This window comes from Simochromis diagramma, unplaced genomic scaffold (assembly GCF_900408965.1).
Source record: "Simochromis diagramma unplaced genomic scaffold, fSimDia1.1 OVJJ01000317.1, whole genome shotgun sequence".
Lineage (NCBI taxonomy): Eukaryota > Metazoa > Chordata > Actinopteri > Cichliformes > Cichlidae > Simochromis > Simochromis diagramma.
Window position 1 is genome coordinate 508,412 of NW_024386994.1, and position 1,150,168 is coordinate 1,658,579.

General features: G+C 40.0%; 13 protein-coding genes and 5 long non-coding RNA genes across 42 annotated transcripts; 8 read left to right on the top strand and 10 right to left on the bottom strand.

The window, feature by feature from the left end:
- Positions 1-1,304: 1,304 nt before the first annotated feature.
- Positions 1,305-43,228, bottom strand: tbc1d14 (TBC1 domain family, member 14). 4 transcript variants are annotated; one of them, XM_040040823.1, is made up of 14 exons: positions 43,120-43,228; positions 37,501-38,263; positions 26,754-26,877; positions 16,185-16,309; positions 14,396-14,478; positions 14,110-14,227; positions 12,976-13,082; positions 11,433-11,513; positions 11,251-11,339; positions 10,943-11,014; positions 7,747-7,875; positions 7,166-7,275; positions 5,303-5,561; positions 1,305-5,200 (listed from the first exon to the last, which is right to left on the bottom strand). In XM_040040823.1, the coding sequence occupies exons 2-14, from the start codon at positions 38,259-38,261 to the stop codon at positions 5,132-5,134; spliced, it is 2,127 nt and encodes a 708-aa protein (XP_039896757.1). In that variant the 5' UTR covers positions 38,262-38,263; positions 43,120-43,228; the 3' UTR covers positions 1,305-5,131. The 4 variants fall into 4 exon arrangements, with proteins under 4 accessions (XP_039896757.1, XP_039896756.1, XP_039896758.1 ...); XM_040040822.1 differs by having other exon boundaries at positions 42,640-43,215; XM_040040824.1 differs by lacking the exons at positions 37,501-38,263; positions 43,120-43,228 and adding an exon at positions 33,105-35,640.
- Positions 43,229-45,509: 2,281 nt separating this feature from the next.
- On the bottom strand, positions 45,510-59,579 carry kiaa0232 (KIAA0232 ortholog). Of its 3 annotated transcripts, XR_005697129.1 has the most exons (9): positions 59,230-59,579; positions 56,872-57,435; positions 56,486-56,626; positions 53,035-53,104; positions 52,853-52,937; positions 49,373-52,724; positions 49,130-49,219; positions 47,005-48,700; positions 45,510-45,932 (listed from the first exon to the last, which is right to left on the bottom strand). XR_005697129.1 is itself a non-coding variant. In XM_040040820.1 (8 exons), exons 2-8 carry the CDS (start codon positions 57,106-57,108, stop codon positions 48,635-48,637), a joined length of 4,041 nt encoding a protein of 1,346 aa, XP_039896754.1. In that variant the 5' UTR covers positions 57,109-57,435; positions 59,230-59,579; the 3' UTR covers positions 45,510-48,634. The 3 variants fall into 3 exon arrangements, 2 of the variants coding, with proteins under 2 accessions (XP_039896754.1, XP_039896755.1); XM_040040820.1 differs by having other exon boundaries at positions 45,510-48,700; XM_040040821.1 differs by having other exon boundaries at positions 45,510-48,700; positions 49,130-49,238; positions 59,230-59,578.
- Positions 59,580-75,716: 16,137 nt separating this feature from the next.
- On the bottom strand, positions 75,717-76,545 carry LOC120739142 (protein S100-P-like). Its single transcript, XM_040040831.1, has 2 exons — positions 76,317-76,545; positions 75,717-75,966 (listed from the first exon to the last, which is right to left on the bottom strand). The coding sequence occupies exons 1-2, from the start codon at positions 76,452-76,454 to the stop codon at positions 75,820-75,822; spliced, it is 285 nt and encodes a 94-aa protein (XP_039896765.1). The 5' UTR covers positions 76,455-76,545; the 3' UTR covers positions 75,717-75,819.
- Positions 76,546-76,966: 421 nt separating this feature from the next.
- LOC120739143 (protein S100-P-like) lies at positions 76,967-77,946 on the bottom strand. The gene is made up of 2 exons (XM_040040832.1): positions 77,686-77,946; positions 76,967-77,208 (listed from the first exon to the last, which is right to left on the bottom strand). Exons 1-2 carry the CDS (start codon positions 77,821-77,823, stop codon positions 77,068-77,070), a joined length of 279 nt encoding a protein of 92 aa, XP_039896766.1. The 5' UTR covers positions 77,824-77,946; the 3' UTR covers positions 76,967-77,067.
- A 9,673-nt stretch (positions 77,947-87,619) lies between these two features.
- Positions 87,620-93,163, bottom strand: LOC120739140. Of its 2 annotated transcripts, none has more exons than XM_040040829.1 (5): positions 92,945-93,163; positions 91,743-92,090; positions 91,361-91,468; positions 88,262-88,362; positions 87,620-87,930 (listed from the first exon to the last, which is right to left on the bottom strand). In XM_040040829.1, the coding sequence occupies exons 1-5, from the start codon at positions 93,000-93,002 to the stop codon at positions 87,868-87,870; spliced, it is 678 nt and encodes a 225-aa protein (XP_039896763.1). In that variant the 5' UTR covers positions 93,003-93,163; the 3' UTR covers positions 87,620-87,867. The 2 variants fall into 2 exon arrangements, with proteins under 2 accessions (XP_039896763.1, XP_039896761.1); XM_040040827.1 differs by having other exon boundaries at positions 91,734-92,090; positions 92,945-93,155.
- Positions 93,164-94,495: 1,332 nt separating this feature from the next.
- Positions 94,496-103,211, bottom strand: LOC120739139. The gene is made up of 4 exons (XM_040040826.1): positions 103,115-103,211; positions 101,169-101,618; positions 97,940-98,056; positions 94,496-97,863 (listed from the first exon to the last, which is right to left on the bottom strand). Exons 1-4 carry the CDS (start codon positions 103,170-103,172, stop codon positions 97,763-97,765), a joined length of 726 nt encoding a protein of 241 aa, XP_039896760.1. The 5' UTR covers positions 103,173-103,211; the 3' UTR covers positions 94,496-97,762.
- A 16,464-nt stretch (positions 103,212-119,675) lies between these two features.
- LOC120739077 (equilibrative nucleoside transporter 2) lies at positions 119,676-131,887 on the top strand. Its single transcript, XM_040040744.1, has 13 exons — positions 119,676-119,864; positions 125,072-125,128; positions 125,279-125,360; positions 125,503-125,648; positions 126,173-126,312; positions 126,409-126,543; positions 126,764-126,861; positions 127,207-127,276; positions 127,728-127,915; positions 128,025-128,130; positions 128,266-128,351; positions 128,959-129,158; positions 129,939-131,887. Exons 2-13 carry the CDS (start codon positions 125,097-125,099, stop codon positions 130,048-130,050), a joined length of 1,395 nt encoding a protein of 464 aa, XP_039896678.1. The 5' UTR covers positions 119,676-119,864; positions 125,072-125,096; the 3' UTR covers positions 130,051-131,887.
- A 1,925-nt stretch (positions 131,888-133,812) lies between these two features.
- Positions 133,813-165,358, bottom strand: LOC120739078 (serine/threonine-protein phosphatase PP1-beta catalytic subunit). Of its 2 annotated transcripts, XM_040040746.1 has the most exons (9): positions 165,353-165,358; positions 157,507-157,575; positions 140,304-140,435; positions 139,944-140,174; positions 138,779-138,883; positions 137,811-137,882; positions 135,800-135,951; positions 135,437-135,571; positions 133,813-134,368 (listed from the first exon to the last, which is right to left on the bottom strand). In XM_040040746.1, the coding sequence occupies exons 2-9, from the start codon at positions 157,556-157,558 to the stop codon at positions 134,264-134,266; spliced, it is 984 nt and encodes a 327-aa protein (XP_039896680.1). In that variant the 5' UTR covers positions 157,559-157,575; positions 165,353-165,358; the 3' UTR covers positions 133,813-134,263. The 2 variants fall into 2 exon arrangements, with proteins under 2 accessions (XP_039896680.1, XP_039896679.1); XM_040040745.1 differs by lacking the exon at positions 165,353-165,358 and having other exon boundaries at positions 157,507-157,633.
- Positions 134,308-135,557, top strand: LOC120739082. The gene is made up of 2 exons (XR_005697118.1): positions 134,308-134,417; positions 134,582-135,557. It is a non-coding gene; the product is annotated as an uncharacterized LOC120739082 (long non-coding RNA).
- On the top strand, positions 159,831-170,518 carry rela (v-rel avian reticuloendotheliosis viral oncogene homolog A). 2 transcript variants are annotated; one of them, XM_040040742.1, is made up of 11 exons: positions 159,831-159,999; positions 161,777-161,812; positions 161,986-162,119; positions 162,922-163,067; positions 164,083-164,174; positions 164,528-164,662; positions 165,225-165,329; positions 168,227-168,442; positions 168,527-168,607; positions 168,714-168,797; positions 169,123-170,518. In XM_040040742.1, exons 1-11 carry the CDS (start codon positions 159,993-159,995, stop codon positions 169,911-169,913), a joined length of 1,827 nt encoding a protein of 608 aa, XP_039896676.1. In that variant the 5' UTR covers positions 159,831-159,992; the 3' UTR covers positions 169,914-170,518. The 2 variants fall into 2 exon arrangements, with proteins under 2 accessions (XP_039896676.1, XP_039896677.1); XM_040040743.1 differs by having other exon boundaries at positions 169,126-170,518.
- A 254-nt stretch (positions 170,519-170,772) lies between these two features.
- Positions 170,773-172,971, bottom strand: cunh11orf68 (chromosome unknown C11orf68 homolog). 3 transcript variants are annotated; one of them, XM_040040747.1, is made up of 3 exons: positions 172,757-172,971; positions 172,614-172,683; positions 170,773-172,150 (listed from the first exon to the last, which is right to left on the bottom strand). In XM_040040747.1, exon 3 carries the CDS (start codon positions 172,105-172,107, stop codon positions 171,364-171,366), a length of 744 nt encoding a protein of 247 aa, XP_039896681.1. In that variant the 5' UTR covers positions 172,108-172,150; positions 172,614-172,683; positions 172,757-172,971; the 3' UTR covers positions 170,773-171,363. The 3 variants fall into 3 exon arrangements, with proteins under 3 accessions (XP_039896681.1, XP_039896683.1, XP_039896682.1); XM_040040749.1 differs by lacking the exon at positions 172,614-172,683; XM_040040748.1 differs by lacking the exon at positions 172,757-172,971 and having other exon boundaries at positions 172,614-172,741.
- A 66-nt stretch (positions 172,972-173,037) lies between these two features.
- Positions 173,038-180,796, top strand: drap1 (DR1-associated protein 1 (negative cofactor 2 alpha)). 2 transcript variants are annotated; one of them, XM_040040751.1, is made up of 7 exons: positions 173,038-173,151; positions 173,869-173,941; positions 174,149-174,242; positions 175,395-175,520; positions 176,412-176,502; positions 176,601-176,689; positions 179,290-180,796. In XM_040040751.1, the coding sequence occupies exons 2-7, from the start codon at positions 173,887-173,889 to the stop codon at positions 179,477-179,479; spliced, it is 645 nt and encodes a 214-aa protein (XP_039896685.1). In that variant the 5' UTR covers positions 173,038-173,151; positions 173,869-173,886; the 3' UTR covers positions 179,480-180,796. The 2 variants fall into 2 exon arrangements, with proteins under 2 accessions (XP_039896685.1, XP_039896684.1); XM_040040750.1 differs by having other exon boundaries at positions 173,108-173,273.
- Positions 180,797-183,484: 2,688 nt separating this feature from the next.
- LOC120739075 (mitogen-activated protein kinase kinase kinase 11) lies at positions 183,485-232,422 on the top strand. The gene is made up of 10 exons (XM_040040740.1): positions 183,485-185,477; positions 209,126-209,306; positions 212,741-212,889; positions 213,877-214,052; positions 215,291-215,537; positions 218,449-218,565; positions 221,581-221,752; positions 221,843-221,955; positions 222,139-222,753; positions 227,622-232,422. Exons 1-10 carry the CDS (start codon positions 184,721-184,723, stop codon positions 228,206-228,208), a joined length of 3,114 nt encoding a protein of 1,037 aa, XP_039896674.1. The 5' UTR covers positions 183,485-184,720; the 3' UTR covers positions 228,209-232,422.
- Positions 232,423-253,734: 21,312 nt separating this feature from the next.
- On the bottom strand, positions 253,735-258,480 carry LOC120739054. The gene is made up of 4 exons (XR_005697104.1): positions 258,308-258,480; positions 255,080-255,148; positions 254,694-254,979; positions 253,735-254,591 (listed from the first exon to the last, which is right to left on the bottom strand). It is a non-coding gene; the product is annotated as an uncharacterized LOC120739054 (long non-coding RNA).
- A 26,670-nt stretch (positions 258,481-285,150) lies between these two features.
- On the bottom strand, positions 285,151-967,313 carry nrxn2b (neurexin 2b). Of its 14 annotated transcripts, none has more exons than XM_040040726.1 (23): positions 967,008-967,310; positions 893,539-894,933; positions 841,075-841,095; positions 786,959-786,988; positions 743,097-743,114; positions 668,771-669,072; positions 652,462-652,485; positions 644,770-644,931; positions 633,151-633,589; positions 631,829-632,212; positions 629,536-629,739; positions 626,539-626,565; positions 603,766-603,885; positions 602,349-602,730; positions 601,199-601,389; positions 583,398-583,571; positions 578,642-578,761; positions 400,369-400,550; positions 329,031-329,202; positions 314,097-314,186; positions 302,374-302,696; positions 296,833-296,911; positions 285,151-288,534 (listed from the first exon to the last, which is right to left on the bottom strand). In XM_040040726.1, exons 2-23 carry the CDS (start codon positions 894,248-894,250, stop codon positions 287,645-287,647), a joined length of 5,046 nt encoding a protein of 1,681 aa, XP_039896660.1. In that variant the 5' UTR covers positions 894,251-894,933; positions 967,008-967,310; the 3' UTR covers positions 285,151-287,644. The 14 variants fall into 14 exon arrangements, with proteins under 14 accessions (XP_039896660.1, XP_039896671.1, XP_039896667.1 ...); XM_040040737.1 differs by having other exon boundaries at positions 285,151-287,943; positions 967,008-967,305; XM_040040733.1 differs by lacking the exon at positions 314,097-314,186 and having other exon boundaries at positions 967,008-967,312.
- Positions 330,680-334,732, top strand: LOC120739074. The gene is made up of 3 exons (XR_005697117.1): positions 330,680-330,693; positions 332,981-332,982; positions 334,621-334,732. It is a non-coding gene; the product is annotated as an uncharacterized LOC120739074 (long non-coding RNA).
- Positions 722,908-734,228, top strand: LOC120739073. Its single transcript, XR_005697116.1, has 3 exons — positions 722,908-723,505; positions 732,807-732,813; positions 734,217-734,228. It is a non-coding gene; the product is annotated as an uncharacterized LOC120739073 (long non-coding RNA).
- LOC120739072 lies at positions 816,301-833,922 on the top strand. The gene is made up of 3 exons (XR_005697115.1): positions 816,301-816,311; positions 827,117-827,123; positions 833,649-833,922. It is a non-coding gene; the product is annotated as an uncharacterized LOC120739072 (long non-coding RNA).
- Positions 967,314-1,150,168: the final 182,855 nt, after the last annotated feature.

Sequence of the window (1,150,168 nt, forward strand, 5' to 3'; positions counted from 1 at the left end):
GTTGGCTATTTCTAATGTAATGAGACTGTGCTGGCCAGAGTAACATTTCAAAATCAACAAATCTATTTGAACAATGTGTGTTATCATTTTTTTCTGCTACATATACTCATGTGCTGTACCACAACAATCCTTGCGATTGCCATGGTTGCGGGTTGCTGCAGTCATCTGTTGTTTTCATGAAAGACACAACTTAACCAACTTAACTGTTAAACTAACTTAACTGTCTTAATAACTGAGCACTATTAAAACTTGAAAGTGTGACACAAACCAGAATGTTAACATTCACACTATATGTTGTGCTTCAGCAATGCAGCAAATTGCATTTTTTACTTTGCAAAGCGATCGAGGATTTTGCTAACCAGTTGGGAAATACACATTTATTCCTGAGTATTCTCCGGCTTTAACAAGCACTTAAACAGTGATTGGCATTAGCCTCCACTAACCACCAGCCAACTGGTTGGGAAATATTCTTTTTTTTTTTTTTTTTGTGTTGCCAAAAGGTGATCAATCTCTAGACCTGTTCACACGGTTTGTCAAATCATTTAAACGTCAGATGGTCAGCGTGTGGTCATATGACCCTATCATGGTCATAGTGTTTATAGGAAAATGGCCGCAGATCTGATCTTAACAAGAACCTTTTTGATTCATGCATTTTTGTTTTTGTTTTGGTTGTTGTTTTGTTTTTGTTTTATATATCAGCTGTAAAACAAATCAGTGATTGTTTGTAGCAGCTGCACATGTTACTTAGAAATAGTCATGAAATATTCACATAGAAACAAAGATAGCTAACAAAACAATGCCATGGGGTTTAAATTATATACTTATGTTGGAGAATTAAGCTGAATAAGTAGATACAGATTTTAGATGAAGACAAAACTTCACTCTCTGCTCATATGAGGATCAGATCTGTGATTAAAGGCTTTTGTGGACTCCAGGAGATTTTTACATTTAAAACTGGGCCACTGTTGTCTGACGTAGGTCTGCTTCAGAGAACCACATTTGATATTTATGTAATATGTTCACTAATCAGTGGTTTATCACCACTCATCGAGAATCAAAGCAAAAGTGCGGATCACTCAATACTAACATATAGATTTTATCTCAGGTAAAAGTGTGGCAACCTTTTCACAAGAAAGTGTAAATACACCACAACGCATTGCTGCAGCAATGACTGTTGCACTAACCACATAAGCCATCGGGTTCTCACTCCGGTTAGGCTCAAAGGCACTCTGGGAAATTCACTTCCACCTGTTGATCTATACAAGGCAGGAGGAGAGTTGTAATCCAGTAAGAAACAAACTAGCTCCTGGTTGAATATGTACATCTTTTTATTATAATAAAACCATCATTTATATACATTTCAAGTGAGAAACAGTTGCGCGGTGACCTTCTGCTGTCTCCATGTATATCTATCAGTCCTCTACAGTACACAGGTCTCTTGGAAAAAAAGGAATACAAGTCAGACAATGCAAAACAACTGAGAACACCCAGCAAATCAACATGATTATCAAGCAATGGTACATCATCTAAAATATCTTTCAACCCAAATTAGTTTGAATGTTCTTTTTGACCACAAAGGATCAAAAGGTAGTGTTGACAGGTAGAGCTGATACCCAGGCCAGCTTTAAATGTAACAATTAACTGGTAACTAACAGGTCTAATTGTGAAGATACCACTTAACCACACAAACAAGACATACACATACAGACACACACTACAGTTTGCAAACAGCTACCTAAAAAAGGTGGAGAAATAACACGAAAATCAACAACCCGTTTTTAACCACGAGACTATCAGAGGCACAACTCAAAGGCTTGCACGTATGGCTTGCAAAAAGCTTTAACTGCAGTCCTGCAGTGTTTCACCACAGTGGGGGAGGGGGTGCATTTAGAAGAATGATCAGACATAGTATTGCACGGTGCTGAGTCAAAAACACAGCAGGCGCCCTTTCCGCGGCCATGTGGCTGAGACGATGATGAATTACAAAACGAAAGGAGTCTTCCTGTTTTTAAAGCCCAGACTGAACGTTCTACTTCAGCTAATGTCCAGGGATTTAAGAAAGCACAGCCTCAGCTGAGGGTTAAGAGATTGAGTTCACTAATATTACAGGAAAGACGGACTGGAACTCCATCACACACTAATTCAGCAGCACAACACAGCACGTGAAGCAGTTTCACAAGGAACGACGAGACATTTCCTCATACATCGGCCTTTCATTCCTCTGATGACGCTTGTGCACAATGGGCTTGTAAAGTCATAACTGTCACAAAACAAAGATCAGATCAGGAAATGCAGTGTGTTGACTTTGCACAGTGTATCCAATCAACGTAGCATTGGCTCCGCCCACTACTGGTGAGGATGGAGTGACACAATAACCACAGTGTGAATGCAGTGTCAAGGCCTCAACTTAGTGACAACCTCAACTTTAAGCAGCCACAATACCCTGACACACGCAGCAGTTAGAAGATATAGGCCAGATCTCTCTCCACTATGCCACTGTGACACAAAAGACAACACAATCTGTGTCATCTCATGATGAAAAACTAAAAGTAGAGATTTGCAGGCTGTGTGACGCTCAATATCCAACAATCCGCTTCCTTCTTCCAACTTTGTGTAGGGCTCTAACTGAATATTGCTTCTATTATCAAATAATCAGATCTGCTACCCTAATAAAAACTCTATAAAACAACCAATTTAAAGCCCCCACAAAACAAAAAAGCAGCAAATCTTTAAACCAAAGTAAGAAATCTCTGTTATACTGCACTTTGCTCCAGAGTGGAGGATTTAAAACTGTGAGGGGCACCACAACATGACGGGTAAGATGGTTACAGTGATGCTGCAGGCTAGTAATCTGACCAACAGTCAATTACTACAGCTGCAACAGTGACGTTTACACACAGCTAATGCAAGTAATTAAAGGCCGTCTATGCAGGATTTTAAACTTGGAAGTAATCTCTCTGATCAACCACTTACGACCCACCGTATGTTGCGGTGTAGCTATTTAAACTTTATGCCCAAACCATTCATCCTTAATTTGTCACATAAATTACCTGGAACCAAACCTGGGTTGTCCCGCTCTTTCACGAAAAGCCAAATTTGTACCTCGAGATGGTGCAGCGAGTCCACCAGGCACGTCACTAAGAATGTACAACGACAGCCGGGGGGAAAAGCCCAGCCACTTGATTAAAAAAAAAAGTGAAGGTTTTGGTTAAATTTCACAGATGGCAATTGAAAAAAATACTTTTAAGCCAAGGACGACAGACCCACGATGCAAACAGCAACAACAAAACTCCTGCATAGCGAGCCTTGAAAGTAAAAACCATCAACAGCTGACTGCACACTCCTCAGAGTCTCCACATCTTAATGCTTCAAAGTTAATTTCATTGGCCAGTGTGGTTAGTACTTTTAGATTGCTCCCTGGAAATCCTGCTTTGACCACACGCGCTGTGCACAGACCTCAAACCTGTGCATAGAGCAAAGATTAATTCAGCTTCAAACTGACCCAAATTTCTGTGGTTTGGATGGTTGGCGACGCATGAGACTGTCAAAATGGAAGTTGTACTATATTCTGCTCTGATCTTGTACCGCTCAGAGCACACTGAATACACAGGTGTCTTCCGCCAAAACAAACACAATCATCAGTTATTTCGCTTCAAAGAGATCCTATCACAGATGTTTGTGGACACGTAGAAACAGCCTTCTAGCTCTACAGTTTTTTTTAAATAAACTGGACTAGTACCTCACTAAGCCTGAGAACTCAGGGTCAAGACTCTGAAGCGCTCTGCTGCCAGGAATGACTAAAAAACATGCAATCAGGGCAACTGCCGGTGGGGACAGTGTACCAGGATGGATGCAAAGTCAAATAACTACAGTGGAAAGTTCTGAACCGTTCAGAGTATTTGAACTTTGTCGTTATCAGTGAAGTGATCGCTATTGTCCAAAAAGATGGTTTTTCATCTTTCATATTCACGCAAATTATGCAGCCAAATGCGTGCAATGCCCCTCAAGTTACAGCCTGCAATCTAGAATGTGTTTAAAAAGAGATTAAAAGTGCTCCAAATGTGCAGACAGAAGCTCAACGACAACCCTTCATTTGTCTGGACCAAATCCATCCTTTTCTTAAATATACTAAATAAATGAACAAAAGACTTCACACTCACACCAAGACATCTGAAATCATAACAAAAGCTAATTAATTAATGCAAATTAATGTACCACAAATATATTAAATACAGGGGAAATCCACATCTAACACTTTACCTCATTTATTCCAGTCTCGCTGACACAGGCAGCTTCTGACCTCTTCTAATGAACTAAAACTGTAACGCGGTGCTCTCAAACACACGTTTTCTTATGTGCATTTGTGTCATACCTTCATGGATTATAACCTACAAAACTCCCCCTGTTCAGAAGAGTTGTCTTCATGGAACAGCTAAGGTGACAATTTGGCCCTGATTACAAGCCAATGAAAAGCAAACTCAGATCAAAAGGAAATAAAAACATGGAGGACACAAAGGAATGTAAGAAAAATTAAAGTGAGTGGAAAAAAGGTGCCGCTACGCAGAAGGAGACACACAGAGACAGCTAGGAACCCCCTCACATATTTATGTCGTTTACAGATTTGACTACAGAGATGAACATTGCTGTAGACACATTTAAGCTTCATTTGCCGAATCAAACAGAAAGGATCTGAGAGCTGGCAGCAGTGAAGGAGTTGATGTAGTATCTGGTATCTCTGTGGTTTCCTTCAGTCTCTGGGGAACTGAGTCAGTCGGGTAGGTTCATACATGTGGGAGTGTGTGTTACATTCTTCAGCCTTTCCCAGCTACAAGTTTCCAGTTTGCTGCTGGGCCTCTGAGCAGAGGAGGGGTGCTGGAAGTTAAATAAGGCCTCATATTCCTTTTTCACACCCCTGCTCAGTCACTGAGACCCCCTCCAGTGTTCTGGTTCCAGTCGGAGGAGTGGCATGGCTCTGGAGAAGAGCTTTATCACTGCAGCCTCAACTGGACGTGTCCCCAACCTGACAGAAGATCTCTCTCAGGTCCATCAGCTTGGGCAAGAGTGTAGGCTTTTCCAAAGGCTGGAGGGGGTCTGATTGAGTACTTTAGCTTGAGCTGGTTATGTTCTGATCTCAGCTCAACGCTTCAGCACCGGGCAACCTCGCTCCCGATCTCTTCTGCTCCGTCAGCGCCTGCAAGACCTGAGGGGAGGAAGCAGGAGTGAAAAAAAGGTTTTCAAAACAAAGATGCAGTGATGGGGGTAAACAATGTTTTCAGACACAGTATCTAGAAAAAAATCCCACCTGTGCCCACTTCCTGTTGCGGCTGGTCATGTGAATAGCAGCAATGTGCTGGAAGAGCTGGTCGGCAGGGATGAGGTCAGGCAGGCGGGTGAGGAACTGAGCCATGTGGATGAAGTCCATGCTGGTCAGGACATCCTGGTAGAGGCGAAGCAATCCCAGAGCCGTGCGGAACAGGAACTCTTCACCATCTCTGCAGAACACATCCCATACTCGACACGCCAGGTCCAACGGCAGCGACTTGCTATACAGAGTGAAGATCCTGAAGGGACAAACAGATGGGAAGGAAAAGTTATTATCAGCTAGCACTACATAAAACAAAGTCACTAATAGCAACAGAAATTTGAAATGACCTTTGTAACTCTCAGTACATGTGTTTCTTTAATATGTTAACACAGTTTCTTTGCTGAAATTTGACTTCATGTACCAACTTCTAAGATCTACCCTCACGTCCTGATAGATAAACAAAGGAAAGATACAGTATATAGTAAAAACTCATCCGTCTTCCTTCAAACGCATATGAACTTCTTAAGTGACATCCCATTTTTATTCCATAAGGTTTAATTTGATGTCTAAACCTTAGCAGCTTTAACAGATTCAACTCTTCTTTTACATAAAGTTTAGGAAAGCATTTATTTTTGTCCATTCTTCCAGAGGTGCACTGGGACATCCCCAAACTGTTCCCACAAAGTTGGGAGCATGAAATTATCCAAAATGTCTTGGTATCCTGAAACATTAAGAGTTCCTTTCACTGGAACAAAGGGGGCAGGCCCAACTTCTGTAAAACAACCCCACACCAAACTTTACACTTGACATATAGTGCAGTAACACAAGTACCGTTCTCCTGGGAACCACCAAACCCAGACTCATCGTTTGGATTGCCAGACAGAACATGATTGGTCACTCCAGAGAACACACTGCTCCAGTGGCAGTGTGCTTTACACCACTGCATCCCACGCTTTGCACTGTGCCTGGTGATGTAAGGATTCAGCTGCTGAGCCATGGAAACCCAGTCCATGAAGCTGAAGTTGTTCACGTTTGCACCTCAGCATCCACTGTGATTTTACAAGGCCTACCACTTCTGTCAGTTCCCAGTTGCTTTGTTATAATTCCACTAACAGCTGACTGGAATATGTAGTAGTGAGGAAATGTCTGGACTGGTAGCACAGGTGCATCCTAGCTTGAATTCACTGAGCTCCTGAGAGCGACCCATCCTTTCACAAATATTTGCAGAATTACTCCGCATGCAAATAAAATGCAAATAAAAAAAAACAAATAAAAAAAACAAACAAAACACTTTTTAAAAGAAAAAAGGCTCCTTTCTACGTTGTTACAAGCTTCAAGAGATTTAGAAGCGAGCTGACTACCACCTGCTCTTAATAAAACTAAAAGGCTGTTTTAGGTGTAATTACAAACAAACAAAAAACAACACAATAATTCACAATATTAAAGTCAGAAGTCTGTGAATAAAAATAAATGATTGATATTATTGCCCTAGTTATGTGGCATATATGTGGTTAAAGTGAAGATACAAACACAAATTTCTACCTCAAATGGGCAGTGACCACTCATACAGCCCCTTTCCTGTTTTCTCAGAAACACACCTGACACTGAAAGTATGACAAACTGAATGTGAGGCAAGTGTCATGTTTCGAGATGAAGACATGTAGCGTGTTTTCAGCAAGACGGGGTACAAAGTGCACTGTGCGTGTGGGTGGAGGACGAATCGGTAGAGCTTTGCTGCATCAGTGAAATGACACACTGCCAAGTAATTCATGTTCATCAATAGATGCAAGTTCACTGTTAAAACAAAACAGCAGATATAAAATAAAATGAGGCAATAGCACAATACAGAGAAGCACTCACCAGTCAATTAAATAAATATCAGGTGTCAAGTTGTTTTTCTTGAAATGTGCAAATAGCTTTGGTAGATTTTCTTCAAAGAACACTTCAAATGCTGCAAAGTACGTCAACATCTGCGGAGAGGAGAGGAGGTGGTCTTAGAGAGAAGTAAACCCAAACCACACTTACAGTTTGCTCAGTGTGTCAGACACAAATGACAGACACTTTGGTTTGAATGGAGACAAGTGTGTAAACACAGTAGAGATGATGATGGGACAGTAACATTACCAAGTTTATAAATGTGGTTAGAAATAACAGCACTAGCACTGCTATATTCAGTAAAACAGGTAATGGAATTTACTGACGTATTAGGTATAACTGATAAATGTTTTAAATCAAACAGATTTTTTTTTTTTTTTTTAAACCGTTAAGTTCTCAACTTTACAGCTGAACAAAGAGCTTGGCGGAAAAAGGTGATTTGCAGTCAACACACATGTATACATATATGTTTATTTAAAAAAAAGCTCACAGTCATGTGTATTTATAGGTACTGCGTGTGAAATAAGTGGGCGCGCACGTGTTTGCCATGCTCTTTGTTTACTTACAAGGCTGTGGTCAACCCTGAAAAAGGCCATCTGACAGGGCTTGTTGAGCAGGTTGGCAAAAGCTATGAAGGCATCGGCTGTGTCCAGGTTCAGGATGAGCACAGCAGCGATGAAGGACATTCCCTGCACCTTAAGAACACACAAACACAGAGTCAGTACAAGCGAATACTTACAGCAACCCTAAAACCGGTGACGGTGCGAGCTTGTACGTGTCAAATGTTGTAATATTTAGACAGAAACACTGGCAGGAAGTCATTAACAGGTAACCTTGCATTTGAATCAGACACTATTAATCGGTGCAGGCGCTTTGACAGTGATGTGCAAGTATTACAAGTAGTATGGACAATAAATCTGGGGAGAGAGATGATAATGCTGATGGAGAAATGGAAAGAAATAAACCTGCGTACAGCTTACACAGACTGAGAGTGTGTGTATGTGTAGCTGCTCATGGGTTGGGGTCAAATGCAGGAAGTCACAGTCATTTCTACCTGTCTATAGACAAAAGCATGGGGCTGCGGGTAGGAGCAGCAAGGCAAACCACAGCAGCACTGCTCATTAGTGCAAATGCAGCAATTTTGCTGTAAGAGCACACAGTGATGATACTGACAGAAACAATAAAACAGAGAGCACAGTTGGTCAGGTCCATTACAACTGACAACATAAACAAAATGTAGCGGGTGACTTTTTAAAAATACTGCTTTGCTACCAGCGATCGTTGCTTCTTTATCCCAAATAGTCACTGGGTTCACACTTTGTAAATGTGCAGATTGTTTGCTAATGCTCCTGCACACGTCTTGTAAATTCAATGTTTGGAGGTTTGGATGATTTAATGAATAAAGTAATCAATCTGAATACATCCCCCTATGGGTTTTTGGTTTGTTTGTTTGATATTTTAACAGGCCAACACTGTGAATGAACAAAAACATACATTTTATTAATAATAGTTTAAAATATAAATAAAACTTTAGCCAAAAAATTCATTTTGATTTCTAGGAATCAAGTAAACCATGAAAGTATCACAAGGGAGGATCAGGGCATCGTGAGAAACTAGAGTCGGAAATCCAGGGCGTCACTGAGGCTCTATACAAAGTCTCCTTGAAAGGAAGAAAAGAGCGAATGGAAGGAAAATATTTGAGGTCTTCTAACTTTAAAATGGAACCTACATGCTGCAGAAACCCCCTGACCAATCTCCTGGGCACGGTATTTTAGGGTTAGTGAACGTCACACAGAACTGATCTTTTGACTGGTTGCTGGTGATGAGGCACAAAAAATCCCCCCAAAAAAACAAAAGACAAAACACCGCAAACAAATGTGAATCTGTTGCTTAGAGAATTCTAGAAATTACTCTGAGCACATCACCTGTTAAACACACTAATGCCAATCATAAATGTAATCTTTAATACTATCAGAAATGAAAAATGATTTGCTTTTAATATTAATGCTCAGTCCTGAGGGTCCTTCTAAATTTCCAAGTAATTTTTGCTTGCTTAGAAAATTCTGTAAATTTTCACGTGTGCTCTTGTTCATAAGTAATTCAGCAGAGGTTAATCACAGGCTCCCTTTTCTACAGTTGGCTAGCCCCACATTCTGTAAATAGCATCCTACATTTTACTCATCATAGTTTGCAAAAAGGAACATAAGTGAGTCAAGCAGAAATAGGAAACGTAAAAAGAAATACATACATATGGATGTATCCCAACTCAAACCCAAAAAAGATCGCAAACAGAAAACCAGATCAAATGAGACTTAACTACATTTGTCCTTCGTATGATTGATACCAAACACACAGAGTTATCCTTTTAGATCAGCTCTCAGCATCAGTAACAAATGTATCTACTGGAAATCTGAAGCACCTTTATTTACACTAAAAACAAACCTATGGCATAATGTAATAAATCTGAAAATGCATCATTTTCCTCATACAGAGCTTTAGTTGGGTGGAAACGCTCACACAGATTGCCAACAGGACCATCCTCTATATGAATCTGATGATTTCATTAAAATAAAAGCCTGTGTATGTTAATACGTGTCATGTTTTATAATGTTAGACCACATCTATTAATACATTCCATTGAGGGGAGTGACTATTCATGTGGTACTACTACCACACCAAAGCTTATATAACTGTAATTCATGTGCAATATATTCCTTACTTACAATCAATTAGCAGCTTTTGGGAGGTTTTTGAGAAAAAATACTGGAGAATATGATGGAGCTAAAGAAGGTTGTGCACAACTGTTTTATAATTGATATGAAAAAGACAAAATGCATGAAATCAAGCCAATGAGTATGAAGTGCTTTAATATCAGGACACCTAGTGAAATATCAGTGCTTGAAAGAAATACTTAGTGCCAAGAGTAAGAAGATAAAGATGGCACAGCAGGTAAAGCATTTATTTACTTAATGAGAAGGAATCGGGCCTAAATATTCTATTATTTCTGGCAGGATTTTGTTTTTCAGACTGATGAAATATTTGAGAACCGTACTCACAGACAGTCATACCATCTGTCTGTCTTCTTATTCATTTGGTGACTTTGAGGTAAATTACCGTGCTTTCCCCTTTTTGCTGCACTTACATTGAGCCCAGGTATCGAACTGTATCACACACCGGCATAGAAAATGTTGCCGACTTCATATTCAGTACCCACTCAGCTCCTCGCGTGTGGCAGCAACCTCCCACTTGCTGCAAATTGAATCGTCTTATTTTAAGCTAATATTAGGCTACTGTAGGTGTTGTGTGGGAGATCAAAGTCTGTTTAACCTTCATAATACACAATGAGCTGCAAGGTGCAATATCTCAAAGTTCACTTAAAATTTCCAAGAACAGTCACTTTAGTTTCAAGAAGACAAAGTCGTGGAGCGACTCCAAGGGAACAAGACTTATATTTGTGGTGTAAAAATGACCCGTTTTATCTACTACCTGAACAAATGTATTAAACAGAAATTGTTTTATTTGTTCGTTTGTTAAATAAGAGCATATAGATGAATAAACTCTTTATGGTCTTTAATCTAAAAATCAATCTAAATTTCAGCGCCAGTAGATGTAAGAATCTCATGACTAAACAATATTTTCTATACTTGAGATATTCGTGTGGCACTTTGTGTTTTTGTCCTAAACATGAAGCTGTAACATGCCCCAGTCACAGGTGTGAGTATCACAACATGATGTAATATTGGTTAAGCATGTGTGACTTACATAGCCAACATCAGGCCTGTAACAAGTGTATGCTCCCAGAATGCTGTGCAGCACGTCGTGATAGGGCCCACCCTGATGACGTACAAAGAAAAACAAAACAATGGAACAATGAGTCCAAAAACGCACAATGTACACACACCTTTTTACATTTACAAGCTTTCAAAACCTGTTTCAATCATACAAATATTTTTTTACAAAAATAAGCAAGACGTTCCTTTCATGTCTTGCTCAGTTTAGTCACGTTTTGCTTCGGTGCATCCTATTACCCACATCGTGCTGAAACTTTATTCTAATTCTCTCTCACTGACCTTCTGGAAGATGCACAGTTGTGGGAAAGTTCTTGAGATGTCCAGCTTGATGAGCTCGAGACTTGACTCTCTGTCTGAGGAACCAACATCTGCAAGACATTTCAGCACATTAAAAAAAAAAAAACAACTGGAAAAATATGAGTATTATTATAAAATTAAAGCAGTTTCTTTAGAAACTCCACCTTCACTTTCAGTCTCGGTGAAGAGTGTCGCTGTGCTCTTCCACTTCTCCTTGGCCCGGGACAGACAGATGTTATACAACTCTGCACAGACACACAAACAGCAGCACAGTGAAGTTAATGTGAGAGATTGGAGGGACGCACAAGTTTGAAGACTGAAATGTGAACGTGATAAATGGACAGAAAGCACTCAGCTTTATGGTGCTCTGCATCAGCAAACAGTGAAGGTGACTGAAGAAAACATGTCCCCCAATTACAGAAGACTGCACTGCTGTGCAGCCTTTCCTTTGAACTGCTGCTGCCCTCTGGTGCTCAGATGCTGGATTTAATATTGAGCGTTCAGAGAGGAGACGTGGAGATTTACACTGGTGCTCGAGTCAAATCTGAACTACAACAAGCTGCTTGTAGGATGAAGAGGTTAAGCTGATGATCAGTTAGCCTGTGGTATGCAGCTTGTTAAAGACAGATTGAAGCATTAATTGATGCTAGGACTTTAAGCAGGCTGTCGGGTGATTGGTCTAATAGAGACGTTGATGGTTTGGAGGAACCGATTAGTGAAGTTAACTCGGAGTTTTAAAACAGCTGATATTTATTTAAAGCTGCTGTAAATAATTGCACGTTATGACAAGTGAACAATTTCTCTAATCATTAAAGACAGATTATTGCTTTGCTATATTACTCATCTGCAAGCCAGTCAAAGACATATTAGTAGTAGCATTAGCATCAATAATAAAAATGCTTCTGTGAAAGTGAGGGAGTGCTGTCACTGAGCTGCCCATGAAATGATGCACTACTTTAAAGGGACTGAAAACTCCACGAGTGTGTGTGTGTGACTGCAGTGTGTGTTTTGGTGTGTAGGATAGTGTAGCTCCAGTTAAAACGATGAATAGCACAAAGTGGAGCAGACCAGCTCAGCAGTCAGAGAGTGCTTATCTGCAAGCAGCCTTGAGGGTGCTGAGGAGCACACACACACACACACATTTGAGCATGCATGCACACAAACACACAGTCTAAGGAATGCCAATTTCAGTTTGTACTCCATTCTCAAGAGGAAGATGAGGGTAGTGTGTGTGTGTGTGTGTGTGTGTGTGTGTGTGTGTGTGTGTGTGTGTGTGTGTGTGTGTGTGTGTGTGTGACGTCTGTGCAGGATGAGCGAAGTCATTGAAATGCTGCACATTCTCTCGTGTACTGGGAGAATTATTGGACCGTGCTCCTTAATGGACACGCTCTTCCTTCCTCTTCTATCCATCTCACTGCCACACATTCAACTACAAACACTGAGACAAATTGGTGCACCCATCTGCGTGTGTGTGTGTGCTTTTATTACTTATTTTGTGGGGATGTGTGTTTTTGCAATCACCCAATGAGAAGAACACCAACTTTTGAGCATCAAAACGCTCGCATTAAAGAAACTGTTACATTTTAAGTTGCAGACATAATTCAGGGCTAGGTTAAGTTAACCCAGCTGGCAGTTTTTAGGTTAAGGTTTGGCCTGCTAACAGATCTTTTAACTTGAGAAAACACACACACACTCATTCCCACGTACCGTGTGTTATGTTGAGATCATTGCCCACAGCCAGGCTCCACACTTTCCCTCTGACACTGGGGGGGATGCCCTGCCACCAGAGGTCCCTCACTCGTCGAGATGTACACCTGTAGCAGTGGGGGATTAGAGGGGAAAAATGTTAAGCACATCAGAGTCTATGATAAAAATGTTTTATAGAGTGGGCTGTAGGTTAACAATAACCTAATTGGAAAACCACTGATTCGAAAGCAAGAAAAACACTTTCCTTCAGTCTAACACCATCTATACTGTCTTATGTTTGTATTGTTGTAGTAATAAAGGTACAATAGACTAAAGGAACGCTCTGGCAGCAGTACTGTAGCGATGTTTGGTAGTGTGAAGTGAATTAGTCACATATTAATCCAAGGAGTACACCTGCAGCAGGAGCCTGGTACTTTTATGAAGATTACCTGAGATGACCACACTGGTTTGAACGCGTTTTGCCAGCTTAACCACCAGAACAAGTTATGTCTTGTTATATTCTTATGTCTGCATACTGCATTTCCGCCCTGCAGTGCTGGCCAACAGCAGCAGTGTACTAAATGCTCCCAAGAAGGATCAAATATTGAAGATTCAGTAAACTTTTAAGCAGGCAGAGAAGTAAAACTGTCTATGTGGTAATAAAGGAATAGCGAGTTGAATTTGTTGGTCATTATTTTCTCTGACTTGTACTTCTTTGTATTTCATTAAAAATTCAAGTCCAAAGTCAACAACACTATTGCGTGTTCTTCCTATAGTTCGGCTTTTTTCAGGGTCAAATTCAAGCATTTTCAAGCACCTGTACAAACCCTGAATACTGTACATGTTGACCAAGGAATACTGCACATTGAGCATGTTGCACATTTTGCAAGTTCTGCATTAAACTGAGAATAAAACTGCAGTAAAGCTCCATGTAATCCCGCAGTGCAGTGTAACATGCAGCGAGGACCAACATCAGGCTTAACCTTCGTAGCCACCTAAACACAAATGCTAAACACTGATACGGCATTTTTGTTGTTGTGACTCTAGCTGTTGGGATGGAAGCTAACTGCACAACTGAATATACCGAAGCAAAGCAATGAGCTTTGTTATTGTTAAATATGTTATAATTCAAACCAGAGTCTTTTTTGTACTCACACTGTACTCCAATTAGGCAGGATGTCTTGGTTCCAGGTCTGAGCTGCTGTGCCAATGCTCTCTTCAAGCTTGCATCGATCCTCCAGCTGCTTCTTCCTCCTCTGAGCTTCTTTTAACTCTGCAGAAGTCATTAAACATAAAATTACACGGGAAAGAGAGGAGCGGACAACAGACTGGACAGAAATAGAGTCTGAACTATTGTGTAGTGTGCCAGGCTGGAGGAAAAAAAAAAAGAAAGCAACATTGATGCTGAAGCTGCAGCCTCAGTTCACTCCACTGAACTCACCCCTCTTCTTAACCTGGGCCACCATCTCTTCATACTGCTGCCTGTGTTTCTGTGCCTCCTCAGCTGGCTTGGCAGGCAGGTTACTGCACATGCAAACACACACACACACACACACACACACACGGTTAGCAACTATGTGCTCTTGCATTACTCATGCTGAGCAATCTTGGAGTGTATAAAAAGAACATCAGGACAGGAAGCTGCATGTGTTTATGGAGTGAACACAGCTGCTTATATTCCAGTAAATTCAACTTACTGCCTCTTTAACATGCTACAAACATTAGATGACCCTTTTTTCTTTTTTTCCCCCATCTTTTCCAGTCTTCCTAAATCACTTGGCTGATGTCGTGCTAGTTGCTGGTTAAAATCAATAAGCACTTAAATTTTCTCAACACCTTTGACTTTATATATCAGCCCCTGGCAACAAAGTTTATTCTTGGAATAAGGACTCGGAATAGGCTCAGGGAAAGAACATAAAGGAGGAACATAAACATCTATATTCCAAGACAACAGTCAAACTGATAAAGAAAACACTCCACAGCACGTACTACAACGGACCTTGAGAAAAGAAAAGAAAACACAATGAACTAAAAGAACATTTACAATCATTACAGTGCAGATTGTTTTCCTTTCCACTATCTTGCTTTGAGTCTTCTGCATGGCAAAAAAAAAAAAACGTATCAAAACTGTGTATATGGTTAACAATGTGTAACACAACTTTCATTATTTGGACGGCTTTCATGAAGTTCAAGCAGATCAATTCACTGTTACTCATATAACACGAAATCACAACAACAGTCGCGTCAACGTGCTCTATAATGTATGATAGAGGATACAATCATACAGAAAAGCCCCCAACTTGGCGATAGTGGGGAAGAAAAACTCCCTTTTAACAGGAAGAAACCTCCAGCAGAACCAGGCTCAGGGAGAGCCGACCAGCACAGCTGAAACTGATTAAGCAGCTCTGCTACTTAAGTGACATGATCCTATACTCTGATTAAAAAGTGTTCCTTTAATTTTTTTTTTCAACAGTGTATAAAATGCTATATACATATGTGCCAAAGTCACCAGACTATATTTGTTATACTCTTATCAACTGTGACAATAAATATAAATACAAACAAATTTAAACGTATTCAATTATTAAATTGCAATGTGAAAAACAACATTAGTAACAATGCTAAAATAAATCATCTTTGTTAATAGCAAAATAAATGTTAAAATATATACGCTATGGTTAGTCACATTTGTTATAAAAACACATCATGTGCACTTTTCTTGCAGATTCAGAGCTTGTGTACAGACACATGAGAGGCTACATGCCACAAAGGGAGCAGCAGCTGAATGCAGTTCTGCCATTCATGGTGTCAAAATAAACTTCCTGGTGTTCACAGAGGAAATGTGTCTGAATACGTTTTCATACACTTAGCTCATGGCTAAGCAGCAGTACTCAAAGATGTTGCCCGGCATGTCTGTCTGCCTGAATGCAAAAACATTACAACATGCTTAAAAAAAAAAAAAAAAAAATTACAAAAGGGAGGGTAATGAAACCAAGCTCAGCGAGGGCCATTAAACTTTCAGCAGCACGTCTCTTTTACCATCTGCGATACAAGCGGGGAAACAGTGAGAGCTGAAACAATGCAGAACAGAGCCTAACGACCTGGCAGGGGAAGGAGAACTGATAAGAAATGAGAGGAAGAAGGAGATTGGCTTTTATGTCTGATAAGCAAACTCAGCTGACAGTGAGAGGGAAAGAAAAAATGTGACTGCGCCGTTTGTGTTTACATACGCAGGTCTGTCTTCTAGTATCAGCGCAGTGGTGGAGAGAGGCTCAAAATCCAGGTTTTTCCTCACACTCTGCCTCGGAGATGTTGGGTTGCCAGATCCAGCTCTGCCACTCTTTGTTTCATATTCCTGACATCAACAAAAAAAATAGAAAATTTAGACATAGAAACATGAAAGTAACAGTGTAACTGTGTCACAGGGAAACCAACTTGCTTTTGAGGTCAGTTTCATTTGGTCTATATTTAGTTTCACACATTAAGATCTGCAGCATCTAAACTGAAGTGCAGAACAGAACAAGGTAGAGCACTAACAAAGGTCACAGGAGGCCTCAGTTCATGCTGTAGCTTGATGCAGACCGATTAATAATGGAGGGAAAAAAGTTGATAAAAGAAGAGATGACTTCTATTCTGTATTTGTATGACGTTAACTTGACATGGCCTCTGAACATTTGCCAGCTGCTGTTTAACGAGTCTGTTGCTTCTGCTTCACTACTGGGAATGTGATACAGGACTTTTAGGAAGAGAGCACCATGTGACAGGCAGTCATTACAGCTAAGACCACACTACACACAAGACCAACCGTCAGCTGACTCACAGGGTGTGTGTGTGTGTGGCATTCAGAGAAGGCCTGTCATAGATCTTATGGTGTGCTGCTAATCAATTAGGAAGCTATAAATGGGGTGAGTGCAATATGAGTGCAGAAACACCCCAAGTGTGACCAAAATGGCCTCCAGTGTGTAGTGTTGGTTAATAATGCAGGCTGAGATCTGCAAGCAATCAACAACACTATACCACCAATGGGACACACACACACACACACACACACACACACACACTCGGAAAATCTATTCCCTCAACAGGACTGTGTGTGCACAAGTGCATTCATGACTTTTGTAATGCAGCCAGTGTCATTAATTTCTTTGTGTTTGTGTCTGTTGCACCTGCTCTCAATTGGTGTTGGGGGTGGGGTGAGTAAATAAAGGTAATTGGACCTAATTTTTCCTTGAGGTGGGGGGTGGGGCACCAATATGCTTGTCATACTCTGCACCACACGCCTAAAATGTCACATCCCCTGATGCAAGCGGGCTTTGGTGTCGGGCAGTCTCACACCTTTCTGTTTTTTGGGAGGTGTCCGCCCCTCCCCTCACACAGGTGATGCAGCAGCCAGCGCCATCACAGCCAGGTGGAAGACATGCCATGTAGGATCACGCCAATTTTTAGCTACAATTTTAATGATATGGGAGATGCTGCAACAGACTGTAAAGCTAAGACTTTCTACTACTACTACTACTACTACTACTCCTACTCCTACACCATCATTGAGTCAGTCACTTTGTGTGAATGGTGACACCTGTTGTTTAGTGTTTAGGGGGATAATGCAGCAGCATTACAAAAGCAGTGTACAAAAAAAATTCACTATGTAATACTAAATGTGATGTTCACCTAATATTTACAAAAACCTTTAAGAACAAAGGGTGAAAATAGTGTGCACTTCCTGTGTTAAATGTTTCTCAGTTTTGAGGCACATGATTGAAGTAACTACCTGTGAAGTGTAGGGTACCTAAATGGACTAAATGGTAAATGGCCTGTATTTGTATAGCGCTTTACTAAGGACCCCAAAATGCTTTACACTACATTCAGTCATCCACCCATTCACACAGTCACACACTGGTGATGGCAGGCTACATTGTAGCCACAGCTGCCCTGGGGCGCACTGACAGAGGTGAGGCTGCCGGACACTGGCGCCACAGGGCCCTCTGACCACCACCAGTAGGCAATGGGTGAAGTGTCTTGCCCAAGGACACAACGACCAAGACTGTCCGAGCCGGGGCTTGAACCAGCAACCTTCTGATTACAAGACGAACACCCAACTCTTGAGCCACAATTGCCCTAACATGAATTTAAAAATAAATAAATAAATAAAAACACTGCAAGACTGTTTAAATCCTCCAATATACTATATCTAGAAAAAAGCTAGCTTAACATAAAGGTCAAGTGTAAACTAGTAAGTTATCAAGTGGAATAAAGCTGAAATAGATCAGATATGCTTGTCTTTTAAGATTCAGGTGAGTGAATGACCTGATATTGGATCAGGAGCCAGTGCTGGATGGAGTGCAGACGAAAGTAGTAAAGTACACAACAAAGCAGTCACAGAAATTGTGTTTTTCCCCAGTCACAAAGAAAGAAGTACTGTTAAGGGGGGGGAAAAGTGGTAACAAACACATGAGGAAACATACTTATGTGAAAATAAATGGAAGAGAGTTTTAGGTATCATGTGACGGTGACTGAAACAGAAACAGAAACATGCACATGGAGGAAGATAAGAAGATGAGCTAAGCTTGTAGTGTGGAAGAAGAAAATTCTGCTACTGTAAGTGACTGAGGAAAGTTAGAGAGGAGAGTACTACACAGAAGGTTATCTAGCAGTGCCATTTGTGTGTACTTCTGTCTGCTTTGCCTGTAGTTGCTGTCCATATCCTCTTTCATCTGCCTGTCTTTCACTTACTCTGTGCTTGACTGTTCTTTAACTGCACCATACTGAAGATCACTGATCTCCCGAACTGGCTAATTTAGCTTCAATCTTCTGGTTCATTGTTTTGGTTTCTTGACTCACAGATTTATATTCAGTCATATTAATCCACCCACCTTTGATTCCAGCAGCTATTTAAAGTATTTAGCTGTCAGTCAGATATTTCTCCTAGGAGTCTTCCCAAACATGCTTCCAATGAAATCCTGAGGTTGTTCACTGAACTTAGAATAGTAAAGTCTCTGTTAACCAGGTTTTTCTGGTCAACCATAGTGGTTTAATTGCTTAATAAAGAAATAACAGTCATGTGCTGCTGCATGGCTTATTAAACATGATGTGTACTCAAGCAGCTGCAGGTCAAAGAAAAAGGTTAGAGATGTGCTGCCTGAAAATCAATGGATACTGCAGAGAGGGGGAGGAAGAGCAGATTTTGAAGAGGAGTAGGCATCTGTTCAACCTGGCATCTGTTCAGCAGCAGGGCAGGTACACGCACCAACATGAAACTAAAGAAGAAAGGATGTGTGAGTGGCAGTGCTGGGGTGCTGATGAGAAGGTGTAATAGTTGGTGCAGTATTAAAGTGCCCGAGGTAGAAAAATATGTAAAGTTAATGAGGTTATTTAAAAAAAGAAAGAAAAAAAAAATAAAAAAATAAAAAATGATGAGACATGGCTCCAATCCTGGATTCTCTTCATGGCTCCCTGTTAAATCCAAGGGAGTTTTTATATCCTGTTGTCACCATGCGCTTTCTCAAAGGAAATGATGTGAATGTTGGGATTTTCTCCCTATTATTGTAAACTTACTGCGAAATTATTCTTTACCTTACAATAAAAAGTACCTTGGGGTGAATGTTGTGTGTTGGCACTATATAAATAAAATTTATTTGAACTTAAAGCTGAAGTGAATTGAAGTGATCATCTGGGAGGTGAGGCCAAAGAGCTATTGTGCCATTGTGACAATGAAACAAAATCCAGTAAAACGGTAACCCAACTATTCCAAGTCTCGATGCATCCTCAACCATCCAGATAAGGAAATCCTAGAAAGTTTATTCTGTTCATCTGGGAGAAATATTTCACTCATCCAAGCGATGTTCAGATAATTACAATCAACCTTTTGTGGCACACTACTCCACATAACTGTTACCTCACAGGTAGTGCTACAAGTTAATCAACACTTAAGCTGACGAAGCATGAGCAGAAAGGATGAAACATTACTTTACCAACTCTTCCTCCTGTGGTTCTGTCACTATTATAAATGCAACACATTTGTTTTCTTGTTTTGCAACACAAAAAGCTTCTGCTTTACAAAAACAAAAAAACTACACCCTGATGTTTATTGCCCTTGTTTTGGATACTGAAAGCTTGATGCATACAGCTTGATTTCAAACTGCTCATATGCAAAGATGATCAAAGATCTCTTGCCCAGTTTCCCTCTGCTTACCACTGATCAAATAACAGAGCTTTATCGGACTGTGCCACGCCTCCTGATGTTTCATACTGTTTCATGTGGAAAGATATAGTAAAATCCAATTCATTTGTCATGCTGGTACAGGAACAAAGCTGTAAATAACACTTGTAAAACGTGCTATATTTCTTAGAGACTCAGCACTGGGAATAAAGGCAATCTGTCATCTGTTATACCCGTTAGCTGCAATAGCAATTGGATCCCATGATAACCTACAGCCAAGGCAACCTGCTTTGTCACTATGGCTTTCAGTAAAGTTCTCCAATTTCCTGGTAGTGACGTAAGAGCTCTCTGGGTGCCTGGCTGGCACAGTCTTTCCGATTTAAAGCTATAGACGTGAGGAAGCTGCTCTGTGATGATGACCTCAGGATATTTTCTTTAATGATTCGCATTTGGTCAGTCAGTAATAGGTGTTCAAAGTCAAATGAAATTCTGCTTGAGAAGAGGTTAATTTCACTCCTGGTTGTAAAACCGTCCTCCTACAGTGCCAAAGAGCATAGCCTCTGCATCAAATCCTCAGAAAAACACCACAGGGCTTTCTAATAATGCAAGCTGGGAGCTGAGAGGCGACAGCAGTCTGCTTATCCTTATCGCCAAACTCAGCTTTTCACCAAATGCTGCTTAAGGCATCAACAAGCATACAACAGAGTAAAATACTAATAGATTCTCTATCATTTGTTATGTAGGAAGGTAGGGGTGTGTGTCAATTTACAGGTTATCTAATCAGAAACGTAGTAAATTCTGCTGAAGGTCTCTTCCTGGTAAAATTCTTTCCCAATGTTGCCTTTTCACAGAGGATTTAACAGCTATTGGGGTTGTCTCTCCAATAGTGTATGTCTGAAGGTTCTCACTCATCCAGGTCATCATAATCTAAGGAGGTTGGAAATAAAGGAGTCTGGACTTCTGCAAGTTTCCTGGAAGACGTTTCACCCCTCATCTGAGAAGCTTTTTCAGTTCTAAGAGCAACCGTGGGGCTACCGTGGTTCAGGGGGTTGCCGGTTCGATCCCCAGCTCTTTGTCCTGGTCGTTGTTTCCTTGGGCAAGACACTTTAACCTACCACCTACTGGTGTTGGCCAGAGGGGCTGATGGCGCGATATGGCAGCCTCGCTTCTGTCAGTCTGCCCCAGGGCAGCTGTGGCTACAACCGTAGCTTGCCTCCACCAGTGTGTGAATGCGAGAGTGAATGAATAGTAGAATTGTAAAGTGCTTTGGGTGCCTAGAAAAGCGCTATATAAATGCAATCCATTATTATTATTATTATTATTATTATTATTATTATTATTATTATTATTAACTGGCGGAGAGTCCCAGATTTTAAGCCCTATGGGAGTGCCCCCCTAGAGTGTCATGTGAAAAATGGTGTAGGTCACAATCCACTAATGTTTCATGTGAACTCATTGTGAAACCTAGCCCAACCTTATGTGATTTCAAATGGTCACATAGCCCAAAATCTGAGTGAGTGTTAAGGCCTCTGGGAAGGGATCTCAAAACTGGATTATAGATGGCAGACAGTTGGTGTCGTAAGCCCCCACCCTCTGTTCAAAGATGGTTGTTCACAGTGGACATAGATGGCTTCTTTCACTCCATTTTAAACCATCTGTCTTCTGTGTCAAAAATGTGAACATTGGTATCCTCAAAACAGTGAATGTCCTTTAGATGCAGATGGACAGCCGAGTCTTGTCCCGTGGAGGTGGCTCTTCTATGTTGTGCCATGCACTTATGAAGTGGCTGTTTGGTCTTGGGGACACCCCCATAGGGCTTAAAATCTGGGACTCTCCACCAATTACTCTTAGAACTGATGAAGTTTCTCAGATGATAGGTGAACGTCTTCAAGGAAACTTAAAGTCCAGATGCTTTTCTTTCCAAGCTCCTTAGACTGTACGTTCTGTACTTAACACTTAAAAAGGTACTTTTTGACAATGTTTGCTATGGACTCCTATTATGTTGTGACCAACGTCTGGTATATGAGAACACCATAATGTAAATAGTAGACACACAAGCAACATGAAATTCTGCCTGTTACGTTTGGTTGCGTAACAAAAACAAACTTGACCTAACAAAAAAAAAAAACAAAAACAAACATTTTACTCCTTTTTCTTAATCCTTTTTCATCTTCTGGCAGTAGAAGTTTGTCAATAGGATGATTCTGTGCGAGTACCAGATTGAGTTTAATTAACCAACAGATTAAAAGGTTTGTGGTGGTGAAAAAAAAAAAAAATCAAGGTTAAATCAGGAACAATCAAGAACCACAATGTCACTTTGTTTTTAATGCCAACCATCATGTCATTATCCCATTTGCTTATTTATATCATCTATGACACGTGACCTTACTCATGTTGGAGTAATTAAATGTTTCTGAATTGCTTTCAAACAAGGATTCCAACTGCATGTAGTGTCTTTGGCACAGGACAGCTGACACATTAATAACAGTTCTCACAGGGGAGCTGAGGAGGAGTCTGTAATGATCTGGCAGAAAGTGAACAATATCTAGACAAAAACATAGAACTGAATACTGGCATCAAACACTGCAATGAGACGTCTTAGATGAGCTGTTTCTTTTTAACTGCATCAGTGGTGACAGCAGGAGGAAATCCCTTGGATGTCCCTACAATTAAAAAACACAATGCTACTTCCACACTGCTACACATACTTTGGTAATACTTGGTAAAGGGCTACAGGTCAGGTTCCATGCAGTGGAGATGCTCTGTCCCCTAGCTGGCCAACCAACCATCAACACATCTAAAAACCAGACATTATCTTTTTAGAGACATTCCAGCAATCATCACCCTGCTCCCCAACACAAAGCACAAAGCTACGGCTATTATGGAATAGCCTGAAAGAGGCTATTACGGGATACCCGAGACGTCCTTTTCCTGTGCTGCTTCTCTTTCAACCTCTGACTACCAGTGTCCTCTGATTCTGCCAGACAAGGCGAGAGACAGTGGGTCATCACGCTCACAGTGCAACTGCTCACTCACCATGAACGCTGCGGTTCTGTACAGACAGCCAGTCCTCCGGTGGGGGTTCGTCTTGAAAACCCTAGCCTAGCATCATTGCTGCTCCACAGGGCTCACTCCTGGCAACAGGAAACCCAGGAGGTGAAAAAGAAGGGCTGCTGACAGAGCAACACACCCCGCATTACAAGATGATGCAGCACCATGATACCCCGTTTCCTCCCCCCACTCTCTCAGTGTCCCTCACTTGGAGCGGTGACGCTACACTGATCCACTCTAGTCTGTCAGTGCCGCTGCTGCGTGTGTGTCAGCAAATCAGCACCACCGTGTCGCTGTGCTCGAAGGAGCTCTGCACTCTGCTGTGCTCTGGCAGGCGCTCTAATCAAACCCCGAGTAATAGATTAGTTCACAGCCACTCTGGCCTCCACTCTCTTAATCCAGTCAGGACAGAATGAGCAGCTGCGACTTAAGAACTGATAGATCTTTTAAAGGCAGCATAACAACACATGAAGAGGTCTAAAATTGAATGAAAGCTGTGATTCCATTTTTAAACATTCAGTTGCCTTTCAAAGACGCAAGTATCCAGAAAGCTTTTGTTACTAAGACTGAAACACAAAGTTCAACTAATGAAGGCTTCAGGTGCTGTGGCAACATTGTATCTGTACTCTGGACAGATGGAGGGATGGAAAACTTGCCGGGGGGGGGGGGGTTCTGAAAATGTTATTCTATTCATTTCTATGTTGACACTGGTTAGATCCATTAGCAGCATCTAACCAGTTGTTAGAGGAAGCTAACATATCAGAGGAAACCAAAGGCTAGGCAGTTAAGAGGATTTTAGGCTGATACGACCAATTCTTTTTTTTTTTTTTTTTTTTTTTTTAATATAAATAAAGTCAAATTATTGCAACCATGCTACTAAGTTTAGACAACATATGTTTGGCTATCAGCTTCTATGTGAACATTTGTTGAGAATCTTTTATTTTTTTATGGTGACAAGAGGTAACTTGATTCCAATTATTATATTGTTCCCACACGTGAGCGAGGTGCTGGACACACGCGGGGGACTGGCTATAAATAACTGCATTATACAGTAAAAACAAATCACATTGAGACTAGATTAAATAAATAAGTGAGTAATCTAATCTTCTTTCCTTCATTGAATTTATCTTTGTCTCTTTTTATGCATTATTAATGTGAAATCAGACTCGAAGTCACAACAAGGCCTTTAAACACAGTGGAGCACAGTGATGTTTTACTCTCAGCAATGCAGAATTGGTGTACATGACGGAATAATGATTCACAGCTTTGGGAAAAACTGTTAGTGGAAACAGCACAGTGAGTCTCATAATAGCTCAACAATAACAGAGTCAAATAGGAGTCCACACAGAGTCCAGTAACCTCTCCTTGAAACAGCAGCAGCACTGGCTTAACAAAGCCTTGAAATGCGAGCCTTGTTAACTGATTCCTCAGGTCCAATATTGAGTTACAGCCACAGACAGACTTGTGTGTGTACATGAGCACTTGTATATCAACATGCAATTTAAAACCATTACAAATACACAGTCAACAGTGCATTTACGATTTAAAGCCAACTTGTTAAAAGGTTACACATTAACAGAACCTTTAACTGGGCTTCCCATGCACAAAGATCACTGTAAGAGTGCTTTTTCCTTTGTATCAGAAACGGGGCAAATGGAAACACAATAACAGGTTTCTGATGGCTCTAATTACATCTTAGCATCTGGTTCTTTAGTTTATTTTATCAGCACAGAGCGACCCTCTGCTTTTATTGAGCCTTGGGCACTTTTCTGTGGAAGTGGGAAAAAAATAATAAGTATTCAGGCACCAGCTGGCTATCTGGCAGTGTTGTCAAAGACCTTGACATTTTGAATACTGCATAACAAACACGTTATGCTTGCTCTCCACTAAACCCAGTCACATAGAGAGAAACAGAAAAATAAGTATATATAATATTTTAGCAGGTTCTACTTATATACATGCAACTGTTTCTTCTATTTTGGCCATTTTACATCAAAAGACAAAAAATATTTTAGGCAGCCATAAAAAGAATTGATGATTCATTATAACCGAAAAGCTGGAGCTCAAAGCAAATGGGTGTCCATAAAGGAAGCAACTACCAGCAGCCACAGAAAGTCAATGAGATCGAGCAACTTCAAGAAAAAATGGAAAAAATAACCACTGACCATATGAAGTTAAAATATACAGATCGTTTCCATCTTTGAGGTGAGCAACTGCAGCTAGGAATGTCTGATGGCAACCAAACATCGTTGTCTGTCAGGGATAATACGTGTAGCATACTTACATCCCCAAAGGAGTATATTATCAACTACTTGAGCTGTCTTCCTGAAGTCCACTGTATTGTAATAACATGCTCCTGCTATAGTGACCATGCAAATAAAATTCTCCTTGTCATGTAAAACCCAAACCATGACCGTGCATGCTCCCTGCTTTGAATAAACGAATAAATAGCTCAAGTCAAACATTTGCTGGGCCATCTACTATACTTCTAAGAGCTGCTGAAGCCAAACAGAGGGGCCACTTCAATTTCTGCAAGTGGTATTTTTAAATATAGCAGCTGAACCTGCATGTCATTTTTCAGCTCAGTACTCCTATTGTTCGAGAATACAGCAGATTGTATGCATGATCTGAGTATTTTGAACTTGCTTATGATGAGAGCCATTATGAACCAACTACTGACGAAGGCTTCTTTATCAGTCTTAAGTAGTTATGATGTTACTGTACTTTACCTCATGGTACAACATTAAGGCTCTGCTTAAAACTGAATCCAAGCTATCTTCAAGGTTCAAGGTTCTTTATTTGTCACATGCATAGTTATACAAGTATAACACACAGTGAAATGTAGCCTGACACGCTCCTCGACATGTGGAAAAATTGGGGGGGGGGGGGGGGGTGTAGAGGAAGAACATATACATACATATATATATACACACACACACATATATACACACACACACATATATACACACACACACACATATATATATATATACACACACACACACACACACATATACACACATATATACACACACACACACACACACACACACACACATATATATACACACACACATATATATATATACATATATATATATATATATACATACATACATACGTGTGTGTGTGTGTGGTGTTTGTGTGTGTGTGTGTGTGTGTGTGTGTGGTGTGTGTGTGTGTGTGTGTGTGTGTGTATACACACACACACACACATATATATATATAGACCGGCATCAAAATTGATGCGCAACACTACATCATGCCACATGAGATTAAGCCTAGCTAGTACATTGAAAGAAGCCTGGTTCAGGAATCTTTTCTAGAATGTCGTCAGGATGCCTCCTTGTTTTGGAGTTTTAGGCATGTCCTACCAGGGAGGTGAAGAAATGAATTGGAGAATGGAAAGTATGGTGGGGAAATAGAGATCTGCACATCACTGCTTGGACTGCTGTTCGTCTGACGCAGACGCAACTACTGCCCACGTCTCCATCCTTTCTGGTAATTCAATAGGTATGCTCGTGCCACAAGCCACACACAAAATAAAGCCCCTTAAGTTCTGTTGAACCCCTGGTCTGATTACAGATTCTACCTTTTGTATTTTCTTAGGGTCTTTGAGGGGACTTTCCCGAAGTGGGACTTTCCCAAACAGCTTCCACCCAGGATCCTTCTGCTCCACAGGCTGATTTTCCTTCACTCTCCTGGCAAACAGGCTCCTGAGAGAGGAGAATGACACAGAATTAGAATGGACGATAATTAGCTCATTATAACAGCAACAAAAAGGAAGGCGTTAACAACCTGCCTCCTGACTAAAGCAATCAGTGAGGTGAAACACTGTAGTGTGTGTGTCTCTACTACTGGAGGGGACAGCTGATGTAAAGCCACATATTGTATATTTGACTTAAAGAACAAGGGGTTATAGGTCGCAAGCCATTTAACCTCCTACCTTATATGAGCGATATTCAATTAAAATTTAAGGTCTAGTTAGAGAAAATTTCCTCAAACCAAGGTCCAAAATATCAAAGTTCCAAATGCATTATAATTTAATGCAATATATAATAAAGTAGCCCAATTTTTGAATCAGTAGTAGTTTGAAGTTGTATAAGAACATTAAATCTACATTTATGGTAATTTCATTTTAATGGAGAAAGACAGAATTCAACCAAAAATCCAGAAAGAAAATATTACATGAAAGTAATAAATAACAAATAGATTTGCATGTCTCTGAGTAAAATAAAAATTTGATTCCCCCACAGATTGGCTATGTCCCATGGGATTATAGCCAATCAATTACAGATACTACTGATCTTAACTAGTTGTGTATAAAGTACACCTTTTCACAGAATCAATTTGCTTTTATTCCAACCTATCCACAACCACAGGTAAGACCAAAGATCGATCAAAGAACTTGACAAGACTGCAGATCTGCACAACGCTGGGCTACACATGGATGAGTTACAAGAACATCAGCAAGAAGCTTGGTGAGAATATGACAACTGTCCGTGCAATTATTCAGAAGAAACTGTCACCCTTGAAGGAGTTCTTCCCTCACAGGGTGAGGATGATCACAAAAAAAAAAAAAAAAAAAAAAAAAAAAAAAAAAAAAAGTGGATCAGCCTAGAGCTACACTTGTTAATGACGTAAAGGCAAATAGGACCACAGTCACCAAGAACACCACTTTTAACACACTACACATTGAGACCTCGCAGCGTTCCAAGTTCCCCCCTTGGTTATGCGGCCGATCTTACAAACTCAGAAGGAGAACATTTCCCCCACTGTACATCGACTATTGTAGACAAAGGAAAAGGCTGACCATACTAAAATAACAATAAGATAAATGTGAGAAATGTGGCACTAACGTAAAATAGAAATGGTGCATCATAGGTCTGGGTTCAGATCCAGATTGTAGTCTGCCTATTCACGACTTAGGCACAATATGGAAGAAAGCATTGGGAAATGGTTGAATTTGGGTGTTTTTTGTCCCACTGCCACAGGTGTATAAAACTCAAGCACTTGTAAAAGAATGGGTCATCTAAAGAGCTTACTGAATTTGAGTATGGTAGTAAAATAGATGCCACTGTTGCAACAAGTCAGATTGTGAAATTTCGTAGCGGCAAGTGGTATTATTGCGAAACTAAAGTGTTTAAAAACCACATCAACATCATGTAAAGTTACAGAGCAGGCTTGCCATGTGCTGAGACACACAGTGCCTAACTGCAGAGTTCCAAATTTCCCCTCATTATTGCCGCTTTGACTGAAGAATACTACCTTCATCCAATGAATTTTGTGAATTCCCATTTGAAATGAATTGTATCCAGTCTCCTCTGCACTGCATTGAAAGTGCAGTGGTTTCAGCCCACCTGGGGTTTAAATACTACCTGCTAAACCGTTGAAAAGCTTTCCTTTGTTCCACAACATTCACTAAGCCATTTAGCCAGCTATTCGGTTTTATTTTTTTATTCATTTATCACTGCGTTGATGTCACTGAGCTGTTAGAGGTGGCTTTAATTAAAAGCCCGAATAGAGGCAAGCTGTGAAAAGACACATTTAAATTGGTCAAATAAAAAGCTTCTTCTAACCAAGCAGGGCAAGAACAGGCACAATAGAAGGCTGTAACATCAAAGAGCCCACACACTGCTGTTTGTTTAAGGCTGAATTTCATCAAGGGGTCTTCTATAATGATTTTCACACGTCAGCTAAATATTACATTTTCAAGCTTTGGCTCTCAGCAAGTTGTACAGACATGTGGAAAGAGCCGGGAAGGGTCAAATAGGTCTAAATGCACAAGTTGTCTCAGTTGAATCAGTGATCCCTGACCTCTTAAGTGCTGCACAGCTTGACCTGTGCCCCGTGGGTTGGTCTCGAGAGTAGTGATGACAGGAAACATGCTGCCAAACACAGGACAGACTCATTCAATGACTGTCACCACATGTGCTACAGGCTTCTGTTTTTGCTTTGGAAATTGCTTCATTCAAGATGTTCTATGCTCAGTAAAACCTTACAGTTCCTGTCGTCTGGACAACAAAATGACATTGGCTCTTATCTTGCTTAATAACAGTAGTTATAAAGTTATTATAAAGTGCAATTAATACTAATCAAGAAGAAGCTGCATCATATCAAAAACAAGCAATGCTTTGCTACTAGTAATCACTTATGTTCAATTACTAAACAAATCTTGCAGCTGCTCTAAAATTAGTTTGTAATTTTCCTTTTTTATGATTTGGTAATATTTCAGTTTTCTAGTTACAGTAAAACAGCCCAAGTTGCAAATATGACCTATATTCCACAAGAAAAAAAACTAACATGCACAGAGACCAAACTACTATAATAAAGCTCACCACCTCTGAGCAGCTAACTCAGCTGAACTTCCCTTGTTCTATGCAAGTCGGATCTCTTCAGGAGCTTTTAATTATCTTAAGAAGCCAATTAAAAAGCTCTATTTTAAATTCAGAAAAGAAATCCATGAGCTATGAGCCCTAAAATGCTGAGGCCTGAACAACTTATTCAGCAATATTAGCTGAGAATTAATAGGGAAGAAGTATTATTTATGTATAACCTGCAGGTTTTCCAATATTCAGAAAGCAATGTGTTTTATGAGTTACAGAGCAGTCTGAGGAGCAAATATCAGGGGGGAAAAAAAAAAAAAACATTATTTCTTGTAGACCATTAATACTGTTAGGAATCAGAAGGTGACGCAAGACAGAAAGATGACAATACCATCACACTGCAACTCTGGACAACATTTCAAACAGCCAAGCTTTACAGCCAACCAGCTGTATGTGTGTACTTATGAAACATAACAAAGATATTAACAACAATTTTGCTAATGATTTACCATGGTGACATTTCAGTTTCCAGTGACAACCTGAAAACAAAATAACTTGATCTTAACAAGTAAATCCATGTATGTTCACAGTCAGGCTGAAGCTGGGCGAGTCGCCATTCTATTTACCCTCTAATGCCAACACCTCATTCCTGCCTTGTTGTAGCTGCACGTTTCACATCAACCCTGCATATTTTCCGCTCTGCTTGCTGATAACTACAGTACACAAAGATAAAAGTAATGGAATGTTACTCCCAAGGTGAAAAAAAGAAAGCCGTTAAAAGCCAACACTTTTAATATTTTACAAACTGTAAATGCACATTGACATTTAAGCTGAACTTCTATTTTCACAACTGCACAGACAAACCAGTGAACAAAAAAAAAAAAAAAAAAACCCAACAACCAACATTTTCCATACTATCGCTATTTTCTTACAATTTTGACAAAGTAGTGCTTGAACGCATAAGACATCGGTAAATTGTACAGCACCATTTCACACTCAAATATAGAGGAAATGGTCAATTTAAGGTTGTAATATCTACTGACATCAAAGCCATCTAACTCCACCCACAGCAAACAGAGGAAGGAAACGTTAGCCTTCAGATTACAAAGAAACAAAAGATGGAGAGGATAACTGAGGAACGCATGGGGTGACGGAGGAAAGAGTCATTTAACCACAAAGACCAGGGGAACGACAAGGACTATTTAACAGATTTCTTTTGAAGCTTGGAAAACTCAAAACAATTCAAGGAAAACTGCTTCACAGACTTTGCACAGGCTGTACTGAATGCTACAGTTAAGAATCCCATTATTATCATTGCTCACTCCCTGTCATAGATTTACTTTTAGAAAGACGAGTACTGGCAAACATGGCAAAGTTTCATATATTGAATCCAGCTTTACTACTTTTTTCTACTTTTGGTTCTGAATGATGTTAATCTGAACATGTCGTTAGAATCTGATCTCTCTGGTTATGAGAACCTACCTCCTGTTTAATTCTTCTGGCTTAAAATGAATAAGGATTATTTATAAGTGTTAATCATACAAAACTACTAAAAGTTCTAGAATTTAACACTTCTCTTTGGTGAGGAGGACAGACGAGCTGACCCATGCAACAGGGCTCTCCAACACCATTATAGGCAATCCATCCCTCCATCGCAATTCCAAAGACTTAGAGAAGTAATACCAAGAAGCAGGGTGTGGAACAATATCTTAAAACACTGCACAGCCGTGAAAAACACAAATTCACAGCTTAAAAAACCCAATTACACCCTTATGGCTTCCAAAGAAATTAACAACAATAACAATCTTGGCAAAATTGGACATTCTAGCAAATTCACCACAAAAATGAGAATGCTTAGAGAACCTGCTAAATGCAACAAACCCCAAGAACTGCATCTCAGACTCAACATTTAACATGCTGACATTTGTAAACGTTCATGAGAGCACATTCAGAAAAAGACTTTTAAAGTATGGCTTGTTTGGAAGGGTTGTCAGCAGGAAGCCTATTCTCTGTAGAAAGAAAATGGCTGCATGACACAGGTTTTTAAAGTTGCATCTGAATAAAAAAAAAAAAAAAAAAAAAAAAAAAAAAAAAAAAAAAAAAAAAAAAAAAACAACACACAACAACTTTGGAACGATGTCCTTTGGAAATAAAGACAAATCCAAAGTAGAGATGTTTTACCATAATGCAGGGTTGTAGTTGAAAAACAAACAAACAAACAACATGAGCACAAGCAGTGGTTTTGTAACAATTTATTCTAGTTAGATGTGAGGCCATCAGTGGATGAGCCCTGCGAAAGCTGATGAAGACCCGGAGGGAACATCACGAGTGTAGATCGAGTGTAGATTAGATGATTCACGAAAACACGGCTAAACTCAAACTTCTCAAACCACAATGTTACAGTGACTTGTTTTTCAAGCAAATAAAGATGACAAGTGTAAAAAAGTAGAGGAATTTCATCGTTTGTGAAAGTTATTGAACTGATTCCTGGTCCACGGTTATCAGTTTGGTAATGTGGATAGCAAACTGATAGCTTGCTATCCATACTAGCTTTGGCTGGCCTAAAATCAAAATGAAAGCATCTCTTGACCCTTTGCAATTTACTTGAATACCAAATCTGAGTGTGGATGATGCAATCATGCCGCAGAGACCATATTCCCATTTTAACAGTAACAGCTGCACATTAAAGAACCTTTAAGAAATCTTGGTAAACATGCCCACCATCACAGGGATTACTAGAATATATTATCTCAACCTAAAAAATAAACCCACTAATAAATCTTAAAATGTGGTTCAAAGCTTGGGAAAACATTATTTGGTCAATAATCAACTTTTGGGCTCAACCAACTAATTATTTAAACAAGAATCTGTACATCTGTAACACAAAAGCAATACTGAAAATATGTGATATGCCAGAAAAAGTAAACTGTCAGCAGGGAGTAGTGAACACGAGTAACCCCAGAAAGCCTCTATAAAAGAACGCAACACAGATCAAAGTGCAGAGGCCAACACGGTGCCACCTTTAAGAAGCAAACTTTGACTTCAACTCCTGGATTACTCAACACCTCGTGTGGATGCCATGTGTTTTGTTTTTGCTTGTTTTTGGCTTTCGTGTCCGCAGGAACATGATTTGCATTCAGTCAGGGCCAAAGTTGCTTCAACGTGACATCTGAATTGGTGCAGCTATGGTCGAGTACTCAAACGGAACAGCTAGGAAGAACCAAAGAACTGACTGTCAGAAATGCTTATTTATATATGGTCAGTGTGAGCTAAGACATAGCACTAGATTATTTTTTCCCCAAAGGATTTTAAGATTTTTAGCATTTCACAAATCTGGTTTTCAGCCTTGATGTCTGCAAATAAGGTGATAAAGCATGGTTTATCAGCATGGTTACAGGCCTGAATTTACAATAAAGAGACATGACTCAAAAAAATTAACACAAGCCATCTCAAGTAGAAAAGCAGACTCAAGTCATAGAAAACATAAAATAACCAGGACAAAGACCTGCTCAAAGCTGCCAAGCAGGAAAAAAAAAAAAAAAATCCAACAGGAAACAGTAGCCATGACATGTCAATCAAGACAAACGTATGCCACCAAATACTGTTCATTGTCCTACCTGTCAGTGTACAGCATGAGCGATGGAGTTGCCATCCTGCTCTGTTTATGCAATTACACAACAGAGAAACAAGAGCCTGGAGTCTAAGCTTCAAAAGACGATAAGAGGAACAGAAAAATAGCAAAAACCCTGTGGTTAAACTCATAGATCAGCAAGTCCCACTGCATTTACGGCTTTTACTACAGAGTGTAAAAAAAGCCCTACACAGCCACTTTGTTCAGGCAGAGTGGAAAGGAGGGAGCTGCTCTCTCCTCTGTGTCCCCACCTCCTCAGTCACAAGGCTGACTTCTAAACAAATGGGATGTAAGGAACAGGAGGAATGAGTGTGAGAAGCAGGAATCTGAAGGGCAATCAGTAAATGAGTAACTTTTACTTGTGACGAATGAATAAAAACAGGGATGACGAGTTGAGTTTGAGGGAGTGCCAATTTAACACTTGATGTTACCTCATTAACTGACTAATTCAATCAGTAAACATTCTGAGTGTGTTTGGAACTTGGATTCAATTTGAGGAAAACCAGAGCAGGCAGTGGATCATTTCATTCCCGTCATCCTACCCATCTAATAACTACAACCAAAACAAAATGTAAACTCGTGGTTTTGACTCAAATGCATCTTTCCTGAAATGTATATCAGGAAAGATGCATTCAGCAGAGAGGAATAGTACATTTCTTGCAAGTCAAACAGAATACGGAAATTCCAGGTTTGGCTTCAGTTCCTAAAAGAAATAAAGCGTCTGAAAATTAAAATAGAGTCTCTGCTCCACTGATCAGAGAATCTCTTCTTACATTTAAGTAAAACCTCCAGGCACCGATGACAAGAGGATTTAAACCAGGGTCATCTCAAATCATCACATTTTTGGCAGCTTTCATTTGCCAAGTGAACTCCTACACAAATACAGAAACAAGAAAAGGGCTACTTTCAGCTGCTCTATTACAACAGCGGGCAGTTCCACATGTTTGATTTGGCAGAGTCTTGCACCAGATGCCAAATATGAAATGATTCACACACTAAATCAATGAAATGTTACATTTCGGTAGCAGAGTAGATCTGGGTTAGAGGAAGAAAGAATGAGACCATGCGATCTGACACACGTGGCAATGGCACCAGCAGCCTCAAGCTGAAAGCGGTCTCAGTTGAGATTACACTTTTTCAAAACTCAATGCACACAACAATCTCTGCAGCATCTGTAGTGCTAAATGCAAAGCTATCCATGACAACACACTTGATCTGAAATAAGAGCCTGGTCAAATACAAAAAGAAATCTTGGTAGACTAAAAGTGTTCCTCAGAACGTGTGCAAAAACCTGAAAGTCAAATGAAAGTAACTTTAGCATGTCTGTTGCCAGCTTATAAGAAGTTGAACCCGAGTATGATGATGAAACTTGTAGTGAGACATCAAAAACCTCATTAGCATTTTCTTCAGGCAATTAAGTAGTTGGATATGTTCTTGTTGGCTGGCGTTTTTTTAACTTCGTTACTTACTACGAGGACTACGGTCACCATCCTGCTGCCTTTTCTGTGCACTTAACCCTCTAACTTCATCTTAAATAGTCTTAGTAAACTGCTGTTCCCCTAAGGTGCTCTATCTGTAACATGCACGAGGAGGAGGAAGAGGAAGGAACACCACACCTTTAGCTGCACACATTCAGAAATGGGAAGTAGCCCATTAGATGCAATGTCATGACAGTATCGTCTTCACAAACAGAGAAGCAGTGCACACTCTCTCAGGACATGTTATGCTGTTAAGGACTTTCCCTGCCAGAAAACAGAAAATTCCTCAGGATCTGAGATACTGGGTAGGGATGCACATATCTGATAGTCGTATATAAGGGGACAGAGTGCTTTGAATCAGCACAAATATGCTCCGCTGCAGGCCTCTAAAAATTCCAACTGCACATTTGGGTCACGCTGTGCATTTGTTGAATATTGAAGCAAACGGCCCCCTCACCCCCCTAAAGAAAGAAAAAAAGAAAACCCCAAAGATCCAAAAACACAGTATGAAGAGTACAAACAGGAGTCGCTAACATTAGCACAAACAACAGTGGTCAACAGACCAGTTGTATGTAACACATCTTTTTGACACTGGCCCCATCTGAAAGCAGCAACGTGCAACCACCACTGAAACTTCATAACTTCTACATGAAACAGCACAGAGGAAGCTGACGGCAAAGGGTCAGTCGTTTGAAGGCATTTCACAGTCTCTTTGCAGTAATTCATGTAATTAATAGCAAACTATAGTCAAGTGAGTTAACATGAGCCAGAAGCTCCAAAAACAGCACTTTCCTTGTTGGCTGCTCTCGCCCCTTTTCTCTTTATGTTCGTTTTAGCACTTGTGAAGCTTTTACTGCACCTACAGTAGAATATGGAGTTTCTTGTTAGACATACTCTGCACATGTGGCTCTAAGAGCAATGCTTAGTGCTGAGAAACTACTGTGAACATAAATTAGAGCAGCAAATTCTCACTGAGCTTAAATTAAATCGGTTTTGTTCACCATGGTTTTGTTATTGTTTTACCAACAAATACAACTTCAGCACATACATGAATGAACTTTAGATTTATGTTATAAGGATGGGATCAGTAATAATTGGTCTAACTGGTCCATTTGTACTATTGAAACACGATGTGCTGGGAGCTGGTGTCAAAAGGTGTGAATAACAAGCAAACCAGGCTTTACCAGGGGTGTTCATATACTAGTTAAACACAAGAGACAACATGCAAGTGGTAGCTAGGTCGCTGCTGTGCTTTAAAGCTGCTATCCGACTCATGCTTGGCCATGATTTGGATAAGCAGAGGTCAGGGTCATGACCTTTTATGTTCTGGGTGAGCTGCAATTTCCAAGAGTGGTGGAATGGGTCAGAGGGATATTTTGCTTAATGCACGTTTGTGAAGCAATCTTAAGCATACAAATTCTGCAAGTCAAAGAGGAAGTTGACAGTCTAGTATTATCTCACTGAGGCTGGCTACAATGCTGCTTTTTGTTTTTCTTCTTCTATTTCTGCCCTATTATGGCCTCATAACATTTGTGATAGATCAATATTTCTGCCCACATATTTCATTATACTCCAGCATGGTGCAAAGATCTTGAAGAAAGTTTACAGCCCTTAATTTGTAGTTTACATCCAAAGAGACAGGCTCTTTAGATTTTTTTTTTTTTTTTTTTTTTTTTTAAGTGTTCTTGGACATCAGGCTGTCTGGAGGTCTTTTAAAGTTTTTCCTTTGGACAACTGCTGCTTTTTCATAAAACAAAAGGCAGCCAATATCCAAAGAAAAGCTCTACAAATGTCCCTCCTAAATCCTGCAACTACTCTAAAAGATTCTAAATTACAAGTAGTGGTGTGTGGATCACACCATATATCGATCGTGGCTCAAGAGTTGGCAGTTCGTCTTGTAACCAGAAGGTTGCCGGTTCGAGCCCGGCTCGGACAGTCTCGTTTGTTGTGTCCTTGGGCAAGACACTTCACCTACTGCCTACTGATGATGGCCAGAGGGGCCGATGGCACGATATGGCAGCCTGTGGCTACAGCTGTAGCTGCCTCCACCAGTGTGTGAATGTGAGAGTGAATGAATAGTGGAATAGTGGAGGATTGCAAGCGGAGTCATGTACCCGCTAAGATGAGGTTTGTGGCACATGTGGCAAGACCACAAACAAAAATAAATCATAGCACAGAATATGATGACTTGATGATGAGGATGAGAGGGACAGGTGATGCTAGGGCGAGACAGAGTCCTTTGGTGCTACAGGCACCATCTTGGTACAGAGACAGAAAATGTGGGGATGTGTACCACTGCTGCCGATTTTTGAAAAGTGACTTATGTCTTGGCTTAGTTTTTGTTTTGATGTTTAAACAAGTTGAATTCCCCGCACCCTTAAAACTATGGAATCACATTTGTTCTTGTTTGTTGTTAATTTACATTAATAAATATGGTAATGAAATAAATACATGCCTGAATGAGTAATTAACTTTGGATGTTTACCCTGAGATTACCTCACATGAATTCAATTGACCTAGATTTGGTCAAGGTTGTAGAGTACATCGTTGAAAGTGGATTATACAGGTTAGGTATCATCAAAATATATTATCTATATGCAAAAAACAGCTATTGTAGGCTTTGAAAAAAATTAAAACGCATCCAATAAAAACACAGCTCAAAAATATTTCTTATATAAGACAAATAGATAATAACGTGAGTCTAAAAATTTTCTCAGTTGTATTATTATTTTAAATCATTTGTTTCAAATGATTGTTAATTGAATATTCCAAAATGTAGGTACTGACTTTACAGGGTTTTTTATTTCTTATATGATAATTGTTCATAATTAAACAACAAGAACAGATAGTCTGTGGGGGTGTGGTGGGGGGTTACAAATACAGAGTACAGAACCATGGACTCACCTTGCAAATAAACTTGCTAGTGGTCCCAATTTTCTCTGCCTCCCATCCTCTTCTTTCTGCATGACTTCTGCCGCCCATAAGTCTCTGGAGGTTCCCGCTGAAGACGACAACACCACTTCTGAAAAGTGGTTAGTGCTGCTGTCGGCTGTCTCCAAAGTGACAATCGCACTGGAGTCAGATGTAACTGTGAAATCCAGGATGTCTTCGTTGGAGACCGACAGTTCTGTGCTCATGCTTGACACGCTGCACACAGAGATGTCATCACTACGGTTTAATGCTCCGCCCCCAACACCAGCTCCCATGGTGGAGGATAATCTGAGGGTGGGGCTAAAGAGGCGGATGTTGTCATAGCCACTGCGGGGAAAGGTGGAGGATTTTCGTACAGTGGTGCCATCAGAGGGATCATTGTCCAGAGGTAATGTGGCGGGGGTGTCGTGACTTGATTCCAGCATAAGGCCTCCGTCGCTTTGCCTTTGGTGACTGTGAAGGAAGGGCTCCGGAGGATTGATCTCCAGAGTGGGGATACCAGAGTCCTGGGAAGTCAGGCTGTGGTTGTCTGGCTCCAGGTCTGGGTAACTTTTCTGTGGGCTGCTATAACAGACAGTAGTGGGCGAGCAGGATGGCTTGTAGATGGGCAGGACGGCGTTGCTGTGTGTGGCCGCTCTGGCCTCATGGCAGTGATTGCTGATGTGATCATTTAGGTGAGAGGCCGTCGGGTCTTTGACCACAGAGCCATTCTCCACTATGGTTCCTCCAGGCATAACTGTAAGAAACAGAAATTTCAGTTTAACAACATAAATATATTTATTCACCTCCTGATAACTAGTTTGAGCCAATTTGCTGTAGTCTTTCATAAAAAGTTCGTTAAAAAAAAAAAAAAGTGACAATTCCATTGTTACATTGTTGAAACAAAGAAGCACAGAGAGTGCAAACTTCTGGCAAGGCAGCTCATTCTCTGGTCTCTTTCTTTGTTTTTTAATACACTAAGGTTAAAAATAATTAGTTCTGTTAAAATTAAAGCGTTAACGCAAAGTAATCCGCCATCACGGTCAACACGATTAAAATTTTTAACGCTATTAATGCATCTGGAGTGCAGAATGATTCAAAATTTCCGAAATGTTTCTGTCAATGCATTTTGGGCAGTTTGTCCAAGTAGAGTTACCTTCACACATGTGCAAATGTGCAGTTGATCTGGTAGTGACGGGCAGCTGAACCAAACAACTCAATATAGAAGATGATAAACACACGTTTGAGTATGTTTGAATATTTAAAAAATAATAATAAGACAGAACAGTCAACCGACATAGTATTATGCACATTGTGCAAGAATGAATTCTCTTTTGACCGAAGCACTTCCATCTTAAAATATCACATCGACGTGAAGCATACATTAGTCGTGGATGCTGCTAGGACTAACGCGTCACCAAGCTTGCAACAAACCACTCACAGAGCATTGGCAGATTGCAACAAACTGCAGACCTATTAATATCTTTGGGAACATGCGCTTTACATAGCTTTGGTTCCTCGTTTCAAGGACTTGAAGCCTCCCCAAAAGTGACAGAGAGAGAGCGGATAAATGTTTACAGAGTTTTTTGTTAACATGAATGTTCAAGGTCTTGATGCATTCTCAATCATCCAGGAAAATAAATCTCCAAATTCTGTTCATCCAGATTCTGTTCATCTGGACGTAGCGTTTTGTGGGAGAAAACGCTACGTCCAGATGAACAGAATCAACTTTTGGAGATGAACGTTCAAGATAAATAAACATGTTAAGTACGCATATTTTCCCTTTTTTCTTGAATCTGTTTCCTCGTGCAAAATTAAATGTGATTAATATAGAATAAAAATAAATGGTATTTAATTGTGATTAATCAAAATTAATCCAGAGTAACCCTGTGATGAATCTGATTAAACATTACCTATTAATTTTCAATTCAATTCAATTTTATTTATATAGCACCAAATAACCTCTAGGTACTTGCACAGTAGATCGTACAATAACAAATACAGAAAAAAACAAAACAAACAATCATATGACCCCCTATGAGCAAGTACTTTGGCGACAGTAGGAAGGAAAAACTCCCTTTTAACAGGAAGAAACTTCCAGCAGAACCAGGCTCAAGGGGTGAGAGAAGGAAAACAGGATAAAGACATGCCTATTAGTATGTAGGCTTTTTTAAAAAGTTGTATTTCACTGGTGAGAACCAGTTTAAGCATACACTCTTTGTGTTTACTCTCCATTTACTTCATTATATTGCATAAATGTCAGTTACAAGCTTAAATATAAAGTTGAAAAAAATGTAATTGCAACCAGGCTGTTGATCAAGTAATTGCAATTAATCGCGAACAATTACAGAAAATTGTGCAATTAATTAGTTATTTTTTTACTCTATTGACAGCACTAAAAATAATGTAATATGGAGTCAAATTGATAGAAAAGCAGTGCATTATAAAAGTGAGATCAGAGGTGAAATGTGACATGGCATTTGGATGCAAACTATAATGTGACATTTAGTATCCCCATATACCAGTTTCAAATGTTGCCAATATGAACAGAAGGCAGTAAAATTTTAAACAGTTAAAGATAAGACAGTTTATGAAAGTCTGACCTTATTTGACCTTGAAGAGGTCAGAGATCCAAATGTGATTGCAAAGGTGGGAAGCGGCCTTTCTCCAAACAGCTTGTGTGGAACATGGCTTTAACTTTCTGCAGTGAAATCACCGTCCTGCAGCATCTACATACCTATTTGTGGAGGAATTTCTTAATTTCTCTTTCAGCTTGTTGAGGTTCTGGTTGCGCTCTGAATACAAGTTCATGCACATTTTTCCTTAATGTGAATTTCTCTATATGCAGACACCAACAGATTTTTGGTTTCCAAAGATTTGTCACAGCTAATCACCATCTTATCAAACGCATTGCACACAAATACCAATTTAACCCCATTCAATGGCAAACTGATAGGAAACTCATCGCTCATCATCATATTTTCATTTTATTGGTGCCTTGATGCAATAAAATCCATTTAATAACAGCAACTGACTGCGCTGTCTTCAAAGCAACTAGGAAAATAAATCTCAAGTTCACTGCACACAGTTGGAATACCTTTGGTTATGTCGTGGTCCCACACCAAAGTTTTCCCTAGTATGACTGCACCATAACTGAAATGTTTTAATTTGCATTTTGTTTAAAGAGGCTATATAGGGGTCATTTGACAGCTCAGTGTTGTTATTCGTGGGCTTTAGTCAAAAAGATCCCACTTCTCTCCTTCACAAACAGAAAGTTTGAACAGTATGTGAGTGAAGCTTCTGTGCTTACAGAACCTTCAGCTCAAATAACCACATCTATGATATCTCCTCTCAATGACATCAAGGCCCAAGAGTAAGAAGAAAAAGAACAACCTAGAAGTGTCTAGATCAGTCTGAGCTTTTGGCCCACAGGACTTACTTGTACACGCGTATACTTGCACTTTGTCTACGTTTAATACGGGCATCCAACCTTTCAATAAACACCTGCTCAATCAAATAACCACAGCTTTATTAGAATTAATGGGCTAGGCAGAAAAACTGCAGAAAAGTTATTTTTGACTGTACATCCCATTGATATTGGTAGCTTTAATACAATAGGATTAAAGGTTTCCTCTAATTGACATTGGATACACGAGCATGTGAGCCTAACTAGGTGAAAACTAATCCTAAAGTAACCCGACTGTAACTGGAGTCTGCAGTGTAATGTGAACATGTTTTCTGCTGGGCTCCATCATGCTCCAACCCCAGCTTAGAAGCTAGTGTGTCTAAGCTGTAAGCTGCATTAGCAGTGACAGGAGAGAATTTCAGGAATCCTTTCATTAAACCAATTCTGATGGGGGGGGGGTTATCTCCTGCACTCTGGCAACAAGGGAAACTCTCATAAACTTCAGGGCACACATGGTGGGTTTAGTGTTCCTACTACATAACTCAAATTTAATCACACAGAAATAAACGACAGGCATGTTAAGACAGTAAACAGGTTACGATTAAACCAACTACGCCCTAATCAGTAAAAATAAATACCCTTTCAAAGTCAAAACCCTAAAAGAGTTGAGTGCTCTCCAACGCACTGACACACGAAGCCAGATTTTTACCCAAGCTCTAAACCCTGACCTGCAGGTCGTCATGTGAGCCAGGCAGACTTTGTCCCAAAACACAGCAACAGGTTGTGCCACTGTGGAAATCAAAATACAAGTAGAGGAGAGGTCACCAACAAATGTCAAAATTAATGATGATGACTTTACGGTCATTATTATTAATACTGCTATGTATTCTGAAAATATTAAAAGGTCTTAACAGCTAAGCACTGAAATGTAAAAGCTGTGAAGCATGCGGCCGCACCAGAGTTTTTTTTGTTCTTTTAAAAGTAATGAAACAGAAACAACAAGACTGCCTTCATTGTCTGCCCAACTTATCGCCTATTTGAATACACACACAGACAAATCTGGTTCTTCAAGTCATGATATGATGACTCTATGGACACCATAAGGAAATGCAATATTACGCCACTATATCCCTGACTAACAGCAGAAATTGTGAAAAGTGGGCCAACACTTTCACAAGCAATGGAGCCAGTTTTCAGTTTACCTGTATTTGTTTAAAAGCACATCACGTGTTATGGCATAACCCAATTCCAAATATCTGTGTCAGGTATATGGAGGATTCCAGTTTTCGGGAGTGGTTACAAATATTTATTCCATGCTAATATCACTTCCTACAAAATTGAATGAAAGTTCAAGTTTTATTTATTCTGAAATGATGTGCAGAACTGAAGACTAGCCATAGCAATTTGCAAACTCACTCAGTGACGCTTGATATTTGAGATATGTGACGAAATAAAAAGTGCAAGTGCTGTTTAATGTGTAATTAATCTATGCCGAATTCATGCCCGTATCTACAAAACACGAATTATTCAACTGGTCATAGTTAAACATCTGTGTAAATTCGCGATATTACATAGTTTTGATTTTTAAAAGTTTTTCTAATGTAGTTTGGTGTGACATACGTCACCAGGGAGGGCAGCACACTCAGTGTCAGGGTCACGGTGAACATGTCATGTTGTCTAACCGCGATAAATACACAGAACTGAGACCGTGCTCGACAGTAACGTACCACAGTGGTTCTCTCTCCGGTCCTGTGTGTCGTGGGCCGTGTTGGCCATGCTGCCGGTTAAAGCTACAGGTGGGTGACAGGTAGGCGCTGGCCGGAGTGGTCCATGATGATGCTGTGACTAGTGCTGCACCACCATCAACTCCCAGCCTCCTCAGCGGAGCTTCGCCCAAACGAACAGCACTGAAGTCAGCTCATTTGTTGTCGAATAAATTCCCCGGAATTCAGTCGGAATGCGGCCAGTGAACACACAAACGCCGTGTTGAACCGCACTTGCTCGCCAAGTGCACTTGCCGCTGACGCCAACTCACTAATTTCACGAGCGCTTCCTCAAATGGAACCAACACTTTTTAAAATGAGAGAGACATGTTGGTTTAGCCTTCCCGGCATCACAGCAGGACAGGAAGTGCTTCTCCGCTCTTTTGTGAATCATAGAAGCAAGCGCATTTCTCAAGTTTCTCCGGAATCGTTAAGATTTCATACCTGTGTCGATGCTTCTGCCGCCATTTTAAAACAAACTTGTACGGAGAGTGCGGTCTAATCGAGTAAAGAGTGCTCCCTGTCGATGGTTCACCTGTCTGGACCTGAAGGCATTATTAATCGACTTCGCAACCTGCGGGCTTATTATTTATATCACTGACCGTATGTTCCTTCTACAATATAGACGGTTGTATGACGTAAAAGAGTAGTCCTCCCAAAATAAACAATTACATAACATTTTTAAAGTCGGGTTAATGTTACAAACACGTTTTATTAAATGTATGTTCATATTAAAATCATATTGAGCCAATATCAACAGAAGTATATTCAATTGCATCGTAAACTGAAATTTCACAAATTGCTATATTAACTGAGCACCTGCTTATCAAATTGTGAAAACTGTCATTAGAAGTGCTATAGGCCTGAAACTTTTAAGAAGATATACTCTGTATAAATAAAGTGGAATTCTACAGAAGCAGCTCCGGGAAAATGTATAATTGTTATGACACAAAATAATGTACAGAGTTATCTCCTATATGTCTAACCATTTTGGGTGGCATTCCTTTACAGGCCATATAAATAAAAAGTTGATGGTAGTATTTTTAATTGTACTAATCCTGTAGTGACAACAAACCTCTGTTTTAAATAAATATTTTAGTAGCAAAATAATATTTTCTTAATAAAATATTTTTTCTGCTGATAGAAAACCCAGCTTTTGGTTACACCATGACATTTTCATATCCCAACTCTTCTGTAGCATCCGCACAACTTGACAAAAGACCTGTAAAACATGGTTGTGAATTCTGGATTGTATTGTAACATATCATCAACTACTTAAGTGTATATTTTTTATTAATTCTCAAGCTATTCCCAATTCCCGTTACATATTTATAGGTCTAAATAAGGGATAGCTAGAATTAATATGAAGTAATATGACACTGTTGAATATCTGGAAGTCCTACTTGTCTTTTTGTTTTATAAGTTTACAACAGATTTTCTAATTACTAATAAAAGTTTTGTGCAAAGCAGCAATTATTCATCCAAAATAAAAAAATATCAAGGTTAAATATTAAGTGTGTCCATACTTTTGGATTGCAGTTTTATTAAGTGCAATTTCTAAAATTAATCTAAAGTGTTAGGTGGCTGGCCTTTCACTTAGAGATAAGGTGAGTTCAGCCACCCGGGAGGAGCTACTCATCCGCCACATGAAGTGGTTCGGGCATCTAATATGCCCTGGTGTTGCCTTGGTGTTCCCACAGACAAGCTGGAGGAGGTGGCCGAGAGAGGGAGGTCTGGGCTTATCTGGTTAGGCTGCTGCCCCCCGTGAACCGTCCCTGGATGTGCGGAAGAAGATGGATGGATGGATGAAGTGTGCATTATATCAACTTAAAATAAATGAAATAAATACATACTTTTTACTATGTACAGCATGTTTTCTGTACATAGTAAATTGATAGCAAATGCATAATCATAATAAAGTAATATAGTGAACTTTAATTATTACTGCTACTATTATTAATGAAAGCTTTTATTTTGATTGTAGACATCAATATTATAAAAAGCCACACTTAAATGCTATGCTCAGGAATATCAACCTGTTTTCTGCATTGTTGTGGTGTAACCCCTCCCACCATGTCGCTAGCCTCCACCATTTTAACGAGAAGGCACAGATCAAGTCTGACAGAAGCAACAATCACACATGGGATAATCATTTATCTCGTTTGGTCATCTTATTAACACACATTGGGTTTGTTTGACAACCACAAACATCACATTCATTTTATTCTGTTACATTAGAAATATAAAAACTAAATGTGTATGTGTGGATAATCTCATAACATAATGTTAAATATTTAGTCACAATTCAGTGCAATGGATAAATTATTTAAGGCTGTTGCTGTTATATTAGCCTTTCAAAAACCAGCTAATAATGTGTTGGAAAACCACCTTTGGTACACAAAAGTATACAGGATCTTTAAAACATTGTCCGCAAGAATAAAAGCTGCAGTCTGACATGTGCTATAAATACTTAAGCAGCTGGCAGTGCCTCACCTGCTCTCTAGTGTCACCGTGAGGCTGACGAGCTAAAATGTAACGCTGCTCCTATTTCCTTTCAACACTCTAGATCAGGGGTGGGCAACTCCAGGCCTCGAGGACCGGTGTCCCTGCCGGTTTTAGATGTGTCCTTGATCCAACACAGCTGATTTAAATGGCTAAATTAGCTCCTCAACATTTCCTGAAGTTCTCCAGAGGCCTGGTAACGAACGAATCGTTTAATTCAGGTGTGTTGACCCAAGGTGAGATTCAAAACCTGCAGGACACCGGCCCTCGAGGCCTGGAATTGCCCACACCTGCTCTAGATAATGCAAAGACACAGGAACCTACAGACTGCATTTTGGTTTAATCCTTTATTATGTGTTAAGAAAATCCACAATGAAACAAAAATAATTTACTCAGGGTGAACATGAAATAAGAACACAGCTACGCAGGATACATAGGGTTCAGGAACATAGAGAAGAGGGAGGGCGAAGGAGCATCATCTACTTGGGAATGAACAGACGAGGAAAACTTGGGTTTTCTGTGCTGGATATGCTGTTCAGAACACAGCGCAGTTGAAAGTTTGCTTGTAAGAAGTCTCTCCGAACACATAAACCCTCTCTGAATGCGTTTACTCGTCACGTTTTGTTTCAAACACAGCCTATCAAAATGGAAGAGTTAAATACAGAACTCCCAAGTAAGTGTTTTTTGTGATTTCTTGCACACATTCACTGACAGTTTCACACACACAGTCATAGCATTCTTTCAATCACTTTAACCTCACTCGTAAGTTTATTTTTTTTACCCATAATAATCCAACTAAAAAAGATGGAGTGTGATGTTTGCATGCTGTATTTTTAGAGACATTCCATAAGTTTGTTTTTTCTGTCTCATGTGTTCCTCACTCAAAAGCGATCCACATGCAAAAGTAACTAAAGGACATTTCTCCATATTCTCTTCAATGTTTCCATGCGCCAAGGTATTGCATAGGACTTGGGGCTCGTGGGACTCCCTTCCACATTGCTTATGCAATTTACAATGGCTTAGTTCTTTTTTCCCCCTTCCTAAAACTACAGCTCTAAATTAATGACAGTCACCTCTGCTGTTTGGAAAGAACTCCTGTCAATAATTTGTTCAACATTTGAAGAAAATGTTTTACATTGATGCATCAATGCACTGCCACAGGTCTGAGTGTAGACTATGCAGTATGCTTATATTAAAAAATTCCTGAGTGTCTCAAAGAAAGGTGACAAGACCCTGAAGTTAAGTACCTTCCATTCAGCTACTTGGGGGGCCCTTTTTTAAAATCAAGCGGCATTGGACTAAAACTTTGGACCTTCAAATCTTAATTTTCTACAGAGCCATGTCAAAGCCATGCCCAAAATAAAAACACCTTTACCTGCGACAGTGCATTACTGTGTACACTGCTGACATGTACCCATGACAGAGGGATGATTTTGGTAATCTGTGCTTCAGTTTGGGGTATGGTATGACAAAAAAAAAAAAAAAAAAAAAAAAAAAAAAAATTAAATATGAAAATAAAAAGAATATATACACACACTGCTACTATCCTCAAATGAGAAGACAATAAAAGATCAGACAGAAAAACACCTTTTAGGAAACATGCTTATCTGCAAATATTTTGGGGTTTCAAAAGCAAAGGTCACACAGGGAGGCACATGTGCCACGACAAATTGGTAGCCAATTGGATCAGGGTTTTAGTTCAAGCTAGGCCAAATTAATGAAGGTGAAGCTCACCATACACATATTTAAAACAAAAACAAAAAAAACAAAAAAACAACCACTCATTCTGAACCAGTAGTTTCACAAGTTCTATACCAACACACACACACACACACACACACACACAGTGACATTACTTAATATTTCATTTCAACATGATATAGTGAACACCAAAAGATAAAAATAAAATAAAAACCAAAACCCATATGGAGAACAAAAAGCATTTGTACCTTAGTGTAGTTACGCCTTTTTTTAGATTGAACATTTGCCCCACCACTTACACTGCTATCAATCTGTTTAGCTGCAGCAGGGAGAACCAGTTTTGGCCTTTCCGAGGATGGATAGAAAATGAAGACATGCTACCTGCAAGTATTTCTCCTTCTGCTGTTACAGGAGAGTAAGACAACAGATAGGTTTCATTAAAATAAAAATCCAGCCAAATTAACCAGGAAGGGCAAGTTTTCTATTAATTTTCTTATAGGTTATCTGAGGGACAACAAATAAAATTTTTGTCATCTTTAAATCAAGAGTCATATAATAAAACTGCAACTTCAAAATATTTTGAACGTATTTATAGCACCAATAGTCTGTACCATTAAAATTACAAAAGAAACAGAGAGACCCCCCCCCCCCCCAAAAAAAAAAAAAAAAAAAACCCACACACACTCTCTCACACAACCTCCCACCCCAAATAACCAAATAAACAAACAAACAAAAAAAAAACAACAACATATCTCATTCAATTGCAATGCAGGTCTCTGGAGAGAAAAACAAAACATTAAAAGAAAACAAAGACTGTAGTCATGTCTTATCATGATGGGTTATTACCCCAAATCAAACGTTGCCCCCCAGTGTCTTTTACAGCATTGCATTTTCAAGTAGATTATTAGTATTTTTTGCCAAACAAAAAACTCATTTGATTTCCTTATTTTTATTCATTTGTTTAATATTTTTGCGACTCACAAACCACACTATATCTACTGCTGGATTCTAAAAGGACTATCACCGTTCCCAAAAAAAAACCAAAAAACAAAAAAATCTCTCACATGGGGAACAGAGATTCAGAATGAAGCCGCACACATTCTCTACTTCACATTCAGAAAGTCATCCAAACAAACTAAAATTCTAAACTGAACTCTTAAAAGTCTTATGGTGTCATTCAAAGAAAGAAAAAAAAAAATGTTGTATCGTCTTTCTGAACACAATCTTGTAAGTAGAGGATGCGATAGCAGTCGTTTTCACACAACTACAAAGGAGGAGTGAGGCTGGACAAACATACCGAACAACCATTCAAAGACCACCAACTATCAGAGACCTAATTCAAAAAGCAAAAATGGTGGTAACAAAATGGACAACAATAGAACAAAAGATTGTCCCTCCTGATAACTGTGAGACTTGAAAAGGGACCAGTGTACAAAAGAATCAACCCAAACAAATTCAAAAAAAAAAAAAAAAAAAAAAAAAAAAAAAAGCCTAAATGCTTAAAAATGCACATCCGCACATGGCATCACTCAAACACAGAACATATTTTTTTAATTTTGCTATTTTTGTTGATCCGATTGTTGATTACACAAGGTTTTTTTTTTCCTTTTTTTTTTTTCCTTTTTTAAAGTTAGAAAATGAAAACCAACAGGGTTTATGCATTGTGGGATTTGGAGGGGCGTCTCAGAAAAAAATGAGCCTAAATTAGGTTTTCCAGCTCTGAGATGACCCTGAATCATTGCTGGTAGAGGTCCAGTCACAAGAGGAGAGGAAGAAAGGTTTCCTCTCTGCAACAGGTAGAATATTCAAATGTTGCTGCTCCCTGGAGAAGGACAGAAAGAAAAATGGTCAGATTCTTAACTAGAACTAGACTAGACTAATGCTACAAGCAGAATGTCTCTAGATACCAGAGTAGCAAAATTGTAAAAGAAACAACTACAGTTTCAGTAAAGCAGACAATTATATGCTGAGAGAAAAACTTAATTCCAATAATCTCCCAAAAATAAAATCCCCTTTACAAGATCTTCAAAAAAAACTTGTCTCGAAGTCAAGTTCACTGAGATTCAAACTTGTCCACGTGGCCTCATTCTCAATTATACACAAACTTAGCAGCCCACGCCACCCACCCAACCAACGGGGTGATGACTATACCCCATCAGACTTTTACAGCTGAGAGGTAAAAAGTTGTTTCATGTGTTCTATACAATAATGGCATGAATAAGATAAGGATCTAATGTTTTCCAAGTTTTACCTGTGCACTGTGATCCAGGGAAGAGGGGGGAACAAGTTGTGTTCTGCCACCAGCACTCATCTTGCTGGTTCCCAGTTCCTTCCTGTTCACCTGTATTTAACAGAGAGAACTAAATAAAACAAATGCACAGTTAGTTGTTTGTTTTTTTTTAAATCCATATTCATCCAACAGATTGATTTCACAGCAAATGACAAAACACCGTGTAGAAATTGACAATCAGAAATCATTTGAATAAAGACTTACCTCTGACACATCTCCAATAAAGTCGTAAGCAATCCCATACTTGGGAATGTGACCAGTTGGTGAACACGAGCAGAACCGCTTTTCTCCTGAAGATTCGTCTTTTTGAATCTTGGTGACTGAAGTGTCCGTCTGTCCACCTGCACTGGTAACAGCTGCTGCTGTTTTGCAGTCTAAGCAAATCTCTTGCTCAGCGATTGGCAGGAGGGTACTGGAGCCCTCCTGTGAATCCAGAGAGGTCTGAGCACTCTTCTCCATGCCAGACTTCTTTAATCTGGGTAAGAATTTACCAGATTCCAGTTCTGACTTCCCATAATAAGGGCCCTCGCACTCTGCGTCCTCCTCCAAAGGTTTCAGGTCTGCCTGAGGATCATCGAAGACGTCAACTGGTGCTAGGATGGGAAAACTCGTCTCCTCTTTGTCAGACTCAGCCTCAGAATCACTCGCTCCACCAGGGGACAACTCAGAGGCAGATATTGGTCGGAAATGGGTCCTGGGGGAAATACGAATGGCCCTGTACTGTGTCCGATTGATGCCATATATTCGAGGGTGAAAAGCTTCATTCTCAGAGTCTGAGCAAAGAATAGATTTTGGCTTGAACCCTGGACTGAATGACGCCATATCCTCAGGCTCAAAGGAACACTCAACATGAAGGACTTGAGAGAAGGGACTGTTCAGGTTGAAGGATGCAAATGGGTATTCTAAACCTTGATCCTCACTATGCAGGCCTCCATAAGATCCAAGCAAATCTTCATGGAAGATGAAAGAAAATCCCTTATTCAATCCATCGCCACCTCCTCTAATGGCCTGGTCACTCTGCCCAAAGGACACCAGTGGCCTCCACAGGGGCCTGTGCCCAGGTGCAAAGCAGCTGCTTGTGTTCATGAACACATCAGTGCCAGTGATGGTGAGCATATCTGAGCCTGAAGCAGATGCAGCTACAGCAGCGCACTGCAGCAAGTTATCTTGGGCATTACTTGGTGGCACAACAGCCCAATTCTTATCACCGCTTAGTGTCTTCAACTCTCCATATACCCCTCCTAGGATGAACGACGTGCTTTCCTTGTCAGAGTTCAAGTCCCAGGGCTTGGACGGAGTCATGTAATCCCCAGCACCATCTAACTTGGAGAGTTTGTTTTTGGCCAAGTCCTGCTCTTCTTTCTTGCCTTCCCACAGGTGGTATTCTGACCGCTGCACTGCTTTTTTCTGAGGTCCCTGAATTGGAGCTCCTTTCGCATGCACCTCCAGACAGCTGCAGCAGTAACCACCTGACTCCTCTGAGAAGAGGCCCTCACTGGATTTTTCTGCTCTTTGACGTGACGTTACAGATTTGCCGTTTCCAATTGCAGTCCAAATGTCTTTTATTATCCCTGAGGTGTAGTTGTCACTCTGTTGGTTTGTGTTGTCTGAAAACATGCCAGTGCTATACTGTTTACTCTCGTCCTCTTCCAAAGCTATACCACAAATGGACTCCAATTTAGATTTTTTGGTGAAGGTCTGATTGGATGCTGTGCTAACACTGACCTCCTCACACTTACGGCCAGAGTCTTCTTGCAAAAAATCCAAGATTTCATCCTCGAGATATGTACTAGTCAGAGGAGGTATTATACAGTTAATCTCTTCACTGCCAATTTGAGCAACATCTTCTGCTGGAACGTTTCCTTGCTCATTATCAGAACGAGTCTCCTCCGAATGAGACCACGGACTGCACGTTCGCGTTGATAGGTTGGAACAGTGTTCAGTTTCGTCAAAGGCACTATTTTTGGTCCATATTAGCAAACGAGACTGTTTATTTGAATGTAGGTCGAGACAGCTACTAGAATCGGTGTTGTTTTCATGACCAACGGTGAGTGAGTCGCATGGAAAAGGAAAAGTAGGACTGTCGTACTGCAGCTCGAAAAGAGAGAAGCAGGATTGTTCACTGGTGGCTTCAGGAACGGGGCACTCCTCCAGATGTCCTGACAGTTTACTCAGTGTGAATGAAACACTATCGAGGAGAGGAGAGAGACGGATGGGAGAGTCTCCTATGAAGCTTTCTCCATCTATATCCTCTGAAGTAGATGGTGAATAACATCCCCAAACTTGCGCCATGTTTTCAAGATCCTCCATTAAATATCCAACAGATCCTGAAGCTTCCTGCATTGCACTTTTCCCTTGCTGCTCAAGGCCATCTAACACTAAACAACATTCTGCCTCAACGTCTCTTTGCTCTTTGCTTTTCTGTCGAATCATGCTTAAGATCCGACTCTCTTGTATTGAATCTGAGGCACTAGTATCCAATATGGATTGATAAACATCTACTTCATAGAAGTGAGTGAATTCAGACAGATGCTTGTCATCTAAATCTCTACTATCCTCTGGCTGAGGGCAGCTTGAGGTCCCAGTGAGTTCAGCAGCTTCATCGTCTGCTTCGCCAGGCCCTTCTACAAAGTGCCCATCCACAAATGAGCCTGCTGCTAGGTATGCTCTCTGGTACTCATTGGCGATGTAGATTCCCTGGATTCTCTCCGGCAGCCTCTCCATGTTGGTTGACAAGGAAAAGCCACCGGGAGAATCTACCTTGCTTCGATATTTTGTTTCCAGCTTGCTTTCTCTGCTGCTGAAAGGTATGAAATACTCTGTTATGGGCTCAGTGTACCAAAGTGGCTCCTCCATGTATTCTTTTCTGTTCCTGGCCTCAATTCCGGACTCTTTTGCTTCCACCCAGCCTGGATCTTTACGAATCTCTTTCAGCGGTCTCTTCCCCTTTTTGTAAGGCTGTGGTTGCTTGGCAGTGCCACCGGTGGTGCCACTACTGCTCCCTCCAGTGTTTCTTCGCTCTTCTTTATCAAGAACCTTCACCTGCAGCTTCACTTGCCCACTGTTGCGTGTTCTCCTGTTCTTTGCAGCCTCCCTGGACTTGTGCCTTATTCTAACTGCCTTGCTTCTTGATGACTTTGAGTCACCCTGGTTCCCACTTGAGCTCGAGCCTGCCTCACTAGAGCCAGAAGACCAAGATCTTGGTCGGTATTTGCCCTCAGATCTGTGTCTCATCTGTCTCTTAGAGTGGACAGTAGGTTTCTCCTCTGCTGTTGCACCACTGTGATATCTGTTTTCTTTCTCCTTCTTGCCTCGTCGTTGCTGGCCTCTCTCGCTGGTTACAGTAGTGATGGTACCACACGCCTCTAGGTTTCGCTCCTTTGCAGCCTCGCCTTCACTGTTGCAATCTTTGGGGGAAGAGGTGTCTGTGCTAGTTTGTGGGGCTGCAGAGGATGAGGAGCTTGAATACGTACAGGCCTTAGCCTTGTTCCACACTGTCATAATCTCCTGGAGACAAACAGATTTCTCTGACAAAGGAGGAAAGGCTTCATAATACCTGCAGATATAAGAGATGAGGAAATGGGAGTTACATGCAATTTAATTCAAATACAACTGCAAAAGGTCACCTTTATTTTTTAGTAAAACACACACTTTGGATGAAAACGCCCACATTATATAGCTTACATTTCCACCTGGTCCTTTGAAGAGGGGGACTCAACACGTTCTGGAGACTGAGAGCCATCAGATTTCCTTCTAATCTGTTTTTCCTCTGCACAAAACATTAAACACCAAAACATCACATTAGAACAATCACTTAATGTTTTTAAATGAAATTATTATAGATTTGATAACACAGGATATCAAACCTTTCTGTTTGTTTTGGATCTCCTTCAGTTTAGAGCAAAGCTCTTCAACAAGGCTTTCAATTCCGGAGTTCTGCACAGATGAAAAAGACAAAAAGATCAGAGATGTATATTTTATGCTGTACTTAATAATTCCCACAACGACCTAATTTTGGACAGCAAATCTCAATGAAATTTATCAAGATATTGCCGTTTTCTTGCTTGTTTAGTAACAATATAAACAGTTTTATAAAAAAAAAAAAAAAATTTGTCATACATGGTTCAAAACAAGCAAATTTTAATATTAAATAAAGTAACCAGAATTAATGCAAAAATTATTGCTTTTTAATTATTTCATTCAGATGGAAGAAAAATGCCATCCAACCCTGCCGGTCCTTCTTTTGAAATAGTAATTGCTCCCGTTTGTTAAACTATGAATCAACTGTGATTAACCACAATATTTTAGAAAGCCAAGTTCCGTAGTCAAATGAATCCTAATTAGTGCCGTTCCTGTTAAATTGAGAAATCACTTAAATAGAACCCATCTGACAAGGCAAAGTAGACCAAAACATCTCAACACACTCTACATCATGTCACAAGGCTTTGGGACTCCAGCAAACCACGGTGAGAGACATTATCCACAAACAGAGAAAACACAGCTGTCTGGATGCATGCTGTCCGGGATACTACAGCTATGAATGAATGAATTATTATTTTATTTTTTTTATATATATATATATATATATATATATATATATATATATATATATATATATATATATAAAAATTGCTCCTGCTGAAGACTGAAGATGGAAACAAACTCATTTCACTGCGTGATCTAAAAACATGTTGTACAACCAGGCTACGAAAGAGGATGCTAGCAGCTGGAAATGCATGACCCAAATATAAACAAATGATTTGACCAAGTGTGGTTGAAGCACCCGCTAGTTCAAATTTGTAGGACAGGAAGAGCAAATGCTGAATGGAAATTACTAATGCAGCTACATGGTAGCAACATAGGGGTGGTTGAAACGTCTGACAAGGTTGATTTCCTTTAGTTATTGCTAAACAAAAATGTTAAGCAGTTATTTTAATACTTCTACTTAAAACTTACAGAAAAAAAATAAAAAAAAAATACTGGTAACTGCCAGTGCTACCCCTCAGCCTGCTAGCACCCACATCTAGGTTTGTTGTTATTGAGTTCACAAGATTTTCAGAAAACATGACCTCGACCTCAAAGTCAGAGGTCACTGAGATTCAAAATCCCAGATTTTTAGTAGATTGAAAATCCAACATCCCCAACATTCTCAAGTTATCGCATTCACAAAGTTTTTAGAAAACTTGACTTATTATCTTAACCTTGAGGTCAATGTCACTGGGATTTGAATTGATCCTAAAAAAAAAAAAAAATTGACACCTACGGTATCAATTTCAAAATCCTATGCGTCTCATTCAAGTTATCACATTCATTTGGTTTTCAGAAAACTTGACCGAGGTTGAGGTCACTGAAAATCTCAGATTTTTTGGGTGTCCACACCAATCTCCCATCTACCCACCAGGTTGGGTGACAAGGATATCCCATTAGCCTTTTAAGGCCAAGAGGTAAAAATGAGAAAATGATAAAAAGTTACTAGAAAAAAAAAGGATGGGAAATGCTCTTCATTTACTTATAAATCCTGCTGCCTGCAAGCATCAATAAAATGTTGATCAGTAATTTTTTCCACGCATTTCAAAATATTCTTGGAATATTTGACACATTTTCTTGGAATATTATGATGTAATTTTGAGGCTCTAGAGTCCTCTCTTACATGGAACAGGGCATAACCTTCCCAAAAGTGGCTAGCCTAGAAAAATTACACTAAGACCCACTTGCAGGCCTTACTTGCCTGAGTCAAGGTCGGCATTCACGACAATAAAAAATACACAGTGGGAAATAAAATGGCACCCATTGGAAAGTTCCTTGGTGAAAACCATTGCCATCTAATTTGCCTGAATTAAAGCAAAGAGTGGGCCAAAAGCTGTCCACAGCAATGACTGCAGTTCTTGCTGTCAAGGGTACCAGAGGCAACATTTTTAATGCAACATGCAAGTGTGACAAAAAATGGAGAAAACAAACAAACAAAAAAAGCACAATCCTGCCTTAGATAAGACTGCAGTGTTCCTAACACTACTACTCTTACCCAAATGAAAGAATGAAAAACACAAGATGGACATAACTTGAGCCAACTGAAATACAAAAGTTCAGGCATGCTAAGAAACGATTGTTCTATATTTAGCTTTGGTACAGAAATGCTTTCAAAATGATAGAAATAAAAAAAAAAAAAACTCCACTAACGATAAATAATTGACTTACGCGTTTTTAACAATGTGCAGTTGCTACATATACTGTTACAATACACTGCTTCCTTCAACAGAATGTGAAAAACAGTAACTGTAACAAACACAGCTTGTTTAAAATGCCAGCTTAAACCAAGGAGTCAGAGCAATGAGCGTGAAACAAATAAAAACAACCATTTCTCAACAGTTTATCACATATCTGTTGTTCATTCTCCCAGACAACAAAATTTCTTCCCATACCACTTCATTAAAATGAAACCAAAGTTTTCTCCTCCCTGTGTTTCCTCTTGCATCATTGTGCTAATGCTGGTCAGCTGACAACCCACAGACTCTGCTGCAATTCCGTGCACTGTGTACTAGTTAAAAAATAGAGTGCAGAGTCCAGTCCCCAGGGAGGAGCTCCACACTCCTCCCTCTTGCCTTGCAGATCCTTCCCCCTTTCTCCTTCCAGCTATTTACACTGTGTCATTCTCAGCTGAAGCACACACCCCTTACTACAGCTGACCATACATGAAAATGCCAGCAATTTTTTTTCTGCTGTTTTTCCCCTTCATAAAAATAGAAATGCAATCTAATTTATACTTGTGTAATACCTTAACCCCTTACACAAATTATGTTGATTTTGAAGGTCATTTAGAAGTCAGAATAGCACTATTTTATGTTCAATAAAAACTTAACTCCTGAAGTAATGTACCCCTTTCTAGTGCAGACTAATAGAAGGTGTGACCATCCAGCAAAAAAGGTGACTATGCATTTTCAATACAGATCTCCATTTTACACTGCTTTGGCTTCACATACTGACATAGCTTTATTCACAGTCTATCCACTGCGATTCAATCAATCAGGAGCTGCATGACTACACCTTAACAAATGACAAGAATACTACAGTAACAGATTCCTTACATAATTAGCACCACCATGTCTCTTGCATTCAGACTGCTTTTCATTCACAAGTTTCCCAAAAAAATGGAGTCAGTGACAGTCACCGACAGGTTTATCAGGTTCCAAAGCAAAGGTGATTTGAGTTCATCACTTTAAACCACAGAAAATAAAATCATTAAAAATAAAACCTAAGTTGTGTCATAATGAACAGCTGAACAACCGCAGAATTACAAGAGCCAAGTAGAAGAAAGCTTACTTCATCAGATGCAGAGCGGAGACATTGCACAGCGGCTTGCTTCTTCATTTCCTCAAGACTCAGATCGGTCCCTCCCTTCTTCTTGCTCTTGCCCCATTTCTTCCCCGTTCCCTTCTCCCATCCCAAGAAGATGTCATTTTCCTTTCGCACACAAACCAAGAAAAATCAATCACAAAGCATTTTAAAATGTAAAGGCAAAGAGCAAAACTCAAAAGATTCCTCTTTTGAATCAGTGGTACAATTGCCAGTTGAAAGAAAATCCACACTGTGAACCTCTCCTGGTAAACTGACTTATTCCCCTGATGAGACATTTTTATTCCTACACCAGCAATGAAAATAATTGCTTTAGGGTAAAAGAAAATTTATTTAGATTTCTGAATTCTCACCTGGTCTTGTAGGTCATAATCATAACTGTCATGCAGGAGAAGACTGAGAACATAGCGGGTGTAAATCATGGCATCAATCCCGCACTTCTCAAGCTCCTGGCCTAGCCAGCTTTGCACTGGACCCAGCGAATGAAGCAGCGACATCTTTGAGGCAGGCAGGGGGCCCACAAGAGGGTAGGGGCAAGAGAGGTTCTCAGGAGGAGCAGGACCGTCTGAATCGGTGCTCACTGGACGCATGGGACCTCAGGTATTGGCCATTCTTGGGTAGAGCAACATTATGACAGGTATTTATTGTTGGGTGGTTGGTGGAGAAAGGTGCAGAGGCGATTAACCTATCTGAAAGAGGAGGCTGTCACTCCAGCAGTACAAACTACATGGGGAGACATGTAGAATGTTTTTTTTTTTTGTTTTTTTTATTGCTTTGAGCAAAAAGGGGGGATGTTACTCATCAGGCATGGCTTAATGCTGCTGATAGATTTCAGCTTCTGAGCAAAACACAAGACGTGTTTGCATTTTAGTCAGAGGGGTCCATTTTGTGGCTACGTCTTACTTCACCGGCACAACCTGAAACAGAGTAAACAAGTTTCTCACATATATTTTCAATGTAGAATGCAAGAGAGCATAGCAAAGCAGCGTGAATCAGGACCTTTTTTAAAAAAAAAAAAAATACATGAAGACACAAGTTTGCTCCTTTCAGCTGAATATAAGATGCATTTTATGGAGGAAACAAAGGAGCATTTAATGTTATAATAGGTTCAATTGTAGCATGTGTGTCAGATAATCAAATCTTTAATTTTTTTGTTTTTGTTTCTATAAAATCTTAACAAGTATGCCCAATCTCTTTCAGCAGAATAAAAAGGTTTGTTTTAAGCAATGCTGCATTTCCTCAAAATATAGCCGACTGTGACCCTTCACATAATTCTCAAATGCTCATGCTATTCAGGTCTGCATGCCATTTAAGTGACAGACAAAGTGAAACATGTTTGTAGTGCAGGGCATGAAGAAATCCTTCCTGTTTGACTACTTTTGTGTATCACGATCACAAAACATCCGCATTGTTTCATGACTAATATCGCCAATAAGTTCTGTATTAGCGACAAATCCAACAGCTGAGTGTAACTGCGGGCAGTGAGCAGGGGAAGGCTCGTATAGCAGCGGTGGATTAGGACACCGACGTGAAGAGCAAATGGAGGCTGCGGCGATTTGATTGGCTCCAGTGCTCGTCATTCAGCGGTGGTATATTATAAGTTACGACATAAAAAGGTCGAGATATGAAGCCTTAGAGCTTGTCATCACGTGATTCCAGCGGCCGACACCTTTATGTATAAGAATGTTTATAGAAGTGCAGATGGACAGCAGCTGAAAGGTTAGCTAGCTCGAAAACTACTAAATATGGCTGACCAGTATCTCCAACCCAGCTGTTTCTTATATGCACACCATCTCCGGCCGGCAGTTAGCTTTTCACTGCACGACACCACACCAACAGACCAACTTTATCCAGCAGTACTCAAATTATCCCACATGAGAAACAAATGCGTGCCGCTTTAGCGGGTTTACTGTGACTTAGCGCAAATATTAACTGACTTAACGTCACGCCGTTGAGCTACCGAGTGCGACAAAGCAACTACAGGGAAATCTAGAAGAATATTTAGTATTAGTCAGAAATGTCATCACCATGCCAATATACCATTTAGTCTGGCATTAGCCAACAGCTGTGGCGTCAGCTAACGTTGCGCAGACTTATGCTATAAGAGTCATTTTGCAGTCAAACAGCAAGGTTAGCTTGACCACCGACCTTTAGCTAATAAGCCGTTAGCCAAGTTAGCTGCCGACAGCTTCTCATTTTTGGTCATAAGACGGACTTTAATATTAATACAACTACTACCTAGCATACATAATTATAACGAAGTGTTTGATTTGGTTCGTTTCTTCTTTTTTTAATCTGAAGACTAACGCTACTGAAGTGGTGAGCAGGTAAACGGAGCTTGTTTCTATACGGTGACAGAGACCTGACAGTTCTCTATGAAATATATCAACACGCTAACATTTGAGCAACTTTCTGTAACACGGCACATGAAAATAGCAAGCACGGAGTCAAAACAAAACGGAGATGCGTTTTTATTAAAACCGAAACAACCATTACATAAGGTTAGCTACGCTTGTTGTTGTGACCGAGGGGGAGGAGGAGCGCCTGCCCGGTAGCCTACAGAGGACTTTCAGACGTTTCCCTTCAAAATTGTGCGTCATATCGTCGTATATAGGCAAAGCAGTAAGCTGCTTAAGCATGAAACACCGAGTAGGAACTAGGATATTTCAATGCGAAAAGAAAACTTCCATGTGAGTCGCTGGTTTACGTACCTGCCGTTGGCTGAAGTTAAGAGAAGCAGCGAGAGGGGAGCGGCTATTTCTCTCCCGCTGCTGTTCCGAGCTCGAGCTCTGGAATCTGTTCCAGTCGCATAGCTATCATGGACGCCGACAGAAATGGCGCTGTTTTCACGTCTGGTGCGCCTTCAACAGCGTCAAGGAAACTGGCGTCATTCGGGCTCAAACATCAGAGAAGGTCATACTGTGTCGAGACAGAATGCGCAGAGCCAAAATGTCCGCTGAGTAATGGCAGTTTCATTTAGAAACGGACCCCAAATGCACCGCCCTTTGCGTTCGTATCCAAGCAACAACGCAAACCGCTGCTGATCCTGCTCGTATGGGTTGATCCCTCCGCTGGGGTATTGCATCAGAAGGCCATCTAGTACTGTCAAAGGCGGGTCTGACGGGGTGTCCCCCACGCCCCCTGAAGGGTAGTTTCAGTTCCGGCGTCCCCCCACTAAAAGTTGCTGTTTTAACAAAGGAAACGCCAACATTCACTGTGTGGGAATACAAACTTGAGTTGAAACAAGAAGAGAGAAAATCACTGTGTCCTATAGTAAAACGGATGATACAAGTTAAATGCAAATTTCATTCAATAATGACGCCTTCTTGTCTGAGTTCTAAGAAATTGTAGATATTATTCAACAAATTTCATGTACACATTTTGGTACAATTAAATAACATTGTTCACTGTGACATGCTGTCTCGTTGTCATTTGAATGCCAATAATGAAATAGTGTCCTCTTAATTTGACACTTTTTCATAATATATTTTTAATAAAGCAGGTTAAGTCTAAACTGATGCAGGTGATGACCACGCTCAGCATATTTATCTGTATGATTCACAAAAACAAGTACATATGTCAGACAGTTTTGACTTTTTGCTCTTATCAATATGAGACAGCTGGAGCTTTATCTCATACTGTCTACCATCACTGGTTTGAGTGCAGCTTTTGAGTGTCACTTTTACCACTATTACTATTTATAGCTCTGCCATTCAACAAGAAAAAGATTTAATATTTAGGATTTTGTAACAAGAGCAACCAGCATCTCCAGATTACTGCAAATAGGGAAATTATGGTTCAGTGGCAGTAGTGTGTGTCCACTGGCAGTTATGGATCGCCCATCTACGTGCAGAGAGCATTTGTTGAGAAATGGCGGCGGTGTCAAAAATATGTGATGCAGCCAGTCCCACATATTTTTCTATGTGCTGTTATTAATCCATCAGCCAACTGTGGAGAAATTATAACATATGAAGTAATAAAGTAAAACTGAGTGTTAAAAACAGCTACTGTCTGTAGTTTTCATGCTGTATTTTTTTCATCTTTGATGGGTTTTTTGTGCTTTTCTCTTCTACTGTATGTGTCAATCAAGTATTCAACCAATGCGCAGTGTTGTCCACATTAAGCAATACAGTTGAGAGCATGCTCATGTTTGTACAAATCCCCTCTCTGTAGGCAAATACAATCACATAATCATAAGACTGTGTGTTTTGAGAGGGGGTTGATGGTGCTTGTTCTATGGACTGCCTTCTAATAAGGATCTATAGTGTGGCACTCTTTATCTGACCCCAGGGGTTATGACCTTTGTGCTGAGACGAGCCAAAGCCTATTGACCAGCTGTTTCTACCACCATGTGTGCAGATACACACACACACAGACACAGCACAGTCTGCTTCAATCAGGTTAGCACTAATGGTGAGGGAGCACCCAAACTGCTAACTGTGAATACATCGTAATAATCACCACCACAATATTCCAAAATTAGCACAATTCAACATCAGACTGTGAACTTGGCAGCTGGCAAGTTAATGTCCCATTTGAACGTTTTGGAGAACTGTGTTGTAATACATAACTTTACCAGGGAAGTCCTGTAAAAATTCAGGTATGCAAAGCTATGCACAACAGCCACATATGAATTTCTGTTTTGTCTGCAAGAGCACTGGGGCTAAAAAGTCAAATTCATATTGACTTTTTGTAACCTGGAGACTAAAGCCATGAGGAAGTATTATAAGTTTTCAGCATCAACATTTTGTGCACACTGCAAATTCAAGATGTTTTTTTTTTTTCATTGTTTACTTTGTTCACTTTTTTTTTGCCTTTCCTGTTACATGATAACATCTCATGAAAGCCTCAGCCATGAGCACGGCAGCAGTTTAGCTCAAGGCTGTTTGACATCTTCACACGTATCTCATCACCAAATTTGCTCAGCAGCAACTATACACTGCCCAAACAATTTGTGAGGATTAAAATACACAACGTTGGGCTCTGTGGAAAGTACGGTTTTGTAATACCACAAGTTTCCCAATACTCATCAAAAGCACAGAGTCAGGTTAAAAAAAAATCTAGCAGATCCTGATAGCCTAATCAATACAATCACTCAGGCAGTCTAAATTAGATGTATCAGTGTGCAAATTGAAATCAAATGTAATCTACAGAAACAAGAATCAAATGTAATAAAATATATATATATCAATTTTGGCCTAATTTTTGTCTTATTGCAAGTTGGTTTCTTTAGTAAATTTAGTAAATCGTCCACTCTTCTCTCACCCCAAATGGTTGCGGCAGATGCCCGCCCCTCCCTGAGCCTGCTTCTTCCTGTTAAACAGGAGTTTTCTTCTTCCCACTGTCGCGAAAGTGCTTGCTCATGATTGTTGGGCTTTTCTCTGTATGTATTATTGAAGGGTCTAATTTACAATATAAAGCGCCTTGAGGCGACTGATGTTGTGATTTCACGTTGTATAAATAAAATTGAATTGAATTGAATATGAACTGGATGTGGTACAGGATCCTCCATTCACAGAGCAACAGCTCAATCTGCTCTGCTCTTTGCTCTGACAGCTTTCTCATTTGCCAGTGTTAATTGAAAGTCAATTTGGAACAGATGGCAGAGTTAAAAGATGCCCCATAATCCTCTCAGCAAAAGGCGTTAGGGAAGTGGGGGTAGGGAAGTACGCCTCTGGGTGATAGCACTACAATGTTATGACAGTAAAATGTTTCTCATAATGCTATAGCTTTGCTTTTCAACAGAGCACACAGTAGCATTTCAAAGTGAAATTGGTTCTCATTCACATGGTGGGTCAAACCTTTTATTTGTCACAAGCATGAGAGCAACCAAAGCTGATACTGATTTGAGTTTTAAAATATAATCTCATTACTTGAAGTTTCCTGCAAATTTCTCTATTTTCATGCTGTAAAAAAATATAAACAAACTCACAACTGAAAACTTCAATGAACATTCAAAGAAACTATATACAATGGGATACATACATTTCACTTTCTTAGAAACAACTAGCTCCCTTCGGTGAAGTGATTTACTACACCTGACTGCCTCATTAAAGGTCAATACTCGCTGTGTATTTTCAATTTAATTTAGCTATATAGTGACAAATCACAATAACAGTTAGGGGCGCTTTATATTGTAAGGTAAAGACCCTATAATAATAAAGAGAAAACAGAGAAAACCACAAAAATCAGATGGGCCCCTTATAAGCAACCACTTTGGCTACAGTGGGAAGAAAAAAATTCTTTTGAACAGGAAGAAACCTCTGGCAGAGCCAGGGTCTTGGAGACCCATCTGCCATGACCGTCTGGGGCTGATGAGAGAGAGACAGGGCAAAGACTAGTCCCCATTATTATTGCTGTCACCTGTAGTAACCTTCGCACCTACAGCATAAAGTGGCAAGTATTTTAAGGAGAATATTCTAGAAGATTGACATATGTCATTGTGGTATTTTTCAGGGCCCAACATTTTATTAATTGTGCAAAACCTAGATATTCAAATAAAATAGTGTAGAGAGTATAGCAGTCTTTATAAAGACTTTTGTGGGTTTTCAAGAAATTACAGCTTTTCTGAGGTTCTGTTTACGCTTTTTAAAGATAAGTCAGTTGACCATCTTTCAGATAAAGTATATAGAATAATTGAAAAATTTGTGCTTACCTCGCGAACCTGCTAACAATGCTAATATTGAGTCATAATATTTTGTAATTTGAGGTAAGCTATGTTGTTAAATTGTATAAGAAAAGGTCCCCCGTTTATGTCATTATTAGGTAGCACTTTATCAGTTGTACAGTAAACCACTCTATACATTTTATAGTACCTAATGCTATTCAAAATAGCTCATATTAATAAGCTAAAGTAAGTTTTGTTGCTAGCAACACTAACAACACAACAGTAGTAGTAGTTTTCCTTTGTAAATAAATACTAGTAACAGTTAATCCTCAAGTAACAACTAGTTTGGGTTGTGCAGCCCTTTTAGTTTAATGATTTATACTTAATGTCTTAATTTAACTGTGTGATTTAGCCACTTAGCTATTGCTGCTGAGAGTAGCATGTGAAAAAATAAACAAAATTAATTTCAGTCAAATCTGTAAACACAATGAGCATAGGGACTTGACTTCATTAGGTTTGAGAAATTCACACCATGTTCTGAAAAAATGAATGCTGAAACTAAACTAAAATATATTATTAAAAAACACCAGGAGATGCCGGACTAGAGCAGCGCAGATACTGAAGGACCCGTCCCATCCTGGCAACAAACTGTTCCAACTTCTGCAATCTGGTAGAAGGTTCCGCATCTTCCGGGCAAGGACAGAGAGACTCAAGAGGAGCTTCTATCCCCAAGCCATCCAGGCCCTAAACACACACACCCGCCCTCTCACATCATCTATAATTGACTGAGACAGGACTCTTCCAGACACTAAACCCAGGCACAATGTACATTTCAATTCCTTTAATTTTAAATATGTTTATATTGTCTATCCTGTAAAATAGTCAGATGTCTATTCATATTAATGTACAGAATTCACCTGCTTGCTGCTACTACTGCACATTCACCCAATGTATATACTATATATATATATAATGTTCTTCCTCTACACCCCCCCCCCCCCCCCCCCCCCCCCAATTTTTTTGCACATGTCGAGGAGCGTGTCAGGCTACATTTCACTGTGTGTTATACTTGTATAACTATGCATGTGACAAATAAAGAACCTTGAACCTTGAACCTTGAACATGGAAAATACAAAACTAATAGTTTAATGATCATATTCCATATACTGTAAACAACAATAAGCAAAGAATATCAGAAAGAATTTTAACTAGCTCAGTCAGCTCAGCATCAAATGCATCTGGTAGTTAGTGAAAACTAATTTTTATATAAAAACTAGTTCCTGTGCTGCAACCAGATTATCTGTGCTTTATGAGCACTTGTATAACACACATGGTAAGAGATGGTATAACTGGGTCAAGTAAGAATTAGCTTGGTTACAAATAGCTAGTTCTACTAGCTCCTGATCCACCAGTACAACTACAAACAGTAATGGAAAATGAAGAAAAAAGAAACACCAGTCATTATATTTTATTACCAGTATGCATTTATGTAGAGTAAAATACTTTCTATTTTTATTTTGAGTACTAATGTCACTAATAACTGTATTATTAAAGGACTGTTATCAATTGCACAATGCAGTTAGTCAGTTATTGTTCAGTAAGTATCAGTAAGAGCATATTGATACTGTCTGTATCAAGTGTATTTTTCTTTTATAGGGCTTATTTCAGACAGAGAATTTATTTATGTGTTATCCATATAATCGGATTGAATTTATGAAACATATTCCTCATTATTATAAAAATCTAATCACATGTTAGGATTCAGTGCTGACTGTAGAAACTATAGCTCACATGTGCCACAAACGGCAAGTTAATTCTCACCTCCTGTGAGGGTGACACACTTCTTACAACGCTAATCTATTTACAGAATGTAAATGCTCATGGAGAGACCAATCACAGCTTGATGCATTATTCAAAGAGACCAATCAGCATAATTAGAAGACCAATGTGACTTAAATTCTTTTTTCTCATCTCCAGACATGTTTACCACTGTCTGTGCTCTTTCTGACCACTAATTGCATAAATGCATTTGTCTGTGCTTTGACAACAACTCCTCTAACTGTGACTAGTGTGGTTGAGTGATGTTTTGTTTCCTGTGCTCAAACTTGCACAATGCTCCTGCTAGCACTCAGCCCGCACACTGTATCTCTCCTCAGGCCATTCACAGAGATATTAATAAAAACAAATTCATCATCTTCTCTCGATTTGTCATTGTTTTACCTGCAGTGCTGACTGCAGTCTTTTCAGCTTTCCTATTCTGGTCTGTATTGCATCCTACTGTAATCATGCCTCAGCTTGCAAATATGTATCAACAGCTCTAGCATTAAAATGCTGATTTTAAATTCATGTAAAATAGATGGGCTTTGTTTTGCCAAATATATGTTGCCATGGGGACCTTTGTTGCATATGTCTTGTTTGATAAAGAGCTGTGAGATTGAAAAGAAAATGTGATGATACTGATGCAGATGAAACTCCTGTAGTTCACCTAAACTAGCTGAGTGGAGGCTTAACAACTTTCCTGACTGGTGCAATGCATTAATCCTTATATGTCTACTTATCTCACAAATACCCTTGCAGCTCCCTCACTTAAACCACACAGAGTATTTTCAGCAGTGAGAATGCTTTTGATGCAGACTTCCTCTATTTGGTGGTACATGTGAGACAGGGCAACTGTAGACCACGTCATAACTTTACTCTCCAAATATCATCGTGGGTTAATTTGTAAATATGGATTTCTGTCAGTGAGCCAAGCAGCAGCAGCAAATAGCACTTCAGTAGGTCTCTGACTGTTTGCTGTCTGAGGATACTTTTGTAATGACGACATTCATGTTAAAGGTCAGCCTGGTTTCTGCTGTAGGAAAACTCATCAGTACATAATCTAAAGAGCTGTTTGCAATATTGACAGTTATGACTTGACCAGAGAGCTCACTCAGTGAGTCATTCAATGCAGATCAATGTGTCTGACAGCTCTGGGCCTCTTCCTGTGATCACATGGAGCCCCTTAACTTAAGGTGCTTAAAACAGTGGTGAAATGTAATTGATTATTACATTTTGATCATCAACAGTAGACTAGTTTGTGTTGTAAAACAGCACAATTTGGCACACAAGCAAATGCTAATTGATAAGCTGATGATTGAATGGTTTCACTCTTGATTGTGGACTTTGTAGATAATGATCTTCGATGATATCTAGGAATTTAAGCTGCAGATGTTAAACACAGCACATGTTTTGCAGGGAGAGTAACTGTGAAAGCAAAGGCACAATTAAAGGCTTTTATGTGTGCTAATGGTTTTGGATGCTTTGAGATATGTGCTGGCTGAGAGTGATGTGACGCTAAGATAACAGTGTGTAAATGTGTCTTGTGCTGAAGGGTTTTTCTTGGGCCGCTGATGATAAAGGCGAACAAAGTCTTCCTGTCATATGGTTGGCTGCATGTCAGTGAATGAACGAGTAAGACAGAATGGCCCTGTTCACGTAAGGAAAGCACACATACATTGCTGGTTTTAATTACGTCAGAGGCAAATGGGTGTGAAAGCAATGAAAATGTGGATTACAGCACGGGGTCACAGTCTTTCCACAGAGGGCCTGTTATCAGCACAGCACAGGCATGAATGTGCTCTCAATGCAAATGCCCTGGCCTCACAGTCCTCAGTCAACCTGTCTGCTGTTTGCAAGTGATGAAACTGATAGTCAGTTCAACAGGTTTACAGTTTCTTTTTCATACTCTGTTTGATCAGATCGAGTTTAACAACAAATTATTGAAAATGCAGATTTACAGTAAATTTACCCATAATTTCATACAAAGTAAAAGATTTGGTACAAACCATGTTGTATTTAGATTATTTTATGTTATTATTGTGTTACTGTACTAACTTTCGCAATTGTGCAACAGTTACTAACAAAACAATTATTGTGTGTTTTTTTTGTTACTCATGCTACGAAAGTTCTTTGGTTATCAGAAAGATGACAAGATGTGCCTTTTCCTGCAAACTCACACTACAGTTACCTAACTCTAGTTCATGTGAAGGAAGGAGGTAAATAATAGAACTCTACAACTTTTACTATGAGAGGCTCTTTAATGTTTATTGCATGAAAAAACAAGAACGTGATAGACAGGCCCAGGTCACAAATAATTACCCACTGGTGCTAACACTTAGCACCTGCATGATAGCATGCAGCATGTTAACACAAAGCTAGTAGCAAAGAACACTCCATGCAGACACCAACCAAGCCAAGCTTAATGAGGAATGATGAGCACTCATTAACAACTTTCATGTCAGCTTTGTGATAATACTTCAAAGGTGAAGGTAGGACAAATAACCTAGCATGTCTTTGGTAAAACAGAAGCACCCAGGAGAAACCCATGTGGGCACAGGGAGAACATACATCGCCATACAGAAAAGCCCCAGCTGACTTGAGCATTCAAGCCCAGAACCTTCATGCTGTTTGCATTTTTGCAATACGTCATAATGTTTAACCATTTTATACTTAAGGTCCCTGAAGTATTTACAGCACATATTTGTAGCACGGTGACTCAGTCAGACAGTCATAGCTTTCAATCTCTTCTCTTCAGGACTGAGTCTACTTTGCTCCCAAAATGGTTTATGTGGTTAATGACTTTGTGGTATCTTTTCATGGTTATTTATGTGGGTCTCTCACGAACACGATGGAGTAGCCAAAAAGTCAACAAACTGTGGAAGGTTTAGTCCTGAAATAAATCTGAAACCCAAGCTGTAAGTCACAGTAGCTATGTTTACAGTAATGTTTCCTAACCACTTAGTTTTTAGTGTGCCTCCTTAACATACCTGTAGTACAGATGCAAATATGGCATCTGTATGTTAAATGTGGGCCAAAAGCTTGTTGAATCACATCCAACCTGCTAAAGTTCACTGGTTAACAGGTAAAAAATAAATTGCCATGGGTCTGAACACATGGGCACATTTAAGCAGCTTACTTGGCCAAATAAAAGACAGAGAGGCAGCACAATATCTGACAGAATTACATCAGCGTTTTATACTCTGACCCTCAGGCCTTGAGTCAGGGAGACACAAAAGAGAACACAAGAGTAAGTCAGCTCTGCCACTGTGTTGCTGTGTTGATTCATCAGACATAGTACTAAAAATATAATTCAAATAGCAATGGAATTTCTGACTAGTGTCTGATTTTGGAATTTTCCTTCATGACCGTAAACATATTTTTAACATAAACTGATGCAGGAACGGTCCTCTTTGAGTGCTTCACTTGATGTTTAAGCAAAACCTACTGCCATTTACAGTCAGAAGTAACCATTTACTTTTTGTTTCCTCTAAATCAAACTGCTGTTAAAAATAGCCCTGACCAGTTGCAGTTTTTCCTCCTGTTGAAATTATATTTCCTGAAAACAGCAGTGCTCAGGTGTTTCATGATGTCATGGATCTCTGAGCCATTGTTAAAAATCAAAGCGTATGACACCTGTAAAAATCAAAGGACAAAAAACAGATCAAATAAAGGCTTCCTGCATGTCAGTAAATATCCTCACATTCGTTTATTGAACTCACTGTTTGACATTTCAAGAAAACAAAGAATGCAGTCAGGGCTTGGGACATTATTTAGTTTATTATTTAGTTTAGTTCTTAAAAGAGAGTGATGAGAATATGATGCAGTTCAACTGAATTTAATTCACTGTAAGTGCTCCAGATCATAAACCTGCTTGTTGTGAGAGAGTGAAAAGTCATGGTACTGATGCTGACTTTTGGTCTGACTGGACTTCTCTGTCTCTCAGTCTTCATAACTCAGCATCCAACAGGAAAAGCAAGAATTCAAAACAAAGACACTAAGTTCAAAGGAATGTGTGGCACAGGAGGAATTTAGTGATATGTTATATAAGTAGAACAAACTGGTTCTGCAAGAGGGGTTTGAAGGCAAAGAGCATCAACATGCCTATTTACATAGCCATTGTTTGACATGTGATCCTGTCCTGCTTTGCAATGCAAAAGGGTCATAAGTACCCTCCCATGTATAACTATAGAGGCTCTCTCAGCAGCCATTTCCAGTATAAAGAAACGTCCCATGTTTTTCACGGCTCTGGTTTAAAAGCCCACTTCACACATCTCTCTGCATTCTATGCACTCCTTTCAGACTATTCATTTCATTTTCGGTCACTACAATTCGTATGAGTGAGGTGTGAGGGTAGGGTTGGAGGGTTGGAGGTGATGGGACAGGCGGGACGAGACTTCTGTTGATCTTATTAAAGTGAGATTGGCTTTTCTGGATAATTATTATGTCATAATATTTTGGCTATAATATACAATATCAGAATCATGGGGATTTATCATTGGAAGAAGGCTGAGAGAAGACTACTCTCCAACTTCACAAGCTCTTGCTGTGGGGTTAAATATTGTGGAAACCCGACGAATTTCTACAACTGCAAAGTCAAAGAGGTTACGGAGTTGACGAAAAGACACAAAATTATAATATTAGAGTTATACTGAGTGTATAAAGCAAAGTCAGTCAGTTTGCAGTGGTTAGAAATCAAAAGTCCTCGCAGCTGTGCGCACGTTGAAATACAAAACAGATTTCAACCCTTAAAATGCAAATAATTTATCCATATACCCCAGCTGGTAAAAGGTTGAATTTAGTAAAATGGTTAATAGGAACTGTGTACATTTACCCCTGGAGGGCCATTAATGCAGCCCTGCGACAGACTGGCGACCTGTCCAGGGTGTACCCTGCCTCTTGCCCTATGACAGCTGGGATAGGCTCCAGCGCCCCCCGCGACCCTGAAAAGGAGAAGCGGAAGCGAATGGATGGATGGATGGGGTCATTAATGCATGCTGTTGTTTATTAGCCCAATTTTTGCTGATTCCTGGAGCACACTGACATTGGAGCAGCAGAAACAGAAACAGAAATGACCTAACAGATCACATCTAAGTAAAGTTGGTTAACTTTGTGTTAACACAGGTCTGGCACAGAGGACTCTAGCAGTTCAACAGTTCTGGGTCTAATTAGTCGTACATGCCCTAAATGTTTCAGCTGGTGAAAAGTCTGCACTGAAGGCCAGTTCAGCACCCAAAATTGTCTACAATGGAGCTATACTGTTGTAGTAGCTGTAGTATGTAGATAACACTGTGTTGCTGAAATGTGGCCTTCCCAGAAAAATGCACATTCAGGATGGGAGCACATGTTACTCCAATACTTGTATACGCCTTTCAGCACTGATGGTACATTTTCAGATGTACACGCTTCTGGTTCCTTGGCGCAAGGTTTTGAGCTGAGCAGTGACAGCAAGCCAGATGGTCCTTCTGGTCTCCTCTGGAGGTTGTAGCATCCATGTTTTTAAAAAAGACATTTCAATTTGTCTGACCACAGGACAGTTTTACATTTCACCTCAGTCCATTTTAAAGGAGCTTTGGTCCAAATTTCAACAACAGAATCATGTTTGTTTTTTAGTACTGCATGAGAGGCCCAACGATCGCCCTTCATCCCAGAGATTTTTCCAGATTCTTGGAATCTTCTAATAATGTTATGTATTGTAGATGATGACATAATGAAATCTTTACAATTTTATGATGAGGAATGTTATTCTGAAACTTTCCACAGTTTGCAGATGCACTTTTTTGTATTTCAGTGAAGCACCGCCAATCTTTACTTTTGAAAAACGCTGGTTCTCTAAGATGGTCTTTTTATATTTGTAGTACCATTTAATTTTACAGCATTTACAGCCTAGTTTCAGTATAGTATCACTTTAGTTAACAACCAGACTCTGCACTCACAGTCGATTAATACGTGTGTGTGTTGAGTTCATTAGACCGCTTGTGTCTCTTTGGCTTTATACATCATGCTATCTTATACAGTTATTGTTTGCACATTGGTAATTGTGGTTACATTCCTTTATCAGTGCATTAAATACGTGGTTTTAACACTGCATATCAATGCATATCAGATGCTTTAAGCCACATCATGATAAAGCATCTTAAACGTTCAATTTGTTGTGCAGGTGGCCCAATGTGTAGGTTTATTAGTTATATAGAATTAATGGCCTCTTGCAGTATTTTTTTTTTCAAAGTAAACAGATTTTCTGCTGTCCTTCTAACTTTGTAACCTCTGTTTTGTGGACACAGTGTGCATTTCTTTTCCCTATCACAGCTGTCTAGTCCTTGAGCTCTGGCAAAAGCTATAAACAGTTAGCTCCATAAATATGTATAATCTTGGTTCTGTACATTAGCACAATATGTATTATAAATGAAACAACTCAAATGCAGTTGAAGTGCAGACTTTTGGCTTTAATTCAGTGGGTTTGAACAAACACATGAAAATGTGATGAATGCTAATGCTTTTTTAACCCAATCACTTCATTTCAGATGTAACTGGACAAATAAGTAACTAAAAATAAAATGTTCATTTCTAATACTTTGCTGGAAATCTGATGTCTTGAACTCATGGACATCACCAGCATCACCATTGTGAAAGGGTTTCTCTTTACCATGGAAATGATTCTGCGATCATCCACCACTGTTGTCGTCCATGTAAGTCCAGGTCATTTTGTGTTGCTGAGTACAACAATGCACTTTCTTTCTTTCTTTCTTTCTTTCTTTCTTTCTTTCTTTCTTTCTTTCTTTCTCAGGATGTACCAAACTGGAGATTTTGCCACTCCTAATATTGTAGCAGTTTCTCAGATGTTTTTTTTCTTCTGTTTTCGCAGCTTAAGAATGGCTCACCTGGATGAAGAGCTCCTTTGACCGTATGTTGTCTGTTCAAAGCAAAACCTCCCAAATGAAAGCACCACACATCAAATCAACTCCATTTCTTTTATCTGCTTAATTAATAATGACATAATGAAGGAATTGCCCACACCTGTCCATTGAATAGCCTTTTAGTTCCTTTAAAAAAAACAGTGGCCCCTGTTACAGAGCTGAAAGGCCTAAACGCTTCATCCAGTTTGAATGTGGATACCCTCAAATGAAAGCTTAGAGTCTACACATTATGTCGGTGGAATACATGTATGTGTCGGTAAACAGGTTAAAAAAAAAAGCTTGTGTCAGTGTCTAAATATATATGGAGATGCAGTGTTCAGATTAACAATTCACTTGCCTTAAGGTGACTGTTGTTGTGATCTAGTGGTTTATAAATAAAAATGAATTGAATAAATATCATGTGTCTGTGTTTGATTATTATTAATGCAGTAAAAGTATATGATTAGACAAATGCAAATCAAAACATAATATGATTTGTTTTTTCAAAAGAAGGCAAGAACCTCAGCAAACACAGTAAACTCCCCCATAATACACTTTCCCTCTCCTCCTATATGTCCTAAATCCAGAGCCACATCCTCCTCCACTCTGGACATCTAATCCCCATAAGCCTGCATAATGCCCTGGCCAGGGTGAGCGAGTAGAGGAAGTGAAGAAAGGCAAGTTCAAGTTTAATGACCTTGCAAGTGGATTACAGGTCGGCTAGGGTTCAAAAACGGCTCTGCGCAGCCTTGAGCGCAGCCTGAGGACCAAAATCAGCTGACACAGAAAAGACAGGTTCACAAATCAGGACATATGTAAGTCAGGTTAAGGGCAGGAACATGTATGACCTCTGTACTGTGTACGTGAAGTTGCAGAGTGTTCCTCTGCCACTAGAGGGAAGCAGAGCCTTTCATTTTCTTCAGTCGTAGCTGAAGAAAGTGTGTTACTTGGCCTATGCTTCCTGGTGGGCTGATACAGCAATGACCTGACCTAAAGTATCACAGAGGTGGATTAAGATGCCTCTGGTCAGAGGATTAACTAAAAGCTGGTCTGAAGCGTTTCCATGCAGCATCTTTGCAGCTCCATGTCCTTCTGTTATTGTTGCAGCAATTGTTGTTGTGATGTCTGAGTGACTGGGTGTAAACACAATGCAGGTCAGCGATAGTGAGGAGTGTAACTGCTTCACAACCTTTTCAGCATTTGTGTAGATCGTGATTTGCTTTTTGCATTGTTTTAAACTCCCACTCAGGTTCAAAACAGGCCCACTCTGAAACCACTCACATGTTTGAAAATGTGTTTGTGAGCAGACAACAAGCTTGCCTACTTGTAAGTCTGTTGCACAAGAACCAAAACCACAACTCTGACCACTCGCTTGCGATTTTGAACGTGTCCTCTTCCCCTGCTTGTGCCTGGCTGAGGGACTTTTTCCGAGCATCGGTGATACTCTAATAAAGCTACACTCAGCAACGTGATTGAAAGCCTTATACATGGAAAATGTCACCGATTGGTTCTGAGCTTCAGATGATTTTATCACATCAAAGCACTTCAAGCTCATAGACTTGCTGTCTAATGACATCAGGTGACACAGGAGAATCTTACATAATCACAATAGCACAAACCCACTCTAACATCTTAAGCCCAAACCTCAAGTGAGCAGCTGAAATTCAGAGAAGAGCTCTTGAACATCCTGCAAGAAGACTGAAAAACTATTTCTGTTTAAAGAAACTGTAACCTTTCCTAGGACAGCTTAGGCTGTGACTATTTTTTTTGTTTGTTTATTGTGATTTACGTTTCTGTTTCCTTTTTCCCATTTTCCTAGCATCATATACAGAAATGAGGGATTGCCCAAAACGTGTGCACAGTACTGTAGTTAGACAAGGAGTCTGGCTGACAACAGTAAAGGCTTTCCCTCATACAGGCCTGCACACTCTTCATTTTCCCAGCATACAAATACATGAAATGACTTTGTTTCACATGTGCATTTCCTATTGCTTTAAACATCTTCTATTTTACACTAAATATTTTTCCATGTTTCTAAACTCACGGGCATTTCATGAAATAAATATAGTGTAAAATCAGGTATGCATAAAAAGAATGGGTATGGTTTTGCAGAGGCATGGTAAATGGATTGATTCTTATATGGTGCTTTTCTACTCCCCCGGAGTACTCAAAGCACTGTATACAACATGCCTCATTCACCTATTCACACCCACTCATACAAGCACTTCCTTCTATACTTAAGTGCAATCTAAACATTCACACACATTCACACTCCGATGGACGGATTGAAAAGCAACTTGGGGTTAGTATCTTGCCCAAGGGTACTTGGCACGCAGACTGGGAAAGCCAAGGATCGAACCACCAACCTTCCAGTCAGTAGCTGATCTGCTCTACCACCTGAGGCACAGCCACCCCAATAACCCCATCTGCCCTAATACAGATGCCATCATGTAAGAAGCGATCCTATACAAATGTCTGTGTGGAAAGTATGTTACGACTTGCTAAATTAAGTCGTAACAAGCACCTCTGTCTTAACTCTGTCATTTCCTGTCCCTTCCAACAACTCTCCATCCACTGCAGATATATTTCTAAAGGTCATGTTTCTCTGCACACATACGGAAATGTGAATCTGCCGTTGCCGTTCTTGTTTTTGGTTTTGATTTTTCTTACCCTTTGTAAGAGCCTTAAGAAAATGCCCCAAGGTTTTCAGGAAATGCATTTCGGGAACTGAAATGTGCTTCAGTTAAAGCTCGATGATTATGTTATACTTGGCTGTACTTGCACAATTCATTTTGAGAATGTTTGGTAATCCCTAAATGTTTAGAATTCATGCAAAGAATGCATATAAAGCCGAAACTGCACTGCAATTACATTATGTTGTTTCCAATATTTGGGATTGTTAAACTGTTTCGTGACTTTTTGTTTGCTGTACAGACTCAGTTTTACAGTATAATGCTGTAAAATTTATAAAATGTTACTGCTACCACTCTTGCATCCGATTTGGGGGGGTTTACACCAGCATTGTAAGCTGTTATTGTCCATTTTTGTCCTTTGTAACTCAAATTCAGCACAACATATTTGTATTTATGTGCTCTACAAGTTATGTTGAGACTGTGTTAAGCTTTACTGCTAAAAAACATTTTAATAAAACATTTTGAAAAGCATGTACCTGGATTTAATCACACATCTTCTTTATCCATAATTCATGGTTTCTGTTGCTCTGACAATGCCACTGCATGATAGGCTAATCAAGCAAATAGTAAACATGGGAAGTGGACATAGCTGTGGTTAGAGTGAAGCACAGCTATGTCCCTTTTGTTTTCTTACTTTTGTAAAATTGGGCCCCAACAATAAGACAAGTTTCCACAGGTAAGGTAGGGCTCACAGAAGTATTTCACACAGCTGGTGTTTCAGACTGTGCCAACCTACAATTCCTACATGCACATTCCCTGTAAGGTCATATACTGCATTTGTGTGCATTTATTGGAGATATTTTCTGTAATTTGTTTAATTCTGTATGAAGTTATTATTATTATTATTATTATTATTATTATTATTATTATAGTTATTAAATTATTACATGTGGTAATAATTGTGCCAGCTGAGACATAAACCTTGCTGTGCCATCATTTTGGTTTAACTTCACTGTCAATCCATTTTCACTGGTTAATGTTTGTTGCCACAAGATAATCCTGAATGATGTTTTAACCTTCTGTCATTGCATTTACTCTGGTTTGCAGCTGTCTGTGCTTCTGTGTGGCTGGACCTGAGTTATTATTATTACTACAGCTAATGTTTACTACTTCTGTTACACCATGTATTAGGTGTAAAAATCTTCTAAATGTATGCAATTCCATATAAACAACGCTTTACAACCATGTTCAGGAAGATAAACAAATTTATTCATCTGTTACAAAACAAGTGGAATTTCAGCAGTGTTATGCAGCTGTTGGTGCTTTTGTCTCCACCCCAGGGTGTGGTCTCTACTTCTTGCCCTTGGTTGGCTTGCCACGGAAGCAGCAGGTCAGAGCAGCTACCACCGCCATAAACTCCTCAAAGTCCACCACGCCATCTCCATCAAAATCAAGAGCTTTGACCAGGTCATCCACTGCTTTTTTGTCCTTTGCTCCCTGTGAAGACCAACAGAACACCAGTGCTGTAAGCTACAGTCTGCAAGCTGCCAAATAGGGCCTCACTTTTTAGTCGAATAAAAACAGTTAAAACTAAACAAAATGTTGTTGTTCAAGTTAAACAATCAGTCTGCAAATACCATTAGGCTGACACCTTTTGTTAAATTTTAAACATCACAACTTGTGGGAAACACTTTTAAAAACAACTAGAAGCATGCAGCTGCAGGATGATATGTCCTTACTGCTTTCATTTTGCAAGTTAACCACCAAAACCAATCACCAACACATGAATTTGTATATTTTGCAGCATATAGTAAAAACACAGGTATGCCCTCTGGGGTGTACATTACCGAGATCATTTCAGGCATTTCCTTTTCCAGCAACGTCTTGACTTCAGATTTGGACAGACTGTTTGGGTCGCCATCAGTTTTTGCATACTTTTCAAAGGTGTCGAGCATCTTACACATGGACATCTGTAGCTGAGTCATGGTTCCTGGCTGATGGGTAGTTATTAAACAGGTAGAGAAAAAGAAATGGAAGGTCGACAGAGCAATACCTGTGCAGGCAGTGACGGAAAAGAGGAGATACGGTTCTTTTTATACCTTTAAAAATGGGCTTGGCCACATTGGGAAGACAAAACCTCTAAAGGTGTGGCAGTGTTTGCTGCACATATCAGGTTAAATACTCTGACAACACAACCTCATTCTCCCAACGCCCAGTATGCACATACTGAAAGGCCATATGCAGCTTTAGTCATTTGCTAGTGGACTTTGGTGAAAATTAAATGAATATTTAATTGTTGATAAACATTGTGCTTTGGATATGAGTTTAACTTTTCTACCACTGCATTTCCTGTGTTTGGCATTTGTCTGTGCTTCTGCATGGGGCTGGACTTAAGCCGCTAAAACCCATACCATTTTTAACCCTGTGTTTTAAAAAAAAAGTACACTGTGTAAATATCATTCTAGGTTACGCATTTTTATATTAAATCACAACTATGTGCAGGTAGATAAATCCCTTTATTCAGCTGTTACATAACAAGAGGCAATGCAGAGATAATAGGCAGTTGCTGCTGTTGTTCCCAGGGTGTGGTCACTACGCTCACTTCTTGCAAGGGCGGCCGTGGCAGACGCAGGTGATAGAAGCTACCAGCACCACGAACTCGTTGAAGTCGACCTCACCGTCTCCATTGAAGTCCAGCTCTTTGAACAACTTGTCCAGGTCTTCTTGATTCTGTGCTCCCTGTATAAATCAAAAGATTGTGTCACTAGTGCTACATTTTCTAAACTGCCAAAAGTGTTGTTGTCAGTATCATTTTTATTCAAATTGAGCCTTTTTCAAGATCACGTTGTTCCAGTTCGATGACAAACAACCCTGAGATGTATTTGATTGTCTTTACTTTTCAAAAAGATTGAAACACCGTATGAAAACATCAAAAAGCAAACAGCTGACTGTTTTACCAACCAAAACCGAGCATGCAAATTTTTTGTAATCATTCAGTGTCTTTATTGTACTTGAACTCCTACCATGAGTCAGGATGTTTTCTAACTTCATGATAAACTCTTGCATACAATATATTTAGTTGATAAATATACTTAAATACATAATGTTATGTAAATTTAAGCCTATGTGCCTGATCCTCGCTGAGCAGATATCAGCACTGTACCCAGCGGTGACATGTACATGGCCCAGCACATGCGTGCAAGGAATGAACAGTACCTTGAGCAGTCCAGGCAGCTCGCTTTCCAGCAGAGCCTTGACCTCGGCTTTTGTTAGGCTGTCCGGCTTTCCATCCTTTCCTGCATATGTATCAAAGACCTTCATCATGCAAGCCACGGACGTCTCCAGCTGTGTCATGATTGCTGTCTGACAGGTGGTTATTCAGGTAGAGAGGAAAAATTGGAGGTGGACAGAGCAGTAGCTGTACAGGGAATGAAGGATTAGAGAGGGGATTCTTTTTATACCTTTAAAAAAATAGGTTTGGCACCACTGATAAGACTAGCTTCTATTGCTGAGGTAGTGCTTCCTCAAATGTTTGACTCCAACTTAGTAAACACAACCTTGGACCTGCATCGCCCAATATTCGCATCACCTGAAAGGCCATATGCAGCTTTGGTCATTTACTTGTTGACTTAAGGCGAGGCCTATCTATTAACAGAACAACAAAGGTAATAAATTCTATGATTTAAAGCAGTAACTAAGCGATTGATTTATTATACAAGCTGAGCTGCAAAGTCTGTTGTCGTTATCATCCAAAGACGATAATGAAACAAGTTTAAACCTGCTGTCAGTGCAGCATTTACTGTGGTTGGTGGCTGTCTGCGTGTCTATGTAGGGTCGGATTTAAACCACAATAGGAAAGTTACGAAAACTGAGTACACGCGGGCGGTGATCTGTTCTCTCTCATAAATGATGTTGTGGAAATTGTGCTCTCTTACAATATATATATATATATATATATATATATATGCATGAAACATCAAAAGCATTTTTGTGGTCAGATAATATGTCACAACATGCCTCTTGCTTCATTATGTCAAACACAATGAGAAATAAAGTTCCTCATGCAGATTGGATGGCAAAGGAGGAATCAAAGATGAAGGCGTTCAGTGGACCGAGTACCCGAGTCATACTTTCGAATTTCACTTTTTATTTTAAAAAAAAAGCATGTGGATGTGGTGAAAGTGCAAGGGTGCAAGCTTGCAAGTAGAAGAAAGCTTCTGAGACTGTAAAAACCTGGCCATTCAGTAGCGGTTAACACGTTTTGGAGGGTACATCATGGCAAGCAGGCCAGGTCTAGTATCACACTGTAAGTTTGGTTTGTCCCTCTGTCAGTCTGAACCTGGCTGACTCAACAGGTCAAATATTTGCATTACTTTCGTCCGTCTAGTACATATTAATCACCGCTTTCTGATATTATCACAAACCCAAATGTGTTAATGCAAAGTAATGTGACACTAAAACTGATCTGTCTTGTAGCTGTTGGTATCACTTTCCGAGGCAGAGTTGTTTTAAGGGTGTAAAAAAACACTGCAATTTTAATTTTACCTGAAAATTAAACCATTTTCTAAATATTTTCCAGTACGGCACATTTTGCAGCTTTGCCAAATGGTGTAGACTTTTCATATCACAGATTGTATATTGTCAGTACTCAGTGCTTCATGGTGAAAACTAAGCTTGGTCTCATGGCTTCTGTTTCTATTGTGTCACTGTTTTTTTCACTGTGGTGAAAGGTGATAAAACATCTTTACGTGGCTCTCCATTTATAGGTTCTTTCCTCTTGCTCTTTTCTCCTTTTATATGCGTCTGCCATCTAAAGCAGCCAAATCCCTCAGCTTTAACGTGATGATTAAATTATTTGTGCGCAGCTGTTTAAATTTGCACCCTGAAAATGCTTTTTATTGTCCACCATGCGTAACTCTGTGTGTGAAACAAAAACTTGACAAATATTTTAGGTATTAAACAACAAATCCTGCAAATACATTTGAGTATACTGTATGTATTTCACTATGACACGAAAGAGATGCTAAGAGATAATATCTTTCCTTTGCACAGCAGTTAGTTTTCCATGTATGGTAACCAAACTGATTTTGACTGTAAGCTGTAAAGCTCTGCTCTATTCATATGTGTTGTTGACAGGCAGTTTGACCTGGAGACATGCTAAACAATGCCAACTCTACAAACATGAAAGTGATTCTTGGAAATTCACCGTCAGGGGTTCCTATGAAAGGCGGTGCCTTGACTTTTGCTGTTTAAAAAGAAATTAGAGCGCCTTCCCTGGTTATTGTAAAATCATATATGATATTATAACATTGTCATTATTTTTATAGAAGCTGAAGATGAGCACAATATCTTGAAATAGGAGTAAAAACGAACAGTGGTATATACAATATATAACATAAAATATGTTCAATGTGTGATGTACATTGGCATTATGCCAAAGTCAACAGTGTGCGTATACACACACGATGCGGTGTATTGGGTGGAGTACTGGATAAACAGGTGCAGAGAACTAAAGTCTTAAGGCTGCAAACCCAATGCATCAACACTTTATACAACTTATTGTGATACACACAAAAAGATAAAAAGATAAAAATGATCTCACCTTAGATAAAAGCCTCAGTTTGAAGAAAGACCGCTGTACAACTGAGCTAATTGGTTTTTCAAAGGTGAAATTGCTGTCAAATATAACCCCCAAATTTTTGGCATGTGATTTGACAAAAGGCTCAAGACTGTGCAGGTTAAAATTAGAAGTGTTGGGATTGCCGCTTGGTCCAAAAATTATCACTTCGGTTTTGTTCTCATTGAAGTTAAGGAAATTAGAGGCCATCCAGGATTTAACTTCACCGAGACACTGAAGTAAGGGTTCTAGTGAGGCAGGACTGTTTCCCTTCAATTGAAGATAGATCTGAGTATCATCGGCATATGAATGAAAACAAATGTTGTATTTTCTAAAAATTAGACCTAAAGGCAGCATATAAATGGAGAACAATATTGGCCCCAGTATAGATCCCTGGGAAACACCACAAGTAAGGGGAGCTGAGGAAGAGATAAAATCGCCAAAGCTCACAGAGAAGGTCCTGTCAGACAGGTATGATCTGAACCACTCTAATGGGGTGCCCTTTACGCCACAATGCTCCAACCGTGAGATTAAAATGCTGTGGTCAACAGTATCGAAGGCAGCGGTCAGATCTAAAAGCAGAGCACAGCTGAGTCACCTGAGTCAGTGGCTAATAAAAGATCATTAAGAACTTTTAAAAGTGCAGTTTCTGTGCTATGAAGAGTTTTAAAACCAGACTGAAACCTCTCAAGAACATTGTGTCCATTTAGAAAAGATTGCAGCTGAACAAACACAATCTTTTCCAAAATTTTCGACAGGAAGGGGAGCTTTGAAATAGGCCTGAAGTTAGTGAGGACGGAGGAGTCAAGATTAGGTTTTTTAAGTACAGGCTGTACAACAGCACGTTTAAAACAGGCTGGCACAACACCTGAGCTAAGGCTGCTATTAAAAATAGCTAATAGTTAATGAGGCGCAGGTGTTGATCATCTCCCAGGTATGTAGGCCAAAGGCAGGAGCCCACAATGAACTCCACCCAGGCGACAGAGGGGGAGAGGGAGAAAGAGGGAGAGAGAGAACAAAGCAGAACTTCTCAGGCAGATCTGTCGGACCGTGACAGAAGTAAGTTAGTAAAAATCATAGAATTAAGTGCTTGGGGGAATCTGGCATGTTGTATTAAGTGCTTTGCGTACTCAAAAAGCGCTATTTAAGAATCAGTCCATTTACAATGCATTGCTTCTGTTTATAGCACATGGAGCTGTGTATTGTATTTATCTTATCATGTACAGTCATATGACTCAGACAAGATTATTGCCTGAGTCATATGAACAAAAGACGGTTCTGGAATGCAGCACTCCCTAAAACAGGGAATGGTAACTGGAATATATCAACTACTGACACATTAGTGGGGGACCACCATTATAAACCAAATATTTACTTCTAATATAATTACAGTTGTGTTCATAATCACTCATTGTGGACATAACTGCCATCGTTTCAGTTTTAATTATTGCTTTGAACTGTTCTTTTTCAAGTTTTCATAAGTTTGAATTTATTTTGGATTTCTTTAAGTCACACGGGGTCAAAAGTATAGAAACACAAGGGGAGCTGAAAGTTCTACAGTGTGTTTTAACTTGATAAGACCAAGGCGTATTAACCTCTTGTCACTAAACATGATTGAGTACGACTGGTAGTTTGTCATGCCAGCATTTTTTGATAGCTCTTATCGGTTTGACCAATACTCAGAACAATAGGAAAGTCCAGGGAACTCAGTGAAGATCTAGGAAGGAATTGTGGATTTATGTAAATTGGGAATTGGGAATATCATCAGTTTAAGGAGCTGAAACACTTCTTTGCACACTTTGCACGCTTTGAGGTGAAGGGACCAGAGCCAGCAGCAGCAAAAACATCAGACAGCAGCAGCAATATGAGGAATAAGAGGTGAGGCGCACACTGAGGGCAGAGCACCCCATGAAGGCCGCCGGTCCAGATGGTGTGACGGGAAGGGTTCTAAAAGAATGCGCAGACCAGCTGGCTGGGGTCTTCACTAAGATCTTCAACACTTCACTGTCCCAGTCCTGCATCCCGCCGTGCCTAAAGTCGGCCACAATTGTCCCACTGCCAAAACGTACCGACTTTAGCAGCCTCAACGACTACCGGCCAGTTGCTCTAACACCTGTTATAATGAAGTGCTTTGAGAAACGGGTCCGACGTCACATCATGTCCCACCTGCCACCCACACTCGACCCACTCCAGTTCGCATACAGAGCTAACAGATCAACTGCCTTCTCTCACCTGGAACAACAGGGGCGTTACGCCGGTGTAAGGCACTTCAGAGGGTCATCAATACGCCCAAAAAAATCACTGGACATCCTCTTCCCTCCTTGAAGGACCTGTACAGCACTCTCTCAAGAGGGCAGGCAGCATCCTACGGGACTGTACATACCCAGGTGCTTAAGCTACTGCTCTCTGGCAGGAGGTTCAGGCTGCTGAGGTCCTGGACAAATAAACTAAAGGACAGCTTTTACAACAGGGCAATAGCCCTAATCAATGCAAACAGCTGACCTGATTGGTTACCTCCCTGGACTTTTTTTTTTTTGGGGGGGGGGGGGGGGGGGTAACAACAATAACAATAATACTATTTATATTTATAACAAGGTGCAATAATAATTAATGTGCAATACACATACACTTATTGTTCATTTTATTACTAAGTGAAGTTACTGTGTTGTGATGTGTCGTGTTGTGTTGTACGTAGTGCCGACGTGGGACAGTTTTCCAATTTCATTGTACTATTGTACTATGTGTGACTGTGCAATGACAATAAAGAGTTACCCTAAATGATTATATGGATGGGACAGTTTAGACCTGCGGTTGCACCAATTCCTTTTTAATTTCATTCAGGCCTTTCTAACCAATTTTAAAATGTTTTCGCCTTTCTTGTTTTTCTTTAATTGCTGGAATTTATAACAGAGTATGTTTTGAAAGATGACCAAGTAGCAAACCTCCAGATTAAGAAGGTAGATCACACTATAAGATACTGGAGGTGTGAAATTGTAAAGGGTGAGATTGGGCCTGTGGCTCTCTAACCTGACACATCTGAAGCTACAGCCACAGGAAATAACACTTGTTTCACTGTGAATAAAGCTTTTTTTTTCTTTTTGAAAACTTTTTCAGAGAACTTATTACAACTTATATATTTATAGCAGTGTTGTAGCACAATCTCACATACAGAGCTCTCATGGAAAGTGGCGCGTGTGTTTGAAGTATGGGCAGTATGTGCTGCCCATACTTCAAACATAGGCTAGTTCGTTATCACACCTACGATGGGCTACTTTTGCCTTTGTAAACTATAAAAACTGTTAAGAGAGTGTCAAGGTTCAAAGAAACTGGAAATGAATTAACGACTGCACCATAGGTGATACTTCTCTGGGTGCACATCTACAGTAGGACGAGGTTGATTATAAGGTGCCGGTAAATCAGAATACAACGGCTAGTTTGTTAAATTGTAACAGTAAATGGATTTCTATTTTATAGCACTAGTGACACACCACTAACCCTGAGAGCAAGTAGTGCTGACCAGTGTTGGTCAAGTTACTTGAAAAAAGTAATCAGTAACTAATTACTGAGTACTTCCCCCCAAAAGTAATCCTGTCACTTTACTGATTACTTATTTTCAAAAGTAATTAATTACTTAGTTACTTAGTTACTTTTTAAAAACACGATTTACAACCTGAATAGGTAATAAAGCGATAGATCTTTCAGCCCAATTCTACTTTTTCTGCATAATCCATCATACAAAATGTAATCAAATGGAAAAGTCTCTTTTTAAAACTTTAAACTTTAAATCTTTTAACTTTATGCATCAAGCAAAAACTTATTATTTATATATTATACTTATATTATACTTATTATATGCAACATTCTCTGACTGGAAGAAACTTGTTTAACATTTCAACCTATTTTCTGCATATTCCAGCACATAAAATAAAATAGTTTTTTGTGTTTACAGTCACTCTTTCAAATAGATGCAAGTAAAACACAGCAGAAAATAAATAAAGTCAAAGACTCAGCGGTCCTGTTGCTCTATTTTCACCTGTAAAGCAGGAGTGGGGTAGGCGGAGGTGTGCTCTGGTGCAGGTGTGCCGCTGCGGTCAGTGGAAGAATCCGCGAGTTTCTCTGTGAGTTTCCCATTACGTCGTAGCGCACTCGGTGCTTGCTTGGAAGTTTAGGGGTTTTTTGCTGTAAAAAGAAGTTTTCTTCTCATGCACAACGGACACTAATGTTTTTGTCACTTTTTATGGACTCAAACTCAAAATAAGGTCAGTACTTCCACGCTTTAAACGCTGCACGCTCACACTCTCTCCCGCACTCGATATATTATCCACTGTTGATCTGCACACAGCTGTTGTCACGAACGTCGCACTCGCTTACGTCACTGTCATGAGACATTCGCGCAAAAAATCACGGTTTTAGTAACACAGTGCTTACATGAAAGTAACGGTAACCTAATTACCATTTTTGCAATAGTAATCCCTTACATTACTCGATACTTGAAAAAAGTTACAAGTTACAAGTAACAAGTAATGTGTTGCTGCCCATCTCTGGTGCTGACACATATTTGTTTTTATTTTATGAGGCAAAAAGGTTTACAGACAAAACATTTGAAGGGACTTGACACAAAAAGTCTGGTCTCCTACCACTTAATGTATGTGTTTAAACTTTTAAAACTATTGATATTAGTGTTTGGTTTCACAGGCAGAGTTAACAGCCTGGAGCAAGGTGCATCTGTTACTCATTATACTAAGGACTGAGGAAACACCCTTTTATCATCGGCAGCGTCGTCGATTGGTGTAGTTTTGTGTTTCTTCTAACTAATCACATGAGAAAACATTTACTCAAAGTAGTAACAAAGTTACCAGTAAATGTTGTACAGCAGAAAAGTAATGCTCTTGGTGTGTACAGTATTTGTGCAGACATCTGCACAAACCATTTATTCTTGTTTTATTATAGACGGACTTTAAAAAGGGGGTTAATCCAATGCTAGCTTGCTTTTTTATTGTAACTATCCATAAAACATTTTATTCTGTTATCTCATACAGCTCAATTATACTGACAGGCCCTGTAGATCATTTGGTTAAATGCACCATTTGTGTGTTATGAGCCACCTGTGTGGGCTAATCCAATCGGAACAGTCCATGGGGGGTTATGTATTGGTATCGGACGGTATAAAGTATAAAGTTTACAGGGGAATAATATCCGCAGTGGTCATTGACTCATACCAACTCATGAGACAGCTACAGGCCCTATTCAGTTACTGGCTGTAACTGGCTGCTGGGTTTCCTGACAGGAAGAAAGCAGACAGCAAAGGTCTGCAGTAACACTTCTAGCACAATAACAAGTAACATTGTACAATAACAAGTACAGGGGCTCTCGAAGGATGTGGGTTGGGGCCCCTCCTCTTCACTCTGCTGACCCACGACTGCACACCATCACTCAACTTCAACCTTTTCATCAAGTTTGCAGATGATGCAACTGTGGTAGGTCACATCAGCCACAACGATAAAACCTACTACAGGAGAGAGGTTAACCCTCTGGCAGAGTAGTGCAGTGACAACAACCTGTCCCTGAATGTGGAGAAAACTAAGGAGATCATCATAGACTTCAGGGGAATTCACAACCTGCACACCCCACTAACCATCAGTGGTGCTGCTGTGGAGAGCGTAAGCAGTGCCAAGTTCCGGGGTGTGCACATCTCAGAAGATCTCTCCTGATCAAAAAACACAGCATCACTGGTCAGTAAAGCCCAACAGCGACTCTGCAAACTGAGGAGAGCAAGAGCCTCAACCCCCAGCTGCATCACTGTGTGGTATGGCTCCTGCACTGGGTCCTTCCGGAAAAGTTACAACGGCTAGTGAGAGCAGCAGAGAGGATTGTGGGTACCTCTCTTCCCTCTCTCCAGGACAGCTACTGCATCTGCCTAATCTGGAAAGCCCTCTGTATTACAGGTGACTGCACTCATCCGTCCAACAGCATCTTCAGTTTGCTGCCATCATGAAGGAAACTGAAGAGCCTCCGGGCTAGAACCAGCAGATATAGAGACAGCTCCGTCCGTCAGGCTGTCAGGATGCTGAATTCACTCCCTGCTGTCACACACATGAACCCCAGACCTGCATTCACCTCGTTCCTCTGAAACCCCCAACCCCCAAACATATAAAACTCTGAACCACCACCATTGCCCTTTCACTGACTGCCCCACCCCCACTTGCACACCCACGCGAACTTGCCCACAATCACTATGATTGTGTTGGACACTGCTGTTTATATAAGATAGTATTGTATTGTATGGTGTTTTACATAAGATTCCTATTTTATTTTTCATCTTTTAATCTTTATATTGTTTGAGTCTACACTTAGGACCATGCGAGCAAATTCTTGTGTATGACTGTACATATGGTCTTTGACAATAGCTGACTTTGACTTCAGTTGTTAGAACATTTAGCAAATAAGCAGACATTTAGCCCAATGGCTAAAGACTTTGGGCAGACATTGGCTGTTCGTTCATCCAAGGATTAAAGCATAGGTGTAATTCTTAAATAGTTTGAATTAAACCTTGAAAGTCTGCACTTCAATTACACATCAAATGCTTCTGTGACAATCGTCATGCCGTCGTTGTCCCAAAGACGGAGCACTGCATGTAAGCATCTCGTGTTTTCTGCAATAGTATATGTTGCAGTTTGAGGTCTGTCAGTCTTTGCTCACCACCAAATGTTACTAGGACATTTGGCTCAGATGCTTAGGTAGGTCATCTAAAAACAGGAAACCCGCTGGTTTGATTTCCTTGGGCAAATTTAAATTGTTGTCAAATTGTTCTGAATGCTTGAATAAATGTGTGACTGTAGCTTGTACTGTGGGAGCACTGAGCCAGCAAGAACCAGGATGAGAAAAATGTTTATAGTTATAAACATCACGTATGTAAATGGGTTGCTAAGTCAACTTGGAGGTCAGTGTTCAGAGAAAAGGTATTTTAGGAGCTCATCGCTAACTGGTCTGATTCTGCCTTCAATCATGGTGAAAACACTGAAACGTTGACCTTATAAAATGAATACAGAGAAGATGTACTGAATGATGAGGACACATTTATAATATCAGAGACATGCATTTAATGTCTCAGATTTATTTGAGATGTACAAGTTTTGTGTGGTTGATACGACAAACACACACATAGCAAGCCTTCGCCCGTCACAGGCGTACTTTCCACTTCCTGTCACTGACCTACTATACAGTCACCCCTGAACACCACACTTTCCATTCAGCATCCTAATCGTAAGCTGTAATCATTATGAAACCTGCGTGTTCAGTGTCGCATTTTTAACTCTCACTCTTGCTGATCGTGTTTTAGCCCGATCAAATTCTGCCTGGTACCATTATCAGTGTTTAACCCTGTGATGTTGGGTGTATCCTATGTGATGTCTGCATGATCAGAGTGATTTTCCCCCTGAAATACTGAAATAAATTGCACAAAACATTTTTAAGCAAGAAATTGCACAAAAATCCTGAATGTGAAAGATGCCACAAATTAAAACACTGTGCAAATTCATCATTTATTTTACTTTTTTATTTGTCAGAAGGTTAAATAAACACATAAAAATATTATTTTGTGATCTTGGCTTTATGGGACTAACACCCCATCACTGAAATTAATTTTAATCAAGATGTAGTTTATAGAAAAATACATACATATTTACAACCATATATGGGGTTTTTTGCAATCATGCAAAAATGTAAGAAAAATATGCTATATACAGGACAGAAAGTACACAAGAAAACTCTGGAGCCGACACTCATTTACTTTCTTTGGGATCCACATGCTCAAAGTAGAAGGATTCATACAGAGGCACTTGCCGCTGAAAGAGAAGGACATAAAGAAGAAGCTCATCAGTCAGACATCACAGACCGAGGCGCTCCACAGGTCAGTGTTTCCTAAAATGCACAACCTAAAACTCAACAGGCAATCTGAGTTTAACACATAGTTAGGTAGAAACATTATGTCAGTTATATTTTTAAGATGTCTCAATGTTGAAGTCACCGTTAATAACTCAGTGAAAATGGATCAACATGTATTGAGTTTGCCTATTGAGTTTTAGGCTGGACTGTTTAAAAATGATTTTCAGTACTGTTTCCTATTGTCCCCCCAAACTAACTAAAACATCACCCTGAAATGAACCCCGTTCTCACCCACTGAGACGAGCCTCTGGAGGAGCTTGTGCTGTCTTTGTCTGCATCTGCCATCTCGGAGTCTACGTGGGGAACCTCGTAGATTACTCGGGCTGCTAGTGCTGAAAACACACACGTCCACATAGAAATGATTACAAGGATTTAAATTGCATTTTCTTTTTAAAATAATGACCTAATTGGGAGCCGCATTTAATCCTTTCGGTCTCTGTTACTGTTACTGTAATGTTACAAACATGTTACAATACTTCATCCCTCCTTATATTTTCATTTTATTTTAACAAACTTATCTCTGTCAGTGTTTAAACTGTGGCATCCTGTTATTATGGGATGAAATGGACTTTACAATAATTCACACTTTATCTACTTCACTTCTGCACCTGTGGAGACTCAAACCAAGAACCTTCCTGCTGTGAGGAGACGGCACCAACCACAGTGTTTTGTTTTTCCATATCTGCATCAATTACTCACCTCCAGCAGTATATGAACCAGCTGTTTCAGCTATCGTCGTGTGTCAGTCTCAGCTCATTGACCATCTGCTCTTCAGTGACTGGCTTCCTCTTTTTAATTAAATCAGACTTTAGATTTTCCCATATCTACATGTGCTTCTTCTTTAATCTGATGCCAGCAGTCAGTTTAAAAACTAAACCATTTTGAACTATTGCATTCTTTATTTGATAACACAATTTTGCAGCCTTTTTCACAACCCTAGTGTATTAAAACATTATCCTTGGCACACAACGCTATTCAATTTCAGCCCCAAATATTTCTAATTGAAACACTATTATGTTGTTGTTGTTTTTCAATGTAGACTTGTTTCATGAGTAGATCATCTATCAAGAGGAAATTTGCTCTTTTGAGGTTGAACTCCAAATTGTTCTTAGTGAATCAAGTATTAATGAATGTATGAATGCAGCTTGTAGTGTAGAACGACTTTGAGTTTTCAGTGTTATAAATATAATAAAATATGTAAATACGCATATTATTATAAAGTTGTAGGGTCTTTACTTACAAAAAGAAAAAAAAGTGATGTGATCCAAAAACCCAAAGTTTTCTGCTTGTTATCACAACCAGGCCTCCTGTTAGCAGCTCTTTTATCTTTCAGTAGAAAGCTGCTATCAGGTGTACAGATTGTTCAAAATTACAGATTACTCCTACCCAATCCAATTTCATTACAGTGGGTTGTACAGAGTATTATAGTTTAACATTGTGCTGCACAATGTGTTAATGTTTCCTGTAAGAGCGCCACATGAGTTGTGATGTGTTTAGAATTGTTTGCTGCAAACAATCGTTTGCTGTTTGGTATTTAAAGAGAGTCTATGGGAACTTCACCGTTGTGGTACATACTTTAAATATAAGGTTACAAGAACTGACAATTCAATTTGAACTGATAGTGTCAAAATATTTTTCTAAAATATAAAAAAAAGTAGATGTTTACTTTCTTCATATTGACTGTTTAAGGTGATGAGATGAAGCTAGCACCTGGATAAATCTCATTGTGTTCCAACTGGTTTCTTACAACTACATTCAAATATACTTCACATTTGTTTTCCGCCACTAACATATATGATAGACTTTGGTGCTCTGTAAGACAGTCTATGTTGTTGTTTATACAGAGGATCCTGTAGGAGAACTTTCTGAAAATCGCCATTTTCATTTTGAACTACCTCCAAGCTCTTTGATTGTGTGCTTTTCTATTACATATTCATCTACACTGTTTATATCATTCTGTTTGCTATTTATTGCTGTCTTCTACACTCCTGCACAGTTGGCGTGGAACGCCCATAATTTCGTTGTACATGGACAATGACATTAAAGTGCTATTCTATTCGGTTCTATTCTATTTTCCAGGTATCAAGATATTTCTTCTAATGAAACCCTTGAAAAACTTATCACTCAGGAGCATTAAAATCCATTACATTTGTTATTTAGTATACTAGTTGACTTGATACCAAATAAATAAATAAAAGGCATTTTTCTACTCTTTCTGATCCCTCACTAACTGAATCTAAGAATCTACTCTTAATGTAAAAGTTCTTTTTCTTTCTTTTAGTTAGTTTATTTGAAAATATTTTGATGTTCTCATGTCAGGGTCAGCTTTGTTGTATTTAATATAATGAGTAGGATGTGTGTCAGGAGTGACAGATATTACAAAACAAGCAGCACTTTTTGCAGGTCTTTGAGTCACAGCCATGAAGATGCCAACAGGTAAATGGACTGTTTCTTATGCAGCGCTTTTCTACTCTATCTGAGAACTCAAAGCGCTTTATCTTAAACAAGTCCCAGTAAACACAGGTGGTCGAAGAGTCGAGCTAAAAACATTTCATATATATTTTTTATTTAATTTATTTTTTACTTACTAGTTTGTGAGTGTACACTATAGTTTCAGTTAGTCTAGTTTTATTTTGTTTCAGTTAACAGATGTGTTTGTTCACACCTGGTTTTAGTTTAATCCAAGTACAAAAACCTTGTGGCTCAGTTACTATTTTTCTTTCATCGGTTTTACCACAACACTTAAACTTTGCTGCCATGCAAACTGACAGTTGTGCGAATGTATTAGTGAGGAAAGTGTCAGCCTCCACATTACGAGTCCTAATTTCAAGGCTTTTGATGCAGGTTGTTTGGAACTTTTCTTTTTCAGGAATAGTTTTGTGTGATGAAAAATGCGGACTGCAGAAGGTACTAAATTAATGCTGTTCATACAGCATGTACAGAAACTCACACAGGTTTTTTTAAAATCCTCGTGCATTTCCTGCTCCAACTTTTTGTTACGTATATGGAAATATTAGCTCCTAACTTGTTTGAATTGGCTCCAATATAGTCCAGTAATAATGTCAAGGTACAGTGGTTGAGGTATATCACAGAGAACTATCTCATCATAAAGCAACTGCACATTTATAGTCAAGTGATTATTTTGTTTATTGTTTAAAATGAACCTGTGTTCCTGTGTGTGATACCTGTGTCATGTTCTTTGGTTAAAAGAGTTAAATACAACGTGTCTTTTTGGATAGACAAAAACACAAGTAACAAAGAAATATTTTTGTTCAGTCCACCACTCATAACTGAGTCTCTGATGCTTTAGTATTAATTTAAAGTTGGTACCTTGTTTTCTTCGCAGAGTGCAGTAACAGATGAGTGTGACGAGCAGCAAAGGAACCACTACAGCCAGGGAAATGATCACGTTGGTTGGATTCCCAGGAACTAAAGAATCTGTAATAATATTATAATAATAATTACATCCATCTAGCTCATGTAACAATGCAATGCCTTCTGGTACTATCATGGTAAAATGTTGTGTAATATATATATATTTTTTTTTTAAAAAGAGGGATAAAAACTGTATTAATTGTCTATTAAGACTACCAAGCCACCTAAAATGACAGTGACAGTACAGTTGATTTCAGTCTACAGTTGATATTGATTAAATATCAACTACACTCGTAAAAAGGGATTTGAACATGTCACCATACTGAACCTTGTGCACTTTGCCAGTTGTTCCCAGTATCGTTGCCTGTCTTGACTGTGATAACTGTCCCATTTCCTTTAGCTTCAGTTAAAGATGGTATCTCCACAGTCACCTTGCAGATGTACGTCCCTGAATCCTCTGGTCTAACATTTGAGATATTCAAAAAAGAACATTTCTTCTCTTCCTTTTTCAGAGACGCATTAGGCTGATTAAAGTAGTCTCTCCTAATTTCTGTTTGATTTTTAAGCCAGTTCACTCTCAATCTTTCAAACTTCCCTGTCCAGCAGCAGGTGATGTTTACTGTCTCTCCTTCCCTGACAAAAACATGATCGCTCTGTGTCACAACAAATGTGCCTGATGAAACACCTGTAAGACACAAAGTGGAACATAAGTCATTACAAGGCCACACATAATGCATGATTTCTAAAGCTAAAAGCATCAAGGTTTGGTACAAATACAGTATGCAGATATGTTTTCAAGTAGCATGAAAAGAAAAGCAACTGAACTTTTTTAGATTTTCTAAAGATGTTTCAGCTCACATCAGAGAAGCTTCTGATGTCTTCAAGAAACTTTAAGTAGTTCAGTCACTTTTCCTTCAACATCCTTAGATTACCACACATGTGTCAAACTCCAGGCCTTGAGGGCCGGTGTCCTGCAGGTTTTAGACGTGTCCTTGATCCAACACAGCTGATTTAAATGGCTAAATGACCTCCTCAACATGTCTTGTTCTGCAGAGGCCTGGTAATGAACTAATCATTTTATTCAGGTGTGTTGACCCAGGGTGAGATCTAAAACCTGCAGGACACCAGCCCTCGAGGCCTGGAGTCCGACACCCCTGGTTATGATGACCTGGATGGCTGAGAGCCTACACAGACATAGACATGCTTCTAAAAACATCATAGTGATTTTTATAGAAAACAAATAACAATATTAGGTAGTAAATGCACATCAGGAATAAAGATGTCATGACAATAATTTTGTTGTCTTTTACATCTGTTATTTAAAAAGCCTTGTATCTTTATAAATCATTCTAGATCTAAGTTAGTCTCACTTCTTAGAACTAAGAACTTTAAACACTGACATATTGAGAAGAAATAATATCAGACATTCATTTATCGCTTGAATATTTATCACAAACAAATTTAGGAAAACTTAACTTTTCCATTTAGAGAGGAATGGTATAAAAACTAAATAATTTGTTAAGTTGTGTTTCTACTTACTCCAGGATGAGAGGGTACAGAGAGAGGCAAAAAGCAGGCTACTTAGCAAGATCTTCATCTTGCCACACTGATTCACTACTGAACAGTTACAATCGCTTCATCTGTCACAGCTTCTCTTAGTCCCACCCACCACACACACACACACACACACACATATACACACACACACACACTGTGCACCATGTTTTCTTCAAAGATCTTCTGTTTTCTAGAGAAGTGTGAAAACCCACAGATGCTGCTGCTTCCTCCTTCAGACAGACGACAGCTACAGACAAACTATAGAAGCTGTGACTAAGACTCAGACCTTTCTCTTCCGACTGAAAAGGACACTTTTTTTATCCTCATGCAGAGATGCTGAAATGGGGTCACAATAAAATACATATTAAGGACAGATAATGTAATAAACTGTATTTTTGTTCAAGAATTGTCATTTAAATAGTTTGAAAGTCAATCGTTGTAAGTTTACACACATGCATACATACAAAGTTTACATGTTAACATTAATTTATTTTAATATTTTACTTATTCTTTTAACTGCACTGTTTTGGGGGTTTTACGTTGCCAGATTATTGTAGTGGTATAGCTTTTGTTCTATTATTATTATTATTTTGTTGAAAACATCCGGGAGGAAGTTGATGTAGGTCACCTGATAACGTGAAATGAGAGTTCATAAATGACGTGAATTGTCATTCTGTGGAGTCCTCAGAGTCTGAAGCTACTTTTTGCTGCTACTATGTTTCCCAAGGGGTTGAAGCAGTCGACACATCCACATGTTTTGATTTTACACCTGATGCTCTCCCTGACACAACCATTCTTTTTATCCAGGCTTGGGACTTGCACTAGCATGTGACCCGTCAAGGTTGGTTTTATACCTGCTCTCAGATTCAAACCAGGATCCTTTCATGTGTAAAGCGAATATGTTAAACACTGCTGTGTGTTAGCCACTAGAAGTCCCCAGAGTTTAAAATGTCAGATGCGACACTGAGACACAGAACGAGAACAGGATGAAATGTCAGCACTGCTGCAGGCACACACATCAGAAGTGTTGGTCACTATTGTAACCCATGGTTACTGAAAGAAGTTTAAGATAACCAAGAGTCGTAAAATATAAATACTAGAGATTTCTATTACCCCATCACAGTCTCATTCTGAGGGTGTCACATATTTTCAAACAGTGCGGCTTACATAAGCACAAGGTGTCTTTTAGCATCTATGCTTAAACCTAACTGTGATAGTGGTTTGTTGTTTTGCCTGCAGGAGGAAAGGTGGAGCAGTTTGTGGTGCTGGGTGGAGCTGATTGGCACAGTTGCTGCATACGTGCCATTGCATGTTGGGAGCTGAGCCAGACCGCAAAGCAGCCAGTCACACTAGCTCTCACAGCCTGGGTCAGTCCAAGCAGAGAAAAACCTGAGTTGTTATTTAGAGTGTGCTGGGAATTCCCCTGATTGGCTCCGTGACAACACACTACATGCTTTACATGCTGAGTAGTTTTCAGTGCCAAAACCTCATCAGTGAGCAACAGGATAGGCATGAATAAGAAAGTGAAAAACATAATAGTCACAAAAGACTTTATTGTAACACTGCAGTGACAACATAAAACAATGTAAATACATGTATTTTACTAAAGTTATAATGCTATTTAAAGTGTTATCAATTGTATCAGTTTTAGAACGTACAGTAACAATTGAAACGTTATTTTGTAACAGTGTAACAACCAGCTCATCTGTGACTTGTCAGTCACAAGTCAGTTATCACTAGGGAATAGTAAATGGACTGATTCTTATATAGCGCTTTTCTACTGTTCTGGAGCCCTCAAAGCGCTAGTGAGTCAGTAATATTTTGAGGTTATTATGATTCAAATGAATATTGCACTGATAAATATACATGGTCTACTGTGGAGTAACATTTTCCAAGAATTTGATGCATTCTCATAGACTTATAAGAAAACAGAACTCACTTCACTTCAATATGCAATCTACTGACACCTAGTGGTGAGATTTTACACACTGTACCTTTAAGCTGGGTACCAAGAAAACACTAGTTCCCTATCACCTATAGTTTCAACTTATCTAATGAAAACCCACTTAAAATTATCAGAATATAAATCCATCTTATATACAGTCTGTGTTTTGTAGGATATGCTGTTAAGAGCTACTAGCATAGCTGTACTCTGTGTGAATATGAAAGTTAGTACAGCACTGAATTGAGCTAAATGCTGTCATGCTGGCATTTAGTAGATAGAGTTCATCTGATCACCTTAAATTACAGGGTTACCATGCTAACAATCCAACTTCCTGGAAACTTAGTAGCAGTCATCACCGCTGTTCCCTCTCCCAGTAATGGAACAAAAGCTGAGCAACTTAAAGCTATAACATTTCAATTGATAGCCTTTAGCATTTAGATTTATTGTTTGGTGGATCAGTAGTTCTCAACCTGTGTGCCATGAGGTAAGCAAGACATTTGAACAGCCAGTGTGTTTCAGGCTGATGAAACTGCATTTGAAATACGACAGTACTCCCATGACCTGGATGACTGAAAAGCTGCACAAACAACGACACAGAAAACAAAGAACAAAAACCAAACAACATTGTACAGTACTGTGCAAAACACTCGAGCCATGCCTCAGTCTTAGCAACAGTTCAAAGTTTTTCTTCTTTCCTTTTAAGTTCATTTAATTTTTTTCAGTCCAGTCCTCATATCTGGCCATTTTCAGGTGAATGTTGTTTGTTTTTTTATTTGTTTTGTTTAGCTTTTATTTTGTTGAGCCACTTAATACTGACCTTTGAATCCCTTGAACACCGCACACAAACATGACACAAGTGTTATGTCTAACCATAACAGACAACTTTGCAAAGGACAAATCATTACGATATATAATCATTCTAAATGTAGCAAAGTACCAACAATTATGTAGTACCATCTGAAATGTGTCTGACTGACAACAGTTTCATTTTTCAGCATTACAATGATTCCAAACACACTGCAAACACAGTAAAATAGTACCTGGATAGAAAAACATATACTGGAGGTCACAGATCACACTGGACATACAGACGTAAAATTGTTCAATATTTTACAAAGAAATACAGAAAAATAAGTTGTAAAATTGAGCCTTAACACTACTACAGCTAAATAGTACCTGACCGAACTACCAGTCGTTATAAATGATTTATAAAATTCTGAAACAAGCAGAGAAAAGAAAATGCACGAGGGTTTTTTTTTACTTACCCCAAGAGAGGATGCATATACAGGAAAACAGCAGGCCAGTTAATAAAAGCTTCATTCCTTCACACTGAACCAACAATAACAACTGACACCTACATCTGTGGTCAAATTATTCACATCAAACATTGGCATCCAAAGCTCAGATTAGTCTCGTCTTTCTCAGTTTTTGCAGAGTTCAAAGCCACAGCTTATCTTCCTTCGCTTCGCTGAATTCTTCATAACAGCAAAATCATACTGTTTTGAGCAAATAGTTAAAGGACAGACATTTAGTGCTACAGATGGAAGGCTAAAGAAAGTAAATAAATAAATTTTCCATTTACACTTTGATATTGAAAACTAGCTTCTTTTCAGCCCTATGTGGCTTTTTGTTCCTTACATAGGTGGAGGAAAGCTGTGCTGAGGGTAAGGATAGGTAGAGTCTAAGGACTGAAATGAACATGTCTACCTGGGAAATTCATCTGATGAGGTAAACACAAGTTATTCACTACCAGGTAGCAAGAACTGCTTCTTGTTAGATGAAAACACGATTGAAAGGCACTGCTACATTGTAACAACTGCTAGCCCCAGTGCTCCAATCGGCTGGACCTTACAGCTTACACCTTACAGACTCTAGCCATCAGCTCTCATACTTACTGGTGAAGCAAGTCTGTGGTTCAGTTTTTAGCAGACTTAGCTAATGTGATCTGCAAAGTAAAACATAAAAGTGGCAACAAGCATGGATGACACTGATATAGCTGCACAGGCTGTAGCAGCTCTTAAATACTGTATTTTCTTCAGTTGCTAAAGAAGACTTCTTTGAGATCAGGTCTATAACTTTGTACAGATACAATAATCCTAAAACTGTAAACAGGATCAGGTGCTCAACCTAGATTTTTATGGGTTTTTGCTCATTTGAAGTGGAGCTTTTCGGACTTTTACTACTAGCAAGATAATATCATACAGTCCATAACGGGACGGTATCAACATGAAGTATGGCAGGACATTTTGTTACCTACTCCCAGCAACAAGCTTATCTGTATTACCATCTTTATAATTCTGATGTCTACCATTTCCTTTGTCTTATTTAGCTAGTTCACACTCACTCTGTCAGACTTCTCTCCAGTAGAACAGACATATTTGGAGTATGGGTCACAACAAATGTGCCGTTAAAACATGTGCAAGAAAACACAGAAACGTTTTATTCCAATTTTTTTTAGTAGCTTAATGGCAGAATTACCTGAAGTTTAACTGAACATGAAAACAAAGAATAGGAACAAATCTGAAAGCAAAGAGGTTTTTTTTTTTTTACTTACTTCAAGATGTGAGGGCACAGGATAAACCTTTCACACTGAATCAAAAGTCAACTGACAAGTGTCACATACCACTACTCGGACACAATACTTCCACACAGACACCATCTACCCACTCTACTTCTCATGCGTTGTGGTATTATTCACTTTTCAATCTATTTACATGTGCAGTCACTTTTTGTTGTGCCAACATTTGTTGTTTTGAATGAATGAAGAATAAAACTATACATACTCTTAACTGATCAGTAACAAAAGAATACAGTTTTTCTATTTGTAATCAGATTTCATTATCAGACACTTTAATCTAACATTCATTTGCTGCTTCTACTGCTCTTCCATCTCTTTCTTCTTCTTCCTCGTCTTGCTCTTGTTTTGGACTTGAAGTTGGTTTATTTCCAGAAGAAGCTGAAATATGACAATCAACCGGTCATTATGCAGCGTAACCAACTGGCTGTCACTGGAGCTTTGTGTTGTATTGTACCTTTTGAGTTCTGCTGAGCTTTGCTCCCTACATAGTAGAGCCAGAAGAAGGCTGTGATCAAGGCGAGGACGGGCAGAGTCCTCATGAGATAAGTGAATACTTCTTCCTTTGGGGCTTCTGAAATTCATCGACAGAAGCATCTGATCAGGTGCACACAGGTTATACACAGTCCACAGGCTGGAGTGATAACTCCATGCCAGTGTTTTGAGTTTTGTGGATTTATGACTTGTTGTAGGTTTTCCACACACTTTTGAGTTTGTTTGTTGTTTTGTTCCTTGGTTGTGTCCACATGTCTGTTTGGTTTGTCTGTGTTCTGCCTCCCTAGCTGTCTGCTGTCTGTGTTATTTCCTGTTTTATGTTGGTAGTCACTTGTCTTGTTTGCATCGTGTTCTGTTTCACTTCCCCTTGAATCATTTAGTGTGTTCAGTTCAGTTGTGTTCCCATATGTCCACTTCCCCTCATCATCATATGTATTGTCTCCCTTTATCCCTCAGACCGTTAGTCACCCTGATGTCCCCAATTCCTAATGTTCTAGTATAGTCTCCCAGTATAGGTTTCAGTTAAAGCAGGAGCATCAAATGCATTTTTACGCTGCGGGCCATATGGTGCCCACTTAAGTGGGCCCGACTAGTGAAACTCTCCTTCCTGTCAGTGTAAAGAAGTTACATATTTAACAGTTTTTCTACATACTGAAGAAAATGCTGCTGTTGAAAAGGAAGAAAACAGTCAGCATGAGACTTAAAAACGTCTTTGCCCAGACTGTTGTTGTTGTTTTGTTTTTTGAAAACAAAAAAAAACAACAGAAATGTCTATAGTAGAAAGTGAAAAAGAGAAACAATCAATCACTTTGAGCGGAAGCACGAGCTCCAGCAGCTCTACGCTGAGGAAAAAAGATACATTTGCTTATTTTGTGCAGAATAACTTCACGTTATATTGATCAGCAGCTGCCCATATTAAGCTGTGATCGTCACCAGGTAACGTGGGCGTGTTTCCTATATCAGCAGGTTTTAAACAGCTGACAGGTGAACAGGATGTATGCAGGTAAACCCGACGGTCAGTCGAGCTCATCGGTTGTGTTGTGAGGAAAATCTCGGCTTGTTATTTATGTTAAAAGAAAGACACGGGCAGGACGACAGGTGGAAGACTTTCTGATTTAATTTTTTTTAACATAATTTCATTGTTGTCTGAGGATAATATTGATACGTGTCTATATTTGCATGAGCTGGAGATGGAGACCTTTCTTGGTCAACGTCGTTAATCTTGTCAAACTCCACGAGACGCTGACAGACAGAGAAGACTATTCAGTAAAAAATCCAACATCTGCTGCACGGAGAATGGACTGCGCAAACAGATCTAACCAGCTAGGATTAAAAACCACTTAACCTGGAACACTGGCTCACGTCTCTTTGTGTCTTAGGAATGTCTGCTGCCCTTCCTTCTTTTACATAATGGTGTGATCTCTGCCTTCGCATGTGATTGGCCGCATGGTGTGCCCATTAAAATAAAGTCCTACCCTCCCATGCACGGTTTCTCAGCAAGGCTGAAGATTCGGCTCCCACATAACGACGGATCTTTAATAACAGATATATGAAATTATCTCCTAGGCCGGATGTGGCCCGCAGGCCGTACATTTGACACCCCTTTTATATATTTTTTTATATTTTTTTATTTACTTGTTGGCCAAATAAAGGGCTTGTCCTTTGTTCACTATATCCACTCCTGTGCATTTTAGGTCCATACCACTCATCTCTTCACAGTGTTGGGAAGGTTACTTTTAAAATGTATTCCACTACAGATTACAGAATACATGCCCTAAAATGTATTCTGTAACGTATTCCGTTACGTTACTCAATGAGAGTAACGTATTCTGAATACTTTGGATTACTTAATATATTATCATGCTTTTTACAACTACGTGAATGTACTATTGTTGTGTGATTTATTACTATTACTGAAGGTTATTCACCATACCAATACCAACTAGATTTTCAAATATCAATAAGAAATGCGCAACAGTAGGTTGACATTAGGTAAGGCTGCACTTTTTGCACGAATAGAAAACTATTCCGCGCTTATATAAAATGGATCCGCTGCTCTGAACCGTAAAGACATAAAACCGTAAAGGGACCCCTGGCTAATATGTCGGGTTCGTAGCCGAAAACTAGCTTTACTTTGTTGCCTGGGTCAACTTTGCTAGTGAGAGACAGAGAGAGGCGTTGAAAGACTGCTCCAACGGAACTTATTTTTTCAGAGGAAAACACGAACACAGTGTACAGTCGAGTTTTAATAGCTTACTTACAACTGGGCTTGTCAGGCACTCTTTTTGGCTGCAGTGGTTATTATTATATTTACATGCTTCCAGCTCCCGTTTCTGCTCGATGACTGCTCTTACTTTTCCACTCCCCCTTTCTCCCTCCTCGCGCTCACAGACACATCACAGGTATGGCAGTCCATTCTCGCTGCAGCACAGACTACACTACCCATGAGGCTACATTCTTTAGGGCCATGCCTGTAACACTGCCTATTGCCTTCATATTAAATCATTTTTTGAAAAATAATTTTAAAAAATATTTCTTCACGTCAAGCGATGTGACATCACGGCAAGTAGAGGTGACATGGGCAGTGAGATTGAGACACAGGCATTTGAGCCTCTTTAATGCATGTTTTGTTTGGGTTTCCAAAAATAGAGAGGGCATAGCCTAACATATGAAAAAGGAAAAGACCGCGCGTAATCCATTTAGTTCAACAGAGTAGCTGTATTCTGACTACCACCTTTTAAAACGGTAACTGTAACGGGATACAGTTACCCATATTCTGTATTTTAAATATGTAACGGCGCTACATGTATCCTGTTACTCCCCAACACTGCCTCTGCACAACTTGACAAAATATGAACTTAATTTTTGCTATCCTGGTTCCACAGCGGTTTTGTGCCATTTTAAAAATCTACACAATCAGACATTTGCATATGGGATTATGAACCACCATCGTCTTAGTGCACGGTTTGCTAACCATGTGAGAGCAGATGTATAACACCGCTGTTGATTTGTGAGTGTACATTCATATGTTTTTAGTGAAACATTACTAATAACGTTCGAGACACAATCAATATTTTTTTTTTAAATGATGTTTGCTCATAAGACCTGATCATGTCTCGGTAAACCTATATTAGACAACCCAGTGGCTTACATAAACATGTATGTCAGCATTCTGGTGATTTGTCACCTACCTCGAGCAATATGCTGATCTGTGTTGTCATCTTTCTTCACTTTGGGCATAATTGTGAAAATTTCCTTTATCTTTCCTTTATCTTTCTTTTTTTTGGCTTTAACCGTGACGAATGTCCCACTTCTTCCCATCTTCTTGACTGTGATAACTGTCCCATTTCCTTTAGCCTCAGTTAAAGATGGTATCTCCACAGTCACCTTGCAGATGTACGTCCCTGAATCCTCTGGTCTAACATTTGAGATATTCAAAGATGAACATTTCTTCTCTTCCTTTTTCAGAGACGCATTAGGCTGATTAAAGTAGTCACTCCTAATTTCTGTTTGATTTTTAAGCCAGTTCACTCTCAATCTTTCAAACTTCCCTGTCCAGCAGCAGGTGATGTTTACTGTCTCGCCCTCCATGACAGAAACATGAGGACTCTGTGTCACAACAAATGTGCCTGATGAAACACCTGTAACAGACAAAGTGGAACATATTATTGTAAGTTATTAAAAAAGAATATACAGTAGTGATTGCACATTGGAAATAAAGATGACATGACAATAATTTTTGTCAAGGGCAGCGGATGAAGACTGTGTGGAGTTGAGAACAGAAGACCTAAATCCAGACAAAACAAATCATGGAAACAAACTTAATATTAACTGAAAGCGAGCCGTTTATTATGGCTGATGGAGAAACACAAAGCAATGCATAAGGTGAACCAAGCTGAGAATAAACAATAACCTAAACTGGGAAAACTAAAAATAAACATGAAAAACCCTAAATGTGAAACTGGATACATGGACTCCAGGAACATGGTGCAAAAGACACCAGACGACTTGACAATGAACAAAAGGAAGACAGAACACTTAAATACACAGAAGAGTACTGAGAGAAGTGGAAACACCTGGCAAACACAGCTGACACAAATGAGCATGATCCCACAGGGGAAGCAAAACTGAACACACTGAACATGGAACACCAGACTGTCAAAATAACATAGGAAACATCGTGAGACGTAGACATGACAACACGAGCTTGACGATATGACATGGAAAACGCAGACATGAAACACATAACAGACTGGGGAGACCGAATGATACACAAGGAGAGGAACACGGAAAGAGATAAGGGGAACGAGGCACAGGCATAACTAAAAATCATGCATAGAGGACAAGAGACAGAAAACGACACATAAACAAGGGAGCATGGATGAAACTTTAACTAAACAAAACCTAACTAAGACATACTTATAGTAACACTAGAACTTAGCATTACGGTAATACGGTAAGAAACATACAAAATAAACTCAAATAAACTTCCTGACAACTTTTAGGTTGTCTTTTACATCTATCGTTTCAAAAACCTTGAATAAATATAACTTCTTCATTCGAAGTCTAAGTCAGAAATCTATTCGCTCTCCTTTTAACTGTTGTTTGATGTCCATAAGTTGTTTAATGTGGTTCACTATATGTTCAGTCACTTAACACTTCCTTCATGTGAATTCAGCTAAACTTCACTCAGTTTCCTGCTCAGAACTAGCCATGCACTGTAAATTTGTCATGAAAATGAAAGTGATGGGCTTAAAAATGCATAAAAGCACTTACATTCAACTATGTCTATATTTCGCTATTTTCATTAAGCTTTATGTTTAAGCAGGTCCCCCTTTTTTTTTTTATCTCGTCCAGTTCCTGTGCTTTATAAGTAGGATGATTAAAGTCAACAATAATTTGAATGCTAAAAATTAATTCTGTATAATCTGAGTACTTTTAGAAACTTTAGTTTTCAAGTTATGTGAGAATTCCATGAAAGCTTAGTACCCATTACATTTTGATTATGCCCAGAAATCTAGCTTTGGTTTATTTTTTTATTTATTTTCTCAAGTTAATTTAAAAATGTTAAAGTTTTTAAAGTTTGCATCTTTAGAAGCACACATAATCCTACATTAATATTGAAGTTTTTACTCACACCAAGATGAGTGGGCATGGAGGAACAAAAGTAGCAGACGGCCCAGCAGAAGACTCATCCTCGTACAATTCACCGTTGAATACTGATACTTGTGACAACTTCCCTTGAGAGTCACAGATATCACCTTTGTTCCCCACCCCCACTACCCCAAGATGTAATTTAGGTTTTTATACAGCAGTTATGTCATTTCCTTTACTCAATCAAATTAATATTTTGTTATGCAAAATTCAGTACATAAGAAAATATTGTCAGTGTTGTCAAAACTCAAACACATGAAAAGAAAAGATTCCCCGGAGCATTAGATTAAAAGTCACAGGCTAGAAAATGTAACACAAAAGACAACACTATTAAAACTGTTCTTTAATTAGTATTAGTTAAAAAATGAGACAGCTATATGGCGCTGTATTTAGCGCTTAGGTAAGATCGTGTTCTTTAACATATTTAAAGTGTTCGTTCACAATTGCACATCAACACATGTTGAAAACACTTTGCACCGAAATAACTACCAGACTGTTTCTGTTTTACCCTGCGCAGTTTATCTCATATTTACGGTAAGTGGTAAGTTTATTTAAACTGTATAATGTTTCCATTAGTCTTTACGGTCGTTAAATGTAGGTAGTACACAGGAAACATATAGAACACAATGAATAACTGGGTACATTGTCCCATGATGTCACACATCAGGTATTCAGAGTGTGTGGGAAAATAAAACTCTACATGGAGACCTGATGGTGAAGAAAGTGTCACAATTATTTGGTACAAGAAGTCTTTGTGCAGAGAAGTGCAAATTTAAAACATAAAAAGAGCTTTTCATACTTTTCATACATTTTTATGTTAAATTTGTGTCTTTCCTATAGAGGCTGTGGTCATAGGACAAAGCTAGCTGTCCTGTGGCTACATCGCTCAGCTGGTTCACGATCAATACAGAAGGTAAACTGAAACTTCCAGACTTGTTCCCATTGTATGTTACTTGTCTTTAATAAAATATTAAGGCACTATGTAGCATACTTGTGAATTTAATTAAATATATCCCTGTTATGCCATTTTCTCGTCCATTTATTACCTAGAAAAAAGAAAGAAAAGCCCAACCCTGTCCCTCAGAATCTCAAAAATGAGCAACAAAGAATTTTTTTAGCTGCAGTCATGGACATTACTTCTATTTTGTGAGAACGGACAAGAGAGGGATGGTAAAATGAAAACTGCATCCAAGACAGAAACAACACAACGTCAGACATGCTAACAGGAAGCTACAGAAGAACCCAGAGTGATGTTGAAACTCAGCGTATGGTGAGCTGAGTCTTGCTTACAGAGCCTCATCTTCAGCACTTAACAGAAGTACTGATGAGTTAGGAGTCCAGTAGCCTTGTAGCCTTCAGTCCTACTCTTACATATAAATAAAGTAGAATCACTATGGTAATTGCTTTGAAGTCTCTTTGGGCAGGTTTTCTGCAACTGCTTTGTGTTGTCGGTTTGTGTTTATGTTCATTGGGATTGAGATTTCCATCAATATGTGTAGCCCCAGGTTTTACTATTAACTGGTAATTATGTGACAATGCATTTCAGGTCATGTTATGGAGTAACGTGAAAGTAATGGATCGAGAAGTAACAAATTACTTTCTCTGGCGATTAGTTAAGTAACGTACTGTGATATCTTTAAGAAAAGTAACAAGTGGTGTGTAATGCATTCCCTTAAAGTATTTGAAAGTAGAAAGGGAGGCAGAGCCTTCAGCTTGCAAGCCCTCTTCTGTGAATCAGCTTCCACTTTGGATTCAGGGAGACAGACACCCTCTCTATCAAGGCCAAGTGGCCAGCGTGCAAAGGCATTGCCCAAAAGCAGACTCAAAACACTGCTTTTTATTTTTAGACAAAACTTTAATTAACACAAGGACCACTAAGGTCAAGGAGTGGCAGAGAGAGAACGTCACAGGAGCGGGACCCACTGCAATAGCGGGAGAAGATGAGTTACTTCCAGAGCTCAGGTTGAAGATAAGTATGATTGCAAAAGGAGTGAAAGAAGGTTTGCTTATTTTTAGCAGTGCGATGCAAGGCCATAGGGGTGGTTTCCCTAGTGAGTGGCTAAGAGATGGAACTTGTAGAACGAGATGTTTGACCTTTCCTTTCCATTTCCAGACCTAAGGTATGTTGCAGCAACCAGAAGGGCAGACGGAGATTTCAGACTTATTCCACGTATTCCACGAAGACCTGAGGTAAGAGGAACAGTAGTTGGCAGGTAAGTTTCTGACAGGCAGTGAGACGGGAAGGAGGATCAGCATCAGAGGAAATCTGGTTCTTAACAGAGGCGAGTTAATGTTGATCCAAAGGTGCAAAAGCTGGAAACACAGAGAGTGCAGTGTTACTGGCCCTACTTCTGCTGGAGGTTTCTTCCTGTTTAAAAGAGTTTTTCCTTCCCACTGTCGCCAAAGCGCTTGCTCATAGGGGCTTACGTGATTGTTGGGGTATGAATTGAATTGAAAATCCAGTGAGTTTACTGTAATACTGATTTGCTTTTTTCAAAACATCATACCAGACTAGGTAGTTTTAGGGTAACGTGTTCTTACTAACATGTTTCTGATCCATTTGAACAAACAGTGTCGTACAACAGAAGGTGAAGAGTAAATTCCATAGCATACAATCATAGTGCAGCAAAGTTCAAGATAGTCTGTAAATGAGTCCCCTTGAAACTGTAGCGCTATTGGGGAACTTTCATGAACGTTAAACAACAATACACACTTTCTACTGTTAAGTGATAACAAATGGAAGTTGTTTCTTTTCGTATTCATAAAGACTCTTATTTAGAGTCTTTATGTATGTAGTGTGTAGTTTAAAGTCTACCAAACGGAAGTGGCCTAGTGCTCTCCTCTGGCCTGTCAGTGTGATGACAAACAGGAAGACCTTTAGCCACAAACCACTAAGTCACTAAGTCACCACGAACATTACACACACCATGCAACATGCATGTTATACCTATATATCCTTAATTCTTCCATCTTTGTACATAGTATATAGTAATTCTGTATTTTGTCTTGTAGTTTGTCCTCCAGCTCGCACTGGAACAGTTCGCAGCCAAGTGTGAAGCGGTGGGAATGAGAATCAGCACCTCCACATCTGAGGTCATGAGCCTCAGAGGGAAAAGTGTGGAGTGCCCACTCTGGGTCAGGGACAAGTTCCTGCCCCAAGTGGAGGAGTTTAAGTACCTCGGGGTCTTGTTCATTAGTGAGGTGATATGAGGTGCTCCGGGCACATCATACCGCACTGCTAAGTACACTGCTAAGGAGTATCCTATTACACATTAATACTCAAATATACTCACATATACATACGCAGAGTATACTTTCATTCAATTCAATTCAATTCAATTTTATTTATATAGCACCAAATCACAACAACGGTCACCTCAAGGTGCTTTACATTGTACAGTAGATCATACATGCCATCCATGCCCTCTATATATGTACAGTATATATATATATATATTTATATAAAGTATAAATTATAATTATTATTATTATTATATTCTGTATACAGAATCTGCAGAGGAGCCGTCTGTCCCACTGTGTTAATGTGGATGCCCTGTGTACATTACAAACCCCTCTCAGAATACTTAGTGGGACTCTGAACAACTACAAATATTCTCCTTTTGATTACATTACAATAGGAATGAACAGGTTATAGTACAAAAAAATTGCATTTGAAAAAATTGTAAAAGCAGGGTGTTTTTTGCTGTTAGACCATCCATTATGGCATCATCCTTTTCTGAAGGCAGTGAGACTTTTAGCTTTTCAGGAAGATCCCCCTCACCTCTACCCCCACCCTCGCAGTGGGGTCTAGACTCTTGCCCCATAGACATTGCAACATTGCTTTTAATGAGAAGTGGAAATGAATGTGGTGAATGGGAGGTGCAACAGTGGGATTTTGAAATGGTAGACATCCATGACATCACCGCAGGAAGGAAAAGGTTCAAATAACAGAAATAATGTTTGCCTTAAAGTCTTTTTTTATTTTTTTATTTAGCTAATTCTGATTGGTTTCACAGAGGAAGGACTGCTTTCAGTCAGCTGATATAAAGAGTTAAAACAAGAGTATTAATAGTCAGTACTCTTCCTGTTTGGATCTTTGCTAAGGTCCTTTTTAGAAGGTAACACCGCCCCAGTTTTAATTAGAATTGAGTACCTAACTACACTATACTACACTATAGTGTAGCGGGCGATCGTGGTTCAAGAGTTGGGAGTTCGCCTTGTAATCGGAAGGCGGTTCGAGCCCCGGCTTGGACAGTCTCGGTCGTTGTGTCCTTGGGCAAGACACTTCACCCGTTGCCTACTGGTGGTGGTCAGAGGGCCCGGTGGCGCCAGTGTCTGACAGCCTTGCCTCTGTCAGTGCGCCCCAGGGTTGCTGTGGCTACAATGTAGCTTGCCATCACCTGTGTGTGTGAATGGGTGGATGACTGGATATGTAAAGCGCTTTGGGGTCCTTAGGGACTAGTAAAGCGCTGTATAAATACCATTTACCATATAATCAATGAAGGCACAGAGAGTCTCATGATGTGAATAACTCAACTCACATGAATCTGTTAAGAATTTAAATTTGTCCGTGTTACATAACACATATATGGTTGTATTCAACCTGCTTTCTCTAACTCCTTTCAACTTTGACTTCAATTGTGACGAGCTGCATAGTAGAAAAATAGAAACACTGAAGAAAAATTGTTTCTCTTTGTGAATCTGTTATCTTGACATGCGTCTTCCCCTCTGACTATTTTACCCTACTTGTCGCACTAATGTAATGTTTGAGTGTGCTGTGCTGAATGTAGTCCTGAGTGTAATTGTGCACACAGCAAACAGAACAGCGCTGTCAAGTGACAACAGGCACACAGAAGCGCGGAGCCGAAAGACACATTGAGACTAACTGAAGCTCATAGTAAATGGTGTAAACATAATTTTGGCCTGAATAGACCTCCACAGACCGACATCTAGCAGAACGCAACAGCCAAATCAGATGAAGAGCATCAACACCACAGAACTAAAGCCGTGCTGACACTCAAGCAGCTCTTTTTCAAGTTAACTTTGTCCCAGCTGAAGTGCAGTTCACAGTTCAAAAGGTGCATCACATTCTGTCATGTGCTCAGTTTACACAGAGAGTGGGCTTACGAATATAATTTTGTCACAAATATAGTTCTCATAGCTGCAGCAAGAGACTGTCATGACATTTACACCTTCTTTTCCCCTCTGGAAATATTTATTATGCCTAACATAAGCTATTGGAGATGATTGTGTCTCTTTTAATATTTTTTTGTGAATGAGTCACAGCAGTGGGTAAATGTGAACACTTTCCACCTACCAGCTGCCCTTTCAACAGCAGTTTACAGCTGTTTTCAAATGGTCCTTTTATGGTAAGAAAAAGTATTCAGCAGAGTGCTTTATACATTTCATTGTGCTTAATTCATTGAAATCAGGTAATTCTCATTTTCAGTGATTTGTAGCCTCCTTCTTTGGATTGTGTTTAGCATAGATACTGTGACGAGAATTTACACTCTTCAGTTTTTGTTTTTAAATGTGGGTATTGGCTGTTTAACCACAGGATGTTTCAAAACTGCCAAGGGCTAAAGTTGTTGCAACAAGGAAGAGAGTGTTCTGCTTGTCAGCTTAAAAGTGAAACAGTTTTGAGACATTAACTTTCAGTATACACAAGATAGTTCCACAAGCATGGGTTTATATTTTATACGGGTTTCAAATTCAAATCAAATTCAAATCAAATTCAAATCAAATTCAAATCAAATTCAAATTCAAATTTTATTTGTCACACACACGCAACCATACACAGTATGACATGGGGGTGAAATGCTTGTAGCTGTACAATGCCCGACCATTAAATGACAGAAGAAAAGTTTTACAATATTTACAATTTACAGTTTACTACAAAATTTACAAATTAACTTAGGAATTTACAGTAAAGAATGTGCAAATAGCAGAAGAGATTATAAAGATTATAAAGATTATAAATTATAGGAATTATAGGATTATAGGAAATGTGTGGTGGTGCGTGTGGTGACGTGTGGGATAGTCCAGTCCTACACCTGGTTCAGGGCCCGAATAGCCTGGGGGAAGAAGCTCCTCCTCATTCTCTCTGTTTTGGCCTTAAGGGAGCGGAAGCGCTTCCCAGACCTCAACAGTGAGAAGAGTCCATTGTTGGGATGGGAGAGGTCCATCATAATCTTCCTAGCTTTGGTCTTGCACCGCTTGGTGTAGATGGACAGCAGGTCAGGGAGCTCTGATTGAATGATGCGTTCGGCTGAGCGCACCACTCTTTGCAGATCTCGTCTGTCCTGCTTGGTGCTGTTCCCAAACCAAGTGCAGATGTTTGCCGTCAGGACGCTCTCGATGGTGCAGGAGTAAAAGTTCTTGAGCACCTTCAGTGGCAGATGGAAGTCTCTAAGTCTTCTGAGGAAGAAGAGACGCTGACGGGCTTTCTTAACCAGGGAGTTGATGTAGCAGGACCATGACAGGTCCTGAGTGATGTGGACACCCAGGTATCGGAAACTGTCCACTCTCTCCCCTGGCGTGCCACTGATGATGAGGGGTTTTATAACTATTATATGAAGGTATTTTCTTTTCTAGTGTATCTACATCATATATTTTATTGCAATCAAGTACAAGTATTTCGGCAGACCTATTTTCAATATTTTGCAATTGTTGTCACTCTTGATTCTTTGCACAATGCATAAATATCTTCCTTTAGAACATGAGCAGATTTTGCGGTGGGGTCAAGTTTTTCTGGAGTTTAAACATCCTCTAATAGTAATAATAATGGATTGGATTTATATAGCGCTTTTCAAGGCACCCAAAGCGCTTTACAATGCCACTATTCATTCACTCTCGCATTCACACACTGGTGGAGGCAAGCTACGGTTGTAGCCACAGCTGCCCTGGGGCAGACTGACAGAAGCATGGCTGCCATATCGCACCATCGGCCCCTCTGGCCAACACCAGTAGACGGTAGGGTAAAGTGTCTTGCCCAAGGACACAACGACCAGGACAGAGAGCCCGGGGATCGAACCGGCGACCTTCCGGTTACAGATACGCATCCCAACCCCCTGAGCCACGGTCGCCCCATAGTAAGAATTCCTGCAGTTTTTACTGCCATCTAGAGTAGCATGCCTTCACCTTCACTGCCGTACAGCAAATTATTACAATAGCCAGAGTGTTAAGGTACTGCTGTGGCGTACTCAAGTTGCATTAATTGGATAGTGCAGTGGTATCATTACTGTCTTCGGAACAATAGGCCAGGCTTAACAAATTCTGTGTCAGGTGTTTTGGTTGGGTCGACTACTGGAACAAGGCGTATATTTACAAGGACTGATAATGTGAAGTTGGTTAAATGCTACTATGCCAGCCAACCCAATAAGAGAGGTTATATATGTGAGAACTATAGATGAGTAGAAACCAAACATCCAAAATGGCCAAGAAGCATCCTTTTAGCTCAGCAACATCAGCTGAAACTACTATCTAAGCTAGAGATCCCGAGGCTACAGCACAGTGGGAACAACAGTGACCATTATAAATATCATGAGCCAACCTGGCCAACCATCCCAACTACCAGTATCACTGAAACCAATGAGCTCTTACAGGCCACTGCCACAGTAATCCCAGAAGCAATTACATATAAGATCAAAGATGCATATAGACGAAGCCCCTGTGGAGAAGGCTGGAAGCCACAATCAGGGAAATCCTGAAGGATGTTCGTCGGTTTACTGAAGTGCCGAAGGGTTTGCAAATTTATCTGTTTTGATTTAGCCTCAGAACGTCAATATACAATAATCAAGTAGACCCAAAGATCCGTTGCATCAGTGGCCATGCACTCAGCACGGCCTTGTAAGCCATGTCCTGTGGATGCCAGTTTATGGTCTACAGAGACCTCTTGTGGACATTCTGAAATATTGCTTGTGATGAATGAGCTACCCCAGCAGAAGGTGATGCTATTGTTATTTATGTAGTTATTCACAACTTTGCTAGTTTACTACACACACACAGGTGTTCTGTCCATAGTATGCACGTGATGTCAGACCTTCTGGGACACGCCCACGTGTCGGTCAAAAACAGTAGTGAGGTCTACCCTCAAACCATCCTCTGAATCTCTTTGGGATTAACTTAGTCGAAATGTCACATAGTTGCTCTGCTATCAGATTCACTCATCAATGTTTATTTGCAGCTACCAGAAGGACCCAGAGTACAGAGTACCTCCCTTACAGGTCAAATTGCGCAATAACCCCTTCTGTCAGTGGCAGCTTCTTTAAACTGTAGGAATTATTTGCAGTGTAAAAATACTCAACTCTCATGGCATGACATTAAAGTAATAAATTAATACTACTGGAACTTTTCTGGTCAAAGTCCAAGTCAACAAAAGATAAGATTTGTGTGTGGTAGTTGGTTTAAGCTAGATATGTAGCCCTTAACTTTGCTTTAATGATAAGCAATTTCTTGTTCTTCACCTCCCACACAGCGCCATTATTTTACCCATCCAGACTGAAAATACATCTAGCTGTCTGTACTTTGAAAGCTTTCATCCTGGCAGCAGTGTTAGGTGATGGATTCTCTACAAGTTACATGTAGAGGTCACCGAAGTGGAGCTCTGGGAGAGACGTTGCTATTTTCAGGGATTTAAATAAAGCTGCTGGGGCAGAATATGGATCACAAGTCTACAAAATTCATAGTTTCTCTTCATTTCTCCATTTTTTTCTCCATGGATAGCTGGAGAAACAAAAACAAAAACAACCTTTTGTCCTGGAGTAGATCTGACTGTCCACTGATTGGTTGTCAGAATGGAGTAATGTTTTACCTGCCAGGTAAAACTATAGATTAATGAGAGTTAACCAAACTTCTTTACTGCTGCAGTTTTCTGAAAAAAGACTAAGGCCACACTTGTATACCCCCACATTTCAGCTGGTGGACCTAAGAGAAGACCACAGCAACCGCCCAGAGGAAGAAACACCTAAGATCACAAAGGCAGACATTCAACAATTAGTGTCCTGAATTAAGAACCAGGACCTGATGATCCATACCTATTGGCTGGGTCTGAAGGGCTGAAGGGCTGAACAAGCTAATGGTACACCATGTTTGCCTAGAGACACAAAGAGGGCTGCCAACAACAGACTAGCTAACACAGGGCAGAACAATCATAATCATGGTGGATCCCCACAAAAGTACAGCATTATCAAACTCCCAGCAGATTGCCTGCCTCACCACAACATGGAAGCTCATCTCATCGCATTGTAGCAATCAAGATGAACATGATCACATCTCCGAAAGGCACTGAAAATAACAGCAAAGGGTCAAAACAGCGGCTCCTGGTGGATAGAGCTCTAAGGCCAGGCAGACCAACCTGAGCATTACCGTCAACTACAAGAACTCAATACCCTACAAATGGTTACTGGGGTGCTTTGCCTTGTATAAGGCTAATAGTGTGCCAATAACATTGATCAGGAACTCAGTGGGACTGTGGAATACAACACTGGAGGCCAACTCGAAGGCAGTGACACAAGTCACCATCAAGTGTGGAATATACCAAGATGATGCACTGACCCTGTGGCTGTTCTGTAAGGACTCAACCTCCTAAAACCTTCTCAACACTAAGAGTGAATACAGATATAGATTCAGCAGTGATTTAGGAGTGGAGTGACATCAGCCACCTCCTGTAAATAGATGACATCAAGCTCTATGCCAAAATTGAGTGAGACATCAACCGCAACCTCGAGCAAACCACTAGTCTAAGAGCATGGTACTCTAATTGGGTACGATGTGCTATGAGGTTTTAAAGATAATATAGGAGCTGATTATTTGAGACCTTGTATGTGATGGTATTTTAAATTCTGGACTTCAAAGGGTGTCAAAGAAGAGTAGTCAATTTGGGAGAAATGTGCTCTTTTGTTTCTAGTCCCTGTCAGTACTCTTGCTGCAGCATTTTTGATGAACTGAAAGCTTTTTAATGATTTTTGGACATCCTGATAATAATGAATTAGTCCAACATACAAGTAATACATTTATGAAGTAATTTTCAGCATCTCTCTGAGACAGGATGTTTCTCATTTTAGAGATATTATACAAATGGAAGAAAGAAGTCCTATGTATTTGTTTAATATGCGCACTGAAGGACATATCTGGTCAAAGACGACTACAAGATTCCTCACAGTATTACTGGAGGCCAAGCAGGGGAGATTTGAGGTTCAAACTTTTAGTGGGGCCCAGCCAAAACAATGACAGAAAAGCCTAGCTGCAACTTTATTTAGATAAAGTCATTCACAATGAATCCTTCAGTAATTTTTGTTTTAAACAAACAACTTTCATTTTAAACAACTATTTGTAACTTTTGTCACTAGACTGCTTCATTAGTCTGCACCACTTCTTCAAAAAAGCAACAAGTTAAACAGAATGTGAACATTTCCAAACATGGAAAATAAAGTTCAGTCTTAATCTTATTAAAAAAAAAAAAAAAGAAATCCAGAAACTTGTGAACAGAGATTAAAAATATATAATTTAGTGACAGTACTATTCACTCTTTGTGGCTACAGTGAGCCTGTTTTTCACTGCAGAGCTGTAGCCGGGTGTGGTCTGCGGCGCAGTTGCGGAGGGGATGGATGCACCTGAACACCATCCCCAATCACGCCTCGTCGGCTTAAAACAGAATGAACTGGATTCTGTTGTTCTTGATGTGTGTGGCTGTAGCCGAAAAGCTGCAGTGTGTAAGTTGGCAGCCGCAATAAAGTGTGAACATGTGGTCGGGTCGAAACTTCGGTTGGGCCGAAACCAGTGGCCCAATCCTGGGTTTTGGCACCACTGCAAATGATGCCCGACAGATTTGACCACATGTTCGCACTTTTCAGTACACTTCTTTATTGCGGCTGTTGCGTTACACACTGGGCTGCACCTTTTCAGTGGATGCACATATTATTCACATAACTGCCATGAATTTCTTAGTTCTGCCAAAAAAGTGATTCCAATGCTAAACATTCGTTCTGCATGACCTTTCTGCCAGCTAACTTGCGCCCCACCTGTCAGAATTCTGAGCCCCACTAGTGGGGCGTGTCACAAACTTTGAGAACCACTGACATAGAGGCAGTTCACCAAATCATCAAGCACTTAAAGAAGCATTTAAGTGCTACCACTGCATGCCAAATATCCTTGGGCAAGATACTTAGAAACACCTTAGAAAAAAGTGCTTGTGGGAATGGGTGAATGTACAAGTTATGTGAAGCGCTTTGAGTGCTCAGATTGAGTAGAAAAGCACTATATAAGAACCAGTCCTTGTGGAACTCCATAATTAACCTTGTGAAGAGTCAGATTTTATTCAAATTTTTTGAAAAAATTTTCAAGGAAATACGTCACTTTTTCTTGTTAAGATTTAAGATTGGATGGGCCCCATGTGATTTTCTGTTTTTTAAGTGGGCCACAGTACTCTTGACTTTGGGAGTGGCTGGTGTACAGGAACATCTGTGCTAAATATCGACTAGAAGTCCCCAAAGCTCCAATGGGAGACAGCACCAAAGGGGGTTCAGAAAACCAGGGCTAAGGTCATTTGGGCATGCAGCTGCTGGCCAACCAACCAAACATAATGGTGGTTGACAAGATGTGCCAATGCCAGTGGACAGCAACAGGAAGAAGGAGCATGGGACAATAGAGAATTATCAGGAACTAAAGTAACAACTGGAGCAGACGTGGCCCAAAGTGGTCCCAGTGGTTATAGAAGCATTATGAGCTGTAATTTCCAAAGTGGAAGAGGGGCTCAAGCGGATTCCAGGTACTGGACAGAGACATCCTGAACAGTCTTGTCCTGTATACAGCTAAGATACTGCACAAGACTTTCAAACTCCTCTGGTAGAGGACCTGAGCTTGAGGGACTTGCTATACCTTCAGCTACAGCAACTAGGTTAACCAAAGGAAATCAACTGAAGTAACTCAGTTTCCTGGGCATGTCCTTCCTTTTTTCATAGAAGTAGAAAACTGTATCTTCTACGAATTGAGTGTTGTACAACCACAATATATTTTGATATGATAAAACATATATATCAATGTTTTGATAGTTTATTGTTTTTGAGAGCTAAAGTGTGACTGAATAAAAGTCTGTTATTTTGCCCTGTTTGCCTTTTGGATGGGACATGGTCCCTGGGCACATGCCCAGTATCTTCTTTTGATAGCTCATTGGCCCTTAAGAGATGATTTCCCTTGAAGCCTTTTAGGTGTAATCTTGTTCTTTCTTTATCTGAGGATGAATCAGGTGGTTCTTGTACTCTGTCATCGTACATGCTGTTTATTTGTACTGACATAGTAGTTTTAGGTAGGCTTCGCCAAAGTGAGTGATGTGTGGTTAGAAACTCAGGCAGTAAAATAAAACAAAATGATTCTGTTCATTTAGAGTCTGTATTTTCATCACTCATGACAAAAATTAGTTCAGGCCATGGATCTGGTCTACTAGCACAAACAGAGCAACATAAAATGTTTGTGGTTAAGTGTCAAGAGGATTCTTGCGACGTATACATCGGGGAAACCAAACAATCTCTGGCTAAGCAAATCACAGGCCACAACTCTTTCATCTATTTACACCTACAGTCTAAAGCCACTTCTTCAATGATGATGATGTACACATGGACCGGGAGCTCCCTGGACTGGGAGGTAAGTTCCTTTTTTGATCCCAGAAGGGAAAAAATAAAAACAGTACAGTAGCCTAAAATAAATGAACTAAAAGAAAAAGGGTCACAGGCACTTAATACTATGAGAGACTGCAAAAATATATATGCACAACAAGAGAGAACTGTGAATTTCATTGATAACTAATATGTACACCATAAATTTAAGAAAAACAGCTGCATGAAAGTATAATGGAAATATATGTGGATTCAAACCCCATGTCAGCAGACACAGAATACACAACCACTGGATCACTAAGAGTAAAGTGAATAATGACTGCACCTCCAAGAGCTGTTAAACTCCTTAAGTTTGCAGATGACACCACCATCATTGGACTCATCAAGGATGGTGATGAGTCTGCATACCAGCAGGAAGTTGAGCGGCTGGTACTCTGGTGCAGTCAGCAGAACCTGGAGCTGAACACGCTTGAGACTGTAGAGATGACAGTGGACTTCAGGAGACATCCCTCAACACTTCTCCCCCTCACCAGATCAGACAGCCCGGTGTCGACTGTAGAGATCTTCAAGTTCCTGGGTACCACCATCTCCCAGGACCTGAAGTGGGAGACCAACATCAACTCCATCCTCAAAAAGACCCAGCAGAGGATGTACTTTTATCCCCATTGATGTGCATTGAGTTTTTCCTTTTCAGTCACCTTTCTCACTCACTATGTGTTAATAGACCTCTCTGCATTGAATCGTACTTGTTATTAATCTCTGTCTCTCTTCCACAGCATGTCTTCTATCCTGTCTAACTTCTCTCACCCCAACCAGTCGCAGCAGATGGCCCTGCCCCTCCCTGAGCCTGTTTCTGCCAGAGGTTTCTTCCTGTTAAAAGGGAGTTTTTCCTTCCCACTGTCGCCAAAGTGCTTGCTCATAAGGGTTCATTTGATTGTTGGGTTTTTCTCTGTGTGTATTATTGTATACAATATAAAGTGCCTTGAGGTGACTATTGTTGTGATTTGGCGCTATATAAATAAAATTGAATTGAATTGAATCTAAACATACTAGCCAGCAGATCTACTGATGATGCTGCCCATGTGCAACACAATAAACCTGCTTTGGTGATTACACCACTATAATAAGATTTATAACTGATGCAAGACAACCTGCAGAGGAAGAGACCCAATATCTGGTCAAGTTTGTAGAAAACACACAAAACAGGTCATGGACTGAGACCTAATCAGTGAGAGGCTGGTTTACTAACAAGAGTCTTTTTTAGAAGGACTTTGTGTGGACTTCAAGAACTTTCTTTGTCAGGCTTGTCCCGGTCCATACTGGCAAACATGATCTACGAGCTTTAACATTATTTTTGAAAGTTTTAATCATTTGTCAAAGTACTATAGAGGGATGCTTATCATTTCAGATAATGTTCTTGTAAAGTTAGAAGTTAAACCAAGACGTGATGCTTTGAGGGTAGTATTTTGAGGATGTTTCGAGAATGCTGATAATGTGCACTTTATAACATGCTCTGTGGTGTTAAATCTAACATTTTTATTTTCAAACTGGCAGACATCTGGGGACTTTCTGTGTAGTCTTTGCATGTTCTGCCTGTGCCTATGTGGGTTCTCCCTTGGTCCTCCACAGTCCGGAGACAAACATTGACTGATGCAAAAAATGCCATAAGTCTAGGTCCAGAAGCTGGACACCTGCTGCCTGCCACGTCGTTGCCACACGCCACTCAGTGGCCAGATGCCAGATGGCTGATGCATGTCACCTGCCACACTGCTGCCCATCACACTGTAGCTTTATGCCGGACAGCGGAACCTGCCGCCTGTTACGCTGTCGCTGAATGCCAGGCACCTGCCGCTGGACACCTACCGCCTGCCACGCCATCGTGGGACTTCAGACAGCAGACGCTGGACACCTATTTTTCCCCAGAGACTTTCAATTATCACCAGTGTGGGACCACCTAAATTCCTTTGGTTCTGTCAACACAGTCCTCCTGCTGGCGAGCTTTTAATGCACATCAGGGTAATCAGGATTATGTGTGCTCACTCCTCTGCACTCCTTTGCTCTGTTCATGGGGCATCCACGTACTGAGCTGCACAAGCTCCCCACTGGCAATGCCCAGTTTGTCAGTAGCTCAGACACCTGCTGCCTGGCACATAGGACGCTAGACACCTGCTGGACGCCAAATCTTAGAAGCCAGACTCCTGCGACTTGCCACACCATTGCCAGACACCTGCAGGTTGCCAAGCCATCACCAGATGCCAGACGCCAGATGCCAGGCGCCATACGCCAGACGCCATACGCCAGATGCCAGATGCCAGACGCCAGATGCCAGGCGCCATACGCCAGATGCCAGACGCCAGATGTCAGATGCCGGGCACCTGCTGCCTGCCACGCCGATGCCAGACGCAGGACAAAAGCCGCTTGACACCTGCTGCCTACCACAATGTCGTCTGATGCCAGATGTTGGACTGCTACTGCCTGCCACGCGTTGCCGCTGGATGATGCATGCTGATGGCTGCCACATGCTGATGGATGCCGGGCAGCAGACACCTGTCGTCTGCCACGCCATTGCTGGATGCCAGACGGCCAGACACTTACTCCGGACACCAGATGCTTGACACGGAGACCTTCCATTGTCACCAACGTGGGACCATCTAAGTTCTTTGCTTCTGTCAGCTCCAGCCTCCTGCCTTACCACCTGAAAGGGTTCATCTCCATTGCCGGCCACCTCCACCCGCCTGGGTCAACATTGCAGACATAGAGCACAGTTACAAGTACCTGAGGATCCCACAGGCAAATGGGAACCATGAAGAGGTCGCTCAAAAACCACCAAGTACCTGCAGAGGGCCAGGCAAGTCCTGAGAAGTCAGCTGAACAGTAAGAACAAGATTTCACCCCAAGTCCAGCACCCTGAGGTTGTATGCTAAGGGGAAGGAAGGAGGCCGGGGACTGATGAGTGTGAGCACTACGGTTCAGGATGAGACAACAAGCATTCACAAAGTAAGATGGCCCCAACCGACCGCGTGCTCAGTGAATATCTCAGGCAAACCCGAGGAAGAGGAGGCACCATCATGGAAGGACAGGGAATTATTTTTTTTTAGAGGCTGGTGAAACTGTTGGGGATTCAAAATTTTAAAATTAAAGGCACACTGAACCAGCATGGCTATCACAGCATCTTGAAGTGACATGCCATCCCATCCAGTTTGCATTTAGTTGGACCATCATTTACTTTTCAACAGGACAATGACCCCAAAAGCTCATCTAGAGAATGCCAAGAGTGTGCAAAGCAAAGGGTGGCTATTTTGGAAAATCTAAAACATGTTTTGAGTTATTTCACACTTTTTTGTTTGTTACATAATTAGGTGTTCATTCATAGATTTCATGCCTTTACTGAGAATCTACAATGTAAATAAAGAAAATAAATTAAATGAGAAGGTGTCCAAACGTTTGACTGATAGTATATATATATGTGTATAAAACATGCCTCTTCAGCTATAGCATGTAAGTTAACCAGAGGAAATAAACTAAAATAATACTTTACCCGGACATGTCGTTCCTCTTTTCATAGAAGAAAAAAAGATCAGCTAAGAGCTGGGTGTTACCATCGCAGTTGTGTTTGTCATTTTTTCTGTACATTTATTCATATAAACGTGAAATAGATATTACGGTCTCAAAAAATTGCAAAGCTCTCATCCACCCTAAACTGAGCTTTGATTTAAAGTTGTGTGGACTGCTTTAGCCCCCCCCCCCCCAACTCCCCAACAAACCCTGTAATAATATAAGTCAGTTGTAAATTGAAAAATCAGAGTAGCACTAATAATTGAGCCTCTTTGTTTAATTAATTTTATTAAAACAGCACTATTAATTCAGCGTGTCAAACGAGATGTGCTGAAACAGTAGAGCTGAAATGCAGTAGGGCACACCGGAAGTGCTTTTTGCCTCTTTTTTTAAGGAGGCGGGTTGTGCCGGTTATTGTGCTATAAAATGCATAGTGGCACGATTTCTACATTTCCCGCCATGTGAATGGACAACAAACATATATGTTTGGACCCTCTGGCTCACTGAACCTTTCCGCGAACAGCAGGCACACTATGTTAACAGCGTGACGGCAGCATCGGTTTTTCGGTGAGTGTTTCACGCTTGTAGGTCACGTTAGCTGGCACTGTGTTAGCTTACTGCTGTTTTGTGATGAGAGCTTCCCTCTTGTCTCTTGTAACGTGCGTCTACCGAGTACAAACTGATGCATCACTATCGAGACTAACCGCAGTGTTCAACATAATATCTTTACTTAAGCTTAAAATTATTATTCGTTTGGTGTGTCTGGTAAACCGAGCAGGTGTATTTTCATATCTGTTGGATTAAAAGCGGAGTCCCTCGTCCAGTAAAGATCATATTTGACGGGAGTTTACCTCTTTGAATAATGTAGTTACTACAGCGTAGTAAGTAACTACTGACCCAGATAATGAAGAAAAATGTGTTTTACAGTCTGGAGTGAAATGAACTCGGGCTGAATGTCTTTGAGTAAAAGTGGTTGAATCTGCGTTATCGCGTGATAACCGAATTTAACCAGGTAGTACTTAGTTGAGGGTGACAAGGGCACATACGTTTGGTTTTCTGGTGTGAATGGCTGCTGCCATGTGCGCACATGGTCAGATTACAGTAAGAATGCCCCTGTGACTCAATACGGAAGCCATGCAGGTGTTACACCTTATAGTACTGTGCGATAGTAGAGCGTGTCCGCGTATTGACCGTCGGGCTTTGTGTTTCAGCCCATTGGGTTGAAAATAAAATAAAATAATGGGTACATAAAAAGTTAGCTTATGTCAGCACTTAATAAACTGAAATTTTCAGTTCAGTTTTTTATAATTGAATATTTTCTGTTTGTTTTTCTGTTTGATTATTAGTAAGTTTGTGTTATCATCTTTGTGGGATTCTTTAGTACTCTTAGTTGCAGTTACTGTTAGTATGAGAGTATTAGTTTGATTAGGTTTTCCCTTTTTGTCTTTGTTGTTTCCTTATATTAAGTTTAAACAGATTTTTTTAGATACCCTGAAAGACCACAATTGGTCACCTTGCAGGAATCTAGTGTCTGAGCTTCTGATGGTGAGACGGTCGAATATCTTCATCCGTCTGAGGAATCTGCTCTTAGTCCAAATGATTTACATTCCCCTGTGAGTCAACACGAAGAGGTCCAGGAAAGAAGAGAAGTATGCGCCTATTTGATAGACACATACTTCAGTTCAATAGACAGACACATCAGTCCTTTCCTTTCCATAGTTATGCTTCTAATTGCTTTTAAACGCTTACATTTTGAGAGCTGTGTGTCAGAAGGGATACAGTTCCCTCAGGGTTTGTTGTACGTTGATTACACTTAAATACAAGACGAGACTTGACAGATGAATGTTATCCTGTGTGAGGTTTAAGGGCCAGATTGTCTAGACTTAGGATTTGTTATTACAGACAACAGAAGCAGCTCGTGACAAATAAAACTGACTCTGTAGTTCCCAAATGTCTTGACCTAATTTGGCCCGATTGGTTTGGTTTCGTTTATTTGATGTATTTTCACTGAGCGTAACCATTTATAAGGAAGAGCTGCGTTTTTTGGGGTTTTTTTTCTATTCTTGACTTTAAAAAAAAGATTCATGCTTGCACCATTTCACCTACAGAGCTTAGTTGTACCTGACCTCAGCTGTTGCTTATAAGTAGCTCCTTGTGCTGTGTAACTCTGGAGGTGTTTGTGAAGGAGCAGGACAGAATACCATTACGGCTTTTTTTCATGGCTTCTCCTGTGCCCCAGCATCTCGACATAGCTGGCCCGAAGGTGTCTTTAAGATGTTTATTGATGTCTGACAGTGAAAGAAATAAAGCGCGTGTGAATGCATTACTTAAGTAAATTACGTATATTGGAAAGCCTTCGTTGCAGTGTTTTGAGTAACTTGGATATCTGGAGACAGATTAGGTTTTGTCCCAAAATGAAAAGGACACAAATATTGCTTTGGCGTTGCTAGGAGCAGAATAAATGCTTGTCAGCCAACATCAGCTGTTATCTTCAACACTCATATCCTGTTTAAATGCCTCCAAGCTCTCAAGCTAAACACTCAGAGTCTGGTACCAACTTCTGACTAATACTCAAATTATAGCTTCACCCCAGGGAGTGACTGCCTCATTGTAGCTGCTGGATTTGAAGCCTAGCTGTGTGTGAGCTGTGTTGGGCAGTTATTTACTTAAAGTTCACAGACCTGGGAGTGTCTGCGACTTGAGCAAAATGCCCCTCTTATCCTGCTTGTCCTACTTGTTTTTGAAGGTGAAAGAGGGCCGGGCACACCTGAATATTAAATGAGTCGTCAGCTCTTATATGTAAACCTGCCAAAACATTTCTTTAGGTTGTTTTTGGGCTTTATAAATTATTTTACTAGTTGACGTCCAGCTTTTATTTATGTTTGCTGTTTTTAAGTGTTTCTGTCCTTTCGTCGCCCTACACATGTAATTTCTTTCTTAGTCTTACAAGTTTAGGCGCTGACAGTATCGTGTTTGTGAGCGATCTGCAGTCTCTTCATTGATCGGGTCCTGTGACCGGAGCGTTTGATAACCACCTAGTGTTTTTGTTTCCTGCTCATTGTGGAGATTGATTATTTCATCGAAAGAAACGAGTAACATCAGCACAGACTAAATACACTTCCTGTGTTTCGCAACAGTGGGCATACACGTGATTTCAGCAGCTGAGAAGTAGCTTATCAATGAAACCAGCTGAGCTGCTGATGAGACATGTAGACCTAGAAAAGGTCGTGTGACCCTATTGCTGTATGTCTGCTTCAAGCCTCGACTTTAAATGACCCCTGGACGTGTTTGTATCACTGTGCCCTTGATGGGACACGTGGCACACCCAACACAGTGTACAGAGAACAGTGTGTACTTGTAAATTGTACCTCTAGATGTTTTTAATTAACTTTGAAGGTGCCGCCAGGTAGTCATTGTCGAACCGCAGCATGGTGATCATCTGAGGCATTTTTACCTGCATGTCTTTCGCAATATGTTTGAAAATATGAAGCTGGCAGCTTTTTATGGCCCCATGACTTTAGCCTTGTTCATGATTTACCAGTTCAGTTTAATTAGTTCTGCTCCGCTGCTTAAAAAGTCCTGTTTGGTTGGACTGTAACGACTCTGACCAGGCTGATTTAGTGAATGATGGCTTTTGAAAGCTCTGTCACTGAGGGAAGAGGGCAGAGGGTGTTCAACCAACTGTCTCACCAGGGAGGAAGCACACATGGATTTTTTTATCTTATCTAACAAAGCGAGGAGTAGACTGGCTTTTAACCCAGCCATTTATAGACGATCAAGGACACTCATAATAGTGAGGACCTATAACTCAACTGTAACAGTGGTTTGTTGGTCTGTCACACCTGCCTTTGTTGGAAGGAGGTGTCAAAAACAAGTTTTACAGATGAAAACCAAACCATGACAAAGAAGTGTAAATGAAACTCGGCGGGGGGGGAAAAAGAATAGACCATACTACATCCTCCTTCACAGCTGCATAACAAACAGCCTGGTCCTCCAGGAAATCAACGCAAGCTGCTTCTGAATCTGTCTCTTGCCTTATTAGAAAGAAATACGACTGTGCTGTAAAACTAAGAATTATAGCTGTATGAATAAGAATTAGACATCCTGTCATAAGGATCGCCAAAGTCACCCTGATCCTTGATACAACACAGTATTAGTCAAGACTGGATTAGGGGAACATTACGAGTATTTATGGCAGTGAGAGAGAAATTAAACATGCCAGTGTCAGATTTTAGGGCCACTGAAACACAGTCTGTCCAAACGGCAACAACAGGCATTTAATTAGGCACAGGGTGTTAGACTGACTTCCCTAAGGGGCCCAACAGGAACTGAGAATCAGGTCGGAGGTCACACATGTAGTTTATTGTCCTGCCTTCATGTGAAATGTGTGACCCATATTGCTTTTGTCATGTACTCTGTGGTCTGGGTAAAGCATTCAGCCAGTCATCCAGAAGCAGAATAGCCATTATCAGTGTTTTTAGTTAAGCAACATTATTGCATTCTGATTACACTCATAAAAAAGTCTCATGCAGCCAGTTTTAAAGCCTGAATATGATGGCATCTGCAGTATGTGGCCTTTTAATAAAACCAAATATATCCTGATGTAAACGAGGTATCCTTTTTTGGTTCTTTGAACATCACAACCCAGTAACCTCTCAGCCGTAAATGGCTGCTGTTGTCACACTGCCAGGTGGGCAGGTGGTGCGGAAAGAGTAAATGAAGAGCAAATCCCAGCAGGTTTATAGTCTTTAGTGCTGTTTCTGTTATTATCCTCCCATGATGAATGATACTGTATCTAAAAGATAAAGTATCGTCTTTGTTGCTTTATCGTTTGGATATGCCCGTCCAATATTTACAGCTCTGCTTTTAATTTAGTAGCGGCATGAGTGATGTGGTAATGATTATGTCAGCCAGTGAAGTACATTTTCATTACCATTACAGAAAAGAGATGAATATTGTGTTTAATTTTTTTGTGTTTATTGAATTTAAAAAAGTGAGTTTAGAAAACAAACAGTGGAGCAGCCTTACATGTCCTCCTGTGAGTGAGTGGAAATGGCTTTTTCCAGTGAGAACTCAATACCTGCCAGTCCTCCCCGAGGCTGTACTGCAGTCATTTGTGTGTACACAAGGTGTGAAGTCAAATTCATGACTAACAGTGGACACATTGGAGAGAGGCTGAACTTGTTCCAGCTGCTGCTGCTGTTTCCATCGCCTCTATTGAAAATCGTTGAAATTGCACTTAGTCGTGTTGTTTAATTAGATGTATGCACTCCTGTCATTCATGGCTGCTTACACCACATGCTGCTAGGTTCATTCTTATGTCACATGACGTGGTTAAGTCAAAGTAACTTTAACCCAGAAAGTAACGAGGAATGTCAAAGTCATTTTACATGCTGCAGCCCACTTCGATCTCAAGCGGGAGTGAAACTCTGCTTTATGTCACAAACAGAAGTTTACCTACATATTTAACCCCTGACACAGATGGAGAGAAGTGTGTCAACCGAATGTTGCTGTAGTAAATGAAGAAAAAAAAAATCTGTCAGTAAGGCTTAAATTATAAGATGTAAATGTGTGACATGTATGTACTATACAGCGTCTCGAGAGCCGGTTGTATTTGGCCAGCCCCTCACAGCCTCTCGCCAGTATTTAAACACATTCCTGCATTACTTATGAGTGAAACCTTGGCAGAAGAGTGTCGAGCACACAAACAGCATTTTTTCCTGACTTTGGAAACGTGGCTGACCCTTTTTTTTTTTCTCTCCCACTGCCCGTAGAGTCTAAACAAACTCCGACACCAGGATGAAACGACGAACAGACGCCCCTCAGGACCGGTGAGTTACACAAACAGCAGCAGCTTTCACTTCCCATTCGTTTTGCTCTCAGCCACAGTTTCTGTGCATGACATCTAAACATGTTTTGTTGCATAAGGGGACACAAGATTTCACCAATATTCATGCACCATCCATTTTCCCCATCTACAGATACTACACGGTGGGAGTCATGTTCTTCATCCTCGGCCTGGGAACGCTGCTGCCATGGAATTTCTTCATGACAGCTTCACTGGTAAAAACAAGACCTCACAAAATCTGACACAATATGAAGCATATGCTGGGTTTTCAGTGATAATATATTTTGTATTTTATACGTCAGATGTAGCTTTGTTGTCGTATTTTTGAATGAAAAGCCCTGCGTTTGTGGTGTGTAGTACTTCCAACGTCGACTGGAGACAAATGAATCGAGCAACGGGACCAAGGTCGTCCGCAAAGAGTACTACTTCAACAACTGGATGACTCTGCTGTCTCAGCTGCCTCTGCTGCTATTTACCCTGCTCAACTCCTTCCTCTACCCGAGGTCAGTGACTGTGTTAAAGCGCTTTCAAACATGCAGATCATCCTTTCTGATGATCTGGCTGCACTTGAACATGTCACCTTTATGTCTGAATCAGCAGCTTAGTTATTTGTCTTTAAGTAATGGCAGTAGGAATCTGATTATACCTAATAACACGTTTCTCTCTTTTAACATAACACAAGTCTGAAGGTCATGCAGTCACATTAATGAACACATCTTTAGCCCAAAAAACAGATAACAGAAAGCCTTGTTGCCATGGTGTCGTGAGAAATCTCTGATCCTATACTATATTATTTGTCACATGAACTTTTCGTGAATGTCTGCCGCTCTAACAGACGGATGTTTATTGCCTATTAGAGGACGACGATGTGTTGAAGTTGATTTGCTTCGACACATCGTCGTCCTTACAGGATGTCTGTTTCCCGATGGTGCTCTGTAAAAGTATACTCAGACTGTTGCTCTGTGGTATATTTTATGCTCTGTTAGATCCTTCATGGTTAACTGTGTTGTAACTGTGTGTGTTTCAGGATATCGGAGGCGATACGTATCGCAGGTAGCCTTGTTTTCATCCTGCTGCTCTTCATCCTCACAGCAGTTTTGGTCAAAGTGCCCATGGAGGAAGACTGCTTCTTCTCGGTCACCATGGCTACTATCTGGTTCATCAACTGTAAGTCAGTGTGCTTCTATGTATATGTGGGAGACAGATGTGTTTGAGTGATAAGATGCTACAATAAAAGCCCCCTTTTTTTTCTTCCCTCGTCAGCGTTTGGTGCCGTGCTGCAGGGCAGTCTGTTCGGTCTTGTGGGGATGCTGCCTCAGAAGTACAGCAGCATCTTCATGAGTGGCCAGGGCCTCGCTGGGACATTCGCTGCCATCGCCATGCTAATAGCCATAGGAAGTGAGTCACTTACAAGCCACACAAGTGGGCTCCTAATCCTCAGTTGCTTGGTAACCAAGGGCATTGAAAATCAACGGGAGCAATCAGCATGACACCGCACAGCACACTGCTTTCAAAGAAACCTGAGCACACTTGGTTTTGTTGAATGTTTTTTTTTTTCTCTTTTATTTCTGTCCCAGAATGCTTCAGTAACTCTGCTTTGTGTGCGTTTGTCACTCAGGTAAAACGGACCACGAAACGGCAGCTTTGGGTTACTTCATCACGCCGTGTGTGGGGACGTTGCTCACACTCTTCAGCTACTTGATGCTGCCACGCCTGGTCAGTCAGCTGTCCTCTCAGCATAACTGCATTACCCACAATCTATCTGACCTCACCTATACAAACTCTCCACACATAAGTTTGTATGCAGATGAACCTGGATGTGGGCATTTGTAGCATTTTTCGACTGCAAGTGTCAAACTGTCACGTCTGAGTAAACAGAATATATAAAGTATATAAAGATGGATGTTGAACACACAGTGGTTTTGGACTTTGTATCACAAGTGCTCACTGGCATCCTAAGTGAATCCATTATAGTATAAACTTGATTGCAAAACCTAATGTTTATTATATTTTGATACTTCAGCTGCTTGACTTTTGTGTTGTGTTTTTGTTTTCATGCAGGGGTTTGCTCAGTATTATTTGAAAAAAAGCAGCACGTACGAGGCAGACACCACAGACGAGCTGCTGAAAGGTAAGCTTTGGCTACACAAACAACTCTTCACCATCGCTGAATTAATGCCATTCCTTTCCAAGCTGCGCCACACGCTGAACACCAGAAGCCTTAAAATCTGTCAGACGTTACTGTGACAGTGAGCGAACGTTTGTTTGCTTTTCGACTCAGTTCACAATTCTGTCCCTCGCAGTCTGGTTGAATCAAATCAATTCAGTGGAACATTATCTCATTAAGTCAGTTTACCCTCTGTTTATCCAATTAGACGGTGCCTAACAAAGATGGGTTTGTGAGGCTCACACAGCCTCCTGCTTTTTATGAATGCTAAAAAGCCCATAGAGGTCCAATTAGTCATAATTCACTCAACCAGATCCCACATTTGAAACATTACCTTTGAGCAGATATTGAATAATAATGTTTTTGTGTGAAAGTGAAACAGCGGAAGTGAGGCTTTATATACATTCAATTGCAGAAAGCAGCATGGTGGAAAATGGCAAGCTGGCCGAGCACGTTAACGGATCAGCAATCGGCAACTCGGCCAAAGGTAGCAGCGTCGCCGAGGCCGAGCCGAGGTCTGATGGAACCAAGCAGGCCTTCCTGCCCCTGGAGCAGGTTGAGAGGGGGAAAGCCAAGGCCTCGGTTATAGAGGTCTTTAAAAAGGTACCCTCGTGTTAGTCGTCGGTTTGATTTAAGTTGAAACAATTTAGATCAGTTCATTGTCTGCAAATATTAAAATACTAAATAAATAAATCCATGTCCTCGTTTTCAGATCTGGGTGATGGCGCTCTGCGTCACCTTCGTTTTCACAGTCACTCTGTCTGTGTTCCCTGCCATCACCGTAGATGTGAAAACTACATCCGAAGGAGAAAACTGGGGTAAGACCGAACACTTCGCTTCAGTACAGCTGCGCTCAACATCCATTTAGCGGATGGCAACAGATACAGTGCATCTCTTTTGTAGCCTTCCTATCGTGATATACAAATGTATCTTTGTACTCATTCTTTCTTCAGAGAGCTATTTTATTTCGGTGTGCTGCTTCCTCATTTTCAATATTAACGACTGGCTCGGCCGGACCATCACCACAAAGATACGCTGGGTAGGTTTCCATATGTCATTTATGTTTCTGTCTGATGCCAGACTGGACTTATTATATATTTCATCAGCAAAAAACTGAGCTGTTCTCTTTCATTCATTCATTGTTTGCTTTTTTTTAATATGACAAACATGTATGTATATATAGCAAATATGAAACAAACAAGGAGGAAAATCTTTTACTGTGTATTGATGCACAAAATTGTGCTTAAATGTAGATTTTAGCACGTTATATAAAAGCTTTTAGCACAAACGCCCAGAGCGCACTCACCACAAGGCTTGTCATTCTGAGGCGACTCCTGAATCCAGCTGAATCCAGATGAATGTGTTATCCTGAGCTGGAGGTTTCTTCCTGTTAAAAGGGGCGTTTTTCCTTCCCACTGTCACCAAATGCTTGCTAAAAGGAGGTCGTTTGATTGTTAGGGTTTTTGGTCACTGGTGCTAAATGACATAGCCACATATTTGCTCCAGTAAGCTTCAGACAGCAGTAGGTGCACTGCATCTTCTTTTAGTGATATTTTGGATTTCCTGAATGAGCGTAAATCAGAATACTAGCACGCTTTTAACCAGTTTCACGTCTTCATGTATTCTCCTACATGTCTCCTCTGCAGCCCTCTAAAGAGTCCCGTCTCTTCCCGGTGCTGGTGATCTCCAGAGTCGTGTTCATCCCTCTGCTGATGTTCTGTAATGTCCAGAGCCGCAACTACCTTCCTGTTTTATTTGAACACGACGCAGCATTTTCTGTCATCATGGTTTTCTTCTCTCTGTCCAGCGGCTACTTCGTCTGCCTGTCCATGTCCTACGCGCCACAGTGAGTACAGCGTCGACACATTCAGAGGTTACACGATCACTCCGCAGACAGCTGCAGGACTGTGTTCTGATTCTTGTCATGTGGACATGTTTTGGTTGTTTATTATTGGAATTTGGGACCAAAAGATTTACAGTTTATTAAACAGTGTTGTGTTTTTGTGTTGTTTTGGAGCTCATGCTGTGTTTACGGAGTCTGTAACAGCTTAGTGTAATCGCCTTTTACAGCTTCTGAAATTCATCTGCATAACTGTGGTGTAGTCTTTCAAATCTGTATGCCTGTTTTGGACACAACTTTGTATGTGGAAGCATATGGAAATGTTCACACATGCAAAATTACCCCTGAGTTATGAAACATGCTGTTATGTTAGTGAGTCATTCTAAATCCATGGGTTTGTGCTTTGTGTCTGCAATCAGCATACTGCCACGCCTCATGTACCCATGCAGGGGTTTCATTTAAGGTGAAGTGGAGAAACTGGCGAGGATGCTGTAAGGAAGACATGAAGACTTATTTGTGTACCAGGAGCAAAAACTGTAACAAATAACAAGGAAAAAATGAGATAAGAGTACAGATTTTAAGGTGAAATCACAGAAATATGATTGCACCTTGTTATGCACACTTGAATTGGTAAGCGTTCTTGAGCTGTACCTGGATCACATGACCAAAGGGCACAGCAAGCTGAATGTCCACTAATGAATGTAGTGAAAGAGACCTGAAGCCACTGTGTGCTTTTTCAATGTTGTTGTGGTTCCTGAGGATTAAATACGTGATGTCTGCCTTCAGGTTGGTGGAGCCTAAAGACGCAGAGACTGCAGGAGCCCTCATGACCTTCTTCTTGGCTCTGGGTCTGTCCATAGGAGCTGCCCTGTCCTTCCCCCTGCGGAAGTTGATCTAGTTAAACACACACGAAGAGGAAAACGAATGCCCCCGTCTGGCCAACCTTTCTGTTTTGTTTTGTTTTTTTTCTTCCTGTTTCCTGCTTGCCTGGAAATGTGCCCCACAGTGAGACTGGAACAATCATGGCTGAAGAACTGCTACTGTTGGGAATTGTTAGCTTCACTTCGAAAAGAGAAAGGGAAATGCTTCATGTTACTGAAAAGAACTGCTGCTCATGTTACCTGCTGCTAATCTGAGAAACAGGTTGGAAACATTTCCTCCGTGGGAAGTCTTTTTTTTTTTTTTTTTTTTTTTTTCCTGATCACTGTTGTGCTTTTCTACATTTTGAGGTTTATTTATGTTTGAAAGAAAACAAAAACAAAAAAAGTTATTGGCACACATTACCCTGTGCCAATAACTTGTAGATAAAGGGAGACAGACTAATTTTTACGGCGGTCAGAAAGACTCTTGTATGATATACTGTAGGTCTTTTTTTCCACAGCTGAGACTGTGATATTTTCCTTTGTATTGAGGACTTGGCTGATGAGTTGTTTTTGTTTCCTTCCATTATTTCTGTAGTTTCTCTTCTTCAGGCCAGCAACTCCATAGTTTGAGCTGATGCTGCCCTCTGCTGGTCAAAAGTTTGAACTGACTTTTTTTTTCCTGCTTACAAACCTGAAAAGTTCTAAACATAGGAAATACTTATCTGTATTGCAATCAGGATGTAAAATGCTACTGAATGGCAGGGAGGTGGTTTATTTATTTGTTTGTTTTTTCAGGTAAATGAATTTTCTGTAGCTGTAACATAGGAATCAGATGTGATTGTTAGGGAAATGACGAGAAACTTACTCTTAATGCTGATTCGTCATTTTATTTGTTACTTTTTACCAATTTGAACTGTCAGATATTGGCCTTTGTAGACTGTGCCATGCTCCGCTTCCACACTGATTTTATAGTACTGCTCTTTGCTCAAATGTATCGAAGTGAACTGTTTAAAAAAAAAAAAAAAAAAAATTTAACATTAATGTTACACTTGGGTTACGTGCACTGAAGTGCTCGACAAGTCTCTGTTTTTGTTATCTTTCTGTAATTGAAGACTATAGAACGATGATGTGTTGAAATGTGTGTCGTTTCAAAGTGAGCGAAGGGCCGAGAGCTCAAGCTGGGAGAAATATTCACGTTTTGTTTTTTGTTTTTTTTATGCTGGATTTACATCCGACGGAAAATGAACCAACACAGGCCGTGTCGTCATCTTTAAATAGGAACCTAAAATAAGGAAACGTTGTGTCAATGCCACTTCAGCAGGTGTGCGTTGTGTTGCAGTGGAAAGCAAAGAGTGGCAATCAAGAACAAGAATGTCTTTACTGTTTTCTATAAACAATCTAAAGTGACTTGAAGTGAAGGCGTGCGTATTTCTCAGGCAGTGTGTAGCTCCACGTGACGGGCCTTAATACTACAACCCAATTTAAAATATTCATGTCTGCTCTGCAATACATTTAGTTTTGTGTTCTACATCCTTCTCTCTGACACACTGGTACATGATGTGCTCAACAGGAACAGATTTTTACTGAATTACTTGAGGGAAGGGACTTCATGCCTGTGTGTGTGTGTGTGTGTATGCGTGTGCGAATAAACTTATTTGACAGGTTGTGTGTTTGGTGTAGATTGTTCATTTGTATGTACAGTTACAGTCAGCAGGATCTTTTTCTACATCCAAAATAACAGGTAAGGGATTTGCTACAGTGTACATGTAAATGTAGTAAAAAAAAAAAAAAAAAAAAAGTAAGTCTACCACACAAGGTCCCTATTTGTCTGTTGTAACAATGCTTCGTGGTAATAAATCTTGATAAATCTTACACTTTTAAAGTCTATTCATTTCCCCTTGAAGTCTGAAAGAAGACACATTAGCTATTTAACCATTTATACATGTAAGAAACATGGACCTCAGTAGTGTGACCGTGAAGGCAACTTTGAGCAACTGAATCAAAAGTAGCCAATTTTTTTAACTGAAAAATAAACATTACAGCAGAAGAGCTTTAAAAAGGAAGAAGCAGGGGAAATAAAGGTTGTCTAAACAATAACATCCAGCTTATTCAGGAAGTCTTTCCATATTAGTTACATGTGCCATGAAAGCACATCTGTCTGTGCTCTGTTAAACCCTCTCTGACTCTTTATTTGGATTTGGAGTCTACTGGGGGAGGACTCAAGACCAGTCCTCTGGTTAAACATCACACATGGCAGAAAAAGGAGGAACGTTTTGTAGTAAATGATAAAAATTAACCCAAGTGAGGCATGAAGTTTACAATCCGAACAAAAGGAGGAACATCGTGGAAAAATAAATACAAACAAGGCATCCATCTGTAAAGTTTGAACCCATATTTTATTTACAACAATGTGGAAAATATTTAATGTTTAAACTGAGAAAAATTTCCCATTTTAAGCGAAATATAAGCTCACTTTGAGTTTGAGGTATTAGTACTTCAAAACAAATGAATTTGGAGACAGTGGCAACAAAAGGCTGGTAAGTGTTTTGTCTGTTCAAAAATTTCTTTGGGAACAGGTAAGTAACATGATTGGACTTTTTTTTTTTTTTACCGTTTAAGAGAAGCAAAGTTTCTCAGAAGTAAAGATGGCAGGGACGTTCACCAATCTACAAAAGAATGTGTACAAATTGTGGAATAATTTTAGAATAAAACTCCTCAGTCTAAAATTTTAAAGACTGAATATCGTCTACAGAACATAATATCAAAAGGAACAAGGTCAAAAACCAATATTGGATGTCTGTGATCTTCTGGCCCACAGACAACAATTCATTAAAAACAGGCCTGACTCCATCAGGGAAATCTCTGCGTGGGCTCAGGGCTTCAGTGTTCAGTGATTCCACCCACAAATGCAGGTTAAGGCTCTGTCATGCAAAGAAGTGTGTTAAAAATGATCCAGAAACACCATCTTCTCTCACCGAGGCAAAAAGCCCAACAGCTGGTCTTCAACATGTTTCCAGACATGCAGAATAAAGAAGGGATGCTACACAGCGGTAAGCTAACCAAACGTTTGAGATAATGTTGCTGCCATCAAACTCAAAAGGAGCCATTCTTCTTCTTCTTCTTAAAATGCTTCATTTTCTCAGATCACAATGCTAACATGTCCGATGCTGTTTCTGTTATAATAATAAAATAAGGGTTTGTGAGATTTGGAAAAAAAAAGTCATCTTTTTATTTACATTTTAGCATCTCAAGTCTTTCAGACTGAGGATTAAAGTAGAGCAGGTCAGATTATATCTGTGGGCCTCAGTGGTATAGTTTAACATGTGGCTTTAAAAGAATGCCTAACTCAGCTGAAATGGTTGAAACAAACAAACCAGTTCTTTGTTTCATGAATAACGTTCAGATTGAGCTGACTTTACAGAAATATAAATATGCCTTTATTTTACTTCAGCCGTTAAAGGTTTTATAGTCCAGGACGAGCAACAATACAACTTTCAGATAAAGAAGTGGCATACCAGACAAACTTGGGTTCCTCATACTTGAGAGAAGCCTTTACTTGCAGAAAAAGGAGCTCATTGTTCTTTAAAAATAAACGTAATCTGTGTTAGAAGAACCAGTTTAGCAGGAGACATTATCAGCCAGGCTAAGGCTAACTTTTAAACTGATCTAAGCCAACGAGATAGACGATCGCTGTAACTTTGAATTCACCGATATATTAAATTTGAGGATCTCTCCCTTGTTGTGGTGTTTGTGTCCCTTTGAGCTGGTTAGACTTCAAGAACCACACAGAGCCTGCACACATTTCTTCCCTGTATTATTTATTGAAAACCCAGCAGTTGCCATTAATACCTGTTGTGTCTGTACAGGCAGGGGGGGTAAGGAGATGTGGTAAACTAAATTAGCAGTCATTCTGTTCTCAAAAAAAGGAGAAGAAAAACGACACAGACAAAACAAAAACAAAAAAAGCACTCCGATATGCTGCAGAATGACCCCTTGTATTGTTTTCTCATTTCTCTTAACACTTTGTTTTAAAAATGTTACACAGATGCAGGGGGGCTGGGGGGGTGCACGGAGGAAGAAGGGTGACAGCAGTTCAGGGGATGAAAAATAAGGATGCAAATGAAAGTCTGATTTGGGTGTGTCTTTTAAAAGAGTTGCACTGATCCGCTCCTCTTCTGCCAAGTGTTGCCTTTACTTATTCTGTGTGGTGAAACACGAAACGGTGGTTGACGTCTCCGTGCCTCTGCTTCATCGTTTCTTTGGAGGTTGGGCTGTGCGGGGAGGAGTGACGGGTCGACCGGAGTTCATCCCTCCATACTGGTACTTGGCCTTCTTCTCAGACGGCTTCAGGATCTACAACACGCAAACAGAGCAGCGTTAGCTTCAACTTTCCTGCAGTGAGGTGATGGCGCTAACCACGACACTATAGGATTTTTAGATCGTCCCAGATGAACGATGATCAACGTGAAAAACTATTTTTTCAAGATGAAAAACATGAAAAAGTCAACATTTGTATGAACATCTTTATCGTTCAACACAGCCTAAAGCTTCTTGTAATTTCTTTAGTTTTCAGGAAAACTTCTCCAGGCTCCTTTAAGGACATCCTGCCACGTGTTTTGTCCGATTTCCTCAGTTTTAAGGACATTAAACAACACACTACATCAAGATATCCAGGTTTTTGGGCAGGAGGCCTCTAGGAATCAGCTTTGTGCAAAAATAATATTTTACGACTGTCAAATATTTTTCATAGATTCAACTAAAATAAATAGGAGCAAATTTTGTGTTTTTGGCCGTTAGTGACAACGTGCCTACAAATGAAAGCTGGCTGTTTGAATGATTCAAAGGTTAGTGTTGAAACGGCTCAACAGACAAACCTTCCTCTGAAGATGGTCAGATATAAGAACTGGACTAAAAATCAGAACAAAAGAACTAAATTTTAAACAAGTAAACTGGATAACTATCGCTCATGAACACTTAAAAACTAACAAGAAAGCCTGACTTCTTGGAAACAAAATATACAGAAATGAGTTTTGACTCCACACTTTTGCACAGCTATGTATATTGCAATTATATTCCAGTTAGCTCCTCGGTAGGTTGCTGGAGTTTGGGGGATTCTGTGGATGTGTTTAATTCTGCAGATAATGTCATTTATTCAGTCAAACGGTGCAAAGCAGGAAACATCAATAAAATTGCTTTGAATCATTTAGCACCATAGTGTGATCTCAACTTTTGCCTCTGCTCACTGGCTGTGTTTAACCATCACTTCTAATATAATTATTGATTACTCATTAAACAGGGATGAAAAGCACAGGATGGATGGATGAGAAGACATTCTGATTTTTACTGTGCTTCCTAACGGGGCTTCTCAGATGTAACCACAGATTATATCCATGTTTGGCTTTCAGTATTATGTCATCATACCTGAAAGGAGCACATCAGGGTTTCATCCACGCTCATCATGCCACCAGCGTTGTCGAACTCTCCACAGTAGTTGGGAGCTGAGAAGAGCGTCACAAGCTGCCGCTTGGCAAAGAACTCATAACCATCTTCTACCACCTGGGGGTGCCAGACACACAGATACCTGAAGGTGAACAACTGGCACTGCCCTCATACAAACACTCATCATAATCATGATCAGATTTAAAGTACTGTAGTACTTTATGCAGATATTGAAAGCTGAGGCACATGTTGCTAATGGATATGCATTTCCAAAAGTTTTCTGGATAGAGCGTTTGTTTTCTGTGCGGTTTAATGATTTTTATACCAAGTCGATGTGCATGTTACCTGGTGGGCTCTACAGATGAGATCCAGATCATGGCGATTGAGGAACTTGCTGACCACATCAGCTCCAAAGGTAAAGGAGACGCCGCGGTCGTTCTCTCCCCAGCCCTGGACGTCCTTGTCCGGGTCAGACCAGAGCAAGTCGCACAGCAGGCCTGGAGAGGATAATTCACAATGTGAAACATCTCAGCTGCCACACATTCATCTTCATTCTGAATCCAGCCCCTCTTAGACCACAGAAGATCAACTTTGTGTGTCTGGATGAGACATTCAGACTATAAATGTGACAGAGTCACCCTGAAAGACCATAAGAGGATCTGAGAGACAGCCGCTGCCAGGGTCTGAACACTGGTTGCCTTAAAAGGACAAGAGGCAGCAGCTTTAATGAGGAGGGGGGCAAAGGCACAAAAAGAAGCTTCGCTTGCCTTGGCTCACCACCACCGAGACTCAGTGTGTGTTCTGAAAAACTCTGAACCCAAGTCTAGCTAAAGAGTTACTGAAACGAGAGCTGCAGCACAAAGAGCATGAGGTGATGATGATAGATGAATGCCAGCAGATCTGATCAGACCTGACATTAAGACCAGAGCATATTCAGACATTAACTGGATTACAGGGACCTTAATCAGTGCTGTGTTTATCAGCAGTGGCAGAATCTCTACTGAGAATTAAAGCAACAGAAAAGTGAGGGCTAAGAGCAAGCAGTCATATCCTGAGGGTTATTTATGAAGCTTGATGAAGGTCTGACCTTTAGGAAGACTGCTACTTCAACAGGCTGTCACTGCACTTTGTGCAGAAATAAATCAATAAATAGTGTCCAGTGTAGGTGTTGGCGATTTCCTGCATTTAGCTGCATTTTTATGGAACAGTTGATACTTTTCTCTATTAATAGAGTGGAAATCCTTTTATTTAAGTGAATGAAAACAAAAACCCAAACAAGGCCAGAGCTGACATCTCAGTGTTTACTGGAAAACACTACCAAGTCTAAACATTTCCCTCATTCATTTTTCCTCCTGAAGCAACAGCTTTTTGTATTAATGGCTCCAAACATCCAGTGAGTCTGACATCAGCCTGCTTTCGTGTAAAAGTAGAATGGGAGGCAGCCTTCAGTTTTCAGGCCCCTCGTCTATGGAACCAGTTTGGATTTGGGAGACAGACACTATCTCTACTTTTAAGATTAGGCTTAAAACTTACATTTTTGCTAAAGCATATAGTTAGGGCTGGATCAGGTGACCCTGAATCCTCCCTTAGTTATGCTGCAATAGGTGTAGACTGCTGGGGGATTCCTATGATGCATTGAGTTTTTCCTTTTCAGTCACCTTTCTCACTCACTATGTGTTAATAGACCTCTCTGCATTGAATCATATCTGTCATTAACCTCTGTCTCTCGTCCACAGCATGTCTTTATCCTGTCTTCCTTCTCTCACCCCAAGCGGTCGCAGCAGATGGCCCCACCCCTCCCTGAGCCTGGTTCTGCTGAAGGTTTCTTCCTGTTAAAGGGGAGTTTTTCCTTGCTCATAGGGGGGGGGGGTCACATGATTGTTGGGTTTTTCTCTGCATGTATTATTGTAGGGTCTACCTTACAATATAAAGCGCCTTGAGGTGACTGTTTTTGTGATTTGGCGCTATATAAATAAAACCGAATTGAATCCTTGTTATTTTAAGTTACCTGTTTAAATGTGTGTGTCATACATCAGTTCAAATGTATCAATCCCTGTAGCTGATGTGCATATAGACACACATGTTACTGAAACTCTTCTGCTCATGTTTAAATGTGTGATTTAAGTGATCATGTGCTTATGTAAATCCCAGATATACTTGTACCTTTAGACTGTTTAGTGGGGGAGAAACAACAGTAAAAAGGCTCACATGCGGGTCAGTTTATGTTGTGTATCGACTGCATGTACACCTGTCCATTTCACACTGGGTAAAAGTAATCATCAGAGGGTTATTAGTTCCTCTGACAAAAGAGAGAAGAAGAGAAAATGGCCTGCTGTGTGTGAGTGTGCTGACCTACCTGTATCTGGCACGTCTGTGGGTCTCATGATGCGCCTGATCTGCTCCATAGACTGCAGGTCAGGAGAGAGGCCTGTGGGCGACACAAACACCCTTGGGTAAATCTCTTCAATCTCTACTCCTGCGAGGATGGAGGTATTAACTCATATCAGCGCAGCCAAAACTTGTTTTGAACCATTTACTTCACATCCGATTAGTAAACCAGAAATACCAGAAGCTCACGAGAGCCGTGGACTTTATCTTTCATTTTTGGTAAGTGATGTGAGAAGAGCTCAGTGCTCAGTGTTGACCCACAGTCTTCACAAAGCCCCAAGGACCAAATAAGAGTGTCACACTAAAGAGTTGTTACAATGATAAAACATGACAAAACATTATACAGAAGCCCGTCTATAAGGGCAGGCTTGTAAATGCCAAATGGGGAACAGATTGTGATGATCTAAATGTAAGAGGAAGTTTGTCCCCGCTGCATCATTTTGCCATGCATACAATGACCTACAAAAATAAGCTGTTCACAACTAGTCGTCTGACTGTTGGAGTATTTCTAATTGTACCAAGCAAGACTGGATTTTAGTTTTGTCTTATTTCAGTTGAAGGCATTTAAAGCCACCAGCTCTTAAAGCCAATGATGCAGGAATGCAGGGAATCTAGTTATCTGTGTTTCCTTTGACTGAACAGAGCATAAACAAGCAATCAGCATAAGCCTTGTTCTGGCTTACCTGACCGAGTGGCAAAAGATAAAACAAAATACAGCAAGTCCAAGTACTCAGCCCTGTGGGACCCTGCATGTAGGATTGTCCACAGTGACACTGATGCAAAGACTGAATATTTGAGGGTCTTTCCACATCTATATGCTCAACCTTCCACTACCCCCAAAAGCTGCCTGGCTCCTAACGGGGCTTTCTAAAGTATTTTTCAAAGTAGCAATAATCTGGAGACTAAACAGTAGTTACATTGTTTCAATATGAATACCTCCGTGACAGCAGAAGATCTTCTCATCCACGATGGCGGCGATGGGCAGGCAGTTGAAGCAGTCGGTGAAAGTTTTCCACAGTTTGATGTTAAATCTGCGTTTACCTGCAACATCAACACGACAGTGTCAGCACGACCATATAAGGCTGTTTCAAAGGTTTTCCAGCTCCGCCTCCAGTTTAATAGATTTAAGACAGTCCTCTTTACACTGGAAGACACAGACGATTTTTGATTTTTATTGGTTTACAAGTGCCCGTCAACCAAGAGCAGTGCTTGCAAGCCAGCAGATCTGCTTGCAGCAACAACATTTTTCCATCTCAATGCTGAAAATCTTTCACAGACAAGTAGTCCCTTCTTTCCTTCATTTGGGTAAAAGGACTACTGTGTTTAAGAAAATCTGAGATTTGAATGTACACTTTACACAAAATTTGTAACAAAAAACTACCTTTGTGACTACTCATCAGGTGCTGCTGTTGGAATGAAAACACTGGCTATCGGAGGCTAATATGGAGGCAGCTTACTGACTTACTTAAAGAAATGATGACAATTGAATGCCATTTTTTTAAACCTCCTTAAATCCTGCTGCTCTCTCCATCAAACTGACTGAACTGGTTCGTCTGCCACTGTGCAGCATAACAAGTACTACCATCTCTAGCTGCCTTCCAACACTGTGACCAAGGGACTCCATCCGTGGGATGAGCGACTCACTGGAGAGACATCTGACTCTATTAAAACTGTCATCTGTCACAAAATACTCTGTTATTGTGGCATTTGCATGGAAACACTTTCCTTCATGAAAGCCTGCAAGACCAGTTCAAGTGGCAGGAAGTGGCCTCAGGACCCCTTTAAAGAATAAATAAATAAAAATAAAATAAAATGCAGTTAATAGGGGAATTAGTAGGAGCTCTATTTATGAGTTACTTTCACTCATTTAATTTTACATTTCTATTTTATAGTGAAACAATTCAAATATCTAGAAAAAAAGGGGGGGATAGGATTGGGAACAAGAACCATCAAATTACCATTTTTGCCTGCCTGCTTCCTGATCACCACTTTTGTTTCACTCAAAAGTGTTTGTGTGTTAAATCACGCACAATGGAACGGCAGCCACCACAAAGAACTTAAGAGGAAATAAAAAGTGTAACTATGAGAGCAGGATGCTCACACTCGTCATAGAAGCCGTAGATACGGTTGATGGAGGCACACTCGTGGTTGCCCCTGAGCAGGAAGAAGTTCTCGGGGTATTTGATCTTGTATGCCAGCAGCAGGCAGATAGTCTCCAGAGACTGCTTCCCTCTGTCCACGTAGTCTCCTAGAAACAGGTAGTTAGCCTCTGGAGGAAAGCCGCCATACTCGAAAAGCCTCAGCAGGTCTGTGTACTGTCCGTGGATGTCACCTGGGGTTGGGAGCAGAGGGGAACACTTTGATCCAGAAGGCAAAGAGGAACGTTCTCCAGTAATACTAAGCATTGTTATATCTGTTTGTTTATTTGCAATAGGCATCACACTTGATAGATAGTACTGACCACAGATTTTGAGAGGAGCCTCCAGCTCCAGAAGAATTGGCTGACTGAGGAAGATCTCCCGGGACTTGATGCAGAGGCCGCGGACCTCCGCCTCCGTCATCTGGACAATCTTCCCTGGACGACATCCTCGCACTGGGGACGGGAGAGCAAAAGCTGAGTGAGCTTAAACTAAACTTCGACACCAAGCTTTCTGATGATGTGAAAGTCAGTTTTAAGGAGTCAGCTTTCCCAAGGAGACTGGACTCCCCTGATTTTTTCCTCAGGGTTATGATTGTCAAATAACTTTTTGAATTAACTTCAAACTAAATATGGGAGGACCGTGTTTAGTCAACAGGAGGACGACAGAAATAGCCTGTGTGGATATTGTTGATGTCAGTGTTTGTGGATACACTTCCTGTTGCGTAACAGAAAAGAGAAGGAAGGAGAAGGGGGAAGGGGGGCAGTCACAGTGGTCAAGTGACAAGAAGCCCTGAAAGTTCGTGAAATCGGCAGATGTACACATAACTATTATGAAAGCCAGCAGGTCAATATTACATACAGATGAAGTGAGGATGACTTGTTAACCGTAGCTTGCCTCCACCAGTGTGTGAATGTGAGAGTGAATGAATAGTGGCATTGTAAAGCGCTTTGGGTGCCTTGAAAAGCGCTATATAAATCCAATCCATTATTATTATTAATTAAATCAAATACAAATACATCATTTTTGAAAAAGCATTATTTTGGAACAATACACTGTTACACAATGATACACTTACTCTTACTATACCGTCTTCAGATTACAGGAATTAATGTACACACACGTAGATAAATTAAAGAGTAGAAATGCATAGAAAATGCATTTCCACATTTTGCTGCCATCCTACATTCTCCTACAAAAAGATCAACAGCTACTACATAGACAAATTTATTCTTCTTGCTTAGCAACAATAAGGACCAGAGCTGAGCAAGACTGCTGCTGTCAGGTGACACCACAGCAACATGAAGGAAATCCAAGCCGGTGTAAAACACTAGTCCATGAGTGGATCCCAAGAATGTGGTCAGAAGGATGCAGCAATAACACAGCCAGAAAGGCTTGTTTTTCTAAGGAGGAAGTGGCTTGAAAGGGCTGAGTATCAAAGGTGTCGTGTGCGTGTCCTGCAGGTGAATCCCTGTGATCCTGAAGGAGAAGCAGCAGAAGCAGCAGCAGCAGCAGCATGTGTGCACATGTGCTGCATGACCCTGCCATTTCTGCCTGGAGATCTTAGGCGTGGACTATAAACACTCTTGCACTGCAGCCAAATACATCCTGTGATCACACACGCCCCACTTGAAGGGCTATTTTTATGACTGCCCAAAAGGTGAACGTTTTTCTAGTAAACAAGCAAAAAGAAAAGCAATACCATGCAAAGACTGTACGTGGTTTAAATACTAAACACATTCTCTGCCACTGATCCTTCCATAAGCACACACACAAGCAAGATGTGTTTGTGTGTCTGGTGTTGAGTGATTTCACACCTCTGCCTTCCAGCTCGGTCAGGGAGGCCCGATATAGGATGGAGACACAAACACGAAACCAGAAGCACCTGCCCGAGAGGATAACCCTTCATCATAGGGTTAAGCTGAGGCGGAGAAGGAAACACACACGCACACACACGCTCGCACAGAAAGAGAGTGCGATCCAGTGACCTTGACTTCAGATTGTACCGTTATAAGCTTGTGGGGAGGTATCCCAGCATCCTTTGGTCCATCACTTGTGCACTGCAGCTTCACCAGTCAAGAGAAGGAAAGAGCAGGATGTGGCACCCACATCTGATTACCGTGGCAACCCAGAAAGACCGATTTCCAGCGGGAGAGGTGTTGGCGAATGGAGCAGCAGCTGCATCTCACAGGGAAAAGGAGGCGATTCGCAGATTAAGTGTCACCTCCACCAGCCCACGCCCTGCATACTAACACTGCTGCATCCGACAGCCGTGACGGAGACCCAACAATGGGCCTGCCTGTATCCGCATAGTTTGTGATTCCAGTCAATTACTCAGCTCAAAATAATTTACTCATGAGGTTTACACACACACACACACACGAAAATATGTTAAAAGTCAGAATGTATCCTAAATGTTCAGCTCACACTCAGGCTCTAAAGTGAGTTACCGAGTACCAGTGATGCATGCAGATGTAATTTATTGCACGAAACACTCTGTCCAACCTATTGCTTAACACGTGTAACAGCCGTGGCAGCCACAGATAGTGATGTGCGCCGTTCTTTTGCGTGAATATTCATGGCGAATATAAAGAGCAAACCACGTGAGAACATGACAGCTGACACATTGTGGAGATTCTTTAAAATCCGCACAGTTTGTAACTCAGTATCAAAGTTTGCCTTCTAAATGTCTTCTCCATAACCACCACACATTTCACTTGATTCTTCCCTCCATGATTAACTTACACATCATTAGGGGCTTTGCATTTTTGTAGAAAAACCGTCAGATGTCAGTTATGTGTTTGCTGACATCACATGGTATGATGGGAAGCACAGGTAGTGTTTTGCAGCGTTTGTTTTACCCATGCAAAGCATTTCAGCCTTTCACCAAATTCTACACTTACAGTGAAGAGAAATAGGTAAAGAGCAGAGAGAAGATCTATGCCATAACAAAAGTAACCCAGTGAATGATCCCCCCCCCCCTCTGGCAAGAAGACAAATAAGAAAATTTATAGTTAAAAGCTAAACCTATAACATTAAACTTGGGTGAACTCGGGGCATACAGAAAGAGGTGCTCAAATACATCAGTTAATCTTGAGTTTAGGCTTAAATTTTAGCTTTTTTTAAAAAAAAATCTGCCTGAGCAAAATGCTACTTTACTACTCCTCATCTTTTCCCCTGAAAATTCAGTTGTTGTCAACCTGCTGGACACGGTCCTTCACAATGACATTAGAGCCAAATGAATACACAGTGTTAAGGAGTAGTGACATGGTCTCAAACTGCTGTTTGGTTTCACTCACACCACAGCCCATCCATACACTGGCTTTTCAACATGTTTGTGCTCAGAGATGGTAAATGTCATGTTCAAGAAACCTCTAGTACATTTTCCTAATTTGGTCAGCTCAGGTCCATGTGCCTGAGCCACCACAGTGGGGTTTGGTCACACCCTCTTAAAACTGTATGCCAGAGGAATTCATGCAATCAAGTGCCTGCTGTCAAAATCTATTCACCAATTTGCCTCTTCCTTCCCCTTCCTCCTTTTATCTTCATCTTTATTTTTCAAGTTGCATTCCTGGCTGTGGCTGACTCTCTGGGTCACCCTCCTCCACCTCAGCAGTGAACTGTGCTGACGTCAGAGGACAGCTCTGCCTCATACCCCTCCCTGAGTGCATACCAGACAGCTCACAGGCCTTTTTAAACCTTAACATCTCAGCCTACTGCAGCATGAGAAACATGCAGCCAGGGAATCTACACGTACCACCAAAACCCAAAGAACCTTTCTAGTACCAAGTGTGGGGAACCAGTTTTGGATGAAAAAGCGTCTGTGAAACTAAATGCATCAACACAGCTCACTAGAAAAGTTCAGTTCAGTTCATTTTTATTTCAAACATATACATTCACCAACATTTCATAAAAATCTTTCCATGCAGTTGTAAAAGTAAATCATGATACACTAAGCTAAAAGGAAAAAAATTAAAGTTTAGCTAATGTGACCTTCTGGACTTAAGGCTTGTTGTCAATAGTTAAGTTTTTAAAAATACAGAAGCAAAAATTGTCTGCGAGATGTCTCTGAATTTATCCAGAGTCCTGTATTGAGGTCTTGTTTTGTCCAACCAGCAGCAGTCCAAACCTGTTTGGCTCTCAGGACTATTATTCGAAAGCTACTCTGGATCACTGTACTTAAAACTGCAATATGGCATTGGATATGGGACAGGGCACTCCCCCAGTGTCCCTTCCACAGAGTGGCCTAACATGCCTGAAATATACATTTACTAATTAAAAAAACCAGACAGGTTGCACTCCGAGCCATACTTCAACTCCAGTGGTTATACTAGAGACATTATTAGGATTGTGTTTATGCAAGCAGCAGAGCACAGACCCACAGTTAAACTTGTTAACACTGTGCAATGGTTTACCCAACCCGCAGTGAACATAACTGGAGACCAGTCACCTGAAACAGTATTGACATTTTCTTGTTTTTACCGTTTTAAATATATTATCATTTTGATTTCTTCTAACTAGTAGAACCTTTGGCTTAAAAAAGTAATTAGTCTGAATGGTAGACATTTAAATGTTACTTATAAACTATAAAGTTGTAATTCTCAGCAACATGGCAACAAGAGACCATAAAAAATATTTTAATGACTATAAATGAGTGAGTCTAAGAAAGTTTTGTTAACTTGAAGGCGAACGACTGAATTGACTACCAGCGAGAGGTGAGGATGCTGGCGATTCACATATTGACAGAGTAGTAAATAGAGGACAGGGTTACCCAGGCAACCAGACCCTGGATGGACCACTTCAGCTTTAAAGAGATGTGTGATGAGCACATCACTCATTGTGTGGACATAACATTAGAAACAACCTAACGTTCTTTGGTCGTCATATTTCTAGGTACAAACTGGGAGGGTTTTTTTTTTTGTTAAATAAAAACTCTTCCTGCCCAGCATTTTGTGACAGTGATTCATTAAATATTTGGGAGGATCTTAAGAAACCCAGCCATCTATTGAGCTGCGTAATAAACCACACCAGAGAGGTGTTGCCACATAAAGCAACAACGTGACAGGGTGTGTGAGTACACAGTCAAACTATGATAGAGTGAAATGAGAAAACACCTTACATAGTAAGGCCAGGCTTGCCCGATCAGTTTTGCAAACATATCAAGGCCAGAGCTATCTGCAGAGTCAACAACTGTAATCTTTGTGGACTGAGTTGCCCAAAATTGATGGTAGTCTAATATTAACCACTGACAAAAGTGAACATCTTCATATCTGAGAAAAAAAAGAAAAAAAGAAAAAAAAAAAGAAATAGAAAAGCACTGTTTTTGAATCTATAAAGGAAAACGTGGTCGTTCTCTAAAGGAAGGGGTTTGGTTGAGAGTGATTTCCTCTGCTTCGCTGGTTGTAAATGACTTGCCAAGCGTCAAAGAGGTCAACTATTTTTCCATTCATTTAAGAGAGGGCTTACTTGAACAAAGAGCCAAAGAGAGCAAGTGAAAGATAAGTTAGTTACAGACAGATTCTCCTTCTGGAAGGCATTGCCATATATGGCCGCTGCTGTATGAAGGAAGTAGTCAGTCAGGACAGAGAGGGAGTGCTTGAAGGCTCTGCTGCATGTGATGGGAATAGAAACAGGCTAATGAAGCGCAGGCCAGAGCTCGCACTCAGGGCCACAACAATATAATGGCTGTCAGCTGCACTGGAAAAGCGCTGCGTAGGATACATCAGCGAGAAACACGCGCAGATGTCAGCGCAAACCATAAGCGTGACTACTCCAAGTCAGCAAATTCTACTTATTTTTCCATGAGATCTACATTTGTAATCCTTAATGCAGGTTCAGTATAGGTCTATATATAGCCCAGTGTTATTATACGTGCTACTTGATTATTTTGTTTTTCAAGGTTTCAGTGCTTTTTCCTGGGTCTGAAAGGATTGTTTGGAGTGGTCATGTTGTTTCACTGAATCAATGTTTTTGAATCAGTGCTGAGTCACCGATTAGCTGACCAATGAATTTGTTTTAATTTTATTTTTTTTAAGTAACTTGTTCAATACTCCCTGTCAACTGAAACTGTTCCAAGTTCATCACAGCAGAGTTTCCCGAGAACAATCTGGCACAGGCATCAGTGAACTTGGCCTCAGTTTACCCGACGTTGCACTGAGCGTACCAGTTGTGACAATCTCGACTCAAACAGTATCTTACAAATGGTGCACTTTGTAGTGAAATGCAAATATACTCAGTTATATAAATGTCTGTGAAAAAAATGTCATCACATCATTGCTCCAGCAATGCCACATGTTTACGTTTCCTAGTACGTGCAACAATAGATAAGCCCAAGCATATCTGACGACAAAGAGCCCTGTCTCGGCTTCCGGTGATGATGTAGTAGTGACAAAGGTAGCTATTTAAACAACCTCCAACAAAGCACATAACTTTGCAAAATATGCAAGACAATTGTTCCAGGTAAATGTGGAAACAATACACTTGTTTCACTACTTGAGACAAACACATGCTGTCAAATGCAGCCTGGCTATAAAGGAAAGATACCAGCAGCTGGAGATGTGTGACGCAAATGTAAACAACTGACTCTACACAGGATTGCTGGAGCACTTTCATTCCATAAGACAGCAGGAGCAAACAGTAGATGAACATCACTGATGTGGTTGCATGGTGGAAAATAGAGCCGTTTAGTTATTTTACTTTTAAACTAAAACGTTAAGCAGTTATTTTATACTTCCAAGGGTAGGCCACCTGAGTTCTTACGCTTGACTAGCTGTGTTACCACTGTAATGCTACTGCTGCTGGCACCTGGTTTTCACACTTCAAATTAGGAAACATGTCATGATGGTATGGGTTTTTTTGTTTTAAATCACATTGTTTGTAAACATATCATCATAAAATATAAAGTCCATATTGCCCACAGCTACACGGCACTAAGGAACTTAACAGCACATTTGCAGTACTTGGACCTAGCATATTAGTCACAGCACATGCCACTAGTATTGCTGCTCTAATAAGACTCTGATGTCTTATTAGACATTTTCACACAACTCAACACAGGGAGCTCTTTTGAAGTTGCTCAAGTTTCTCTCTGAATGGTGTCTGGTTTCTAAGGGACTCTTAAGATTGCAGTGTTAGCGTGAGCCAATTTTTCCCGATAGATCATGGACATGGGCCGAGGGGGTGAGCCGACAAAGCCAGCAGAAGCTATAAGACAGGTAGGCTTCACGATAGTAGTAAAACATTTTTTCCCCTCATATGTTTAGGTTCTGGGTCTTCTACACTGGTTAGTTTAATTATTATCTATATAATTATCATTATTAATATTATCATTATACCTATTGTTGCTGGTGTTTTTGGTTTTGTTAAGTCTGCAAAGGCAAAGAATGTCTGACTTTGTTGAACTTGCATTGTAGTAAGACCACTCAAAACATTGGATGGCCCTTTTGGAAGGTTTCTGTGCTGGAGCTGGCACATGACCATTTCAAATTCAATAGGTAGCATGCTGCAAGTACGCATCTCAATATCAACTTGAAAAACATAAACAAGCTTTTCAACTCAATGGTCTAACACCACAGTCCCACATTTAATTTCACCACCCTAGCTCTCTTGCAAGGTATCACCTGTCAAATAAAGGCACTAAAAAATTACCCATGACACATCAGCATTATGGCTTAGAAAGGTAGTGCAAAGCTAAAACTGAAGGTGACTGCAAAGTCTGTGTTTTGTAAGTATGCCCACATGTCACAATTCACACTGTCAGTTCATTAGTGCCACTTTCTGGCAACTTCAACTTTAACAGAATATCTCTCCTTTTCAAGAAAAGGATTCAAAAGTTCTACTGGGTAGACTCATGAATTTAAAGCAAGTATGACTGTGCATGTTTTTAGTCACTGCAGCACCAAAAAAGATGCCGTGTCAGACCTTTTTTAGCCTTCCTCTTCCATTCAGTCCAACTGGGCACAAGGCCAGCAGCTCTCAACTGCTCCTCCATCCCACTCTCTCCCACACGGGAGAGATGGAAAACAGTGACCCCTTAGTGAACGAGAAACACAAAGTAACTCTGGCAAGAGGAGCGGGAGCCACTCTTAACTCAGAAATCCAACTGCGATGGCATTTCTGGGCAAGCTTTAGATTTTCAGAGGACGTTTTGTTCGTCTCTAAGTGCCACAGTGAATGGCAGTCTTTGTGGGGCGAAAGAAAGGACGAAATTGAGAGGAGAGACTGGGGGAGATATAAAAGGAGACACAGCTATAGACAGAGAGAGTGGGAGAGATGGAGAGGAGTAGAGAAACGGGAGAAAAATGTAGGCTGACACTGAAGCTTGAGACCCTGCAAACGAGGGACTGAATAGAAGGGAGGGTTTATAGCTAGGCAGCTGAAAAGCCTGGGTGAGCTCTCTGTGCCATGTTTGGTGCCAGGGGGTGAACGCTCCCCGCCACACAGGCTCCACCATTGTTGTTTCCATAACAGAGTGCCACGCCAGCACCCTGAACACCACGCAACACAGCAGCAGTCGACTACATCTGACACAAACAAGCAGGGTGACAGCGAGGAAACAAATATGCATTATGAATAGCTGTAAAATAAAAATTGAATCCAGGAAAATAAAAATAAAAAAGTTACTTTAAATGGCTGTCAAAGTGCTTCAATTTCAGTTCAGACGGCGATGAACTTTCCTCACACACCCAGATGCTAATTAAAATGATAAAACCTCCGAACTGGTCAAGCCTATAGAAATTTTGAAAATAGGAACACAAGCAACTCCTTGTAAAAACAATTAAGATACAAATAAATTCACGCTGACTGAAAAACAAAAGCTAAAGCTAAATACAGCAAAACACATGAGTCAGGATTTACACTGGCTCGAAAAATCCTAATGCCCAAGTTTGAGATAACAGGTCTCACGACGGTGGCTATCTGTTTTCGCTTCCTGATTCAGGCTCTTTCACACGTCATGACTCTTTTCAACATAAAAAGATCCCTATGAGTTTCGTCTACTCCAATCAGAGATGTTATCAGAATGGCCAGAAGATGTAAAAATCTATAAAGAATACTTAAAAAAATAACAGTAAAATGCAACATTGTTGCAAATAAGAAAAGAGATCAATACCACTGAAACTTGTTATTTTTGGGATTTAGTTCACAGAGGAGTAACATAGAAGTACTCAACAGCCATGTGACATTTTGCATATAGTACAGGTATTTGCACAACAGTAAAGTATTTGTGCAAGGGGTAACATAATTGCGCGAGCATGCCTGTCTTCATTACTCACTGCGTTTATCAGACACATCTTTACCCAAGTGGAAAGCAATAGTTAAGTTGCTGCTGGCATTTCCAGTATGTCTTTCAGAAGATGTCTGAGTTAATGTTGAATGACTCACATTAGCAACCACTGCGTTGCTTTGCTTGGCCATTGTTATGCTGCGATTCGTCACGTGTTTTCTGGAACTTGAATAAGTTATATATTGCTTTGTGGCAACTTTACAGCACTCGCTGAATTTGTTCTTCATCACTACTTGCTCTAAATCCAAAGCATTTTCAAATAGCAGATGATGATCCACTTCCAGGATGACTGCATTTGTTCTTTACAGTGCCAGACATTTGATTTTTGTATGGCTAGTCGGTTATCTATAGCATATTGCTGACGCTGGGTCTATCCAGGAAACTTCACATTGCTCAGTGCAGGGAATAGGTGTGACTGGCATATGCAAGCATCTCAGACAATAATTTATTGAGTGTAATTGCAGAATAGCCATTTATCGGTTAATTCCAGTAGTCAGTGACTACTATGACTTATATCCAAAAAGTCTTCTTTAATATGACTTCTAAAGCTTTTTCTTTAAAAAAAAAAAAAAAAGAAAAAAAAAAAAGAAAATAGCTTCAAGCTTCATACGATAGCCTTCATAAAGGCTATCGTATACTCATATTAAATGTCTAGAAAGTATATGGTATGTGGTATCATCACCACAGTAAAATATCTTACAGTTAGAGGCCATCTAAACAATATGCAATTAAAGATACACTACACTCTTTTCACTGCGCATTTTACCCCCTTGGCTTATTTGTCATTGTGCTGTTGTCATCTTTGAAAACTGTAAGGACTAAATGATGGCTCCCTGGTAAAGGAGTGACTCAAATTCAGGAAACATGGACATCTAAACACAAACACCTTTTAGGAGATTTTATGTTCCCAAATTGACAACAACTTGGCTGCTGTTTTTGCCCATAAACCAAGATGACCAAAAAGAAGAAGAAAAAAAATAAATAAAAAAAAATTCCATCCTACCTCCCCTCTCCCTTACTGGCTGATCCACGGGGCTGTGGCGTTGATTGTGCCACATAAAGCCTACGGGCCACCTGTGCTGGCAGCCCAGACAGAGGGCTTGTTGTCACTAAAGGCCAGCCAGTGTGGGCTTAACATGTGTATGCTGGAAAAGCTGGGGCCTGTAATCGCTGCTTTACTCGATTGCAGCACAGAGACACAGTACAGCAATGGTTATAAACTAATGAGGAGGAGAAAGAGGAGGAGGGGCAGGTGCAGAGAACTCAACAAACAAACAAGAAAACACAAGGCTTGGCCAGTAAACTGTGCACAGGAATGTAGGGAAGGAATACCGCAGCTTATATGAAGCATACTAGAGCAGGGCGATATGACCAAAAATATTTATCACGATAAACTTTTGAAAATTTGCAATAACGATATAATTGACACTAGACAAAATACTTTACAACTCCACAACTTTATTAGCGCAAAATACAAAACATCAATGTAGTTTCACTTAAACAAGCAGCTGTTTTTTATGTGCATTAAAGTTATATAAAAATTTAACAGTGCAAAGGCAAATTCCTTGCTGACAGTTTAACCAAAAGGCATTTCCAGTGGAAATTGGCCGACAGATCCTCAGCATAACCGTGTATAATATCCACAAAACTTAAAAAGGATGAGTATGAAAACAAATGCACCACGCATGCGCGTTTTATCTATATTCTATCGCGATATTTCATTTTCTTATCGTTGCCCAACATTATACCGGTATTACCGTGAACTGTATGATATGGCCCAGCCCTAAAGCATACTACTGCTTGCTACTGTGTTAATGCAAATGTAAGATTTCTATAAACTCTAAACAATTCCGGGTCAATTCAGATGTGATCTAACTAACCACAGTGAGTTGCTGCGAAATCTGACACGAGCTGCTGTGGATCATACAAAAACAGTAGACGGCTGATTGATTTCAAACAGACCATGGTGTCATGCAATCCTGTGTAATGTGGCTGCATTGCTATTGATCTTTTCACCTCACAATAATACCACATTACCACCCTTTGATTAGACACATAACTGTTTAAACCGTACTTCTTTTGTTTTTGTTTTTATTTTTATAACCAGGAACACAATACATTAGGCAGCTGTGGGTAACTTTGCAGTGTTAGTAATCAGCAGTGCTTTAAAAAAAATAAAATATGCATGCAGGCTCTGATGCAACACAACAAGCTTGATCCTGCATGACCACACTGGTGTGGCTTAATACAAACATTCAAACTGGGATACCACCGTTCTTACATGCAAAACAATGACAGACAGGACTCTCGCGTCCTCAGGGAGGAGTGCAAAATATGACTGCATAACATTACCACTGTCAGACACACAGACCTCCAAATGGCATTTTAATACAGACAAATAGCTTTAGTAAGTAAGCTACACACCATTGTGCTGCTTACCTTTCTACTCTGACTCAGAAGACTGGTCACAGGTCAGTAAATCACAAGTCATTGTTGTACACAGTGACAAATGAAACCTGAGAGGCTTGAAACCTGCATGCTTTGCCTGCTATGCCACTGAGGAGGCTTCAGTGATGTAAGTCATGCTGTCAGTCGATCAGGTTTAGCCTGTCAGCTAGAAACTCCTGTCAACCCCTCCACCAAACCACTCTTGAAGCACAGCTTTAGTGTGTGTCTGTCTTTAGACACACCAACACATTTGCAGATAAATTTGTGCATACCGAAAACCAACTAAAACTAAATAAATGACGAGCCTGAACACAGAACATAGGAGATAGAGACTCCTAGTTCAGAGTTTTCTTCTTCCTTTTTTTTTTTTTTTTTCTCTTCAAGCTGATCGATGAGTTTGAGGACAACTATGCAGTTTGGGTTAAAACTTGACAAACTGGGAGTGATGCTGGTCTTAACTTTGTCACAAAACATGCATCATAGGTCCAACCCTAACAGACATGTTATAGGACTCTCTAAGAAAACAATGACTGAGTAAGAGGCAGCAGGGGAAACCCCGTTTATGGCGAGGAGCTGACTGATCAGTACTGAACGATTGACTAACACCTGATTGATAATATGACAATGTAATGCTGCATTTTACAGTAAAGCAGGCCTACCGATCACAACTGGATATCTAACTGCAGCACCGAACGTTAGGTAGACATAATAAATGGTTGTTCAGTCACGTGTGCGTTAATTCAAGTGGCACGCTGCAGTAATTTGATTTACAGCAGTCAGGATTTGATACTCAACAACATTTTGTGTTCCTCTACACATCCAGCAGGTCAGCTCTTAGAGGTTTAACTGCTGTATGGACGCCCCTCAAGTCCCCACCCAGTCTCTAACAGTGACCAAACATTTCGGCCTTGCGTGCGGGCATAGAAATCCTCCTGCCCCGGCTTAGACTTGCCATGTCATTTCCTGAGAAAAACATACTTGAAACACACCCTTAGAACGGATTAGGCAGACATGTATAGATTTTCCTGGTCTTCCTAACCGCTCAAATGTGCTTATCACCCATCATTTCCCTCAGATTACTACTATCAAGCTGAAAATGTGTTGCTGATTACTTGCAAGGTTATTGGGTCTGCTTGTTTTTCAAAATGAACTGCCTGTGAAAGTGAATGGCACAGCTTAGGGGGACGTCCTTCCACAATAACTGGCACACTTTGACATTTTAACAGCTGGCTGTGGAAAGGAACCCATCTATGACTGTAGTTTTAAGGGATTATGGCACAGAAAGTAAATATCTTTGATATCCTAAATTAGGGCTGTTCGATATAACGATATATATATATGGACGACGATATAAAAACATTTATCGTTTCATTTTACGCTATCGTTTGTTTCGTGGTGTCCCAAAATAAACTGTTTACGGCAATATTTTTTCATCGTTTTGATGGTCACTGTAGTGGCTATATTAATTTCTTAAAGTTCTCTCTTTCTCTTATATTTAATATAACAACACTACGGATGGGCAAGCGACTGTTTTTATGCATTGTGGTTAGCAACAACCACGGTAACACCATCGCGTGTCCGCTTGTTTATGTACCACATAAACCTTTCACAATAAAGCTCAAGATCCTGTTGAGACTTTTCAAAATAAACTGAATCACGTGAAAGAGCAGATTATTTATGGATGAGAAGTAAAAAAAGGTGCTAAAAAATAAACCTTAGACTCAAATGTTAGAACAGGCTTTTCCCCGCAGCACGCCGTGTAATAAATACTCACAAAGAAAACGGCGGCCGTTACAACTTATGTTTAAAAATGTATCGTTTCATGCATCGGTTAAAACACTCGACTCCAGCTACATGACGCACAGCTGGAAACGCTTCCCGCAAGTCGAGCTGCCCGAGATTCACATAATTTACAGAAAATGTTACATTTTTGTGATTTATATCGTTATCGGACGATAGAATTCTTATATCGGGATATGAGATTTTGGTCATATCACACAGCCCTATCCTAAATACATGAAAAGGGAAAACAAATACAGGGTACTGAGATATTTGTATAAAAAAAATACAAGCATTTTATTGCCACTGCATGTGGAAAAATAATATAACATCTCTCTTGAATGAAAGAAAGTTGGATTCCACACATGTCCAAGAAATGAAAAAGCAATATGTAATATTATGAAAAGGAAAATTAGAAGATTTTTCAAGAGTTAGAACAGCAACAAATTCCACCTTATTGCCATTTTCCCCTCTCCCCTGTATGTTTGTGTCACCCAGAGGGTAGGTTAATTTCTACCAGGGACAGCTGTGGCTGTTGACATTTAATAGGAGATCAGCGAACTCTCCATATGTGCGTCTGTGTGCATGAGTATGTGGCTCTCTGCCTGCCACCAGCCCTCACAGAAAAAGTGAACCATCACACTTTTAAAGTGCTTAAGGAAATCCCTTCCTATACTGAGAAAAAGATCTAATTTTATTCACACAGGAAAGAAAAAGAAGAAACGGCTCCCTGGCGTGGAGGTGATTCTAAGCTTCTTCGTGCGAATATCGGGAGGAAACAAAACAAAAAAAAAGACCCACAGACGGGTAACTTGCTAAATTTTGAAAGGAAAGCGGCCTGTAGATATAACCTGGGTAAGTAAACTAAAGATGATGATTATCAAGGGTTGTGTGAGTTTGTGCTTTTGAAAGGTCACTTTTTAAAATAAAATGTGACCCTTTGAAGACAAACTGATCCATAAGGGACATTCTGAGTGCTCAGGCTTGTATTTCTGCCCAGTCTAGGCCTAAATCTGTCTTAGTGTTTGAATCAAACTATTGTGTTTTTTGGGACATTTTTTTTCCTAAATGGAAAATACTAGCTGGTGAGAACTTTCCACACTAAAAACAAATTCTAAATACCACACTTGTTTTTGGAAGAAACAGATTTTAAAGTCCCACTTTAACATTAGCATAAATGATATTTTTATACTTGCCACTGTGCTATAATTACGTGTGGCCTGTTAACAAACACTTGAACATTTACTTGTAGTAAAGCACAAAATATGATTGATACCAAGGACAGAAAAGTGAATGCTCGCATGAATCTGAATACACATTTCCTTCTTCTTTGATGGTGCTTAACCATTACTTAACCAAGTGTTTGGTCATTTTTATGAAAGCCAATTACGTAAAATTCACTTGATGTGTAAAGGTTTTCTTTACAATCCATAACAGAAAATCCAATACCTTTTACAGTTTTTCCCCACACAACTAAACTGGATTTACAGTGAGAGCAGGTTGATGCATATGATTATGTCTACATATCTAAATAATAGGAATACACAATGTTTGTGACCATTATTCATATTCAGCTGTCTACCCAGTTAGGACATCATACAGCAGACAATTCGACTATCCAGATCAACAGAAAGCGACAGTATTCCTTGTCCTGCTCTGCAGTGTTCTCCACCTGCCACAGATTCTAGAGAAGCTCACAGAGGACTTCCAGAACAGACGTAGGCTACTGTTGCTAGATGCAGTCCACAGTGGTGGTGTTGAGTCTGTCCAATCGCAGGACGAAAGACTCTCTGGGGAAGCAGCTCAGTGACATTGAGGGTTGCTGCAAAGATCACATCTGCCTGCTGGTGCAGAAACTGCTTAGCAGCAACTGCAGTCTCAGAATTATAGCAACTGGATTGGCCATGAATAAGAAAATAAACACTGGCTTTGAAATTTGAAAAAAAAAAAAAAAAAAAAAAAGGCTAAAAGGAGTCCCAAATTATTCTTGGACAAAAGTAACCTACAGAAGTAAAGTCATTTCTGGGAAACACCATTTTGGAGTAAACAAGTAATTTAAATGCAGGAACATTGGATTTATATGCAGCCCTGTTTTAATAAGATTCAAAACCTTTTGTTTGGAAAGAAAAAAAAAGCCCACAGAAACAATGTCGGATAATCTCATTACAAAAACATTATCACACCATCCAAACTGAAATAAGTATGCTCAACAAAATCTGGACATTGCAGCGATACTAGGAGACATTTCAAATGTACCCAGTCCATCTATTACTAATCACCGAGTATTTGTGACCCATCACCCGAAAACTGTTTTTGTATACATCCAGTTTTGGTTATGAGTCAGAACGAAAAGCCTTCAGTTATGATGCCCCTCTGATACTATGGTCATCCCAACAAAAAGGCCAGACATTTTCAAATGGTTGTTGATGAAAAGTGAATGAAAGGAGATTGATAGTTGGATACATTGAGGGCTCACATCTGGAAGCTTTTAGGACCAGATCCCTCCAAATTCCTGCAATGAGGTTAACTGCTAAACACGAAGCGAGTATACTATAGTCAGTTCTTGTAGGCACAGTACTGTGTTACTCTACATATCACGCACAAAGAGAAAAGCACCATTATGTCACTGCTCCCGTCAGTCCAGATGATTAAGTTATACTGACATGCACTGTACATCTACACTGGGTTCAATCATTAGCAGAAGTTGCTGTGCATGAGATGATCTGGCATGAATGCTTGTTCACCACTGACTCAGAGAGATATAATCTCCCTGTTTATAATCTATTTTCAAGAAATTCTCATCGACATCAACTCGTCTGTCTGTCAGAATCCCTCGTTTAACACTACTAAGAAATCATCCCCTGCTGCTAGCCAACACATAACAATGGAGTAGAGGCAAAAACACTTTTACACAACAGCTCAGCAGAAAAGTCCACATGCATATGAGCTACGACAGAATACAGAATTAACAAGTGTCTCTCTGGATAAAGTTGAGCCACAGCTAGTATTGAAAAGATTCCTATTCAATGTAGTACTGTTGACAAAATGTGTGTTCTTTATGATCAAAAGGCCAGCTGAACAAACTATATGCACCGGTTCATGGAATATGAAAACACACGGAGTAGTAGAGCTAAAAGTTTGGTTTAGGTTTTGAACTCCTACAAGTATGTTTTAATGGGAATACTACTGAAGCCTGTGGCTTGTGTAAACATCGCCACTTAGCAATATGCGCCAGAAAACAACAGAGCTGCAGTCTTCAGCTCAGAAACCCTTAAGCCAAATCCCATTTAAAAAATTTAGAATTTTTCTTAGAATTAAAGACAAACCCAATTTTTTAGAAATCAGAAGCAAGATTTTACTTCCTCGTGGATCGGGTAACTGTTGGGACACTTTCGGCTACACTCAATCATCAATCTAAACTTTATTTTTAAGGAAATGTCAACTTTTGCTGAGCATTTGCCCCTGAAGCTATCGCCCTCCACCGTGTATTTTGAACAGAGCTTTTGTAAAGGAGCAGAGACTATAATAGGTTCAAAGACAGTAGAAGCAACTTGTCAAGTATTTCATTTGGTGCATTCCAAAGTGATAACACAAATGCTGTGACGTGAGTAAGACAGCACTTAATTACTATACTATTAGCTAGTTAGTCTAAGATGGATAGTAAGATAGGTCTGACATTATCTTCCATCGAAGCACAAACAGCCCACTAGCAAGAACTTTCTTACCACTTAATCACCAAAACCCTCAAAATGCAGTTTACAAAAAAGCTCGAACATAGTTGCATCCAAATGAATTACAAATTAATCTAAAAAGATCCGTGAAAGAAAGACTGTTGCTGACTAAAAAGGTGTGCCTGTTGTTAACGACAGTGAGGACCAGTCCTGCTCACTCCAGAACCGGGCAACGCTAACACGTAAAAGCGGGCCTTTATTGTCAAAAATAAAACCTAAATAAGTATTAGGGGCTAACACGGGGCAAAACAAGAATACACAAATAAAACTTGGTTGTGAACTCACCCTCTAAAAGCCTGGAAATCAGCGAGTCGACGTCCAACTCCCCCTCCGCCATTTCTGTAACGAACAGCTCTGCCCGCCGCAGTCTGAAGCAGGCAGGGCAGACACCGCCTCACCGCACAGAAACCGCCTCCCTTTCGCGGCCTCCCATTTAGGGCCATTACGCCTCATTCAACTACACCTCGGATATTTTAGTTTCTAGAACAGAAAGGAGAACAGTGGACATTTTTTTAAAAACATAGCAATCCTGTTCATAAGTTTCACATACTTTTTTTCCTCCTCATTTTCTAATTCAATCCTCATATTCAGCCATTGCTATATAAAGCCTGGCTCAACCATAAAGATCACGATATGAGGGTACAAAAATGTATTTGTATTAGAAAATAAGGGTAGCCAAAAAAAAGATGGTCAATAGCATATTCACTCTTGCTTTTTACCTGCGATTTTCGATTGCGTTGAATGCATCAGCTAATCCAGTGCTTCTTACAGCAATAATCATAATAATAACGATGCAAAGATTACCATTAGATATACTCTATTTATAATGAAACATCGTTTACACTAAGAAAATAAGTTTTCGTTTTCACCATATTCTATCAAAGGACAGGTGTCTTAAAGGCCCTGATTTATTCACCTCCAGCGCCCCCTTCTGGCCAGGATATGTCTCTTAGAGCAAAATCAGTCCTTTATTCACGTTACTTTGTCTTCAACTGGACTAAAACAACATGGTGAAATAATCGTTGTTTAAAAAAAAGGCGTTTGAAGCCCTGTCACTATTATCACACTGTATTAAGTAGGTACTGATTTCTAGTGCAACCAGCAGACCAGAAACGTGTAAAGTAAGACCGTGTGTGAAGGACTGGCCTGAAAAACACTGAAACTGGTAAATTTAAGATCTGTATGTTGTGTCTGTTTACAGAGAGAAGAGCCGACAGACAGGAAAAAAGTGAGTTGGATCTTAATCTTAAGACTCTTCCAGGTTATGACTAAAGCCAAGAGTTATGTTATTGCCTCTCCCACTCACTTATTTTTCAGTTTCTTTCAAGTGCGTCACTGGGTATTTCCGCACTGTTTTGAGTGGGTGGAGGCAAGTTGCACTGCAGAGAGAAGGCAGAGGTCTGCAACTAGATCAAGCTAGCCACAGCGCCGGACACGACGCAATTTTCCCTTTTCAAAATAAAAGTATGCAGTATTTTATGAGCAATTGCTTGTCCCTTGCAACTAGACGAAAGTCTTAAAATAAGTAACGCACAATTGGTATACACTACTCCTATTACACCACAGTTCTGCTATACTAATGTGAAAAAGCGTGAAAACCATGAAAATAAACTATCGTTAATTTTGGAGACTTGGTAAAGGTAGTGGCTGGCTTTAAAAAATAAAAAATAAACCAAGTTATTGTTCTGTTCACACCTATTTCCGTTATCTTGAAAATTACCCAAAAAAATCTGCCATGTTTTGATTTTTTTTAGTTCACTATAAATTCGATTAATTAATTTAACATTTGGGGGTAAAGCTAGTAGCTGCCTAAGTAGTCAATAAAAGGCGTTATCAGCGAAAGGTTATCCAATTTCAGATTCTGCATTTGTAATAAACGTGGCACAAAAACAATGCCTACTGTGTGAGAAAAAGACATCACAATGACTTAAGGGGAACAGATTTCTTTAAAAGAAAAAAACAAGATGAGGACAAAAATAAAGCAGAGATGTGTTTCTGTTAGAGGAGTTAACCTGTGGAATAGTTATGACAGTGATTTAAAAAGGTGTAGTTCATTTTCCTTGTTTAAAAATATGTTTAAAAATAGAGTATTAGAAAAATATATAAATCAAGAATGAAAAGAGCAAAAAAACCAAAAAAAACCCTCTTGATTCTTTTGCTTTGATGTAGTTACTTATCTCAGGTGGAAAGTTTTTTTTTCTTGTTTGTTTGTTTGTTTTGTTTTTGCTTTGTTTTATTATTTGCTTCGAGCCCTGTGTACAGGAGCTGCATGCAAAAAGATCTTTTGGGGTTGGCGTAATAAGCAAATGCTTCAGCCAATACCTTTTGATTAGCCTTGTCTCATGCTTTCTTGCTTTGTGGTAGATCTTTGTTCTGTTTTTCACTGAGATATTTGAATGCTAATCAATAAAAATCAAATCAAATAAAAAAAAAAATCAAACAATGAAGAGAATAAAGCACGTACTGTGCAGTTGCTGCAACTTGGCGAGAGGCGTGTTGCACAACAAAGTTGCAGCACATCGCTTCCCAAATAGATGTTCCTTACCGGAAAACCCGTGAGCATGAACGTAACTATGTCTGCGGCTTTACTAACTGTACACTCTCGTACACAGACGTAGGTGGAGCGAAGGAGGCGACAGAGCGGCTCTGTCAAGAACTTCGTGGAGTCTGTAGTGCCGTGTTTCCTGCTCTTTTTTGGCTTAAAATAAGATACAAATTATTGAGAAACAGCGGGGGATATCGAGGAGCGTGAGCTGGACTTGGACACAGCCATGGACCGTAAGTGGAGCTGCTTTTATTTACTCATCTCAGACACGGGAGGCGAAACTGTACAGGGAGTTGTTTTGCGCACAAGGGAAAGCCCCGCTATCATTGGGTTTTGCGCCAACAGGAGGAGTCTGTTCCCGGATAGTAAGCTAACGTACAGACAGAAGTTTGACTTAACTTTGGTTTATCGCATACATGTGAAATAGCCGAGAGAAACTTGATGTTTAACTGAATGAATTTCTCAGCTTGTGGACAACTCAACTGGCACGAGCGGAGCGAACCAAACAAGTCTCGCGCTGCCAAGAGGCCTGTGGGGTTTGTCCACTTGAGAGATTTCCTTCTAGCCACTGAAACTTCGTTCAGAACTCTCGCCATTTAATGTTTTTCTGTTTGTAAGTGGAAATATTCTTTGTGAATCACGCTCTCAAAAGCTTGTCAGTAACAGTGAATAGTGTATTTTAAATTCGGCCTGGTTAAAAACACCGTATAACATTCTTTTCAATAAAAAAAAAAGTCGTATTTAATTGGTCGACGCGTTTAGCAACCGCCCACTCCGGCTTTAATTGACAAAAACGGTTCCGATAGGAAATTGTGGTAATAAGCTCTGTGTTCAGGAGAACACATGTATGCAGATACTGTGAAGATTTCACAGCCGCCCCCGTTTCTATTTTATTCCATATATACCTTTGCCTTTAGGCTAAACCATAAACAAACGAGATTTTATAATGGAGTTCTGTTGACTTCCTATGTTTAGAGTGCAGCCACACTTTATGCAAATGTTATAAACCTTAAAATAGATTATGTTTGTTGATAAGTGTCACTTATCTCTGTCTTGGTTGTCGATATTGGCACGACAAACAGCCAACATCTGACTGAGCATCATAAAAGTATGTCCCTTTGTTCGGTCAGTAAAAATGAAAGTGATTCTAGCAACAGTATCGAAGGCCTCAGCTGTGATGCTCTTAATTCAGTCATTAATGATCTTTCGGTCATTGTGGGTATGTGCTTTCACTTTCACATCATCCAGACTCAGTAAGTAGAAAAGACTGTCTTTCACATAAGTGGTCAAAATGCAATCATTACAGACTCATGTCATCCTTTTATTTTAACAAACAACAACTTTTGTTTGTTTGTTTGTTTGTTTGTTATTTTTAGTCTTCACTTTGGGGCTTTGCACAGCCTCTTCATTCAGTATTATTCTGGCATTTTAGGTATGATCAGAAAAAGCAAGAATAATGTCTTTGAGCTAAGGCTAGAAAGCGAACATGTTACAGCATGGAAAGGACTCTACTCAAGCTTTTGAACTGAACCTTTCCTGCCTGCTGATGGGTGGAGCTTTGATCGACTCACCCAGTGTTACACCTTACTTACTGCCTGAAACTGGAGTGCACCCTGCACTAAAGGCTTCCAGCAACAAAGCTGGTAACCTGACACCAATATTAAAAGCCCTGCCTGTCATTGTTTGCTTTTTTCTGCACTTCGTCTCCTTCTCGGTAGCTTTGCAGGCAAGTGGTTTATGACAACCAGAGATTATATTTAGCTGGGAGGCCCTTGTATCTCGGCATCCTTCGACCCCGTTGGACGCTGCACTCTCCTGTAGAATTCCACCCTGACCTCACCACAAATGACAAACTCTGACTAAACCTCAAATATGCAACAAATCTGTTTTCTGTTATTTTTGTCATCTCCACCACCACTGCGTGCTTCCTCGTGGAAGTCGTAGATGGAAAACCTGCAGTTTTTCCTCAATAAGTTGGTTAAATTCCTTTCTTGTTTCTGTTCACCACAGCTGGATATGGATGGAGCCTTACCCCGCTCAACCAGGGTAAGCACACTTTCCTTTTTAAAAAGAATTACTGATGTTCTCTGCAGTGATTTCATGAGTAAACATTTCTACCCTCGGGTGTAGTGACGATCGATGAGGCTGTCTGTGTTGACACACTGACACAAGTAAAGCAGTATTTCACAATGACACAATGCCTTTGCTTTCCTCAACAGCTCCCTACATAGAGATTATCGAGCAGCCAAAGCAAAGGGGGATGAGATTTAGGTACAAGTGTGAGGGACGGTCTGCTGGCAGCATTCCCGGAGAAAAAAGCAATGACACCACTAAGACGCACCCAGCAATCAAGGTGAGTTGGCACAACTTACTGATGCGTTTTAGCGACGATTCATTAAATATCATTTACATTACAGATAATATACACATTGGTGAAGATTTAGGTAAAACGGGTGCATGCAACCATAGCAACTGTTTCCACAGTGACTCATGTGCGTTAACTGTACATTTATGGTGGAGAAGGTCAGTGCTGAAAAAATGCTTTCTGCAGCTGAAACATCTGTTTTTCCTGTTGAATGTTAGGAACACAGACTGTGTATGCATGATGGATGATGCAAGAAAGAAATCCAATATTATATTATATATTATATAATATCATATATATATTTGTGTTGATCATTTCAATTGAAAACGTAATTTCCAGAAGAAAACATTTTCCCTACAATATCGGCAAAATTAATTCTGGACTATGAAAGAATGGAGTGATGTTATCAGCTAACGCTAACAAGCTTGGTTTGCAAGGTACATCTGTTAGTACAAAGTCATAAACCCAAACTGAAGAATGGACCTGTCTGACAGGCAGTTAGTGCAGATAACTTATATTAAAAATGTCCTAGAAGGCATCAGTACTATAAACATAGTTGAGATGTCCAGTTCGTTAACTTGAATTAAAGGGGTGAAGCATTGCAAACAACTTAGTCATAGACCCTAAAGTGAACAGCACCACCAGTAAGTCATCAGACGAACGTTTGTGTATCAGAACCTGTAATTCTTCTCTGCAAGTTGCATGCAGTGAGTTTGTTTTAGCTGCAGACAATGCAAGTGCCCTTATGGCTGAACCTTCTATCAGTAAAACTCTGTTTTTTTATGGACAGGTGCACAACTACAGCGGCCCCCTGCGTGTTCGCATCTCATTGGTGACAAAGAACTCACCCTACAAGCCTCATCCTCATGAGCTGGTTGGAAAAGACTGCAAACACGGCTACTATGAGGCTGACCTGCAGGAGAGACGGATACACAGGTAGGACTAGTTTGTATGTAAAGATAAAATTAGACACTTCAGAGAAACCTAAAGGAAAAAAAGCAATACAGAGCGCTACGGTGTCTCAAGGAAAACTACAGTTTCAGGCTAATGCAAAGTGGAGTTTTGCAGTGACTGACCTAGATTAGCCCTTGATCGGTTCTGGAAAATGACGTGTGTACTGTCACCTTGCTTGGTGTCTATATGAGCAAAAATTTAACAGAATACTTTTTTTTTAGCACAAGAGAGTTAACATTTCCTCTGTATTACAACCAGAACAAAATTTCCACAAGTTGGAAAAAAACCCCAAATCATTCCCAATTTGGTTCTGAAGTGGAAATACTGACTGATAAGATATGTTGAAACCTACTGAACCCATATACCTGGCAAGACATGACAGTTTTTTTCTGTCTTCATTGAAACAGTGACAAAAGTCAAACAAATCAGCTTGTACTGCAGACAGATGTGTGCACTGTGATTCAACATGAGCAATTGCACGTGCTTATGTTAGGCAATTGTTTTTCACACTGAACAGTTTATATCCTGATCATTGCTCTAGATCACCACACGAGTTATAAAAGGGAAACCGTTACACTGTTATTTCTAATTATAGTCTCCCTGGAGTCTAAATTAATAAAACATCATGTTAAATAACCCAGAAAAGTACATAAAAAAATCTGTATGCTAGGAACAACTTTTTTTAATTGTTAAACTATATTTGACTGTGACTAACAACAACAATAATAATAATAAAAAAAGAAATAATAATAATTAGGTTAGGTTATAATGCAGGTATAATGCAGGTACTGGACACAAGCAGTTCAAACACAGTCATTATAGTGCAGCCAGAATAAGGGTAGATATGGGGTAGAAGTCAAGAACAGCAAATACTTCAGGAAGTAGCAGTGCAATGCCTACTAGTTCGTTAACCGAAAAAGTAAACTGGGTCAAAAGATGATTGCATGAACTGTGTTGCTAGATGTCTAAAAAGTTGTTTTGTTTTTTGTCCTTTCAGTTTTCAGAACCTGGGTATACAATGTGTGAAGAAGAAGGATGTAAATGAGGCCATCACTTGTAGACTGCAGACAAACAATAACCCCTTTAACAGTAAGTGGCCATAGTTAGAGATGAGTCTCCACCACAGATTTTAGTAATTGCCATAAGTTTATGTTAACTACCTTTGTCCTTAAAGGATATGATAACATCATTTTGGAGGATAATTGTAATCATGTGCTTAATTTGGATTACTGACTTCTTCTCATGCAACAGCTATGCGTTAACTTCTGTATGGTCAACTCTTATCAACAACACTAAGCAAATTCTACTTCATGTTTGTTACTGAGACGATAGCGGGTGGTGGCTGTGTGCTGAAAAGTAGTACGACAGGATGCAGTGGTTTGCTTGAGTGTTTTATTGTGTGTTGCGTACCACGCCCTTTTCCTTCTCTTTCTTGGATGCAGTTCCTGAGGCTAAGGTGTGGGAGGAAGAGTTTGACCTAAATTCAGTCCGGCTTTGCTTCCAGGCCTCCATCACTCTCTCTACAGGGGAGCTCTATCCTCTGGAGCCTGTGGTATCACAGCCCATCTATGACAACAGTGAGTTGAACACAGCACACGTGAACAGAAATGCATATGCACCAAATCAGCTGATATACATATTTCTTATATGTTAATATAAGGTAAGAGGTGCTTATAGTAAGTACTGTACCATTGTAGAGAGACGAGTACTCTCTGTACCAGCACGTTCACACATATAATCACGACTATAAAACTTCCAAATGTCCTGCAGCCTTCCATGCCCTCAGTGATTCTCTGTTCCTCTTTGCAAATTAATGTTTCCTCTCAGTTTGAAGGTATTTACAAGAAATAGACATCACCACATACTCACTTGTGGATCAAACACATACATCTGTGTTTCTCCAAACAGCTGAAAAAGTTTAATTTCACTTTCGAAAAATGTCAATTGTCTGTGTTTCAAAAAACAAACAAACAAAAAAAGTAGACAAAGTAAGCCAAATAAAACGGAGACGTTAGCCACCCAAGTATCGAAGTGCCAGCCAGAGCGGGCCTCACTGTGCGTTTAGCATTTGTGTGATATTTAAGTGTTGCACTACTATCGTGTTCATGGGCACATAAAGGCTTTTGTTCTGTCTTGCAGGGGCTCCAAACACAGCAGAGCTAAAGATCTGCAGAGTCAACCGCAACTCTGGAAGCTGCAAAGGAGGGGATGAAATCTTTCTGCTGTGTGACAAAGTGCAAAAAGGTACAGTGATACAGTACAGATACCGAAAGAGCACAGCGGCACACAGCACAACTAAACCTACACTTTCAGACTGAATAATCCATAAATAGAACTCAGGACTGAGTAAGCAGATGTAAAACTTGCAATACACGTAGAGCGGAAACGGTGTAAGTCCTTTACACCCACAGAAGATTGTGTGAGAAGAGAAGAAGTTAGAAGCAAGTGGTCTCAAAATAGAAGAGTGACTCACTTAATAAAATATACTATATGAGGTGACTGGGTTTCCATTTTTTACAGCAGCTGTCATGGCTTAGTTTCCTTCTTCAAAACAGCAGATGTGCTAATTATGCATGTAATGGATATATTAAAAAAGTTAAAAAGAAAATGCAGACTACCTGGCATTACACACTAAACTGACCCGTCCTATATCATAATGCAACTTACAAACACGTGTTAGAGAGACATACTGAGGCTTTCAGTGCTCATTTCCCCTTTAAGTTACAGCAAGTCCACTTTTTTACTGGACATACATGGTTAGCCAACCTTAAGTAGAGCAAGACTGTGTCTTCTTAGAGTCAACCTCAGGATCTGTTATTCAAATAAAATGTTCTGTATTTCTTAACAAAACTTCTCGACTGGTCACACTGAAAAAATCTGTTCTTTCCAGATTAACTAAATCAGCTTTACTCTCATTCCCCTAAAATGGTTTTTAAAAAGGCTTTTTTTATCTGGAAGTTTTACTTCTACCACTGCCTTTCCTGTTGCCAAATTATCTGACAGATTCCACTTCAGAGAAACAACTAAAGAATAACACGATTGTGTTTGTCCAGAGCAGTGAGTTTACACAGTGATATCATTTTTGTTGTTGTTCAGATACAGAATAGGCTGCTAGCTGATGCCAGAGCCAACAAAGCTGCCACTTAATGAACATACGTAGGTCAAATATGCCAATACTGATATGTCTATACTCGAAGCCTCAAGCAATAAACACAGAAATTGTTTGAACATTATAATACAGGTCACCTGTAATAAAAAGATTTACTAGTCTCTTTGACCATGTGTTTTACTCCTACGTCTTCTTTGGCATGCTGTGACTTAGATATTCTAAGTAAACATGTAGTGAACATTAAGCTTATAGATGTTAGACAGCGCAGTCAACAACACTGCCCATTGTACAGTCAATGAGAATATTCTTGAATGACTGCACACTGACTGCTAATTAATGTTGGCTAATGTCAGACAGATATGGAAAACTGAAATTTGTCTGGGCCAACTGTAGACAAGGAAAGATAAATAACGGCTCGGTCTTGAAAGTCAATTGATGAAGCACTTTTCTCATAATGAAAGTAACACCAGCAACTCTACCAGCTGTTGTTATGTTATTTATTTATTGATTTAATATTGTAATATAGCATGCAGTGCTATATCCCAGATCATTCTATTTGCTAGTCACTGCTTCCCATTAATAGACTTTAAAGCCACATTAATCATGATATTGCACTATAATACACTACAGTTACACTTTAATAATTCATCAAACGACTGTCTTAAATGGGAAAGGTGTAACTTGCTAATTCAGTAAAAGGACTAGATGTTGTAGTCCCCGATAATGCATTGCGTTAAATGGCGAGAATCTTGAGGGATGGCTGTTATGAGGAAAGGCAGCCCAGAAACTTTCGGTCTTTTACCCAAGCTAATCTGACATTTTTGGGGGGATTAGAGATCTGATCTAAATGATCATATTAAGATTTGGGACACATTATCAGTAGTGGACCTTGGATTCTTCTTCAAAGGGATTGAAAAGGTGATAGAGAGAAGTAAGACAAAAGAGACAAGATAGGAGAGAGCAGAGAGGAGAGCCGGAAGGGGGCGCTCGATCTGGCTTCCCACACCGCCCCGCCGGATCGGGCTGTATGCTCTACCTCCCCACTAGAATACAGTCTCCAAAAATGATCAGAGGAATTATTTTATTGTGTGTTGGTTTTTCCTGTCTGCAAACTTTGAACTCACTGAGGTTGTTTTCAGCCGCAACAGGCAGCAGGTCTCAGCAGCAATGAGAGAAAAGTAGTGACAAGGACTTGATTTAGGTGGACACAAAGATGACTCCAAGGGAGTGCTAATGTTAGCTGCTAGGAAACTGCTGTAGGTGATGATGGAAATTTAAAAAAAAAAGTTGACTGAAGCATCACGTATGCACTTCAGAAACCTCTGGGTTCAGACTGTGCCTTTGTTCCACGTGTGGGATTTCATTGCATCTCATGGAAGCTGCTGTGTGTAACACAATGCAAAGCAGTCACCTAATCTGTTTTTGTGCTGAGTTAAAGCTTTCTTCTTCTTCTCATTCTTTTCCAGTTCTTTTAATTTCTGTACAACAGTTTCTTTTAAAGTGATCACTTTATGCTCATTATAAAAGCCTTTTTTTTCTTCCCTCACTTATCTGCTGCTGTTTGATCATGGCACACATATATGCTTTGTAATTTGGATGTGGGTGCTCCCCTGAGCATCATTTGATACATCTTAAACTGGATACAAATTGCATCATTGCGAAAAAAGATTGTGAGAAGGCTGAATTTTGTACTAGCTCATCTCTTGGTCCTGCTGTCTCTGGGAGCCTGTCACACAGCTACTTTCACAACGAGCGGCGCTGTCACATATCTGCTTTGAACATTAAACCCTTTTGGTTGAAGTTTAACAACTGAAGCTGGCTGCGAGCCTTCTAAGTTGTTGTTAGACTTGAGTGTTGCGTAGCAGCAAATGTGATGTAACACCCCCGGGGTCTTTTCTCTGTTAATCAAAAACATCAGAGCTGCTTTTGCACCGAAGCCGGCGAGTTAGTGCCCGATTATCTGATTATTCTTTTTGAGTTCTTCACCAGCTGCAGTATGTTGTTACATTTGACATTTTCTGTTTCCCTGCAGAGGACATCGAGGTGCGTTTCTTCCAAGACTCTTGGGAGGGGAAGGGCACTTTCTCCCAAGCTGATGTCCACAGGCAGGTGGCCATTGTGTTTCGCACTCCGCCCTACCGTGACACTAACCTCACTGAGCCAGTGAGAGTCAAGATGCAGCTCCGGCGGCCCTCTGACCGAGAAGTCAGTGAGCCAATGGACTTCCAGTACCTGCCATCAGATCCAGGTAAAATATATTATATGCAGAAAATGTGCTGAATATGTGCAACTTTTCTCAAATTTAACTTCCTTATCATTTCCACCCTGGCAGATGAATACAGGCTGAGTGAGAAGAGAAAGCGGACAGGAGATATGTTCCAGAACCTGAAGCTAGGGCCTTTGCTATCTAGTGGTAGGTTCATAAGATTTTTTTTTCTGTCAGCTGAGCATAGTATAATTGGATAATGGTTACACTGTTGTTAAGCACGGTATTATAAAGACGTCTTCTGACATTTCAGTGACCACTCCACAAGATAGACAGCACCTAAACCCATCAAGGAGAAAGCTGACAGCCAAGCCTCAATTACTGAACCCACAAGCTGGTGAGTCTGTTGCAGATGTTCCTTCCTTATTTGAACTCATTTGAAGACATTTTACTTTACTTCCTGATATCTTTTACACCAACTAACAAATGGATTCATTCAAAAATTGTCATTTCTGGCAAATGTAATTTGATGATAGTTAATGTCCGCTTATAATAAGTAATACTCTAAATAATAAAACAGTAATTTAGATTGGTGTTAGTTTCAATCTCCTCGTCTTCCTGTCTTAAAGCAGTTGAGTCATTAGCGGTGAACTTTGTGTATGTGAAATATGTGATAAGGATTTTCTGCAGTGAGTTCTCAAATCACTTGCTTGTGTTTGCAGCAGCTGTGGTGCCCACTGGGGCAAAATCACATCCCCAATACCCCTTCCAACCAGGCCAGCTATTTTCTGAGCAGACAAAGGTAGAAGCCTCCAACATGTCAGCAACTCCTACCAACCAGTGGAAGATGACAGCCCTGGGCTCCCAACCAAAAGCAAACCCAGTGTCTAGCTTTTCAATGAACCCATCACCGGCCACCTCTACCATCACTTCCACTTCCAATCAGGACTACTCAACGGTCAACCTGTCAGATCTTCATGAATTCTTCCCCAACATTTCCTCGACTATCACCCAGCAGGAGCCCTCAGCTTCTCAAGTAAACTTGGCCTCTTCACAGACAAGCAACTCCTTCGCCCTCCAGAGCACTCAGTTCCGGGGAGAGCCACCACTTGTTGATGACGATATCCCAGATTTCCCTAGCTTCACTGAAGGCCAGGTCCCAGTCAACCTGGACAGCCTCAACATGGATGACTTGGAGGATCTTCTGAACCCCCAAATCGTAAATCATCCTTCATGTCAGCCGACTGGCCCTTCGGGCTCTTCTACTGCTGCCCAGACTAGTGCAGCATCTCAGAACACTTCTGACCCTGCCAGCAACCCAGGAAGCACTTGGATGAATTACCCCAACAGCATTGTGCATCTGCTCCAGAACGAAATCATGACAGACAGCAGACCCAATAACAACCAAATGCTCGAAGACTTCGATGAGTTGATGTCTGCTGATGAGGACCGTCTTATTTCCATTTTTAACAGTGGAAGCCAAGCTGGGTTTGTGTCAGGACACCCGACTTAAAGTTTCTTTCATTTTTCCAAAGACCAATTGTATCTTCCCCTGTGGCCATCAGGACTAAAACTTCTTTATTATTGTAAGGCAAAAAAGGAAGTAGGCAGAGGAGACCGAATGTAGCAGCACTGCTCACTGTGGACACACTTCTTAAAATACCAGCAATGACTTTATGGTATTCAGTCTGACGCCTTGCCCAGTCATATAGTTTGTCTGATAAATTACAAAACCCATAATGTAGGTGATCAGATTTCATGCCCTGTGAAACCCATGTCCAGCATCTGTGACTAAACGTTTAGGTCACTGTCAACATATTGATGGTGGAGACAGATTCTCCAGCGAATGTTTTACGAAGACAGACAGCATGGGTACTTTGATAAAGGTATCCGGTGTGGTGATTATTTTTGGAACATGTTAAGCATGTTTTTGTACTGTCATTTGAACAATTTTGGTAGCTGTGGCCACAAAAATGTGCAGCTTTTGTCTCTTTTTTTGTCTTTATACAAAAGGGTTCATATATATGCAATCAGATCTAGAGGTAAGTCTACACAGATTATGTCCGTTTTAAAAAAAAAAAAAATCTCTTTGGATTGCACCATTGTTTTCTGAAGGTTAACACAAACTATCTGAATGTCTTGGAAACAAAATGAAGGTGTACATTTATCAAACAAGCAACATTACTATATATATATATATATGTGCTTATACTAGAGATTGTGCTTTTTGTGGTAAAAGTTTCCACTGCTCTGTAATCAGTTTTTCTACACTTATTTTATCAGTAATGGTTGCATTTTAACTCAGCTGTTTCAGACTTGCTATACTCTGCAGTAAGGTGCTTTACTGAAATGTAATTATGTTTTTACGTGTATTATGAAAGTGGATCGTAGTATAATTGTGCTTTTTTTTTTTGGAATGAGACTTTGTCAACATACAAAACACTGTTTTGGCAATAAATACCACAACATATAAAGACGATTTTCAAAAGAGTATTTTACTGTGCAACTCTGTAACTGTTATACAGTACAAAGGGGGGAAAAAAAGCCGAACGCAAGAGACAAATGTAAAATGGCAACAAGGAGTACTTCAGTGGATCTTCTGAAAATGTGCATACAAATCAAGGATGTTAGTCTTCTTCCCGGCACTCGAGCCTGTTAGAATCTTGTTAGTACTACTATTCTTGTATACAATATTTTCAATACAAAATAAAAAAATCTGAAAGTGTTTCAGGTCATTCAGAAAATTTTACAACACAAAAAGAAGAGACAAATTTAGTGTTTTGGATTGTTTTTTCAAAAAAAAAAAGAAAAAAAAAAAAAGGATGAACTTGTGATCGGAGTTCAACCAATGATGTTCTAAATAGTTGCAGTCAGAGGACTGTACTGTCCAACCCATCTCCTGGGATCATCACGCACCTCTTCACATACTGTTACAGCAAAACTCCTCTCTTGGTCTGAGTGGCTTATGTTACCTCAAGATTGGTAACTTTGTTGATGATGTGGGAACGCCTGGGCACACACTCCAGGTCGAACTTGCTCTCGTATATGGTGGGGCAAACATTCCAGCGGTTGTTCCGATAGATTCCCAGGTATGTATACACATCTGGCTTGTACGAGAGAGGGCATTTGACCCCTGTGGCACGAATGACCGAATCCAGCCTCATTACCTCATTCTCATCAGTGAAGTTCTGGTTATAGGCACAAATGACCTGCTTGCCCTCTGCCTTGCGGTCAAATGGGCTGACTTTAACGAGTGAGATCTTGCCATCTAGGGCTGCTCTTGCCACACATTCCCAAGCGTGGTCCAACTTGAAACCAGTGTCCAAGTGCATAAGCCACTTGCCTGAGAGTACTCTATGGTTCAGGGCAAGCTCCCTCACTGTCTGGAAGGTGACGGGCCGGGAACTCGCCAAAAGTTTCTCCCAACTCTCCTGGAGTCCTGTGACATCCGCACCACTGGGGCAGTGGTTTGGGCCCACCACAGCAATCCACCCCACAGGGCTGACGCCACCCTCCTCGTCTCCAAATCTGGACACTTGGGAGGGCCTGTTACTCTCCAACCAGCCATCAAACTCGGATCTGGGAGTTCTTCTAGAGTCAAAAACAATCCAGGGGTCCATGTCTGCAGCCATGGCTTCAGCAGCATAGGTCTCTGCAGCAAAGGGGGTCCTCATCTCGCCATCAACAGGGCTCTCTTCTTCCTCCATAATGGTATAGCAGTTACACGAGTAAACAAGTTCTGAAGCCTGCCTGTTGAGTTGAAGAATGCAGTTATTATTTGTATAAAAAACCAGTGGTTTAGCCTCTGTGTTAGCTTACAACCCTTTTGCTGTTATTTATTAGCTTACAACCCTGCCAAACTTCGACAGAAGTGGACAACTGAATTGCTTATGAATGCTACTAGCTAGCCTGCTACAACAGCGAAAGTTAGCGTATCTCTACCACTGATTCAGTTTCACACGAAAGTTGCTATCGACCCCAGTGTACCGCCTACAGCTGACATGTCAAAGAACACGCAGAACAGCTTTCTGACTGCTTTAGCATTGTTGTAGCTAGCCGACAAGCTAGTCGTCTTTATAAATGTACACACTCGTCCTGGCTAGCCATTTCTAGCCAGCTGTTGAATACAACTGACGCTTTAACATTCACAGTTTTCCCATTCAAAACGTAAATAATCGCACGCCGATGTTAAACTTTGAACATAAAGGCTTACTCTAGCCGTAGATGTCGAAGTTTGTTGTTCAGTGTTGATCTTCCGCATAAGCGCAGCAGCTCCTCTGTATCTAAGAGCCAAAACCCATTCAGGTGGCTGGCAGTTTAATTAATAATTATTTATACATCAATTAAATTACGTACCTCGTCCACAAATTCGACCGTATGTAACAATATAAATATATGATATAAATATATATTTTTTACGTTTTGCTATAACATAATTTTAAACATAAGTTATGCTGTACTAGATTCAGCGACTTTTAAAAAACTTGCATGTTCCTCGGTATGTGTACAAGTCAAATATGTAAGTTTCCCACATTTGTATTTTGTTAAGCTTTAAAAATAAACATGTTCCATTACTATGGTTAAATAAAAGGTATTTCTTTTCTTTGCATTTGCGGAACGACAAGCGCTCCAACCTGACGGCACGGAGACCCTGCGGAAACAAACTGACCGCACCGAGGAACGAGTGACGAAGACGATGTGCTAACTAGTTAGCCGGATAGCCACCACTATCTGGTGTGCGCGCGGTGGAGGTGAATTTCTGTATGAAATAGAATACGAATATAGCATATATTGTATTTTATTTTAGTTTAGCCACCCAGGTAATTTAATTATGCCCAGCAAAAAGAAGAAATACAACGCCAGATTTCCTCCGGTAAGTTTAAACTGTGCTGAGCCGGTGTCAAAGCAAGCTAACGTTAGCAAAGTGTAACATGGAAAGCTAAGTTCTGTAACTAGCTTAAGTGGAATTCGGCCTCTTTTGTTGCTTAGAGAGCATACAAGCCATCTAACACCCCCAAACCATTTAGTATACAAAGCACGTGCCTTAGTGAAAAGTAGTTGATGTCATGAAATTAGTGACCAAACATCCCCTGTATGTCATTAGTTGGTGGTGTACACACATAGCAGGCGTGCTATTTAAGTTGGTCTACTAATTGACGTTGTTTTTAGCATCTCAAGCTAGGCTAAACGGCACGTAAATAAATGTGACTAAATCCATTCTTTATTGTAATAAGCTGGATACTGTATCTACAATCCTCACACTACGTGAGTAGTGTAATAGTAATGATTGCAGTTACTTTGTGGGGACCTCACGTTATTCGATGTGCTGCACTGCAAACTCTTTACTAGGTTGTCCCCGAATTTCAGCGCGTTTTCACTGAAAATGTTTGTTGTTGTTTTTTAAGAAAATGAAAATTTGAAGCGTTGCTGTAGACACATGCATAAAAATCGACCTTTTCTCATTTCAGGCAAGGATTAAGAAGATTATGCAGACAGATGAAGAAATAGGCAAAGTGGCTGCAGCAGTGCCTGTTATTATATGTATCCTTCCTGCCTGCAGTCGTCACTGTGCAAGTTCTGTCTTGAATTATAAATTGTAAAAGACTGTTTAATAATTAGAGAAAAATGCTTCCTCAGTCTGTTGTGTTGTTGTGTCAAGTTGTCTATTATTGCATGTTTGATAGTTTGATGATTTTAAAGTACAAACACACCACTGCTTCACTGTACTTCCCTTATCCAAGATATCAGCAAGAGCACTGGAGCTTTTTTTGGAGTCCTTGCTTACAAAGGCTTGTCAAGTCACCCAATCTAGGAATGCAAAGACAATGACAACGGCACATCTGTAAGTTCTGTGTTTGTCTTCATTCAGAGCCCTGTCTGTGTTGCACTGTGTTGGAGATGAACGTCTTAGGAAGGCAAAGCCATCTGCTGTTCAGATCACTGGTATATTATATAGAATTGTATTTGTTTTTAATGAGTGTAGCTGAAATGCCGTCAGGCCTTTATTTTGTTTATTTTTAAAGTGGACTCATGATGAACTTCCAGCTCGATAATTTCATTCTTGGACTTTACTAAAGTAGCTTTGCTTGATTCACATTTAAAAATAACGACTATTCGTAATATACACAACATACTTCTTTTAAGTCAGTTTTCTTCTGATTGGTTTTAACGGTACATTTAACAGTTCTTTCATCTCATTTAATCACATTTCACAAAATGGGAATTGTGCAAAATTTCAGGACTTCAGTCATTAGTTTACTCAAAAAATAATCCTCAGTGAAATGTTGAAAATAGGAGTGTTTTTGAATAATTCCCTAGCATAATTTTGTTTTTACATGACAACATGTACCAAATCCAAATTGACTTTTTAAGTAATGATTGTGATGGTTTTCTTTCTCATCTTCCTAAGAAAAATTTGCCTAAAACACTTTAAAGTAGATAATGTCATTTTAAAGTAGCCCCTCAAAAATGATGTTGGAAAATGTCTAAAAACCAGCCCTGCCGTCATCCTTTGAAATATTTTTGAGAAAGCTAATGACAGCCGGAACCTGAAATTTTCCACGATTCCTATTTAGGATGTGTATCCTCCACCTGGAATGTTTTTTTCAGGTAAGATGGTGAGGTGGGAAAGCATTTGATGAACTGACAAGGACTAACCCTACACATTGCAAAAAGATAAATAAATAAGGAAAATCATTATGAGCCGTCTTTACAAAAAAAATGGCATCCTGTTACACAGCATGATTTACTGTGTGGTGGGAGCCTGATAGTTCTGTGGAGCACATTTGCAGTACATTGCTGAATCCCTTGTATCTGAAAGTATTTCTGGCCTGAGTAAGACAGCCCGCCAAAACAATTTTTTCCCTGTGACTCAGACTGTATGTGTTGCTAAAATGAGTATGTACTACCATTAAGCTTGCTGTCTTTTTGATACGAGCTTATATTTCACTTGGCAAGTAAGGCTGAGGAGAAAACTGTTCATATTTATTCACAGAAAGCAGTGCATTGAGCTGGAGCAGCAGTTTGATTTTTTAAAAGACCTGGTTGCGGCGGTGCCAGACATGCAGGGAGAGGGGGAAGAGAACCACACCGAGGGGGGAGGAGAGAAAGTCCCACGGAGGTAACATTCGCTCACACAGACACCCAAACACGTAGAGAAAGAGTCATGATGCTTTGAAATGGAAAGAGTATTTCACATACACGATGAAAACACTCCAGGGTGATATGAGGCAGCCAATCCAGCTGCAGATAATTTGGACTTATTTCATTAAGCAGTTTGTAATTCAGTCAGCTCTGATAAGTGCACACACGCACATCGGTTTAAACTAAAAAGGATTCGCTCCACGAACAGACAGAATCTGTGTACGTTATCTTTTCTTCTTCTGGAAATGAGCGCTGCTGTAAATTGGTCTTTAATCCTTGCAGTGTTACCGTACTCCCGTGTTCCTTTAGTTTTGTGATTCTAGATTATCAGAAGAAAATGAAAGAACTGGCCAGAGCGAAAATTAATTATTGAGGAATTGTAGACAAGAAAATGCAGTATTGACTGTCAGATCAGACGCCGGCACCGCAGCTAATTTGTAGCAGAGAGCTTGGCGGGGAATTAGACGTTTCTTTTCTCTGCAGACTTCTTTTCTCTGCAGACTGCGGCTGATTGGATTCATATTCAATTCAAAGTGGTCGTAAAACTTGTAATGTTTAGACATTTGGTGTCAGCAAGTGCCTCAGAGTAATTTCCACCAGCAGTATGCGTCACACTGTTCTACTCTGGAGTTATCTTAAAGTTGCAAGGAGAGAATTTCTGCTTTTAAAAAAGCCACATTAGCTACTATGTTTTTCATTTAAAACATTTTTGTGCACTAAGTTAAACAATTGATTTCTGGTTCCCTCGTCCACAGTAGCCCAAGTGTACGTTCTGTTTCATGTGTTGTCTCGTAAACATTCTTTTGAAACTTTAAAGTAGGACCTGTTATCACATTTCCTTACACGTTTTTTTTTTTTTCTTCCTCAGAGGTCGAAAACCAGGGTCTGGTCGCAAAAACGGAGGTGCTGGCGCCAAAGGCAAGGACAAGAAGTTATCTGGAACAGAGTCGGAGCAGGAGGTGTGAGATGATTTGCATGTAGAGGCCTGAACCTGTCTACTGTGTTTGTCTGTATGAGGGGAGACGACTCACTGTTGTCTTCCTTGTGATGGAAACAGGACGACAGTGAAGACAGCGAGACAGACGGGGACGACGAGGACGGCTCTCAGTCTAGCACACATCTGCAGGCTCCATCCAGGTTCCACAGGTTTGTGTCCAGATCCACATGAGACGGTGTGTCTGGAAATATCCTCCCAGACTGCAGACTGCAAAACAGACTCTCTGATACCAAGATGTAAAGTGATTTACAGCATATGACAAAGGAGATAGACGCCTAGAAAATGGCATAGAATTCATGAGAACTGCTGAATCATTATAAACAACCCACACACATTTGAGCCATTCAAACACTACATGATGCCCACAAGAGGGCAAACCAATACAGCAAAAGATGCAAGTAGTTACTTAGGCACATTTAGTCCAACATAAACATGTTTACATACCTACACATTACAGAATAAACTAAACAAGTTGGGTCTGGCACCCTGAGTGAGCTCTGCTTTGGAACAACATGGAGTGGTGTGGACTGGCATTTATACACTACATCTCTAGTTTTCAGTATTCTGAGTATTCAAACCTCTTCACACTACTGTCCCCATTTATTCTGTACTAGCACACTTTCAGCAATTTATCTACACACATGCTGTGAGACATCACAGCTGGCAGAATTAGCACTTTAACTTGATTCTTATATCAACTGATAAAAACAGAAGACTCGTCTAAACATGGAACAACAATTCAAAAATTCCATCGATATGAATTTGGGAAATGATTAGCAGGGACCTGACATGTATGAGGCTTTTCCCACTAGCCAAATCACGAGACTTGTGCTTCAACTATTCACTCGGTGCAGTTAGGGTTACACTGTTCTGCAGTCTGCTGATTACAGAGCTTGAAGAGCAAATCGCTCTTTGTGATGCTGAGTTTACTTGAGAACTGAGATTATGATATTGAAAATGGTAATAAAAACAGTAAATAACCATATAGCATACTTGAAAAAGTAACCAAGAATGTAGGAAATGTGTTTTATTTCAGTCTTTATTAATTTGGTCAAATTTGCCAGCACAGAATAAAATTAAGAGGCTTGTGGAGTCTGAGATGTCTGCAGTACTGTTCAAAGTGTTTTCTATTGCTGTATTCCATTATTGCACTGTTACAAGCAGATATAATAATATTCGAAACCCAATGTGACCTCCCCTCATATACAACTCTACACTCACATGCCAGTTTGTTAGGTATAAATGACTGGGTTGGGCCCACGTTTTTCCTTCAGATCAGTCTAAATGCTTTGTGGCATAGATTCATCAAAATGCTGGAAGCATTCTTAAGATTTTAGTCCAAACTGACATCAAAGAATGATACCGACTTTGCAGATTTGGCTCTATATCTGTGATCTTCCATTCCCCCACATCCACTGGCGGTGACTGTAGAGGCCATTTGAGTACACTGGACTCATTGTCATGTTCAAGAATCCAGTTTGAGATGATTTGAGCTTTGTGACATGCTGCGTTGTTCTGCTGGAAGCAGCCATCAGAAATGGGTACGCTGTGACCATAAAGGGATGGACATGCTTAGTGACAATACTCTAGTAATGACGCTCAGTTGGTACTAAGGAGCATAAAGTGTACCAATATAATACCCATACACCCAGACAACAATGGCACCAGAACGAACTTCTGATCCAAGGCAGGATGCTTTCATGTTTACACCAAATTCTGACTCTGCCATCCAAATATCACAGCAGAAATCAAGACTGATCAGACTGGGCAACGTTTTTCCATTTGTATTGTACAATTTTGTTGAGGCTGTGTGAAGTGTAGCCTCAGTTTCCTCTTTCTAGCTGACAGCACCTGGTGTGGTCTTCTGCTGGAGCCCATCTGCTTCAAGGTTCGATGTGTTGTGCATTCAGAGATGTCCGCTCAAATAACGAGTGGTTATTTGAGCTCTTGTTGCTTCTTATCAGCTCAAAGCAGTCTGCCCATTATCCTCTGGACAAGACATTTTCGTCCAGTGAACTGCCTGCAAACTGGACAGCTTCTAATTTTGGACTGTTCTCTGTAAACTCGGAGAGAATTGTGCAGGAAAAGCCCAGTAGATCAGCAGCTTCTCAAAATACTCAGAGAGCTCCTTCTGGCACCAGGCTAGGTTCTTCACTTGACTGGGATGGCATTTTAAGACTTGTCTGAAGAAGCACTAATTGGTCAGTAATTACATCAGCGGCAAATCGAGTTCAAAGCTGTCTGATCTCTTAAGAAATAAACACTCAATTTACTTTGCATAATCTTTCAGCTGCTGCTCTCTGTTTTCGTTGTGCCTCCCATGAAGGTGCTGCCATTTTTACTTTTTATTTGTAAGAAAATCTCCAGACAAGCAAAGTTTTTTTTTCTCTCAAAAAGTTATATTGCCTCACATTAAGAGCACATAAAGGCATATTTATATATGACTATTACTGTAGCCTGTTAAGAGAGAGAAATCTGGTGGCTGAAATTATGCCAAAAACAGGAAGAGGGCGCTGTTTTCCTACTAGAATCGATAGACAAACCTTTGCTGGCCCCAAGTTGAATAAGTTGTACCTGAAGGTCCCTGTAAATATCAAGATTCATTTTGGATACTTAACTCTAAAATAGTCCATTATTTTTTTTTAGTGCACAGTTAATTTGACTAATAATGTTTAAATTTAAAAGGTAGTTTGTGCATAAAATGCACACGACTCCTCAGAGGTTAACACCTGTTCCTGTGCCCCCACAGCTCCAACACCCCCCCTCAGTATATGCACATGGCCAACATGGTCCCAATGGGCAACATGGCTCCGACGCAACCTCCGGGCACCGTGGCCTTCGCCCCACACGCCTCCATGATGAGCATGGCACCACCTCCCACAGTCCCTGCACCGCACAAGAACGGGGACGACGACGACGACGAAGACTATGACTCTTAGCTCGTTCTCAGCACTCCGCTCACACACTCTCTCATTCTCTTCTAACACACACAGACACACACACACACACACACAGTCAATGTTATTTTTCAAATTCTTAAGTTGTTTTTCTGGCAGCTGCTGTAAGCAGAGGAGAGAGTGACTCTTCATTGCAGCCTGCTGACCAAAACGCCCTTGGCGGCCAGCTATAAGAGCCACCACCACCGCGAGAGACACAAAGCCTGTACATTATGTGTTTTAATTTTCTTTTTCTTCTTCTTCTTTTTTTTTATAAAGAAACTTTTATTTTATTGTAGAGAAGAATCCAACGAGGATCTTTTTTAACAAGTCAGTCGCTCGATTTTTGACTAGGAAAAATGGTGGTCGTCACCGTTTTTACAGGCACAACAAGCTTGGGCCTCGCAGCTTTTTCTTTTCTTTCTCTTTTCTTTTGGGAACTTTTTTTTCCCTCAGTTTCCTGTTGTAGACCTGAACATATCAGTCGTCGTCACTCAGATCCTCAGGTTGGCTGAAAGAATCCGTACATAGTAGTTGTTGAAGCTTTCTTTCAAGGCAACAGCACGGTATTTGGAAGATGATCATCGGGAAGGTTGGTGTCTCGCTGCTGAAGTGTTATGACTATGTTATAGATTGGCTGTGATATACAGCTTTTAAGCTCTGAGCTCTACTTCCCGGCTTTGTCACAACTCGCAGCCCAATTGTCCGGCTGTAACATAAATAAGGAAGCAGGTGTATTTTTTACTATACATTAGCTAGCTACACCTCTTTTTTTTTTTTTTTTTCTCCCCCCCCCCCCTTCAATGAGTTTCTATTTTTAAGTCACGTTTTTATCAAGAGAACTGTAAACCTTCACAGCTCTGAAGTCAATCATATCAGCAGGTTAATGAGTTAATTATTTGTTGTTCATGACCCTGGCAGAGGTCTGTTACTTTGGCAATTGGATCTTGTTGTTATTATTATTATTATTATTATTACTTTACTCGACCATTTAATACCCTTAAATTGCCCATCTGAAGTATACTGTGACTCTTGGACCATATGTTTGTTTTTAAAAACTTTTTCCCCCCCTTCTATTGTCCTCTCTCATTTCTGTTCTGGCCTCTCCTCCAATTTTGAGTAACTTGCTCCTTTATCCTGACTGTTTTCCTCCCCTTTTTAGATTCTTTTAAATGTGTTGATTGGAAGCAGAGTTGGGGCGCCCGTTTATGTGTCAGTCTCCGTATGAAATGGTTGCAAACAGACAGTTGGCACTGTATTGTAAACTTTTAACATTCTTTTTATTTTGTATGTAAAATAAAGTTCATATTTCAATTAAAATGGTCCTTGTATTGGTTTGATTTCTGCATTGGAATTGAGAGCTTGAAGGTACCTTCCATATTCAATATCGGCTTAAAGGCAAAACCAAAGTACACTTACTAATATTTCAAAAGCCCTCCACTGAAATTTTTTTTACCTTCGTGGGCGTGGAGTACATCCTTTGTAGTTCCAACTCCTTGCACTTTGGAATTCTCTGCATTTTCTATTGTGCAGTTTACCTTGGATGCTGTGCATCTGCCAACCGGTGGCTCAAGCAGCCTGAAAGACGCAGCTTTGCAGTCTCCTTCTGGTATTTAATCAGATAAAAGTGCAAGACAGTACAGGTTTGTGGAAAAGTGAGAGATGTGATTGTTATCATGGGCTTGCGTTGTGTTCAGAGTAGCTGGCACACTTGGCCCTGACTGTTCATCCAGCCCCCTTTCCTCTTCCTCCTGCCTGTATTTTTTTTTTTTTTTTTTTTCTTTAAACAGTCCCCTTTGTCGTGTAAATGCAGCCGCCTCTCTTACCCCCACCTCCAAACACAGCCGACCAAGCAGTGCAGAGCCGGGACCACGAAAACAACTGCATCCTTCCTGCACAAGCGTTGACTCAGCGCACTGTGAGGAGGGAGGGGTTTTGCTCAGTGTGTGTGTATGTGGGGTAAAGAGGGAGGAAGGTGGGATGGGGTGTCGGTAGTTGACTTTAGGAGGTTGGTGTTCAAACAAACGGCAGCCGTGGTGCAGGGAAGGAGGGAGGGGAGGGGAGCCATCAAAGGGCTAACAGAAGGAAGCGTGCTGTTTCCACACAGGAGCCGGCAGGGACAGAGGTGACCCTCTGATTCCCGTCACCTCCCGAGAAGCCACTGACTTACAAACATGGGAAAATATGACCAAGAGGAATTCCCTGACCTTTTCCAAGATAAAGTCTTTTTGTTTGTATGGATAGAATGCACCTTCATCAGTGGGAACACCAGCAGTCAATTACTAAAATATGCTCCAGTCTTTACTGAAGGCTATTTTTAAATAACTCTTAAACATTAGATGACTACACCACCATGGTGGGCACCCTGTGTGGGTGTTTTCGTCATGTTAAAAAACACGGTTGGGTACGTAGATGGACCAGTCAATCATGAGCTTCATAACTTTATTCTTTTCACCACAACAGATGGATGGTTGTGGATGCCGCCCTCCCACCCTGCTTACTGATACTTAAAATTCCTCTACTTGGGGCAGTAACAAGTCCTCGACCCAGAGTGACTGAAAGCCTTGACCCAAGACTCAGGGGTGCTAATTCTTATTCACGTGCTGCTGTAAACTGTCCAGCGCAAACTGGAGTTCATGGTTTGATGAAGCCAAGAGATCCACATCAGCAGCAGCAGAAACAAGATCCTGAGACCACTGAACCTGACACCTTCTTCCCCTTCTGCCGTTTCTCATGAACACTAGAAATTTTGTCCATAGAAATTATGAACACAATCGGTGACAAAGGACAGCCTGGGAAAGTCCGACACCCAAGAATGGTCTGACTTATTTTCAGCAATGCAAAAAAACCTTTCACTGTAGCTGTATACCACCCATAGGACACTTTGAGGAATGAAAGTTTTTTCCTCCAAATCCACAAAACACATGCTGACTGCAGACTGCCACACACATCCTTGAAAAAATATCTGGTACAGTGTTCAGTGACCTAGTACTACACTAGATAATGTTCCATGTAATATTGAATTAAATTATAAAATGTATTTTAAAAAATAAAAATCCAAAATGTTATGTTAAAAAAGCCAAATTATGAAATGCTATATTAAAGTAGTTCTCACAATTTTAACTTTTCACTGCATAAATTATAATCTTTATTTGGCACTAATGGACTTCCATTGGGTTCATCGCCAGGATTACCAAAATTTCTACCATACTTATAACTATACTGCAGCATTTACGAGTTTATTTTTCCCCAGGTTGTTTCAAAATAAAAATCAGATTAAACTGTCCCGTAAGATCAAGACAACATGTGCGGTTAAAAGATGTGTCTCTTCTACCAAGTATCTCAGAATCACATCATTAAATTACTATTATTGTCATTTCGTCAAACCTCATTTTAATGGGACTAGATTAAAGAAAATGTATGCGAAGGCAAAAACTTCCTCTTTGTTGTTGTTTTGTAAGTAGCTGCTTAATTTGGTGAAGTTAGCTAACAAGAAGTTAGCTAACTTCGAAACACCGGAAGTCTTTTAAAATAAAAGTATCAGAACTACAAACCATATGTTTTTAAAGGAGGCCACAAACCACTTTAACTTTATTCTTTTACCTTTACTCACATGTCATAATAACCATTTCTTACCTCAGGTTACTGCTGCAAAATAGTATCCCGTTCAGACATGGGTATGTTTATTAGGTATATAATATAGACTGACTTGATTGGGGTGATACTTGAAATTACATTACACAGGGCTTTGTACAGGGTTTTCATTGCACTGGAAAGCAAGATTATTAACAACAACAATAATAATAGTAGTAGTAGTAGTGGTAGTTCTAGTAACAGTAAATGTAGATATAAGTTAGTATTATAGCGTATTGTGCTGCATAGCTGGGCAGCTAAACACTTCCAACTTCTAAGTAACTAAGTTATAAAGCAACCACGTAAAGGCGCCCACAAGTTTTATTCTGAAAGTTTCAAGAGAACGCGTTACGCCGCTTCCCGTAACTTGACGACGCTCTGTCATCTGACTCTTTTCCTGTTGGGAGAGAAAAAAAGTTTTGAAACCCCACCCTCTCCACTGACCGTAAGCGCAGACGTAGAAGTGGTTCGACAACCTGGCGAGTGAACTCTGCGTGAGGAAGACAAGTGTGATATGAAGTTATGATGGAGTTGTTCCGCTCTTTGGATACCGACTGTAAGAACGGGGGACTCGAGCCGGACCAGGCCACGCGCTGAACTCCCACTAGGAACTAACGGGATTTGTTTTTACTGCGTTTCTCTGAGGAAAGTAGAGCCGAGCAGGTTTGGAGAGCTCTTCCTGTTACAAAGTCGGCGGTCCCCAAGTTTGCTTTATGTTATGGTAAAGGCTGGCTATTCGTGTGCTTCCCATAAGACCGTGAGCATGGATAGTTTGGCGCAATGGGATGCGGGATTTCCTGCGGAAGTGCCGCAAAGTTGCGGTGAGACGCCGTTATTGGAGTTTTGGGCTTAATGCGAACTGGACAGCGCTGAAACTTGTCGTAAAACACTGGTTGGCTGGACTGAATGCTCCTTTCCTGCTATTCTTCTCCGCTTTTCAGCGCTTCCTGCTTGTGGTGGCCACTGCACTTAATGGCTAAAAATACATAAAAACTCAAAATGGACAGTTAAGTGTGGTGGGAACCTTTATTACCAGTTGCAATAGCAGTACCTGGGAGTGTTTCGCAGTAAGCGGAGTAGTTTTCATTCGTCTTCTTACACTTTCCCTCTCTAAAAAAAACAAAACAAAGTCAGGACTCAACAGGTGGCAGTTTTGAATGAGGGGGAAGAAGAGCTAAATTAGCCATAATGAGGTGATTCGAGAGGCCCTTAAATACAGGCCGGTGAAATGATATTGTGCTTAAACCATGTGTTGGGAAACCACACACCACATCACTTGAACAGAGAGAATTTCAGTGGAAGCAGTGCTGTCTTTCTGAGCTTTGAAACACTTAGCCTTAATCAAACAAAAGCAATCTCTAGTGAATCATCCGATGGAGAGACGAGTTTAATGCGACGATGAATAAAAGACACTTGCGCTTCTGTTGTCTTTGACTGCTCTCCTCTAGCCCACTTGTTGGTCCAACTTTTGAACACATTTCATTAGTCCCTGATGAGCCAACAAGAAAGACAGGAAAGGGAGCGAGGCGCAATAAAGTACTCCTTTGTACTTTATTTTCAAACCCTTGGGGTGCTAAATCAGATCCAGTCAAAACATCTGCTTGAGGCTCCATGGAGCCACTGAAGAATATATTCAGCCGTGGCCCGCTGTCCAACTGGAAAAATTTGGAACAATCGCAAAAAGGGAACTTCACCAACCCTGTGTGGACAGCCTTATTTGACTATGAGGCATCCTGTAAAGATGAGCTCACCTTACGTAAAGGCGATCTGGTGGAAGTCCTCTCTCTGGACTCGGAGATATCAGGGGATGAGGGCTGGTGGGCGGGAAAGGTCAACAACAAGGTGGGTATCTTCCCATCCAACTACGGCTCCTTCAAGCCGAGTGGATATGGAAAACTTCCGGGCAGTGCCGTGGTGGATGAGCTCGCTCCGGCTGTGGTGGGTGAGTTTGAACCTGAAGAGGTAGATTTCCGGGAGTTGAGCCTGGAGGAGGTCATCGGGGTCGGGGGATTTGGAAAAGTGTATCGTGGTACATGGAGAGGAGAGCTGGTGGCGGTGAAGGCCGCCCGCCAAGACCCGGACGAGGACATCAGTGTGACAGCGCAGAACGTGAGGCAGGAGGCCCGTCTGTTCTCCATGCTCACCCACCCCAACATCATCGCCCTGCAGGGCGTGTGCCTGCAGGAGCCCAACCTGTGCCTCATCATGGAGTACGCCTCAGGTGGGCCGCTGAGCCGTGCTCTGGCAGGCCGTCGAATACCGCCGCACGTCCTGGTCAACTGGGCTGTGCAGATAGCCAGAGGGATGTTGTATCTGCACAGTGAAGCCATCGTCCCTGTCATCCACCGGGATCTCAAGTCCAACAACAGTAAGTCCTTCAAGCCCGCAGCGCAGATCAGCATAGCTTCAGTCTGTCTGTTGGGGTTAGTTCAACGAAATCAAAGGTTTGGATATAATTACAGGGCTTTCTACTTAGGAAAGCCTCATGGCTCTAATGAACATGGCTGTACTGTAAAGCTCCTAAAGGAATCTCTCAGTGTTTACAAAGCCTTTCTAGAACAAAGAGGGCCCTTTAAGCTATCATTCACATTGCCAGATTAGTCCATCTCTCATTCTGATTCTGTATCATTATTGATAAGAAGATCAGATTTATCTAGGCTTCATGTGACTCCTGGGCTATATAAGGTAGGCCAGACCTATAGGCGGCTGATGCATACCAGGAAAAACGAACATAAAGTGTCTTAGGGTAATGCAGGGCCAGTGTGTGCCAAACCAGTCTGCAGCGCTCCACTGAATGGATTGAACACACCACTCTTCCAAAACATTCTCCTATATTTAGTTTGGTGGGGCGCTCTCATTACATCTTTGTATTGATTTGTGGGGGATGTGCACCCGAACCTTGCCAGCAAAATTCCCTCACAGGATAACTCCTGGTCCCTTCACTGCATGGGTCAATTTACTTTTGTTTGTCATCTTTGTGTGCCTGCTTGTGTGTGTTTGCATACTGCTCATAGGACAAGAATACCAAGTTTTTCCAGTGAAAGAATGCAGTGGACGAGTTTTACTTCTCGGCACCGTTATATTTCACACTTTGGACTTTAATGCTGTCCTCTTCTTGCATCAAAGGTCTTGCGTCAGTGTTTTCGGGGCCTCGTGGCAGACACGTAGGCGTTGGACATTGTAATTAAAGCAACAATGCAGGGAGATGTATCACTGATAAATCTTTCTGTCTCACCCCCTTTTTTTCTGTAGAATAAGAAGCTCTTTTCTCAGCATCTAACGGCAGCTTTAACCCAAACAGAGAGCCAGCTGAATTTGTGCAGCGGCTTGCTCTCTGTTATTATCATTCCTGTGACGCAGCATATAATCCCCATCAACTCTGCTGTGGCCTAAAAAAAAAAAAACCCTTCCTCTGCTCATCCTTTGTGTTGTTAGAGATCCCGGTCACCAAACTACGCCGAGAGAAAAAGATCACCTAGCAACACTTTTTTTTTAGGGTGTGGCCTTGGATGGGAGCATCCAAAGGGCAATATTCTTGATTCAAGGTTTGCTGATAGCAGTGGATTCAGCACATCCTAAGATATCAATATTTCCATCGTGCCTTTTGTTTCTGTCGGTATCATCAGTGCTCCACAGAATGGCCTCACCCTCACCTATTGCGTATCATCTGCCTTGTCAGGTTATTTCCCAGCTGGAAGTGCATCTGCTGTAACACACACACACAAAAAATCCAGAGGAGTTATTTTAATGTAGTGTTTGTGTAGGAGACAGGCCAGAGCGAACACAATCCCTCTCTGTGTGCCCGAGAGATCCTATCTCTCCTGCCTCTTGTTTTTTAATTCTTCACTGAATCTTTGTCTGTGGCCTGCCTCTACATGTCTCCGTACGACCTTATTCCTGTCGTGCCGCTGAGCAATATCCTGTTGTGGGGAGAGAGAGGGAGGTGGGGTCATTCGAAAAAGACATTCTTTCAGTTCGACAGTAATGTGCCCGGCTGGAAGCGCCACTCTGACAGGTTTAACGGACAGGTGCAAAAACACCCCGAGATAAGAGCACCGGTTAAATAAACCAAAAATCTTAATGGGGCGGTTACTTTGAAGGTACAGCATGTACTAAATCATCCACAGTTGCCCTCAGATTGTAGTGTCAGTTCCTCAGAATAGTGGTGCAAGTTCTTCTTTCTATAGCTGCCATTTTGCGCCAGCGCTCTGCAGTCAAACAGGGAGGAATCTGTCAGCGAGGAGGCAAAAAGCCTGCTTCCAAATGTCGCTGTAAGTGACCGAACGCAGGAAAGAACTGAGGCTGAGGTGGGCTGAGGAAAGGATAACTCATTGTACGATGATGTCATGGTAAAGGGGGGGGAAAAGGTTTAATATTGTTAATTGTTAACATTTGTTACAGTGATGGATTATTAATGCGAATAGTCGTTTTCTCTGCAGGGCTTCTAAACAGCAGCTGTATCGCTGTTGTGAACTGTAGGGTGGAAGGTGCTGATTTAACAGAAGCATCAGAGTTCATGGTGGGGCACTTGGCTCAGAGCCAGAGGCCATAACTGGAATTCCACTGAATGCAAGTGGGGACCGGAGAGTGGAGCAGCATCTCCTGTCTCTCACTCTGGCGTCTGCACGTCCGAAGAGTTTTCACACCTTCTGCACTTTGGTGTGTTAGCGTCTTGTGGTTAGGTTTAAGGGCTTTGTATACAAGTCTTTATGAAAAAACCGACATCTTTAGCAATCACTGGCTAATAACCAGCACAGTGGTTCAAAGCCGCAGACACTGCTCTATAGCTAATCCATGCTGCTTATCTACAAACAAGCACCTGTCTCTGTCTCACACCTTCATTGTCTGCTTAAGCTACCAAAAACATCGGCTTGCGGCTTGGATCGGTCACTTAGTCGCACATTAAGCAGCTTAATAACTTAGTTAATGCCAGGATTTGTCGTTTTAGCTGCTAAATGGTGGGTTCCTTATTCCGCATTTCCACTGCTAACATGATCTCTAATTAGAACCATAAGTTTATGTTTGTGTTTGTTGTTCCCCGGCTGCCAGCCTGTACATGTGAACACAGAATAGGAGAAATTTAAGACCTCTATTCATTCTTCTAAGCTTTGTCTTGAAAAACGCCTGCCTATTTAGCCACCAACAACTCAATTAATGATACATTACCGCAACCTGCCCCGTTATAAAACCACTGGTAAGAAAACAGTCAGAGGTGTAACTTTTGTCAACAACTTTTTTTTTTTTCCAGAGGATAACAGGGTGATGACTAAATAAAATTCATGCATTTGCCCCTGGGAAGCAGTAGTACTTTCTTATTTTTACCGTTTACCTTTGGCAAACAGTACAGTTAGCTCTCCTGCTCCCTGTTTCTCTTGAAAAAAGGAAGAAAAAACCCTGTAAAAATATGATAATTCTTGAGTGTGTCAGGGTTTCGTAATTTTTGCAATTCTCGGTACAGCGGATGACACTTTTGTCCCATTCAGGTCTCAGTTTATCAGATTATCCGTTTGGATAAGGTTTACTTCAGGGTTTATTTCCCTGTTCGCAATGCCTCTCATATCACTGCAGCTTTTATTGCATTTTTTCTGTTTTACTAGACTGTTGAGTTAGAGCCCCATCGAGTTATTGGCAGGTTGATATTATGGGATAATATTGGCTATTTCTTGATTTATCAGTATTTATAATAACCAAATCAAGAAGAGACAGCAGACGGACCTTAACCATGTTATGAGTGTTAACATGGCACCGCACGACTACACCCTTGTGGAACAGAGTGGATGATGGCTAACCGAAAATGTGTGGGTGTGGGCTCATCATTACGAGTGACATCCTTTACGCTGCACATAGAACCTTTTTTTTCCAATTCTATGAAAAATATTGATTCGTTTCAACATTTCTGTGATTAAAATATCAAAGCAGCAACATATTTTCTTCATCTACAGTAAAACTCAATCTGTTGGCTTTCAAGAAGCTCATTCAAAGTGTCACCCGTGGACTGATATACCAAAGAGTCACCACGCACCATCAAACTGCAGAGGCTTTAGCTGAGTCGGTGAGGAAAGTGTCAAGCTAATCATTTGCTGTGCTAGAACTCACAGTTCCCGTTTTCAGGAAGAAGCCACAGTTGGATCTTTGATCAACATGTTTTTTTTTTTCCACAAGTGGACAAACATCTGATACATGTCCTCTACCAGCATGTTTTTCATTCAGGGCCCCCGGTGCCCACACTGCAGCACACTCAAAACATCCTCTGTGTGTGTGCGCGTGGGTGGGTAGCTGGGTGGCTGGGTGTATCGCGTTTACATGCATGTAGTGAAATGCACTCCTGTTAGCACTGCATTTACACATCACCGTTCCTCTTTGTGGCTGCAGGGCATATGAGGGCCATTTAGACTTTTTAGTCTGCTTTCCTGATGGTGCAGATAATTTTTAGAGGGAATGAGAGCACGCGATAAAGTCCAAACATGTACCTGTGTTTTTGTTTTGTTTTGTTTTTTTTAAAAAAAAGAAAAGAAAAAAGCTTGCCGGTCAAATATTTTGTTAGCTAAATGCATGCTCGTCACTTCACTATTGGGAATGTGGGAAGAATTTATACTAATTTTGTGGAGCTATTTAATTTCTTGTTGACTTCAGCTCATGAGACTATAGTCACAGATGCCTTCTTGGCTGTAGCGAGTGCCAGACTATCCTAATTTGTGTCAAGGACAGCAGCAGAATGGAGCAGTAGGTGGAAGAAGCAAGCTACTTCCAGCAAACCTGTCAGTCAGAGCAAACAGAGCTTGAAACCTATCCCTTGATAAAGCATAATAGCCTCCTAATGGAGCAATTTTAGGACTCGCTGCCAAGGCAAGCTGTAGAAGGGAAAATGTGGTCTTGAGAAAAAAGTAACATCTTGCCATGTGACACTTTAATACATCAGGGCTTTTGCTTATCAAATTAAATTAATGTTAGAGGCAAAGACAGGAACGTGCCTGCACACATTCAGTGCAATCTGTGTGCAAGGCTTCAGTAACATTGTTTATGACTCAAGAAACTGAGACAGCTCACGTATGCACATTTCTCACTGTCCAATAACAAACCTGAGGCAGAGGAAACTGTTAATCAGTGTTATATTTCTACGGACTAATTTCAATGGGGAAATCCCTTCTTGACGTCTGTCTGAACAACTTTTGCAGCGTAATGTAAAAATGTTAAATGCATTTTTCAGAATCTAGTTTTGACAGACTATAAGCGGCCTCTTAGCAAGTGGATCTTCAGATAATTATGCTTAAATGTGATTGACATCTTCTGACTACAAATCCACCATATGACACATTAGTAATGCAAAGTTTTATTTAATGTTATTTAACAGCGATGTAAAAGCAAAAGAGATGCAGGAGTGCATATACACACCCAGCTCCACAAAGCAAGGCCCTGCCCTGGTTTAAGTGCGAACCCCTGTACTACAGATAAGTGAATACTTTTGAATCTTCGACTCTTGGTGAAACCACAGAGGAATCTGAGGTGCAGTGGTTTGCACTGTCACTTTGCAGCCTCTCTGTGTGACACTGGCATGTCCTTGCTGCGCCTCGGTGGGTTTCCTGTGGGTGCAAAAACATTTATGTTGTCTTCTGTTGAAATCAGTAATTAGTAGCAGCTTGACTTGATGTTGATCTGTCATAAATGTTACTTAAATTGTTGCACAAATTCCCTTTGCATCTCACACTCTACATCACTGCTCGACTACACACAGCTGAGCTGAGCCACACATGGTGTAGGGCATGTGTGAACAGAGACGTGCTTCCACAGGCTACATGTTCAATGGGGAAAAAACGGCAGGACAGTTTCACACAGTTTTAATTTAGGCTGATAATCCCATTGAGCACCTACCTGCTCACCTTGTCTTGCTGCCTTTAGCTGCTCAGTTCCCTGTTTGAAATGCAGAGCAATCTCACTATAATTTCACTGCCAAGCGAGCCTAAATTTTGTGCTTTTTCCAGGTGATTCCTGCTGCTTTCATGTTTGGCAATCCTCTCAGAAAGATGCTGGAGCTCCTAAGAGCCTGTTTCTGAGCTGTTGCCCGTTTCACTAAAGCACTTGATGCACGCTACTTGCATGCAGATCACAAGTGGTACCAGCATCCTGTTTTCCAAAAATACTTTGTCACTCGCAAAATTGCAGATACATTTACATGTTTTACAGTCTTACAGTCTTCCTCATGTTCAAATATTACCACATCTTAAAATTACACGCAGAGAAGACCAAATATATCTTCTTTGTTACATCATACATTTTTTTTTAATTAAATTAGATTACATTTAGATTAAATTTCACACAAAGCTGTGTCATACCGAATCATGCAGCACTTGCACATGCCTGTATCTAACCCATGCCCTAGTTTACTGACACAGCACGCTCTCTCATTAAAAAAGAAGCATTTATGTCGAACACAATCAGGACTCGTTTGAAGTTTCACTTTCACTTCTAGGTACCTTAAATACCTGTAACGTACGTCGTACGGGTTTTACATTACTTGCTAGCTACTCATTAGTGCTTTTTAGTGTTCAGTCTTCCTTAGTATTTAAAACGAAATCAAATGTTCAGTGGCCAACATGATGGCACCAAGCCTCTACAATTTTTTTTTTTTTTCAACCGTTGGTGGTGACCTGTCACTAGATTTAACTTTAACCTGCAGTTCAATAAAATCAATAATTGATTAAATTCCAAATCTCCACCATGTATTGCTAACGTTGCACAAACTAGTTACTCAGTGATGTTAATAGCATGCTATAATTTGATGCTTCCCTCGGTACACTCCGGTGTGGCAGTAGTTTGACTTTAGATTTTCTGATTGGTCGGTCAGGGAAGCGAACTGGCTTCTTTTGGATGTGTGAGAGTGCAGTAAGTGTTTACCACATATTTTCTGCATGTTATTTACAGAGGTGTTGTTTGTGTTTTACGGTCTAGGGAGAAAGAGATGATGGAGAAAGCTAGGAAAAATTTCTGACACTATCAGATGAATGGACTTTGTCACAGCAAAAGACTTGGAGACATTTATCTGATTTTGTCGAGATTTCTCACTTTAAAGTCTTAAAGTTGAAGTATGTAAAGTCTCACTGCTAGACGTCAGGGTTTTAAAAAACAAAAATACCTTCAGATCCAGGAGTGGAGCCTGCGGCTTAATTTGACTCAACACGGGAAACCTCACCCGGCCCGGACACGGAAAGGATTGACAGATTGATAGGATGGCCATTGTAGGACAAGCAACTCTGGCCACCAATCATCTGTAGCAAGCGTTGGCTGTCAGTCTGCTGTCTCAGCTGTGCCAGGTATCCAGGCCTAATGAATCATTGAAACGCACTTCTGTTTGATGACAATGATACTGAGGTGAGTTGTTGAGGATATTTCTGCTGTTTTTGTCATTGCAGACACAACAGGTAGATGCCTGTGAATTCTCTTCTCCTCTGCTTTGGGCATACTACTTATGTGTTTGGTCTTTAGCTACACACGTGAAATGCGATTAGGTAGAATGGTGATGTCCATCTTGGCCACTGTATTCAAGATGGCGTTGAAACAGGTTAGCTTTGGAAAAGCAGCACCCGCTACTATTCTCAGTTTAGAAAAATGCATCAATTTGTTGGAAGACATTCCAACAAACTCAAAAATGGCTGACTGTACCTTTTGATGTTTGTCCTTTGGTTGGTACCATGTTGGTTTTTTGGAGCCAGAAACGACCGTATTTACATACGTGACTGGGGCACCAAGTATTATAAAATGATGTGTACAACCTGCATCCAAAAACTTGATTCTTCATGTCCAGATTATCCACCTGCCGATACGCACTAATTCACAGACTAATAAAATACTGGAACTTCTCTCAGCAGTACTGAAGCACAAACATCATGGACAGGTACACTTCTTAGGAAGGCCTAGCCCAGGGGTGGGCAGTTCCAGGCCTCGAGGGCCGGTGTCCTGCAGGTTTTAGATCTCACCTTGGGTCAACACACCTGAATCAAATGATTCGTTTGTTACCAGGCCTCTGGAGAACTTCAGGACATGTTGAGGAGCTAATTTAGCCATTTAAATCAGCTGTGTTGGATCAAGGACACATCTAAAACCTGCAGGGACACCGGCCCTCAAGGCCTGGAGTTGCCCACCCCTGGCCTAGCCAAACGCTACCTACATACCCAGAATGCCCTGTGTCAGTACAAGTGTCAGTCAAAAAGGTCACACAGTTACCTTTAATACTATGACAAGTAACGATACCAGTAACCACAGCCAAATATTTTGGACTTAAGCAGCTGATTATTATTTGACCCTCATTGGCCACATCTGTTTTTCCTAGTTGTTTTTTCCTGGCTCTGCACGGTGAGTAGAAAGACAATTGAAACGGGATCCGTTGTGAATTTGCAAGTCTGATCCATGTATGAGCCCACTGCACACTTTATTGAAGCAGTATGACACTTCTTGTGCTTTCTTTCTTTGTTTCCTCCCTTGGAGCGTAAGTGGAGCACATTTCAGTGAATACTTCAGTTTTGTTTGTGTTCTTCTTTGTTTACATTTGAAGGTTTATTGAATTTGTACTGAGGATATGTACAGAATGTGTTTATAGCCTGTTTATCTCAGGTATAAAAAAGAACCCTAAAGCTTGACAGAAATAGTGATTTGATTTATAGTGTTTTATGTATATGTATAAAAACACAGGGGAAAAGAATAAATCTCATTTCTCATAGTCTCTGGGAAAGACATAGAAATGGCAATGAACCTTAATCATCTAAAAGTAAAAATGAGAAATGTGTGTGTTATCTGTGATGGTTAGCAAAGCTGTCACATCAGCTTAGTTTCAGTATATTTCAGTATTAAAATACATAGTGTGAAGTAAGTTGCACAGTGTCTGTTTTTAAACTTTTTTAAACTTTACTTAATTACTTGCAGAGTCTAGCACTCAACCCTCTTAACTGCCTTACCGAGAAGAGAAAATTTAGCACATGCTAACTGTTTTTATTCAGCAGACAGAGTAACCTCAGAAGTGAGCAGAAAGTGCCTCGTTTTGAAGGATCCATTAACATGGCTGCCTCTTCAGTGCCAATTGCTGACTGGCATATCCGAGGGACGCCTGGGGCGTCCTGAGTGGGAACGGCGCGGGGGTCACCAGGGGTAGAGCTCAGCTGTGTTGCTGCTGGCTCAGAGTGTGTGTCAGTGGGCGATAAGGCAGAGGGTAGTTTGCTAGGCTAACTGATGTGCAGTTTAGGCAGCTACCTGACTGCTTTGTTTTCCTGTGCTGTTGTTGGAAATAACAGCCTTGCTCAATCCAGTGAGGCTTATAATGAAGAGCAGATTGGATCTGGAGACTCATACATGTGAGGACAGACTTGAGCTGAATTTTTTTTCCAAGCTAGAGCAAATACGAATATTTTTTTAGATCAAAGCTTCCAGAAACTGATCATTTCCAGGTTGCATTTTGACCATTTTCTTGTCCTCCGGATGAGATTCAAAATAAATTCATGCCATGTTGGGGCACGGTGTTTCCCAGACTCAGACTTTACTTGGGCAGGGCGCCCAGGTATATTAACGGACTCCTAAATATATCTGACGACCAGGCCACTGTTTACCATATGTGGGCCGCAACATAAAAACAACACACTGCCACTTATACATTTTCTATTTTCTTTACTGTTTAAAACAACCACTTGTCTGCTCTTTCTTTCATTTCCCCCCGACACACACCAGAGAGACTATATGAGAATGTGACATGGCACTCTGTAGAAATCTGTAGACTGCAGTTGCGTGCTAGAAATTGTCAAATTTTTGAATGGAGTCAATTGTGAGTTCACAGATGGTTAGCGCTGACAGCTAATGAAACTGTACCAAAAGTGATGCAGTCACATTATCTTAGATGTCTCAGTTCTTAACACTGTGCTGTCAGTCTCTGATACATATCTGGTCACATAACCTCACAAAGCCCTTGTTAGGTTGACAGGGTTTGAACAATTAGTTACTGCTAGTTTCCTGTAAAAGTAGATAACAGTAACTTTTATTCCTTAACTTTGATGGTACATCCAAATAAATATTGAAAAATATTTTGAAAGACTTAAGGCGCTATTCTGTTCTGATGACGGGCAAAAAGAGGGTCACGAAGATCTGCAGCTCAAAATGACCACCACAAGTAGGCTCTTTTCATTTGGGGAGTATTGAGCCTTTTATGTAACAACGGAAGATTCTTATCAATGTCCATTCTATCCATTAACTTCAATTTAAATTTATTTCAATGTATTTATTTATACAACACCAAATCACAACCACAGTTGCCTCAAGGCACTTTATATTGTAAGGTAGACCCTACAATAATACATACAGAGAAAAACCCAACAATCATATGACCCCCTTTGAACAAGATTTTTGGCAACAGTGGGAAGGAAAAACGCCCTTTAACAGGACCTTTAACCTCCGGCAGAACCAGGCTCAGTGAGGGGCGGCCATCTGCTGCGACCGGTTGGGGAGAGAGAAGGAAGACATGATAAAAGACATGCTGTGGAAGAGAGCCAGAGATTAATAACAGTATGATTCAGTGCAGAGAGGTCTGTTTACACATGGTGAGTGAGAAAGGCCTCAGGTCAGGAGCTGATTAGACTAGCTTAGCATACACACTGGAAATTGATTAAAACAGCTAGCCTTGTTCTGACAAAAGCAAAGTACTAGCACTGCTGACTTCCACTAATATCTTATTGTTACTTTGACGGATGTAGAATTGTGCTAAGCTAGGATAACCACATCCTGAGTTCAATTACCTCTTAAAATTAAGTGTTCTGTGTGAGTTATTAGTTATTAAGTATGTTTTCTTTTTGTTCTTCTTAGCCCTTCAGTTTTAACTGCCATTAAAACCTTTTTACTAACTATTTTGACTCCTAGTTCAATCTCCTTTTAGTATTTTATGTATAAATTTTGTGCACTTAAATAGCTGCAGTCAGAATATTCAGGTTATGATTTGTATGGTGTGGTGGTCTGAATGGTAGCATATGAAATTAGTATGCAGATAGTTTTAGGTGTCTCAATTAAAATGCTGCTCGGTGCATTGTTTCGGCATTTCGTATTTAGTTGTTACTGTATATATCTGCACCATATAACCTCTGTATTCACATGCATTATGCACTACGTACTGTAGGTGCAAAGCGAGACAGACCCACACAATGACTGCACGCCCACGCTTAGTCATGAAGGCTGCAGAGTTATGTCTCTGTGTGTGTAGTCCGAGCAGGATGAGTGACGGGGGCCAAACAACAGAACTGCAGGGGAGGAAGAGGAAAAAACAGAAAGAAAATAAAAGCAGATACTGGAAGGTCAGAACACACAGGAAGTAGAGATGTTTCCAGCACTCAGCCAGACTGAAATCTGTTGTTGTTTTTTCCCCTTCTCCAGTCTGAAATATAGTTTCAGCTTGTCCTCTTTCTCACCTCACAGATCATAAGATATGTTTGTGGAAGAGAAGCCAAATGCATGGGTTAAAACGTGTTTATATGATAAAAGAAATTAAGGAATTGAAACATTAAATTTATAATAATACATAAATGTTGTTTGCTTTTTTTAATCTAGGCTTGCAGTTCTAAACAATTCTTATTAGTTGCAGGGTTTCCACTTAAAATATCGTTACCTGTGTTGTCTTTGACCAGCATGATGGAATTCAACATTGCACTCAATTAGTATAGCAGTATCAGTCTGCTATAGTGCTGTTGTGAGGCACTATACAGAGCACTCCCTGTTCCTGTGATCAGAAGGCCTGTTTAGTACCATTTTTACAAGATATAAAATATCATCCCTTTTAATGTGTGCAAAAACAAGTCAAGCCCAGGAATGTCTGAGAGCCCTGTGTTAACATCCGATGCGCTCTTACAAGGTCTCTTCAGATATTGGTAAGTGCGAAACAGTTACTTAATATTTCCAGGAATAAACTGCCTAGACTACTTTGTGCTTACCATTGACTTATACTGTGATGCTTGATATACTACTATGCTCTACAATGTTGAGTCATGCTTCAGATTATTATATCATGAGAAATATTGTTGCAAATTCATATCATCATATAATTTTGAGGCTATGTAACCTTTTCCTAATGGTGAGTGACTAAGGCACTGAAGAATTTGTTGCCAGTATTGTAATACACCAGGTCACTGGACTCGGCAGGAACACTGGGTTAACTTCTGAAAACATTTGAGCCTTCAACACTTCAGCCCAACAGTCTCAGTCATCTGACCGCCAATCTTTGCAAAAGCTCTAAAATGACCTAGCTTGCTTTAATTTTGGAGTTTTTAGCTGCACAATACTATCTCTATCTGCAAAACAGGAAGATGGGATGAACAACACTATGCCATAGCTTTTATTGTCGCAGTGTCAACTCTGCTGGTGTCATTTTATATAGCTCATTGTCTCATAGTAATTTTTTTTAAACTACTTTTAGTTCCCTTAAACAACTATGTTTCAACAGTTTATACTTAAAATATTAAAAGGAGATTAAACTAGCCATCAAAATAGTTGGTAGGAAAAAAGTTCAACAACTAAACAACTAAAATAACTTTTAGTTCCCTTAAACAACTTTTAGTTCCCTTAAACAAAATCTTTACATTTGGGTTTTGAATTCAGTTTAAATGTGGTTCTTTAATGGCAGTTTGTGGCTTGGAAAATACTTTGGCAATGGACGTGTTTACTGTCTCCGATTGGTCGTGTGCTGTAAATGATAACAAAAAGTCCTTAAATTATTAAATATTTTCAAAAAGGGGCTCTATAGATATGCATATCTATACTGTAGAATCCACATAATATATATATTTTTTAGCTGGCTCTGGTTCATTAATCAAATTTACCACCAGCATAATTCCTTTCCCCCACCACCACCTACATTGACCCGAAAACCTCTGGGGTCAACCTCGTAACAACCCCTTATTTAAGCTTCTGAGGAAATGGCTGTAATGTAGGTTAAATTTCAACACCATGGACCTCTGGATACTTGTTAATAAGTCACTGCTTTCAGGCACTCACAGGCGGTTACCTGGCACAGGGAATCATTTATAAACCCCCCTCATCAGCGTTAATGTGGATGCCCAGAAACAGAATACTCCCTTGTATGTTTTGGAGGGTGTGTTTCATACTGAAACTCTCATGATGATTAGCTTCTAGCTTATGTGCTTAAGAAGCCAGGCAAGATTTTGTTCTTTGCGTTCTTCTTCTTTACCCCCCAGAAAAGAGTGTGTGTGTGTGTGTGTGTGTGTGTGTGTGTGTGTGTGTGTGTGTGTGTTTTCTGTACCCAAGTCAATTTAATAATTAATAGCAGTTTGTCTCAGAAGTTATTTTAGAGTTATTTTTTTGCATAGATGCATTTTGGTGCCTCCCAGACAGGTCTAGCCAGAGCCAGTGGATGATTACCAGCATTTGTCAGAAAAACATAAAGCAGACTTGTTAATGGGGGTTTCATTTACTCAAGCATAACACTGTTTTGTTGATCGGTTTTGTTTTCAGCACATCAGCTCTACTCTGTTGGGCTAAGTATATTAACAGCTTCCTGACTATATCTGTTTACTTATTTTAGCAATTTCTTTATTTTTCTGAGAGACTGGCACCATTCGCAGTCAATTTAGTAGGATTTATTTGCCCTTATTTAGAAAGTTCAGTTGCCGCTAACTAGCTAGCCCCAGACCTTTTGCAACTTTTATTTTTTCTACTGACTGGCCTCCTGCCATTTTTTTTGCTGTCACAGCCAACCACAGTTTAATTTAGCTGTTTTCCCAAAGAGGATCTCCTCCTGCTGTTGGGTGTACTCACACTTCACCATTTTGGGCTTGAGCTGCTGACAGTACTCCATCTTTGAATGCTTTAGGTCCACTTCCAGAAGCTACAGCAAGCAGAGCTACACCAGGTTCATAGGCTGGACTGCAGAACAGAAACTGCAGTCCAATATGGTGTAATGGGTATAATAATAATTGTATATTGCTCAGTTATTTGTCACAAAATACTTGGAACATAAAGTAGCGGCAGATAGATTTCTGGTAGCGCTACTGCTTCTACGGTGCATTGATAGATACCTAGTCTTCCCCCTTAATAGCCCATTGTGAGCCAGAAAAAACCCAACTTCTAAGTTATTTAGGCTTAGTGAATTTAAAATTTAATCTCTCAAAGATATGTTTTTACCCAGTTTTCATGAATGCAAGTTATATTTATTTAAAGATTTTAGCTAGCAGTGATATTTTTGTTCTGACAATTTATTTCTGTAATTTCAATGAATAGAAACGTTAAAAGGTTTTTAAATTCAGATGTAAAACAAGGATAAGTTTCAGTTTAGATATGAAACTACAAATTAAGCTAGCTAACTGGCTGAATCCTTCTCATGGCCTGTAGTAAAAACAGAAACATGCTAAAGGGGACGTGGCTGCCTCCCTCTGAGAAGTTACATCACCCCTGCTCTCAGGGTTTGCATCTATCTATTAAGACTCTCCCTATAAAACAAGTCTAACAGGGCAAACATCGCAAGCCAACAGGTTCACCAACATTATCTTCCAACTTACTTGGATGAGTTCGCGAGGGTTGATTTTCCCCAAACTGCTGCAAACATCATCCTCCCCACCAAGGCTCTGACAGCAGTTAGGCTGTCAAACTAATCATGACTATATATAATATTTCTCTGCAGCTGAGCGTGATTTGCGTCTTACAGGAAATGAGTGATGTTTTAAGGTGCCATGCAGAGTGATAGTATGAGTGCATTCTGATCAGGGAATTCAGGTTTTACTAATGACAGCCCTGTGGTGCAGTGTGTGAACCAAAAGTGCACATCAATCACAACTTTATCTTTACGCATATCAAATAAGGAAGATGTGCCGCCTCAGACGGACAGCACACATTGGTTAGTTGTGGCCTAGTGTTTAAACTGCTGACGTTGCTTAACTCTCGCGCTCAGCGAGCAACTTTGAATGCACCCCTGAGCTAAGGCGAAACTCCAGTGGCATGAGCGCCAGTTTCGTCGTGAGTTGACATCTGCACTATGATTGTACCCGATCTCTCTCCCTCTCTCTCTCTCTCTCCTTTGCTCGCTGCCTGGTCAGAGCTTGCCAAACTGTCTGTCAGGCTATGGCTTCGTCCCTCAGGGGACAAAGCTCCCGTTCTTCCTGGGGAAAGCCCCCACCCTGCCGGAATTCTCCCCTCGCCTACGGGTTGCAGGGCAGGGAGGAGGGAGAGGGAGGAAGGTAGAGAGAGCACAGAGGTCGACCCGATGTCGGCATTTAAAGACCAGCACAGATAATTTTGGCCATGGAGCGATACTATGCACTCTTTCATTTGACCTTTTTGTTGAAAAGAATTAGTTTTTTTGTGTTTTGTCCAGATTATTATTCCTTTTAAAAAATGCACACCAAGTATGGCGCGAGTTTTCAGTCAATGCCGGCTTAGTATCCTCGGGTAATTATCAGTCCAACCCTAGCAGAAACTAACAGGGGTGAGGAATCATACCATACATAGGAACAAGTGGTGAGAGATGGAGATGTAGCTGCAGTTTGGAATTATAGGGAAGAAGATAATTAAGTGAGGTGCAGAGTGAAGAGGCAGACTTTTGGATGTGAAAGTTTATAGCCTTTGTCGCTGCATGCACTGTATGTTCAGTGTCCTTGACGAGGGCGTGAGCCCAAGCCAGACATTGCTTTTTGTATGTCAGTACCTGCCAGTGACTGTTTAAGTCCGCTTTAGCGAATTTTTCTATGCCTGCTAAACTTCCTTTTTTTTTTTTTTTTTTCCAAACGTCGCATAATACAGTTTACATTAACAGCTGTGGTGGATCTAATGTGCTCCGTTCATAGTAGTTTTTGAAACACTTGATCCATAAAGGATAACTAATAATATCCTGTTTTGTCAAAGGCAGAGTGTAAAAATAAAAATTAAAAAACGAACTAAATGAAACAATACTGTCAATGAAAAACAAAGTAAATTTCATAACACATTCTGCTTCATATAGCTATGGTAGACAAGTTTATTTAGCCAACCACAAACCGCAGCCTCGGTATGAGCAAGGGATCAAAACAGGGAGGAGGAAAATTATGGAGATGAGTGAAAACAAGAAAAAAGAGAAAAGGCTTGGTGGCCTTTTTTTCCAGTGAAGTTATAAATGCCCATCAAAATGATATAAATTGACCAACATTTCTTGTGTTATATAAATTTGTTGCACCTGCTTTTGTTCTATAAGGTAAAATATACCTAAAAGTTGGTGCAAGCAGGCTTTGCACCAACTTTGTAATAAAGTAATAGAGTCCAGTAGCACTCTATTTCCAGTCCTAGACACTATAACTTGCTGCAGTTTGGGTAAAATTATCAAGTTTAATACCTTTTTAAAAAAAAAAAAAAACATTCTGAAATAATATTGCTGCATTGAATAAAAATAGATGTTTGTTTGTATACTCTGTCAATTTACTGGCCAAGAAAACTGCAACTGGTGCATCTCTACTGAAAACTGGACTACAACAAAAAGTCAAAGCATGTTTTTTGATAGGCTTGATGGTTAATCTGTGACAGCATATTAAGAGACCCTTTCCCATTAGTATTTGCCAGTAAATCTGGGGTAATGTCAGTAAATGTGAGCAGAACAAGAAGCCTTGCTTCTTAAATGCCATGTGAAGAATGTGGGGAATGTATAATAGCCCATATTTGTCCATGAGGCACCGCTGCCTTTATCAGTCAGGTAAGCACATGTTTAATCAGTGCTGGAAAGACCCCTGAAAAAAAGCCATGACTCTGGGATTCTGTTGCAGAGTTGACTCACTCCCACAGCCGCTATCATATCTAGGCCACCGCTGGTAGGAGTCATGTCTGCAACTGACACACTCTTGTTTCTGAACAACAAACAATGCTAAACAGAGTGCCGTTGCCATGGAGAACAGTCATGGTGTTTTTGTGGTGACATTGTTGGTTTCGTGCCTCTCAATCAGGAAGACACTCTGACTGGGCAAGACCGATCTAGTCGTGATATTTGCCGTTATCCTTTGAAGGAGAGCTGGATTTCCTGCTCTTTTTACCTCTTTGGTTCACACACCTCCTTAAAATGTGATTAATATGGGAGACAACAGGCGAGGTAGATAAAAGCACTCCCGTATCCCTCCATGTTATGATTTTAGTTCAGTACAATTTATTTGTAGACTTTCTTTCTTAATGAATTTATTGCTTCACATAGTTTTGAAGATATCAGCAGCACAATTATTATTATGTGGGTCAGTGGCTGATTTGGACACGGAGTTTAGCCACACGGTGTCCAGTAAGCAGCTGACTAGCACGCCATTTGCCGTCAGTGTGACGGTGGTGGTCAGAGGAGGATGGCCGAACAGGAGCTAAACTGTGAATGCACTCTGCCTCAGATCAGGAAGTGGAAGAAGAATGTCATGTGTACATGTGCTGAGACTTTGTTTCGTGTGTTTGTTTCTCTGTGTGGTTGCATGTGTGCACGCATGAGTTTGAGTATAGCTGTAAGTGCAAGCACATTTATGTGCATAAGTTTTGTTTTTTTATTGTGTGTGTTATGAAACAGTCTATCACCTCTGCTCTGGTGTGTGTGTTTATTTACTTATTTATTTGTTTATTTATGTATTTTTTTTTATTTATGGCCCTGTTGGCTTTTGCAGTAAATCTCTGCCGAATTGTGATGGATTCATGCCTACTTGCCCCCCCCCTACAGAATGCCTCTGTGCTCAGACCTATTAAGATCACATAATCGATGGAATGTTTGCTAAATAACAGTCTAGAAGTTTCTACATATCGTCCATGCAGCTGCAACGTACATGCAGACTTTGGAAATGACTACTTCTTTGGCCTTCTTCTCTCCCTACTGCACAATATATAATAAATGGTGACACTGCTACTGGGAATCTAGAATGAAATGTATAGTTTATACTTTTATTTGTGTAAAGTAAAAGTCGTAACATTACTGCTAACCTGCTCCTACGTGATTTCAAGTGAATGTGACACAGAGTGAGACATCAAATTCATAAACTGTGGACGCATGAATAATCTTAAAAATTTCTTTACTTGTCATCAAAAGTTATTAATAAATGATCTGTTGCATAGATCTCGTTTCCCCTTCATTTCCATTGGATAAATGACTTCATTCCTGTGACCGCCAACTCTGAGGACTGGTGTCGTGTCAAGGGCTGATGATTGGTCCACCTGTCGTGGCGCACCCGTGGGATTTACTCTGCACCTCTGTTTGTTTGTGTGAACTAGTTCAGTGGTGTGTTTTCATGCCTTCCTTTTAATTTGTGTGTGTGTGTGTGTGTGTGCGTACATTTTTCTCATACTTGAATGCTTGTGTGCATCTGGGAATATTGCTAAAAATCAAATGTGGCAAATGTGTGTTAAGTGCCTGTGTGTGCATCGTTTTGCAAATGATGTGTGTGTGTGTGTGTGTACACAGTTATCTATAGCTCTGCTTTCTAGCCCAGCCACTTACAGCTGTGCCCCATGTTCCTCTATCATATGATAACAATCAACAGTCAGCTACTCTCTCTCTCTGTGACACCTCTGCTCGCTCCCTCACAGCACCAACACTTCCCACTGCTCTGTCTCACTCTGTGTCTGCAGCCATGTGACCCCTCTTAACCTCTGTTTACTAAAATAGCAATAAGCAGCAGTCGGTGGGAACTTTATTTTCCCCCCTTCAAAAAAAGCCAGATCCTTGTTAGAGCAGGCTAATAGACAGATATCAACGTCACTGCCCGGAAGTAGGGTCATGGCACAGAGATCGAGCATCCTGGTGGAAATGGGGGTGACTGACCAGGGCTTGTTTTCACTAGACGCTGACCAGCAGTAGGACAAAAGAAGTAGAGCAAGGGATCAGGGCCTGTTGCAGTAAATACCCCCACCCCTCCCTGTGGCCTGTGGAATTGACAGAAACAGTGACTCAGGCAAAGAATGGACAGAAATTGATTTTCTGCAGAAAGGTTAAATGTGCAGCAGTAGAGGCTTTTTTTTTTTTTGTTTTGGCTGTTGGCTTCTTTTGCTACTTCATTGTTTGGGTCTTCGTTGTGAGGCAGGAGTCCATAATTAAGCAAAAAAGTTGGTGGTCGACAAGCTTTTAAAGCCCCCCCCCCCCATTTAAAAAGCTTTCGGTCTATAAGAATATAAGGTAAAAGCCTCAACTTATCGTCTTGCTTTGCACCTACCATCATCTTACAGACAGACTGGACAAAATAATATGCACGGCTGTGGATGGTGTCTCTATGACCAGGGAGCACAATTTGTCATGCAAGTACATTATGAAAGAACCGTGTCTCCTATTCCCTCCAATGTTCTCACACACAGAGCAGACAACACAACCTCTTGTGATGCATTCCTTTGTGACGTCAAACTTGCTGCCTCTGGGCTACGAGGCACAGCACAGGATGTCTGAACAAAAGAGACGGAGAGAGGGAGGGCGAGAGTCGGTTTTATATCTGGAAAATGATAAAAATTCATATATTTGTGGATAAAGAAAACAGAGAGAGGAGAAAATAGATTTTTCAGTGAAGTCGAGGGGGGGGGAAAAGGGAAAGAGAGCTGAGCCTAGAGAGTCGGAAAGTGACTGCAAATAGTTGGAGTCTTACTTCCCTATAATAAGTGAAATTCTTTGCTGCTTCTCCTCCCTGAGTTTGACAGCCAGCCTTGCCCTAAGCGATGCCCACTCTGCCAGCAAAGGGGAAGAGAGGCACGGCTGCCGATCTCACTGAGACATGTGATACAGAGTCACACTGCAGCGACAGAAATCCTCAGCTTTATATTCTGCTTTCATAGAAACCTGCCTGGCGAGGCTTTCGGTGCTGCAAGATTTCCTGACACTGACTGGTTAACAAAATATAGAACTTATTGCATTTTATACTTTGACTTTGCTTAGAGTTTCACACAATCCCAGTATGCAGAGTTCTGGTAATGTGTAGGTCAAAAGCTGTGCGTTACTGAGTGTTTTACATGTTATTTTAGTTGTACTCCATGCAATTATAAGAACCTGCCACACATTTTCTTTCTTATGATTGAGCACCTTCTTCCCTGCCTGAAGCGTAAATATACCTCAGATTCATGCATGTAGAAAATATAATATCCTCATACTGACAATACTGAAGATATATGCTAGGGCTGGGCTACACGGTAATACCGGTGTAATGTTGGGCAACGATAGGAAAATGAAATATCGCGATAGAATATGGGTGAAACGCGCAGAATGAGAAGAGCGAAAGTGGATCGTTGAATGAAACAGATGAACCAGAATTGGTTTGTAAAAATGCTGCAACTTCAGTGGTGTGGAACTGGTTTGGCTTTCATCTGTCAGATACACAACAAAGCACTATTTTTGGTAGCGCATGCTAGCGGGCCGTCGTTATTACCGTGTTTTTTGGAAAATATGGCACACTTAAAATCAATCCTTTGATTTTTCTGAAAATCGACAGCGCCCCTTATAATCCCGTGTGCCTTATGTATGAATTCTGGTTGTGTTTACTGACCTCGAAACGATTTTATGTGGTACACGACGCTTGAAAATCTGTCAAATGTTTTAGTACGACTTTGCTAAGCTACGAAGCCGCACGCTTGATGGATTGTCGGAGCATTATGGCTACCGTAGGCAGGCGCCTCGCGGAGTGATACGTACTGTGCTTCAACATAATATTACCGTGTTGTGTGTGCATAACCCCTTTTTAGGTTTTGTGGATATTATACATGGTTATGCTGAGGATATGTCGGCCAATTTCCACTGGAAATGCCTTTTGGTTAAACTGTCAGCAAGGAATTTGCATTTGCACTGTTAATTTTTTATATAACTTTAATGCACATAAAAAAACAGCTGCTCGTTTAAGTGAAAATACATTTATGTTTGTTTTGGTGTTTTTTGCACTAATAAAGTTGAGGAGTTGTAAAGTATTTTGTCTAGTGTCAATTATATCCTCAGTTATATCGTTATCGCAAATTTTCAAATGTATATCGTGATAAATATTTTTGGTCATATCGCCCTGCTCTAATATATGCACACATACACTAGTCATTATAAGCACACAGGCATTAACAATAAGGACAGTTTTTTACCAACATTGTCAGGTGTGCATAAATCTAAAGTAAAAAAAGGAACTTATGTGAAACAGAGAACTAAAAGACCTTTAGACCATTACATTATGTTCATATTAAAGAAAGCCAAAGTTTCAGATAATTTAGCAAACAAAGTGTCATTGAAGCAATTCACTGGACATTTTAGGCTTTAAAAATTAGAGCCCAGTGAAATGGGTGTTTTTAAGTTCTGTACAAATACCGATTGTAACAAAGTGGCCTTTTGTGGCTGGAGATGAAGGCTGAGGCAGAGTACTTTGGAAACAAGAGGTGTTTATTTGTCCATATATAATATAACTCCGTGGATAATGAATGCCAGGTCAAGCCTTCAAGCAGCAGCACAAATCGGTGTCTAATGACAAATGGCAGCCTTAAATACTCTCAGCTATTATAGGACTAAACCATTATTTACTCACAGGTGAGTTTACCTGTTTACCTCAATTCCACCATCTATATACAACACACATACTTTAATAAATAAGCATATACATTTTACCATTTTCTAATAATAATTAAGTATTTTATATTTTAACCTTACACCTTAGCATCATTATGAAAACACCTAAAACCCATGTACAGAAATTCCCCACATCGCCCAGAACCTTTAACACCAATGCTCCGATATTTTGATATGTCAGTCGATATGTATGTAGACGCAATATAAACAGGCTATATGAACAGAACTATGATAAATGCAATAAGGAACAGTAGTGCCGCCTTATATTAAATAAATCAATGTTGGATTGACAGGAAAGTGTATTACCTTATTTACTTGAGAGGACAAAAACAGGAACCCACTGGAAGCTTCCTCTGTTGTATCAAATTACAACTGACCAAATCAAAGATAAGATATTTTTTAATAGAGCCGAGAAATTTATCAGCGCGCCGACATTACTGACAGTCTGATATTATCGGCTGCTATTAGCTTTTTCTGGACTATCAGTATCAGCATTTGCAACAGTTGAAAAGCAAAAATTAAAAAAGTAAACCGCTTAAATTATGAGCATTAATGTTGCTTAGTTTTCCTAACAGAGGGCACGTTGCCACTTCCCTGTTGGTTGCACTCATGTTTGGAAACACAGCAATCATCTGACCAGAGTTGGGCACAGCATAAATGAGTAAATAAATAACTACACACGATAAATGTCAGGGAAATCTGTTTATTTTTTGTGTCTGAAATGGGGGAAAAAAGATCATATTTTTAAAGCACGAAATATCGGAACAGGTCCTACATCTGAGTATTATTTAAATTCTAAAACGTTTAATAATCTACTTTGGCTCTCTTTAATATGAACACTGTAATGCTATATGTAGCCAGTAAGGAAAAACACAAGATTACATCTTTTAAAGAGCTGTTTAGACTTATAGCTGTGGGTTCTGCTTGCTTTGAACATACTTGTAGCTCAGCAGTCAGATGGCGGTCTGCAGGTTCCAGATAAGATGCTGGAAAAATGAGTGTCACTAATGAAAATAGAATACAGGAATAAGCTTTACTTGCAATATTGCAGTAATATTTTTTTGTTTGTGCAGTTGAGATGGGTGCACACTGTGAGCTCTTGTAATGCTCTTCTGTGTGTAAGGGCAGCAAGATGAAAGATGTTTCTTTTTTTGAGTTTGAGTTGTTGAGTTTGTGCAAATATCTTGCGATGGCATTTTTAAATGCCGCGCTTCATCTAATAGGCTGAAGGAGATATTTTTTATCATTTCTTTCTGCACCTTTTAAAACTGCACCAGCATAAAAGAAATGGGTGTTTGAATTGAATTGAAAATACATTTTACTACAACTATTAAGGCCTTGCTCATTTATAAATTATTATTTTCAGAAGTCTCTGTGGGATAAGTGATTCTAACAGGGTATCGCAATATTAACCATGCATCCAGGCCCTCTATACAGTAAGTAGTGAGTGATTTCAGAAAATGTAAGTCATTCTGAATTTGGCAATAAAAAGCTGCATAAAATGCAGTAAATATAAAATAAGCCAATAATTATTTCTATAGGTAACATTTTTATTAGTTAAGTATCAAAGTGAAGTGGCTGTAGCTAACGTTAGCTGGTTATACAGAACAATTTTGTATTTTTAATGTATTTGGCTGTGTGATAACCCATTTAGTAGTTGCCCGAGGTTTAACAGTTAAAGAGGTTTGATATTGTTTAAAGTGTATATCATTAACTGTTATTAAAACAGTCTATATAGTATATAATTGCTGCTCCTTTAGCTAACAGGAGCTAGCTGGCTAAATTTGAGAATAGTTATTGAGCTAGCTTAAGAAATGCGGTGGTGATTTTGCTAACAGGCTAGTTTGAGGATAAAAAATTTAATGGGGGGGATGATTAAAAACAGAAAGGCTGGAAGACTTTTAATTTGGGTATCATAATAGCTCCTAAAAGAAATACTTATTTATTGGAGTCACCGAACACATTTGTTTTAGAAATGGTGCTTCCTCTATATATTTCCTCATGTGGCCAACATGTCGAGCCAGTTCACTGACAGCACAGCTCAGTTCAGCTGAGGGTGGAGACAGAGTCTGGCCCAGCTCCCAATCGTGCACAAGTCAGCTTGACGTGCTAACGTATTATATAGCGTATCGTATACGCTGCCAATCACCTACCACTGCCAGTCTAACTAGGCAGAGGTTTATGTAGTTCCATCGATTGGTCAAATTGAAGCAAATTATGTTTGTCGACTTGAATTTTAGAGACCTAAAATATGAGGAAGAGGAAGTGAAAAAGAAACTGACAATGTGTGAATGTGTGTATTGAAGACATTGCTCAGTTTAGTGTGACGTTTATTTTTTTCCCCTGCTACTAGCAAGACAAGTGCATCTCTGCAGCGATGCATTTCAATGACTTTTAACCAAAACACATTTCTCGACTTGCATAGTAAACATTTTTATTAATTTGTCTCCCCCCCCACCGTTTCCTTTCTACCTACCATCTACATCGTCTTCCTGAAGTTCTTCTGGCTGAGCCCATAGAAAATGAATGTATGGAGGGGTTGACGTTGAAGATTACAGACTTTGGCCTGGCAAGAGAATGGCACAAGACCACAAAGATGAGCACCGCTGGCACCTATGCCTGGATGGCCCCGGAAGTCATCAAGTCCTCCACGTTCTCCAAAGGCAGTGATGTCTGGAGGTAAGTCTGTGAATGTGTGTCCTTATAAACGGTTTGTTATTAAAAGACTGTTGTGGCCTGGGAAAAGAGATGATGTAATTCTCAACACCTTACAAGAATAGTTTTACATTTGAGCAAATATGATTCTTTCCTTTCCTGCAGACATTAAATTAACAAAAGATTGTCTGTCGCCATTGCCTTCGCCATCCAGCCTACTCACACAAAACAAAAAATGAAAAAGTGATTTATTTACTACAAAAAGTTCACCTTTTTCATACAGTGTCACAGTCTCTTCTGCATTTTGCAATCAGTCATTGTCAGGCTTGTTTCTCTAGTTTCCCTGCGCGAAACAGTGAGAGGGCAGGGAGGAGCACATCAGGGAAGGGAGTAGCTGAGGAGAGGATGGTGTTACTGGAGTTGATGACTCCCACAACTTGTTGGCCAACTTAAAGTGCAAGAAAAGCTTCTTGACAAGTGTTGTTTTGTCTAAAACTAAAGGTGAAGAGTAACACCCATCCTCCCAAAGCACCCAGTCTAGGGGGAACCACTCTCACTCATATATATGTATATATAAAGGAAGGCCTGAAGGCTATTAGCTTACCTTAGCAATAAAGGAGAACAGGATAGGGAAGCGCCCAGCCTTGCTTTGTGGAAAGTTTATAACATCCACCCACCACCATGGCTAAAGCTTATTGTTAATTAATTGGCATTGTTCCAGGCTAGCAGTTTCCGCTTTTACAGCCTTCATGCCAAGCTTAGCTAATGAATCTTCAAGCAAGCTTCAGCAAGAAATTTACTGGTAAAAGGAAAGGGAGGTATCAGGAGACTTGAGATATCTCAAAATCCTTAAAATTGTTAGCAGTTTAATCATCGGCAAGGTGACTTTACTGAAGGAGCTCATATATGTCCGTGTTTTCTGTTGGTATTGTTGAAGAATTTGAAATTGGTCTTTTGAAGCTTTGTGTGTATGTAGACTTGTCGTCCAAAGGACAAAGTGATGGGTTAGAATTAGAGGGTGAAAGAACAGAAGTGATAGTGGGAGACTCTGTGATGAAGAGATGGAGGGACAGAGTGATGGATTGCAGCAAGGCTGCCACGACCATGTGATGGCGTCTCTTCAAAAAGCTGCTCTGTGCTTTGTTGTGGGACATGTGTGCTGCACACTGTCCCATTGTCTCCAGTATAGACGGAGAAGGAGGCCACACACCCGACCTAACCGCAGCCCTTTATCTGGGAATAGCTTTGTGTGTGTGAGTGAGTGTGTGTGTGTGTGTGTCTGGCCACATCTACACAGAGTCCCTTGATTATGGCTTGTGGTTTTATAATAATGCCTTAAACAACTGTGTGATTTGTTGAGAGGGGATTTGTGATTGAAGTGCACAGTACATGAATTTGCATTTGGAATAAGGCAGCAGGGATGTTTTCACTGAGCAACAGATAAAACTATAAAGGAAAAAGCATGATAACTCTAATGTGCTGTGGTTTAATTGTAATCCTATAGATGTGAACTTCTACATACAGATCCTATATGAAACCAGCTCAGCAGGCAGGCAGTTTCCATAGCCTTTGTCCATCAACTGCAAACCCACACAAAGTGAAATTTCACTGCAGAATCTGGAAACCGGTGAAATGAGCAAACAGGCAGCCCGACAGGCAGCCCCGCTCTGAAGAAATGAAGGCTAATCTTTGTTTTTGTATTCTTTCTCATCTGTCCACGGCCGCTCGTCTCCAAAGCCACCATGCGCAGACGACGACCGCTTTGGGGCGAGCCGGCGAGCGGCGTTTCTGCATAGTCACAGTGTGTGGAAGTTGTAATTAAAGAACTAAATAAAAAAAGGCTGCGGCCTGCGCTCTCCACTTAGTGAGCCTCCAGTGTGTGTTCAGTCAGGTCCGGGCGAGGGCTAATTGACAGTGTGGGAGATCCAAGTCCTACGCCACACTTCATCTTCTTAGGACACAGGGCTGATCCCATTGTGTGGGCTCAAAAGTCCTGTGTGTGTGTGTGTGTGTGTGTCTTTGTGTACTTGTGTTTGCGCAAGTTTTGCATGCATGAGTTCACAGTGCTATGTAAGCACGTGTTTCATCAAGCAGAAATATTCCACTGCACAAAGACCTCTTGGTTCTCTGTCACCGCTGTCATAGAGAAGGTATAAAAGATCATCTTTGCTGTACAAAGCATGAATTGGAATGAAAGATGACCCGGATTTAAAAGTTATCATCTTACCTTCTTCTTACCTTCTTTCCTGAGACGTGAATTAAAACCGAATGCACTGATTTGCAAGTCATTGTATACTGAATTGGTATTGAATTCTTGAAACTGAAACATATTTTAATCAATTATTCTTTAAATAATTTTGTTTTCTCAGAAGGTGTGTTGATTTTATCCACCGCTGGTCGAAATAGCTCAATTATACCACTTTATCCACAACACCGTTTACATGCTTCTCCTTCACTTCTCTTCCTGTCTACTCCAGGCTGCAGCAGGGAGTAGCTTGTCTGGGTACACGAGATTAAAATGTCTTTAATGCTGAATGTTCATATCCCACTTTGTGTAAGTCTAGCTCAACTTGTAGAACAGCTCATTTACTCATCGGAAGAGCAGTGAAAAGTTCCCGCCTGCTGTGTGGGTTCTCTGGTTATCTCTGCTTGCTCCTTTCTGAAGTCCATAGATGCATGTTTGATAAACTGCTGGTTCTAAATTGGCCGTAGACAGGAATGTGTTACCCCTGAACAGGTTGTCAGTCTGCCTTTTACCTCATGAATAGACTCCAAACTCACAGTGACATTAGTTGTTTGGTCTCCTCATGTCATCACTGCGAGTAAGATTACAACATTCCTCTCCCAAAAGTCCAGCAGCTGGTTTCGTCAGTTCCCAGGCATTTACAGACTGTTGTTAAAAGAAGAGGATATGTGGCACAGTGGGAAACATGGCTCTGTCCCAACTTAAATTCAAAATAAAATCCTAAAAACTGTTTTTTTTCCTTAAATTAGTGTATTTTCTCTTTTCTGGGTTTATGAGATTTGCAAATCACTCCATTCTGTATTATATTTATATTTTACACACCATGTCAACTGTTTTGAAGTTGGGGTTGCACATAAATACCACTCCATTTACACCCTAGCTGTGAGTTTTTTAATCTTCTTCTTCTTGTTTTGATCGTTGTTCGCTATCACTGTTAAATAAATGAAATGTAGTTTGCACTAACAGCTTCCAGATAGAAAAACATCCTCACATGGCAGCTTGGGGGCAAAAAAATAATTTTCTTTCTAACACACAAGCCTAGAGGTTTTGTTTGCTGTTTAAATGCGACGGTAATTTGGTTGATATCACATAGAAATGTAAATATAAGTGGTATATGCAGCGTAAACATAATGAAGTGTTCCAACATCCTGTGTCTAATTTTGGCTCGAGCTCACTGTGTCATGCCTCGTTGTCTGGCTTGTTTCCCCTCCAGCTATGGTGTTCTGCTGTGGGAGCTGCTAACAGGAGAGGCACCCTACAGAGGGATCGATGGACTCGCTGTCGCCTATGGAGTCGCCGTCAACAAGCTCACCCTGCCCATCCCTTCCACGTGCCCCGAACCTTTTGCGCAGCTCATGTCAGGTGGTACACTCCTGCAGAAATGTTACGAAATTTTGGCGTTCGATTCAGTGGTGTGACAGGACTTTAGCGTGACATCAGGTTGCTGTCCCGAGCACGCGTTCTTTTCCATTTCCCCAAATCCCTGCATGTTGTCAGTAACGTGGCCATTGAGAGGAAGCGTTTTATGCAGAAGCCATCTTATGCAATACATTTGTGCCCATTTATCTTCTGTTTTTTAGTTTTAAAGTAAGAAGAAATGCCACCTGGGTGCTTGCTGTCAAGCTACCAGCTGGTCCAGAAAAGTAGACACTTGGATTCCCTTTCCCTTGATGTCATTTTGTCGTTTTTTTGTTTTTTCCTAAGTCAGGATCAGTGCACAAAACAACCAGTAGCCACCTCAGAGGATTAATTAATTATCGGATTGGTTTTTGATCTTCTTGTAATGCCTAAAGTTTAGAAGCAAATTATGCAAAACTCCCCACAGCAAGTTAATTAAGCATGACACTTTGAATAAGTGATCAGCTTGACTCTAAATTGTGCTCACACAAAGTGCCTGAAACATGTGTAAATAAAAGTTAGAGGCTTCGCAGGTTACTTGTTCAATATTACATGTAATAAGTGCAAAGACATACGCCTCATGTAGTTATCTGACCTAATTTTAAGTCTTTAAATCTCAGGTGACGGCATTCAGTTGGATGATGAAATTCTCCTTCTTTTTTTCTTTTTTTTTCATTTTGTCTGAGGATTAAAATTAATGAATGAGGGACTTTCAGGTCCCTTGATTTTAAGAAAATGCTCAAAAGACGTGAAGCTGTCCTAGAAATGAGTAAATTTGTCGTCTTATTGTCAGTTAAAGTAACCTCTGATCTTTTCCCCCAACTGTAACGTTTCTAATCGCTCTGTATTTCTGATTGGTCCATTACTTCTGGACAGCTACATATGCACGTCACTTTGGTGTAGCACCAACTGCATCCCTGTGACTCACTGTATCCCCTGTATGTGTGACAGAGTGCTGGGACCAGGACCCCCATCGCAGACCCAATTTCAGTTCCATCCTGGCCCAGCTGATGGCCTTGGAGCAGCAGGTGAAGGAAGAGATGCCGCAGGATTCGTTCCACTCCTTGCAGGAGGACTGGAAACTGGAGATCCAGGACATGTTTGATGAACTCCGGGCTAAAGAGAAGGTAAGAGGTCCTCAACTCTGAAGCACTAAGCCATGCCCTTGCCAAGGCTATCTTCTGATTTAGAAAATGTCATTTTAAATAATAACAACTTGATGGTACTGATATTAAAATGAAGTCATCCACAAAGCCCACTCCTGACATTTAACTGAACATGTTTCATTAACCACATGATCCGGGTTAATGTTCATGTTGACATTTCTGTGCAGTTTTTTCTTTTAATGTGTTTCGTTGATTTATTATGGTTCAACACACCATCACCTGGAGATTTATTCTGGCTCCGAATTGGTCTTTTGGGGGCAGTAAGTTTGTTACTTCACTCAGTGAGTTGAAATACTTGGAGTCAACCAGCCAAAGGAATGGACACTGCAAAAGTGGGATGAAAAAGAGAGAGCAGGCAGGGTGGAGTGGGTGGAGACGAGTGTCAGCAGTGATTTGTGACAAAGGGATGGCAGCAAGAGTGAAAAAGAAGGTTTACAACGTGGTAGTGAGACCCGCTGTGGCATGTGGTTCGGGGACAGTGGCACTGACAAAACGACAGGAGCGAGAGCTGGAGGTGGCTGGTTGAAGATGTTGACGATCAAGATGTTGATGACCAGAAGGGACAAGATTAGAAAGAAGTACATCAGACGGACAGCTCACGTTGAGATGGTTTGGAAATGTGCAGTTTTGATGGTACTGAGATAGTGGATGTACTCCACAATGAATGTTGAAGGGTGGAGCTGTCAGGCCTACAGTTGTTTATGACAACAGGATTATAGTGGGATTTTTGGTTTTTAAGCACAGCCTCATCATAGGTGGGCTTTTCATCCCCTCTGCTTGAGCAGATCCCACAGCTCAGGACAACCAAAGTCCTCAACAATATTGTATGTTTCAGGGGTTTCTGGAAAAGTACCCTAACTCTAAGAGCCACAGCAGCTGAGGTGTCTTGCCAGTCTTTGTTATTCTCCCATATTTCTGTGGCCTGGGGGTCACCGAGCCCCTCTAGCCGTGTTATTAGCAGCACAGTATTTAACAGAGTATTTAGTGTAGTATCCCTGGAGGAGAAACCCATCAAATAAAATGTCAAAGAGCAGCTGTGAGTCATCATGCATAATAATAGCTTTCACTGCTACCAATTTTCTCAGAATTTTGTTTCATTAAACTGTAAATTTGCATAACCTCAGTCACACACACGAGACCTGCTGATATTAATTCACTTCTAAATACTTTCTTTCACTTGCCTTTTCGCCCTCCATCAGGAGCTGCGATGCCGTGAAGAGGAGCTAAAGCGAGCAGCTCTGGAGCAGAAATCTCACGAAGAGTTCCTGCGGCAGCGTGAGCAACAGCTGGCCCAGTGGGAGCAGGATGTGTTCGAGCGTGAGCTCAGCCTCCTCATCCTCCACTTGAACCAGAACCAGGAGAAACCTAATGTCAAGAAGAGGAAGGGCACCTTCAAAAAGCACAAACTCAAGTCCAAGAACGGCGAGAAGATCAGCATGCCCCAAGGTGCGTCGGCTTATATCCGTCTATCCATCTTATCTGCCTTTGATTTGTTCTGTCAGAGATCAGACTCGATTTCTTGGTCAGTCTCAACAAGCAAAAAATAACAACAGTCCAAAAAAACACATGCAAGAGAGCAGTGAGAAGGAAGTGAGGGAGAGTTTTTGTGGCATGACTGGTATTTTTGTAGCACGGCTCCTTGGAAAATTGCTATCAGGGCTGAACTCATGTAAAGATTGACATTTTGAAAGAGAGGTTGCAGACAGGTGCAGTTTTGCGCTATTATAAAAAACGTTGTCATTTTTAAATCTTTTTTTCAGCAGCTCCCCTCCCCATCTAAAAATAAATAAATAAATAAATCATTTAAAGGTGGATCACAGGTCTGACTTGCTGATATCTACTCTGACCAGGATTCACTTTGCCCTCCTCTTTATCTTCTCTTACTCACCTGACTGCCGTTTCTTGTCCTGAGCTATCACAAAGTCACACAGTCTGCAGCAGTTCACATCAAGTGTTTCAAAGCATGTATTTTGGGCTGAGCAAGCATGCATAAATGCGCGCTGTGTATGTGTGTGTTGTGGTTAGGCCTTTCCCAGCAGCAGCAGGGCGGTGATGTGGTGGTAGTGGTGGGGGGTTGATGAGAGGGGAGAGTGAGCCAACCACGCCTCGACACTTCCTGTCCATGGACAGACTGCTGGCTGGCCTCTCTCACTTTCTTGCTCTCACTCTGTGCCTCTCTCTCCCTCTTTCTTTTTAAGCATACCTTCCTCACCCATTTTGTCTTGTTCCTTTTCCTCTTTAGCTCCCTGGCCACTGGTTTTATTTTCCTTCTTGCAGTATGTGCCTGAATCCCTTTCTCTTTTTTTCCCCTTTTCCCACCAATATTATTATTGTCTTTTTCTCCATCCTATATTAAACTTGCACTTTATACCCTGCAGTAACATATATATTGTGGGTTTTTTGGAGGGGGTTCAGTAGCTGGAACATACTTATGTGTCCTTTTTGGGATATTTTTTTCCCCACATACACACATATTCAAAAATATCTGAGAAAGTAAAGCATGGGATACTTTGTAACTGTGTTAAAACACAAAAGTAAGACATCTAAATCATAACATTTCAGAAATATAAAATCTTAACATAAAATCTTCACTAAGGAAGACTCGTTAAGCTTTGCATATATGGCCTTTTAACAGATAGGCTGCCTTAGCAAGTTGAGCACTAGCAAGGTTGGTGACTGATTTGCAATAATTTAGATGAATGTGAAATTTTTGGGATAGTAACAGTGTAAATAATTTGTCCTGCTTTTAACATATACACCTATCTTCCATGTCTATCGACTGCATAACAGTTACTCTGCATAAAATCACTACTTTTGCTAACTAGCTAAAGCTAGCTGCCTCATGTGCTAAATTAGCTAGCTAGTTTAACCTCTATTAGCATAGCAACATGCACTAGCAAACTTTAGCAAACAGTAGCAGTTCCTTTCTGACACCACATGTAGGTCTTTCATTAATTTTACAGTTTATCTGTAGAATAGAATAGTGTTAATTGGCCTGCAGGCCTTTCTGAGTAATATCAGTCTTGTAGTTAAACACAGACTTTAATTAGCACTTTTTAAATCTAGATAATTTGAGAACATATTTAGCAATTTGAGTGCACAGTCCAGAAATGAAAGGGACTGAATTAAGAAACTCAAGGATAAAAATAAGTACTGAAAATAGGAAATGGATGTTTTCAGTGTTTAATTAATCAGAACACAACATGGGTTGTGTAGTTCAGTATTAGCAGTGTTGGTGTTTATCTGCCATTATCAGCCATTGCCACTAGTAGCTTCCTTAATGCTTGATACATGGAAAGAGTAAGGTCTTTCGTGAGTCCTCCAATTATGTATCTGCCTATATCAAAGCTCATCAGTGAGATTTTAAAAATAAAAATCCTGTTTGTTCTGCAGAGAGATTTTGATTATGATCCATAATGTTGTAAGCACCCAAAGTAGACTTGATGTGAGCTGCGAGATTGTGATACCATATATGCCCCTGTAAAAACCACAGGTCTCTACGATATCAACCTTGTTTTTTTTTTCTCTCGAAAAAACTACTCTACCCACAATCCTAAATCAAAAAAGCAATGTCCCTGATTGGCGGAGGCGTAACCATGGAAACGTTTAAACCGCAAATATTAGGTTGCTTAGTGAGCGGGAAAAATTCAGAAAGTGTGAGAACAGTGACTGCAGTCTCAAACAAAGCACTGTACCATATCAGTAACAAAGCTTTACACACACCACAAACTGCAAAGTGTATTAAAAGCTGTTATACAAAACTAATGAAAAGGACTCAGTTCAAGAGGGTTGGAAGTTATTTGCTGTGGAATTTGGGATTTGCTGTGGGTTGCAGTGGGATGAATAGTTCCTTCACTTTAAAAACTATTTCAACAGTCTTGTGCCTTTGCCATTTTTGACCTTTTCTTTTTTATTTATTTTTTATCTAGATCAAATGTTTTTATGGTCACGAGTCCTTTCATTGCTGGTTGGCTTGGTTCAACGCTGAAAACTTCAATTTGATGTGTTATCACTTGGAATTATTATGACAGTGTAATAACTGCAAAGAACACATGAGGAGTACTAGGATAAATACAATTGCATTTGAAAGAACGTGGGGGAAATGCCATGTTGGGGCTCATATTAGTGCACAAATCAGCTGTGGAAGGTGTGACAGCTAAAGTCTGCTTCAGTTCCTGCGTTTTATAGATATGTAATGAAATACTGCTATCACAATTTGTGTAACACTCGATTTCTACAAAAGCAAACTCTTGGCTTCTTTAGAGAAATAAGGAAGCTAAAAAAATGTTGCAACCTCAAAAACAGCTGACATTTCTTGACTTTATGAATGTCTTACATCCTGTTGTGTGTCTTTCAGATTTCATACATAAAATTACGGTGCAGGCATCCCCAGGCCTGGAGAAAAGGCGGAACTCTCCCGATTTGGGTTCGGGCTCCTCACCTTCCTTTGGACCGCGGTTCCGCGCTATCCAGTGTGAGTGCAGTCGTTTTTACGTACATATATATCGAGTGTATGTGGAGGTGTTTCTCAACGTGCTGAGAAAAGCAAAAGAATAACGTCTCTCACCATCTTGCATGCACACACAGACTCTGTTGCGACATTACTCGTCTCCATTTCCAAATTTACTCCTTTTATGTGCTCTCAACCACCCACTCATCTTTTTGTCTTCCCATTTCCCTGTGGGCCCCAGCTCCCTTTCTCTCTCTCCCCCTCACTGCTCTGTCTCTCTCACACACACCCTTTTCCCTTTTCAATAGTGTGTTCCAGTCCAAATATTATCTGACTTCCTTTCAGCAGCTCAGCACTTCTCAGCAGCTTTTTTTTTTTTCCGCCGCTGCCCTGCTCTGCTCCCCTGCTGATTGCAGTTACATCAGTGCTGCAGTGGGGGGAGCTATTCAGCTATGTTTTCCAGGCACTTAAGCGTCTACAGTTTTTATATGCATGTAGTGGCTACAGTGCGGTTTACTGAATTAAAAATAAGCAGGGAGGAATTCACTGCTCCAGGAGAAAAGGGTTGAGAAGGGTTGCAGCAGCGGCAGAGATCTACATTGCTCGCCTGCTTGTCGGCTTCTTAGACAAACGCCCGAGATTTTTCCCTTCGGAGGGAAATTGTAGCCAGCAGGTCACGGGGCGTTTTAATACAACCCAAAAGGAAATTTTGTGGTGTAGCAACAGGCAATAAAAGAGACTTCACAAAACAATTACCACCGCGGGTTAACATAAAAGCACAAATTGCAGTGAAACATTTATCTATAAAGTGGTTAGTCAATCTAAAACATCTGCCAGCTTCATTTATTCATTAAGTAGCGGGCTGGTTTTCTTTACTTCCTAATGACTCTGCTTAATGGCAGTCACTAAGCCATGAGTGTGCCTGTCATTAAAATGTGTTTAGTGGATATTTATGCTTGCCCTCTCGGTAGCAAGCAGTGATTTATTGCAAGGGCCTCCCGTACTGATTTGTCTAGAGAACTGCCAAATTGATTTGCATTAGTCCACAGAGCTAGATTCCACTGTGCCATGTTTTTACTGAATAGATATGTAGAAAATTAAACTGCCTCTTATTTTTAGAGAGTTTTTGAACTCTGAGATTGTAATAGTTTGTGTTTTTAGCATCTCAGTAGGTTGGCTGTGTCATGTGTGTTGGCAGCTTATGGATACTGCTGTCATCATTTATTTATTTATTTTTTCTATCTGCGGGGGCAGGATTAGATTTGGTTCTATTAGTCCTTTTCCTTCTTCCAGTTCCAGTACCTGAGGTACAGCAGGCTAAATTTGGTCTTTTAATTGATGATCTAAATGCTACAGAGCGTGGGAATCGCCGCCACGCTGTCGTTTGCGCAAAATCAAAACATTGATAGAAGTCAGGTTAATAAGGAAAAAGCATAAAGATGATTGTGCTGGCTGTGTTGCAGCAGCCCTGTAGCCTGTAACCAGCTAACGTTTGTTGTTACAATAGCATCCAGTCAGGATCACACTGACACCTTTCAGAAGCTTCTTAAAATCCCAAAGCATTTAAAATGTGCAACGTAGCAAAGGTTAAATATACTGTAACAATAAAACATTTTCATCTTCCAACATCTACCCGAGGCAGACGTCGTTGCCTCTGCGATCGCCATTCCCTGTGTTTTCCTCCCAAGCTGGAAAAAGGCAAAGAGCCTTTTCGGTCATATGTAGAGATGTGTCCTTTTAAAAGGCAGCAGCTCACTATTCTGATGAGTTCCTGATGTCCACAATTTTACTTTCACACCTAAAACCACCTCTATTTCTGAATATTCCGTTATCAACTCGGTGTCACAATGTCACCAACTTGTGTTGAAAGAAATGTATCATTTACTTTTACATCTAGGCTCCGTAGACCTTTGGAAGCACTGCAACTTACCATAAAAGGCTTACCTTTTTGACCTTTTTGTTTGTTAAATAAAAATATATCAGTGTGGAGGAGTGTGTGGATTTTTTTAATACGTTAACAAAATATATTTCCTGTCCGAACAACAGTAGAAGCATTTCTCTTAATTTTTTTCACTGTTAATAGAAAGATTTGATCAGCGTGGGGCAGAGGAGAAAACCTGTGAGCTTTACAAAATGATGAGAAAATATATTCTATGAAAGCATGTTGATATTAATAGAGGCACACTGAAAAAGGAAAAGAGTTCAGAGAGGAAAAGGCTGGGAATGGGGAGCCACAGTGTGATCTTTATAAAATCGTAACGCCAGCACTATCATCTGCCTCCTGTGCTTGCTTTGAAAACATAGTGCTGGAGAGTGACGGGCGGTAAAGTGCATCAGCCAGGCCTCTGCCGCAGTACAGGCCAAAGGACATAATACAGCATGTCCAATCAGAGAGCATATTTACTTTTCCCATTTCTGAAGCTGAAATGAAATGGCAGATGAAAACACTGGGGATAAAAACAGAACCACAACTCAATGGAATAAACTGACAGCTTCAAAGTTTTCACCTTGACATGTGCAGTATGTAACTGTGGTGCCCATTCCACTTATAGCTCTTCTGGCTTGTTGGGTGTTGACATGCTGAGAAGGATCCTCGAGGCCTTAGGAAGGGTGTGATGGAGTCCATATGTTGCGAGGTGTTGTGACAGTAGAGCCCAGGCTGGCTGAAAGTTCACGCGCTGTTCACACACTTTGTGTTAGCAGCACGAGCCCGCTGGTGTGCCGCCAGTGTCTGGCAGGTGCAGTGCCAGCTTTAATCAGAAGTTTGCATTGGAGCTCACCCCCCAGATAACTTTGGCACCTTTTTTCACACTTTCTGCCCTGTGACTGTTCGGCTGTTATTGTGGTATAGGCTGTGGTCACATGATCTGTTTTAAAGTCCGCTGGAGCTTAAACTTTCATTCAAATTCAAGTTTCATGAATTGTAGCTCTAAAGTCAACTGTGTTAGAGATGATCGTACTCACCCGATTAGAACGCAACTAAGCTGATGATTCTCATTGAGCTCATACTGATTGTGTTCTCTCCCCTCTTCTCTGCAGTACCCAGTGACAACAGCAGGACTTTCGGTCTCAGCCCAGTCCGGCCCTCCCTGGATACCTCTTCTCATAAACAAGTCAACGGAGACCTCAGGTTGAGCCCTCATTGGAGGCCACAGAGCCCCAAAAGTCCCAAAAGTCCTAAAGTCCTGCGCCTTAGTCCCCAGGAAAGCAGGTACGACAGAATTGCTTATTCCTTCTGTGTGTATGGATTTGATATGCTTAACCATCACCATGCTTAAGTTGAAATCTTTCCTGTTTTCAGCTTGTCGATGAGAGCTAAGCTCCTGAAGGCAGACAGCAATGAGAATGGAGACTCCAAGGATGACTTTGAGGAGTACCGACCCGTCACGCCAACCCCTACGCCTGCTCAGAATGGTATCCACTGCCCTTCACCACCAGCTTTACCACCTTATCTTCCACTTAGCCTCCTTTCTAATTCTCTCTGCCATGACTGTGAATTATGAATCGAAGCTAAATGAATTATAAATACATTGAGTATTCCTCTTCTTCTATTTTGGGCTCTCCTTGTGTCTTTTTAAAACCTTTCTTTTTCCGCAGGCTCATCGGTGAAGGATAGCCCGTGGCTTCCTCTGTCTCAAGGAGACTCGGGCAGTGAGGAAGGGAGTTCTTCCCCAGCTAGCTCTCCAAGGCCTGAGAGGGGGCCTCTCGGTGGCCTGATTAACAGCACCCACCGAGCCCTGCTGGGCAGCGGCTCCCTGCTTGCCTCCATAGGACTTGGTCGCTGCCTGGATATTCCCCCAAGAGTGCCACCTCGAACTCACCCACCTTGCTTAGAGGGCCGCAGCCTCTCTGAACTTGAGATTTCTCATCCTAGGCCCCTCATTTCAGACCCTCCAGTAGTGGACGATCTCATCACCTTCTCCACCTCAGAGCCGCTCCCCAGACCCCTGTTGGATTTAGCGCTGCAATACCAAGAACTAAAGCCTTTACCCCTGACACCGCCTCCACCAAACCCCCGCGAGAGGAGCAGCCACCGGACGCCACACAGTCCGCAGAGTCCCAGCAGTGCCTCCATGCAGCACGACAGGACCAGCCCAGGGGAGTGGACCCCCACTTACAGTTCCAGTAACGGGGAGCTGAGCAGTGACTCCTGGGAACACAGAGCTGACAGGAGGAGGAGGTCCAGCCAAGGCCTGCACGCTTCTCAGCTAGGTTGGTCCGAGTTTGTTTTACACAGGCAACCACCAGAAAATAAAGTTTAAAAAAAAAAAAAGATTTTTTTATTACTGTGAGACAGAAAGTACAGAATGAACAAAACTGGATTAAAGGAGACCTGCTATGTGCATTCTTGATTTGACTAGAGCTGTATGATTCACAGATCAAAACAGTCCTTATGACACTTCATATATAATTATATTTATCAAAGTTATTTATATTTATCTTGTTTCGTATGCCGTCTTTTAGCTCCTCTCCCTTTAAGCCCCCCTTGCTTTTATCTGTTTTCTTCTGATTGGCTTGCCTTCAAAACAAAAGGCTTGAGTAGCCGGTGGGAAAGGGACCACTTGTCTAATATTGCATTAGTCCCCTTTTGCTTCAAAAATTGGCAAAGAACTGCGATGCTCTGTGTATTCTGACACCTTTCTATCTACAATGAACTTTTTCTGAAATCTGAGCTACAGTAGCTCATCTGTTGCATTGGACCACATCTGTGTCAGTGAGCCTTGGCTGCTTGTAACCAAGTCTCTGGTTCACCGCTGTTCCTTCCTTGGACCACTTTTCATAGACACTGACCACCGCAGATTGAGAACAGCCCACAAGAGCTGCAGTTTTGGAAGATGCTCTGACTCAGTCGTCTATCCATTACAGTTTGGCGCTTGTCAGACTCGCTCAAATCCTTACTCTTGCATACTTTTCTGTCTCTGACACATTAACTTTGAAATCAGAATGTTCACTTGCTCTCTAACATATCCAACCCACTAACAGCTGCCATGAAGAAGAGATAATCCATGTTATTCACTTCACCTGTCACTGGTCATAATTACGGATGGGTATCGTTTAGGTTTTATCCGATATCTGTGCCAAACCGGTACTTTTGAAACGGTGCCGGTGCTTAAAGAATGGACAACACAAACTTTGTCCAAAAACCTCTCATGTTTTTATTTTTAGCAGTCTCTTTTTTCCTGCAAAATGATAACCAAGTTAGCCTTTTCTGTTGATACAAGATACCTCCTTTGGTTGGAACCGGTGCTTAAACAATGGAAAACACAAACTTTGTCCAAAAACCTCTCATGTTTAGCTGTTTTGTTTTCTTTTTTTGTAAAAAGATAACAATGTTAGCCTTTTCTGCAGCTATGGGGCACATATGGTATCACTGTTGGCTGGAAGCAGTGCTTAAACAATGGAAAAAACACAAACTTTGTCCAAAAACCTCTCATGTTTAGCTGTTTTCCACTTTTTCTTTGGTCATTTTAGCCTTTTTTGCCAGGGTGAAGGGAGTATCTGCCATCAAACAAGAAGACAGCCGCATGTAACTACGACGGTGTTTGCTAGTTCACCTTACATGCATTAATTTAATAATGTGGTTAGCCTACTCAACATAAATTACACAGGAACAACATTAAGCTACTCACCCAGAGAAGAACGGCTGCTGCTGCCATCATCATCCGTCATCATTTCTGCTACACTGGCAGGGCTAGGGGCCAGGACTCTCCTCTTCGGGTTTTTGGGGGATGTTGCTAACTCCGGGTCCGATAACAGGCAGCACACCCGCAGTAGATGTGCTCGGTGTGAGGTCTTGCAGCAAGCTATCAAATGCGGTGCATTTCTCGGCTTTTAAAGAAACGCTATGCGTCGCCAGGTGTTTCATCAGATTCGAGGAGTTACCTCCTTTGCACAGTATCACCTTAAAGCACTTGTTGCAGGCTGCTGAGTTTGCATCTTTTGCTGTGAAGTACAGCCAGACATTGATCGCTTCGCCTTGGGCATTTTTAATCTGTAGCTCTGTTCTAAAAGAACGTACGTACCTTGGCCCGCCTACTATCCTCGGAAAGGTAAAATGATTGGCTAGAATCCAAAGTGTATGACATCTCAGGGAAAAAAAAAAAGCACAGAAATAAAGCATAAATAAAGCTTTTCGGTCTGATTACTACCGTGAAATCGGTACCCATCCCTAGTCATAATGTTATACATATTCAGAAAATACAGAAAAGCATAATTGGTCTTCTTTAAGTTGCTTTTCAATAAGAAGAGATAACTTGGAAGAACTGAACGTAATTTATTGGGAGAGAGAAATTAATTATTTGGCAATTAGACTCCGATGACCCATCATGGCAGAATAGAATCCCAGGAGTGATAGGATTTAGGACAGGACCCCCCGGAGTCTAGACACTGATGGTGGTGAAGATGAAGACTGAGGCTTAAGCAGAGCTTTGGCCGAGGTTTCTGAGGTGGAGATGGGGAGGAGACAGTCTGAAAGGGAGGATGACCAAGAGCACAGATTTAAACCAGGCTGATTGGTTCCAAGAAGGCAGGCGAGAAGATGATCGGACTCGAGTAATGATGTCAGTAATCAGATGGACAGTGTGGGAAAGTGTTAGACATGTAAACAGAAAAGTAGCCGAACACATTATGTGATTACTCCCATATTGACCTTACGTTAAAGCTTCATTATGGGTCATGTAGGAAGCAAATTGCATCTTGTACATATTTTTGCTTGATAAAAGTGCAGTTTTTAAAGCAGTGTTTTCTCCAGATAGGTAAAATAATTTGTTTGTTGTTTTAATTTAGCTGTATAATTCATCTGCATTCCTCAGAGTGTGTCTACAGATCCTGCAATTCTGATCCAGCCTTTGCCTTGAATAATGTACCGCCTCAGCATTACAATGTTCCCTCACAGTTCCTTAGAATTATTGTGCCTTTTTATTTTTTCTTTAGCAAGATCTTTCTGGCACAACAGAGGCTTCAGTGCTGTATGAGCTTTTTCATTTACATCAAAGCTTTTTCTTCTGCCTATTTGCATATCTCAGGTAACAGCTGGCCCTTCATCCTTCACTGCTAATACTTGTGAAGCAAAGCTACCGTCCAGTCCTCTCTTGTTGCCCAAGACAGACAGTTTTCTTTAGATGAATGGGAAACATGAGGCATCACAGCTGAGGTCGCAGCACATTCAAAATTCCCACTAATCTATTCTTGACCTCACTGGCTCGGGTAGATTGGGAATTTGGCTGAAGTTCAGCATCGCTTCTCAGGCTTGGCCAGTAGTGCCGGTAGTTAGCATTAGTATCCTTCATTATGAAACGTGTCGTGGTTTGTGTTTAAATGAATTCTTTGTGTTTAATCAGCATTTTAATTTTACAGTATAGCCACGTTTTGTTTTATCCCTCCGAAGGCTAATATGCATTAGAAACACATTGACACACTTCAGATCTGTAATGACGGAGGCATGAGCATTGGTTGTTCTGTGAGCGAGTGGGCTTCAGGAAGGCTTTAAGAGTGCCCCTGGGTAACATTTCACACTCTATATATGGTCCGATTGAGTCACAAAGCCTTGGATTCTCCACAGAGAGGTTTTTTTTCCCCAGCTCTACCCGCAGGTACTGAGCAGACGAGCCTCGCCTGTTCCGTTGCTAACAGCCATGATCTCCCAAAACATGTGCGCCCGTTATATCCAGCTAAAAAGCCACACATAATTAAACAGCGAGTGTTTTAGCTAAACATCTTATTATGTTTATTGGCTGTAATGACTCAGGCTCAGATGCATAGACACACTGCCACAAGGTTATTGGCGGAGAATGTGCATGTGAAAGAGACAAATTCAGAGGATTCCTTCCTCTGCTTTTTTCTTTACTTTTGTTCCTGCTCTCATGTGACTCTTGATTGCTCTTTTCTTGTCAGCTGAATAGCTTAGCAGCCTTGGAGAGTTGCTGTTGATGTAAATAATGCCATTTGGCAGACACATCACATTTGGAACTAGCAAATGTTCATTCAGACTGATTTATACTGAGTTTAATGTTCCTGTCGGTACTAATTTACACTCTCTGCTTGCCATTGTTGCTGCTTTGTCAAAGAGCTACATTGTACTATGTTATACTTAATTTAAACTAATTGCATCAGCATTCTGTGCTGGTAATTGTTCCATTTCTTCTTGGAACAGTAATGTACCGATTTCATATTACTGTTTGGATCACTTTCATCACACACTGTTTGGCAGAGTTTGGTTGGAGAGGAGTGTTTGAGAGCGCACTGGGGCAGTTCTGCAGTACTCTCAGAGTCATTTGCAGATTAACAATTAAACTTTTCTACCAAGACAGTTGAAGACAAAATGATGAAGATGTTTAATATGTTGAATATGAAGCCTTTTTCTCATATTGTGTATTTGTGAAAAGGTTAAGCCATTAAGGAGAGTACAGCTCCGCATGAGGAAATGGCAACTTCCTCAATTCACTAACGCTCATGATGTCAGCAGGGTCATCTTAAGTTAGGGCCTGTGTCCAACGGGGTCCAAAAGGTTTTTTGTTTTGCCATCTCTTCTGAAAAATCAGAGCTTTCAGAGAGATTTGCAACATTATTTTTTCAGTTGGGACACTGGTTGCTACGATACTGAGTATCCACAGAGGTAATGTCAAAATCCTTCTTGAAGTGGGTCTTGCTACTGATTGTTTTTTAACTGGTAGACCTACAGTGAACAAAATGTTCCTCCAAGCATTAACTTCTGCTCACTTGTTGTTCAGCACTTGTACAAACAGTGAAGGAAGTGTGTTGTTGGATGGGGTCCACTGGGACAGTAATGAGCACAGTGTTGTACTGACTGCTTATGAACTCTGAATGACTTGAAAAAGTGTCAGGCGCTCAGCGACGAATCGTCGCCCAGCAGCTTGCTGTGCACTTGGAATTTTTAGCACCTTGTCAAAATGTTGTACTCCAGTTGCAAACAGTTGAAATTGCACACCCCACCACATTATATTCACCTTACATATACTTGACAAAAAAACAGTGTTTTAAAATGTTTCCAGTGTTTTTCGGACAGATACTGTCTTTCAGTGCCTCGTTAATGTTTTTCTTTCCTTTTATGTGCTTTTCAGTTTTAGACCTGCCTTTGTGCCAAGACACACAGGACTTTGATGACAAGGCTCTCCACCCCAACCCTGCGCTCTGGAGCCCCAAAACACGCCGCCTGGAGGTCAGCGTCATTCCTCGGCCCCGCCCATCTCCCATCCGCCCCCGCATCGACCCTTGGAGCTTTATCTCAGCAGGTGGTGGAAACTCAGGTGGTGGGCGCAGCCCACACCGCTCAGAAAGCAACTTACTGAGCTATCAGCCGTCACCCACCAACCCCTTCACCAACTGTGACCCTTTCCCCTCTCCTGACTGCGACCCCTTTGCCCTCAAGGCTGATCCGTCAAGTGGTTCGGATGGTGCCTCACCCTTTGACCCCTTCTCAGCTCCCTTTCCCACATCGCGTTCTGCCCCATGTTCTGCCAACGGCTCTCCCACGCTGCCCTCCTTCCGTATAGCACCCATTAACTCAGCTGACTCGGCCCTTATTGACTTTGGCTGCGGGGCCTGCAACAAGCCTCTGGATGGCACCAAAGAGAGGGCTCACCCCCGCAGGATACTGGGGCTCAAGCCATTCAAGTCCCCGACGCAACTCAAAGACGACAGGTTCTGAATCCAGCCTTGCCCCGACAAGGAGTTTATTCTCAATGATATGAGCCTGGATTTGATTGCAGGAGCACAGTCCAGGACCGTTTCCACTACTATGTCCTACTTCGGAACAAGGATTCGGATGTTATATAAAAAAAAAAAAAAACATGCACACTCATGACTCAACCTACCAAGGGAAGTTTTCCCCTTTGGGAGCACCAATCATCACAGGTCTTATTTATACACCAGCCTGCTGCTTTGGAAACCAGAAAGCCAGTGAAAGGTGGTACAATGAATTGTGGGATAGCTGCCTGTGAACCAATAGCTGGTGCCCATTTCATTCTCTCTCTTTTTTCCTCTGTCTCTCTATCCCTTTGAAGGAGCAGGATACAGATCACTAGCCCCATCTTCAGATTCTATCAGACTGCTCATATCAACTGCTTTCATCTCCCCTTACCTTTGAAGCATTGTGACAATGCAGAGGTGGATAAGGCGACTTGCACAGCTTCATCTGCCTCTACCTCTCTGCAGACTGAACGCCTTCAGGACAATGGAAAATTGGAGTGCCTTATTTCGTGAAGTGTTTTTAATATATATCTTTTCAAGGCTCTTTGAATGGTTAATCTGGTGCGTAGGGAAGATGCTACGAATCTGGCTTAAATTTGCAAATCAGCTTAGCATTGCAGTGTAAGAAAAATATCGTCTGCATGTATGTCTAGACTCATTGTTCAAGGAAAGCTTACTGGTTGTTTTTTTTTTTAAACTGCGTCTGCGTGTTGCATTATGGGAGAAAGCACTCTGAGTGGATACTAGGTCGCTCAAGAAATCAGAGATGAAACCGTGACCCAGGCATTCCACTTGGAAGCAGATAACATTCCAGTCACATTCTGTGGGAAATGCCAGGAATTGGCAGATTCATTCAGGCTGGCAGGCGACACAGCACAGGAAACAAGACAGGGGTGCCCTCCGCATTCCCGTCATATGCCAAAGAATGCCGCTGTGACTGTGTAAGTCCTGGGACGAAGGCTGTTTGCAAATGCATTGTTTTTACCTCCTCAAAGTGCCAGAACAGAACAACACAGAGCAAACTGACACAATCACACAGAGTATTTGAAAATATGGTTCTCAGATTTTGTTAGAAATACTTTTAAAGTACTTTAAAAGTATTTTAAAGTACTTTACAAAAAAAACTCTGCTTAATTTGTAGGTGTTATCAGTCTCACAACCCATGATTCTGAGTTTCTTCATGTACCAAATTTTAATGTCTGAGTAAATATGAGCCAGATGCTTCATTTTTTCCCCTCCCTAGAGAGTTACATGTGAAGATTGAAACCATTCTTATTATCATTCATTCGCAAAGCAGATTGCTTAACATGGAACAATATGGAAAAGTTAGTCCAAGGAAAACATTCCAGAGATCTGTGAAGGCCACACAAAAAGCATTTTCTGTTTTATCCCTCTGCAGTGACGTCTGGTCACTCAGTGGTTGCTAATCTACCAGCTGATGACTTAAGAAGTCAGTGCTCATAACCAAGAAAATGTTACCCACAAAAGCACCTATAAAAATCACAACTTGGTGCTTTTCCAGTCGAATTTAATGCTGATTGACACTTAAAGTTCTAGATGGACTTGTTACCTTTGACAGGAGCAATTTTGTTTTTGCTTAGTTTACCTGGCTTCATGGATTCCACACTGAAATGAAAGTGCTACTGATGTTCTCATCTAACTCTCCAGAATGTCTGCTAAAGTTTCTTGATCGGCAATGTCCAATATTCCCTGGCTCAGCAGATGTTTTTAGCGTTGTGAGAACAGCAGCGTCCCTCCAATTTAATGGTTTTTGTTTTGGTAAAAAAAAAAAAAAAATAACAGGAATACAGGGAGAACCTCACTGTACAGATGTGGCAACATCATGTTTTTAGCCTCAGCACACCAGAATGCACTACAGCAATAACTTTCTCATGGTTCATTATCATTACTGATCATTCTACACCTATCAGCCACAACATTAAAGCCTCAGAGGGGGAAAGTGAATAAGACTGACAATATTTTTAAATTGCTATTTTCTGCTGTGAAATGTGTGGATTTTTTTGACACGTATCACCTGCCTTAGCATTGTTTCAGACCAAGAACCCTCTTCTCAAAAATCTAAGGCTCTGATTTGGACTCGGATCAAAACCCGCATTAGCAAGAAGGGCCGCAACAATCCTGAACAACCCACCAGCCCCAAACGATCCACTGCTAACTTTAATGCAAACGTGCATGTTTCTGCATGCACTCTTGAAAGCAATCGGAAGCACTACCCAGTATTAGGTGGTTTTAATGTTGTGGTATATAAGTGTACATGCTAAATGTAACATGTTCACACTTTCTCAGGGATTAGTTTATTTTCTAAAATCATCCTGAGGAATGTAGTGGAGTGAGACAGGTTGTGGGAAAATTGCAGCAACAAAATAGCTCCAGACTACCAATGCACAACAGCTTTTGAGGGTGTGTTTTTTTTTTTTTTTTTTTAATTGACAGCCAGCTCAAGCACTGGTTCAACATAACTAAACCAGTGCAGGTGAAGCACCTGAGAGACCCACCTACCTAGCACAAACTCTGAGCCTGTTAACGATGGCTTTACTCTAACATTTCAAGTACAAATGCTGATTCGCTCCATCGCTGTCACCGTGTCATTGGAGGACAATAACAGCTTTGTTCTGTCGAAGAGTGAAAACCTTGTCTCCAAAGGGAAAAGCTTTGTGATTAGCCTAATAATCCCACTGACGTACAGAGGAAGCTGATAGTGATAATTAGCCTCTCGATAAGAGCAGGGAGCATAACAAAGCGCTGAGATATTTGGTTAATTAATTTGCCCCGACATTAGAAAAATGCCCCGCATATCGAGTTGCGCCCCGCTCCGGCTTATGTGTAGATTTAAGCTGCACACTATCACATGCATAAAGTTTCAAAGACCGGTTGAGCCGCCTTTTCTGTCTTCCATTTCTTTGTCTCTCTGTTGCCACTGGCTACAGCTCCTGACCGGACTTCATCTTCGCTGTCAAAGCTCAATTTTTTATTTTTTATTTTTTGCATCTTAACCCCTGAGGTGATTTGGGAGATAGTTCTGCTCCTTTCATTTTGTTCTGCCTTCACTGCTTTCGTATCTGGAAAGTTTTTCTTGCGGGCAGTTTTGTCCTGACAGCAGAGCGTTCAGTTCAGTCACAGCCAGGTTTCTATGCAGCTAGAAGAGATGGCATTTGTTCTAGGACAGAGTCCATTTGCAGGAGAGTGCTCATTTTACCAAGGCATTATGGTTTGAAATTGAAAGGTGTATTGTCTTCTTCTTTGGCCCAATAACGTGTACGTGTGTCCTCTACTGTGTATACCAGCTATAGCCAGCTTGTAAAGATCTCATTTTTAATTCTTTGAATGAGCTAGCTGCTAACGTGTGGGTGTCTTCTATACTATATTTGATTGCAGATTTTTTAGATTGAGTAAACAGCCTCCTGTCACAGAGATGTGGCAAAATGCACAAGTGCACATTTTAACTGTTCTGCGATTTGAAATTAGATGGAGGTAGTCATATCAGGAATTTTAAAAAAGGGAAATAAGACCTAGTTCAGAACGCTGCCTACTGTCACGCCTCCGCACATCTGGCAACTGCTGCGGAAAGTGGGCGTAAATGTCAAATTGTCTGATTAGGAAATAAAAAGAAAATAGTCGTACCAACCCCTTGGATTATGAATCAGTTAAGAAGGATACGAGTGCTGTTAGACAAGGTGACAAAGGCTTCTTTTAAATCCTTGAGCCTGATTTTAACGAGGCTGCAGTTTGTCATGTAGATGACTGTGTAGTTGGTATGTACCTGGAGGGTTACAAAGTTCCACTGCAGTGAACACTCGAGTAAAAGCGATTACATACAGACCGCCACCATTCCAAATCTGACATGTTTACCCAAGCAGTGTTTGACAGCGTGCTTGTCGTGATGTCAACCTGTTCTCCAATTGAACAACTCACCTGCCACCACCTGGACGTGGACATGAGTATAGAAAATAGTTTATCCTTCGGCAGCGTTCTCCACCTTTCTCCGCTCTCTTGTCCTCCCCACCGACATTTTAAAGACATGACAAGTGACGAGTTATTGCCTTGTCTGTTCACGTCGACACGCAAAGTCACGACAGCTATCTTCTGATAGTCATTACACTTGGGTAGCTGTTATTGTCAACAGATGCTCTGCGAGCCCCCACAGTATAAAAAAAAAAAAGAAAAACATGAAGGAAATCGAGATGATTGAAACGTCTGGCAGGTTATTTCTGTCATAAATTGTCCGTGTGTGAAGTATCCACTTCAACCTGCCAGTCACGTCATGTCTGCACGTTCTCTTGGAGCCAGACTTTAATTTTCTCTCAGCCCCGATGATGACAAGAACAATTTGGCCTTCTCCATCAAGTTTGTGTGTGTACAGTGACATAAAATATTATTTTCAATAACTGCAGTGCTTTACACAAATGATTACATTATTACCTGGGACACAATGTTTTTACTCCTGCTCGTAATTTCTCGAGGTGGTTAGAAGCCTTTCTGGTAATGAATTATTTAGGCTGCAATTGGATAGTTATTCATAGAAAAAATACTCCTACTTCAGTTCGTAATGTTCTAATCTGAAAGATGTACAGTCAGCTCGCTGAGGGGATAAAAGGGACACATTTTAGGAAGCCTTTTGTGGACAAAGACATCCGATTCTCAGTTTTGGCTGTCAGATTTAGAAACCAGAGCTGCCATTTATCTGCAGGAGCTGACAACCAGCACTCCAATACTAAAGTCTTGATGAGTTGATTGTGATGCTCTGCGCTTTCAGGCATCGCCCCATCCGTCATTGCAAATCACTGCCCCGAGTACAAACTGACAGGGAGAAAGGAACTGAAATCTCTAAAGGCGAGCCCTATTTCTGGCCACCAGTGAGCTGCTTTGAGCCGCTCGGTGGCAGCGAGCAGACGAGAGTCTATGATCTTCATTCAGAGTTCAAGCTCAGACCATTACCCCTAATCATTGAATGGCAACTGGCTATTACATGAATGAAATCTAATGAGATGGCACCGTGGAGAACCCCTAAGGCCCTGACCCTCATCAAGCCAAGAGGCCACCTGTGAGTGGTGGTGTTGTTTTAAAATTTTAAAGGTGAAAAATCAGAGCCATTAACCAGATTAAAAAAAGAAAACAAAACCCTTTGTGAAAGAGGAACAGTAGAATGTGCTGTTTTTGTGTTTGTTCAGGTTACACTTGCACTCACAGGTTTAATTTGGCTGCTTTGTGAGCAGCAGATGTGTTTACATGCATACTTATTATCTGATTTACCTTGATTAAACCATTGATTCAGCTGTAGCAGTAATCATGCAAAGACTTCCATGGGACTAATGCTATTCAGGGAGACCGAGACACCTGTAATAGCTTTATAAATAATAGTGCCAGGTGCTTATGAACCTAATATATTTGTCATCTTTAAGGCAAAATTAGGAAACCAGAAAATCCCTAAATTAGTTATAGTCAAATATATTGTGCAAGAGGTTATAAAGTAAAAAAGTAAAGCCACTAAAAAGCACTTGATAAAATGATCTGGCAAACCTTAACATATTGCAGAAATGACAGAAGTGATTAAACTAGAGTTTGAAAAGAAATAAAAGTGCTTTTTTGTGTTTGTTGCTCCTGCTCAGCTCGGAAAAAAACAAAAAGCTGCTGAAATGATTAATTTTTGAATGTAGGTTATTTTACTTTTTAATTTTCAATAGTTTTATCTGTTCAGTCTTCATTTTGATAAGACTGAGCCCAGCTAGGTGGAGCCTGATAACACAGATGGTTAAACAAACTAAATAGCAGCCTATTTAGCCATCAGTAGCTAATAGCTAACGCTAACCTTTGGCATGAAGCAAATCACCCAAGCAGTCTGCAGAATAAACTCTCTTTTTTGGTCACTCTTTAGGACATATTAACTGATATTGTCTTTACTTGTGTTCCTTCTTTTTGTCTTTTTATGACTAGTGTGTGACAGTGAGGGAAATGCTGAGTGTTATTAATGCACTTTGTTCTAGTTAAAGTAAGAAAGCTAAATGGAGAATATGGGAGCTTTGTTTTGTTTTCTGGCATGAAAAAGAAACTCATTTAACAGTCTGAAGGCTTGAATTGAAATGATTACGTACAGTGGCAGGGAACACTGTTCGACTTGAAGAAAGTCAGGAAGTCCAGTGAAGAATTGCTGCAGCTGCGGTTAAAGTATGTTTTCTCTCCTTCATGGTTACCAGGCAAATTGGAGAATGGTTCAATAAGGCCGGATGGAAAAAAACTAAGGCTGAACGTGTGTTGTATTTGCTTTATTGATGAAATTTTACCTTGGCAGGTCAGTAGAGCACATTCTGAAACAACAAAATAGATGGCCTGCCATTTCAGCGGCTTTCACTCCATTTACCTTTGCTGCTTTTGCTTGTTTGTGTTCAATTAAGTGGATGTTACAAATATGCCTGGTTTTCACCCTTGTTTAGTTGTCCCCCAGCTAGCTGTCAGTGACAGACACGCATTATTGCTCGATCTGGCTCGTATTAAATCGAAACACCTGCCCGGGCCTTTGTTTGGCCTTAATAGGCCGAGACAGAATGATCAAATATGACCTTTCATCGACTGTACTGGTGTGGCACATCCCAATAGGGACGGGAACAAAAGCTGTGTCTGTGACAGGCGCCGCCAGGTGTGTAAGCTAACGCTCAGGCTCTGAAACTGTGAATATTATTCCTAATTCTTTTTAGCCTGTGCATCCAAGGTCACCATCTGCTGTCCCTTTTTCAGTAACAACAAAAAGCCAGTGAATAGGAGAAATGAAAGAAAGACCAGTTCACGTTCAAGGCCTCAGTGATGGCTCCTGGAGAAAGCTGCCGCTCAGTGCAGAAAGTAAACACAGACTTTATCTATGAGGTTATAAAGTCCAAGGCCCACATACTCATGCCTCCCCTCTACTCAACAGCAAACAACAGCCCTGCGGTTGTGATTATTGTTCCGTCTTGCTATTGACACACAATTACCTCGTGATCTTCCTCAGACAGGAGCCGCACAACCTGTAAATTATGCTTCTGTGCTGCTTGTGAGTTGGTTAAGTAAACAGCCCCTCTTAAATATAGAAAGTGTGAATTGATTTATGGCCTTCTCTGTAACATTTGCTGATATTTTTGGGATCTTTCTTAGTCATGTGATCTCTTACTGTATATCTGGATTCATGGGGTAGTCCTACAGGCAAAGCCCCTTAAATGTCACCTTTTCCCCATCATGCATTCATTAAGGACAGCTAAGCATAAATCATTTTAAGATGCGCAGTAGCGTGAATGTTAAAGTTGAGCACTAGCTAGAGGTGATATCAACTGATGGGTCGAGTCGGTTCCAGTGAACTGATGTTTGCTCACGGATCTTTGCAGGTTTAGCAGAGCACTGACACGTTTAGTGACAAAGACGTCTTCATTTTTAAAAAATCAATATTAACGGATATATAGGTGACTAAACTGGCGAGGCTTAACCTGATTAACGTCTCCTTAGACAGATATAAGACGGTAAAGTCTTTTACTAAGGCTCGAGGGTATTTAACAGTAGGTGGTCTCTTTCAGGTGCTCATGGTTGGGCTTAAATGGCTGAACTCTAAACGATCCAGAGAGGCAATTTGAAACGGTTTGGATGGTACAAATCCCCATGACTCAGTGGTCAAATCTCTCCCACTCACAGCTTCACAGTACTGTGAAAAAGACTTTGCATTCTGACAGTTTCCTGCCAGCCAGCTGAGGACATTGACAAAATTTATATATATATATATATATATATATATATATATATATATATATAGGGGTTAATGTGGATATTTATAAATGGCCATCTTTTTACACACTGGATTAAAACTATTTCATTCTCAAGATGGTCAGGGACACAGTCCACGTTAGGATGATGGATTGATTGCTTCATATGAACAAAGCATTTTCTAGGTTTTCACTGGAGTATTTAAGATGTATGGGTGCTTCACATGAGACAGATCAATGTTACGTTCCCGTTCACCAAGTTGGCCAAATCTGCACAAAACTGATTTTTCTGCAAGCCCTAGTACTTTGTCTGTGTTACTGAAAAGCCTTGAGAAATGTGCCTGTTAGAGCTCGATTTCCTTTTCCTTATGTACATTGCAGCAAAATCTTACACTTAAATTGCAGCCGAATGTCCCCTTGGGGCACCCATACTGAATTTTTATGTGCATAAAACTGCTAGATGGAGAGGAAATGTTTGTAAGTACCTTAAGGTAGCAGACAAGCTCAACCACCTCTCTGCCTTTGTATCTATTTGCTATTTTTGTAATTAGATTCATTTCCATGTCTATTGTGTGTTTTATTACAACCTAGGCGATGTGATAACACAACTGTTGCATTGCCCTGGCAGTCATTTTTACATCTCTCTCAAAACTCTCTGCTCCTGCGAGTTAGAGGTTTTGCAGTCCTTGGGCTTTGAAAATTCATTCTTGTTGCATTTTTGTGAAATCTCGCACTGGGCTGGGCCTAATCAACTGTTTTTATTGTGCACAAGAGGATTATTTCTGTATACAGTTATGTGAAAATGTTTTTATTTCTCTTGACTATTAAAATGGGTTTTAACCTGTGGAGAAAAACAAAGGAAAAAAAAGCTCAAAAAGACATAAGACCAAATAAAATGTAACACTCGTGATGTGTTTGTGGTGTTTTTCATGTCAAAGGACAGACAAAGAGAACTTGATGAGAGAAAAACATGATTGTTGTTCAGACATCCAGGTGAAATCGTGGACGATGTTTGAACTTGAGTGATTTTTCTTGTGCAATTATATTTGGTGTTCTTTCTCTTCACTGCCTGGATGCCATTTAGGAGTGTTTGAACCTTTCTTTCCTCTAGCTCTTTGTGAACAAAGAAGAGTAGTAAAAAACCTGGTGACAGGCGCGCACACTTATAATCTTAAATGATCAGTAATGGTGTGTGATGGCAACCAGATCTGTAGTGTCACATTTAAATCGCGTGGTTAGCCAGAAGGACGAGGTTCAAGGCAGAAACAGAAAATACCAAAATAATTTTCTAGTGAATCTTTTCTTCTTTGCGCCACCTTTCATTGCTATACTTTACTTCCAATGAGTTTTCAGTTTTTAACAGTAGCTCTCCTGGCTTTCTGGAGATCTTTCTTAAATAAATTAATTTTATATTTAGGCTTTAAAAAAAGATTTACTAGTAACCTGTCACCAAAACACAGAATTTGTTACCATTTTTGTTGACTCTAAAAACAAATGCTACAAAGGAAACAGTCTGACAGGCATAAAACTGTATTTTTGTGCGGACAAGTTGACTTCGAAAGATTTGAGGCAAAAACGTTGAGGAAACCCAACTTTTTTGGGGGCCAAAAAAGAAGTTAAAGGCTTAAAACCTCCAGCAGATGATTGCTATCGGAAAGCCAAGTCTTTAAGAAAGAAAATCTAGAAAAGATGTGACACAGGACCTCAGACACGGATCCGTTTATCCAGCCACTGTTTGCCAAAACTTCATTAGAAATGGTCTTGGCAGAAAGGCGACTGTCAAAAAGCTATTCTTGAGGAATGGCTAAGGTATCCCAAATGACTTAGCAACTGCACTGAAAATCACTGGCAACAGATATTATGGAGTGATTAATTGTCAATATGGACAAAGGAAGTACAACAGCAAGTGTATGCAGCCATCTGTAAAACGCTGGAGGCTCTGCTATGGTTTGGGGGTTGCATTTTTCAGCCATGGTGTTGGTGATCTCGCAGAAAATTCTGGAATTATGAATGCAGGAAAGTGCAGGAAGATTTCGATCCGTGATGCAGACCATATGGAAAGCATCTAATCATCAGCAGCTTCATATTTCAGCATGGCAATAATCTCAAATACACAGTCAATTCAGTAAAAACACGCCTGGATCAGGAAACAAACATCCAAATACACACATTGACCTCATTAGAACTGTACTGTACTGTTTTTGCCATATACACTGTATTTCTTTTACACATTCCAGTAAATCACTGCACCTATTTCCTATTTTCCTGGCAACAAGACTTTTGGACAGCGGCCATCAGGAGCTGGCACAGTGTGGTCATAATAAGACAGACATGGTCAGGAACAATACTCAGGTAGGCTGTATTTAAATAATCCTCACTTGGAAAATAACCCCCATGTCATTACACAACCACCACCAGCCTGAACTGTTGATAGAAAGCACGACCTTATCATCCAGATCAGATATCGAGACTCTTCAGACCAAGAAATGTTTTTCCAGTCTTCTAATGTTCGATTTTTGGTAACCCCGTGGAAATTTATAGTTTCGGTAACCTGTACAATTTGAAAGGAATGGCACCTGTTGTGGTCTCTCTGGTACTATAGTCAATCTAGTTCAAGGTTCAACATGTTGTGCATTCTGGGATGTTCTTCTACATACTTTGGTTGAAACAGGTGTGTATTTGATTTAATGTTCCTTAGCCATGTGCTTGAAGCAGTAGTACACTGCTGTAATGTCCAGCATCACCAGCATATTTTCACCCAGAGGACTGCTGCTCACTGGATATGTTTGAGTTTTTGGAAATTCTCTGTAAATCCCAGAGTTGGCAGTGCAAGAAAACCTGGCACTAGCAACCATGCTCTGTTTGAATTATAACCTACAAACCTTATCACATCAAGTTATGGCCATGTGATTGGCTGATTAGATACTAGTATTAATAAGCATTTGAACAGGTGTACGTAACAAATTAGCCACTGAGTTAATACCCACTCATTAGTGTTATGTAATCTAATAAAATATTACTATTTCAACCACGAACACTGAAAAACACTTCTTGGATACAGTGAACCACACAGCAAGTACGACTATTTGTAAGGCACTTTAGTAAAAATACACCAAAAGGCACCAACAGCACAAACGTGAAGGAGAGGTCAAATTCCACGCTGTCAATTAGCAGAGTTGACGCTACAGCTGTCCGTGTTAGGATACCAAGGATGCCAGTCAAAGCAGACGTGACCCCATACTTTATCCAGGTATCCAGGCTGTAAATGTGCTTTTTAATGCTGTAAAGTTGGGTGCTTTAACGTGGAAGACTGCCATGGACAGCTGTACGGACAACACGGACAGCTGAAGACTCAACTCTGCTACCAGACAGCGTGGAATTTAAACTCTCCATTGTGTTTTTGTTGTCGGTGCCCTTTGGTGTCATAGCATTCATTGTTGAGGTTCAATACCACCTATGCTCTGACTGTCACCTAGATAGTTACTAAGTCACATGAAGTTAAGTTGCTTTACATTTCAAAATATTACTGTCAGAGCATCACTAAAGTCAAACAGGTTCATCCCCTGTGGACAATGAATCTCTGCATGAACTTTGGTTCCACATAGTTGCAGATATATTTCACTGAGGAATAAAGTTGTGGACAAACCTGGTAAAATATTTCAGGTTAGAAAATGTCCATTCTTGGGCAAAATAATGCCAATCCTGGCCCAGAAACAGAAGGAAATATTCTGGTTTTACAAAGTCACAATAGGGTGAGGACAGCACAGGTTAGTGTGTGTATATGTTTTCCTAAACAACACAAATTTAGGGCTAATCATGCACTTTTTTCTGCCTTTTATAGCATGTGATATGCCATGTGATATGCCATGTGACATAAAGACAAAATGGATATGCATAATGAGAGTGTTTCTGATGTTTTTGACCTCAAGTAAAACTATTTTTAGAACTCTATGGCCTCTAATCTAATCTTTTTTTATTGGTTATGATGGTGAAGGTCAAGCCTAATACGGGCCTAGCGAAGCTATTCATCATTTTGTCAGGGGATGTTCATGGACTCAGGGACTCTTAATAGTATTTGCAAAGCTGCAGGTGTGTTTATGTGCACAGACTGCAGCAAGTCTTTGTCAGATATACGTCCTTGTTTGTGTTAAAATGTCAGGAATTGAAAAGGGCTGTGAGGAGATTATAACCAATTCAACATAGCAGCAAGTGTACACTGCCAACTTCAAATATCAGATGTCTCCTGAGAGAGGTCATCATCTCCAATATGAATCTGTTTGAAGAGAGCGGGAGGAGCGGCATTGGGTGGTTGACAGGTTGGGTGGATGGACATGGTGAGATGGGCCGCCCTTTATGACGACTCTCTCACTTCTCATCAAGACTGTCAGTCAACTGAAAAACAGAGAGAATGTAGAATCAGCATCAGCGAGGACATGACAGAGAAACTCTGCAATGGCTGACCCTCCTCTATCCTGGCGCAAGTCTCCAAGGCTCTTGTTGCCATGGACACTGTGAGTGAGAGTTTGTAAAGTGCATTGGTGTGGCTCTGCTATCCCTTTCCACTTCTTTATACACACACGCACGCACACACACACACACACACACACACACGTATATGTATACACAAATAAAACATAATGGAACATTTAATAACAAAAACATGCAGTAATGTATTCTGTATTTTTTCCGGCCTCTTTGCAAAGCAGAGCTGTGCTTCCAAACAATTTCATATTTACAGCAGACACTGAGCAGCATAATCATCAAGACTTAATTCATTTATTTATTGCTTAATATGTCCAATATTGATTTGCCTCTTAACCCCAGTCAGGTTTCTGCTCTCCATCATCTCTCAAGGGAAACATCGACTTTTTCATCAGCTAAATAATATCTAAAAATATTGGCTGACAGACGGGCGGATGACAGATGCACTTTCAATTTCAATTCAATTCAATTTTATTTATATAGCGCCAAATCACAACAAAAGTCGCCTCAAGGCGCTTCATAGATACAGAGAAAAACCCAACAATCATATGACCCCCTATGAGCAAGCACTTTGGCAACAGTGGGAAGGAAAAACTCCCTTTTAACAGGAAGAAACCTCCGGCAGAACCAGGCTCAGGGAGGGGCGGGGCCATCTGCTGCGACAGGTTGGGGTGAGAGAAGGAAGACAGGATAAAGACATGCTGTGGAAGAGAGACAGAGGTTAATAACAGATATGATTCAATGCAGAGAGGTCTATTAATACATAGTGAGTGAGAAAGGTGACTGGAAAGGAAAAACTCAATGCATCATGGGAATCCCCCGGCAGCCTACATCTATTGCAGCATAACTAAGGGAGGATTCAGGGTCACCTGGTCCAGCCCTAACTATATGCTTTAGCAAAAAGGAAAGTTTTAAGCCTAATCTTAAAAGTAGAGATAGTGTCTGTCTCCCGAATCCAAACTGGAAGCTGGTTCCACAGAAGAGGGGCCTGAAAACTGAAGGCTCTCCCTCCCATTCTACTTTTAAATACTCTAGGAACAACAAGTAGGCCTGCAGAGCGAGAGCGAAGCGCTCTAATAGGGTGATATGGTACTACAAGGTCATTAAGATCAGATGGGGCCTGATTATTTAAGACCTTGTATGTGAGGAGCAGGATTTTGAATTCAATTCTGGATTTAACAGGAAGCCAATGAAGGGAAGCCAAAACAGGAGAAATTTGCTCTCTCTTTCTAGTCCCTGTCAGGACTCTTGCTGCAGCATTTTGGATTAGTTGAAGGCTTTTCAGCGAGTTTTTTGGACATCCTGATAATAATGAATTACAGTAGTCCAGCCTGGAAGTAATAAATGCATGAACTAGTTTTTCAGCGTCACTCTGAGACAGGATATTTCTAATTTTAGAGATGTTGCGCAAATGGAAGAAAGCAGTCTTACATATTTGTTTAATATGTGAGTTGAAGGACATGTCCTGGTCAAAAATGACTCCAAGGTTCCTCACAGCGTTACTGGAGGCCAAGGTAATGCCATCCAGAGTAAGAATCTGGTTAGATACCATATTTCTAAGATTTTCAGGGCCGAGTACAATAACCTCAGTTTTATCTGAATTAAGAAGCAGAAAGTTAGCGGCCATCCAGGTCTTTATGTCTTTAAGACATTCCTGCAGTTTAACTAATTGGTGTGTGTCATCTGGCTTCATGGACAGATAGAGCTGGGTGTCATCAGCATAGCAGTGAAAATGTATGCTATGTCTTCTAATGATGCTGCCTAGGGGAAGCATGTATAATGTAAACAGAATTGGTCCCAGCACTGAACCCTGTGGAACTCCATAATTAACCTCAGTGTGTGAAGAGGACTCTCCATTTACATGTACAAACTGGAGTCTATTAGATAGATATGATACAAACCACTGCAGCGCAGTACCTGTAATACCTACAGCATGTTCTAATCGCTCTAATAGGATATTATGGTCGACAGTATCGAATGCTGCACTAAGGTCTAGCAGGACAAGCACAGAGATGAGTCCACTGTCAGAGGCCATAAGAAGATCATTTGTAACCTTCACTAAAGCTGTTTCTGTGCTGTGCTGAGCTCTGAAACCTGACTGAAACTCTTCAAATAAACCATTCCTCTGCAGATGATCTGTTAGCTGTTTGACAACTACTCTTACGATAGGATAAAATAATAAATGTTGTTTATGCATTAACCATCATTAACCCTAATTCTAACCCATGTTTTGTGAGTCACATGCCACAGGTTGCTGACCTCTGACCTTACCTATGCATGTAAGCCAACTGATCTGAATCCAGGACCTTCTTGCTATGAGGTGCCAGTGGTAACCACTGCATCATTCTAATTATCATAGTCTAAAATTTCAAATACAATTTATTCTTCAATTCAGTTCAGGTCAGTTCAGTTTAATTTTATTTATATGACAGAAACCACAACAGCAGTTGTTTCAAAGCACTTTATATTGTAAGATCGAGAGCCTAATAGGAGAATTGTACAGAGAAAACAGAGAAACCTCCAATAATCAGATGACCCCCCATGATCAAGCACTTTGGTGACTGTGGGAAGAAAAAACTCCCTCTTAACAGGAAGAAATCTCCAGCAGAACCAAGCTCAGGGAGGCACAGTCATCTGCTGCGACTGTTTGGATGTGAGGGGAGAAAAACAATACAAAGACAAGCTGTGGAAGTGAGCCAGAGATGAATAATAGCCAAATTAAAAGCAGAGTGGTGTATCAACACATAGTGAGCGAAAAAAGGTGCGTGAAATAGAGCGTCCAACAGCCTAGACTTATTGGAGCATAATTAAGGGAGGTTTCAAGGTCACACACAACGGTTATATAGAAAGTTGCATCTGAGCAAACAACAAAGACTTTTGGAACAATATTCAGCACCACGTTTGGTGAAACCCAAACACAGCATCCGCGCAAACATCTCATACCAGCTGTCTAGCACGGTCGTGGACCGATGATGTCTTGGACTTATTTTGGAGCCACAGGACCCGAACACATCACAGTCAGGCATGAAGTCCTCTGTCCAAAGTATTCTAGAGTCAAGTGTGAGTCCATCTAAGCAGGACTGAATAGAGTCCTAAAGAAACTTTCTTTTTCATATCACTTCTTGTTTTGTTGCCCCCGTGTGGTCAAAAATGTAATAATGCAGCTCTATTTTTTCTGCCTCCTATTAACCATTCAAACTCTTCATAAAAAAGAAATAAACAAAATATTCTAATATGAATTATAGACGAAACAGTCACATGCCTGTGTCAGCTCCTCTGTATGTTCAGTATAAAACTGTTAACTTTCTGTTTTTCTCTTTAGAGCTCCAAGCATCCCTTTCAGCATCATCCAGATGCCAGCCCCAGCTGGGTGTCAGATGTTGTAATTTTTCAATTCTGTAATCAAATCAGTCTCCCACTATTCAGGGTCTCCTATTTCCCCAAAAGAAAATGTCTTATCAGCGTTAATGAACAGTGGGAATGAACTTCTCTCTGTCTCTCTCTGCTCAGCTGTCTTTGAAGTGAAACTATTCGGTCTGGCAGTGAAGCAAAATAAAATAAAAAGAAACAAACCCTGATGTTTCCACAAGAGCCGATTGAACGTGATTCTGCTGCTTGAAGGAGTGAAGATGAGTGTTTCAGATGTTCATTACTCCATGAAGCTGGAGAGATGATAATTATTTTGTGCACTTTTATCTCTCTCCATCAGAGCACTGTCAGCTCGATAACTATTCATTATCTGTCGCAAATCGATTAGACACGAGGCAAACAAAAGAGGAATGGTTACATTTAGCCCGGGGTTGTGCTAAATCATTCCACCCATAGCAAATGAAGAAAACTTTTATTAATATCAGTACATTTATGCAGCTATAAAAATGTTGATGATACATTGAATGCTCGTATCTCTGAATTAATATCTTCTGACCTTCATCTTCACCAAGATGTATAAAGAACAGATGGACGGTTGTAGCTATGGCAATAGGACATTTTTTAAATGAAAGCAGCTACTTGATGTCAAGTAAATCCAGTCATTACGTAGTAATACTATTTAGAAATGAGCTGAAGGCCATCTTGTCTATTAAATGTACCGAGAGAGTAAACGTGCTCTCAACAGAAAGGAGATTTCTGAGATTTCTGCACAGACTTCAATGAAGTCACACGAACAAACAGGAAATTCAGCAGCATGTCGTTCGCAATTGCAGTCTCGCAATATTCTGCACGTACAAACATCTGCTGTCACAGAGTCCACAGAGAGACAGCCATTGAACAAAAGTGCTCCTGGATTTATCCCAGCGAACACTGCCATGAGCCAAAGCTGAACATTTGGCAAAGAAAAATGACGTTGTTATCAGAGTAAGAAGAAACTATGGATTTCTGTCCAAACTCATTCAGGCAGAGAAGTGTGAGGCGGGGGGAGAATGAAGGTTTGGAGCTGTTTTGAAACTGAGCAACCAATGACCAAAATAAAGCGGTAAATCCTGAAGGAACATCGGAAGATAAGAAAAATAAAGCAAGTTGTGAGGAGGGACGTGTCATGGCCTCTGCCCTAGGACCCCAAAATCCACTCATTCAATTGAAGAACAATTTTATTTATATAGCGCCAAATCCCAACAACAGTTGCCTTAAGTCCCTTTATATTGTAAGGTAATGACCCCACAATAATAAAGAGAAAGCCCCATAAATCAGATGACCCTCTTTGAGCGAGCACTTGGCAAAAGTAGGAAGGAAAAACTCCCTTCAAGCAAGAAGAAATCTCAAGCAGCACCAGGCTCTCATCCAGTGACCTGTCCTGCATTTATGTGCCTCTTGGACGGGTCTATTTCCTGAGGCTTGAAGTTGTTCCTCTGACTGTGTCTTGTTTGTGTGCTTTTAATATAAAAACAGCATGGATGTGACTAAGATGATGTATTTTATTTTATCGCTCACTGTTTTTGCAATATTTGACTTCATATTACTTCCTCTGACCTGTTATAAGGATTACAGGTGACACAGAAAGTACCAAAAACTGTAGTTCCTCTTGCAGCCACTGGAGGCTGGCTCCAGAAGTTAGTCAATCCCTATAAGATGTCTATCTTTACAGAAATGAAACTCGTGTTTTACAACCTATCTGTGGATATTTTCTCACTCCAAAACAACATTAGAGGGCTGATTTCAAAATAAATATTATTCATCCATCTGGATATAGCTCTGCAAAAAAAGTGTCCCAGTAGAGTAGAAGAGGGCTGTATAAGAAGCACTCCATTTACTGTTCGGCATGTTTTAAATTGAATTTTGTCCCCAAACAACATGGATTCATGGCACATAAAAGTCTCTCTGTGTTACCAACAATAAATGAAATTTGTGTTTAAGTTTTGTTCCCTATTATTTTTATTACTCGGTTAATCAGCACCTGTATAGCAAGTAGGTGCATCTGATATTCCTGTGTTGCTGCTGTTCCTGCACCATCTTAATGATAATAACATCGCAACTGACCAGTCTTTGTTTATGTAAAAATGTCTTCTGGAACATATGGTAAGGATGTGTTTTTGTCATTAATTTATTATTAATTTACACAGGTTTTACACAAGATTTGCTGTTAACCAAATTTAGGTGACTCTTGTATTTTTATATTATTGTAGGATCTTTACCTCATAATGTAAAGTGCCTTTAGGTGGCTGTTGTTGTGTTGCGATTTGGGGATATATAAATAAAACTGTAGTAATAGTTTTTAATAGCATTAGCTAAATTAGCTAAATTCTTGCCTAATGCTAGTTGAATGCTCAGATGCTTTGATCGGGCAGTTGTTATGTTGATCCTGGACCAGCAGTGGTTTGACATTGTTAGGAACAACACCTACACCAGCTGACATCAGTTCTGCTGGACCCAGGCCCTGGGACTAATAGAACAAGAGCTTCATCTGGTTTCGCTTCACAGCTTTCCAGCCTACCAGCCATTGGAGGTCCTGCTGCCTGGTGTTCCAGCAACCTCCATACCTGGTCCAGCCTCACCACTGGTAGAGCTGTGGACTGAAGATGAGGAGTCAGGCACTTCAGGAACCCCTACACCCTCTTCGAAGAGGGCAGATTTTCTCTTCATAGAAAATCCTCCAGTGAATCCTTGTCAATACCGTCATTGTTATGTGACATTAGTGTAACAGTATATAAAAGTCATAAGAACAATAGGTCTACTTTAAACACAAAGTAAAGAGGCAGCACGGCAGCAAAGGACTATTTGTTTAAAGTAAACTTTAGATGTAGACATGAAAGTTGGTGCAAAGAATCAGGGGACTGTCCGCAGCCAGTGTGCCAAATTTCACAACATTTTACTATCTGGTCCTAGGGGCTGCAGTAAGCCCAAACAGCAGAAGGAGGAGGAAGAAGATGAATAAAGATGATAAAGGGTAAGAAGCTCTCTGGGTACCGACTCAACTACGCTGCTTGGCCTCCAATTCCCACAGCCCCTGCTGCTGTGTCATGACCTAAAATGAGCCCTGAATGCAAAACGTCCCTGAAGTGTCAGTGAACAGAAAACTGTCCTTTCATGCTTGGACCTGATATTTAAAGCTTCACCTTTTATTTTTCAAGCTAAGGCTCTCTGTGCTCATACAGTTTCCTCAGTAAAGTGTTTCCAGCAGGAATGCAGGTAATTTTCATAAGGTCACAAACTCACAAATGTAGGCGGTGTTAATCCAATCAGCCATCGTGTTAAATACAAAAACATTTGAAAAGGTTCTAATCAGGTTCACAAATGTTTTTTTATGGCTGCTGAGGCTGAGCTGCTTTTTCCTGAATTGAAAATGGCAAAATTAACATTTGCGTCATCATTTTGGATCCAACTGAGGAGTTTCCTTGGGTAAGAAAACTGATGATGACGGTGATGGTGCTGAATGAGCCATTTGAGCATTAAGAGTGATGCTTTCCCGTATCCTAGGGCTAAGCAGTCAGCTAGCCAAAGTGTGTGCATGTGTATTTTTGAACTGTCAGCATTATCTTATGTGCTATTACCTTTTTATCTCTGATGTGTATCTCATAAAATCTGTAGGATCGACACATAATCCCCAGTGAAATTTGAAAACTAAAACCACTGGCTCTGTGTGTGAGCGTTATTTTGAAAAAGAACAACCCCTAAGCAATGTGTAGGAGAGCTATACCTAAAAACATAGTGTCCATTGTTTCTCCAGCCTGTGCGCTCCAGCAGCCAAATCATGCAAAGTTCTACTGAGGGTAGTGGGTAAGCCAGAAGAGTGGAAAAACAGTAGCAAAATAAGATTGGCTTAGAGCAAATTCATGCTGGAACAATGCTGCAATAATGGAAAACCGAGACATATCAAGATGAGGATAACACAGACCAAATTTAGCCCCTATTAGCTAATAGATTAATGTGGCTGTCTATTATGCTGTATAGATCTCTGCTAATGCTAATACAAATGTCATATCTCTTAAACCAAACAGACTGAGCTGAGCCCTGAATGTAAAAAGATAAATCCCCTCCCTAATGCATTTACCAGGCCAAGGATCCACTCAGTCATGTTTGTGCTGATCTGGCCACCAGAGGGCAATGTGTAAGTGCAGCTACTCCAGCACATGATTGCATGAGACTTCTAATCTATTCTGTGTTCTCACAGTCTGCCATTTTGCCACCGTGGTTTCCCCATCTTAACACTGCCGGGAATTTTATATCAACAGTGCATCAGGTCAGAGGCTGAGCATGTGTTTCCCTTTTTCCTCTCTCATCAGGAGCCCTTTTGACGAGCTACTTTCAGAAATAACTCTCCACAGTTGGGGCTGACTAATGATGTTTATAGGGAGAGAGGGCCCTCCCACTGCACAGAACTGCACATGTAACTGAAGAGAGCTGATTGACAGATTGAGATCATGGAAATTACAGACAAAAGGTATTTATGGAAATGTATTCAGAGTTCAAATATCACTCAGTCTTGAGTCCATGAGTTATTATCAAAGACAGAAAAACGTCAGTGTGAAAAAAAGTCATCATATTTGCACGAGCACTGTGAAAGCAAACACATATTAGAATATGAGGATCACTTCAGACATCCTTGAGGTGACGATGTTTGCTGCAGTGGCTTCTTTCCGATCACTAATTCATTTTGCAATTCGTCTCAACATGCCGCACCTGTCTCTGTGCCAAATTGGCCGCTGTTCTTGGTTGTTTTTGACAGGCCTACATTGTTACATTGAAAAAAAAAAGAAGCAGCAAATCAACCGTCCTCTCACTTGATTTCACAACTAACCCGCTTGAACAGGAGCATGTCCGAGATAGGTCTGTGAAGTGCACGCCAGCAGTGCGCAAACAATTACACAGAACAACGGTGGCACAAAACCTGCCTGTTTTGTGGCACCCGATAAGAGAGCCCTGAATAAATGTGCCTGCATGCATGAAAGACTTGTGAGGGAGAGGTGTTTGCAGGATAAATATTGCGGTTGGCCTTCGTGCATGTGTACAGAACAATTACATGCTTCATTGTTGTGACAAAAATGGGCCGAAACAGTTGCTATTTGCTACTAATTTAGCTTGAGAAGTCCCCAACAGCGGGGGGCAGAAATCTCATTGGATACTGTATGCCAGCAAGTACGCTTTTCCTGGAGGCTGCTGGCTTTTAGTTGCATAGTAACGCTATAGGATGACACATCAAAATGCCCAGACACACTGGAAACTGGCTTTGGTCTAATTGCTGCACTTTTGGGTGATTTACTTGCCTTCAGCCCCTTCAGAAACTACAGCAGAACAATTAGAAAGACAAGGAACTGTGATGACTCATAAGTTATCTCTGCTGTAGCTGATGATGAAAATGTTGGCTGTCTATAAATCAAACGGTCATTTAATCGCTCCTAACTTTTTGTTTTTCTAAGAAATGAATCTTCATACTTTTATTTTTATTAGAAATAATAACAGAGTCATTAGGGCAGGGACACAATTAAACAGGCTTTTCCTAATCATGGACGTGAGCCCAGAGCAATCAGCAGGTGCACTCAGAGAAAACACAATATTCACACTCGATGTTAATCAGGTGGGTCAATCATCAGCCCGACTCCAGTGTAAAATCAGCAGATGAACTGTGATCAAGTGTGAAATATGAGTAAGAGCATGACAAATACTGGATTTTTGAGGGTGATACCAACATTGATTTTTTTTCAACAGTAAAAAACACCCATAACATTGAATGGAAAAAATATTTTAACTTTATGTTGTTTCACTCTCTTGTTGTTGTTGTTGCACTCTGAGAGAGCAAAGCTCTGCCAAAGAGGCTCACGCTCCGGATAGTGTTTCCTTTTAAGGGAATAGTATTTTGTATATACTGATTTTGTTCTCTTTATTTGCAGTGTAGTAAAAATAGCACATTTTGACAGATTAAAATGGGATATTTATAATCCACAGTTTTAATGATAAAAGGGAGTTTATGAAAATTCAACCTTATTTGACCCTGAAAAGAAAAGTTGTGAGGTGTGCTATTCAAAATATCTGTATATGGAATGCTTAACCTCTCCCATTGAATTTTAGCACAGTAAAGACACAGCGTAAGATTTAGACCAGCACATTTCCAAGTTAGATAATTTTATTGGAAACTGTAACAAACAAACAAATAAAATCGACATAATGATCAACAAGAAAACTTCACAAACTAGAAAAAACACACAAATTCAGATTAAGGTAAAAACTGTAGATTGCTTTCACTATACAATGCTTAAATATTCACAAATGTGAATGTACTGCATGGTAGTACAGTTAATTTACATCTGCCAGCTGTGCTGTTGGCCAGAAGGGTCCAGGTAGAAACTGTGCTACTGCTGAGTGATGGATATAATGAAGCAAAACATGCAGGAGGTTAGTGCCACAGGAGAGGATGCAAATGATCCACTGTGAAGAAGAATGCCCAGGGAAAATAATAAAAAGCTACAGTATTTACTTATATAAATATACTCTATGGAAGTTATGGATAAAAGGGGAAAATCTACACAATTTTTAAAGCTTCAATCAACGACTTCATACATACTTCATGAAAATGAATTTAAAATAGATCACATATTGTGTCATTGTTTATTATTGTCCCTATCATTTATTTTAGTTATTTAGGAACTGGGAACTGTTTCTAAACAGCTTTAGATGGCTTTTAAAAATTGGGACAGCTGATCATTAATTACTTAACTGGTTAATTAATTACATTAATTATTACATCTTACTTCTTTTCTCATGCAAGATCTTGATCGGCCGCCTGTCCCAGAGCCTGGTTTTGCCAGAGGTTTCTTCCTGTTAAAGGTTTTCCCTTCTCACTGTCGCCAAAGTGCTTGTTCATAGGGGGTCATATGATTGTTTGGTTTTTCTCTGTATGTATGATTGTAGGTTCTACCTTACAATATACTGTTGTTATAATTTGGTGCTGTATAAATAAAATTGAATTGACTTGAAGTAGAATTTTCTGGTATCTCTCCTTTACTTTTAGTAGTTTTTTAATGAAAACTTTTTTCCTTTTACTCCCTGCATTTTTAAAACAAATATCTGTACTTTCCACTTTCTACATTTCCAAACCAGCCTTTGGTTTAACATTTGAGGGGAGTTATTATTTCATGTCACTGCGAGCCTAGAGGAGCGACCATAAAGAGAGTGACTTTTTTAAAGTGGTAGGTAATTTCAAATGCATCATTTCTATCAGCTCAACAAACATCAGCAAACACACAAACTATGTGTGTGCAGTCACACAAACACAGTGCTAGCTAAAGGTCCAGCTGCTGTATTTCGCAGGGAGAGAAAAGAAAGTGAGCTAACTTCACTCAGAGATGGAGAAAGATAAGAAAGACAGGAGAGGAGAGGAAGAAGAAAGGTTAGATTTAAAGGTAAGTGGGATTTCATAACCTGGAAATTTAAAGCTCACATGTAGGTCCTCATGTTTTTAAATGTGTCCAACTGTATAGGGTATAATATAAAGACAGCATAAACATTATACTGTCGGTGTAGAAGATGGAAATCAGCCAGGATAACTCATGAAACATCTTGTTGAATTCACTTGATTAAATCCACAAAGAGCAGTGAACCTCAGAGGAGCAGCATCAGCCGATCAGCTGATCACTGCCTGTGCATTAAGAAAATCCACTTTTCATTTGCTGATTAAATGGCAAAGTCACCATTTACAATGTGATCAACAGAGAATAGAGATATTTTGTTTTCGTTCTTTTTCATTGCTCATGTCCTACTTAACTGACTCAGACTGAGTACATTTATTAGAATTAATATTTACACTTAAACAAAGTTTGTATTCCTATCCACTAATATAATTTATTATTGCACTAATATAGCACCAGGTTCAATTAGTTTAACATAAAAATACGTGGTAGAACTGTTCTTCTAGCAGTTACTTTATTACTGTAAGTACATTACAGAGCCTGTACTTTTTTACATTTACTTGACTAAAGAAGTTGAATCAGTACTTTAACTTTTACTGGAGTATTTTTAACAGTTTTATCTGTACTTCTACTTAAGTACAGACATGCTGTACTTTGACCAACTCTACCTCTGTCTCTATATTTGATCATTAATCTGCAGAGGAACTAGATTTTTTGTACAATGATAAATTTACACCTGTACTCTGCAAACTGCAACAGAGCACATATCTTTTATGCCACTTTAGATCTGCTGTGTTTAGAGTGCAACATATGATTTTCTATTCATATTATGTTCCATACTTGATGTTTTTGGAGACTTGTTGTTAGGCAGGATAATGGCATCACATTGAAATTTAGGTGTTAAAAATACACAGTGATTGATATTCATGTAAAAGAAAAAGAAAAACATTTTAATGAGAGGCCACTAAATAAAGTTTTTTTAGTAACTCTCAGCAGTTCATTGGACATGAAATAGTTGGTAGACATGTTATTATTAAGTTTATGAGAAAACCTTTTGAGAAACTTCACGGTTAAGGCTAAAGGAACTACTTTTATTCAAATACAATTTCTTGTCATAATGGCTGCAAAAATAAATTAATAAGATCTATTTATGGTTTATTGTTTGAAGCCGGGCATCTACTAAGCCATGCCGACACCGGCCACCACCCAACCCACCTGAGGCTTTCCACCTCAGTCGGCTCCCTCTTCTGTGTCCTGAAGGTTCCCACCTTCTCCGCCGTCGTCAGTCTCTGGAACTGAAGCCTCATGAACTGATTTGTTTCAGCTGATGGCCACGTGGTCGGCCTCCTGAACTGTTTTTTTGGACTGTTTTTTTCTTTTCTTCTGAGTTCTCCTTCCTGGAGCTCCAGCACCCACGCACCCAGGTTGGGTGGAAATGTTCCCATTTTAAGAGCTTGATTGTGAAAGATTAAACTGCTGATGTCCACAGAGGTTTAAAGATAAGCTATAAATAAATAATAATTATGCATACTTTATTGAATTCCTCTCTGCACTTAACGCATTCACTCAGTGAAGCAGTCTACCTATCTAATCTAGCACTCAGGGAGCAGTGTGCAGGGACGGTACCTTTCTCAGGGATATCTCATCTGTTCAGTGGATTTGAACCCCTGACCTTCAAATCATGGGGCCACCACTCTACCTACTGAGCTATCCCTGCCCAAACTTCAAACTTACATACATTTTTAAAAATCTAAAAAGCCATTTTTGTCATATATTCTTTTATGAGTTTTTTTTTTCTTTTTTAAATGTTCAATCAGTATAGCTCTACTCCTAAATTCCTAAATGGACCTTTGAGGATTTGAGCATTTGGCAAAAATAAGAGTTCCTCTTAATTGTAAAACACAAATCTGAGGATGTTGGAAGACATTTGAGGTTCTGATCAGCTTTGTGGCGTGTAGATGGTCCTTTTATTAAAGTCCTGAAGAATACTCATAAACACTGAGGTCCTGCTATGTGCCAACATGTATCTGGACCCTTACAAAACAAAGATGTGAAGCAATGTTAATATTTATTGGGATTTTTTTTTAATTTCCAGGTTTCAGTTACTGTTGTTGATATGTTAAGAGTAAGAATAAGTTCAGATTCTCTTAAAAATAATAACACTAATATGTTAACAATTGTTGGACTTGTGGAGGTATTTTGAGAACCCTAAGAGACTCTTAGAAACATCTGAAGGAAAAATATTCTTTAATCATCGATGCAGACTAATCAGAAATGTTGATTAGTGATTTTATTGTATTTTGGAGAGTTAGAACAAACAGGTGGGATTCTCAAAGTCAGTCAGTTTCTTGGGTTCTGAAGCAACAACAGCACAGAGCTCTGAATTTTTGTAAGAAGCCGTTTCTTTTCTTCTTTTTCTCCTTTATTTGAATGTTGTCAGACTTCTCTGAATTATTAGTAATAGAGACAACTGGCTCAGACATGGATAGACTTACAGAAGGGAGTTCCTCACTAGGAAGATCATCAGACTTTGCCAGAATTTTGGAAGCAGGTTCTTCAGTAAGAAGAACATCAGCCATTTGTGAACTTTCAAACGGAGGTTCTTTAGTAGGAAGAACATGTGACTTCGGCAGACCTTCAGAATGAGGTTCTTTAGTTGGAAGAACATCAGGCACTACTGGACTTTCACAAGTGGGCTGGAAGATCTGGCATATGATGTTCAGCAGTTGTTCTGAGCAGCTCTGGTGCAAAGTTTGGAATTTGGTTCAGCAGAATCTTTTCTGGATATTTCTCTCTGACTTCAGACAGGATACTGTGCACCATGCCATCTCTGATGGACCTTGAGAAGATGTCCTGGTTTTCCATTGTTGGGAGAGATTTGGACACTCGATCCAAAGTGACCTTTGTCACACTGGTGGAGAGGATGCTCAATCTCTGGGAAGCCATGTTCAGTAGGGAGTGAGGAGGAAGCTCCCAGAAGCCATGCAGGACACGGGGAACCACCTCTATCACCACATCTGGAGCAGTGAGCAGTTTGGAGGTTTGTGCGTCCTGCTGCCTCTCTTTAAGGAGTTCAATGTACTTCCTGACATTGCTGAGGAGCTTAGGTGTTCTGCAGAATAAAGTTATAAGAATGATCTTTTACACCTATTTAAAGAATCACAGAAATATTGAAACACTGTAGCTGGACTGTTAATTCAGGAGGTATGGCCTCTGGAAATCCCAGCAGCATCCAGGCTTGAAACTTGATGTCCCTCATTTTATGTATTATGTTCACTGCCCACACCTGAAACAGAAAGCACGTTTACATTGCAGTTTTGTTGAAAGGTTATGTGATCATCATGGAAAAAAAAAGATCTCCAAGTGACTAAAAGTTTTCTAGTCTTACCAGTTTCAGAAGAGGTTTGGCTTCTGTTTCTTCCAAACCCTCCAATTCAAACTCCCAAAGTGTTCAAAAGAAAACAAAAGAGAAGTTTTCTCTCAGCATTTACAGCACAAACAGTTTCAGGTGTGAGGTGGATGGTCTGTAGGTCTGTAGGTGTCACAGTAACTCACTGCACTCTGACTGTCTCTTTGCTCCTCTCCACCAAAAGATCTCCCATATCTTCTGCAGTGAGGCTCGATGGTATTTGGTTTTCCTTCTGAAGTCTGAGGAACTCCATCATCATTGAAATCTAAAAATAAAAGGAGACATTTAATCAGCACCACTCTCAAGTCCTCAGAAATCACCTGATATTTTCTCTCAGTTTTGGTTTGGATGGATCTGGGTCTTACCTGAGCCCTGTAACCTGGAGGATACTAGCAGATCTCCACAGTATTATATATGGGTATGTTGAACAACACCTGTCAAAAAAAAAAGAGATTACTCATTGTTACTTAAATTGATTCTCAGGTTGTCACCTTCTAAAACGGCATCAAATTCTTCAAACTGTTGAAATGCAGTAAAAACAAAGTGTCACATATGCTGATGGGTTTGTAGTAGTGCTGTCAGTGTTAATCTCGTTAAAATGACGTTAATGCCATAACCACATTAACGCGCCAAATCTCCGTCAGCAAGTTAACGTGCGTGGGCTGCACGTTGTTAATGCATTAATAAGCCAACCACGTTAATATGGTATCTAACCAACCTGGTTAGATACCATATTTTCTAAGATTTTCAGGGCCGAGTACAATAACCTCAGATTTATCTGAATTTAGAAGCAGAAAATCAGAGGCCATCCAGTTCTTTATGTCTTTAAGACATTCCTGCAGTTTAACTGATTGGTGTGTGTTATCTGTGAATTGACTGCAATCTAATGACATCTAATGGTAAGATTTTATACACCGTAACTTTAATGATACTTGAAAATAGGCTTCAGCCTCAGCCTGTTCAGTCAGCACACAGTCTGTGTAATATGTCTATAAAAACGAATATAAGTTTTCCTCCCTTTTCCAATCAGAACTTCCAAATAGAGTTTTTGACGTTTGGCACCACTAAGCTGTGGGATGTTTTTTTTTTCTTCTTCTACAATATATATCTTACACACTGTACTACACTGTACACTGTAATTACTGCATTTCTATAAAAATACTCTAAACCTTCTTCAAAAACTTTAAAGTCTATTTGGGCAATTTGAACACGAAAACCATTAAGTGAGGTATAAAAGTATAGATCCAATGTTCACATCAGGGCCCATGGGGTCAGGAGTAAATTAGACTTAGTCACTGTCTGTGGCAAAAAAAATCAATATACCACCATAACTAACAAATATTTCCATAATTAAAACACCTCCTGTTGTGTGAAGACTGCTGTAAGACATCTGTAGGCATGTTTGATGTACTCACTGCAGCTGTTACTAGAAATAGTCGGACAGAAATGGCAGTAAGACATTTTAAAAGGGCCTAATGACTAAAATACACGCACTGGCCACTGTATTAGGCACACTTGCTCAACTGCTCATTAACACAAATATCTATCAGCCACTTACATGGCTGGAGAAGAGCATGTAGGCATGCAGACATGGTCATGATGACCCATCAAAGTTCAAACTGAGCATCAGAATGGTGGGAAGAAAAGATGATTTAAGGGACTTTGAACATGGCGTGGTAGCAGGTGCGAAATGGGCTGATCTGAGTATTTCAGAAAATGCTGATCTACAGGGATTTTCCCACACAACCATCGCTGGAGGTGAAGGAAAATAGAAGAAGTAGCAAGACTATTCCAAACACTCTGTTCTAAGTATAGTCTTTACCGGACTGAGTGCAATATAAGAAAATACAGATTTTCAGCCTGGTTACCTCACTTACCTTTTCACGTTTTACCTTTTTATGCCTTAACCTGCATAATTTGTGTCTACTACATTAATGTATTTGTGACTTAAATGTTCAGTTTCTTCCTTTCTGTACCGACCTCTTGTGGTAAGATGTAATCATGTCACCACTGTGCTGTCTTACTTGTCGGTTACTGCCTTTATGTGGCACTGGATGTCTATAAGACAGCAACAGTCAGGTATTTTTTAAATTTTTCAGTGCCCTCTCTCTAGAGGTGAGAAGTAACCAAGTACAAATACTTTGTTATTGTATTTAAGTAAAAATTTTCAGGTGTCTGTAATTTACTTGAGTAGGTTTTTTTTGTTTTTTTAAATGAAAACTTCTTCCTTTTACAACCTACATTTTTAAAACAACTATCGGTACTTTCTACATTTTCAAACCAGGCTCGTTACTTTTGATTTAACATTTGAGGGGAGTTATTATTTCAAGTCACTGCGAGCCTAGAGGAGCCTAACCTCTATCAGCTCAACAAACATCAGCAAACACACAAACTGTTTGTGTTCAGTCAGAAAAACACAGTGTGTCGCTAAGTAAAGGTCCAGCTGCTGTATTTCACAGAGAGAGAAAAGAAAGTGAGCTAACTTCACTCAGAGATGGAGAAAGATAAGAAGGACAGGAGAGGAGAGGAAGAAGAAAGGTTAGATTTAAAGGTAAGTGGGATTTCATAACCTGGAAATTTAAAGCTCACATGTAGGTCCTCATGTTTTTAAATGTGACATCATTATTTTGCATTATTATGCTTAGATTCATTCATTGAATTCCACCTTCATACCAACTGTATAGGGCAGTGGTTCTCAGACTTTTCACAATGAGTACCACCTCATAGAATATATGGCTCTTGAAGTACCTTATGACCAACATTAAAGTACAGTAGTATAGGCCTATTTAACACCACATACAGTTTACACGAGACAATTTTATTTCTTATGTGAATGTTATTTATATTAACTCTCATAAACAGGATGTTACAAGTGATAATAATAACAACAACTGTATTGCATTAAAACATTCACAGCAGGTGGGATATCCAATCTTTAAGTGACCTGATGAAACCTGCTTCCGGGTCCAGGCTACTCTGCATTTATTAAGGCTGTTGTGTTTTTAACATGTTTTAATGCTTTGTATCTTTTATGTAATCTTGTTCAGATTACATAGAAAAAGATCGGTTTTTATCATCACTGTTCATTTTAAAGCTCATTTTTTAAATTTTTATGATGTAACTGCAGCCCAGCACATGCAGCAGTATATTAATGACTAACCTTATATTGCAGTTAATCTCCTGACTGAAGTTTGGTCCGCTAACAACATCCTACCATACGGTTTCATTTGTCCATAACCTTCGGGAACCCTCACATTAACTTTTATCAAGTGGAAAAAAGTTAGCGTTCATCCTCCAGTTTCACATTTTATATTATGCTAACCATAGCTGTATAGCTAGCCACAACGCAGCACATCGTTATATACCAGCTAGCCCAACTTCAGCAACCCTGCAAACGCCACTGCTGTTTAGTTTTCTGTCTTCATTTATGTCTGAAGTGATAGCAGGGCTGTGTGTTTTAATTTTTGCTGTGGCGGTTAAGCTGTCGGATTTTTGGCTTCACGACCCTCCTTCCTGGTTTGTGCACGTGGAAGCTCAGTTTGCTCTTTGTGGCGTTTCAGCCGACGACAGGAAATAGCTGCGGCGCTACTCACTCTGACGCAGAGCGGGCCGAGAAACTCCTCTCTCTCTCGGGCCTGGGTGATGGTAAAGATCTCATGGAGAGCACGCTATCCTTGCTAGGAACGAACGACAGCGGATTTCTCTTCACTCACGTCTTCCTCCGGCAGGTGCCGGTGCGAACTGGACGCGAAGGATTACCGCTCACTCGCAGAAGAAGCGGATCGCATTCTCCTGGCTACCAGAAGCTTCGGCATCCAGGCAATAGTTTCTCAGCCGGAAAAGGGTGGAGTGCCCACTCCGGGTCGGGGATGAGTTCCTGCCCCAAGTGGAGGAGTTCAAGTATCTCGGGGTCTTGTTCGCGAGTGATGGGAGAAGGGAGCCGGAGATCGACAGACGGATTGGGGCTGCGGCTGCAGTAATGCGGACGCTGCACCGGTCAGTCGTGGTGAAGAGGGAGCTGAGTGTAAAAGCGAAGCTCTCAATTTACCGGTCGATCTACGTCCCTACCCTCACCTATGGCCACGAGCTGTGGGTAGTGACCGAAAGAACGAGATCGCGGATACAAGCGGCGGAAATGAGCTTCCTCCGAAGGGTGGCTGGCCTCTCCCTTAGAGATAGGGTGAGAAGTTCGGCCATCCGGGAGGGGCTCAGAGTAGAGCAGCTGCTGCTCCACATCGAAAGGAGCCAGCTGAGGTGGTTCGGGCATCTGGCAAGGATGCCCCCTGGGCGCCTCCTGGGCGAGGTGTTCCAGGCATGTCCCACCGGGAGGACGATTACCGACGGCATCTCCCGCAACCCCACCGATTATTCCAGGGGCCTCCGACTCATCGATGGTGGCAGGGATCGTGGCACGGCGGAAAAGGGCTGTGTTTTTACCAATTGGTATTGGTTTTTACTATCAGCGTGACAGCGGTGTACCGCCTTTGCAGTGTTAAAGACCAGGGAACCGAGCCCGCCAGCGCTCTGCAGTGGCCGCGACCGTTGGCGATGAGGACTCAGGCTCGGGGAGACATTTTCTGGGTGACTCCTGCTCCCAGAAGAGCCCCGGGAACTCTCGTGTCGTCTTTGTATACCTCCACAATGGTATATTATTTAATCTTTAAAAAAAAAAGGAGATTTCCCGCGTACCACCAGAGAGAGCCAAAGTACCGCCAGTGGTACGCACCACAGTTTTTATTTATTATTTATCTATTTTTTAACACTGAGGTCCTGCTATGTGCCAACGTGTATCTGGACCCTTAAAAACAAAGATGTAAAGCAATGTTAATAATTGTTGGGAACTTTTTTTATTTTCCAGGTTTCAGTTACTGTTGGTTGATATGTTAAGAGTAAGAATAAGTTCAGATTCTCTTAAAAATAATAACACTAATATGTTAATAATTGTTGGACTTGTGGAGGTATTTTGAGAACCCTAAGAGACTCTTAGAAACATCTGAAGGGAAAATATTCTTTAATCATAGATGCAGACTAATCAGAAATGTTGATTAGTGATTTTATTGTATTTTGGAGAGTTAGAACAAACAGGTGGGATTCTCAAAGTCAGTCAGTTTCTTGGGTTCTGAAGCAACAACAGCACAGAGCTCTGAATTTTTGTAAGAAGCCGTTTCTTTTCTTCTTTTTCTCCTTTATTTGAATGTTGTCAGACTTCTCTGAATTATTAGTAATAGAGACAACTGGCTCAGACATGGATAGACTTACAGAAGGGAGTTCCTCACTAGGAAGATCATCAGACTTTGCCAGAATTTTGGAAGCAGGTTCTTCAGTAAGAAGAACATCAGCCATTTGTGAACTTTCACACGGAGGTTCTTTAGTAGGAAGAACATGTGACTTCAGCAGACCTTCAGAATGAGGTTCTTTAGTTGGAAGAACACCAGGCACTACTGGACTTTCACAAGGTGGCTGGAAGATCTGGCATATGATGTTCAGCAATTGTTCTGAGCAGCTCTGGTGTAAAGTTTGCAATTTTGTTCAGCAGAATCTTTTCTGGATATTTCTCTCTGACTTCAGACAGGATACTGTGCACCATGCCATCTCTGATGGACCTTGAGATGTCGTCCTGGTTTTCCATTGTTGGGAGAGATTTGGACACTCGATCCAAAGTGACCTTTGTCACACTGGTGGAGAGGATGTTCAATCTCTGGGAAGCCATGTTCAGTAGGGAGTGAGGAGGAAGCTCCCAGAAGCCATGCAGGACACGGGGAACCACCTCTATCACCACATCTGGAGCAGTGAGCAGTTTGGAGGTTTGTGCGTCCTGCTGCCTCTCTTTAAGGAGTTCAATGTACTGCCTGACATTGCTGAGGAGCTTAGGTGTTCTGCAGAATAAAGTTATAAGAATGATCTTTTACACCTATTTAAAGAATCACAGAAATATTGAAACACTGTAGCTGGACTGTTAATGATTGTACGGCAGATGTGATCACTGAAATTTAGGAGGTATGGCCTCTGGAAATCCCAGCAGCATCCGGGCTTGAAACTTGATGTCCCTGGCTTGGTTTTCCTTCTGAAGTTTGAGGAACTCCATCATCATTGAAATCTAAAAATAAAAGGCGGTATATTTAATCAGCACCACTCTCAGGTCCTCAGAAATCACCTGATATTTTCTCTCAGTTTTGGTTTGGATGGATCTGGGTCTTACCTGAGCCCTGTAACCTGGTAGATACCAACAGATCTCCACAGCCGTGTTATATATGGGTGTGTTGATTTTTTAAAGTGGCAGGTAATTTCAAATGCATCATTTTTAGGAGCTTAACAAACATCAGCAAATACACAAACAGTTTGTGTGCAGTTTGTCTCACAGTTGCTAGCTAAAGGTCCAGCTGCTGTATTTCACAGGGAGAGAAAAGGAAGTGAGCTAACTTCACTCAGAGATGGAGAAAGATAAGACAGGACAGGAGAGAAGAGAGGTTAGATTTAACAGTAAGGACTGCTCAGTGGGATTTCATAAACTGGAAATTTAAAGCTCGCATGCAAGTCCTCATGTTTTTAAATGTGACATCATTATTTTGCATATCATACAAAACAAACTAACTGTGTTATTTGAAGGTTGCATAAACTGGTTAATTTGCTGTACTGTGATGATATTGTATGGTTATACTGTCAGTGTAGAGGATGGAAATCAGCCAGGATAATTCATGAAACATCTGCTTACATCTTGTAGAATTCATTTGTGTAAATCTAGAGCAGCAGGTCAGCTGATCACAGCCTATACATTATCTACTGGAGCTCTCAATAGCAATTATTGTGAGTTATGTTTCTTTTGCCCACACTGAGTTTTCTGCTGAATCTCACTTTAACCCCTGACCGTTCTAATTTTATTGCTAAGAAGCAAAGTCACCCTCTACATGTAGGCAACAGAAACTTTAAAAAAACCTTCTTTTTGTTCAGATTCAAGGTAACCTAACTTTTTTTTTTACAATTATACTCAGCTTGAATCTGAACAAAAAGAAGGAAAATTACCAACTTTTTCTTCTTTTTGTTCAGATTCAAGCTGAGGACAATTGTCGAAAAGGTTAGGAATGCAAACTTTAGTGTATCTACCCATATAATTTTATCATTATGTTAATATAGCACAAGGTTCAGTTAGCTTTGAAGAAAATTTTAAACATCCTCCTTGGAGTTTTTTACTTTCGTACTTTAAGAACTTTTCAGAGCCTGTACTTTTTTACTTTTACTTGAGTAAAGAAGAAGGCCAACCTCAATTGTTTGTGCCTGGGTGTGGTCCTCTTTGAGCGGGCAAAGAGACATGGCAGCCATTTTTAACTTGAACCTTGAACTGCTCATTAAATTTAAGAAAATTCACTTTGAGCATATTTGTCTTCTCTCTCAAAAATGAACCCAACACTCCCTCCCCTCAACCCTTAACCGGTCACTGCAGATGATTCTCCCTGAGCCTGGTTCTAGCAGATGTTTCTTCCTGTTGAAGGGGAGTTTGTCCTTCCAGATGTTGCCAAGTGTTTGCTCATATGCGTCCTCTGACTGTTGGGATTTTCTCTGTATTATTGTAGAGTCTTTATCTTACAGTATTCAACAACTCAGTGTGACTGTTGTAATTTGGTACTGTATAAATAAAACTGTATTCAGTCTAACTGAATCAACAGGTGGAGATTTCTCCAAATATTTGAAAATGTTATGTATCTTGAATAATATATTTTCATCTTTATTTGTGCTAAAAGTATTTTACAATTAAAAAGCAACCAGATTTTTTTTCTTTTGCGGTGCAATATTGTTTCTATATCCATTTGATTTTATTCAAAAGTGCCACAATGGCAACTAATCTTTAAATTAGCCGATGCTAATGTTAATTTGAAACAGTTTAATTGTGAATATACAGAATAAGTTCAATAAAAATGTTTATGATGAATTTGCAGAGCAGAAATGACAGATAGCACTACAAGAAAGTGAGGAAAGGTGGGGAAAAAAGTCAAAATTCCTGCATACACAAACGTGAATGAGACGAAAGCTAAGAAATTAGAATATGATGATATAATCAGCAGCCATGCTGCAGCAGAAAGCTGGTGGTGCAGTTAATTTTTCTCCCAGAGAGTTTGTCCCAGGGGATTTGAGAGTCCATATCTTGATTCATCACCGGCAGCGGTGCAGTTGAATGTTTTAAGAGGAACCAAGGGTATACAGTCGAGCACAAGGCTTAATAAATAGTGTTCTTAAGAGCCATTCGTAGCTACAGCATACAAAAATGATGATGGATGGGTTTTCTTTGCTGTGCCTCATTCCTTATCCAAATGAAATCCGGGAAGTCCATTCATACCCCTTAAGAGATAATAAATGGAGGAGTTGGCTTGTATAGACCTCATGAGTTGACCTACCTCTTTGCTTACTGTGCTGACATCCATTACTTTCTTCCCCACTGCCTCCTCCTCCGCTCTATGAACCCACTTTTCAGACTCATCTATTTCCAGGTATCACATTAAAGCTATTCGGTTGAACATCTGTGATAAATCTTTATCACTTACTGAAATCAATGCATGTGTGCAAATAAAATCAACAACCTAAAGCAGTTATTGCCTAATAAATGCTGCCTAATAAAAGTGCTAAAATTCCTTACCCTGCTTACTGTTTGAGGGAACTGGATACTGTCCCAGCTTGCACTTGGCAAGCTGGCTGATCTCAGTGCAGAGATGGTGAGGTTGTATTTAAACACAGCACCTAGATCAGTATTCCTGTTTAAAAATGATTTAAAAACCTGTATGAGGAGTTACAAAGAGGCACAGCTGACCTCAAATAATGATTTGCAACATTACCCTTCATGGACAACTCCAACTAGAAATGTTGCAGGAGAAAAGCTGCTAAAAGTCTTGTGGTTAATATATCTGAAGAATCTGTACTGCACTGTAGTTGATCAAACTATTATTACTTCTGCTACACCCGCTAATAAACAGTCTTATGCACCTCGTCCTCAGAGCTTTTGGAGTGATGAGAAAATGAGCAAATCTTTTAGCTAATGGAATGTAGCAGAGCTTATAGTGTAAGCTATGACAGCTAAGTACAATTTAAGACTGCTCAGTTATGACTAATCATAGTCACAGTTACTCTGCTTGCAGCTGAGATCATAGTTATTTAATCTAAATACTTAAAGCTCTTTCACTTTTTCATCTTAAAAAAGATTCTCACATTTTCTAAAAGCAATTTTTCTTTGAAGGTTGTGTTAGGAAGAACACCGTGCTCTATCCTCCTGAAGCTGAGAGGTTATTTTGTTGGAATCATACCTTGAAACATTAAACACTCTAGATCCTCAGCTGAACTGAATGCTTGTAATGCAGATGCAGATCCCAGTGCCTCACTGTGTGCTGCCACTGGTGACTGAGAGTCTGTACTGTATGTAACGTCTTCTGTTTTGGATCCTGCTGATTTTAGTCTTTTTCTGTCCTTGGCATTGATGTTTAACGCTCTCTTTACAATATAAGGACAATATCTTTCCCATGAGAAAAGTACCTTTTTGGCCAGACTATTCTTTCAACCTGTCACCTTTACAAATTGTTATTCAGATAAATTCTAGTACAAGTTTTAGTTGTAGAAGAAAAACACCTCTGGCTTTTTTAGTTGGATGATATACCTCTGACTACACCAACATCTCAGCTGAATTGGTCTGTTCTAACTGTGAATAAAAGCAGCAGTGAAGAATTATGAGCACTGTGTTTTATTTCACAAACTTAAAGAAAGAAAGAATGAAACACTAAATATCACGCTTAAAAGCTGCACAGGTTCTTGCCTACGGGTATGGGTTTTGAGAAAAAAACAACAACAAAAAACCACAAAAATAGTATGAAGAAACTGAAATATCCTGAGAAAAAAATACATATAAAAATATCAAATCAGTGAAAGAAAAAGGGATGGTATGTCCAAAATGTCACTGAACAGATTCAAAATGTTGGGAAACAAAATTGTCAGATCTGCGAGAGCAATAAGAAAACTGTGATATGCCTCAATGACTACACAAGACAAGAATTATTGCTACATTTTCATCATGTGCTACATCATGCTCCTCTCTGAGATCGCTACTGATGACAGCCGACTGCTCTCATTAAACAATCAGGTCTGTGGTACATATGTCACCGTGGCAAATATATTACGAGCACCCAAAAAGTCATTTTATTTCCAGTGACTTTAATTATCTTTCTGCTGTTAATACCTCTCACAACTGTACATCCATCATGTCGGTGATTACTTTGCAGAAGGTGGAGGAGTCTGACAAATATTCGTTCTGCGGTAACTCACAATTAAAGTGAGACTGATGAAATCCTGGCACAGTGGATTTTTAATGAAGCAGCTTTCACTCTTGTTTTGTAGCATGTGAATCTTGCATGTTAACATCAGGAGTTGATGATCAATGTTCGAGCAAATGAGATCCCAGGAGGCTCCTACGTGACGTTATCTTCACGCTTATTTCCATACATAACAGACAGGTACAAAATTAAAAGACAGGGTGGGGGAGATAAAAGGAGGGTTTACCAGACACTGCAGAGTAAAAAACAAATCTACACATGTTATTAGCAAGCATCTGAAACCAATATACCTAAAGGGGGTGGCTGTAGCTCAGGCGGTAGAGCAGGTCATCTACTGATCGGAAGATTGGTGGTTCGATTCCTGGCTTCCACTAGTCTGCATGCCAAATATCCTTGGGCAAGATATTAACCCCAAATTGCTCTCCGATTCATTCCGAGTATGAATGTGTGTACTTAGAGCAATGTGCTTGTGTGAGTGGGTGAATGCACAAGTTGTGTAAAGTGCTTTGAGTGCTCAGAAGAGTAGAAAAGCGCTATATAAGAACCAGTCCATTTACCATTAAAGTTTAAAAACCAAATCCTTTTTTGGACAAGGCTCTGAACTTGTTTATAGCTATAAAATTGCATATTAAGATATGGTTTCTAAGGGCACTGACTCATTGTTTTAACCATTCAGGAAATGGTTAAAACAATGTGTTATTTTCTGTTGCCCAGAACTTGCTGTCTGATTCGTATAAATTGATTTGTACAGGCATCTTCGGAAGAAGAAAAGTGGGTTATGAGAATTCTGGTTCCCACACTGAGATGGTTGATGATTCAGTCCATTGTTTGATGGATTCCTTCATCAATTTGCCCGATTTTGTGAGTGTATTTTGCTAATTGGGTGCACACACATACTACATATTACCATTATATATCATTGTATTATACTATTATCCAAACAGTGCAGTATTTGCAAATAATACTGATAATAGCTGTTGAAATTTTGTATAAACAATAAATTATTAGGATGTTTTTAGTGGGGTGTCTATGAATAATACTAAAATAATCATAATCTCTGGGTTTTCATCAGACTGAAAAAATATTTTTAAATTTTAATGATTTTCCATTATTGTCACAGTTATTTGGAGAGCAATCAGAAAAATAATGACTAGTTCCATCCTGATCTTTATATTCCTCTTTATTTAAAAATATTACGATTAGAGCTGGACTCTAAAGCTAAATATTGTTTGATGCAAAAAGCAAACAAAGCATAAAAATGTCATGTTTTCCATGTTTGTAACCCTCTACACATGCAAACTATAAATACACGAATTTGCAGTCACATCAAAAATAGTTCCTATATATAGTTTTGTTGAAATGATCATTTTGATATCGTTAAGTAACTGACGTTTAATTCCATAATTGCCACATCATGACTGTAAGTGCTGAAAATTCAGTGAAATTGTAGCATTAATCGGGATGGTACGTCTCAGTTATTGCATTTGTAAAGGAGCTCATGTTTGGCTGTTAACAGGAACAGGAAAAGGAACAAAAACTAACAGACTATTTATTTATTATTTTTTAGAGATGGAGCACGGACTGATAAAGGTTTTAGTGTTTGTACCGTCACCAATGTAGTGCCGCTAAGAGATGAAGTTGTGTGTTTCTGGAGTGTATGCCAGATTTTCCCAAACGATGCACCATCCTTGGATCAAGCCAGATTAAGAGCATCAATTTTCCTAATTCTGGATTTTATGAATTGGGAACTCCAGTTTGAGAAAGCACAATCCCTCTTCTAACTTTTGTTTTCTATGGGGTACTAAACTATGCAAAAAATGCATATTCTTCTAGAAATGGGAGGGGTGGGGTCAGGTCACTGTGCAGCATAGACGGGTATAGGTGCCATGTCATGCTGCCTGTAGTGACAAAGATACTAACAAAAGCAAAAGTAGAGTCAGGATAAGGAAAGAGCAATGGTGTTTGGCCCCCACCTGAAAAATTATTCCTATTTTGGGAGCACAAAATAGGGTGATATTGTTGTCACCAGTTTCTTTTGCACCAAAGCAGGTGAAAACGATAAACAGTTTATGTTTCCAAACTGGGTAGATTGATATCCTTGAAGTTTGTCTGACGTTGTGTTATTACACTGTGATGATTGAATGTTCCCTAATGTTGTTCTGCAGTGTATACCCTGATATTTATGTTGGTTTCAATGGCATTTGCATTCACTTTCATATCACAGAAAGAGAAATTGACTATTTGCACTGGTGGAGAGTTACCCTCTCTGTCTGGAGTAGTTTTCAATTATATTGCTTTCCAACCACTGATAAACCTTTTATTTTTCTTATTCAAAGGACAAAGTCACCGAGGCCTCACAAAATGCGACAACTCTAGGATTTCTGTCTTAATTACAAGAATTTTGCGCATATATCAGATTGGATGAAATGTTTGGCTGATCACTGAAGGGCAGATCATTGTGAGTCTGGTGTTATTTTTCAGCAGCGACTACACGGTGACTTGGGGATTGTGTTTATTTCCATCCTTACATCTGGAGCCTGTCACAGCCTGTTGCATGGCTAATGCTGAGAGACAGACAATTACTTGCACTCACATTTACACAGTTAACCTAACCACACTAAATGCATGTCTTTGGACTGTGGGAGGAAGCTGCAGTACCGGGAGAGAACCCATGCAGACATGGAGAGAACATACAAACTTCACTAGCCAGGTGTTGGACCATCAGGATCTTCTTGCTGTGGGACACCAGCGCTAAGCACCATGTCACCATGATGCTCAAATCCAGTGATCCATCGGCTAAATCAACTGCACTTTGAAATTTGGTAACCATGTCACGACGAGTGAGAAGAGCCGTGTGGAAGAAATGAAGGAGGATCCAAGCGCAGGCAGTCGTGAAGGTGGTTTATTGAATAAATGGCAAACGAAGACAAACTAAACTATACTGGAAAACAACTGAACTACAGCGCAGAAACCAGAACACGAACATGAAGGAGGGTGAGCAGAGGCAGATGATGGTAGACAGCAGGGAAACACACAGCTGAAGCAGGGTAGAATACACAGACGGACCAGCAACTACAAAGACAGAAGACGCGACTTAAATGCACACAGAGAAACACAGGGCGATTACACACAGGTGGGGGACACAGCTGGGAGTAATCAACGAGACGAGACAAGAGGTAAAACTGAAAACACTCACATGAGACGCAGACCTTCACAATAAAACAGGGACAAGAAACCATCACACAAAGACGCAGACTCGACACTGAGAGACAGACAGACAGAAAATGACACATGGAACTTGAACTAAACCTGCAAAAACATGACAACTCAAAATACTGGGTCAAACTGACCCAGAACCGTGACAAACCATTATCTTCGTAATACCTGGCAGGTCAAAGAACTACCGTAGTAAGACACTGGGTCTAAATTAACTTTGTATTTTAAGCATACCCAGTTTCAGAATCTCGAAGCCACACAAACACCCACCCAGGACAAACAATCATTCACGCTCACACTCATGCCTACAGCCAATGTAGAATTTAACCTAATATGCATGGCTTTGAAGTGTGACAGGAAACAGCTGGACAGAACTCATACATGAAGACCTGGACCAACATTATTATGATGATGTAGGAACAGCACCAACACGGGGATATAAGATCACACAAGGAAGAAAGCAAAAACTCAACTGTGGAGCCACACCATCATGACACCCAACTAGAGGATGTTTTCTTTCAAATCAAGTCTCCTACATGCTTTCTGACTTTACATTTATTGCCTTTCTGCAAGATTTCCCTTTGGGCACTCCAAATAGGTTAAAAAACAAAACAAAACATTCAATGACACTTTAAGCCGAATGATGAACCGACAAAGGAAAGCTGTTAGTCTGCAAACTAAACGCTAACAGAGAAGTGAGCTCTGCAAAATGCTGTAATAAACAATCCCATTCTGAGCAACACAGGAGTGAGATTTCTCATTTTTAAGGTGTAATTCAATATGGCACGCCAGAATTATCCCTATCCAATCCCATTCAGCCTGTAAATTACATCATTCCCTTCTGCTTGTGTTGTGGATACATTTTCATCTTATTCTTTGTGTTGTTTATTGAGAACAGCTTAAAGATTATTGAAATGTTAGCTGAAGCAGTTACGTCTTTTTCTGAACAGTTTGATACATTCACGCACATACATCGACTGTGACAGGTGACAGGTGCAAGCATGCACTGTGGCCTTCACGACTGATATGTGCATATAAACGTGTGTTTAGATGTTTATATGTGTATAAACACACATACTCTTATGCACAACACTTGGAAATACATAACACTGATATACTGAAAAAGTCTCATTGCTGTTCTTCTTTTAAAAAAATTATGCTCACCTTGTCACACTCAACAAAGTAGGATATTCAGAGGAGGCTATCTCTGCTAAATACACCACCTTTAAATGCAAAATTGCTGATGGAGATACAGAAAAACACAAGATGTTTAGAATCTGGCGGTAGTGGAAGTATGGTTTTGATTTGATACAGCTGCAGCGTGACACTGAGGTTCACATGAAAGTCTATTAACTTATTAATGAAAGCATAACACTTGCTCTTGCTCTTATCAAATGGCAAAAGACAGCTGTAAATGAGAAATTCTACCTTATGAATTAATTCATGAAATGAGTGACTCTAGGCATCAAAATATTAATAAATTTTGCTGTTTGCTCATAGTCACTTTGAAGGCTTGGCGTAGTCTTTTTCATTTATCTGACAGAATGTGTTGTGGCCACCTTCTTGTTCAGAGATGCTCACCATGCCTGTACTGGTCCAGTCATGTCCTTTTTCTCCTAGGGGTGGGTTGATATGATGCCCGACTGAGTCCTGTAGTCTGTTTATAGCCGACTGTGTCAGTGGTGCTGTTGTAATTGATGATTAGGTTCATTTGAAACTTTAATGAATTAGAAAGAGCTTAATTTAAAAAAAAAAAATTAAATGAAAATTCTGCAAGCATGAGCAAATCATCGCCAACAACAAACAAGGCAAACTAGCTGAAACAAGTAAATTGCAAAGGGATGATAGATGACAGCTATTTAATAGTGCGTGATGCTGAGAATAAGATTTAGATTAGGTCTTGGCAACACAGACTAAAAATCATGTCCATATATATTTTTAGGGTGTGCATGTTTAAGCGGTGCCGCAGACAGTAGTCAGGTAAATAAATGCTTATTTTGTCATTTAAATAAGTGATTGCATGTCAATTGTGACTAAACCTATGAATGATCCCATGTTCAAAGTGAAACCACATTCTGCACAGGCATGCAGAAGATAGCATGTAAAAACGAGCCAGCTAATAACTAACTAATCCGACATCATGCACATGCAAAGCAAAGTGCAACACATGTCACTCATACATATACATGTATGATGTTTAACCTCGCCCGTTAGATTGTGCAGTTTTGAAAGCTCTCTGCTTTTTAGACAAGTTTAACAGCAAGGAAGTGACATCTTTACAATGACAAAACAGAGGAGAGTCATTCATCTGCTGTCGCCCCGATTGGTAAGTTGGTCTTACTGTGTGACTTCAGTGTTGTAATGGGTTGCGTCAGAATCACAACACAAATACTACACAAAAGAGACCAGCAACTTATTACCTGTGAGACAGAACAATTTCTTTTCTAATGTGGCTCCTTTTTCCTCCCACAAATCAACAAACTTTGTCAACTGTTGCCACACAAGCAGCTGTAGCACTACTTCAACGCATGGCTCAAAAGTTGGAGATATTATTAATAGCTGGACCCAAGCTGTGTTTTCCTCCAGTGCTGCACAAGAACTGTGAAGTGTAGAGAAAAAGTCGGGGCTGGCACAGCTTTATTTCTCTGCTATGCAACATCAAGTTATATCAATACAAACAATGTTATCCAAGTCTGTATATCTTTAGGAAAATATATTGGTATACATTAAAAACTCTATATATTCTACAGCCCTTTGTCAACCTTGTATGTGTCAATTAAAAAACAAACACAAAAAGGAATAAATATTTATGTCTTTGTAGCGAACACTGTTGGGAGAAGCCTTAGAGACAACAAAGTGTCTCATTTTTACTCTCAGGCGATGCAGAGCCTCGGTCTGGGTAACAAACCACACCAACAACAGAGCGTATCTGCTGCTCATTCCTCTCTGCTCTCACTGAACATAGATGCCTGCGGCGGGAGAGCAAGACATTGCCCTGATAGGTCAGTACCGGTGACCCAGAGGTTATGTCCATCTTTTGTATACAGTCCATGGGGAAAAAGCCACCCATCACCCAGCAGTAATTTATGGCCACAAAACACTTCATGACCTGGAAGCTGTTAGAAAAAAAAACAGCATTTAGTTCTAATTTTGCTCAGTACTCATAAATACCAATTACTGGAGCTTACAAATGGAGAAGCTGATGTCATAGTGTGCATAAACATCTCTTTCTTAGCCAAACAGGTCGGCAGTACAAAGCTGAACCATTTTCCTAAAAGCTCTTCACTCGTTACGCACACGCACACACTCATTAGCCGTGATAGAGTGCCATGTAGTAATGAGTGGCTCCTGGTTGCGTGATAGAGCTCAAGTGTCTTCAGAGGCAGTGAGGTCAGCCGACTGCCGCTTCGATGCCACAGCAGTTTAATTAGAGCATTCTATAATGGAGCCCTATCTGGAAAAGGCCTTAATGAGCACCTAGTCTTTCTATGTGTCCTTAATTTGTTCCACATAACTGAGGCCATGAATAATCTCAAACTGTGAACGATTATCTAAGGCCAGTGGGGGTTGGGTGAGGAGGTGAGGAGGGGATTATGGGTGAAATGTGTTTTTGGGAGTGCTTTTAGCTTTGCTCAGCCACCATAGAGCTGAGAGCTGGGCGGTGGGGTGCAGCTTCGAGGTGTGGACAATGCAGTTTCTGCCAGCCATGGCATGGACTTTACATTCCCCAAACACACGCACACAAGCTTAAGGATGGTGGTTGCCATGGCAACTGGGCAAAAATAGTAGAAGAGGGACGACTCGGGGCACACATGCTCATCAACACGCAAACCCTCTCAGAAGCCGAGTGATTTTTGCAATCTTTCAACACGTTTGTCTCCTCCCTTCCTGACATGCTTCCATCCCTCCCTCGAGCTCTCTTTCTTCCCCTTCCGCTTGCTCTGCTCTCGTTTTTTCCCCCCACACCTTGTCTTAGTGAATACTGTATGTGTGTCAGACAGTGTAATCCACTGACAGCCAGATTGATAGCTAAGTGTGGTGTGTTTGTATGGCTTCATTCCAGCAGCAGAGGTTTGGATGCAGCTACCTGTGTTCATCCATCATCCTCCTCTCTGCCCCGCAGACTGGATTTTTCTCTGCTGTGCTTCTCTGCTCATACACACACACACACACACACACACACACGCACTAAAGCTTTTGTCCCTATGTATTGCACACATACTGTTCAGTGTATAAAAACTCACTCTTGTGGATGCACACACTTACTTTCACATACATGCATCAGCAGCCATGTGCTCTCGCTGACACAAGCACACTCACATTCATTCATACATACAAGACAAACTTCACAAACACACACACACACACACACACACACACACACACACACACACACACACACACACACACACACACACACACACACACACACTTTTGTTAGGCTTTCCTTTTCCAAGCTCTCTTATGCTCTGTTTTCACACATTGTATCCACTTTTTATTCCAACTCCACCAGCCCTCTTCATTCCTCAGCACCCTTCACCCTCTTTACCCCCTTCCTGCTGCATTCGCAGCTCTGCCTGGCTCCCTTCCATTCACGCACCACTCCTTATACATATTTGACTTGTAAATTGAAGCTCTATTTGTGTCATGCCCAAGAGGTGCTGTCAATTAGTCTAAACACCGTGACGCTTCTCGTGAGGAGAGAGTGAGCGAAAAGAGAGAGAGAGAGAGAGCGATGAAGGCAGGGAGAGAGCGACAGTATGAGGAGGACCAGAGAAAAGGAAAAGAGACGGTGATAGGAAGTGAAGTAAATTCGGGAGGAAAAGAAGGTGGCAAGTAGGAGGTTTGTACTTGGTGATCCAAACACAGAGGGTCCCCACGGTGTTAGAGCAGATCCCAGATCAGTGCGAATGTCATCAGACAAAAGTCCCACTCCGACCTGCTGAACATCTTGACGATAAGCGCTGATAAGACGATCACCCACAGAGAGCTGTTGAATGCTGGGAGTGTTGGGACTCATGCTGGAGGATCTGCATGTGCTGACAGTCTAGCACAGGGGTGGGCAACTCCAGGCCTCGAGGGCCGGTGTCCCTGCAGGTTTTAGATGTGTCCTTGAACCAACACAGCTGATTTAAATGGCTAAATTAGCTCCTCACCATGTCCTGAAGTTGTCCAGAGGCCTGGTAACGAACTAATCATGTGATTCAGGTTTGCTGACCCAAGGTGAGATCTAAAAGCTGCAGGGCCCTCGGGGCCTGGAATTGCCCACCCCTGGTCTAGCATGTGTTAGACAGCCCTGCTTGGCATAATGTACACTGACACAAAGATGTAAACAATTACTCACAGCACAGAACACACACACACGTAATTTGAATGAATTTAATTGGCATTTTTGCAAACAAAACCTCTGTGTTAAAAGTAGTCAGTGCTATTCTATTATTTTATAGAACTACATAGATCTATGGGAAAGGCTACGGTGTAGCTATATACCCTAATGCTGTATCCTGCGCCTGGTGTGCGCACCTTCACAGAAATGTAACTACGTCTTGCAGTGATACAGAGCTCAGCTGTGATAGGTTTTTCTCATTTCCATATCCCTCACAATATGAGCATAGACAGAGCTGGTTCTGAAATCTTTTTTCCTCTCTGTATTACCATAAAAGTAACTGTTGTGAGCTTCAAGTCCAACAAATAACAGCTTAATTTCACCTGTGATGACAGAACAATCCAGAAACAGCAGCAGGGATTCAGTGCAGTATGCTTTCTGCCTCTGCAGTGGTTACACTGATGGCCAGATATGGCCACAGTAAGTTTTTGGCTTGTACACTTAGGTCCATAACTTAAGGTCCTGGGTTTGATTCCACCAGCTGGCTGGGGCCTTTCTATGTGGAGGTTGCATCTTCCCCCTGTACTCTGGTTTCTGCAAGACATGCAGTTAGTGGGGCTAGGTTAGTTGGTGATTCAAAATTGGCCTTAGATGTGAATGTGACTGTCTGTCTGTCTGAAAATAGATGGATGGAAGGATATCATTTTTATAATTTTAATTCATACCCCACCACAGGTAACCGGACAATTCTAATGTAGACTTTTATGTTTACTTCAAGGTGTTTAACAAAAAAGGATAAACTATTAAGGAGTTGTAGCCAGTTTCATAGATCAAACAGTTTCAAAGGTACTGACACAATTGACTGATGGGGAGGTTTGCAGGCAGCCAAAGCTAATTCTGTTTATTTCTTGACAAGTCAGGCTGATAAAAGTTGTGAGCTGAGTCCAAGTGTTGAACTCGCATTTGGTGCCTGGTGACCAGAACATGGGGTCCACAGGGATATTAATGCACTTGCTTAAAAATCAAAATAAACTGTTTAGTGAGTCAGGAAAAACTTTAAGAGTGTCCAAATCAACAATCTGGTTCATTATTTAAAATAAGGAATGGACTGGCCAGCTCAGCAGGACCAAATGACCTGAAAAACCACAGAAGACAATCAAACTGGATGATTGCAATTTTTTTTCATTGCTAAGAAAATCACTGCACAACATCTAAACATGCCCAGAACCATCTTGATGAGGTAGGCATACTAGTGTCAAAGTCTACAATGAAAAAAAAAGCCTTCATGAATGGAAAATCAGAGGATTTACAACAAGGTGCAAACCACTCAAGAACAGGAAGAGCACATTAGATTTTGCCAGAAGACATTCAAAAGGCTCTGTGCAGTTCTGAAAAAAGATATTCTTATACCACAACGTTATGCATGGGCATGTATGGCTGCCAACATAATTAAATCCTAATGTTTATTGATGATGTGACAGCTGATAGAAGTAGCAGGATGAATTCTGAGTGATGCCGGGCTGCACTTTGTGCTCAGATTCAGGCAAAATGCTGAAAAACTGATTGCACAGATAAATAATTACCCATGCCATACTGTGGAAGTAACACAAGAGCTTCTCAAAGATACTGGATATTCTTCAATGGCTAACTCAGTCAATTGATTACTAGAGTCTTCAGTCAGTCACTGACTGCAAAGGACTTCCATTCAAGTTTAAAAAGCAAAGCTGTAATTCCTGAACAGCTAATGTGACGGAGTTTTCTTTAAACCCCTTGAATTAAGTCTAAAAACATATCTGCACTTTAAACACATCTTGTTTAATTTAAAATATTGTCACAAAGAATGAGTCATGTTCATCACGTGTGGCTGCTCTGCTCCGTGTCTGCCTTTTTCTCCTTGATACAGAGGATGGGGAGCAGAGGACACGCACGCACGCACGCACGCACGCACACACGCACGCACGCACGCACACACACACACACACACACACACACACACACACACACACACACACACACACAGTGAAACATAGAGTCAAAAAACAGCAGAAGACACGTCTCATTGAGCTTAAATGAAACAAGTACACATAGCAAACTAAACTGAAGCTAATAAATGGCACTAATGTCAGATAAACCTGATTAACAGCTCAGACATTGTTGATCAGTCACCTTCATGTTTTGTGCCAGTTATCCAACCATAAGATATCTGGTTGACTCAGCAGTATGTACCATAAATACTTAATCGCAAGGTGTTGGAGGTTGCTGTCAAGGGTACAAGTGTCCTGAAAAGACTTTTTTCATGGCAGCAGTCTTAACCTTAAAAATAGATAGTTCACAGGAAAGAACTAACAGAAAATGTATTAAGAGCCGCAGGGCGTCTGGAAAAGCACAGGTCTAAGTAACAGCATTAGTGATGGCTCTGTTCCAATCACATATCCCAGTAAGCCCTGAAAAAGAGCAAGCGTGCACAGTGCCAAGGCCAGAACACTCACACACCTTGTAACGACGCTAATTGTAAGTATGAACTGTACAACTTTACCTGCTGTGACATTTCAGATTGTCTGCTGTGGAAGGTGTCTGTGGCAACTACCAATCTTTACAGTAATAGTCCAGTGAAAGATACTTCCTTTTGCTTTCACCCTGTGATTAGTGCTGGAGTTGTAGATACTTTAAATGATTGTTTCCCCGCATAGGCTAGTTTGCAAATGTCCATATTCTGTATTTAAGCATTTAGAACCAGCTTTCCATCCAATAGTAACAGAAACATAACTAGTTTGCTGAAGTACTGGAGGTAAGCCGGGCTGGAGGTAATACTACAAGGTTATTGCTCGATAGGTTTTTGTTTATTTATTAATTAATGCATTTGTATGTATGGGGGTTAGGGATAGTAGTAGGATAGATGGGATTGTGTCCGTATTGAAGACATTTAATGTTGCTTCTTTTTTTATTGTTTGGGGACAAATGTGTTATTTTGTTGTGTTAAGTGAGAATAAACCTTTAGTGGAGGCAGTGAGCACTTTTCAAAAATTCTGCACCTGTGTTTTCACTGAGTTGTTGATGATTAAACCTTTTCTGGGCTTTGCTTTTAAAAAAAAAATCGTGTTTTTCATGGGTATACCTACTAATATTTTTAATTTAAACAAAAAACAACACACAGTAAGCTTTATTTCTGAGTATGTGTTGCTACAAAATACAGCAAAAGAACCAGACGGATTTACTTTTAGCCTTCACGTGTAGCTTAGCTTAGACTGCATGAAAGAACAAAGGTGGTTATAACAAATACGGACTATATAACACATATTTCCCCGATATGCTAGATTTCACGTCATGTTTGTACATTTAAATAAACTGCTAATAAAAATATATAGAGACAAAGGATGCCTCAAGACAACAGTCAGATGAATATCTTTTCTTGGTTTTAATAGCAGCTGAAACTTGTGAGGCTTGCACGTGGTCAGATGCCTTTATTAGAGGTTCATTTCTGTTGATGATTGATTTGTTATGTATAATCAGTGAATTACTTGTTTACTCTCTGGCAACTGTGCTTGGCTCGGTGTTGTGTTTGTTGCATTTCAAATCACTAAATGTTATAACACAGTTAAAGAGGGATTCTGTTTCGTTGTCATTTCACATGCTGTTGCATATTGACACGGGACCGAGTGGTCTGTACTGAAACTGGACAGGCGCAGAAACCCAGACAGAGACAGCAGGTGGTTTAACAATATTTTATTGGTTAGGCTTAAACTTTGGTAACGTGTCGAGGAGAAAAGCAAATAAAACGTAGAGCTTGACGTGGCGTGGCCTGGGTAATGAGGCTAAGGAGTATGCAGGACTAGAGAGAGGGAATGGGGCCTGAGATGCAGACTGGAGCTGGGCAGGAAACAGTCACACTGAAGAGAGAAGACAACAGAGTTAGGGAGTTAGTGGAGGTAGCCCTTAAATGGAAAGTAATTTTGTATAGCAATTCTTATTTGCAGGAGGAGGAACAGAGTGTTAAGAGGGGGGAGACGAGAATCCGGGCGAGCTGAGTGGTGTGGAAAGGCTGACCTGAGGTCCGGAGGTTTCAGATGGAGGTTGATGGCAGGAGGGCAGGCAGGTGAGGCACAAAGTGATTTCTACAATGACTGCTTGGTATCCTTAGTCCGTGTGTAAAGCGTGAGCCAAAGGTTTGAGCCAAGGTGAATCCAGAAACTGCAGCACAAGAAAGTTTCGTTAACAAGGTAAATCACATAGAGAACTTGAAACATGCCGGTTACCAACATAGGTTGATGATGAACTGGCGGTGAATGAACGTCAGCGTGAGGCTTAAATCACTCTGCCATGATTACTTGCAATTGGATCCAGGTGTGCAGGAGCTGGAGGAGGTGGCCCTGCCCAGGGACGTGTCCCAGGTAGGTTCAGGAGCCTTGTGGAAATTCCAGCCATCCACCGCGGACCATGAGACATAGATCAGCAAACAGGAAGCATCTGCTGATAATACTACCCTGCCGATTGGGCTCTAGTAATAATGAATGAACTGTGATATCCAAAACAGAAATTTCCTACTGTCTATTGTTACGAAATCAGTTTCACCCCGGTTCTTTTTATTCCTCGGGCATCCAGAGACGGCACCGGACTCAGCAGTCATTTTCACAAAAACCTTTATTCATCTTCAGTTGGTGTGGGTGCGTCGTAACAGTCAAAGCACTGTGTGTGTGTGTCTCTGTGTATGTGACTTCCTGCCGGTCATAAAAGTAATCTCCTCACTCAATCTACACCAAATTCCTTTAGACAACATACAAAACACAGTTAACATGTTACAAACACTGAGACCCCCACTCTGCATCCACTGGGCCATTGGCCTCTTGTTGTCTTACATTTACAGATAAGGTGAAGAGTCTCCTACTTCTAAGTTATAACAATTGTGACCGTTTATTAGATTCAGGTTAAAGCATCAGCCTCAGCAACCCCCAACTGTAGCTTCCTGTCTCGTTTTATGACAGCAGACCCCCAGTGTCATTAAATTTCTTTCCCTCTAAACAGTCACACACACTCTCAGGCTACAGCTAAGCCAAACTGAAACACAGACAAATCCTTCCTTATTTCTCTGATCTAAACAAATTTAACACATCATATTATAATAATTATTGTCTTGTACTCACACTATCAATAACTACTAACAATGCTGATTCATAATAAATATCAATTATTATTATTTTTATTATTATTAAATCTCACAGTACTTCCAGTACTGATTTTTTTCTTTAGTGGATGTCAAATAAACAAATATTTGTCTTGGTTGAAACTCCGAAGCCCCCAAAACATCATAATTCCCAGAAAAGAAACAGCTTGTTTGGCAAATCTGTGTTCCCCTTAGCTCAGCTGACACCCCCACAAACACATATGGTAGGGCAATCGCAGCTGATGTTACCTTTGCTCAAAGACAGACTTTTCTTTTTGAACAAACTGTTATGCTGAGGTCCAGAAACAAGCACACAAGAGGAAAAATACAAAAGGCACAGTGAGGCTCCCTGATGCCACTGGCAGCTGAAACACTACAGCATGCCTTTTATGTTTATTTCCCAAGTAAAGCCACCTCTGCATCAGTATTTTAGGGTTGTAGTCTTTGAACCAAAGCTCAGCATTCAGGCCGCAGGTGTCCGTGGACTTGCCTGTCAAGTGTCTGCGTCCTAAACCAAGGACAGAACAGGAGGATTACCTCACCTGTACGCTTGTCTTTGGGGACTTCAGACAACGTCTGTTCCTGCAGGAGCCCCTCCTCTGTCATAAATACCGCCTCGGGGTGCATGATCACACACCCGATTAAACACACAAACAAACACACAGGCATCTCACAGCTCATTTAAACTTTTACTTTAGAGAGTGGCAAATAAACAAATTGAATCTGAGGCTGCACCGCACCCATGTGTGCGACCGGCGAGACAGACTCAAGTGCAACGCTGTAAACCTGCTTGGCAGTGAGGGTGGCTGCCGAGACGGCGTTGTTGTTGATTGTCAAGCCACCCAGTGATGTCATATTTCTTGTGAAAGCTGCTCTAGTGTATTTACAGCTGAGCTATCTGCCTGTGGGGAAATGATGCTGCTGCTTTGTTTTGGCTTTTTGCTGCTTTTTTGTGTGTTTTGGATTGGGTGAATGTGGAGCAGAGCTCTCCCTGTAGGAGGAGCAAGAAAGCTGTCAGATTTAGCAGGGGAATATTTGAGATGTCTTATCGTTGTGTGATCCCTGCATGTGTGCACATCATATTTTATAGATTGGTGAGTAAACGGGAAAAGCGGCCAAAAAAGGCACAACTCACAGTTGGATTGAAGATTGGATGATGACATCGGGAGGAAACACCACACAAAATGGAGCAGAGACGTCTTGTTCTTCTTTCCTTCCTTACCTTTACTAACCTCTGCTCCAGATTTACAAACAGAGCCTTTGATTTGATACCGCGTCTCTCTGCACGAGCTGATTCAATCCCTGCAGAGGCAGTGGCGCATAGACTCTTGACTCACTGTTTTTAACTTGATTATTGTGAAAGCTTTTTTCGTGCTCGGAGGATGGGGGAAGAATAAAACACATACAAAACCAGCACAGTACTCACATTTTGTCACAGCAAGATCTCATAGAGCTAACCGGTTTTAGAGAGTGTCTGTCATGTTCAATAATTGGCTATGGTGACATTTTGACTAGAAGGGAACTTTTGACTTTTAATTCCAAGAAAATTTCCACCCTGAAGTTGAAATTAGCAGCTGTGGAAGCCAGTCTGTGGTCATATGCATTTACATTCACATGCATACTTGAGCCTCATTTATAAATAATAGCACTAGCATGGTTTCTGCATTAATCCTCATTCAACTTTAAGCTAAGATTTATCTTGGACCTGAAGAGTCCTTTTCTCTGTGCCAGCACAGCACAAAATCGCTCTTACTAACTTGATCGTGAAATATTAATGCTGTGTGTGTATCTTGATTAAGGGGGAGTGCAGATTTTCTCCTGCAGAGGGTGAATGATGGACAGTTTTGGATTAGTGCCACTTTTGGCTGTTAAATGCAGACTGTATATAAAAGTTAGAGACAGCCACTGTGACACCCGTGGGATTCCACTGATGTAGAAGTCCTGAGTTTGCCGTTTTAGTATTTCTGAAACCAGACACAATGAATGAAGGGCGGATTTAACAAAGCGCCCTAATTGCAGCAAGGTGGTTAGCACTGTTGCCGCACAGTAAGAAGGTCCTGAGTTCAATTCCAGGCCGGGGTCTTTCTGTGTGGAGTTTGCATGTTGTTTGCGTGGGTCCTCCACAGGTAGTCTGGCTTCCTCTCACAGTCCAAAGACATGCAGTTAGTGGGGATAGCTTAATTGATCAAATTGCCCATAGGTGTGAATGGGTGTCTTTGTCTATGTGTTAGCCCTGCGACAGACTGGCGACCTGTCCAGGGTGTACCCTGCCTTTCACCTTATGACAGCTGGGACAGGCTCCAGTGCGCCCCGCCACCCTGACAAGGATAAGCGGAAGCGAATGGTTGGGTGGTTTTGGCCTAATTACACTATGCACACCAATACAGGAGAGACCTGCCGATCACAAAGTAGCCATCATATAAGCCGCTCAGAATAATTAAAGGAACACTTTAACCAGAGTATAGCATCAATATAATTAAACTTCTGGGATATTAATCTGCTCCGATCAATTTCAGGTTGGTTGGTGTTAATGAAATTAAGAATAGCTGCGCTAGAGCAGGATGGTTTTTTCTAGTTTTGCATTTGATCAGGGTCACTGTCTCTAATGGTAGCATGGTAGTCCAACTCCTCCAGGATGTGTTTATTAATGGTCAGAAATAGTTAACACAGATTCATTGTTCTAAATAAAATATATGACTACAAAGTAGTCCCGTGTACAGACTCAAAAGCTTTGTGTCTGACAAGCAGCATCATAGCCATATGAAGCCTGCTCCCTTCTTATTGCATGACAAATCAAGAAGATCTGGAGCGGAGTCCAAGGTTGACTTTGTATCTGGTAGCAACTTACTCTCAATATGAGGCCCAACGAGATTTTTGATGCAAGTGAAGGACATTAAAGTGAAGAGAATTAAATGTAAAATTATGCTTATTCAAATATTCTCCTTGTATAAACAAGCTTCTCTCAAGGTCTCATAGTGAAAATGTTTTCTGCAAGCAGAAGAGGGAATCCCAGTGTTTCACTGGTAAATCAATACAAGGAAGGAAGGATGGAAGGATTCGTGAATGCAAAGAGGGCGGTGTTTTAGTCAGACATAGCTTTATAAATAACAGAGCAATAATCAGCATCTTCTGTTGTAAGGTCTTCAATAGGTGGACTCCTCCTCCTCCTGGAGAGGAGAGATATTTATGGGCTGGTCTCATGTGGTAACACTGTTGATGTCAGGGACAGCATAAAAAGAAAAATACAGAGAAGAACAATGGCAGAGCTTAATTACTGTGTGGTTTAACAGTTTTTCTAAAATATGACAAAATTACAGGATTTCTTTTTACTAGACAAATCGAATTGCTCTATTTAAAAAGAATAATTATAGCTTTTTTAATAGTTGAGTGCACCTGAACAGAAAATAAAAATATTTTCAAAACTCAAAACTGACTTTTTTACTAAACCCCAGACCATCCTCTGTTTATCTTTAAAGCCGTATAAAGGCTTTTAATGCACAAAATGCTGGAGACGAGCCCCTCTGTGCCTCCTGCGGAAGAGCCATCATTACTGCTCCGTTCCTCAGGAGAAAAACTCTCTGTGGCGTTGGTATGGATGCTGAAAGGTGGAGGCACAGGGAGCGCCTCAGTGCCCTATATAACCAAAGAGGCAGCGGCCTGTAGAGAACCCAGCTTAGCATCCTGTCTGTACTCGAGCACTGAGCCCCTCAAACAACATCCCAGTCTAGTGGAAGCCTCGTATAGATGAATATATGAATCCACCTTTTGTGTTTCTTCTTGGACCAAATATTTTTGTGTCTTCTCGTATTATTGTGAAACTAAAGAGTTAACTTGTAACGTTATCCCTTTAATGTGGAGATTAGACAAACACCCTGCAGAGAGCTCGCCTCCTTGTTAAGAGGTCAACTAAGACATATGCTCCTATTAATTCACATGTTACAATCAGGGCATCTTATTACCGACCAGGTAATTTCATTGGATGAATTTGTGGCATTTATTTTTTCGAATCAAGCTCATGTTTTGGATCCAAATAAACAGCTCTGCCCTATCGGACCACTGCACTGGGCAACGAGTACTCTTGTAGATCACATTGTGTATTCAGTACTGGTAGGGCACCGGTACTGAATACACAATGATGTGGAAATGGTAAAATAAAACTATTTTACCTCTGACACACAGCTAGACACGGCTCTGGGTCAGTGTCTAGGTCTCTGAAATGATCTGTCTCCTCACATGTGGTCCCAACTGCCCCACTGGCATCCTGACATACTACCAATTCCTTTATCAAACAATGAACTGCTCTCTACTCTTGAGAATTAGAATAGCGAATGAACCCACAGTCTCCATTTCTTCCTTTTCTTGTGTAGAAACAGGATGAGCTCATCATGGCTTGATGTGGACTTCATTGTTTTCACAGTGAGGATGAATTTTCCAAAAAAACCCACATTTGTCACGTGGGTGTGGTATATGTATGTTGCGCGTACATCGTGTTGCATTTTTGAAGTGTGCTCAGCGTGTAAAGATCTTTTGACATGACAATAGCTGGCTAAACAACTCATCTTTCTCTGTGATACAGCGCCCTGGACCATGCGATGACACTATGCTGTTGCTCCCAAAAATGTAGCTTGGGTTGGAAGTAAGGCACTGCTTCTTTTATTATGTTGCTGTTGTTTTTCCTCATTTTTTTTAGAAGGTAAAATTAGCCGGTGCAGCTCACCAATCAGCTCACCCTGTCTGTGTCTTGTTTTTCATTCATCCTAATGCTCCAGTGGACTATTAGTATGATGTGTCTTATCAAATATGTATGCGAATCTCAAATTCTGATCTCAACAGCGCAGAGATCCAGAGTAAAGTGCATCTGACCTCTCAGGGGTACCGCAGTTTCTGACTGTCTGAAAATGATGACATTTCCATTTAGTTTGAGTTATTATGTGTAACAACTGAGAACTGATTGTCCAATATAGAAAACCATCGTAGTTGATGAACGTATCAGTTGTGAAGGTTTACCGCCTCCATCTTTTTTAAACTGAAGTAAAGCCCGATATCTTCATGCTGGATTTAAGAGCTAAAGATTGTGCTCGAGTCTGATGATTGCTCTCAAAGATTACGACGTTAGCATACTTCTCTACTTGTGATGACTGACTTGTGATGATTTTTTTTATCACTTTGTGGGAAGGATTTTTTTTTAGAGGAGCGAAGACGACTCATGATGAAGACTCATTAAGAGAGGTCTCACAGAATAATAATCAATAACTGACCTGAAAGTAATTTCAGCGGGACACGTGTGAGTTTAAACAGCTTAAAGAGCTGCACAAGAAATGTATCACAGATGGCTGAAATTTGTTCAGGCAGTAGAATAAAAAAAGATGTTTTTTTATATTTTCCTGCAGGATCACAGCAAACAATACTACAGAGGTATGATCATCTTGGCAGGCCACAAAATTAATGTATATATTTAAAAAAAATGCTCTGCCATTGAACGACCGTTAAAGCTTAGTGAATAAACAAAAGACTGCAGGATGTTTTCCTTTGTTTCATAATGACAGCAGCGCCTCATTGCTGCTAAAGCGATTTTTCAGCAGAACAATGAACCCCTACTGTACCAGCTCCAGAGGTGCTGGGCTGCAGCTCATCCAGGCCTGTTGGGGTTAGTAATACAGGAAGTAAAATGTTAGCAGGGACACTGTGAGTTGAGCTTTGTATATTTGAGCTTATTTGTATTTACACTTGGAAAATGGGCACCAATAAAAGCAAATACCATTCCCTATATGGATGTAATGGATGTCATTATGGATGAATTTGAACATATTTGACTGTGTTTTCTTTCTATTGTCCTTTGGAAGTGGCACCGAATACCTAAAAATACACGTGTCGGGAGAGTGTTTGGGAGAGTTTGAGAGAGAGTGCTGTTTCTGACAGAAATTTCTGGTCTAAACTTTCCCGACTGTTTCAGACCACCTGCATACGCACCCGTCTCTTTGATCTCAGGCAGTGTCTCTGCTTCGCGTCTCTCCCCTTGTGCCCTCCTGGGGTGCCGAGGCTCATATTTTGAAAACCTCAGCTCTACAATGAAAACGTAACTGACATAAAACAAACGCGGTCTCGACGTACTTGAATCAAGTCTGACAATTGTGGAAAGGAGAAAAAATACATCCAAAGAGACATCCAAATAGACTCAAAATCAGAAAAGTGCGCTCACATCAACGTGAAGATAAGGAGCTGAAGTTTTCCTCTGAAATGAAAACAGCATTGGGTGAGTAATTGCTCCCTGTGTTTCTATCGATTTCTGACAATATTAAGATACATTTAAACTAAGTGTGAAATCGTCTTACTTTCTTAATTTGGAAAATGTATTAACACATTAATGCTTTTAGGGCCACTGTGCTGTTATGAAATATGTCAGCATTTAAAGCCGTGATGTGGAGAATTTTATGTGATTATAGCATCTTTCAAATTATTTGATGTCATAACTTTTCTTTATACTGAGAAATGAGACTATCCCTTTAAAACGGGTCCAGCTACAGACTTATTTTGCAGAGCATTTATCTTAATCGGGGTCTCAGAGCCAGAAATGGTCCGGTTCTAATTAGACCTGCTTTCACCAGCAACTTGGTCCATCGGATGTCGTAATATCGAACTGTTTCAAAGCAATTTGCAGTCCTCTGGGTACCTCCTGGGGATTGAATCAAATTTGAAAATAAGGAGACAATGAACAGACCACACAACGCAGTAAGTAAGAAGTATATAACCAAGTGTATTCCCTCTGTTAATGTACACATATTTAGAGTCATCTCACTGGAACACTTTACAATAACATTTAGAAAGAACAGGAAGATACTGGGAGAGTATGCTCAGAATGGAGAAAGAGAGAAACCAGACAAACGTGGCAGAAGAGAGTAACGACGGAGCCCGTCAAGTGAAATGACTACCGTCTTGTCTCTCGCCATATAGACAGAAATAGATATAAAACAAATTAAAGTAAATAAAAATCAGAGGATGGATAAAACCTGCTTTCCTCACAGGATACGGGGACATACGATCTCTACAGAGAAAAAGGAATGCATGAAGAACAAAGAAAGAGGCTAAGGATGACAGATGGAGGATAAAAGAGGACATTTTCTCCTCTGGAAAAGGAGAATGCATGGTTTCATGTTCATAACCCAAATCATATTTGCTCAGGTACCAAAAGAAAATACATAGAAATTTCAGTTTCCCAGAATCATAGTTATTTTTTTTCTCCAAACAGGAATGATAATAGGGAAAACACATTTCTCTTAGTAATGGGATGAAAGTCAAATATTTAGACATTTCACAAACTTTTTTCAGAATTTTTCTTTTCATGGTACAGTTTTCTTTTCTTAATAGACTTGAGAAAATTGGAATACTAGAGTTCTGTTGTACATCTTTCAGGGAACTGCTGTTCTCCTTTTATTTGTGTGCTCTTCCCATTAAGTTCGCTTTGCCCGCGGGCTGCCGTCAGTCCAGTCAGGCTAGAGAGGGGCGAACGACACAGTTGCTCTTTTTCAGCTGCTGCAAGGTATCTCTCTCCACAGTGGAACTCCAACACGAATGAATTCAGAATCTCCCTAAAATGTCTCTCATTCCTCCAGAAATGAAAAGAAATTTAAAAAAAGAAAAGAAAAGAGCAAACCAAAGTGACTGAGTCTTGCAGCAAGGCATTCCATCAGCCGCACTGTTCATGAAGTGGGGGGGCAGGGGTCTGAGGAACGGGGGGTTGGACGGTGAAGCTGTTCAAGAATCCCATCTTTTGCTGTGCACGTCTCAGCAAACGCACTTTTTGATTCGTTCACATAGGTCCATATGTTTCTGCAACGTCTATACATATATTTATAATTATATAGAACAGAGTTCATCTTGTTTGCTGGAGGTTTTTTCTGTTTTTCGGTGATTAGTAACTTGTAAGGACGTGACAGTTTCTCTGCTGGCCCACTAGGGGGCACCTCAGAGCCCCAGATACACATGACACAGATCTGCTGGAACAAAGGACGACCAAAGGGGTGTTTTTTTGGCCTCGATGAGTTTTTGGCGGCTAAACGTACAATTTAGCATCCGTTAGGTTGGAGCGGTGGCATCTCACGTAGTTGCTACTTTTAATGTTGTTACGATCATCAGTCATCGGCGTCATATTTTTTTGTTTTTTTAAACTCCACAGAAAGGAAAAACAGTTTATCTCTTTTTCGTAAATGAATACTACATGCTTGAAACACGGCAGAGTTTACATCGCATCGGCTGCTGGGCACCGTAGACAAGGAGAGAAACAGAGTTCGTGGGTGAACGAGAAGGAGAGAGAGAGATCCGATGAGAGGCGAGAGATCGGAGGTGTCGAACACTTACAGAGGTGGAGGAGCTGGATTTGACACAGTGTTTCTCTAAGCTGGCAGTATATTGATCTGCTAATTCGAGCCCGGTTGGAAAAAAAATCTGTTTGATACTGTCTAAGGTGACGCAGGTTCTCCTCAGAATCAAGTACAGGCCTTGACACAAATACTGATGGCGATGCTTTCCTACAGTACTCAGGCTAACCCATGAATCACTGCTTTATCAGCATTTGCTACGTGGTTGTTGGCACGGTATGTGTAGAGATGTAATAGCCTTTCCTTAAATCCACACTGTGGTTAGCATTGAATGCAACTGAAGTTTAGTCTAATCAATCAAAGCAATGTGGAAATGTGTGAGGAGAGCTGTGATGTCACTGTGCCATCTCATTTCGCTGCCTCCCTCTGATTCGAGATGAACTGGTAACACATATGAGCACCTGACAATACTTGAAGTTTGAAATGAATTAGCCACTGTGATGTGTTTGCAGTTTTCCCACATACTGCCTTCTCTCCCTCCTTCTCCCCGCCGTCTCTTTCCTTTTCTAAGTGCTCTGCTGTCTGCCCCTGTGTGTCACGGCGGCACTCCCTCAGACGTAGTACTCTTTGTCTTTGTTCTTCTTGTTCTTGGTGACCGTCTTGGCAGTGCTGGGCTGTTTCTCCTTCACCAGGGCCCCATTGCTCTGTGTGGCTGAGTTGCTAATGTAGTTACGGCTCTGGTCCACCTGATAGGAGCCCTCATCGCGGTTGCGGTACTTGTACATGGCGTACAGCAAGATGAGGATGCAGAGGGCAGCGGCTGCCACGATGCCCACCACCATCCCGGTGGTGCTGCTCGACTGCTGCACTTCTACGGCACCCGGGAGCCCTCTCTCTGGAGACGTGGGGTCTGGAGTGGGAACATGAGGGAAATTTGGGGGATAGGTTATACCTGGGACTCTACGGTGGCCTGGATCCAAAGAGGGCTGGGCCGGCGGCAGCAGCACTTGGTCCCGGGTGTTCATTTTCCCGGCAGGGATGTTGTTGCTACTACTGCTGCTGCCGCCGCCGGCTGACTTGATGCGCGGGTTCAGCTGATCGGGGTTGGCTGTGGGGGTGGAGGAGAGAGGGGGGCGGGAGTTGGGGAAGCGGGAGAAATGGCGGTCTCGGGGGTTTTGGACGCCACCCTCGACGGCCGGGGGAGGGGGGAGGACAGTCCTGTCGGTGACCAGGGCGGAATTTTTGTAATAGTCCTCGTCATCTGACTCGGTCATCTCCCCCGAGCCGTACGCCGACACCTCGATGGTCTCCTCGCAGTCCTCCTGGTCCAAGGGGCAAGGGGGCCGGCCGTTGGGCAAGGGGAGGGATTCTTTGGTGGTTTCAAGCAGGGTGAGGAAAGGGCGGTAAGTGGTGGGGGGCGGGGGTATTACTGGGTAGTGGGTGGCGATAGATGGGGGGTCTAGGGAGTCCACTGTAATAATGGGCAACACTAATTCACCTCCTAGGACAAGAAAGAGACAACGAAGGAAAAGAGTGTTAGAGACCACCTGAGGGAGAGACGACTTCCAGATCAACAGAAGAAAGACAGTTCAAATGTTACAGAAACACCAGTATTAGAACAGCACTACAGCTTAACATGAGGTTAGTTCTACAAGTTTAGTCTGTTCTATTTAAAAAGTTAATATGCTGACTAACTTTGAGCTGCATTATAAAACAAGATGTAAGAATATACTCTAGCCTGCACCTGCTCCTGACTGTTCTGACCTATTTCGCTGTGCTGCATATTCCTACATGTCATATCACTAACACAAGGTAAAAGCAGACTACAAATTACACTGAACAACGTAACATCTATTGTACTACACAGCCTATCCTTCACTGCTAACCTTTCTAGTCCTACCTACGCTGACTACGCTAGCGCTCAGATGTTTCTGCTGTGATTGGTTAAATAAGATAGCAAACCACGAGGTTCAGGTCACTTACATCAACAAATTGGCCGCATGATTTTTGCATGAAAAAAAAAATTACAAAAAGAAAGCTGTGTAAGATTGTTCTCGGATAGTGATAAACAACTCCCCTCCCCACCCCCACCATTGTTTACCTCCTCTCCTCTTTTGTCTCTTTATTGGGTGAAAAATAATCAGAATGTAACAAAAAAAAAAAAGAATAATAATGTATTGTTGCATTATTCACTTGTTCTCCCCCCCCCCCCAAATTCACATGAAGAATTGTCTCAATCCCATTTTCCCCTTTTGGGCATGGTGGCTTCTATGGCTCATTTCTAATTAGCTTAATCTGTATGCAAACCCTCAGGAGCGGCTGCAGAAAACTGATGCCTCTAATTCTTAACCCAAACTCTCAGTGCACTACACTACAGCGCACTGAGTAGCAGAGTATTAAATAATACTGCTCAGTTTTTTATCATGACTCCCTCATGCCCACTTCCCTCCCAAACACCACACGTTAAACATGGGGGAATGATGTTCTTTTCAAACAGCCATCAACACAAATAACATTAAAAAAAAGTCTTAATGAGCCAGAATTTCAGTTCAAGCCTCAGTTATGCAATTTTAGCCCAGTGTGAAATAAGCTTCGACTTTGCTTCAGTTCAGATTATTGGGGAAAAAAGGTGCATTTAAGAGGAATCCTTGTATCATAGACTGAAATGGTTAGACATATCAGGAGTGTGTCAACAGGAAATAGAATATTAATAGCAGTAAATTTACACACTCAATTTTCTGTCCAGTGTTGCAAAAGGGTCAGTAAAGGAAACAGTTGAGAAGTATTGCAGAGTGAATTAGATTACAACACATCTTGGAGGGGGACAAAAGGGAAGGTAACAGCAAAACATAAGCAAAGAAATGCCAACATCACCAGCATAAAATCATGACTCTGGCTCTGTGTTCGATTGATGAGGTAAACCAGGGAGACTCAGTGGGAGAGAGTGGCTGGATAAGGCGTTTCAGGAATGAATGGGAAGGGAGGGGATGGTTAATAGGAGGTTCTGGGATTGTAAGAATTCCTCTGTGGCCTTTATTCAGCTCAGCAGCACTCAAACACCCCCAAACCCATTGGTCAGTTACAAAACCCCCACATTTTCACTTAAAGAATGGCAAAGGCTTTGTTAAAAAAAAAAGGTAATGCATTGGGTTAACAAAGCCACTGCGACATATCAGCATATAACAACACACGTGAGAGAAACGCCTTGAAATAAAGCAAAATGTCAGAGCTGTAAAGGAGAAAGAAACTTAGTAATTCTTCAACCGTTCTAAGTTATTATTTCACCACCACTACTGGAAAGGCTAGTTTCCATGGCAATGCTCAAGTTATTTCTCTCCCATACATTTTCTGTCTGCGTTTGAGGGATGAGTTTCACCTTGAAGGCGAGAGGACAGCAGAGTGCGGCGGCACATTTGAGGAACAAAGCAGATTCACTTCGAGTAGGATTTCCCCCAGTGCGTTCAAAAGAAAGAAAGAAAATCTTTGGGTTTCGTAAGATAACTCGTCAAAGTCGCTCCAGCGAGGGGGGTGGGGCCAACGATTTGGGAACGCAGAGAAGATCGTTTCCTAGAGATACAGGACGCATGTGCGAGTGAGGGTGATGACGAGACGTTAGCGCTGCTATCTTTACTCTGCCGTCTGTCTGCGTGGCGCAGATGCTGCGAGTGCAATTTCAAGCTTCATACCTGCTGCTCGGTGTGCAGCCTGCCCATTACTGAGAAGCTACCTCTGCTCACAGTGCGTCCTACTTACTGTACGTGCGGCTGACACGGCAAATAGATGCCCCTGTTACAATAAACATTTAATGTAATCCTCAGGAATCAGGACCACTGTGCTTCCCTGCTTAAAGTCTGCTTATAGGAGCCCCTCGGAGTGACGCTTACAATGGTTATTAAATATTTATGGGAGGCTCAGAGTCATCATGCACAAGTGTACATAGAAAGGATTGTTCAAGCAAGTGACCCACATCGCTCTACTGTCCTCTTAGTTTTTTAAGGAGCCAAAGCCTGAAGGCCTCATGGCATTATCCCATATGACTGGCAGGCAGCAGCTCCTAGCAGAATAATGAACCTCAGCCCTCATACACAGAGTGAGCCACATGTCAGACCTCCAGGCAGTTATCAAGTGAAACATCTTTTCATTTCCTGTTGTGCGACCTAAGCCTACTGCACCAATATTTAAAACCAATCAGCAACTTCAATTGGCTTTCCGGCACTGCACTGTGTGGTCCCTGTATGCAGCTCTGGTGCTGTTAACAGCCAGGTTGGAAGGTGGGGTGGGTGGGGGATACATGTCACAAATCTCCCTGCATGTGTTCTCCTGCTGAAAGCTGCCAAGAACCACAGACTGATGTAAACCAGAGGAAACCCAGGAAAGTGAGCATAAAATATTTAGGTGAATGCGTATTATTTTACATCAAAGCCATCAGACCCAAACTGGGATTTACTGAGACCAGTTCTGATGCCAAAAAAAAAAAAAAAAAAAAATTAGGCATGATTCCCACGTGTGGGGGTCTGTTTCTTTAACATTCCCACTCTGTCATTTCAGCGTTAAAGCGGGAGAGACTCAGATATTCAGCCTGATTGATTGAGTTTGACTCTTTTGATTTGAACAGCTGAGGCAGACGTTTAGTCCACAATGATGAAATTTCTTTATCTTTACCCACATGCCTCTCCACTGCGTTGCCAGTATGAGTCACCCCCACCCCTCCTATTTACTCAAAATAAGCACAGGGCAGATGGATACTGATGCATCCACGTCGGTCTCCTGACAAATATCGTTATTCTGCTGATCACATCACCCCGCTCACATCTATTTGAAATATTTAGAGCAAAAAGGTTGTTTGGAGTTTCAGCATTCTGTAATTCAGCTTCGATTAGGCTGCAGATGGAAAATCTAACTGCGTCCGAGCATAATATATTATCCCTTTCTTGCTTCTGAATCCTGCTACAATAGGTGGCCCTATAATCGGTGCAGGGAACAAACCTGCTTCTTTATATGCGGGGCTCTGTAAACTGCTGCTGCTGTTCTCAGGTGAACTGACTTGTTTTGACAAAAAAAGATATGATGCCCTGCTCATATTGTATCTCACTCAGAGTCACATATTGTGCAGCAATAAAGTCTCCAGTCTCCAATCTCCATGAAGACATTACCATGTCAGAGGTTCAGACAATCTGCAAACCATCATGTTTCTCCATGGTGCTCCGGGGCATTTGTTTACAATCTGAAGCTAAAGCGGCCAGATTTCCTACTCAGAATGCAACACAAGGAAAAAGGCCATCCTCCCTAAAACATTTGGTTCTAATTAGAATTTCAAAAACCACTTTTGTGTAGTTTGCAGAATATGTATAATTTTTTTTGTAAATGACAAAAATGCACCATTGACCAGTAATGAAATAAAATGGTTACAGGCATGTGAATAATGTTGAGTAATGCATTCTTCGCTTGTGTGATTAGGCTGACTGAGCACCTCTGCAGTGACTGGGTATCCCGACTAAGACTGTGATCCATATTTTTGGTACTGTAAAATAACTCTGCTAATTAAAGACAATCACCTAAAGCCCTGCAACAGACTGGCAACATGTCCAGGCTGTACCCCCCGTCTCGCCCTATGGTAGCTGGGAGACGTTTCATTATAACTCATGCAAACTCAAGCATTCATCATGGAGCTGATGCGACCTTTACTCAATTGCATTATTTTTTTCCACAGAAAACGATCAAATCAGAAGGCTCGTTCCAAATCTGACCAATCAGACACAGTAGGGGTAGAGGCTTGGACAGTAACACTTGCCTGAAACCTGAAAGGATGATGTACCGCTTAGAAAGCATCCTGTCATGCAGGTTCAAGCATCCATACTGCTCAGGATCCAACCCGTGGAACCTATATTGATAAACTTGGGCCTGTTACTAGCTAAGAGCGATCAATAAAGCATCACCCTGACAAATAACTAACACCCAAACCCATCGACTTGGCTCTGAGTCACATTGAATGCGGAGGGGGGCCGAGAGGCTCCAGGTCATCCTTCATCTATCACCCAATCTCTTATTTTCACTCCTCGGCCTAAGAAGAGCAATTCGTAGGTTTTCTCTATAGCATGCTGTCTGATGAATTATTGAGGAGCTCCTCAAAGCTCTGATCTTGTCAGAGTAAAACCGATATAGAGCCTACAACATCCTGGGACTGATAAGTAGCTTGGAGAAAAGCAAAGTGAGGTCATGTCGGGGTAGAGAACAGACAGAACATGATATATGGAGACAAAAAGACACAGCTTTAATGTTGGACGGATAGAATCTCAATATGTTTGTTAGTGTGAAATATAGTTATTATATGTGTAGCAAATGAGTGTCCATATGCATCTTTGGAGACTCTTTCCTGTCTGTTCATTTTCTGCTCGGTATATTGAGCTTTGTAATCGAGGTCCACATATCCTAGCGCTTGTCACCCTTCTGACAGAGACTCATTACAAACACTGAAGTATCAAAACCATAGCTCTAATTGGGTGATGTAATTAAGGCTCTCTAACAGTCAAAGTTTAATTAGCCTGGTGGGAACGCCAGGAATCGTTCATGGGAATTTCACTCTCTCCTTCACTTCCTCTTCCTTCTCTCTCGCAGGCTCCCTCTGTACCTCCGCTTCTCTCCTCTCCCCATTCCTCTGTTCTGCTTTGAGCGCAAAGGAACGTGATGCACATCTCAATGAAAGCCAGTCCTTCCCGCTCGTCTCCTCCTCAGGTCTTCTTCTCTGCACCCTGTGCTTTTGTCTATTTTGCATCCACTCTGAACTTGTCAGCAAATGTGCAACAGCAGCTACCCCTCAATCACTGTCTGAGCGTTTCACGTTGAGGACTCTCATTTAGCGTGACACAGCCAAAACACTCCTCCACCAAATGCAGCTTTGGAAAAAAGGGAAAAAGAAAAAACAAGCTGCATCTCTTGAATTGTGTGCTGTGGTGTTACCAGCTGCAGGTAAGCAGATGGAGCTCAGCTGGTTGTATATATGAAGGAGTTGTATCGATCCTCATCAATTCATAACCACTGCATCTAGCTTTGCTTAACAGAAAATCCACAGCTGCCTTTAAAATGTTTCTCTCCTTCTTTCCTGAAGGCAGTTCAATAACAGCGAGCCGAACACTCACATGTAATTGAAAACACTGGGAATTGGTCCTATCACACAATGACTAAAGGCCTGTGTTTGTGCAGCAGTGATGGAGGGGGAACATGCTTTGGAGACAATGTTGATTCTGCTCTCCTCGTCCACAGTTTTCACAGAGGCTTATCCGACCCCGCCGGCTCGCTTCGCTGGAACTCTCGTGGCATCTGGAAGGTGTGATACAGAGCACGCGCGCGCGTGTGTACGCACAAGCGCGTTCATTGTTGCTCGGGAGAGTCGGAGGCAGAGAGAAAACTTTACACCCACAGAGTGAGAGAGACAAGTGCCTGTGTGGAAAGGTGAGCATGTCAGACACCGTATGTGTGTTTGTGGGGGCGTGTGAGAGAAAGGGAGAGATAGTGAGTTGCATTTCCTCATGGGAGATTAAGCCTGGACATAGCATCCAACCAAAAAAAACTCTCATTTCTTCTTTTGATAAGAGGGGGATCGAGTCTCTATTTCAGTCCCAACCACCTACAGAGAAAACTGCAGGAAAATGCTGCACTCAAGTTTCTCAGCACTGGTTCAGATCAGGTTCTCCTAACACAAACATACTGATAAATGTTGTAATCTGCTGCCATTTACAGTCCACCAGTCAAACCACTAATCCACAATCCTACAACAAACTTTTACACAGTTATTCAAGGTAACTCAAGTGCTTTTCGGGGAGCACATACACTGCTTAACAAATTTATTAGACCACCAGTCAGTACCAGGTTTATGCTACAGCTGTCCTAACAGTACTGGTAATTACCAAAACCATTTCTTATGTGTCTGTAATGACACAAGATCTATTAGTATAACAAGAAAATAATAATTTTCTTAAAGACCTAGTATCACCCCAGCCTGGTTCTGCTGGAGGTTTCGTCCTGTTAAAAAGGTGTTTTTCCTTCCCACTATCACCAAAGCACTTGATCATAGGGGGATTGTCTGTTGGGGTTTTCTTTGTATTATTGTAGGGTCTTTACCTTAAAAAAGTTGTTGTGATTTGGAACTGTATAAATAAAATTAAAGTTATCCAGCAGTATGCACAAGTCTCTTTAATCAAAATGATATTTTAATACTAAAATATAATTATTATATTTTAACATTTGAACAAACGAAAAAGGACATCTTTGTTTTTCTTGAACAGTTTTAGTGGTTGAATATTGTCCTTGATTCATTTCTGGGAAAGCCCAGTGTGCCGGCTCAAATTCAGACATAAAAACATGAATATAGTTTGTTATTTGACTAACAAATAACAAAGTAATTTTTAAGTTTTAAACTTTTTTTTTGACAGATTTCTAAAATATTTGTTTTTTCTCATTTTTATGACGGGTCATCAGATACATTATTAAGCAATGTACACTATGGCGTTTCTCTTCATTTTTTCCCTTTTCCCATCATATAAAGCAGCGGTCCCCAACCCCCGGGCCTCGGACCGGTACCGGTCTGTGAGTCGTTTGGTACCGGGCCGCGAGAGTTGAGGCTCGGGTGTGAAATGTATGGTTTTCGGGGTTTTTATCGGTTTCCAGCGTTATTTTGTTATTGTTTTTATCGTTTACTCGGTTTTCCTGGGTCTTTTCACGTGTGATATGAATAAATCTTCTTTTTTTCCGTACCGGTACTAGTTTTATTTTGTTGTATTTATCCACGACACCTTGTAGGCCGGTCCGTGAAAATATTGTCGGGCATAAACCGGTCTGTGGCGCAACAAAGGTTGGGGACCGCTGATATAAAGCATGTTCTGCTGAAGCTACACAATGGTTTGCCCTATCTCAGAACATTAAGGCAGGTTTGATTCCACGGTGATGCATTAAACTCATCCTTCACATAAAACCACACTTAGCTTATAGCTAGTAGTCGCTAGCAAGTCTTGTTTTATGCTCCAGGAATTTAATGTTTTCTATTATTTGACAGTGGCATCATAGTGGCTCTGCTTTGATTAAAGGTTTCACCCACACCAGAGTCAAATCTGTGAACCCATTAAACACACAACTCTTGTCACTCAAGATCTTTAAGGATGAAATACTGCATAATTTAATGTGGACATGCATATCTTCTGACTCTTGGAGTTTTAGAAGCCTTGACTTGTAGCTGCACGAGTAATTTGAATCTCACTTTTTCACTGAACAGGCATGGTTCTTGGCAGTTTTTAAATATGGCCAGCTTATTAGTGCTAGAAACCACAGCGGCAAGGAGTAAAACACATGGCCTTTAACTTCCACCTCCTGACATGGTGTCAGAACATTGCTTGACCCTCTGTTCACACTAACAGTGCCTCAGCCACCAGGTCTGCCAAGCTACAGCTGTGCGCCATGCAGAACAAGCTGTGTTTCCACGTTGGAACTGTCCTGCCTTGTTAAAATCGGGGCAGGGGATTGGTGCAACAGCTGGGAAAATGCCAGGTATTACCACATGGCTGAGCAATTGACAGACCACAATGCTGCTGACTGCCTGCTGCTTTAAAAAGCAACAAGAAAAAAAACTCGGAGAGTACACATCTGGCCAATCAGAGCTGCATACAGGGGGGCTGCGCAGTCACAAGGTATCATTTAGAAGAGGAGAAAGGGACATTGAGGTAGTCTAGGTAACTCTGCTTTTGTGTTTTAGGCTGACTTTGTTTCCAGATAAAATACAACAAAGGCAGAACTCCCTGAGCTGACTCACCATTTCCAGGCTCGCACTCCTCCAAATCTTCGTCATCGCTAGGACATTCAGCCGATGCTACCAGGAGGTCGTCTGAATTCTGGAAGAACAGAGAGGGAGGAGATACAGTCAGGACAAATTTTATTTGTGTAGAGGATACACCGAATATCTAAGCGGATTAAGAGTCTCTGGAAGTCACAGTGAAGGTCTTCGGCTCCACCGATGCCTAGTCTCACAGAAGCGTGTGCAGCTGCAGTACGAGAAGCAAACTTCCGGGGAAAACTCTTATCTGTAACTCAGTTACAACATGAAGATTTATTGTTGAGCAGTTGTGGCACAAGAGCTGAAAATATGGAGGTGGCAGTGCTTTATGAGCAGCACCCGTGTGTACTTATGTAACAAAAGATGAGGAGCTCGAGGGAAACCAAAGTGAAACAATCTCTTTCTGACCCAACGCCGCCGATCAAAGAGGTGCAGCTTGTCGAAACAGCGCGTCAGCTCCACTGAGTGGGCAAAAGTGTCAGACATTGAAGGCTCTATTGCACAATTGTTTTTACTTTTCAGCACATGCAGTAGATTATCTCCATTATGGTCTCCAGTATTATTTTTGACCTTGAGCTTGTAGACATTTGAAGTAGGCGATAAAGAAAGCAGTAGACATGGAGCCTGTTGTGCCGGGTTTACAAGTACAGCGGGTACAACAGCGGGGGTCTTGAAATGAAAGCAGATTAAATCTGACAAGGTGGTTCCAATTTAGTAGCCCAGGTTTGTCCTCACTGCTGCATGACTCACACAGCTGCGTGTCTAGACACCCAAACATCCTGTCCTCGCCTCCTCTCAGCCTCTGGTTGTTATTCAAGATGGGGTCATCTGATAGAAAATGGAGGGCTTTTATCAGCATAACTGATTCACTGCCTCGCAGAGTTTTCGCTCTGTTATTAATCCATGGCACGGGCATAATCATTTATTAATTACACTGTGTCCGTTTGAGTGTGTGTTCACATCACCTAGCTCTGTCAAATGGTCCTAATGATCCCGTTTCAGTTTCCCAGCAACATCTCCATCACGCATGCACTTACATTCGTATTCCATCCATGCAGCTGCTTCGATATAAACAGCGCATAATGAATCCTTTAAAATGTGCACTCCTTTAAATTAAACAACCAGGACATCAATAAATGCACACGTCGGGCTGTGTTTGTGGCCATAAAAGCTAAAAGAAAAGAAAAAAGGAGTTTTTATAACACAATGTCTTACTGATTGAATTTCAAAAGATTTTTTTTAAGCCTCCTGGAGTTATGATGGCTGTAATTTCGTGCAACATCTGTGACACACTTTTAAACCCCAATTTACCTGACCCCCCTGGAACATCCAAAACAGCCCCGCTGACTATCTCCAAGCAGCATCCACAAGGACTTTGAACCATCTTCTATCCATCCAGACAAATCAGAGAGAGATGGCAAACACCTGGGATGCTCTCATCTTAAGACAGCAGCAAGGGCGAGGCTTGTGATCTTAGTTTTATAACATCCTGACACCAAATTTGGGTCAGAACGAGACAAGTGATGACTTCCAACTGTTTCGTGGAAACCCACAGTATCAAGGGGTAAAAAAGCAGAATAAATCAGACCCCCGCATGCACATCAAAAGGTAGATCTTTTATTCTAAGCATCAAAGCACATTATTCCACTATGATCAAAGCTACAGCGCGGCGGGTAGCTCAGAGCTTTTGGAGAAATTGAAATTTAAGTTTCTGCTCATATATAGTTAGATTCTGCCACTCCTGCATTAATACACCATTGCCATGTTTGTTTTTTTTATTCATCTGAAGAACAGGAAAAACAACGAGGCAACAATTCCTAATCTGACCACATGACTGTGACGGATCTAGAGCAAGGATGTTAAAGTCTTTTGACATCATGAGCCACATACAGCTCACTTCGATCTTAAGCGGCTGGACTGGCGAAACTTCCATTTATGCTGACGTACAGAAGTTTAAGTGCACATTTATTCACTGAGATATTTCAATATAAGAAAAAGAAATGCAATGGAAGAAATCTATCAGCACAACTCTTTGGGCTTGAATTATGAAAAAATAAATGTGTAAAGTTACAGAAAGTTCTGCGAACTCTGACTGTACTGTAAGTATAAAAATGAAAGCTTTTGTTAACTGACAGAAAATGTTTACTGTAGATACAAACATTTGGGGTTTAAAGGATGAGGCACAGTCCATAAAACTGTTGTATACTTACACTTCTTCTGTTTCAAATAGGGTGAACCAGACATGGCCACTGAACAGGCAGGGAGTATCTGGAATCATGTAGTTCCATGAGGACCTTCTCTTTTTGCATTCTTTTCTTTTTAGGTGGAAAAAAGTTTTTATTTTGACAAAAACAAGCAAATCGCTAAAGTAAACCAAGCTACCATCACCTCCTGGATGATCTACAGCACCACATAATTCAAAATGATTAGTCAATAAAACCCAGAAACAAAAACCTAAAGATTTGTGAATTCATCTAAACTTCTTCCAGAAAAGTTGGTTTTCTTAATTATCTGATTTTTAGTTTTCAACTGCTATTAATGCTGCACATAACAGACTCTTAAGTGGCATTATTCAATGTTTCCTGCTGTATGGACCTTGTCATTTACTTTCTGTTTCACCAAAGAACCAGCTACTTTTCTAATACAGCTGTCTATGCTTTGGACTGAAGGTTTAACTGGCTGCAAAATAAGTCTCGAGTTTATGATCTAAAGTGTCGAGTCTTATCGAACACAATGTGATGTTTATTTTGTAAATTATTTTCTGAATCAGTGTCAGGAAGGATGGTAAAGCAGGGTTGGGTGGGCGTACATTGGGACTGACAAGTTGGTACCATAAAAGCACATGGGCTCTAAGTCAGATCCTCCCCCTTCAAATTAGACCTTCAAAAATAGAGCTTCACAAACCAATGGATAATGTCACATTGGCTACGCCTGTCTTCATATACCCTGTAAGATTGTGACTCACGTATCCCAAATTTTCGCCAGGCACAGTGATAGTCTGTGATTCTGATTGAGTTTGAGTCGTGTATGGGTTTTTGCTCCGTCTTGTCTGTTCAGCTTCGATACACACCGCTGCTCGCACTAAATACACTGTTTTCTTCCATTTCCCCCCCAACTGCTGTTCCTGCCACAAATATGAAAACAAACAACACTTCCAGTTCACCACAGGCACGTTCCCAGGACAGAGCCTGGTGTTTAAAAGAGCAAATATAAATGATTTCATACAGTCTGGTGCCTCTCAGCTGTTGTAAAAATCAATGTAATCCTCCACCCTTCGAGAGGTTTTGCCTAATTTTGCTAGACTACAGCTGTGTTCACAGTTATTCTTTTGTTGCTTTATTCTGTCTTTCCTTTGGGTTGGGGGACAGAGGAGGTACCACACCTGGGACCACCTGTATGATCAGCGCTAATGTTTTTAGGCTTTTCTACACACAGAAAAATGCCTGTTTGATCATTAAAGTACATGCATAGTGACTCATAGGTAATATCTTTTGATTCGCCAGCATATATCCTTAATGCTATTTTTGTCTATTGTGGCAATACACTTGGTTGAGCTAGGTGCATAATAATCATAAAGATGGAGCCATTAAAATGTGTGTACACTATCTAAAAAATAGAGTCTTAGCAATAAAAAGCACTCTAAAGGTGGAACCGTGCTTTTTTATGACCCAACATAAACATAAGTCAGCAAATGGAATACACATTAAGGCTTGTAACAACCAAAAGGCAGACAACACTCAAGAGTCCTCTGCTATCCTAAAATGCTTCTGGATAATTTATCAAGCGGGGCAGTCTGGGGCTGCCAATTTCACATCACAGACAGATGCTTTTAAAGCTCGCTATACGCTCAACGTGGAGAGCAGGTTTCGCCAAGAAGTCTGGAGGCCAGAGACACTGAACCGAGTGCATCGTACATGCGGCATCTTAAATCCATGTTCCACTGATCTCATGTTTAAAGAGAAGAGAGAGAAACACTAAATCACAGACCAGCTGATTGTGCCAACTGGGCACAATCAAGATGCTGTTGACTGCGAAGGAGCTCTGACAGGTTTTAGGTCCAAAACTTTTTGTTTGTACTTCCGTGGCGCCGATAACCATGACTGAGACAAGCGCACCTTCATATTTTGTCAACTGCCATCAAAGTATTAGTTTGATGAGCCTGTGGAGGCCTCATTAAGGCTGACTTTTATCAATGTACAAGAAAGAAAGAAAAACAGTTGCTGCAAAACTAAAAGTTTTCTTTAATCTGGGTGCTCGCAGTATAACTTTGCATCTATTGTGCAGCGGTGTCAACAGCTTCACCTTATCTTTAGTCTAATTGGAACTGCCACATTTACCCAAAATGAGGCACAATAGGAAGGTTTGAGACGATGATAAAAGGACAAAGACGAAGATCTAAACACATTCTGGATCTGCTGATCATGGTTTTCAGGGAAGAGTGTGAGTGGCTCGCTGACTGATCTCAGATATGCCTCTGTGGACATGAAGAGTGCTAATGAACACAACTGAATAAGAGGAAAGCACTAGTAATTGGCACCGCGCTTTTGTGTTTTCCGCGACACCATAAAAGTATGCCATAGAGCTGAAATTGAAAGTATGGAATTGACAGGTTTTAAAGCTTTCAACTAATTAAGGTACAAAATCTTTACAGCGCCAAATATAGCTGACGTACAGTACATCCACGAGCATGGGCGACAAGCTTTCAGCGCTTCCTCTCATGGCCTGGATCACACTTTTTTTTGCACAGCACACAGTTTATAGCTAATGATGCTGGATGTGAGCTGGAGCGTATTCCCCTCCTGGATCTTGTTATTAGGTCTTTTTATGATGGCCCGCCTCTTCCATCTTCTTGCATGTGGGCAAGGAAAAGGTCCCCTACCGTTTGCTAATTGTTGCTTTCCGTGCTGGTAATATGTGCCTTTAGCCCATGTGGATAATCATCAGAGCATAAATCACAGCCTCTCACATGCGCACGATGTAGACTCGTAAATGGAAGTTTATTGTTGTGCTCTTTGTGTAGCAAGATTTCCTTCTCGAGATGGTCCTGCCTTCGACCAGCCTCTGGATGAGCAGTGATTTCTAGGATCCCGGTCAGCCACATCTTCTTAAAGAAAATCAAAACCGCAGTGTTGATTGGTCTAATGGATGGATCAAACAGCTGAGGGCTGTTTGACCATCTGAATACAGCTGATGGCTAACAAGGGGAAACTCGCACACAGCACAGAGCTGAGAATGTGACTGTTTGACCTTGTAGCTGACATCTGATTTCTTTTGAAATCTCTTCATGTAAGAAGAACCATCTGGTTACTTGGCCATGCTGTTTAATCTTTCAAATATTGTTTTCAGCAGTTTGAGGATTTTGGGGAAACTTTAAAAAGCCAATTAAAACTAACTGGCAATGGGCCATCACAATGCACAGCACCAGAGCATCTTCTTGCCTCGGTGACTCAAACAGCAGCCTTTTGATTTTTCTCTATGAATCATATAAACAAGCTGGCATCACTAGCTCACTTTGCTCACCTGTGTCACACTGTCCCTCATGGTTGGCGAGCGCTGTTTGCGGGTGGTGGTTGTGGCCATGGTGGTGGTTGTCTCCATGATTGTGGTGGACATATCAGCCAGCGGGGTGGTGGAGGTGGTGTCGGTAGTCAGCACCGAGGGCACGTCACCCACCAGCCTCAGGTTGCCCTGGGTCTGGACGTTGGGGTCGCCCTCGGCTGCTAGTTTGAGGACCTGCAGGCCGTTGTAGTACAGGCCTGAGATCTGGCCCTGGAAGTGGCGCCCTTTCTCTCCACCACCGATTTTGATGAACGCTTGGCTGTTGAAGATGGTCAGCTGGCGACCTAATATGCGACAGATGACAAGACGGAGGGATGAAGGAGGAGAGAGAAGCGGAAAGAAGAGAGGTCATGAAAGAGGGGAAGGAAAGAAAGGGGCAAAGAATACAAATCAGGTCATGATCTTCAGGTGAGCTTCAACATGAAACACAGTGAATCGGAGGAGATAGGGGGAGTGTTTCAATCACAAGGGATTTCCTGGGTAACACTTTAGGGAGATTGGACCCTGGCTTGCTGCAGTTGCAGTCATTATGGAGCTAGTCACGTGGCACATTCCCAGAAAAGCACCCTGAATCTGGCAGTCAAATAGATTGCAGGAGCAGTCGCGGATTGACCCTGAGACTGAAGGTTCACAGCAAAATGCATCTCATTTGCCCTGAGATGGAATATATTAGAACAATGCTGGGTCTATGTCATTGACCTCCAATGCACATGAGCTGCACAATGATAAAGTATCTCTGCCAGAGGAAAAACCATCACCCTGCTTTGCCATCTAAAGGAGGAAAATGAGATTCTCATTGGAAGAAAATGTTTAATTCAGCAGGGGCTGTTCCTCTCTGTGGTCATTACCATTCATCTGGATGGATAGATGGATGAAGAGAGGACAAAGTCAACCGTTTAACCAGGGTCCAATACTAATGTGTCACCAGGTCTTGTGGTGTAGGGGCAGAGTGGGGGCAGTCTGAAAGGTATAATTTTTCTCCCTGTATTTTCTCCAACTGACATCCATTTAGATTTTATTTTATTCATCTCCTCCCCTCCGACAGGCATGCATCCCTACTGTGCCTGCTTATCCCCAACACTCAGACTGACGCAATCTTTGACCCCTAGTGAGACTCACATGGACATCGGGGAATATTCAGGTTAGAGGAAAACTGTTGGAAGGATGTGGGTTAAAAACAGTCCTTATGAGGTAATTACTCAGAGGAGAAGGATGGGAGAAGCTAAAGAGGTTTTTTATGGATTAATCAATCCCTGCAAGGAAAGAGAGAGTGTGTTTGTTCGTGAAAGGGATACTGCGCTAATGTGTGCATTTGGGAGTGAAATATTGACTCAGTAGACATGGTGGGCTACGAATCTTGGGCCTGAAGGGAGTGTGTTTATGAATGTGGTTGCGTGTGTGCATGTACGCACATTTATTACGTCTTGTGCAGGTATGGGAGATTACTCCTCAGCGCTTCTGCTGGCACTCCTGCTCAAGTAATCTGCTCACAGTGACTTCGCTGCATGTGATTCAATTAAATAACAAATGCTCTGAATAACTTTCTGAATGCTTGTTTCATGGTTTCAATCTGACTGTAAGCTGGTGACAACTTTCTTCTCATCAGACGCTGGGGACAGGTCCAGGTCCCATTTGCTTTCAATTAGGAGAGCTGAGAGGGTTCTTCATCACTATAATTATAATTTACTCTTCATCTATATGGGTGTGTTGACCTGTTTATAAGATTCAGGTGTGCGGGAATATCAGAGGAATTATGTCAATGAATGCTTGCGTTGGTACGTAAATGTAAAACTGCATGTTTAATCTACGTGTGTACGTAGACTCTACAGAAGTGCTGAAGACATAAATCTGTTTCCTCGATGAGGGCCATTACACATGTCAGCCTATTATCAGATCATTAGACCCACCAAGGTCCCACAAGGGACTAGGCTCCTGTCCCCTAACTCTATAATAATGAGACTTAATGTCTGGCATATGCGCTGTTGACATAATATCTGACTCTTATTCTATTATATCATTACTTAGCATGTTTAGTGTGGGAGTGATGCTGCAATAAATAGAACAGGAAAGGATGAACAGACTGTTAAACTACGAACATCAGCCGGGAAAATACAGGAGAAAATACATGCACGTGTATACATAAAGATTCACTTTAAACACACACACACACACACACACACACACACACACACACACACACACACACACACGCTTGCACTAAAATTTTAGCCCCCTTAATTAACCCCACCCCGCACACGTTCACAAATCAGCCCAGAAGGTCTCCATTGTAAACATCTTCACTTGGACTGAAAGGGTCATAGAGTGTGGACAAGTTGAAGACATGGTGTTTTTCTATTGTGTGTGGTGTGAAACTCCAAGTCACAAGATGGTCTGTTCAGATAGGACAATTTACTCCGCAGGAGTTAAGTGTAATGGTGGCAGAGTTACACTCTGAGCCAGTGACACAGTCATAAGTAAGCTATATTGACAAGCAGCTTATGATTATGATGTAGAGTAAGGAGGATTAGTAATACCTCCTAGAGTCACTGCACATGCATTCATGTATCATACATATTTCTTAAAATGTCCAAGCATCCGTTGGGTGACCTATTTAATGCCTCTCTTTGTAAAAGAAAAAAAAAGCCTCGAGCACATGAGAGTACTGTGGCCATTTATGTGCTCATCCCATATGAGACAAAGAAAGCCAAGAAGAAAGGTGCCCTCTAGACTAGATGAAGGGAAATCAGTGTTTGTTTTCGTAGCTGTCTGCTCAGGATGAGACTCTAACAAGGCCTGATGAAGTTATTGTTTCAGGGTCTGCCGGGTCAAATCAAAAGTGACATGTGGTTTTAGAACCAATTTTGGCGGCAGGCGTAAGTGGGGCGGGGTGGAGGCGAGGAAAGATAGAAAGAGAAGCCTCTGCAATGACATGCAATCACGGTGCTTAATATGACAGAGCTGGCTGTGGCGCTGCTGCAGAGAAGAGGGTGTGTGTGCATGTATATAATAACTTATGAAATGTGTCAGTGAAATGACCTTTATGTGTGTGATAGTTGGCCTTTTCAAGTAGTGTCTATTTCCTCAACATTAATTTACATACACCTCTCCCTCTGTGTGTGCGCTTGTGTGTATTAGGCAGCAGCACAGCACACATGGGTTACACATTGATGAGGCTCTGTTTCGCCAATTTCAATGTGTATGGATGTGTTTTGCCTCTCTCCACAGGAATTTTAAGGTGATGGGCATTTAATGGGCAGAGGCTTGACGATGGAAGCAGCTGGATAGGGGTGGCTGTAGGGTGGGGTGGTGGCGTTAGAGGGGCTAAATGGATTGGGGTGTGTATGTGCGTGTTTGTGTGTTGGGACGAGGGGCTGACAGCCAGCCTTTCATTATAATGGGCATCCGCAGCCATACACAAAGCCTTAATTAACTGCAATGCAGAGACCAGAATGGTCAGACTTCTGTAATCAGCTACTGCAGAGACTGAGCGGAGTTCATACATCTATCCCTCTATCTGTTTATATACCCATATGTCTGAAAATAATTAAAGATTTTAAAGTGTGAGAATTACGAGCAAAAATAATAAACGGCTATGCATATTCAAACATGAGTGCACTGTATATACATTTAGCGACAAAGATGTCTCTAAATGTAATGGATGCTAATGGACGCTAACATGTTGATGTTAAGTAGGAAAAATGCTTTGCCTGACAGACACGTCCCAATATATTCCCATTCTAAAATGCTAAACTTCACAGCATTAAAAAGCTACAGCCTAACAGGTGTAGGCTATTTAACTGTACCTCTCAACAATGTTTGTAGTGTTGGTGCTTTTTAAAGCATTTTTATTGAAATTAAAGTCCAACAGGTTTGTCCTTCAGTTTTGTTAGTGAATCGCTAGTATTAACATGTTAGCTAACACTAATAAACTACATGTGCCATTTCAGTTCTCCAAAATCTGAATGTTAAAATCCAGTCCAAATTGGATGTACAGTCTCTGGTTTGCTAGCATGCTAGCTATTGGTAGATAACAGGAAACAAGGTATAGCTGAAGGTGAAAGACTGTCTCAAACCATTATGTATTATTTCATGCCCGATTATACTGCTAAACTTCACAGCCTGGAATAAGGATTAAAATTTCTTAGAATTCTTAGAATTTCAAAGGAACACATCTAAGGCAACAGGGTATTCATCTGATAATTGTGATCTCAGGCAAAAATGATGGACCAACAAACACTGTCTAATGAGCCACCCTACCAGGATGGCTAAAAGCACACATTACTATTAAAGCTACAGTCGTTCAGTACCAATTGAACATGGAAATTGATTTTAATGATCAGTTTTCGCACCACCAGAGCAGAAAAATCTGCACAACCATCCATCTTCTTTAGCTATGTTCAACCTGATATCTACAAATAGCTGCCAAGGTAGTCTCAGCTACGTAGCTTTATGTGCAGCTAAAAAAAGAAGAAGCTTTATTTCTTGTAAATACAGATGGTGCCTTATTAAGAAATGCAAACTGAGAGAGCAGACCAGTTTGGGCCTGTTTTTAGCGTATTCTCTCAGTGTCACTCTGAGAGACAAAACAACATCATTTTATGTAACGATGAGATGTAATTCTTTCCTTCACTACATACCTATATTTAGCGTAAATAATGGCCCTTAGATTTAAATCCATAGGCTATGTATTTAATGAACAAATAGGGGAATACAGACTACAGACATGTTGCATACCAACAAAAAAGCTGTTGGTGATGAAATGATATGGATAGAAATATGCTGGAAAGCAACATGATCTAGGAGCCTTATGATAGCAGTTACATACATACAATATATATATCGTATACCATATAGGTATATCGTGATTACATGCGAATCCCAAGGCAGTTAGCCATTGAGATTGTTGAGATGTGTATATCTTTTTTCCCCATTTCTAAGGATACTGTAACTAGAAATGATGCATCTTGGAAAACCTCTTCCAGTTCTTCAGCATCATAAGCATCCTGGCAGCAGCTCTCTAAACAGGTGATCGGGGTAAGAAAAGGTGGGAACAACTCTTTCTAAAGGTATTATAAGCAACAATCACAACCCCCTTCATCCTGTCTTAGCTGATAGGTAATCAATATGACAGGAGATGTGGACTCCCTGCTATAGTACACTTTACCCCGGCCTGCAATATTATCACAGGGCTTTTCCTCAGCAGTGTCTTCAAACAAAGCATATATATTTTAATAAAACAAAAAAAATGCTTGAAGTAAATTAGCATTATAAAAATCCATACATGTATAATTGACTTTCTTTTAATGCTGGCCACAGTGAAACTCCTGAGTAATCTACCCAAGCCTGGAGAAAAAGAGATGATAAAGACAGGTTGGACAGAGTCTTGGAGAATAGGGACATAAGAGATGACAGAAGCGAGGGAGGATGACAGACGAGGAGGACAGAGAAAGAGCAAGTGTGCATGAGGACCGAATGTCAAAGAGACAGAGCGAGGGCATGAAGGGTGGGGATAGAGAGAGTGCATGACAGGCTCGATAAAAAGAACAAGAGGAATGATGCAGTTAAAGAGTGGCTGCAGAGACAGACATACAGTAACACACAAGAGTAAGACGGTAAGAAGCAAGCAGAAGGGCGAGTAAGTCATGTAGTGAGATGAAAGGCAAAAGGAAAGGGGAAAAAAAGAAGAAGAAGAAAGTGCAGTGAAGTGCTTACTATGGATATTAAATGATCACGGGAAGCACTAGTGAGTCACCTCCAGCTTTGCACCCTGATTTTCAAGTATAGCCACTTAATCACATGGTTAACTTAGTTATAACAGGGTTTTATATCTACCTTCCTTGACTAATGCCAAAGCTTCCTGCTGTGTGTATCCCCACAAACCTGCTGTTTGACCACAGAAGGTGCTCATAAAGAGGACGTAGGGATACATTAACACAGAGGTGGTGAGAATACTAAAATAAAATACCCAGCTGTCAAAAACAACATTGTAAAAACTGACCTAAAAATTGTAAAATTTTGTGATTAGTGATAGATGGTGTTAAATTTGTCTTTCATTAGTTATAATATGGTAAAAGTGATTGAACTGACACTTTTATATTCCTAATACATGGCTAAATACAAAGTCGGTGGTGAAAAGAAATTCCCAGAAAAAAAGCCAACTGGTCCGAAAACAGTCCATTTCACACAGCGATTCTATGTGCACACTGACTCTAAGACTGGGTGCAGTGGACCTCAGCGTCTTTACTTCAGTAAGAACTAAAAATAACACACTGAAATGATAACCAAACATCTATTCAAGAAGATTTTTGCAATAGCTACAAACACCGTTAATATCTTGCATGAAAAGTATAAATGTATCCTCTTTGTGTGCCTGAAGATATAATGCAGCACCTGATTGCACATTTTAAATCTTTTATCTGGGCACTAGTTTCACCGCAGTCTGAGTTCTCTTTGATAAAGATTACCTCTTTGACCAAAAGTAAAATGCTCTGAAGCTGTAAAAGCACATTTCTACCTTCAGTCTTCCTCAACTAGAGAGAAATGGCTTGTCACAGACGAGCTGTGGTCAGTAATTACTATCTATGTTGAGCCAAACTGGGGAGTGGGCTGGTTTTAGGCCACGCTTGGATTGCTATTGCACAGATTGCTTGTCGGAGGCAGAAAAATAATGGTTGCATGTCTGTTGCAACCCTCAAAATGTATGTGGAGAGGAGGGGAGGGGACGGCGGCCTGGCGCTGTGTTCTAGCCAGGTTTAGCCCTTCCTCTGCCTGTGGACCTGAAGCGGGAGGGAGGCACCCGGAGAGTGAAAGGAGTGGATGGTGGTAAAGGATGATCTAAGTGTATATGAGGGGATATGAAAAGCACTGCAGCTGGAGAGAGCAGTATCTCTCTCCCACCACCGTCATCATTACGCCTCTCTCATCCTCCTTCTACTCCTGTTATCTCACAGAGAGGAGGCATGCCATATGGTTGCAAGAAGCTTCTATTCCGAATGTTTTCTCTTGCAGGGTGGGAGGGATGGCCCAGAATTCACCTCTGTCAATGCGCTCCTTTTTGACGTGCAGGGTGCAAACTTGGACCATTAGCGTGCAGAGTCTGTATTTGTTTCTGCGCACAAATCCTTCATGCGCCTGCAGAATTTAGAGTATCCGTATCAACAAACATGAACTCCCCCATTTTCATTTTCTTCTGCAAAGAAAAAAGGATAGGAAAGGATAAAGTCGAAGAAGGCAGGAGCACAATGGGGGCGGGGTGGGATGCTGACAAAGTCGATTATGAAGCGTTCCCAAGTTATCTCCTTGGTGCACAGCTCTCCTTGGTAATTAAGAACGTTTTGCTTTTTTACTCCCCAGAAGTTGGGTTGGTTCGGGTAGAACACTATGAATTAATTGTGTTTGACAATGGCGATGAGGGGCCAAATGCAGCATGAAGATAGACAGAAAGTCTTGGGAGGCAGAGTGAAGCCCTGAGGTCCTTGAAGGAAGCTCTGGGCAGTGAGACTGTGACGGTGCAGTGAAGTACTCTGGAGACAGTAGATTGGATGTAATCAGATGTGGCTCTATATCTGATCCTACATCTGTATGTGGATCTTAAACAAGTGATACTGTCGAGGGAGAGACAAAGAGAGATAGCACAGTGGTTAGCTGGGTACAATTTTCTTTCTTCCTGTTCTCTCCAGCTGTGACTGTGCTGCTTTTAGGCCATTTCATGGTAGGGGACCATGAAATAACAGTAAAGAGTCCCTTATTTCAGACTAAAGAGACGTGTTCTCGCTGCCACTTCTCTTCTCATGAGCAAGCACGTTAAAATTCATTCCGTCTCCCCCTACTTCTCTCAGATATGGCTGTAATAGTGCAGCGAGATCAAATGAGAAAACAAGATAGTAACTCTGCGGGATGCAAAGCTTATGATGGAGTTACTGAAAGACAGCCTCATATGGATTTACTCTCAATTGACTGCTGCCAGATGTGAGAAAATCTCTGAAATGAAGCTGGGATCATGAATAGCAGCCCTGGACCAATGCCTGGCCTGGAGATTTGATTTGGGCTTTGGCACCACACCAAGCGGAGGGCACTTGATTGCTTTCACTTTGGGAATTGGGGCGCTCACACCAAACCATTAAACACTGAACGTTAAACCTAGTTCTAGCGTTTTAGCCTGCAGAGACCTGGTATCCTAGTATTCCTCCCTTCTTCTACTCCCTGCACTTGTGTAGCTCAACTCCAGGCTTGATTGTCAGGCTGCCGGGGAGCTCTAGAGGGATAGAGTTGTTGCCAGAAGAAGATGTTCCAATTCCTCTGGGAGCTTTTTTCGCTTCGTTTCCTTCCTTTTCGCATCTGTTAAAGTGAACACCTACGGGAAATTGATTCTTGCCGGTTATTTGTACTGTTTATTTTCTAGTGGAGCTCCCTGATGAGATGTGGAAGCCGCGACACATATTTATTGTTTCTAGCAAAAAAAAACCCCCAAAAAACGGAGAATGCTTGCCAAGTATTTTTCTTTTTTTGGGTAAGGTTGGCATTGGTGGTCAGAGGAAAAAGGAGGAGGATAAGAAGGGAGAGTGAGGGTTAGGAAAGGCAGACAGAGAGGAGAAAACCTGGGATGACAGACCCATCACAAGAAGAAGAATAAGGGGACACATGTGAGGAAGTTTTGTCCCGGCTAGAGCTGTTGCAAACTTTTGGGACTTGGGATTTTTCCCCTCCACTGGGTCTCTGTAATGGCTGCCGTTTTGGATTTAGTCAGCAGGCACCGAGTTGGCCAGAGATGCTAACTCTGATCTGCCTCACACACAGTTGGGGAGATGGGATAAAGGCTTCAGAATGAGATGTAGTGAGACAGTGCAGCGCTACAGCCCAGCTCTCCTTTAGGACACTTCTGGCTCCAGTGACTTCCATTATATCCCGGTGTGACTAAAATACTGATTTGTGATAGCGAATGCGGGCGATTAGCTCTCTTATTTTTACTTCTGTCCACATATTAAGGTAATAACGCGTTGAGATTTGTACTTATAAGATCTGAAAGATTTTCCATGCTTGGTGAGTTTTACAGAATTGATGAAACACTAAAGGCACTTGAAGAGGAGACCCACGGGGCTGATTGTTTTCCTCACTCTGGTCAAGAACCCTGAAACATGTAAAGACCCTCTGAGGCGCTGATGTAAGAAAAATCACTGGACACCAGAGACCATAAACCCCATATTGGCAACACAGCCTGGACCATTACAGGCCATCCATTTCAGAATGAATGATCCCGGCTGTTTGCCACACACACGCACACACACACACACACGAACCAGTGTGTAAGTCTGTTCAAGTATACCACTCACCCTGCATAGCAAATACACACAGAAGGATACATTAAAATACATCAATCTCTTTAGGAGTGAAAACAATAAATGTTAAAGGGACCTTCATTTATTTTTGCTTAGACACATTTTGTTGAAATGACCCAGAGCAGCTGTGTCACTGCTGAATTTGGCCTTCAGTCATTTGCTGTGTTTTAACCCTCTGAGTTTTGCTTTACATCAAGATGGGGACAACGGGAAGATGTTGCCACTTGGAGATTTGTGTCTTTTAGCAGGAGTTAGAACATTGTTAGCTTCGTATTTAGTTCTTGTCCCGAACGACTGCCGTAACCTGTCCAAGTTCTTCCAGATACCAGCATCCAGGGCAAATTATGTTCAAAGATTAAGCATCGTTTATAACACGGTTATAACTGAGGGCTCTCTGAATTTTGTCACCAGCGGGGCAAAGCTGGGAAATCAGTCAGATCGTTTCAATTTAAGAACGCGGACGACGTAGCAGCGAGAGAAGCCCCCAGCGGTTAGTGTGGGTGGAGTTTGATTTGCTGTTAGGTGGTTAGATTCTGCTTAGAGGTTTCTTAGCTTAAATCTCTCTCCATGTCCTTATCAAAGCAACAAACAGCTTTAACCCTTTGAGCTTAGCAATGTCCTCTAATCCCCATTCATTACCTAATCTAGTTACAAACAGCATCTTCCAGAGCCACTTTTCCTCTTCAGTCCGTGACGTGTGTAAGACGTTCCTCTAATGAATCCCATAATATTAACAAATAAAAGACCTTGCAGATTTTTACCCCCCAAAATGCACCCAAAAATGATCAAAGCCTGCACTTGAGATTTAATGGGTGTTTATTTGTTTATTTCTCCTGCCTACTTTCTGCAAAAGCTCTCATCAAAATGATTGGATACAGGCTCATATCAAACTATAGAAGAAAGAGAATAATAGATTCAGTTTAATGCTCAGTCTCTTTAGAGTTTCATAGCATGCACAAATCATTTCATAAGTGGGTAAGTCATTTTTTATTGATCCACTTTTTCATTCAACTTTCATCTCCCAAGCCTTTTTAATTCTGATTTGTGTCCTAACTAACCTCAGCAAAAGTGCATTCCCCGGCATGTCAGAGGAGAGCACAGAAGTCAGTTTTCCTCGAACTAGAAATGAATGCAAGGATTGTTTTGTTTCCATGAAATAAATATGCAAGCACTTCATTTATCTTGTTTGTCTGTCACATGAATACTTCATTTAGCTCTCGCAGACAAATTTCATCTTCTGAATTCATGCGTGCATGTTTTATCGTTCACAATTCCATTTCAGGAACCCCCCTAAAGGTATCTGGCCTCAAAAGCTTAATTCATGATAATTGCAATACATCTCTTATGCAAATAGTGAAGCTATTGCAGATGTTACTGTAAAGTCTTAGATTCTTATCCTTGTACTGGTTTTTTTAATAGTTTGCTAGAGTTCTGTGTGCGCTAGTTACCAATAAAAAATTTGTCTTTGAAGTAGAAACTCGACTTCTTCTTCTTTCTTTCTTTTTAAAAAAAATAAGAATCAACCACCTTCAGCAGCACAAACACGCGGCACAAGACAGAGAGGTTGGGACATTCAGCACTCAAAGGGTTAAAGAATTGTCACTTTCATGGCATCACATTACAAACTTGTGGCTCAAGTTCTGTGTAACGTTGGGCGAGAAATGGAGCCCACACGCTGAACAAACACAACAGTCCCTTTAACTTTTAGTGACTTTCATGGGGATTCTTTTCCTTGAGGATCCACTGATAGTCATTCTTTTCTTTTTGCTCTGTTTTCATGAGTGATTAGTCAGTACAAGTTCACATTCAGCCAACAAAAGACACATGAAAGAAGCAAACGGATTCACTAGGTTGTTTACATGTGGTCAGGTTATTACGGGGTTATGTTGGGTTATTCGGGAGTTATTTCTCTGAAGAGATGCAGCCCCAGTTTAAGGTGCTTTGGATAAGGTCCTTTTGATATCTCCAAATCAATACTTCAGAGGAACGAAAACTTATAGAAGGTAATTGTTTTTTGGAATGACAATTTTTTGTCACAGTGAACAGCTTTAACTGACAACTAGATATAAAACTGAGAGGAAAAGAAAATATCTTCTGACAATACCTCATTTGCAGCGTGGCTTCCCATCACTGGAGATAAAGAAAAACTTCAAAAGAATTAGCTAATTATATATCAGTCAGTCATTTGCAGGCTTTTAAAGTCTGCACTGGGTTATAATGGACCCACAGTCGTGTGAAAAAGCCAGATCGTATTCACCCTTGATGCTTGGCACTGCACCTCTTCCAGAGTGGTGGTTAACGGTAGGTTAGGCAGTTAGATCATTAGTGGAGTTAAAGGGATTTTATTACCTTTGTCGAGTAGCCACTCGTCAACTACCCGACCAAGTCGGTATGGGATTCTTTGTCTAGCAATAGCCAGGCGCTCATTATCAAAGTTCCCTTTAAGAAATTTGGAGAAGACAAATTAAGAAAAGGTTACACAAATCTGGAAGTTGAAAGGTTAGAGGTTAGAAGGGCAACATGGCAAATGTTTAGCAAGTTATGTACTTTAAATCAGCTTTAGTTAGGACAGGAAGAACTTGTGGATGTGTTTTCGGGCTGGTTTGTTTGGTTAGACAAGTTAACAGCATTCTAGTTACCTTGAATTTTAAATGATTTTTTTAAATGCACTAACAAGTTAAACAGATTTATGAATTATTTAGATATAGTATGATTACATTTGTGGAAGTGCTAAATTATAATAGCTGTCACAGAGTCACAGAATCAGCAGTCAGTAAACAACACAGTTATTACAGTATGAAATAATAAAGCAGAAAAAAAGATTTCCCATTGTTATTTCACATGAGCATGACATAATCACAGAGAATTAAAACACATTTCATGGTTGTTCCAAGGAAGACACATTTAAGTTCCTGCCGCACACAAAGCATTGCTGATGAGCAAACCTCCACCTGCCGGCCCAACAGGATGGCATTCTGCCTGTGGAGCATCACTTCACTTTACATCCAGTTACTCCACTCCGGCTAAAGAGAAAAAAGATTTAGTGAAACTGTCAGCACTGAGTTTTTCTCAGGTTTTTTTCTTCCTTCTTATGCATTAATGGAGCACTTCTCAGTGGCACTTGGCAATTAGCATCACTTCATCAACGTGTCAAAGAAGTTTCATTGCTGCTGTGCAAACTTATTATCCCTCACTTCACTTCAATCAACCTCGGGGTCATACGCTGTACCTCTTATAGCACTGTCAACAGAGACAGAGCTGGAATTAGGGAAGACGAGGGCTGATGTGACCAGACTTGGGGTTTTAATAAAGTCTAATGCGGTGGTAAAGTCAGAGGATTAATTAGGAGTTTTATGTACGTCAAACAGCAGCCTTTGCCAAAAACCTGAGAGAGCTAGCTAAAAAGCTCGGGAATGAGGTCCAGCGAGGGAAAGTCCTCCTGTGTACCACAAAATGAGAAGCACGAGGGATAAAGTTATCTGGCTAAAGATATATATAAGTAGAATATATAATACCAAAAAATGATAGATATCACTATAGTATCTAATACTATATATCTATCGATCTTATATATATCTATTATATATATATATATATATATATATCTATTATATATCTAATATATATGAATAATATTATATATACTCTATAACATATAAATATATATATATTATATATTTGATGTGTAGTATATACCCAACATAAAATAATGACATGTAGGAATGTGTCCAAAATGCATTACTTGCTACAGTCTGAGGGAGAAAAAAAAAAAAGAGTGGACATAGATTGAATTGGAGTTCATAGCAGGATACTGACAGGAGATGCTGATGGAAATTATCTGCAGAGAGATGAGTCAGGGATTCAGGGAAGGTTTGGGAACAGTGTCTAAACGGTAAACACTCTAAGCTTAGAGTGCTACATCCTGCATCCTCACAAGTATACGCTGATTTTGCCCCAACTCCCGCCTCTTAGCACACCTCTGTGTGCCTCCCCACCCACCACAGTGATCTAAAATAGACCACCTCTCAGTTCTGCAGTACCTACATCTACTCCCCAGGGGTCTCTCTACCCACACCTGCCTCTGTAGAAATGGCTCACATAAGCAAGAGGAGATGCGTTTCCACGTGTGCATACTGTATATGAAGGGAAACAGTTGTTTGTGTGTGGGGCAGAGGGCTGAAAGATAATGAAATCTGAACAGAGAAAACGCACGGAGAAGGAAGAAGCCTGGGATAAATGATAGCTGGCACACTGATGACGAAAATAGGAATTTTGTCTGGAATTTTGATCTTTTTAGTGACTTGAGACCCTCAAGTCATGAACCTGATCTATTTAAGCAGGTTAACATTTGGACCATCTGTGTTTTCTTTCTGAAACTGAAATTAGTCTAAATTGAAAGGAAACGCTCACGCAGCAATTACACGCATGTGTTCACATTGCACTTAAGATTATCCAGGCACAGCTCTGACTTCTGGAAAACCAGTACGGCAATTAGAGTGCACATACAACCCTGGTTTTAGAAATGACACGGCCACTCTGTTGCAATCACCGAATTAGAGAAGGAGAGACAGATGCCGCTGGCAGCAGGCAGGGACGAGGGGAAGATGGGACAAATGAGAGGGGTGTGGTGGTGATGGTGGGGGTTGCAGAAAAACGGCAAAATCAAAATAATAACAGAGCGAAAGGAAAATTGTGGGAGGCAGAAGTCCTTAGTGAGATGAATCAATTGTGTGCATGCGTGTTCTCCTCCTACTGCCACATCTGCCATCTCATCCACAAACCCTGACTAAATCTCCTCCCTCCTCTAACTTTCACTTCTGAATCAGCCACTTCCAGCAACACAATCCAATACAAGATCCCTTTTACCAGCCAAATAATTTGTGGATAATGATCATCCACCGGTACTTCTCCCTCTAGTGGCAGGCTTCTTCAAAAATGGGTTCACCCTCCTCATCTTCTGTGTCCTCTCCATGAAAATGTTCCTTTCCTTTCTTGTTTCCATCATTCTTTCTCTAATCCCTTTCCTTTGTCTTACTCACTTATCCATTTCCTCGTGCTTGCTTCTTTCCATCTAACTGCTCTTCTTCTCTGCTTGTCCTTCCCTTATTCTCAAACAATCCTTCAGCCACACTTGGCGCTGTCCTTTTTCTCACCTCCCCTTGCCAAAACTAATTTTGATGTCTTTGTTTGCTAATAACTTCTATGCCCTATTCTTCCCTTGCACGTATATCCCTTCTTTTCATCTCCCGTTTCCCTCGTTCTTTATAAATTCTTCCTCAGCTATTTTTCTGTTCTTTCTCCTGCTATTCGCTATGCACTGCTGTCATTTCTTGTCCATCCAAGCTCACCGTTACTTCTCCCCTTTCCTCACATATCTCTCACTTGCCCCGTTAATCCCCCTGCCTTTGTTTTGTTTTATTTACCTTCACTCAATTTTACCTCTGTATTCTTCATCTCCCCACGACGCAGCAAGTTTATTACTAGGATATTAGATGTAGTACACAGGCACTTCCACACAGTCTAAGTGTGTGGCAGGCAAAGTAATAAATGCTCAGAGTGTAGAGTGTGTACTGTATGTAAATGTGTGTATCCTTCCCTGGTGATCAGGAGTGAGTGACAACATCCTCATCAACAACCAAAGACAGCAGAGAAATCAACAAGGAGGCTTCTTACCTAACCACTTGAAACAAAAAAAAGAGGGACAAGAGGAAGAAAACAGAATCTGATGGAAACCACAACAAAGAAAATTTGACTATAAATTTAATTTTAGCAAAACATATGTGCAGTGGCAAGGGAAAAAGTGGCACAACGTCCTGTTGGACAGGTTTTTTTTTTATGTCCTCTACACTGCAATTTCTAAAACCCAAATTCCTCTGTGTCCTGCTTGTGTGTTTGCATCTGTTTGTATTCGGATCCTTAGAGAAATAAGTCATTCTGTGTGAAACAGTGACGCTTCTCCCTTCTCGCTCCTCTCTCCTACCAGCTGAAGCCTGCTCTGCATAAGAATGGGGAGGGGGGGATAGAGTAAACAGCTGGGCCCTTCTCCTCTCCTTCTCCACTATTATCGCGCTCACTCCATTCCCAGGACTATTCTCTTCGCTTGATATGAAAGATGGAGGAACAATGCTCTCGTACCTGGTGCTCAAGTAAAATCTGATATACAAGAGAGGGAGAGAGTGATAAACTAGTAAATCAATCAGTGGTTCTATTACTTTGAGGGATGTATTTTTTTTCCTTTTATAGCCAATGTTCACCAATGGAAAGCAGTGTATCAGATATAAGGAAATATTCCCTTAAAGGGTCCACACACTTATGCAAGGAATACAGTTTAACAATATAATAGCCCTGATGCATCATGAAAGTCTTTGATGCACTCAAAGACTTTCATGATGCATCATGATCTTTGTTCATACTAGGACCAGAAGTGAGGCTCTATGAATGGATTTGTTATTGTTGACTTCTATGTTAAATAATAATGTTTAGCAGACACAGCTCTGCGCTTTATGTCAAATATGAGCCTAAGCCTATACTTCATGCTTCTTCATGTCCCTGAAACACCGCTGCTGAGGACAGACACGTGTCTGTCCTCAGCCACCTGGAGCATTGGCGGGATTAAAAGCTATGATCAGACTGGTTTTGGGTAGGTATCACAGCTGTGTTGCTAGGGGCAAGGCAAGGGCACGCTGATTAACTGGCACCCTGGGGAGACACAAAGCAAGGTAGGGGAGGCAGGGGACCTGCACAGCATGCCAGGAGTGCAGAGTGTGTCTGAGAGTGCCGGAGATTTGGATGTTTTGATAATCCAGCATATGAATCACACACTGTGTCTTTGCGTATCAGTACAAACGTCCATGTCTGTGTGATTACATGCGATTGTGTTTGTAGCAACTCTCCAAGGAGCCAACTGCATATCATGTAGCTCTGCAGGCAGCCAGATGCCCTTGTACAGGACACCCACATTGGAAATCCATCCATAAGAATGGAGATTACATTGGAGACGATTGGCCAGCAGCCATCCCGCTCTTCCTCCTCTCACAGAAACCTCTCTCCATCAAGCTAGCCTCATTCTGCTTTTCATTTGGTAACTTTAGATGGATTGCTCTCTTATCCACTGGGTGTTTTCGAGAGCAGATTGGCATAAGAAACCACAGCCTTATGTACTGTAACCTCATGCTACTAGATGCATCTCGTGTTGTTCTTAAATGCTTGCTCCTGTTTTTTTTTTCTTTTGTTCGGTTCTTTTATTAACAAATGTGATCAAATTGTGATTTTATAGCAATTCCAACAGGTGTTTGGGAAAGATGGCAAGTGATGCCAGTGCAGAGTCAAATTTCAGTCTATTTTTCTGGGAGATGATGTTAAAGAGTCAAAAATTGACAAAATTGACACGATAAGATGGCAGTTTTGGATCTGTTTTTTTTCTCCTCCATCTTTTTTTTTTTTAAACCAGAGACTGCAGACGAGTTTTGTCTCTTCATGTGAAACGCGAGGGAAAAGAAAGCGATTTACCTACCCACCATGCTCTTTTGTTCAATGTAAATACATCAGCCACCATTCACGTCTGCGTGCATCTCAAACAGACAGCTCGCTGTTTTAACAGCGAGCTCATCTGTCTTTCATCTTTGCAGCAGTTATCAATGCAGCAGCTCGTTTTCATTTCTTCCCCTCTTTCGTCTTGCTTCGACAGGATCCTTACCACCTTTCATCTCGGCCACGGTGGATTTGTGCGAGGGTGGCTGCCAAAGTGAGCCAAAGAAAGCCTCCCTCCCCCCACCTTCCCAACCCCAACTCGTGTGGAAATCAAAGTTGTCACTTCTCTAATTACCCAAAGCAATCTTTTCCCTCTCCTGATCTGCACTACTTAGCTGTGTCTCTCCTCTTTCCCTTTCTCTACTCATCATTATTCCTTGACTGTTTTAGTGTTCTCGCTCTCTCCATCATCACATAGCCACAGGCCAATAATTGGAAATACCTTCCAACGGTGCAAGATCCAATCACAAGAAGTCACAGAGCACCAGAGGCCCAATAAGAACCAGCAGAATGAGGGAGGGAACTATCATTAGAGACAAGTGACTAAGCTGGCTGACTTCAATTAACTATTACTGGCTTTTCTGCTGTACCTGTACCTTGAATGTAATAATGTAAGAGCCCAAAATATGACAAATGTTTGTCACGCATCGAATCCCAGTAAAGCTTTAAGAATACTTTTTTTGAAAAATTATTATTATAAAGAGCTGCTTTCAGGGTAAAGTGAACTTAAAAACTCCACCTGCTTATAGTAATAACATAAAAAACACGAATGAACAACAGAAATTTGTGTTAGCGACTGCAGATTACAGAAACACAGAGCTTCTGTGGTGCAACTCTATAAACTAGTCCTAACCAAGGACTAGTTTATAGAGTTTCTGTGAGAAAAGCATATTTTAAGAATTTTGAGAAAATGGAAACATTTTGTGCTCAATTCCAGGAGCTCTGTACTGTGTTGGCGTTAATGCTGAATAAGTTACATTTATACCTTAATGTCATGTAGGGGCTGTTACGACAGTGCAGACTAATTAGGGCTGGGTGAGGTGACCCTGGATCTTCCTTTAGTTACGCTGCAAATGCCATAGGTTTTGCATTCTTTGTGTGTTTATACACCCCTCTGCATTTAATCATTAGTTATTATTCATTCCTGTCTCTCTTCTACAGTCTGTCTTTTTGGAGGTCGACTGACTGATTTTCTATCTTTTTCTCAAGGTAGTTTATATTGTATTACCTTACAATATAAACTACCTTGAGGTGACCGTTATTGTGATTCAGCACTGTATAAATGGAACTGAATTATTAACGTTATGGAAAATGAATGAATGAGCCTAGTTTCCAGTATATAAAGCTGCTGGTGCCATACCATATGACAGTTGAAATGGTTTCCTGCCAATCCCACCATGTGGTTCACTCCACACCGTCATCTGTCATCTAGTGCTTGGAGGAACATTAAAGCGATGCAGGTCTACTTCAGTACTGTTTGTTTAGAGGCCAAAGCTGCTGAAGTAAAATCTAGTCCATGTTCAACTGAAGTCTCTATGCCTACAGCCATTTGTCTCACTCTGTATAAAGTGCACCCTTCTTTCCTAATCAAGTTGCTCACCCCTATTTTTAGAGTGCTCTCATATAGGTTTTGCTAAAGGGAAAAGGGAAGCAGATTTTCTGGGCTGCCACAGTCCCCCCCCCCCCCCTCCTCACATTGACAATTTTTCTTCAAGTTGTTTTTTTGTCTCCCTGACTGCAGAGGTAGCAGAGACAAAGATGGTTACCGACGCACCGTGGCAACATGAAGGTAAAGATAAAAAGGGGAAGTAGGAAGGAGAGAGCATAGCCAAGAGCTTTGTTGACCCCTTTACTCAGACCATTTATCTGAGTAGTAAGAACATCTTAACAACTCAGTCGGAAGAGCTGAAGCTGACCTTGCTGGTACAAAGAGTCTCTCTTCTTCTGTGAATCCATGTCTTTCCTCTTTACTTTCCCCCCCTCCCCAACTATAAATGCCAGCCTTCACGCTGCACAGATCCTCTAAGTGCCTTACAGAGTGAAAACAGGCAATAACAACAGCCCTGTCTTTGTACTTTGTCTTTCCTCTTTTCTTTTCTGCCCTTGTCTTATGATCTGTATTAAGACCTGGGCTGGACTCCTCAAAGTCAACATTATCTGGAGCAGCAAGTAATTTATGTTTTACAAACTTATTCTAAGTTCATGCACGACTCTACATTGCACGTGAATGGTGTGTTTATGCTCTATCACATTGGACAGGCTATATGTAAAGAATTTCCCAAATCTGGGACAAATTAAGTTTATCTTAGTTTATCTTATCTTAATCTTGCCCGCTGTGTTGCAATCCAATTTGTGAAGCTCTTATTAGTCAGTAACATTCTTTATCCATCAGTAAGAAGCCTTATCCATCTCAGCAGTAACAGCAGCTTGCTTCCAGCATGCATACTGGATTTCGCCTCCCCCCATCAAACCACTCCTTCTCTTTCTTCCTCTCTCTTCCTTCTTCTCCATTAGACATTTTCAGCAATGCATCCCCTTTGCTACACTTTGCTGCACTTCCTCTTTTCTACCCCCCCTGCCGTCAGACCCTCCATCCATGCATCCATTGCCATCCCCTAACCGCCACTTCTTCTTTCCAGTTCTACTCAACTGCAGTCAGAAACTAAAGCGAAGTGACAGCTCCATAGTAAATCTGCTGCTTGTAAATACAGCTCTCAATGACTAGGAAACAGTAGGATTGCACACTGTGAGCTCTCATTGGTCATAATGACACAGTTATGAGGCAGCAAAATATGGTAATCGCAGCCAATATGCTGTGATGGTGTTGATATAACTGTGGTTGTAAAATGCAGAATGATTATTCAAAGCTCAGGGGACACCTTAGTGAATCCCAAATGCCAAGTGTGGTATAAACCCACATAAAATGAATGGATTCTTCCTGAAGCTGAATTCTTACTGTAATGTCACAACTCACTGTGTCCTGTGACTATAGCCACCATCCATTCATCCATCCATTTTCCTCTGTCTATCTAATCCAATGGGGCTCAGCCCAGCTGTCACTGGGCAGACAGACACCTAGATTCACAGAAAGAGTTAATGTGATGGAGTAGTATGACACAAATCAGACAGATTCACGTATTACAATCTACTACAAAAACTATACTATATCTCTATATAAACAACAACACGTCTCCCTTCACAGCTTAGAAACAGCTAAGATGGAAAATTTGTTTCAGTGGTTGAAAGGGCAACTGGCTCCTTGTAAGAGAGGGATTACTGCTATAGCGGCCTCCACTCACTAAATCTGACCTCTCCTCGGGGTGTTTCAGCAGCTTGATTGGCAAGAAAGTAAAGAACAGGAAGAGAATAACTCAAAAAAAGAGTGAAAAAAAAGACATTTGTGGAATTTGATCTATGAGCAGGATTTTAAAATCTAAACTACAATTTAGAATTAAATCTGCTTTTTGATGAAAATGATATACACCCATGATGCATTCAAAATGTTGGACTGTCCCTGCTGCCTGTAGTCCTGTTCTGTGTTTCTAGAGCTGTGCCCATAACCAGGTTCCTTATGAAAACTACTGCCTGCCTTTGCGCAAATGAGAACTCATCATTTGCAAGACAGAGGAACTTGGGTGAGGTCTTACGTGGGGATAATATTGTGAACACCTTTTACAGTGTGGAAATCAAATGTGACAAGGAATGTGAGCTGGTGTGCGACAAGAGAAGGCTCAGCAGAGAAGAGTGTAAGGCAGGAGGGCCAGTACATCCTCCTTACTCCAGTGAAGCAAAGAAAATATTTAATCTCCTGCTGAACTTGTGATTTTGCTCAATTACAAAGAAATGAAGACTCTCTAATGAGAGTTTCATTTTACTGGAGACTATCAACCAGAAGTAAATGATATATAAAAACTTATATAAAAATGATTTGAATTTCATTGAAAGAAATAAGCACTTGATCCTCTACAACCCAGGAGAATCAATCAATCCATTACAGATACTCCTGTGTATAAAGCACACCTGTTCACAAAATGAGTTTCTTCCATTCCAACCTCTCCACCATCAGGCTGCCACGGGCAAGACCAAAAGAGCGCTCAAAAGATGCTAGGGACATAACTGTAGACTTGCACAAGGTTAAAAGACCATCAGTAAGGAGCTCATGCAATTTTCTTCCAATTCCAATTATTTCCAATTATTTGAAAATAGATGAAATCTAAAATGATCATTATCACCCTCCATTTGCAAGATCTTGCCTCATGAATTGAGGATGATCATGAAAAAAGTGTTGAATCAGCCCAAAACTACATGGAAGGAGCTTGTTAAAGATCTGAAGGTCAGAAGAGGTTCCAGATGAAAATAACCTCTAATTCTTACTGCACATTCTGCTCGACTGCTACTATCCCAAAGAGAATGCATTAAGGTTTAATGCATTCTCTTAATGCATGACTGTCCTGATGTGTTCTTCTTCTGGGGCAAGGTAATAAAGTTATTGACATCACTGACAAATATCAGTCTTCCTGTTGACCCACTGCTACATCTTCTGCTTGATGACTCTAGGCTTCCAATGACAATGAAAGCATGCAAATTGTGGCTGGCAGGCATAACTGCGGCCAAAAAACTAGTGGTTCAGAGGTGGCTACCACCACACGATCTCTCGGTGAAACACTGGTTACATGCCTTCTTAGATATCTTGTACTTAGAACTATCCTCAGCTAGGGCCAACCATGCAAACCCCTCAAAAGTCCAAAACTGGCTAAAGGGAATTAGAGAGACCAAAAGGTTGCTCAGAAATATACAATAGGGAGTTAATGCATGTTATTCTCTTTTTGTTTTAAATCACTGATCTATTGTACCTTTCTCCTTGTTCATTATGTTAACCTTAGTGTCATTGGAATGTCATGGTTATGCTGCAAATGTGATATGTGTTGGTAGGGAGGATGGGGGTGGAGAGGGGGAGAATGTTCTCGGGAAACCCAATATATTGTATGTTTGTGGTGTGCTGTATAAGACAGTTTCCCTTTGTTCTAAAAGCAAATAAATATTGCATTATAAAAGATCTGAAGGCAGTTGGGACCACAGTCACCAAGAAGACCGCTTGTACCACACTACACGACAATGCACTGAAACGTTGCACTGCCTGCAAGGTCCTCCTGCTTAGGAAGGTACACATACAGCCCCATCTCAAGTTTGCTAGAGAACATCTAAATAATTCAAAGAAGGCTTGGGATGAAGTGTTGTGGTCAAATGAAGCCAAAATAAAGCTAGTTGGCATTAACCTGATCTACCCAAAGAACACCATCCCCACAGTCAAACAGGCCACAGTTATGAATGACTGTCTAGCTCTCTGTGCTAGCCCAACAGTGGATTGGCAGCCTGTCTGGGACCTACTTGTGTTTGAGGGGCCAAAGGGCCAATATTGCATAAAATCTTGGATGAGAAGATGAGAGATGGGTCGTGGATGGGTCTTCCAGCATGACAATGACCCTAAATATATCGACAAGGCAACAGAGTGGCTAAAAAAAGGGGTTTTTTTAGCCACCAAGTCAGTTTTTTTCTAGGGCTTTGGTTGATATTTGGTCTCTCACTATAAAATTAAACTACCACAAAAACTGAAGACTTCTGAATCACCAATGAGCAAAAGTACATATTCTCTTGACATTCTAAATAGGCTGTAGTTATAAATGGCTGCCTGTGTCTCTGTGCTAGCCCTACAGTGGATTGGTGAGCTGTTTGTGGTGTACCTCCAGGCAGAACTACAAGCCTGAATTGGATATACAGGAGAAAATTAATGGATAGATGGATGATATACACTGTGCAAGACTCCAGAGACACGAGCTTTAACAGAAAATCAATGGTAAAAAGTGTGGCAGTCCTGTCCCCACTGCATAATTAACAAGTTCATTCTGAAATAAAATCACCGCAGCCATAAAAACTAACAACAGCAAATGACAAAAAAAGTTTCAATTACCATTTTGTGCCATCATTATACACCATAAATTGCCTTCAGATCACTTCAGTAAGACAACTTTCTGTAACTTCAGAGAAAAACATTGTATGTCTCATTCATTCTCTCAGAAAAAAGATAAAAGCACCATTGTTCACTTCAGAAAACTCTGCTCTATGGACATAATGGACATTACTCAGTTCCTAGACCAAGGAAGTTTCAGCATTTAACAAAGTTACATATACTTAAGGAATATGGCATGCCAGTACAAAAATAAAGAAAAGCTATGAAGAAGTGAGCAAACATGACTCTTTATCATTAGTCATGCTGTAATTTATAAGTCTGCTAGCATCTGCATGCCTAATTATCAGACCATGTAAGCCCATATATAAATGTAACTTTGCACTGGCCAGAGAAACAATGTGTTTCTTCTTTTAAAAGCTGCAGTTTAGCTTTAATTAATGTTCAGTGAAGCTCTGTAAAAACACTGTATGATACATAAGCTAACAAACACTGACGCAGAGCAACAGTCATTCTTAAGTCTTTATTTTTCTGTATTGCCTCAAACCAGAAAATAATACTTTGGTCACTCAGAAATGAATATTCCTAAAGGGCAATGCCATAAAATCACAAACAAACCTTTTAAGATAAAAAATAATTAACCACATGAGACCACTTCCTTTCTCACAGCAGATGACCAGTAAATAAAGGGACTAGAGTGTGAAATGGTACAATTACAGCCCGTATGGCACCGGTGCTAACATCTGCCTGTTTTTCTGAGGCAAGGTTGAGGTGCTCAGTGTGACACGGGGAGGTTTTTATTGAGCCACTATGCCATTTTGGGAAAATGGGAGGTGGGGCGGGCCAATAACTGTTGCTGCAGGAGCCACCGGGGACACCTGACATGCTGGATTAGTTGGCCGAGCGTTCCTCTGACACTTTTTGTCTGCTCTCTGTCCATCAAATACAATGTGCACATGCACACAGACACACGCAAACATGCTGTACTATGTGATGCACCCAGACAGATGCATGCACTGTCACACGTAGAATCAGACATGGACCACAACACCCACAGACACACAGACTCCCCGAGGACTACTAACATCACTTCGTGGGACGTCAGGAGACGTGTTGCTTAGCCGCTGAATGTGCCTGACCCGTGACGACCACATTCGCTGTCAACATCTTGTCTCTCCAAATCATCACCTCGAAATGGCCTTCTGTTTAAAAGCTTGCTGCTGGCCAGCCCGGGTTTTAATAAAGGCTTTGTGAGTAAAGCGATGTAAAATCTTCAGTAATCTCCAGATATTTTGGGCTGAGGCCACTTATAGTGCACACAAACGTGTTTTTTGTCAGAATAAGATACAGAGAGAAAATCTGCCACCTTTTTCACGAGGAATGACGGCTCTACATTCTCTGTTTTACTTCCACCTTCCTTGTGGCCTCATCCTCTGGGAGCTTTTACCAGAGACCCCAGGCATCCCACATGTAACTCTCAATATGCACAGAATGTCAGACACGGTTCAGAACTGCAAAAGTATACCAAGGAGACTGCTTGATGTGGGTCACAACAGTCCCTCTGGGGAAGGGGATTTCACAGGAAAGTGCACTTCCTTGTTTTGTTAGAGGGACCAGACAAATATGGTACCTGTATCATCCAACAGACGCACCATTGCAGGCATTTTTCATGACAACTTGTTCTATTTTTCTTGAAATCTGGTTTACAACGACAGCATAAGATGACATAAGTTTTCTGCTGGGACAACATAGCAATGACACTGCATAATGTAAGCATCAAGAAAATGAAGTAGGTTTGAATACAGTCCCAAACCGTGAGCGCAAACTATTTTGTCCTATTTAGAGAATCAGAAGATGTCTAAATCTCCAATCTGGGTCATGGGAACTTGTTTCAACAAGGGACCTCCTTTTTCTTTCTCTACAAAAATATAACATCACTTTCTCTCTCCCTTTATGCACCTCATGTGTCAGTTAGGAAGTTGCAATCCCAACACATCCTTCACTCAGTGTCTCTCTCTCTCTCTACATACTCCTCCACCCATCTGCACCTAAGCCTCATCCTAAGTTTTGCTTTCCTAATGTGTAACATGTCTATGTCCCTAAGACAAGCCCCACCCACTCCCCAAGCAATATGATGATGAGCACAACCTTCAAAGTGGGTATGGGAGCAATCAGAGCTGGCACCCAAAAAAAGTTAAGAGTGTAATCAGCTCACATAAATGAAACAAACCTATTCTACAGCCATTTAGCCCCCCTGCTACCACCCACACGACCCCACTCATCTTCGTGACCTCCTAAAAGTTCCAGCCCGAGCACAAAACTCATCAAATAAACTAACAAACAAAAACAAAATCACACTCTTCAATTGTTGATAAGCACAGGAAAAGGAAAGAAGTGTTTGATGAGGACAACAACCGCGGCGAGGAGGGCGGAAGGGAAGAGGAATAAAAAGAATACGATATGGGATGTGCATTAATGTTTCTTGATGAAACGAAACATAGATTCGGATGATGACACTCACTTGCCAATGTTAACAGGCTGCTCAGCTGTTATTTTCCGAGCGGTTTGCGCTATTGTTAGATGAAGGCTCCTTTTTGGAGTGTGCGCTGTTGTGAAAAGGGCTGCATTTCCATCATAATAACAACTGAAAAGAGTGAACTGTCACACGGCACTTCCTTTTCTGGCTGTGATGCATTCCCCTCAGTCTGGCCTTGCTGTGTTGATGGATGAGCGAGAGAATATGCTTCTCTCAATGCCAAAACAAAGCTTCGAAATATGGGATCACTGCTGTGACAGAGAATGTCACAGTCCCACTGCTCTATATGTCAACAAGAGTAAATATCATGACCACATTAGCGGCGCTCTCCCTGCAGTTTGAAACAATGATGATACATAGACAGTGCTTTTAGACAACGGGAAGAGAATGCATCGACTTCGGGTGGAGGTTTGCACATTGGACAGCATCGGTGCGGAATAAAAACACTGCTTATTCGTTTGTAACATGAGACAGTCCTGCGTGGTGTTGCGTAGTCGTTGTGGGAACACAAAATGTCTTCCTTTGAACAACCATGAACAAAAGGGAAACACAGTGGAGAGAGAAATTACGGGGGAGCTTCAGCAGAACCAAAAATAACTTCATATTTCAGACTGAAATAGAATACTATGATTATGGTTAAACAAAGAGTGGGGGAATTAACACACTCCCAGCCGTGACTCATCGGGAGTTTGCCCTCGTTTAAACGATGTTGCACCCGTGTTTATCTTGAAGCGAAGGCTTGAGTTAAAAACACCTCCACGCTTTCCCAGCTTGAGGTTTCCTCCCTGTTTATCCTGCCTAAAAACCTTGCTCACCAACCATACGTGGCTGGCATACTCACGTTCGGCTGGCCTCCATTCAGTGCTGGCTTCACAGTGCCAGGAGCTATAATGGCAGACTAACCACAGAGAGCCGGTTGCACTTAGATGAGGACGGCTTGCCTCGGGAAGGCTACTTTGCTCTTCCTGCCTTTTAGACCAGAACTGGACTTAATCACCAGGAATAATGCAAGCAGCCTCTAAATATGAATGTTGTGATAAATAAAACAGAATGTGTGTCTTTAAGAGAGAAAAAGATCACTTTTAGTTGCACATAGGTTGGGGGGGCTAAAATAATGAATATTTAATTTGCAAAGCTCCTTCTTTCTCTCTCCACTTTGTTGCCCGGCTTATCGGAAAATTCAGACCTGTGAAGGATCTAATCCAATACTGCCTCCCTCCCTCAGTCCCTAGATCAAGCCCACTGTTCCTACCTGAGGGGAAACGTTCAATGACGGGCTGGTTGTCCACCTGTAGCGTGGCGTTTCCACCACTGCGTGTGAATCGCACCACGTGGTATTTGCCGTCGCTCACCATCACCGCGCTCTCCTCGATGGTTATATCGTCTGTTCCCACGTTGAAGATCACGCCGACCTTTCCCCGTTCCTGTAAACAGAGGTTGATGCAATACACGGTCAACAAAAATGCACCAGCATTCACTAATACGTTAAGTTCAAACATGTACCCATAAAATATAACATGAAGGGTTAGGGTTAGTGGAAAAGCTTGACCGCGGTCTCTTCTAAGATTAAGCCCTCATTGTCCACTGCCCCATCCCAACACCTGGTTTCAAACAGAATCTGGTACAATTCATGTATTCATGGATATGGTGAATTGAGAGCCACGATTAAAGGATCTAAATGTTTTAAATATTCAGCTTTAGATAGGGTAGCTGTGGCTCAGGAAGTAGAGCAGGCCATCTCCTAATCATAAGGTTGATGGTTCAATCCTGCCTGTTCCAGTCTGTATGCCAAAGCATCCTTGGGCAAGATACTAAACACTAAGTTGCTCCCGATGTGTGGATGTTAAATAGAAAGGACTTAGACCGGGGTGTCCAACTCCAGGCCTCGAAGGCCGGTGTCCTGCAGGTTTTAGATGTGTCCTTGGTCCAACACAGCTCATTTAAATGGCTAAATGACCTCCTCAACATGTCTTGAAGTCCTCCAGAGGCCTGGTAATGAACTAATCATGTGATTCAGGTGTATTGACCCAGGGTGATATCTGAAACCTGTAGGACGCCGGCCCTTGAGGCCTGGAGTTGGACACCCCTGACTTAGACAAAGAGAAGTGCTTTATCAAAATGACTGAAAAAAACACAGTTTATAAAGTGCTTTGAGCACTCAGGTAGAGTACTGTATTTTTTGGACTATAAGGCGCATTTAAAACCCTTAAATTTTCTCAAAAATTTACAGTGTACTTTATAATCCGGTGTGCTTTATGTATTAATTCTGGTTGTGCTTACTGACCTCGAACCGATTTTATGTGGTACACGGCCGTCAAAAATCAGTCAAAATGTTTTAGTATGACTTTGGTAAGCTACAAAGCTGGATTGTCGGAGCGTTACGGCTACCGTAGTCTGGAGCCTCGCGGAGAAATACGTACTGTGTGTACAGGGACCCCAAAATGGCACCTGTTAAGAGACATGCTTACGAAGTGGATTTCAAACTTTAAGCTATCAGTCATGCAGTTGAACATACGAATAAAGCAGCTGTGAGATAATTCAACATCACAATTTGATGGATTTGTGGAAGAGGAATGAACTGAAAAAGTGAGTGTACTGTTCTGTATTTTATGTGTTAAAACTTAACAATGTTGAGAGTTATTGTGATAGAGTTGAATAAAGTTTCACTTTATTTTGTTTCGCTTAATGTGCCTTATAGTCCGAAAAATACGGTAAAAATATCTCAACAGCTACTCGGCTCGCTGCAAAAACATCAGTGTTCCCAATAGTATCAACTGTTTATCCACCATCATGAACCAACAACTAATATTGTAATTTGACCAGTGCTTTCCGTCGTTTTATTCTTTCTGGTGTTCAAGATAATTGTTATTTACAACACTGTTGTCTTTGTTACTTATGTTACCCAAAGATACCCCGTTGAGCGTAGCTAGATTCCAACTGGCAATGCATAATGAGAAAAATAAAATCATGTCTTTTGTGTTTGAGAATGAATTACACTGACTGAAGCAATTGAGTTGTCAAATAAGCAGCAGTTACCCTGCACAGTTAAACTGCAGTCATCCAGCCGTGTAACAATCCATGCTAATAGGCTAATACTGTTGTTCCTTTGTTGTCCTTTGGCAAAAATCAAAAGATATTTTTCTTCAGTCAACACAAAAAGCCCCGACTGCCTGTAGTCTGATGACACTCAGAGCGTCAGATCCCACACATACAAGCCTGGTAAGGGAACAGAGTACTTGCTGAGGACTCAGGCACCTTTAGTATTCATCAACCGGGTGATCCCCCCTCCCCTCTCCCATCTATTAGTGTTGACAGCCGCCCACTGCTTCGAGTTTATTACAGTCAGCCGCCTACTCCACTCTCTTCTCCCGCCATCTCTCTCCTCTCCCTCTGTGGTTCCTGTCCTCAGTCCCAGGAAAGGTCAAAGTCATTTACAGAGTTACAGTCTGCCAGAGAGCCATAGAACAAGGGTGAGAGAGAGAAAGGGAGAAACAGAGGACATATCAGACAGCACCACTGCATACAAGTTGTCTGTCTGACTGCAAAACCTCTGTTGCACTTTTGCCCAGCTGTAAGACCCTGCTCTGGTAGCTGTTGCCCAACCTACAGACAGCAACACTTCCTGACTGTCACAGCAGGTCAAGCTCATTTGCCGGTGGGGTCACATTTGCACACTGCTATCTCCTCACTGCAGCTACAACTTCATTGATTCCGTTACCTCATTAGGTATGTGCATTTATTTTGCCACTTTCCATATGCCAAGATATTCAGGGGTGAACCTGTGGCTTTTGCTTGCAGCAGTTTTCCATTATTCATGGCTGATTAAGTATTTTAAAAAAGAAAATAAGACACCCCTAATGTTAACAGATCTCAAAATAGCCAGTTAATTGAGTAAATAAGTGCAAAGGTTGTACAGTAAGTTAATGATCAGTATAATCAGCCACATTTATGTGCATCTTAACTGCTCTTTTGCTGCTGTGTAAAGTTGTTATAGTTTTTAGCCAAGGCCACGTTACGGCCATGCACCGATGTCAGCCGTGATTAGGGTATTAATTGAGCATGCTCAAATGGTGGCGCAACATGTTGGTTGTGATTAATGCTTCGCGGGGATCAGCAGAACATAAGACACAGTTGAACAGCCAGAATAAGCAAAAGGAATCAGTGTGGAACACAACAGGAAGCAGAGCTCAGCTGTCCTACGTGATGCTCCTAATGAAGCTAGATCTGTATGAAATTGATGGACTACTCTGTAGATGGACTCATTCTGCAAGGAGGCTCGTTGGATGTCTCGAATGGCAAAGTGCTTCCAGCTTCTCAGCCACTTAATCAGCGGCTTCATGTTATAGACTGACCCTCACAGTCTTTCTGCCTGCTATCGTTGTGAATGCCAAAATCCACTATGCTGCAGATTTGACGACACCAACATGAATACTGTCTTAGAGTAATTATGAGGTGCACAAGAATAACGATTTAATCAAAGCTTTCAGTACTGATACCCTTTAGATATTGCAACGGGGAAAAACAAAATGGAGAGGGTGAGTGAAATGCTTTTGGATCGAGCGGAAATGCCAGGATCATCTCCATTACAGCCCACGCACTAGGAAGCTTAGAATAATCATAACACCTTGCTTGGAGAATTAATTCAATTTGCCAGGGTGAAGCAGAATGAATCCATGCTATTACAACTGAAAAGCAGAAGGGAGTGAATTTGAGTGATATTTACAGAGAGATTAGCATTTGTGTTCCGCAACATTAGAGTTCTTCCCGGTGCTGAGGGAATGTATCGAGCCCATTACGGTGGGAAGCCGCTGGGAACCAGTGCTTTTTTAAAAATGATTTTAGTGTAGCAGTAATGACATTTTAATGGCCGTTTCCCTTAAGCGAACATATCTCTGGAAACAGAAGGAAAAGAAAAACTCTTTGAATGACTGGGAGCAGTCAAGCCTGCAACATTGAAATGAAGGGACTAGTAGGTAACTTACAATAAACCCTGGCTGCTCTTTAAACACCACAGCTTCTCAACGACTGCTTAGCAGCCCTTAATCTGCTGTAGCTGTCAGCTAATGTCAGGAGCAAGAATGTTACGTTTTCCACTTTTATCTAGAGGGTAGCTCATCTTACTTTTCTTTCTACGGGTAAATCGGTAGCAAAGGGAGCAGGTCCGCGGTAGACTGGGGGGCAGGAGCTCTACTTTATGATCAGATGTATTTTCAATTACATCTGATCTGCCTGAAGAAGCCAGGATCTGAGTTACTGAGATTCAATTAAATATTCAAAGATCTACAATAGTGGAGGGGGTTGGACGAAATACCTACAGACAGAATTAAGTTTCAACTTTAACCAAAATCGGTTTTGGTTCTGCGGCTCTGAGTTTTACAGAGAAAGGTTTCATCTGGGGACAAGAGAAAAATCAAAGATTTCCTCTTGAATATTATATTACTTTAAGTACAAAGTTGCTGTTCTTGCCAAATATCTGATTTGTTTACCACTGCACAAACTGCTCATCAGTTTCCCACACAGTAAATCGAGTTTAGCTACCAAAAAAAAAACTCGAGAAAAAAGAAAGTTTCTGTAATCTTCTCATTAGAGTCTCTCCTTCCTTGTTCTCAAAGACAAAAGAAAATTGACTTTGGAATTCTGCACGGCAGCCAGAGAAAGAGCAGTACGGAGTGCATTTCCGTCTGAAATATTTCAACATGACCTTGCGGCGTGCGAGAGCGCGTCGAGGTAAACGCTGCTGTCGGGAGTGGAATGAGAATGAGGCAGAGGCTGCAGTCGGCGTGTATGTGTGTATCAGGGTTATCGGGCTGCCTCAGCGAGCTCTCGCTGATCACGCCAAGCAGAAAAGGAAGAGCGAGAGGAGGAGGAGGAGAAGCAAGGGGCAGAGAGAAACACTGTGCGATAAAAGGACAGTGGGAACCTTGATGATCCTCTGGGGCCTCAAGGTGCTTTGAGATCAAAGCTCCTTTTGAAGGTGTCAAAATCTGGTTCTTTCTTTTGCTCACATGCTGGTAGTCAATTAAGAAAAGGAAAAATAGACAAAGGGGGAATGAGAAAGCATTTTTGAAGGATTTGGTTTGTTGTTTCATTTCCTCCTCGCCTGCTCAATCTTCTCCCTTTCTAACACACCCTACAGCTTCATCTTTACACACATCTGCTACTTGACGTATTTGCATTTCCTCAAAGTCTTTCTGAATCTCCCCCTTAGATCTGATACATAAATGCTAAACAGGCAAGTTAGAAAGAGGAAACAACAGAGACGCAACTGCTGGAAAGTAGATTCAGCAAGACTAGGGCAGAGACAGTTGCAGTTGTTTAAATCACTCAAGGTATTTTGCATTTTGCTGTATCAACTTGCCTGGAGAAATTGTTTCTGAAACACGGCTGACCAGTTCAGGGATTTGCTGGTTTGATAGATTTCATATTAATACTCCTCTGGCTGTTGGAAATGCAAACGATTCATCAGCTTCTCTCTCATTTGGATCTATCATAGGCTGTATCTGCTTGAGACTAACTTGACATGCCACTAAAAGTGTGCAGAACTGCAGTATTTATTAGCTTATGAATCAGCCAGCAGAGCAGCATGGATAAAAAAAAAGAATGATAAATTGATTTTTACTGGGCGCCCACAGAAAAAGCAATCAATTCTTATATATGTATGTACACAAATATTTGACACATCCATGCGGTGTAGGAAAGCCTAATATTTCATACAGCTTGAGCTAAGCATTTTAATGTATTTGCAGATTCTGTGCATTAATGTAAAATTCCATATGCTGTTTACAGTTACCGACTCATACTGGTGATTTTTTTCCCTAAAATATCCCACAGACTTCTGCAAGCTGATACCCCATCACTTGGTATCGCTGCATCTTCCTCATGAGTTTAATTCCTGGCTAATCAGCTTGTCAACATGTATGCATAATGCCTGCGAGTGCAGATCCGCTGTGGCATCTGCTACAAGGAGAACAGTATAGTGGGGCTAAGCTTCCACTTAGAAACTGCAGCGTTACGTAAGGAGAAATACGTGGTTGCATAACATGTAGACTTCTTGCCGGCTAAATCATCCACTGTCCGTTCACTGAACGTCTTCAGAGTATCTGCGACAGAAAGAGGGAATTGTTGAGGGCCAGCAGCCATTTTGAATCAGTAAACTGCTCTGTAGCAAGCAGATTTCACGTCTTCCCTTCTTATCAGTCACCTCAAATGACATAGTGCTGTTCCAGACGGAGCTGCATGTGTCATTTTGATTTGGTTTATTTAGGAAAAAGAGGGCTGTGGCAAAACAGTCGCTTTTGCACAGAAGACATGGTTTCCGTTGCCACACCTTCTCTCGGTTTCTGCTCAGCTAACATCTGTATGTGCTTGCCGTGGTCTCTTGCAGTCACCTTGAGCACCTCATCTTAAAGGCACTTCATATCCTCTTCGATCTCTTTTCTTTGCCTAGTTATTTCCAGCAGTGGTCATGGCTATGAGAGCACATTTGCACTGCAAATGATGAGTGGCCACTCTAACAGTGAATCAGATCTCATTGAAAAATCAATGACTTAGACAGATGTGATGTGAGTGCATGTATATATATATACATATATGTGTGTGTGTGTGTGTGTGTGTGTGTGTGTGTGTGTGTGTGTGTGTGTGAGTGAGAGAGAGAGAGAGAGAGAGAGAGTATACACTGATGTGTCTGAATCTCTTGTCAGAGCATGACTCACACTGGGCTTGCCTATTTGTCCCCAAGTACACACACACACACACATACCAGCATTGAGCCAAAAGACTACAGAGGGAAGAAACAGTGAACATACTAAGAAGGAGAGAAAAAACACAAATCAACCAAAATACTGTCCACTATAACCCTGATTGTTGCCACTCTCAGCAAAACCAACGCTGACTCGCATATAGTAAGTACTGATATGACTGCTCATGTACCGTACCACTGAGACTGTTGATGGATGGCATCCTTCAGCACAATAGAATAGAATAGAATAATCCTTTAATTGTCCCACAAGGGGAAATTTGGTTGTAACAGCAGCCAAAAAGACAAATATACAAACAAACAGTACACAGGACACAGAACAGAAACATACACAATTTTTCTTACATATTTACATTAAGGACAATGGTTACTATAAACAGAGAGTACTGTACAGTTATTAAATTAAATAAAAACAATTACAGGTAAGAGGCAAACCAGGTTGTAGCGCGAATTGGTTAATTAACTAACTTATTGCAGTTACAGCATTGATGTAAACCTCTATGTTTGTTGGGAGCAGTTCAGATTGTACAGTCTGACAGCTGCAGGGAGGAAGGACCTGCGGAAACGCTCCTTCATGCATCTAGGATGCAGCAGTCTGTCACTGAAGGAGTGCTGCAGTTCAGCAACATTTACATGCATGGGGTGGGAGACTCGGTCCATCAGAGATGTTATTTTGGCCAGAGTCCTTCTGTCTCCCACCACCTGTACTGGGTCCAGGGTGCATCCCAGAACAGAGCTGGCCTTCCTGATGAGTTTATCCAACCGCTTCCTCTCAGCTGCCAATAAACTGCCGATAAAAATAACTATAATACTTGGAGGTCTGACTAGGGATGGGTACCGGTATCCGGTGTCATTATGGCACCGGTTCTGACATAAACGGTAGTAACCAGACCGAAAAGCAGCGCACATTTCGGTGCTTTATTTCGGTGCTTTTTTTCCCCTGAGATGTCATACACTTTGGATTCTAGCCAATCATTTTACCTTTGCAAGGATAGTAGGCGGGCCCAGGTACGTACGCTCTTTTAGAACAGAGCTGCAGATTAAAAATGCCCAAGGCGGAGCGGTCAAAAGTCTGGCTGTACGTTACAGCAAAAGATGCAAACTCAGCAGCCTGCAACAAGTGCTTTAAGGTGATACTGTCAAAGGAGGTAACTCCTCGAATCTGATGAAACACCTGGCGACGCATAGCGTTTTTTTAAAAGCCGAGAAATGCACCGTATTTGATAGCTTGCTGCAAGACCTCACACCAAGCACATCTACTGTGGGTGTGGTGCCTGTTATCGGACCCGGAGTTAGCAACATCCCCCAAAAACCCGAAGAGGAGAGTCCTGGCCCCTAGCCCTGCCAGTGTAGCAGAAATGATGACGGATGATGATGGCAGCAGCAGCCATTCTTCTCTGCGTGAGTAGCTTAATGTTGTTTGTGTGTAATTTACGTTGAGTAGGCTAACCACATTATCACATTAATGCATGTAAGGTGAACATGAACATGCGGCTGTCTTCTTGTTTGATGGCAGATGCTCCCTTCACCCTGGCCAAAAAGGCTAAAATGACCAAAGAAAAAGTGGAAAACAGTTAAACATGAGAGGTTTTTGGACAAAGTTTGTGTTTTTTCCATCGTTTAAGCACTGCTTCCAGCCAAGAGTGATACCATATATGCCCTAGAGCTGCAGAAAAGGCTAACATTGTTATCTTTTTACAAAAAAACAGCTAAACACGAGAGGTTTTTGGACAAAGTTTGTGTTCTCCAGTCTTTAAGCACCGGTTCGAGCACCGTTTAAGCACCGGTACTGTTTCAAAAGTACCGGTTTGGTACTGGTATCGGATAAAACCTAAACGATACCCATCCCTAGGTCTGACAGCTGATCTGCCTTAAAAAAAAACCCTCAAACCACACACACACACTTGTATGCAAACGTGGGAATGTCCTTGAGTGAGATTGCTTGGTACCTCTACACACTGCGGCCTTGTTTACAGAGCTGCCAAGAGCTCATGGATACACGTGCACACTGTCATGAGGACTTTTTTTGCATTATCCTTGTGATCGGGATGTGAATGACGATACAAAGCATCTGAAAAGTAACTGTACCCATGCTCTGTTACAACTGGCATCTGTGTTTTTACTTTTCCTACTAATATCTATTTTTTTTGAAAACCAAAAAATCCCACCATGTCAATCAGGTGAGTCCATATTACTGATATTACTGTAAATAGGATCTGTAATCAAGAGTTTCTGAGTACTGCCCCATAAAAACCACGATGCCGACCTGGTGTAAATTTGGGATTCAAGGTTGTTTTCTCAATATTTTCAGATCACTTCAGTGGGAGTTTAATTCCATTCCCTTGCACCTGTGCCTCTGTGATTCAGGCTGGAATTACCTTCCAAACCATGACCCTTAAACCTGAATTTCATTTTGGGGAAGAGGAAGGACTCACAGGGAGGCAAATCTGGCGAATGGGGCAGGTGGGAATCTGAAATGTGTGACGAAAAAACTCATGTATTTCAAAGCTGTCCAGAATTGCATGAGAGAGTGATTGCAAAGGGGAACATGACCAAATTTAAACCAGCTTTTCACATTTTTTAAAATTTTATTGCATTTTCAGATGTGTTTCTAAAGTTAAGGGTGGGCGACAAGTTAAAACAAACACCTTAACCACTGACCCCCAGAGAAGGGGAGGCTCTGTTTTGTTGTGAGGGACAGATTCAGGGGTGATTGTAGTTCAGAAGCACTTTATCTACTAATCAAAGGTTGGTGGTTGGGTTCTGCATATGCATGTCATCATTTGGTAAGATACTGAACCCTGATGTTAGATATAAAGCGCTTAGACAATGAAAATGTTTTGTGTGAATGAAACCTGTGTATCCAAGGGCTCTTGGTTTGTGCGGATAGGTTAACTGATTAATCCAAATTGCCCATAGGTGTGAATGCACGAGTGAATGTGAGCGCGAATGGTTGTCTGTCTCTGCGTGTTAGCCCAGCGACAGACTGGCGACCTGTCCAGGGTGTACCCCGCCTCTCGCCCTATGACAGCTGGGATAGGCTCCAGCACCCCCCCGCGACCCTGAAAAGGATAAGCGGAAGCGAATGGATGGATGGATGGATGGATGGAAACCTGTTTTATAAAGTGCTTTGAATGCTCAAGCACCACTATAGAAGAACCAGCCTATGTATCTGATTGGGTAAGACTAATTTATTTACAACCAGGTCAACAATATATCTGAGCTCATCTCAATGATGAAAAAATTAATTACAGAAACAATCCGCTCCACATTGCTAGCAGTTTTGTTTGCTTGTAATCCTGCTGCCTCTGCTTGCCACATCACGTTTTGAGGCAGCTTAAAGTAAGCACATCTAAACCGTAGTCCAACAGGCTACTGAGGCACTCAACGAAGAAAAGTCCAAAACTGGGTTTCTCACTATAACTGAGTCCTTTCAGCTTAGATCTAATTGGCATCTAAATATCGATTCCGGCAGCTTCAGCAAGTCAGATGCAATTTGTAATTTTCAGACTGCACCAGGATCAGCCTCCTCCACGAGTACACTTGCCTAAGGGCATCAAACTCATCTGAACTTTTTGTTATACTAAAGCATTGCCCTTTTTTGGGTTTTTGCAGGTCCGATCACCACATGTAAATAAAATGATCGTCTTAAACAATCCATTACGAGTGACCGTTCTGTCTTTCACGACTTAATCAAATAAAAAATGAATAAATCAAAGAGACGGTGCAGAGGTAATATGCCACCTTAGTGCTAAAATAGAGTCATCATTTACCACTCAGTCTCTCTAGCTGCCAAGAGATGTGTAAAGGTAGATTCAATTTATCAAGACGCCAAAGTGAAACCGGAACACCTGAAACAGCAATGTCAAGGGCCTTTTCCAGTCACTAACCAGAGATGGATGGAGGATGGAGAAGATAAAGCAGACAGAGGAAGAAGGTATAGGAAGACAAAGAACATCATTGTAACAAAAAGACAATGAAAAGAAATGGAAGTGGAATCTGGAGAAAAGGAGAGAATGAAGCGTTTGGAGTGACAGCAGTGAAGCTAGGGTGATGATGTTGTGGTGGGGATCCCCCCGAGGCAAAGCCAGAAAAGAATCTCTGTTACTCTGACAGTAGAAATCAATGTCCATACACCCATGATTCATCACTGTTACCACAAGCACTGCTAGGCCCCGACACAGATATGTTTCAGTTTAGACGACTTAATTTGGAACCAGGAAGCGGGGGTCTTTCAAGACCAATAAAGTTTCCTATCCACACTGATTGCTCCATTCTTGTCTCTTTTTTGTATTCAATTTGCTTTCACAAGCTCCCTACAGTCCTTCATCAGTTCATTTAACTCTAAGATACGGCAGTAATCCCTGCCACAAAACCTCATTATACTGAACACCTTTCATGGGAAAAACCAAAGCAATAAGTGATGGCTGAAATGACTTCTTTTTTTGGCTTTGTAAAGATATTAGAAACTTGACAAACTAAAGAAGCAGGTGTTTCTGAATTCTATATTCAATTCTATATTAAATCATGATAAAATTTCTATTGATTGTATCTTTGTAATCCCAGCTCCAAAGCTTGCAATACAGATGTGAAATAGTGGCAATTCAGCCATTAGAACAATAAAACCTTATTTTCTATATATAACTTTCTACAAGAACCAATGACTGTTGCCTCACCTTACGGTATCGCCAATTATCATTTCTCTCGCTTTAGCTTTTAACCTTCCTTTTTCTTTTTTTCCTCAATTTTCTAATCTGTCTGCCCTCATCAAAAGCTCTTTTACTCCTCAGAGGCTCATTACTGAGTTGACTGGAGTTACTAACGTGGGTCTGGTAGAATCCAATTGATCCATGCGCTCTCATGAATGATCTTAGAGAAAGAACTGACACTGAGAGTACTTTGCGTCTGACAGAGAAAGGTGCATCAACTCCAAATAAAATGGGTTTGGAGCTCATTCCTGTCTGGGAGCCTAAACCTAGTCAGCAAACTGTGAAATGAGATAGCTGAGTCCTTGAATAGTGTGCATAATCTGTCTTTTGTTTAGTAGCTTTGTACTATAATAATCCTTTCTGACATTGTATGGGTACATTTTGTGGGACTGTATTAATTATCTCTCTTACTTGATGCTCTGACGAGGTCAAAAATGTACAAAGATATGAAATAATGATTAGAATTGTGCTGTTAATTTAAAAAAAATGTATAAATCTTAAACTTATTCCATCAAATATTTATGAAAGTACTATTTTCAAAATCCTTAAATGCTGACAAGCAGTCAACCTCGAAATAAGTTAAACATTATAGACCAAAAATAAATCAAGAAAATGCATTTGCACTTTAAAACCTGCCTGAAATCAATGTGAGTAAATCAATTATCAAACAGCAAAAGTGGCTGATCTCAAAGCTGGTGACATAATTAGGTGAACACACTGCAAGTACAATAAAGATGCTGTAAGCTGAGACCTAAGAAGCTACCCTTGCTCCTGGTTCATATTTCAAGCCTTCATAGAATGTAAATGGGTGAGCTGAAAATGAGATCAAAAGAGTAAAAAGTCACAAGACAGTGTGGGACAAGGTCTGATAGTGATATCGTGGCTGATAGTGACCCACACTCGTTTTCGCACCTTGGCTCATGTGATTAGGCAGATGATCAATAGTGGGTCTGGGACTCTCCACCAATTGCTCTTAGAACCGAAGAAGCTTCTGAGATGAAAGGTGTTCAAGAAGTCCAGTCCATTTTCCTTCCAAGCTCACTGGACAACCATGACCTGGATGACTGAGAACCTTCCCAGTCATATTATTTTTTGTTCACTTGTTCTAAAGAGAATAATTTCAATTTTAAATTGCCTCTGTCAGTGCGCCCCAGGGCAGCTGTGGCTACAATGTAGCTTGCCATCACCAGTGTGTGAATGTGTGTGTGAATGGGTGGATGACTGGATGTGTAAAGCACTTTGGGGTCCTTAGGGACTAGTAAAGCGCTGTACAAATTTACCAAGACCATTTACCATTTAAAGTTAAGTACTCTAACATTGAGACTGACTAACTTTTGGAGCCAGTCGGTGCACATAAGAGGAACTGTGTTCTTTGACAGTCTTGCAGTGGCTCCATTTTTCTGCTCTTGAGTTTAGACCTAAAACCTCTGGTCCAAACACAGGGAAAACCTATATATAGGATGTTGTGTTTGAAAAGAATACATGTCCTAAAGGTTTCTACAAAAAGAACAAACTATTTGAGGAGTGCAAGATATCACCTAATCAGCTCCAGGTGGAATATTAATTACATATTACATTAAATTTTAGACTCCATTGCGTCCCACTCTGAGTTTACTACAAGATACCCAGTGGACCTGGTGAGACTCCATCCTCAGCATGCATGCATTTGATGAGTGATGTGACTGTATGCTACATTACATTCATAAATTGTAGCACTAAAATGTTTGTGACTGTGCAACTACGTAAAAACCTGCAGGGAGCGAAAACATTTGAGCAAATATCTGGAGTTTTGAATGAAACAACAGAGCTGAGACACTGAGACAGCAGAGGAGACAACATCTCTACTGCTGTCTCCTTTCATCTACAGTTTGCACATACAATTTGTCATGCCTGAGTATACACTGCAAGAAAAAGCTGAAATGGGAGATTACTTCTTTTTGTCTCTCTCTTTTTGATGTTTTCACACTTTGACTGTGTGAGCTGTGGATCGCTATGGGCGAGACGTGTATTAATGTTCATTTTGAGGGTTTTTTTTGTTTTTGTGTGTGTGTGTGTTCCTATCTGTTGAGGAAAAGCGAGGCAGGCAGCTGGCCGAAATTGAAGGGAATGACTGTGACCTTCGGACAAAATCAAGAGCAAAGTGTTTTCTGCCTTCATTGTTTTCACTTTTCTCTACTTTCTGTCCTAGCAAGCCTCATTTTCCCTTCCTCACTCCATCACTTTCTTTCCTTTGCACTGCACAACAAAGCTGCGAGAAAGAAAAAAAAAATAGAGCATCAGCCCATTTTCTTTCACCTGCTTTCCCTCTCTTGTGGTTCCAAACTTCCTTCAATTGAAAACAGCAGTGGTGCATATTGTGCAGCTTGTGGTTTGAATAGACTTAAACAGGGCACTTTTCCTGGTGTGATAAAGAAAAGCAGACAGTATAGGAGCTGAAATATAAGTGCCAAGCTGTGCTTTCACTGAAAGACCTGCAGCAGTTTAAAAAACTATATAATCTATCCTGACTTAAACCTTTTGGTGCGGGCCACAGACGGCTGGATGCTCAGCTGTCCTCTTTTTAGCTTCTTCTCATTACTCTCCGCCATCATTAGCTCTCTATTTAATTTCTCTTACTTGTCTTACGCTTCTCTCTGTTACCAGGATAACTCCCCAACTGTTCCTTTATCATTCGCCCTCTACCTGTTCTCCCCTTGCCGGTAATTCTTTATAATAATTACACAGTGTTAAAAATTAGTAAGGTATTAGTTCATACTTAATTCATAGGGCATATAATTCTATAATCTTGCTTAATAAGCTCACATGTAACATGTTTAATGACAGAATTTTCATACTTTATATGTGATTTTTTTTGACAATTTCCCCAAAAAATATTAGATATCACATCACCCTAATATTACATCATTTAACACTGTTAATGGTTCACGGTGTTATTTAGAGTTAAATGGGGTATTTTAACTTAAATATATTGAAGCTGAATAATAAAACATGAATACGGTTATCACAAAACAGTAGTGAATATTTCACAGAGCATTACAAATAATTGTGTTCATCACCAAAGTAACCTGTGGCTCCAGCTGCTCAGCGTCTCTCTTTCTCTCTTAAACCCTCTTACAAACTCAGACTCTGGTCCTGCTTACATTTCAGTATTCTGCAAATGTTAAGTGAGTTATGTTCATCATGCAATAAATATCTGCATGTTCTCTGTCACTTTGTGACTGTTTCTTTTTCCCGTTGTGAAGATAGCTGAGACATATTTGAGTCTCGAGGTCCTGCTGACCTTTCAGTTTGGGATCCGCTGTGCTCACACAAAATATTGAACTGACAACAAGTAACTGCCCGAATTAATCTTAAAATGTAACAAAAATAAGCATTTAAAAGACTTCTAGTAACACCCGAACAAACAACTTACTCGTTTCCTAATCAGCATATGTATAAATGTGCAACTCCATATTGTTAATAATTAGACTTTCTGAATAGTAGCACTAAATAACTTGTTTGTACTCGGTCTAATAATAGTTTCTCCTTCATTTAAAAATATAGAAATGCTTTCATTAAACATGTTATACATGTTAAGCAAGACTAAACCATTTCTATTCATGTTTATGAGTGCCGTGCTAAAGAGGAGTGATGCTTTATAAATGAAGTATTAACTAAGACCTTGCTAATGCTTAATAGTGTGTAGTTATAATGAAGAGTTAATGCTTTTGCCTTTTAGCCTCTGTGGGGAGAGTGTGAGCTTGAAGCCCAGTAGAGAAGAATGGCTGCTGAGTACACGGGCTAATATTTGCCCTGTGCTAAACTGAGCAAACATGGATAAAGTGAACACAATCGCCTTCTCTGTCCCTGGCTGTCTGCCTTGTTGTCCTTTCATTCCCTTCCTGTCTTTGCACTGCCGCTGTAGAGCCGACTGCTGATTAATCATTGCACACACTGCGCACATGTTGTTTTCAAGCAAATCACTGGGTGAGGGGATAAATCTGATAATCCCTTTCTGGTGTGTGTCTTTCTACATCAGTGTGTGCTTATTAGGTACACCTGTGCAATCCAAACCAACAGGCCTGCAGCAAAACCCGACATCCACGAAGCTCACAATGTTCCCTTCTGGGTGACGAAAGTTTGTAAATGTTCACGATTAAAGCTCTGTCACACTGAGACTGAACACTATTATTAACATTCTGTGACAGTATAGGAAGTACAACATCTGTAGCCTGACCTGTAGCCCACATTAGGGGTTATGCTGTATGGATGAAACTATTAGCAACTGGTGGCATTATTGCAAACTGGAAGACCTTAGGACCCACAACTTTAGACTGTGGACATGTTCAATAAAAATGGACATTTTGCAGGTCATATTATTCTTCTTCTGTGCAAAAAGGATTCCTATGAGTGCTTCCTATTCCAAACAAAATGTAGTAAAAAAGTATTCTAATTTAATGTAATTATTTTTATTTATTTCTACGGTGGCAGTTGCAGTATAGGACTTTTGAAACTTTAAACGAAAGCTATTTAAACATGGAGACGTGGACATTGGTGTAGTTTCTTAGAGAATAAATGTGAAATTAATTTTATTGATTGAACAGGTATTCTTAGTATGTGTTCTGTGTTACAGCAGGTGTAGTTCCAGCAGCATAAAAGAGACAGTGCAGATTACGACCAGGGATAACAACGTTTGTTCTTTTTCTGCATCACTAAATTAATACATGCAAATTCCTGTGACAATGAAATCTGCATTTTGTTTTTCATTTGTTTTCTCATTCACTTGTACATATAAATATGTGCAATAGAGAAAGTATAATGCTGTAAATAAAAGAATCAATAAAAACGTGGTGCTTCCAGAAACCACTTATTTACATTGGTATAATTGTAACTATTTAAAAAAAAAAATCAACCATAACAAAAACAAAAACCATTCCAGTAACATTTAAGATTTTTTTTTAATAATCTGAGCTAAACAAAAAATGTGTCTGTGCCATCATGTTGTACATAATGGTTATAAATGCAACATGTATGATGCATATATAAAGGCTGCATGGCACTGGATCACCTGATAATTCAAAGTTAACAGAAATTTCCACGAGTGACTTTCTTGTGACATGCATGTTTGTAAAATATCAAAAACATGCCAAGTCATGCTTTCAATCATTGTCTAATGTAACGCCTATAATTATAAAGCATTATAGAGATGTGACTAACTGCTGTGTTAGTCAGTTAAATTTAAGGTCAAATGTTAATTAAATATGACACAAATCTATATCAGCATGAAATCCCATAAAGTACTGTTGTAATATATTCAGTTACTTTATTACAAGTACCTCATCACTTCCTGTTAAATATGCCATATTCATATAATGGAGAGATCCAGATGTTATTTTGCCACTGAGCAGTAAACATCTAAAGATATTTTAGTTGCTTTCCGCATTAACAGCTAAAAATCGCTTTTTTCACGAGTCGAGCTGGGTTTCTTAGGAACATATAAAAAGCTAAACAATGATATCAAAACACAACATTCTGATGCATTTCACTGTGTTCAGGTGATCTGAGGAGAACGTTTTGTCCTTACTAGTCCATCAGCACATTACAGGTGCAGGGCTGTCTGCCAAGGTAATTTATGCTACTGCCTGTCAATCAGTTATTTAGGCACTCTTTCACACACGGAGCCAGTTACTGCTCTACAGTATGAGTACAGCATAAAAATGCTATACTACGCTTCTCTATTCCTTTTGTTGTGAAAAACAAACAAACAAACAAACAAAAAAAAAAACCAGAAAGAAAATCAGTCATGCAACTGCAATGTTTCCGTCTCGGTCCGGTGCCTTGGCACACAGCTGCGGTCTAGTGGACTGTTTCCAATTCTATAGTTGTGTCTTGCATGATGATAGAGTGAGTGGCCTTTAAATTTTCCGATTATTTTGTGCCAGGGTAAAGGATAAGTGTTTGTCAGTTGCTCCTTCATGTTTTGAAGTAGCACCTGCAAGCTAAGTAAAGACGACTGATGAAGAGGAGAAAGATGCTACAGCTCTGAAACCAATGGCTGGCCTCTAGCATGGTTTAAGCTGTTGTGAGGATAATTAACAAGCTTTATTCCTGGTTATGCGATGGAGACGCTCTCTGTATCTCCCTGTTATACAGTGAGGCAGAGCTGGCACACTCAGAGGTAACTTTACACTGGGCTGCACACCCTCTGGATTTATAACCAACTTTCACAAGCTAAATTTAAAGCGGAGTTTATTTCCATTAATGCCAAATACTCACCTTTTTCACTAGATACTGCTGCAGTGTAACGGATTAATTTTCATTTTATTTTTTACACATTTATAAAAGCCTATAACATGGAAAGAAAATACCATAAATTTAAGGTTTTGAGTGTCCACACATGCTGGAATTTATGAAAGTTTCCTCACTTAGGCAAAACATGAATGATTTATAATTAACAATGCAACAACGCAGCGTTACCCATGATTAGTGAATGGATTTATGACTCTATAATGTTTGCGGTAATTGTGTTTGTGTGCATTTCCCAGTGGATCTTAAACAGTATACTCTGCTGCACAGATCAATAAAGCCACGGGGTTAAACCGAGCACTGTAAAAACAAGCAGAATGAGCAGACAAAGTGTAAAGAACAGAGAAAACCTTATTAGCGCGCCGTATTTCTTATCTGATAAGGAATATTAGGTTTGCAAATAGAGGTGGAAATAAACTATGCAACAACTCAGCTGCTTTATAAAGTCATTTAATTCTTAAAATGCTGCTCAGAGGGAAAAGGTAATTTGACAACGGCATTAAAGAGATACCGTTTTACTGAACATTACTTCATGCAAACTGAAATGATGATTATTAATCGCTGCTGCAGCATGCTATGACACCATTTATATTCTAGCTTCTAGATCAAAATAAATTGCTTGTTAAAATCTACAGAGGCATATGATAAATGTAATGAGCCATTCGAATAGCGAGATAGAGTTGGCGAGTGCTACAGTCCATTATCTATCCAAGTAACAAGATAAACCGCAAATTAGGACAGTTTAAAGTTACCTCAGCGATGGCGGTGGTGTAATTACGGCTTTTGGTGAGATTTTGCCATAGAAAAAACAAAAGCAAAGTTAACTGACCGTGCACACTTCATTAATTCCCTATAAATGCCTGGAGAGAAACATTAGTGGTTAGCTGCAGGTTTGCTGTGAACAAAGAGTGCATTGTATATTAAACAGCTGCTAATGATCTCTTAAAGGTTCCGAGCTGAGAAGTGCACACTTTAAAAATGAAACAACTGACATATTATCATGCAGCAAATTGCAACGGATAATGAATAATTAAATGTATAAATTGCTTTCTTCTAACCTTTAGCCCGCGTCTCATTGGGGTGAATACTGTCACAATCATACGTAATGTGGCTGAAAAATGAACACCAGATTGATCCAACTCCACTGACAAGTGCGTGCGTGCTGTGGATTAATATAACGGGCACTCTAGATGGCGCATGACACGTAATTAGCACACAGATGTGGAGCATAGACGCTTTTCAAATCATTAATGCAATATTTGCAATTCTTGTTTTGTTTTTTAAAGGCAGCGCTACGCACGGCGGAACAAAGTTGTTTGTGACTGGATGCAAGGGTTTGAAAAAAAAAACCTGTTTCTTTACAAGCGTCTGTTACAAAGGCGCTCATAAAGCACGAGGCTGTCTCCAGCAGTGACGGCAGCGTGCGATTTTTGTTTACAAGGTGGCACCGCAGTCTTCAAAGACCTCAGTTTGAACTAAATGAAAAGAAAAGAGGGAAAGAAAAAAAAAGTTTCGTGCTCTGTCTCATCCTGAGAATTATAACGGGGCGCGTCAGGTTGTACGTCTTCTAACCGAAACGACACAGGACACAAAGTGACAGCGTGAGAGGGCGAGACAGCACACCCACACACAGACCTGCTGTCACCTTTCAGTTCATTAAGCACTTCTGTCTGATATTTAGAGGTCTGACAATATTCTGTGTTTCTGGTTGTCTTTGGAGTTGTGACTTTCAACCCCATGCCCACTGTTTCCTATTAAAGCAAAGCAAATTAATAGTCTTTTTTCTCGGAAAAACACCACTCAGACATGTCGAAAAAGCTCTTAAGATATTTCACTCTTTCTTTAAATTTCGTTCATGATTTCATAAAAAAAAAAAGCTTCTCAGCTAAAATGGGAACTTTGGTGTTAAATGTTTAAAATCTGTTTCGATAAGGTTACTGATCCCATGCACGAGGTGGTGCAGTGACTTCCTGAAACTTTGACTTGGACTGATTTTGTAAGATATTTCCGTCTGAATAAATGCATATTAGTACACGTGTGGGTGGTCAGCTTGCCAGGTGCGACCCTGCTTCCCCAGCAGGTGATAAACGCTGCTGTCTTGCCAACTGCAGGTGCTCTTCCCCCTCTTGCTGTGTCGCCATAGCAACCCTTGCCGTGCCAGTTCAGAGTGCTGCCAGCAGTGGTCGTCAACCGTGATGAATCACGAGCGAGAAAATGATAGGACAGTGATATTGAACACTTACAGTTTGGCATTTGTTTCCCTCTTTCTTTTAAAGCCCACCAACTACACGTGTTCTGTATGTGGTCAGAAGTTTAAAACACTCACTGTGGGCATGAATGTCATGGCAATTTTGGTAGTTTTATTAATATCTATGATTATACAGCATATATCTTTAAAGATGTTAGAAAACAAGAATTTGATGCTCAAGTTTAAATTCATTTTGAATTTTCTCTAATCATACAAGCCAAGTTTCTAATAACTTCTTGTTAGTGCCAGCATAAAAAGTATTTGTTTAACAGCACAAAAATACTCAGAAGTGAGAAAATCCAAGTAACTCGGTGAAGATCTATGAAGGAGAACAAAGAGGAACAACCTAAGATTCACCAGGGCTCAAGCCTGGCATGAACTGGAATCTGCTGGAACACAGTGAAGTGACGTTTACATTGACCGAAGAGGATGCTAAAACTCCGGCTCCACCATAGACTCGTTCAAGCTCGACTGAAATTTGCAGCTCCATCCCAGGAAACCAACCAATGTAATTGAACTATACCAATTCCTGCAAAAAGAGTGGTCAGATTTCCAGGCAGAATTGTGTCAGAAGCTTGTTGATGGCTACCAAAAGCATCTGGTCGATGTGCAAGGGACATTTAATCAAACATCAGTGAAGGTGTATGTATATATTTGAACCTGTATAGCATTTCATAAAAATAATTAAAAGCAAAATTACCACAACATTCATGGCTATTCTGAGTGTATGTAAAACTTCTGACCACAACATAATTTCTGGAGACAAATTATCACTCAAAGTAAGAATGAAGGCTCTTTACTTTATAATATAAAGCACCTTAAAGACCGATTAGCTGCTCAAATGTTCGCATTAATCTGTGGTGAGCAGATTTTTTTCAACTGAAAGAATCACTTCATAACTCAAAATGTCTTGGGCCTAACAGTGTCTTTGTCTCATCTAATTTTTGAATACCTAAATCAACACCTCTTGCCTGCAGCCTGCACCCACTCTCCCTCTGCATCTCCAAGCCCCACCCATCCACAAGTTCTCTTACTACATAGAGGAAGACAAAGTGCCAATCCTTATCTTTCCAAAGTGCAAAACATCCAGGGTTTATTTTGTACAGTAAGAGAGTGCTAGCTGTTTAAACAAACTAAGTTTTTAGAAGGAGGAACACTTGCTGGGAAGCTTTACAGTAATGCAATGTTACAGTAATGAGTTACAGAGATGAGTTACTGCTACCTGTCTCTCCTTCATCCTGTGTGCTCGTCGCTTTCCGACAGATGCAGAGAGCAGCTGGTAGCAGCACAGCAGCAGAGATTCATACTAAACTGGAATCTCTTTCCAAAGAGAGCACAAGGATTCAGCTTCATTATCAAAGAACTTAGCTGCTGACATCATATAAACCTTTTCCCCGATCACCAGCTCTGACGAATTAGCCCGTACTTAATGATTTTGTTTTTTAAGACTATACATTGCTTTAATTTTAATGTTGATCATGAAAGACATCAGCTGCTTCTCTGTGAATTGTTTTATTTATTGAAAGAGGTCACTGTTTTTTTGCAAGTGCAGCAGCGTCACCCTTTGATGACGTGGTGAGCTGTAAACGCTCCTTAGCTTTTTTAGCCCAAACACAGGAAATTTGTGTCATTTTCTCCATGTGAGACACCCTCAGCAGCCAACATCCTGTGTCAATGGGAAACATTATCGCAGGCCTGTGCGCCCTGCTTGTGGCCAGCTTCAGATTTCTGTGTCAGTGGGCAAGCCCACCTTGAACAGGTTACTGGGAAGGATGCCAGCATTAACTGTGCCGCACATATGCCCAGCTGACCTGTGGTGGCACGGAGCGGTGTAGATGACTGGATGACCAGGAGGTGAAAGCATAAAGGTCAGAGTGAGGTCACATCCCTCTGGTAACTATGCAGGCCTGTGCTCATGTGTGTCCACACAAAATTAACACCAAAGTGGGCACACTTTAATACACACACACACTGCTGCCTTTGTGGACATATGGATTGTGTTTACTTGTGTGAGTATGAGAAAGACACACACACACACACACACACACACACACACACACACGGAGGATTTATGAGGCAGTATTGTTGGTTATTTACAGGTACTGCTCTGCTCTATTTACTGTCCATAACTGCGGACTGTTGGCCTTGTTTAGCACTGCTGGGGCAGAACCACTTACTGTATTGTCAAAATCTGTGTGTGTATGTGTGTGCGTGTTTGTGTGTGCATGCATGCATTGCACCAACCCCGCCTCCAGCAACAAAACCCACCTCCCTATAAATCCAGGATGATTTAACACGAGCCCTTATTTACTCTCACTCCTTGTGCGTGTCGCCAGCTTCACCACGGATCTCTGGGGCATAAAATATAAACACCGTGCCAGTCTGCTAGCTAGAGGTCTGAAAAAAAAAAAAGAATGAAAGCAGAAATCACCAAATATCAATCGCAGGGCACCCCAATGGCTTCCACTTCTCTCATTATCACTCTAAGGAGTGTGGGAGTGCACAGATGAGCCTCCTGACTTGATAGTAGACAGTTTCCACTCTCTTATCCTCGCAGCCCTCTTCCTCTCAAAAAACTGCTAACCAGACATCTTATCATCCAATCAAGCAGACAAACCTTACCTACACTCCACACCTCATCACCCCACCGAAAATAAAATTCTTCAGCAGCAGCGTCAGAAGCATGACAGACGTGTGGAAAGGAAGAACGGAAAGTGGTTGAAGTGAGGGATCGTAAAACGAGCAATTCAGCAAAGGAAGGAAAGCAAGGAGCAGAGCTATATTCTGGGAGATTATTTCTTAAAATTTACTTCAGTCCACTAACAATAAAGATGAGAAATACTTAATTTTCTCCAAGCCTTCATGTGCTAGAAATGTCCTACACAAAATGAAGGACACTTTAAAGTAATTGAAGCACAGCAGTGTTTTGATCTCGAATGCAACACAAAGCTCAAATGCTTGAAGGTTAACATAGCTGCCTGTAACTCTTAGTTTCACAATGATACCAAAATGGCACTTTTGTCTAACAGATTTTCATTTTCCAACAATAAGCATTTTGTTTTTTACTAAATATACAAAATTCAAACTCCACAGCATAACAGAAGCATGCTGAATAAACAGGGATGAGAGGTCAATGTTACTGACAGGCAGGGATTCTACAGTTGTGAGGAGGGGCTTCATAGGGATCAGTTCTTCAGAAGAAAGCAGTTGTAATGTGCTGCACGAGACATGGGATTTTAGTTAGTAAGAAGTAGTAAATTACTGCAGAAATTCAGGTTGACGATTGTTCGCAAGACTTAAAAGGCATCACAGAAAACTCGCTCCGACTTTTTGGAATTCACATCAAATTTGAATATCTGGCAGTTAAAAAACTTCTAATCTGGTATGATGTCGTCTTCTAGAGTAGTGCCCGGAGATAGGTTGCATCTTCAACTTTTGAGTTGCTATTTTTTTAAGTAAAGTCATTTTGTTCAAGCTCTACCACGCACTACATTCCATTCACATCCATTTCGTTTAATGATGATTTATTTATTTTATTTATTTTATTTAGCACAGTGCATGTTAATGAACATAAATGTAAAAAAAAATTACATGAATGTAAACATACCAGATTATAGCCAAGGGCTAATTTCCATCTGTTGTCCTTAAGCATAAAAATAGACATAATAATTCATAAAAATTCATCATTCATTCATAATAAAAACTCCATCACCAAACTTACACATACACACCATGATAGATATCACAAATCAAATTTATCAAAAATAAGCAGAAACCACTTGGGAAAAGCAAAACTACTCATTCTTATTTAATTTATGCTTGTTTTCCTCGCTGAAATCCACTGCAACCCAGTTCTAGTTTATTAGCTAATGTTGCTCACAGGGGATCAAAACACAGCAAGAATATATATATATATATATATATATATATATATGTGTGTGTGTGTGTGTGTGTGTGTATATGAAATCAGAGAATCAAAAGTTGTGTTTCGGTTTAAAAATCAAAAGTCAAACACGATTACAATGTTTTCACTTTTCCTGAATATAACTGAATCATCTATTTCATGCAGGAATAGTGCAGAAGCACTTTCCCAGTATATGTTCTGTGCATAAAGGCTGCATAATACTGAAAGATAAACAGAAAAAAAACTGTCTCCGCTTCATCCCTGGCTCTGTTTTTCGTTGACATTGTGCAATATATGTGATGATCCACGCGGAGGATTTGTATGACACTGCAACTTCACAAAATCACACGCATAAACACAGCTGTGATGACAGTGCATAGCCGATTGTGTGCTAATGCGGGCTGTGCATTTCCACAGCGTGGAAAGCCAAACATGAAAACATGACCGCTGTGTGTCAAGCTCAGGCTCTGAGCTCAGACACTGTGCATGCTCTCTGCTGACATCCACAAGTAATTCAATTAGATATCCATGAATACCTAATTTTTGAAAATATAGCAGCTTCTATTATAGATGAGAAATACAAACGCTGTGCTCAGGCAGTAATGTGGCGGCATCTTGCTAGTAGTGGTAGTAGGTAAAAAAAATTACAGGAGGATATGCACACTGAAATGAGATCAATGTCAGCTGTAAAGCATCACTGTACTGTGCTGAGCTTCTATGACAAGTGACAGGATTTAAAAAGAAGAGCAAAAGGTTTTAAAATAATAGCAAAAACTATAACAGCTACAGTTATTCCCAGGGAACAATCTCTAAACTGCTGAACCATACGAGAAGCGAAGAAAGGCAAAGCCTGAGGTTATATTTCATCATTTGGAAGAACATTTTGCACACAGCTCACGGGCTTGGAAAAAATCAGGATGTAAACAAGAAGATACAATCATGAATTCTCTGCTTTAATTTGACTTATCTTGGGACAGCTGGGGCTCTTTGGTCAGCTCATGTCACTGAAACATGCCCCCCTGGACAGCTACGTAACTGCAGCATATACCTGACTATACATGTGTGTGTCTCTGTATGAGTGTGTGCTACACAGCAAAAAAGAAAGAAAAAAAAGCAGGAATAGACTTGAGCAGACAACTCTGCCAGCACGCATCATCGCCTATCTCACATGCAGACCTCACAACACCTCGACTTCCACTCTGGTCTTGCACATCTGACATCTGCCCCCCCAACACACCAGCCACCCGTGACACACACCACCTGCTACCTGCTCACACTCACACACTGATGGATAGGGACAGGGAGACACACACGCCTACAAACAAACGGACCGTTTTGTCGGGCGTGTGAGGGCCTTCTGCCGAAAAAACCCCCCAAAACACCAACTGAGCCAAAGCTGCGTAGAAACTCGCAAGAAAAATCACGTTAGCTGTTAGCTTTGTAAGGTGAAACTTTAGACCCAGTAGCTAAATGTTTACTGCAATTATGAGCTCTGTGACACTGAAAGGGTCTCAAGTTAATCACTTCTGGAGTATGAGAAGTGGTTTCTCTCTCAGTTACTGTAAAGAAATAAATGAAGCTGCACAGCACAGAAATTTGTAACTAATTATTAATAAAAGAATATTTCTATTTATAAAACACACAAATTCAAAGGTATGAGTACAATAACACAATTATCACTCTTAAATACAATACGGTAAATAATAGTTGGAAAAAAGAAGATATAACTGAGATCTCTCTGCAGAACTGACATTTAAAAATGCCATTATTTTCATATATTTATGTCTTTCTATACTGTGAGCAGACTTAGCTTTATTAAAGAGCATAATGATAAATTTTGCATGCTGCCCCACTTCCCATCAGTCTACATATTCAGGAGAAGGTGAAGAGAAAGACTTCATGGATGAGTGGAAACAAGGGCTTCTTTGAAAGTTTGGGGTGATAAACAGAGCCAAACGCATGCAAAAAGAAGAAGAAGCCAGCGAGCGTAATGCTATGACTGGACCGCGCTCCCTCTCAAGCAGCAACAGAACAATAAACTTTTCCTCAGCTAGTTAATTGTGAAAGCATTGGACCCTGCGTCTCTCTCTCATTAATCCATTTCTTAATTACAGAGCAGAAGTAAAATGCAGAACCGCTTCTGCCCGGAATTCTCCTAATGAGCCTCCTCCCTTTCTTTCGCCTGCTTCCCGTCTTCTCGCTTCTCTCCCCTGTCTCTGTTTCTCACTGCACCTGTGCGTGTTTCATGCGAGCGCCAAACAAATTCCAGGCACACTGAAATGCTAATTGCGTGTATTTTTATCCGATTGGTTGGTGAATAAACACACTCATTTTATTTCATCTCTATAAAGAAAGATCTGGGGGGCGATTTGGCCATGTTTCATTTTGACTCAAGGCCAAATTAGAGTCACACCTTACTGTTAGTGATTGCATATATGACCTTTCTCTGGGCTCTGTTTGATACCCATTGCACACACGTGTCCGTGCATATGTCTCTATCAGTGAGTTTATATGTCAATCCAGGTTTCTCTTTTTTGTCTCAAAGTTCTCCGTTTTTTTCTCCATGTTCATTTTCATAATTGCTGAATCAGAATTTGCATGAATACTATGCAGCCGGTAGTTCTTTGTTTGTATCATACTCTTTCCTCTTCCATTTATCTTTCTTCACAGGGTCTCCATCAGCCACCTCCTTTGCCTTTCTTTGTCTCTCTGCAATGTAAATATTAAATAATAACTCAAGCGCTGCTCGTTTGGGTTTAAAAATAGCTTTCCTGGACAGAAAATGTTCTTTCTTGTGTTAGAAAAATGCTAATTTACCTGCCATAAGTGCATTTGAGTTAGACTTTTTAGTCTTTTCAGCATGTCTGGCTTTTGTTTGGCATCAACAGACTGAACAGACGTTCTTTCCTGTGATTATAGATTTGCTGCGTCAATATGCATCATACAATTCATTTGGTCTAATGAACACACACCTCAATTGATGATGATGAGTGTGTATGTGAGTGTGTAAGCCCGTGTGTTCCCTGATCATTGAGATTATACATAATGGAGATTGATTACTGCGGCGCTGATCAAGGCAGCTGATCTGATGCGTTAGTGTGAGCCTGTCAAGGCGTGGTTGAAAACGCTTTATTGAGAGTTGTTTACATGTCAGAGGCTTGCGACTCTCGGCTCAGCGTACATGTTTAATAGCGGGCTGTTCTGCCCCGTTTGGTAAGTCACTGACTTTCAGAAAAGTAGCAGGCAGGGGGGAAAAGTCCCAGATTGTCACTTTTGCCTCGAATCTGTCTAAACAGGAAATGAAGCGAGCGGTGATTGCAAATAACGCAGACAACATCATGTGGTCATCAGGATGACAGGAGGAGTAACGAGACTCGGGACCACAACAGGGGAAGGCCAATGCACATTGACAGACACACAAGTCTTGTTTCCATGACTACAGAGGACTTTTCATTGACTTTCTTTCATTTCCAGGGACTGATAAAATTAACAGGGCTTACATTAAGTCTTAAGCATCCACCCTAATAGTTACACCATTTGCACCATCCAGATATAAGCCTTCATCTATGCCCCAGTGTACCTCTTAGCCTAGTCTGGAGTAGCGATAAAGTCCAAGTCTTAGACTTTTCAATGAGGAACACTTGAACAGCACGGCTTGTAACACTGGAGGCAAATGCTGACCTTACAATGAGCATGGTTTTAGACGGCTTAGAGTTATTAGAAAAAGAATAAAGCTGCTGGAGGAAATTGAGAGGTTAAAAGCAGGTGAATCACATTGGTGTATTATGACATCTTCGGGGGAAGACACCTGCAGGTTTAATGGATTTTTATCAGAGAAATATCTTTGGTTCCGCTGCTCTGCAGGTCTTTTAATTTTCCCATCATTTTCTGAGCGAAGGCCGCTTGAGTCAGAGCGATGATTTATTTATTTTGGCTTGTCGATTGTTTCTTCTTGTTTGTTATCAAGTCAAACTGTGTGATCTTGTACCAACTATACGGCTCTAATATATTCTTGTTGCAATGAAAAGTCCTTTTCGATTCCTCTGATTCTCCATAGTTGCTGCTATTCAAAAACAACAAAAAAAAAAGCATGATTAAGAATGTATCCTGGCCAATGTTCCCTCTAATTTTTCATGTGTCTGAGCAAACACAGAAACTCCCTGAGCGGTCCCTTGGACCTCTGTGAGCAACATTAGACGTGTGCACTGTGGTCACGCCAGCATCGAATCCATCCAAGTTACATGGTTTATTAAAATAATCAAATTACAGCATCATAACTTTTTTTTATAAAGCTCTGACTTGTATTATGAGTCTGTGGTCTGGGAGAGAGTCCTGTAACTCTCTGTCTGCAAAATACAGTAAATAATGACCAGTGTTGGTCAATTAATTATATAGTTACTTCTTCAAAAAAGTAACAGAGTTTTGCAAACAACAAAGTTTTTTGCAGCTGTTTACCTAAAAACGCAGCCAAGGCGTTTTTTTAAAATAAACATTTCAAACTATTTACAGAACAATCAGCTGTTCTGCATCAAATCTGATGCCACACAAATTATTTGTGCCACTCCAAAAATAATTTCTGTCCACTATGAGATAAAGGAGAACAACAGCCTGATACCTGCCTGACAACAGGAGATGTATCACTGCTGTAACACCTGTAACATTCAGCAGTCGCCTCATTGTTCTGGCACACACAACAAAACTACTGACTGCACTACACACTAACTACACAAGACAACTCGCTAATTTTAGACTCCAAACACGCTAAACGTAGCAAATCTCTCACATCTCAAAACACCGGCTTCACTCCTAAAACTTCCCCCCTTCCTAAACAACTAAATGCCATGTTGCCATATCATTTTTTGATTGGTCGACATGGTACATTTTTCCACCAATAGGAAATTTAAAAATTAAAATTTAAAACCTGGAATAAAGTCTACACTTTTTTCCGTCTGTCCTGCTCACATCTCCAATGATTGTACACGTTGTCATCAACATGGCTTCAGCTACGCTGCTTTGCTAGCCATAACACCGGTGCCGGCACGTAAGGACGCTGTCATAGCCTGTCAACGACGTTGATTAGCTGCGTATATACGAATGTGGATCGAATCATTGGCTGGAGCAGGCAGTCACCGGTCACTTACTGACTCACACTGCAAAACAGAATGAATTGTTAACGTGTTTATTTTCATTTCAATTCAGGTTAGATTTTTTCTTTTTTTTGTGTGCGCAAAGCAGATTTTCTGTGTGCAGAGACCAGCAGTGCGCCCGCACGCAGCTTAGAGGGAACATTGATCCTGGCAACACACATTGTTAGGCAACAGCCACAATTGGGACGTTCAGATTCAGAACAATGTAGCAAGAACAAACTGCTAAGAAAGGTTGACTCTAACCTCGGTGGTAACTATTAATCTAACCTTGTAACACTTACTCACCTGTAAATGCTTTGTATTATGACATGTCCTCATAATATGCCCTGACACACACACACACACACACACACACACACACACACACACACACACACAGATATAGCATTTTCCAGGTGCTGACAAACACAAGATAAAAACTCCCATTTCCAGATAACCCAGATGTCTCAGATCTGGCACCATACAGTAAGTGTTATGACAGAGTCTGCATGAGTGTGTGTATGTGTGTGCGCGTGTGAGCTCCTTTGTTCGTGTCAGAGATAACGTCAAACACAGAGACGACACAACATCAGAGGCTTGTGTGTATGTACATGCATCAGTGTATCAGTGCATCCGTGAGTTTGTGTGTGTGTGTTTACTGTACATGCTGTGATGTGTGCATATGCTTCTCCGTGTGAGTGTGTCGCATTAAAGGCCTTCTCCCCTTATCTCTCTATGAGGATTAGAGTGCATAAGCTAAGCCTGAGGGCTCCGATTCCTCATATCAAACGCTATCAACAACCGCTGGACGTCAGCACTGAGCTCTCTATTAAAGAGCCTCTCATATCCAACAGACAGCCATCTAGCCAAGGTAATGGGACATAGATAGCTCAGTGATAAAATGGGATTATACAGCCCCCCTTGAGAAAAAGTGGGGAAAAACAAATATTGCTCATATGTAGTTTGTGATAATTTCTAATTTCGACTAGCAACATCTGGTTGTAATGCAATACAGTGGATGGATTTAGGCCACTGGTCACAGCTGGTGAAAAAATGGAACCGGTCACAAGATAATAGGTGTTAAACAGCAGCACTGCATACGTTGTGGGCTGGTTAGATGCTTAGCCTGCAATGATGGCTGAAATGTGGTTTGCAGAAATACAATACATCGTATGACAAAGGCTGTAAAAGATGAGACTATACAGTCTAGTGCAGTCTTCTCTGTAGAGCACCTATGTGAGCTCTGGTCCCAGTTCAACTATGGTCTGTCTGCATAAAGCAATAACATACTACTGAGTTGTTATTCAGAGACAGAGAGAAGCTAGAGGGATGAAATGACTTGTATTCAGAAGAGGCTAAGTTGTGATCCCTATCACCTCCCGCTGGGACCAAAGTGATCTTGACATGACTGTGATGCAGAGGGTTCCTCCTTAACGTAATACTGCCTTCCAGCCAGACCCAGAGCATTTAGTGCTCAAGGCAGAGACGCTGATTTAGGTTCAGATAGCCTTTTGTCACCGCGCACACCTCCAGTCTGCCCCTTTACTGACCAGTCGCGCGTCAAAACACACAGTAATGCCCTGCATTGACAAAGTGAGCCAAAAAAGGGAATAGAAAATGAGGGAAAGAAGGAAGTGAGCTTTCACCACTGGATTTAAATCCCCAGGGGTAAAAGATGTTTTGTAAAGCTGCCTTGGCCGTAAGCGGAGACTGACAAAATAGATAAACCCACTCCTGTCTGGGGTGCAATCCTGCCCAGTGAATATTTTAGCATAGCTGTAAAATGTTGGCTAGCTTCTTTTGATGTTCTCTTTTTGGAATCTTTTCATAGGACGAGCACAATACTCAGAGTGAATGATGCATTTGGTGCCACTCTTAAAGCCAAAAGACACAAAAAAGAAAATTAAAATACAGAGTAAGTAAATTAAAACACTGAACCTGGTTTACTGGAGCAAAAACAACAGTCGGTGGATTATTTTTGAAATAAAATTTCATTCGGTAAATCTGGATGCTGTTTACACGTGCTCTAAACCGTGCACTCTATGGTCCATTCACAGCATTACCCAATAAGGTTTCAATGTGAATATTATAGAGTTATATTTCAGCAGAGAAATGTTTAACTAAAATAAAACAAAGGGACAATGCATCCTGCCTGGAAATATAAAAGGATGCCTTTGATGCCACTCTTCCTGCACAGATATTTCAGCTTAGCCTGAGTGGCCATTAATGCGGAGCTGAATGTGTTTTTCTGTCTGTATTATGATTCTCTTGGGAAGTGCAGGTCCGGTGATAAATGAACGGCCGCCTGGGAAATATTCGAGCTGATGGGAGCCATTTTGGCTCCAATTGTTCTCAATAAAAGGCAGGTCAACGTGGCTCCCCTCCCTCTTGTCGCACCCCACATGTCTCGTTAAAAAGGCCTCGGTGAATGGTGCAGGGGAACATCATTAGCTCAGAGATGAAAGAGAGGCCATAGTGCCCTGAGAGGAATGCAATGATGTGCCACTTAGAATGATGCTCATAGGAAATAAAAGACACTAGATGTATTTTTAGTGACAGTCCTGTGTTCGCTATGTGCACGTGTGACTTAACAACTGATATGTTTGAGGAAGATTTTGCCAAGAGTCATTGTTTTTTGTCTTGTCAGTGTTCCGAGCAAGTTCCCCATTTGCTCCAGGAGTCTATATGGTGATCAGAAGCGCACAAACACTCCGGTACACTGTGCATCGCAATTCAGCCCGTTGAAGTCTTTGTTTATGAGCCTCAACGCAGCCGAGATTCTTTCCATCACCTACGTGTCAGCAGTGGTGAATTGTTTTTCCTCCACAGCTCCTCTCTATCTGCTGTGGCTGGAGATTGGAGTCCTGACCCAACGTCTTGAGACCAGGCTCTATCTCATGCTGGCATCTGACAGCCAATAATGAAAGCATTTGAGGTCTTCATCTGAGACCTCTTCATCTGAGACCTCTTTTCCCTTCCTCTCCTGAGCCTTGTTTTTTTTCCCCCTTTCAGTTTCATCTACGTCCATTTGGCTCACTGTAGCCCAACATCCTGTGTCTGTCTATCAGTCTCACAGACTCTTAACTGCATCCTTGGCAATGGACTGGTCTATCTTGCTTAAGTGTTGGCTATCAAAAAGACTGCTGCTGTGTGGTAGAGAAGTGATGTACTGTGGTATCAGTGCCAGAGCTTTCTCTGCTCTACAGTATAAACTCTTTGAGGTCCCAAAAAAAAATAGACAAATACAAATAATGTGATATACTAATATATTTTCAATATGCATTTTTGTTTGATTGTGTGCAGTTGACAAATGAGAAGAGACGTTTAAGGATTAAGGATGGTAGGTAGGTTGCCGGCACCGTGATGGTTTAATGAGAGCTTGGAATGATAAGCTGTATCCATAAACTGTTCAACTGCATCAGAGACATGCACCTGCTGAGCAGTGCTGAGTAACAGACTATAAAAGCATTTCACCCACCAAAACTGAAGCACAAGCTTCTTAGACTGGATATATACCGAGCGACACAGCAAGTCATACTATTTGTGATGAAATGACATGAAAAGGCACCACCAACACACACATAGTGAGGAGGTTCAGTTCAGTGACCTAAACGAAGGGGAGACCGAGCAGGCAGTGAACAGCTCCCCTTCTACACGTCAGTCAAAGCCCTTAACTTGAAGTTCTATCAGTATCCAAAGAGATCAATCAATCAATCTTTATTTATAAAGCACTTTTCATACAGAAAAAAATGTAGCACAAAGTGCTTTACATAGTTAAAAGCAGCCCACCCCACCCTCCAACGCACTCCCCACACTCTCAATACACATATATCCCCCACCCCCACCCACACACACATACACACACGCGCACACTTAAAGAGTAAAAATTGGGCTGGGCTCGCATGAGCCAAGTGAGGAAACATTAAAACAGAGAGCCGTCTGCACCGGGAGCCGGTCACAGACCGCAGCCTCCGGGCTGGGCACACAGCAGGAGGGAGGCCAAGGAGCCCCCCAACCAGGCTGAGAGGACCCCAGAGACCCAGCAGCCACGGTCAATAACAGCCCCGGTGCAGAGAGCGCCCTCCGAGGAAACACTGGAGATATGGGTAAAATGATAAAATAAATAAGAACAGGATACAATATAAATATAAATATAAATAGAGTAAGAAGATTAAAAAATGAATAAGAATAAAATCAATAAATATTAGGTAAATCCTAAATTAATAATAGAATAACAGGATAGAATAAATAAGCATAAAAAATAAATAAACGCTAAGTAAAAGCTAAATTAAAAAGGTGGGTCTTGAGCCTGTTCTTAAAAACATGCACGGTCTCTGCGGCCCTGAGCTCCTCCGGCAGGCTGTTCCACAGACGAGGACCGTACCACTGAAACGCTGCCTCTCCGTGAGTATGTGTCCTGACTTTAGGGACAATCAAAAGGCCAGTACCAGAGGACCTCAGGGTCCGCGAGGGTTCGTATGGTAAAAGCAGATCTGAGAGATAAGAAGGCCCAAGACCATTAAGACATTTAAAAACCAATAAAAGAACTTTAAAATCGATCCTGAAACACACGGGGAGCCAGTGCAGCGATTCTAAAACCGGTGTAATGTGGGCCCGCCCTCTGGTCTTCGTCAGCACACGAGCTGCCGAGTTTTGCAAAAGTTGTAAAGTTGAAATATTCTTCTTAGGAAGACCAGAGAGCAGGGCATTACAGTAATCAATGCGACTGGTAATAAAAGCATGCATCAGCATCTCTGTGTTGGCCCGAGAGAGAATAGGGCGGACTCTGGCTATATTTTTTAGATGATAAAATCCAATTTTGGTTACATGTTTAACATGTGGGATAAAACCAAGCTCAGAGTCAAAAATAACACCCAGGTTTTTCACTTGTAGCGAAGGACATAGTGAAAATGCCTCTAATTTAGACAAGAGTTTCTCTCTCTGAGCCTCGGGACCGACGATTAAAACTTCAGTCTTGTCCTGGTTAAGCTGTAAAAAGTTTTCTGCCATCCAAGATCTTATATCCAAAATACAGTTAAAAAGGGCATCCATTGGTCTGGTGTCATCAGGAGACACGGAGATGTACAGCTGCGTGTCATCAGCGTAACTGTGGAAGTTCACTCCATGCCTCCTGATGACACTGCCGAGAGGGAGCATATACAAATTAAAAAGTACAGGGCCTAGAACCGACCCTTGAGGCACACCACATGTCATTTTATGGATCTTAGAGGAGCATGTATCCATACTCACCATAAAAGATCTGTCAGAGAGATAGGAAGTGAACCAGTTGTGTACAGCACCAGAGAGGCCCACCATGTGTTTTAGTCTGTTTAAAAGAATAGCGTGGTCTACTGTATCAAAGGCTGCGCTTAGATCCAGTAGCACCAGGACTGAGAGCTTTTGGGCGTCCCAGTTACATCTAAGATCATTTAAAACCTTTAGGAGAGCAGTCTCTGTGCTGTGGTTCACCCTAAATCCAGACTGGAATATCTCCAGGATCTGTCTATCATTGAGAAAATCAGTAATCTGAGTAAAAACAAGTTTTTCTAAGACTTTACTTAAAAATGGTAAGTTGGATACAGGTCTGTAGTTATTAAAATCATTACAATCCAAATTGCTCTTCTTCAGAAGGGGCCTCACCACCGCCGTTTTAAAGGCAGCAGGGAAGACACCCAACTGAAGAGAGCAATTCATCATGTATAAAAGCTCAGCCTCAAAAAATCCATAAAGTGTTTTAAAGAGTGAAGAAGGAATTGGATCTAAAAGACATGTGGTGGGTCTCACTGTGGAGAAAACCTTCTGAAAATTCTCAGCATTAACCAGGACAAAGCTGTCCAGTGTCTCCTCAGGTACAATCGAGCCCTCAGATGTGTTTACAATCATATCGCGATTAGATAAAATATCAGATCTGATGGCGCTGATCTTTCCCCTGAAGTGGTCTGCAAACTGCTCACAGAGCGAGTCTGTGGGGGTTCTTTTGGAGCTTTTAAAATCAGGGTTAAATAAATGATCTATGGTGGAAAAGAGGACCTTGGGATTATTTTTGTTATTACTGATTATTTTGGCGAAGTATGAATTTCTTGACTTCCTTAGAGATGAGATATAAAAATATACTGACCTTGCAGTTTTTTTTAATGGAGAAAGTAACTTGAGTGATCAACATAGTTGTTGCTACCAGGTTGTAAATGGGCTTTTCATGTTGTAAAGCTGCTCTGTGGAGATTCCTGGAGTGGCCAGCTGAGGCTGTTCCAGGAACTTCTTCTGCGTTGACCTAATCTTTCAGCTAGTTGTAAAGTAACAGAGCTAATAAAATCTATATGCAGAAGCTGCATGGTTTGAGAATCAATCTTTCTCTAAGTATATATATCTGCCTTTTTCATCCAGCATGCTGGTGGGTTTATCTGATTGTGCTCTGCTGCCTCTCCCCAGAAACCTGCAGTTAATATATAACACATTGCAGAGAATAATCCCTGCAGTGCCTATATTGTAGTCTAATCATACTGAAGGAGACAGGATAGAACTGGCAAAAGACAGATCACCTGGCAAGCTGAATCCCATTTGGTCTCTATTATAAATGCTCCACCTGTCGTCACTACAAAGAGCTTCCATTTATGTCAAGAATAAGAGCCGCTTGGTCACTCTGGACATCATTTCAGTCATCAAAACATACAAATGTATCTTTAAGTGCATGAAATTTGACCAGTTTTGAGCTATCTTGTGGTGTTAAAAGCCAAATGACTGATTAACTTAAGCTCTAATTGGGGAGTTGATGCATTTATTTATTTAAAGGCTTTATTCGGTTGTCATCTCTGATTGGACAATTAAAGCATTAAGTCTATTTTTTGCAGAACAGACTGCTTTCTTCTGTAATTGCTAGGATGCTTGTGAATCGCCAGATATGATTGGAAAAGCCTAAACTGCAGAAACTGGCAACTTTCCTTTTCATTTTTACAAAGTTAGTGACTAACCGGTGAACTGTGGAGCATTTAAAGAGACAGATTTTTTTTCCAGGTGATATTACAACCAATCAAGTGTCCATATGGGAATTTAAAACTAGCTACTGCTTAGATACTGTAAAAAAAAAAAGGTAATCTATAAAGAAATCTGCACTCAGATGCTTTCAGGTTGACCCCGTGCTGACGCCCTGCTAATGGGACATTTAAATAAGGTCTTTCTAAATGTTTTGCAGTCAGGCTCTGGTCTTGCCGCCATGTTCCCATGGCTACATTTCAGAACACCTCTGTGGCAGCTTTAGTCCCAAATGTGGCGAGCTCTCATGTTTTTCTTATGTAATGAGCTCCCTCCCAACACCACCACAGCTGAAATGCAATTATCATTTGGCTGACACCAAAATGCGTTTTCTCGCCTGTGGCCTCTCACGATGCTATTTAGAATTTCTCAACTTTAGGCAAGCAAGGAGAAGAAAAAAAAAGGCCATCTTTCTTTCTCTCCTGCCGTCCTACTTTTTGAGGGTGAGCCGGAAAGGAAGAGAGGAAGAGCTATACGAGAAAGGAGGAGGTTAGAGAGGAAGAGGAGAAGGAGAGAAAAGGAGGGAGAGGGATGACAGAAAAAGAGAAGTGAGGGAGAGTTTCTGGGAGGATGTGATAATGAGGACGGTTAATTCAGTAACAGGGAGTGAGAGGGAGAGATTAGCCCGCTAGCAGGGCGATGCAGTCCACAGATTTTCTGCTCTGTATGGCTGTCAGTGAGGGCTGAGGGGCTGGGACGGGCCACCGAGCCGAGAAGAAAGGAGCGACAGTTTTTAATTAAGGCTGTGTTTGGGTAAATATGCATTTCCAGGTCAACTTATACTCAACTGGAATCAGGCTCAGAGAATTAACGGTGGAGAGAAAACTGGACGGAGGAGGAGAAGGAGAAGAAAGGAACTGATATCCTTTAAAACATCTATTTGTACATATAAACATGTGATCTTCCTAAACCTTGTACTTATTCTGTGTGCTTTCAAATATATCTGGAAGACACTGCCATTCTACACATTTGATTACCTCTATTTGTCTTCAAAGCTAAGCTAAATGCTAAACCAAAGACTGCTTTTTTTTTTACTTGTCTTTAACCACAAAGCCCTTCGTTTTTCTTTTTCATGTCATCTGGCAACAGTGTGGGAAAGTTTGCCAGAGGAACCTAAACAGCCGTGCAAGCTGTCAAAGTGAAAATGAAATAGAAAGTGGCACAACTGGTCGCGGATGGCCTTTTGGCAGTCTGATATTGGACATAATGCAGGACTGACTGGATAGTTAATTAACTGAGGAGGTGCCACACTGAGCACCGGTGTCTATCAGTGCTCACTGTATAAGCCACCGCTGGGGCTTTTAAACACTAAACCTTGTGACCTTCACCGGTGTCGGAGGGCAAAATTCTGCGTTTCACATATTCCTTTACATCCTCCACTTCATCCCTTTATCTCCGGCTCATTCCCCCTTCGCTCGTGTCTACTTATTGTCCCAGGCCTGTGCCTAAATGCAGCTCTTTCATCTTTGTTTTTATCTGTCAGATCAGTGAGGCGCTAGTCCCACTCCACACAACTCCTCAAAATATAAAGTTAGAAAGTCTCCCAAATCCGGGCAGATCAATGGATAAGGGTTGGCAGGCCTAGCTAATGGAATGCAGCTTGTGCCCTAGATTAGGATGTTTTCTTTCTTGCTTCGCTGTCCTCAAACCACCATGATGCCATAAAAAAATGTTGGTTGGTGGTGTAGTGGGAGAGGGAGCGTCAGACCGCAGGCTGGTTGCTTGCTCAGACAGACAGGCAGATGGACAGACTAACAAGCAGAGAGAGGGATTTCAAACAGTTTTACTGCACATTGTAGCATCAGTGATATTAGTAATAACTGGTCTCTGAAAGCACAGTTTCACAATCACGTCTATTAAAAAAGTAGAAATCCCAAAGTAGATACACCTCATTAAAAACAGACAGTGTTATTCATTACTGAATTCTTTGCTTGATGCACTAAAAAAGACAACAAAAATATAATTAGATCTCTTTTGGGCTCTGCTGACTGCTTATTGTTCAAACGGGTTTTCTGCAAGGCAACAGTTTAGAAAGATTATCTCAACTGTATCTTGAGGTCAGATCAGTAAAAATCTCCACTTGCACCACCAATCGGAAAAGCAGACAAAATTACACTAATAAGACCCGAGCTGCTCAGCAGTAATCTGGAAGTAGTGTGGTGGTCAGCTGTAGCAATGACTGCGTGTTTGTGTGTGAATGCACAGCAGAGAGCTGCTAAAAAGAACAAAAAGCTTGGCTGACTTTCCCTGCATATGAAACAATAACAAATGAGTGTTCAGCCAAATCTACAGAGAGACAGACGGACGCGTAATTGTCTGTAAAAAAAAATAAAAAAAAAAATAAATGAATGAACAAGACAGCCCATAGGTGGCTTCTGTTTTCAGAGCAGTAATGGGACAAAAAGGTGAGGTGAGAGTTACCAAAGCCAGAGGAGAGAAGTGAGGATCCTGATGATGTAAAGGTCTGCCGCTGAGCCCACACAGGAAGAGAGCTCGGCAACTGAAACTCCAGTGGGCTTTTTTCTGATTACATTCTTTTGCTAAATGGGATTAGTGAATAGGTTAGACAGTTGGAGGCACTCAGCCACTAAAGAGCCAGTAGAAGAAATAGAAAATGTACATAAAAGATGGATATCTGTCCTCAACTCCATCTCGTTCACTTTATCTCACCGCTAATAACATTTTCAGGGCCTTGCTCCAACAATGAATGTACTATCTCATCGACTGCAGAGTGGCTCTGAAGCTGTTATTTGCATGTGTTTGTGGGACTGGGGTCTCTCAGCGTTCAAAGGGCTTCTCCGAGCTCATTGCTCTTATGACAAACTAATGCAGAATCCTTCAGAGACAGACCTGGAGTCTCCTGAGAAGTTTTGCAAAGCTAATAGCTCTTTCTCTTAAAGCAACTTCCTGAACTTTTTCCAGCTAAAGAGTCAGGGAATGACAGAGCAAAAACTGAACTGTCCTCTGAGTGACTCTGAAGCTTTGCTGTATTAATTAAAGTTAAATTAAATGCTGGAAATCAGAAAAAGAACTGCACGGACTAATGCCTCAGTGAGCAACACAGATGGGAGAAAAGAGGCAGTTTCATTGTTTTATATTCAGTATTTAAGCAGCGATTGGTACAATATCCAGTATTACACCGACTCACTAAATAGTTGAGCTTTGTCATTATGGTATACAGGGAGCTAAGGTTCTAACAGTTTTGGCATAGATTACTGCAAAAACCACCTAAACTTCTAAGTTAAAGGTGGCCATGCTGCTAAGGAGCTAATGCACTCACTGGAAAGTGCCCTCCATGTTATTTTTCTGGGAAATCAATCAATGACAAGAAATTCTAGCGCACTCTTCAGAGATTCTAACAATTTCAATTTCAATTTCTAACTTATCAAAGGGTCTAACGGGCTATGTGGTTGGACTGAAAGGCCTCACACTTCATCATTAATTATGATGACTTTAAAAAAAACCTCAACAACCTACAAGGATACCGACTCTCAAGAAGAAAAGGGGGACAAACTAGGGACAAAACTGTGTGTGAAGCACATTCTCACCAAGGTGCAAAGCCACTTGAGATTTTGATTATTGCTCCAATCAAGTAAACTGCTCTTCACTGAAGAAGCTCGCATTGTTCGACATGACAGCAGAGAGCAGAGAGAAGCACGGGGAATGTAGAATAAAAATTATTTAAAGACGATGACAATGAATGGCAACAATAGACTCCTGGAAAGAATGCTGAGAGAATTTAAAACCCAGCGGCAGAGAAACACACTGTAGGCAAACAGACACACTGAGAGGCAGGTTAAGATGGTTCTTAATATAATGTTGACTATAGCTGATATTTTAGCTCGTATCAGGGAATATATTGCTTGTATTACCACCCTGCCTTAAGGGTTCTGTTTTTTTCTGTCCATTAAAGGAAATAGTATCTTGATACTGTTAACACACAAATATCAGCGACCAATTCCAAAACATACTGGAACAAAGGAACATAAAGATACTTTAAGTCAGTGATTGTTTTAACTTTGCAGCTTCCATCAGTCAGCCTGCTGTGATTCAAATGAAATCCTGTGAGAGCAGCGACCGTAAAAAGCTAACCAATATGTTCAAATCAATATTTTGAAATCCCAGTAATGTCATTTCCAACACTGTTATGAATTGTGAATGAATTATGCAATGAAATTGGCAAAGTACAGCTGCTGTGTTCAGGCGATATGATATAAGCTCGGCTCACGATGTTGGAATTAGTCAGCACAGCTGTCACCACTGGCTGGTGAAAATGAAACCATTATTCACAGGCGTGCGGTGCACATGGGAAAGAGAAATGGCGAACAAGATGGGAGTAGACAGAATTTATGGAAAGTGTACTTTTGACACTGATACGCTAACTGATGACTTGTTTGGTCAAGCCTCTAAAGTTTGACCCAAGTCGAAATTACAAATTTAAAACCACGGTTAGTGAAAGGAAAAGTCCTTGATTTGGATCAACATTGGTGGAATGAGTCATTTTTTTTTTTACAATGAAAACATTGTTTAGATAATTCAGACACATTTAGGTCTTTCGCACTGATTACAGAAAGTATAGTGGGTTAATGTGATGGGAAAAATGAAACATGAGTCACAGCAGCACATGAGGAGATGAGTCTTATGTATTCAGCTCTCTATGCACAGAAGACGCTGCAGCATGCAAACAGCATGCAAAGTGGTAAAGAAAGGAATCTGCTAATCAAGTCACCCAAAGTGCAACCCGTTTGTTTGATGTCGTCAAACAAACACACCAGTCCAACAAACAAATTTAGTGAAGGGAGATGTGGCTCACTTAGGTAATGAAGACAGTAATTTACTGGATCAAAGACATACAATGTAAAGCTTGGTTTCATTTTGGTTTATATTTCGACTAAATCTCTGCTTTTTATTTAGCCAGTACATCTGTTTTATTTCTTTAGACCATTTGTTATGTTCTGATCTTCAGCACAGATTTGCCTTGGATATTAATAACAGAAAGCAGTTTGTGCAGTGTGGGGAAAAAACAACTAATGAGGTTATTAAAAGCACAGGAGAGAACATCCGTTTATTACACTTTAAAATAAATCCATCATAAAAGATAACTGTGTTTGACGTGTACCCCATTTACAATTTCTAATAGCTCTTTGAAACTCAAACAATGTAACGTGTCATTCAGCCATTTAAGGAAATAAGGTGCTTAAACAAGCTATTCTGGGATATGAGTTACTGTTAAACAATCGAACTTGTTATTTAACTCTTATGTAATGTTTTGACCTGGCTGAGGGATTTTATCACCTTCATCCAGAATCTTCTTCGGATCTGGATGCCGTGATCGTCGTCAAAACATGCGTTGTGCCTTGTTTGATAAGCGATTCAGAGCAAGCAGGGCAGAGAAGAGCTCCCCTCGCTCCTCATATTCAATGAGTGCAATGGTCAGCACTGTAAGCAAATATCAGCACACTGACACAGCAGAATCCTAAACGACTTCATTTACATTTCAGGCATTTAGCTAAAGCTCTCATCCAGACTGGCTTCCACTCGCTGGCTGCAGAAACTTGTACCTGTTATGGCTCAGCTAAAAGCGCCTTCTGCCTGCTCTGATTAAGACTGAATGTAGCAGAAGGAATCTTAAATAAAGAGGATGCGTGTTTTGATTAATTATAGTAGATTTAGACTGTTTTTGCGACTGCATTACCTCCCAGGTGGTAATGCAGTAAAAATAGAGGAGTCTTCTGCTCATCGTGCCGTTCGAGTGTTTTCTATTTGAAAAACGAAAGTCTGAAGCACAAGAAATGATGTAAGAATTCTTTCAGGAGATAAATCTTTGATTTAAAAAAGAAAGAAAATGATTTTCTCGTCATGTTGTTTTGGAGCTGGAATTGACAGGCTTGGCTTTAGGGCCATGGACGGTCAATATTTTGAGTTCTATTCCAAGCAGAGGTTGCTATAATCATTTCATAGTTATCTTCCCTGACCAGAAATCCAAGTAATATTTACTTCCAGATGGGGAAGAACTGAAATATTCACTTAGTGGGGGCTCATTTGTTTTCCGAGTGAATCTAAATGGCATTGATATACATTATGATAATCGCCCGCCGGGCACCATTTACATTTAAGCTCCGAGTTGGAAAGGTTACCGATTCACAACTGAATGAATTGTCATAGCTCCACCTCTCCTTAATTCCCTCCTGACCTCCCATCTCTGATTCATCTCAATCTAAAACTATCAATCAAAGTAATTAAAAAGACATCACTGAAATGCCAATGTGCTGTAATAAAGCTTATTAATGAGGCCCACGTTTCATACAGGAGCTGTCAGGCCAGATGTTTGCTGGGGAGGGAGCAGGAGATGAGCATTTAAAAGAACTGTGATCACTAATTGAAAGGTCCTGGAGGCTTTTTGTTTTTTCATGGGCTTTTTTGTGTGGCGCTAACTTAAATTGAGGAAAATGATAGTGAAGAAATGCGTTCGCTCTTGATTATTGTCGTCTCATTGGCTGATTTATAGGATTTAAAGCAAAGCAATATAGAAATGAACCGACTGAGACATTCAGTTGGTGAAAGAAGCACAAGTGTGGAGGTCGTCCGATGTCTGCAACATAAATTCAAGGAATTTTTCTTGGGCTCGGCATGCACAGCGGCACCCCTCTGATCGGAATGTCCCTCAGAAGCAGGGTGGGCCTCGGTGATGAGACAAGCAAAATGTCACTCTGACATACTCAATCTGATCCAAATATTCGAGTCTCCCATAGGGAAGATGGAGAGAACAGTCTGCTGAAATAGAAGAAAATAGAGGTAACGAGAGAGAGGAAGACAGAGGGTGGGGGAACTGAGAAAAAAAACATGATCAAGAACAAAGTGCCCAGGGCAGGAGTAGGACATTAAAAACTAAATCACTCATATGTCTTTGGATACAGAGACAGAGTGACAGGCACTCAGGTCACCTGACCTGCCTTAGTCATCACATAAATTAGACCAGTCGGGAGACAGAACTGTGATCTCGCGGCTCATCGTGAAAATGCAGCCAGCATGGACAGGTGATAACAATGACAAAGCAAAAACCCGATCATCAGTCACACTAACACTTTGCTTTCAGGCAAACAGACCATACATTAGTAGCGAAAACACTAAAATGTGAAGAAAACAAAGCAGAAGTTCCCATTTTTACTTCCTTAAAAATGCCTTGAATCCTGTGATTTAAATGCTGTGCTAGTCTCACGCAGCGCACTTTGCTTTATCCTGGTGAATTTTAGCTTTGCATAAAAGTGAAATCATTTCCAGTTTTCATTTTTTGGTCCAAGGAGAACCAGACAGAATAGCCCCAGGCCTACTGAGCTATTTTGCTCTACATGGTTTGCCAAGACGATTCTGAAGTGGTTGAGTCTGCAGTCATGAGTGATTGCCTTAAGGCGTCGTCAACAAGCAGGGCATAAAAACACAAAATGCTCTTTCCATCGCTATTCGTCAAACTCACTTTCTTAATGAATCACCTAATGTGACCATTACTGTAGCCTCGATCTTCAAAATACATCTAAACCCTAAACCTCCCACTAACCGATGAGGAATACCGTGGTGTGCAAACAGTTCTTGCTCATTAAAAAAAAAAAGGAATGGTAAAACAAAAGTTGCCAAAGTTACTCATTCTACCCACACATAATGAAAGTAACGCAGTGAGTCAGTCGTCTGTGTGCTTATTCTGTGTAATATGATCCAAAATGGAGACTTTTAGAAGCTGCTAGAACATTTGTGGGAAAGATTTATTTTTACATACTAGTGTTGTCTAAAGATACATGATCATATTATACACTGCTCGCCAAAAATAGTTGACTTGCAACTGCAGCAACAGAGGTAAAGGTAAGACAAACATTCAGTATTAAAAACGTGTCCCAGTTTATGTTGATTACTTATAAACCATCAGTGAATCTGAATCTTAGGATAAACGAACGACTTCAGATTGCAGATATGCTATAAATGTAGATTTCTGTCCCAACTACAAACAAGACCTGTTCAAAAGGGGATATATAGGGATATATAGTGATATAGGGAACAAAAAAGGGGAATGACAGTGCTCTAAAAACGATGCAGCTTTTCATCATGACTATAGCTAGCGGGGACTTTCAGCATCACTGCTGAAGTCAGATCATATGAGGATCTGAAGGGACGAACCAGTGCAGTTACTATGGATAAAAAATTCTCACATTTTTATACAAATAATATCTGCTGTAAGCTACAATGGCATCTACACATGAAAAAACAAATATCTGTGTGTGACTGATGATTTTTATTGTAGATTTTGGCTACATAAAAACTACCAAATGAGCTCTTGTTGAACTGAAACCGATCTGTTGTATCCCAAATTACAAAATCTATCTCAACTTAGCACAAAGAGTGAGGAAATTAATGTCTGGACAATTATGTCTTTGTTGTCAAAATACGATTTAGACTAGGCCATGTAACCCTCCAGAACAATGTCTAAAACAGAAAAAGATACAAGATACAAACGCTAAGAGAGCCAGCATGCAGCTAGCATGTACTTTCTAGCTAGGTGGGATGTGTGTTTTTTTTTCTTTCTCTGCTGAAAGAGAACAAACAGCTCAGAGCTAAAAAAACAAAACAAAAAAAACTGTAAATAAAATAAATAAATCCAGGGCCATGAAATTTGAAATTGTGACTTCTCTGTCTAAACTGGTTCACTTTAATCTGTGCAAACTGAACTTTTTTGCTAGCTCCCATGAAGTGTAAGATTGCACAAGACACACTTGTACACGCACACCTGCTGCACACACAACAAGGTTTTGCAACCCCAATTACCGGACTGGTAAATATAACCATCCCACAGCCTGTGCTGAATAGGCTGGAGCCAGATGCTTCCATTTTGGCTCGAAGTAAGGACAGGACAAAAGGATGGCAGACGGTGCCAAGCAGCATGATGAGAAAATAAGAGCCAGAAAGGGGGAGAGGGGGTGGGGTGGAGTATGTGGGATGGGAGCGGGAGTCCATGTTGAAACAGTTGAGCAGATGATGCAGCCTCGGTGACAGACCACACAATCACTACAATGGACTTGACGGATTTAGAGCACACAGATAAAGGTTGGGTGACAGTGGAGTAGCACAGGACGGAGCTGACTAGAATATAATAGAAGTTGCCTGGCTAGGTTAAAAATACATTTACAATAAAACGCATAATGTCATATTATGCAGAGAGACGTCATTTTGTATCAGAGAAAGTATTTATGCAATATGTTACTTATAAGCTTGGACTTTTGTGTTTTTCCACATTCATCTTGTGTGTGTGCGAGAGAGGCCAGTGCTTCAGGGCTCTGTCATTGGGCCTTAGCTCTGGCACACATGCAAACAGATCCAACCGTATGCACTAGAGGTCTTTGAAGTATGGATTTTTTCTCTTTATTACCAACACTTAAAATATAGATAAATTCATCTACGGCACCTTGAGGTGACTGCCGTTGTGAATTGGAAATAGATAAATAAGACTGAGTTGAACTGAAATGAAATCACTAAGCATGAGTGAAAGCCAAAACCATAAAAAGGCAAATTATATCCACTGGTAGACTTAGACTGTAAAGCTGCCATTTCCAGTGTACTGCACTAGAAGGGTATCCTCACAAGGTTTGTTTAAAAAAAAAAAAAGCATAGATTGTAGATTTGAACAGATAGTACAGTACATCAGACAATGATTGCTTAATCCATAAAGTGAACATTTGGGAAAGTCACTGTGATATCTATAACCAGCATTTCCAGGCAGGCCGGCAGCGAGCTCTGCCCTGTAAGCGTTCTTGGAAGTAACGCAGGCCTGTCGGCCGTCTTAAGCATTCAGGTCGCTTCTAGTCAAGATTTAATCCAAACACCCATCCTTCCTTATTCCTTTACATGGACATGTCACACGCAAACAGAACCCGATAGGGCTGCACATGCATACACATCTGAGGATGAGCACGCACATGCTCAAGGCGCGCTCCTCCCGACAGCTCCTATTAAAGTGTGTGCTATATCTGAGATGGCAGCGGTGAAGTCACAGCCCAGGGCTCATTTATTTAAGAGGGAGAATAATGAATTCTTTGTGGCATCTCATCTTCCCATCACTATTAATCTGGCTTTCTGCAGGTATAGGCACAGGGATCCATACTACTTGGGTCTCTAAACTGGTTCCCTTACACAGCCAGGGTCCCACAACAGATTTGGAGCCTCTCACCCTGAGGAGTGTAATTGTGCATGGGTTTTACATTCACTCCAAAGCTCCCCAAGCTGTTAAAAATGTCACACATGTTGTTTGTGACACACTGTCTCAGCAGAGCACACAGCTATGTATTTTTTTAAAATACACAGCAGTCCTTCATCACTACTCCAATTTCACTTTTGCTTGAATCCTATTTGTACCGCATGCAATGAGTGAACCTGCAGCTTACTCTCATGCTGGAATTGTTGATAGACCCTTTTACCCCATGCGCAACACACACACATACACACCAACACACTCACACAGTAAACCAATTTGTGGCACAGGCAGACGAAGTCATTTACCCTCTATTGAAAGTGGCTAAAAAGAAAGGCAGGGATTAACCGCAGGCCAATTACAGAGTTGGCTAAACCCTGTCTAACTGGAACAAATACATGGCAAGGCTGAGGCTTTCTGAACATGAATTAAGTTGACTATCTTCAGGGGAACTTGAATGAGAAAAGAAGGAAAAAAAGATGGGATAAAGAGTAAATGAGGAGGCTGTTCTGGAGAAAGTAATGAGGGATAGTAGGAGGTCCGAGATGGGGGGCACAAAGACACGTTTTTAAACTGGTTGAAGTCCAAATAAAAATAAAGGTTTTTATTTGTTTTCATGCACTATGCAAATATTGTATATCTGTATATTGTGTGTATATTTTTGTGTTGCTGGTACTTTGACCAGCATGCATGGTGCTGTCTCTCTTCTTCATAGTGAGAAACCTTCTTTGCACAGATCCAATAATATAACATTTTAAACTGTATTTGCATGCAACAAAAATGCCACCGATTCATCTTTGAATCTTTGCTGTCACACTGTAGTCTACCACACAGCTGACATTAAAGCCATGACATTTTACCAACTGTTCCTATCGCTTTGTTTTTATCATGTCAGGTGAACATACAATAAGCTGGTGAATTGAGCAGACCAATAAAGATCAACTAGTGACAAGACAAAGGCCAGACCTCAGTTGTGTGACAGAAAACACACTGGTGAATCCAATTTTGGCCTTTTACTGGATTTATTGGATATGTACAGTGAATACTGACAGGAAAGCAGAAGGAGAAAGAGAGAGAGGAGGCCATACGCCATCCCGTATGGCGCTCTCAGCCATAGTAAAATCCATTTGTTATCTGGGTTGTACCAGCATTGTCTATGATCATCTGTATATCATAAGTGTAGTACAAACAACTTTATGAGCGTGTGCAACATTGTAATTAGAAGGATAAAGAGTTTAATAGTATTAACTTACAAGCAACTACTGCACATTGTTGCACACAATAAAAATACTCATTTCACTTTGAACATTGTCGGAGATCTTCAAAAAAATAATTATATGCATTTACTGTGTAACTGGTGTGGTGGTTGTATCCAGCTGCTAACAAAACTGCTGCCTTTTCTTAGCTTGTAAACTGCAGTTTGTTTACATTCTCAGTCTCTGTGGCAGAGAGCTAGAGATGCAATAACACTATTACATTTTGTATGAAATGGAAAGTATGAGTATTTGCACTATTTTATTAAATAGAAACATCAGGCAGACTAATGAGCTGGCTAACACAGTGTACTAACATACTGTGCTGGTTAAACCCAGATGGGAAAACTAAGACCCTTGAAGTAATGCAGGAGATGGAACAGACTAAAAGTGATAGGAGAGAAAAACATTTGGAGCCTAAAAGAAAGCGACTAAAATGCGGCAAGACATTGTGTTGGTGTAAGTAACTCCAGGCAGATTGTATCCATCTTGACTTTGATAAGGAGCGAATTGTTACATGACACCCTGACCTCAGCTGACACGCACCCATGTGGAGTGACACCAACAGGGTAAGAAAGACTGAGGATGAGGCCATGCTGGAGGACCCTCTGGGTCAGAATGTGTTACACAGCAGAGTGACATAAAGGTCAACGACAATCACTTGACAGGAAATGCTTATATGGGCTGCGCGGGGCTTCTGTCTGTCTCTGTATGTCTATAACGTGCACCATATTTCACCGCTCAGACACTGTTCAAATCAAGCCCCATTCAAACACAGGTAACATCTCCGCTTTGACAGTCTGGCCGAGTCATAGTGGAAAGCTGCAGGATGGAAAGCTGGAGAGAAATAGATAAAACAAAGAATCCATATGGATGGTTCTCTTTGTACACATGTTGAATCACATAAGTTAGAAGGTGCCAAATTCTCACTGGAGAATACATCCAGGAGCTGCTGCTTTATCAGATGCTGCTGAATACAGCCATGGTGACATTACACGATTCCCATCACTTTCAAAGTCTACTCTCTTGACATTTCTCTTCCTCTCATTTTGCTGAAAAATGGCTGCTGGGAAAAAATGTCCGAGTCCAAAGACAAAGTGATTGCCAGTGATTATGGAACCCATGCTGATGTACCAAAAAGCTCTTACATGACAGCTAACAGCACCAAAGCAACATAGTATGCATGCTTTCAGACACATGCAGTAAGATTAAAGTTTAATTAAAGCTCGTTTTAACTTTTTGGATCGGGGAATTGGTGCTTTCTCCCCTTTACTACCCAACAGCTAGTGGAAAATGAGTGCTGCATCTCTAAGAAAGTGAAAAGATTGACCTATGCCCTTAAATCCGGGTAGAATGGAAACGGCTGTAACATTTCTTGTTTAAAGTATATGGAAATGTATCTTGAGGATACCATAATGAAGTATTTTGACTGAGCAGCTGGTGCTGTTTAAGGAAGTGTTAGCAGAGCACAGTTGATCTTAAAACGGGAAAAGGTCCTTCAACCTTCACTATACCTCACAGTTCAACTCTCCTGACATTTTTATTTTTCCATGCATTTATCCATCCATTATCTTCTGCTGATCCATGTCAGGGTCATAGGGGGCTGAGGCCTATCCCAGCTGTCATAGGGCGAGAGGCGGGGTACGTCCTGGACAGGTCGCCAGTCTATCACTTGACTAACACACGGACAACCGCTCGCGTTTACACCTATGGGCAGTTTAGAATCATCAGTTAACCTAACCCCACTATTTGCATGTCTTTAGACTGCGGGAGGAAGCCAGAGCACTGGGAAAGAACCCACGCAAGCACAGAGAGAACATGCAAACTCCACACAGAAAGGCTCAGAGTCCAGCTCAACACTTTCTTAACTGCTGTGCCACTGTGCTGCAGGGCTTCAAACCCACAGTCTTTGTAATACTTTTGCACAGAATTAAAGCAAAAAGAAGGAAAACAAGGAGAAGGCCAAACAGCCAACTAGATGTATAGATAAATATGCAAAAAGCACAGTCACAGGTGCTCTTGCTTTCTGTCTTACTCACTGATGAGTTTTAAGCATGAGTGCACTGCCTGAGTGGGGTGACAGTATCTGTGTGACCACACCCTCCCCTCCGTGCCTGCCATGATATGCCGCCTTGGATAACTGGCAGATTAGGACGACCTTAACTCTCTTTAGCTCTCCAGACAGACATTAGAATTTCTAATATGGCTCCAGACCGAGCAGGGGATCTCATTTTATAAATGCTCAACTAAATGATCCACTACCCGTCATGGCTATGGCTCCATCTTTACCATTTCTTTTTCATTTTCATCATTCTAGGGGATAATTAAGAGTCTGGGGCTTGGCAGGCCTTGGTGGTGGAAGGGTGAGTAGGTGTCGGGGTGTTCTCCTCCTCTCAGTTTCACAAGCAGCCCTTTTAATCGCCATTCAGGCCAAGACTGTGTCCTTTCCTGTCACGTCTTTGAGATGCTGTATACGTCTTCTATATTGTAAAATTCTCCCTTGTAGATGGAAGAAGGATATCAAACACCGAGTTGGGCATCGTGCCAATATCTGATCGGACATTTAGAACAAATGATCAGCCGCAACAGTAAAGCAATTTAATAATGTAGAGCCTGACTTTGCTTTGCTGTTGCTCTAGGTCAGTTTCTTTGTTTTATAGCACTGACTCACTCACTAGTGGGTGTTTTGAATTCAAAAAATCCCCTTTTGCTCTTTGGCAAAAAAACATTTAAAGCTTCATTCATAAAATTCATTTAGTGAACTGAAGGTTTTCGATGTAATTCTAAAGCTGAATCTGTTCATCAAATATTAATAACTGAGGCAAATTTGTGTCCTGAATACTGGCGCAAGCACCTGTAACCTCTTTGATGACTGAGTGAAGACACTATTGTTTTTATTTTGTTAGTCATTAACAAAGCCTACAAGAGTTTGCGTATTTCTCCCAGTTCGTTTGGGCCTTTGGAAACTAATTAGAATGTAGGTTAATCTTTAAAGTACTGACTGTCTGATAATCACTCAAATGTCTGCTTACAGTTATTTAGCCTTTGATTATGTTTTCCTGTGATCTGATGCTTTTAAGTCACATGTTACCTCAACACATTATTATTCAAACTCTTTGTTTAGTGAACAATAGAGGAAGGTTGAAAGAACTATACATTTTCACTTATTTTATTTAGTTTTTTTTAACTAAGCTGACACCCTTCATCATTTACTTTACAGCAGAATATCTCTCTACAGGAATGGATACAGCTAACTGCCATACTATTCATTTAAAACAAGACACAGGGCGGCAATCTTAGTCAACCCCTGTCTCATACTGTATCTGCTCTCAGTGTTACAGGACCTTCCAGATTTACACATTAAACCCTGGTCGTGCTGCTCCAGCTGTCTGGTTGACTCTCCCAATCATCAGGCCAGATGTGCAACTAATTGTCATGGCAAGCATAGCATCTCAACATCCCGCTGTGACAGCCTCCAGCATGGAGAGATTTATGAAGCGCGGGTCTTGTGTGCATGTTTGTGTGCGTACCTGATGTTTTGTATGTGAAAACTTTCCTTCCTGCTTCTCTTCTAAACCTTCCAACCCCTGGGATGCCTCTGTCAACAGTGATCTAAGTCTAGCATGTGGCAATGTTAGCATTGAGCTGTTTCCATTTTAGATGGGTGTGTGGGAGGCCTGATGGTATTGAGGTTTTAGCAGATCCATAAAAGTAAGAGTGTAGCTAGATACCTCACGTACAGCTGCAAACCTGGCAGGGGGGCAGCAGAGCAAAGACATGCCACCGATGGCCACCTGACCCAGAAAAGGCTCACTGATCGTGGAGTTTTAGATTGGTTGGGGGGGGTTGTCTCAGAAGTGATCTTGGGTGTTTTCCTTTATTTTGTGTTGCTGCCATCACATTCAGTGCTTGATGGTTCTGGTGGAATCAATGTGTGTGTCTGATGGGAGAGAGAGACAGAGCCTGGATGGGCAGGAAGTGGCTGTTGTTTACACTAATGAGAATACATCTGCTGCTTTTGGAAACAGATCACTGTTGATTAGCTAGCCAACTGTGTTTGATCAAGTAGATGCAAAGAAAGGCATTATGGATGCCCAATACATCTGCCTTATGACTGCCACTGTAAACAGCTTTTGGACTCTGCTGTAAGCGACTGCTGTTAATCCATCAGGGAAATGGTCTCCCCGGCCTTGACTATTGGCTTTTTCTAATTATTGAGACTGCCAGCTTTGATAACTGTGCCCTATTTGTCAGGTATGTATGGATTGCCCCCCTGTTGACTGAGCAAAGATTGCATGGCTGTGTAAACCAGTAAGCAGGTGGAAGTAAGCAACACGGGGAAAATGCTTCATTTGTCAACACAGATGACTGTGGTCTGCCTCTGCGTCCATTTATCATGCACCAGCAGCAGTAATATGGCTCATTCAGATCCAGTTTACTTTATTTAAAATGTTAAACCCTATGCAAGACCCAGAGATGAATTAACAGTAGCAGGCTATGCAGGTTGACATCCAACCTGGTCACTATAGAAAGGGCTTAGGCTGTGCAAAGTGGCAGGGAGAAGCCAATTTTCATCTGTGTATTAATCAAACAGGCATGTGGCTTCAGCTAATTGCTCTGGGAAGACGTCCAACTAGGAAGCTTCTTTTTTTCCCCTCAAGTTGGCCCACAGATAAACAGCTTGACAGCAACTGCCCCAGTCTTAGCTGAACGGGAAGGATCCATGTAAACAAGAGGCACTGGATAACAGTCACATTTTGTTCACTTTTTGTCATGTAATCAACTTTTTGCAGAGTTCCAATGAGCCTAGGCCAACCCAGAGACTTTTCCTTAACTTTATAGACGTCAGACTATGTCAGATTCACTGCTGGTGTGTACACACTTGTTCATCTGCCCCTAAACGACTTCCCTGATAGCCTATGGTGAAATAAAAAAAGCAAATAATGTACAACATTGTGTACTAGCATCATTATAGTCACACTTGTGACTTTTCCTTCCCTCGCTTGCGCCGACTCTTTCTCAGCCTTTTCCTCTATCAGCCTCAGATATAAGGGTACTTATTCAGCATATCATTCTAAAACCTGGCTTGGTGTAAGTACAAGCACTGAGTCAGCAATGAGGGAGTGGAGGAGAAAAAAAAAAGATATAATAAAAGAATTAAGTGGCTAAGCTAGAAATTCAGGGAACAAATATGAATAACCTCAACCCCATGACTGCAGCATTCAATTCTGTTTGCTGAATGAAAGTTTTAACAGGAAGATGCACACAAATTGATTAATGTCTGTGTTTGGAGACTTCAGGCTTGGCTGATGAAATATAAGCTCATGGTTTACTTGCAGGAGATTACTTTTGCTGTTCTGCTTTGTCTTTGCTTATTTCCAGTGAAAGCAGCTTTAAATTGATCCTCATCAGTTTCTACACGAAGGACAGAAAAATGCAAAAATGACACATCGGGGCGTTGTGTTGATTCGGTGAGTGAAGCCTGCTAATTCTTTTATCTGATTGACTGAAATGCAAACGGACGAGGAGAAGAAATGACGATACCCCAAATTCCCAACAGCGGCAGACGATAAATGAATGATGAGCTTCCGTCACCTTCTAAACTGTGCCACAACAATATGATGGCACCAATCCTTCAATCACTTAATAGTGGGTTCCTCCCTGGTGGCTCTACTTCCCATGAATATAAAGAAGGAACATGTGAGCACGGTAAGAATAAAAGAGCCTAAGAATTGTCTTGATTCTTGACATCTGTGAATATTCACAGTCTGGCACAGTTTTTTGTTTTGTTTTGTTTGCGAGTGTGTGTGTGTGTGTGTGTTTTCTTCACTTCTCATAAATGTGTCACAAAAGAAACGATCTCCCCCGTCTTCAGGTCTCGATTCACACAGCTCTCGTGAATGTGAGCTTAAGGAAACAAAAGCCTTTCGCTGGTTTATTTGTCGAAGCCCTTTGTAGCTGACCCCCTCCCATGAGGGAGATTGAAAGGCAGCTCAAATAAAGTAAGAGTGAGAGTTACGATTTTTTTCAGCAATGCTAATCTTCCAGTTCTGATCAAATTCAGAGCTAATTTCCACACAAAAGATATATACTACATGAATGGAATGGATTAAACAACTGCAGTGCTTGTGCTTTGTTGTTTAGATTTTAAAAGCCAGACTATCATTATGTACTCATGAAGCATCTCTTATATCTGCAGCTCAAAACACACTACAGGTTCTCATTTCCTTCTACTTTCCCCTCTCTTTGTGTCCACATCTGTCTCCACCTTGATCACTGCCTTCTGTTGAAATCCGACCAAAAACAGCCTTTACAGCAGCTTTACCAAAGCGATACAGCAGCTGCCCCGACTGAATCCTATTTGCACCTTATCGGCCAGCGTATGAAAGATTCAGAGGTGAACAACCATAGGATGGTTTCAGGTCTGCACAGCCTTCGGGGGAACCATCATTCTTCAGTTATCCGACAACAGGATTTCATCGTTTGAAGAAAGAGAAAAGAAGCAGGGACAGTGGAGCTCTCTCGCTGTGCAGCGAAGCTAAGACTTCACTCACCCATATCACTGAGGATGGATTACTGGTGAGTTACTCCTCGACCCATATAGAGGAGAAATTGAAAGGTGAGAAGAGTGTGATGGGCTAAATGTAAAGAACAGGACATTGTCATCTTTTCCCTTCAGGGGATTACATCATGTCAACTACAAAGCAATCGTGAAAAAAATCCGATGTGGGAAGTGTGACCTGAGAACGGGGGATGAGGAAACAAACATACAGGTTAACCAAACTCCCGAATACGAAACAGAACAGACAGAAACAGTAAAATGACAACGTTTGACTAACTGCTATCTGTTTTAAATATCCCTCGTAGATTAAGGTTCATGTTATTAGTTCAACTTTGAGGTTTAATCACTGTTTAACTGCTCAGTGTACGAGCAGTAAAATATTATGAGATGGCTAGTCTCATCTCAATAGATAGAAATGATGGCTCAACCATAACAATATTGCCTAGATTCTAATAAAATAAGATATACTTTATTTATTCCAGATAAATTATAATGATTATATATTTCTGAAGTGAAACATTATACAAGATTCTGCAGCGCCCCGTTTAATCTCTCTCTATCCATTTCATATCTTCTCTTTAATCATCCCTTGTCAGGCGACAAAAATGAATTGGCAGCAGACCAAGTGCTCAGTTAACAGTGCATGTAGTAGCATTTGTTAGATATGTACTTTAAGAGCCGTGATGTAAAGGTGCAGCAAATTCAGTAAACTGGAGAAACCACATCATGTTCCAGGCCCAAACAAGGGTCTCATTTTCTTCCCCGGAGGGATGCTGGGTGGACTGTAACTCACTGCAGAACACTGACTGTGGGATTTATTAAGAACTCTTTTACTCCTCAAATGAAATTACAGTTTTAAAAATGTGTTCTTATCTTTTTAAGAGCCTCACTCTCACTTTTGACCAAATTTATGCTGACGGCTCTACACATTCATTCTTAATAGGCGTTCATTTTTGGAACAACAAAATCCCTGAATAATGAAGTGTTTTCTTCTAGTCTGTCAACAGCAGACCAGGAAAAGTTAAGAGTGGCGACTGAGTAAAAGATGCATTCATCATGTCTGCCTTGAGTACATCACCAAGGGCTTGGAAACAGACATTTGAACTCTGCACGGATGAGCAGATGCAAACATCTTTTTTGACTCTGGGCCTCTGAGATATTCTCTGGTAGTACATCTTTCTCACTCTGCCACTCTGCCCTCGTTGCCCCCCCTCCCGCCCCTTAAGTCCATTTCTACCTATCGTGCTCTCTCCCCATTGCTTTCAGTTTCTCCTTTGTGCTCTACTTTGTTCATGGTAGAAACATCCTCCCCAAGGTGGTCAGCAAATGCACTGAGATAAATGTGAGAAAAGATTCAGTAACAGTGTTTGGGCCTTAAGCTGACCAACATTTTAAGATGGGGATGGAAAGAGTTCAAAGCAGACTGTTGAAGTCAACACTGTAAAGTCAGTTTATGCTCATTCTCCTCACAGCAAAAAATACTCACAATTTTTGGCCAATGAGACATGGATAATGTGAAAGTGGGTCAAGAGTAATGTAGGATGCTCGTTTGGTGGTCGGTTAAGATATTAAAAGGGGAGTGTGGAATGATAGCAGTCTTACAATCAATAGAAGATGTAAAGTTTACTAAAACAGTACAGAAAGTCAATAGACAAACTTTCCCTGAAAAGGCAAGGATAAATTAGAGATATACTGATGAATTAAAGAGAGAAGAATAGGTAGGGGTTACCCAAAGGACAAAAAGCATCAGATCAACCAGCTTTCAGTAATACTCTCTAAACAATTATAGTAGAACTAGATACTGAGGGAAGGTGCTAATTATAAAATACTGAGAGTTTCGATACAAACAACGGAAGAAAGTGTTGTTGGTTTAAAGATATCACATCCACACTCCAACTAATTCATCTGTCAGCATTATGAGTTAATCATAGAAGTGAAAAGTTTTAATGAGACTATTCAGAATAGTAAAGACACCTGTGCGTTCAAACAGAAAATGAGTGTATTAGTCACAGAGAATTATTAATAGCTGCCACGGCAACAGCAGCTACGGTAGGTGTAGATAAATCAGAATACAAACAGAAGTATGTCTTTTTGTTATGAAAAACCTCACCCTGTATTATGCTGGATGAATTCAGAGTTGTTTTAAATAGAACAGACTGTCCTGTCTGGCCCATTGGTTATTGCAGTGAGTAAGGGGAGGCCTGGCTAAAGTGCATTCGGAGAGAGTGGAGTGCTGGATGTGCAGTGTTGACATTTGGAGAGGACTTCACAGTGGTCCTTGGGGCGCCACACTAAAGACAAAGTAGATCAGATAAATGTACTCTTTTCCCTTCTCCATCTTTGTGCATGCTCTTACTTTTCTCTCTGCCCTCCCCTCCACTTTCCTTCTTTCTCCTCATCCCATGGTGCTACTCTGTCTTTGTTTTGCAAAGTTCTGGTACAGTGTAGCTCAGCTCTATATAAGAGTTTTTACTCAGGTTTCAGTCTGATTCCTGTAGTTGTGTTGTAAAACATCACATTTCAGGCTTATTGAGTTAAATTCTAATCTCCAAGATTAAAGACCCACACGTCAGACATTAAATCTTAAATAAAATAACACGAGGAATAGAGACAAGAGTAGCGGCGCAATGCATCACAATGGCGATAACTCAATTTGGGCAGGAAAATTACAAAAGTAAATCATATACATCATATTGGATTGAACATGGGCATTTATCATGCTGTGCAATTATACAGTACTCATCTGGACTAAAATGATCATCTCATTGTGTATACCCTACAAGTATGCAGAAAGAGAGAGATAAAGTGGAGTGAGAGAGAGCAGGTAAGTGGAAGTTGGCAGACAGACAAGACAGAATAGAAAGAATTTAGTTTTGCCTTCCCAGGTGATCATTAAAGATCGGACTAACCGCACACAGAGGCCTGCTCTTGGACCCTAATAGCTTATTGATTGGAAAAAACACCCTCTACTACTTTGATCTCACAGGATACATAGCTAGTGTGAGCTACAGGTACAGTGACCTACAGGCAGCTGAAATTGAAGGCACCTTGTTAACACAATATGTTTAAATAGCCTTAAAAGATTAACTATGGAGTATTTTAGGTGATACAGACAAAGAAAATGAAAATTAACCAGTCACATAGGGCCAATGCATACTTCCTCTTAGTGACTTTCAATTTGTAAATGTACAAATGAGTGACGGCCGATAAAATCTACCGGTTTTGTGCAACCAGTAACTTCTAATCAAGCTAATCGTGACTGATGCAGACAATCCTGGGTGCCTTCAATCCCACGCTTCTGTTGACACATCAAAGTGGCTTTTAACAAGACACTAAACTCTAAAATGCCTCCAATTTGTAAGTCACTTTAGAGGAAAGCATCTGCCAATTTACTCGGTTGTAATACATTGCTCTCTTTTTGTGGCCTCACTTAGGCTAAAGTGGCGATGTTTCACTTGTTTCATTTTCATTTGGAAGAAACTTCAACATTTAACAGCAGATGCTGAAACAATGTAAATTCTAATACAGCAGGAGCTCCTCTCTGCGTGAGTTCATCATCACATTATAACTGTAATCAGACATTGAAATGTTTCAGTCTTAGTGGGGCTTTCTCACACTGTTGATGCAGATGTTAATTCTTTCAGCTGTCTTTTACATGTTACTAATTCTCAAAAACTCTTTTTGTATCAAACCCAATTAAATCTTAAACACACGATTATGCCAACAGAGTTCCTGGTGTTTCCAGGAGTACAAAAGTGGTTACATCCTTCAGCTTTTAGGTACTTTTGCTGTACAGCCTGCTCCCAGTTTGGGTTCAGGACACATATACCCTCTCTACTTATAAAATTCGGTTTTAAACTTTATTTTTAAATAAAAGTTACAGTTAGGGATAGATCTGGTGACCCTGAATCATATCTTAATTGTGCTGCTATAGGCTCCTGAGGACCTACAAATTCTCTTCTCTTTCACTAATCACATGTTTATATGCCACATTAACTTTTGTAGTTAACCTTTTGTCGTCTTTCTTGTTAAAGGTCTCTATATGCTCCTCTTTTGTGTAATGTCTTTTCCCTCACTCCCAACTGCCTACAGCTGACGCCTGGTTCTGGTTAGGGGTGTTTTCCTTTTGAAAGGGGGTTCTTCTTCCCCACACTTGCCAAGTGGTTGCTCATAGAGGACTGTCTGATTGAATTTAAATTACACTTACATCTGACAATTCAGAGCACATTTGAAAATCAAGACAAGCAACCAAGCAAAAGTGTTGCTTTGAAGTATGGAAAACTGTGCTCCTAATCAGGCCTCTTTGGCAGTGAATAAAGCCACATTTCCTGCCCTCTACCTGCATTACCAGCAAAATGCATGGATTTCAGTTATAAATGTTTAGACTTCAAAGGATTCTTTCGATTCGAGGGATGAACGTGGGCTTTTTAGGAAGGTACTAATCCACTTACCTATTTAAGGCTAGTCACGCATTACGGAATCTCTTAGGTAGAATCTGCAGATGACCCCCCCACCCCTCCGCGAGCTCATGCCATGCTTCTTCTCCAATTGCAAGGACAATCAATTAGTGATGCGAAAGGAAGGATTAATCGATATGCTGTCAGGCTCCTGCCGGCTGAGGAGAGAGACCCTGCCAAACCCACCAGGGCCCGATCTCATTACTGATGGCGGCCCACGCGCCCCTTTGCGAGGCAGCTGCATTCATCAAAGCAATGCCTCCCTTTCTTCCTCAACCGTTCTCCACGCTTCGTCCCTCCGTCCCTCCCTGCATGTTTGGCTTTTTTCCCCCCTGACAAGATGAAGGAGAGTAGGTTGCAGAAATGACACCCATTTAAGAAAGGAAAGATGTGGGAGGGGTGGGAGTTATAAATAAGGAAATTACAAAAGAACCACTGTGTTGAGCTGCCCCCGTAAATTGCAGCTGTGCATGTATTAAACTGTGTACTAGCACTAATCATACTAGTAAGTGAACGTAAAGGTGTCCTTGCAAAAGTCTGTGTAAAACCTGCTGGAACCTGAGAGCAGTGAGCAAATCTGTGAGCTACTGACAGCTAGTTAGGGAAAAAAAAAAGGCATACTGTGTGTGTGGCTATGTGTGTGCATTCACATCCTTGTGTGTATTACTGGGGGCGGGGAGTAGTGGATAAAAGCCTGTGCCTCTCCCTGACAGTTTTATCCGCATCACCATCTGCCTTTATCTGACGCCAGCATCTCTCATCTCCCCATTGCACTCTGAAAGCTCTCCATCCACCCCGTTCTCCTCACCACTCATCTTATCCCAGGCTGCTGTCAGATCACGTTTTTCAACCTATAATTAAACAGTTGCTGGCTTAAACTCTTGACAGATAACCTGTGCCCATCAAAATGAAAGTGAAAAAAGTCCTGCTGGTGGTATTTCCTAAATTTCTCTTTTTTGCCAGAAGTGAGAGGAAGAAAAAGAGATCATGGGGAAGCTAATAAAGTCAGATGCCGCACTTCACATTTTGACCATGGGGATGCTTGCCTGCAGAAGCATGAACACTGGGGTGTGCCATCGTGCTCCATTCCTTCCTCATCAGCATTTGTCACATGCTGGGAGAGGCGTAAGGGTGGGGTCAAGAGGAGAAAATATAGCCACGTCCCTTTTGCTTTCTCCCCTCATTCCTCCCTCTCTGCTCCTGCTCAAAGTAGACAGTTGTGATGAAGGATGGCTCCCTAACAGGTAATCAGAGACAGGCCTTATTTAATGTTCTGAGCCGGCACTGGACAGCAGTGATGGAGGTAGTCGGAGAGGCCCACTGTGCGGTGTGCACTGGCCCATAACTGCAGATGAGACACTTCCCACAGAGCAGTTACAGCAACAACTTGCCAGCTGTAAATGTAATGACAGCGGTGTGAGAACAGCAATAAATACAAACAGACAACTCTAAAAAATAAAAAAAAGACTGTGCAAGTCCTAGTTTGAAAGGTGCACCTAAACTCCCACAACTTTACTCCGCCATCTGTCAGGCCATTTAGAAAGTTTATGAGTAGCTCGTGAAAAGAACAGCTCTGATATTTGCTCCTTTCTGCATTAATGACTCATCCCTCTGTGCATAACAAATAACCCCCAATTTGCTGCTCTGTTTTTTGTGCCTTTATTGCTTTGAGTAAAAACATAAAAGACTTCACAAGTCTTAAGCAAGGACTATTACTTCTGAACGTGCATACTAATTCCTTTTACTTTCTGATGAGTCACAAAGCTGAAGATAGTTAAAGTTTTGTGCTCCCTCTACACAAGCTGTTTCCACCATATTACAACCTGCAAAGCAAAACGCACAGCGTCTTAATCTTGCTTTACCCCTTTTGAGTGTGTGTGTAGGTATGTGTGTGTTTACAGAGATTGCCCGGTGTGCTATCACCTGAGCCAGGTAGCAGGGACAGTGGAGCATGAAGCTAGGAAACGGAAAGACAGACTCAGCTAGCTAAAGAGAAAAGCAATACCTCTCACCCACTTTTCAGAGTTCCAGTGTTTGTCTAGAGAAAAAAGTGGACAACCTCAGATTGAAACTATCAAATCAGAACAAAACAATGGAATGTTTTGCTTTTGTTTGCGCTGAGATATGACACACACCGGCATGCAACTGCAGCTTTCACACTCTGGTAAGTCTGGCAAAGTTAAGACAGGAGGGGTGTGTATCCTTGCAGCAGTCAAACTGACTGCTGTGCTGACTGAAAAACTGTATCACCGGCTTGAAAATCTGCTCTGGAAGTATTTACATTTTATTATAGCTGCTAAAATGCAAACCACTGGGAGATATTTTTCAGCTTCACTAAACCTGCCCTGCAAAATAAAGGAAATTCAGTGTAATTAACCTAAAAAAGCAATTTTAGACGATTACCAGCACATGACCATTTGGATATATATCCAGTGATGGACATGCTATGCTTATTTCGAACTGTTGATTGTCTAAAAAGTCTCAAAAAGAAGGCTTTTATAAACCTGTTTTTATGACTGGTTTTCCAAGGTCTAGCAAGGACATCTACCTTTTCCAGCAGCTGCAGATGGGAGATTTGGCTATCAGCACACTTCTATATCTGTCAGCACCCTTCATTCCCCAAATCTAACACCCCAGGCCCTGATGGTGAAAATGTCATAAAGATTGGTAAAAATGATGTCCTGCGCTCTTAAATGACTATTTTTTACTTCTGTAGCGCTGACATCCTGTGAAAGAACAGCTCTGATGGAGACATTGTGTGTCTCCATGGTAAATCGAAAAATCCTCACCTAACAGAATTTTTCGATAGAAAAAAGTGAAGTGAAACTCAAGACATGAAACTTGTGTCTGTTCTCCTTTATTTCATGTTTTAGGTAATGAAACCAAGTGAGATTTTTGATATTTTGAAAAGTCAAACGCCCCTTTTTCCTGTTTGGTCTATTTTGCTTCAAAAACTGAATCCACCTTAGCAGATATAAAACATTTTCATTGGCTTCAGTGTGGGGAATTTCTTCACCTCTTTGTTCAATACTCTAAATATAAGGCTCACGTACTAATTTCAGCTTGGGGAACTTTCTAAGGTGTCATTACCTCACCGAAGCTATTTGGACACCAATGATGGTGTTTAAAGGTGGCGCTGTCACTTGGTGTTCGCTCGCTCTGTGGTAGAGTATCACTTCCTGTTCCTGCTCAAACACAGTGGTGTTTCTGAGTAGCTTATCTGCTTAGCAATTTAATTAAAATCTTTTAAATACATTCTTTTTTCATAGTATAATCTTCACGTGCTTCCTCCGAAGCACACTTTCTGTGTACTCACTACCTAATTTATAGCCAAAGTATTCACTCACTCTCTCTGTACTGTTTCGCTAGCTTAGCTTAGCTCTTAGCCGACTCGTTAGCACCATGGTTACTTCACCTGTCCCTCCTGCACTTTCTTGCTCATTGTGTCAGATGTTTAGTTACTCCTGACCTCCTTTAGCAGTAATGATATCTGTAACAAATGTAGCACATTTTCAGCTCTGGAGGCCAGGATTACTGAATTGGAGACTCGGCTTCGCACCCTTCATTCACCTGTAGCAAGCCAGGCCCCTGTAGCTGGTGCAGCCAAAGATAGCGTAGGCCCCGCTAGCTGTTCCCCGGCAGACCCCAAGCAGCTGGGGAAAGAGGGTGGCTGGGTGACGGTGAGGAGGAAGCATAGTCCTAAACAGAAGCCCCAGGTACACCACCAACCCGTTCATGTGTCTAACCGTTTTTCCCCACTCGGCAACACACCCGCTGGGGGTCAAACTCTGGTAATTGGTGATTCTGTTCTCAGACATGTGAAGCTAGAGACACCGGCAACCATAGTCAATTGTCTTCCAGGGGCCAGAGCAGGCGACATTGAAGGAGATTTTAAACTGCTGGCTAAGGGTAAACGTAAATTCAGTAAAATCATAATTCACGTCGGCAGTAATGACACCCCGGTTACGCCAATCCGAGGTCACTAAAATCAATATTGAATCGGTGTGCAACTTTGCCAAAACAATGTCGGATTCTGTAGTTTTCTCTGGTCCCCTCCCCAATCAGACCAGGAGTGACATGTTTAGCCACATGTTCTCCTTAAATTGCTGGCTGTCTGAGTGGTGTCCCAGAAACGATGTGGGCTTCATAGATAACTGGCAAACCTTCTGGAGGAAACCTGGTCTTGTTAGGAGAGACAGCATCCATCCGACTTTGGATGGAGCAGCTCTCATTTCTAGAAATATGGACAAATTTATTAAACCCCCCAAAATATGACTATCCAGAGTTGGGACCAGGAAGCAGAGTTGCAGTCTTACACGCCTCTCTGCAGCTTCTCTCCTCCTGCTACCCCCCAAAAAACCCATCTCCATAGAGACTGTGTCAGCTTCCAAAAAGACAAAAAACAAACTAAAAACCAGCAACAAACAACTTAAACATAAACAATTACAAAGAAAGAACAATACAGTATCCACATCTGAACCAAAGAGTAAAACTGTGAAATGTGGATTATTAAATATTAGGTCTCTCTCCTCCAAGTCTCTGTTAGTACATGACTTAATAATTGATCAACAAATCGATTTACTCTGCCTTACAGAAACCTGGTTGCAGCAGGATGATTATGTTAGCTTAAATGAATCAACACCCCCGAGTCATTCTAACTACCAGAAATCTCGAAGCACAGGCCGAGGGGGCGGTGTGGCAGCAATTTTTCACACCAGCCTATTAATTAATGAAAGACCAAGACAGACTTTTAATTCATTTGAAAGCCTGATGCTTAACATTGTCCACCCCAGCTGTGAAACTCAGAAACCAGTCTTACTTGTTATCATCTATCGTCCACCTGGGCCTTACAAAGAGTTTCTGTCTGATTTCTCAGACTTTATATCTAATTTAGTTCTCAGCTCAGATAAAATAATTATTGTGGGTGATTTAAACATCCATGTAGATGCTAAAAATGACAGCCTCAACATGGCATTTAATCTGTTATTAGACTCAATTGGCTTCTCTCAAAATGTAAAAGAACCCGCCCACCACTTTAATCACACTCTAGATCTTGTTTTAACATATGGCATAGAAACTGAACATTTAACGGTGTTTCCTGAAAACCCTCTCCTGTCTGATCATTTCCTGATAACATTTACATTTACAATAATTGATTACACAGCGGTGGAGAGTAGACTTTATCACAGTAGATGTCTTTCTGAAAGCACTGTAACTAAGTTTAAGAATATAATCCACCCACTGTTATCATCTTCAATGCCCTGTACCAACATAGAGCAGAGCAGCTACCTGAACGCTACCCCAACAGAGGTCGATTATCTTGTTAATAATTTCACCTCCTCACTACGTACGACTCTGGATACTGTAGCTCCTGTGAAAACTAAGGTCTCTAATCAGAAGTACCTGACTCTGTGGTATAATTCTCAAACACGTACCCTAAAGCAGATGACTCGTAAGCTGGAGAGGAAATGGCGTGTCACAAATTTAGAGGATCATCATTTAGCCTGGAGAAATAGTTTGCTGCTTTATAAGAAAGCCCTCCGCAAAGTCAGAACATGTTACTATTCGTCACTGATTGAAGAAAATAAGAACAATCCCAGGTTTCTCTTCAGCACTGTAGCCAGGCTGACAAAAAGTCAGAGCTCTATTGAGCCAACAATCCCTTTAACGTTAAGTAGTAATGACTTCATGAACTTCTTCACAAATAAAATTTTTATCATTAGAGAAAAAATTACCCATAATCATCCCACAGATGTAATATTATTTACAGCTACTCTTAGTACCATTGATGTTAAGTTAGACTCTTTTTCTCCAATTGATCTTTCTGAGTTAACTTCAATAATTACTTCCTCCAAGCCATCAACGTGTCTTTTAGACCCCATTCCTACAAAACTGCTCAAAGAAGTCCTGCCATTAATTAATTCTTCGATCTTAAATATGATCAACCTATCTCTAATGATCGGCTATGTACCACAGGCCTTCAAGCTGGCTGTAGTTAAACCTTTACTCAAAAAGCCATCTCTAGACCCAGCAGTCTTAGCTAATTATAGGCCAATCTCCAACCTTCCTTTCATATCAAAAATCCTTGAAAGAGTAGTTGTCAAACAGCTAACTGGTCATCTGCAGAGGAATGGGTTATTTGAAGAGTTTCAGTCAGGTTTCAGAGCTCAGCACAGCACAGAAACAGCTTTAGTGAAGGTTACAAATGATCTTCTTATGGCCTCTGACAGTGGACTCATCTCTGTGCTTGTCCTGCTAGACCTCAGTGCAGCGTTCGATACTGTCGACCCTAATATCCTATTAGAGCGATTAGAACATGCTGTAGGTATTACAGGTACTGCGCTGCAGTTGTTTGTATCATATCTATCTAATAGACTCCAATTTGTACATGTAAATGGAGAGTCCTCTTCACACACTGAGGTTAATTATGGAGTTCCACAGGGTTCAGTGCTGGGACCAATTCTGTTTACATTATACATGCTTCCCTTAGGCAGCATCATTAGAAGACATAGCATAAATTTTCACTGCTATGCAGATGACACCCAGCTCTATCTATCTATGAAGCCAGGTAACACACACCAATTAGTTAAACTGCAGGAATGTCTTAAAGACATAAAGACCTGGATGGCTGCTAACTTTCTGCTTCTTAATTCAGATAAAACTGAGGTTATTGTACTCGGCCCTGAAAATCTTAGAAATATGGTATCTAACCAGATTCTTACTCTGGGTGGCATTACCTTGGCCTCCAGTAACACTGTGAGGAACCTTGGAGTCATTTTTGACCAGGACATGTCCTTCAACGCACATATTAAACAAATATGTAAGACTGCTTTCTTCCATTTGCGCAACATCTCTAAAGTTAGAAATATCCTGTCTCAGAGTGACGCTGAAAAACTAGTTCATGCATTTATTACTTACAGGCTAGACTACTGTAATTCATTATTATCAGGATGTCCAAAAAACTCACTGAAAAGCCTTCAGCTAATCCAAAATGCTGCAGCAAGAGTCCTGACAGGGACTAGAAAGAGAGAGCATATTTCTCCTGTTTTGGCTTCCCTTCATTGGCTTCCTGTTAAATCCAGAATTGAATTCAAAATTCTGCTCCTCACATACAAGGTCTTAAATAATCAGGCCCCATCTTATCTTAATGACCTTGTAGTACCATATCACCCTATTAGAGCACTTCGCTCTCGCACTGCAGGCCTACTTGTTGTTCCTAGAGTATTTAAAAGTAGAATGGGAGGAAGAGCCTTCAGTTTTCAGGCCCCTCTTCTGTGGAACCAGCTTCCAGTTTGGATTCGGGAGACAGACACTATCTCTACTTTCAAGATTAGGCTTAAAACTTTCCTTTTTGCCAAAGCATATAGTTAGGGCTGGACCAGGTGACCCTGAATCCTCCTTTAGTTATGCTGCAACAGACGTAGGCTGCCGGGGATTGAGTTTTTCCTTTCCAGTCACCTTTCTCACTCACTATGTGTTAATAGACCTCTCTGCCACTATCGCCAAAATGCTTGCTCATAGGGGGTCATATGATTGTTGGGTTTTTCTCGGTATCTATGAAGCGCCTTGAGGCGACTTTTGTTGTGATTTGGCGCTATATAAATAAAATTGAATTGAATTGAATTAAAGAGCTCCATCTACTAAGGAGTCAAAGAAATAGACCAGGACTCACTGGTGGAACTACAATATGTATGTAACTCATAAGAAGAGTGACCAAATGTGCAGATGGTACTTGGATGGACTGTGACGGACACACTATTGGTCAATTTAAAAGAAATCAAAGAAATCAGTCAGATCTGTCACATTTCATCCGTGTTTCCTGTACTACTGTTTTATGTCTGTATTGGCCTCACACAGTGTTGCACCACCATGTCTAATGTGTAAAAAAGACAATATTGGCTAAAGGTGGTACAGGTAACATTAGTAACAATAATGGGGCGGTTTGCACCATAAGAGTAGCCGTTGCTCAGGAGGTAGACCAGGTCATCGACTACGTGGAAACTTGGTGATTCGAAATTTAACTGGCTCCAGTGTGCATGGGAGGGCTGTCTGTTTTTCTGTGTTAGCACTACAACAGGTGTACCCTGCCTCTCCCTCTATGACAGCTGGGTTAGGCTTCACCCTGACCCCCCCAAAGCCAAAACTGCATAAGCGGAAGAAATTGGATTTCCAATAACACCCACTTGGTTGGTTTCAGTCGTTTTCCATTACAATTGAGTGCCACCTAATGTACTTGTGGCCGTTATATCAATGTGGCCACAGTCCCTTCGTCCTGTGACATCATGAACACTACAACAACGAAGGACGTCAGGACAATTGTATACCTGCTGCTCGGTGTTTCTTTTTATCAGACAGGTTTCAAAAATGGTGGCTTTGATTTCTGTGAAGGAGACTCTCTCATGACTCATTAGGGGGTACCACTGAGTAGCCAATCGTTGGATGCATTCTCGACCCAAGTAAGTAGTGAAAAAAGTACCTGGTACCAGGTACTACCACCTAATGAAAAACCCTAAAAAGTGAGCCAAGCTGACTCGAGTATGTACTAGTGGAAAAGGGCTGATAGTAATAATAATTTAATGACATAGTCATTGGGAACTAATTTCCTGCCTTTAACTTATCATGAGTACAATTGCCTAAATATATTTATGTAACAGGCTATTCCTTTTACACTGCTGTTTCTATCCTTTTACTTATGTAAAGCCTCTTAAATGCTTCTTTACCACCAGATAGCATACATCAGCTATTTGACAGTTTTCCATTTTAAACTGGCTTTATCAGAAAGGCCCTTTGAGAATGCTGTGCCTTCTCTCCTTGGGTCATCTGATGACCCTTTGAGAAAGGTCCATATGCTAAACAAGACCTTAAAGTATAACTGAAAGTTTCCAAAATAGCAAAGTAAGTAGACTTTGTTGTATTAAAAGTCAACCAAGGCTCTCAAAAGCATTTTGTTTGGAATTAAAAGAAGACAAACAACAACAAACAGGCAAGATGTGTAACTTTCCACATACAGCACTGTGACATATCATGCCAGAGCGTTCTCACTCCCGAGGCGTAACATGTCGACGTTTTGTCACGTCCCGCGGCGTTCCTGAGGAACGCGAAAGGAGACCTTCGGCGTTCTTATGGTACGCGGCGGGTTATGGCTGGAATCCAGTGCAATGACGCTCCCGCGGTAGTAGACGTTCCAGCCCTGTATTCCAGCCCTAAACCTAACCTTATCCCTAGCCCTGACCATAACCTTATTCCTGACCTTAACCAGGACTTTAATGATGTTAAATAGCTGTTTGTAAGCGATTTGAAGAAAAAGAGCGAACATGTGTAGGTTCAGTCCAGACGGTTCTCATATTTCCTCTTTTTCCGAGGTCGTCATTTAGGAACGTGGTGGGTAGCCGAAAACGTAATATGGTGACGATTTGTCACCTAGCGTAAAATGTTACGCTTTGGGAGTGAGAACGGGTTGATCATGCCCACAGCAGTGATTGCGTATCACTAGAGCTGTTGCTGATACAGCTGTCACATGCATCTGAGCACAGTGAGTGAAAGGCGACTGGAATTACTTCATATTCTTGAGAATGTTTCACCACTCATCCAAGAGGCTTAATTAGTTTTACTGACTCTTGGGGGGGTTATGTGGTATTTAACTTCTCCGGGCGATTAAACAGAGAGGAACTCCTCACCAGTCAGTAGAACTGATGAAGCCTGATAGATGAACAGCACATTTTCTCCAAGACTACAAAGCAAATTTAGATTCAGATTGTTTTTTCTTTTGTTTACTACTACTTAATATTCTCTGACCTAGGCGATAGCGAATCTTTATAGACATATGAGCAATACTGCACTGCAACAGCAATAAACCCAGTCATGTTTGGCATGCTCAGCAGTGATTCACTCCTATGGCATTTTCCAGGTAATCTATTTCAAAGCTTTTTCATCTAGAACTTTCAAAATGTCAGCTAGAAAGTTTTCTGCACTTTCAGACACACCTACAGTAAATAATTAGGGAGGTGCAAGACACAAGGTCTTTTGAGGATATGGCATGTCCTTTTTAAAACAACTGTGGTCAGCACAATTCAACTTAAGCAACTTATCCCACACCCTCAACTTTACATCTCCTACCCTGAGGCTTGACGACAGTGAGTCAGAAAGATACAGTGAGTGATGTCCTGCCCTCTGTCACATAAATGGACAGAAATGGACGAAAGCAGTGGCATGAAAGAGAAGGTGGCTTGGTAAGAGAGGCAAGGTATATAAAGAGACGGGTGGTCTGTGCAAGATAAGGAATAATGCTCTATCACATTCTGACACCGCTGTCAGTAGTTCTAGTTACAGCAGCAGTCAGATTTGTGTCATATCCTCTAAGGACAGGAAATGGTTGAGATTGCATTCTGTGAAAACAGCCATTAACAATAAAAATAATAAATACTTTTATGAGTAATGGTGGGTTTAAGTTCTCATAATTCAGAAATTTAGAACATGTTAAAAACCCAACAGGACTGTGCACACCAGTTTTTAAATATGTCAGACCCTTCAAAATCCCACCAGAGGCTAGGGAACAAGTCACCCTGGAGTGAAAAGTGAAGAGCTGTGTTTTTTGAACCAAACGCTGAAGCTAACAAATAAGGCCCCAGGTATTAGACCTCAAGGCCACTATCGCTGTTTGACGTGACACTATTTTGTAGTTTGACTAGGACCAGGAAGCCCCCACATCAGGTGGGGATGATATGGGGCCATGGCTCACAGGTTCTCTGGTCTAATTTACCTGTACTTCTCCCCTCAAAGAGAGACAAGCATAATTAACAGGACCAAAACACCCACCGTGGGCTGAGCAGAGTCATTTATGGGAGTGACTCGGGAGGAACGGCAGCAAATGAAATGTAATTGCAATGGGAGCAGAGGAGCCGGGCTGGTGTGTCGGAGGCACTGATGTGTGTGTGAGAGGGAGAGAAAGAGAAAATGAACGGGCCAGACATGAGGGAATGAGGGAGTAAATGAAAGACTCAGAAGTTAGATAGAGAATATGCACTTGAGAGAAGAGCAAGCAAAAGAATGACTGATGAGGGATCGTGGTGGATGGGCTGAGATAAAAAAGTGGGAAGCTATTCCTTTAGGTTAGGTTAGAGCAAAAAAAAAAAATGTACCATGGTTCACCTGATGTTTGACAGAAAGGCAAAGTCAAATTAAAGGATCAGTTCAACAAAATTACAAACTCTAGATGTTCACAGCCATACAGATAGTTTCATTTCCCCAGGTGCTGAGTTACGTTCGGAGATTTATTGCAATACCCAATAAAATGGAGGTGACGGCAAATGGAATTTTGTTGCAGTGCTCACCTCTTTGGAAATTTAATTTAAAAATTCCACAGCAATGTCTCATCACAGAGTCCTCTTACACAAATAATCCAGGGACCACGTTTTCCAAAGGACTTTTTCTTTCTGTATAAAGTGCTTCCACAGAAAAAAAGACTCTGTAGTCTATGAAATATGTAGTCTGTGGAATATGCTAAGGAAAAGTGTTCCTGGAAAGGGATGTTGTGAAATTCTAAGTGCTGCAAGCACCACAAGAAAGCTGTAGACTATGAATATGTTTGCAAAAAGAAGGGCAGGCGTGTGGTGTATTTAGAATGGCAAAACACTCCAGAAGTAAAAGAGCAAATGTTTGTGTGTTTGTTGTTTTGAATAGAGCCAGATATTGACTCTTGTTATTATACGGTCTTCTAATGATATTATTATCGGAGATGCGCGACTATATCCAAGCAGCCCTCTGTTAAAAAGCTTTTATTAAAAGCAGCAGAAGCTTTGCTGGTGATGTTGTAACCGGCCCTTCAAATGTCGGCGCGGCAGCAGTTAAACTCTGCCACATCCCCACTTCAACCTGAGCATTATTTGCTGGGTACACTGCATTTATGACTGTAATCTTTCATCATTACAGTCATTATCTTTATTTATCACTGATTTTAAGAGCATTTAAATTGGCCCGGACTTACTTAGTTCATCCACTAGCTTTGCCCCCCTACTTTTTCAACTACCCCTCTCTTTCTCTTTTCCAGCTGTCCCTCCCTCAGTCACTTTCAGTTTACGGAGCACTGGATGAGAACTGACCCGGGGTCAACTATGTTCCTGTCGCTTCCAGGCACAACAAATTGGGGTCACTGGGATGTTGGCATGGTTTGATCACACACACACACACACACACACACACACATGCACGCAGATGGTTGAGCGTAGATAACAGTGATAGCGTATTTTAAGTAAGTGTGAAGAAACTGTAGGATACTGCAAGATCACCATTACAGGTACCATAAAACACTTGAGCTGTGAACCTAACTACACACAGCTTTTAAGTGCATGACTTCAGCAACATGATGAGTGGACCAGGGTTATCAGGTGTGGTCCTGCTTGGTAATTAACGGAAAGTCCACCATCAAATTGACTATGAGCGTTGAATGTAATGTTGGGCAGACGAAGCACAGGGGTCAATGAGACAATTAGAGCCTGTGTAAAAGCATTTTTTAAATGCCCGCTGTCCCTTAATTGCCATTTCAAGTTATCTTTAGAGGTGGGTTTAAATGACCTTTAAGACTAACATATGAAAGCAATAAAGGCAGAAATGAGGGTAATAACTAGTTTGACAGTAGATAAAAAGAAATGTTAGTTCACAGTCATTTTCCTGATTCTACACACATTAATTTCTTGCACTGACCCTTGCAAGTACTACAAAGCAGTAATCTAAATGGCATTTTAAAGGGAATTCTGCAACAACTGGAGAAGTTCTGTCCAGTTTTCCAGTTTTGTGAGCAAAAGTTTAACCTTAAATGATTATTCTCCTCTAGTGCTCTAGGAACTGACTTGGGAATCTGCTTTCCCCTGAACCCTACTTCTCTGCCATTTCACCTTCCCTGCCCAGGTACTTCTTAATCCATTTTATTGTGGACTTTCTCCTCTGATTCAACTGGCTGACAGTTCCTTCACTGTATTTTCCAATTCCCCTAACAATTTCATCCCCCATCAAATACCCCAGTACAGTATCTTACTATGTGCAGCTCCAGGTAATCTCCCAGTCCCCTGGCACTCTCCACCCTGACCAGAACAGCCTCCTTCAGCTGTGTGCTGAAGCCCACTGCCAGCCGGTCTGCCCGTGTGCTCGGCCGGTCATTGGGTGGCCAGGTATATGTGATGAGGGCTCCGCCTCGCCCGAAGATGTATGTTGTCCCAGCTGCAAAACACAGGGAGGAAAAGGGAATTACGGCTTAGTTCTTCAACATCTGGATAAGAAAGAAGTCAGCATGTTAAGTGAACTCTGAAACACAAACAGAATATATTCCACTGTGTAAAACTGGGGGAAAAAAAGAAAAAGAAGACAGACTCTATGGACAACAAAATTATGTTTTTTTCCCTGTTATTTGTTATTATATGGTGCAATAACATTTCAGCTAGCGTTATTGCTTTCTTATGGGTTGCATATTCTTTTATTGATTTCTGCAAGTTTAAATTGAATAGCGTTTCAGCAGAAAGTCAGTAGTTAGAGGAAGTCTGCATCAGAGAGAAAGCACTATGTCTGGTTAAAAACATGCAACTAAAACATGTTACTGGTAGCGTACATCTTGGTCACAAAGTCATATCTAGCGTGAGCCCTGGTATGTGCAGGATGTCACTCGCCTTTGAAATGGTAATTCGGCGGGCTTCATTTGCAGTCAGTTGCCCGCAGTTGCGTTGGATTCAAACTAGGGCGAACTGACAAACTTTGGGCTCGCTATGCTGTCAGTATAACTACCATCTCTCAAAATTTAACAAAAGAAATTCTCCCTGTCAAAATAACTTTGCCTTAACAGTACTTTAAGCTCCAGCCTTAAAAAAGTACCCGCCCCATACATGGAGCGATTTCATGTTTGAACTGTAACAGAGTGGTTAGGACTTGGCTTGGCTCCAGTAAGCCTGGTGGTAAATGAGAAATGACGGGCGTTGGCTGTGATTAGCATAGAGTAATGAACCCACAGTGAACTGCTCTTAACCCTGTGGGCTGTCTGTCCTCCCAGGATCATAAATATACATACACACAGGCGCTCTGTCTACATACTAATGCATGCATATTTTGCTATATGAAGCACATAGTTGTATCAAGAAGATTACGCAAGTAAACAAGTGATTAATACACATAATTAAGCGCTAACCATCCCAATGACACCTCACAAATCAATGGAATTGCTATGATTTTGATAATAACATGACTATAGAGTCACGCATGGTCACAGAAGTGCATGGCAATGGGTTTCATCTCCACGGATGCATCAATATACATAAACGACTTTCTTGGTGTGGTCAGGTCAAAGATGGCAGAAAGCAGACGCTATAGTGACAGCATGTCTTACGCAAGGAAGAACACTATTCAAGTATGCACACGTGCAGGCTTCCTTAATGGACACGCACGCTCACACGCACACTCACTCGTCTACCTGACACTTTCATTATCTAACAATCTGCTGGTAGCCGTTTGAAATCGGCTGACACACACAACTCTCCTCCCGATCTCTCGCTTCCTCTCTCCCTTTCTGGCTCTCATCACCCCTCCTTCCCTCCATCCTTCCCGGCAGAGCTAAGCCCTCCGCTCAGCTCTTGTTGTTTTCTCGAGGCTGTATTATTTTAGCGCTGACTAATTATCGCAGCATGGCAAGGAGGGCTATAAAGAAGCTTTGTGCCGGAGGAGGAGGAGGAAAAAAAAGAGGTTGAAGAAAGACAGGGTATGGAGGCAAGGAACTCAGAAGATGGGTAAAGTGCAAATTGTGGATGGTGAAGAGAAGAAGTTGACACTTTCGTTTTTATTTCTTTCCTGTGTTTATTTGTGCAGCAGCATAGTTTCTCAGAAACTGGGCAAGAGGCAACTGTGGAGGAAGAGGAGAAAAGATTTCTAAAATGGCCGACAAGCAGAGAGGGAGGGGAGCCATGTTGTGATAGATGAGACTGAAGCCGTGTGAGGAAAAGGAGAAAATGGTTTCTGGTAGTGGAAGTTGTTGTACATTAACGTAGGCGATTGCACTTATGGGCGAGAAAGGGTTCATCACCCGTCACTAATTTTGCATGTCACATTGAATTTTCTAGTCTGACAGATTACTGCTCAGCCTGTGCAAACATATGTGAGCCTACACAACACCGTCTGCCAAAAGTCTGGGACGCTGTGGAAAATGTAATCAGTTGAACCGTACAGATACAAAATAATTAGGTGCTAAAAACAAGAGTTATTGTTCTTTTGAAAGATACATTATTCATTTAGAATATAATCAAAGCAAAATGAAAATGACTGAAAATTTGGGATGGGAGAAGAAAATCTTAAAAAGTTGTGCTTAAAAAAGCAAAGTAAGTAAAATAACTGGCAATAAACAGAATACAAGATAATTGAGTTTTTCAAAGAGGTTCACCACTCTGTCAAATCACCTTCAACTAAGCATCAACTACACAATAACATTAAATATTATGAGGACTAAGAGAAAGCGCTGTATGTGAGGAACACAGCTGAAACTGAGACTTAATGGCTGTGATCTTTAATCCTCCAGATGATATAAGCTTGAAGTTAGTGTGTAAAATGTTTTCCGTGAGATATCAGTCAGAGTTCTGTTTTTATACCCCTCCCAGTTCAAGCACACAATGCTATCTATGGTAGCTGCTGTAGGACAAACATGTTTTCATCAGCCATCTAAAACATTACAACGTGTGTCCGGCCAGAGTGTTTCTGCTACTGTTTGGACCAGATCCTCCTCAGAGTTTTTCCCTATCCGTGGAAAGCCGTCAGTGCACTCTTTACCTCAGCTGTCAGTGTCGGGGCCTACATCGCTTTACTCTGGAAGACGTTGTAAAACTTTGTGAAAGGAGTTTGTGAGTCAGAGTAGCTCATCTCTGACTGATGAGATGAGTTGTTGAGGATATCCTGAACCTTGGTAACACCGCTGTTTTTGCTGCTGTTAGCGAAAATGTCCTTGAGCGGATGAAACTTTTTTGGACTCTGACACAAAACTGAAAATGTGAGAACGTAATCAAATTTTTCATCAGTGGGGAAGTGTTAGGCCACTCAAGCCCAAAATTAGCTGGCAGAATGTTATAACCAGCTGTTACCAGCCCTTCTCATGTATCCAGAGACGGGAGGGTCACATGTCTAACCTGCTGACAATAAGGAATTGTGACAATATAGGGAATACATTAGCATGCTTACTCATGTTTCTGTGTGTTATAGCCCTGACTTCTATGAGGGGCCGTACAAGCCAAGATTCATTCTTTCACTCTCACATAGTTTTATTTTAATTTCTATATTTAGATATTTTTATTCTCATGTTTTAGACTGCCCCACTCCAGTCGAACTCCGTGTAGCTACTTGGCTCGTTGAAGCTACCCGGGTGTTAGCTGGTCTAAAAAGTTCCCTCATCTCACTGCTGTGGGTAACACTGGGTGCAGTTGAGCCCGCCCCATCTCGATCAAGTGACGAGGACAACGATGTGACCGTTTCAGGAGATGATAAAATATTTCTTAACACCCCGACAGCTTGCTGAAGAACTCAAGTTTCTTCTCCCCCCTCCATGCTGTCAGACACTTGAAAGTGACCCGCGCGTGCTTCTCAGCAAATCACAGCGGTACAGACACCCAGCCTTCCGTTTCCACTATACTCTTTCATTCACATACATTATTCTCATACATTATTCTCTTGCATACATGCATTCTCTTCTTACATACATATATTATTTGTGAGATTAAATGCATATTGAATGCATGTACAGGGCTCTAGACTAACTTTTTGCCATGGGCGTACCGGTACGCCTAACTTTAAAAAGTTAGGCGTACTGGCACAAAAGTTAGGCGCACAAAAGTTTTATAATAATTTATATAATATGTGTTTTTCTGGATACACTGTGCTTTTTCAGCATTCAAAGATTGATGACACCGTGTCAGAGCACTGGCTATGAATTTCAGAAGGATCAGGCCTTAACTTAACAGAAAAGTTAGCAATAGTTCTTTTCCTATTACAGCTACATCCACTTCTGTCATGCCTAGGCTGCTCACTAGGCCCGGGTATCATCACTGATTTCTATAATCCATTCGATTCCGGTTTTCAAAGTCCCGATTCGATTCAACTTAGCCTCAGACAGTCAGAAATATTATAACTCTGATCATTTATCAGTACTGACTTCATCAGAATTGTGAACATCACAGCAGATGCCTTTGTGTGAAAGTAACTGAGAATAAAACACAGAAAAACATGAAGGAGATTTTCCTGGTCTGGCTTTTTATAGCAGATAACCTTAAAAATATTCTACAATGTTCTGCATATAAAGTTTAAATTTCTTCAGTATTGAACAACAGAAAAAAAATAGGCTTTCTTGTCCGAGGTCATTTAAGTGAAAAAAGAAAAGAAAAAGAAAAAGACAGCAGCCACAGCGCTGTAAACAACGGTAGACTGGTGGGTAATAAGCGAATGAATAATACAGAAAACAGAGATTGGGAAACTGTTCTTGAAGTACAGAGAGAGATAGAGAGAGAGCTAGCTGTGCACGAAGTGTGATTTTAATAGTCGTGGAAGCAAAACAGCAAAAGTCCATGACGACATTGATCAAATGTGAAGCGCAGTTTGCTGCTTCTTTTGCTGCTGGCTCGGTGAATTTTGGTTGGAGAGACAAAACCTGCAGCTCAGAATCAGCGCAAAAAGACGTAATCACAGCGCGGACCGCATGCATCAGAATCGCTAAGCTCCGACAGCGTGTCTGTCTACGGGCTGTCGGGTGAGAAAGCCGAGAAAGACAAAGTTGATTCTGATGCGTCGGGTCTGTGTTTACGTCTTTGTGTGGAATGCGTGTACCTGCTCTCATTTGCTGTTTGGTTGTTGTTGAAATGGTTTTGTGAGCTTTAATCTGAGAATCTGGTGTTTCTGGCAAAACACAGTTATATTTAAAAGTCGATTCAGGATTTAATGAATTGATATCGCTTTATTCAAGCTACTCACCTCCCACTTCCACCTGCACTTTCAACTGGACCATGGCCAATCAGAGAGGTCCTGCCCCTTACTATCTCTGATTGGTTTAGTCCACGATAGGGGCATAATGTGTGTCTGTTGTTCACCACAGGGAAGGTTGCAGATTTTTTTTTTTTTTCTACCCGAACAGTTGGTCGCACAGGTGCAAATATTATTTTTTTAGTCGCACCACTGAAAAATTTGGTCGCACTCTAGAGCCCTGATGTAAATGAGAGCAAAATGTAGGAATGCATAAATGAAAATGCATGTATGTTAGAGTGAAAATTTGTAAATATGTACATTAAAATACATGTATAAGAGAGCACAATATTGCAATGTGTGTGTTAAATATGTGTAAACATGAGAATAAAAATATCTAAATATAAAAATTAAAATAAAACTATGTGAGAGTGAAAGTGTATGTGTGTGAAAGAAGAATGTATGTGTGTGAGAGTGAAAGAATGAATTTTGGCTTGAACGGCCCCTCGTAGACTTCAGTTCAGGAGATGAGGCTTGAGGTGACGAGAAAGAAAATTTCCTTCACATTTGTGTTTCTTTACTCGTTCTCCAATGATGTTTATTAGTTGAGTCTGAAGCAAACCCACTCCTATATATTTTTAATTGGATAAATTATAGGTTAATAGGATAATGCATTAATTTGTTAAATAAGCTAAAAAAAAACAAAACACTACTGACTGCATCTTTATAAAACAGATTTGATTTTATACTGGAAACCACTCCATAAGCTCAGTTCAATGTTGCAAATGAAAAAGCTGTGATACAGGTGTGCCTTACACAGTGAAAAAAATATAATTTAAAATCAAATCAAATAACAAAACAAACAAACATAATCCTGAGACACCACTGCTTTCTGTGGAGCCAGGCTCATTTAAGATACGGCCTTGAAGTCTGACAAGCTAGTATTTTTAATTTTTCTGGAAATCTTGGATGCAAAACCCTTAGGTCTAAAACAGAGGGGGGAACTGGCACATAGTTAAAAACAAAAAACAAAACTAGCTCCTCTGATGGTATATAAAGTATTAAAGTTTGTATAATTGTTGAACAGTTTTGTTAGATCCTGGAGCAACAAAAGCTTCCATTCAGACACTTTTTCATATAACAAAAGGCTGTCACAAGAGTAGCAGTGACCAACAGCAGTTAACAGTAGCAAGTGTCTTAATTTCCTTAGAAAGTATGTTAAAGACTGAAATTTTATTACATTTTATTTTGGCTGAAGATGGACCACAGAAATTAGCAGGGTCTCTGAGAAGCCATGAATAATGGGACAATAATTAAAGATGAATAAAAATAAAGTATATGAAAAAAGCTATTTTCTTTCTAGGCACTGGACCTAGATTGTTAATGTGCTTTATTATGAAGTAGTAGGAACAGTACATCTAAAGTACAACAAAAGAGCTGCATTCTACAGCCCCAATTCAAAGACATTTGGAAATTGTGCTAAATATAAATAAAAAAAGGAATGATTTGCTAATCTGTGAAGCATACCTTTAGCAAAAGTCCATTAATGTCTGGGAACTGAGGAGATCAGTTCTGTTGAATAGGAACGCTACCCTATTCATGTTTCATGGAGGATTTTCGCTGTACCTCAGTCCTGGGCTGTCTTTGTCGTGTTTTTTATATCATGATGGGCCAGATGGTTTCAAATGGTGAAAGGTTCAGCACCTGAACCCTTCTACTATGATGTGGATGGGAGCGTATGTTGCTCTAAAATCTGCATGTACCTTTCAGCACTGATGGTGCCTTTCCAGGTGTTCGAGCTGCCAATTCCAGTGGCACTGATGCACTCCTTATATGTCAAGGATTTAATGCATAAGCACAATAGTAGCTTTAATCTGTGTTTATGGATGGTATGGTGAACTGTGACAGAATGATTTCAGGAAGTGAACCTGAGGGCCTGAAGATCACGGGCATCCAATATTGATTTTCAGCCTTGTCCTTTGTGCACAGATTTCAGCAGATTCTGAACATCTTTCAATGATGTAATGTGCTGTGGATGATGATATATCTGCACACGATGAGCTTTCACAATTTTATGTTGAGGAACATTATTCTGAAAATTTGCCCATCTTTACTTCTGACTCTGCTTTTCAGAGATGCTCTTTTTATACCCAGACCAATACCCAATTACTGACCTGCTGCCAAATATGTTCCCAGTTTAAATACATGATATGTTTTCGATATTCTATTGTGAATAAAATAAAGATTTATGAGATCCGAAAGTCACCATCCTCTGTTTTTTGACATTTTACACACTCTATGTTTTTTTTGGAATTGTGGTTATTAAAGGAAGTATCTGAGCCTTCAAGGAATATTTAATTTGCCGCCCTTTAACAGGAAACAAGGTACTTTGTCTATGTAATTTTGCAGTAAGACAATACTGTTTCTTTATTGATGTCACTCAGACAACATGATTAAGCATCAAGCAGTCAGAAGCAAGGAAGGGATGGCGCAGATGTGGAAAAAAATAAAGGCAAAAGGCCCCTAAAATGTAGGGAATTAAATGTATATATAATTGTATGGTTGGTGTATTCTTAGCTTTAGGGTGCAAAAACAGCCAAATTCGTAACTTGTCAGAACTTAAATAGCAAACAGGGCATTGAATCAAATTTTCAACCTGAATCACGCCTAACATCTCATTTAGCTTGCATCGTGAATTAGACTTGGAGCCGGTATCATCGCTGCATATCTTGTGTATTCACTCACAGTGAAGTAATTCTCATCAGTTAACACCCCTCTCATGCATAGCATCTATCATATGCTTTGTCTTCCCAAGAGAGCTCCTGCTATTCCTGACTGAAATTCCTGACCTCACTGTCACACTTGTCACGTCTTTATTATCGACACATTTACTTTATTAGCATATCACGAACAGAAGCCACAAAGTGCTAAATCTCAGCAAGAGAATGAAATAAATACATAAAAATAAAACTTCTCTGCCCAAGTCATACTGGGAAATATTTTCCATGTCTTTCTTGTTCCTAAATCCATCTAATGAGCTGGTGTTGACTTTGGCTGCTTTGATTTGTCCAGCTGAAAGTGGCCACCTGCTGCTTTGTGCACTTGTATACATGGATGCATGTGTTTGTGTGTACGTGCACCTTTCTCCCCTCTAAATGAGGAGACAAAGGAGGTGCAGAGTCTCTAATGAGTAGTCTGACAGGGCGCATCTATGTGTCACTGTTTCTTCTAGCAAACACCTGCTGCTCTGGAAGAGGTAAAATCCACTGAATACTGCAGTGCAACACACACTCAGCTGAAGGGAGAAAAAAAGTGAGCGGAAAGGTGTTTATCAATTATAAAAGCAGTCTAGAGGGGGGACATTCTTCCCTGCTAGTCTTCCACAAAACAAAACAAGAAAAGGGAACATCTCTACACGTTAAGATTCACCACCAACAGAGGATCTTTGTCACACATGCATAAAAAGGAAAACAATAGATTCGCTGATTGGAACTTCTCCAGTGTGCATGACCGCATCACACTTTTCATTAGGAATTCATCTAAAGTTTGCAGAAACAGCCAGTAGTGATGTGTGAAATGTAATGCAGCAGTGAAGAATCGAAACTTTCTAGCTAATGTGAACATAAAAAAGAATCCCTAATATGGCACTTTAATTAGAAGCTATATGCAAGAGTGTCTTTAAAGTGTGTTTAAGTGTGTTATCATCCTCTCTTAGAAGCAAAGACAGAAACAGAATGACGCTGCAGCATTTCAAGGCATCTTAAAAAAAATTGTTTTTGGTGTTTAAGTGTGTGACTCGTATTTCCTTGTGAAATATCCTATATTGTTGTTTGGACTGGCATTGCAACACACTCCAAATAATATTTATGTCCAAAATGTTATCTTTAAGTTTTTTGATTACATGTAAATTTTCTATGTAACTGCATCAAACATATTTTCTTTCCTGGTAAATTATTTAAACACAAAAAACCCTTTGATTTTATGTATTTCAGGTGTGTTTTACTCAAACTCATTTCTTTGTATTTATGAGGGCAAAAAAACCTTTGCATGTACTTATATGTGAAAATGTGTCTGTAGCGTATAAGGCAGCAGAAGAATCCAGGCTCATGCATCTACGAGGTTTCTCCAAAACATCCTATCGAGAACTGTATTAGCTCAAAGGTTGTCAGCAAACAAAAGCCTGGCTGGATATGGATTCCTTTGACCTTTACTTCACTATGATCTAGTCTGGTAATCCTCTCAAATGCCCCTCCTTTGCCACACACCCAAACATCGAAAAAGAAGGCTAAATATTTATTACTTTTGTCTAATTAGCTCTGGTGCCATCGATCTGGCCGATCAATCCTACCTGTGGCTCTTCCAGCGGAGAATAAATCAAACCATCACAGGATACCCATTGATTATTATTTCCATTCACGTGGACTGCTCAGTAATTCAGTTTAAAGAATGAGTCACTCCCAAAAAGAAAAAAATACAATTTCCCTTTGTCCATGCATCCAGTAGAAAAATAATCAGAAATGATTCAAAGCTGTAATGAAAAACCTATTGATTTAGATTTTTTTCCGTCCCCTCTCCTTTTCCTTACTTTTCTTTTTGAAACTGAAGCGAGGGGAGAGTGTATTTAGGATTGAGTTTATCATCCCGGATGCTTTCTTTCTCTCTCTCTCTCTCTCTGCGAGGAGGAATTGATTTGGAGTAGTGGATTTTATACCATTGCCATCTAACATAGGGATAAACGGGTCATACTGGAAAAAGCAGACAGCCTGTGGTCAATGCTGCCATGTCCTGTGCCAGGTGCAAAGCCTCATGGGAGCAGACAGCGTGAAAATAGTAAGATAAACCGGTGATAAAATGAAAAATCCACAGGGATAAAAGGACTGCTGGTGGTGGTGAAGTCACTTCTTGAGAGGCAAAAAGCATGGAGATACACCAATGCTGCATGCATTTATACTCAGTCCTTATTTTAACATCCCAGACAGCCTCTCAAACAGTAACTTTATAACAGAGTTGCTTCCGCCAACCTTCATACATTATTGCATCAGTACAGACTGATTCTTTGAAGCAGTTAAGGAGAGAGACGGCGCTATTGATTCCTTTTAAAGGAAGAGACTGAAACCTTTGCTTCAATTTTTTTTTTTTAGACACAACATATATTTCTGAGACACTTACAAAGAGATTTGTAGACTGGGAGAGAGAAGCGGGCTGAGATGAGCTATTCTGCAAAAGTTTTCAGACAGCTGTTGATCTTTGAAGTTGCAGTTGCACTCACACACACACACACACCAACAAGAACTTGACAAAGAGCACAGACTTTGCTGACATTTTAGGATCTTTCCATCTCTTTAACTCACTTGTGCAGGCACACACATCAATATCCTTAGCTGCAAACACTCCTCTTTTGTAATCTTAGAGTCTTGTCTACATTGGCCTAATGGCTATTTCTTTATGACAGTATAAAGCATCCTAAATATTGTCCACTTCTAGAATGGAAATGGGAAATCACTTCCCCTGATCCAGTTGGAAAATATTTATCTTCCTCCTGTTACATGAGTTAGGTAAGATGATACTTGTTCATAACAGTCCAAAAATTTCCAAAAGTTCAGCATCAGGTCAATAATGAAGGCTGTTGTTTTAAATATAGAGATTTATGAAATTCTGCCTGTAAAAAATTACCAAAAAACACAAATACTATTTAGACTATGCTGTTCTTGTGTTACCAAAGAATCTGCTGTGAAAATAGTGAGCTTTCTGCTGCCTCTAATCCTGTTAAAAAACTAGGAAAATTACTCTGTGTCCATGCAGACTTGGTACTATTTTCTCCCTGAATTTTGAACCTTAATTTGACACCTTAAGATAATTAAAACTGTCATCAGTCTGTATTCAGTTTCCTTTGCAACTGGGCCTGGAGAATTCTGAGTTACTAGCTTTTGGTACTGGGCTAAACTTAACGATCAGACATTTAGAATCATCTCTAAAAGGCTGAAGATTTTTCCCAGCTGATGGTGTCTGTAATTAAGACCTAATTGGTATTCCAGATGTATAAAAAACAAATTCAAAGCTAGAAGCCAAAAGGAAGCTTCTACTAATCCAGACTCACCAGCAGGCGTCACTACAGCAGCCACAAGAACATCACTGCCTGTCATTCTACCAGTGTAGCTGAATACCAAATACTGCTGGGGGCTTCCCACGAAACACTAAGTGGTTTTTTTTCACTCACTATGTGTTTATACACCACTTTGCATTTAATCATTAGTTATTAATAATTTCTGGCTGTCTTCCACAGTGTGTTTTTGTCCTGTCTTTCTCCCCACACCTCCAACCAGTCACAGCAGAGTTTTGCCTTCCTACTGTTGCCAAATGCTTGCTCATAGAGGGTTGTCTGATTGTTGAGTTTTCTCTGTATTATTGAAGGGTCTTTACCATGCAATTCAAGTAAACTTGACATGGCCTATTGTTGCGATTTGGCGCTATATATATAAAAAAGGGAATTGAACTGAATTAATGTCATTGCTTTGACATAAATCATGGGTTTATCATCGAGGAGAAGTGGTTCATGCTCTGTGTGGGAGCTTTGTGTTTGATATTTGTTTCTATTTGTTTTCACTCTCTGGTTAGCTTGCTTTTACTCACTGGTTAGGTTTAAGCAACAAACAAAATATTCACATGCTAAAAGCTGGAAGTGATTTCACTTCCAGCTTTTAGCATGTGAACATTTTTTTCGTAAAAACAAACACAGTGCATGATGGTACTGATGCCACATTTTGTTTGACAAAATTGTGCTTTGGGAACGAGAACAGTCTCACCTTCCCAGATTGAGTGCAGCTAATTATATTCTTTGGAATTCATGATTAAACTCGAAGCACCACAATGGCACACTGAACACGAGTAACTAAAGTGGAGGGTGAGAGTTTGACCCCTCTGTTATTGATGTTCCATTATTTAATAAACTTCTGCTCCAAAAACTCAACCGCATATTTTGTCCTTTCAGCTCTCTGCAAGAAATGCAGAGATCTGAAAGGCATCGGGCATGTATGTGCCCAATGCCCGTTCTATTTTTCAGCTCTGTCCAGACTTAATGTCAGGGTGTGAACTTGTGGATGGGTGCCTTTTTCCGCAATGATAGTCATGCCAGGGGAATAACAGTGTTGCCCTGTCTTTCTAAATTATAGGCTACTGACAAAATGGAACTAATTTCAGTCTCAGATTGTTACCTGCTTCAAAGTACTTTGGAAAAATCACCATTTTTTCTGTCTAGCTTAAAGATCAAAGCGTAGGGAGCAGATAATTGAAAATGAGCAGTTTCTGTGTTTCGCGTCACTTAGTTTGCTTATAAATGATTAAAATCACAAAAGTACAAATGCCATGGACATTGGAGTAGTTTCTTTAAATTACGATTTCAATTGTGAGCTATGCCAAATATTTTATATCTCGATGAATCATCCCACAAACTATTCAGAAATCTCTTCTGTCATCTTGAGATTTCTGCTGATTACTCCCCTCCCTGATTCTGCCAGCAGGGACCTGATACGCCGCTGTAGCTTTTTACAATTCGGGAGGATTCAGATGTTTCTCCTATTATGCTTTTGACACCAATGGCGTGCTGGCAAAGTTTGTTTGAAACAATTCAAAATGCTTGTTACGTCTCTAGAGGAGATGCTACTATCAGAGAGCAATTTTTGTACAAACATCACTCCACGGCTGCTAAGACACCCTCCCCTGTGTTTTTCCCGAATATCTTTAAATGAAGGGCTCCAGTGGGAGAAGTATGAAAGGCTGTGTATATGTGTGTGTGTGCCGTTTAACTCTGATAAGAACTGAGTAGTCTTTAGAAAGGTTGCAAGACAGGACAGTCCATCTACCCTGAATATGTGCCATCTAGAAAGCTTATTGATCATCCTAAAATATCCTCCTCTGTCTGATAACTTGCTCAATAGTCTGGTGAGGCTCAGACAGTGATGGACCAATAGAGCTGCTAAAACAGACAGCAACACTTTTTATTTTTTATCAAGCGCACTTATAGTTTGTAAATAATTTTCACATAACCGCGGATATCTCTAAAAATTTATAGCTTAGAGGGTTTATTCTCCAACACAACTGAAGACTTGTGAAGAGGATTTATAGTAATAATGGACATCATCACCAAGATGTCTGCTGTATTTTCCAGTTGAAAATTTGAAGCAAATCACGGGTTACATGGGTACATTTTGCTCGTGACAAGACCACTGAGGCATTAGTGTAAATTGCTATGCTATTATGTAAGTCAGGCGTTTGAATCAATGTGGCTAAGAAGATGTGCAGAGGAGAAAAGTGAGGACATCCAAAAGACAGAATTCCTGTTGTTTTTGACCTGAGCATGTCTAAATAGCAATGTTGAAATACTTAAACATGCAAATGCTTTAGTCTTGTTTCTGGCACTCACTTGAAAACAGGCTTAAAACATTGCATTGCACATGAAATGTGTCAGAGCATCTGAAGGAAAGTTCTAGAGGCTTTTAAATAAACACACATGTTCTGCAGTTAAACAGAACTTTAATCAGACTTTTTATTTAGAAGGATTACCGGAAAGGTGTTAATCATAAACTGACTGCACACACCAGACCAACTGGATAAAGAAGTCCATTTGTATATAATTTAATCTGGTTGGTTGTTTTGTGTTCACTGTGTTTTTACTGTTTGCATGCTATCATGTCTCTCCCAAGCTGCATGCTGACACACCCAGCCTCAGAAAGTCTATGTGCTTGAACTTGTGTGAGGATGTGCAGGAGCACAGAGCTGTTTTTTTTCACATTAACATTCTCATAATGATCATGCTGATCAAACTCCAGCAGCAGACAGAAATGTTTGAATATTTAAGCACCAGGTTCTGGCCTGGGACTCGGTTGTTTCATTATTCACCGTGTTTAGCGCTGAATGCGTCAGCAGAATGACCCCACCCACAACCCACCGCCGCCACCAAATACTAGTACTGCAAAAATATGGTGAAAACAGCTGAAAAATCAAAGTAGCAAGATTTTGGCTGGTATCTACGCTGAAATATAACAGTTAACAGAAGGTGGAAAAAGGGAGAAAAAAAAGAGATAAAGCCATGATAGCGCTTGGTGAAAATGATGAGTGAAACAGAATCTAACAGGAAGCTCTGAAGAGATAGAGATATTCTGCACTGTTGAACACTGACATGTGCTGCTTGAAAAAACATAACAGACCTGGATAGAATGATCTTTATTTCCCATACAGAATCGTTAAGCATTGATGTTCTGAAAAGGTCATACTGTTTTTATTTATTTTGCTGCTAGGTATAAAGGTGGGAATAAAGGTGTGCACTTGTGTGCGTATTTATTTATTCATGTGTATTTATTTGCATGTGTGTGTGGGCGTGTGTCAAGGGGGGTACAAATGTGCAAGCAAGTGTGTGCACTTCTTGATAATGTTTAATAGCCACGGGCCTAATTAGTGTTAACATCATCCTAATTACACTGGAGTGGCCTTCACAGTACATAAACAAACACAGGCTGAAGCTGGTGTAGCCACCCTGTCCCTGAAGTGGTGACCTTATGAAAAAAATGGCTCAAATTGTAAAATTACACAAGTGGAAAAGTTTTTGCATGAACCGTGCTCACAGGGCATAGAAGTTGAGAAATGACGTGGATACAAAAGTCGTGTTTTTCACAGAAACTTGTCAGATAACAGATGCTAATAGGAAATTATTAACATGAGCAAACTAACCATTTCCCTTTCTGGCTAATTATTCTGCAGAATTGAACAGATACGTTAATAAGATGTCAGAAAACAGAGACATGAAATAGTGAAATACAAAAATCAGTATTTTGTTTTTACCAAAAAGCGACCTGAAATTTTTGGTTTACAACAACCACTTCATTCCACGGCACAACAACCAATTTAATGGAAAATCTGCAGAAAAAAACACTATTAAACTAGTGCAGAATCCCTACTCTGCTACTGGTGACCACTGGGTAAAATTAGCCTCCACTGACTTCACCTCTCCAGCTTGTTACATGGACATAATGGCCTCTCAGAAATACCACTTATCAGAATCAGAGTGAGAATGTCAGCACCTTGCACAATCAGTTTGGCCAAGCCAACATCATCCTCCACTTTAGCAGCTTACAGCCCAACATGAAATGGACCCTGCAGAACACTTGACCAAAGGTGGGAGCAAAATTCCAAATGGTTCTTTAATGAAATGAGCTGAGAGCATTTCAGGGTTTGGATAACTTGTTATTGTGGCACTAGAAGTGGAAGAGTGTTTGAAATATGTACATCTAATAGGATAATGACCTTCATCTTGGAGAAGTAGATGCTGGAAAGTGGAGGACAGGATGGAGAGAGTGATTGAAAGCAACGAAAAGAGGCTGAGAAAGTGCAGAAGATGAAAAGGGAACAATGGGAAGCTTCTTCCTATTGCGAAAGCACAGATCCACTCTGTTTTATTCCCCAAGACTGTATTCCTCGGGCTCCAGGGTATCCCACATCAAAGGAGGAGGCGGATGAAGAGAGGAGATGAAAGAAAAAAAACACAGTCTGCTCGATGTGTGAGGTGCATGCATTAGATACTGCATGTATGTGTGTGAAACTGTGGGCGCATGTGATGAGCTGGAACAGGTCAGTCCACACAGGACTTTGGGATCATATGAAGCTTTGAGTCTTGTTGACACGTGAAAGCTGCCTGGGTGGGATTCAATGTTGCATGTCCATTTCCCAAACAGAATGGCCATTATCTAGTCAGAAAACTATCGTGAGCTTACATCCATACAGATTAGCCCCAGAAGGGAAAACTGAACAAACGTGAGCATGCACCTTTAAAGACCGAAGGTGGTCTAACTCCCCTCTGATCTCACAAGGCTCATGAGACTGCTACATACTGCTTGGGTGGTTATTGAAGAGCCAAAAGCTAAATGCAAGGGATTGGTTATCCCCCACAGATGTGACTGTGAAAAAAAAAGAGAAAAAAATCCTCATGCCAGTTCTCTGAGGAGGGTAGCTACTGAAATGTCACTGGATCCTCTGCGTTCTGATGCCGAGTGGCTGGATGAAGCAAAGACAGTTGATTGTATTCTTTTCATCTCTCCCTCGCTTCTCAGGCCCGGGGGGACTCTTGGACATGGGGCCGGCTGTCTGAGTGCGCCTGTCGTGTATTTCACATGCGACGATGGGGTAGGGTGGGGACTGAAAAGATGGATAAGCAGGACAAGGAATGGGAGATACTAAATGAATGACTGCTTAATGCTGAGAGTCCTTCAATGGAAAAAAAACAAAAAACAGACCGAGCCAGACTAATAAGGTGATGAGACAAAAATAAACAGAGGAGGGGAAGAGCAACAGCAAACCAGATTTGCTGCACCGTGTCCGGAACCACAACATTTAGCCAGAGGTTCCTTTCTAACTCCTCGCTCCCTTTCTCACCTTCTCATTCGCTTTATTCATTTTTAACCCTCCCTTTGTCCACCGTGCCTGTTTTTCTTTTGCAGATTGGCAGTCAGACATAGCAGGCTCTGCCTCTTACATAACAATCCATTTGTTGGCTGGTATTGAGAGACTGCTTAGCAGCCGTTGTGCAAACAGCAAATAAGGCCCTGAATGAGGGGGGGGAATTAGAATTCGCAGACACTGATGTGCACAAACAAACACAGACTGTAACAAGACGGTGAACAAAACTGGGGTTACTCGTAGAGGACTCGCGCTCATCTTTGTGTGTGTCATGTTGGCTGAGGAGCCAGCTGGAAAATCTGTTGCGTTTAATAATGATCTGCTTAAGTCACTGACATTTAATCCTGTGTGGTTTTATCTGTGTTGTTTATGGACACAAAAAAATGTTGTTGCAAATAGGAGCCGTGTCTTTCTTTTCAAAAATGGGAATTTACACATAAAACTAGACTGATTAACACCGGACATGCCTTCACATTGTGTATGTTCAGTACGCAAGGCAAAAGTAAACAGAGTTTTCCTGCCTTTAATTATACTTTTTTTTATGTTGCTAGAATAATAATATTAAAAAAGACAGGACATTATCCCAGTTTACCCAAACAACCTTGATTTGATAAAGGAAAGAAAATCTGCAAAAGGAAATAAAACAAACAAGGTTTTATCAGGCAGAAAGGGTCATCAATCATTTTCGCAGCACTCATATAAGGCAGTCCAGAAGGGACTTAAAATGACTACTGCCTGTTGGGAGCAAAAAGGCGGATAATGCAACAGGCTTTCCCTTTTCTTTTGACAGTAAAATTTCCCTTTACTGTGATCACAATCATTCAATAAGCTTTACCTTAACAACAATCATTGCCCAAACATATGTAAGGGGATTTTTTCTGCTCAAACCCAGCATAACCATTGACGTGACAGTAACGTTTCATTTGCAAACGTCCAGCTCTACTTAAGATAACAGCAAAAATTAAGTGGCACAAACCAAACAAAGTGAGCCAACAAAAAGCCTCTTTGTGTGCAACACTGTTTTTATGTGACAGATTTTTTTATAGTCGTCGCTCATTGCTTTAGCTGAATTACACAAATTCATCCATCCATCTCCGCTTATCATTATCAGGCTCCAGGGGGACTGGAGCCTATCGCTGCTACCATAGGGTGAGTGGCAGGGTACGCCTTGGACAAGTCGCAAGTCTTTTTCAGGGCCAACACAGAGAGACAGACAACCATTCACACACAAATTCCCAATTTAGAATCTCCAGTTATCTTTGGACTGTGGGAAGAAGCTGGAGTACCCGGAGAGAACCCATGCAAACACAGGGGAGAACACGCAGATGCCACACTGAAAGGCCCTGGCCAGATTCATCTACATACAAATGTGTCTATACGGTTCACTCTCCCCGATTTTGTTGACTTTTCCTGATACGCTCAGGGCAGTCTAACCTTCAAACTGCATCGTTCACATGCAGCTCCCTCTGCATGAAGCCAGTAGGGCTGCTTGAACCTAAATAGTGCCGATGTACACAAAGACACCGCATTTTCATGAGAGGATAGAAAATGTTTGGGTGGGGTTGGGGACGCCGACACAAGTGCTTAGCTCCAGGCTATTCTGGAGTGCGTTAGGGCACTGGTGACGCGGGCTGGGACTGTTACAAAGCCATTTAAATGTCTTAAATGTCACAATGGTGTAATTCTGTAAAAGAGGAAATATTTATTTATTTTTCCCCCCTGCTGAAAAAGACCAAACGCTACTTCTCTGGCGCAAAGACATTTGTTCTCATTGCGTGCTCATTCAAGTGCCTTGAAGTAACAAAGGAGTGTTCCTGCTCTCTCTCTAAGTGAAGGGAGACAGGTTATAGAAGTGAATTGCAACCAAGATGGCTGAAAGGAATGCTCGAAGGCAAATAAAGCACACATCTCATTTCATCTTGTCTTATTAACAAGTGCAAGCAGATAACAGCACAGCTGCCCCTAAACGCTAACTGAAATGTGATTTGATTAAACGAGGCAGCCGTTCCAGTGTCCACACACTCCAGTGGCATCTCCGCCACCACAATAACTCCAGCAACTCAAACAACCCAAACTCATTTCCCGAGTTCATATTTAGTGTGTACACTGTGGCTAATGAGGAAAATTAGACAAATAACGACTGCAGTTCACTCTGGATTTGAGTCAACACATCAGCCAGTCTGGAGGGGCCTCGCAGTGGCAAGGAAATATATTGTTTCAGCCAGGTCTCGCTCGTAAACAAACAGCAAACATTTTCTCTGTAATTAGCAGAGCTTTCCTGCTAAAGCATGGACAAGATCGGGTGATTACAGTGATCACAACAACCTTCCTGAGCCCTCAAGATGCATGCGGGTAAACTTCTGCATCCTGCTGTCTTTTGATAGGTTTTCTGTGGTGATGTGACAAGCTTTGACTGTATTACCACAAATGCAACACCCCAAAATACATGACAACCACTTGTCTAGCTAAATGGATGTGTAAAAAGACGAATCTACAGCTTTGCTGTAAATTAGTGCTAATTATACTATAATTATCCTCCTCATAGGACAGTTTAAAAAAAACCTAAAGTGAGGTTAAGGTTGTGCACAGAAAACTCCTGTAGTACTTTCTCTGCTCTCACTCTCAGTGAACAGATTAAAAGAGTTTTTACAGATGCGCTCACTTCTTGTACAACAGTCTGAGAATACAGAGATGGACATCATCATCTCTTCCCTCCCTTGAAATCCTGCCAAGGTTCAGTGGATGCAGCTAACTGGCACCCCGCTAGCTTTCATACCATGAAAGTGCAGAGTTTATACAAGATTTGACGTAACACAAAATAACCGGGACGCTTGTAAGTCACAAATTGTGTCCTGCTTTTACAAAACTCTGACAGTGTATTACTGCTAAAATGTACAGGAAAATCTGAGTACACAAGCAGGCAGTGTAATTCTGTTTTAATTTGTTTTTAGCTAAAGCCCGAGAAGAAGGAGGATGGTTAACCTGATCATAATAACACAAGCGTTGACTGCCCAATGTGATAGAATAATTACACTCCCTCTCCCTCCAACTATGGAATCCTTCAGAAAAATGAAGCCACGATAGCTGAACCAAAACAAAAGCACTGATGATAGCTTGTTAGTATGTTTAGTAACAGGTAACAGAAATGGTGCAAAAGAAATGAATCCCATTGTCAGAAGACACAGAGAGGGCGAAGACAGAGCACGACACAAATCCAAAGTAACGAGAGTGAACCCCTCGAACCCTGAGCCAACTTTAAACATGCTCCAGATAAAGGTCTTTTATTAAGTAGACACTGCAGCATAAAAGCCCATAAACGCAATTACTGCTCCTTTTATTTTAAAGATAGATTCATCATGAGTATGGATGATAGCGACCTCACGATATTTTTCAGAGCTGCTCTTTGCTCCAGGGATTCATTCTCCCACGTTCTACTTTAAAACGTTCTAAAGGTGTTGTATTGATTATAAGTCAGAGGGTATATTTGTCCATGTTTTCCTTCTTTCAAAAACTCTCATTCGATTACTGCGCTAGACAAAGAAACAGAAAAAAATCCAACTGGATTCACAGTTCTATATATAAACACAGCCCCATAGCATTGCACTCCCACCTCCTTGTTTCACGATCACAATATGTAGTCACTGTGGCAGTCCTGGCCAGGTCCGCTTCAAACATGCTGGAGACCATCTGATCCAAACAAATTTATTTTGGTTTCACTGACCTAAAGGTTCTGCTGCCAAACTTCTATTCATCGTCTGTGGCAATGTTAAATCTCGCTGCTTCATGATATTAGACTTAACTGGAAATTATCAGTAGAACTCCTTTATTTCCATCAAGGATATGCTCTGAGGTCTAGCATTTTCACTCTGAACTTATACAACACGAATTTCATTCTTTACTCTAAATTACAAAATCAGTAAGAAATGTGGAAACATGTAGCTTCCAATGCTTGATGCTAAAATGTGCCTGCTTTGGTCGCCAGTGAGTTATATGTATTGTTAAGACCACTCTTTTAAAATTGAGTCCATCATATGCGTATGGTCTAGATGACCCTACAGTAGAGGTAAAATAAGAGCACAGACTCTCACTCAAGCCATTGAGCATACAATAAAGCTGGTGTCAGCCATGACACGGGGATGTACTGTGGGTGCAGATGGAGCAATAAGATGACATTTTGCTCTCCATTTCCTCTCACAGCTGTTGCTAGCAGCAGGAAAAAGCAGAAAGAGGGGATAGAGGTTGACATTGTTAGAGCAAAAGATGGTAAAAAACAGTGTGAAAAGGAAGCAGAGAATTACTTCTATCTCCTGACCTTCAACTGCTGCTTCTGTCCTTGCTGGCTGTCTCTTTCCTCACCTCCCTCAATCTCTGGCCTCATTTTTCTCTCGACCTCTCTGCAGAAGTCGACACAGATCACACACTGCCAGTAGGCTCATCTGGCAGGTACGAATGTGGAAAAGGCCTTGCTGTTTCTAATGAGACACCCTCTGTGAGAGTTTTAAAAATCCACTCTGTCGTTTGCCTCCAACAACACTAGCACACAGTGGTGGATGGCAAAAGGTTAGAGAGTAAAAAGGGGAAGGATGGGATGTGAGGGGGGAATTAGGAGGAAGGGACAGAAGAGATGAAGCATGAAAAAGAGAAGCAGGACAGAGGGAGAGGCAAAGCAGCAGAGGGGAACAAGACCTCTTATAACCTCAGCCAAGTCAAGGCAAGTCCAGCTTTTTATTCTGACCGGGGAAGGTTGACTGATTGCAGCATCTGTGTGAAATAGTCTGAAATACTAAGCTTACACATGGACAATAAGAGCATACAATGCAGTCCTCAGGCACGTAATCTAGAGCCAAATTGGAGTTCTCTCTTGTGTTAAAGATCTGAGGCTACACACTGGCTCAGAGTGGGTTCACAAGTACATGAAATAACTTGAGGGCAAGACCTAATTGCGCTTGAAATATTGATCAATGAAATCTTAAAACTAATCCTCCAACAGGGAGACAGTGAAGAGATGCCATTACTGTGGGCATCTGTGATTTTCTCTGTTCAGGTCTGAAAAGTTCCTGCAATCGAGAGGATGACTATTGAGATTACAGATTTCTTTTTCCCTTTATGATTAAAAGTGTAGCAATACGGCTATACTAACATCCATCTGAACGAGCTATTCTCTGGTAAAATGTCCTAATGTCCTTTCACGGCAGATGGCTGACCGTCCCGGAGCCTGGTTCTGCCGGAGGTTTCTTCCTCTTAAAGGGGAGTTTTTCTTACCACTGTGCCCAATTGCTTGCACAGGTTCTCTGATTTTGGGGGTTTTCTCTTGTCCATGTAAGCACCTTGAGGCAACTCTTGTTGTGATTCGTCGCTTAACGAATAAAACTGAACTGAAAATTTTATTTTTAAAGGATTCCAGTTGCTGCCAGTTTTTCCTCACTATAAGTAATCTATCACAATTAAAAATCTACTTTTATCCAAGCTTTCAAAACAACAAAAATAAAGCTTAAAGATGAAGACTAGTTTACATTTACATGTACATAATGGTGCAAAAAAATAAAACTTGCTTATTACCGGAATTCATGTGATTACAAGAAAAAAAAGGTTTAATTATATGATACACATGATAATACACAAATGTGAGTAGGAGTTATTGAATGGGATGGCTTTTGTGAATTGCTCATGCAAGCGGAAATGAAACAAAGAAGCTGTGGTCTAGAGAGAAATTGAGGGAAACAGATTCAACATTAATGAGAGAAATGAAGGAGGCGTAATCAGGAGAGCTGAGGGTTGCGTTTATAGTCGTCACTCTCACAGCTTTACTGCAAACCACTTCTTCCACGTCCATTACAAGATGTCGTCTTAATTAAATGGTTGACTCTGATATGAACTCTTTGAATTTACAGTCTATGAGCGACCGCTGGGGAGGCGGACTACAACAACAACAACAACAAATTGGAGACTCACCTGCTGGTGTTCCACCAGGATGACGCAGCACTGGCATGAGACATCAATGGAGCAACGCTAACTGCACACCACTGCCAGGCTGCCCATACTTCTCACCAGACTAGTTCTCAGGAATCTTGCCAGAGGCTTGCAAGACGGTAATAGTGCAGCATACTGTGTTTGCTGGCTTCCAATTAGTTACATACGGCATATCAACTCAAATTCGTTCAAATTTCATTTTTCAAAACACTGGTTGCCATGCCTCTCACTGAAACCCCCTCCCACTTCTTCCTCGAGGAGCTGTGGACAACTGCTGGGCTGCACAGTGAGATCACCGAGTAAACTGGTGTAGTGGCTGTCAGACAAATCGAGTGACTGAAAGCATCCTTTATTTGCTTTGCACAGATTTATGGCTCAGCTCCAAAAAGTTACTCTCTCTTGATTAACCATGCCAGCCTTTAGTCATCCCTTTAACACTTGACCTAAAGGCAAATAATAAAGCTAACCGCTCTACAGATTTAAGCACTTTTGCACAAAGCAACCAGACCCACTGGAAGCTTCGTCTTCAGGCAAAACTGAAGAAGAACCATTCATGACAGTTCAGTAGACTAAAGGGAAAATGGTCGTATTAGATGTCACGGTCACTGATACTGCAGTTTCTTGCAACATATCCTTCTAATTAAAACTGCGGATGTGAGCTGACATGTTTCAACATTAACATTAGCTCATCGTTAATGTGAGCCTCATGTGTAGAAATGCGAGATTAAACTGGGGAATCAGGAGTCGCAGCATTGGGAAGGAGCGATTTACAGTGGCCCGCAGTTTTGCAGTGACCTACTTTTGATTTGGCAGGGAGAGTGAGAGAGTGAGCGATCTTAAATAAATGCATCACAGCTCACACTTCCATTTCCATACGGTTTGTAGCAACAGCCAGAAGACTTTCTGCTGCTGACAAGACTCCTGTCATGTATCGTTCCGTAGGTGGGAAAAAACGGTGAGATGGAAAGCTAATTTGATCAGAGTGGGTTGAAAGCCAAAATAGAACTCCTAAAAATATCAAATGGTTGAAAAAGATTCATCATTAGACTGTTGAGGCTTTTTCACTGCTAGTAAAAAATGGCCCATAGCCTTCAAAACATTCATCCGAGTCGTGATTTTGCCCATGCAATACAACAACTGCATCTTTTTGCATCAACATTTAAACATGATAATTTGACTATTATTAACAACATTAAAGTGAATACAGTAACAAGAAAAAGCCTGTATATCTGCAATAAAAAAGTAATAATATCTCCAGCTTAATGCATGATATTTGATCACTTTTTTTGCCTAATAACTAGTTTCACATGCTCTCACTTGCAGTAGGTGGAACGAGGCTGGTAAGACTCACTCAGGTTAATGGAGGCACGGCCTCTGCTAAGTAAGCCTGTTGTGGGGACTTGTAAATTAATTAGAGTAATTTAATTAGATGAGCTACTTCACAATGCTCCAAAGCGCTACCTGATAACCGCAGTTACGAGTAATTCTGGTTGAAAATGTAAGCGAAAAGCGAAAACGAGTTCTTTTTTAATCATTCACTCGGTGACTGACACACGAGGAGAAATCAAGACAGAGGAGTGGGCCGCTTCCTGCTTGGCGACAAACAGGAAAGAAATCAGAGAGTGACATGCACAATGGGATGGTGACAGAATGAGCGACTGTTAATGACAGAGCAGAAAATCACAAATGCCCAAACGGAGTGAGCCAGAAGTTTTAATTTGCAAGCATTGTATGTTTGACACAAATAACCGTTACAAATTTTACATACAAAGTTTATTTCTAAGGACACGTATGGCTAAAAAGTAATTCCTCCTCCTTTTCCTCTCCTCCATCTCGCTCTTTGCCTCTTTAAGACCGCCTAATTCTCCACGGCCATCCACACTACTCGGCTCTGCACTAATCAACCACCGCCCATTAAAATCCACTCTTTTGCCAGTGAAGGCACACTGGTGACAGGAGGGGAGAAGGAGTGACGGAAATTGGCCTTAATAACAAGCACACAACATTTACTGCGAGAGAGAAAGGGAGAAGACAAAAAGAGAAAAGGGTGGAAGAAGAATGAAAGCGGGGACAACCCTGCGCTGATGAGCACACAAAACATACCACTGACCTTTTCAAAATGGGGATGTTTTTGCCAGTGAGAAAATGGAGGATGACGCAATAAGGCTTCTAATCTAGACCAAAATTTGTGTGCAAGCCGTCATCAAAAGTCCCAATGCTCAGTTTCTGAGGACAAAGTGACTAATGTCTGAATTAATATCATTAAGGCCAAAGTAATAAGTCATGTCACACTAATGTAGGTTACTAAACTGTCACCTTAGGGGGGGGACTTTGGTACTGGAGAGCCACAACGTGCCAATTGATAGTTTTAGTAATGGAATCACTGAAAAACAAACAACCTAAGAATGGAACTAAACAAACGAAGACTAAATAAACCCCGAAAAGATAAAAATAGATGCATGACTGGTGAATCTCTCCAAGTCCCTAATTGCCAATAAGACATTCAGGATGACATCAAAATCTATTATCTTTATATTCTGCACTCTAAGACGTGCATTATTTTATTCTTTCTAAAACAATGCATACACACTCTCACTGAGAGAACAGTGCAGTGACAGTGGCAGCCATTTTGTGCCTGTGTTTTCCCCCTAAGCCTAAGTGCTGAGAGAATAAGGAGAGAGTTGGGATGGGAGCCAGGACAGCATTTTGGCAGGAGTAGATGTACAGGCCAATGCATGACAAATGAGAGTGTCATGCATACTGTTGAGCCCGGGCAGAGACCTGCCCAGCTCATCCGTTTGGTGAACACGGCACAAGTCAATTTAACTACAAAGACCCCCCCACACCTACACTGCTGCATCGTTCTCCCTCCTCCTGCATCTGGGAAAAGGAACAGGGACCTCTCTTGGTTTGATTTCAAGGAAGGGAGAGGCTTAGTGAATGAGTGGGGTGACAGGGAAATATGCGAGGAAGGAAGGAAGAAGGAAGCGAGAGGCTGTCAAGCATCCTGACAGAGAAGGAGAGCGATGGGCAGCAGAGACACATAAACAGACTGTGAATCAGGAAGTGACATGCACGAGGAGATGGTGATAACTGAGAGAGAATTAATGGCAGCAAAAACTGGGATAGATTCAGCACGGGGTAGAGAGGGAAAAAAATGCAGGGAAAGTTTCAGTTTCTAAGCTTCAACCACTTTTTGGGGCATTATCGTGACTTTGCATTTTGGAGATGCTCCTCGATAGGCACCACAACTCCATTAGAACACATACAATATGCACACACAGTAGAGCCCTTGTTCTTCCTGCGACAATAAATCATCTCCTTCTGATTGTTTTATGCTCAACGAAGCAGTGGCTTTGACGACAGTTCATTTCATGCCAATTGTTCACTGCCCCCCCCCACAACCCGCCAGTCAGCCCCCTCATTCTCTTTTCATTTGACAAAGACAGACTCCTGCATGCATCTGATTAAAAAGCTTGCTCTGACAAGAGGCAAGCTGTTGGCTGCTATGTGAGGAAATCAATGGTACCCAAGGGGTCTCTATATTTTTTTAAGGGGGTGTTCAATTTTTAATCTGGCAAAACATCTTGTGCATATAGACGTGAGTGGCATCTGTTGGAGGTGCAGATGCTACTCTTTTCACTTGAAATGCCACAGATGCTGAACCTAAAGCCATGTTGTCTAGAATGAAGACAAAGCCACTTCTTAAAAATGGAAGTCACTGTGTGTCGAACATACGGTTCTTCTTTACAACTACTATCACTCAGAATATGCAAACACTCAACATCCGAAAAGCAACACATATGCTCAGAGCTAACAAGGAAAAGCTAAACATTATACGCATTATAAGGTGCACGTTTCTCCAGTGCTTTTAAACCACAGGTGTCAGCTTTGGTTGTTTGTCAGTTCTCCTATATGTTTACATGAGTTCTCCCTTGTCTTGGTCTCACCAGGCTGCAAACAGCATGTAAAACAGCAGATGCCCATGTACCTGTGATGGGAGTGGGTTCTAATTCTTCTCTACAGGCACTGAACAGACAAAATATTCTATAATTTTAGCAAATTCTGGCTCTACAAGCAGTTTGAGGCAGAGCAACGTCTCTTTGACAGGTTCAACTGACTTAAGAGATACTGAAATAGCTACTGTTGTTTAATCTTCTAACAGATCATTTGTCTGGCTAATGCAACAGACCCACCTATGTTTCTCCACAATCAACAGGATCTTCACCATTAACTTCACCAATGTACTTTAAAAGTATATTTAAATATATTTACATATTCATATTTTATATTTGTTGCAAACAGACTGCTGTTAGCTTCTGTAAGCTGCTGTTAGCTTCTGTAAGCTGCTGTTAGCTTCTGTAAGCTGCTGTTAGCTGGCATGAAACTATCTGAAATGGATATAAGTTTGTTATACTCTGACACTTGGTGAAAAAAACTCTCATACGACGTGAAAATGTAACTGTTTACCAGAGAGAAAGTGTGATTTTAGGACACTCAAGCCCAACTAGCTGGCATATGCTAGCTTTTAACCAGCTACTGTTATTATTTAGCTAGCTCATCAGATTAATCAAGATTTGATTAAGAGGCCAGTGATGGTTCGCATCTCTTTCCTTCGCATTTTTCCTTCTTTGATGAAGGGGAGCCCACTGTTAGATGATAAAATACAGATATGACAGATATGATCTTAAGTCAGAAGGTACAGAAATTTAGGTGTCCCTCTATGACTCGCAAATGGCTGCAATTTCCTTTCTCTGCCGCCTTTGCCATATTACTCTGTTGCTGTACCTGTTCTGTTCATGTCTCTATATTCTTGTGCCCGTTTTTGACTTTTGGGGATCAGCTTTAACAAACTGCCTTTTCTTTCTTGCCTTTTTGAAGGGAATCCATTGGCCTCTACACTCTCCCCTTTTCCACAATCTGTGTTTTAACAGTTTCAAAATCCTCCAACTACCATGAAAGCTTGAAAATAAAAGGTTTAGATTAAGATTTGGATAATGGGTTTTGTTAATGGTTGAAAAGACCTATAAAGACATCTGTGTCTGATGGGATGTTCCTGCACTTTGCCCCACAAATTTGTCTGAATCAAATTTCCCTTTTTGCAGGGGTGTCATCAGTGCATTCAGTTACTGTAGACCAAGATGATTGTGATTTGAAGAAACACTACTCCCTATATTTTCATATATCTATCTTTTAGCGCACAAAAACAACAAGCACATTTTCTGCTACTTCAAAAATATTCTTTAACTGTATCTACAATGGTTTGCCAATGACCAGGGCCACATAGAGCTATGATTGGAAAGGGAATGAGAAATATAAGAGAATAAAAATGTGATGAAAACATTTTCTTTTTGCATACTTATCATGGACTCTGAAAACAGTTTGTTTTTACCTAGCAAAAAATAGACACAAATCATCAATTTAAGACAGTTTGGGTGCAGGGGTGGCAGTAACAAAGGTCAAGATCCGTATGCATCAGAGGCTTATGGACAGTGCTGATGGTTCATATTTGGGGCTACATTAAAATTTAAAAGGTGCATTGGGCAGGCTGCTTAAAAACAGCCTGAACTTGAATAATAAAGTGAGTTACATTATTAAAGAAGCAGAACTGCAATGCTTTTATACTTTAAAGTACACCAATGGGACAAAAGAAGCAAAAGATCTAATGGTGTGTCTTTGGATAGAGGACTCATTTAGTGCTGTTTCTCCATTTTTTTTTCTTTTTATTAATCCCTTATTGGCATGAAGAATTTTTTCTGAATTTTAGTGGGTAATTAAAGGAAAGCCGTGGTGTCTCAAGAGGGGTAATTTAAGTTGATAGGATGACTTATTTGTACTTTAAAAACTGTCTTGTGCAACTTTTCTCCTTTTTCGTGTTCTCCTTTGAATTTTATGTGTCTTTCTCTTTCATTTATCCCCTTTTTGAGATTTTACGCCCATGAAACCCAATTACCTTTCTGCTATGTCGTCTTGCCAATCAGTTCTCTCATCTAATCTTTGCTAATGTAGGTCATTGTCATTGGCGGAGGAGGCTCGACTGTGTCAGACAGCACAACAAAGTCCTAATGATGCACCGCCAAATTAAATACCTGTAATTGTACAGATGGGATGTTTAATGTAGCATTGCCACAAGACACATCAAACTAAAGACATTTGTTAACAGCCATCAGTCCTATTTTTTGTAGTATTTAATAGTTAGCTTGTAAGAAATACAGAGGAATATTCAAAGAAAGATTATGGAACTGTTTTGGTCTATAAGGTGTCAGAACTAACAACATTGATAAAGGAAATAATCAGACTGCACAAGACATCTGATATGAACCTCCTCACCTTCCCCGTCAGATACTAACAATATTTTGGTCGGAGGAGGGCATAATTCACTGGTGTCACACCAAAGTCCTAAAAGAAAGAGCAAAGTATTGAGGGCCACCCACAGGCAGGCATCATCCGAAACCATCCTATCTAATTAATCAAAGGTTCAAGGATCTGGACCACCCTTAAGGTGAGTTAATTAAAACCACTTTTTTCCGCAGGCTGTCTTAAGTCTTTACCTCTGGATAAAAAAATCAAAAACGTCTCCCCTCGCCTCTGGCCCTTTAGAGGCATAAAGTGAAAAAGCCAACTGTTAATTTAGAGCTATTCAGGGTAAGCGGATTGCACAGGGTGAGGCTTGAGGCTTAGTGCAGATTGCAGGGCAGTGTGTTTAATGCAAGAGAGATAGCAGGGTCATTTAAAGCATCACTGAAACCACCGGCTCCACTCCCTGCAGCACCAAACCTCTGTTCGCACATTGTTAACTCATCTGCTCTCTGCGACTCCCTGTACTTCCTCCTGCCTCTTTGCTCTTTTCTGCATTCATTTTACTTCCTTTAGTCATACAAGTAACATTTTTCCGTCCTAATTTATATTCAAATGTACTGGAAAGAAAACAAAAAGTCTCAAAGAAGTTAACTCAAATGGAACTCAAACTTTGTTGAACTGAAAAAGAAGAAAATTCTCCAAACTAAAATGTAAGAAACTCTGTATAAGTCTACAGGCCGGAATAATCGGAGCTAACAGGGTTAAAGAACATGTCCTGGGCCGTCTCGAAGGTTGCTTGCTTTACAGGGAAACAATGTGCTGAAGATGAAGGGAAAACAGTAAGTTGCTGTCATTCTTAAGTATTTACTTTGCAAGACTTTTTCAATGCTGAACAAAGTAAGTATTTGCCTGAAGGTTCCTTCTGACTGTCAGTCATACTGCCAAATCCAATCTGGCAGAGGATCAAAACAAAGCACTTGGATTTCACTGTCACCTACAATGTCTGTAATAGGCTATGCATGGTTAATCATTAAAGAGCCGATATTCTGAATGGAGCCGTTTCCAGTGACAGATATCTTCATAAGGCAACAACGAAGCACTACTAATGACGGATGGCTTTGTCTGGGAGAATAAATCTTCACAGCTCATTTTGCCGAATTTGAGAAAAAGCTGGTTTTCAGATATGCTCAAGGTGAATGTAATATAACAGATACTGCAGCATAATTAAACCATGACTGAAACTTTATGGGGAAAGCTGTGTTATTGGTTTTTAAAGGCACGAATACTTTTGCTACTGAATCGTGCTATGTTAGTGCTTTTTAAACTTTTTTTTCAAAACTCTATGAAAAAATATTTACCTCCTCCCTGATTTCTTGTCTTCTTGCATATTTATGACACGTATGCATTTATTAAGGGCAAACCCATAATGAAACCTTTCTATTTCACTTTAAGACTCTTGTTATTTCAAAAAATATAGAATATGAAAGTCATATGACTACACGCTTCCTGATGTGGCATCAGTACTTATTCAGAAGATGCTTTTTCCTGAATAATGACAAAATCTTCCCTGATGGCATTCAACAGTTTATATTGAGATGTCTCTCAAGGAAAAAGGAGGCTTTTTTTTTTTAACCAGGGCATGCTGTTTGATAAATGTTGGTCATCTTACAAAACAAGAAAACAAACATAACTCAGCCATAACCGAACTGCTGAAAGTGTGCTAGCTTCAATCATGCACATCTTCAGCTTTGTTGAATGGGGCTTGTTTGACGCTGACTCGAGCAATTCTATCTGTCACTCACACATGTACCATTATCTGGAAAGAGCAGCAGTGCAACACCTTGGACTAAACACAGCATGGTTGGTGGTTTTAAGAGACAAAATAACATAATAACATTTTTTCTCTTTATACTGTTATGATGGCTCCGCTCTTTCCTTTCTCCTGGCACTGGTGAGAGCCTCCTGGCTAAATGCAGAAGAGTAATCATAACTGCATGCCTTGATTGCGCTCTCGCAGTCGATGCTGAAAGAAGCATATCTGTATGGATTTATATGGATTCTCTTTTTGTTCAAGTATCTCTACACTTAGAAAATAAATGTTTCATCTTACCACTTCTCCTTGAAAAATCTTTTCTTTTTTCTACGTTGCAGATGTCTTCTTTTGGCAAAGTACCACAGCTCTTGTTACCCGTCTTTCTCAGCTCTAATAATATGTCACCATATGATGTGTCTGGTTTCATGTATTTCACGTTTTTAAGATTTTTTTTTTTTTTTTATCCACAGTTTGTAAATTGATTTAAGATAGCTTCATATTTACCACCTGGTAAATCACTGACACTGCATAATAAGTCATAAACGCTTAAGAAATTTGATATCACACTTCATATTTATCCTGAATAAAACAAATTAACAGTCTGAATTATTAGTATTGGAGTAAAGCTTTTAGGAAAAGAAAGAAATTGTCAGTTCTTAGAAATAAGACTGTTGTGAATTCCATGCTTCAGAAATTTAAAGGACAATTTGGGCTTACAAAAAAAAAGGTTTAGGTGCTTATGTACAGATGTGTCTTTCTGATTACTTATACAAACCTTACTCCTAATTTTCTTGCAGTGAAGTGTGTGTGTGTGTGTGTGTGTGTGTAACCCACACTCACTGCTCACATTGTTGTCACCAATGAGCTAGGAGGGCCTTCTCAAGAAAGTATGCAAATGATTCAAATTACAGAGTGCGCTCCATCTGACCTCATGAATTTAAACAGGCTCATGTATTCCAAATACAGCTGTTTGACAACATCAGATGAGAAAATTAAATTGAAACACATGAGCTCATGTGAGGCAATGCATACGCACCATCTCGCTCTCTCTTCCTGCCTTATAAGGTGATCTTAATAACAGCGCACGACAAGCCCGGCGTTCTATATTGAGCAGCCACAAGTAATGTAAAAAAAAAAAAAAAAGACAGATATGATGGTTTTCATTATTACATAAAGGACAAAAGGAGATGGAGAGTGAAAAAGCATAATGAAAAGACAGAAGGGTGGAATGAAGCCAAAACAGCATAGACGCAATTTACCTTTGTGCTGGTGAGGGGGGGGATGTAGGGTGGCAGCAAAATGCACATGGAAATGTCGGGAGAACACAAGGGTAGGACAAAATGAAGTTAGTGAGGAGGAAAGTGTCATGTGCCACCTCTGATGCAGTCTGCTGTGGGTGCTAATGAGCACCCCAATGATACTTTGTTAAAAGGAACCAGCACTGAGAGAGAAAAGTGAAAGTACACGCCGCATTTGCTCCATCTGGTTTGATATAAATTAGCCCATCAACAGCACTGAGATGGTGGTGTAAGCTGCCCTCATTTGCACATATAGTAAGTAATTTACCTCTAAAAAAAAAGATGACAGTTTCCCCCCTTTTATAATCACCATATGTATAAATATTTCAGTGTCCTCTGACTGCTAAAATAGAGAAACGTGTAGAAAGCGACTCGGCGTTAGACGGAACTAGGATCCACTGCAATCTGATGCCTTTTAAAATTTAATGATAAATTCAAAGCCGCGAGAGAACTCCCTTAAAAAAAAATCTTACAGTAAAGGCTTCCCCCATTTGAGCTAAATATGTAATTAAAAGCATGCAGCAGACTGTGCCTAAATCAGTGCCAGAGTTTTTATGGGAGAAACTGGCCAGGAAGGCAGTTAGAATAATTCTTTTTTTAAATGATAGATTTATTTGACCAACACTTTTCACACAGGTGCACGGATATAATGTGCACGCCCTTTTCTCATTGAGAAGGGGAGGAATTCTATTAAAAGTCATCAGGCAGTGGCAATGCCTCACTACTGAAGAATCCTTATAGCCTATTCGGCTTTTATTCTTCACCTGCCACCTTAGCTTGGCATCTCACAGACCCAGCTCTTTCTAGCACAGAAAATGAACTGAATAACTCAATTTGGCATTTTAGTGTTCAAAGAGGGATTCTGTCACTTACCTATTTGGTTGTTTTCAAGGCATCGGTGGGAGGAGGAGAGCATAAAGAGAGGGAGAGAGAAGGAGAAGGAGAAAGAGAGGAGCTGGTTAGTTCAAATGCACCTCAACGCGATTGTACATTAATCATGCGCTGATAAATTCATCACTCATTTATCATACTTAGCCACGGCTTTTCTATAGAGGATGTAATAAATGCCGTCCTTTAGACAAAGTCATTCATCCAGGACAAAAGAGAAATCCAAGGCAAAGATCAAGAGCAGGAAGTAGAATCCAGATTCACAAGACGTAATGTGAAAATTCGCACATCCTAAAAATTAAAAATTGGACTAAAACTCGGGACATGGAACATATTTACCATGTTCTCATGGCATACGGCCCCTGTGCATATATTTGATACCCAGCGTCTGCCCTATTTTGGCAATGGTGAAACAATGCAAGTATAAGCAGGGCACAGTCATATTTCTTTTAGCGTTTCTCCACATTTCAGATTGGATCGAAACATACAGTCAGCATGTGGTGATGCATAAACATTACCTCACGCTTTCCGGGTGCAATCACAGTGAATGTGAGATGCAGTGTCTTTCAACGTAAAGTTACAAGTGAGGTACGACTCTGTCCCAGTTTTTGTGCAAACATACATAAAACCTTGAATTCTGAAGTGAGACATTCCTTTATTTAGAAGAAGGCAAAAAGAAAAGAAAAAGGGAAAAAGAACTAGGAGTGTTTGGAAACAACAGCAAGGCCTGCTATAAATACTGCCATCTGGAAGGAGAAGAATATGCAAGTGCCTATTGAGCTACATAACAAAAGGCTAGTCTGCAAGACCGTTAAAAGGCATTTTGATTCTGCTGAAGTCGTGTTTTTTTTCCATCTCTTCGCTTTTCCCTATCTAGGTCACCAAGGAAGATACTGAAAGGAAGGCAGGAGAGAAAAAGATAGAAAAAGGCTAGGAAGTGGTGGTGTGGACAGTGTGTGTGTGTCTTTGTTCTCGAGGCTGTTGAACGCTTCTCATTTTCTCACTGATTGGTTGAAACGGTACGCAGATGGAGCAAGGTAATGGGGGGAGAAGAGAGGGGCAGTTCTCCAAGAGAAAATTTGGCAGCCAGTGGAAGTTATACTTCATTGTTTATTAGCAGCTATCTTAAAAATTTCCATATCAAACACAACGAGCAAAAAATGCTTTGTTGAGCGTTTTGGCCTCCTTTCAAGGGAGAGGACAGCCTTGTTGGGGGTGTTGACAAAGCTGGGGAAGCTGGGTGGTTGCGGTTCGGTGTTGACACATTTGTGTGTGTTTGTAAAAAGAAGCGAGGCGAGCGAACTGAGAGTTCGGGGAGGTCGAGAGTGTGGGGTGGGAAGACAGGAGGGGTAGGGACGAGCCATGTTGAGGGACGGAGAGAATGCCAGCTTTCAAACACGTCTTCTGTCACAGACAGCGTGGAGGGGAAAACTATTCCATGTTGGACCCCCTTAATTAAAAACACCATCGCACATGCAATCATGCAAAAAACACACATTCGCACGCGACACCTGCTTTCCTTCCTCCGCCTGCATTAATAGAATCAAGTCTGCGTGCTATCAGATACCTGCTATTTTCTCCTGCTAAATCCAATTTGCTGATATTTCCAGAATGCCTCTCTCTCTCTGGTCCATCCTTCTTATCAGATTGCAAACAAACTGTCTGGCTGTGTGCGCCCTGCTTAGTAACATACTGGTATGAAGCTGGGACAGTGGGAGAGGGAGGTAAAATCAAGGGAGGAAGGGATGGAGTGTATCCTTCAGGATGCAAAGGCAGCAGATAAGTGTTTGCTGCTGTGGTGACACGCTATTAATACATACTCAATGTTAAGGAGGAGAGAAGCAGGGAATAGAAGTGGTGGTCGGATTTACCAGTAAACAGGCAAAAGAGAGAGCCTGGTATCAGATAGATAACAATAATAATAATAAGCTATCTAAATTATAATATCATCTGAATTCTGCTGCACATACCAGCAAAAAGGCATTATAGATTATAATATCACACGTGCCTTTTCCTCCCAACTTCTCCGTGCTAACTTATAATCCTGCTGAGATAATACAACTCTATGTCAGGAGAGGCCTCTGTGGCCTGCTAGCACCCACAGGCTTCAGAATCATAGTGAAACCCCAACAAACAAAATGGCACCAGTGGGGCACAGCCTTTTCCATCTGTGTCATGCCAGGAGGGAACATGAGACCATAAGGGATGCTGAGATTGCTGCAGAGCCCCCGACCATTACTGGCATTTTAGATAGAAGGCAACAGGAGGAGATGGGTGGAGTGAAGTCCAAAAGCGCTGTTAGCATGCAAATCAGAATGCTGTTTAGTGTTCACAGTGAAATTCATGCTAAGTGTTGCCCCTGCTGTGTTGGCAACTGATTTTGCTTGTTCATTTAAAAAATAATAAATAGATTTTCTGAAGCAAATAGAGAAAAACTGTCATTTATACAACACATTTCCCCCCAAAGTAAGTCTAAAAACATTTGTAAATGACTAATTTGCTTTACCAAATATGTTTCAAAGGACAGGTAATTGCATAAATTACATTCACTGGTGTCCTATTTTATAATCCAGTGAGTGTGGGAACCTGTCGGTGTAGCGCGCTGGAGATGCAGAGGCATGCTGCTCTGCTCTGGGAAACATTTTTTAATGTAGTCTCCACTCCAAATGTGCAAGTAGAATGACTCTAAGCTATTATATGTGGTAAAACATCGTGATGGTATCAACCCCGCCAGCAATTTCTAATATTGTCTATTATTGTCATTTTGGTGACAGAGGAGCCGCAGCAGGGTCAGTGAAACCGGCCGCCGGTCTACACAGCTTTAACTACTTTTGCTATGACCTACTAGAGCAGGGCTAGTTTTATGGGTGCTAAGTTGTTGTGGGAAAAGCCTGCATATTACACAATCGACTATGAGGAAAACTGCTACCCCAGGACCACGCATATTATATGCCTTTCTTGTGGGTCAGCAATAGTGCAGGTGTGCACTTGGTTGGCACAAGAGGCCAATAAAAGCTTGATGACATCTGCTACATTGTGTGCACGAGAACGTGTATGGGTGTGCAGAATCAAAGCCCTGTAGACGGTATTTATAGTATAAAAACATGATTCCTAATCAGCAGCCTAGTTGCTACCATTACTTTGAGATGGTATCCAAAAATATGTAATCTGTGCAAACACAGTGTCTATAGTCGGTTTACACCTGCAGTGTGCCAGCCGAGGTCACCAGCACCTCCCCAGATCACTGGTGCCTTGCTAATGATGAGGAAATTGCCCAGCAGCTGTCTGTCGCCCCCTGACATTAACTTCTTAGTCTGCCATGCAGTTCACATGTGACATTTGGCGTGTGTTTCCATGAATATCCACATTCGACAGCAGCCATTACCAACCCCCCCGCATCAGTGCCTTCCTTTAACATCTTTATTTTCACCCACTCCTCCAACCCCACCTCCCAGCGAACACTTCCACGTTAAATGTCAGCAGAAGCCTTCAGGGAGGTAATGGTGTTTTCATGCCAGAGACAGAATAACTGTATACCCATTACAGTACAGCAGTAAAATGGTGCAACCTCCTCCCACCGGGCTTTTGAAAATGCAATTAAATGCTGGGATGATAATAACAAACATAGAGGTAATCAGGTATCATCGCTAAGCTTTGCACGGTGATAGCTTTTGGGGTGGATCAGCCTGTAGTGAGTGTTTGAATATGCATCAGGACCTTTGCAAGCTGCCAGTTCACTGGAGTATAAACGAGATAGAAAATGTGGGGAAAGTGTCTTTACCTCTGCATTGTGCAGTAGTTACAAGATACAGGTGTGGCATTTCTTTGTCCTGGAATACATTTTGCCTCTCTTCTCCAATGTGTGCCCACAAAGTAAATACACAAACAAAATGAATGAAATAGTAATGTGTCTGACCTTCCTCAAAGAGATTATACTAAAATAAATCCACATACTTTGCTTATACATGCACAGGCGAGCAAAGGGACAGAGAGAAGGTCTCAGGAAGTGTGTCTGTGTATATATGAGGATGACAGCTTGAGTAATGCAGTGAGTGTGTGTGTGTCTGTTCTGTAAGTCACTGAATTATTTACAATCTCAAACCCCTGACACTGCCTCCACTGTACTTATTACATTTTTAGAAAGCATCAAGCAAACAATCCTATTCTCTGGCCTCTTTTTGTTTTTATAGTTTCTGCCTGCATTTCCTGTTTCCTTCTCTCTGAGAAATGGTTCTCTCATTTTCTCACGAGTGTATAAGGCGTATTGAATAGATAATAATGTCTTTTCCAAGACATGCCATGTCAGTCGAGTGGTTTTATTGCAAGTGATCACAAACAGCCATATAAAGAGAACTGCATATCCCATATGCATCCAAGTGCATTCTCTTCTTATAATCAGATCTCTTGATGCTTATAGCACTAATCCAAAATACATGACAAAGAACAGCAAATGCTGGTTGCAAACTTCCTTTGTGAGGACATGAAATCCATTAAGATAATATACAACCTATTGTTAACATAAATGGGCACTGGTATAGCCTGACCTGTTGAACAGGTGACCCATTTGCCACAAGGCGATTGCAGAGGCCCGGTTCAAATCTGGCCCAGGCCCATTTGCTAGCCCCCCTTGACCAGGTCTCTCTTTCCCAGCTTTCCTGTCTCAATAAAGACTAAAAAGCTCCACCAGAAAAATATGTGTCGCTTCATTATGACATTAAGAGACTTACAATATCTTTTTTAGAATCATATTAAAAACAGCGATGTGAAGTGATTGACTGAGCCAATACAGGAATACAAAAATATGATTCAGTCATTTCGTCAATGCAGTAGCCTTCAATTATTTCAAAGTAGGCCTAGTTTTATTGATTTATTCTGTGAATGCAGAACCATGATTGACTGTCATAATAGCAATTTTCATTTATTCATAAAGATATACACAGCTCATTGATTCACTGCTCATTGCCTGAAGCCTCTTTTCTTCTCCTATTCCACAGTTCTGCTTTGATTCACTGTGTGTCAAAATGTGTGATCAGGAGGACTTAATATGAAAAACCACTGGTAGAATGTAACTAGGTAATATTCACTCAGTACTAGACGTACAAAAATATTAAGAATGTATTTAAATATCTGTTACTTTGTTGCTACTTTTTTATTGTGATTTATTTTAAACCATATTTACTCATTATTTTACTATGTACAATATGTATGTAAAATATATATTAAATAAAAAAGAATGACATAAGATTAGAGATGAAACTACCCAGGACCATATAGGGTAAATAAGCTCCAGCAGTAATTGGATCATCAATAATTATGATCTAATAACACAGATGCTTCTGGCCTGGGCCATTTGGATGATAAAGCCCTGATGCTAGCACATCTATACCTTTACTAAAGAACAATTTGAATGCCAGATTTTGAAGGAATAAGTCAGAAAACGTGATCCTGATGATATTGGGTTCTCTGCACACAGCTGGAGTGTGTGATAACAACATGTGGATGTTACTGATTTGCTTAATTATCTTTTATCTTTGTATAACTCTCAATCCACAAAGAAATGCATTAAAACATTTTTTTTTATCTCCTTTTCCACAAGTTCTGGAGACAAACTATGAAACTGTGATTAAGATGTCAAAGTGAAGACAGTAGACCGCTGGCTCTCAGCTGGTTATAACTCTGCTCTGCCCGCTACTGATCTCACCTGTTGACTATGCTGTCCAACACACAACTGTCCTGTCACATTGAATATACTTTTTTGTTGTTTTTTTTAGATTCCATGTTGTGAACCATGTAACTCTTTATGAACTCCTGATGCGTCAGGATATCACAAATGTCTAATATCATTCAAAGTTGGGTAAATTCTTAAAGATAACAGCAAACCATTAATCTTAACGCACATATTGCGCACATCAGGTAACCTGACAACGTGTGTAGCTTTCTCTAGTAAGGCAAATTTACATTGTTTAACAGAACAGCTGGTATTGTTAGATGTGTGGTAACTTTGAAAGCAAACACGAGACCAGCCTGTTTAAGGTGTAAACTGTAATTTAATGTATATGATAATCAATGTTCTCACAGTAGAGCCATAGAGAGCCTTTACCTAAAATGTCCCCACAATGGAGGTTACAAGCTAGTTTTGCTACTGCTATGATGGTTTATCTTCTTATCTTCCCACCCTCCCCTCAGTATCACAGTTGGCAAAAGGCAGAAACCTGGGATTGAGAGGAGGGGGGAGTGAGGGTGCAGTACAAAATGAGGGATGGAAAAGCAAAGGGCGACCGAGAGAGTCTCCGTGTTTCTCTTCCAGGCCTTTGATGTCCTGAGAGACTGAAGAGAGGGGAATAGATGAGTGGATGGAAAGGAGGAGAAGGACGGTGCTGTGGGGTAGGTGTGTGTCAAGGAGTTGAGGTGGTTTCATTTCTTGCCAGCGTGGCGTTTCTCTCCCAGCAAATTGGCTCCAGCGATTAAAAGTCAGTGAGGTGAGTGAAAGGAAAAAGGAAGCTGAGGAGCATGCGAGATTGGGTGGGAGATTTCCCAGCACTCCTTTCACTCTTCCTCTCTCTTTTTTTCCTTTTTGGTTTATTTCACCTTCCTAAGCATTTTCCCCCCCAAATATAACACCACATCAACATTATAACCTCTTCACCATTAGATTAAAAATAGCAGATCCTTCCCAATCAACTTTTGTTCACACATTTAAAACTAAACCTGCATTTAACAGCATCAGACAAAGATGTGCTGTTAGATCAAAATCAGCCTATGTGATGACAACAGTCACAAGATGGCTCACATTTACATGAACACAAGGCTTTGCATATACACCCAGACATTCTTGTTTGACTATATAATATCTGTAATCACTTTTTGACCAGTGAAAACCAAAGTAATGTGGGATGTCACATTGCTGCAGTTCAGATCTTTTCTTTACGAAGCACGATTTAAGAATAGCTGAAGGACTATAATCTTAATTTTAGCATAAGTCTTTATATAAAAGTGGTGACCTTTTACAAAGCCCTCACAATCTTCTGCTCATTAATCTTGAAATGTCAAATGAAGCAAACTTAAAGAAAATTACTGTGATTGGTTCATGTAATAAAAGTGATGAAACTATTCGCACTTCTAAAATGAAAAGACAGGAAAATGTAATTAAATAGGACTGAATTACCTTGCTTTAGAAGAAGGCTAGAAAATGTAGAAAATGTTAACAACTGAGGTTTCATATTTCCCCTTGTCTAAAAGCAACGGTGAGATTATTCTGGTGGCTAATCAGCTACTGTAGCAGCAGTCCCAGGAGTGAAGGAGAGAGCCGTGGTTTCAGCACCATGGACAGCTCTGCTGGGCTGTTGCTGCTGTTGTTTGTTCACACTCACTACGCCAAGCACAGGTCTGAACATGGATGAACACCACCACAGAGGATTCTGTTTCTGCACAGCAGCCTGGTGCAGAGAGATCCCCAGCATGAAAGCTGTGTGGTGTTGTAGTATGCAGGAGACCCAGGGACAGATAACATGGCTTTTCCATTAGATGAAGTAGTGAAGTGCCAAATGTAAAAACCAAATGCACATATCGCCATCTATCTGGAGAAAAACACTGCACAAAATTATAGTAACCTATATAATACCCTAAATATAAAACAACAGTGATAGTTGACCAAATGTTAGACAATGACTACATGTAATATTGTAAAAACTCTGTAAAAATCTCCACATGACCAAGCCCCACATCACATATTTGACATGCTGGCAATAAGAGAGTTTGGTCATCATTCATTGACTTAAAACACATAAGACGCCTAACGTTAGCAACTTCAGCCATCAAGACTGCTCTCCTTGAGGGTTGTTGTAACATGTTCATTGACATGAATGGCAAAAGAGGAAGTTGTATGAGGCTGAGTCAGGCACCAACCTCATGGACTTGAAAAAAAGCGGATATTGGAGAATCAGGGTTTGACTGCGAACCTGAACTGATAAAAAGAAAAAGACAAAGTGCCAAAAAGTGCAATTCTTTCATTGGCCACTTAAAACTGGTCAGTCAATTCCTGTGTTAAAAAGCCATCTTGCTAATTTCCCTCTTAATACAGAGATGGCAGTCTGCTAGGTGTTACCTGAACTAGTTCTAATCGCTGAGCTAGTTCTCAAAAATGTTTGCAGTGTTTTTTCCTTTTATAATATGGTCTGTTGAAATGTACAGCCTGTCCAATGCATTTGCACTCCAGGTTAAATTCTAATAGCATGCTAATTAGCACGGGAATCAAGTATAGTTATCAGTGAGCTTGCATGTTTATAGTTTGTAGATGCAACTTGCTAAACAAGCCTGATAACAAAGACTGATGGCATTAAGTCATAATTTAGCACTTTGGACTGTAGCCCAAATATGTCACTTTGACTGAGCGCATCAGTCTTTACTGTAGGTTTAAATGCAACATTATATGTTGATATATCATTATGCACGTTAGGGGCTGCTGTTCTTAAGCGCCCTAATTGATGGTTAAACTGTGTGTTTTGGCCTCGTTTTTTGTTGTCTCCAGACCCCATATTTCCACCAGCTTTTTCCTTTTCTTGCTTCGTTGGTGTGTGTGTGTGTGAGTCTCTTCTTCAGCCCATCTGTTTGTAACTGTGCACGTCTGTCTGCCTTACACCAGACTAAACACACACAGACACACAGACACAGACACACACACACGCACACGCACACATACATTCTGCTTTTCATTAAATATACCAGTGACAGGATATGACAAGCTCTCCCAGCTTTTTAATTTAGCGCTGGTGTCCGCCCACCTCCTCAGAGAGCTGGTCTAAAACCTGTCACTGCCAAAAGTTGAGGGATGACAAGGTAATTAATAGTTTCACTACAATGCAGCCAACTCTTTTAGGAGCTGGACAGACAGGATGAGCAGAAAAACAAGGAAGCATGTGGAGAGAGGAGAGATTAGGAGGCAGGGATGAGCAAAAAATATTGACAGACAGAGCAGGAAGATGAACAGAAATAGTCTGGTAAACCAGACGGCCCCTCTTGACACTAATCACATGATGTAGAGGATGCAGATATAAATGTATCAATGCAAAAACAAACAAGCACAAATCAGATTCAAGTTTCATTGTTTCTCAGAGCTCTAAGCAGATCTGTCGGCCAGGACTCTGCGGCTGAAAGGCTGCCAAAAGATGAAAAATAGCTCTGGACATTTTATGAAGCCATTAATCAGCAGGGCAAGCACCCTCACAAATATTTAGGATCTCTAATTCAGACAGAGTTTGCCACTGTGTTTCATCCATCTCATGATGAAGCATCCTCCAGTGACGTATAGAGGTTATATATGCATATTCTTCAGGGTGGAGAGATCAGTGGCACTCGAGCTGTCTTCAAGGTCTTTGATAGACTGTTGATGCTGCTCATAAAGCCGGTTTGCAACTAAAAGTAATTCAGCATGGAAAGACCAGTGGAATTTGATGGTCAGGTAGCCAACAATGAGGGAGCTAAAAAGTTATGGGAAGCAAAGTAATTCAATTTAGGAAGCAAAAAAAAAAAAAAAAAAAGGAAATCACAAAGTTCTTCTCAAGAGATTTCAAAGCTCTCACATGATATAACAGCTTTTAATTTGGTTTCAAAGTTTCACATTATAGTGTTCAGAAACCTGAGACCGGAACATGTTACAGTACTATTACTGCAGTCTCCAGAAACAACTGCTGACATTCTCCTCTTACAACCAGAGATGGGCAATAACGCGTTACTTGTAATCTGATTACTTTTTCAGGTAACGAGTAAAGTAAGGGATTACTATTGCAAAAACGGTAATTAGATTACCGTTACTTTCCCGTAGGAACGCTGCGTTACTGTGTTACTAAAACCGTGATTTTTTTGTGAGAATGTCTCGTGACAGTGACATAAGCGAGTGCGACGTCCGTGACAACAGCTGTGTGCAGATCAACAGTGGATCATATATCAGTGCAGGAGAGAGTGTGAGCGTGCAGCGTTTAAAGCGTGGAAGTACTGACCTTACTTTAAGTTTGATTCCATAAAAAGTGACAAAAACATTAGTGTCCGTTGTGCGTGGGAAGAAGACTTCTTTTTACAGCGAAAAAAACCCCTAAACTTCCAAGCTAGCACCGAGTGCGCAACGAGGTAATGGGAAACTCACAGAGAAACTCGCGGATTCTTCAACTGACCGCAGCACACCTGCACCAGAGTAAACCTCCGCCTACGCCACTCCTGCTTTATAGGTGGAAAGTAGAGCAACAGGACTGCTAGTCTTTGACTTTATTTATTTTCTGCTGTGTTTTACTTGCATCTATTTGAAAGAGTGAGTGTAAACACAAAAACCTATTTTATGTTATGTGCTGGAATGTGCAGAAAATCGGTTTAAATGTTAAACAAGTTTCTTCCAGTCAGAGAATGTTGCATATAATTAAATTTTTGCTTGATGCATAAAGTTAAAAGGTTAAAACGAATAAAACAAGTTTTAAAAAGAGACTTTTCCATTTGATTACATTCTGTATGATGGATTATGTAGAAAAAGTAGAATTGGGCTGAAAGATCTATCGCTTTATTACCTATTCAGGTTGTAAATCGTGTTTTTAAAAAGTAACTAAGTATCTAAGTAATTAATTACTTTTGAAAATAAGTAATCAGTAAAGTAATGGGATTACTTTTTTGGGGAAGTAATCGGTAATTAGTTACTGATTACTTTTTTCAAGTAACTTGACCAACACTGCTTACAACACACTGCCAAACCCTGATTTGATTCCTTCCGAGTTCAAAAAAGATGAGAAATGTTGGGAACATCTTGCTCTGAGTGGATTCACTGTCACCATCTTCTCTCTCTCTCTTTTTTTTTTTTACTTTATCCAGTTAAAGGAAATTGGATAATATTCTACATCAAAGTTTCCCTGGTGATGAATGCTGAGGCAAAATTTACAGTGAGTAAATTAGACCACCTAGATGATTAATAAATTAGTGAAAGAAATGATCTTGCTTTACCAGGAGCAATTGGAGAGAAAAGTGGTAGTGGGTGGGGGTCATGTGATTACAAATTCAAATAGATGTAAGGACTTCCATTACACTGACAACTCTCCGCTTTGACAGCCTATGAGGGCTGTAAACACACATCCACGTGTACATCTCCTCTCCGAATGTCACAACATCATTATCATGCAGTATTGATCCCAGCGAGAGTGATCCATTTGAATTCCAATCAGGATGAATGTGACAGTTCCTTGGCTGCAGCACCGCCGCTGTTTTGGTCTTGGCAGTAAACACAGCATTGTTAGTCTTTTCACGACCACAGATGGCCACAAGATGCTGGAAACTCCCTCTAAAACATCCACCGATTAGTACCTGGGCTCTGTGTGTGTCGTCACACTGTGCTATTCACCCCCAGGTACAAATATGTGTTTTCACTTAAATAGATTAATTCAGCTTAATCATTTTTTAATCCTGAATGATATATAGGGTTGTGAACGTGTTTTTCCTCCTCTCCTGATTTCTTCTATATTTGCATCGAATATGATTACATGACTCAAGTAAATACGAAATGCAGCTTTTAAATGATGATTTTATTTATTAAGGGAAAAAGCTATTCAAATCTGGCCCTATGTGAAAAAAGTAACTGGCATTGAGTTTTTCACATCACCTTCCCGTTTTTCACAGACTTGTTTTAAATTCAGTCACGCTGGAGACTTTTCAAGGGTGAATCTACTGTTTAAAGTCATGCTAAAGAATTTCAGTAGGATTTAAGTATATTAAATGAAATCATCACTTAAAAAACTGCATTTACTACTTACTCGGGTCATCTTTTTTCTAATATTAAAATATGCAAATATACAAAAAAATCGATAGATTATTGGCTCTTTCTAGTATCCCAACAGCATCTACACAAAAGCATCTGAGGAAGAGTCTGAGGACAACGCAGGCAAAGACCTAATCATTTTCAATTAAACATGGAGGAGTGGAAGCAATGTCAGTATTTTTATAGGTATGTGTATGGCGTTGGAGATGCCTGTGATCACATGGTCATATTTATAGAGCTTCTTCTAACACTGCTAAAAGAACTAGCAGCTCTACGTGCACTGAGCATGAGCTTACTTGTTCTCAGTTTCTTTTCTCCCTCTGATCTTAATGCCAGTGCAGATAATACGAGCTAATCTTATCTCTTCTCTCAATCACTATGATCTCGTCTATTCAGTGTCATTAGCCTGGCAGACGCCCATGTTTCCTACAATCACTTTTACTATTTCAATTTTCTTTTTCCTCCCCCACTCCCTCGCTCTGATTCTGAGCAGTGCATTAGCATCGACAATGCCACTCAAGAGTTCAAGTGCTCTCTCCATTTCTCACTCTTCGCCTCTCCCTCCATCTCTGCTGTCTCCTTCAATTGTCCGCCACCTTCCTATTGGTGGCCAATCATGTGACTGATGAGAGAAAACTACTGTACAGAAATCAAATCACATAGCAGCGTGCACGGAAATGCACAATGTGGTTAGCCTCTTTGCCTTTGCGTATTGCTGCTTCATCCACATTGTTATTATGTTAAAGGTGTGGACAACATAAAATGATAAGTACTGCAATTACACGGCAATTTAACACTCATCCAGGGCTTTGGCTCTACCCAGAAATCAAACATGTGATACATAGGATTACCTGATTTTTCCTCCCTCCTTTCTCTTTTCTGCTGTAATGGAAAAGAATCATGGAAGCTCTGTGGTTCTGCAAGATTGTTTATTTTAATGAACCGCGCTGTCAGGGGGAATAGGAGGAATACTTTTGGCTGGGTACTAAAGCTAAACTTGTGCATTGTTGGTGACATATTGTATTTGGGTAGCAATGATAAGCTGCTAATGAAAAACGTTGGTGAGTAATGTCGGCCATATTAAAAATCAAACAACTGCGGCAGCCTGCAGTGAGGCTAACCCGTAAAAAAAAAAAAAAAAGTACGGTTAGCTGCATCTGCTTTGCATCAAAGGCCGAAGCGCGGAGATTCTCATTACAGCTCCTCTTCCGTTTCATCACTTTCATCCCAAGGCCATCCACCTCCCAAACACAGATAACAGAAACACCCCAAATATCTCTCTTTAAAGGAACTACTTAAAAATATGCAGTCAAAGAGAGAGGGACTGTGAAGAGTGTGAAGATCCTCTCAAATAATTAAGAAGTGGGGCATGCATTGCAGATAATGAGTTTCTAGCATCACTGACTACACAGTATTCCCCTGTCTTATCACCTGCTGCTGTCAGTCACTAATGAAGTTGCCATTTCCAATTACTGCTCCCTATTAGGAATCATTATTAGGCCTGGGCTGTTATTGTGGCTGCATTTGAGGCTGGAGATGGAGAGCACATGCACTCAGTGCAGAAGTCAAATCACAGCCTTACTGAAGGGTGATGAACATATTGTGGAGGTTTTGATGTCTTGAAACAAACTTGAGTTCTTCTCTAGAATACATCAGCATCATATTACCCATAAATACTGTACGCTTGTGTGGTTTGATGATTACGTTTGCTGTGACTATCTAGTCAGAGGGGAGGTATTAAACTTAGATGATATAGCTTATTTTCCTTTCAAATTAGAAGCGCAACACTGAAGTAGCGGAGCTCACCCTAACTCAGTTCAGTGCACCCAGATATTCTGCTGCTACAAAGCAGCTGTAGCTAAAGTAAGAACACTTTAGACAGATTGTGCAGTGGAACTGACAGTTTGCTGATTTTACAGACCTCTATACTTGTGCTAATGGTAAACCTTCAATCGGCCACATTTTTTCTTCAGCTGTTTACCACTGTATTTCAATTGTCATTGCAGTCAGAGTGGCAAAGAAACAAGTGCTGTTGATCCTAGACACTTTTGTCACTCTACTGACTAATTAGCTTCGGTGTAATGGTATATTTACTTACTTTTACTGTAGTTAAAACGCAGTATGGCAGACAAATGGTGTAATTCAAGAAACCTAATCCTCATGTTAAGGTATGAAGAATGGTTTATCTTTCTCATTTTTCAGTATGCACAAGACCCACATCGTAACACAGACATGAGTTTCTCACTGTCAGAATTCAATGATAAAACAGAAGTTTAGAGTTATTATATATAAGGAGCTCAATTTTTTCTCTTACAAAAACGTCTCACTGACTAGCTCTTACAATATCTTCAATCCTTCACTTCATACTGTGTGTGTGGATCTATAATTTGGTGTATGAATTAGTCAAACCTACATGTTTCAGTTCATCAAGAAAATATTAGGACAACATAGCAAGATTAAATACAAAAATGTAGTTTTAAATGACGATTCTCTCTTTAAGGGAAAAATCCTACTCATATCTACCCTATCCAAAAAAAGTAATTGCTCACCCAAATCATGAATTTACTATGATTAACCACAATTTTTGGAAAGCTGAGTTTAATTTCGCAAGCCTTTCCCAGGCTAGATTACTGCCAGACCTGTTGAATCAAGGAATTACTTAAATAGACTCTGTCTGACAAAATAAGAAACAAAGTCATTGACATTTATCAGTCTGGGAAGGGTTACAAATCCATTTCTACGGCTTTGGGACATCAGTGAACCAAAATGAAATCCATTATCCATTAAAAGAGAGAGCCTGGAACAGTGGTGAACCTTCCAGGAGTAGCCTGCCTACCAACATGACTCTAAGGGCACGTTTGACAACTAATCAGACCACAAAAAAATCCAAAACATCATTTAAGAACTGCAGTAGTCAGTTAAGCTCAGTGTTCATGATTCCACAATAGGAAAGTGACTGGCATCCATGAGAGAGATCCAAGAAGAGAAACACTGCTGACCAAAAATAAAACACAGGCCCGTCTCACATTTACCAAAACATCATGAGTCTTTTGGGAAAATATTCTGTGGACTGATGAGAAAAAAAAGTTGAACTTGAACTAAAGTTTAACAGCAAAAACTAACAGCAATTCACACCATCACACCCCCAGTAGAACAAGTGGTGTTATGATGGAAACACTAAGAGAGGGCAGAACTCCTCCACAGCAATGTAGAGTTCTTGCATTTTGTATTTTCTTAAGCTTATGCTTGTCTAATATTAGATAAACTATTCTAATATTAGATATTAGATATTTACCCAAGAACACCGAAAGCTAAGCTGGACAAAGAGTTGCCTTCAAGAAACAGAGAAAGAAACACACATCCTCATCTGTCACTTCAGAGGACTTTTATTGCTTTGTGTCAGCGGGCCTTAGTAAGAGAGCAACACATTGTGTTTTTGCGTATGCATTTCCTACAAGGTGAATGTGTGCTAGAATGTGTGTACGTGGGTATTTGCGCTGAGTTTCTGACACGCCTGATCACTACTGTCTGCAATCAGTAGTCTGTCTGCTTTAATGCAGCACCTTATCAATCTCAATGCACAGGACTTGCCTCTCTACTCTCACACTCAGCAGTTACAGATAAAGCATGGCGGCTGGCAGGACAGAGGCAGAAGCTACACCCAAAAAACTTCATCTCAAAGACAATTCAGTTATTATAGGCTGGAAAACTAAATGTATATACACTATCAGCTTTTATTGTGATGTGTGTGTGTTGTGGGGATAACCTTGGATAATAATTCTTGCACATACAGCAGTCCAATATATATTTAATGGGTACTTTTCTGACAAAAAAAACTTCAGGACTTTTAATATCCAATGAATTTCAGGCTCATTTCTTGCAGTAAAACTTCCTCCAGCACACTGTGAGTTGCATTTCTGCAGTGCTAAAGCTCATGGAAGATTAAGCAAATTAGCCCCTTTTGTACTGGTTATTCAGTTCTGATTATAGTCAGCGAGCAAAAACAGAGAACAAATTGTTTGTGGTTACAGGTTTTTTAAAATGCCTGTAGTATAACAATTCTAGAGCAATCAGTAATGTTCAGTGCTGCAAGCCCCAAACTGAAGTTACTAAGAGTGCAAAATATAATTTAACTTAATAGAAAACAGCAAAGTGCTGCGTGCTGGCTACTGTAACCATTTGCAACATGTTACTCATCTACTAGGCAGAGAGGAAGACTGCGTGCACCTTGCTTACATACTTTTAAAGGCCAAATTAAAACAAGAAACAATATTATCTCATGCTTTAGTGCGTTTTGTGAGTCTGCAGGGGTCCATTGTCCATTGTGCAAATATACACATAGACAAGCTGTAGTGGGGATGAGTAATTCAAATTATGCATTCTATCACAAAAGTACGCAAATGTCCTGCAGTGAATTAGTAAAACAAAGTAAAGCTCTTGCGAAACAAAGACCCCACCAGCAATAAATCATTGTAATGTTAGTATTTTCTAGCACCAAATAAAGGGTAGCCTAGAGTCGCAGCTGTGTGGTCATTAAACTTCAACTGGAGCCGGACGCTCACTGAGTAGCTAATCCAATGTGGCGGCAGCATTAACTGGAAAGAACTTCATGTTACTGATAATGTAATTAGCTGCAGTTCTAAGTGAGTCAAACCCTAATTACATGCAAAAACCTGCAAAATGTAAAAAACTGGCACTGGTGTAAATTTGGACTGAAACAGATCCAGCCCGAAGATTAGCAGACATTCAAAACTTTAACCATGTCAATGTGCAGGTGTCTAAAATCTGTGTTCTTTTATTTCATGTGACCCTGGAGAACATGTTACCATGCCTGAAAAGCAGAAAGAGAAACTGAAAGAGAAAACTAGAAACTGCAAAGAGAAGATCCTTGGACAATTCAGACTACGGCTTTCAGACCTTGAGTCTCTCTTTCAGCTACATACAAGCTCTTCTGCTATTGTCACATTTTACCATAAAAGAATTCAAAATTAACCACGGGAAAGCAGAACACGGTGGAAGAGCTGGAAGGTGGTGGGTCAGTGCAGTACTCTCCAAGGGTTTACACTGGCCCTTTGTTTAAAAGACAAAGGGGTGATGGAGTGAGAGATGAGGCACGAACAAGGCTGTTTGACTGTAGTGATGCATGAGTGGCTATTTCTGCTTTCAGTGCCCCCACCTCCCCTGAAGGACATGGTAGAGGAGATGAAGTGGGCAGAGCGCTTAAGGAAACCAAAGGAGGTAGGCTGCAGACTGGAGAGTGGGATCACGAAAGGAAAAAGTACACTGCATTTTTGCAGATCTTATTTAATACAAAAAGATACAGTAGAACGAATTGTTACATTTAAATTCAATGTCTTTTTTATTCTTCATTTTGATATATATATTTGCTTCATCAAAAACATTTGTTGTTCAACCACTTCAGATGCTTTGCCGACTACCAGCCTCTTATCGTAAAGTGAATAACGGCTGCCTTCTCCAAGAAACAGAGGTGTAAGTACTGAAGCGTTGTCAGGGTGCCACAAAACCACTTTAAGTGGAGACTGGAGTGGATGTTGAGCATACAAAGGAACACATCGTTTACAATAACAAAAAAACTTACTGTTAATTTAGTGGTAATCAGACACACAGGCTACATGTTATTGCACCCAAAACAAATTCCTTTTGCAGTGGATTGAATGAAGAGTTTTTGAGATGGACAAAGAGCAGACACTGCCATAAGGAGAGTCCTAATTTATTAGTGATCTAAGGATAGAGGAACTGCTGATGGCCTAATCAGACCTACAACTGATTTCTGCTATGTCAGTTCTGGGCACAATAACTAATTGTGTAAAATGTTGCACGCTAAATATTTAAACTCAAAAGACAAGCCTAGCCTAAAGGACTGAAAAAGAAGAAGAAGCCAAAGAAATATAATGAAAGAGCAATGATTTGTGCTTTTCCTATCTTACTTGCCTTTGATAGTACTCTACTGTACACTACAAGCCAAAAAAGCCAAAAAAAAGAGGCCTGAGTCAGTGAAAGACAGTCGATGTCACCAAGGACAACTGCTTTGCTAATTTCACCAAGGGGCTGAGCCCATCTGCCGTGTACCTACACTGTGGACAACAACAGGATGACCTCAGCCAAATTACCGAGTGCTCTCTTCTCCGTCTCCACTTCCATTTAACGCACTGACAGACACGGAAGTCTTTGCCTTGGGGAACCACAATGTCCTTATGAGCAGAGGACAGAAGGTCTTTAAAGGGAAATAAAAATGACAAAAAGGCAAGTATCTTCTTTTTTATTACCAGACATGCCACAAATCTATTAATATACAACCTCACATTTGATCAGGATTCGCTGCATTTTAGGGGTTTCTAGGGCAATGAAAAACACACATTTAGACACTGACAAACTGCTACTGGATACACTCTTTCACCTTTTCCTTTTACCTTGTTTTCCAATGTCTGGATGTCAATAGAACCTACGCATGCAGCTGTGGCTACACTGCATCATTTGTCTCTACAGCAATCCAATAATCATTTACAGCCGTGATGGCATCAGTCAGGGGAAGCTAATAACCCAGTCAATACTGGTGATGACAGTGGACAGCTGTGGTGGCCAGAAAATCAGTGCTAGCCAAGTGTTTTGATTGGTGTCTAGTGAGAAAAATAGGAGCTGCATAATGAACAGTTCACTAAACACAGGTGGAGTTAGTGGAGAAAGATGTGGAACTGGCTGGATGAGGTTTTGCTTTATTGTAGCTTCCTTTGCAAGTTTCCCTTCTAAGTAGGTCAAAGGCTGCGCCCATAAATTATATTTCTGGGTTAGAATACAAAGCACATCCTGCACAATCGCATAGAGTTCAGCCATAAACACACACATACATCAATACCAGACGGGCCTGTTGGTAGGCTCATTTTTCTAATAAGGAAGACACCTGTGGACAGAATTTGTTTTACTGCCAAATCCTGAGATAAACATGGTGGCTGAATCTGCAGGTGTGAGAAACTAAATCCTAACTTGAACTCCGTTTTATCAAAATAAAAAAAGATAAATGAATTAATATTAAAAAAAAGTACCTGTTTAACTGTGTGGCTCCAGTAGCACCAACAGCAAAGCTTAGCTTAATCCAAATTAATCCAAACATTAAAAGATCATCTGTCTACACAGTAATTTGCAAGACCAGGAAATATACTGAAGACAACTGAAGACTTTTTACACAGCTTCCGCTGCGATGCGAGTCCTTATTAACTCTTTTACTGTGTTATTTCATTAAATAGAATGGATGCGATCTGTACTGTGGTTATAACTCGTCTGCAAAAGTAAAACTGATGTTATAGCAAGCCATAGTAGAAATGTGTGGGCCTGTTCTATGCGCTACAGAGAGCGAAAAACTGAGCACACTACGTGGTGGGTGGATGCAGTCGTCCACGTCTGACTGTGCGAGTGTTTGTGTACTTGTGTTTCTTCAGCATAACAGGCACAGCGGTCGAGCCCAAGGGAAAGTGAAAAGCCTGCCTCTTTGGTTTGCAATACAAAGGTTGCACTGTGCAGTATGTCATGCTGGTTATTGACTTTAATGGTAAATCCAGACACCACACATCTCTATATCAGCCCTCAGTGAACATCGACCACCATGTCACCTACGTACTGCTACTTAAAAGTGCTGCTGATATTGTCTCTATACCAGGACTGATTTGGCTTTAAATAATAAGCAGACATTATAGACAAAGCCTCCCGTGGTAGCCATCCCCCGCAGAGGTTACAGAGAACTTTGCCTTTATTTCTAATCTCCAGGTAGTGCTTTTATAAAGCTCTGTGCGAAATATCCTTTTCATGCTATTTTTCCCCATCACCTCCTACACCCCAAGAGCTGTTCTTGGATCGTTTATGTTTTGGCTTTGTCTCCCCTTTGAGCAATCAGCCTTACGACACCGGCTAACATGCGTTACTGCCTGGTAACCACACTCGAAGCTCCATCTAGGCGACCTCATGAATTATTTTAATGCCATAAGTTTAAGCTTTGTGTTTGCTAGGCTGGGCTAATGAAAGAAACATAAATCCCCAGTGGGAGCTCAAACTGAATGAATGTGCAATGGCGAGTGCATTAGCTACAGCTTTGTTTGCCACCTTAAAGCGTAAAATAATCACGTTTAGAAGAAAAGCAGCTCTGCAGGTCTCTACCCAAGGGGAAGAGAGAGGTCACTCGTGAATAATTCACCAGGCAGCGTCAGAGTTGAGTCAGTGGCAGTAGTTGAAGGGAGACTTTGGCCAGAACCGTGTTGCAATTGGCTAAAAAATTGAAGGCTTCAATCAGGAGCTGACACACTCGTGGGTCAGGCCCATGCAAAAAACAAGGAAAAAGAAGACGCATAGTAAATAAAAGTAGCTGCCAGATGAAAGTGAGAGAACAGCAAAAATGGAGACACAAGAGGTGAGATATGGAAGTAGAACATGGGGGCAGGAGGTGAGGACAGTGAGGGAGGTGACTGGACTCTCAACAGCTCAGCTCAACAATGCGCTTTTATGCGCCTTCGAACTCTGTGGCCAGGCGCCCACTAGATTTTATGTACACACTTATACACAGCTGAGAGCTACCGGTTTTACAGTTTCCCCCATTTGTAAATCAATTTCATTTTTTGTATGCTGGAACATTCCTGGTTTATGGGAGCTATGGAGGTAAAGTACGGCTTAAGGGAAGAGTCCCTCTCTTTCCTCTTTCTTACAAGGGCCCAGATTTCCTTCAGGTCTAAAGTGGAAGTCTCGCTTGCTTTTGATTTAGAAATTCTGTTATGAAAATGTATTCACTTCCAGTCAGTGTTAAGCCAACACTTGTTCTTACCTTTGGCAAACATTTCAGTGTGCTGTTTTTTGTCTACAGTATAGACTACACCTGTGTAATAATGTATGGAGGAGCTCAAATACCGCTGCTTTTCTGCTTCTGTGTCTCGTGGCACTCCAAAGCTAAGTTACATTTGCTATGCATTTCCTTCCGCCTCCTGAATTTCAGTGCTTGCCTATTGATCGTGGTGCTATTCTCGGCTTCCCCTCAGTAGCCTCACTCTGTGATTGCTAGACCTGACGTGATTGGTGTCACCAGTGGGTAACAGACGTGCAAGTTCATAAGCAGAAACTGAATGCGGAAAGAGCTGTGAGTGAAACAGAAATATGAGAATCCAGGTGACAGCTAACCCTTCTAATTTAACTAAGTAAGAAAGGAGAACAAATATGTAGATAAACTGGGAAAATACAGGTGTGCTGAAGACACTGCAAGAGTTGTATACATTGCCGTGCATTGCACCAATCCATGAACTGAAAAGCATCAACTATTACTATGAAATGTGTGCAATTTGCTATTAAAGCGTTATCAACGACTAGTGCAGAGGAGATATTCTGTGGAAAATGGTGAAGCGGCTAAAATAACAGCTTAAATTCATCTCTGGCTGGGAGCTATTCCATCACCCATCGTGTCAGGCGAACTTCAACGGCATTTTTACTTTTTGTACAAATGTGGATAAAGTGACAGTGCAAAAAAAATGGCTTATGTGCCCAATTACCTTCATTGACAGGCAATTTTGCCTGTAGCTGGCAGCTATTAGCAAGTCATCACCTTCTGTTGGCAAGGCTGCTTCCAAATACCCCCCCCCCCCCCCCTGCAGAGACAGAGTAAGTGCAGTGACCTCCAGTACACTCAATTATGGAACCATAATCCAGGATGGTGGGAAGCCCTGACTAACTCCTAACTGGTGGTCTTTTTATGTATGAGGCTAGCTTAAAGACGGGAGTGAATGCACTGTGGGGAAATCAAGGCCTCTCCGCAGGCCTGTCACTCAACCAGAATTGCTTAAGACTGAATTAATTTCCATCTTCAAACAAATTGGGTCATTGCACTGCATTTGTTCCTTGCTCATCTTCATACTCATAGTCATGATGAGCTGCTATAAATATCCCTGAATTATTGTGTCTAATTGTAAATATAGCTCCTGAAAGAGAGGTAAAACAAGTAAAAGGAACTATTTCTGTACCAGAATCAGATGAAAGCTGAATTTCTCAAGCATCTGTTGCTTCATAGTGAAGTATCCTTTACATTGCATCAAGGGATAAACTTTGATCTAGTTGGCAGTCTGTGCTACAGAGACAGCAGTCGTATTCTCAGTGAGGTCTGATGGATGAAACATTAGATTGAAACATTGGATTTTCAAAAATACTGTTGAAACACTGCTGGGCCTCCTTGCCAGCTGTGATGGACATCACATATCTTGTCTAGCATTGCCGAATCGGTTACTGGTGCAAATGTAATGGCTAGCTGCCAACAAATCTGCCAATAAATCTGCCCTTTACATTTGTTTCCTGCTATACCAGTTAGTAGAGTGTTGAAGAATTACTGCTGCATGCAGGGTGGACCCTACCCCAGCTGCCAAAGGGTGAGAGGCAGGGAACACCAGGTCAGGTCGCTGGCCTGTCGCAGGGATAAAGGGTCATTTATGGTCCCTGCTGTGTATACATTTCTGTTTGAGAAATATACTATCACTATCACATTCAGACCTACGGCCAATTAAGAATGACACATTAACCTGACCCCCATGCATATCTGTGGATATCACTGTGCTGCCCTGCTGCAGACATCCTTTTGGTAAAATTAGCTATTAATCAGTTTGACTTGAAATAACGTGCACACATCAATCATCATGACACAACTTAGCAGCACAGGTAACACCCATTTAAATCCAATCTCACATACGATCATGTAGAATAAAGGTTGGAATAGGCAGTCGCATACTTGAGGTTCTCGATGACTGCTTACAGATGAATCTTGCGGAGTCGCCAATCAAGGCTTTCAATCAGTGAGCAAATGATAAACAAAGACAAAGAGGAGAAATCTTTGAAGGCTGGCATTAGAGTGCAAGAGACTGACAGACTATCAACACTGTAATCCACCAGGGAGCTGCTCTAATACACCTAAACGCCCAACTAATGGAAGCCGTCCGACAAGCGAAGCAGGCTTGATTCGCGTATCAAGAAAGGGCGACAGGGTGAATGTCAACAAAATGTCAGCTTCAATCAAATGTGAATGACAGCCTTCGGTCTTTCACTGACAGCGTATTCGCAATAACCCGGCAAACACGCTCACTGCCAGCCTGAGAATAGATGTATCCATTTGCTACAGGTTTTTATTGTGTTTTACTCTTATCCTGCACTTTGCTACAGGGCAACTCTACTGCAGACACTGAATAATCTGTGAAGTGGCACTTGGCAGTCTGTAACCAACTAGCTACTTGACAGCAGCCACTTAAAGCTACACTATGACTGCAAACAGCAGTTCTTAAAGGGGAAAAACACAGCTAAACAAAACCATCGTGTTTACATTGCGTGAAATCATCCCATCATGCTTTGAACATGAAACAAACAAACAGACATCCATCATGTAAAGTGTTACATCAGACTAATGCTTTCAGTGAAGGTGCCATTAATGATGCATCCGCAATAAAAATAGATACAGTCTACAGTTTCCATGTTTAATATTAATGCAATTATTATGTTTAGAATTTATCTTCTTTTCGCAACTCTTATCTCCCTCACCCAATTCCTTTCGAAGTGACACACATGGACTAAATTATCGTGCCATTATTAATTCCACTGAGAAGATTCTATTAGTTGCATGCAGTAGTGGGAACAGCTTGTTTATCAAACACCATGCTGAGCTTCAATTAGTCTAAGCAGTCCAGCCTACCAACAGATATACACCGCATTAAGCCACAGGGGTGAGTCCTCACCATTTTTCCAAGTGTGATAGATCTGGGTAAAGCTTAGAATTACAAAGGCCATAAAGGAGCTCATTTTGTAGTGAGAGTGGGGGAATTAAGCTGGTAATACAGCAGGAAAAGGAGAACATTGAACCTTTCTGTCAGTGTCTCTTTCCGCGATCATATTCAGGAGAAAAAGCAAACTGGGCCAGTGTGAAGGAAATGTCAAGGGATAAAAAGGCTAAGAGGTAGCAGATCCCCAACTCTCACTTTTCAACAGCGCTAAGAGAGACACACACAGACACCTACACACTTCCAACACATGCACTCCATTGCTGTCTAAGCAATCCCTGCCTTGAAATTTTAAATTTATACTTTCTGACCTCAAGTAATTGCAACGTAGTTCATGGGAATCAGTGAACTAGAGAAAAGTGTGAATGCTTCAACACTGAGATTGTCCAGAAAAAGTGATAACAACGCATATCATGTATCTTAATCCACCTGACTTTGGCTTTGTTAGTGTGCTTTTGCAGAACACACTGCCTAGTTTTGATGCATGCCTGTAACTGTGGGTGGTTGTAGCTCAGGAGGTAAAGCAGGTCAACTGCTGATCGGCGGGTTGATGGTTAAATCCCTGGCTCCCCCAGTTTGCATGACAAATATCCTTGGGCAAGATACTAACCCCAAATGAATGTGTTTGAATGATAGTTAGAAAGCACTCACCGTATAGATAATAGCGCTTTGAGTATTCCAGGAGAGTAGAAAAGTACTATATAAGAAACAGTCGATTTACCATCTATATATTTTTTAATTTCTGTTGAATTACATTTACATGTGTGTGACTTTATCCGACTAAGGATAGATGCGTATTTCCACTATTTAATTCATAAAGACACCTTCATACTCGCAAAAGGAAGATGGAAGGAAAAAGTATGTAATTTACTCCAAGCCAACAGGGAAGTTGGAAATAGTGAAGGCTGGAGTGTAGCATAATTGCCAACACTAAACTGAGGGCAAATAATATCCTCAAAATGAAACAGATTCCCAAAAGGGTGTAGTACCTGAAGCGGCAGGTCTTAGCATCAGTCGTGATAAATCATTCTTTTCTGTATCCTTCTATAGCAGTGGCACAAACCTCTGACTGCACCTCTCCCCAGATTAAACAGACGCCAATGTGTAGGAGGCGCAGGTTTGCCACTAGCATATAGATGGCACTTTAAATTAAATTAGCTGCACTGAGGGCCAATAAAAGTGTCCAATCCATTGGATTTATTACATTCGTGTAATGATGTTGCATGCATAAACTTTAAAAGATGTTTTTGTTTGCTTCTTTAAATGGCGACAGACAGTAAATATAGAAGCATCAGGCAGGGGGCGATAAGATGGAACTGTCAGTTCCAGGTTATTTAAAAATGGTGTTATTTTTAGGTTTGATTTTATAGATAAAAGAGTACTTATTCATGAAGTCTTATACTTTGCGTCAAATGCGGTGCGCTAAGGTTAAACTGTGATCTGAGATCAAGTTTGGGGCTTCTTTTTCTGCATCAAAAAGCAGCAACGCAGATGTTTGAGTCACGATGGGGACGACAAGACAGGCAGCATGAGAGAAGTAGAAGCCAGAAGAACGGGGAAGTCAGGTGAAAGCGATTGCTAACTGCTGGCAGGGGATCATGCCAGCCTTCTGCTTGGTACATCAGAATGTGACCTTTACCTTGCCACTCATCTCTATTAAGTTTATCTCCTGTCTGATCTCCAATCACTAAAACCAAACTCTCACAAATATGATTTTTGTTTTGATAATTTTCAGATTTCTCTGCTCCTTTTTTGTCCTCTTCATTAATGTTCTCCAATGATCTACATGTTAGTGGCCGGACCAGGATAGATAAATGTATAAATAGTCAAGTGTTACTTGCTGTTTTTCTACAAAGCAACTGTTCTCTACGGAGTTTTGAAATGTAAAGCTTTCATACTGCTCACGCCTGATGTAGCGGACTTCAGAATGTCAGAAATGCACACACTAGTCCGATTGCGGCTTGAACACAACCCTTCTAACAACATTGTGGTCACTACCAATCCCCTCTCTGCCACTTCAGCCCTCTTCTCCCCGAGTGCCCTTCAGTTCCCCGCAGGGACAATCATTACTGCAGCGATGCCCCTCACCACTTTTTATCAAAATGAAAATGTACAAACTGCTGATTGCAGAGGCCATTGGGAAAATCAATTCTCATTTCGATGGGAAACATTTGTCTTTGCGCTCTGGCGGTCCGCAAAGGTTTGACAGCAAAGTTTAGCGTTAAAGGGTAAGTGTGCGAACAAGGGGTGAGAGCTGGTGGAATGTGGAAGAGACACATACAGTGAAAGAGGGGTGCAGCTTGGGGCGGGACTCTACTGTACGTGGGTGCATTTGCAAAATGGCTGCCTTTGAAGTGAGGCAGGAATGGGGAAGGTGAGGAAAAAAATCGAAAGTCCCCTACTCTTCTTATCAATTACGTGAGGACCACAAGGGCCTAAAACCCTCAGGCAAAGCAGTGGACTGGAAGAAACATTCAAAGGCAGAGTGGCTGCGTGAGTATATTAGCAGAAGATTCATTGGAGCAAATAGTTTCTTAGTTTCCCTGACATTTAATGTCGGCATTCACACTTCATAGAAAGGCCAAAACAAATATCCACTTAGGCAATATGACCTGGTAGGTAACAGAAACACTGCTTATCACAGTGCATATATTTAATTCTGAACACATTTCCTCCTGTTTGAGCACTGTGTGCCTGTACTTCATATTCATATATTTATAGTGTATACATTTTTTGCATGCTGTCTAACTATAGACATGTTTTAAAGCTATTTATCGAACGTCTTCAGCAAGACACTACTTAACAGCTAAAACTGCTTGTTAAATTTTAAGTTCAAGTAGAGGTTCTGTTCAAAAACAGTATACTTAAATTTGAATTGATCAACAGCCCTGTTAACCACAGGGACACTTAATTTGACTGGCTCATCGTGACAAAACACCTTCTGGGGATTCTTTTTCTATTTTTTTTTTTTTTTGACAAGAGGAATAACCAGGTTTTATCCTGAGGTTTGAAACCATCGGAGCACTGGTGGGAGAGACAGAAAAGAAGACCTATCAGAGGAGAAGGACAAAAAGAAATGACAGCTATATTGGTGCCAAATGCAGCGAGAGCAAAGTTGGATCTTTTTCTCTGCTTTTGTGTTTCAGGTTTACTTTTTCCCCTCAATTTAACTGTTGGTGTCTGGAGCATAACAGAAAAATATTTGACAACAAAAAACCGCTGATCTGAGATGAACCTGTGCTGGCTGGATCCTGGCAGGAGCCCCGGAACATATTTAAAATTGGACCTGGGCGAGAACAAATGTACAAAAAAAAAACCACGCAAGAATATGTTTTCCAAAAAGGAATTTGTCACCAAGAAATAACTTCCTTAGATGCTGCTGCTAATGTGAATTACGGCAAATGAAGGATAAAACCCTGGCACGGAGGAAATATTTGCCTTTCCAAATGTTCTAGGCCCCTTTAATGCAAAGCTCAAAGGGCGAATCCATTTCACACACATAACTACATTCTCCATTTTCCTCTGCTGCCTTTATCAAAACACATAACACCTCTGCCTGGTTAAAAGGGCCATTTTTAACAACCATTATCTAGCAGCACCACAGCAAGTACTGGTAGGCTGGGGAATAGGGCTAATGCTATTATACCTCCTACAGATCAAAACTGCCAATAAATTCTAATTTGCATCAAAGGTTCCAATGCAGAACACTGTGTCAGTGTACTTGTATATATTTGTGCCTCTGGCTTTAAAATAAACAGTAGAAAATTTAGGTGGTATACAAGGCCAAAAAAACCCATTTATATACCAGTTTTCTAAATTAATAGCACCTTTAACTTTAGCCGACATTTATTACTATGCCTGGGTGAGTGCATGCATCTGGAAATGCGCGGGGATGAGAACAACAGAGACTAAATTGGCTGCATCCGCTTAGAGTAATAACTTACGTGTGGGAGATGAGGTTCTGCATGGAGGGTTCCAACCTGACTATATCACAAACAAATGAACAGTAATATCATGGGAATACTCCATTATAATGTATGCTATTAGTCTACCGTGCATTCTGGCAAATCCAATATTCAAGTAATTCAGCCTGTATGTGACTAGCTGCTCCATCTTGGAAATGAGTGAGTAGAGTCTTACTGTGAAAGCTGTTCTTTTGCTCTGCATAATGCAAAACTCTGGCTTATGTTAAATAGGTGATGAAAAAAGGCATTTCCTTCCTTTAATGTATGTTAGTAGAGGACTTAACTGTAGTGTCCTCTTGTGCTTCTTCTTGGTAACGTTTTATGACAGCTGCCATTTAAATCTCCCTCCAACATTGCCACAATGGGACCTTCTGCAGAAGAAAGGTTCCAGTGACATAATTCAATTTAAATTTGCATTTAATCTCATTTAGATGATAAAATCTTTATTTAAAAGAGCACTGAAACATTTACAAGGACCCAGTCAGACAAAAACAAAAATGCAATAACAAAGAAATCAATGCAATTATTAATTATTATTTAAAACAAAACAAACAAAAAACAGATAATAAAGCTTTTCAAGGCAGTTTGAAGTTCACCCCACTGAAGTGGTGCACAGTGTGCTGATAATAGTTCTCCCAGGGTAAGTGCGTACATTGGGGATATTCAAGGTTAAGTCTTAGCTGGATCCTGTTCTGTAGCTGATTTAACTGAGAGAAGAGACGTGGCATACAGGGTTTAACTGCCGGAGTGCGGCTGGAGCAGCATGACAATCTTCACTGTCAAGGACGTTGAGGTTAACTGCGCAACGGCTTTACAACTGGAAGGAAAAAAATATCTGTTAATTTTTATGCCAGAAGCCTAGCCTGGTTTTTAATTTTTGAGGCAGATGTTGAATAGGAAATGAAATGAATGATATGCAGTTTACATTACTGATGGCCCTGGAATAAATATGTGTATAAACACACACTTTCCCAAACAGAATCACAAGCTAAAACCAGATCAATGGTGATTACTTATACGGTTATAATGAGTGATCCCAGCTGGGCTGCTGGTTGGTAGACTTTGTAAAGCAAATGTATATACCATCTGGTGTTATGAAATGATTTTGCAAGTCCATATTTTACTAGAATTAGTTAAAAAAACATTTTGCTTATGGGATATGTCCCAGCACTAACGTGGTTCCTCAGTACTTCAAGTCCTTTTCACTGCTGCTCACTTGATCTGTCGGTGTTGGCACGTTTTCTTTGGTGCAAATATTTCACTTGCAGAAGTAGCAAAACAGTTTGTTTTTCTTTTCCAGATTAGTCTTGGAGTTATAAGTAGACTGATTTTACTAATGCGGTTTTATAAAAGTCTAATTTTTTCTCCATTTGTGACCTTTTCAGCATTCTCAGAGTCTAAATTTTAATCTCCTTTTTAGCCAATGGGAGGAAAAAGAAAAACAGCCATTAGAGAGACGGGTAAAAGAAGATGGAACTGTAAACAAGCTGCTGGAGAAGAAACTGAATGAGCCGAGAGCCTGGAGAGACATGGTGTTTCATTGCTCTGTGGACAGGAGCTCAGCCAGTCAAGTTGCCTGCAAATTATGATCTAACCTCTACCCCGACTGTGCACGTACGCTTGCGTACAATATGTGTGGGCAACACCATGAAGCCAAGATCAGGCATCGGAATGCAGTGAATGTTCCTTCTCCGTGTGTAACCTAGAGACACGGTGTGCGGTGCATCAGCGTTCGAAATGTGAAACTGCCAAACCTGACAGTGAATGCGGCTGCAACTCAAATGAAGTGAAAGATATATTTAGCCTGAAGTAGATACTACATATGCAGATATATACACTGTAAGAAAAAGTATAAAATATACATATATAGACTGTGATTTTACATTTCAAATGTAAATTAATGTAAAATCACTGTAATGTAATAAAACATAATTTCCTTGTTTTTTAAATGTATCTGTCTGTACATGTGCATATTTAGATTGTTAAAAAACATTCACAAATCTATCATGATTGCACAAATATTTGTCCGTTATGTGAAGCATTGAACTGTTAAATTCAAATGTAATGCTATGGAGAAATATATAACATGATTCCTATAAACTCTGTTTACATCAAATATTTATTACTATTATTGCTATTTAGGGCGATCGTGGCTCAAGAGTTGGCAGTTCGTCTTGTAATCAGAAGGTTGCCGGTTCGAGCCCCAGCTCGGACACTCTCAGTCGTTGTGTCCTTGGTCAAGACACTTCACCTACTGGTGATGGCCAGAGGGGCCGATGGTGCAATATGGCAGCCTCGCCTCTGTCAGTCTGTCCCAGGGCATGCAATCCATTATTATTTAAACCAACTGTTAACTGTATATTTCTGTACATTTAAGTATTATTATTCATATTGCTGCATTCATTGACCTTGTTTATAGGTAATTTCATTGTTTAGTCACGTTAAATTGTTCCTAATTTAATGTTTAAAAGCACTTGAAAAAGGCAAAATCCCATGTAAAATTAGGGCAACAAACTGTATTGTCATTACTGAAAATAACTGTATTTTTCATGGGAAAGTTATTTTCTGGTATTTCATGGTATTATTTTGGCGCCCCAGCTGCCAGAATATTACTGTTTTTCTAGGATTTTTTTTAAACAGTGTACAGAACGTGCTCAAAATGCTTTAACCTACTACTATATACATAATCAGTGAGAGCAGCATTAACATTTACTTTTGTTCAGAAACTACGATGCTCCTCCAGTGTCAGACACACAGTGTAATCACTCGCAACTGCTGGGGAGAGTGGGTGTTAGGAAAAAAAAAATCCTAAAGTTAAGATACGAATCATTTTATATATGTTTCCATAGCATTACATTTGAATTTAACAGTTCAATCTTTCAAATAACGGACAAATATTTGTGAAATTATGATGCATTTGTGAATGTATTTTAACAATCTAAATATGCATATGTACAGACAAATACATTTAAAAAACAAGATGATTTTACGTTAATTTACATTTGAAATGTAAAATCAGTCTATATATGTGAATTTAATGATATTCTAGAAGAACAGTACAAAACTGTAAAACTTTTATATTACAATTTTTTTTTTACAGTGTAGTATTCTTTTCAGCCAATATTTAGTTAACAAAGCATAACAGCCCCTGCTGGTGAATTCCCAAGGCAACTTACCACAACTCTGCTCCTCTTTCTCAAATGCAACTTTACTACATTTTCAACTTTTTTTCCTCCTAACTGTTCAACACCTATGACCAGTGCAGCGCTCGATAGCAACCGAAAGAGCCTCCAGCGAAAGACATTCGACTTTTTGGCTATTTCGTGAGAACAAAGACTTCCATCACATTTTTTACTGGTGGTAGCAGCAGAAGCGTCCATCAGCAATACAACAAAGTCTCCCAGACGGTCAGAAATAAGCTAAACTAACAAGAAGGTCTTCATTGAGTTTTAACACAATGTTTTTCCATAAAAAATTATAGCTAATCAAAACGATGGAAGCTTCAATCCCAATCTCATGCTTTGAGAAGTAACCAATCCTGTTTCAGAACACAGAATAATACAATGTCCATGCATATTCCCATATCAACTTTTAACGTGAGTACATGCAATGTACCGTATGATTCCTGTCAAGCAGAGATGCCTCTTGAAAGACAATCTCGCCCAACACAGGCATGCAACATCCACTCATCCCTTCTCAAACCCTCAAACTTCCCCCGAGCTATAATAGGCTTGCTTTTGTAGAAAAGACATCTGTGTCAGGCACTAATTGGACACATGAAAAGGACTCGTGGTGCCCTTGCACCACCCCATCAGTTTCCGTGATAGCACCTGCTGTGGCTGTCTCTGAGTGATTCCACGCTCACACAGGTATGTTGTTATGCGTGTGTGTGTAGATCAGCCCATTCCCCATTAGGATTTTTCATACTTCTGCTCTTTTCACTGACCTTCATTTTAATCAAGCACTATCAGTGTGGAGTTTGGTAAAAGCACACCCAGAGTAGGAAGGAATGGGAGAGAATGGAGAGGATGGGTAAGGAATACAGAGAAGGGGATAAGTGTGCATTGGTAAAGCAACAGGGGTAAAGATAGTTCATCACCTTTCCTAACCCTGGATTAATAGAAAAGATGGGGACTGGGTGGGGGTGCGACATGCTAATGAGCTGCAGAGATAATTATCCATTTATATGTTGATGTGTTTATTTATTAATCTGTTTGCCTTCTTGTTTGTTTATTTCATTTTTGAGGGAATTTAAATTGAGAGCTCACGCAGAGATTAGGCTCCAATAGGTGTGATTGATAATTTAAATGTTTTCCAAACGGGAGAGTTCCTTTAAAATAAGCTTGCATACATTATTTTAGTAATTTACAAACAGAGAAAGAGCTGGAGAGTACATTTCCATAAGCAGCTGCTAAATTATGCCCAAAGCAAAATCCACTAATGCTGTTGCTATGTGGGCTTTAGACTCTTAATAAATTGGAGTCAAACCATCCGTATATGTCCCCGTATATAAAAAAAAAAAGACTGATAATATCGTGCATGACAGCAACGTTACACATATCATACCAAACTTGACTAAAGTTAAATAAGACAAGAAAGCAACTACAATGCATATTTTGTCAACGTCCACATATAATCCAGAGTTTTTCAGAGCCTTGAAAAATTCCCCCCTTGCGTATATAACCATACAGATACCCAGCTGACTCCTTCATACAGGCTGTCAAAAGTAATCAGACTGGAAGCATCTGTTGGACTCTTTGTCCCATCTACACTAAACCAAACTGTGCCAAACTCTCTTCAACGCTTCGACTATTACGTTTCTTTTCCCCCTCATCATCTCCAGCCTTAGCAAGTGTCTCCCAACATGACTGAACAGACAGACCGTGCAGCCGGAAAACAAGCAGCCATTTGGAAGCAGGAGGAGAGTGGAGATGACACAGTAGCAAGAGGGGAATGAGCTAGCATCAATTTCAGCTGAGTTAAGCCAATGTATGGATGAATGGAAAATAGCACACAGGGGGTTTTAAGAACCCAGCAAAATGCAGATATAGATGGATAATAATGACCTGAACACACTGTGCTCTACTGTGGAGTCCAACTTTTCTCTGGCCACCCTATTGTGATTCATTTGTTATCCAGTCATATTTTGCAATCTTTAAGCACAACTAAAACTGCAGCAAATCCAACTGCAATCTAAAACAAAAACTGGAACATTAAAAAAGCTCCTCACTTTCCATTTGTGCTGGAATTACTTAAAAATCTCTCCCCTTAATTTCGGTTCCACTTGGGAATCTCAGACAGGTACATCTGGTATGAACTGGGATGAAAAGGACACAGAGGCCGGTTTTTCTGGCTGCAATGAACACTGGTATGGATTTGAATTCAAGACATAATGTGCTGGTAAGATGCACATGAAGCATACACAGATAAAAATCATTATTTGTAACATTCTCAAGAGGATTTTTGTAGCTCATCCTAAATTACACTGTGATTATGCATATTGACAAACAATTTGAGCATGGAATAAAAAAATAACATTTATGTTAAGTTGAAAAAATAAAACAGCGATCAGATAAGGGTGATCGGGCTGCAAAAACAAAGACGAGTTTCTCAGTGGTGCATTAGATTCTTGTCACAATTAATTTGGATCAAGTCTAGAAAGCCTGAACTTGATACACAGGCAATCCTCGTGCTAAGGGCTGGAACAGCAGGCGTAGGAGGGGCTGCTACCCAACCGGGAGATGGTAGCATCAGTACATGTAAGGCAGGGAAAGACCCCGCCCTGTGGCCTGGGCCTGACTACACCTGACTACAGTCAACAAAAGAAGTGAGGAGATGAGACTGTGGCAAAGCAGTAAACTGGAATATATGTCCTCAGATTTCTATGCTCTCACTTCAAAAAAGTGAAAGATGTGCTATGCTAACAGTAAACTTTGTTTAGGTTTGATGCATGGAGTACAATGGAAACTTATCCTGATCACATCTCCTGCTACTGAATGAGCTTTTGCTGCTGTGGCTCCAAAATTTGACAACGCATGTTAGGCAGGCTTCTTTAATACACTTTTTTTGTACCTTAATACTGTTAACTTCTACAGCTCTTATTTGTGCCTTTATCTTTGTCTTTTATGTTTGTTTGCTTGGGTTTTTTTTTGTCTAGCAATATTTTTATGTGCTTCATAAATAAAGTGCTATGTTATTGTATTAAACATACAAAGCATAAAAGCCGTAGCCAAAGTACAGACTTCTGAAACGTAACCAAAGATCTTAGCACATACTTTTGAACAATGCGCTCAGTAAAAGATAAATATCCTTGGCAATGATTTCCTCTTTTTTTGTGACAGTGTGATGCGGGAATTCTGCTGTATTTATGCCAGACTCCAAATAAACACTAGGAATTAGTACATGCAGCTGCTATTATGACCAAATACAAGAAAGCGTGTGTGGTTGAATTTATATTAATAAGGACCTCTCAGCCTTTTGAAATGAATTCCCAACTCCCAAACCGTGTAATAGAGTGAAGCACAGCCTGGCAGGCTTTACTGGAGAGAAAACATCTCTATTTATATCATCAGCCCTGTGGCCTAAATATTTAGTGAAGAGCCTGCTTCAAAGAAGGACCTCAGAAGTGACGCCCAGCCCAAGGCTAAAGTACGTACAATTTGTTAAATATGATATTTTAAAAAAACCTGTCAGGTCACACAGTGGGGTCATCAGGTAGGTTCTAGTAAATTATTCTTCTAATTCTGGTTATTCCACCAAAAAAAATACATAGGAAATAAAATAATGACACCCCTATAATGTTATTTTATGCCGATTAGAAGTGTATTCATTAGAATTGGTGATGGTAAAAATAAAGGTGTTTGTAGTGAGGAAAGAGGATGAGGAATGACGATTTGGCAGTTATTAATTCCTATTTGCTTGCAGCTGATTTTATGCAAGCTCTGTAACTGATGTTTCTAGTTCTCTCGTCACTTGTGGTCTTTACCCCAACTGCCCTTGACTCTCTTTGCACTTGAGTGTGCTACAATAAAACCCACAGAAATGGATTTTGTCTTTATGGAAAAGAAGCCTGCACACTTCTGCTCTTTGTCCTTTGTACAGCTGCTTTCAAATTGAATTTAGTCGTGAAAGAGGGTCATCCACTCCAACATCCATATTAAAAAGCAAAGATTCTGCACAGAGAAAATCCATTCATTGGTGTCAAAAGATTTCACCATCAAGAAAAAGGTCTGAGGAGTAAATGCTGTGATGCAACTTTGGTACTTTCCCAATTACCGAACTGTGAACATCTTTGACGCCCACAGCCTGGAAAAGCCTGAGCACATATGCCATCTACGCTACAATCATGCTGCATTCACAGTCATTTTGCCTTGACAAAATGTAATAGCTCATCTGGTATTCATGTTTTATTCCCGCTTTTCTCAGACATACCTCCAGATTGCCACAATGACCCTTTATTATTTTTCTATTTTCCCACTGAATCTATGGTGATACTTCAACTTCATTCTTTTCTTGCATAATGACCTGCTCGCTCTCGCCCCTGCTCTATTCCTCTCCCCCACTTATCTACCTCCCCCTCTTGCTTGCTTCTCTCCTGCACCCTGATACGCTCATACATATACATGTCATCTTCCCCACAGAGGGGCGCGTGCGTTAAGCACAGCTTGGAAATTAATGAGCAATGTGGCGGTCCCAAGAACACAACAACGCTACTACCCCGTTGGCTGAGGGAGTAGGGAAGCTTAAAAGTGATGTAAATATTAGATGGAAACGGATGTTTGTGTGAGTGTACATATACTTTAGCTAGATATATATTAAAGCAAGTTCTAAAATAACACAACCGCAATTTCAAAAACGTGAAATGTAAATTTCTCATAACGAAGGATATATAGAAATCAAAGCACAGAAGATCTCATTCTATAACCCCGATCAAGACTGGATCCCTAACATTTCACATTTGTAACAGCAGTTGTGTAAATATAATGTGCTGTACAATAATTATTTTTATTTTTCAACCACTTCAACACTATATAGTGCAGAAGTGGTTGAAAAATAAATCCAGATGACTGGCCATAGGGTTAAAATATGGCGTTGGGTACCGCATAACTTTGCGTGCACATGGGAAAGACTACCGTAGGTGGATATCCTAAATAAATTAGCCAAAAATAAGGAAAAAAAATTCTCTGAGCATGTGCAAGAATCAAAGAATACTGTACAAAGCAAAACAGATGTGTTACTTAAAAATAATCGAGGCAAGAGAAAAGATTTTTGCAAAAACTGAGTTCATAGTGTTAACATATTTCCAAGATGACAGGAAATCTGCTAATGAACGACTGAGACTCTAGCAACAGAATGATACCCACTATCCCATATTATGTAAAAGCTGTACTGAAAGGAGCAAAAACATGTAAAGTCTTAATTTTCTCTTACAACCAAGCATTGCCTGCCTTGCATGTCCTGACAGAACATCACTGCAATATATTATATATCAAGTAAAGACACATTACTTATTGTTAAACTTTGCTCTCTGAATCAAACTGATCTTGAGGTTGAACTCATGAATGATGGCCATGTAACTGAAAGGAAAGTCCATGAATGAAACTCTTACTTTTCCCCGACAGCTCTATTAATCCAAAATCTCTTTATTGAGCCTTTATGGAGGCCACGGTTCTTTCATTTTAACATTATATATATTAGACCAAAGACGACTCCCTCTCCATTGACTTCTTTCCACACCCTCCCTTTCTTAAATTCCCTTGCCTGTGTCTTTCTCATAGATGCTACATTCAGTTATTAACTTTATCGTGTTTTCAACCTCTATATCAACCTTCTGTCTCCCTCACTTTCTTCCAGCATTTTTTCCCCATTTTTTTTCTTTCACCAGACTCCGTATCTTTAAAGGAAGCATCAGAACCAACACATTAAGATAAATGAGCCAAAAATGCAAAAAGATAGAAAGGATAAAACTAAAAAAAAAAACATGCATGCATGCACACACACCCCAACACACACACAAAGAGTTAACTTCCACTCTGAACTACCAGCAATCCAACAAATGTATCTGTGTGTGACACAGAGATAACACAAACCCAGACAGCTCTGTTCTGCACCCGCAGGCTGCCTACCGCTCCCCCCCCCCCCCAAGTCATAATTGCTGGTATTAAATCATACAAACTGCCACTTTAATCCATTAGATGCACTTAGACAAAGATGCACCCATGAAAACATCCTTGTATTTTAGAGTCATACAAAACATAAAATAACATTTTGGAAATCAAATGTCAAGAGAGTAATTGTCAGCTATCGAGGGCGTAAATAGAAACCCTTCTCGCTCGTGGTCATTATTGAGAGTTACTATTGCCACAACAATACTGTCAAAAAATGACAGTGAGATTATTGAGTCTACTGAAGAAGACGTTGTGGTCATTTAGCCTGCCAAAACATGAACATAACCATTAAGTGCTGTGTGGTTTTTGCTCAAATATGAGTGGCTGAAAGTGTTTTTTGCATGTATTGCATGTACTTACTTACAAAGCTGTTAAACTCTCATATACACAAGCACACAACAAGTGCACACACAAGCATGCTTTATCCATTATGAAAGCAAATGTAGAATACTATATTATTAATTACACTCAAGAGGCAACGGCTGTCTGACTTAGAAATCACCTTGCCTTTGAAAGCCACGTACATTACTTTTATACACAAATAAAAGCAAACTTCTTAGAGACACGCACACTTCCACCTCACACACATCTGACAGGTCTCATGCTGTGAACGTCAGCATTTTGTCAGAGGGAGATCCTCTTCCTAGTGCTAAGAGGATTGGCTGGCTAAAGACCAGTGACTTTGAAGGCTGCAAACACCCTGATGAGGACTTTAGGAAGAAAGAGAGGGTGAAGTCAGTGGAGCTGGAAAGCTGAGAGAGAACCTGAACTGGGGTTAATAATCGTGCTATAGTATAAAGGCTACTATCCAGCACAGTGACAGAACAGCTTGCTAGTATGCTGAGTGAAACTTTATCTGTAGGCAACGCATTTGCCTTCATCCATTCAGAGAGGAAGGTTATCTTTCTTTTGTGCAGCGTACTCTCACTGTGTTCATCTTTTAAGACTTCATAATGGCTGCAGAGGGACTTTGGACTTTTTGTCTGTCTTTTGACAATAAAAGAATAATCAAGGGAAGTGATTCGCATTAAGTTCTGATACCATTTCCGCAGGTAGTATAATTTTCTAGTGAATACCACCATTAGCATAGGGATGGTACTCTATACTTAAAGACAACAGATAATAACTTTCAAAATGGCATTTCCTGCAAGACATCTTCCTTTGTGGCTTGTTCGCATGTGGAATTCAAAAGGAAGAAAGTGGGTAAAAGCTCTGAAAAATAAAGCAGACATGGGAGCTGTGCAGTGTCTAGAACTAGAAAGATTCAATGAGCTGTTCCCAGGTATCACTGTGAAACTCAGCATGTTAATCAGTGTGCTGCCCAGCTGCCACGACGAAACTTTTTGTGTGCCTGTTTGCATAATGATATGTTAAATGTGGGTGTTTGCCTGTTACCTTGTACCTAACATGCCTCCCCGCCTGTGCAGGTTGTGCTCTTTGTGACAGTGAACTGCTACCAATTCTCTCATCAGTGGTGGTCCAACACACCCCATGTGTTCCTACAGATGAGTGCTTAGTGCAGCTAAGCATCACACGCATAAGGAGATCCAGATCTGTACAGATTTTGAACCATCCCTTTGTGCTTTCTAAATTAGTTTCATTAGACTGATGTGGCACCAAGACACACCTTACACAAAGATCAACAGTTTATGCCACTTGTGAGCACTTGATGATAGGCCCTTTTTCATTGCAAAACTAAAATGTAGTTTTAGTTTTGAAGTTTCATCACACAGCTCTCCTTAACTGTCTTTTTTAAGGCAAACACAGTTTTCACTGATTCCACACATCATTCACAAGGCCCGCCACATGAACCGTGAAATAACTGCCAAGAAATTATTATTTTTTTTTAACTCTTGTGTTTATTGAAGCTAATGACATTTTTAAAAAGAAATTAAGCATCAGTTTCCATATATGCATCTCTTTTGCAATTTTACTGCTCGCAGCTTGTTTTTATTAAACAAAAGTACAACAAATGTACGGAGGTTTGGGTTATTATAATGATGTAGAGGTTTCAAAAACTCATGTATCAAGTTAAAAAGGTGTCATATTGTGCAACACTGAAACTAGCTAACATTTGTGGAAGATTTTAAGAAGTAGCACTATAGGCCTATAAAAAGAACGAATATGATATAGAGCAGAGAAGAAATATCTACAAATAAAACAGCTGATTTTACTACAACCCCAAGGCCCATTTCTGTCCTAATCCATCCAAGTATGTAAGCCACATATCCATTTTTTAAATTCTCCACAGATAAGATACCAGCATCCTTGTACAATGCATTACGCCCAGATGTCTCTCTGCAGAACAGCATTAGGCATCTAATGTAGCTTTCTGCACCACAGCTCTGTGTTTTCCCCATTTCCCCATCAACCTTCCTGTTCCATATGGTTATATCCATCAAGTACCTAGCCATCGATCAGCCTTGGCGTTACTTTCTTCTCTGTCTGCTTCCTAGGTTGAGCTCATAAAACATCCGAGACATTATTGTGCATTAGACAATAAAGATGTGCTGGAGGGAAAACCCATTAGCTTCTATAGAGAGAGGTGGCATGAATAGAAATGTCTAAGGTCTTGACTGAGATGATCCATCTTGCTCTCTTGGGTCGACGTGCAACAGCTTTTGTGCTGTTAAACCAGAGTCAACTTTCTGAGGGCGCGGGTGGATTAGCATGTGTATCTCAGATAATGTCTTTATATGCATGACTCTCATTAATATGACATGGAGGGAAGCAGTTAGGAGTATTTTTCTCTAATCTGTTTATTCTACAGTGAAGCACTCTGCTGTTGAAATGCTGGCCACTAATGACTGGATTGCCATATCATGTAATATTTATATCAATGTTCCTACAGTGGAGAATACTCCTTCATTTTGCCGGCCATCATTGCACATTTTTTTGCTTTTCAGCCTAGAATCAATGCCCTAACCCTGTCCTTAAACACAACCTTTTAACTTTTCAGCTGCTGTTTAAAAATGTAAGTGACACATGAAAAAGTTACAATGCACTACATTTGAAATGTAGCATGCCATTTATATGCAGTCCTTGATTTCCTATTGTCATCCTTCTGTATAGCTTCCTCCAATAAGAGGATCAGGACATAAATTATAAATAACCTCCTTCTACTACTGCAGGGATTTATTATATCCCAATCTAAGAATAACACTGATTACATTTTTGGGGGACTTTGCTTTAAGTTTGTAATTTAATTCCACTTTTTATGGGGTCCTAAAATAAAATATGAGCAAAAATGATTCAAAAGAGAAATATATCATAATGTATATTATGCTGTTAATAGAAAAAAAAAGAAAAAAAAGTGTGGTTACAAATGTTAAAGACCATGCATATTGTTGGCTGGAATTAAGCATATTAAGCCTCTGGGAAGCTAGAAGCAGAGCTGCAGACCTTTACCACTGTTAAACATTTATTTATGCAGGACAGTCAACTGAGCATGCATGCTCTTTTACAGCTACACTCTGACATTCATACAGTTCTACTGGGAGCTGCCCAGAAAGATTAGAGACCGCTAATGCTGGTCAGAGCACTGGCACGCTGCAACAGTTGGTTATATTCCTTGGCTGCCTCTCTCTTGAGATAACATTGGTATTCTTCCTTCTCTGCCACAACCAAGCGTCTGTGGCCTCGAGGTTACTCAGAGTGTAAACTTATTTCTACTGTCAACTCTTATTCATCCAGCTGGTTATTTTCTCCGTCTTTGTCACAGCTGCCAGATTTGCCTCTGTTTGCCTCACATAATTCTCCTCTCTTGCACTGTTTTTCATTTCAGCACTCAGACTAATGTATGCTCTTCTGTGAAATAAGGCATGATCTCAAGGGAAGGGTCCCCAGGCAAAAGGGCAACACACTCCATTTCTGTCTTCCTCATATATTTTTAATGGGGATGTAGTTTATTTATATGGCCACATGAAGAGAGAGACTTGAAGAGTAGTTTCTGTTATTCTACATTTGTGATGTGTATGTGAAAACAGTGCAACGGGCCCCATCGAATAGAATGAATGACTGGGCATGCAGTTTATTATTATTTTATTTAGATAAATATATTTAAAAAGTTTGATTCAAAGATAAGATAAAAGATACAACTTTTTCAAAGTTACATTTTATATTCAGTTGAAATTGATTTTAAAAGAAAACTGTAAGAACACAATAAGTGCTTTGAAAAACATGAACCTTATCAATTGTGACAGTAAAAGTCCCATTTAAAGTGACGTGTGAGGCAGTAACTGCAATGTGCTGATTTTATTTGGAGACCTTTGCTACATTATGTGTCCCTGTTTCTCCATCTCTTTTCTTTTATCATCAGTGATAAAGAGAAAAAGTCATAAAAATACCCATAAAAAATGTCTAAACTACACATAACCATACTGTAAATTAATTGCACGTGTTATTGTCTGAAAAAGCTCTTCAGCACTAGTGAAATCTCAACTTCTTAACTATATAAGTAAGTGCGGAGCAGTTATTATATATCAAATATGAACTTTATATAACTTTGCTCACTGGCACATCTTATAGCCTTAAAATATTTTTTTTTTTTCTGAAACATCAGAAATACTTCTAAGACAAATGAACAGCATGTTGTCTCAGGGTTGATCACGATAGTTTTTCAGTTCTTTAGACGCCTACCAAGCACCGTGTTGACTTCACAGTTGAAAAGCTTTCCTGCCATAAGGCACCACTTCAAAGTAGCTTTCATTCCTCTGATCACAGCATACCGAGTTCGAATTCCCTTTCATGCTGTGTCCCAAACTTTGACCTTTTTGTCCACCATTCCATCTGATGTGTCCTTTCCCTTCACATCCTCATCTGTTTCATCAGTTTCAGTGGTCACCGTGCCTGATATAATCTCTAAAGTACTTTTCTGGGGTATTTTGGCACAAAATATAGAGTATACATGTTTCTGGTGCTCCTTCTGAGCCATATTGCTAATATTTAGTGGAATTTACAAGTTAAGTAAATAGTAAACTGCAACAAACCTAGTCAAGTCTTAATATACTGTTCATGTGAGCAGGCAAACTGCTAGTTTACTCTGTCACACTAAGATGTTTCAGATCATCAATCACATTTTAATATTAGAAAAAAAAGAACCTGAGCGAATACAAAATGTAGCTTTAAAACTATGATTTAATTTTCTAAAGGAAAAGAAACTTATGCAAAACTAATTGCCTCTTAAAAAATAATAACTGGTTGTGCCATCCTTTTTAACACAAGGTCAGGTAGGTTTGGGTAGCTTAATAAATGAAATCACAGTTTCAAACCTGCATTATGTATTTCCTCAGATTATCTTTCTTTAATATTAGAATTAGTTTGGTGTTCTGAAATATGAAAAATTGGCAATAAGTAAATCAGGAAGCGGGCAAAAAGATTTTTATAGCACACTATGAGCTACTGCCAATGCATGCAATATCAAGTCCCTCATACATCTTTCTGTGTATGTTGAAATCAGCAGTAGATGTTGGCTCTATCCATGATTCATACAGTGTCTTTTTTTTTTTTTAAATACATTGCATCTACTCAATCGTATATGCCTTTATTGGACACCCCTTTGGTCACAGTGACAGTGTTTTCCAGTGTTGGACCAACTGTCACTTGTCACATGTTAAATCCACTGAAGTGGGAACATTGTTCTGTGTTTGCATTACTGCCATAACAGCTATGTGTTATTGTGTGTTTGAACCCAGGTGCGTCAGAGCAGGTGTGCATCTGCTGTGCGCGCACTGTTTCCTAACAAGGACAGACACGGATGCATAATTCTGTTGCTGTGCTATGAACGTTTGTGCATTTACAAGGCTTACGTACAAGCATCCAGGCTCAGTGACTGTATAATTCAGACTGCAGGATACCTGAGGGTAGCGCCTTCTCTTCTTGCTTGGTTACTCACCAGAAAAGAAACGGAAATACACCCCCGATCCAGCATCAGCAAGGAAACAAATTGAGCTAAAAGGTCAATCACCCTCCCACTCCCCACCAACTTTAATTAACAAATCGGTTGAAAATGCCAGAGAACCAGAGGCTATGAAAATATCGTACCGTAAAGTTGCTTCTACCTTGCTATTCAGTGCTAATTGGGCACCACTTAATAGACCAGTGAAAGGATGTTAATCATTAGCTAATATACCATGGCTTTGTTCTTGTTGGAATGCCTCTTATGCCCTGTTGCTGTTAAGAGGCTGTTCATGTGACTGAAATCAGCTGTGGTATGCAGCGTGACCCTGACTATTACTGAAATAAACTGTCAAGTCAGACTAATTAATTGAACAAGTGAAGTCAAAATGGAAAGGTTTTGGGTGGGGTTTCAGATACTGCATGGAAAGCTACTACAAGTACTTTGCTTCCATGCTTGCTTTGGAGGAGAAAAAACAAACAAACCCAATAAGCACTGCGCCTGCCAAAAGTGCAATATCAGAGTTATCTGAAACATAGCCATTAGTGGAATTCAGTCCTGCTGCTCAAGTTATCCCCTTTGGTCCCTTCTGAATGCAGTTGTTGTTGTTCTAACCCACCATTTATCAATCCCTCTGTCAACCTGAATCTCAATTAATAGCAGAAGAAGCGGAATCACACGTATTTGCTTGGAGCCTTATAACAAATCCACCAAATCTGTCTGGGGTGGACTAAAGGAGATGAGAGGCAGAGGGAAAAACAAGTGCTGGAATTGCATTAGCTGTAATGAGGAGACCAGAAAATAGAGATGAAGCTTCTTTGTTGCAGTGGGACACAGAAAGAAACAGAAAGAGGAAGGATAAATGGATAGCATGGAAAAAGATGGCAGCAAAAAGGAAACTAGAAGGATAATGAAAAATGAGAGAGTAAAACGGATGGTGAGGAGCAGAGGCTACAGAGAGAGGGCATCAGGGCCATGTGGCATGAAGCAGTGCAGGAAAGATGGTAGAGCCAAGGAATAAAAAATGAAGGAGTAGAAGGGGGGGGGAAGCAGATGTCTGATTCACTGACTCATCCTTCTGCCCTAGCAATGAGCCGCACAAAACCAGCAAGACAGAGTAGAATGATGGAAAACAGAAACTAATGGGTAGAAATAGGTACAATGGTGGGAAAAGGTTTTTTTTTTGTCATATTTAACTCACGTATTTTAGATCATCAAATCAATTTTAATATATTTTAATAAAATGATGCTGTCATTTATTGAGGGGGAAAAACATCCAAACCTACCAGCCACTGTGTAAAAAAAAAAAGTAATTGTTAAGTCACATTTAACCACATTTTTCAGATCGCTGAGTTCTAAAGAAACCGAAAAGAAACAAAGTCACTGACGTCTGTCAATCTGGAAAGGGTTTCAGAGCCATGTCTAAAGATTCAGGGCTCCAGCAAACCAAGTTTAAAGGAGAGAAGTTGGAACAGTGGTCAACCTTCCCTCACATTTGCTCAAAAATATCTTGATGATCCCAAAGATGTTTGTTAAAACATCCTGTGGAATGACAAGACAAAAGCAGAACTTTTTGGAAGGCCTGGATCCTGTTACACCTCGCTTAAAACTACAGTTACCCGAGCATTATACATCACACCACGAGCCAAACATGGTGGTGGTAGTGTGATGGCCTGGGGCTGCTTTGATGCTTTTAGCACCTGGACGACTTGATGTAATTGACAGAACCATGAATTGTGCTCTCTACCAGAAAATCCTGAAAGTGGAAGCCCGGCCATAAGTTCATGCCCTGCAGTTCAAGTGCACTTAAGTTATGCAGCAGGATAATGATCGGAAACACAGCAGCAAAGCCACTTCTGAACAGACATCCAAATGAGATGTTTTGGCATGGCCTAAAACAGGCCATCAAGCTCAAAAGACCTCTAGAGTGGCTGAATTAAAACAATTCTGCAAAGTAGTGTGGACCAAATCATGTGGAATAACTGCAATTTGAAATAAAAAGAAAAACAAAATGTCATTCAATTAGTGAATATGTGCAGCTCATCATACAGTCAGATCCCAGCAATAGGAATGGACATTGTGAGTTGTAGGGGGTCGCTATTGGAATGGCTTGTGTGTGCTTCTATTAACAGAAAATAGAAGCACGGCTGCTTCCACTGCTGTGTAAATACACAAACAACTGTTTTTCATTGTCACATGAAAGAAACCAGATTAGCTGAAAGTAATAAATTAAGAATTCTAAGTTACAAACATATTATTTGCTTACTTCATTTAAAAGTGTCATCTAAAGTAATACAATCTTGTCACTTCTAAACTAGCCTGCATTGGCTTTTTTTCTCATCAGCATGCCTCCACAGATATGGCCCACTCTGCTCCACCAAGGGGACTGCCCCGGGGGAGCCAATTAAGAGTGTCCGCTGTGCTGGTGACAACTGCTTCAGCCTCAGCCCTGAAAGCCTCCCAGCTCCACATCACTGATGGGGAAATACTGCAGAATGACCTGGGAGGGGCGGAGATTTAACAGAGAGTCAGAAGGGGGAAAAAGATCAATGAAGACAGCGGCGAACCTAAAAGCATCAAGACATCATTCGAGAGGAACTGTTGTTGGGAAGTCGAGAACGGCGTGACACCTGGAGTTTTAGAGATTTAAATAAAGATGGTTACATAAAACTTGATTGATCTAATGACTGGCTGGATATCTTATCAATCATAAATGAATATACTAATGTTATACTGATTATTCTTCTGATTAACCAACTAATGGACTTTTTGAAAAATTTAGTCTATGAGAAAGGTTGGTTTGATGAAAGGATATCTTTTATGAATTTTCAGCAATGTGGCACAAAATTACTTTTAGCACTGACAGTTTTTGCCTGATGGAGCTGTAAAATTTAGAGGTCATTCCAAGCCATCAAGCTTTTTCCTCTAAACAACAAATCCTCTTATCACTACATCACTTATTTTATCACTCTAAACAAATATTTTGCTATTTTTCACTTTTACAGCGGACAACTTCTTGTCAAAAACAGGAAGAAGTCACTGAGGTGAAGAAAGTTAAAGTAACAACTGATTTGATGTACGTTAAACAGAGTTACTGAAAATGGCTAAGGATTTAATTGGGGCCTCTGAGATAATGCTTATGATGCAGATCACCAGCAGGGGTGGTGGTGTGTTGTGTTGAGGATGCAGTTCAAGCAAATTAATTAAATCCCTGACCTCTCTTTTTCAGGTGTTTGCCTTAAACAACCTTGGAGCTTTTCAAAGGGAGATACTGTATCTTACACTGGGTAAAAGCACTCTGCAAGTTTCCGTAGGTGGGATATTTGGTTATTTGTATGGATTATTTGCTTAAGGAGTGTGACTTAAGAGGTTGAATCCAAAAGTGTTAGTCCACCCCTCAAACCCACAAAGTATTTGGCTGTTTTCTGGAAATCTGGCAGCCATGTCCAGCTTAGGTAACACTGGCTTCAGATCTAGTCACAACGGAAGTCACCCGTGGGCTTGTGTCATGTCACAGGAACAGTCTGCCATGCCAGCACACCTCCGCTAGATATAAAGCTGGAATCTCACCAACCATGTCTCGATGCAGTGCAATGTTTGGGACATTGCCATGCATCCCAACCCACTGTGTTTGGATTTAGTGTAAATGAGTGTTAAAGAGACAAAAGAATATTGTTAGAATATTGTTCTCAGAGATTCTTCTTGCTGAATGACCATCAGCTATTCTTGAAAGAAATAATAAAAGAGAAAAGACCTGTCTGACATCAAGCTGTCAACACAATATAGGGTATAGGCACATCATGGGTTTCAGTAATGCTGCCATGTCCAACAGTGCATGAGCAGAATCGAAAAGTAGAGCTGAGTTACAGATCATTGGAGTTTTATCTAATAGTGTCTTGGTCTTGGGATAAAAGAAACATTGTAATTCGCTTGTAGAATAATCCCTTGTCTTACTGCTTCTTTAGAATATAAGACGTCCTTGAGTCCCAAGTAAATATCAGGAAAAGATTATCAGTTATCTCTTGCTACACCTGTAACAAAGTACCTGCTCATTTCAAGCGTGCAGGGCTTAATTCACAATCAAACAGCAATGAGAGGCAAATGCAAGGACAAGATATTCTTCTGCCAATCAACTCCCAGCTTCAACTGTTTGTTTAGAGTCAAAGTCACCTTTCCAGATGCTCGAATGCCAGCTCCTCTGTTATGTCTCACCTCCCCCACCCTTAAAACACACACGCTGCCTCCACACATGCAAAGACGTGTATGATACAACGCACACAATCATTTCAGTATGAGGAACCTTCTGTCACTTTCCACTCATCACTCCTAGTAAAGCACTAGCACATACATACTCATACATCTTGCTTCGTACCATTGTTAGGAGTTGGATACAAGGTCAATGATAAACACAAAGCCAGCTTAGGACAGCCCCACCACCAATTGTACACACCCACAACCTGTGTCACCTCGTCTGTCTTGTGCCACATCTGCTTAGTTCTGAGAGTACTTTGTGTCAAATCTAACACTGACTGACATTAGACAGAAACCATGTTGTGCAGCTTTGTATTACAGCTTGGGTGTGTGAAGAGAGAACAGGGCTCACTTCCTCGATATACTGGCCACAGAAAGCTTTCAATAGAGCTCAGGGAAACGACACCACAAACACAGTGTATTATGGGATCGTTGTTCATTTAAGCCAAATTTGATAATGGAAAATATAGTGAAAGAGGCTGCTTTTGTGTTCTTGAAAATTAAACTGTGGCCATTAGAAACTCATCAAAATGGTTGGCTGCCATGTGGTAAAATGACACTGTACTGTACATATGATCGAAATAAGATTTCAGAAGCAACAAAGGATCATTTGGGTAGCAGTTGGAAGGAGGAAAAACATCAACTTACACAATATTTTAGAAAATATGTTTGTTTTATCGGCACTGATATAGTGGTAAGTTATAAATATACTACATGTAACTGTTATAATTTATGTAAGGTTATGCTAGAATCAAAGAAAGTCTTCATGCTTTTGTATTTTACAAAGTTTCTCAAATTTGAGAATGTGTACTGGATACCATCACTACACATCAGACACGCAGAACTCACTGTGGCTTCTCTGACTGGTATCTGTGGAGAGGAGAGAGACTACAGGTCTGCACCTGCTGCAGCTCTAAAACGCAGAGCACTTAAATGAAATATCGGCCCATAATAAATGAAATAAAACTACTTTAGGTGTGAATGACTTTTATTTTTAAGATTCACAATGCCGTTGAGTGCAGCTATAGGATAGAAGAAGTATTTCTTTGCTATTAGATGAAATATAAAATGCCAAGTAAAACTTTGTTTTTTAAGTCCATATGCAGTAGTAGTGCAGTGTTTTTAAACTTTAATGCATTTTCCTCCTTATTCCTCTTGTGACATCTATGTTTTGGTTTTGCTTGAACAACATGGTGACCAGACTGAGTGAAGGATGTTTAAAGGTGGAGTCCAAAATTATTTTAGGTTATTTAACTGTATTTGTAATATACATATATTGTCAAACTTAGAATTAAAACATTAAAAAATATACAGGAGCAGCCACTGGTTTGTGGAAGCTGGTATATTGCTCTGCCATCTTGAATACGATGGCCAAAATTACTATTCTGCCTGAGCGTGTTTTATGCATGTAGCATTATAGATAGAGGGCCTTAAAAATTCATTTTAATTTCAAGATCACAAATGCCTCTTTTTAGCTTATTATAATCATATTACATTTGTACATGTATTTGTACATCTCTCTCATCTTCCTCTTCATGCTTCCTCCTCATTTTCACTCAAAGGTCCTAAAAATCACACTTTTCCGTTGATAAACAGGGTGATTATATTCTCACATTGTATGGCAGTTTATTTGCAAAGTATTTAAGTCTAACAATGTTAGAGCCGCTTCAAAGAAAGTTAACTCCTGCTAACGGCTGCTGACAGCAGAAAAAACAGCAACGCTTACCATCAGAAAGGTTCAGGATATTCTCAACAGCTCACCTCAGTATTGGTGTCATCAGACATATGTAAGCTTTACTGATACATTGACTCTTATCAGACTCCTTTCAAAAAATTTTACAGCATCCTCCAGAGTAAATAAACATGGAAACATATTAATAGCTGAGCTAAACAGCAGCCTGACTGAGATAGAGACAAATGGGGGCCACAGTTTAGGATTATGCACTTGATTTGGGCGGTGGTTAAGGTAAAAGAAACAAAACAAACAAAAAACAAAAAGCCAGTGTGTGCTTGGGCTGTGCCTTACTTAGTAATCAACCATGTGAGTGGGTGGTCATGCAAAGTGTCTCATTCATGTGGAAAATCTTTGCCTGATAATCAAATATACTGACATGGCACTAAAACACTTTTTGTATCATATACAGACATTTGAGGCTATTTTGACAGATATTGCTCATAGCCTCAGAGTTTACTTTGGTGTCTGCTTGGTTCCACGTACCAAACTATTGACTATGGATTAATGTGACATTACTGGTAACAGACTAAATTTTGCCGTTAAACTCACCGGACAAAGTCACATATAAGTTATTCAGACTATGGCTGCTGGCTTTTCGCATATTTCTCATAAAACCTGGACCTGCCATAAAGATTCTCCACAGAGATACCATTTTCCAGTGGAAAGCTTGGGCTGTTTGTGTGTGAAATCACAGAACCTTCTGGCACAAGTTCAGGTAACCAGTGAGCAAGGACTGCAGCTGACATCCTGAGGGTCCTGGATACTCTGCTCCCCCTCTGAGCATGTCAACAGTCTGATTAATACATGTGGCAGATCAGAGAGAGAATGTATAAAGGGATGCGAATCTTTGCACTACCTCCTTCTGTGCTGAATGCCCACATACCAGACATTAATCACGAAGGAAAAGAATTGTTTTCTCTCCACAGCACAGCACAAAAATAAAACTTCATCTGCGTCTAGGGCGAAAGGAGGGGTAATGTTGCGTGACATTCTCTTCATATCATGGAGCTAGAGGTCACCTCCCGGCACTGAGAGAAAAGAGAAAGGGAGAAAAAACCCAGAGCTCTCCATCTCTCACCTGCTCGCCCACTGTGCATGCATTCATCAATTCTCTCTCTGCTCCCGTCCTTCCATCTATCTGGCCTTGTGTGATACACACACAGCAACAGTGTACCCATAACACATACTGCTGTCTTTGTTATCTGTTCAAACGGACTCCAATGCCGATATGGACTGTCCAACAACATCCTCCACGACAGGGGTGGGTTTTCCAAAGGGGGCCACATGAAAAATCTAGACTTAGGAGGAAGGCCCCAACAGCTTGGGGCCTAAACTGGGATTAATTCTGCTCAGTATTAATTTTTATCTCTTTATAAACTGCTACTGGCAAGACTAGATGTAGATTAGGTAATAAAATTGTGAAATAGGCAGTCTGTGAATCTGTGCCCTGATGTACTTATATATTTTAGTTACAAGTCAAAAATATGATTAATTTTTAGCAATGACTTACACAACACCTCCTGGTATATAATATAATTCAAACATACTAATTTCACTGTAGTCACTTTGTCTTGTTTCTGCTTCAAAAATGTATCAGATTTGCACAGCCAACGGTAGTAACACCTACTAGTTTGTACCATTTCAAACCAAGCCTTTCCGAGCATGAACTTACCTATGTGAATAAATCACTCCCCCCCTCGTAGTCCTTTTTATTGCTGCCGGCTTCTCTGTAATCTTAAACTCTTCCCTTAACCCATATACAAAGATGAGAAACTGGGCTGTGTCGCTGAGGTCACAGCTCTCCTCCAGAGCCAAGGATAGAAAGAAAAAAATGCTGGTTTTAAAGCTGAAACTCCTGCAATATCCTAGTTCTATCTTGTAATGTTTTGCCCAGAGCAGGGCTTCCTTCTTCTGGGCATATTAGCATCCACCAAACATTCTTTAATAAACTCCCCATCATGTCATTTTTGTGATAGCTAGCCTTGACAACTACATTCCTGGATATGCAAAGCTTGGTGAAAAATCTCTTGTTGGTTATGCAGCTTTTCTAGCAAAAGTTCAAATGTCTTTTCTCACTGTAAATCAGTCAAGTTTTTTGCATTTCTCTCTGTGTTTAGTCTTTTAATTATGATTCAAACTGTAATCCTTAAACCCAACAATCAGTTCTCCATAAACTTAGCCCACGGCTTTACTTCATACATGCTTTGAATTTCTTGTTAAAAACTCTACATTCTGCATCAAGCTTTCTTTTTTTAAATGTGAGTTAGTTAACTTAGACTAACTTATATAAATTTAACTGTGGCTCTCAAAATAAAGCAACAAAAATCTCAAAAAACAGTAAACCTTTCTCTATTAGGGCGTTTGTTCACGGCTGAAATGGGACAAACTGCATATGCTTGAATCCTAATTTCCCATTGACCTCTCATGGCTGGATATGCAGAACAAATAAGGGTGATTGTACAATGCCTAAGTCTGCTTCATGACTTTTATAAAGAAGCAAATGTGAGTCATAAAGCACCCTGAATATGCAAATAGCCACCATGCCTTGCTGCTGGTGTAAATGCTATGGAGTTTCAACAGCGCAGAACAAATGTTCTGCAAGTAAAAATGACACTATGTGGTAATATATTTGCTGAAGGACTAATGTGACAAGGACCTTATTAAAAAGGTACAATTAATAGATATTGTGTTTAACATTTCAACGGAAAATCGGTGCCATTAAAATCCATTCCCAAAATTATTTGTGCGGGTGGACTCGATTTATGAACCAGCCTTTTGGTGTGTGTGTGTATGTGTGTTGGAACAACACTTACATTTATGCCAACAGTTACATTTACGCAAATGCAATGAGTCATAATGGAGTGACAGGATACAATACATTTACAGTCTCTACATCATAACTTGTGAATCATCTGCATACTTTGAGCCTGTCTGACTCACTGACATCACTGAATAAAAATAGTGATGATTTCCCACCTCTGTCTGTAAAAGGATTGGAATTATCTCCAAAGAATAATGTGTTGCCAAAAAGGAAAGGCTACAAAGGGAGATAAATTGAAGTTTTAGTAAGTATAAAAGCAAGAACAAAAAGTTGCAAACATTCCTATTGATGATATAACTATAGTGCATCCATTATCTACCACTTAAAGGCTTCTGCCAGAATCCAGCATCAATCTTGTTTATTACTGTTCAATAGCACTGACCTTTTGATGACCAAAGTACGGCTTATGTACAAAAGCTTCTACCTGTGAGTGAATTGCAATCAATACCGGGGCAGCATTATGTTTCTATGCACTGTATGAAAAATCAGAGAGCAAGTCCAGACAGGGAAACGGAGACTATGAAAGCAGGGAGGAACCTGACAAAGCAGGACAAATGACTGACAGGAAGACTTGACAGGGGTAACTCTCAACTGGGGGATCCAATTCAACTCAAGTGTAATGCAGGTACCACCTGCGCATAAAGCAGATGCCAATCATTGACAAACAGACTGTTTATCTAGCTCTCAATAATGGAAACAAGGTAACAAGATTGAAATAAAAAAAGTACAAAAGCAGCACTCAGTCACTGGCTGCTGAGCAAGGAATGTTTAAAATACAGACAGACACAGACACCGAGACAAGTGGGCAGGGGAAGGTCAAGCACATTCATCTGCATCTGAGAAATGGTGTACAGGTGGAACCCGGTTGTTTGGCAGTGCCACGGTGTAGTCCCTCTAATTCCTCAAATGCCAAATGACTTTGCCGCTCGCCCGAATCTGTCGCGATGTAATTTGTCTTCGACATCACGGCAACGTGTTTGTTTTGGTAACTATAAATCAAGCAGTCCTGTAATCTGATCATTACAAGACCCATCAGGACTAAAAATACAAACCAGCCATGCCTCTAACACTACAACAGTACTTTGCCTCCGTAGGATTTTGTTTCATGGTGACAGTTAGTTGAAATCTAAACCGCTTTGTGGGTAAACCTAGCCCTCTATGAAAGCTGAAAAGGGCAGGAGAGCATGTGCACTGGACAGCCATTATCCCAAAAGATGAATATGCAGATAGCGCTGCACTAACCGAGGAGAGTTCCAAGGTTTCAGGACAAGAGATACACGAGTTTAATTGAAAACATTTCAAGGAGCCCAAATTACTTTGGAGAGGCAAATTAAGAGTGAATTCTCAGTATTTAGGAGAAGTCCTCGATGCCAGTTTCAATTTATTTGGCTAAGGGGCCATTTAGTCCTCCAGCATAAACAAATAAGCAGATGAAATGTCATGTTTCTCCCTGCTAAATTTTTCACAGAGACAGTCTACCCATGTGTAGAGTTTAAAATTGGAGATTGTGCGGAAACAATCCATTTTTAAATTCCCTGCCAGACTGAGCCTCTTAGCCCACCCACATTCCCTGCCATTGGCGGTCAATAATCTGCCCAATGAGGAAACATTAGCTGTCATGTGAAAGACGAAGAGGAGGAGGTGGATAGGGTGAAGCTTGTAGAGGATGGGCGACTGAGTGATTTGCCTTACATACAGGCCATGAGATAAGCCTCTTGGTTTCCCCCTTGGCAGATAAAGGCCCCCACATTACAGTTATCACCGCAGACAGATTATAGACTCTACTCTCTCTGTAAGTACAGGATGACGGTGAATAGGCCTTCACTGTGCCACTACCATTATGAATGTTCCACTTGCACTGTTCTCCACTGCAATCAATCAAGTTTACAGCCAATTCGAGTTATTGCTTTCACTTGAATCTCTCTGAGTATTGACCTGGACTTTTCCTTCATCCCACGAGAGAACAAGCACTCACCTAATCTGCACATCATACAATCAGATGAATGGGAATGTACCATATGCTACAATATGTGATCTTCTTTGTTGTTCTGATTATGTTAAGTCAACCCCACGTTGGAAAGGATGAAACAAACACACAAACCAATTGCAGACTATTTGCCAAATGGACAAATAGTTGATAGTCTCGTAGTTCTAGTCGCGTTCAGTAGCGTGGTCAGAGATCACAGGGACACGTATCAATCCACATTTCACATATGTCAAAGTGGACTGAAAAGGTTTAAGACTCTGTTGCCCAGAAGCTGAGTTTGGCTTTGGTTAGCCCCAAATGGGATAGTCACCTGGGCTCACTTCTGAATAACCTATTTCCACACTGAAATGACTGATGAGGTGGGATAACGTAGCAGCAGCACAGAGTAGAGAGTGGAGCAGAGTGCAATGTATCAGGGGTTCGCCTATCGCTGGTTCTGCTCCAGGAGCGTCTTGGTTCATCTCTACAGCTCCCCAAAGACCCTGGGGAGGAGATTTAAGTGTGTCAAGGCTCTGTGTGCAAGGAGATGAGTTAGGGTTTCAAACACACAGTACCAAGACTCTAGCTCTGTCTGTAGTTCTCTCTCCTTCCCTTTCCAACCTGCATTTGCCTTCCCTGCTGTGCAAGCTCTCCTTCTTTTCCATACTCTATTAATCTCCACTCTTCACCATTCTTTCTCATTTCCACCAGATACCTCATCTTCCCCTCCCTCCTTCTCCGATATGGATGCTCCATGCAGGGATGACTTGTGGGCACATTAGAGGTAGTGGCAGGGGAGGATGATGGTGACTGATGTTACGTCTGTCAGTCATCACAGCCCTGACACAGATATGTCAGGTGGAGATACTGAGATCTTTGAAGTTCACTTGAACTCTGCAAAGTTACTTTCTGCAGGCAGAACATGTGTGGGTGTGCGCATGTGTGTACATGTGGATGTTTGCGATACAGGGTATGCACACACGCAGTAGGAGGTTTCTTTTTGACAAACATCTTTAGTCAATCTTTATTTTCACATCCTGACATATTACTGCAGTCATGATACATGCTTCCGCTTAAGCATCACATCACATTTTGCCAAACCTCTTTAACAACGCAATTGAGTTTACAAAATGCATAAATGATTAAATGGAGACTCAAAAACATGTGTGATCCTGAAGGACTGCATGAAAAAAAGTGAACTGGTAGAAAATAAATGTAGCCAGTACATCATCCAGTCCCATGGGTTATGTCGTCAGATAATAAGATGGAAAAAATGAGAGCTGACAACAAAAGCCTCCTTTTTGACAACCTGCTTGCTGTGAGTGCTCTCAGTCAAGGAAGCTGCATTTAAATATTTGAAGGCAACATAACAATAAAAAGCTTTTTTAAATATGATAAAAGCCAAGCAGCAGACCCACAGAGAAAAGCTAGCTCTATAGATAAATGTTAAATGACCCATACAGTGTTCTCTGCGTGGGAAGAAATGAGACAATGAGCCACATTCATATAGCTGCAAAGCTCATGAAAGTATCTTCATCTGTCTCCTAGAGTTTGGTCGGGTTAGGCAGAGAAGCAGAGGTGAGGGTTTTCCAAAGTGTCTTTCATGCATAATATAAGCCCCTTTTGTTTATTAATGCCCAGCACTCCCACTAGAGACTGAAATACGTGGCGTGGACCCCACGTTGTCTGCTTTAATATTTGAAAGATAAATAATTAAAGTGGGCTGACATCAGTGCACCCTCTGCAAGTCTGGTTTCCTTGTCTTTGCTGTCTATAAAGCTAAGGCGTTGCCCCTGCCCATGACACACTCCCACTGATGCATCTGTAGTGCTTTCATAAGTAAATCTATTACACACATTAAAGTAACCTTTTAACCCCCCGCCCCATAAATGACTGCTACTCTTGATTTGTTTGTTTTTTTTTACAAGAAAGAGACTTATTTTTTCCATGTTTGGGTGGGCATATGGTTGTGGTAGAAAGCCAGTCAATGTACCTCGATAGAAAACTAATAGAAAATCTAGGCAGTATCACGTTTCCCAGTTAAACAGGAGTATAATTAGGGTGTTTGTTTCATTGAAGGGAAACTTTTAAATTTCTTTATATGATATGTTAAAAAGGTATTTTGAAAAATAGCTGAAGTAGCAGATGTATCAATACAGTAGACTAGTTGACTTTCCTTCAAGTGTAAAATGTCATGTTTCCTGTTTAAATTTTTATTTGAACACTAATTACATAATTTTATTCAGGTTTAACAAAAGTCAAATTCTACCTAAAAATGTGTCACAGCTGTCATGCAAAGGCAGTTAAGTCTTGTTGAATGTCTGCTCTCACAAGGTCTGACTAATTACCTATCAGTGCTCATTAGGATCTTACATTTATATAACGGGGTGTGCCACTCTGGCATCTATAGCTAAAACGATAGGGTAACAAAATTCCACAAGACATAGCTGAGCATGAAAAAATAACTTCAGATACCCCTGAAAAGACAGCAAAAGATACACTTTTAGACATCGGCCAGCACATAGTTTTATACAAAAATGGAAGCCCAAACTGAAAAAAGCACTTCCCTGTATGACACTACATGTAAAAAAAAAAGTTAAAAGCACATTATCTCAAAGTATGGCTGAAGATACAGTGAAAATATTGAGGGGAACAGTTAAATTAACCAAAGCAATGGTGGGCTCAACAGTGAGAAACTTGATTGTTGATTACATGCTTGCTGGATTTTTGGAAATTTTTTGGAAAGGTGTAGTCTGGCGCTTTTATGTGTTTCCTTTCAGCGTAGCTCAGGTGTTAAAAAAGGTGGGGGGCTGGGTGTGTGAAGGACAGAAAATGCCAAACCAGCTAGCTTATCTTAACTGGCCAGAACACCTGAGGCGTTCTTTCTGTTCCTCATCACGATGCGCATGTCCGTGCATGTGGTTGTGTGCCTTGGACTTCTTGTGGAGGCAGAATCATGAATACTAATAGTGTTCTCTGAAAGAGAAGGGCTGTGACTTGACTCTCAAAGGAGTGCACTCAAATGAGTTCACAGATACACACACACACATTGCAACTGACCTCCCCCTGCAGCCCAGAGATAAAGTGGTGATTATCAAACATAGCAGCCTGTCATTAGCACAGTAACCAGTGATATAGGCCATTGGTGAAAGACAAGGACAGGGCTCGAGTCAAGAGGGCCACACACTGGGTGGTTCTCAGCAAGGATGGTGATTGGGCCTTTGGAATCAGAGGGCCAGTGAACCTGCTTGTCCAGGATAGGACAGATGAAGGGGTGTATGCAGCAGCTGACCTCATCGGTATGCATGTATGGTCAAGGCAAACAAATCTTAGCACACAGAGGACTACAAAGAGTGAGTGTTCTTTTGGGGAAAGTGGACCGCGTCGTGCAGAAATTATAGCTCTAAAAGAAGAGAAGGCACCAAGGGAAACAGAGTTGTGAAATCTTGCCGGATGATAAGTCTAACAGATAACGGTAATGTAGAATTATGATCTAGTGACTGGACAGAAAGAGACAAATATATTTAAAATTTAAAAAATGATGAAAACCAAGACTGACACTAGAATTCTAATGGTTATGATATATTATACTAATTAAAAAAGTAAAGCTATGATAAATATAGTAATTAAATTTATATAAGCAGGTCATAATGTGTGACTCTTTAATACATCAATTACTTCAAGGGCATTATATGTGTGTGTGACTGGTTGTATGAGTATTAGAGAAGAAAAGCACTACATCAGTAGCAGTCGATTTACCGTTCTCGAAGTTTTTGTCCTTCTTCCTGATGTGGTTGTCCCTATCACAGCTTCCGTTTCTGCTCTTTGTCAACCACCACTATGTCTGGTTGGTTGGCCAGAACCTGCATGTCTGTCTGGAACTTGAAGTCCCACAGGACCTCAACTACCTTTGGTGGTGTCTCCCATGGAGACTTCTAGTCCATATGCTCACAGCTATACACAACCCCAACCACTTGGTTGTGTCTGTCTTCTGGAGAAATTCAGGATTCTTCATGTTTCCTCCTTAACTGTGGCTCTAACAGAACTCTGTGCATTGTTTTTAGTTTTGTTGTCAGTAGCATCTACCTCCTCCTGTGGCTGGCTTATTATTCCAGCTGGGTATCTGATGACCAACAGAGCGTATGCATTGATGCCTTGGATCATACTCCTACCATTCAGCTGGTTTCTCAGCACCTGTCTTACCTTCTGGAGGTATTTAGCTGCAGCTGATCTTTGTGTATCTTTATGCCATAATCAAAGCTGCCCTGGAGAAAACAATGTGTTTTCTTTTGCTGGAGAGGTTGCATGTTTAACCATAAAAGAAAATAAGTCTGTGACATATGCTTCTCACAATACACACACACACACACACACACACACACACACACACACACACACACACACACACACACACTATAACCACAGGCGAGGTTGAAAGGCCCAGGTGATGTGGAGCAGTTGTAATTATGGTCCTGTCTAAACTACAAATTATAAGATGGCTTGGGGTGATTGAGGTTAAGTTTTCATTTCCTGCCTACATTCCATTTATGTTCCTACAAATACACCTGAGGTTGAGTCTGACCTCATTTCCAAGATGACCGTTATGAAGTGCAGGTAAAGAAATAAATGATCCTGATCATTACTGAAATTTAGCCAGAATTTAGAGAGATTCTATAGTATTTATATAAACTTGTGAGAGCACATGCAAGTGCACATATTAGTGTACATAAGCACTAATGAAAATAATATTCAAGTTCCATCTTTCTCCACACACTGTTGACAGATGTGAATTTGAAGGACTGAGCCTTGTCAAGGCTATTTCTTTTTAAAATTTCACCACAGATTTTCAGCTGGATTGAGATCCACCAATGCATTTACTATTGAGGTAAAAACTGATGTCTCCTGTCCTTTCCCTTGCATGCAACCCTATCCCATAAGTGACTGGGGAGATTTGCTGGTTTTCTTTAGCAAATTCCAATGAAAGATTCCAAAATGCTTCATTGAAATGCTAGCAGACCAAAGTTAAAGCATAATCTCCTTAGCCAGTGCACATCTGTGATTCATGATATTCATCAATGGCTGCTCCTCTTTAGCTCACTTTAACTTTGAGTTCTCCTGTTAAGGTGCTGGTTTCTTTTGGGTTTTCTGTATGTAAATCCCTGTTCTTATAGCTTTGTGTCACAAACACTGCCTCTCGCTCTACCCATTAGTTTTTCTATTAGACTGGTGCATGACTGCAGATGCGGCACCAGGAATGCAGGAATGATTGTGACCTATGGTCACAAGCTCCGAGTAGTGACCGAAAGACCAATTATGTAAAGAAAAACAAAAAAACAAAAACAGAAATGAGCTTTAGCCAAAGGATGTCTGAGATCTAATTTAGACACAGCTTGGCCATTTGGGAGGACCTCAAAGTAACCCACTAATCCACTACATCAAAAGGTTCAGGTTGTTTTGACTGCTTAGGAGGTCCAGATCCAGAACATGCTGGACACACTGCATCTCTTGGCTGGCTTGGGAAGGCCTAAGTGTCCCCCCTGAATAGCTGAAGCAGGAAGTGCCAGGAAAAAGGGAGGTTTGGGTTTGTTTACTTAAACTGCTTCCCCGATTACCCAGAAATGGTTGGATGGGTTCTATCGTTTTGTTTGTACTTGCTCCATATTTTGAAAAATTCTGACTGGGAGTAGCCAACATCTTTTGCCACCCTCCTATTGTATTTTTTATTTAGGAACTGGATGGTCCTTTCCAGTATGTCAACTGGTTGACAACTTGTTGAAGCCACGCTTTCTTTCAATCAGCCTGTTTCAAAAGCTTCAGTTCAGCAGACTATTTTACATTTTTTTTTGTTAGTGCAGGTATTTGTTTTCACAAAGTGATTACATAATATTTTTAAGCAAAACGGACTGATTTTATTTATATCATATGATGGCTTTGACCTGTGGTCCTCTCCTCTTTAGATACGTTTCTACATTTTATTTTAGATTTGTCTAGTCACAGGACATTTTTTCCCTTTGCATCAGTTCTTCCTAAATAAGCTGAATCCCAGAAAAGGTGGTGACTTCTGGAATCTGTTTATTTGTCTTGTCCTTTTTGAGGGTGGCATTTTAACTTGCATTTCTGAATACATCAATGAAGTGTTTTCACTTCCACATCATAATGTAGTTTATATTTTTAAAGCAGTGCCACGTGATATTTTTGAATAATTTCATATTCAGATGTCTGCTCACTTCTGTTCTAAACTGTATTTCTTAAACAAAATGAGCATTTATTATTTTCTCCTTTGCCTTTGTAGTATTGGCAATGAAAAATGGGCTTTATTTGAATAGTAAATTAAATATAATTTGTAAGTCATTTTGACACATCCCCAGTTTTTCAAAAACAGGGTAACACGTATACAACCAGCACACTTCTGGAGACACTCAGTGAATAGATTCCACTGATCTACACAGAAGTCGTATGTCTTGGAGGCTCCCCAAACACATCAAAGACAGAAATGGGCTTTTTAATCCCCTGAGTCCTATGCACCGAAGTGTTCAGGCGTGGACTACCCTGCATGGTAAACATTTTCTTTGTCACCAATCCAAAGTCATACAAAGTGTGCATAAGGGGGTGACTGCCGGCAAGCACAGGTGAGAGCCGGTAGACGTGACAACAAAACCATGGTCATGCCACTGGTGCACATCAATGATGATCACACATGTAAATAGGCTCTGGGCAAGCCTTATTGGCTTTTATTTGCAATGACACAGGATGTCAATACCTCAGTGCAATCACTCCCTAATTCTAGTCCTAGCGTATTCACACTTGTCGTTAAAAAGTATTGTAAATGAAACATATTAATTCAGCCTCATATAGTTTTTGTACTTATAAATCATAATTTCCCCTATCTAATTCAGATACTGAGTAAACAATGTATATGTGTAGGGGTCACTTAACAGGCATATAGGCCAGCAGAGCCTTTCAACCTGTGCCCTTTACCTAGTCTAGTCTGGGGTTAAAGGCAGCTGATTTGGTTGTGGTCAGCAGAAAATCAGAATATAAAAGCTTCTCAGTACATAGAAGCAAAAAGCAAAGTAAAAGCTTCTGCATCAAACACAGTGAACCATCTATCATCAGCAAATGACATAGTGCCCCAAATCATCACAGACCACAGCAATTTCACAACTGAACTTTAAACACTCTACTTTTCTGCTAGACTCCAAGACGCTGATTTCCAAATGAAATATCAAATTGACTTTCACCCGATAAAGAGAATTTTGGACCAGTCCTTTTTTCTTTCTTTCTGGCTCAGGTAATATGTTTGATACTTTCTCTGGTTTAGAAGACTGATGATCAGTGATCATCATCTGGACAACAGTCAAGAGTCAAGTCAGCAGCCAAGACTGAGAGGCACAGAGTATTTACACAGTTTGAACATTAATTTACTCAAAGAAAAATGAAATTTTCAAATAATTTCAGATGCCAGAATTCTGATTTTGATAAACTGTAGTCCATAATCATCAAAATTGAAATGAAAAAAGGCTTTTAAATGTTAAAATTTTACTAAATGTTAAGGTTTACATTTTTAAATGTAATTATGAAAAAAATATTATAAATAATAATAAGAATTATTATATATATATATATATATATAATATTTCAAAAAAATGACATTAACAAATTGCCATATATGGTATTGCAAGATACATGTAGTGTAAGACTGGTGTTCTGTAGCATTATAATGACAAAGCAGGAAGAGAACATCAGATAGTGCTTGAGCCTTGAGTCTCATGGACCTGATATGCTAAAACCCAGAGCTCGGCACAGGGCCACACTGACAGTGTAATGAATTGTAGGTGCCTACTTTCCTACTAGATGGAAGTAGCTTGGCAGTTGTTTGGCATACACCATTCCAGGGAGATAGAAAGCTCCTGCAGAGTTTTGGTGCCAACTTAAGATCTGATCGAGATGATGTTAGTGAACGAATACATGAGTGACGGGAAAGGGTCCGCTGCAGCGTTGCGACAATGACATCCAGTTGAGAAACTGCCTACTGAAAGTGCTCTGAAGCAAGTGGGCTCTTATCACTGAGTGGGGTATTAGCTCTAGTAATAAGCTGTGGCACTTAGTTGACAATATGTGGAGAGCTGGCATTTCAGACAAGGACTTGATATGCCAGGCTCCAATGGAAGTATTTATAATGGCGACTGTATTTGACTCCCCACACGAAAGGAGTGTTCTAATGTGTGTGCTGTCTTGTAGTGGATAATGAAAATGCTGAAAGTGCGATACTAAAAACAACACAAACCAAATGAGAAGCAGCAGTGTTTGCTGTGTAGGCGTGCATTAGTAACTGCTACAGCATACTGCTAGGGAGAAAAAAGAACAACAAATACAACCAACCAGTGAACCAAATAATGTCCCCATCTTGCTTTAGCAGCTATTCCGCTCAATGTGTACTTTTTTCCCCCTTTTTTTAAAATAAAATACATCACAGTAAAACTTCCAGCACACGAGAACAAACACACAAGACCAATAGACCTATAAAGTGTGAGTTGAGCTCCCAGCCTGAGCTCTAAGTTTGCTATGGAAATGTAGTCTTTCCTTTTCACAGGGCGAACAGACCATATCTCTGGCAGACCAATATTCTTTGACAGCCATAAATCCACAGAAAGAGAGCCAGAGAACATTTTTATGTTAATTATGTCAATTTAAATAGCTTAGCAACTGAAGTTTTTAAAGGGGCAATCCAATTATCTAAGCTAGAAGGAAGAGAAGGCAGGAAAATGAAGAAAAGACACCAGCTGAAACTGTCACTTTAGAAGAAAAACTGCCTGTTACTCAGTAGTCAAAAAAATGGGGATGCATTGGGATGAAACACTATATTTTAGCAACGTCACTGAGGGAAAAATGATTCAGGTTCTTCTTCAAATACTCCATGTAATATGACACCAATTACATCACAATAAAACTGAATATAAATCCAAAGCATCAATAACCTAAATCTTAATTGTATTTAAACCCAAACAAAAACCACCTAAACTTTATCAATATTTGCCTCTCTTCTTTTTATTGAGTAGAACATGTCTAAAAGTCAGCCAATACTTAAAATTCAAGTCAAGTCAGTGCACTTAATGGGAAATCTTATTTGTCGTTTGATCGCCCTGTGCTTTAATTCGGTTTGCAGCTATACTGAGAAAGCGAGAAGGGCAGTAATTAGTAAGAGAAACTGGTTTACAGAAAGATCCAGGGTTGTTGGGAGAACCAACTAGAAGAAAATTGAAAGACACGAGTGTGAACACGGTGAGGAATCAATAAACACTATTAGTATCTCTTTTCAAAGTAATGTATGTACAGCGCTTTGAAAAACAACAAGGAAAATATATTCAAGGAAAAGAAGAGAAGTAACATTGCAGTGGAAAAGGCTGTGGCTGACAAACATCAAAGGAATCATCAGTGTGAAACTCTGTCTTGTCCCTGACAGCTTAGGCTAAGAACACCACGGCAACTGATGCACCATAGAGCACTGAGCCAAAGACATATACTGTGGAAAGTAGGACAAAATAAGGAGTGCTCAAGCAATTATCAGTGGATTTTCTCAAGTACACAATGTACCATGACAATCGGCATACGGAACTTAGCATTTCCACAACCACTTAAGGCCACTCTCCTTTAGTGGCTGCCATCACATGTCAACATTTACACTACAGGTTGTGATTAGATAAATTGGCCACAGTTCAATAAATCAGCAGACCCAAGATGGGTGCTGGATTTGAAAGACAAGTAGCAGAATACAGTTGGCTGGGGATGTGCTGAAAAAACAAAAAACAAATCCAGCATGAAAAAGCTTCTAGACATTTTATCCACCAACTCAGGGACATGAATTCACCCACTGGCCTATGGGGAGCTGAAGCAATGAGACTGGAAGCCCAGGCTTGGTTCCACTCATCTTTCCTCAGATGACAGGAATCAATGGAGGGATAAACCAATACCCTGTGCGGGTTTGTTTTCTCAGCTTGGAACTCATTACAAGCGTAATTCAACCTCTTGAAGAAAAATTCCTTAAGGTATAAAAATGCACTTTTTGGGATGGCTCAGGAAAATCACTGGTTAACATTTGACTGATAGTTTTTAGAAGTGTTGAGAGGGCAGTAATTAGTAACAGAAAGAGAATGATCTTACCATGGCCCCCACGTGTAAGAAAGGGCATCCGGTTGATGGCAATGGGCACAGTGCCATGCTTGTTGTGGAAGTGGTGGACATGGTGGGTGGTACTGAGGGAAGAAGAGACTCGTGCGGCCACGGCTGGGCACGGGAAAACTAGCAGTGCCAGAGAGAGCACCAGCCTAAACAGGAATGCTGGACTAGCCCACACCACAGGTGATGCCGCACTTGGCCTGGATACCATTAGTAACCCTCCATCCACCTCCACTTCCACCTCCTGTTCCATAGGGGTGGGGCCTGAAAGGATTGTAAGGCCCCTCCCCCTCATACGACACACACAGGAAGTGAACATCTTAAATGAATCCTGGGCCCATGATCCCCAGCCTTCCAGCCCGGGGAGGAAAGGAAAATTCAGAATAAAAATATAAGCCAAAAAAAAAAAAAAAGATCCCGGTTTGAAAATCCCAAAAACAATTGGAATTAAAAACAGAAAAAAAAGACAAAATCCTTCCTGAAATGAAAGAACCCCAAGAATTCTCCAACAGTCTAGTGCTGATATCCAAATGCGTCTGACTTGATCCTTGAGAACCACAACAACTCCGACTCCTCTCCCAAAACACTTAAACCTTTTGATAATAAACTTAACCTATTTTGTTTAAAGAACAACCTAAATCCATTAACCAAAGCTTAGCAGCACTGATTTAGTGAACAAAAGACTCCATTTTAGCTCCTTGAAAAATGTCTTGTGTACAGCTCTTTGAGTTAATTGTTTGATAGGGTTTCCTTTGCCTTGGGGAGAGCTTCAGAGGGCTTCTCCACCCATAATCCAAGCCTGCATCACAAAGAAAAAGACTCATTCCATCCCATCTGAGCTTTTAGGAACCAACATAGAAGACCAGAAGAGCAGGAGAATGAAAAAAAGATACATAGAAGTAAAATCAGAGTGCAAACTGGAGAGGCAAAAAATAAGAGCAGAGACAAGGGTGCTGCGATGAAGGAGCAGCCAAATCCTGTTTTGGGGCTTCGAATCCCTGAAAGAGCTCTGAATCCTTTCAGTCTGCAGCTGAAATCAGAAAAACAAGGGATGAATAAAGAGAATAAATGACTGGATAGTAAAAAAAATTTAAAAAAGGGATGTCGACAAGAGGGCAAAACGATTGGCTATTTCCAAGTGCGACGTTGCTGAATTTCTCTCCTTTTTTCTGACAAACAAATCAATATGGGTCATGGAATGCAGAGCAGGACCAAGAAAGACACCTTAACAGGATTAAACCACAACCAAAGCATCAGAGAGGTTGATGTTCAGTTCAACATAACATGCTCCTAATCCTTGGACTTGTGACCACGCTCCGTCCTACTTCTGACTGCTCTTCAACCTTGGAGGATAAAATTCCGTTTCTCTGCCCCTTTAAACAGTGCTCTCCAGGGTGGGAAGCAGATTAGAAGCAGCCACTGGTCCTCTCAATAGAGCTCCGACACAAGGTGCAGCAGCTGGCTTGCTGAGAGAGTCTGGTGATGATGCTGCCGCTACTGCCTCTGCTGTGAAATTCATGCTAATTGAATCAGAAGCTGCAGCAACGAGCGCATCCTTCCTGCCCGCACAGTTCTCCCGTCTCTTTTTCCTCCTATCGAGTCAGCCAATCCCCCCCCCCCCCAGCGGCACGCGCGCACAGCTCCGTGCTGGGCAGGGCAAAAATCAAGAGTCAGGGGCAGAAATAATGCTGGAAGGGAGGGAAAGGTGGACACACTCGAATCCTTTGAACGCACAGACGGTGACTATGATACATAGAGCGGAGCAGACACAGTGAGAGAGTGTTTGTGCGTCTGGTTGAAGCAGAGAGAGAGAGAGAGAGATGGAGAGAGAGAGAGGCAGTGGGAGGGGAATGACTGGAGAGAATTGAAGGAGGAGAGCACGCACGCAGGAAGGATGGGAGGCACGCATGGATGTTGTTTGCACACACATACAGGCGCCGGTGACTTTTAAAGCAATGCCAGCAAGCACATCGGCTGAAGTATGCATGGCCAGAACAAGGTATATAAATCCACAAGTGACAATAAAGACTGATACAACTTCATACACGCAGATAAACCTCTCTGAAATCAACGTTCCTTTTATAACAGCACCTCAGTTTATCCCTCTGCACATTACTTTTCATTTCTGCACACCATGTACTCATTTTCAGCTATTCATGTCAAAATGAGGGCAGGGTATGTACTGTGGAAGGGGGGAGAGTGACAGGTGGGGATGTTAAGACAACATGACAGTAAGTGAAGTGGGTGGAACAAAAGGACTCAATATAATGAGGATGAAAAAGATGGGAGCAGGGTACAAAGAAATGTTTACTGCAAGAGGAGAGGCAGTATGAATAAAACAGGGATAGAGGGATACAGCAAGAAGAGAGAAATTTCAGGAGATTGTGTATCAGATAAATCATGGCCAATAGAGAGTGCAGTTAGGACATGAGCTCAGTGCGAGAGACAAGAGGCAAAATAATAGCCAAGATGGGGAAAAGGCAGCGCAGGTCTTTTGCAGTGATGAAGAGAACTAATTTTCTCCCTCCTTCCCTCTCTCACTCCCACACACAGCTACACACACACACATATGCACACGCACACACCGCTGCCAGGTGGGATCATCCCGGGGGACATGTGAGATGCTGTGCTTGCTGCTGTTAGCGTGAGGGAGATGTGACACCCAGGGTGACCGAGGAACATGTCCTGATCTTGCAGAAAGAATGAACTGCTGAACTCAGAGGAAGAAACCACACTCTGCTCAAACTCATGAACTTCTTCACCAACTTTCGATTTCCCTCTTTTTTTCAGGAGGACGGGTGCTTAGCCAGACTCTCTCTGCACCCAGAGGGTGACAAAACAGGACTCCGTGTTACACTGATATAGCACTGATAGCTGTTACACAACTACTATACTGCACAAAATCTGGCTTAAAATACTGCAGAGTTTCCTGAGAAACTTTCTGTAGTGGGACAAAAATAAGCTAAAATTATACCTCATAAACTTCCCTCACCATAAACATGAAGGAAGACACTGAGTGAAAAGCTTTTTGGCCAGACAAGTTAATGGTTGTCTGAACAAAACCATAAAGTGAAGGTTGTCTCTTTGAAATGTCACACATGTATTAAATAATGAAGCTGGTGGCCTTCAGCTTCATTATTTAATAAATGGCCCTACTTTATTCGGCCTGTTCAGCTAAAGTGAATGCAGGTATGCTGCTTATTCTGCTACTGTCTCGACATCCAGCCTATTAAACGTCAATGTGCTTAACCACATAGCTTCAGTATCTACCATCATTATCTCACTAAACAACTGAACAATGCTGACATAACCTGGCAGGTTATTTGATTTTATTGTTTACCAATATTATCTTGATCATATGAAGCCAAATCAACATTTTGTACCTCCAAGTGTCAAAGAACACAAATAATACAGTAATGTCACTACTTTTTATTCCTGTTATTGAGAGAATACACAAACTGGCTCCTACTAAGTTGTGGACCAGTCTCAGTGTCCATTGTCCACGTGTTGGAAACGCTTTCTAGATGCGAAGAAGTATTTGAATGTTTTACCTTTGTTGGTGAAAAAGACGAGGACAACAAGAGAGTAAAATGCAACACTACCGCTGGATGATTAGTGCCTTTACGCTACAAAGAACATACGAAAAAGCGTCTGCAAGCTAAGCACAGAAGCTCTACAACACTGATTGGGAGACTGATACATCCAAAGGTTAATGCACAATTAGCTACATCCTTTCTGGAAAGAAAATGAATGGCAAGTAAACTGACTCTGATAAATCACATCTGGCAGTATGAAATGCTGTCAAGTAAAGGCTCAGTGACATCAGAGTAAAAATAGCAACCTCTATCCAACCAAGAAAAAGAAAAATCCACTATTGTTTTGTTTTGTGACCAACTGCAAGTAGCTGCAGTGACCAGCTGACTGCCCAGAGGTAAACCACACCCTCAAACTCTAAGCAATCAGTTTTGATCGCAAGGTGACTGCATAGGTCGCCTGTTGGGAGGCAATCTTTCTCCAAACAATCACGGTCCAATTCAGACTGACTGCAATCACCATGAGACAGATTGGTGAAGGTTTGCAAATAACTGTGAACAAATCAGACAGAGTGTCAACACACTGCAATCGATTTGATTGATTGACATCAAATAGGCCATTCATGCTTGAAAACTCTCCAATACAGCTGAATTAAAACAATTCTGCAAGGAAAAGTGGGGCAAGACTAATTGCCAGTTATCGCAAAGGCTTGATTGTAATTCTTGGTGCCAAGCATGGAACAAACAGTTATTGAGTTTAGGAGGTAATTACTTTTTCACATAGGGTCAACTAGGTTTAAATAGCTTTTTGGAGTCTTTTATTTTGTAATACAACAAATTCATTTAAAAGTAATGTAGAAAACTGCCACAAACTCACTTCATTTATATGACATCAGCTTTGCTCTAAAATAGTCAGTGCACCGAATAGTAAACATAAATGAGCAAATATATAACAGTTAAGCTTGTTACACCATATGAAACACTTTAGCTAATCTCTTTCCTGCTGCACACCTGGAACTTTCCATGCAAGGCCACATGGAACAACACAGGTAAAAGCAGACAAACAAGTTGTTTTTGTGCAATTTCCCTCCCTTTTTTTTGCTGTCTTTAAGGGTACTGCAAGTCAAACAAATGCATGTCTTGAAAGTATAAAAATTAATTTTAAGTTGTGGCTATAAAATCATCCACAACAACGAAAGAAAGTGGCAATGCTTAGAGCAGTCAAAAAACAGAGGGAAAATGTGAAAAAGTCAATAAGAAGCACAAATTAAACAGGAAATGTATGTCTATAATATACCAATTTGACAATTACCACTTCTACGTGAACCTTGTTTAAAAGCAAATTCAAAGGTATGGAGGAAGTGTTGTGGTTTATTACGAGACTGTCACTGAAACTATAGATGTTTCCTTCAGAGGACGGCGTGTGGACTGGGAACTCATTATGATGAAAAACACAGAGGACTGCCAACACCTGCTGCTGCACTCCCCTCCGGCACAGAAAAAACCCCAACAAAAGAACAAGGAATACAGAACACAAAAATACACACAGGTGAACAATCACTCCAGACACACATGCATGCATACTAATTGTGTTACACACACACACACAGTCATCATGTCAGTGATACTATTATGCACAGACACTCCTACAATCCCAGTGGCTAAAATATGTGTGCTTAAGATGCTGTACATGAAACAACACACTCTAAAAGTGAGGTCACAGGAGGAAGTGGGCTTAGTTTGCAGACAGATATGGGATCAAAGCCTCTATGCTACAGTCAAGTCCTGAGGAAACATTCTTGCCATTATGCACCTAATTAATTAGACCTCAAACACCGCTTGATGTTAAGAAGCTAATATGACACAAGTACAAAGTGAAAGGGGATTTCCTTTTTTTAAGAAAACACATTCATAGTGATTATGTATGTGTACACTGTTAATGCATAGATAGATGAAACGGATGTAAGCAGCAATGACACCCAAAGAGGAAGTAGACAGAAAGGCTTGCATTTTTCCATTAGGTGACGTCAGGAAAGTAGGACAAGTTGAATCTCTTTGTTGGAGCGAGGGGGAAGGGGGGGGGGGACACAAAAAGCAAGTCATCAATTTTTAACTCCAGTCTCCTGTTTGTGCTATTCAGTAGCTTTCTCCCATACTGAGGCCCCGTGTTAGCCGCTTATGTAAGTGCACTGCTGGGAAACTTCCTCCAGACTGAGCCACAATGTTGGCCGCTTATGTAAGTGCACTGCTGGATGCAGCAAACTGGGAAATAAATATATCTCACTGGGCTCCAACTGGGCACACTTAAAAAGCAGTTAGTTATTAGTGCTTCGACCTGTAAGCTATCATGTTCCAAATTACCTTTGTGAAAACACTGGCTAATCAATTTGTACTTGGGTAACTTTAAGCATACTCTCAAACAGTTCAAATGGATATCACATGATTTCCGCATATAGTGACACGACTCCTTTCACTATTTAGCAGTTTGCTTGTGATGGCTTTCCAGTGTAACATATTTGTGTATTTTCTAATCTGCTGCCACTATTACTAGTACAACATTGTTTTGTGCTCCAAAAAACCCACACAACCATTACAAAAATGATGAATGTGAGCTAGTTTCCAGTTTCAAAAAGATTTTTAGATACAACGCTGGTATCAAGCCACTTTTGCCTTTGACAGAAAAATAGCTGCAAGGTTTCTCGTCAGTAAAATGTAACATTTTCACAATCAAACCCTGATAATTGCGATTTGTTATTTCATGTGTTATGCTCTCCAGAGCACTATCCAGATGAACCATTCTGCTTTCGTATTTAGTTGTCCTCTCAGAAAGATGCCGGAGATCCTCAAAGCACGCTGTTAACCAGGTACTGTTATCTGAACAACACACATGTAGGGAAAAAAGGTTCTTTGATATGTAACTCACTATTTATTTATTCATTTATTTGAGAATCTTTGTACTTGTCTTGGTGTTTTGGCTTATAAACAATATCTTGAGGCTGGTAGGCACTAAAGCATTATTTTAATTATTTATTTATTTTTAAAAGATGCCATTTTAAGAAGACATTTTTCTATTTATTTGTGAAAATACAAGTTATTAGGATTGTATAACTGTATTAGGTATTGCACAGGTGAAACACAAAAGAGTCGTGATTTGATTTTCACGTGTCTAGTTGTTTGCGCTTTGGTCAGAGTGTAGGGAAACCATGCTGTGCCTTTAAAGCCAGAAATAATTAGAAACACAACACATTTTAAATAGTAGAATACTAATAGACAACGCAATCACTACTACTACTACACCACAGCTTTTTCCTGCTCCCAGCAGTGTCACTTGACCCAAACGACCCATCAGCCCTAACGGTTTATAACGCAGTCACAGAACTGTAGCATTTAGGGCCGGAAAAGACAGTAACATGGGCCAGCAGCCAATTTGTGGCTGGTAATGTGATTCATACTGTTTATTTACTTACTTTAATATGCTGCTCTCAGGGAGGTTTTGTAATTAAAATCTATTGGTTTCCCACCAACCCAGCATCAATTATCCTGTCGGTAATCAGATGCATACATTTACCCAACAATGCCTTCAAAGTAAGCCACAAAAAATGAGTGTAATGGAGAATGAGAGGAAAATATTAAGTCATCTGTACAGCTGATGGATACATTAGAGCACAGAGTTATGAGCAAAGGAATTCACTAATAGCATTGTGGCTTCAATAGCTTTGAAAACTAAGAATATCTACTTAAACGCTGCTTTGTGGTGTAAAATATCAAGGTAACAGGAACTGAAAAGGATAATAACACACAGGGTTAAACCACTGACATCAATTCAAAAACGGTAAAGAGAAGGGTTATATAAAACGAATCAATCAGGTTGAAAGACACAGGAGGGGAAAAAAAGCAGGAATTGTTTGGTAATTAGAGGGTAGATATTAAAGAAAAAAAGTGTGGTGGGAGAACGAGAAGCTACAGTTAGAGAGAAGAGAGGAAAGATAACTAACCAAGAGGGGTGTCTCCTGTTTCGCTTGGATGGAGGAGCAGGTTGCACACATCTTAATCATGTGAAATGATATATCCTCAAGAGGAGTCATAGGGAGACAGCAAGGAGATGAGGATAAAATATAAATCACTCGCTCACCCCGCCCCTCTTCCTTTCCGCTGCGTTGTAAAGAAACCTTTTTTTCAAAGATTTCATTAATGATCATACGCTGAATGACATTGTCTGCCAATCTTATGTTAGCTCTCACTGTCCTTGTTAATTGGATGTTTGGTAATTACAAACTGGGATGTTGAATATTTAATAGTGCAGGTATGGCTTGGCCCTCAGGGGGCTGTAACACTGTCTCATCCGCTGAATCAGCTTTATTTCCACCCACAGTCAAAATCATTCACTCTGGTGACAACACGGGGACAGATGAGGCTTGATTCACCCTGTGGTAAGACGATGGTGGATGCTGCAAACAAACTCTTTCTTTAATTTTTAAACAGGTAATCATGCACAGATCTCTACACAGCCATCAACAGAAGGTTATGGCACCGCTTATCTGTTTATTCTCCTTTTTTATTAGCATTTCATTTCTTCTGTTTACTTCATTTGTAATCATAAATTGGACATTTGTGTATTGTGAAGTAGTGTCCACATAATGTTAGAATATAACGTTAGAGGTTTACAGGCTCTACATTTTATTTTGGTATTGCTCGTGTTGCTCATGTTTTGATGTCAGACAAGCAAATATGATTACATTTCCTTTTTAATCCAGATCAGAACTTTACATCCACTCATCATGGGCATTAATGTCATGGGTAGTGACTTAAAAAAAACAAGAACTGGCCACATAAGTTTGAATTTATTTTGGATAAATAACTTCAAACTTGTGCACCCACTTTGGAAGTCGGACCTTCTGATCACAACTGTACATCAAAGTCGCATGTATCCTGTGTGATACTGTTAAAATCTTGTTGGCTTATAATATAAAATAACATAAAATAAAAGTTACAGAGTTAAGTACCCTCACGCTGATACTTGGTAACTTGACTACATTTCTGTTCGGCAATAAACTAAATGACGTTCTCTTTCTCCACCTCGACTGCACCGTCAGAGAAATGCAGACTAAGAATATTGCTGGTAGCCTGGCAAGCCTTTTCCATCTCTTCTCACCTCTACATATCGTCTCTCCACTGCTTTCTTCTTCTCCCTCCAGTCATCCATCCATCCCTGCCGCCTAACACTGTGTGTTGAGTCAGCTGTCACTGTCTGTCCCTCCAGCTGTGGACCCAGCTGTCTCGGCCAGATGGGCTCATCTCCATCTCATCCTCCCTCATCCATGATGTCTATGAGGAGCCTCCTAACCTCAAGCTATGGACAACTGGGCCTGGAGTGTATTAGACCCACTGAGCCAAAACTATATGAAAAAAGAGGCTTCTAGTGCATTCTAGCAGACAACCAAGGTGTTAGTGTGACTCAGTCGTTGTGACAAAGCTCCAGGATGCAATAGCTCTTTATTATTATTATCACAAGCAGCATAACAATCATTTTTTTTAGCGATTACTCTTTGCCTTGTAAGAACTTCAGTGGGTGATTTACAGGTTTTTAGGGGACCTAAAAAGGATGCTTTTCTGCATGCCATTGTAAAGGTAATAATCAGAGTACATGCTGAAAGATTGGTGGGGAGGGAGAGTGCCTAGTAAAGCTATTTCAGAATAATACTGGCTTGCAGTAATCTCTTGCACACAGGGAGAAATTTTGACAAGGATTTAAGGATTTTAAATACAATTTCTATACGCAATGAAGGGCCAACAATAGCACTGGAGGAAGAGGGAAACTGAGCACGGTGCAATAGGAAAAGTCAGGAGAGGATAGAGGAGAAAGGGACTGTGAATGAGAAAAAGAAAGATCTTACTGGGGAGCCAGATTGCAGAGCTCTAGGGTAGGAGACACCCCAGTGTTTAAAATGCCTGCTGAATCACATCTAATTTATCTAAAGCCTACATGAAGAGGAAAAGCAGTTAAAGTGAGCCTGCGCACGAGAAACAGGGGGGGCAAAAAAAGAGCTCAACAGAGAGACAGACAGGGTGTACTATACAGCAACTTATTTAAGACATAAGCCGTTCTTTATGCTCTGTTAGTGTCTAAGTTCGATAAATGGAAGTGCCTATCGATTTAAACTCGAGATAGTGAGCGCAGAGTCCTTGGTGTTATCACTAAGATTAACACAGAACAACAATGAGAAATCTGCAGGGAACAGATTGGGGAGAATTCCCCTGGTCTCATCCTGCGCATAAGAGATACACGGCTCTGGCAGCAATTTCAACCACTGCTGATAGGAGCCTACATAGTTTGCACCACACCAATTGATGCTGATGCACAAATATAATAAGAAAAGCCACCAGCATTGTGCGTTGTATTTACTAAACACTACCAGAGGCGCACACATGGGCTCAGGTTTCCACACATAAGTGGAAGTGAGCTTGACAATATTTTCGATGAGGATTTGCTAAGCTAAGAGTAACACCGTGAACAACCAGTGACTGCAGTAAAGGTCTCAAAGTTTCGGTTTCTCAAAGAAAGCAGGCTTGCGTTTAATACTGCAACCTGATTTGAAATCTAACTAAACTCACAAAAGTAAAGTTAAACGTAACAGTGCATTGACGGGTCGTAAACAACACCAACATGTATATCACCACAGGAACCATGTATACATAAATGATAAAAGGTTGCTGTATGTGGAAAAAAAATCTACAAAAACATGTATTTTTATAATTAATTGCAGTACAAGACTAGTAAGGATACAGATAACAGAAAGACCTGCTGTAACACATATTACACAACTTACATTCAGCTGCGTGGTTATCTGCACTACCTTTTGATGTATCATCTAAATTGCTTTGATTAAATGTTCTGGAGTTATCCACATAGGCTAAGACCAACCAGTATGAGAAAGACTCAGCATTACTTAATTAAAAATTCTGCACCAAGACATGATCTCAGTCTGAGGTCCTAATACGTGTTAACTCACCTGGGATAAGTCCTTTTATGCTTCAATCCTTCATTAACATACGCTGTGAAAAATGTGATATAATGTTACACTGTCACAACAGTTTCTGGTGAGTTAAGGTTTTTGAAATGTCTCTGTACTGTCCTGTAGTCTGTACTTGCTTGTTGGAGCTCATCCATCTATTTGGTGGGGCCTGGTGGAGCTATTGGGCAAAGGCAGACGTGCCTTCTGTTTGGCAACGTTTGGATTTGCCTGTACAAAAGCCCTCAAGGACAGTCTTGGTCCTGATATTAATGCAGAGACAGTGTGTTCTTATGTGGAGGGCTGATGTGGGAGTGGGAACATGAAACTATGTGTAACTTTACAGCCTCACCATACTTGCTCTTTGTGCCTGCCTCTCCTCTTTAATAAGTTTTTTTTTTTTTAACTAAATGTTTGAAGAGTCTCCTGAACAAATCTTTCTATATGGGCCACATTGAATCATTTACATAAGAATGAAAGTTGTTTATGCCAAACAGTAAATACATTCAGCTGGTGAAACAGGGCCAGTCCGTCTCAATCTTGTATTGATATTTAGACTTGTGATTTAAGGCCTCTCCTCGAATACCAGCTCCCATCTAAGTTCTTTTTTTCACTCAGGTCTTTATCATTTTCTCTCTCCAGGAGGTCGTTTATAATCAGTCATAATCCCGCTTCAGATATTTGCTCCTTCTTGTGTCAATCCTTATCTGATGGAGAAACACTTGAAATAAACACTTTCCACTGATTTTGCCTCGGTGAAAAATGTTTCTTCCCAGTCCCAGGCCTCTCTGTGTGCAGTTTCACTTTTTACTGTGAAGGAACATAGAAAAAACCCAAAAAAAACCAAGCAGAAAATATCCTTTTTAGGGCATGTCTTGTGTGAATTTTGCATAGGTTGAGACAGATTGTGAATGTGAGTGTGTGTGTATTGTGTAGTGAGTGCAGCCAAAGTGCAGAGCCTTTGCTGCTGTATAGCTGACTGGAATCAGGATTTCAGAGTTAATGGACAGGGTGACGGCTGCCTCCTCGATGTGTCAGCCTTCGTTACACGCTCTGCACACAGAAGCCACCGCTGCTGCTGTCCGCAACACAGCAACCCAATACACATTTAAAAAGCAATATAGAAAAGGAAAACCGTTTGTTTAGCAGAGTCTTGGGTTTAAATATTCGGAAGAATTGTATCTGATGAGTCTGACTCCCTGTTTCCTCTTTCTTTATTCTCAATTAATAAAACAAGTACATGTCACACGTTAAGTTTTTAATTTTAAAAAGTCAGCCTGTACCCCCTGTGTGAGATTAAACCGATTCATGATTTGTGTTTGTGTGTGTGCACGTCTCAAAGTTTTATTTATTGCACAGTTACGATCATACCAAGTTGTTTTATTTTCAGGGTCCAGTTGTTTAAATTGTGTTCTTGCCATTTATTTTATAAGAGGGTTGGTGGCTTATTGATCATCTCTGTGCTTGCACATCTTGTGCTGGAATTCACAAGATTGGTGAATACTGGTTGTATTGATTGCTGGGTTGGCTGTGGCTCAGGAGGCAGAGCAGGTCATGTACTAATTGAAAGGTTAGTGTTTCGATGCCCAGCTTCTCCAGTCTGCATGCTATAGTATCCTTGGGCAAATACCGAACCCAAAATTGTTCCCAATGTGTTCATCAGATTCTGGAAATTAGATAGAAAGCACTTAGAAAAAAGTGACATGACATTATAAAAGCACTATAGAATAACGAGTGTTTTTACTATTAATTTGAGAATGTATAATTGTTTTAAAGTAACTGAATGACTGCAGAATAGTAGGAAGCTAAAAGGATCAGGCACTGCATGACGTTTTTACAATAACTCCACAGTGTGACAGAGAGAGCAAACGAGAGAGAGTAGGAAAGAAGAGGAAAAATACGGACACTTTCAGAGAGGGATCCAGGAATGTCCTTGATGTTTCCGCACCTCTCTGCCTCTCATCATTCCATTCTCCCTTGTTATCTACCTCATTGACAACAACTTCAGCTCAAAAGAGGAAATTAACCACCAAAGTGCAGCCCTCCTGCCGTGGCTACACGAGGACTCATTAGGGATGAAGCTAAAAGAGACAAGTTTCAGAACTTATCTGCAGAGATGCAAAAGTGCCGCGTTGAAAAGCGAACAGGTCGAGGTTATCAATAGGCGGTTTTAAATGAGAAAATTACTTCTCATCATTGCACTGACTGTTACTGCTGTTCAGAATTCTATAAAGTGCTGACCTGTACATTTTACTAGCCAAATAATGGCTGATTATTTCAATTAGGAAAGAGTTAACTACTTAGCACACTGAAGCAAAATAAGACATTAAGATATCAGTGTAATTAACTGCTGAATTAATTCCGTTAAATATATTTTTCAAGTTAGGCTTACATGTTTCTCCTCTCTCATCTTCATGCATAGATATGAGCACAAACAAAGAGGCAGGAGGTGACACTGCCAACATAATAATTAGTCACAAAGCCATTGGCTGTTTCTCTCACAGACTTAATGACCTACAGTGGCGGTGCGGCTGGTTATTAAATGAAGTCATTTCAAGTCACCATGAAGAAAGACAGCAAGAGTAAGGGAAAAGAAATGTATCTAAGAAAACTAGAAAACACAGCAAAGCCATGCGGCTGCCTAACAGTCTCTAAGTCATGATGGTGAATACAATGCAAACAGTTATACGGGTGAAATGTTTACCTTTACTTAAGATACAGATACAACTGACCACTGCCTAAACTGTCGTAAAAGTCAAAGGAAAGGATACAGGATGCATCGACACATCAGTTATTCAGCATTTACAACAAAATGTCAAGCTGAAAACTTACGAAACACTTGCTCTTATAGTGATTTGTGATCGATTGTGACTAAATGTTAACACCATGGTGTTTCCTGATTTTGTGACAGAGTACTTTTATTTTATTGGGGAAGCATCATTAACCACTAAAAGAAATAAATGTGAGAGGGAAAAGAAACAGAACGTCTTGTCAAGCACTTCAGTGGCAAATGGAGCAAGTTGACATTTAGTCTGCTGGGTTGGAGTATCATGTGGAGGGAAATTACATGGTAGGAGCCGTCCAAGAAAAGGATCAGTCACTGAAAAATCACAGCGGAGAGCATTAGACATGTCCACACATCTCGAGCCAGCTACTAAAAACAAACATATTATCCACAACTTGGGGGATGTTTCCAATATTCAGTGTATTGATAGCTATCGAAAGTCAGTCACTGAAAGCCAACTCGTGTTCTGGCCACAGGTTCATGTTGAAGGCTTTTTCTTTTGCACATATTATGGTCCGATTGCACGGGAGAGTTACTGTACTTTACCAAAAAAAATATAAAGTGTTCTTATCAGTGGTATTCTCTGACAGCTGTGCCCTCTACTATTACAATAATGCCTGCCACAGTTCAGAGTGTTGAAGCTGTTTACTTGGCCTTTCGATCTCAATCTCTATCTGTGAGATGCTCTGGGAGAAGAGGGCTAATGCACGATGCCCTGAGCTTGAAAATTATTCAATTCCTTTATTTGATGTTGGATTATGATGCAAATTAATACTTACATTGTGTCTATTTCACATTTTAATACCTACTACTAACCTACTATTACATTTTCATAAATGTACTATAGCAGTGAGTTGTTTTAAGGGTAAAAGGTCATGTATGTAGACATGAATAAGTCTACTTTGACATTAACCGATACTGACAAATAGGCTCTTATGTTAAATTAAGAATGTACAGCTATTTGGTGAGATTGGTCCAATGTTTGATAGTCCTATGAAAAAGTATTTGTAAAGAGTTTCACAGAGTACTGAGGTGAAAACCACACAAAACACAAAGGCTCAATGCCAAAAAGCATCCTTTCTGTGGAATGATGAGGAAAAAGCTGAACACCTGCCATAAAACGAATACAACATTTTATAAAAAGCACATCACACCAGCAGTCAAACATGGTGGTGGTACTGTGACAGTCTAGGGTTGTTTTTCTGCTTCACGACCTGGACAGCTGGCTGTAATGATGGGACTATGAAGTGTGTTCTCTAGCAGAAAGTACTGAAGGCAAATGTCCAGCCATCAGTTTATGCTTAAGTGTACTTGGTTTATGAGTGGCCTAATCAAGGCATAGACCTAAATCTCGTTGAGATGCGTTGGCACGAAAGCCCTCCAAGGTGGGTGAATTAAAACAATTCTGCTAAGACGAGTGGGCCAAATTTCCTCCACAGTGATGGGAAAGACTTATTGCCAGTGATCGCAAACACTTGATTGCAGTCCTTGCTGCCAAGGGAACCACAGTCAGTCATTAACTTTAGGAGGCAATTACTTCTTCACATAGGTCCAGGTAGGTTTAGATAGCTTTTTCCCCCTTTATAAATGAAATCATAATTTAAAACCTGCAGATAACTCAAGTTATCTTTGTCTAATATTACAATTTTAAACATGTAAGTTTGACAAATATGCAAGAAAATAAGAAATCATAAAGCTGGCTAATACTTTTTCACAGCACTGTGAACCTATATGCTCTGGCTAAGTGACATGGACATGTTTGTTGTAGATATAGGGTTGTCTAAGGGGCTTTTTGGAAAGAAAAGCGTCTGGACTTCTTTGAGTTGCTTGAAGACGTTTCACCTCTCATCCGAGAAGCTTCTTCAGTTCTCTGAAAAAGCTTCTCAGATGAGAGGTGGTTTAAAACACTGAATCCAATGAACATAATAATTAAGATATAAAGATACAAAAACAACATCAGCATAATTCTAAGGAAAGTTCTTTGAATACACTGGAAATATGCCACCTCAATCTATCTCATATCACATGCTATTTATATGATGCAGCATTACATATTGATGTCTGCACAGGCCAAGTAAACACATCGCATGAATGCACTCAATAATTCAGACTGAAAGAGGGCTGTGAGAGCACCTTCCAGGTGCAATCCATTTCTGAAGACTCTGTTAAACATTCAGACTTGCTTTGATATTTTAGTTGTTTTTCTGATGATTTCTATTGTGATTTCCCTGAAACCTCTGCTGAACAGCTATGAAGTACAAATGAGCTCCTTACCACTTACCACCATATGGATTTGGTAACAGACAAAACTGATCCAAACAACTGGATAAACAAAGACAGTTAATTTTGCAAATAATTCTACAATACAAAAGATTATAGGGTTAAAAAATTAAAAACAGCATTGCATCACTTGTTGCTCCTAAATTCTGATTTATTCAGAGGCCAGTTCTTCCTGTGCTACTAACATCAGGCATAAACTATGAGTCGCAGAATTCACTGATATATTCGTTACACCAAATATATCTGAGCTACACATTTTTACAAATTAAAACACACACACATTACCACAAAAATGATGAATCATTGCTGATATGTGTTGTTCATTCTTTTTCTTCTTTCTGTTTAGCCGGAACATTTTCACTTATGTAAGCACTTGGTAGTGTGGGCATTACCCTCAGTTATTACTGATAATGTCCCGTGCATGATAAATCTGATGTAGATTCACTTGGCTCACTAACATGGATACTTTTTCAGTTATTTAATGCACATGTCAGCAAAGCTGAGAGGATATAAATGTGTGCATCCACACAAGAAGGACGGTTGGCTTTCAGTCTTCTTTCCACCATCAGGCTCTATAGCTGGCAGTCATAATGCCCTGCTGCTTATCAAATGCCAAGATGACAGATTTAATTAAAGACCCCTACACTTTTTATTCAGCTCGGCTCCATGTCTGGTCCCACTTACACACTGCAGGGGTTTACAGGAATCACTCTGTGACAGGGTCTGATAAAGTCATTAGGCTTCCACGCTAATAATAGAAAATAGGCAGGGAAGTCCTTTTGTTGGCCAAGAGATAGGCACCGCTGCAAGCATGTAACAGAGGAGGATGAATGCTTATGAAAATGAGAAAGGAACATGTAATGGAGGATTGCTAATCTAGGATGATTGGAAGAGCAGAGGGAACGGTAATATAAAAAAAAGCACATAGGATTAATGGCACACAAAAACGACCGAGTTGAAATTCAATCAGGGGCAGAAATGGATCTGTGCCTCAGTGGGGCTAGTTTGCGAGCGAGCATCAACTGTAGGTTACATAAACGAATCAGTGAATGCAATATTTAGAATCTAGACCGGGCTACGGCAGCCTCTTTGAGCCCTGCACTTTTTTTAATGGCTGCCGTAGCCCAAACACAGTCGGTCTTTTAAACTAAAAAGTGGGGCTGACGTGATCAAATCCGGTCAGGGCTCACGGTGCTACAACCTTTCTGCTTCGGTGGACAGGGGGATGCAGAATTTCAAATAACTTTGTTGAAATCATGTTCAGAGTTTGTCTGTGACAGAGCGCTTTGGTGCATGCATGGATGCAACAGTGTGCAGGAAAATCTCAACACATACACACTTTTTTCCCCCCTGTCTCCCTCGCCCAGATTCATTCCTTGTTCTTTGGTTCCCTCATCACTTTATTTTCACTCCCTTGGCCATGATTATAGTGAGCACATTTAAATAATTCAATTTGTAATGCCCAGCTACATAATCATATCCTTCCTTTTTTGCCTACTTTTCCGACTGATGTTTTAATTCCCCGTGGGCAAATTTTTTCCCTTTGTCTCTTTCTTTTAGAAAGACTGTTTTAAAAATCCAGATACTTTGACTTGAAGGAAGTTATTCTTTAGGCACTCTCCTCACTTATATTAGTCGATGCTAACTTAATACTAGCCACTCCTCCCCTATTTCTACCGTGAAGGGCTATCAATTACCTAAACCCACTTGCCACTACTGTCAGTTAAGTGGCCAATCAATGTCATACTAGACCTCACACTGTGATTTATGCTGAATTGCATTTTGCTCCCAAAGAAACCATCAGTCTCTGGGCTTTGTTATGGTTAGTCTAGTTAGTCCATGTCTTGTAGATCACATTGCCTTGGTCTCTAGTGGTGCATAAACTATGCAGCAGATATCCCAGTATTGTATTGATTTTAAATAGCAATGAACTCTATGTAATGTAATTAAATGATTAAATGTAATCCAGAATACATGATCGTCCTTGTTATTTCCACATAACTCTGTGTAGAAGCAAAGAAACCAGCAAATAGAAAAATGTACGGTGTATGATCCAAGATATAAACCTGGTTAACAAACATTTAACTCAGGTAGGCCGGGTGATTTCTTAGTTTTTTATGGGAAGAAAGCCAAATGACTCTAAGCTCCCAAAGAGGGCCCAAACTGTGTTTCCTGGTTCAAAAAATTTGGTTCACTCCATCACCTCCTAATCTGGACTGTGTAGCTTTTTTAAAATATGATGACTATTTCTAGGTGTGCTATATATCTCTGTGACAGCAGCGGCAGCAGCAGCAGCATCTCACACAACGGCAGTATTTCACGCACTGGGATGAGAATGACAGACACGCACACACACAGTAGAATAACAAAAAATGCTGAACTAATGAAGGCTTTGAGAGAAAGTCAGATAGAGCTTACCAAGTTTCCAATTAAAGTTGAAACATCAAAAAATGTTCAAATGTATTTCCAAGAAGGAAGAGTCAGCAGCTGTCTGCAGATAGGAATGCTTGCCCGTGTATTATGCACAGATCTCATTAGCATGCAAAGCAAACAATTCTGTTTTTGTTTTCTCTTTTTTTTAAACATGGAAAAGCTCTCTTAACCTAGTGCAAGGACGCCAGGTGCCAAGTCAAAGCAACGGTGATGTACTACTTGAGCATTTCTCATGCCCGTGGTGAGGGCGTTTAGAGTCATTGTAGCCTCACAGGACCATCACTCTGAAGAAAATGGAGACCATAAGCTATCTTGTATGGCATTTATTTCTCCCTCTAGGATTTAGGCTTTCATATCACATTACGCTTCCATTATATGTGGTCTCCATAGATTGTGGACTCAAAAGCAGTGATAGGATAAGGGAGGACAGCAAAGTGCATGTGAGTAAACAGAGACACGGAGAGGCAAGCAGAGAGGGGAAATATGGCAGTCAGATTGTACTCCTGCACCCTGCTATTGTGTTGGCACAACATCAACAGCCTGAAGACCAATTAGCGATAAGTAGTGGGCAGGTGGAAGCCTATCAGTCAGAAATCTTGCACGTTCAAATTCATCCTTCCTACCCTTCCCACTTTTATCTTTTTCTCCCGACATTCTTCCTCGTCCTTTTTCCCAACAACCGCCCACTCCTTAGCACGACTCTTGGAGGGCTTGGCCCCTCCACAGGGGCCTGCTAAAGCCAGATGGCATTCACAGTTGTGTCAGTGTCTGTGTTTGTATGTTAGCGTGTGTTTGCTCCTTCCCAGACAACCAGCCACCGGCCCACCATAGCTGCGGGGCTTCGCTTCAGCTATTGGCACAGATTAAGACATGTTGGGATGTGCCAGGCATTTCATGCATACACTCATCCTCACACACACACACTACTCTAAGTATACATTGTATTTATATAAAGCAGAACCACATGCTGAAATTCTTGTCCAATCTGCTATCTGGCCTTCAGAAAAAAGGGTAATCTGTAAATGCCTATCACTGACAAAAACATGCTTCAGCGGTCATTCACTAATGTTCCCCTAAGTGCCCTTCATGATTGGACTGCTCTCCGATATAATCTGTGATTTTATAATATAAAGGCCTTTCCATTACTTCATGACTTTGTGGCACCCTGCAGCAAAAGCCAGCCATTGCATTTTCCATTCATTAGGCCTATAAAAGGCTCATTTTAATTTTGTTTAATTTGATTTTAGTATCAGGTCCTATAATCTGGAAATGACCTGAGGCCCGAGCAGTTATCTGTGTTGAATACATGATCAAGAAGAGTGAATATAATGTAGCTCTGCCTTTTACTTATTCGGCTGTAGTGAAGACTGACTAGCCTTCATGCTTCACAGATAAGGCCGTTTAAAAAGTACATCCATGCATCTGTGGGTGCTCAGAATTTGTCACCCACCGTAGCCATTATCCTAACTAAAGGGACATGGACGTTTATCTTGATTAGATGGACAGAGACTGGGCCACCGGCCAGATGGTCAGCTAAAACTACATCAGCAACTCAACACATTAGCCTGCGCTGCTTCATTGCTCAGGATAACTATTTCACTAGATAATAGCTTTCAGATTTCAATCTCACACTGCATGCGTCACCAGAGAATGCTGACTTAGTACACAGTGACGTTTTATATAGGATTCAAATTCTGCTTTGGATCGATAATCACAATAACAAGAAAATAAAAATTAAATCCTGCAAGGGAAATTTACTGAAGTAGACAAATTATACACGAAAAGCACATGCATACTTAGATCAAAGTGCTGAGGAACCAGAGAGGATGATGTCACACACGTGTGGTAGATTCAGGAAAACTGAAACCTTCCTTGATATACAGTGTGGGCATAGTGCCCTGGCTACTAGTTCAGTGTGACTGTAATGTGACCCGGCTGGCATCATTTGTTTTCAATAAAAGCACCAAGCCATCCACCTCTCTCCCTGATTGCTCACCCTCTTTCAAGCCTAGAGAAAAGAAAAGTATTTGAAACATCCTTTCTTCCCTCCACTGTGTAACAGTGTCCATGCTGGTTCACTAGCGACCTTTGTTCTTTAGCGCTGGCTCTGTGACCATTTGCGCAACTCCCCCATCAGTCTAAAGATGAGCTCCCTCTTCATTATTTGAAGGCTTCTGTGCACTCCATCTTGTTTTACAGGAAATGGGCATCACCATAGTACGACGCTATTCTGAATTTTCCAGCCCATTTCCTCACCGTGCTCCTCTCATCCCTCAGTGCGTAGAGACGATATTTCCTCCACCCTTCATTCTCCATGTGATATATCACAGCAGGTAATCCACTATATGAAGATTTGTTGGGGGAGGCGTACAAACGGAATCTTTTACATCCAAATACAGACTGCATGCAAAAAAAGAGCAAAAATAAGCAAACGAAGCAGAGGAGCAGGATAGGGAGAGGGATGAGGTGAATTCTTCATAAGGCTCTGATAACGTGATTTGCATCATTTTATTAGCAGTCTAAAACAGTTTGTCCTCATTGTTTTGTTGTCTCGACTAGCCCTTCATTTCTTTAATTTTCCATCTCAAAATGCGCTTCGCTGAGAGAGGCAGTCATTGCATCACACTAATATCTGTGGGCGACCGTGGCTCAGGGGGTTGGGAAGCTCTCTGTCCTGGTTGTTGTGTCCTTGGGCAAGACACTTTACCTACCGCCTACTGGTGTTGGCCAGAGGGGCTGATGGCGCGATATGGCAGCCTCGCTTCTGTCAGTCTGCCCCAGGGCAGCTGTGGCTACAACTGTAGCTTTCCTCCACCAGTGTGTGAATGTGAGAGTGAATGAATAGTGGCATTGTAAAGCGCTTTGGGTGCCTTGAAAAGCGCTATATAAATGCAATCCATTATTATTAATAACCAGTCATTTTAGGTCAGCCAGCCACATTTCAATTGGTAAACGTGTAGTATTTATCAAAGATATCAATCAGGGCATGTGTATTCTCATAATCACATTATCAATCAAACTGAGCTCGGCAGTGGACAACCATTACTCAAGGGATGATAGGACTTACTGAAGCATGTGATATGCCCACCAAGCCCCTTAATGCATAAATAAGGTAAGCCTTCCTCAAAGAAAATCACATACTGTACATAACAGAGGTGTGGACTCGAGTCACATGACTTGGACTCAAGTCAGACTCGAGTCATTAATTTTATGACTTTAGACTTAACTTGAAAAAATGTTCTAAGACTGTGACTTGACTTGGACTTTTACACCAGTGACCTGGGGCTTGAATTGGACTTGAACCGGTTTACTTGAAAAGACTTGATATTTCACCCCATCTCTAAAATTTAACACACATATTATATAGAAAATGTGCACCATTAATTCAATTCATTCATTCATTTATTCCAACCACACTCCGTACGTATGTGTGCATGAGCTGTAGCACAGCCAATCAAATTAACCAGATTTTTTTTAAGAAGAAAAAAAAACGTTCAAAAATGCTGCAAGGAGTTATTTTTTTCAGGTACATAAACTATGAAATAGTCAACAAAAAAACGAAATGCAATATGCAAAACATGCAAGCAGAGAATCACAGACAGAGATGGAACAACTTCCAACTTTGTCCGACAGTTGAAGTTGCATAAAGAACGGTAGGTTCTCTTTTGCTATGATGAGATAGCTGACTTCATCTAACTAGCAAATGTTGTCCAGGCTACGTTGATGATACTGTTTGGTTTTAATGTGTATAGTTTTTTTGTCATGCTATTTTAAAGCCGGTCCTACAAGCGCATCCAAGAATAACATGCAGCTTATCTCAGAATTGTCGGTGAAAATTATTCTTGGAGCTAAGTTTAATTGAGCTGCATTTTATAGAGGTGCAATTTCACAATTTGTGTATATTTTCTAAGTTCACTATTTCGTCATGTGTTGAGAAAAACAGATTTAAAAATCACATGGTCTAATATTTACATTTACATATAACTGCAACTTTTTTTTTGTTGTTTTTGTTTTTTAAAGACTCGAAAGGACTTGAAATCCAAAGTTTCAGACTTGTGACTTTACTGGGACTTTTACACCAGTGACTTGAGACTTGACTCTGACTTGCCTGACATTACTTGAGACTTGACTTGTGACTTGAGGATAAAGACTTGAGACTTACTTGAGACTTGCAAAACAATGACTTGGTCCCACCTCTGGTACATAATCACACATCGTAGACTAAAATAGGAGAGATAAGATGTGAGGAACAAGTGTCAACAATTCTCAACAGCAAACCTTTGCTCTTTATGATTAAGTCAAATGAATTGACTTTAAATCTTGTCTGCAATAATCTTATGACATTTAGTTGACCTAAAATAAAATAATTAAAATGCCTAAATTATGAATAAAACTTAAAGTCAAAACATTAGTATTAAAAGTAAGTCAAAACTGGCACTCAAAATTAACACTGATACACACTGACATATCTGTGGTTGGCCGTCTGAACTTACAAATCAGTTCAGACGGTGTGACAGAGTGCAGAAATGTTCAAACAATCTTTGTTTTCAAAATCATAATCACCTAAAACAGCCTTTTGATTGAAAACTGAGACAAGCAGAGAGATCAAGATGTGTGATGGACCAAAATATTACCAGTTTTTACCTTTTTATGTGCCTGTCATGTCTAGCAATTTGAACAGATCTTGTCAAACTCATGAGGATTTTAATGCCGCTTATTAGCTAAAAAAAATGATTCCAGAAAGCCAAAAGAAACAAACAGTGAGCCAGGGAATGCAAAGCAGAGAACAGTGGAAACACTGTGCAGGGAAACAGGTAGCATCTGCAGACAACACAACAAAGAGAAGACAAAAACACAAGGCAATGAGGGAAGTGGAATCTGGTAAGTAACACAGCTGAAGACGATATCATGAGATAGGAGGGAAATAAATTCAAGTAAAGACACAAAAAACAAGAGTTACAAAAGTAAAACAGGAAGGAACACAAAGCTGAGCAGGGAAACAAGATTAACTTGACAAAACTAAACAGAGGAAAAAGAAAGAAGGAACACAAAGAGGTGTTAACTAAAACTAAGGGACTGGAACTGAAACTATGGATAACAAATCCATAAAGAACCTATACTAAGCAGAAGTTACCAAAACTATCTTATTTAATTTTACGCATAAGTAAAAACTTGGGGACAAAAAATTCTCCACAACAGAGACCTGCTAACAAGGAACATGTGTGCTTTATTCTTCATTACCTCCAACAAGGAGATATTTTTGGAAGCGTTTGCATGACATTCTGTCTGTTATCACCAGTGTTGGTCAAGTTACTTGAAAAAAGTAATCAGTAACTAATTACTGATTACTTCCCCAAAAAAGTAATCCCGTTACTTTACTGATTACTTATTTTCAAAAGTAATTAATTACTTAGTTACTTAGTTACTTTTTAAAAACACGATTTACAATCTGAAGAGGTGATAAAGCCCAATTCTACTTTTTCTGCATAATCCATCATACAAAATGTAATCAAATGGAAAAGTCTCTTTTTTTTTAACTTGTTTTATCAGTTTTAATCTTTTAACTTTATGCATCAAGCAAAAATTTAATTATATGCAACATTCTCTGACTTGAATAAATTAGTTTAACATTTAAAGCTATTTTCTGCACATTCCAGCACATAAAATAAAATATTTTTTGTGTTTACACTCACTCTTTCAAATAGATGCAAGTAAAACACAGCAGAAAATAAATAAAGTCAAAGACTCAGCGGTCCTGTTGCTCTATTTTCACCTGTAAAGCAGGACTGCGGTAGGCGGAGGTTTACCCTGGTGCAGGTGTGCCGCGGTCAGTTGAAGAATCCGCGACTTTCTCTGTGAGTTTCCCATTAAGTCGTTGTGCACTCGGTGCTTGCTCAGAAGTTTAGGGGTTTTTTTCGCTGTAAAAAGAAGTTTTCTTCCCACGTACAACGGACGCTAATGTTTTTGTCACTTTTTATGGAATCAAACTCAAAGTAAGGTCAGTACTTCCACGCTTTAAACGCTGCACGCTCATACTCTCTCCCACAATCGATATGTGATCCATTGTTGATCTGCACACAGCTGTTGTCACTAACGGCGCACTCACTTACGTCACTGTCGTGAGACATTCTCGCAAAAAATCACGGTTTTAGTAACGCAGTAACGCAGCGTTCCTACGGGAAAGTAACGGTAATCTAATTACCGTTTTTGCAATAGTAATCCCTTACTTTACTCATTACTTGAAAAAAGTAATCAGATTACAAGTTACTGCCCATCTCTGGTTATCACGATAGCTCAAAACTTACTTAATGATTAATGATCTACTTAATGATTTAGGGCCATGGCGGATGTTTGTTTGAACACATTTATGATGTTGTAAAAATATAAACATGTTCACAAGTCCCACCTTCACCTATAAGTTTCAATTTCATGCTGGCTTGAATATACAGTCACACAAGGTTAAGCTTGAGTGAAAAGAGAAAAGGTGTGGTTCTGTGCGCATGACAGCTGAAACCAGTGACACTCTGTCTTCCACTTACTCTGTCCTTCTCTTCTCCATCTGCTGCCTCACTGGCAGAAGAACACCTTTCCTGTCATGCTCATAAATTACCCCCGTGTTTGGGAGATTACAATATTACAGAATATAGTTAAGCATAAGTGAAATTGTGAAATGCTGTTGTTGAGTTTTCATGCACCAAAACCTGTCAAATCAATATGCATACAGTAGTTAAACTGTGACACAATGACTGAAGAGGCAGTTATTCTTGAAGCTCGATCAAATCAATACCTCTTAATTATTTACTGACCCACTTCCATTACTGTCCCCAATCATGATTGTATGTCTTTATATGCATAAGCACTCTATGCATTCATAACATTTATTCATGTCTTATAAGCATCTCTGCGTGTGAATGCAGCAGGATAAAGTGTGCAAAAGCGCATAAAAAGGCATGGTTGTCTGTGAATCTGCTTTGAATAATACTGACAGACACTGAGGCCCCATCACACACTGCATTGTTTCCTAGTCAAGTCAGATATACTGTGTACCCCACAACATTTCTTTTCATGGTATTCATCATATCAGTACAGGGCTTACAGATCACTTGGGGCTGAATAGAGATGATATCTATTGTATTTATTCATGAAATTACTGTCTAGATACTGGACTCAACAAAGTGAGAGCAAAGACTGAATGTTAATGAGAGGCAAGCAAGTGTATGAAGATACTATTGGTGCATTCACAGTGTGAACCCCAAAGCCGTGGGGAGACTGTGTGTCATGGATGTCATATCTTACATTTGATAAAAAACGTATATTGTAAAGAACAACGCACAATTACAGTCTGTAGCAACTATGTCAATACACAAGAACTCTTAGATAAAGTTAATGGGGTATTTCACGTAAGAGACCAAATGTAAAAAAGTTTTGAACGGACCTGTGGAAGGTCACATTTTCTAACAACCTACAACCCTTTGCACTACCCCCATTAATACATGGCGCAGCTTGGGTATCTCGAAAGGTTGCTGATGTCACAGGGCACCAGAAAAACCAATAACAAGATGAAAGCTAGTAATTCACTTCCTGGTTTTTGACTGAACAAGGCATCTGTGCTGACCCTATATTGGAGAATTGCCCAGAATGTAATTAAGGACACAAATGTCCTTCAGGAAAGTACTCCTTGATTTCTCCATTACCGGAAAAATCTTTTAATTTCCTATCGAGCCTGGGTCAGAAGTTATCTAAAGCATACTGGGAGACTGATTAAACGTTGCTAGCAAGAAGTAATCACTTTGTTTTTACTTTGCCCCTGTCTGCCTGTCAGGCCTCTTTAGCGGTGTTCACTAGGTGTGGCATGCACCAGCAGGAGTTTTTGACGACATGGGGCTGATTCATGGTGATAAGCGAGGAAAACGTAAAAAGGGAGAGAGACAGTTTTCTCTGTCACTTTGCCTTTTGGGCTTCATATTTCACCACATCCCGGTGTACCAAGAACCAAGAACGCCCCATCCCCCCTGCTCCTTCGTCCACTCATTACACCTTTAATCACATCTAGCTCCCACTTTGTCTCCCATCACCCTCCAACCTTTTCCTTGGCCAGCTCCATTGACAGCGACGGCTTTAAATTTGCCCAATTGTTATTGCTGTAAATTAGACTGGTGAGTTGAAAAGGCAGGCTAGGCTGGATTTTTGATGGCAGCAATGATCTAAATGGGTCTGCACCCTTGAATTGGCATTTTGGTTTAGGAGAGGGGATGTCAGTCACATAAAAAGTTGAGCACTGCACTTCAAACAAGTATAGACTAAGAAAAATCAAAGAATGTTTTCAATTTGTTGAAAATATCATCCATCATTTGTCTCTACCTGCTCTGTTAAGCCATTGACTCGACCCCTTTGACCTCTGGAAATCACATTTTTGCTTTGCTCTATCACATTTAAAGAAAGAATTCTGCCAGTGCTACCTCTCAGCCTCCTAATCGATGCAGCTATCCTATAAATTGAAATGACCTCCTTCTTAAATTATTCCATCACAAGATTTTCAGAAAACTTGATCTCTGACCTTCAGATCAAGATTACTGAGATTCAACTTCAGAATCAGAATCCAACTACTTTATTAATCCCTAGGGAAATTACTTGTTCAAGAGTTTTAGTAGAGGCATTTATAGCATCAATTTAAAAATAACACGTTGCCTTTTTCTTGAGTTATCGATGTTCACAAAGTCGGCGGTCCTGTCTGCCTGCCCGGCAGGGTGATGACGATCCCCCAGCTGCCTTTCATGGCTGAGGGGTATCTTATTGTCTCAATGCTTCTGTTTATTCAGTTGGTGCTGTTTTTGTTTTGCTTTTTGTTTTAAACTCCAGCAACTTTATATTAGATTCAAAGCTACAGCAGAGAGCTACACACTTGTTACAAGTCAGCCTCCCTTCTCTGTTGCATTTGCCACCCCTGTGTGTCTGGGTCATTCTGTGAAAAGACTCGGTAAAATTGGTTGCAAGTAAAAGACAGTAGGTAGTAATAACCAGCCACAGCACTCAGCCACAACAATCCAGCAAATGCTAAGGCAGGAAGAAGGTTGAGGGCAGATCTCACCACAGCTGCCCATGTCTCTCAGCTGAGTCACAATAACACACATTCAGCATCACCTAGGCACACGAGTATGCCCAACTCTGCAGAACCCCCAAACGACACACACTCACACACACACACACACACAGGCAGGTGCACACTGTGCCTTTTTCTTTCTCACTATCTCTGAGGAACTGAAACCTGCAGCAATCATCACTGACCCCTCTGCAATCAAGAGGTTCTTTCTTGCCCCTCTCTGTCTTTGAACATAAAGCCAAGGATTTGTGGACACAGAGAAAGAGAGAGAGTAAGAGAGATGTTTCTTATTACAAACAGGCATCTTACAATATAACCTGGACATGGTTCCATCAAGGAAAATCCTGGCAATATATAAAAGAAGTTGTCTCAAAACTGTGATGTCTCCAAACATTAGCCAAAGTCATGTTGCCACATATAGATATTGCAGGTAAAACAAGGAAAGACATGCTTTTCACCCATGTGTCATTTAATGGAAATATTCCTGCTTATACTGATGGGTGGCGTAGAATTTCTTGCTTTTTCTTGGCAAGAAAACACAAAATGATCAAAAAGCCAAACTTCACAATCTTAGCTGAACTCCAAAAGGGTTGACAGCCGCCACAGTATTTCCCAAGAGTGGAGGTGTGCCGGAAAAAAGAAAAAAGGGGAAAAAAGTAGCTCAGATGCCATTTTAATCCAAACATATACGAGTGCATGGGTGTTCGAAAGCCAAACTATGCACCAGAGTTTTTGTCACACTGTCAACATCCAAATAACTGAAGCCTAAAAAATAAAATATTAAGTATAAACTGGAAATGGATGTATCCACAAGCACAGCATCAAAGGGCTTTTTTACAACATGTGTGACAAGGAAGCAGTGAAACAAGAATTCTAAAAGATATATATAGAAAGAAAGGAGAGAGCTAAAGCGATGGCTTTGGAGTGAGGAGGCAGATGTACAAAGGCAGAGGAAGGAGTAGGAAAGAAAATGCTAAATTGAGGGGAAAAAAACATGATTCAATAGTGACTATCAAAATGCATCACCTGCATTTCCATCCGATTCCCTCCTCATGACAAATGAATCTGTGTGTGAGAGAGAGGAATGGAGGATGGATTGAAAGAGAACACACATGGCCAACCAAGAAATGCACTCGGATAGCATGAGAGCAACTGAGTGTTCTTGACATCGAACCATGGAGCCTAACCATGAAATCACTATGACTGCAGCAAACAGCCCTGATGAAGAAGATCAAGGTGTGCAGCAAGTCTGTATATGAGGTTCAACTGATACATGGGTCTAATGCTAAAGTCACCATGTTGATGTGTCACGGTACTGCGTCTGTGACCCAGTGCTTTTGTGTTTTAGTTGTATTCTTTGATTAGTATAACTCATGGGTGTTGTTTCTGCTTGCGTTATATTTTTAGTCCTGGATCTTGGTTTCTGTTATTTTGCCTTCTTGTGTTCCTTGTCTTGTCACGCTTGTCTGAGACGCTGGTCTCAGTGTCAAGTCTGCGTCTCTATGTGTGTTATACTTCCTGTTTTACTTTGATAATCTGTGTCCTTTGTCAGTGTATTCTGATTTGCTTCCTTTGTCTCATTAGGTCTGATTTGTCCCAGCTGTTACCACCTGTTCCCCATCTATTTAAGTCCTGTGTCTGTCTCTGTCAGTTTTGTGTTGTACCCTCACTATGCTGTGGTTTCTCCCTTTGTATTCCTGAGGAAATTCTAGTTCACAGACCTGGTTTGGTTCCCAGCTCATGTTTCTTAGTTTATAGTGTCCAGTTTAGTTTCTAGTTTTAATGTTCGAGATTTTGGATTTGTTTTTTATGAAGTTTATTTCTTGTGGAGAATCTTCCCAGCAATAAAGCTGCTGCTTTATGTTTCATTCTGTGTCCGTGAGTCCTGCAGTTGGGTTCTACATCCTGCCTGCCACACAGCAAAACATGACAGAATGTTCATGCGTCTGTCTTCTCTTATCCACATGCAACTGTTGTTTGGCAACACATGGGCTCAAAGTGCTCAAAATTGTCAAATTTGCTCTTTGTTAGCTTGCTGCCATTGATTGCCCAGCTTTTGATGAAAGTGCTGCATAAAGGCAGTTCATTTAACAACGGTTTTGGAAAAGGTATGAATAAAATCTGACAATCCGAATTCCAATAGAAATTCATTTTGGTTATGCATTTGTGCAGATTTCTTAACCAGTGCTTACCTTTTCTAATTCTATTTGGTTGAAAGAGCAACTGCAAATTTCTTTCTTTGGACTACCTGCATACTTGCACATCCAGGAGTTGCCAAGCAACATTTTTCCTATACTCACACATATATTGAACAGACACCCCTGCTATATTTCAAAACCCATGCTATGCGACGAGGGTGAATCAAAACAATAACACAGCCGGCCAAAGAGCCAAACAATGAGCTGAAACTCAAGATTAAGCTCTAAAGAGTGGAGAGGGAGCTGCAGATGAGTGATAATTTACTGCAGATTCATCCGGAAGACTCATATTTCGGTTTGGGATTTGATTCATATTATATAATGAAACTATCAATTATAGTTACTTTACAGTTAAATGGATAATAAGCTGAAAATCATGACAAGGAAAACAATTTTTGCAGCAAATTAGATAAAGACTTCTCAGTTAATTTTTCCAAACTATCCCCCCCAAAAATGAGTTCTTTCAATTAGTGTAACACTGAGACAATAAAGCAAAAACTGTATGAAAACAGACTGACTTCCTCTTTGACATCATGACCTAACCAGCATCTGAAGCCGCAGCATATAAGAAACAAATGAAACAGAAATGGAGCATTAACAAGCTTAATGCATTTAAATGACATTATAGGCCTATTTAAAACAAAGAGCCTAGCTAATGGAAGGTTTTATGAATCTTTTAGTGTCTAATGTCTTTATTCACATTGTCCCTGCTAAAAAGCACAGTGCATGCATTTAAAAGCTTCAAGATAAATATTTGCAGAATTTCACATCCAACTTCTGCATTAGCTATATTATAGAAAGTGAATGACAGCAACACGAATGTAGGAACAATATCAGAATGCAAAACAATCCACCTCGTGACAGGAAATGCAGCTCTATAATGTCAGAAGCAATTGACATCCGTCAAAGTGATGTGACGGAACACAAAGGTTACGTCTGACACGTTCGCATCGCCTCCTCGCATCTCTTCCTGCGGCTGCTGAAAGCAAGGAGGTGAAGCGAACGAGAGGGCACGTGATAGCTATGTTGTATTCTCATGTCTTTTTGCACGGTATCTCTCTCTTAAAGCTGTCATTTTGCTCTCCTTCACATCTCTATTTCATCACTGCCAGGCCTTTTTACCTTTTCCAGTCTCTACTACATTTGCTTCCTCTTGTTCAGCCTTTATCTCCTTCCTCTTTGTACCATCACTTCTGCCTCCCCTCTCGTTTGCTCTCAGTCTGTCCTGACATTTCTTTTTTTCTAAGCAGAGGTCTGAGGCCAGCTGTTCCTGTCTTATTTGAGCCGTTTCAAGTGCTCTCACAACAACAAGGAGAGATAGTGATGGTCTTGGCAGAGTTTGTGAACACTAACAGCTGAAGGATGCGGATCACACAGCAGTGGGTGAGGATATGTTGGAGGCTAAGATTATATCACCAGTAAAAAATAAAAAAATTAAAAATTTAAAAAAAGTTGCAATACAAACAAATATTCCTTTAACAAAAGGGTTTATTTTGCTGAAATAGATAAATAGATACATGTGTATATATTTTGCTTACATTGCTCAACCACCAAAACAACTCTGGCTCAGAGAGTATATATAGTAAAACCATAACAAGTCTTCTTTAAGCACTCATAAGAGTAAATTCAGACAGTAAGGCATTTTTTATGATTTTGTATTAAAATGCATGAAATGATAGTTGTTAGCTGGTGTCTTGCTGTAGATCAGTCTCAAAGGCTCTCCACTCAGAGGAAAGTGTAGCGAAATCAAAACTAAGCCAGGAAAACCTGCGTTTTCTGCCTCAAGTCATTTCACCTTAAACAGATAAGAGATCCAAAAACATTGACTCCCTGCACACAAGGCCATCCTGCCGCAAGAAGTGCAAGGTAAGTATTTCCTTGCCCTCCCCCCAAAATTAATTTCCTCCCTTTTAATTTCTCAACCTTGTCTGCCTGTATACACACCCACTTGCTCAAAGGGGTGTAGGTCCCAGTAGTGAAGGGGGGAAATAGCTCACTGCTAACACACTTATTGTTCACTTTCATTATTCATGGAGGCTAATGGAGGTTTGGATAGCAACCACCAGCAGACACACTCAGGAAAAAAGGGGCTGAGAGCAGGACGAGTGTTTTGTCTCACCTCTGTTTTGTCAATTGCCCTCTTTCTCTCCCTCTCTGTTCTCCCTTTCCTCCGTCTCTATTGCTGACGCGGGGCTTTAACTAGGTTTCAATGAATAAGAGCTCTCAGGCTGCTGTGTGAGTAATGGGACACTGAGAGTGTCTGGAATAAATAAAGGGGGCGACCGGAACAGCCCTTCCTGCCCCAGCTCATCCTGCTCCACCCTCACGTGTTGCAAAGCGATTAAAACACTTCCCAAATCCTGAGACTTCCTGGTAAATAGAATATTTTTTTAGCCCCTGGTGCAATCTCAGTTTTACAAGATCTACACACGTTTACTACCCGCAAAGCTTAAACATTTATTTTGTATTCATATGCAAGTCCCTTGATCTGAACTTGATCCCCGTGGCCACTTTGTTCCCCGGATACTCTGAAACAAGGGCTGACTGCTTTTATCCATTACGTACATCAGGTAGGAGAAAGAAAATCTGACTAAGCAGATACTTTCACTGCATGAATTATTCAGGGCTGAGGAGAATGCTCTGATTCACAGTCATAATGGGAGGTCCTGAAAAGGCGTGCCGTCTCGCACCCCCTCATATATATTTTATGCTTTGGCAGAAAGTCTGTCATGCAAGAAGCAGAAAGGCTAGCCACTGTGGAAAACCTGCAGGAATGGGAAACAACTAGTTTTAGGTATGGGCAGAGATGTCCTCTTGCCTTGCTTGAAAAGTAAAGCTACTGTTGATCATTGCCAGCCAGCCGGCGCACTTTGATAAATGTCAGTGCGTTCACTGCAAAGCATAAAATAAAAACCACACGAGATCCCGTATGTGCTGTAATAGTATCACACGGAAACCCAAGACTGAAGGGTGTGTGACTTTTTTTTTTTCTATCTGCTCTCATTAGATGATACATGTCACCGGTTCCTAGATGTGCTGGCTGAAAAAAGGAGCAATAGTGATTTTTTTCTCTTCCATTAGGGCAGAAATAGGCAGCCTCTCAGAGGCTTCTGAAGATGTAGCTGTGCACCATCATTTCAGCTTCCAACTTGCCATTATTGTTGGCAGAATGATACATCACACCACAGTGTCTTTGGATACCTCCTTCTCTTTTCTACCCACACACCGATACCCTTGTTTTGCAACCTATTAAACTGGCCCTGTTAGTGTTTTCTCTCTTCTCTTTTATTGTGACCAAAGAGAGGAAAGTCTGATGAGGACAATCCAACTCTGAGAGGTGTTGTCTTGTCTAACAGCCCTTTCTCCAGTGTAGTGCTGCTTGCTGACTCTCTGGCTGAGATAATTGCTGTCTAGATTCATCCAACTCAGCAGATCACTCCAAGTCATAATGAGGAAAAGGCTGTGCGCTCGTGCACACGTGTGTCTGTGTCAGGTAAGTATAATGGCTTCACGAGACGCATATACACAGAGATATGAACCATAGCACAAAGCAACAAAGCTAATCAAAAAGATCTGTGAGGACCCAAATGATGCTGACGAAGCACAAAGGCAAAATTATACAGTCTACTGTTATTGAACATTATTACGAGATTATCACGGGATAGTTAGCTCAGGGCGTTTTGGCTGATCAGGCAGATTCCAGCTGAGGTGAAGGGTTCAAGGGTACTGATTACACAAGTGAAATAATTAGTTCAGCAATAGTACAATACAATAATTAAGAAACGATAAGAGGACAGACAGAAAAAATAGCTTTAACAAATTGTCTATCCTAACATAAACACTATGTTCCTGTAAAATGAAACAATAGTTACAACAATAAGGACTAAGTTTATCTATATCCTGTTATCCAGGCATCTCATCGTTTCCTTTCTTTACTTTTCCATGTGATGTCTCTTATGCACACTCCTCGCTGCTACTTCCAGTGTATCAATTAGTCCAAAGTTTTGTATGGGCTTGGCTAATGGGAGTGTGATTAATGGTGAGGGCTCAGCACAGAGCCATTAGCATCCTGACTCCCTCAGGAAAAAGTTGAGGGATAGAAAGAGGTAAGGAACGGGAAGTAGATAGGCAGACAGAGGGAGGTTTAGGGCACGAGGCCAAAGAAGAGAGAGAGACAGCAGGGCGGCGTGCTTACACTGTTTCTGTAAAGAATCCATCACCATTGCTTAATCTATCACGTATCAAATTATCTCTATGGGCAAAAACTGCAGATGGAGTCTTCTGGCCCTGCAAAACATACCGACTGACTTGCCAATGAAGTTCACTTCCATGTTAGGATTCAGATTATTTTGGAGCATTTTTAAATGAAAGCACCATTAAAAATTGATACTGTTTAGTAAGACAGTGTTTTCAAACTGCACAGAGGACACTACCAAATTTATCAAAATAACATCTGCAGTACTCAGAGGTAAGCAACACTTTAGAAAACTGTGAATCAGTCACAGTTAAAGAACTTCTGTACGATTCTCACGGTCTGCTACAGATTCATGCTGATGGCTTTCTCTCGGCCTAGCAAATGTCTCTCTAGCATCTGCAGATGACCTCACGACACAAAGTTGTGGCTCAGCTTTTGTTCGTTTTACACTGTGTTTTTATCACATCCCTCACTGATAGGAACAGAAAAGTCCATCTCTCTAAACTGGGCACACTGAGCCAAACTGCTCTGCAATAATAGAATTCATACACGGGCTATAAAAGGAATTAACACCATCACGAACCTACAAGACAGTGACTAAGACACAAACACCTACTATTAAAAACAGCTTAGGAGGCAGATTGGAGTAAAGCAGATATATACATACAAGCAATTTGAGAGCAAGGGACTGTAAGACAACTCATTGAATCTTGAATGTTTTAGATTATAACCCAGAACTTTTCCTTAAATGAACGTTTAGTGATGACATAATGTCCAAACCTACAGAGACCCTAACTTAAAGCTTGCAGTCTACACTTGTAAAATGATAATGATGTCTGCTGGCATTACGCTCTCAAAAGACACACCTTAGCAGGCCTACATAGAGATGTGGGGGTGTTATGGGTAGCACCCATAGGTCACATTCTTCATATAATTTGCTAGACTGATGTTATGGTTAGAAAATGCTGGACTAATGATAGACAACAGTGACTGGAGAAGAAGCAGCCCCCCCCCCCAAAAAAAAGTTCTAGTTCTCGTTGCTTCTAATCTAACGCAATCACTGTTCAGTGAAATGGTAGCTGTGGCAGTGATTGCAGTGTCATTCTCCATCAGCAGCGAGAGCACTGGCATTGATTAAGGGGCCTCTACAGCGTACGCTTATATTATATTACCCATGCACGCATAGGGTATGAAAAGCCAAGCCTATCCCTGTCGTGTGTTGTACAGAGCAAGGGCAGATCGAGGCGTGCTTCAGAACACAAGTGGGTGTCAGTCAGCTTCATGAAACCAGGATAAATGCACTGTCCTCCTCCTTGTTTCCCTGCAATACTTTTTTTCCCTATTCAGTTTCTGCTCTGTGTTTGTTTTTGTCATAATTTATTCTTTGGAGCAGATTAAGTTGCACCTGTGAAATTGTCTTGACAGCCACGCACCAGAGAGTGAGACAAGCAAGAGCATGTGGATGATGGAAGGATATTATGAGCCAAGAAGAGTCTGGGAATTCAAAGGGAAAGATAAAAAAAAGTAAATAAAATGAAATAAAGTAACGTAAAAAGGAATGTTAAATGACATATAATACAACCCTATAACAGCTGTTGTGGCTGCATTTTTATCTCAGGAACAAGCCGGCTAGTATAATGGCATTCACATCGAGAGAGCACTGCAGGAAGTAAAATGAATGTGAGCTGTGGGTGAGAACAATCCATCAATTTATTTTGTTCATTTGCATAACAGATCTGATTTCATATGTCTGTAAATCACCAAAACAAAAGAGGGCCAGTCCTTATGATGCCAAGCGACAAACTGGAACAAGAAAAAGAGCGGCTGCAAATTATTTAGATCAAACAAAACGGGTGCAGTGAAACAACAGAAGCCGGTGGAGACGGGGGAATATGGGGAGCGTGTCGATCCAAAACATGTTCTTCACTTAGACTCAAACGGTAGGGGAAAAAAAAACGTTTTGCAAATAAAAATGCAATATGTTCAAACTTTGTTGGCCTATTATTTAAATTAAGTTAAAACGAGATGTATACACCCAGAAATTGAAAAACAGTCTTCAGGTTATTTGTTTGGATGCCTTGTTTGTGATGGAAATTGCAAATGCTAATAGGACAGAAATGAACTACACCCAGTGTACATCCACAAAACAGTACCGCACTGAGATAATTAGTGAAGTAAGCAAACATGTCATCATAATGCCTCCTAACTTTTCTCCATCAAAAAGCGCAGCTGAGACAAGGAAACAGACTGTGGTCTAATCAGGGTTTTTGCCCTGATGAAGTGTGCTTCTTAGAAGTGACAGCTCTGAATGCCTCTCTCACTAAATTTTCCCAATTTGCAGCTGAAGACTCGCTACAGGTCCATCTTTTCCTCTTATTGCCATTTCTTGTCATGAATTTAAGAGCTAGAAGATTTATATCTGCATGTTGCGTGGATGCACTGTTGGTTAGAATTCATCATTCCCCGAAAACGTCTGCACTAAACTGATTACTATTTGACAACATGAACCACTGTTGAAAACTTGCAATCCACTGAAAAAGAACTAGAGATGACAATGCATCCATGCTCTGCTAAGTGTATTAAATATATCTGGTAAGTGATTGAGCGTTCTATTGTGTTGCAGACATCTTCTGTTTCTTTGGAACCATCACAGGCCCTGCTGGTTACCAAAGAACAAACACAGAGACCCACACAGAGATAATGTTTTTAGTCATTTGGAGCAATCAGTTGAGTGAAATAGGTTTCAGTAGGGTTTTGATTGCACCAACTAACTCAACAGGTCTGTGATTTACCTATCTGAACAGCGAGCCAGAAGAAAGCATTTAGAATAAATAGCCTAAAAATGGTTAAGGGGGCATTATCAATTCTTCAGCCAAAATACTTTGTTGGATGTTTTATTGCTGTATAAACTGAGTGCATTATATTGATCAACACTTTCTCTGTTCATCACTATTTATTGTCCGCTTCTGAGAGTCAGGGGAAGAAAAAAATCAACCTACAGGCTTAAAGCAAGTAGTATGAAAAGCTATTAGTGTGGAGGTGGAACACAGAATGTGCTTAGTTTGGAGTAAAGACAATGCTTAATTTGGTTGGCAGCTGTTGAAAATAAGGGATCTCTTTCTTTCTTTTTCCTAGCGTCTTCCCAGCACGGGGTCTGCTGCGTGGCTTTGTCTTCCCCATTTGGGTGTCCTCTGGGGCGAGATCCATTGTGCACATGTCTTCGGTGATTGCGTCCATCTGCCGCTTCTTTGGTTTTCCTCGCTGGTCGACGGCCTCCAGGGTGGAGTCGAAGGGCTGTTCTTGACACCGAATTCTCCATCAACCAGAGCATATAGGTTGGTCTCCATCAACCTGAGCATATAGGTTGATGGTGGCTTTCCTGTCTTTTGACTTGTTTTTTGTGTTCCTGTCAATTCTGGAAAGTCCATTTCTGGAGTTAAGTCTATAAAAGTAAGCATGAAAGCCCTCGGTGGCAACTAATTAACTACCTAACTGTCTAGTTTTTAAATGTTTAGGGTATGACTGATTTAGGAACAAGCTGCTAGACTTTACAATAAAGAGCTGTCTTTTTCCATTTTGTACTTCATAGGTATTGCCTTCCCATTAAGCGACAGCCCAAATCAGAAATGAATGCCTTACACCTTATTTGTGGTGTACGTCAAGTGTTGTTTAGCAACCAGAATTAACTCTAACAAGGAGCACTCTGAGAGCACAAACCTCCGCTGAGCCAGCTCACTCTTTAGGCAGGGTTTACTTTTAAGGGAAGACTTTTGTATTTTGTATATAACTTTATATGTATTTGTATTTGTTTTCTTTAGTAAAAAAAAAATCTCTTTCAGGAGCATTGTACATGTATTCAAGTTGTTATGTATTTATAAGCTGTTACTGTAATGTAAAGTAAGTCAAACTGTTGCCAGTACAAACAATGTCTGTGAAGGTTCTCAGTCATCCAGGTCATTGTAGTCAAAGGAGCTTGCAAAGAAAAGTGTCTGGACTTCTTTAAGTTGCTTGAAGACGTTTCACCTCTCATCCGAGAAGCTTAAGGCGTTAAGGCGTCTGGGGAGGGAACTCAAAACTGGATTATAGATGGCAGACAGTTGGTGTCGTAAACCACCGCCTCTGTTCAAAGATGATCGCTCACGGTGGACGTAAATGGCTTCTTTCACTCCTCCTTCTTTCACTCCTGGGCCATCTGACCTATTCGCATGATAAGGTGGGGCCAGGTTTCACAATGAGCTCACCCGAAACCCTGGCTGATTGGGACCCACATCCAGTTTCACACGTTGGCTCAGGCGATTAGAGGATCATCAGGGGGTCCTTTTGTCCCTCTGTGGGGGGATACTCCCACTAGGTTTATATCTGGGACTCTCCACCATTTGACCTTAGAACTGAAGAAGCTTCTCGGATGAGAGGTGAAACGTCTTCAAGCAACTTAAAGAAGTCCAGACGCTTTTCTTTGCATGCTCCTTTGACCAGTACAAACAATGGCAGTAGAATCTCAGAGTTTTAAAGATTATTAACCTTATTTTATCTTGAAGAAGAGGTCAGAGGTCCAAAGTAAGTGATGCTTAAAATCCCCATACCTATACATCATTCTCTACTGTATATGCCTTTATGTTGTCAGTACAAGCAGTGAGAGTAATAAACATGGTTTGAAATAGCTGCATATAGGATTATTATCACTTTAAGCTTCAGATCAATCACATGACCTTGAAGGAGAGGTCAGAGGTCAAATTTGGCATGATATTTTAAATCCTTAAATCTTTTGAAGCACATTTAGAATCTCAATAAATCATTATGCTGACCTTGAAGACCTTGTGGGTGTAAGGCAAATTTTAATTGATTGTGAACATGATCCTACTCTACACCCCAAGTTTTAACAGAATTCATTCTATCTTGTTTACTGACGGATTGACACACACGAAGCAAATAAAAATATAACTCCTTGCCGAAAGTAACCCAAAAAAATCTTCAAATCCCTAAAATATTATTAATTCTGTAGGTCGGTCCTTCTTATGGGGTTGTTTTTATGTTATATTAAGTCCATTACTGCTCAAATAACATGGAAACACAACCAATGAAAAAAAAAAATGTTAAAAAGGTGAAAATAATGAATGCAATTTTAAAATTTAGAAATTATTTATCTACAATTCTTAGAGTCCTGTATTTATGATATACATTGATACAAATCTATATTCCTATAAGGAGAGTTACGAATTTACAGTCATTCATTCTTTAAGCTTTGACTGTTTTATTTAAGCCGATACACAAAAGACTAGTCTGTACAGTAAATATGCCCATCTTTCAGGACCTTTGCAAGCAAGGCATGGGCATGAATGGAGTTTGGTTTAAGTCATAGTACAGTAAGTGTGAATATTTGTGAGAGCATACTGACAGTTTCGAAAGAAAAAGGTTCTAAAAAAAAATCCATGACATATTAATGTGTCACATTTTGGCCCCAAAGACCACACAGATAATATTTTTTTCCCATAGAACTGCTGCATCCAACCATTTCAGAAAGAGGTCTGTGAGGCACAACTTATTCAGTAGACAACACAGCTACTGATTCAGACCTGAATGAGATTCACTGACACTCCCAGTGATCAGTTTAAGTTTAAATGCAGTTGAACTCTCAGCACAGTTACTGTCCTGAACATTTATGAAAGCAGAGATTGTCAGGCCATCTGGATTTCAGTGGAGCAGAATAGTTGGAAAACAGCTGGAGAGTGTTAACTTTCTGGCCCTGTAGTTAAAAATGCCATGATAGCAATATTTTTGTTCTTGTTCTCTTGTGTGACAACAGGAACAGAAAATATACACAGAGAACAGATTAACAGTGAATTTGGCTGTATTATTAAAATGTTGTGCAAGTGAGAATAGATGGTAGAAGAGAAGCAAACAGATGAAAACATGTAGTAAAGTGACATGAACACAGTAACACACACCCAATACTTCTCTGTTGTTATTAACAGACCCTCAAAGGTTATTCCTTTGGTTTCTGATGTAAATACAAATATACAAATAAAGCTAACAATTATGTTAGCCATGCAAGAAACAACAGGATTTTCTAGTCCCAAAGAAAGATTATCTGGGTTTTCTATCGTTCAGGTGACATGAAAACCTGGAAGTTTTAGTTTGGCTATTTGTAGGTTACATTTACAGTATTTTCATGGTTTTACTTGCTCTCACATTATTATCACAAAGTCTGATAATAATAGTAGTTTTACTGGGGAGAACACAGGGTTGGTGTGCAACTTTTAGCACACATTTATATACCAAAGCCACACAAAGAAACAAACTGGTTGTGCATTGTGCACAACAAAAATACGGTTTTCTTACTGTTAGTGATAACTGATGCTTGTAAAGGATTTCTGATGTTTAAGGCTCAGACTTTCTATTGAAAACTTTTCAAAAATATGACAACACTATGAAAGGACATTTTCATGATATGGGGCCTTTAATAACATCAGTAATAAAGGTTGAGGTTTAAGAAGAGAGGTTTAAAAACCTGTATTTATTTTGCTGTTTTGATGAGTTTGGTGATATGTCCAGATTTGGTGATATGCCCACGTGAGTTTTCAAATTGAAAGCGTTCAACTGGCCAATATACAGACTGTGCAACTAAATGAACCATAATCCTTCTGTAGAAATTATCCAGACAAAAAATAAACATGTCAGAGGAAACACGGACACTGACAGTACTACGTATAACTGCAATTCTTCAATTAATCAATTCAGTTAAACTAACACATATGTATAACATTATTTATATCTATATATGACTCTGTGAGTAACATCAAAGGAAGAATCTGCATAGCCAAAATGCTAGTATTAGTAGATTTAGTATTTTACTTTAATGTTGATTGTCAAAAGTCATGGTACTTTTGTGGTGATGTTAACCATAGCAGCCTGTATAATGACAATGAGTCCACATAATGGCTTTACAATTATCTCCCAGGTTTACAGGTTGCTGAAGAGAGAAAGGAACCATTAAAGGTAATCACATTCAACGGTTGGTTAGCCAGGGGAAGAGGCTAGCGTCAAACAACTTCATTATTTAGTTGGTGATGATAAGAGATGGGGGGGGGGGGGCAAAAAGGGCTCAGTAGTGCTAGAGAGATATGATGGGATGGACAGAGTAACGACATGGAATCAGAATACTGAGTTTATACCACTACATGATTGGGGGAGGTCATTATGATTCGGTTGCAAACTTAAGTAAGACAAACAACATATTAACTTGAACACTATACCCATGACTCAGTAACACACCACACTGGGGCAGATGTACAGCTATAACGCCACCTCTCTTATTACAAGAAGTTGGTGGCTCCAGTAGACCAAAGCAGCCCTGTTACTGTCAGTCTAGCCAACGGGTGTCAAACTCCACTCCATGAGGGCCGGTGTCCTGAACTGTTTACATGTGTCCCTGCCACAACACACCTGAATAAAATTAGCTGGTCATTAGCAACACTCTATAGGATTGACTGCATGCTGAGGTGGCAGTTCAGCCATTTGATTCATGTTACAGCAGCTCATGAGTGAATGAACATGGTGCAATAAAAGTACCTTTTTCCAAACACTGTCATTTACCTAAATTTACTTGAGTAGAGTTACGTTGTTGCCACCTTAGCATGTAGTCAAGTTCTATAGAATGTTGCTAATGACCTACTAATTTTATTCAGGTGTGTTGTGGCAGGGACACATGTAAACATTTCAGGACACCCGCCCCCAAGGACTGGAGTTTGACACCCCTGGTCTAGCCTAAAAATAGCTACAAGGTGTGACAACTCAGTTGTGACCTGACAGAGATGTATTCCCCAGCTCTGAACTATTTTAACAAAAGTAAGACCCGAGCAGAGACACAATCTCTCAGTGATAAAATGTGTTCCAGCATAAAGAGGAAGTGCTGAAAATGAGAGGAGATAAAGAAACACGGCAGAAGATAAGACTGTGGTTTACACTCATCACTCGAAGGTGATGAGTGTAAACCACTGAACCAGGTAAAAAGCTATGGCTGAAATAAATAAATAAAACATTTCACCAATGCCTTTCTGGCACAGGAGACTCAGCAGCCTCTTCTAGGCTTGCATCCAAGATTCATGGTATTGAGGTGCTGTCTGGAAAAAATGGTAGACTCTGCTAGTTTGAGTCCACAGGGAGGTAGTATGTACAGTTTCAATTCCCTTTATCCCCTGACTGCCACATAGAACTTATATCACAAGTGTCCTTGTTAACTTGAGACGAGTCTCTCAAGGGGAAACTCTCAGACTGACGGAGAGGGATTTAAGATGGCTTAGATCTCAATAACCATACTGGAATTTATCCTCACTTTTTCTCCACGACCAAGTCTTCACTGGGCGTCATAGAGGCCAATGACTGCTATTTAGTCTACTCTCAGATATTAAGTAGCAGCAAGGCATCAACAGAGTGAACAGTTTTTCAGACACTACTCCTGCATTTTGGCGCAGTTTTTCTTAAATAATAATACGGTGTAACATTATTAGATTAGTCCCAAGCTCACAGTGTGAAAACTATGGTTTTACTGTGCTTGACTGGCCACACAACTCCAACTCCTGCCCCAAACCCCTTAGAGATTCTTTGGGACATTGTCAAGAGGAAAATAAGAAACGCTCAAGCCACAAATAAAGATGAGACGAGATGAATCTCGCTATTAAAGTAACCTGGGCTACAGTAACAACTCAGCAGCAACCCTTTATAGATATTCAAAAAATGGGATGGGGTTGAGAGTAAGAGGTGGAGTCCAACTGATCTCACATATTAACTTCTGCCAGTAAGGCAGCTTGCATAAAAAGAGGGTGAAGAGCTCTGGCGTTTAGGGTCCCATTTGTAGAGGCTCTGATCTGGGCTTTTACTCCAGCCAGCTCAGCCTAAGTGAAAGGGACAATCATGGAGCTTTGGATCTCCACTGCTACTCAGACCCTCTGTGTAATTCATTGTCTGCTCAGGGAAATCAAACCAGACCGAGGCATGTTGTTGACCAGAGCCAGTCTAATGACAGAAAAGGAAGAAAAAATCTTTTAGATGAGTGATGAAGTCATTAAATGAAGCCGTGAGAAAGGAGATTGAGGTGGGCCCCGGTGAGTGTAGCACAGGCCTTGTAATTTGTATACATGCATATCAGTGACAAAGGAACAAGGTTCAGGTTGAAACCCTTAAGTCTGTTCCACTGAAGGCTGTGGAAAGATAAATGGAAATCCCAGGCAAAGCTTTAGCATGGCTACCTGAAAGTAGAGTAAGCAAAAGTTAATAACTGTAAATACTGGAAGATATTTTTTCAAGATAAAGCAGGGTAGAGGGAGCAAAGAGGAGCTTTTCTCTTGTAACACAACATAAAAAACTGTCACTTCTGACAAGCTGAAATACTGTCACTGAAATGGTATCACATCATTATCACAAATGAAAGAAAATTATCAAAATATCAGGAGTAATCTTCAGCATGACAAAAGAAATGCTTTTATTATCTCGGGATACAACAGTGATGCTGCACATGTAATGAAACTTGTGGATGCCTGTCGCCGAGGAAATTATGAAAATTATTTTTATCACTGACATAAAACTGAAGGTTACCTTACAGACGGTGACTTAAGTTCTCTGTCTGATTTTACAGGGCTTTTAAAAGAGGTAGCTGACCATTCATAAATTTGACCTCACCACTTACATTTTAGAATGCTGCGATTCTTTCACAGTCCAAAAGAAACAGCTTCAGCTCAGCGATGGAGGGCATAATCAGAAAAGCAAAGAGGACTCTCACAGAGGAAGAAGTAGAAGGCAAAATTGGTTTAACTGGGCTGACGCTGCAGTCTTCCATATTGCTCCCCTCCTTGCCCCCATTCCTGAGCTCATTCACTACGTCATTTGGTGCTATAGGTGAAGCAGTTTTCAAAGTTTTACATGTGGTTGACGATCATGCTCAGATGTGTTTATTGACACTACTGCAGAATACCTATCACTCTTGTAGACCTGTCTTCACACTCCAAACTTTTCACGCTCCAACAACTAAAGAAGCCATTATGGTCGCTATCTTTACACCACGTTTGTGTGTCAAAAGATGTCTATTCGCAAGCACCAGCAATACTAGAAAAGAGCGCACCATGAGAAGGGCATATTTACTGTGCAATAAGATGCCAAGTATGATGATTAACAATTAGAATGTGGAAAATTGAAGGAAGTTGTTTTATAGCTTGACTTCAGCTCATGGGTCTGACAGATTTCAGTTTTTAAGATCCCATGACTAGTGTATCCACCCTTAGCAGGGCTGAAGCGGCAAATATGGAAATGCATTGGAATGAGTAGAGAAATATTCACGCGCTCAATATCCATTTGTCCGAATAGCCCTGGAGAACTGAAAAAGTGCTTACCTTTAAATAAGCTGAAAGAACTCAAGTAACTCTGACAGGCAATTTACTGATCATAATAATGCAAGTGTGAGACATGACACTGTAACTGCAATAGCTGTGTGACGTCTCAAACTGACAGCTCTATTTATAACCCAAGTTCGGAGGACGACTCTTTTCTGAGCAGTGTTCTGTTACTTTGAGAGCACAAAAATGTCAATAAGAAGGGTTTGGATGGTGAAAGCTATCGATCCCGAGCAGAGGAGAGGAAACGAGAGAAAGACACAGAAACAAAGACAGAAGGAAAGACACAGACATAAAATATGGTAGAAACAAGAGAAAAAATAAGGTGGCAGCAATTAACCTTTAATTCAGAGATCACTTTGATTTATGTTTATTTCATTGTCAATTGGAAATAGCACAATAATCTATAAGCTGCTAATGATAATCAGTCTAGATTAGATATGGTGATTTGACTGTCCTCACCACAGTTTGAATTGGACAACGCCAATAACACCAGGCTGCATGCATACATTGCTCCAAAAGCAGGCTGGTCCTCATGACTCCTTTGGTTGCCAGCAGATTGCTGCTGTCAGCTGTAGTTTGTGCAGAAGACTTGTCCACAAAGGCCCACCAACTACTCGCTAAGCATATTATTAAAATGTAAAGAGCGGCACACAAACTGGAAACTGAGACTGGTCACCTTCAAAAAAAGGTGCCCTCCCACACCCCCGGTTTGTGTTGCACTTTTTCAAGCTCTGCAACCATTTGCTGGTTAGTTAGCAAGTGTTTGTAGACAAGCTCGAGTGTTTGATGTAAGCTACAGGGCAACAACTTCCTCTCAACCAAAGCAATCACAGGACATTTTTTTGGTGGAACACCCTCTTTGCACCTGATTTCACACAGCGAAAGGAACCTCCACCGAACACTTGTAAAGGGATACACATCTTTCCCTAATGACCAGTGTATCACTGACTGGTCTCTATGCCTGACTGACTGAACATCATTACTGTACATACAAAGAAGTCAGTTACAGTTTTAAATTTCAACAACCACTCAAACTCTCTGCGGTCCCAATCCTTAACCAGGCAGACACCAGAAAAATTCAAGAGTAACAAAACTGATGTCTGTTCTCTGCAAAAAAAATTGGTAAAACTACCTTTAATCAGAATAATAATTCATAGTAGTTAGGGTAAGAAAGTGTGCACTCTACAACTAAGCCAGTAATAGCACCTGATACTTTTAAACTTTAGTTTGTGGGCTACTGGAGAGATCCTCAACACAACTTAACTTACGTTCTTAAAGTGTTGTACTTATTCACAGCTCATGCAAAAGTAACCATACAATTGAAATAACAAATCAGCTTATTAGAGATCAAGGACTGGTAAAAGGTGCATTAGTCCACAGCAGATGGCACTGTGATTGGCCACTAATGTCCTAATGTCAGGTAAAGAAATCTGCACATGTTTCAAAGAACTAACTACTACAAGTCAGACTAGCCCCTCCCTGCACCCTCCGTTGCATCATTAGTAAGGATAATGTTTGGTGACTGTTGAACTAAAATGAAACTGAAGTCAACCTTCGATTATGAGAATAAAACTATTGTTTTGTGTAATTACCCATCCTCTAATTCTTTAACTGACCCTGTAACTTAAGTAGGTGACCCACTGTGTGCATTTGCAGCTGAGTAAAACAAATAAAGGCATAAACAGCTTGGAGTTAAACTCTGACCCCTTTTTGAACCACCACTCCTCAAAATTTAAGCCAGAAAGAAGAACAGTCTTATGTATAAACTTTTGTAGCAGGAACAAAAAAAATCATTTACACAATCCTCCCACATACGTTCACATTTTCTTTTTTTGCTAGCAGTTTGGTGAGTTCATCTCGTGCATCATAGCAACTTATTTCTTATCATCTTCGTTTAACAGAGTATCAAATAGAAAGTCTTTCACGACACTGTGACTGAGTCAAGAAAAGCGATATTTGTCATGTTGCAACAACACAGAGGCGATGATGTGGAGCGAGAAATGACTCTCCATTTGAAAAATGCTGCACTGAAAGTTTCTGTAGGATGTTGGCAATATGTGAGACCAAAAGCTGTGACCAGCAGAGCAGAAATATGCCACTTTTTGCCCCATGAATAATTCCCATTACATAGACAGTAATCAAACAAACGAATCTGCATCCACAAATTGTTGCGGTTACACTGTAGAAAACATAGCAGACACACACATGCCCATCTAATTGGAAATTCCAAAATGTGTTATCTTGGAAGCTGTTCTGGTTTCCATGACAGGTTGAGTGTCCCCAGTGGTGTACCTGAGAATGACACTGAGACTGATTTTGCATTTACCTGCTTTTCCTGTGTAATTTTCACTACAATGGAGCCCTTCATGTAAAAAAACAAAAGACATTTTCAGAAAGGCACCTGCAGGCTGATCTACGAAGAAGAAAAACATTCTGCTCCTCCAAAGACTAGAAACTCCTTTTTTTTAACCACTCCATATGAAACTACTAACCAGATCAAGATATTCACAGAGCAAAGCCAACAGTGTTATTGTGTTGCACAGGAAAATGTGTAAAACAAAACAAAACACTTTGCCCCTGCTGCTAGAGGCTGTTTATAAGAGGTTTTTGAGCTTTTCTCTACTGTGCCATTGTGTTGCTGATTACCCTAAAGGCATGACAATGCTACCTCGCCTGTCTGCATCCATCATTGTTTTGATGTGCAACTGTTATTCTTTCAGTTGAATAACTACTGTAGCACAGTCATTACAATGTCTGCACCTAACTTCAAGACACTGAAATGAAATGCCTCCTGGCATACATTTTTGACCAGGGAATACCACAGCCCTGACATACAACACCAATGCATACGCACACAAACATAGAGGCACACAAAAATGAGCACTGAGATCACAGCACAGCCCAAGGCAGACTGAACCTCATGAATACCTCTGACTTGCTGAGGTAGGTTAACCTTAGAGATCCTCTGCAGTTATTCGGCCTCTTGTGGCTGTTGTGCAGCAGGATGCTTATAAAAAAGGGCTGTAGCAGATCAACAACACAGCCAGCTGAAACGAAGACCAGGGCAGATAAAACCGCTTTATACTGTTTTGCGGTCAGTTAATTACTGCATGAAGCAAAATCTAAACTAGGTCAGACAAGTGTGGCTTGGCTGGTGTCTGCGGAGCTTTCTGATGTCTCAAAAGACGATGAAAAAGCAAAAGAAAAAGTAGTCTCCTGTCACGAGGATGAAGTAAATTTATTGTTTTGTATGGCTGAGTAAGTTCAAAATCCATAACTCCTACTGAAAAGTTTGAAAAACAAAGGAGACAACGCAAAGTGTCACATGTTTGTGTCTAAATCTGCGAGTTTGTTTCAGATAAACTGCACATCTAGCTAGTTGCTTTGGGCCTCCGTCACGGTTTATGCTTTAGAGATACAATATTCAGTCAGGTACTTTATCTGTCTGCAGTGCAAAGGAAGTCCAAATGGGTTTGACCTATAAACGGACATGATGCAACTATTCTCATTTTTCACCATAGTGCAGGCACGTTTCCCTGTTGTGTTAAAGTGCTTTTCACTGGTTGATTTTTTAGAATATAATCCTACTTTCTGTCAACTTTCTGCCATCTTGTCTCTGCTATGCTGAGCTGCATGCATTCATCCTGGGCTCCTACTCCTTTTGAAGCAGGAGCCTTTCATTTCAAAGCTTTTGCAAAGCAATGTTTTAGAAGCGTGCTGATCATTTTTAAAATGTCCTTGAAAACACGTATGCTTAATAATCAGTTTATCCAGCTATCTGATATGAAAATCTATCAGGAGATTGAGATAAGCAATAGTTATAGCAACACATAGCCGAGCTTCCTTTGCACCTCCCCCATGGTCCTCCTCCTCCACCCACTAATGCTGACAAATGGACAGAGTGTGCCAGTAGTGGACAAGAGAGATGCTGAGACACCAGCTAGTCATCCATCTGCTCTATTCCCTCGCGACTGTCTTCACTGTGGCAGAGGTCACATACTCGCTGGCTCAACTGTTACTACAAAACACACACTTTTCCTGCCGCATACACACTTCTTTCAGTAGCTGCCTCTTCTCATGCTCTCCACTCCCTCCCACCCCCAGCTTCCTCATCCTTCATTTTTTTTTTCCTGAGATGTTTTCACAAACAATTCTCCTGCTGCCTGAATTATGCAATGCTGCCATTCATCCACCTCACATCTTCTTCCAAATATCATCTAAACTTTTGTCTTTTTTGAACCCAACAAAAGCTCTTAGCTTTAGAACCAAACACAGCACCAGGGACAGCTCCTCCCGACACGTTTCAGCTTCACTACTAAAGGTAGGTTCAGCATGTCTCAGTTACTCACTTTCAAGGGGAGGGAAAAGAAAAAAAACAAAACAGGAACATCTTTCTCAAGGAATTCAGGTTATTTATAACAGCAGGTGTGTAATATGATAAATGTATTTAAAAATGTTTTTCTATCTGTGAAAACACACAACAAGTTACTTGTTTTCTGTAGTCTAAGTGAAGTTCTTTTAACCACATTTGCTAAATTAAGGTTCAAATAATATAATTTACAGCTGCAACATGGAATTCATAGTATTGTAGAGGTGGTTAGCATTAGAGAGAAAAGAAACATTATCTCATCATTATCTGCCAGTTTGAGGTGGAAGTTTCAACCTGCAGACAAGTTAAGAGACAGTAAATTAATCTAATGATAACAATTTTATCCATAAGGATGTCTATTTTTTTCTGTTTTTTCTGTATATCATTTGTTTACATCAACATGCAGCAAGGTGAAGACGACATTTTTTTCTTCTCATATTTATGGTCGTATATCTTTCTGCTGTCTATAATGACTTACATGCAGACTTTTAAATGCAAAGTGTGTGCCTTATCATTCTTTTGGCAAACTGTTATGCCACTGCTTTTAATATCATTACACACTGTTTAATGTAAGTCTCTTGCACTTAAAGCCCCAATCAAATCATCAACCCATCCATTCGTTTCCACTTATCCAGGGCCGAGAAGCACAGATCTCTCACTCCTCGGCCACCTCCTCTTGCCTTTCTGGGGAATTACCAAGGCGTTCCCAAGCCAGCTGAGAGCTATAATCGCTTCAGCGTGTCCTGGGTCTGCGTCAGGGCCTCCACCCGGTGGGACATGCCCAGAACACCACACGCAGAAGATGCCCAGGAGGCATCTTAGTCAGATCCCCAAACCACCTCAACTGGCTCCTTTCAATGTGGAGCAGTAGCAACTCTACTCTGAGCCCCTCCCAGCTGGCTGAACTCCTCATGCGATCTCCAAGGGAGAGGCCAGCCGCTCATTTCCACTGGCTTTGCAGACCAAGCTAAACGTAGCAGCAGGCCAGATACCCCATACTCCTGAAACACCTCCCACAGGACACCTTGAGGGGCATGGTCAAATGCCTTCTCCAAAAAAAAAAAAAAAAATGAAATGAATACGAACATTCTGGTCAGTGGAGGAATGACAGCTAAAACATGTTATGCTATTTTCACCAATTCTAAGGTGCAGGTCTCCATAACATGACAGAAATGCTAGCTAATATGTGGGAGATGACAAATTCAGATTCAATTCATCCAACTCCATGTCTGCCTAAATATATATATAGTCTAAAATGAGGCACTTATATGATGGGATGAAGTTAAGCTGTATATAAGATACATAATTTCCACCAACTTATTTTTAGTTTTCTCCTGATCCCACCAAACTCTCTCTCGCTTGCCCCTCTCTCTATAACCCTCACTCGCTCTCTCTCTCTGACAAAGAGACCAAACTCAGTGAGCCAGCTGCTCTTGAGTGACAGAATAATCAGTGATTAAACACTTCAGAGATGGCACTCACTAGAGAGTAGATCACAAAGAATACTACACACAAGATTGATGTGTGAGTTACAAACTGTGCATGTGTGTGTGTGTGTGTTAGCATCAGCCAGCACAAACACCCACATCTCCTCCACAAGCACATTTCACATTGAAATGAAAGCATTTCAGCGATTTTCAAGAGTGCACCCAAGGTCTACTGGGGCAACTCCAATTCATTCCTGTTTCATTATCACCTCTTCTGTGACAAGATGATACCAAATTAAGAGGTGTTAAGCCTTTCCACAATTAATGTTTACACAGACAAATATGAAGACACTGTCACTGTTGTTTTTAAAATGAGTATGACCCTCACAGCAACATGGAGCTGCACTTAACCTTGTTTACTGCTTTATCGTGGTGACTTTTTACACTTAATGGATCGTGAGTCCATAGTACACAGAATCGGTTAAGCCTGAGCCCAAACCTTTGCCCAAGAAATGACAACCTTGACTTTGAGGGCCCCAAAATAAACAACTTTACTTTCATATTTCATCTTCAGCTGCTCTGCTTATGCGGTGAGTGGGATTTATTAGTATTCTGCGTGAGAGGGAAAAAATCTGGAAAGCTTGGATGAGTGGAGAATGCAAAATGGCTTCCTCTAACTATTATTCCCCCTCTTTCTCTCCCAGCCATCACATACACACTAGTAGTGGACCTCTTGTTTACTCTCAGACAAGCTAATTGACATGCAATCAGTAGCTTACCCTGGTCTCCAACACGTATTCCCTCCCAACAACAACTAAAAAAAAAAGCTGTGGAAAGGACCACCTTCAAGTACCAAAACACAGAATCTGAGTCATCAGCCTGCATCACATGGCACGCTCCTATCAATTAGGGAAGTTGTTTTCCATGTCCAAGGGCAAGGGTAGGAATCATATGGGAAGCTTAAAACACAGAGGGAGCATGTTTTGAGTGTAAAGACTCACTGCTTGCCAGCTTGTCTCCATCACTAAGGCTAGGACATATTCAGCAGGGATCTTTGCTACCCTTGAGAGCTGGTGTGTTGTTTTTTTACAACTGGTAAACAAGTTTTGCACATCTTGCAGCTGCGGGAATCAAAGATGCTAATAAAACACTAGGGCTGGGATTATAGGGAGCTACCGAATAACTTTTAATAACACAAATACAGGGAACATAAAGGTATCATCTTCAGATGAAATCAAAAGCACAGTGTATTTAATATTTTAACCTAAACAGCAAAACTGTAATGGATAAACAGGGCAATATAAAACTATTATTAAATATTACTATTTATTAAACAGGGCTAAATTTGATTTTAAGCCTACCTTTATCACAATACACAATACAGACATCTTTGGTCCATAACATTTAGCATAGAGCTTCCTGCACCTCACATCCTGAAGTACTCAGAAAGATACATCAAGAACATTCTAGCAAAAAGCTGCAAGTTCCTAAAACACTTGCATTCATCTGCTTACATAACTCTCTCATGCAAATTCTGTGCAGCACCAACTGTTTGTTGACGTGACATCAAAAAAAGTCTCTGTTTAATTGTCATCTGTCAAAATCAAGCAGCTATCATCAAAGCACAAAGACTAGCAAGAAGACTTCAACAAAGTCTTTTCACTGGTCTTCAGCTACGAAATGCAAACATATGGCTCTACACTGCAGTAGTGAAAATAGACTGCAATTGTAGCAAGAGAGATAAATTATAAGAGAGACTTGCCAGCAGAAGAACAATGGATGGGAAGAAGAGCGGCTGGGAATGACAGCAAAATGCCTTATAGGTTTTTCTGTGAGTGAGTGTGATGAGAAATGTGAATAATCTCCTTGTGAGATCTCCTTAGGTGATATATCTGTGAACCTGAGGTTTGGACTACAATCAAACCAAAGACCATCCATCCATCCATTTTCTTCCGCTTATTAAATTCAGGGGGCTGGAGCTTATCCCAGCTGCCATAGGGTGAGAGGTAAATCCTAGACAGTTTGCCAGTTTCGCAGGGCCGAAACCGAGAGACAGACAACCAGTCACATTCACACCTATGGTCAATTTAGAATCATCAGTTAACCTAACTGCAAGAACTGAATGGGAGAAAGCTGGAGTGCCCAGAGAGAACATGCACACTCCGAAACAGGACTGCCCCAGATGGTGGATTCAAACCCAGCAGCTTCTTGCTGTGAGCCAACAGCGATAACCACTGTGCTGCCCTCAAAACTAAATTTTCAAGGGTTAGATTTAGATGGTTCTATTAGCACCGGATGTATTAAGATGATAATGTTTTCATAAGTGTATTAAACAGCTGTAACTGTGAATCGCTGTGTTTCATTATTAAAACAAACACTTTCACACTGACATAAGGAGCAAATCCTCTTGCAGTCCCCTCTGAGTTGTGCCACAATGATTAAAGACAGGGTTTTTTTTATTTTCACATTAAAGCGAGGCCAAACACTTTACTGTAGATGTTTTAATTTGTTCACGACTTTCCCTAAAGAGGTCAGCTGGCTTAAGCAGAGGAAACTTGTGACTCCTGAGATACGCTCTAAATGACAGCAGGAATCAAAGCCAATTCAAGTGAGACAATCAATAACACAACTGAGAACTGATTGTTGTCACGCAGGCTCTCAATATGCACAGTGTTTTTCACCGCAGGCCAATACTCTCTGTGTTAGTCATTTACTGAAAATGTCACAAATAAAATTAGGACATTGACCAAACTGACACATCCTGACAGTGTTAGAATTCCACTCTGGCAACCTAAGCTCTAATTTAAAAAACGAAAACCTGGCCATACACACTTACACCTCCATCTCATCTGTTACCCATCACCAGGACACATACTGAACAACTGATAGATAAGTGAGGAAGGATTAGGCTGATCATTGAGATTAACATTCCCTGCTTGTGTGGTTGCTGCTGCTGGTTGTGGGAGTGATGGGAATCTTGGTTGGCGGGCTTGTTAGGGGACAGGAAGGAGCTCTGAGTAATGTTCCAGGACACTGCTTACACAAAGCCTGACATGTGGAGACGGGGAACATTACTTTCCCTCCTTGGGATTCCTTACACGGGAACTGAATGCAGTTCACTTAAACTCCTGTTGTCCATACAGATGGTTATTGCTTTTCTAAACACAATGCTCTGCGGTATTAAAGACAGAACTTAATCTTTGAGGTAAATGAGCAATGCTACATTTGTTTTCTCACCAGGATACATCCTTTATAAATAGTCCCTTTTTGGGCAAAGGGAGACAGTATTGTTAAATGTTCCTGTATGTAAGTGTACTTTTATAAAATGATGGAGCACAGAAATTTCTTAGTAATTTGCAACCAAAGGTATCTAACTCTCTCAGGGCATTCATTTGTCCCTCATTCTCTGTGTATATTGTAACTCACTTCAATTAAATGGAATATGAATGCTGGTGCTTTCCCTTTGTAAACACTGCCTTATCATCCTACTCTGCTGAAGCCTGCCTCTTGTTTATCTCCTGTGCTGGTAATGGGACAGAGTAATTTCTCATTTGTAACAATATCAAAAAGCAATTACAAGCCTGTGACTAAAAGCCACTGAACAATGTCCACCATCAATCATGGAAGTTAAAAAAAAAGCCAGAGCGTGTAGAGACATTTCAACCCGCTCATTTCCCCTGCCTTGCTCTGGTATTTCTGTTCAGATGAACTTGGCCCCAGCTTTATGCTGTTTTGGTTGCCACCGTGAAAGGGCAAAAACCTGCTGCTGATTCCAGGCTAATTATTAATCTTATTTACGAAGTTAAAATGTCACTATCTCGAAAATCTTGTTTCTATTGGACATAAGAAATACATTCTGGAAGCTCTGTCACTGTGTGACAAAGTCACAGCTAGTATTACTCTAATTTTATTCCACAGTTTCTAATAATGATCTAAATGAAGACATCATAAAGTAACATGCTGATATAAATATCAGCAAATAACATTTCAGATTGTAATAAGGCAACAGGAGATCAATTAGACAACTACACCTTCTGCAGATTACTCAAAAGATAAGATATATAATGGATCATATGCACTTTAATGCTGAGGAGTTTTACTCACAGTTTAGATTTTACATATTCCAAGCATCCTTACTTTAAATAAACTTTGAAATAAAAACATACTACAAGAAAGGACATAGTTTCAACATATATTTCAGCAATATTTGATTGGCACAAAGTCGTTTTTTAATATATGACCGGAAATACTACATGGGATATTTGACAAAAGACTGAGGAACAGTCTAACTAAGAGTTGATTCCTGTTCTTAGTCTGGCTGTGAATGTTTTGAGATCTGGGTTGGGGCTAGTGTAACCCACTCTTTTTATTGGATCCCCCTGGGCTTAAAAAGGCAACTCAGAGCTGGCTCAAAAAACTAGTAAATTCCCATAGAGTCCCATGATAACTTCAGTTAATAGCGTTGCACAAAAACATTTTTAGCTTCTGTAGCTGAATTCCCCCTGCATAACAACTCTGTGTTGATTTTCTTTCTTTTTTAAGCAACTTAAACTTAAAATGAGTGGTCAGGTCCCATTGATTGAAGTGTGCTAACACTGGCAGCTGTAGGTGTTTGGAAGGCCAGCTGAACCGAGGCTCATGTGACCCCAGGATGTCTTCCCTCTCCCTGATTTGATTATGTGGGCTGAGGGTGTTTTTAGTAGGAGTTAGCTTCAACCTCTTCGCTGTGTCTGTGGTAGTTGGCGTCTTTTAGATCTTTATTGAGGTACAACAAATGTAAAATCATGCATAACCAATCAGGCATAACAGTTGACCACCTGCCTAATGTTGTGTTGGTCCCCCTTTTGCTGCCAAAACAGCCCTGCCCCATCAAGGAATGGACTCCACCAGATCCCCCAAGGTGTGCTTTTGTATCTGGCACCAAGATTTTAGTAACAGTCTCTTTAAGTTTTGGAAGTTGTAAGGTAGGGCTCCATGGATCAGACTTGTTTGTCTTTTATATCGCACTGATGCTTGATTGGATTGGGATCTGGAGTTTTGAACCCAAGTCAACACCTCAAAGCATGAGAGACCACTTCAGACTGGGAACACCCAACAAGAGCTGCAGCTTTCGACTTGCTTTGACTTTGTAGCCATCATAATTTAACCCTCGCTAAACTCCTTAGTTTTCCTGCTTCAACTTTGAGGACAAAATGTTTATTCGATGTTCACTAACGTGGGCCATGAGAAAGAGATAAGCAGTGTTAATCACTTCATCCATCAGAGGTCATAATGTGACACCTCAGAAACCTGTCCTCCTGTTTTAGTGACTAAAATGTTAATATTCTATTACATGGCATCTGTGTTTGAGCAGTGCATGAATGCAGCTCCCAAATGTGGAATCCAGAAAATAATTCATAGGTTATAAGGCTCTATTGATCCTTTATACAGTCTACAGTTTATTATTGTATTTCATAGGTTTTTCCTTGTATGTTTGTGATATATAAAGCATTTTCCTATCATGCCATTATGACTGTTTTGTATGTGTTTTAATTATATGTGAAAATCAAATGAAGAAGTTTCTGCTAAATTCATTGCCTACTTAGATCTAATCTTTTTTAATGTACAGTTATGTTCAGGCATGGAATTCAGATACAGCAGTGAACACTAACTTTAAAGGAGCAACTGGTTCTTAAAGATGTCTCAGTGGAGGTAGTAGAGGGCTGGATATACAGCATTGCTGGGGGATCCTTTTCAATTTGCATTTTTTTCACCCTCTTGCAGATCAAATAAATCACACTTACACTGAGACATCAGAACATTAAATTAATCTTGATGTCAGAGATTGACTGCTACCACCTCAGGCAAGTTTTGACACCTGCTGAATAGGGTAGCTCACATTTACCTTGTAGACATAAACTCCTTGTCTGTAAAGAAAACATTCACACACTAAGAGCTGCATTGTAAAGGTTGGTTCCCGCAGCAGGGTTCATTTTGAAAATGCAGGACTTTGACTTTGAAGCTGTGTTGACCGACGGGCATCCTCGATCGATCATCAAGGTATTATATCGTAAAGAGAGCACCCAGTGTCTCTCCATCCATCTGCCATGTCTGTCATTGACATTTTCTCTGCCCAGGGCATTTATTGACAGCCTGTTTCCTTTTTACCCATCACCTCTCTTCCACACACATCATGTATGTGTGTATACTGTATGTGGACTGGGTAATCAAAAACAGTGGAAGGTGTCCACAGAGCTTAAGTAAATGTATTCTTCTGTGTTGGTGTGTGTTTGTGTTGAGGGAAACACACTTTTGTTTCCCTTTCTAAAATTTCAAACAGGTATACTACCCAATAAGGAAGAATATGAAACCATAGGAGGGTGATCAAAGACAAAGAGGAGGTGGGGCTGTTTGGGATTAACCTTGGAGAGCTGAGCATTAGTGTGAACAGGCCAGGTGTGTGGCCAGAGCTTTACACAATTAGTGCCGGTCAAAAGGTGACAGCACTGAACACGAGGACACGGAGCAGCCTGCAGGAAGGTCAGGGTTACCCACACGACGATACGATCGGTTTTACCTCATACGTGCACATGTAGCTCAGCAGACAGGGCTTCTGTATTTGGTGCTAAGAAACTCTTCATGCAATATACGGTCTGATGACTATTTGATGAGATTTGATGCCGGTGTATTGTGAGATTTATCGGAACTGGCAAGGGCACCCATGCATTTTAATGTCCTGTCTCTTTCCCGCTACTTTGCGGTTGTGTTTCTCTCTCACTGCTGTCTTCCTTACCCCCCCCCCCCCCCCTCTCTGGCTTAGTTTTTCCATTTCTCTATTGAACAAGCAAAGACAGAAGGATTATGCTGATAAATTCAACAAAGGCAAGCTGAAGGACTGAGTCAGAGGACACAGCAGTGAATGAGTGTCCAAGTGTGTTTGACAGAGTGTTTGTATGAGACAGTCAGCAAACAGCTGTCTACACATGCATATCTAAGCGGGTGTTCATCCATTTGAACAATTTTGTCCTGAGAAATACTTGACGTTATCACCCTACATAATCTACAAGTAGAGTGAGATTAAGATGAGAGACTTTAATAAATACCTGCAGCCTCACATGGCATGTGGGGGGGGGGTAACAGAAGATGTGCACAGCAAATGTACGGATGTGGCACAGTAACAATACTTTATTAATACGTATATGGGTGAAAAGTGCATGGTAGATCCCATATCTTTTTCTATCTACAGCAAGCTGTACTCTATAAATCTCAGTTGTGTTAAGTGGACAGTTTGTAATAATGCAGGTCTCTTCTGGATGAATCCCACGGTCCTCCTGAGCTCAGATTTATTCAAAGATCACACACATTTATCCACAAACTGTCCTTAATAATTCCTAAAGGAAAGGTTCACCCTTACAGCCTTATATCACAAACATATTGATTCTCCTTCAGCTGCCTCCCATTGATCTGAGCATCGATGGTGTTTCCAGAAAGAAACACATGCATAAAACCTGTTAATTTCCACTGCAGATTCAGATTGCTGACCATTCATGAAATGAACTGGATGTGTCTTTGTATGTATTTTTTTTTATACAAATGCAACCTCAAGCTAATTTGCCCCACTTAGTAAAATCTGGCCCTTAAGAGCTTATGTAAACATCTCAGCTAGAATCTAAAGTTATTGGTAGGCACTTGCAGAATGAGCCCCTTTTGTTTTTTGGTTTAAAAAAATTATAATTTTCTCTCTGCCTTATTCTAACTCTCTCAGCATTTCTATTTTCTTTGTTCTCTATCCAGCATGGCAAACCTAAAGACATGCATGGATGTTAGTGCTGAAGGTCTAAGGGTCAGTAAACACACATCAAACACACCGAGAGGGAACGAGCAACCAAATTGACTCAGCTGAACAGGAGGCCCCAGACTCCCTCTCACTCTCCCTGTCTCTACTTCCACTTTCCCTCTGAGGAGAACACACAGTTATTTTAGTCCACCTCCACAGTCTGTGATGCCAAAAATGGAAGCGACAGAAAAATAAAGGGAGAGCATGCCAACGTTTTTCACACTAACCAGAAAGTGCAAATTAAATGTCTGTGGTCATGTGCATGTGGGGCTTCTGTGTCTTCAAAATTAGAGTCTGCCATATAGATGTAGACTGAATGTGTGTGTGCAGGTTTATGTATCCTGAGAATCTTGTGTGGCAGCATGTCAATACCAGCATTTGCATTTAGTGTGGATTAACACATAGACATGTGTGACTTTATGCGCCTGCACGTTTCCATTACAATATAAGAGACAAGTGTGTGCTAAACGAGAAGTGGCTTCCATTTGTGGAAGCTCATTATCAATGCCCCTTGCCCTTGCTATCTCTCACTCTGGCCTAGGGACAGCTGGGCTCCCCGGACATTCCTCCACAATCCTATCTCAGGATCTGGGCAATCAATATGCACTGGCTACTTTTTTAATTATGCAATTCATCCTCTCCACATGCTGTCTACATCCCAATTTCCTTCCCTGGATCATCATCGCTCTCTATTCCTGCAGCAATTTTCTCTGTTTCTTCAATCTCTGTGCTTTTAAATAATTATCCCCACAGTGACTAAACGCACAAAAAGAAGGTAGAAAGAAGGTAGTGCACATACAAACACACACATATTCCTGCTGTCTCATTTAGGCCTATTATTAATAATTTCCTACCTGTTTGCTTGGCATCCTGCTGATACCTAATTGCTGGTAGGGCTGATTGTCATGAACAAAGACGGGCTACAAACATCCACCATGACAAAAGGAACAGAAGAAAAATGTACTAAAAAAAAGTTGGTAACCACCAAAACTAACTGATTTTCCTGTGGGAGGAACTGCAGGTGTCAGAGGGATAGTGGGAAGGTGAAAAGGTGAACTTCATTAAGTGTAACTCTGAAAATCTCAAGAGGAGGAGTCCTGTCCTGATTAATGAGTAGGGGGAAAATCAATTACCTTTATTATAAAGAAAGCACACAACAAACAAATAACGTTAATGGTCAACGGCATTTGCTCTTTTTTGCTAACATCTTACCTATTTGTAGGAACTACTTTCTCAAAATTTCATTTGGGAACATTTTATTTCTTCTTAGATATCTAATTAAAGCAATTGCTATATCTCTGTACTCCTTGGGGAACAATTTTTTAATTAAAAAAACAGTCATTGGGTGTGATAAATGTGAAATAAGAAATAAGAACATTAGGTCAAGAGAGAAACCCCGTAAGCCAGAATTTTTGGAGTTAATTCAATCAAATCTAAAAAAGAAACCAGAGTTTACTGTTCCATTCTCCCTGGACCAGATAGTACAAGCTAAATATCTGAATGTCTTTGAATTAAACATAGTACAAACATAGTAATTAAATCAATTAAATGTTTAACCTGACAAGCTGTCACATTGCATTTTACTTCCTGAGAAGAACGCCAGGAGGTCATCACTCTTCACAAAGAAACAAAGACAATGGCAGATAACTTGGTACGTCCTCTAAAGAACTTCTGTTTTTGGTAGCATTTGTTTGAATGTCATTCTTCTTTAAGCACAATAGCTCAAAATAACCTGAGTCAATTTTGATCAAACTTTGTAGAGGTGTACATGTTAACAATCCATTTAAATTTGCCTCACGTCAAAGCAGGACTTATTGGTCCAAAATTGACCATCACCCTATTAACTTCAAGTAGAATTATTAGTGTGTATGTGTGTGTGTGTGTGTGTGTGTGTGTGTGTGTGTGTGTGTGTGTGTGTGTGGTGTGTATTGTCAATATATAGAAAGAACCATAAAAAGATTTCAAATATCATCCCACATTTGACCTCTGACCTCTCCTAATAGATTGGTCTCAAGGTTAAATGATAATATTGCTATATAGAGCTGTCTTACTGCCACTTTGTGTATTGACAGCATATAGCCAAAGATATATGGGGATTCTGAATATGGCATTACTTTGCACCTCCGACCTCTTCTTCAAGGTCAAACTTTCAAAAATAAAATGTCTTTTATCATACCTTTAAAGATAAAATTCTACTGCCTTTGTTTGTATGGCAACATTTAGGAAGCAATAGAGGTATGTGGGAATGCTAAATATCACTTTATTGCAGTGTGCATCCGAATATTATGACACATTTGACCTCTGACTTCACTTTTAGATTTCACAGTTGCTTTGCTTTCAAGCTGATCCCAATATGCTTAAAGAGACTGAGCTGCCTAGTTAGTAAGAAACATATGTTTGTATAATATTATACAATAAGCTCAAGTTAATCATGTCCAGTTATTTATCAGTCAATGCTATTATCTATTACCTACTCCTACATCTTTATATACAAAATACAAAACTACTTCCTTTAAAAGGAAATGGTGTCAAGTGCGTGAGCTGCCAAGGTGGAGGTTTGCGCTCTCGGAGTGTTTCTTGTTTTATACGTGTGTTCTACACTGCAGGTCTTAAGTGCTATATAATTTTTTCTTTTTATTTTGCTGGGAAAATGGGAAATAGGTGCACAGCCTTAAATTTCTTGTGCTAGCATTGTTGTAATTTCTTTAAGTAGTCTTCAGGAGTAGTTCTCCAGGCATCTTGAAGGACATTCAAAGCTTTTCTTTCACACCTTGGCTCAGGTGATTAGAGGATCATCAGGGGGTCCTTTTGTCCCTCTTTGGGGGGGACACCCCCACTGGGTTTAAATCTGGGACTCTCTGCCATTTGACCTTAGAACTGAAGAAGCTTCTCAGATGAGAGGTGAAACGTCTTCAAGCAACTTAAAGAAGTCCAGACAAAGCGTCTGGACTTCTTTAAGTTCCTTTGACTACGATGACCTGGATGACTGAGAACCTTCACAGACATACTTTTCTTTGAATGTTGCCTGCCTTTTGTTCCATTCTCTGTCAATATGATACCATCCTGTTGCAATAAGTTTGTGGTCCAGGCTCTAAGAGGTCAATTGATGTAGTCCATAGTGTGTTTTGTTATCCAGGTATGCCTTTACTTCATTAGAAATGCGTTTGGCATCATTGTGATGCCAAACAATGATGCTGCTGCCAATCAGATGCATCAAGTTTGACAGGTTCTCCTAAACCACTGACAGAAATGCAGCCATGAGCCATGACAGAAGTTCCTGTGTGTTTTAACAGATGGCTGCAAACACTTGCTGTTGTACCTCTCTTCTGACCAAAGGGTAAAACTAGTTTTCACTGATATTTAACTATGTTTTTTAGATTTAGCTAAATATATGGAATTGGGGTTCCCAAGTATAACAACTGATATGAAAACAGTAGATAATTTATTTTACAAGAGCTCAGCTGAATACTGAGGTCCCCTCCCCTTAGTTCTTTCTTCCTTGTTCTATCTGAAACTCTTTGTGGCGCACGCACACACACACACACACACACACACGCACACACACACACACGTACGTTACTTTATGCATGAAACTAAGGTAAAGACAGGGTTCAAAGCCTGAGTGATTTCTGGGAGCAGAGGATACTGGCTGCATCTTAAACTAAAATCACCTGATCTCTTTTCTTATCTTTTCCCACACCGTCTTTTAACTTACCCTAGTGTGCGCGCACACACACACACACACACACACATATATATACACACGCACACACATACAATCTCATCAAGAGTAACCAATCAAAAGATGCACAAACTTTTAAAGACCCTCTTTCTTGCCTCTGTGTCCCTCTTAGCCATTGTTCCCTGGAGGACACCCTAGCTCTACTTTTTCCTCTTTTCATCCAGACAACAGGGCAGGGCAATGTGCTCTCCAGAGGCCTGTGCTGCAGTGCGCTGTTAAATTAGAAAGACTTGTGAGTGAAGTTCGGTATGGCTGGAGCTGTTATGGTACGAATGTGGGGACATAACCGAGGAAATGATGTAGGATTGGAAGGTGGAGATGAAAAGGAAGGAACATGGGAAAGAAAGAAAGAATGAATAAAAAACTGTGAGACGGAAGGAGAGCAGGCTGAAATGCAATGGCCCAGGTTCCAGTTCGACCCAATGCTCTCGCCTTTCTTCTCCACTCTCCACTATCTAATGAAGTCAAAAAGCCCAAAAGATATATTTAAAAAGAAAAAGAGAGGATTTAAGGAAGAGTAGAGGAAGGGAAGCTGATAGAAAGGGGGGAGTGTAGGAAGAAAGTGTTAAAAGCTGGAAATGAGTCATAGCAGTGGAGGAAAGGAAGAGGAGAGGCCACAGGAGAGACGACAAGAAGGAAGGAGTGAGAATCTAAAAAAGTAAGGAGTAAAGATAAAAAATTAGGTACAGAGAAATGAAAGATGGGAAAGGGGAGCAGAGGGGATGAATCAGAAAAAGGTTGCTGAAGGTTTAAAAGCCCCGCTTGTTATCTAACACCAATCTGAATGTGTGTGTGTGTGTGTGTGTGTGTGTGTGTGTGTGTGTGTGTGTGTGTGTGTGTGTGTGTGTGTGTGTGTGTGTGTGTGTGTGTTTGAGAGTTCTGCTGGTTTGTGCTCCTTTCTCCTGCTCCACTGCTGGTTCATTCTCTAGAGACTGCAGGAAGCGAGGAAGCAATCTCCTCCTCCTACAGTATAGATCTCATCTACCCCTCACTTTTTCATCATTGCTTCCCGATTTGTCTCCAGTCTACCTGCTCACTTCCACTGATGTGATCTGATAAAAAAAAAGAAAAGTCCTCATATTGTTTCAAAAACATTAAGTAATATATACTGTTCTGTTTTGTTTTTTTTATTAAATTAATATATTGTTTTGTTAAATTTTTTAAACAATGATTTTATTATTCATAGCATGACTTTTTCAATGTTATATGTGCTAATTATTTAGTACTGCAGGTTCTGCTGCTACACATGAATTCTTTACCATTCATTTATTTTTTACATTTTTAGCTGGTATTGTGTTTTTTAGATAAAAAAAAGGGACACATAGCTGCTGCAAATTACATGAAGTCACAGTACCTTGCTGTTATGCTGCTTCAAATGGCAGCCGTTCGCCAAGTCGTCACATTTCATTGCCTTTGAATATCTGATGTGGGGGGAAGGGAGACAGTGGCTGCGTGCCTTTATAATGGAAAAACTATAGCTCCATGAGAACAGCACAAATTTGGAGTTTGCATCACACCTAAGAAAATGATGGAATTTATAAAGAGGGTCTTCAGTTTAACACAAAAACAGTATGTGAAACCTTACTTAATATTTTTTTCTTTTTAACTAGAAAAAGTCTAAAATCATTTGATTGTTTATTCAATAAACTCAATGAGGATATCTCAAGATATTTTGAGTGGCTGTGGCTCAAGGAGGTCGAGCAGGTCATCTACTAATTGGAAGGTTGGTGGTTTGATCCCTTGTTGCTCCAGTCTGCATGCCAAAGTATACTGGATGATTTACCGAATGCCAAGTTGGTCCTGATGTGTTCATCGGAGTGTAAATCTTAGATGGAAAACACTTAGATGCAGAAAAGAAGTGCTGGTCTGAATGAGATATATTGTTTAAGTTTTGTGTGTGCGTGTATAAATATAGCAGTCAGTATATGTGACATCTTGATGCATATGTCCACCAATAATAAAGGTGTAGTAAAGAAATCGGCAACTGACTACTTCACTTTGCGTCTCACATTTGCGTAAAAAGTGTTTACGTTCAGCTTCACGAGCATTTACAGGTTAGATTCGGAAAATGTCCATAAACTGCAGGGAACTGATATGGAATCTTTAACTTTTGGCAGCAGAGACGTCTGGCACCTCACCCCACCCAGACTGTCAGCCTCGGGGAGACTTTCACATGAAAATGAAAATGCTGTGAGCTATAACAAAGGCAAAGAAGGAAAGAATGGAATTACAACTGCTCCAAACAATAAAAACTCCATTTTAGGATATCCTCTGGCGTAAACGGATGTAACTTTGTATTTGCTTCTACTTCCTTATTGACTTACTTTAATTTTTTATTGTTTCAACTGCTTTCATTTCTATGCTTTACGGACCTTGAAAATGCAGTTTGTGTCTGGCTTTACTTGACCATGAATAGAAGTATCAGCAGTGGCAGGAAGTTTCTCTGCCATCTGATTTGATAGGTCGCTTGTAACTTACTAGCAAATTAAATGACCCTGTCTACCATCTTTGCCTTCATACCTTTTCTATATACCTTTTAACCAAAATAAAAAATAAAATAAAATAGGTGCCACATGTAGTTACCAACCACTGCCCAATGACTTGTCTCTCTGTGCTCACTGCTTTATTGCTGTGATGAATTACTGCTACATGGGAGGAGTGTGGCAGGAGAGGGAGCGACAGAGAGCATCATATTTAAACAGTGGAAATAAGGTCTGGTGGAAAGGTTTGGTTCCAGTGATGCAAAATGTTTCAGTGTTTTCAAGAAAGATGGAAAATGCATTTAAGGAACTGAAGTACACACAAAAAAAAATCAAAATAAAGTAGCAGCATTCATTTCCTTGCTCCGTTACTAAGATATACCTGTTCACACCTCTAATTATTACAATTCACCCCAGAAGCTAAAGGCCAGATGCATAAAATATGAATGTGTAAATCCATGACTTAAGCTATAAAGATATATTTATCCCTAAAGGCAGAAATCTGCATATGCTATATTTCTGACAGATTTATAAAGCCAACGCTTCTCTTTCCAATCATGAAACTAAGCACAAGCCCACGAATATCCACATATATCTTAATATTTAAAGACATGTGAAGACTTAAACACGGTTTATTCACATACATAGAATAGCAGCTGAGATAAATATTATTAAACTATGAAAACTGAAATGAAATATGACAAATGAAATGTGTTTGATTTTGTGATCTCAGTTCTGGAAACATAAGTAGAAGAAAAAATGTATGGGAAGCCATTAATTTGTGAGTTCAAAGTATAAACAAACAGAACAAACAGAATCCAAATAAGAGGCAAAAGGTCCACACAAAGAAAGCACACCGGTAGTCATGGGTCAGACATTTAGAGCACATAATTACAAAAAGTGAAACTTGTGCAGATGAAAAACAGCAAGAGATGCAATCTACACACGTCTCTTCTGCGTCATACGAGACCTGACTATCTCCTGAAAAACTGTGTAGGCTTTGTCTGAATTATTTATGTGCTCGACACACTTAATAAATGACAGCTTATATGCTGGAAAAGGAGCACATGTGGTTTCCTTGCCTTCACATTTTTATCCACTCAGCTCGCTGCAGCAGCATTTCATGAACGACCACTTTTGATTGGATTACTGCAGGTTCTATCCAGAGGACACTCAAGCTTCTGTTGTTGAGACACTACATCGTGTGATTCATAAATGAAAATAAAACATAAAAAAATTTTTTTGTTTTTTTAAAACACATATAGCGCCATATTTATTTACAAGACCTGTTGATTGATTTGAATGTGGGATGTATTTCTTAGTGCTTTTGAATCTTGTGCAGTTTTCCTACAATGTAAACATTCACGTCAACAACAAAAAACAATGAAGGTGATTCATAGAAACTATTTATGACTTTATTATAAAATTTGCAACACTAAAGTTGTATGAAGAGCTGAAAAGCAGAGCTTTTACTTTGGCGTGCTCATGTGAATTATGCTCAGAGTTCACTAGTGGGGCGATTTTCTTACCATTTCCACTACCATTCGTACAGTCTACACCTTCCCATGTCCTCTAAGGTGTGGTCTTGTATGTTGGCAGTGTTTACAGTGGACCACACTTTTACTAAGAGCTAACCACATCAGCCAAGATGTATTTAAGTGCTCCGTGTATACAGTGGCAAGAACACGGGACATTACAAGTTTGTCTGAGTCAAGCCTTCTGAACAGCACTGTCATGTCTCATTATGCTCTTATCCTTAAAATCATACATTGTCTCTTAATTGATGGGAAGGGTTGAGGTGAGGTATAGCTGGCCAGGATAGCAGCTGGAAAGGAGGGGTCAGGGTTTTTCTGGAATCATGATATATGAGGAGCTGGGGCTGTGCTGTGAGCTGAAAACAGCTTCAATATTTTATCACTGCAGCTAGGCCCAGCATCAAAAGTAAGGATTTTTCCTCCCTCTTTCAGTCCTTGACAGCCACAAATGCCACCAATGATGAGTGTGGGTGGAGAATGAGCTACTGAAACTATATACAGACACAGTTTTCTTTCTCTCTCTGTTTTTCTTTTCCTCTTTTACCTTTATGCCAATTTCTTGAATTCACTACTATGTTGAAAAAAAAAATCTATATAGCCAAAATAATAAATTCTCTCTTTCTCTCATGTCTGCATTTCTTTCTAGGCTAAGTCAAACTGAATCTAATCTGCAAACAGCATTGGAATTTTTAACTGGTTCCCAATCTGTATCCAATCCCAATCCCTGTTTCTCCACTTCAGTTTTTACCCTTCTTTTTTTTCTCCATGTTCTATATTCACATTTTGACAATGAAATCATTATGTGTGTGTTGGGCTTCAGTTAAAGTCCTGTACCGGATGGTTACTTGCCTCTACCTTAGATGACTGCATCCGTGTTTCATTGTGTATTTATTGTGGAATTGATTAGCACTACACCGGCTGTCGATGAAAAGCCCTTAACACTCGGAGAGCCGATAAATTCGGGAACTCGCAGAGAAAAACAACTTCTCATTTTCTCACATGAAAGCGGAGTACGTTTTCCTGCTATTTTCCAATTAGAGGGAACAGTTTATAGTTGACGAATTTCAAAGCAGATTAACTTCACAGATAATCTGATTGACGGAAAATGAATTTGGAGTTCTTTTTTGTTGCTGTTTTCATTCTTAGGAAGCAACATCTGTATTACTACTAATTATATCATTGCCAATAATCACTATAAATAGAGTTCATTCATCTGTTATTATGGATTCCACTGAATCATGAAGCACTTCAGTACCGAGGGGCACAATGTGAATCACGAGATAAGACAAACACATTGTTTCTGCATATGTATGAAGCCGGCTGAGCCATCTACATTTCCAGTATGCAAGTGCGTGTATGCAAGCAAGGGGCTCCAGGCTTTATAGACTATTCATAAGGGAGCGAGAGGCAGAGCACAAGAACCTTACTCAGCCTTGTTTGACTTAAAAGGTTTCATGTGACCCTTTGGCCTTTTCCCAAGCAACACATTCTAGTGCTGCTGATGGCAGCTGGCTGTGCACATCTGGGATGAAGCAACGTGAACCTTGCTATGTGAAAAATTCTCTGCTTTACAATAAGCACCCACCCCCCTTCTTTGTCAGCTTCTTTTTTCCCTTCTGCCAGCTGCTTGGTATAAAATAATTGATTAAAAATAAAACCAAGCGGGGCTGATCAGAGCTTTTGTGTTTCTGTGGATATATGCTCAAGATCTGAAGTAATTCAGCTGCAAGATCAGAAGGAGAACAGGGAGTTGAGATATATGCGAGACGTGCGGGGAGAAGGGGAGACAGAAAAGGGAGAACGAGAGAAAAGAGACTATTGATCAGGTAAAGCTGTGCTGGCTTGTCGATAGAGGCCTCTCTCCAGGGAGTGGAATGACACAAAATAGGGAGGCAATATTTATTAGGCTGTGTGTCCCTGACTACGTGTGTGCGCGCCCAAAGGGAGGGTGTGGGAGTGAGCATGCGTAGACATTTGCACAATGGGGAATGTCACACTGATGGGTTTTTAGATCGAAGCAGTCTTAATGCCTGCATGCAGACAACTCATGCATGCTCCATCTGTGGCAAGTTGTGAAGATAGGCCAATTTAGTAGTCTGTAAGCCTTCTATTGGAAAGTCAAGCTCACATTAAAACAGAAAATCATTGAAGGAAAGCAGAATTGCATCTCTTATAGGGTAATACTTTATGATTTTCCACAAAGACTTCACAGAAAAATAAAACTTTTATTCTGCCAAGGAAACTGCAAAGAGGTTTGGAAAGGACGACCCTTATTTCCCAATGATGCGATACAGAAGACAGGATGCATTCCTCGGTCTAATTTAAACACCCAGATGCTATTTAATGTCTATTTTCCTAAGATTTTAATATACAAGTTTTGTTCCATTAAAACACCAGAGAGCCTGATAATCCAAGGTTAATAATTCAGGTCAACCTAGCAGCTTAGGTCCTTAATTAATGAACAGTGATTTGCACAAAAACACACTAAGCTGATTACACTTTGAATAACATTATAGCATTTATATCATTGCCAGATGAGGGGAAAAAAGAGAAAAGAAAAGCTGAAATACAAAGATATGTTAAGGTGGGAGGAAAATAAAGCCAGAGCCATTGGCAGAGTCTGTAGAGGTGACAACAGGAATTAGGACAGCTAAATTTAACTGTAGGGGACCATGGTGGTGGTGGTGTGTGTGTGGGGTGACTGTTGGGTTTGCTGGGGGTGAGACAGACAGAAATTATTCCGACTCCTCACTTGTCTTTCTCAGCAACTCGCTTACATTTAAACAGCCTTAGGGTTAATCTCAGAACTGAGTAGCGATCTGCAAAGCGGTTCTTTCTAAAAGGTCCTGCTTCACAAGTTGTTTTACTGGTCTGTAGACCTGTATAAAGTACACTTTCTTTCTTCACTTGAAACAGGTCATTAAAAAGATTTGTTCAAAAGACACTTTCACCAAATCACTGACCAGAGCTTCAATTACGCAGTTCCACTCACTGACCCGCAACACGGCTGGGAGTTGCATATTCCTCATCATCCCCGGTTTCTGGAAATGTAAGCATTGTGATCTTAACAGACATGCCAAATTTATTTTATGATTCAGCAGTCACTGGAGACAAACTCTTACTTTCTCATTTTTGAGCTGCAGTTTGTTTTTTACCTTGCTTGGCTTGTGTGAGGTATTTACAATCACTCATTCCCTGTATGGTATGTGAGGAAGTCCATTCGTCTTTGTGAAGGATTTTGGGAGCTGGCCCATCGCCTGGGAAGTTCTAAAAATTTGGGTCAGGTTTGAAAAGATCAGGTGGAGCCTTTTGTATTAGCATGATCTGAATGTCTTTAACTTTTGCCACTACAAAAGCCTTTAAGGATTATCTGTCTGCTCACTGATCACACAGATGTTCGCTCATCTGTCTCAGTCCACAGAAAATTTAAACCAGGATCATTATAGCTGCTCTGACACATGCTCATCTCTTTTCTCCTAAATATTAGTTATTTACATAATAAATATAGTTATAATTGATACTTTTTACCTCCTCTTCTATGGTTAAGTATGCTCTAGGGATAAATTGTTTCACTCATATCATAGCATCACAGCAACTGCACCGGCATGTCGATCCACACGTCTTCTAAAGACCAGTAAAACAACTTTTGGCTAAAGGTGTGTGTCTTTAGGTTTATGTGGCTTTATTTGCAGCTACATTAGGAATTATGTCATTGATTAGCCCACTATGTTAAAGCACGTAGATCACAGAAAAGAATGGCCTCTGTACTAGAGATGGACCGATCCGATATTACGTATCGGTATCGGTCCGATACTGACCTAAATTACTGGATCTGATATCGGAGAGAAATAAAAAATGTAAATATCAAATATCAAAAATGCACCTCACAAAACTTGCGACATAGCATAACTCGGCTCATAAATGTAGCACGTCGGAGCATTATGCTCACATGATAGAGTGGCTGTGGCGTGTCTGGTTGAGCATTTGGAGCCTCACTACTTACACCATTTCATCTCAGAGAAAGTTATCCCAGAGAGAAGTAAAGCAAGTGTGTAAGTTCATCTCTGAATGTTTGTAAAGCATTCCAGCGTTAAGCTTAACAACCGATATATGGAGCGAGTGCCTCTTCTCTCTCCCTCCCTCTCCTGCTGCTACTTCAATCAATGATCAGCTGATCGGCTTTTCTGTCGCGAGTCCGTCTCCCTTGTTTACCGCCCACTTCTCGCCAGAAAGAGGAAACCAGCGGCTGAACAACAGCAGCACGTTTAACCTTGATAATCTGTTGTTAGAATTTATTTAATATTACTTTCTACACCAGGATCTTTTTCTACGCAGCTGACGGCTGGTAACTGTGCAGGGACGGATCTAGCAAAGTTTAGCCAGGGGGGCCGATAGGGCATGAACAGGGAAAAGGGGGCTCAAAGACATACTTTTCTTTCTTATTCTCATTTAAAATGTCTAGCTTTTAATAAATAATTATCTGAATCTTACACTCAAAGTTTTATTCTGATGTAAAATGTATAAAAGTCCATTACTGTATATAGTAACTGTTAAGTCTAATATACCCTAGTAAGCTAGTACTTTTTCCTTTGGGAAGATACCATCTGTGCAGTCTGCAATTCTGTTGAAGAAAGATGTTGAATCTATTTAATTATTCTTGAAAAATAATTGATTTCTGTGCATTTTTTTTTTTTTTGCTGGGAGTTTGCAACCCTATTAGTTAGGTTGCTTACTCTTTAAAATACCAGAATAGGGAGGATGGAGAAGGTTAAGTTTATTAGATTGATCAGTATTGCTGAACTATGAAATATTTTGGGTGCAGTGTATTTTTTGCATACAGGTATAACAGAATAGCTTTAGTGTTTTGTTTTGTTTTTAAATTTGAGTTTGAACTTATACAAAATGCAGCAAGATATAAAAAAAAAAACAGTTTTATTGATTAAAAAACACACTATATCGGATTCATATCGGTATCGGCCGATATCCAAATTTATGATATCGGTATCGGACATAAAAAAGTGGTATTGTGCCATCTCTACTCTGTACATTTAGTGCATCTCTGCAAGCGAATTTCTTAGCACACGGGCAAGCAGGGCAATTTCAACAAGAGGCCTGAAAGTTTCCATTACTTGCTAATCTGTTTTTACGTGCAACTTATATCTTGTCATATGAACTAGTTGAACTGCCAGATGGTGAAAACATTTTGTTTAGGAAAGAAAAAGTGGAATAAATATTTAAGACGGCATGTAGGTGCAAGGAAAAAGTAAGCTTTATAATCGTGATGAATGACATGTAATAATATTCCATATATTAAAATTCCATAATATGTTTATACCTCAGAAACACTCGACTATATCTTGATCTCCAATTTGCCAGAGTTTGAAAATACTTTGTTCTATTCCTGAGTGAAGGGAATGAATTAGGAATGACAAAGCACTATACAAATTGACAAGCACGATGCAAATACATTATTCAAGAGTACTGCTGCTGTAAGCACATTTTCGACTTTTTGGAAAAGTAGAGGCATAAATTAGTTTTCAGGTCTTGTTTGTTTAGCCAGTGCTCACCAAGGCTCCTGGTTGTGTGCATGTGCGTTTCTGTGGTGGGAGTGTAGTCTTAATGTTGATATAGCATTTTGTTTCACTGTCATTATTCTGCCCATTTCCCTCCCACCTTTGCTTTTAAAAGCTCTTACAGTAGAAATGTTTTGTCAGGCCTGCCTGTGGTCCCTCCGATACATGCCAGCTGACTGGGCAGCCTGAGCTACTCTATTTACAAAGAACAGACTTGTCATGAATAATACACGAAGTGCCAAGCACAGGGAGACAAGAGAGCGGAGAAGAGGTTCTGGCTTACTTTTTAGCCGGTAAAGCAAAAAAAAAAGAAGACAGAACCTTTTGAAATCATAAGACAAATACTTTTCTAGTCAGAGAGAGAATGCAAAGCTGGATGTTCAGCCAAAAGATGATTTATGGAGATGGGTCAAATCCTCCAGCAGCATCAAAAATGGGAATAAAACTCTTCTTGATTCTCTTAGAAGTGCCGCTAACAGATTTGCTGAAATGCATGCATTATCAACTGTACAGCGATATACTTTCAACTTGGGTTAGAATGGCTGCATTCAGAGAGGAGCGGCCTGTCATCATTGGGGGTTATTAATGGGGTTTCTGCCTTGCTCAAGGACACCTGTCTACTTTGTTATATTCATATGCCTGGCTTCAATCAATCCCTGGCCCTGCTCTGCTTGATTTGTGTGTCAAGAAACGCAAAAGATAAAGACGATAAAAAATTCTGGTGAACAGAAAAATCATCATAATAAAAATAAACCAACAACTGTGGAATGGGGTGTAGTAAGCATATACAATGACACAAGTGTGAAGAAATGTGTGTTATTAGCAGACTAGTAACACTAATTAGATGTGACTATACCTTAAGTACATGCATTAGAAATGTACACAATAAATCCCTGAAGCAGGAAATACAACTTTACATTGAATCATAATTATCTAAAGATAAATAGAGTCAAGGGGTTTAATTAATGCATTAATCAGTTTGGTATGATGATGATGATGATGATGATGGGGCTCTGCTTGGACACAAATGCTTTACTGAGCTGGATTTGCTAAAAAAGCAACAGATAAAATCAGAAAAAATAAGCTATTAACAGTGCCTTACAAAGTCAGCATCAATGCCTGCTAAGTACTGAACATGAAATATAGAACTGAAATTTAAAAATACAAACTTTGTCTTGTGTCAGATTGTTAGGGGACTTCGTTTAGAAGGATAAGAGCAGGCTGACTTGATTATACATTCCAACTGTGAAAGTCAAACTTTCCCTCGACAGCTAAGGAAAGGGAGGCTTTGAAACCAGTGCCATCTCTCTCTCCCTCTCTGCAGGCGTCCCCGTCTACATCTTCGTATGCTCTCTGTCTTTTGCTTGCTCTCATCTGTACTTGGCCCATCCCCACGTTACCCATCAGAGTACAGAAATCAAAGATGCCGAAAAGAAACATGTATGATAATGTGGAGAGACTCAACACAGCACATCTCAATATAGTACCGACATAAAACACACAGAGGGACATAGAAGCACATACACCACACTGAGTCGAACACTTTGAGTCGGGGAAATCAGGCGTACATATACTGGAGATTTGAAAAATTAGTTTGTGAATGAAGTAATAAATTAAGCTGAAATACTTTAGAATTTTTATGTTTGCACAGAATAGCAATGAAATGACATAAAATTACACCGTGGGGTTAATAATATGGTTCCAAAGGCTGTAAAGCTGTACAGTGTGCATCAAAGTACAGGTTTCTTTGTTCTGTTTTTTCTGAAATAGAAGGGCAGTGAGGGATATTCCTGATTTATCATCCTCCGTGGCCACTATCATTTATCAGCTCACTGGGCAACAGATTAAGGGCCGGTTTTAAAATGGCTACTGGGCTGTGTTGCTCGAGCAATTCTATTACTGGTGTTTTGAAATAGAGGAGAAGATGTGAGTACAAAACATATAAACCAGTGTTCAGGTAGGAGTGAGTTTATGCTACAATGACTTTCCTGATTTCTTTGAATATATGTAAGAGCATGTTCACTCAATATGTACACGTCTTGCAGGTTAAACCTCTTGTACTGAGAAAGCACAGGAATAAACCTACTTAGACATATCTTATGTTCTTGAGAGCTCATTATTGTTAACAAGACAGTTACCGGAACAATACGGCCTATTTCCACTAATTCAGTTGTGATACATTTGACAGTAGGTAGACATTTACATACAGTTCATGAACAGCACACTTGATTGTGTACATGCCCTGAATACATCAGAATATGAAACTAAATGTGATTCTTGTGCTTTTTGTAATTTTCTGTGATTATTCCAGTCAACCTGACACAAAACTGCTAAACAAATACCAGAATTCGTGGCACATGTTTCTCTTGCTCCTTTATTGCAATTACGCATGCACTAGATGTCTCATTTCCCTTTTTTTCACCGAGGAGGGAACAATGTCTGAGGAGTTAAATCTTGGCTTCAAATGAAGCGCATGTTTTGAAAACCCAGTTTAAGCCTCTTGCTAACACATAATCAATTGTTATTTCTGGAGAGTGTGCAAATAAAGGATTCTTGTTCAAGGACACCAAAAGAGTTCAAAGACACGCTCTGTCTAATGATTCTTCCAGCAAGAAGCTCAACCTGCGTTACTTTTTTCTAAAACCGATTTTACTTCTGTTAATTTTGCAGACAAAAGAAGTAAAACTCAAGGTTGAGCAAATTCACTTTTAATTAATTACAATAATCTTTATCTCTAAAAATGTATGGGGACAATACAAATTCTGAATGGTTTATGGTAGGATGGCCTCCACGTATATATCCCATAAACTTTGTTCATATTTTACCCTGAATGAAGTCGTCAGGGTTGAATAGACTTGAAAGACCACAATTACTCTAACATCCTAGTATTAATGTTTAACTTTCTCATGCTTTAAAAGCTTAATCCCCGTTACCAGCAACATGGGATTTTCCCCAGCCTACGGGGAGCACCAGTGGAAAAAGAGTGTAATTGGGGTTGTACGGGGTATAAAGGGCAAGGAGCTAGAGAAGTGGAGGAAAGGGACAGGAGAAAGGAGACGAAGGACAAGGTGAAGGGGAGACTGTCAGCTCAACTTATCGACAGCTCAACCCCCACTGGGATAAATACAAGAAAGGTGTGCGTTTGTATGCATGCGTGTGCATCCGTGTGTGTGTACACGTCAGTCCTGATGATCTGCTATGTCAGCTTGAGTAAAGGTCTCCCTCTGTGCGGATGCCCTCAGGAAACACTGACATTCTCCGCAGAGTTTCTTATGTGTTTTCATGTGTGTGAGTGTGCAGAAAGTGAGAAACCGCCTAGCATCGCAGCATTTCCTCCGACGAAATCCAATATGTTGCCAGTGTTGTCCAATATTTCAAGTATTTTGGATGCAGAGCCACTCCTAAAGCACTGGCTATTATTTCAGGTAGTCAGCACTACCGATGACTGATGAAAATTGGGCATCTATTCGTCCTGAAGCTGTCATTCATGCCAGGGAAGACGATATCTTCTTCCAGAGATGAGCTTCTTCTGCATGGCCAAAGGTTTGCAGTGCAAACATTCATTTCCTTAATTTACAGAAAGGCAGAAACACATTCTATGCTCCAGAAACTGATCATTTACACTTCTTGAAATGTTTGAATGTGTTTGAAAATCATAAACTGAAACCGAAGCTGAGAACAATGAATGGCACATAAAGAAATAAAGATCTTTTGACAGATTAACATATCCATCCTATCTGACAATGAGTCAAAACATGTCAGAATACAGTAGAAAGGGGATTCAATAAGTGACATGGCATAAAGATCTTTAGCAGCTGCCTGTGACTGGCACCTGTGTAATTCTAACAACTGCGATAGCGTTCACGAACACATCACAAGAGAATTTCTCCAAGTTAAGTTTACTTCAGTTTGATTGGAAGGACGTGTACTGTATCTGTACCACTGAGTTCAATCAGGTTCAGTATATTGGCACTTGGCCGCTACTAAAAAAGTGTGAACAAAGGAAGTAACAGATATTAAGTCTGGCCTACCTGCCAAAGCTGCCAGGCTCACAGACAGACAGACACTCTGGGGAAAAGAGATGAGGAACAGAATGTTTGCTGAAACTTGAAGTTAATGATCTTAGCAGAAAGGGTTTAGAAAATCTACAATAGTTTTCTAAAACTGTGCTCACAGCTAAACAGATGAATTAAATGAGAACTACTGCCATTGTAATATTTAATATCTACCTCCACAGCGAGCTACACGCTTTGTCATGTATTGCACGTGTGCAGAGTTCTTAAAACATTTACACACTCGTTGAAATGTTGAATTAACATAGTGCAAGTATTCCACTCACTACCTAAGTCTTATGCACCACAGGCCACATAATGTGGGCATCAACCCTCAACCAATCCCCTTCAAGCTCTTGAAATAGTGACTTCTAAAGTCCAATGGGCTTAGCACTGCCCTCTTTTGCAGAAGCCAAAACAGCATTTGCATGCCCAAACACTATTTCATTACTCACTCACACTCTATTTTCCACTGCTTTCTATCCATACTTTCATTTCTCTGCCCATACTTTCACCCCCCGTGTCTGCAAATGGGAAGATAGCTGCAGCCTCCCTGGTCTCTCTCCATCTAGTTTTTAAAGCAGCCCACTACTGAAAAGTGGAGAGGGAGCTTGTTGTGGGTCTCTGTGTGTGTATTTATGGGCACGAAAGAGAAAAAAAGTAAAGTAATTATTCAGGATTCACACTGTGTTTCTGGCTTAATGAGGTGGCGGTTAATCACGAGGTCCAAACAGCGGCACTTTGGGACCGGCTGGCCAACAGTGCAGAGAGAAGATGGTAGTCACAGAAAGGGGTTGGAGGAATGAATACCAAATCCAAGCATTAAATGATAATGCAATGCTACAGAGAATATAACAAAAAAAAAAAGTGAGACCCAGTCACACGTGAAAGGCAGTTGGCTTTTATGTCTTTCTTTTGGATGTCTTCTTGGATCCGTGGTTGGATCAGGAGGTTTGTGGGAGACTTTTTTTCCCCTCTATTTTGCCGGTCTGCTTACTCATTCCTCCTGAGCTTGGACTGAGTTAGCTGGTGATGAGAATGTGAGAGGGCTAAAGCCTCCCCTTAAGTCTGTCCTGATCCATGCTGCGTTGAGGACACGCTGTCCATGCTGAAGGTAGTGTGACCTTCATCACAACAAGTGGCATGACAATCGATGTTAAGCCTAAACCAAGTGCATTACACATAGTGAGGCAGGATTCTGTCTTGCTCCGGAGACCAGCAGCCATCATTGGGGGTTTTTTTATTTCGTTTTTTTAAAGCTTTTTGTTTTTGCTGTTGGTTTGCCTTTCGACTGAAGTACCAAGCAAACGATCACCTGTAGAGTTGGTGGAGCGGAGGAGAGCGAATGCATTTCAGTGATCGGCTTTCATTAAAGTTCGGTAAAGAGAGACGACAAGAGGAACTTGCCGTGACCAGTGCTTGTTTAAACCTATCAAGCTCATCAAACATTAACAGTAGGCTAGCTGAAGCAAGAAACACAACACTTAGCGAGCTGCATTTGGTCCCTTTAGAATTCTTGAAGTCAACTTATTTGCTTACTCATATGGTGATATAAGTAAGAGCCTCGAGAAAATTTAAAAAATGCATGCTGAAAACCAGATAGTGTTCACATATCGGTGCAAAGAAATGTAACAATGATTACAGAACTTGGAATAAATAACTGTTTGTTAGAAATTACATGCAAACATGTATTTTACAAATTATAAAGAAGCAACGCAACAAAAAAATAAAAGACAAATTGTGTGCAGAGTTCACAAAGACTCTAGATAGAAAGTCCAATTTCAGTGGCAATCTTTTGTACCACAAAAGCATTCTGATGAGGTCGTTTTTCATGCTGCGTGTGGGAATGTTAATGGAGAAAATAAATCGAGATGAGATATAGGGAGAGGAGGCAGATTGAAACCAGCAGCAATGCAAACACACTGGCACTCTGTGCTCGATTAGTATGCCTGACAGCACTATGGACTCGCAGCTGGATTCGTTGTACACATGCAAGTTTTGTGCTAATGCCCAACCAGTGCATATAGCCACACAAAGAACTGCACAAACAGAGCATCTCCTCCCTGGCTCTTCCTCTCCATCCCTCTCCGTCTCGTTTTCTCTCCGTTGTTCTCTCACTCACATAAACAGAAAAATGAAAGAGCAAGAGAGAAACAAAGTCCTCGTTCCACACGCTCTTACACAGCATCTCTGTCTGAGTTGGTTCCAGATGAATAAGGCAGAATACCAAGTGGCCCACTTATACGCTATGCAGAGACAAATAGACCAGTCAATCACTGCAGGCTGCAGCGGAATAACAAATGCTCTCTGGTATGTGTATGTGCGTGTATGTGTGTGTGAAAGAAGGGGTATGAGCTTTTTTATTATTTGCTGCTCTACAAATGCATCTGCGTGCACAAACATAGTGTTACAGTGCTGGAAACAACCTGCAGTTCTAGATGAATGTGATGTGTTTTTGAGCATTACAGCAGACCCAGTCTGTTTCTACTGTTAATGAGAACAGGAGAAAAAAAAGAGCGACGTAGGAAAAAAGAGATACAAAACACTGTTGGAGCGCCTGTGTCTCAGAGGTACTTCCAAAGTAAAGCCTGTTGAGAAATGCCAAGCACCAATTTCATTTGTACCTCATCATTCCCTTCAGCCATATTTCATTTATTAACACCCCCCCCCCAACTGTTTTCCTAAAGTGCAGTGCTGTAGGCCTGCCAGACTAAATTGACCACTGAAGGTCACTGAAGAAGCAAAAACAATACTATTCAGCAGAATGAGAGCTGCTCTATAAATATTAAATGTTTCAATCACTTCAGATATCTGCTCAGAAGGACTGCATCACACAAACTAGAAAAAAAAATGTATCCGGCATGACTGAGTGACAGACCATCCCCTTACCTCGGATGGTGTGGGGATGGTGAGGTGGGGGTAGCAGGAAACACTGTTAACACGGGCTACATTGACCATATCCAATATCAACTTTCTGTCACAGGGAAATTAAATGTCTACAGCGTCACATTTCTTTTCTATAACATCAGTATCAGTGTCAGCTGCTAAGTCTAAATGAAATCGCTTCAGTGCCACTTACGGAAACAACTTCAGCAAGCAGGCAATTGTACTAAACCATCCATCTATTTTCTTCCTCTTATCCAATCAAGAGACATAAGAGGGGGGTGGAGCCAGCTGTCATAGGGCAAGAAGACAGACATAGACAACCACTCACCCTTAGGGCTAATTTTGAATGACCAATTATGCAGAACTCACATGCATGTCTTCAACCTGTGGGAGGAAGCCAATGTACCCAGAGAGAACCCCCTCAGACACAGGGAGAACATGCCAACTTCACCCTGCCCTAAATTGCTAGTGGAAACGCTCAAAACAAATAAAGAGACATCTTGCAGATAGCATGACACCAAAACTCCACGAGTTCCAAAATTCTCACATTCAGATGGGAAAGTAAAGTATTAAAAGTATTCAATAAATACACATTTTTTTTGAAAAACAATAATTTAATTAAACATGAAAGGAAAAAAAACCAATACATTTAACTTTAAATGTTTTTTTCTCTGTGTTTTCGCTTCCTCGCATCCCAGGTAGTGGATATGATTGGCTGACGCCCAACAGGTAATAATATCCAATAGAGACAAATAGCCTCACTTTATCTGGTACGACACATACGCTGTTATGGAATCGCTTCTATCTGTATGTAATATCTTCTCCAGTGAACTGTGAATCTGCATTCATAAATAATAACTGCAGTGTCAATAATTCTGATAACCTTTCCACCTAGAGTGAAACAAACGACTCTGGGACTGGACTGCGGAAATGACTCGAGCTTTTTCCACTGAAAAATATTCACCACATGAAACACGTCTCTTACTGTGTTCTTGTGCGACTGAATTAAGCTGTAGGTGTGGGACTGTGCGTGTTTGCACCACTCTGTTTTATGTGTTTGTGTAGAGGAGTGTAGTGTACATGCAGAGAGTGATTAATCACCCAAAGACCCTCTAAGCTTTGTCTACTATGGCCACCAAGAAAGCTCTTTTACAAACAACAGCGCAAGAATGATTACTGAAATAATTATGCATTATTTTATTCCCCACAGAGAATGAAAAGCAGTGGCAATCACATATCTTTTTTATTAAGTCTGTTTGTGTGGCCAGTAACACCGAAGTGTGATTGTGCGTGCGCTATATCTCTCCTTCCTACTGCGAGATAAAGAGGGGTCTTTGTCATTTATTTTTGCTCACCATATTTCTTCTTTTGATCACATGCATTTAAACTTTTTCTGTCAGAGTTAGGCGACACAAACACTTGTTTATCCCAGATTTATTGTGATTGTGCAAAAAGACAAACAAGCAGGATCTATATAGGTTTTGTTGCACAACCCATAACCCTATTGGTAAGAGTCTGCAACTGCAAGTCGTCTGCATCCAAGGTAAACATGTTGAAATATCTCGGGATCTGGAGCACCCATTTCATTGCTACCCAGTATCATATTTCCTACCTTGGTTTTTCACAGCAATCTGAAGAAAAAGAAAAATCCTTGAAGTTCGTCGCGTTTGAAATTTTCCTTACATAGTGATAAGATTCAAGAAGTATGAAGAGAAGAATGTTAAGATCAGAAGCCAAGAAGCCAAAAGCTCAAGTTAGTGTGAGCTCTCAAAGTCAGGAGATGAAATTTGATTTTCATAGTTTCAAGCAGACGGTAATGACAGCAGAAGGTCAGGTCAAAAGATGCGGCGCTGTTGTCGGGGGAGAAAGGACAGGCTACAACATAAACAAGCTACAGCAATGCATGCAAACCTGGAAGAGGCTGACATACTGCTGTGTTAGACATTTGGAATAATGTGTCAGTCGACATCAGCTTAGTTGATGATTATTGTGCTGATTATTCCAGACTGTTTAACAGTTCTTCAATGTATCATCTTACAAGAAAAAAATACTGATAGGGCCTTAATGTTTTTCAGTTTAATTTTAATTAGCTATGCTGATATGTGAAAACTAGCCCATTGTTGTGTCACCAACAAATTTGTGATGCCAACAGTTTTTTTTAAGCTGTTATGAATGAATATTATGAATCTTACACTAGTATGTCAGCCCCTCACTGAAAACGCATCATATCATTTGCAGCAAGTTGTGAGAGAACTTTAACCAGCAGCCAACAGATCTGTAAAATTGCACTTTTATAAACAAAAAAAGATGAAAGGCCCATGTCAGTGTTTACAGTCTTACATGTCTGAGATTTTCACAGCTTGATTTAAAGCTGAATCCTTAATAAGACTTTTCTGCACTGCAGACTCAAACTTGTTCTACATAGATGCTTCGTTTTTTTCTCTGCAGTTACACAATAGATTTGATCGGGCTGCTGGTGAAGTCCTGTCCTCCATTCTATACATTCTCACAAAACAGACACATCTTCCAGATTCTTCTACAGAGCACATGTTGGTATACTCACTGGTTCCTTATATTTCTACCTGTCATGTTCGAAAGCAGCACAGTAAAGCTGCTAACGCGCCCCACAGGCAACAACTCGAGCACAAGAATAAGCCTCCTTTTCCCTTTTCTATCATTTGCTCTCCCCTCCCAAGCAGCGAAGGATCTCTGCTTATCTCGGCATAGCTGTCATGCCGACAAAACAGTTATCACCTTCTCCTCCTTGCTTGAGAGTTCCAGGAACCAAAAGAACACCTTGCTAATCAGCTCCTTACTATCATGCCCGGTCATATTCTGTATAGCTAACCCAGCAGCCAATATAACGAGGGAAAAAGCACACAACAAAAATGAAGTCTTTCTCAAATAAAACATGGATTGGTTTAACAAAAGAAAAAAAATCAGCAAAGAAGCTGAGGCTGGTACTTCTTAACCCACCACTTCATGAGCAAACAAAGACTTGTGCAAACAAGTCTATTAGCCTGTCACCCTACTTGTGCCCTTGCTTACATCAAGCCTGTGAAGAGTGCTGGATGCTAATTGTACATACGCTCCAAGTTACCAAGCAGCACACTGCTACAGACAGGATTCTTAAACAATGCAATATATATATATATTTTTTAAAAAAGGTATAAAATTAGCTTCATAACTCAGCTTTAACAGTTAACAACATAATGCATATTTCTACACTAAATCCAGAACAATGAAAAATCAAACCTCACAGTCAGGTTTCTTATAGCTTATAATAAAACCTTCCCCATCAGACATCTGGATATTTATGAAGTCATTTCCACACTTCAGTGAAGCTAGTTCACACTTAATTATAGGGTGCACAGCTACTTCACCCTCAGTGAATGCCTTAGCCACAACCAGATTATAATATTACAAATGTACGAGAGGAAAAAAGAATGAAAAGCGTTGACCTAAAAACCACATAAGTGACTAACCTGTGTCTCGCTGTTCTCTACCTTTTTTCTTTCACTCCCCAGCTTCCAGCCACCCAGCAGGGGGCTATGTGGCAGGTACATGGGACTTAGATCACTGTTTCTCCTCACAGCATGTGTTAGCACTCATGGTAAATTTTATGGTGAAGTTAGAGTTGTACAGGATTTTACTCTGAATAACAAGACAGTACCATCACCATCTGAAGAGTAATGAATGAGTCCAATCTGTGTGGCCCTACTGAAGTGTGATAATGACTTTACCTTGTTAAACAATGTTTATGCAAGCTGTAGAGCTTGTTAACATTTGACTGTTCACAATTAAAATATCCTAACATTAGCTAATAATTATAATTATCCAATTAAAGTCATTATTATTAGCTAATGTTTAGATATTTTAATTGTTAGCAGTCAAATGTTAACAAGCTCTGCAGCTAATTTACAAAAACATTTTTTAGTTCCAAAATGAGACACCGGATCTGTGAGGATGTGTTCATGTATGTAGAAATGCAGCACAAGAACATCCATCTACTAAATGACAGCTTGAAGATTCATGCAAAAAATTAAATTATCAATTGGAGAATGCTCACCAATCACTTTATTAATACAATACAGATCTCTTTCATTGACACTCTGAAAGCAGACTTACAACGTTGCCTGTGGAGCTTTAACTTTAAACCACTAAACAACAGCTAACCACCACTGAATATGTTTCCACCGCCTGACTCACTGCACTCACACACCTTCTAACCATTTTTAAACAATTAAAACAAAAACTTTGACTTACGGTCGTTGCAAAATGAGCCTCCATAGGACGTCATGCTGCAATCGCAGGTGAAGCCCTCCCATTGCTGGAGACACACCCCCTGATGGTAGCAGGACTCCTCCGTACAGGTGGTACTGGGTCCTGAAGACAAAACCAAAACATACGCCATCACATTTTTTGTTCAATCTCATTCAAAATTAAATATTTCTAAGACCAAAAGGCAAACGATCATGCACTCTGGGTAATGAGAGCAAAGGACAAATTCTAAAGCTCCATTTAGCAATTCGTGACTTTTCCACTGTGGATTACACACACTATTGACCCAACAGTGCACTGTCACATCAGCTGGCAAGATTCACCAACTGTTTTGCCTTTGCTGACTGACTGAAATGGAAGAAGACACGACTTTCCAAGAAAACTAGATTTTGACTACTTGTGCTCAAAATAAAGATGGTAATGGTAAAATAATAATGCTAGAAGGCAAAAGAAAATAACAATGAACTACTGTTATAAGATTAGGATACAGATCACATGTTAGGAAAACAATGGTTCTAAAAATAAATGTGTGTGGTGGCTGTTGTGTTGGTGGGGTTTCTCATTAAAATCTCAATTAAACACAGACATTTTTAAAGAACCATGGTTCAGTGCCAGACTAATTTGTTTCCACAAAGATAAACAGACATCTCACTGTGCCATTTACAAGTGGTCCAATTAAGACACCCCCACCCACGTGCTCCAAACTTATAAAAATGAAATGTTTTATTTTGTGTTGTTTATATGCCAGTTTGCATTTAATCATTAGTTTTTAATAATCCCGGGCTCTCCTCCACAGCATGTCTTTCTCCCCTCACCAACCAATCACAGCAGATGGCTGCCCCTCCCTAAACCTGGTTCTTCCTGGGGCCCGTTCTTCGTACCTAGTCTAAGTAAGTTAGCTGGATTAGATTGTTGACGATTTCGCGTGATCTTGGATCGTTCGGTTCCCCGAAGCTCATCCGGGACTTGCTGCCATAGCAACAGAGCCGTAAGCGTAAACCTGCTCGGGAGCAGGTTTACTTTATGTAAACAGGATTAGATCGCGGCCACGCAGGTATGTCCGCTTCATCTATACGAAAGCAACAGCGATATTCCACCACTGTTTCACCATAAATAAATATTATCAATGTAACTAAAGATAATGCAGCACTTGATCCTGTTATTGATGTCACACAGATACATACAGGTCATCTCCTAAAAAAGGGAAATGTACTATTAACATTCTATTACATGTATGTGATTATTACGGATGTAATTCATATTTCAGAGCAGTAATTGCAAATTACTTCGTGTAATCAAGATGGGAGACCACGGCTATAAAAGGGAAGGTGGATTTGGGAAGTCTGTCGCAGTCATATCCTGTCCGTTTACGCGAGCAGCCCATTGCGGAAGGTGCAAGATTGATAAGGAGAGTCCTCAGAATCCAGCGTATATTGCGGGACAGACAGGATCCTTTAGCTCAGCGCGACAGTGTGCTAATTGAGAGATATCGATATTCCCGTGAGGGTATTATTCACTTAACCAACTTGTTGGCGAGGGGGTGCAGGACCACCACCTGTCTTTTTTTGCTCTGCCCTTTTCTTGGTTGCTGTTATGAACAAACAAACAGATTATTTCAGGGTCTCTTTCCAAGAGACGAAAAGCAATATAAGTGATAAATATTACCATTCTGTAGGATATTCTTATATTTCACTTTTACTTGTTCCCATGTTCTAGTGGGTCCTGTTGTGGCTCTAATGTGAAAGGGGATATAATATAACATAATATAATATAATGTAATATAATATTGGATAATATAGTGTAATATAATAAATTTACCCTACCGCCTACTGGTGTTGGCCAGAGGGGCCGATGGCGTGATATGGCAGCCTGGCTTCTGTCAGTCTGCCCCAGGGCAGCTGTGGCTACAACCGTAGCTGCCTCCACCAGTGTGTGAATGTGAGAGTGACTGAATAGTGGCATTGTAAAGCGCTTTGGGTGCCTTGAAAAGCGCTATATCAATCCACTCCATTATTATTGTTATTATTAAATTACTTACGAGTTTAATTTGTCAGCAACTTTCTGCCAGCCCTCTCTCCTTGCTTTTGCAGCCTTTGCAGTGTTCCCTTGCGTTCTGATTAAACTCTGAAACTCCTGCAATCCCTCACTCAAGAGTTCTTGCTCTGCTGCCGAAAAATACCGAGCGCGCTCCTTCGACATTTTCGCCGACCAATCAGAGGGTTGCCGATCAATGTTTCTACTATCGATGCGTAGCCCCTTTTACGACACCCAGTGATCTCACATTACTTCATCCAGCTGTACTGATCGTCAACAGCAGGTGTGTTCGGGGAACCGGATTAGCGAGCTCAGAGTTAGCGCGATGGTTTGGTCTTGGATGTGTCATTTGATCTTGGATGTAGTAAGCGACGTACGAAGAACGGGCCCCTGGTTTCCTCCTATCAAAGGGGAGTTTTTCCTTCCCACTGTCGCTAAGTGCTTGCTCATAGGAGGTCATCTGATTGGGTGTTTTTCTCTGTATTATTGTAAGATCTTCACCTTAAATATAAAGTCCCATATATGACTCAAAGTCAATTAAATTGAATTGTTTTAAATTGTCCACTTTCTGTGTTAACTATGTCCTTATTTACTGATTAAAACTGTGTTCCCTTAAGGAGCTAATAGGATATACTGTCATAAGCAAAAGCCATTAAATTATTTGTTTATTCTTCCTTTATATTACTCACGTTATCTTTGCATTTCTTCTTGAGAACTCATGAGAACTTGCTATTAGGTGCCTTAAACGTGTTGGAGCCTAAAACTCTCATCTGTTATGTTTGCTCCAAATGTTCAAGAAAAGGTAAAAAGCAACTGAGCACATATCTCCATTACCTTGCTGTTGACAACCGGGTGCTCGATTAGCAGCTTGGTTACAACTTGAACATCTGCCTACGTACTAATAGTGTGCTTAATTGAGTTTCTTAAGCAAATATTTCACCAATCCTTGCAAAAATTACTATGTAGCTTACATGCTTTTTTAAAATTATTTACTTATTTATTTTGCATGATTAGAAAATGTAAATTGAAAGCATTTTGTATTTATCTTGGACATAGACTGCCCATTTTTTGCTTATTTCTCCTGTCTTGAGCTACAATGAATAAGCAACAGTGCTTTTGTACCTTGACTTCAGTCTCCTTCACTTCCTCCCCTCATCTTGTTTTTTGTTGTTGTGATCCGCTGAGTCAGTATGCAGTTACAAGAGAAAGCTCAATGTTCTAGCCTTTGTCTGGCCTTATCTCTGGAGAGACTAGACCAGCAGCCACCTCTGACCACTCTGTATCCCCAGTCCACAAGCTAACAATGACCTAAGAACCAGGTTGGTGCGGACCCTGGCAGTGATCCACATCCAGGAAAATAATACATCTAAAAAAGTCACCTTCAGTGGTCTTGCTTTTTCTTTTGAAACCCAGCATTTTAAAGATCGAACCTACCAACAGATCAATCATGTAAACAGCGCTTCTTCTCTGGTATATGGTTCGGGGAAAATATTCTGAAAGTGATTATAGTTAAATTAGATAACCAGTCAGAATAGTTTTTGATCTATTCCTGCAATATCAACAAGGGAAAACATGGTTTTGCAACAGCCCCAGGACTAGATATACTAATATTTGTCAAAAGAGTCCACCGTTCCAAAACTGGTCAATTACTACTGCTCAAATCCCTGGCACATCAAATCATTAACTAATATTAGCATCCATTTCTGGTGCCTGCGGGATTCAATATGATAGCTTAATGCAGTTTTAAACTCTGTTTGGAGCGAAGTAATTGTGGTGTATAACTGTAGGCAGGTAATAAGGCTGGCTGGGAGAAGTAGCAGCGTTAGGGAGCAAGGGGGGGAGAAAAAGCTGGATCACTACTGCATCTAGTCGGCCAATGCGGTCCTCAGGGAAATCAAGTCTGTGCTCTCCAACGTTCTGTATGCCATTGAGACGTGGTGGAGGGGAGTTAAGGGTGGGGTGTGTGAAAGGGGAAATGCTATAGCCAAAATCTACTGTTATACTCAGGATTAACTACCCCACACCATAGCCATGCAGCCTGAGACATGGTGGCCAGCCCCGCGCAGCAGCGGTAAAAACATGACAAATGCAAGATTGATGAAGCAAAAGCCAGCAAGGGTGGAGCACTGCTGAGATTTGCCACACTGACAATAACATTAGAGGGGAGAGGTGCTTCCCTCATGCAGGTTTTATAGTGCAATAGAGAGGATATACAGAGGACAGACTGTAAAGACTGTCCCGAGCTCAGAGAATTGGGCGTGGCCATTGGCGATATTAGGGAATAAAGTATATGGAAAATGGACTCGGTTACTATACTTCAGTGTCTTAAATGGTCGCTTAGCTAAAGAAGCAGGCTTATGTTAGAGCAGGTCACAATGAAACTTTAAGAAGGTAGAGTTACTATTAGAAATAAGATTTTTACTCATGTCCCAAAACAACAAACTCAACTTCCGAATCGTTTCCTCATAATTGCAGTCAATATGTAAAGTGAGAAACTGTTGAACAGCTGGCATTCACTGAATGAAATGACTCTTATTAATATCAAGACAAGTGTATTCTACACTAGATGGTAATCATTGCCATTTGATTTCCCCCTAGTGACTCACAGGTAAGATAATGATTTAATGATTGATTGAGTGATTTCTTATCTTTAAACAGTTTAATTGCATATTAAGCTCAGTATATGACAGCAGCTGCTTCTACTTACCATCGCAGCCTCGTTCCACCTGGCCCACCCTGTGGAGGGCATCTGCGATCAGGTCAGGGAGTCTCCCATTCAGGTCCACAGAGGCCAGACAGCCCTGGTACCCGTCCCGAGATGCAATCAGTTTGGGCAGATTGCTGTACATGCTCTTTGTCACGCCACCGATGTACAGCTCCCCTGCAAAACACACCCATAATAAGACCAATGAGAAATAGCCAATGGTCAACATTAGTAGAAATCCTTTAAATTTACTGGTTCATTTTAGTTAAAAACAAAAAAACTACATTTTGATTTCTAACAGCAACCGGTGTCAATAGAAGGCTTTTATACAACACGGTTGCAGTATAAAAATAGGCTGCCAAATATTTCAATGGTCTAGAAATAGAGCGAAGATGGAAATACATACCAAATAATTACATCCATATTTGGAGTATCACTCAGTGACTGTAATCAACTCAGAAATGGATGCATAGCAATATCTGCGTGTATGTGTGCCGGTATAAAATGTCAGATACTCTAATATAGTTTTTGAATAAAAAGCACAGTTATGGAAAAGAACTTGAACATCATGTTAGCATAATAACAACACCAAGTACTGTGACAGCGGCTGCTGGTAAAATGAGCAAATCATTAAGCCATCTGTAGGTACATGGGGTTCCATATGAATGCCACACTATGCTTGTGCACTTTGAAGATTTGTACCATCAATGTTGGGAGGTTTTTTCTCCTGAGAGACACTCTGACAAAAGGCTTGTCACTGAGGCGGCAAGAACATATCTGAAGAACATGTTCGATTCAAAGAAACAGCTTAGAGTTGACATGTGTAAACTGTACAGTAGCAAGCCACAAGGATTGGCAATGTCATGTGAAACCTGACAGACGTATTCCACCAACATGTCCGTGTACTGCACTCTCATGGAGTGAAAGATAAACATATAAAGCTCTTTAAGCAGACAGAATTTGCGAATCCTAAGCAAAATGATAAAGCTACAAATGAAGGTCTCTTTATATTACTACATAAAAGGAAATAACCATCACTTTTTCTTTCTTCCAATTATTTTCCCTCTCTCTTTTTCTATTTCAGCTCTCTGTTCTGGAAAGTTTTGCAGAAAATGCCAAGCGAAATTATGATAAACACAAAAAGGCCTTTGATGTAAATGCATATGAATAAACACGGTTTGAAATGCTTCAGGCTTTTCATATCATCAAAACTCCTACTTTACGCTTTATCTTTAAGAAGGCATAAAACGAGCATCCGGCAAAACCTTTCACACAGGGGCAAGATCCTGCTACAAAGATAAGGCCATCTGAAAACCTTCCTACTTGGACAAACTAAAATAATTATTTTTTCACAGCTGAAAACCAGAACTTTCAACTGAGAAGCAATGAGCCACAAGGTCAATTATATGTGGACTTTGTGTAATGGAATGAGTCAATGATGTTTGCCAAGTCGTGTCTAGAATTAATGAGTACTTGACACTTCATATTTTCCAGCCAGGGCTCCCGGGCATTATAATCAATACAAGGAACGCATTAGCTGTCCAACTGAATGATGTCCTGAAATCATGGCTGTAAGAACCATTTAGCAAATATGAAATTATCAGTATGGTATTAATCTCAAAAGAGCAAACAACGCATTTCCGCAGAAGTCAACAGCATGTTAGAGATTGTACTAACCAACTGCATAACCAGAGCAGACGAGACAGGAGGGAGGGCTGTGCCAGATGTACTGTAAAAATTAGTCATGCAAGTTTTGTTTTCTTTCAGTGGAGTAAAGAGTACAGCTGAAGAATAAGTATGCAGCGCAGATGCACACGCCCACTCAGCGAACTGGGGTCTCGCTGTGCTCCGATTGGAGTTGAATATCTTTTCATTTGAATTACAGATTTCTTTGGCTAAAGTTTTGCCTCCCTGTTCATCTGGGCCATGGACGTTTTATTCCACAGCAAATATTAAAGCTCATCTACCTTCATTTTTTTTGGTTTTCTGTTTCTTTCATCTAACATTGTTTTACTGTGACGGTTCCTGACATCTGAAGAGATCACCTACTTACATCACAACTGTCTTATCTATTAATTTTCTGTTTATACAGTAGAATGCTTCAATTTCGCGCAGTTATAATGAGCACAATTTTACCATTTTTACATTTGACAGATGCTCCTAATTTAGGCTCATTTGTTTTCACACTTATTTGAAAAATAACTTTTAAAACATAAGACATAAGTAAGGCGCCGACTTTACTTTCAATCACATCTATAATTTGCTGTGAGCTGTGATTTAGCACACAGTGCTACTGATAGTCAGGTTCAGAGCTTAGCAAAACTCTGTTTAGTTATTATTAATCTCTGGCTCTCTTCCAGACGGAGTCTTTTTTCGTGTCTGCCCAAACCGGTCGTGGCAGATGGCTGCTGCTTCCTGAGCCTGGTTCTGCCGGAGGTTCCTTCCTATTAAAAGGGAGTTTTTATGTTCCAAGTTCTTGCTCACAGGGGGTGATCTGATTTTTGGGGTTTTCTCCCTATTACCATGGGGTTTTTACCTCACAATATAAAGTGCCTTAAGGCAACTGTTGTGATTTGGCGCTACACAAATAAAACTGAATTGAATTGGATAAAATGATTTCTCAAGACATGATGTCTATCATGTTGTGACTACCTACTTTAATATTTGAATATGACGAGCGCGGTGTTGTTACAGTTTTAGGACTGTTTAAGAACAAAAGTTTAGAACGATGAGTAACCATTTTCCTCCCAGCCAGAGACTGTGTCGTGGTCTGGGCTCTGCTGTCCCAGCAGTAATGCATGGCTGTTCTGCTGAAGAGCTCAAAGACATCCACAAGACGGGACCAATTACAGCCTCCCAGACTTCACCGGAGAACACCACCTCCACATCTCTACGGTTACCATAATGACCTCTCAGGGGCTGATGGGAGGAATTGGGATGCTTGGATACAGAGCTCTAGAGAGCGTCTGACAGCACCATGTGCAAGAGCACACTGCATAACGTTTACACTAGACAAAAAAGATTTCAAAGGGTTTTAAAGTAAAATGTAGATCTCTGTAATAATGGTTTCATTTCTCTTTCATGGTGTGAAACCTCATATAAAAGACTTTGTGGGACTTGGATGGATCACTTTGGGAACAATGGAAGGTCTTCAACACTTGACCCTTTTTTGATAACTCTCAATTTTATATTCTTAGAAGTGCAATGTTGAAATCTATTATTATTTAGCCCATATTGGAATACCATCAATTTACTGTAAGCCTGCAAAGTAGCAGAAGATTTGTAAATAAAGAAAAATCTTAATTATGTAAAATATTTCAGCAACATTTCCATTGCAGGATTCACATTTAAGCAAATATTTGCCACTGGCCATATTACCTCCTTTACTTGCTCAAAGGGTTGGATTTTCTTGAGCTGTATTGATTCCAGTAAAGCACAAGCAAGCTCAAAGAGTACTCAAAGATTTGCTTAGCTGTTATAAATATGGCTGTGCTGAAAGTTTCAGGCAGAAAATCGTATAACAGCACAGTGACAGGGGGAAACGTGGCATCAGATCTAAGTGAAACTGTCAGAAGTTAAATTGTTTTTCTAAGAAAAACCGGGGCTTTCTCGGCTTCAAATCTGAAGGTTAGCAAGAAGGCTGACAAAGAGGGTAGTACATGACATTGAAAAATGCTTTGCATAAATTGAGAAGTTGGATCCGAAGCAATATCACCCAGGCAAGAAGAGAAATGGAAAACAATTTCATCACAGACACAGAATTTCCTTAACTTCTCTCTGTTGTCATTTTGTGGTGCACAAAATGACACTAAGCAACACAGTGGGTTCCCTTCTCATTTAAATATTCCGAATGATTGACGATAAGATTCTAATTGAAAGCGAGAGTCTGGTTTAAATATCACAATAAATATCACAACAATCCTCTTATCACCGGGGTAGCAATAATTTTGTCCAAGCAATTTTAGATCTCCCAGAATAAGAAAGTATTCAGCTCACAGCTCGTTTTATTGTATGACAGACCAGCAGCATGCAGGCACGCAAGACAAAGGAGCTTTTTGTTTCCAACTTTTTTTGGAAGAATTTTGTTTCAGTGAGATGTATGAGTCCGGACAGTTTCGGCTGTGTCTGTGTATATCCACTGTGTACTTTGGTCTGAAAAATGGCCAAAGTTTGCAGGATAAAAAAAAAATGTTTGAAAGACATAGCCGCATTTAGTGCTTTGTCTGCAAGTCCCAAAGCTCCAATTTGATCCCTTTTATTATTTTATACTTATCTGCACGCCACAAAGCTCTTGCAAAGATACATACATATGCATAGAATAGTTGTTTAAGATTTTAATTCATTTTCTGAAAAAAATGTTGTTTAAATCCAATAACAATGTTAAGCTGTTCATTTTATGCGGTCAGTATGGCTCGTCAGCTCAAGACAGGAACTGTATCTCATCCCTGCCTGTAATTGGCTCCCAAGTGCAGTGATGGTATTGCAGTCTTTGCCCATAACTTGCAAAACATATTTTTTGTGTGTGTGTGTCTGTATATAATATAAAGTCTGATAATGACAACAGGCAACGAATGCACAATGCCCGATCCGGTCTCTAAACAACACTCTGGCTCCTTCTTGCTGATTCCCTGCTGTACACAAAGCTGACCATTAACTTTCATTGAATGCTCACGAATTTCTCAAGTCTTCACTCTGGCTGTTGCTTCTTTTTGCTTCAATATTATGCTGGCTACAAGTTGCTAAGATTAAATAATCACTGAAGAGAAACACATGCAAAAACATGCATTTATACAGAGTGTTAGCAATGGCAGAGCACGTTACTGCAGAGGTTTGATGAGGGAGGGGATTGCACTCCAGGCTTGGCTGGGACAATGGCATCCAGCAGGAAGATGCAGGGAATCTGTGATTGCTAATTACAGACGCTCAAAAAATCTGTAAGGATGCCTCAACAAGATGACTGGTGTAGAGAATAAATGTTGACGCAGCTTGTGCGTTAATTGCTGATGCTAAATTATAAGACGTATAATTATGTTGTATGTTATGTCTCTGTTTTGGATGTGTGCTTTTGAGATGTTTTGAATACTGCCTGAGGGGGTAAAAAAAAAAGAAAAGATTCAAGGCAAGTAAAGCTGTAATTATATGATACAATTGTGACAGCAGGTGCATTCTTGCTCTTGCTCTTGCTAAATGTTACAGCAGCAACAGGTGGAATTCATTTTAAAAACTAATCCCCGTCTAAAAAAAGGACCACAGACAGAGTCAACTGAAAAGACCAGTAAGGTGAAATGCAGTTTAATAATATTTAGCTAAAATCACCAGCAAAGCAATGATGAATATTCACGTTGAATTTTTGATCCTTGATAGGAACTACTTTAAACCACAGCCACGTTAGTGATACTTTTTGCATAATTAAATGAGTCATTACATTTCTTTGACTGCAGGTAATACGAGCAACAGAACTCAAGAAGGGGAAGAAATGTTCTTGATTAGCAATTCGCTCATTATTGTTTGTTAATCTACATCAACAAAAACAAAGTGTGACTGAATTAAATACTCTAATAAGAGAGACGGCTTCTGCAAATACCAAAAACGTAGTAATTGTGCTAAACATTTCAGGTCTGTTTCACAGTAGATTAGCTGTGACATCAACAAAACAGCAACATAAAATATCACAGAGCCTTATGAGTCAACTAGAGAAGAAAACTGAAATGTTCTTTTATAGGTGACAAGAGGCGTTGTGTGTCCCATGACCAAACCTTTCAGTTGATATTAGCACCATAGTGAATGGGATTACAGTACGTAAGGTAATGTAATGTGTTTGTTCATCAAGAATAGCATTTCTTGTGGTGTTAACATCCATAAGGTCTGTGCTGCGCTGGAACTGGTGCGCTCTCTTTTAATAAAGCCCTCGATACACTATAATCATTTATGGCATAGCCTGTGGTATTAAAATTATACAAGCTATAACCAACCCATAATTTCCCCACTGGCTGTATATCTAGATTAGAAAAAGAGAAGAAAACAATGGCAAACTCATTATTTCTACAACAAAAAGGGAAATAACACACGTAACCGCAACTTTACATTGACGCAAACTCACTCTGTTGTCACGCGAGTCCTTGAAGGGGCTTGAGCAGAATTTGTGCCCGTGCTTGCCTGTGACACTTTCTGAAAGATTGTATAGTGACACAGACAGGCATTATTACACACTTTCATGCTTCCATTCTCTCTCTATGAAATGTCACTCCATATTCAATGTCCTTTCGCTTTGCCTTGGCTCGATTGCGCTTCAGCTTTTTCGACTTTGCTCGGTCACCCTTCTTCACTCTCCATTTTGCCCGTATTTGTCTTCATTTCTCTGCCCTCTTATTTCCCATCCTCACTGTTATACACTCACAATATTCTTGCCTTGTCTGTCTTTATCTCCTTTTTACAATCCCTGTCTCTTTGCTTTACTTAGTTCCAGCTGATATGCGGTGCAAATGCCAGCACAGGTCAGTTGTTTTTACTGGTTATGCGAGTGTCTGGTTTTCATTACATCAATCAAAACTAGCAAAAGCTGAGCACGGACAGCATGCACTTTTGAACTGATGATGTCTTTTAGGTAAGACTTTTGGTTTTGCCCATAAATGAGTGCCTGATCAATTTCTGGTTAATATAGCACAGATGTTACAAACACAGAAGGGTTTGAGATACCTGCGAATCAGACAGTTTGCTCATATCTTTCCCAGTAGCTGCTCCCACAGTGTCCTAGCAGCTTACTTTTGATGAAACAAGTCTGCAATATCACATCAATCTTTCTCTGCTGAACAGAGTTCACACATTTTAAACATGTATAATTCTGTGTTAACAAGATCAATAGGACCAAAGGTTGGCTTCTCTATCACAATTCTTTCTTTTCTGTTATTTTCCATTGTCCAGATATATCTCTATTTACATAAACTGTGATCCACATTATACAGCTTATGTAAAATGAAAATTGAGTGACTTTTATTCAAATTTTTTTTGCTTCTTTTATTTCCTCTGACTTCAAAAAAGGTATCAATCACAGCCAAAGGGATTTTTTTGTTTTGTTTTTGTAAGCAAGACTCAGTTGTCATGCAATGTGTGGATGAAGGAGAATTAAATAAAACATGGAACAGTGCAATGACGTGCAAGATGCATGAAAGAAAAAACACTGAGGTTTCCCGAGAACCAGTAAGAAGTCGCTGAACTGTTAAAAGATCTGGGCGAGCACGAATAAATTTGCTTTGATAAAGGCTTGTTAAGAACAGAGAGAAACGTTTAGCTTGGAAACTGATACACATAGCACTGCAAATAGTTTCAATTACTGATAAATGGCATCATATGGTCCAGAAAGGTGGAGCTGGGGTTGGCTGGTAATGCTACATTAGCACCAGGGAAGTTGCTCTTTTCATAGGGATGTTAATGCTTCATGATGGCAGTTACAATACGTGGAATGTGTTTTTGATAATCTGCTGATTAATTGTAACAAATCATCAAAATCCAGAGTGTTATACAGGACCAGTATGTCATTAATGACACCCTGCAGAATGATATGTAAGCAGAATCTATACAGCTGTATACAAAAAAGGGTGAGACTCAAATAATATCTAACTTGATCACAAGTCACTTTTTGATGTGACAAACAAAACGGCACCCTGCAAAATAAATTTAACAATTTTGTGTTCTTTAAAGAAATATAATTTTACACTTGTATTCATATCCTGGCTGTAATATAATTGTTAATTAATAAAGACATTCTTAATCATCGTGAAAAAATACAAACGTAACTGAACAAAAATGTCAAACATGGCATAACAGCGGCACATTCTGTAGTCTTTCAGCCTCTCTTCCCCAGTATTTCTGACATGATGGAGAAGGGGTCCTGTTAGTTTGGAAAACAACACATGCACCCTTGACAATTTTGCATTCATAAGGGGCATTATTACTAGCCAGACACCTGCAGGTGAGTATCACCCAGCCAATGAGGCTCTAGGGAGTTATGACGATTTGGAACAAAAGCAGTTCCATTATCTGCTAACTAACCAACACTGAGTGTGGTTGAATTAGAGACCTTTTTTGTTGGTCTAAATTGAAAATCGTGTGGAAGGACAATTTAAAAGGTTCTATAACTGAAACAGTAGGAAATTAAGTCCAGTTATAATCTTTCTGGTGTTAGATAAATAAATTATTTTCCTACAGTTCTTGCATAACTGTCACCCATTACCTTTCCCCGCATTAACTGAACTTTCTGCTTTCTGCACTAATTGCTTACTTACTTTTTGAAATGGCTCTCTTTACTGTGTCTCCTCTCCCATCAGTCCTTCAACATTTCACCTGGGAGTTATGGAAAACAAGATTTCTTTTCACTGGCTCATCTGCCAGGAGAGATGTTATAAATACATCAGTGGAAAAACAAAGTGCCATCTCCTTTCTGCCCTTCTACTTGAATGGATAAGAATTCAAGTGTTTTTCTTGATGAGCTCAATTAAATGTGCTTTTCAAAGCCGATTAACTATCGTGAAACTGTTTCTTTAATATACATTGCATTTTTTGCATTTGTCTGCATAAAGGTTGTAAGACAGAACAGAATAAAAAGCCTAGAAAAGAGCATTAGGGTGCAGAAACAGACACACTCTCAGAAGAAATGCTCACTTTATCTCAGCTCCACCTTCAGTGAGGAAGCCAGCTTTTGAGAGAGAAGCCAGAAATGGAGAGAGAAGAAGGTGGGGTGGAAGAAAAAAAATGGCCAAAGCTCAGAGTAATGCCACAGTAAATTGTACTGGAAGACAGGTCAGAGCAAGAAAAAAAGTTAAAACACACTGCTCTATTGCAGCACTCATGCTCCCTAGGCCGTCATTTACTGAGAGAGCCCTGACACTGAGCGGAAAATAGAGGGGGTAGAGAAGGACATGGGAGGGAAATGAATCAAAAGAAAACAAAAGGAGTCTGGATGAGAAGTGAGACTTTACAGGAGTATGCGAAGAACCTGTATAGAGGATACTGGGTTCGCATGGCATCTGATGTCTCAGCACCTTGTAAAAAATAACTTTTCTTTATTGGATGATGGGCATAAGCTAAAAACTGTAATTACAATCAGTGCTTATATCCGTTTTGGAACTATGGCTGAGATCATGGTGATTCATCACCGACTGATTAAACTGTAGTTAAAACTATTCTAGGTGTTGATTGTAAACGTTAATGAGGAAGATAAGGACAGTGATCTCAGCATCATCAATTAAGCTGCTGCTGATGTAGATTGTGACAAATAAACGGTGCGATGCCTCTGAAATCATCCCGCCCAGATTGCCAACACTGTCCTCACCTTCCTAAAGCTTCGCAGGAATATGCGCCGTTCAACCGGGTGAAGAAACAGCTCGAGACAGTTATACTGTTTGATTTCAGGTGCTAATCTGGTTTTGTAGCATATGATTTGTTCGTTATTATTATGCAAATGCTTCCAAGCGCTGCTTTGGCAGATCTTCATTACACTGCCTTCTCCCTCTCTGTCGTTCATGTTCCTACGCCAGGTGCAAAGTGAAGCAGTGTTAAAGAGGAAATTGAATACAGCGCACGTTCTGTAATTCATCTGGTACACAGGTATTTCTCACGTTTCTCTTCCAAAGTAAATCAGATTCTAGAGAAAAATCAGACATCCACACCAAGTTCACTGTTTATGCTCAGAACAGTTACAGTTAAAATTCCCAAAGGGCCACTGGGACCTCGAGAATGAACGAATAGAGACAAGTGAAAAAGCTGTTGTCCTTTTCCTGACGCAACAGATCTGGCTGATTGGTGTCAACAAACTGACTTGACCTTGACTCCATAACGAATTAGAGGGACCATTTTTTATTTGATAGTCAGTGCTGTAATCAGGCTCATACCGCCCACAATCACTGGACGAGAATTTGTAATTCAAAACATCCAATATGATTCATTACTCTAAACTCCTGTGTAAATGCTTCACTTTAAACAATAAAGAGGCGTGTGCAGTGACTAACACAGATAATGTCTGGAAAACTGACACTGTTTTATTAACAGCTTTATCAATACCTTACTTGTTTAAGAGGAAAAAATATTGGATTGGTATTAGGGCTGTGCGATATGACCAAAATCTCATATCCCGATATAAGAATTCTATCGTCCCGATAACGATATAAATCACAAAAATGTAACATTTTCTGTGAATTCTGTGAATCTCAGGCAGCTCGACTTGCGGGAAGCGTTTCCAGCTGCGCGTCGCGTACCTGGAGTCGAGTGTTTTAACCGATGCATGAAACTATACATTTTTAGACATAAGTAATAACAGCCGCCGTTTTCTTTGTGAGCATTTATTACATGGCGTGCTGCGGGGAAAAGCCTGTTCTAACGTTTGAGTCTAAGGTTTATTTTTTAGCACCTGGCAGCTCTTTTTTACTTCTCATCCATAAATAATCTGCTCTTTCACATGATTCAGTTTATTTTGAAAAGTCTCAACAGGATCTTGAGCTTTATTGTGAAAGGTTTATGTGGAACATAAACAAGCGGTGGTGTTACCGTCGTTGTTGCTAACCACAACGCATAAAAACAGGCGCTTGTCCGTCTGTAGTGTGGTTATATAAAATATAAAAGAAAGAGAGAACTTTAAGAAATTAATATAGCCACTACAGTGACCATCAAAAAGATGAAAAAATATTGGCGTAAACAGTTTATTTTGCGACACCAGGAAACAAACGATAGCGTAAAATGAAACGATAGACGTTTTTATATCGTCATCCGATATATATCGTTACATCGAACAGCCCTAATTGGTATCGGTACAGGAGATATGAGTTATCTGTATTTGACATGAGCCATTCTTAATTCAGATATCAATGAGTTATTAATATGCTCCCAGAAAAGCAAAGGCTTCTAACCTAGTGAAAGCAAAAATAGTTCTTTGTAGAGTGGCCATTAGAGAAGTTGTAGTCAATGACACCTCCACACTGGTTTGTGCAATCAGTCAGGGTGGCTTGGCCTTGACATTTCAGATTGCTTTGGTTGGCTGTCAGCATATTTGAATAGTTGAAATTGTGTATAGAGGTGAAGAAGAAGACTCACAGTATTTACATTTAAGACATGTAAAGCACTTTGAGTGCTGGAAAGGTGTTACATAAATGCAAGTACAGCCTGAAATACAGACAAATGTAATTTCAATTTTAACTGTTGGACATTTTTTTTTGTTGCACTGTACGAGATCTTTATTTAACAGTTCTTTTGTAACTGTTGGCACAAAGAAGCAGGCTTTAAAGGCTATTCACATGGACATGACACTCAGAAAGAGGGCGACAAAAAGAGGCAAAAGAGATGGAGAAGAGAAATGTATTCCTTTCACATAATAGAACGGGCCCTAGCATTATGGTAATGACATACAATATAATGGGAGGACAGGAAACCCCTCAGGGTGTAATAGTGTATGTACATCATCAAAGGATGACTAGATTTTGATGTTTTAGGTCCATCCTGACAAAAGATTCCTTTGAATAAGCGGAAATGTGAAACCAGTGGTGACAGTGTTCTCAGGAGGACGGGGCTGGGCACCCACGGTAGCAGCGATGATTTTCTGCTCATGACCAGCGCCTGATGCAAGACATTGTTGCCCTTACAGTATACCCTTCAAGGCCCGATGTTGGGCAGCGGAAAATATACAGAGTCAAGTGTTTATAAAACACATACTATGGCTGAGTCAAGGTCAGAGGTAGTTAAAGTTATGTTCATTTTATCTCAGAATGTGGGGACGATCACACTGTTTACCGAATACACTCGAAGCCACTGTGTCCTTGAGTGAGACAATGAATTCCTAGCAGCTCCAGGGCTGCTGTACTGCTGTTCATCGTGATCCTCTTACAGAGAAGGGAGGCAAAAGATATATCTCGCCTGTGGGGAGGACAAGCAAGCAAAAATTTCTATGAAGTGTGACAATATTCCCCTAAATCCATAATATAAGAATGACTGAACCACTTACATATACTAGTTTGCTTTTTTTTCTTCATGTATCTTGGCAGAGAGCAGATATACTAAGAAAAGCACAGTTTTTCTGAAAACCCAGAATGGTTCCCAGTAGCCACATCGCTGCTATGCATTTGAACATGGATGAACAGTTCTGGCCTTTCCATATTTTATGGGATCACTTCAGATGACATGGTTCTGTTTCCTGACAAACTGAAAACCTTTAGAGTATCTATCAGTTTTGGGAAGTAGATTCTGCCTTTTAACTCTAGCCACTGCCACAGGAGAGTGCTAAAGTTTTCCAGGAGAGAGGAAGGTAGCGATCTAGGTTTTCCTAACTTGGAAGTAGCTGACATAGAATATAGAAAAATGAAAGGGCATCTCAGCAGCATGAAACTTTTGATTAACGACACCAACGATTTTGAATTCTGCCTGAATCCTGTATTTACTTCCACTGACCATTTGCATGTGCCTCTAAAAAAATGGTAACAGAAAAAGAAACTGAAATCCACGAAGAATTAATCTTCTGGTCTATGTAAAATATAAAAGGATTTTGGTGTTGTGGCTGTATTCGTTAGAGATTTTAGGTAGTGGTCAGATGCTGACATTATTGCAAAGCTTTGGGTCAATCAAATGGCTAATCTCTATTTTACTGTGGAGCTCATTAAAATGTGTGTACCTGTTTGTCTTTCTCTCCTCTTCTCCATATTGTGCTTCAATTTGTTCTGCTTTTGTTGGGAAATGGAATGTCATTGCTTTACAATTCCACAAAAATATGCCTCATTAGCTAGCATCTTCAAAAGAAGAGGGACACATACTGTCTAAATACGCTCCTCCTAGATTCATCTCCTCATCCTGAATAGATTTATTCTACTGTTGTTAATGTCCCTCATTTCCCCATCACTGTATTTAATAAAGGCAATTAATATCTTTGACATTCTCGTGTTTCTTGCATAGTAAAACAAATTATTCCCTCAGGGCAATCAATGTTTATGTTTACCTCCTTTTCCACAGGCCCGGCACTGTTCACTTCAATTTCAGATTTAAAAGAGGTAAAAAGCATCACTGTAATAACAGTCAGCCTGAAGTTAAACTAGCAGTCATCTGCTTCGTATTGGGGCAGCTGTGGCTCAGGTGGTGGAGTGGGTCAGTGGATCAATCCCCAGCAGCTCCTACTGATCCCAGAGTTGAACACAATGCTGTGTGTGCAAATCTGTGTGTGACTGGGTGTATGATAGAGAGATTAAGAAAGCACTTCGAGTGCTCAAATTGAGTAGCGCCAGTCAAATGACCTACATTTAAGAATTTATTGTTTTATTTTGATGAAATCTGTTGTTAGTGCTGAGGTTTAAGGCAGCTCAGCTTCCCAACTTAAATAATTTTCTCCCAGAATTCAAAATGCATAACTGAGATTTTAATATGTAATAACTACCATGTGTTTAGTAAAGTACATTTCCGTGCATCCATAAGAATGGATCTCCATCCAACAGTATGACTGCTACAATAGTAGTAAAAATGTGTATATTTAGTGTACAGGATGTGGCAAAGGACACATATTCTCATTGGCTTTAGTGAAAAACTAATTACCGGTAAGTGTCCTTATATAGCACTAATGAATTAACGATCAACATATCATTGTTAAATTAATTGTGATAACTGCCATAATTAGCATAAACAAATTGGGTCTCTTAGCCTTTGTCCACCCCAAATGGTGTTGTTGGTGCAAGCGAAATGAAAACATATCATGTATACCCTGTAGCTTCCTGTCACAACGAAAGAATCTGCTAATTGTTCTTGTTATCTTTCCAGGGGGAGGCTGTCGTCTTGGTGATAGTCTCGTTAATATAATTATAGTGAAGCCTGAAAATGAACGAGGTAATTAGTAATGTAACATGATATCAGTTAGACCTTGTGACATTTAAAATATGTCATTATTGAAGACTCAAAAACAGCATTAGTTAAGCGATGAAACTTTTCAAACAGGAAACGTGGGGATAGACCAACACCCCATCAGATTTAGGGTTAAAAAATGGAAAATATGGAAAGAGGCAAATGGAGCGCTCACAGCATGAGGCATCAAATGAAATTCCTGCAGAGAATAAAGCGAGTGTTTAATCAAGAAAATCCCTTTTTACATTCTTATTTATTCTGGGGTAATTAATTTTGTAACAATAATTAATAATTAATTATTGGATCAAAGCAGAGACTCTGCAGGCATGTTAGTAATCAATAACAATTTACACCAAGACGAAGCCAAAGATTCTACAAACTGTTTCAATGAATTTCGTTGTGTCTTTTGATTATATAGGACAAAACTAGTGGTAATACTTATAATGACCCTCATGTGTGATGATAATAGTTATTATTTTACCCCAAACTTTGATCTTACTAAGTCTAACCAAGTAGGTTTGGGGCTCAAACCATCCACATAATTGTTTGCAAACCAATTATTAACCAATCTGTAACCATTAATAATCATTGCATTGTTTTTACTGTAATTTCCTATCTATTATATATTCTAAACAAGTAATAAATGTGTAATTTCACTTTCCATAAATAAGCCCTCATCGTGATATCATATTGAGCTCATCATGAATTGTGCTCTCTTTGACCTTATTATTGGGTCTTTCCATCATATGCCATCATATGATAATAATAGTTTTAAAATGTCCTAGAATAAAACAAGTTATTGCAGTAGAAGAATATGGTAACAACGTGCAGTATGTTGACAAAAATGACACAGCCGTATTCCCTTTGTGATGTATGTTGAACATGCATCACAACGGGTCTTGCTCTAAGACCTGCTTTTACTCTACAAAACCGCTCAGTGCTATCCTTGGGAGACTGTGTGTGTTGTTCCGTCATCATACTTTAGCTGACAAAGAGGAATGCCTTGAAGATTTTTTGCCTGTCCAAAAACAAAGGAAAGGAAGACAGAGAGCACAAAACCCATTTTCCCCATTTTCTCTGTGCAATTACACAGATAAAGCTTGGAGAATTGGATTTTTTTTTCCCCCTTTGAAATGCAGACTGAAATGGTGTTAAAGCAAAGCAAAGAGATTGAGAGGAACGTCTTATTGTTGCTATTTCGTCTGGTTTTTTGGTTTTTTTAAACAAAGCTTTGTGTGTAACCACTGAAAAGTAACACGAGTATATAAAAAAAGCGGAAAAACATATTCTGTTTATCAAATTTAAATATATATATTTATATATATAATTCTCGAGAGCCTTTCATCACCTATGAAACTATACACATTTAGCCCTGGTGGTTTGTTCTCGTGTTTACAGTGTTTGAGCGCAATATTTTGTCAGGAGGATTGTCACAGATATTCTCTGTGGTTCTACTGTGTTTGAATGCCCAATTAGACAAGTGAATTGAGGATAGAGACATCCCCTAACCCCCTCTAAAGTCCTCTAAAGTGATATTTACAGCCATTATTCTTCCCACTAGCACCAAGCTGCTTCGATATCTACCCCCTGCAGACAAGAATTGTTCAAATAAAGAAAAGGAACCCTGAAAATACATAGATTTTGAACACAGCAGCATGCACATTAACGACACAGATGGAGGGTTATTCCCCAGCCATGTTGAGAATGTGTTGATTGGACAATGAAAAGATGCCTTCTGCTTCATTTAAGAAAAAGAAAATCAATTTGGTGTCTGTAATTTTGAATATGCAAATTGTGCCATTGTTGCAGTATACTTCTGTGCTGGGCAGCTGTCTTTGTATGTTCAGTTGGAAGCATATTATTAGAATCAAGTACAGTTTGGTATCACTTCAGTGCATAATCAGTAGTTGTATTGCTTGCAGAAGAGTTCATCTGACAGCCACGTGTAGTCACGTGTAGATTAATATAACCATGCTGTCATCACACGCTTGCATTCTGACAAGTATCAGTGGGTGTCATGGTGTTACATGTCTTCACTCATACATACTGAATATTCATTAAACAAATTCTCAAATAAACTCTGTGTTTTTCTGTTTTTAACACAGAACAGAGCGTGTGTGCAATAGCGACTTAAATGCAGCTAATTAAGCCTACTTTGTGGAGCAGCAGCCAGTTCTGCACTGTTAAAAACACTAATTTTAGAAAATTGCCACATCTTTTGACAAAATGGCCATAAACACAAATTCAAGACAACAGCTGTGCTTTGGTTGCAGCTATATTTACAATGATCACTCTGTGAGCAAATTCTCACGCACAGAGGGGAGACATGCAAACACATGCAATGTAAATAATTTGTAAACTATAGGAATATAAATGGTATTGTCTCATTCTGTATCTCACTCGTAATATATCCAACCTGCTCGCCTCGCACTGCACAGTAGACATACTGTATACATGCAGTGCATGCAATGGAGAATGAATACACAATTATACAGCGTTAAAAGCTACACTCAAAGCAAACAATTATTTCTAGTGGTTCCTGAACTCACTATTGACAACATTATGAAATGACCACAAAATATAGTTCAACATAAAACATGTAAAAACCATTCATCCTTACACTTTAGGTGGCAAATTTTAAGATCAACTTGCTAGCTGTCTTGCACTTGCATATTTCACTACTTTGTAAACCAGGGAAGATATGGATTTCCCATTCCTCTATACGTCTTCCTCTACAGACTGCCTTAGGATTATTCTGTTTTGGTGGACTGTGCATACTGCAATGGACAAAACTGGAAAAAAAGGGTAAGGTCTGTGAATAAATCATTCCCCAAAAAGACGCTTTTTGATCTTTTGACTCCTCACAGACATCAGTGTGCCCAGTGAGTCACCCTGACTTCTGATGTGTCTTACACAAAAATTCCCTGTAACCTCAAGAGCACTCCAAGCTCTGGGACACAACACTGGCAAAATCAAAGTGTTTCCTCCAGTGCCAAACTTAATGTGCGTTCATGGTGGCACTTGAAAGAGTCTAGCCGTGGTCACACGGCAGTCTATCCTCTGCTGTCCATTGTCAATACCCTACATCCAAGAAGTGCGTGTTACTTTTTGATTGCTGACATTCTTAAAGCAGACCAAAGATATTATTCACATGCTATAAAACATTTTGTGGAACTGCCGAGCGCCTTCCTTTGAAGGCTTTTATTTAGAGCGGATTCACAGAGACGCAACATTTAAAAAGTCAAAGTAGTAAAAGGTGCCTCCATCACATAAGCTCATTATTTTGTGGGTAAAAGTAATTCACTATGTGTTTTTGTTTTTTAAAAGTCTTCAGTCTAAACAAGAAGCGATGAGCAGTTATTGTTTCTGGTATGATTCTTTTTGTTGTGTGATGTTGGATTTAGTCATGATAGTCATTGGTGAAAGATGTTGGTGTTATTGCCCTCCTCCTGCTGAACAAGGAGGATCACCTTTTAAAGCAAACAGCCTTTTTATTTCAACCACTGTCCACTCTTGATTGGCCAGCATATTTACACATGAAGCTCAGGATGAAGAGAGATTTATTTTTCTGTGTTAATCACATATGCCCGGACAAAGAAACAAAAAACAAACGCACCTGGTAACACAACCAAAGTGGATTTTGGAGCGCTTTTTGTGCAATATGTGTGAAAGAAAATGGATATTTAACAAGAATATCAAACCAGAACTGTGCTACATGCCCACAAAAACAAAGAAATCCTCAAGAAAACCAATGAATATGCAGAAGTCCTATCCGAAAAGCCACTGGGATGCTCAGAGTGGTTATAATTTAGATGGATTTGAGCTGGCGTGTGTTTATGGCCATCCTCCAACAACACTAAAGGGACAGGCCAAGGATGACACTGGGATAGTTATTTCCTGCAAGTGCCAATGTTTTCTGGAAGATTTTACAGTGCTGCTGTTACCTTTGAGGTCCAGGTTGCGTGCTCCATTGGAGTGCTGAGTAACGGTGCGTGAGTCAATCTTGAGTGTGTGTACATTGTTGGCATCCCGGGACACCACCACATTGTGCCACTGGTTGTCGTTGAGTGGTTTGTCTGAGTTGCCCTTCATCAGCGACGGGCCATTGCCGAGATCAAAGACGTAATGGATGTACCTTTGAAGAAAGACGTCAGGATTAGGACTGTGTTCCTAACTCTTGTAACTCAACAGCGGTGCACGAGTTAAACAAACTCATTTGTTTCAGGCACTTTTTATTCCAGGAAAAGATGCTCCAAGATGCTGTAAGAACATTTTTTGAGGGGAAAATACCAACCGTTTATGTAACTGTACTTGGAAACTGTGATTTGTTTTGGAGTTTTTTCTGGCTGGTTAAACATGTAAATATAGATACCTACTTTGTCTAAAACTCTGTGCTTGGCCACAGGCAGATGAGGTGGCACAGTTCCCTCCTTCACACAAATATGGCTGTCTTTTGTGTTGTGGGTTAAAGCTATTGTGCTTGTTTCATTCAAGGTATGTGATTTTTTTTTCTACCTTGAGTCCAATTCCTTTATGTAGCCTCTTGTCTTTTCAGGGTAGAAGCAGCTCAGGCTTTTGTGTTATAATGATGCCGAATTCAGAGCACAAGGGAAGAGACAAACACTACCAAAAGCCTCTTTTGGAGACCCTAATTATAAGCAGCTTTTAGGTTGATAAGATTCACAAGTCCAACCACTTTATTTTGGGGTTGTGATGGCTTTGTCAAGTCTTTGTAGAAAAAAAAAACAACCTGAGAAAAACCAGATATCTCTACTTCCTGTTGACCAACCACTAACAAGCTACAGCATGCGAAGCTTTCAGCTGAGCTTTTAAGATGACTGATTATGATTACTCACAAACATACTCTAAACTAAGTTACACTGAGCCCACTCTGATTCATAGCAGCATTAAATGACTCACTGATCTGTGGGGAAAATATATGTGCTTATGTGCTCTATGTAAAAACAAGAGCTGGTGGACAGAAATCTGCAGAGCGCAGGGGAAAAGCAACATCATCTTTTTTAGGCATAGCATACAATAATGAAAAAACATGAAATTATTTAGACAATTAAGAAAAACCCAAGTAAAACTCACCCCTTTACCAGTTCCACAACTATAAAGTCGCTCCCATCTCCGGAGTTGAAGAGCATCAGGCCATCAGGCGTGGTGGTTTTAAACTGAAAGAACAGGTGCATGGAGGCATACGCTTGTAACGTCGCTAATGCTAAGTAGCTGCCTTTTGTTCGAAATGTCACCGGATCCGCAATGATGTGGCGCATGCCAAAGCGGGCATTCAGCTCGCAGTAGGAGATGTCCCCGTTTTTACACTGGTCTAGATATGGCACACTATTGAAGGTCAGGCCCTGCAGATGGCCAATGAAGTTTGAGGGGACCACGGATATGAAGCGGCGCTCAGTCATGATGCCCGTCTCAATGTTGTGGAACTCAAGATGTGTGTGGGCACCAGTCATCTGGCCTAAAGATTGTGGATAACAAAGATAACAAAGAAAAAAAACATTAGCAGATGGTACTACATTTCATTACTATTAGCCTTTATTAATTTATTTTATAATTATTATTATTATCTTTACAGTATAGTAATCAGTTATATTGCTGATCTACGCTAAACAATACAGTTGTGTTTCAGGACAGATAAGGAGTAATGGTCTTGGTAAACTGCAGATTAAAATCCTTTCCCTACTAAAGCCCGGAAGAGCCTGCAAGGCATCTCTTGGCATCATTTCCTTTTTTCTTTCCCAGGCACTAGTTTGTGAATAATGTCAGTCTTCACAGGGTTGATTTTCGCTAATGGTCTCGACATGCCCACTCGTTTTTTCCCCCTCTTCATCTACCACACACACTCAAACTCACCTTTTCACTCAGCCTTTGCCCTCCCATCCTTTCGCCTGAGGCCACAATGTTATGTGTGCCTCTGATGCCACCTTGTATTTGACCTTTTATCCTTCTCTTGGATGCAGGCAGAACCAATTTCTTTGAACTTTGTTCATTGGCTTGCTCACTCGTGGTAAGTAAAATAGCAATCCCCAAAAAAGCTGTGGCTGTATTCAGCCTCAAATATGTATGTATCCTTTTGCTTTTTATACATTTTTATGGCTTTGCCAGGCTTTGCAGCTAAGGTACCTGGCATTTAAGGGCTTTAAAAATTAGATATAGCGTAAGTCACTGTGGGATGCTTGGAAGGTTGTCATGGAGATTGGGAATTGGGTACAAACATCTTAAATTTAGCATTATTTGCAAATAAACGCTTGCCAGCTGAATTGCCATTATCTCTAAATATGAGTTCAACAATAAAAATGTCTCATTCATTTTAACTCTAATTTGTCACCTTTATGTCTCAAATCAGATGTTTTAATGACAACTAGCAAAACAGCTGCTCTGAGCCTGTTGTACATACATTATCAGCAGAACACGTGGATTTGAGAATGCAGCACCACGCTCATTTACAGCATCTCACACCAAATGAATCCTCAGTGTCCTAATCACAACTAACCTTCCACTGTGACGTTATCCACAGACAGCTGTAGGTTCTTGCCTCTCCGCACCACCTTCACCATGTGCCACTCGTTATCGTTCAGCTTCTGCCCCGCGAACAGTGTCTCGGGTCCTTTGCCTGTTGTAGGGGGAGTTAAAATCACAAAACAGCACAGCAGAAATGATGTGTGCGCCTACCAACCCCCACCCCAAACACCTTCCTTCCACCTCCACCTCCCAGCCACCCCCCCAGCACACACACACACACACACACAGGTCACACACTGTAGGTGACAGGGTTGGTAGAGAAAACCTGCATGTTTGCAAAACACATTCGTGTTATTGATTTTCTCACTATGCTAGGCATGAAAGGAACTGAATATCTAGCCCGACACATGCTGAGTTGCAGACATTATATGAAGGCATGTCCTGCTTTCACAAAGCATCTCGATGTGCTGCATAAGTGGAGGAGACCAGGTGGTTTAACTGCTCACTCCTAAAACCTCCCTCCACCACTCTCCTCCTTAATTCTCTCTTTCCATTTCTCTACTCCCAATTCTCATCGCCTCAGCTCTACCACTAAAGGATACACAGTTTTGTGGAATGGCATATGGTTTTGCTAAGATGCTCTATAGAGAAATATTTACATAAGAATGTTTTCAAAGTGGGGAGAAGGCTATTTATAAGCTGCCAATGACAGAGCTTGATTTCCTCAACATAAGAAAAAACTGCTGGCGTGAGGTACCGGCAGCAGAAAAACAGTGTGGGTTTTGATTCTGTTATGAATGCAGCAATGATCTGCTGATTTTATTCTTCGCTAAAAGTTAAGGTAGGAGCACGTTGTGTGGAAAAGCCGTGCCAAATTTTGTGGACTGAATACAGATGAATAAGCGTAAAGGCTATGGCCAAAAAAAGTAAAATCCTTATATCACATGGATTCAAACTCTAAATGGTCTAGCTGTAGTGGGACTGGGGTGATCATTATAATCAATGATCGGAGAGAAGGAAGAGAGTTTTTGTCAACAACAATATAATGATGGGAAACTTTCACCTCAGTGGCAGCAGGACACACTGAAATAGTAGAAAGCCAAAAGACACCAGTCTCATCCATTCTTTTAGGCGGCTCTGAAGTAGACTGAGGGCCATTGAGGCAGATCAACAGAGACACGATGACATCAAAAGATTGTGGCTTTCTTACACCATTAGCACTGATGATTTGCTTATTTTGAGTCTAATATTTGCTGTCCCACACCAATTCCAGGGTCACTGCCTCGCTTCTGACTAGTTAGCCGGCTGGAGCTGGAGTGTGCAGCTGCTCGAGTGGATGATGTAGTACAGCCTGGTGAAATATGATGGTCCCTTTCCCAGTTCTGTGTGAAATTATTTAGTCTAGAGGAAAAAAAGGAATGTACCATCAATTGATGGCCCCACTTGGCAAGAACACACACTGCCCACTGGAGAACAGTTTTCCCATTTACCCCTGTCCCTTTTTCATTATATTGTTTTTTCATTATTTTTTTTTCCTTTGGCTACATAAAATGTGAAAGAAACACTTTGATCCCTCATATGTGAAAGGAAGAGGCTGCTATATAGATGCAAAGAAAGCAAGTGTGGAGGAAAGTTGCAAGCAGAGAAATTAAAGCTGATACAAAGATATGCAGGAGTACAGAGATAAAATGTGAAAATGGATGACAGCGAAGAAAGAAAAAAAAGAGCCCTACAAAAACCTAAGAAAAAAAAAAAGTGCAACAGAGCTGCAGTAGAGCTGGCTGGCTGATGTAAGAGTGTAAAAGTTAGAAAAGTACAACAAAAATGAATGGGAACAGCTACAGCTTCGGAATGGAGTCCATGTAATATTTATTTTCCCTGGCTTCTACAGGCCACAGGAGAGCCAGGTCCACCGCTACCCACACAGCAAGAGTCATTTGGCTATAATACCTCTAACAATGGGGGAAAAAATGTATGCTCCTCTGGCCGGGCTAGCCAAGCAACAAAAAGCTCTGGGCAGAAGGTGGTGAAAGTGCAGCCAAGGACCTGTTAGGCTGTATGGTCAAAGTTGGAAACACTGAAGGGAAAGCACAGATAAGGTGGGGATGCAAGTCCACTGTCAAAGGTTAAAGACGAGTTTTGCTGACTTTTGTTGATTTTAAAATAAAAAGGCTTTCAGTTAAAGTAGTTTAATACCTATGTGGGTAAGACGGGTTAAGTCTGTAACCGGTGATTATCTGATTTTATGCTACAAACAGCATGAATCCCCAAAATGAAGAGCACTGTGACCAGAGCTGTTAGCCTTGCTGAGAAGTTGGAGACGTATAGATTGTTGTCTGTAGCTCTAAAGGCTCACTGCTGCTCCCCCTCCTTGTCCCACTACCCTGTTCAATTTTTCAAACTTATTCAATGTTAAAAACAACAACGTGTTTTTAAAAAACAATTACGGTAAGTGTCAAGTTCAATGACATTTTTTGACTGCTTTTTAATAAAATGTCAACTTGTGTTTTCTTCTTAAAGTATTACTCCTTTTAGTGTAAAGCTACAGCACTGGGGAATGCTTAAAATGTCACCATCACCAGGTTTAATTACAGTAAATATCTAGATATGTAAATGTTACCTCATTAGGTGCCAGTGAATTAACATTTCATTTCAGTTTTCACTAAAACTTGAAAGAATTTAATGTCCTGATCCTAAACCCATCACTGGAGAACACTGACTGCCTCAAACCGATTGTGATGAAGTTGGTGGTGATATTGCTTGCAGTTAAATTAAGTAAAGCCTTACTTCACTGCCCAGGTAACAAGGCAAACAGCAACACTAAGGACTTGCAGTATGGGGTTAAATGAGCCACTAAGCTGGTAATGTAGCCACTCTCCGAGAGAAGTACTCCTTGGTGAAAAAACAAGGAGGGGAAGAGGGCTCGTTAATGAAGAAGCTGACAATTATTAAAATGAAATGAATTCTCATTCTGCCACTTGTGCGTTCTTACTCTGTCTTGATCAGCGGGGCAAAGGGCTGTGATCATATAAACAGAAGCTCCTTGTGCCTCTATCTCTCCCATTCCTTTGTTCCATCCTGCCACTTTTCTTTACAGCTTCTAAATGCATCACAGAGGCACTGAAAAGAGTAAAAATAACTACGATTGTGGACTACTTTCATTGACTGTGTCAGCTCACCATTAGTGAGAGGTGTGATGCTTGTGGGCTGTTGCGTAATTACCAGCAGCCATCCATCATTGGTTGCTGTTTTCTCTCTGTAAACAACCTTGATTAATGCAATCGGATCAATGCAACACAGGTTGTTGCCATACAGGCTGCGAGGCTGCTGGGGCAACAGCAAGTACTTGAGCACAGTTGTTTAATTATTTTGTCGAAACTCTGATCACGACAACTTATGAGAGAATAGCTTATAATCACTCAGCGAGCAATGCTGACAACACGATAATCAAGAAATAAAATATGAAACATGTTTGTTTTCTCTTACTTTGCAAAAATAGTAGAGATCCAAATATCTCTTAGACCACTGATAATATGTGTAGCTAGAAGAAGAATCTGACAGTTTGAATATCTCGCCCTGCCTAATGACTTTTCTTATCCCTGTTCATATTTGTCACAGACACCACGACTCCAAGCCCCTTTATTAAACATAGTATGTTTCACTTAGATTCTTTTGCATTTTGCACAATGTCAGAGTTTTGTGTGGTCCTGTTAACATCTAGCTGTCACATAGAATTAGCTCCAAATAATAATGGCTATATATAGTATACCAAGCAAGCTTTCTGGCATGATTATTAAGTCAACCAGTGCACCAAAGTCTGGCCAGAGGGAGCAAAGCCAGTCTGAGATTTGCTGGGCAACTGTGCTTGCCAAAATGACAACGCCACAGCACACCATCACAGGGCTACAGGCAGTAAGTTTGCTGCTGGTGTAACAGTGGACGACTATGAAAGCAGCAATGAGTCATGCAGTCGTACAGAGAAGCGTACAGAGAAGCATACAGAGGCCGTTTATCAGGGTTGCTCAAGCATATGCAGTTAGTGTGTTGAGACTGCAGGGGTCAGGCGCAACTGCAGGGTGCGTCTGCGAGTTAAAGGGTCAAATTTGTCTAGGGGCAACTGACTGTGATGGTGTGTCTGATCTAACAAGACAGCTTATACCCCGATCTACTCAGATTAAAGAAAAAAAAACAAACAACTAAAATGCCACAGGATTCACATCAAATGTAGCAAAACATTTATGTTCCAGTATCAGTGCAGCACTGAAAAGTCCCCAATCGGCTATCACATAACAAAATTAATGTAAATGCAATGCGTGTATTATAGGATAATGTTGTTCCCTGATGACACCGCTTTTTTTTTTATCTCATCACTCAACCAACCATCCAGGCCAACCTGAGCTACTATCTTGGTTGAGCTCCAAAAGACTAAATCTCCAGGAATCATATCATTTTATGATGCTTGGCAGAATGTGCTGTCTTTAACTATGGGATACAGAGGCGAATACCAGCCTAAGCTCTGTGATTTTAATTCCCTGGAAGAAAGCACAACCCTGACTAGCTACTGCTCTGGACTTTCGAGGTCATGTGCTTCTGCAAAGCCATGCACAAATTTATGCATTCACATAAACGCACACACTTGCAAGCACTCGTGGGAAAAAGGTAAATCTAACAGCGGACTACAGTCTAATTAAAATAAGCTCAAGAAAGAACCTCACTGCCATTTGTTTCATTCTTGGCTCAGCAGCCCCACTCTGAGGGGGAAAAACAGGAAAATGCTGATTCTGTGTCACTGAACCGACGAAGCCAGAGCAAGGGAGACTCAGAGGGGCTTGTGCAGTCGGGAGCGAATGGAAAATGAGAAGATCGTGGATACCAAATGACTGAAATTGATTTTTCATGCAAAGTGGTGTAGAAAACAGAGCCAGAGAAACCAGTGCTGACCAGGGGGAATTGTAATGCTTGGCTTCTTCACGAATTCATATGGTAAAGAGGGGCACTGAAAAATCTGCTTAGCAAGACAGACAGGTGCTGTAATCATATATGTGTGTGTGTGTGTGAGTGTAAGACTTGTTTATGTTCAGGATTAGCATTTCACTAACAGGTGATAGACCTCAGGCAACCCCCCTTTGTGCACCCATCTGGTAAAGCACATTGTGCGCTCAGCACACTCCAGTGTTCACACTCCTTCCCACACACAATTATGCAAAGAACTGTGAAAGGGAATATGGAGTTTTAAGGTAGGTAAAAAGGATATACATCCTCCTCTTTTAAAATGAATTAAGGGCCATTATTAAGCAGGAGTAGCTACCTATGTTTCCTGCCCCATACCAATCTAAGAGATCTAGGAGAAAATAAACAATTCCTCTCATATTTAAATGAAAATTTCTCTAAATGTTAAAAAAAAAAAAAAAAAGCCAAATAGTGATAGCAAGCAATGATAACATAGTAAATTTGATAATTAAGCGATAATTCAACAAATAACAGTCCCTGAACAAAGTTGACCTTTTCAAAAAATTTCAGGAATAAGAAAATATGAATTGGAGGTGAAAATACAAAGCTGGTATGAATACGACTCAGATTCTGCCCGCCAACAGAGCAACAGAGAAGATTTATGAGGACTAGTTAAAAGCTGACAGCCTATAGCTATTTTATACACAGGGGAACTTTACAGAGCTTTGAAATTTTAAAAAGAAATTACAACTTGGAAACCGAGGATTTTTTTTTAAAGATATGTATAAATGAGGCACTAGGCAAATAAAATTATCAGGGAAGGGTTGGGCAAAGCGGATGATATATTAAATGTCTTCCTATCAATACATAAACAAGAAAGCAAGCATAAAACAATATCAAAGCTTTACAGGGGCCTCCAAGAGTCCTCAAAAGCAAATATCAAACTTATTAAAAATAAATGGGAGCGCGAAGGTGAAACAAGTAAAACAGAAAGGATGAAAAAAGTTTAAATCACAAAAGAAAAGCACCCTTACACAGCTATGGGTAAAAAAAAAGGGTTTTAGTTATTGATGTACAGAAAAAGCACCAACCCTTCAAAGATACTAGTGCAGGCCTTTCATCTTTGGGTAAGTGTGGGTAAGCTTTGGGATTGTACCCACACTTATCCCACATGGAGCTCAAGTGGGTGTGCCCACACAAGGCCCACAGCAGTTTTGCCCTTTGGGTTCCCTGCGTGGATTTTTATATGCAAGTCTACTTTGAGTAGACCACAGAATACCCATGTGGGAAACACAGCAGTTTTGCCCTTTTAGGACCCTAAGAGGGAATTCTGTGGTTAACCCACTGTGGGTTGCCCATAGTACACATACATGGAGCTCCATTGGCCTCTTTGTGAATTAGCCCAGGCGGGCCAGAAGCACTTTTACCCTGAAAGGCCCCCCATCACATTTTTCTTTGGCCAAAATGGGTTTACCAATAAAAACCCATGCTGGGATTCCAAAGGGCAAAACTGCTGCCCGCCCTGTGTAGGAACACCTACATGGGCCCTGCGTGGGATAACTGAGTTTGCCAGGCCCACACAGCTTACTGATAACCTATCCACTGTGTTCCTGGTTTGTGTTTGTAACTGTGACTACTGAAGAAAATGAAACTATAGAACATTTTTTTAATACACTGACAGAAATACAAGGCTGAGAGAAGATGATTGATTGAAAATCTGAAGGAAATAAAAAGTGAAACTGGATCTTGTTCATAAACTGCAAAAGAACTCAAGAAGCAAAAGACATATTCCATTTTGTATGATCGACTATCTTGGTCGAAAGGATTTGAGTTTTCCTTTGTGTGTGTTTGAGGGCAAGTGACTCTATAGTGAAGTGGCTCACATGTTCGACTATCGTCAAGCAATTGTCAGGAATGAAGGGTTTAAAAATCTGCCAAGTCACCTATCTGGTTACTTTGACTTGATGAAGTTACTTTTCTTTTCCAATTAATGTTCTGATGTACACTACATCCAACTGGTGGCAGTAATGTACCATGTTGCACATGTGTGCCCTGAACAATAGGGGTAGGGGAGTCCACACCTAGTATATAGGTATACTGTGGGTATGCTGCTACTCTCTGCTTAGTGTGGGGAGCCCATACTAAGGGCTGTCCCACTGGGATCCATGTGGACCCAAAGTGCGGGCCACAGATATGCCCACAGGCCCATGCTGGTACTGGGGCCTGTGGGTCTGCCTACAGTGCCCGAACACAGGTCACAAGGGGGATGTTTGCAGGTAGGAACAAATTGCTGATGGATTATCTGTAGCCAAATAAACAAACAGAAACTGTTCTGGGGGGGTTTTGTTGTTGATTTTTGGAATAGCATTTAAATGCATAACTTTACAAAGACCAATTTAATTCAGACCTGCTATTTTGTTTTAGTCTCTTATACAAAAACATGAACATCGCTGTAACACTACAGCTGTTAAACCAAACTGGACTAAAATAGAGCACGAGTACAAAAAAGTTATCACTGAAAACTAATTAATTAATTTTAATTACGCCGAGAGCTTATTAAATAAACAATAAACAAAAACCAGATGAAGCCCAGTGTTGCTCTTGTAATCACCACCTATTGATCAGCAATGCTTTCCAATTTATTAAGAATAATAAAAAAGAAAAAGGCAAAGCAGACAATATAAAAGTGCAATATAAACCAATAATGCTTTTAGAAATATTTGGTTTAGCCAGTGCAGGAATAGCAATCAATCAGTATACTTGATCAGTTTCACCTTGTGATGTCTCATTCTCTATATAGAGCCATGTGTACAGGTTTGTTGCTAGTGTTAAAAGATTGATTTTCGTGCACCAAAGTAGTTACAGCTGTAACAATGAGAAGCTGGTGGGTGTTTCTTAGGTGTACCGTAGGCAGTGAACTGAGACTACATGGTCTTCTTCCTTCCTACATTTGTGGGAGGTGCGTGTATGAGTGTTTGTGAGTGAGAGAGAGGGAGTGAGCAGAAGCGGGTGAGAGCTTACGCTTCCGTTCAACCTTGCAGAGGAGAGCGGTACATGCTGTGCACAATAGCTACATCTCCCACACACAAACATGTTGTCCTGTTTTCATACTGTACAACAACAGGCCGGCGCTTCTAACTGGATGATTTGAATCTCTGTGTGTAAGCTTGGGTGGATAACCATTAAAGAGAATGAAAGAAAGTAAGACCAACCCATTTTCAAAGAAGTACTGTTAAAATTTTAATTTAGGCCTTGGGTTATGGCGTTGGCGGTGGTGAGGGGAACGAAGGCAATGAGAGGGCAGAATATGTGTGTGGACAGAAGATGATGACAGGGATGCTGTGTCAGCATTGCTCTTTTTCTGGCCAAGAATGTGGCACAGGAGCGCCGTGGGATAATTTGATGACACGTTTGTGTGTTTGAAAGTGACCTAAGCGAGGAGGAGGCGATATGTACGCGAATGTTCGTGTCTATCCACCTGTACTTTATATCACAATTATCTGGAAAACATATTGAGCTTTGAGGACTTATTTGTTAGATTTACATATTTTTTATGATGGTTTGAGTGTGCCAATGTGTGCGGTGCATTAGAGTGTTTCGCAGTTTAGTGCCAACCCCGTGTCCCCTCTCTCCTTTGCCATCTGTGCTCCTGGCATGGCTCCTTACTGTCGGTAATGAAGAGGAACCACCCCCACTCCCATCTCCACTCTCCTCCACCCACCCACCCCTCTCTCTCACTCTTTTGCTTACTTGTCTGGCTCTCTAATAAACCTTTTCCTTTAACTGTGTTGTCTTTCCCCCAAAATGACTTTACTACCTAGAAATCTCCATACACTCCTAAACTCCCGAACTCGCTGCTTTTGAAACATCCCCCTGAACTGCAGCTCCCCTGAATCTGCTTGACTTGATATTGATTCTTCTTTAAACAGAGCCTCTCAGCATGGTGCCTCTTAAGTTCAAACGTTTGAAAGCCTACTTCCCACTCAAATGAACAAATCCTATAAATACTGCACATCTGTGTTCTAAAACCCACACTCACAGCCTAACATTATATATACTTGCACACAAATAAATGTAATCACACGTGACCCATACACATATATCACATACGATAATATGAAATGCTAATGTAATTGGTCTTATATTAGCTATCCCCCAAATCAGTACTGAAGCCAAATTCAGTTTTAACAGCAAATGTCAAAGTTGTTTTATGTCAGCAAAGCTACAATTAGCATTTAGAGTCCTGTTAAAAACTAAATACAACCCGTGCTTCAGTAGCTTCTCGTACTACCTGCAGCAGCAATAATTCGAAGTGATAATTTTCTGCATCTAAGTTTCTTTCTTTCATTGTAGAGAAATCCTGACTCACCATTCTTGACAATGTTGCTTCAGTTCATTGAGGTTTGTGGGCATTCATTCATGCACAGCTCTCTTAAGAGGCCTCCACAGCTTTTCAGCTGGGTTAGGGCCTGAACTTTGGGAACTGAACCCTTTTATTCTATTCTTTTAAACCCAAATCATCACCCCTCCACCAATGTGTTTGACAGTTGTAATGAGGTGTCTGTGCTGTTACTCTGTATTTGCTTTTCACCAGACATGCTGCTACGCATTACGACCAAATGTCTGCACTTTGGCCTCGTCTATTCAAAGAACAGAAGTTCAGAAGTCTCGTGGTTTGTGGTTTGTTGAGGCGCAATGTTAAGATGGAAAATGAGGCCTGTAGAGTTCGAGATGTAGCTCTGTTTATTGGAAGGATTTCTGCTTCTTTGGAGATCCTCACACTTGGTGATGATCAGTTAGTCAAGTGCAATTAATCAGCAGCACCTGGTTCCTATTTAACTTCTGAATTCTTAGGTAAGCAGTGTGTACTTTTTCACACAGGACGCTATGAAAGCATTTTCCCATGATTGTATTTGACACATTATTGCTAAAGTTTCCATCCAACTCTGAACGGAACACTTGGAACTCACATACAGTATCCTGTGATTACTGAAAAGATGTGTATTTAAACTTGTCTTTAACAAATCTTTTTTTTTGTGACTGACCCTGAAACATAACCAAGTTACAGTATTTTTAAGTATTATTCTGCAGAATGAACTGACATTAGGAAAACAACACAACAACTTCAACTGTAAGTGAACTATTGTGTAACTGGTTTATCCACTGTCTCTGCTCTTCTACTCTCTACTTAAAACCAACACTCCCTGGTTCTCCATCACTCCCTTGTTTCTCTGAGAAGCATTTTTGGGGGGAGTAGTTCAGGAGGTCTTGGACGCCATGCATTTCCAAACCACAGGTTCAGTGCACTTTTCCTCATGTTTCCCTCTAATGAGCCCTCCCTTGTGCCAGCATAGCCTGGAGCAGATGGGATGGTTCAGCATGGCATCACCAGCCGACACAGTGGCATGTCAAACAGGCGGTCATGGGCCTGAGCATGCCAAGCACAGTCATACTCTATCGCCATATGGGAATAATGTGCACTGAGATCATGCTGGATAGGCTGACAGAGTGGGATACATGGCCTGAGTCGCCTGCAAATCAGAACAAATGCCTATGGATGCTTAAGCATATATGTATAAGTCTCAAGGCACAAACAAATGACTGTTGACCAGGCTGAGGTCAAGGCTTCAAACACGCTCAGAGTACTGCTGTAGACACTCATCTGTTCACACATGCAAAATGCTCTCTACCCCTGCAGACACGTGCTGTGCACTCACAAATTTGCAAACAGACACACACGCACAATCCAGTCCATTCATCAAATGGCAATAAAAGACAGACACACAATTCTATACAACGCTCACCAGCCCTGGCAGTTGCTTCCATTCACACACCAATAGAGGCACACACACCACACCCCCTCCCCTCGGTCCTCTGCAGACTGTGATGATGGCTTGTGTTTGGGAGGTTAATGGCTGTTTGCTCCCCACAACCTTCACACTTGATTACTCAAGTCGACTGCTGTCTGGACTGCGGGGGACATCTCCAGGACACCACAGCCCTTCCTGCCACCACTCTCATAAGTATGCCCTGTTCATTAGAAATGTTAATGAAGTTTGAGGACACAGTGTGCAAAGTGATGGGAAACGATCCTCAGTGTTATTAGACCACAGCATTAGAAATGATTTAGCAGTGCCTTAAAAAACATAAAATAAAGGAAGAAAAGTACATCTTGAAAGATGGAGGAGCAGAACAAAAGTGTTCTGCATTATGCAGGTCACATTTTTATCTATTGCATTTTTAAAAATTCAGTGTGGGCTTTGCAGTGCACTGCATGATGACCGTCTGATTTCCATTTGAAAGTAAGGAAATGTGCTGTATGGATAATTTGTGAAATTACTATAAAGTGTGGGAAATTACACACCCACTGAAGTAGTGCAGTTTTTAGAAAAAGTGCCACAACTTCAAACGCTGCATAAAATATCTGTTCCCCAAAGTAGTTAACTTGGCAGTATTAAAGCAAACAGACCTTTCAGTCTTTACTTAGAGAGACTCCAGTGTTGGCACTCGTCCCAAAGTGTTCCAAGTGCAGGTAAGAGGCAAATTCAATACAAAAAAACATAAAATCTATATATATATATGGTCATTATCCAGTGACCTTTTTTTCTCCAAGTAGTCACAGTAGCAATGCTTTGTTGAAAGCTAAAGTCTCGAACCTATTAGTAATCTGCTAAAACTAACACTTGCTCTTTATTAGTGGCTTGCAGAAATGATATTGTTCTGCAAACTGAATACTTCTGATTACAGGTTTCTGTAGCTCTCTTGGTCTGAAAAATATCCAGTTTGTTAAAAAAGAATTTGACGAGCTGACTTCTGAAGTTGAACAGGTGTGCTTGTTTAATTGAAATGAAGAGCGGGCTTGCGGGAAACACATTTTACACTGCTGTTGGTGTAAGATGATTAAAGAGTACATTTGCACACCAAATTTATACAGGAGAAATACTAACATAGTCACAGAATTGTAATGAGCAGATATCCAAATAGATTATTTAAGTAATCATATATCTGTCAATAAAACAAGGCACGAGGCAGGTAAAACACTTGGAAATAGCCTTGCAGAGCAAAGATTTGAGTACATAGTTCATGATGTGCTATTTTTTTATGCACTGCTTGTTTATCTTGCAGTACTGAACACACCAGTCTATGTTCTATTAATTACAGCCACGGGCACATGATTTAAATTATGTCCTGTTTAAATTATCTGTGGATTTGGTTAAAATATATACAATGCATACATAATCATGTAAACCGAACGACTGCAGGCCACAGACATGGGTGATAACTAATTTTGAAAATTCTATTATTTTGCTTTCACAACATCATGCGACCTTAAAAATAGAAGCACAGAAGAAAAGTAAAATAATTATGCAAATCCACAGGAAAAAGATAATTCGTGAAATTTCATTTTGCCACTCAGCGTATGATGAGGCCATAAACAACTGAATTATTGTTCAGTGGTTTTAAAATGCTTTCAGTGACATTACATACTTGTTTTTTGCAACAGAATGCAGCACTGCTAGATTTGAATCACAAAATCTGCTCCCTGCTATCCACAAATGTCTCATATATGTGGTGAAAATTGAATTTACAGAGGTAAAGACTATGCAAATGACGCCTTATTCGGAGACCCAGGGGTGCCATTTTATGATTCATGACTGGTAACTGTGTTAACTACCTTCATTGACTTTCAGATGCAGAAGTGTCTTGTTTAAAAATGAGCTATGCGACGTCTAAATTGGAAAGAGTATTTTGGCTGAGCCACAATATTATATAGATTATACATGTGAGTTTGGATAGAGAGCCTTATATCCTTCTGCTCTGCAGGCATTGGTGAACCACCATTTACTAAATGGCTATTATGTACATATAGCAAATGTGGGAATGGAAGCAGAAACAATGTTTCTACTCTGGTGGGATGTGGTGTGCAGGAGGGCCAAGGGTTCTTCAACTGGGGCAAGTGATCCATTTGGACATGATATGTTTTCTGTAAGAGGAAAAGGCTCGTAGCAGAAATAGTTACATAAGACTCCAGAAGTTCATATTGTTTCTATGGCAAGAGACAGGGATTTTATTTTGCTCTTCAGTGTTATCAGGATAAGACCTCTTTTGACGATAATGCCATTTGGCTCCTATCTTAAGATATCATATTTTGTGACTCACAGGAGCGCAGGCCTATCGCTGCAGATCTAATGAAAAGCTGGGTGTATTTTTGTGCATGCGTGTGTGCATTTGTGTCTGCATGCATGCCATCTAAATGGCAGCCATCTGCTAACAGCAAAGATGGCTGTGATGGAAAGATATAAGCAGAAAACCGAGATAAAAATACAAGGAGACATCTATATCGTGATCCTCCTCTTCATCTCCCCCCCCCACCCCACCCATTTTTTTTTGTTACAGCTACTGCCTATATTTCTTTTCTATGCGCCTTTCTCTGATTCAAAACTACATTTCCCAACTCTATAAAGTAACTCGCCCTGTGAGTCACTTTTTTGTTAGGAACTGTGGAATCGGGAGGGATGTGTTTTGTTAGTGCATGGAAGGAATTGGGGAGTGGTAAGTGGGGGGTCTGGTAGTCAGTTGAGTACATGGTTGCATGCTGACACAACAGCAAAACAGCCCTCCTACAGCCACATCCAAAATATCTCATGCATGATGCTGCATTACACACAAAAAAAGATGAGAGGTGGCTGAGTGTGTGTATAGACTACAAAACTGTGTGTGTGTGTGTGTGTGTGTGTGTGTGTGTGTGTGTGTGTGTGTGTGTGTGTGTGCAGGAGTGTGCAGGAGTGTGTGTGTGTGTGTGTGTTGATGGGGAGGGAGAGAAGAGAAATAAGAAGCAGGGCGGGGAGCAGCAAACAGATTATGTCCCCCAGCCATGATTATCTACGCCTGCCGCTCTGACCCCCCGTCCCAATTACCAAGATAAGGCAGCCTGTGTCCATGTGTGTGCCTGTACAGGAGTGTGTCTACTTTCCTTTCGTTGAAGAAAAATATGTGATGCTTGCTCGTTCATAGGGCATTTGTGTTCACTGGTAGCTATCAAGGACCACACACTTTTTACTTCCCACTGTTCTTGCCCCATTGCAGGAGGGTTGTAGGTGTGGTGCTTTAGAATGATGAAATAGCTTCTCTTGATAGTTTCTAGAATTGCAGATGGACAAGAATACGTGTTTGAGTCAGGAAGATGTTGAGAGGACACCTGATTGATTTCAAAAAGCAGGAAATGAATCATACATTTTTCTCCATCCTCTCTAGAATTTTAGAGCTCCTGCTGGAGCATCAAAGACAGGCAACTCCCATCTTCCCTTTCGTACTGCCATCTGCGCCCTGCCTCTTTGCTTTGCCTTTTCATCCTCACCCTCCTTTGCATGCTTCTTATCAGTGCCTGTCATCTTCTCATTTTTTTTTAACTCCCTCTCTTTACATCTCACTTCCCCACAGGTCCCGTAGGGGATGCTGATTTATGATTTGAACCGCATTTCCCAACATGCTGGAGTAAGAGGGTCTGATCCCACGGGACAACCATCAGTCCTGTAAGACAGCATGGGTCTCGACAGCTCCAGGTTGGTGCCAGTTCTCTCATTAGAATCTCCGCAATGAGTCAACATGTAGGCTGTCACTAAAGCCTCGTAGCGCTGAAAGACGGCACAATGACCACCTGGACTACTGTGATGCCACTGAGGGAGCCACAAGACAGCTCAAGACAAAGATCCTGGGGGAGGTGTGGCAGTTTATGGAGCACTATCCGTCTGTAATATCACATACTGTGTGTGGCAAAGTCAAGAACACTGTTATCTGTAGGCCTACGCACACATTTTTCAGTGGTTCAGCAATGCCTATGGTTTGATAAAATGCATTTTTTTAAACAAATATTCTAACACAATCATTGGCCAATGTCGATGGCCCGTTTCATTTGCAGGATCCCATCAGTTGTGAAAGCTGCTTTTGTTTTCCTGTTACCATAATTCTGAAATGAAATGAAACTCCTATGTGGATATGAAAAGTATTTTTTTACTTCATTACTTATCACTAATCCCGACATATGATGTCCAGCCATCTGTAATACAGAAGCACTAAAAATTAATGAGAACTGCAGTATTGCATACTTTATTTTTTTTTAAATATACAGATAGGAACAAAATTATTATAAGCACTACGGAATTTAAAGTTTTTGTCAAACTTTTGTGCTTTTTTAAAGTGCATTTTGAACAGAGCAGGGGATTCTCAACATTGGATTTCTAAACATACTAGTTTTCAAATAGAAATAATAAATAATTTCTATTTGCACACCATAGAATTATTTCAGAATAAAGCAAAAACTACTAGGGTCAATATTGTTAACCCTCTGAAAAACTGAACTTGTTTTGTGAGCCACAGCACAAACTACTGCTGTGCAATGATGTGCTTTAATGTTTTAATGCTCAAAGATGTAAAATCAAGTTCATTTCAACTTTCACTTGAGAAAGCATCGCGCCAAAAAAATTGAAACTTATCACAAAACAGGAGATGAATACGCAAAATTTGCAGAATTTCTAAGTGTCATGAACTGGAGTGATAATTATTATTAAGAAATTCCAGGAGAACTACGCAGTTGGACCTGGCAGAGGTAGGAAGTGAAAGATTTTAAAGACTCTGGAAAGAAAATAAGGGAAAATTGTTTCTAAAGCCCCCACACCATTGCCAAGACACCAGTGAAAGAATCTTTGAGAGTACAGTTCCCGACTTGACTAAGTCAATTTCTAGATGCTCGCAGACTGAAGCATGCCAAGGACAACCTGGAAAAAGCTTTTGCATACTGGAAACACATCATTTGCTCTTATGAGATGAAACTAGAGCTTTTTAGCCACAGAGAGGCTGCTTATGTTTGGAGAAAGAAGGGAGAAGCATGCAACCCAAAGAACACCACAGTGATATCCACAGTGAGGCATGGTGGTGGGAGCATTATCTTATAATGCTTAGGCATCTGGAACTGGGAATCTCATCAACGTGGAAGGAATCATGAAGAAAGAAGGATGTATGAAGCTTTTAAAAGAAAATTTCAAGTAGTCAGCAGCAAAACTTGGTTTGCATGATTGATTTGTCTTCCAACACAGCAACAAGCTAAAACACGGGCCACGTTTGGCAAAGAAGTACCTCCAGAAGACCAAAATTGAATGTTAAAGACTGGCCTGCATAAACATTTAACTTGAGTTCCACTGAAAAAACTTTGGGGTGAACTTAACGTCCATACCAGAAGACCTACAAATCTGAAAGAGCTTGGGATATTAGCCAAAATGAATGGGCTGGGATAATTCAGTTGCCATATTTTTGTCAGCTGAAATTATTGTGTTGTGAAATGATTTTGTTTCTGTGTGCAAAGTAAAATAAGATATAAATCCAAATTAAGCAAAGACGTTTGGAAAAAGATGTCTTAAACATTCCTTGTTCTGTTTAAGAGCACTTGGGAAATGGGAAATTTTTATTGGGAGGCCAATCATTCTCTCCTTACCTGTGAAATTGCTGCTACTTTTGTTCATATGTAAAAGTCCCAATCCCCTTAAAACAACACTAAAACATACTTTTCTTACTTTGTTCAGCAAAACAATAAAACTGAATGAGAAGGTATGTCGTAGTCCAGACTCCAAAACTCCAACACAACAGCGAGACATCAGTGACGGACAGCAGTGGGATTGGATATGTGTGGAGAACAACTTGTTAGTGCTAAAGATGGCTTAACCGCTTGGCTGCCAAGATGAATCCCCTGAAACCAAAAGGATCCAATGCACACACTGCTGAGGTTTAAGATGTCAATGAGCAAGTCAAGCTTCCCGCATTCCTTTCCAACAACCTCCACAAGCTCTTCAGTGGACCAGGAGGGCAAAAACGGTATTCCTAAACACACTGTTTTCAACATGGAAAGCTAGACACTGAATCTGTCTCTCTCTGTTTTCTCAAGTTGCAAATCTGAATTTTTTGAGAGGTTAGATTTGGTGTAGAGAGTGTAGACTTGTGACATGAGACCAATGAGAACTTTGCCACAAGGTTCTTAAATTCAGAGGAAGCAGCTAGAGAAGGGAAAAGGAGGAGGTAAATAAGAAAAGGCACAGCGAGAATCTTTTTAAATCTTCCACATTCACTCAGCACTCAACTGCAGCAACTCTGGTTCTTCACCTTCCAAGTATAAACTTCAGCATTGCCTTTATGTTCTGAATGGGCTGTAGCAACATTAAGTACGTCAGGAAATAAAACGCAGTGACTTTGTGAGTCCATATTTTTGTTGTTGTCAAGTATTGTGGGATGTATTGTCAAGGCCATACAGTATATATTACTCATATGTTATCTTGTTATGTATCATTGGCATTTGCAATCATTCATAGCTACTGGCCTTAGCACTATATATAATTACACAGGTTACCATATAGCCCGATGTAAATTAGCAGACAGCTGCGTACACATACAATTTATTATGCTGCCATGTTTCCACACAAACACATTAGTACATTCCATTGCAGCTCTAGTTAGAAAATGTTCTGATTGCTTATTCCTTTGATGTTTATAAAGGCTTCAAAGAACTTCTTTATTAAGTCATGCCTGTTTAACATTTAAAGAGGCATTTGGTTTGTTTCCATTAAAACAAGCAAAGAGCTAAATGTGAGAAAATATTTTAAAATGAAACAGAGTTGCACAGAGATATTTATGTGTAGTTTTTAACAGGCTGTTTTGTGTGTGAGACCACACTTTTTTTTTCCTACGCAAATGCTAGGAGGGCTGCATATATTTAATGCATTTGTTTTTTTTGCTGGTGTTCAGCATTTTCACCAATTCCACAGTGATGACTGCTAATTTTATTCAAATGTGTTAACTACTGGAAAAATGCAAGATTCATTTCAGTTGTCCTTTACTGAGCGAGATGACTGATTTTAACACAAGTCTGCTTATATTAAATTATGCACCAATCCCTGAGGGTGCACCAGAGGCATTATGTTAATAAACCTTCTCTCATTGGCTCATTGCATCACACTTGGCCTGGAGTTTTGGAAGATACAATGAACATTAAATAAAAGAAAAAAGAGCCATCCTCCAATGGAGCATTAAATTGCCTTTAAAAATCAAATCCCAATCCAAGCATCTCCAAAACAAAATTTATTCAGTCTCTCTCTGATGCATGCTCCAACTTTCCAAACTGTAGGATGTTGCGAATGCTGACGGCAACTTTTAGTGCCTACTGCAACTCCATCTTTGACATCTACTTGGCTCAGACAAGACATGGTGACTCGTGATTTAAGTGAGCGATTGGAAACTCATTCAAATTCAATATTTGTGATTCACTGAGAAAATAAGAGAAAGCCATCTGCTCGGAGGCAAGTGAGACCAAGCAGGGGAGGTAGATAAGAACCCAATTTGCTACAATTTAGACTGAACAAACTACCTATTCAGATTTTCAGTTGTCATGACACCTATATATATATATATATATATATATATGTATATATATACATATATATATATATATATATATATACATCGGCCCCTCTGGCCAACACCAGTAGGCAGTAGGTGAAGTGTCTTGCCCAAGGACACAACGACCAAGACTGTCCGAGCCGGGGCTCAAACTGGCAACTTTCTGATTATAAGATGAACTGCCAACTCTTGAGCGGGTCAAGTTATATATATATATATATATACATTGTATCTGCAGGAAATATGGTTGCAGGTCTCTTCAACTTTGCTATTTAATTCAGTAGCCAAGGCTGCACATAACACTGATGAAGCACAGACTGTGTTTTAATTCAGGTGTGTGTGGAGGGAGGAATTATTCTTTCATTCCTCCATTGTGGATCACATCCATTTTCGTATTGGACATATTGTACAATCACTCACTTTATTGCAGTGTTTCATTAGAAGTATTTAATTGTGTGGATGTTATAAAGAGAGTGTGGACATAATAAATAGCATACTAAGCAATGGTACTGAATAGTAGTCGTACAAACACTTACGACTTTGTGTCGACTGTAATTTACAGTGCTGATAACATTATATAACTCCTCTTGCATTCTTTCATATTATATTCTGCATATATATTCTGCTCCAAGTGAGTTCAAACAGATAAAAACCAAAGTCAACATGAGTACATTCAACTGAGAAACCAGGACATTTGGAGAAATCAGGTCACGCTGGTAATATAACCTGGATACTGCATGTGCAGCTGATCAGTAAGCAGTTAAAATACTGCTACCACTATCAGAAAATAGTGGTGAAATCTTCCTGCATGCTGCACAAAAATAAGCGAGCACATAGAATTACTATTGGATTCATCAACTGCGCATGTGTCTCATGCTTCTTTATAAGGAAAACATTACATAAAGGTGTGTCATGGCAGAAAGAATGCAAAAGAAAATGTAATGTCCAAGGTCAAAACCATACAAGGTCCATTTTAGTTAAGTATTACCTTGAAAATGACATTTTTTTTTAAGGGGGGGGTTGCTTATAAAAATAAGTTGAGCTTAGGCTGTGTTAACAGATGGCAAATGTTATGTTTCCCCAAGACACAAACCGGGGCTCGAGTGATAAAAGAAAAGGTTTCTCATGAGAGTGGACTTATTAAGCTTATTTCCAGCTCCATATTACTATTCTTGGATTCTGCTAGAGTGGCTTTGCACGCTACAGTCAAAAGAGATCATTCTTTATCTCATATTGAGCCTTGGTGCGGCACCTCAGTTCAACCATGAGCCATTTTAGTTATTCACCCTTTAAAGCCCTTTAAGCCAGCTGTCTCCTGATTGGCTGCTGAGATTACAACATTAAGGAAGATCTACTTCACAGCATACAGATCTAAGAGTACAAAAAACAGTGTTCACGACAGCATGTAGGCTGAACTCTCAAGTCTGAGAAATTACTTGTACATACACTGACCTCACTACCATATCAGTATGGTGACAGGACGCTAGCAGTGAATTGGGGAAGTGTTTCCCATTAAAATAAATGTTATGTTCGAGAGGATAAAGTGTGCATATTAAGATAAAACTGCAGCTTTTTAACCAACTCTCCATTCTGACCAATATTTCATTGCTAACTCTTCTAAAGCTGCTTTTTGATTATTTTGAAATGTTCTTTTGGAAAATGACAAATGTGCATAACTAGTGAATGAATTTGTTACAAAGCCTAAAAGGTCCATTTAGTCTTGTGATGATTTCTACACCCTGTATTTTTCAGTCCTGCCTAATGAACAGTTATTTGTAATGTCTCCTACACACTGGGCGTTTCAGTCTATGCTGAAGTGAGCACTTTCAGATGGATGGGGCAAAGGCTATGGCATTAGCAGACGGAGTTCTCACACCCCACATGCTGGCCATATGTCATGCCAAATCGCATCTCATCTCTCGCTAAGAGAAGGTGCTGCTGGAGGCTGAAAGGCCACCCTCCAAACCGATATCATCAGCCTGACACCCTGACCTGGACAGAGCTGAGGGCTACAGCTATGCTCTGTATCATATCTAGACACATTAAGTCAACTGAGCTACGCTGCAATAAAACACAAAGCCGATCTTTCAAAACTAGGCAGCCCAAAGTCCAGACATAAAAGCGGGTCAATAACAGTGCAGTCCATTAAATGCATTATTTGTGGGCACTACCAAATACTTGTGAATATATATCTTAATGTCATAATTAACTGCATGGTGGTGTGGTGGTTAGCCCTGTTTCAGTGTCACAGTAAGAAGGTCCTGAGTGGGAATCAAGACTGGAGCCTTTCTTTGTAGATTTTACATGTTCTCTCTGTGTCTGTGCAGGTTCTCCCCAGATACTCTTAATCCCACAGTCCAAAGACACGGACGGGGATAGGATAATTAGCTACTATAATATGGACGTGACTGGTTGTCTGTCTCTACTGTATGTGTTAGCCCCATGACGGATGGCCTGTCCAGAGTGTCCAGGAGAGGATACATGAATCTTCGTTATGGTTACAATTTAAAATGAATGCTCAGCCTGCAAAATCTTTGTTCTGCTGGCTACTTTCTTTGTGGACCAACCAGCAGACACTTCGGTAATCCTGACTTTCTTACTAAAATTCAAGGCTTAAGCTTTTGTAGGACTCGGGAGGCGATATCGACCAGGAGATGTCATGGTACTGAATAAATTGTTGTCTGTAGTTCTGCCTGATTTGTTCCCTCACTGCTTTTTCTCTTCCTCTCTCTCTCTCTCTTTCTCTCTCTCTCACACACACACACACACACAGATACAAACACAGTCCCTCGCTCTCATCCAGTTACACTTACTGTATATACTTGAAACTCTCACACACTGTTGTGTGACCGAGAGAAGTCCTACCCATAAAAAAGGAAATTACCGGACAAGATCAGTCATGCAAAGAAACAAAGAAAGGTTAAATAAAATATTCCCTGCAAAACCACTGAATTCCAAGTCTGCAACAAATTACTGCTTAAGTAGAAAGAATGCGTAAGAAAATCAATATTTAAACTCAACAGCTTCTTTTGAGCTTTAACAATAAAGCATACAGAACCTCCTGAACACAGAACCTCTGATGCCACAGCTTTCAGTACGGAAGTTGTTCAGTTTTAAACAGGTTCGCAGTGAAATGTTTGAACGCTATGTTGGAACAAAGCGTATGTCAGTCTTTAATCGAGCTAAACCCTTGTGTTAGTCTGACATCTAGTGGTTAATCCAGGGTATTGTGCTCTTTTAAGCATAATTGAAATGTTTCCTCTTCTGGTGTCTCTTCCACATATTTAGGGACATAATTCGACATACACTAAGGCCACTTCGAAACCCGATGGAAGCTCATGAGGTTTTTGCATTGTAGTTTTATATGAATAGCTTTTAGGTGCAGTGATGTGAGTGACATACTGTAACGACAAATGTGATTAATCTGGCTGCAATAACGAAGTAGAAAATTAATTAATGCCCAATTCTCTAAACATACACAAAAGAAAACAAAAGTGATTTATTAATTGGTACCTTCCTTGTTGTTGTTAGACACAGATCAAAGTCAGGCCCCAACCTTTCCCCCTTCACAAATACTTCATCGAAACTGAGAAACACACCCACACACATGCAATCATTGTGGCAAACAAGAGGTTTTCTCTACTTTGTCACCACTGCTGGCAGCACTTACCTGTGGGCTAGTTGTTCAATTGTCAGTGACCGTGATAGAAATAACAGTTTGCTATCATTTTGTCAGCATGAGGCAGAAAAACATTAGCTTGCTCGGAAAACAAGCACACACCAGGTGGTGCCATCTCTCAGTGGATAAGCAATTAGCTTTGAAGGGGGGGGACAAAACTACAGTTCCCCCCCCCCCACAAAGAAAACAAGCAACACCTGTGTGTGCAGCCATGTGGAGCCCAAACTCAGCGTCGCATAATAGAAAATAGGGGCATCCAACAGGGGAGTGTCAAGTCGCCCTTTTCTGAATGTGTTTGTGGAAAAGGTTGACAGGAAAATGACTAGAATGGGGAATAAGCAGGGGGAAGGCAATGAAATAATTTCATAGCTGAGAGTAGACAAATGAGAAAGGTTGTGGGATGGAAAATTCTAATAATTACGCAAGTGAAACATTAATTAAATCTATGTGAGAAAAGGGGAAATTAAAGTGACAAAAGGAAATAAGAAAAACACAGATGAGGTAATTTAAAAAAAAGGGACAGACATACAATAGAGGCGGGAGAAAAAAGCTGAATGATGGGAAAAAATTAAGAGTTGTGTTTTCAAAACTAAGAAAATATGGGAGCAGAGACACGGGTAATGAGCGGAGTGAAACAAATCATGTGGACAGAAGAGAGCAGAAAGCGCCACGGCACAGAGTCAGGATGAAAAAGACAGATACATTTTAGTCAGAAAAATGGATAGAACCACTTACTGAGGCTACAGTCTATCCTGATACAATCTGGCGGGAGAAAGAGCGAAATGGTGAGATCAAATAAAAAGAAAAGGAGGAAAAAGGATAGAAAGAAGAGATTGGATAAAAGAGAAAAAAAGACATTTTTACATCCTTCAAGGTACATTCTGCAGACAACCAAACTTTGCTCTGGGGCCACCATCCGGGGACAGGCTCTGAGTCAGGATCACCCTTTCCCTTCATCAATCCCATCAACCTTCCTTCGCCTTGCTCCACCCAATCCTCCCAAAGCACAGTAGAAGGCAGACTTGCAAAATAAGATCTATGTATTACAAATATGAAAATAAACTATACAAAGTGGTCTACTGCTGACACTGAATACCTAATAAGACTACTTTGTGATTATAAGGAAAACTAAAATAAATTCTGTGCTTGGACTCACTTGGTTCCTATTAAGCACAATCTCTTAATGGCCTTTTTATCTCTTCCACTGCTTATTGTGATTTTTTTTCCCTCATAATAATAATAATAAAAAAAACATCCTTTAGAAAACTGGTTAGAAATGGTCTAAATGTGCTGGTTATAATCACGCGGTTTGAAAAAATGGTTTGAGTACTATCCAACTGATCCATTCTCCTCACACTGTGGACATAAACGCTGCAATACCGTCATTACAGCAGACGTCGCACCACGCAACTGTAACGTCAGCTGCCTTTCCTGGTAATTTGAGATTCACTTGCCTTCTACAGCACTTTGGGTTCGACAAACCCGACAGTAACTGACACGAAAAGGTGATCTGCACATCCCAGCCACCTCATGCCTTGTGCACAGAAACTGAAATAGGCCTGTATATATTTTGTGCTACTTGCTACAAGTGGTGCGAGGAAAATGCCGTAAAAAGTGTTTCATCATTTTAAAAGGTTTAAAAATATGATCTTGTGGCTTAAAGCACAGAAAAGCTCAGTTAAAATCATGCAAAGTGTCCGTAAATGCCCAAGAAACTCAATGTGACTCTTCAGCGTAAACGGACCTTTGACTAGACTCTAAATGGAGCTAGGGATTTCTTTGACAGGAACTAGTACACTCTACCTGTCACACGCTGATATGTTATGATCTACGTGTGCATGTGGCAGAGTGGCTGGGTTGTGGTCTCGAGCTGTCAACCGCTACAGAATAGTGGACACAAACAGCCAGGAACCAGTATCACTCTGTAGAGATTTGGAGGTCATACAAACACAATGATATTAAAATGCGTTTATGGGCCACGAGCATCGACTGATGTTTTCCGAATACATTTAATTCAGGACAAAAGCGACATTTATGATTGTAAACAGTGTAAAGCATTTTGTAGAGGAGGTCTAATCATGAATTACTCATTCGATAATCAATAAATACAATATTTATGGCATTAGGTAAAACATGCCAGCCGTCATCTGGCCTACACATCGCAAGCTGAACATGTTACCGTCACTCTCTATCATTAAAGATATCATTAGGACTACATCTGCCCAATTATAGCAGTTCCTAGTGATTAATTACCAGGATTTTAATTATCTTAACAAGGATTAAGGCCTTAACAGATCAGAAGGATTCCCTTCCGACTTGTTTCACTTTAGTTGTTAATTAATTTTCTTGCAAAAGAGCTGTGGAAATCATTAGCATAGCTAAGCTGAGTTTCATTTAAAAGCCGGTAAGAAAGGAAGGAAAAGGGGCTGGTATAGAAATTCTCTTGAGGATTAGCTTTAAGTGTGGGGGCATAGCTGAGAGGTTAAGGTGTGGCCCTAGGTACATTAAGTTCAGCTGTGTATGCCCCGACAGCTACAGCTGTGAGCTGGTCTCTGACTGTTTGATCCGAGGGCCGCAGACATACAGGCCATTGAAGGGATGAAAAGTTCCATCTTTTGTGTCCTGGCCAGGAGGGGTTTTATGACTGATGGAAAAAAGTGAGAGTGTGAAGGAGAAAGAAGATAGAAAGAGGAAAGAGAGGGGAATGGCCTCCTTCATTTATCCCACTGCCCCCATTCATGTCTCTAAGGTGGCTTAAACTCTAATATTCCAGAGTGCACCTCTGTCATGCTCCTCCTGGTTCACTGCTGACAGTGTGGTCCTTCAAAGGGTCAGGACAGATTTAAAGTATCTAGAGCTGGAAGGTCATACCATCTTCCCCAGAGCAATGGTATTCATTGCAATGAAATTTTAATAAGTCAATAGGAAGCATTATTAGAGGGGATTCATATCCCCTTCCTAAGATTCCATCTAGCTTACAAAATCACGGAGCTTCTCCTATTAACACTCAGGCTGCTTCACATCCTCAAACCTCCCTTTCAGCACATGGGCCTATGAAAAAGACTCCTGCCTACTCGCAGCACCAGGGAAGCTTTGGTAGAGCTCCGGTATAACGCAAGAACCATTAGGAAGCGCAAGACAGAGGCAAGCCCACCCTGAAGCTTTAAGAGCAACCTTCAAGGGCTCAGGGTCAAGGCAGTGATATTGTTAGAGATGGAGCTTTTTTACCAGGATGAGGAGCCATGGGGCTTCACAGAGTACAAGAAGAAGGGGATGAATGCAGAGGAAGCGGGGGCAGGGGTCGAAGCATATTGAAGAGAAGTTACTGCAGGGTGTCTCCCTACAGAGGCTGCAATGACTGCGTTCTGGAGCTAGTTTTACATTTTGACTTTGTCTCATTTTCTCACAGTTAGCAGTTGGTAAGGGATAAGTTTCTCTTTGTTCCTCAGTTTTCTCACATAAATAGCTCTTGAGCACTGTTGGCAGTTAAAAACATTAGGTAACGGCCAGAACCTACTGCTGTAACAGAGGGACACGTTCAGAAACTTTTTCCCAGCCAACTACCTGACAATGTTATAAAAAAAAAAATCATGCTGTGAAACTCAAAATGTCAAACCATTATTCTGAGTACAAAGGCATACAATGCTGAAATACAAAGTGAGTGTGAGGAGACAGGGAAGGAGGCAAGGGAAAGGTTAGCGGGGACATCCACAATGAATCACGGGGGCCTACCGAGGTTAACGGTGAGCTTGACGCGGCCTCCGTCCAGCTCCAGTCGCAGGGTGTCCGCTGACTCCTTGGAGGTGGTGGCCATGAGCAGGCCGTACGCTCGCTGAGACATGAAGCGCAGCGCCACGTCTTCGGCCTCCGTGTGCATGGTGACCGGCATGATGATCTTCAGGTACATGCTGCCGTCGTAACTCAGCACCGTCGCCTCTGCAAAGGGGCGATGAAGAGGATGAAGTGAGCAACGAGTAACAATCGAGGGAACGGTGTCTCCCGAACAAAGGTCGGGCCGGTATCACAGCTAAGTTTAAAGTAGCTGTGATAATCCATGTAAGCTTGATTACAGTTGAAAAATCTTTCAATCACTCACGTCCCGCTTTCTCCAAGCGGGACGACAACTCTAATTCAAACAGGATTTAGACAAGACGTGTATTTGGACGCCATATCAACAGCATAGGATCAAGGGAAAATTCGGCACGAATCAAGATCAAAGCCATGTATGTCTGAAAACGTCACACCAAACCAAAAGGGGATATAAATCTTGTTACACCTCTCAGACATTCAAATTTAACAATTTCATAGAAATAATCAATGCGCACATCCTCTGAATGTCTTTTTCTGTGTGTACACTTTTAGCACACCTTATCATTTACAATGGATTTGTTGAATGTGTATAACATTTGCTTAAATTAGATCTATCGGATGGCCTAGGAACGCCTTAGGGAGGTCTGGGCTTCTGTGACCCAGCCCCCTGATAAGGGGATAAAAAAAATATGGATGGATAAATAATTATCTCATAATTATGTTTACATTTGTTTACAAGAACCCACATTTCAAGAAAACGCTGACAATTTTAAAGTGTAGTGTATTAATACAAGAACAGGAAACCACAAAAAAGGACTTAACAAAAACATCAGATGCTTGCCAAGCTTAGAAAAACAAAACTCAGTCCGTGCTGTAACACGTTCTTCATGTTCACACTACATTGAAGCGTGGTTACTTTCTCTAACATCGCTGCTGCCATAAATAGACCGCTGTTGGAGATTGACAGTTCCAGAGGAGTGCTCTTATCTTGGAGCGTGGGTCGATATGTGTCACCACAGGCTAACATGAGTCACTTTCACAGGGTGCTTCAAGCATTTAGATTTTAGAGTGTACAAAAACACGATGTTAAAAGATGCAGAAAAATCCCTCCTACAGGCCAGCAATCGCTTAAAATGCTGCTATTTCAAGAGAGCACATCAGATTCGCAAATCCTACACAACACACTGTGTGTACTTTGACAAAAGTCGCACTTGTATAAAAATGTGATGCCGCTGCATTATTTTATCAAAACTGTGAACGGCTAAAAGAGATCATTCATTATTGCACAATCACCATCACTACAACCTGCAGGGCCCTGTCCCTGTCAAATCAATATCACAGATTCTCCTGTCATTCAGCTAATCTGTGAACTCAGTTTATATACACAGGTGTATCTAGCTGGGTATTACAGAAGTGTGCCTGCAATAATACAAAAATCCACAAGATGGCAGAAGAACATCACTTAAACCACACTTGTCATCCGAGGAACCAAATAGTAAATTGTTAAAATTATCACCCTTCAAAATAAGGATATTTCATCCTATACCCTGACTGTCCTGACTTGAATCCAATTTCTCCTTCCCTCATTACCCTCCTTGTCCCTCAAAATTCCATTCCGTCATGGCTCACTCACCCCCTCAGACAAGCTAAGACAAACCGCAGGCTGAGGTGTCTGCACCTAATTGGGATGAATCAGAAGGACGTGGTGTTGTTTGACGAGCTCACCCTGCCTCGCTGTGGTGCAAAGGCCACTCGTGTGTGTGTGACTGACACAGATGGCGGCAGGAAGCCTGGCTGCTCTGTCGCACTCCTGCCAACATCCCAGCACTTCAGCCAGTGGGCTGAATGCAAGCAAGTCTCAGGTGGCATTTGGTGCACACACAGCTCCTTGTTGGTTACAATACAAGGAAGAATGTTGTCGTATGTGTCAGCACATTAACTTAACAGAAACTTTTCGTTGTTTGGTGTTGGGACTCTCATGATTTCCTTTTCATTCTTACTGCAGTGCATGGGGCCTCATATAAAGGAATATCTTTGCTTGTGTGTATATGTTTGTCCTGCTTTTAATGCGATAAAAAAGCATTTCATTTCTTTTCTGGAGTGTAGCCAAAACAACTATATTTAGCATAGTCAGTATTCAATTATATGCAATGAATTCAGATTCTATAATTAATCCCTAAGTGGTCAAAGAAGCTTCACTCTTGGCCCTTCTTACCTATCTCACAGTTGGTACCAAGGTATCCGGTGCCAGTGCAATCACAAATGTACCGGTTCCAGCCCTCTTTGCAAAGACCTCCGTTGCCACAGGGGGCACTGCTGCAGCGTTTCTGTAGCTCACGGGTGCAGAAACTGCTGACACCCAGGGCACTCTGGATCTCAGCCAGCCGGCGGACATCCCGGCTCTTGCCATCGATGAATAGGTCACGGACGCAGCCTACGTAGCCGTAGTTAAGGAGCGCTGTCCAAACTTCTGGCGGCAGGATGAGATCTGACTTAGATTCGGGCAGACCGCCCAAGTACATATCAGTGTCCAGGTCCAGGATTTCACTGCCCTCTGGGGAGCTGAAGGGCATGCTGCGGCTGTTGACTGAGATTGATCCTAAAATACAGAAAGAGAGAAGAAACAAGCAGCAAGATGTTAACTTTTGAATCTGAGGTTACTGGCACCTGGATACATCACCCTAACCACAGCTACATGAATGAATATAGGTCCAGCTTATCTGTGCATGACTGAGCATGCATCTTGTATTTAGTGCTTGACTAAAGTGATTCAGATGGTCAGGACTGAAAATGTGTATAGTCTATATACGTAAATGTGAGTGAGTGGAATAGTGGGAGGGGCAGTAGGTGGCTAATTTAGGGAAACAGAACAGGGACAGACGGAGACAGAAGGACATACACGACACAGAAAGAATAGATGACAGTAGAGTGTGCATCCATATGCGTGTGTGTGTCTAATGTGTCTATAATAGGCTAAATGGAGGAGAAGGGAAGCAGAATGCAGCAGGGAGTGGGTGAAACAAAAGGCCCTCTCTCTTTCGGTGATTAACGACTCCATCTTAATTTTCTATTAAAAGCCAATTACAGGAGGAGCAGCAGTGAGATCCCATGCGTGCATACACACTCACACACACACGTATGCACGCACGCATTCACATGCTTCCTCATTATAAGGCAACAATTGAGGGAGATATAATGTCCAAGGTTCTTTCCCACCTACAGATCATTCATCAGACAATGCCCACTCAAGCATACAGATGCTCCTGTTTGCACCCCCAGAAGGCAGAGGAATTTAAAGACATCACACAGTTTTTAAAAATAGATATACTGTTAGTATATGTAATCACTACTCTGCTTCCAACATGATTGAATTGTCATGAAGGACAAAACAGTATTAGACTATGACAAAGTCAGTTCTGTCCCCTTTTCCGTGCAGAGTCTATATTTCTGTCTTCCTAATCCAGTGAGCCGTTCACATGCACTTAAATCGCATGCAACATAAAAAAGTGACTAACCCAGTTTTAAAGCACTCCTCACCTTTCCTTCCTTCTCTTTGGAAATCCACATGGCACCATTCCCCATCGTTGACCTTCTTGTTGCTGGCCTTGAGCTTTGTTTTTCCGGAGCCCATATCAATCAGCAGGTACAAATACCCCTCCAGAAGCTCCATGGCAAAGTAATCAGTCTTCAGCTCCCTACCAGGCTTCTGCTCTTTAGGCCCCTGAGGCCGTCCGTGGCTGAATAACAGAAGGCCGCTGGGCTCTGTGGTCCGGAAGTCAAAAGAGATAGAGCCCGTCTTCTTGGTGTTCCACTTTGGCAGAGAGATGTAGGACTCGGGGGTCTCAAAAGTTACAGGATCCAGGGCTGCTACATCCTCACAGCGGAACACCAGGTCACCATTCAGGGTGATTTTCGGGTCACGCTCGATGGCCAGCCGTGACAGCTCCAGCTTAAAGTCGTTGTTCTTGTACACCACCTAAAAGAAAAGCAAATGGTTGAAAGGTTATGATTGTGCATTTGGAGCCAGACTATGATTTAAAAACATGTGACTCAAAAAACAAAATGCAGTTTCAACAGCATAGTCTGTGTTGTCATGGCTGTTAATACTGAGAGCCAGCAAATGCATTTTAATTGCTTCAGGTAGTTTCAAGTATTAGTTATAGTCGCCGCCGGGGAATCTCAACAGCACGGGGAAATGACTTAAAACTTGAATAAGTACATGACTTTTTCATGAACTGCAGAGTGGAACTAGTATTAGCGGAAAAGAAGCTGCTTTAGTATCTCCTGCACATGACCTGGTAACAACAATTTTAGGTCAGAGAAAAGGTTTTGCTAAGGGAAACAGGAAGAGCCAAGAAGCGAGATGAAAGCAGGCCGAATGCCGATGTCTGCTAGTACTGAGGTGTGGACCCACAACTTAAAGAGTGTATTGTATCACTCATCACTCATCACTGGTGTTTAAACTCCTGAACTCGGGTTCATTCCATAAACCATAGAAATGTTTCTTCTTGTACAAAACCATTCCTCACAAATGGAGTAAATATGCATAATAAATTGAAAAAATTAAAAAGGCTCCAGGGGATATCCAGAAACAGAAAAAAAGCGAACGTTGCCTACAGCTCCAATGCAAATGTCTCCAATGGTCTTTGATGAAATACAGCTCTATTGTTTGAGCTCAGAGTGTGCCTCCGTGTATGCATTCATAATGGATTAATTGCTGAAGGCAAAGCAAATTGTTCTTGTCTTTCATAGTTTTAGTTTTCTTTTTATTTGTTGAACACTCTGTACACAGCTTTGTGAGAGGCCTTCCTCAAGGTAATACTGTGAATCAGCAGAGCTCTCTCCATTTGTGCGCTGTTCGCACTCTCTGTTTACCACACTGCTCACAATAAAACAGAGAAAAAATAAGCTGGTCTTCATTTCAATCCTTGATTTCTGCTGCTGTCTAAGCTGCAAGGTTAAGGAGATTGTTCCGGTTCGGTTTGATTCCGCCAGCAGATGTTCTCATTTGAATTGTCACAGAGTATAAAAACAGAAAGAGCTACCTGCTCTTTGTGTTTGGAGTACAATTCTTGTTCTCATGAAAGGATGGAATGAAAGTCATCACCTTCCATTCATATCTACTACTTCCCACACTGGAAAAGGGTGAAATTTCAATTGCACAGAGGTCAGAGTGAAAATGAAGGTAGAAAACTTTTTACTATGCTTCAGAATTAAGTTTCTCATTTATGAAACACATGTTTCATTTCTTCAATCATGTAAAAAAACAAACAAACATATATGACAAGTTGAAGCGAAGATCTTATACTTAAGAAAAACTGAAACCTTGAAAATATTCACTAGTTATGTAAGTGTATTCTAGTTTGGGAAGCATAGACATACGACCCTGTCCTAAACTTCTATAGCCAAACATCTATAACATCTGTAGCCATATCTCATTTATAGCAGCAGAAGACACAATTTCTTGGAAGAGACCAAGTTTAAGTTATATCAAGGACTTGCTTGGGTATTTTAGGTTCTCATTGTACATGCACAACCAAATCATGGGTGCTCCACTTCAACTGTGCTGGAACAAGATAGAAATAGTGAGACTAAATAAGAAACGGGAGAAATGTATTGGATTTGTATGATTTTATGTTTTAATTGTAAATACACGATTTATGGGTGTGTTTGGGTCATATTTTTAAATATATAAAGTATAATATATGAATGTTTACATGCTTTAATTGTTTTCTTTGGGAAAATGTGGAAGCACCTCTGGCGGGTTATGAGCAAGGTGTGGCTCAATAGCAACAGGATATGAAGGACTGCCAATTACCTGATTAGTGTGCGTTCTGTTTGCATGTGCTGAACAAATAAATACTGTTGGGAGTCATCATAAAGTTAAATTTAAGTTTAAATCTGGTCCCCTTTTTTCATTAATCATCCCAAAGTCATTTAAAGTTGGGGTACACAACAATACCGTAACTTGATTAAAAAAATATAACTGGTGCAAAAGGGAACTACACTCCTGCACTGCCTCTGGGCCCTGAGTCATCCTGCAACAGTCGATGTGCCTTTTCAGACCAGATCAGAAAAGTATAAACAAATCCGGAGATGTCCAGGAAGAAAACAAACCAGCATTACCCTGGTGGTATCTTCACAAAATATGTGCATCATTGACTGTAAGCCATTCTAAAAAGTACACAATTTTCTGTTTTCTGTCTATGTAGCATTACTTTAAAAAAACGACAACAAAAAAACAATATCTAGGAAACTGGGGAGAGTTAGTACAGTTTTGGCTGCTATAAGAAGACTTGATGAAGATTGCACCAGTCTGGGTGAGCAGACTTCACACAGTTTCCATGCAGAGGACCAAGATCTTTGAAACAAGTGGATCATTAACAGGAAATACTTTGTTCCCAGCAAAAACAGCATGAAAGGTTTTGGTTAAGGGTACTTCACTTACCCAGTAGAGTTATTCAGCTGTCTAGCCAAGCATGATGCAATGCTTAGCTAGTTAATGTTAGATGCTGTGTAACCTGACTTAGATTAGATGGGTTTGATGGATTTTACCAAACTGCAGCTTAACCTAACTAATATGATGTACAGAATATTGTATTTCATTTCTTGTTTTTCACAGAATTTTTACCCAAGCTTCTAACTTACTGAGCAGAATTATTATTGCTGAATTATTTTGTGTGTATTGTGTCACATTTTGGTTTTGATTTGCATTGGCCTGTTTTTGCATTTGCTTGTGTGTATAATTTGCCTTCTGTGATGTGGTTCATGATTTTTTTTTGGCTGCCTAATTTGTCCAGACCGCTGCTGTCATTCCTCATTGTCTTTCATGGTATCTCTTTCAAACGCCCTCCAATCTAACCTATTTTTTTTCTCGCACACGGGCACACTATCTCATCCACTCACTCTTCCTTTCTGTCAAATGCTACACCTACACACCGGCACTGAATGCTCAACAAGAACACAGATATGCTGGGTTATTCTTAAACTTAAGCCTCCTTTGGTTATCTTCAACATTAACCACGCTGCCACATGTACTGTACACCTCATAATGTCACTATTAGCACAGATTAGTACTGGTAATTAGGTATGATAATACTAAAATTGGCAGCAAATAAGGCATAAACTCCTCTTGCTTAAGGTGTTAGAAAAAGAGAGAGATAGGTGCAAGAGAGAAGAAAAAGCAGCATAAAAAATAAAAGCTTTATTTTTATTTGATTTATTTACAGGTTTTCTCTTGGTTTTGCGTTCAGCTCTGTATCCAAAAAAGGAAAATACTGTCATTACCATCTTCATACCTTTCTTTAGTTTCTTTGCTTGTAGAATTTCCTTTGTCTTGATCATTCAATTGTTGTTTGACTTTGCCTGTTTACTCATTTCCTGTTTTATTTTGTAGTCCTTTGTCGCCTATGTTTTGCATGTAGCTTTATTTCCCTTGTGTCGTTATCCTAATTAGTTTCACCTGGGCCTTGTTCCACAGCTGTGTCTAATTCCCTGATTAGCCCTCAGTGCATTGGTGTATGTATATATAGCCCCATTTTCCTTTTGTTTGAGTGTGTGTTAATCTACAGTTCTGCTTTCCTGTCAGTGAGTGTGAAGTGTGGCTATTTTTTTTCTTTGTTTATGGACTTTGGTGTTCCACCAAATAAAAGGTTGTTTTTTAGTTTATTTTTGTGTCCGTGAGTCCTTTGTTTGCATCATTCCTGCCAAACCTCTTGACAAACCAAGTGCTGTGCTTGTTATAAAGAATCACACAACATGTTTGAAAAGACACGATGAGGCAAGAAATCCAGCCATAAACATCTTGTAGCTGATGACTTTCAGCTTAGAGACTCCAATGACTGATTTTCAATAACAGACAGGTCTGCAACACTGTTGACTGGCTACTTTAAAGATGAACATATATTTTAAACACTTAAGAGTGTTGAAGGGTAATTTTCAGGTAATTTTCATCACTTTTTCTTGAGTATTAACTTTACAGCTACTTGATCCAGATAGACTATTATGTGCTCAAACTTACATAGAATTTAGTGTGTCCCTTAGAGGGTTCTTTTTATAGGTTTTCGGAGTCAATAACAACAGTAAGGGTGGCCAGATTTCTACTATATTTGTGGTTTTCTGCTTTTTTGTTTCCTGGAATTTTAGTCAAAATTTTTGAATATGATTCCTTGAACATAGCACTGATGCCATAAAATATATTTCCAATTTTATATGGCAAAGAGGGTAACAGTCACTAATGACGTGCTTTTAAAAAGTATACAAATGTATCCACTTGTTTGGAGCCAACAAATAACCTGTCTAGGCAGAGGCAGGACACTACAAGCATAACCACAAATTACTGCAAGCTTTCAATGTGTACATGACATCAAAACCTTTGTAGGGTTAGGATGGGTGTCACTAGTTAGAACAACAATGAATGTAGGCATTTATCTTGGTGGCAGATCAGCTACTACTTACAGTAGTGATTCAGCAAAAGCAGAATTGTTTTGAACTGCCAGTTCAGGTGGCTGGTACTGAATGGCAAACATGTTTAGCATGCCTGACTAGGTTCAGATGCTCTGTAAACTCGTCCTTATCATACTAGCACCTGTGGTGAAAATCAAAAGCTCTTTTTGTCGTTTGTTGGAAACACTCCTTGTTAGTTTTGGTGAAATTGTTTATTAATTGAGAGATAAGCCATCTTTTCAGCCAGTTAAGTCTACAACTCAGTCTTTGGTAAAGGGGTAGATTAGCTAGAGGGAACACAACGTCGTAAAATGCTAAAGACAGTAGAAGAGAGTGGTGTTAAGCAGTATGGAAAACAGGAGAAGATGGTGGCGAAAGACAAATGAGAGGGTAACAGAAGGACAGAGGGCTACATGGGAGCACTAAAGTGTGTAAAGCATACCATCACTCACAGTTAAGCCAATGCCTTATAGCACATGTGTCAAACTCAAGGCCTGCGGGCCACATCTGGCACGGCGGACATTTATATCCGGCCCGCGAGATCATTTTATATAGATTTATTATTATTGTTATGCATGGCCCGGCGATATGAGGCGCTAATAACACACAAACTACAGATCCCAAAATGCAGCGCTGCAGCCTCCTTGACGAACGCTAGGCTAGCTGGGAACATCCCCGCGTCAATCAAGTCAAACTTCTGTTATTGCGAAGCTAGCCCCTCACAATGGTGACGAGAAAAGTTGATTCTGAAAAAAGAGCCTTTCAGCACAGACAGCCAAATCAGCCCGGCCATTTACCGAGGGAGAGTTTCTGAAGAACTGCATGATGAAGGTGTGCAATGTCTTGTGTCCAGACAAAACGCAGATTTTGGCAAATGAGAGCCTGAGCAGAAACGTATGTCAAAGTGTAACCGACATGAAACTGCCCTGGGACAAACTTGTTGGACTTACAACAGATGGAGCGCTGGTGTTGTGTGGTGAAAAAAGTGGACTAGTCGGCAGGATGTGAGTAAAGATGCAGGAGAACTGTACCAGTGAGTCAACAGCATGCTGCATCATACACCAGGAAACGCCGTGTGGTAAAGTCCTAAAAATGGAGCATGTAATGATCACCATGACGCAAACTGTAAATTTTATCCGAACTACAGGTTTAAATCACCGTCAATTTCAGTCTTTTATGTGGGAAATAGATTCAGGTCCGTTGGCTGAGTTGGGGAAAAATTCTCAATAGGGTTTTTGAGCTCAGCAAGGAAATCTGTCAGTTCATGGACATGGCATGTATGATGCGGTGAAGGCATTTCAAGTTAAGCTGTCACAAATGTTCAGTGCAACTTGCCTCACTTTCCCTGTTGCCAAGTAATGTTGAACCAAGTCAGCGCAACAGTGTTCCCAAATGCGCACTTTGCTGATAAACTGAGCGCACTGAGTATGCACGGCGCTTTGGTGACTTTGAGCCACAAAATGAGAATTTTGAGCTGCTTCACAACCCATTTACAGTTGACGTGGAAACTGCACCTGTGCAGATTCAGATGGAGCTGCATTCTAATGGGACACTCAAGGGAAAGTACGACACTGAATGGCCTGCACAGTTTATTAGTTCCATTCCTGAAGCAATGCCCCAGCTCCAGATCGAACCTTGTGTATGTTTTATTTTATTTTTTCTGGGGTATTTGACAGCATGTTCATATTTCTGACTTGCATAATTTTGACAGGATATATTTTTATGGAGAGCAAAATATTTAAAGTTAAAGTTTATTTTTTTAAGTTTATTTATTCTGGAATTATATTCCTGTCCGTATTCACATTTATGTTTAAAAAACATTGTTTTAGTGTGTTCAATAAATGTTTATCTTGTTTGGCCCGTGACCTAAAGTGTGCCTTGAGGTTTGGCCCCCTGTGCAATTGAGTTTGACACCCCTGCCTTATAGAGTCTGCAGTCAGACAGGGTCAGGTGTCTTTACAACTGCTTGTGCTCACGTTGCATCCTTATTCCTACCATCTGTCTTTCGCTCACTACTTACTGAAAACTCACTGCTATCAAAAGTTTTAAAAAATGCATTGTTCTTATACAAATTAAAACTGTTCCCCTTTATTTTTGATCATCACGTCAGACTTTAAAATTCACTGACTTGTGTGGCAGTGATTTGTTCTTTCTTATTCTAGCAGTGCAGCTAATGCAGGGCCAAAGCCTCCCACAGGGGTTCCTCCATTGATTTGTTTTGTTATTGAGAAACTCTTCAAATTCAAAACCCTGCAGGTCTGGAGAACAAATATTTGTTACTTTCTTCAGATACTTGGTGTTGTGGATATTTGATGAAACTATACACCGCACGTTTTGAATATGTTGGTTGATACACCATCCACTAATCACTTCTGTACCGATATCACTTAAATGGTACCTTAAAGACTTTATGTATTTATAAACTTTCGTCTCTTTCACTGTTTATTAGTTTATGAAGCATTCTGAAGTACCAGACGTTACACTAATGGCTTCTGCCTAAATAAAGAAACAAAAAAAAAGGCAGCAGTACTCTATCAACTGAAAAGTGCCAGTGAATACTGACTTGTGGCAGGCAGGACATGAGTTAGGGTGACGGGTGACTTTAAAAGATTCTTTTGTGGAACAAAGGTGAAGCTAAGAGGAAGCTACAGGTGAAGACATGAAGCATCAATATGAAGTTGGGAGGACAGGAAGAGAGAGCGTAAAAGAAAGTGAGGGCAAGGAGGAGAGCAAGCGCATTCATCCAGCACATGGAATCAGTCGAAGAAATCAATTTTTAATTTGGCCATCAGGATGGCAAAGCCGTTGGTGTACCAACGGAGCTACCGTGCTACACTTAATTACACAAAGCTGCCCCTGAGAAAGGGAAGATGGGAGGCAGAAAGAAAGAGATGGAGAGAAACTATGAGAGAGGCAGGAAGAGTGACAAAGATGAGCACATGAGGAGAGGGTGGTGTGAAACGAGCGATAGCAAGGTCACTGTCTGCGAGAGACACAGGGTGGTGGAGGTTGCAGTGGGGAGACAGATGGTGACATATACAGAAGAGAAGAGAGGAATCTGTGGAAACAAGACTTGGGGGCTGAGGAGCAGAGAGACCTGATTTCACACCCCACCTCTCTGATTAGGAGCCTAAGGAAACACACATCACCCTGTGTATGATCATAGCATGTGGGTGACTTTGAACACATGGAGGCGCACATACACAGAGAGCAAATAAAAACTTCACAGGCCTTCAGTGTCTCTTTTGATGCCTTTTTACTCTTCTTCTGCTGCGCTGTTCCTTTGGATTTCTACTGCCTGAAGGGTGCTGGCCGAGCGTATCAAAGGCATTTGACCACGGTGGCAGCATGAAAGCCTTGCCCTGGACCATAACACAACTGATAATCCGAGATGTGCCACAGAACAAGCACTGCCTAACCCCCAACCACTCACTTTCTTTTTCTTTAGCTGCTACAGCTTTACCTGGTGCTCTCAGCTGCTCTTATTGCAGCTTTTCTCAATAGCTTTCTAGGTGTGGTTACTTTTCTGGCTCAGTTTAGTCTTGAAAGCTTGACCTCAGCTGGAAATTACAAACCGTAAGGCTGCTAGAAAAACAACCTAAGGTTACGTCCACACGTACCCGGGTATTTTTGAAAACGCAGATTTTTCTATGCGTTTGCACCTTTCGTCCACACGTAAACGGCGTTTTCGGTCACTGAAAACGGAGATTTCTAAAAACGCCTGCCACAGTGGGTAATTTCGAAAACTCAGTTTTTGCATTTACGTGTGGATGAGAAAAACAGAGAAAACGCAGAAAACGCAGCGTCAAAGTTGTGTGCCTTTTTTGACGTCACACTGTGCTCCACATTATTGTTTTGGTGAAATGAATTTCTACACTACTGTTACTGTTAATTGTACTCTCTGCAGTGTTTAAATGCTTACATATACACACACACAGTTACTGTCCCTCCACACATACGACTCGGTTCTGCTTCTATGCCCCAGCTTTGTTTACTATTTCCCACCGAGGCTTCTAGACTTCTGATTGGCCAACATTTCTACACGGTTAGGAATATATCGCCACCTGTTGCTTTGGCATGTTCCTAGCAGCGTTTTCCATCATTTCTGCGTTTACGTGTGGACGGGATTATTTTTTAAAACGAAAACGGAAAATCTCAGTTTTCAAAAATACCTGTGTACGTGTGGACGTAGCCTAAGCTTAAGCTTCTGGTAAGTTCACGTCTGGGTCATGTATCTTTCTGGCCTGTCACCAAACAGATGTTCAGCTATTGAGTCTGAAATGTATTACTTTAAGTCATAATTATAAGAGTAGAGCAAACTACACTTAAATGATTTGCTTTTCTTTTTCTCACTGGGGAAAGTTTCATTCTATCTCCAGTTTTACACTGGAGATTCAATGTAGCTTGGGGCTACAGGCAAGAAGTCCAAAAGTAAATACATAAAAAACTAACACAAGCCCCCAGATGCAAACATAGCAAGTGTACTGTGGAGTCAGATATCCAAATATCCAAAGAGTTCACGAAAGAAGGAAAGTTATTTTCTTGCTGTGCTTAACCAAACAGGAGCTATTACTTTAAAAAACAAAGGTGAACATGAATACCAATATCTGATGGCTACACCACTTCCCACCTGTCTGGAACTTGCTCCCTTTTCTTTGTACAATCATCTCATCATCTCTTTGTATCTCATCTCTGTCAAAAACCTTCTAGTTATCATTAAATTACCCCCGTTACGTTGTTTTCATTGTGCAGTCCAGTCAAACAGAAAAATTTTTTTTTTGTTGCTGTCACACCTTCTCTCCCTTAGCTTTAAACAGGAGATTACACAAATTAAATGATCAAGTCTTAAAACATCTGCTCTTACTTTTCATTTCTAAAAGTTTGGTCACACTGGCTCCTTAATATCAATTTCTTTTGTTACTACTACCACTCTTACCACTATCTTTTTTAAACATTTAGACAATTTGCCTTTCTTGTGCTTTGTGTGTACACTGACTGTAAATCCAGCCTTGTCTTGATGAAACAGAGGACTGTTAAATGCCTAGGGAAGTTTAAGACCCGCAAGGGATTCTTCTGATAGCAACCCAAATAATGAAAGTGTAATTCTACAGGGATAATTAAGTTAGAGATAGGGTGATTACTGTGCGATCCATTAAAAGTGATGGCAAAAGTAATTACTTATTCAATCAGCATGGTTTTATGAGGGAATGCGATGGCACCATGTTGCGTTGCCTCTATACAAGTCATTACATTTACAAGGGCATAGCACTTTGAGCTGTGATTGGTTCTCTTGACAGCTTGTTCAGCCATGAATTAAGACCTTGGTGAAAATAAAAGTAATTTTTATCAAAGTTGAGTTGAAATAAAAATTTTAAAAGGCAACTGTCCTCTATATATCCATCCACAAATATGAGTGGACGTGCTACAAATTGTGATCTGTCTGTGTGTTCTGCGGTGTGGTTAGAAAGAGAGAGGCTTCAAAGGGATTCAGGAAGCTGTATGTCTGACACCTCCTACTCTCACATATGGGAGTTATAACTGCCCAGACGGATGATTCTCCAGAGAAAGTGTCAGTCAACACAAATGTGTTTCTGTAAATATGTGTGATGATACCATGCAGCAAACTGTGTCATTTGTTCTCGCTTTGTCTAAAACAATAAAAAATGCTTCTAATTCCATACTGTGGTTTGTGAGCCACCGCTCATTTCATTACATTTTGCTTCCGAGGAGCCAGACTTTGTAAGACTTGAAAAATAGTTCTTCAGGCTTTTTGAAGATTTTTCAGTTTTTCTTTGGACATTGGCTACTATTTTTAGTCCAGTCATTTTACCTAATCAAACTGGAGAAATACAAGACAAAAGAAGAACTGGCAAGTTTAAAAAACTATCAATAGCAGACGAACAGTGTCTGAACGTCATGTCCAAAGCTTCATCAGAAATGGTCCTACGGAAAGCGTGACCAACCTGTTCTGAAGGAAGGGAGACAAGGAGAAAATGCTCAAGTACAGATGAACTGGCCTGAAAATTATTAGCAACAGGTCATTTTAAATTTTGGTTCAAATCACTATGAATATGCACAACGGAAGTGAAGAAGGATGTACAAAAGTGTACAACAGATCTCTGCAGCCATCTGCAAAACAGATGGTGGTTCTGTCATGGTTTGGGATTACATTTCAGTCAATGGTGTGGGAGATCTCTCACAGCAAAGTACTGTTTGCAAAGCAATACTATCTGGAAAGTACCTGATACATAGAGTACAGCCCTTTGACCATTGATCATTGTCGAAATTTAGCAATGATTACACAATGGAACACTATCAGTCTTGGACTGGCCTTCCTAGTCACCAGAACTCAACATTATTCTGTCAAGACGTCACACATAATCTTGACAGTGGAACAAAAGGTAGCCAACACCCAAAGAAGAGCCTCTCATCCGAGAAGCTTCTTCATTTCTAAGAGCAATTGGTGGAGAGTCACAGATTTTATGGGAATGTCCCCAAGAGGGTCACGGACCACATAATGATCCTCTACCTAATCTGGGACTCTCCACCAGTTGCTCTTAGAACTGAAGAAACTTTTCGGGTGAGAGGTGAAACAGCCTCAAGGAAACTCACCTACCTCGTACCAACCTCGTACCCTACTTCGTCAAAGAAAAATGCAAATTTCAGTTGGTTTGTTCATAAGAGTTTAAATATTAAGCACTTTACACTTACGTCTTTCAGGCAGCCCATGAAGTTGTTGCTGACTGGAGATCCAGGCAGGTCTGCAGTGTTTGGACTACCTCCAATGTAGAAGAAGTCATCAGAGCCCAACATAGTGTAATCTTCCTGGGTGTAACCAGTGGTGGTCAAAATACCATCAACTGAGATGGTCACCTGGCAAAAGCATGTCCCAAAAGAGACAGAAAGGAACAGATAGAAATAGAAATATAGAGCAGGAATAGACAGAAAAAAGAAAATAATAAGAAAGGAGGGAAATTAAGAGAAATGGGAGGAAAAACAAGGAAGAAATTGGATTAAACACAGACGCTTGATTGGGTTGTACCTTAAATTGTATCGCTCAGTTGGTGGTTTTTTGGTGTTGGTCAGACTGAGGGCTTTCACTTTAGAGTGCAGTTGCTAAAGGTAAACCAATGGAACGACAGTGTGCCAAATGTCTCATCACTACCAGTGGTAGAATAACTAACCTGGTTTAGCAAACTCAGTGCAAAGGCCATAATCTACAGCCTCAAGAATTAACATTTCAGTCATGAACACTAAAAACAGCTATCTAAACCACACACTATGAATTTAAAGTTACATAAGTACAAGAACTTGACCTTTAAACAAGCACCATGTTTAAAATGCCAACTGGGCTTTCCCTGAGATTGGCATAGCTACGTTGTAACACTTCATTTACAGAGCTACCAGTAAAAATGACTTCCCTTTTTAATATTTAATTGCCTCCAGTTTCATATTTTGTGCAAGGCCATACATTCTTTGCTGAATTTTGATTGGTGACAGAAGCACCAGGTGGAACCCAGAATCAAACACACGGCTGCAAGCTAATGGTGTGAGATAATGTGCGAACCGAAGTGCAGAAATGATGCCCCCCATATTTTTAACATCTCCGTGGATCTACTAAGTTTTGTATTTTTTTAATGAGATCTATTATACTCAAATCATTTTAAAGTTTTTTAAATACTGATTCCCCCTTCTACTGTTTTGCTATTAATAGAACATCATTAAAAGAAGTACAACAGCATGTGTGGGAACCACTCCTACAGTGTAAGACTAGTCCTTAAAACATGAGGTGAGAAAGCTCCTTTCATGTTACACCTGACCTTATCCCATATTTACAAATAATACCTGAAGAGTAAATGAAAAGACGAAATCATATATATATATATATATATATATATATATATATATATATATATATATATATATATATATATATACTAGTCTGAAACGTGAAAGCATCTCTCCTCCACAAATTTTCAAGGAGTCATCACAAAAGCCCTTGTATTTTTACATTATACTTATTACAATGAAGCAAATTGTAGTTGTTTATGAAAAATACTCAAATCTATCATTTACTTAATTGTATTTCATCACGACTGGATTTACTATTGGTACGACAGCGATGATCATACACAAACACCCTGCCAAATCCTGATGTTTGATTCGGGAGAGACTTTTGCAGTTAGTGACCAATTTATGGTCTAATTATCCTAAAAGAGCTGGCCTGGGCAAAAGCGAAGCACTCCAGTCTCTGATTCAACATCTGTTATTCTGCATAAACGTACAAATGCAGCACTGCTGGGAGCCACACGCACAACCATCTGGCTTTCATTACCTTTGCATACTTCAAAGTGCTGGTAGCACTACATTTCATCATTTCATCAAGGTCCAGCTTTACATTTGGGTCGGTTAACTGTCAAGTAAGATCTAGAAATGGTGCTTTCCTTTAGCATGTCCTTTAAAATATATTCAAAAGTAGTGAATTCAGTTAGCAAAAACATCAGTCATCCTCTATGAAAACATCAACTATGCCTAAAGGTCCACAACTATAGCTGTGGCAACTGTAACCAAAAAGAAACCTTAGCAACTGCACTCCAAAGCTTTTATCTCCCCAGCTGAGTTCTTATCTTCTGTTTTCCTTGACATTTTTCTTTTTTTCCCGTACTTCCCTTTGTAAGAGGGCAACTCATTTTTATGTCTGCTGTTGCTACTTGGTGAGAAAGATGAATCACATTGGCCAGATGTATCTGGCATGATGAATCTGCAGTTCACAGTGCTGGTATGTTGGGGTCATCTTTGGAGATCTTGGATAGGGATTTCAACAGGAACACTTCATTTGCCCAAAGTGACAAGCGAGACCTTACTGGCTATAGAGAAGAAATGGGTGGGAGGGGAATTGTTACTATAGGCAATGTCAAACATGTTCCTACTACTGTGGTTGAACTATATAGCCATGGTATTACCGTTTCTTCAAAAAAGTAGATTGGAAATGTCATAGGGTAGAGAAATATCCCGTAAACCTTTTAAAATAAAGGGGTTGGCAAACGTGCTGAAAAACACCAATATTGGCTATGGCTAAGCTAGGCCCATGGAAGTTTTGGGATAATATTGGGATTGTTGATGGCACATCTCAGTGAATCAGTGCACTTACTCGGATAGTGGGAAAACATCAGTGACTAGCTGCCAGACACCTATAGAGTTCCCAGCAATGTGTAAGTTCTTTCTCTTCCCCTCACTTTCATCCCAGATTGTACTCCTTAATATGTTAAAAGCTTTAAACACATGTGATTTATTTAATAAACTGTCTGAAGCAATCCTGTTATATTAGTGATTTATTGTTTGATCAGAGGTTTAACTTATACAGCATTAAAAGCCCCGTGTAGACAATGTGTCGATATACTAAAATAAGCACATTAAAGGTTGTCTGAAAAAAAAAAAAAAGTTTTCTTTGAGGTAACTTTGTTATAATTCATAAGAGTTAGTGTTTCAACCAGGATACACACTCATTCCTTTGACAAAATTACAAGCCCTTGCATCACTGGCCACACAGGAAGGAAGGAAGGAAGGAAGGAAGGAAGGGCTTGATGGTATCAGAGGTTGCAAGTTGAAATACGCCGCATGCGTTCCCATTTTAAATAATGCGCTATAAATGTATTTAGACTTTTCTTTGAATAAACGGCAAGTAAAATATTCCCATTCTATGAACAGTCTCTGGTTGCTTTTTCTCTCTGAGAGTTGTTTTTGAATTCAAATTAGAATGAAAAAATGTAAATTTGGACATTTAACTAAACAAAGTGTGCAACACTTATAAGCATAAGTACTGATCAACTTAAAAAAGTAAACTAGACTCTGTGGGTTGATCAGTCTATTTTTTAGACAAGCAGCTCCTTGTGTAACTGACCAACGTTTAATTGCAATAGTGCAATTAAAATTTGTCTTTATATGCAACGTTCTCATCAATTTCAAAATTATGCTGTTGTTGGCAGCATAATGTTATTTCTTCTCCTGGGGAAAAAATAGCATCCTGGGTGCACACAGCATATGGCCTGAATATTATTTGGTGTAATTGTGTGATCACAGTTTCTTTCTTGAAACAAAGCTTAATGTGAAAATTCTAGGAAGGAAGGATGACAAATATAAAACTGCATCAGATTAATTAGCACGTTTCTAGCATTCTTCGCTGTTCTTTTCTGTGTGAACGTCATTCTTCTGGCCTTTCTCGTGTGCCTCCAACAAGCAGCACATACAGCACATAATACACAGACTTAACTGAAGCCCCAGCTGCAGCCTTTATTGGATTCTCGGTTTTACCCAGCTGCTCGCCAGATACCTGTTTAGCCCTGTACATACAGAAAACTAAGAAGACCTTGCTAAACTCTGCTGAACTGATTGCCCCAGATATAAAAGACACAATGAAGATGTTTAAAGCTGAATACACTATGAAGAGATTGGCACAGCTCTAGGGTTCAAATCATAAGAAGCAATCTATTTCACCCACTCGCATGCTGCTGAACTTGATTCTTTTAAGCTATTAACCTCTGCTTTCAGCCACTCTCTCATGTCTACTTGTTCCTGATAAATCAACATCTACCAACAGACTAGTTTTTGTTTTTTATTTTTTTTAAATTGGACTTTAAATGTAGTCTATTCCAAACCAGATGTGGCTTCTATGGACATTTTGAGCATAATTCTAACTAATTCTATGCTACAGTCACAATACGGAAAACAGTATTTGGAAACTGTGGCACAATCAAAAGTATTGCCACTATGTCCAATAAACTTCCAACTTGGATGACTTTGAAATGGTTCAAAGCTGGGGACCAGAAATGCAGCCACGGTCAGCTGTCTACAAAGTGACTTTGATCAAGATGACAATAACATGGCAATTAGACGGAATCAGTCTGCTATCAGTTTGTGATTGAATAGGGCCAAGTCACCAATCTTTTGCCATGTGCATACACAGAAATTCACATTAACTACTTACATTTAAAGAAAATAAGAAACAATGATTCAATACTCACCCACAGAATAAAAATGAAAGTGAAAAAGAACATTAGAACGTGCCTAGACGATACTGGTTACGTACACATGGAAGACGTACGGTTTCCATATATAAGAAAAATAAATTTTCGCTTTGTATCAGTCGTCCACGATTGCTTCATGTTCTACCTAAAATTCAACAACAGCCATTATTTTGACCATCCAATCTTCATAAGGCCCATTTGTCAGAGATTTCTTTCCTTTCAGTACCATCACTCCTTTAATACACTTATCCATGCAGGGGAACATGTTTACATAGAAATGTGTCACTTACCCTTGTTGGAACAACATCTGATTACTGTCACAGGTCTTTTAAAAAAAGGAACAATGTGTTATCTTTAGGAGTTGAAACAATATATTACACAGAAACGAATGCATTCCCACCCATGCGATGGGTTTCCATAGGTGTCTGGCAGCGAGTCAAAAGTCCTAATTGGTCGCAAGTGGAGAGAGCCCTATTTTTGAACTTCAATGTGGAGTTTTGACATGTAAACCCTGAGGTGACGAACTAACCTGTGTTAGTAAAGGCATGGGGGGAGGGTTGGGAAGCTTGGGGCGAGTGCCATTTGCGCAAGAGAGAGGGGTTTTAAACTATGCGCCGAAACGAGTTAAAAGGGTTGGAGGGTGAACAAAATCGGTTAGTATTTTTGTAAGTAAGGGGAAGTCAGACACAAAAATGGTTGTTAGTACAGTTACAACAAAGGTTTTATCCAAACAGTAGATTAGTAACAATTTAGTCATAGTGAAAAAAGTATGTGAGGATTCTTTAAAAGTCCTCTGCAATTTGATTGCTCAAACCAGATCCACATTTGGACTGAATGTGTTGTTTCAAGTGACAAGGGTTTGTTTGATTAAGAAGAAACAAAATGAATCCATACAAGCTAACAGGGTGACACACAAGCCATGCACTTAAATAAAAAAGATGACCGGAAGGATGGGCTTGGAGGAAGAATTCATTGAGACACAACACAAAAAGGTCAACTATTAAAAGAAATGTATAAAATAAACCATCTGGCAAAATGCAGCAAAATGGGCGAATTTAATCGCAGGGCATCACGACACCAGACAAATGGGAAAAGGAAAAGCAAGAGAGCTTTTAGTGTTCGGGGTTTTAGACAAGAAGGCAACATAAAAGAATGCATCAACACACGTGTACAACAAACTGACACGTGCTGGGATACAGCAGCATTTACACCCTATAAGAATGCTGATGTGAACACTTCTAGCCAATAGAATCATGCAGACATGGTGCAGGAATACAGCCACTGGATACTCAGTTTGGAGGTGGAAGTTGGAGAAAATGGGACCGGAGTAAACAATCACAGATGGAATCCACGTACATGAGAGGGTTTTTTAAAGAATAGGAAAAACTGAGAGGGGAGAGAAGATGTTCAAATTCTGGTCAAAGATAGCAGGAAATAGCTTTTCACCACTGTCCACGTCCTTCATGATATTGGACACAGAAAAAACACAAAAACATCTGCTCGTGATTGCAGTTCTCATTATGCCTCTGCTACAATTTCACTACAGCTTTTCTGATGAGAGTTGAAAATTGCTTTATCACTTTTGTCAAATTTGAGCCAAGACTCAGTGAGTCACTACCAGATACAGTGGCTTTCTGCACATGACACTTTTCTTTTCCAACTCATGGGATTTGATGGATTGGCCAGATTTATTCCTTGGGGCATCAATTCTTTATTCACCAGAAAATGAAAATCTGTCTCCCCTCGTTATTTTTCCCTTTTTTTTTGTTTTAGCAAGATAACGTGTGAGGTCATTATTCATTTTAGTAAGTTAATTTTGAAGTTAAAATTATATAAGAAATAAAACAAAGTATAATAAAATAAAGTAAATAAAAACAATAAGGAGAATGTGGCTAACATGTCTTATGGCCATATTGATTTTAGTAGGACAACTGATATATGTATGTATATACGTTAGCCATGATATATACATATACATATATACTCAATGCAATCTTTGTATCAAAAAACAACAACAACAAAAAGAAGATCGAAGGGGATAGGAGTCTTTTCATGCAAGGGGTGAGGGCAGTAAAGTATAAGAAATATAAGTTAGTGTTAGTGTTAATGAGGGGTCGATCGTACACAGATTTTCCCAGTCACTTCCCTTTATGTCTGCATCGATGGGCAGACAGTTTCCTTCATTGATTGGGCAAGTCCAGTGAAAGCAAGTAAGGCTGGCTCTAGCTACACCCTGATGGCAGCATTACTGTTATGTACTAAGGCCTAATAGGAGTTAGTAAAATAAGATCTCAGTAAGGCTTTTGTCAGGCCGTCTTTGTTTACGTATTTTTAAATATAAAGGTCTACGAGTTATTTTGCCAAACTTTCCCCACTTTGCTGGTTATTCAGTGTAAAACTGTCTGATCATCCCTGCACCTGTGTTCAGGGAACTAACTGTCCATGAAAACCTTTTATTACGTGCGCACATCGTCGTGTAAGAGAGGAAGACTGTTCAGGTACAAGACTGAGAACAGCCCCAGGTTGATCATAAATCAGCCTAAGGCCACTAATGGGATCAAGCCCTCATTTGAAGCCTTCTTTACAGTGAGGGCTTTGACCGATAAATCAAGAGCTGTAAATAATCTTCATGACTCTATAAACCATAAGACGGCAAACCTAGATTACAGGGCACTCAATAACATGCCAAACGAGTCTAACTGAAATACCATAGCAAAACAGTGTCTTTAGTGGCATTTCTCTCACACTTTTTAAAATATTGGGAGAAAAATGATATAAAAAACAGAAAGTGAAAAATGTATTTTTACTTCCTTTCACTGGAATGGCCAGAGTAGGCTGCTTGAAAAGTCTGCTGTGTACGTTCACTTCAAGGGTTCTTCTTAAAAAAAATACAAAATAAATTTTAAAAAGGGAATAGGGATTAACAAAATATAGTTTCTCATCAAAATTTCAGAATGCTAAATTGAGAAAATATCTTGCGTAATGATTCTTTATTTCTTCATACGGATAGTGTTTAAAAAGCAGAACAAATGAAAAGACAAAGAAAATAAACAACAACCAAAAAAATAAAAAACAAAAAAATAAAAACTGATATAATTCCCTATATCTTTTCTTTTGAGCAGACCTCATTGGATGAAAACATTAAGTCTTAACAGGAAAGGGAAACTGGATGGCAATAAAAAGCGGTTAACATATATAAATACAGAGAGAGGGCTAAAATAAAAACAGAAAGGTGGAGTTTTTCCAGCTACCTTGGAATTGATGGAGGATTGTAGTTTCAGTAAAGCAAACAGAATAGAAAGAGGTAACGGAAAACCCAGGGCAAACCAAAGTGTAAGACAATTAGAATGATATCTACCATATAATGCAGTTTGTTTACCATAGCGTGTCCAATGCCTGCGTGCTTCAGGAGAAAACAGGGGGAGGAGAAAGAAAAAAAATGACAAACCTTAAAAAAACTCAAAACATACCTAAGCCCCGAAAAAAGTGGGAAAGAAAAAAAAAACGAATCGCCTTTGATAAAATCAGGCAATTTGATTGTAAAAAGAATAGTGAAAAAGAAAATATTATTTTTTATATAGCTGTAGTAGAACATCCAAATAAAGAAATAAAGAAAGCAACTGTAAGCAACTATTTCGTTTTTAAGGGTCATTTTCAAAATAAAATTCATTAAAAAACAAAAGGTATAAAAGGATAACAGTACATTTGTTAGTATGTAAGTCGCAAGTTAATTAGAGAAAACAACAGATGGTTTACATTCCGTGAATGACACAGTGTTAGTTGTTGAAATCATAAAAGGTAAGGGAAAAGAAAATTCACCCATGAAAGTAATCAAATTGGAAGAATTCTGAACCATGTTAGTAAGAGAGACAAGAGTTAGCAAATCAACTTCCACAGAGGGGATTTGGGCAGTTTTGATGGGGAGGTTTATTTTGAAAGCGGGAGGGAATGAGGGAAAAGTACATCAGTATTAGTATTCACTCTGGCAGACTAATCTGTTCAGTGGGCTTGTTGTTGGTAGGGTGTCGTTTTTGATGACTTGAAAAGGTGCAATTATCTATTATAAGCAAAATTCCCACAAGTAGTCATTTAGGGCTGCTGTGATGTATGCAGGGGAAGACAAAAAAGAAATTACTCCATTGTAAAATAAAAAAAAATCTTCAATTATGGGAAAAAATACAGTATAAGCATTTAGGAAAATGGAATTAATTCAGCATATACTTAAAAGAGTGAGAAAGGCTGAAGGATAGAGAGGAAGAGAAAGAAGGACATAAAGGTTCACTGTGGTTCTGGTGTCTGCAACAACCTGAAAAAGATAGATGTTCGTTTAGTCATTTGAATCATTTCCACTGTAAAGAGGAAAGCTCGCAGTCCCTAAAAAATGAAATAGTGAGCATGGAACGACACGTCAGTCCTTTCTGTACATTCAGTGTCCTTCTGTCTTTAAATGTCACGTCATTGATCTTATGAAAAATTTGCATTATTTGATGCTTTAGTTTCATGTTTTACATTAACAGAAAATTCAGTTTCTCACACCATGCATAAAGCATTAAGACTCAAGTGGAGCATTAACACTTCAAAAAGGTAAATGGTGTTCTGGAATTTTTCCTCCGAACAGAGTGGACATATTGCATATTGATTTTAACATTTTAACTACTGTGAAGGATCACAGCTGACACACACACTGGTAAAAGGAGTTTCTCTCCTTAAATCCCAGTTAGGTCATCAGATTTTACACAGAGTAATTAACTTGCCAGAAGCAAAATGTCAAATTAAAAGAACTATATATTAAAAAAAAGCTCCAAGTAATGCTGACGAGAAATTAAAAATAATGGAAATTTCAAGCATCGTTTGTATGTGAGCCTTGTATCATGTACAGCAGTGCTGTACATGATACAAGTGTGTCTGTGTGTGGGATAGATTACTGTGTATTCATGCTATCTGTGTGGGAGCTGAATGTAAGTGGTGACCATGACGAAGGTCTTTCCCATGAGGGTAACTGGCCAAACTGAAGCTTCAAGCACACCCACTCTTTGATCTGGGGTCACAATAAAGTGCTGTCACCAGTCACCCACTGTGTCTAATGACTTCTCTTAATCCATTAATTAGGCAAAGGAATATTCAGTGGTGGGTGTAAATTTGCATATAAGCACCACAATGAACTCTCTGAACACTGTCTCTGAACTTACAAAACATTATGGATATGATAGGAGGCTTTAAAAAATGGACCTGACAGAGGTTTATTTACTTGGTGACAACGACTTAAGCTTTCAACACAGATGACCTGTGATGCAGCAAGAGAAAAGGAATTAGAACTTATTAAATGCAAAAGATAGCATTTGCCAGCTCTAAATCCCTCCCATGTACTTGATGTTTGAATGCTTAACTTATCTGTTGGAACTATCAGTTCTTCGACAGCCCTGGAATGGTTGTGAAAAGTCTGTCCTTCACAAAAATCAGATGATCTTGAAAATAATAGAAAACGGTTAAATATAGGTGGTGGAATGCTTTATGAAGAGTAGTTTTCCTGAGTAGGTCTAGGTAAAGGTTTTAAAGGGACATGTATAATAAAATTCACTTCATTATTTTGTTTGCTTTTTTTAACATACATAAAACACTATCCACATATGTTTTTACCCCCTTGTCAGGGCGAACGTCAGCAGGGCAGCAGCTTAAAGGGAGATGCCCAGACCTTCCTCTCTCCAGCAATCACATCTTCCAATAGGATGATGAGGTATTTACAAGCCATCTGAGATACATAATCTCTCTAACATATCCTGGGTTTACCCTGAGGTTTCCTCCTGCTAACCCAGAAGGCTTTTAGGAAGCATCGGTACACATTTAGCCCATTTTAACTGGACCCTACTAATATGAGAGCACTTGTTTAAAAAAAAAAAAAACCCTGTTAAAAGTTTAATTAACAATTAAAGTTTAATCAATTCAAAGTGGAAAAAATACAAATCTGAAATGCATTCAAAGTAAGAAAAGTAAAAGGAAGCTTTTTCAGCTTATCAGCTATTTTTGTCCAGAGCTAACTGAACCTCGTGCGACAATAACATAATTATAAAGTAATATTAGTACATGGGAGTAAAACTGTTTCGTAGTTGTGGTTCCGTTTTCTTCACTACTCAACGATCATTTTTTTCTTAAGCGCTCTAGTAGGTTTTCTTTGTGTGCCTGTGCTGCTCTGAGCTTTACTAGTTAAACAAAAAACATACTCGGCAAGCTAACCTGCCCAGTGTTTTCATACAGCCTTTGAATAACACATGTTAGCTTTACATTTCCAGTTTATCAGATGCCACGGAGCAGCCCTTAGCTGTTAAAATAATCTTTCTTTTCCTCTTCTGCCCCATTTTTCTAACATCTTAATCCTGAGTAGAGTTATCTCGTACTGTTTTCTCTCCCTGGGAAATACATCATGTTTAGCTAGCAGACACACTGTGTAACAAAATGCACATATTATTTCTGTGTTTGTTAAAACCTGTTGAGCTGAGAGAAACACTGCAATCGAAATTGCCGTACTATGTTCCCCGCTTTATGCTCGCTCCTTTGCATTAGCGCTAGCTAGATGCTGAAATACAAGGACCTCAACTTGTAGACAAAACACAATTTTAACAGCTGAGTATAGGTCTGTAAATGATGCATACACTAAATTAGATATATTTTGCCTCTCTTTTTTTCTTTTTTGCATACGAAAATGTTTTTTTCTTTTCTGTAATATTGTTACATCATTTAAGCCCATATTAGTTTGACTGAAGGCTTGCAATGATGTAAATAAAAACTTCTCTCAAATGCAAAAACCCTCAAGTAAAGAGCCTGAAAAATTGTTAGGAGTAAAAATAATACAGATATTTGTGAAAAAATGTAGCGAGTATAAAGTAAAAAGTCAACACACCATCTGGCAGAATTTCATTCCCCCTCTCTTACCCACTGTAGGTGAGGGCAGGAATGTAAATCTACCATAATGTAAAAAATTATTTTCCCACTTCCTGATTTATTTTCTTCTTGCATATCCGTCACACTTTGTCACACGAGGGGGAAAAACCTACCTGCCATATATGAAAAAGCAAAGTAATTGTCCTCTAAACTGATTACCTGGTCGTGCCGTCCCTGCCAACAAGAACTGGAGTAAATTTGTCTCACTCTTCTTTGCAGAATTGTTTTAAATCAGGCACATTGGAGGGGTTTTAATCCAGATTTAATCAGACTAGGCTTCTTCAAGACTTGGTCACCAGTTTTCTGGTAGGTAGCATAACTCATGGTTCCATCAATCAAACCAGGTTGCCCAGGTTCTGAAGCAGCAAAGCAGCCCCCCACCATCACACTACCACCACCACCACCACATCTTTGTGTTACTGTACCAGTAAAATGACAACTTTATCTTCACTCAGCTCTCTCTTCACCACAATAGACCCTTACAACATCCACATCACTGCAGGTGCTGCAACACCATCTGTCACTCTCACACTCCAGTCTTCCACCACCGTGAACGAAACCATGACAACAACAATGTGGCTGCAAACCACCGCTGTATGATACATAGGTCACTGCCAGTGCAAGACAGGCTCGCCACCTTTCTCTTCTTTTCCCTGTAGATCATCAACTGTGTTAAGGTTTGAAGGTGATGGTGAAATCAAAACCAGTATGAACAGCCCAGTCTCGTGAACAGATCTGTATGCACAGGTTTTTCCTCTTGAATCTTAAAAGGGTGGTAGGTAAAACTTTAATACTGGGACAATCAGAAACTGTGGAAACAAATGGAAAAAAAAAAAATCTATATTTTAGAACTGCAATGTCCTTTTTGACACTCTATATACATATAAATTAAGAACAAGGAAATGACATGTGAACTTTTTTTCAAAAAAATGTAGAAATAACATTTTTATCCACATTAACTTATTTCCTTGCAGTCATCTGCATGTGGTCCCATTCCTTGCTCCGCCCTATCACTCACAGTAGCAGTTCACAGACTTATACTCAATGCCATTAAAAGTCACAGTTAGGAACAGAACTAACACAATGGGTGTAAATGAATTGTACATGGAACATATGTGTGGTTTTCTGGGATAAAAATTAAAACATAAATTGTGATATTTGTGACAAAAATGGTTTATAATATGCCCACTTTAGGCCAACATGGTCAACACATGCTCAGTCATGGATTATAGATTATGACTGAGGTGGTCTGATAAAGCTTAGCATGCTGCTACAACCTTTCGGGGGGTTTTTTTTGCTTTGGTTTACTCAACCATTGAGCAAAAGAAAGTCTACACCGGGATTTAGAGTGATGATTTGATTTAAAAATAATAATAAATGGAAAGCACAAAATGAATACACTACCAGACTAGAAGTCAAGCGTGAAAGTCGATGTGTAGAGGCAAAACCATTGTATAGACTTTTTACAGCAGGCTTGACAACCTTAAGTACTGCTAAACTAGCGTTCCACAGTCAAGATCAATTGTGCAGAAAATTAAACTTTTGTTCTACTTTTGCTCTCATGTGGCAGACAGAGTGGTATGGCAACCAGTTGGTTTTTAGGTTCTCTGTCTTGATTTTCCCACTTTGTTGCGCGTTGAGACATTTTAGAAATGTTTGCAGCACTGCTATACGAGAAGGCTGTCGGCGCTAGTGGCAGTGGTGATGATAGCGTTACAGAAATACCTGAGCTGTTGGGATTGCCAAATATTAAAGTCGACAAGGGATTTTGGAAAACTATAATGCAAGACTATATAATGCAAATTTGACTCTCTTACAGTGTATTTCCTCATCTACCCATCCTATTAAACTTTCAAACCCAGCATGCCTGGAGCTCCTGCTGTGACAGTCCATTGCCCTCTCTGTAATTGACCCATCTGGGAAAACAAAGACTGTGAATGCTGATATGTGCTGATGGAGCATAAATCTCCCACTCATGTAAACAACCACAGGCCCAGACAAACAACTTTGTGTTGCATCTGTCTCAAAGGGCCCCCTGAATTGACGAATCATGTACTAAATCTGATACCAAAGTACGAAAGGTCTGGAAATGAGCTTGTGTTAATATAAACATGGTACCTACTGTCTGTGCTTTGTAGCGGTGCACTTTACAGGTGAAACAGTCGACATGTCTCTGTCACTGTGTGGAGAAAACCAACAGGATGCCAGCCAGAGTTAGCCGAGATGTAAAATGATGCTTTGTTGGTTGCTGATCTTTCACACACTCATCATGCTGGCCACTACTGAACTGTGGCCACCAGCGAATAAGCTGAATAAATATTTAATGACAAAGCTCTGCAAATGATCAATGGATAGCGCCGTGGAGCCAAGATTCCCAGGCCAGATAGATTTATCACTGTAACTGAGAAAGTTCTAAGACTGATGACCGTTCTCGCACAAATTTCCAATTCAAGCCTTTCAAAATACTGAATAACAATAATATTGCAATCGTCGGAATAGGTGCTGTTTGTCTTAGAATTTGAAGCCTGAATTAGTGGCTAGTGACACATGGATTTTTTTTGGGGGGGTGCAGCCATGACTGTGAGCATGCATTTATATACACCTTTGTGCCCAGTTGGCTGTTTGTGCGCGTGTGGTGTATCGGGCTGTCGTCACTAACACAGACACTGCAGGTGACCCTGTCATACGGCGTGCAGCTGGGCTTCGATACAAAATAGCTCTTTCAGGTACATTTGGTTCTGCATTCATTCCAATCATGTGGCATTCAGTCAAGTCTCCATCTCTCCAAGTCTGGCTCCAAGTAATGGAAACTGGCAGACAGGCTTCAGGTGCAAATATAAATGTCACTCCAATTACAGCAGAGAGAGGTCTGCAAACAAACAGCAGGAGGGTGTGTGCTTCTGCATAGCTATGTGGGTGTAGGAAAGTATAAGTGCGTGAAAATTGCAGCAGAGCAACACAGACATGGTGTAAATGGTCACAAATCTCTCTTTTCCCATCTCCGTCTTTCTTCTTTCTTTTCAGATCACATTCTCATCAAAAGAGGCAAAGTTCAAGGTCAATCCACAAGTGTGATGGCTGAGAATTTCAAATCTTCCAGTTTCAAAATCACATGTTTTTTAAAGATGTACTTTACAATGTTTCTTCGAACATCTATTCCATAAAACAAAAACACTAATTGAAGTTTCATTGGAATATTCTGAGGATGCTTTTCTTCTCCAAGTTTGTGCCACAGTTGTCGCCAGGCACAGTTCTCGAAATGCCACTCAGTCTGAGAAAATGCTCACATTCTTTTTTTTTTAGACAGATGGCTCAACTAACTAAACAAAGCATTGCAATTTAAGAATTTATAATAAAAGATGAATTGAATAGTTTACATTTATTTCTCCCTCTAACTCTTAAAATGCGTTTTGATCCAGTTTGCGAGCGCGCTGCTATAGCAGCTGAACATGAATATGCATGTTTTAGAGAGAGTAGCTCAAGCTGTTCATAATTGTTTATATTTCGTATGCACTTCTGAGCACCCTTCATAAGAATAAAATGTTGCAGCTAGGCTGGAGAGAACCGAGCGCATAATGAAATGAGAAAAGGGACTTTCGAGAATGAAACTGAACGGAGAAAAAACAAATTACAACAAAGGACATCAGCTGTAAAGGTGTGAGGCTCTGCTGTTTGTCCCTGAGGATTCAAGTGAAAGGGTGTCATTTCAGAGTGAGGATTCTGCACAAATACTGAATTATAAAAAGTAGCATGGTGTTGACAACCTGGACACAAGCCGTAATAAAGACGCCAGTTTCTTCACCAATAACTGTACGACAGACTGTGACAGGATTAGACTGTATGTTATTAAAAGCTGACAGCTAAATCCAGAGCAGATAAAATCTAATTAAAATTCAGTTCAATTGTATTTTAGGTACGTAGTGCCAAATCACAGCAACACATTTTACAATGTAAGCTAAAGACTACAGAGGAAACCCCAACAATCAATGACCCTCTGTGAGCGAGCATTTGGTGACAGTGGGAAGGAAAAACTTCCATTAATGGGAAGTTTAATTGCATTAAAACAATGCATTGTCCTAATATGGATGCATTTGGATGCTCACATCTCAGTTTTCCATACAGACCCATTTTGTGTCATTCAAATATGTTCACTACCAGTGTTTTATTGTTTCCTACAAGCCCCTCTCTCCTATTTCACTTCCTTTGTTCATGACTTATCCTGTGTTTCACCATAATCTCTGTTTCAATCTCTTACCTGTTTCTGTCTCACCAGTGTTTTATTACCTGTTTCCACCTGTTTGAATGTGCTAATGGTGCATAGATCTGTTTTCTGATTATAGGTCTCCGAGGCAGAGGGATGAATAAACATTAAAGTGCTGGAGCAGGTAGTGACAAATGAGGCTGATGACTGAGAGTGTGTGGAAATGCAGGCTCATATGCTAATGCAGTGGAGATGTGATGCAAATGAGTTTTCTTCCCCTCTGAAATGCACTAACCCCCCCCCCCCCCCCATTGGTATCAAACAGCTGAGCTGATGTTTTAACATGAAGTGCTTGTCATTTAGGAAATGCATAGATGGGACCTGTGCTTGAGGTGTCAACCAGCATAGGGAAAGCGACACAGTAGAGAAAAAAAGAAGTAACAACGATATTTAAAAAAAAAAAAAAAAATCCTAAATGCACATCCTCCTACATGCACATGATGATGGTACCCCCATATCTTCTCAGCATGGCTGGAACACATTAGGAATACTTAAAATGTCATTGGCAGAAAATGGAGAGCGGATTACAGGGGTGTTAGTGTGCCATTTTGTACATCAAACAAATCCACTACCCATGCTTGTCTTGAAAAGCAATTTCTATCATCACCATAAAAGTGCGTGCTGTGTGTGTTGGCATAGACGAACACTCTAAATAGCATTTTTGATTTAGCTAGAAGAGCTTCAATGATTCATTTTGCTAAAATATGTTGACATTATTGAGATAGCTGGCAATAGCATGGACGCCCAGAGTTCCAGTTGCATCAGGAACCAATCAGAAACCTGTCAATCATTAAGTTAATTTGCTACTGTCATGCAACATTTTCTTTTTTCTTATTGCACTTACACACACGGGATGAAGGCATTATGTTTCCCAAACCTTTCAACCACTTGTTTATCAATAATATCACAGCATTTAATGGCAGGACTAAGCTGAAGGAAAGGGGTTAATGCAGGACTGCAGCCAGGGATGATTCACTACCCAACAGCATGGCAGACACCGTTGCTAAGTGACAAATTGCTGGAAAGAATGGAACCGAGAGATAGAGTGAAAATGAGAGAGAGAGAGGGTGGGCAAGATGAGCAGGGGAGAAATTGATTGGCCCTCTCTTAGGAATTCTGGCTGAGGAAGGTTGGATGAGAGGGGAGGGTGGATGAGGGCCGGACGGATGGAGGATGAAGAAAAGGGAAGATTATTGCAGGTGATCATGCCTTATAGAAAAGGCTAAAAAATACTCTTAACAAGCCTGAGACAGATATACAAAGAGCAGGTAATGGGGGGAGTGTACTAGCATCTAGATTTGATTAAAGGGAGAGGGACAGCATTTTGACCTCTCTTTCTAGAGTATATATATATATATATATATATATATATATATATATATACTGTAATGTCACAGTAACAGGCATTACATTTAAATGAGTGCATGGCTTTGGTATGCTACAGTACATTTAGCAATACCACATTTCAGAAGAAGTAATGCTTTCAACACAAAAAACAATGACAAAGAAGCTTTGGGATTTTCAGTCATTTTGAGCAATTCAACTGCGACTGTTTCTTTTGGAATTTAAAACCTTTCTTAGGTAGAGTGAAAGGATGTGTGTAAACATAATGTGAGCTGTGCGCTGAATGTGAACGCATGCAGCTAGCACCGGTGTCTATCCGTTACGGAGGACTTGCATGCAAAATTGCAGAAGTTCAGGGTTTCATGGGGTTTGTCTGTGCACGTGTTTGTTTGTGGCACTAGTGAGTACTGTGTTTTGATCCTCCTGCATCTAGGTACACTCCTTCCCCCTGTGGAGCGTGGCTATCTCCAGTATATTATCGGAATTGTGGTAAAAAGGCTCAGAGAGACTGCATTTAGCAGCGAGCCTGTTTGTACCTTCCATACTATGGCAGTGTATTCTCTCTTTCTGCTGGAAAGACAATGCTAAGTTTTCCTTGATTTGTGCCTTATTTGAGGTTACTTAATTGTTTCTTTGTTTCTGGTAAGAACCCAAAGGGTTTGCTGCTGCACACTAGCATAGTGGCTTTGGGGCTACATTTTGTAACTAAATCCCCTTGAAAAATAATTATAATTGCATTTTCTCTCATTTGATAATAGCTGTGATTCCATTGTTTCTAAGCTAACTATAACTTTTTTTTAAATTCAAAGATAGCACTTCATATAGCACTTTTTTTTAAAAAAGGAAAGAAATCTGCCCAGTTGTTTCATTGCATTCTGAAGGATGTGAAGCAGTGCACAACGCCTGCTGTACTGTATGTGTGAAAGATTGGAATTCAACATGACCTTTGCTTAACTCGACCCTCGTACAGATCAAAGCCCTTCAGCTCAAGATGAACTCTGGGTCAGCCGTTGAACATCAGACCTATACACTAAGCACCAGAACATAAAAAATTGTTTGATCCCTTCATTAATTCTATAGCTGCTTTGTTGCAGTTATATGGTGAGGTGCACGGATGGGAAACTTGAACATCAAGGCTGACGGAAAGGGAGAGTCATATTCTGTCCTAGCTAAAGAGAATAGGACAGATGATGTCGAAGGTGAGAGAGGAAAAGGGAGGAAAGGGTGACAGTGAAACAAGAAGGAAAATGGGATAGCAAAAAAAAACAAGATATTGAGTTCAAAGGTCTCCCGCTCTCTCTAGGCGCTGGATAAGATACAGACCCAGTTCTGGGACTCAATGGATGTTGAATCTTTTGATTGTAAAGTCACATTGGGGAATTAAAAGAATGCTTTCCTCTGTTCTTGTGTTTGTACTACAGAACAAACCATTGTCTCCCCCTCTTGTGCCCCCCCCCCCCCCCTCCTCCCCCGGCCATCGCTGCACTTCATTCCCCACTCTCTGTTGTGCACAAAACTGCTCTTTCACTCTCCCACAAGCAAAAAATACAGCAATACAAGTGTTTATTTCCTTCCTTCTGTCAGCATGTGTCTCATATTTCCTCTGATGGCCTGTGGGACCCAAATGCCTGTTAAGAATTACAGTATGTGGGCCATTTTGATCATTCAAGTAATCGTCAACACAGAAAGTTTGCCCTCCAACAATAAAAACAAGTATACTAAGCGATGCCCGTCCAGCATATTCCCTGGAACTGCATCATAGTTTTCTTAACAAATCACGGAATGGGTGCATATGTGTGGTAGATGATGGAAACATGCACTTACCACCAAGTGCCAGGGGCCTGCTAAGGAAAAATGCTTACATGCTTGCATACACTGGGCTTCCACTTAATCCTTTGTCCTTCATTTATCATGCGTGAACAAAACAGACATCATACACTTACAGCTGATGCTTGACACTGCTTGTTTTGTTTAACTTTTAAATCTATGGGGATAATGCTCATGCAAGTAAACAGCTGTCGGAGCTTTCTGTTCAGCGTTAACCTGTCCTGTTTCTGTGCTATAAAAAAAGCAATCAAATAGAGACATAGCCAATCACAAGCCCTGGATTTTCTACTGTTGCTCTGTAAAACACACAGACTCTTTTGCCAATTGTAACTCTAATTTCCATACTTTTTCTTAGGCTTCCATTCTGAACTACATTCTCCTTCAGTGACCAATAAAAGACAGATTCCCACTTCAGGAGTGTATGTGTCCAGTAAAAGACAGAGACTCATATGTACTGTCACCCAAGCTTCCTCTGGGATCCCTCCAGACTCCTCTGAGCAGAAATGGGAACACTGGAGCAGCTTTCATGATGGCAGTTTGCACCACTTTCTGGGTAATGTAAGGAGCGAGGAGAAAGAAACAATCATTTAGAAGTAAATGGCAAGCACCTATTATATCTGCAGGGCTTCTGGGAAACTTGTACAAGGAATTGAAAAGATCTGAAAATCAATGCTCACTGACCATATGGTGCAGTGGAAATGAGCGGTTTTATTTAAAATTGGATGCATTAGGAGAGAGAGAGGCCTAAACTGCGGACTAGTGTGGCATTGCAAACTTAATATTTGACCCATTTTTTTCAGTTCTCAGTTCTTTTTTGGTGCTGTGTGTGATATATTTATAATTTTCTAGGACACCTTGACATGAGTGTTTCCATCTTTGTCTTTTTTTTCTGCTGTGTGTTTGGAATCCCACAGGAGAGAACTGTCACCAGAAATCCAGGATGGTAAGCAACCATGCAGAGGGAGGGGGAGGGATGCCTTGCTAGTTGTTTAAACCAAAGTGTAAGTGAATAGTGTATGTATGAGTGAGCATGTTTGTGTATTGAGTTTAGAGATTTGCACTGATGAAAGGTCAAGATGAGTGCACTCACCTGTCTGTCAAATATACACCACTAGGATTAGACTACCCTCGCTTCACAGATGCTTGCAGTACTGTCGGTTACCACCAAGGGGAGCTCTGAAGCTGTGATCGCTCGTTAGGCATATAGTATACCCATTTCTCCCCACCCCTCCCCTTTCTCTTCTCTCTCTTGGCAGCAAGTCCCTATCACCTCACCTAATTCTGTCTGCTTCATTTTATCCTGCACAAAGCTGACAAATTCATAGGTTTTGTGGAGAAAGACAGCAAATATACACATGCAGAGGGAGAGGGAGAGTCAGAGAGACGGCCGGGCTTGTAAGAGCTCACAGGCTTTACTTATTTTGGAGCTTGTTGATGCAGACGTAGATATGCATGACGTTGCAAGAGACGTTAGAACAGTAGACGCATAATGGATGAGACTTTGAACACCACTGGTTCAGTACGATGACCTTAGCTAGTATTTGGTAGCTTGGTGGCTATATTTTAATATATCATGTTAGCTTCAATAGGCAGCAGAAGACAATGGTTTCAATTGTGTAAGTGACTGTTCACATTTTCAGTTGCATTTAAGGAACAGATAATATAATTTAAAGAACTTAATTTATGTAAAGGTCACCAAATGTGCATATGCTGATGAACCAGTCTCTACAATTCTTATTTATTAGTAATCACACACGTGGTGTTATGTGCAGGGAATTTTAAATAGTATTAGGTGAGTAGGATCAAATGAGTATAACATTCACCTTAATCCTCATATACTCAGACAACTGTTTTATATTTGTATACAATTATTACATCCATAAACGTATTTACAGGATGACGTCTTTTTCAGGGAAGGCCTTGTGCATTTCAGGCAAGAAATGCTAAACCGCATACTGCATCTATTACAACAACATGGCTTCACTGTAGTAGAGTGCTGAACTGGCCTTCAGGACCTTTTATCAATTGAAAACATTTGAGGCATCACAACTACAATAAAGATCACCCATGGCCCTTTTCCAAAAATGTTTTGAGGGGAGTGCCTTCAACTTCAAAATGACCCAGTGCCTTTTTCTAATAGTTTTTTTTTTCTAGTTTCGTTTAGTTCAGTTTTCTTTTTTGAATAAAATATGGGTTTATGAGATTTGCAAATCATTGTATTCTGTTTTACGTACATTTTACACAGTGTCCCAACTGTTTTGGAATTGGGATTGTAGTCCAACTTATTAAACTGTAAGTAAAATTTAAAATTTTTTTTTTATTAACTTCATTATTTGAGCTTAAATTGGCCAACTGTTGATAGACTATGGTAAAAACTTTGGTCATTTCTGACTAAATTTCAAAATTGAATGCACTGAATAGGACTGTAAGAACATCTGATGCCACACGCCACTGTATTCTACACGGAAACATGTCCGCAGTCATTGATCTGCTGGGTCAGAGGTGGTCAGTGTCACTGATATCTCTGTTTAAGTGTCTCTTCATGGGAAGTGTCCAGTGTAAACGTAGAGCTCTTCAACATTAGGAGTGCCTGTTAAGTCAATTACAAAGATCCACTGGGGATTCAGTCTGGACTGTCAGTCAATAGAGACTGCCTCGAGAACATGATGTGGGTGGTTAGCTTTTATACATTAAAGATGTGTAGAACTTTACATAACAGAAGAAAACTTAATATTTATTACTCAGTATTTAAAAAAAATCTGAAAAGTTTTGTGTCAAGATTTCTCCACCAAGTTATAAAAATAAAACAATGTACGTTCTCGTAGTGGAGGAGTGAAGGAGTTCAAGTATCTCGGGGTCTTGTTCGCGAGTGATGAGAGAAGGGAGCCGGAGATCGACAGACGGATTGGGGCTGCAGCTGCAGTAATGCGGACGCTGCACCGGTCCGTCGTGGTGAAGAGGGAGCTGAGTGTAAAAGCGAAGCTCTCAATTTACCGGTCGATCTACGTCCCTACCCTCACCTATGGCCACGAGCTGTGGGTAGTGACCGAAAGAACGACATCGCGGATACAAGCGGCAGAAATGAGCTTCCTCCGAAGGGTGGCTGGCCTCTCCCTTAGAGATAGGGTGAGAAGTTCGGCCATCCGGGAGGGGCTCAGAGTAGAGCCGCTGCTCCTCCACATCGAAAGGAGCCAGCTGAGGTGGTTTGGGCATCTGACAAGGATGCCCCCTGGGCGCCTCCTGGGTGAGGTGTTCCAGGCATGTCCCACCGGGAGGTGGCCCCGGGGCAGACCCAGGACACGCTGGAGAGATTATATCTCTCGGCTGGCCTGGGAACGCCTTGGTGTTCCCCCGGATAAGCTGGAGGAGGTGGCTGGGGAGAGGGAGGTCTGGGCCTCTTTGCTTAGGCTGCTGCCCCCGCGACCCGGCCTCGGATAAAGCGGATGAAGATGGATGGATGGACGTTCTCATAGAATATCTAGTTCACTAGACATGCTTACTAGTTTCAAGACCCAGATATATTAAATATATGTTATGAGGCTATCTTGACTGACTATAACTCAATGTTTTTTTTCCAATCGAGAAAAGATTCTCATAGTCAGCCGACTTGCCAGTGCGCAGCTTGAGCCCGTTGCGCTGCAGTGCTGCTCTGGATGGGCGTCATGAACAGGAGTAGACAGTGTATACAGTTGTAATCAGAGGTTGCCATACACCTATAAAGCTAATTAGCCTGTATTTATACTTTTGATCCTGTGTGGATTAGAAAAAAAGAAAAATGTATGCATTCCACACGGGAAAAAGACCAGCTCAAAGAAATCATTAACAGCCAAAACTGATCATGACATTCATGCCCATAATGAGGCATGAATGTCTAGGCATACCATACAAACCTCCAGACAGACAATAATGCTGTCAGTGTAGCAAGTGCGTATGTGCATGGCATATGTCATATTTACCTAATGATCATTATGGTGCAGTAGGTGGTAGGTGGATTGGCTCATGCTGTAAATTTTTAAACTTGTGTTGGCTTTCCAAACTCATTACATTAGTCTCGCTCTGCTGATTACACATTTGTCCGTACATGTGTGCATTTCTGAGCCAGGGTGTCTAAATGGAGCCTGTGTGTTTCTGAGTGTGTGATCCTTTGCCTTTATCCTAAGGCAAGTACAGCATATGCTAATAAAAGATCAGCTTTACAAATGTCAGACTAACTTACCGCACTGAAATGTCCAAGAACATTACTGCAATACGACTCAAATTGCAGTGTGGTTAGCATAAAAAAATTCCCTATAATTTAACAGCACTTATTCCACATTAAGAATCACTTTGCTGTCATGCTTTTTGTACAACAAGAAGTTCTCCACTGTCTAGAAGTGGCTTAATACTACTGACTGCTTTTCACAGATATTTTTGCAGACAAACATAAAGAAGCTGATGCACCATCTTTGTGTTAATGTATTCAGGCTAGGCTTTTTTGCATCCAGACTGCTTACAATGCCCATTATTAGTTCTGACAAGCCATTTATTCCAATTACAATTCCTCCCAAAAATGTGAAGAAGTAAGCACGGCAGGTGTAAGTGAAATTGATTGTATCTTGCTGCTGGTATCTGCACCTGCCAATTGATGACTTGCTGCATCCAGAGGGTCCAGTATTCAGAGAGTTCACTGTCGATGCATGTCCTTTGTGTTTTCTAGCATACACAGACCCACGGTATGTCACAGAGATTACACACAAACCTGTGTTCTTTTGTTTTCCATTAGCTACCATTAAAGGTTTGCAAAGATGTGTTAGGTAATTTGTTCAGAAAGGTCTTAAGAGCATTGTCACCTTTGATAAATTGTGGTGCATTCCGTTTGTGTACCTGAGTAAATTATGTGCATACATACTAAGCAGAGCACTTCTCCTCCTGGTTCATTAATAAGAACATTGCATAAATCTTTGGATTTCTTTGATTTCATGTACTGTATGTTAACTATAATGTTATCTGTCACATGTTTTTCGTATCTTTTGCCTTTGCATGACAGGGGCATGAAGATGACATGTATCATTGGTCACGTGGTTCATCTTTAAAACAAAAAGCATCAAAATAGTAATAGAAAATAGAAAAGGTCCTCCTGTTCAACTTGACCCTGCAAAAAAGAAACTTCTGTTATGACAGAAAGGAAGAAAAACAAGCAAGAGAGGAGAAAGGTAAGACAACGACTCAACGTATTCTCCATATGCTGAGAGAAAAAGACAATGATTCAAAGATAGCGTGTGTGGCAAACAGATGCACAATCCTGACTGCTGCGGCCTCGGATGATGCAGACAGTGTTTACCTGGCGCAGGTTGCGGGTGACGCGCACATCATGCCAGGCGTTGTCATTGAACTTGCCGTTGACAGGCTCCACCAGAGCCTCAAAGGCCCCCGAGCCCAGGTTGATGACTAGCCAAACCGCGCCGCTCTTCAAGGAAAGATTTACATAGTCGGCCGACTTGCCAGTGTGCAGCATGAGCCCGTTGCGCTGCAGCGTTCGGAAGGAAAGCGTGATCTCGTCGGTGCTGCTCTGGATGGGTGTCATGGACAGGTCGTAGCAGAAGAACTCGTTGCCCTTGAAGGTGGCTACTGACTCTTCCTTGCCTGGAAAAAATAAAGTGGGGGTAAGGGGGAAAGAGAGGTAGGTCTGTAAGTAAAAGGACTTTTCTGTTCAGGAGTTAAAGCTTTGAAATTAGCAGCATGTGTGTATTCAAAAATCAGTCATTCTATTATTAGTTTACTTTTTATGTGGGGAAAAAACAGACATCAGAGGGTTAATTTAAAAGATGGCGCTTTTCTAGCAATATGAAGCTAGAAATGACAAATTGACAAATGAATATCCTAAATATCTATTAACATGATCTAAAATATAACACTAAACACAACATTTTTGCTCTTTTAATTTATATTAACAGCGCAAGAATCACAGAATATCTAAAAAGCTTCTGTCATGTGAGATGTGTCCAGTACAAAGGCAACATCAGCATGGTTATTTTGTTAGCTTCATTTTTTATTGTATTTCTTTTGGTGTAGGACTTTTATACATCGAAAATGTATAATGTACCAATGTAAAGATTGGTACATCAAATCTGCTCATTCCACACAAGTTGAAGCAGAGACTTGGTGAGGCTGCGGCTTGCTGCTGGTCATCTTGACACGGTGATGTAATTTGGATGCACTGGTGTGTTCATTTACTCCAGAAGGTTAAAAGCATTGTGAGGTTATATAGCCCATTTGGAGATGCAACTGATTTGATAAGGTTACTAATTTTAGTAGAACATTGATAGTTGTTGTCACTCTTATACCCCCAACAAACGTTTTAAACATGGAAGCTTTGCAGATCAAAAACAATATTTGCTCATAAATTGAATCCCACAAACAAGTAACGTCAGTGCAGACCGATGCATCTGCACTACAACACAGCGGCACGACAGCATCTTGTGTAAAATAGGATTCCTTTCATCAGAGCAAAGCAAACATCTGGGTTAGAATTAGATACAAAGATGTGTTTGAATTACAGCAAAACAGAGAAACATGAAAGCAGAGACTAGACAAAGTGAAATTGAAGAACACTTTTTTAAAGAGAGAAGGAAGGGGAGGAAAAAAGGTGTTGACAACTTTGCTAACGCCTGCCAGTCTGTCTGTAGCACATGGCCTCCTTCCACTACATTGAGCTTTATTCACACACTACCAGTCAAAACAGACAGTTTGTACAATGGACATATGTCAAACAGCAGCCTAACAGCAGCCAGGGAGGACACTGTGTGCATCTGTCAAGAAATGAACAAACACTTGCAGCTGTCACAACAGAAAAAACGCAGCAAGAACACAGAGAACAGTGACACCTCCGTCACTTGAGTCATGACGTGGACGCTGGATTCACTGAGCAGGAGAAATAGTAACATCTGGCTCGCCGTACTGCTTCTTCTGACTTGCAATCTACTTATTTACTCCTTTTACATTTTATATCTAATATTTTAATTGAACCATTTTCTGTCGCCCCAAATCTCATTACTCTTATAAAGAGCAATAACCTCATTTCCTGGCTGGATCAACTCTGTGTCATTTTAATTTGGGAATAATAGCAATTCAGCTGCTTAGCAAAAGAAAGAAAAGAGTATAAACAGACAACATCACCGACAACAGCATGAGCTCAAGTTTAAAAGAACTCTTGCTCGCTCTGCACTTACACAAATCAACTAGTTTCCTGACATGAGCTGTGATCTGAAGTGACACTCTGCTTCCTATGTTCATTTGCCCTTCTACACTTCTGTTTCCCCGAGGACGCCGGTCTGAAGAATCAGCCTTGAGTAATGAGGTTTAGGGAGGGGGAGAGGGCAAAGTCAAACTGCCAAGAGGACCCTGTATGGGTGGATCATCAAATCTAGTTTATCCTGAAGTTCCATTACACACGGAAAAAGAAAAAAAGAATCACTTCAAGACCTTGGTGCATTTCCCTGAGGAGAAGGGATGGGCTGGCCAGAAGGGGCGGCCAACCCATTGGCGGACAGATTGAAAGGCCAGATCACATGAGCAGGTGAGAGAGGAAAAACGTGTGGTGGAAGGGTGGGCCGGGGAATAATAGCATGTCGATTTGATGCTCAAGTGCCCTATATCACCAAAGATTTTTCAGTGTCAGGCAGCACACGTAAGGAAAAAAGCACATTACATCATGTGGATGAGGAACAAGTGATGGATGGATGACACGAGCAAAGGAAAGGAGATCTTTAAAGAGTGCCGTGTTAAGTGACATACTAACAGCTATACTTCGGGAACATTAAGGAAGATGATAGCGCTCACTTTGAGACAAAACACAGCCACATAATATGGGTGGATGCACTCACATAAAAGAAAACATTTCAGGAGTGACAAAAAAAAAGAGGAAGTGAGGGACAAATAGCATCCAGACAGAGACAGCTACTTAAAAGAGCATTTTGGCTGAAATCGAAATTTAGAGCAATCTCAACTGAAGTGTGAATTGTCATAAAAAAAGGCATCAAGAGCGGAGAGAAGGAGATGGAGGGGACAAATGACACACAAAAGCAAATCCCCCCAAGAGCAGCATCCTAGCGGTGCCTGTGTTGCTGATGTAGGAGGAACAAAAGCGTAGCAAATGGACCACAGCAACCATTTTCAATTATGTACTAAGTTGGACCACCTCCCATACTATGGGCTGTTAACGGTAAGCAACAAACAGCTTGTCCGTGCTTCCATGAGCTCAGTGAGACTGAGCTCCATGCAATGCAGAGACAAACAACAAAAAAACTTTCTTTTGTTTATGTCTGTTTAATGAACAGAAGGCTGAGGGGAGGAGATAAGGCTGGAGAGTGACAGGAGAGGACAAATGGGTGGGTGGATTTTCACTGTAACACCAGACAGTTTGGTCATGATGCCTACAATGCCCTTCAGCAAATTATGTAAAGGTTAACACAGTCATATGATTTTTGGATAAGAATTTGGAGCCAGAAGTAGAAGCAAAAAAAGAAACAAAACAGCATCATTAGCAAGTCAGTAACACACTGCAGTGCTATCAGGGATCCACTGATCCTTCTCATGTTAGCCAGCTTAAGTCATTTCCAGTATCCTTTGTATACTCTGGGTGATCTTCCTACACACTGCGGAGCACTGGAAAAGCTCTCCTGCCGGTTCCCAGGAGTGACACGATCGCTTCAATCTAGGCGCAAAACCTAATATAAAGAATGACTTTTCTCTGAGACCACTCCAGCTCCTGTGAATATGAGCTTGTTCCTATGCATCTGTTTTTCATTTTACATCTACATCTCTATCTCGTCCTCCAGTTCCCATGGTAGCGCTCTTGCGCACATACACACTTGAAGTGTACGCGTTTCACTCTGATCAAATCTTTTGCAGTAAAGCCCAAGAGTAGACTCTAGCCAGAGGAAAGAGGAGACGCAGAAGCATGCAGAAGAGACTAAAGTGCTGTCAAGGTCTCAATTAACCTCACAGAAGCCCTTACTACATTACAGAAATGACTTATTTGAAATTTATCCACCCATAATAACATCTTTTTTTTTTTTGTCAATTAAATGTTGAGTTCCTCTGATATTTGATTTTATAACATGTGTTAAATACACCTTTGGTGCTAGTTTTTTTACTGGCCAAAGTGATACCCTCATTCCAACTATGCAGAGCAATCCATCCAACAGTTGCTTCATGAATACGCAGATTTATTGAGGCAAGCTGGTGCGTATCATCTGTCTTTATGAACAAATGCAACTTCAGTGGCCTTTCCTGGTGTTCAGGTTGTTATATCCACCGGCTATCCAATGGAAAGAAGCACCACTGGAAGCTTGGTGGTTTCAAACATTAAATAATGCTAGTATATAAGATGTGCAAAGCAAATTCAAACTCAGACTTGATAAGAAATATGATGTTCAGAAGTGCTGAACCCTTCCAGTTTTTAAAAGTATCATACCACCTCTTTTTCCCCAAGCTCTCCTGAAAATAGTATTAAAAAAAGTATTAAAACACATTAAAAAATTACTTTTATACCACATAACTTTACACCTCGCAGAAAAATGGACATGCTAACCTCAACTCCCACTTACTAGCTCTGTCACAATCAAACCACCATCAACGCAGCAGCAGTTAAGCACTTTGCAGCAGACACTGTGTCAAGCAGTTTGTTTACTGCGCTATGTGGCCTTCTGTGTTCTTTGAGGATGTGCGCTTTATTTATGTGAACTGAAGGGTGAAGAGGGAAACAGGAAGACGATGGAATCCCAGCCAGAGAGGGATCAATGGCATTGTCTTAGCCTATCGCACGCTTCGACCTACACGCCCACATTCAGTACCACACATGCAGTCTTAACAGTACAGCTACTGTGTCACTTAAGTGCTACTTTATAAGCATCAGGGTAAGATTAAATGAATATGCCCGCCTGTCATACCAAAGTGTTTCAAAAATTTGTCCATGCTGGAAAAATAGGGTATCCTAAATTGTGATAAAATGTCATACGCAAATACAATCTGCGTTTGTCAGTGCTGGACCCAAAAGCGCCGTTTTAAGCTAACCATTGCTGGCTTTTACAGTAATAAAAGCACAGAGCAGCATGTGTTTTTAAATTGGATTCAGCTCAGACAGAGAGAGAGCAGGTTTAATAAGATGAGCTGCATGACTAGCTCCATCCAAACTTGTGCAGAGCATTAGTCAACGCATAATGAACCTTAACATACTGCTTTTTTGGCCGATTGGATTACATATCGGAAGTGATTACGTAGTTTTAGGGGAATTAGCAAAGAGAGAACGGAATAAGACGAGACAAAAAAAAAAATAAACGCCCGCGCATGTGTGCATGCAAAACCATTCAAAATCTCGATGACCACACGCTGGCAAATCTGCTCGTCACATCACATTACCTCACTGCTCTTGCACAGACGCACACGCCATGTGCATATGAAGTCACCCTCTATTAGTTTTCGATGAGTGCAATCCACCCTGCAGAGAGAGTATCCGACAGCTTTGGAGAAACGATTCGGCAGCAAGATGAGAGAGAGCAGTGGGAAATGTAAGGGGCATATGAAAGCTTTGATGCTGCTTCATGAATCCAATAGGCCTGCTGGGTCCACAGACAGCGGCTAGTCTCCTAAGCTAGCTGTAAGGAAGACAAGGCCTGTGAAGTGCTGAAGAAAACATTTGTTTGGCTATTAAACATTTGGCCAGTTTTAAAGAACCTGCTTATGCTGAAATGCTCATGAAATCCGCACCTCATAAGCAAACACACATATGAGCACACCAATTCCCAAGGCAGCGATAAAGAAGCAGTGCCTACGCATCATCACTCTTATACTCATAACATGTATTCCACAAATTAAAATTGGAATTTTAGAGAGCTAAAAAATAGAGTACACTGACAGGAGAAGGAGGGTTATGCTGATTTTGAAAAGAGGGGTGAGTTCCAGGGTCAGAAGGTCAGGTGCAGGGAAACGGTTACAAGAGGATTGATTGCTCAAATCTCTGTGATCCCTTCACGCTTTAGGTTTCCTTCGTCTTCCTCACGCTTTCATTTGAACAGCTGTCCTTAAATAAAACTATCAGCATTCTAAGCTCAGACCAAAGCTAATGAATTACTCTGACTGTTTAAAAGCACGTTTCTAAAACCAGCCATGTACTGGCACTTCGTTGTGCCTCGTGGGATAACGAAAATAGCAGCATGTCAACAGAAATGTGTGCATTTTTGGTTAGATATGGGTATGTATTTGCAGATTCTCTTGTTTTTGCACACTTGATAATGAAATGCACAACACTTTCTTCCTTAAATTGTAGCATTTAAGGAAGAGCCCTGTGCTAGAAGCCTACCTCTTGTGTGGTCGTGATACAGCCTGTGGTTAGTAAGCCAAATTGGCAATTTGTGAATGCAGTTATGGATCTCTCCAGTCTCTTGCTGAGGCTGAAATACTGAGACATTGTTCCCTCCACCAATCCTTTTCACTCTACTTTCTCTGCACAGATAGTGATTACTGTATGTATCGATCCATGAACTGATTGCAATCCTGTAATGAAGGGACTATAATTTGGTGTCTTTGCAGCCTGTTGGCTGCAGGCCAAGGCTCTTTGTTTGGTCCTTCCTTTCCCGCAAGATGCTCATTGAGCCATAGTGAATGTGCTATTATGTCATTCACAGTGTTCCTTTTGCTCAGATGGATGCTGCTAAAAAACCCACGAGTGTCACTATTGAATTGTGCACACTGAGGTAATAAAAGAGAACAAAAAGGCATTTAAGTTATTCTTAGCTTTTGTGTTTACCTCTTGAGCTCTACAAACACAAAATATTTATCCAGCTGTCAGTGATAGTGCCACAAAATTGGTGGAGATAACACAGGTGGATAAAGAGCTACAGGACTTGGAGATAGCATGTATTTATCTAGTCTTTAAATCATTGGCCGTAGTAAGAATTCCTCCAGAGAAGTTATAGACAATATATCTGAAAATAAGACTGGCCAGCTGAAAGAAAGTGTAATCCCCGAATGCAGTCATTCAGATGGCGTATTTTTGTTATGTTTTGTACTTTCAAATGTACTTTCATGATCATGATGTTACTCTTTTTGTCTTGTTCTTTTGTTTTGTTTTTTCTACAAGACATTCATTCATTTATTCAGCCCATGATTTAGCACCTAGTCAGCACACACTGGCATAAAAACACTGCACTGGATTTTTTTTAAATGTTAATAAAGCTTCAGGTCAGATTTGGAGCAGGCAAGGTTCGTTGTAATTTAATTTCTTCATGTCATTACTTTGGTGGTATTTGAAGGGCACTAAAGGGCTGTTGTAAGAATACAATAAAGAATTATTTGCATACTAACTCTCACCTTCACTTCGAGACTGCTTCTGTGCATTGGGTCAGAATTGTCTGTTAAGTACTGTCACTGTCACTGCTGCAAGTTTTTATTGAACCTTTCCATGAGACAGTTCTGCCTGCCCTCTATTCGTCTTGATGCTAATTGAAGATAAAGTAATGGGGGTAAAATGGTTGACTTTGATTGTCTGTCACCTTGGAAACAACCTATTTTGTAACATCAGACATAGTGGCAGCAAGCTCAAGACGCCCCTACACTTCTTCTGATTTGCACTTTTTCCGTCTTTCTGCATATTCATTTTCCCACTGTGGGTATGTGGCAGGTGACCATTATCACAGTGGAAAGCTGCTTAGTCTCTGGGCTCAAAGTAGACAGAAAGAAAATGTCAAGTAAACTGACACTAACAACAGGCCTGTGTGGTCCTGAATGGCAGGGCCCTTAGCCAACAGGGAGATGGCTAAGGGGCCTGCAAGACCGGCTAAGTGCATAATAAGCCCTATTAGCTGGAGCCACAAAATACACTCAACTTGAGCTGTCTCAGCCTCCTCATTGTCATGTTGCACTAACCGCACATCTTGTGAAATATATGCTGAAAATAGTACAAAATAAACAGGGAATGATTTGGGTGACTTGGTGTCGGTGCATTCAAAACAATTGAAATGTAACGAAATGTTTTCGGTTTTGTTGTGTTTTGCACCTCAGTGCCACCGTACATATGACTTATTTCCAAGTTAAATTAGCTGTACACTTTTCCCAGTGGAGAAAGATGACTCACCATTCTCTACTGACCACATTCTTTTGCCACAGCAAACACGTAACCAGCCATGTGAACGTCCAACGCATACTTTTTCTTATTATTTGAAATGTATTATTTTTTTATACGTTTCTTCCTCCAGTGGCTCCAGTGAACACTGGCTAAGCTCAGGTACTTGACTGCATATTAAAAGACAGGTCAACAAGTACCACATAACTCAAGTCGCTCTCTGTTTTATTAACATATAAACTGACTGCCTAAAGATAAACATACATCAACTTTAATGAACTGCACTGTGGCATATTATATCACAAATTACTGTCGATAAAGGAGAGAATAAATGAAAAACAACGTGGTGTTCACTTGGAATGGTGCCTGGTGTTGTTTTATGTGGGTTCTTTTAATTGTATGAGAATCCTTGGCAAATTGCCTGAAAAATTATTCATTGTTAATTGCTTTACTTAATATGTTAATGCCATCAACAGCAGCAGAGTGAAAGAGTTCAGGATACGTGTGCCCAACGTTATATTAAAGTGAAAGTGTGCTGCAGCGCTGTGCCAGTATTTCTTTGTAAAATTACTATAGACATTTATTTCAGTACGCATCTTTATATCGTGGTATTTATTTATTTTTCGTAAAGTGACAGTACTTTTGCTGCAGTACAATTTTGGCTTATTTTGTCTACTTATAAGGGTCTGCTTTGAACCTTTGTTCACGCTGGAAAATAATAAATGAAGAGGACGAAGTTGCAAAGGGTAAGAATGACAGCTTAGGGGAGAAAAGACACACAAAGAAACAGCCTTACTTCAGGGTCAAATTACACTAAATGCCAGTGTTGAGAGAGGCAATAAGTAATGTCAGCATGTTGAAGCATAATGCATCCAGTCAGCTGAGAAACAGTTTTAATGAGCGAAACTTGTTGCTAAAGGCGCTTGACCTCATGATCCCTGTATCAAAAAATGGTGTAACTGCCCAGAGGAGCGGGAAGACGTGGCTTTTTGCAGACAAACACAGACTCTGCTGTGAAACAAGGAAAAGTAGGGACTGGCAATGCGTACCTGACAAACAATTCTAACAAAGTTGGAATTCATCTAACAAACCTGTCCTGCCCATTATTGTTTCTGTCATGCTATGATGGAAGAAAGACAATTAAATCTATAATGAGAAGAAAGCACACTAGAAGACCTTGAGTCTTTGAAAAAAAAGATGGCAACTTGTAGCTTAATTTCAGCTTTCAGAAAAGAGAAAATGAGAAATGAAATTAGAACCAAACAAACTTGCATTATAAAAAAAAAATCACTGGTCACTGTAAAGGTTGAGGATAGTAGCACATTTATTGCATTTAAATAATTTGCAATGGTTGATCTTAAATCAAACAATCAAGATGCAAGTGAAGTGCAGACTTTAAGCTTGATGGAACTACACACTGTTAAGCATTAGTAAGACATGCATGCACGATGCAAACATAACTCACTTAATGTGTACAGAATACTGAAATGTAAGTCCAGTCGTGACATTTCCGCAATTGTAAATATTCCACAGCCAACTGTTAGTGATAGCCAAGGCAAAAACAGCAAGTGCTGACCAAAATACTTAACATTAAGGACATAATACAAATAAAACATAAATACCATATTAAAAAATATTATAATACAGTGGAAATGACTGGGAACAACAGCAACTCCACAAAGTGGAGTCAAACTCAACACACTTCAAAACTTCATGTGACCGTCAGATTAGCTCAAGAACATGGAATGGGTTTCCACGGCCACTCATCACCAAGCACAATGGAAAGTGTGGGATAAAGTGGTGTAAGTCACGTCATGACTGGACAGCACACCAAGAGATTTTGGACAATTTCATGCTCCCAACTTAGTGGGAACGGTTTGGGGATGGCTCCTTCCTGTTTCAACATGACTGTCCACCAGGGCACAAAGCAAGGTCTATAAAGACATGGATGAGTGAGTATCTCACCTAACAAATGCACTTCTCCATGAATGATCAACAAATTTGCACACGAACGTGCACAAGAACGTTTTTTTTTTTTTTGTATGTAATTTGTATAGTATTTTTTTTCTCTCTTATTTTCTTTTCTAAATGTACTTGTATATTGTTCACATGTTGAAATAAATTACCAATCAATCAATCAAATTCATAAAAACACACCTAAACCTTGTGAAAAGCCTTCCCAGAAGAGCTGAAGCTGTTATAGCTGCAGAATTTAGCCCAACATCATATAGGTAGCTAGCTAAAGTTATAAAGTTTTTCATTTTCATCAGAAACAAACGGGTGTAAACACTACAAAAAAGTGTGCATCAGCTTCCAGCTGGAAAATCTGTGATACCGTGAACTATTAACAGCTCTTAAATAGCTTGTTTGTACTTGATGTAATGCTTTATAAAGAAATAGTTTTGTCATTAAGCATGTTATATATAAGCTTATATGCTAAGGAGGAGTAATGTGTATAATTGATAAATTAAGTCTAAATTGATATCTTACTAATGCCTAATAGTGTTTGGTTATGGAGGGCTGAGAAAGCCCTAGGCAGCAGCAGACTCATGTGCCTCAGGAGACCTGCATAGTAGCCAGTGGGTAAGTGACAGAGAGCTGAAGCCAACAGGCATCTGTCATGCGTCACAGAAAGCGGAGTGGATGAGAAACCGTTAGCAATTCAGAGGTAATTTCAGCTGCAGGCAGTTGTTAGTAATCGTTCCAGAGGTTCACCTGGAGAAACCTTGTCAGCGCGTCTTCCTCTAGATCTTGTTGACTTAAGGCTCTCCTTTAGTCATTTTGGGTCGAGCACTAAAAACGGAGTTAGGTATTTTAGGGAGTAGCAAGCGCACACACACACACACGCACACACACACACACACACACACATATGCATATAAAAACAAGAAGCTGGAGAGACAGAACGGAGGACCATCCAGGATAGTCAGGTTTCTCTGATACTCTGACACAACTGAGACAAGGTTTCTCATTTATATGCCAGTTAAGAAATCAGTAAACCAGAGAAGGTCAACCTTAACCTCATTAATTAAGAGACTACAAACACAGTCACTGTTAATTTGGTTTAGGCTCTGAGTGTGTTTATTTGTATGTGAATACAACCTCTGCAAGCACAGAACCCGTCCAGCTTAGCCTGCAGCAAGGCTCCAGATTGTTAGACCAGAGTAATCACTCTGAAATGTTACCAGCCCAGTGGGATTTCTCCCAATCCTCATGATTATCACTCTGCCCTTGGTTGCTCCCCCGCTTCATTTCAGGTAGATGACCTCATCCTGCCACACTGGCTGAATGCATCTCTATATAAAAATAAACATGATCAAATTCAGACACTATAAGCTAGTCAATTCTTTTTCCTTTGATTTTTTTTCTCTTTTTCCACTTGTCATCTTTACTGAACAGTAGAAAAACCTTATTTAGTTTGACCACCAATGCCAGTGCACAGCCCATCAGCCTAAACTTAAACAAAGAAATGAGTAGAGTGACTATTCACCCAAGGTTTTTGCAATAGAGCTCGAATCTGTATGAAATATGGCATAGCAGAAGAATAAATAATTGCTCAGTTTCCATGAGTAAAGCAGTCTTTTAACCCTCTATCACTGTATACACATAAGTATACACACAGAGTATGTATACGCTCATGTTCAGGTTTGTTTATCTCTGCCACTGAGTTAATAGATCCAAATTGAATATTTTACCAGAAGTCATGTTTTCATTTGTAGTGCTGCTGAGGATTAATATGTGGCACTAAAGTAGTCTCAGTGATGTATACACCAAAGGCACCTCAATGCAGTCATACCCTCCCAAATGTAAACCTACGCTCAAGCCCATAAACGTGCATCAGCGCTTATGCACATATAGGCATACAAAACATGCACAGCTCTTCTTAATCAACAAATGAGTTGTGTTGTTAGTTGACGCTACAGTGGATATTGACAGTGAACTAGCAGTATGGGTGATAGGCTGTTTGTCTAATAACCAAGGCTGCATTTCAATTTCACAACTCACTGAACAGCCTGTTTAGCCACACAAGACTGATATGACACCAGACTAAGCAATAGGCTCTATTTGTGTGTGGCTGTACTGCTGCTGAGGATGATAATGGCAAAAAAAAAAAGCCACACATTGACCTCACGGTCTACACTGATGACTTCAGCTGTTTGAGCCAACCTTGAAACAGGTTGGACACTGAGACACTTCAAGATGAACACACACTTTGCAAACACAGAAACGAGAAAGAAAAAAAATCTACCCCCTGCTCAGTCCCAAGAGGCCCCATTATATTAGTGGAGCTTGAAAGTGACTTTCCCTTTATGCTTCTCCCTTCAGGCCTAGCTTGTGTCACACACACAGAGAGCACTCTATGTCTGGTCTAATTAAAGACTCTAATTCACTGCCTCCCTCTGTCCATGCTTCTGCATTGCTTCCTGTCTGTCTTTTCTGTCTTGGTGTGTTTGTTTTTAATATGTCACAGTGTTTTTTTTTTTAATCATAAGAGCAGTCAGTGCTTGCCTTCACTTGCCCCCCCCAAAAGGTAATGTGTGACAAGATGTGACATCACAGATCATATTAATTCAGAAATCAGCTCTTGATGGGTTCCCCATGTTCAGTCCCCAAGTTGCTCCAGTTTGTATGGACAAACTACAGTTGCATCATGTTTTGATACAATATTTCATCTTTAATGTTGCAGCTAATGCCCATCTAATGCTACTTTCTACTCTATGTCACAACACTCTCTGTCTCTGCATACAGTAACTGCACCGCCATGTCTGGATGCCTCTCCCCCTCCTTTGTTGCCCCCAGTGGTCATCATTTGCCTCAGATGTAAGGACACGCACTTTCTCTGAAGGCAGACAGTTAATTAGACATCAGGACATATCTGTCCCACTCATCCCCTGTCCCTCCCTCACTATCTATACGCTCAGAAGAGTATTGCTGCTTCAGTGAAACCACACAAACACTTCCTTGGCACAGTGATGTGGGCAGTCACTGAGCGTGAGTATGTGGGTGTTTTATGATGTGTGTTCTGTGCTGTGTGTGTGTGTGTGTGTATTTCGCAGCCCCGTGGATATTTAGAGAGATCGCTGGGTTTCTTTTGTAGCGTATAATCCACAAACAGAAGCCCTCCGTTTGCCCAAGTTTGCCTTGCGCTGACAGCTATGCTGCACTTTCTGTGTTCCTCTTTAATATGACGGCAGCCTCATCACAGTCTTGTCAGATGTATGAGACATGACTACGCTGTGACTCCTGTGTCAGTGTCACAACCTTTAATGCAGGAGACATCTGAAGTGCTCTCTGAGACTCTGTTAGGTAACAAGAACTAAAAAGGTATGTTTGACACCACGGGGCTTACTGTGACCTCTGCAGCTATTGTTCACAAGTCAGAGACAGTGAAAGTCCAGTACTGTGAAATATGCTAAATTTAATATAAGACAAATACATTATCTGGATACATTTACTACAGTTACATTTCATAACAGTGTAGATTGTTTAAGTTATTACCTATCAGACTTTACAGAATTTAGACAAACAAATTCAATTCTTTAAGCTGTCTGTTTCCACAGTTAGGAACATATTGAGAAAATGGAAGACCACAGGCTCCGTTCAAGTTAAGGCTCGAAGTGGCAGACCAAGAAAAATCTTGGATAGACAGAAGCGACGAATGGTGAGAACAGTCAGAGTCAACCCACAGACCAGCACCAAAGACCTACAACATCATCTTGCAGCAGATGGAGTCACTGTGCATCGTTCAACCATTCGGGGCACTTTACACAGGGAGATGCTGTATGCGAGAATGATGCAGAGGAAGCCTTTTCTCCGCCCACAGCACAAACAGAGACGCGTGAGGTTTGCTAAAGCACATTTTGACAAGCCAGCTTCATTCTGGAATAAGGTGCTGTGGACTGATGAAACTAAAATTGAGTTATTTGGGCATAACAAGGGGTGTTATGCATGGAGGAAAAAGAACACAGCATTCCAAGAAAAACAGCTGCTACCTACAGTAAAATATGGTGGTGATTCCATCATGCTGTGGGGCTGTGTGGCCAGTGCAGGGACTGGGAATCTTGTCAAAGTTGAGAGACACATGGAATCCACTCAGTATCGGCAGATTCTGGAGACCAATGTCCAGGAATCGGTGAGAAAGCTGAAGCTGCGCCGGGGCTGGATCTTTCAACAAGACAACGACCCGAAACACTGCTCAAACTCCACTAAGGCATTCATGCAGAGGAACAAGTACAACGTTCAGGAACGGCCATCTCAGTCCCCAGACCTGAATATTATTGAAAATCTGTGGTGTGAGTTAAAGAGAGCTGTCCATGCTCGGAAGCCTGAATGAACTAGAGATGTTTTGTAAAGAGGAATAGTCCAAAATACCTTCAACCACAATCCAGACTTCTCAAATATCACTGTGCGTGTCTCCTATATGATATATTTAACTGACATTTTTCATTGTAACAACCAACGATTTATACAGGAAAATAATGACTATTAACAAGGTTGCCCAAACTTTTGCATCCCATTGTACAGTTCAGAAATATGTGTGGTTAAATTGTGTAAACTTGACTCTGTTACCACAGAGATGAGGTTTTGAGTTGTGCAGTTGTTTCTAAGTTGATGAGACAAGTTACAAGTTACACAGTATTTTCACAGAATGACAAAGGCAAGGGTATGGCTTTGCACAAAAAATGAATAAATAAATAATAGGCCCACTACATATTTGGGTTGTCATGAAAAGATACTCAAATAATAATATCTACTTAACTCAATATCGAATTAAGATAATTGTCAATAGTGTTGTTTTTGCTTCCTCTAGCTGTCAAGCAATTTTGCACAGCACTGCTGCAGACAGTCAGACACAAAGCTCCTTTCCTCCGAAAGAGCTGATGCAGTTACAGTTTCTAACACTGAGCAACACTTTAGGAGGAATTTCAGAGGTCTGTAAAGCTCCCATTTCAACAAGCCTGAAGTATTAAACAGTTACCATAAATGTAACCTGGCTGACACACGTTTGCCACTATGTGGAGGTGGTGGTGTGGACCCGAAAGCAAACACAACTAAAAAAAAAATGCAAAGAGTCCCCAAAACACAGTAAAACTCAAAATATGATAGTCCTAGGGTGTTGGGGGTCAGGGTGACGAATTAGCCACATGTTATCATCAGTAGTGGATTGTAGTTAGTCAGTCGTTAGTGGATCATGGATGGGATATTGAGGCATGGCAGACTGGAGTACCGACACATGGAGAACAGCAGGGGAGCCAGAGGATGTAAAGAGCAACAGACTCGTGGTGGACGAGAGAGAGGTTGCAGGTCTGGTAAGCAGGTGGCAGATGATAGAAGATGATAAACTTTTCTACTATTACAAAACTTTCTAAGTTCAGTTTCAGTATAAAAGCAGTGACCAGTTTTTTTACACTGAGTGCTTTGTTTTTTATATCTTCTTTATTCATAATGCTCTTCTTCTACAATAATTAAATTATTATGTGATGTATTGTGTATTTATTTGTACTGTATTTGATTACTAGGTTCTAAAATATGGCTTAATTTTTACAATCAGTAATAAAAATGTCTAAATAATTTGAAAAACAAATGAAACCTCCAAAAGTAATTTAAATATTTACTTTGTTGAATCTAACTTGGAAATTAACAAGGCACCTTTGTAGAGATAGGACTTCACTGTTACTTGAAGGGGTCAAAATCGTCCCTGTAGTATTGAAAACGATATCGAATATCAAGTATTTTTCTCTATCAAGTTTGAAATCCTAGTATTGTGACGAGCCTACTATATATACATTTTTGTGACAAGGAATAATCAAACCACAATAGAGCTGTTTCTCCAATCTGTTTCTTACTCATGGATGAATGAGAAACTGTCTCCACTGTCTTGGACTGACAGTGGTATTCCTTGTTCTGCTCTGCAGCCTCAGTGACCCATATCATAGCATCAACAGCTCACCACTTACTTCGGGTTCTGCTTCGAGTGGCCCTTCAGCTTGCAGAAAGAAGTCCAGAGCAAAAAAATATGACTGGTAGAAGAGTTGAAGTTTGTCTGAGTGTGACATCAGAAACGAAAGTCACTGGAATGATACTCAAAACTGCCACAACAGCAACTGCCCCGACATGCTGCTTAGCAGGAAAATCGGGAACAAGTTTTGTCTGAGAAGTGTATGCATGGGGTCAAACATGGCCAATTTCCCTCAACTTCAGTTCTCCTTGTTTAGGTGTGGTACCTTAGAAAAAACACACAACGCACATTCCGAATGAAATGAAAACAGCTTGTTTGAGGCTTCGCTTTTCTCAGGGATCTCTCCAAACCCTGATGCCAGCTGTACTCAAGGCAGCAATAAAAGTCTATCGCGGTTGATGAGCCTCCTGCCTCCTAATTATTTAACCATCTTTGATTATAATGTATGCAGTATAAATGAATAGCAATGTGCCGTGTCAAGAATCCCAAGTTTACACTGTTCTTGAGTTTAAACAAATGCAACAGAGAAATCAAGGAAAGAATGTTATGTTATATAATCTCAGACAGGTAGAAAATAACAACAGGAAAATAGATGGGTTGTGATGAGATACACACAGGGAGAACTTCATGGTTAAGTGAGAAAGATCTTAACCTTCCATCTCCCTTTCCTAACTGCCATAAAAAGTTCCCGTTACAACCAAACTCTCAGCATCAATATTACAGAAGTGATGTCTTTATCGCTGTTTTCTTACTCCCTTCGTCTCTTCTCCAGCACCATACCTGCGTCTCCAGTCATTCATATTTCATTAGTATTTTAGTGTTGAGAAGCCCTCCCTCACTGGCTCCCTCCAGCTGTCTCTTCTCTAGCTCGCTTGCACACAGCGGAAAATGATCCAAAGGAGCTGTGACACCAATAATTAAAGAGTTATTGAAATTAGCATTGACTGGCCACCTTGTTGCTACTGAGTGCCAGCAAAGATTCTCTTTCGGCTTTGATCGCCTAAGCTTTCACTTCATTCTATTAAACTCTGCTCTATCATTGAAGCACACCCATTTCATGGAGCACCTTTGCAATTAAAGGTTAGAAGTAAGGAATTGTTAATGGCTTTTTTGCAGAGACTTAATCACTGTCTAAATACAAATACTGCCACAAGTTTTTTTTTTTACATAGTGTGTCTGTACTGAAAGAATGATATAGAGTTGTGATCAGAAGTTTGCATCTGCTCATCATAAAAGTTACTGTAGTTTTTGGTTTTTGATGATTTCCTTGAACTATTCTTTTTGTGGATGCAGTGACTGCACAGCAAACATCTTTATTCTTCAAAAAGACAAAAACTTTATTTTGGAGGAAGAGAAAAGTATGGAGAAAGAAAGAAACAGCTTATGATCTGATGGATACCACATTGTGTGTCAAACATGGAGGAGGCAATGTTATGGCACGGGCATGAATGGCTGCCAGTGGAACTGAGCCTTTAGTGTTTATTGACGATGTGACTGCTGATAGAAGTAGGAGGTTGAATTCTGGAGCATGCAGAGCTTTACTCTCCGCTCCGATTCAGCCAAATGCTGCAAAACTAGCCGTCCGGTGTTTAAGAAGCACATACTGTGACAGGAACACAATAGTTTCTCAGTTCAGAGAATTCAATGGCAAAGTCACCCACCTGATCTAAGCTCAACAGAGCATGCTTTTAAGTTACTGAAGACAAAAAACAAAGGGAAAGGGAAACAAGCAGCAACTGTAGGTGGCTGCAGTAAGAGCCTGCAAAACATCTCAAGGCAGGAAACAACCTTTGGGGAGGTCAGTGGGTTCTAGACTTCAGGCTGTCACTGATTACAAAGGATTTTTATCCAAATATTAACAGCCATTCTTAATTTTAAAGATGATCCAAATACTGTAGAATCTCTAAAAATGGTGGACTACGTTAAAACTCCTCATAATTTCTAAAGAGTTAATGCAGTTAAACCCTGCTTTGAAAGTCTTCACTTCAATCACACCCCGATTACTTGATCAATAACTTAACATTTATGAGTGTAAATGCTAATGCTAACTATATGCATCATCCGGCATGACATCTCCTGCTTCCCACCACCACCTTCACCCACTCCCCCTCTCTGGCACATTAAATTTCCCTCCATTTGCTTCCCATGCCAGTATCTTTCAGTCCCTCTTTCCTCCATCTGTGTGTATTCACATTTGAAACCTCTGATTATGTGTTCTTTCCCTCGTTGTGGATGCAGTTCCTCATGTTTTAAATCCCTCAAAGACAGTTCTTTTTACATCTCCTACATCTCTGAAACCTTCACTCCCTCTGTTCCATCTTTTCTCCCCTCTGTCAGAGCCCATTCTCTCCTTCTTCCACCAGCTGCGTGGAACAGAGGCCTGCTGTGCCAAGTGCCATTCGATTAGCCTCTTTCTGGCAGCAGCAGTAATTGCATGGACATTTCCTCTCTTCCTTCTTCACCTCATGTTATCTCTCTCTTTATTATAACTGTGCTGGAGATGCATCACCATCATCATCATCAAAATGATCATACTTCTTGGTATACATCTCTTCCTGCATTCCCTCCCTCATGTTTCCCCCTTCTCTTCTTGTATATCTTGCACATCCCCTCATGACAGCTTGTTTCTTCCCACATCTCCCTTCCTCTAAGCCAGAAAACAAAGTTTATTCATTCTATTTCTCTGACAATTTTGTATTTGTTTCTCTTCGTCTCCTCCTCCATCTTCCTATTTCTTTGCTCCTTATTCTTTCCTACGTGATCGTAATGTCACATCTGAGTTTAAAAGGGCTAACTTCATTCATTCTCCAGATAAGATAACAAGAGGCAAATGAGTAAATGAATTCAGCACCTGATCACTTAGCCCTGTATATACAACAAAATGAATTGTGAGCTTGGGTAATTGCAAAGGAAGTCACAGTACAAAAAAGAGACACGGTAGAAAATAAAAGTTGGTGGGGGGGGGTTAAAATCGGTTGGTTAGAGGGAGGAGAGAACAGCTATTTCAGGAGGGAAGTGTAAACAAACTAATATTTATGGGTACAAACACTAGCTAGTTTTTTCTTTAATGAAAACTCTACAGTGTCGCCATTTGTTTGTTTCGTTGGTAGTGACGAACTACCCTAGTAACAAAAGAGTGTTATAAACTGCACAATGGTTGATTGTGTTGTCTAATCTAAAACACTTAGATACTGTCATAGAGAGACATGCTCGGAAACGTAAATTACCTTACCAAATCTGATAAAAATCTGTTTTTCTCGTGTTCAGTTTGTGAGGCTCTGTCATGTTTTGTCCTGCAGCTACTCTGTTGTCCCTGCAGGGAAGCATAAGTTTCAGAAGACTGGCGTAGGGAAAAAAAAGTCCTCTGTAGAAAGAAACCTGTTTCATCAGCCAGATCAAAAACAACAGCCCATGAGCTCTGACTTCAGAAAAAAAAGCTGGTTTGATACAACGCCAGCTGTTTGTGTAGAGGCTCCAGCAATGCCTCGACAATGACTGTAAGGTAGTGGGAGGAACCATATTTATTTTTTTAAAGGAGAAACAAAATTCAGATGTGCAACTGTTAAAATTAAAAGCATGAGGGGAACCTTTGAACGGAAATTTCATGCCAGAGATCACAGAAACATTCACTGCACTTAAGCTAGCAACTGTGGAAAAGATTACAGAAAGATGTCCATACATGAGTGCGGAGTTAAAAAAAATGCTTTTGGCATTTCAGGGAAAAGGATCTCATTTGAGAGACCTGAAAGTTCCTGCAAGGCAGAGAGAAACTAAATCCATCAGCACCCAGTGGGTTCATTTGTTCCTACATTTTTTTTTACCATCCATCCATCCATCTTCTTCCGCTTTATCCGGGGCCTCCTCCCGGTGGGACATGCCCAGAACACCTCACCCAGGAGGCGCCCATGAGGCATCCTTATCAGATGCCCGAATCACCTCAGCTGGCTCCTTTCGATGTGGAGCAGCAGCGGCTCTACTCTGAGCCCCTCCGGGATGGCTGAACTTCTCACCCTATCTCTAAGGGAGAGGCCAGCCACCCTTCGGAGGAAGCTCATTTCTGCCGCTTGTATCCGCGATCTCGTTCTTTCTGTCACCCACAGCTCGTGGCCATAGGTGAGGGTTGGGACGTAGATTGACTGGTAAATTGAGAGCTTCGCTTTTACACTCAGCTCTCTCTTCACCACGATGGACCGGTGCAGCGTCCGCATCACCAATCTGTCTGTCGATCTCCGGCTCCCTTCTCCCATCACTCGCGAACAAGACCCTTCAAGATACTTGAACTCCTCCACTTGGGGCAGGAACTCATCCCCGACCCGGAGTGGGCACTCCACCCTTTTCCGGCTGTGAACCATGGCCTCAGATTTGGAGGTGCTGATCCTCATTCCCGCTGCTTCACACTCGGCTGCGAACTGTTCCAGTGCGAGCTGGAGGCCCTCACCCGATGAAGCCAACAGAACCACATCATCCGCGAAAAGCAGAGATGCGATCCTGAGACCACCAAAGTGAAAGCCCTCCGCCACTTGGCTGCGCCTAGAAATCCTGTCCATAAAAATTATGAACAGAATCAGTGACAAAGGGCAGCCCTGGCAGAGCCCATCACCCACCGGGAACGAGTCCAACTTATTGCCAGCAATGCGAACCAAGCTCTTGCAAAGATTGTATAGGGATCGAATGGCCCGTAGGAATGGGCCAGACACCCCATACTCCCGCAACACCTCCCACAGGACACCCCGAGGGACACGGTCGAATGCCTTCTCCAAGTCCCCAAAACACATGTAGACTGGTTGGGCAAACTCCCATGCGCTCAAGTATCCTTGAGAGGATAAAGAGCTGGTCCAGTGTTCCGCGACCAGGACGAAAACCGCATTGTTCCTCCTGTATCCGAGGTTTTTCTTTTACTAGGGGAGTAATTGCTGTCGCTAATGTGTTCTTTTGCTTTCACTGCAGGTCAAAGGCAGTCATTAACCCTTAATTTAATCTGCAACATGTTGCGATGATGTTTCATTAAGGAAAACATCTGACATAACATACAAGAGCAACAAGTTAGATATTTTGACAGAACATTTTTCTAAAGATTTATAAGTTAAGTCCAGTGATGCCTGGAGTTTGTGGAAAAAGCTAGAAATCATTTGGAGTACACAGCATTTCTTAGGAAACTAGTGTGTGTGTGTGTGTGTGTGAGAGTGTGAGAGTGTGTGTGTGTGTTTTAAAAATACTTTTTTGTGTGTTTTTTCTTTTTTTCAAAGTCATTTTCAGTTCAGTTTTATTTATATAGCACAACATCACAACAACGGTTGCCTCAAGGTGCTTTATATTGTAAGGTAATGACACTATAATAGCACAGACAACATCAATCAGTTCTTTGAGCAAGCACTTGGTGACAGAGTGAAGGAAAAACTCCCTTTTAACAGGAAGAAACCTTTGGCAGAAGCAGGGCGGGGCAGACATCTGCCATGACAGGATGTGGGTGAGCGGGGAAAAAGACAGGACAACAGACGCACTGCTGCAGAGGGACAGAAATGAATAACTAATGAAAGCTGAAGGTTCTGTCTCCCATTCTACTTTTAAATATCCTAGGAACCACAAGTAACACAGCAGTCTGAGAAGGATTTTAAACTTGTTTCTGTGTTTATTAGGAAGCCAAAGAAGAGAAGCCAACATATGAGAACATGGGTAACACATTTTCCTTGATTAAACATTTATTAGCACATATTTTAAATCTTGTTTAATGACAAATTCATTGTCTTCCTTCCTGTATCAGAATGATATATACTGTAAATGTCATTCATAACTGCTAAACAAACATTTGATGCTCAGTGGACGTGACGTGGTTGACTCAAAGGGAAGCTTAAGGAGCCGGAAATGATTGAGGGAGGTTTTAGTCATCAATCTCTGCGCTGTTTTTCCTTTATAATTACACACACATATATACATATATGTAAATCCTATGTGCCAAATTCAATGTCATCTTGGCATTGGAGTTTAAGAACTGTAGACTGCATTCAGTACACTCTTCTCCAATGTCACTAAAATGTAGGAACAGTATTCCAAAGTTTAAGACAAGGGCATTTAATCATATGCTTATTTAACAGAAGGCTAGACCACTCTGGAAATATACCCTAGAGTACAACAAAAGTGTGTATATCCCTCATTAGTGAAATTTCATTCTTTTCTGACTTTACTTAAGAAGACAGCCTGGATCCTCGTGGACAAAGATGTAGAACATCCTTTACAGGATTGTCTGCCATCTTTTACTGAGAAATGCTGTTTTCCAGTATGGTAGGGAGATTTTTTAGAAGACAAATTGAGACTTAACTCCAGGTCATCAGCTAAGCCACGGATCTACCTGTGACATCCATCTACCTCAGAACTGAAAAGAAGTAAGATCTACAAATATGCAAGTGACAGACTGTAGTCAAAGTAAAAAGAAGCACATAAGCACGGAAGTTTGTTTTTGTGCAAATACATGGATTTTTGGAGTTATTTATTTTTTACAGCTTCTAATGCAGTGCATCTTAAGAAAACACATGCAAGTGGAAAAGTGGAAAAGTGCTGCAAAAGCACACGAAACACAATGGAGATAGAAAAAACAACAATGACAACCAATGAAAGTTGAATAAACCACCAAGGAAACATTTTTGGAGACGCAATAATGTGACGGAACAGCTAACAGTGGATAACTGACAGAAGCCAAAATGTAAAGGATCACATGGAGGGATGCTTAAAAGAAGCAGTGGTGAGGAAGAAAAGGATACAAGTGTGCTTTCTAGTCACTATCATTTAGTGCTGCTCAGAGAGAGAAAAAACAAGCAGTGATCAATTTAAATACCTGTACTTCTACCACTGTGGCAGAATGATGTGGTTTTCAGCAAAGTGTTATGACTGTCTTCATAAATATTCATGAAAAAGAAAAAACACATGATGATTTAACAGGGGTGAAAACATGTGTCAACAACGCTCAGTGGAAGATAAAAATAAAGCAAACACTAAACAAGTTGTAAACTCATTTTGCTAATAACAACCCTTTGATACCCTTTGGAGATTCCAAATACTGAGTGAGAATTCAGTGTCCCTCTGAATGGCATTTGAGTTTATAGGGTATGCCATTAGCAATGCATTTTTGATTATCATTGCAAAATCGTAAACAATACTGTAATAAAACAAGTAAACAAGAAATGGACAACCAAATAAAAAAACAGCTGTGCACTTTAACAGAATTTCAATTGCAGTAAATGAGACAATTCCTTAAACACTGAAGTAAAAATCTCTAAATGTAGTTTGTTATGTGCACCACTGTTTGCAATAAGCTGTACTTTGCCACATTACCAGCACACCAACACAAGTGAGTGGCTGAAAGAACTGGCACCACTACTTGGTGCATTCTTCCATGTCCACCCTGGTATGAACATTTTCCTGCCAACTTGCACAGAGAAAGGTTTTTAGATGCGGGGCACAAATTGCCAGCTGCCATCATGCAGGCATCCCTGTGCACAACTAGCCAGATGCTGAACAAAGATCATGATACCAGCTCAGCAGTGAAATAACTAATTTGTATAGTGTTGGCTAATTATGTCAACACATGCAAAAGGGTCTTCCACAGCTGAAAGCTGGCACATTATGCAGCGCTATTCAAAATTTGGCTGAAATTCTCGGGTATTCCTGAGCCTAGCGTGTATTAATAATAATCGGTTGTGTTGTTGTGAATTTTCAGCAAATGAAGACAGTAAGGACAAACAGCTATAACAAACATATCTGAAATTGAAAAAGCCTGCACCAATTTTTCTCTTTAGGGAACTGAGCATGCCAAGGAAGAATTAGACCTGAAGCTGAATGAGAGGGGGAAAGAAATCCTTGTACTTCCCCACACGCATGCTCATATAAAGCTCAGCCATGCAGGATGTCACTGGCTCTGGGAAAACACCTAGTTGAGAGCTGGCAGATATTTAAAAAAGGACACCCCTATCCATTTTTCAAAGCTTAGCAAGGCTCACCTTTTTTGTGTTCTCCAGTGACAACCGTAATAGAAATCAATGTGTCTGGGGCACCGATGGAGCCAGATGAGTTAATGTGGAATCGATAGCTAATGTCACAGTCATTTTTCCTCATCCACCAACAAACAGAGGAAGGCACGAGGTGGTCTGCACTGCTGGGGAGTGGCTGAGGGTCAGTGGGCTGAAAGAAAAGTGAGGCCACAGAGGCCGTCCTGAGATTCCTCATAAACCTACCCGTACCAGTCTTAATGATAGCTCTTGATACTTCCTAAGGCAATTGATAGCTAAGACACACCTTAACACACAGTAAAACCATGTCTTTCTGGGAGTTAATGATAATATTCTGCCCCAGTTATTTAGTGCATCAATGCTTGTGCTTAAAAGCTTACAGCAGTCTGAAAAATATCTAAATACTGAACAAAAGCCCCCATTGTACAACTATGAAAACAAAACATTTGACACACACTTCTCCAATTGACCTTTGCTAATCTGTCTCTGATACTTCCTGGGGTAAAGAGATTTAAATGGGAATTCCATCAGGAAACACTTCACACAGAAGAGTGCAACTGAAGTTATGACGCACAGTTGTTTGCTATCTGAAGAGATCATAAAAACAAACAAATGTATCAACACAAATATGCCGGCAAAATGTATGAGGCATGGCACCGAGGGCAGCTGAAAAATGCATTCGCAGGCACACATTCAGAATCCCTCCAGGCCACTACAATTAGAGTTGAAGCTTCCCATAAAACCCAACCCTGTAATAATCCCCCAGTCCTTAAATATTTATGGACCAGTGCCTACAATCCCCCACATCTCCTTTATTATTTGTCAGCAGAAATGATTTAGCCTCTGGAAGACTGCTACATAGATACATGCATTCAGAAAATTACAGGGCCACTGCTCAGCAATGGTTATTGCACTCTTTATACTGCTACCAGCAGTCTAAATAGGGTAAACAAAAATCTTCACAGTCTATAGAAGGGAAGCAGACCAGTGTTGCGACGCAAACTGACAGACACCTCTCAACTGTGATTGCTGAGAGAAAATATATACTTTTGGTTGGGATTTGTAGCCGTCTATTGAATGCAGGCAAACTGTTAAGCCTGTGTGCACTGACAGGTGGTCTGGAGGCCATAATAAAGCACAGTCGTAAAGTTAGATGCAGTTCTATGGATTTAAAAAACAAAATAAACCAAAGAAGCAAACATATATGCCAAAGTTAAGGTGGAACATGCTCAAAGATGATGAATCCAAGATACATTACATAACTAAAAGTAGCCTTGTTTTGACTATAGTTCATGCTTTCTCACCGCATTAGCAGCTGTACAGCAGATAACCCTCTTTAAGCATAAAACCTATTTACTGTAATAATATTTACTAAGTAGCACAATGCCAGAGAAGTCTCCCCTAAATGACACCATGCCCCAGCGGAGCGAATGGTTCTGTACATCCGCCTAAGTTTACAGACGTGCCATGTGTGTTACTTGGCCAAGTGTGAGCATGTGCACAAAATACATCTTTTGAAGTGGCCCACAGATTAAATTACTTTCGGCATGGACAGTAGGGAGGGGGAAATTGAGGAAATGATTAAAAAATAAATGGAAAAATGATTTCCCATCCCGGGCCCTGTCACAAAGGAGGGAGAAGGCAATGGGGTGACTGCATGCTTATTTATTTGGTTGAGGCCAACGCACGCCTGATGTAGCTGCTCATTATAAGACATTACCAATTTATCCCCCTCTATCTTTCCCGACCACTACAGGCTGCGGCTCCTGGGCCAGATTACGTAAATGAAATAATCCTAATCTCTATTCGCAGTTAATTATGACCACAGGAAAACAATCCAAACTAGGCTGGCACCCTTTTAGCATGCTGAATTGGTCCTCACATGATACCCTGCAAGTGACCTTCAAGCTCTCAAGCTACATACTGCTCTAAGCATTAGAATAGCTATTTTGTAGGTTGTTTTCAGCTTTAACAAATAAGACACAACTACTTATTCAGTGCCCCACTATCGGCTTGAATTACTTTCTTACCTTTTGACAGAAACCTGTAAAACTTTGATTAGCTTCTAAGCTTCTGATAGCCACTAGGCTATCTGATTCAGGAGATCAGAGAACCTCTGCTGCCCTCTCCTTGTACTGGGCCGTGTACCCAACACCTCAGGATCCATGTCACTGTGATTCGTTTATTCTAGCCTGTACCTGGACCTTGGGAATTGTGTGTCTGTGTGTGCTTTTGTTTGTGTGTGTGTGTGTGTGTGTTGAATGAATGGGTTGCCAACCATTAGTATTAAGTCAGCCATAAATTACTACACCGGCATCCATACTTCACCAGTTGCCACATAATTACATTTCAAAGACACTGTGTGTATTGACCTCGGAGAAGACCAAGATGTCATAAATAACAGGCATGCTAAGTCTCCATGTTACATTCCCTGAAAGCTTCATGATGATCCTGTATGCGCATACAGGCAGATGCACGGAAAAGGGTTTACACCTTGAATTCTCACTATGAGATTGTAAAATATTCTGATCACATGTCTCTATATGTTTCTGAGCATGTATAAATATAACATCACACATCTTTATGTATTAAGTTTTTTACTTTCTCTATTTTTTGTCATATCCTATGACATCGTCATATCTCAGGGTCGCTGATGACAGAAAAGAGAAGCTCCCATTAATCATCAGTGAATCATGTAGCCTCTGTCATTTTAACAGTATGAGTGTTTCACTTTATCTATAAATGAGAGGAACACTGTGAACACATTTTATATTTTGCATGGAAATATAGGCACAAATGTTGTATATTGGCAATCTATCGTCAACACAAGTGCATCAAAACCGATTAATGAGCTGAAGCCCTGCTAAATATGAACTGCAGAGCTGCTCTCACTGTCTGAAAAGCACAGCGAGGCACACCTAGCGAAACAGCGAAGACATCTGATAAAGTGATATTGTTCTTAAAGACAGGGTACTGGTGAGCCGTGCACTGTCGCTGGGAGATGTGTGTGGAGGCTGAGACAGGGCAAGGGCAGGATGCAGAAGGAAGCATTGTTTACGTCCTGTCTCTCCCTCCACTCTATCTGTTTGCCATCTATCAGCACCTGACAACCTTGACAGGTTAGAGAGAGATAGCACCTCAATACCACTGGGATAGGATGCGCAAGATACAAGCCGACACACGGCCTGGATTTGTGTGCCTGTGTGCCTGTGTGCAAGGGGAAGGAAGGGTCATGTCTTACCACCTACGACTTCACATCCTCATCTCATCCTTAGGGTATGTTAACAGACCAACAGAGCGACAAAAACAAAAAAAACCCAAGCACTCAAGCACTCAAGGAATATGCCTACTGTAGGTGTGTGTACCTGTGATTGATCTATTTATCTATTTCTTTACGCAGCGTGACTGTGAACTACACTAACTGTGATTAGATTTAGTATGAACAATGTCATTTTTGAAGATGCATCAAACAAATACACAGAATTACCAGCTGGAGATATTACACGTTACATCCTTTAATTTCTGTACAGTAGGAAACCTGGAGGCAAATGCACAACATGTAACAAAATAACTAAAAAAAAGGTGTTTGAGCATTTCAAAATGATTCTGCTCCAATTGTACACATTTAATTAGTACACACTGTTGCAATAATTAGGCACAGGAAGCAGAAAGAATCTGAAAGAACATATCTCAGGAGAGATTTTATAGAGAATGACCCTGTGAAAAGGATTTGAAAACAACATCAGGTACAAGGAACTCCAGACACACACCCACGCAGACTATACATGCACACATGAGCACAGCACGCACTGAAGAAGAGTTGTGCTGGAGCCATATGGACTAAATGGATTTAGAAACAGTGGATTATGCTGGCATGCTGAGCAGGTGAGTATATATTCCTAACTGAGCAGATGCTTCACAGGTGGAGGTATGTGTGTGTGTGTGTGTGTGTGTGTGTGTGTGTGTGTGTGTGTGTGCGTTGAAGGTAGGAACATGTGACTGCTGTGAAAAAAGTATCTTCCCTCATTCTCATTTGTTTGTTCTTTTTGCATATTTGTCACGCTTACATCTTTCAGATCATCGAAATCTTTAGAAAGTTTAATATTAGATTATTGATTAATGATTATTATTATTTGCTGAAGACATTGTGTATATTTTTCCTTTTGTTTGTTGCTGGGTTTATGGAGATAATCTCAATTTATTTGTTTTTGTTTCCTTTTCATCTTTCTGGGCTCTGATTTTTCTGGCTCATGCCAAGGCGGTATACTTTACCTCTAGATTATTCATCAGCTGTTTGTCCTACAGTATATAAGACATGGTTCTGATTGGATATTATCACAGCTGGTCATGTTCAGGTAATTTAAGAAGATGACACACTGTTTTTTTACTGTCTGATGAAGAGCAGTTGTACTCAAAACATTAAATACTAGATGCATCAAATAAGGAAATTAGAGTTCTCCTGTGTTCTTTCATATAAAAAAAAAGTTTTCCTACCTGCTTCCTGCTTTGCCCACCCCTCCACCCAATGTTAAATCACAAGTTAACTGTGATTAACCATATTTAATTCCCCTAGTCACACGCAGTCAATTGCTAGCCCTGCAAAATTAAGAATTCACTTTAATAGAACCTGTCAGAGAAAGTGAACTAGACTAGATAACCTCAAAGAGCAACACATCATGCTAATAACTAAAGAAACTTAAGAACAGATGAGAAACAAAATCACTGACGTCTATGACTCTGAAAAGTGTAGCAAAGCTGTTTCGAAGACTTTGTGACTCATTTTTCACAATTAGAGACAACTCGGTGTTGAACAGTGGTGAACCTTCCCAGGAGTGGCTGGTCTTCCAAAATGATTCCAAGAGTCCATCAATGACTCATTCAAGAGGTCGCAAAAGAAACCAGAACAACATCAGAAGAACTGCAGGCCTCACTTGCCTCATTTAAGCTCAGTGTTTATGATTCAACAACAAGAAAGAAACTGGGCAAAAAGAGCATCCGGAGAAATCAAAGGATCATTTTATATTTGCATAAAAACCAACTGATCCCCAAGACTTTGGGAAATTATTCTGTGAGATGAAAGCTAAAACTTTTAGAAAGTTTACATCCTGTTACATCTGGCATTAAATATCATACCAACAGTCAAACATGGTGGTGGTAGTGTGATGTTGGGGCTGCTTTGCTCCTTCAGGACCTGGATGAGTTGCTGTAATTGTTGGAAAATCATAAGGGGGGAAATGTCCAGCCATCGGTTTTTGCTGTGAAGCTCAAGCGAACTGCCCAATGATCCAAAACATACCAGCAATCCCACCTCTGAATGGCTCAAAAAGATAAAAAATTAGAAAAAGAGAAAAAGAAAAAGAAGGCTTTAAAATGGCCTAGTCATATTATGGAGTTAAATCTGATCAAGATGCTTTGGCATGACCTTAAACACACTATTTATGCTCAACCTCACCAAGAGGTTGCTGCCAATGGTTTCGTGTTTATGAACAACTTGCAATTAACTGCATAATTCAGCAAGTTTGTATTTGGTATTTCATCTCTTCAAGCAGGCATTTGTGCATGTGTGTCTTGTCATTTCTATTGATTAAACTTTAAATAACTCGCTGAATAAATACCAGGAATCACAAAACAGACATACAAACTTCTGCACCCTTGAGATGCAGATGTCAAAACCATCATCTTAATAAACATATATGCACCCAAAGTCTGTAAGCTTTTCCGACATGGCGTCCGGAACACCCAATCACAGCTAATAAAGGAGGCTAATGAACTCCTCTCATTATGTCGATGCTAATCATGTAACACAATCTTGTAATTTGACACACTTGATTTACGGAGGAGGACCCCCCACCCCAAACACCGCCATCACTTTCTACCCTCAATTCACCGCCCTCCACACAAACTATCTTTTACCATTAACAATCTGAGCATGTCACAGTTTGAGACGTGCATAATGACTTGCTTATCTCACACTGAGATGATGCAAGAGGGAACGGCAGAAAGAACAAATCGCAGTTGGAGCTGTCAAAGCGCAGACAATTTTAAGGTGACCGACAGCTGATGTTTCCAGCATGCAAGAATGCCGCACGTGCCATGTGTGCACAATTATACACACATGGCACGTAGTTTACAAATGTTATTTGGTATGAGTATGAAATAAATCCCCAACCTTACAAATCCTCATCACAACATCTGCTGATAAGAAGCATGCAGTCAAATGCTCTCAGAAAGACATCTGGACATGTACACAATATGCTTTATGTTCCACTGCAAGATTCTACTGTGCCCACAGACAAATATCAAATGTGTTTGCTGACACATGAATGATAACAAATGATTTAAATCCCTCTCTCAAGCTTCAGTTTGTTGAACAAAAAGATTGCATAAAAATCTGAGGAACTAAAGCATTTTTAACACAATCACTTCATTTCATGAGCTCCAAAGTAATTGGACGAATTAAATAACTGGAAATGACATGTTCGTTTGCTGTAAAAACCCTTTGATGGCAATCACAGCCTGAAGTCCACATGCTGTATTCCCTCCTTTTTAATACTCTGCCAGGTCTTTGCTGCAGCAGCTTTCAGTTGCTCTTTGTTTGTGGGCCTTTCTGTCAACAAGTGAAATGCTTGCTCAGTTGGGTTAAGATCAGGTGACGGACTTGGCCATTGAAGAATATTCCACTTCTTTTCTTTAATAAGCTCCTGGGTTGCTTTGGCTCTGTGTTTTGGGTCATTGTCCATCTGTATTATGAAACGCTGCCCAATCAATTTGACTGCTTTTAGCTGGATTTGAGAAGAGAGTATGTATCTGAACACCTCAGAATTCATTTGGCTGCTTCAGTCCTGTGCCACATCATCAATAAAAAGTGTCCCAGTGCCACTGGCAGACACGCACGCCCAACCCATCACACTGCCACCAACGTATTTTACAGATGCTTTGGATCAAGAGCCGTTCCGAGCCTTCTCCATACTTTTTTCTTGCATCGTTGTGGTAGAGGCTGATCTTTGTTTCATCTGTCCAAAGACCTGGCCTTTTTTTTTTTAGATCTTTTTCTGCAAAGTCCAATCCAGCCTTTCTATTCTTGAGGTTGATGAGTGACTTGCACCTTGCAGTGAACCCTCTGTATTTACTGTCATACATTTTTTACATGCAGCCACTTCACTTATCCCTGATGATGACAACTGCAGCAAAGATAATGACTGTGAAGGAACTATTGATTATGTTAATGCCAGTGATGATGATGATGTTAGTAGTGCTGGTATTTGAATAATGAGAAAGATGGTGATGACTAACAGTCAGACTGTTAGCAATAATGAAAAAGGTGACAAAAGGTGAGGATTTCTCATGAGTCATTTGACCCAGTGTGTTGTGTTCTTGTATTTTCATGTCATTTTGTATTATGGTTTATGGTTAAGTTCATTTAGTAAGTCTTGAGTTTATTTCTATATTGCCTAGGTTGTCCTGTTTTGCTCCTTGGTTGTTAGGTTCCCCTTGTGTCTTTGTCCTGGGTTTGTATGTGAGTCTTTGTGTCTTGTTTCCCTTCCTTGTGTTTCATTCCAGTGTTTCCCCAGCCTATCATGTCACCCTCGTGTTTCTCTCTCGCTCTCTCCCTCGCGTTCCCCACTCACTCCCCCTTGCCCTCTTTGTGGTGTCGGTGTGTTGTCCCTCTTGCCTGTCCCCGTGTCATGTTGTGAGTCTGCGTCTTTGTGTTTCTGTTTTATTTTTGACAGTCTTGTGTTCCATGTTCAGTGTGTTTAGTTTTGCTTCCTCTGTCTCATTGTGTACATTTGTCTCAGCTGTGTTCCCCACGTGTTTCCAGGTCCCTTGTCATTGTATTTTGTATTTAACTTGACCTACAGGTACATTTAGGTTTGAGCCCTGCTCTGACTGCATTAACAGGAATGAGAATCGAATACGATGGAGAATTTAAAGCCATTTCAGCTGCTGTTTTGTGACTAAAACTGAATTTAGCCATTGCATCCAATTGAACATGACAATATGCTATTAAAGGATCAAATCCAATTTTCATGTCAAGAGTATCATCCTGCATCATTCAACAAACTGTCACAACAGACATATACATATACAACAGCCAAAGTAACTGCTCTCAACATCCATGTCTGGTGCATGTTGTTGTGAGGGGTCTAAAGAATACAGAAGAGATATAGATGTATGTTATTTATTTATTTATTTATGAAACAGAGTTCATTATTAAAGCAGAAAATAGTGTAGAGGTCCAGCTAATTATTAGCTAATGTATGGCTGAGCAAAACCATGCAGTGTACACACATGCTCAGAGTGCAAAGATGTTAAACCAGTAAAGTGCAAGCAACATTAAGTAATTAATTAACTTTATATCAATAGCTACCTCTTCAGTTCTCCACTGGTTATAAAATTTCTTACCAGCCAAAAGAGCAAACAAATTGCAGAAGATTTGATTTACATCGGCATGGCCCTAAACATTGGGCTTATAATCAAAAATGTTAAAGTATGTGTACAACCAGAGTGTGGCAGCAGTTACAGGCACAGAGCAAAAGTTCAAATGGAGGGAGAGAAGAGCAAAAGAAAGAAGGGAGTGAGGGAGGAAGAAGACAATGAACGAAGGAAGACAAGTAACAGATGGAACAGAGACTGAGGTCATCTTCACTCGTGTCAGAAGTCAAAACATGATTATAATGAGAGGAATTCTGTCTATTCTTTTATCTCCCTGTCTAACCTACGGGAAGTGATGCAAATGATATATCATCCACAAATGTGTCTGTTTGGAAAGAGAATAAAACCGAGACAGAGCAGACCCTGAACACGGACTGATGGGCAGAAAATATAAATTACAGAATAATTCAAAGGGCCTCGCTTTCAGTCAAAGACAGAGCAACGAAGACACATTTGTTTTAACACAGACAGAGATTCTTTGTTTGTTAATGAGAATGTGTATAGGACTGTCACAGAGTCAATATCAAGCACACCCTTTTATCTACCGCGTGGTGGAAATCTGTGTCATTGCAGCCAGTGTGTTAAGATGTCGTTATTCCCTTATCAAGAAGAAACTCAGTAGACAAAGGCCAAACACAAGGCTTAGACTTCACACTGCCTTCATTAAAATACAAGTGCTCTCCATGTTTGATGAAATATTGTCACAGCTTTATTGGCTGTAGGCATTTCAAACCATTGATCACAATCTCTGCTACAGCTCCAGCGAGGACAGCAACATTTTAATTTATTAACTAAATGAAAATGAATAACTAAAACACTAGCTTACGAGGACGTGACAGTTTAATTATATCCGACGGGTTTTCATCAAAAGCCTTTTTCTAAATTCACTAAGTTACAAAATACATAAACATGCAGCAAAACTAAATGCAATACTCTTGTGTATTCTACTCACACACACATTTTCATGCACGTAGTCATTAAGTGTATACCTCTTTGTGCCATAACCCTATTATTAAGTTACTTTGCTACAAGGCAAAGCACAGCTCCCCTTGTTACAAGGAAAACTACACAAAGTAGCCTCCCACACACGCTCGTATGCGAGTGAAGTGCATCTATCTGCATTCAGTACATAAGCATACTGTTTGGTAACCAGAAAACAAAGGTATACGCTATATTCAATAAAGGGATAAGAAGAAGCTATGCAAATGTAGCAGAGAAGTCCAAGGCCACAATTTTATCAGATGAAAACTAAGCAACAACAGTACACTGTAAGCTGAATGCAGCTGAAGACCCCAACTGAAGAAAGCTGTTTTGCTAGACTCCCCAGGCTTTGTGCAAAACATTTAATATGTCACAACTTTGTTATTAAATATAACATATACAGTATGTCATGTTTATCAGTATACAGTTTGCTAAGTGGACTGTCTCAGGTTTGATACGTACAGGTTTGAGCTCACCGACTGCCATGTGTCTTGTAAGATTTATTACACGCCACCCAGCAAGTATGTCTGGAATTCACCGAATGGTGTCCTGTGCGATTTAGCCTGCAAAGTGAGGCATTTATATTGCTGCGAACAGGACACCTAAAATATGAATTATAATAATTTCGTCCAAACTATCTCATAGTTTCTAATAAAATATGTAAGTCGGCAGTCAAATTCACCACAAAGTTTCAAACACTACAATCTGTCAGTCATGGATTTAACAGTTTTTGCAGACCCATTGGCACCTGCACAGAGAAAGGCTTGGCAGGAAGCCCAGCAAATAGCAAATCTCTGGAGTGCTGATGCCAGACAGTGGCATGGACACCCCATCACCATGGAGACCGGCACCTGACTAGGAGAAGACTAGGCAATAATAGACATCGTACTACGTTATATATTTTTATCTCTCAATTGGCTTAAAGTATGTGATTTACCAGTTTTTATATTCACGATTATTTCCAAATATCCCTTTTTTTTTTTATAATTATTTGCTCAACAGCTTTAAACCTGATTGGTAAGTGACTTTCAAAGACAAATGTTTTATGTAAGATAGCAGTCATCAAGTGCTGCTGTGTGTGTGAGAGGTTTCAGGAAACTAATCTGTCATTGTGTTATTATTAAAGTTGAGTGAAATATTACTCCACAAGGATGTAAAATATTCACAATTACTTTGTTTCAATTAAAAAAAGAGACCAGAACACTGAGAGATGAATTTTACAGAATATACACATTTGTTTTTTTGAGTCCTTGTTTTAGCATTTATTTCCTCTTTTACTTTGGTAATCCCTGTTCTATGTGTTTAGTCTCCAGTTTTACTTTCCCCAGTCTTGCTCTTCCTCGTGAGTTACAGCTGTGCTCCTTGGTGTGTCTGATAGTGTCTCCCACTAGCCCCAGTCATGTCATATTGTTTGCCTGTTGCCATGATCTTAGTCGCCCGTGTTAGTTTTCCTTGGTCCCTGTGTTTCATGGACGATACATGCCTTCAAATAAAGATTTGTTTTTTAAGTTTTTTAGTCTGCCTAGCTCTTCCTAATCATGACAATAGTATGGTTCGGCCATTGCCTAGTATGAAACTCTTCCTCAGATCAGGATGCAGCATAAAAAGTTATGATCAACAGGGTACAAACAATTTCTAAAACAAAACTAGAAGCACTACTTACAGTCTTATCACTCCTGTACCATTAAAATAGAGCAGACACCACAGGATGTAAGTTAAGGCTAAATGGGGAGCAAAATATTTATCTATTCATGAAAAACTTAAAACTGAAATATTAAAAAACCTACATTTTTTGGTTTAAAGAAGGTCCAAGGGACTATAAGTTTGTGCATGCTTTCAAAATAATATTTAATCATTATTGTAACACTGTTTTCTACTTAATTGTGTAAAGACAAATGAGTCATTCATTATATTTTCATTTTTTAATGCTTCAATGCAATGATTATCTGTGTTTATGTTAAATACAATACAGTGAATTATATTAACATTGATTATTATTATCATGTTGGTTTGTGTTAAACTAAGAATACTTCTCTTTTACAAACACACAAGAACTTTGGGTCTACGTGGAAACATCCTGCTCACATTAGCTTCGATATTCACCGCAAAACGAGGTATTGATTTTTCATCACCATCATCATCTCCATCACCACCGCAACCACACTCTATGATTTTAATCAATTATGCATACACCATTCAAACACGATCTGCACATTTCTAATTGCCTCCCCACTGATCTCCATGGCAACAAAGTCTCCAAGCACCACAGCCAAGTTTCCTCCCCATTCCCTTGTACAATCAGTCTTCCCCCCCCCCCACCCCTCACTCTAATTTTCCTCATTAACTCTAACTCAGAAACCGAAAAAAGCAAGTAATGCTTTCATCCATTTTTAATAATGCTCGTCGCTTTCTGTCTACCCACGAAAGTCTCGTGTTTTCTTGCTTCTCTTGCCTTTGTCTTTACAAATAAATTCCAGACCTGTGAAGTGTGTCAACAGCACTTAGGATTATACTTTGATTTGAACAGTTTGGAAATTCCACTGGGGAGGAAGAGAAGAAAGTTTAGAGAATTACTTTTACATTCATGTCTCTGTAGAGGTAAAACTTCTCCTGAAAAAGGAAAAAAAATGAAACCTTCCTTGGTGCAGAGTCCCTGTGGAAGGATAGTATTGTGCAAAAACTGTTGAACATTTCTCATGATTCATTTATTATTGATTTTTTTTTTTTTTAGCTCAAAGTGGGTTTTTGTTTCCAAATTTTTGTCTTTCAAAAATGCTACCACCAGTCTAACCAAGTCCAAAGTTCCAAGTAAAAAAAATAAAACAAAAAACTAAGGCGATGGTATTCTGATATTCTAAAAATCAAGACTCCTCAATATATGATTTTTTGTGTGTGTGTGTGTGAGTGTGTGCAGGGAAAGATGAAACTAAGAGATGAAAGTCATTCCTTCCACCTTTCCCCCTGCTTTACTGTATGCCCTTTGACTCACATTGACATTTACAGAAACACACCCACAAACCCATTCTACCTCAACCTAGAATCTTACATCATGCAGACATCTAAGCAGTACATGGCTGCTAACAAGCTCTTGCTTCAGCTCTGACTGTTGATTAGGCCAGGTAGTCAATACAAACCACAGCCAGAATCCTAGTATGCCACACACACTCAGGTGTCTTTTATCAGCCTCGCCCCAGCCTCCAGCTCCACCAGCAGTCAATAGCTGGAAGAGACTAATCCATAACTGGAGCAGCAGCAGAGTATGTGACCTGAGACACCTGCGATTAAGAGTGAACAGTCATGTGGCATGAGCACCAACATCTGGCGGTCGGGAGCAACACTTGTGGCCTCATGTCACAAACAAGCTCCACACACATACACACAGTGTTGCGTGTGTATTTCATGTGCAAAATTCACACACGAGACTCATTTGACACAAAGCTGGCTGTCAGGACTGCACTGATAGATGCTTGCCCTGCAGTATGGAGAAAACAGCGGTATCTCTTCAGAGGATGTGAATCTTGCACTGAAACAGAAAGTGCAGATATATAAGCTGTTACGTATGATTGTTTATATGTATGAGTGAGTGTGCGTGTGCATGTGGACACACGGACATATTAACGCACCCAGGAAGCGTGAGGGTTTGCTAGTATACTGCCTTCCAACCACTTCTCACAGTAATCGCATGCAAATATACACAAATTAGGAAACAAACACAACCTGTGTTGTTTGTCCTCGTGGACGTATTAACACTCAGTCACAGCAGCATTTATAAAAAAAGTATGAACAAAAAACAATGTGTTTTAATGCAATCACTCCAGTCAATGATTAGCTCATCAAGGCAAACAAACCATGCTATTGTGTTCAATTTAAATGATGTCTAGGTCACCTCAAATTAGTGTTGTATAAACTGTCTTAACCACTGCTGACTGAGAAACAGTGGCAGCAACTGTAATTGAACTTCACATTCAGGAGGGGTAATCACCATGTTGCCAGGATTTAAGCATCGCCTACTTTGCAGTGGCACAAATGTTTGCTGTGCTGCTTTTGATATCATTATGGGAGAACCGCGTTTTGATTGTGACTCAAAGGTGTATAAAATTTGACTTTAGAAAGCATGCAGCAAAAGACAGGAGAACCAGTATTTCCACTTCATGTTCTACTAACAAAGGAGCTAAAAGGTCTGAGACACTGAGACTATATCATTGTTTTTAGTACTTAAACAAAACACGCTGATTGATAAAATGTTAATGAAAAGCAATACAATCCTGCACCTGCACATTAAAAAAATGGTGCATGGAACATCTCCACACTTCACAGTGTAATAGAGTTTGCTAGGCGATGCACAGTAGCCTCTAGCTGTGATCACTGTGCCCTTTGCGAGTGTGAGCCCAGCACGTGAGCAGTGTGTTTCTATGCCCGTGCACTTGTGTAAAGCACTACCGCCTGCCTGTGTGATGGATGCCCCTTTTTGTAGCACAGGTTAGAAGGCATCCTTGATGGGATAGGCCAACTGTTCATCAGTCCCCAGCCCCTACCGATCTCTCGTCTCTCCCCTTCGCACCGCCATTCATTCTCCCCCTCCTATTCCAGCTGCATATGATGAATGGCCTACACAAGAAATGTGCTCTATTTTTTTTTCCCTCTGCCACGAGCCTTGGTTCACCCTTTCATCTGATTGCTTCTTTTATTTTCTTTACCTTTTTTGCCATTCTCAGCCATCCATCTCTCATGAAAGGGTGGTGGTTAATGAATCTCCAGTGTTTTTCATTTAGCTTCAATCTATAGCCTGAAAAGTTAGACCCATCTTTGCTGAACTAAGCCAAATTACTTTACCTTTGCTCAGTTGAATTAAAGGTAGTTTAAAGAAATTCTTGCCCTTGTTGCTTTTGCTGAGCTTTTAACTTGTATCTATTGGTGCTTTAGAGCTTCTCTTGATCAAGCTTTTAGTACTGGGAGAGACGTCTTTCCTATTAGTTTTATTATTATTATTATTGGTTTTATTTTTCTTCAGTAAAAGATTGCACTGATTCCAAATTACAGGAGAGATAGTTTGATAGGAATCTATCTAAGCAGGGCTTCAATATCCTCAGTGCATCTTGTTTATCTAAGCACACATCCTCTGTGATGTGTCGGTCGAACGACATTAATCTGTGTTTATCCTGAGCTGCTAGTGAAGATACCCTGGGATTTATGCACACTCTTCCTTCCTCACTTCAACATAACTGCTCCTTCCGCTGCTACTCATCCACTTATCTAACTAGTGAGATGTTAAGTGAAATGCATCACACCGAGCCATTACTACTGGTGCTTGTTGCAGTTTCACTTTTCAGTCAGATGGCAAACAAGAAAAAAAAATTCTTCAGGATCCAAATTACGATCCTCTGAAGCCAAAGAAAATATCGCTGGGATGGAGACGGGGCTGTCAGCAGGCTTGTTAATAGGGGTGACTTGATAAACGAAGTAATTCATCATCAATTTCCTTGGCAAGGTGCTGCAGAGACAAATTCTCTGCTCTTCTGGCATGGAGGGGGGGGTGCCCTGTCCTTGATGATTAATTTGAATAAACAGAGCAGCGTTAACATTAATGTTGATTGTTGATTAAGTTCAGATCCATTATGTTCCCCCCAACTGAGATGCCCCCTCCATTTTTCTGATATGCCTCTGTCTCATTTTATTTATCTACATCTTAAATATCTGTGAAGTCATGTGCCAGGACTCTTAGTCTGCGTGCCAGTTAGCATCAGGTGCAAAGCAGTTAGCAAATATTCTACTCAAAATAAACTGCATACATTTTCCTTGCAGGCATTGCCAGATCCAATAATTGTAATAGCCTTGAAGTCCTAGTTTACTGGCTGTTTGTTGTTCCTCCCCAACTAACAGAAATGGAGATTTAAAAAAAACTGGACAATGAATCCTATTTGTGAAAACAAAACAGTGTCTGTGAGGAGTTATCTTGTATGGATAAGAGCTACTTAAAAGCATCCCACAGAGCCAAGTTAAAGAATATCAGCTACTTGTTAACACAAAAGACTGTCTTCATACGAAGGCAAATCTATTCTCAAGCTAATGATTTTTATTCAGTTCAAAAAGCAGATTAGAATTATTGTGTGCATTGCCCTCTGGCTGTAAAAACAAAGCTACTGTTTTAAAACCAATATAATCTCTCCCCATGAGAAGCCTAAAGGAAGGTTGGCAAACCAGGTTGAATAATACCACCAATAATGTAGTAAAAGCCAACTTGGCTGAAAACATCCACACTGAGAATATTGTCTTTTACAGCAGGGTCGGCGTACTGACAAGCAAACAAATCATAGAGCTAAACTAAATACTAGAAGGGGCAAGCAGGGCACACACAATCCCATTTTACACATATATAACTGCCACAAAGCGATATTGGAGAATATGTTGGGTGAGTTTCATTTTTTTGGAGCATATACATTACACATATACAGGTGTACTCAGCATATCTATGAACAAATCTTTGCTTTTTACGTACATTTCTTGGTCACAACACTAAAAAACACTAAATTAGCCTTCACTCCTTTATAAATAGCTGAATGTTGCTAATCTCCCTCCCTCTGCCTTTTCTAACAGATATTTCATCATGCATTGAAAGTGCATCCTTTAAAGGAGCTACAGCCCTGTTAATAGTGAGGTGAATGTGTGGGGGCATTTAAATCAACCACGGTGTGCCATCTGAGTCTCCTGTTTATCACCCTGTCATGTGGCAGCTAGTGCTGATCACTAAGACCAAAACATGATCTCTTTCTGACACTAAAGTCTCTACGGGTTCTTAATCTCCTGGGTAAAACCACCCTGTGACAGCTAGAGTGTTTCTGTGCATACAAATTAGTGCTCCACTTTGCTCTCATCCCATCATGTGAAAAGTAGCTTAGCTACTGCTGTAGACAGACTTTTATTAGGGTTTCAAGGCAAAAAAAAAAAAAAACTAGCTAGGGGGCCAGACACAGGTCATATCAATTTGGACTGCCACCTTTAGAGACCCTCTTTCCACATGTGCAGATATATATGGCCATGCATACATAGCCTTGCATATATGCAGATGCAAATCTTTTTCTGCTGAGCACCAATAGGTACAAATGCATATTCCACATGATTTTATAAGTACCTGCGAGACGAAGGCACCGGAATAGCCAAACACACCCTGAGTAGTTTAATTCCGGTGTTGCCATGACGATGACAGAGTCAAGATGTGCCCTTAGGCCTAATGAGCTGAATGGGCAGACACAGAGGGCAATGAGGAGGTTTGCAAAAGTAGCTGCATGTACAAGAAGCAAGACAGCATACAAATGAACTCAAAATGACAACGGAACACGCGCGCACATACGCGCACAAACTCAAACACCAAAAGCATCTTCCTTCCACAGTGTTTGTTCTGAAGCAACAAATGGCATCCCTTCCAAACCCTTACTTTAATGAAGCACTGCAACATGTTGAAAACACATACTTTGCCCAACTACGAACTGTTCTCACGCTCTCTGGAAGCGCAGGGGTTTTTTTTTGTTGTTGTGGTGAATGTAATTAATAACATGCTCAACCGTGCATAAATACTCACATACTCATGGAAAAAAAAGGAAATTACACAATAGGAGGAGCTTCAGAGTCTGGCCTTTATTATACTAAATTAATATAATGTGATTGCTGCACAAGTTTTAGCAGTGCTTAAGACCCAACTAAGTTGTGATCCATGACCAGATCCTCCTGTTTCAAATAAGCTGTGTTATTCTACGATAATCTCTATAAGACATATTGAAGTTTTGTATGTATTTTAACTCTACTTAACTACAAGGCCAAGGTCTATGAACTTCTTAATAGTGATCATGATTAACTACAGTCGGTAGTTTCTCAGAAACAAAGGATTTTTTTGACTGGATTGACTACTACTCAGGAAACTCAAACTGAAAACTGACATCTTGAAGCTTGACTGAAATTTGTAGCTGCCTACATGGACAAGCAATGACAGCACAAGGAAAAGTTTTATGGACAGATGATTTAAAGATTGACTTGTTTGGCTATTATGACAAGAGGTAGGCTTGTATGAGTCTTCTGCCCTCAGCTGAATGTCTCTATTCGGCTTATGCAGAGAGCTAAACGTTAAATGGCTTCAATGAACACTCAGGAGACTGTGTCGCATCCTTCAGAGCTTTACCGATCCTTATTTTTCTTTGTAAAAGTGTAATAACAGAATCAGAATACTGTGTATTTAGTCTCCATGCAAATACACAAAGATTACATTCAATATTGTTGCCATGAGTAAGCAGTCACTACACAATCTCAACATCGACAATACACCCGCATAGCATCTCAAGAAATACAGCTAACACCATATGCTGGTATGTTTCATGCTAGCAGGTTAAACAAAGCACGAAAAGCTAGCTTATGCTAGTAATGTAACAAACTCGCTAAACACATAAGAAACTCATCACTTTACTGAATAAGGTACTAATAAGTGAGAACAATCAATCATTTTGCCACACTTACAGATTATGCCTTTTCAAGAGCAACAGACGCAGGAATTGACAGAGACACAGAGAAATGGACCTTCCCTGTCGAGTGCTGGGAGAAAACCACTGCTCGAGCTCTTACATGGTGCTTCCCTTGTTGACCCACTAAATGGCAGGCTTTGCCATAGGAAGATCCGGAGTAAACATATTTACTGACACGTTGCTACAATTACTTATAGAATGAATGACTATGACCCGTCATAACCAGAGAGACAGAATAATGAGTAAAGGTGAGGCTTTTAAAACCTATACAATGTCAAGCATGGTGGTGGTGGTAGCATCATGCATCTGGTTGTTTTGCTGCCAGTGGTTATGGTAGATTGTACGTAGTAGATGGAATAATGAAGGAGAACTACCTTCAAATTCTTCAGCTTCCTCCAAATTCCTAGATGGGTTTTGCTGTTAGACAACTAGCTCACATTTGATCCTTATTTGATTGACATGGTTTACAGAGGAGCCTGTGCTAACTTAATTACTGCAAGGTGCCCAGGTGCCATGGCTGCAAAACAAGCCCAAAAATCACCCCTCAACCTGGCCTTCAGACAGACGAAACCAAAATTTAGATGCAACTTTGAAAAACCTAAACTGTACAGCAATGTTCCTTACAGAGAAAAGACCCTTTATTCAGACAAGCCACACATGTTCAGTCTTTTTTTCTCAGTTCTAACATAAAATATTAACCAAGGCCTGCAAAGTCTGATATGTAGCTCTTGGGTTTTCAGCAGTTTTTCTAAGCATTGTGTGATTTTGTCTTAGGGTGAATTTGGTTGGATGTCTACTTCTAGGGAGAAAGGCGCGTGAAGACATGCACCACTTTTGTGTCTTTTCCATGTGCAAAAAATGTTCATACTCTAAAATGATCAAATTGTTTGGAAACGGCATTAAAATCCTTACCAGACTGAATGTAGATCATATCCTGTGTGTCTCCTGCTTGGGAATTGTGGCATTACAATCATTAATGAGCCAGGCCAGTCAAAAACCTCAGTCACATTTTCTGATGATCAATTAATCAAATGCATTTGATTTTCAGCACCTAGCTGCTACTTGCCTTCTTGATTCCTTTGGAAGCAATTAGTGTTTACTTAGTTTTTTTGCACACTGCTTCTGCATTTTGGCTTAGTTTTTGGTAAATAAATAAATAATGGGTGTATGTGTTTTTGTTCTTCTGAGGTTGTGTTAAGACGTAATTATTTTTGCCCATAATTCTATTTTTTTTTTTAATGATTACTTGCAGTCTCTTTTTTTAATTAGGTGCACACACCAAAACTACACTAGAGAACCGTTTAGTTAAAACAGGTTCCTCTCACATATTTTATTTTAGAAGGACAATACATATTAACATGATTGCAGGGCTCATCATGTAAATGGGCCAGAGTTATCCTGATCTGTGGTCCCTTGGATGTTGATGACATGCATAAACCACATGCTAGAAACAAACTTTTCCAAATGTAACACACACTTTCTTCAGTTTAGTGTTTCCTTCTAAAGGATCCGTAATCAGTTATTCCATTCATTCACAACAGGTGGACAAAGCAAATAGAGATTTGTTTTTTTAAAACCTTTTATACAAGGGTCCAATACTTGTAACAATAAAGGTTGTTGCTGATAGCAGTTGCATCCATTTATTATTCTAGCCCAGTCTAATCAGAGTTAACTGACCAAATAATTGTTGCAAGTTTCCCTTGCCTATGGAGCGTAATATTTCTCTGACTGTTACTGAGGACAACAACATAAAGTAAAGCAGTGGCTCAATTTTGATACCAACATGCCTTTCCTCCACCCTCTGCCAACTTAAATTCTATAGAATTATATAGAAAGATCAGCACGGTCCTCCATTCCCTTCTCAGGATAATAATAACAGCTATCATTGGCCAAATGTGTATGAATAAAAGAACATCATCAGTGCAATCAACGCAGTTATCCACGACGAGTATCCACAACACTACGGATAAATTTAGCCGTTGAGAACAACCTAATCAAATGAAGAAAGAGAGACTGTAAACATTCTCCCTCTTTTCTGTTTTGATGAGCTGAATGAGCCTGGCTTGAGGTAATATGAAAATCTGAAGATGAAGAGAGTTGTCGATGTTGCGTTCTCACCACTCCTATCAAAATCTTATTCCCTCGTCTATGTTGCATAGTAAAGCTATATTTTTCTGTCACTATCACCAAAGTAATGCAGACCCCAGCATGCAGATACACAATAAGAGATATGGTAAGGTCCATTATACATCCTGCATTAGGCAGCATTGGGCTCCCTTTCTTGTGAGGCAGCCTTATTTTGGCTTTCATTACACTTGTAAAGAGATGAAAACATAATATTCAGGAACTGTTTTCTGTTTCAGGCTGGATAATGATGAACATATTCATACAAAAATTTGCAGTATGTCCTGTGTTCCCCAGACTGTTTCATTTGGCAAATCACTGACGTATTATTGGTACGTTCAAAGATTTGAAATTTACTGTAGTTATTACCAACAAGAGCTCAACTCCAGCATATTTGGCCATTAAGTGATAAATCATGGTGGAGAGTATTGCAATTTCCATAGGCAACAAAAAATTCAATGCAGTGTGTTAAATGTAAGCACACAAAAAGTGTTTTCACATTTCCTGCAAGGTATTTAACTAATCTACAATAATCGAGGACTTACATATTACTTTAGCAATGTAACAGCAAATATATGATAATTAAACGCCTCGTCAGTTACTTCCCTCCTGCATCTGTCCTCATTCACAATGTCTTAAATCTATTGTCAGAACTTGAAAAAAAATAAATGCCAAAAGTGATATGTTGCTAAATCTATGGCCAGTCAGCAGTCTTTGTTTACTGCGTGTGGTGTTAATTGAATCAGGTAGTGAGCATGCTCTCCTTCCCACATCTAGCCCCTTCCTGCTCCTCTACTCCCCTCTTCAACCTTGCCAACAGAAGAAGGCCACTTCACCTTTCTGCCATCACCTCCTCCTCCTCCTCCAGTGCAATGTTGCTACCTTAACTGCCCTCTCTCTCCACCACTTCTCTGTCCTTATCCATCTGAACACCCACACAAGCTTCCTACATGCAGTTTTATCATTCACTTAACCCTGTGTATAATACATTGTTCATATTGTCATTTTTTTTTTTATGAATTCCTAAAGCTTGCAAGGTTGATTTTCAGCTTTTCCTTGAAATAGAAGATAAAAAGAAAAAGCTTATTACCAAAACACATCAACGCTTCACATCATTACTATTAGAATTATTATTATAAGTCATCTTGGCATAGATTCAACAAGGTTGGAAACATTCCTTACATATTCTGGTCCATAGTGACATGATATTATTGTATACAGTAGTTACTACAGATTTCTTGGCTGTGCATCCATGATCCATGATACATCCTGTGCCACCACCATCCTAAAGGTACTCTAAAAGCACTGGATTTAGGTCTTGTGATTGAACCTAATGATGAGTTCACTGAACTCATTGTTATGTTCAAGAAACCAGATGATTTGAGCTTTGTGACACGGCACATTATCCTGCTGGAACGAGAAGGGCAGACTGCCGTCTTAAATGATGAAATTGGTCATCAATAATAACCAGGTAGCCTGTGGGATTTAAACATTTTTTACTCAGTACTAAGGGCCCCGAAGTGTGACAAGTGATTATTTTTATCTTCCTATGAGCAGTGTTGGGAAGGTTACTTTTAAAATGTATTCCATTACAGAATACAGAATACATGCCCCAAAATGTATTCTGTAACGTATTCCGTTACGTTACTCAATGACAGTAACGTATTCTGAATACTTTGGATTACTTAATATATTATCATGCTTTTTACAACAACGTGAATGTACTATTGCTGTGTGATTTATTACTATTACTGAAGGTCCGCGACTCCGAACTGTAGTAAAGGGACCTCTGACTAATACGGCGGGGTCCCTATCGGCTCGTAGCCGAAAAATAGCTTTACTTTGTTGTGTAGGTCAACTTTTCTTGCGAGAGACAGAGAGAGGCGTTGAAAGGCTGCTCCAACGGAACTTATTGTTTTCAGAGGAAAACACGAACACGGTGTACAGTCGAGTCTTAATAGCTTACTTACAACTGGGCTCGTCAGGCACTCTTCTTGGCTGCAGTGGTTATTATTATATTTACATGCTTCCAGCTCCTGTTTTTCCTCGATGACAACTCGTACCTTTCCACTCCCCTTTTTCTCCCTCCTCGCGCTCACAGACCCATAACGTGTATGGCAGTCCATTCTCCCTGCAACACGGACTACACTGCCCATGATGCTACATTCTTTAGAGCTATGCTTGTAGCATTCTGCCTGTTAGCTTAGCACAACAACAACAACAACAACAACAACGAAAAGGCGCTCTCTCACCCAGGAAACACACAGTCGCAGAGAGAGAGAGAGAGCGTCGCCCTGTAACCATGGCAACCGTAACCCTGCCGCCTGGAACAACAGAACGTAGCTGTCAAACAAAACCCAAACAGTCCTGACCCGCGACAAAATGAAACAGGAAAGTACCGCAGTGTAATCCATTTATTTCAACAAAGTAACTGTATTCTGAATACCACCTTTTTAAACGGTAACTGTAACGGAATACAGTTACTCATATTTTGTATTTTAAATACGTAACGGCGGTACATGTATTCCGTTACTCCCCAACACTGCCTATGAGTTTAAAGGCTGTCTGTCTCCTCTGACATCAATAAGGTATTTTGGAGAATGACTGACCTGTATTTTGATGCTTGTTTTGAACATCACTCTTGACCAGGGCTACTGTACATGTGTTGCTGCCATGGGATTGGTGGATTACATATTTGGGTTAATTAGCAGTTGAACATGGCAAATGGACTGGTTCTTATTTAGTGCTTTTCTACTCTAGATGAGCACTCAAAGTGCTTTACACAACTTGTACATTCGCACAACACTGTTTCTAAATGATTCCTATTTAACATTCACATGCATGCACACTCCGATGGATGCATCACAGAGCAACATGGGGTTAGTATCTTGCCCAAGAACGCTTGGCATGCAGACTGGGATCAAACCACCAACCTTCCAATTAGGAGGTGATCTGCTGTACCACCTGAGCTACAGCGACAGCCACCCCACGTTGATTGCACTGTACCCGTTGTGGCTGTTAAGTGCTTGCAGGTTTAGAAATATTCATTACTGTGAAAATGTATGCAGATTGTAATGACTGACACACATACTGTTAGAAAGAGGATATTCATGAGTTTCATGCACTTGGAAACATTTTACATTGTTTTTTGTAAAACTTTTTATTCGACCCTGTATTTTAAAATTCAATGCAAGCTTCTCTGCCTATAACTTACAAAATGTTACCCTTTTGAAAGTAAATGATTCTTTTTGATACACCCTGTATAATAAAAAAATATGTTAAAAATGAAAGCGGACATGAGCTACAATTCATTTTGCCAGATTGCTGAGGTGCAGGAAATTCTGTAAAACAAATGAGATGGAATATTCACATGCTCGGTGCAGCTCCCACTACCAGATAATTGACTGATGATAAATCTGTCTTTTTTTTTCTAAATGCTTAAAATGTCCAACTTTAATTAAAATATCTTTAATAATCACTTTTTCTGAACAAAGAGGCACCTTCCTCCTCTTTTACAATTTATTTTTCTGAAAAACAGAATTTAAACTGATCAGATTTCTACTTGTGCCATGAGAAGGCAGATGCTAGTAAACATATTATAGCTGCAGCTAAGATCAAGTGGGTTACTTTTTTTTTTTTTTTTTTTAAAAAGCCGCCATTATGGACTCAACAGTTTGAACTTTGTACTCCAACCTCCACTCATCGTGTTTAACAGATTATAATGGCTGGAAAAAAGGTGCTGAACAGGGAGAGAGAGAGAGCCAAAGGGGCAGTTGTTAGGTGTGAGATAGGACATTTTGTCCCTGATAGTGTGCCTGTGTGTGTGTGTGTTTTCATACTGGCCTGTTCTCATAGTGACAAAGAAAGCCAATAGTCATTTTTCAATCTGTCTGACTGAGTGTGTATCAAGTGTTCGGGTCACACCACCTGCTTCAGGTGGAGTCAGTGTAGAGCGGCCGGTGATGACCACACAGCGAGCGCTCACTCTTAGCTGTGTCTCATCTGTCGGCTTCTGACCCAAAACGTCAACACCAAACATATCAACCAGTGTATACTGTGAAAACACAGAATGCATTTCCTGTACATTACTGTAGTTAAAGTGGTGATTTGAAAGTTCAATTTCCTCAAAAGTTACAAAGCTTTGGATTGCAAATGGAGTTTAATAGGATCCATAGGAGGTTAATATGGTTGTTGATCAAATTCCAGTAACTCAGTACTTAGTGAGGCAACTGCTGAGTGTGCTTTCTTTTAAAACACCATTTTTAATCTGTGCATTTTCTTTAATGAAATGTTGCAGTCTTCCCAAAGTAGCTTGTATGATCCATCAACACATGACCTGTATGCATGTCTGACCTGCTAAACTGACTTGACATGATATGATTGCTAGTTTGAGTATTTCAGAAACTGCTGATCTGCTGGGACCTTCCCTCACAACCATCTCTAGGGTTGAGAATGTAGTATGGTGTGAAAAGGGGAAAATATCCAGTGATCCAGTGCAACAGTTCTCTGAACGAAAATGCCTTGCTGAAGCCAGATATCAGAAGAGAATGGCCTGCTTTGAGCTGATAAGAAGGCAGCAGCAGCACTCACCACACATAACAACTGAGGTATGCAGAAGAACACCGTGCAAAATATGTCAAACTTTGAAGCGGATGAGCTATAGCAGGTGAAGACTGCACCAGGTGTTGCTCCGGACAGCTAGGAACAGGAAACTCGACAACAGAAGATTGGAGAAATATTGCCGGGTCTGATGAATCTCTGCTATTTGTACAAAACATGGAAGCATGGATCCATCCTGTACTGTATCAGCGGTTCAGGCTGGATCTGGGTGTAATGGCGTGGCGGATATTTTTTTTGGCAGACTTTGGATCCCATAACACCGACTGAGTATTGTTTAAATGCCATAGCCTACTTGAGCATTGTTGCAAATCATGTCCATCCCTTTGTGATCACAGTGTCCCCACAGCATGTTACAATGCTCTCATCATCTCAAACTGGTTTCTTGAATGTGACAATACTCAAATGGCCTCCACAGTTACCAGATCTCAATCCAGTAGATTACCATTGGTGTTTGGTGCTTTTCTTAATGGACATGCATGAAGTATGTGATGCTATCATGTCAATATGACTAATGAGTCACATTTCCAGGCTCTTGCCATGAAAAATAACGCAGTTCTGAATACGAAAGTTGGCCGAAAGTGTTCCCTGAAGATAAATACCAATAAAGAAGCAAACAGAACTCGAGAACTTTGGATTTTCAGACTCTGTTTGGATCAAAAACGAGAGGGGCAACAAATATATTTGGTAGGAAGAAGGAAAGAGTTTGAGAGAATAACAAAAACCTAAACACCCACCCAAAGATAAACACTACCAGCCTTAGTATAGAGTGGTACATGAGGAGGATGTTGACACCGCCCGCTGCCAGAAGTCAGAAAGTCTTGTGGCAGCAATCACAGGCCAAGTGGCTCAAATCACAGCACTATTGTTTGTCCAAAACCACAATCAGAGCTGTATTGTCAGAAGCCCCGTTGTACAAAAAAAGGGCCCACGGTTTCCTAACACAATTAAAAGCCTTTGGGCAGTGAGCTCTGGCTCTTGTAATAGTGCTTCAAACACAGGGGGAGTTTTATGTGTACCTAGGTGACAGATACCACGTGAGGTGGTCTTGCTGTGAACAACTTCAAGGGAGGGAACAGTAAAAAAACAAAAACTAATGAATACTCTGTGTGTGTTTGGCTGTTTTTAAGACAAATGATTAAAAGTAGGTATATTCCATATGTTGACAGGTGTAGTCCGAGGGTATTGCAGAGCAATTTAAAGTATTTTAAATGTGGCTTGCTCCCTTATTCACATGGAGTCACCACAGGAGGTAGCTCTGCATGTTTGATTGGGATGATTTTCCTTCTTTTCTTTTAGACTAAATGCCGTTTTCGACACAATCCCAGAGGGATTTGTGTCTCCTCCCAGGATTAAATCCGGGAGCTTTCACTTGTTAGGCAAATATGTAAATCACAGCACTTTGGAGCTACTGTGATTTGTTCTACATTTGAATACAGAATATAGTAGACTAACATGTTGCCTGTCACTTCAGCATTTTGATCATTCTGAGTGCTGTAAACCTCAACTTGTTTGATAGCTTGTGAGTAATATATCTAACTGCTGGTCATAAAGCACATGAGTCTGTCACCTCTGTTGGTTGTAGTGCCACTTGACATGGGTCATAAAAACAGGTAAACAGCGACAATCTTAGTCCACACATGTGCATGTATCTTTATAGATTTCTGAGAAAGAGCAAATACAAAAATCTGCAGCAGTCTCAACATTAAAGCAGTGGAGACAAACTTCTCTTTGGTGTTTTAGTGTATCAGTAAATTATATTTGAATATGCTTTGAGGTTTCAGTCAAAGTGCTGTTAACAAATAAAACAAAGGTAAATCAGTGCGCTGCTGAGGTTTTCTCTGAGAATGAGTAAGATTACAACCAGCTGTGCATTGTTGTTCAGCACTCCTGCCTATTATTTCCATTCTTTGCTGCTTTTGATGTCTAACATTTACTGAAAGAAAATAATATCTGCCTGTTTTTTGCTTTTCAAAGTGTCCTTCGACATTGAATTTCTTGCATAAAACTCTCAAATGCCCTGTTTCTGGGAATACAAACAGGACTCCATAGGTGACCCTGCGATCAGCAGCTCCGAGGCTGACATGTTGTTATTCTCAATCACACGATTCAAATTTAGCCTTTCCCAGTCAGCCTGATTACAACCTGTTAAAAACAGGGATTAGACACAAACACCATTTTCAAGCACCATAAAAATATCCAAGCATACTAAATATAATTTAAAGTAAGACACAGACTGTACTGTTGACTAAAAAAAAGTAAACAGAAGGCATCTAAATAGCAAAATACTGTCCATACCTCCTCAAAAGGGGAATTTTTATACATTCTAGTCAGCACCAAATAATTTGCAATGATGCTAATTTGTCAGCAATATTACTCTGTTTGATTTTGTTGTTTTGTGGCTATACTCACATCCTGTCTTTGGCAAAAGCAATTTTATTTTTACTGAATATGTCATTATACGTACACAGAATTCACTTAACACAGAAGATAACAACATAAAACCTGTGTAGCTTTATGTTGCCTTCATAAACAACAAAACAAAGCCAAAAAAGGGAAAGTACTCTTCCATTCACTCAGTGCATTATGGCACTTCATGCCAACAATGCAAACCATTACTTGAGGCATGGACCGAAAACTCGTGAAACAAACCATCCAGGAAAACATAATCCATTATTATTAAAAAATATATTTAAAACTCACATTTCCTCATCATTAGTACCGGATGCTTTGCACACACATTATTTCAGCAGTGCGGTTGTATTCTAATATAAATGTGCTGTCAGTGGGAAAGATAGACAGCAAGCCAGCAGCAGTATAAAAAACAGCGATACCACCCACTCTGCAGGAGCATGTTGTCCTAGTGAATAATGAAAATGCTGCCTGCCACTACAGGGAACAGCTAACTGTCAAATATTGCTCAGTGTAGCCTGATTAGCTTCAGCGGTGATACCATCTGACACTAATGGTGGCTATGGTGCTTTAGCATTTTGCTGAAAAAACAAATTAGATGAAGCAAGATATAAAACTTCAATCACAAAACTATAAGGATCATCTAACATACTCGCTGCAATATTGTAACGAAAAGCCAAATACTTCAGTTATTTTCCTCTTTATATTTGGCAGCAGACTTCTGTCACACTGCATTTCCATAAATTCTGCTTCAGGCAATGTTGCAACCTGTCTTCTGAGGAGAGTTTCTGCTGTCACCTGCAAAAGCTCCTGTAATTTGTCACTTAGCTTAATATGCTCAGGAATGGTGCAATATTTTTGTACACCTAGCCTGATGACCTCATTTGATGGCGCAGAATTGGGAGTGCATTGTCCTATAAATGTGTCATTCAAAATATTAGATCACATTCATGCTTCACTTACAATATCTCACAGAGGGAACATCCCACTGCTTTTTACCTTTATTGTGTTATCAATTTAATGTGCGACGCAAATATAAAGTTTTGTATATTTGGACTTTGTGTAGATTTGTCCAGTATATGTCAGTAAACTGAAATGAAATGAGCTTTATCAGGAGCTATTGCGACTAACTCTGTAACACTGAGCTGCAGACAAAAACACACCAAGAGCACTAGGATTCATAACCATATAACACCCAACCCACACGGTGCTGCAATGATGAAGACGCCGTGTATGTCATGTGGAAGGTCGGCCACTCTTATGGATTTTAAACCATGTTACACAGTAAAGGCTGTTTTTCTCAGAGCCCCCCAGTGAATCACAGCAGTCCACGGCCCATTTATCAAAGGTTGCTCATTGATAGCACATTGTCCTTGAGAGAGAGCTCATTCTTAAATGCATGGTAGAGGTCAGCTGTAATAATGTCTGTGCAATGTATAGCTGGAAACATGAGAAATTACAAAGAATGTTTTGGACAAGTAGAATTTATTTGTGGTGAAACGGATAAACTGCACCATAACTCACATCTATATGGGATTTTCAAATGACATTTGGGCTATGTTGCAGGTTTTAAAAAACAAAAAACTGATTTTCAACGAAGGAATGTTAACGGGCTCATTCGCACCTGTTTTTTCTGGTTCATGCTTTATGTTTCTGAATCGTGTTCACATATGGCGTCTCCTTTGCACGATAGAGCTTTAACCTGGATTTGCTGATGGCACTGTGAACTGTGTTCAGACAATGATTTCTGGAAGTGTTCCTGAGCTCATGCAGTACAAATCTTCTGATGGTATTATGTTCTGTAGATAATGAGACTTTCAAAATCTTCACAATTTTACATGAGAAATATCATTCTGAAATTGTTTCACAATTTGTAGATGCAGTTTTTCCAGGATTGGTGAACCCATGCCCATCTTTATTTCTGAGGAACTTTCTATCTCTAAGATGCTATTTTTATGCTCAGTCATGGTAAATGGCTTGTATTTGTATAGCGCTTTACTAGTCCCTAAGGACCCCAAAGCACATCCAGTCATCCACCCATTCACACACATTCACACACTGGTGATGGCAAGCTACATTGTAGCCACAGCCACCCTGGGGCGCACTGACAGAGGCGAGGCTGCCGGACACTGGCGCCACTGGGCCCTCTGACCACCACCAGTAGGCAACGGGTGAAGTGTCGACTGTCCAAGCCAGGGCTCGAACCGGCAACCTTCCAGAACATTAACATTAACTGAACAGTTGAAAGATGCTGTTTCTTGTAAGCCATTTTTAAAAAATGTAACAGTGATGTTTTCTGTTACCCCTTCAGATCTTGAGTTCTTGGCAGCATATTGTAAACCTCAGGTATAAAAAATCTTGGTGTTTTCTTTGATTCCTTTCTTAAATTTGACTCATGGATCAAATCAGTTTTTAAAAGCCAGAAGCCAGAAAGTCCACTTCTTTAATTAATGCTTAACTAAAGTTAAACATTTCTTTCTACTGATGCCACAGAAAACATTTGTTTTGTTGGACTGAGCAAAACATTGCTATCACAGATTAACCTGGCTCACAATGATGCTGCTAGATTCCTCACAGGTACATGGAAGCGTGATTTCATCATATTCTTAAATTGTTGCACTGGCTTCCTGTGAAATAGGATCAATTTCAAAATATTGTTGCTCTCATATAACAGCTTGCATTGGCTATGCTGCTCCCTTAGGTCCACTGATCAAAAAAAAGATTATTATAGTTAACTATAATATTTATATATTAGTTAAGTGTAGTTAACTAAAACTAAACAAAAAAAGTTCAAATTTTTAAACTGGAAGATTTTAGTTACTTAAAATACAAATAAAAACTAGACTAACTAAGGTAACTCAAACAATTTCTTGAACTTGGAAAACTAACTAAAATAAAATAAAGATATGGGAGAAATATCCTTAGACTTAAAACTGTAGTCTGTAGTCTAAAAATGGTAACATTTTAGTAAAAACATGTAGACTTTGGAAACTGGATTTTCTACAGTCGAGTTATTTTTATACCTCTAATTATTTGCCAGAATCTTGCCTCTGAAATATGGCCTCCATACAATAATAATTTAAAAAGATCAAAGCGGACACTGAAATTGATAAAAACTAAACATAAACTAAACATTTGTCAACAATAAAAAGTCAAATGAAATAATAAAATCCACTCTGGAAACTAACCGAAGTAAACTGAAGTAAAACGAAAACATCAAAATGAAATAAGATTAATAATAATAATAATAATGGATTGGATTTATATAGCGCTTTTCAAGGCACCCAAAGCGCTTTACAATACCACTATTCATTCACTCTCACATTCATACACTGGTGGAGGCAAGCTACAGTTGTAGCCACAGCTGCCCTGGGGCAGATTAAAACGTATATCGGAAATACAAAAGTACAGTAACTCTGTTCCTGATTCCTGATATGTTTTCTGTGATCTGTTGTGAATAAAATAGGGGTTTATGAAGTATATGGAAGTCATTTCTTTGTGCTTTTAATTACATTTAACAAAGTCCAACTTTTTCGGATTGGGGCTCTGCTGTTTTAGTTGTGTCTTCATGCAGGACAATGAATGTGTCAATTAGTTAAATACAAGTCAGTTAACAATCAAACAATAACAGTCAATAACAGTCAATAATAATAACTGCAAAAATTGCTTAAAGAGACAGTATCACAGATTATAATCAATCCATAAGCTTTTAAACTAGCAAGCAAGAGACCTGCAAGGAATCAATAAAGGAAGACCAAAGTGGCATGAACATGTGAAACTTTCATGTCACTTTGTTATTGATTGGTTGATTTATTTGTTTTTGTTTTACTTCACACTTTTTATTTATTGATTTTTTAAGAGTTGAATCAGAATTTCACCTTTTGATCACCGTCCAAATATGAGAGCCTATCAGATCAGACAAGTTTCTCTGGACCACTGGCAGTTTTGTAAGACAACATAAACACCTGTCTAAGTTCTACACGACATCCCGGCCTGTTTTGAATTCCAGTCAAAGTGGAGATGGACTATATCGAGCTATATATTTGTCACTGGCTGTCAGCGTTTTAATAAGTGAGAGCTTCTCTGCAGTTTTCATAAATTGCCTGTTTCATTGTCCACTCTCAATGCCTTTCCTCCCCCACATGTCAACATCTGCAAAACATTGTTGGCTCCCTTCTTTCCTTCATTTACATTTCTCCACTGCTGTCTCTGCCTCTTCCTTACATCACTGGCCAATCCTTCCTTTTCTCCCTCCATGCCACTCCCCCCCTCCCATTTTCTCTCTAGCTCTATTCTAATCTATAAAACAGCTCGTGTCTCTTAAGTCACTCTAATCTTACAACATCAGCCCTGTAATGCGTCTCATTATGAGTTGTGGGCAAGGCAATCAGACTTATAAACCCTTACTCTCTTCCAACTCCCGCCTCCCTTAAATCCACTTTAATTCAAACTCCTCAGTGCTGCGCTGGGGTTTCATTGGGTGTTATATGTATTCAAGGCCAAGGCTTCAGTACCATTCAGCTCTCACACACTTGAGCCACACACAAACACACCACCTGTGCTGTCTCATAGCATCGATTGGTACTAATAAATATGTCACTGGAGTGATTCCTTGAAATATAGATTATGTCTTAAAGGTAGATCTCCATCCTTAATGCACAAAATTAAGTTGTATCCTGATTATTTAAGTCTGTAGATTTACACAAGAGAAACTCTCACAGCCAGTGATATGAGGTCTTGCTGGTGTTTAGCTGTCTGTGAAAAACCACAAGCACATTTTAATTTATTATGTTTATGTTTACTATGTCATTCACATCACATGTAGATGGCTGCCATCTACAGAGGATCATTTGCTTCCCCTTTCACCCAGCCAGCCACATCAGTGATCGCTGTAATTTGTAGATGTTTTATGTCTAGAAGGAGAGGAGGAACAAATAGAGCGGGGGCTGTCCTTTTTTTGTGGTAATTATTTCCTCCTGAGGTAAACCCCTTTTTTTTGTACTTTGTTTTTTTCGGGTAGGTCATCTGAGTTTGTCCTGGTGAAGGGTTCTGTTTGTTTGTTGTTTGGCTTTAGCTCATCCTGATGATATTTTGTTCTTCTGTGTTATTGGATCTACTAAACAATAAATAGAACATTGTGCTTCAATAGTTTTCCATTGGTGCTTGAGGAAATAGCTGCCGTTTCCATGTTGTGTCCTGGCCCCCTAGATGGGCTGCACTCAGATTTCTTGCTTCATGGTCATTTAGTAAGTACTTTGTGTTTGGTTGGCTGTTTTTTTTTTCCTTTGGATAGTTTTGCGACCTCCCCTTCTTGGGAGAAAATAGAGAATTGCTAAAATGTAGATTTGCTTAATGTAGGCAATTTTGATGATATTCAGGTTCCCTACAGTGCCTCTGAAACAGAGCTGAAGTCTCTTCTGTGTGCAAAGCTGGTTAAAAAACATGCTTCCTGTAGAGTCGCCTGAGGAAGCCATGGCAGAGGCTACACCAGAGGCGTAGCAGATATGAAAGTGTCTGAGGTTGCTGAGGTGATCGGTGGTGCTGGGTCCGGCAAAGTCTTGGACCCTCAGAAGGCGGTGATCTATCAAGAACCACTGCTTAAGAAGGTGGAGGAGCACACTAAGCTACAAATCTCCATATGCCACATTTACACCTGCTTCTGTTCTTCCATGTGCACAGACCACTACTGCTATGGGCTCTGATAACATGCAGCACCTATAATTAGTTCCACTATTTCCTGAAACTCAAGCTGATTTATATTTCTGTGCTTCTGAGTGCACAGCAGGTTCACTAAACTGTGAGGGCAAATGTGAGGAAGTATGTACAAGCTTGTCAGTAAAAGACAGTTTCAACTGTGAAATTGTGAAGAAAACTGTGGTGCACACTTATGAACTTGTCCCTGAGGCTTATCAGCACACATTTAAGAATTGTGGGAAATCTCCAAACCAGATATTTGTGGTTTGGTAAACATTTGATGTCAGGCCGATAAAGTCAAAACCCTGAGAGCTTATTTTGCTTGAAGAGTTTAATAAATATTTCCCAAAGCAGGTAGTTATCCGCCTAAATGAGCAAAAGGTGACATCATTCATCAGAGAAGCAGATCTGTTTACTTTAACCCATAATACCATGTTCTCTGCCTCTGTTTGTCTGGACATGAAAGTAGTTCAGGAAAGGAAAATAAAATCAACATAACTGGGTTGGAAAAAAGTGCACGAGGTCAGCAGAAACCGTGACTGTTTTTTATTGCCATAAGCTGGGGCATTTAATTGCTGTTTGTACAGCAATCCAAAGAAAAAACAAAGCAAAAAAAAAGAAAAAAAGAAACAGGCCTTATTAAAACTGCCTCTCCATCTGAAATGCTCTTTGAGCCTGACAAGAATCCTGATACTGAGGTAGATTCTCATTTTAAGCCATTCATGTTTGTTTCTTTGACTGGTGATGGAAAAAATAAGGTGCTAGCCACCACTGTTAGGGATAGAGTTGCTTACCATTAATTTATATTGGACTCTGTCCTGCCACTGTCGCCAATGGCCTTTCTTCAAGCACCACTACACACAATGCACCTGCATTCACCCTTAGCGATGGGCCGTGTTAAGGTAGGAGTGCCACCCCAATTACAATTAAAGGCATTTTATTCATTTTAGGGAAATACTTAGCTGGAGGCAGAGTTTTACCTGCACCTGAAGCTATTGACATTCTGTTTCCAACTCTGTCACTCCCACCTTGGAGGTGCCAAATGTGTTTCTAGTCTGGTTGATGGTCTCGCTCTCTGAGAGCTAGTGCTAAGTGGGTTGCATGTGAAAGAAAAAATAACTGGTGAGAAGTAGGAAGTAATTGGATAAATATAGAGGCAATATAGTGTGTGTGTGCATGTCTACATTAAGATGCTGTCACTGAGAACTTTTTGCACACTAATTATATTTCTCCTTCACCTTCTGTCAATTTCTTTCATTGAGAGAACACAATTATCCCAGACACACAGATTGTGGTGGTGAAGGTGTGTGTGTGTGTGCAAAACTCTACATCTAGCCAAACATCTTTGCTGTGACTTTACATCGGTGCTGGATAAAATGGCAGAAAAGAGAATCAAAGTTTATGAAATAAACATGGAAGGCTGGCAAAGCTCAGCTTTTAAGTATTCTATTCACTGTCCTAAAATTGCAGTGCAGTGTGGGATGCTACCTGCACATAAAGAGAATTAAACCTGACTTATAAAGACAGTTTTAAAAAGTGCATTCTGTTTTTCAAACACAGCACAATTTATAAAAAATACAAAACAAACCTGGCAGCACCCGGTGCTAGCCCTCAGCCTCCCAGTAGATGCATCTGTGGTATGAATTTCAAAATCCTACATCATCTGCTTCTCAAGTTATGGTATTTACAAGACTTTCAGAAAACTTGACCCAACTTGATATTCAGGAGTGCTTTGGACATGAACCAGAGTGGACAGTGATTAAAGAAATCCCAAGTACTTAAACATCCTAGAGACATTTTTCACACACAGTTTAATATGATTGATAATTTGTGGTGTTTACACTTGTGTGTGAAGCTCTGAGAAATATTTCCTTTGCTTTGTGATGACCTTATTCATGTTTTAAATGAAAAAGTTTCAATATATATATAAGTTAGAGTAGCTGCTCAGCATGTCTCTGTCTGTCCTAGTCTGTCCTACTTACATTTCAGTGTTCTGCAAATGTTGAGATATGAGATATTTTTGCATCTTGCAATAAATATTTGTATGTTCTGTGCCACTTTGTGCTTTGCCTGTTTTTTTTTAATTGAAGATCTTGAACAAAGTCTCAAGGTTCTTGCTGTTGACCTTCCAGTTTGATTTATAAATACAGATCGTCCAAACTTGAGATCATAGAAAATACTTAACTAGCCATGAATTACAACATGAAATAAGTTTTTATAAATCCTCTAATAGCACACTCCCAGACAAACAGTTCATTTCATAATGTGTATCTGTATAAATGTGGATACATTCTAAATTGTTGTTATTTACTAAAACTGTTTAAATGACATGATGACTCATTAACGATCATGAATACCTTTTTTGTAATTAATGTAATACTTTTGTTTTTATAATAATGAATCCATACTTTATAATGCGTGAAAATACTATTATTAAGCATGCTACATATGAGCTTTTGTAACATGCAAGAATAAACCATTCATATTAATTTATAAATGACATACCGAGGAGGAGTAATGGGTTGTAAATGTAATACCTGTAATACCTTACTAATGCTTATTAGTGTGCATTTATTATGACATGATAATAATAATAATAATAATAATATTAATATTATTATTATTATTATTATTATTATTATTATTATTATTAATACTAATAATAATATGAATATGAATATGAACATGATGGTAAAGTGCAAACTATACTCAATGCTACTAGCATGACACTGACTCAGCAAAAAAAAAAAAAATCAATATCTTTCTCAGGGGTAAAAATCAAATATCTTTAAAAAAAATACTGATAAATTCGTTATGTTATCAAAAGACTTTAATATGACACACTGCATGTTACGCAATTGTAAAATATTTTTATGTTAGACAAACGACAATGTAAAACTGGCCAAAGTACTCTGTTCATGGAAACCATCTATCTATCTATCCATATATATATATATATATATATATATATAACCATAGATATAGATAAGATAGCGAGATAGATATAGATAGAAGAGATGTAGTATCTAATAATATAGATATATATATATATCCATATATATATCTATATCTAGATATATATATAGATATATATATATATATATATATATATATATATATGGATATATATATAGATAAGATAGATAGATGGTATCTATCTATATATATATATATATATATATACATATATTAGGGGGCAACGATATTCGTATCGATATTTGAACCGTTCGATACAGTGCTTTCGGTTCGGTACACATATGTATCGAACAATACAACATTTGTAATTTATTTTATCAACTTTCCTTCTGACGATGCTGTCTGTGTTGAGCGCTCAGTGAATCTGCGTTCGACTACTCCGCCTAGGCTGCACTGTCGAGCGCAGATCCACTGAGCGCTCAACACAGACAGCATCGTCAGAAGGAAGAGCGCAGGGCAAGCTAGCGAGACAGAAGTTAAGCTCTACTTGCAAGACCATTCAGATCTGGCGTTTGGAATTATTTTGGTTTTCATGTGACGTATGACCCTTGAAGGTAAGCGAGTCATGGACTAAAGTAAAACAGTATGTTGGATGTGCCATGCAATGCTCAATTACATTGGTGTGAACTAGTGTTTTAGCGCAGTTAGCTCGTTAACGTGTTTGCCGTCTAGCCCCATGCATGGAGCGATCGGCGGTAGCTCGTTAACGGAGATTTGCCGTGTTGTGGCGTTAAGGTCATTTCAACGAGATTAACCTGAAAGCACTAGTGGGAACACAACGAATATGACTGCACATTTACGCCGACATCATCCTAGTGCAAGACAAGTGGAAGCAGACAAAAAAAGCAAGCATGCTACTAACTTTAGCCGAGTCATTTAGACAGCTGTTAGCACATGATTCTCCTCATGCTGCTGAGAATATAGCCCAGAAGAAGCGGATAGTATAGTTTTTATTTTGGAAAGAGACATTTCTCTGTAATAAACTCTCTTTTCCAAAGATGAGTGATTCCTCAATCAGATACAGGGCTTGCAATATCGCTAGCCCGACGTCCTGGAGCTAGCGATTTTTTCAGTCGGGCTACCAAAATCTATCTCTTCCCTGCCCGTCGGGCTATTGTAGGAAGGAAAATATATGTCAATGCTTTTGCATTCTTTCAGAAATGTAGCTGGGTAATTATGTCATTGGCATCGGTGAGCCACTGTCAATATGTGACATATTGAAATCGCGTTTGAATTTGCGCTTGTTTTTTGCTTTCACTTTGCAATCGTGCGAACTGTGTATAGAGAGCGACAGCACTGATTGGTGAGTGATGATAATTTGTGCACCAATTCCTCTGACATCGTCTTATTAATCGTTAGCTTACTATGCAAACATGACAAGTGAAATCTCCCGCAGCAAGCTTAAACATGTGAGAGGTTGATCGCGCAGAGAATCGCTGAGCTTATGTGAGTGCGTGTGTAAAAGCAGCAGGATTTATATTTCAGTTCTGCTGAGCCAAATAAGACAGGTCATAGTGAAGAAGTGACAGCCAAAGAAAAGCTTTGAACGGAAAAGTTATGACAAATCAGACTATAAGGCAAAAAGAAAGTGCAGCTTTATGGTTTCATGGACAAAATAATTTCTGTGGCTGCAATATGACGAGCTAAATAACCAGGGCTGCACATAAGTGGTCCGCAGGTGCGCATTCGCTGTCAAAATAAAAAACACGCACAAGGGTTAGGGTTAAATTTAAAAACTGTACTTTTGAGTTAAAATATATATTTATAATTTTAATAAATGACAAATTAAAAAGGCATGAACATTTTTTTGTATCGAAAAAATATCGAACCGTGACACCAAAGTATCGAACCGAACCGAACCGTGAATTTTGTGTATCGTTGCACCCCTAAAAAAAAAAAAAAAAAAAAAAAAAAAAAAATATATATATATATATATATATATATATATATATATCCATATATATATATATATATATATATATATATATATATATATATATATATATATATAAGATAGATAGATGGTATATATATATATATATATATATATATATATATATATATATATATATATATATACATAGAGAGAGAGAGAGAGAGAGAGAGAGAGAGGGAGATTACACATATTACACTGTGTATGTGTATTGTGTACACACTGGCAGGATGATGCATGTTTATGATGTCATCTGTCCTCTGGAGCAGATTGGATTTAATTGGTTGGTCGTTTTCACAGCCACATGTCTCTCTTTTTTTTTTTTGCAAGCACATCTATCAATCACACACACACACGCATGCACACACACACACACACACACATACGGTTCTAGTAAAAACTCAATCATCTCGGCTGCAGAGCAGTATTTACGTAATATTACACTCAATGAACTATATAAAATTTTGTCTGAGTGATTCTTATCAAACTGTATGAGGACACTTAGTGCATAGACAGAGACATAAATTACAGTTCCTACCAGTCTTCATGAACATACACATTTGCAGCTACCTGTACTGGCCCTCTTGTTCTAACATTGTTTACCGAGGCCCTTACAGCATGAATCTGACTGTACAACGATAGATCAATGTTAGCCTCATGGCCTGGCTTTGTCTTACCCCTGAGAAAATATTGTGTTCTTCCTAGTTTGCAGGCCTTAGTAGCACTGATAACACTGTGAGTCTACTCGGCCTCCCCATTTATCACCTGCAAGTACCAGTTTACAGGACACTTTACTATATAGTACTAAGCACAGATTCTTTCTAATAATTGTTTAAAGTTAGCCTTGTAGTTATGCGTAAAAGAAACAAAAATAATTGGGCTCTGTTTCATCAGTTTCTCCATTTTCTGAGGTTAAAAGAGTCTAGATGAATTCCAAAGCCATTGCTAAAATTCGTATCAGTGTTATATTTGCTTGGGTGATTTTGCAAGTAATCTAAATCTAAAGCGAGCTTACAAATACATCATCTAGTTTTAAAAAGGTTGAACAACACTTTATTTAATTTTAATTGACTCCACAGATTCTAGTTGTTTATGTAGGTTTTAGATAATCTTAGTAGCTACCATCACTTGTCAGTTTGTACATTTCTTACTGAAACAGCTTGCTACATATGGTAGGAAGCTTTTTCAGTAAGAAACTTTATTCAGCTTCACTTAAAAAAATGGATGCAGAAATTAAGAAACGACCGACCTCATATTTCCAGGTTTCTTGCTCATAATTAAAGTCTATTTTAGAGTAGAAAAATGCAACAACTGAGGAATGAGTAAATTTGCCACTGTTGTGGCCCTGTCCCCTTCACAGGTTTATGAACTTTCACTGGAAAACATCCTGTTGTCAACCATCAAGAGAGATATAGACAGGTCAATGCAGAGAAAAGAGCAGATGTGATGAAATCCTTTGCCATCCACTCGCATCCAAACATCCACACAGCAAACATTCACACTCCGTGTGAGATCACAAGCGGGGACCAGGGTGCTATCAATGCTAGCTAGTCCATCATAAAACTGCAGAGCAGCACTGCAGCAGCCTCAGTCCCACCACCAACTAGACTCCTGGCTCTTGTACCGGTGGCTGTGGAGTTCTTTTCTGTAGCTTTATGAGGTGGAATATAACAAACCTGGCTGCTGAGATGGTGGAATATAGATATTTAAAATCTTCTGTGTCTTATCATGCAGGGTAATAGAGATGAGTTGTGCAGTACATAAAATGGAAACTTTCTACTACAGTTTCAAAGTGAACTGTTCAACTTATTTCCTTGGAAGTCACTGAAAGTCCTCTGTACTGACATCCCACATCAACCTACATTGCTAGTTGCCAAGTACTTTTAAATGAACTCAGTTTGAAATGGGCTTAATTAAAGCAACATCTCAAATATCCCAAAATTTAAGTGTATATGCGTACTCCATAAAACTACAGCAAGACATACTGCACTGACTCTACAGATTATACCAGGGAATCAGTGATGTGAATGGTGTGCTTTGATAAACACAGAATTTGATGTGTTTACAGATAATAAGATTTTAAGAAACTGCAGCCTCAGTCACACTTGGATTCCCAGTAAAAACTGAATGTACATGAAGGCAGAAACATACATATATGTTTATGCATGGATGATCCTGAATTCCACTCCAGTCTTTAACCATGAACTCATGTAGAAGCTTGTTTGCACTAAAAATGCTTAGACAAGGCCATGAAAAGCAAAAAAAACCCCCCCAAAAAACAAACAAGAAAAACAAAAGCAATGTGACTTCACCTTAATTGAAATTCAGGGTTTTGTTGAAGCAGTGGAGAAAATGAGGTGCTTTATTTAGTGCACTAAATGCACAGTACTAACCTAATGAAATTATTCTAAACAATTAAAAGTAGACCACTAAGACTTTAATAAGGAACAATAATTTTTCTTTCATGTGTACAGTATACGTGCCTTTCACATGTGTATATATGTGTGTAGCTCAGTGTCTACTGCATGTACCCTGCTATAAGTGTGCATGTGTATTGGTTTATATCCAGACAGGTTGATTCATGAGACTCATTCCTCCTATTGGGTTCCCTATCGATTAGGTCGGCTGTGGCTTGCTGCTGACCGGAGCCTGAAAACCTCAGAGCAGTTACCGTTAACAGATACACAGTGGCTGGGATGTATGGGGATCTGTGGGGCCTCTGAAGACGTCACACGGCAAGTGGGGGAGAAAGGGGTGTGTTGATGCCACGCTTACATATGAAACAATATGAAACTACACAGCGATGAGGAGCAAGAGCGAGACCACATGGGGTTGGCTGCAGTTAGTTAAATGAAAATAAAATGAGGATTAATTAAAGCCAAAAGACTACCACCATAGTCTGTTTTACTGACACGAAGGTTTCACCTATTTGATAAATGATAAGTCAGCCGGTGCATCGAGCCACCTGGGGGGCTCTTCAACTGGTGGGGGAGGTTGTTACATCTTGCAGGAGCTCTCCTCTCTTCAGAAACTCACTCTGCAGGAGGGGGAGATCTCAGCCTGGGCGTCTATTGTCTTGTGTAGTCTGGAAGATGAGTGGATGACGGGGTGGGTGCAGTTTTCTCTGTGGTGGGGTCGGGTGGGCTGTCCCGGGCTCTGTGGAGCCGGGCGGCGCTGCTGTTCTGGGCCCCCTTTCCCTGGCGGGTTGCAGAGTATGGGGGTGCCTACTGGGGTCAGCGGGGGAGCTGGCCCCAGGGAGGGGACACTTGCCCCTCCCTTCCTTCCCTCCCCATCTCCAGCTGCCTCCCTCTTCCTGCTCCAGCACAATCACCCACACATGCAGGGCCTTGGGGTAGAGGTGTGTCACCAGGGTGCAGGGGAGGCATCCCCCCCCTCTGTCCCCTTCTGGCTGCCTGTGCCTCAATTTTATCTCACAACTTAGACATTCACATTACTCACACTCTCATTACACATACATATAGGATCTTGAGGGTGGGCACGCTACACGGACTCCAAATTACCATCAGGGTGTGCAACCTCATCCCTGGCGTTGTTGCCCACTTCTCAATTTTAAATACACGTAGACACTGAGGGCTAGCAGGAGGGGCTATGCGCTTACCTGCTGCTCTCTGGCAGGTAGCTCCATGCCCTCCTGGGTTTTAAATGCACCTTAGAACACACATGCATCAACACTACAATGAGCGGGTGGAGGGAGGTTTGGAGTCTTCTCTCACCCCCATTCTCTGCGGCCTGCTGGAGTGGGAGGACTAGGAGGAGAAGTTGGCCGTCCGACTGCGGTCTGGAATGTGGGGCCTCCCTGCTGCTGCGGAGTCGGGGCGGTCTGCTTCTCCCCACCGCAGGGAAAAGGGTAACATCACCTGGGTCTGGGTGCAGTTTCCCCCTCCAGGGGCAAGGGCACCTAGACCCGGGGCTTAGAGTACGCTTGGGGAGTGTGATTGTGTGTACTGTGTCTCTCTATGTCTGTCTCCACGTTGGGTGAGTGTTGAGTAATTGCATATGAGAGCATGAGGCAGGGAATGGATGTTTGTATATGTGTGTGCCTGTATGTCTGTGTCTATATGTCAGGTTGGGTATCAGACGCCACCTCTCTGGGGACATCTCAGGACCTCTAAGGTATGGAGACCTATCTCCCCCCACCACTTCCCCTGTCAGTGGCAGACGCCCTCAGACATCGGTGCGTTGGTCGTTCTTTGTGTCCAGGGATGAGCGTCCAGGTACACACCGGCTCACTCCTTGGTGGCTGCTTATCGGGGCCTGGAGCCTGGGGCTCCCTCGGGCCACTTCGGGGGTGGGGTGCCCTCGGCCTCTCAGCCTGGGGCTCGGTCACTCAGGCACAGCTGGCTGCCGGCGGAGCTCACGGGCACGTCACTGCAACCCCCCTGGCTTATGCTCCGCGGCTGCTGAGTGACCCCTCATCTGGGACTCTCCTCAGCTCTTTCTGGGACAGTGGCGCGGCTGCCCCTCTGTTGGTCTTCCTTGGTCTCTTGTGTTCTGAGGGCCTCTGGATGTCTGGAGTTTTGATCTCCTCCATACCTGCTTCATGCCCTGGAGGACGGGGCAGTGGCTCCCCACACCCTCTAGCAGATTATTACATGAAGGAACCTTTTAAAAACAAGCGCGTCCATGCTCACAGGTGTACACACGGGTGATCACACACACAAACGACACCCTTTTTGGCTCCTACCTCAAAGCACACTGTGCGCTGTCGATATTACGTGCTGCACAGTAATGTTTAATATTTAGGATTTACTGTTATATTCACATAGACCATCGTGATGTTGTTTATTCTATTGCTCTCGTTTTCTTCTGCTTGTTTTCTTTTTTCATTCTCAACAAGTGATCCAGGTGATTGATATATGTATTTTTTGTCTGCTTATTTTGTTGGTTTTTGTTTTTTGCCCTTTATCCCCATCCCTCTTCTCCGCTGTTTTTCTTTCCCTCTTCCTTTGTCCCTTCTCTTTTCGTCATTCAAGTCTGTCCCGTATCTAGCAAGTGAAAATAAAAAATAAAATAAATAATAAAAGGTGAATCAAATAGACCATTACGGCAAGGCTGGGATGGTCCATTTGGTAAAGTAAATCCGTTGGGCATCTTTCTTCGCCTTTAGACAATAATTCTGATGGCAAAAGAGCCAAACGGGACAGGCAACAAAAAAAAAAGATAAATGATAAGTTTACATTTAAAACTATACTCTAAAGAAACTGATCCTGATTACAGCTTTTACCAAATGTTGCTTGTTCTACTTTGTGACAGCAAAGTAGAACACGTTGTCACTTTGTGACAGCATATATAATATATTTTTTTCTCCCAGCACGCCCCTGCGGGCGGTTTTATCCTTCAAGCTCGGGTCCTCTACCAGAGGCCTGGGAGCTTGAGGGTCCTGCGCAGTATCTTAGCTGTTCCCAGGACTGCGCTCTTCTGGACAGAGATCTCTGATGTTATTCCCGGGATCTGCTGGAGCCACTCGCCTAGCTTGGGAGTCACCGCACCTAGTGCTCCGATTACCACGGGGACCGCCGTTACCTTCACCCTCCACATCCTCTCGAGCTCTTCTCTGAGCCCTTGGTATTTCTCCAGCTTCTCGTGTTCCTTCTTCCTGATATTGCTGTCATTCGGAACCGCTACATCGATCACTACGGCCGTCTTCTTCTGTTTGTCTACCACCACTATGTCCGGTTGGTTAGCCACCACCATTTTGTCCGTCTGTATCTGGAAGTCCCACAGGATCTTAGCTCGGTCATTCTCCACCACCCTTGGGGGCATCTCCCATTTTGACCTCGGGACTTCCAGGTTATACTCGGCACAGATGTTCCTGTACACTATGCCGGCCACTTGGTTATGGCGTTCCATGTATGCCTTGCCTGCTAGCATCTTGCACCCTGCTGTTATGTGCTGGATTGTCTCTGGGGCATCTTTACACAGCCTGCACCTGGGGTCTTGCCTGGTGTGATAGACCCCAGCCTCTATGGATCTTGTACTCAGAGCTTGTTCTTGTGCTGCCATGATTATAATATATATATATATATATATATATATATATATATATATATATATATATATATATATGTGTGTGTATATATATATATATATATATATATATATATATATATATATATATATATATATGTATGTATGTATGTATGTATGTATATACATGTAAAATTGAATGAAACTGATGTGAATTGCTATTGTGTGTTTGTGTGTTGATTGTCTCATGCTTTTGTTAAATTAGGCGTCATGTTTCCCTCTCCTCCTTCTCAGAAAACCTGATCTCTACGCAGTACTGCTGTGTAGAGATGACTGCGCTCACAGTCGATTACAGTTGGCAGGAGTGGACTGTTAGCCACCAACTCTGTCTGTCATCGCTTCCTCAGACCCACAGTTGTAGTGTCATGACCTTGAGGAAACACAGGAAAGTCTGCCCGTTTGTCTGCCTGAAAAATAAAACAGGACTGACATTTAAAGGCTGAGATTTGGCGAAATACGCTGAAAGAAGCGAACCTTTTAACCCTAAATGGAGTACTTCATAGTAAAATTACATTTGGTATTAAATTCATGTCCAAGTATGAGAAAAGGTAAGTTGAAAAGTTCATTTTATTTCCTTCTATTTACTACGGGAATGGATATCATCAAATCCGTTATTCCACTTCAAACCCACTCAGGGTTTAAAGCTTCACTACTCTTAGCAAAAATGTCATGATCCTTGATTTAAAGCCCCCTTTCAATTAAACTGCTTTCAGTATTAAAAAATAACATACAATAAAATAAAATAAAAAATCACCAAAAGCAGAAAAATCTGATGAAAGGAAAATGAGCAGCAACAAACCACTGAGTGAGCTCACTCATAATACCACACACTATACAGAATGGAACATTTGTTTTAAAAAACAGGGAAGTGTTGTTGCCAAATTAAAGTCATATGAGTAAAGGTGCATGGATGTGAATGTGTGATGGTGTGTAATAATGTATGCGATTGGCCCCGGGGTAGTAACCAGCACCAGCTGTTTGTAATAAGCTGTGGCTGGTAATGAACACACCCTCTAAGCTGTGGAGCTTCAGGGCGCAGAGGCTCATCCACAGCAATGGTCTGATCCAAACTTAGCAAACACCCCTGCTGCTCCCATAATATAATCAAATTACTCTTATTTCCCCTCCTCAAATGCTAGATGTTGCTTAAACACACATGGAGTTGGATCAACAGAATAGATGTGTGATCAACCTGGACTTGACACAAATGATGGGGGTATAAATTGGACGTGTTTTCACACCGCATGTACTAAAAATTCAAGAGTCTTCCAGACTAGTGTCCTCTCCTTAAAATGCATTGTTTTATTTGAACCTTTCATCTCTGTATCCTTGTTTTTCTAGGATTTTCTTCTACCTGCTCTTGTAAGCCCCGAAGACACTGCAGTTGTTTTTTTTCTTACAATCTGCTGCACGTTAGCCCTCACTAAAAGTTAAACATACCTTCAGCCTCACATTAAAACAAAAAACATCAAAAATATCTGTCATAAATTCATTATCTTTGCTTCAGTAAAGCTTCCACTGATGAAAAAAGTCTTTCAAGAATACTGATCAAATCCTAGCTCATTAGAAATTACAGGGAGTAAGTCTCCTCTATACTGAGATCTTTCAACAAGATGGAAAAATGAAAAAAAGCTTTGGAGTGAAGGAAATCACATCTGAGGGCTGGTGGTCTGTGCAACTTCTCTTTGATTTGAGGATTAGAGCTATGGACTGTTCGTTGCTGTCTTAACAATTACTCTGAGGCTAATAGAAGTGGACATCATAAATCTTCACATGCTGGCATCAATGTGCATCTCGCAGAGCTCTACATCTCTTATTTCTAACATGTAGTCTCACACTGTTAAGCAGAATACAGCAAGTTCAACGATCACACACTATCAACCCGCCATCATTTATAACAATCCAAGGCAATTTCTCAGCAGTCAAGATATTACAGTTTAATTTATTTGTTTGAGGCAGGACAGAGATGAAATATAATGGCAGTAAGTTTGACTGATTGCCATGTCAGAGATCTCTCCAGCCTCCGAAGAAAGGCTGGATGTCAGCAGAGCAGTTACATAGTCACCAATAGGAAGAGGAATATTATAGAAGTCATTGATGTTAATAATAGTATTTCTAGGCCACACTGCAATAAAACTAAATATACATGCTGACTCTTATTTGTCCTGATTACTTATTGATAAAGGCCTGAATATGTGGATGTCAGAAAAGTTAAGTTCTATAACCCAGTCCCTGCCAGACCCCACATTAGATATTATGCAGTGGCAGGATAAAATTTAGCTTAGGCAGGCCAATTAAAAAACAATAACCTTCTCAAAATTAGCCAGCAAGAATAATCTTCAGTAGGAATCACACAAAAAAAGGTATTCGACGAGAGCTAAAGAGCAGAGTACACAAGAAGAATTTTGATAAGGTCAATAGCCGTTTTACAAACAGCTGTAAATCTTAGTTCAAATGTGCATCCATAAAAACGCCACTGGAAAGTGATTGTGATTAAATCAAGAAGAAAAAAAATACTGTATTTTTTTTTCTAATAATCTTAAATAGAAGAATATCCATCCATTAGATATCCAAATCTGCATCCTTAAACTTCTGTTGGCTCAAAATTTTCATATTTAAGTCAACACTCAATTAAGACACAGTGGGGCATAAAATGGCATAAATGGTGCCTCAAATGGAGCAAATGAGTGCCCATTTAATTGTAGTGAGTTAAACTGGTTCCCTGTGGTAAAGTATAAGAGCCGGACGCCTTGAGTAGTAATTATCTCAGGTAGCTATCTCATTACCATTCTCCTTTAGTATGTAAATTTGGCCACAGGCTTGAGTTTTTATTGTGGATTGCCCATTTTGTTGTGCTCTTCCTATCCTGTGTTATTTATCAGGAGGCAGGGAATACCTTAAGTACTGGTTACATTTCCAGGTATAATGGAATGTTATTTTTGTCCTGTTTGCCATGCTTTTTAAAACAAATGTAACGGAAATGTGCAAAATACACATCTTTCTTTCAAGGAATCAACTAAGTAAATGGTTTACAAAATGTTCAAATGTTCAAATCCCCAAGTGCTTCCATCATCTGAGAAACTGAAGCCCCAGTGGATTAAAACCACAAGGGGCATTCTTAACAAATTGTGCAGTTAATGTGGCTTTTATTATGAGGACTGAGCCTGTACAGGCCAGACTTACATCAAACGTTATGCTAGTTATGCTACGTTGAAAATGAGAAGTTTGGTTAAAAAGGTTATATATATTTTTTTCATTTTATTGTTCCATTAAATGTTTTTTAATGTTGGCAATAAATTCAAATTGTTAGCTATTTAGACATTTACAGCCTGTTATTGTAATGTACATAAGGTCATAATAACATGATGTCATTTTTAGAATATCCACATATATTAGGCACTTCCTTGGTGGAGGTACCTAGTTTTGTGCAGACTCTAACATTATTTTGATGCAATGATGGTTTTTCATTGTCAAAATAGAATTAATGCTTCATTTGAATATCTGGATCCAAAAGGTCCATCAGAATATTAGTTATTGGCAGAAACGCAGTTTTAGGCTGCCATGCAATTTATTCCACAACAAATTACTTTCAGTTTTAAAGGTGCTACATCTGAATGCATTTGATTGTTGGCACAATCAAATGTTAAAGCTTTGAGTTTTTATCTTTTTAGGAAAAAACATAAAAACTCAAAGCCTTAACAAGTTTTCAATGAACTTGTGTATAAAACATTTTACTTATATAAAACCAACAAACAAACAAAAAATTCCACTTTCTAAGTGGCACCATCCACCAGCTTGAATCCCTCATTTTCTATTCCAAACTGTGGATGTGTGGTTAACCGAGCATTCTTTGTACCATGTGTGGTGAGTCGGCCAATCCCATTGCAGCATCGGCAAGCATGAAGAGGCTTTTGCTGGCTCTGACTCGCCTGAGGTTGGCATTCAAAGGGAGGAGAGAGAAAAAGGGGAAGAGATGCTAATCATCTGATCTCTGGTGAACAAGGCTTGAGAGAGAGAGCGAGAAAGAGAGAGGTACACAGAAAGATGTCTGTGCTTCTGCCAAAGCCATTTTTTTTTTTTTTGAGTCAGAATGAAATACAGCAATAGGATAAGGATCTCTGCTTATAGTCAGCCTCCCTGCCTCCACATCTAAGGGACAACAATTATCTCTGCCACAACCTGCCTCATAAGCCTGACAGGGAAAAGAAAAACAAAACACAAAAAACAAAAAACTGGACCCTGTACAAAAATACAACAATAACTAGTGGCAATAATACACATTTCAACACTGGCAAATGGCTGTGGAGATAGATGAGACATTCTTTCCTATATAGGTTTAACTGTACTTAATGAGTTCTGACAAAATCCCATGGGAAAGATGTCAGCGTATGTGCAAATCTGTACACCGCACTAGTATTTTGACAGCTTATCAAGAAAACAAGCACTGTACGTTTGGACCAATCGACTGACTTTTAGAAAGCTGCAATGTGAAGTGCTGCAATCACAAGTTGTTACTGCCTTTCAAGACAGTGTGACTGTGTCTATCAAGTAATCAATGAAGTATTATTTTATATACAGCTTATGTTTAAAGAAAGCCTGAGTGATTTTGGTTGGGCATATGGGCTACAGTGCAACCTTTTCACTAATTAAATATTGCATGAAACAGAGTCTGCAGAACCAGATGAGCTGATGAGTAGCTACCTTTTAGTGAATCCTCCAATATCTACAGGACCAAAGCCATGTTGACTTTGCAGACTGGTGCAGAAATAGCTTATATCACAAATCAAAACAAAGTATAGCGTTGTTCTTTGCCCAGTGGTTTAAATAACGACGAAACTGAAATTGCACCAGCTTTCCAGATCAAATTTGAATCAGTTTTAATCTCTTCCCCCACTTTGAATCTTGATTCTTAGTGGGTGGTAAGGACCTGATGTGCTCTCCACTCTGCACAGTAACCCTTGGGATGAACTTGTCCCTAACTAAACCTCTAGTCCCCACCCAGTTTCCAAGCTGCCGCAGTCAGACAAAATTTCGAATTAGTATTCAGACAGCATCAGATCTCTGGGCCAAACACTCGCTGGACAAACCTTGACACACACACACGCGCGCACACACACACATTAACCACATGAGGATCAGGAGACATGCTTCAATTACCACAGTGCAGAACTCACAGGGGAAAATACACCCAGAGAATGGGTTAAAAACCTCTTTATCATCGCTATGTGAGAATAACTGCACATTATTTTTCTCATTACATGCTACACATTTTGCTGTGCTGTAGATTACTATTGCAGGTTCATAATGCATAGTGGGTACTGCAGCGAGACAAAGCTAATTATTAGGAGGGAAGTGATAACACTGACACATCACTAAAGCAATAGTTTACTGCTACAAAGTGCTGCGAGCTAGAGTTTTTAAATTCACACATCTCATTTTCTAACTGTTTCAGCGAGGTGTTGATACATCTCATTAGTCTGACCGCGGCTGCTGTCGTACCCCTATCCCAATCCTTCATGTGGTTTTACGCCCATTGATTTAAAATTAAGTGTTTACAGAAATCTAGCGTACTGTGACATGTCAGCATATTTAAAGACATATTTATAGACAAAGCGTCGATCTATGTTAAAATAAATTATTTGACACTATTGAGAGCTGTAGAACTAAATGAGTTCAATGAAGACAGCTTTTCTTGGCATTTCCTGGACAGAACCTAAAACCCTTATCAGAGGCAATGTAACCCACGCGTTCTTCTTAAGGCGCCATGCATGCTCACATAAAAGGGGATATTTAATGCGTCATTTGACTCTTCAGTCAGGAGTAACAAGTTGCGGAGAAACACGAAGGATATAAAACCTGGTGTAAGCGAAATGCAGCTGAAGAAGTGCATTGGAGTCTGACACTGTGTTTCGATGAAAGAAATGCAATGCACACCAAGCAGTTTTCTAATCTGTTCTGCATGCTCAAAACAATCAGTTTAAAAGAGACTTGGCAACAAATCAGCATATCTCACTAACCCATTCATCCTGCTTCACAGCACACCCCTCAGAGCACCTCAGGCCAAGCAAAGAACAAGACAACAAATAGAATTTGACCATAACTCTGAATTTCCTCTCAGAGCTTCACTTTGAAAGGAAACATTTTTTTTTTAAAATTTTGGGCAGTAGGCAGCAAAGAGAAGGGCAGCCATTAATGGCTCATTATAAAAAGGAAAGCACTAAACTATGGTAATACATGAATGGAAGCTCATGACCAAAGTAACAAGAATCTTTTACTAAAATCCATACATCAGACTCTGAGCCCCTGCATGAATCATTTTATGAGGTTGAAACTAAAAAAGGAACAACTCCTTGAATTTTATATCACGATAAGAAAGCCAGTGCAGTAACATACATTATTCAAACAGAATTATGTCTGGGTTCCCAAACTGGCTAGTCACTCAATGGGAGCTTTAAAATTTGCATCTACATTACAAGGCGGTGCAATTCATCAGACTCCCAAAGCAGGAATTTAGAGTTTGATCTTTTCACAGTAAACTGTTAGAAATCCCCTTTCAATATACAGTGCAAACAACTATAGAAGGTAATATAGTACACAAAATCAAATAAGTGTGATGTGTAAAGAATATAAATGAGAGGGTGAAAGGCAGGAAGAGGAATGTGTTTCTATTCAACAGTTTCATTGCTCAGTGTACACTAGCAGTGCAGAATTCAAAAGGATAATTAGCGGGTGGTTTGCGTGGATATAAACATTCACACACAGCCGACTACACTGTGTAATAAAGGTCGTCTGCAACCGATCGACTGTCGCGGAATCGAGGTGAGCGTACATGTGGCAAAAACAAAGAAAGATGTTGACTTACCAACTTGCGATGAATCACCTGTAAGCGAGGAACAAGAAAAGACAAAAGGAAAAAGATGGATCAGTTTAAACAGCAAAGCCAAATGTCGCTTGCACCGTACTCCTGCTCGCATAAAAAATAGTCAAGACAAAATGACATATAATAGCACACAGAAAAAAGAAAAGTCAGAATGCAATTAGCATTTGAGGTCTACCAGAGCACTGTTTCACACATAAGCCCTAACACAGGGCTGCTAATTGAGACGGAAGAAAACAACTATCAAGGCTGTATAAAAGTCAGCATTAATATTGTGTTATAAAAAGGTCTTAAAGGTCAAAAGAGACTCTTTCATGCAACAGCTAACTTCTTGACATTCACTTTCATTTCTCCTGTGCAAATAACTCATCCTTCAGCGGGATTCAAACTCATTTAAAAAACGAGTTAATTAAAAAAAAAAAAAGATTCTCCATGGCTGCATTTATTCTGCATCTGTGACTCTCAAAACACCCGATTATCCAATTAAGCCTATTTTTATTAAATAAAAGCAATCTTGCAAAGAGGTTAAAAAAAAACTATGGGTACAATAAAGAAAGATAGTTGTATTCAACAGTTCACTAACATACACACGACTCACATACACTTCAATCTGAATAAAGATCTAGTAAAGGCAACATCACAGCAAGTTAGAGTTGCTTGTGCTTTTTGTTACCTGCTAAAAGAATGACATAGCTCTCCAACATATCATGCTAACTATACTGTACATTATACACAGACTAACTAATGCACATTAGACCCACCAATCACCACACTGCTTTGGATCTGATCCAATGCTCAATAGGTGATTCAAAATAAATGAGAGAGAGGGGGAAAAACATACATAATTTCCGTTTGAAATATTGATCTATGCTGTGGGGGAAAAGCTCCAATTAAAAGAGTGGAGCTACTACATTAGCTCGTAGGTGAGAAGTATTAAAGAAAAGTATTAAGTATTAAAGAAAGTATACAGTAGTTGCTAAGATCAATGAGGGGGGGAGGGGGGGGGGTAAATGGAAAGCTAAACATTAATGTAAACATTATGGAAGCTAACACCCATATGTAACACTGTGACATACAGGATTTGAAAATGTTTTATGATTTATTTGGGTGAAATGAAGACCGAAGAAAATAAAGCTGTCTTGTCCTCCTTATAGGTGGGCTCTCTTTTTTAAAAAATGCCTTCTTAAAATCGTGAAAATATACATTTTGCGAGCTTACTCAAAATGCAAAAAGTCAAGAGAGGACAATTTATACCTCAGTCCAACAAGCTGTTGGTCAGAGTTCTCGTATATTGGTGCCAACTATAAACAAAGCGGCCCAGAATAGGCTCTCATCCATATTGGCAAGATTGCTGTCATTAGATGTGTGTGGTGAAAAAAAGCTTCCTCAGTCTGAAACACATGGAGCAGAGCAGGAATCCTGGCCAGAACAGTTGGACTGTGGGGGCCTTTGCCTTTTTCTTTATTTTAGGTCCCAGCACAAGATCTGGAACAGAGCTTAAATGTCCAGACTAGCGGATGAAGGCGACGGGCAAAAAGGTGCCAGAGGAATAAACACAATCAATAGGGCTCAGTCTCCCAAGGTTTGTTTGTTAATATCCTGGATTCTGACAAGTGTATCTCCTGCTCCTGAGTGTTATCAGCTGCCCTGCTCACTCTGCAATCGCCAAACGTGTTTTCAAACAAGCAGTGTAGCCAATGACAAGAACAAGTAGGAAGTGTGTGTGTGTGTGTGTGTGTGTGTGTGTGTGTGTGTGTGTGTGTGTGTGTGTGTGTGTGTGTGTGTGTGTGTTTTCGAGACAAGAAGGCAAAGACAGTGGAACTGGGCAAATGAGACAGCTCATCTATCATGCCTTTCCACTTTTCCCAAGCCAAAGTGAGCACACAAGTGAGAAAAATAAAGATGTACAAAGTGGCAAACTTGCTCCTATGTAATACCATGTTATGGCAGCTGTGTACAAATATAAAGTTATGGAAGCCCTCTTAACAGTGTGGGACACTGAGCTGGGGTAATCATGTTTTAGTGAAGATATATCATTCTGGAGAGGTGATAGGACCCAGGGGCAGAGCCATAAAGCCAGAAGTGACCCCTGTAGTACAGTAAATAACCCCAGCTGGATTCCAGTAAGAGTAAAGCACTCATGAAGATATTTCATAAAGGAAACATACTGGGACTAAGGCTGATGATCCACAGTGTACGACCGAGCTCCAGAGCTGAGTTGGTTTTTGTAACCATAGCCAAGTTTTCTACACTGCATGTCACTCTCGGCACCTCCTGCTCTGCACTGCTTAGCTGTTAACCATTCTTGTCTATGGCACACACAAAAGATTGAAACAGTGCTCACGCCTGCACACAGATAAACGTACACCACCAACTGTGTACTGACTTTATATACTGTAAAAGATACTGTTTGTTCTCATTTTTAAGAAACAAATATAAAAAAAGACGATGGGACCAACTTGGACTGACCTCTACAGATTGTACGTGTGCAAGTAAACTCGATATGAACGAGTAAATCTTTGTGTATGTCTTTCAAGCATTTTCCGCTAAAGCTTTAAACCCTCTTAACCGAACGCTGCTGTAACCACTTAATAAATTAATGTACCTGCAAATCTATACGTGTTGAACTAGATCACTACATCCATGACAGTTTGGTAATGTGAAATGTTATCATCTAAAAACCATAAAGTTAAATATTTGAATGACTGTACTGAAGCAGTGAAGCTTTTATTTCTTGTCGTTTGCGTTACTGTCCAATGATGAAAGGAACACGGTGCATTTCAAATAGAACATTCCTCATGTTGTGATGTAATTGTGTGTTATCTCTAACCTTTGAACCTTATGGGCAAAACTTCTCATGTTAGGCTCTGTTTTCAATCATAAATACATTTTTATCATCCAAGGAAAATCGTCATACTATTTATTTACGTAGGAATTCTTTAATTAGGTTGTAACTAATCACCACTTCAGATACCTCTATACATCAGGGGTCTCAAACTCGCAGCCCGGGTGCCGCTACTCGTATATTGAAGAGACGAAATATAACGCAATTTGGCCCTTGAAGTTACTTTTTTGTTAGGGAGGATTTGCTGTTGTTGACTGTAATGGTGAAATAAGTTCCTTAAAAAGCCAAAAATGAGTTAATATGAAGGCGATATGAGCAGAGAGCAGAAACATGTTGAGGTACTGGCTGTGTTAGTTCAGTGAGAGACTTATTTGTAAAGGAGACAATTTTCACTAGCACTCAAAAACTAATGTCTGCATTTATTTTGTTAAATACGAACAAAATTATAGCAGAAGTGCTCCCACGTGTCTGGCAAGAAAGAGAAGACCAATTTGTTTATTTGGTAGGTTAATGAAAGGGTTCAGTTAATTAAGAGCGAGAAAAAAATGTGTTCATGTTTGCAGTTTTGTCTTGTTATACAATAGTGGAAATTTAAAAAGCAAGCATTTTTGGAAATATTTGTGGGTGTTTTCTTGTTTGTTTGTCTTTGCACTAAAGTGGCCCTCACATGAGATGACAGTGCCAGCAGTGGCCCACAGCTCATAAGTTTGAGACCCCTGTTCTAAATGTTTGATTCAGGACAGATTTTAACACCAGATGCTTTTTCTGATACAACCCCAAAGATGCACCCAGATCAGTGAGTTAAAGACCCCTGGCTCAAATGTTCTCTTTTTTACACTGTAGCTTAATAAAAAAAAAGAAATAAAAAAAGAAAAGTAACCATCACAATACAAGAGGTTCACCATAAACTCTAATGTACTTTGTTTTTTTTATTTGGAAAATGAAGCTTAAGGACGTTTTCATTAGTTTGTTTTTACAGTTTTACACGCATGCACACACACACACACACACACACACACACACACACACACACACACACACACACACACACACACACACACACACACACACAGAGGAAGTTGCCTTCTTCCTCTCTCATCTTCATCTCTTTCTCTCTGTCTGTCTGTTATCCTGGTTAGCTTCTCTTCTTTACAGTACCATAGTCCTGCTCCTGGATAAAGAGCCCAGAGAGCTTTTATCTGGAAAAGCACTTCTGGGATGTGTCCACTTAGAAGAAGAATAAACTTTTTTGTTTCTCAAAAACAAAAATTAAATAAATAAAATGATAATTCAGGTAAAACAAAACCATTTTTCTGGATACACCTCTTCTTTGGTTGCAACTTGCAGCTGGCCATAAGGCAGACTGGCTCTTTCCTTTAGATCCAGTCTAACCTTAAGGTTATATATATATCCGTTATCTATTGTGACTGTGTGCTGCTAACCTCTAATGATATATTTAAAAAAAAATTATAAATATTATTTATATAATGCCGAATCGATTATCCGGTCCAGTCCAAAGGAGCTTTGTGTTATCATCCGGAATTGAACCAGTGATATTTTGCTTGCTTGCAAGTGTGTTAACCACTACACAATGGAAGATAAAAACCTGAGCGGTTGAGCAATTAACCTTTTAGTTCAAATTGAGTTAGTTGCACTTGACAAGTCAAACTACTCTGACACAAATGTTATGATTACACAAACACATATGCAATGCATTCACTCTGTGCTGTAATTAAATTGGACAAATCTTAATAGTTGGCTACATTAGAAAATACAGGAAGTAAAAACAAAACAACTTAAGTTTTAAAGTTATACCTTTCTAAGTTTTCTAAGTTATTTTAAACCCCTGCTATTTTTATACTTACACCCACAAAGATCAATTATGTTTTCAGAGTTGCTACTTTTCAAAAAGCATGCGAGGTAAAAGACAGAGATGGTATGTGTTAGACAACAACATAAACAACCCGTCACAAATAAATGATTTCAGTAAAACACTAACTCAGCATGACTCCTAGTTGAACTGTTTCACAGCATTTATTTCATCTCACCAGCACACTTCTGTCTACTGACAAAAACACCAACTAAATGCTTCTTAGTTTGGTCTCCTGCAATGAAAGTACAACTAGAAAAGTCTGACAATGTCAGTCAGTGCTATACACAGAGCAGTAATCTTTGGCTTTGGTGGAAAATGTATTAAAATGGGTCAAATGGCTTTGAATTTAGTGAGTTGCTGAGAGACTGCAGGAAAATTCTTACTCATACAGAGGTGTCAATGCAACTATTGCAATTAGTTGGTGTTTACCTAAAGGGAAAAAGCATGCATTCTATTTTGATGAAGTCTTATAGAATTAGTGAAGAATTTTCATTTATTAAGGAAAATAGATATACATAGTTGGCTATGTATCCAACTGTAAGGAATAAAACCTCCTGTATCCCCACAGAGGAGGTTCACTGCAGACAGTGAAGACCATTTGATTATTTTCTATTGTGGTTATGCAGATGACACACTGAACATATCTATTTCAGCTCAGGATTTTCGGTCCCCTTTAATCACTTGTAAACTGCACTAAACAAATTAGCCAGTGGATGTGCCAAAACCTCCTGCAGCTGTACTCAGACTGAAATAGTTTATCCATTATTTTAAGAGCTACATACAGACAATTATAAAATCATCCTATTACTGTCTTAAAAGTAGAATATCAAAGGATCTCTCTCTATACCGTATTCAAAAGACCATTAATTTTTAGCATATTTTTTATTTTTTGCATTTTTTCATTATTGCTTCATAGACTTGTTCACTATCCAGTGAGCGATATCAGGCTGAACAAGGTGAGATCGCCAGTTTCCACTCAGAGAAGCAAAATATAAATTATTAACAAGCTACAGTTACTTAGGCTTCACAGCCTTTGACATGAGGTACAACGTTCATACAGCTCAGTGCTAAGAACACGATTTGCCTCGGGTAAATCATTTGAAATGGTACTTTCATTCATTCACAGAGAAAAAATGTCACCGACAAGAAATAATTCAGTGTTTGGCCTTTAAATAGCATCCTCACTTTAACTTTATGACTTGTCTGTGTTTGAATGCGGGTGCACTGGAGACTGAGTAAAAGTATGCGAGTTAAACTTGGCACAATCTATATTTATTTCTGTGCTTGGAGGCAAAAAATAAACACTAATGTGACACAGCTCATACTGTTATGAAATTCCATTTGCGTCACCACAGCGACTTCTGAGAGGTGTGACAGGTGTCTTTCACAGAGGCAAACTGAGGCATCTGAGGCACACAATTTTAATTTGGAAACACGAGTTCTGTTTGTGGGAATGCGCATGGCCATGCTACCGCTCACAACAATTTATTTTAACCAAATAATGGTGAAAACGCTTGCTGAAGAACTGTATGTAATATATATCTCGTTCAGTATTAATAGTAAAATGTTACCTAAATATTACGCTTTACATTTAAACGAGTAAGTGCAAACAGAATTTCAGTTGTGTGCATAAATAGCACTTTCTGAATCAGTGAAAAGAAGAATGAAGATACATTCATGAGCCCTTCTTATCAATCTGCCTCTTCAGCTTTTCTACACTTATCAGTGTGAGCCCTTCACCCATATTGCAGTCGACAGTTACTTGACAAAAACACAATTAAAAAAAATCTGTGAGCTACCACCTTATCATGGTGGAGGGGTTTATTTGTCCAACTGATCCCAGCGGCTATTTTGTTAGGGGGGGGGGGTTGCCCCTGGTAAACTCTCCCACACCAAATACATCATGGGTGATGTTAATACAAAGAGCTACTGGGACATGGAGTCTAGCTACTGGCTAGATATATTTAGGCTCACCTCAACACATGGCTCTAGCTTTGGAACCAGTTTCCTTGAGAGGTGCTAGACTGATCCAGTCTGGAGTTTCCCTCAGCAAGAGGCAGTAGGTAGGGGTGGGTATCGCGGGTATCACACAGCTCACTGACTGTACATTGGTATTTTTCCCAGTGGATGACAGGATTGCTTTCCTGTGTATTCGGATTGTGGAATGCATCATGGCTTATATGCCAAATGACAGTCCACAGTACCTAACCTTCTTTGAATCTCTGGATGCAGTGCTGGAGGGTACTCCACCTGATGACTCCATCGTGACTGCATACTGGAGTCTTTAACATTCACATTGACAATGACAGTGTCTATAGCTGCTCTTTGTAACCTTTGAAATGGGCACACTGTACCAGTCCATTGTGAAAATGAAAGAGCTGAGCATGAGTTTTGACCAAAAGAATAACATTGTGGATACAATTGTGGAAATCTGTTTTATTTGAACTGTGGCTATCATAGAGATAGAGTATAGCCACTACTTCTCCAGCTGAGGTGGTTTGTGTATCAGATTAGAATAGGATGGATAAGGTGTTCTGGACAAGTCCTACAAGGAGAAAGCCCTGTGATAGGCCCAGGACACACTAAGAATACGTCTCTTAGCTGGCCAGGGAATACCTCCAGCTACAATGAAGGAGTTTGCTGGGTAGAGGGAGGTTTGGGCTTCTCTCCTTAGGCTGCTGCCCTGACATAAGTCAGATAAGTCCTGGATAAATGGCAGAAAATGTATGGATGGACAATTTAAAAAGTAATTAGCAAAAAAACCCGTAATTCCCCAGCAGTGGTATGGGGTTTTTAAATGACAGGCAGGCCATTCATACAACTTAGTATTTACAACTAACACACTATAAGTGGTTTGATAATAAACTTAAATCCATACTAAAATATAAAATAAAATATCCAAATAAACTAAATCAATAACCATTACTGCTATTGTAATACTATTATAACTAAAATAAAATAAAAAAAACCCTAAAATAATTATTTTATTTATCAATATATACAATTGTATCTAGGTTTCAATAGAATTGCAGTACTGCAACAGACAAAGAAATTTCAGGAGAACATTGAAAGGAGAAAAGGCATAAAACAAACCCTCAGGCTGTGTGTGGGCTGTGATATTTGGCCTCAGAGGTGGATTATTGTTCTTCAGAGTGAAAGAGGGTGAACAAGTTGCTGTCAGCCTTGAAGCAAAACCAGTTAAAACGTCTGCCATGGGAAGCAGCAGCAGATCTCAATGATGTGATTAGGGTGGAGTCCTTACTTCCTTGGTTTCCGACCTTATCTACACATCGAGCCTGCTGCTGAGGTAATTTGATGAAGGAGCCAACATACCTGACTCACTGGAGATAGGGCTTTAGGTAAAGGCTGCATGAATACTGCAACCAGGAAGCAGTAACTGAGAATGCTATGGGCATGACATGGCAGGAATATACTGTAGGTGTTAGGCTTTTTTTCTGTTTCTTCAGGGTGACTCCACAAACAAAAAACTACAAATACCTCACAAACACCTGAACTGCAGGCACCTACTGTACCCAACTGGACTGGATTTCAAAACTGAGATAACAATAAGTCGGCTCTAAACTCTAAAAGTTTAGATAGCACAACTATAGTAATCTTTAGCTCCCGTCTGTTCGATCGTTTTGCTTTAGCCATCAGTGTCTCAGTACAAATTAAATCAAAGAGCAAATAAATAATATAGACCCAATAAATATTTTCATCCCTCTGTCAATTTCATCCAAACGTCCATTCTTTGAAGCCGACAATTTGGTTTATTACACCTGATTAATTGTGGCGTGATGTTGCTGTAGAATTGGATTAGCAGTTATCATATCAGCAGGGGTTCAGATTTCAATTTGTCAGGTGGATCACGTAGCCTTCAAATAGTTCCTGCAAGTAGCTCATGCATTGAAGCATGTGCTAATAAGTCTGTGAAGGTTCTCAGTCATCCAGGTCATCATAGTCTATGAAATTTGGAAATAAAAGCATCTGGATTTCTTTAAGTTTCCTTGAAGATGTTTCACCTCTTATCCGAAAAGCTTCTTCAGTTCTAAGAGCAATTGGTGAAGAGTCCCAGATTGAAAGAGGAGTGAAAGAAGCCATCTATGTCCACTGTGAACGACCATCTTTGAACAGAGGTGGTGGTTTATGACACCAACTCTCTGCCATCTATAATCCAGTTTTGAGATCCCTTCCCAGACGCCCACTCACATCCTGGGCCATTTGACCTCAGTAAATCGGTGGGGCTAGGCTTCACAATGGGTTCACCTGAAACCTTGGCTGATTGTGACCCACACCTGTTTTCACACCTTGGCTCATGTGATTGGGTAAAGAATCAATAGGGAGTCTATGACCCTCTTGGGGACACTCCCTTAGGGCTTAAAATCTGACTCTCCACCAGTTGCTCTTAGGACTGAAGGAGCTTCTCGGATGAGAGGTGAAACGTCTTCAAGGAAGTCCAGATGCTTTTCTTTCCAAGCTCCTTAGACTGTGTGCTAATACCATACAGACTTGTTTTCTTAAACATAGGATGTTAAGAACCTAGCGTATGTTGCTAACTTTTGGAACTATTGCAAGGTCCCATGACTCCACAATTTTGTGAAAAAAAAGAAGAAGAAGAAAAAAGAAACTTTTTAATTGGAACTTTCAGGGTTCTGAAGAGAAAGCCTGACATACACAACAGCAAAAATGGCAAGCACCAACCAAAAACAGATAGATAATAAATAAATAAATAAAAAAAACCTGAAGTGTGTGTTAAATTGCAAAAAAAAAAGCATATTGTTAGCATAATCTGAGAGGTGCTACTAAGATGAACACATTAGGATATTCCTTTGTTTTGAATAAGAATGACCCTATAGCAAGAGTATAATCCAATATAATCATATAGTCTCTAAGGATAAATCAAGCAAAACATTTTACAAAAGATTTCAAAATCTCCAAGATACATTTTTTTCTATTGTAAATGTAATTAGTACAATAATTAATTATTATTAATAATGAAATAATTCATTCTTCTTTATCTCATATTATCCTGCTACCTCCAAAGGAGGCAAGAGAAAGCTGTTGCCAGGTAACAGTGCTACAGTTGAGCAATTGGATTGGGTTGATAGCCAGTGTTTTTTTCTGAGGAGGCACCAGTCCTTTGGACCCTCAGAGGCCAGCCAGCTTGAAAGGCTTACCCACCAGAAAATCTGATTTACTGCCACAACTGTCATCATATCCTTACTTGATTGCTATGTGAAGAGAAAGAAATATAATAATAAATTGGGTTTCAGTAGAAAGATATGTAATAAATGGGTTTCAAGTTCCATGTAATGCAGCGAAATGCACATAGGTAGCGGCATGCTGCTTAATGAACTCATCATGCTTCTGACATTGTTCAGTTGTATTTTTACAGCTTATTTCCACAATGAAACAAGTATTATTTATCTTATCTTGGGTAAGGACAGGAGGCAAAATATGTCAGACAAAACCAATATCAGCCAATATCTTCAACATCTATCCTTCATTTAGTTTAAGGATTTCAGCTAGTCTAGTAAACTTGCACACTTTTCTTATTAACTAATGTTTTCTTTAAAAGTGTATTTTTCAGTGCCCTATAGTGCCAACCCATCACCTGTTCTGTGAAATTCAGTGACCTTGAGGGTGTTCCCCTGTGATATGACAAGATACCTCTTCGTTGTTGGATTTTGCTGTTTGACCAGTGCTTTACACACACACACACACACACACACACACACACACACACACACACACACACACACACACACACACACACACACACACACACTGATCCCCTTCTCTTGGTGTGCCTGCACATCTCTTTCCTGGACCCCAGTCCTTGCTCTAATCCCCTGGACTCGATGCTGAGGCTGCAGGCTGGTAATTGACCAAATCCCCTTCTGCTACCTTCAACCCATACCTCTCCTATGATGTCAAGTGCTCCTTGACAGTACACATGCAGACAGACACGTGCTTGTAATACAAATAGACATATCCATACGTGCATGCAAATAAAACCAATCCAAAATGCCTCAACATTCAGATTTTATTTTATCAGCTGTCAGACCGAACACCTTTTTCTTGGCTTGCAGTAAAGGATTATTTCTTTCTCCAAGGTTTTCAGTTAATGAAGTATTGGCATTTTGAGCTGGTATGGCTTAGGTCTGCTTTCTGCCTCTTTTTTCTGTAATAAGTTCCATTTTATATCTCCATTCTCAAAACTGTCACTGAAAAACATCCGCATTTGATCGCTGATTTCATTAAATGCTTTGTTTTCTCCTTGCAAAACACTAGAGTGCTCCCCGATTTGCCATTAGAGAGCTCCTGCAAGAACAATGTGTAATTTTAGTCTGCCACTGAAACTGTCGGAGGTGTCACTCAAGAGCAAAACATTGACGCTAAACACTAGATAGGAATTGAAATGTTTTCCTTTCTTGGAAAATTGAGATTACATACGCTGATAGACGATAAAATGGGCAAACCCAAGACATATTCAAACATCATCTAAGCTTCGGTGTTAAAATGTCTAAAATATTTTTATCCAAGTGGACAAACGTAAGGAAAATAACATCTAATTAGGTCATTTTTATGATTTATATTTAGCCAACAAACAAAACATTCGTAAGCAGATATTATTAACCGGATGCATTGTGCACAGCTTAAAATATATCTTAACAATATTGTGTAACACCTTCTTTGAGACTAACCCTGGTCAGTGTAATGTGTGCAGGTTTTATTTCCAGTGGGTTTGTAAGATGTGTAATATGCGTATTATTAACACATTCAATTAGTTGCTTGGTTGGATATATCCTATAGTCTTTCTGTTCATTTCAAAATAGATAGGGAAGACACCTGATAGGAGCAATGAAAGTCATTTTTTTAAGAAGGCCTGCTGCAGACTTATTAAACTCTCCAGCCAATTCCACAAAGGCCATGAAAGTCTGGAAGCGAGAACACAGATAAAGAGGAATGGAATAGTATGAAGAGGATGTATTTAAAAGGGAAAGGATTTGGCACATTGAGACTTGTCTGTGCATAAGAGTAAAATAACAATATGAAGGACACTTTGAAGGCTCTCCTGTGTCCAACAAAGCAGCAACATTTCAGTGTGCTTTGCTGCTTTGTAAGGGGTTAAGAAGAGTACTTTGTAAACGCTAGAGTGGCCTGCTATCAAGGCCTCCTTTCTGTTCCTTTATGATTAGTGTGCTTGTTCTGTTAGATGTGATTAGACTAATACTGTAATGTTCTACCCAAGTTAATGGTCTGTGGTTACTGTTGCCAAGCCCTGCTGCTTGATTAAATTATTCACTTAATATTAGTATTATATGATTAATCTACCAATTAATTGGCAGGGTCAAAGTGATTCTAACTGAGACTTTTTGCAACAGCTGATTTACTAATGCCAACTGATGCTGGAAATATTTGGTATTCACCCAAAGAAGACTTGATACTGAACTCTCAATACGCTTCCATACCTTTGCCTATGAATAATGCATTAGAATAAAATGAAGGAATCAAAGGTGGATTCTACAGACGTAGTGTATAGAACTGTGGATCCAGTCTAACACCCTCATGTTTCATTGTGGATATGACAGACTCCTTGTAAAGACCTTATGGTTAATGTTATAAATCCTAAGTATTTCTTCATTCTATATGGAATTGTATACGTTTCTTTAAAAACATGACAGATTTTCAATGTGGTCTCTGACTTTTGGAACCACTTTAGTGATATAACAGCGTCAGCTTGTACTTGAAGCGCCACGAACACACCAGCCATCTTAACTGTGCAGAGTCAGGTGGAAACAAGTAATCCACAACTTGTGACAATAATGCAAGAATATTTTTAAACTGCATTAACATATCTTAGCAAGAATTTGCAAATAACTGCACATAACAAATGCCAGGGAAATCTGTTTATGTTTTCTGTTTAAAAGAAAACAGTACTGGCTGATATATCAGATTTTTAAATCACCAATTTTTGTTTTTTGGTCTTAAAAATCTTATATTGATTGGGCTCTAGTACCAATGAAGAAGCTTAACTGGAGCTTTTTGTACAGGAGGGAGTAAAATGGTTTATAGATCTATTTCATTTTAAAATTATACAGTTTTATGGCCTACTACAAGAATGTTTCAGTGATGTATTCAAAAACAAGTTTGGTTTGAATAGAAGAACACTTTAGTTATTACCACTGGATGGATGGTGTGTTTCTGTGCGTATGTTCCCATGTCGTTGTGGGTTTTGTCCAGGTACTCCAACTTCCTCCCACAGTCCAAAGACATGTATGTTAGGTTAATTGGTGAGTCTAATTTGGTCATAGGCATGAATGTGAGTGTGAATGGTTTTTTTGTGTTAGCCCTCCAGAAACTAGTGACCCTTCAATGGTGTACCTTGCCTCACGCCTTATCACAGCAGCAAAGGGGTCCAGTCCAACTGTGACCCTGATTTGGATAAGTGGAAGATGGATAAATGGATCCATGCTATAATAGATGCAATATGCAGTTTAGCATTGCTTTCCTCAAACATGCAAGGCCTTCCCTTAAAGAGACATGGTCTGGATAGGAGCATTTGTAACTTAGTTACATTACTAGTTACTTCTATCAAAAGTAACTCAGTTACGTCAAGTTACTTGTTACTTTCAAAGTAACTAGTTACTAGGGAAAGTAACTTTGGTTTTACTCAGAATTCTCTTGTTAATGTGTTTCTTCCATAACTTTGCCAGTCTTCTAGCTTGCTTACTTGCCACAAGTGCACTGTGCCACCTACCAATAGAAAGGAAAAGATAATGTGCACATTTCCACGAGAGAAATCCCACGCCTGGACCGTCGTTGACCGCCGCCATGATTCTAGCCTACGTCACAGCATCATGTGCGCCTTTTACATCCCACACAAAAACTGCAGTCGTGGTGCTTTCGATTGTACTCAGAACTCTGAAATTCTGCCTTCTGAATAGGAAGATGTAGGTAACACCAGACTGCAGATGAGCTGCTTACAGGGCTGGACTGGGACAAAAAAAAAATCGTCCCGGGGAATTTGACTAGAGACCGGCCCACCATTATAGGAAAAATCATAAAGACTTTGAATGAAAACAAACACTGTTGTGACAGTGATGTACACTGTTCTGATGGTATATATGTATCAATCTATCAATTGTTTGTTGTAAGACTCAGATAATTATTTTTTTTAAAAGCGAGACATTTTAAATGAGAATAAGAAAGAAAAGTATTTCCTTGTGCCCCCCTTTCCCCTGTTAATGCCCTACATGGACCCCTGGCAACACTTTGCTAGACCCGCCCCTGCACAGTTACCAGCTGTCAGCTACATAAAAAAAAGGATCCTGGTGTTATTTGTCTCTCAGAAACAGTTCATAACTTCCCTTCAACTCATTCATGTCACCTAAAAGGTAAACCTGTTTCTCCATCACCTGTTCAGCTCTGATGATTCAGTAAGGACATCTCCTGGTTTCATCTTCATGTTTCCCTCTCACCAGATATACAAACCGACATCATGACCAGCAGCTTTTTTGCAGCTGTGGCTCCAGCAAACATCAGCTGATACTAGAAAGTAATATTAAATAAATTCTAACAACAGCCGATCAAGCTTAAACGTGCTGCTGTTGTTTAGCGCGACATCCGCTGGTTTCCTCTTTCTGGCGCAAAGTGGACGATAAACAAACAAGAGAGAAAAGCCGATCAGCTGATCATTGATCAGTTTCATGATTGAAGTAGAAACAGGAGAGGGAGGGGGGAGAATGAAAGAAGAAGAGGCAGCTGTGCAGCAAAGACACAGAATAAATCCAGCTTTGTGTCTTTTTCATTGTAGCTGAATTATGGGACAAACTGTTCCTTTTCCTTTTCACCTCAATAAGAAACGCGTAATATTTTCTCTGAATACCAGACGGGACGGTTGGCAACTCTAATAACTTATGAACAAAATAAAGTGCAACATCATTAACTTCATAGCACCCACCCAGCTGTATAGAAACTCCGTCAAGCTAGCTAGCACGCAGTACGGAAAAAGTCAGAATAACGAAAATAAACTCCACCTAAACTTGGTTTATATCTGACCCAGACAGACTGCAGGTCATAACTTCTTACCTGAAGTTCAGTTCACACTTGGACCGGCGGCCGCCTCGGGTCTCTTTTCCTCCTGCCTCCCCTTTCCCTCCTCCACCTGCTGGCCTCCACCACTTGCTAATGTTACTGAATCTGTGGAAGCTCCGCGATACCACCAGAAGAAGTAACGAATAACGACCCTATCTAAATCCCAGTAACGACTAACGCGTTCCTGATTTTGGCATAATAACTAGCTACCGTGCTCGTTAACACAATGATAACGTAGTTACTGTAACGTGTTACTTAATAACGCGTTAGTCCCAACACTGGTCTTAAACTTATATACACCATTCAGTATCGATCGTACCTTTCCAGATGTGAAATGTGGCAATGACATAGGCACTAATGGAAGATCCATACTTTTGAACTGAGCACTGAGAAAAAAACAAACAAATGGTCCATCTCCTCTTCAGTCTGGAGAATGTGGAGTTTACATCTACAAAAATCTTTTCAAATCCTGATTTAAACCATAAAACATGTAGTCTAGGGAGCTTGATAGGGTGGGGCCAGGTTTCACAATGAGCTTACCCGAAACCCTGGCTGATTGTGACCCACACCCGCTTTCACACCTTGGCTCATGTGATTAGGTAGAGGATCATCAGGGGGTCCTTTGGGGGGAAACTCCCACTGGGTTTATATCTGGGACTCTACACTATTTGACCCTAAGAACTGAAGAAGCTTCACGGATGAGAGGTGAAACGTCTTCAAGCAAGTCAAAGAAGTTCAGACGCTTTTCTTTCCAAGCTCCCTAGACTACGATGACCTGGATGACTGAGAACCTTCACAGACATAAAACATGTAAACAGTTTTCTACTTTGCCACCATCCACTTTAATTGAGCTTTGACCAAGAGAATACCTTCTTCTTTGCTGCTTTGTTCCTGAGCCCACGCGGCAAGTTCCATGACAGAATCATGCTGGTATTCAAAAACAGGCATGTACTGATTTTCTGCCTTGTCTCTTGTACAGAGAGATTTCTTCAAATTCTCTAAATCTTTTGATGATATTATGAACTGTAGATGATGAGAGATTCTAAATCTTCATTTTCAAAATTTTCAACATTTTTCTCACAATTTCTAGATGCAGGTTTTGGCAGATTCCCCATCTTTATTTCTGAGAAGCTCTCTATGATGATCTTTTTATGCCCAATCATGTTCCTGACCTGTTGCCGGTTCACCTAATTAGTCACAAAACATTGCTCCAGCTCTTTCTTTTCAGTGCCACTTGTGTTTCAAGCCCTTTTGTTGACCTTGTCTCAACTTTTCTGAGATGTGTTGGTGCCATCAAATTCAAAATGAATGATATTTTTCATGAAACAGTAACATGGCTCAGTTTAAACATTTGATACATTTTCTGTGTTCTACTGCAAACTAAATATAAGCTTATGAGACTTGCAAATCATTGCCTGCTATTTTTATCTACATTTTATTTATCTCATTTGGTAATATGCATTCATATGCATCAAAAGTTCATATTTTAGTTTGCAGTCTTAATCACTGAACCTGCCAAGTTGCTTCAAAAATGAATGCTACAATTTAAATGTAAAGCAATACATTTTTAGACAGAAGCCCTTTATTTATTTATATTTTATAGTGATATTTTTTTAAATTTATTTCCCTACTCATTTTAAGCTCCATTGAAAGTTCGTTTGAAGCCAAAATTTCATAGAAAGTTGAGCAAAATAAAACAAAAACGTAAAAAATGCAAAAATGAACGAGTCAGTTTACCAAGTTTACCCATAGTGTTTTCGTATTTTGGATCCCTACATTCAAGGATGTAATGATTCAGCAAATCTCTGGAGAGGCCGCTGACTGACAGAGCTGCCTTTTTTTCAGGTCAGACCTTGCATAGCTGCATGGTTTCTCTCTTTTTTAAGACCTGTCACATGTAATCTCTGACATTTAGAAGGAGAGAAATGTGTAATACATATAAACAGGTTAGTGTTGCTGTCACAATGATTTCCACAGTGGAGGGTGGCTTTACATGTGTCAACCTGAACTCTATTGTCCTTGACTGAGCTTGCTGCAAATAAATGTTTCAGCGTAAGGCATCTGAGACTCCTGAATGGTTCACCTTCAGTTTCCGCAAGAACCACTGAACGATTAGAAAATGCTTTAAAAGTAGAAGTGTGCAAAAGTATTTATATATATATACACACACACATATATATATATGTATATATATGTATGTATGTGTGTGTGTGTGTGTGTGTGTGTGTCTGTGTATATATAAATACTTATATATATATATATATATATATGTATATATATATATATATATATATATATATATATATATATATATATATATATATATATGTACTGAGGTTTAGAAAAAGCTGGAGTTATTTACGCCTGATAAGCTTGTCCTGAAGCCAAAAAAAGATGTTAGTACAGTGGGGTCAGGTGGGGGTAAGGGGTGCAGGGTAGTATCTGAATAATTAATAAGTGGATGCAGGGCAGGAATTATAGGATAAGTGGAGTAGAGAAGGGATCCACCCAAATCTGCTAAAGCTGCCCACAGCAGAAAAAAGCAAACCTTATCCTCACTGTAGCAGCTAAAAAAAAAAAAAAGAAGAAGAAAAAATTCACATGTATGTCTGTTAATTTGTCATCCATGTTTCATTTCATTTATATCAAGTGAATATTTTCCTTTCAAGGAGACACAATGTGCTCTCCTTCAGTGTTTTTGGACAAAAGACAATTCAACCATTTTTTGAATAATATGATAATCCCTTCATGCTGCACTTAAGTGCCACTTGAACTGTTCTGTTACATGATTTGTAGAACTCCTGAGAATTCTAAACAACAATATAACACATGTCTTATCTGTCATTTTGGGCATTCTATTTATTCTCCTAATTAACTGAATTAAATGCTTATTAAATGCTCATTTTTCAATGAGTATCCCATGTTTTTAATGTATTCTCATTAGTCCTTGTGTTCCTCAAGGATAAATCCAAGTTCTTCTTTCTATTAATATATAACCTCAGTTTTAAGAGAAAATGTGCAGTAAGTAAAAATCAAGTCATTTTTTTTCTATAAAAATTCTAATTATGTGAATGCATCTACCCTTAACTACCTTCAAAAAGTCACATAACCTGGCTTCTTTAGAATGATCACATTTTTCATTTTACCACATCTCCTTGGTAGGAATCCTTTACAGTACAGTCAACCCATCTCTCATTTATCATCCTAACTGGCTTACTGTGGAGAAATGATTAATTATAAAGAACAAGTAGGAGTAGGGCAAGGGATGATTTTCTAATTTCAAAAAAAAGTTAAGAAAGGGCCAGAATAAATGTCATGTCAGTAATTTTAATTTTTGCTCTATTTGTTTTAGGGAAGGGCAAAAAAGGTCACCGACTGGTGATTATACTTCTACTGCAAAGCCTTATGCTACTTGTGAACATCATCATACTTCTCAATACATGCTTTATCAAAAAGACAGTAAAAACACTGATGACCCAGATTGGAATAAGATGCGTTTTCTTGACACTTGAGAATCAAGATGGATTCTATTTATATATTATGCATATAAGCCCTAAATTCAAGCAACAACATAATGGGTCCAAGCCTGAACACTGATGCTTTCTCTATTAAACACTTGTGTCTGTGCATGTAAATACTGGAATACTAGTAAGAATATTAATTAAGCAATGTGGAATCAAAGCCACAATAATATAATAGAAAGAATAACTGATGACTATATACATACAGAATTTGCATGAGCACTTCCTGTTCTTATACTGTTTTACTCTGAATTTCCTCAGGAGGGCATTGTTGTAAAAATCTATACTCACACAGAGACGCTTTGTGTGGTGCAGGTGAAATAAGCATAACAACTTGTGGAAGCTGAAGTAGGCCTGTTGCATGAGTTTGCCATCAGTGAAAGTTGTTTTTGTTTTTGTAAAAGGAATGAGTGTAAAATTAAATTAAAAGTGCATATCAGTTTTGACAGCCCCATCAGAGCTGAAAGGGAAGCTCTCACAGCTCATAGCCTATTCTGTTTGCACATTTAATGTCACAGGCATACCAATATGCACATGTAATTTTTAAATGGTTATTTTTTTTTCTCCAAAAGCAAATGCTTTTGATTAATCAGTGGAATGAAAAATGATTGTAAACTGGGAATTGAGAGTGCAAATTATGCACACAGAGAAATAGCTATAATATCTTATTCATGGAAATGTTTGAGCAAGTATATAACTTACACAGCACCTCTTTTGTTCTCCGCTGACATAAATGCACAGACAACATGAAGGCCTAGTCCTCTGCCAAACAGCTTCATTTGATGTTCCCTTTTATTTTCTGTCTTTTTTGGAACACAGCCCTCACCCAAATCCCCTCCTGAGTCCCACTGCTCCTTTGTCCTTATATTATCTCCATCCCCTGGTGCTTGTAAAGGGTCATTTTTGTTTTGATCTGATTCTGTAATTTGATATTTCTTGTGCAAACTCAGAAAGTGTTTGCCAAAGTAGCCCAATATCTTTGATGACATTTAGAGCTGCAGTTATTAGTTTCGCTGTTGATTAGAGGTGTCAACAGAAACTCCAGTTCGCACTCACCCTGCTCTTCACCCGGTCTACCTGCTCCGTGGATTGCAGTTTCAAATAAGGGGCTCTAATGTTATTCCACTTGCCTCATTGCCTCTGCTTGTACGCTCCGGCGAGCACAAAACCACCCACTGCCCTGTGAGTTCTGAAAATTAGCAAGGGGCAAATTTGAGGTGGCGCATATTGCCCAGTGTAAAATATTTAATTTAGAAAGACTCTGACCACCTCTCTCCCACTGGGCTTCCATTTCATCTGCAAGGAAAAAAAGTCTTTGGATTCTCTCAGGGGAATATGGTGGAATATATGTAAAAATCAAGTCATTTTTTTATTCATCAGCTAAATCTCGCTTTTTTATTCAACATGCATTATGAGATTATACCAAATACCAGACTGTGTGAAAAGGAGCTAATGACTTAACATCTTGCGTTCACTTTTTTGCAGAGAGTAAAGAGGAAATGCACCAAATCCACTCCAGACCATTGGCACTCTTAACTAGAGAGAATTATTTTGGTTCACCAAGCATCAGTAATATGCTAAAAACCTTTAACTACACAAATCATCTGCCCAATTAAGCCAATTTGGACATAAGACGGGTAGCTTTGATCATTGCTATGTAAAGAGGTTATTCAGAGGACAAGGTCACTGTGAGTAATTTCTCAAATGCTTGAAGAGAAATTTAAAACCGCGTAGCCCTCGATAGGAAAGATAATGACCAGCAAAAGGATTCTCTTTCTGCAGAACCTGATCTGTGCTATTATGTGCACAACAGTAATTAATGGTTATATTTTTATACAAATTAACAAAATGAATTTCATAAGACTGGCAACCTGTCCAGCCCAGCTTTTGCCCCATGACAGCTACAATTGGCTCTAGCCCCCACTTGTGCCTTAAAAGGATAAGCAGAAGAGAATGAATGGTTGGATGGACTAGCTACATATCTCTTGTAGCTAACAGCTGGCCAAGTGTCTTGGTAAGTAAACAATGCTAGCTAATGTTAGATTATATTTTACTTGATAATGCACACATATTTGATTTGGATTCAAGAAAATCATCTGGTTAGTACTGCAGTATTGATGTTTATGTAAAATTAATTTTAGTATTAATTATAAGGTATTGTCAGACAGCATATCTACATGTCTTTACTGTGATCATACGCAAGAACAAAGAGTTTGATAGGTGCTAGTGTGGGAAATGGTATAATGACTCATCAAGCAATGTTTCTTGATTCCAGAGTTTAAATATTAGACGAGTGAAGGTTCTGGTCAAGCTGAGGGAAATACAGTATTGAAACTGAAGCAGCTGCTGGCACACAAGGGAATGCTATCAGTAACAGATATTTGAAACCCTGTCCTGAACTCCATCATATGTCCAGGAATGTAATCCTTCTGTCTAAAATGAGTATTGCATACGTTGTCTCATGACAGATGCAGCAGCGAAGTCCTTTTGCTCCACCTGCACAAAATGCACCCAAGCATGAAAACAAGCTCAGTTCTGCTTCCTGTCAGGAAAGCAGTGGACTTGAGATCACGTAAGGCTCATGTTTGTGCAAAATGCTCACAAAAAAAAAATTCACAATGATGAAACACGCTCCGAGTCACTACCACCTACTACTGCACTGAGTGCTGAGGCAGAGAACACAAAAGACTCCCCCATGTTACCCTCTGTGTGCTTAAAAAAGCATTTTTGTGCTGCTTAAAATCCACACTGTTTCAGCTGAATTGCTTTGAGAAATACATTATCTTTTCAAATGTGTACTTAAAAAAAATGTAATATGAGAAATATAAGAAAACATCTCTAACTTGCAAGTGAATTCTATTGTAAATCAGTTTAGTACTTTGGTTCAGAAATGGAAAATTCATTAGCCATTAAGAGAACAATCCTAAAGTGAACAGTGTAATTCATCAAGGTGAATTATCTCACCTTTGCTATATTTTACTGTTAAACTGTCATGTAGTGCAAGGTTAACAGGAGGTGAGTGGGAGAAAAAGTTTGGAAAAGAGTGTGATTATCCATGACTGAAATAGTCTTAGGGGGAAGGAGAGAGCAGTCAGAGAATTGTACATGTTAGGCCAGGTGGGGCTTCGTTACAAAGCTGAAGACTTGAGTAAAATATTCTGTGATCTCACCTCGTGTGTGGGAGGAACACGTCTGTATCCAGAACTGTGCTCTTTCATCTTTTGTCACTATGTGTTATTACACCTGCGTGATACCACATCAGGAACCATACCTGGGTGCAGCTTTATAAAGAAATGTGTGAAGCTTCAGCTGGAAACTGTGAGAGTTAATTATGCAACTCTTCTCTGATGTGAAATCAATTACCTGCACACAAAAGTCTAAAGATTTTTATTACATGCCAAGCAAATGATTCAGAAAAAGCATCCAGCATTGCTGGGGCCAGGTTCCCGAGCTGAAGCACTTAAAATAAAATAAAAAAAATAAAACACAAAGAAAGGCTAAACATTTTTTTTCTATTTTGAATTTGAATTTTGAATTTTCACCTACTTTGAAAAGGAAGCTTTCTAATTATTTTCCTCCTGACTTTACATTTCATTTCATCAAATGTGTTTTTTACTTGAATATTGGACTGTACTCTAAAGCAGTCATACGACTCTCCTACAGCAGAGGCTGAACACAGCACACTGTGCATGAATATGAGTCATTACATGCATGTTTTGAATTCTAGTTAAATGAGACAGGCTGAAAGAATGGCCAGAACTCAATATAAAATGTCTTATAAAAAACGATTTAGACTGTGATAAAATCTGCCCTCTTCATTAAATGAAGATGAGATGAGAAATAATTCATTTATCTTCTTTTGGGAAGTTCTTTGTTACAAAAGCTGAAATAACAACAGTATTAACGAGAAGCATTCAAAGAGTTCAAACGTCTGCCAAAGCAGCTTACTCAGTATTTATGTTTAATGGAATAGCATTGTATTTTGCATATATTGTCATGGTCTGGGTGGTTTTCCACAGCATCGGCGCCTCCCCACTGGGTGGAGTCTTTGTTGTTCCTCACCTGATGGCAATCATACCAGCAGTATTCATGACCTGCGCACTCAACTGGCCTTCGCCAGATTATCTGCCAACTTTAGTCAGTTCTCGGCCTCACGTCTGTTCCTTGGTGACTCATCGTGTATATTAACCTTATTTCCTCTGTTTTCTCGTCAGCCTCTGAAACCCACCTACCAAGCTCTCCTGGACACAAGTTTGCAGCTGCCGGTAATCTCTCCCCTTTTTTGGAACTGCCAGTCTCTCCTGGCTGCCTCCCTGCATTGCACGCAGCACCCACCTGGACCTCTCCTGCCTTCCCCCACCATGCAACCCCCACCTGCAAGCATTGCCCAGGCCAGCCACAGTTTCCCCTGCCCAGTCCTTGCACCCAGTTATCCCTGCCATCTAGTCATAGTCACAGTATTTTCTCTCGCCTCAGACGTCTAGTTTATGTTCCTTAATTCTGAAATTTCTGTTAGCCTGTGAGCATTGTAAATAAAGACTCTTTTCGTTCCACCGCACCTTTGGCCTCCGGGTTTGAAACTGCACTTGAGTCCATCCCATTTCCACGGGCCACTGTGCCATGACATATATTAATTTTTGCGTGCAGTTTAAATCACGTAAGGGTAGCATGACAGATGTTTACTTTGATTAAACAAACATTATGTCAGAGTATAAAATGAATGATGAATTTGTGAATAACTGGACACGAATAACTTGAGCTCATTAAATATTATTATTAATATTATTATTATTTTTAATACCACAGTATATATTTCTAACTAGGCAGCTCACTGTCTCCTGGCAATACTTTCTTTAAAGACAACAAATTTTGGGATCAACTTGAAGGACAGGCAGATGTAAAATGTAAAAGTGAGGTCAGAGGTCAAATGTGACATGATATTTAGAGTCACCATAGTCCAGTGTCATTTTTTAAATGCTGCCAATATAAACAAAGGCAGTAGAATTTTAAGCAGGGTTTTTAAAGATAACAAATGTATCATGATATTTTAAATCTTTATACTTTCAATATGTTGACAATACGCACCATAGTTGTAAGAATCAGGTTTAAGTTATAAGGCTTTTTGTTAATTTTCAACCAATGGACATTAAGTTGACTTTGAAAACCTTGGAAGATGTCAGGGAAATTTTAATGGATTGTTAATATGACCCCATGCTACACATCTAAAGTTTTAACAGAATTGATTCAAAACCTTCAGTGTTTTGATTCAATCTGATGGTGTCACTAGTGACACTAGCTCCGATGCTCCGATTTTGCTGTAAGAATCTCTGCTTCCTCAGGAAATGAAGCCTGCTCATAACTTTTTTATGTGCAGCAAGTGTTTAGATCTTCCATTTCAACCTGTTGTCAGTGTGGATGTCCTGGTACTTGCACTATATCAAAGTCATGTCCCAAGACAGACAAGAGACATGTAGTTGTCCTTTTCCGTCTTAAGTCTATCACCAGCGCTCTGGTCTTATTCATATTCAGAAGCATATAGTCATGTGCTTCTGACCACTGCACCAAATCATCCATTAGTGCTCCGTATTCCTCCTCCTGCCCATCACTAACACATCAAATCATTGCAGAGTTGTCTGTCTAGCTCTTCAGGTGGCATGACTCAGAGTCTGCACAAGGTAAACAGGAATTGAGTCCATTGTGGAGGTCCTGCACTGCACACCGTTTGAAACATTACAGCAATGTTTTTATTTGAGGTTTGTGACACAGCTTTGCTCTTTTTCTTTGCTAATAATTCATCTTTAATATCACAGTAATATTTAATAAAAGAGTATTTGATTAACTTTTTGTTGTTGTTGTTGTTGGGTATATATATCTTGGAACATATTTGAACAAACCTGTATAGAAACAGAGGTGGGACAAAGTACCAATAAGTAAAACTTTCAGGTATCTGTACTTACAGAAGGATTTATTTTTATGGCTATTTTTTCCATAAATACACTCAGAAAATGATTTACAAATAAAATGGTGTCTGTTCAACTTAAATTTAGTTGATTGACTCTGAACATATACCAATCATATACCAATCATCTTGAGTTGTGTGTAACAGTTACTAACAGTGTACTAACAGCTCGACAAATATCACCAAACAAGCTGTTTCTTGGGCACTTTGTCACACAGTGTGTCGGGTAGCTAAAGGTACAGCTGCTGGATTCCCCGGAGAGAGAAGAAAATGAGATATGAAGAAAGTACAGGAAATACAGGACCGGAGATTAGCAGAGATTATTTTTTTAAGATAATGGTTGCTCAGTGACATTTGTTCAACTGGAAATTTAAAGCTAACATGTAAAGTCCTAATTTATTTTTAGAGATTTTTGAAAGGATATTGAATGTATACTTGATGTATTGCTGAAATACTCATTTTCCTGTTGACATATGGAGGCAGTTGACAATATGTACTTTTTTTTTTAGCACATGTATTTATACTTCTACCTAAGTAATGAATGTGTGTATTTTTGCCACCAATATTCAAATGTTTTGGGTTTTTTTTTAATAATTGATTTATTTTAGATCTGTTAAGCATAACAGTTACACATGAACACACAAAGGCAAACGCAAAACACATCTGGCATATTTCATTTAAGACAGCTTGATGGAGATGCTTGTGGGCACTGGTTTGACTCAGCTGGCCTTGCCTCTGTTTTCCACACTTTTAAATCCCCATGTATCTTAATAATGTTCTCTCTTCTCCAAATCCCCTTATTCAATTATGGCAGCTTCTAATACATGTGTCAACATGTTTCATTAGTCAGTCCTCCTCTCCCACCAAAGAGATTAGCTTTCACTTTTTTTCTTTTATTTACTAAATGCTGAAATATCATTTTCCCCAGGACAGAGTGAGAACCGGGAAAGAGAAAATGATTGTTTTTGTTCATTACATTTCATTTTGGTCAGCCAGATGGAGCTTTTTTTTTTTCTTTCTTTGCTGAGCAGACTATTAAATATATGCTGCAGTTTACATTTAAATGCTTCAAGAACATTAGAGAAACTCTGGAACAAGACTGTGGTTTTAACTCTTTGCTCTCTGAACTCCTCAGCTTCACTTCTTTTCATCACAGAGTGAGTATTCATGAGCGTTTTACAGCAGAACAATGGCAAGAGTCTAGAAATAAGATATGAAGCAAGACTGTTTCATCTCAATAAGCGTGTATGCGTGTGTCACAGGAGGAAATGATTAATTCTATGACTGTAGGATCCCTTTGATATTTTGTGTGGTAATTCCTGGTCCCTTGAGGGTTCCATAGTTGTATCTTTATTGTTGAACTGAGAGTATTGAGGCCATGTGTAGGCAGGGACTAGATGAGATGCTACAGTACATGCATGCTCTGCAGATTTTCCCTATGAAAGCGCAGCACCTGTAGTAACGAAGAGCAGTGAAGAGCAACGGCACACTGGTCATTATCATTCTGCCTCTGTTACACTCATCACCTGATTGTCTCATTGCCCCCCTCCTTCCCCATAAAACCCCACCCCCGCCTCCATCATTATCAACTCCCTCACTGACTGAGTGCAGATGAGTATAGCGAAAACAGATCGAAAGACAAAAAGGTGAGAGAAGCTGAGAATTTCCACATTTGAAGTTCTTGGTAATATAACAGGGTAGGTGTCAGGGCTTATTTTAAATAGTTAAACAACAGAACAAAAATATAACAGACTTATTTTTAAAAATTATTTCAGTTTTATTCATCGCATATTGACAAGTCTGATGTTTTCACAGCATAGGTAACTGATAAAAATGCAGAGAAGAAGACTGCTGCTAGAGTTTAAACTGATTTAACACATTGTTTGACAAAATTAGGTTAGCTAGACTGCTAAAACTAGTGCTAGCAGTTTTGAGACAGTCTTTAGCTGTCTCTGTATTTGGTAATTAGTTTTAATAGCAAGTTTGTTTCCCACCTTTGTGGTCACCTGCAGTGCTTTGCTGATGATTTTAAACCTAAACCTTTTCAAAATCGATCAGAGCGATGATACCGCTCACTTTGCCAGTTTCCCCGCCTTGTGCCAGCAACTGATTCTCCTATTAATCACTCTTAATCCACATAATTTTACTTGTTTGCTTTTGTTTGTTTGTTTTGTTTTGCCCCTATATTATTTAATTACATAATCATTTTTCTATTGCCTTTTAGGGTATTTTACAGGGTACTCAGTACTTTGCTACTCAGTTAGCCGCTGCGCCCTTCCTCCTACCCTATTTACTCCTCCTTTCGCTTACCCCTGGTGACCTTAATTACAACATGTAAAAACCTGACCTGCATCCAATTTCCAGCCCCTGACCACAGTGACCCAAGATTAATACCCAATGGTCCAAATTCAATTAAATTCCCTTCTAAATAAGAACAACAAATTTAGTCCCAGGCAGCAGAGGATGGTGGGACAACAGGTTCACACCACTGGAGGAAATAACAAGCACACCAAAGATTCATGAAAGTAAAGGAAAAAAGGGGGGAAAGTGAGGCTAATACCAACATATAAATAATTACCAAGTTCACACAACTACACTCAACATTAATGGCATCCATTTATTACAGGTCAGCTGATGGACATATTTGGTGTTTTTGCAACTATGAAACAGTCACTGTTGAAAATGAGAACGTCAAATACCTTCTTCTATATTTTACAACCCATAAATGCGTCTTATTTTTAACTAGTTATTGGGTGATGGGTAGGATCCAATCCCTGCTGTCACAGAGGAAAGAGCAAGATACACCCCAGACAGGTTGGCAGTCTATCACAGAGCTAACACACATCTACAACTCATCTACAACACTTCACAGTCCAAATGTGTTGTTGAGGGATAGTTTCATGCTGCCTTGTTAGTTATGCTCAGAAGTAAGAATCAGACAGATGAGTGGTTACCACTGCACAACCTGTCAGGCCAGAATCGGTTTCTGTAATTTGAATGGGCAGCAGCAGAGGTGCAGCTGTGCTACCACGAGAAGCTCGCTTTGATTTGAAAAGAAAAAAAAAATCTAATTTAATTTATTCATTGTTTTTCAGATCCACGCACCAATTTCAAACTGGATGAAATGTAAAGCTTCTCTGTCCATATTTTTTTATTAACATAATATCCAACATAAGCAGCAGGGTGAGGGACAGGGTACACCTTGAATAGGCTGACAGTCTGTCATTGGAAAACATTGACTTTCTCATCCAATGAGGATTCCTTTGGACTGTAGAAAGAAGCCAACGCACGTACATTGGTAATATGACTATATATTTTATCTCCTTCATTCCCTGATACGAGAGATCATACTGAGGTTCTTGATATAATAGCAAATCTTATGTACTACTTAAGTGACCTTTTGATAAACAGCCACCTTTGGCGTCCTCAAACCACAGCTCATTTCTCAGATGTCTGTAGTGCCTTAGTATCAAAGTTTGTATATACACATCCCAACTGTTGGACTCAATTGAATTAAAATTAAAACCCTCCATACAAAAGTTTCATGTAATATCTATGAGCATTCAATACAGGAATGAAATGGAAATGTATAGAGGCGAGATGATCATTTTTAAAAATTTCCTTGACAATGTAGTCGTGTCTCTCTATGTTTGTCTCTCTGCTGTTTTTTGCTCATCTCTTTGTTTTGCTGTTTACTATAATTACATATAACAAGCTTTTTTAAATTATTGTAATAAGAAGTTTTTAATTTACACAATTATCTGTACACATCATTTAACAATATATGCCAACTAACTGTTTTAACAAAAGTTCACGTAACTGTAAAGAATACAAAATAGTATTTGAAACAGTATTTGATAATAACCGCCAGCTTTTTTAGCTTTGACCTGTTATCTCAAAGCAGTATAAACAGTGCATACTGTATCTGTCCCTGTGATTTAATTAAGTCAGCAGGGATACTGAAATAAGGAATTTGCATTACTGCATCCACCCTTTGCACTGTACCAATTAGAAACATTTCATGGATTGTGATCTTGTAATATTTCCACAGAAGTTCCTCCCTGAAAAGACTTTTGGAGGGGGATTTTAATTGAACTAGCAGCAGGCTGTAGCCCTGAGACTTTTATCATTGTCAGTAATACGACACTGTGCAGGTTGATTTTGTTTAATGATAAAATAATCACTTTGGGAATTAGAATAAAAAAATGTGGCTTCTATTCTTTCATATCTATATATAAGAATTAACAACATGGCTGAGGTGTTTGTGCAGCATTTAGAGAACTCTTTTGGTGTGATGCAGAGACAAAAATAAACATGAACAAACTAATCAATTTCCCTTTACCTCATTTTGTGCATTTCCACTAAAAACAAAGTTGTCTGCTTTAAAAAAGTTTATTAAAAAAACAACAACCTGTGATCAGAGAGAACAGCTGCCCCGCCACAGATTGCTGATGGGACTTTTCCACTGCAACATGTAGTGTGCACTTGTTATATAAAAACTAAGCAGGCTTTCATTGTGCAGGGTGCTGCGTTACAGTGTATAGTGCTTATATAATAAAAGCTGAATTGATATTGCATAATATAAGCATTCTATTTATCTCTCTTTGGAATCCACTACATGTGATCTGCAATTATTAGGTTTTCCTTGGGCATGATTTTTTCCCTCTAATTATGTAATTATACATATATGTATAATATACTGGGGGGAGCGAGCTTTCGCTGTTGTGGCACCAAAATTATGGAATAAGTTGCCCCCATATTAGGCTGGCCCCAACACTTGAAATTTTCAAATCACTTTTAAAAACAGACCTTTTTTCCAAGACATTTTAGGAATAGTACCAGAGTCAGCTTGTAGTTTTAGTCAGTTTTTAGTTGCTCTTAATCTTCTTTACTTTGTTAATTTTATTTATTGTATTTATTTTTATTTATTTATTATTATTGTATATTATTATTGTCTATTTTATTCATGTTTTAATATTTAATGATTCATTTTTATTTTTTTCATTTATTTATTTATTTTATTGTTATTTAATTTTCTTTGTCTGTTTAATGTATAGTTTTTAACTTTTATCGCTGTTTTTTTTTTTTAATGGAAAGCAGTTTGGCCACCCATGTTGTTTTTAAAGTGCTCTATAAATAAAGTTGGATTGGATTGGATATATGTACAACATGTATACACATTTTTTTTTTCTCAAGTCTAAAGATAAAGTGGTTTTCAACCTTATTTTCTGTGATGCATCATGAAATACAACAAATACAGGACCTAGGATGGGCTTTTGTTTGTCCTATAAGTGAAGCTAAGCCTTGACATTAAATTAGCCAACCAGATCTGAAATGACAGATCTCTTCAATTATTCTTTTAGATGAAATAAAAAAGATGGTTGGAATGATATTATGAATAAGATAAGGGAGTAAGTTGCATACTCTAGCTTACTAAAAAAAATATTGGTTAAAAGACAGAAAAGTTACCATCAAATTCAGGCATATTTATTTTACATAAAGCTGTTTATTATTGTGCCTATTATTGTGTTGCATTTTGTCATCTACAAAGATATGGCACATGTTGTGTCATACTGTGCACTGCCATACGGCACTGATCTGTGTTTTCATTACAAAGTCACAGGAGGGAATTCTTGAGCCAACCCACACTGTTAACGTCCTGCTTGTGAATACTGCCTACAGACAGATATATTTAAGTCAAGGTCAACTGTTCAACTTGGAAGAGACAGAGAGAAAAAAAGAGAACAGAGAAAGTTTTATTTAAATTACTATATTTTACTTTCAGGGGTTTTTGCTGCACAAAAGTCATTCATTATTGTTTAACACCTACACTTGCATTGTTAAAATACATTTAACTGATGGAATTCTCTCTGTTGCACTGCTTTGTCGAGCTCTAATGTCAAGTTTATTTCATGTTCTTATTTTATATGTTCTGATATAATTTTGTAAAGTCCTTTTTTAAACTACATTTTAGTTTTGCATTATCTGTAAAGTAACCTAAAGCCATTTCATATGTGCCATTTTTATAGGCTTACAATATGTATTAATAAATTCCCCTCTCGCCCATGCAGGTAGTCTGTCCTTCAAGCTTGGGTCCTCTAACAGAGGCCTGGCAGCTTGAGGGTCCTCCACAGTATCTTAGCTGTTCCCAGGACTGCACTCTTGGATCTCGGATGTTGTTCCTGGTGTCTCCCCCCTGACTTGTTCAGGCTCCCCCTTGCTGTAGCATTTGTGTTGTACATTGATAATCTTTAGCTGTGAGATTCTTCTGAATGTTGGAACACTGAGCTACTAGTTGTTTCACTGTCAATCTGGATGCTGGGTATCGAAAATTCCATAGGTCCCTGATCTGCAAGTAACCCCTTCCAACGGGGTTACTTGCGGTAATGGTAGTAGCATTCCAGCAGCGCCCTATTTTCATCTCTTGCCCACCGATGCAGTCTTGTTCTAGTAGCCCACTTTTCGTCAGGGTGTCCTGGTTCCTCTACACTGGATGCAGACCTTTTTAATTTTATGAAGCTCTCGTGCATATCTGCGGTAGGGTTGGTTTTAGCAATTTTTTTTCCTGAAAAGATATTATTTATCGATATTGATATTATTTACCGGATTTTGCATGGAAAATTATGACTTTTGCTGTTGGCCAAGTAACAATGTATCATGCATTTCATAGTCAAAAAAGAATTACTTATAATAAAAGAATTTTTCATGTACACCATTTTATGAAAGGCAGCATTTCCACTGCATGGTACAGTGGGAGTTGTCTGGGCATATGATGTGACCTGTCAGTTTCTCTAAGTGAAGCTGCCAATAATGAGGCATGATTAGCCTGGGAAACTCAATGCAGGCCTCAAATCAATCTCTGAAGGGGGGAGACAGCGACTGGGACTGTCACACACCTCACACTCTGCCATTCGCTTTACCCAAGGGACACGGTGAAGGTCATGCAAGGTAGCCTCAGTCCAGCCCTGTCAATTAGCATTAGCATCATGAAAGTGATTATGACTTATGACCGAGAGAACACAAATTAACTGGTTGAATATTATGGATTCTAACATTTTAATGAATAGTTTTAATTAGATTCTATTTAGAGTCCATTTGTGACAGCTATCACAGCTTTTTATTTGAAGATACAAAAAAGAAAACGTTTATGATGCAAGCAACTACTCATCCCAGGCTTTACGGTGGGGACTGTATGAAGCAGATTCCAGCTGCTGTAGAGCTCCATCCATTTTCGCCTGCTGCTGTGTCAGGAGAAATTTCTGCCTGTGTGAGGACTTCTGTCATCCTGGCCTAATGTCTCTGCATTAACCCTGCAGGCTTCAAGCCAGCTAGCCCCCCCATTCCCAGGCTTTGGAAGAGGGTGAAAGAGGTCACTGCTAAATTTTAAATGATCCCTTGGGATGTACAATGAGGATAAAAACTCTAAGTGAATGAAGTCATGCTTTATAAATGTTGTAGCATCTTAATCCAAGATCAAAGAATGCTACTTTAAACCTTCTTCTAATGTCAATTTTGCTTCTATTGAATTAACGAGGCAACTGTTGTTGTGATTTGGCTCTAAACAAAAGAAATTGAACCTAAATGGAAATATTCATCTTTATACTGGAATTATTGTTTAAAATGATAGCTTGAAAATGTCACATCACTGTTTGTTTTTTCAAACTACTTCATATAAACTCAGGTTCAGGGTTGGTGTGGTTCTCAGCTGTTAGCAGAGATGGGCAGTAACGCGTTACTGTAATCTGATTACTTTTTTCAAGTAACGAGTAAAGTAAGGGATTACTATTGCAAAAACGGTAATTAGATTACCGTTACTTTCCCGTAGTAACGCTGCGTTACTGCGTTACTAAAACCGTGATTTTTTTGCGAGAATGTCTCACGACAGTGACGTAAGCGAGTGCGCCGTTAGTGACAACAGCTGTGTGCAGATCAACAATGGATCATATATCGATTGTGGGAGAGAGTATGAGCGTGCAGCGTTTAAAGCGTGGAAGTACTGACCTTACTTTGAGTTTGATTCCATAAAAAGTGACAAAAACATTAGCGTCCATTGTGCGTGGGAAGAAAACTTCTTTTTACAGCGAAAAAAAACCCCTAAACTTCCAAGCAAGCACCGAGTGCGCTACAACGTAATGGGAAATTCACAGAGAAACTCGCGGATTCTTCAACTGACCGCGGCAAACCTGCACCAGGGTAAACCTCCGCCTACCATAGTCCTGCTTTACAGGTGAAAATAGAGCAACAGGACCGCTAGTCTTTGACTTTATTTATTTTCTGCTGTGTTTTACTTGCATCTATTTGAAAGAGTGAGTGTAAACACAAAAAATATTTTATTTTATGTGCTGGAATGTGTAGAAAATAGGTTTAAATGTTAAACTAATTTATTCAAGTCAGAGAATGTTGCATATAATTAAATTTTTGCTTGATGCATAAAGTTAAAAGATTAAAACTGATAAAACAAGTTAAAAAAAAGAGACTTTTCCATTTGATTACATTTTGTATGATGGATTATGTAGAAAAAGTAGAATTAGGCTATCACTTTATCACCTCTTCAGGTTGTAAATCGTGTTTTTAAAAAGTAACTAAGTAACTAAGTAATTAATTACTTTTGAAAATAAGTAATCAGTAAAGTAACGGGATTACTTTTTTGGGGAAGTAATCAGTAATTAGTTACTGATTACTTTTTTCAAGTAACTTGACCAACACTGGCTGTTAGCGCCTGTGATTCACACCAAAAAGTTCTAGGTTCAGAGCATGTTTGCATGTTTGCATGTTCTCCTTATGTCTGCATCAGTTTCCTCCCAAAGACACGCATGTTCGATTTATTGATGATTCTGAGCTGTCCTCTTTATTCGCCCTGTGATAGTCTCACTGTCTGCCTAAGATGTACGCTTAAAATCAGTTGGGACAGACTGCCCTGCAGCTTTAAGTTGGTGGAGCTTTTAAGGAGATGGATGGACAGAGACACTTTCTACTTCCAGCAGCTTAATATGAAAACAGTCGTCTTTATACCCGTATCATTCTGTGCAATGAATTTTAGCGATGAAATGTAGAACTGAACAAAACCATCTTCTGGGAGAAAGAATTTAAACTAAAATATTGTTTCTTCTTGCTTCTTCAGATGAAAAAGCAAAGACAACAACAAACCAGAAAAACAGAAAACCAGTATATCATGGTGAGTAATATAATGGTAACCACTTAACTGTCTAAAATAAAATTCTTACTTCCTACTCCTATGGCCGGCCTTATTTAAGGACTTAGAAATGCTGAGGCTAAACAACTGAACTTGTTAGTTTTGTATGGTCCATGAACTTGTTACAAAGTTTTCATTTCTTTTTGTTCGATCTAAATGTGACAATTTTAAGATGTAAGCAGTGAAACTTGAAAATCAGGTTAAATGTTGCAGTGAGCGATTCACAGTACAATGTACAATCTCCAGTATTGTTCTGCTTGATGACCTCTGAATCTCTTCCCTTTATCTCGTGGGCTCATTCAGCCTCCTTTTCTTCGTGTTGCATCTTTTACCTCACCTGTGTTCTCTTTCATTTCTCTCTCCCTCGCCTCTTCCACTCTTTGTTGTCTCTCTCACTGTACTCATTGCCTGTTTCACTAGTCACAGTTTTTTTGTGCCAAGGCATATAAAAAATGATTCAGTAAAATCTGTGTGTGAATTCTCTATTTTATACAGTAATATACTTGGATAACTATGATACATTATGATACTATAATTATGCCGTCTGTGTTATTGTCAAACTCAGTCTATACATTTATACGTTTAAAGGGAATCATCAGTGATATGACCAACACTACTGAAATGTGTTATCACATCAGAGATTTTTTCTCTTCCTATTCTTCTGTTCTTATCGTCATCACCGCCTCTCTTCATATCTGACATTGAATGACTGGAAGTAATGTTAGTTGTCTAGCTAGCTGGTTCACTCAGCAACAGGTGTATAGATACTGTTTAATGTAGCTCAACACTGGCACCATTAGTCCAATCAGGTAAGTAAAGTAAGTAAACTAAGAGCATCAACGTATTAGAGGGACATATAATATTATATAGAATATTACATTTTTGCAGTGTTAAAATTATTAAGTACATTTTATTGCTAGTGATATTGTATTGACTGATACTGACTGATTTCTAATATGAGAGAGGCATTTTTTAAATTACTGCCTACTTTCATATATATACATATATATATATATATATATATATATATATATATATATATATATATATATATATATATATATATATATATATATATATATATATATATATATATGTATTTTCTGTACTTTATACCGTACTTCATTCAGCTCAGTAGAGTATTTAAAAAAGTGCTTTCTGTTCAAAGAGGATTTTTATGTTTTTATAGTTACCAGATCTGACAGAAAAAGGAAAGTGATCTGAATAAGCAGCTTCATTCACACATTTATAATCCTGTTATATTTCATACAGGTATCTTTTTTTTCCTTTTTTTGCAAAGGGTCTATATGTGTTTACCTTTGCCCTACAGCGTCCTGTATCCATAGCAAAAATTTATTTTATTTTTATTTCATTTTATAAGCAAAAAGCAGGGTTCTGCACCAAATATTTTCTTTTAATCTCTTTGGTCATCTCTTTGGTTACCCTTAGCATGTAAGATTGTTTGAAATAACTCAACAACTACTAGGCAAACAGTAATAAAATGTGAAAAAAATGTGACATAAATAACAAACAAAGAACGTTTGTATTAAAGGTAAAAGTTAAGCCCCATAAGGGTCATAAACTTCACTGTCTTGAAGGTTAACCCGTATTAGTAGAATATATAAAAACCTTTAAAAAATAATAAATGTATGATTCATATTTAATCAATGTGCTTCCACAGTAAAGAAGAGTATGCAAAGGATTTTGAATAAAGAGCCAAAACAGTCAATTGCACACTCTGTGTAAACAGCATTGGTAAAGTTATGCAATTTCAGTATCATACATGTGAATACAAAAAATGTTGTGATTAACCATTTATAAACTTAAACAGAGCTTATCCTATTTTTCACATGAAATAAAATTGTATAAGAATTCTCAGAACCACTGATTAAGAGCCAGTATTTGATGTCATAATAAAATAATAGAATCTGTTTTTAAAAAGCATACTGTATAAAAATGATCTCCTGCAGATTTCACAATTGTTATGAGCTTCATTGCACTATTCAATAGTTCTACATAGCTTAAGTGGTGCAAACTGTATAAATTGCCCTGCAAGCTCAGAGATGGCTATCTTGGCTGGGACTTAGTCAATTACATTGGAGGTTAGATACAGATCATGCTGTATATTCCCTTCATTATTTTGTTCAATATCCCCACAGAGATCTACATTAAACCTGCCAAGAGACCTGGTTAATTCGATTCCCAGTATGCATCATGCTGGCCTCTCCAAAAGGCAAGATGGTGGTGGCAGCAGGGGACTTCATTCACACAGAAATCAAATGGTCCGTGGGTAAAAGCATCTGCAATTCCCAAGCCAAAGGCCTGGAAATGTTGACAATTTAGAGCCATTAACTTGCACATAATTTTCTATTATTGAAAGCAGCAGTTTATTTAGGGCCTTTTAATTAGTTTGCTAAAGCTTAAATAGCTTCAGGGTTGTTGTTTAGAGTGAAACGTGAACACCTTGGAGACTTCTGGACCAAGAAAATTGGGTACATCTATATTTAAATGCTAGTTGGGATAAACTGCTCACTGAATTGGACTGTTTATATTGTTATAAATTAACTTTCATGAGACAAATCTAACCATGCATATAACGAATCATTGTTGTTTATTTTTACGTTAAATCATTAATTTGTGGATATCAAAAGTGGGAATATACTCATAGAATAAGTTAATGTTGTTGCTAGAGTGGAATGTATGATTTCAAATAAAATAAAAGGAAATTTCTAACATTTATGCAGCTTATGGGACTGACTGGGCCCTTTTAAATTCCCCAGATCTCAATCCAGTCATGTATTGGTGGGATGCCCTGGAACAAGGCTGATCCACGGGAACCCCACTCTGCTATCTGCAGAACCCAAAGGATCAGCTGTGAATGTTGTGGTCCCAAATATGGCTAGATTTCTGCATTTGTGAAGAAATTATTTCAAGGTAATGTAATATAAATATCTGGATCAAGTCAGACCACAGTGTGCTTGAAATAAACTAGTTTTTCAAAAGTTTTCATGATTAATTTGTTTGGGCTGCCTCCCTATTTTTAAAAATCAGAATTTCATTATGAACCATGTATCATAATGAACAATAATGTACAACTCAGTTTCACCAAAACAGATTAAATGATGATTTTTTTTTTTTCATTTATTTTCATAAGTACCTTTATGTGACAAAACAAAACTCACTGCAAATAAATCACGTAGCTCTATAAGATAATTTTGTCCAGTTCCATCATCACATAGGATGGTAAAATATAATTTTGTTATTAATTTTAATCGTGGCAAGAAACAAAGCTATTAACCCTTTAAGACCTACCATAGAACCAAGTCCGCCAGAGATTATATTATATTTTTACATGCTGTGGAGCCATTTTTGGGAGCATTTCAAGTTGCTATACATCAATACAACCATTATAGCCCAAATTTTAATAATATGTCTGCATTAAGTGCATAGTAATTACATACATTGCAAAAAAGTGCAATAAACTACAGAAAAATTTCGTTTTTGTTTTTGAACATATATTTGTAGTTAGAGAAATTTAAGAGGCTTAGAGAAAGTCATAAAGTCAAACATAACTTTTAAAAACACCAGTATAGACTCATATAGGCCCTGATGGTAAAAAACTACATTTCCGCAAAATGACGTCACTTCCGGTTTCGGGCAGGACATGGAGGACATGCGATAGTTCACGCTGATGGACGTAGGAAGTGTTATGAACAGCTGATCGGATTGGCAAAGCGTGTTTCTGGAATATTATGTTTTTGCTGCTGCAAGTGCTTTTTATGCAGTTTTTGCAAAGCTATATGTGGAAGGAAACTGTGACTTAGGACAAGCTGATGGCTTAAGATGTAAGTAGAACTCCTCCGGTTTCATATGCAAAAAAAATTATTGCGCTAGCTTACGTGGTTGCATTGCTACCAGGATTTAAAAATAGTTACGCAAAACAGAGCGTGCCTGCTCCCACCAGCTTTAGAGAACAATTAGCTGCTTCATTTAAGGTAGAAGCACAGGAGACAGATTCCATTCAAATGTGGAGATGAAGGACATCGCCTGGACCACAAAATTGAAAGACCAAAAAATTGACCCAAATGTAGTTAGATTTAGGCAATACATGTACTTGTGAAACTTGTTAATGACGTTTGGGGAGCCCAATGACACAATAAAACAACAGTGGCAATTAAAAGAGTTCATAAGAAACAATCTTTTACATTGAGGAGGTCTTGTAATAATGGAAGAGATGCTTTTTTTGCACTCAGAGAGGTTGACACCCCCAAAGCGCCACACTAAAACTTTTATGCTTTATTTTATTTTATTTAACTTTTTTGTTTTATATGCAAATATATAAGGTTTAATATAAGGTTTTTACTGATGTTGACATTTAGTGTAACCTTGACCTGATTTTCCCTCAAATTAAATCAGCTTGAGCTGTTATTGGTATCTACCAACAGACAGATGAGATCTTGAAAACTATTGATGCTAGACTGCTGTCAAACAGACAGACAGAGCGATTACAAACGTCTTCCCTTCATGAGGAGACTAACAGCCACCCAGGCATGTGGAGTAACTCATTTCAGCAATTGTTTTGTTTGTTTTGAGAGAAGCCATTTATGATAAATTTGCTAGTGGACATTGTTCCCTTGAGTTTAGTTGCTGTTAATCGGTTTTCCAGGAGCTTCCAATCTTGTGTTTAACCGGTCAAGTTTCTGTTGTATCAATTTTGATTTCAGTTTGTTGCTTATCACCACTATCTTGGACTGTAGCTGTTGTTAGTAGTCTTTGTATTGCTTTAGAGATCTGCTGTAAGCCTTGGGGTCGCAGGGGGCACAGCATCAGCTGTTTCATGTGGCAGTAATGTGATAGTTCATTAATTGGACAGCAGAGGATTTGCTACTGAGTGAAGTGTCACAAAGCAAATAAAGTTTCCAGCGGAAAAACTAAATGCTTTAGATAATTCGTTCAGGAAAGTAAGTGCGTGTCCTTTCATGGTACATATACACTTACACATACAGAGATATGTACATGCACATCTACTGTACCTGCTCTGACGTTTAATTAGTCAATCAGTTGTGTCTTCAGGATGACAAAACAATTTGTATTATTGTATTTTTTGTAATGTTTAATCATTGTATACTCCATAAATTTGACTTCTGTTCTTCTGTTCTTATTTAAATAATTAAATCAAAATGAACTGTTATGTTTTGGTTTAAAAATATGCAGCCCAATGTGTGGAACTGACAGCAGCCTTACAGGCAGGCAGATAAAGATCGGCACTGACTAAAAGCTGGGGTTTGTCCTTCCAGCAGCTGTGAAGGACAGCCTTGGGTTTGAGAGAAGATGGACATTGATTTTCTTGGCCTGGTTATATGACCACTGTGGCACTTGCCTCTGATCTTAAGAACTGACCAAAATTTTTCTTAAAAGAAATAAAATTTAAAAAATCCAGATCTGCATGGTTAGGGTACATGTGCATGTACACACAAACACACTTATACAAAATGTGTTTACGGGCATATTTGTTTTCATTTTTAAGATGTTTTAGTGTGTGCATTAGGATCTCTGTATCAGTCAATTGTATTTGTTTCCCAGATTATTTATGTAGATCTTTTTTTTTTCAATGTTGAAATCCAACATTTCCAAACCCCTGCTTTTCTAAAACAATGAATAAGATCCAGCGCCTTTGGGTGTGCCCAGTTTTCCTTTGAAGTGGTTGACTGGAGATTGAATGTTCAGTGTTGCATTTGAGGCCCAGACTCTAAAAGCTGGATCAGGCTGATCTAAGGCAGTCCATTTAGTTCAGTTGAATGGACTTACTACATTAGATATTGGCAGGACTGAGTAGTAGTTTGGAAGAATTTCATTCTAGCTGCAGCAGCAGCAGCTTTCATTTGCATGATAGGAAGCACAGACTTTCAAATACTCACTTAAAAACACAGGAGACCTGTGAGAAAGCCTAACAATGTTACTTGCTATTGCTTGTGATAACAAACCTTTTTTTCCTACTACCATCTACCTTTGAAAATAAAAGCATCAGACTTCACAAAAAGTATGATGATTTTATGGATGAAAACCTCTGCTTATATATCTCTCATGTATATCTCATGCACATATCTTTCTTTCTACATAGCACTTTAATTCTTATTGTTTGCACTGAAGCACCGCAGCAATTTCCTAATGTTGTAAACCTCAACATCTGGCAATAAACCCCATTCTGATTCTGATTCTGATTCTTATCTTAAATAGATGAAGAAAAACAAAAAACATGGTAAAGATCATTTACGTACTATCACTGTAGTATTCACTTATAATTCAATTGAAGAAACATAAAAAAACAAATTAACATATACATTTCCCCTAAAAACAACAACAATAAATTATGTTGTATGTTTTAGCATGGTTTATTGCTTACCCTTCATTACGTCTGATGCTTTTAATTCAAATAGAGCACAAGCAGTAGCAGGAAGAGAGTTTGTCTGAAGGAAGAATGATACATGAAAAAGCTTCTTCCAAAAGAGTGAACATTTATTTTTTGGATCTCATTAGCACGTGGCACACGGGAGAGCAAGGTCGGTTATTATTTCACTTCATTGTGAACACTTGTGGACTTTCTGTCATTTAAGTGAGCATGCATAAAGGAGTAGATTTGCTGTTTCAGACCAAATACACAGCAGGTCTTTCTAGCTTAAGATGTGTTTAGCATTCTGTGGTTGATTATTCTTGTAAACGAGAAGCAAGTCAGTCTTTTTAAGTTTATTCTGTAGGAATTACATTTAAGTCTAAATTTGCTGGGCTAAATCTGCATTTCACATGTGATTAAGGGGATTTCTACATTACTCAGATTGCTTTATTATTGCCTGTTATGTTGAATGCATTTACTGGTAGCACTCAACCAAAGTTTGTTGTTGTTATTAATTTGTTAATTAACCCTTTAAGACCTACCATAGAACCAAGTCCACCAGAGCTTATATTATATTTTTACATCCTGTGGAGCCATTTTTGGGAGCATTTCAAGTTGCTATACATCAATACAACCATTATAGCCCAAACTTTAATAATATGCATGCATTAGGTGCATAGTAATTACATAAATTGCAAAAAAGTGCAATAAACTACAAAAAAATTGAAAATCGTTTTTGTTTTTTTAACATATATTTCTAGTTAGAGAAATTTAAGAGGCTCATCCCTCAAAACTATAAATACAAAAAAGTTGCACAAACTAGTTTCCCACCACAGGAAATTTATTTTGAGTGTCTTCATAGTTTTATTTTTGAAATACACCAATTTTTATATACTGCAGGAAAAACGAAAATAAATATTATAGTGCAAATTTGCAAAATAACAGCATATGCATCAAAATAAACTATTTCCAGCAGTGCAATATGAGTCCTAAGCATCCCAGAAACGACACAGAAAGTCATGAAGTGAAACATAACTTTTTAAAACACAAGTATAGGCTCATAAGGCCCCGATCGTAAAAAACTACATTTCCGCAAAATGACGTCACTTCCGGTTTCGGGCAGGTCATGCGGTCATGTGATAGTTCGCGCTGATGGACGTAGGAAGTGTTACAAACAGCTGATCGGATCGGCGAAGCGTGTTTCTGGAATATCATGTTTTTGTTGCTGCAAGTGATTTTTATGCAGTTTTTGCAAATATATATGTGGAAGGAAACTGTGACCTAGGACAAGCTGATGGCATAAGATGTAAGTACAACTCCTCCAGTTTCATATGCAAAAAAAATGATTGCGCTAGCTTATGTGGTTGCAGAGTTACCGGGATTTAAAAATAGTTACGCAAAACAGAGCGTGCCCGCTCCGATCGGCTGTAAAGGGTTAAAGAATTACTGAAAGTAGAATACAAATATTAATGTAAACATCAATTTATTTTCAGAGCAGTTGTTTCTTGACATAACTAAGACTCGACTTCCACAAAGTAAGATCCTAAAGTATGATTTTTTTTGTTTGATTGTTTTCCAAAGGTTTTGTTGTCTTTCACAGGATGATCTTAATCTATTTAAGGAGACACAGTGGAGTATTTGGTTATCAATAAATCTTGTGTGAGTTAGACCATCATTCATGTATTTTAAGGGTGAAGTAACAGTAACATAACATCAGATACTACACATACTACACTTTTTATGGTTCTTCATTATCAATTGTAGATAATATTACAATCAATTTGATTAATAATCAGTTATAGTTATTAACACAGAATTAAGTAGAAACGGGTTTTTGTGCATTTTTTAGCCCTGATGTTTGCTTGTTATAGAATCTACCACATGTGTCTGAGTAATCATTATAATCCTTCAAATTCTATGGAACAATGGTGCACTGGTTAGCACTGTTGCCTCAAACTTCACACTTGGCTCTGAGTACTGGAAGATACCTTAAGAAAAGGTATGTGCATCTAATCAGAACACTGGTTCATTGGTGCATCCCTTTTAGTTAACAAACAGGGCCATGTCAGCACAAAGTATGCATGTTGTCACCAACAATATCCTTGCATCTCCATTGCTCTGTAGTTCCCAATCCACAAACTTTGGCCCAGTATATCTCTTCAAAAGTATGTCCCTGTTACTAAATAAGGCACAATGTATTACTGGGTGGTCTTGTGGGGTTAACACGGTTCATTTAACATTGTAATGTGAAACACCACCACATATTTACTGTGCAGTTAAGTTAAGATGAGGAATAATTCCATTCAAAACATTTATTGACACTTTGGAGATGCAAGGTCTGCAGAAATAGAAGCAGCATGTAGAGATGGCAGAGCAACGGAATGGAGTTCTTTGTTTTGTTTTGTTTTTTTACGTTTTGTCAGAATTGGCACATGAAAAAGGAAACACATGGGTTGAATAACAAGCAGATTCACTTCTTCTGATTGATGATGAGCAGTGATCAAAAAAAGCATGTCTTTTGCCCTCCATAGTGAATCAATCTGTGCACATCTAATGCAAACTAAATGTCTGTTTAAAGTGTGTTTTGATTTTCAGCATCAATCTTTAATACAGCTGGTACAGTTATGCAATCTTTTCACATCATTATTATATAAGGCCTAATCTCAGCTTTGTGAAGCAAAAATCCAGAAATGATGAATGCTATGACTTTGGTTCAAATCATCAAACAACGTTATATTAGGTAAGATGAAATCTAAAGCCTATTTGACATTTTTAATAACCTTGATCATGTCTCTCATTTGTTCTGTATCAATACAGGACAGTAAGATTAAACAGTAAAAAGAAAGGGAAGGAGTTCAAGCCTGCTTGAAACATGGACTTCCACGATAGAAGAAAGCAACGTCTCCACCCCCAGAAATGGTCAGAACATGCATTGCACTTGATCATTTTTTGCTTTAATGGCTTTGCTTAACACTTTTTTTTTTATGAAGATTGGAGGTCAGATGAATACAATTGAGGAACTAATGAACATCCGCTAAGTGTAGTTTAAAAGGGATGTTGGCGGCACAAATTGCAATCAAATATTCAGATTTAACCTTTGATCATGAATTAAACACCTTTCTGGAAAATTTGCAGACACTGAGGGAGAAAAGTGTGGTGTGCAGAGGTTAAACAGCTGGTGTGTGACATATGCAGGTCAGTGTATACATTGCAGTCAATAACATCAATAACATCCAGTGTTCATAGCAGTGTCAAAACACATTGTCTCAAAACAGAATAACAATGACAATTCAAGAATCATCAGAACTTGAACTGTTTGCCCTTTAAAACATCTGAGTGCCAAACAATGGGAATGTCAGCAGAGTGGTGAAGAGAAACTCTGCACATTCGACAACACTTTCACCTTGAAGTGTTAGTGAATGAGAGTGTGGACACATTTTGCTGTTGTAATTTTGACCAACAAACACATTTCCAATAGAATCAGCAGGATTTTTTTCTTCCTTTTGTTTTGTTAAATTATTCTTGTTTAAACCCAAAGAAAAGGGATAGCAGAAAAGTGTTACCTTCAGCCCCGGGGTCAGGTCGTCGGGGTCAAAGGTGGTCAGAGGTGAAGGTCCAGGACGTGAGCCATAGGACAGGACAAAGGGTGGGACACGTATTGGTGGCGGTCACAAAAAAGCACAAAGATATGGCAGCAGGGAGAGGAAGGAGAAGCAGGAGGCATAACCAAAAGTCAAAAAAGAAAAAGTAAAATGTGACAAAGAAGGGGCAGCAACAGGGGAGAATGATGCAAAAGATTAAAAGCCAAAGAGGAGGATTTGGGGGGAAATGGTGGGATATGGCACAGAGGGAAGGTAAAAAGCAGAGGAGGAAACTGTGAGAGAAAGCAGTAGTTTTGGGGCAAAGAGGGCTGAGTCAGTTCCTCTAAAAACAGAACCAAAATAAAAAAGGAATGAACCCATACCTTGGTCGTTTAACGTCAGGTGCGCCAGACCTTGAAAGGGAAAAAACAGAAAAAAAGAACAGAAAGAGGAAGAAAAGAAGGTCATAAAAGGCACGGGAAGAAAAAAAGCATTGTCACAACGTTGGACTGCAGTTTGTGACAGACATCCTGGGGCAGACTTGGATGTCAGAGTTCAAATCAAAGGTAAAAAACGAGAAAGAGAGAGAAAGATAGAGAGAAAGAGCGAATAGTAACGGAAAACGAGCAAACACTTCTTGAGTGAGGTGTGTGGGGGGGTGGGGGGGTTAGAAAAAAAAGCATTTTTATTTGGCGCAACCCCCGAAGGCTATTGCTCTCACAAATGCTTTTTTTTCCTTTGGAGTACTTATGGAACACACAGAGAACTGTTTGGCAGAAAAGGCTTGAACCTGGTATCTCATATCCAACTGTACTCAAACCAGACACACACTCACACACACACACAAAGAGCTTTGCAAGGTTCACACAGAGGAGGTCAAAGATAAATCTGGAAACATGCTACAGGATCAAACGTTCTCTGCACCCTAATGTGGGTAGATATTATCAGAACACCATTCCAAGCAGTTATTAAGCTGGCTGTAGGCTACCAAGCAAACGTCTAGCCAAACACGCATTTCAATAGATTCAACAGAGACAATGAGCTCCTGTTGGTGCTAGTAGCTAATATAAATCTTACATTATGCAACTTTCAAAAAGCCATAGTCACAGAGATCAGTTCAAGATACTCTATTATTATTCAACGCCATGAACACACACACAGAAAACTGTTGAGAATGCAATCCCAGAAAGAGTACCTGCCCCCATATAAAGACAACAACGTGCTTCCAGCTGTCTTTAAAATAAGCAACAACCTGAACAGTGTCCACCTGTCAAAGGTTGTTGCCTAAACTAAATGAAGTTACAAACACGGAAAAGCAGTTTTACAATTCATGGTTTTCACAACTTCAAACTTTTCCATACGTAGACTCTACTTCCACAGCAGGATGTACTCCAACTCCATAATCTTGGACTACAGCTAATGTCAGTAGTTCTTCTTCTAATTCTCTAACCAGAACCCTCCAGCAGGCAGTTCATGTGTACACTAACCTTACCGAGGCTGCAGAGAAGACCAAGAAATATCGCTGCCAGCTAGAGTCAAAGACTCTGTGGATGGAGTTGGTGTTTATGAACAGCACAAGAGTGTCATTCAGGAAGCAGTTGCTTGCATTTTTTAGTTATTGACTCGAACCTCGCAGGCGATATAAAGACTATAGAGGAGAAATATAAATGTATATGGACACAGTATAAAGTATCTGCATTATTATTAGTAATTGTACAGTGGTGGACAGATGGTGACCAACTGAAACATTTTAACATCCTCACTCTTTTTAGCTACTATATAGTTCCTGTTTGGGGAAAGCTAACGTACTGGTGGTTATAAGGGAAAAAGCGTGACAAAAAAGGAAAAACAGGAAAAGAGCTGTTGTAAGCTTCCTATCAGCTGACAGTGGTCATCAGCTGCACACATAGAGCAGCAAGTTTTTCAATAGAATTCTTGGAAGTAAACCATGTCAGTCAGATAAATAAAACTGAAAAGACTGAAGCGCTATGGCCTCAAGCAGAGTTTATTCCCACATACACTAAACAGCTACAGCAAATTGGATTTAACCCCAGGCTGCACGGAATACAAACAGCACTATGTCTGTTGAACTAGAAGACCCAGAAGGTCGAATCATTTCATCTCAACCTGTCTTTTCGTGATCAATACCACTTCAAGCACAAGACTTTTGGTGTTATCAGCAAACAGATTAATATAAATAACCATTTATGATCGAGGGAACACAGAGCAACAGCCTTTAACTGTTAAACATTACTTCTGGTTTTAATATCAGCATCTGGCAAACAAACCAAAGTTCAAGTCCCAGTTAGCCGCAGTGATCTAATCTATGGATTCTATGACATGCTGGTATTCTGCACATTCTCTTGAATGATTTCCTAAAAGTGTCTCTTATTGCAGATCATATTCAGAATACATTTAAATAGCAATCATTCAGTCTCAGTACAATTTTTCACCTAACCTCCCAAATAAATAATGTGCTAAAACACAGATTTAGAACTCTAGCCGTACCAAATAAGAGCAACAACCTTTAAAGCAGAACTAATCTCAGCCGAGACAGCTTGCACGAACAGCAAATGTTGTCTGTGTAACAATTTTAAGCACAAAGAGTGACTAACTGAAGTGCTTGACAGCTAAAGTTTTCTAAACATTTGGTTTCTGCTTTTTCTTGAAGACAAACCGGACAAAAATAAAAGTGTTTATAGTCAAAAGTGGCAAGCTGTTAGTCTATGCACAAACACATCTACACTACCAACCAGCAGGCAGACAAATCAGAAGGCAAAGCCTACAGAAGCTCAAATGACTCTTCACTACAAGCTGTTCCTATTGTCCTCTTTCTTAATAACATCTGTGATTCAGGGGAAGAAGAAATATACAGGCAGAGTGTTTTATTTATCTGGCTTCAGTCCGTTTCCTGCCGGCCTTTTGCAGGGAGTTCAATCATTCTCACTCTGCCTCCTTCTGTTTTTGTTCCCTTGCTCATAATCCATTAAGGAGATAAGGCGAAGGCTCCTGCAATGAAACAGAATGGTGCTGTCGCTGCATACCAAATCATTCAAATACATCCCCCCACCTCCCACCCCGACCTCATCCAGCTTAGCCGAGCAAAAAGCAGTGGTACAATTTTATGGAAAAGGAACACAAAAGAAGGCAAAGAAGAGGTAAAACAGACAGAAAAAGACAAAAAAAATGAAAACAAGGTGTCATTGGCATCCTCACAGCCTGTGCGAATGAAAGATTAAGAGACAGGTGTGCAGATAACAAAATGTAGCCAAAAGATAATCAAAAAGACACAGTGATTCCAAGGTATTGTATTAAAAAGTAAAATAGAAAAACGTAAAAGATTTCTTCCAAATTGAAGGACACAAAAGCCACATACACACATCATGTTAAATCAGCACAAGTCTTCAATGTCAGACTCCCAACATGCCAGATCCCAACTGGGGTTTTAATGACTTTCACTAGCAAGTTGTTGAAAGAGAGGCAGCAGCATGGCAGAAAAAATAAATTACTGATCACTTTAAGATAACCAGAAACAACAGACACAAGAAAAACACTCCATCTCACATTAATATTGAAGCACAAAACAAATTTACCACAGCCAAAAGCAGCATTGCTCCACACACACTGTGAACGTGACAACATTTCAGTCCAAACTACGAGTTTTTATCCTTGAGCATTTGATTACATCCTTAGTTTTGGTGAGTACAGATGGGAGTGCCTAACGGAACGGGCGCAGTTTGGAGAATGGCTGAGATTGGGTGGTTTTGATTGAATGGCAGATGGAGCAGGGTAATAATTCTGTCATTAGGAGGAGTCACGTTTGCATCTTATCCCAAATGCTCTTGTTCCCGTTTGTTGTTTTTTTGACCTCTTCTCATTCCCCTTCTCCATGCGGAGCCCTGCATGAGCCAGCTGCTGTCACCTCCTGCTCTCTTCTACCTCGTGATTTTTTTGCTCTTATCAGGACCAAACTAAAACAGCCCAAATGTAGAACAGAGACCAAGACTGATTTGCTGCAGCAAGACAATTTATTGGTTATGGCGGAAGGTAGGCTAAAAGAGCTATGCTAGCCAGTGGCAGAGGGGCAAGGATGCGGCTGGAGGTGGAACTGGAAGGAGGAAAAGCAGGGTTATACAGGGTTAGCAGAATCTCAGGGCTGCTAAGGGCTGCAACAAGACTAACTGACAGTAGTTGCAGAGTGTAAGATCTGGCACTGTGGGAGAGTGAAGGCCAGAAAATAAGCTGCAGCAGTTGAAGGTGACTGGATGATGCAGAGTCTGACCAACACTACACTACTCTATACTACAATACACTACACCACACAATTTGGACAAAGATCATGTTAAAAACAAATAAAGACTTTAATGGAACTTTAATGCAATTGAACCATGTGAACAAATAACCCCAAATAAAATGTAAGCAGAATGTAATCTCCTAATCAGCTGTGTGACACTCGGTAACGTAAACAATAAAAACAGAAAGCAATGTTTTCCAAATCTCACAAACTTGTGGTTTAGTCACAACAAAAAAATGTGAAAAAATATCAAGTGTTTAAATTGAGAGAGTTCAAAGTTTCAGGCAATATATTAGGTGATTTTGAATTTGACAGCAGCAACATGTCTCAAAAAAGTTTGGACTGGGCAAAAAGTTGCTGGAAAAGTAAGCTGGAGAACATTGTGCCACTATTAAGGTGAACTAGCAACTAGACAGTAACATGACTAAGTTTAAAAAGAGATTAAAAAACAGCATCTACAAAATCTTGACGATTTCAGAATAATTTTCCTGAATGTAAAAATATGAAAAAGAGGAAATATATGAAAATAATGAAGAAATGGTAGTATTGTCTTTGGGCCAAAGGTCATTTAAAATGGACTGAGGCAAAGTAGAAAACTGTTCAGTTATCTAAAAAGGATTAAATTTGAAATTCGTTTTGGAAAATATGGATGCTCAGGAAGAGAGAGGTCACCCAGCTTGTTATCAGCACTCAGTTCTGAATCCTGATGGTATGGCGGTGCATCAGTGCCTATGGAATTGGCAGCTTGCACATGTGCAAAGCAGCAGTGCAGTGGAGCACCGGGAAAGGACACGCATATTTCAGCAAGACAATTCTAAATTCACACACTGCAGCTATTAAAACAACATGACTTCATAGCCTGCCTGCAGTCCAGACCTTTCTTGAGCAACTGAAAACATTCGAACCGTCATCAGTCATCAATCATCTCAGGGCACCAGCATTAACACATTAACCACATTTGGAGGGTAGATAAAAAAATTTGTGTTATCCTCATTGTTTTTTTCTACCAATTTCCTTCCCTCACACTATTCCTTGTTCATTAGATGGAGATCCATACTCTCATCAGATAGAAGTGTTCACTTTCCAGCCACCTCTGTGGTGTTTGAATTGCATGCTAAACAGCATCCTCCACTGAGGACTGTCACTCACCTACCGACACCACAGTTTATGTGCTTCCTGGAAGCACACGCCGTACTGACACAACCCCTTTTCTTTACCTGCTGATCCCAAGGTAGTAGTAAACAGCAGTTAAGTATTCTTTATATTTTCAAGGACACTGCCTGTGATAACATTAGTGACTTCAGTAAGCATTACCGAAAACCAAACAGCCAAAGTGTATAAACGTATTGAAATATAAAATGAAAACAATAAATTATTTTATATGCAGCTTATTGCTTAGTGCACCCTTGGCACACGATATAAAAGTGCACACTATCCAAAACATTTGACATGTCCACAAATCAATGGCTTTTACTAGACCTGGGCTAAGATAAAGTTTCACAGTATGATTATTACTTTATATCTCTGAAAAGTGCAGGCATGGCTCTGGAGTACTCAGAAACAAACTAGGGCAATTTGTAAAAACATCTGCTGAAAGATGTTGGAAAATGGTTCTGATTGAACGTGAACAATATTCCTCCCAGTAGTCAGATGTATAATGCAGTATCTTAGAGCAGCTAAAGTAATATTAAACTGTGGCTGATTTAAAGTGTTTTAATAATTAATCATGGATATCTATTCTATGAGAGAAAGATGGAGATAGTAAGAGCTAAGGGGCGAAGAACACCTCTAGAGTCCTGCTTTGATTTCTTTCAATGCCCTATTTCAAATAGGAAGAAACATATGTTAAAGGTATGTTTTTTAACATTAGGTTGCTTTGAGACCACATCAGACAAATTTGGCTCGATGTGGAAAAAGAGATGGCAAGGCATGCTGAGAGGGATCCTTGTGTATTTCCCTAATGTTTGCAATAGAGCTGCCATGATTAGTCGACTAGTCATGATTACGTTGACTATCAAAATCGTTGACGACAAATGTAATAGTCGAAGCGTCGTTTAAAGCCTTGCAAGATCCTGAAAGACGCAGGAATAAGTAGTAGGATTTAGGAGTGTAATAACGGACTGAAGCAGAAGATGGCAGCACTGCATGTACAAGGATGCCAGCTGCTGTTAAACCCCGAAGAAGAAGAAGTAACTCCAGTATCGTAGCTGTGTCCAAATTCAGGCCGCATCCTTCGGAGGCTGCATTTGTAGGCCGATTACGTTACAGCGACGTGACGAAGGCTTTCCAAATTCGAAGACGCCTCCAAATGCAGTCGTCCTTCATTTCCCCAGCATGGCCCAACCTATCCCAGGATTCATAGCGCGGCCCAGCCAATACCAGTTTCCAACAATGGCGGCAGCTACTTAGTTTTAATCTTACTGGGTCACAAAATAAACTGTGTAAACTTCAAATATCTGCTCGGTTTATCAAGACACCACATATTTGCAAAAGTGCTCCGATGTTTTCGGAGACATCTGTTACCCACCAGCTCGATAGCTAGCCGGGGGGTTCAATGGTCACTTGAGCCGGCGAGAACTGCGGACTCCCGGCAAATCATTTTCAAACCCCCCGCGGACTGTGGCCCCCCCACACTCCCTAGCAGATCGTTACATGGAGAAACCTTTGGAATACAAGCGCGCTGATCCACACAGGTATGCACACGGGTGTTCACTGCTCGTAGACCCAAATTACACCTTTCTTGGCTGCTACCTCGAAGCACATCTGTCCTGCGTGCTGCACAACAACATTGAATATTTAGTATTTACTGCTGTTTAAACTTAGCTAGATTAATGCGATGGTATTGTGTTTAGTATGTTGCTTTGTTTCTTTTTTCTATTCTTCTCTCAACAGGTGATCCAGGAGATTTTTAATTTTTTTCTCCCCCCCTTTCTCACTGTCCCTCTCCCCTTCTGTTTTTCCTTTCCTTCCTCTTTCTTTCTCCCTTTTCTATCTCTCACTCATGTCTGTCCCGTCTGTAACATCTGTAAATAAAATATAATAAATAATAAAAACAAAGATCGACCAAATGGACCAATACGGCAATGCCACGATGATCCATTTGGCAAAGTAAATCCATTGGGTATCCTTGTTGGTCTTCAGACAACAATTCTGATGGCTAAAGAACCAAATGGGACAGGCGGAAAAAAAAAAAAAAAACAAAAAAAAAAAAAAAAACCCGCGGACTTTCACTACTCAGGTTAAACATGATATATAAGTCAGTTAAATAACTTAAAACTATTATTGTTTGGCTTTTTTTAGTGTTTTATTTGTTCCTGAGTAAATCGGTTTGGCTGAAATTAAAGTTAGTTTTCGCAGAGCTGAATAAACGTCAAATAGAAAACTAATTAAACGGAAGTGTGAGATTCTGTTATACTGTATTTTAGATAGCAAGAAGCAGATGGCTGAGTTTATTAAACTCCACTGAGACAATCTGCAAATTTTATTAAAAGTTTAATAAACTATCATCTTGTCTTTATTTTTAGTTAGCACATACCTTAAACACTTCAAGCTGTAAGCTAATGATAGTTATATAAGAGCAGATGCTGCTGGTACAATAAGCTGTACGTTTTACGTCCAATGGATGATGATCTGATTAGTCGACTAATCGCAAAAATAATCGGTGACTAGTCGACTATCAAAACAATCGTTTGTGACAGCCCTAGTTTGCAATGACCCTTAATCAAATAGCTGCATGAACACCTGAAAAGCTTTGATTCATTAAAGTCTGGTCAATAGGTTCAACTTTTGTTAGTACGTAAATTAAGCTAGTGTACCTTCAAAGGTCAAAGGTATTTTCTGGACCAGCAACATCACCCAATGATTCTAAACAGATGTTTTCAAGATTGTATTTGCAAGTAGCATAGGATGGTGTTTTCGTCTAATCAGAGCAACTGTATAAATTTAAGAACTGTTGAGAAGGCTGGGTAGAAATCATGAGCATGGAGTATTTTACATTCCTGAGTTTGATAAGCAGTCAAGCAGTCAAGCAAACATAATCCAATCATTTCCTTTGGTAAGCCCTCATGATACAATTACTAGCATTCAAAACAAAACATACAAAACAAGTGAAAAACAGAGGGGGAAATAAGGCTCTAACTTGGCTTTGGGATTTGTCGAGGTAATTTATTACATACTGTAGACTTCACACCTCAGTACCACTTTTGACATTGACTCCGGGGGTGGCCAAACCTTTTTTTTGTTCATCTATTAAAGATGAAACTACCTGTTTATATGACCAAATACTGACTGGAAAGAGAAGAAGAGACCGTGGGAGCTCTTGGCTGCTCCTGCTTTTCGAGCAGCTAGATAGTGTAGTGGTAAGACTACACACCTTTGGTGCAGGAGTCACGAGTTTCAATTCAATTCAATTTTATTCATATAGCGCCAAATCACAACAAAAGTCGCCTCAAGGCGCTTCATAGGTACAGAGAAAAACCCAACAATCATATGACCCCCTATGAGCAAGCACTTTGGCGACAGTGGGAAGGAAAAACTCCCTTTTAACAGGAAGAAACCTCCGGCAGAACCAGGCTCAGGGAGGCCAACAGGCCATCTGCTGTGACCGGTTGGGGTGAGAGAAGGAAGACAGGATAAAGACATGCTGTGGAAGAGAGACAGAGGTTAATAAAAGATATGATTCAATGCAGAGAGGTCTATTAGTCTCATAGTGAGTGAGAAAGGTGAGTGGAAAGGAAAAACTCAATGAGTTTGATTGCCACCCGGTGTTCTGTATGGATTCTAGTGAACCCCCCCATGTTAAAACCAAGCCCTGGTGCGGTTATGTCTGCAGCTTGGACACAAGCAGTTCACTATATGTTGTACGCTATTGTGTATGTGACAAATAAAGGTGGTCTGTTGTTGTTATCTTTACTGCACTACTATCTGGCTGTGGCTGTGACTCACTTAATGATTATATGATACAGTAGACATGGCATTAAATTGAACTTTTCATGCAGTTAAAGCGCTTTGATGTGTAGACATCTCATAAATTTCATATATTTTAATTTTATCAACAAAAACTCTTTACAGCATTTTACAGATTTCTTCTGTGTGTCTCTGCAGACATCTGATTGTAGAAATACCACAGGAAACTGTTGACCCCAGGCAAAGAAGTTAACTAAGCGAGTGAAGCATCAAATCTTTATGGTCAGTTTCCACTTTCCACAGCAGCAGCTGCTATCAGCAGCGATGCACAAAGTCATTTGGAAGCCTGTTGAATAACTTGATTTACTATAAAAGTTACAATAAGGCAGTGGCACGATAACTAATGAAGACTGCAAATGCCAAGGTTGCAGATACACAATATACACAAGACCACCATGACAGGTAAAGTAAAACAATATGATTTGATTGCAGTCCTATTGCTTTGGGTTGTGAACACGCACCGCCAAATAACCAACATTTATAGGTGTCAACTTTTCATAACTAAAAACCTACCAGTGCAATACGTGTATTTTTATTCAGCATAGGCCTACACATATTACAAATACATTGAGCGTTGTTTATTGTCTTATTAACAGTTTACTCTGGGTGTGGGAAGATAATGAAGGATCACAATGGAAAATATTTCATCTCAAGATATCGTGCTCCCCAAGATCTCCTAATCAGCTCCGTGACACGGTAAATCATTTTGACTCCCACTTCTTGTTCATTAAAACACAACTATGTCATAGAATATATCAGAGCATCTTGGAGATCGGTGAGGGGTAACGATCTTACAGTCACTGATCTGCCTTAATTAAACAGTTCATAAATAAATTGGAGCTCCATATGTCAAGCTGGAGAACTTCATAACTAATTTCATGTTATAGCCATCAAAACTAGCATACAGAAGGGATGTTGGTGATTTCTTCACTTATGCCTAATCATACAGTGCAAGGTCAGAGGCGCTTCAGTATTTCAGCAGCTCTTATATGAAATCCCACTGCCTTTATTTGAAAGAAGTAGCTGTACCATCACCGATATAACGCCATACAGCAAACATACTATCCTTATGTCCTAGATAAGGTCTCCTGAGGTCAAAACTCAACACCAGCCCCCCATGGATATCTCAAAACTTCTATATACCCTTCCTCTTTCACTCTGCAGATGTTCCTTACACCATTTCTCCAGTCCATCCATCCTCTTTTTAAACAGCCAGCATCATAGAATGACTTATTCATAGAATGAATAAGTGTCCTCTGATTGCCACTTATGGACTCTACACATTAGAGAAGCTGAAAGTGGAGAGTGGACCACAAAATGCATGCTGTCCTGAACATTTCTTTTCCTCACAGGATTTTGGAAGCTATAATTACAACATCAGATGTGACAGGGAAACAAGCAGCCAAGAAGTATTGAAAGGAAGGCAGGAAGCCAGTCCTTAAGTGGAAGATTATAGCCATGGAACCACAGCACCTTTCTTAAAAGCCCAAAACCCAACCCTAACACACACATGAAGATTACCAAAAGCTAATAGCACAACAATTAGAATCCTCTAAAAGTAAAAGACACCTTCATCATCAGACAAGGATATAAAAGAATATACATTATTATCAGTCAGTAATAGATAGTATAAGTATAATCTATAAAAAAAAGTATATGAAGTTGTTTCTCATAGAGATTGTTAATATCAGTCCCATTTCTACTGCAAAGCAATCCAACATTAGTGACACACAGTAAAAACAAGACGAAAATCTCCTGGACCTCTGAGCTATAGAAGCTCAAGTCAGAAGCAAAGTGATCTACAGGGACGTTAGTGCAAAATAACACCTTGCCTTGAGCATTTGTTGATGTTTAATGTTTCATTTTGACAATGTTCTCCCTTCAGGCTCTGTTTAGAAGCTCAATCCTGTTTCTCTTCACTAACAGCCCCTCACTGTGTTGTGTAGATTTGTGTTAGGGAAATGGAAAAAAAACTGTTATAATGAGTTTTGCCTGAATATGTAGCTGCCCGTGAGTTTTTGTCAGAGCGACTTCCTGTCTTGTGTCAGGGGGTGGGTCTCAGCAGGTAACTACAACAACAACCCATAATGGAAAATTAATGTCTTCCAACTGAGACAACACACTAACTTCACTCACTGGGTCGGGTAAACACTATTAGACCACCAAATCTGTAGTGCTCCTGGAAGTTCAGTCATTTGCGCGAGCGTAATTATCTCAAAATTCATGGAAATTTTTGTAACAAATGTATTCATTATTCATGCGCCTATTTTGTAAGGCTGGAATTCTCTTTGTGGGAAACGATAAGCATCTTGATTTAACTGAAATTGGAAAGTCCCAAATGGCCTATCCTCCCTACTCACTACAGGATAGTGATGTGTTTCTTTGTCTCACAATGGTAAATGAAAAGGTACTTAAACAGTCTTTTTAGCAAGCCGAATTATTCAAAGAGTGTTAAATAGTTTATTCTAATAATTAGTCTAAATCTCAGAATCTCTATGCCTTATAACAGTTTACAGTAGATTGTTGGTTAATTATTTTTTAAAAATGTGCCTTTACACTGGCTACTGTCCTAAAATTGAAGACTTCAACGCATCCTTAAAAACACCTTGAACAAAAACTTTTTGTTAGCTCAATACACAGGAAATATCAAATATTAGAAAGAAGAAATCTGAAAAATACCATAAAACATGTGCAAGAAAAAGAAAATTTTTAATTTTTTTCCCCATATTGTGATTCCAGTTAGGACTGTTCGATATAACAATATATATTGGATGACGATATAAAAACGTCTATCGTTTCATTTTACGCTATCGTTTGTTTCGTGGTGTTGCAAAATAAACTGTTTACGGCAATATTTTTTCATCGTTTTGATGGTCACTGTAGTGGCTATATTAATTTCTTAAAGTTCTCTCTTTCTCTTATATTTTATATAACCACACTACGGACGGACAAGCGCCTGTTTTTATGCGTTGTGGTTAGCAACAACGACGGTAACACCACCGCGTGTCCGCTTGTTTGTGTTCCACATAAACCTTTCACAATAAAACTCAAGAGCCTGTTGAGACTTTTCAAAATAAACTGAATCACGTGAAAGAGCAGATTATTTACGGATGAGAAGTAAAAAAGAGCCGTCAGGTGCTAAAAAATAAACCTTAGACTCAAACGTTAGAACAGGCTTTTCCCCGCAGCACGCCGCGTAATAAATGCTCGCAAAGAAAACGGCGGCCGTTACAACTTATGTTTAAAAATGTATAGTTTCATGCATCTGTTAAAACACTCGACTCCAGCTACATGACGCGCAGCTGGAAACGCTTCCCACAAGTCGAGCTGCCCGAGATTCACAGAATTTACAGAAAATGTTACATTTTTGTGATTTATATCGTTATCGGACGATAGATGTCTTATATCGGGATATGAGATTTTGGTCATATTGCACAGCCCTAATTCCAGTGTTATATCTTAAAATGCCTAAATGAAGGTAACAACAAATCCAAAGTTGCCTTTTCATTGAGATACAACAGTATCTTGTTTAGTTTCAGCAGCTGAGCAAAAAGCCCTGCTGCTTGCTTTCATGTTGCCAAAGTCTAATTAGGCAAACTGAACAAATAACAGTGAGACAGAAGTCCTCTGCATATTCAAACAAAAGAGCTCCTGAGTTTGAGCAACCAGAAGGAGCTGAAGGGAGGGAGAGAGAAGAGAGTGAGCTGATCACAAGAAAATTAAATGGCACTGAACCTTGTAAACAAATATTTCAACAATGTTAAACACAATGTAGGAGATGTCTGGTGCCGCTGTGGTGTGAAATAGCCTTGTTCTGTTTGGAATGGGGTTTCACGTATGATGGACACAAAACTTAAAACAAATAAATAAATAAAAACAAACAAAAACAAAAAGCCTCACATGTATCTGTAATTGGGTATCAGTTAATGTTAATACAACAGGGTTTAATAGAAAGACTTTCTCAGAAATGTGACCAGTGGAGCAAGGTGAGACTTCTTCTACTTATGAATTTAAACAGAATCCATATTTCCGCCTGCTTGGAGAGTCCAGTATTGCCTTTATTAATAATTTGTCCTTTACTGATGTGTTCCGCCTTGAGCTGTCAACTACTGTACTGTATATTTCCCTGAACTATATAGAGGTACTGCAGCCATAATGTTGAGGTGAAAGAAGAAGAAAAAAAGACACCAACAATTACTTTCCCCTTAATAACATAGATTTAATTTTCTTCCAAAGTCTGGTTCTCTTTAAAGTCATTTATCACTTTTTAGGCTTTGTGTGGGCAAATGCATGAGATGCTGTAGCAAGCTGACCGTTGTTGGCATAGCAACAGACTCGTATCTTGACATGATGATGGCCACGTTTGTGTATTCTCATTCTGCTTCGCACTCCTCTGTTTCCTTTATGTTCCCAAACTTACTTGATCTCCTCTTCTTTTGCTAATTTGGCCTTAACACTGTAGCATGCACTTTACCTCTACCCTGCTTTTATCTTTCAGTTCCTCCATGTGTATTTTATTACATTACCCAGTCAAATATCAAGTTAAGGGGGGCTTATACATTTGAAAAAGCTATATAACTAAGAATTCTGTAGTTAAATTAAGTGCGCAGTAAAATCTGCATGCTATTCACAAAATTGTGCCCGTTAATTGCCTAAATCGGATTGTACTTGCAATAAGCAAAAAATAATAAATTGCATTTACTATCTACTGAAGCAATTGGGGAAAGAGTTGAATAAAGTAACAAAGGACAGAAAGAAACAGAGTACAATGAAAGTGGACAATTATAGCCAACGCAATTGATTACAAAAAATTTCCATAATGAAAAAATAAAAGAAACAGCACTGAACACATGAGCACATTTTGATCCTTAAAGTAAACAAGAATGTATTAAAACATTTACATTTTAATTTCTTAATATTAGCTTATGTTTTGTTACAGTTTTGCAGACTTTCTCAACCAGTTTGATCCGATTCTCAGCTAGAATGAGTCATTAAGGGGTTTCTGGATATACTAAGCATTTGATGGATGCCAAAACAGCTGATATGAGATAAGATGACCGTGGAGGCCAGTTCATTACATGTGCCATCCTTCTCTGTCCTTCTTGGCCACACATACCCAAAAGGTATCACTTTGAATCACTCGCTTGTTAAAGAACAAATTAGAATCTGAATAAGCTCAATCCAGATAAGATAGTGTGCCACTGCAGAATGATTGGAATAAATGACATATAAATAAATGATAATAAATGACCACAAGCTCAGGATAGATAAAATAATATCACTAGAAAAAATGTACTGCTTTTATTTGGCTAATTTTGTGCTCTTGTCTCTTTTCAGCTCAGTGAGAGCAATCAGGCTGATTCCAACTGCTCTCATTTACTGTTGTGGCAGCTTCTTCTTTTTTCTCACACATAGACATGTTCCATGTGGAGTTGATAAGAGACAGCTGGAGTGAAATAATTTCTAACTGTGCAAGTATAATAAAAGTTTTTGAACAACTGTTACACAGACCAACTTCCTTCTAGCTTCTACCTTATGTGTCTCTGACTACACAAACTATGTGGAAATAAACGAGTAAGCGAGGAAAAGGAAAGTCCAGATTAAACCACAGGGTCCTTAGATGTAGTCTCACTTTTCACTTGTATACCTACAACTGAGGCAGAAGAGACACAAAACGACTACAGCAAGACAACTCTTTACACAAGCGGACCAGCTTTATCCCAAGTCAGATTTGCACACTGTTAGACCTCTGCCTTACCACCACATATTTTAAGTACAAGGGTTTCTACAGATAAAAACATGCATGTGCTATGGCTCTTCAGTGTCACACATTGGAGTCAACCTTTAATGGAAGAAGTGAAAAGTAAAACTCTTGGCTCTTTCAAAGGCAGAGCACATAGCCACAGGCACAGATGTGTAGATGACACCTGGTCAACTCAGTGCAGTGGAAAGAAGCATAAAGTTCACCAGAAGACACAAAGGATAATAGTTTTCTGTTTCTGGACTGCGCTGTGCAATGGAAGTCTCAACACTGAAGTTTACTGGAAGCCCGCAAACACAGACCAGTACCTACTCTTTGACTCCCACCACCCTCTGCAACCAAACTTGGGGTGATCAGCACCCTTCAATTACAAACAGAACAACATTGTCATCTCTTATGTAGCATCCCAGGGCACTTCAGACCCAGCCGCACCTTCAGACAATAACAGGTTTGTCCCAAGGACGAAACTCCCAAACACAAACTAAACAACATAGTGCATGCTGTACAGTGCAGCTGCAGCTCCAGTGCAGGACTGGAGCCAGTTCATGAACACATGGCACAACATAATAGAGTCACCTCAACAGAACAAGACTCAGCTGTACATCTCCATCTAAAGGACAAAGGTCACTCTTTCGCGGATGCCAATGTTCACACTTTGTACAGAGAAGACAGATGGTTTGGAAGAAGAGTGAAAGCAGCTATTTCCACTGTGAATGACCATTTTTTAACAGAGGGGGTGGCTTATGACACCAACTGTCTTCCACCTACAATGCTGTCTTGAGATCCCTTCCCAGGCACCTCAAACCCAGACTTACACCTTGCATCGGGTGATCTCGGTAGGTCATATAATAGGGTGAGGTAAGGTCCCAGAGTGGTTTCACCCAAAACCATTGGTGATAATGACCCACACCTTTTTTCACACCTTGGCTCATGTTTTGAGACACATGATTAATAGTGGGTCAACGACCCTCTTAAGGGACAACTCTTAAATACCTGGAACTCTCCACCATTTGATTTTAGAACTGAAGAAGCCTCTTGGGTGAGAGATGAAGTCCAGTCGCTTTCTTTTAAAGCTCCTTAGATTGGCTAAAGGTTACCAATATCCAATCCACCTTTTAGGGTCAGTATTGGACTAATATCTGGTCCAGAATGTTGTGTTATGTCTTAGAAATCCAGCGAGAGTTCAGTTGCTCTTGTCAAAATATTGCACTCTGGAGTTTAGACGCTGGTAGTGGCAGCAAGCCTTGTTCAAGTAGCTGAGTTGTTTCTGTGCACCAACCTTGGTACATTACAGTTAACTGTCTCAAAAATATTGAGAAGACTAGAAATTTTACCAGTAGACTACTGACTTGACCCAGGTGTAACTGGAATTACCTAATCGAGATGGTTAAAAATGTGCAAGTTTAATGTGTTTAGTATTATCCCAGTCGGTAAAAACAGCATCGGTAAATCTATATGAACAAATAGGTGTGTCCAATCTGATACTTTATGCTAATTTATCCGAAGCACATTTATGTCAGTTTCACTGATATAAATATATCAGCTAGATATGTAAAATAAAACAGAAGCAGGGTGTTTGGCTGGCAGTCTGTTTGTTACATCACCACCACTTTCCCATGCTGTCAACCTCAATGCTTACATCATTATTCTAGTCCAATTATCTTCTTGCCTGCCTTTTTAAGCCAATCAGCCACCACTCTGAATGGTTTTATTTTGTGCTCTCTGTCATTCTCCGTTTCAGACGCTCATTCCTACAACCAACTTCCTCCCCACCTCTACCTCACCCAAGTGACTCGGAGATCCACTTTAGTCTTAATCTTCATCTTCACCGCTACCAGCATCTAGACTCTGGGATGCCCTGTCCTAAATCCTGTCACCACTGGAATTCTGTTCCGCCATGATGGGTCATCGGAATGTAATTGCCAAATGCATTGATTCATTTCTCTGTCTCAATAAAGCATGTTCAGCTCTTCCAAATGATCTCTGCTCATTTAAATAATGTAAATTACAAGACAAACACAATGAAGCAGTCTATAATCCCAACTACTTCCAACTTTCTTGAGACCTCAGGTACAAGAGATACAAGATGTGTGTGTGTAAAATGTACCTTTTTGCCAATACCCCTAGGAATCAGTGTAAATATTGTCATCACTGCTCCTGCCAAAACCACAACCAAGACCACCATCATTTTGGCCGGCACTCTAAAAATGTAGGATTGCTTAATCAGATCAGGCTGTTATGCTAGGCTCCACTGATCCCATCTGTCACGAATTCATCCTTGGATCCACCATGCTGTTTCAAGCCCCACAACAGCTCTTTAAGAAAACCACTCAATCTGTTCTCTGAGCTATTTTTTCCTAGGAAGAGAATGTGGAAAAGGAAGCACAAAGAAAAGGTTTCCAAACATAAAGCAATATTTTCACTTAGATTTGGAAAATGGGCAGCCTGACCTCACTGATTTGTGATCCCACCCTGCTGTGTCCTACTATCTGTGTCCGCTACCTCCACCTCCATAGATGGATCTGGCAGTAGATCAGAGGGGTTTGGTGTTGCCTGAGTCACCATTTACTTGGCACTTGTGGGCTCTTATCCTCGTGATGCCAACTGCTCCTAACAGTGTCTCAGTGGCTCAATACCAGTCTATCCTTGATCCACTCATCCCCAGTGGGCCAAATGAAACTGGATAAGAAGCTCAGAAAGCAAATGAAAGAGAGAGAACCTAAATATTCCCGTTTGCAGTGGCACAGGGGTCACTAGTTAACAAATTGAGGATTGCAGATATGGCAGTACAGAAGGAAAATGTTAGCCCCCTATTTTATTTTTAAGATAAAACATATTTGATCCCAGTTTTGTTTAGTTTTTTATATCATGTAGCAGATTAAGGGGGAAACTACCAGTTTATCTATTCATTATACAAACATCAAGTTCATTTTCATATAAGGATTTTATCCAACAGCCAATTAAATGTGTATTCATGAATGGATTAGTCAGTATGCGCAGTTGCAGGCCTATATATTTCTGTCAGTCTGACATATGTTTAATGCAGTTATTTCAATTTAAATATGAATAAAAATGATATTAGTCTTTGCAGGTGCTAGCATCCCATCCCATGCCGGTTCATGAAGAGATTCAGACATCCATCTACTCGTCATTTTAATTAACAGTGTCATGTTGTGTGTTATTAATTTTAAATAAATAAATAAAAATGTTAAGTGGCAGTCTAATACTGAAAAAAATTGGTTTGCTGCCGTAAGGCAACAGCATGCCATAAAGGGTCAAAAGCCTTGTTTAAAAGGAAATCATCGCCATTTTCTGAAAACAAAATTCCAGTTTGCATTCTCCCAAAGCAGGCTAGCCAACTAAAACTTTATTTGAAGATAAAAAGAAAGCCAGCACAGCAAATGTGAGTCACTGTGACTGAAACCGAAAGGTAAAACACAGGGCTATACCTAGGTTAAAAAAGTTGTCACAGATCTATTCTTTGACACGGAACTCCTGCGTAGTGGTAAAAAACACCAAAGCTGGTCTGGTTAGCACTAAAGATATTGTGAAAATCAGAAAGAACAAGCTTCCCAAGGATTACTTCTAATCCAAGTATTCTCTGCGAATGCTAATGTGCCAGCTTGAGGCACAAAGAACTAGAATTCCCTGCAGGCTACCATTTATTAAAAGCCTTTGTGGCAGTATAAAAAAAGGAATGTATGAGAGCCACAAGCAATAACATTAGCATATGTTAAATAGTCAGGGCAGTGCACATTGCTGTGGTAGGACAACCTAAAAGCCACTGATGAATACCTGACATTAGGTCACTAGAGGTCATGGCTTGTTTGGATCATGCTGTCCCTCAAAAGCTTGACCCAAACTCACTGATGATCACAACATAAACTCTCACAAAATGCAAAACACATGCTCTCTCTATCAGACAAGGATGACAATCTGACCACAATGTCACAAAACTACTAAATCCAATTATATGCAATTATCCAGTGTGGACTAAAGGAAAGACCTTTATCTGGCCAGAGGTGAAGGAAAACTGGAAAAGCAAGCAGGTTCCTGAATGAGATGTTCCTCTGGCCATGAACTTCTTTAAAAAACCTGTGTGACCTATATATGTGTAGAATATTCTCAGTAGTTTAAACGCTGCAATATTTTTCCTTATGCATTCATTCTTTACATTCAGCAAAATAAATGCATTCAAAGACAGTTTCAAAAGAAAAAGTACATGTAAATATAATCCAAACAAGTTTGACAAAATGTTTAGTGTTTTCAATAAACTGAGTAAAAATACAATACTGTTGTTAATGTAATGTGTTTATTTAAAGTCAAGTTAAACATTTGATGGGATATATGAATTTTAATATAGACTACAAAGAAAAAAGTGTCTCAAAAATAACCCATATTAGACTCATTGAGATGAATCGATTTCCATATAAGCTCTTATAATTAAAACTAATTGCACAGTTAAAGAAGGCACCTGAAACTGGGATAAAGATTGATACCAGCTATGGTGGAATGGATCTGCTTTGGGAAAAGAGTCAGGCAGCCAAATCGATAACTGTTTGAGTATTTCATCAGTGTGAGTAACAAAAGCATATAATTAGAGCTGCCTCAGAAATACCAAAATCAATCAAGGAGTGTTTTTCCCCTCTTTTTTGCTCAGGCTTATCACTGACAATTCAACCTTTTTCTCTGTTGTTTCTAGTTAACAAGGTAGTATTGGTGCCTTCCCTGCATTCAAATTCCCCCCGGATATGACATCCATGCAAAGACTGTGGTTTGTTTGCATTCGTCTCCTATGCTGCGTCCGTTCTCCTTACTCTTTCTGCACCTCAAGTATCTCTCAGCACCTCTACGTTTATTGAAAGCACAGAACCTCTGGGGAGGAGGTGAAGAGTGATCAGTATCATCTCCACTTCATTGCTATGATCAACGTTGCCTCTTGGGGCTCCAACCAACAAATCTGGGTACTCGGCACTTCAGAACAGGCGCCATCTGCCGCTACCATCCCCGAGGCAGGGCGGCAAGCAGCCGCTCAACGTTGCTGCTGTGGTATATGACTGCATGTTCGTGAGCATATCAGCTTGAGTTACTAGGTATGGTTTTACATGTTAATGAGCATCTGTGGCTTACGGGAAGCACACATATTAAAATGCTTTTATGTTTTCACACAGTTCTCGAGTAGCACGTTTCCGTATGTGTGTATGTATATTTGAGTTGTACCTTGAGCACATGTGCTACAATTTATACTATAATATGATAGAAACTAAGAAGGAGCCCCGTGCTGCTCTTACATGCGTGGGTGTTGCAGTTTGAACCAGCATTAAATCAGTTTTACACTGATACTGATATTTAAACAGATCTACTCATACTTAAGCATTTACAACGAGGAGACTAGCATCAGTGTGGCAACCAGAGACCAGCCAATGTCAATGAAGTTCAGCAATGACACGCAAAATAACAGAGACAAACCCGTTTCAACTTTGAGGCAAACAACTAAAGTGGCTACCAATAGCAGCAAAAGGTCCTGTTGACTGACAAATGACAGGGTGGAAAATGTACAAGGTGTGCCCTATGCAACCAACCATTTCCTGAGCCGGAAATGTCCTCTAACCACCAACAGTCAGCAACTAAGTAATGGGTGTCAAGGAAACTGCTTTATATGCAGTTGGGGCTGTAGCATCTCAATGTAAAAAAAAAATTGAATAAACTTTAATTTAAACTTTCAAAGGTATTGCATAACTGTTGGCAACAATGTCAGTAAACACTACAAGGTTTACATTTCTATATACAGTAAGTATTGCACAAGCTACAAAGAAGCTTGCAGAATGATACCGAGACTCACTTTAGATTCTAGACATGGAGGTCTCTGTGTCCTTTTTTTTTTTAATAAGGAATGGACAATATGCATGTGTGTCTGGGAATGTGTGCATGTGTGTGGCTTCCTCTTCTTATCTCTTTCTACCAGGCCACTCTGCCGACATACACTCCAAAGAGCCCCTAGTTGTCATTCATGGCAACACACAGCCTGGAAAAATGTCACCATGAGGGGAAGGTGAGAGACAAAGCGAGAGAAATACACGCAGAGAGAAAGCGGCAAGTGGCGAGAGTCTGAAGCCCAACAAACAGCCACGCTACCTTGGTGGGGTTCCATTATCTTTTCTGCTATACCTCATCCTCCCTGCAGCACCCCCCCGCATACACACATATGCATTACTTTAGGGTTATGTGGTGTGTGAAACAGCATTTAGAACATGAAAAAGGATTTCTAAATACAGTGCTATAGCAACCAACAGTGAAAGAATGCTTAGTCTAAGGCTCTTGGTAAAGTTGCAAAGGCAGGAACTCTCCCTCCTTGTAATTACGGGACACTGGATTTAAAAACAAAACTTTTTGGATGTATTGAGAATGCATGAAAACACAATTACCAAATATGAAAGGTCAAAGGTCAAAGAATATTTTACAACAATCAATTGCACACATAGTAATAATATCTGAGGAGTGAGGTTCATTTATTGCAACAGTAGAAAATGTACTTTAAACGATAACATTTTTCCTAAATAGAGCAAATTAAAGATGTAGCGCACACAAAACCTTGAAAAACAGACAAAGAGATAACTGCTTCTGTTCTATAGCGAATATATATCTTTCAACCATGAAGATAACCTTTAACACACAGAACCATCCCCTAGCCCAGAGGCTGCTTTTTGATCTCTACCTGATAGATTATTGATCAGCTACAAACAGTAAAGAGAATGAAAGGTTTTTGGTCTTTCAGTAGTTCTGTGGAGGGATTTAAATTCATAATGCTTGCCAATTATGTTTCTTTCTGAAAGAGTAAACATTAAAAAGCATTCTGTACAGTGTACAAGTAGTGGCCACTTTATTCGTTACACCTCTTCAACTCCTTGTTAACACAAATGTGCAATCAGGAAATCACATGACAGCAACTCAATGCATTTAGGTACATGATCTAGACGACCTGCTGAAGCTCAAACTGAGCATCAGAACTGACAAGAAAGGTGACTTGAGTGACTTTGAGCATGGCATGACTGTTGGTGCCATATGGAATATTTTGGAAACAGCTAGTCTATTTCTGTAGAATCATATCAGACAGTGCTTTGAGAAAAAAAATCCAGTTAATAGCAGATCTTTGGGTAAAAACACCTTGATGTCAGAGGTCAGACAGCCAGACTGCTTTCAGCTGTTTGGAAGTCAACAGTAAATGAAAATAACCACTTCCAACCAAGGTCTGCAGATGAGTGTCTGTGAATGGAAAACATGTTGAATATGTTGAAGCAGATGCATTATAGCAGAAGAAGATCACAGTGGATGGCACTCCTTTCAGAAAACAAAAACAATTCACATGGGTTCACCAAAACTGGACAACGGAAGATTAGAAAAGTGTTGCCTGGTCTGCTGTGACATTTGGATAGCAGGGTCAGAATTTGTTGTAAACACCATCCCGTAAGTATCCATCCCGTCTTATATCAATGGATTAGGGTGGTGGTGGTTTTATAAAGATAGATGCACCAACTGAACATTGCTTAAATGGCACATTTATTGTTGCTGGCCATATCTATTCGTTCATGAATCACCGGGTCTCAATCCAATAGAAAATCTTGTGCAGCTGACAGATCTGCAGCAACTGTGACGCTGTTATGTCAGTACAGACCAAAATTTTTGAACCAGCTGCTGTATTACCAAGATGTGTGTTTGTGTACTTGTGAATTTTCAAGCATATACTGGGAGACAGACACTATCTCTACTTTTAAGATTAGGCTTAAAACTTTCTTTTTTGCTAAATCATATAGTTAGGGCTGGATCAGGTGACCCTGAATCCTTCCTTAGTTATGCTGCAATAGGTGTAGACTGCTGGGGGATTCCCATGATGCACTGAGTATTTCTTCTTCAGTCACATTTCTTACTCAGCTTGTCTTAGACCTCTCTGAACTGAATCTTACTTGTTATTAATCTCTGGCTCTCTTCCACAGAGGTTTCTTCCTTTTAAAAGGGAGTTTTTCCTTCCCACTGTCGCCAAAGTGCTTGCTCAAGAAACAACAGTTATTATTGCATGCATTACTTTCCAAACAGCCCAAAGATTCTTTTTAAGCTTTTGAAATTAAGTTTGGAAGTTATGCCATCTTATCCTGTTTAAATACAGTATTCAATTCAGTAATATAGTCTGAATCCTTGCAAACCTCTTTGTGAACCTATTTCTTTTTTAATTTCAACTTTTTAAAGTTACTGTTATTCCACCTAACTTAAACTTTAAGGATTTATCGGTTATGAGTAGCCGTCTGCATTCAGTTTTGTTTTCAGTAACTGAAAAGCATGCTCTGTTCTGCTCCTGAAATGGCGTGACTAGCTTGGCCATGTTGAACTTCTGAAAATAGGCCACTATATAGATGAAAAAAAAAACACAAGAACTGCGTATTGATTGATACTGCTGATTGTGTAACCAATTACAATTCAAGAGAAGTGAAATTCAGGCTGTGGCATAGGCACTGGCTCAGAATCGACTGTATGCCAATCCACAACACAAACAACATAATTTAGTGTGTAGGTGACATCACACGTGACAAGCTATGATGGAACTGATTACAGGGAAGCTTCCAGTACCCTCCATGATGGTACTGCACCAGTGTCATCTGTCTGTGTGGGTTCCCTCAAGGTGCTCTGTAAGGGTGATGAGGTTTTAGTTGTTGATGTGAATTTGAGTGTGAATGGTCATTTGTTAATATACGTTAGCTCTGTGATGGGTTGGAAATGTGTGTACCCTGCCTCTTTCCCTGTGACAACATAGGCTCCAGCCCTTCCACAACAAATTGAATAAGTAAAAAAAATGAATGGAAAATAAAAACTTCTTTAATTTTAGAAAGTCTCCAGTGCGCTGCTATATTTCCATCTTCCCGTTGAGGCCACCAGAGGAACGCTCATAGATTATACTTCCTCAAAATGCTGAATTATAATCCTTAAATACTGAGTTTTTGATGAGGATCAATTTTACAGTCTGAGACAGGAAAGTATTCCAATTGATGGTCAGGACTGCTCAGTGCATCATTAAGCTTTCAGCAATACATGATATTTATGACAAATGCAGGCTGACTAGGAGACTAAATAGCTAAAAAAAAATTGCCTCTAATCCCTCCAAAGAGCTATTTTTACCATTGCCCTCGGGATGGAGATCTCAGAACCAATTTCTCAGATCTAGGACCGCCAGGTTTAGAAGCATATTTTCTTCCCAGTGTGAACTACTCTCTGCTGTTAGTGACTGTGTTGGCACAGTGGTGCAATGATTTGCACTGTTGCGTCAAAGCAAGAAGAACCTGGGTTTGACTCCATTAGCCTTTATGCACTGAATTTGCATGCTCTTCCATGCCTGTGCAGATTCCCTCCAGGTACTCCGGCTTCCTCCCATAGTCCATAGACATATTTGTTAGGTCAATTGATGGTTCTAAATTGGTTCTGAATAAAAGCATGAATGGTTGCTTATCTCTCTGTGTTACCTGTGGGACTGCTGAGCTGTCCAGGCTGTACCTTGCCTTTGGCCCCTACGATGCCTCAATTAACTAAGCGGTTAAGTAGTGCACATTCCTACATGTTTTCACCCCAGATGGATGATACTCATACACTTTCAACAGGCTTACTGCAATATAAAAGCAGGTATCTGCAAAGTTAGCCACAATTTACACTGGTTTCACACAGTGTTTCTTTAAAAAAAAAAAAAAAAAGTAGCATGAAAAATGCTATCTGAGACATTACCACAGTCTGCTGAGCATCACCCTCAGGCTGACGCTTACTCAGCCAACTCAGATTTAAACTTGAATCTAGTATATGTATATGATCAGAGCTGAGAAGACTCGTTCCAGGGTTTGCCTCTTTACATTTCTGTGAGACAAATACAAAAGTAGTATAGCGTACCATAATGATATTTACCACGTATTTATCCACGAGATTCAAGCCAAATAGCATTTGTGTGATTACCATCTTGTGGCAGCTGACAGCTCGTTTTGTGACAACACACAGTGATGTGTGGACGGCATCATAAATAACGAGTGCCATCCATTCTAACTGTCAGGACGAGCAGCCTCTCATAACAGGACGAGAAGGCACAAAGAACACAAACATATGCTCGCACACAATGGCAGTGATTTATAACCCTTTTACCTTCCACGTGCAGGTATATGGGCAAAGACCAATAGAAACACACTCACACAAGACAGACACACACACACACCTATGCAGGCACACACTTCTACAGTGCAGATCACATAAATAATAAACAAATATTGAAAGCCACACAGAAAAAAAACGCTACACCTGCGTAAGACTATAGGCTTTATCTTTTTAGCTCATCGCACAGCTGTCATTTCATCCTTTTTCTTGTCAAGAAATATTCAGTAAAACATCTTTTCAAGAGTTGCTGCGTTTTGCAATATAAATAATATAAATAAAGAGTAAAATAATTGCTATGTTTGGTTTTAGAAGAACTAAAAAAAAACTGATATGCACATTTGCACATCCATTATTTGTGAATGTATATTTTGAACACATTTCATTACTTTTATCATGGCTCCTTGAAAGCCCTTCAGCTGCTGGAATAGATTGAAACATCCCATGTTTATCACTGATTTCACTTGATGGACAGTTCCATTAGAATCCATCATAATCCCTGATGTATGCTAGTACGTCTCTGGATGTGTGACCGTAACCTACCATCTGTTTACTCAAGCAGTCGTTAATAAGGAGTTTCACTCGTACAGGTAAAGACAGTTTAATGGTAGCACTTTTCTGCAAAATGCACATCACAAAATAACCATCATCCATCGATACATTTCAACTGATTGTCCTTATCTAACTAGTTGTCTCAAACACTGTCCCACATGTGAGCATGTACGTGCACTCAACAAATGTAACTGCTACAAGCACATGCTTATAGGATACTATAGTAAGAATTTCACTTAAAACGAAGTGCTTTCATGCATATTAAAATTCCACTAACTGAAGCAATTATTCCTTGCATTTTTGTAATTGTATTTCTGGGGGTTGATTTAAATGAGCAAAGCCTTTGATTTAAAATTAAATGAACAATTTAACTCTTAATGACACAACAAAAAGAGCCGAGAAAGCACCAAGATAATGATTTGAATCCATGTGATGGGTTTATGAGGAGTTTTCAGGAATATAACAGTATTTCGAAATTCCAAGATGCGAAAAAGAGGCTTTGTTAGAATGATGTTCTAAGGGGTACCATACATCCTTATATACTGTATTTTTGTGTTGTGTGGCAACTGTACAGTTGTCCAAACTATTTGTACCACAAAAACCCTTTTGCCCTTTGTACAGTTATCATCTAGTCATCGATTATACTTGCACATTAGTTCCAGTTTACACATGGATAATGCTTACACCTTTTTTTGCTTTATGTGATTAAAGTAGTGAGTAATGACAGTAAATCTCAAAATAATTAAGTGCCAAAACAGCATGAATGACACTCATCTTGGAGACTAGCGATGATCAGAGTGACTGGCAGCAGCTCATCAAACAAGGATAATTTTTTCAGCTGTGATCCATTGAATTAATATTAGATTCATATTACAGTTAAGCTGCCTTCCTATATTTCCATCTCATCACATAACCAACAACTGCAATAGGGACATGCGTGGGCGTACACTTGCATAGATACGCATGTTTATCTGTGTACCTCTTCTCTCGTTGACTGTGGCTTTACATGTGGGAAGCAGCTACAATGGTTCAACGTCTAAAAAAAGAAAAGAGAGAACATAGAAAGGGGGTAGTTCTGTCTATTTGTATGATTTTTCTAACATATTAGGCATTTAGAGAAAGCTAGTTTAACTCCTCTCAACTTTTTTAAACAGATTGTGTGTGTGTTTGGCTGTTCAGCTTGCATTCATCCACTTACGTCCAGTAATTACAGAATGCTAAATCATTAATCGCCATATGTGAAGAAGATTCTGATATGGGCTGCTGGTATAGCCATTTTTTTCTTCTGCTCAAAGTAAAAATAAACTCCCTGGTATATGTTTGTGAGAATGAAATGCAAGAACATTCTAGAACTACTAGTCTAGAAATATTTAACCATGTATAGCCATTAAAAGTGTTAAACGCTATGATCACTTCAGTATCTAGAACAAATCCGCTTGACTACCAAACATTATAGTGATCAATATTGACTAGATTTTAATTAACACTATCACTTCACTCGTCTTGATTATTTTAAACTGTGAATCCCAATAACTGGAAGGAAAACTTGTGTGTGGAGAAATTGGATGTGTTTCCTACACTCACTGAAATGGCAGCACGGGTGCTTTTATAATGTTATGATCCCCCAACCACACTTATGATCACTCTTATCTCAGTTAGGTTAGATTAAACGAATTCTAATTTGTTCATTGTTAGATTATTTTTCTTATATTGTGGCTTTTTGCAGGTGCAAAGCACAAGCACTATGCAGTGGAAGCATTTTATCCACCTTTAGAATCAACAGTCTTTGGACTGCAAGAAGAGAAGAAGCTGAAGTAACAGTCGCTTGTCCATCTGTAGTGTGGTTATATTAAATATAAGAGAAATAGAGAACTTTAAGAAATTAATATAGCCACTACAGTGACCATCAAAACGGTGAAAAAATATTGCCGTAAACAGTTTAATTTTGCGACACCACGAAACAAACGATAGCGTAAAATGAAACGATAGACGTTTTTATATCGTCATCCGATATATATCGTTATATCAAACAGCCCTACCTAACACCACATTTTCCATCATTTGACCCACACAGTCAGTCTGGATTTAACTGATTTTGACCTGGAACAGCCTTAGTGTACAGACATTTGTAGTTCTTGTACAAAGAATGTCAAAATGTTATAATCGTTTTGTATTTTTGGTCACTTCAGTATAATTTTAGGCCCAAACAACACCATTCAGGATCATTTTCTAACTCCTCACTGCACATCACAGCTACACCTGAACCGGCTGACACTCAGTTTGTTTCTTCATTCATAAAATTGCTCTCAAAGCTCACATCATGGGGCATTAATTTGCAGTTTTTTGTTTTTACAAATACTGAAATACCAGGGAGACTTAATATCATTGTTTTTGTACCACTTTTATAGTACTCATTAATGCAAGGACAGGCACAGTCATTACTTTGCATATTTTTATCAGCTCAGAATAAAACGTATACGCTACATCCTTCTAACTCTGTAAAGCTCACTGTCAATAATCAGCTCTCCTGCACTGACACATTTAGATTACATTACTGTAATACTCACTGTTTAAATAAATCATATCTATATAAATCTTTACCCACATAAACAATGATCAATCATTTTTAGTGCTGTAATTGATGGAACCAAAACATTAGTGACGTAGATGTGAATTGTGGACAGACAGATGAATGTATGCCTCCCCATGACATAAGCTCATCGGCCCTTCAGCTGGATGAACTAAAAATGTCTGTCACAGTTGGGATCATGTTGTACATGACGTGAATATCTGTGTGAATATGAGCCTGAAATGACTACGACTCTAAAACTGGACTGAATGAATTCTGAAGTGAGTTTTAAATTAAGGCTGCAGACAGCCTGGATTTTGGTATCTCATGCTGAAAAACGTTCACATGTTGAATTCGTTTTTTTAAAAGTTGCTGATGAACATTTTAGATGTGCAACAGAATGTAGCTTGAACCTGAAAATTGTTAACACTGAAAACCACCTAACTGACTTTAATGGGTCTGAATAATATCACAGGCCCAGAAGTACACTGTGTCTTATCTGCTTGAAATATATTTTTATGCTCAGTTTTAGTCGTCTACATTTTTTCTCTTCCAGGTTATGACTGAGATTACATTAGATTAGGTTTAAAGATCAAATTCAACCTATTAATGAAAATCTAAGTTGGGTAAATGAGAACTGGCTGACTGAATAAAATTACTCTTTTCTCCTCTCCTATTTTTAAAAATAATGGTAACACTGATATCCCATGTTCCACTGGAATAAAATGGGGTCTCTCCTCTTCATTTACCCATAACTGACTATATTAAGTCTAATTATTCTCTCTGGACCTGAAAACTCAAAGTTGCCTATTTTAGAGTTCATCCTCTCAGAAAGAATGAATGAACAAGATTACATGTAAGAGCTGGGAACTCAGAGAGTTTTGCAACTGACCCTGTTGCATATGTAGTTCCTTTCCCAAGGTCCAAGATATAGGGAGGAAAATATTTGAATAAAGTGCACAAATTGATTTACTAATATTTGCAAGATGCAATTTACTACAAACTGATATGTAATGATTAAAAAAAGGTGACTTACTTTTTGATAGTGAAATGAACTGACTGTACGTGTTTTTAGAAAACAGCTCAAAAATCACCTTTTTTATGTTTTTCCCCTTGTAGTAAATCTGGCACAAAGTCTTTAGTATCTAGAAGCTCCAGTGTTGAAATTAGTCATCCGGCGTATATTTTTATACGCATCTAAATGAAAGATTTTTTCAACATCAAATGACTGACACATTCCTGCTGACAGCAGCCTACCTGTTCAGTCCCTAAATTTTATTTAACACAGTGAATGCTTCTGCGCAACTTTCTCAAATGACATTTTCTTAGACAAGTTTTAAGTAATTGTTTGTTGATGGGTAAGAAAACTGAAAATTAAATCAGTTACACCAGGGAATCTGGCCAACAGAGAATTATGTAGAGGTAGAAATGATTGGCATTTCGGTCATTTTGCACTGACACTTAATTTTGTATTCATAGTATTACAATTTAATACAGGTCAAAACCATTTAACCCTAGCAAGTTGTGTCCAAGTACTTGGTATGAGACTACACTGAGGGCTACAACTGTGCCATGCATGTATGACTTTATTTATTTATTTTTTTTAGTAAATGCCATTATATATGACAGTGAAATCTTAATCTTACTGTTTTCCATTCAGATATGTCCAGAGCATCATGTGTAATATGAATAACATGCCTTTTTTTTAGAAGCACACACTGCGTTCTCATGTTCCAGCTCTTTTCTTATCTGACTGTCAGATATCCCATCGATGATACAAGGGTAAGGCAAACAAAATCAGTGGTCAGACACTTTTAGCCACTGTGTGAACAAAGCATAGTTTTCCCTAATGATGGTTCCTCTCAAGCTACATGCTGTCAGGGCAGGCTTGAAGCAGGCAGGGAAGCGATAAGATAAGAAACTGTTTATACAGCAAAGGCAGAATAAATCCCAAAGTAAGGACCTTACTGTGGCCCTGTGTGTCAGACTGCCAAGATGGTCTGATTTTTGTCAAGGTGTGGGAGTGTTATTACCCTGCTGTGGGTTGCAGTTCACCCCACAAACCAAACACAGCCTCTCTCATCAAGGCTTATCCTCTTCTGTTCCCATCGCTTTCATAGCAAGCATGTTAAGGGGTGTCCTTACCTGTACGTCTGTGGAAAAAACCTCTCCAATGTTCTGCCAGCCCCGCTCTATTCTGTATTTCAATGCTTTAAGAGTCTTGGTCAGATAAAAGAGAAAACTGGGTTACATGTCAAGGTTGCAAATGTGTGGGTACATTGAAGAAAATGTCTGGCCTCATTGCAATCGACATGCCCTTAATAGATCTAAAAAATGTAGCTACATTCACTCAGGAAGGCTGTTGAATAACCATACGAATATGGATGAGTTTTTGCCTTTGCGTTGCAATCAAAAGGATACAGCACTGCATATGTCAATTTGAAAATTGGAATCAGTCAGACTTGGTGCAGACACTGTGGGTGTCTCTTACTCTTACAGACATGGAAACATTAGAGGAAGCCACTTCAACAATAAACGCTTTAAAGACACAAAAGAGAATACATGAATTCATTTTCTAACAATTTGATTCAAAGACTAAGTGTGGGCTGATCACAGCCGCATAATGAATATTCACATCATTTAAATCAATTGAAATTTTGGGGCTTTTAGGAGGATCTCTTCTCTGTTCTGACCTATAGGTTTGTGCACATATGACATTACTTTTTGTGAGCGTAAGAGATTTTATGACATGTAGAGGTTAGGTGAAGGAGCACTGGGCAATAACTGCCATAATCAAGCCACAGACCTAAATCAGCAAGGACTGAAGTGGGTTTGATTTTAAAAGCACTGGCTAATTGGGCACTCATTGCATGTGAGATTTGGTCTGTTCGTTGTATTAGTGTCCATTAGCTATTGATTAGCCAGTGGAAAAGAGAAAAAAAAGAGAGACATTTGTAAAAATGTTCTAATAGTCCTAGAAGTTTGTTTCAAAGATACTATATCTGAGGAATTTCATTTCCCCAGAGTATTAAATAGATTCACATGCAGAAGCTGCATTACCAGCAGGGGGAGATAATATATTTATGTCTATTGCAAGTTTTACCATGATACTGGGTTGCGATACTAAACCTGAAATTTCTCCTTGATGCATGCATGTGTGAGTTCATCTGGAAAGTATCCACTGAGCTTCACTTTTTTCCACATTTTGTCATGTTACAACCTTATTCCAAAATGGATTAAATTCATTTTCACCTCAAAATCCACTCACAGTAAATACATGTTAATTCTCGCAAATTTATGTAAAATTAAAAAATGAAATGTACAAAACAGCCTTTGTTGAAAAACCTATGGAAGCCATTACAGTCTCAAGTCTTTTTGATTATGATGCTGCTATCTTAGCAATCCTACTTTGGGGCATTCTTCTTTGCAGAAGCTCTCAAGCTCCATCAATGGTGCACACCCACTTTCAGATCTCTCCAGAGATGTTCAGTCGGGTTCACGTCTTAGCTCTGGCCGCTTTGGAGCAGGTTATCCTTAGAAATGTCTCTGTACATTGCTGCATTAATCTTTGTCTCAACCCTGACAAATCTCCCAGTTCCTGCTGTCAAAAAACATCCCCAGAGCATGATGCCACCACCACCATGCTTCAGAGTTGAATGTTTATATCATCAGACCATCAGTGAATTTTGTTTCTTGTGATCTGAGAATCTTTCATGTACCTTTTGGCAAACTCCAGGTGAACGTTCATGTGCCTTTTACTGTGGAGTGACTTCTGTCTGGCCACTCTACCAGGCCTGGTGGAGTGCTGCAGATATATTTGTCCTAATGGAAGGTTCTCTTTGAGCTAGAAAATGAATTTAATTCAATTTGAGGTAAGGGTGTGACATGAGAAAATATGGAACAAGTGAAGTGCTGTGAATACTTTCCGGATGCACTCTAGGTAAAATGCTCTTAAAGTGAATAGAATAAAAAACGGCATGAATGTGACTGAATGGGTCGATGTGGCATCTGTAGTGTAAAAAGTGCTTTGAGTGCTCAGAAAGAATAGAAAAATACTATTTAAATACCATTTAGCAATGCATTAAAACTGCAGTTATTTTCTCTCTTTCATGTTATGATCATATGCACCAGTGGCATGCGATTCCCTTTACAGTAGGGCAACCAGAGACGAGACAGACACACAAACAAAAATCATTTTCCTCCAATATTTAAGAATTTAACAATATAAGGTTCATCAGACTAAAACATAGAGTTTGTGCTGCCTGTCTGTACTCTAGATGGACAGCTTTACTTTTCTGTACTAATTTCTGGTTGAAGATTTGTGAAACATCATTACTTCAAAAGTTAAATAAATACAGGTATCTGCCTTATTGCCAACAATTATTTACAACTAGCTGAAAATCACAAGTTTTGCCTTAGCAAAACTAGCAACAATATACTGTACAATACTATGATGCTATGATATACTATACTAACACCTCAGTTATACATAAAACTGTATTACTCGAAAATTGTGCAGTCTCCAAAAAAAGACCATATTTCATTTAGAAAAAGTTGTTGATGAGCTGAGAAACAAAGACATAAAAAAGTATATTGAAATATATTCACAGGGTCACAGGTTGAGCTTATCCCAATTGCCCAGGTCACCAGTTTGTCACCTGTGTAACATTCATACCTATGGCCAATTCAGAATCTCCAATCAACCCTGTGTATTTGGACTGTGGGGGGCATCAGAGTGCCCAGAGAGAACCAACAGAGATACGAGGAGAATAGACACAGAAAGGCACTGGCCAGATTCAAACCCAGGACCTTCTTGTTGCGAAGCAACAGTGCTGTCCACCACACAGCGATGAGCAGTGAGTGAAATGGTTAACTGTCTTATTGACAGTAACCAAAATATTAATGAAAAAAACAAAAAAACAGCTGGTTAAATAGACATTCAGTAACCTAACCTGCACATGGTCATCTTGCATGTTTTATTAGACCAGACATGGCAAGAGCTGCCATCCCCTGATCATCATCAAGGCTTCACTTTGCAACATACTGAATGAGTTTTTAATACATTTTTCACATTCAATTTTCTCTACAGTAAACAATAAACTCGGTTGCGATGGTAAAATTACTCAAGCTTCCACAAAAGCAGAGCCAGAAGCAGCTTGCCTCACACGCTGGCCTCACATCAGTTTACTGTTAAAGACCAGAGGTTTATCCACAACACACATGCACAAACCACCAGAAAAAAGCTGCTGGTGCCTCAGTTTGCCCACTTCCAGTCACTGTTAATGGGATATGGGAGCTGGACATGCATATAAAATAGGGGTGGCTGTAGAGCAGGTTATCTGCAGGTTATATCTCTGATATATCCATCAGAGTGTGAATGTTAGACAGAAAGTGCTTAATCATAGAAAAGCCTGTTTGTTTGGGGTGAATGTATAAAGTTCTCTGAGAGCTCCAGGAGAGTAGAAAAGCGCTATACAAGAATCAGTCTATTTACCATTTAAAATGGAGACAGCTACAGTTTCCTATGAGTAGAAAACAAGCTGAGGTTTCAGCAGCAACAGTTGACTGCAGCCACCAGATGGTAGTAATGTAAAGGATGGATGCAAACAGGCAAGCCACTGTATGATAATGCTGACAGCACTGTCTTGGGTACATTTCAGTTTATGTCTATCTTTAGATTTAACAAGCCAAACACTGCAATACAAATGTCCCGTAATGACCCTGGGTTTGCAAACCTTACAACCAAATCGAATCAAACCAACAAAAGACAAAGTAACCTCTAGCAGCATAAATTGGCTATTTTTCATTGCTCACATCAAACCAGTTGTTACATACAAATATGTCTATGCTTTGGGGAAAAACTGTACTCAGTCTGCTCATTGATCTGCGGCTCTCTAAACTGAAAAGAAAGGGAAAAAATATGCAGCAACAATCCTTTTGTGAGTCCTTTGTTGTCTTTTCTCATGCAATAAGAATGAATTATGAATCAAATAAACCCAATACTTACAATTCTTGTTCAGTCTCTTTTTTATGTTTAAAATGTCCCACATGACTCTCATACATTGTTGAATGACAACAATGAAATAAACCACTGTTTCATGCTGCAAACAACTAAGGTGTATTAAAATATTTTCTCCTGGTAACTAGGCTACTTTAGATAAGATAAATGTCCATATTCAACTAAAATACACCACCAGCTATCATGTATTAGTCATTAGAAGAGACTTATGATAATCATGAATCAAATGTCAGTGAACTTTAAATGCCTATAAGAGTCTCTGAGTTTTGACAAATTTGACATCCGAGCCCAATTTCCTGGATATTTGATGAGCAGAACTACCACACCAAACACCTAAACATTAAAGAAATTGATCAAGATGATACCATCCCCTTTCAGATAAACAAACGTCAGATAAGTAAATTGACATTTATTTTTGAACCAGGGTTATGCTTCCATGATTTAGTGTAATAATATGAGGAAAAAATAAATGCCTTACAGCCACAGACATGTAATATATTAAAAATTAGGTACAAGGCAACCAAATGCATACATAGTTTGCTGCAAGGCATACTAATCAATAAAAATGCTATTTGAAACTAAATCTTGTATACAGACTCGGCATGTTTTAAGTTTTTTATTACGGTCAGCCCATGACAGATTAAGCAATAAAAACCTCAAGGAGATGAAATCTTGGACCTCCTGCTACACAACAGTTATCAGTGTATTTATTATGTGATATTTTAGTTTAATGTATTATGCATCCTGTAAGTGCACCCCTATTTATTTCTTATTTTGCAAGCTTGGGGCTCCCAAGCAAGAAGCATGTTAAAAGAAATGGAACACAAGAGGTGGGAGACTGCACACTGCTCCTGGTTGGAGACATATTTATGTTTTTTCCCCCTGCATCTATTATTTGCACAGAGTTAAGGTAGCATCATGAATCATTTATTAGTGTTCTGATGTCATTTGCAACAGAAAGAGAAGGTGGAGATGCAGGAAGACAAAAAGGAATAATGGAAGCAAAGAACAAGCAAACAAAATTAAAAAAAATAAAAAAACACAAGGTAGAAGATGTCAATCCTGACTTGTGAGTGATAGAGTGATGCCTCTTTTCACTAAAAACACCAGTGGGATTCCCACGCAGAGCTCAGGATGAATAAGCAAGGAAGAAGGAGAGTTCCAATTTTTTGTGTTCTGCCGCTTCCCTCTTCGTTCACAAACGCCTTTCATCTCGTTACGGCTTCCCCCCGTCTTTGACGTCAGCTTTTACACTTTTTAATTCACTCGGGGTTCGGGGCTACCATGCTGGCAGGGCAAACACACGAAAAAGAAATGCAACATGACTTTTTATGGTGTTGTTTGTTACAAAAGGATATTGGGTTGTGCAGGAGAAAACAGGATATGATATGCATATTACTCATATTTACTTAAAAGGAACAATCTTGTCTATGTCCATTTATTAGGACCGGCTTCCATGATGACTAGGTCTAAGATTTAACGTCATAATTTAAAAGGAGCATTTTCTTCAATATTGGAGGAGTTTATTTTGCTGTTTTTGTTTGTTCTGCTTTTGGTTATCATAAATCAATCTCCTATAAGTGCATAGTTTTCCAGGATATAAACTCTGACTAGCAGAGCTAGGGGGTCTCAGAACCATTAATTCCAGTGGAAAACCTTGTCCTTCAGCTGGAAGGGTAAAGAACATGAAGGACACGTGGCATGATGATGGATGTCCTAAAGGTATTTAAATATAAATCATCAGTCTAAGGTAGGAAATGTTACATTAATAGCTTTAGAAAGTTTTGATGATAAGTCCTGAAATTATTGCAGTATGGTTTTAAGGAAATATAGTCATGTGAAAAATTGTGTTTGTCCAAAAAAAACCTGCTCTTCCAGCTGCTTTCTGTGTTATAGCAAAAAACGCTGATATCAAATCTCTTGTCATCCACATTTCTTCAGTTCATCTTGACAATTTTGAATGTCAAGGAACGTTTACTTTTTCAGTGCAGCTGATTTTCTTTTCAAATTTATATAAATAATAAAAATATGTTAAAAGCTACATCGTGTTATTTGTCATGTCACTTGCTGTAGATATAGTATTCATAACTTTATTCATACATAATACAGTTTTGATCTCACACGTTTTTGCACATTTCTCACCTTAATATTGGAAAATAACAAAGTCTGCACATAAAAAAAAAAGTCATTTATTTTCTATTTAATAAATACTTCCAGGAAACTAAGGTGCCGGATATCAGGTTATCGACGAATTAGGAATAATTATTAGAATCCACTAAACCTTTTCAACAGCTGCAACACAATGATGACTATATTTTATACAGTATTTGCCAGTAATGGGAAAACAAACTAATCCTGAATCACATGCTCATGCCTGTTTTTGAGGGTTTCTAATATGACAACATTTTAGAAAATTTACGCCATAATGAAAATGACACGACCAAGCACCCCCTCATAGAAAGTCTTGCAAAAAATATACAATAGAGGATCTTTCCCTGTGAGGCTACAGCAGCTCAGGTCATCTAAAAGCAGCTTCAGATTTAATGGGGCAGCTCAGAGCTCTTTGGTCTGTCAGAACACAGTGTGAACCTGCACCGAAGCAAATCTACTCACTGTGCATTTTGTCAACAGCAGCTGTACACAAGCTGATCAGGGTCCAGTGAACAAATACAGCATGATGTTACTTATTTACCTCATTGTTTCAGCCGCGATCGAGCACCCGTGAAAGAAAGAGAACGAGTATGAGCAAAGTACTTCACTCACATGCATACTTTTCATTTATGGAGTAACAATGTTATGCTGTAACAGAGAACTGCCTCAGTGAAAACTGCAAATCAGTCTGTTTTGTATGAAGAGCATCAACTGAGATAATATACTAACTTGGAGCAAAAGTTTTTTCATCTGAGGAAAGTCACATATATTAGACATACTTTGTAAATAATGCACCTTTAACTTCTGGATAGATTACTTGTTCATATCTGCTTAAGCAAAGTAAGAATTTAGGTATAATCAACCAATTTATTACAGAAAACATAACAAACAGGACACTCTTCTAGGGATGTGTGGGCATGTCAAATAATGACGCTAATTACAGAGGACATGAATAACAAGTTATGGCCTTTTAGCTGTCCCCCGTTTCCCATTAAATATTGTTTTGCCTGTAAATATCAGATAAATTGGATAATTTGGGTTCTTTGGAATCGCTTATATCAAACTAATGGTTATTGTGATGGTCTGATACATGTAAACAAATACTGAGAGCTGCCCTCTTATTCCTGGCTCTGCTAAGAGTCAACAGTTGTCTTTACCTTAAAGCAGTAAACGTGATTTTGAATATAAAAGCTAAGAGAAAAATACTACCAAGATATGAATTAAGAGGAGTAGTAAGCATTGAAATATTGTCACTATAGTTCTTTCATTGCACATTACAGAGATTACCCCGAGTCAAAAGAAATGGATAGACAGCAAAGAGCAAGGACAAGAAAATGGCACAGCACTTTTAAGTGTAGTACAAAGAGCTGTATCGTGTTCCTTTTAAAATCCGGGATCAATGCTACAGAGAACAAGAATCAGCAAGAATTTAGTGAATTATAGCTTCAGTCGAGAAAAACAAGGACTTGTAGTCATCCGGTCCACACGATTACTTAAGAGGCCATGATGCCATGAAGGGGTCAAACCAACAAAGATGGTAAAAATATTTTAATATGAGAGCCTGAGAAATAAATCTCTAACTCTTATTTTGCCTGTCTCTTGGTAGCAAAACAGACTGTTGTTCAAAGATGAGCAGAGGTTATGTTTAAAAAAAAATTGCCAGCATTTCAGAGGCTCTTTTTCCCCCCGTACGACATAAATAATGTCCATACTGTGTTTTTTATTTCCAATATCAGGTCATTTTTAATGAAGGGTTTGAAGTCACTGCACTTGAATAATATCATTTTAAAGAATTTCAAATTAAATCAAAAAGTTGACATGTTAACTTTGCTGATACATCCCCCGAGCTAAAACCCAGCATGAGGGTTGGAAAAATAAGCAAAATTATGTCCCTGAAATATAATTCTAACAACATGAATCCCCATACGCAGGAATTGTGGCATGCTGTTGGAGAACCTTTTGTTTGGTGGTGAAAATTGTGAAATTGCCACCAAACAATAGCAGCCTCGCTGCTGAAAATGAAAACAGGACGGCGAGTTGCGGGCCTGAAGAGAAAGTGGGAGTATGTCTGCTTGTTAGAAGTTGGTACTGTAGGACCTGCATCAGTCAGTACTGTCATAGTGTCTACTAAAGAGTGCAGAGTAAAGACGGATGCCCTTTCTGTCTCTTTGCAAAAGGTGTAAACTTCACTAGCACTTCCCTCCATAAAGGAATTTGTCGACCTCGCCAGTGCTCTTAATGACCAGTTTTGACACCTCAGTATATATCGACAGAAAGGTGTGATTTGACGACCATTTGAATAGTGTCTAGATTTTTCCAAGGGTAGCTGCATAGGTGGAGACCACCTTCACTAACTTCTGATGCACACCCAGGCCTGAAATATGACAGATACTCCTCAGTTTATAAAAGGGCTCCACTCCTAACAGGTTGAAAAAAAGAAAACTGTCACACTTTATACATACAGGCCATCACTTTAACAAACTGATTTAGTCTAGGCTAAATAGCATAAAGACACTACACCGATACAGACTGACTCCACAGATAAAGCAGCAAGTTTCAAGCATAGCTTTAAGACAAACTGAACAGTTTAACCTTCATGAAGATAGGAATTACTACAAAACTGTGGGCTGCATATATTTTAGCTAGGTGTACCTAATAACCTTGCAAAAGAGTATATATTACACTATTACCATGACCCTGTCCTGATATAATATTTAAAAATGAACCTCAGTGTCTATATGCTAATCTTTGCATGTTATTAGTAATAGGTAGCAGTCAGACAGTATGAGTCTTCTGCCCCTTAATACAACAGCCCTTTCTGCTGACCTCATTTGTGGATTCACATTCCCTTTAATGTGGTGCTACCCTGCAGGAATGGGGTCTAGCTCATAAAAATCTAACGCTTACAGGGTGACTCTGAAACTCAATGTAATACTGTTCAGTGCAGCCATAATGTACACATCTGTCGAGTCTATATGTGAGCAGAGTGAATAATAGACATTTAGTTAGTATACAATATTATTATTATTATTATGGTAAAATGACAGCAGACAAGGCTCTTCATTTATTGTGGTTCTGTTGTCCTGGAGATGACAAAGGTTTTTCTGCCAAGGGGGTAATAACATTAGCTGACAGATCGAGAGACAAACGAAACAAAGCAAATAATACGAACGACAGGAAATCAGTCATGCTATTACCTAATCAGAGTTCTCTTTATCAAAAAAAAAAACCTGTTCGGAAATAAAAATCAACCCTTTTCTGTGCTTACATAAACATAGCCATTATCTGGGTAAATAATTATTCACAGTGTGTGTGAACATTGATTACAGCTTCCCCCTGTTGTGTGTAATGGGAGAGAGACATTCACTCATCAAATATGGATGAAATGGATGTTGATGCTTTCCATCACGGCACTTAATCATGGCCTTCGGTAAAATGCAAGGGCAGGCGGGATGTGATGTGGTGACTGTAGCCGCTCGGCTGATATGTAAGCACTCCCTGCTTTTCTCGCTGCCTATGTGAAGGTGAGAAGTGATGACTACCTTCAAGCTTAGCAACTCTAAGGTAGATCTGGGCATGGTAGACTGGAATACATTGTTCGTGAGAGCGTTGGCATTGGGTTAAGACGGTCCATGGTTGAATCGGCAAATACGAAATGTAAAAATAAGAACAAGGGAAAAAACGTTTTTGCACATGTAATAAGTCTGCCAGTGGAATAAGCTGACCTCACATGACAGCACTCCATGCATTCGTTTGCATACATCACTGTCATCTTGTGTACACGGTACTTGGTGCAGTGACACTCACGGGTCTGCAGTCCCCTTACTTAGCAATATGTTTATTACCCTGCCATAGATTTCCTCTCAATGTTGCGCTGGGGCAGGCTCCAAACAGGCACACACCAATTACTGCACACTTTTAGCATGCAGGCCTCATCAACCCATAGAGCACAGACAAACAAACCACAGACAGGGATGGAAAAAAAGAAAAAAAGTGGATCACTGGAGCGACTAACCCCCTGATTCGCACTTGATCTTCACTTGTCTTCAAAAGGCAGGATCAGTGTCAGGCTAAGGTCAGAAAGTAAAGGCAAGGGGCCTACTGGGAAAGAGGATCAGTTTTAGCAATAAACCACAAGATAAGATCAAGTTCAGCCAGAGGGCAAACTGGCAAGTAAAACTGAATACAGGAAACGAGAAGTACTTTTGATCAAGACTAAACATGAAAGGAAAACTCTCCTTTATCTGGCCTGATAAATTTCTATGGCTAAAGAAAAGGTGACAGGGTGACACCAATGCCGGGTTTATACAGTTTCTCAAGGAAATTATATCCAGAAGCATAAAAATATAAAAGAGTATGAGACCATACAAATAAGTATAAATGTGTTTGCTCTTGATTAAAGAACAAGGTTATACTCACGTTTACTTTTGTGAAAAAGTGCACTAGCAGTAAGATACTAAAACCCATCCTGGGTAGCTAATTACTATGCAGGAATAACTAATGCTTGTTGAATGCAGTGGTGTTTATTTTAAAAAGCCATTACGTAAGGTAATGAATATGCGTAGACTCAGGGGCCAGCAGCTCAGCGAGCTTGGTGTTTACGCAGCTTTAAAAAGGGTGCTGCTTGCATTTGGGCTCATTATAAGCTGATCTATATTCAGGAGAAAAGTGGGTGATAGTAATTCAAGGATTTGTGATGTATAGACTGAATTAGAGAAGCGATTTACAAAGGCTACGCTGTGGAGTCCTGTAGAGAACTTTTCAAATTCATTTTTGATTGAAAGGACTGACCTGCAGCTTACCTGGGAGGAAGCTTTCAGCACAAGTGGACCATATAGCTGCGTTTTTGGATTGCATTTGATAAGCTTTTGAATGACATTTTTGTGAGAGTGGGGAAATGCAAGTGTGTATTTGACTGAACTATTCAAAGTTTCTGGGAATACAGAATACATACTGAACTGTTAGCCTAACGTCTGCCCATCTTAGTCTGCAATCAGAAGCCTGGTAAGAGAAACAAAACCTTTTCCATGAAGATGCCAGTGGTGGGACTGGTGGCACAGAAGTACAAAGTGTTGGTATCCAGTGAAAAGGCAAAATAAAGTAGGGAGGTGGAGCTCTATGGGACTAGAGCTTGGGCTTAGCATGGCTGCCACGTCCATTGCTCTGACAACTAATTTGCCCTAACATTTCAGCAAAAAGGTCAGACAACACTCTGCCCAAGTTTATGAATATAGGGGCCCTGGCTGACAGAAAAGAGAAACAGTGAACAAGACAGGTAGAAGGTCTCTTCATTGACTTAGCTTAGAAAGAAGAGGAAGGCTGCTGTTGTCAGTGTCCAGATGGGAACTGCTCTGTATCCTCTAGATCAGGAGTGAAGTCCTGACCTTATCTTATCCAACTAGGCCACTCGCTCAAGGCACTGAATTTTTCAGTTTGCACTCTCTAGTGCCGCCAAATTGTAGAACAGGACCTTTGACAGAGGTAAAGAATTAAATGGTAAAAAACACACACACACACACACACACACAAACACGCACACATAAAAGAATTGCATGATTGTAGTGAAATCTCCCTACAAGCAGAAGGAACACCCTCAGGAGGTTTATGGCTATGCCTTTGGTCCTCCAGGATGGAAATAAATGTTCTTTTACGCATTTTCTCTAGTACTCTATTTTTATATCTTAAGGAACTAAGGCCACAGCACATTTAGAGACTTCCTTAAGCCCGAAGTTGAGTCTCTTAGAGAAGAGGAATAGCACTTCCAATTCAAGAGGCAGCAGCTGGACTCAATTTAAACAGCCAGCAGTACAATCCACCTACACTGGTCCTGAGAGTCAGAGATATGGCATGGGCATAAACTCTTGCAACACACACACCATCAAAGGCTAACACTGGATAAAACTTAGGTGAAAAATACAAAATGAGACCCCCTCTCTATGTTGAAGTGAGATTACTGAACAAAGAACAAAGTGTGGAAAATAAACCTCCACGATTAATTAAGTAAACATTAAATAATATTTAGTGGCACTTAGTTATGTTAAGAAGAAGCACGTGAGACTAATACTGTCCAAATATACGGCGCATCTCACAATATCACATAGCTCCAAAGTAACTTTTCTTTACCAGCCACTGAAAGCACAGCGCACACAAAAACACACCCAATTCCCAGGATACTTTCTGTCCAGATGGGCTAGGCCAGCGACACTTGTTCAATTAAAGGCATCAGGGGAGACCTAACCACTTTATTATCTGCAAGCTGGCCCCACATTGATCAGCCTGTCTGGGACCACTCGCAGCCTGTGTAACAGCTTAATCTGGGCCCTGTACTTGCACAAACACTGTCTTTCACTCACACACTCACTAACACGCGCACAAACACAAACTAGCAATCTATTACTGAGTAATATGGCTGTCGTTGAAATTCTGTGCAGGTCTGAGCGATGTGCGCACGTCTGTCTCAAGTCACCAAAAGGAAGAGGTTCTGGGGAATGGACTGGATCCATTTATATGTGATTGTCAAGCCATGAAAACAAACACTCGCCTGTCTTTCAGCTTCCTGGTAAAACTTTCCTGCAGAAATCAAACTGCTGATTTGAAGGCCCAATCTGGAGCCCGAGCTTACTGACCATCTGTGGTACCACGGATTGGTGTAACTTGTTTTCTCCATTTTCATTTTCCAGGACTGATGACTCAAACGATCCTGAAAATAAAACTGCTGGACTTGTTTACACAAGAAAGCATGGTCTGATTTTAAATAGGAAAAATACATATACAGATTAACAGTCGGTTAAAAAGAAGAAAACAGAGTTCTTTAGGTTTAACCAGCCTTAAACACACAAAACAATTTCCGGCATAATGTATATGTTAGATTGACCAATTAGATTGTGGCAAATTGAGGCTTTTGAGACCAATGTTAAGACTACAAGAGTGACAATTACAACAGAGGGTGTATTAGGGGGACCTTTCAGAATTAATTATGCATATGGGCTGCCAAAAGAAAGGATTTCATAGTAACTATTGGTTCCCCCCCACAAGAACACACAGCATGGACTAAACCTGATGATATTGTTACTATTAAGAAGAACCAACAAATTCACAACAACACTAAATTATTAAAATATTGATCTTAATAAAGTATTAACACAAATAAAAGCAGGGACTCATCTCCTTAAAGCCAGTCATGCACACACAGACCTACATGGCCACATACTATATTAAAACATTTTGTGTATGACAGTGGCTATGGAGACAAAATGAAACCATGGCCCCACTGACCAGTCATTAACAGTGAATCCTAGTGAAGTATCTAGGCCATGTCTCTTTCCACTAAAACAGCCTGCTGGTTTGACACTTCAACTCTTCCCCTCAACCCCTTTTCTTCTCAGTCATCTCCATTTTTTCACATCCCAGCCTATATATTTCCTCCTCTTTGCTCCTTGCCCCTCACCCCCCTGTAACCCCTGTCCTCCCTTTACACCCTTCATTTCTACTTCTCTTCTTTCAAGCGATCACATGAGAAATCTAGCCGCCCAGGCCTTAGCACTGATGGTCTGTGGCATTAAAATTCCTCCTCTACGGTCCTCAGAGAACTGGAGAGGCGACAGATAAATAAATAAGAGCTGTAGGGAGCGGGGCTTTGTGGCAGCTGCTGAGCAAATTTGTGGCGTTTCTGATAACAACTCATCATACTGGTTAGGCCACACTGACAGCTGAGAGAAAAAAAAGGAAGCCCTGTCTGCAGGGATATTATAAAAGGGACAGATCAACAATTTATTTATCTCTAAGATGTCTGTTTAGTTTATCATAAACTAGTCTGTAACTGTTCAAAGGAGGCCACAAGAAGTTAAGATAAACCAGTACAGTGAAAGATACTGAAATTCTTTGTTTTTTGTTTTCATAAACTCACTCCTGTTATGAACCTTTAAAATGCATACTTGAGTTCTTACTGGTTTACAGCGTCACAGAAAAAAACAAACAAAAAAAAAAAAAACAGGTGTGATTTTGCAAACCTATTCAATTTGACCTTATGGAAGACACGTACGTATCCTGAACATAGCACGGGCCAGACTGTGATAATTTATAAAAAAAAGTGTTTAGTTAAATTTTGGCTTCATGAGGTGCCTAGAGTAACAGAAATATCCTATAATTAAAAGCTACATTCGGTGACCCCCTTATTCACAACGGGTCGCCACAGCAGATATCCCTGCATGTTTGAACACCACTGGGATTTGTGCCCCCTCCTGTGATTGGACTTGTCAGGCAAATGTGTAAATTGTTATACTATAGGGCATAGGGCTGTGCGATATGACAAAAATCTCATATCCCGATATAAGACATCTATCGTCCCGATAATGATATAAATCACAAAAATGTACATTTTCTGAAAATTCTGTGAATCGACTTGCGTGAAGTGTTTCCAGCTGGAAGTCGAATGTTTTAAAAGATGCATGAAACTACACATTTTTAGACATAAGTTGTAACGGCCGCCGTTTTCTTTGTGAGTATTTATTACACGGCGTGCTGCGGGGAAAAGCCTGTTCTAACGTTTGAGTCTAAGGTTTATTTTTTAGCACATGATGGCTCTTTTTTGCTTCGCATCCGTAAATACTCTGCATACTCTTTCACGTGATTCGGTTTATTTTGAAAAGTCTCAACAGGATCTTGAGCTTTATTGTGAAAGGTTTATGTGGAAGATAAACCAGCGGACACGCGAGGGTTTTACCGTCGTTGTTGCTAACGACAACGCATAAAAAACAGGCGCTTGTCCGTCCGTAGTGTGGTTATATTAAATGTAAGAGAAAGAAAGAACTTTAAGAAATTAATATAGCCACTACAGTGACCATCAAAACGGTGAAAAAATATTGCCGTAAACAGTTTATTTTGCGACACCACGAAACAAACGATAGCATAAAATGAAACGATAGACGTTTTTATATCGTCATCCGATATATATCGTTATATCCAACAGCCCTAATAGAGAAACTACAACTACTGTTGACAAAAAAAGAACAAAAAAACAAAACTGTAGCTGACAAATTTCAAACACGAAAGCAATGAACTTCCTTAGTTGGTTTCTCAGTGTCATGATGGCTGTCATGTCCACTTTAATCCTACTAATAGTAAATTTCAACAGTGAGAATAAACGTCTCTATATGCATATGCTTTTCTTTAAAAGCTTTATGGATTAAAACATGAGTACAAGTACTGAAGATGAATAGCCACTTTTATTCTGTTGCCTTGTCTGTGTTGTATAAGTGATGAAATAAGATGTCACTGGGAGAACAATGTTGAAAATCAAGAAACAGGACTATACATAAAAAACACAAAAAAGAAAAAATCAACCATTCATCCCACTTTAACTCTTAACCTAAAAGTCGATCAAAAAGCCATCGAGTGGCCTTTGATTGAGTGCGATGTGTAGCAGATTTAATAAACCAGGCTTTCTGTGAAGACACAGCAGCTATAATGGGCCAAGTATAAGAAGACCTTCTGAAGGTTTGACAGTTATATGCTCACGCTGCTGAAAAAAAACTTTTCCTGAGATTCCACTGAACCAGTGAAGCCTTTTTCGTTAATAATTGAAACATATAATCCAGCAATAAGAAAAATAACAAGAACTCCACACTTGCTTGTATCTTGTCTGTCAGTCAAATACTCACACAGAGTCTCCAGTCAGGGTCTTAAAGCAGTCAATATCTAATCTCTGACACTATTTTCCAGTCAGTCTTACTTAAGTCATCATGACAGTCTTAATTCTTTGCTGCTTGGCACAGTAACATCTTGCACAATCCTTCAAAAGCTCCTTGAGTTTAAACTGGACTGCCAAACATATTTTAGACTGGCTAACTGAGGGACATTAAAGCCAGCAACAAGACAAACCCCATAGCTGTAATTGAAACGTTTACAGGTATGGGTAGTCCTTTACCACCAGCGACCGTCCTTGACCTGTTCTACCAGCTGCTTTAGTCAAGACTAGCATTTTGCAATAAAAGCTCTTCACTAAAATATTCTTCGTTAGTGTTATACCATAATACCATGATAATGCCCAAGGTCTGTTTGAGTCAAGGAAAAACAGAACAGTACTCTGCAGAAGTCCTGAGCCACCCATGTAAACATACATAGTAATATACTTACATTTACAGTTTGCACAGCCCTAATGAGCTGGAAAGTTCGTATGATCACTGGTATTCTTCAACACTGCCTGAATCTCTAAGGCAAGCTGCTGTTCTTTAAGTAGCCTTCAAAAAGTTCTCCAGGCTACTCCAGAGCTCTCGTTTGGATGTTGGTTGCCTTTTGTTCAATTCTTTGTCAAATTGGGCCCAAACTATTTCAATAATGTTGAAGGAAATTTGGATTCACCACTCCACAAGATCTATTGTGACTGATCTTGTGTAATTCCTGCCTTCCACTGAGACCATCTCACACTTCATTGAATCCCTCAGTTTTCCTATTTCTTAGGAACATACCTTTCAGATAGTCTAAGAAGCTTGGAAAGAAAAGCCCTGCTCTTCTTTAAAGTGTTAAGTTGCTTGAAGACGTTTCACCTCTCATCCAAGAAGCTTCTTGAGTTCCACGGTCAAATGGTGGAGAGGGGGTCCATATCCCTCTTGGGGGGACACTCTCACAGGGCTTAAATCTGGGACCATTTGACCTTAGAACTGAAGAAGCTTCTCGGATAAGAGGTGAAACATCTTCAGGAAACTTAAAGAAGTCCAAATGCTTTTCTTTCCAAGCTCCTTAGACTACAATGACCTGGATGACTGAGAACCTTTACAGACAATTTCAGATACTGGTCATTTACTCTAGATATCTACGCAAAGCTACAATTAAAAATAGGTTCTTTGCTAAGTTGTCTGTTAGACACAACACTGGTTCATCCAGTGTTGTGTGGTTGACTTATGGTGCCTTTTTTATACAGACAACCCAATAAATTATATATTCTTCTAATAAAAATCAGTTATAACGATTTGATTGAACATGAGTGAAAAAGTAGTCCATGTCCAAAGAAAATTGCTTAGAAACACAAAAAAAGCAATAAACAAACAAACAAAAACAATTACAAGCACGTCTGTGTGGAGGTAAAGGATAAAGAAATGATGGGCAACTTCAGACTTTTGCACTGTACTGCAGAGCCTACAAAGGGAGAAGAAAAGAAAAGAAAAACAGAAGATGAGAAAGGGATAAACACAAAAAAGGAAAATTGCTTCATATTCAAGTAGAAGGAGGTTTTCGGAAGCAAAGCCCATTCAAGCATTACTATTTTCTCATTATAAAAGTGAGAGCGGGATGAGGAGAAAATGTCTCTATTCTCCATTTCCTTTCATTTATTGCTCACTCTCATTCATTTCACCAGCGTATTGATCCTGACTTCACAAGACATTTTCCTCCACTGTGCCCTCATTCCTCCAACATCTATTTATCGCAAGGCCTATTAAATTAATGTTAAACAACAAATACAAGGTGGATCCCCCAAACAATACATCTGAACTTTCACAGAGCAAATGCATTAGTGTTACAGTAAGGACTGTAACCTGGTTGCTTTGTTGGAAACAACAAAGCAACCAGGTTGCCTAAGGCCCTAAGTCATGTCCTGGTGTTGGAAAAACACCTGTATGAGTATAAGTGGGATAATATACAGTATACAAGTATATCATCTCATACACATGCAAAAGTACTGCTAAGCCTGTGCTGGAGGAAATACATTTTCACATAAAAAAGGGCTGGCACGCCCCTGTGAGAAAGGAGAAAAATGTGGCAGTTACCAATTTTCTCACCATTTTGGTTTAGTAGCCAGATGGAAGTTAAAGTGCTTTTATTTTCATAGCACTCTCTGTCAACTGGGGGAAGGGTGGGAGATGGACTTTTTCACCGGGCTCTGCTAAAATGCAATCTCTCACTGTGTCACCTGCTCAGCACGGACTTGTAGCTTTGCAGTCTGTGGCATTACATGGCCTAATTGAATTCAGAAAGGGATACAGGTACAACAGGAATGTTCTAACACCCTGGAAATAATAAGTTTTGTGTAGAGAGAATGAAAAAAAAATATATGAGGCAGTGACTTTTGACTTTAGCTGTGGAACAATCTGTTTACGAAAGTGACAACAGTGTCAGGTGGAAAATAAGAATGTGTCAGCTTCTGCATATATTCCAGTCTACATACACAAGCAGACACACAGCATAAATGCATGCTTTCAAGTACCTACATACAGAAATAACTAGGGTGCTTATGTTTTATTGTATTACCTATCTTAATCTCTTAATAGCTTCCCCAGTGTGCTTAATGTGCAGATTCCAACCAGTGCAGTTCTGGTGAATCATTTGACTTTAAATGATTGACTTTTAATTTCTATGACCTCTTATGATGATTACAATCATTAAGAGGTTTCAAAAGAACACAGATGCTATATGATGCTATATAAGTTAAATCCAAGCTAAATTAAAATGTGATGGCGGTGAGTTCACATTTTGGGCATTTTGACCATCACCATATGGTCAGGTACTGAATTGGTGATGGACTTTTCAGAGTAATGATTCACAGAACATCTTGACACCACAGCAGAATCATCATTTGACCCGTTATGTAAATGTTTCACAAATTTTGTACAAGACTGGGTAGCAAAATAACCTCAAGCAGAGGAGAAAAATCCTCACCAACACACATGTATACGCATAAACACAGTGCGGCACCAGCGCAGCAGGCCATGCATTGTCCAATCCATTTCTCTCTATCTTGGCAAACAGTACTGCCTAAGGCAATGCATGCTGACACTGAAGCATCTGGAGTTGTTCACAAGGGGATGCCCACTCCACCGCTTTAGACTTTGTTATCACAAAGCGCAAAATAGAAAGAGAGGGAAAAAAGGCAGCTGTGTGTGGGGTGAAATTAATGTGTCTTGAGAACAGGCATGGCTGGACTCTGTCTCCTCCAGGACCTGAGAAGGCTTAATCTTACTGCAACATCTGGCAGAGGCTGGGCAGGCAGAGAGAACATCAAGGCATCCCACTGTCTTAAGGCTTCCAAGCAATTTCTCAACAGCAGACAGACACCATTTAGTTCCATTTCATCCTCACTGTCACTGGTCATCTTCCACTCTGACTTTGTGGGTCTGCGTTTGCTTGTTTTCTGTCTCTTCTTTTTGATTGATTATGAGGAATAAGCTAGATAGCATTCTTCCAAAGTCAACAGCCTTGTTTAACCACTGAATGAAGATAAGTATGAAGATATTTGTGTACATCTGCATATACGGCAATCCTGCTGTTTTGCCATGTCCCAATTTATATATTAAACTGCGGTGTGCACAAGCAGTGCAACTGTGGCATGGACAACCAGCAAGACAATATAAATTTAATTTAATTTTAAACAAATGAAAAGGAAATAGGCAAGAATTTATTAATGCTATTGTACTGACCTTAATTTAAGTAAAACTCAACTTGACTGATAAAAATCACAAGATATGGCGTGTGACTTTTTGTGGGGGTTTTAAATAGCAAAATTAGTCAGGCAGTTAGCCAGTCATACTTGGCACAACATTACTAACTGGAATTTGAATATAAATTATGTGGAAGAAACACTATTTTTTCCAGAGAATAAAATGAATCTAGGTTAATACCACAATGACATCGGTACATGTAATATTTGCTTCACTTTGTGTTTTTTGTCTCTTTGCCCCTGGGATACACACACACACACACACACACACACACACACACTCGCATTTAGAGAAGTTTTTCTTCTATTATTTAGTTTTATTTCTCTTGAGCAAACAAGAGCAAAATCCATAATCTGGTTTGGATGATCCAAAGTAATCTCCTATAACTACAGGGACAACTTAAATCTGTAATCCTGTATCTCCAGCCAACGTCAAACCATTCATTATGTTGAGGAAAAGTAGTTATTCCCCTTCCCCAGGGGTGAGATTAAGTTGAAGGGCCGCATGACCTGGGGAGAAATGATCATTTTTCATGATCACATTGTCTAATATCAGCATTGAAAAGAAAGCCCTGTGTCTGAGGTCAGATGTACATTTGATCTGCTACTGTCCATTTGTAGATGAGCTATTTTGTCTCTTAGCCATGTTCATGTTAAATGGATGACACTTGGTGACACAAAAAATCAGCTCCTTCTACACATTTTCTATAGGATAGAGGTCTAGAGACTGTCTAGACCCCACCATGTCCTTAATTAGCCTCTTCCTTGTTGCCTTGGCAGTATGTTTTGGGTCAATGTCATGCAGGAAGAACCATCCATGACCCATCTTCAGTGATCTGGTAAAAAGAATTTCTCAGTGCAGTGAACTTGTCCTGTAATCTTAGCAGGAAAACAGCCCCAAACCATAATCTTTCCATGTCGGTACTTAACTGTGGGGATGATGTTCTTTGGGTCATACTCATACTCATTTATTTTCCTCCAAACAAGACAGATGAAGCTAAAACCAAAAAGTTTCATTTTGGTTTCCACAGCACTTTCTCCCAAGCCTTCTGTGAATCATTTACATGTTCACTGAAAAGCCGAACACGGGCCTGTGCGTGTGTCTTTCATAAGCAGGAGGGATCTTATAGGTGCTGCAATATTTGAATAAATTACAATGTGTTACCAATGATATTCTTGGTGATTGTATTCCAACAAGCTCATCCTATGTAGTTCTGGGCTGATCGATCGGGTACCTCATGGTCATCTTTATCCCGTAAGCCAAGATTTTGCATAGAGCACCAAAAAAAACAGGTGACTGGTGCTTATTTTGAATTTCTTCCAAAAGTAGTCACCTTCAAACCAAGCTTCTTGTTGATGGTCTTGTAGTCCAGTCCAATCTTGCGCAGGTCTACAATCTTGTCACTGACGTCGTTTGACGGTTAATTGGTCCCGTCCATGGTGGTGAACAGGTTGGAATGGAAGAAACTTATTCTGTAGATGTGTGTGCTTTATAATCATAACTAGTTGAGATCAAGAGTATTTGTAAGTGATTGATTGTAATCTGTGTACCACATGGGAACATAGCCAATCTGTAGGAACCAGAATTCTGGCTGCATTGTAGGGAATCAAATGCTTATTTCATTCAAATAAGACACACTGTAGGTTGTGTTGTGAAAATGTTGGCTTCCCCCTGACAAACTCTATGTCATAATCTAAATTACACCACCACAGCTTTCAACTTAATTTCCATTTCTTTATTGCTTTCTATTGAAAACCTGCACCAGATGATGAGCTAACATTGCCCTTACATAATGAAACAATATATCATACATGCAGTCCTCTATGGGAGGGCATGCTAGGATATGAGTACACTGATGGCCTTTTTTCCAGTAAAACAGGTCAGTGTTGCTGACACATCATCAATCGAGGACCTACAGTGTAAGAGCGAGGGCCACCATCCACCTTTCCTGGGATACTTGCCTCCCACCGGGCTTTGAATGTCTCTTTGTATCATCAATCTCAACCAACCTTTTAACCCATGGTCACCGACACTAATTATACCAAGTGCAGTCACAGGGAAGCCCTAAAAATAGCAGAAAAAAATTCTGACAATAGACTATTTTAAATGAATTTATCAGGCAGTCTTGTTACTACACAATACCCCGGGCTCCTTGTTTTTTTTTAAATTAAAGTGACTGAGACAGACAAATTGATTAAGATTTTTATAACTTAAAATCTCTCAGTTTAACAACGATCTAAACAAACTATGTATTCTGACCCCGGATATAGTTATGAGTGAAAATTAAACTCCAAGGCTTTTTATATTCTTCAAAACTGAAAGAATGGCTCATATTAGGGTCACAGTACTACAGAAAACATTCAGAACTCTGCACAAGAATGTTTCCATCACAAATCATTGGAAGCAAACATAATAAAAGGATGCTTAACCAACTGTGCAAAGAAATATCACACACATACTTGAAATGAGTGGTGAAACTACAGATGCTTGCTAGGGCTATGTTACATTGCTGTGACAGGATTCCAGATTATTTGCTTCTTTTGTGCACTAGGCAGAACTTTAACTTAGAGCTACATATTTGTGAGAGTCAGGTTTCACTTGTTTAACTTTTTGACAGTTAACAGAAGTTCCCACAGTCCCTTCACAGGAGTCAACCTTTCCTTGAACCAGTCACTTTCTTCAGCATCCTTTCAATACCCTCTGCATCTCCTCTTTCCCAGCTTCCCTCCATTGCATCCCTCTTTCCATCATATAGAGTGTTTACATCAATGTGATTTTTCTGGTTATGAAGTCTCTAAAAGACAAAAAAAAATCTGCTTATTCATATGATTGTGTAGACTGCTATACCAGTTACTCCAAATTATGTTAGCACTTGTGACATTTACAAATCCAAACTAACAGTGCTGAACGGGTTAATTTGACATCAACTGTTAACCTGAAATTAATTTGACTGGCTGTTGACCTGACTTGTACAGTGCAGAGAACCCAGAGTCCTGTAAGCTGTCTACATACTTAAATAGGTCAGCATATTCAAGCTCTCTGCCATCAGAGTTACCAATTACATTTCTCTCATTCATAACCTCAAGGCAAAACTCGATTTCCTCCAACTTCAAATGTTCTGCTATTACATCAGGTTATTTCTCAGGTGCAGGTAGTAGCATTCAGAAGCCTGGGTAAGATGTGCAAAGATCTTTGCATCTTCTTTAAATATCCTAGACAAATATTTAGCTTTGTTACCCTGGGCTTATTTAGGCTTCTGAAATGACATCACATTGTTACATTTACACACATACAAACATAAATGACATATTCATATCATATGAAGACATTTAATCAAACCTCGTGTGTCCCTCAACACATCCTACATGAACCTGTCGATTGATGTAGGATGTGTTGACAGTGCTTCCATAGGAAATGTAGGATTGCCATCATTTACTGCTGTTTGCAACCTTCCTCCTGACATTTACCCATCACCTGGTGACAAGATTCACTCATACATAGACATGTACCCACAGAACAACAAGAAGCTGGCATTATATAGGAACAAACAGAAAATGTCAGCTTCACGCTGTTCACAAGTGCACACATCAAGTGCATATCATGCAGAACCAGATTTCTAACAGAACCCACTGCGATAGCTAATAACACTGAAGTGGCTCTATGATGTGAGTTTCTATATTTCCAATATGCCACAAGATAAACAACTCAGATTCAGAATAAAGATTGAGAAATAACTGCAGCATAACTTTTTCAGCTTAAAGAAAACTTGAAGCTAGAGGGTGTTTGTCATAGTGATTTCCCCTGCTGGATCAAGCTCTGTGATAGGTAATCCATCACCTCAGACTCAGTACAGAGGAAATGCAACAAGAATACATGCAAGCACACACACACACTTACACACACACACACACACACACACACCTAGATGCCAATATCTGGATGCATATTCAAAAAAAGCCTGTTTATGTCAGTTTCAGTGTCTGATTGAACTGAAAAACAGATCCAGTCACCCAGTGGGTGAACCTCTGGACGGCAACATTTTGCAGAAAGATCAGCAGACACTGATGTATCCATAATGTCTTCTACATTCAGCACTGGCTTCGCACCTTCATGGCCCAAGGGCTAATGTGGTGCCTTTGGGGCCTAAACCAGCAGGGGACAGGAAAGGATGTGAAGACAGCAGCTTGTCATCACCTTGTCATGGCATGTGAACTTGAACAATAACTTGTTAATGGGTAGACTGGTTCAAGGTTAGAACAGCTGTCTTGACAATTTCATATACAAGCATGTTCATATTCTCTAGAGATAAACTATAAAAAAAGAAAGAAAACAAATGAAGAAAGACAAGATAAAATAATAATAATAGAAAAATAAGGAATAGTTTCAGGTGCGCATCCATCACGTGTATTTTATACAGAAAAAAATTCATTACGGCCCCTGGAAGTCACTTATAACCGCAGTCCAAACTGACAATGCCCCTCCACAGAGGGATGGCATAAAGCATTTAGAAGCAACCTGAATCAGCATCCATGAGAACATCAAGAGAAGCCATCAGAGGACCTTAGGAGAGAAAAATCAGTCTTACCTTCAACAGCATACTCTTCAGCTTCAGGGTGAACACGGATCGCATGGAAAAGGGAAATAGAACAGAAAGAAGTCAATATTATATTTCCAAGCACGTGCTTTTCCATAATTTCATCAAACATGGATAAAACATAAAGACGTCCAGTTTTGAAGACTTGACAGCAAAATGTATTACTCTCTTTCCCAGAAAATGTAAGGTTAAGTCTTTAATCTACTGACTTTCTTAGAAGGCTGTGGATGCCCCAATAATTCCACAGCTGCACATTGATTTTTCAAGAAATGTCCAACAGAAATATTTTCAACCAGTCCACTGTACCTACAGTTCCTTTCATATCAGTATATCAGTGGCTTTCAGAAATGAAAAACAGTAGGTCCTTTTCATTATGCTAATTTATGCTTGCTCATGTCTTTTTTCTTCCTGTGATCCAGAAATTTCACGCGTTCCTCCATCATCAAGGATCTTCTAATACTTTAAATGCCCCTCAAGGAGAGAGGAGGCTTTTGTAGGAGCTTAGAGCAGGAAACATAGGTGTACCTTAAAGGTAGATCTTACCCGCTTGCATCTTCACATGTTATAAGTAGCTGACATACTTAAGATTAACAGTATGGAACAAAGTATTTCCTATTTGGCTGCTTGGAGTCATCTGTTCTTTTGGATTTTCCGTACGTATGTGACTGAGGAAAATAAGCAAACACACTGACACAATGAAAAGCAGCCAATGGCTTCTCAGACTGTTCTACTAAACCACTGTTCAGGAGCAGAAGAGGTCAGTCTGTAAAACAAGAAATTAAAACTGCAATTCTTGAGTTAGAAGAAGAGAAGCTACCCAAAAAGAAAAAAAAGCATACCATATAGGGCTGGGCGATATGGCCTAAAATTCATATTGGGATTAATTTGAAGCATGTGCGGTAATGATATATATCACGATATATTATTTTCTTCTGTATAACGTATTTTCCACACTATAAAGCACACTTACGATCCTTTAATTTTCTCAAAAATCGAGAGTGTGCCTTATGTATGAATTCTGGTTGTGCTTACTGACCTCAAATCGATTTTGGCGTGCAGAAATCTGTTAAAAAATGTTTTAGTACAACTTTGGTAAGCCGCACTGCTTGATGGATTGTCAGAGCATTACGGCTGCCGTAGTGAGGAGCTTCGCGGAGTAATCTGGTTCCAAAACTCTGTCAGCTTCAGGTCCCAAAGTCAAACGAACACTGAGAGTTAAAAACGGTCTAAATTCTTTAATCTTTAATTAAATCATCAGCGTTGCTGCTTTACCAGGTGTAACAATTAAGTTTAACATCCAGGCATCCATGAAAACAGAAGTTATTAAATTTAACGGAGTTAGAAGTTAGCAGGAAGTTAGCTCGCTAGTTTCCACCTAAACATGACATACCATGTTCTGACTGAGAGATTTTTGAAACTAATTAAAACGTACAGCTCTGCTACCGCTTCCGATATAAATGAAGACAGAAAACTAAACAGCAGTGACGTTTGCAGGGTTACTGAAGTTGGACTACCTGGTATATAATGTTGTGCTACGTGATTGCTAGCGACACAGCTATGTTAGCATAACATTAGCACAGTGAAGCTGGAGGATGAACGCCAACTTTTTTTCCACTCGATAAAAGTTAACGTGAGGGATTCTGGTGGTCAGGGACAAATGCAATCGCATAGCAGGATGCTATACACGGGGCAAACTTCAGTCAGGAGAACAACTGAGATCATTCATCCACAATACGAGGTTAGTTATTAACATACTGCAACAACATGGGAATAGAGCAGCTGCGAGAGAATTCAACATTAATGAATCAATGTTACGGAAGTGGAGGAAGCGCAGTTTTTGGCTTTCCCCATATTTCAAAAGTGCTTCATCTCTTTGCTATGACTGTCGGCATAATTTGCAGATGATAATGGTTGTAGCCACTGCAATGCTTTCAACCAAAACAGGTGACATCATCAACATGCGCTATCGCGATAGAGTGGTATAGTTAAAATCTCGATCGTTGGCCAAATTGATATCGTTTCTATCGTATATCGTTTATATCGCCCACCCCTAATACCATAGCATCCCTGTGGAGAGCTTGGCATTTTGATCTGCTTTTGTGGCTTGTGAGCTTGGGCCTTTATGTGATGTGCTGCATTAACTTGTAGCTTGGTTGATAATATTTTAATGTGACTCAAAAACGTAGTGGTTCAGTGTGTTTTCTGGCACTTTTTTTTGAGGGTGGCAGAAGCAATGTGCAGCTGTTGCAGAAGCAGCATGCAGTATCTTCACAGGAATTTCTATCACAACTTATAAAAACCAAAAAGGTCAAGAATCTGAAAATATGCTTAATTTCGCAACTGCAAAGGACAAATCTATTTTCTGCACCCATGAGTATGGAAGTCCACGTAATTTATACAACTTCTAGTATTAGACTTCAATTACAAGGTTCCTTTGAATGCCACCTTCCATAACAGGTTGGATACCAACTACTTAACACTAACACTCATGTACATCTCTCTATGCATCCCTGTTGCTAAATTAACCTGAGTTTAGTTCACTGTATTGAGCAACAATAGCCACTTTTCATAAACACACCAACAAAGCAATTGAAAACTGTTCTTGAATGACAGAGCATCTGCCAAGCTTAAGCACTGGGACCGCGTTTGTCTGAAACAGGGTAGCAGTTGTTTATATAATCACTGGCCATGACCCTGCTTTTCCTCTCTCTCTCATCTCTGATCATAGCCCATCATCCTGTCTTTCATAAGTTATCCTCATGTGTTCCTGTCTATCTTCTGAGCTGAAGTAAAATGATGTTTGATGTACAGTAGAGGTCATTTATACCATCATTGGTCATGACTCTGCCTTTACCCTCCACTCATCTCTGAACACAGTCCATCATCCTGCATTGTCATGTCATCCCTGTTTCTCTCTGTCAAAGAGAGAAAGAGTTTCTCTCTGTTAAGCTCAGCTGCTTAAAGTTTTAACTCCATTCCACCGACATAGTGGGAGAAGGGAGGGAAGGAGAAACTGTATTTTTTTCAAAAACATGAGAAAGATTTGTATATAGTCGAAGTTCAACACTGGAACTGAATTAACTTGGAATAGCATATATAAATATATAAAATCTCAATTGTTTCAAAGTTAAGCCATAGCTTTGTATTCGAGCAATTACAAGGACGAGCAATTACCTTTATTGGGTCCTAACTCTGGTGTTGACAACAGCTTATATGAGTCAAAAAGCTCCAGCGCTTCTTCTAATTAACATCAGTTGGTCACAAAGAATCAATATCAAATATTTTCCAACATTTGATATTCTTCTTATCTCTCGTCAAAATTAAGAAGGATGCCTTAAGAGGTAATGGTGATTATCCATACAATTTAAAGTTTCATTCTAATGTGCCTCACATTTATTTTGCTTCAAGTCGAAATATTTCACAATTTAGCCTTGGGGAAGAAAAATGGTTTCAGTCAGACACTTGGTGGAATGTACCTCTTTCTTTTGAGCTTGTGTCTTTTATCCCATTTACAGTTTCCTGTAGTCTGTACCAACCATTACCTTTATCCCCGAGCTGTTTTCCATTAGGGTGTATCCCACATAGCCTCAGGCTTTTAACTCAGCTGGTATTTCCAAAGTGTTTCCAAAGTGCTTGTAATTCACAAGGATATGTGAACAATTTTCAGATCAAATCTTTTCTAGGCATATTTTGTCCATGCGCAAAGGCGGAGCTTACAGGATAAGATCTAGGATAAAAATCTAGAACAAAGAGAGCAATTTTTTATACTAACTCTCATTAAACCTGATACAAAACTAAAATAAATATCAAATGCTGAAATGTACACTTGCATTCAAATTGACAGTCCAATATCTCTAAATTAGTGTACAGTACCTCAAGCAACAAAGAGCTGAAAAAAGTTTAAATGTATCATAAAGACAGCTGCAAAATGCAAAAGAGAGCGCAAATCAGACGTGGGCTGCAATAAAAATAAATAAATGGCAAAGTTAAATTCAGAGGGAAGCAGTAGAGAAGCTGAATGTCTTCACCAATGAATCCCTGAGGGCCTTGGCGGCAAATGAGAGACTTTTCAGACCTAATCCTTACCAAGCTAACTAAAGAATTTACCGAGGGGAGAAAAGCATGCCTGCAATGAAAAACAGCCTCTCTCTCTTTCTATCTTCCTATTTCCCTGCACATGGAGGAAGCTACATAACTGCTGGTTTGATATAAGTATACAAGGTACTGTACATCATAGTTCAAACACAGTTACAGTTACAAACATACAAATTTATCTCCATGTTAAATAATTCAAAATCCAGGTATGCTTAAAAGATTTACCGTATATAATTATTTTGATCTGGACGAACAGAAGAACAAACAAAAACAAAACCCCAAAACAAACAAAATAAACGTGTTGCATGATTTCTGAATGACTTTCAGCATTATTCTGAAAGCAAACATTCAGTGAGTTAATAAGAAATATGGTCTTGGAAATCAAACTGTGCATATCCTGAGAAAAACCGTCTATTGTGACTGCTGACTTTGTTTCAAAACCAATTATCAAAATTTCCAGAACAACATTCTCATTACAGATAAAGGGCTGAGGCACATCAAGAAGTTATCACAGAGGGAGTTCAAGCTTAACATCTATGGCAACAAGATGTTAAGCTTGTAAATCTTTGTCACACTTGCATGCAGAAAGTCTAATTAAAATTCATACAGACATTGAGTGACGCATGTGCCCACACAAACTTGACACGTGTACAACATAAACTGCACGAACTGTATTACAGAGAATTCACAGTAAGGATGCTTTTTGTTTTTGTTCACAGAGCAGCATTCAGTGAGTTCTTTGTTAATCTTTATGTTAAAACACACACACACTGTATATAATTCAACTTCAACTCTAAATATAATTGGATAAGTTGAAGAGAATGGCTGGAGGAATAGATGAAATAAAAAGCTGATCTAAAATAAATAAACATGTGTTATTAATAAAAAAAAATCTAGCATTTCTTAACTACTTTTTTTTACTCCCACAGGGGGGTGTCCATCCCAGTTGACACTGGGCCAGAGGCAGTGGACACTCTCATTCCACACCGAGATGCAGTTATTCACATTAAAAACCAAGGTTTGAAACTGAGAATCTCTGTGCAGTATGCCAAATTTCTGTTTTTAGTATTTTTTTTAACCTAATTACAAAACCATCTGTCACTGCAAATTAAAATAACTAAGATGCATAAAAGAAAGCAATTATGAATTATTACAGGGGAGTGGAATCTTGATGTATGAAGGAATAAAATAATTATAGTGATAACAAGAACACGGTATTGACTAAATTCTTGTGAGCACACAAAAAAAAAATCATCTTTACAGTAAGATAATAGTTACTTTGTATATTTAAATATCAATATGGGCTGTTTTTCCAGTGCAAGTATGAGAAATGTCAAATTACATCTGGCTACCAAAAATATACACTTGCAAATGTTCCAACCGCAAAGTGGTTTGATTAGCTAATGTGTCCATTTATTTCCAGTTCACTCTGTATAAAATGTGTCATAAAACAGCAAGAGGAGAGTGGACTAGTGCTGCGATGCACAATGCTTATGTGAGGCTGCTTTGCTTTTTAGGTAATAACAGCTAAGAGGTCTTAATGCTTTGGACAGCAGCTCTACTGCACGGTACCACATTTAGTATACCTTGTATTGAGCTGTACATAAAATAGAGCAAGCTGACTTTAAATGTCTTTCTGTTTTGTTGTCAGCTTTTTCTTCAAACTCATGAGTAACTCTAGTTAAAACTCCATTATTGTGGCCAGCACTATGCCACACGTAAGTAAAGTGTTAAAAGCCAAATGAGAAAAGCAAAAGTCCTTTTCACCTAAGGCTATCTGACATGAGTTAAGAGAGAGGAAAGAAAATGACAGCACTGGTGAAAAACAGAAACAAGAGTATATGGGGAAGATAGGCAGATGAATAGGAAAGCGGGTTTTTTTTGTTTGTCTTCTTTTTTTATCAAAGGAAAGCTCTGTCCTCAACTTTTCCACATTTTCAGAAACTTTCTATCCAAGTGACAAGGTAATCCACAAGTCACAGCCTTGGCAGATTTCACACTAAATCTCGACAGCAAAACACAAAGCAGTCACCTTATAAATGTGCAAAGATTGTATAAGTGAATCTTCCTTATCCGGATTAAAAAAAAACGAATAAATACAGAAACTGACTGATTTATCCAACAACACAACATATACAGCAATCTGCATTTAATACAGTGCATGTGTGTGTGTATGGAAGGATCCAAGTTAACATAACCCACAGAGCCACGTCGAATAACAACAGGCCAAACAGAGAAGAAAAAAACTGCAAATATCGGCTCGAGTGGTCAAAAATCGGTGTCATTGTAGCTATTTTATATGTAGTTTTTATGCTTTCACATTATATTATGAACTGTTTACCTCTGTCTATTCTGATTCACGTCTAGATTGCCAATTCAAGAGTAAAAAATGAATCTGATTCCAAAAAATGTTCTACATTAAGAAAATTCTTCAGCTATATATATATGCCCTATAGATAAGTCATACCCACCCACAGGTCCTCTGTTGTAGTATAAAACAGAGAGTGTAACCTGATACACTGCTGAGTCATAAAGCAAAAGCAGATTTCAGAGGGAGGTCAGGAAAAGGTAATAACTTAAAATGAGGAGAGGTGCACTACCTCTCCTGCCAATGTCATTACAGTGCTGAGGGTTAAAGTCAGAGGACGAGTAAGATATCAGAGACTCTAAGTAATGTCAAATAAGGACAGGGTCAGACAGGAATAAAACATACACTGAAAATGCAAATAAATATCATTACTTGTATACTGCAGTGTGCAACATACAAGTAAAGCTGAGTTTGTGATGTGACTCATGTCAGTGGATAATACTACAGTAATTTTAGCATTTAATATTTTTATGAATTTGTTAGGGAAAAAATAATTAGCTATTGTAACTTGGAAAACAAGACAGACTTGATTTCCAGAAGTTCAAATAATACATATGTGACGTTAAAGTAAACTGTAACAGTAAACTGGAGAGAAAGAAGAATGAGAGACTATTTGTTGATGGTCAAATAGATCGATAAAAAAACCTGCAAGTCTGTAAGGGGAATGGATTTTAGCAAATCAATATACAATATGACTCACGTGAAAACACAAAACTCATCTAAAACAAATACTGAAAAAATGCAACTTGACTAAATGAAGACTTTATGTTTGGACTATCTAGATTCATTGTTTGTTTCTCAGAATGAAAAGTTAGGATGGAGCAAAAAAGCTGATTATAGAAGGAAGAACATTCTAAGCAAGTTTTTAAGAATGAATTTAAATGTGGAGTAAAAGTACAAAATGAATGTTAAAGCTTTGAGTATTTCACAGAGGAGAACAGTCCAAATAACCACAAGACAGTAGAAGTTTGGAAACATGAAGACTCCTTGAACCTATTAATGGAGCAATTAGGTTGCTGGTCAGTAATTGCAACAACCAGTCGCGGCAGATGGCCCCGCCCCTCCTTGAGCCTGGTTCTGCTGGAGGTTTCTTCCTGTTAAAAGAGAGTTTTTCTTTTCCACTGTCACCAAAATGCTTTGTCATAGGGGGTCATATGATTGTTGGGTTTTTCTCTGTAGGTATTACTGTAGAGTCTACCTTACAATGTAGGCTACTGTTGTTGTGATTTGGTGCTGTATAAATACAATTGAATTGAATTGAAATGATGTGACTGGGAATAAAGACTGGCTTCTGAAGGAAGAAAATTCAACTGTGGTACTATACCTGGCAAACACAACTCACTGTCATCACATGTTAATATGTTTCCTACAATGAAGTAGGGACGTACAGAATCACACTATGGTGTGTTTCTCAGCCACGGGTAGGGGGAGGGTGGGCAGAAGTCAGAGAAGAATGAAATCAACCAAATTAGCAAAGATGATGCAAACTGACAAAAAAAAGTGGCAAAAACATGGACCAGTGGTGAAGCTTCCCTGAAGTGAATGGCCTAAAATTACTCCAAGATCACACTGACGACTCATCCAGGGGGTCACAAAAGAACCCAGAACAACATTACAGGCTTCACATGTCTCAGTTAAGGTCAGTGTTCATGACTCAACAATAAGAAAGAGACTGTGTAAAAATAGCACCCATGGGAGAGAAAACTACTGCTGACCACAAAGAACACAAAGACTCTTTGCACATTTCACACATTTGCGATCACGACAATCCATAAGACTTAAATATAACCAAAATATTCTGTGGACTGACGAGACAAAAACGTTTTGCAAGGTTTGAGTCCAATTACATCTGGAATAGAACTAAAACAGCATTTCAGAAAAGGAATCATACCAACAGTAAAATCTGGTGGCGGTGGTGCAATGGTCTGGGGCTTTTTGCTTTTTTTATTTACCAGAACAGAAGGAGCATGTCCAGTCTTCTTTTAATGACCTTAAGATGAAGCACATTGGGTTCTGCAGCAGGACAATGATCCAGAACACACCATCAAGTCCACCTCTGAATGGCTTAAGCAAACAAAGGCTAGTCAAAGTCCTGACCTGAATCCAAATGAGATGCTGTGGCATGACCTTAAAAAGGTGGTTCATGCTCGAAAATCCTCTAATGTGGCTGAATGACAACAATTCTTAATAATAAACACCTTTATTTCGTGTTTGTGTTATCTTTATCTAATATTCAAATTTGTTTGGTGATCTGAAACATTTAAGTGTGACAAACATACAAACAAAAGGAAATCAGGAAGGGGGCAAACATTTTTTCACATCACTGTTCATGCAGAGTATCAAAAAGAATCTTATTGTCTTATTTCAAAATATTTTTACAGTAAACATAGAGGCTTGCATTAAATTTTAAAATATATGGCTGAATATAAAGTTTTACTTCCAAAACACATGGCACATGTCCATGCAATAGTCAAAGTTGTCTCATACTTTTGTGAGCATGACTGGAGTCACTGCAACAACGGCTGTTGTTATGTTAGCTACTGGCAACCACATAAAACTCCCAAATCCACTCTTTCTAACAGTACGTGGTTCCATTTTTAGTGGTGAACTGTAGGGCTGTTCGATATAACGATATATATCGGATGACGATATAAAAACGTCTATCGTTTCATTTTACGCTATCGTTTGTTTCGTGGTGTCCCAAAATGAACTGTTTACGGCAATATTTTTTCATCGTCACTGTAGTGGCTATAATAATTTCTTAAAGTTCTCTCTTTCTCTTATATTTAATATAACCACACTACGGACGGACAAGCGCTTGTTTTTATGCATTGTCGTTAGCAACAATGACGGTAAAACCACCGCGTGTCCGCTTGTTCCACATAAACCTTTCACAATAAAGCTCAAGATCCTGTTGAGACTTTTCAAAATAAACTGAATCACGTGAAAGATGCAGATTGTTAAAGAGCCGCCAGGTGCTAAAAAATAAACCTTAGACTCAAACGTTAGAACAGGCTTTTCCCCGCAGCACGCCGTGTAATAAATGCTCACAAAGAAAACGGCGGCCGTTACAACTTAAGTCTAAAAATGTATCGTTTTATGCATAGGTTAAAACACTCAACTCCAGGTACACGACGCCCAGCTGGAAACACTTAACGCAAGTCGAGCTGCCCGAGATTCACAGAATTTACAGAAAATGTTACATTTTTGTGATTTATATCGTTATCAGGACGATAGATGTCTTAATATCGGGATATGAGATTTTGGTCATATCGCACAGCCCTAGTGAACTGTCATTCAGTGTTACAATATTGTTACTGGCTACACTATGGCAACACTAAGGGCTATGGACACGTTAGCTAATCAAACCACTTTGTGGTAGGAACATTTGCAGGAAATCATTTTACATGCAAAGCAATCCAGGTCTTCTCTTCTTCTTTTCTTTTATTGTTACACAGTAAGTGATTCTACTTTTCTCAGAATTCCATCTACCAAGCTCCAAACAGTAGAGCAGGTGGTAAGCTGTGTATATGGAAACAATAACCTTTCAGCATACAAAGTTTTATCCGATGAACTAAAAGTGAGCATGGCACCACGCGATCCAAACACAACATATCCTGTGGCTGCTTGGCATTCTCATCTGATAAGGCTCCTGTCAGTGGGGTATTTCTGCCTCTTCTACACTACAGTGACTTTCTCCCTGAATGACTGCTCAACAATGATGTAAAATGGCATCTCTAGTAAGCACTAGCAAGCTATTACACTTTTTTCAGAGGGGACTAAAGCTAAAACCTGACATTCACTGGTGTTGTTTCAGAAAGATTTTTTTTCTCAGCCTATAAATCTATTTATTTAATTGTATTTACAGATATACATTTACACATATATGAATTAAACCAACGATTTTGTATAAGTGCATTCATGTATGATTATAGACTAATGTTTCTGAAATAGATGGCCGGATTGTATAGAGATTTTTAAAATGAGTTCTTGTACTCTAATTTTTGTTCTAGGTGACCCAAAAGAGATTTGCGTCCATTGCTCCTCAAATCTCCATGATCACAAACTCATCTAATAACATAGAGAAAGATCATGTTTTTTTCCGTACCTCGCTATCAAATCCTCTGTCAGATTACATCTTCCAAATCACTACAACATGGGCTGTATGATTATGAAAATATAAAATATAGAAAATATAAAAACACACAGGGTTTTGTTCCGATTGCTGAAGAGCAATTTCATCAGCATTTGATCTACTAATACAGGACTTTATACTCCCCCTTTACTTCATATGCTTGCCTCAGTGCATACTTTTCTACACATTGGTATCAATCAAAAGCCAGATGTTGAACTAATCCAGTCCAACAAGTTATGACATGTTGACAACTGATGCAAGGAAACAATGGCTGTAGTAAAATTCAATGTGAACCATCATGAAAGTGCTATGAAGCACAGAAGTAGGTACTAGTTAAATATGAGCTATTTTCTTCTACATAGTTACTTTATAGCACATGAGATAAAGCCCAAACTTATAAAACTGACAAGTAGCGGCTCAAATTGTTATTAAAGCAGACTCCAATATGATTCCAGACTGTCCAAAGAAAAACAAGTGACATTTCAAACTTTTGACTCAGCATCTTAAATGTGTATCCCCATAAAGACGACAGCAGCAATGTTTTATTTATTTGGGGCTCTAAGATCAAGTGTAATGGTATCACTGTTCAAAATTTGGTTTCCACCAGGATTCCCAGAGCTAAAACTATGCACATTTATAATGCTATAAGGTGGTAACACAGTTCACCAGGATGACACTTTCAGTTAGGTTCAATCAGCAGTTGGAGATCCACTTCATTGATGTCACATACTGTTAGCTGGCAGGCACTCAACTTCCCCCTGAGCCCAGCAACTGTGAGCAAAGCTGCATCAACACACATTAAGTGATATGCTTGATGCTCCATTTCTCTACCATCTACCATACCCCTGACTGAGTGAGCTGATGCCCTAATGTTGCTCCTACCATGTTTTTTGTGCCTGTCTGTTTGTGTGTGTGTGTGATCTAATGATTTGTTTCTAACCTGCTTCACTCAGTTTTATATAATGCCTTTTGTTAATTACATCAATAGGGAGGAAAAAACAATTCTGGACTAATTGGAACTCCTCTATAATTCTCCAAACAAGAACTATACTATAACCCTAATAGTTGGGACTAAAATGTAAATAACAACAGAATTCAATGGTTTGCAAATCTCACAAAACTACATTTTTGTCACAATAGAACATATAGTCATATAATCAAATGTTTAAAGCTTGGAAATGTACCATTTAAAGAAAATTATTAAGTAATTTGGAATTTGATGGCAGCAGTACTTAGACCAAAACTTAGCAATGTAAGTAAATATTTTAATATTTTTTTAAAACTGAATGCACAAATGAACTGATCACAGTATTATTCAGTAATCCGTACCATCTGTAGAATATCACGTTCAAGAGCCCTGGACTATGAAGCAGAATTTCATCTTATCTAGGGAACATTAAGTTTAATGCTGGATTTTATGTACTATGAAGGTGGTTCACCTCTTACTGGGTTACACCGCCACAATTACTCCTGCTGTGGACCTAACCTGCTCCAAGCAGATTGCAGATCAACAGGTATGAAATCTAGCTGCTGATCAACTCTCGCGTCACCTTCCCTGGCAGAGTAAGAATCACTATAGTTTTTTTTAATAGTGTAAACTTGTTCTCCCTTACCTGATGAAAATTATTAATAGACACAAATTATTAGACAACTTTATTCCTTGATTTATTTTATTGCTGTCTGTAATCAATTCTATAACATTATGATCTTGATGAAAGCACTTATTTGTACAACCTGTAGACCAGGGGTGTCAAACTCAAATACACAGTGGGCCAAAATTCAAAACTGGAACAAAGTCGCGGGCTAACGTTAATATTTATTGAAATATATTTATTCCTCCAGATATAAGAATGAATCTTTTCTTATGGACTCAAACACATTTTGCTAAAAAACTGAATATGGAACAAGCAAAGCTTAATACTAAACAATATATATATTAGCTGTATAATACCAGTAGGCCAGCTCTGATAGTAATTTGGTATGGCTTCGCGGGCCAAATTTGGCCCGCGGGCCAGAGTTTGACACCTATGCTGTAGACTAAGCTTAGACTTAAATTAAGTTTTAATCCTTGGGTCTGCCTTCACTTGCTCCTGATTGGAAAAATAAATAAAAAGAAAACGAATCAAACAAAAATCAAGGTTACCCACAGATAACACCAAAAACTACAGAAGGAGATGCAACAGAATGTGAGATAAACTGGGAACAGGCAGGCAGGACTTGACATTTATAAAGATGTAGCATCAGGTGATGTGGTGCTAACTTAAATGTTACTTTAATTTGGATATCTTTCATGTTGCTGTCAGAGGGAATGAGTCACTTCCTGGATTAATGACAGCACTCAGTTTAAAATCATCCTCTAGATGTTTGCATAAGAAATATTTCTATATTAATGTCATCCAGCAATCTTGTTTCAAACCAAACCCAGGCAGTGTTATAATAAAACGTGAAAATGGGAATGAATCATCTGCTGAATGTTCTAAATGAGTTAGCGGTCTACAGTGAAGAATTTTCTTGTATCTCATCCAAAATTGACCACAATCAAAACAGCTATGGTAATTAAGGGAATCAGAAAATCATTTCAGCAACAATCGTTTCTGGGCAACGCTGCCAGCCATAAAAATATATAAAGCAGCCAATTTAAAAGTATTGTGTGTTGACATTTAAAATACAATGGCATTGATGATGATGATGATTACAAAAATCTCAATAAAACCCCTGGCAAAAACAACGCAGACCAGGTATTGTTTATTTTATGAGGAACTGTGGAATTGAGGGATCGAAACAAACTTTTAGTATTTGAATGGCCTGAAAAGACCACAGCTCATAGCATGTTGTTGCCAACAGCACATCTACACAGAAACTATTTTTACCTCCTTCTCAGAACAGCTGTTATGCCAGATCAGATACTCTGTTTTAAAAATACACTTATCCACACAGGTCATATCAGAGCCTCGGTTTTTAAATCTGCATTAAAATGTGACTTTTAGCCAAATGTGCTAACTGGCTCTAAGTAACGAATCTTAGAAGCAAACTCACGCATTTTTCACATTATTACCAACTATTTCAAAGTACGCTAATCTTTACACAGTAGTCTGGGTGTGAAACAACAAATCTGGTAAACACAATCAAAGCTTGTTCATCCTTTGCACCTGCTCGTGTATATATTTCCAACCCAACATTTGATTTTTACATTTATCGGTGCCCAGTAACTACCAAACTCATATACATGAGGTCGCTGCATTGTCTGCAATGACTTACGTTAAGTATATTGATATTTGTGCTAAATATTTGGAGAAATACACCACTTAGCCTCTCACAGTTCATAAATAAGAGCAAATATAAAGTCATGTGCATACAAACTGCTAAACCAAAGAAAAACTGTAAAAGGGATTTCAGAGAGCACATTGTCTGGCAATCCCAATGTTCTAAATTTCATCCAGAGGAAAATTTAAAAAAAAATTAAACTTGACAGATATCTTTTTTTCTTTTTCTTTTTTAATTCTGGCACTTCGTGACAGACAGAATTTTCAATTGGACATTTGCTTTCCATATACAGTAACTGAATTAGAGGGTAAAAGCATGAACGGAGTAGTTGGGACGTAGCGTAGCACATTAATTATTTTGTATGATTGCTGCAGGAAGGTCAGGAGAGGAATGGTGCAGAAAGGGAGGAGGTGGTCTGACAGTTTATCGATAGCAGCAGCACATTAGTATCGACACCAAGAACTCACAAGGGAGGGCAAATCTTATCTTTGCAAAGCTAGGAAGAGGGGAGTGAGTGGAGATAATAGCAAAATAGAGGAGTGGGAGGAAAGGAGAGGAATTTAATATGAAGACAGCGATATGACATGCAAAAAGGCTTGGCGGACAGCTTATTAATACACATGTGAAATTAGAAGGATAATAAGACTGTTTTTTAAGGGGGGGCTCACTGGGAAAGTAACAGAATTTGATGCAAGTCATGAATTAAAAACAATTACATTTTATGGGAAAACTTAACCAACCACCTTTTCATTTATTGAGTATAACGCAACATATTTAAATAACAACAGCAAAAGAAAACGCATTACCTGGAAATCTGGAGTTTAATTATTTGTGATGCGCAGGAAAATGTGATTTTAGAAAATTAAAAAAACATTTTAAAAATGAATGAATACAAACTAAAATCATTATTTTACCGCTTACGAATGGTAAAATGTCCAAACAGGATCTTTCCCTTTAAAACACAAAATGAATAGGTACGTCATAAAATAAAATAATATATATATTTTAAAAGACAACATTATTTATGATAACTCTCAGAGAAACTTTTTGTTTTTACTCTTCATACAATCAAATCATGCCAACAATCACCCCAAATAGTCGCAGCAGATGGCCCCGCCCCTCCCTGAGCCTGGTTCTGCCGGAGGTTTCTTCCTGTTAAAAGGGAGTTTTTCCTTCCCACTGTTGCTCATAGGGGGTCATATGATTGTTGGGTTTTTTTCTTGCCTCTTTTGCTTCAGCCTCTTTTCTGAAATGTCTTTGTTTAATAACTTGCTTAAGAAGCTTCAAATGTGTCTTCTAGTGCTGCTTTACATTTTACATGTATTTAGATTGTCAAGACACTATGAATACTAGAATATGCGGGGAAATGAAAGAACAGATGAGATAATAGAGATTAAGTATTCATCTCAGCTGTATTACATATCACAATTTGTTGGGAAAGACTTCCATTGAAAATCTGAAGAAAAAAAATGTTTGAAGCAGCCAGGAAGACCACAAAATTCAACACCGAAGGGAGATGAGCACAGCAAGACAAACAAGCTGAGGAAAAATAACACGCAAAAAAGAAAACAAACAAAAAAACATGGAAGGACAATAAAAAGGAGGAACAGTGGAGTGGGGGGGTTGGTAGTGGGGACGGGGGCTGACAAATCTCTTAATCTCTCACTCTCTCTGGCTCTATTTGTTTTGTGCTGGTTCTGGCCTCAAGTTGACTGTCGATCCCCTCGTAAATTGCCTGTGTCGATCCAGCCTTACAAGCTTCCACACGCTCCCCAAGTCCCTGTTAAAATGGTCACGCCAATAAAAACTCATTCACTTGTAATGAATTGAAAGAGAAGCTAAAGACTAAAGGGTCTGATTTAGTGACAATTGTTGATGATCCTTGATTGAGTTAGGATTGAGCTAGCCAGCCTCCCTAGTCTTATAACAGCATGCTGGTATTGTTGTACTTTTCCAAAGGATAAATAATACTGACAATTCCCATTACACATCGTCCATCTCTGTAACAGACCTTTACAAAATGTACAGTATAAAGGAAAACACCTCATTCTACACTCTAAAATAAAAATATACAAGGGCTGGCATGCTCAGAGCAGGATTCTGCCATGGGCCTGCACATTCCAAAAATAAATAAATAAATGAACCAACTCCTGCCATAACAGAACAAAACAGAAAGGAAATAACGAAACTGAAATGTCACAGAATGTCACATTCTTACCGAGCGACTCTACAAAAAAAACGTGACAGTGTCTACCTCCTTGAAAGTGTGTTTAGATGGAGAGCTAAAGCTCAGTCCTAGCATTTCTGATTACTAACCAGTGAAGTCACTCCAAATCTTTAATGTATCCCAAATGTTAAAAAAAAGTCAGCATAGGCTAATGTCAGTCAAATCCTTTGGGTTGCATTGTAAGTCAAATGCTGATGCTGTAATCTCCAGTTAAGCTGTTGGAATGCTTGCCTCCCTGCTCTCCATCTCGGCCTTGCGCTTGCACAACTATTATCGTTAAACATGGGACTCTTGCAAAACACCAACCACCTGCCTCTCCCCAGAGCCGATTACAGCTGTGAGGTCAAGAGGAGCTAATGTGACTTTGTCTGGAACTGCCTAGTGTGGCCCCAAGGTGCTGAGCAGCACATCCCTAGATTACAAGGACAAAGGGATTTTAAAACAGAGCAATGCACAGTGCAAGGATTAAATACAAAGTTGGAAGAGGGGGGGGGATCAGTTTATTTATTTGAACCTAAGAACACCGGTTCTGTGTTAAGTGGCACAGGCAGGCATTTAAAAGGCAGCAGTTAAATGATGAATAGTGCCGCATAGTGCTGAGTAAATACCAAAGATATGCCTGAAAATTACCTGAAATACATTGAGACAGAAATAGGTAAAGTGGGCAACTAATTTTAATTCCACAAAGCAAAAAACTATTAGAAACTTTGCTTTCATAACATGTGTATTAGGACATTTTATTTTACTCTGCAAATCTGAAAAATCTTCTCATACCTTTGGAGAAGAAAATAATTACTTTTTGATAAAGTCTAAGTTTGTTAGGTGTGGCTGTGTGCAGACAGGAATAGGACCCAAGGTGCAGACTCCGGAGACAGAACTTAAACCAAAACAGCTTTAATGCTGAACTCAAACATAACATAACTGGGGAAAAAAGGTCAAAAATAAACTAACACCGGCGGATTGACAAAACACACAGCAAAATAAACGGTAGATCGACACAGAGAAACACAGGGCTTAAATACACAGAGGGAGCAATCAGGGAATGGGTAACAGGAGGGAAACACAGCTGGGGCAAATCAGGCCTAACGAGACAAGGGGAAGCAAAACCAGACACATTAACATCAGACATGGATTTTCAAAGTAAAACAGGAAACACATAACACAGACTGAACAAAGACACAGACTCGCACGCACTGCAACAGAGGGAACAGAGACGTGGGACCAGGGCAGACACAGACATTGACTGGACACGGGGATATAGCCACTAAGGACACACAGAGACGCGAACTAGACAAGGGGATACAGCTGACAGAGCAGCTAGAGAAGACAGAGACATAAACTATAAGACAGAACTCAAAGAAACCAAAGACTAGAAAGTGTAAATAATATAATAAACTCAAAAACCCTGGGTCAACGACCCAGGCATCCTAACAAAGTATCAAAAAGTAAAAAGTAGCCTTTTTCTCTTAATAAATGAAATCACTTCAACACTGCATTTTTGTATTTATTCTAGTTCCCCTCATCTAATAATAGAATTAGTTTAATGATTTAAGACATGAGACATAAACAAAACAAAACATAAAACAAACCAAGAAATTAGGAAGGAGGCAAAGACTTTTACAGCACCGCGTACTGCAGTGTGGGGTCACAGTAAATGCATCTTTGTTCTTATGGATGATAAAGCACTCAATGAGAAAGCTGAACTGCGTTACCTGCCAGCAGACTGATGACATTAAATATAATTGGCTTTTACAATATAAGAAAAAAGGGTGGGGGAAACCACAATCCATTCATGTGCACTTCTACACACTGGAGAGTCCATTAGAAAAATCCCACATTGATTAACTTCTAAATAAGCTAACCTTTCTAACAAAAATATCAAAAAATCTAATCATATAAGTTACTGAATTAAAGCACAATACTGAGTAAAATATGTTAATGATATTTTTTGTCAGACAGATATGGGACAAAAACGTATAAATAAAAAGTAAATACAAGTAAATACAAGTAAAACAATAAAATAAATAAGTATCATCTCCCTAAACACCACAGTCCCTCAAAAACACACACCCAAACACCTCACCTTGAAAACACACACACACACAAAGCATGAAAAAAAACATGCTTTTGTCACAATGATTGCGTCACGGTCTCAACACCTAGTCAACCATCCTGCTAGGTGCCGCTTCATGTTTAAGTCACTGCTGTGCCAAAAATACTGCTGCTTTGTCCAAGTATAAATTCACAAAGTAAACACTGCTGAGAACACAAGGTTTTAGAAGGCAGCACACCTGCCTCGAAGGCGATGACAGTAAATCAATACTGTGTGTGCGTCTGATGCACATTACAACTAGTTATGTGCATGTGTGTTGACCTACATTATCTCTGTGCACGCTACTGCTTGGGTTGAAGTAGGTTTCACTGCACACTCTCGTAACCCACGTGGGATTTTACATCTGAAAATGGATCAGGTATTTCAGAGAAGCAAGGCCCAGCAAGAGCTTGTTCTTCTGTGGAGATCAGTAATAACGCTGTTCTATTGTATGGAGATGATCGGGTCTAGTACAACAGAGCAAACATGTTAAAAAGAAAAATACAAATACAAATGAACTACTGATTGCACCTTTCCATTAGAGGTGGGAATCACCATACATCCCACGATACGATATTATCACAATACTTAACGCACGATACGATATTATTGCAATTTTTTAAAATATTTTGCGATATTCAGATTCTGTACATAAAGGTAAACTTTATCAATATTCATTTTATCTAATATCAAAGTCTCACACTCAGTCTTTCTCTCATTTCAGTCAGTTTTATTGTTAAAATATAATTAAATATAAATATAAATATAAATATAAAAATATAATTTTACATTAAATAAAAAAGTTTTAAACTTAATTAAAATAAAACATGTCTTAAATTAAAATAAGTAAACTTTCATGTTTATTGCTGCCAAAAAAAAAGTTAAACATATTTGGACAGTGAAGGAATGTCAGGATTCTTGCTCAGAAAAAGGATCAACATGCTCTGAAGTCAGAGCATGTTCCAGTCCACAAAAACTTTTTTTGTAACAAAACATCGATTTCTGCTGTCCCTGTATCGATACATTATTAGCAAACAAAATATCACGATACTACACAGTATCGATTTTTCCCCCCACACCTACTTTCCATTGGTAAGTCTGAACCCAAGCCCAATTAAATTTTGAAATGCTAACAAAGCTAATAAGAAATGGTGCATCATATTAAACATGCTAAACATAGTGGAATTAAACTTGATGTGAAAAAGGCATTACCACTGATGAATGCAGTGGAGCTGATCAAGCTGACAATAATGTTGCAGCAATGGTTAGCATGCCATTGGATCATTGCCATGCTAACCATTGGCATGCCAATGGTTAGCATGGCATGCAACTCTCAAAGAGCTGTTAGATTTATGTTGATAAGTCATAAAAATAGCATCTTCTGATCAATTTCACTTTAACAAAGGTTACATCGAACCAAGGTTCATTTCATTCCCAACCTTTTTCAAAACTGTGCACCCAACTCCAGAACTGAATTATGCAACATTAGCATGTATGTGTTTGGGGACTAACACTGAAACACTTGGATTCATGGGCTTGCTGAGACAGTGAAAAGGCAGAGAAGAAAACAGAGGGCATCAGCTTTGACCTAGACGGGGAATAAACAAACAAACAAGCTGCCAGGCTATCAGCACACGCAGTGAACAAACAGGGAGGCTGACAAATCTCTCTCGTATCTGTGGAATCGAGCCAGGTTTCATGCAAGTCATAAAGGTGAGGTATTGGAACAACACATGGGTGGTGTTGCTGTGACTTTGGAGTAAATCCATATGACTTCACCTATAAAACTTTCATTTTTCTTGCTAATTATTGTAAGATTGAAACCATTATGCCTATGTCTCAGATATAATACCAATGTGGTTAATTAAACTGACTGAGAATCGATCGCCATTTTCCAGTCTTAAACATACATTAGATCACATATTCCTCAATCATAATATACAATTCAATATATATTTCCAATTCTTTACTGGTGGGCAATAACATTTTAATATTTGGAGATCAAAGCAGAACCAAAAGTTACCATATCCCCCCCTGATCAAACACACAAGGAGCACCTAAACACAAATATTCCACACATATGCATACAGTCATATAGACAAACTAAGTTTCAACCATAGAAAACATATTTGAGGGTCTACCTCAATCTCCTCCAAAGGTCACCTGTCAATAATATGCAATTAAGTCTGTGACATGTGTGAGCTCTGCCTTATTATTTTTTGGTTCCACACCACCACTGTTTATTGTAATTTTATTACCTCAATCTCTGTTATTCTAATTACACAGACATCTTTTTGAGCAAATAAAAGTTAATGAGCTTTTATGAAAATGGCTTGACATGACCTTTTTATTTATTCATTTAAAACTCCAGCCCCCTCCTCCTTTTGTCCCTGCCATAAAGGGTGTGTGTGTGTGTCTGTGGAGGTGGTGGTGGGGGGGGCTGTGTCAAATACCCACCGAAAACACTTTTTTCTAATCAACATCAATGACTCTTTCCTCTACTCCCTGTTTTCCATAGATCATTTAGCCTTGTCATCCATAAATCTGCAAAATGCCCTTTTCAAGCTGCTCATAAACACCCTCATAGATCTCCAAAAATGCCACCACTCTGAGGCAAGAGCTGCTGATGGTAGTGAGCCCACAGTGGTTCAGTTCCCTACAGTCAGGGAATGATGAATGTTGGAATGAATGTGTACATTACAGTCTGCCAGGCAGGGCTGATGGATTTTGGGTCGAGGTGTCCGACTGAAGTAGCAAGGTGCTGATCAAGAGGGCTACATGTAAATATTATTTGAAAGTATGGTCCTAAAACCTTGTAAAATGTACACCACACTGAGAAACTTAGTCTATCATTTTGTTACAAACTACTTTGTACATTCTGTATAGTATCAGGGCGATTACAGGCTCTGTACTATATTACATTAATTCAACAATAAATGATTTAATATCTAAATAACATTACAAAGGTCCTGTTCAGTTCATCATGTGCACTGTCATTATGGGCTGAATGAGTAAGATAACATAATGTTTCTCAGTCTGATCTGGCACAATAACTTTCTGTATTATGGATGGGGAGAAAATTAGGCAAATACCAGCTCATTCACACCACACTGAATAACCGAGCAGCGTGGCATTTGTACCTTTAATATGTGAAAATAGACAAGGCACAATCACAAAATAACAAAATTGGATTAATAATTACATGGAAATCTACTTTTTTTAGAGACTAAAGAAAAAAAAAACAATGAAATTAAAAGAAAAAAACTCACTATCAAATCCTTCAATTTTCTCATTTTTGGATTGTTCACACACTAAATTACAGCCATCAAAATGATTATGTGGCCTAGCAAATAGCCCTGAGGCCTATTAGCCATTTCTTTCCTAGCAAGAGGTCTATTATCTTACTGCCTTTAATGTCAGAAAAATAAGAGGATAAGGTGGGCAATGGCTGTGGCTTTGGGCCACTGTTTTCAACTCTCAAAGAGCTGAAAATCCAATATTGCACGGAAGATAGACGTTGAGGAGAAAAGACAGATCTTAACTCGAAAGCCATTACAAAGTCTATTGTTTTTCAGCGCTGATGTAAATTACCTCAAGCAGCTTCAAGCGCCATTTTGCATTCCATAACTCATTTTTGTTGCAAAGGGAATCAAGTAATGATAACTTTATGTGCACAACACTCCTCTGAAACATATTCATGTTTTCATAATCAAGACAAAGCACAGATGCATGAACATTTTACAGTAGTAATGGGAATAACATTATGCCTTTTACTGCTTTGTCTTGGGAGTAAACACGGACTTGTCCACGGCCTTTGTGTTAGCGAAGAGCGCGTGAAACGAGAGCAGGGTTTGAGAAAAATGTCTAGACTGTGGCTCGCCTTTCAATTTGATTTGCTCAGCTTTCCAGTGATAAGTAAATCAGAGGTATCGCATGTCATCACCAGTCAGTTTGTACCCATCTACCAATCTTCTGCGTTTCTACCTTTTCTCCTGCAACAGGACTTATCGTTTGAGCCACCAAAGCACAGTTATTTAATGTTGGAATAGAGAATATAGAACATTTGACCTTTCCCAGTGAAGCATACTAATGGAATAAATGTTTGAGACAATTTCCAAAATCCTATGTAGCCTATGACAGGATTTATACAGTGATTCACAGCCACATCACAAGACACAGTCTGACCACGGAAACTACAAACTGAGTCAACTGGTTACAACAAACAATCATGAATGCAACTGCAATATTAAGTATTAATCTCTCTTATATGTGTAACGTGCTACATCAGGTTTACCAGAGGACACCACATTGTAGAAAGGACCTTTTTTTAAAATATGTTTAATAAATGACTTTTGGCCTGTGGCAGTACTGTACCCACAAGGAAACGGCAACTCTTGCTAGGGATTTTGGATGCCTGTTCCAGCTTAAGATTTATATACTGTATCATTGTCCCATGCCAGCCCCTTACCTCATCTGCAGCCCTTAATTGTCCCATATTGAAATAAAACATTTCTCATTCCTTTCTGTGGCTATGGCACCAGGAACAGGGCCACAGTTTCCTTACCATCCCTCAATGAGACAGTGTTCATTGAACCATAGGGAGAGAATGGGGTTAGGAGTGAAGAGAGCGGGGGACGAAGGGGGTGATATATGCATGCCAAGCCACTGTTTTAGTCTTGTTCACCAGAGTGGAAGCGATATTAGCTGTGGGCGTTATGTAAAGACACCATGTGCAGGTTTCTATGTGAGTAAGGCGGTCAGTGAGTCACCAAAAAGAAAGGATCCATGAGAATATGCGTCAGGAATAGGACAGTGTAATTATAATTGTAATGTTGAAGATGCAGTAACAACATTTTTTACTAAACACCAACAAATAACAAAGCTTAGAGTTAAAAAATAATAATAAAAGAATAAAAGACAGAAAATTATGATTACTAATATAAGTAAACAGTTGAAATGCTACAAAATGGATTTACATTGTGGTTTATTGAAATTATGTACTTTAGCTGCCATAGACTCACAATAGACTGATGAAATCAGCAAACCCTAAAAACCTATGTTATCCTTGTATAATGTGATAATATTCAAAAGAGCTGAATACCCAGAGTAGAATACTGCAATGACCACATTTCCCTGTGAGCCTGAAACGTGCTGCCATGCTCTCCTTTTTATAAATACAGCCCTTTTTTACTTCTAAAACTTGAATTTTTTCAAAAAATTCAAGTGAATTGCTCAAGTTATGAAAGAAAATGCTGCTACTGTACGTCTTAGTCCACCCCAGGCATGTTGGCGCCTTGTCCTTGGAGGCCATTATTAGACATTCTTTTCTGACAGCACTTTCGGTGTTCTACATTTAGCAAAATCTGTATTAGAATAGAATAGAATAGAATAGAATTCAACTTTATTGTCATTGCACATGCACAGGTACAGGGCAACGAAATGCAGTTTGCATCCATCCAGAAGTGCTTTAGTGATATAGATATATTACAATATATATTAGCAATAATATAGATATGTGAGTATAATACAGAAATGGGTCTATTATGGTATGTTATAATGTACACGGTATGAAGTATGTTGTGAATATTCTATAACTATAAGTATGTACAGGCTGTAGTGAGTACAAGCTATGTACAGGATATGAACAGGATATAAATATGAAAAACTATACAGAATATGAAATAAATAACTTTACAGAATCTGAGATATACAGCTATACAGAAATGGGAACTATGCAAGTTGTAAACAGTTGTAGGATTAAAGATTATCGAATGTACAGAATGATTATTTACACGGAGCTATACAGTAGTGCAGTTAAGATAAGTGAGGGTGTAGATAGTTTCTACAGAGGCTATATAAAGTGCTAGTGGTTGTGAGTGGTGGTTCAGTCCATGTTATTATTGTGTGTTTGAGGGTACAGTTGTCCATTGTGGGTGTGTGTATGTTCAGTCCATGAGTTTAACGTGGGTCAGATGTCAGGAGGCAGAGTTCAGGAGTCTGACAGCTGTGGGGAAGAAGCTGTTCCGGTACCTGGTGGTCTTAGTCCGGAGGCTCCTGTAGCGCCTCCCAGAGGGCAGGAGGGTGAAGAGTCCATGCGATGGGTGACTGGGGTCTCTGATGATTTTCCCAGCCCTTTTCAGACACCGCTTCCTGTAGATGTCTTTTATGGCAGGAAGTGGTGCTCCGGCGATGCGCTGGGCAGTTTTCACGACCCTCTGCAACGCCTTCCGGTCCGAGGCAGAGCAGTTCCCGTACCAGACTGTTATACAGTTGGTCAGGATGCTCTCGATGGTGCAGTGATAGAAGTTCACCAGGATGTCTGAGGACAGGTGGTTCTTCCTCAGAGTCCTCATGAAGAAGAGGCGCTGGTGAGCCTTCTTGACCAGCTTGGAGCAGTTGGTCGTCCAGGTGAGATCCTCGGAGATGTGGACTCCCAGGAACTTGAAGCTGCTCACACGCTCCACAGCCGTCCCCTTAATGTGGATGGGTGGATGTGGGTCAGCATTATTAGGAATTAAGTTGTTTTTTCTATTCTCTATTAGTGAAGAAGGCATTTGTGTTTAAGTTGTTTCTATTTCCTGCTGCCTGTTAATGCTTTAAACTGATTCTGTTGCATTTATTGCCATACTTTACCCCTTTTGTGTAGGGTCGAGGCATATTTTGACATTCTGCATATTAAGCAGGTGAAGATCCAACAAGCCATGTCTTGCTTCAGTTTGATTGCTACACAAGAAATAATTTGCTTATTTAGGGTTTCTAAATCACTTATTATCCATGCATATCGAATTGGAAACCACTGTATACAGCACACATGCTATATATGAGCAATATTTTAACTCACTGATATCGATTTAAAATGGTAGTGAATAAGATAAGATAACCTTTATTAGTCCCACGTGTGGGAAATTTGTTTTGTTACAGAAGTGAACAGTGCAAAGTTGCATAAAAAAATTATAGAAAAACACTGGAATAAGATATCAATGAGATACTGTACACAATAGAATAGAATAGAATAACATAAAATAAAATACTATATACAAGCGACTAAAATAGAATACAAATGCTATATACATTATGGGTATAATACAACGAATCTCCTAGTATAAGACGTAGAACTGGCTTCTTTGCAGAGAAGCATTACCTCTGAAGTGTCAGCCTGAACTGAAGGCAGGCCTACAGGATACCTCGCGCTTATGCTCACCCCTCACTTCACCCCTCTAAACTCTCTAAGATGAGAGTGTTGAGCAGCTCTCTGAGCTACTGATGTGTCACAGACAAATCACTGCAGTGAAAGTTGACTGGACTCGAGGCTGGCTGCCAAAACCCCAAGAACAAAAGAAGGGTTTTTGAGGAGAAAGAAAAAAGGGAGTCTCCTATTTGCCTCCTCCCTGTAGCCACTTTAACAACTTTCCAAACCTTGATAAATCATGTATACAGGTCAGATAGATGCAAGCTTACAATATAATTATTTGATCCCATGATGAATTTGTAAGGTTGCTTGCTTACAAAGAATTTTACACTCTCTCATTTTTTATGGTAGTTTAATTTTAATCGATAGAGACAGAATATCTACCAAAATTCTAGAAATAAAACACACCGGTGCTACATTTTGGGTCATAGTCATGTTGGAAGACCCATTCATCTGGCGGAGGAACAACGTTCTCTTTCAATGTGTACAGTACATGGTACCATCTGACCCATTTGGCCCCTCAGTGATGTCATCTTGCACATTTAGCAGAAAAACGGCACCAAACCATGTTTCCACCTCCGTGCTTGTCTGTGGGGATGATGTTCTTCATACACAATTTCTCTTTTTGCTAAATCAGCGGATGAAGTTGATGCCAAAGAGTTGGATTTTGGTTTTATTTGACAGTACTTCTCAAAAGCCTTCTCTGAATCCTTTAGATGATCACAAGCTAACCTTAAGATGCACATGTGACTTCTTCAGTACGGGAATGTTGCAGATCTTGTTTTTTGTGGCTGTGGTCTCAACTAACTTCAGATAACATCCTGTAGTTTTGAGCTGATGCACCATCTTTCTAATTATGATTCTCACCCCATGGAAGCTGTTTGGTCGATGGTGGTGGAAAGGTTGAAATTGAAGAAAAGTATTCAGTGAACAGGTGTGCTTTACATATTATGAGTTGAGATCAGGGGTATGTGTAATTAATCGATTCACTGTTGGAATTTATTACCATTACCAGATAATATGGCTTTTCTGCTGTAGTGTAGTGTAGTGTCTGTTGGTTGCATATAGAACCAGCCTCATAACAAAATAGGAAACTATATATATACATACACATATATGCATACTATAATTTTGAGTACAAATATCATTTTCCTAATTACAAGTTTTTAAAAATGTTTTTTTTTATGTTTTTTCATGTCTTTATGGCCAAGAAGTCATATTGCATGTATTTTTATTACTACTGAGGACCTATTTTGAGCAATATGCCAGATTGTTTAAGTCAGGATCTTTTAGATTGACATGCTGTCTTTGTTCTCTTTGCTTAATGATACAATTATGAAACCATTGTTTCGTTCCTTTTTTATGCAAATTTTAGCTAACTTGCTTTAATTAAAAAAGGGAACAGGTCTCTATTTTTCTTTTCTCTGTCATTTTAACTGAACTAGCTGGTATACAAATAGACTCACAGGCAGCAGGTTATTTACAGCAGTAAGAGAGAAATGCCCATTAACTAAACTAAAGCTACTGCATGCCTCATTGGATTTATTTTTCCCAGAGAAGCAGATCTCTAATGTTTTGCTGGGAGACCAGAATGTTAAGGAGCCTGCGAGGAATGTAATAATTTCAAATAAGGTTTGTTTTAAGTAGGGATGGGTATCGTTTAGGTTTTAACTGATACCGGTGCCAAACCGATACTTTTGAAACCTGTTCGAGCTCTGCTTAAACAGAGCTCGAACAGGTGCTTAAAGAATGGAGAACACAAACTTTGTCCTAAAACCTCTCATGTTTAGCTGTTTTTTTGTAAAAAGATAACAATGTTAGCCTTTTCTGCAGCTATAGGGCATATATGGTATCACTCTTGGCTGGAAGCAGTGCTTAAACAATGGAAAAAGCACAAACTTTGTCCAAAAACCTCTCATGTTTAGCTGTTTTCCACTTTGTCTTTGGTCATTTTAGGAGATAAGGGAGTATCTGCCATCAAACAAGAAGACAGCCACATGTAACTATGACGGTGTTTGCTAGTTCACCTTACATGCATTAATTTAATAACAGAGAAGAACGGCTGCTGCTGCCATCATCATCCGTCATCCTTTCTGCGACACTGGCAGGGCTAGGGGCCAGGACTCTCCTCTTTGGGTTCTTGGGGGATGTTGCTAACTCCGGGTCCGATAACAGGCACCACACCCGCAGTAGACGTGCTCGGTGTGAGGTCTCGCAGCAAGCTATCAAATACGGCGCATTTCTCAGCTTTTAAAAAACCGCTATGCGTCGCCAGGATACCGGTACCCATTCCTAGTTTTAAGTAAATATTTATTAGGAGTTAACTGTTTAGTCTAGTCCAGGGGTCAGCAACCTTTCACACCCAAAGAGCCATTTGGAGCCGGTTTCCACGCAAACGAAAACACTGGAAGCCGCAAATACTTTTTGACATCTAAAATGAAGATAACACTGTATATATTGTTTTTTACCTTTATGCTTTGTGTGAACATCTAAGGTGTGTTGCTTATGAAATCCTTGAAGTGCTAATGAGAAAATTACATTTTATTTATGTAATTAACACATTTTGAACTCTTAAAGAAATATAACAAAAGGAAAGACAGCTGAACTAAAATGATCCAGCAAACAAAAACTGTTGTGAGCCACCATCCTTATATCGCCTTTGGGCTTTTGGAGCCTTGACCTGACTTTTAAAAAATAATTGGAAAAAAAGCACTATGCTGCTAAAAGATGAAAAATAGATATTTGCAAAATTCTGCCTAAATATGTATTTTACCTGGTTAATGTGTGTGGCGGGGTGTGGTCTGCAGCGTCGCTGCAGGGGAGGCGGACGCACCTGAGCAGCACCCGCAATCACCCCTCGCCGCCTTAACGTCTGTCCCATCTATGCTGTTGTGTTGGTGTGTGTCGGGCTGTGAGCTTTAACACCGGCTGTATACGTACAGGGGCACTTTTCCTATTTTTTTGCATGCAATTGTGGAACATAAAGCAGCATAAAACAAGAAGCTAAGGCTTTTTCTTTACTGCCTGTATGTAAGAGAGACATTCTCTCATTGGTGGGAGCTGTGGGTCAGATGTAGGTCAAGTCATCTTCTAATCGGGAGGGTGGCAGTTTGAGCTCCAGCTTCTCCAGTCAGCATCCCAAAGTATTTGTGGGCAAGATACTGAACCCTGAGTTGCTATAGATGCATTCATCACAGTATGAATGTTACAAAGAAAGGACTTGAAAAGCTTGTGTGAATGGATGAATAAAACATGTAAATTTATTCCCTTATAATAAATCATAAACTCATAGTTTATGATAGTTCCCCCACTCCCTCTCAGTGAACAATTAATAGGATCACATAAGCATTCAACTTTCACAAGGTAAGGGATTATAGAGCAAGTGACCATTGCTGTGATTAGATGATCGTTGTTATTGCACTGAATTACAGAAGAATATCAGTCAGTGTACCAGTACACAACAGTAACTAATGAAAGTTATATGGATCTTTTTTATTTGCCTGTCTTAGTTTGCACCATGTCAGTGAATACCTGCATATCTTGCCCAGATATACAAATCCACATGGAGACACCTGTACCAGATTTTGTCCAACACAGGGGGAGCGACAGTGAGCGGTCAGCACCACCTGCAGCATTTCATGTCAGGCCTCTCTGAGCAGCAGAGGAGTCCAGACTGTTATTTCCACCCCAGTGGTATTCTACCTGCTCACTGGCCTGCTCCCATCCCTGCTGCCTGCCACCTGTGCAGTGTGACAACACACACAGCCCCGCACACAAATCACGTCAAACCAGGCCATATCACAGTAGTTACCTGGCCGAAGACAGACAGAGAAAACATATCCATCTCTTGCTCGTCAGTTCACGTGGAATCCGTGCCTGCCAGGGTAGATAGATGTGTCTGCTGCTGAATACGTGTAAAAGAAGTATAAGCGTCTATTTGAATTATACAGTAAACGCGTCATATTAAAAATTCCCCACAATCATAGCTCAACATTACCATCACAGTGGGAGAGGATAAAAGGATAATACCAAGTTGATCATTCATTAGCAGCGATGTGGGTGGGACTAGTGTACCAAGGAAGTATCATGGGAAAACACTGATTTCACATCCAAATCTTGCCTGTTCATTTCAAGATTGCTCTTCATTTTACAGTAAATGGGCCAAAACAGTCGCTTTGTCATTAGTAACATAAATAAAGCATGAAAATAATCCCTTACCCCATCTGGCCTTACTTTACAAAATCACCTGGGAAAGGATTTTGAGATTTTGCATTATGGTTTAGTCTTGGAAGCTGCAGGGACAGAATACTACAGATGGTGATTGTGTAGGCTTGGTTTTTTGTTTTTTGTATATATCTGTGTGCGTAAAGACAAGACAAAGAGTAAAAACCCATAATTATACAGTACAACTGGGAGACAATGGATGATTGAAGTAATGTTAATGTTGAAAGTATTATAGGGATTACAGTATCAAATTCAATCAGTCCCTTCTATGACATATTTGACTTGCATTATGCGGATGGATCATGTAACCAAAACCAAAGGTCCGCCTGAGATATAATCCACTCTTTTGTCTGTACAAGTTGATATTTTTTTCTATTTGAATACAAAAAAATGTATTTGTCTCGATTTATTGATATTCAGTCACACACAAGCACCATTCCTAGTGGTTGCTTCTGCGTCTGAGAACTCCATGAGCACAGGGACTGAAGCCAGCTCTGCTTTTTCATCACAATAAAAGGGGGGACTGGTATTATCGTCCTGTAAGGAAAAGCGAGAGGTGAACTGCTGGTGCGTAATAGACCTGATGTGGTAAAGTGCTGAAAAGGTCAACGCATCTTCTGGAGTTAAACAAGGAAGAACGGCTCCAGTGACAATAAGGTAATAGCATTTTTAAGCTTGATCAGACAGCTGAACAATATACTTCTGAGTCACTATATTCTCTTTGGGACTGTCAGGTTTTCTATGCCTTGTCTCCTTACACTCTCCTTACACAGTTCCTATAATTTCCCTATAATGTCTCACTTTTACAATATTTCATGATTGGAATTGGTGACTTTGATTGACTTTGTTACCACGGAGGACCTAAATTAAACCAAAGCTAAGCAACAAGCATTAGGGGAAGGCATTATGTTTATTGTAAATCTCAGCTGTAATGACAATTCAAAAAAAGAAAAAAGACAGAAAAAAAACTTAGTGGCTTAGTGGAATACAGAGACAACAGCTGGCAGGGAAAATTGGACTAGAAGCTGCGCCCATTGTATAAACTTGGCATGAATCCCTAGCAATAACAAGATTAACCCTATTTTCACATGAACTATGTTCTCTGCATTTACAGTGAAGCTGTGTAATCCGGGATGACCTCCAATCTGATTCAAAACACTGGTCTAACTTATCCCTTGGCAATAGGCCTATCCACAGGAGAGGGGAAAAGATAAAGGGTGGCCATTATCACCAGCATACATTGCCCCTGTATTCTACAAGTTGAAATTAGTACTGCAGTACATGCCCTTTAAGGCTTTGACAGTCAAAAGTCTTTTAATGAGAAGACTGTGAGTCAATATTTACCTTCCCTGCTCAGCTTGTGAGCTGCGTGTGTCAATGTATTTGTGTGTTTAGGGAAATGTGTGATTAAGTCCTTTTGCTGAAAAGAAGATGGCTGTGAAGAAATGTGGTGCTGTGTTGTGGTGACTGCTTCAAATCGCAAATTCTGTTTTCCTGCATAACATTATCTGTTGTTGCTGATGAAACTGAGAATCGTCATCACGGTCCACGCTTGTATGATACAAAATCAGTTACATCATATAGATATACAGAGTAAGGCTGCCACAAACGATTATTTTGATAGTCGACTAGTCACCGATTATTTTTGCGATTAGTCGACTAATCAGATCATGCATCCATTGGACGTAAAACATACAGCTTATTGCACCAGCATGCATCTGCTCTTATATAACTATCATTAGCTTACAGTTTTAAGTGTGTAAGGTATGTGCTAACTAAAAATAAAGACAAGATCATAGTTTATTAAATTTTAATTAAATTTGCAGATTGTTTTGGTGAAGTTTAATAAACTCCTTGCTATCTAAAATATAACGGGACACCGGAGTATATTCTCGAGCATCTCACACTTCTGATAATCAGTTGTCTGCTTGACGTTTATTCAGCTGTGCAAAAACTATAACTTTAATCTCAGCCAAACTGATTTACTCAGGAACAAATAAAACACTGAAAAAAGCCAAACAATAACATTTTTAAGTTATCTAAGTGACTTATATATCATGTTTAAACTGAGTAGCAAAAGACGGCGGTGGGTTTGAAAACGATTTGCCGGGGGGTCCTGTGTTCTCACGGGCTCTAGTGAGCCTTGCCCCCAGCTAGCTATCGAGCTAGTGGGTAACAGACGTCTCCGAAAACGTCGGAGTGCTTTTGAACATATGTGGTGTCTTCATAAACTGAGCAGATATTTGAGGTTTACACAGCTACATTCTCGCCTGAAAATATGTTAAACGTTTATTTTGTGACCCAGAAAGAATAATAAGAGTAATATTAAAACTAACTAGCTGCCGCCATTGTTGGAAACTGAGCTGGGCTGCGCTATGAATTCTGGGACACAGCTTCTTCTTCTTCTTCGGGGTTTAACGGCAGCTGGCATCCTTGTACATGCAGTGCTGCCATCCTCTGTTTCAGTCTGTTATTACACTCTTAAATCCTACTACTTATTCCTGCGTCTTTTGTGATCTTACAAAGCTTCAAACGACGCGTCGACTATTAAATCAGTCATCGACAATTTTGATAGACGACGTAATCGTGACTAGTCGACTAATCGTGGCAGCCCTAATACAGAGGCAGAGGAGTAAAACAACACAGGGAGACACTCCTTCTGCACCTTTGCTGTCCCTTTTATTTTGTTATTATTTTCATGCCATCTGTCAGCCACAACGCAGAATTCACACTAAAGGCTTCAAACTGAGAGCCGCACTCTCCACATATATCCTCAGTTTTTTGCATCTCCATAGACACACATGCTGGAAAGATAGTGTGCTACCCCACGGCATCGACAATGTGAGCCTCAAGCTGTTCCACTTTCCTTGACAAATATCACCTCAGGTAATTCATCAGAAACATAAGCCCATTCTTAAATCTTAAAATGACTCTACCACTAACATACTGTCTTAAAGCATATTTCTGTCCAACAAGCAGCCAAGTCGTCAACGTGTCGTTCTAATTACAGCTAAAAAGTCATGGTTACAGACTCAACTTAACCCTTGTATCCTTTTCTGTGTTTTGTAATTAATAAGCCTTCAAGTAAGATACATTTTGTGTTGCTAGGACAGTATGCTCAAGCTTGTTCATGTTTTTTATCACTGTGTCAGTTAAGCACTGCCCTGTAGCCTTCAATGTTCAGGAAGTAAGCCAGACTCGTCAAGTTACTGCAAAGACAAAAGCAAAATTCAATTTTGTGCAAGGATTTTTAGATTTATAATTCATGTGCTGTTCTAGAACCAGAACAATTTTATCATACTATCACAGTTCTTCAGTAAGCACAATTATTTTATTAAACGCTCCTCGTGTCAAACTGAAAGAAGCTTAAAATAGAATTTAAAAAAGTCAAGTTTTATTCTCTGTGTTATGAAGTCTGATTCTGTGCTGATGAGCCACAGGTAACAACAGCTTGCAACTTGAGTGACGGCATTACAGCAGCAGGCACATCAGCAATCAGACTTCATTTCCGAGTAATTTTGTGTTGCCGGAGCTGTATTAACTCCATAGGCGGTCCCGTCTGTTTGGAAGGCTAAATTAATAAATAAATGTCATAGACCTGGTCCAGATCACAAGAGATCTATAAAGTAATCACGAATGTCACCCTACTTATGCAGAAATCCAAACTGATGGCACCTTAGTTCATTTAGGTGGTCTCAAAAGGCCAATTGAGGTCCCATGTGTTGTGATCAAGGCCTCTATTTCACATGTGTGTGTGCAGTGCAGGGTAATTTGCACCTGTATTTACACTCACATGCTCAGTTGGGGCTATGAGATAGCATCAGAACCTTCTGTCCCACTTATATCAATATTGTCATATTCTAGTAACACGGGTCTTTGGCTTGTTTATAAGGGAGATTATAGTGTTTATTATAAGACCAACTGGCAGGTGTTTGATTGGAGTTCAAAGGGGGTGGGGGAGTGGGGGAATAGTAAAGGGGAGCCCATGGTCTCTGTTAACAGGAAAGTCTTCTGAGTCTTGCTTTGGTCCAAACACTCATCTATACTTTCACACCCTTTTTACCATGGCCATTTTCCCAAAGCCTTCCCTGCCTCACCATGTTTCTGACTGAATGCACAAACAAGATGTCCAGGACAGAGCCACAGGGGGTCATCTGATACATGTAGTTGAAAGGATTTCTTATCAGCGACAACACAGTGCAAAATTATTTTCCACCAGCAGCCTAAGGTTACAAAACAAAGGCGGCTGACTGAGACTATGAGTATTCAGCTTTATCAGTATTTTTTTTAGTCTCTCTCTTGATCGTTCAACACATGAGTACAATAAATCAAGCTTGTGTTTGGTTTCTTAAGTTTTTAGTGCGGTGGACCCCAAGAAAGCACAACCTGACAATACATCAAGCTGCTGTGCCACAATAACAAGAACGATGAACACAACAGAGTCCTTTCAGAAAGGACCAGAAATGAATGTTGATAAATGATTTAATGAAACATTAATGGAAAATATATGATGATTATGTGTAGGTAAGTGTGACAGATAAGTGTGTATTTCTCTTGGTGGGGAATTTGATGGGGGGAAAACATGAATCTTCTTCTTCCAGTGTAAAAACTGGAAGAAGTAAAATGTATAGAGAGTGGAATCAGCAACTGTATTAGAATACAAAATAGTGCTGAAGTGGTTCTGGACAGTAATAAATATTGACAGGACAAACTATAACTCATATGAACATCAAGTTAATGATATAAAGTCAAAAATATCAACAGTAGAACTGGATATGAGACAGAAATTATTCACTATCAATGGCCTATGGCGTTCTTTGATTCCATGACCAAAATCTATCAAATAAAGTTGTAATAAACAATATTACTTGAGTTTAACTCAATACTAAATATGACTCCTGAATCCTTGTTCCATTTTCAGATCAAAATTATATGAAGAGAGCTTTAAATTGATTGACTATAATTACTTTGTTGTATTGCACTCCTGTTATTGCTGAGTGTGAAGTCAATAGCAGCAAATAATCACAGTGGCAGACATTGGTGTGCTAGCATATTAAGACAAACCCTAATTTCCTTCGGGATTAATAAAGTATTCTGATTCTGATTCTGATTCTGATGTAGCTTATATTTTAGAAAAAACTATTTGAAGTCTTAAATTACTGTAATACTTGTAAAACTAGTACCACAACGCAACTAATACATGCATTCATTCCTACTGCTATAAAAAAGAGAAAGGAAAGAAAAAATGTATTTTAAGTTGGCAAACAGTATCTTTCAGATTACATAGGGCTGGGCGATATGGCCTAAAATTCAAATCAAATCAAATCAAATCAAATCACTTTTATTGTCACATCACATGTGCAGGTACATTGGTACAGCACATGTGAGTGAAATTCTTGTGTGCGAGCTTCACAAGCAACAGAGTTGTGCAAAATACAATAATGTAAACAAGCAAAATACAAGAATGGCTACATCTGAAACTAATAAATATATGTACAATATATAATAGTATATGCATTTCTGGATGTGTATACTAAATATTTCCACGTGTGTGTGTGTGTGTGTGTGTGTGTGTGTGTGTGTGTGTGTGTGTGTGTGTACACATATTTTACAAATTAAATAGAGTAAACAATAAATAAAATATATACAAATATACAGAGTTGAGACATGTGCAAAACAATGGCATTACTGTACAGTATGGAGTGCATAATGTTAAAGTTCCAGTAGTGAAGCTGAGGTGTCTATGACGTGTTCAGCAGTCTGATGGCCTGGTGGAAGAAGCTGTCTCTCAGTCTGCTGGTACGGGACCGGATGCTGCAGAACCTCCTTCCTGATGGAAGTAGTCTGAACAGTTTATGGCTGGGGTGACTGGAGTCCTTGATGATCCTCCCCGCTTTCCTCAGGCACCGCTTCCTGTAGATGTCTTGGAGGGAGGGAAGCTCACCTCCAATTATCCGTTCAGAGCACCGCACTACTCGCTGGAGAGCTTTGCAGTTGTAGGCGGTGCTGTTGCCATACCAGGTGGTGATGCATCCAGTGAGGATGCTCTCAATGGCACAGTGATAGAAGGTCCTGAGGATGCGGGGGCTCATGCTGAATCTTTTCAGTCTCCTGAGAAAGAAGAGGCGCTGCTGCGCCTTCTTCACTGTTTTGTTTGTGTGTACTGACCACGTAAGATCCTCAGCCAGATGTACACCAAGGAACCGGAAGCTGCTCACTCTCTCCACAGCAGCGCCGTTGATGGTGATGGGGATGTGTACTTCTCTGCACCTCCGGAAGTCCACTATCAACTCCTTTGTCTTTGCGACGTTGAGGGTGAGATGGTTGTCTTGACACCAGTGGGTCAGGGTGCTGACCTCCTCCCTGTAAGCCGTCTCATCACCATTGGTGATAAGACCCACCACTGTAGTGTCGTCCGCAAACTTCACAATGATGTTGGAGTTGTTAGTGGCTGTGCAGTCGTAGGTGTAGAGTGAGTACAGGAGAGGGCTCAGTACACACCCCTGTGGAGCACCAGTGTTCAGTGTGATGGGGGATGAGGTGATGCTGCCCAGTCTGACCACTTGGCGTCTGTCAGACAGGAAGCTAAGGATCCAGCTGCAGAGGGAGCTGCTCAGTCCTAGATCCTGCAGTTTCCTGTCCAGCTTCGAGGGAACGATGGTATTGAATGCTGAGCTGTAATCTACAAACAGCATTCTCACATACGTGTCTCTCTTCTCCAGGTGTGACAGGGCAGTGTGTAGTGTCAGGGCTATGGCATCATCAGTGGACCTGTTGTGGCGGTATGCGAACTGTAGAGGGTCCAGTGAGTCGGGTAGTGCAGAGCAGATGAAGTCCCTGACCAGCTTCTCGAAGCATTTGCTCACGATGGGGGTCAGGGCTACAGGTCGCCAGTCGTTCAGTGAGGAGATGGTGGAGGATTTGGGTACAGGGACGATGGTGGCCATTTTGAAGCAGGCTGGGACTACAGACAGAGAGAGGGAAAGGTTGAAGATGTGCGTGAACACTCCAGCCAGCTGAGCCGCGCATGACTTGAGGACGCGGCCGGGAATCCCGTCCGGACCAGTGGCTTTGCGTGCGTTCACCTTCCTGAAGCACCTCCGCACATCCTCCTCAGACACAGTGTGCGCACTGACGTCATCCGCGGTGCGCACACTGTCCGGTCTCATGGTGTTCGCTGTGTCGAATCTAGCGTAGAATACGTTTAGATCCTCACACAGAGAGGCCGTGGTCTGCGGTGTGCTGGTTTTCCCTCTAAAGTCTGTGATCGTGTTTAGTCCCTGCCACATACTCCGAGGGTTGTCAAACTGTTGCTCCACCCTGTCCCTGTACTCACGTTTGGCTGCTTTGATCGTCTTCCGGAGTTGGTAATGTGCGTGTTTGTAGTCCGATGTGTTCGCGGAGGCAAAGGCGGTGCTCCGTGCCGCCAGTGCCGCGCGAACATCTCCATTAATCCAGGGTTTTTGATTTGGGAAGGATTTAACTGTTCTGGATGGGACGACATCTTCCACGCATTTCCTGATAAATCCGCAGACTGAGTCTGTGTACTCATCAATGTCCCTAGCAGCCACGTGAAACATTTCCCAATTCATATCGGGATATAATTTGAAGCCGTTAAAAACGGTCTAAATTCTTTCATCTTTAATTAAATCATCAGCATTGCTGCTTTATCGGGTGTAACAATTAAGTTTAACATCCATGCATCCATGAAAACAGAATTTATTAAATTTAACGGAGTTAGAAGTTAACAGGAAGTTAGCTCGCTAGTTTACACCTAAACATTTCATACCATGTTCTGACTGAGAGATTTTTGAAACTAATTAAAACGCACAGCTCTGGTACCACTTCGAACATAAATGAAGACAGAAAACTAAACAGCAGTGGCGTTTGCAGGGTTACTGAAGATGGACTGCCTGGTATATAATGTTGTGCTACATGATTGCTAGCGACACAGCTATGTTAGCATAACATTAGCACAGTGAAGGTGGAGGATGAGCGGATGAGCCAACATTTTTTCCACTCGATAAAAGTTAACGTGAGGGATTCTGGTGGTTAGAGACAAATGCAATCGCATAGCAGGATGCTATACACAGGCCAAACTTCAGTCAGGAGAACAACTGAGATTATTCATCCACAATACGAGGTTAGTTATTAATATACTGCAACAACAAGGGAACAGAACAGCTGCGAATTCAACATTAATTAATCAATGTTACGTTAAGTGGAGGAAGCGCAGTTTTTGGCTTTCCCCATATTTCAAAAGTGCTTCATCTCTTTGCTATGACTGTCGCCCGCCATAATTGGCAGATGATAATGGTTTTAGCCGCTGCAATGCTTTCGACCAAAACAGGCGCAGCTTGATGACATCATCAACATGCGCTATCGCGATAGAGCGATATAGTCAAAATCTCTATCGTTGGCCAAATTTATATCGTTTCTATCGTATATCGTTTATATCGCCCACCCCTAAGTTTACAAATGACAAATTGCAGAGACACAACATATCTGACTGAGTGGATGCAGGTACTTCTTTTCTAGAGACTTCAGCCTCTGGGAAGCTGTTAATTAACAGTTTACACAAAGACAGGAGACCTTAAAGCTGGAAAAAAAGAAAGAAAATCAAGCCTAATTGCATAAAGCTTTGCCCCAAGTACTCAAAAATCTATGCTTATGAAATTTAAAGCAATTGATATGAGTACATTAGGATAACAATACTGGATAATCAACACAGTAAAACAAGTTATTGATTTGCTTTGTTGTTGTGTTAGAGAAGCAGCCTGAATGTACTGCACAGTGAATGATGCTCAATTTGACCCAATATAAACACAATTTACAATCAAATAAAGTTTTGCATATTATGGCTGTTTTATTTCTAAATGATGTACATCATGTTTGTATATCACATGTGGAAACTCAGTGCACTAAACAGTTGTTTATTGCAGTAAGCCAAAAGCAAAGGTTACCTTCACAGAGACATTTTTTTTGTTTTGTTTTGTTTGGGTTCTACAGTTCTGTGATAATGGGGATGGATAGCAAGTGACAGGTGACAAGGGTGTGTGAGCCCGACTTCCCACTCAATTTTGTACTCGCACAGTGACAGCTGGGGTAGAGAGCAAGCTTTAATTGCATGTGATGGACAATCATACTGGCAGGGACCTTCAAACCAGTAGAGGATCACTGGGAAAAGGGCAAAGAAAAAAGTGGGCTGGAAACATCAGAGTGGCATCCTCCCTGAAAACCATTCGCCTGATTGCACCCACCCCATATACATCTACCACCCCACTGCATCATACAAGTCAAAACAAACATGAGCTGCGTGTGCACAACACTCACTGACTCCTTTGAGTCAGGCAACCTAACCTCACACTTTAATCCAGCTTGCTTGCTTAATGCTTGCTTTTTTGCTTCTGCAAGCAGAGGCAATCTGCATAAGGGAATTCATACGGTGCGCAAAATGGAAGGAATTAGGGGATTAGGGATTTAAGGAAATCTCTCATCTGGAGCAATTGTTACTACATTTTCCTTTTTTTCTCATTTTTAATCACCAAAGACAAATTAAACACTGGATCAGAATCAGTTATTGGACTGCAGACTGATATATGATGGTCCTTTGCTCAAAAAGGAAAAATAAAACATGAAAGCAAAATGTAAGAAGAGACCGTGGCAAGAGAGACTGAGATAAGCAACATCCTTCAAAGTAAAAGGAAGTGAGCTATATTAGGACCTTATGCCTAAATAGGGAAATTTTGCTTTGCTGTCCATTCAAGGAAGCTGGGAATCTATCAACCAAAGAATACAGGCCCAGGAGCATGTATCCTTTGAACTTGGGATTGCTCAACCAGGAAAATGGTTTTACACAGTTGAGGGTTGAAAAAAAACATGTGGATGAGTAGCAGAGGCCGAACAAAAGCACGGTTACACGGGTGGATGTGGCAGTAAAGAAAGCAAGATGGCAAGATTTCTGTTCATATAGCAATTATTAGGCATGGGGGAGAAATAAAGACAAAATAATAGTTTTCTTGTATTTTTCTACACAGTGACTGAAATTGTTCAACTGGAATACTTCATTTTGTTAGCATCACCATGGCTTTACTCAAAATGTGACATGTGATTTCACATATACCTGCAATCAAAGGTTGCATAATCAGGTTGTAGGTCTGTTTGGAACATCCAGTATGTACTACATCTTATTGTTTTTTGGGTTTTTTTGCCATTTTGTAGTCCGCTTTCAATTATCAAATGTAGATGGAATTACTGTGCACTAAAAACACACCGAAGTGCAGCATATACAGAAGCTGTACTCGATCATCTTCTGTCTATCTTCTGGAAAATGATGAGGTGCACCAAACTGCAAATGCAATTTCCTTAGCACATGAAGCATCCAGTGAACTATACTCTCTATCTGCACACAACCCATGATAATTGGGCGACAGCTTCTTTAGAATTAGTTGAATGCTTAATTAGTATGTATTACTACATGGTAAAAAACTGCATTTATTATCTTTTGCCATGTTTTTCTAGTTGGATGCAGCAAATTTTAGTTTGTTTTAGATTTGCATTCGCTACAAAGACCATGCACCATGGTGGATCAGCAATTAGTAGTAGCCCATACAGCTTCAGCATTCTAAAATATAAAAAGCATACAGTACTGTACTTGTTTGAGACATAACATTTTAACAACACAAGTATAGATAACCCCCCCCTCCCAAAATGTTTTGTTCCAGCTCGGCTCTCCCCTACCCTGGCTCTTGCTCCGTTGCTGCCAGAGCGATGGTGGCTGAGACGCAGCGGAGCTGAGGTGTTAGTGCCTGGCTTAAAACAGGACATATTAGCTGCATTTAACCTTCAGTTACTCTTTATATAGTTAGGTAGGAGTCAGACCATGTTTCTTTTTAGCTGAAAAACATTACATCCAGGTAACCTGCTGGGTTGAAAACGTGTTTCCCGACGATGTTTGCTACCCTACAATCTGTCCTGCTCTGTAGTAAAATCAGCGATATTTGACCGTCCTGTTGCTCCCATTGAAATTTATATAGCCTATTTAAAATCTAAAACTTAACATTGTCCGTAGCCTACTGTTGTTACCACTGTCCTGTTTGAAATGTAATGAGAGAAACTGGTTATTTTGTCATATGTGCATGTGCCGATATTGAACCCGAGGTACCAACTAGCTAACTGACTGGATGCCCATTAACCTTATAACTCCTGGTGTGTGTGTGTGTATGTGTGTGTGTGTGTGTGTGTGTGTGTGTGTGTGTGTGTGTGTGTGTGTGTGTGTGTGTGTGTGTGCAGAGAGACAGCCAGGTTCATAATGGATATGAGGAAGTTTTTTTCAAAAAAAGGAGCCACATTCAGGTAAAAGTGTAAGAACAAATGATCCATCAATAAAGGATAATGTTGGATCAGTGTTTCAATATTTATATCTTTTATTAGATGTACATGTCGTTTGGTTATTTGCCTTTTGGTTGAAAGTACAATGAGAGACGACTTTTATTAGTGCTCTTAATAGTATGTTTTTTAATCTAATTGAATACAATCTATTTGTGTATGATTGTCAGTCCAAAGAGGGAGAGAGGAAAGAGGGGAACATGAGGAGAAAGTACAAGATCAGGAAGAACCAGGTAAGAAAACAGACAGGAAATAGTTAAAGCTGTTTGGTCGAAGCTGCTATACAGCATCTGCAAAACAAACTGGGTTGTCAGCCCTGGCACTGCATTACCATATTGAACTTCAGTCAGAGGAAGTCACGGTTGCCAAAAACTTTTTGAAGCTCAAGAGAGAGGCTGGTGCCATCCCAGATATGTTAACATTGTACAATCTTCTGGATAATCAGATCTTCCCCACACTGAAAACTATTATTCAGGTTGCCCTAACAAACCCAGTTAGCAGCTGTAGCTGTGAAAGGTCTTTTAGTGTTTTGAGTCAGCTCCATACCTGGCTGAGAAGGACCATGGGTCAAAGCAGACTCCAGCACCTGGCTGTGATGTCAGAAAGAGATGCTTGAGAGACTTGACCACCAAAATGTGATAGATTTACCAACCTCAAGGTGAGGCGACATAGGTTAAAAGAAAAGGAAAAATCTGCAGAGCCATAGTAGTATCTGCAGTAAAGATCTTTTCATACATTGTATACATTGTACCAAAGGCCAAGGTGTCTCCATTTTTCAATTTTTTAATAATATTTTGTACATTTCAAGGACTCTTCTATTGTTGGAGTGTATTTTTATGTGTCTGTATTGTATTATACATTTATATATATATATGTATTATACACTTTAAAAGTGAATCTCTGTCCAAAAAATGCACTCAGTTTACTTTTTACTCACTGTGAGCATCATTCATTATTCTCCCCCAGTAATTAAGGTAGGATATGTATTTTTGTTTTGTTTTTTTCAAATTCCAATCCATTCTTCTTTGGCAGCATTTAAATAACCTTTAACAGATTTGATGGTTTTGTTACAGACTTTTCAAAAAAAGTGTTTTGCTTTTCTTTCACAAATGTGGGGATTAAATTGTGTTAAAATGTACAAAACGGTGATATCATGTTTTGTGATGAGGACCCAGGCACAGAGAGACTTTATGAATTTAAGAATCTTATGATTTAATAAAGAAATTTGCAGACTTGCACAGAGATGGTAAAATTATGATGACTGATAATGGAGATGAAGACAACAGACGATGAGGACAGGGAGGAACAGGGGTTTAAATGCACCAAGGAGACAGTCAGAGGGAACTTGGGACAACTGGAGACATTTAAGGATGCAGGGACTGACAGAGATGGGGAAGAAGTCTCATGGTGATGAGTAAAGTTTACCTTGCCTGGATGGGCAGCTCTCTGGGTGCTCAGCACCCCCAAAGCTCTGATCCTAGAATCCCCCCTGAGCCCACACCTGTCCCACATCATGTTTCATGTTTCAATAGTTTGAGTAACCAATCAGAAAACAGCTCATAAATTCTTTCCACCACAGAAGTCTGCACAATGTGTTTGTGGTCTGCTTTTGTGCAGAAAAAAGGCACAAGTATGTAGACTCTACAAGCTTGCAAGGGAAAAAAACCATAAAATGTCTCAAGACATTCTTGAGTCTTTTGCATGTTTTTCCCATCCGGTTAGTAGAGCCATTATTTTTTAGGAATTTGTAATGGTAGACAGTGTTGGGGAGTAACGGAATACATGTACCGCCGTTACGTATTTAAAATACAAAATATGAGTAACTGTATTCCGTTACAGTTACCGTTTAAAAAGGTGGTATTCAGAATACAGTTACTTTGTTGAAATAAATGGATTACACGGCGGTACTTTCCTGTTTCATATTGTCGCGGGTCAGGACTGTTTGGGTTTTGTTTGACAGCTACGTGCTGTTGTTCCAGGCGGCAGCGTTACGGTTGCCATGGTTACAGGGCGACGCTCTCTCTCTCTCTCTCTGCGACTGTGTGTTTCCTGGGTGAGAGAGCACCTTTTCGTTGTTGTTGTTGTTGTGCTAAGCTAACAGGCAGAATGCTACAATGCTACATGCTCTAAAGAATGTAGCATCATGGGCAGTGTAGTCCGTGTTGCAGGGAGAATGGACTGCCATACACGTTATGTGTCTGTGAGCACGAGGAGGGAGAAAAAGGGGAGTGGAAAGGTACGAGTTGTCATCGAGGAAAAACGGGAGCTGGAAGCATGTAAATATAATAATAACCACTGCAGCCAAGAAGAGTGCCTGACGAGCCCAGCTGTAAGTAAGCTATTAAGACTCGACTGTACACCGTGTTCGTGTTTTCCTCCGAAAACAATAAGTTCCGTTGGAGCAGCCTTTCAACGCCTGTCTCTGTCTCTCGCAAGAAAAGTTGACCTACACAACAAAGTAAAGCTATTTTTCGGCTACGAGCCGACAGGGACCCCGCCGTATTAGTCAGAGGTCCCTTTACTACAGTTCGGAGTCGCGGACCTTCAGTAATAGTAATAAATCACACAGCAATAGTACATTCACGTTGTTGTAAAAAGCATGATAATATATTAAGTAATCCAAAGTATTCAGAATACGTTACTGTCATTGAGTAACGTAACGGAATACGTTACAGAATACATTTTGGGGCATGTATTCTGTATTCTGTAATGGAATACATTTTAAAAGTAACCTTCCCAACACTGATGGTAGATTACCATTTGATTTACCTTCCTTTCTCATTTTCATGAAGGTAAGGTTTTATAATTTGATTCGTTAATTGTAATTTGGTCATCTTTATTATATTTCCCAGATAAATTTGTTTGCTTGTTATTTTGGCCTCCGCATGGCCAAAAGATTCACCATAGCTCTATCAATTTGAAAATAAGTCTTGGGACCCTGGAATGACAGGTCAATTTATCAGATATTTTTAAATAAGTCCACATTAACAATCTTCTTCTGAAATTGCAGCCATTTTGGAAAATTGACGCTGTAATTAGGAAACTTTGTTTTACTAAATCTAAAAGCAATACAACTCAATATAAAACACATGAAAGTATTTCTAGAATCTAACCTGCCCATATCGCAATAACAAGACAAAGTAAAATTACAAAGTGGAGGGGAGGAAGTCAGATACAATCATAGCGACTGCTGCTCTGCAAAGACCTTGTCCCGACAGCGCACAGCAGCAGCAGAAACAGCAGAGAGGCAACAGAGCAGCTTTGATAAACACCAACAAAATCTCAGCAATCAAATCCAGTGGAGACTTGAAGCATGTACTGCTTCATTTCACCTTATCAGTCTTGTTGGTTTGGTGTAGGCCTAAGTTTAGTCAGCCTCTGTTGTTACAGCTAGACATACACCTGATAAGGTTATCTATGGAACCTCTTCAGGCGACCTTACAGGGTACAGCCCTCTCATTAGCACTATACTTATTTATGTATACAGGACAAGATAATTGGGATATCAATTATCAGTCAGTGAGCCCCCACCATCCCAACCACACTCACTCCCCCTCATCCCTCTGTGTGTGCCAGTGGGAGGCACAATTATCACCATGATGTATGACTCTCTTTCATGTCCTCTGCTCTTTGCTCCAGGCTCATTGTGTCACCATCCAAACACAACTTTTACCTTAGAATTCAAGGTCTAAACATGCTCAGCTCTTAACTGTGATTTTTTTTAATTAATCCTTCCTGTATTGTATACAGCATATAGAATGGTGTGAGATCTGAATGCAGTACAATATAATATGTAATACAACTGGAATATAGAATTATTGATCAAACACACCAATATATATATATCCTATGTACCTTAAATGTCGCTCCTAAATGACAAAAATTACAGGTTAGATGTGTATTTTTTGGTCATTATCACTGGTCATACTGACATTGATTGGGCTTAATATTGTTACAGTGGTACAGAAAAGGTATTCAGAATAACATTAACCATACATGTCTGTGTCATATATGAGCGAAGTGAAAAGGCTTTGTTGTTTCACTTCACAATATTCACATATTTAGTTTTTACGTTAGGTTACACCAAATAATTGTCCAAAAAAGTATAGAAGTAGGGGAAAACCTTTAAATAATGGCATTGTGCATATATGACTCTTGTAGTGCTCCTCCAAATTGACTGTTAGTAAATCTTGAGTGGATGTACATGTTTTAATTGGTCTTATTCACACTAGTTGTATGGATACACACTCACGTTATGTATGTATGCATTAGGGGTGGGGGTTAAAATCGATACTGTGTAGTATCGTGATATTTTGTTTGCTAATATATAATATCGATACAGGGACAGCAGAAATTGATATTTTGTTACAAAAAGGTTTTTGTGCTCTGACTTCAGAGCATGTTGATCCTTTTTCTGAGCAAGAATCCTGACATTCCTTCACTGTCCAAATGTGTTTAACTTTTTTTTGGCAGCAATAAACATGACATTTTACTTATTTTAATTTAAGACATGTTTTATTTTAATTAAGTTTAAAACCTTTTTATTTAATGTAAAATTATATTTTGTTTTAATTTACTTTCAAATTCTTCAGTTGCTGAAGAGGCTGCATAGTTTTCATATTGCATAGTTCAGAATAGCTATAATTGTACCAGATGGTTGCATTCAGTTAAGTTGGACTAGACTGTGATACAAACCGTTCAGTTTGTCAACAATAAAACTGACTGAAATGAGAGAAAGACTGAGTGCGAGACTTTGATATTAGATAAAATGAATATTGATGAAGTTTACCTTTATGTACAGAATCTGAATATCGCAAAATATTTTAAAAAATTGCAATAATATCGTATCGTGCGTTAAGTATTGTGATAATATCGTATCGTGGGATGTATGGTGATTCCCACCTCTAGTATGGATACACTCTGTTTTGCCTTTGAAGTAACATCACTGACCGTTTTCACCCAATCACTGAAAATATACTTGAATGACCAAACACAGGTTAATAGGTATAGGTAACAATATCTCGATTGTTGAGTTTTTCTTGATAGCTTAAAATTTCTTTAGGGGGAAGAAAATGTATGTTCTGCCTTTTATAACTTAAACTGAATATTACGGTTGTAAACTGTCCTAGAGCTCCTTCTAGTGGTTGCTTTGCAATATGGGTTTGACTACTTTGGGAAAGAAAAAATGAAAACGTGAAAAAAATCAAAGATGGCGGAAAGTGATGCCGTAATGTTATCGTTCTAAGCTGATACGGACCTTAAAATGTTGTTGCCTTGGACAAGATATGTCTGTAAGTCTGAGTGACAATAAAATAATTATTATCTTTTGTTTTGTGTAAAAATGGTACGATAATTTGTACATTGAAAGTTTTATATTGTTAGCTTGCAGTAAGAGTGTAACAAGCTAGTTTACAATGTTAGTTAGCTAATACAGTATCTTGTACTTTCAGATTTACGATGGTCAAAGAGAAGGCAATGGTCAGAGGCCATTCTTCAATAAATCAGCGCAAAAAGGAAAATAAGTCTGGTTGTTGAAGTATGTTATCTCGCTGTCTAGCTGGTGAAACTAAGAAACTCAGGGCGAGGACAGCACAATGTACAAAAAATAAAGAAATCTTTTCACCACAGGCCTGATGACTTTATCACAAACAATGTTTTCTTAGTAAAGTCAAAAGTTTAGAGAAACTCATAAATGTTTTGAGTCAAACTATTTTGACTTTTCAGGCCGCTTTCCCTTTCTTTCAGTGTACAAGACTTTCACCTTTTTCTCAGAATGCAATTTAAGACAAAAAACAACATGTTTACGTGGTAGATAAATTAAAATGTCAAGTTCATGGGTGTTGCAGCGTTGAGATGTTGACTCCTTATCTTTCATTGCAACAGCTGATAAAGCAGATTATTCTGGCTTGTTGGGGAAAACCACATCTGATGGTACAGTGTTAAAACGTCTCCTCGGGCTATAAAAAGGCCAGCGTGTGTTTCAAGCTTACTCTTTGACTTCCTAACCACAGCTCTCTCTCTCTCTCTTCCTCACCCTGCAGCTAGAGGCTCGCCTGAGGTCACAGCTTGCTTTAAGATGGGGGTATGCAGGGTCCAGGCACGTTAACTGTGGTGCTTCTCAGAGACTCAGGTTTCTGCTTTATTCCAACATGTATAATAAAAAGTGATGATGGAGGTAAATTAGAGTCCAGAGAGCAGTAATAATCTAAGCAGCTGTTTTTCAACAATTTTCTATTTGGCACTTCCAAATAGAGACATGTGGACATAGAGTGGTATATACACATGCTGTGTATAGTTGACTACCAAAAACAGCTAACATCCGATTTTGCGTGATGTTAAACATCATTTCTTGTCAGAGGCTAATAAAACAACAACATATGTCTGAATTTTGTAGCATTTTCACATCAAAATCTCATCCTTCTCCAGTGAAACTAACAAACTTTTGCCAACATTTGCCTAATCTACACAATCTGACTTACAGAGGCAGCACATTAGCAGAGTTAACATAGTCCTTCTCTGGTATCTTTAACTGGCATTCAAGTGCAGTACTGTAGGGAGGCCATGAACATTTGAGCTACAAGGATACACATGAAAATTCAAAACTGCTTCAGGATGCCAGTGTAAAATTCCACGTCACATTATCTAGCCTGCTGTACATACCTGCTGTAAAAACAAGCAATGTGTTTCCATTAGTGGGACACCTGAGGAACCCCTATCTGGCACATTTGCAACAAAGATCAATAATTTCCATATTCCTGTACTATTTACAGGCCTGATCTTATTCTGAAGTCCAGTTTGTTCCAAGAAGGAAGAATCTTATGAAGAATGTATGCCATGCAGAATTCATTCCTTTTCAATGAATTCTAATGAGGGTTCTGACTATGGTCCATTTATAACAGGGGTGTCAAACTCAAATACACAGTGGGCCAAAATTCAAAACTGGAACAAAGTCGCGGGCTAACGTTAATATTTATTGAAATATATTTATTCCTCCAGATATAAGAATGAATCTTTTCTTATGGACTCAAACACATTTTGCTAAAAAAACTGAATATGGAACAAGCAAAGCTTAATACTAAACAATATATATATTAGCTGTATAATACCAGTAGGCCAGCTCTGGTAGTAATTTGGTATGGCTTCGCGGGCCAAATGTAATTAGGCTGCGGGCCAAATTTGGCCCGCGGGCCAGAGTTTGACACCTATGATTTATAAGTTCTAACAGCTTAAGTCTGTCAAGTTAGCTAGCAATTTTCACTCTATGTCAAACACCTTTCAAGTTAAGAGCAAATCCAGTCTCAGGGTAACCTGAAAACTCTTCAGATTTTGCTGTGTAAATTAATGGAACAACAATCATTTTCACAAAGTAATTTAACCTCTCATTACTGTGAGCTCAGCTTTTTTGCCCTACAACGCCATTTGAAGGTCAACACACGAACAAAGCCAAGGTCAGCACAGATTCTAAAACCAGTTTAATTACAACCCCAATGGTAAATTATAAAATACAATTATAGGAAGTGCAGTATATTTCTGTCCTTTATGTACTGCAAATAAAGCACAGAAATGTTTCAGCGTGTTTGTTAGCCCAGTCCTTAGTATTTAGCATTTAGTAAGCCATTTTTGAGGCAAAATGTGAATTTTTGCTTTGACATCAAGTCAATTAAAAAAAAAATGAGGCTGTTTTTTTATGATGTCCACCTTCATCCCTCATTCTGTCTGATCAACCTTAACCTGAACAATTTTGATGCAAATGAGTGAAAATACTAAAGTGCCAGACGTAGATGAAGGCAGCTAAGAGCTGTGTTAGATCACTGGTATTCAAATCAATGCAACAGGAGATACAGACTCTACAAAGCAGAGGAATAACATAAAACATACTGTGCTTAAGGGAATTGAAATGGCACAACCTTCCTGGATTACAAAACCTCAGCTGTCACATCTCATTTTCAGATTTTACAGATTGAACTTTAAACCAACATTCATCTTTAACAAAGGATTCAAAAGTCTGGGCACGAATATTTTCGCAGTGAATTAGACCTGGATAATAAATGTTTTCACTTATTTGTTCACACTGCATTATTACAGGGTGTCAGAGTGTTAACACTGAATATTCAAATATCAATTTTTGCAAAATATTTGACAAGATATGACACTGCATATCATTGCAGTCATTGAGCTTTCTGACACTGGTCAAGAGTTCTTCTCTGTACTGGATACAATCACCAGTTGCTGGGGAAAAATGTGTATTCACCTGCTGGCTGGCGGTGGTTCTTGGAGGTTGCTGGCTCTTGCTAGGCAAAATCAGTGAAAAAAAAAGTGATTACTGCAATTGCTAGCAGATTGCTATAACTAGCTTAGGTTTTTCATGTTTGCCTACAAGTACTCCCTTACTTCTAGCCAACTGGTAGTACAACTTGAAAAAGTGCAATGCAAACCACAAAAGGAAACATGGCACACTTTGCATGCACACTTTGCACTTTGAATCACCTTGTTGTTGAATTGTGCTATACAAATAAACTTGCCTTGCCTTTTAAGTTCTACATCAGTGCTGCAGCCAACATGTTTCAAAAAGTGCAACTTTTATTTAAAGGCAGTCTCCAGTTTGAGTTGCACATTTTTCAGCTTCAACACAAGTTGGAGAGTAGCTGGCTAGTGTTGACTTGTTGACGGCATGGCATTACATAGCTGATAGATGAGAGATGATCTGCCGCCGGGTAATGCTGGACACATCGCAATCACAAAACGGCCGCGTTCATCTAATTTTTCTGATTGATTTTGTCTCAGGTGAAGGAACATATTTCTTTTAGTTCAGAATTTGTTTCTATTCCTTTTACCAAATTTAGTGGTCTGTCAAATACCATACTTTGCAGAATTAAACCTGCCCAACCTTTAATACAACTACAGCGATAGATCTGAAGCAATTCTTAGAGAAAAAGTTTAACAGTTAAGATGGTCTACAACAACACAAACAGCTTCATAATTAAAACGTTTTGCTTGTCAGATACCTATGTGACAAACAGTAACGGAAAACCTCACCCATAATGTTATCTTTGTGTTCTTTGCAGCCAACACAAAACAGAAATGAACTAACTGTCTTAAATAATGTAGATCGCAATATTACATGTTTTAATATTGTGCAGAATCATTGCTGGCATCTTGTGCTGGTTATTTTATGTTCTGAGGATAATCAAAAAGCACATCACAGATCTAGACCAATAACTGTATTGCAAGTGCCACATCTTATCAATTAAAAATTTCCCACGGATTGATACATTCATCCTCTCTAAGGAGAGCAGACAGCAGCTCCTTAAAATATCAAGAAAAAAAAGGAAAAAAATCTTTCCTTTGACACGGCCCCTTCACCACTGAGCTAACACAGTGAGACATGGATTTGTTAGTGCAGACATCTAAAGGGCCTTAAAACTGACTGAAAGTGAGAGTGAAAGACCTTTACATTCCCACCCACGTGTTAGATGAAAGGAGTAAATACACCGCTGCACTGGCAGTCAGCCATAATGACCCAATTTATGGTCCTCAAACCAAAGAACATCTCTGGAAATAAATTAAGCCTGAGCAAATGAAAATCTTCATGTTACGCTCCTCATTCTTGCTCTTTTCTCCATTTCTCACGACTGCAATCGCTCTCTCCACAAATTCCTTGTTCTGATTCTCTCCTCCTTACCTCAATCTCTATTCTCTCCCTCTGTCTTACTCTCTCCATTTCAAAAGGACAAATGCTTCCTGCAGTCACTGTAGCACTGCATTGGTATTCTGCTCTCAATTTAGCTAAGAGCAAGGCAGCAGTATCTACTTGCTGCAACCAAACAGCAATCTGACACAGGCCACAGAAACAGAAAGCGAGAAAAGTCTTGAAGAATTGAAGGAACCGTGAAATATGAGAGGGAGACTGGAAGGAAGAGACAGACCGACTTATACGGCTGTCCAGCAGTGACATCATTTGCTGTGCTATAGGGTCACTAAAGAGCAAAAACCCATCTGCATTAATTAAAGGCTTCTGTTCGGCTTTTTGCAGAGAACAAAAGCAGCACAGTAGAGCTTTTTAAGCTATCTGAGACAGCTCCAAACTTACACTAACCCTACATCAAAATAAATCAAAAGCTTTGATCTAACATGCTAATTTTATTCTTATTACTTCAGATCTATCAAAAGCTGGACTCGAGTAAAACATTTTGTTTGGGTTGATTTCCTTTTTCAGCACCGTCAAAGCTTATCTGCGAGCGCCACAAAAGTCTAAAGCATCAAACAACTGTCACATAACTTTTGGCAAAACAGTTATCGACCTTTTCAACATTCTGTAATTACGAGTGATTTCATCATGCAGGACCAGGTAGAAGCTACTAAGTCAATTGATTATTTTAAAGGTTACAAAGCAATAATAGACCATAGTGATAACGGTAGTGAAGACCACTCATCCTGCATTACAGGTGATCAAGATACAAAATAAGTTCTGATGGCTGCATAGAGAGTGAGAGAATTCCCAAGCAAGGTGTAGAGATGCAGACAGGATGAAAGAAATAGGGCAGAGATAAGTGAAGGGGGAGGGATGTCAGGAGTAGGAAGTGCTGACAGCGGGTAAAGGTGAAAGAGAGATAAGTTGAGTAAGGGAGCAAATTCGAGAGAGACATGGAGGGGAGAGGGGTGACGAGAGGTGGAAAGTCCAGATAGACTTGAGAAGAGGTGGTAGGAGGTGAATGAAAGATATGCTACTGGATGATGAGAAAAAGACATGGAAGAATGTGAAGGAGAAGAAAAAACATAGATATGGAAATGGGATGTGTCAGTGAAGGAGGGAGCCAGAGGTTTAAAACAGAACTGAATTTGACATGAGTTGACAGCATATGAGCGTATCCCAAGAGCAAATGAAAGCAAGAGCAGCATGTACGCCAGAGACAACAGGCTTGGGAAGAAAGAAAGAAAGAAAGAAAGAAAGAAAGAAAGAAAGAAAGAAAGAAAGAAAGAAGAAGTAAATTCACTAAAAAACAGACGAGAAGAAAGCCAGCTGAAATAGCAGACCTTCAATGTGTGATCTTAAACGTGAAATATTCAGCAGCTTTGATGTTAAATATTGTTTCTGAATAAGTCCCTGCTGAAATCAAAGCAGCACCTGTGCCATGTCTGCAACTCTTGTATGACTCACATAATCCCTAAAAAGAGTGATCTTCTTCAGCAGTTCAATCTTTAAATGAGGTTCTTAAAAATACTGGATGAGAGAACACTGAAAGATCATGCACACTTTAAGTAGTCTATTCACAAAGTTCCACACCCTCCTCCTTTTGAGCCCTCACTGCATCAGCACCTCCTTCATCAAACATTGTTAGAAGAGACTTTCGACAGCCTAAACAGTGAAATGAGGTCCCAGACCTCTCTGCAAGACTCTGACTTGAACTAACCGCAGATTTTGCACTGCAATTATAAAACAAAGACAAATACAAGAGTTATGATGGTGCCTTACCTTCCTTGCAGTACTTTCCTTTGAAGCGAGTGTGGGTGCAGTCGCAGTGAACTTCTCCATACTGAATAGAACAAAACCCTCCATTGAAGCATGGATTCTGTTTGGTGCAGAGGTACTCCAGGTCGCTCTGAATACCCTGGCTATTGAGCAAAGTAGGAGGCATCTCTCCCACCTTCAGATTGGAGATCAAGCCCTGGAAGAGTGGTTCATACTTCACTGTGCTGGATGTCAGTGCAGACAGTCGCACGTCAGGTGGTATCCCACCTACAAACAGGTCACTGACCACAGCCATTTCCCTCCTCTTTGACTTGACCTCTGCCACTTTTGTTTCCCCATCTACCATTAGCATGGTCTCACGGAAGTTGCGGGTAAGCAAGACCATGTGCCAGCGGTCGTCATTCACCCGTATCTCCATGTGTACGGTGGCTGGCTCTGCACAGTGGATGGCAAAGCGCAACTGGAGGCGCCCACCAGCAATCAACAGCTCCAAGAAGTCGCAATTACCGCCATCGTCCAGGTAGAGTACCAAGGCTTTGCTGATGTTGGTCTTGAGACTGAAGCTCAGCTCACCCACTGATCCAGCTTCCCAGCGACCATAACGTGCCCACTGGCCAGGCGCCCCACTGAATTCCAACATATTCACTGTAGTGAGCAGGCTGAAGAGGGCCAGAGGCCACACGGGCAAATACAGGATTCTTAACCCCCTTGTCATGCTCAAAGTTCTGATGTGTCCCCCTTCTTTCTTAATGCTGTAGGTCTAATGAGCAACAGCTCTCTCTTCACTGAGGAAAAAAGACTGTAATATAAACAGGAATATAAACAAGAAGTATCATATAGTACTGAATTCGGTTATAAAAGTCAATGGGTAAGCAATCCTCACAGGTGCTCTACTACAATTTGCCTGACCAATAAGCACTTTTTTCTCCTCTCTCTAGTGTTAATTCTTCTCCTTATCCTGATTCTCTCCTTCGTCTCTCCATCAGTCGGTGCCTCTGGGACTGAGGAATAGGGGGAGAATAAAAGAGGGGGAATATGATAATTTCAACACAGTTGTTTCTTCAAAAGCCTCTTTGTCTATCCTGGACCAAAAATAGAATGTTCCTCTCTCAAATCCAGATCTCGGAGCAATTTCCAGGAAATTTGAGCTGCTGCCAAAAGCTTGGGGGTGGGGTGGAGGGAAGATTGTGATCTTTCTTCAGGAGGAGAGCAAGTAGAAGAAAATGAGCAAAAGAGGAAGGGAGCTTTATAGTAGACGGGTATCAGAGCCTGCTGGTGTCTGCTTGAGCATTTGATGTGCTCATCATTTTCAGTTTAATGCCATTCTTCTCCTTAAACTCACAGAACACAAAGATTTACGCAGGTATGGGTTCCATGACTGTGATGGGTGCTGGCAATCTGGGAGAAACAAGAAGAACAAAAAGACAGAACCGTCAGTTACATGCAAACACTTTACATTTCAAATTAGTTGGTAAGCAATTAGCCTGATAGCCTTAATAGATATTTGATATGGTATTTCATTTTTTGCTTTGCCTACAGTTTTGCACACCATATTCTATATTTAATAATCCCTACACTTTTTTTCAGTTCAAAGCTGACACTTCAAAAAAGTTTGCCTACAGCCATCTAAGTAAGTTTAGCAATTGTGTGGCTCCATACATCCCAAAAGACCCTGAATAAAAGAAATGTCTTATTTCATCTGCTTGATTCTTTGATATCCAGTAAAGAAAGTTGCCATCCACACGCAACACACACGCAACATAAGGTTTTCAACAGAATGAGGTAATATTTGATAAATCACAGCCCCCCATAGTGGTGCACACACACTTTACGGATATGCATATGCAAACACACACATCATTAAATCAAATGCAATTCAGATCGGAGTGCTGGAGAGTCAATAGCTATCTGAATAGCTGGTCTTGACCCTGGGGCTTGACCTAATCCCTAGCCATTAATTCTTAAGTGAGATTTAATTTCAATCTCATACAGTCTGCAATTAAAGCTAGGCTCACCCCTGCTCGTGCTCCCTTGTGCTATCCTGCCTCGCTTCAAAGTGACAACAGAGATGATATTGGCATACATGAGGAGGAGCGGAGAAGAGTGAGTGAAATACAGAGAAAGGGAGAGCTGCTACACTACAACCATGATCTCCAAAGGTCAAAGCTTAACATCAGTGGAAAAAGATTAGGGAGACTAGAGGGAAAAGAGAGCTGTATGATACAGCAGAGGGAGGAACACAAGTAAAGACGGGACCATTTTTGTTTGGAAGACGACACACTGATAACACGACAAATGAATGCTGCCTTTAGATGGCTTTTGTGAGGTTATATTTGTAACATGGGTGTTACAAAGTGTCGCTGGAAGGGTGGGACATTGCATCACATATGTGAAAAAGCACAATGCATTACTAGGTTATGCATGCAAAACATAATTCTGATATCAGTCATATTTGGTTATTTTTTCTATTATCTACCTTTTTAAATTTATGCCCAAAATGTCGAGTGTCGAGTGCAGAGCTTCTTTACATGTCAATGAGTTTCTGACAGAAAAGGAAGGCTAAAGATATACGTAATGCTTTATGATTGCAGCTTTTCACAAATCTCATATGTATACATAAGACACCAAACACATGGCTAATTGTAAGTCTAGATGTTGTTAAATGCAAAGCACAGTGAGACAAAATGTCTACAAGTATGTGGCAGGCACACCATCCCTCTAGGAGTGATAAATTGAGGCTGGTTTATTTTGGTCTCACCAAAATAAACGTCTCCGAGACGGCGCTCTGTATCAGTATTTCAATACATTCTTTTCTCTTTTGCAAGAATATACACATAAGTATGTTCACTACACAATAATCACTTTATTAGAAGTAGAAACAATCTTATGTGCAAGCATGTATATTAATTGATTTATGCATCATATGTACATTTTATACAATGACATGTACAAGGGAACATTAAATAGATTGAAAGTTTGAGAGTTTACATTCGTGCACCATTATGGGTACATGGCACAAAAACATTTCCTGGCCAAGAGATTTTTCTGTCTTGTTGGAGAGTTTCTACCACCAAAGACAACCAAACATTCCTTGCATTTCTTACTGCTGCGTTTATGAAGGTTACCACGCTGATAGCCAACATATCCTCTACGCTTTCTCTTTTTGCTTATTATATGATCTTAGCTGGCTTGCCTGATTGTACTGTTAAATCCCAAGGACACTGAGGAAACACAGCAAGTCTCAAGAGGTAACTAGAGCTCAGAGAATTGTACCATGCGCTTGTGATTGATTCAGGTTGCACATGCAGCTGTTTGGATTTAGCAAAGCTACTGTCCCTATGTGACTGTGCAGTGTTACGCTGAAGTGTGTGTAATCTACTAATTTCGGGACCTGCATCTGTTTCTTTTCAAATACTCCTCAGTGGCTCTCTCCATGGCACTTAAACCCATTGTTTTAACAAAGACAAAATCAGCCTTAGTCAGTTCCAGTTAAAAAAATATGGTTTACTATTGTTTTAATAGAATGCTTGCTTGATATCCCCCTGGCTAAAAAATCCAAACTAAGCTACAGCAATATACTAGACTTAAAACACAGTCTGTACCAAGTCTCATACACCCTGATCTTACTTAATTTGTACAAAAAGTAGAACCTCTACAACTCCCAGAACGACTACACGGTCATGTAAGCCAGCACTGACCCATTTCCTCGCAGATTAACCCATGGGAATGTTTCTACTATCTTGACAAAAATTCTACCTCAGCACTGCTAAGGGTGTCTGGCTTAAATCACACTACAGTAGAGGTTTGTGGTGGAGGTGTGGTCCCTGGCTCAGCTGCAGGGGAGGGGTGGTGCAGTGAGCTTAAGGGGGCAGTGCTGGGCATTCTGCTGAGGCCACAGGTGGTGACGCTCCCACCACCTGGGACATTTACAAAGGTAGACAAAGGTTTGATAGCTACCAACAACAGAAAACCAAGCCAGTTCTGTTTTCTTTATTTAAATGTCTATACTCATGTCTCCGGCTGGAGTACTAAATCAAACTGAATGGTAAAAGAACACAAACCATAACCACAACTTATTAAGACAAACAAGTCTCAGCACAGCATAGAAATGTGGCTGTTGATTAATTGGCCAAAATGTATACAATAACTGGAAGAATGAGAGAGAGTGAGAAAGAAAGACAGCATGTGAGAGCCAAAGAGGGAGACATCAGTCACTCAAGTCACAATATCCCCGTGTAGGTGCCATGCTGTGATACAGATACCACAGCGCTGAGACAGAGCAGAGAGAGATCAATAGAACAAGCCGCTTAGTTTGGTTTCTTAACCTGGTTGCTTTTAGACATTGCTTTCCCTTCTGACTATGGATTGCTACAGTGTGGTGAAAAATTAATTTACAGCTGAATTTCCTATTTACAATCACCAACGGCAGTCAGGCAAAAACAGTAGACCTGATTAATATGCATTTTAAGTGTTGATGCAAAAGTAAAGGATCCATTCTTTCTAGTTATAATAATAGTGCCTTGAACAGAATTTTCTAATGGAAAAAATGACTTAACTACACTATCAACCTCCCAGTGAAAGCATTGTTTAATTTCATCTTCTACTACAATGTTTCACTTTAGACATTATCAGATGCCAGTTTAGTGAATGCCACCCTATTCTAGTCAAGGGGCTTAAATGCCACATACACCCAGTAAGGTAAAACTATACCATTTAACTAAAGTATAGTACAGTATAGTATAGTCACCCATCCACTTCAGCTTATCCAATTCAGGATAGTGGGGACAGCTGGAATCTATCCCAGCTGCCATAGGACAAAATGCAAGGAGCACTCTGTAAAGTATATAGTATATATAAAAAAAAAAATAATAATAATACTTTCCTCAAGAATGCATTCCTTTTGTTACAGTCCTATTTTATTTGGGCTTTAATTGTACAGTATCTAAAACTGTGTGATGGATCAAAATAGCTTTAAATATGTATTTATGTAAATAAATGTAGTTGTTTTGTCAGGGTAAAATTAGTTTTGCTGTGTGCGCGTGCAAAAGTGAGTTTTCTTGTTTAATTCATCTCTCACTGAGCTACGTCTTGGCTCCACGTCTGCAGATTCCCTGCTGTCCAGATTACACCTGTTGTGTGGGACTGTGCCAGGCTATCAACTTCCTCCTCCTGCACAGAGTTCAGTGCTGTGGATTTTTTTTTCTATAGCTAAAGCTTAAGAAAAATGTATATAATAAAATCATGTAAAGTAAAACACTCACTATTCATACTATTCATGTGCACTATGCATCACACACACAGCTTCTACATATAAGCAAATACACACGCGGCATATCGTAGTCAGGCAGGAGCCATTAATCCTGGCCTGTGAGGAGCTCAGCAGTGTACCATCCGTCAGCATGAAGCTGTTGCTGCCACTGCTGTGCTCTAATTAACCAGAGAGGCACGCTGAGCCACTTTTAATATTCCTGGTCAAGTGGGAACACGAGGATTTAGTATGAGAAGGAACAGCAAAGAGAATCATAGGCAGAGATGGCTGGCATCAAGTCATTTAAAAAAATTAAAGGAGAAAGAAGAGAGATGGAGAAAAGGCAGGGCTGTATTTCATTTGATACATTGAGTGAGACATTTCTAAGGAAGCTGTAAATTGAACTAGAGCTAGCCAGACATCAATCAGACTGTCATTGTATCGTACATACTCTGTGTTTTGATATAAAACCCCTTTGGTGACCTTGGTGACAAAAGTTAGAACAAAATGATTGCTTAATAAAGAAAAACTAATGGAATCTGTATAGCACATGCTGAACAGACCCCTTTCAGTCACGTGAGTGGTGTGAACTAACAGAGGTGTGTAGCTCTTTATTCAACATCAGGCTACTGACTTTGATCAGTCTCGTCGGCTTTAAGCCACTAGTGACTAGCTCTGGCTGTTAGTGCTAACTGCGTTTAGCCTTGATAAGAAGATGCTAATGAAAGAGATCAAGGGCTTTAGCCTAGCTGTTAGTTCTGTAACAGCCAGATTCATAATGACTTTAGTGGGACTCCTTGTTGCTCCTTTTACTGTGACACTTTGACAGGCTGAATCATGGACAAGAGATGCATTTGCTCTGCAAACTAAAATGTTGTAAGGTTGAAAAGAGAAGGCAGCTATAGAGAGAGATCTATAGAGATCCAGATTAGCAGTGTAGCAGTTATTCTTCCTGTGGTCACAAATCTTTACATTTTGACTGGGCATTGTGAAACATACACACATGTGCAACATAACATCATAATAGAAATAGAAAGATAAGTGCCCAACCAATAAAGGATTTTTAAAACTGATACTGACAGTGTTAATTCAAAAATCCAATCATTCAGCTTTTTCTTTTCTTCCAGACAGATAAAACATACACAGATTTCCCTGAAATTTGTTTTGTGTAGTTAATTATGATGGGAAGCATGGTGGTGCTGTGGTTAGCACTGTTGCCTCATAGTAAGATGGCCCTGGGCTCAAATCAATCCCTCCAGGACTTTTCTGTGTAGAGCTTTCATATTCTCTGCATCATACTCAGGCTTCTTCCCACAATCAAAAGACATGCTGTTAGCGGGCTTAGAGTAATTGGTGATTCTAAAGTGGCCCTTTGTTGATTCTGCAACAATGTGGCAGTTTGTCTAGTTTGCACCTCTCCCCTTTCAGTAACTAGGATAGGTTCCAGTCCCCCCGAGACCCTGAACTAAATAAGCGGAAGTAGATGGATGGATAGCTATTTATGAGTAAGATAATATGACAATGTAGTTTCAAAATAATCTCGTTTTATTGTTCAAACAACTTGTGGATTAGTAATTTACCCTCTGCCTTACTCGGCTTAGATCAACTGGTTGTAATGTTTATGGTGTCCCAAGCACATGTTGTCAACAAGGAAGTTGGAGAGTGCAACAAACTGTGCAACATGAACAGTAATAACATCAATGATTCTCTTAACTTTCTTCTTCTTTTTTTTTTTATTTATCATCAACTCTGAATGCCAATATATATCAGCAAATAGAAAATATCGACCTTTACTTAGAGATAAGTCTGTAAATTCTGCACCATCTTTTATTCCATGCAGTCTTTTCATTAGGTGACTCAGTAATCACCAATGTCAAATATGAAAGCTTTTTAAAGGGAGTACTGTGTAGGAGAGGTTATTGAAGCTATTCTTGCTGATCGCATATCAGGTAAAAGATAAAATGCCCTCTGTGAGATGAAAAATCAAGCCAATCAATCAATCGAGCCAAAAAAAAACCTCCATTAAAGGGAGAGAGAAAGACACTGAGCATAAAGCAATAAATAGCACAGCAGACTCTAAGCCTGCAATTATGCTGTTTCAGAGTTTATGTACTGATAATCACACTATAGTATCAATATTAGTCTCATATTCATTATTGCTCTCATGTAGTGTTTTTAGTCAATTCATTTATTAACTCATATTCACCTTTTTTTTTAAATATCAAAACATCAAAAGGCATGTGGTCCTCCGAACCGTCTCTGAGTTTGAACGATTCTTTGTGGAAAAAAGACAATTTGCTTATGACTTGTGAAAAGCCTCCACTGGCAATAGTTTGACATTGTTCTTTTGCAATGCAAAGCTCTCCAAAAAATAAGCAAGCATTCATTAAAGGAACTGAAAGAAGGAAATCACCTGTCCTGTTTTTTCCTCCCTACTTTGACACTGACCTCCTCGTTATGCCTAACCCTCCCTACTTTGGTCACAACCAACACATCACCAATATCAATTTGGTTCCACCTATTTCTAACATTTCAAGAAGTGTAAGAGTATGCAGACTTAAGATGTGGACAGTACTGTGGGTTACACTAAATAAAGAGGGTAACAATTATGTTTTTCTCTTAAATTTCCAAAAGGGGAGATTACGGCATCTGTTCATATGGCGCACAAGTGAATTTCAGATCACTAATTGGTGCTAAATGCATGGATATGTTCTTACAAACAAACAAAGGTAGCTCAGGCTATTTAAACCATTTTACAATGTACAGGCTGTTATATTTGTAAGTACACTGTTCCTCTTTTAGTTTCTTTGAGTAAAATACTGAATCCTACCTGTTCACAAGATCTAAGCTGCTTTGCATTCGTGAAGTGTAAAATGTTTGCTGGGGGGTTTGAGAGAATCTGAGCGGATGACTTTGTGTGCATGAGTGTGTGTGTGTATCCCGAAGCATGTGTGTGGTTGTCTTGGTGCCTGGAGATGTTTTGGTGGGAAGCACAAGGCTCGCTGGCCAGGCCTCAAGACTCTACTGTTCCAATTAACCAGCCCAGCAGCCTGCAGCTCTACTGGCCTTATCTGGAGACAGAGAGAGAGAGACGGATGGGGGTGGTGGCATGAGTTGGGACACAGCAAGACAGAGTGGGTTGGAAGGCACACCAAAGAAAGGCTTGAGAGGGTGAAAGGGGGAGAAAGAGAATGAACAGAGAACTCACTTTACAACCAGCCAGCATTTCTGCAAATGCCTGCTTACTTATCATTATTCAACTCTGATCTCTTTGCACACACACTTTCATTTGCGCCTTCCTTCTCTTCAGATGAGGGGGAACAATTTTAGAAAGAAAAAAGATCCAGCAAGTTTGTTTAGGAATGGGGGAACTGAAAGTGTTCACCTGACAGGATTAGAAACATTTAAATGGTAAATGAGTGGACATTGTGCACATGTTCTGTTTTTATCCTTAAAAATGGCAAACAGCAAAAGCACTATTCTGTTCCTATAGCTACAGCTAAAAGTTCAGCTTATGTAAGCAGCAGAGCTCTAGTTGTGATTAATAGATAAATGTGGGCCATGAATTTGCACACCTTGTGTTTTTTGGCCATATGACAAGTTTATTTCCAAAAACGAACTAACTAAGTGTGTGAATGTGAGAGTGAATGAATAGTGGAATTGTAAAGCGCTTTGGGTGCCTAGAAAAGCGCTATATAAATGCAATCCATTAAATAAAAGTTTAATAAAAATTTTGACTTTTACTTGTGCATATATAAAACTAAAAGTGCGTTTGCATTTCAACAGCATCATTTGTAACATCAGCATCATTATGCTGCTAACATTGCCTCTAGAAAATTGCACCAACAATAAAGAGAAACATTATCAACTTTGTACGACTGCAACCTCATCTTTCCTGCACGGCAACAACTGGCACAATTAGAGGCCATTTCAGATTCTTGAGTAGCCAGTGACAAGAAGTATATCAGCAGCAGCTCAACAGGTATATGCGCTCATCTGTAGCAATAAGAATCAGCTATTGTAAAATGTGGGTATGTGAGAGTAGACGAGGAAATTAATTATCTATATCTAAGCTATAATATAAGCTAAAATCTAATAACACTGAATTTCATTTATTAGACAGGGTTTGGGTGGTGGGTGGGGTAGGTTAGCAGGGGTGTGGGGTTCAGTTCTCATCACTGAATTATGGATGTAAAGGACAGAAGAAATGAGAGGGACAGCTGATAGTAAAAGTGAGATAGAGGCAGAGAGGGAGGGGTGGGAACTCTCAGGCACACGTGGCAATTCAGAGAGAATTGGCTGTGTTAAATGACAGTCGATTACCATCTTAAACATACTGTCAAAAAGCAATTTGCTTCTCTCGTGCCACAGGCCTGATATTTGCACCTTATTAGGAAGTCTGCCCTATATTTTAAGACGCCAACCTCCCGACCTCCTTCAGTTTCCGTGTACCCATAAGCCAGCTGTCTAACTGAGGACGTTTTCAGGTGAAAAGGAGGTGAATAGAGCTGTGCATAGAAGCCTTTGATATAACAAAGTACTGTTATGTAACCACAATTAAAACACAGACTAAAGTGGCTCTGTGATACATCGCTGTGTTATTCACACAGACAAAGGTGAGGTTATAATGAAGCTCTAAAGGGTAATCCTTTTGTCGAGATAAATCACTGTAGGTTGACTTTGGCTATTATAAAAACGATATAAAATTCACAACAGTTTATTTAAAAAGAACCTGTTTGACGTCACCTTCTTATTTGTTGACTTCAAGACCTTTTTAAGACAAACTCTAAAATTCGAACAGCCACAGCTGCAGATTTGTACATGAAACTTTTCAGTATCCAAGCTACTGCATCAGTGATGCTGCATATAAATCAGAAGAATGAAACACATGCACAGTAGAGACCTGGGGACAGGCAGAGGTAATAAACCAGAGCCACGACATCTTACTCAACATTCCAACTAAAAGAGCTCCACTGATCTCGGTGCGCCGATATGATAACTATGAGTCAAGGCTCACCAATATCTGCAGCAGGTGAGCAATGTGTTTAATTTCACAGGCCTTGTAGGCTCACTGAGCTCATTACTGGCCTCTCAATTCACTCACTACACTTGGGATATTGATCTGGGTAATATAGTTAAAAAGATGTGTGCTACAAAGACACCTCACCAAGCAGTACGTAGTCCAGTTCAAGTGTGCTAGTTCAGTATCAGTTCTGCCTCTACCCACTTCTTTTTTCTTGTCTTTTGAGGAGCTATGAAGGAAACCACCAAGAATAACTGATGAAAAACGGAAGTGACACTGCTCTGAAAACACTGATTCAGTTCTCCTTTAGTTCAGCTCTAAATGTGAAAGCGCGGGAACATGCACAGGCATGCCATGTCGCTTTGTGACTCAGGACAAAAAAAAATGTGCCAAGAATTTGGTATGAAAAGATATAAGGTGACATACAGCTTTGTGTGTGTGAACATACACGGACATGCATGGGAAGCTGTTAAAAAAAGGGTACAGATAATGCACGTACACTATTTGCAAGTCTCTGAGAAGAAGTATGCTCGGAAGGAAGAGATGAGAAAACGCAGGGCGGGTTTTTTATTTTAAAAATCACTGATTTCTGTATTTTTTGCAGTAGGGGACAAAGTGGGGATTTGATTATGTAAGCTAATGCTCACTCCCCCCCTCTGAACAAAAGCTCGCACAGTGGAGAGTGAAATTTTTGAGCATCCGACCTGAACTTGCAAGACAAACTGCATCATCCTACCAACAGCCTCAGTGGGGATATTACAGACAGGATAATTTATGACCCCTGCTATAAAATAATATTACACTGGCTGCCTCTGAGGCCAATTGAAACCTCTCAGTGCCTCGCAATTTATTGCCGAAACCAAGTGGAAAAGCTAAAGGACAATGATCAATACAAAACCGAGTACCCATATGCACTGACGGTGACCTTGTAAAATCTGTCCATCTTGGAGGAGGTGTGAATGTTGTCTCAGGTGAGTTTGTTCAGTGATTTCAAATGGTGTTGTTCTAAGATGAAGTTAATATACAAGCCTATTGATTGCTGGCATACCAGTGGTTGTTATGCACAGTGCATTGGTAATGAATGTGTTTACCTGCATTCATTTAACATTAAGCTTCTCCTTATATTAGTTCATCTTTCAGTGCATCGACTACAGAGTTGAGCTCAGTCAGAGCAGTCAGTGTCTCAGAAATCTTCTGTTGTGCCAAACATGAAATTAAATTTAGTAAGAGGGTTTGGCTGGATGCATAAAGTAATGATGATGCGCTATATGTAGGAAGGGTAGAATGCTTTGTGTTTTGTCATTACATTTACATTGTCATGCATTTTGTAATTTAGCTGTGAAGTTTCCATGGAAACTAATTGAAATGTTATTAAAAATACAGTTAATGATAATTTAAAATGCGAAGAAATAAGAAACTGTAAACAAGGTTTAAAAACGTAATTGTTTTCAGCCAGTGAAATAATGTTTCGACTTAGAGTTATCATAATATTTCATTTTAGGCAATAAAAGTAGGCAACGTCTTCTGAGCATAAATTTACAGAGCAGAGCCACACATGACAATGGCAATTTTATTTACATAAGACATTTCATTACATGAAAACAGTGGAAACAGGAAAGCAGAACAAAACAAAAACAATGTACGCCTTCATGAGCGAGGGTGTACATATTAAACATATAAATAGCAGTTAATGTCTACTACCAAGCAGTGTTGGGTAAGTTACTTTAAATTAGTAACTTAGTTACATTACTAGTTACTTCTATCAAAAGTAACTCAGTTACTTCAAGTTACTCGTTACTTTCAGAGTAACTAGTTACTAGGGAAAGTAACTTTGGTTTTACTCAGAATTCTCTTGTTAATGTGTTGCTTCCATAACTTTGCCAGTCTTCTAGCGTGCTTATTGCCACAAGTGCACTGTGCCACCTACCAATAGAAAGGAAAAAATAATGTGCACATTTCCACGAGAGAAATCCCACGCCTGATTCTATCCTAGCCTGCTTTTTACATCCAACACAAAAACTGCAGTTGTGGTGCTTTCGATTGTACTCAGAACTCGGAAATTCTGCCTTCTGAATAGGAAGATGTACCAGACTGCAGATGAGCTGCATACAGGGCTGGGCTGGGACAAAAAAAAATCGTCCCGGGGAATTTGACTAGAGACCGGCCCACCATTATAGGAAAAATCATAAAGACTTTGAATGAAAACAAACACTGTTGTGACAGTGATGTACACTGTTCTGATGGTATATATGTATCAATCTATCAATTGTTTGTTGTAAGACTCAGATAATTATTTTTTTTAAAAGCGAGACATTTTAAATGAGAATAAGAAAGAAAAGTATTTCCTTGTGCCCCCCTTTCCCTGTTAATGCCCTACATGGGCCCCTGGCAACACTTTGCTAGACCCGCCCCTGCACAGTTACCAGCTGTTGGCTACTTAGAAAAGGATCCTGGTGTTATTTGTCTCTCAGAAACAGTTCATAACTTCCCTTCAACTCATTCATGTTAACTAAAAGGTAAACCTGTTTCTCCATCACAGCTCTGATGATTCAGTAAGGACATCTCCTGGTTTCATCTTCATGTTTCCCTCTCACCTGGGCCCTATTTCAGGAAGCCGGTTTAGAGCAAAATCTGAGTAAGTATACCCTGAGTTAACGAAAACTCTGGGTTTTCGGTTTCACAAAGCGAGTTTAGATTAATTCTGAGTGAGTTACTATGACGACACACTCCGTGAAGCTAACCTGCCCCCTAGCAGGTTTACTCCAACTAACCCTGACCTTCTCCGCCTCTTTGTCAGAAACCTGACTGTAGGAAGTGTCAGACATGGCGTGCTCCTTCCTTGAAGAGTCAGTAGATGTTGAAGCCCAAATCCTCCGCAGAGCTCTCCGCCGGGAGAGAGTGATTAGAGCGCGTTCGGACATTTTATCATTTCCTGATGATTTCCTGTGTGAACGTTACCGTTTTTCAGCACAATCTATAATTCATTTGAATAACATCCTCAGGCCTAATATTGCTCATGTGACACATCGCGGACATGCTCTCAGTTCATTACATATTATTTGTATTGCACTTCGGTTTTTTGCAAACGGGAGCTTTCTGTATAATATTGGTGACGCTGAGCACGTTTCCAAGGCTACCGTCTGTCGGGCAGTCAGGAATGTTACAGTTGCACTGAAACGTCTCCTGTACTCGTTTGTGGTGTTCCCCGGTCATAGACCCACAAGATTTATCAAAGAGGGATTCCACAAAATTGCAGGTAGCAGGATGAACAAAACTTAATTCATGATGTGGTGATATTTGAACTACTACTTAAATTTTACATTTATTCTCACGGTTCCCAGGCGTGATTGGCTGTAGAGATGGCACTCACATTCCAATCATTGCTCCTTCAGTAAATGAAGGAGACTATGTGAACAGGAAGTCTTTCCACAGCATTAATGTGCAGGTACATAGTTCCCTGTAGCATTTCAAACTAACAAATTATTTCATTATAGTAATGGATGCTAATTTGTGTTCTCTGCACTGTGAAGATCATATGTGATGCTGCCAAAATTATCACAAATGTGGAAGCCAACTGCTCAGCCTCTGTGAGTGGTGGTGGTGGAGGACCCCCACCTGTTTTTCGGGCCTCCGCTTTTTTTCTGTTGGCTATAACGGGTCACATTTGAGCATACAGAGTAAGAAAATATGTACTTGTAATGTGCTCAGATAATTTCAATAAGTGCTTACAGAAAGAAAATTAATGTAGCCTCTAACTGCAATTGATTTACATCGGACAAACAGACCAAGCACTATGGCTCACAATACAATTACACCTCACCTGTTTGGACTATATTTTTATATTTCATTTTTACTTGCTGCCAGGAACGTTTGGGGCCTGTTGGGTTGCACCTGCGCTCACATCACATCACAAAATCAAATGTATAAAATAAAAAATAAAATAAAATATAATAAAATAACGTGTTAAATGGGTGGAAATCCCTAGATCAATGTTTAAATTAACACTCACGCATTGACTCTGTCGGCTTTGTTTTGCCATGCATGCTCCCTTTCTTTTGCAGCTGAGGCTGTGTTACTTTTTTTCCGCGGAATTTGCATGTTATCGGCATATGCTGCCATCAGAATTTCGGCCTCAAGCGCTGTAAAATACATTGACCGCGCCTTCTTTCCCTCCGTCTCCATGGTGACTCGCTTAATCTGTGCTCCACTAATCAGGGCTTTATGTATCCTCGTGCATGCGCTTAACTTGGGGTTAAAGCAACTCCGCGTTGACTGAACTAATTGTTATCAGCCTTTCTGAAACCGAATATTCCGAGTTGGACAGTTCGGGGTTACTCAACCCTGAGTATCGTTTTTCACTCTGAGTTTTCTAAACCGGCTTCCTGAAATAGGGCCCAGATAACCAAACCGACATCATGACCAGCAGATTTTTTGCAGCTGTGGCTCCAGCAAACATCAGCTGATACTAGAAATTAATATTAAATAAATTCTAACAACAGCTGATCAAGCTTAAACGTGCTGCTGTTGTTTAGCGCGACATCCGGTGGTTTCCTCTTTCATGGCGCAAAGTGGGCGATAAATAAACAAGAGAGAAAAGCCAATCAGCTGATCACTGATCAGTTTCATGATTGAAGTAGAAACAGGAGAGGGAGGGGGAGAGGATGAGAGAAGAAGAGGCAGCTGTGCAGCGTAAACACAGAATAACTCCAGCTTTGTGTCTTTTTCATTGTAGCTGAAGTCCGGGACAAAATGTTCCTTTTCACCTCAATACGAAAAGCATGATATTTTCTCTGAATACGAGACGATTCCGTTTTTTACGGGACGGTTGGCAAATCTAATAATTAACCTTATGAACAAAATAAAGTTCAACATCAGTAACATCATAGCACCCACCCAGCTGTATAGAAACTCCGTCATGCTAGCTAGTACGCAGTACGAAAAAGTCAGCACAACGAAAATAAACTCCACCTAAACTTGGTTTATATCTGACTCAGATGGACTGCAGGTTATAACTTCTTACCTGAAGTTCAGTTCACCTGACACTCTCGGACCAGCGGCCGCTTCGGGTCTCTCCTCCTGCCTCCCTTTTCCTTCATCCACCTGCTGGCTTCCACCACTTGCTAATGTTACTGAATCTGTGGAAGCTCCGCGATAGCCACCACACGAAGTAACGAATAATGAGCCTATTTAAATCCCAGTAACGAGTAACGCGTTCCTGGTTTTGGCATAATAACTAGTTACCGTGCTCGTTACCACAATAATAACGTTGTTACTGTAACGCGTTACTTAATAACGCGTTAGTCCCAACACTGCTATCAAGTAACTATAGTAATATACCTATAGTAATATCAGTGTGTATGAAATAAAGTTGGTACCAATGCCAAGAACTTTAACCAGAGGAGTTAATGTGGAGTTATGTGTACTTTAACAGACATTTTCATTTTTATTTATTATTTATGTATTTATTTAATTAATTAGGTGACACAGACTTTAAACAAAACCGAACATAATTCAAAAACACAGATGATGAAGTTTTGTTCCAATGCCTGACTGCTATTTCCAGAGTACATTTAGAGTTTTTTAGTTTTTTGACCACAAAAAAAACACACTTGATGGATTTCCTGGCCTCTTCAATCACTTATATACTGGACACCAATCTTCCGATGCTGCCTGTGCATCTTTTGCAGCAGGACTTTTCCGTTCAACATCATATTTTTGCAAAGCGAGCATAAAATGTCATGCTTGCAGCCTTCTTCTATAAGCCTTGCATAAAGTGTCAATGTCAAAGAGTAACTTTGAATCTAAAGTGACAACAATTCACAGCCATATTCACAGTCAAATAAAGGGTTTGCACATTTAGTTTCATTTACTTTGGACTGGTACTCATGGAGCTATTTACTGCAAGATTGCCCACCACTCGTCTATGAACATGAGATAAAATGAAGGTTGAGTTAAAAGATGGGTGCGGCCAGACTGGGAGTACAGAATAAACTTACTTTACTCACTCACTTCATGATCTCAATCTTTTAAATGTTTGTAAGAAGTGAGGTACATTTATCTCATTTATTACCATGATATTTTCTAAAAACTGCGTGCTTTGAGGACAGGGATAAGATGGGTTCACTATATTGTCTGTAGCTGAATATTAAAACATCTTTCTTCACGTTATTTCTTTATCAATCTCCTACAATGATCCCTCCAAACTCCCTCCTCCACATTCTTGCCAAGTTGTGCCTTGTTCCAAGTTCTAGCTAAATTGTGAAAAAAAGCTAAGTGTCAACTGCGACATCAGTGAACTTAAACAAGCGCTCCCTTTTACCAGAAAAGTACAGTAAGAATTATGCGCATGTCTAACTGGATATACCTTATAACTTTTACAATTCACACTGTGGAATGCTCCTGCTGTATGTGTGTATATAAGTGTGCTTGTGTGAGCAGCATAATATGAAACCAGGTGATGGGACTTGGACGTGTGCCTGGGAGCGTTTGCATGCGTTCAAAAAACATGCCTGCATATTGAGGCACACAATGTGGAGCATTGTGACAAGCATTGCGGGAGATAATGGAGAAAGCCCGAACCATGTTGGGAGCAGGAAGGTAAGAGGAACAGAGCGAGGAGAGAACATCCAATTCAATTTCGAAACGGTGCCGGCTCACAGTACAAACACAAAGGCTTCATTACAGGAGGATCCCTGTTGAAGGCTGGAGCTAATTCACCATCTTCAAGCACAAGAAGAGAAAACATAAGGGAGGGAAGGAGAGAGGGAGCAACAAAGAGATCAGCAAGCCAAAGAGGTGATGTGACATAACGGCGGGAGAAAAGGGACGGACTCAAGAACAGACCCAGCAGCAGTTATTTTGCTCTGAAGGAGAGAGTGTTCACGACCAAAAGTGCCACTAAGAGCATACTAATGCCCTATTAGAATGTAGCACTGAGCAGGAGAGTAATGACTCCCATTATGTGTCCCCACACATGTGTGAACAAGGGGCATGTTATTGCATTTATAAATCTGGTTAAGTGATAAACATTATAAACAAATGACTAGTTGCCCAGAGCATGGACGAGGCTAAAAATAGAATTGTGTAATGATAAACACAAATGAGATTGCTGTTTTTATTCTGATTGTGTTTGTCAGATATGTGTTAAATCGCCGCTACAGTAACTTTAGGATATTTGTGAAACATTGTGTTGTTGTTGCTGTTTACATTTATATAGAACCATTGCAAAGCAGATGCGCCTACTTCCTCTCATTTTCTCAGCTAACGATGCTAAATATCCACCAAGTGTCTTATTGATGAACCCATTGATCTGTGCGCACATGAGACTGTTGTCAGGTGACAACCAGAGGACTTCAGTAACAGCGCTATTAGTTTCATGCAGTGGACAATAAGTGTGTGAGAGCAAAAGAGCCTTTTGCTAAAGGCTGAAGGTCAGTGAATAACTGACCCCCTCCTATCCACCCCACTCCCACACATATGACACAAACTGCGAACCCCTGAAGCACGACTACATTGTAGAGGTGTCTCCGGTTTGCACACGCAAAAGCACACAGCAACGCACAAGCGCAGGGGCAGGGAGAGCACTTGAGGTTTGTGGTCCCAGGTGTAATGCCTCTCAGCTTGGTGTAAATCAAACTGTGGCCAGTGGACAGGATGTTGATGAAAACAACAAAAAATAAAGAAATAAAAAAAACCCGAGAGACAGACAGTGAGACACAGACCGAGAGAGACAGAATAGTGTCAGAGCAGATTAAAAATTCATGGCTTTGCTCTTGCTGACGTAAGAATGAGTGCCTTCATTTGTTGCCTGTCACCTCTGGGAACTCATGGGACCAATTGGAGGAGGGACAGAAGGACATGAGTGGAACCAAACGGAGAGGCTATACCATCAGTTCACAGCGGGCAGCAACAAAAGAGATGAAAAAGAAAGAGGAGAACTGGAAGTGAAGTATGATTCACACTCGGGTGTGAAAAGGGTTGAGAGGGATTAACATGAGAGTTTATTAGGTGGAGATTGCCCAAACTATAATGGCTCAAATAAAGCCAGGCCTTCAAGATGTGACACACCGACCATGAAAAGAACCATTAAGGAACACGGCCCTTGCAAATCATCACTTGCGCTCTAACAATAACTTGGCTAAACAATTTGAACTCAGGAAGAAAATGATCAGCGGCAGAGCAACTTCTGCCTTTTACAATGCACAAGTAGTGATGGCACATCAGCACATCACAGATAAAACTAAAGATAAGATGAATACAGGATAACGGGTCACAAAACTCCTCCCAAACCCTCTCCTGTGATTAAAAATAGTGTAACTGCAATTAACAAAAGAGATTTTAAATAATTGATTGCATATGAGCTACATGAGAGTGCATCCAATAGAGCTGACGGCATGGATGTAAATATCCTGGGATGTACTGATGAACTGATAATAGCAAATGAGTACATGACATATGTGCAGATGCGTCAGTGTGTGTGTTTGGACAGCTGAAATGATGGTGTGACTAGTTGATAATGAGTTTTCATATTCTTGTCATTTGTTTTAAATAACAAAAGTAGTAAATAGCTGTAATTATAATACTTTCAGCAGGGGCGAGTAAAAAAAACCAAAAAGAAAACAAAGAAAGTACAACTCCAATTAAATATTGCTAATTCTGATATTTAAATCCAATCATTAGTCACTGTTTGTCTTGCGTAACATATTTGGAGTGATTACTCACTCTTGTTGTGAATCATTAAGACAGCTGGAAATCCTACCACTGCTACCACAGTGATAATTTAATAACACAGCTATCCACTTTGATCATGATGTTATAGCTTTGCTATTCTAACACCTAAAACACCTAAACTAACATAACCTGACATAATGGAACAAACACGGAACAACTGTGTATTAAATGCGAAACATTGGGCAGTGAAATAATAATAAATGAGTGAAGTGCAGACTGTATTATTTATACAAAGAATCAAAAACGGGACAATAGAACTGGTAAAAAAAAATACATACTTGAAGCTTATTTACTTAAGAAATAGTTTAATTTACCGAAAACTGAAACTGATCACATCCAGTTCTCTGGTAAATTCATTAAACCCATAATGTCTTGTAGGTCTCTGTATTATACGGCAATGTAAGGATATTAAAGCATATAAAATTATTATCAATAAATCAGAAAAGAATCATAAAATAATTACAGCTGACTCAGTAAAATCTTTATGAAAATACAGTCATTAATAGTCTATGGTACTCTCCATTTTTTATAAGACTTCCAACACAGCAGACTAAATGTCCTCCTTTTCTAAAGAACATGAGATTATACAATCAAATCACTCATTTTACTCTATATTTTGATTTGACTAGATATTTAGGTGTATTTCAAGGTAAAGGCAAGGTAAAAATTGAGATAATAATAGTTCCCTATTGTTTAATTGTCATAACTAGTTGAGATCAGGAGATCATTAATTGATTGATTGATTGTGATCTGTGTATCGCATAGGCACATCTGTGGGAGCCAGAATTCTGGCTGGGGTGTACAGGAGTACTTATGTCACATATTAATATGCAGATCAACTTATTTGTAAGTTTATGTAATGTGTTTTTTTCTGGATTTTTGCTTGATATTCTGTCTCTGTTGATTAAAATGAAACTACCTTAAAATTAGAGACTTTATATTTTTGTAAGTATCAAACTTAGCAGTAAGTTTCTCCCACTGTATAAAGAGTACATGTTTACGTGACAATTATTTACACTTCCAACAATTATGAAAACAAACCAAACCAGGACTTATTACTCTTTTGCATTCACCTTTGCTACAGAGCTCTTATTTTGTCTTGTGCTATAAATTCAGTGCAGCCTCTCCCTTCAGAGAAGTGCACCTGCTTTTAAGCCCCAACTCACACACTCACAGCTCAAGCCAAGAAAACTCAGAGTCAGCAAAATCTATGTAGAGGGAATAAAAGCCACTGGGTTTATGCATAAGAACCTACAGAAGGATTACTGTAGTAATGGGTGAAAGCAGGTGCATCTGTCTTAAGACTGCCAAACGTCTCGCATCCAGTCCACTTTTGGTTGCTTGACAGTAGTGTTAGTTTCTGTCTGCTCTGGCAGCTCCCATCACTCTCTTCTGTAGCTGCCATGTAGGTCTCCCAGGTTCACTGCCACCTGTGGCTTTCTGTGTTCCCATCAGCACCCTCAAACATGAAGCCATGGAGGCAGGCCAGCAGAGACCAGCTGCCTATCCAAAATGGGCTTGATAGTCTCAATGAATGACCCATTAACCCATTATTATATAATCACGATTGCAACCCTTGGTATATTCAAGAGGACCTATATATCCCAGTATTCCAGTTTTGACTTAAACTTTTATGCTATTATTTCCAATAATCATCAGTGAATATTATAGCTATGAAAAATATGAAATATTAAGTATAAATATTACAAAAATGTTCTTTTGTGCATCAAGTGAGTATTAAGGTATGCCGATCAATATGAAGAGATATTTGAGATGCTGAAAAGCACTCACAATATGTGTGTCAGTGCTGAGTAAAAGTTTCCTGTGAAATCTGTTCGGTCTAAGAAATCTAACACGCCTCTAGATTCAAACGTATGTTCATTTAATAACTGACAGTCCAGGAGTGAACAACCAGTTTAACATTACCTTGGAAAGTAAACATGTCTTGGCCATACATGAGCTGGTAATGAAGGCCAGCTGAAGTACTTTGGAGGCACTGAATGAGCCCAAGCCCAGTCTACCTCAGCTCAGCCGAGGCTAACACATCAGGAGGAAAAAACTGTCATATACATTTAACGTTTAGTCAAATTATGTCATTAAGATTTGCTGTAATAAGATATAATTATACAACCAGGGAAAACGGATATTTTTTAGACAAATGCATATTCTTTCAAAGCAAGCAATTTTCAGTTTCTCACACTTTCACACTTTGTGGCACTAAATTATTGGTGTTACATTTAAAAACAAAAATAGTAAAGCAGTTGATGTATAAATGTATTTATGCTGGTTTATTCTGTTGTTGCTTTTTGTGAGTCTATAACATTCATTATCCCAGTTAGTAATATATCATTTTCAATATTAAGCATAAATCATTCCGATGCCACTCTTGGAGCTGAATATACTACAACTTTAAATTAAAAACCATAGATGTGTAAAAACATGCCAGGCTGACAATAGGATGATGTAAACAATACTGCTCAGTTTTTTAGTAAGGGAAATTGCTAATTTTGCCAAATGTTAATTTTTGTATTATTGATTAAAAGATTTTCTGCAAGTTTGCATATTTTTCATCTGATTCCACAACATTTATCGTTGTGGATTGCAACCTAACAACAACAACAAAATTCTTCTTAGGGTCCCATGAAGGCTTTGTATTCACTATTTTAGAAAAGCAATAATGTAAACGGGGCTTGATTTGATGTAGCCTGATGGCGTGGGACAGTAAAAACAAAAAAAAGATTCACTGACCAGCTAATTCTAATTGTCCATCTGAACCAGTGAAAGTGTTGCCACCATTTGAGTTTACTTGTGAAGCATTGAAGCTTAAATGATTAAATGAATCCTCACTAACAAGTATTTTTTGGATGGAAAGTATTGTTTTTAATGCACGTATGCAAACTGCTTGCTTAGCGTCTTAATATTTTTTTGTGGACCAGCAAAATTATGCAAGTAAAAGTTTGATCCAACCTGGAGGAACAAGTTTTTCTTGTAAATGAGACATTGAGTTCAATAAATGTTAAATTAAAAATAAAATAAAGTATGTTAAAAAATACTAGTAAGCAGTCCAAATGAGGTACTAAAGCATTTCAGTCTTAAAAGTCAGTCTATACTTAGAAGATGAAGACAACAAGGGCAGGCAAGAACGGAAGCGACTGAGCGAGAATAAAAAGGGTAAAGAAAAGCCTTAGGGTATCAGGAGGAGCTAGGGCTGGAAAAGATGATGCGGATGATTAACGATGCCAGCTCCATATGGATGAAAAAGAATGGGCACAGTCCGGTTTGCATTGTTGGGGAGACCCAGAGGCAGAGATATAGGTAGCTGATGCTGACCCCAGGGCAAGAGCAAGCGTTGACACAAAAGCAGCAGTCCTTCAGCAGCTTCTCCTTCGCCACCATCAATATTATTTTCTCGTCCTTACTGCAGAGTAACTCACAGATGACCTTTCAAGAACAGAAGTCAGTCATCACTAACTTGCTTCAATTTGTCTTCGAAGGATATGTGCAAATCAGCTTTCATTAAAAAACACAGTGTAACCTCTATTCCTTTGAAATCAGATGATCAAGGATAATATGAGCGCAGACATCACATTTCAACATAATTGCAGTTTGACTTTTTAGTCTTCGAATGTTTGTTAAGAAGCACTGAGAACAAATCATTAGGGAAAGAGGGAAGCACGAGTTCATGGAAGCTGCAGCTTCCTCAGGACTGGAGGTGAGGGAGTTGCTCGACTGACTGATTGCTGCCTTTGAAGCTGAAGGACTTGATCAATTATTAAACAGGATCTTTTAACAAGGTAAAGTGCCTTGACTAGAGGCTATAAAGCTAGCCCATCAAGATATGTATAGCTTGTCTGCCCAGTAGAATAATTTATACTGAAAGTCACAATATGCATTTTTGAGTGCACAGGACAGCACACATAGACATTAGGGTCAGTGGTTGTACCTGCAGTTGTTTCATTAACCTTTGACATATCTGATTAATTCTGATTTTAAATATACTGCAACAGTAAGCATACCAGTGACACAACATAGTCATAACAATTACATGTCCTAATTTTAGTATGTTACATTTTGGTTGATGGCTAAAGGTTAGAGCATCGCAAAGCCTTTTTAACCGCTGCCTTGTTTCGTAAAGTGCGGATAGTGGATGATAGTCAAAAATTGATTAAGTGCAGCTTTAATCCACAGGACTGTCATCAACAACAGTGGGGTTGACTCTGTACGTACCTCCCTTGCACTGGCTTAGGCACACAGTGCACTCTGATTTCCATGACTAACAATTCTTCTGTAATCAATAAGCCCCTCCACTGTTCACTACACTGCCCCCCACACTAACTCTTGTTTGCTTTAATCCATTCGGTGTTCTGGTCATACTTAACAACATATGGACGGAGGCCATCCCAGAAAATAATGAAGAAACCTTGTAATTGCCTGACAACAATGGAGTTTTGTGTTTGTCTTTAACGGTGCAGGGGTGTGTAAGGCACATAATTAAACCATTTTCACCTCGTTTTCAACATTTAATTGCAGCAGACTGGCATAAAATCTGACTGCACAAAAAGATTTGTGGAGAAGGCTGTAATTTTCTTCAACTAATGGTAAAAGCAAACATCTGGGATGTGGTTTAGGTTTTTTTTTGTTTTTATTGTTTGCTTGGGTTTTGTTTTCAATATTATGCTTTTTCTTTTTACACTTTGCTCATGCTTCACTAAAAAAAGAACACTTTTGTGTAGACCAGTCGCTGTACACTTGTCACTCAACGGCACCTTTGCATGAACACACAACCACCAGTTCAAACAAAGGCACATCTATTTGCTCTACCATTTGACACCCCATATAAGATTTCAAACATGGAGAGAGAATGTGCAAACATCACTGATGGTCAGTAAGGTGACTTCAGCTGACTTCATCTTAATTGTGCACTTTACCAAGCGCCACTCCATAACAGTTCAGTTAATTGAACTGGGTACAGAGAGCATGTTGAAAGAAAGATTAGATTTGATGAGAAAATATTCAGTTTGCACAATTGCAGCTTTAATTAAAACCAAGATTGACCAAAGAGGAAGGGAAGCCACTGGCCAATAAAGGTAAAGGTTATCGTCCTGGTGGACATGCGGTAAACATAATAACTGCTTTGAACAAAACTGATGAGAATAGTGCTGCTCTGAGCAAGTTATATGCAATTTAAACCCATGTTGAAAACAACTCAGCTATGATGCAAGTTGATGATATATTGTTGAGTATAATGGAAACTCTTTCTTTATATCCAACCCTAAAGATGTTCTTCCATGAGCACGAAATCTTGAAAAATCTTTAAGGTAATTCCCCCTTTAAACACACACACACATATACACAAAAAAAAAAAACACCCAGCACGCCCCTGCGGGCGGTTTATCCTTCAAGCTCGGGTCCTCTACCAGAGGCCTGGGAGCTTGAGGGTCCTGCGCAGTATCTTAGCTGTTCCCAGGACTGCGCTCTTCTGGACAGAGATCTCCGATGTTATTCCCAGGATCTGCTGGAGCCACTCGCCTAGCTTGGGAGTCACCGCACCTAGTGCTCCGATTACCACGGGGACCACCGTTACCTTCACCCTCCACATCCTCTCGAGCTCTTCTCTGAGCCCTTGGTATTTCTCCAGCTTCTCGTGTTCCTTCTTCCTGATATTGCTGTCATTCGGAACCGCTACATCGATCACTACGGCCGTCTTCTTCTGTTTGTCTACCACCACTATGTCCGGTTGGTTAGCCACCACCATTTTGTCCGTCTGTATCTGGAAGTCCCACAGGATCTTAGCTCGGTCATTCTCCACCACCCTTGGGGGCATCTCCCATTTTGACCTCGGGACTTCCAGGTTATACTCGGCACAGATGTTCCTGTACACTATGCCGGCCACTTGGTTGTGGCGTTCCATGTATGCCTTGCCTGCTAGCATCTTGCACCCTGCTGTTATGTGCTGGATTGTCTCTGGGGCATCTTTACACAGCCTGCACCTGGGGTCTTGCCTGGTGTGATAGACCCCAGCCTCTATGGATCTTGTACTCAGAGCTTGTTCTTGTGCTGCCATGATTAGTGCCTCTGTGCTGTCTTTCAGTCCAGCTTTGTCCAGCCACTGGTAGGATTTCTGGATATCAGCCACCTCCTCTATCTGCCGGTGGTACATACCGTGCAGGGGCCTGTCCTTCCATGATGGTTCCTCGTCTCCCTCCTCTTTCTTGGGTTTCTGCTGCCTGAGGTATTCACTGAGCACTCGGTCAGTTGGGGCCATCTTCCCAATGTATTTTTGGATGTTCCTTGTCTCATCCTGGACTGTGGTGCTGACACTCACCAGTCCCCGGCCCCCTTCCTTCCGCTTAGCGTACAGCCTCAGGGTGCTGGACTTGGGGTGAAACCCTCCATGCATGGTAAGGAGCTTTCTTGTCTTTATGTCAGTGGCTTCTATCTCCTCCTTTGGCCAGCCTATTACCCCAGCAGGGTACCTGATCACGGGCAGGGCGTACGTGTTGATGGCCCGGATCTTGTTCTTACCATTCAGCTGACTCCTCAGGACTTGCCTGACCCTCTGCAGGTACTTGGTGGTTGCAGCCTTTCTAGCGGCCTCTTCATGGTTCCCATTTGCCTGCGGGATCCCCAGGTACTTGTAACTGTCCTCTATGTCTGCAATGTTGCCTTCTGGTAGTTCAATCCCCTCAGTTCTGACTACCTTCCCTCTCTTTGTTACCATCCGACTACACTTCTCCAGTCCGAACGACATTCCAATGTCATTGCTGTATAGCCTGGTAGTGTGGATCAGTGAATCGATGTCTCGTTCACTCTTGGCATACAGCTTGATGTCATCCATGTACAGGAGGTGGCTGACAACTGCTCCGTTCCGTAGTCGGTATCCGTAGCCAGTCTTGTTAATGATCTCACTGAGGGGGTTCAGGCCTATGCAGAACAGCAGTGGGGACAGAGCATCTCCTTGGTAGATCCCGCACTTGATGGTGACTTGTGCTATGGGCTTGGAGTTGGCCTCTAGTGTTGTACGCCACGTCCCCATTGAGTTCCTGATGAAGGCTCTTAGGGTCCCATTGATCTTGTACAATTCTAGGCATTCCAGTATCCAGCTGTGGGGCATTGAGTCATAGGCCTTCTTGTAATCAATCCAGGCAGTGCACAGGTTGGTCAGTCTGGTCTTGCAGTCTCGGCTGACTGTTCTGTCTACCAGTAGCTGGTGTTTTGCACCTCTGGTATTCTTGCCAATTCCTTTCTGTGTCCCACTCATGTATTGACCCATGTGCCTGTTCATCTTAGCCGATATGATGCCTGACAGGAGCTTCCATGTAGTACTGAGGCAGGTTATTGGTCGGTAGTTGGAGGGGACCGGTCCCTTCTTGGGGTCCTTGGGGATCAGGACTGTCCGACCTTCGGTTAGCCATTCCGGGTGTCTCTCGTTAACTAGCAGCTGGTTCATTTGTGCTGCCAGACGCTCGTGGAGTGCAGTCAGCTTCTTTAGCCAGTAGGCGTGAACCATGTCGGGCCCTGGTGCTGTCCAACTCTTCATACTGGAGACCCTTTCTTGGATATCTGCCACTGTGATGGTTACTGGACCCTGTTCAGGGAGGTCGCTGTGGTCTGCCCTCAGATCCACTAGCCACTGAGCATTGCCGTTATGGGTTGCGTCCTTCTCCCATATGCTCTTCCAGTATTGCTCCGTCTCCAGCCTTGGTGGTGCTGTTCTCTTATTATTATTGTTCCCTTGCCACTGAGAGTACACCTTTGCTGGTTCTGTGGAGAACAGCTGGTTTATTCTCCTGCCTTCGATCTCTCTGGTGTACCTCCTCAAGCGGCTGGCCAAGGCTGTGAGTCTTTGCTTGGCAGTTTCCAAGGCCTCAGGTATGGACAGCTTGCTGTATTTCTTATGCACCTTCTTTGTCGCACCTTTCTGCAACTCCGTTAGTTGGCTAACCTCCCTCCGTGCTACTTTGATCTTGCCCTCTAGCCTCCTTCTCCATGGAGGGTACTGCCCCTTGTGGCTGTTCAACTTGTAGCCAAGCATCTCACTGATCACTGCTGCCGTATTGTAGATCAGCTTGTTAGTGTCGGTAATCGTGGTTGTAGGTATTGTCCGTAGTGCTGCATTAACATCATCTAGCAGCCCTTCTGAGGGTACTTCACGTAATCTTGGTAACCGGCTACGGGGGATCCAGGTTTCAAGCTCTCACAGCTAGAGATTGACGAGGTACAACACAAATGCTACGGCAAGGAGGAGTCAGGACGCCAGGTCAGGGGGGAGATATCATCACCCCCACCCGAGATTGGGTACATAGCCCCAAGTGCGATAGGAGAAGGATTGTTGAGTGCGAGAGGAACTGACCTGAAAAAAAAAAAATAGGATATATATATATATATATATATATATATCAAAAGCTATATCAAGATTGCGGGCCATTAACACAGATTCTCAATTGTACACTGAGTTACTAAAACACAACCTAGAACATAAAATATGTGAATCACATTATAAAGAATATTTACACTATAAATGAAAAAAAACAAAACGGTTCCAAGAAGGTATAATACAGAATGAGGAATATGGAGTCTTATGTCTGAAGGTTGTGTTTACTTGTCACAGCAACAAGAGTTTTAGTATAGTTGCAGGGAGAATAGAAGGAATGATTTCCTGAAGCATTGTTTATGGCAGTGTGGTTAAATATATATATTAACATATGGAGGTGTTTCTTAATATTGACTAGTTGTTACATAAAAAAACAACAACAAACACCATAAATAACATGGATGGCCAGCAAGTAAAATCTATTTAAGGTGAAGTCTAAACATCATATTTTTGAGACTCATAAAGTTGATGCTTTAAGAGTGCTGATTCAGAACTAGAGATGAGTTTAGTCACCACATCTTAAAGAAAGCGATAAGCGTTTGGAATGGTGTGAAGGACAGAATAAAAGCTCTAAGAATTGGCCATGCTGTGGTTTTATGAAAAATGTAGTTGGGTGTTTGAGTGATAGTGAGGTGCAGGAGTGTGAGCTCACCAAAACCCCAAGCTGCCTGAACACAAGCTTAAATCTGAGTCCCCAAGCCAGATGGGGATCAAATCTATGGCTAAAGCCAGTTGCAAATAACTGAGCAGCAACCTGCTATTTCATGTTCCCTGCTCTGATCTGAAGACTAGACTCTTCAGTCCTGCGGGGCACAATATCGACAATCGAAAATCAAACACTTAACACACAGTAACAGATCTCCAAAATGACCTCTCAGGAGGGGAGTGTTTTAACGCCTCGTCGTCTACAAAGCTGTTCCACAGAACCCAATTTAGAAATGACCTTTTCTAAATTCTAAACTCAGTTTTCATTAAGTTGATTGAATTTTAAAAAGCACCATACTCGTGGTCAGTCAATTACAAACTCTTTAAAATACTAAATCTCGGTCAGCCCTCGTTAGGTTGGTCATAAACTTTTTAAGTGTGGTTATTACTTCACACATCAACAATGAGGATAGACAGGCTATTGTGTACTTGTGAGTATTTGTTTGAATCATGATCATAGCAAAACACTCGGGAAAACTACAGCGCCAGCTTTTCCAAGCCAGCCCTACCAGTAACTCAAGGCCCTCTTGTTGAGTGAATGAAAAAAAGAGAGATCATCAATGTGACATGCTGGACAGGATGACAAAAAGCAAGAGAGCGAGCTAGACAGAAAGGGAGGAGGGCCATCATGTACAACCCATATTGATACAGCACTCAATAATCCCCACATCCAATTCAATACATGTGCTTATGTTGCAAACAGCCTTAAAAGCTCAGTCTTAAATCTTTATGACTGGTGTCCTCATAAACTTCTCCATGAATCCTTTTCTCTGTGGAGACTTGCTGATGCCTCACACAAAGTTTTTATTGCGAGGCATCCGACTGTATGAACCTAAAAGAACAAGGAGAAAGAAGAGTACCATCCTTATAAAACTCTGCCCTCTGTTTTCATTAGATGAGGTTTCCAATATCTTTTGAAGTAAACAATTAAAATACTGAACCACCTTTTTTAAGACAGAGTTGGCATCATTCCTGCCCAATAGATTTTTAACATATGTCTAGCAAAGTCATAACTCAAGTTAAATACAACACTGATTGCCAAGTCCAATATCTCAGTAGATCAAATTCCCCTAAATTTCAGTATCGGCTTTGGAAACTGAACTGTTTAATAACCCCATATAAATCCATATAATTATGTTCATTGAGGGCACGTTATGTAAATAGGTTGATCATTACATTGCTGGTCTCCACAGCATGTTGTACACTGAGTAGATGTGACCCTGATTCACCTTTGTTTGCCCGTGCTATCAATTTGCAAGTATGAGGGGAATTCCAGCCAAGCATGTCGCAAAGTCAGGGCAATTGCCGTCCACCCACACATAAATAAACTCATTAATATGGTGGCTTCCACATTGTCTCGCATTGCATCGAAACGTAAAGTGCTGATTCAAATGTACCCTTGAGGCCCTGTAATTAATGTTATAGTTGCCCTGTTCTTTCACCTTGCTCTGTTTGCCTTTCGTGGTGTCTACATCACATATTTATCCTGACCCACTTTGAATTCCCTCATACTCTACAATTTATTACCTAAAACAATAGCATGGTGATAAAAACATATTGCAGTGGGCTGACATGGGACTTTCCTGTCAAGACTAAGATGAAAGAAAATACAGAAAGGTGGCAGGTGTCCCCGTACTGCGATACAAATCACTGCATAATCCCATAATCCCTCACCAAAAGATGACAAGGTTCAGCAAAAAGACCTTACCAATCACAAAGCCATAATTTTCTCTTTTTGAGTACCAAAGAAAATCAAGCTGTTATCATATGGCCTTAATGTAGAAAACGATATCACCATCATCATCATCATCATCATTTGGGAGCTCTGGCATTTAAATCTCAAACTGGAACTCAACCAGTTTAATGTCATTATTACCCAATTTAAACAAGGCTGGGACCAGTTAGAACAGCATTCCAGCACATTCCGTTTATGAGGAATTAAATTTCATATACAGTTTAATTCAGTTACATTAAATTTTATTTATATAGTGCCAATTTGCCAGAATGGTCAACTTAAGGCCTTTTATATTATAAGGTAAAGAGCCAACAATGAGACAAAAACACTAACATTACATACACATATGTCCCTGCGATGAGCAGTCCTTTCAGCTGGTTCCAGTTGGACAGTTCCTTATCATCTCCGTCATGTGTTTATGCATGCAGGCATCAATAAAGTTGCAGCTGTGGTACTTCAGCTGACACAAGGCAAGTGAGCATAAACAAAGTGTACGAAACAGTTCCACAAATACCACTAAACACAAACTTTCTCTGTGCAGTTTCTGCGCAGTCTCTCTGCTGGCTAGAAGCTGTATTTTTAAGTGAGAAAAGGAAATTTTGATATGTGAAAATGTCATTCTGAGAAGGAGAAAAATGCAAAACAGAAAGGACTGGAAGAAAAGATTGACAAAAGGATGGACAGAGGACAGAAAGATGAGATTTCAAGGTTAAGGAGCGACTGAATTTGGATTAGGACTCCAGCACAAACATTAAAATAATGCAAACATAAAGCTGTGTCTCTTTTTGACACTTAGGCTAGCTTAAATATTTGCACTGTACGATAAAGCACTTGACGTGTTTGGAAAGCAGTCATGATGGCTCATGTTAATCTGGAAAACTGCATAAAAAGCAGTTAACCGCAAAGAAATTCTGCTGGAGCTCGAAACAAAAATGATTACATGACCTGTCTGTACGTGAGCAAATTTGCCCCACTCCACTGTTACATCAGAATTAAGGTTTCTTAAATCGTAACCCCTGAATATACTGTACCTGAAATAGTGCCTCGATTTCTGCCAGGAGTTATCTGGTTTCCGATTTTGGTTGAAGGTGCCGCAGGTCTTTCCACTGATAATAACTACAAATTAGGCGTTCAGATGAGCTTCTCTGTTACCCTAATGCTAAGTGTAACAACCTTTTATTGGAATCAATAATGGTATGTGCTCAGTTTCTGTATTCTGAGAAAAGCTAAAACATGAGTGACCTATAACTCAGTCTTGTGCCTAAACACATCAACTAGACTTGATTGAAGAGACATACTGAGTTTACCAAACATTTAGCTGACTGACTGAAATATGCAGATGTTGGCTTGAGCTGATTGTGATTTAACTTTTTCTTTTACTAAAGCATTAGTTAAACTATGGGTAGAAAAGCTTTTTTTTTAACACACACTGGTAAAACAAGCATCTCATGCCAAGCATCCACCCACCTGCCCACCCATGTACATGCAAAACATGTTATTTATGCCACACAAACTCTTCACAGCTTGACTGTGTTTGTGCCAAACTGCACTGTATGTGTGTTATAACAGATAATACAGAAGAGGAACAGAAGCCAAGCTCAGCAGCTGTTCTCGACTGAATGCCTAGGGGCTGATAACGGGAGGCTCCGAGACCTGTGACCCCGAACGTGCTCTGTCATTCCGGGCAGGCAGAGCATCTGAGAGTTAGCTTCTCCAGTCATGAATTATTCCATGTCTATGCCTCACTGAGTACCTGTAGTCGGCTCTGCAGAGACAGAGTCAAGGGGCTTTGACTGACAAAGCCTTTGATCCCACAACAGCCACGCACTCTATGATCAACGTCTCTCAGAAGGAGGGAAACCAGAGCTCTCTTGACATTTTCTCCCAATGAGCTCTTTCTCTCCTACTCCTGTCTCTTTCTATCTATCCATATAACTCTTTATCTGAACTCTGAACTCTGTATAACTGTGAATAGAACTCTGATGCAACAACACACGCAGACACAGACAGACTAAGCCATCTTTGTTCCCTTTTAATTAATTATAGCTCTGCCCTAGAAGCATCCGTTTAGAGATGTGTTTCAGTGTGCTTAATTTTGGATCTATAAGTGGATGCCTTGCATAGTGCTAGTGACCGTATAAGAATGCCTCTTGCTAATGTTCAACAGTCCTGCAATTGTCCTCCATTTATAATAAGGCGGTTTTCTAATTTGGCAAGAAAAAGATTTATTCTGATGGTCTGTCTGATTGGTCACTATTTACAGCTGTCTGCTTTTATCAGACACACAATTCTCCATTGACATAGCTTATTTCTAAGCTATTATCGTGTTCTTTATTCTTGTTAAAAGCTTATTCACTGTGACTTTATATCAAAATATTTTAATCAAGATCCAGTAGTTATGAAAGAAGTCACACGTTGACTTGCAGTGGCAGTATATTTTGATGATTTTGGTGGAAAACTGCACAACGATTTCAGTTGATTATAATCTGTCATGATTCAGGACTGGACAGTATGATGGCTGTCCTCTATGTAACACTGAGTATCCAAAACCAAGGCACTCTCTGATATTCTGCGCTGACATAAATACATCTAAAATATGTGCAATATGTGATGTAATTTCATTGAAATACATTCCATATACACTCTCTATATATTTTTCATCACCAACAAGTTATGGCTACTTGGTCCAAACGCAGGTCTCACTCTGTGGAGAAAACACCACATACAAATAACCCACAGGGGACAAAGTGCAGAAATACTTCACTTGGCTGAAAATGGGGAGTGGGCATAGCTGGCCCAATTTCTGCCTAATATTATGAGGAGTGACACTGTTTTTTTTTTTTGCATTTTTCTTCATTTGCGTGTTAGCTCATAGCTCGGGGAGGGATGCTCTGTCATGACCCCGGCCCCAGCTGCAAGCTTGTACAAGTTAGTTGTTCAAATAAAAATGTTGCCAAACACGATAACAAAAAGCCTACGGCTGTGTGTGTAGCCATATGCTACCATTTTACAACATTTATCCAGTGCGAACAAAATAAAAAAATAAAAAAAAAAAAAAATAAACAACATTTTGTTAAACACAAAAGACCACCCCACTTACAGTATATGAAACCTCTCCGCAAAACTGCATGGCACTCTTAATCGGAAAAGTTATAATTTCCTTATAATATACCTGTGTGTGTGTGTGTGTGTGTATAATACAGAAAAGCCATTGTACATGATCTCTATCTCTATATTTATCTATTTTCTATCTAAGTAATATTTATCTATTTATATTTATCTCTGTGTCTACACTCATATGAGTACTTCATGTTTGTTGTATATTTGCTGCTATGACAACTCAATTTCCCTCTGGGAGTAATAAAGTTTCTCTGATTCTGAGTACGTAGCAATCTACACCGTAAGTGTACATCAGGTTTATTTTCTCAATTTGCATATATTTTGCACATGTTATTTTTCTGTTGTATTTATCATGTGCTGTTCTTTTTCATTGTTTCTATGGTTTATCAATGATGATTTATTCTATTATCTGTTTTACATGTGAATTTCATTGTACAGGAAAACATGCGCATACAATAATATAGCTTTAAAACTCTGAAACTTGAAAACATTGCGCTTTTTAACCAAGAAACTAATTTTTGACAGAATTAGATTTATTTGTATTTAATGAATAAAACGTTCAATTATGTTCAAATACGTTAAATTATGTTAAATTCCAACCTTAAAATGAAAAAATGAAAAAAAGAGAAATATTTGATTTCCTTCAATCCACCTTTGTCCTATATATTCATAAATGCATTCAAGACTCAAAAATTATGTTCATCACATCACAGTTTTCTAAATAAGCATAAAAATAACATTTCACATAATTTCCAAGTGCTTATTAAACTCTGACTGAAAGGACATCGAGGCGTTTTCTTCACTCGTGTTTGGAGAGCAGAGGCTACAACAACAAGCGTTTCCTTTGTTATCTATGATCAGCAGAAATTAAATCTCATTGCACTTTCACAAAACAATCTGAGCGGCCCTGTTTATGTGTAATATTTTGTTTCAGACAAGCTGTTTGCAAATGGATTTTCATTTGGAATTCATTAGGACAAACCCGACTGACCATTCAAAGTGCTCTACAAGCCACATTGACCCATATGTTCATACAGCACTTTATTCTATACACTTTAAGCACTTTACCTACTTCAGGGTTTAGAATCACACAATTTAGAATCACTATAACTGATCCAGTTCAAATCAACAAGTAGATACAAAGTTATTTAGATCATTAAATATGATGCAGCAAGCTGGGTGAAGCTAGCGCTACATAGCTTTTTCATCAACAATTTTTACCCTCAGCAACAGAGAACCTTTATTCCCCATAAATACAACAATTTGTATTGTTGTACTTGCATTGTACAATGCGCTCAGACAGAGATGTTGATGCCTCAGCAGTGTGATTTCTTATTAATAGACTAAATAAGCTTATTTAGCAGACAGAAGATGCAGAGGTAATTTCATGACACAAATCAGTGATGCAGATTTAAAACATACTTTAACTTAAATATAGCAGAAGTTCAAGCTGTTCTGATAGATGTTGTTACTTAAAAAGTGTCTGCTTATTTTTATTTGTTCTCTACCTTGTATCAAAAACATTAGATGTAGCTAAATCACTAGAAATTATTAGTTAAGTTTAGCTTTCTAAAATACTAGTCTGCAAAATATTTTTTGTAATTTATTATTTTAGTTTGTTAAAGATTTTTATCCGGTTGTTAAGTCAGACGTCACTAGCCGTGTCTGGGCCTAAACTCCGCTGCAGGTCCATATATCAAACGATCACTATGGCATTACTGAGAGTGGAAAAACTGTCTAAAGTCTTTCATCTTTAATATCAGCGTTCTGCTCTACCAGGTGTAACAATTGAGTTTAACATCCAGGCATCCATGAAAACGGAATCTATGACATTTAATGGAGTTAGAAGTTAGCAGGGAGTTAGCTCGCTAGCTTCTATCTAAATACAATATAGCATGTCCTGACTGCGGGGTTTTGGAAACAAATTAAAACGTACAGCTCTGTTATCACTTCCAGCATAAATGAAGACAGAAAACTAAACAGCAGTGACGTTTGTAGGTTAAATTTGGCTAGCTGGTATATAATGATGTGCTATGTGACCACTAGCGACACAGCTATGTTAGCATAATATAAACAAGCTAACTTTTTTTCCACTCGATAAAAGTTAACGTGAGTGTTCTCGGTGGTCAGGAACAAATGTAATCGCATGGCAGGATGCTGTAAAAGGACCAAACTTCAGCCAGGAGAACAACTGAGATAATCCATCCACAATACGAGGTTAGTCATTCATATACTGCTGCATGGGCTGGGCTGTAGTTACATCGTAAGGTTTTAAAAACTGAGCTTAAATAAATGATTGGCGGTAATAAAAGCCGAGGGAGGTCAACAGTGATCACTGACTGTTTTAGGAGCTTTTTGAGATTAAATAGAAGAAAATACAAAGCATTAAACATGTTAACAACACAAAAGCCATATTAAACGCAGACTACTTTAGGCCCGGAAGTAGGATTCGTCACGTCATCACTTAACGACCGGATTGCTTTTCTACACTTCATTCTTTGCTACAGTACGGCTTCAGATTCAAGTCTAAAGGAAGTCTATGTTCAGCAGCAGCAGCATTCTGAATATTGTTATAAATGCAGATCAGTTTATGCCTTTTTATTGGTTTGCAAATTGTTTCACTGTTAAATTTCACTTTTGGGTGGCAGCACAAAGACTGAGAAAGCAGGATAGAGAGCGAGGGAGCAGGATGAAGACAGCCAAAAAAGAGAGAACAAAAAAAGATGGATAAATAAAGGGAATGTAGCTTCTATTATGCCCAAATTCTCTGATGATGTTTTTTTTCTCCCACTGTCTAGATGGGTTCTCTCTGGGTACTCCAGCACAGTCTAAACACATGCAATTAGTGAGGTGAGGTTAATTGGTGATTCTAATTTGCTCATAGGTGTGAATGTGAGTGGGAATGGTTGTTTCTCTGTGTTAGACCCATGACAGTCTGGCAGCCTGTCCAGGGTGTATCCCACCTCTCATCCTATGGAAGCTGGGATAGGCTCCATCATCCCCGCGACCCTGATAAGGATAAGCGAACGAGGATGGATGGATAATTTTACATGCATTTAATGAAAGCTTTGTGTGCTTTAGCACGGTTGAAAATATTAGTGGATGTTCGAAAGAACATATTTATTGATAGGAACAGTAGCATTTGACAGCTCTCTTACCAGTTTGCTTCTCGTCTAGGTGTCAGGATGAGTTTTCACTGTCTTTATTGAAAAATGCTACTTTAAGTGCTTGATGATTTGGTGGACTTCCACTATGTGGCTTAGAGACTGAAACAGTGTTGTGTATGTTTATTCTTTCTCATCACAAATTGTTATTTAACTTATTTGGAAAAAAAAATCTGTTTAACACGATTTAGCCTTTGCCTCAGATTTGATAATTATAAGTATCCACCCTAAAAATGGTGTATTATATTAAAATCTGGGATTAATTATTCTGAATTCATTTTAAACACTGCAATAGTTCATCCAACTATCGAAATTGATTTTGAAGGTAACATTATAATATGTAACCAACTGAAATGATGCTTACAAACGTGAATAGAGTTAACTACAAGTAGCACATTCCTTTAATATTAATTGCAAGGCACTGTATGCATGACATTCTGACTGGGAGCTGAGCACCCCTAAATCTTTAAACCTAGATTCCCCCCCTGGTGAACACGATTCTGACTGCTGGCAGACAGTAAACATTTATATCCTACAAAACCATTCAAAAACACAATGAAGTCTACAAAATAGATTAATAGTTGAGAAGCAGCAGATACTGCTATCAGGAAAGAAGTTTAATTTTCGTGTTGTTGCTTTTTATATTATTGCTTTAATACTCTGTTGGATATTTGAAGTAGTCACCACTGGCAACCAACAAAATGCAATGTAATCACATAAACCTCAAATGATCTTGTATTCCTTCCCATAGACCTATAAATTTAGGAAAAATACCTTAGATATTATTTGTATATATGAGCTTGTATGGGATTTTTTTTTCAACTCTTGGGAAATATATTTTCTTTTTCTTTCTCGTTCTTGTTTCCATTTCAGATGTGCAGTAATTGGGCGTGCAGCTTTAACGAAATTATATAGGAAATTGAGGACAGTTAGCCAAAAACCAGCTAAAGCTTGACTGTAAAGAAAAACAAAAAGATAACTGACTTTTTCAACAAATTTCACTAACACAAAACAAGGTTGATGCCTGGTAGATAAAAGCGAGAATGTCCATGTTATTGGCTAGGACCACCTCCTCCTTTGCATTTCTTATTCAATGTAGGAATCTTGGTAATTTGCCTGACATACTTAAACTAGTTGAATTATGATTTGATACAGTCACAGGAGGTGTGACACAGCCCTGGAGTTTGGGCAATTTGGTTTTTTCTTTTCCTTTTTTTTTTTTGCTTGGGAAATAAAAATCTTCATTAAAACCAAAAAGGGCAAAAAAAAAAAAAGAGTATTTTAAGCTTCTCTATTGTTATGTTATTCCTATCAGTCCAAATTCAATCCATTTTTTTATTCAAAGCAGACCATCTGCCTATCTATCATCTTTCATTTTTATTGGTCTTTAGATCTTTATCTTGCTCTTTATTGGATTGAGAGTTTTCCAGGAAACCTTTTGTTTTGTCCAGTTTTTAAAATAATAACTAGCTTAGCAGAATTGAGACAGTAATATGAAACAAGTAGAGCTGTAACTGAATATTAAACTGCATTATTATTATTTTTTTATTGTTTCAGTATTTGCTTTTTAATTGTAGGATTGAAATTATGCGTGTATGAGACTTGAATGGAGGTTTAAACGTTGCTATCACTGATAGCCAGCACCAAAAATGCTAGTCGGTTGAATATATTCTAATTTAATGAGTGTACAACAGCAGTTACTGGATCAGAGGTATTACAATGCCAGGCAGTTGTGCCCTTCTCTCAGTATTTCTTTGAAAGGAAGCTGTAAATGAGCCAGGGTAAAATAAATAGAACACAGCCATGACTTTGATGTTAAAAAAGCAACCATATAGACAGATTTTTTTTCTTTCATAGCAACTCAAGAGGCTCAGGGTTCAGAATCTGAACATATTTTATCTCTTTAATTTTACAGTTAGTTCGAGGTAGATGCACTCTGACACTGTCAAAGCAGTCCTCATAATTGGATTTGTCAGCCTGAGACTTGGCACACATGAAAATCTAAATGATAAGCTTCATTTTGCAGATGATGGTCAGTCCCAGTGGAAATGTGTTTATATTGCAAGTGATTAGCCGAGGATGATGTCTGTTTTTATGAGTCCACAACAAGCATCAGCAAAGCAGTAGTAAAATTTGCCGGCCGTTCCAAGTGTGTTTCTACCCCATGGGGGAAAAGAGACCAACCAGGTCCACAAATGGAATAAAGACAGAACATGAATAATTTACTCACTTCAAGTGCAACGAATACAACATTGTTTCCCCAAAAAGTTGGGACGTTTGGTGAAATCTAAACAAAAGGAAAATGCACTAAATTTCCCTAACATTTTAGAAAGACATAGTCTGAAACAGAAGCTTTGTATTTATCTGTTTTTCACACACCACACACACATGAAACAGTCAAAGATGCACAAAAACAGAGAGAAAAAAACCAAAAGAAAGAAAGAAAGAGAGGGAGAAGAGAGTGAGAACAGAAAACGAGGCAGAGATGGACAGAGCACAGGTTGGTGTGCTGATCTAATATGTCTGAGGCCCCCTGAGAGAGCTAAGCCTATTAGCTAATAAAAGGAAGTGGAAGGAAACAAGACAGAGGTGGCCTAATCAGGTTGGCCTGAGGTATTGAGATTTAAGTAGCAGCGACTTTAGAACCCCAAATATGTAAGTCAAAGACCTCCCTCACAGTCTTCTCTGAAACTGACACCCGGGCTGAGCTACAGAATCTCTGCTTTTCTGAACTCGAAGGAGTTTCACGTTTAATTATTGCAGTGCTCTGTAAAGGTCAAATTCACTTTTCTATTTTCTCATTTCATCAACAGAATGGATAAAATAGCAAAAATTGGGAACAACTATGGGAATGGAAACTCGTCTTAAAAGCATGAAATAAAGGCAAAGTCATAAATAACTATCTTCATAGACAACAAGAACAACAAGCTCTGCCTCCCAGTGTCAGTATAGGGTTAGATTATATTAGATGGCTGAGAAATATACACGTTAAATGCTTTTTAAATTATTTTATTCACATTATTTCACTAATTTGCGATCTTGTCTCAGTTCAACACAGCGCAAAAATTCTACTATACTATATTTTTGCAGGTGATCTATGCAGTGAATTATATTTCTAACAAGTGGCGATTAATGTAAAAGACAAAACCTCCCAGTCTGATGGAAGGGAAGCTACTCAGGTAAATGGTACTAGAATTTCTGCAGCTGAACCACCCAGAAAACACAGGACATGCTTGGACCTGCACCTCATTTTAAAGACAGAGGACACACCATCCAATGTTCTTCTGAACAAAAAACAGTGGGCTACTTTCCCCAAAGCACACAATTTCATTCCTCATAAGGACTGAGACAATTATCCAACACTTAGGTAGAACAACTCGCACCCCGTGTACCAAACTAATAAATCAAAGTTTGCCTGGCAAGATCTCGCAAGTCTCGCAAGTATCCAGATATGATCTGATGATGGGATCTGGTTTTGAGGATTCCACATTTATCATGTGATTAAAAAATACAAGCAATGAATCATGTGTTAAAAATAATTCCCATGTTCTATTACATTGTGTTGTCAAAACCACTTGATATTACCAATAGAAATAAAGAACGCACCCTTCATTTCTTAATGAATTATAACATAGTCCTTTTCTTTGTCATATTGAGACTGAAAAAACAAAACAGATGACGGCTCACCACAGGATTTTGAATCCATTGCACTAGAGCTCAAGCTGTAAAAGCAAAAAAGCCATCTTTTTCTGTCAAGACTTGCCCAACAGTGTATATAAGTTAAATTGTAGGGCAAATTTCCACAAAACACCGAAAGATATAAAAGACAAAATTGCCTAGTGTCTTTTACGTACTGCGCACGTGGACATTTAAAGCAAGTTCGTAGTTAAGACTTATGAGAGCACAACAGGCTGTGGCAAGACGAGTGCAGCTAATGCTTCCATGCATGTATAAGTACACTCCAGGAGAAGAAATGGCAGTTAGATCTTGCACCAAAAAAAAAAAGGCGCAATGAACTTCCAGTTCTCAAACAGGAAAAGGCACTCAGGGATCTCAGGAAACACTATGCATATTTCACTTTGTGCAATATAAATAAATAAATAAATAAATACATAAAAAGGACAATCGTCATCTTCGAGGCATAGAATCCAGCACCACTGTCAAGGATTTGTCCACACCCCTTTAGTGCAGTTCTTAAAAAAGCATCTGAGAAATCGCATCCACACCCAGCTTCTCAGTCATTTCAGCTGGTTAAATAGGTGACTGTAAGTAAAATTTAAACTTTTGACTTTGAGACGATGACTCATTTGGCACAGTCACAGAAAAAGGGGCAACCATTAAAAATTGACACAGGTGCTTTTCCAGCAGACATTTGATGTATTACTTCAAGTGGAATGAAGAACTTTTATTTTGGCAGGTGAATAATCAATTTTTAAGGAGTCTTAACAATTGCCTCACCTTCTTTTTATGCCTTTCATCCTTTCATGTCGTCCACGTTGCAGTTAGGTCTACTGAAGATGTCTAAGAGCAATCTCTTGTTTTTGCCCTCAGGCGTTAAGGGCTGTAAGTTATATGCACCTGTGTGTAATTACAGGTACATCTCGATGCAAAATATTGACACAGTTTACTGTTTACAGCTCTAAAGTTCATAGAGTTGTGCTTTCAAATTCAGTCAGTAAGGTTGTTTCGACAGCATTTCGCGAAGAAGATGGACAACAACCCAAAACATACAATCAAACTAATCCGGGACACTTTAAAATCAGAAAAATTCCAAATCATTGGCTACGTCAGTCATCTGATCTCAGGGTGTAATCAACCAGAACGTCACTTGCTGAAAACTAAAAGCACAAAGAGCCAAGAACAAACAAAAGCTCACAGTTGGAGTAAAGGCCTGGCACAACATCCCAAAAGAGCCGTGTTACTATGGAGATACTGTCATAAGGGTCTTTCATAGAGAGGTATACACTCGCTATCAACATATACACTCCTTACATTCACTTTGCACACACTTCTATTGATCTGAGATGTGGAATTTTACTTTTCTGTGAAACAAAACGAGGACCAGTGAGTGTATGTGGGGGTTTTTTAAGTGAAAAGAGCTTTTTTTCCCCTTTTTTTCAACAACCACAAGCCTCGAGCAGCCCCGAGTCTGTCACTGTTAATGTCAGCTGCAGTTTAAGCTACATTTTTGATTTTAAAGGTTCCTGGAGACAACATAAAACAAATGTATTACCATAATCTCTTCCTCCCTGTGAAAAACATCTTTCAACTTAGTAAATAAGCAAAAAAAAAAAAAAAGGACAAGGAGAAGAGCATCAACTACACAGACAGCTGGAGCTGCTTTTTGCCCCCCTAGGATTTCAACTGTCCGTTGTGAGTGTGTGTTTGTATGTTTTGTTTAGTTTTTGCTACTCTCTCCCCCTACAGTGTGTTTCATGAGCTTAAATCATTTGTCACACTCCACTGAATATGATAGTGGAAAGGTAAAATGTGATGCCAATGAAGAACTATGAATAATTCAAAAGTTTTATCCCCCCCCCCCCCCACAAAGCATTTGCCTTTGTAATCTTTGAGCATACATTTTTCCAGGATTCATAGCTATATTTTGCTCCTGTGCTGTTAATACTTTTCTGGGGATGAACGCAATTAACTGCCATTTTTGACCATAACTCATTGCCAACTCACACACCTGGTTCATGTCAATGATAAATTGTTTTGGAATTATTTATAAACCTAACATCACATTAATAAATTTACACAGTCCCTGCTATTTTATATAATTTTTTATTTTATACTTTGACACAGACAGTGACAGGAGTTCATTTTTGTGGTGCAGATTTCTTGTATTGCATTTATTCTAAAACGTTTCTATCTTCTGATTATGGCAGGATGAAACCGCTATCTTCAACAAGAAAACGGGAACAAAAACAGCCAACCCTAGATGACAAAATTTTAAATGTGACAGGTATAACATGTCATATCTTAGGTGTCGGGGTATGCTTTTTATTGGTTCAAACTTACACCTGGAACACTCATTTTAGTTCTTGCTGTTAAAAAGTGCCATAGAACCATGTGTGTACTTAAATTTTACATGCATCTAATGTCTAATTAGATGCATAATTTATTTAGAATAAATTATTTATGCTGTGAATTTTATGTGTCATTTTAAAAGGCTAAAGCAACCACTTCTGTTGGATGCACATACGTTTTTACAGGTCTGTATAATGGCTCAGTCACACTGGAGGAAAAATACCAATGCAACCACTTTGGAGCTATAAAAAAAAAAATTAGCTTTAAAAAAGTAGTTATGGCGACTGTCTGACGTTGATCATGCAATATCCTCAATGCCTGGACAGCCACTTTTGATTGCAGGGTATCTGCACAGGTCGCCTGTTACCCAACAATCACAGTTTGTCTCCTATTGACTGCAGTCGTTCTCAGACAGATTGGCTAAAGTTTGCAAATTACTGGCATTTATTATATATATGAGTCAGTCTGCACCAGTGTGTGCAACTTGTCTATGACGCATCTCTTTGCAGTAGGTAGACTTAACTCAGTTGGTTGCCAAATCAAATCTTAGTAGTTAATGTGAATTTCTATATTGATAACTAGCAAAAGAACCCTATCCCAGCTACTATAGGGCACACCCCAGGCTGGCAATCTGACACAGGGCGTACATGTCTCAGTATGAACAAATTAAAACAAACAAAGAGTGTACAGAAATATTTTTAACACTGGCATCAGTAAACCATGTTCAAATGACTTGTTGTGATCTTGCTGCAGTAGCTATTGACAGAACTTGGCCGCTAATTAGCTACTAATGTTTGATTATGTCTGGAGTCTAATTAAATGGTGCTTCAGAATTTTAACAGAGATTTGTTCTACATATCCTTTCCTGGTGGAACAATTACCACTTGCCAACGTTGCTGACAATATTTTGACAATTTTGACAACACTTTCTTTTATTAAATAACAAACAAGTTACTCTAAAAAGACTGTCGAGTAGACTTTTCAGTAATTCAGTGGATAAGGTGACACATAACTTTGTATAAATTGCAAGTAAATTCATTCATAATACAACAAATGTACTTTTATTATATTTTTTTAAATATTCACCTTAAAAAAATCCAGTCATGGCGCTTCTAAAGCTTTTCATATGTTCATGTAAATCTCTCCTTTTTGGAGAAGAATTAATGGGTGGATAAAACACGAGTGGTGGGGGCAATAAAGATGATGTCAATTTTGTAACATGAGCGTCTGGCCAAAGATCCCCTAGTGGAGGGAAACGGGGCCCAATCCAGGAGTCCTATTACTCTGTCTGCATGGGTAATGTCCTCAGATGATCCCTACTAGCAGTCTCTGGATGAAAATCAAATGACTAAACAGAAGAGAGGAATTAAGCGAGTGGAGGAAACATACTGAAAAAGACAGCAAGGAAACCAGTTCAGCTTTGGACTGAGTACTGTTGTCTGCAAGAGGAAAGCAGAATTAAGCCATTCTCTGACACATCCCTCCTAAAATAAACATCCAGATATTGTGATCAAAGCTATTACAAACTCTTCTGCCCCAGAAGAATCACAGTGCTATTCTAATCACCTGCCTGCTGTGGGTACAGCATCAAAGTGATACAATGAAAATGCCACCGGGCCTCCCAAATAATTATGCACATTTAAAATCCCAACACAAACAGACATGCGCGCACATCGCAGGTTGAAACACTGCCTTGCCCCAATTGAGCAGATGAAAAAGTGATAACAATGACTCCTTCAGCTGGATAATAGAAAGAGGTGTACTTACAAGTTCTTATCTCCATCTGCAGCTTTCACTCTCCCTTTCTGTGTCATACCCCTTCTCCCCTCAGCACTGTTCCCACTCATGTACATGTGTACACTGGGGGGAACCTGAGAAGGATCCATTACACGCACAGTAACTGATGCCAAATTAAGTTTATGCAAGCGTAAGCTCAAATATGTTTGTGCAATGAGTGCTAAGGGTGTAATAATACATGCATTTGTCTTGAACCATTCGCCGTGTGATTCAGTGTGAAATATTCTCAGATCGGTGCAGTTTAAACAGCCCTGTGTACAGTCTACTCTTACTGACAAGTGTGCAGCATCTGGGAGGTTTTTTTCTTAGGGGAAGAATTGTGGTCATTTCAGACTCTTTTTATATAAAAAAAAATACATGTAATTATTTTATTCTTTTGTACAAAACTGTAACTGGATACTTCCAAGTGAAACCTAGGAATAAACGAAGAGAAACGCATGTTGATAGAGAAATCTTTAGAGCGCCGCCCACATCTCTAGAGGAGGTTTAGTTAGCAGAGAGCGAGCAAAGCTCATAAGACAAAGCCCTTCTCTAACTAGGTTAAAGGGTTTTCCTCTACATCCATTAGCCTGGTAATGAACCACTGGCCCTTTTATGACTTCCCACAGTGGTGCTATCTGTATCTCTCACCAAGTGTTTATGCTATATTCAGGGGGAAACGTTATTTGTTGAATTGAAAGCCTTACCTTAACAAAAGAAACAGAATAATTTATATTTTCACACTTTATATGCTTCAAGTTGTAACATGCAGCAAAGTCAATAATCTAATAAAAAAAAAGAAAACTTATTTTCTTGCCACTGCCTTGTGATCACGCTTTTCTGTAGGAGAAAAAAATGAATGAAAACTCTGGGTACCATAATTCTGATTACTCAAAACATTATGCGCATTGTGACTAGGGAGGCAAGCTATATCAACACACCTCCCAATTTTCTTTATCTTACAAAGCTAACAACAAAAAAGTGAAAAAAGAGCAACATTTTAAGGCTACACAAAAGCTAGTGCAAGAGGTAAAATATGGCACTGAGAGTATATTACTCCATATCCGTCAATTCATACAAAGGAAAAGAGGACATGTCAGCGCTGACGTGACAAGATGCTATCATCCCAACACCTGGAGTATTACTTACAGCAGTTTTACGTGGTGCTGTTTAACCCAGTCGGGCCTGTTTGATTGACCCATCTAGCAAAGTGTTGTTCCACAACCTTTTTGCACTACATTGACAGCAATAAGATGATAGGATCAATAGCAGGCCTGCAGATTGTTTGTGTGTTTGTGTGCTATGTGCACGTGTGTCTTTCTCTGCCATCAATCTGCAGCAGGATAACTGCTTATTCTGCCCTTAGGTTACATCAACTTCAATGGCTCACTGTGGGAGAAGGGTTCCAAACCAACATCGATACAGAGCATGCTGAGACACAGGGAGAATGACTGATTGAATGAAACCTTGGACTGGTATTTGAGACCAAAGTCTCTGACAACAACAGCTCAGGCTGTCAGCCTTCCAAATAGACAAAAAAAACCCCTAACACAAAGCTTCAAGGTTAAAAGGAAGAGGGCAAAAAAGAAAGGAAAAAAAAGAACGAGGATGGTTTGTTTGAGTAACTGCTAGCACTGTTAGCTAGGAGGTGAAAAAGGCAGACAGCTCATATAAATACACTACAGTATTTTGAGGGTTTAATATCAACTACAGTGGTTTCTCTCCAGAAGACTAATCTGTGCTTTCAGTATGATGTCAACTGCTGAAACACTGAAAAGCCACTGGTGGCCTTAAGTATCTCTTTTTACAAGAGACATGCACAATATGCTGGATTGTAAATTTGTTACAAATTAACAAGAAATACCAGTTTTCCTGAACACACACACACACACACACACACACACACACTATAAAAGCATGAATGATGAACTTAAATTGCCTTTTCAGGGATTCCACAGGCATATGAAATACAGACACTCATCACTGGCATCTGTGCAGTGATGATGTGCAGAGTATTGGAAGATAACGCTCTCTTTTCATTTCATTTTAGTTTTCTTCAAATCATTCAAGTTTGTAAAAGCTTTGAACGAGTTTGCATATTGCAGATAACAACATTATGCTACTAAGGGTTTGTTGCTTTACTTGAGGTGTGCAGAATCGCAATATTTTAAATCAGCATTCAAACAAACCTCTTGCTAGACATTAAGAAAAAAGATTGCCGTTCCATCAATCAAATTTTTTAAACGTGCCTCCAGCTAGGCTTAACTAATCAAGATCAGAATGCAATCATAATTTTGGAGATCAGAATCATTAAATAGGGGTCTTTTAAATAAGTTCCTCTCTGCAGTCCTTTTACTTTTTCAAGCAAATGACTGAACGATTTCCAATGTTTGAAACAAATGAGTAAATAAGTGAGTATTCTACAGTATCATTTAATATTGTGTTCAGTATTTGTTTTTGCTATTCAGACCTTTTAATTTTTTTTGTGGGGGGGGGGGGGGGGCTAAAGATGATGTCAGTAAGAGTGGGGGTCCTCTTATAGTGTTCTAATTAGGGCCAGCTCCAGGCAAGGCCATGATAAATGCCTTGTGGCTGAACAATACATTTATAGCGCCTGCACCAAAACTTACGAATTATGAATCAGACCTTGAGAGTGCATTTGTTTTCCTGTTTTTATTGCATTCTAAATGAAAATAAAGGAAGTTGTAGATGAAATACAAAATCTTAGTTTTAACAAATTAAAAAAAAAAACAAACTCTGATAACCAGAGACATTCGTCATTCGTATTTGCCGCATGGCAGACAATTAATTCTGACAACATAGTAACTTCATTCCCTTGCAAAATCCTTCCATTAATTAATCTCAAATGCAACTTTCTCTCATCTCCATGTGCAATGCTGCTGCTTAGAGTTTGACAAGACCAGCTGTCTGGGATATTATAAAATCTTTTAATTACAGGTACTGACAGTGCAGTTTTCTTAAAACATCATTACCATGTAAGAAGGTCTTTTTTGTTTGGCACTTTTTCCATTAATTTTGTAAATAAAGAAGTTAGGTAAGTGACATGATGTTGATATTCGTAAATTAAAAAGAATCATTAAAATAGTAGAAGAAAGTCTGAATAAATTAAATTTAACTTTATGGAAGCTTAAGCTGACTTAACGATTAGTTAATTAAAGGTAGGCTATAAGATAAGTGGCTTATCAGGAAATCAAATTATTGTTTTATTTAAATTGTGATTTTTTTTCTGTTAATGATCACATTGGATCAGGCTGAGCTTGCTATGGAACCCACTGAGAACAGTTTTAGGTTATTATTCCCCACTGACATCCACAAGGGTGGGATTGAGTGCCTTTCCAACAGAGACACACACACACACACAAAGTGGAGGCCTCAGTATTTGAAAGAGTTGTATCTTATTTGGATGATTTTAAAAAAGCGATAGTGCAACAAAAATGCAACAGCAGACTGTGCAAACAGATACAGTTTAAAAAAAAGCATTTTTACTTCGTACAGTTTAACTCCAGCAACAGTGTCCCTGTTCTAAATCTGTTACACTGATGCACAAACACTAAAAGGACCTTGAAAGACAAACCCGATGCCAAAGAAGTTGACGTGGTGTATAAAGTGGAATTCACTGCAGCTCTCACCTATATTTGATTCACAATAGACTAGTGAAAACAGATCACATATTTAAAGAGACAAATGTGGTAATTTTGAACTTCATGCCAATAACACTTTTTAAATTTTCATTTATTAGCCATTATTTATATAGAGCCAGTTTACCAGGCTCTCTACTTATTTTTGGTTAATTTGATTTTGAAGCTTTGGACTGTTAATATAAGTTTATATAAAATGCTGTATTAATAAAATCATGTCTTGCTCTAAAATGAACCACTAAAAAAATATTTGCTAATGTTTTACTGAGTTACTTCCTGCATATTAGATGGCTCAAATAAAAAAAAAAGTAAGCTAAGTAAAACCAATAGTGATATAAGGAGAATGCTTCCTACACTGACTGCTACACTCGAAGTGCCAGAGTTTCTTGAGGGATCCCACGGGAAGGTCAAGCATAAAGCAGAAAGGTTCCTGAGGTAACTGAGTTGGTGAAGACCATGCCGTCATCTTTTGTTGTGCTGTTGCCAGCTAACTGCTAACCGTCATCGCAAGGGATTGGCACTAAGAGCAGACAGCGGGAGAGTGGTGATGTCCAAGTTCAAGCAGAGTGACAGCTAGTGCCTTTTGAAAAACTGGCCGTGGTGCCACCAAAGGGAACTAGAGGATAGGCAGTGAAAAGTTCAGCCATCTCATCCTGGCTCACTATCACTCTCCCTCCACTAATCTGACAGCTGATTCATGCCAGCACAGGCCTATTTCTTTCTCCTTCAGTCTTTTTCTTTACATTGAAATATTGTTTCTCATTAAATAAAACTTTTATTGTGACTTCATGCTGTATATCTACCACTCAGACCAAACTTTCTGAACATGTCAAATGACATCACTATGAACCATTCTGACCAGCCATACATAAACTCAGCACAAACACAAACAGTTCATTAGACTGATTGAAAGACTGCCTAAGGGAAATGGCTCGGGTATAGCACCACTGACTGATCGATTCATTGACTGATTGATTTTAGGGAGTGGTGCCACTTTTCCCACTCTAAAAAATGCTGATGCAGTCCCCTCACTTAATCGCTGACTTCATACCTCATTGATTTATCCTTTTGTACATTTAAATGAAAACCAAATTGAGTGCACAATCACTCACACAATGTATATTCAGAAAGACCAGTTGCATTTATGCAGAGAAAATATTCCATCTCTCCTGATATCTCTTCTTGTCTTTCCCCTCTCTTTGCATTTCAGCCCTCAGCCTATCTGAACTATTCACAGAGGGACTGCTAACAAGATGTTACCTATTAGATCCTAGGATGGTGGAAGCCTTTAACTATGATGTGTCATCAACATGCCTGTTTTATAGCAGCTTGGTGATTGGAATATTCCCTACCACTTCTCCAATAGTTGGCTAATTGAGAATGAGGGAGTGATGATTAATTATCTACTCCCAGTGCACTGTTTACCTAGATGATCATGCTGATGAGGGGTGATTAAAACTGCACTGCCACTCAAATTCAGGCTTTGTGTCAAGCATTGTGTAGATCTGGCGATCTAAGTCATTTTTCTACTCCTTTTACCATAGCTGCTGTTTGTAAAATCCTCCTCTAATTGTATCTTCCGAGTCATGTTCAAGAAAATAGTGCATGAACAACCAACAGCTGATTTAAGAGTATTACAGTTTCATTCATATATTGTGAATTCTTGGAGAATCCTGAACAGCTTAAGGAAAGGATGACAGTACAGAAATTTGCTAGTCAGTACCAATACCATTGAATTACCAAATAAGTGTGAAGTGTGATCACTCCAACAGTAAACACACACGCATGCTCAAGTAGTGTGTGCGAGAGTGAGAGAGAGAGAGCTCAAGCGGTGAGCGAAGAAGGTGTTTGGTGTAACCAACACCTTCTGCAGAGATCAAGCTGGAAAGGATGTGCAGCAGGTCAGGATGATTAAGGATAGAGAATGAAATAAGAGTATGAGGAAAAGACTGAAAGAGTACTCGGAGAAGCTGTTGGATGAAAGAAATAAGATGACTGATGGACCATAGCTAGTGAATCAGGAAGAATCAGGTGGTTGGTCCAGATGTCATACCTGTGGAGATATGGAGATGTCTAGGAGAGGGGGCAGTGGACATTTTATCATTGTTCATGATTGTTTAACACCTGAGGACAGTGTATAGCTCTGTCTTTTTCAGAAATCATTACTCTAGTAACCCCCATCACATCAAAAACTTCACTGACTTCACCAACAAGTTTCAGAAACCAACCCCGGGGTCCAAATGAAATCATAATGTTGTGATCTCACTCTTCACTTGCATACCTACAACTGAGGCCGTAGAGACTGTCAGACAGCTTCTTAGAAAACAGAACCAGCTTAACTCCTGATCAGATTTGCACACTGTTAGACCTTTGCTGTACCACTAAATATTTTTAAAAAAAAGGGTTACTACAGACAAAAAGGCAGATGTGCCATGGGCTTCACACTGTCACCTATAGTACCCAACCTTTACATGGACGAAGTGGAAAGTAAAACTCTTAGCTCTTTCAAAGGGACAGCATCTAGCCACTGGTACAGATATGTTGATGATACCGGGGTCACAATCAAAATCCAAGAAGTAGAACTCTTCACTGTTCACATCTCAGTTTCTGTCAGCTGAGTTCATCAACTCAGTGGACAAACCGGTGAAGATACAAATCAAAATAGTTTACCATTTCTGGAGACCAGTACCTACTCTTTGACTCCCAACACACTATGGAACACAAACTTAGAGTAATCAGGACGTATGGCTGTGAAGGTTCTCAGTCATCCAGGTCATCGTAGTCTAAGGAACTTGGAAAGAAAAGCGTCTGGACTTCTTTGAGTTGCTTGAAGACGTTTCACCTCTCATCCGAGAAGCTTCTTCAGTTCTAAGGGTCAAATGGTGGAGAGTCCAGATTACCAGTGGTTTAAATCTGCAGGGTCAAGTAATCAGGACCCTGCAGCACCGGGGAAAATGTTCCCTCCAAGCCAGGAGGGAAAGAAAGGTCTTAAAACATGTGGTTATCCCATTTGGGCTTCTGCAAATCAGTAACGATACACCGTAAAGGTCAGACACCAACTAGGGAGAAATAGATTGACAAGCAGAACACTGTCATCCCTTATGTAACAGGTTTACCAGAGAAACTCGGGAGATTCTTCTCCAAGCACAAAATCCCAACGTACAGTACTTCAGACCCAGCCGCATCTCAGACAAAAACTGGTTCATCCCAAGGAGACAACTCCCAAACACAAACTAAACAACATAGGGTATTCTGTGCAAAGCAGCAAGGAATGCTCAGACCTCTAGATTGGAGAAACCAAACAGCCACTTCATAAACAACATAGAAGAGTCATCTCGACGGGACAAGACTCAGCTGTACATCTGCATGTAAAGGACAAAGGTCAATCTTTGAGGATGGCAATGTTCACATTTTGTACAGAAAAAACTGGTTTGAAAGAAGAGTGAAAGAAGCCATGTATGTCCACTGTGTACGACCATCCTTGAACCTACAATCTAATTTTGAGATTCCTTCCCAGGCACCTTAACACCCACTCATATCTTCTTTCAGATCATCTCAGTAGGCCAAATGATAAGGTCTCACAACCTCTGCTGATAATGACCCACACCCTTTTTCACATCTTGGCTCTTGTCATAAGGCACATGATCAATAGTGGGTCAAAGACCCTCTTAAGGGACAACTTCCACTAGGGCTTAAATACCTGGGACTCTTCACCATTTTGTCCAAGAACTGAAGAAGCTTATTAGAGGTGAAACATCTTCAAGAAACTTAAAGAAGTGCAGATGGTTTTCATTCTAAGCTCAGATTTGTGTGAGAAGGTGCACTGCCAGTGCCTTACAAAATGACCTTCAGTTAGCTATTTACATGCATGTTTCAAACCAAACTGTCAGGCACTGTTTCCTTGAGGAGGGTATTACAATCAGACATCTTTTACAGGGACCTCTGCTCATAGACCAGTACCGCGCAGTCTGGGGAACACCAGAACACCAGAACTGGCAGGTCTGCCACTGTGACAGAAATGAAAGAGTCTGGAGAAGCCATGGCATCTGTCACATGTGCTCAATGTGAACCTGCTCTCATCTGTGAAGAGAACAGAGTGCCAGTGGCGCAGCGTTGTAGTTGCTGGGTCAACATGTAATTCTAGATCAGCTTCCCTGGCACTGATCTGACAAGTCTTTGGATTTGGAAAATTGGGACTTGATTCTGCTAAAATAGAGAGTACCCCATTTGTGGGGTTGTTGTTGCTGGTGGAAAGTTTTTTATTCACAGTGCACAATCCATTATTGTGACTGTTAAAACATTCGACAGTCACATCCAAATTAGCTGGGTAAGGGTGCACGCCAAGGACATAAATAGGACTTATTGGATTCTAATGTGCCTTCCATCCTCTTTCCATCTGGAGACTGAAATGTATTTGCCAAAACAAGTCTTGAGGAGAGTGGGGACTGGCCTCTGTTTTTAGCCATTAGTGATTTGATGAAGGTCTTCAGCGATGCCACATAGAAAGGAACATGTTGCCCAAGTGGCAGCCAGCCATAATGACTTGCTTCAGATCATATAAACAGATCAGTCAATTGCCAAACCAAACAGCACCAAACGATGGGTGACAGCCTAGACTAACTGCTTCCATAGTTTATTTTTTACCCCTTTTTTTTTAAATTATACTGCTGTGCAATTCATTTCTTGAAAAAAACGGAGGAACGTGCATTAAACCGAGTCACTGTGGAATGACAGCACCACACCTGACCTTTATTAACACTCCATTACAAATGACACAGATGTTTATGAGCAATTTATTTTCTTTTATTCAGTTGCATTTAGGTAGACTGGAAATATCATCTAACATTTGTGGGAGAAATTCAGAGTGAATTGAATTAAGATGGAAAAAAAGAATAAGAAAAAAGATACTGCTGTGTATCCAGTAGTGGACACTACTGAATTCATCACTCCACAACACAGTCTGTAAGACTCAAAGTACCGCTTTGGATCATCAGTCCTCACATAACCCATTGTTAAAGTCTTGCTCAGTGGGGCAGGATAGACACAACAGTCAGAAAAGCCAGAAGAAGGGGACAGGAAAAATGGAAAGGCCAGCAGCTGAGAAAAAGCCAGAGGGTCTGAAAAGCACAGGCTTTTTTATTTGAATATTATTTGAATGTCAAATGATAGCAATTTTCTATGCCCATCTCTCCGCCAGGACTTGTGAACACAGAATACATTTGTGGAAATCACAGACACCCCAGTACATTTCGACTTTATTTTACTATGAGTTCCAATCTCCTCTCTCGCCAGTTTTTCTGTCTTCCTGTCCATTTCCTGTCCTCTTTTCCTCCTTCCTTCTGTCTGAACCAGCCAAGGGTCCAAAATTGTCATTTGTTTTCAGAGCTAAATACATTTTTTGTCATTAGAAATGTTGTAGAGGGTTAATAGTTTGTGTGAAATAACAGTTAATGATAGTCCATTATTTGTCATTAAAAAACAACAAATAGTTATTGTTTTAAAACAATCCATAAATTGATGTCAAATTTATCATTTGGTGTAGTTTTAGCAAAAGAATGACTGACTATATACTGATTAGGTAGGCTGGCTCTGTGATTGGCTGCAAACTAGACACTCATGAAGCTGTGGTGGACAACAGGTCACCGAAAAAACTATCCATCCTGATCACCACAGAATGATCATAGATACAGGACATATTTTATACCACATGTTCTGACCCTCTATCAATCACTTGCAATAAAATAACAATAATAATAATGTTCAACTGCAAGTAACAAAGTAACAAACAAGTATCTCTTTTCTTATCTTAAGTACAGGTCTCATTAGCCCACTCATGCAGATCCATTCCATATGAGTGAACCCTCACTTGATAACAATCTCATCCATCCAATCCACCCAGCTAAGCACATGACCAACAAAATGATTTCTTCACGCTAAATTATGCACAATGACATCTTACACATGCATTATCTGCTGTGCCGTGGGGCCTGAAATGCTTGGCCTCCTCATTGTGCAAGTGTGTGCACAAAAATCCAAACCACAGCAGCGCCTCAACACTGTAGTAAGAAAGGCTCCCGACCCATCTATGATTTAATCCTCATTATACATGCTGACATCCTCCACAGTAACGCCTTTTCAAACCACAGTCTACCAAACCGATTGTAGGCCATTACAAGTGAACGTATTACAGCAGCCACATTGTGCGAGGGAGAAATGTATCTTAAGCATATTTGGTGTGATCTGACGCTAGGTTGTTATGCAAAAAAAAGGCATCCGGTGAAAGCAGAGACATGCAAATGCACCGATTTACTGACACACAGAGGAGATGTCTAGAAGGGCTGAAAATGCTGAAAAGAAACGTAAGGGAATTTGATGGATGAGCTGTGGTGCATTATCTCAGAATGATGTAATGCGGAAGACACAGTTGATCAAGGGAGGCAAAGTGCTGTTTAGCTGATATCTCTGAGTAATGGAAAATCTGCATACATTTTTCTTCAATCCTCAGGTGGCTATGCTAAAATATGCTAAACTGACAGAAGGCCGATTGAAATAAATGATTATGCCCCAGAATTTTCAGCTGTAGCCAGCACCTGTGGGCAATCGCTGTGCTCTGTGTGTTTATGTATGGGTTTGTGTACCAGCTTGACTGTTAGACCTTGAAAGTGAGAGCATTTAGGAAGAGAGGTATACCTGGCAGCTAATGTACTAGTAACTTAAATGAGAGAAATTAAGGAAAAAATCAGACCAGTCACCAAGGGTGGGTGTGAGAAAATACTAGGAAAACAGCCGAAAGTTAGCACGATCTAATGGATGAGGTTAAACACCAGCATTAAAACTACAGTGTGTATATTGTGGTTCAAGAGTTGGGAGTTCGCCTTGTAATCAGAAGGTTGCTGGTTCGAGCCCCGGCTCTGACAGTCTCGGGCAAGTCCTTGGGCAAGACACTTCACCCGTTGCCTACTGGTGGTGGTCAGAGGGTCTGGTGGCGCCAGTGTCCGGCAGCCTCGCCTCTGTCAGTGTGCCCCAGGGTGGCTGTGGCTACAATGTAGCTTGCCATCACCAGTGTGTGAATGGGTGGGTGACTGGATGTGTAAAGCGCTTTGGGGTCCTTAGGGACTAGTAAAGCGCTATACAAATACAGGCCATTTACCATTTATTTTTATTTGTGTACTTTGCTGTAAACACACACAATTTCAGATCCATTTGTCGAGGTTGGCTACTGCAAAATCATTATCTTTTTTGCATGCATGTGCAGAATATGCTAACACAAAGCTTTAGTGTTTGCATGTCTGTTTATGCCTTGAGGCAATTGCTATTGTGATTTGTTGCTATATAAATAAAAGTGAATAAAATTACATTGAATTGAACTGATTGAACGCACACTAAACACAGTTGCCTTGTACCATGCCTGAGCATGATTGTTCCCTCTCCCCCTGCTCCAAGGTCTGTGCTCATTCGGCATTTAAAAACTCAGACACAACCTGTTTCTGTCTTTCATGCACATGGACATTTGAAAATGGAGAGCTTTTTAAGCTTCACTGTGGAAGTGGTGACACGCTGTCCTTTAAATATATTTGTCAATTCTTTCACAAAGTGATAGCTGAGAGAATGTTGGAGTTCCATGCTTGGATGTGATTAGTGGTCACAGGTCCAACTGAACTGCGCCTGTTCCTACGTTTCAAGCAAGTGCATTGTACAAGTGCATAGTAAGAAAATGCTTTTCCTGCACATCTGCAGAACACATTGTTAAAACATCTTTGAGTTTATATCTTACACTAATTTTCAGGCCCCCAGTGGGCCCCAGGTGTTCTGACTGATGGACACGACCACCAGCCACGGCTACAGGGCCTTATTATTAAAGAAGCATTACAGAGCACTGAAGTAAAACTAGTAGCCAGTCACTACATTCATACACATACTGCACATGGTTCAAAGGCAGGGCAAGCCTTGTTCAAGACTAAGAAAGTGAAGTAAGTAGTTCTACACTTTTTTTCCATAATGCATACATCTCTGTCATAAAAAAGTCCATCCACTTTCACATGCAGTTCTTCCTGACCTCCTTTCATAAATCATGAGTGAACATTTTTGTTTTGGAAGTCAGCATAGCTCCAAAATAAGTCCTGGCACTAATGCAATTATGAGGCCTTCACATACCAATAGGCAGCAGCTGTGCAGAAGGAGTCTCCACTCTGAGACATCCTCTCCTTCTAAACAAGACTGTGTGCCCTACCAAGATCCAACGATGCAGGAATGCTTCCTTTTATTTCCTCATACCAAGACACACTACACAGCAGCACAAACACACACCTGAGTAATATGTTTCTGAGTTCAGAAAGGAAAGTGTATATCTAGGGATGACTGACCTTTTAATTTGGCACCGCTGGGCATTTTTTATTCAAGACATTGCTTGTCTAGTCATGACATTACCGATGAGCCAACACAGCTAAGTCATGGGGTTCAAGGCAGTGAAAATGTTGCTGCGGCTTTTAAATTAACTCCAAATGCACTCTAAACTCACATTTGCAACTAATTGCTTGTGCTGTTTTATAAAGTACAAACAGGATGCTGGTTTTTATGATCGTTTATATCCATTCAACCTGATTTAAATCAATTAGAGTTCATGGCAAAATCCCAAAACCAAGAGCCTGGGCAAAGGATGTTTCAAATATTCATTGGCTATCAAAACAAAAGCTACGATATTGTTGTTTGTTATTGTTATCACTTTGGTCAGCTGTTAAAAGCCCATTAAAGCTCAAGGATGCTTTGATTTGATGTCTTTTAAACCGGGACTTGTGCAAACTTGTGCAAATGGGTCATTCTATCTACAAAAAAAAATAAAAATAAACACTTTTCACTTGACCGTCAAATTTAAATGAAAAAAGTGCCTTGGGAAAGACACATTTTAACAGTTATTATGCAAAATTTCAGGTCATGAATGACATTAGTTTTCTGAGAAAAAAAATACTTTAATGGATGTTGATAGGAGCATTTTTCTACCATCCCACCATTTGTTTGAGGGGCCATTTAAAAAAAAACGTTTATTATGCAAAGGATGCAATATTTTTTAAAGCACTCCAAATCAGGAGAATGATTTCACAAATATTATCTTGAATATGGGAAAGTGTGATATTCCCCAGGTATGACACCATGTATCAAATCATTTTTAACTTTTATAAAAGGTTTTTTTTAATGATATTCTGGGAATATTATATCCAAAGTCTGTAAATGCAACCTCTCTCATTTTCACATTATTAATATATTCATTTTGAAATTATACATCAAAAATAATGTGAGCAAAAAACATAAAATGAGCAATGAGAGGCAATTGGTCTAAGTCTCAAAACCCACACTGATACTGCTTAAGTTACTTTAATACTGTAAAAGAACCACAGGGTGTCCTTTATAAATGAGATGTCGGGGCAGACACTGACACAAGGTTACTAAAGAATCCCCCAAAACTGCAAAGATGAAAAAAAAACAGGTTGAGAAAACTGAATGTTTTGTGTTGGTTCAAAGCTGTTTGTGAAGACACACAGCACACAATAATTGACATAGTCAACGACACAAAACAAATCATAACTAAAGGCACGCTTATCGGGTTTATCATGGCTAGGTCTGCACCAAAATACCAGTGCTGATAAATCATTTCCAAAAGGCCAACTACACCTGCAAATCTTGTAAACGTCCCACTGCATGTGTATATGCTGACACACCCAACAAAGTGAGGAAGATCACATCCATTGGATTATCCGGTTATTCCCTGAGATCAAAAGCACTTTTCACAGCAGCTGGTTGGGAATCAAACTGTCCTGGCTCCTTCATAATCTTTTAGCATGTTTGCATTTACATACTGCTACACTTCTAATCGCAATAACACGCACCACTTCTTCCTTTAAAATGCATCTGTTCGTTTTAAATGAAAGACATTACAGTTACAATCCACATACACTTAACAAATCCAGCAGCTGAACTTACGTGAAGAAAGAGTGAAGCACATTTGCTTATTTCAAACCACATGTTAGCCTGTACTAAGTAGGAACCTGCCAATGTCAAGCTGTGACTATCTCAGTTAATACAGCCATGTTTCCTAAATCATCATCTTAAGAGGCTGACATAATAATGTCATATAGCCTATAGGAGGGGAAGTGACTCATTCAAGCAGATCAGTGGTGTAAGGAAGGTGCCTTTGGAACTAGATCACTGAGGTACAAGTTGGATCAAAACACTTCATTAAATATGTTTCTTTTTGATCAAAACAGTATTTTAAAACGTTCCTATATATTATATTGTTTCTTTGTTTTACTCAGTGAAGTCTCTATTCTCATTAACCTCAGACACAGTGGTAGGCACTAGACCTCTATTTTAAGACAATGATCATTTCCATGTGCTCTAAACCTCTGATTACACGTTTCATGTTGAGAAAGATAATAAGTTGAACTATCACAACATATACAGGTTATTTCCTGGAATAAACAGCACTTACTTACAGCATGCTGGAGATAAAAAATGCACACATACACTGATACCACCTTTTAAAATCTATTCGTTTTCAATCAAATGAGGAATGGTAAACAGCCTGTATTTCTATAGCGCTTTCCTAGTCCTTAAGGACCCCAAAGCACTTTACACACTCAGTCATCCACCCATTCAGACACTGGTGATGGCAAGCTACATTGTAGCCACAGCCACCCTGGGGCGCACTGACAGAGGCAAGGCTGACTGACACTGGTGCCACTGGGCCCTCTGACCACAATCAGCGGGTGAAGTGTCTTGCCCAAGGACACAACGACCGAGACTGTCCAAGCTGGGGCTCGAACCAGCAACCTTCCGATTACAAGGCGAACTCCCAACTCTTGAGCCACGATCGGCCATCGAGGGCACATTTGATGACTTTATACAAAACAACACCCTGATGTTGCATCATATTGAGAAGGCAGCTGCGCAAGTTACACTGTGACAATCACCAGTTAACATGGGCAGCTGTCTACTGCCTATGTTAATGTGTTTGCTAAATAAGCAGCAGCAGGTGTTAACCAGCTGACAGAGTTAACAAGATATATGCAGGTAAACTCAAGTCTCCATTGAGTTGGTTGGCCATGTCACACGGAAAGCACCCGCTTCTGAATTATGGCACGGAAAAGCACTTTTTTATCACTTTAAATTTATTATGAAGACAATAGTAGGACTATAGCATGAACTGGAGCTCAGTGAGCTCTTGAAACTTGTCAAACCTTATGATATACTGACAGGCAGAGGGGACTACTTATTGAAAATGATGAATCTGCGGATGCAACATCTGGAACATCGAGTGGACAATGTAAACAAATCTCAGCAGTTAACATGAGGATATCAGTTAAATTAAAATAGCAAAAGTTGACAAACACATGCTAAAATGAAAGCTTTTTACCTCTTCACTAACTTCACAGCTGGCGTTATAAGCAACTAGAAAAAAACACCTCTGTGTGTAAAATTGTGCACATTTAATGTGAAATGACTTTTAGTATTTCAGTTGACATCTTGCACATTTTTATCCTTGAGCTCCATTTTCACACGTTGTTAGCTTCAAAACAATTAAGCTAGCAATCTGGGAACTCAATAGTCTACTTCAACACTGAACACTTAGCTTGTACCTATATGTATTTTTAGCATCGCGTTCAGTAGTTCTGTTCATTTGTCTCTGTCTGTTCGACCACCATCACAAAGTCAAATTAAACCATGTTAAGTACTATCTCAGCATGTCAGGTGAAGGTTGGACTGTACCATTACTGTATGAAGAGGAGCCACCCATTTAGCAGTGAACATTTTTGGCCTCGGTTGTGTTGAGGCCAAACAACACAATTTAAACCATTACTTTACCATCACAATAGAGTAATCCAACACTGAGGAAAACTGTCAGTAATTCTCCTTTCTCTTAATTTCTATACACCCCCTAGCAAACCCATGCAATCAGTCCATCCTGTCAGTTTTATTCTACATTGGGAACCAATGTTGACACTAGTAAAAATATGAAATCCAAAAGCAGTTACATTGCAACTGAACTATGTTAACCTGGGAAAGACGGCGAGGGAGATGTATCTCTTAGCAATGTCAGACAGGCAAGCTGCTTTCTTTGAACCCAGTGCTCTGCCTCCTCACTCCTCCTCCTCCACTAAGGAGTCAGGCACAAGGAAAACACCCAAAGGGTTCAGAAAACCATGCTCTGCAGTAAGCAGAAACATCCTTAGCATTTAACACTGCACAAGAGATAAAGATCTGTCTCTCACAGTTTAGCCAATCTTTTCTTTCCTTCTCATCCTGAGCTTGTTTTCTCTGCCTCTCATCTTTGCCACGAGTATCACTATGACTGATGTTCCATCCTAGGCTGCCATATTCTGTCCCCTCACACTGACTTATTGTCTCTCTCTGTTTCTTACTGGCAGTCCTCTGACCCCTCTTTTCTCTCTTAATAGGAACGGATACATTTTGCTTCCTCCTTCACATGGCCTTCCACAACAGTCCCATTGCCCCTGCACTATGAGATCACAATCCCATCTTCCCCTAGATTCTCTGTACTCCTGTTCACAAGATACATGTTTAAAAAGCACCATCAGTGGAATGGTTTGGTAGTGATAGTCCAAGCATGCAGGCAAGCAAATAGATCAGGAAGTGATATTTTAAACAGCATGTGGGATTCATCATGCTATTGGGATTACTTTGGTAACTTTCTGTTTGCTATCCTGGATTTTTTTAAACATAAAAAAAGAGATTTTCCAATTAAGACATTATATGGACCTAAAATAAAACTCTGTGGACACATAGCAAAGGTCATGATTTGAATTCAAACCTACTAAATGGTAACCAAATTGAACATGGACACTTGCTGACAAGACTATTTGGTTCCCTCTATGAAAGAACAGCTGTGGGGAATTTTGCAGCCACCTTTTTTCTTACCTACATAAACAAGTGCATTAGCCATTCCCAAGACCTCGGTAAATTCATTAAAGCAGCAGGGAGTGGACCAAGGGGAGACAGATAACCTCTCCTTCCAACTGTCAGACAGCCAAGGTTAGCCAATGTCAAACCACAGGTTGCACTCGGCACCAAACCTCATCTCCTCTCTGCCTGTCTTTTTCTCTGGTACAGTCTTACTGTGTTCAGTTTTTTTAAATGCAGCATTATTTCCCCCCTACTTTCTCAACTGTTTTATCCTCCTTCTTAACAAATAATTTCTCCTCATCGTCCTCCCCCAGAAGTCCCCCATTACTTACCCAATTCTCTCCTCATTTATTTTTTTATTGTTACCATTTCTCTTTCACCTTTACCTAATTTCTCCACCCTCTCAGTTCATCCCTCATTCCATCTGACTTCATATCCAAGCCCAAGCTAACAATGAATAAGAGCAAAAGCTCCTGACTGACTGAACTTTGCCCTTTTTGTGCCCTATGTGCATTTGTACAGTGGTGGTATATCACTGTACAGCACACAGAGATGAGGTCAGTGCAGCAGATTATAACACGGGGTGAACTACTGTGTGTTTTTTTAATCATTGCGATATACTCAAAACAAATCTGTATGCAAACATACTGCTACGCAAAATCTGCAAAACTCACCTGACATATTCTAAGCGACCAGAAAACTCTGGAACGATAATCACAATTGAGCTCCTCTCCTCTTAAAGAAGTAGTTATTTTGCAGTTTCAGCATAACACATAAAAACTAGTGTCTCATAAAAGAGAGTAAACATGAGATAGTTTATCTTACCACTTCATACACATTAGTGATCTGTGACAATGAACATCCCAAAGAGAATAAAGACCAGTTAAAGTGATCTTTACATTATGGAAAGTAAAGTGGAGAAACAGTAAGAAGTAAATCAGATCATGCACTCCACAAACACAGCCACCTTAAACGGTCCCCTGCCTTTGCTTCTCTCACACCCTCTCACTGCTATCTCGTTCTGTTGCTGTGACACTCAGCAGCTGTCCCTGGGCCATGCCATGGCCTATCAGGACCATCTGCAGGGATGAGAAAGGCATCGGCAGCCACATGAGAATCAGCTGACTTTACTCAACCCGAGGTCACAGGTGGTGCCAGGGGACATAAAGAGGGTTTGCATATGAAAATAAATATGCATGCAAAACCTTATCTAAAACACATTCTATGGGATGTGATCATTCTTGTTGAAATTGGGATTAGATGGTGTGTTTTGTGCAACAACAGAAAAATGTATTTAATACTACATAGATAGCATTTTTTTATTTGTTGCATTCACAAGGATGCATTCTATCACATTTACCTGCACAAGTGCATATTATGGCACTGGGCTCTTATTGCGCACTGAGCACAAATGCTTAGCTATGATATTCCATAAATCTCTACAGTATTTCCTTCAGTGAAAAAGTTCTGACGTTGCACATGCCATCAGACAAAATTTATGCACTTCAAAAGAGCTTACATAGATATTCTGCAGCTACCTTAAGTGCGCTAAGAGGCTTGGGCTTAACATTGCATGACCTCATCACTACATTTACACCATGACCTGACGAAAAACCAGCAGCCCAAACATCAAAGGGCTCCAGTCAGCAGTTCTTGCCCTGAGCCTCGATTATGCTTGGCTCAAGTCTAGTTCGATATAAAAACGAAAAAAATAAATAAGAAATGCTAGATGCAATACAAGACTGGGGTAAGAAATTGGTGCAAAGAACTAGGTGGAGATGAGAGCATGTGTGTGGGGGGTGGGGTAGGTATGCACAGTCATCACTAATACATCTGAGGACTGTAAATCACACATAATCATAGTAGTTTTATCCCACCGAGGCTTCAGGTCCTTCCCATTGGCATCACATACTGTAAGTCAATAATTCATTTTAAAACAACAACAGCTTAAGCTGTAGCCAGCCCAACACATACACTCACACACAAACCATTTTTGTGTTGTACTTAGAAATAGACCTGACTAGGTTGTTTCATGGTTATTTACTTCCCTTAATTTCTGCAACAGTGGTGAGTGAAAGTATTAGCACTGGCAGGAGGGTAAACAACAACAAATAATACCAGACTCAGAAAAACCTAGAAAGGTTGACATAAAGAGAAAAAGACCAGATCATAGTTGTAATGTGTGCAGTTAAGCACACACACACACGTACGCACCTCTAAACCATCACAGGAATCCTGAGCAGCAGTGGTTATGTATGGAGCTGTATGGAGCTCTACCAATAGCAAAGACAGGGTACACACCATGTCTGCTACACACACACTTGCATTCATTCACACAGACACTGAGGATAGTGCTGGAAAGTTTGGGGAACGAGGTGCTGAATAAACAGCTCCTCTGTGTTTGAGGGAAAAAATGGCAGAGGGACAGTGAGCGGCAGTCCCAGTGCTGGAGCTGTCCAAGGTACTGAAACCCTCTTACTCCCTCAGACACAATTGGCTGGTTTTGAAGAGAGCGGAGGCAGAGTGGGCTGAAGAGAGGAGCTGTCCAAGGTACGGAATAAACAGCATGCCTTTCCTTTCTGCACCAGATATATTTCCATATACAGAGTAAGCCTCTGTCAGACTGTTTCCTTATACCTTTGATACCATCCAACTGAATTTCCATGCAGCCATCAACGCTGGCTGTTCACAGACAAAATGGGCCGTCTGATGAGCTATAAAAATTATCCTCTGGCTGCATTAAATAGAATCAATAACAACAGAAATTTAACCTTATCTTAAGTTCTAAGAACAGGAATGGTGCTTAGCGCTTTGTTTGTTGACACATCATGTCTGTGTCAACACAGATAAATTAGAAAAAAAAAAACACTGTGTGTACTCCATGAGCTAAGTATTGCTGGAAGAGATATGTGAATGGTAAACAAGCAAAAAAATCTAAATTGTTAGAAGCAAAGCATCACCAGAACACAGCAGACGTAGTGTGCTTGCCATTATCACTGTGCCGTGTATCGATTCTGTTAAAAGATTTCTATTTAAAAAGTTGGTCTCATGTTCTCCAGAGCTGCAATGATGAAATATGAGGGCAACAGTTTACACTGGACCAATCGATGTTGGGCGTTTTGTAGCACAATTAATAGTCTAATTTTATTTCATTATTGATGTTTACGCTTTACCAACATCAGCTCTTAATGTGTTAGACTCTACATTTTACAGCTGGAAAATGTGAAACATTGAGTTGCTCTTTCAACATCATTCAAATGATGTTTTAATCCTGAACTGAACCATTTATGGAGAATCTGAGCGATGATATTCAGCATAGGTTACCAGGGCGATAAGCTGCCATTAAAATTAAGGCATCTTCATGCAACAAGAAAGTCAGTGTTAAACCCAAGGTTAGCTGACTAATGTAATAGTCTGGCATTGTGAGACAGGCAGCAGTGTGGGAGAGAGGAAACAAAGCGTGTGGGTAGAGATCTGTCCATGGTGCTGAAGCGACGGCAGCTCTCAAAACAGTGGCAGCACTAAGAGCTGTGTGCCAATGGACCGTGTGCACAAAGCATGTCCTTCCTTGATAGTCATGGAGTCCTTGTGACCTATTCCACGGTGCGCCGTGCACCCATTGTTTCTGGTTCAGCTGCACTGCTAAAGTGAAGAGGCAGGAGGTGGCAACGCACTGTGGAATGTGCCACAAACACTTAATGACATCACGGAAGGTCACTGAAATACTCAGAGCTAACACTCCACATTTGACTGCAGGCAGCAGATGGAGAAGATCTGAACTGACTAAACTCTGTAGCTTAAGGAATAATATGAAGGAAGACTGCACATTTATTCTGGACATCTCAAATTTTGGTTAAGCGTTGTGGTTTTAGTTAAGGGCCAATTAAGAATTTTCATGTAGTTTGCACTTTAACTGATGAAGGAAAGCAAGGATTGAGGCTTTTGGTGGTCAGTTTCCTTTCAAGTACTCTGATTTACAGTTTTCCTGTTTGCCCACATAAAGTAAAAATGCTTTCTGTCGCTGACTCGATGAATACAGCAGTTACTGGGCTACAACTAGTTTTAGTTTCCATATTTCAAATGGTAAAAAATATAGCAGTTTTTTTTTTTATTTTCCACTATTCACAAACTTGGTTCCTGCCACAGATATTTGCATGTTTTAAACCTGTAATCCTAAGAATACTGTGAAAACTACATGAGCCACTTCACCTCAACAAAACAGTCACTTCAAGGTGCTTTATATTGTAAGGTAAAAATCCTACAGTAATACAGAGAAAGGCCCAACAATCTGATGACTTCTCTGTGAGCAAGTACTTGTCGACAGCAGAAAGGAAAAACTGCCTTTTAACAGGATGAAACCACTGACAGAACCAGGCTCAGAGAGAGGTACCATCTGCCATAACTGTTTGGGGGTGAGGGGAGAGAGACAGGACAAAAAACACCAGAACCAGAGATTTAGAATAACTAATGATTAATGCAAAGCAGTGTAAAAACACACAGACAATCAAACAAGGTGAATGAAGAAGAGACATTCAGCCCATCATGAGAAGCTCCCAGCAACCTAGGCCTATTCGAGTAGAACTACTCCTGATCACCTGATCCAGCCCTAACTATAAGCAGTATCAAAATGAAAAGTTTTACCACAAGTAACCCAGCTGTCTGAGAGCAAAGTGCTCCATTGGAGTGAGCTTATCTTAAAGACCTCATTGTGGTACTATGTGGTCTTTAAGATAAGATGAGACCTGGATATTTAAGAGTGTGTATGTGAGGAGAAGAGCATCTCTTTTCTTGCATTCTTATTATTCCAATTCTTGCATTCAATTGATCCAAAAATACAAAATGAAGCCAGAAATGCTTTTTGATGCCATGCCATTTGTAAAGCGAGGCTGTTCAGCTCTCACATGCACATAAAATATGTAGCATCGCTTCCAGCTTCAAAGAAGCATAAGTTAAACCTCCACATCCATAAGCAATGCATCTCAGTGTCAACTTTCTACCAGCCACCAGAGTTTTTTATGTAGCCTAACAAGTGAAATATATACATCTTCTACCATTTATAACGTTGATTACAAATGCTGGATGTGATCACTTTGCAAATGTGTGAGAACTCCAAGAAATTGCTTCTACTCAGAGGAGAGAACAACACAATCTCTCACTCTACTCGCTGACTTGCTCCGGGCCACACAGGTGTGACTAAGTCTTACAGATTGAGAGTTGAGCTGGGTTAGCCAGTGAATAGTGGGTAACTAGAGCAAAGTGCACGGCTTGCAGATAGCGGCATCCTTGGAGAAAATGGCTTGGCAAGAGTGTTAGCTTTCAATCGATAATGCTCTGAAGAAGTTTGATAGGTCTTTGGAACGGCTGACTTTTCAGCACAGCTTCTGTGTTTTGGAAAACCTAAGAGGTCCTCTGGGCTCCTGTAATCTGCCTCTGTTTCCTTCTTTTCTCCATTTTTGTCTTTTTTCCTCTCTGTTAGTATCTGACTCTCTATCAGCCTGGTAGCTATCCCCTGTGATGATGTTGGCCCTTCTTCTTACTGTAACGTGGGTGTTATTATTCAACTCCATCTCTGGTTTAATACTGTAAGAGTAAAATCAAATAAGCTAGCGTTTGTTTGTCTTTGTCTTTTAGTTCATGCAATGTGTCTTGTAACACTTACAATTAAAATACACAAGGTAATAAATACCAGTGAATTAAAAACAAAATAATACCCTATTGTGGAAATCCAGGTTTTGATGACTGCTATGTTTCTTCAAGACATGCCAAGGTGACAGGCTGCTGTGCCATATGAGAGGTGGAAAACACCAATACATTCTTAGGGATCTGCTTTGTCAAAACAAGTCCGAGCGTTTCTGGCGCTAATACCATCTGTGACACACATGCACACTTCCTGTCTCCCACACTCTACAGCTTGTTGTACACCGGGGGCCATGTCAAATCACATAGTTATTCCAGGGACTCGCTGGGGAGTGGGAGGAACGTGTCATCGTATATTCCAGTCCCGGAACACCCAGGCCAAATGGTGTGACACACCAGCTTGGAACATAGGGAAAACACTGATGAATCCTGGACTGCTCCATTTGGAAATGGTAGAGAGACAGACTTGGAAACCTGGTAAGTGCTAAACCCCCATAATTAGCACCATTGCAAGGAAGAGTGGCTGTGATCCCAAAGCAGTCAAGTCTGGGCTTATTTAATATCCAGACCATGATCTGAGAGGCTGCAGCTTTGGACACCTTCAGTTTCTGCTGAAACCAATCCCAGAATGTCTTAAAATACAGATAGTGTTCAAAATCACGACAGTTCAGATTTTGCACTCGGCATGAAAATACACACACTGTTGATGTGGTTTCAGTTAATATCATCTCAAATTAGTTGTTATTCTAATTAAAAAAAACAAATACCTGCTGGAAACGTGCAACATCTTTTTTTGTGCAGTAGAAGATGTTTTGCTGGGGGACAGCAAAAGCAGCAAAAACAAACTGCATCATTGTTGCACTATTATTGCATTATGTCTTTAAACAGAGTTCATGAATTGGGGCAACGACATATTTAAGGCATATTCAAGTCAAAATAGTAAGGAATGAGGATTTTATATTTCAGCTCACTGATTCACAACTAAATAGAAGCATATGGGACAGAAATGCAGGAAAAAACAGTAGACTGTGCATTTTCTTGGAGAAGCACACAGTCCGACAAACTAAATAAAAAGTCTGTACTGCATCTCAGCAGTTAGTCAGCAAGTCTCACTGAAGCTATTTGGATGGATGGCTGGACTGAAACAGCTGGACGAAGATGGAGGAAGGGATGGATGGCCTTCGACTCAGCTCTCCCTCTCCACACACCCTGCTCATTCTCTCTTCTCCGCCTCTTTTCCTCTTACCATCATTCTGACACATTTAGCCTTCACATCTTTGCTTTTCTCCTTCAGAACAGGAAAGTGGCAGCCAAAGTGGCAGATTGGCACAAATGTGACACAGGTCTCATTTGCTTTTGACAAATAGGAAAATGGGGAGAAAAAATCTGCATCGGCAACAGAGAAGTTACTAAAACGGAAATTTGAAACAGTGCATATTGTGCAAAGAAAAATTAGCACCGTGGCTATCAGTGAGATCGTTTTTTTACTACTAAAAACAAATATTCAAGAAACACAGTGCTTGAAAGCCTGATACATTACAACTACACAAATACAATAAAGCTAAATGTGATTGAACTCGATGCCTGTTTTATGTCTGTTTTTACTTTGAATCTCAAAATTGTGCCAGCAGTCATTGCTCAATGGTGCTTCTGTATTCCTGGCTCATTACAACTGAGAGAATAGTGTTGGGTAATTGTTTGACCCTGTCTGCTCAACCTGTGCCCTTGGCTCCTGAGAGCGCTCGACATGAGAGTTCTGTGGGATAAATGGTGGCTATTCCCACATTCTGCCCTGTGGCCGCCTGCGAAAAGAGTGCCATCGTATCAGTGACAAGAGAAGCCTGATGAAGGTACGCTGGCTGCACAAACCCAAAGCAAACCCCGGCAACAGCAGAACCACCTCTCTAAAAAGACCCATTGTGCCCTGCCAAAGCCTTTCCCTCTCTGCAGTGAAGTGGCCATTGTGGCTTGCAGAATAGTCACTCCTTTCCATTGCCTGGTGGGAAAAGTGCTGTCGTGCTGGGGTTGAGTGTGGCCGTGGTTGCAGGAGTAGACAGTATCTCAATATCATGACCCCCATCAGCCCCCGAGTGCCCCCTGTCGCTCAGTTCATTCATCCTGCTCGTAGGAACAATCCAGACCTAATTTCAGATGGTGAATAAAACATAAGAAACAGCTGAACGCTGGGACTGGAAAATAGTTACACTTCAGAACGGGGCTAGAGCTGGACTTGTAGGCTAAGGAGCTTTTTGCACGAATAACTCATGTTCGAATATCTCGTATTGATTTGGCTGCAGGGATGGCTCCATGAAAATATGTTCATTTATGACAGTGCGGACAAAAGCTTTATGGATTTCTAGAAGAGGAATAAACTGTGCGGGAGAACAACAATTCTCTTAAGGGCACTTGACTGAGAGCAGTACTTACAGTTATTCAAGTTGGTCTGTTGAGATTCACGAAAGAAGGTGGGAGGAGGTGTACAGAAAAGAAAGAAAAACATGCACAGAGACAAGCTCGGTTAAAAACGTGGTCTGAGGAAACCTGGCTCGCTGGAACTCAGCGGCCAACTCATGAATGAATGGAAATATAGATCTGTGTTTGGGTTGGCGCAGACGCATTCATATTGATAAGTGATGACTGAACTCTCCACACTCCCTGCATCTTTAAAAATGGTTAAAGAAAATAGCCTCATACTGTGCTTTGATGTCTAAATTGTGTGTAAGTGGTTAATGTTAAAGTCCAGCACTTATCTTTGGAAGTAAATGCTATTGTGTGCTTCGATATGCAAGTGTTATGCAAACAAACTGCATGATTATAGAGAACTAGCAATAGTGTGGATGACTGATATCCCACAGCATAAGGATTAGTTACTTACACCCACTCCTCAATTATGAGCATAAAACTCTTATGTGGGGTTTTTTTGTGTCCCATATCCCTGTTACGCAACCTGCTCCACTTTGAAATAGGATCCTTTCACGGCTAGCTTCATGTTAGCATACCCTGGAATAGATGGGTATAGCTGAAAGATGGAGGCAGCCTTGCTGTTTAGATATAAGGCTCAGAACTGTTCTATTGGTCTTACAGGTTCTGCAGTGCCAAAGACCTCCAATCATTGGCTGACTCTGAAAGGAAGGGCTAACTTTAGGTTGTTGATCATCAGTGAGGTTACATCAGCATGTTTTCCCCCACAACATGCCTTTCCAAATAAGGAAGCAGCCATGATATTTTTAAACCTGAGAAACAGCAGCTACCTTTGTGCTGCTCGAGTAATTTAGGTTAACTAGCTCGCCTGCAGGTGCTAAAGAGATGTGTCCCACACCTGAAACATAAATTCTCAGGCCAAGAGTTCTTTTAGGTCTAGACTGGGCAGCACCTGGTGGAGACGACATTTGAGGCGAGCCCAAAGAAGAGACGGGAAGAGAAGTTTTATTTGTGTGTTACTGATACTTCACTATTCTCTTTAATAAATTCCAGCTAAACTGTAGCACCAAGGATCTTGGTTTAGGCTGCTAAAAGGCGAGCAATATGGTAATGCAAATATTTCACATCAAGCTCTCACTGGAGGCTACAAAGAACATCTTCATTAATTCATTGGAAGAGCCTGCTTTCCGGGGGTTACTCAGATATGAAAAAAGAGGTCTGGGATTACATTACTTTCAACAATTTGGGGGGGGGGGGGGAACCATCATCCAAGATTCAAATGCACTTGCAAGCTCTGCTGAATGAATTCATGACCCAATCTTTGTGGAATACAGTAGGGTATATGGCACAGTTCCAGCTTTTTTCAACATAAAACTCCTTCTCATTTAGAAAGACCAAAGGCAACTTGTTAAAAACCACACAGAGCTTTGAACTCAAACGGCTCCATCACATGACAATTTTTTTCCCCCTCTGCATCTGACAGCGCTCTGAGAGATGTATTAGCTTTGATATGCTCAATAATAAATGTCCTGCCAGGCTGACTAAGATTAGTCTCAATCTAGGCACGGATATCCTACCGGCAAGGCCACACAGGAGGCAAGGGCGTAAACTGATAGGATCGATAGGCCATACTGTATCCTCTCTCTTCAGTCTGTGTGCTGCTCCATCTCTTTCACTTGCAGATCCATTCATGCAATCACCGTGAGACAATGAAAGGTGCTTCACTCTGTCTTTGCCTCACAGGCTCTTCTTCTACAGACTTTATCAAAGGAGCTAACATTATAGGCAGAACACATAGCAACCATGCTTATCATCGTCCCCACAGCTAAAATGGAGGGCATGAGGGAGAGAGAAATCTTTCTTTTCATATTTCTGTTGCATTTCCTCCTTCTTTTCTAACAGAAGCGCAAGTTTCTACCTTGTTTCTAGCTCCCCTGTGCACCTCTATAGCATCTCTTTTGTCCTGCACTGGGGGCGGATGGTGGACAAATGGACAGAAAGATGGATGAGAGCCACGCGGCAAGCAGCAGAATAGTGAGTTAATGAGGCAGATTGCTCTCTTTGTGGGATTACAGGCAGATTACCCATTCCGATTCTCTTCTCTTCCAATTTTACTCTCTTGGTCTCTCCGGTGGTAAACCGAAGGGGCCAGGCAGGGCAGAGGGGAGGCGTGGGGAGAGCATGAGTACCCGTGTTTAGTGGGAGGTGAGGTAGAAGACAGTTTCTCAGCTCTGTCTCGCTGTCAGAGGAAAGATGTCAGCTGCTCAAAACACTGACCTATGAGTATATAGAATTTCTGAGTGATGCCTCAGCCAGCTGCTTCAAGGGCTGGATCTGAGCTAAAATACACCCAACCTAAGACTGAATCTCTCATTAATCACATTAAGTCTAGGTCCTTTATTAAATCTATTCCCTGATAATAGCTCTGCTGATCTTTGTCTACAGATTTCTCCTACATAGAGTAGAGTCTTCTCAATAAGTCACATTATACTTTTGCAAAGGTTATTTTCCAGCATAAAAACAGGCTGATGGCTGTGTGTTGACCCAGAATGATGGCATTTGAGTTGAAAAGCTGGAGATTTGTATTCAGGAAAGTTGGTGGAAACCTCATGACAGAGGGATGAGCGAAAACAAAGAGAAGCACAGGACCTCAAATCCACTTTTTGCACTCACTGAATAACAAACAGTGAAAAGGTCTGGAAAAATTATTCAAATTGCAGAGGAATTTGCAATTATTATAAGTCATCTCTACCCACAAAAGCAATGTTAAGCACCCTTCATGAAGTGCACTGAAAGCTCTGAGAACAAAAGTGGAACTGTATACGGGCCCATTTTCTGTCGAAGGTGTCTGCTCAGTGTGTATTGTTATAAAATGGAGAAGCTATTTAGGTATTTCTAAAGCCATTGTCAAAGCTGGAGTCATTAGACTGTGTTGATGGTGTTTCTTTTTACCAAGTGGGATTTAACAAGAAACTGCCAGAGTACAAGTATTTCTGGGGAAAGACGTGTGCTGTCAGTGTTGATTGAATAACAATAATAATGACAAAAGATGGAACAACAAAAAAGATTTTGACCTGTGAGTTAAGTGCCGTTGGACTTCTGTAGTGTGGACTTGTGTCCCACATTTGTGAGCCGGCACATTTCTAGCTTGACAAAGTAACCAGGAAGTGAGTCATATCACGTTAGTGGATCTCTCCTGCAGGGCTTCATCTGCATTAAGAACATGGGTGGCTTCATAAGAAATACCACCTCATGTGTGGTCCCCCCTTCGAGGGTTTCATTTACTCCTTCAACTAATGAATCCAGGTCAGTGAGTAAGAGCTGGGACGCTTCTCTCTGTGTTCTTCCAACTTTGATAAACAGTGAGCATCTTCTTTGCCACTGATATTTCGCAAGGTCATAAAAAGGCAACATAATATGCCCCCCAAAAAAGAAAATGAAAATGAAATAAGACTCGTTTTTTATTAGTAATCAAGATGCAAGCAATAAACATAACGGCGAGCTAATGCTCTCGTATTTATTAAAAGTTCACTGGGCTTCATTTTAAAAGCACCGAGCAGGTCAGCCTCCCGCTGGCGTTCACACAGACGTTCATCATGTGGCGTCTGCTTCCCTCTCTCTGGTCCTTCCCATCAGCGTCCGCGTCTGCCTCTGCGCCGCCGAACAAGACAGAGCTCAGTGCTCAGTTCAGATATTGGCCAGTACAACTAACAACAACGCAGCCTTGAATCTGATAATCGGGGATTTTACCGATCTGTAGCACTTGTTAATTACTCTTTTGGCTCGGGGATTTTGTGCGGAGACACCGTTAAGCACCCCAGTGGGCGTTTGGCGACACGGTGGCGCAGGAGTCTCATACGGTCGCAGTACACTACTCGGCGCAATATAGAGTCCAAAATACCCACGCACCTGCGTGCGTGCATTTCCAACTCGTTGTGCGGATCAGTTTTACTTGGAGAAACACTTCTGAGGTCGCTTTAGGGAGGAGAGTTACAGACCATAGGATTTCTGTCGTTTAACATATAAAAAAAAAACCCGCATCTGTTCATTCAAGAGTATACCCTCGGGGGGCACAATTGTCCGGGGCATCTTTTCCTTGTATCCTTGCATTTCTAATAATTTGAAGTAAAATGTTGCTGGATGAATAATCCCAGCGGATAAAGCCAAAATCAGAAACCGACTACTCAGTGAGAGGACTCCCAGCAAAATTCGCTCTTTTTGGACTGAAGAAGTGCGTACAATTAATCAGGCTGTGTGCGTGTGTGTAACGAAATAGGCGAGAAGTATTATCCCACAGCGTACACTCGCTATAATTCAACCATATATTCTGTTCTAAAGCCGAGCAGCTAATTTGAAACAAGACCTCGGGTTTAACGAAGGTCGGAACCTGTAAGAATAACCTCTCAAGTCATCTGCACATTGCGTAAATACAGCCACAGCACGCCGAGGCACAAAAACTGACTTTCCAATTAACCGTCACCTCGGTGAAACAGAAAGATTTTTGTTCCCTTTATTTTATTTTATTTTATTTTATTTTACTCAATTCCCACACTCTGACATTGCTGTCACGCGTGGTTTCAAACCACATATGTCCATCATTCCCCCCCGCACGCCAAATTCAGCGTGTCTGCTCCAAGAGCCGCAGAAAACAAACAGCAGACCTCAAATCCACTCGCCTCCCAAATCTCCTCCAAATATTGACCCATTACGCATCATTTGCTGCTCGCTACATCTCAACAGCACAAAGCGAGGAGTGTTTTAGTGTAGCTTTTATTTTTTCCTGACATCACCTGTCACCAATTGAAAAGCCTTTCCACAGAAGGACAAATCCTTATGGCCAAAAGAAAGAAGGGAAAAAAGAGCGCACACGCACACACGGAGTGACACACAGAGCCATACAGTCACCAAAGCAAAGAAGAAAAAAAAAGTCCTTACTTGTATTTTGCGGCAATCCCTTCGATATTATTCTCCAGACTTGGGGAGGTTTGTAAATATCCCTGGGTATAGTCTGGACGTAGTTCAGGCTTCTACGCTTATTTTCTGTTCAATTTTTATCCAGAGCGTTGAACAGACCCGAACGCAGGTTTTCTTCCCCCCCTCTCTCCTTCAAGACAGATGTGAACGGTCCTGGCCGAGCCGCTCCACCTGCATCCCTGCTGTCAAGCTAGCCAGAAGGCAGGAAACTCCGCTTTAGATTCTTCCTTCCAAATTAAAACATCCACGCTGATGTGTTCCGTTGTGACTTTTATTGTGAAGGTCCTGGCACCCTGTTTCTTGTGGTTGCTTTAAGGGCCTTTTGACGCACCTCCACCTGCATCCACTGGAACAGAAGACAGCGGCATCAGCAGCAGTGGCAGCGGCACCGCACTGAAGAGGCCGCCCACGGAGACACGCCCCACTCCGGCTGGACAAGGCTACTTCACCCCGGGCGAAGAGGGCAGGTGTATTGTGCAGATACTTCTCTCCCTCAGGAGTTACCACACATAGAGAGTGAAGGATTTAGAAATCCATAGACACGGTTATCAAACAACAAAACATAACCCCCTCCCCCAAAATGGGCCACAGATTTTATAGGTTGAGAACCATGGTCACAGGTTCATCCAGTAATGCAAAGATGAGAGCCAATAGACTGCCATAAGCTGTTTGTGAATGTAATATACATTACATTTGTCTGAGTCAAAATGGAGCAATAAAGCCCAGACTTATTTAAGATACAACAATAGAGTGCACTGCTGCTATTATTTTCTAATGACTGCTCGCAAACTGAAACATTTCTGCAGGCAATTATGTAAACAAAAGAGCGAGTCCACAAGCTCCTTTTGAACTTCATAATTAAAGGGAAAACAACATAAAAGGGATCTTTTTTCTTCTTCTGCAGATAGTTTGTTTATTTGAATCCACACAGAAAAATACCCCATAATAATTTATGATATCCCAAATAGGTGAGTTAAAACAAAATACAGCGTATATATAAAGAGAATATTAAAATCTTGGATTACATAAGGGTGTGCTTTTTTGTTTATGATAAAAAAGAAAAAGAAAAAACTGAATGAATGTAAAAGTATTAACTTCATCTTACTTAAGTGATTTAAAAACAAACCAAAACCTGGTGTTTGCAAATCTACTGAGATCTACAAGACCCTGGTCAAAAAGCATCCCATTCTGCCTGTATATCTGTATTAGATTGCTCGTTTTTGCCAGAGTTTCATATTTGAAGTATCATACTTTAATACGGGACTTTGGCTTGTTTGTTTCTTGGAGTATGGACACTCTGTAAGTCAGTTTGAAGGGATAAAAGGTGCATATGCTCTGAGCATGGTCCAATCACAGTTTTTTTAAAAGCTATAACTCCTCACAGCAAAGGAACAAAATGAAAATTTCATGTTTTTCATAATCACCATTGTTAATATTTTCCACAGTGTCGGATGTACAGACAGATGCATATATTACTGTAATGTAAAGTAATTCTAAATTAAATGATCTATTCCTCGGAGTTAGCTCTTATTATTACTTATTGCATTTTTGTTTAAATCTTTGATGCATTTTGTGTAAAGTCAGCATCTGCAGTACTGCAAATCCATTCAATGAATGCAGAATAAGTGCAGCTTTCTGCTACAGTTAAGCACAGATTTACTGATGTCAATTGATGATCAGGTAGCCACTTTATTTGAACATGATAAAGCTGCAAAGAAGTTGTGTTTTGTTGACCATGATTATATTTGGAATCAAAGAGAACACAGATATCAGGGCAGACTAGGATAACAGTTAAGGATAAGAAGGATAAGTGTCTATGTGGTATAAATATACCATTAATAGTAAACATCTTACTCTGTGTGAGTCTACTAAATGTTTCCGCTGTTAAGCTTTTACTGTGATAAATATGTCATTTTCAAATTCACAGTATATTTCAGCTGGTCAAACATCAGCTGCATTCAAAGGTTTTGTAATGTTGAGAGGCAGAGCTGTTTGCTCAAGTGGAACTTGAATAATTTGCTGAGATGATGTGAATATCCACTCCTTTATAGCTTCCTTTTGTGCACCAGCAGGGTTCAAATCTTTGTATTTTCTCAAGTCAACAGAGCACTGATTATTTTTAATCTTACCAGTTAGTTTAATTGCATTTAGTTTACATCTAAGTGCAAATCAGCCCCCAATCAACAGCTTAAATTAAAACCAGTAGGGTTCTTAGCCACACTGGACTTAAACCCCACTGTTGTTGTTGTTGTTTTGTTATTTTAGACCACATGCAGGATGAGCTTTAGATAGCCAGGCCACTCTTTTTCCTTACCTTAAAGACTAGCCCATTGCCATTGCTCCTGACAAAACCTAAGTGTCACCTGCACAAGTGGGAACATTTGATCTGGGCACAGATGAGGGTCATTTGAGTCAGGAAGACCACTGGAGGGTGAATGAACTGCATTTCTCTCTGCTCTTACTTTCTTTTTCATGTCCTTTGTTAATCATGTCAGACTCTGGGCTGACAAAGTTCCTCATTAGAAGCCTCCATTGCCTTCATGTGGTCCATTGCTCTGTCTTGCCTCAATGGAAGAACGGCTGTGTCTGCTCATCACATCCTACATCTTGTGAGCAAATTGTTGTAGAAGAAGTCTTCATTTCAGCCTGAGATACTCTTCACAGGAAATAGTTTTTCCTTGGCCAGAACACCGTGGTCTTTCATTTAAAACACATTGCTATGCTGTAGTTCAGTATTAACATATAAATATAATTTACTTATAGGATGGCTAACTGGCTAATTTATGTCCTCCCAAATGATCAATCAGAGCCCATTAGGAACACACATGCACGACTTACATGTAAGCCATTAAATGTCATGTAATGTGTTTTTTTAAGTAGTAGCAGAGTAGTTCACTCTGTCCAATCAATCTAACCATCAGCATGTTCTGCCTTGAAGGTCTGTCAACAATAGAAAAACCAGGGTGTCGACAGAGAGAAATCACAGTCCTAGTCAATGAACCTGGAAGGGTGGGTATCAATCAGCAGTTTATTGAACAGCATGGCGTGAAAGAAGCCTTTCAAAAGAGTACCAGAACCACAGGAGAATTGATCTCCCCGGTCAAAATGTCAGATTTAAAACAGTGGGATTTGAAAGCACATTACAGATTGTGTCATTGTCATTTCAAGTTTTTCAAAGTTACACCTGCTCGTGTTTGGAAGACAGAAACGTAAACGGTCGGCCCTCTTGTCTCTCAGTGTAGGATTTTAGAGGCCTCCTTTTGGGACGATCCCTCACTGTAATCTTGACCCAGAACATTCATCAGCCAAGGGTTCCCACTTCTGATACTAAATTGTTATAAAGATCTGAAATAAACAGATCTACAAAAACAGGTTGTCTTTGTGAGATTTGAATTTGCCTTTGCAGAGGAGTCAAACAACAATACAGAGCACAATAGCAGCCTGCGTGGCTTTTCATAAGGAAAAATAACAAGCATAGAATAATTTATAGAAACATGTTATCTAACCACCATGGTCGTAGAATACAATCAGAACATTAAGTAAAAACGATAGCTTGTACAGTTGATTATATCTTGTATTACAAGATTATATAAAGACAAAGCATCATCATCATTTTTGCCAGGCCTGTGGCGTTTTTTCACATTCTTCATTCTGTATTTTTTGGTGAGTTGAACAAAGTTTTGTCGCAGATGTTAGTGACTGTTAAGTTACGTACGGGCGATGCATGTTGAACGTGACGTGAGGCAACCACAAATGGTTGGGGACGTGGAAATAAACATAAAATACAAAAAAATAATCCAAAGAATTTGTATTTGTAATAAATCTGGATAAAACACATTGAGATGTACATAATTTGTGTATTTGTGACGATGTAAAGCTTCATCCAGATTGTCCCACCTTTAAAGGAGCAGATAGGGTATAGAAATATGCATGCAGCATGTTGATTATAGTAAGATTACTAATCCAGTAATGGGTTAGCAGCCACTACATCCTGGAAACACAGTCTAACACAGTCTAACACAGTCTAACACAGACAAAGATGGTCATTCCCACTATAATGAAATAGTATTTTGGTCAAACTGCTCACAAACCTTTATTTGAGATGTAATTTGAGGTCACAAAGAGACCTGGTGAAGGGGCTTATCTTCCAAAAAGGCCAAAAAGCACCAACTTTATACATCCCATTGTTTGTTTGCAAAAATGCCCTTTCCCACAGCTCCAGAACGTCTTCTGATATATAAAAGTCTAAGCTATCATCAGAGAGTGTTTTTTATGAACAGTATATGACATTTGTCAAAGTCCTGTCTTTCACAAACTGCTGGTCTCTGCGGTCATTGTTAGATGTAACCATCAATCAAATGTGAGTCAGTGTTGTTTAGCCCAACGAGACTTTTTTATCACAAGCGCCATCTAAAAATAAATGAAAATATCTCACAGCAGACAGATGTCAGCTGAGTGTATAACACAGCAAATAGCATCAAATAACAACCAGCTTGTTATCATGATCTGATTTGAATCCAATAGAGATTTCATGCCTTTTAAATATCAGTATAACTCATTCCAGTCATATGTCTTCCAGCGCCTTGATTTAATATTCTCTACATATAAATCTGGCTGATTTGATAAGCTTTCACTCATGAGTAATTCATTTCATTGGAGGACCCAGTGAGGTTGTTGTTTTTTCCTCATTCTCTCCATTGAGCTAATTAAAACTAATTGAATTGAATTGATGGTACCAAGCCCCTGAATAACAGTGCAACCATCTCGGTCCTGCTCATCCTTGAAATGAGACAAATCAAGTGTGCCGTGTAATCAGACATGAAAAAAAGTCAACACGCCAAAGAAGTTATCTCCCTTGTTTGTTGTTAGCACATTATCCCATTTCCATCAAATTCCCAAATAATAACTTGGCAGAGCTGGCGTGGAGGTTGCTGTTTGAACACAAGTAAATGTTTTTTAAATTTTTTTGGTTTATATTTTCCTGTTCTTAGTATACCCAAAATCCTCCCTTAGTTACGCTGTGATAGGTCTGGGGCGCTGGGTGAGTCTTTCTTCTTCAGTCATCTTTTTCACTCACTATGTGTTTTTGCACCTCTCTGCATTTAATTATTAGTTATTATTAGCAGTGTTGGGAAGGTTACTTTTAAAATGTATTCCATTACAGAATACAGAATACATGCCCCAAAATGTATTCTGTAACGTATTCCGTTACGTTACTCAATGACAGTAACGTATTCTGAATACTTTGGATTACTTAATATATTATCATGCTTTTTACAACAACGTGAATGTACTATTGCTGTGTGATTTATTACTATTACTGAAGGTCCGCGACTCCGAACTGTAGTAAAGGGACCTCTGACTAATACGGCGGGGTCCCTGTCAGCTGGTAGCCGAAAAATAGCTTTACTTTGTTGTGTGGGTCAACTTTTCTTGCAAGAGACAGAGAGATGCGTTGAAAGACTGCTCCAACGGAACTTATTGTTTTCGGAGGAAACACGAACACGGTGTACAGTCGAGTCTTAATAGCTTACTTACAACTGGGCTCGTCAGGCTCTCTTCTTGGCTGAAGTGGTTATTATTATATTTACATGCTTCCAGCTCCCGTTTTTCCTCGATGACAACTCGTACCTTTCCACTCTCCTTTTTCTCCCTCCTCGCGCTCACAGACCCATAACGTGTATGGCAGTCCATTCTCCCTGCAACACGGACTACACTGCCCATGATGCTACATTCTTTAGAGCTATGCTTGTAGCATTCTGCCTGTTAGCTTAGCACAACAACAACAACAACAACGAAAAGGCGCTCTCTCACCCAGGAAACACACAGTCGCAGAGAGAGAGAGAGCGTCGTCCTGTAACCATGGCAACCGTAACGCTGCCGCCTGGAACAACAGCACGTAGCTGTCAAACAAAACCCAAACAGTCCTGACCCGCGACAATATGTAACAGGAAAGTACCGCAGTGTAATCCATTTATTTCAACAAAGTAACTGTATTCTGAATACCACCTTTTTAAACGGTAACTGTAACGGAATACAGTTACTCATATTTTGTATTTTAAATACGTAACGGCGGTACATGTATTCCGTTACTCCCCAACACTGATTAGATGTCTCTGGTGGACATCTTTGCATCTTTGTCATGTCTTCCTCCCCTCAACCAATCAGTTGCAGCAGATTGCTGCCCCTCCCTGGGCCTGACTCTGCTGGAGGTTTCTTCCTGTTTAAATGGAGTTTTTCCTTCCCACTGTCACCATATGATTGTTGGGTTTTTCTTTGTTTTCTGTTATTTATTATTGTAGGGTCTTTATTCTACAATATAAAGCACCTTGAGGCAACTGTTGTTGTGATTTTCTACTCTATAAATACAATCATATCGAAATAAATACAGCTGCCTCATTAAACTGAACATAAAAAAGGGTACAAGCACCAGCTTATATTCTTTGATAATACATTCGAAGAAAGTTGAACTCAGTTACCCCAACAAACACTTAGAAGTTTGACCTGGTGCATATGTGTGGTGTCAGCAGGTTAGAACTTTAAATTATTACTTCAATAAATGAGCTCCTACAGGATACAGTAATAGTAAACAGGGCAGGACTCATTAAAGGAATGTTTACCGATCAATGTGTACTTACTGTAAATTGAAAGTGCTGTTGTTGTGGTGAGAATCCTAAAAGTTTCCTTCCAGATCATTAACTAAGGAGTGAAGACCAGTGCTGAGACACACTGGTCCAAAAAATGAATCTGTCTCCATTGTGTAAGAAGGATGTTGATTAATGGTCAACAAATGACAGAGAAACAGCAGAGAAGAGGTTTGCATGCTGAAATCGTTGAGAGTTTAATATTGCTGCAACAAATCTGTGCTGCTACCCTTTGAGATACATTTGCAGAATGGCTTCCTGAAAAATGGTGCAGTATTTGTTGTTTTAGTAAAAAGAGCCTCTGGAGCAAATGAGAAAATAGTGTTTGATACCATTATAGGGCCATACGTCCACATACATAGTTGTTTGGTCAACAAAATGTCACATATTGATTGTTTATTTTCTTTTAGGGTTATAAATCTCTAAACTTGGCAGAGTTATGCCAGTGATACTTCAGCAACATTTGCCAGATTGTTTCTGTAACCTAAGCAAATTCACTCACGCCAATCCCAATGTAAGACAAGCAAATTATTTTGATTAGTTTTTTGTTTGTCTTTTTGTGATAAAATTGAGTGATATTGAAAAAGCTGAAGAAAATAGAAGGATAGACAGATTATACAAAGGAGCATTTTTTATATAATTAGTAATAATAATGTATTATAAACAAAAAGACAAAAAGTAAGGAAATTTCTATTTTCTTTTATTATTTCTTTCTTATAACAATGTCTCTTAGCAACCTTATAAATCCTGTTTATTTTCCTATAAATGGTGCCACTGAAATTGTATTTTTGGCTTGAACCATAGAATTGAGTATGTGAGTTGTGCTCATGACAAACTTGCCAAATCTTTCCAAATCAGCAAATGTGGTTGTGTTGGTCACTTTGGTATAAATGACATGTCCACGCTAATCCCACAAGTGTTCATTGGGTTTAAAGTCAGGACTTTAGGCAGACTATTCCATCCTCTCCATTCCCGGCTAAACCTCACACTGTGAGGATGAGCATTATCATCTTGGAGGATGAAGTTCTGACCTGGACTGTGGAGATATGGGATTGCCACTGGTTGAAGAATCTCACCTCAATATCTCTCTGCATTAAGATCGCATCCAATCATTACTTGTTTGTTCAGTGAGGTAGATGTCACCCCACCATCACACTACCTTCACCAAAAGTTCTTACCCTATCAATGCACCACTCAGGCCTACAGGCACCCCTATGAGCCCAGAGATTGGTTATGTGCAGTCTGTTCCAGATTGGCTGCTAGAGAGCAGTCGGCCATATCATCCTTCAAACCTCGACTGCAAATCTGCAGAAGACTCCCTATGATTTTTAAATTTAGAGATGGTACTTGGGCTCTTTCCAAATGTTACTGCAACTCGGTTTTGAGGAACATCAATTTGAAGTTGCCCTATGGCATGGACTATATTCAGATCAGTAAAGCATGGCATGCGCCCAGCTCACAGGTGCTGCTGATCAGGCACCTGATTGTTAGTTACCTGTAGTAACAGAAGCTCAAAAAAACAACAACAACAAGAGCAACAACAGCAGGATGAGCAGTTTGGAACTGGCAGAGAGAATCTGGCAAGATTTTCATGGGCGCAACCCACATACACTGCTGTTCAACCCACAAATGTGTTTTCCTTTCAAATGTGACACAGTTTTTCCAACAGTATAAAATTAATTGCCAAGAATCATTGGTACAACAAAGAAATAATCAACCAAGCACAAATTTTGTTACGTTTGTTGATAAGTTTATTAAATGGTACTTTATGAAAGACAAAAGCATATTAGCCTCAAGGAAATTAGACGGAAGATTGCAGTTAAAAAAGACTGCTTTTGGCACATGCATGGCAATTCTCCTGACTGGGAACTGACTCATTATCAGTTTCATTACTTCAACTGATGCAACAAAGTAGACAGTAGCAGTAAAAGAAAAGGTATTTCTCTCATCAAGATATTTGTGGAAATTTTATTTCAGACTGAAAAAAGCACTTTAACTGAACAATAACTGAACATGTAAGCAAACGTTGATAGAGCTGTCCGATGTGTCTGAAGCAGAAGCATGAGATAGTACCTTTGATGGAAAAAGTCGAGACACATCAATTACCTTAAAAAAATTGTCAAAGCAGCACTTCATTCATCTGGCCACAGTAGCAAACCACTCCTCAGATATAAATCTGTAGTGTTGAAGGGCGTTGTGGGAGAACTGTGTGATCAGCATTTATGATGAGGCAAAAAGCAAGCATGCTCTCTCCAAAGGCCTAGTTATGATTAGATGATCAGGCACAATGGCTCCGAACATATTTACCCTACAGAGCCCTTTGGACATGGTATGTGTGTGTGCATGTGTGTAACGCAAGAGTGACAACATCAGCACATTTGCAGATAAACGCTTCTACAGAAGACAGAGAACAGAACACAGATATACAGCCGAAACAGTCTGCTGGAGATTTGTATCTGTTTCTATAAATTGTGTGTTTGCATGTGAAATGTGTATCAGTATTTTTATGTTCTTTTTCATTTTTTTTTTTGTTTTTTACAGTGTAAAGAAAGGGAAAAAAGCCATATTGCTGTAAAGATTACAATCTGGACTGAGACCTAAATGTATTTATCTCTGCGTGGTGTATTTATGAGCCTCTCCAGACTCTGAGTGTCTTCTCACCACAGCGTGTGCACAGATGCACATCAGGGGGTGCTATTTTCCACGGGGCCCCTCCACTGATTGCTGTTGCTGCATCGAGCACAGACAGCAGTGGTCTGTGTTTGAGCAAGGTGGGGTGGGGGCAGCGTGGCTATTGCTATCATCATGCCCGGCCACTGAAGGGGGGGATGCACTGTACACAAAGTGTGTTGGTTGACAATTATTCCTTCTCTCTCTTCTTTTTTTTTTTTTTTATCCCCATGAGGTGGAGACTGCCAGCCACTGGTGAACAATGCTGCTTTTGTGATGGACTATCAAGACTGAGAAAATCAGAGCCGAGCTTCCCTCTGTCAGGCAGCATGTGTACCTGTGCTGGTATTCATGTGTTTGTGTGTGTGTGTCTGTGTGCGTGTGGGTTTGTCTAGCTCTATTTAATTTAGAGCCTTACATCTTCAAGGTTACACCATAATGTTGCTTCTGAGTGTTACAAAATTTCAAGACACAAGATATTTTTGCAAAATATCACGGCGTATCAGGTAGAAAGCACCTGCATTTTACCAGCAGGCTGAACACGTTTACACTTGGTGTGTATGTGGTTTCTAGAACAAGAAAGAAATGAAAGAAAATGCAAACAAATAAACAAACATCATCAATAACGATACAACTGGTTACACAGTACCATAAACTTGATTTATAAGCTATCAATCCAGCTTCAGCTGACTGTAATTATCTGAAAGAACAGAGAGAAACGTTATTTGAAATTCTCATACGAAGTGAAAAGACAGCAAATATTCATATTCATGATTTTTTTTTTTTATTTCCGTCATACATGCTTTATCCAGTGGCAGTTATTGAAATTTTCAATATTTTAACGTTTTAAACAATGTGTTCAGCATTTTTGCTGTTAATCCTTGTCAGCCAAAACCAAAAGCAGTTTTTTTCTTAATCTTGGCCCTAATATGGTCTCCTCAAACACACAACTGACTGGAAGCACAGAAGCCTCAATCACCTGCTCAGCAAATCATAAGAAATTTGTCTCAAATGAAGGGAGAGTGGAGGTAAAAGGACTTGTTCAATTCAATTCAATTTCATTTTATTTATATAGTGCCAAGTCACAAAAACAGTGGCCTCAAAGAACTTTATATTAGATAGATAGATAGATAGATAGATAGATAGATACCAATACCAACATTGAACATCTTAAGACAAGCATCAAATGTTTGTGGAGAAACTGAAACAAGCGAAAGTACATAAGCAGGGGCGATTTTAGCCCATTTTTGGGGGTGCTTCAGCACCCCCAAAATGAATCAAAGCACCCCCAAAGATTTCTTCCCTTTTTTTGACAATATTTGCTGTTTGTGTGACACACTACTAAAAATATAAAAAGCATACAGTACTGTACTTGTTTGAGACGTAACATTTTAACAACAAAAGTATAGATAACCCCCCTCCCAAAACGGTTTGTTCCAGCTCGCCTCTCCCCTACTCTGGCTCTAGGCAGTGTTGCCAACTTAGCAACTTTGTCGCTATATTTAGCGAGTTTTCAGACCCCTTAGCGACTTTTTTTTTAAAAAAGACGTGAAAGCGCGTATCGCTTTTACTCTCAACAAGCAGCGGGTGCTGCAACGCAGTCAGTTCTTCTTTTACTCTTTTACTCTTATGCTGTTTTGTGGATCACAAGGTTTAAAACTACTTATAAACACACACACACACAAAGTAACTCCACCAGAGTGCCTATTTCGGGTCACTTTTGCCGGTCCAAGCCCGGGTAAAGGAGCAGGGTTGGAATTGTGACATTAAAAAAAACAATAATTGCTAAAAGAAATTTAATTTGTAGTTCTAAATAAACTCTAAATGCATTTAGGACGTTTTTTACTCACTTTACGTCTCTTCCACGATGTTATTTCTCTCTCAAACAACAACATAGGTTACAATTAGATTAGCATGACCAATTATGCAAATTAGGTGATGACGTCATTTAGCGACTTCTAGCTACTTCTAGGACAACCAATAGCGATTTTCCTTACTGAGGAGTTGGCAACACTGCTCTAGCGCTCTTGCTGCCAGAGCGATGGTGGCTGAGACGCAGCAGAGCTGGGGTGTTAGTGCCTGGCTTAAAACAGGACATATTCGCTGCATTTAACCTTCAGTTACTCTTTATATAGTTAGGTAGGAGTCAGACCATGTTTCTTTTTAGCTGAAAAGCATTACACCCAGGTAACCTGCAGTGTTGAAAACGTGTTTTCCGACAATGTTTGCTACCCTACAATCCGTCCTGCTGTGTAGTAAATTCAGCGACATTTGACCGTCCTGTTGCTCCCATTGAAATGTATACAGCCTATTTAAAATCTAAAACTTAAAATTGTCCGCAGCCTACTGTTGTTACCACTGTCCTGTTTGAAATGGATACTAACTGACTGAATGCCCATTAACCTTGTCACTCCTGTTGTGTGTGTGTGTGTGTGAGTGTGTGTACAGAGACAGCCAGGTTCATAATGGATATAAGGAAGTTTTTTTCAAAAAAAGGAGCCACATTCAGGTAAAAGTATAAAATCAAATGATCCGTCAATCAAGAATAATGTTGGATCAGCGTTTCAATGTTTATATCTTTTATTAGATGTTCATGTGGTTTGGTTATTTGCCTTTTGGTTGAAAGTACACTGAGAGAGGACTTTTTGTTAGCGATCTTAATAGAATGTTTTTCATATTAATGTAATTTTTTATCTAATTGAATACAATCTATTTGTGTATGTTTGTCAGTCCAAAGAGGGAGAGAGGAAAGAGGGAACGTGAGGAGAAAGTACAAGGTCAGGAAAAACCAGGTAAGAAAACAGACAGGGAACAGTGACAGGCAAAACAGAAACTATTAAAATGACAAAGAGAAAAAAAACTAATTTTACTCACACAGTGTCGAAGTTGTGTTCTCCCTATATTAAAGCTGCTTTACAGAATCTGCAAAACAAACTGGGTTGAAACATTTTTGACCCTCTTTAACAACATTCCAACATAACATTATCATTGATTGGGGAGATTAAAATTAATTATATATTTTTATGTGGTTCAGCCACAACTCTACTAAAACCTCAGCCAGTAATAGGTAGGCCAACTTTTGGACCGTCCACTTGTCTGTATGACTGCCGCAGTACATACGTCACATTTGTGCAATCAGAACGGCCAAACGGTGCCCTGGTGGAGTGAGGAGCTGTAAAGAGAAGCAGATGCTCTGTTTATATTCTAAAAATGTTTTAAGCTTGTTTCAAAGATTCTGTACTGCAGCTTTAAATGTTTTCCAAAAGCACACATGCACTCTCAGTGTTTCTCAAACTTTTTACAGTGTGTACCACCTGATAAAAATGTCAAGCTCTCCTAAGGACCACTATGAAAGCATGAAAGTCATAAATCTTACAACACAAAATTATTATTATTAAATTAGTAAAATTAGTATCTGCAGTAAAGATTTTTTCATACATTGTATACATTCTACCACAGGCAAAGTTGCCTCCATTTTTATAGTTTTTATTAATATTTTGCAATAATTTATTTGTAATAATTTATTTGTAATAATTTATTCTGTTTCGGGAGTATTTTTTATGTGTCTTTATTATATTATACATACACATTAAAAGTGAATCTCTGTCCAAAAAATGCACTCAGTTTACTTTTTACTCACTATGAGCATCATTCATTATTCTCCCCCAGTAATTAAGGTTAGGATATGTATTTTTTTTTTTATTCCAATCCATTCTTCTCTTGCAGCATTTAAATAACCTTTATCAGATTTGATGGTTTTGTTACAGACTTTTCAAAAAAGTGTTTTGCTTTTCTTTCACAAATGTGGAGATTAAATTGTGTTAAAATGTACAAAACAGTGATGTCGTGTTTTGTGACGAGGACCCAGGCACAGAGAGACTTGATGAATTTAAGAATCTTATGATTTAATAAAGAAATTTGCAGACTAGCACAGAGATGGTAAAATTATGATGACTGATAACGGAGACTAAGACAACAGACAATGAGGACAGGGAGGAACAGGGGTTTAAATGCACCAAAGTGACAGTCAGAGAGAACTCGGGACAACATTTAAGGATGCAGGGACTGACAGAGACAGGTTTATCTTGCCTGGCTGGGCAGCTCTCTGGGTGCTCAGCACCCCCAAAGCTCTGATCCTAGAATCATCCCTGTACATAAGCCTGTTCACAGCATACTTTGTAACCATATTGTCTAATGTGACTGATGGAGGCTGCACTTTCTGAATCTATGTCAGCTGCAGTCCTCCGCAGCAGATATCCCGAAGGGTTCATTTTAGAACATTTTCTGCTAAGATCAAAACTTCTCAAATAAATATCGCAACATGTTTGGTAAATTTCCACATTTCCTGAGATTTTTTTCCCCCAACGATTAGTTAAATTCTTTCATCTCTTTGCATAAATGCAGGTGTAACATCTATTACAGTCACACTAACTCCCCACCCTATTCAGCAGGAGTTCTTAGTGTCAGGAAATTAAAGATTGTTGGATTGTATGATCCAGCAATAAGCAGTCAGCTTGTAGCAAGTAATTATTTGCCCCTGACTCTGCTGTGCCATGCTTTATGTTGATTGCTACTAGGTATAGATTGGAGTGAGGCCTAACCTCATACTCAGACAGTGAATGTAGAGCTTATACATAGCAGATAAATGACACATGGGCCTTTAAAGTATAGGAAAGCAGACTTGCATGCATGAGTCTGGTTTTAAAGAGAAACTGAGATGGCCTCCTTTGTCCCTGATTGCAAGTCATTCCTTCAATCTCTCGGTCAATCTTTTTCTCCCCGTCTCACTTTCTTTCTTTTTTTTTCTCCGGGCCATCTCTCACTTAATCTCCCATTCTTTCTCTCTCCACCTTCAATTCAGTTTAATTTGCTTGGTTGGCATGGGAAGTATGCATTTATGTCAGCCAGGCATCTGCAGGGATAAATGATGGCGCAATAACCATAGGGAAACAATGCTCTCAAACAGGAGGGAGTAGGTATCGCTATTGAACCATTAAATAAGGGAAGGCTCAATGCTCCCTGTGACTTTCTAGGACAGAAATGAGTGTCTTTTTTCCTCCAAATGACTCTTCTATCTGCAGCAGGGCTGGCCTAAATCAAAGTGATGAAGTAACTTCTAATTTGTGCAGTTTTGCCGCCGTATCCTATGAAAACCCATTTATAGTGGAAGCTGAGTGTTAAACAGTGTGGATTTACTGAATGCATGAGTGCCACTGATGGATGGAGTGTGGCTCCATTTTGACTTAGAATAGGGATGCATGGATGGGTTTTGGATGTTTCATGGAAAGTGTTGTTGAGAAAAAAATATAATATAAATATAAGATATATATACATATACATACACACACATATAAATGTATGTGGATAGATAGATAGATAGATAGATAGATAGATATTTTTCAGGAGACTGCTGTAAAGCACAGATTCAAAACCTTCCCCATGTGCTTCATAGGGTTAATAGTTTCTAAGAAGGCCACAGCATATGATTTACATTATTTTCATATTCAAATCAAAACAAATTTTTAAACCCCTAATGCCCTAAAGTCTGTTTTCCATGATTCACACTTGAATTTTTAGAAAAAAAAAGTTCTGATGTAGAAGCATATTAGTGTTATTTTTATGACCTCTGTTTATTATATCATCATGATGAGCAGAAATGAATCGGGTCTTATTTACTAAAACTTGAAATATAAAGTGAATAATGATGAAAACATCTTGAAAGTATAAGATATTTATATTTACGGTATTTTCTACTTCCTCTGAGTTTACTTCTCATGTCCACGTGTCTGTCTGGTCTCTCTGTGCCCATGAACACATCTGTACTCCTGTCCCTGTCTTTTCTCCCGTCCTGTTTCCATGTTTTTATCTCTGTGTTTTGTCCTTTTGTCTCCATGTCTGTTTATCCCCAGTAATGTGTCTTAGTTTGAGTCTCAGTGGGTGTTACTTCCTGTTTTACAGTCTCCTGACTCGCCGGTGAGATGTTTAGTTATGATTCTCTTCAGCTGTGTTCCCCATGTGTATCATCTTACCTTAATCAACCTCTTGTGTATATACTATATGCAACGTCTTCTGGGTATTTGTTCTTTTCTCCTGTTTTGTGGGGTCATGTGTCTGTTAGGTCAGCTTGTTGTCAGTTAGTAATTAGTTTGTATGTTTCCATGTTCTAATTTAGTTTTGCTTTTTCTTTTCTTTTCTTTTTGCCAGTATTTAAATAAAGCTGAAATTTTGAGGTATGTCAGTCTGCTAAGCCCCGCATCAGGGTTCACACCCTGTTTGCCACACACCTTTAATTTAATCACGTCTGTGGCTCTTCTTATAAACCTGAGCAGGTCCTGCACATTCATCCCTCCTGTACGCTGTGTATGTGAGATCTATTACAATTAGGTGATACTGCACTTATTCTGAGATAAGGATATACGCATCATTTTCTCTTAATATGATTTACTCACAGTGTGATTAAAATGGATTAAAGGTATTTTAAATTGGAATGAGGTGCAATCCAAATTGCACCTCATTCCAACAGCTCAGACCAACAGCTTTTTTGTACATGGATTTAAGATCCTGGTAGAAAAAGATCTTTAGTAATAATACGAGCCTTTCTTATACAGTTATCGTAGGTGAAGGATTTCCTGAGCATCAAAATATTTACTTTTATGCCAACATACCTTGTGATCACAAAAATTAAAGAGGGGATATAATTAGAGCCATTTCATCTCAAGCTGTCTGTAGTTAATATACCTTTTTAAATATTGAAAACCAGAAATGAAGCAAAGATAGGATCTTAATAATCCAGGCTCATTTTTATACCTAAATAGAATATGACTTCATTACAGGTGGTCTAATCAAAAAAGGGGAAATTCACCCTGAAAAAACAGAATACACCATGTGTAATATATTCCTGGGCCCTTTTTGAGCTCAGTTGCATATTTTTCTTATTCCCTTAGATAACTGAAGTGATGCAGATGATTTGAATATCAGGCTTGGATATTTCCTAGGTAGATATGACAGAGTCTGATAACAGCTTTTGTTCAAAACTTCAAGTTAATGGCAGGTTGTGGTGCCAAATAGCAAAAGCTTTTTTATAAAAGCCCCATTTCAAAGTGACATTTAACAACCACAATGTAGATACAGTTCAGAATATGCTACATTTCTCCAGGGACAGTGGCTTGTTGTACCTGGATTAAGTGCAGCTCTTGACTGTTAGCGGTGTGACATTTTCAGAAAATTAGATTTAAAATAATCTGTGATATCTGAAGTGTTTGTATTTATGCATGTGAGCGTGGCTCATAACAACATGCAACATGTTGTTACATACAGTTTTATCTAAGGTGATATACAGCCACTACTTAGACCTACATACACATATTACATATGACTAACAAAGTCTCATCTTCTGCAAATACATATTTGCTTTCAAACGTCATTATGGGTAATTTTCCCAGTAACCATATGCTGAAAAACACCTTTGTCCCTTTATCATTAATTTTACATGAGATGCTCACACAAGCCAGTTATTAGTGACAACGTGGCTTTCGATAACTGCAGATTAGAAAAAAGAATTCAAAGTTTTCTCTGTACTTCTCTCAGTTTGCCTTTACAGGAAACCATAAACCCTGTTCGTACACTGCTCCAATTACTGCAACACTGAAAATGGTCCATGTATTAAAGTGTGCTGCGCCTCTATATTTTCCAATGTCATTTCATTTGTCCAGTAAAATTAAAATGACATTTCTCATACATACACTGGCTGTATGCAATCAAGTGTTCATAAAAGATGCCGATGCACGAATAGCAAATCAACTCACTTGAAATGCTCACTGATAACTACAGGTGCACTGAACCTCTCCTGTAGACCTGGTACTTTGTAGCTGTGAACAGCAGTTCTAAAGCTTGTTTTTAAATAGAAGAAATACACACATGCACAATTCTGTACATACACACATATATATGAATTTGAAATTCAGTGCCTGAAACTGTACCAGTGACCTGCACATCCGTTTAAGGCTTCTCATGTGTTACTTTGTGAGTGAAATTTCAGCCTCCCACTTCCCATGAGGCGCTTTCTGGCAGTTGCCTTCCCCATACACCTGTTAAATGTGCTGTAATTGTCTGTTAAGTACTAGTGAGCATTTCGGAAAGGCGTAGATGGAGGTAAGGGAACTGAGCCAAGTGGGTTTTTTGAGTTTTATTGCAGCTGGTTTGAGGCGAAGCAAGAAATGGAGAGATGGTGCCAGAGGAGGAAGATATGGGGAGGCGACGCTGTTAAGTTTTCATCTGTCATTGTGTCATGAAATGGAATTCAGAAAGTTAGAGAGCCAGTCAATGTGCTTACAGGTACAGAATGTCTGACACTCGCACAAAAACTGCTCACAAAAAAATCTGGAGAAAGTTCCACATCCACTTTCCCAACCATACCATCGCTCTGTTCCTAAAATGATATTTAATTCAGCTTTTTCACTTTTTATCCAGCCAGAAAATAAATAAGAATTCATATCGAGCAACCACAGGTGTGTATTTGTGCATTTTAAGGAAGATTGTATGTCTCCATATAATATATTAATATATTTCTTGAACTTTTGGAATTACAGTATGAATGCTTGAAAACAACCTTTTAGTAGATGCAATGTCTCCTTTTCCCTGACAGTTGTCAAAGAAAAGAAAACAGATGCAGGTAATAGCAGGATGGAGAACACCCTATTAAGTGTAATGGGGCTCTTCTTTTAAGTAGAAGTAAATAGAGAAATATATGTACAGCAGAAGGCTAGTCAGAGCTGTTCACTGTTTTTGGAGTCATACTGGGTTTGCTTAGCTAGCAGGTCCAAAGCCAAACATAACCGACTGGAAAAATAACCGACTTTTATCCAGTGTGAAACACTGAGGATACCAAAAAACAAATGATAATTGACAGGCACTGAAAAACCTCTCAAAGAGGTGGAGCCCTCAGTAATGGACACCACATTGCCTCATATCACTCTTACCTGTCATTTACATCAGTACAGAGAGAATCCAGTAGACCTAAACTCTTTCATAAGATTGTGTGTCTAAACCTTCAGTAAGTGTCTGAACTCTCGGACCAATGCAGCAGATACTTTTTATCTTCTTTGCCAGGCAGCAAAAAGTCCAGCATTCAGCAAGTGCTCACTTCTGCTGAGACCAGGTGACTGAATCGGCCAATCTGCCCCCAAAAAGCTCTCAGGTTGTTTTGACTGTATTTTTTTAGGTTTTGCCACCCAATGATTTTTGATGCATTTGTCTGAATGAGAGCACACAGAATGTTCCTGTACACCTCTGCATTCATCCTGTTTCTTCTGTCAGCAGTGAAATCATCAATAAATGGCAGAGTGCCAGTTCCATTGGCAGCCATACATACCCAAGCTGTAACAGAAGCACTGCCATGTTTGACAGATAAGGTGCTGTGTTATCTCATGAGCTGTGTTTTTCCAGCACAATTTTTCCTCTCTCCAATATTTTGATAGCGGCTTATTTTTGTTTCATCACTTTGTTTCTGCAACTCTGCTTCCTGTGTGTTTTGTAGGATGTGTGAACTTTAACCTGGTGTTTCTGTATTAAGGGAACAATTTACAACTTGTTGTGAAGCCCCCCTGAAGTTCTGATCAGGGAATCTTTCCTTGGTTGCTGGCGACGAATCATTCGCGCCCACATCCTGGAGCACATTCTTGACTTGTTGTGTAATTATAAAAGTTTTTTTCTTTTTCTTTTTTTTCACCATACAAATCATTTTCCACTTACTTACAAGACATTTGTTCTTCAGCAAAAGAATTCACTAGACAGCTTGCTATTTGAACATTTCAAAGTGTGCTAACCTTTAGCATACATCTCCCATACAGTCTATACATTATCTACTATGTGCCTTTATTTGCTGGAGACATTTTGCATTGAAAATGTAATAATAATGCTGTGACATGCAATGGATACCTGCATATAGTTGTTCAGTATTATTTAATATGCGGAAATGACATTAAAACTGAAAAATATCAACCTGCCTAACACTAAGAGGTACAAGGCTTTTATTTAGCCTTTTCCATTTCTCCAAAGCTGTGTTGAACAGCAGCTTTTCTGTCTTTTGTTGTTGAAACAAAGATCAAAATGCCTTTTGACTTGGATCACAACACGGATTCCCCTGTGCTCCTTCTTTTCCCCTTTTCCCCCTTCTGCTTTAAAATAGAGTCTGGAGGCTTACTAATAACTCCCATAAAGACTGCAGTTTCACTGTAGAGGCATGAGGGAACAGGATAGATTTCATGCTCTGTGGCTTTAGTGGAATAAACAGGTTAGTGGAGTGAATTTTTGCATTGCTTTCACCTTGTCTGGCTGTAACTTTGACCCTGTTATTCCACCATAAGACACGACTAAAGTCAGCTGGGATTAGGGATAAGTCAGGACTTCTATTTAAAAATTTTACTGTCTTATCAGGCAAAATTATAAATCAGATCAGCAGTAGTAGAGAACTCTCCACATGACTCTATATAGATCCATCCATTCGCTTCCGCTTATCCTTTTTCAGGGTCGCGGGGGGCGCTGGAGCCTATCCCAGCTCTCATAGGGCGAGAGGCGGGGTAAAACCTGGACAGGTCACCAGTCTAACACACAGAGACAGACAGATTTGCGCTCACATTGACTCCCGCATTCACACCTATGGGCAATTTGGGTTATCCCCACACACTGCATATCTTTGGAGAGTGGGAGGAAGCCCACACAAACACGGGGAGAACACGCAAAGTCCACGGCCTGATGGTGGAATTGAACTCAGGACCTTCTTCTCAGGACCTTCTTGCTGTGCAGCAACAGTGCTAACCACTGTGCCACCGTGCTGCCTGACTCTATTAAAGAGTCTAATTTCTAAGGCTACGTTCACACTGCAGGCGAAAGCGCATCAAATCCGATTTTTTTGACCCTATGTGACCCATATCCGATCATGGTATGACAGTGTGAACGGCACAAATCCGATATTTTCAAATCCGATCTGGGTCACTTTCGTATGTGGTACTGAATCCGATACATAGCCGATGTTTTAGAAAGCGACTGCTGTTTGAACGGTCAAGTCGCATTAAATCCGTCTTTTACGTCACCGACACAAGACAGACGCCAATTATCAGCACCAGAGAAGCGTCCGAGAAGACATCGCAAATGCTTCCTGGCCATCCGGTGAAACTGCTGGGAAGACAACGTTGGAGAAACGTTAACATTTTATTTGTACTGCATAATCTGCAGATTCTGACAGAAATCTGCAGCTATCCTTTGAAGCACCGCTCCTCTCTAAAACAGCAATAAGGATCATTATTAGGTTATTTACATTATTATGTAAATAACAAAATAACTTAAAGCAAAAATTGGGAAACGTAAAGTCCGAAGTCTTTATATTAAGGGCCATCAGTCAAACAATATAGTTTGCTCTGGGTCTAAACAGAGCGTGTTGTGTGTGACGTCTTCTTTTGCGCATGCGGGCCGCTTTGAGGGTTCACACTAGAGCACGTTTGCTGTCGCATTTTATTTGTAGTGTGAACAGGCAGACAAAAAAATCGGATCTGATCAAAAAATCAGAATTGAGCATTAAGACCTGCAGTGTGACCGTAGCCTAATTCAGCCTAATTTCTAAAATGTAAACTGACTGGTTTACACAGAATCTTACTTAGTTTGAACATTTAAAGCAAGAACCGCGTCCTTGGAATCGTTAGTCTGCTTGTCTAGTGATTCCACTTATCAGTTCTTGGACTTGTGTGACAATCAGTTGATTTCAGTCCAAAATGTGGATATGGACATTACTTTTATTTTTTTTGCACAATCGGATGACAGGGCAGTGATAAAGTGGAAGCTACATTCAGGACATAAATAGCTGCATTGTGTTGCTAACACAATTTCGGTTCTTTGCAAGCATCTGCACAGACAGCATGCTACAGACAGCCGACCCCAGCCCAGCAGCCAGACCCTGTTGTTGCTTTTGTTTTCATACCTCAATACTAAGAGAAAGATTATATTTTTTTCCTCATTTAAATCTCAGTTTTTGTTGGTTTGTGTGACTGTGGCCTCAGTTTATATTGGTTAAATGGTAATTATGAGACAGTGTGTTTCAGCTAGTTTACATTAAGATGTAAATATCTTAATATAATCAATTACTTTTTCCTGGAAGTAATTAAGTAACATACTGTTGTGTTTGGGTTTTTTTTAACAAAAGCAATATGTGTAATAATTCCTTTTTTGGGTAATGACCACAACACTGATCACAACAAAGAAGGGAAATACCTCCAACATGGACAAACATTTGATCACACAGCATGCAATTAATCTGCACAAATGCAAAGTCTTTGATATGCTGATATGATGGTGGTGACTGTCAAAGCGGAGCCATTGAGAATCGGTAAGGAATCAAATCCCACAAACACAAACACACACAAACAAACACACTGATGGCCCAGGGATACTTCAACACATTGACTGAAAGTGCCATTTGTGTGTCAGATATGCCACATCATTACTGGACACATTTGAAATGACAATTCAAAAATTAAAAGCTGGACTGCTGCAAAAAATACACGTTCCCAACCAAACTTCCCAAAAAGGTTTTTAACAATAAAACAATTATTTTAAACTATTTAATGGCAATTGTGGTTCAAAATCCAATCAAATTTGATTTGCAGCATTTTAGTAGTGGAAGTATTTGTTTCTCATGTAAAGCAGAGATACAGCAGAGACTTTCACACTACTCTACCTACTCTGTGTGTTTGTGTCTCACTAGACACCCAGTGTGATGTTGAATGCATCACACTATTAGCAGCGGTCTTCACACATTACAGCAATCCAGCACCACCGAAACTTTATCCCCCCTAGGGAGTTAAATACCAGTGTGTGTGATGTGTGCACTCTTACATTTAGCTTGAAAAGATCAGACCTACAGGCATTTGTGAAAACAACTGTATATATAATCTACTACTCATGAAAACAAGAGATGCACACCACATGAGCAAAAACCGTGTGTCCCTAACCTGAAGTTTTTTCATTGAAGAGTTTTGACAATGACTGTATGAGTTGATTGTTGACTTAGCGAACCACTGTACTTGAGCCGATGAAGTACATGCATGTGTGTCTGTGTGTGTGTGAGCACGTTCACCTGTCTGACTCCCTCTCAGTGGTGAAAGAACTAACCTTTCTTCGACAGGTTTCCCATAACAGCTTTGCATAACTACTTATTATGCTAATTAGAAATGATAATGATCCAGTAGAGTACACTTTCCTCCATCATGGTGTGCAGTATGCGTTATCCAAAACCACCCCCGTCATCCATTTGTTTGTCACTTTTGTGGAAAACGCCATCCTAGGCATCTGTATTCAGCAAACAAAGAAGAGAAGAGCCGGAGCTGTGTAGACACACATGTGTGTGCTGAAGCAGCTGCTTCTGCTGCTGCTCGGCTAATGTGCTGCTCAAGCAACGTTTCCTGGGTAGACAAGGTGTTAGATGATGAATGCTTTTGCTTTAACATGGAGCCACAGAATAGCCTCACACACTGGATACTGTGCAAGATTCTATTTTTAAAAATGAAGAAATCTTAAGCCTAGTAAAAAAAACCAAAACAGTTATTTCAAGGTCAAGAAAAGTTGTGTTTACATGTATGGACATATCTGGCTTGTTTATCTCCAGTAACAACAAATACTAGTCATAAACAGTCTTGAACCATAATGTTAGGTTGCCAATGCCGTACTTGCACAGGCTGATTGAAATCAACTCTTTGCAGTATGTTTCCAATAACTGTCTGATTCATACCTGAAAAGCTAGTAGCATCCAGTCAAGTTCATTCAGGTGTATAGCTGTTATAACTTGTTACTTCTTTCTGTTACTCTCACTATCAAACTCGTGCCTTCACTGCTTGTGAGGAACGCCCCCACCTTGACCTCCTACACTGCACATGGTGTTATTGATTTAACCATGATTTAATGTTTATGTATGCTTTTATTAAGGAGGATTAAACTTTCTCAGCAGAGCCCTAGACACTTTTCTCCAATGTAAACTTGCTGTATGAAAAGGAAATGTCAACGACATGAAAACAAAAACAATGAAATCTGACATTATTGTGTTATTAATTGCTTGTAATTGCCACTCTCCTACTGCTCTGTTTACCACGTATAGCTACACTCTGCCATTCACTCTCACTGCAGTGCCTCCAAATAAAGAAGCATGGCCATACTGCTTGCTCCATGTTCGCATTAGAACGAACAATCGCCTGAAGAGTGATGGGGCTTTCAAGGCAGCCACTGTAAGTGGAAGAAAGGAGTCTAGAGAGAGGGTGATGGTGGCAGAGGTGGTGGCGGGACTCCAAGATTGGTTGCAGAGGCGGGATGAAAAGGATTCTTCACTCACTCACAATGATGCACGCATACAGGTGCACACTTTAGTACACATGAAACACCACTTCCTGCAAACAGCAATATGCCCGAGATGAATGCTGGCCTTAAATAAGTAAAGGTTAGAGCAGTAGAAGGAAGGTGGTTGGATGTGTTCCTCTGAATATGTGATCATTTTATTTTGACCAGTGGTGGTAGTCCAGTCCCATTCTCTCTGTCATGCCCTGTCTTTGTGAAACTGCTCATGCTTAGCTGTTGCCTCCATGAGTAGATACCGGTGGCTCACCAGGATAGAGGCCCTCTTTCGAAAGGCATTTTCCTGGCTCATCCTCAGGATGATTGAGGATTGAGGGTTGTGTTTCTGGGGCCAGTAAAGACGTCTCAGGGCACCTGTTCAAAGCACCAGGGACAAGGGCTGCTCTTTTGGCCACTGTTCCCAGGATCAGGCATCTTTCCAAGGGATTAGCAAAAGTTCAAGTTGGCTTGTCAGAACCAGAATGAAGGCTTTTAAGGCAATTAAGTCTCATGGGATCTACCTTCCTTAAGTGGGTCCACTGGTAACCCCAAGGCTGCAGTGTTAAGCCAACAAGTTTTAAATACAGACACAGGCTGTAGAATCAGCCATAGAAATAGGACAGAGAGAAAAGGGCATTCATACAGTATGCTAACATGCAAATAGCAGGATTACACAGGCAGACTAATCATGCTAATCATACTCTTTCCTCATTATTTCCCCTGGGTAAGAGAATAAGACATCTTTGGTGAATTTAGGTCACTACAAAGAGATTATATGTGAACCACAATCGCTCCCTCCTCCTCTCCCCTCCTCTGTTCTCTGTGCAATACAAACAACCACATTATTGAAAACAACAAATATTTTTGGCAAAACAATTCCCTCAGCAAGCTGGGAGCCTTATTGCCTTGGATGTCCTCTCTCAGCGGCATGTGGGGTTTTTAAAAAAATGATTTGAGATCCGGAGCCTCATTCCTTGTTGTTTCTTTAATTTCCTTCCTCAGAGCTCCTGTGCTGAAAAAGAGCCAGAGAGTATTATTGCTGTGATTATTCTGCCACATGATCTAGCTGAGAGCAGCGGCAAAATAAGGTCGCAGTCGCAACTATCTGTACCCTAACTGAGTGCTAGCCGCCCCTATGGACTAACTGATAGCTGCTGCTGTATATGAGATTTATACTGGCCTCTGGCATCTGGCCTCATAACTGAATGGGCTGAGAGAGACACAGAAGCCAGGCTGGAGCTGAGGTTGCTGGTTGTCATACAGTCGTACCCTGATCAGACCCCCATCTCAACTTGAGGTTGGGGTCTGGTCATGGTCAATGTTTCAGGGCGATTGCATATAGGTTATTTATTTGAAAGCGGCGTCCATCCCCACTGTGTCACATTTCCAAGGGAAAGACAGTAACTGCAGAGCTTTTGGGCTTGATGAATATCACAGAGGGTTCAGTTACAGATGAAATCCACTAACAGGTAATTTGATACAGATAACCTTTTTCTACTGTGATATTTTGATTAGATAAATAGCACTTGTGCCACAAAGCACCCTTTAGTTGTTGCTGCTTAGTTGTTTGTAATATGGAGGTTGTTGGGACTTGAAACATTTTAGATAATGTTGGCAAAAAGCACGTTTATATTTGAAATGTGAAAAGATTTGACTTCTAATGGCAGTTTCACAACTATGACCACCAATCATCATTAACCTATTTTCGCCCCAATTTTCAAATTTTAGCTAAAATATTAGAAAAGAAAAGAAAAGAAAAGAAAAGAAAGACACTGTCATTAGTGAAACAGGTTTAATCTGCCACATGGGAACATTTGTTAAGGACCCCATAGCCTCTGATTGTGGTATTTTTAAATAATACCATAAAGTTCTCAGGGAAATTTTTACTGTGGTGTTCAATTCAATTTTATTTGTACAGCGCCAAATCACAACAGTCCCCTCAAGGCACTTTATATTGTAAGGTAGACCCTACAATCCCATATGGAAAATATATATATAAAAGTTTGTATCTGTCTTGTGTGAAGCATACAAGAATGAAAACAGATATAAGATCCCTAGAAAAATCATATAAATGAAACTTGTATGTTTTGGATACTTACTAAAACAATATATGAAAGTGGCCACTTTCATGAGTAAATCATATAAGCCTTATATGATTCACGATATGAAGTAGGCCACATCTGATGCAAGTCTTTTATAAGTTTTTTCTATTTCTTTTCCATATGGGATAATACATACAGAGAAAAACCCAACAATCATATGACCCCCTATGAGCAAGCACTTTGGCGACAGTGGGAAGGAAAAACTCCCTTTTAACAGGAAGAGACCTCCGGCAGAACCAGGCTCAGGGAGGGGCCGGGCCATCTGCTGTGATCATTTGGGGAGAGAGAAGTTAGACAGATGTTCGCTTCTCTTTTCAGACCCTGAAACTACGTCCACCTAATGTCACTGGCATGTCTTAAACTAGAAACACATTTCACTGGATTATTTACATAATATCTATTATGTAGCTCCATAGTGGCTAACATATTTACTTAACATGCAAAAAATCCTTGCTTTGAGACCGGAAGGAAACCCAAATTTGTGGGAAGGCTGTGTCAGGAAGGTCATCCAGTGTAATTCATCCACTGTGACAACCGACTGCAAATAAGGGATCACCCAGAGGAAGCTTCTCTTTTCATAGTATTTATTTTAAAAAGTTGGCAGCCTACGTGCTTAATTTTAGTCAAACGTGGCTATGGAAATGATAAGAACATCTGAATTTAGTTATGAGGATGGATGAGTCAATACCGTGTAACACCTGCTGTAAAGAAGATACTTATGTGGCATAGAAAGACTCATATTCATATCTGCGTTTCAGTTGAACATTAATCAAAATACTGTACAGGGCAAAGGGTCCAGAAAACTCAGAAAAGTAACAGCGGTGGCTGTAGCTCAGAAAGTAGAGCAGGTCATCTACTGATCGGAAGGTTGGTGGGTCGATCCCTGGCTCCCCATAGTCTGCATGCCAAACATCCTTCGGCAAGATATTAACTTCAAGTTGCTCTCCGATGCATCCATCAGAGCATGAACGTGTGGTAGTTAGCAAGCACTTAAATGCATAGAAGACAGTGCTGGTGTGAATGGGTGAATGTGGCATGTTGTATAGAGTGCTTTGAGTACTCTGAGAGAGTAGAAAAGCACTATACAGTGGTCCCTCGTTTATCGTGGTAGTTTTTTTTTTTTTTTACAATTATTATAGCTGTTTTAAGGCTGTAAGATCCCTCACTACACACTTAATACAGTTTTCTCAGACAGGCACGAACATTTTCAAACGTTTCTCTCTTTAAACACTCACAACGTTCAAACCTTCGTAGAAAAATAAGTCCAGTATTACAGAAAGAAACCAAAGGCAAACATTTTGCCTTTGACGGTGCAAAATGTTTCATCGAGATGTTGTGTTTGTTAGGGAGAAAACATAGAGTACAGCTCTTCAGAGTCACACTGCTCAAAGATTTATGTAAATTTGAAAAGCTGAACGCATTCTGTACTGTACAGGAGACACGGCACGAGATTGATTGACAATGGTCTACAGCCAATCAGGACGCAGAACACAATACGCATTTAAAAAAAAAAAAGCATGCAAAATTGCAAAAAAAAATCCGCAAAACAACGAGGACGCGAAAGGTGAACTGCGTTATAGCGAGGGACCACTGTATGGGAATGACTCCATTTACCTTTACCATGCTGGAAAGCCATATCCCAAAGCAACACAGACATAATATTAAATTAAAGTTAAGAGCTTGATATAGCATATACACACTGAGGAGGATGATCAGGTGAGTGAATTGGGTAGCTGGAACAGATGCAATGGGTTTGACATGTAAGATACTACGCAGAGAGGAACACTGCCACATTTTACATGGCGCCTACTAATCCGAGCATAATCGGTTTAAAAACTCAAACTAAATAAAAATTCTCTGTATAAACTCAATCACGGGGAGGTAAAGCTTCCAAGCTGAACTGGTCCCAGGTGTAGAGTCTGTATTAAACAAACTCTCAAAGAATTAAGAGCAAGACAATAAATATCCGCGCTCAGGTTGCTGATCAAACAAGATAATAGATCTGCTTCACGTATTAATCTCGTTTACATGGATCACACTTTTCTGATTGGACGTCTGAGTGCGTGTAAACACCAGATTGTATTAAATCATATCACGTGTAAACATTTCTGCTGTCCCATTTTGCTTCCCTTTCAGAGAAGTCAAAATATCTGCCACAAAAAAACAAAGAGCATTTATTTATTTAATTGGGATTACTGTCAGAATTTTTTTTGTAAAGGTAACTGCAGCTACATCTTGTGTGTGGGAACAATTACCTGAACAACTGACAAACAGTAAGCACAAATATTATGCTAAATCAAGCAATAATTAGCTCAATTATGATCACATTAGCATAACGTGTGTTGACTAGTTGCAACATGTGGTGACTTTATAAGAATGTAGGGTGGCTCACGTCTGCTTGATCACTGAGAGGTGCAACACATCATTGTAACTGTTCATTGCATTCATTTTCATTCATTCACACAATCACCTTAAGCCACCATCTAAACTTAGCACAGTAAGGAAATTTGTGTTTTTTTTTATTATTACTTTGTTGTAACACCTTATCCTATTGGAAAGACTGCTTATTTCCCTTTAAATTGCTCCAGTATGTTTTTGGATGAGATAATTTTTAATATTGTACCTTCAGTCTTCAGTTGCAGAGAATTTCTAACAAAATACTCATGAGAAGAACTCCCAGCACTCAGCAGATGGTCTGGAGGTAAACCCAGCTCGACTATGCATCACATCTGGAGACAGCTTCACATCAAGATATGCAGCAGGATGCTACTGATTTCTTTATGGCTTTTCACAAAAAAACATCTGCGATCCTGTGGATGAGTCAACATCGAGCAGTCAGTTGTCTAGAAAGTGAAAATGTTTAACGGTGATAGTAAAGTTCAGAGGTTCACTTTTTCAAATCATAACCTCTAGAGTGCGTTCAACAACAGCAGTGCTGAGGCAGAATTTGATGCCGTTTTATTTTTTGTTTATTAAGAGAAATGTGGAGAAATGCGATGCCATGGTCTGAGTGTGTGGCTGTAAAATTCCGCTGAAGGTCTGGACCTCCCTGGTATCCACCCATGGGCAGGGCCTACAGCCTCCCTCACCTGGAGCTGATTGAGGCAATTAGGTTGGAGATTTAAGCTGCTTGTGGACATTGCTTCCTCGCCAGTTCGTCAACAATCCTATGTTGGTAACCAGGCCTCACGCTGAATGTCTATGATTCTCAAGTGCTTTACTAACCTTGCAATCTTGTGTTCTAGTTTCTCCTGGGAATTCCATCACACTGAATAACTTATCCTGGAAATCTGGTTAACCCGCCTGACCATCACCGCTCAGCACAGCTGACACACACTACCAAACCCACCCGGACCGCACCACCTCTCCTTCAATGTTTCCATCTCCCGCCTGCACAGTAAGACGAAGATTTCCATAGCTTCCACCCTCTCCAGAGCTCCTCATTGGCTACCGCTTTAACACTGCTCTCCTCTCTTCCATTGCGTACCTAATCACCAGCCAGCTGCCGTTGCTTTCTTGGACCTGTCCCCTTGCTGTATTCCTCTCTCCTAGCCAAGACCCCCATGCCCCATGTGTCAATCCTTAAGTCAAGTGCCATTGTAAACATCATCCTTGTGCTAGTTAATAAAACTTTGTTAAACCCTTTGTCAACTTTGTTAAAAGGAGGGTGGAGGATGAAAAGAGTGAGGTGCAGAGGGGGGAAAGAATGTGGGAGATACGAGAAGTCCAGAGGTCAACAGAGAGGTGAAGTGATTCAGGAAAAGGTGGAGAGAAGGGCGAGCAGCCTTCTTTAGCTTCTGCATCCAGTCATCACCAGTCAGTCTACCTCTTAACTGTGACAAACAGGAGCTCCCTTGGCTCCTTGGTAACGCTCTTACTTACTGTGCTGACGTGCTTTCCTCCTTGGTCCTAATGTTTCCCTGCTGGTTCAAGAGTAATCACTTACCAGCCTTTCTCTGTGAGCTGGTCCGTTCCCCTGAAACCTCTTCTGTATGACTCTCCTCCTGCTCCTCACCTGCTCACTCTCCAATGGTCATTTCCTCAGGAAATAAACCAGTGGACTCGCCCCTCCAGAAAACCTCCTCCTGTAATCCAAGTAAGCGCACAACATCAGTTCTCATTTCTGTCTCCTTTCCCTCAGAACTCCTCTCCTCTGACCTAGAAAGATCTTCTGCATCCTCCTCTTAACCTCACAGCTGTTGCCTAATTCCTTGTATTAAAATATAAAACGATTTAAACTTGGTTCTTGGCTCCGCCCTGAAACTTCTGTGTGGAGTTTGAATGTTTCTGTGTGCTTTCATGGGCATCCTAGATTCTTGCTCCCTCATTAAGTTGTGATTTTTAATTGGCAGTAGGTGTGGCTATAAGCCTGTGATGGACCAGTGACCTTTCCAGCGTATGCTCTGCATCTTGCCCTGAGCCAGCTGGAGCGCAGGCCAACCCCACCATGGCCCTAAGTTGTAGTTTGTTGAACCTGCTTTCTGCAAGAGACCTGTTAAAAAGGTGGAACACTGTACTGCAATATGATGTATTCACTTTACATGTAATTTGATGGGGTTTAAGCCATATTTTGGACCATTTTTAAGCTTTTATGTTTGAATTTCCTGTGTAGCTAGTTTTCACTAGATACTTCATTTAACCCGTTAAAACCGGTCGGAGCGGGCATGCTCCGTTTTGCGTAACTATTTTTAAATCTCTGTAGAACTGGAACCACGTAAGCTAGCACAAGAATTTTTTTTGCATATGAAACCGGAGGAGTTGTACTTACATCTTATGCCATCAGCTTGTCCTAGGTCACGGTTTCCTTCCACATATAGCTTTGCAAAAACTGCATAAAAAGCACTTGCAGCAACAAAAACATTATATTCCAGAAACACGCTTTGGCGATCCGATCAGCTGTTCGTAATGCTTCCTAGGTTGGAATAGATGTCAGCGCGAACTATCGTATGTCCGCCATTACCTGGCCGAAACCGGAAGTGACATCATTTTCGAGGAAAATGTAGTTTTTTTTCACCTTCAGGGCCTTATAAGCCTATACTGGTGTTTTTAAAAGTCATATTTGGCTTTATGCTTTTCTGTATAGTTTCTGGTATGCTTAGAACTCAAATTGCACTGCTGGAAATAGTTTATTTTGATGCACATGCTGTTTTTTTTGCAAATTTGCATTATAATATTTATTTTCGTTTTTCCTGCAGCATATAAAAATTGGTGTATCTCAAAAATAAAACTATGAAGACACTCAAAATAAATTTCCTGTGATTGGAAACTATTTTGTGCAACTTTTTTGTATTTACAGTTTTGAGCAATCAACCTCTTAAATTTCTCTAACTAGAAACAAAACAAAAATGATTTTCTTTTTTTTTCTTTTTTTTTCTTTTTTTTTTGCAATTTATGTAGTTTCTTTGGACTTAATGCATACATGTTATTAAAATTTGGGCTATAACGGTTGTATTGATGTATAGCAACTTGAAATGCTCCCAAAAATGGCACTACAGCATGTAAAAATATAATATAAGCTCTGGCGGACTTGGTTCTATGGTAGGTCTTAAAGGGTTAAAGCACCAAAACTAACTAAACTGAGCAAGAAAAGTTTTTTCAAATTAGAGTATTTTGCTATGTGAACTGCATGTTTAAATTTTCTTTTCTTTTGCTGATGACTACAGCTGGCACACAAAATTACCCCTTTAGATGAAAACACTTTTTTTATGCAGTCCCTGCTGCTGCATGCTTTTAGCATATCAGACCTCTCTTGCTCTCCCTCCAGCCTGGCTTTGGGTCTCACCAATGCAGAATCTTGTGGCAGCTAGTTTTTAGCCTCACCGCTAATAACCCTGTGTACTGAGCCTTGGGAAATTAGCTGCTCATTGAAGCATGCCGCAAGTAGCCTCATGAACCTTTGTTGGAGGAAGAGCAGCCACACATAGGTCAGAGGAATCAATGTCCTTTAGGGACCTAGAGGCCAAGCTAGAGAGCAATGAACTCTCTCTAACCTCAAACAGTGGCTGTGGTGTAATTGCACTGATGCAATGAGTGAAATAGGGTGGGAACTGCCAAGAACTGAAGCTACAGAAAAGCATGCAGGATTGTTGTTTATTTGACGGCAGGATGCCACGGCAAAGACTTATGAAATTAAAACAAAACCTTGCCAATTGTTTGAAAAAAGAAAAACCCACAGGCAAACTGTGCTGTGCAGGACTCCTGAAATTCTTAGCTGAATTTCACATAATCTCTGTGCAGGTCAGACGTAGCATTAAAAAATATATAAATAAATAAAATCAACAACTTTAATTTCTTCTGAGAAAAAAAAGTTGAAGATGGTGTTTTGTAAAAGAAAAAGAAAATTAATTTAAATTACATAATTGTAAGAACAGAAAACAAAAGAACATCCAGTGCATTTTCAAAACCTATTATTTCCTCCTCGGGAACCATGTGTGAAGTGCAACTTATTTTATCCAAACTACAGTTTCTGGAAAGCATCATCGTATTACTGTCTTATAATGACAGTGTTCCTACCTGTAGCTGAAATCAGCACCAGACTACATAACTAACTTAAGACTAGTCTGAAGTTTTCAACTGAGAAAAAAATACACAATTGTAATTTTATGAGATCCAACAATCACCTAAAACCTTAGATTTCAAACATATTTGGCACGTACTTAAAGTTAGATCTATTCTTCATGCATAGATGTATTTCTTGACAATATGATTTCGTCCTGCATTGCAGCTGACAAGCTGCCCACGATCAGCTGATAAATGTGCTGAGTAAATGGCCAACAGTCAGCTCAGTTTTCCCTCTAGAGTGTTGGCGAATGAGCCATCCCCAAGCAAGTGACCTAGGCCTGGTCAGGCTCAGTCACCCAAGGAAGCCATCTGAGACTGCCTCCACTCAGCCAGAAAGCACAAGGGAGGTGACTGGGGCATGGGCACATCAGTAGAACTGCAGCTCCCATAGACCAACAGGGTTAGAGATCACAGATGCGGACAAGAGGTGAGGGAGTGTTTACAGTTTGGGGAAGCTGATGGAAATTAGAAATGATGGTGGCAAAGGGTAGGAATGCTCTCATCTCACTGATACAAAGAGACAACAAGTAGACACTGTACTATGAAGTGAAGTCTTTACTAAAGGAAGTTGGACTGCTTCTAAGAAATCAAAAAAATTCACTCCTGGCATCTAACGGTTCCTCATAGACATTCATTTAATTTTGGAATAAAGCGATAACTACTGGGGTTCCATTTTTAGACGGAAAATATAAGTGAAATTAACATGTCACCTGGCCTTCATATAATTCTCAATATTACTGATGAGAATATTATATACATATTAAATACTTGCTGCCAGTGATACTGGTTAGAGTTTGATATTTTTGGAGAAACCTTTTTATATCATTGAAGTCCATCCATCCATTTTCTGCTGGTTAACTGGGTCCTGGACACCCAGACTACCCTCACTTCAACCAGATTACATCACCATTATGTTATAAATAGTGAAAAATAAATAAATAATAATAATATAAGTTAGAGTGATTTTTTTCTGTTGGTTGAATCAAATAAGGAAAAAAACATGGCATATCATGTAACAAGATGCAATGCATATACAGCAAAATCAATTAAAATTGGAATTATGAACTTTATTCTTCTATTTGCTGCTGATGCCAGAAACTTAAGTAATGATTCTAAGGAAAAATAATAAAGAGTTTAATGTAAGATGCTTGTAATGTAAGGAAATCTTGTTATAGTATTATAATTCTTCAGATTCAACTTTAATGTTTAACGGGCATAGTATTGACTGTACAGTGTTTACTGTTTGCTTTTCATTTGATAGAAGAAATGTAATAATAACAATGCAGAGGATTAAACTCATGTGCTTGAGCCTGCTCTGGCAGATATGGAAAATCTAATAAAAAACACAAACGAAAATTATTGTGCTTAAAACACAATAATTTTCATCAATAAGCATAAGCTTAGTGACTTAAAGTAAAGGTTTTTGTTTTTTTTTGCATCTAAATTTCAGCCACTGCAAAAAACTTTGTCCAAAATTACAGATTTAATCCTGCTTTCCACTCCATTACGCATGTCTCAAAAACAGACCAAGCTAGACATATCACGAGCAATATTTACTTCAGTACGCAATGCCCATGACCAAATTGACTTGTTTTAAAATGTTAATCCTGTAACTACTAGCTCCTACAATATTTCAGCCTGCTAGCTATGCTAACATACGGAGCCCCCCAGGGGACATGGGAGAAAAAAAAAATTAGGGAGGAAAAAAAAAAAAATTAGGGAGGAAAAAAAAAAATTAAGACGGACTTTTGCGAGATCTCGCAAAAGTTTTAGCGCATTCTCCGGAGGCCGCCAGCTCGAAGCCGACCGGGAGGTCGAGGCACGATGTGCCGGGAAAGCGGTGTTCCTCCCGGCTGTAGTAGGTCTCGACTTCCCGTTAGCTTCGAGCTAGTGGGTGTCAGATCTCCAAAAACGTCGGAGCACTTTTGCAAATATGTGATGTCTTGTAAACCGAGCAGGTATCTGACGTTTACACAACTACATTCACGCCTCAAAATATCTTAAAAGTGTATTTTGTGACCCAGAAAGAGTAATATTACAACTAAGTAGCTGCCGCCATTGTTGGAGTTTTGCGAGATCTCGCAATACTTTTGCGAGCGCTCGCAATACTTTTGCGAGATCTCGCAATACTTTTGCGAGCGCTCGCAATACTTTTGCGAGATCTCGCAATACTTTTGCGAGCGCTCGCAATACTTTTGCGAGATCTCGCAAAAGTCCGTCTTAATTTTTTCTTTTCCTCCCTAATTTTTTTTTTTCCTCCCTAATTTTTTTTTCTCCCATGTCCCCTGGGGGGCTCCGTACTAACAAGTCTACTGATGCTGTCTTGAGTATAATTTACGGCAGCTCATAATCCAGTTTTCAGTCACGTGACTGACTAACTGACTTTTGGGAAAAACATTGCTCCATGGCCACTAGTGGACAGTCAGTAATACTGCAGGACAAAACTGATGTTTTTTTTCCACTGTCTTGATCCAAGACTACTTGGATCAGCTGTCCATGGTGGAAAAACAAAGCTAGAAAGCGAAACCATGAATTTTGGGTACTTGTGATTCATATTGTGCCCTGGCAGCTTCATTTCAATCCCGTCTCTCCCAAAGCTCCATTTTGGTGACATCTACATGTATCTTGTACAGAATCTATCACCTTACACTGCTGCCAGGATGAAAGCTTTCAAAGTACGGACAGCTAGGTGTATTTTCAATCTGGATGGGTAAACTAATGCTGCTGTGTGAGGTGAAGAACAAGCAAAGGTAAGCACTACATAGCTAGCTTAAACAAGCTAGCACACATAAGTCTGACTTTTACAGTGTTGTGCCAAAAAAAGTTCTGGTAGTATTAATTATAATTTGACTTTATTGTTAATTAACTGGAAAAATCCCACAGCGAGCCTTTGCGCTAAAAGCATTAATTTTATAGACAGGACAGTATTGATTCAATGGCTCACCCACTTTCTAATGACCCATTACATCCAAGAAACCCGTTTGAACATGTGCAAATCATAATTAGCAGATCACAGACGTTTTCCTGTTACACTGAATCTGCTGCTTGCATAAGGATCAGTGAGGTAAGTAGATTTCCCTGAAAAAACTACAATTTATTTTACCAATAACCACTACTTTCTGAAGAACGGGGAGTTTGGTCTTTGTCACCCATTCGAAGATGAAATACATTGACAGCGCACTTAGATATCGGCCCCTACCGTGCAATAAAACGAACTGCTGTTGTTGTCTTTTCAAGTTTAACAAAGAAGATAAAAAGACCCTGGGAGAATGTCAGAATTTTCTCTGGCATATCAACTTTAATGACTGAATTAATTGCACAGCACTTCACAGAGAGGCATGAACACGTTTCCCTTCATAGTCTTTGAAATCAATTACTGGTGTCCTACAAAACAACAGGTAAACATAACTCCATGTTTATTACTGTCACAGTGCTTAATGCTATCACTCCTCATGAAAAAGGCCGCACATATGTTTCACATCTCAATGGGAGCTATTTACCAGAGATACAGAACTAGAGATTACAGAACTAGACAGGCTCATTTGCGATGTGAATTATTTCTGGCAGTGTGATTAATAAGCTAGAGTTATATAGCTGCCATTGCAATACCAATGAGGAGATATTAATAACCAAATGGTGAAGATTGCTTTCCAAATCTTAGCTGCAGAAGTACTTTTATTTTGTAATACAAAATGTGTGTATTTTAAATTGCAAGGATTTTAATTGTCTCCAAATTCCTGCTGGCATGTATTTGAGTAAATATTGATTCACACAAATAAAAAAATAATAATTTGGAAGACTTTTTTGGTGACAATTTAATTGGCATATACAACCACAAGTCATGCCAGTGAATTCTATCCTGCCTTTCTTCTTTTGCTAATTTTTTTCTCTTACTCAGCTCAGAAATGGCATCAAAATGTTCAAACAGTGAGCATCAGCAGGCTTAGGAGGACATCTGCACCCTTTGTCAAGAAAACAGGTTGTTGGGTCAGATATCTGGGCAGGTAACAAGTGTGATGAATGCTCCACTTACCTGAAACTTGGATTTAACTCGCCTTCCTCCAGTGCCTCATGGGCTCAAATTCAATTCTAAGATTTAAACTGTCTTCATATGGGAAACAAGAGAGTAATGCTAATCCAAAAACAAATGGCGTTTGAGTAGATTTTGTGCATCTAAGTGTTTTTTTTAACAGACAAATTTCACACATTACAATTAATTGAAAAATAGTTTATTTTGTACCTTTAGTAACTCGTTATTGATCCTTTAAGACTAGATTGTAAGAAAACAAAGATTCCCAGTGTTCGTTTTGATGACGCTGTAAGCCACTAGCCTGATGGTATTTATTGAAAATGCGCACCAGGAAACTAAACTGCTCTGCTCAGCCGAGCGCATCATGTGGATGGGTTTGTCTGTGGAGGAGAGAGAAACCCTCTTGTTGTGGTGACAGGGGTGACATTGCTGTTAGGCTGCCTTTTCTGATCGTGACTTCGCTTCCGAATGCTGCCTTTGACTGACTTACATTACTGTGCAAATGTCTTCAGCCATCATTTCTTTATATTTTGCTTCCAAGGAGCTGGACCCCTCAGAAGGAGTCTCTTTTTTTTAAACTGAGCAATAGTTCTGTGGACTTTCTGAAGGTCCTTCAAAGTCTTTCTTTGGAGATTGGCAGCTTGTTTGTTTTCTGTAAGTTATACCACTTAACACTGACCTGTGAATCATTCACGACTTCCTTCCCTATGGGATGAACCAATGTTGTGTCAACACATAAAACACAGATTAGCAAAAATGTAAAATTTAATGATTAGACACTTTCTTTAGGTGATTCTTTGAAAAGTATCAGGTCTGACTGACATAAATTAATATGTTTGTCCTAATAAGGTTATTCCCAGAAAGCTACAATGCATCTGGAAAGTATTCAGAGTGCTTCACTTGTTATACGTTTTGTCATGTTATATAACTGAGACCATATTGAATACTTTTTTCACCTCACTATACCCACACAATACCCCATAATGACAAATTGAGGAAATGATTAATTGAAATATTTGTACATTTATCAAAATTAAAAAACAAACAAACAAACAAAAAAAACATGTACGTAAGTATTCGTAACGTTTGCTCAATACATTGGTGAAGCACCTTTGGCACACTGAACGAGGGGAGGACACAGGAAGAAGTGTCAGGCCAACTATCTACAGCAAATGAACAGTATCATAAAGTGATGTCCTCAAGAAAAAACCCATAAAGGTCTGACACAGGACCTGAGTGATGCTTTTGGCCTTTCAGCAGATCTCCTTACAAACAGTTAAAGAGTGACTGTCAGGAGGCTGTTTTTAAGGAAGGCAAAAAGGGAGGAAAACTTTGAGGTCTTGAAAATCAGTGTAAACAGGTTTTATAAAATATTGAACCCAAATTTGAAATTGTTGGTTTCATATGTAGAGATCAGGCTGGCTCTGCAACAGTGAGTGTCTACAGTCATCTGAAAAGCATGGTGGAGGCCGTGTCATCGTTTGTGTCTGCATTTCAGTCAGTCGTTTTTGGGATCTTGTCAAAATGTAAGAAATTTTGAACACATTTTTAGTTTGAGCTACTATGAAACATGTGTGATTGTCGATAGCTTCATTTTACAACATGATAATAACCCAAACACACTGCGTTGTCAGTAAAAGCATAACCGGATAAAAAAAACATAACAGAACACTCTCAGTCATAGATTGGCCTCCCCAGCACCCGGGCCTCAACATTGTTGAAGCCGTGTGGTCTTGACTGCTCTGTCTTGACACAGAATAGGGGAAAAGTCGGCCGACCTATGGAATGTCCTTCAAGATGTCTGGGTAAATATTTCTGAACACTATTTTAAAGAAATTACATGAAAGCTGAAAATGCTGTTTTTTTTTTTTTTTACAATATTCATTAATTTACCAATTGGTGTCAAACAGTGTGTGGCTGTGCGGCTTTGTGGACTTTTCACTCCCATTTGGCCTTTAGACGATGAAACTGCTTCTCCTTTGTTCTGACACGACCTGTCCCTTCACATCAGGCTTCTGTGATGGAGACTGTCAGCGTGGCATGCTCGCATTTGTCCCTGACTCATAAAACCCTCTCACGCATGTGTGCTTTTTCTTTCTTTCTCTCTCTCTCTCTCTCTCTCTCTCTCTCTCTCTCTCTCACACACACTCACACACACTCACACAGAAATCACCTTTGCTCTCCAACAACCTCTTGTCTGTTTGTTTCCTCACATGACTGTCAATCACAGCCCCTGAGATGAACAGACCTGAGATGAGACAGTAAATACTTGATGCCTTGGACAGCCCTAAAAATGGACACACGTGCGCACACTTAGGCATGCACTCATCTCCGTGTTTACGCCTGGCTTTGAAATCCAGTCGTCACGTTACTGATCACAGAGTCAGCCCTTTGCACAGAAATATTTCATGCATGCCTGCATAGAGTCAATTCAACATCTGGACGTTCTTATTCTTTTGAAATAATACATGGCTCAGTTGTGAGTGCTGCTTGATTGAAGCTGTGCCTGCTCTTCAGCTAATGACCGTTAAAAGTACCTTTCATCTCCCGGCAGCTTGTTGCCCAAACGTTTTCCTTTTTTCACAGCAGCGCTGTCTAAGGGGAAGAGCAATGATAGCATGGAGGAGGAGGAGGGCAGGAAGAAGATGTGGCGTAAAAGCAGAGGAGAACCTTAATAGTAGCATAGTTGAAGTAAGACAGGTTTGATCATAAGGGGATGGGGGCGACTCAGATTTTAATGATTATTCCTTCCTGTAAAAGCTCCATGGTTTCAGATGTCAGTGCAGAGATCTGTATAGATCACTAAAATTGGACTTGTGTGAGCCACCGTCTATAACTGGGGAAATAAAACACAACTGGTCTCAGGCTGCTAACATTTATGTCCTAAATGCTTTTACATGTGTGGCTTCAATGAAGAATTGCTGATATAGTAGAAGGATTTGTTTTCACACATTTATTTGCTTTGTTCAAGCTGCAGAAGCTCATTAAAGACATATTGTAGAGAAGTGAGTGCCAATCACTAATGGTTGTCTTAAAGAGAGTGTGGAACAGTTACACAGGGTGAACAGTGTGAATTCAGTTAAGTGGGGTCAAGAGTTAAACTGGTAACCAACAACATCAATACATTTCATCCTCCCTTTATAGTCAATCATATAAAACTCTCTAAAGTCATTTAGCATAGATAAAAATAAGTAATTAGGGACACTTTATATAGGTCAGTGTAAACCCTAATAATACGGACGCAGATCAATAAGGAGCAAAGAGAAAAATTTGTTACAATGTGTAACATTTAAGTAGTTTTGGCAGTTGCTGATGACAAGTGACATCTTAGAGCAGACGCCCAGATAAAGGTAGGAGAAAGTGATTGGCCCACCCAGAGTCTTGACCCTAGTGGTGGTACAGAGTTAGTACATAGCCGATTTGCCAGGATAACCTGGATAAAATTAAAATGAGGCCTGATGGATGGATGTATTTTTTTTTAAAATTTGAGTGAGTGGTATTTAAAAATTATATAAAAAAGAAACACACATTTGTGGTTAGTGATTCTTTATTAGGTCATGAGCTGGTATTTAAGTCAACTGCTTGTGGAAGGTGAAGACACTGGCCATCCTACGTGTGTGAGGAAAAAGAACCTGAGTTAGAGCTGTTCATGTCGTCTCATTATCATTGGTCTGTAGCCTAAATTATTTTTGTATAAAGAGAAGTGTGTTAACATTACTCACCTTTCCTGGTTGCTTCCTTTGCAGGATGTGGAGCAAAAGAGTAAACACAGCTCAATCACCTGCTTATGAGCTCCTGGAGCAAACCAAAGTGCCAGGTTAGGGGAGTGTTTTAATTTATGTAGTGGTGGTTGAAGTCTATATGTTATTGAATTAGATATAGGACTTGGTACAAATTTAAATATTTCTTTCATGTGTTGTATTGTGGTTTGATGTTTGCTCATGTGGAGGTTTATGTTTTCATTTGGTTTGCTAACCCCAGACTTGGGTATTCCAGATGCTCACCTGAATCGGTAGAGTATAAAAGGAAGTACGTTGGTTTTAGAGTCGGGTTCTTTTGCTTTGTGTTGGTGTGTAAACTCATGTTCTCTTTAATAAAGTCTTCCAGTTGCTGGATACATTTTATTCCAGTCTCATCCCATTTTGTTTGAATTGACACATGATCGACGGCCAAAACTGATAAGCACTGATGTCAGATTTTTGAATTAGGGATGGAAGTGAGAATGGCCCATATCGTGGAGGGGAATAGAGACTGAACTACAGAAAACAGATCTTTATTAAATTCAACATAGCAAGTTAAACTTATCACAAGGACTATAGTTTAAGTTTATCTGCTGATTTGAAGAAAGAAAACTAGAAGGGAATGTAATGCGATTGTCGGTCTTACACACTATGGTTGTTATTTCAGCTGTAGCCATTTCTCTGTGGCAGTATATCTGTGACATCCTTGCTCTTTACCCACATATGTGAAAAGCCAAATGTGGTGAAAGCACACATCACTGCCTTACACACGGATACCCAGCAAGCACCCTGGGCGACTGTTGATGTGAATTGGTTTTATATAAATGAAAATGAATTGACTCAAATACCTGGAACGCATAAAGGCAGGGCTAGCAGCAGAAAGACTCCCACACAGAACAAAGCAAGTCTTAATGACAATGCAAGATGCCAGAAAGTCAGAAATAGCTGAAAAGGCATGGAAAGGAGGGGCGGCAGTGGAGGTGGGCTTGTGAGGCAGTTTGCAGAGGCAGCATCAATTGTATTCAGCCTTAAGCAACTTACAATAACATATCCAGTATAAGATTAACCAATAGAATGCATAGGGGGACATCATGTGATGCAGGCAGGAAACGATATTAGATTATCTCCGTTTAAATAATGTTGAGAAAAATTTGTACTAAATACAAGACATATTTAAGAAAAAAAAACAGTTTTTTAAGCTCAGAAGCTTAAAACACTTTGTAACAGCTTTAGATCAGATGTAAATTAAGCGTACACACAGATGATTTGCACCTTATTATTATGTTTCTGGATTTGACTGTTTTACAGCGCTCTAAACTTTTAATCCTTAAATTGCTTGATGTAACATTAAAGAGACAGAGAGGATGTCGACACGTCTTTGTTTCTGTCCTGACAGGCTTCACCTGCTTCACCTGTCACCTGTTTCTCTGCTTCCCCAATTAACAGCACAGTGGCGTTTAGATGGAAAGGACTCTGAGTTTAGGGTTCATAATCTAAATTGTGCAAGTTTCCTCCTCTCCTTAATATCTCACTGTCTGGTGACAGCTACATTGCGAATTAAGTATTCCTTTTTTTTCTTATCCAGGTTTTGTCAGCAATTTGATGCGCCGCCTTGCTTGGCAGTGGAAGACAGAGCAGCAAGCAAGCACCGGCTTTGAGGGTTTTGATAGCTCATGTACAAACCCTTATGGATCATTCCTCGCAGAGCCAAAAGCTTTAATCAGTGCTCCTCCAATATGTTGGAAAGGGGCGGATTTGGAAAGAGCTTGAAATAGTTATTGAACAAACAAGCATGCTTGTTTATGTCCTCGGTGTAGGCTTGCCTCCCAGGGATGAATTACATGGATGTCTGCAAGATGGCTGCCATCTCGATAACATCCGAGTGTGGGAAAATGTGATGGACAGATTGTCTCACATGAACACGCTTCCACACTGCTCACCTCTCTCTCTGACAGTTTGAGAGGTGTCACAGTCTTAAGGATGCAGAGAGGGGGCAGGAGAAAGCAGGTTTCTGCTCACGTCTTCTCCCTGTGTGTCTGACATGTAACGCTTAATGAGAGATGCACATTTGGCACCTTGTTCTGTCTGTACATTCTTTTTCATCCTGGCTCACGTGCTGCTGAGACACTACGAGTCTGGCTTGTTGAGTGAGCACATATCAAAAGAAAGTGGCGTGTGCAGCGTTTGTTGATTGATGGTGTCTAGCCACTTAAAGTTGTGAGTTAAGCCTACATTTCAGCCCGATATGGGCTCTCTGTGATCTATATCTCTTTTTTAGTCAGACCCTCAGATACCTGGTGGAAGCTGTGATCATACTGGAACCCCAGTATGCCTGAGCACTGCGCTTCACATCTCTGATCTCCTTCTCTCTCTCTCTTTTTTTTGTGTGTGTAATTGCTGTGATCCTTTGGAGTGAGGTGGTGTGTTTATGCCTGTGATATTCAAAGATACTGTTAGTCATTTTAAAAAACCTCAATTTCAGAAGAGAGCACCCCAAAAAGCTTGTGTCAAGTGCAGATTTTCCTAAACAGGCCATTTATTGATGTGGTTCACTAATGATCACGCTGGTGTCACTCACTGCTTATTTTATTGATTGATAGCCACTGTTTCTTTCACTGGCAGAAATCTTGTTCTTTCAAATATAAATTCCAAGCTATCATTAAACTGATGGGTCAGTGCATACATTACAAACACAAAGGCCAGGAAAGCCTCAAGATGAGTGAGCGTAAAGAGAAAAACCAAGCTGATGAGGGCACTGACAGAGGCACACATCTTTTTTTTTTTTTAAACAGTATGTTTATTGAGTTTTATATTACAGAACAAGCAAAGAATAATAGTACAGTTAACATGAGATTTATATTAAAGAACATTGTCCCCAAAAATAAACAAATATAAATTAAAAGAAACAACAACAATAATAATAAAAATAAATAAATAATAAAATAAAACATGCATTAATAAACGGGGTTTGTATAATAGGATTTAGCCTTTCATCCTTGTTCAGAAATAGGATTGAGGATTTTCAATCATTTATATTATAGCCAGAGAATTGTCCGAATAACTCCATTTGTTGCATTAATTTTGGTATACTAATGGACAGCCTAGTCAGAAACACTATCAGGTCATCAGCATACAGAGCCAATCTATGCTGGACACCAAATATGTCAGTTCTTATTCTAATTGTCATCGCCAGGGGTTCTATAGCTAAGATAAATAGCATTGGAGATAATGGACACCCCTGGCGAGTGGAACGCTCCAATGTGATAGGGTTAGAAACTATGTTATTTGTTAAAACACTAGCTTTGGGATTTGTATACAAAAGTTTAATCCATTTGAGAAAATTGTTTCCAAATCCACATCTTGGGAGAACAGTAAATAAATATGACCACTCTATCCTGTCAAAAGCTTGACGAGCGTCAAGTGATAATAATGCTGTATCTTTAGCATCAAATTTCTTGTGAATTATATTTAGAACCCTTCTTATATTGTGAAACCCGTGACGTTTTGGCACAAAGCCATTTTGATCATTATGAACTAAATGTGATATATAGGGGTCTAATCTTAAAGTATTTTAGTGTCAACACCCATCAGACTTATTGGTCTAAATGATGAACGCTCTGCAGGGGGTTTGCCAGGTTTCAGTATCAAAGGAATCATTGCCTGTCTCAGAGTGGGTGGGAGAGCTTCATTTTGATACGCTTCTTCATACATGTTAAAAAGTGAAATTAATAATTTGTCTTGGAAAGTTTTATAAAATTCAATCGGAAAGCCATCTGGCCCAGGTGCTTTACCACTGTTAATGCTTTTGATAGCCTGTGATATTTCTTCAATAGTTAGTCTAATTCCTGCTTTGTGTTTTCTGTTAGCGTCTGAAACTGAAGTTGATCTAAGAATATGTCCTGTTCTTCTGAGGTTTGAGCACATTCTGATTTATACAATTTTTCATAAAATTCTCTAAAGCTGTCATTAATTTCCACTGGATCTACTGTTACATTCCCTGAAGAGGTCTTTATACTATTAATTGCTCTTTCACTCTGCGTTTTCTTAATTCTCCATGCCAAAAGTCTACCTGCTTTCTCTCCTTGGTCATAATAAGATTGCTTCAGCCACATTAGACTTTTTGCTGCTGCATCAGATGATAATTTATTATATTCAGTTCTCAGACGTAGCAACTCACTTTGTTTTGTTGAGTCGTCGCTAAAGTTTAAGTCTTATTCCAAAGATTTAATCTGTTTATCCAGGGTTTCCATTCGCTTTCTTTGCTGTTTATTCTTTGTACTCGTAAAGCTAAGAATTTCACCTCTAATATATGCTTTGAATCCTTCCCATCTCACTGAGGCACAAGTTTGATCTGTATTTAACTCAAAGTAATTTTCTATTTTCTCCTCTATAAATTTAACAAATTCTGGATTCTGCAGCCATTTTGTTTGAAGCCGCCAGTGAGGGGGGTTATGGATAAACCTTCCTAGATGGATACTCAGTGAGATAGCTGCATGATCACTGATCACTATGCTATCATACTGACACTGTATGATCCTTGATAAAAGTTCTCTTGAGACAAGAAAGTAATCTATACCTGAGCGGGATTTATGTATACTTGAATGACAGGAGAATTCTATTTTATCAGGATTTTGTTCACACTTCTACCAAGTTGATATCTGATATAAATTGATTTATTAGTCGTCTAGTTTGTGCTTTATATGTATCTGAGCCTGTTGAGCGATCTATACTCGGATTGAGAGTACAGTTAAAGTCTCCTCCAATTATATACAGTCCTTGCAAAGCAGATACAGTAAGAAACAGATCTTCAAAAAATTTGGGCATAGAGACTCACCAAGTTTAAAGTAATAGGAAGGATGGTACCCTAACTGATTAGGTACCTATCAGCAGGGTCTTTTATTATTTTTGTCATTTGGAATGGTATGCTTCTATGAATCAAAATAATTACACCTCTCGCATAGTTATTGTATGATGCGTGGATCACCTGGCTAGGCCATCTGTTCCTCACAGACTTTAGTTCACAGTCTGTCAGATGTGTTTCTTGAAGAAAAACTATTTTTGATTTTAATTGCTTGATCCTGCTTATAACCTGTTTCAGTTTGATTAGTTTCCTGAGACCCCGGACATTCCAACTAGTGACTTTTATGTCAGAGATATTACGGGTGTTTAGTTGGTCCATACTTGGAGTTTTCATTCTGTAATATTAAGATAACAACACGTGATGCTGATGTCGAGTAAACAAAAGTGACAAGTAAACTTTGAATAAAAAAAAAAAAACCTGGCATTGACCCATAACACTTAAAGTCCCCCCCTTCCCTTACTCAGAGTAGTCAAAGGAGCTTGCAAAGAAAAGCGTCTGGACTTACTTGAAGACGTTTCACCTCTCATCCGAGAAGCTTCTTCAGTTCCCTAGTTTACTACTCAGTAAACTAGGGGCTGTGCTATTCCACTACAAAGGGGAATAGCTGAACTATAAGAACCCAACCCAACTAAAGCAACAGTGGTGTCCGTCAACCATGCATACACCATATTCAAACATAACATAAACATAACAAACCCATATGTGTTAACATATCAGACTAGCCACTAAATTAGATTAATTCCATGTGGAATTCCATTCCGTGTCCTTTTTGTGACTTACAGAATCCCACTTGAAAGGATAAAAGTTTAACCAAAGTAGGTAACATTGTTGTGTTCAAGAGGGAGAAAGAGAGAAAAAGGAAAAACAAACAAACAAAAAATTACGTTTGTAGTAGCGTTATTAAAACGTAACGGAAAATTTTCAAGCTCTAGAAAAGAAAAAAAACTTCCTGTGTCCAATAACATGGCAAGTCAATGAGTAGCAAAAAGCCAAATATTATAACTGAGTGAAAATAGCGATTTTTACAGCTCGTCTATTAGTTATGAGCAGCTGATTCTGTAGTTCAGGGAGTGAAACGCTCACCGCTACAGTTAGTCCTGTCCAGTGTGTCTACGGTGGAAATCCTTGGCCTCTTTTGGAGATGAAAACAGGCGTATCTTCCCATCGTGGAGGATCATCATCTTGCATGGATTATATTGAAAACTGCGGAACATTCCTTTGTCGGCGAACAACTTTCTGATCGCGTTGAACTCGGTTCGCTGCCGGATGGTCTCAGCTGAGATCCTGGGCAAAAAAGATTTTGTTTCCGTCATGCTCGATGTTACTGTGTTTTGTGGAGCGGAAAACAAACTCCCGATCTTGGAAGTTCAGGAATCAGATAAGGACAGCTCTGTGTTGGTTTGGCTTTGGAGGTGCTAGGGTGCGGTGAGCCCTCTCAATAATGAACAATCTGTTGGTCTCAAGCCAACGCGGTAACATCTCCCTTATAAACTCCGGCAGTGGCCGCTGACCCTCGGCGCCCTCCCGGGAGCCAAATAGCCGCAGGTTCTTCCTTCGGCCCCGGTTCTCCAGGTTCTCGGTTTTTGCCTCCAGGTAGGATATCCGCTTCATGGCATTGCTGAGATCGGCCACGCTCTTTCCCAGGAGCTCCTCTGCCGACATTATTCTATTTTCAGCTTCCTCCAGTCGTGTAGCATTTGCAGCAACATTTTGCTTTACCTCCGTCATGTTTGTCTCCACAGCAGCAACTGACTTCGTCATTTCGCCCATATGGTTATCTATGCTGTCCAGTTTAGTTCCGAATACACTAAACTCGGAGCGCAATGACCGAAGTTCAGCTAACACCGTGCTAAGGTCAACCATGCTACTAAGGCTAGCAGCTCCCTCGCTGTTTTCAGGCGTTGCCAAAATATCGGTTTTAACTGTTTTTTGGGAACCGCGTTATCGGGTGAAAATATCACAGTCCTTGAGATTAGTCATTTTTGACATTTTCCAATGGAAATTTAGTTTCTAGTTTTGGGTTGTTCTGGGATTTTAATGCAGGTTACACGGAGCAACCACTTTATGCTGCCATCTTGGTCCGCGGCTCCATAGCGCCCCCGAGGCACACATCTTTGATGTCATTCAAAGGACACTTACTCTCTGACTTAATGTACAGCGTGAGATTATTCGTACGTTTTTGAGTGCGATAAAGCAAGACTTCATTTTGCAGATTAAAGAATCTCTGTTGAGCATCTTCTTTCATTGTCATTTTGTATATGACTGTATCGAACACAAAATTCCTCTCACTGCGTCATCACCACGGTAACCCAATAAAATGATGCGGGGTTAAAAAAAATGGTTCAAAGCAGCTATCTAATTTTGCATGAGCACATATCAGCCCTCCAGGCAGATCAATTTTCTGCCCGACCTCATCAGGTTTAAAGAGGTGAGACTCTGCTCGCAGTCCATTAAGCTCATTAGGAAATGAGTGAGAAATGCTATGTGAGAAGAGAGTAATCTGAGAGAGTATACGGTGTGGTATCTCAGCTCCAAAGCCTCCCTCTCCCTCTCTCCAACTTGATCCTGTCAGTCCACATAAACCAGTGTCATATAAGTCCCTTAGATTACTTCAATACAATATTCTTTTCATCTGGCGTGATGGAGGTGTTTGTCACAACACAGACTCACAAGACCCCTAAAAGGATGTCATTTGAATATTCTTTAACATTGTGTAATTGGACTAATGAAAGCTTAAAGGTCTGTTCAGTTCAGTTTCTCTAAACAGCTTTACCCTTCAGTGGGTAAACACTGGAATATAATAAAATGAAGTGCAATAGTTACATGTGTAATGCAATGCCATGACCTCCTAGGACAAGGCGTCCACATATGTAGACATTACATTTTAGGTTGTCTGGACCACAATAGTAAATTTTGATCTACAAGGGCCTGATATCCTCTTCTCAGAAACTACATCAGGTAAAAAGATAATTCTTTGTTTTTACATTCATCAGGTCCCAATCAGCCCAAATAGCAAAGAGAAATTGAAGAGTTTGGGTCTTAGGTGGATAAAGGTGTGTCGAAGTGTTGACTGGTCAAATTTCAGCTGCTTTACCTTTTTAATTTGTGGCTTTTTAAAGCAATGTGCAAAATCCAACAGCTCCAAGATATCAAATCATCTGTTTGTGTGGCGCTGAAGCTAGAACATCAAAGAACATTTGAGTCAAACTGCTTCCCTCAAGCAGCGTATTTCCTAGCTCCTTAGGTCTTTTAAGCATTTTAGTTGTTATTTATCACATTTTAGATCCTAGCATGTCGGTTTTCTGTCTAACTCACGATAAAGAAGCTCTTTTAGACCAACTGGCTCAAATTCTCTAACAGGATTATCTAAACAAAATAAATTAAAAGAAAAATGAAAACGTTTTTTTTTCCCCTCCATTTTTCCGGCATCAACCACAAAGAGGAAATAAAACAGAACAAAGTAGAACGCAATGCAGACTTAAAGAAGCTTTGATGAAAACTTTCATCTTCAGCAAACATCTTTGTGTGTTATCTAATTATAATTTAAGGTCATATACATTACACTGAACTAACAAAAACAACATATTTCCCAACTTTAAATGTATGTAAAAGTCACAACTGTAATTGAATATAATGCATTTCTGAATGTATTTCATTACAAGAGCTAGACTCTTTCATCCATACACATACAAACATAATAAGTGAACTACACTTAGACTCTGTGGGCCCAATTCATATGCTAAACAGGGAAATGATGGTAAAGAAGAGGTAATTAGGGAAGGAGCAGGGGAGAGGTGGTGAAAATGAGAAAAGTGGAAGCACTGAAGCAGAAAGACTGAGGCATTTTAAAAAGAGACAAATGCATACACACACACCCCGCCCTGCACGCACACACGTACACATGCACATACATGCACAAACATTCTACACATGCAGTGAAAACTGAACATCTCCAGGGCTGAGTCCCAGACAGATGTTCTTCTGCAAAGCAAATGCCAGCACGCTGTGTAAAATTATTAATGAGGAGTCAAATGGCATTTAAAAAAATAGCACATTACAACAGCCAAACTGCACCCCTCACATTCACCTAGATTACCATAAAATGAACATTTGTACACAGATGATTGTACACACACACTCACACACACGCTCCTACCAGCACTCTCTGATGGAAATGCCAGTCTTGATCTGGCAATCTGGTGAAAATAAATTACAAAAAACATCAGTCATCTGCTGAAGTTCTGATAAGGCTGCCATCTCTCACAAGACAGGCTTGTTGGCTGTTGGCGTTCTCTGGCTGCATAGAGCATCAGCACAGATAACAATATCGTCTCATGTTCCTCTACACATGAGGTGAGTCTGTCCACCTGCAATCAATTTACCTCAGCTTGCCTCGCCTAGTTGCATGTTATCTCACTTGGTAAAAGTCTGAAGATTATTTACGCCGGTTTTTTTGCCGAGAAAAAAAGATCCTTGCGCATGTTAGGCATAAAGATTGTCTGACGCTTCTCTCTCTTAAATTCCATTTAAGTGAAAAACATTGTGCCTTTGGTAGTGGAAGCCACTACTTTGAAATAAATAAAAGAATTGCACAGCTCACTGAATCTCTCTTTTAAATCTTTTCAGTCTTTTATTGTCAATTCAAGTTTTAAAATGTTAATATGTGCAAAAATGATCGTGTCCTGATGTATTGTACCATATTAACACAAATAATATAAACTAGCATCTCCAAAAGTTGATTCTGTTCATCTGGACGTAGCGTTTTGTGGGAGAAACGTTTCGTCACTCATCCAAGTGACTTCTTCAGTCTCAGCTGACTGCAGGTTTCCCCAAATCTTATAATCAGTACATTTGCATAACAACTGAAACCAGCCCACTGAAGGAACAATGGGCTGGGAACTAACATAAACTAGCATATGCAAGAAAAATGCTGTGTGGTATTTGGGTCATTTGTTCCTTTTTATTCATTTTATTCTTTTTATCCAGCAGATTTCAGCATTACTGCTTAGTGAATTCTCCAGAGGAAACTGGACCACTTCCTTGAACCCATTTTAGGGATAATTATTTACACTATTAGTAAAAATAGTTGTGCCTTACTCTCTGGAAAGTAAGCAGATTTATTCAGTCTGTAAGCAGCTCACTGCTTGCAGAACAGAAACTGCAAATGCAAATTTCCTGTTACTTTATTTTACAAAACAATGGCTAGTTAACATTTTGAAACCAATAGGCAGTTTTTAGTCAGTTAAACATGTAGCTTAAGTAGTAGCTTATGCTGATAGGGGGAAACCACAAGATGTTACATAAAGTTTTACATGTGTAAGTTTTAATGATCCATCCATCCATCCATTCACTTCTGCTTATCCTTTTCAGGGTCGCGGGGGGCGCTGGAAGTTTTAATGATAATTACTAAAATTAATCCTCTTTTAACTAAAATAGATTAATTTATGAAATGTCACTCGGGGGTGACATTTTTAAAGCTCTAAAGGTGCTGTCTCTGTTTTAATTTCTAGTTATATTTTAGTGGAGCTTGTTTAGTTTTTCTGCTGGAACACTGCATCCCCGCACTGCAAAAAATTGTAATATAAAAGTATTTTACTGTGTATTTTACAGTTTTGTACTGTTCTTCTAGAATGTCATTAAATTTACATAAATAGACTGTGATTTCACATTTCAAATGTAAATTAATGTAAAATCACTGTAAATGTAATAAAACATAATTTTCTTGTTTTTAAATGTATTTGTCTGTACATGTGCATATTTAGATGCAGTGCTATGGACAAATATATAAAATGATTCTTATAAAAATTTTTTTACATCAAATTATTATTATTATTATTGCTTTTCTTTAGGGCGATCGTGGCTCACGAGTTGGCAGTTCGCCTTGTAATCAGAAGGTTGCCGGTTCAAGCCCCGGCTCGGACACTCTCGGTCGTTGTGTCCTTGACACTTTACCTACCACCTACTGGTGATGGCCAGAGGGGAATTGTAAAGCGCTGTATGAATGCAATCCATTATTATTTAAACCAACTGTTAACTGTATATTTCTGTACATTTAAGTATTATTATTCATATTGTCACATTCATTGACCTTGTTTATAGGTAATTTCATTGTTTAATCACATTAAAATGTTCCTAATTTAATGTTTAAAAGCACTTGAAAAAGGCAAAATCCCATGTAAAATTAGGGCAACAAACTGTATTGTCATTACTGAAAATAACCGTATTTTCATGTGAAAGTTATTTTCTGTTATTATTTTGCTGCCGGAATATTACAGTTTTTTTAGGATTTGTTTTTTTGCGGTGCAGCAAGCATTTTGACAAAACAGAAAAATTTGAATCTGATCCACAATGACAGCTGTTAACAAAACAGCTGAATAGAACCTTTGTGAGTGAGGTTGTGAATTTCAAAGTTCAGAAGTATTGTAATTTAACTGGTTTGAAAAAAACAACAAATAAACAAACGGAGAAAAAAAGAGTAGAAGTGTGCCCTGGTGATGCACATCATCAGGACCAAATCCAGCCCTTTTACATGGAACTGTGACAGTGAAGTCAGAGTCAAATAATTAATGATCCTAAAATGAAATCACATTTTAGTTTAACTATCTATCCCACTTTCGTCACTTCATAATTGGTCTCTTCGGTACATTTTAATAAAGCCAGTGTAGAATACTTATCTGACTGGGCTTTAGCTGCCTTTTCCTAACAACAAGCCACTTTGATGCCATAATGATTACCTCCATTGTCATTGTGAATGCTACATGGGAGGCTGTGCACCCTGCCAAGATAGCAATTGTCAAGCACTGTCATGCTTTGGTAAGTGCCAATTCACTGTTGTGAGGCACATTACATTTTGCACATTTTCTCTCGAAAATTGGCTTTAACATGTTTTTGGTGGCATTTGGTACACAAAAGAAATAAAAATCCACCATCAAAGACTCTATGGTGCTGAGCCAAATGGTTTCCAGGTCTATTTCACAGCACGTTTTTTTTTTTGTGGTTTTTGTTTTTTCAGCTGGATAAGCCAAAGACCCTAAAAATGCCATTTTTGTTCAGATATGTCAAGAAAATGTATTTTCAGTTAAAACTATTTTCCCTTCCCATTATACGCATTTTCACTTACAGTGATATTAAAAAAAACTTACTTAGTAGTTTTGCAATTGCCAGATATTTTCTACATTTTTCAGGAACTACCTAACTTTTAAATTTGCTAAGTTGTGCTAACTTCCCAGCAGACATTAATACACAACCACTGCATTTTTCCTTTTTTAAACATCTCAGTATGCTAGAATCTTTTTGTCATGAATCATTCAAAAATGATCTTACTTCTAATGACCTCAGTTTGACTGTTTCATGAAGTTATTTGCATATTCTCCAAAGTTGTACTTATCAGTAGGTAAACAATAATTTTGAAAAATTTAGCAGTATCCATGTAGGGCTCTTTCTCAATTCCCTTTTTCTTCATCTTTCTCAGGGATTTTCCTCTGACATATAGAGCTTTCCCCCCCCTCATCTTCTGATGCTTTCCTCTATTATTTTTCTGAATTTCATTCTCTAGTGCTCTGTGTATAACGAGACCCCTTTTTATCTGAGATTTCTCACTTTCTTAATAGACAACAATCCAACTTTTTCCTCAAAGGCGGAAGAGTCTAGAGCCATAAGTGGCAAGCTCTAGGCAAGTTAATGTTGAGCATTTTTACTTTTTAAAAGTAAAAATATACATTTTAAATGTATTTATGAGGGAATATCACACATTGTTTAAACATTGTTCTATAACTTGTACATGGATATATATTTACTGAATAAGTATTTATTTACATAATAAATAACTATCATGACAAATTAAGTGAAAAATAAGTATGCACAAGTACAATAAAATCTTCCCAACAAATGTTACCTAACAGTTACAACAAGAGTGCAAGTGAGAGTCAGATAGAAATCTACAGAGAAAGCTCTGTCACTGTAAGAGCTTTTGAGTCATGTCAACTTACTTGAAAACAGTTGGTGGTTGTGTCAAAACCTATTGGAAACATGTAAAGAAATGTTGGTGAAGCAGGTCTGAAATACTCCAAGCTGCTGGCCCTTCACTCTGTGCTCTCCCACTAGCTACCAGTGTAATGATGATAAAACATATTTTAAAAAGAAATTCAATTAAACAGACTGTACCATTGTCACTAATAGTGACCCAAACCAGTCAGGACTGAACCAATATCCAATTCAAATATTGGGCTTTGGTGTCAATGAAATCATAAATTAAAATAAAGGGAATTTGACCTTATGCAAAACTTTAGAAATGCTAACATCATCACCTCCATAAGTGGACAGTGGATTCAAATATTTTAACAGACCACATGACGGTGCTTGAGTAAAATTCATGGAGTTGGTAAAGTCACTAGGCTATTGGGACACAACATTTTAAATTCACTTGCTATGTCATCAAATACTCCACAAGACAGAAATTACTGGTGGTGCAAGTAGAGGGAACCTTTGGAAGTCAGAAGTTATTCCAGCATTAACATTTAATTTTTTCTGAGTTTTTGACCAGAATGTGTCCTTCAGCATACATAGGACAAATACATAGGACTGCTTTCATGCATTTGTGCAATATGTCTAAAATTATATTCCAACTCCAAAATTGGATTTAAAATCCTTTTTCTCACATACAACAATATTAAGACTTAATAGTTCCTTATCACCCCAACAGAGCACTTTGCTTTCAGACTGCAGGCTTTCTTGTGATTCCTAGGGTATTTAAAAGTAGAATAAGAGCCTTCGGCTTTGAGGCCCCTCTTCTGTGGAACCAGCTCCCAGTTTGGACTCGGCAGACAGACACCCTCTCTACTTTTAAGATTAGGCTTAAAACTTTATTTTTTGAATAAGCTTATTGTTAGGGTAAAAACAGGTGACCCTGCATCATCCTATAGTTATGCTGTAAAAGACTGCTGGGGATCCCCATGATGCACTGAGTATTTCTTCTTCACTCACCTCTCTTAAGTCTCTGTGTTCATACACCATTTTGTATTTAATCATCACCACTCCTCACCCACAACCTGTCATAGCAGAAGGCTGTTCAGACAAAGGGTTCTTGTTGTTAAAAGTAGGGATGCGAATTGAGAACCAGTTGTCTACAAGAACCGGTTCCGGTTAGTCTGCTTGTCTATCGATTCTGCTTATAAATTCTTGCACTCATGCTACAATCAACAAATTTCAGTTGTCGGCAGAGGAAACTAGTAGGGCAGTTTACTGCGTGGATATGGACCTTAATTTTTACTGCACAAAAGTACGAAGTGTGATGATAAAGTGCAAACTCCATCTATGACAGAAACAGCTGCTAACACAACTTCAGCTCTTTGCAAGCACCTTCACAGATAGCATGCTAACACTAAGCTAGCCAGGTACCCAGAGTGATGTTAAAGCCAAGAGAACGCCAATCCCATTTTGTTGTGTGGCACTGTAGCTACAGCTTTATGTTGTTGAATGGTAATTATGAGACAATATGTTCCAGGATATTTTACAAATAAATGCAATAGCAATTCACAAATGTGTTACAAATTACTTACAGTAATGTAATGTAAGTAATGTACTGCATTACTTTAAAAAAAAGTGTTCTGTGCAATACGTTACTTTTTTTTTTAGTAATGAGCCCAACGCTGATCACAACAAATAGGGGAAAAAAACTCCAACATGCACAAACATTTTGCCCACAGCATGTCATTAATTTGCATGAATCTAGTGTCTTTGATATGCTGCTTGTATGCTGCTTTGATATGCTGATGGTGGTGACTCCCAAAGTGGAGCCAAAGAATCCATAAAACAAGCAATGAAAAATCCAATCAATAAGTGATATCAATAATGGAATCGGAATTCTTATCAATTCCCATCCCTAGTTAAAAGGGAATTTTCCTTTCCAGTGTTCCCATCGTTTGCTTATATAAAGTGCGTTGATGTGATTGTTTTAATGATTTGTAACTGTAGAAATTAACTGAATTAAATTGCTTTAAAATAGTCAGTTTGAACACTGATGAATAACAACCATTATTATATCTGAGCATTAGGAAATGGAGAACAGAAAACTCTTTAATCAAATTGATATTTTTGTTTCAAGTATTTTTATGGCCTATTAGTAGTTATACATCTTACTTTTTCCCCCCACTTTTGCAATAACATGGCTTGTCCTCATTAGTTTGACCTGTGCCTTGTTTCCAGATCAATTCCTTTGTGTTTGTGGTAACTTGTCAGTCTTGCTCTTCTTCTTTAGAGATAGATAGAATAAGCATAACACTTTCTTTTAATCCCTCGGGTGGGTTCCTCCGGGAAATTCGGTTTCCAATTGCACAGCACCGACAGAAGTTACAGAATGTGTAATGTAACTAACATTTCCTCTCTCTCTTTGTGCCACTTTCTTTGTTTCTTCACTTTTGCCTATTAGACTTTTGCCTTGTTTTCTTTTTGGATATTATTTTGTTCATTTTCTGAACATGCCAGCATTTTTGTTTATCAGTAAATTTAATTAAACTTTGTCTTTGTTCTTCTCTGCATCTTGTGTTTCCATTCTTAACCTGAAACCTTACAGAATTCATGCAAATGAATATGATCGTTTTTACAGCTACAGTCAAAGTAAAGATTCACACTAAAATTCTGCATCAACTGAAAATGTTAACACAAACAAATGTGAACCATTAAAGTAATTAAATCACACAGCGGACCCATGACATTCAGTAATTTCAGAATACAATATAGATAGTAGTCACAGTATCTGTAGAAACAGGAGCAATGATAAAACTGTAATGTGAATGAGGAAATGTGTTGATTGATTTGAGAACTGATTTAGAGCTAGTGAGAATAGGGCTACCTGATCTTAGATTTGCACCAATGATACACACAAATGATATGAACAATACTATTAAAGTGACAATCATAAATTCAATCATGCTGCAAGTTTGTATTTAACAATTAAATAGACAACATAGAAAAATTTACACGCTGGCAACCTTCAGTGATAGATCACATAGCCAATCATCCTCATATAGCTATTTAGATCTATGAAGCTCTATAAAGATCCATTTACAGCAAGCCTGTCTTACGTCTTTCCTCAAAGGGTTAACAGTTCATAAGGTTTCCCCATCAGGTCTTTCTAACAAGTACAGTACATTGGCTCATTGTCTATGGAATACGGCGATAGAGCAGTATAAAATGCAACCATCAGATTCACAGGATTATCATTTATGTCTCGCAATTATGTCATCTTTATTGTCACCGAGTGTACACTTTAGGCACATTAAACGTATGACTGCTCAGCTGAAATTACAGATGGGACTTGCAGCTGACCATATGGTTTTAATAACAAAGCTGGCCAATTAGCATTTGCTTTAAAACTCATCCTTCAGCATGTCCTCCAAAATTGCATGTGAACAATAGGTTTGAAGCAGCAGACTTAGTTTCACCTTTATCTTCATAGACAAGGGTAAGATAAGGGCAGCGATATTAAGCAAAACTGTCCATCTGTCATCATGTTTTATTTTATTGTTTTGCTGATCTTTGCTTTATATAAGCTCTCCTCTCTGTGTGCCCCCTTCACTTTCTATCTATCTCCTGTCTGTACTCTGCGTACCCTAGGTAGTGGATTCTCGTGAAATGCCAGCTGTCAAAGTGACAGACGCAGTGTCACCTCTGTGAAGTCATGTCACAGAGGCGACAAGCCGTCAACATGCATGGGTGAAGCATTAAAGAGAGAGAGAGAGAAACAAAGCTTGATGCAGTGTGTGGGTGTTTGTTTGTATTGCTACATTTGAGAGGATGAGTTTGTGTTTGTGGTGTCAGAATTGTAGGAAAGAAAGAAAAAAAAGGTCAGGATGAAATTAAATCTAGGGATTAAACATGTATTGCTCAGGGGCAAAGATGAGAAGGAGCATACTAGAGTAATACAGTATGTACAGTATGCAAGGTGTACGCAGCATGCATGTAACTGATGAAAAGGCAAGAGCAACAGCCTGGGGTGAAAGGAGGTAAAGTCATGACAGAAGTGGACAAAAGGGGGTTTCGGATAAAGGGAGGCAAAGTGTCTTGTTGCACATGGCAGCAGTGGACGAGGAATACATAACTAAAGAGGGAGAAAGTATAAAGAGATTAAAGACAGTGCATTTTAAGAAGGCACAAATTTAAGGAAAGAAGGAGGCTCGGAGAAAAAGAAAGAGATGAGAAATACACTAAATACAAGTTCAAAAGACTACAGAACAATTGGATAAAATGAGAGAAATGGAGTATACAATTTCAAGCTGAAGGAAAAGGCAGGGTGAAGGGATTAGAGTCTAAGTGAGTATAAGAGACAGGGAAGTTGGTGAGGTAGATGGATTAGAAACAAAAAGGACAAAGGGATGGGATTTGTTATGCTTAGAGAAGAAACGTGAGCGACTGACCAGCAGCTGAATTTGAACTAGCTTCCTTACCAAGCCTGTGAGCATGACCACTCACACATAACGGATAAGGGACATATGTTCTTCTTATCTTCACTGTAAATGTATTTCCTGAGTCACAGAGAGTCGAAAAAAGCTATTGCTATAGCCTACTATTGCTACCCAGCTGTAGGTTCTAACACAGACATGATCCCTCACTAATTTCTAGCATACAGACAAATTTCAAGTAGAGTAATCTTGGTCAAGAGACATTTTTCATATCTTATTAACATTTTATTGGGTTGTATGGTATATGATGGCATACAAGGAGCTGAAATGAGCTTGCAGTGATGTGTGCCTATGCCTGTCCTTGGCGATAGGGTGAGGAGCGTCATCAGAGGTTTGAGCCAGTGCACCGCCACATAAACGAAACCAACCCCACATAGCAAGCTGGTCTGGCCCAGATCTGGTATCAAGCCGGCACTGCTGGCTGACTTCTGGCTTGGTGGTATGTCATCCAGATATGGGCCAGGCCTGGCATAGATGGCTCTGTCTATGTGATGGCATGCCATATCTGGCCCGATTGTGGTTTGGTGTATGTGGCCCAGGCCCATAAAAAACAGGTCTAGCCCAGATCTGGCATCAAGCTGGCACTTCTGACTAACTGGTGTCATGACAGAGTGTATGTCAACCAGATGTGGGCCAGGTCTGGCAATGATGGCACTGTTTATGTTCCTATTTTCCTATTTTAGTTAGAAGATCCAAATGCCATGTTGCAATACTATACTGCTATGGCAGCCAACGTTTCAAATGCAGGTTTGACAGGTTTGTGAGTGTACACTTTATCCAATATCTAATATGGGCCAGCACAGGGCCAGCAGTGTGTCTGCAACTGGCCTTGTGCTGACCCATGTGTGGGTCACATCTGGCAAACCAGATCTGGGCCACCAAAGGGCTGTCATTCTTTGCGGTATGTGGGCCATGTGTGGGCCAGATCTGGGCCATACCAATTTTGCTATGTGGGACTGGAGTGATTTTTATGATTAAGATGCCTCCAAAGACAGGGTGCAGGCTGTATTTGGTAGGAAATAGTGGGTGAGACCTGCTTAAGGACAGCCTGGAGAGCGTCTGCCTCTTGGGTGGCATGGGAACACATTTGTTTCAGAATCAGAATCAGAATCAGAATCAGAATCAGAAAGGGTTTATTGCCAGATGTTGAGGAGGTTTACAACATTAGGAAATTGCTGCGGTGCTTCAGTGCAACATACTGTCATAAAAATATGACAGTCCCTACAGAAGCCCTACAGAAGATTTCCCCTACAGAAGATCTAGAGGTGGTGAAAGGTAATGAAAGGGAAACCTGAGCAGCTCTGCTTAGAGACAGATAAGGAGTAGGAAGATGGATTCCAGACTTAATGTGAGATCAAGGCTCTTTGGTGGTTTGTATTTGAGGCTCATATGATGCTGTAGAATAATCTGCAATTGATAAGATTTTTTTTCCGCAATAATGGTGTATTAGGAAGAAATACAGGCGTGCCCTGTCTGGGGCACTCCTCAACTCTTTTCTAGGTGGGTGGCATGACTTGTCCTCCTTGGGCTTTCGTACTCTCGGGTGGACTCTAGATGTCTGGGGCCTGGATCTCCTTCATGCCTGCTTCATGTCCTGGGGGGGCAGGGCTATGCCCCCCTACACCTACTATTTGACACCTACATGGAGAAACCTTATGAATACAAGCGCGCTTGCACACACAGGTGTACAAACAGGAACTCACAAACACACACTAGCTTGGTTGGCTGCTGCCTCTAAATATATCATGTGTTATTAGTCCTCCATGCTGCTCAGTAAATTTCAATATTTATTATTGACTGTTACTTATGCATATGTTGGTTGTTGCTGTGGTTTCCCTACTGTGTTGTTTTCTTTTTGCTTGTTTTGTTTTTAGCAGGTGGTAAAGCAGATTTTCTGTCTTTTCTCTTGATCCCCTTTCTCCTCTATTTTTATTTCCTCCTCCTTTTGTAAACTCTCTTTTTGAGATCAAATAAACTATGACAATGAAGTGGACCAGTATAGCAAAAGCCAGTCCACTTGGGAAAATAAATCGGCATTTTTGTGGCCTTCAGACAATAATGCTGATTGCTACTGTGTCAGACAGGACAGGCAAAAAAGTGAACATATATTAATGGCAGACAACGACAATAACACTTCTGAATTTCTTCACTGCAAGTGCAAAAGTGCAAGTGAAAACTATTCACATAAGCTTATTTTACTACCTTATTTATATAAGAAAACCTGCATCACAGCAGCATGATGAAGCAGTCATAAAGACTAAATCATGAAGACTGATTTCCTCCCTTTGTCCAGTGTTCATCTAGCAGGACAACATTTCTGAGCCCATTTATCAAGCAGGCAGTTCAAAATAAATATATAAAAATCTTCTAGTGTATGTTAAGTGTTAACCTAATATTTTTTTATGACATTATGCTCCAACTGGGAAATCATTTCTTGGGGCAACATGATGAAAATGGAGTCAAATCAATTTTGTTCAGGAGGAAATGAATGTATATAAATAATGACAAAGCTCTCACTAGTAATGTTTGGTCCTGTAGTGAAAATTTGCCAGTTGATTTCATTAACAATAAAGAATAAATAAATAACAAGTGTAGTCATTTTAATAATGTCTGAGTATTACAAGCCGTACGCCGCGGTGAGTGTCCACTTGAGATTAAAATCTTAAGAAAATAAAATGGAGAGACAATTTTTCTGCAGTCTCTGGTGGCATTTGGCTTATTCATAAGCAGCAATCACTCCTGGGTTACCTGACCTGGCCCTCCATGAATACTAATGACCGCAAAATGATAGAGCAGCAATTCACTTTCTTAGCAACCAAACAGAAGGGTAGAGCAGATATGAAAATAAGGCAACTGGCAAGTCAACAAAATGCCCCGACACTTCTCTGTGGTGTCAGACGACAACACTTTCCCCGGGGGTCTGGGAGGAAACCAACTGGCTTTTATTTACCTGGGAAACGCCGAAGTGCAGATAAGTGCAAAATGAGAAGGAGACGGTGGTGTGAGAAGAAAGACAGAGAATTAGAGAGAGTGGAAGATAATGATGAAAGGGCTCTTTTAGCCCCAAGAAGGCAATGAGTCATCCAATCATGCATCCTGACTCACTGTGGCCTGGATACAACCCAAGCCTCAGGACATCTTTGGTCACCGTGGTTACAGGGCACACGGGTTACAACACGCTGGAGGAGGAAGTAGAGTGGAAACTCATATGTCTATATTTATATGCACTTTACAATAAACACTTCCAGAAGACCTTGACTCTCAGACATGGTAAGGAATATGTAGGTTATGCATGGTGCCCAAAAGCACTTGGCAGCATTTATAATTGCTCTGTGGTCGGCTGTTATTTCAGTATCTGGCCAACAGGGATATACACTGTTAGTATTGACAGACAGACCCTGAATGACAGCTCTGCCTTCCTCTCTAGTCTCCCTCTTTCTCTCCATGACATTGCTCAGAATCTTCATCTCTCCCTTGCTCTTTCTCTCAGTGTTGCAGGGCCTTATAATGAAATTCATTACTGTTACAGATAGGAGAGTAACACCCGTTTAGAGATCTGTGTAGAAAATCAATCACTGGCTAGTTCAGTGTGGGGAAAGTTCACTGAGGTTTCTCTCTCACTGTAGTTGTGGTTAATGTCTGTGGCCTCTCCAGCTTTGGTATTTGGTATTATCAGAAAGGGGATTTCTTGCATCAGCAAAAAGATACCTTCTTTGACCTTGGCCACCTCTGGTATGTGTCTGCACAAATAAATATAGAGTGCTGGGGGAACTATTTGATTCAAGAGAATGAGGGATGGTAGTCAGGTTTAATGCCACCACCTACATTGATTTCTGATATAAAAGAAAGAAGGAGGGGAAAAAGAATCACGGTCATGGTGTGGTTTCTTAAAATAAAGAGGAGAATGAGATTTTAAAGTCAAAGGTTTACTCTGCGAATGCATTTTTAATGAATCAAAGGGAACTGGCAATGACACACTGCTGTATACGATGAGTAATGGTGTCTTCTTAAAATGTAGGCAGTAACATCAGTGAAATACATCTTAGTTTTGTCTTGTATGTGTTTTCTTGAATCTCATAAACTCATGATTCATTTTGTAGCTGGTTGCTTGACTTCATGGCTCAAAGTGAGAAAATTATTATGTACTCTCTGGGCCTGTGAAAGATGCCGCAGCCGCTATTCAGCTCTGTATAGACGGCTGCCCACCTTAAGAATTATATTAACAACCACATATGACCAGAGGACCTTGTTTATGCTGGTCAATATTTTATTATTGCTTCTTGGCCTGGTCTAACAATATACAGCATCAATGTGAAAGAGGCTTGAAAAAAAATTCATAAAAAAGCTTCCGTTTAAAACTTAAAAATATTAATGAAATTGAATAAATGAATTATCAAGTGGTCCTAGTAGAGACACAGGTAGATATAATGATAAGCTAGCAACAGTGTGACCATTACATGTTCAACTAGAAAATGAAATATGAAATCTGGAATATATTTTCCACTCTGTCAAGTTTATTTCATTACTGGTGATGATCCTAACCCTAATCCTCCATTGTTAGAATAAATAATATAAAGTAATTGAGTAAAAAAAATTGGCCTGGCAATCACAGGATAAAAAAAACTTCCCAAAAAACCCCAACTTTTTTTTTCCAGCTCTGCGTCAGGCTGGTGAAGTGTCCAGGGTGTAACCTGCCTCTCGGCCTATGATAGCTGGGACAGGCTCTGATAAGGATAAGCAGAAGAGAATAGATGGATGAATGGATGGATAGATACTTTTAACTTGTTTTCAATTGATATATCCACTGATGAAAATAGGTTTGAATTTATTTTGAGCTGAACATTTTAGGGCCCTCATGGAGTTTTGGTCCAGATAGGATGCTGAAGGATTGTAGCTTTGGTATCAATCATAGGCACATCTGAAATACCTGACTTTTTGTCTATTTGATACTAATCAGGACTATAACTTACAAAAAGAACATGGTGCTGATAAACTCATTACCTAAACACTGGAGTCATAGATCAAGTAAGTGGTGAATAATTGTGTTGAACTTACATAAATGTCATTACAACAGGTTTCACCAGCTACTTCATTAGTTACACCTTGATAGTACCTGTTGGAACACTCTTTACCTTCCAAACAACCTTTATGCCACTGTCATGATGCTGGGCCATGTTGGCTCTCTCTGTACTTCCTGTTTTACTTTGACAGTCTCCTGTCAGTGTTGCGTTTACTCCTGCCATGTCTTGTTATGATTATCAGTGTCACCTGACAGGTGACACCTGTGTTCCCCGTGTGCTCCCACTGCCCTCGTTAACCCTCTGTGTATTTATGTCTGCGTCTCCCTCAGTTCTGTGTCGCGTTCTCCCTCATTCATGGCCATGTTTCTCTCTGTGTATTACGTTATAGTTTCCCAGTTTAGGTTGTATGGTTTTCTCTCCAGCAATAAAGCTGTGTTTTGAGTTCATTCCTGCCTCCGTGAGCTTGCGTTTGGGTCCTCATCCTGCCTGCACACAGCCACATTATGACAGCCACAGATTTAACAAAGTCCTGAAAACATTCCGTATAAATGTTGGTCAATGACATTAACACCAGCATTACACAGTTCCTGCAGATTTGTCAGCTTCACATCCATGATGCAAATCTCCCATTTCATCACATCCCAGATGCGCTTTACTTTGAGATTTTGTGACTGAATGGTCGACTTGTTGCCTTCTGAGGAGCCTTAATTCTTCATAGCATAGATTCAATGAGGTGCTAGTAATATTCCTAATTATAGTACATATAATTAGTAGTTTTGGTCCATACTGATATTATAACATCATGCAGTTGCTGCAGATTTCTAAGCTGCACATCTATGATTCAAATCCCTCATTCCACCACATCCCAAAGCTGGTGACTGTGGATGAGGTTTTAGTACAGTGAACTGACTGTAATGTTCAAGAAACCAGTTTGAGATGAGCTTTGTGACAAATTGGATACTCTGCTGGATATAGCCATCAAAAGATGGCTTTTAAATGATGCTCAGTTGGTCCTGAGGGGCCTGAAGAGTGCCAAGAAAATATCCCCTAAAACCATTACGCTACCACCAGTATAGTATCTGTTGTATAAGGCAGGATGAAGCCGTGCTTTTATGCTGTTTACGCCAAATTCTGACAGTATTATCTGAATGTTGCAACAGAAGTCAAGGCTCAACAGACCTATCAGTGGTTTTCTAATTTTCTGTTGTATAATTTTGATTAACCAGCAGAATCTTGATTCAATGTGCTGTGAGTTCAGAGATGGTCTTTTGCATTCTTGCATATTTGAGTTCATGTTGCCTTCATTGAGTTCATTCTCCTTTGACCTCTGGCATCAACAAGATATTTTTGCCTAGAGAACTGCTGCACACTGAATATTGTTTTCTTTTTTAGACCATTCAGACAATTTTCTGTAAATATAGAGAAAAACATAAAGACCAGTGACAGATAAAGTGAATAACACTGACTATCTCTTCATCATGGCACCTCTTAGTGGGTGGGATATGTTGGGGAGCAAGTGAACATTTTGTCCTCAAAGTTGATGTGTTAGAAGCAGGAAAAATGGTCAAGTGTAAGGATTTGAGTGAGTCTGACAAGACCCAAACTGTGATGGCTAGATGACTGGGTCAGAGTATCTCCTAAACTGTACTCTTGTGGGTTGTTCTCAATCTGCAGTGGTCAATATCAATCAAATGTGGTGAAGCAGCAACAGAGTCGTTGTAGAGACCCTTTTATGGAAATGGTATTCCCTGATGGCTCTAACCTTTTTCAGCAGGATAATATTCTGCCATAAAGTAAAAATGGTTCAGGAGTGCTTAAAGAGTACAATAATGACTTTGACGTGTTGACTTGGCCTCCAAATTCCTCAGATTACAATCAAATCCCGCATCAGTGGGATGTGCTAAACAAACAAATGTGATCGATGCAAGCCCGACTTCACAACTTAGGCTACGTCCACACTAGCCCAGATATATTTGAAAACGGCGTTTTCGTCTGAAAACGCTCCACGTCCACACTAGCGTTTTCAGTCGTTTTCACAGAGTTGTGCGTCCACATTGAAATGCCCAAAAACACTTGTGTTCCAGTCCTGCGCGTGCGTGAAAGCGAGTGAGAATTAAAGAATTTGAAGAAGCTATCTGGAGCATGTACAAACTGATATTAAACTTTTTTAGGGCTGTCAAAATTGAGAGCAATCAAAGCAACTGCTGTATTATGCACTCCGCTATCGTTGTTTGGTCACATGACTGCATCACATGACTAAAATGCGTCATCGTTTTAGAAAGTCTGCGTTTTCGAGCGTCCACACTGTGACGGGACAGCTCCGTTTTGAAATGTATGCGTTTTCGAAACGCTTCGTTTTTCCTTGGGCAAAACGGAGAGAAAACTATGTGTTTTCAAACAAAAGCGCATTAGTGTGGACGTAGCCTTACAGGACTGAAAGGATCTGATGCTAACAGCTTGGTGTCAGATACCACAGCACACCTTTACAGGTCTAGTGGACCCCTAAAGGGTGCTAGAGTTAAGGCAGCAAAACCCAATATTAGCTAGGTGGCCATAATATTGTGCCTGATTGGTGTACTTTCATTAATGAGGAGTTACTCATTACTCATTACTCTTAATTGCCCCTTGGGGATAAATAAAGTCTTTCTGAGTTGCACAGATCTTATCTTTGCAACCAGAGAGGAGTCTCCCCTTCTAACCAACAGAAAGGAATTCAGGTTTAAGGCAGCTGTCCATTAGTTTTACTTACAGTGCTGGAAGTGATGTTCCCCTTATATACAGTATGCACTTGGTATGTATCAGCCAATTTACACCACCTGTACAAATTTCACAGCTAAACTAACATCCAGTAGAAATAGCAAACTGTTTCTGCACAGATGAATAACAAAGAATAAATATGTGTGATATCCACCAGTTTAAGCTCTTTCTTACAGCCTTTTTCTGAGAAAAGATAAAGCCGGCACATAACATATGAGACAATGACCTGCTAATTTAAATAATAATTTTAATTTCTGTTTCTAGTCAGAAATTATTACAGTATCATGCTGGGCTGCACAAAAGTCCAGATTTCCAGCACAGCAATAATTTAAGCTGCAGAGACTCTAAGTGGTCTTTGTAGAGAGAGGAAGAGGAGAAAAACAAATTTAATTAGTGTGAAACATTTCTTACTAAAATGAGCTCAGTTATTATTTAGAATGTCAAGAGTTACAGTAAACAGAAACAAATGGACTTGAGTGTTTTGGGATCAGAATACGTAAATCTTCCAAATTAATCACTAAAAAATAGAACAGTGAAGGACAGCACAGCAATTGTTTTTCCTTTTCTTTTACACTGCTGTTTGATTGATTTTTGCAGTTATGTACCAGCGCAAGTTTCCTATCCTTGGGGATATTGTATTGAAAACTGTTACTTCACAGCAACCATATTTTCCAGTGCAGAAAGAGGAAGAAAAGAGAGGATAATTGCCACAGCAAATAAAGACGTTCGGAGTCTTTTAGATGTTAAATAATTACAACACAAGCACATAAGTTTAAAACTGCACAACAGATTTTTATTAAGAATGTATTTTTTAAATGGGTTCAGCACTAAAAGTCCTTGAAATTCTAGTCTGACAGACACAAAGGTGGCCATTGTTAATTCATTTCTTTTCTTTAAGCCCCAATCTGAATCTGAAGAGCTTGCCTGAGTCGAGTGACTCTGCTTTTTAATAACCTAGTGTAAATGTGTGATTCAGAACCTCAGCCTTATCAGCTCCCAGAGACTAAAATAGGGGCCATCACTCTGCCTGCTTAATACTCACCCTAGCACCTACAGGGACAGTCCAGGAAGTTTGTCACTGCTTGTCAGCTCTTCCATCAAATCCCCAGAGGGCTCTGCAGTCACAAAACTAAAACTATATTTCTTTTCCTTTTTAAACCCTATTGTAAGTCTGTGATGATAAGGGATCATGACAGGTCAGGACGCTTTTTTTTATCAACTGTACTTTCTTGTTGAAGAGGGAGGAATATAGATTTAGAAGTGATGCTCCCATGACACTTTGTGATTGATGGAATTAAAGCAAACATCTTATTTATTTATTTATTTACTTTTTTCAACAAGAGTGTTAAAAAAGAGTATTGACAGTTTGTGAAAAGTATGTAATAAATGTGAAGGTGACATAAACTGCGCTGTTTTCACTGTCTTCACTGTGAGCGCTGTAATATTTTTTCTTTCTCACCTTTTTTGCAAGATTCTAAAAGGGTATGAAGGGTTAGAGTATTGGACAGAAAAAAGAAAGGAAACATGCAGTCACAAGGGTCCTATTACCTGTATTACATTCTGTCTGTGATTAAGGATGAAATGCAGTTGGAAAAACAAACAAACAAATAAATAAAAAAAATTCTGGCCTTCAGCTGAGTGGTTTGTTTATGTGCTTCTGCAGAAAGCGGCTTGATTTACCAATCTCACTGATGCTGGCTGCTCTGTTCGAGTATTTTCCCGCCTCCACGGGTGGTTGGCTGGTATAAACTTTTCATCAGTTCAAATATAATAAACTGTTAATTGCATGGGAGCAACTTAATGCATTTAGACATGTAGGAATGGTGAAGAGGTCCTACTCAACTAAAGAAAAATGACTTCAGGGACTTTGAAATTGCCATGAGTATTTCAGATGATCTGTTGGGATTTTCCCCACACAGTTATCTCTGGGATTCGTAGAGAATGGTCTGGAAAAAGAGCAAATATCCAGTGCACAGATGTCAGAGGAGAATGACCAGAGTGCTGTAAGACAACAGTGATTTAAATAGACGCTTGTTCCAAAGTGATGCAGAAGAGCATATGTGAGCACACAACATGTTGAACATGCAGATGGGCTGCACGAGCAGAAGTCCACAGCAACTGTCACTACTGACAGCTGCTGTGACATTCAGATGGTAGGTTTAGAATTTGGTGTGAACAACATGTAAGCATGGCTTCTTGCTGCCTTATATTAACAGATAAGGGAAGGAAATTTACTCCCTTAAGGTGGTGTCGGAGAGGCGGATGTTGTCCAAGATAAGGACGATGCTGGACAACACCTCCCACCCACTCCATGACGTGCTGGCCAGTCACAGGAGCATGTTCAGTGAGAGACTGAACTTACCCACAATGCACCACTGAACAACAAATATCATATCATACAGCAAATATAAAAAAATTTCAAATTCAGAGCCATTAACTGGAGTAGCAGTATTTGTATTATGCAAACGTCAGTATATGTTTATTTATCCCAAATCAAGCTAAGTTGCAGAATAGATGTATTGCAGGTGTATTGGCCCCTACAAGTGCTGCCATGGTCAACTAAGTTGATGACAGCTTAAAAGCTCTGCTAACAACATGTTTCTTGTTTTCCTCTCTCTCTCCCTCTCTCTCTTTGTCACGTTGTTATTAGATTTACTGAAGTTAACCACTTGCTGGGGCGATGTTATTTCATTTACGGCAACAAAACAAGTTTTCTTTAACTTGATTAATGTTATCTTCACTTAACCTGTGTCTTGCCTGCTTTACTCCATGTCTGCAGGGGTGCACATGATATAAATCAGAGATTAGAGAAGAGAGCGGAATTAGCACAACTATAAACTCAATTCAATTCATCCATTCAGTTCATTCATAATGATTAAATGCAGAGTGGTTTATAAACACATAATGAGTGAAAAAAAAAACACTCACTTGCAGCCTAGACCTATTACAGTGTATTTAAGGGAGGATTCAGGGTCATTTGATCCAGCCCTGACTACAAGCTTTATCAAAAAGGAAAATTTTAAAGTTAATCTTAAAAGGAGAGAGGGTGACTGTCTCCCGAATCCAAACTGGGAGCTGGTTAAATTTTTAAATACCTGAGAAACTACAAATTAGCCCACAGTCTGAGAGCAGTGCTTTAATGGGTGATATGCTGCCATTAGTAATTAAGATAGGATGGGACCTGATTATTCAAGACCTTTGATGAGAAGGATTCCGTTCTGGATTTAACAGGAAGCTAATGACAGCAAAACATAGTAGAGACTTTCACAATCAACTAAAATGAAATTAGCTTAAATAAATTAGGTAAATAACATACAGACAATATCTTTGTCATCTATGCATTAGTGATACATATCAGTAAATGTATATTGTATGTGTTACAGCTTCACTTTAACAGATGCGGCCATAAAACACAAGCTGATACTATGTTGTGTATGCTAACTTATTAGAAAACAAAAGCAAGTCACAGCCATGATTTAAAGCTTTGATATATTTATTTATGTAGAGATAAATTATCTATAGAAATCAAGGCATGCTTTTTTTGTTCCTAAACACAAACAGAATATTTAACATGGCGATATAAGGAAAATTGTCTCACTTTTGGAGCCGTTCTCAGTGGACACTCAAGGAACTGTAGGAGAAAAACTACTTTTTACCTCCACCTAGGAAGTTCTGCTTTTGTCAATGCTTCTTGCATCCCGGTGTGTTATTCTGTCATTCAGTGAAATCTTTTGAATGAATTCTGATATAACTTTGTAGGGGTCTAGAGTAGAGTCATGTAAACAATCCATTAACATTACATTAATTTTTTGTCCTGTTGATATTTCTTTTACTAAACAATGAAATGATACACGAGTACTATATCCACCTAAATAAAAACCATAAAAACAAATCATTCTGAAAATGATGATCAAATACTGGTTTTAATGGGGCAAATAAGCAAAACAAGCACTTTGTAGTTGTTTTTACTGCACTTACTGCACTAAAAAAACAAAGAAAACAAAATTAAAATGTACAAAATAAAATACTTTTTCCCTTAAACTGTTCCCAGAGCGAGTCACCTTGGCGGAGGTTTGCTTCTTTATTTTCAGTTTCGGGTTGTTACTGCACCACACACAGTATGAGGAAAGAAAGAAACATCTTTGCATGTATTTGGAATTAAACTGCTTGCAGTTGAAAGCAGATGTGTATTCATCACATTATTTAAAATTTAAACAACTGTTTCTTTGTATTTGGGAATCATTATCGTAGCATATGTGGTGTAAACATCATAGCATTTTGCATATTTCATGCAGGAGTCATTCCCTTTTTAATATATGCTAATAGATGCTGGGAATGCACAGAAACACGTATCAGTGAAATCTTGTCAGGCTAACATGCTCTCTATCCGCAGCTAAAACTGCCCTTTGAAACTATCACTCACATTTGCATTCGCACACTAAGGTCATCTCACATTTCTTGGGAAAGGTCATCTGTGTTTTGTTGCTTGCCTCAGATTTACATCTTCTCACATTATCACATATGTCGCTTTGGAAATACTCTTCCAAGCAAAGTGTGGAACACACTAAGGTGTTTGAGCTGAATATGCATGAAGATCACACGTCGTGTTCTGGATGCCTAGGTGTCAATGATTTCCTCCTGAGCCATTATCATAAACTGTGATTTATTGCAATAGTAGCACGGCTGCACCACTACATGATTACCCAAAGCAGTGGCATATAATATTCTAACCTGCATAATCAGAATCTCTCCCAAGAAGCAATATTACTTGAGAGGTTCTGACGCTTAGTGTTGTTTCAATTCCTCACTCTACCTGAAGTCTGCAGGGGAAGAAACGCCTGTCAATTTTCATATCGCCTCTTGATTTATTTTGAGCAGTTATTAAAGTTCACCTCCCTCTGAGAATCTCCATAATGATCTCTCTTACATTGGTATATATGAAGCACAAAGACTGCCTGGGCATACCAGCGCGTCTTTTATTAAATCTGTTGAGCTGTGAATTTACTCAAAGGCATGTATGATTAATGAAGGTAAGGATTCAATACAATATTGGAGCCTGTTTCACAACTTTGTTATGGCGAGGCGAGATGTGTAAGGGTGAGCAGACATTTCTCTCATCCTACCAAAATCATCTCAAGGCACACTTGCTGCTTTTGTTTCGAGGTCTCACTGGAACTTTCAACACCAGAACGTTATTAGTGTATCAAAAATTATGCTTCTTGTTCTCAGGCGGTTAAATATGCAAACCTGTGACCCGGCTGCCATTAAGGGGGGATGTGTTGTGATTTCGGCTACAATTTGCATTGCATGCTCTTTTTCATGTGTGCATTCAGCGCCTTGCGTGCTTGAAACAATAAGCAGCTTCAGCATTCAGACGACATACAGAGGGCCAAATACAGTGATTGATTGCCCTGCATGTGTCCAGAGTAGAAAAGTGTTTCTGGTAGCAGGGGGATTGCCACTGCACTACATACTCCATTGAAGTGCTGAAAACTGCCTTTTTTTTTCTCCCTTCCTTCCTTCTTGTCTGCCAGTCATCTCTCAGTACGAGTTCAATCCCACGCAGCGGACAGAAACAAATTAAGCAATACATAAATGCTCAGAACGCATATTTGCCACGGTGGGCTCCTGCCTCAGATTTGTCAGTGCTCCCCAGGAGGCAACTGGAACGTAAAGAGATGAAAACATCTAGACATCCAGATGCGCTTGCCTCAGGATCCCAAAGCCCCCTCCCCAGCCCCCATTTGATGCAGGAGGCAAGCCGTAGCAACTAATGCTTGCCACTACTCAGTCAATAAAACCAGAACCCCCGTGGCATCTCACTCCGTCACCTTTTAATTACAGCCCTTTAATTTTTAAACAGAATCGAGGGAAAAAGTTCAAGTCCAGGCAGAAGGCAACACAAACTTTTTAATGTGCGCTCTTTATCTGTCTGGCTTTCTCAGTTCTTGTCACGCTACTCCATCTCCTCTCCTTTTACCTTTTCTCACAGAGACTTTTATTCCTGCACTTCACTCTCACCTTTTTTTTTCTTGTTTTCATCATCCTCACTTATCCTGCTTGCCTGATTTCCCATCTTATGCCTTCTCCGGCTTCAGCTATGGTTTTATAAAGAAACAACAACAGACAGATCTTCACAGATGAGTATTTTGAGAGAAAGTCAGTGTGCTCACCTGCATCCATCAATGTCACCGTTCACAGTTGGTGAGCCCCCGCCAGCATCCTGACATCACAGCGGGAGTTACAAATGGATGTGACACTCTTGTTCCTTTTCTCACAGCCCTCTCCCTTTGCTCGCGTGACTTCCTGGCCGCAACGTTCTCTGAAATACAGTGGGTATCTCTCACAGCCACTGCTGTGAACATCTACTTTTAATCTTTAACCTAGAGCATTTTAGAGATTTGAGGTTTTATCTTTGTCTTGGATATCTGTGCTGTGGTCCCTGCATTTGGGGTTTCATCAGCAGCAAAGGTGCTACCGATATCACTCCCTTCCTGGACGTTACTGAAAATTTGGATTCTGTATGTGTGGGATAACAGCGTGACCTTCGGGTGTAATGACGTTTGATTCTCATAGGAGCAAATTAATCTGTAGAAAAGAAGATGGAATGAGAACTTTGTGGAAAGACGTAGAGCTGTAGAATCCACAAAAGGTCATGATTACAGTCACTAAGAAAACACAGCAGATGGAGGAAATGGATTAAATTACTGCTGTCAAACATATTTCTAAGAGGAAATGAACAGTTCAGATTCCTGTTGTCAGTGCTGGGTTTTGTCTTATTAAATCCCAAGTTTTTTGGTTGTATTTAGTTGATTTGTTGGGTTGGCAGCAATGATCATAGTGTTCTTGAAACTAGGAAGTCTATGCAGTTTTCAGTTCCTTCTAAAGCCGCAGCTTTAAAGATAAACATGGTCATAAAGGTGCTGTAATTTTAATAGGATAGTTTTTGCAACTTATGGTTTCATCCGTGGACACATAATGATTTTTGGTTAGCTAAGTACCCATTTTTCCATGTGCCAGGTAGTCAAAAAGACTAACAGTAATCCCTCTCTGAAAAGGATATCACCAAAACCAAAAGTTCTCTACAGGTTTTGTCACTGTTACAGAACTTCTCCTTGGATAATGAAGCAAATCAAGAAGAAACATCCTTTCTGACATGATAAACAATGGGAACGTGTGCATATTAACCAAATCCAGAGCGGTTTTGATTACTAAACTTGACCAAAACATAAATCAAATAGTCAAAAATGCCCAAAGTTAGGTCCTGTGCTATATCTCTCATGCGTATGGACATTTTTTTTACTTCCCTGTCAGATAAGCTGACATCTTAAACTAATTCTAATGAGGTTGATTAAAAAGGCAGTCTCTACCAGTCAGGGTGGGAATGTGCTCCATAAAATGCTGATGATGATCAGTGTGGTGTCAGCTCTCAGGTGATCTCAAAGATCAGCTGTCAAAGAAGCTACAAGCAAAAATATGATACAAATATGTCTGTCTTTCTGTTTTTGTACTTTTATTATTCTGAGGAATCATTCACTGGAAATCCAATTATGTGTCCAGGCTAAAAATTTGACTTTGCCAACTGCTTGTTAGCCGATTCACTTTCAGTCCAAATAACGATTTTACACCTCTGCACTTGGCACAAAGCGTTATCCACCATGACACTCTGCAGAATGCAAATGGAGACAAACTAAAGCTGCTAATAGGAGAGCACATCCTCCAGCATGGCTGATCCTCCGTTTAGCATTTTGGAAAATTCAGCCGGTTCTTGGTTTGCCCACAATCCACCTTTCCACTAAGTATCCTGAAACCTTAGCCGGTAGTTTTTTGCTGAGAGACAGACAAACATTGGATCAGCTCTTGGCTTGGTTGATGCTTTCAGTGTAGTGGGGAGCGGTATCTAATTTTGCCATTTAGTTTAGTTGTTCTCTTTTGACTAAAAGGCTATTTTGTTTTAGTTCTAGTCTACTTTAAGTCATTAAATACCATAAGATTAAATCCAAAGCTGATATAAATATAAAGTGTAAAAGTTTGTCCTGTTTTTATCATTGATTTAATTTCCATGAATTCAAATGTGAAATGTCTACAATTTCCTTCCTCCCATGCGTTGACATTTTGTTGAGTTTTCATGACAAACAGAGAGCATGGGATCTCCTCCGCCTGCCCCGGATTGGCATTTGTTGGCGACAGATCAAATGTGTGTATCTGTCCTCACTGCACAGAGAGGTTACTTCTGATTGAATCTCGTCTCTCCAGGACATTTTGACCTTGTTTGTACTTGTTGATGAAAGTGTCATATCATCTTATCGTAGTTTTTGCCCTTAAGCATTCGTTTTTATTTAGTTTTTGTCTTGTTTTCATCAGGAAAAAAAAATCGTTAATGAAAATTCTAAAGAAAATTATTAGTCAGTCAAATTAGCACTGGTGTGGAGCAATGGAATATCTGTTAGATGCATCTGTTTACTTCACTGTGTATCCAGTTCAGAGTAGCATGGGACTGAAGCCTGACCCACCAGTCAATCACAGGTGTGACGCAGACAGAACTGCTGACACGCACAGTCTCACATAGGGCCATTAGAGAATCACCAGTTTACCTAACTGCATGTCTTTGGACAGTGGGAGGGAACCGGAGCACCCTTGAGAGAATCCACACAAGCAAAAACAAAACACACAAACTCTTAGTCTGTGTGGCAATTTAGTGTGGCAAAGCAAGATCAATCAGTTAATCTGCAGTGATGAAACTGCAACGTTATTGAAATCATTTGCTGCTTTTTTTTTAAGTGTTTTTAAATCATCTGTAGACTGGTTTAAAAGCAGAAATTACCGGTGCAAGGTCCATAATCTTTTTGTAACTGAATGGCAGCTGCTGATTTAATATTTGCTCGTGATGATGTAGAAATGTTATCAGACATCCAGGTACTTCACTGCAAAAAAATAACATATAAACAGTATTAGTAATGGTGATGATTGCTCTTGTCTATTTCAAAGAATTCACTAAATCTTCTCCATCAAAAAACTGATGAGATGCGACTGTGAGCCTTCAGTCACCCACAGTGAGCATTACCACATCATTGCCATCAGATAGCAGTCACCTTGAATTAACAGTTGCCATCATACCTCAGCCTATTTCCCTATGCAGTGTGTGTGTGTGTGTGTGTGTGTGTGTGTGTGTGTGTGTGTGTGTGTGTGTGTGTGTTTTCTCACATATACATCTTTCTGAGGACCAAAAATTCAACTGTTACAGTACTTGTGGGGATCAACAGTCCTTTATGGGGCCAAAACTCTTGGCAAAATTCCTACAGTTAGGTTATGGTTAGGTATAGGCATTCATTTTGGATGGTTAGGGTTGGGATAATTGGCTAGGGAAAGCATTATGTCAATTAGATGTCCTCACTAAGATATGAAGGGCACGTGTGTGTGTGTGTGTGTCTGTTGGGGCACAACGAAACACTGAAAGTAGTGATTTTAGATAGAGCAGCAGTGATAAAACTAAACAAATTCCCACATGCAAACACCTACAGTATATGTATAATTGCAGAAGACACGCTCAAAATCCTGTGATTTTGAGTGCTGCCATAAGGAGCCAGATGTTTACTGTAGTACAGCGCTTATGAAGTTATGAGTTGATGATTGTCTGTTAAATGTCTCGGTAGCTGATATACCACACACCCTGCTGTTACAGATGCTATCTAATGTAGATTACCAACTCCCTCTAGAATTAAACATAATTCTGAAGCATTCTCAAACCTTTAAAGATTATGTGCTACATCCTAATTTGTGCTTCAACTTTCCCTTGGAGTTCTGCTGCCCATAATGAATGCTATGGGGAGATCCCCAGATCCCCAGTGCTGCCAGATGGTTGCCATTTTCCTGGTTGCTGTCTAGTCAGCTGTTCACAGAGCAGCCAATTGCACACGTGAGGAGAACAAGCTAACACCTGAGGGCTTTCAAATAATGACACATCCAGCGGGGCGCAGTCCATACAGCTTGCAATAGTGTGTCCTTCTGTGTTCTTGTTGTGAAGGTCATCATTGACTATAGTCATTCTCTAAATCAAGATAAAGACTAGTGCAATTTGCTGCAGCTTGGCCTAGTGTAATGGGCAAAAAATTGGTTCTCTTAATCCCTGACTTTAGGGCCCTTTGGCATCTCAAATTGCCCTTATATTTGTATTTATCTTCTCAAAATGTTATTCAAATATGGGTTAAATATGATTTCTGACATTCCAATGATGGCAATATTTCCTCTGCATGTAAGGCATCTCCAGTCCATATTTAGAAGCAGTGCACACAATTAAAGGAATCTGCAGGAAGTGGAGACTACAAGCTAGATCTAATTCAGATCATGTTGGTCCTTTGCTCTTATAAAAAAAACTTCCTGGAACAAAAGAAAAATGTCAACAAATCTTCTGAATGCATTATGCTGGGATGTACATACATGCACTCACTGAAAACTTTAATAGGTACATCTTCTAAGTACTGGGATGGACTTGGAGACAGAACCTGAACCTGAACTTTATTGCTGGAGCTCAGAAAATGAAATACAAAATAACGGAAAACTCAAACTAAACTGGGATCTAGGACTCACAGTTACGTAACTGAATGAAAGGAGACATGACAAAGATCAGGGGAAAAGTCAGACAATAAATACACAAGAATCAGGGCAGAGAGGACACACCCGGGGCACAAAGGAATCTAACTGACAAGAGACAGGAAGCAAAGCAGAACATAACACACATGAGATGAGGAACTGTCAAAATAAAACAGGAAACACAATGTGACACAACTGTGACTATATTCAGAACAAGGATAAATAAATTCAAACACAAACACACACTCAGGCTCAAACTTCTTTTTTAACCCTGTACGATGTCAAGCAGAGTGGATGTGCCTATGGTCACCTCAGACATGCAGAGCCAACATCCAGCTGCTGTGCAAACCTTTTGTTTACAAGGGACAGCCAATCAGAAGACAGTTCTAGACAGCGGCTGTGCCAAGTTTAGGTATAGTATAAATAAGGATTATTTAAGGGTCCAAGCGTAAAAATATTGAGCTGGAAAATGAGCATTATTTTCCTCCACTGTGGTGTTACATATGTGCAAAATTGCCTTCATGTATAAACAGACTTTCAAACTTACAGACATATATGGAAAAAAGGCTCAACATCTAAAACCTTCCGGATTTGGGGCTCCTCTCAGGAGAGACAAACCAATTAAAAACGACAGCAGAGTCTTATCCGATTTTTGTCTTTGTATTGCTCAAAAATCTCCTTCCTCATTTCCTTCTCTTCACCCCTTTCTCCTTTCTGTCATTTGTGGGAGATGGTCTAGTTTTAAGGCCAGTGTAAGGCGGGGGTGGGAGTAGGTTTGGGGGGCATCTTTTGTGTCTTTGTTGCTCAGGATATTTGAGTGTAATTGCTGCACTTGCTACTAATTAACAGTCTAACAGAGATAAGCTGGCAAGAGGCTCAGAACAGTATCTGTGTGGATTCACTGATAAAGGGACACTTTCAAGAGGAAGCAGAAACCCACATGACAACCTATCAGACATGGACTAACTGAGAAGGAACACTACTTTTATTATAATTAGCTGGAATGCATTGGTTTTAGGGGAGCAGAGCTAAAAAGTTTTGGTTTATGCACTATTTGTTTATAAGTGCTTTAAAAGACCATAAACAGTTGGTGGACTCAAACTTCTAATTAGTTTTGGTTGTCACAGCACGTGAAAGAGAACGTACGTTTTAGTACGACACACTGACTTACCGGGTTGAACGGGTCAGAAAGTCAATCTGAAGCAATGTGCTTCTAGTGCTGTTGTTACTTAAATGTGTTTTGAATTTCCACTCAAAAGCTCCTACTTCATCTTAGTACAAAAACACAAACAACCCAAAGAGACACTGTGGTGGCTGTGACAGTCAGACATGGCTCATAGTATGTTTTAGCTCTGCATCATCCCTGAGAAATTCAGAGGAATTAATCCATCAATGACAGCAAAGCCCTAATATGGAGGCCAAGGAGGAGAGGGAATGTGTGCTGAGGGATTATGGATAAGCAGATGAGCAAACATTAGACATTACAACAGTAAACACTGATGTATTCCTTCTTTCTTGAAAAGGAAAAAAAAAGCAACGACTAGGGGATCAGAATAAGGGCCTCAACTGAAACTGGAAAAGGAGGGGTGTTGATGAAGTGGTTCCTCCTGCTGTTTGCAAATGTGAAAACGCTGTTTTTCACAGTTGCAATTTTGGATACTACAGCAATCTGGTAAGACTCATCCCCAACTATTTCCAGTCATTACAAAGCAAATTATAGCTGAATGTCAAGGCAATTTCCAGATAATCACTGGTATTGCAGAGATAGACATTGGTTCCCACTCGGGTCCTTCTTTTTTCCTGCTGATGGCAGTACATTTCACTCTCCAGTAGAAACTCAAAGTATAGCTCCATTCTCTCAGCTGGGGCCTATTATTCCTTCCTTCGGTTTTGTAGAGATTCAATTCCACCATCAGTCTCCTGAACTTGGCATCAACAAAGAGAGGCCCAATCCCAGTGGAATGCTGCTTTCTCCTACCTATCTTCTGTCTTTCACTCGTGGCTTTCCTCTTAACGGAGCCCCTTTCCTTCTCTCCATGATCGGAAGCGATAATGGAAATGAGCTGCAGCACGCTGATTATTTTTGTCACATTTTACCTCCACAGGGGGTTCAATTTTAGAGCTGCGATCATTATCTAGGAATGGAAGGTCCTATGGGCGACACAACATGACAGCGAGTGCTTAATTTGACACTCACTTGCTTTATATCAGATAAAACACAGGTTCTTGTATTTGCACTGATGAGGAAGATAGAAATTAAACATTTACGTGGACTCGTTCAACTCGCAAATGCTTTTCAGTGAGTAGCTGAGGCAGTGGAGGCAAGTTGGAAGAGCAATTGTGACAAAATGCTGTGACAAGACAGGGAGGAGGGCTAGTGCCAGTGACAGACAGGTGAATTACTCCTGAACCTGGACCTGGGGGATACTTGTCCCCATAGCTTACTGACTGGGTTAGGAAACAAATGTCATCATCACAGCACAGAGCAGCCAATCAGCTGTTGGACACTGGCAGGCTGTGTCAGTAAAAGGGGGTTAAAGAGACAGAGCAAAGTGTTTGTGCACCTGTTCGCAGGTATGTTAGCTCATGTGATCACTGTCTTGATACATAGGCAGTCGTATTGTATCACACTTAAAATCCAAATCCAGAGAAAAAAACCCTGCCCTTGCCATCTGTTTCTCCTCTACCTGCAGTGCCTGCTCCTTCCCCTCCACCTAGCTACTCGCTTCACATCTGCTCTCCCTGCAGTGTTTGTGTTTACTCGTTCTGCGGCAACAGTTTCCCTTTCCTTCCTCTCTCCTCTTTCCACTTCCATTCTTTCCAAGCCACTGGCTGGAGCCTTTAATCGTCAGTGGCACCTGTCCCCAAGAGCCGTAATGTCCCCCATCCATCAGAAGTAGATGACGGGCCATATGCCCCCCCCCCCAAACAGACACACACACACACACACACACACACCATCCGTGCCTCTGACCAAGCAAGGTGGGGAGGGTTCACACTCTACCAGACCAGATCCGCTGTAAGGTGTTTGTGTAGTAGAAGAGGACACTCATGGTCATTGGACCCGGACTCTTAATCATTGAGGCCTGATGTGTCTGTCTCACCCCTCCCGCTCCAGCCACTACAGCATTCCCCCACATCCCCACAGGATGAGGATGGAAAAAGGAGGTGGACAGAGGGTGGAGGACATGCAGAACTGTTCGTCTGAGGGATCTGTGTGTGGCGTTCACCAATGCAGTGAGTGATACTGTCTATGTCTTGCATTGCTTCATAAAAATCAATTAATTTATTACACACTAATTCTGGAATACACTGATTCCATATACGTAAACAGAATTATCTTGAATTTAAATGCTATTTTTAGATATTTCAATCTTGGCACCAAACATATTCCAGAAAGTAAATGGTTTAGTTCCTTATAAAGCAATTTTCTAATTAGTAACTCAAAGCACATTTAAATGCTTTCTATCTAGCAATGACAATGAATGCCAGGAGAGAAACTGGAGGTTTATCATGGTCAAGGATACTTTGGCATGCAGACAAGAGCAGCCAATGATCAACCCACCAACATTCCACCTAATAGATTACCTGTTCTACCTCCTGAGATACAGCCACCCTCAAAGCATGGAGACTCTTGCAAGTGGTGTTATAAGTGACCACTGACACTGAAATGAACGTAAGTGTTTGAAGGTGTTTTAAGATGGTTGCCAGGTTTCCAGACTTACTCTTTCCCTCTTTTAATGGCTTTGACCACATGGAAAAACACCAGATTGAGGCGGAAATAATGCATATGCATTAATACACGATTTACAAGTAGGTGTTGCTTCAGTGTGTGATGGTGGGGGAGCCTATGTTGTTTTTGTCTGTTTGTTTTTTTAGTTTTTTAGTTTTTTGTTTGTTTCTTTGATGTGCATTTGTCATAGCAACAACAACCAATTATTCGCAAAGCTAGCAAATGAGCAGCACCGTTAAACTGATAAACTCCGTCAGTTTGATGCCAGACTTTTTAATTCAATTACTCTTTATACTGTAAATTAAAGAACCTTCAATTATACAGATTAAACAGAAAAAGCCCCAACAATTATATGGCCCCCTCTATGAGCAAGCCCTTTGGTGAAACTCCCTTTTAACAGGAAAAAACCTCTGGCAGAACCAGCGAGGCAAGTGAGGGAGGAGCCAGTTGGGGTTGAGGGGAGGAAGATAGGACAATGACACGCTGTGGAAGAGAGCCAGAGATTAATAATAACTCATTACTACAAAAGCAACGACTTCAATCTCGAGATATCTTCATAATGTGATCCAATTGGTTTATGCCTGTGCTTGCACTTGAAACGAGTGCTACAAGGCTATTTGTTGTTGTTGTTTTTAACTGGGGAGTGAATCATTAACTATATTCCCAGGCAAAATAGTCAGATAGAAAAATTATGTTTAAAGCTGAAAATTCTTTCTTTTTCTTTTCTTTTTTTTTTTTTTGCAAGCAGTCTCTATCTGTGCTTTTACCCCCAGGAAAAGTAATTTTCTACTATGAATATATACAAACAAAACTAAGGCTGTCCAACTGCTCGATGTTCTGCTTCATTCTGAATCATACTGATATACGCCTGCTCAAACGAATGAATTAGGTGGGTAAATTGGTTAGGATCTACAATTTCTGGAAATATAAGAATATGTGCCATAATATAATCAAAAATCATGTTGTTTGGCTTTTTTTACTCAGTATTCTTTCAGCGGGAATATTTTCAGGTAATATGACCTTTAGTCAGATCAATGCAAACACAGTCAATAATCACCATAGACTTCGCTATGACTTGGTATGACTACGATTTTAATTCAGTGAAATTTATGCACAGAGTACAGAAACTCTACAGTCCAAATATGATTTTTAAAGAATAATAAAAAATATAATTAAGGGCTCTGAATGTTTAATCTTCATAAAACTAATACAATAGGGTCTGAACTACTTTTTAGCTTTTTTTTAGCTACTTTTTTAATAGTATTGGTCATAACTATATGAAGTGGAGTAACATCAGTCGAATGTTTAAACAGAAATTAGGTTGATGGGTCACTACTCTTTTGATTCATTTGAAAGAAGCAGATGCAGTATATCACTGTTTGCAGCTGTGGCAGCACAAATCATATCACCGTATTTTACAAGAGAAAGTTTAAAGTGACAGAATGTAGATATTTAGTGGTCCTAAAAATTACAAAAAAAAAAAGTCTAAAAACAGTGTGATCAAAGCTGAGCAGTTGTTTTGAAAAATGGTATTTTATTTCATCACAATTAGACGTGTCTGGAAAGCACTTTCTCAGAGATATCGTCGCTTTCATCTGCTCTCTCACAGAAATCACATAAATAGATGATAAAAAGCTCATTAACTGATGTCTGCAGTGAAAACGGGTGCCAACAACTTCACCATTTGCTACATTACATGTCACTCAGCCATAATTGGAAAAATCAGCACAAAAAGGATGATCTGACAAAATGCCAGTGTGAGATGTTTCTCTTTCTCACTCACTCTTTTCCTCTATCTCTATATTTAGACCCAGGAGATGAACAAGAAAAAGGTTTGCAGTAGGAAACTTGCTAGAAATACATTTGAAAAAACATGGAACTCTCAGCTTGGCTGAATATACACAGCAAGAGAAACATTTTTAGGTCTTTTCCCCCACTTCAATCCTTCCTGTTACCATGGGGGCCCTTTAAGGGCTTTGTCTGCAAATTGCAAGCCATTTTTACTATGTGCACGTAGTGTAGCACATACTGTGAAAATCCAAGCTGCTGCCTGATCCAGCAGAGATTATGTGAGGAAAAATATATATAGCATGAATAGTGCATGAGAGCTTGAAACCTCTACAAAGTTTCAGAGCTATATAGTTCATGGTAAAATGTCACTGCCTTTTAACATCAAGTGTTGTTCTATCGTTCTGTTGAGTAAGTACAGATTACTTTTACAGCATAGAACCCATAGAAACAAAACTATGAATGCAGAATAGTGTTTTGTGGTATTTCCACTAAATATTGATATTTGTACTATCTAGTAAATGCGAGGAGACCGTCACAGCCCTGGACAAGCAGAAGCAGTTAGTTAAAAGTAACCAAAGGCTGGGTGTGCGTCGTGATCACTAAACTCGATATGAAAATAATCATAAAGCTGTAATATGTTCTACAATCAAGGACAGATGAGATGAGGGTGTTGTGGAAGTTTTCCATTTAAATAAAGCCTGCAGACAAGCGGTGAGCGGTAGCTAACATTCTTTAATCACAAACAAAGAACAGAAAACCAAGCTTGGTGGAGAGCCTGATCGCGGGGCAGACGGTCAGCAGAGTCTCACCTGAGCCTAGCATGGCTCTCAGTTAAATACCTTCTCCAGGAACAAAAGACAGTACACAGCTGTTTCACACCTTAAGGTTCACACTCCCTTGCTACCTACCAGAGTCCTCAAAGAGACAAAAGACTCTTCCTGTGGAGTTGTCTGCTTCCCCCCAACTTCCTTACCAAACACTGACAGCAGCAGCAGACCTGACCCTGGCTTCCAAAGCCTGTGACATTTGTGTTTGTGATTCTCGTGACTTACCGAGCTTTGTATATAGTGTGTACATTAGTTTTCACTTGTAAATAGCACATTATAAATAGCCACTCACCTCATCTCCTGACTTAGCTTGTTTTGTTTGTTATTTTGGCCTTTGTTCACCCCAGAGCTTCATTTTCAGTGTAGACAAATAAACCACCATTCACTAAGAAATTGTTTTTTCTGTGTATGGTTTTGGGGACCAGGGCGGGGTGACTTCCTTTTTTTGTAACTCTTATGCTACGTTCCTGTACCCCTAGACTGGTGCGTAACACCTATATTTTAGTGAATACCTTAAATTTCGATTATTTCCACAAAAGGTGGTGTTAAAACTGTTATGTTAAAATAACTTTTGTCGACAGTGTACAGGAACATTCTGATGTACTTGTTATATTCAACCCCATGTAAAAGTATGTGTGAACTTACCCAGTTATCCTTTCAGAATAACATACTCTATGATACAAATGCAACAATGTCTGCAATTTACCCAACTGATCAGTTAGTCCAGTCAAATCATTCACTGTTATGACTATTTTTTCCCCTTGTCAAAGATAAGACTCTCAGGCAAGGAAGTGTGTGTGTGTGTGTGTGTGTGTGTGTGTGTGTGTGTGTGTGTGTGTGTGTGTGTGTGTGTGTGTCTTCATGTCTTCTATTATCTTTGAACACAGGGACCATGCAACTCGTTCGCAAAATTGCTCAGCACTTATCTCAAAGTGTAGGCTTTAAAAACAAGCAGCAGTCATCAAGCAGACTGGCTTTTATAAAGCTGAATAGGAAAATGCATTAGAAATGGTGTTTGCAACACACACACACATACACACAAACACACACACATTCATTTGAATAATTGAGTTTTACAATCCATCAAAGCCACATTTTGTTGTCTTGTTTCCTATAAGAAGCACGGTCTGAAACAAGGAGATGAAGGTACAATTTGAATTTTGACCATGTACAGGATTATGTTATTGATATATAATGAAAATATCAATCAGCTACATTTGTATAAACATGTTTTAATACCAGCATGCCAGTGTTATTGTCATGCAAATGTCTTAAAGTCTGGACAGTAAATCACTGGACAGTAAAACCTCACTGGCATGTAACAAACTATATGCAAGTTGGGCTTGTGTTAGGGTACCAATGATTACTAAGACCTAAAAGCTTGGTCTTCTGGCTGCAAGCTTTACCTGCTGAAAGTGTTGATTCTATATTTATTCCCCAAAGGGGGTACATGGATCATGTGTGCAATTTGATAGGATTTCCCACAAATCAGATCACATGTTTAATGGTGAAACAGGATCCCCTGTGTGGCACTATGTGGAACCGTGTGTGTGTATAAGTGTGTCTTGACTGCTGCTCCCTGGATGCCAGCTAATGTGTTGTCATCAGGGTTTTTCAAGGTGGGATCACTTTCCCATGTCCTCCACGAACCACTCAGACGTGTGACCTTCACCACCGTAGGTGCCTTGGGTGCCGGCTAACCTTTCAGATTCATTCACTGTTAGCGAGGATGAAATATGTGTCTGTGTACGGTTACAATATTCAGCCCAGAACAAATGTAATTTGGAAGATCCTCATGCGCCTTTGGGTCTTATAACTTTAAACACATTGTAATTTAACATCATAGAGACCATGTAAATGCAGGTCAAGAGTAATGTTTGATCACTTACACTTGAAAATATTACCATCTTTAGAAAAAAGGAGGGAAAACTGAAAATATGGTAGTAACAAGTAACAAGAAAGAACATTAGGCGACAAAGTCACTCATCAGAACTTATTTGTGCTTAAATCGTATGTACAAACAATTTAAGAGAACTCCAGTTAGAAAATACAAGAGTTAAATGAGAAAATAGATAATGAAGTGTGTGTTAGGATGTAAAGTGCACATCTGTGCACTCTCATGCATGGTTGTCTCCTGCTAACTGTGGCCTTAGGGACAGAGTATGTGAATGTGTCGGCCTGGTGTTCACCGAGCAGAGTCGGTTAAAGGCAGACGCATCTCAAGGTCAACCTCCATCAGGAAACTAAAGCCAATCAGGCTTGACATGACCCCTCCATCGCCACATGGCTGGGCATCGGTACCACGGCCAAATTCTCTCTTTCTCCTCCGACTCTCCCTTCCCCTCTTCATTACCTCCGCCCACGAAAGCGCTGCTTCTGCCAAAAACCTGCTGCCCTCAGCACTGGTGGAGACATGTCTCTCACTCTGTCTCTCACACTAACATACAGACTTGCTTACTCACTGGTTTGCTCATGCACAGTCATGCACTGTCACACACACACACAAAAGCAGCCACTGATTTTTTTTGTTCTCAGGTTATCCCTTCCAGATCCTCTGTTGCATTTCCTTCCCTCCTGTGCCTTACTCTGTTTATGTCTCTGTGACCTCTACACCATCCCCACTGCCACCATGACTGCCCACCATGTTGCCCATGAGCTTATTGTTCCTGACAGCAAGTATAAACACAGAAGCTTTGCTTAAGTAATTCAGAGTGCGTACTGTGAAAGGACTGCAGTTCAAAGTCGTTATTCTGACATGGAGGACTCTGAATGACATCTGAGTTTATATTTTTCAAGCTCTACTATTTGTTCCTTTTCATTAGCTACTTAGAATTACGGATATACAATATGTTTACCATTAGAATAGCAAAAATTTACCTTACCCGAATCGTGGCACTTACTCATAGCTTTTAATTAGCAAGATCCCTTAACAGCTGTTGGATGTTGCAACTTCAGGTGTGTCTGTTTCCTGTGGAGGGTGGTGATTCAGTAAATAAACCCCAATGGGGAAGCAAAGAAATGACACCAAATGCTCTGGTTGTGCTAAAAGTTACATCCACATAAATAATACACCCAGCTGAAAATGATTTCAAGCTGGTGTTTGGTTAATTTGAGTTCGTCTCTGTGGAGGAGATACCAGTGGAATAAAAGTGTCTAAAGGAAATGTAGGTCTTTTGTTAGGTGGGAAAACATGTTTTTATTAATGATATTTAAAAAAACAGTAAAATAAATGATGTGTTTGTGAATCAAACGAGGGTGCTGAATTGAGGGATCAGTGTTTCAGCATTAGATGAAAAAGATGTGAGGTAAACATATGCAGCTTATTTAACTGTTCCCCAGAATTCATTAAAAATCATGTTTAAAAGCGATAAAACTCGACAAAACCAAATGATTAAACTGCTTCAAACATTTTAAAGGTTTTAAATGCAGGGTAAAAGTATTGGCTCTCCCAAATTTATTCTCAAGCATGACAATGACCCTTAACAAAATGATACGAGCATCCTCAAAGTAAATTTGGTCTTTGATGAGGATAAAGATGCATTTGAAAACAGCACAGATATGTGTAAGAATCTGGACAAATTATTCAAGGCACCCAGCAAAATAAACACATATTGCTGTGAGGAAGTGCTGACCACCATGCTGCTGCTATTAGACGCATTATTGTTTACACTTCTTACCTTTATTATTAATGCCTAAAACATTAAATGGTGCTAAAACTCAAATGATTCATTCTGGTGTTTATTTAGCAAATGTTAAGGCAGATTTTCTTTTACTATATTGACAAGCTACTAAATGCCAACTACTGCTACTGACTAAATGTGACAAATACACACGATCATCTGAAAAAAGCTAAATAGCCTTTTAATAAATGTGCCGGGCACTGTTGAGGAAATATCATTATTAACATTATTAAAAATCTTGGAAATGTAGTGAAATTTAAACGAAACAATTTGAAAAAGGTAATCATTGGCATACGTAATGATAGATTATACTTGCTGATGGGACAGTGTTGTGTTTTTCTTTAGCAGACAGACAGAAAAGAAGAAAAGAGGCGAAACAAAAAGAACAGCAAGAATTTAATCACTTTTAGAGAACATAAAAAATAGTTCTGCAGTGAGGTTCAGGAAAATAAGTTCAGAACATAGAAGGAAAACAAGAAAAATAAAAACAGACAGCAGAGCAACTGCACAGGTGAACAAAGTAAAGAATGAAGGAAGCCACAGAAGTAAAATAACCTTCAAAATAAAACAGGAACTAAATGAAAGTGTAACAAAGATGAAGCCCACACAGACAAACAGGAGAGCACAGAGAGGGCATAGAAACCATAACAAACAACTGTCCACAAAGTTTATGGGCTGAGAAAAACAGCATCAATATGCAGTGAAGTTTACCATATGATTGGCAAGTCAGATTCACATTTTGGTACATTTCATTTCAAACAAGGTATGTGACACGGTAGTGTGCTGGTGAGCCCCACACATCCTTTTACTCTACAGGGTCCTGGGTTGAAATCTACCAACCCGCTGGAGCCTTTCCAGGTGGAGTTCGTTCTCCCCGTGAACTTTCTGTCATTCTGTGAGACAGAATGATGTTTATTCAGTTTAATATATTCACAAATGAAATGCAAAATCCAAACATGATGACATATTATAACATACAGTGGGGCAAAAAAGTATTTAGTCAGCCACCGATTGTGCAAGTTCCCCCACTTAAAATGATGACAGAGGTCAGTAATTTGCACCAGAGGTACACTTCAACTGTGAGAGACAGAATGTGAAAAAAAAAATCCATGAATTCACATGGTAGGATTTGTAAAGAATTTATTCGTAAATTAGGGTGGAAAATAAGTATTTGGTCACCTCAAACAAGGAAAATCTCTGGCTCTCACAGACCTGTAACGTCTTCTGTAAGAAGCTTTTCTGTCCCCCACTTGTTACCTGTATGAATGGCACCTGTTTGAACTCATCATCTGTATAAAAGACACCTGTCCACAGCCTCAAACAGTCAGACTCCAAACGCCGCCATGGCCAAGACCAAAGAGCTTTCGAAGGACACCAGGAAAAGTATTGTAGACCTGCACCAGACTGGGAAGAGTGAATCTACAATAGGCAAGCAGCTTGGTGTGAAAAAATCAACTGTGGGAGAAATCATCAGAAAATAGAAGACATACAAGACCACTGATAATCTCCCTCGATCTGGGGCTCCACGCAAGATCTCATCCCGTGGGGTCAAAATGATCATGAGAACGGTGAGCAAAGATCCCAGAACCACACGGGGGGACCTGGTGAATGACCTGCAGAGAGCTGGGACCAAAGTAACAAAGGTCACCATCAGTAACACACTACAACGGCAGGGAATCAAATCCCGCAGTGCCAGACATGTTCCACTGCTGAAGCCAGTGCATGTCCAGGCCCGTCTGAAGTTTGCCAGAAAGCACATGGATGATACAGCAGAGGATTGGGAGAATGTCATGTGGTCAGATGAAACCAAAGTAGAACTTTTTGGTATAAACTCAACTCGTCGTGTTTGGAGGAAGAAGAATACTGAGTTGCATCCCAAGAACACCATACCTACTGTGAAGCATGGGGGTGGAAACATCATGCTATGGGGCTGTTTTTCTGCCAAGGGGACAGGACGACTGATCCGTGTTAAGGACAGAATGAATGGGGCCATGTATCGTGAGATTTTGAGCCAAAACCTCCTTCCATCAGTGAGAACTTTGAAGATGAAACGAGGCTGGGTCTTCCAACATGACAATGATCCAAAACACACCGCCCGGGCAACAAAGGAGTGGCTCCGTAAGAAGCATTTGAAAGTCCTGGAGTGGCCTAGCCAGTCTCCAGACCTCAACCCCATAGAAAATCTGTGGCGGGAGTTGAAAGTCCGTGTTGCTCGGCGACAGCCCCAAAACATCACTGCTCTCGAGAAGATCTGCATGGAGGAATGGGCCAAAATACCAGCTACTGTGTGTGCAAACCTGGTAAAGACCTATAGTAAACGTTTGACCTCTGTTATTGCCAACAAAGGTTATGTTACAAAGTATTGAGTTGTATTTTTGTTATTGACCAAATACTTATTTTCCACCCTGATTTACGAATAAATTCTTTACAAATCCTACCATGTGGATTCATGGATTTTTTTTTTTCACATTCTGTCTCTCACAGTTGAAGTGTACCTCTGGTGCAAATTACTGACCTCTGTCATCATTTTAGGTGGGGGAACTTGCACAATCGGTGGCTGACTAAATACTTTTTTGCCCCACTGTAGTTGTTTGTAAAATGAACTTCCCAAAAGCTATAATTCCCAAGATACATTACCATAGTAACCTAAATCACTAAAAATATCTTAAAACTACCCTAAGGATGCTAACATTTAAATAACACTAATTCAGTTCACCTAGACAGTGGCACATGAACATTTTAGTATGAATTATTTAAAGTATGAACTTTAAATAGAAAGCTATTTGCATTCCGTTCCCCTCAAACGTTTTCCCATGTATCCATGTGACAGGAAGAGTATATTGGGATAAGCTGTAGTTAAGCCTACATACTATATTACACATTGCACAGGCATTATGAAAACATGTTGCACTCAGTTAACTTCAGACATTAGTAGCGATGAAAGAGGATGACAGGGAGCATCTACCTAAGGTATATGGTATGGAATTCATTTGTTAATTCATTCATTTACTTTGCCAGGACGCCTCTGAAAATTATAACAACAAACAAACAACAACAAAAATAACAACATTCAATATGCCTATAATAAACAATTTTCTTCAGTTGTTTGGAAAGAATGAGTAGTATAGATATAGGACAGTCATACAGACTGATAGAATAAGAGATGGCTTTTATAATGTCACTACAAAAGCCAGCCAGATCTGTTTAATGGGAGCTCTTCGTTGTCACAATGATTTCATTAATCAGTTGGTGTCAAGGAAAAATCCTTTAAATAATTAGCTTGAAGATATTGTTTATATATGAGAGTAAATACTAATAGTTTTAGAAAGATTTTTTTCTAAAATTGTCATTAAAACTGTTGGCAAGATTTTCATTCAGTTAATTTTGGGTATTTTCCTCAACTTTGGTGTGAGGGATCACAGAACAATGACGTCATTGGGCTTAGTTTAATGTTTATGTGTATTAATTCATAAAATGTGTGTCAGCATATTTATATTTTTTAATATATAGGTGTTTGACTTGGAGCTTTAATATGGTATTTTTAAATTATGTTATTTTTAAATTGATTCTAAAATACCCCTTTTAAACCATTTTCATTTCATAATAATTTCAGGTATGGTAGAGTTTGTGGAGTCAGTTATTTCATCATTTAAAGTATTATGTGCAGCATCTTGACCTTTACAACTAAGGACTGAATCCCAGTTTTATTAATTTTGTATTTTGGCTATTTTTGCTCTGGGCTTAAAGCAAGCTATCTTTTTTCGGTAGATAACAAAACACGTGGTACCTCTACTAGAGCATTGATTTTCCCTGCTTTGAACTTTAAGTCGGTCAACTAGCTACTTGCACTGTATTCAAGCTAAAATATCTATATTTATCTATGTAATAACATCACATTTTGAATGACAGCGAAATGTCCTGCAAATATTTATGTTCCCTATATAGTCCTTCTCTTTTTCTTTTTTCTTTTTCTTCTTAGCTTAGATGCTTATTCCTCTGGCACAACCAAGAGATTTAAGAGGGTTTGAGTTCCAACTATATGTTAATTTACCATGAAATTTGGAATAGATATTCATGTCCCACATGAATCCAAATGACTGTGAAAGTCCCCTGACTTGCTGCCTGGTGCCACCAGCTGGCCAAAACTTTACTTGTCTAGGGAAATATGTCAATAACAAGCAGATGACACACAGGAAATTTGTTTTCAGCAAACAGCCACGATTCCAAGAGGATACAGACATGACAGCTATTTAAAAGTGTAATGGATTTACACTGCAAAAAATGTTTAAAGTTTATGAACAAAGAAAGCTGTGTGTATTTTTACGTTATGATAAAATGTAACAAATTAAAATAAATGTCACTTTAAACATTGTGCAGCTTTGTGTATTACAGGCTCGTGGACACTGCAGCTATTAGAGCGAAATGAAAGTCTTGTTTTAGGGCACAAATTCCCTTAATTGCCTATGAGAATACACAGGTTTTGATTTCATTTGTGGTATACTGCAGCCTTTATGCTACTTATGACTTAAGGTTTTAAACCAATTCAGAGCAGACTATTATTTAGAAAACTCCCACCATCTCTTAGAAAAGCAGACTTATCTGAGTGTGAGATTTATGTTTTAAATCTTCGCCTTGATGTGGTTAGACAAGAACAGCTGCTTAGCGCTCCCTAATGAATTGAATACTGGCTTGTGATTCAGGAGATTCACTTAACCATGCTGCGTGTGTGAATCTGTGTCTTGCTCACTTTCCTCTTTCTACATGCATCTTTGTCTGCCTGCATATCGCTGAGTGTGCTCTTGCATGTGTGTCAATCAGTGCCCGCGTGAGTTTAATGCTTTTGTTATTGTGTCTATGTGCTTGCCAAGGATAAAAGATAAACAAAGTGGGAGAATAATGACCCTTCCTCCTTCTCTTCTCCTCTCTCTCACCCTCCCACTTTGTCTCAGCCCCTGTGATGACAGTGCTGTCTGCTGGAGTGTGCTGCTTCTTGTCTCTCGGCACATTGTGTACCCATTAACAAGGCTGTGTGTGCATACACCCCCCGCTGCCAGCCACTCCACCCCAACCTCCAGTCCCCTCCTCCTCATCTTCCTTTCCTCTCAGTCGTCACATCCACTGAGGGCTGACATGTCTTGGGTAAAGCTAAGTGCTCTGCCGCAGCGTACTTTCACGAGGGAGCAGTCCAAATGAGAAACTGGTAAAGGGGTGGAACGGTGGAAGCAGTGGGTCTGTCTTTAGTATTCAGCTTTATTAAAAAATTGAATTTGACAGAGTTCATGCTTGTTCCCTCCCGGGCCAGACAGCAAGAGCATTAGCATAGGGAAAAACTGCATGGAGTGCTAATCTTCTCCTTTAGACAGATGAGATAGAACTGAGAAGAGGGAGGTTTTGGTTTGGCAATAGATGGTGACCTGACACGTAGTTATGTCCTTATCTTTGTGATGTGTAGTGTCAAGGGTGTAATTTGCTCACTAAAACCATATACAATCAAAAATGCATCGATATCTAATACACCTTTTAAACTGTCTGAGACACCCCAGAATTGTTTCTTTTATTTTAAAACCACCTCTAGTGGTTGATTTAGCACTGAAAAAAATAACTGGAACTTAAAAATGAATAAAGTGCCTATGACAGTAAAAACACACATAAAATAATGACAAATAGAGAAAAGTGTTGCAGAAGAGAATAACAGCACATATTTGTTGTGCACTGCCCCTCCACTGGTATTATGAAGCATGTTTAGCAACAAATCAGGGCACAGGTAGCTGTCTAGAACAAAGAAACCCACTGTAGTGCCAACAACAAAAATGTGCCCATTAAACTTGATGTGTAACCTTTATTCATGTATTGCCATTCGTTAATATTTTAGACCGATGGGCTAGTCCTTCTCATTACATTTTTAGGGGAGCCTCTGAGATGGATGCAACAACTTCAATAAGTACACTTAAAATACTCTAACTGGAGGTATTAGAGAAAGCATGGGTAAATACATTAAAAGACTTAAAACTTAAGAAGGTCAAGCTTGCTAATTATGCTCTAAATCACTACATTGTGATGTTAGCATGTCTGTGTATTCTCACTATCATTCAGTTTTAATGATGTATCGCTGTTTTCCTTTCCCTCTCTCTCCCTGCCTTCCTGTCTTCTCTTCAGCTGTCACTATGTATTAATAGCAGAACTGACAAATAATAAATCTTTGCATAGATAATGTGTCAGTTTGGTTAAATAACTTGCTTTCTAATTTGCCTTCCCCCTGAGTTTCTTCTTATGAGTAGTCACAGTAACCCTTTGATTTTGTTAAGTCACAGTGGTGCGGATATCAATTTAGAGAAATTGAAAAAGAAAATATGGACTTTTGGCATCAGTTTATTGAATTGCAAGAAGATGCTAACCAGTATATTTTACTAGCCTTAATAGTCATGCATTCAGTGCTGACTCATGAGATTCAGCTGTGAGGTATTAGCCTGAATACAACAGCATGAATCATCTGAAGGGAGGGAGCACTAAGTCTTATAAAACTTTGGAAACATTATTCGTGTCTAGTTTACAGAATTGCTCTTGGTGGGTGTTATTAAATTGCATCTACAATTAGGTTTTGAGAAGAAAAACTTTCACCACAACAGTGTGGTAATATATAATAAAAATTCAGAAGGGTTGAGGGAAAAAATAACAAACAAACAAATCAGGTGCTCTACAAATATTGCTTAAACTTCTGGCTATCAAATACTATGAGCAGAGTTACTTGTAACTCGTTACTGTAATCCGATTACTTTTTTCAAGTAACGAGTAAAGTAAGGGATTACTATTGTGGGAGAGAGTATGAGCGTGCAGCGTTTAAAGCGTGGAAGTACTGACCTTACTTTGAGTTTGATTCCATAAAAAGTGACAAAAACATTAGTGTCCGTTGTGCGTGGGAAGAAAACTTCTTTTTACAGCGAAAAAAACCCTAAACTTCCGAGCAAGCACCGAGTGCGCAACGACGTAATGGGAAACTCACAGAGAAACTCGCGGATTCTTCCACTGACCGCTGCGGCACACCTGCACCAGAGTAAACCTCTGCCTAACCCACTCCTGCTTTATAGGTGAAAATAGAGCAACAGGATCGCTAGTCTGTGACTTTATTTATTTTCTGCTGTGTTTTACTTGCATCTATTTGAAAGAGTGAGTGTAAACACACACAAAAAAATAATTATTTTATGTGCTGGAATGTGCAGAAAATAGGTTTAAATATTAAACAAATTTCTTCCAGTCAGAGAATGGTGCATATAATTTAATTTTTGCTTGATGCATAAAGTTAAAAGATTAAAACGAATAAAACAAGTTTTAAAAAGAGACTTTTCCATTTGATTACATTTTGTATGATGGATTATGCAGAAAAAGTAGAATTGGGCTGAAAGATCTATCGCTTTATCACCTATTCAGGTTGTAAATAGTGTTTTTAAAAAAGTAACTAAGTAATTAATTACTTTTGAAAATAAGTAATCAGTAAAGTAACGGGATTACTTTTTTGGGGAAGTAATCAGTAATTAGTTACTGATTACTTTTTTCAAGTAACCTGACCAACACTGACTATGAGTGACAAAGGGCTATCCACACATTAGTGAAAAGATATCATATTTGCAAGTGCCATTGTCCTCTCAATAAACAAAAAGGCAGAAACTACTGTTGCAGCATCTTTGCTGAGTTTCTACGACGACAACTAAAACATATTTTAGTGACTTGCATTTTTTTGACATATAAGAAACTCTTGCCTGAGTATTTGGGGTCAATATAACCTGAATTTGAGAATGCTGTACTAGAGCAATCATGCTGCATGTTGCCTCTCTCTCCTTAACAACATTACGTACAAAAGCTCCCTTCAGTTGTTCACCAACAGAAACAACAAAGTCAGATGGGAGACTTGATAGCGCCACCCTACACTGAAAACGTGTATGCAGTCAGATTGAGAGATTTGCAATTTTGGAGTACAGTCAACTTGAAAGTGACTCAGGAGAGGCATATAATCTGCAGTGTTATCTGTGACAGGATTCAAAGGCAGCGATGAGAAGGGACCCCAGGACATTATGGGGACTAAATAGCTCTATCAGGTCTAAGCTAGATCAGCACATGGTGGTGTAGGGATGCTTTGATCATACACGTTCGCGCAGACACATACAGACACACACACACATGAAATACTAGGTAAAAAACACCCAGCATGAATGTTGCCTCCCTACTCTTGCACAGTTCGTGCCATGTTTTGAAAGCAAGTGAAGAAGCACATGTGGAGAGGCATTTGTGATTTACATGTTATTTTGGATTGCAGTTAACAGCCCTGACATGGGAACAATGACATATCATCTATATTCAAGCAAAAATAAAGGGAAGACAAACAAAAGAGGCCTGAGCAATATCACCGCATTGTCTGTTGTTTAGATGTTTGCTTTTTATTCTCTGAACATTCTCATCTTACCAAAACAAAAACGCTTGTTTTTGTCTTTGATCCACTGTTTTGTGTACACTGAAAGGCACTTTGGTGCCAAGTTCTCTCTCAGCGGGGGAAACTCGACTCCTATCTTACACTGAAAAAGTCACAATATTGTGTTCATACTGTGCACACCCAATCAGCAGAACACTCCTTTTTGTTTTTGATAAAGTTCCAAGTCTCTTCTGGTGATCGTTGTGTTATCCAGAGCAAAATGAGGCGAGAAGGTGAAAAAGAAATAAGGGATAAGATTAGACGGGGGTCTGGAGCTCGACTCACACTCATAATGACAGGAGGACATGGTATGTGCCTTAGCTTGAGGTTCAATTTCAGTTCATTTGGAATTTATACACTACCAGTCAAATGCTTGGACACACCTCATTTAATGGTTTTTCTTCATTTTCATGACTATTTGCATTGTAGATTCTCACTGAAGGCATCAAACCATGAATGAACACATATGGAATTATGTAGTGAACAAAAAAGTGTGAAATAACTCAAAACCTGTTTTATATTTTTGTTTTATATTCAAAACAGCCACCCTTTGCTTTGATTACTGCTTTGCACACTCTTGGCATTCTCTTTGTGAGCTTCATGATGAGTCACCTGAAATGTTTTTCCGATTGAAGGTCCTTTTACCTTCAATCTTGGGTCCATCTCATCCCAAACCATCTCCATTGGGATTAAGTCAGGTATCTGGCGCAGCACTCCATCACTCTCCTTCTTGGGCAAATAGCCACAGCCTGGAGGTGTGTTTGGGGTCATTGTCCTGTTGAAAAAAGAATGATGGTCCAACTAAAAGCAACTCGAAAGGGATGGTGTGTCACTGCAGGATGCTGTGGTAGCCATGTTGGTTCAGTTTGCCTTCAATTGTGAATAAATCCCCAAAAGTGTCACCAGCAAAGCACCCCCACACCATCACACCTCCTCCTCCATGCTTCACGGTGGGAACTATGCATTTAGAGACCATCCGTTCACCTTTTCTGCATCACACAGACACAGCAGGTGGAACCAAAGATCTCAAATTTGAAGTCATTAGACCAAAGCACAGATTTCCACTGGTCTAATGTCCATTCCTTGTGTTTCTTGGCCCAAACAAATCTCTTCCGCTCATTGCTTTTCCTTTGCAGTGGTTTTTTAGCAGCTCTTTGACCATAAGGGCCTGATTCACGCAGTCTCCTCTGAATCTACTGGAATTCTGTGTGGCATTTATCTGGGTTCTAATCTCAGGTGCTGTTAACTTGCAATTTCTGAGGCTGGTGACTCTGATGAGTTTATCCTCAGAAGCAGAGGTGACTCTTGGTTTTCATTTCCTGGTGTGGTCCTCATGTGAGCCAGTTTGGTTGTAGCGTTGATTTTTTTTTTTTTTGCGACTGCACTTAGGGAGACAATGAAAGTTTTATCAAGTTTCCAGACTGACTGACCTTCAGTTCTTAAAGTATTGATGCACTGTCATTTTTTTTTTTTTTACATTCTTTTACTCAGCTGATTGGTCCTTGCCATAATATAAATTCTAAAAGGTGTCAAATAGGGTTGTCAGCTGTGTACCAACCTGACTTCTGCACTAAGAAGGCATTCCCCATTAAGAAGGCAAGAAATTCCACAAATGAACCCTGACAAGGGCAAATGAAACCTTTTCAGCTCATTGAGAGACGGCCAAGACTTTGCAGCGCTGTCAACAAAGCAAAGAGTGGAAGACTGGAAAATATTCTGGAGAAAAACACAATCAATTCCAATTCCACAGTAAAAGAGTCTGATAGGTGAATAATAAAATAATAAAAATAAAATAAGACCAGTTTGGAGACATTCAGACCTTTATGTCTTTAAGAGATGCCTTTAGTTTAACTTTATCAGTTTGTAGATATATAGCTGTGTACTATCTGTATTGTAATGAAAATGCAGTGTTTTCTAAAAAAAATTTGCCTCAAGGAATATTATATCAAAAACATCGGTCCCAGTACGGAGCCCAGAGGAACTTCATGCCTGACTTTCATGTGTGAGGAAGACTCCCCGTTGACCTGCATAAATCGAAATCTATCAGATGGATAAGATTCAAAGCACTGCTTTGCATTGCCTTTAATATCAACAGTGTATTCAAATCTTGTGTCAGGAGTACAGAATGCTATATTTGGGTTTAAGAAGACAAGCATATAGACATGTGGGCGACTGTGGAGAGACTGTGGGTGCTCCACAGCAACTGTCCCAGAATAAAATATGAATAGTAGACAGCAGGAATAAATAGCAAACAGGGGAAATATATAGAATCAATAGGGATATGTACAAACCCAAAGAATATATATAAAAATGAGAGAACAAAATTGTTGCAAGAAGAGACTTGGTCTGAATAGACTCTGTGTGTGAGTGGCCTGAGTGATGCAGGTTACTCAGACCATGGCTCAGATTAGTGAGGTGGGAGGGCAGAGTCGTGTGTGTGTGTTGTGGGGGGGGTAGTGTTTTTGGTGGTCACCGGGTCACTTGTTTGAGGTGGGCAGGGTGCAAAGGGTCACTTGTGGTTGCCCTGGTTTTCCTCAGACAGAAGAAGCTGGCGGTGCCTCCAGGGGTGGCAGATGTCAGCCAGTGATTTTTTGGGCAGTGTTAATTACCCTCTGTTGAATCACACTTGTTATTAATCTCTCTATTAAGCCCCTCTGTTCTCAGTACTGGCCCCTGCGCACCAAACACCCAGGCAGTAAGAGAACAGGCACTCCCCTCACACAGTGACAGTGGGCAGTCGAACTGATTGAGGCCACTTGAGGAAATCTTTGATCCAGGAGCAGGTGGCAGGGGGAATTTGAAGGTCCAGTTTAGTGGAGAGGATGTCTTGGTTTATGGTTTATGTTGAACACTGAGCTGTAGTCCATGAAGAGCAGTTGTGAATAATATTTTGTAGTCTAGAAGAAGAAACAGTTTTAGACCCTTCCTGACACATCCCCAAGGGATTTGTGTCTCCTACCAAAAGCAAATTGGGAATCTTTTGCAAATGTGTAAACCACCACACTATGCAACCACTTTGAAGATTTTTTCCCCTAATGGTTAAAATTTTATTTGTAAAGAAATGAAGGTTGAAATTAAAGGAATACAGTGGAACCCTGACTTACAAAATTTATTTGTTCTTTCGTCTTTCGTAAGTCGAAAATTTTCGTAAGTCGAAGCACCCATCGCGCCTCTTGAGTGAACGATAGGCTATAGGCTAATTGCTAACTGCAACAACAATACGTCGTTCAAGTGGAACAGCGAAGTGCAAGTATGAAAGCCAAGGGGGTTGTCGCATGATTCGGAAGGCATTCTGGGCATTGTAGGCAATCTGGGCTCAGCCAATCAGAGCCAGCGGATTTCGTTACGCGGGCATTTTGCCGTAACACGGGCAGAAATATTGCCGTTAAGTGCCTTTGTAACTTGAATTTTTTGTTAAATGGGGTATTCATAAGTCGGGGTTCCACTGTACTTGGCTCAACTGAGCTTTGACTCTGCTGAAAAGAAACCTGGGGCTGTTCCTGCTTTCCTCAATCAGTAACAAACAGCAAGATGTCTTAGCTTTACAATGGGCTTCTTAGTTTTATATATATATATAATTGAGCAGCACACTATTTATTTCATGTCAACTGAATGTGCTTTAATGATGCAATGCCATTTCCTCTCCTCAGGGAGACAAACTTCTCTGATTTGTCTTTTTCAACGGAGCCAGCATTATTTGCAGCATCATATGCAGTCAGGATGTGAGGATTTTAAACATGTATCATGAAATGACACATGTGGGACTTTTTCACTGAGGATTACAGATCCATGGGGAAGAATTTTAGTTTACATGAAAAACAGAGTGACTTGTGTTGGAAGGGAAAAAGGATGAAATCACCTGTGATGGTGTCTCAAGTCCTTAAAACATGATGGAATTTTTTTGCAAAACGGAAAAGCAAAATCATACACGAGAAATGCAGACACCATATTCGACCTTCAGACATCACCTAGAAGTACACTGAATTAGAATTGAATTTAGTGGGTGCTGAGAGGAAGCAAACAACAATAAAATGTTCAATACAATAAACTTTAACAAAATAACCAAAACAAACTTAGTAGGAACAATTGGATGGAATCAGATCTTGCCGAGGGCAAGAAAGCAAAGAAAAGAAAAACTCAGTGGAAGTGAAAACTGAGGATACAATTTACAGCTACTAGATACTGGTTAGACTTGTCGTGATGTCAGAGTTTGCTGACAGTGCCAGCAGGGTTAGGTTTATCATTTTTAGCCAGTTCAGTGCCTTAGTTTGCTACGACCTTGTGTTATAGAAAGGAAAAAACTACTGCAAACTCTTGTATTCTTAACAAAGAATTCAGAACTCCAAACAAACATCCTAAACACAACCAAGTTATACTTTGTGCAAAAGATACGCAGTGCAAATAATGAATTGTGCTTAGAAAAATTATATCTCAAATTAGGAAAAGCAATTATTCCATATAAATTGCACACTGCTGCAATGTGCATTTAAAATAGGCTGTAATTTAAAACAATTTATTTCATACGACTTGCTCTGGAAAAATACACTTGTTCCCAAAAGGCAAAGACCTGATACTGCGAGACACAACCGACTTAAGGTATTGAAACTCATCTGTTCTCATCTTCAGCTGTTTCACAAATAGATGGCTCTGCTGTGTTATTTTGACAGCTAAAAGAACAGAATTTATGTTTGGACAGTCTGAACACAATCCAGTTTCTACAAAATGGGAAAGTTTTATGGAGTGCCATTCAGTCAAGGCAGCTGCATGAGGGAACCTGGCTTGGATTCATTTAAAATTACTCCCCATTTTCACTATTTCTGTAATACTGACAATGCTTTTACTCATATTAAAATAGTATTTCTATGCACAAAACACATCAGCTACAAAAGAAGTATTAGTCTGACATATAATGAAAAAGAGTCAGCATGATTCTGTGCTGTGCCATGATGAGTTCTCTAGCTCTTCAGGCCCCTTGGAGGTGAAAGATGGTGGGTGTCTCACAGAGCGCCATCTGTTATGATTATGGAGACCCTGAAGGGGTGAACGGTGACTAAAGTGGGCTTCTAATTGAATTGGGTGTAGAGGTAATCTTGTCAGAGTGCCTGGGTGGCTGGCACTACTGCCAAATACTCCTCCACAGCCTTCTCTTTACCCCAGTGCTGGTACAATGGATGACAGAACAGTTATGGTAGATCTATACCATACATGTATGAGTGGCTGTGGATAGAGAGATGTCTGTGTGAGTGTGTGGTAGAGTATTGAAATAAGCAAAAAATCTCCTGATTCTTTATGTCAGCCGAGACACATTTGAATTTAGTGAAGAAAATTCTCTCTTTTTAAGCTAAGCTACTTAGCAGTAGCAAATGATAATCGGGATAACCTATTAGTTTATTGTACATAGGTTCTGTGAATGGATTCCTCTGAGATGATTTAGATGCACTGCACCAAGTTTAGTGAGGTGCAATAGAGCAGAAACAAATGAATATATGTTATTCTGCAGGAGATTGATAGATCATGCGTCAGTATACAAAATACATCACTGCTTAAAAGTTTGTGGTCTTCCAGAAAATGTCACAATTTCAGGAAAGTTCATTTTTCCATTTATCAAATAAGTTTCAAAATGAATACAAAATATAGTCAAAGGGTTAAAAAAAAAAAGTTTAATTTTTACATGCAAATTATCTTTAATCAAATAACCAATATTTTCCAACATAAAGTGCACAGCCTTGACTTTTTCTATTTCACTTATGGACTTATTCACCATTCGTTCAAGTTCTTCCCACAATAATCCAATCAGATTCATTACATCACTCTTGTTTTGTCCAGTGTCTGTGTTCTTTTGCTCATCTTAGTCTTTTCTTTGTACTGGTCAGTGTTCTTTGCAACTTTGCCCAGAAGGCCAACATCCTGGAGTTACACCACGACTGTTGGTGTTGAGTCTGTTTATTTGTGGGCATTATTTCATGAAGCTGCCAGTTAAGGACCTGTGAGGCATCTGTTTCTCAAACTGGGGACTCTGATGTACTTATCCTCTTGCTCAGTTGTGCACAAGGGCCTCCCGCTTATCTTTTTTAGTCTGGTTAGAGCCAGATTGCACTGTTCTGTGAAGGGACTAGTAGGCACTGTTGTCATAAAATCAAGTTGTTTTTTGTGTTTTTTTAATCACCACAACAGTTTTCAGCCATACAGAGCTGGAACGGTGGTTCATGTGATGATCAAATATCCTTTTAACATGACAAATTTGCATGTAAGTAGCACTGTGCCAAATATAATAATATTACTTTGCAGCTTCCGAAGAATGGTAATTGAAACCAGGTACTTTAGATGTAACTGAGTTGTTAGCAGTGTTGGGCAAGTTACTGTGAAAAAGTAATTAATTATAGTTACTAGTTACTTCTTCAAAAAAGTAACAGAGTTAGTAACTGAGTTACAATATTCTAAAAGTAATTAATTACTTGAAAAGTAACTATTGCGTTACTTAAAAAAAATGTTTAACCCTCTGGGGTCCAGGGTATAATTGGACATTTTTAACTACTTTTGATTTTCCCTCCACATTTTCCCTTTAAAAACTATTTACTTTGCCTTGTTTGGTATCAAATCAAATCAAATCAAATCAAAATTTATTTATATAGCACATATTAAAAACAACAGTGTTGACCATAGTGCTTCACAGTCAATAAAAACATGAGACAGTTAAAACAAACAATAGAAGAGGACAACAAACAATAGGTAACAACGCAACAAGCTAAAACAGCCAACTAGACAGAACAGTTATGGTATCATTCTTTTCAGCACAACCTCATGTGTCTGAATTTACAGTTATGTTTTTATTTTGACATACTGTATTAACACAATTGATCTAAAATCAGACAAAAAATATAAAATCTGAGTAGAAAAATTTATATTTTTTACTGTAACAACCACAAACATGTTTATTGAATCATATTTCATAACTTTAAATGCAAATATAAATTGTCAATTTCAAAATCATATACGCAAGTTTTGCAAACAACAAAGTTATTTGCATCCATTTTCCTTTTACCCTTTTTTATAACCATTTCAAACTATTTACATAACAATCAGGTGTTCTACATTCAACAAGATGCCACACAAATTATTTGTGCCACTCCAAAAGAATTATTTGTCCACCATAAAGGAGAACATCACAGCCTGATACCTGCAGACAGCAGCTGCCTCATTGTTCTAACACACAACACAAAACTATCCACAACACTACACACTAACTACACGAGACAACACATTAACTACACACTCCAAACACACTAAACGTCACAAATCTCTCACATCTCAAAACTCGCTCTCTCTCTCTCTCTCTCTCTCTCCTAAAACTTTTTTTTTTGTTTATTTGAACAATTGAACAACAAATATACATAGTAATGTAGTTATAGAAAGGGTATGAAAAATTTCACATCTTGCAGTATCTTTTACAAGTCACGTATACAAATACAAATACGTAAAGAAAAAAGTACTTTAGTACTTTAAAATTTTGTACAATGTATGTGAAATTTGGCAAAAATAATCAGAAGATTGATAATATATTTTTTCCCTGGATTTATTTTATCGGTATGTGAGAGGCCGAATAGAATATGTTGAAACTTCAGTTTGCATGAGGGATCAATTTTGGTGTTTATAAAATTATTTAAATCAATCCAAAAAATATGTGTATACGTGCATTCCCCAAAAAGATGACATATTGTTTCCTCTCCATTGCTACAAAAAGTACAAAGAGTATCAATATTTTTCTTAAATTTAACCACATATGTCTTTACTGGATAACATCTATGGATCAGCTTAAGAGTAACTTCTCTTACCTTATTAGTGATAATGAATTTCCTTGATAGGATCCAAGTGTTTTTCCAGTCTAGTCACTCCTAAAACTTCCCCCTCTTCCTAAACAACCAAATGTCATGTTGCCATATCATTTTTTGATTGGTCGACATGGTGCATTTTTCCACCAACAGGAACGGGCTGTTTTTTTTTGTTTGTTTTTTTTTTTTGCTCATAAGCAGACGTTAAACGTGCCGAAACTATTCAGGAAAAAACACCGTGTATATATTGTTTATCATGACTCTGGTTTTACGTGGCCTAACCCTTATATATCACCTTGTTGCTTTGTCATCTTGAAGTGGTCATGTGATTGGTTTACCACGACTACTTTATTTTTCCTCAGTCAAACAGCAGCACTCATGTGATTGTTTTGCCCCCCTAGCTACAGGTGTTGTGCCAAAAAGTGATCATGATTGCCGTCCGCGGGAGAGCGCGCAGCTGCTTAAAGCTGTAGCGCCCAGATTACTTACAGCTACTTCTGTGCAACTGATATAAGATGCAGTAAGCTGAACACAGCTTCAACCGTCTGTTTGTTGAAAAATAGTAACGCGACCCCACCGCATTTTCTTGTTAGTAATGGTAACAGCGTTGTAACGATAGGAATAGTAATTAGTTAGATTACTCATTACTGAAAAAAGTAACGCCGTTACGTGTAACGCTGTTATTCCCATCACTGGTTGTTAGTCTTGAGTTTACAGAAGTCTAAAGTCTTAATCAAAAGGAGAGACAAGAATACTAATAAATAATACTTATAAGGGAGAAACTGAGTACAACTACTACTCTAATTGGTAATTTGTTTTAGCATTTCTGTTGCATTCTCTGATGAAAATGTATTCAAAGTTTGATTTGGTTAAACTAAATGTTTATGATATCGTGTTGGATGGAGGACTGATTCTCCTAAGCTAGCCCTTTTTCATTTGTTATGAAGCCCTGTTTACACTCTTTAGTTTTAGTTGACACACATGTATAATATGTGGCAATCCATCACTTCATGCGGATTCCATCACTTCATGCGGATACCCTCTCGGCGCCAGCTGCGGTCGCAAGGCTGGAGCCGAACAAAGAACACCCTGATAACGACTGTGTTTAGACTGTTCCTTCCCATTCCATGCAAGGCCACCTGGGTTGGCTGGAAGACTGTTTACTTAGCCTAGCAGGACGAAGGACACTGTCTCAGCTGAACTCTGGACACGCACACACATACATATACACTGATATGCACACACTCATCCCCCCTCCCTTTCCAAACGCCTTCGACGCTTATTCCCTTCCAATGTTGACGGTGGATCAAGGAGACCAGCGCACGGGCTGCAGGCTGTGCAGGACTGTCTAAATCGGCTGTCTCTCACCCTTTACCCACCCCTGTTGCTTGTCATGTGTTTTTTTGGTGTATTAAGAGTTTTTTCATGTGCTGAGGTGTTTTTTTCTGTTCTCAAACTGATCTCCCTGTTGGAGCTCAGTCTGGGGGGAGTTATTTTTTTCTCCTTATCTTTCCTCATGTGGTGCATTTTCCATTGTTATACCTCTCTGACCTGTCTTCCCCATGTGATGTTTTGTGTTATGTATGTATGGTCGGAGGGTAAGATGGCGCCGCCATTGCGTGCAATAGGTCGGCAGCCTTACGAAATTTCCCCTTGTGGGACTAATAAAGGTATATCAATTCAATTCAATATTCGATCATCTTCAGCTGTTCTGCACACGAGGAGGGATTTTATGACAGGGTTGTACCAATAGGTGCAAAACATGGAGAAGATTTAATATGGTGTCTAATAATTTTCTCTGGCCACTTGGAGAAGTTTCTTTTGATTAATGTGCATAGCTCTCCTGCACCACTGTCCATGCTTGACCTTAATGTCAGCTCATTACCAGCTTAATTGAAAGCAGGAAGTCAGAGTTGAATCCCTTGACCATTGCACAACTTTTATGATACGTGAACAAGGTTTTCTGCTACACACAAACACATATACACTCTTCTACACAGTTATTACTTTGCATCACACAGTTGGAGGGATGAAGAAGTGTCCTCATTAGTGTCCCATGAGTATGTGTGGGACTTGAAAATTGCTGATAATGATTGTAAGCCATAAGCTTGTTACTGCAGCTAAAGCACATATAGTTGTGCAGCAAAGTAGATCTAGATATACAACAGTCATATTATAGTATAGATGGTTTATGCTGCACATCTACTGTATCGGTTGCTTGTCATCAGGACTTAATTGAATGCGGACGTACAAAAAATGCAAGTAAACATTTTGAGCACCACAAATAATTTAATGCAGGTGACATGAACAGTTTCCTGTTATTTTGGAAAACAAAAATACATTCAGTAACACCACTGAACGCACACATCTCATACCTCATCCACACTCGAAACTGACCTTCGTCTAAGTGTGTATCCTCCCAGGAGGCTGTCATCCAACTTTTGACAAAGTGCCGATGGCCTGGCTCCAGGTCTCCTCATTCATGCTGTCTAGGTAGGGGCTGCAGAGGCCACACTGTATTGTACTAAGTGAATAGTGTAAGTCATCCATGGGAGCATAATGCAGCAGTGGCTGAATGAAGTGGAGGTGATCACCCTGAACTTTCTCCAGTGACACCCTTTTCATTTCTTTTCTCTGAAATGACCTTCATGACAATGGCTTGTGTGGAGATGTCAAGCTGGGCATGGAGAACAATACCCAGTGGGTTGGTCAGATAAATGCCCTGTTGATAAACCTCCCAGGTTTGAATCATGACCAGTTTTACCCTATTCATTTTATTCATCATTTTATTTTGTCCTCAAGATCACACCTCTTGAATGTCATTTGCACTACCAGCCTGCATTGAAATGGGACAAAAGCTCTGTTCTCTGCTTTGTGCCCCATATCTTTTTTTTTCTTTGTTTCAACTGTGCTGTGTATAATTGTTCTTCGTTTGGGCCCATTTATTTGTCCTCATTTGAAAAATCAATAATTATCAGAGGTGCAATTTTCCTGTTCCTCCTTTAGCTGATCTCACAATTCTTTAAATTACAGTTTCTTTTTGATTGTCCCACCTGTAATTACCGAGTAGAAGCGCAGAATCCACAGTTAACACAAAGCTTTTACTCCAACGAAAAAGGCTGGGCTAATTAGGAGTATTTTAAAACCAGAGTTATAATGAAAAGTTCAGGTTTTAATAGCGCTGAGGCTCATTAAATGCTGCACTGGCTGCTTTTCACTTCTGGGGAAAATAGAATCAATGTCAGTTTGTGTAACCGGTCTTGGTTAAAAACTCCACAGTGTGTTTGAGTGCTCAGAAAAAGCAGTCTCATAATCAATATGAACGAAGCACATGCAATAATACTGACCTTGTTATTCGGCCAAGCCTCACGTTTTCACACTCCATTGCTCATTATTCCCTTATTTTATTGGAACACTTCTGGAGAATGGATTCTACAGCTGACCACTCAGCACGCTGGTCCCTGAAGGCAGATGTGCCTTAGACTCACCAACATCTATAAAAGATGACAGGTTGAATCACTAAGGTGGAGTTCTGCTGCCCTAAGCAATCTTTACACTGCCACTAATTGATAGGAGCGTTGAAAGCTCAGAATGTAATCTGATGGAGGGGAGGTAGCACCGGGGGTCCATGCCAATTATAAATGAATGTATGAAGTAGAATATTCTGATTCAGAGTTTGGAAGCCCTGCGGGGCCATAGAACCCCACCTCACACCCTACGCTACTCCTCTTTTTTTATTGACACCAAAGTTTGATGTTATTACGTGGTGAAGGGCACCTATTTTCCTCACATGGGTAGTTTGAGCTGGACAAATATGAAAAGATTTTTTTTTAAAAAGAGGGTGAACTTAAAAGCATGTGTGAGAAAACACTGGGAAATGATTATGGTGATTTAGACCTCTCCTACCCACATGTCTCCTCCCAGTGGTTTTCAAGGAAGAACTGGAGTGTAAAGAAGACGGTTCGTCAGTCCATGTTTTTATTTAACCTCTCCACTTCACACAGTAGCTGCGATTAGGCACCTGTAGGTGCAAGTACATAGTGTACGTTTTAGAGAATCAAAGGGATCAATTCCTTTGTGTGCAGTATCTGTGTGCCCACAATCTCTGTATGTTGCTTTATATGTATGCATGCCTGTCTACGTAAATCTGAGCTTCATCTCTCCTCCTTTCCATTTTCCCTCCCTCTGTCTTGCCTCTTGTTTTAATGGCCACAAGCAATCGACTGAAACGACAGGCTTCAGGAGGAGCAGGAACAGAAGAAGCAGGCAAATTAATGATCCCACATCACTGCTCAGATAAGGGTTACAATGTATTTCCCCCTAAAAGCTAGAAAAAAGAATAAAAAGAAGCCACCTGTTTTAGACTGTCTACTCACTTTTTCTCTAAAATCGTATCTGTCCTTCTTCTCTCCCTTGATCATGCCTTCACAATGCACTGCTGCAGAACAAAGGCAAAGGAGAGGAAAACCTCACAAGGAACTGTTCACTCCATTGGTCCAGGGCAACATTTATTTTTACAGTGAGAAGAACTATCTATCTATCTATCTATCTATCTATCTATCTATCTATCTATCTATCTATCTATCTATCTATCTATCTATCTATATACATCAAGTCAAGGAAATCTTTTTGATTGTCACTGTCGTACTCATATATGAAAAACAAACTTGTTTACTCACACCACACAGACACCTGCCCCCATAACCCTGCTCACCATGTCAGTGACAACTGTTGAAGCTACTTGTTTATTGTCATTTCCTAATACACCCACAGAAAAGCACAAACTCAGACAATGTAATGAAATACTTATTTTTACAGTATTTCTGCCTGCATGCCTGCCTACATGGTGTGAGCAGAGCCAAGGCAGTCTGCATGCAGCCATCTATGGCAGTGTATTGAGCACAGGGAGCCAAGTGAGGGTAGCCCCATGGCATAAATTGATTGCTAGAGACATATGTTGGCAACGTTGTATTTCACTCTGTGTGAAATCTCCCCTATGGGGCGGACAGACTGAAACAGGGAGGGTGGGAGGGAAGGGAAGGGAAGGGTGCAGTAGTTGTTGAAGAAGCTAGAAATGAACATGAGGAATGAGCCTCAGCACAGGCAGGTGTGCAGTGTGTACATGCATTTGTCTGTGTGCAAAAAGAAAAAGAAAAAAGCGTGCACGCAGAGCCAAAGGTTCTGAATGTGTATGTGTGTGCGGTCTATGCAAATCTATATTCTTGCATAAATCCACAGCTGTGTGCTTCTCTTTTTGTGTGCCGGTGTGATGTCTACGCAGAGAGCAGACCTTGATGATAAGCGAGTCATCTTGCCATGCTGAGTGGGCCATTTAAAAGACAGCCATTTTTCTGGCAGCTCCGTGGAGAGAAGTATGATGGAGGGGGAAGGATGGACAGGGAGGCTGCTCTGAAGTGTGTGTGCAGTGCAGAAGAAAAAGAGAAAATATAAACAGCCTGTGGGGACAGAGCACCAAAGAACACAGTTTTCCTCTGCATCAGACATGAGCACACATTTCGAACACACACATATTCACGTGCTTATACAGAAAATCACATACATGCAAATGACATGTCTCCACCCACACACATGAAGACAAGCAGACGCAAATTATAGATCGCTTTCAGCCACAGCACCCCCTCACCTTGGCTGCACGGGCACTCAGAAACCACATACTGCGCTTCCATTAGCTGCCCTTTTATGTTAACAGCTGTCATTATAGAGATCTTCAAGAAGTGTTTGTAAGTGATTGTGCTGAATCACATGGGAATTGCACTTACACAAATCAGCATATTGCTGATACTGGGCATGTTGGTAGCTTACCTGACTCTGACTCTGAATTACTGATGTATTCATATATATAGACACTGTCTCCGGAGAGCATGGAAGTGTTCGATAAGTTGGCAACAACTTGAGTTTTCAGCTCAAGTTGTTCTTAATTACACATGTTCAAGTACTTACAAATACAAGTACATGCATGTACTAACACAAGTAAGACAAAGGTGGACAAATGTCAAAGTAAATGGATACGAATAACATGGATTTTATGCATGAGTTGTCAGGCGTCAGCCTCCTGGTGGCAATTACATGAATATTTAAAAATTCTTCTCTTTGCTTTCTTTTAGCTCATTTATGTGGATTTTATTTGCTGTGTGAAGAATTGAGCACCAGGCTCTTATACATGAAGGATTCCTTGTATTCCTTATATGGTAACAATTGAGGTGCTTGTGTGCGGATCACTCCTTTTTCATATATACTAGATTTATTTTTATCCAACCATCCTCTTATTAAAGAGTAAAATCTTTTTGTGTTATTTTTTTATTAGTATGGCTAAATAACAAACAATATATCAGTTAAACAGGGGTGGCTGGACACAAGAGGACCCTAGGGAGCTGCCCAGCTTAAGCCACAAAAATCCATTTAAGCGTCTTAAATTATTGTTTTAATAACAAAACCATGTTTCATTTATTTTGTGCCTTTATACTTCAGCGCTTTCACGAGAATACTCACTTTCCACAGGATGATGTTTTGCAGGAGGAAATGCACAGGTGTCATTAACAGCTTGGAAGCATTTTGGTTGTTTGACTGTTACAGTGAAAACAGTGTGTAGTACACAGTTATTCTAGTATGAGCGCCTATGGAGAAAGGAATGGATACCTTTCTTGCTGTGTTTACTCTACTATTACGACACAAGAAGCTAATGACAATTGCTGCTGCTTGCAATATTGACATCTTGATACAGTTTCCAATATTTAAATCATGTAGCTCTGTGCTTTCGAACTAAATTAAATTGACTGATGCTGTACAGCAGATACAGCAGCAGAAATCTCACACAGTCTATATTTGGGTTACTTAGTGTCAGAGGGTTAAATGGAAGAAGTAGGACATGAACAAATAATGTTTATGTCATGAAAAAACGACAAAAGGTGAGATACTAAACGCGGATCCACGAACTAGTGGGTGACATTAGAGTAATTTATTGGTGAGCCAGTATTATCAGCTGATATTTATAACAGACGATGAACAAAAATTAAAAATAAAGATGTGAAAATTCAATTAAAGAAGAGATGGGAGAAACACCCTTCAATCATGTGATGAATGTTGACACTCCATAGTTTATCCACCAGAGGGCACTCTGCAGCCAGCTGATCCTAGCAGAGGTAAATAACTACACAAAACAAATGCAAGAAAATTTGCTCATGTTTCATGTGTATGATAGAAAAAATATTGGCCAATATATCAGATTATCAATTTTTAAAATCACCAAATATTGGTATAAATTTTGTTATTGATCGTAAGCTACATCCATATTCCATAATCTTTCTATCCACCATTTATAGTGAACAACTGAACTTGCTTTCATCTACTACTGCTACTGTTAAGAAAAATGAGATCTGAAACTCAAAAGACTACGGAAGATTTGGGAAAGATAATATTAAACTATTTTATGAGATGGGTTGAGTCAAAAGAGTGCATAAATAAATGTTTTCTAAAAATAATTTTAAAAATTAGAATACTTAGACAAGAGCATGCAAATACATCAGGAACAATACTCACTGCACTGTAGTTCAAGATTAGAATGAGTATTTCTGTAGATAGAATATATAAGATGAAAAAGATGTGAAAAGTTGCTGTCAATTGGTGAAATCCTTGAAACAACAGATGTTTGGCTTGCTGCAAGAGAGAAAATCCAATTACTAAAATAAGATGGGGCACAGTGGAGTGTAGAGATGACATATGGAATGGCGAGTTGTCTCCTCTGTTGGTCAAAATACTTTCCTCTGGAGTATGAATCTGGGGATGGTGTGTATGAAGCAGAGATGAAGCAACTGGTGTAAAGAAGTGGGTGAAAGTGGAACAGTATTGTCAGGAAAATAAGTGGGTGGGGGTGGTGGAGGGATGTGTCTGTGATGAGAAAGGAGATGGGCTTTGAGTTAGCTTTTTAGATCTAGACAAGAAAAGCTAGTAAAAAAAAAAAAGGAGTAACGTGAGCGACAGGTGGAAGTAAAGTGATGTTGACAAATGCACCAAGGCACTCAGAGGAGAGAAAATTTTCACGCCCTTTTTCTTTTTTCTTTTTAAAACTGAAAGCTTTTAGTCATCGCTATCATGAGCGGTCACTCAGAGGAGCAAATATTCAAGGGGCAGGCAACTGAGAGCTACAAAGTCCGACCATGCAGACAACATTTTGATTAGATGTCTTCCTAACGAAGTAAATCATTAGGAAGCACTCCACACACTGCTTGCACTCCACACACTGTTTGGAAACTGTTTACAGGTAAATAACCACAGATAGGCAGCTGCCCACGAATGCTGATGTGACTTCCAGCCAGTTCTATATCAGTGAATGTATCCCAAGACGCAGTTGGATTGGCTTCGACAATGACGGATGGAAGGTTTTTCTCCCACGGTTATAATTTCCATTTCATAAAAGAACACGGGCGATAAAGAGTGCTTTGTGAAATACCCCCCAGTGTCTGCACCAGCATAATGAAAAGCAGAAATCAATGGGAAAGGACTTACTCTGTTCATTTCTCATTGGCCACGTGAGTGAAACTATGCAGTGTCTGTGTATGTTCATCTCAAAGCATACAGTGTGAGCATTTGAATGTGTAATTCTCCCAATTAAAAGGAGAATTAAAAGTGGAAATACATAAATGACTGCTATTTCAGTCATACTGCCTTTGTGCTATTGAAGGCAGCAGCATGTGGTGTGAGTCACTAAAAACCGGTTGCGATAATGCTCAATCTGTGCTCTCAGAGCTGACAGACACGCAGGTTAATTTTGATCCTACCTCACTGCATTATTCTAGCTTGAGGGAATAGAAGAAGTGATAAGGATGTTTTTAAATGAAGAGAATATGAAAACAGCATCTTTCTAGTGACATGACAAGGAAATGTTCCAATTGTTTTCCATTATATCAATGCTGTGGTCCCCTCTTTATACATATACTTGTGTGTGTGTGTGTGTGTGTGTGTGTGTGTGTGTGTGTGTGTGTGTGTGTGTGTGTGTGTGTGTGTGTGTATACAGGAAGATAGCGCTCCGAGATAAGCTCCTCTAAGAATGCCTCAGGCAGCTGGAGACAGACAGTGATGAGGAAAAGGAGGAGGAACTGACAATCCAACCCCTACATTGGATATATCATCGACAGATGGTATATCCCATCTGAGCAAGTAGCTGACATCAAGAAATCCTTACAGTGGCTGGAAAAGGCCAGCTTGAAGGACAGCACAGAGGCCCTCATCATTGTAGCACAAGAACAGCACTGGGTCCTTAGAGGCAGGAGTTTACCATAGCCTACAGTTCTAAACTTTGCAAAGGCACCTCAGACACTATCCTACACATAGTAGTAGCATAGAGAAGGAGGCTGGGACAGCATACAGTGAGAGGCACAACCAAGTGGCAGGGAAGCATACAGGAACATCAGTGCAACATATGAACTAGAAGACTCCAAGTCCTGATGGGAGACACCACCAAAGGTTGCCGAGAAAACCAGGGCTGTGGGACTGTTCCAGAGAGACAAGCAGCTGCTACCCAACCAGCCAGACATAGTGGTGGTTGACATTATTTATTTATTTAATTTGCACTGATCAGCACAGAACTATTTGGCTGAATCTGAGCAGGGAGTGTTGCTCTGAACACATCAACATTACTTTACAACACTTCTATCAGCAGTGTGATGTCCAAACCCATGACCAAGCTCTAAAGTCACTAACTCTTATCTACTTTTATTTATTCCTTCATCTAGAAACAATGACCTACGTTAGTTTGCAGTACGTTTACTGATTGGTTTAAATACATTTGTTCTGTTTGTAAGCACGCACATTTAGTTTACCTAATTCATTTCTCTTTTTTTGGTTTGTGATTGTGACTAATCCTTGTTTCTCGGAGTCGCCAGACAAAAGATGATGGCCAGGGCTTAGAGTACTTAGAGGGAACTGCACCACCAGTTCCTGCTTGAGGGGGAGAATGTGTATTTTCTTTAATTATCTAGCCTTTGTATTTAACTAAATATTTTATCTTTAATTAGATTTTTCTGTTTTTGAGAGTAACCAGCAGCGTGTACCTTGTTGTAAATCCATGCACACTTCACTGCACTGCACAGCATACACCGCATTGTTTAGCTTGTGTCTTTTGTCCTTGGCATAAACCGCTTTTTGTCTGATGGTGTTGCTTGTTCTGAAGTAGACTGGATTGTCATTCTTTAAAAAAAATTATTGAGTTTCTCTGACAAACCTGTCAGATAAGGGATAACAGTGTTGTTCCATTTGTCTTTGTGTTTCTCCCTGGCCAGTGTCTCAGGTTGTTTCTTATGTGTGTTGCTGATTTAATGGAGGTCTAGTTTGGATAACTACATGTTTTAAGTGCTCTATGTCCCTTCTGCACTTCCCTTTGACTGTATATGTCTCCTGATAAGCCTAGAACTGTTTTCCAGCGTGTGCAATGCAAATTTGGGGGTTTTTGTTACCAAGAAAATTCATCAGAAAGTTGTCTTTTGTGGTCTTTCAGGACTTTCAGTATTGTTGAGCTGGCTGGTACATTCATTCTTCTAAAAATGTAGCAAATGTATTTATTCAGCCACTACTTGTCTGATAGGTTTATTGTGGGCCTTTAAACTAATGGTGTGTCTTTGTCATTGTCCAAAAAGGGACCTAGCTGTAATTTTTTTTGATTAATAATAATAATAATAATATTAATAATAATAATAATAACTAGTGATTAAATCCAAAATGGCATATAAATAAAGCCTAATCATAAAAATAGATAGGGTGTCTGTCTCCCAAATCCAAACTGGGAGCTGTTTCCACAGATGAGGGACCTGGAAGCTGGAGGCTCTGTCTCCCATTCTACTTTGAAATAACCTAGGAGCCACAAGTAACCCAGCTGTCTGAGAGTGAAGTGCTCTATTGGGGTGACACGGTGACATGAGGTCTTTAAGATAAGATGGGGCCTGATTATTCAAGACATTGCAGGTAAGAAGCAGGATTTTCTATTCAATTCTGGATTTAACAGGGAGCCAATGAAGAGAAGCCAGTGCAGGAGAAATATGATCTCTCTTTCTACTTCCTGTCAGTACTCTTGCTGTAGCATTTTGGATTAGCTGAAGGCTTTCCAGGGAGTTGTTAGGACATCCTGATAATAGTAGTCCAGCGTAGAAGTAATATATTCATGAATTACTTTTTCAGCGTCACTCTGACAGACAGATGTGATGCTGGATGTTTCTGATATTGCTTAAATGGAAGAAAGCAGACCTACATATTTGTTTAATATGAGCATTGAAGGACATCCTAGTCAAAAATGACTCCAAGATTCCTCACAGTGTTACTCAAGGCCAAGGAAATGGCATACAGAGTACAGATCTGATTTCATGGATATATAAAGCTGGGTATCATCTGTGTAGCAGTGAAAAAGTATGCTCTGCCTTCTAATGATGCAGCCTAGGGGAAGCATGTATGATGTAAAGAGAATTGGTCCTGAGAGAGAACACAAAGAAGTGCTTTCTTTTTTAAAAACAAAAAAAAGCCCCTTAAAAAAGAGAAAAAGACAAAGACTGGTCAGACAGATGTTATTAGTTTAAAGGCCACAGAAAAACAATATAACCTTTTGCACAGATGCAAAATCACAAACATACAGTACAGTCTCCACAGCCTGTTTCCTACAGCACCGTGCCTATGCATATGCTCAACATCTATCAATTTAACATACCTTTATATCTGAGAGCAACCACAGCAACGCCAACACTATGGAACTGGGCAATTAGACAAATACATCAACCATGGAGATTCAACAGCACATGCTTTTTATGAGTCTCCTTACATCTACTTTCTACAAAATCCACAGATAAACACTATTACAGGAGACATCAAAGTGCTGAGACTAGATATCGCTCCCCTCACGTATGTCTCCCATGAGTTGGTTGGGAGCCATTTGTCACTGATGAACCCCTCAGGCAAACACAAGGGAGAGATTTATTTGATGTACCTCTAACATGGTTTCTCCATTGCTAGAATGCTGTGAATGTTCAAAAGCATGACTATAGCTCTTGCAGCAGAGATAGAAAAGAAAGCCACATCTGGTCCATTTTCACTCATTCAGCTCATTTTTCCTTTCCCGGTATCTTGTAAAAAAGAAAAAAATCTTCCTACTGTATTATTCAATCTAAAGGCTTCACGGCTTAACATTTTTGTGGAATCCAAGCCAGCCTTGAAAGTCACAAAAAGATGTCATGATGTCAAATTCAGCTCTTATGTGTTTATGTTATTTTTCCTTCATTTTTTTAACCATTTTATGAAGCTAAATGTATTAGTGCGACATGTTCCTATTTCAATTGAAAAAGCCAATATCTTTTTGTAACTATTAAGAAAATGATTTTAAACTCTGCTGTCCTTCACATGTGCAACAAACCAGCATAACCAGGCCTAACTCTAATTTAAAACTGTGAGCAAGCTGATTTAAGCAGTTGGTGCTGAAATGCTTTACTCAGTGGAGCAGACTAATAACTTTACACTCGAAAATCTCACATTGAATTCTTTCATAGTTAGTTATTGGAACTAACTTAACCAGGCAGCTTTTAAGGTTTAAAATGGTTCCACTAAAATGAAAAGTAGAAAGGAGGAAATATACCACTTGTAATGATATATATACCGTCATCAACTTTGGAGTTAGTCCCATATTTAGTAAGGGTCTTCGGTTAGGATCTGTTTGTCTGGCACGACGATGGGCCACAAGGCCAGCCTAATTACTTGCTAATGGTGCTGAGATGTACCAGATGTGGTTCCTTATCTGGAGAGTAGAAATGGGAGAGGATAAACAAAGACCATGCTTGCTATGCTGTGTGTTTAGAATATTTGCTTGATATCAAGTCATGTTCCATAAAAATGCAGTTATAGAAAACGCTATTTATCTACCCTTCCCGCATGATTATTTCTGCATGACAGTAAACCTTATCACATTGTCATTTTGATAATCCTGTAGGATTTATGTTATTATAAACTCAAATACTGTCAATAGTGCCTAACTGCTATAAAGCAGTCAAACACTTTGAACTTTTAGATTTATTTGGAGCCTTTAAATATAACCTACAGCAACTGTATCGCTTTTTGCATTTCTTTGACATGACACTTTTGAGTGTTACCTGATTACCTGCCTCCTAAAATAAGTAAATATTGTCTTTACTGCAGCTGCCTTGTCAGTGATTTGTGATTTTTGAAGGAGCTGCACAAAGCAAGACTACAACAGTTTTCTGAAACTGTTTTTGTGAAACTATATGTTTGCACAACTCGGTATTTGCTGGCATATTGGACTGGTTGGTCAATCAGTCAGGCTCTGCTCACAACTGACATTTGAGGATTACCCGAAGCAATTCAGAGACATTAAGTCATAGTGATTGTTAGTTCCAGTCGAAAGACTTATAAATATTATACTTTCTGCTGTAGTATAAGAAGTGTTGGGAAGGTTACTTTTAGAAGCTATTCCACTACAGATTACAGAGTACAGTATTCTGAATACTTTGGATAACTTACTATATTGTCATGCTTTTTACAACTACATGAATGTTACTGTGTGATTTATTACTATTACTGAATGCTACTCGCCACCAGGCTAACATTGTTAGCTGGCGTTAGCTGAGGTTAGTTCATAGACCGCAGACTGTTAGACTTTATGGATGGCATTAACAACCTGCTAGCTGCAAAAAATCACGAGCAGTTCTGAAAGCAATCCGAACTATTTTTAACTCTTAACCCTCTCAAGGCAGGCGTTGCCGATTTGCAACAGTTAAAAACTAACAACCTGATTACCCCACATACATATTTTGAGTTTTTTTTTTACTCAGAAGTACCACTGCAGGACTTGGTTGTGCATTAGCAACAAAAAGTTTAATTTGAGCCTGAGAGGGTTAATATAAAATGAGTAACAGTAAGATGGACATTAGGTAAGGCTAGACTTTTTTGCAGTGATCTTGTATAGAAAACTATTTCTGTATCAGTAATATGTTTTCTTTTTGTCTGACTTCAGAACTGCACATTATTATTTGCAGCTAGCAGGTTGTTAACACATCCTTCAGTAACAGTAATAAATCACACAGCAATAGTACATCAAAGATACTGAAGTGGCACATAACCTGGGTAGCTATACTAAAACAAGGTACAGTGGAACCCCGGCTTACGAAGACCCCATTTAACGAAAAATTCAAGTTACGAAGGCACTTAACGGCAGTATTTCTGCTTGTGGTACGGCAAAATGCCCACGTAACGAAATCCGCTGGCTCTGATTGGCTGAGCCCAGAATGCCCAGAATGCCTTCCGAATCATGTGATAACCTCTTGGCTTTTGTACCTGCGTCGCTGTTCCAAGTGAAAGGCGTATTGTTGTTGCAGTTAGCAATTAGCCTGCCGTTCATTCATAATGAGGCCGTACATGTACATCTACATGTATGCATGCATACGTATGCTTTCTTCAGCCTCCACCACCTCCGCCACCTCCTCCTCCACCAAGAACTTTGTCTTCAGCCAGCATCGCCTCAAAATGGCGATGGAAAAAGGCACTTCGACTTACGAACATTTTGACTTACGAAAGACCCTCTGGAACGAATTCATTTCGTAAGTCGGGGTTCAACTGTAGTTGCAGTAGGCTAACCTTAGTTTTTAAAAAAGAACTTATTTCCAGATGTTTCTTTAGGTTGGAGGCGGAGTGTTTTGATGCTGAGAGCAGCTTAGTTGCTGGCAAACAGAGTCGCATGGTCAGCTTTCCCGTCGGAGCCTGTTATTGTGTGTTTTCTTTGGGTTTCCGGCAATGCGTGGAATTACCGAAATTAAAGAGGGCATAGCCTAACATATGAAACAGGAAAGGACTGCCATGTAATCCATTTATTTCAACAAATGTAACTGTATTCTAATTATCACCTATTTAATGGAATACAGTTACTCATATTTTATATGTTAAATACGTAACACCAGTACATGTATTCCATTACTCTCCAACACTGGATGTAAGTTGTATTTAGGTTCTACTTTATTAGAACTTACTGGAGTGGAGAGTAGACATAGGAGAGGGTATACAAAGACCATTCCTGCTGTGTGTTTAGATTATTTGCTTGATATCAAGTGATATTTCATAAAAATGCAGTTATAAAAATCACTATTTCTGTTCTCTTTTTGCACGATTATTTCTTTTTGTTTGTGGTGTAGTTCGTTGAAATCTATATATTTGCTGTTCACCAGTTTGTAGTGTGCAGCCACTGTTTTTTCCATTAGCACCAATAATAAACAAAGTATGCTTGGAGCAATTATTATGAAATGCTCAACTCAACCTGAAATTTCATTTGATTGCAATTAAAAACAAAAAAAGATATAATGGTGGATGAGTGAATGAATGGAATGTAAGCTGAATGCATAGATCCTCAATGCAACCAAATTGCTGAGGGAGGCAATCATATTATATATGGAGCATTAAACACAATCCCATTTCTAAATGATCCTCAGCACATAAAACACTGATTTATACACATTATTTACTTTTTAGAACCATGTGACATTTGGCTGGCTGGAAATGTTGGTAAAATCATAGTTAAGTGTTAACTCTGAGGTCTCATGAGCAGCAAAAAACGGTTCTGTCTCAAACCAGATCATGACTAAAATTATTTTTATATATATATATCCCAACAGCTATTTCTTTAAGTAGCCATCACTGCATTTCCCATTGTGTCACACTGATTTTAAGGCTATTACAAATGGAGCTATTTGAGAGTCTGGCAGTAGTTCTGTGCACAGTGAAGAGATAATTGCTAAAGAACCCGTGATGCTATGTTGTGACAACATCACTGCTGATAGTGGATGAGAGGAATCACTTGTGTGTTAAAATTACCATTCAAACTTGGCCAATCAATCGTGGCAGGCATTTAAATGTTAACGGTTAAAAATGAACTGCTACACTGTTGGTGGACAAGTGGTGCTTCCTAGTCAATGCAGTGTTTATTCACAAACCGTTTAATTGCTGACAAGGGCATGTACCTTCGAGTGAAGTGACTACAGAACAAGAGATATTTACAGCTATTTTTTCCAACTGAGAAATCACCGAATAAAAAAAAATCAATCTAAGAGAGGTCCCGCATTCATCATTATATGACAGAGATATATGTCATGCATGGGAATGGCGCAGAAAAAAGCCATTATCATATGTCATATCAGCCATGGAGTGCTCAGTTTCAATCTAATGAAAAATCTCACAACAAGATCTCAAACACACAGTTTCAAATGTCAGAGACTGCAGACCACTGCTTGTGAAGTGCACAGCCTTACAATACGTCAGAGCCAATTGAAATGATAGAGAAATGGGAAATCCTAACAACAAAAGGTCTTATATCAACAGTCATTTCATATTAGAAGCAATCCACCCTTACTTTAAGGCAGCGAGCTGTGACGAGGGTCAGGAGCTTGCAGTATAAGCTGTGGTGGACGGGAATGTGTTTCAGAGAGGATCAGAACGGAACAAGAGAATTCCATTAGCCTCAGCCTCTAAAAAGACATCATATTTATCTTTTGTACCATAAACTACCCTGTATCTTTTCCTTTTCCCTTCACTCAATTCACTACTTTTACTTTCATACCACCCTTTTCAGCTAAATGCTTTGCACTTGCCTGCCTTTTCTCACTTTTCCCTGAAATGTCACGTCATCCCTTCCCCTCCGCCTTAAATTTCTGTGCAGGAAGAATTCAACTTCCACCTACACTGAAAAAAAGGGATTGGCCATCACTTGGATTTATGTAAGCATCTTGCGTGTATTTAACACAATTACCTTATGCTTTAAAGTTAAGTGTAACTATATAGTGTAGAAACGACATGATATGCAGAGAGGGTAGATTAAATTGTTCATATCATGTTCGAGTGAAGTAAGTCAGTAATATAGCAATGTTGAATCTCGCGACACCGCAAGGAATATCAGGTTTGAGGAAGGCATCCATCTCAGTCAAGTCGAGCAGCCGCCTCTACTTTTTTTGGTATACTGAAAAAAGTAAATTGGGTGGTTGTTACATTAAAAAAGTCTACCTTGTAATTTGAACACAAAAATTTCCTGTTTCTATCTTGAACGTAACTAAATCATGTAGGATCTGTACGAAATTCAACAACTTGTTCAGATGACATGATACAATCTAGTAAGAGTGGTTAGTTGCTGGACTCATGAAATTCACAAGATTGCACGAGATTTCAAACTGCAGGAAAATCACTGGAGTTATAAGAGGCAGACAACTACCACACCGCGTGTATGCTATCGCTATTTACTCTATTTATTGTGGTTTAACCTGTCAAGGACAAAAACACACGAAAGATTCTGCATCAAGCCTTGAAATCATAGCTTTCCTACTTTTGTTAAGCCTGGCTTGGTAGCATGATGGTTAGTGCTGTTGCCTCACAATAAAGAAAGTCCTGGGTTCAAATCCACAATCTGGCTAGTTTGCAGTGGTTTCTCTCTGGGTATTCTAGTTTCCTCCCACAGTTAAAAGTCAAAAGAGTTAGGTTAGGTTAATTGGTGATTCTAAATTACCCATGAATGTAAGTGAAAATCGTTGTTTGTCTCTATAGACTGGTGAGCTGTCCATGGTGTACCCTGCCTCCTGTAACCTATCACTTTCAGGGTTATGCCCCAGCCCCTCTGCAACCAGGATAAAGATAGGAGGATGGTAGTTGTTGTAGATCCATTTCATTTTTATGCTAACCAGACTCTAGACTTTGTTGAACATTATGTAATATGAAGACAACATGTAGTATTTAAGTGACCAAGTAGTACTGGGCTAAACGTTATTGAATAGTGTTGAAATAAAATGACAACATTACGAAGGATTAAAATATTCCTAGAGCTCACCTTACTTCATCTAAACATGTTTCAATCACGTTTTATCAACACAAAATGCGCAGGTTTATTGAATATGAATAAGTTGTGTTTATTTAACTCAGTTGTTTAAATTTCTGCCAAAGCAAAACAGTTGTGTGCAACCAATGTCCACTATTGAACTAAGTAAATCCAACATGGCCTTTTTTTCAGTGTGGGTTACATTTCATTTTGCTCTATAAGGCATTTTTTTCTGCTAAAAAAGGCAATAGTAAAACCTTAACAACAAATGGCTGGTACTCAGCTGAAATAAACAAAGGCATTTACATGAAGGTTGTTCTGTCAGCTTAATTAAAGCACTGTGGTTTTAAGCAGCTTTGCTATTTTTTTTTTAAAGCAGCACCACTAAAAATTGCAAAATGTTTTTTAAAATGTTCCTGAAATACAATCAAATGTCTGCTGCCCGTGATTTATCTCTGCAGAGTAACTACTTTCTCAAACATTGCTTTCTTCTTAACCAGTGTTCTAAGTTCAGCTGCCTTTTTGCTTTCTATACAACAACATTATTCAAAAGGCAGTGACAGTTGTGCAATTCAGGAAAGCTGTGGCTGGCCCCTCAGTAAATCTAGTAGTGTTGGTAAACACACTGCTAAATTTAAAACTCATTTTCAAGCAAATATCTTGCAACCCCGACTGTAATTTTCATATGTGTGGTAAAAAGGAGAGAACCAGGAAGAACCTTTAGAGAGGAAAGGGAAAATGAAATAAAAAAAATATTTATATTTAAGAATTCTATATTGTAACTGCATTATAAGTGACAACATCATGCACAGTTAAAAGATATCTGTCATAGGTTTAACGACCTAATAAAACAAATCATTTGTCTTTAACTGGATCTAAGATTATTTAAATACAATTTCAAATGAACAACACCATGTCAACATTTAACAAAAACTAAACCAAAATGCAAAAGCAATGTGTGTAAAATTAAATACACCCTTCAAAAGCTTGTAGAGCTACCTTTAGCAGCACGAACTTGATGTAATCACTTTCAGCATGATTTCAGTCTTTCACATTATGGCAGGGGAATTTTGGCCTTCTTCACAACACTGGTTCAGTTTATTGAAGTTCTGTCCCCACAACCATGGCAAAACAAGCCTAAATTATGATGAGATGAGATGAGATGAGATAGCCTTTATTTATCAGTTGCGGGTCTTTTGTCCACAACCGAGATGACAGACCTTGCCAACCGTACATACAATACACAAACATCACATTGGGGAGACAGGTCAGGCTAGGTAGCGAGGAAAAAAAAAAACATCGAAATGTGTAACACAGAAGGATAATACAGAAATGCACAGATATCAACACACCATAGCACAATAAACACAGACAGCAACATGTGAAAGTGTTCCAGTGTGTACATCTGATCTGGGACCGCTGCAATCTTCAACTGCACCTCCAGCTGACCCGATGTCCACATCAGAGGGGAGGTAAACAATTAACACCCCTCCACCACTATGGTTTACAGCTGGTATGAGTCATTCGTGCTAATATGTTTTTTTTGTTTGTTTGTTTCCACCAAATTTGGCACCATTATGGTCAAATTAGATCACTCAAAAAGAAATTTAAAATCAGCAAAATGATTTAAAACTTTTGAAGCATAAAACTTCAAAAAGAAAGAATAATGCAGCATTCTGAACTGCACCAAAGAGTAAAACACTCAATTGTTATGTCTCTCTTCCAAAGGAAAGAAAAATGCCTCTCTTCAAAGTTTTTGTTATTAAATGAACTAATATTTAATCAACATATTGATTTATCTGCTCTTACAGAGACCTGGTTGTTGAATATGTGAGCGAGTCATTCATTTAACATTCCTGTGGATGCTGAAACCAACAGCCTCAACACTGCATTTAATCAATTATTAGAGTCAATTGTCTTGATGCATGCTCAATCATCCAGCTAAGTAGATCTCAAAAGGTTGATTCTGTTCATCTGGATGTAACATTTTCAGTGGGAGAAACGTTTCGTCACTCACTGCAGGTTTCCCCAATCTCATAAACGGCACATTTGCACAATGAGCTGTGAGGTCAGTTGCTTGATCATTAATTAATATGCAAATTGTCATTACCATTGATCAACAACAACTGATCTAAGCCCATCAGTCAACTGGTTTCTCTCAAAATGTAAATGAGCCCAGTTGCCACTTTAATCACACTCCGGATGTTGTTCTGACATATGTCATAGAATTTCTTAATAACACTTACATTTACAATAATGGATAACACAGCAGTGGGCAATACATTTCAGTATAGTAGATGTCTTGCCAACAGTGCTACAACTATGTTTAAGGATACAGTTTCTCCAGTGCTATCTTCAATGCAATTTGCCAACACAAGCCAGAGCAGCTGCCTAAACTCTACTTCTCACTGCAACAATGGATACCATGGCTCACAAACACCCAAACAAATGTGCACTTTGAATCAGATAAATCATAAGCTGGAGACAAAATAGCATCTCAGTAATTTAGAAGATTAGCCTGGAAAAGGAGTTTGTTGCTCTATAAAACACAGCCCTCTGTAAAGGTAGGACATCTTACTGTTTATCACTGATTGAGAAAATAAGAACAACTCTAGGTCTAACAGCTGACTGATCATCTGCAGAGGAATAGTTTATTTCTCTTATTGGTGAACAAGATCCCAAGATACTTAAACTCCTCCACTTGGGGCAGTAAACCCATCCCTGACCTGGAGTGGGCACTCCACCCTTTTCCGGCACAGGACCAGGGGACCAGACTTGGAGGTTTGAGCTCATTCTCGCCGCTTCACATTTGGCTGCGAAACTGGAGGCTACCACCTGATGAACCCAATAGAACCACATCATTAGCAAAAAGTAAACATTAGTAAAGTACATTACTTCGTAATTGTTAGCTGCAGCAGACATGCCATATGATTGGTGTATGAACACTGGTGCTTCCGGCAGACTTTGCGTTGTGCTACACATTTATGTCAAAAAATTCCTTCTCAATTCTACATTGATTCGCAGCTCTGCATGCACATTTTGATTAAATTGTTTGGAGCTAGATTACATGTATTTATTCCCCTTGTTTGTGGCAATGAAAGCGGGACAATTCTCTGTTTTGCGTTCGATTTGAGAAAATAGATCATGCAATATTTTCCCTGAGACATGATTACAACAGCCAGGTAATGCAATAGAATGTAACATCAACACAAAGGAAAGCTGGTGTTCACATCTGGAGGAAAAAGGGTTAAGTCCACAGTAAACAAGTTGTAATGAAAGACAGACAAGATGGAGAGATAGAGAGAGGAAGAGGAAGAAGGGGCAGGAAGGGCGTTCAAAGGGTTTGTTCTCGCATTTGAAAGGAGAATTTACAACAAGCAGGCAAACAACACACAGCAGCAGGGCTTTGAAGTGTCTGGCTATGTGTGGAGATGCCGGTGCTTACATGCCTTGATTAGCTGGAGAGAGTTTCACACCCCCTGCTGCACATGTTGTTGCTGTGATACCCTCACCAAGCAGGGGATGTGGTGATAGTCAGAGACTCAGCTGGAGCTGTCTTCATGAGTGTGTGTGTGTGTGTGTGTGTGTGTGTGTGTGTGTGTGTGTGTGTGTGTGTGTGTGTGTGTGTGTGTGTGTGTGTGTGTGTGTGTGTAGATGTGCATATAAACGTCTGCAGAGTTGGGTTACGCATTAGCATGTGTGCACGAGCAGCTCCGGCAGGTGATGTAAGGCAGTGGTGTGCAGTGGCGGAGAGTGCAAATGCGTGTATTTGTGTGTGTTCGTGGGCCAGACTGTCGGCATAATTGGATTGACAGCTTCAACTGTGAAGGGTGCAGCAGAGTCAACTGGTGTGTGTTCTTCGAGAGCTCTCCTTCCTCCACCTCCTCCTCATTGCCGTTCTCCTCTTTTCCTCCCACCTCTTTCTGCTGTGATCTTAATCAAGAGAGAAAAGCCAGCTTGTGGTCGCAGAGGATCTTACTCTCATGGAAATGAAAATAAAAAGGAAGAGGACAGACTTGAAACATACAAATATCTTCAAAACTCAAAGTGTGTGTTTGACATGGAAAACAGAAGAAAGTGTACCAAACCTGAATCTTGCAAGAAAACCAACACTACACATGTTTTTAAACATACAAACATGGACTTTTCTAGGAAGAGGTGCCTGTAAAAACTGAAACATCCAATGCAGTTGGACGTTAGCTAGCATTTAACCTGCCATGTGCAAATTGGTGTGATGCTGGATTGCACTGATGGACAAATAGAGCAGGTAATCTGGTGGATTTGCTACGAGTGAGCGGGAGTCTTATGTGCTGCCTTTTTACATTCTTTTAAGCAGAGTCTAAAACATTACTTTCAGCAGCGCAAACTCAAGCGTAGTGTGCTATTTTCTGCTATGATCTATAGAAAGGACAACTGTAGAAAATCCTTTGACCTGTTTGTCCGAAGTTTGCTCAAAACTTTCAGTAAATTACAGGGTGTTGCCTTGCTGAACATGATAAGTTTGGTGTTACTGTTGCCAACAGGCAGTTTGACCAGAGCCAATACAAACCACAGTAATCGCATCAGAAGATAAAAAAGAAACGTTTATAGTCTTTTGTCAGCTAAATAGGGTGAAAAGCCAGAAGATGTGATAATTACTAAAATGCGTGCATACTTTTACACAGTCTCAGAGAGAAATGCACATGTAAAGAATGGAAAAAGAGCTGAATACAGAAGTCCAAACCACTTAGTTTTCCACATTTGCACACCTGCTTCACTGGGTGGTGTCAGAATATTGCCAATGGTTAGTGTATATTAGCAGTTTTTAACAAATCAAATATAATTCTTGCTTAACTTCTATTTCAAGTTTCTCATGCTAACCTTTTTACATGATGATAACACAAAATTTGCTCATGACTGTTGAAGGCAATCACATTTAGTGAAACACTCCTAATATTGATCGGCTAATTTCTTCAACTGTCGCACACAGTAGAGCCCACACATTTCTGCGGGTTCTTTCTGCTAAGTTACCCAAAATAAAAGAATACATGTAACGCAATTGCTAGACATATTGAACATATAATCCAAATACATTTTTAGGAGCAACCGAGGTCAAGTATTGTGTGCGGTGGCGTACATGGGTACAATTTGTATCCACTGAGAACATTGCTATGGAACTTGTTGTATGTAAACATAAAAACATTTCTATCTGTGCTCAGATCGCTGTAACTTGTTGAAAGGCAGCAGCTGAAGATCAAAAAGATAATGTGTGAAAGAATAAAGGCAATAAAAAGTTCTACAGCACTACATGATATATTTGAGTCATGGCTGTGATTGAAGAGCAAAGCACTAAAATGGGTTATGTATGTTCATATTGGATCATGATCATTTTATTGTTGTGAGAGAAGTATTTCTCTAAAATGATTCCAGGGATCCAATTAGTGGACAAGATTTAGTTTTGATGGATAGATCTCATTGCATAAACTGGATTACTGCCACAGCAGGTCACACGGATACTGGTTTGTGTGTGGACACTTTTAAATTCATGGTCCTTTTATTATATGCCTTTTTTCAACAATGGACACTTAAGAAGCAAACAAGGCTTAATGGAGGTTGCTACACAAGTCAACAACTCAGCTATCAGAACATTCCTGCCTGCATTTTTCTTGCATGTTAGACTTGTTACTCCCTGTCCCACCATGGCGCTGCTGTTAAGGCCACTCTCATATTGGCAATGGAACAGTGGGATGCTAGTTACCCGCTCTACATGTGGCTGATGGCCGGGGCCTAACAAGAGCCATGGGTGATTGAGATGGATAGGATGGGGATTCAAATTCTTTTGCTTGTGTTCCTGCTTGCCAGGCATCTCCACTAACTGCCAAAAGGTTGGGAGGTTCTCTTTACGTTTGTTTGCTTATTAGGTTCTGTATGTGTTCCTCCGTTTCTCTGTATTTTTGTAAGTTATCCCCATTTTTCATATTTTCCCATTTAGCCTTGTTCCATCTGACTACTGGAATTTTAACCTCTGTAAACACAAACTTGTGTGCCCGCACTTTTTATCTGTACTTCCCTTAGCAAAGAGAAGCCTTACCCCAGATTGCCTAGTCACTGGGGGCAACACTGCTTACTACCAAATTGGCCAACATATGTAGCTCTAATGAAACTTTATGACAATGATGCATATTTAGTGATAGCTGTTTGACTCCTCTAGTCTACAAGTAAACTTCTAGTTTAAGTGATTCTTGTCACTTTAATATGCTCTGTTTGAGTCATATAATGCAGCATAAAGAGTCGGGTGGAATGATAAAGTTCCTCTTCGGTTGTTTGGATATGTCAGTGCAGTACATCTTTCAGAGAGCAGTGCTGCTACAATAGATGCATATTTAGCTCTAAATGACTTGTCACTAATGTGTATGTTTTTGATTTAGAAGATGAATTACATCAATACATAGTCAATATGCTTTTGGAAGTAAAGCAGTGGAGCAAAGGCATACAGCACACCGTTGTCACTGCCATCAGCTTACTTATAATGGCTCTTCTGTCCCCCAGCTGTCCCTTCCACAGACTCTGTGTGTGTGTCTCTCTGTGCGCGTGTATGTGTGTGGTGGTTATTATGTTTCTCTCGCATGCTCTCTCCTTGACAACCTAATTACTACTTTCAGCAATACACTGACATACAGATCGAAAACTGCAATCTGGAATGTGGCTCATTTTTGACAGGGTGGTGGTTGATAAGATGTTTGTATAGGAGATTTTTTCCCCTCTTTTTTCCCCCCTGTTTTTGTTTTGCTTTCTCCGTACTATGCATAGTTATGTACATTGGCAGTGTCACTGAAAAGGATCAAGTGTGATTTGTGATTTAAAAAAAAAAAAAAAGACAATGCTTCCTCTTGCTGACTTTGAGTGAACTGCATTTACGCTGCATGCAATGTGGTTAATAGAGCGGTCAGTTTTTACCCATGCGACAGTGTTTTATCTATAAATGTGACATAACATCACTAGTGAGGTAGAAGTATATAAACGGCATAATTAAAGAAAACACTATCATTTGTGCATGACTCTACACTATTACTGAAATGTGTGCTTTTTCTAATAAGAGATTACACTGTTTGGCTGTAGATGGAAGGGAGCACGTCCTAATCTAACAGTTTTTTCAGACACTTGCTGCATCTTCTTGTTGTTTACTAGGTGTTCTTTGGTGTTGGTGCTCATCAACCATTAGTCTTGGCAATATTGGTGACTGTGCATAACACAGACTGAAAGAATGGTAGATGGACTGGTTCTTAAAGTTTTGCACTTTTCTACTCTTCATACAACTTGCTTCATTCAGACAAGCACTTTTTTCCTGATACAAGTGCTTTCACACTCCAACAGATGCATCAGAGAGCATCATCTCAGGGTTAGCATCTTGCCCAAGGATATTTAGCATGCAGACTTGAACAGACGGGGATCACACCACCAACTTTCCAATCAATAGGCGATGTGCTCTACCTCCTGAGCCACTGCCACCAGAGCAATAGCTAGATGCCTGACCAAAAAATGACAGAATGACTGCAACTGACCAAAACTGAAATGAATGGTCTTGCAGCCTCAGCTCAATGCACAGAAACCAGGAGAACAAAAAGGACTTTCTTCTGTCCTGCAGGTACAGTTTCAGGTAGGAACACACACAGTAGGGGGAACATGCACAAATGTGGTATTCTAAAACTGCCCCCAAACAGCCTAAGAATATACAAAGCACACAATGGAACATAAAATATAAAACTAAAACTTTAGTTGCTGAATAGTTTGTACTTTCAAACAGAACAAATGAGCCAAGATAGCAAAATAATCAAAGTGAAAAATGAGAAATAAAACTTGTGTTGTTCTCACAGTAAAAAGGGAAATTCTCCGGTGGGTCTTACTCTGAATACTGCGCACAAGAACTATACTTCTGGTGGCTGCCACTTTATTTAAAGAGAATAAACATTGGAAGAAGAGCAGTACTGCCACAGCATTACCTCCCTCTGCAATCCCACGGAAAAGTCCAGAATAATAGGCAGCTATTTGTGATCCCCATACAGAGTCAAAACGACTATGGCCCTAGTATAGAGACATAAAAGTGTTTATGGCCAACACACTGTTTAGTTGAAATTAAATTGTATATCACAGCAACCAGCATGTGTCTGCAGTTGTCATCCGAGTAAATGCTACACAAGAGAGTGTTTTTGTCCTTAGGGGTATGCAAAGATTGCAAATGAAATGTAGCGTTTTTACAAAAAATGGCGATATGCCCATTTGTTGCTTTAATCATGAAGTTAATGTTTATTGCACAATTTAATGGCTACAGTGACATAATTAGTGTTTAGATTCCGCCTCACTTTCACTGTACAGCTCTAACAAAAGGCCCATGGTGCAGCCAAAGAGGAAGAAAACTGCCCCTTTTGACTTTTGATTTGCTCTTGCTCTTAATGTCTGAGTTGTTAGAACTGACTTCATTTGTGCACCTAAACACTGCAAACACAGCTCTCGAGCTGTGTTGCGTGTAAGCCGTGATTTTTAATTTATTTATTTTGTGAAGCATCGGTGATGCGTTTGATGTGTGAGTTTGTGTTATACATGGTAACATGCGTAACACCCGCTCTAAATACCCCCGTTAATCTCTTTGGTCTCTGGCTGAATCCTTTTGACCTGCATTTATCACGGAGCGCAGTTACAGCATTAATCCATATTAACCTGTGTACTTTTCTTCATGAACTAACTACTCCATCTCCAGTCTATAGCCTAACTGAATTACTTCACTGCAGGCTGAAGGCCACTTTTCAGTTATTTGCATTAATTGACTGTGGAGGCATCACAGGGATTTGCTGTCCAGCACTGCCGTGGGTGTTGACTGAATATCTAAATAAATAACTGCATTCATGTCTATCACAGGAAATAAATATATTTGCATTCTGCCTATATGGAGATCATTAAATTGCAGTTGCATTTCCAAGCACATTTGAAACATTCTCCCACTGTAAGGTTGACAGGTCTGAACAATCAATGGGGCTTTAGAGAGACTTTTCATAAATGTTCCACTTCAGAGGTTATTTTTCTGCTTGCCTGCTTTTACTTTGTATTGCAGAAAAGAGACTTAAATGTGTGAGTTCAAACTGGATGCCACAGTTCAGCTTCAGCAGGTTGTTTTCAAAAGCAAATGTGCGGACTGTTTTACTTTACTGTACCACAAAGGTTATTCTGGTATAGAAGGATTTCAGCTAATCTTAGCTGGGGGAAAAAAGTTTTTACAAAGTAAGTTTACTGTAGCCTCTTGTGCTTATTTTATGGCTTCACAGATGATGTAATATTCCTTTGTAGTCTCATAATTATGTCACCATTCAGATAAAATGGTTTATAAATAAACATCTGAGCAAATATTGAACAGTCTGCTGTCACAGATCAAAGGCATCAGAGTTTAACCACCGACTATGACTACGCCATACCTTTTCTGATGCTTAGAAACCTGACAGCGCTGCACTTGTAATTATTTAATTCTTTTGATTCACATAGTAATGGCTATTGGAAATATAGTTCAAAGCAACAAAGAAGCCAACTTTAGTGACACTTCAATAAAAAGCAGGTTCAAGGTTACAATAAAACAGGCTAGCAATCAAAGACCAGGAAACCCTGCTGAAGCAAAATCCAAAGACAAGTTTCACAAAGCAAGCAGAGACTATTCTAGATGTACCCTGAAAAGCTCAGGCACAGGGGAAAAGAGATATCTGGCAACTGAGCAGTGGAAAGCTAGGAGTGTATACACTGATGGGGCTAATTGGGAGAATGGAAACAGGTAAGTAGTTGGGTGATCGGATCAGGTGATTCAGCGGGCTGGCGGTGAAAGAGGCCGGTCTGAAGGGGTGAAAGAGTGCATCAATTAAACACAATAAATCAATGGCAAAAACCCAAACGTGTGACACTCTCGTGCACCGATTCAGAGATTTTTCCTTATATAAAATGTTTGCCTTACACCTCTGTCCTTACACCTAGCATATATAGGACGAGAAAAACATTTGTGTGGTGGTTACAATGCCGTGTTACGCTTGACTGTTTACGCATGTGTGGTTTACGCATGGTATGATTTACCACGCTGATACACCACCATATGGGGTGTCGACTGTTTTCTCTCAGTCAGCGATCCAACAGGAAAACATCTTCTTGTCTGTGAGTCATCGGTATGAATAATGACATTTTGGGCTGAATGTTTGTTCACAGATCCCCAAAAGAGCTGCAATTTAAAGAAGGCAACATGAAGGACAGCCCGCTCCTTGCCTTGAGTGTTTGAAGGGCGGCGGTGACGACAATGCATACATGCTGAGAGCACAGGTCTGATCAGGAAAGTAATGTGTGCTGCGGGTGGAAAATAGACTTGGAGGGTGCCTGCATGCTCGTCGGGCTAAGAGAAAGAAAACAGAAGCAAATAGGAGTATATACCAGGCTAAAGCTGGGGACTTGGATGCACAACTCCCTGCAGAAGCTTAGCTACTATTTTAACCACGGAAGGTTTAAGCGTTTACCTCCCTATTTTTGACTGTGTCTGTTTGTAATGTATTCATCTGTGATTCATAAACATGCTTCAGCTGTGTGTGTGTGTGTGTGTGTGTGTGTGTGTGTGTGTGTGTGTGTGTGTGTGTGTCTGAGGGTGTGATTGACTAAATCAGTGTGTACTTGTGTTTATTTCAGAACCACCTGAATCCCAGTCACCTCTCTGTGGCGAATTTTCCACTTAACATGATAGAAATGCCTTTGGCCATGAATAACACATTTACTATCAACTGTACCTGAGGCGAAGAACTACATGATCAGTTTCCTCTGCTAGGATATGCTAAAAATGAAAAAAAAAAAAAAAAATTCTGTCTTCCTTGCTTAAGGAAGCAGAAGCTAAGGAAGCAGCACAATTTTAACGATTAAGAAAAAAGCTAGAAGAGATAGATCAACCCCCAAAAAAGAGAAAAACAGCCTTAGCAGTCAGTAATGATTTGTGTCGCCTTCAGAATCACAGTTGCTGGGAGGGTAGTGTGCATTTGTGCGTACTTGTGTCTGCCAGCGCAAGTGTGTGTCTGTGGGTGTCAGTGCATATGTGTGTCTTAGGGCTGAGTGTGGAGGGGCTAATGGAGTGTTGATTGCCTGGCGGTAAGCAGGCATCAGTGGGTAATTGCAGCTCTACGGTGTAACAGTTCTAAAATGAAGACGCATTTCACATTCAATCACTTTGCCTCCAGTATCGATGCCTGTACATTTGGTGATTGGTGATAGAGGCTTAGAGTGTGACCGCGGTCCTATATCTATACGGAGCTGGGTGACATAATTGGCACAGTGATACTGAGCTGCAAGCCACACTTATACTCACCTTAGCTGCTTGGCTTGTATTAGAACAAGCAGTTTTTCAGGATGCTGCCAAACTGTAGATTTTAAATGGACTTGACAAATTTTTCTGGGAGTAAATGTAGAGCCGCGCGGAGAACAAGCCGAAAGGTAAAAGAGCTCGAGGTGGAACCGGAGTGTCCTGCCCTTTCTTTTTCCTTCTGTTTTCTCTCCCTTCGCGCCTGGTTTAAGTCTCCCCTTGGTGAACCTCACTCGCGTTGCCAAGCGACAAGGTTGCCTGGGAGCAGGGCTTTGATGAACAGTCACAGTGTAATGGAGGTAGCCCTGCTAACACGCTGTACACAGGGACAGACAGGTGGACAAACACATGCATGTGTGCAAACACTGTGTGGCATGTGTGCAGCCAGGGCGGACAGGACACAAATACATCCACTGGAATCGTGTCTGGTGTTTTTCTTTTTTTCCTTTTACAACTGCAGCTTTGACTCAGGCTAACAATCTGGACATAAGGATACAGTGATTGGTACTATGTCTTAAGATTAGTGCAAGAAAGGCAATTTGCTATTTAGTTTCCTCAATTAATTCCTTTGATGAATAGAAACTGATGTCGGGGCCAATGTCGAAAGCTACAGCGTGCTGAAATCTATTACAGTTATCCATGACCTCTTTAAGTAATTAGCCTTCTGTGTTGTAAAAGATGTGTTTAAAAAAGGCTATAAAACATTCTGCTGCTTTTGCAAATCCAGGATATAATTTAAAGTGTAAGAGGCAAAATTTTGTCTGACCATTACCTCAAACGGCTTTGCTTCCACATAAGAGAAAAACAAAAGATATACTTGTATTTACTTCCTCTATACGAGGCATGTCAGTGGGATTGAGGAGATCCTCAAAGTATGACTTCGAAGACCCAACTACTGTATATCCTTGGTTGAATTCAGGTCAATCACTGAATAGATGAATAGACACCACATTGAACCTTGAAGCAGATGTGCTGCAGCAGCAGAAGACCACACCCAGGTACCACTGCTGTCAATTAAAAACAGGAAACTGAGGCCCTACTTTGCATGGGCTCACTAAAATTGGACAACAAAAGAAACAGCATTGCTTGGCCTACCTGAGCATAGTTACTGACCATTGTGACCACAGTGTATCCATCTACTGATGCCTGCTTCAGCCCTGTAGCAGAGCTCAAATCATTTCAAACTGCTTTCTTGACTATGACGATGAGTTCACGATAGTCAAAAGGCTTCTACAGAAACCAGATTTCAATCCAACAGAGCACCTTTGGGATGTGGATGAACATCAGATCATGGATGTACAGCCAACAAATCTTCAGCAACTGTGTTATGCTATCACATCAATATGGTCCAAAATCTCTGAGAAATGTTTCCAGCACCGTGTTGAAACTATGCCATAAATATTTAAGGCCATTCTGAAGAGAAAAGGGATCTAACTCCACATCGGCAAGGTGTTTTTCTCAAATGCTACTCACCCTTTTACACATGATTTCTGGATCATCACCAAATGTGTTTAGAAGAAGAGACTGTGGCTAAACAGATGTCCAATTAGCCTGACTATTTTCATCACAAACCTTAGTTAAGAAGGTAAGAAGATTGCAGACAGATACCTCAGTTTCCTCACCATGACTGTCACCTAATCCTCCTTCATACACGGAGCTGCTGCACTTTACAATGTCTCTTCTTGTCAAAACCCTATCATGTCTCTATTAGTAATATAATGAGAGCTCAATGGTAACAGCCATCGCAACAGGTCATCTGGGAGGTGATGCAAAATGGGAAAAAAGAGAATCATAAATATGGACCATCAGTTTCAGCGCTGTGTAACACTGACACTGAATCTGCACTGATGGGTCAACTAAACCGCATAAAATATGCACAAACGGACAGATATGATATCACCGCATGCAATCAAAGAAAAGATGGATGGAAAATGACACGAGCACAGTGGTCAACACCATCAAAGCTCAGTGTCACAGTCTGCTGTAACAAAGTGTCTGATTGAAGGGCCCCAGCATACCCATGGATGTGGTAATTAAGATAAAAAAACGTTTGATCAGTCCAAGTAATGAAGTGTCTAACCCACACAGTCCACTGCCTGAAGCCCAGCTGCTCACATGTAGCTCCCCTATCTCTTTGCATTCTTAAAGTAATAGTCTAGTCTACAACTTTTTCAAATAATTGGCTATTTTCTCCTTCTTACTCTCTTTGTGTGGAACATGATAGTGATTCAAACTGGTTCATAAAAGCATTTACAGTTGCTCTAGGAAATGTTCCTCTGGCTCTCATAAGTGTTTTACATTTCCGATGACTGCAACAGTACTTCAGTTATAGCTGCAGGCTCACACCCAAAACTCTCTCAGCCTTTCCAGTCAGCTGCGTACATAGATGCACACACCATGGACTGTTATGTTTGGGGTTATGATTAAGGCTTGTGAGAGTGCCGCCTGCAAACATAAAGCTACTGGTGGAAAAATTGCTGAATCTGACTTTTAAAATTATCACTACCAGGGAATAAAACTCCCCAAAATGGCCCCGTAGTGAAGATTGTAATTACTGATTTTTTTCTTCTTCATAAGCTGTAAACATGGCACAGACATAAAGCAGATAGGGATTCACACTAGTATATATTTTGACTTAAATTTCTGGCCACCTGATAGATGAAAGCCCAACATTCACTCATCTTTTCATGGTTTGTAGCTAATCTGGTTTGGCCTCTGGCTTCTGAGGGAAATATCAGAACCACGTTTTCCCGCAAGTAGCTGATTTTGCTGAGGCGATCAGGTAGCGTATGCTGAGGTTTTAGGACTTTTTCACCCGCTGTGGCCAAAACAAACAACAAACAAACAAATCTACGAAAGCGAGTTAACAATGATGATAACAATAGTAACAGTAATGGGGCAAGCAATGAGCAAGAGGATGCTAGAAAACCTTGCACTGTACATTTATGATATGTCCTTCCATTGCTGGTATCAGTAACTGTAAGAAAAAACACATGAAAAAACAGCATATAAATCATATAAATTGCCTTTTGTCACCATAAAGCTTCAAACACATAAAGCTTCAAGGACATTCAAGGACAGACTGAAAATGAAAGGAGAAAAACAGTCAAAGTAATCATTTGTTCGATAACTTTGATCGATCTTCCCTGATAACTTCCTGTACAACCCAGATTGCTACAACATTGCTGTAAGACAGACATTTAGCTGCTAAATCTGACAGTCCAGTCAGGTTGTGAAATAATATTTGCAATGCCTATATCACATAATAAATTGTCAGTCTAATATGTACAGATGGGGTGAAATGATGTGTGTATCTACTGCAATGCGAGTATTCATAAGTGTGTGGGATTGTCTTTATCTGTCAGTCTAATTGTGATTATGGCATTTAATTAAGCCTGATGATTTGCACTTTTGTAATAATCATTAGTTGTGTGCGTGCATGCGTGTGTGAGTGAGTGTGTGTGTTTGTGAACATGTGTGAAAAGTTTTGGGCCGTGCCATTCCACTAAGACCAAGGATGAAACTCTCTGACTGTCTATCTGTCTCACTGCAGGATTAGCTCCGTGTCATCGCTCTTGGAAAAGAAAAACTCTGTTGACACTGAAATCCTCATCAAATCATCAAATGTCCTCTGGCTAAAAATAGTCACCTCATGTCAAGCCATGGAAACATTCACATCTTCTACAGCAGCTACAACTCGCACGGAAGCCACCGTGGTAAATGTCAGTGCCATCTTAGAACAGCTGCAACATCCACCTTTATAACCACATAACCTCTGTCAAAGGATTTTTCTACAATAATACAATGACAGCTTAGTTGTTTGTGGAATTTGTAAAAGCCTGACTCCCTTCTGGCAAACTAAATGACCTGTGAAAGCTGGTATGAGAAACACATAGTTGTGATACATAAACAGATGGAACTTTTTACAGGCTTACACTGCTAACTAGCCAAGTGTGAATATAGCTAATTAGAATAGCAGTGATGTAAACGTCCCCACCGCATATGCGTGGGCGCATTTGTGCATTTATGGGTTTGACACGCATGAGTGGAGAATTTAATGTTGGATTTCCTGTTTTGACTGTCAGCAAAGGTGTGATGTGGTATTTTAGCCAGAACCTCGTATGTCCTCTATTATTTTCAGTCAACAGCACATGCACAGTCAGTCATTTACATAAAAGCTATAAGAACAAAAACGGCTGGCTTGCCTATTTTTTTTAAAAAGTATGCTGCCTGTAGAAAAACACAATACTTTGAAGTTTATATTTGGTATTATTGAAGTATTTTGAACACACTGAAAAAAGGAGAAGTAAAAAAAAATGTTCATTTTTGTTGTCTTGTTTCTGTTGAAATATGAAAGAGAAATAAGACTTCAATGTCCAGCATATATAATGTCCAAACTTTGATATGTAAATTGACACCATGTTTCATTAAGGCAGCAGTAAACAAACCAAGTGCTTTTCGGTTCTTGTCAAGTGGAAGTCGTTGCAAAGAAGGTGCTGCACCAAAAATCTCCTCAGGATTGCTTTTAGGAAGTTGCTGTGGTCACCTAATGCAATGGGCATTTGTCCGCGTGGAAGATGCTGACTTGTCTGCAAAGTTCAGAAACTATTTGGAAACGGTTTGGAAAATGCTAGTTCCCAAAGCAGTTGCTAGGCAGATTTCAATGCAGCAGTATGCACCTATTAGCCACTATTTTAATGCTCGCAATTGCTAGCACTTTTCAACCGCTAACCAATTGGTCATACGATACATACTTTTCCCTAGCAACCACTGGTTGCCAGGGGTTCACTGACCAGTCTCTAGACCTAAGTGATCGGGGCACTAGCAATCAGTTTTGCAATGACTACCAGCAATCTCTCAAAACTGGTCAGGGGATGCACATTTTGTGCTAGCGGCTGATGGTTTTTAGAGACAGTCACTGAGGGGCCTAAGATAGCGGACTTTTGAATACAAACTTTTCTTTTTACATTATATAATAAAACTAGAACAAATGCTGGCCTACAACAAGATATTGAAGGCCAAATTTATCCTGTTGAATACATACATGTTTCATACATGTGTGTTAGTTAAACTGCTGAATTTTTGCTTCAGTAATCCATCAGACTAGAAAAACTAAATAAACATCATTTCATTCCTAAACCATTGTTTAAAAAACGAATTCATGGATTACATGTGATTTCTTCCTGATATGGTTTATATTTCAGTATAGTGATATCTACTGCTATTATACTTAAACCCATACTAGTACTTAAACGCATCTTTATCTCTCTTAGCCACAACAAGTTGTTAAATATATATATTGCATTTCCTTAGGTAGTCAGTCAGGCCATCCTATTTGCTGAGACGCTCCCTCCCTGTGTTATGCTGGAGTCAGGTAAACACCTGGAAGTTAATTATGAGGCTTTTCCTCAGGATGTAGTCAGGCAGGTTTCCCTCTCGTTCATTGAATCCTTTGTCTTGCCCGGGGCTTGTGTATTGGCTGTCAGCAAATTGCAGTGCAATCTATGCTGGTTTTAATCATGTTTTGAAACAACTACAAGGTAGGCTATGTGTTCTCCTCCCCATATCTTACCTTTTCAGAGAGTATTGTAGTAGTATTTTATTCGCTTTTCCACATTCTTGATTGGGGTGTGATTGTCACAGAGGAGGCAGGTAGATGCTTTATAACCCGCGGTCGCAATACCGTGTCTCTTTATCCTTAGATAAGCTGATTTTGAGGGCACTTTGATTACATTGCACAGCCTGTTACATCTGAGCTAACGCGTAAATTTCATTTCTACTCTACTTGCTGTTACCTTTACAACGATTGTATAACCCACAATGACCATTACATTTGTCCCCAAAGAGTTGGTGTCTTACCTGATACTGTCTGGCCTGAAGCTGTCTTGTATGGTGTTTGTCTGGTGATAGTAAGATAATGAGCTGGCTTTTGTTTCATATGCCCACTGATTAGTGCTGTCCAGCCATTCCTTCAGTAAGGTGGTCGGTCCTAATGCAAAAGAAATGTGATGTAGACGAGTTGTGTTCTGACTAAGCTCATTTGCAATGTGTGGCTGGACCGGAATTGTTTAGTGACAGGTTACCTGCCACCAGGTGACGTGTACAATTGCCTTGGAAATGGAATTAATCACCCAGAGGTTGAGGCTCTTGCATGCGTAACCTCTGAGCAACAAGCTGGCTGCTTCAACTACTTGCAAATGGACTCAAACAGCAAAACAATTTCATTGCAATCACCAGGCAACCATCAGTTTTTCCAAATTGCACCAAAGTTGCTGTCCTATTGTTACTTTCTGATTGTGCCATACATGTAACTATTTCTGCTTTCCTTCAAACATTTGTGTTTTTAACAATCACAGAATTGTATTTTTATTGTAGCAGAAGATTTTAAAAACTTAATATCCTATGAAGTAAAATATTAAGTTCCTTCCTTATGTTTATTATACTGTTTTACAATATTTCAGTAAGGAATTGTAGTAGATACTAGCTACTTTATTTGAAGAAAATATGACTTATGTACAAGTTATTTAAGTTTTAAACTTCAGGTATAATTAATTTATATACATTTTACTAAATTGCTGTCATTATTTAATTGTTACTTAATATTACTTGCTTTTTTTGCCTTCTCAAGCAAAGTGGAGCATTAATAGATCCTAAGAGGTCTAGAACTCCTTCATGAGAGTGCACACGGAGCAGCTAACAATTAAGTAAGTTAATGTTAAAGTTCCTTATTTCTGTGGTAAGTGGCTGATTTCATTAATCAGGATCTACTAATGAATACATTTACAGTATATCAATTTATAGTTATTTAAGACAAATCATGACCTAATGTGTTAATGTGTGTCTGACTGAGTCATTTCTCAGGCATTCCCTAGTAACTACTTATTGAACACTAACAGTTTCACACATCTTTGCTCTTTCTTATTGGAAAAGATCACTTTTCCAATCTAATTAGTGATCCGCTCATATATAAAGGCCACTTTACTTGTGTTTTTTCCAGAACAGGAGAAGTGTATGCTCAAATATTTATCAAGCGAAATGATTTGCAAGCTGTGATTACATTTGCAACAGCCTTGACATCAAGAGCAATAAGAGATTTACTCACTTTATCGGCATGCTCCTCTAAAGGGAAGTCATACCTGCATTGCACAGTTTCATTTCATATTCCTTTTCATATAAAGTGCATTTGTTCACTGAATTATTGAACATTTTATGACTGTTGGGGAAATTGTTTTAGGTGTTAGCTGTACAGCATCGTTTTCTAAATTAATGTGCTATCTGTTTCATACTTTTTTTTTCTACGTTTTCCAAGTGTGCATTTTACCTGAAACATTTAGCACATGTTCCAGTGTCTAAGAGACGGACTGAGCATTTGTTTAGAATAAAACATGAGAGGAGTGAGAGGACCAAAGTGTCATGGTCTGGGTGGGTACCTGCAGGTCTCCAACAGCGGCTCCTCCTCGGTTGCTCCTCCCTGGCTGACCACCTGTGGGCAATTATTCCGGCAGTATATCAGACCTGCGCACTCAACCGTTCATCGCCTGAGTATCTGCTATCCCCATAGGTAGCTCCTGGAATGGAGGTCTTGTCTTCCTCATTCCCGCTTTCCTGGACCACTCACTTGCCTGCCTCCCCACGTCTCGACCGCATCCGGGCCTTCCGCCTTACCTGTCCCCTCCACCTGAAACCAATGCCCCGGCCCCTTCATAGTCCAGTTTCCACCTCCCCGCTGCCTCTGCTGTTCAGCTGCCTCCTAGAGTTGTCTAGGTCACCCTTAGTTACCTTAGGTTATCCTACGCGCCACTAGTGTGGTGGCATCGTTTTGTTTTCGCGTGTGTTTACTTGTGGGGTCTCATCATGATGGCGCCGGTGAGGTCGGCTGCCGTCACAACTGCTCTGACCACTTTTTCTTTGTCTTTGTTTTTTAAGTTAGTTTTCAGCGTTTCTAAATCAGCAAAATCATCACCATTGGGTACATTAGGTATGACAGTGACACTCTTGTTTCTATTGGTATACAATGTACTCCGGATCCGAGCTGGCCGAGTGAGATCTTGAGGGAGAACAAAGGGAAGCGGCGGCAGCCTAGAGGGAAGCGAGCCGGCGTCAGGAACAGGCTGAGAGCTCGTGCACACCGCACACCTCTGCCTAGCATCCTGCTCGCCAACGTCCAGTCACTGGAGAACAAGCTTGACGACCTCAGGGCCAGGATAAAGTTCCAGAGAGACATTCGGGACTGCAATCTCCTCTGCTTCACCGAGATATGGCTGAACCCAGCGGTGCCGGACCACGCCATCCAGCCGGCCGAGTTCTTCTCGGTTCACCGCATGGACAGGACACGGGACTCGGGGAAGTCAAGGGGAGGCGGCGTGTGTTTAATGGTGAACAACAACTGGTGCAACAGTGCGAACGTTGTTCCTCTCACACGCTCCTGCACACCAAATCTGGAACTACTGTCCATCATGTGTCGTCCTTTTTATCTACCTTGGGAATTTACATCGGTCATTATAAGTGCCGTTTATATTCCACCACAAGCGGACACGGTCACCGCCTTATGCGAGCTGCATGAGGCACTCACACAGCACCAGACACAACACCGGGACGCTGCGCTTATTGTGACGGGGGACTTTAATAGAGCCAACCTCAAACGCGCAGCGCCGAACTTTTATCAACACATCACCTGCTCCACCAGAGGTGAAAGGACACTGGACCACTGCTACACTACGGTCAAGGACGGCTACAAGGCACAATCCCGCCCTCCGTTTGGCAAATCTGATCACGCCGCCATCTTCCTCATGCCAAAATACAAACAAAGACTGAAACAGGAAGTTCCGGTTCAGAGGAAGGTCGCGCGCTGGACGGATCAATCGGTGGCCGCGTTACAGGACGCACTCGATGACGCAGACTGGGGCATGTTCAGAAACAGCTCCGATGATGACGTCAACGTGTTTACGGAAGCGGTTGTGGGATTCATCGGGAAACTAGCGGATGATACCGTGGAGACAAAGACTATCACAACGTTTCCCAACCAGAAGCCGTGGGTGGATAAAACCATCCGCGACACTCTGAGATCCCGCACCGCTGCCTACAACACGGGACTCACGACGGGGGACATGGACCCGTACAAAGCCGCGTCATATAAGGAGGGCGGTGAAAGAGGCGAAGCAGCGCTACGGGAGGAAACTAGAGTCACAACTCCAACAGAGTGACTCTAGGAGCTTGTGGCGGGGACTAAGGACAATAACGGACTATAAAGCACCAACAACCGGTATGACGAACGCGGCCGTGACTCTGGCAGACGAGCTGAACACTTTCTATGCTCGCTTCGAGGCTGTAGCTAAGGACTCCAACAATGCTAGTGCTAGCGGCGCTAACGGCTGCAGACAGGAAGATACTGCCAGCACCAGAAACGTGCTCGTCATCTCCGAGCATGAAGTAAGGAGAGCCTTCAAGAGAGTGAACACCAGGAAAGCAGCAGGACCAGACGGCATCCCAGGTTGTATCCTCAGAGACTGCGCATACCAGCTAGCTCCTGTGTTCACTGAGATATTCAACATCTCTTTATCTCAGTCGGTGATCCCCACATGCTTCAAAGAGTCCATCATTGTTCCTGTCCCAAAGAAACCCCACCCTGCTTCTCTCAATGACTATCGCCCTGTAGCCCTCACCTCAGTAGTGATGAAGTGTTTTGAACGCCTGGTCAGAGACTTCATCATTTCTTCACTACCAGACACACTGGACCCACTACAGTTCGCTTACCGTCCAAATCGTTCCACAGACGATGCCATCTCTCATCTCCTCCACACATCACTCACTCACTTGGACACTAGAAGGGGGAATTATGTTAAAATGCTCTTCATAGACTACAGCTCTGCATTTAATACCATAATTCCCTCCACACTCACCACCAAGCTGGAGCATCTGGGACTCAGCTCATCTATGTGTCAGTGGATCTCCAACTTCCTAACTGGCAGACCACAGGCAGTAAGGATGGGCGGACATGTCTCAGCCTCCACCACTCTCAGCACTGGAGCCCCCCAGGGGTGTGTTCTGAGCCCCCTGCTGTACTCTTTGTACACATATGACTGTGTGGCCACTACCGGCTCCACCACCATCATCAAGTTTGCTGACGACACCGTCGTGGTGGGCCTGATCTCTGATAACAACGAGACGGCCTACCTGAAGGAGTAGGAATCTGGAGAACTGGTGCCAGAGGAACAACCTCCTTCTAAACGTCAGTAAGACAAAGGAGCTGATAGTGGACTTCAGCACTAAGCAGGAGAGGAACTACCAGACCCCCGTCATCAACGAGTGCCCAGTGGAGAGAGTGGACAGCTTCAAATACCTCGGAGTTCACATCACGCAGGACCTGTCATGGTCCTGTCACATCAACACCGTGGTGAAAAAGGCCCGTCAGCGTCTCTACCACCTCAGACGCTTGAGAGACTTCCAACTGCCCTCCAAGGTGCTCAGGAACTTTTACTCGTGCACCATAGAGAGCATCCTGACGGGAAACATCTTAACCTGGTTCGGGAACAGCACCATGCAGGACAGACGAGCTCTACAGAGGGTTGTGCGGTCAGCTGAGCGCACCATCCGCTCCGAGCTCCCTGACCTGCACTCAATCTACAGCAGGCGGTGCTGGACCAAGGCCAGGAAGATCGTGAAGGACCTCAGCCATCCCAACAACAGACTGTTCTCTCTGTTGAGGTCAGGAAAGCGATTCCGCTCCCTGAAGACCAACACAGAGACACTGAGGAGGAGCTTCTTCCCGCAGGCGATACGGTCTCTCAATCACACCACCACACAGTACTGACCCACACATATGGTTCTTACACACACACTGGACATTCTGGACATTGTTTTCACTTCATCACTTAAATCACTTTAAGCATATTTGCACTGCACAAGACATAATGTGGATTGCACAACACCGGTCACTACATTCTTCATTTCCAGTTAATACTTGTACAGCTGCTGTTATTGTGTATATATTTATTTATATTTCTTCATACATTCTTATATAGTTCTATATTGTGTATTTTGTTGTACAGTTATTTTATTTTCAACTTTAATTTATATATTTTATCTTATTCTTTCCCAGTTAAATTTACCCTTCATTCTAATTTGTGTTGTACAGTTATTTCATTTTTAACCTTAATTTATATTTTATTCCTTCCTAGTTAAATTTACCCTTTTTAATTTTTCATATTTATTTCCTATCTTATTCATAGCCTTTTCCTTTTTTGTTTTCTTTAGGTCACGAGCAGTTGTCCAAGCATTTCACTACATATCGTACTGTGTATGACTGTGTACGTGACAAATGAAATTTGAATTTGATTTGATTTGATTTGATTTGAAATAAATCCTTTGTTCTCTTACCGTCTCGCTTCCGGGTTGGTTTCTGCACCTGTGTCCATCTCTGTTACCTCGTGCCGCTGGGCCGTGACACAAAGCATATTAAACTCCAACATATATCCAAATTAGAATTATAGAAGCGTTTATATTTACTACGATTGCAGGAGAGTTTAGATATAGAATTATGTGAGCCACAAATGTGAGTTTATAGCCAAGACTTAAGTTGGAAAATGATACAATGTCAAGATCAAAGGACACATTATAAAATCTAAAATGCTTCAGTCGTCTAATCTTTATTGAATTCTTCAGTTTAGAAACTTTAGCACCGAGCTGAAGAGCTTTTATGGGATTTATTAGGGATTAATGCGAGCAAATGCTATAGGAAAGTCAAGCAGTATGCCCTACAGCATTTCCAGTTTAAGTTCACTTCTAATTAAGAAAAACAAGGTGACAGCATTTCTACTTAAGTAAGATATTCTGGCAGTCTTTCCAATCAGCAGCACTGTCCTCCCTAACCCGACCCTCACTTGTTTTTCTCTGTTTTTCTCTGTCCTGTCGTCATCTGACAGCAACAACCACAGAAGTAGCAGTGGCAGCAGTTGTGACAGTGCCAGAGGCCACACTACTCTGCCACACAGTGATCTGGCAGTCTGTTGCCTCCTCTGCTTCGTCCTATCATGGTTCTCCTCCCCTTCCTTCCCCCTCACCACCTCTCCTGGCGCCCTCTCTGTCTAAGCTGATAGACACTGGAGCAAGACAAGGGGTCAGCCCGGCCACCAAGCATGTTTGCCCACATCCACCTTTTCACGGAGCATGAGTAAACGTTTGTGTGTGTGTGTCTGCATGCGTGTGTGAGTGGTTGCTGTAATAAATGAGTGTATATATTTAGCATGCCTTTTTTCTTTCTGTCCTCTTTAATTTAGGCCCTTCCTGCTGCTCCTGTCCCATTCATTTACAGTAGATAAATTTTGTTAGTTTTGTTTTCAGGCACAGTTTAAATTTACACTTTATGTGCCTTTAAAGTACATGAAAAGCCAGAGAGTAAAACACTTCAACTGCTGCACCAACTGCAGGCAGACTAAAACAGATTCATCTCACTAGATTTGGCTTAGAGTTCTATGCCAACCGTCTAAGATGCCAAAGAGATGAAATCTGAAACTGTTGCAAAAGACACTCAATTAGGTTCATTTTAAAATGTTATTATCTTAATTTGCCCCTCTTTTATGGAATATTTTTTTGGTTCCAAGTCTTTCTATTCATGCAATAGCCCTTTTCTTTGCAGGCATTATAATATTTCATAAATAATTTTGAATCAAATAAAAGTTCTGTTTTTATCAGGTTTTTCACTCCTTTGCATTATCCCTGAATTATCATCTTAAAACAACCTGTTTTCCTTTTTGTTTGTGAAAGTGTGAAAGTGAAAACAGGAGTATAAATGCTTTCTTTGCTCTTTAAGCTAGCACTATTGATGTCTTATTGGATCTTTGTAATTAATTTGTTTGTGGAATGCTTAAATGTTAGAGACCATTTAAGAAATTTTAAAATAAGACAAATGTAATCTGAGTTAATACAAAATGCAATTTTTCAATGATTTTTTCATTTCTTAAGTCTACCTGGCCACATAAAATTGCCTCCTCTTATTAAATCATGAAATAACTGTGACTAACCACATGTTTTTGGATAGCTAAGTTTAATTTCACCACCTACACCCAGACATGATTACTGCTGAATCGAGAAATAGCTGAACCTGAACCTGTCTGAAAAGTCAACTGGGCTAAAATATCTCATAAAGCTGTACAAAATGCTGTGATCTACAGAAGCACAAGAACAGATGAGAAACATAGCTATTTATATCTATCAGTCTGGAAAATGTTACAAAGCCATTTTTAAGGCTTTGGTGCTCCAGTGAGCCTTGGTTTTATGAATAAAATTACATCGCTGATTACGTTGCTGAATTGTCGCATTTGTAAATTCTACATAGTTGAAGAAGAAGAAAGCTCTGCTTTTACTGACACGCTTCTAAGATTGGGGGGTCTTTTGAACGCAGTCTGTGGCAGCTTGCTCAAATAGCCCTTCATGATAGGGACAGAACATATAGTGTGTCAATATTTGTGAATAATAGTGGCCATATATTTAGTCAGAGGTGAATTTTGAATGGCACATGAAATCTTCTTGTCTATATTTGTTCAAATCCAAGTGGTGTTTAAACGTTGTAATTGTATTCTTGAAATGATTCAGGCTTGTTTTACCTGCTAATGTTTATATTCTCTTAAAAGTCTTTGTTCTACATCAGCCATTTGTGCTTTGAAATCACAGTGGAACTGAGATATAGAAAGATTTCTTTTTAAGGTATAGAAAGATATGAGTCATTATCCAGAAATGGAAAAATAAACTGTGTTGAACCTTCTCAGGAGTGCCCAACATATCAAAGTTATTTCAAAAGTGCATGGATGGCTCATCCAGGACTTCACAAAAGAACCCAGAACAACATCTAAAAACCCGCAGGCCTCACTTTCTTCTATTAAGCTCAGTTTTCATGATTCAACAGTAAATGGTAAATGGACTGGTTTTTATATAAGCACTCAAAGTGTTTTATACCCATTTACACAATTATCGGGAAGGGGGTAAATACTTTTCCTTAACCGGTATGTTTTAAGTAAAAACGAGCACACCATTTGTGTTTGTGTTCTAAGGTGCTGTATGTAGTGTAATCTTATTTGTTTGCATGTGTTTCATCATTTCTGTTTTTCCTCTGTAGGATCCTCCTAAATGATGACATCGTAAACCTTCTGGGAGAAAAATGCAGATAAAATGAGATGAAATGCACAGAGGTAAACACATGCTTTTATGCTTTTGTCAAAGTCTATTCTTTTTGCACCTGCATCCGTTTGGCAATTTCTTGGGATCAAACACATTTGCACACTTTATTATTTATATAAATCTCCTAACATTGTGACAGATAAATCAGGATGTAAAGGTAAAAGTTCTTGAACTACACCTTTATCGAATATCTGTAATTATTCTATATTTTTACAGCAAATGAGCAGATAAGCACAGTGAGATATGCGATTAGACAAAAAGGGTTAAGCCACCTTGTAGGATCTCACCTACTTATGTTCAGGTAAGAACACTAAACACTGCATCACAATTCAACCAGCAGATAGTTATTTAAACCTCCATGCAATGATGATGCACTGAAAACATCTGTGTTTGTCAAACTTTAACTAAAGCTCACAGAGACTCATTTACATATTTTTAAAACCAAATATTTTAAAGTCTATTCAAATGGTCAGAGGACTTAAAGTGGCTTTTAATGATGGCCTGGACTGCACAGCAGTGACACCAGTGGACTCATTCAGCACTATCAACATATGGAGGGATACTCATATTTTCTGTGAAGCCAAGCTGACAAAACTAGTAGTATTGTAATATTTTTCAGGCATAATTTTTTCTCAAGTTTATTTCACTATGCTGTATTTTCTTTACAGTTTAATAAGTTACATCCATGTTTGTTAAAATCCACAAACCACATCTAGAAGTACTGAGACGACTTTTCTGAAGGGGGCCTGCAACCCTGAACGTTTTTGAGTGTTGGTTGAGTATTCCCTGAATTTTTATAAATATCTACTGTGATTTAAGGTCGACCTCCACAATACCCTGTAAGACCTAGTTATTTACTTTCAGTTTAGCACTTCAGACATTATTAATTCAACCTGCTAGTACCACTCATCTTTTTTCTTTCACTGACTCAATGACCCAATTTGTAAAGCAATGAATTACATCTACAGCAGCGCAACTTTTTACTACTTTCCACATTTTAGATACAAACTGAAGACATGAAATATATGAAGCACAATAAATAAAAAATGATAAATAACTCTACATGTGTCTCATATTTTAGGTTCCTGAAAGCAGCTCCCTTTGCTTTGTTGACAGCACTGCCAACCCTTGGCCTTCTCTCAAACGAGCTTCGTGATGTAGTCACCTGAAATGGTTTTCACTTCACAGGTGGTTCATTTGTGGAATTCCTTGCCTTCTTAATGGGGTTGGGACCATCAACTATGTTGTGTAGAAGTCAGGTTGGTACACAGCTGACAACTGTTAGAATTCACATTATGGTAACGTCTTGATGCATTCTCAATCATCCAGGAAAGTAAATCTCCAAAATGTTGATTCTGTTCATCTGGACGTAGCGTTTTGTGGGAGAAACGTTTCGTCACTCATCCAAGTGACTTCTTCAGTCTCAGCTGACTGCAGGTTTCCCCAAATCTTATAAACAGTACATTTGCATAATGACTGAAACCAGCCCACTGAGGGAACAATGGGCTGGGAGGTCAGTTCCTTAATCTTAATTGCATAGCATTGTAAGATGGCGAAAGAAAAGGGAAAGACCATCTCTGAATCGATGAGGGGGCCTAAGGGTACATCTTTCGCCATCTTACAATGCTGTGATTGCAGCCATTCCCCAACTCTCTGTGAATAGTACTCATGGCCATTGATCAGTGGTCTTTGATCAGTGGGTTTTGGTCAGTGGGTTTTGGTCAGTGGGTTTTGGTCAGTGGTTGTTGATCAATGGTCATGAGAATTTGCATAATTAAGGGAAGGAAGACCAGGAGTCCCCTCTGGAACTGAGGATATATTAATCCGAGTCACCAGCCTCAGAAATCGGAAGTTAACAGCACCTCAGATTAGAGCCCAGATAAATGCCACACAGAGCTCCAGTAGCAGACACATCTCCACATCAACTGTTTAGAGGAGGCTGCGTGAATCAGGCCTTTATGGTCAAATAGCCGCTACGAAACCACTGCTAAGGAAAACCAAAAAGACAGACAAGATTTGTTTGGGTGAAGAAACACAAGGAATGGACATTAGACCAGTGGAAATCTGTGCTATGGTCTGATGAGTACAAATTTGAGATCTTTGGGTCCACCCTTTACAGTCACCTGACCTAAACCCAATGAAGATGGTTTGGGATGAGATGGACCCCAGAGTGAAGGCGAAAGGGCCAACAAGTGCTCAGCATCTCTGGGAACTCCTTCAAGCCTGTTGGAAAACTATTTCAGGTGACTCGTAGGAAGCTTATTGAGAGAATGCCAAGAGTGTGCAAAGCAGTAATAAAAGCAAAGGATGCCTCTTTTGAAGAATCCATAATATACCAATTTTATTTGTCACTATATGTTGTACATAAACAGTACAACATATAGTGAAATGCTTGTGTCCTGAACTGCAAACAGGCTGCACTGCAGGGCTGTTTTTTTAGGATTAGGGGTAAACTCAATCAAACTTGCGACCCTCACTCCAGAGGTGTGTAGTCTTACCACTACACTATCCAGCTGCTTAAAACTTACAACATGTTTTCATGTTTTGAGTTATATCACACTTTTTTGTTTATTACATAATTCCATATGTGTCCATTCATAGTTTTGATGCTTTCAGTGAGAATCTAATATGGAAATAATCATGAAAAACCATTAAATGAGAAGGTGTGTCCAAAACGTTGACTGGTTGTGTATAATATACTGGTCCTCTGCATTATATCCTCACACTACAAATGAGTGGAAGAATTTGCAGAAACCGCCATTGCTTTTTTTTTTTTTTATACAAGTCTAATTTCCCTAAACTTTTTTGGACTTTGCACTGCAATGAAAATGCAAATAATGAAATTTCTGGGGAAGCTTTTAATTCCCTTGGACTGAAGTTGCGAGTACACTGGTTGGAAATGTGACTAAATTAAAAATTTTTAACTGATGATGGTGCCGTATGCAAGACATAAAAGAGCCATGAATATTTAAACAAAACTGTAAGGCTTTCTGTTGCAATAGCATTTATTTATTTATTTTCAGGATTCAGCCTGTCTTTACCAAATTCCTTGAACAAAATATTGAATCTGCACTAAAGCAATAGACTGACTGGCACAGCAACATTGCCATTCATTGACTCGTTCTTTTAGTAACCCAAGAAAAACTTGGCTAATGTAATTTGTTTTAACTGAGACATAATTATTACATTAATTAAGTTGTATTAATTTTCTAATTGCATTTACTTACTTCACTTTCTGAAGCACATTCACATGTAGATTTTGTAGAGCAATGCACCAGCACCTCTAAAGAAGCAATCTGGTGCTTTGCTCATGGTCACGTTGATGATGGTTGACGGTGCAGAGAAGGTTTTACACACTCATTTTTCCCTACCAATTTTTTTTCCAGGCTGATATGGGTTCCAGGACGCCTCTAGTCAAAAGTCTGCATTTCTAATCTGCTGTGGGTCCTGCTGGTTCATCACACTCCCTCTGCCTCTTCCACTCCACCAGTATTTATTTTCTCTCCCTGGGCCAGACAGATGGGAGTGTTCAGGAATAAAAGCGTCGGTATTTACCATATTATTTACTACCATCAGTGCTAGCCCCTTTGGCCATGCCAGGCTAAGAAAAAACACCTCCTTTTCCTCCTCCTTCTCTTCCTTTTCTTTGGCTTTCCTGGATCATTTAGGATTTATGTGGGACAACTATCCTGTTCAAGCCATTTAGTAGCTTGATCAAAGATGTGTCAGTGCAGCGATTCACTGCACTGACCCACGGGTTAAGAGTGGGTTTCATTCACTGTGTAGCATATATATCATACTGTGACAGATGAATGGTTTTGTATCTCTGTGGACAACCTGAAACCAAATACGGACACTAATGGATTTCTCTCTGCAACGGGAAAAAAGTCATATAAAGTGAGTGGCAGGAACGATATTATAAAGAATGGAGGAAGATATTAATCTGGGATTTTTATCAAATGTACACCAAACACTAGATGAAGACAGTCGATGTTGTGTCATCAGCGAGATGACAAGAAACTTGTACACAGTTTCACTTATGTAACAGATAGTATGCAGTGAAATTTTGATGTGCCTTTATGCATATAGTTGCATAATAATGGGAAAGTCCTGCTTTTCATTAATTCACAAGACTATTAATTCCAGAGCTCAAAGTCCTAATACCAATTTTCTTATACAACATTACTCATGCTAACAGAAAGACAACTTCTAATTAGAGCACGTTTTAGCTTAAAGAATGAGCTATGTCCATAAAAGTCTGTATTAAACGGAACCTAATATGCTCATTTTAGAGGGCAGATTTTCTCACCTAGAGTCTACTGGAACAGCTGTGCATGATTCACAGTTTAAAATAATCCTTTTTATCTCATACTGGGCCTTTGCTTAGCTCCTTGGTTAATCCACTGTCTGAAATAAGCTGCTTTAGCTCCCTTTAAGCCAGCTTTCTTCTGATTGGCTGTCCCTTTGGGAAAAAAGAAGAAGAAGAAGAATGGAAAGTGGGTGGGGCATATGCTCTTGCTGCCAGAGCCTTGGTGCCCATGTGAGGGCTATGATCGCTAACTGACATCATGCAGAGCCAAGAGTTTAAAAAAAAGTATTAAAACAGTCGGATGCCTGAGCTTTTGGCTCACACTGAATACTTGCACAGATGTTGGCCTCGTTATGTGAAACTTTGGCCATGCTTAATGAGCATCCACCTTTAGAATAGTAAATGTCACAGACAGACAGTTGCCAGTCCTTTGAAACTGTGGGCACAAATTAGATTATTTAATTCACCACTGGGATAATGTCACTATCAATATAATCAATACCCTTAAGATAAACTGTTTTTAATACTCAACAGGGCCTGCGTGAGTGCCTTTCTATACATGCGTGCAGGAACAGCTTTGTGTTGTGCATATGTGTGTGAGATGCTGTGAGTGTGTAATTATGGGCAGATTATGGAAGAAGCGGACAGCATGAAGCAGTCTTTGATGGGATTAAACACTCAATTACTTAGCTAAGTCTGCCCAACCCCTCCTCCTACCAGCACCACCCGTGCACACACCCGCATGACTCTCAGGTTGAAACATCTGTGAGTACACAAAAACACATACACGCATAGATAAACGACAAATGATGCCATTCTCACTTCTGTTGACAGGAAGTGACAACAAGTTTGGAGCACTTTGTTTTTGCAGGTCAGTAAGTGTTGCCATGACAACAGTGTAGAAACATCCCATTTTAGAACAGGAAGTGGCGTTGCTCCCCTTGATGTTACATTAAAGGCAGTGTTTTTAGATTCTGTATTTTTTATATGTAGTCCAGATTCAATGCAGTCATTTAAACATTATGTTATAGAGAAAGGAGGCGCACACTTACGCGTGAATGTTTGCACCATGGAAGGAGAAGCGTCTCTGGCAAAAGGAGGCTGTGCAAACTTGACCAGGAGATTCTAAGAAAATGCTTGTTCACTTCTTGCATTAGTTTGAGGTTCTTTATGTTAACTAGTACTGAGGCTTTACATATCTGTGATAGACCTCTTGCCCCTTAATAGCAAAGATAAGCTTCAGCCCCTTGTAATCTTGAATTGGATAAGCAGTTTAGAAAATTGATTGAGTTATCAGCACAATGAGGAAGGTGAGTGTTTAACATCCACATTCAGACAAATTCTGTTATAATATGTTATTGTTCTTTGCTCAGAACACCTTAAAAACATAGTGGAGAAGGACTTTTGGAATCAATGCTACTAAAGAGCATATCAGATTTTCTTTCAGCACAGTTACCCTTCAGACTGAGCAAACAGAGCTGATCGATTCTATCTTACTGAAAATATAAGACAAAATCTACAAATGTCATTTGTTATTCAAACTATCATCCCATCTGAGATGTCCATTTGCCTCATATTGCTATATCAAATCTTTCCCGTCCTCTGATAGAGGCGATTAAGGAAAGTCTTTGACTACATCCTTAAAGCTCTCTCCAGTTGTTGCAGTTTCAGAATTCTTTAAATGGGTTAGTCTCATTTGAGCACTGGGATAATGTGTAGCATACTCACCATAGCAGAGCTTAGGGGAGGGGCTATGTTATTCTGAAGGGTAGTGAGAAAGCTACATTTCTTGGTGTTGTCTTTATTTCCCAAGTATATTTAGAGTTATAATTAGTTTTCTTATCCATTCACGAATGGTAATCCAATATTTACTATCCCTTTTATCTCTGTTTGTGGTCCATGATTAAATTAGTAATGCTCAGCCGAGTTCACCAGCAAGTTCCTAAATCTTTGTGCCTGCTGTTTGGTGGTAGGCATGTGGTTTACTGTCTATTTGTTTTTCTGATAGAAAGCATGTGCCTTTTGAGCTCTGAGATTGACCCAAAGGGAAAAGTAGGTGTAAAACTAAAACGTTGTACATCTCTATAAAACAGACCTGTAGGGGTACAGTCCAAATTTGCGGTGAAAACCACCTTAAACTAAGTGATGATGATTCCAAAGCTGAAGGGGATGCTATCAGCTTCTCCTATTTTGAACCTTTTTTTATTTTAAATGTAAATAACATATATAAAACAAGTGTTTTCATTCTTTTATTGATTGCTATATTTCTCTCTGCACAACCTCTACTCCACTGTCCTTTACAAGTTTACTTTTAATAACCACATTTCCACTTCCACTACCAAGCAGATATTGTCCCTGTCAGTGGCCTTTTACCAACAAATATATCTGACATTTGAATTCACACATTAAAGTGTGTGTCCTTGCCCTACTGTATAGATACATGGATGTAATAGGGACTTCTGAGAATGCCTATTATCTACCTGTATGGGTGTGTGGGTTGAGAAATTGAGGGCCAGCTACTGTGGAAAGGTCAGGTCCCCAGTCAGGCACAAGTGGTGGTACTTGTTTATTGTACCCTTTGGAGTTACTCAAGTCTTGTAGTGATTTACAGTTACTAATGTTTTTCATAGTGTCTTACATATAACCCCATGACATTAATAGCAGTCACTTTTTCATAACATGTTACTAATAATGCCAGAGCCTTTGTTTCTTCTCTATCAGCAGCTGTTTAATCCAGCTGCCTCAAACTTTGCAGGTAATTGAAGTAACACAGTGATGAGGTTGTTGAATACTCACATTTCAGCTAAAACCTGTGAAGCAGTTTATAATATGGCTAAGGGTGTAATTACATGGAATTTTTATATACTTTATTTGAAATTCCAACTAATTATATTTACCTACAAATACTTAAATGTAAGTCAACTAGAATAAGGGGACAACAAGTCAGCTTTTTACAAGAAAGAAAAAAAAATACTATAAGTACATTTAAATAGCTTGTCGGTAACTTTATTTAGCGCGTGGGTGATTTAAATATTATAAGCAAAGTGTCATTTTAGGTATTTTAAGGAATGCACAAATTGTGGGTTTTTTACAGGAAATGAAACAAAAATTATACAACATATATATTATATATAATAATTATTGCGTTAGTAATTACAAATATTGTGTATTTTCTTGATAATTTTGACAAAAAACAAACAATATTTTCCCATCTTACATTGTAAGTCTACTGTACTTTTTGGGCTGCAGGCTGTATTATGGGGTGGCGTAATCTTGCCTACCTCCCAGGTATTTTACTATAAAAGTAGTAAAGGGAGAAAAGTCCTTATTACATTTATGTCGGTTAAATAAAAGTGCAATTGAAAAATAGAACAGCCATCATGCTCATCAACATAATGAATATTAAATATAGAGATTTAAAATTCAGATGTAAAAAAGGCAAAATTATTTCACTCCAAAAAGTACAATAGGGAAATATTTTTTATTTATCTGCAAAATTACCACGAATTACTAAAATTACTCCTTAAAATTATTTACTTACTTATTTGCTTACTGCTTGATACCCTTTTATGTCTGCCTTATGTTTGTAAGATTTGTAAATAAATAAATTACATTGCAATTTCAAATAAAATACATTGAAATTCAGTTCACTTACAATAGAACTGCGCCCCTTGAGGGCCATATCACCAAGTGTTACCAAAAGTTATTCTGAGACAATTTAATCTCTTAGCTCACTTTAATTTCTCACTATGATACCTGCAAAAGTGAAAAATAGCTGTGTGTTTATTTGATTTCTTTTCTTTGACACTTACTTTTCCTTGATGACTAAATGATAAATATACTGGTTTTTATAAAGCCCTTTTCTACGTGAGCACACAAAGTGCCTTATACAACTTGCCTCATCCTACATTTAAGTGCTTTTTATCTATCATTCATGCTCCAACAGATGCATCAGAGAAACCTGTGGTTAGTATCTTACCTTTGGATATTTAGCATGCACACTGGAACAGCCAGGGGTCGAGCTACAGCCACCCCCAGTAAACAGTTTGCTGGAAAGCTTCACAACAACAAAATTAATGTTTTGACAGGTTTGGACAGAGGTGGCAAAAGTACAAACATTTTGTACTTACGTAGACGTTCAGATACTACTGTCCAGTAAAGGAACTGATTCAAATTCCAGATGCAAGTAAAAAACTAAAGCCTCTGAAATGTACTCAGAGTAAGAAAGTAAACAGTAGCTTTTTGGAGGATGTTTCTAACAGCTATTTTTGTGCAAAGCTAGCTGAGCCCTGTGCTATATGAATGTATTAATGTAATATTAAAATAATATTAGCATATGGGAATAAAGATTTTGTTTCACTCTAAATTTTAATTCTAATAAATTTTCTTAGCTTGAATCATTTATGTAGAACATGAGAAAAATATTAAAATTAAATTACAATTAAACTGAATTAAATTATATAAATTAAAAACATTATTTTTTTTTATTTTCTTTGTCTCTAAACAGGAAAATTAGTACAGTCAGAGTATTTTAATGCCAATTTTAAATAACACATTTAGTCTACCTCAGTTTGTTTTGCAGCACATTTCACAACATAAACAAACATAATATCACTTGTACAAACCTAATATGTGATTTAAAAACATGAGCATTTACATGTAATCTTTACATTTCCAGGTTTATCACACCTCACTGTGCAGTCCTTACCATTAAATCTAACATCTCTTCTTCCTCTCCTCTCCTGTCCTGTCTTTCTTATCTTTCTCCATCTCTGAGTGAAGTCTCTCCTTCTTTTATCTCCCTGTGAAATACAGCAGCTGGACCTTTAGCTAGCGACACACTGTGTGACAAATTGCACACAAACAGTTTGCTGATGTTTTTTGAGCTGATAAAAACATTGCATTTGAAATTAATAAACGAATAGGACTGCCTTTCACTTGTTACTGTTTATGATGTGTGACGGCTCCCCTCAAATGCATTAAACTAAAAGTAAAAAGAAGTTTTGAAAATGTAAGGAGTAGAAACCGTAGATATTTGTTTAAAAATGTGGGGAGGAAAAGTAAAAAGAATATTCAAGTACAGATACCGAAGAAATCTACTTAAATAGACTACTGTAACAACATATTTGAACTTTGTTACTTCACACCTTTGGGTTTGAGACAGCCACAGAAACACACATGTAAGCATTCAGTGAGTGCATCCTTACAGCTGTCCTCTTTTCAGAACAGTACATTTATACAAATAACAAACCTGGGATTGAAACTGTGTCATATATAGGAAATTGTATGAGTCAGTGTGATACATTAAAAGTATCACTAGTTTAAAGCGGGTGGCTGTAGCTCAGGTTGTAGAGCAGGTCATCTACTGATTGGAAGGTTGGTGGTTCAATTCCTGGCTTCCCTAGTCTGCATGCCAAATATCCTTGGACAAGATACTAACCCTAAATTGCTCTCCGATGCATCCATCGGAGTATGAGTGTGTGAATGGTAGTTAAACAGCACTTACAAGCACTTGCTTGGGTGAATGCACAAGTTGAGTGCTCAGAAGAATAAGAAAGTGCTATATAAGAACCAGTCCATAATACTAACAGACTGGTATTTGGTGGTGCTAATAAGACCAAGGCTGTGCTGCTGATGTTATTAAGCTCAGGTGCCAGCTCAGAGATGCATGTGATGATGTTTTTAACGGTGTTTAAGAAAATAATATGGAATTGTTATTGTAATGAATGAGTGGTGTTAACCAGTTAAATGCTACTATTTAGAAGAAAAAATGCTGTCCAAACACTGTGTTTTCTTTCCTGTTTGTCCCATATAGCCATTAAGACTTATTGTCCCTGACATGGTAACTGTAAAGCAGGCGCTTGCAAACCAATTCTCACTTTTCCCCAATCGACTTCTCTTTTCCACATTGGTGAACAATCGCTATGAAAAAATGCATGACCTTTGTTTTTATGGACCATTTGCGTTACAGAAAAAAATGCCAGAGTGTGATTCTTCTTACTACCTCTGGTACTAGAGGAAAAAGCCAACAGCCCTCAAAAGCTCTGGGCAGAAAAACGCCTATATAATACGTGTGTGTGTGTGTGTGTATTTGGTGTGGTCACCTTGATCCACAAGTTCATTTTGAACTTTCATGCACCATAAAGAGCCATCAGGCAGATACTGTAAACTCATGAGATTGAGGGGGGAAACAGCAAAACAGCTCTTGCATTAAAAGGTTGACTCCAGAACAGATGGGATGCTTCACTCGGCTGACAAAGCCCAAGGCCTAGGACCAGACTCAATCATGATGACCAGTCCACTGTAGCTTCCACAAGAAATAGCAAGTAAATCTTGACTGCCTGAGATCCAAACATCCAATTATTCAGTGTCAGGGAAAGCCTTTCCTCTACAGAGCCTGACTTTATTTGAAAAATCTGAACAGGCCAAACAGGAAATGTGCTTTTATTTCCAGAGGCAGCCAAGAGCTGAGACTGAACGCCATTTTAATGAGCTTTCCCAATGAGGTGCCACCTGTTTTATCCAGATAATTGGATGATTGGCCACCCTTAAACGACCCCTGCTTGGCAAGCAGTTTATTTCTTTCTTTTTTCTTCTTTCTTTCTTTCTTTCTTTCTTTCTTTCTTTCTAAGAATAACCTAACAAAAGCACGTAGATCTCACATTGTTATTAAAAGGCCTTGACAGATGATGATAAAACTAAAATCAGACTGCAGACAAACATTTGGCTTTTATGTGAAGAAATTAGTCTTGCCTGCCACTGTAAACCTTCCCAAGCAGCTTAACTGCAGAACTTTGATTTATTCATAGTGTGACATCAAACATAAATCCATTCAGATAAGATGAAAAATACAAAAAAAAAATGCTGCACATACAGTATGTGGTTTCAGCATTTGTGGAACAATATATGCCAGTGATGCAACTTTGTCTTCTTAATTTTAGAATAGCACGGTGGTGTATTTGGTTCAGCTGGACCACAGAGATGTTGCAGTGCACTGATTGCTTTAACAATTAATTTACAGTTGCTTTTGTCATTCTGAGTGCATTTGCTGTATAGCAGATATTAGACTCCACGCTGAGGCAAATGGCACGATTTAATCCATTTCACACTGAACAATTGGTCCACAGTCTATGATAACTTGATAATTTCATGATTTCACACTGCTCTTTTACATACAGCAGACATAGCCAGCTGATGCTCTGCCTGTTCCAACGTCCTGGCATCTTATGGGGAAAGATTATTGACAAGAGACACACCAGGGAGATTCAATGTCAGTTATAAATGCAAATGAGCACACAGGAGAAGTTGTAGAGGTTTACCCACATGCATTTGACATTTAGAACTAGAGAATCTACTGCACATAAGGATTGCAGACATTTTGGCTTTATTACTTATTCATTCATTTGTTTTTCATGTATTCGTAGTGTTTATTTATTTATTTAACGACGTCTCTATTTGTGTTAAGTCTCATCACGGTCAGATTGTTCACTTAACTGAATGTTTGTTTTAAAAAATCATTTAACTTTTACTTTCAAATTGAAATATTTGCACAGCTTGAGCTTCAAGCTTAATGAGCTTTCCTGGATTCAATCCATTTTTCATGAGCACACGAAAAAACTAACCATCACATATTTGCCTTTCATATTATCACACACTGTAATTACACAACAACGTGAAAGTTAATGAGTGGATTCATATAGCAAAAACGAAACATGTTACATACGCATTTCATACATATATCCTACTGAAGCAGCTATTCACATATATTTTACTAGGAGCGATACCTTTGTTGGGTTGACTTGTGATTGTGATCAAAAAACTAGCTAGCTAACAACTTGAGTTCAGCTTTTGATTACCTGGCATTATGCTCTTGTGTACCTCTGTGTACTTTCAAAAGCAATCACCCACCTGCTTTGGCAGTCAGCTTGCTTGTTGCCTTCTTGTGTGTATTCAACCTGCAGGCAGTACCTCCAGACACTGTCAGAGGTTTTATTTCTCAGAAATAAGCCACAATAAAACCTCATTTGTTATTTCATGGGCAGGATATATGTTGCTATTTACAACATAATAGATAGGAGGAGAGTGTATCATGTCTTAATGTGTATCATCTGGTTTGAGCAGAGTGATAATTTCAGACAGATTTGGTTCAAAATAACTATCTTATCATACCATACCTGTTGAGAATGGGTACCGAAAATTAGCAGAATTGCTCTGTCTCTGATTGCTGTTTTTACATAGAAAAATAAACCTTGTGCAGAAAACAAAAATTAATGACACTCATTTTTGATTCAAACAATGGCATCACGTCTATTCAGCCTACCTGTGTTTGCAGTGATGACACTAGCAGGCTCACTTGTTGTTGTGCTCCATTAAACAGTCCACAGTGTATGGTATAACACACTTTGTAGTGCGGAGGAGGCTTGCCTGCCCATACCACAGTCTTGTTTGTGTACAGTAATTACACTAAACTCTAACATCTGTGTTGTTTATTTCATCCAAAACAAGAGCATGTGCTGTAGCACCTCTAGGAGACGGTGGGCAAAGTAGCATAAACCCATGCTGTTAATGTTTAATTGCAATTAATGACACAGGTTTTTACACAGGATCCAAGATCAACGCGTTTTAAAATTCTTCAAATCATCACAACTGCACTTCGTGTCCAAACTTTATAGTGGCCTTGTCTGTCCTGTCATATGGAGGAAACCCTATAGAAGCCAGGTAAGGGGGCCAGGAGGCTTCCCCGAGTCATCCTGAAAAAGTAGGCCTAATCCTCCCAGACAGCGGGGAACGGCTGCTATCCTGGCCTGTCACAACCACTCTGGGCCCTCACGGCTGAGGCCGTCACAATGAAAGCCAGTGCTCCGCAGAGAAGAACAGGACATGGGGGAGAGGAGGAGGGACAAGGGGCATAAAGGAGAGGATTTAAATGCTTGGCTGTTCTTTTTATGCCACCCAGAGGACTCAGGTGGAGCAGGTGGATTTATGATACCACCGAGAGGATAGGAGGCTGCACTGGGCGTGAAGGATATTAATAGTTTTATTATTTTGTCTTTTATATATGATCCACCTTCTGGTCATATGGTATCCTTGTGTCCTTGTGTACTTCTATGTACTTTCAGAAGTAATCAATGGCAATGCAATGGCCTCACCACAGACAACTGTTTGCACACTGAGATTTATGGCAGTGTTGTCTGACCACCATCACTTGTTTCCTTCCACTTTCAATCCATCCATCCATCCATAGCAGCAGATAGGTGATGAACACAGTAAAACATTTATTGACTAATTTTCCTGAAGATCAGATGGAAAGTTCAACAAAGACAAATGAAATGTGCATTTTTGGACTTTGACATGACATGCAATGGGAGTACGGCCAAAGTATTGGCAAACATGCAATGTGGAGCAGCTTTCACTGCCCTGAACAGGTGCCAAAAAAAGAACAACCCATAGGGTGAGCAAATTTAAGCCCACTGGGGGCAAGGTGGGTTTTTCTTCTTCTGTCATATGTGAAAAGCTTTCCCCTGAGCACTCAGTCACATTAGAAATTCCATCAGCTGTGGTCTTGTCTATACAAAAAAGAAGCCGAGTAAAAAAAAAAAAGAGGACGGGGGTTAGAATGAAGAGAGAAAAATAGATCAATATTTAATTTTCTCCCCAGGAGATATGTTCAGGCACTAATCAGCAGCGACTGGAAAAGATGACACCTGGAATAGCAAGCAGCAGAGCTGTGCCGTCCTCTCCTCTCCTTCCACCACATCTTTTGCTTCCCATGTCAGTCTCTCACTTTGCCTGTACTGTCTCTGTCAGGATACGTTTCTTATTTATTCAGTCAAGTCCGTCCATCCCTCTTTGTCTTTCTTTCATATTATCCCAACACTTCGTTCTCTCACTCATCTACCTTCTGTCATCCTCTCCCTTTCCCCGCATTCATCCTGTGCCCTCGTGGATCTGCTTTTATTTCCAGCGGAGTCTCTTGCCCTTGCACCCCTCCCTCTCTTTCTCCAGTCTTCTCACCCAATCTCTTCTTTCTTACTTTCAATCTTTTACTCAATAACCGCTTGTCCAGCATGACAGAACAGCTGAGATTGGGGTTGCAGGAGAAAGCAGAGATTCACTTAACAAAATCACTATACATGGAGCAGGTATCATTCACAGCGGGCACTCCAGCTGTGTGCGGAATTGGTAATCCTGCATTGTGTGCTCTTTCTTCATTACAAAGCTCGGTGATTGAGCTCCTTGCGCATGAATCTCGACTCATGTGCATTTACAGTGCTCTTATTGGCGGTATACATGGCTCTTTAGGATAAAATGAACTGTTACACTTGGGTGATATTTCCTGGAGAGAAGAATGTAACACAGCACTGAAGTGATTTCTCCAGACTGGTCATGATTTGATTTGCAAGGCTTTCACATTTTCATTTAGCAACATTGAGCAACCCATCTGTATTTCAAAAGCATTTCAAATTCATGTTCCTTCTCTCACTTGGGGTTTAACAAGACCTCAAGCGTAATGAGCTTCATTTCCAACTTGAACAAATTCATACAAATTGGGTGTTATCGCTTCAAATTACTGCTCTGATTTCAGTGCCAGAGATGCCTGCCTGATAGCAATAATAGAATTGTTTTTAATGTGCCAGAGCAGTTGTGTAGGAAGTCTCCAGATATTTTATTTAAGCAATGTCATAAGGTAAAAATGTAAAGAAATAGTCCTGTATTTCACCTGTGTGTCCGTTATATATATATAAACCTCTGAATTTTGTCAACTGTATAAAGCACTGTTAAAAATAAAGACCCCGCACTCTGTAGTCTGAAGTTTAGTTACATACCAAAGGTACTATATGTATGCTGCTTGATTCTGTTGTGTTATATTATGATAAGGTGCTTTTTGTACCAACATTTAAAATTAAGCACTTTTACTTGATTTTTTTACTCCACTAGCATCAGTAAACGCTAGCTAGCTAATTACAGCTCTTGCTGTCTTCGCCTGGTATCTCCACAGCTGCTTGAGTCTGATGTGTAATTACGTTGCTGAGAAGGCACAAATCAGCTACAGCATTGTCAGGCTACATCACTGCCAGTAAAATAATGGGGTGGGCAAAGGCTGCCTTATGGTCTCTGAATTAGTACTTAAAATGTGTTTATAGTCATTCTGTACAGTTTCACTTGAGGGCAGAGCGAATAGCCAACCATTATGAAAGGGGGGGGAAACGTGACCTCCTATAAGAATGGAAGAACTGTGCACGTTTTCCAAAAGTCTTGTTCACATACCAAGATCACTAAAACATCTTCTGCTTTAAGACTAACTTACTTTACCCAGTCGGTTAGAAAGATGGGCCCACCAGTCTTGAATCAAACACAGTTTGCAGTTCTATCATAACAGTCTTTGAATTATAACAAAAAAGCAAGTGTCACTGATCCATTCATTCATCTGCCCATTTTCTATGCCGTCCAGGGTGCAGGGCCAACAGTATAAGCAGAATTACCCACTGCTCCATCTTCCCAGCAACCCCACAGCTTTGCCAGGAGCACATTGTTCACGAGCCAACCATGAGAAAAAACCTCTCCAGCATGTCCTTGGCCTGCCTCGGGGTCTCCCTGAACCTACCACACCACATCTGGAAGTAATCCAGGAGGCACCCTGATCAGATGCCTAGACCACCTAAATGAATAGGTGGTCTATTCAATGAATGAATATCAATGAGGAAGAGAATCTACTGTCTCTATTATGAGCCCCTTCTGAATTAAAATCTGTAAGGGAGCCCATACACACTACTTTGAGAAAGCTCACACCACTTGTATCCACAATCTTATTCTTTCCGTCACTACCCACAGCGAGGTAACATTTTTCTTTTTTATATTCATCATAGGAGTCATTAGAATTACACTCTGTCTGGGCTTTACCCAGGACCAATTGGCTCATTTGGAGGCCCTATCAGGGGCAAATTACCCATGATAACTTAACTCTCGGGAAGGCTTGTGGCAGCTGTAGCTCAGGAGGTAGAGCCGATCATCTACCAACTGAGCCAGTTATGTTTTGATACCTTGGACCTTGTGCCAAAGTGTCCTTGAACAGGTTACTGATATTGAATGTGTTGTGCATGATAGGTAAAAAGTGCATAAAGTCATACAGTGAAGTGCTGTGTCAATGTCTGTCTGAATGGCTCTAAAGGTGCTTTGAGTCCTTGGTAAGAGTGGAAAATCTATATATAAAATGACTTTCACGATTGAAAGTGCAAAACTGATATGGTATCTGTAAAGCTATAAATGTTACCAGTACAAAATCTGGGTGATGCAAACCTATTCTCTACAAAGAGCAAATAACAGATTTGTTTAGTGATAGTAAATTCATTATAACATTGGATAAGCATTTGATAGTGATTAGTTTTCTTCAGTTAGTCAATCAAACTGCAATTCAAAATTCCTAACAAGTAACAGTATCCCGTACTGGTTTTAAAGCTTTCAAAAAGAAGCCACTCTGCAGTCTCTCTCCCCACTTTCCTCACTGCAGGGAATGAGTGAATGAGATAAGAGCTTTCGGAGGTAAGTGGACCTTATCCAGTGGACAGAAAGGTTGTTCAAGGTTGATCTGTTGTGGGGATTCTGACATTGGACAGCTAGCCAATCAAGCTGTCCTGCCGATATCCAAAAAGCATGCACACAAGCCCACACTCACATAACTGGAGCAAAACAGAAACTCAAGAGACTGGATTACCATACTAGACCTCCCTTTGAATATTTCACTTTACTGTATACTTCTTCTGACACTTAGACAACCATCTATGGCCTGTTGGTGGGTGTTGAATTGGTCTGCTATGAAGGAAGCGTGAGTGTGTGGATGGAAGTCTCTCCTGTCTACACAAAGCCTCTGGGGTGAAGATCCAAGAGACGCAAAGAGACGGGGAAGAGGGAAAGAGAGGCAGGAAACCTTTGGCCCCAAAGGGAAGTCCCAATACAGCTGCTGCCTGCCTGCCTGACTCCTTCTCTCTGACTCTGTGCATGCACTGTCAACCTGTCTGACCACAAACACACAGACACGCATACATCATACGATAAAAACAGTCTATTACCTTTGCACTGCAGTGAAAGTGTGTATGTGATAGAGGGAATAGCAGTCACAATTGTAATGTAGTCGATTTCATCCTTAAAACCTCAGCTCGGTCCATGATGCAGAAGGTTGTTGATCTCACACATACACACACAGCTCCCCCCCCCCCCCCCCCCCCCCCATGGGAACCAGCGTGTTTAATTAATACTGACACCATAGTCCTAGCAGGAAAGTCTGCATGTTTTGTTCTGTAAATTTACGTGAACGTGTGTGTGTGTGTGTGTGTGTGTGTGTGTGTGTGTGTGTGTGTGTGTGTGTGTGTGTGTGTGTATGTGTGTCTGTGTGACACACGTGCGTGTAAGACAATATGAGCCCAGAAGTCTTTACAGCTACACTGTTTATAGAATAAGTGGCCATTAAATATTATGCAAAGCTCATTCTCACACAGAGTGAGGCCAATCTTCCTTTCAATGTCACCTACACAGTCTTAAGAAGCCTCAATTAACTTATTAGCAATTCTGCAGAGCTTAACATGGGTGCTAATGAAGGGAGCATTGAAAGGAAATGAACTTAATGATAGGAAACAGGAGTCTGACACACCGCATTTTGTAGTGCTCTACCTTGTTTTTGATGGGGTTAAAATGTCCTTTGCCTTTTGACCATTGTTAACAGTGCTGATTTGAATCCTTTGAATATTTAAAAGCAAAGAAATCATACTACTGTGATGCTTTTGAGGTTATGCTTAAAATTGTCCCTATTGCTAAAGCTAGGGCTGAATCAGGTGACCCTGGATGGTTAAATGATTCCCTGTGTTAGTGTTGTTTCTACATCATCCAGGATGAACATTGCAACTGACCTGTCACGTCATTGTGATGTGATAGCTTTAGAATTTGGTGCCATTGTTTATATAAAACACTCTTCTTGAACAAATGGTAAGCATTTCAAGTGTATTTAAACAAGCTACCAAATATATTATCAAGTTATGTTTGCTGTTAACCAGTGTTAGGTTACTCATGCTGGTTTTTATTGTTAAAATAGTTTTTAATCATATTAGCTAACGTCTTGGCTAATGCTAACTGAATGGTCAGACTAGTGTTTCCCAGCCTTTTGAAGCCACAGCACATATTTCACATTAGAAAAATCACACGGCACACCGCCAAAAAAAAACATGTCACAAAAAGCATATTAATAAATTCCCCTGCACACTAGTGGAATTGGCTCAGTTTGTCCCCAGTATACCTTTTTTGCTTTCTTCTGACCACTACTCATGCTAGATCATGTATAAAGCGCCTTGAGGCAGCTATTGTTGTGATTTGCTGCTATATAAATAAAATTCAATTCAATTCAATTGAATAGCTCCTTCATCTGGGTTGGAATTTTCTCCAGGACCCAGGACAGATTTACTACTTTTTCTTTTCAAATATTTGTCTATTGCTGTCTCACAGCATGACTATCGTGTAGTTTCTTCTTCGTCTCTTTCTGTTTTACTGGCAGTTGGCAACCCATTTAATTAGATGAGATAGTTGCACTGCCCTCTAGTGGAAGAGAATGAAATTGTTCAGCTCGTTGATCACACAGATCGCTTAGTACTAATCAGAAGGAACCAGATAATCTTCCATGGCATGGGAAACACTGGGTCAGGCAATGTCATCATGGACCAGCATTGTTATGATGATACAGGAGCAACACCCAAATGGGGATATCAGATCCAGATCCTGAACCCTCCCTCCTGCAATTGACCTCAACTGCTGGGGGCTTCGCACGATGCACTCAGTGCTTTTTCTTCACTCACCTTTTTTTCCCTCTCCGTGTGTTTATATGCATTAATCATAATTTAGTTATTATGATTAATGCTTATCTCTTCCACAGCGTGTCCTTTGTCCTGTCTCCCTCCCCTCACCTCCAAACACCCGTGGCAGATGGCTGAACCTCCCTGAGGTTTGTTCTGCTGGAAGTTCCTTCCTGTTTTCTCTGTAGTATTGTAGGATCTTCACCTTACTATATTAAGCATCTCGAGGTGACTGTTGTTGTGATTTGGTGCTATAGAAATATAGATTTATATAGCACAATATCGAAATGGCCAAAAATAGCAACTCTATGAGATGCATCCCATTGGAATGGCTCAAGATGTAAAGAGATGACAGCGGCTATTAAGCAAAAATAAGGAAAAGAAACTATTCATTGTATGAGTACAGTTAGTGATTTCTGGCCACAACATTGTCATAGGAAATGAAAGAAAATATACACACCCTACTAAATTACTATAAATTCTTCCTCTACTTTAAATAACCTTATAATTTTTTATAGCATATCAAATATATAGCATTTTACTTGCATATGTGCAGTTATTCTTTAAAAATTCATTGCAGTAATGTTTTAATCATGCATGTTTCAAAAAGGAAAATTATGGATATTCAAGATAAACAGGAAAGTTCCAAAAGTAAGCCTCCGAATGACTTATCCTGTACATAATAACATCATCTAATTTCTCTCTCTCTCCCTCATTCCTGCACTTTCTTCATTGCTCATTACCATCCCTCCCTGCATCCTTTCCTTCTTTCTCAAAACTCTATCAGCTCCTCCCTCTTCCTCTGTTGCTTATTCATCTTCTCCTTCCTCACAATTTGTATCCCTCCTTTCCTTCTTCCGCTCTCGTTCCCTCCCTCTCCACCCCTACAGGCAGTAGCAGTCTTGCACAAAGTGACACGATGGTTGTAATTGGCTGCCCTCTGCCACAAATCAGATCACAGTTGGTGCTGGGAGTGCTCTGGCGATTATCCATAACCCCCCACCCCACAGATCAGTGGCTAACTCCAAAGAGACTTGGAGACAGGGAGGAGTGAAAGGGTTAGAGACTAATTTTGTTACTGTGTTTTTTCCTCTCATCAGCATCCCTGCCATTTTACCACCGATATAGTGTTCATCATAGTGTTGTAGGTATACGAAACAACAGTTTCTTCTTAAGTGGCTCCTTTTCAGATTAGCATTGATCTGATCAGAAGGAGCACTGAAAGGGTGAACAATGTGGTTGTTTTTTTTAAACATCGGCTGTCCTTTACCTTTCTCCTCCCTTCTCTTTCAGTCCTTCCTCATTCCTTGTTCTAACACCTTCTTTCTGTAAAGCGAAAAGAAGGTGATGAGATCCAATTTACTCACAGGAGCAATTGACTTGGAATTGCTTGGCTTCTTAGACACTGCATCGACCCTCCATTCTCAGTAAGGGGTCACGCTTGATGTGGTCCTTTATTAGCTCAAATTAGGCCTCGGTGTCTCCAAGAAGGGAACATCCATCTCCTTATTCATTTGTTCTTCTTGTCCCATTTATTTACTTAGTTGGCTAGGCAGTGGGCTGTTTGGACAGAGAGCATTGGTCGCCCCAGGCAGGGACACAAATATCATCTTATGCACATTAGTTACAAATCACCAATGCAGGGTGAAGGTCAGAACATGGGGAATAGGTGAGGCTAGAAGAAGCATAGGAGGATGCGAAGTGGATTTGCTGAAGAACGTGCATTATCTGTGCAAACATTTGTAACATGACTTTTTAGACCTTTCCAATTAAACGCAGCTATTGGTTCATATTAATTATCCTTGAGCATGACAATCTGCCACTGTCATTTTATCAGTATCACACATCAGTGTGAGAGTTGTATGTTTTCTTGTTTCATGAATCTTAATTAATGTAAAAAAAAAAGATCCTATTTTCTACATTTAAAAAGGGACTTTAATAAATATGCTTCCATTTGATGGTGGAACAGAATCAGTCTTAATAAAAATGTTCTTTTTTAAATCTAACTTTATTTAGATTCAGGGTTTTTTAAACTATTAACCAACATTGACTGTTACTTGGGTGGTTATTAATTTGTTTCTGGTTATCTAGATGTAATTGTTGATGTTTAAGAAAATAGGCAGGCTGGGTAACAAGATAGGCAGCACGGTCCCGTGGTGGTTAGAACTGTTGTTGGTTCGAATCCACCATCTGCCGTAGGTTCACTCTGATTTCCTCCTGCAGACCAGAGACATTGGTGACTATAAACTGACCATATGTGTAAAGTGTCAGTGTGTGGATGGATGGATGGATGGACGGACGGTAATGAGGCTGCTGTTCTTGTTCAGTTGGCTTTCCTTTTTCACTTTCACCAGCTATTGCAGTAGAAATGGGCATCAAAAGTAGCAGGATAGTCTTAGGAAAAGCTTATGGTTTGCATTAAAATTCAAAAGTGAGACTAGTCTCAGTGTTGTCTTGTCATGTATCACAGCTACTACAACACTAAAGGGCACATTTGATGTAAGCATCTCTAACTGAGTGGCAGTATGTGAAACCCAGGAAATGAGGACAGGCTCAGTGACTGGTAAGGAACTTTTATTTATAAGCCACAACAACATTTGGCATTGAATTTTAAAAAAAGAGTACACAGAATGTTATGAGCCTCTCCAGAATGTAAATGTATGTATCATCTATGATACAATACAAACCACAGTTCTTATTTGCATCATGGACATTATTGAGATAAATATGAATCATGACATTACTGATAGTTTGAGACCATTATTAATTATTTAAATCCTTGTTAGCCATATAATAGCTTTTTACTGAAGTTTAATTAATTGTCAGTTTACAGTTCTTCAGCAATGGCGATCATGAAGTGTTTCCATGCACACTGGTGTAAGAAAAGCGTTGGTCTTTAAGTAGTTTATGCCTCTGGGTAATTTAATCCCTGTGACAGTACATATTTTATAAGCTCATTACATGGCTTTTAGGTAAAATATTATTCTACAAAGTAACTGTAGGAGCTGTCAGATATTTTATAAAAGGTGCAATATTCACTTTTGAACTGCAACAGAGTGAAGTAAGCAAAGAAGATCAAAATGCTGTTTAACTTTAGAGGACGTCTGTGGATATTTTTAACCACAGGATCGAAGTAAAACCATTAGATAAGCAATAGGACCGAAGCGCTATTGTGTAAAATGACTGTGATCTTTAGCTGTTATTGTACTCACCTAATTATGAAAACCAAAGTTTGCTCAGTTTTGCTGAAAACCTACATATACAGGGCAGTGTTTGCACCCTTTGTTTTCAGCTGAGAGGGCACAGATATTTCATCAGTGACTTCCTATTGCCCATTTCCATAGCTGATTATTGGCTCATTAACTCACCGTATCAATTTATAGATTGATGGCTATGAAAAGCACTAAACCCAGGGGTGCTGAGGGATCCAGCTTAAGAATCACTGTTAAACATGAGCTATTTAGAAGATAGTGGAGCATTGCTTGTAAATTGAGGTTTAAGATGCCTCGTGGCTCAGCTGCAACTATATAGCGAAACAGATGGTAATAGTCACAGGGACATTTCCACCACAAAGACTGATGTTTAGTATGTAGTTTATGTGTAGAAAAGTCACTCTGAGAACCTTTTGCATGTTTCAACCACAGAAAACGCATCAAACGAACTCCCAGTAGTTATTTGTGGGTACCCAACAATAGCATTTAAGCCCCCATCGCTTTGATCGTTACAATGACAACAGAGTAATATATATTTGTCTTTACTAGCAGAATGCAAAACACTACCTAGCTGACATCACTCTTGCCTGGAGTTCATCTCAACACAGCGGGATGGTTTGGGACGATTCATGAAAGGTGAAGTAGAAATGAAGTGTTCTTGGTGTGTGTATGCCGTGGCCATCTCCAGAAGGCAAGACTGTGTTTCTCCCTCAGATTTGGTTCCTTTTACAGTCTCAATTTAAATTTAGGTGGAGTGAAAGAGAGGTAGAGGGGGATGGTGGGAGCAGACAGAGAGCACAGGGGTTACTGTCAGACAGAGATCCTTCTCTCCTCTGCTTATCTCAGATTCTCTCTGTCTGATCACAAATCATAGCCCTGACTTAACTCAAGCAAAGAGGAGAAAAGCCAGAGCCCCTCAGCTATCTTTGCTGCTTATACCCCTCTTCTCTATTTTTCATCTCTGTCTCTGTCTGTCTCTCTCTCCCTCTCTCTCTTTTCCAGTCATGCAACTCGGGGCGGCGTCCTGGCCTTTAAAAAGGCAAACTTGTAATCTGATAATTAACAATCTGCTAAATTTCTCAAAACGAAAACAGTCATGAGAAATGTCTGCCTCATGCCTGTGAGTAGGATGACCTTTTGCCGAGGCTGGAATGGCAGGCGAGGCGACTCACTTAGAAGCATTTAATTAGCTCTGCTCACGGCTGTGTGTGCTGCCAACGGACAGATGAGGGAGGAGGAAAGAGATAGTCAAGGCCAGATGCAGACATGAAAAATGAAAAACGTTTCTTATTTAATACTTTTCCCCTCATCTTAATGCTGCAGCACCCTACTTATTGTGGAGTGAAGGTGGAGGAGGAATGGAAGCGACTCAGACAGTAGCAAGCTTCTCTGGCTTTTGCAGTATTTCTCTCTTTCTTCTTCTTCTTCTTCTTCTTGTTGACTCCAACAGTTCCCTTTTGCAGCCTCAAGGTGAGACTATAAGGTCAGGAAGTGCATCTTTTAAAGTTTTATGACTCAAAAAATTAAATAAATAAAGTCAAATAAAAGTATCAGGCCTCTCACTACTGACTACTTTCATTCTGTCCTCTTCCTCTGTGTTTGTTCTTGCTCTTTGCCTTTCTACGCCCAGGCTGACTTGTCTGGGTGTAGGGTACACACTAACCTCAGCAGCAGTGTAGGAACATTGCAGCCCTTTGGCATATTTAGTGGCTTTCCCCAGAATGTCAGTGTTCATCTGCTGCAAAAAAGAACAAAGCTTACAAAGCAGCAAGAAATGTTTTGCTCTCTTGCTTTATTTTGAGGAAGCTCTTCTGCAGTTTTTTCCAATTAGAATGCTACAATGACTTGATGAATGCATGTCTTTATTCTGTTCTTTATATATACTTTACATACTGTATCCTATTAGCATTGCTTTGTAATGACACAGCTCCCTCAAGCTGGGATCATTTAACTTTTGTGCTTCACTGCTTTCTTGCTTTATAGGACACAATAAGGAGATACATTCCCCAAATCAAACACAGCACACAGTCATAATGGCAACTGCAAACTAAAGCTGTGATTTAGCCGCATGGAAAGGGAATAAGGTATTTCAGAAATCCAAGACAAAACACCCACAGGAATCCAATGGAAGTCAGTTCAACAAAGTCAATAAACGCTCACGATTCCACCTCATTTCAAGTACACATAGACAAATAGTGAGCGGGATATTACTACTGTGACTCCAAGAAGCAGCAGCGCTAATGCACTTAGAGGGTTAATCACTGCATTTGTATGCAAATATGTATTTAAGAGTGTCTGCCCTTACGAGAGGGTTGAATGAAGGAATTGGGCCCAGGCAGTAGGTGACATTCAGCACCAGTGTAACCTCTGCAGATAGCTTCCCTAGCGTTATTTGTGAATGTTAATTGCTTTTCGGCTGCCGTTGCCTCCCCAGCCTCCACCTGTCCCTCTGTACGGAGCAACTTGAGACTCTCGCTGTTCTTAAAACCAGAGCTTATTGTTTAAAAGAGCGAAAATCCTCCTAGGAATAATGTTTGTTGTCTTTGCGCATCACATCAAACTGATGCCTTTATGATAAAAGTGTCCCTTGCAGGAGAACAACAATTTTAACCAAAAGAAAGGAGCGACTTCAATTATCAAATGTATATGTATCTATGTATAGGATAGGAGTGTGAAGGATTACATTATGCAAAAAATACCATCTTCCATATATAAGGGGGTTTTAGGGGGTTTTTATTTTAGATTTTTGTCATCCACATGTATATACAAAAACAGCAGGAGAGGATGGGAGGAGACTGAAGAGTAAAGATAGAGATCTTTCATTTTCTGACAGGGTGCTTTGAATTGAGGTAATCCACAGAACTGTGGAAATTAAAACCTCATCTGTTAAAAAATGCAAATAGACCTTTTTGATTCAGCTGTAGAGGGAAAATTGCTGAAATCAAAAGATTACCCCCAATAGTTCTAGATTAGGTTTCAGTTTTATTCTCAGCCTCCTCTCTTCCCCTTGCATTTTTTTTTTTTTTTTGCACCGTTTCTCCTCCCTTCTTCCCCCAGATTTCAGTCGGGGTGTCTTACTGTTCCATAGACAGGTGGGGGAGAAAGGGAAATGGATACCTGGGATCTAAATTTGGCCTGTAACAGGGATATCAGGTACAGTTCATAGGCAGTTTATCATGTTTAAGCTGTCTGTTTAAGCAGCGTTCACATTGGAAAAAGAAATGTTAACCTAGAAAATCCAGATTCAATATCTTGCATTATTATTATTCCAATCAGTGTCTTCAGTTGTGACAGAAAGAAAGTGCCCATAAATAAACAGTGGATAAATCTTGAAATTACCCGGGTTAAAAGTGACACTAAACATTTATGAATGCCATGAATCTGTGTGTTAAAACACAAACCATTTAGTCTGGAGTGGTGTTTTATGGACTGCGTTCAGTGGACAGCATTGCTAACAATCCTTTTTTTTTATTTTGTTTCTATCGCTTGCAGGCTCCCTCTTAGTGATATTCAAGTAAAAGCCATATAAATGCTAACAGCATTCCATTGATTTTCCTGGGTGTGCATGTGTGTTTATGTGTGTGGATTTGTCTAAGGCATCAATCTTGTTTACATGGGCAACTTAGGGTGGAGGTCTCAGCTTGGGACAATATCAGATGTAAATTTAAACCCCTTTAAATTAAATTTCCCCCCTTTAAAATCAAATGTAATGCATTTACTGAGAGCAGTCTGCAGTTATTTGACCCCATCAAAGCATTAAACCTAAACAGGAGTAAACAGAGAAGAGAGGTAACACACATTTGGAAGCTGGAAGTTGGTTTATCTCTGCAAACAACTTCTAAATTTGCTCAGAAGTGCGAATGTTGCAGGTTGGTCTGCTGACATTAGAGAGAAAGGGCACAGGGATCACAGGGATCAGTGCATGTATTCATTTGTGTCTGTTGTGTAGGGCTATGTGAAAACAGTGTCCTGACAACAACCCTTTCGCACATTACTGCGCCTGGAGTATGCGACTCTGGTGGGTTGTCAGGCAAGATACATATCACAACAAAGGGAGGTTAGATAAGAGGTCATCACCATTTAGTTTGTGACAAAGATTGCCAACATATTTTTAAAAACACAGTTAAAATAAATTTTGATCACAATATTGCATTTTTAATAGCAACTCATCTTATAGATATTGCCCACCCACCCAAAACCTGTTGCAAAGAAGTCTGACATGTTTTTGGCAAATGTTTAAGCCCACAGTGGTCAGCTGTGGGTAATCTGTGGGACTTTCTGGGTGGGACAAACCAAACACGTGGGTTAGTTAGATGTACTCTTATAGGGCTGACAGCAGTTTTGTGCTTTTGGTTTTGTATGGTTAAATCCACTATGGGAACACGGGAGAACACATGTGGGCTCCTTGTAGGCTAGCTTTGTTTTTGGGTTTTTTGGGCCCTCCTCTTTCCCAAGAGGGAATTTGGTGGGGGACCCCACAGTGGGCTTATCCAGAGAACAACCCATGTGGGGCCAAAGCGGGCTAGTCCACGTGGGGCCCATTGCAGTTTTGACGTTTCACTTCCACTTGAGCCTGTGTAAGGAATAAGTGTGGGTTTGATCTGCCCAGACAGCTTCACAGTTCGCCCACACCTACCCACTATTGGGTTAGCTTGCATATTTTTCATAATAAGAAAACACTACACAGAGAAAAGTGACTGCTGTGGAAAACATGAAACCATAGACTACTGATTCAAAACCTCAGTAAAATATAAGTTAAACTGAATATACTGATATACTTCATTTTCTCCAACTCCAGTGACTTGCTTGTTTGATAGGATTTGCATGCTGTGGGCATGTTTGGTGGGGCAATCTTCTCAAGTCATTGAAAATATGTTCATAGAGGCTTTCCCTTTATATCTAAATGAGGCTGAAAAATGAAAAGACTCAACCTGCAGATTCAAAGCAAAACCTGTTGAATATCAAACATTGCATGAGATTTCTCATGAGATTCTGTGCAACAAATGAGAAATATAATTAGAGATATTGAAATGACAAATTCCCCGTCCACCAGGGCATGAAGCAGGTATGGAGATCAAGGCTCCAGACATCCAGAGCAAAGGAGACCAAGGAAGAAAAAAAGCATTATTCATGCACTAAATATTTTATATTCAATTTACTCAGCTGACAACTTTTCACCGTTCACTTTTGCACCAAAGACTGGTCAATCAGATTTAGCCCAGAACGCAGTGTCCCTGGACTTCTAGTGGAGTCTGGCACCAAGACTCTACCAGCAGGACTTTGTGTCTCAAATAGCATCCAATGTGGGGCCTCTGAGTGTCTGGCTTGTTCTATCACTTTCCATTTATGCGGGCAGTTTGAAGGCTGCGTCAGCGCCCGGGGCTCTGATTTTGCAGAGTGGTGGGGCACATTGTCCTGCTGTTAGAGACAGCTGCCACTGGGGACCATCATTGCCACGGGGGAGTGTACTTGATCTGCATCAATGTTTAGGTGGGCAGTCTCCACATGAGCAGCACAGTCCAAAGTTTCCAAGCAGAACAATGCATTTGAATGAGACAATCAATCTTATCCACTTCACCTGACAGTGGTTTCAGTGTTGTGGGCCCTCTGTGTATATACACCCAGAGTCTGCCTATGCTACATATCTAGCCAGTGAATCCTTGGGCTCCTTGTATTCATTACTAGCAAGCCATTTCATCAGTATGCTTTTTTTTTTACATAGAGATCAGCAGCCATTGTTTTAAATCAGGGATCTAATATGTAATACGTGCTTGTAAAATCCCATAGGTTAGAAAAGAATCTGAGGTTAACTGCTGACTTCATCTGTGACTCATCTTTTTCATGTCTTTCCCTTCCCCCCTTGTTCCCACTGAATATGGAGGACAAACGCATCAAGCCGCTCATAAGCCTTTTTAATCAGCGTGAGAGATTGCCCACATATCTGTTAACTCTGTCACTAATGGCTATTCTTCCTCATTAGGGAATGTTATGCTCCCTCCACCACGTGCAGGCATGATCAATTCCTCTATCATTTAGGACCAGATCAATCTCACATGGCCCCTCCCTTTTTAAACTCCAATATCTCCCCCTTCCATCATGATGCATTAGAGCATCTAATTAGTCACATAGCCCAGGGAGCGAAAACTGGAGCAGGGGAACAGGTCCGCACATTCAAGGTGGGCTCCAGTGGTGTAGATAAGTCTTCATTAAACTAACTCCCATATATCCACACGGTAGTACAAAGGGAGGATAAGGAACATCTCTGGATGTGGATAGTTTGTGAGTCAGTGCATTACATTACAGTATTTATCTCTTTGGCTTCTCCCGACAGATGTATGTTTTTTTTGACATTAAGACATATGCGCTTCACTTTTTGGCCTGTTTTTAATGTGAGTTGCTTTTGTGTTGCAAAAAATATTCAATCTTTAGTTTGAGTTGACTTCTTAAGTGTAAATGCAGATAATTTTATCTGTTTCCAGCACAAAAATGAACTTTTTTCTAAACTCAGATATACAGTATGTCTTGTTCAAGTATGCCAACTCCACTTTGTTCTGAAAATAAAGTGAGCCATCTCATCCCACCGGTAGCAAATAAAGCACAAAACAAAAAAACAAAAAAAAAGTGGGTCAAGATATGCAGGCTCATGAACAAAAGCTGTTTCAATGACATTATCACAGTTCTTGATGTTTCCTTTAAGAGGAGGCTCAAGACTTACCCTTTGGGTGCAAGTGAACAAATGCTTGGATGGGCAAGCTTTTAGTGAAGCCATTTGGGAATCATTGTTTCTTTGGCGTTTAGCTCAGTTATAAGGTCAATACAGCTATGAAAGCACACTATAAAGCCAAGGTGTGCATCTTGTCTTGCAGTGGAACAACAAAGCAAAACCCCAAAGCTCTTTGTAGCAAGAAAGCTTGTAAGACCTGAGGACGCTGGATGTACGTGTGTGTGCTTTTTTCATGCCAAATGCTAAATTTGTACGTTTTTAAACAAATATATCATTATTATTATTATTATTATTATTATCATGGTTCAATAAAGAAGGTACGATTATGCCTACTCCCTTAGAGTGCTGGATCTATTAACTGGCAACACAAGGTTAAAACACAGTCCTCCACTTTAAGATATTCAATAAACAGGGTACAGTAAGTTTAAATATGAGACCTGATAAAGGTGCGTTTAATGAATCCACATATGTTGTAAATTGAACACTGAGATTGTAGCTAATAGCAATGAAGAAAAGGGAAATATTTCATTTTTTCCCCTTTAACCTGTTCAGCCTCCTAAACCTTAGCAAGAGAATACTGTAGGTTACCACAACCTGTTGTTACCCCTCTGCCATGCTCCTCTTCATCTCACTGCAGTGTGCAATGTGTAGTGTCGACTGCGAGGTGAAGAAAGAGGACAGAGGGGAGGTATTATTTATTAATAGTCAGTCTCCCCAAAGCTCTGTAAAACATCCTGTTGAGCTCCCTGAGGTGAGCACTCAGCTTCAAAGCAATTAAAACCAAAGCTATGAGAGTGGAATGAGAGCAAAGGAAAAATGAATAGAGCCGGAGAAAGAGAGTGAGATAGGCCTGGCTAGCCACAAGGCCAGTGGGCTTGGCTGACTGCACAGTCACATACTGTAGATTCAGCTTTCATGCCTGGGAGAGCAGGGGCTCTGAGCAGAATCAACTCCCCAGGTCAGGGATCCCTTGTCAGGGTTTAAAACCCCAACGAGCCTGGAGACTGACAAAATCCTCTCTGGGGAATTACGCAACCATAATGTAGCGATTGTTTTTGATTCTATCGTTCTGAGTCACGTTGAGAAGTTTTAGAAATAAAGACCTAAGAAAGAAAGAAAGAAAGAAAGAAAGAAAGAAAGAAAGAAAAGATGTTCTTAATGCTCTATCTGCCAAAAAGCCTTCAGACTTTGGAAAGATTTTTATATTGTGTGGTTGGAGATGCTAAATTGCCATGTCTAAATGTGAGGTTTAAGGATTAGCTCTGTTTTCTACTGTATATTGGTGTTAAACTATATTGGCAACCCCTGCAGGGTGTTTACCTGCTTGCAGCCACATGCTGGGATATGCTCCAGCTGCCAACAAAAATGACTGGTCTCATAAAAACAAATGAAAATCTACCAACATGTTGGCAAAATTAGCCCAAAGGCGTCCAATAGCTAGGAACTACTCAACGCATTTGAAAGCATCACTCTTAAACACAAGAACGGTATGCTTCCTCATTGCATCCAAAGGATTTCTACTTATGAACCTTAAACCTCATAAACCCCATGAAGCAAGGTTAAGCCTATACCCATCTGCAAATGCTGTTAGGCGCCATAAATGCAGCTTAAGTGGCCTTTAATAATGGTGGGCTTTACATGCCTCTTGGGCATTTTCTCATAAAAAACCTGGAAGGTTTTTGGCAAATCGTTGTCTCTTATGGGCTTGTAAATCCTTCGCATGCTCCTCTGACCACAATGACAATAATGTCTTTAGAAGACTTTCTAGGCCTTCAACAGCCTCATAACCCTTAGATTATTGGCCTAGGATGATGCTCTGTCCCAAAATGCCCTGTTGCCCCTCCACGTTTTTCCTACAGACCCTTGTGTTCCTCTTTGTTGCTGCACATCTAGGAGTATTTTTGTCATCAGCTTGATTTGATCAGCGAAGAAAAAACTGGAGAAAGAAAGATTCTGTGAATAACTTATGAGTGCTCCCAGCTCAAAACTGAGGCATTATGATACGTATATTAGTTCCACTGTTTTCCCATTCTGTGCCCGCTGTCAAGGTGGGTTATGCAACTGAACAGACTGAGACAAAGCAACTATTTTGGGCAGAACGCATGTGTTTGCCTCAGAGCCACAAAGGAGACAATGCCTTGCTTCCGCAAAAGTGAATAAAGTGACGTAGGAGAGGAATAGGATGCCACGTAATGGTGACGACAATTACAGTTATTGGAAGCAAAAGTACTAAATGGAAGGGGAAACTGAGCGTTCATCCTTTTATCCCTTTCCTCTCTATTCATATTCTAGGTCTCAGTGGCAGAAGGCTGAGAAAGGAAGCTAAGAAATCCTTCTTCACATCCTCTAGCTCTTCCTGGGGCATCGCAAGGGGTTTCCAAGCCAACCCAGATATGTAATCCCTCTAGTGTGCTCCGGGTCTGCTCAAGGCTCTGACCACACTTCAGCAGGGAAGCAGGAGAAAGTCAATCATTTTCCCAAATCACCTCAACTGCTGACTGTTCTATTCTGAGATATCCCTCAGGGACAGTCCAGATATCCTGCTAGGAAAGATCATTTTGTTCTTTTTATTAAACAGTCTTGTTGTCAGATACTACCCATTTGCCATTACCTACTGCCACTGCCTCAGTGGTCTCTGAAAAAGAGATGGAGATTGTATCCAACAAGATCTCTAATGATGCCTCTTTTGCGGTGTGTGGGAGTTGTGTTAGGAAGTCTACAGATTTTTTTTCTTTCCTCTACCTGACTATATCTTCAGTTGGGTTCAGTAGTTCTTGTCTCCTGCTGAGAACAGCCTTGGCAAGGCTCTGCATCCTTTTCCTGAGTCATCTGGTGGTTTGCCAAAAAGCAGCCCGTCGCCATAGCAGCCAGAAACCTTAGCAAGGCTCGAGTTTTTCCTTTCAAGACCATATTTGCCGCAATCTACCAATCCTCAGATTACCTGGGAATCTACCTAGAATACCCAAGTCTGAAATAACAACTTTTTCAGATTGATGGTTTTGTAGATACAGGAGGCTATTCCTCCTGATAGAAAGATGACATTCTGGTTATAGTTGTGAGCGGCTGCAACCAGGCAGCATCACAATAAGAGATATGTTTAAATTGGCCATTTTCCAGGACATATTAGGTGCAAAAGGACACTGAAATAAAACAGTGTACATCACTGAGCAACTAATTCTCCTGCTAAATAATCCAGGATTCATTTTCCGTTGGGTTTTATTTAATTGAAATTTTTGAGCTGACTGTGGAGGGCAGTAGGAACCCATCCAAGATATGATATGATTTTAGATCTCACACTGTGGAGCCGGAGCGGTAAAAGTCTACCATTAATCAGTTTATTCTGGAAATGAATCAATTAAATGAATAATCTACAAATTTATGCCTAATGAGAAGAAACGTTGTGGTCAGAAATGTCCACGAATGACTCCTTTTTAGCAGTCTTAGCCACAACTGACATCTACTCAGACAGCAAAGCTCTGCAGCGTGTCATTTGGATATAATGTATGAATAAATATTTAATTGAAGTATTAACAACACTCTGAGATCTCCGTGTCATTATTCTTGGCGTTTTGTTAAATTAAAAAAAAAGAAAAAGAAAGAAAGAAAGCAAACACTTTTATTCAAAGGATAACTAAGGATAATAAATACTAAATTCATGTCCTCCAGGTATAAATCAACTGAGTAACCTCCACCACACAGATAAGCAACACCACACAAATGAATAAATGACAGAAGGACAAAGAGCTACAAAGGGTAGAAATCACAGGACTGCTGAGGTGCTCTGGGCTGAAAGCAGACTATTTCATGCTTTCACTGATGAAATATAACTCACCTTTCAGAGCGATGATAGCCTGCATTTAGAGGCAGGTCTTTATTGCAGCCATTTATGCATGCATACTTTTATAGCCTATCATATCTGTGCTTTCATGAATACCTCAAAGCAGGAATGGTAGATGCGCTAAAGTGCTGCTTATAATCTTCAAAAACACCATGGCAATGAAAGGCATGGGGACTGTAAAGTACATCCAGGGATAAGCTTGTTGTCGTTCCTTCAGTTTTTTTTAGGGGTCCCTTAGCAACAACGGTGACCCGGCTGCTCAGGTTATACATAGATAAGTCTCGGTGATGCCAGGGTCACGAGATACAATCTGCGGGTCTATCAGTCAAAACAAGTTTGCTGCTGAGGTGTGCTTCCCTGCCTCTCCTCCTCCTCCCTGTACCGCCGCTTTAGGAATATTAAATATGCGAGGCGTCCCCCACTGCAGATGCAATGCTATTGATTTGGTGTCAATCCTCAAAGCTGCAGTAACATGATTTGGTATCAGCAATGGCTAAATGAGACTTCTCCCAGCAAGAATGGGAGAAGAGGTGAAAGGTTGTCAGGTTTCTCATTCGGAATGACTCCTTGTTTACAGGTAGCTTGATATTTGTCCATAGCCCTTTGGTTAAGGATTCAGTTGGTCTCTCATCTTACGTCTTGAGACAGCTGAGGCTGATTTTACATGGCATTTGAGTACATAGCATAACCTTGGCTACTTGGCTGTCTTCTTCTCTTCTCAAAAAAAAAAAAGCTTTGAGAGTATTGAAACTGCAGAGATGAACCAGACATTAGAAGTGTTTCTCTAATTCTTTTAAAGTTACACCAGGTCCTGGCCACATCCCACTGGGTCTCTCTGGAGAAAGTCAAATTTTCTTAAAGCAATATTCATCATAACTGATTCTCCTCTAATGAGGATTCCAACCCCCTACAGTGCCCAGTGCTTCACCAGAGTCAGCAATGATCTTAATGCAATTAAGGCTGCAGCCTGACTGAGCCGCTTCGACTTTGCGACTGTTTGCCCGGCTGCTTTTTAAAAAATGTCGACAGAGCCAGATAAGCAGCGCTCAGGCGCTCGAGGCGCTTTCGCTGGAACCTATTTGACTTGCTTTACTTGGCATCAACTTCATTTATGCTGTTTGACTTTAAAGATTACTTTGAGCGAGGGACATCTGTGGATGCAATTTTAATACATACGTGGTTTCTTTGAATAAAACACATGTACTCACTCGTTTTTCTCTGCAGAGACACCTGCAAGCTGTGGGGTGAAAACATATTAAACACCGCTAGCATGTGTCTGCTGAAACGGTTCTGAGGGTATTTTATTTATTTATTTATTGCTTGTCTGTGTGCAGGTGAATAAGAAATACAAGTATAAGTGACTGCTTATAAAGAAGTAGCAGTCTATTTTATTTACAGTATGTATCTTCTTGGGCAGTTTTAAAAATGTTATTTTATTTCATTTTATTGCATTGTATGAGACGAAACATATAAAAGGCAGAGGAATCCAGCGCCGTTATCTGCATTGTGATGCTGCATTGTGATTCACCATGAACCCCTGACAGTGGCTCTGTTTTTGTCACATCACTGGCACGGTTCCCACCTCACTGCTAAGAGCCCTACATCGCTGCGTGCTCTATTACAATAGCTCAACATTGCCACCAAGTGGTACACAGCAGCCATGACCCCGGTTTGGCAGAAGGTTAACAGCTCCAGATGCTTGCAGTCAGTGCAGCACAAGGGGACGGCGCTGCAGATGCAGGTGTCACTGTGGGGCTCAAAGAGACGAGCAGACGTCAAATAATCACACAGCTTGGCTGCATTCCCAGTTTTTGATGAGCAGACATGGAATCAATGATCTGTTCATTAGTCCTACATGAGCAAATCTGAGAGTGATCTGCTGCCCAAAAGAGGCAAAAAAAAATCAATACTGCATGTGGATACTCTTTGCGCCACATCCTTCTCTCCATACATGATAATCTTTTATCTCTGGCAACTGAAACGAATAAATGCCAATAACTAGGAACAAATATGCCTCTATAGTCTATCAGGGGGCTGTGGGTCGAATCTTTGTCTAATTGAACATCAGCTGGGGGGGGTCTTAGCTAGAATGTGTTTTAGCTTTCAGGCCCTGGAGTCTTTTTTTTCCTTGCAATCAAGGTCACAGTGTGAGAGCGTGAACAATGCACGAGGTTATTTCCCTCCTGCCTTCATTACTATACAATTAGCTGTGGTGGTATTCCATTTCCCTCATTTCAGACTTTGTAGATCGATATTGCTCAGGCTCCTGGCTAAGTAGCTGCGCTGCTGGTAGGGCTTTTCAATAGCTGAATGGGAGGCATCAGTCACTGAGCTAAAAGAGATGTTTGAGAGCTGTAGTCGGCGATGGCCACACACACACACACACACTTTGATGAGCGGTTGTAGAGACTTTGCAAAAACAGTCTCACAAATACGGGGGACACTGGGTGATTTTTAAAGAGGAGGTTGTGCTAATGTCAAGTTTGAACAATGGTTCCACTATCATCATTATCAAGGTCATTTATTTGCTTGTGTGGGGACTGTTGAATTTTGCTTTGAGTCTCCTTTCTTTTTCGGATTTTCATTCATTGCTTTAGTTTAAAGGTACAAAAAATGGGTACAAACACTTTTTTTGGTTTGGATATCATTAATTGGACCTTCTTGCTGGTGGAACAAGCGGCTACAGAAGCTGAATGTATCACAGTAGCACGGTAATGTGCTTAAACTTGAATGCATCTACAGTACAAGGCGGTATTTGCCCCTTGTCATGCTTAAATGTTACAGACTATCAAACAAATTATATTATTTCCACTAGCCACACCCCAGCCTGATTATTGCTAGATCTGTTTGAATCAAGAAATGACTTAAATAGAACCTGTCTGACAAAGTGAAGAAGGCTAAAAGATCTCATAAAGCAGCTTTTCAGTAGCTGAATGTATCAGTCATTGATCGACATATGTTCGAAGACATCGTGCCACAATCTAAAGAAACTCAAGAACCAGTCTGGAAAGGGTTAAAGAGCCATTTCTAAGCCTTTGGTACTCCAACAAACCAGAGTTAGAGCCATTATCTGCAAATGTAGCGCACTGGTAATAGTGGTGAACCTTCCCAGGAGTGTAAACGTATACAAGAGCGCATCAACAACTCATCCAGAGGTCACAAACGCAAAACAACATCTAAAGAACTGCAGGCCTCCAGGGTTCATGATTCGACAGTAAGAAAGAGATTGGGTCAAAATGATCTAATACTAACACAGCATTTGGCAAAAAGAGCAACATACCAACAGTCAAACATGGTGGCGGTGCTGTGGTGGTGTGGGGCTGCTTTGCTGCTTCATTACCTGAACCATGACTGAGACCATGATGGACCCTATGAATTTGGCCCTCTACCAAAAAATCCTAAAGGAGAATGTGTGACCATCAATTTGTTCCCTGAAGCACACCTGAGTTGTGTAGCAGGGCAGTGAAACACACCAGCAAGTCCAGCTGTGAATGGCTCAAAGAAATTGATTGAGATGTTTTAGCATAACTCCAAACTGGCCATTCAAAAGCTTGTGGTGTGTGTGGCTGGATGAAAACAACTCTTCAAAGAAGCATGGGCCAAAATCCCTCCACAGCGATGTGAAACACTCATTGCCACTTACTGCAAGGGCTTGATTGCAGTTCTTGCTGCCAAGGGTGGCACGACCAGTTATTACGTTTAGGTGGCAATTACTTTTTCACATAGCTTAATAAATTAGATCATCATTCAAAAAATGCATTTTATTTTTTTCTGGATGATCTCTGTCTCATTTTTTGATTTTGATTTTTTTGGAGGATGTGAAATATTTAAAGGTCAAAGAAATCCAGATGGCAGCAAATACTTTTTGTGACACTATTCTTGTGCGTGATAGACCAAGGTCAAAAGGCCAGGTTATCACCACATCACCTCTCCAATTCATCAGCTCATTTTTATTTGGCACAGTCCCTGATGAGAGCATTTAGCAGCATGATGACAGGAGGGATGAGATATGAGCCGAGCCAGTGGCTGCAGAAAGTCTACAGAAAACACGGAGCAAGGGCTGTGCAATCAGACACCACAACTGACTTCATCTCAGAGAATAATTACATGTGGCACTGACTCCGAGGCTCATTCAGGGCTGGTTATTAATGCCTATAATGGACAGGCAGCAGAGGGCACTGGATCATGGTCACATGAAGGGTGAATGAAATGTACAGTAGTACAGTAGTATCCTGTTTTGTTAAAAAGGACCTATTGTGCTCATTTCCAGGTCCATATTTTTATTTGTAAACTTGACTTGGGCAGTCAAATGAGCCATGGCTCATCCTTATTTACCTCACACCGGGGTGTGGTGCAGGCCATCAGTGTGAATCGAGTGACTTTAGCTCACAACCCTTTCCCTAGCCAACTGACAGAATGAGCTGTGTGCCCTAAAATGACCTTATTAGGGTTATCCTCTGACATCACACAGAGTCAAGAGTAGAAAATAAAGCTTTTGAGTCACATGGGTTGCTTGTATATATCCTAATTGTATATATCCAACAGTTTATGCAGTACATTAAAAAACTAGGACCATAATAGGTGCAATATCTCAAAGACCTTTTTTCAGTTGCTGTTAAACTGTCTGTTGGAAAATACTTGAATTTGGAATCGTAGAAAAACGTTGCATTGATATTTTAATGTGCTGCAGGCCATACATGCTACATTAAACTGGGCCGT

Bases quoted from the DNA above. Each gene is read 5' to 3' on its own strand.
- tbc1d14 (XM_040040822.1), bottom strand. From the start codon at position 42,688: ATGGCCAACACGGCCCACGACACACAGGACCGGAGAGAGAACCACTGT. The intron at 38,264-42,639 runs GTACGTTACTGT...TGTTTCTTACAG, and splicing joins CCGGAGAGAGAACCACTGTG to TTATGCCTGGAGGAACCATA. The intron at 26,878-37,500 runs GTGAGTCCATGG...CTCCTCTCTCAG, and splicing joins CTAGCAAGTTTATTTGCAAG to GAGCCTGTTTGCCAGGAGAG.
- kiaa0232 (XM_040040820.1), bottom strand. From the start codon at position 57,108: ATGCGTCCAGTGAGCACCGATTCAGACGGTCCTGCTCCTCCTGAGAAC. The intron at 56,627-56,871 runs GTGAGAATTCAG...TGTGTGCGAAAG, and splicing joins ATTATGACCTACAAGACCAG to GAAAATGACATCTTCTTGGG. The intron at 53,105-56,485 runs GTAAGCTTTCTT...TCATCTGTGCAG, and splicing joins TCCGCTCTGCATCTGATGAA to AACTCCGGAATTGAAAGCCT.
- LOC120739142 (XM_040040831.1), bottom strand. From the start codon at position 76,454: ATGACTCAGCTACAGATGTCCATGTGTAAGATGCTCGACACCTTTGAA. The intron at 75,967-76,316 runs GTAATGTACACC...TGGTCTTCACAG, and splicing joins AAATGCCTGAAATGATCTCG to GGAGCAAAGGACAAAAAAGC.
- LOC120739143 (XM_040040832.1), bottom strand. From the start codon at position 77,823: ATGACACAGCTGGAGACGTCCGTGGCTTGCATGATGAAGGTCTTTGAT. The intron at 77,209-77,685 runs GTACTGTTCATT...TGATTTATACAG, and splicing joins AGCTGCCTGGACTGCTCAAG to GGAGCACAGAATCAAGAAGA.
- LOC120739140 (XM_040040827.1), bottom strand. From the start codon at position 93,002: ATGAAGATCTTGCTAAGTAGCCTGCTTTTTGCCTCTCTCTGTACCCTC. The intron at 92,091-92,944 runs GTAAGTAGAAAC...TGTGTCTTACAG, and splicing joins CTGTACCCTCTCATCCTGGA to GTGTTTCATCAGGCACATTT. The intron at 88,363-91,360 runs GTACCAACTTTA...GTGTGTTTTCAG, and splicing joins CACTCTGCGAAGAAAACAAG to CACTAGCAGCCCGAGTAATC.
- LOC120739139 (XM_040040826.1), bottom strand. From the start codon at position 103,172: ATGAGTCTTCTGCTGGGCCGTCTGCTACTTTTGTTCCTCCATGCCCAC. The intron at 98,057-101,168 runs GTAGGTGACAAA...GATGAATTTCAG, and splicing joins AGATCAGCATATTGCTCGAG to AAGCCCCAAAGGAAGAAGTA. The intron at 97,864-97,939 runs GTACAATACAAC...GTCATATTTCAG, and splicing joins AGCTCAGCAGAACTCAAAAG to CTTCTTCTGGAAATAAACCA.
- LOC120739077 (XM_040040744.1), top strand. From the start codon at position 125,097: ATGAAACGACGAACAGACGCCCCTCAGGACCG. The intron at 125,129-125,278 runs GTGAGTTACACA...CCCCATCTACAG, and splicing joins ACAGACGCCCCTCAGGACCG to ATACTACACGGTGGGAGTCA. The intron at 129,159-129,938 runs GTGAGTACAGCG...GTCTGCCTTCAG, and splicing joins TCCATGTCCTACGCGCCACA to GTTGGTGGAGCCTAAAGACG.
- LOC120739078 (XM_040040746.1), bottom strand. From the start codon at position 157,558: ATGGCGGAGGGGGAGTTGGACGTCGACTCGCTGATTTCCAGGCTTTTA. The intron at 137,883-138,778 runs GTATTCATATTG...TGTCGCCCACAG, and splicing joins GATCTTCTGCTGTCACGGAG to GCCTCTCTCCTGACCTGCAG. The intron at 135,952-137,810 runs GTAGGTCAGCAC...TATCCTCTCCAG, and splicing joins CACAGACGTGCCAGATACAG to GCCTGCTGTGCGACTTGCTC.
- rela (XM_040040742.1), top strand. The intron at 161,813-161,985 runs GTAAGCACACTT...TTTCCTCAACAG, and splicing joins CCTTACCCCGCTCAACCAGG to CTCCCTACATAGAGATTATC. The intron at 165,330-168,226 runs GTACAGTGATAC...GTTTCCCTGCAG, and splicing joins GTGTGACAAAGTGCAAAAAG to AGGACATCGAGGTGCGTTTC.
- cunh11orf68 (XM_040040749.1), bottom strand. From the start codon at position 172,107: ATGGAGGAAGAAGAGAGCCCTGTTGATGGCGAGATGAGGACCCCCTTT.
- drap1 (XM_040040750.1), top strand. From the start codon at position 173,232: ATGCCCAGCAAAAAGAAGAAATACAACGCCAGATTTCCTCCG. The intron at 173,942-174,148 runs GTATCCTTCCTG...CCAAGATATCAG, and splicing joins AGCAGTGCCTGTTATTATAT to CAAGAGCACTGGAGCTTTTT. The intron at 175,521-176,411 runs GTAACATTCGCT...TTTCTTCCTCAG, and splicing joins GGAGAGAAAGTCCCACGGAG to AGGTCGAAAACCAGGGTCTG.
- LOC120739075 (XM_040040740.1), top strand. From the start codon at position 184,721: ATGGAGCCACTGAAGAATATATTCAGCCGTGGCCCGCTGTCCAACTGG. The intron at 212,890-213,876 runs GTGGTACACTCC...TATGTGTGACAG, and splicing joins TTTTGCGCAGCTCATGTCAG to AGTGCTGGGACCAGGACCCC. The intron at 221,956-222,138 runs GTATCCACTGCC...CTTTTTCCGCAG, and splicing joins CCCTACGCCTGCTCAGAATG to GCTCATCGGTGAAGGATAGC.
- nrxn2b (XM_040040726.1), bottom strand. From the start codon at position 894,250: ATGACAAGGGGGTTAAGAATCCTGTATTTGCCCGTGTGGCCTCTGGCC. The intron at 603,886-626,538 runs GTAAGTGGTTCT...CCCCTACAACAG, and splicing joins CAGGATAGACTGTAGCCTCA to GCAAAGGACCCGAGACACTG. The intron at 400,551-578,641 runs GTAAGTCAAAGT...TGTGTTTTGCAG, and splicing joins AGGCTCATTTTGCAACGACC to CTGGGACAACATACATCTTC.